Raw genomic sequence first — 1,028,084 nt, 5'->3', positions numbered from 1 at the left:
AAAATAATGCAAATATTTTTCCAGAAATAGACATTTAGTGGCTAACCCGGCAGCACTGTCTCTAGGCAAAATGGCAAGCAGGCCCACGGCCGACTAGATTCCAACTAGAATCAAGCAATCAATGCTAGAGCCCTCCATACGACAGAATTTTTTGTATGACATGTTCCTCCTTTGTATTCATTTTCTTTGCTCTTACTCTACAAGTAACGGGTATTAAAAGAAGAGAAAATGTTATTGTCGATGGCCTCGACTATTAGATACCCGTTACTCAGCTTAAGACAGTGAGAGAGGGATGGTGTTATGCTTAAAACAACTCAGCTTTTTTCACTAACACACCTGGCTTATAGCGCCACATATCTTCTTCTTCCATAGCGTCACTTGACCTACAGTGCCAACATGCCTATAGCGCCCCTAGCGGCTTGGTGGCGTATTAGTAAAAACAGCTTATTTGCTGCGTGTGGTGTGCAATCTCTATTAAATTGCCATATATTGATTCTTATTTGGTTATAACTTTTTAATGACTGATCCGATTTCAACATGGAAATGGCTCGTTCGACTTGGCTAATGGTGTCCATTTTTCATTAGTATGGATTGCAATTTCATCAAGGAAAGATATACTACTGTTGGCAGCAAGTAAGGTGAATTTGTTTGTTATTCGATTTTTGTAGTGTGGGTCACTATAAATTCCTTCCACCCGGCCAAACATTTAATAAGGAATATTACTTGAGCGTCATGCGTCGTTTGCGTGAAGCAAGTCGTCTAAAGGATCAGAATAACTGACAGACTGACAGACTGACAGACTGACAGACTGACAGACTGACAGACTGACAGACTGACAGACTGACAGACTGACAGACTGACAGACTGACAGACTGACAGACTGACAGACTGACAGACTGACAGACTGACAGACTGACAGACTGACAGACTGACAGACTGACAGACTGACAGACTGACAGACTGACAGACTGACAGACTGACAGACTGACAGACTGACAGACTGACAGACTGACAGACTGACAGACTGACAGACTGACAGACTGACAGACTGACAGACTGACAGACTGACAGACTGACAGACTGACAGACTGACAGACTGACAGACTGACAGACTGACAGACTGACAGACTGACAGACTGACAGACTGACAGACTGACAGACTGACAGACTGACAGACTGACAGACTGACAGACTGACAGACTGACAGACTGACAGACTGACAGACTGACAGACTGACAGACTGACAGACTGACAGACTGACAGACTGACAGACTGACAGACTGACAGACTGACAGACTGACAGACTGACAGACTGACAGACTGACAGACTGACAGACTGACAGACTGACAGACTGACAGACTGACAGACTGACAGACTGACAGACTGACAGACTGACAGACTGACAGACTGACAGACTGACAGACTGACAGACTGACAGACTGACAGACTGACAGACTGACAGACTGACAGACTGACAGACTGACAGACTGACAGACTGACAGACTGACAGACTGACAGACTGACAGACTGACAGACTGACAGACTGACAGACTGACAGACTGACAGACTGACAGACTGACAGACTGACAGACTGACAGACTGACAGACTGACAGACTGACAGACTGACAGACTGACAGACTGACAGACTGACAGACTGACAGACTGACAGACTGACAGACTGACAGACTGACAGACTGACAGACTGACAGACTGACAGACTGACAGACTGACAGACTGACAGACTGACAGACTGACAGACTGACAGACTGACAGACTGACAGACTGACAGACTGACAGACTGACAGACTGACAGACTGACAGACTGACAGACTGACAGACTGACAGACTGACAGACTGACAGACTGACAGACTGACAGACTGACAGACTGACAGACTGACAGACTGACAGACTGACAGACTGACAGACTGACAGACTGACAGACTGACAGACTGACAGACTGACAGACTGACAGACTGACAGACTGACAGACTGACAGACTGACAGACTGACAGACTGACAGACTGACAGACTGACAGACTGACAGACTGACAGACTGACAGACTGACAGACTGACAGACTGACAGACTGACAGACTGACAGACTGACAGACTGGACTGACAGACTGACAGACTGACAGACTGACAGACTGACAGACTGACAGACTGACAGACTGACAGACTGACAGACTGACAGACTGACAGACTGACAGACTGACAGACTGACAGACTGACAGACTGACAGACTGACAGACTGACAGACTGACAGACTGACAGACTGACAGACTGACAGACTGACTGACGACTGACAGACTGACAGACTGACAGACTGACAGACTGACAGACTGACAGACTGACAGACTGACAGACTGACAGACTGACAGACTGACAGACTGACAGACTGACAGACTGACAGACTGACAGACTGACAGACTGACAGACTGACAGACTGACAGACTGACAGACTGACAGACTGACAGACTGACAGACTGACAGACTGACAGACTGACAGACTGACAGACTGACAGACTGACAGACTGACAGACTGACAGACTGACAGACTGACAGACTGACAGACTGACAGACTGACAGACTGACAGACTGACAGACTGACAGACTGACAGACTGACAGACTGACAGACTGACAGACTGACAGACTGACAGACTGACAGACTGACAGACTGACAGACTGACAGACTGACAGACTGACAGACTGACAGACTGACAGACTGACAGACTGACAGACTGACAGACTGACAGACTGACAGACTGACAGACTGACAGACTGACAGACTGACAGACTGACAGACTGACAGACTGACAGACTGACAGACTGACAGACTGACAGACTGACAGACTGACAGACTGACAGACTGACAGACTGACAGACTGACAGACTGACAGACTGACAGACTGACAGACTGACAGACTGACAGACTGACAGACTGACAGACTGACAGACTGACAGACTGACAGACTGACAGACTGACAGACTGACAGACTGACAGACTGACAGACTGACAGACTGACAGACTGACAGACTGACAGACTGACAGACTGACAGACTGACAGACTGACAGACTGACAGACTGACAGACTGACAGACTGACAGACTGACAGACTGACAGACTGACAGACTGACAGACTGACAGACTGACAGACTGACAGACTGACAGACTGACAGACTGACAGACTGACAGACTGACAGACTGACAGACTGACAGACTGACAGACTGACAGACTGACAGACTGACAGACTGACAGACTGACAGACTGACAGACTGACAGACTGACAGACTGACAGACTGACAGACTGACAGACTGACAGACTGACAGACTGACAGACTGACAGACTGACAGACTGACAGACTGACAGACTGACAGACTGACAGACTGACAGACTGACAGACTGACAGACTGACAGACTGACAGACTGACAGACTGACAGACTGACAGACTGACAGACTGACAGACTGACAGACTGACAGACTGACAGACTGACAGACTGACAGACTGACAGACTGACAGACTGACAGACTGACAGACTGACAGACTGACAGACTGACAGACTGACAGACTGACAGACTGACAGACTGACAGACTGACAGACTGACAGACTGACAGACTGACAGACTGACAGACTGACAGACTGACAGACTGACAGACTGACAGACTGACAGACTGACAGACTGACAGACTGACAGACTGACAGACTGACAGACTGACAGACTGACAGACTGACAGACTGACAGACTGACAGACTGACAGACTGACAGACTGACAGACTGACAGACTGACAGACTGACAGACTGACAGACTGACAGACTGACAGACTGACAGACTGACAGACTGACAGACTGACAGACTGACAGACTGACAGACTGACAGACTGACAGACTGACAGACTGACAGACTGACAGACTGACAGACTGACAGACTGACAGACTGACAGACTGACAGACTGACAGACTGACAGACTGACAGACTGACAGACTGACAGACTGACAGACTGACAGACTGACAGACTGACAGACTGACAGACTGACAGACTGACAGACTGACAGACTGACAGACTGACAGACTGACAGACTGACAGACTGACAGACTGACAGACTGACAGACTGACAGACTGACAGACTGACAGACTGACAGACTGACAGACTGACAGACTGACAGACTGACAGACTGACAGACTGACAGACTGACAGACTGACAGACTGACAGACTGACAGACTGACAGACTGACAGACTGACAGACTGACAGACTGACAGACTGACAGACTGACAGACTGACAGACTGACAGACTGACAGACTGACAGACTGACAGACTGACAGACTGACAGACTGACAGACTGACAGACTGACAGACTGACAGACTGACAGACTGACAGACTGACAGACTGACAGACTGACAGACTGACAGACTGACAGACTGACAGACTGACAGACTGACAGACTGACAGACTGACAGACTGACAGACTGACAGACTGACAGACTGACAGACTGACAGACTGACAGACTGACAGACTGACAGACTGACAGACTGACAGACTGACAGACTGACAGACTGACAGACTGACAGACTGACAGACTGACAGACTGACAGACTGACAGACTGACAGACTGACAGACTGACAGACTGACAGACTGACAGACTGACAGACTGACAGACTGACAGACTGACAGACTGACAGACTGACAGACTGACAGACTGACAGACTGACAGACTGACAGACTGACAGACTGACAGACTGACAGACTGACAGACTGACAGACTGACAGACTGACAGACTGACAGACTGACAGACTGACAGACTGACAGACTGACAGACTGACAGACTGACAGACTGACAGACTGACAGACTGACAGACTGACAGACTGACAGACTGACAGACTGACAGACTGACAGACTGACAGACTGACAGACTGACAGACTGACAGACTGACAGACTGACAGACTGACAGACTGACAGACTGACAGACTGACAGACTGACAGACTGACAGACTGACAGACTGACAGACTGACAGACTGACAGACTGACAGACTGACAGACTGACAGACTGACAGACTGACAGACTGACAGACTGACAGACTGACAGACTGACAGACTGACAGACTGACAGACTGACAGACTGACAGACTGACAGACTGACAGACTGACAGACTGACAGACTGACAGACTGACAGACTGACAGACTGACAGACTGACAGACTGACAGACTGACAGACTGACAGACTGACAGACTGACAGACTGACAGACTGACAGACTGACAGACTGACAGACTGACAGACTGACAGACTGACAGACTGACAGACTGACAGACTGACAGACTGACAGACTGACAGACTGACAGACTGACAGACTGACAGACTGACAGACTGACAGACTGACAGACTGACAGACTGACAGACTGACAGACTGACAGACTGACAGACTGACAGACTGACAGACTGACAGACTGACAGACTGACAGACTGACAGACTGACAGACTGACAGACTGACAGACTGACAGACTGACAGACTGACAGACTGACAGACTGACAGACTGACAGACTGACAGACTGACAGACTGACAGACTGACAGACTGACAGACTGACAGACTGACAGACTGACAGACTGACAGACTGACAGACTGACAGACTGACAGACTGACAGACTGACAGACTGACAGACTGACAGACTGACAGACTGACAGACTGACAGACTGACAGACTGACAGACTGACAGACTGACAGACTGACAGACTGACAGACTGACAGACTGACAGACTGACAGACTGACAGACTGACAGACTGACAGACTGACAGACTGACAGACTGACAGACTGACAGACTGACAGACTGACAGACTGACAGACTGACAGACTGACAGACTGACAGACTGACAGACTGACAGACTGACAGACTGACAGACTGACAGACTGACAGACTGACAGACTGACAGACTGACAGACTGACAGACTGACAGACTGACAGACTGACAGACTGACAGACTGACAGACTGACAGACTGACAGACTGACAGACTGACAGACTGACAGACTGACAGACTGACAGACTGACAGACTGACAGACTGACAGACTGACAGACTGACAGACTGACAGACTGACAGACTGACAGACTGACAGACTGACAGACTGACAGACTGACAGACTGACAGACTGACAGACTGACAGACTGACAGACTGACAGACTGACAGACTGACAGACTGACAGACTGACAGACTGACAGACTGACAGACTGACAGACTGACAGACTGACAGACTGACAGACTGACAGACTGACAGACTGACAGACTGACAGACTGACAGACTGACAGACTGACAGACTGACAGACTGACAGACTGACAGACTGACAGACTGACAGACTGACAGACTGACAGACTGACAGACTGACAGACTGACAGACTGACAGACTGACAGACTGACAGACTGACAGACTGACAGACTGACAGACTGACAGACTGACAGACTGACAGACTGACAGACTGACAGACTGACAGACTGACAGACTGACAGACTGACAGACTGACAGACTGACAGACTGACAGACTGACAGACTGACAGACTGACAGACTGACAGACTGACAGACTGACAGACTGACAGACTGACAGACTGACAGACTGACAGACTGACAGACTGACAGACTGACAGACTGACAGACTGACAGACTGACAGACTGACAGACTGACAGACTGACAGACTGACAGACTGACAGACTGACAGACTGACAGACTGACAGACTGACAGACTGACAGACTGACAGACTGACAGACTGACAGACTGACAGACTGACAGACTGACAGACTGACAGACTGACAGACTGACAGACTGACAGACTGACAGACTGACAGACTGACAGACTGACAGACTGACAGACTGACAGACTGACAGACTGACAGACTGACAGACTGACAGACTGACAGACTGACAGACTGACAGACTGACAGACTGACAGACTGACAGACTGACAGACTGACAGACTGACAGACTGACAGACTGACAGACTGACAGACTGACAGACTGACAGACTGACAGACTGACAGACTGACAGACTGACAGACTGACAGACTGACAGACTGACAGACTGACAGACTGACAGACTGACAGACTGACAGACTGACAGACTGACAGACTGACAGACTGACAGACTGACAGACTGACAGACTGACAGACTGACAGACTGACAGACTGACAGACTGACAGACTGACAGACTGACAGACTGACAGACTGACAGACTGACAGACTGACAGACTGACAGACTGACAGACTGACAGACTGACAGACTGACAGACTGACAGACTGACAGACTGACAGACTGACAGACTGACAGACTGACAGACTGACAGACTGACAGACTGACAGACTGACAGACTGACAGACTGACAGACTGACAGACTGACAGACTGACAGACTGACAGACTGACAGACTGACAGACTGACAGACTGACAGACTGACAGACTGACAGACTGACAGACTGACAGACTGACAGACTGACAGACTGACAGACTGACAGACTGACAGACTGACAGACTGACAGACTGACAGACTGACAGACTGACAGACTGACAGACTGACAGACTGACAGACTGACAGACTGACAGACTGACAGACTGACAGACTGACAGACTGACAGACTGACAGACTGACAGACTGACAGACTGACAGACTGACAGACTGACAGACTGACAGACTGACAGACTGACAGACTGACAGACTGACAGACTGACAGACTGACAGACTGACAGACTGACAGACTGACAGACTGACAGACTGACAGACTGACAGACTGACAGACTGACAGACTGACAGACTGACAGACTGACAGACTGACAGACTGACAGACTGACAGACTGACAGACTGACAGACTGACAGACTGACAGACTGACAGACTGACAGACTGACAGACTGACAGACTGACAGACTGACAGACTGACAGACTGACAGACTGACAGACTGACAGACTGACAGACTGACAGACTGACAGACTGACAGACTGACAGACTGACAGACTGACAGACTGACAGACTGACAGACTGACAGACTGACAGACTGACAGACTGACAGACTGACAGACTGACAGACTGACAGACTGACAGACTGACAGACTGACAGACTGACAGACTGACAGACTGACAGACTGACAGACTGACAGACTGACAGACTGACAGACTGACAGACTGACAGACTGACAGACTGACAGACTGACAGACTGACAGACTGACAGACTGACAGACTGACAGACTGACAGACTGACAGACTGACAGACTGACAGACTGACAGACTGACAGACTGACAGACTGACAGACTGACAGACTGACAGACTGACAGACTGACAGACTGACAGACTGACAGACTGACAGACTGACAGACTGACAGACTGACAGACTGACAGACTGACAGACTGACAGACTGACAGACTGACAGACTGACAGACTGACAGACTGACAGACTGACAGACTGACAGACTGACAGACTGACAGACTGACAGACTGACAGACTGACAGACTGACAGACTGACAGACTGACAGACTGACAGACTGACAGACTGACAGACTGACAGACTGACAGACTGACAGACTGACAGACTGACAGACTGACAGACTGACAGACTGACAGACTGACAGACTGACAGACTGACAGACTGACAGACTGACAGACTGACAGACTGACAGACTGACAGACTGACAGACTGACAGACTGACAGACTGACAGACTGACAGACTGACAGACTGACAGACTGACAGACTGACAGACTGACAGACTGACAGACTGACAGACTGACAGACTGACAGACTGACAGACTGACAGACTGACAGACTGACAGACTGACAGACTGACAGACTGACAGACTGACAGACTGACAGACTGACAGACTGACAGACTGACAGACTGACAGACTGACAGACTGACAGACTGACAGACTGACAGACTGACAGACTGACAGACTGACAGACTGACAGACTGACAGACTGACAGACTGACAGACTGACAGACTGACAGACTGACAGACTGACAGACTGACAGACTGACAGACTGACAGACTGACAGACTGACAGACTGACAGACTGACAGACTGACAGACTGACAGACTGACAGACTGACAGACTGACAGACTGACAGACTGACAGACTGACAGACTGACAGACTGACAGACTGACAGACTGACAGACTGACAGACTGACAGACTGACAGACTGACAGACTGACAGACTGACAGACTGACAGACTGACAGACTGACAGACTGACAGACTGACAGACTGACAGACTGACAGACTGACAGACTGACAGACTGACAGACTGACAGACTGACAGACTGACAGACTGACAGACTGACAGACTGACAGACTGACAGACTGACAGACTGACAGACTGACAGACTGACAGACTGACAGACTGACAGACTGACAGACTGACAGACTGACAGACTGACAGACTGACAGACTGACAGACTGACAGACTGACAGACTGACAGACTGACAGACTGACAGACTGACAGACTGACAGACTGACAGACTGACAGACTGACAGACTGACAGACTGACAGACTGACAGACTGACAGACTGACAGACTGACAGACTGACAGACTGACAGACTGACAGACTGACAGACTGACAGACTGACAGACTGACAGACTGACAGACTGACAGACTGACAGACTGACAGACTGACAGACTGACAGACTGACAGACTGACAGACTGACAGACTGACAGACTGACAGACTGACAGACTGACAGACTGACAGACTGACAGACTGACAGACTGACAGACTGACAGACTGACAGACTGACAGACTGACAGACTGACAGACTGACAGACTGACAGACTGACAGACTGACAGACTGACAGACTGACAGACTGACAGACTGACAGACTGACAGACTGACAGACTGACAGACTGACAGACTGACAGACTGACAGACTGACAGACTGACAGACTGACAGACTGACAGACTGACAGACTGACAGACTGACAGACTGACAGACTGACAGACTGACAGACTGACAGACTGACAGACTGACAGACTGACAGACTGACAGACTGACAGACTGACAGACTGACAGACTGACAGACTGACAGACTGACAGACTGACAGACTGACAGACTGACAGACTGACAGACTGACAGACTGACAGACTGACAGACTGACAGACTGACAGACTGACAGACTGACAGACTGACAGACTGACAGACTGACAGACTGACAGACTGACAGACTGACAGACTGACAGACTGACAGACTGACAGACTGACAGACTGACAGACTGACAGACTGACAGACTGACAGACTGACAGACTGACAGACTGACAGACTGACAGACTGACAGACTGACAGACTGACAGACTGACAGACTGACAGACTGACAGACTGACAGACTGACAGACTGACAGACTGACAGACTGACAGACTGACAGACTGACAGACTGACAGACTGACAGACTGACAGACTGACAGACTGACAGACTGACAGACTGACAGACTGACAGACTGACAGACTGACAGACTGACAGACTGACAGACTGACAGACTGACAGACTGACAGACTGACAGACTGACAGACTGACAGACTGACAGACTGACAGACTGACAGACTGACAGACTGACAGACTGACAGACTGACAGACTGACAGACTGACAGACTGACAGACTGACAGACTGACAGACTGACAGACTGACAGACTGACAGACTGACAGACTGACAGACTGACAGACTGACAGACTGACAGACTGACAGACTGACAGACTGACAGACTGACAGACTGACAGACTGACAGACTGACAGACTGACAGACTGACAGACTGACAGACTGACAGACTGACAGACTGACAGACTGACAGACTGACAGACTGACAGACTGACAGACTGACAGACTGACAGACTGACAGACTGACAGACTGACAGACTGACAGACTGACAGACTGACAGACTGACAGACTGACAGACTGACAGACTGACAGACTGACAGACTGACAGACTGACAGACTGACAGACTGACAGACTGACAGACTGACAGACTGACAGACTGACAGACTGACAGACTGACAGACTGACAGACTGACAGACTGACAGACTGACAGACTGACAGACTGACAGACTGACAGACTGACAGACTGACAGACTGACAGACTGACAGACTGACAGACTGACAGACTGACAGACTGACAGACTGACAGACTGACAGACTGACAGACTGACAGACTGACAGACTGACAGACTGACAGACTGACAGACTGACAGACTGACAGACTGACAGACTGACAGACTGACAGACTGACAGACTGACAGACTGACAGACTGACAGACTGACAGACTGACAGACTGACAGACTGACAGACTGACAGACTGACAGACTGACAGACTGACAGACTGACAGACTGACAGACTGACAGACTGACAGACTGACAGACTGACAGACTGACAGACTGACAGACTGACAGACTGACAGACTGACAGACTGACAGACTGACAGACTGACAGACTGACAGACTGACAGACTGACAGACTGACAGACTGACAGACTGACAGACTGACAGACTGACAGACTGACAGACTGACAGACTGACAGACTGACAGACTGACAGACTGACAGACTGACAGACTGACAGACTGACAGACTGACAGACTGACAGACTGACAGACTGACAGACTGACAGACTGACAGACTGACAGACTGACAGACTGACAGACTGACAGACTGACAGACTGACAGACTGACAGACTGACAGACTGACAGACTGACAGACTGACAGACTGACAGACTGACAGACTGACAGACTGACAGACTGACAGACTGACAGACTGACAGACTGACAGACTGACAGACTGACAGACTGACAGACTGACAGACTGACAGACTGACAGACTGACAGACTGACAGACTGACAGACTGACAGACTGACAGACTGACAGACTGACAGACTGACAGACTGACAGACTGACAGACTGACAGACTGACAGACTGACAGACTGACAGACTGACAGACTGACAGACTGACAGACTGACAGACTGACAGACTGACAGACTGACAGACTGACAGACTGACAGACTGACAGACTGACAGACTGACAGACTGACAGACTGACAGACTGACAGACTGACAGACTGACAGACTGACAGACTGACAGACTGACAGACTGACAGACTGACAGACTGACAGACTGACAGACTGACAGACTGACAGACTGACAGACTGACAGACTGACAGACTGACAGACTGACAGACTGACAGACTGACAGACTGACAGACTGACAGACTGACAGACTGACAGACTGACAGACTGACAGACTGACAGACTGACAGACTGACAGACTGACAGACTGACAGACTGACAGACTGACAGACTGACAGACTGACAGACTGACAGACTGACAGACTGACAGACTGACAGACTGACAGACTGACAGACTGACAGACTGACAGACTGACAGACTGACAGACTGACAGACTGACAGACTGACAGACTGACAGACTGACAGACTGACAGACTGACAGACTGACAGACTGACAGACTGACAGACTGACAGACTGACAGACTGACAGACTGACAGACTGACAGACTGACAGACTGACAGACTGACAGACTGACAGACTGACAGACTGACAGACTGACAGACTGACAGACTGACAGACTGACAGACTGACAGACTGACAGACTGACAGACTGACAGACTGACAGACTGACAGACTGACAGACTGACAGACTGACAGACTGACAGACTGACAGACTGACAGACTGACAGACTGACAGACTGACAGACTGACAGACTGACAGACTGACAGACTGACAGACTGACAGACTGACAGACTGACAGACTGACAGACTGACAGACTGACAGACTGACAGACTGACAGACTGACAGACTGACAGACTGACAGACTGACAGACTGACAGACTGACAGACTGACAGACTGACAGACTGACAGACTGACAGACTGACAGACTGACAGACTGACAGACTGACAGACTGACAGACTGACAGACTGACAGACTGACAGACTGACAGACTGACAGACTGACAGACTGACAGACTGACAGACTGACAGACTGACAGACTGACAGACTGACAGACTGACAGACTGACAGACTGACAGACTGACAGACTGACAGACTGACAGACTGACAGACTGACAGACTGACAGACTGACAGACTGACAGACTGACAGACTGACAGACTGACAGACTGACAGACTGACAGACTGACAGACTGACAGACTGACAGACTGACAGACTGACAGACTGACAGACTGACAGACTGACAGACTGACAGACTGACAGACTGACAGACTGACAGACTGACAGACTGACAGACTGACAGACTGACAGACTGACAGACTGACAGACTGACAGACTGACAGACTGACAGACTGACAGACTGACAGACTGACAGACTGACAGACTGACAGACTGACAGACTGACAGACTGACAGACTGACAGACTGACAGACTGACAGACTGACAGACTGACAGACTGACAGACTGACAGACTGACAGACTGACAGACTGACAGACTGACAGACTGACAGACTGACAGACTGACAGACTGACAGACTGACAGACTGACAGACTGACAGACTGACAGACTGACAGACTGACAGACTGACAGACTGACAGACTGACAGACTGACAGACTGACAGACTGACAGACTGACAGACTGACAGACTGACAGACTGACAGACTGACAGACTGACAGACTGACAGACTGACAGACTGACAGACTGACAGACTGACAGACTGACAGACTGACAGACTGACAGACTGACAGACTGACAGACTGACAGACTGACAGACTGACAGACTGACAGACTGACAGACTGACAGACTGACAGACTGACAGACTGACAGACTGACAGACTGACAGACTGACAGACTGACAGACTGACAGACTGACAGACTGACAGACTGACAGACTGACAGACTGACAGACTGACAGACTGACAGACTGACAGACTGACAGACTGACAGACTGACAGACTGACAGACTGACAGACTGACAGACTGACAGACTGACAGACTGACAGACTGACAGACTGACAGACTGACAGACTGACAGACTGACAGACTGACAGACTGACAGACTGACAGACTGACAGACTGACAGACTGACAGACTGACAGACTGACAGACTGACAGACTGACAGACTGACAGACTGACAGACTGACAGACTGACAGACTGACAGACTGACAGACTGACAGACTGACAGACTGACAGACTGACAGACTGACAGACTGACAGACTGACAGACTGACAGACTGACAGACTGACAGACTGACAGACTGACAGACTGACAGACTGACAGACTGACAGACTGACAGACTGACAGACTGACAGACTGACAGACTGACAGACTGACAGACTGACAGACTGACAGACTGACAGACTGACAGACTGACAGACTGACAGACTGACAGACTGACAGACTGACAGACTGACAGACTGACAGACTGACAGACTGACAGACTGACAGACTGACAGACTGACAGACTGACAGACTGACAGACTGACAGACTGACAGACTGACAGACTGACAGACTGACAGACTGACAGACTGACAGACTGACAGACTGACAGACTGACAGACTGACAGACTGACAGACTGACAGACTGACAGACTGACAGACTGACAGACTGACAGACTGACAGACTGACAGACTGACAGACTGACAGACTGACAGACTGACAGACTGACAGACTGACAGACTGACAGACTGACAGACTGACAGACTGACAGACTGACAGACTGACAGACTGACAGACTGACAGACTGACAGACTGACAGACTGACAGACTGACAGACTGACAGACTGACAGACTGACAGACTGACAGACTGACAGACTGACAGACTGACAGACTGACAGACTGACAGACTGACAGACTGACAGACTGACAGACTGACAGACTGACAGACTGACAGACTGACAGACTGACAGACTGACAGACTGACAGACTGACAGACTGACAGACTGACAGACTGACAGACTGACAGACTGACAGACTGACAGACTGACAGACTGACAGACTGACAGACTGACAGACTGACAGACTGACAGACTGACAGACTGACAGACTGACAGACTGACAGACTGACAGACTGACAGACTGACAGACTGACAGACTGACAGACTGACAGACTGACAGACTGACAGACTGACAGACTGACAGACTGACAGACTGACAGACTGACAGACTGACAGACTGACAGACTGACAGACTGACAGACTGACAGACTGACAGACTGACAGACTGACAGACTGACAGACTGACAGACTGACAGACTGACAGACTGACAGACTGACAGACTGACAGACTGACAGACTGACAGACTGACAGACTGACAGACTGACAGACTGACAGACTGACAGACTGACAGACTGACAGACTGACAGACTGACAGACTGACAGACTGACAGACTGACAGACTGACAGACTGACAGACTGACAGACTGACAGACTGACAGACTGACAGACTGACAGACTGACAGACTGACAGACTGACAGACTGACAGACTGACAGACTGACAGACTGACAGACTGACAGACTGACAGACTGACAGACTGACAGACTGACAGACTGACAGACTGACAGACTGACAGACTGACAGACTGACAGACTGACAGACTGACAGACTGACAGACTGACAGACTGACAGACTGACAGACTGACAGACTGACAGACTGACAGACTGACAGACTGACAGACTGACAGACTGACAGACTGACAGACTGACAGACTGACAGACTGACAGACTGACAGACTGACAGACTGACAGACTGACAGACTGACAGACTGACAGACTGACAGACTGACAGACTGACAGACTGACAGACTGACAGACTGACAGACTGACAGACTGACAGACTGACAGACTGACAGACTGACAGACTGACAGACTGACAGACTGACAGACTGACAGACTGACAGACTGACAGACTGACAGACTGACAGACTGACAGACTGACAGACTGACAGACTGACAGACTGACAGACTGACAGACTGACAGACTGACAGACTGACAGACTGACAGACTGACAGACTGACAGACTGACAGACTGACAGACTGACAGACTGACAGACTGACAGACTGACAGACTGACAGACTGACAGACTGACAGACTGACAGACTGACAGACTGACAGACTGACAGACTGACAGACTGACAGACTGACAGACTGACAGACTGACAGACTGACAGACTGACAGACTGACAGACTGACAGACTGACAGACTGACAGACTGACAGACTGACAGACTGACAGACTGACAGACTGACAGACTGACAGACTGACAGACTGACAGACTGACAGACTGACAGACTGACAGACTGACAGACTGACAGACTGACAGACTGACAGACTGACAGACTGACAGACTGACAGACTGACAGACTGACAGACTGACAGACTGACAGACTGACAGACTGACAGACTGACAGACTGACAGACTGACAGACTGACAGACTGACAGACTGACAGACTGACAGACTGACAGACTGACAGACTGACAGACTGACAGACTGACAGACTGACAGACTGACAGACTGACAGACTGACAGACTGACAGACTGACAGACTGACAGACTGACAGACTGACAGACTGACAGACTGACAGACTGACAGACTGACAGACTGACAGACTGACAGACTGACAGACTGACAGACTGACAGACTGACAGACTGACAGACTGACAGACTGACAGACTGACAGACTGACAGACTGACAGACTGACAGACTGACAGACTGACAGACTGACAGACTGACAGACTGACAGACTGACAGACTGACAGACTGACAGACTGACAGACTGACAGACTGACAGACTGACAGACTGACAGACTGACAGACTGACAGACTGACAGACTGACAGACTGACAGACTGACAGACTGACAGACTGACAGACTGACAGACTGACAGACTGACAGACTGACAGACTGACAGACTGACAGACTGACAGACTGACAGACTGACAGACTGACAGACTGACAGACTGACAGACTGACAGACTGACAGACTGACAGACTGACAGACTGACAGACTGACAGACTGACAGACTGACAGACTGACAGACTGACAGACTGACAGACTGACAGACTGACAGACTGACAGACTGACAGACTGACAGACTGACAGACTGACAGACTGACAGACTGACAGACTGACAGACTGACAGACTGACAGACTGACAGACTGACAGACTGACAGACTGACAGACTGACAGACTGACAGACTGACAGACTGACAGACTGACAGACTGACAGACTGACAGACTGACAGACTGACAGACTGACAGACTGACAGACTGACAGACTGACAGACTGACAGACTGACAGACTGACAGACTGACAGACTGACAGACTGACAGACTGACAGACTGACAGACTGACAGACTGACAGACTGACAGACTGACAGACTGACAGACTGACAGACTGACAGACTGACAGACTGACAGACTGACAGACTGACAGACTGACAGACTGACAGACTGACAGACTGACAGACTGACAGACTGACAGACTGACAGACTGACAGACTGACAGACTGACAGACTGACAGACTGACAGACTGACAGACTGACAGACTGACAGACTGACAGACTGACAGACTGACAGACTGACAGACTGACAGACTGACAGACTGACAGACTGACAGACTGACAGACTGACAGACTGACAGACTGACAGACTGACAGACTGACAGACTGACAGACTGACAGACTGACAGACTGACAGACTGACAGACTGACAGACTGACAGACTGACAGACTGACAGACTGACAGACTGACAGACTGACAGACTGACAGACTGACAGACTGACAGACTGACAGACTGACAGACTGACAGACTGACAGACTGACAGACTGACAGACTGACAGACTGACAGACTGACAGACTGACAGACTGACAGACTGACAGACTGACAGACTGACAGACTGACAGACTGACAGACTGACAGACTGACAGACTGACAGACTGACAGACTGACAGACTGACAGACTGACAGACTGACAGACTGACAGACTGACAGACTGACAGACTGACAGACTGACAGACTGACAGACTGACAGACTGACAGACTGACAGACTGACAGACTGACAGACTGACAGACTGACAGACTGACAGACTGACAGACTGACAGACTGACAGACTGACAGACTGACAGACTGACAGACTGACAGACTGACAGACTGACAGACTGACAGACTGACAGACTGACAGACTGACAGACTGACAGACTGACAGACTGACAGACTGACAGACTGACAGACTGACAGACTGACAGACTGACAGACTGACAGACTGACAGACTGACAGACTGACAGACTGACAGACTGACAGACTGACAGACTGACAGACTGACAGACTGACAGACTGACAGACTGACAGACTGACAGACTGACAGACTGACAGACTGACAGACTGACAGACTGACAGACTGACAGACTGACAGACTGACAGACTGACAGACTGACAGACTGACAGACTGACAGACTGACAGACTGACAGACTGACAGACTGACAGACTGACAGACTGACAGACTGACAGACTGACAGACTGACAGACTGACAGACTGACAGACTGACAGACTGACAGACTGACAGACTGACAGACTGACAGACTGACAGACTGACAGACTGACAGACTGACAGACTGACAGACTGACAGACTGACAGACTGACAGACTGACAGACTGACAGACTGACAGACTGACAGACTGACAGACTGACAGACTGACAGACTGACAGACTGACAGACTGACAGACTGACAGACTGACAGACTGACAGACTGACAGACTGACAGACTGACAGACTGACAGACTGACAGACTGACAGACTGACAGACTGACAGACTGACAGACTGACAGACTGACAGACTGACAGACTGACAGACTGACAGACTGACAGACTGACAGACTGACAGACTGACAGACTGACAGACTGACAGACTGACAGACTGACAGACTGACAGACTGACAGACTGACAGACTGACAGACTGACAGACTGACAGACTGACAGACTGACAGACTGACAGACTGACAGACTGACAGACTGACAGACTGACAGACTGACAGACTGACAGACTGACAGACTGACAGACTGACAGACTGACAGACTGACAGACTGACAGACTGACAGACTGACAGACTGACAGACTGACAGACTGACAGACTGACAGACTGACAGACTGACAGACTGACAGACTGACAGACTGACAGACTGACAGACTGACAGACTGACAGACTGACAGACTGACAGACTGACAGACTGACAGACTGACAGACTGACAGACTGACAGACTGACAGACTGACAGACTGACAGACTGACAGACTGACAGACTGACAGACTGACAGACTGACAGACTGACAGACTGACAGACTGACAGACTGACAGACTGACAGACTGACAGACTGACAGACTGACAGACTGACAGACTGACAGACTGACAGACTGACAGACTGACAGACTGACAGACTGACAGACTGACAGACTGACAGACTGACAGACTGACAGACTGACAGACTGACAGACTGACAGACTGACAGACTGACAGACTGACAGACTGACAGACTGACAGACTGACAGACTGACAGACTGACAGACTGACAGACTGACAGACTGACAGACTGACAGACTGACAGACTGACAGACTGACAGACTGACAGACTGACAGACTGACAGACTGACAGACTGACAGACTGACAGACTGACAGACTGACAGACTGACAGACTGACAGACTGACAGACTGACAGACTGACAGACTGACAGACTGACAGACTGACAGACTGACAGACTGACAGACTGACAGACTGACAGACTGACAGACTGACAGACTGACAGACTGACAGACTGACAGACTGACAGACTGACAGACTGACAGACTGACAGACTGACAGACTGACAGACTGACAGACTGACAGACTGACAGACTGACAGACTGACAGACTGACAGACTGACAGACTGACAGACTGACAGACTGACAGACTGACAGACTGACAGACTGACAGACTGACAGACTGACAGACTGACAGACTGACAGACTGACAGACTGACAGACTGACAGACTGACAGACTGACAGACTGACAGACTGACAGACTGACAGACTGACAGACTGACAGACTGACAGACTGACAGACTGACAGACTGACAGACTGACAGACTGACAGACTGACAGACTGACAGACTGACAGACTGACAGACTGACAGACTGACAGACTGACAGACTGACAGACTGACAGACTGACAGACTGACAGACTGACAGACTGACAGACTGACAGACTGACAGACTGACAGACTGACAGACTGACAGACTGACAGACTGACAGACTGACAGACTGACAGACTGACAGACTGACAGACTGACAGACTGACAGACTGACAGACTGACAGACTGACAGACTGACAGACTGACAGACTGACAGACTGACAGACTGACAGACTGACAGACTGACAGACTGACAGACTGACAGACTGACAGACTGACAGACTGACAGACTGACAGACTGACAGACTGACAGACTGACAGACTGACAGACTGACAGACTGACAGACTGACAGACTGACAGACTGACAGACTGACAGACTGACAGACTGACAGACTGACAGACTGACAGACTGACAGACTGACAGACTGACAGACTGACAGACTGACAGACTGACAGACTGACAGACTGACAGACTGACAGACTGACAGACTGACAGACTGACAGACTGACAGACTGACAGACTGACAGACTGACAGACTGACAGACTGACAGACTGACAGACTGACAGACTGACAGACTGACAGACTGACAGACTGACAGACTGACAGACTGACAGACTGACAGACTGACAGACTGACAGACTGACAGACTGACAGACTGACAGACTGACAGACTGACAGACTGACAGACTGACAGACTGACAGACTGACAGACTGACAGACTGACAGACTGACAGACTGACAGACTGACAGACTGACAGACTGACAGACTGACAGACTGACAGACTGACAGACTGACAGACTGACAGACTGACAGACTGACAGACTGACAGACTGACAGACTGACAGACTGACAGACTGACAGACTGACAGACTGACAGACTGACAGACTGACAGACTGACAGACTGACAGACTGACAGACTGACAGACTGACAGACTGACAGACTGACAGACTGACAGACTGACAGACTGACAGACTGACAGACTGACAGACTGACAGACTGACAGACTGACAGACTGACAGACTGACAGACTGACAGACTGACAGACTGACAGACTGACAGACTGACAGACTGACAGACTGACAGACTGACAGACTGACAGACTGACAGACTGACAGACTGACAGACTGACAGACTGACAGACTGACAGACTGACAGACTGACAGACTGACAGACTGACAGACTGACAGACTGACAGACTGACAGACTGACAGACTGACAGACTGACAGACTGACAGACTGACAGACTGACAGACTGACAGACTGACAGACTGACAGACTGACAGACTGACAGACTGACAGACTGACAGACTGACAGACTGACAGACTGACAGACTGACAGACTGACAGACTGACAGACTGACAGACTGACAGACTGACAGACTGACAGACTGACAGACTGACAGACTGACAGACTGACAGACTGACAGACTGACAGACTGACAGACTGACAGACTGACAGACTGACAGACTGACAGACTGACAGACTGACAGACTGACAGACTGACAGACTGACAGACTGACAGACTGACAGACTGACAGACTGACAGACTGACAGACTGACAGACTGACAGACTGACAGACTGACAGACTGACAGACTGACAGACTGACAGACTGACAGACTGACAGACTGACAGACTGACAGACTGACAGACTGACAGACTGACAGACTGACAGACTGACAGACTGACAGACTGACAGACTGACAGACTGACAGACTGACAGACTGACAGACTGACAGACTGACAGACTGACAGACTGACAGACTGACAGACTGACAGACTGACAGACTGACAGACTGACAGACTGACAGACTGACAGACTGACAGACTGACAGACTGACAGACTGACAGACTGACAGACTGACAGACTGACAGACTGACAGACTGACAGACTGACAGACTGACAGACTGACAGACTGACAGACTGACAGACTGACAGACTGACAGACTGACAGACTGACAGACTGACAGACTGACAGACTGACAGACTGACAGACTGACAGACTGACAGACTGACAGACTGACAGACTGACAGACTGACAGACTGACAGACTGACAGACTGACAGACTGACAGACTGACAGACTGACAGACTGACAGACTGACAGACTGACAGACTGACAGACTGACAGACTGACAGACTGACAGACTGACAGACTGACAGACTGACAGACTGACAGACTGACAGACTGACAGACTGACAGACTGACAGACTGACAGACTGACAGACTGACAGACTGACAGACTGACAGACTGACAGACTGACAGACTGACAGACTGACAGACTGACAGACTGACAGACTGACAGACTGACAGACTGACAGACTGACAGACTGACAGACTGACAGACTGACAGACTGACAGACTGACAGACTGACAGACTGACAGACTGACAGACTGACAGACTGACAGACTGACAGACTGACAGACTGACAGACTGACAGACTGACAGACTGACAGACTGACAGACTGACAGACTGACAGACTGACAGACTGACAGACTGACAGACTGACAGACTGACAGACTGACAGACTGACAGACTGACAGACTGACAGACTGACAGACTGACAGACTGACAGACTGACAGACTGACAGACTGACAGACTGACAGACTGACAGACTGACAGACTGACAGACTGACAGACTGACAGACTGACAGACTGACAGACTGACAGACTGACAGACTGACAGACTGACAGACTGACAGACTGACAGACTGACAGACTGACAGACTGACAGACTGACAGACTGACAGACTGACAGACTGACAGACTGACAGACTGACAGACTGACAGACTGACAGACTGACAGACTGACAGACTGACAGACTGACAGACTGACAGACTGACAGACTGACAGACTGACAGACTGACAGACTGACAGACTGACAGACTGACAGACTGACAGACTGACAGACTGACAGACTGACAGACTGACAGACTGACAGTCTGACAGACTGACAGACTGACAGACTGACAGACTGACAGACTGACAGACTGACAGACTGACAGACTGACAGACTGACAGACTGACAGACTGACAGACTGACAGACTGACAGACTGACAGACTGACAGACTGACAGACTGACAGACTGACAGTCTGACAGACTGACAGACTGACAGACTGACAGACTGACAGACTGACAGACTGACAGACTGACAGACTGACAGACTGACAGACTGACAGACTGACAGACTGACAGACTGACAGGCAATTAGAGACTACGATTTAATAGTAGGCGATCGTAATTTATTCAACTTCTTTTGAAAATCGCAAATTAATTCTTAGAGAATGCAAATAACTCAAGGTATTTTATTTAATTAATTAATTGTTTTAGATCGGGGCTTATGTTTGATTAAGTTTCGTTCAATTTACGGTTCGGCAAGAAATGTGAATAAAGTAATATATATATGTGATTAGTTAGTGTGACTCACGGCATTTCCTCCAACGTTGAAGATCGATCTCCGGACGGGATGGGTTGGCTGTAATCTAAAGGGTTGCGATATTTCTCGCCATGTAGAATTTAAAGGGCAAATAAACATTTCTCTCATTTCTCTTAGACGCGCGAACGATTTAAACTAAACTTGTAACCCGTACCTAATTCATCGTACTTCCTTGAATGCTTTGCAATAACAAATTTCACATTAAAACCTAAAAAAATCTAGCTCTTCTTAAATTAAATTAATGCTTCTCGGCGTGCATTATCTCTTTTAACCCGAGTGACTGGTTATTTTCTTTCAATTTGTCAAATATAACTATCGCTTTACATGGCGTTGCCACTTAAGGCTTTACGAAAAATGATTGTTTGCTTTATGGTTTACATATTTTGGATTTCATTGATTTTCTTTTCAAAGCACGTTGGTTACATAACAGGGTTAGGACTGATCCAATACGAAAGAGAGTTTTTATCTCCATTAAGGTTAAACCCGGTTGGCTAGTGTGCCATGCTAGGTTAAGGCCGTTCACACACGCGGCGCTTTTACAACATAAACGGGTATAAATCCCTAAATCTGCGACAGCGATATTCCACTCGGAAACCTCCTAGACGGATACGCGCACCCCTTAAAACTCGGCTGTTGTACGGATGCGCGGCATGATGTATCGGGACAGGTTATGTAATTGAATTAAACTGCCATCGGTCCTCTTTATATAAACTGCTCTTCTTGGTCGGCACTACATGACCCGTAGATAGGTAGATAGTAGATAGGGGTACTTCAGGGCACTAATCTCTCCAAATCATTCCTCGCGGCCCAACCTGACGATTGGTCATTCAAATTAATTACAGATATGGCGACATGTGTGTCTCAAAAAAACCATACCTGACGATTGGGCCCCGAGATTTGATTTTGGCCTTCTTGAGGTGGTAAATCCTCCAGTGAATTGGCCGAATCAATAAGATGCGCCTTTGGCGGCAACTTGTGGCAGCACTGGCTGGATTTTTCACCCGGAATTTTAGAAATACCTGTAGTGAAATTTTGTTGGAGGTTAAACACGCACCAATTTCTAACAAAATGCACTTGCACTTACTTTAAGCTTTATTCGCTGGCTAGCTTTTATAGCTGGCAGCCACACTGAGTGCTAAAAACACCACTTAGAATACTGGATGCCACTCAAAAATACCGGATGCCGCTCAAAAAATATATATTTCGGACTTTTAGTCTTTAACTTGAAATTAAAATTTTGAGCTGCTGGCACGTCTGTTTCTCTCGCAGGTTAAAAAAGGAAGAACTTAACCGGAATCGGCTGAATACCAGCGAGGCTCTTGGCGGAAATATATATCATATGACGACCGACAGGTGTCAAAACTAGAACTTTCCAAGACCACCCTGGCTCAGCTGTTCAAAACTATCGAAATATCGAATAGCCGACACAGGTGGCCACACTAGGTCAAGCTTTGGTTTAAGCGGACCCTGTATAGTAGGCTTTGAGGCTGAACCTAGGTTCGCCAGTCGCTACAGGCGCCGTTACAAAAACCCCCCCGCTAGAATCAGGCTAGCGTATTTGGCTTTAGATTCCCTAGACAGATTACCGCCTGGAGTCGCATCACTGGCGAATATCTTTCGCGTGATAGTTACCCAAGAGTCGACCTTGCAAGTCCTCTAGTTCGTAATAAGATCTTCCCAATTTTCTTCGAACTCGGGCTTTTACGAATGATGGACCGAACTTGGTGTTATAGCCGGTCTGAAAGCAACTTTGCTTAAAATTGCGTCGGAATACCTCTTGCCCTTCAGCGTAGGAGACATCTGTCGAGCGCAAATTATAAAGCTTTTCGTTCCGATCGTGAGCTTTCTGCATTTGCTTAGTCGCTTCCTCTCGGACTATTTCAAATTAATCTTGCCTATTAAAAACTAAGGAACGATCATCTAGCATGTTCAGTCTCCAAAGCAAGGAATAAGTAGAACCGGAAGTTACCATATGCTGGCCGAAAGCCATATAGTACGGCGTTGTACCGATACTCGCATGGATCGAGGATCTCAAGGCACAACATATCCTATTCAAATACTCATCCCAATCTTTCTGATCTGGACGAAGGTAAGCTCGAATCGCGGAAATAACAGAACGATTGACTCGCTCAGAGGCGTTAGGTTGAGGCGAATGAACAGCCGTCAGCATGTGTGAAATCTCATAAGTCTTCATTAGTTTCTGAAACGCTTCAGAACGGAATTGTGATCCGTTATCTGATAAGAGGAATGATAACATGAACTGCTTCAGACAAGTCGTGTTGATCTACCTCGACGTCGCTGCTAACTTTGCTAGACTTTTTAGATTCTAGCTCGGATATATGCAGATTTTTGGGAAGAAGATCATACAGCCTCCAAAAATCTATGCCCAAGTATAGATCTTGCTTTAGTGATGGTACAATATAAATGTTTAAAATCTTTTGAATGTTTCCATATTCTATATTAACTTTCATCTTGCCTACTATTCGTTGTGGGCTTCCATCTGCCGTGGTAGCACTAACGTTTAACGACTTGTAAGCAAAAGTTCCCGTAGGTATGGCTTCCACAACAACAGCAGACGAAATGCCCGAAATTCGGCTTCAGCGGGAAGATAAGCGCAAAGCAAACGAGGGAATAACAGCCCGTTACTTGGCTATGTACGCTTCTATGTATAGCTGATTTTGCGCCTCATATGTAAATTTCAGCAAACACCAACTGCTATTTATTTATAGCGCTCACTGCATTTAAGGCCTTATGATTGCTGCTCCGCCAATGCACCGCAGCCGCAAGAACGAAAAAGTCAATAAATAGAATTATATGATTTTCACTTAGTATAATTCATGCACAAATCACGTCGGGGTCACCAGTGTTGAACTAAGAAGCATTTTTATTAGTTATTGCTAAATTAAAATACGAATTTCAGGTTGCTTTATGCTTGTTAGCAATTTATTAGCGAGAAAGAGTACAGCAGGCGAGACGAGAGTGCGTTTAATGTCGAGATCATACTCGTACTTATTTAACAAAGGGGCAGCCAGCCGAATGCTGGGCCCAAGAATGCCAGTACACAATAATGAGAGAGCTAGATATAGAGAGATACCTTTCGCGATGCAATTAATATAAGTGACCGGATTCAGAAGTTAATTAGCTGCTGCGGCTGCGTCACCCGACGACGGTGTTCGTGCAAAAGTGGTGTCATAGCTAAAAAATAACAAGGAAGAACGCCATAGTCGTGTACCTCGACTATCAGATACCCGTAACTCAGCTAAATAGAGATATGCAAGTAGCAAAGCGAGATTAAAATGCGCCACCTACCGGCGGTATACAGATTTAAGCGTTATGGGCGTTAGAGTGGGCGAGGCAAATTTTTTTTTGGGTCAATCGATAGGAATTGATGAGAAAACTACATTTCAGTTAAAATTTTTTATCTAGCATAAAAATAGTGGGCGTCACAGGTTTTCGCGGTTTGTGGGCGTTAGAGTGGGCGTGGCATATTCGCGTAACAAACTTGCGCTGCGTATAAGGCTACGGAATCTAAATCTGAAATCCCAATTCTCTATCTTTGATAGTTTCCGAGATATCCACGTTCATATTTACGATTTTTTGAAGTTTGTGGGCGGTTCATGGGCGTTAGGGTGGGCGTGGCGAACTCTTTTTGGGTCAATCGATAGGTATTGATGAGAACATTACATTTCAGTTAAAATTTTTATTCTAGCATCAAAACTGTAGGAGCCACAGTTTTGGGCGGTTTGTGGGCGTTAGAGTGGGCGTGGAACTCTACAGAAACAAACTGCGTAAGAAGCTCAGCAATCTGCAAGCCAAATCTCAAAAGCCTAGCTCCCATAGTTTCCGAGATCTCAGCGTTCATCCGGACAGACAGACGGACATGGCTAGATCGACTCGGCTAGTGATCCTGATCAAGAATATCTTGTTATGTCGCCATCCCTCACTAATCGAGTAATCGAGAAAACCAGGAATGCAAAGTGGGTTTAGGGTTTCCAGTGATGGGCAACGTGAAAATTGGAGTCAGTTCGGGGGCGAATTCAAATTCAAACCGGACAAATGGAGGTTATAGGGACATTGACCCAGAGTGCAGGGAACGAGGTCCGTAATCTGCATAGGTTGGCGGAAGGAAAATGGCCGACACTAGATCAGTTCAGATTTGGTGTCGGCGGCGCGCAGTCGCAGCGGGTTCGGTGAATTAACTATCTCCTCACGCGGTCGTGGTGTTCAAGTGGCCATCAGCGCCTAGATAAGTGCAGCCAAAATTTCGAACGCAGTCAGTACCGATAAATAAAAAGGAGTGAGCCCGCTCGTGCAAAGTTTTCGCCGGTCGCCGACGCCGGAGAACGGTCTCTGAAGCCGGACTGGTCAAGACCCTACGGTGAGTGCGTTCCAGTTAGTGGGGGGAAAAAGAAAATTCCAATAGGAATCCCATTTCAGGCCAGCCAGAAGAGACGTGGAAGGTAGTGGCCAGGTTCCATTAATTAGGGCCTGGCCAAGTTTTTCTTGGAGTAACCCCGGTTCTCGGCCGGAGATTACGTCATCGGCGAGCCCGGTGCCTCCAGCGCTAGCTACCTGGAGGAACCTGTCGTGCCTGCGAGAAATCCTCCGCGCGCGTGGAGAATTTACTCCAGGAGGGGGCATAATCCTCCCCAGAATTCGGTGGAGGATTCGATTGCGCGTCACGGCACGTGGAATTACATCACCAACCGGACCTGGAAAAGATCGGCGGCTTACTGCGAAATAGTCTTTTTAGCTTTATATTGTGTTGTCCCTTAGTTTATTTAGTTATTTTTTTTATTTAATTATTTATATTCTTTTCGCATAAAATTTGTTGGGGGAGGGGATCTTATATAACACTTAAAAATTAACCTATATATATTGCACATAGATTCACCCATATTGCACTATTATTTATTTATTATATCACCAATTTTAAAATGTTTATTGCCGGATGTGAACAATTCAAGGCGAGTGTTTTTTTTCACATTTGTTTATTTAGTTATTTGCCACTTATCGCTCCTTCTGGGCGAGGCTTGACATTTAAACCGTCAAAGCCAAGTACTTGTTAATCCCACGGGGAATCCTCTCCAGCGACCGCGTCGAATAGGTTATAATCGGGTCTGGGATCCCCTTAAGAGAGCTCTTTTAGGTAGGGACCGAAATAAAGAGAACAGACCAGTCTACGTAAATCCCTTTGGTGACTGTCGCACCCGGCGGGCGGTGGTTGATGGGTTTCCTTACGGGAAGCTGAAGCCCTGTAAATAATTTAAGTAAATAAATGATACTATAATGAATATGGAGTAGAATATCTTTCAGAGGGGAGGGAACATGTAAACGGTTCCAAGATATCTCACGGTGACCGGTCCAAGGGGCAGTCGGAGTCACCTACGGCTGCTACGGTTGGGTGGGAGCGCGGAGGCTTTGGGTTTGCCCCCAAAAGCCCACAATATATTTGATGGCGTCCTGTGACCTGAAAAGGAACAAGTGGAGGAATTAGTTTTGTGATAATCACGTGTTGTGTTAGTTTTATAGTTTCGTATATTTCGTCAATGTTTTCGGTCCAGTCATAAGACAGCTGTTGCAGCGTGAAGTGTTGTGAAGTACAAACATCTGTTTGTTTATTGTTGCGTGTGTGTGGGCAGGGTTGGAGTACCCACACCCCAAGTGCTCTAGAGCTAGCCGGCGCTGCCCACTCGCGGACACACGTAGTCCTATTTTGGGACATAACAATATTGGCGCCCAATTTCAAATATAAATGGCAACGCACCAGGCTTCAACAGGATTTTCCTCTTCCCATAGATCTTTTCGAAGTCCTCGTCTGACCGGTAGGCTAACAGCAGAAAGATCTGGGGGAAAGACGAGAAATAGTTTGGATTAGGAAAGTAAGAAAAGCAAGAAAACGTTCTGTACTGTGTTTCTTTCTCGACGACATCAGCTGGGTTCAAGCAAACTGGAAGATTTTTTTTTTTTTTTTTTTTTTTTTTTTTTTTTTTTTATCTTGGACGTTGATGCACTATGGTCAGTACAAACAAGTGGCCCTACGACACCAAGCAAAGCTTGTTACGCGCGGAGCCCATCACCGTTTTGGGCGAGTAAACATAATCGCGGACAAAGAAAAAGACAATGTAACAATAGACAATTTAAAATACAGGTCAATACGAATAGACAAAATACATCAAGTAAAACTAATTAGTTACTAGGGAGGATAATATTATTGATTTAAAGATAGGAAGTGAGTCAGTAGTAGATATTAGATGATATAGTCTATTATAATCATTGCAAAGTACTCTAAAAGGTTCATGCATTGCGTAATTAGAGATACAGTGATTCAATACTAAAGGAATATAGTTTCTAGTGAATCTATTTGGCACATTAAAATGCAGGCGACCCAGTAACTCGGGACTCTCTACATCACCATGAATAAGATTTCTAATAAACGTAATACCAAGCATAGTTCTACGGTTAGCTAACGATGGTAAGTTAATTAGAAGTAATCTACTAGAGTAGGATGGTAGTATTAGGCTTGTATCCCAGTTAAGTCTCCGTAAGGCAAATATTAAGAAGTTTTTTTGCACAGACTCAATCCGGTCTATATGCACCCCATATTGGGGACTCCAAACAGGAGCGCAGTACTCAAGAATTGGTCGGACTAATGAAATAAACAAGGTCTTTGTGACATAGGGATCATCGAATTCCTTCGACCACCTTTTGATAAATGCAAGCACGCCCCTGGCTTTATTTACCATAGTAGTAATGTGATCGGAAAATTTAAGTCTAGGATCCATGTAGACTCCAAGGTCGTCAGCATGCGTTATCCTATCTAACGCACAACCACTCAAAGTATACGTTGAGTAGTGGGGGCTGACACGAAAAAAGGTCATTAGTTTACACTTAGAACCATTTAAATTCAATTCATTATCCATGCACCATGTTTGAAATGCATTTAGATCCGATTGTAAAGCTAAACTTTGTGCGGGGTCATTATATTGCAGGCACAACTTAACGTCATCTGCGTACATAAGAACCCGTGACTTCGTTAAGACTAATGGAAGGTCATTTATAAATAATGTAAACAGGAGCGGACCGAGATGACTTCCTTGTGGTACACCGGAAGTAACTCGGATTAGGGATGACAAAGAGTTTTTAAAAATGACCCTTTGAGTCCTATCATTCAAATAACTTAAAATCCACCTAAGAAGATCACCTGAAAACCCTAAAAGGTCCAATTTCCGGACTAAAATCGGGTGACTTACAGAATCAAACGCCTTACTAAAATCAGTGTAGACCACATCAGTCTGACGATTCTTTCTAAAACCTCCTATAACAAATGAAGTAAACTCCAAAAGGTTGGTTGTCGTTGACCTACGTTTTATAAATCCGTGTTGACAAGAGGAAATAAGGGACCTACAACTGTGTTGTAAATGAGGCGTAATAATGTTCTCAAAGAGCTTCGGTATAGCTGATAGCTTTGAAATACCTCTGTAATTACATGCGTTCAATTTACTCCCTTTTTTATGAAACGGGATAACAAACGATTCCTTCCATCTGTGTGGGAAATCGGATGTTTCTAAAGACAGAGTAAACAGTTTGTGCAATGGTCTACACAAAGTCTCAGCGCAATACCTAAGCACACATCCAGGGACTCCGTCAGGACCCGGAGAGTAGACTGGTTTGACCCTTTGCAATTCTAAAAGAAGTGAGCTTTTACTTATAACAGGACAACAAATAAAGTTTGATTTAGGAATGACATATGGGTAAGACTGATCTGGAGGACTTGATGTTGAATAGGTGGTTTGAAAAAACTGTGCAAGAAGATCGGCTATGGCTTGATCAGTGCTAGCAGCCGAATTTTCAAATTTAAGTGATGATGGGTAACTAGAAGATTTACGCTTTGTGTTAACAAAATTATAAAACTGTTTTGGATCCAGCGTAAACTGGGTCTTGCAACGAGCTAAATAGTTTTTATAACACTGAGCGTTAAGCGCGGTGAAATCGGACCGAGCACTTAAGTATCGGGAAAAGGCAGCTTGTGAACCTGAAGCTCTAAACTTTTTGTAGAGTCTAGACTTTACATTTTTAAGTCGTGCCAGCTCTTTGTTAAACCACGGAGGTTGGTTTGAAATTTTAGGATAATACGTAGGAACGCATGTATCAAAAACTTCGTTTAATATGTTATAAAATATATTAACCGCTTCATTTATATTAGTACTTAAGTACAGATTGGACCAATCCGAGCAAGCTATAAGGCTATTAATGAGTGCAAAGTTCGCTTTACGAAAGCAGGGGATGCGTTTAGCTATTTTTTCAGATACTTCATACACTTTTGTACCCGTGTCAATAGTCAGCTCTAGCGTTGGGTGATAAGGGTCTTCTGGTAAAGTAATTGCAGAGGTTCTAGCTATGCAGACACAATCTGGACTGGAAACAAAGCATAGATCCAGTAATCGTCCTAAGAAATTTAATACATGATTTACTTGAGACAATGAAATATCAAGCAAACCGTCAAGAAAATCATGCTGCGTTGAAGGTAACAATATATTTGAGGTTTCGACGGTGGACCATGTCGCCCTAGGTATATTAAAGTCACCTAAAACTATTAACTGATCCCTATCTGATAGTTTACTTGAAATAAACTGGATAGCGGACAGATGATTCGCATATGTCGGGAATTCCGATGATGGCGGAATATATGAACATGTTATGTATATAGAAATACCCGGAAGGGATAGTTTTATACACAGAAATTCAATGTCATTTATTTCGTCGGACGTTATTACTTCAGACGTTAATTCTGAGTCAACTGCAATTAAAACTCCACCTCCACGTCGGGACGGACGATCAAGCCTGTAAGTTGTGTACTTACTTGGAAAAACTTCGGAACTTAGAACTTCCGGTTTTAACCAGGTTTCAGTAAAAACAATAACATGGGAAGACAAGGAAAAACTATCAGTATACAATTTGGTCAACTTACTTTGTAAACCTCTTGTATTCTGATAATAAAGCTGAAGAAAAGAATCTAGTTTTTTGAGATAGATGAGGATGTAGATGTGGATGGCTCTTTAAAGGGATTTCCAACTTCCTTTGAACGAATTTTCTTTTTTTTAGCTTCGTACTCTTTAACAAAAATGCCAACAGGCCAAAAATTGGCTGAGCACATAGTTGCAAAATGAGCACAGGGAACACCGATCTTAAAAGATGATACTTCCCTAGCATATGGAAAATTAAATCGTTTAACCTTTAGATCATCAATCTGAACTTTGTTACGGATATAGGCCGTAATGTCCAGCGATGAAAGGTCAGGATTTAGCCGAGAAACAAAAATTTGTTTCCGCTGCGGTACACAGGTGACTGTTTTAGGTACCACGCATGTGACAGGTTTAGGTACTACCGCATTTACGGCTGCACTACCAGTTTCATTCGGTACTCCGGACGTTAAGTCAACATGCGGCGTTGGAATTATTAAAGTATTGCTTATAGCAGATTTTTCGGGCGTCTCATGCGGCAAAATCTCGCGTCCTTTGAATTCGGAAACCGAATCTTTTTTAGCTTTCGATCTCAGTACCATTTGTGCGGCGGCTGAGATCGACTGCTGTGCTGCAGACCCCGGATCGCCAGAGAGAGTTACACTAGCGGCTACCGTGGGTTGTCTATCGACCGCGATCTTTTTACGCTTAGGAGAATCGGGCTCAGATAGCATACGGCTAGTGAGCTGCGACTCAAGCGCCACAAGCAGATCCGTATTTTTACGGCTGTTCCGGATTAATTCCGTAACAGTGCTTTTTGTAAGCCGCCTTATAGAGAGTGCCTGGGTTTCATAAGCAATGCATTCATCACAATAGTAGCGCAAGCCACTTCTCATGTCGATTGCATCGCGTACCAGGCCCGAATAGCCAAGGCATTTTGCATGAAAAATATTCTCACACGAATGGCACGGAATGCTCTGTTGTCCAGCCGAAATTAACGACTTGCATTTCTTTAAATTGCAGACAGCCATTATCGCGATATTCCGAACCACAGTGCCAAGAGAATAAAGCTCCGCAAGTAAAAGAGAGAGTTAGAGAGCGGGAGAGAATGAGCGGGAGTAAGTAAGCTGGGGGAGCGTAAGTTTTAGATGTTCCAAAAACAAAGTTATAAGCGGGAGTGCGGGAGTGCGGGAGAGCGGGTAACTACCGTTTAGACACTTACCGCTCCAAACAGCGTTTGGAAGAAAAGAAGAAGGCAATTAGAAAAAAAAACTATAACAACAAACACTGCACAGAGATTAGACGTGCAAACTAATTTTGTTAATTTAAACACAAAACAATCACTATGCACTCGCGAAGCGAACGGATGTTGTTAGGGACATAAAAAGTTATATAGACGTATGAAAATATGAATTAAACCCCGATGGTTTATGGACAAAAAGAACAAAAATTCGGAGCGCAAGACAAAAACACGACCGTTCACTGAAAGTTCTCTCAAACAAGTGTTTGCGATCGAGATACAGGAGCAACAATCGGGGGGACGTAAAAAGATCCTTTTTCTTCAGGCAGTCGCCAATACAACCGAAATCCGGAGTCCTGAGTTTCTTAAGAACAGGAGTCTCAGAAGCTTCCGGATGATTCCTCGGTGTCCTTGACTGACGAACGGCGGTTGAGATGTATCGAGAGGTCGATGGGATGATGGCGAGGGAAGAAACGTGGATTTTTGATTACTAAATAAAATGACACCCTTGACTCCCAAACTTCGACTGAGTCGAAGTTGGAAAGAGTCGATTCTGTCATTGTTTTGTGTTAAACGTTAAATGTTCCAAGGTCGAGGACAGTCCATTAGAAAAATAGCGCCGCAGATCAGTTCACAGTGTAGGATGGGAAAGTTTATAGTAGTTCTTTCCCCTTCTGTTTCCTGAAAGAAAAATTACGAACTAATAATTTTTGAAGAAATAAATAATCAAATTAAAATGGGTAAGAATGGAAATAATATGGAAGATTGCGGGAACCTTACGACCCCTTTAGGGAAGGCAGGATCATTCACTTGTCCCCCACTGCAACCAATGCCGTTTCACACTCTAAACCGGGTGGGAAACCCAAAAAGATTAGAGCATGGCGACAACTCCACACCAATACCGACTTTTTCACACATCCAGCTAGATCCGATCCAAGAACAGTATAGCCTCGAAGGAGTCGACAACCAGGGCCATGGTAGCGATTTGAGGAACTTTGTGGTAGAATCCCAGAACCAGTTTCGAGCTGAAATGGAACGGTTTATCGGCGACAAGATTGACAAAAATATCAAAGAAGGCTTTGCTGAGTTGATGAGGCAGGTCGAAAGGAGGACATCTCTATCGGGGGGGTCAGAACCATCAACTAGGTCTCAGGGACTCCCTGCGGGCGGTCATTTTGGAAGTCGTCAACCTGGGAATCAGCCGACAATATAAAACCGATTCAGGAATGACCCGGAAGTAAATCCTGGCCCTACTGGACAACGTCAGAAAATCGGTCTGTCGAGTTATCAGCAGAATCTTCAACAGGAAGGTATGCACTTCCGACCAGGTTCCTCTTCCAGTGGAAGCCATCAACCAAGAGACACGGAAGGGCGTCAAGGGGCTCTTCGGCGGAATCAGGAAGTCTACGGGTATTCTCAACGAGGACACTGTGTCCCAGTGCACAAATGGGGGATACAGTTCTCTGGCAACTCCGATGGGATGAGTGCGGAAGAATTTATATTCCGAGTCGAGCACTTAAGGCAGCATTATGGCACGCCTTGGGCGGATTTTATCCGGAACTTTCACCGCTTGGTGGTCGATGGTGCGGCGGAATGGTATTGGCTGCTAGTCCGTACTAACAACATAGCAACCTGGATGGAATTGCGGACGGCTATTGAGCGTCGGTATAGCGACACTAGATGCGACTATGAGAGGATCCAGGACCTGAGTGAGCGGAGGCAAATGCCAGGAGAGTCCCTGGATTCTTTCTTCCACGCAATGCGAAGACTGAGGGCTGCGGTGCGGTTACCAATTACTGAAAAATGGATGATCAAGACCGTCAAGCGTAATCTGTGCGAGCCCTTGAAGCAGTACGTGTTTCCGATTCGGGCATACACCTTGGAGCATCTCAGAGACGAATGTCGAGAAGCCGAAAGAGCTTTCGCGGAGGAAGTGGGACGAGCCAGACAGACACCACGAGCGGTACCCCCCAGACGACTAGAATTTCGAGGGCAGAGGGTAGACGAAGTCCAGTACAGTAGCATTCCAGACCAGAATTTCCGGACAGTAGTCGAACATGAAAACGAGGGAGGACTAGTAGAGGCCATCCAATCTGCCAGCCAGCGGAAAGCCGTGGTATGTTGGAACTGCAAACAAGCCGGGCACGTCTACAAGCAATGTGAAACGCCGCAAAAGTCCTACTTCTGTTTCAAATGCGGGCGAGCCGACACGTTTACGCCTAAATGCCCAAACTGCAATCCGGGAAACTCGAAGGGGAACGTAATAAACCCAGTGGAGTTGCGTTCCGGACGGGAGCCGGTCGGTGTAACCCCAATGACCCAGAGTCGTGCGAAGTAAACGCAGGACCAAGGGTGGAATGGCAAGGAAGACTGGCTAAACCACTGGAGGAGAGATGGCGTCGATACAAGGAGGCTCGGGAACGCATTTTTAAGGACCACCAACTGGAGGGAATGACAAAAAGAGGAAAATGGAAAGGCAGGAGGTCCAGCGCACGATATCACAAATAGAATCCCTTAAGTATACTAACGACGATCCAAGGCCCTACGCGACAGTGACTATAGCAGATCAGGAGATCCAAGGACTGCTGGATTCCGGAGCTACTATTAGCGTCCTAGGTACCGGCTGCCAGGAGTTGGTGGATCGACTTGGATTGGATTGGTTGCCATACAGGGGAAACGTGAAGACAGCGAACGGCGAAGATCGGATATTAGGCAAGGTCATTGTGAGAGTGGTTTTCTGGGGACGAGAGGCCAGCAAGTGTTTGTATCTATGTCCTGTATCTATGTAAAGCAACAGTTGTATTTGGGGGTAGACTTTTGGAAGGAGTTCAATATTGCTCCGGAACTATTTGGAGGTGGCGTCGAGGAATTGGTAGAGTCGCAGGAAGTTACAACTGTCGAGCCCGAGCGTCATCAACTATCGGCGTCCCAGGAATCCCGACTCGCTGAAGTCCGAGGAGTGTTTCTTTCTTACGAAAAGGTTGGATTGGGACGAACTAAGCTTCTAAAGCACAGGATAGAACTGGAAGAAGGAGCAGTACCAGTGAAGTCAAGGCACTATCCGATGTCTCCGGCAAAACAGGCGGCGGTCTATGCTGAAGTGGATGAGATGTTGCGACTAGGCGTCATCGAGAAAAGTGAAAGTGCTTGGAACAATCCTGTGACGTTGGTCATGAAACCTGGGAAAAATTGGCTTTGTTTGGACGCGCGCAGGGTGAACAAGGTGACAAAGAAGGACGCGTATCCGCTTCAAAACATAGATGGAATCCTAAGCAGAATTGCCTCAACCATATTTATCAGCAGTGTCGACCTGAAACATGCTTATTGGCAAATCGAGCTGGAGGAAGAGAGTCGACCGATCACGGCATTTACTGTCCCTGGGAGGCCCTTGTACCAATTCGTCGTAATGCCCTTTGGGCTCTGTAACGCGGGTCAAAGCCTGTGTCGGTTGATGGATAAGGTCATCCCATCCAAACTACGGGAGAAAGTCTTTGTTTATCTCGACGATCTACTGATAGTAACCCCAGACTTTGAATCACATCTATCCATTTTGAAAGAAGTAGGAGAATGTTTGAAGGCAGCCGGACTCACAATCGGGTTACAAAAATCACAATTCTGCTTCAAAGAATTGCGCTATTTGGGTTTCGTAATTGGCGGAGGGGAATTGAGAACAGATCCCAAGAAGGTAGAAGCTATTCGAAAGCTAAGTAATCCCCGTAATCCGCGGGAGGTTCGTAGTCTGTTGGGTACAGCAGGATGGTACCGCAGGTTCATCCATAATTTCGCAGAAATTTCCGCCCCTCTTACAGATACCTTGAAGAAGAGTGGGAAATTCCACCTAACCCCCGCGGCTCAGCAAGCCATAGAAACCCTGAAAACTGCACTCCTAACGGCGCCCGTGCTAAACCATCCAGATTTCTCACGGCGTTTTTACATACAGTGCGATGCGTCCGACACGGGAGTTGGGGCAGTGTTATTCCAGCTGGATGATCAGGGAAACGAAAGACCCAATGAATACTTCTCACAGAAGCTGAACAAATGCCAAAAAAACTACAGCGTCACAGAAAAGGAATGTCTGGCGGACGTCCTCGGAGTGAAACGATTCAGACCGTATGTCGAAATGATGCCCTTTACTATTATAACAGACCACGCCAGCCTGAAGTGGCTGATGTCATTAAAGGACCTGGATGGGCGGCTCGCTCGTTGGTCGTTAAAGTTGCAGATCCATGACTTTGTTATAGAACATAGGAAGGGCTCAGAAAATGTAGTGGCTGACACTCTTTCCAGGATGATAGAGTCAATTGACTTAGAACCCTTGCTGGGGTTCGAGACGACAGAATTCGAGTCTCCAGAGTACGCTGAGTTTAGGAAGGAGGTATTGGCACATGAAGAACGTTTCCCAGATCTCGTTGTGGATGGAGATTATGTGTTTCTGCGGTCTAAACGAGATGATAATAAACCCGAATTAGGGGAATACTCCTGGAAACTGTGGATACCTGCTAGCCTCACACGCACTCTGATAGAGCAAGCGCATAGCCCGAAAAATAGAGCTCATGGTGGAATGGCGAAAACATTGAGTTGGCTGCGTCAGAGATTTCACTGGCCGGGGATGGTGAGCCAGGTCCGAGCTTATGTTAGGGATTGTACAGTATGCAAAGAAACCAAGCCAACGAATTGCGGCCCTAAACCCGATATTGGTGCGGAAGTGGTTACACTTAGGCCATTCCAGAAAATATACATCGATTTTCTGGGAAAGTATCCGAGGTCTCGAGGAGGGAATTCATATGTGTTCATAGTAGTTGATCATTTCTCGAAGTTCACACTCCTTAAAGGCATGCGGGAAGCAACCTCTGCGGGAGTAATTCGATTTTTAAGGCAGGAGGTGTTTAACAAGTTTGGGGTTCCGGAATTGTTACATTCCGATAACGGGAAACAATTTGTTTCCAAGCAGTTCACGGAATTTCTGAAGGAATATGGAGTTAGGCACATTCGGACCGCTGTTTACTCACCCCAGTCAAATGCGGCGGAAAGAGTCAACCAGTCTGTTCTAAATGCAATTCGAGCCTATTTAGAGGACGATCACCAATATTGGGATCTGTATCTGTCGGAGATTGAGTGTGCGCTCAGAGGAGCGGTTCATCAGGCTACTGGAGTATCTCCATATTTCGCTCTGTTTGGGCAAAATATGTTCACCAACGGGGCAGATTACCAACTAGCGAGACGTTTGAAGGCATTAGAAGACAACGAACTGTATGTCCTGCCAAGAGAATCTAAGATCGTCCTGATGCGCGAAGAAATCCGGAAGAATTCAAACAAGGCATACGAAAGAAGCGCAGCTGTGTACAACCGGAGGTCACGAAATGTACGATTCGCAGTCGGACAGGAAGTATACCGGAAGAATTTTACTTTGAGTAATTTCGTCCAGAACTATAATGCCAAATTCGCGAAGAAATTTGTTAAGTGTCGAATCAAGTCAAGGATAGGGAACAACATGTATGAGACCGAGACATTGCAAGGGAAACCTAGTGGAATATATCACGCGAAGGATTTGAAGCAGTAAGAACGGACCTACAAGCGACCCACGACGAGCACTGGAAGAAAAGGTGTTGGTGAGAAGAGTTTGCTGCGATTATGTACTCACCTGGCTCCCGCGACGAGATTCCAAGTCCATTACCACCCAAAAAAACCAAAACAAATACAATCCGATGTCCAGCTGGGGAAGAAGAAGACATCGCAACAATCTGTTCGGTAGTATGTGTGGGTGTGATCCCTCGTTGGGCCTTGTCCTGATGTCCCAAAATGATCCTCCGTGTTTTCAGGGTAGTTCCGGATTTACAGATGTCTGGAAGATGTCCATAGGAGGGATGTCTTCTATATTTTACTAGCGTTTCGGAGAAACAAGCATCGCCATCCCTCACTAATCGAGTAATCGAGAAAACCATGCAAAGATGCAAAGAGGTTTTGGGGTTTCCAGTGATGGGCAACGTGAAAATTGGAGTCAGTTCGGGGGCGAATTCAAATTCAAACCGGACAAATGGAGGTTATAGGAACATTGACCCAGAGTGCAGGGAACCGAGGCCCGTAATCTGCATAGGTTGGCGGAAGGAAAATGGCCGACACTAGATCAGTTCAGATTTGGTGTCGGCGGCGCGCAGTCGAACCGGGTTCGGTGAATTAACTATCTCCTCAGGCGGTCGTGGTGTTCAAGTGGCCATCAGCGCCTAGATAAGTGCAGCCAAAATTTCGAACGCAGTCAGTACCGATAAATAAAAAGGAGTGAGCCCGCTCGTGCAAAGTTTTCGCCGGTCGCCGACGCCGGAGAACGGTCTCTGAAGCCGGACTGGTCAAGACCCTACGGTGAGTGCGTTCCAGTTAGTGGGGGGAAAAAGAAAATTCCAATAGGAATCCCATTTCAGGCCAGCGAGAAGAGACGTGGAAGGTAGTGGCCAGGTTCCATTAATTAGGGCCTGGCCAAGTTTTTCTTGGAGTAACCCCGGTTCTCGGCCGGAGATTACGTCATCGGCGAGCCCGCTGCCTCCAGCGCTAGCTACCTGGAGGAACCTGTCGTGCCTGCGAGAAATCCTCCGCGCGCGTGGAGAATTTACTCCAGGAGGGGGCATAATCCTCCCCAGAATTCGGTGGAGGATTCGATTGCGCGTCACGGCACGTGGAATTACATCACCAACCGGACCTGGAAAAGATCGGCGGCTTACTGCGAAATAGTCTTTTTAGCTTTATATTGTGTTGTCCCTTAGTTTATTTAGTTATTTTTTTTATTTAATTATTTATATTCATTTCGCATTAAATTTGTTGGGGGAGGGGATCTTATATAACACTTAAAAATTAACCTATATATATTGCACATAGATTCACCCATATTGCACTATTATTTATTTATTAAATCACCAATTTTAAAATGTTTATTGCCGGATGTGAACAATTCAAGGCGAGTGTTTTTTTTTCACATTTGTTTATTTAGTTATTTGCCACTTATCGCTCCTTCTGGGCGAGGCTTGACATTTAAACCGTCAAAGCCAAGTACTTGTTAATCCCACGGGGAATCCTCTCCAGCGACCGCGTCGAATAGGTTATAATCGGGTCTGGGATCCCCTTAAGAGAGCTCTTTTAGGTAGGGACCGAAATAAAGAGAACAGACCAGTCTACGTAAATCCCTTTGGTGACTGTCGCACCCGGCGGGCGGTGGTTGATGGGTTTCCTTACGGGAAGCTGAAGCCCTGTAAATAATTTAAGTAAATAAATGATACTATAATGAATATGGAGTAGAATATCTTTCAGAGGGGAGGGAACATGTAAACGGTTCCAAGATATCTCACGGTGACCGGTCCAATGGGCAGTCGGAGTCACCTACGGCTGCTACGGTTGGGTGGGAGCGCGGAGGCTTTGGGTTTGCCCCCAAAAGCCCACAATATATCTGATGGCGTCCTGTGACCTGAAAAGGGACAAGTCGGGGAATTAGTTTTGTGATAATCACGTGTTGTGTTAGTTTTATAGTTTCGTATATTTCGTCAATGTTTTCGGTCCAGTCATAAGACAGCTGTTGCAGCGTGAAGTGTTGGGAAGTACAAACATCTGTTTGTTTATTGTTGCGTGTGTGTGGGCAGGGTTGGAGTACCCACACCCCAAGTGCTCTAGAGCTAGCCGGCGCTGCCCACTCGCGGACACACACTATTTTGGGACATAACAATATTGGCGCCCAATTTCAAATATAAATGGCAACGCACCAGGCTTCAACAGGATTTTCCTCTTCCCATAGATCTTTTCGAAGTCCTCGTCTGACCGGTAGGCTAACAGCAGAAAGATCTGGGGGAAAGACGAGAAATAGTTTGGATTAGGAAAGTAAGAAAAGCAAGAAAACGTTCTGTACTGTGTTTCTTTCTCGACGACATCAGCTGGGTTCAAGCAAACTGGAAGATTTGCGATCGAGATACAGGAGCAACAATCGGGGGGACGTAAAAAGATCCTTTTTCTTTAGGCAGTCGCCAATACAACCGAAATCCGGAGTCCTGAGTTTCTTAAGAACAGGAGTCTCAGAAGCTTCCGGATGATTCCTCGGTGTCCTTGACTGACGAACGGCGGTTGAGATGTATCGAGAGGTCGATGGGATGATGGCGAGGGAAGAAACGTGGATTTTTGATTACTAAATAAAATGACACCCTTGACTCCCAAACTTCGACTGAGTCGAAGTTGGAAAGAGTCGATTCTGTCATTGTTTTGTGTTAAACGTTAAATGTTCCAAGGTCGAGGACAGTCCATTAGAAAAATAGCGCCGCAGATCAGTTCACAGTGTAGGATGGGAAAGTTTATAGTAGTTCTTTCCCCTTCTGTTTCCTGAAAGAAAAATTACGAACTAATAATTTTTGAAGAAATAAATAATCAAATTAAAATGGGTAAGAATGGAAATAATATGGAAGATTGCGGGAACCTTACGACCCCTTTAGGGAAGGCAGGATCATTCACTTGTCCCCCACTGCAACCAATGCCGTTTCACACTCTAAACCGGGTGGGAAACCCAAAAAGATTAGAGCATGGCGACAACTCCACACCAATACCGACTTTTTCACACATCCAGCTAGATCCGATCCAAGAACAGTATAGCCTCGAAGGAGTCGACAACCAGGGCCATGGTAGCGATTTGAGGAACTTTGTGGTAGAATCCCAGAACCAGTTTCGAGCTGAAATGGAACGGTTTATCGGCGACAAGATTGACAAAAATATCAAAGAAGGCTTTGCTGAGTTGATGAGGCAGGTCGAAAGGAGGACATCTCTATCGGGGGGGTCAGAACCATCAACTAGGTCTCAGGGACTCCCTGCGGGCGGTCATTTTGGAAGTCGTCAACCTGGGAATCAGCCGACAATATAAAACCGATTCAGGAATGACCCGGAAGTAAATCCTGGCCCTACTGGACAACGTCAGAAAATCGGTCTGTCGAGTTATCAGCAGAATCTTCAACAGGAAGGTATGCACTTCCGACCAGGTTCCTCTTCCAGTGGAAGCCATCAACCAAGAGACACGGAAGGGCGTCAAGGGGCTCTTCGGCGGAATCAGGAAGTCTACGGGTATTCTCAACGAGGACACTGTGTCCCAGTGCACAAATGGGGGATACAGTTCTCTGGCAACTCCGATGGGATGAGTGCGGAAGAATTTATATTCCGAGTCGAGCACTTAAGGCAGCATTATGGCACGCCTTGGGCGGATTTTATCCGGAACTTTCACCGCTTGGTGGTCGATGGTGCGGCGGAATGGTATTGGCTGCTAGTCCGTACTAACAACATAGCAACCTGGATGGAATTGCGGACGGCTATTGAGCGTCGGTATAGCGACACTAGATGCGACTATGAGAGGATCCAGGACCTGAGTGAGCGGAGGCAAATGCCAGGAGAGTCCCTGGATTCTTTCTTCCACGCAATGCGAAGACTGAGGGCTGCGGTGCGGTTACCAATTACTGAAAAATGGATGATCAAGACCGTCAAGCGTAATCTGTGCGAGCCCTTGAAGCAGTACGTGTTTCCGATTCGGGCATACACCTTGGAGCATCTCAGAGACGAATGTCGAGAAGCCGAAAGAGCTTTCGCGGAGGAAGTGGGACGAGCCAGACAGACACCACGAGCGGTACCCCCCAGACGACTAGAATTTCGAGGGCAGAGGGTAGACGAAGTCCAGTACAGTAGCATTCCAGACCAGAATTTCCGGACAGTAGTCGAACATGAAAACGAGGGAGGACTAGTAGAGGCCATCCAATCTGCCAGCCAGCGGAAAGCCGTGGTATGTTGGAACTGCAAACAAGCCGGGCACGTCTACAAGCAATGTGAAACGCCGCAAAAGTCCTACTTCTGTTTCAAATGCGGGCGAGCCGACACGTTTACGCCTAAATGCCCAAACTGCAATCCGGGAAACTCGAAGGGGAACGTAATAAACCCAGTGGAGTTGCGTTCCGGACGGGAGCCGGTCGGTGTAACCCCAATGACCCAGAGTCGTGCGAAGTAAACGCAGGACCAAGGGTGGAATGGCAAGGAAGACTGGCTAAACCACTGGAGGAGAGATGGCGTCGATACAAGGAGGCTCGGGAACGCATTTTTAAGGACCACCAACTGGAGGGAATGACAAAAAGAGGAAAATGGAAAGGCAGGAGGTCCAGCGCACGATATCACAAATAGAATCCCTTAAGTATACTAACGACGATCCAAGGCCCTACGCGACAGTGACTATAGCAGATCAGGAGATCCAAGGACTGCTGGATTCCGGAGCTACTATTAGCGTCCTAGGTACCGGCTGCCAGGAGTTGGTGGATCGACTTGGATTGGATTGGTTGCCATACAGGGGAAACGTGAAGACAGCGAACGGCGAAGATCGGATATTAGGCAAGGTCATCGTGAGAGTGGTTTTCTGGGGACGAGAGGCCAGCAAGTGTTTGTATCTATGTCCTGTATCTATGTAAAGCAACAGTTGTATTTGGGGGTAGACTTTTGGAAGAAGTTCAATATTGCTCCGGAACTATTTGGAGGTGGCGTCGAGGAATTGGTAGAGTCGCAGGAAGTTACAACTGTCGAGCCCGAGCGTCATCAACTATCGGCGTCCCAGGAATCCCGACTCGCTGAAGTCCGAGGAGTGTTTCTTTCTTACGAAAAGGTTGGATTGGGACGAACTAAGCTTCTGAAGCACAGGATAGAACTGGAAGAAGGAGCAGTACCAGTGAAGTCAAGGCACTATCCGATGTCTCCGGCAAAACAGGCGGCGGTCTATGCTGAAGTGGATGAGATGTTGCGACTAGGCGTCATCGAGAAAAGTGAAAGTGCTTGGAACAATCCTGTGACGTTGGTCATGAAACCTGGGAAAAATTGGCTTTGTTTGGACGCGCGCAGGGTGAACAAGGTGACAAAGAAGGACGCGTATCCGCTTCAAAACATAGATGGAATCCTAAGCAGAATTGCCTCAACCATATTTATCAGCAGTGTCGACCTGAAACATGCTTATTGGCAAATCGAGCTGGAGGAAGAGAGTCGACCGATCACGGCATTTACTGTCCCTGGGAGGCCCTTGTACCAATTCGTCGTAATGCCCTTTGGGCTCTGTAACGCGGGTCAAAGCCTGTGTCGGTTGATGGATAAGGTCATCCCATCCAAACTACGGGAGAAAGTCTTTGTTTATCTCGACGATCTACTGATAGTAACCCCAGACTTTGAATCACATCTATCCATTTTGAAAGAAGTAGGAGAATGTTTGAAGGCAGCCGGACTCACAATCGGGTTACAAAAATCACAATTCTGCTTCAAAGAATTGCGCTATTTGGGTTTCGTAATTGGCGGAGGGGAATTGAGAACAGATCCCAAGAAGGTAGAAGCTATTCGAAAGCTAAGTAATCCCCGTAATCCGCGGGAGGTTCGTAGTCTGTTGGGTACAGCAGGATGGTACCGCAGGTTCATCCATAATTTCGCAGAAATTTCCGCCCCTCTTACAGATACCTTGAAGAAGAGTGGGAAATTCCACCTAACCCCCGCGGCTCAGCAAGCCATAGAAACCCTGAAAACTGCACTCCTAACGGCGCCCGTGCTAAACCATCCAGATTTCTCACGGCGTTTTTACATACAGTGCGATGCGTCCGACACGGGAGTTGGGGCAGTGTTATTCCAGCTGGATGATCAGGGAAACGAAAGACCCAATGAATACTTCTCACAGAAGCTGAACAAATGCCAAAAAAACTACAGCGTCACAGAAAAGGAATGTCTGGCGGACGTCCTCGGAGTGAAACGATTCAGACCGTATGTCGAAATGATGCCCTTTACTATTATAACAGACCACGCCAGCCTGAAGTGGCTGATGTCATTAAAGGACCTGGATGGGCGGCTCGCTCGTTGGTCGTTAAAGTTGCAGATCCATGACTTTGTTATAGAACATAGGAAGGGCTCAGAAAATGTAGTGGCTGACACTCTTTCCAGGATGATAGAGTCAATTGACTTAGAACCCTTGCTGGGGTTCGAGACGACAGAATTCGAGTCTCCAGAGTACGCTGAGTTTAGGAAGGAGGTATTGGCACATGAAGAACGTTTCCCAGATCTCGTTGTGGATGGAGATTATGTGTTTCTGCGGTCTAAACGAGATGATAATAAACCCGAATTAGGGGAATACTCCTGGAAACTGTGGATACCTGCTAGCCTCACACGCACTCTGATAGAGCAAGCGCATAGCCCGAAAAATAGAGCTCATGGTGGAATGGCGAAAACATTGAGTTGGCTGCGTCAGAGATTTCACTGGCCGGGGATGGTGAGCCAGGTCCGAGCTTATGTTAGGGATTGTACAGTATGCAAAGAAACCAAGCCAACGAATTGCGGCCCTAAACCCGATATTGGTGCGGAAGTGGTTACACTTAGGCCATTCCAGAAAATATACATCGATTTTCTGGGAAAGTATCCGAGGTCTCGAGGAGGGAATTCATATGTGTTCATAGTAGTTGATCATTTCTCGAAGTTCACACTCCTTAAAGGCATGCGGGAAGCAACCTCTGCGGGAGTAATTCGATTTTTAAGGCAGGAGGTGTTTAACAAGTTTGGGGTTCCGGAATTGTTACATTCCGATAACGGGAAACAATTTGTTTCCAAGCAGTTCACGGAATTTCTGAAGGAATATGGAGTTAAGCACATTCGGACCGCTGTTTACTCACCCCAGTCAAATGCGGCGGAAAGAGTCAACCATTCTGTTCTAAATGCGATTCTGTCGGAGATTGAGTGTGCGCTCAGAGGAGCGGTTCATCAGGCTACTGGAGTATCTCCATATTTCGCTCTGTTTGGGCAAAATATGTTCACCAACGGGGCAGATTACCAACTAGCGAGACGTTTGAAGGCATTAGAAGACAACGAACTGTATGTCCTGCCAAGAGAATCTAAGATCGTCCTGATGCGCGAAGAAATCCGGAAGAATTCAAACAAGGCATACGAAAGAAGCGCAGCTGTGTACAACCGGAGGTCACGAAATGTACGACTCGCAGTCGGACAGGAAGTATACCGGAAGAATTTTACTTTGAGTAATTTCGGCCAGAACTATAATGCCAAATTCGCGAAGAAATTTGTTAAGTGTCGAATCAAGTCAAGGATAGGGAACAACATGTATGAGACCGAGACATTGCAAGGGAAACCTAGTGGAATATATCACGCGAAGGATTTGAAGCAGTAAGAACGGACCTACAAGCGACCCACGACGAGCACTGGAAGAAAAGGTGTTGGTGTGAAGAGTTTGCTGCGATTATGTACTCACCTGGCTCCCGCGACGAGATTCCAAGTCCATTACCACCCAAAAAAACCAAAACAAATACAATCCGATGTCCAGCTGGGGAAGAAGAAGACATCGCAACAATCTGTTCGGTAGTATGTGTGGGTGTGATCCCTCGTTGGGCCTTGTCCTGATGTCCCAAAATGATCCTCCGTGTTTTCAGGGTAGTTCCGGATTTACAGATGTCTGGAAGATGTCCATAGGAGGGATGTCTTCTATATTTTACTAGCGTTTCGGAGAAACAAGCATCGCCATCCCTCACTAATCGAGTAATCGAGAAAACCATGCAAAGATGCAAAGAGGTTTTGGGGTTTCCAGTGATGGGCAACGTGAAAATTGGAGTCAGTTCGGGGGCGAATTCAAATTCAAACCGGACAAATGGAGGTTATAGGAACATTGACCCAGAGTGCAGGGAACCGAGGCCCGTAATCTGCATAGGTTGGCGGAAGGAAAATGGCCGACACTAGATCAGTTCAGATTTGGTGTCGGCGGCGCGCAGTCGCAGCGGGTTCGGTGAATTAACTATCTCCTCAGGCGGTCGTGGTGTTCAAGTGGCCATCAGCGCCTAGATAAGTGCAGCCAAAATTTCGAACGCAGTCAGTACCGATAAATAAAAAGGAGTGAGCCCGCTCGTGCAAAGTTTTCGCCGGTCGCCGACGCTGGAGAACGGTCTCTGAAGCCGGACTGGTCAAGACCCTACGGTGAGTGCGTTCCAGTTAGTGGGGGGAAAAAGAAAATTCCAATAGGAATCCCATTTCAGGCCAGCGAGAAGAGACGTGGAAGGTAGTGGCCAGGTTCCATTAATTAGGGCCTGGCCAAGTTTTTCTTGGAGTAACCCCGGTTCTCGGCCGGAGATTACGTCATCGGCGAGCCCGCTGCCTCCAGCGCTAGCTACCTGGAGGAACCTGTCGTGCCTGCGAGAAATCCTCCGCGCGCGTGGAGAATTTACTCCAGGAGGGGGCATAATCCTCCCCAGAATTCGGTGGAGGATTCGATTGCGCGTCACGGCACGTGGAATTACATCACCAACCGGACCTGGAAAAGATCGGCGGCTTACTGCGAAATAGTCTTTTTAGCTTTATATTGTGTTGTCCCTTAGTTTATTTAGTTATTTTTTTTATTTAATTATTTATATTCATTTCGCATTAAATTTGTTGGGGGAGGGGATCTTATATAACACTTAAAAATTAACCTATATATATTGCACATAGATTCACCCATATTGCACTATTATTTATTTATTAAATCACCAATTTTAAAATGTTTATTGCCGGATGTGAACAATTCAAGGCGAGTGTTTTTTTTTCACATTTGTTTATTTAGTTATTTGCCACTTATCGCTCCTTCTGGGCGAGGCTTGACATTTAAACCGTCAAAGCCAAGTACTTGTTAATCCCACGGGGAATCCTCTCCAGCGACCGCGTCGAATAGGTTATAATCGGGTCTGGGATCCCCTTAAGAGAGCTCTTTTAGGTAGGGACCGAAATAAAGAGAACAGACCAGTCTACGTAAATCCCTTTGGTGACTGTCGCACCCGGCGGGCGGTGGTTGATGGGTTTCCTTACGGGAAGCTGAAGCCCTGTAAATAATTTAAGTAAATAAATGATACTATAATGAATATGGAGTAGAATATCTTTCAGAGGGGAGGGAACATGTAAACGGTTCCAAGATATCTCACGGTGACCGGTCCAATGGGCAGTCGGAGTCACCTACGGCTGCTACGGTTGGGTGGGAGCGCGGAGGCTTTGGGTTTGCCCCCAAAAGCCCACAATATATCTGATGGCGTCCTGTGACCTGAAAAGGGACAAGTCGGGGAATTAGTTTTGTGATAATCACGTGTTGTGTTAGTTTTATAGTTTCGTATATTTCGTCAATGTTTTCGGTCCAGTCATAAGACAGCTGTTGCAGCGTGAAGTGTTGGGAAGTACAAACATCTGTTTGTTTATTGTTGCGTGTGTGTGGGCAGGGTTGGAGTACCCACACCCCAAGTGCTCTAGAGCTAGCCGGCGCTGCCCACTCGCGGACACACGTAGTCCTATTTTGGGACATAACAATATATACTTTATGGGGTCGGAAACGCTTCCTTCTGCCTGTTACATACTTTCCGACGAATCTAGTATACCCTTTTACTCTACGAGTAACGGGTATAAAAATGGAAAGAAAACCCTAAAATCGTGTGCAGAAGGTCAGTGCAGACAAAATAGGACACCTAATCCAAGATTTTGCCCATTATTGTGCGATTTCACTGAGAGGAAGAAATACGAAATTAAGTGGATTGGGAGAAAGAGCAGTGAGTATAAAAAAGAAAATGTACAACATTTGGAGCTGTTAAGACCGTTGGAGATAGTTGGCTCCGTTTGTTTCTTGTATCGCAATTTGTCTAACTACAATTGTTTAAAAAGTATGGGCTACAGTTTTTTTATACGATTTTTGTAAACTTATTTAATACCCGTTACTCGTAAAGTTAAAGGGTAAATTGCATTCGGGGTGTTCACGCCAAAAGGGCGTTTAATTTCAGGAGGCAGTGTCGAGCGGCAGTTTTACCCAGATGTCTACATCTCGCGCGCTCGCACTGCCGTCCGCTCTCTCTCTCCATCTCTCCCCTAAGTCTCCGCTCTGCTCTGGAGCGCTTAAGTTAAGTTAGGCTTAAGCAGTTCATGTTTCAAAGTGTACTAATAAACACCTACGCACGTCGCGTAAAAACCCAAAAGTACCCGCGTATTTTTATGCGTACCACTCGATCTTGGGGCTTCAATTATTTCATCGATCAAGCCGCACCGCCCCAATATTTTGGTCCAGTCGAAACCGGATTTCAAAATCTTTGGACTTTCCTCTCCTGAAGTTTCCTTTGATTTTGTCCTAGCAGGCTTGAAACACTCCAGATAAGTTCCACTTACTATAATTGCCGGTCATACGCCAGTTTTTCGAACCCTATTTCGACTAACTTTCTGTATGATATATTGTCTAAGTCCAAAAGTGATTAATCCGACGCAACGGCCTTTGATATATGTATTTCGATTCCGTTACTTGTGCTCGACAATATTCCAGTTTCCTTTGCCCCCAATTGTACACTTGAAACAATTCCAGAAGATATTTCAGTGCTACTATTCAACAACAATATTTCTCAAAAATATTTTTAATTCCAATTGTGTGTAAAATATAACTCAGCCACAGTAAAAAAAATCCGGATCATAAAATTATTCCTTAAGACTTGCACTCTTTATTTTTTACTGTGTTCCAGCTGCATGTGTATATTTAAAAAACAATCTAATACAGTCCACTCGAACTACTTTTTTCTAATACAGTCCACTCCAACTACTTTTCTCGACCTACAAATACGGCTAAACTATTTCTAAAATTAAAAACAAAGTGACAATATCCACAAATTTACTCCAGCAAATCGTTTGCAATTTAGTTGTGCAGGTGACAAACAAACGCACCGACATACAAACATAAGCGAAGTCTTTCCAATTCCCGCAACGTTATTCCGCTATTCGCACCCCACATATGTACATATGTACAGTGTACATACATACGTATATCGCCAGTGCACAGTGGGTCAAGAGCTCACAAAAAGTGTTCCTTTCAAACAAACAATATTAAAGTCCGTAATTCCTTACATAAGTCCGACCATCCGATATAATAAATATTTATTGCCTATCCGACAGTGTGACCGTATATATTAACAATCTTAATTGGTTCCTAAATTCCAATTTGATTCCAATCCGTTTCCTTACATCAGAATTAAAATTCTAAATTATTTAACGTCATGGCAACATCAGTAAAATCCGCTTTAACCCGATTTATGGCCACAGCTGACTGTCTGATCCACTTTGAGGCCACTGTGAACGCTCCTGGTGCTCCTACACCAACGTTATCCGCCTGTAAAATCCGTCGCGATCACCTCAATTCCTTGTGGCAAACGGTAAAGGCAGCATACGACATATGCTCCGACTGCATTATAGCTGCAGGCGAGAGCGCCGCAGACACAAAATCCATACTAAAGTCCAAGTATTACCAAACGTACTCCACTTACGAAATATTTGCCGCGCAGCTGATGGAACAAATCCAAAAGGGCTCCTCCCAAATACCTCAAGCTCCAGTAACTCCGTCCCAAAATTTCACGTCTTATGGCTGTCGGCTCCCTCCTATCGACACAGAGGTTTTCTCTGGCAATTATCTTCGCTGGCCGACTTTCCGGGACCTTTTCACGGCAATATACATAGACAATCCGAGTCTAACGCCCGTTGAAAAATTATTCCACTTAAATTCAAAAACAAGTGGCGAAGCTCATTCCATAGTTTCAAGATCCCCACTCACCAATGATGGCTTTCGCTCAGCCTGGAATAACCTAACTGAGCGTTTCGAAAATAAGCGATTGCAGGTAAACAGTCACCTGAAAACACTTTTCAATGTGCAATCCATAGCGCAGGAGTCGGGAGCAGCCTTAAAGGAACTTCAACGCACTTTTCAAGGTTGCTTAACTTCCTTAAAATTTTCCGGTGTTAATATTGAGAATTGGGACCCTATCCTGGTTTATATGTGCTCGACAAAACTACCAAAGCTCACTCTCTCATTATGGGAGCAATCCATCCAAAATAAAGCCGAAATTCCTACGTGACTTGAGCTTGATTCATATTTGACGGAGCGCCATCTAACTCTTGAGGCTGTCGATAGCTTCCGATCTGCCAATTTCCACCACGTCCAGTCCAAAGACACAAATCGAGAGGCAGAATTTCCAAAAATAAATTCCTTCAACACAAGGTTAGTTCCGATAACCAAAGGCTGCGATCTGTGTTCGAAGAAGAACCACCCCGTGCGTATATGTCCACGCTTCCTACAGATGACGGTAGAAGATCGCTTAACCTATATCCAAAGGAAGCAGTTGTGCTCCAATTGCTTTGCAAGTAGCCATCAATTCCGGGATTGCACAAGCGCTCACAACTGTCTCACTTGCCAAGATCGGCATCACACATTGCTGCATCGAAACAGCGGTCCTACTACTCCGACGATTCCATCCGATCCTCCAAGGCCAGTATCCGCCTCAGTTCCACACATCATTTCGTCCTATTCAACGCAAGTTTCCGTACAAAAAGTTCCTCCTAAGAATACTCCATCCGAATATTGGGTTCCATACCCCGCCTTGGATGGCAGACGTACTTGAGGTATTAAATCCTACCGATGCCGAGTCTGCCAAAAGATCCATCCTCTACGGAAGTGCCACCACTTTCTACGGCTAAGCCCCCAGAATCGGCTTCAGGAAGTACTGCTCCAATTGCTTGGCTCACAATCATTCCAAGGACTCCTGCCGCAGTGGTCATCACTGCCACAAGTGTGGAAAGGCCCACCACACTCTCCTACATACGGACGACCGATCTACACTTCCAACATATTCCTGAGCCTACTATCCTGAGGTTCTTGCTACGGGTGTCCTCGCAAGGGGGGGGAGAATGTTCACGCCAAAAGGGCGTTTAATTTCAGGAGGCAGTGTCGAGCGGCAGTTTAATCCAGATGTCTACATCTCGCGCGCTCGCACTGCCGTCCGCTCTCCCTCTCCATCTCTCCCCTAAGTCTCCGCTCTGCTCTGGAGCGCTTAAGTTAAGTTAGGCTTAAGCAGTTCATGTTTCAAAGTGTACTAATAAACACCTACGCACGTCGCGTAAAAACTCAAAAGTACCCGCGTATTTTTATGCGTACCACTCGATCTTGGGGCTTCAATTATTTCATCGATCAAGCCGCACCGCCCCAACACGGGGAAAAGTATGTAACTGGTAGAAGGAAGCGTAACCGACCCCCTAAAGTATATATATTCATGCCGAACGCCGTGATCTCGGGAAGTAAAAAAGCTTAAGAGTTGAGATTTCAGATTTACCCAGTCGTAAGTTGCGGAACGTGTTTTAAAAAAACAAAGTTCTGGGTCGTACCTTTTTTACGCAAAACAGCACGTATGCAAATTTTCCAAGGCAAATGTGCGTGCTGGGTGCATTCTATTGCGGTGCCTTCTAGAAGTGTTTCAGAATAATGCATCCAGAAGCATGCCCAAACACCCGTTTCGGGAACGTATTCCGAAAGAAATAGTTCTGTGTCGTATCTTTTTTACGCTGACTGCTGGGGGCAGTCTTTTGGGTGCCATCTGGGTGTATTTCAATATAGTGCATCCAGGTGTATTTTAGTGGGAATGTAAAAAACCAAACTCAAGCCCGAAGGTTGCCGATGCCCATTTTTTTACAATCGTCTTTTTCGGTAAAACCGAATGTATGTTTTCTGTACACATATGAAACTGTCAAGAATTCTTAGCACCTCTAGTTTCGTAAAATAAAATTTATTTACGTAATTACATATACAACAAAAATTGCTAGTAAATATTTTTATTTTCCAATTTTGTTTTATGGCAAAAAAAATTTTAGATTTACAATAATGTAAAGTTTGCTGTTATATATTATAATATGTTTACTGTGCGTAGCCTCGATGCTAGATTTTTTCCCGCCACTGTAATAGAAGCAAGCATAGGCCAAACAAACGGTACTCTTGAAAAGCAAACGAAAAAGACAAAAGGGAACATGCAAGGAAGCGCGCGGTTTTTGTCGCCTCTTGCATTTCTCGCCACTTCCAGATTTCATTTGAAAGAGTAAAGTTCAGCCACAAGTGTTATTACAAAATTATCAAATTTTTTACCAACCAACCTTAAATTATTCTTTTCCCAGGTAAGTAAAGTGTAGTTAGTGAAGTGAGAAATTAAACAAATTTACTAAAAACTTAAATGTGATTGCACATACTTATGTATTTAGAATGCAATTACATACATACATATACATATGTATATATAAGTGCAAAGTTAAAAAAAATATTAAGCATAAATGCAATAAATACCAAATTAATTTCAATAAATAATAAATAAGTTGTGAGGAAATACAATTAACATATATAAACATGTGCAAGCTGCAATTTACAATGTACATATGTACATATGTGCAGACATCATACATCAAATTAGCATATGTACATAAACATGTGCAAGCTGCAATTTACAATGTACATAAATATGTACACACATATGTACATACATCAAATTAGTGCGAAAATAAAATTAAAATACATAAATATGTGCAATTTTACAATTTTATTATTTTATAAATATATCAAAGTTTTACTAATGTTTGTTCGAAAATAAATAAACAAAGATTTGCCTATATTATTCGGTAAATAAGTAAACACGTGTATCACGATTTTGCCGAAAAAAACGACAATTTTTTATAAGTACCCGCTTTTAGCAATATATATCTCCAGCTTTAATTATCCGATTGACTTAATTTCTTTTATACAAAATCAATAAATCAACAATTCAATATTGTAAAGCAAAAAATGTATCCAACTTATAAAAAAAGCGGTTGAAGGTGACAAACGTGGGCATGATTAATACATGTTAAAAAACTTTACATTTTTTTGGCAACAAAATTTAACAAAATTGTTTTTTTTTTTTAATTACAAAAAAATGATATCTTTTTAGATATTTAAAAATGTTATAAATATGTATATGAGTGATTCTTATTTTATTAATTTTCACTTTATTTAATAAAAGCAGGTACTGTCAAGGGTGGTCAAAAGTATTTTTACAAAACAAAAATATAATAACAAAAAAAACTTACTTCTTGTTCTTTCAATAGAAAGGTAATTTAAATGCCGTTTGAATGATACAATACATTTCTTAATCCATTCAGTACTTATTGAAAACGACGAATTTGTGTGAAAATCTACTATTTGAACTTTTTTCCTCGACTTGAAAACTTAAATTTTTTGATGCAAAAAGTTTCTTCAAACAAAAATAATAGTAACTGCAAGAAGAATTTTTCAAAAATCATTTTGCTTATATTTTTAATGATTTTTTGAAAATGCTTAGAAACATGCAATTGAGCCATATTTTTCTCTTTTTCATACAAATATTTTTCGACATTGTCACCTTTAAAAAATCAAAAAAAATATAAGCAAAATGATTTTTGAAAAATTCTTCTTGCAGTTACTATTATTTTTGTTTGAAGAAACTTTTTGCATCAAAAAATTTAAGTTTTCAAGTCGAGGAAAAAAGTTAAAAAAAAAATTTAAAAGTTGATTTACACAAGTTCGACCTTTTCAATAAATACTGAATAGGTTAAGAAAAATATTGCATCATTTAAACGGCATTTACCTTTCTATTGATGCCAAAGTTAACAAGAAGTAAGTTCAAATTGTGGGTATATTTAACTTTTGTTTCGTCCTAATACTTATGCCGACTAGTGTACACTGAAAAAACAAATTCAAATATATCGATATTTGTTTTCATTTTCTATCGTTTTAAAGAGTACATAGTCTATTACACGCTTGCTGAGTGTTGCTGTATAATGTAATACAATTATAAATGCAGTATTCAGTAAATTATATACTTTCTTGATCAGGATCACTATGCGAGTGAATCTACCCATCTCCGTTTGTCTGTTTGAACGCTGTGATCTCGGACACTATAAAAACAAGAACATTGAGTACTCATATTAAGGTTCCTCAGCTTTCGGTTTATCGAAAAATTGTTTTCCAAATTAGCTACTCACACTCTAAGGCCGACAAAAATGTGTAAAGTGAAATTATAATATCAAGCAAAAACATCTCTTAACGAGGTTAAAATATAGTGACGATTTCTTCTACAGCAAACAAAAGTTCATATATCCACTTTTGTGACAAAAAAGTATTATACGATCTACATAATAAATACGTTTTCTTAATATTTTTACATTAGCCACGCTTTATGAAAATTGTACAGCTAAACACAAGCATATTGAATAGCATCGTGGCTAATGTAAAACAAGGAAGAACGCTATAGTCGAGTACCTCGACTATCAGATACCCGTTACTCAGCTATATGGAGATATGCAAGCAGCAAAGCGAGATTAAAATGCGCCACCTACCGGCGGTATACAGATTTAAGCGTTATGGGCGTTAGAGTGGGCGTGGCAAATTTTTTTTTGGATCAATCGATAGGTATCGACGAGACCAATACATTTCAGTTAAAATTTTTTATCTAGCATGAAAATTGTGGGCGTCACAGGTTTTCGCGGTTTGTGGGCGTTAAAGTGGGCGTGGCAAACTTTTTTTTGGGTCAATCGATAGGTATTGATGAGAACAATACATTTCAGTTAAAATTTTTATTCTAGCATCAAAACTGTAGGAGCCACAGTTTTGGGCGTTAGAGTGGGCGTGGCACTGTGCTGAAACAAACTTGCGCTGCGCAGGAATCTCAGGAATCTGCGTGCCTAATCCCAGTATTGTAACTCTCATAGTTTCCGAGATCTCAGCGTTCATACGGACAGACGGACAGACGGACAGACGGACATGGCTAGATCGACTCGGCTAGTGATCCTGATCAAGAATATATATACTTTGTGGGGTCGGAAACGCTTCCTTCTGCCTGTTACATACTTTCCGACGAATCTAGTATACCCTTTTACTCTACGAGTAACGGGTATAAATATTAAGAAAACGATTTTGAAGGCCGTGAACTCGGCCATTCTCGAATCCACGGCGCAAATGTTGGCTCTCTGGAGGAAAATGGCACCAGTAGAGCCAATTCTAAAGGCCGACTTCCCCATCCGGTCGCTAAACCATTTAAAGGAGGTGGACGAAAAGATTTACGGGAAAATGGAAAAATACGTAAGTTTCCAAAATCGAAGCGTTCACGGACAGACTTTAACAGCAATAACAACTTACATTAAGATTCGGAAATAATACAAAATTATATTTCTTAAATCCAAAGTATACAACGCAATGTAGGAGAAGATAATTTTATGGGGCTGGAATCTTCTCCTACATTGCGTTGTTTACTTTGGATTTAAGAAATATATAATTTTGTATTATTTCCTAATCTTAATGTAAGTTGTTATTCATATTTTCTAGTAATTTTTATATTTTTATTTCAGGTACCGCTCCTTAAATCCATTTTGGAGTTACAACTTAATTAAAAACTTGGACCAAATTTTAAGCCCGGATGTGATTTTACAACTAAACTACAGTGGGTCCAAACATAAATATGGACTCGCCAATTTCCACAACTTAAATTCAGTCCTGCAAGGTACATACGTCCATTTTTATGATTAAAAACTTGGTGACGTTTACTTTGTAATAAACAGTAGCCAATATTAGAAGCAATATATTATATTATAAATATTAACCAAAGCTAATAATTTTAAATGTGTTTTTATCTTTGCAGAATCACAAAAACGGGAAGGATATTCCTTATTGGAATATATAAAAGACGTCCGGTTGGCCTTTATGCGCCAAAAAAATAAAATATATAAGGGGAAAAGCGCATTAAAGAAGGCCCACCCGGAGCCAGGAGCCGAACCGTACGATTCTGACTCTGAATAAAAATAAATAAATAAAAATATGAAATTGAAATCCAGTCTTATGTATTCCTGGGGAAAACTTCCAGATATTTGATTTTTGAATGCTTCTAGGTGCATTAAAAAAAATACACCCAGAATGTGTTTAGTATGTTGCTTCCAGGTGTATTAAAAAAGAGTACACCCAGAATGTGTTTAGTTTGTTACTTCCAGGTGCATTCCAGATATATGCTTTCAGAAGCATGCAACGGGTGCATTCTTTTTTGTCCCGCACCCGTGTAAAAAGAATGGACAGACTCATCACTTCCGGAACACCTTTTTGATGCCATTTCATAATGAAAGAACGCATGCTGGAATGCTGTCATTTACGACTGGGTAGGTTCCATATCTTCGTACGCAGCGCAAGTTTAGTATGCCAATGTGCTTCGCCCACTCTGACGCCCAAAAGCTGCCCACAAACTCAAATAAATCGGATATGTGAAAGTTGATATCTCGGAAACTATTAAAGACATTGAATTGGTAATTCAGATTTAGATTCCTTAGCTTCGTATGCTGTGCAAGTTTGTTATGCCCACAAGCCGACCAAAACTGTGGGTCCTACAGTTTTAGTGCTACAAAAAAATGTAAGCTAATCTAAATTCGTTCCGTCAATACCTATCGATTGACTTAAAAAAAAATGTTGCCACGCCCACTTTGACGCCCAAAAATGTGGCGCTCACAGTTTTGATGATAGAAAAAAAAGTTTTTTACGCGAACCAAGACTGCGGTGCCCACAGTTTTCATGCTAGAACAAAATTTTTACTGAAATGTATTAGTCTGTATTAGTTTGCCACGCTCCCTCTAACGCTTACAAACGCCCATTACGCTTAAATATGTCTGCCGCCCACATAGCCATATATTAAGATCGCGAGTAGGTGGCTCGCCTTGCTACTTGTACATCTCCATCCCCTTTTGCTCCCTTTAGATTAGTAACGGGTATTTCTTGTATTTTTTTACGACGGCGGACAAAAACAATAGCCGCGTTCAGAAGAACAACATGATAACTGAATACTGCTCCATCAGTAAGCAGTGATCAAGTTTGTTCTGCTAAACGCTCGTGATACATTACGACGCCGAAAAAGTTAAACATTTTACCTAAAAAACTCCACTATGCACTTCAAATGTCTTCTTAAATTGGTCCTACTGTAAGGGACATGTAAGGGACAATCACTTTGTAAACAACTGTTTTTCGATTAATATGGCGTTTGTTAGAACGATATCGGTTGCCACCGCAACAGTAGCACTGCGCACATCAATCGTAGACAGGTAAAAATCAAAAAGGACAGAACTGTTTTAAAGAATTTAACTTACTTCATGACCTTTAAATAATAATTATGTTAATTCTTATCGATATTTCACTCATCGATACACGTCAACAACAATGTATCATGTATCACGAAAAGGTAGCGTACTATTTTTACGCTCCAGTTCAGCAGATCTATTGAAGGATATCCTAACGAGCTATACACTGATCGAAAGGTATAACAAAAATGTAAAGGATTGCACGCCAAAACTATCAGAAAGTTAATTGGATTTAGAATTTAGGAAATTTGGAGGTGTTGGGGGAAATTTTTTTTTGAAAATTAAAATTTTTTTTGTTTGCCAAAACGTTGTTTTAGGGTTTTGGAAATGGTTGATGATGTTAAACAGCTTAATAAATGGAACTTTAGTTCTACCTTTTTGGAAAAACTCGATTTTGTTTGTCGTAACTAGCTACAAGATTGTGGTATATGTCGTTGGAAAGGTGTTTCATTATACTGCTTAGCATGATTTGTCTAGATACCATTGTTAAAAATTATGGGCAACAGTTTTTCTTATTTGATTTGTTTGAGCTGTTTCGAATTGAATTCAAAAACAAATTCAAATATATCGATGTTTGTTTTCATTTTCTATCGTTTTAAAGAGTACATAGTCTATTACACGCTTGCTGAGTGTTGCTGTATAATGTAATACAATTATAAATGCAGTATTCAGTAAATTATATACTTTCTTGATCAGGATCACTATGCGAGTGAATCTACCCATCTCCGTTTGTCTGTTTGAACGCTGTGATCTCGGACACTATAAAAACTAGAACATTGAGTACTCATATTAAGGTTCCTCAGCTTTCGGTTTATCGAAAAATTGTTTTCCAAATTAGCTACTCACACTCTAAGGCCGACAAAAATGTGTAAAGTGAAATTATAATATCAAGCAAAAACATCTCTTAACGAGGTTAAAATATAGTGACGATTTCTTCTACAGCAAACAAAAGTTCATATATCCACTTTTGTGACAAAAAAGTATTATACGATCTACATAATAAATACGTTTTCTTAATATTTTTACATTAGCCACGCTTTATGAAAATTGTACAGCTAAACACAAGCATATTGAATAGCATCGTGGCTAATGTAAAACAAGGAAGAACGCTATAGTCGAGTACCTCGACTATCAGATACCCGTTACTCAGCTATATGGAGATATGCAAGCAGCAAAGCGAGATTAAAATGCGCCACCTACCGGCGGTATACAGATTTAAGCGTTATGGGCGTTAGAGTGGGCGTGGCAAATTTTTTTTTGGATCAATCGATAGGTATCGACGAGACCAATACATTTCAGTTAAAATTTTTTATCTAGCATGAAAATTGTGGGCGTCACAGGTTTTCGCGGTTTGTGGGCGTTAAAGTGGGCGTGGCAAACTTTTTTTTGGGTCAATCGATAGGTATTGATGAGAACAATACATTTCAGTTAAAATTTTTATTCTAGCATCAAAACTGTAGGAGCCACAGTTTTGGGCGTTAGAGTGGGCGTGGCACTGTGCTGAAACAAACTTGCGCTGCGCAGGAATCTCAGGAATCTGCGTGCCTAATCCCAGTATTGTAACTCTCATAGTTTCCGAGATCTCAGCGTTCATACGGACAGACGGACAGACGGACAGACGGACATGGCTAGATCGACTCGGCTAGTGATCCTGATCAAGAATATATATACTTTGTGGGGTCGGAAACGCTTCCTTCTGCCTGTTACATACTTTCCGACGAATCTAGTATACCCTTTTACTCTACGAGTAACGGGTATAAATATTAAGAAAACGATTTTGAAGGCCGTGAACTCGGCCATTCTCGAATCCACGGCGCAAATGTTGGCTCTCTGGAGGAAAATGGCACCAGTAGAGCCAATTCTAAAGGCCGACTTCCCCATCCGGTCGCTAAACCATTTAAAGGAGGTGGACGAAAAGATTTACGGGAAAATGGAAAATTACGTAAGTTTCCAAAATCGAAGCGTTCACGGACAGACTTTAACAGCAATAACAACTTACATTAAGATTCGGAAATAATACAAAATTATATTTCTTAAATCCAAAGTATACAACGCAATGTAGGAGAAGATAATTTTATGGGGCTGGAATCTTCTCCTACATTGCGTTGTTTACTTTGGATTTAAGAAATATATAATTTTGTATTATTTCCTAATCTTAATGTAAGTTGTTATTCATATTTTCTAGTAATTTTTATATTTTTATTTCAGGTACCGCTCCTTAAATCCATTTTGGAGTTACAACTTAATTAAAAACTTGGACCAAATTTTAAGCCCGGATGTGATTTTACAACTAAACTACAGTGGGTCCAAACATAAATATGGACTCGCCAATTTCCACAACTTAAATTCAGTCCTGCAAGGTACATACGTCCATTTTTATGATTAAAAACTTGGTGACGTTTACTTTGTAATAAACAGTAGCCAATATCAGAAGCAATATATTATATTATAAATATTAACCAAAGCTAATAATTTTAAATGTGTTTTTATCTTTGCAGAATCACAAAAACGGGAAGGATATTCCTTATTGGAATATATAAAAGACGTCCGGTTGGCCTTTATGCGCCAAAAAAATAAAATATATAAGGGGAAAAGCGCATTAAAGAAGGCCCACCCGGAGCCAGGAGCCGAACCGTACGATTCTGACTCTGAATAAAAATAAATAAATAAAAATATGAAATTGAAATCCAGTCTTATGTATTCCTGGGGAAAACTTCCAGATATTTGATTTTTGAATGCTTCTAGGTGCATTAAAAAAAATACACCCAGAATGTGTTTAGTATGTTGCTTCCAGGTGTATTAAAAAAGAGTACACCCAGAATGTGTTTAGTTTGTTACTTCCAGGTGCATTCCAGATATATGCTTTCAGAAGCATGCAACGGGTGCATTCTTTTTTGTCCCGCACCCGTGTAAAAAGAATGGACAGACTCATCACTTCCGGAACACCTTTTTGATGCCATTTCATAATGAAAGAACGCATGCTGGAATGCTGTCATTTACGACTGGGTAGGTTCCATATCTTCGTACGCAGCGCAAGTTTAGTATGCCAATGTGCTTCGCCCACTCTGACGCCCAAAAGCTGCCCACAAACTCAAATAAATCGGATATGTGAAAGTTGATATCTCGGAAACTATTAAAGACATTGAATTGGTAATTCAGATTTAGATTCCTTAGCTTCGTATGCTGTGCAAGTTTGTTATGCCCACAAGCCGACCAAAACTGTGGGTCCTACAGTTTTAGTGCTACAAAAAAATGTAAGCTAATCTAAATTCGTTCCGTCAATACCTATCGATTGACTTAAAAAAAAATGTTGCCACGCCCACTTTGACGCCCAAAAATGTGGCGCTCACAGTTTTGATGATAGAAAAAAAAGTTTTTTACGCGAACCAAGACTGCGGTGCCCACAGTTTTCATGCTAGAACAAAATTTTTACTGAAATGTATTAGTCTGTATTAGTTTGCCACGCTCCCTCTAACGCTTACAAACGCCCATTACGCTTAAATATGTCTGCCGCCCACATAGCCATATATTAAGATCGCGAGTAGGTGGCTCGCCTTGCTACTTGTACATCTCCATCCCCTTTTGCTCCCTTTAGATTAGTAACGGGTATTTCTTGTATTTTTTTACGACGGCGGACAAAAACAATAGCCGCGTTCAGAAGAACAACATGATAACTGAATACTGCTCCATCAGTAAGCAGTGATCAAGTTTGTTCTGCTAAACGCTCGTGATACATTACGACGCCGAAAAAGTTAAACATTTTACCTAAAAAACTCCACTATGCACTTCAAATGTCTTCTTAAATTGGTCCTACTGTAAGGGACATGTAAGGGACAATCACTTTGTAAACAACTGTTTTTCGATTAATATGGCGTTTGTTAGAACGATATCGGTTGCCACCGCAACAGTAGCACTGCGCACATCAATCGTAGACAGGTAAAAATCAAAAAGGACAGAACTGTTTTAAAGAATTTAACTTACTTCATGGCCTTTAAATAATAATTATGTTAATTCTTATCGATATTTCACTCATCGATACACGTCAACAACAATGTATCATGTATCACGAAAAGGTAGCGTACTATTTTTACGCTCCAGTTCAGCAGATCTATTGAAGGATATCCTAACGAGCTATACACTGATCGAAAGGTATAACAAAAATGTAAAGGATTGCACGCCAAAACTATCAGAAAGTTAATTGGATTTAGAATTTAGGAAATTTGGAGGTGTTGGGGGAAATTTTTTTTTGAAAATTAAAATTTTTTTTGTTTGCCAAAACGTTGTTTTAGGGTTTTGGAAATGGTTGATGATGTTAAACAGCTTAATAAATGGAACTTTAGTTCTACCTTTTTGGAAAAACTCGATTTTGTTTGTCGTAACTAGCTACAAGATTGTGGTATATGTCGTTGGAAAGGTGTTTCATTATACTGCTTAGCATGATTTGTCTAGATACCATTGTTAAAAATTATGGGCAACAGATTTTCTTATTTGATTTGTTTGAGCTGTTTCGAATTGAATTCAAAAACAAATTCAAATATATCGATGTTTGTTTTCATTTTCTATCGTTTTAAAGAGTACATAGTCTATTACACGCTTGCTGAGTGTTGCTGTATAATGTAATACAATTATAAATGCAGTATTCAGTAAATTATATACTTTCTTGATCAGGATCACTATGCGAGTGAATCTACCCATCTCCGTTTGTCTGTTTGAACGCTGTGATCTCGGACACTATAAAAACTAGAACATTGAGTACTCATATTAAGGTTCCTCAGCTTTCGGTTTATCGAAAAATTGTTTTCCAAATTAGCTACTCACACTCTAAGGCCGACAAAAATGTGTAAAGTGAAATTATAATATCAAGCAAAAACATCTCTTAACGAGGTTAAAATATAGTGACGATTTCTTCTACAGCAAACAAAAGTTCATATATCCACTTTTGTGACAAAAAAGTATTATACGATCTACATAATAAATACGTTTTCTTAATATTTTTACATTAGCCACGCTTTATGAAAATTGTACAGCTAAACACAAGCATATTGAATAGCATCGTGGCTAATGTAAAACAAGGAAGAACGCTATAGTCGAGTACCTCGACTATCAGATACCCGTTACTCAGCTATATGGAGATATGCAAGCAGCAAAGCGAGATTAAAATGCGCCACCTACCGGCGGTATACAGATTTAAGCGTTATGGGCGTTAGAGTGGGCGTGGCAAATTTTTTTTTGGATCAATCGATAGGTATCGACGAGACCAATACATTTCAGTTAAAATTTTTTATCTAGCATGAAAATTGTGGGCGTCACAGGTTTTCGCGGTTTGTGGGCGTTAAAGTGGGCGTGGCAAACTTTTTTTTGGGTCAATCGATAGGTATTGATGAGAACAATACATTTCAGTTAAAATTTTTATTCTAGCATCAAAACTGTAGGAGCCACAGTTTTGGGCGTTAGAGTGGGCGTGGCACTGTGCTGAAACAAACTTGCGCTGCGCAGGAATCTCAGGAATCTGCGTGCCTAATCCCAGTATTGTAACTCTCATAGTTTCCGAGATCTCAGCGTTCATACGGACAGACGGACAGACGGACAGACGGACATGGCTAGATCGACTCGGCTAGTGATCCTGATCAAGAATATATATACTTTGTGGGGTCGGAAACGCTTCCTTCTGCCTGTTACATACTTTCCGACGAATCTAGTATACCCTTTTACTCTACGAGTAACGGGTATAAATATTAAGAAAACGATTTTGAAGGCCGTGAACTCGGCCATTCTCGAATCCACGGCGCAAATGTTGGCTCTCTGGAGGAAAATGGCACCAGTAGAGCCAATTCTAAAGGCCGACTTCCCCATCCGGTCGCTAAACCATTTAAAGGAGGTGGACGAAAAGATTTACGGGAAAATGGAAAAATACGTAAGTTTCCAAAATCGAAGCGTTCACGGACAGACTTTAACAGCAATAACAACTTACATTAAGATTCGGAAATAATACAAAATTATATTTCTTAAATCCAAAGTATACAACGCAATGTAGGAGAAGATAATTTTATGGGGCTGGAATCTTCTCCTACATTGCGTTGTTTACTTTGGATTTAAGAAATATATAATTTTGTATTATTTCCTAATCTTAATGTAAGTTGTTATTCATATTTTCTAGTAATTTTTATATTTTTATTTCAGGTACCGCTCCTTAAATCCATTTTGGAGTTACAACTTAATTAAAAACTTGGACCAAATTTTAAGCCCGGATGTGATTTTACAACTAAACTACAGTGGGTCCAAACATAAATATGGACTCGCCAATTTCCACAACTTAAATTCAGTCCTGCAAGGTACATACGTCCATTTTTATGATTAAAAACTTGGTGACGTTTACTTTGTAATAAACAGTAGCCAATATTAGAAGCAATATATTATATTATAAATATTAACCAAAGCTAATAATTTTAAATGTGTTTTTATCTTTGCAGAATCACAAAAACGGGAAGGATATTCCTTATTGGAATATATAAAAGACGTCCGGTTGGCCTTTATGCGCCAAAAAAATAAAATATATAAGGGGAAAAGCGCATTAAAGAAGGCCCACCCGGAGCCAGGAGCCGAACCGTACGATTCTGACTCTGAATAAAAATAAATAAATAAAAATATGAAATTGAAATCCAGTCTTATGTATTCCTGGGGAAAACTTCCAGATATTTGATTTTTGAATGCTTCTAGGTGCATTAAAAAAAATACACCCAGAATGTGTTTAGTATGTTGCTTCCAGGTGTATTAAAAAAGAGTACACCCAGAATGTGTTTAGTTTGTTACTTCCAGGTGCATTCCAGATATATGCTTTCAGAAGCATGCAACGGGTGCATTCTTTTTTGTCCCGCACCCGTGTAAAAAGAATGGACAGACTCATCACTTCCGGAACACCTTTTTGATGCCATTTCATAATGAAAGAACGCATGCTGGAATGCTGTCATTTACGACTGGGTAGGTTCCATATCTTCGTACGCAGCGCAAGTTTAGTATGCCAATGTGCTTCGCCCACTCTGACGCCCAAAAGCTGCCCACAAACTCAAATAAATCGGATATGTGAAAGTTGATATCTCGGAAACTATTAAAGACATTGAATTGGTAATTCAGATTTAGATTCCTTAGCTTCGTATGCTGTGCAAGTTTGTTATGCCCACAAGCCGACCAAAACTGTGGGTCCTACAGTTTTAGTGCTACAAAAAAATGTAAGCTAATCTAAATTCGTTCCGTCAATACCTATCGATTGACTTAAAAAAAAATGTTGCCACGCCCACTTTGACGCCCAAAAATGTGGCGCTCACAGTTTTGATGATAGAAAAAAAAGTTTTTTACGCGAACCAAGACTGCGGTGCCCACAGTTTTCATGCTAGAACAAAATTTTTACTGAAATGTATTAGTCTGTATTAGTTTGCCACGCTCCCTCTAACGCTTACAAACGCCCATTACGCTTAAATATGTCTGCCGCCCACATAGCCATATATTAAGATCGCGAGTAGGTGGCTCGCCTTGCTACTTGTACATCTCCATCCCCTTTTGCTCCCTTTAGATTAGTAACGGGTATTTCTTGTATTTTTTTACGACGGCGGACAAAAACAATAGCCGCGTTCAGAAGAACAACATGATAACTGAATACTGCTCCATCAGTAAGCAGTGATCAAGTTTGTTCTGCTAAACGCTCGTGATACATTACGACGCCGAAAAAGTTAAACATTTTACCTAAAAAACTCCACTATGCACTTCAAATGTCTTCTTAAATTGGTCCTACTGTAAGGGACATGTAAGGGACAATCACTTTGTAAACAACTGTTTTTCGATTAATATGGCGTTTGTTAGAACGATATCGGTTGCCACCGCAACAGTAGCACTGCGCACATCAATCGTAGACAGGTAAAAATCAAAAAGGACAGAACTGTTTTAAAGAATTTAACTTACTTCATGGCCTTTAAATAATAATTATGTTAATTCTTATCGATATTTCACTCATCGATACACGTCAACAACAATGTATCATGTATCACGAAAAGGTAGCGTACTATTTTTACGCTCCAGTTCAGCAGATCTATTGAAGGATATCCTAACGAGCTATACACTGATCGAAAGGTATAACCAAAATGTAAAGGATTGCACGCCAAAACTATCAGAAAGTTAATTGGATTTAGAATTTAGGAAATTTGGAGGTGTTGGGGGAAATTTTTTTTTGAAAATTAAAATTTTTTTTGTTTGCCAAAACGTTGTTTTAGGGTTTTGGAAATGGTTGATGATGTTAAACAGCTTAATAAATGGAACTTTAGTTCTACCTTTTTGGAAAAACTCGATTTTGTTTGTCGTAACTAGCTACAAGATTGTGGTATATGTCGTTGGAAAGGTGTTTCATTATACTGCTTAGCATGATTTGTCTAGATACCATTGTTAAAAATTATGGGCAACAGTTTTTCTTATTTGATTTGTTTGAGCTGTTTCGAATTGAATTCAATTCGGGAAAGCGTATGTAACAGGTAGAAGATAGCATCTCTGACGCCAAAAAGTATATGTATTCTAGATTTTTCTGTCCATGCGAAGTCTGATATCTCGAAAAGTATAACAGATAGAGAGTTAAGATTTCAGATTTAGATTCCATATCTTCGTACGCAAATTTTTATGCCAATTTGCCATTCCCACTCTGTCGCCCACAAACTTGAAAAAAATATGAAATTTTTATCTAAAATGTATTGGTCTTGTCAATACCTATCGATTGACCTAAAAAATGTTTCCACGCTTACTAGAGAGCTAGATAGAGAGAGCTACCTTTCGCGATGCAATTAATATAAGAGATCGAAATAAGTTAATTAGCTGCTGCGGCTGCGTGACCCGACATACTCCCCCCGTTGGAAGCCTGGGTTTCAATATCATCCTTAAGGGAACGTTCTCTTTGTTTTGGTCGAAATGAAGGCAAAGTTCGTCAATTTTTTGTGGGATAATGAAAAGGTGTACGAACTTCGGGTTTTGCTTTTTGAATTTGTTTATTAATCAAGATTTTTTTAAAATTTATTTGATGGTGAAATTCAAAATGGCGGCTGCAAAATGGCGGCTTTCATCTGCCTCCGCACGGCAAACATCGTCCAAAAATTCCGAGCCTGCAGCCTCTTGTAGTCAACTGAAATAGAAAATTGTTATCATTAGTTAAAGTTAATATACTTTTGTAAGGCACTAACCTAATGGCATCAAATTGCGGCCATAAATTGACCGCGTAATGAATGTTCGAATTTTAAAGTTCGATTTTCGTACATTTTTTTTCAGTTAAACCACGTTGAAAAATTATAAATAAATTATTGTTTATTTCCGGAGTAGCTTAGTGCCCAATAAAAAAGCATATACTTTCATAAAAATTTTACATGAAGCAAATCGGTTCACAGGATGAAGCTGTGGACGCGGAATTTTTTTGAAAAACATGGTTTCGAGAAAATCGCGTTTAAAGTTTTTTAAAAGAATGACTAAGAATAACTTTTTTGTTTGATTAGTTATTACGACCACCATTCGATCTTATGGGTTTTCAGGGTCGCTGAACACGAATCTGAAGTCAAAATGTCAAAATTCAAAATGGCGGACCCAATATGGCGGATTTAAAAAACTTTGCATATTCTAATTTACATGAAAACGTCTGTTTCTTTAGTTTTCGTGGTTAGTGGACGCGTATTAATCATTACTTTTTTAATAAAAGATCACAAATACAGTACAGTGGACGTAAAAAACTTTTTTTCCGGAAATTTGTGACAAAAACTTTTTTTTTCAAGTTTTTGCCAACGCCGAACGTTGATTTTACCGAAAATCAACGTTCGGCGTTGGCGAAAACTCGAAAAAAAAGGTTAATGGTGCAAAAAAAAAGAATATTGCTGAATTTTACTTACATCAGGATTTTAGTCGCATATCCCTGGACCATAGAGGATTCCTTCTTCAAGTTCGAACTGCTTCTGGTTCTGCTTTTCCTGCAGACGATTTGCGCGCGCGGGACGCAGGTGTATTCGAGACGCTCTCATTTACAAACTATTCATCGTATCGAAAAATCCTTTCACACACATACTCTACGAATATGTGGCTTTCAATTTTTGCAAAAAAAAAAATCGATTTTTTGATCCAAAACAAAGAGAACGTTCCCTTAAGGGGAAGCAGACACAGCTTGCTTACTGCTCGCTTTGTCACTCCTGATGCTGTCTTCAGAACGGCAACTCGAGCAACCCCATCTCCACCGAACAGAAGTTCGATCGCTCTGGCGAGGGGCCACTTCATGGGAGGCAAGTTTTCGTCCTTGACCAGAACTAAGTCATCGACAACCAGGCCAGGCTTTGGTGTGCGCCACTTGGAGCGCTGCTGCAGTAATGTTAAGTATTCTTCCTTCCATCGGGACCAAAAGATCTGCTGCAAGTAAGCCACGCGTTGCCATCCATCCAAGCGATTGAAGTTAAGACTGGTTTCATCCGGCTCGACGAAAGAGGAAGGCGGGCCACCATTCCAAAAAATATTCTGGGGTTAATACATCCAGATCAGCTGGGTTTTCTGAAATCGAGACTAATGGTCGGGAACTAACAATCGCCGAAATGTGACACACCAGGGTCCGCAACTCCTCAAAGGCTAAAACAGCAGTGCCAACAGCGCGGTAGAAATGATGCTTAGCGATCTTCACAGTCGCTTCCCAAAGACCGCCAAAGTGTGGCGACCTAGGATTAATGAAATACCAATCAATAGCCTCCGCTAGGCAAAAGTCCAACGTAGCTCTCTGGTGATCACTGCTGAGGAATAGGCGCCTTAGTTCGAGCAGCTCATTGCGAGCGCCAACAAAGTTGGTTGCATTATCAGACCAAATATGCCGCGGCCTTCTTCTAGTGCATATACATCGTTTGAGGCCATGTGGAGACGATACCGTAGAGAGGTCCTTGATTAACTCCAAATGAATAGCCTTCGTGGCGAAACAAATGAAGACGCAAACAGGCTTGGCCCGCAAAAGTCAATACCAGTGACTTCGAACGCATGAGATCCATCAAGTCGTTCCTTTGGAAGATCCGTCATTATATGCTCCACTACTCTAGGCTTCATTCGAAAGCATCTAATACATTTTTTTACCGCCTTCACATTCCTCCCTCCCTCCCCTTCGTTTTCCTCCCCCCAATAGGCCAATATTGGGGTCGAATTATGCTGAGTAATGCCCGTGGCCCAGTGTGCAGATTGCGTTCATGAAAGTGAGTAATTCTTGGACGTTGATGCACTATGGTCAGTACAAACAAGTGGCCCTTACGACACCAAGCAATGCTTGTTACGCGCGGAGCCCTAAACCGATTTGGGCAAGTAAACGAAATCGCGGACATGGAAAAAGACGACATAAAAATAGACAGTTTAAAATACATGCTCACATAGAATGGCTAGTAACATAGAAATTTACAAATTATTGGAAGATAGAAAATACATAAGTTTATCATAATTAGTTGCATTAGGGCTATCAAACAGTAAGACGTGACACAGTGCATTATAGTCGTCACAAAGAACCCGAAAAGGATCATGAAGGGCATAATTGGATCTACAAATTGGCAGGGACAACGGACGAAAACGACGAACTGTTCTACAGGGTACATTCCAGTTGAGGGAACTAAGAAGGAAGGGAGAGTCAACATCACCATTAATTAATTTATGCAAAAACATAACTCCATGACACTTTCTACGATGGTTCAGGGTTGGTAAGTCCAGCAGGCGCAACCTCGCATGATAAGAGGGCAATCGACTTCCTGTGTCCCAGCTTAAACCTCTCAAAGCAAATAAAAGGAATTGTTTTTGAACGGACTCTAACATATTTTGGTAACAGCTAATTTGAGGTGACCATATACACGAGCAATATTCCATTGAGGGACGAACAAGAGAAACATACAAAAGCTTTGTTGTGTATGGATCATCAAACTCCCTTGACCAGCGCTTCATAAACGCCAGGAGACTTCTGGCTTTGTTAGTTATAGTAGATATATGGTCTTTAAAACTAAGTTTATGATCAAATAGAACGCCAAGATCCTGAACAGAAAAAATACGTTCAAGGGCGTTATTACCGATACAATAAGAATACAGAGATGGACTACTACGATAAAAGGTCATAAAGTTACATTTAGAATAGTTCAAATTCAACTTGTTAATCATGCACCACGTATACAAACAATCAAAATCTAATTGAAGGTCATTATATGAATTAGGTAAACACATGGACAAACATAGCTTGACATCATCTGCATACATTAAAACAGTTGACAATTTTATAACATAAGGTAGATCATTAATCATTAAGCCAAAAAGTAAAGGTCCCAGGTGGCTACCCTGTGGCACTCCTGAAGTAACATTAATTATTTTGGAAATTTTATTATTAAAACAGACCATTTGAGTTCTATTAGAAAGGTAGGAAAGTATCCACTCTAGTAGGTTGGGTGGAAAACCTAAAAGGGACAATTTATAAATAAGAATCCTATGGTTCACTGAATCAAAAGCTTTAGAGAAATCGGTATAAATCACATCAGTTTGATGATGTGTCAGAAAACCTCTAGTGATTAAAGACGTAAATTCAAGTAGGTTTGTAGAAGTAGAGCGACATCTAGTGAAGCCATTAGTAACGTACCATAAGTAACGGTGTCTAGCTTAAACACCCGCAATTGGTCCTGGGGGGAATCCCTCCACAAAATGCATTGCAAATGGCTGTCCTTAGGTTGAACCCTAACACAACGGTACATTTTGCAAATGTCTCCTGCGATTGCTACTGGACGTGAACGAAACCGAAGAAGAATCTGGAACAGCTTAGGCTGAATAACAGGGCCTGCCATAAGAACATCGTTGAGAGAATAGCCTGAGGAACTGGCTGCCGATCCATCAAAAACTACGCGAAGCTTTGTAGTGGACGCAATGAATAGGCAAGAAGTATCGGCACAACCCGATGTCAGCGGCAGAAACTGATGACATATGTCCAAGATCGAGGTATTCCTTTATGAATTCTGCATATTGAGCCTTCAAGGCTGGCTGACGATTCAACTCTCTCTATAGGGACAAGAATCTTCGATAAGCTTGCTGGTAGGACTCTCCCAAAAGTCTAGATTGAACTTGGCAGGCTGCCGAACAGAATAATCACCAGCTGGCAAATGAACGACGTGTCTTACGAAATGTGCTTCACAGTCCAATTCTTCCTTAGTAGCGCGTACAATTGGCTCGGTGCAGCTTTCCACTTCCCAAAATCGTCGAATAAGAAGATCATCTAACCGACCTAATACATCTTGAGACGACATTAAGGCCGAGCCATTGGAAAGGCCATAACCTCCAGAAAAAACCCAGACGCCTCGTTTGAATTAGGGGTAATCCAGGTGGGAGCTTGATTTGGCCAACGCACAACATCTCGAAAAAGAGCCTGGCTCCGATTAAAAGATCCACCCGCTGGGGAGCATAAAACCTTGGGTCAGCTAACTGTATATTTTTGGGTATGTTCTGCTGCTGCCAATTTCGACGTTAAAGCTAGGCTGTAGCTCTGTAATGTTCGGAGCAATCACCGCGGTAATGTTAGCTGAGTATTCGGAAGTTCGGGACTGAATCTCCTATTCCAGTTACAGATGCTGAAGATTTTATTTTCTTTACTTGAAGCTGATTTGCGAATCGGGGCGTTATTAGATGCAGTTGGGAGCCCGAATCGAGTAGAGCTCGACAGGGAACGAAAACCCCGGAACGATTTTTTACTAAAACGCTAGCCGTTGCTAAGAGCACAATATCATTACTAAACTCCTGTGTAATAAGAGCAGTCGAAGTGGAAGGCAGTGCAGAGGGTGAGGTAGAGGGAAGTGCTTCTTGAATCTGTGCTCCTTCTTGTGAATGAAAGGAAGGTGAGTTTGCCAGGTGAAGCAGGGTGTGGTGCTTAGATCCGCATGCACGACAACTACTGGAGTTGCATTGCCGAACTGGATGACCAACCTTAAGACAATTTATGCAAAGACCGAGCCGTTTCGCTTCTTGACAGGATTTTAAAATTCTGACAATAAGAAATGGAATGCTCCCGTATCATTACAGAATATACAAATCCAAGGGTTAGAATTCGAGGCAACAAATGCTGATCTACGCGCATTGGGTATTCTGTTACTTCCCACCTGATTGCCCGGCGCATAGTTTGCCATGGCGAAATCCATAGTCTCCAACGTTCTGCATAGCTGCTCCAGAAATGATGCCATTGACTCCCACGTAGGAATTAAATTGACGAAGGCAGGCACTTTGCCTGACTTGCCGGATCCAAGTTTTGGAACAGGACTTGGACGATGAGAGCACAAATATGAGCGTTGAATTCCACTCTGCACCGCCTTTAGTCCCAGGATCTCAGTAATGTGTGCCTGAAAAACCAAACGTCGATTATCAAATCTATTTTGCAGCAAATCTAAAGCAATTGCGTAGTTGCCATCCGAAATTTTCAATGAGCGAATAGTTTCCAACGCTGCGTCCCTCAGGCTCGATCGTAGATGCTGCAGCTTTTCTACGTTGGTGAGGTCCGGATGACTATCTATGATCGTGGTAAACATAGAATAAAAGTCAGACCAATTTGCATAACCTCCAGCGAATTTTGGAAGCTCCAGTGGGGGCAGCAATGCTGCCCTATGTCGAGGCTGACGCTGCTGGGGGCCGAAAACTCCCGGAGTGACGCCGTCAGCAAAAGTTGAGTGCGAAAAAAGCTGTGAGGCGCGCTTTGAAATTTCGGATCGAACCGATGACTTCAGAATTACGAGAATGTCATCAAATTTCTCGCTTAAATCAGTTTCAATTTCCTCGAAATCCAATTCTTCGAGCTCACCGAGCACCTTTTTAAATGACTCTTGAAGCTCATCAATTAACTCCAACCTCACATGAAGACCAGATTCGTCGCATGAAGTTAACCCCGCACTTGATAGGGAATCCACTAAGCGCTCCACTCTATTAAATAAAGCCGTTGCCTTGCGCTTTAAAAATATTGCCCTGCTTGCATCAGCGGTAAAATCTCCAAAAGTTCCCGTAGGTATGGCTTCAACAACAACAGCAGACGAAATGCCCGAAATTCGGCTTCAGCGGGAAGATAAGCGCAAAGCAAACGAGGGAATAACATCCCGTTACTTGGCTATGTACGCTTCTATGTATAGCTGATTTTGCGCCTTATATGTAAATTTCCGCAAACTCCAACTGCTATTTATTTATAGCGCTCACTGCATTTAAGGCCTTATGATTGCTGCTCCGCCAATGCACCGCAGCCGCAAGAACGAAAAAGTCAATAAATAGAATTATATGATTTTCACTTAGTATAATTCATGCACAAATCAGGTCGGGGTCACCAATGTTGAACTAAGAAGCATTTTTATTAGTTATTGCTAAATTAAAATACAAATTTCAGGTTGCTTTTTGCTTGTTAACAATTTATTAGCGAGAAAGAGTACAGCAGGCGAGACGAGAGTGCGTTTAATGTCGAAATCATACTCGTACTTATTTAACAGGGGCAGCCAGCCGAATGCTGGGCCCAAGAATGCCAGTACACAATAATGAGAGAGCTAGATATAGAGAGATACCTTTCGCGATGCAATTAATATAAGCGACCGGATTCAGAAGTTAATTAGCTGCTGCGGCTGCGTCACCCGACGACGGTGTTCATGCAAAAGTGGTGTCGAAGCTAAAAAATAACAAGGAAGAACGCTATAGTCGAGTACCTCGACTATCAGATACCCGTTACTCAGCTAAATAGAGATATGCAAGTAGCAAAGCGAGATTAAAATGCGCCACCTACCGGCGGTATACAGATTTAAGCGTTATGGGCGTTAGAGTGGGCGTGGCAAATTTTTTTTTGGGTCAATCGATAGGTATTGATGAGAAAACTGCATTTTAGTTAAAAATTTTTATCTAGCATAAAAATTGTGGGCGTCACAGGTTTTCGCGGTTTGTGGGCGTTAGAGTGGGCGTGGCATATTCGCGTAACAAACTTGCGCTGCGTATAAGGCTACGGAATCTAAATCTGAAATCCCAATTCTCTATCTTTGATAGTTTCCGAGATATCCACGTTCATACTTACGATTTTTTGAAGCTTGTGGGCGGTTTATGGGCGTTAGGGTGGGCGTGGCGAACTTTTTTTGGGCCAATCGATAGGTATTGATGAGAACATTACATTTCAGTTAAAATTTTTATTCTAGCATCAAAACTGTAGGAGCCACAGTTTTGGGCGGTTTGTGGGCGTTAGAGTGGGCGTGGCACTCTACAGAAACAAACTTGCGCTGCGTAAGAAGCTCAGCCAAATCTCAATAGCCTAGCTCCCATAGTTTCCGAGATCTCAGCGTTCAACCGGACAGACAGACGGACAGACGGACATGGCCAGATCGACTCGGCTAGTGATCCTGATCAAGAATATATACACTTTATGGGGTCGGAAACGCTTCCTTCTGCCTGTTACATACTTTCCGACGAATCTAGTATACCCTTTTACTCTACGAGTAACGGGTATAAAAATGGAAAGAAAACCCTAAAATCGTGTGCAGAAGGTCAGTGCAGACAAAATAGGACACCTAATCCAAGATTTTGCCCATTATTGTACGATTTCACCGAGAGGAAGAAATACGAAATTAAGTGGATTGGGAGAAAGAGCAGTGAGTGTAAAAAAGAAAATGTACAAAATTTGGAGCTGTTAAGGCCGTTGGAGATAGTTGGCTCCGTTTGTTTCTTGTATCGCAATTTGTCTAACTACAATTGTTTAAAAAGTATGGGCTACAGTTTTTTTATACGATTTTTGTAAACTTATTTAATACCCGTTACTCGTAAAGTTAAAGGGTAAATTGCATTCGGGGAAAAGTATGTAACTGGTAGAAGGAAGCGTAACCGACCCCCTAAAGTATATATATTCATGCCGAACGCCGTGATCTCGGGAAGTAAAAAAGCTTGAGAGTTGAGATTTCAGATTTAGGTTCCATATCTTCGTACGCAGCGCAAGTTTAGTATGCCAATGTGCTACGCCCACTCTGACGCCCAAAAGCTGCCCACAAACTCAAATAAATCGGATATGTGAAAGTTGATATCTCGGAAACTATTAAAGACATTGAATTGGTAATTCAGATTTAGATTCCTTAGCTTCGTTTAGTGCTACAAAAAAATGTAAGCTAATCTAAATTCGTTCCGTCAATACCTATCGATTGACTTAAAAAAAAATGTTGCCACGCCCACTTTGACGCCCAAAAATGTGGCGCTCACAGTTTTGATGATAGAAAAAAAAACTAACTGAAATGTATTTAAGTCAATACCTGTACGCAGCGCAAGTTTTTTACGCGAACCAAGACTGCGGTGCCCACAGTTTTCATGCTAGAACAAAATTTTTACTGAAATGTATTAGTCTGTATTAGTTTGCCACGCTCCCTCTAACGCTTACAAACGCTCATTACGCTTAAATATGTCTGCCGCCCAAATAGCCATATATTAAGATCGCAAGTAGGTGGCTCGCCTTGCTACTTGTACATCTCCATCCCCTTTTGCTCCCTTTAGATGAGTAACGGGTATTTCTTGTATTTTTTTACGACGACGGACAAAACAATTAAAACAATAAATGGTCCTACTGTAAGGGACATGTAAGGGACAATCACTTTGTAAACAACTGTTTTTCGATTAATATGGCGTTTGTTAAAACGATATCGGTTGCCACCGCAACAGTAGCACTGCGCACAGCAATCGTAGACAGGTAAAAATCAAAAAGGACAGAACTGTTTTAAAGAATTTAACTTACTTCATGGTCTTTAAATAATAATTATGTTAATTCTTATCGATATTTCACTCATCGATACACGTCAACAACAATGTATCATGTATCACGAAAAGGTAGCGTACTATTTTTACGCTCCAGTTCAGCAGATCTATTGAAGGGTATTCTAACGAGCTATACACTGATCGAAAGGTATAACAAAAATGTAAAGGATTGCACGCCAAAACTATCAGAAAGTTAATTGAATTTAGAATTTAGGAAATTTGGAGGTGTTGACGGAAATTTTTTTTTGAAAATTAAAATTTTTTTTGTTTGCCAAAACGTTGTTTTAGGGTTTTGGAAATGGTTGATGATGTTAAACAGCTTAATAAATGGAACTTTAGTTCTACCTTTTTGGAAAAACTCGATTTTGTTTGTCGTAACTAGCTACAAGATTGTGGTATATGTCGTTGGAAAGGTGTTTCATTATACTGCTTAGCATGATTTGTCTAGATACCATTGTTAAAAATTATGGGCAACAGTTTTTCTTATTTGATTTTTTTGAGCTGTTTCGAATTGAATTCAATTCGGGAAAGCGTATGTAACAGGTAGAAGATAGCATCTCTGACGCCAAAAAGTATATGTATTCTAGATTTTTCTGTCCATGCGAAGTCTGATATCTCGAAAAGTATAACAGATAGAGAGTTAAGATTTCAGATTTAGATTCCATATCTTCGTACGCAAATTTGTATGCCAATATGCCATTCCCACTCTGTCGCCCACAAACTTGAAAAAAATATGAAATTTTTATCTAAAATGTAATGGTCTTGTCAATACCTATCGATTGACCTAAAAAATATTTCCACACTTACTCTAACGCCTCATAACGCTTAAATCTGTCTGCCGCCCACGTTAATATACAATATCGCTTTGCGGCTTGTATATCTCCATCGCCCATTTGCTCCCTTTAGCTGAGTAACGGGTATCTGATAGTAGAGGCACTCGACTAAATGACATTTTATTCCTACTATCAATACCCCTTGTTGAACTAATAAGCTTTTTTATTAATTATTGATAAATTAAAATACGAATTTCAGGTTGCTTTATGATTGTTAACAATTTATTAGCGAGAAAGAGTAGAGCAGGCGAGACGAGAGTGCATTTAATGTCGAGATCAGAATTCGTACTAATTTTACAAAGGGATAGCCAGCCGAATGCTGGGCCCAAGAATGCAAGCACACAAAAAACGAGAGAGCTACCTTTCGCGATGCAATTAATATAAGAGATCGAAATAAGTTAATTAGCTGCTGCGGCTGCGTGACCCGACATACTCCCCCCGTTGGAAGCCTGGGTTTCAACATCATCCTTAAGGGGAAGCAGACACAGCTTGCTTACTGCTCGCTTTGTCACTCCTGATGCTGTCTTCAGAACAGCAACTCGAGCAACCCCATCTCCACCGAACAGAAGTTCGATCACTCTGGCGAGGGGCCACTTCATGGGAGGCAAGTTTTCGTCCTTGACCAGAACTAAGTCATCGACAACCAGGCCAGGTTATGGTGTGCGCCACTTGGAGCGCTGCTGCAGTAATGTTAAGTATTCTTCCTTCCATCGGGACCAAAAGATCTGCTGCAAGTAAGCCACGCGTTGCCATCCATCCAAGCGATTGAAGTTAAGACTGGTTTCATCCGGCTCGACGAAAGAGGAAGGCGGGCCACCATTCAAAAAATGTTCTGGGGTTAATACATCCAGATCAGTTGGTGTTCTGAAATCGAGACTAATGGTCGAGAACTAACAATCGCCGAAATGTGACACACCAGGGTCCGCAACTCCTCAAAGGCTAAAACAGCAGTGCCAACAGCGCGGTAGAAATGATGCTTAGCGATCTTCACAGTCGCTTCCCAAAGACCGCCAAAGTGTGGCGACCTAGGATGAATGAAATACCAATCAATAGCCTCCGCTAGGCAAAAGTCCAACGTAGCTCTCTGGTGATCACTGCTGAGGAATAGGTGCCTTAGTTCGAGCAGCTCATTGCGATCGCCAACAAAGTTGGTTGCATTATCAGACCAAATATGCCGCGGCCTTTTTCTAGTGCATATACATCGTTTGAGGCCATGTGGAGACGATACCGTAGAGAGGTCCTTGATTAACTCCAAATGAATAGCCTTCGTGGCGAAACAAATGAAGACGCAAACAGGCTTGGCCCGCAAAAGTCAATACCAGTGACTTCGAACGCATGAGATCCATCAAGTCGTTCCTTTGGAAGATCCGTCATTATATGCTCCACTACTCGAGGCTTCATTCGAAAGCATCTAATACATTTTTTTACCGCCTTCATATTCCTCCCTCCCTCCCCTTCGTTTTCCTCCCCCCAATAGGCCAATATTGGGGTCGAATTATGCTGAGTAATGCCCGTGGCCCAGTGTGCAGATTGCGTTCATGAAAGTGAGTAATAATGGCAATAGTGACCGAATGACTCCGTGGTAATATAATTGGATGACGCCCATTAAAATCCAGAGAAGAATTCCTTAGCCGGCCATCCACGTAAAAATCGCGACGAATGACCTCAGCCCCCAGCGGATACGCTGTATGCTCGTCTGCTGACAACTGATGCATAGCTCGCACTACCAGAAATGATGCTGGCTTCGTGCCATAAGTAACGGTGTCTAGCTTAAACACCCGCAATTGGTCCTGGGGGGAATCCCTCCACAAAATGCATTGCAAATGGCTGTCCTTAGGTTGAACCCTAACACAACGGTACATTTTGCAAATGTCTCCTGCGATTGCTACTGGACGTGAACGAAACCGAAGAAGAATCTGGAACAGCTTAGGCTGAATAACAGGGCCTGCCATAAGAACATCGTTGAGAGAATAGCCTGAGGAGCTGGCTGCCGATCCTTTAAAAACTACGCGAAGCTTTGTAGTGGACGCAATGAATAGGCAAGAAGTATCGGCACAACCCGATGTCAGCGGCAGAAACTGATGACATATGTCCAAGATCGAGGTATTCCTTTATGAATGCTGCATATTGAGCCTTCAAGGCTGGCTGACGATTCAACTTTCTCTCTAGGGACAAGAATCTTTGATAAGCTTGCTGGTAGGACTCTCCCAAAAGTCTAGACGACGTGTCTTACGAAATGTGCTTCACAGTCCAATTCTTCCTTAGTAGCGCGTACAATTGGCTCGGTGCAGCTTTCCACTTCCCAAAATCGTCGAATAAGAAGATCATCTAACCGATCTAATACATCTTGAGACGACATTAAGGCCGAGCCATTGGAAAGGCCATAACCTCCAGAAAAAACCCAGACGCCTCGTTTGAATTAGGGGTAATCCAGGTGGGAGCTTGATTTGGCCAACGCACAACATCTCGAAAAAGAGCCTGGCTCCGATTAAAAGATCCACCCGCTGGGGAGAATAAAACCTTGGGTCAGCTAACTGTATATTTTTGGGTATGTTCTGCTGCTGCCAATTTCGACGTTAAAGCTAGGCTGTAGCTCTGTAATGTTCGAAACAATCACCGCGGTAATGTTAGCTGAGTATTCGGAAGTTCGGGACTGAATCGTAATATTGACCGAGTGACCTTCCGTCACAAAACTGGAATCTCCTATTCCAGTTACAGATGCTGAAGATTTTATTTTCTTTACTTGAAGCTGATTTGCGAATCGGGACGTTATTAGATGCAGTTGGGAGCCCGAATCGAGTAGAGCTCGACAGGGAACGAAAACCCCGGAACGGTTTTTTACTAAAACGCTAGCCGTTGCTAAGAGCACAATATCATTACTAAACTCCTGTGTAATAAGAGCAGTCGAAGTGGAAGGCAGTGCAGAGGGTGAGGTAGAGGGAAGTGCTTCTTGAAGCTGTGCTCCTTCTTGTGAATGAAAGGAAGGTGAGTTTGCCAGGTGAAGCAGGGTGTGGTGCTTAGATCCGCATGCACGACAACTACTGGAGTTGCATTGCCGAACTGGATGACCAACCTTAAGACAATTTATGCAAAGACCGAGCCGTTTCGCTTCTTGACAGGATATTAAAATTCTGACAATAAGAAATGGAATGCTCCCGTATCATTACAGAATATACAAATCCAAGGGTTAGAATTCGAGGCAACAAATGCTGATCTACGCGCATTGGGTATTCTGTTACTTCCCACCTGATTGCCCGGCGCATAGTTTGCCATGGCGAAATCCATAGTCTCCAACGTTCTGCATAGCTGCTCCAGAAATGATGCCATTGACTCCCACGTAGGAATTAAATTGACGAAGGCAGGCACTTTGCCTGACTTGCCGGATCCAAATTTTGGAACAGGACTTGGACGATGAGAGCACAAATATGAGCGTTGAATTCCACTCTGCACCGCCTTTAGTACCAGGATCTCAGTAATGTGTGCCTGACAAACCAAACGTCGATTATCAAATCTATTTTGCAGCAAATCTAAAGCAATTGCGTAGTTGCCATCCGAAATTTTCAATGAGCGAATAGTTTCCAACGCTGCGTCCCTCAGGCTCGATCGTAGATGATGCAGCTTTTCTACGTTGGTGAGGTCCGGATGACTATCTATGATCGTGGTAAACATAGAATAAAAGTCAGACCAATTTGCATAACCTCCAGCGAATTTTGGAAGCTCCAGTGGGGGCAGCAATGCTGCCCTATGTCGAGGCTGACGCTGCTGGGGGCCGAAAACTCCCGGAGTGACGCCGTCAGCAAAAGTTGAGTGCGAAAAAAGCTGTGAGGCGCGCTTTGAAATTTCGGATCGAACCGATGACTTCAGAATTACGAGAATGTCATCAAATTTCTCGCTTAAATCAGTTTCAATTTCCTCGAAATCCAATTCTTCGAGCTCACCGAGCACCTTTTTAAATGACTCTTGAAGCTCATCAATTAACTCCAACCTCACATGAAGACCAGATTCGTCGCATGAAGTTAACCCCGCACTTGATAGGGAATCCACTAAGCGCTCCACTCTATTAAATAAAGCCGTTGCCTTGCGCTTTAAAAATATTGCCCTGCTTGCATCAGCGGTAAAATCTCCAAAAGTTCCCGTAGGTATGGCTTCAACAACAACAGCAGACGAAATGCCCGAAATTCGGCTTCAGCGGGAAGATAAGCGCAAAGCAAACGAGGGAAGAACATCCCGTTACTTGGCTATGTACGCTTCTATGTATAGCTGATTTTGCGCCTTATATGTAAATTTCCGCAAACACCAACTGCTATTTATTTATAGCGCTCACTGCATTTAAGGCCTTATGATTGCTGCTCCGCCAATGCACCGCAGCCGCAAGAACGAAAAAGTCAATAAATAGAATTATATGATTTTCACTTAGTATAATTCATGCACAAATCACGTCGGGGTCACCAATGTTGAACTAAGAAGCATTTTTATTTGTTATTGCTAAATTAAAATACGAATTTCAGGTTGCTTTATGCTTGTTAACAATTTATTAGCGAGAAAGAGTACAGCAGGCGAGACGAGAGTGCGTTTAATGTCGAAATCATACTCGTACTTATTTAACAAAGGGGCAGCCAGCCGAATGCTGGGCCCAAGAATGCCAGTACACAATAATGAGAGAGCTAGATATAGAGAGATACCTTTCGCGATGCAATTAATATAAGCGACCGGATTCAGAAGTTAATTAGCTGCTGCGGCTGCGTCACCCGACGACGGTGTTCGTGCAAAAGTGGTGTCGAAGCTAAGAAATAACAAGGAAGAACGCTTTAGTCGAGTACCTCGACTATCAGATACCCGTTACTCAGCTAAATAGAGATATGCAAGTAGCAAAGCGAGATTAAAATGCGCCACCTACCGGCGGTATACAGATTTAAGCGTTATGGGCGTTAGAGTGGGCGTGGCAAATTTTTTTTTGGGTCAATCGATAGGTATTGATGAGAAAACTACATTTCAGTTAAAATTTTTTATCTAGCATAAAAATTGTGGGCGTCACAGGTTTTCGCGGTTTGTGGGCGTTAGAGTGGGCGTGGCACATTCGCGTAACAAACTTGCGCTGCGTATAAGGCTACGGAATCTAAATCTGAAATTCTCAATTCTCCCAATTCTCTATCTTTGATAGTTTCCGAGATATCCACGTTCATTTTTACGATTTTTTGAAGTTTGTGGGCGGTTCATGGGCGTTAGGGTGGGCGTGGCGAACTTTTTTTGGGTCAATCGATAGGTATTGCTGAGAACATTACATTTCAGTTAAAATTTTTATTCTAGCATCAAAACTGTAGGAGCCACAGTTTTGGGCGGTTTGTGGGCGTTAGAGTGGGCGTGGCACATTGCTAAAACAAACTTGCGCTGCGTAAGAAGCTCAGGAATCTGCACGCAAAATCTCAATAGCCTAGCTCTTATAGTTTCCGAGATCTCAGCGTTCATCCGGACGGACAGACAGACGGACAGACGGACATGGCTAGATCGACTCGGCTAGTGATCCTGATCAAGAATATATATACTTTATGGGGTCGGAAACGCTTTCTTCTGCCTGTTACATACTTTCCGACGAATCTAGTATACCCTTTTACTCTACGAGTAACGGGTATAAAAATGGAAAGAAAACCCTAAAATCGTGTGCAGAAGGTCAGTGCAGACAAAATAGGACACCTAATCCAAGATTTTGCCCATTATTGTGCGATTTCACCGAGAGGAAGAAATACGAAATTAAGTGGATTGGGAGAAAGAGCAGTGAGTGTAAAAAAGAAAATGTACAAAATTTGGAGCTGTTAAGGCCGTTGGAGATAGTTGGCTCCGTTTGTTTCTTGTATCGCAATTTGTCTAACTACAATTGTTTAAAAAGTATGGGCTACAGTTTTTTTATACGATTTTTGTAAACTTATTTAATACCCGTTACTCGTAAAGTTAAAGGGTAAATTGCATTCGGGGAAAAGTATGTAACTGGTAGAAGGAAGCGTAACCGACCCCCTAAAGTATATATATTCATGCCGAACGCCGTGATCTCGGGAAGTAAAAAAGCTTGAGAGTTGAGATTTCAGATTTAGGTTCCATATCTTCGTACGCAGCGCAAGTTTAGTATGCCAATGTGCTACGCCCACTCTGACGCCCAAAAGCTGCCCACAAACTCAAATAAATCGGATATGTGAAAGTTGATATCTCGGAAACTATTAAAGACATTGAATTGGTAATTCAGATTTAGATTCCTTAGCTTCGTTTAGTGCTACAAAACAATGTAAGCTAATCTAAATTCGTTCCGTCAATACCTATCGATTGACTTAAAAAAAAATGTTGCCACGCCCACTTTGACTCCCAAAAATGTGGCGCTCACAGTTTTGATGATAGAAAAAAAAACTAACTGAAATGTATTTAAGTCAATACCTGTACGCAGCGCAAGTTTTTTACGCGAACCAAGACTGCGGTGCCCACAGTTTTCATGCTAGAACAAAATTTTTACTGAAATGTATTAGTCTGTATTAGTTTGCCACGCTCCCTCTAACGCTTACAAACGCCCATTACGCTTAAATATGTCTGCCGCCCACATAGCCATATATTAAGATCGCGAGTAGGTGGCTCGCCTTGCTACTTGTACATCTCCATCCCCTTTTGCTCCCTTTAGATTAGTAACGGGTATTTCTTGTATTTTTTTACGACGGCGGACAAAAACAATAGCCGCGTTCAGAAGAACAACATGATAACTGAATACTGCTCCATCAGTAAGCAGTGATCAAGTTTGTTCTGCTAAACGCTCGTGATACATTACGACGCCGAAAAAGTTAAACATTTTACCTAAAAAACTCCACTATGCACTTCAAATGTCTTCTTAAATTGGTCCTACTGTAAGGGACATGTAAGGGACAATCACTTTGTAAACAACTGTTTTTCGATTAATATGGCGTTTGTTAGAACGATATCGGTTGCCACCGCAACAGTAGCACTGCGCACATCAATCGTAGACAGGTAAAAATCAAAAAGGACAGAACTGTTTTAAAGAATTTAACTTACTTCATGGCCTTTAAATAATAATTATGTTAATTCTTATCGATATTTCACTCATCGATACACGTCAACAACAATGTATCATGTATCACGAAAAGGTAGCGTACTATTTTTACGCTCCAGTTCAGCAGATCTATTGAAGGATATCCTAACGAGCTATACACTGATCGAAAGGTATAACCAAAATGTAAAGGATTGCACGCCAAAACTATCAGAAAGTTAATTGGATTTAGAATTTAGGAAATTTGGAGGTGTTGGGGGAAATTTTTTTTTGAAAATTAAAATTTTTTTTGTTTGCCAAAACGTTGTTTTAGGGTTTTGGAAATGGTTGATGATGTTAAACAGCTTAATAAATGGAACTTTAGTTCTACCTTTTTGGAAAAACTCGATTTTGTTTGTCGTAACTAGGTACAAGATTGTGGTATATGTCGTTGGAAAGGTGTTTCATTATACTGCTTAGCATGATTTGTCTAGATACCATTGTTAAAAATTATGGGCAACAGTTTTTCTTATTTGATTTTTTTGAGCTGTTTCGAATTGAATTCAATTCGGGAAAGCGTATGTAACAGGTAGAAGATAGCATCTCTGACGCCAAAAAGTATATGTATTCTAGATTTTTCTGTCCATGCGAAGTCTGATATCTCGAAAAGTATAACAGATAGACAGTTAAGATTTCAGATTTAGATTCCATATCTTCGTACGCAAATTTTTATGCCAATGTGCCATTCCCACTCTGTCGCCCACAAACTTGAAAAAAATATGAAATTTTTATCTAAAATGTATTGGTCTTGTCAATACCTATCGATTGACCTAAAAAATGTTTCCACACTTACTCTAACGCCTCATAACGCTTAAATCTGTCTGCCGCCCACGTTACCATACAATATCGCTTTGCGGCTTGTATATCTCCATCGCCCATTTGCTCCCTTTAGCTGAGTAACGGGTATCTGATAGTAGAGGCACTCGACTAAATGACATTTTATTCCTACTATCAATACCCCTTGTTGAACTAATAAGCTTTTTTATTAATTATTGATAAATTAAAATACGAATTTCAGGTTGCTTTATGATTGTTAACAATTTATTAGCGAGAAAGAGTAGAGCAGGCGAGACGAGAGTGCATTTAATGTCGAGATCAGAATTCGTACTGATTTTACAAAGGGATAGCCAGCCGAATGCTGGGCCCAAGAATGCAAGCACTCAAAAAACGAGAGAGCTACCTTTCGCGATGCAATTAATATAAGAGATCGAAATAAGTTAATTAGCTGCTGCGGCTGCGTGACCCGACATACTCCCCCCGTTGGAAGCCTGGGTTTCAACATCATCCTTAAGGGGAAGCAGACACAGCTTGCTTACTGCTCGCTTTGTCACTCCTGATGCTGTCTTCAGAACGGCAACTCGAGCAACCCCATCTCCACCGAACAGAAGTTCGATCACTCTGGCGAGGGGCCACTTCATGGGAGGCAAGTTTTCGTCCTTGACCAGAACTAAGTCATCGACAACCAGGCCAGGTTATGGTGTGCGCCACTTGGAGCGCTGCTGCAGTAATGTTAAGTATTCTTCCTTCCATCGGGACCAAAAGATCTGCTGCAAGTAAGCCACGCGTTGCCATCCATCCAAGCGATTGAAGTTAAGACTGGTTTCATCCGGCTCGACGAAAGAGGAAGGCGGGCCACCATTCAAAAAATGTTCTGGGGTTAATACATCCAGATCAGTTGGTGTTCTGAAATCGAGACTAATGGTCGAGAACTAACAATCGCCGAAATGTGACACACCAGGGTCCGCAACTCCTCAAAGGCTAAAACAGCAGTGCCAACAGCGCGGTAGAAATGATGCTTAGCGATCTTCACAGTCGCTTCCCAAAGACCGCCAAAGTGTGGCGACCTAGGATGAATGAAATACCAATCAATAGCCTCCGCTAGGCAAAAGTCCAACGTAGCTCTCTGGTGATCACTGCTGAGGAATAGGCGCCTTAGTTCGAGCAGCTCATTGCGATCGCCAACAAAGTTGGTTGCATTATCAGACCAAATATGCCGCGGCCTTCTTCTAGTGCATATACATCGTTTGAGGCCATGTGGAGACGATACCGTAGAGAGGTCCTTGATTAACTCCAAATGAATAGCCTTCGTGGCGAAACAAATGAAGACGCAAACAGGCTTGGCCCGCAAAAGTCAATACCAGTGACTTCGAACGCATGAGATCCATCAAGTCGTTCCTTTGGAAGATCCGTCATTATATGCTCCACTACTCGAGGCTTCATTCGAAAGCATCTAATACATTTTTTTACCGCCTTCATATTCCTCCCTCCCTCCCCTTCGTTTTCCTCCCCCCAATAGGCCAATATTGGGGTCGAATTATGCTGAGTAATGCCCGTGGCCCAGTGTGCAGATTGCGTTCATGAAAGTGAGTAATAATGGCAATAGTGACCGAATGACTCCGTGGTAATATAATTGGATGACGCCCATTAAAATCCAGAGAAGAATTCCTTAGCCGGCCATCCACGTAAAAATCGCGACGAATGACCTCAGCCCCCAGCGGATACGCTGTATGCTCGTCTGCTGACAACTGATGCATAGCTCGCACTACCAGAAATGATGCTGGCTTCGTGCCATAAGTAACGGTGTCTAGCTTAAACACCCGCAATTGGTCCTGGGGGAATCCCTCCACAAAATGCATTGCAAATGGCTGTCCTTAGGTTGAACCCTAACACAACGGTACATTTTGCAAATGTCTCCTGCGATTGCTACTGGACGTGAACGAAACCGAAGAAGAATCTGGAACAGCTTAGGCTGAATAACAGGGCCTGCCATAAGAACATCGTTGAGAGAATAGCCTGAGGAGCTGGCTGCCGATCCTTTAAAAACTACGCGAAGCTTTGTAGTGGACGCAAAGAATAGGCAAGAAGTATCGGCACAACCCGATGTCAGCGGCAGAAACTGATGACATATTTCCAAGATCGAGGTATTCCTTTATGAATGCTGCATATTGAGCCTTCAAGGCTGGCTGACGATTCAACTTTCTCTCTAGGGACAAGAATCTTTGATAAGCTTGCTGGTAGGACTCTCCCAAAAGTCTAGACGACGTGTCTTACGAAATGTGCTTCACAGTCCAATTCTTCCTTAGTAGCGCGTACAATTGGCTCGGTGCAGCTTTCCACTTCCCAAAATCGTCGAATAAGAAGATCATCTAACCGATCTAATACATCTTGAGACGACATTAAGGCCGAGCCATTGGAAAGGCCATAACCTCCAGAAAAAACCCAGACGCCTCGTTTGAATTAGGGGTAATCCAGGTGGGAGCTTGATTTGGCCAACGCACAACATCTCGAAAAAGAGCCTGGCTCCGATTAAAAGATCCACCCGCTGGGGAGAATAAAACCTTGGGTCAGCTAACTGTATATTTTTGGGTATGTTCTGCTGCTGCCAATTTCGACGTTAAAGCTAGGCTGTAGCTCTGTAATGTTCGGAGCAATCACCGCGGTAATGTTAGCTGAGTATTCGGAAGTTCGGGACTGAATCGTAATATTGACGGAGTGACCTTCCGTCACAAAACTGGAATCTCCTATTCCAGTTACAGATGCTGAAGATTTTATTTTCTTTACTTGAAGCTGATTTGCGAATCGGGACGTTATTAGATGCAGTTGGGAGCCCGAATCGAGTAGAGCTCGACAGGGAACGAAAACCCCGGAACGGTTTTTTACTAAAACGCTAGCCGTTGCTAAGAGCACAATATCATTACTAAACTCCTGTGTAATAAGAGCAGTCGAAGTGGAAGGCAGTGCAGAGGGTGAGGTAGAGGGAAGTGCTTCTTGAAGCTGTGTTCCTTCTTGTGAATGAAAGGAAGGTGAGTTTGCCAGGTGAAGCAGGGTGTGGTGCTTAGATCCGCATGCACGACAACTACTGGAGTTGCATTGCCGAACTGGATGACCAACCTTAAGACAATTTATGCAAAGACCGAGCCGTTTCGCTTCTTGACAGGATTTTAAAATTCTGACAATAAGAAATGGAATGCTCCCGTATCATTACAGAATATACAAATCCAAGGGTTAGAATTCCAGGCAACAAATGCTGATCTACGCGCATTGGGTATTCTGTTACTTCCCACCTGATTGCCCGGCGCATAGTTTGCCATGGCGAAATCCATAGTCTCCAACGTTCTGCATAGCTGCTCCAGAAATGATGCCATTGACTCCCACGTAGGAATTAAATTGACGAAGGCAGGCACTTTGCCTGACTTGCCGGATCCAAATTTTGGAACAGGACTTGGACGATGAGAGCACAAATATGAGCGTTGAATTCCACTCTGCACCGCCTTTAGTCCCAGGATCTCAGTAATGTGTGCCTGAAAAACCAAACGTCGATTATCAAATCTATTTTGCAGCAAATCTAAAGCAATTGCGTAGTTGCCATCCGAAATTTTCAATGAGCGAATAGTTTCCAACGCTGCGTCCCTCAGGCTCGATCGTAGATGATGCAGCTTTTCTACGTTGGTGAGGTCCGGATGACTATCTATGATCGTGGTAAACATAGAATAAAAGTCAGACCAATTTGCATAACCTCCAGCGAATTTTGGAAGCTCCAGTGGGGGCAGCAATGCTGCCCTATGTCGAGGCTGACGCTGCTGGGGGCCGAAAACTCCCGGAGTGACGCCGTCAGCAAAAGTTGAGTGCGAAAAAAGCTGTGAGGCGCGCTTTGAAATTTCGGATCGAACCGATGACTTCAGAATTACGAGAATGTCATCAAATTTCTCGCTTAAATCAGTTTCAATTTCCTCGAAATCCAATTCTTCGAGCTCACCGAGCACCTTTTTAAATGACTCTTGAAGCTCATCAATTAACTCCAACCTCACATGAAGACCAGATTCGTCGCATGAAGTTAACCCCCCACTTGATAGGGAATCCACTAAGCGCTCCACTCTATTAAATAAAGCAGTTGCCTTGCGCTTTAAAAATATTGCCCTGCTTGCATCAGCGGTAAAATCTCCAAAAGTTCCCGTAGGTATGGCTTCAACAACAACAGCATACGAAATGCCCGAAATTCGGCTTCAGCGGGAAGATAAGCGCAAAGCAAACGAGGGAATAACATCCCGTTACTTGGCTATGTACGCTTCTATGTATAGCTGATTTTGCGCCTTATATGTAAATTTCCGCAAACACCAACTGCTATTTATTTATAGCGCTCACTGCATTTAAGGCCTTATGATTGCTGCTCCGCCAATGCACCGCAGCCGCAAGAACGAAAAAGTCAATAAATAGAATTATATGATTTTCACTTAGTATAATTCATGCACAAATCACGTCGGGGTCACCAATGTTGAACTAAGAAGCATTTTTATTTGTTATTGCTAAATTAAAATACGAATTTCAGGTTGCTTTATGCTTGTTAACAATTTATTAGCGAGAAAGAGTACAGCAGGCGAGACGAGAGTGCGTTTAATGTCGAAATCATTCTCGTACTTATTTAACAAAGGGGCAGCCAGCCGAATGCTGGGGCCAAGAATGCCAGTACACAATAATGAGAGAGCTAGATATAGAGAGATACCTTTCGCGATGCAATTAATATAAGCGACCGGATTCAGAAGTTAATTAGCTGCTGCTGTTCGTGCAAAAGTGGTGTCGAAGCTAAAAAATAACAAGGAAGAACGCTTTAGTCGAGTACCTCGACTATCAGATACCCGTTACTCAGCTAAATAGAGATATGCAAGTAGCAAAGCGAGATTAAAATGCGCCACCTACCGGCGGTATACAGATTTAAGCGTTATGGGCGTTAGAGTGGGCGTGGCAAATTTTTTTTTGGGTCAATCGATAGGTATTGATGAGAAAACTACATTTCAGTTAAAAATTTTTATCTAGCATAAAAATTGTGGGCGTCACAGGTTTTCGCGGTTTGTGGGCGTTAGAGTGGGCGTGGCACATTCGCGTAACAAACTTGCGCTGCGTATAAGGCTACGGAATCTAAATCTGAAATCCCAATTCTCTATCTTTGATAGTTTCCGAGATATCCACGTTCATATTTACGATTTTTTGAAGTTTGTGGGCGGTTCATGGGCGTTAGGGTGGGCGTGGCGAACTTTTTTTGGGTCAATCGATAGGTATTGCTGAGAACATTACATTTCAGTTAAAATTTTTATTCTAGCATCAAAACTGTAGGAGCCACAGTTTTGGGCGGTTTGTGGGCGTTAGAGTGGGCGTGGCACTCTACAGAAACAAACTTGCGCTGCGTAAGAAGCTCAGGAATCTGCAAGCCAAATCTCAATAGCCTAGCTCCCATAGTTTCCGAGATCTCAGCGTTCTTCCGGACAGACAGACGGACAGACGGACATGGCTAGATCGACTCGGCTAGTGATCCTGATCAAGAATATATATACTTTATGGGGTCGGAAACGCTTTCTTCTGCCTGTTACATTCTTTCCGACGAATCTAGTATACCCTTTTACTCTACGAGTAACGGGTATAAAAATGGAAAGAAAACCCTAAAATCGTGTGCAGAAGGTCAGTGCAGACAAAATAGGACACCTAATCCAAGATTTTGCCCATTATTGTGCGATTTCACCGAGAGGAAGAAATACGAAATTAAGTGGATTGGGAGAAAGAGCAGTGAGTGTAAAAAAGAAAATGTACAAAATTTGGAGCTGTTAAGGCCGTTGGAGATAGTTGGCTCCGTTTGTTTCTTGTATCGCAATTTGTCTAACTACAATTGTTTAAAAAGTATGGGCTACAGTTTTTTTATACGATTTTTGTAAACTTATTTAATACCCGTTACTCGTAAAGTTAAAGGGTAAATTGCATTCGGGGAAAAGTATGTAACTGGTAGAAGGAAGCGTAACCGACCCCCTAAAGTACATATATTCATGCCGAACGCCGTGATCTCGGGAAGTAAAAAAGCTTGAGAGTTGAGATTTCAGATTTAGGTTCCATATCTTCGTACGCAGCGCAAAAGCTGCCCACAAACTCAAATAAATCGGATATGTGAAAGTTGATATCTCGGAAACTATTAAAGACATTGAATTGGTAATTCAGATTTAGATTCCTTAAATTCGTATGCTGTGCAAGTTTGTTATGCCCACAAGCCGACCAAAACTGTGGGACCTACAGTTTTAGTGCTACAAAAAAATGTAAGCTAATCTAAATTCGTTCCGTCAATACCTATCGATTGACTTAAAAAAAAATGTTGCCACGCCCACTTTGACGCCCAAAAATGTGGCGCTCACAGTTTTGATGATAGAAAAAAAATCTAACTGAAATGTATTTAAGTCAATACCTGTACGCAGCGCAAGTTTTTTACGCGAACCAAGACTGCGGTGCCCACAGTTTTCATGCTAGAACAAAATGGTCCTGGGGGGAATCCCTCCACAAAATGCATTGCAAATGGCTGTCCTTAGGTTGAACCCTAACACAACGGTACATTTTGCAAATGTCTCCTGCGATTGCTACTGGACGTGAACGAAACCGAAGAAGAATCTGGAACAGCTTAGGCTGAATAACAGGGCCTGCCATAAGAACATCGTTGAGAGAATAGCCTGAGGAACTGGCTGCCGATCCATCAAAAACTACGCGAAGCTTTGTAGTGGACGCAATGAATAGGCAAGAAGTATCGGCACAACCCGATGTCAGCGGCAGAAACTGATGACATATGTCCAAGATCGAGGTATTCCTTTATGAATGCTGCATATTGAGCCTTTAAGGCTGGCTGACAATTCAACTTTCTCTCTAGGGACAAGAATCTTCGATAAGCTTGCTGGTAGGACTCTCCCAAAAGTCTAGATTGAACTTGGCAGGCTGCCGAACAGAATAATCACCAGCTGGCAAACGAACGACGTGTCTTACGAAATGTGCTTCACAGTCCAATTCTTCCTTAGTAGCGCGTACAATTGGCTCGGTGCAGCTTTCCACTTCCCAAAATCGTCGAATAAGAAGATCATCTAACCGATCTAATACATCTTGAGACGACATTAAGGCCGAGCCATTGGAAAGGCCATAACCTCCAGAAAAAACCCAGACGCCTCGTTTGAATTAGGGGTAATCCAGGTGGGAGCTTGATTTGGCCAACGCACAACATCTCGAAAAAGAGCCTGGCTCCGATTAAAAGATCCACCCGCTGGGGAGCATAAAACCTTGGGTCAGCTAACTGTATATTTTTGGGTATGTTCTGCTGCTGCCAATTTCGACATTAAAGCTAGGCTGTAGCTCTGTAATGTTCGGAGCAATCACCGCGGTAATGTTAGCTGAGTATTCGGAAGTTCGGGACTGAATCGTAATATTGACCGAGTGACCTTCCGTCACAAAACTGGAATCTCCTATTCCAGTTACAGATGCTGAAGATTTTATTTTCTTTACTTGAAGCTGATTTGCGAATCGGGACGTTATTAGATGCAGTTGGGAGCCCGAATCGAGTAGAGCTCGACAGGGAACGAAAACCCCGGAACGGTTTTTTACTAAAACGCTAGCCGTTGCTAAGAGCACAATATCATTACTAAACTCCTGTGTAATAAGAGCAGTCGAAGTGGAAGGCAGTGCAGAGGGTGAGGTAGAGGGAAGTGCTTCTTGCAGCTGTGCTCCTTCTTGTGAATGAAAATAAGGTGAGTTTGCCAGGTGAAACAGGGTGTGGTGCTTAGATCCGCATGCACGACAACTACTGGAGTTGCATTGCCGAACTTGATGACCAACCTTCAGACAATTTATGCAAAGACCGAGCCGTTTCGCTTCTTGAAGCCTATTCGCAGGAGACAGGATTTTAAAATTCTGACAATAAGAAATGGAATGCCCCTTATCATTACAGAATATACAAATCCAAGGGTTAGAATTCGAGGCAACAAATGCTGATCTACGCGCATTGGGTATTCTGTTACTTCCCACCTGATTGCCCGGCGCATAGTTTGCCATGGCGAAATCCATAGTCTCCAACGTTCTGCATCGCTGCTCCAGAAATGATGCCATTGACTCCCACGTAGGAATTAAATTGACGAAGGCAGGCACTTTGCCTGACTTGCCGGATCCAACTTTTGGAACAGGACTTGGACGATGAGAGCACAAATATGAGCGCCTGCTATCTGCACCGCCTTTAGTCCCAGGATCTCAGTAATGTGTGCCTGAAAAACCAAACGTCGACTATCAAATCTATTTTGCAGCAAATCTAAAGCAATTGCGTAGTTGCCATCCGAAATTTTCAATGAGCGAATAGTTTCCAACGCTGCGTCCCTCAGGCTCGATCGTAGATGCTGCAGCTTTTCTACGTTGGTGAGGTCCGGATGACTATCTATGATCGTGGTAAGCATAGAATAAAAGTCAGACCAATTTGCATAACCTCCATTGAATTTTGGAGGCTGACGCTGCTGGGGGCCGAAAACTCCCGGAGTGACGCCGTCAGCAAAAGAAGAGTGCGAAAGAAGCTGTGAGGCGCGCTTTGAAATTTCGGATCGAACCGATGACTTCAGAATTACGAGAATGTCATCAAATTTCTCGCTTAAACCACATTCAATTTCCTCGAAATCCAATTCTTCGAGCTCACCGAGCACCTTTTTAAATGACTCTTGAAGCTCATCAATCAACTCCAACCTCACATACAGAGCAGATTCGTCGCATGAAGTTAACGCGCCCTTGATAGGGAATCCACTAAGCGCTCCACTCTATTAAATAAAGCAGTTGCCTTGCGCTTTAAAAATATTGCCCTGCTTGCATCAGCGGTAAAATCTCCAAAAGTTCCCGTAGGTATGGCTTCAACAACAACAGCAGACGAAATGCCCGAAATTCGGCTTCAGCGGGAAGACAAGCGAAAAGCAAACGAGGGAATAACAGCCCGTTACTTGGCTATGTACGCTTCTATGTATAGCTGATTTTGCGCCTTATATGTAAATTTCCGCAAACACCAACTGCTATTTATTTATAGCGCTCACTGCATTTAAGGCCTTATGATTGCTGCTCCGCCAATGCACCGCAGCCGCAAGAACGAAAAAGTCAATAAATAGACTTATATGATTTTCACTTAGTATAATTCATGCACAAATCACGTCGGGGTCACCAATGTTGAACTAAGAAGCATTTTTATTAGTTATTGCTAAATTAAAATACGAATTTCAGGTTGCTTTATGCTTGTTAACAATTTATTAGCGAGAAAGAGTACAGCAGGCGAGACGAGAGTGCATTTAATGTCGACATCAGAATTCGTACTGATTTTACAAAGGGACAGCCAGCCGAATGCTGGGCCCAACAATGCAAGTACACAAAAAACGAGAGAGCTATATAGAGAGAGCTACCTTTCGCGATGCAATTAATATAAGAGATCGAAATAAATTAATTAGCTGCTGCGGCTGCGTGACCGGACACCCATCTACATGCCAAAAATTTTTTAAATCCATCCAATCAAAAACAGTTATAAGCAAATAATCAATATTTTGCAAATTCAATAAAAATTGCACACCACATCCAGCAAGTCAGCTGTTTTCACTAATACACCACCAAGTCGCTATGAGCGCTATGTACTAGTTTTCTTTTGTTTTTTTTTATTGTTTCAGAATTGCGAATAGAATTTGATAAAAATTGAACTAGAATATTATGTACCTTTCAATTAATGCCATAAAATACAAAAATCGTTACATTTCGTTTTGGGCACAACGTATACGCTAGTAAATAGAAATTTAACATTATCTTCAATTTCTGTGATCATTTTTAATTTTCTGTAGTCGGAAAGCTCCGTATCTGCATTGCTCCCACAGGAACGACCTGCAAGGCTTGCCGAGGTTAGCTTCCTTTCTTGTTTTACATAATTTTGCGATCCTTCCTATGGCAGCTATTTGATATAATAATTCGTATTTCTGAAACAATCTAAAAATTCTGTTTACCGGAGTAGAAGAGAATATGATCAAAAATAACGAAGCTGTAATTATTATACCCGTTACTCGTAGAGTAAAAGGGTATACTAGATTCGTCGGAAAGTATGTAACAGGCAGAAGGAAGCGTTTCCGACCCCATAAAGTATATATATTCTTGATCAGGATCACTAGCCGAGTCGATCAAGCCATGTCCGTCTGTCCGTCTGTCTGTCCGGAAGAACGCTGAGATCTCGGAAACTATGGGAGCTAGGCTATTGAGATTTGGCTTGCAGATTCCTGAGCTTCTTACGCAGCGCAAGTTTGTTTCTGTAGAGTGCCACGCCCACTCTAACGCCCACAAACCGCCCAAAACTGTGGCTCCTACAGTTTTGATGCTAGAATAAAAATTTTAACTGAAATGTAATGTATGTATGTAATGTAATAGCTATCGATTGACCCAAAAAAAGTTTGCCACGCCCACCCTAACGCCCATAAACCGCCCACAAACTTCAAAAAATCTTAAATATGAACGTGGATATCTCGGAAACTATCAAAGATAGAGAATTGGGATTTCAGATTTAGATTCCGTATCCTTATACGCAGCGCAAGTTTGTTACGCGAATATGCCACGCCCACTCTAACGCCCACAAGCCGCGAAAACCTGTGACGCCCACAATTTTTTTGCTAGATAGAAAATTTTAACTGAAATGTATTGGTCTCGTCAATACCTATCGATTGGTCCAAAAAAAAATTGCCACGCCCACTCTAACGCCCATAACGCTTAAATCTGTATACCGCCGGTAGGTGGCGCATTTTAATCTCGCTTTGCTACTTGCATATCTCTATTTAGCTGAGTAACGGGTATCTGATAGTCGAGGTACTCGACTATAGCGTTCTTCCTTGTTTTTCTATTATTTTCCCATTACCTTCCCAATTGTTTCTACGGCACCTATATGATATAGTCGTCTGAGTTATTTTAAATTTATTTCAATTAATTATCGATTGCAAAAAAAAATTGTTTAGTTCATAGTTAATATGTTAATATATGTACGTTTTTTTTATAACCTGGGAGAAAAGGTGTTGTCCAGGAAAGGCACCACGCTTAATTTTTTTTGTTTTGATATTTAAATCAAAATTCTGAAAAAATTCGTCAGGGATTTTTCGTCTCTTCAGAGAAAATTATTTAACAAAAGAAAATCCAATTCGCCAATTCTCGGGTGTCGCGTGGCCAGAACAACGGTAGCCGGCAAAGTGCAACAGTGAGAAAAGGGGGGAGCCAATTCGGGTGTCTTGCAGACGGAAGCCAGCAGCTCCGAGAAAAAGCGACTTTTCGAGAGGCAGTCGTCCACGGAGTTTTCTGCCACCAGGACCAGCCACCATATCCAAGAGTCCTTGAGGAGGACACAAATCGCAGCTCGATAGAATCTTATGTGTCGGAACAGCGCCGCCATTGTCATCAAAGAGCGTGGAGAGGATCAACAGTAAGGACGACATCCGAAATACTGGGATATTTGTGGCCGCAGTACCCGTAATCCCCAAGCTCGTGTAAAATGTTTAGCTGTAGGATCCATCTGTTCAGAGGCGTAGTGATAAATATCATACTTGGGAGAACAAGTGAAAATATATTATATTATATTATTATATATATATATATATATATTATTGTATTATGATATTATTATTATTATTATATTATATTTTTATTAACAAGAATAGGATTTATTAAATTTTTTTTATATTATGGTTAAGGTGCTTAATATCTACAACTATGAATAAAAAACAAAACATATTTCAGCATGAAACTCAGGAAAAAACAACAAAAACAAAAAGTGGGAAAATAATCAGTTGTCAATGAATTCTTTGCAAAATGTAAACATTGGCTAAATTCGAAAAGAAAACATATAAAATATAACCGTTATTTTTCTAATATTTGGTGTGGTGTCCTTTGGCATCCAAGACAGCATTCAGGCGACGAGGCATAGATTGAATAAGTTGATTTAAGTCATAATACTCAGGTATTTTCTTACATTCCTCTTGGATCGCTTTGATCAATGCATTTTTATTGATGGGTCCCCGTTTAGCCACCTTCTTCTTTAATAAAGCCCACAAGTTTTCGATGGGGTTCACAGCAGGACTCTGGGCAGGAGTGTCAATTACTTTGCTGCAGTTATACAGCAGCCAGTTGTCTTGATAAAGCTTTTACTGAAGCTTATTTGGGTTTTGAGGGTTAATGAAGCCAAAATCAATGACGCTTTTGGTCAATTCTTTTTTCAAAATATCCAAATAAAATTCTTTGGTCATAATGTCGTTAAAAATTCAGAGTTCTCCGACGCCTTTGGATGAAATACATCCCCAAACCATTACAGATAGCTTTCCAAACTTCACTGTTTTGAGGCTTTATTGGGCTTTCTCCAAACCTTGATGGGTCCATCATGATAGTATAACATTATTTTGGTCTCATCACAAAAAATCACGTCATTCCAGTACTCCGCCGGCCTGTTAGCATTGACAATAGAAAATTTTAGCCACGTATCGATATTAATAGCAGAAAGCATAGGTTTCTTTTTTGCTACGTGGGAAGAGTATTTGTGTGTATTCAGAACTTTTTTGATGGTCTCGTGGCTCACTGCTTTGTTACAATCGTTTTTTAAGTCCAGGGCCAACTGCCTAAGAGTAGTTTGCGGATTATTGTTAATATTTTTCAAAATTTTTGAATGTTCACGTCTGGTAAGCTTTGGTGGCCTGCCTGGAGAATTGTTTAAATGCAGACGGTTTTGTTTTTCCGCTCGATTAATTATGTTGTAAATTGTCCTTAGTTTAATATTTTGATAGTTGGGCATAGTTGATAATTCCTTTGCCGTTTTATTATTGTAATAGTTGTAATAAACTTATTGAATTATTATTGTAATTAACTCTTTTGCCAGGCATTGTTTAAACAGCGGATTAGGATCACTTGTGAACTTGTCAATAGTGTAGCGTGTAACGGTTGCATGAAATCGGGAATCTGCAGTTGCGGGGCACGCTATTAGGGTCCGGCACTCGCTCGTCGGCTTTGGGGGTGGAGGTCTTGCGCCTACAGATTCGCGTACTGACTACACATTATTATCACTAAGATCAGAAATAAGCGTGCTAGCGACAAGAGAGAATAGTAAACTGAAACCGGAAGAGAACGATAAATAAATCCAGGAATAAGTATTACAGGGACAGAAAAGTTTTGGAGAAAGTTAGCTATGCGAATCCACTGATGGTGTTGTGGTCGCGTATGGCCCTCCTAACCTATGATCACCACCTTAAAGCATGGCTTCGGTGACCCCTTTGATACCCTACGATCGAGAAATCATCAGCTAGTTCAGTTCAATATTATTTATAGATCCATGGTTTTATTTCTGTTCGAAAAGGTAATTAATTTTCCGTAGATAGCGATACAAGTCATATTTATATAATATTTATAAAAAGAACATAGGGTATTTGAAAAAAATAAGGCATAGGAAGATAATATTCATGATATAACAATGTATTTTACTAAATATAAATTTTAGCTTAAAGAAATAGTTTTCGATAGTTCTAGTTTTCTTGTATTATTTTTGCACAAAAAAAATCTTATTAAAGGGACTTTCTTAGTTTATCAATTCATGTACTTCATGTACATGTACAAATTAATTCATAGAGAATGCAAATAACTCAAGGTATTTTAATTAATTAATTGTTTTTAGCTCGGGGTTTATGTTTGAATAAGTTTCGTTCACTTTACGGATCGGCGAGAAATGGGAATAAAGTAATATATATATGTGATTAGTTAGTGTGACTCACGGCATTTCCTCCAACGTTGAAGATCGATCTCCGGACGGGATGGGTTGGCTGTAATGTTAATGGTAGCGATATTTCTCGCCATGTAGAATTTAATGGGCAAATAAACATTTCTCTCATTTTTCTTAGACGCGCGAACGATTTAAATTAAACTTGTAACCCGTACCTAATTCATCGTACTTCCTTGAATGCTTTGCAATAACAAATTTCTCATTAAAACCTAAAAAAATCTAGCTCTTCTTAAATTAAATTAATGCTTCTCGGCGTGCATTATCTCTTTTAACCCGAGTGACTGGTTATTTTCTTTCAATTTGTCAAATATAACTATCGCTTTACATGGCGTTGCCACTTGAGGCTTTACGAAAAATTATTGTTTGCTTTATGGTTTACATATTTTGGATTTCATTGATTTTCTTTTCACATTAATTTTTAAATTTGGGTTTTCAAAGCACGTTGGTTATATAACAGGGTTAGGACTGATCCAATACCGGATGCCACTCAAAAAATATATATTTTGGACTTTTAGTCTTTAACTTGAAATTAAAATTTAGAGCTGCTGGCACGTCTGTTTCTCTCGCAGGTTAAAATAAGAAGAACTTAACCGGAATCGGCTGAATACCAGCGAGGCTCTTGGCGGAAATATATATCATATGACGACCGACAGGTGTCAAAACTAGAACTTTCCAAGACCACCCTGGCTCAGCTGTTCAAAACTATCGAAATATCGAATAGCCGACACAGGTGGCCACACTAGGTCAAGCTTTGGTTTAAGCGGACCCTGTATAGTAGGCTTTCAGGCTGAACATAGGTTCGCCAGTCGCTACAGGCGCCGTTACAATAGTTAAATCGTAATAATCATGGGAGATAAGAACGTAACGAAAATTTTAGATATTAAGCACCTTAAACATAATACAAAAAAAAATGTAATACATTGAGACGGCGATTCCGACGGTTTTTGTTATTGTTAGAATTGTTATTCCTTTTGATTTTTATTAGCTTTAAGAGAAAACAATGGATTAAATAATTAGTATAATAAGCCTAGGCGAAAACATACAAAAATATATTATTCGATAAGTAGAAGGGAGAGAGGATAGCGGGGAAAGAGGAGATGCCGGGAACAACTCCTACGCAGTCGCCTAAGAAATTTACCCCCAAGGGAGTGCGAGAGAGCAGTAAACCGAACGACCTAAACGGAACGCGAATTCAATGGACATACCGACCCGTTGGGGTTCCTAGAGGAACTGGAGGAGAGGGCTACATCGTACGCCCTTGCCTTAGCCCAACTACCAAGAGTTATGACAGAAACTCTTACAGACAGGGTCTGCCGGTGGTTTAGGACCAGCCAACTGGAGGGAGCCACTTGGCCAGTATTTCGGCGGGAGTTCTTAGACTTTTTCTTACCCCCACATTATTTTCGACGATTAGAAGACGACATCAGAGCTCGTTACCAACGTGAGGGAGAGGGCTTCATGGATTATGTTATCGAAATCCGAACTCTGATGCGACACGCAGGGTACGATCAGATGAAGGAGTTAGATAGGAGAACTGCCTCCCCACATACCAGATGTACGTAAAATGTGGCGACTTTGAGACCTTAGGCCAGCTTTTCCAGTTCGCAGTCGAGTTCGAGAGTATACAACATCGCGACCGTATACGATTACAGTCCCAAGATTGCTCGTACCGGAGTCTCGGCCAAGCTCACGGGAACACCCGAGAGTCTCCGAAATCACAGATGCCGGCGAACCCCGTCCAGGCTCGCAACCCTTTCCGAGGAAGCCCGCAAACCCCCTCACAACCTCGTCCCAACATCATGCCACGGGAAGAAATCTCGAATAGGATGATGAATCAGGAGGCGCTACCAACACCCCCCGAAAGTCGGAGTTGTTTCAACTAAGGCGCAGAGGGTCACTTTGCGAGGGAGTGTCGGAACCCCCGACGGTTGGTGTGTTGGGATTGTAGAAGAGAAGGGAACAGGACTATTGTTTGCTGTAGACGTCCCAAGTCGGGAAATGACCAACGTCCTCGACCAACCCCGGAGCAGTTGGGGACGAGAGTACCCGAGAACCGGGAATAGGCGCACCCCTGCGCGTAGAAGACGTGAAGATTGTAGCGCGAGTATAAGTCGCCGACATATCTGTGTTAGCCACTGTCGACAGCGGGACCACGAGGAGTTTCATCAACGAAACACTCCTCCGACAGCTGAAAGCATCAGTGACAGTGAGAGAGGTGTGCACCGGCATACGCTTGGCAGACGGGACCAGCGTCAGTATCACAGGAATGGTGGTCACCAACATCGACCTCGGAGGACAAGTAGTAGAATTAGCTCTACTAGTAATGAACTCGATGCTAAATAAAGTAGTATTAGGACTTGACTTTCTTTGCGCGATCGGCACTACAATACGATGTGGACGGGCTCGACTACATCTTCGTGAGGTGGAACCGAAAGCCACCCGCACCAACGAGAACCACCACGCAGGGAACCGTCCGGTCATGGCTAATTTACAGGGGCTCGGGGCAGAGGTGACCCAAGAGGGATCTACCGCCGACATGGAAGACGTACGCAAGGCGAATTGGGAGATAACAGAAGTCGGAGAGAGGACCGAGGAGCATACGGAAAACGAACTGGAGGAAGGAGAGAGGATACAGGAAAACCAGGGAACACAGGAACACCAGGAAGACGAAGCCGCGCCCCCTCCGCGAGAAGGGGAATGGTCAGTAGCGGACCAGGAACACATAAATCGATTCCTCCAACAAGAGCTGGAAGAATTAGAGGGGATGTCAGGGGTATCACACATCGCTTAACAAACGATCACAATGCGAGATGATCGCCCGGTGAAACAACGATACTATGCAACGAGTCGCCACTATAACCTGAGAAGACGCGAATGGCGCCTCGTGTCAGTAAAACAACACCGCTTCGCGGCGAAATTGGCGCCGAAATATGACGGCCCGTTCGGAGTCCTGAAGTTTATATCGCCGAACATCGTACGGATCCAGAGGAACGTAAGAGGAAAGTGGCCAACAATTCAGAGTTGAGAGAATTCCGAGACGATGAGACAGGGGAAGGTGAAGAAGTAACGTAAGGTATCCTTAACTAACATCAAGTATCTTAAGATTGTAACTAGATATAAGGCGTTTATTGTAAGCTGCACCAGGAGGCAGGGAAATCTTAGGGTCAGTTATATAAAGTAAGTTATCCACTACAGATACATGGAAGAAGCGCCAGAATCCACTCAAGAGTGGACCGGCGAAGATGGCGAGATTGACGACGGTGAATCCGAATCGGAGGACGGTCCTATCGACCTCACCTTAGCGGGCGCGGAAGACAGCGACGAGGAGGCTGCGACGGAAGCAAAAAGGGACAACCCATCGTGCTCGAGTGAGCCGCCAGACGAGTCAACCTGGGACACCACGGTACGCGTCTCCCAGGTATGCGTCCCCACGCTACGCGTCTCCTCAGTATGCGTCACCACATTACGCATCCTCGGATTTCCCGACATCCTGGTACCAGTCGAACCCACGCTTCGCAACGGAGGAATCTCCTCCCTCGCGTACCAACCTTTTCCCCCTGTCTACCGCCGGTAGGTGGCGCATTTGAATGTCGCTTTGCTGCTTGCATATCTCCATTTCCCTTTGGTCCCTTTAGCAGAGTAACGGGTATCTGATAGTCGGGGTACTCGACTATAGCGTTCTTCCTTGTTTGTATTTGAGTGAATGGGTATACTTAGGAACAGCCGTATTTTAGTGCACGTATATTTATATATATATATCCAATATAATATTTTCCAAAGGAAAACATTCTTATATAAATTTTCGTGCTGTATCTTATAATAGCGTAGATAAGCTGAGTCGTACGGGGACGAGTGGGAAGTTTCCCAAGATACTAGCTTCCCAACTCTGAGTCTCCGACGACGCAACTCTAGGGCCGCGACGATCGAGCCCGAGGAAGCCCAATCTATACCAGAGGCGGGACTCGGAACAGAAATCGGAGTATCACCTGGAAGTGATCGATTTCGACCTAGGACTGGAAAACGTCGAAGAGGGTTATGGTGTGGAGGAGTTACTCGACGACATCGAGGCGCTAGAGCGAGCCACTACTGAGATCCGTCGACGGGCGGTGTTGGAAGCACCGGAGACCTGGAGGGTTCACACGCCCGGCCGTATGCTCCCGGAGGAGTTAATGGACGAATTGTCGAGCGAGGAGAACGCGAACATCGGAGCCGGATAGACCTACTTAGGCGGACGAGATAAGTCGCAACTAGACAGACCACGCGGTTTTTTTTGTAGTTGGTAAGCGAAACGGTATAGTCGTGCAGGATTTTTACTGGGGCAGCGAGAAACGGGATTGGAACAAAAAACTGTAGACGGAGAATTTGTGAGAAGGCGAGAGAAGCCAACGGTGAATAAAGACAATTTTAATGAATTATAATTTTGACAACGAGTGCGTATTCCTTTTTCTTGACTTTCGACCCGTCTTTATCAAGCCCGAAGAATAAATAAATTAAGTATAACAGATGGTAATAACCCTAATCCGAGAATCGGTCAAATATAACATAACCGTAACCACACGCGAAATTAACTAACATATCGGCCGTTAATAGAGTTGTATCCTAGTTATTAATAAAACCCTGGGTCCGCCCGAGTTTCATCGTAATTAGTAATAAAACCCTGGGTCTGCCCGAGTTTTATCGTAGTTATTAGTAACGAAACCCTGGGTCCGCCCGAGTTTCATCGTAACTAGTAATATTAGTAATAAAACCATGGGTCCGCCCGAGTTTTATCGTAGTAATTTGTAACGAAATCCTGGGTCCGCCCGAGTTTTATCGTAGTAATTAGTAACGAAACCCTGGGTTCGCCCGAGTTTTATCGTAGTAATTAGTAACGAAACCCTGGGCCTGCCCGAGTTTTATCGAAGTAATTAGTAGCGAAACCCTGGGTCCGCCCGAGTTTTACCGTAGTTATTAGTAGCGAAACCCTGGGTCTGCCTGAGTTTTATCGTTGTTATTAGTAACGAAACCCTGGGTCCGCCCGATTTTTCTACGATAGACGTTCACCAAGTCCAGGGTCTGCCCGAACTCGGTAACCGGTCATAGGTATAGTCACGAATCTTTTGGTTCGATTTCCTCTCCTAATTATAAAGACCACGCCTCAAAAGTCACTCGATTAACCCACATCGTCCACTGTAAATTTATAAATATTTTGTGGAAGCCCTAGCCAACCCCTGAGTATATCGTGGCTGGGAAAACATCCTTACAAAATCCTATTCTTGTTAATAAAAATATAAATTTAAAATGAATTTTAATGACATTTTTCCTTTTGCAAAGAATTATTTGACAAGCTGTATGTACTATTAGCTGCTGGCGAAGAGTCGCCGCGGCAGAGGAGAGGTCCTATGTTCACATGGTGACAGAGTGGTCGCGCATGTCAAATTTGCAGACAGCGATCATATTATCGGGCACTTGAAGAACTGTTTGGGACTTGAATTTGTGTATATGTAGGCGATTGGTATATCTCAGTGTATACGGAATGCTAGTTTCTTTTGTCTTCTCTTGTGTCATCTCATGTCCTGCATTTTTGCTATATCATTGTTTCTCTCTGCTCGACTTGCAAGGTACCGTTAGAACTGTTGCCTGTGCGGCGCTACAAAAAGTGTAGCACGACACACGGATGCGTTGTAGGCTTCGTGGATTTTGTCATGTCCTTTTTTGAGAAGAACCGTTTTAGCGAGGCGTCAGCGTTGTGGCGCTATCGCCGTGTGTGGTTCGCAGAAACAGTAAGGCCGTTACAAGAACGAATAGTAACTCTCTGTAAATCGACGCCTGTGTTCAGACCGAAACGCACTCCGCTCTAATGGAACCCAAACGTAATTCGATATAAACATATTGTGGCCAAGTGCTACAATATGTATGTAATAATATTAATGTGTAACACTACGTACAGTGTGCATTCGATATGTGAACATACTACAAAACAATAAGAAAAGACGAGTCTCTCCACCAGCCATTGAAGAAGTCGCATAGTATAATATATATATTTTTATACCCGTTACTCGTAGGGTAAAAGGGTATACTAGATTCGTCAGAAAGTATGTAACAGGCATAAGGAAGCGTTTCCGACCCCATAAAGTATATATATTCTTGATCAGGATCACTAGCCGAGTCGATCTAGCCATGTTCGTCTGTCCGTCTGTCTGTCCGTCCGGATGAACGCTGCGATCTCGGAAACTATAAGAGCTAGGCTATTGAGATTTTGCGTGCAGATTCCAAAGGAAGGTATTCCAAAGGAAAACATTCTTATATAAATTTTCGTGCTGTATCTTATAATTTTATAGACTAATATAAACTTTTCAGCGGCGAGTATCAGCCTTGTAGTTGCATGTGCAATTGCAAGAGCCCTCTGAGCGATGTTTGTAGTCGTGAATAGTCAGCGCTTCCCTTATGTGTCGGGTATCTGATAGTCGGGGTACTCGACTATAGTGTTTTTCCTTGTTTGTATTTGAGTGAATGGGTATACTTAGGAACAGCCGTATTTTAGTGCACGTATATTTATATATATATATCCAATATAATATTTTCCAAAGGAAAACATTCTTATATAAATTTTCGTGCTGTATCTTATAATTTTATAGACTAATATAAACTTTTCAGCGGCGAGTATCAGCCTTGTAGTTGCATGTGCAATTGCAAGAGCCCTCTGAGCGATGTTTGTAGTCGTGAATAGTCAGCGCTTCCCTTATGTGTGCACCTTATTAGCTGCTAAATTCGATAGTCTCCGCTGACAAAAATAATTGTCAATTAAATTAATTTCATATGCAAAGCCGACGCCCCAGGACGTACTAGGCATTTGTCAGGTCGTTTGATTGAATCGAGTCTTTGCAGTTTCCCTTGACATATTTGGGCGATGGACGATTTTTAGTTTCTCTGGCCTAGTCAGGTCGTTTGCTTTTTACGAGTCTAGAGAAATAGGAAACGGTTGTATAGCCCGAGAATGATCGGTCAAACAACCTGATTTTTTTTTTTTTCGTTTTTTTTTTTGGGGCTTAAATATCGGACTGTTCTTGACCGGAAAGAGACTTGGTGACCATAAAAAAGCGTTTACGTCGTTGACCAGGCGATCTAAAAACGATCACGTTGATCTTGTTATACGAAGCGTAAAAAAGTGAAAAAATTTAGTGCCTAAATTAATCCGCACAAAGTGACAACTCTTAAAGAAAGCGGAGGCCTACAAAAAGGCCCAACTACATAAATGATGGGGACCAAGAAAAGGGTCTTATTCCAACCCAGCACCGGAAGAGTGACCCGAGCAACAACGCGCGGAAAAAATCACCAACCCCAGAGTGCGTGCGCTCCTAGGCTAGGCGATTCACCTAATCACCTAACTCACAGAATCAGCCAGGACAGGTAGATACCCTGTCCGAAGAAAACAATCTGGACCAATTAAAGGAATTGGAAAGAGTCGTCGGTGGGGAGAATCAACCCCTCGGACCGCCAAAAGGAAGATTAAATAGGCTTCTCCAATACCAAAGGCACGAGGAGGACAACTTAGAGGCTGCCGAGCGGCGTGAATGAAGCTCTTAAGGCAGAGCAATGAAATGCAGCGAAGCAGTTAGAAGCTCTGAAGGCGCAAGTGGCAGAATTGCCGTCTCCATCACCTAAAAGGCCCGAACAGAAGGGACTGCCCCCATCGACCCGAACCATTCCAAATCCCACCGACAGTTTTTTGAGGTATCAAGAGACGCCACACCTTGAGCTGGTAACACAAGACATGCTCAATAGCCAGATGCATCGGTTAAGAACACAATGGAAGCGGTCGCGGCATGACAGTTGAAAGTTTCCTGTTCCGCGTCGACCGATTGCAAGAGTTGTTTGGTCTAAGTCGGGAATTCCATATTCTGCTGGCAGGTGCAGCCACTAAATGGTATTGGTAGCTAATGGAGGACAAGGCTGAAGACTATGACTTTGACTACTACTCATTGACCCAGGAAATGACTACAGGAAGTGACTTAATGAAGGTCAAGGAGTTAAGGGAACCCAAGCAAGGGTCGCATGACTATGTTTCCGATATGCACAATTTGCTGAATTTCGCTGAAGATGAATTTGTGGAGCTTTTGGAAGACAAGATGAACTCCCAGATGGGTGGGCTGCTGTTAACGTCCCCAATAACCTCTTTAGCGGAGCTTAAAAGAGAGGGTCTCCGAGTTGATCGCTGGTTGAAGAATACTAAAAGAAATATGGGCAGCCGGCCGGTCAACGAGATAGAGGAATTTCAGACTCGGGAGGACTTTCTGGACGCGGTCACAGTGGAGGAATTTAACCGGCAGCGGAAAGAAACTCGAGGGCGTTATGAAGAAGGAGAAGGGGTTAACCCAGCGACTTTTCCGCTGAGTCCGTCAGGCAAGACCGGGATAGCCGAGCGGACAAGAACAAACCCTTTCTAGTAAAAACAGCCAAGCCCAAACAAATCTCCCCTCATAAGAGCCTAGAACAACGAGGGAAAGAGTACGAACGCGCCCGAGAACGTATCTCCACCGGCTCGGAAGATACAGATAACGAGACACGGACCACATGGAAGATACTGAAGTTATATGATGCCCGAGAGAACTATCGCAGGCTTAAGCAAAAGGTGGTGGACACGGAGGAGAGCGTACAAAACGACAACCGTTTCCTTGCCAAAACTAAGAGAGGAGAAACCAAGCACCTGGAGTCTTTGATAGTGCCACACGAAACTGCCTATACCCCACATAAGCTTACACCAGAATAACGTTCGAAGCTGCGGCAAGTGATAGAGACATATCCATCCTGTCTGGAAAAGGGAATGGGAAAAACCAGCTTAAAGCAAAACATAATTGAAGTGACCAACAAAGACCTACCGATCAAGCAACGTCATTACCCGATATCCCCAGCCAAACAAAAGCTAGCATATGCCGAGCTAGATCGCATGTTAGGTCTCCGTGTGATCGAAGAGAGCAATAGTAGCTGGAGTTCCCCGGTAACTCTGGTGCAAAAAGGCCAGAAAAATCGACCTTGTCTCCACGCACGCAAAGTCAATGACCGGACGATCAAAGATGCATATCCACTACCACATATCGTGGGTCTGTTAAGTCGACTACAGGAAACGTATTACATTTCCGCAATTGACTTGAAAGACGCCTTTTGGCAAATATCACTCAAATCCAAAAGTAGAGAAAACAACCGAATTTACAGTACCCGGCACACAGCTATATCAGTTTAAAGTCATGTCCGACTTGTGCAATGCCGCAATGTGCCGACTAATGAATAAAGTCATACCGGCGGCGGTACCCGAAAATGTATTCGTGTATCTAGATGACTTGCTGGTCTGTTCACCTACATTTTAAGCTCACCTTGATATGTTGAGCCAGGTCAGTGTCTGCTTAAAGCGGGCAAAGATAAACTGTGTGAGCCACAGTTTTAGAATACCCTTTTACTCTAGAAGTAACGGGTATAACCAGATGACGCAAGCAACAGTTATTTGTTAACACGTCTTGCTGAAATAAAGCATAATGGAAACGTAGCAATGCATTTTCAAGAAGACAGATACATTTGGTTACTCTAAAAGTGATAAATTTATCAATAAACTTTTTATTTGCGACTTTAAATAAAATCTTTATAATTGTTACTAATAATATTTATGTAAGGAGTCCCAAATAACTCACATTTTTTATGTTTACTACAAATAAGTAATTACTTAATTTAAAATGAAATAACTTTAAATAAATATAAAACAAAGACATGATTGCCGAAACTATTTATATAACAAGCTCAAAAATCGTAAGTTTGAACGTGGATATCTCGGATATCGTGGAAAGATAGAGAATTGGGATGTCAGATTTAGATTCCGTAGCCTTGCACGCAGCGCAAGTTTGTTACGCGAATATGCCACGCCCACTCTAACGCCCACAAACATCCCAAGCCTGTGGCGCCCACAATTTTCATGCTAGATAAAAAATTTTAACTGAAATGTATTGGTCTATCGATTGATCAAAAAACGCCCACTCTAACGCCCATAACGCTTATATCTGTCTACCGCCGGTAGGTGGCGCATTTCAATCTCGCATTGCTGCTTGTATATCTCCGTTTCTCTTTGGTTCCTTTAGCTGAGTAACGGGTATCTGATTGTCGAGGTACTCGACTATAGCGTTCTTCCTTGTTTTTTTAAGGAATGCGCCAATAAAAATGTTTAACAAACTTGCACTGAATCAGAAGCCAGGGAACCTAAATCTGAAATCACAACGCAATAGCTCTTATAGTTTTTGATATCACAGCGTTCACAAGGAAACAACAGCAAACGGTATAGTAGATAGCCTCGACTATTAAATACCTGATACTCAGCTAAAGGGAGTGCAAGAGGGATGTAGATATTTTTAAAGCAACTCAGCTTTTTTCACTAATACACCTACCCTATTGTACGTTCCCCAGCGAATCTACGCTGCAACCGAACGCGTGCATTAAGTTTGCTGGTCCGATTTCAGTCGTTTATTGGTCGGGATTCCCTTAACTTTGTACGAAAGGTTAACATCTCCACATACTAAACAAGGAAGAACGCTATAGTCGAGTACCTCGACTATCAGATACCCGTTACTCAAAGGGAAATGGAGATATGCAAGCAGCAAAGCGAGATTAAAATGCGCCACCTACCGGCGGTAGACAGATTTAAGCGTTATGGGCGTTAGAGTGGGCGTGGCAAATTTATTTTTGGATCAATCGATAGGTATTGACGACACCAATACATTTCAGTTAAAATTTTTAGCATTTTAGCATTTTAGCATGCAAATTGTGGGCGTCACAGGTTTTCGCGGTTTGTGGGCGTTTAAGTGGGCGTGGCAAATTTTTTTTTAGGTCAATCGATAGGTATTGATGAGAACAATACATTTCAGTTAAAATTTTCTATCTAGCATCAAAACTGTAGAAGTTACAGTTTCGGGCGGTTTGTGGGCGTTAGAGTGGGCGTGGCAGTCTACTGAAACAAACTTGCGCTGCGTAAGAAGCTCAGGAATCTTTACGCCAAATCTCAATAGCCTAGCCCTCATAGTTTCCGAGATCTCAGCGTTCATCCGGACAGACAGACGGACAGACGGACAGACGGACATGGCTAGATCGACTCGGCTAGTGATCCTGATCAAGAATATATATACTTTATGGGGTCGGAAACGCTTCCTTCGGCCTGTTACATACTTTCCGACGAATCTAGTATACCCTTTTACTCTACGAGTAACGGGTATAAAAATTAGAGATACATGTTGCGAATAAGTAATGCATACAAGAATGTTGATAAAGTACATGGCTTAGGAGTACGTTCGAATACAGAAATGTTTCATACAATAAAAATGATTCAATAGATTACAAGGTCCAAACACTATAGAGCTACAAAGCCTATAGGGCCAACTAGCTTATAGCGCCCCTAGCGGCTTGGCGGCGTATTAGTGAAAACAGCCGATTTGCTGCAAAAGGTGTGCAATCTCGATTGAATTGCAAAATGATTATTTTTATTTGGTTATAACTTTTTAATGACTGCTCCGATTTTAATAATTTTTTATATGATAATAATAAGAACAACATTTTATTTAAATTTTCACAAAATATTTAAAAATGTTGGCGGTCGGAAACGCTCGGCTTGCGAACGGGCTGTTGAGAATGGTCGATCTTGATTTCGGTATGAACCGTTCGCGGTTTCAACATTGAACCGATTTCGATTTCGAGAAGAACCGTTCTCGGTTTCAACATCGCCTCGATCTCGATTTCGAGAAGAACCGTTCTTGGTTTCAACCTCGCATCGATCTCGCTCCCAGAATCCATTCTCAATAAAAATGCTAAATTATTTCCATTTATATATATTTTAGCCTTACGGCTTTAATGTCATTATTAGGCCTATATACATGTTGGGGTGCGTTAAAAAGTCAGACATACTAAAAATTGCTTAATTTTAAATAACATACAATTATTCTTATTTAAACATCCTTCCACTCCGTCGTCAACCCTAAAAAACACGGGGAGCCCAATCGGTGGGATGTCGTCTTTAATTGCATCAATATTTATATACTGAAGGCATTCGTAAGAAACCCCGGCACCTAAAACAAGAAATGATTTTTATTAATACTATACAAACATATACCCTTTACATTTATGTCGTGCTTAAGATGGCTGCGAATAACAATCACAATATATTACATTTGTAAATAAATATATATATTGCATACGCATATGTATGTGTACATTTAAGGTTATGTTGTGTGTGAAAACTGCGTAGTTACAAATCGAATAAAAACCTGCACTGCGTGCATACGTATGGTAACATACATACATATGTTCATAGAAATCTTTGTTTGTTAATAGCACCCAATTTACTTAATTATTTTACACATTAGCTTATAAGCTATTATTAGTTTACGTTACGTTACGTTTATGTTTGTGTATATATGAATGTAAGCAAAACAGTCATTACAATACATTACCGACTTCTTTCTGTTAGGAAAAACGTGTTCGAATAATAATCAAAGATATACTAACACACTAACACAAATTGTAAAAAAAATCATTTTACTTACGCTGTTAATATGGAAGGGCTTTTATTAGGTTGATTTCCTGGAGCAGGTCTTCCAATTTTTTGTTGTTGTAACTCATTAAACCGCACAGTTCCACCTTATACAAAGAAGTGAATATGCAGCAATAAAGCCGTCGCTTATTTCGATAACTTTGCGGTAATTTCAATTTCTTTCTCCTCTCACTCTCATTTTTTTACGTCTTCCCCTCACAACCCTCGTCAACAACCACAGAACCCAGATTGATTTTAGTTCGGAATACTAAAATCGACATCGCTTCCGTCATGAAAACGAGAAGAAAACTGTGGGAAGAAACAATACTAAAACCAAGAAAAACCGATCTCGGTTTTTTCCGTTCTCAATTTTTCTGGGTATTTACCCTACGAGTAACGGGTATAATTAGGGCAGCAACTGTCAATATAATTAACTACATATGTATAGTGTCGATAATAAGGGTGTGATCTACCACCACTTTGTGTACAACGCCTTTCTTTTATAGCGAATAATCGATCTATAACAGCCTAGGCTTCACGGATTCTCGACAGTTTGTCAATTACTTTATTATATGTAGCTACCAAAACAATTGCATGTTTATAGAATAAGTAAGATTTGTTTGCAACTCTTTAACTATGTTACTAATTTCCTTCCTTTCCATTTGTGGTTTATTAAAAGAATATCCATATATAACATATGTGTACAAAATTCTTTTTTTTTTACATGTTTTTATATATACTTTGCTGTAAGAAATTATAATATATTTGTTTTTAAACATGATAAAATAAGATGATATTTCTGTTGTCCTCCTTTTGGGTTATGCTAACTTCCAGTGTGATTCTCCGGATATAGCTTAATGTTCTGGATTACCTTTGGTCCGCCCGCCGTAGTGTATTTGTTTCGTTTTCGCCACAGTATTTGTGTTGTTGTTAATATTATTATACCTGTTACTCGTAGAGTAAAAGAGAATACTAGATTCGTCGGAAAATTGTAACAAGTAGAAGAAAGCGTTTCCCACATTATAATGTATATATATTCTTGATCATGATCGTTAGTCGAGCGAACTAGCCATGTCCGTCTGACCGCTCAGCTCACAGAAACTGTAAAAGCTAGAAAATTGAGATTTGGGGCGTAGATTGATGAGCTTCTTGCACAGCGCAAGATTTTTTCACCAGGGTGCCCAGTAGTAGGGAAAGACGGGTTCTGGGACAATTAGCATATTAATGGCCCCCGGCCCCCCCTCCCCCCCTCATTAACGTATGCGGGTTCTGGGACAATTAGCATAATCCAATAAATTAACTGATTTTAATGGGCTTTGAAGTCATAAAAATGTCACGATCATGTCTATAAAGAGTATACTTAATTGCCCCCATCGCCCCCACATCCCCATGTGACAATATTGATCATGTATCCTTCCCCTCATTATGTGCAATTAATAGTCAGGTGAGAAAGGTGCACGTGAGAAAGGTCGCACAACCATAGTATCCAAAGGTTGTTATCTTAGAGGAACATATCCGATCATGTTGGGGAAAGGTGTGATCACGTACCCTTTTGCCTCATTATCACAGGTGTTGCTGTGCACGTGTGAAAGGTCGCACACCCAAAGTATTCAAAGATGGTTATCTTAGAGGAACATGTCCGATCATGTTGGAGAATAATGTTTCCTATGATTGTAAAACTAATTTAGAAATCAAAAGAACCCCAATAAAATAAATCTCACAAGTTAATGATTCTCAGATGTGGAATATTTTCAAATACACATTTTTGTTTCCGCCCCAGAACGTTTAACTGGTAAATTGTCTAAGATTCTCTCCTTTCCACAAATGGGTCATAAACATGTCATAAAAGGGATTCAAGCAAGAGCTACCCGAACATGCGCACCCGTCAATTACCTGACCGCAATAAAAGAGACACATGCACAACCCAGAAGGCGCACGCTCATTGACAAGATCATGGGCCTCACGCCAACGACCTCATACGAGCTCATACGACGTTCCCATAATAGGGGTTGAAATCACGACCGCGCAACAACTCGCAAGTAGCCGACATATCTCAGTCAAGGAAATATTTTCCATTCTCCGTACCTGTAATTTTAACTCGAAATAAAAAGTCAGAAGTTTATTTTGTAGCATAATAATACATTTATTCATTTATTTTGGTATTGCGAACATTTTTGTTATACATAGAAATTAATTTTCTGCTTTGATTCCGACGATTTGCATAGAAGAAGCAGGCGCACGTTTCCGACGTCATTTCTGGATTACAAAATGTGAAGTGTTCACCATAATTCGTAGTTTTGAGATCATGTCCACCTAGATTCATGAACATAGATTTTGTGTTTAGAATATATTGAAAATGCTGACCAGTTATCTCTCCTTTAAATTGTTCAATAAATTGGTCAATTTCCTCATGAAATTTCATTTTGTTAATTCTATTTTCTTGTAGGTCTTTACACATCTAGTCTCAACCTTAAAATGATGTATAACAATTATTTTATTGTTTTGGAGCTACTTTTAAAAAATGTCAAAATAATGTATGCATTGTTTAGAGCACAAACCCCTCCCTTAAGGTGTGTTTCACAATAGGGAAACCGGTTTCCTTTAAACCTGTTTAATGACGGACAGCCCATTTCCTCGATATTAATGAGCTGACGACTCCCAAAAAACTTCTGTAGAAATCGTTTCTTTTCCACACCTTTACAAATAATTTGTTTTCCGCTTGTAATTGTCCTTAGATACTTTCGAGTTTGTGGAAAACTGTTCTCTCCATCGTTCCAAAAAATGTTGTGATGTGTATTGGTTAACCAAATTGCAGTCTTTCGAGATTTTGTATTTAGCAAAGTAAAATCATATGGTGGTACTATTAAAATACTATTATTCAAGTTTGGATCTTTTTCGAATACAATTCAAATTTCCTTTAAAATAAAATTATTATTATTATCAAAGAAACCTTGAACATCAATCGAAACAGTATCATTCAACATTTTTCTAATGTTAAACCACTCGTTGTACTAGTCCGTTTAATGGGATATATTCAACTAAACGGTCATGTATGAGGTAAGCTTGGGTATTTTCATGACTTGGTGTCTTCAGTTCTATTGAAATTCTCACATCAATAGGACCAGTTTTCACTGATTCGTTTTGATATGAAAGATCAACCACAATAATAGGGGCCTTCAATTTAAATTCATTTTGGGTCAAAAATGCTTGTGATTCACGATTATAGTAACTAGATTGAAACCTTGTATACATTTCATATAGGTGAGCATACTGATTCTTACTAAAATCAACATTCAGATTATCATATGGATATGACTCAGAATTCAAGTGAACTTTCAAGTTTGATAAGTTATTTGTGATAAGTTCTCCATTTAGTGTAAATCCAATTATGGCAAATCTTGGTTTTTCGCGGTTACCCGACAATTTCACATTCCAGCTGTGTTGACTTCCATTCCCCAATTTGGGGTTAACATATGAATCCCAACTCCGGAATGCGATTGGTAGGTTTACACCACTTTTAATAATATCGTACATCTTAATTTTTGCAAAATCGCTCGGAGTTACATGGGGAATTTTCCAGGTTATATTCGTCATTTCCAACTTAAAAGTTTGTTCATTTCTGGTTTGTTCAAACACATCACCATGATTCTTAGTTAGCATCAACACTAGTTCATGTTTACAATTTAACAAAACTTTTTTATAATCTTCAGCAAATCCCAATAAATTTTTTAATGGTACAGAAAAGTTGAAGTGGGGTCCGGTAGATATTTCATCCCCACTGCTCCATCCGGAATTTAGTAGATTTTGACTTTGAAGATTATCCAGAGATATAAAATATTTTAGGGTAGTACTCATATTGATGGACATGGACTTGACACATTGGACACGTTGTGTTTAGTTGTTATCTAGCAGTATTTTGATGCTTACTTTCTCTTTAGTCTTGTTTTTGGGATGGTTACTTTGTGTATGGTACCTGTAAAGTACTTGCTTTTGGATGATTACTTTTTGTATAGTATCTGTAAAGTACTTGGTTTTAGATGGTAACTAACTGTTAACAAGTGTTATGAGTTGTTATAGTTTCTGGTTAAGAATTATCAAAGCATACAATCCAACTTACCGTGAACTATAATTACCTGACCATCATTAAAGTCACATGCCTAAGACCTAAGGAGCAGGCCGTCTGATAAGTTCATACATCTCAAGACCATTGATAAAATACTTTCCCTTCATCCGTACTTGTAGTTTTAATTACAGTCAGAAAGAAATTTTGTAGGATCATTTAATTTTATTTTATTTAATTTATTATTGTAAACATATTTCATTTAATTTATAATTAAATATATATTATATATATTTTTATATAATTAATTTTCTGACTCCTCCTTCTGTAAAAAACGCATATTTTCGCTTGCTTCCCATAGATAGATGTAAAATAATTCTTACAATTTAATGTTTCTCAGATGTTGGATTATTCTTAAACCATTCATTTGTTCAGTCAGAAACAAATTTTATAGGATTATTTAATATTATTTTATTATTGTAAACATATTTCATTTAATTCACAACTAAATATATAATATATATATTTTAAATATTTAATTTTCTGACTCCTCCCTCTGTAAGAAATAAATGGGTTGTTAACCTTCGTTCCAAACGCATATTTTCGCTTGGTTCCCATAGATAGATGTAAAATAATTCTTACAATTTAATGTTTCTCAGATGTTGGATTATTCTTAAACCATTCATTTGTTCAGTCAGAAACAAATTTTATAGGATTATTTAATATTATTTTATTATTGTAAACATAATTCATTTAATTCACAACTAAATATATATTATATGTATTTTAAATATTTAATTTTCTGACTCCTCCCTCTGTAAGAAATAAATGGGTTGTTAACCTTCGTTCCAAACGCATATTTTCGCTTGGTTCCCATAGATAGATGTAAAATAATTCTTACAATTTAATGTTTCTCAGATGTTGGATTATTCTTCAACCATTCATTTGTTCAGTCAGAAAAAAATTTTATAGGATTATTTAATATTATTTTATTATTGTAAACATATTTCATTTAATTCACAACTAAATATATATTATATATATTTTAAATATTTAATTTTCTGACTCCTCCCTCTGTAAGAAATAAATGGGTTGTTAACCTTCTTTCCAAACGCATATTTTAGCTTGGTTCCCATAGATAGATGTAAAATAATTCTTACAATTTAATGTTTCTCAAATGTTGAATTATTCTTAAACCACTCATTTGTTTAGTCAGAAACAAATGTTATAGGATCATTTAATATTATTTTATTATTGTAAGCATATTTCATTTAATTCATAATTAAATATATATTATATATATTTTTATATAATTAATTTTCTGACTCCTCCCTCTGTAAGAAATATATGGGTTGTTAACCTTCGGTCCAAACGCATATTTTCGGTTGGTTCCCATAGATAGATGTAAAATTGTTCTCACAATTTAATATTTCTCAGATGTTGAATTATTTTTAAAGCATTCATTTGTTCCATCCCATAATAATATTGTAATATATTTCGAAAGTCTCGTTAGTTAGCATAGGAGCGTCTTTCAATTTAATTTCTGATTCAAGTTTATGATAGAGGTTTTGGGACCTGGTAATATCGGTTCTTGTTGTCAACTATTTTTCTAGTTCTAGTTTTCTAATTCTATTCTATTTGTATACTATTTGTATGAGTAAGGTATCATTGTCTAAGATTCTGAATAAGTTTAATAAGCTCTTTAATTACAATACTGATTAGCTGGTTACTATATATTTAGTAGATGTATACAAGTTGTTAAGTATCTGGTTTCTATATGTTTAATAGATGTATACAAGTTGTTTATTAGATGTATACAACTTGTTTACTAGTTGTTTAGTATCTGGCTACTATATATTTAGTAGATGTATGCAACTTGTTTAGTATCTGGTTACTATATATTTAGTAGATGTATACAAGTTGTTTAGTATCTGGTTTCTATATGTTTAATAGATGTATACGAGTTGTTAACTAGATGTATACAAGTTGTTTACTAGCTGTTTAGCATCTGGTTACTATATATTTAGTAGATGTATACAAGTTGTTTAGTATCTTGTTACAATATATTTAGTAGATGTATGCAAGTTGTTTAGGATCTGGTTTCTATATGTTTAGTAGATGTATACAAGTTGTTTACTAGGTGTATACAAGTTGTTTACTAGCTGTTTAGTATCTGGTTTATATATCTTTAATATCTGTTTACTAGCTGTTTAGTATCTGGTTTATATATCTTTAATATCTGTTTACTTGATGTTTACTATTTATTATTAGCTGGTTACTAGTTGTTATTAACGTCTACGAGCTTTTATAGTCTTTTGTTAAGAATGATCAAAAAGTCTTGATCACTAGACGACTTTCAATTTGAAGTAAAAACTTACACTCTGATTTTCAATGTGTTTGCTTAGAGGAACATGTCCGATTATGTTGGGGGAAGATTTATCCTGTGATTGTAAAACTAATTAAGAAATAAATTGTTCACAAGTTGTCTAAAAGCTGTGTAGAAGCTGTTTTGATAAACAATTTTTATTCATAATGACAGATATTAAGAATATATAATAATATCATCCACTTTAACTAGTATATTGTTAAAATAAAACATTTCCATTTTTCATGTTCTTTCATCTTATGTAGGTATAATAAATGTAATCTTAAACAACTTGTATACATCTACTAAACATATAGAAACCAGATACTAAACAACTTGCATACATCTACTAAATATATAGTAACCAGATACTAAACAACTTGTATACATCTACTAAATATATAGTAGCCAGATACTAAACAGCTAGTAAACCACTTGTATACATCTAGTAAACAACTTGTATACATCTATTAAACATATAGAAACCAGATACTAAACAACTTGTATACATCTACTAAATATATAGTAACCAGCTAATCAGTATTGTAATTAAAGAGCTTATTAAACTTATTCAGAATCTTAGACAATGATACCTTACTCATACAAATAGTATACAAATAGAATAGAATTAGAAAACTAGAACTAGAAAAATAGTTGACAACAAGAACCGATATTACCAGGTCCCAAAACCTCTATCATAAACTTGAATCAGAAATTAAATTGAAAGACGCTCCTATGCTAACTAACGAGACTTTCGAAATATATTACAATATTATTATGGGATGGAACAAATGAATGCTTTAAAAATAATTCAACATCTGAGAAATATTAAATTGTGAGAACAATTTTACATCTATCTATGGGAACCAACCGAAAATATGCGTTTGGACCGAAGGTTAACAACCCATATATTTCTTACAGAGGGAGGAGTCAGAAAATTAATTATATAAAAATATATATAATATATATTTATTTATGAATTAAATGAAATATGTTTACAATAATAAAATAATATTAAATGATCCTATAACATTTGTTTCTGACTGAACAAATGAATGGTTTAAGAATAATTCAACATCTGAGAAACATTAAATTGTAAGAATTATTTTACATCTATCTATGGGAACCAAGCTAAAATATGCGTTTGGAATGAAGGTTAACAACCCATTTATTTCTTACAGAGGGAAAAAAAATTACAGAGGTCAGAAAATTAAATATTTAAAATACATATAATATATATTTAGTTGTGAATTAAATGAAATATGTTTACAATAATAAAATAATATTAAATAATCCTATAAAATTTGTTTCTGACTGAACAAATGAATGGTTTAAGAATAATCCAACATCTGAGAAACATTAAATTGTAAGAATTATTTTACATCTATCTATGGGAACCAAGCGAAAATATGCGTTTGGAACGAAGGTTAACAACCCATTTATTTCTTACAGAGGGAGGAGTCAGAAAATTAAATATTTAAAATATATATAATATATATTTAGTTGTGAATTAAATGAAATATGTTTACAATAATAAAATAATATTAAATAATCCTATAAAATTTGTTTCTGACTGAACAAATGAATGGTTTAAGAATAATCCAACATCTGAGAAACATTAAATTGTAAGAATTATTTTACATCTATCTATGGGAAGCAAGCGAAAATATGCGTTTTTTACAGAAGGAGGAGTCAGAAAATTAATTATATAAAAATATATATAATATATATTTAATTATAAATTAAATGAAATATGTTTACAATAATAAATTAAATAAAATAAAATTAAATGATCCTACAAAATTTCTTTCTGACTGTAATTAAAACTACAAGTACGGATGAAGGGAAAGTATTTTGTTCAATGAGGTACGTCGGCTACTTCCGAGTTGGTGCACGGTCGGAACATCATCCCTTATCAATGGTCTTGAGATGTATGAACTTATCAGACGGCCTGCTCCTTAGGTCTTGGATATGTGACTTTAATGATGGTCAGGTAATTATAGTTCACGGTAAGTTGGTTTGTATGCTTTGATAATTCTTAACCAGAAACTATAACAACTCATAACACTTGTTAACTGTTAGTTACCATCTAAAACCAAGTACTTTACAGATACTATACAAAAAGTAATCATCCAAAAGCAAGTACTTTACAGGTACCATACACAAAGTAACCATCCCAAAAACAAGACTAAAGAGAAAGTAAGCATCAAAATACTGCTAGATAACAACTAACCACAACGTGTCCAATGTGTCAAGTCCATGTCCATCAATATGAGTACTACCCTAAAATATTTTATATCTCTGGATAATCTTCAAAGTCAAAATCTATTAAATTCCGGATGGAGCAGTGGGGATGAAATATCTACCGGACCCCACTTTAACTTTTCTGTACCATTAAAAAATTTATTGGGATTTGCTGAAGATTATAAAAAAGTTTTGTTAAATTGTAAACATGAACTAGTGTTGATGCTAACTAAGAATCATGGTGATGTGTTTGAACAAAACAGAAATGAACAAACTTTTAAGTTGGAAATGACGAATATAACCTGGAAAATTCCCCATGTAACTCCGAGCGATTTTGCAAAAATTAAGATGTACGATATTATTAAAAGTGGTGTAAACCTACCAATCGCATTCCGGAGTTGGGATTCATATGTTAACCCCAAATTGGGGTATGGAAGTCAACACAGCTGGAATGTGAAATTGTCGGGTAACCGCGAAAAACCAAGATTTGCCATAATTGGATTTACACTAAATGGAGAACTTATCACAAATAACTTATCAAACTTGAAAGTTCACTTGAATTCTGAGTCATATCCATATGATAATCTGAGAATCAGTATGCTCACCTATATGAAATGTATACAAGGTTTCAATCTAGTTACTATAATCGTGAATCACAAGCATTTTTGACCCAAAATGAATTTAAATTGAAGGCCCCTATTATTGTGGTTGATCTTTCATATCAAAACGAATCAGTGAAAACTGGTCCTATTGATGTGAGAATTTCAATAGAACTGAAGACACCAAGTCATGAAAATACCCAAACTTACTGTCTCCTCATACATGACCGTTTAGTTGAATATAACCCATTAAACGGACTAGTACAACGAATTGTTTAACATTAGAAAAATGTTGAATGATACTGTTTCGATTGATGTTCAAGGTTTCTTTGATAATAATAATAATTTTATTTTAAAGGAAATTGGAATTGTATTCGAAAAAGATCCATACTTGAATAATAGTATTTTAATAGAACCACCGTATGATTTTACTTTGCTAAATACAAAATCTCGAAAGACTGCAATTTGGTTAACCAATACACATCACAAAATTTTTTGGAACGATGGAGAGAACAGTTTTCCACAAACTCGAAAGTATCTAAGGACAATTACAAGCGGAAAACAAATTATTTGTAAAGGTGTGGAAAAGAAACGATTTCTACAGAAGTTTTTTGGGAGTCGTCAGCTCATTAATATCGAGGAAATGGGCTGTCCGTCATTAAATAGGTTTAAAGGAAACCGGTTTCCCTATTGTGAAACACACCTTAAGGGCGGGGTTTGTGCTCTAAACAATGCATACATTATTTTGACATTTTTTAAAAGTAGCTCCAAAACAATAAAATAATTGTTATACATCATTTTAAGGTTGAGACTAGATGTGTAAAGACCTACAAGAAAATAGAATTAACAAAATGAAATTTCATGAGGAAATTGACCAATTTATTGAACAATTTAAAGGAGAGATAACTGGTCAGCATTTTCAATATCTTCTAAACACAAAATCTATGTTCGTGAATCGAGGTGGACATGATCTCAAAACTACGAATTATGGTGAACACTTTACATTTTGTAATCCAGAAATGACGTCGGAAACGTGCGCCTGCTTCTTCTATGCAAATCGTCGGAATCAAAGCAGAAAATTAATTTCTATGTATAACAAAAATGTTCGCAATACCAAATTAAATGAATAAATGTATTATTATGCTACAAAATAAACTTCTGACTTTTTATTTCGAGTTAAAATTACAGGTACGGAGAATGGAAAATATTTCCTTGACTGAGATATGTCGGCTACTTGCGAGTTGTTGCGCGGTCGTGATTTCAACCCCTATTATGGGAACGTCGTATGAGCTCGTATGAGGTCGTTGGCGTGAGGCCCATGATCTTGTCAATGAGCGTGCGCCTTCTGGGTTGTGCATGTGTCTCTTTTATTGCGGTCAGGTAATTGACAGGTGCGCATGTTCGGGTAGCTCTTGCTTGAATCCCTTTTATGACATGTTTATGACCCATTTGTGGAAAGGAGAGAATCTTAGACAATTTACCAGTTAAACGTTCTGGGGCGGAAACAAAAATGTGTATTTGAAAATATTCCACATCTGAGAATCATTAACTTGTAAGATTTATTTTATTGGGGTTCTTTTGATTTCTAAATTAGTTTTACAATAATAGGAAACATTATTCCCCAACATGATCGGACATGTTCCTCTAAGATAACCATCTTTGAATACTTTGGGTGTGCGACCTTTCACACGTGCACAGCAACACCTGTGATAATGAGGCAAAAGGGTACGTGATCACACCTTTCCCCAACATGATCGGATATGTTCCTCTAAGATAACAACCTTTGGATACTATGGTTGTGCGACCTTTCTCACGTGCACCTTTCTCACCTGACTATTAATTGCACATAATGAGGGGAAGGATACATGATCAATATTGTCACATGGGGATGTGGGGGCGATGGGGGCAATCAAGTATACTCTTTATAGACATGATCGTGACATTTTTATGACTTCAAAGCCCATTAAAATCAGTTAATTTATTGGATTATGCTAATTGTCCCAGAACCCGCATACGTTAAGAAGGGGGGGGGGGGGGGGGGGTCCGGGGGCCATTAATATGCTAATTGTCCCAGAACCCGTCTTTCCCTACTACTGTGCCCCACTCACTCTAACGATCACAAACGCCCTTAATGCTTACCTGTCTATCGACTACATTTTTGAAAATTCTTAAAAAACTTAAATAGGATTTTGTTTTGATTATCAAAACAGGAAAGACGGGAATGGCTAGATCGATTCGGCTCGTCATCCTGATAAATACTTTATAATGTCGGAAAAACTTTCTTCTACTTGTTAGATACTTTCTGAAGAATCGAGTATACCCTTTTACTCTACGAGTAATGGGTATAAGAATTTAACTCCTAAAAAGGAGATCGTCACGCCCAATATAACGCCCTCATATGCCCATAACGCTAAGATCTATCTGTTGCCCACTTACTTTTGTAAATGACCAAATACCATAATCGCCTCTAGGAAGCGCCCGGCAAAAAAAGTCGCTTTACTGCTTGCATATCTCTACACTCGTAATATAGTTACAATCATGTCATTTCATTATATTATCATTGCAATAGTAAACAACTCTTAAAAGTTTGTATAATATCGTGAAATCTTCCACACAAAATAATGAAACAAGACCTTTACAATTTTTCTCCATTGTCTTGTTTACAATTTTCAACTGGGTCTAACATTTCGTAATCCTACAATCTCAAGTCTTCTATAAAGTCATTTACATACTTCCACACAAGCTGGAAATAACTTTTAAAATATGCAATTGAAAAATTACTTTTCTGTTTTGCTTAACATGCTACAGTGACGTATATATGAATTTTATTAATAATTTTATCAATTTGAGGGTATATATTTTCTATGAAAATTAACTAACTATATATTATATGTTGGGTAACTAGAAAAAAATATTTATTTAACTTCAACCTACCATTCTACCCTTAGGTACACTTTTTTAGGTATTTCGCAAGAGTGATGCGAAAAAATTGTTAACTCGATGGTTAGGGACCGTTTTACTATTGTATTGCTCAATTTGTTGCCCTTGCGCTTCCTTTAGCTAAGTAACAGATACCTGACAGTCGAGGAACTCGAAATTTAATTTTTTTTTAGGAAAAATGTAAAATCAGAAAAAACCGGGCGTTGGTAGCGGCACCTTGCTGCTTCAAACTTAGATAAAAAGATTATTAAAACGAATCAAAAAGGTTTCACACTACATGGCGACCTTGAAAAGTGTTCACATGTAACCCAAAAACAACAACAAAAATCAATTCAAGGATTATAAAGTGCAACCAACGAAAATGAGGAAAAAATTTCATAATTAGTTGCGGCAGTCCGCCAATTGTACCAACGCTGAAATAAATCAGCAAACATTCAAACAAATATAGAGGACGTCTTTCTCCCAATAATCAACAAGTGTGAGAGGCAATCCGCCCCTTACGCCAACGCGGAAACTGTCAAGGATATTCAAAAATCGAAGGTCTGAGTGAGTAGAGTGCGAGTAATGAGCAAACGCGGAGGCCAGGAAAACAAGATAACTAAAAGAATAGCTCACATTAAGTGGCTATTATATACAAATACCCCGCCCACATGGGCAACAGCAGAAGCTGCTGAGCTTGATTTTCTAAAAGAATGCCTCCAGCAACGAAAGCCAAATACCGCAACTCACTCAGCTAATATTAAAGTTATAAATGAAACAGTAACTAATAAACCACCATCTCCAAAGCCTTTGCCGAAGGAACCTGACGTCTGCCCGAACGACTGCCCTGGACCACTAGAAGCTGCCGCATACAAATACACATGCATGAAGAAGACCAGTGCCAAGACTGGCACCGGCCCCGCCTAAACCAATAGGCCATGCACATCAGTAGCAGCCAACAGCGCGAGGGACTCCCCGTCCCTTTCGCCTACGAAGGAGCGTCAGCGTAGTCAAACCGGCGACGTCCAGCTGACGCGGAAGACATCAGATGCAGCAATTAAAATAATTCCACTATTAATATATTCGTAAAGCTATGCAAAACAATAGGTAGAAAACTCGTAAAAGTAGATGCAAAGTAATGCAATAAGTAAATTTTCTGAAGAAACAGATAGTTATAATTATAATTCAAATATATATACACCAAAAATGGCAATAGTAGACGTAAAGTCAGTGGACTTTACTGCTACTGTTATTAATAAGGTAGAGTCAAACAATAATGACTTAGAATTAATACACACACTGTTAATAATAATTATTGTTATAATGTGTGCAAATTGTTTTTATAAACTGTACAAGTTACATAATAAATAAAGTTACATAATGAAAAATATCGCAATAAGTCTCAGCGATTTCAGTAAGCATTTATAATTTAGAAAATTTATATATTGAAAGATTTAATTTAGAGGGGAAGCATTTGTACATTGCACAAGCACCCAGAAGGGAATTGTATTATCCACCATTCCAGGTGTGCAAGTTAGGTCAGTAGTAAACGAACACCCAATACTAGGTAGAACAATAGTGATGATGGTCCTTAAGAAATAATTCAAATCCAAAATATAATGGAATGGAATGAATTATATGAGCAAATTGATAACATAAAAAAAAGACTTTGACAAATCATATAAGTCACTTACTCAAAACATGCCAATTCAAAAAAATACTATTAAAAACATGTAGAAAAACTAGTAAAAGGCTTTAATGAAGCACGAATACTAATACATAGTCAGAGAAAAATTAAATCAATATCATTGGTCCCAAGTATCAACATTTTTTATCAGACTACAATCTAATTTAATATCAATTAAACAAAAGTTCAATTTAGACATATCAGTACCGACTTTACTTAACACTTCTCTAGCAAACTGACATTGACCACGTAGAATCAAAAGACCTTACAGAATCAAAGCCTAAAATACAAGAGCAAGATTTAAATAATCTTACTATTCCAGCTGTTTAAATGTCAGATCTAGATAATTCTACAGATTCTGATGATAGTTCAAGCATAATAGAGAATAAAATAAGCAACAATATCACAATGACACAATCTAATATTGATTTTATTAATACATGGTAAAGCCGGAAATTTTACAAGTTTTATGGATGCATTAGAAATAATAGAATCAATAAAAGGCGAGCACGAACAATTAGCAGTCTCCATAATAAAAACAAAGCTAAAAGGTGTCGCCAGAAATTAAATCGAAAACGAAACAACAATACCTGAAATCATTTCCAGATTAAAAAGCAACGTCAAAGGCGAAACTGTAGAAGTATTGTCAGCAAAACTAATGAACCTACAGCAACGCAATAAAACTGCTAACCAGTACACATAAGAGATTGAGCAGATGACAAAAGCTTCAGAAGGTGCATATATAACAGATGGCTTACCACTAGAGTTAGCCAAAAGTTATTCCACTCAGCATGCAGTCAAAGCAATGACTAAAATTGTACAATCGATAAGGTAAAACTTGTTATGCAAGCTGGTACTTTCAATACTATGAACGATGCCGTATCAAAATTTGTAAGTAGTTGCACAGAAGCAACCGGACAGTCAAACACTGTCCTATATTACAACAATTATCCACAGCGCGGCGGAAACCGCGGACGAGTTACAGAGGTAACTTTCGTAGTCGTAATAATAATTACACTAACAATGGTACCAATATAATAAAGGACGAGGCTAATATAGAGGAAACTATAGAGGCCGTGACAACTGGAGTCGAGGCCACAACAATAATAACCAGGGTAATGTCCGAGTAACCAATAATACATCGGGAAACTCAAAAAACCCTTTAGATATTTAACAGTAGAATATGCAAGGGTTCATAACGTTATTCTCAGTCAAAGCATATTTTTATCATTCAACCATGTGGCGACAGGAAAAGAACTTGTCTTTTTAGTAGATACAGATGCAGACATTTCAATAGTTAAAGAAAATTCTTATGTCTTTCATGATATAAAAGATAATTATATTATAGACATAAAAGGAATAATCAAGAGTCAACTAAATTCAAAAGAAGACAGTGTGTTGAATCCAAATCAAGAAATAAAGCATGGTATTTACAGAGCGAGTACCATTGTAGAGTAATGTCATCTTTTATTTGTTATTGTAATTCTTTATTTAAAATCTTTATTCAAAATCTGGAGCAGCATTAGTGCCGCCTTCAACGTCAAGTTGTTTCTGACTTGACAATTCTCCTTAGGTTCTAAGTAAGCCTAAGTCTCGTAGCTGCGCTGCCTACAGTTGGATGGCAGAGAGACGGCTATGTATATCTTATGTATATTAGTGTACTCGGCTGAGGAACTTGTGAGATGGTTGCAAAGTCGCCTAGCTGGGGCAACCGAGCGGGTCGCAGGTTGCGGATAGCGGACGACCTCTCTCGAGGTCAACTGTGAATAAGCTGGTGGGATAAGTCAAACATGGTACCGTGGACGGAAACCCCAGTAAATAAACAGTCCCGGACAGCCAGCGGGTATTTTGCAACGAAGCAATACCGACGATGCGAGTTGTTCAGCCGCATCTAAACAGTTGCTTTACCAAACAACATCTCACTCCGGGCCGGACTACGGTGTAATACGGACCGTGCCAAGAGTCAGCCTGGCTGGGGGCCCGGATCAAAAATAGCCCAGTCTCAAACGGTGTGCTCAGGGACATGGCGACCCCCTGTTCTAACTATCGCCTTACCCGGGCATCGCGGATCTCTGCCCGGGCGGACTTTTCCCCTTCTCCGCAACTCGTGGGACCTAATTATGGATCAAAAAACAGAAGAAAAAAAGACAAAAAACATAGAGACGGGTACTCTTAAAAAACCCATGGATAAGACGAACACTGGTTCCACCTTCCATACCAGCACGGCCCAGAAAGGGCCGCATCCCAAACTTGGGATGATGGGTGGCAGAAAGCCAACCGCAAACGCCTCCGCGACGTGAGCATCTGCGCCGAAAGCAACGGTAGGCACTGCCAAGGCGCTCGGGCCACCCGCTGGTGCAAAATATACATACGCAGAAAGGCGGACTGCCGCCCAGACTCTGCGCTCACACACCAGGAGCACCGTTGCCACGCCTTCGCCTGAATGGCTTAAGAAGGTAGAGTGGGCAAGGAAGGTGCTCCCAAACTACGGGCAGGAAAAGCCCACTCAAGAGGCGACTCAGGCGAAAAGGCAGCGATCCCTCGAACTACCCGGGCCATCGGCGAAGAGATCAAAGATCCAGCCATCGGTCTCTTTCGCCGAAATCACGAAGAATCGTGTATTACTTGGCCTGATTGACAGGGGAAATCCGGAGGGCAGGATCCCCAGAAACAAGTGGAAGGCAGTGGAGTCCCACCTTTCCCTCATTTGCCTGCGCATGGTACGAGAGAAGCCAGGCACCTCGCCCTGCTGCATGGACGCGGGCTGGTACCAGGGCAGCGTCAAGGTGGTAGCATGCGACAGTCACCGGTCGGCTGAGATGTACAAAGAGGCGACAAGCAAGCTCGGCGAGGTTTACGAAGGGGCGAACATCGTTGCGCTTGACTGGTGCGATGTCCCCAGTAGACCCCGAGCCAGGATCTGGCTTCCAGCAGCGATCAAGACGCCGGAGGACATCCTCTTCATGTTGCAAGAATGCAACCCGCACCTCTCCACGAAGGACTGGAAAGTCGTCAAGGTGGAGGAGCATGAAGGGGATGTCAACCAGGCAGTTTTGGTCCTGAACAAGGAGTCAGTAGCTCCGATCGAGACTGCTCGTGGAGTGCTGAACTTCGGGTTCAGTGCGATACACATCAAAGTGTATAAGGGCGACTCCAACGCCGCTAGCAGCTCTGCCGGCAACCCAGCCAAGCAGGTGCTTGCTGAGGAGTTGGAGGCACCTGGCGGGCCGGAGGACGGCTACTCTACCGATTCGTCGCTAAGCAGAGAGATGCGTGCGCTCGGACCGGCAATCGAGGACGTGGACCTCAGTGACACAGAGGAGGCCGACGTCACTGTGGTGGAGGTTGAAGCTGTAGTTGTCACTAAGACTTCTACAAATAAACCTTCACCACAGTAAAGCAGCGTCTGCTGCACTTCTGCTTCGCCTGACAGAAGGCGGAGCCGACCTAGTCCTCGTACAGGAACCTTGGGTGGTAGGAGGCAAGGTTGCTGGACTAGGAACAAAGGAATACAAGCTTATGCTTGACCCCAAAGAAGGTAAAATTCGAACCTGCATATTAGCCAAAAGGCATCTTAGTATATTTCTACTTCGCAATTACAGCAACGGAGGCAACACCGCAGTAAGCCTGGAGCTGCAGAGTGGCTCTATAAGGGTTCTATCGGCCTATTTGGCCTTTGAGAAGGAAAACCCCCCAGATGCGCTGGTCAGAGAACTAGCAGAGGAATGCGAAAAGCTCAAGTACGGATTGGTAATAGGCTGTGACGCCAACGCCCATCACACCCAGTGGGGTTGCCCAACCAACAACGACAGAGGTGAGTCTCTTTTTGAATTTATTCTAAATTCGAACCTATTCTTATGCAATAGGGGCAATGCCCCTACTTTCATAACTAAAGCTTGCCAAACGATCATAGATCTAACGTTGGTATCAGATTCACTCGTAGGCGCAGTCAAAAACTGGGCAGTCTCTGACGAGCACTCCTTCTCGGACCATAGATTCATAGAAACCGTATTGTCCCTTGATTCGCCCTTGCCGGTCAGCTTCGCCAACCCCAGACGAGCAGACTGGCACAGGTACAAAGAAGTTCTGACAAATATCCTCCCCATGGAACCGTCAGAAAGCATCACAAACCCACATGAGCTGGACGAAACCGTATACAAATTCACAGAGGCATGCAACACTGCCTTCAAAGTGGCATGCCCCACAGAGAAACCAAGAGGAAGGAAAAAACCCCCCTGGTGGACTCAACAACTATCTATCCTCAGAACCAACTGCAGATGCCTGTTTAACAGAGCAAAGGCGGGAAATGAGGACACCAATTGGCTGAACTACAAGTTTGAACTAGCCTCTTACAAAAAGGCCATTAGAAGAGCAAAACGAACGGCATGGCAGACCTTCTGCTCTGACATAGAAAAAACAACTGATGCCGCAGGCTCAGGAAAATACTCTCTAAGACAGCCGCGCCTTTGGGCTATCTTCAAAAAGCAGATGGATCATGGTCAGACTCCAGTAAAGAGTCCTTGGACCTGCTCCTAGACGCTCACTTCCCGGGGAGCCAACAAGCAGGTCATCCACCTGAAAGAGGAACAGGAGAGGGAATCGAAATAGATCCACTCCTATCAGACCGCAACATGAAATGGTCCATTCATAGTTTCAAACCATACAAATCGCCGGGACCGGACGGGATAACACCGGCTCACATCCAGAAAGCAGGACAAATAGCCATAAACTGGTTGAAAAAAATCTTCCAATCCATCCTGGCGGTAGGATAACTACCAACACCATGGCAAGAAACAAAGGTGGTTTTCATTCCCAAAGCAGGGAAGGCCACTCACACCACAGCAAAGGATTTTAGGCCAATAAGCCTAACATCATTCCTGCTTAAGAGCTTTGAAGGAATGATAAGCCTACACATAAGGGCCACCGTAGACCCGACACAAATATCAGAAGCACAACACGCTTACACCAAAGGTAAGTCAACCGAATCGGCGCTACACTTGGTGGTAAACAGCATCGAGAAATCACTGAACATCGAGGAATACACACTGATCGCCTTCCTGGATATAGAGGGAGCCTTCAATAACGTGCTTCCCACCGCTATAACAGAATCTCTCACAGAACTAGGGGTTGAGCCGCCAATGGTGAGGCTAATCCATAAATTGCTGATAAGCAGAATGGTCACAGCCACACTAGGGACCTCAACCCAGACTAGACTAGTGAACAGAGGCACCCCGCAAGGAGGTGTACTATCACCCCTCTTGTGGAATATCGCAGTAAATAAACTACTGCGGATTCTGGAGGGAGGAGGTTGTAAGTACGTGGCATACGCAGACGACATCGCCATCATCTTTAATGGAAAATATCCACAAACACTTTGCGATCTTATGACCGCTAAACTTAAAATGCTATCGGCATGGACGATAGCGAACGGACTCGGGGTAAATCCCTCGAAAACAGAACTTGTTCTATTTACGAATAGGTACAAAATTCCTCAACTTAACCCACCCATTTTAAACAATTGTAATCTCTCCTTTAGCGATCAAGCCAGGTACTTGGGGTTAGTACTAGATAAACGCCTCAAATGGGGCTTAAACAACCAAGAGAGAACCAAAAAAGCGACCATTGCACTTTACTCCTGTAAAAAAGCAATCGGGCTAAGATGGGGCATGTCCCCAAGAATAGTTAACTGGATATACACAGCGGTAGTCAAGCCAATCCTACTGTACGGAGTGGCTCTGTGGTGGACCGCCTTACACAAACAATGCATACTGACTCCTCTAAACAAAGTACAGCGAATGGCGGCTTTGTGTATTAGTGGAGCCCTTCGAACCACCCCGAATGAAGCGCTGAATGCGATCTTGAACCTCCCTAGCCTCGACTTAGCAGGCATGGAAAGGGCCAAATCGGCAGCTATTCGACTGTGGGACACAGGGCAGTGGAAAGCCCAATTATATGGCCATGCTAAAATTCTCCAGCATGATAAGTCGATTCCGAAAATCACGAATCTATGCAAATCTATTGAATATAGTCACACACCCTTTGAGGCCCTGATTCCTGATAGAGAGGAATGGGAACAGGGCCGACCGGGCACGACGGACGCAATCTGTTTCTATACAGATGGCTCCAGCGGGCCACCCGCTGGTGCAAAATATACATACGCAGAAAGGCGGACTGCCGCCCAGACTCTGCGCTCACACACCAGGAGCACCGTTGCCACGCCTTCGCCTGAATGGCTAAAGAAGGTAGAGTGGGCAAGGAAGGTGCTCCCAAACTACGGGCAGGAAAAGCCCACTCAAGAGGCGACTCAGGCGAAAAGGCAGCGATCCCTCGAACTACCCGGGCCATCGGCGAAGAGATCAAAGATCCAGCCATCGGTCTCTTTCGCCGAAATCACGAAGAATCGTGTATTACTTGGCCTGATTGACAGGGGAAATCCGGAGGGCAGGATCCCCAGAAACAAGTGGAAGGCAGTGGAGTCCCACCTTTCCCTCATTTGCCTGCGCATGGTACGAGAGAAGCCAGGCACCTCGCCCTGCTGCATGGACGCGGGCTGGTACCAGGGCAGCGTCAAGGTGGTAGCATGCGACAGTCAGCGGTCGGCTGAGATGTACAAAGAGGCGACAAGCAAGCTCGGCGAGGTTTACGAAGGGGCGAACATCGTTGCGCTTGACTGGTGCGATGTCCCCAATAGACCCCGAGCCAGGATCTGGCTTCCAAGGAACAAGGAGTCAGTAGCTCCGATCGAGACTGCTCGTGGAGTGCTGAACTTCGGGTTCAGTGCGATACACATCAAAGTGTATAAGGGCGACTCCAACGCCGCTAGCAGCTCTGCCGGCAACCCAGCCGAGCAGGTGCTTGCTGAGGAGTTGGAGGCACCTGGCGGGCCGGAGGAGGGCTACTCTACCGATTCGTCGCTAAGCAGAGAGATGCGTGCGCTCGGACCGGCAATCGAGGACGTGGACCTCAGCGACACAGAGGAGGCCGACGTCACTGTGGTGGAGGTTGAAGCTGTAGATGTCACTAAGACTTCTACAAATAAACCTTCACCACAGTAAAGCAGCGTCTGCTGCACTTCTGCTTCGCCTGACAGAAGGCGGAGCCGACCTAGTCCTCGTACAGGAACCTTGGGTGGTAGGAGGCAAGGTTGCTGGACTAGGAACAAAGGAATACAAGCTTATGCTTGACCCCAAAGAAGGTAAAATTCGAACCTGCATATTAGCCAAAAGGCATCTTAGTATATTTCTACTTCGCAATTACAGCAACGGAGACAACACCGCAGTAAGCCTGGAGCTGCAGAGTGGCTCTATAAGGGTTCTATCGGCCTATTTGGCCTTTGAGAAGGAAAACCCCCCAGATGCGCTGGTCAGAGAACTAGCAGAGGAATGCGAAAAGCTCAAGTACGGATTGGTAATAGGCTGTGACGCCAACGCCCATCACACCCAGTGGGGTTGCCCAACCAACAACGACAGAGGTGAGTCTCTTTTTGAATTTATTCTAAATTCGAACCTATTCTTATGCAATAGGGGCAATGCCCCTACTTTCATAACTAAAGCTTGCCAAACGATCATAGATCTAACGTTGGTATCAGATTCACTCGTAGGCGCAGTCAAAAACTGGGCAGTCTCTGACGAGCACTCCTTCTCGGACCATAGATTCATAGAAACCGTATTGTCCCTTGATTCGCCCTTGCCGGTCAGCTTCGCCAACCCCAGACGAGCAGACTGGCACAGGTACAAAGAAGTTCTGACAAATATCCTCCCCATGGAACCGTCAGAAAGCATCACAAACCCACATGAGCTGGACGGAACCGTATACAAATTCACAGAGGCATGCAACACTGCCTTCAAAGTGGCATGCCTCACAGAGAAACCAAGAGGAAGGAAAAAACCCCCCTGGTGGACTCAACAACTATCTATCCTCAGAACCAACTGCAGATGCCTGTTTAACAGAGCAAAGGCGGGAAATGAGGACACCAATTGGCTGAACTACAAGTTTGAACTAGCCTCTTACAAAAAGGCCATTAGAAGAGCAAAACGAACGGCATGGCAGACCTTCTGCTCTGACATAGAAAAAACAACTGATGCCGCAAGGCTCAGGAAAATACTCTCTAAGCCAGCCGCGCCTTTGGGCTATCTTCAAAAAGCAGATGGATCATGGTCAGACTCCAGTAAAGAGTCCTTGGACCTGCTCCTAGACGCTCACTTCCCGGGGAGCCAACAAGCAGGTCATCCACCTGAAAGAGGAACAGGAGAGGGAATCGAAATAGATCCACTCCTATCAGACCGCAACATGAAATGGTCCATTCATAGTTTCAAACCATACAAATCGCCGGGACCGGACGGGATAACACCGGCTCACATCCAGAAAGCAGGACAAATAGCCATAAACTGGTTGAAAAAAATCTTCCAATCCATCCTGGCGGTAGGATAACTACCAACAGCATGGCAAGAAACAAAGGTGGTTTTCATTCCCAAAGCAGGGAAGGCCACTCACACCACAGCAAAGGATTTTAGGCCAATAAGCCTAACATCATTCCTGCTTAAGAGCTTTGAAGGAATGATAAGCCTACACATAAGGGCCACCGTAGACCCGACACAAATATCAGAAGCACAACACGCTTACACCAAAGGTAAGTCAACCGAATCGGCGCTACACTTGGTGGTAAACGGCATCGAGAAATCACTCAACATCGAGGAATACACACTGATCGCCTTCCTGGATATAGAGGGAGCCTTCAATAACGTGCTTCCCACCGCTATAACAGAATCTCTCACAGAACTAGGGGTTGAGCCGCCAATGGTGAGGCTAATCCATAAATTGCTGATAAGCAGAATGGTCACAGCCACACTAGGGACCTCAACCCAGACTAGACTAGTGAACAGAGGCACCCCGCAAGGAGGTGTACTATCACCCCTCTTGTGGAATATCGCAGTAAATAAACTACTGCGGATTCTGGAGGGAGGAGGTTGTAAGGTCGTGGCATACGCAGACGACGTCGCCATCATCTTTAATGGAAAATATCCACAAACACTTTGCGATCTTATGACCGCTAAACTTAAAATGCTATCGGAGTGGACGATAGCGAACGGACTCGGGGTAAATCCTTCGAAAACAGAACTTGTTCTTTTTACGAATAGGTACAAAATTCCTCAACTTAACCCACCCATTTTAAACAATTGTAATCTCTCCTTTAGCGATCACGCCAGGTACTTGGGGTTAGTACTAGATAAACGCCTCAAATGGGGCTTAAACAACCAAGAGAGAACCAAAAAAGCGACCATTGCACTTTACTCCTGTAAAAAAGCAATCGGGCTAAGATGGGGCATGTCCCCAAGAATAGTTAACTGGATATACACAGCGGTAGTCAAGCCAATCCTACTGTACGGAGTGGCTCTGTGGTGGACCGCCTTACACAAACAATGCATACTGACTCCTCTAAACAAAGTACAGCGAATGGCGGCTTTGTGTATTAGTGGAGCCCTTTGAACCACCCCGAATGAAGCGCTGAATGCGATCTTGAACCTCCCTAGCCTCGACTTAGCAGGCATGGAAAGGGCCAAATCGGCAGCTATTCGACTGTGGGACACAGGGCAGTGGAAAGCCCAATTATATGGCCATGCTAAAATTCTCCAGCATGATAAGTCGATTCCGAAAATCACGAATCTATGCAAATCTATTGAATATAGTCACACACCCTTTGAGGCCCTGATTCCTGATAGAGAGGAATGGGAACAGGGCCGACCGGGCACGACGGACGCAATCTGTTTCTATACAGATGGCTCCAAATTAGAAGGACAAGTCGGCGGAGGTGTATACTCCGAACAATTAGATATCAAGAAGTCACTCAGGCTCCCGAACCACTGTAGCGTCTTTCAGGCGGAGGTCCACGCTATAAAAGAAGCACTAACCTGTTTAAGGAACCTTAGCCTCCAGAGAGGACACCTAAACATATATAGTGACAGCCAAGCGGCTATTAAGTCGATCTACTCGACAAACACCAACTCTCGTACAATAGCAGACTGTCGCAGATCTCTCCACGAGATGGCAAATCAGTTTACTATCAGCCTAATATGGGCTCCGGGTCACCGGGACATCGTAGGCAACTGCATAGCGGACGAATTAGCCAGGCAGGGCACCACCAAGCCTCTCCTACCAGGAGAGGAAAATGTCGGTATGCCCATGGCTACTTGCAAGCTAATCATAAAAAACCACTTCAACACACTACCCAACACCCATTGGCAAAACGCACCACAGTGTCGCATCTCTCACCAGACATGGCCTGTGATACACAACAAGAAAACCTCGGAGTTACTCAAGCTCAGCCGCACAGAGTGTGGCATGTTGATCCGAGCTCTTACAGGCCATTGGCTTGTTGGCGCGCATGCCAGCAGGCTAAAAGCCCCACAAAATAATTTCTGCAGAAGCTGTAGGGATGAGGAATAAGTGGAAACGGTAGAACACCTTCTCTGCTTCTGCCCAGCCCTATGCAGACTCAGACTGAAACACTTAGGAAGCCCCTTCATCGACGATCTTTCCGAAATATCGGAGATTAATCTCAAAAGCATAAGTGCATTTATTAAATCTTCCGGGTGGAAGACATGCTGATCAGCTTAACACAAGCTGAAACTACTAGAAACGGGACCCCAGAGAAGGAAGGAACGAGATCATGCGGTATCACAACGGACCCATTGAGGTCTAAGTGTGTCGGACTATAGTCCGACAGCCGCCCAAACCTAACCTAACCTAGTGTATTTAATTATGCTCCCTTTAGCTGGAGCGCGAGGGTATATGTTTGTACTTGAGTTTGGCTGAGCGGCCGGCGTGTGCAACAGAATGCTGACACTTGCACTTTCTGTGAGCGCGCCGATCGACTCATGTTTCGGCCACTTCGGTTTTTGACCGGGCCTTTGTTTATGTGAACACTGCAACAAAGTGTTACAGTGTGTTTGCACACAGTAGTTATTCAATATATGTGCATACTACATCTCCCTCCTTTTGAAAAATAACGTAATATTATGAAGTTATTTTGTTAGTATATTTTACTTAAAGAAATAATTTTTTTTTTTTAATCTCTTTTTTTTTTAATTTTTTTATTTTTTTTTTTTTAGATACAAAGAGAATGGAATTGGGAATAATATTCGTATTAAAAGAAGAAGTATTTCTAAAGCATGGCCATGCTTAATGCAATTATGAAATAAACGTTTTTAATCTATCCTTATGAACTGTTTGTTTTTTGTTCTTATTATTCGTTATTATAATGTTTCTCCTATTTCCGTTACTTTATACGGACCGGTATATTTATAATCTAACTTATGACCTGTCTCATTTTTCAATAAAACCTGATCTCCTATTTTTAAATCGAAATATAAACTAGTTTTGTCGTAACTAATTTTCTGTTTTAACTTATGAGATTCTAGCATTAGCCTAGCTCTCTTAATTGCCTGTTCTAATCTAAATTTGGATTCCTTAGCATAATCTTCTATATTATAAAGGGGTTTTATTTTATCTATGCTATTAAAGTGTTTTGGTAGATTTGAAGTTTTACCGAAAACTAGCTCATATGGACAATAGTCATGTGCCATAGATGGGGTTGTATTAAAACAATAGACGAAGTATCGTAGCCATACATCCCAATCTGTTTTGTCAACTGAGATGTATTAATGAATGAACTCATTGAGTGTTCTGTGGCTTCGCTCCACGGTACCTACAGTCTGGTGGTGGTGTGCAGTTGAAGTTACTTTTTTAATATGTAAGTATTTACATAGATCTTCAATAATTGCATTTTTATATTCTGTTCCCATGTCCGTAATGAACGTCTTCATTGGACCGTACTTTAGAATAAAATCTTCAAATAAAGCTTTTGCTACTGTATTTGTACTTTTATTTGGTATAGGTATAGCTACTAGGTATTTAGTTAAATCGCAGATGAGTGTTACTGCGTATTCGTTTCCATTATTAGATTTTGGAAGTGGACCAATAGTATCTACAATTACTATATCAAAAGCTCTTTGTTGAGTTTCGGTTATAGTTAGTGGGGTCTTAGTATGTTTAGTCGTTTTCGACTTTTGGCATTTAGGACATTTCTTTATGTACTCTTTTATGTCTTTGGACATATTTTTCCAGTAATAGTGTCTCTGGACCTTGGCCAAGGTTTTTGTAATGCCTGTATGACCACCTTGTATTGGATCATCATGGAATGTAGACAATATAGCTTCTTTTTCTTTATTATTTTTGATTACGGTCACCGGGTTGAGTAGCGCTACTCTCAATGATTTCAATATATTATTGCCCATCATTTTAAAATTATCAATTGAAACATGTTCAAAGATATTTTCCCATGGTGCCACTTTGAGTTGGCTGACTTTGTGAATACCGGCCTGCTTTTCAAGCCTTTGAAAGAATTGACCTAAGTCAATAGTTCCATTAGTATACAAATCGCTAACATCATAACTTGCTGTAATTTTTTTTCCGTGCTTAAATAAACATATTTTATTATTTACATGCAAGGTCACTACTTTACGTACTTCATCATTATTAATGACTTCATATACGTTGGGCTTTGAAGCTTTTTCTATAGATTGCTTATGCAATTCTATTTGATCTTTTCCTGCGCAGGATTTTTGTCTACTTTGGTTTCTGGTAGTGACTTTTAGAATTGTATTGCTTGTTTGTATATTTTTTAAGTCTGTGATGACATAGTTATCTTTACCATTTAGATACTCTACCGTAAAATTATATTCCTCCAATTCAAGTCTCATTCGAATTAGTTTGTAACTGGGATTTACCATTGAAAAAAGTGAAGTGTCTTCCATAAATATATGGTCTGAAGTGTGTTATTGCCCAATGAATGGATGCTAATTCTTGTTCTGTAGTGCTCTTGTTACTTACACCTTTCGTAAAGGATCTTGATGCGTATGCCACTGGAAGCTGTAGTCCATTTTTGTTTTGAGTTAGGACTGCTCCACAAGCGTATTTGCTAGCATCTGTGATTATGCAAAATTCTTTGCTAAAATCTTTGCTAATGCTGATTTAAGATGTTCGAAGGCGTTTTGACATTGTCCATTCGAATTTTACATCTTTCTTACATAATCTTGTTATGTGACGGGAGTATTCAGCAAAATTCTTTATAAAACGTCTGTAATAATTGCAAAATGCAATGAGTCTTCTAGCGCTGTCGGCATCATGTGGGACTGGATAATTTTGAATTACGTCGTATTTTTTGTCGTCCTTTATCTGTGCATTTATGTCCTAAGAAAGTGACTTCATGCATGAAAAATGAACATTTTTCACGAAGTAACTTCAAGTTGTGTTTCCTACATTTCTCGAAAACATCAGTTAAGTTCTTGAACATATGTTTTTCGGAACAACCTATGACTATTAAGTCATCCATATAAAGAAATGCTTGCGAAGGTTCTAATCCAGAGAAAGCTATAGTGATCATTCTCTGAAAAGAGTTTGGCGCTATTTTTAAACCGAATGGTAATCGCGTGAAGAGGTGCGAACCATTGTTTTATAATTTTTTATATATACGGGTTCATCATCAATTAATCTCAGCTTTTGTTTATAAAAATTATTGGTAGTGATCGATTTAGTTTCTAGTCCGAAAACATCACTATACTGGGTGCATAATGTGTAAGTTGTTTATTGAATTGAGGCGGGAATTTTTTTGCAAGTTGGGTTAATACAATTTTTTGTCTGTCTTCTAAGTCCGTTTTTACTATTTCGTAGTTTGAAAGTGGTTCATGATGAATGTTTTTGATATAGACTACTTGATCTGTGTTTGTAGTATTTAGTAATCTTATATATGCATTTTGGACTGTTGCTATGGTATTTGCGATATAGATACCATGCTGAATTTCTTGATTCGGAATTAATACACTGTCTTCTTCTGATTTTATTTCGATTTTTTGGACGACTTGGGATCTTGCTGGCAGAATTATGGAGTTGTTTCCAGAACTGTATGCTATTGGAACATAAATTGGATGTTTTAGGTTATTTGGTCTTATTATAAGCCAGTCTTCAGACGGCTTGAAGTCTAATTGACAGTTGTATCTTTTGATAAAATCGATTCCTAGTATTCCATCACATGGAATAGCGAATTGCATATTTACGATCATGTTGAATTATGTACTTAGAAGTTTGAATTTCAATAGAAGTTAAGCCTTTTGATTTGGTAACTTCCTGACTTATACCCTGTATGTTTATGATGTGATTATCTTGAATGTTTTGAAAATTATCGGAATTTTCCTTCAATAAGGATATTTCCGCACCTGTGTCTAGTAAGAGAACAAATTCTTTTACTGTTGCTACGTTCATGAAAGTGACAAATGTATTTTGACTGAGATTTAGAGTGTGAATTTTGATGTTGTTTACTGTCGTGTATCTAAAGGTGGTTGGTAGCTTGTGCTACTCTAACATTGTTATTTTGGTTATTGTTATTTCTGTTATAACCATTGTTTTGATTATATCCGTTATTCTGATAATATCTGGTATTGTTATAATTACCTCGATTATTAACTGGTCCGCGATTTCCACCGCGCTGCGGGTAATTTTTGTAATATAGGACTGTGTTTGGCTGTCCGGTGCTTCTGTGCAACTGTTTACAAATTTGGATATGGCCTCATTCATCGTATTGAAGGTACCAGCTTGCATGATAGTTTTTACCTTATCGATTGTGCAATTTTTAGTCATTGCTTTCACTGCATGTCGAGTGGAATAACTTCTGGCTAACTCTAGGGATAAGCCATTTGTTATAAATGCACCTTCTTAAGATTTCGTCATCTGCTCAACCTCTTGTGTGTACTGGTTGGCAGTTTTATTGCGTTGTTGTAGGTTCATCAGTTTTGCTGACAACACTTCTAAGGTTTCGCCTTTGACGTTGTTTTTTAATCTGGAAATGACTTCAGCTATTGTTGTTTCATTTCCGATTAGATTTCTGGCGACACCTTTTAGCTTTGTTTTTATAATGGAAACTGCTAATTGTTCGTGTTCGCCTTTTATTGATTCTATTATTTCTAGTGCATCCATAAAACTTGTTAAATTTTCAGCTTTACCATGAATTAATAAAATCAATATTAGATTGTGTCATTGTGATATTGTTGCTTATTTTATTCTCTATTATGCTTGAACTATCATCAGAATCTGTAGAATTATCTAGATCTGACATTAAAACAGCTGGAAGAGTAAGATTATTTAAATCTTGCTCTTCTATTTTAGGATTTGTTTCTGTAAGGTCTTTTGATTCTACTTGGTCAATGTCAGTTTGTTTTGTTGATTCCGGTTCATCACCAGTTTCAACTGCTAGAGAAGTGTTAAGTAAAGTCGGTACTGATATGTCTAAATTGAACTTTTGTTTAATTGATATTAAATTAGATCGTAGTCTGATCAAAAATTTTGATACTTGGGACAAATGGTCTTGATTTAATTTTTCCCTCTGGCCATATATTAGTATTCGTGCTTCATTAAAGCATTTTACTAGAATTTCCACGTGTTTTTTAATGGTATTTTTTTGAATTGGCCTGTTTTGAGTAAGTGACTTATATGATTTGTCAAAGTCAAATTTTATGTTATTTATCTGCTCATATAATTCATTCCAATCCATTATATTGTGGAGATGAATTATTTATCATTATCATTACTATTGTTCTACCTAGTATTGGGTGTTCGTCTACTACTGATCTAACTTGTACCCCTGGGATGGTGGATAAGACAATTCCCTTTTGAGTGCTTGTGCAATGAATTAGTGGAGAGGCATCTAAATTAAATGTTTCCATATATAAATTTTCTAATTCATAAATGCTTACTGAAGTTGGTGCAACTAATTGCAGAATTCTTTCTTTAAAATGAATGTCCCTATCATATGTGTCTCTAATTGCTTTTAGAGTAGCCATTTTTAATTAACTTATTTTTATTTATTTATTTTTATTTTATTCCATTTTCTTTAATTTTTAAGATTTGAATGCAGCAATATTTTTATATTAATGTTGTTTGTGCCAAAATTTTTAAGTTTTGTCCAGATCATTTGCCTGGCTCATATATTTTTTCTTAGGACATTTATTATGCAATTTATAAAGTTTATAGAAACAGTTTGCGCACATTATAACAACAATTATTATTAGCAATGTATGAATTAATTCTAAGTCAATGGTGTTTATTAATAACATTTGCAGTGGAATCCACTGTTTTTGTATCTATTAAACACATCTTTGGGATTGGTATTCTTAATATATATCTTGGTCTGTCAAATACTTTAGATTTTTGAAATAATTCGTAAATTTTGTTAATGTTATTCATTAACAACTAGTTTGATATGATTAATTTTGACTTGACTTTTTTTTTTTTGACCAATTATTATTACATTTGACATATAATTTCCTGCCTATTTTGTGTATGGTTTTCAGGCCATACTCTAATCGGGCAACTTTTATGTCGCTCAATTTTTACATTTGTTTTTATAATATAAATGAAACAAGGGAAAACGCTATAGTCGAGTACCTCGACTATCAGATACCCGTTACTCAGCTAAATGGAGATATGCAAGCAGCAAAGCGAGATTAAAACAAGGAAGAACGCTATAGTCGAGTACCTCGACTATCAGATACCCGTTACTCAGCTAAATGGAGATATGCAAGCAGCAAAGCGAGATTAAAATGCGCCACCTACCGGCGGTATACAGATTTAAGCGTTATGGGCGTTAGAGTGGGCGTGGCAAATTTTTTTTTGGACCAATCGCTAGGTATTGTCGAGACCAATACATTTCAGTTAAAATTTTTTATCTAGCATAACAATTTTGGGCGTCACAGGTTTTCGCGGTTTGTGGGAGTTAGAGTGGGCGCGGCAAATTTCTTTTTGGATCAATCGATAGGTATTGACGAGACCAATACATTTCAGTTAAAATTTTTTATCTAGCATGAAAATTGTGGGCGTCACAGGTTTTCGCGCTTTGTGGGCGTTAAAGTGGGCGTGGCAAACTTTTTTTTGGATCAATCGATAGGTATTGATGAGAACAATACATTTCAGCTAAAATTTTTATTCTAGTATCAAAACTGTAGGAGCCACAGTTTTGGGCGGTTTGTGGGCGTTAGAGTGGGCGTGGCACTGTGCTGAAACAAATTTGCGCTGCGTAAGAAGCTCAGGAATCTGCACGCCAAATCTCAATAGCCTAACTCCCATAGTTTCCGAGATCTCAGCGTTCATCCGGACGGACAGACAGACGGACAGACGGACAGACGGACAGACGGACAGACGGACATGGCTAGATCGACTCGGCTAGTGATGCTGATCAAGAATATATATACTTTATGGGGTCGGAAACGCTTCCTTCTGCCTGTTACATACTTTCCGACGAATCTAGTATACCCTTTTACTCTACGAGTAACGGGTATAACAAGGAAGAACGCTATAGTCGAGTACCTCGACTATCAGATACCCGTTACTCAAAGGGAAATGGAGATATGCAAGCAGCAAAGCGAGATTAAAATGCGCCACCTACCGGCGGTAGACAGATTTAAGCGTTATGGGCGTTAAATTTTTGGATCATTATTATTTTTGGATCAATCGATAGGTATTGACGACACCAATACATTTCAGTTAAAATTTTTTATCTAGCATGCAAATTGTGGGCGTCACAGGTTTTCGCGGTTTGTGGGCGTTTAAGTGGGCGTGGCAAACTTTTTTTTAGGTCAATCGATAGGTATTGATGAGAACAATACATTTCAGTTACAATTTTCTATCTAGCATCAAAACTGTAGGAGTTACAGTTTTGGGCGGTTTGTGGGCGTTAGAGTGGGCGTGGCAGTCTACTGAAACAAACTTGAGCTGCGTAAGAAGATCAGGAATCTGTACGCCAAATCTCAATAGCCTAGCTCTCATAGTTTCCGAGATCTCAGCGTTCATCCGGACGGACAGACAGACGGACAGACGGACAGACGGTCAGACGGACAGACGGACAGACGGACATGGCTAGATCGACTCGGCTAGTGATCCTGATCAAGAATATATATACTTTATGGGGTCGGAAACGCTTCATTCTGCCTGTTACATACTTTCCGACGAATCTAGTATACCCTTTTACTCTACGAGTAACGGGTATAAAAATATGCATCGCAGTGGAATTAAAAAAATTTTTGCAACGCAGTGCAAAGAAAAAAAATTATGCGCTCTTGGTAGCGCTGTCGGTTCACTCTTCCTTGGTACCGGTGCTGGCTGCACAGGCTGTACCCCATGGTGGGGCACCGGTGCTGGCTACACAGGTGTACTCGCAGAAGGGGGAGTACAGTGGTCCCTCGCAGTCATCCGGGCACGTCATCTTCAGCTTTGGGATGGCAACTTTTTCTGGAGGAGGCAATGTGTTTTTATTTTTGGCAATATTTGGGATTACAGGGTAGGTGGATGTGTCTGTGGCTGTGGTCTGATTCTTACGTACTGATAGCAAATTTTTTAAGTATTCAACTTCGGCATGTATTTTTACCGAGTCGTTCCACTTTATTGCTTTGCCGCTGTTGAGCAGCTTCAGTAGTTGAGCCTTTCTGGCTGTCAATCTTTTTACCACGCCACTTCTTTTGGCACACATCACACTCTACTCACTGCGTTTCTTCTCTTGGTTCTTGTTTTTGTGGTGTATGCTGTCGTTGCTGCCGTTGTTGCCGTTGTCGCCGTTGTTACCGTTTGTTGTCTTCCTATCTTGTGAGGTCCATATCCAGGTCCATATTCCTTCGGACCAATGTCACGGTCGCCATGTAGAGTAATGTCATCTTTTATTTGTTATTGTAATTCTTTTTTTAAAATCTTTATTCAAAATCTGGAGCAACATTAGTGCCGCTTCCAACGTCAAGTTGTTTCTGACTTGACAATTCTCCTTAGGTTCTAAGTAAGCCTAAGTCTCGTAGCTGCGCTGCCTACAGTTGGATGGCATAGAGACGGCTATGTATATCTTATGTATATTAGTGTATTTAATTATGCTCCCTTTAGCTGGAGCGCGAGGGTATATGTATGTACTTGAGTTTGGCTGAGCGGCCGGCGTGTGCAACAGAATGCTGACACTTGCACTTTCTGTGAGCGCGCCGATCGACTCATGTTTCGGCCACTTCGGTTTTTGACCGGGCCTTTGTTTATGTGAACACTGCAACAAAGTGTTACAGTATGTTTGCATACTACACCATAGCAACATCTAAAAACGCTTTCATAAGACTACTCAATACCACAAATAAAAACAAGGAAGAACGCTATAGTCGAGTACCTCGACTATCAGACACCCGTTACTCAAAGGGAAATGGAGATATGCAAGCAGCAAAGCGAGATTAAAATGCGCCACCTACCGGCGGTAGACAGATTTAAGCGTTATGGGCGTTAGAGTGGGCGTGGCAAATTTATTTTTGGATCAATCGATAGGTATTGACGACACCAATACATTTCAGTTAAAATTTTTTATCTAGCATGCAAATTGTGGGCGTCACAGGTTTTCGCGGTTTGTGGGCGTTTAAGTGGGCGTGGCAAATTTTCTATCTAGCATCAAAACTGTAGAAGTTACAGTTTCGGGCGGTTTGTGGGCGTTAGAGTGGGCGTGGCAGTCTACTGAAACAAACTTGCGCTGCGTAAGAAGCTTAGGAATCTTTACGCCAAATCTCAATAGCCTAGCCCTCATAGTTTCCGAGATCTCAGCGTTCATCCGGACAGACAGACGGACAGACGGACAGACGGACATGGCTAGATCGACTCGGCTAGTGATCCTGATCAAGAATATATATACTTTATGGGGTCGGAAACGCTTCCTTCGGCCTGTTACATAATTTCCGACGAATCTAGTATACCCTTTTACTCTACGAGTAACGGGTATAATTAAGTAGTCACCACAAAAAACTTACCTTATGAATCACTTTCGAATTACGAAGTAGTCAAAACTAATCCAGAAAATAGAGAAAAAACTGTATATCTCAACTTTCAAAAAACTTTCCTCCACAATTCAAATCACAGCTTTCAAGTTTATGCACCCAATATAATGATATATTCGGATTGGAAACCGAACCAATAAGCACAAAAAATTTTTATAAACAAAAACTGAGATTAAAGGATAATGAACCAGTATATATACAAAAATTCAGAAGCCCACACAGTCAGGTGAACGAAATACAGAAACAAGTCGGAAAATTGATCACCGACGGGATTGTTGAGCCATCTGTATTTGAATATAATAGCCCATTATTACTTGTTCCTAAAAAACCATCTCCACATTCAGAACAAAAGAAATGGCGATTAGTGATTGACTATCGTCAAATTAATAAAAAATTACTGTCCGATAAATTTCTACTCCCAAGAATTGATGACATTTTGGATCAACTGAGACGAGCAAAATATTTTTCATGCCTTGACTTAATGTCAGGATTTCATCAAATTAAACTCGAAGAAAGTTCAAGAGATATAACGTCATTTTCAACGAGCAATGGCTCGAATCGCTTCTCGCGATTACCTTTCGGATTAAAAATAGGGCCAAATTCATAAAACATTGTGTCCCTTAGAAGTGAATATCGAAAAACTGCCAATTTTATTTTGGCTATATATCCCACTTAAATGTTGAATATTCATTGGAACCCGCTCATCAACATTTAAAAAGAAAAGTCGGTTTTGAATAAAATAATAATTTTTTATGGAGATGTAGGATTGGGGAATTTAGTATTAGTAACGTAAGAGTAACAGCGACATCAACGGTTTATTTCCTGTTCCTTATTTTGAATTTGAATTGCGCTCCTACAGTCCGTTTATTATTTTGTTATCCAATACTATTAATCGAGTACACTAAAGAATATCGAGTACATAAAAGAAAATCGAGTCTTTCTGAGAGAGCATGGAGTAAGAAATAGCGACGCTACCAAGAGGGAGAGTGCAGCAAGTCGTAAAGTGAAGAAGTCGTCCAGGGCGTGGTTCCGCGAAGAAGTCGGTTTTAAAGACATACATATACGTTATATCAAGAAACAATTCGTTCATTAAAGTTTTAAGTAACATTCTGTAACTATTCCCAAAATAAACTAAATTTGTATTATCCCACAGAGAGTTTATTGAGTGTATATTAATTTTCTAAAATAGAAGTGGTCAAACCATAGACTGTCGTCATAGACTAAGCCGTCAGCGGTGCCGGCAGCGGAGCAGTCGTTACATATATAATATTAACGTATGTATTTTCTCGTTTATTAATTTTCTTGTGGTCACTGAGCGTTCTACATCTCCCTCCTTTTGAAAAATAACGTAATATTTTGAAGTTATTTTGTTAGTCCTTATATATTTTATATTTATTGAAAGTAAAAGGTAAAAAAAATTTTGTTTTCACTTCTGCGATTATTCTTCGAGCACGTCTTCCAAATTGCGAGCGGTTTTCGACGCCTCGTGCACAACAACTACGCAACTGTCGCTTAATGACCAACCTGCTTTGCGGAGCAGACGACATACGAGTACACACCTTGCAACTCATCAAACAAGAAGTCATCGAAGTTCTTCAAAAGGATGGCAAGCCCTCGAAGAGACTCAAAATCTGTGAGGGCAAAGTTACAAGCGCACTCGGTGTCATTTGGAATCAACTCGATGATGCGTTTCTGTTCACCTTTGCTTCAAAGCAACCAACCTTGCCAGCTACAAAGAGATCCATCTTATCCATCGCATCATCACTCTTTGACCCCCTTGGCCTTTTGTCACCGATACTCATCGTGGCGAAAAGTATTCTTCAGGAACTGAGGATACTTAATCTTAATTGAGACGAATCGGTTACGCAATAACTACATGATGCATGGACCGAATACTTAGAATCCTTAAAAATGTTGCCACCGTACACTTACTCGCTCAACTACTCAACAAGTTCAACGGATTGTTCGGTGAAAGACTCATACCATCTTACCTCTGGTCAGAGTCATAAATCGTACTCCATTGGCTCCAGCAGCCAACCTCAACCTTCGTAGGAAATCGCTTGTCAGAACTCCAGAGTTTAACATCTGCCGTTAAGTGGAGATTCGTGCCCACCCAAAGCAACCCAGCCGATATTGACTCTTGTGCTGGCACTGAGTCTGAACAGGACTCTTCAATATGGTTGACCGGTCCTCCGTTTTTGTATGAAGGCATATCAAAGTGGCCTGTTGCCAAAAGTGCTGCCATCGATTTGGGTATCGTTAACTGCGAGAAACGGAAACACATATTTTCAACCATAACTACAAACAACTATCTGCTGGCGTCACTCGAAAAGCACAGCTCATACACTGTTTGTCTACGCATTGTCTCATGGATGTTTCGATTCATACACGTCGTTCGGAAATCATCTAAGGGTTGGACCCTAACCCTAAGTCCGGAATTAGAGCACATAGCAAACTGCATAACCTGGAATCTTCAAAACCACTCGTTTTCGGAAGAACCTCAAGTACTTAAAGGTCCTTTAAAGTTTCTTTCGTAGATACCGCTACTGGATTCGAACTCATAAATGTCGGAGGACGACTGGACTTTTCCGATCTTCCTGAGAGTGAGTAGCACCCACTACTACCTTCCAGCAATTCATCAATGGCAGTTAAATACCTTCACCTTGGTGGCGCTGCTTCGTCTGAAGTTCTGGATCACCAATGCAAGGGATTTAGCGCCCCGTATTGTTCGAGCCTGTACCCACTGCATTCGATATCGACCCGTACTACTGCACCAAGTAATGGGGCAATTACCCAAGGCAAGATTGGCAATCAGTAAGCAAGTTCAGCAAATGCGGTGTTGATTTCTGCGGACCTATACACACATATCTTAGAATACGCGGAAAGCCTCCATCAAAGAGCTATCTCGCCGTGTTCGTTTGTCTCGCCGTCAAGGCCGTGTATATTGAGGTGGTCACAGATTTGAGCACAGAAGCATTTCTGGCGGCTCTGAAGAGATTCTCTGGACGTCGCGGTCTCCCCACAGATATTTTCTGTGACAAGGCGACCAATTTCGTTGGCGCTTCCAATCAGCTGCGTGTTCAATGAGAAGGCTCAAACCGCAATTTAACAATTTTGTGCGGCTGACTTCATCAGCTTTCACTTTATCCCACCCAGGGCTCCGCATTTTGGTGGGCTGTGGGAAGCGGCAGTGAAGAGCGCAAAAGGCCTACTCAACTGAACCTTTGTAAACACCAAGTTTACGTACGAGGAGCTTTCAACAGGAAGATCACTGCGTTCCATGCCAGAACGTACCGTCAACGACTCTAAAGCCAGCGCATTGCAACGATTTGAAGCAGTCACGGCATTAAAGCAGTCCTTTTGGCATCGCTGATCTACAGACTATTTCAACGCACTCCGATCAACTAAATAGACTTCCCCATCCCTTTCCCCACTCTGCTCGGCGTAACGAGCGTTCGGAAATAAAGGCAGTAACATATCATCTTTGAAAGAGAAAAGTCGTCTTGGTCTTGAGTTTCAGTTTTTCGATAAGTTTATACTTAAAATTTCCTGCACCCCCATACTCGGATTTAAATGAGTTATAATTATAGAAAACGCTCTATAATTCACCGTTCAGATGGAGTAGTTAAAATAGACGGACTATTCGGATGGATTGTATCTGGTTGTACAAAATCAATAGGTACAAAATTAATTTTGGCTACTACCATGGAAGTAGGAGACCTAGAGAGGTTTTGAGAAGTGGAAAATGATAATATTGACATTGAGGAAGAAATTTGTGATAGGGCATTTCTTGAAACCACAAAAACAGATAAAAACAAGGAAGAACGCTATAGTCGAGTACCTCGACTATCAGATACCCGTTACTCTGCTAAAAGGACCAAAGGGAAATGGAAATATGCAAGCAGCAAAGCGAGACTAAAATGCGCCACCTACCGGCGGTAGACAGATTTAAGCGTTATGGGCGTTACTGTGGGCGTGATCAATCGATAGGTATTGACGAGACCAATACATTTCAGTTTAAATTTTTATTCTAGCATCAAAACTGTAGGAGCCACATTTTTGGGCGGTTTGTGGGCGTTAGAGTGGGCGTGGCACATTGCTGAAACAAACTTGCGCTGCGTAAGAAGCTCAGGAATCTGCACGCAAAATCTCAATAGCCTAGCTCTTATGGTTTCCGAGATCTCAGCGTTCATCCGGACGGACAGACAGACGGACAGACGGACATGGCTAGATCGACTCGGCTAGTGATCCTGATCAAGAATATACACACTTTATGGGGTCGGAAACGCTTCCTTCTGCCATACTTTACGACGAATCTAGTATACCCTTTTACTCTACGGGTAACGGGTATAACTAAACGGTACTTTGCCGTAAGGTTTTAGCTGGAAAAAACAGGACAAACAGCTGTCAAACAAATCGTATGTACACTTTTGTCTGTGCCTTTTTTAAGTTTTTAGTTTGTAACTTTAAAAGTTGTTTATGATTAAGAATAACATTTTGGTTTTGGTATATTATTATTATTTAAAACAAAACTGCACTTCTCCTCTAAAATCTATAGGTAAACTTCAAAATAGGGGGTCGTTGGTAGACTTTTGTCCGCCACTGTATATAGAAACACCATTTGCTCTGTCGATCTCTTTTGAGACTTTGCCAATGATGCCACCCTAGCGAAATACGATAGATAGTTGTCTTTAAATTTTATGTAATATTGAAATTAGTGTCAACAAGGAAGAACGCTATAGTCGAGTACCTGACTATCAGATACCCGTTACTCAGCTAAAGCGATAAGAGGGAAATGGAGATATGCAAGCAGCAAAGCGAGATTAAAATGCGCCACCTACCGGCGGTAGACAGATTGAAGCGTTATGGGCGTTAGAGTGGGCGTGGTAAATTTTTTTTTGGAACAATCGATAGGTATTGACGGGACCAATACATTTCAGTTAAAATTTTTTATCTAGCATGAAAATTGTGGGCGTCACAGGCTTGGGCGGTTTGTGGGCGTTAAAGTGGACGGGGCAAACTTTTTTTTGGGTCAATCGACAGGTATTGATGAGAACAATATATTTTTGTTCAAATTTTTATTCTAGCATGAAAACTTTAGGAGCCACAGGTTTGGGCGGTTTGTGGGCGTTCGAGTGGGCGTGGCACATTGCTGAAACAAATTTGCGCTGCGTAAAAAGCTCAGGAATCTGCACGCCAAATCTCAATAGCCTAGCTCTTATAGTTTCCGAGATCTCAGCGTTCATCCGGACGGACAGACAGACGGACAGACGGTCAGACGGTCAGACGGTCAGACGGACAGACGGACATGGCTAGATCGACTCGGCTAGTGATCCTGATCAAGAATATATATACTTTATGGGGTCGGAAACGCTTCCTTCTGCCTGTTACATACTTTCCGACGAATCTAGTGTACCCTTTTACTCTACGAGTAACGGGTATAATTATCATTATTATTCATTTAAAAATAATAAAGAACTAGGAGACTCTAAAGCGCAAACAACAGGGCAATTTTAAAACTTAGAAAGAAAATTAAATAAAAATATGAAACTTAAAGAAAATTATATAAAGTTCATGCATGAATATATCAGCTTGGGACACATAATTGAGACCAAGACAGAAGGAAAATATTATTTACCCCATCAATACATTGTAATAGAATCTAGCATTACAACTAAGTTAAGGGTAGTTTTCCATGCCTCAGCGAAAACTACAAACAACAAAAGTCCAAATGACATTATGTGGGTTGGACAAAGAGTCCAAAAAGATATATTTGATATCATCGTCAAATGGCGTAAATGGCCATTAGTGTTATCGGCGGACATTGAAAAAATATACCCGCAAATGAACATGGACGAAGAAGATCAACACTATTTGCACATTCATTGGAGAGACTCTCCAAACAAAAAACTAAAAGACTATAAACTAAAAACGGTTCCTTACGGTACAGCATCGGCAGATGTTAGATTCAGATATAAATACAAAAACAATAAATGGAAATGCTTTAAAGAAAATTTAACATCTCTTGAAAGTATAACAATCCCAAGGTCGGTGAAATCCCAAGATAAAATGCCAGTCCAAATGCCTGGTATCTGATACGTCCGATAAAGCATACGCAGCTGAAAAACCGAAAAACCATTCCTAAATTAGAACTTTGTGCTGCATAACTTCTCTCGAAGTTAATAGATAGAGCTAAGACAGCAATTGGAGGTCAAACGAAGGCATATGGCTGGATTGATTCAACAATCACACTTGCATGGATTAAAAATGGGAACAATAAAGACAAATTTATTCGACCGCGAACCGACGAAATAGGAAAAATTAAGGAGGTCGAGTGGAGACATGTTCGATCAGAAGACAGCCCAGCAGACGTAGCATCAAGGGGAGTAACACAGGAAAAACAAGGAAGAACGCTATAGTCGAGTACCTCGACAATCAGATACCCGTTACTCAGCTCATGGGACCAAAGGGAAATTGATATATGCAAGCAGCAAAGCCAGATTGAAATGCTCCACCTATCGGCGGTAGACAGATTTAAGCGTTATGGGCGTTAATGTGGGCGTGGCAAATTTTTCGGATCAATAAATAGGCATTGACGAGACCAATACATTTCAGTTATAATTTTTTATCTAGCATGAAAATTGTGGGCTCCACAGGCTTGGGCGGTTTGTGGGCGTTAGAGTGGGCGTGGCATATTCGCGTAGCAAACATGCGCTGGGTACAAGGCTACGGAATCTAAATCTGAGAGCCCAATTTTCTATCTTTGATAGTTTCCGAGATATCCACGTTCATATTTACGATTTTTTTAAGTTTGTGGGAGGTTTGTGGGCGCTAAAGAGGGCGAAGCAATTTTTTTTGGGTCAATCGATAGGTATTGATGAGAATAATACATTTCAGTTAAAATATTTATTCTAGCATCAAAACTGTAGGAGCCACAGTTTTTGGCGGCTTTGTAACGGCGCCTGTAGCGACTGGCGAACCTAGGTTCAGCCTGAAAGCCTACTATACAGGGTCCGCTTAAACCAAAGCTTGATTTAGTGTGGCCACCTGTGTCGGCTATTCGATATTTCGATAGTTTTGAACAGCTGTCTCGGCTATTCGATATTTCGATAGTTTTGAACAGTTGAGCCAGGGTTGTCTTGGAAAGTTCTAGTTTTGACACCTGTCGGTCGTCATATGATATATATTTCCGCCAAGAGCCTCGCTGGTATCCAGCCGATTCCGGCTAAGTTCTTCTTATTTTAACCAGCAAGAGAAGCGGACGTGCTAACAGCTCGAAATTTAATTTTTTTTATTAAAAGGCTAAAAGCCCGAAATATATATTTTTGAGTGGCATCCAGTATTCTAAGTGGTGTTTAGCACACAGGGTGGCTGCCAGCTATAAAAGCTAGCCAGCGAATAAAGCTTAAAGTAAGTGCAAGTGCATTTTGTTAGAAATTGGTGCGTATTTAACCTCCAACAAAATTTCACTACAGGTATTTTTAATATTCCGGATGGAAAACCCAGCCAGTGCTGCCACAAGTTGCCGCCAAAGGCGCATCTCAAAGCATTCAAGGAAGTATGATGAATTAGGTACGGGTTACAAGTTTAGTTTAAATCGTTCGCGCGTCTAAGAGAAATGAGAGAAATGTTTATTTGCCCTTTAAATTCTACATGGCGAGAAATATCGCTACCCTTTAGATTACAGCCAACACATCCCGTCCGGAGATCGATCTTCAACGTTGGAGGAAATGCCGTGAGTCACACTTACTAATTACATATATAAATTAAATAATTAATTAATCCGTGTGCCGGCTGGCCGTCCGTCTGTAGAGGGGGTGAAGCTGGCTGGCAGAACGTCTGTAGCAGGAGGTCGGTTGACCGTAGTTGTAGCTGGTAATATCAGCCGCTGTGTGTGTTGTAGTTGGCCGGTTGGCCTGCGTCATCAACAGTAAATATATGACGATTAGGTTGAGAGGGTAACTGCCCTCTTTTAGCCCGCTGGCCTAGAGACTCAGACTGGGTGTAATTTCAATAAATCAAATACGGCGATGGCCGGAGTTTCAATTCGTGAGCGTTAGCTCTTTATTCTTTCAAATCAAAATGAGAACTGAACTTAAAGCTAACATAAAAAGGGACTCATAGCGGCCACTCCAATGGGTAGTGCTTGCCGGCTATGCACGGGCTTCCGGCCAGACGCTGTGTCAGCAATTTGGCCGGAGCGAGCTTTCGGACGATCGGTCATTGCCGTCGCCCGGTTAACTTACTTAGTTAACTACTCCCCCCTCAGAATTAAGGCCGTCCTCGGCCGACCCTATTTGGGCGATCATATCTGCTATTTGGGCCGTAGTTCTCCTGGCCTGGATGACTCGCCGATAGGTGAAACCGACGCAGATCAACGCGCAACATATTGCTGCTGCCACCAGTACTATCTGATGTGAATGATAGTCGTTGATATTCTCCCCGACTCTCTTTATGTGTTCCAGATTACGTTCACTCAAGCGGTGAAGGTATGGAAGACTGAGGATGTTGTGCTCCATAGTGATATTCAGGGAGGGCGAGCTGGCTACTCCTGGGACCCTCTTCTGGGCCCTGTCATTATTGACATATCGGGTTTCATTAACCACGGCACTCTCAATAAAGGTAATGAGATGCGTGCCTCGTATGTGGATGTAAGTGCCATTATCTACACTCACACGTGCCGGACGATCGTTTACAATTATGATGCCTTCATCTACGCGAGTAATTGGATGTAGATCGCTGTGCTGGATGTCACAGTGCGCTATGCCTCCAGCGTGGAGCTCTTGTGCGCACGACCTTCTTACCGCCAGCTGGCAAAATGTGGCTCCAGATGTTGTGGAGCAATTGTTGACCGTATGAATTGCTCCATTGCAATCAGCTATTATTTTGTCCTCCAGCCTGAGCATCGTGTCATGATGGGACACGGGAAAAACAGTGATTTTAATACAGGATGATTTGATTATTGGAAATTTGATGACAAAATACAAAAGGTTATCGGACTGTAATATTTTAACGGAAGCAACGGACAATAGGTCTTTGATGGGGGTATCTGTGGGCTCTTCTATCCATATATCTTCTAGGTCTGCATGATCTAGTATACTAGGGCTCACAATGTTGGCCTTAGCTAAAGCAATCGCTAGCAATAAGTTTTGCAGCTCCATACTAATCATTCTATTTCGGGATAATAACATCTCATAAAGATGCCCCGTGTCAACTTGGGTTCCCTTGGCTGACCTCAGAAGTTGGTTGACGGTGGAAGTAATATTATTAATTTGGTCTTGTACTTTACTATTGATGTTTATCTGCCTATTGTTTGCATTTATTAACTGGAATTCATTAAATTTAATTTTTTCGAAATCCTCTGCATCTGGCGTTCCCGCCACTACTTTTAACGCCGCTCCTAGAAAATCCAAACTCCTAGCTACTCTGTGGTGGATGCTCAACGAGTCGAGCAGGTCACGCAGATGAGCAACATCGACAATCAAAAGTTTCTGCATGTGTGACTGGGGAAACATGCTGATCATGCCATTTGTTTCTTCCACCACGCGCCTATATTCTGAGAGATTCGCCGAGTGTGTGACGAACGCGAATTCTTCCCAAACTAAAATTCTACCATCAATGATGGGAATATATTTGGCCTGCGAGTAGTCCGAGACGTGCCCCGATGTTACGGTAAGCAGGACTAACAGAGATACGAATGCGAACCTGTAATATTGGATGTATTGTAGTGTTTGTTTAGAATATTGTAGCCCACCACCAAAGCATAAAGAAAAAAGCACAATTATAACAAAAACTTATACCGAGTGGATAGGGGTGAGAAAATATGGAAAAAATGAATTATTATCTAATGTTGTTCCTTGTGGAAAAGAAAACTTACGCCAAGTGGCTAGGTGTAAACGTTAGAAAAAATGAATTATTATCTAATGTTGTCCTTGTGGACCACCCTCCCCTTAATGAGGACCGTGGTCCCCAGGTCCGCTTCAACAGCTTTTTCCTCACACAGTGGTGTGAGTTTATTGCCAAGCCTTCGGTTCGACTTAACCAAAACTTTCTCGCCGACTTCGAATGTTCTGCATTGTCGGGAGGCATTTTCCCTAGCCCTGAGCGTGTTTTGCGCCCTAACGATCTTATTCTGGACGTCCGTCTGTGGGTCGTTTGGATGCTTTTGTATGATGTCGACTGGCCGTTTGTCGACGACAGAGTGAATTGATTTATTATATTTGGCGGTTGCCAATAAAATAATTTCCACAGTATCGGTTATCTTCTTGTCGATTTTTAGGCAACGAGCAAGCTCCAAGAGGGTGCTGTGAAAGCGCTCTACTTGCCCGTTTGAAACGCTATGAAGTGGTGGGGCATTTGCAATGCTGACGCCAAAATGGTTGTCAAGCATGGCTGAGATAGTGTGCGAGTTTAACGAAGGTTCATTATCGCAATAGACTACTTTAGCCCTAGGGAAAAAGTTCATGATTTGGAGAATGGCCGGTTTAAGATCCTCGATTGTCCTAGAGTGGACGTGTTGCACAACTGCAAACTTCGAAAACTTGTCGATGCAAGTGAGGAAGTATTTCTTGTCTGTGGAAAAGATGTCGATATGTAGCAGTTCTCCCACATGAGAGGGGATCGGAGTCTCGCCTAACTCATGCTTCTTTGGGTGCCTATCGTACTTGGCTTTCGCACATGTTTTGCAGTTTGCTACAATCTCAGTGGCTAGCTTGGCCATCTTTGGAAAGTAGTACTCGGAGAGTATCTGCTTAACATTTTCTTGGGCCGATCTGTGAGCCCTGTTGTGCTCGACGGTGAGGATTTCCCGTCTTTCAGGAACTGCAAAAATATCCGTTACACGGTTTTTGCAATGCCAAAATTTGGTGGCTGGAAACTGCCGAACCAATTCGTCCTGTATCATTGCCAGCGTGGGCAAGTCACAATGAATGGCGTTTACGCCCTTAGGAACGATTATATCTGCGAGTTCATCAAGTAATGACTCTTTGCAGGAGAAGTTAATCACATGCCGTCTCTTGTTTCCAAAGAGGACGAAGCTGCGTTTTAACGGAAAGCGTGCCTCCTCCAGAGTTATCTGGTTCTGGAAGCAATTCAAAGGCTTGTCCGTGGTTTCAATGGTATAGGTTAGCGACAGCTCACTGTGAATTGTGGCCGCGCTAGAAAAAGCCTCTTCCTCTTCCACAACGTTAAGTTGCTGTCTTGAGAGGGCATCCGCAACAAGGTTATCTTTGCCGGGTTTGTAAAAAATTTTAGCGCCGGACTCGTCGATGCGGGCTTTCCACCTCTTGATTTTCGCGTTCGGATTAGATTCCGACACTGCGAAGGTCAACGGTTGGTGGTCAGTAAAGATATTTATATCTTTGACTGCATACAAATAGTGGCGTAATTTGGCCAGTGCCCAAACTATAGCTAATAGCTCCCTTTCATTGGTAGCGTAGTTAACTTCCCTGTCCTTCAAGGTCCTAGAGATCATTGTTATGGGTCTCCCTTCTTGGGATAGGACTGCGCCAATGCCGTACGCTGAGGCATCCGTCGTTAGATCAAACGCCTTTTGGTAGTCGGGGTATCTGAGGATGACATCCTCGGAAGCCAGAATGTTACGCAGTTTTTGGAAAGCCTGCCGTTGGGGCTCGTTGAACTGCACCTGGATGTTCCTGGATCTGTGTCTACTGACACTTCCAAGTTCCCCTTTCAAAATATCAGTGATCGGCCGAGCTATGGACGCAAAATCTTTTATGAAGCATCTATAATAGCTGGCCAAGCCAAGGAATGACCTGACCTCGAATATGTTCTTAGGCTCTGGGAATTCCTGAATGGCTTTTATTTTCTCTGGGTCTGTGGTAGCCCCGTTATTGGTGACTATGAACCCTAAAAAGCTGACGCTTTTCTTGAAAAATCGTGACTTTTCTGTTGATACCCTCATATTTGCATCGTGTAGGCTCTTGAGAACCCAATCCACGTGCCGGATGTGGGAGTTTTCGTCCTCCGAAAAGACGATAACATCATCAACATAGACATAGCAAAATTTGCCAATCTGCTCTCGCAGTATGTCATCAATTGTTCTTTGGAAAATGCTGGCTGCATTTTTTAATCCAAATGGCATTCTACGAAACTCGTACTTTCCTCCGTTAACGGAAAAGGAAGTTTTTTCACGGTCGCATTCTGCCAGCGTGATCTGATGATATCCGGACTTCAAGTCCAGTGTTGTAAAATACTTGGCCTCGCCTAAGTTTCCTAATATCATCGAGATGTTCGGCATGGGGTATCGATCGGGTATTGTTTTCTCGTTTAGTTTGCGAAAATCCAATACCAAACGCATTTTTCGCCTGCCAGTTTCGTCGGTGCCCTTTTTGTCTACAACCCATATTGGGTTATTGTATGGGGATTTCGACTTTTGGATGATGCCATTTTTAAGCAGATCTTGGATTTCGCCATTTACAAAATCAGCTGCCCCCATTGGATATGGGTAAAGTTTGGCATAAATGGGCGTCTCATCAATGGTTCTGATGGTGGCAACCACCGACGTGTTGTAGGACAAGGCCTCATTGGGGTCTGCGAAGGTTTTTTTCCTGTCGCTGAGCATTTTTAAAAATGCTTTTCTGACCAAAGGTGGTGCATCTGAGCAGTCCACCTCAGTAAAATTTACATCGGGACATGTATGAAAGTCGATGCTCTCTACTTCCGTGCCCCATTTGAGCTGACCGGAGGCCAAACAAAGTGACACCCCTGCCTGTTTTAAAAGGTCAAGTCCGATGATTCCATCGAAAGAGGACAAATCTGGTAAAAGGAAGAATGTGGCTTTTAAGTTGAAAATTGACACGAAGCATTTCTTCGTGATATTGGTGACTCCATGGATCGAATGAGCTTTGAATGGAGCTTCTACCGGGCGGACACCTTTCAAACCTTCATATGGTCGGATGAAATTTTTGGACGCGCCCGTATCAACTAGAAATCTCATGTCAATCCCCGCTACTCTTCGTCTGATGACGGGTAGCAGGGATCTTCCCCTAAAAAATTTATGGCATCCGAGTCGTACTCGTTGATAGCGTCATCATCGATTTCTTGTGCCGCGCTAGAGGCCGCTGCGGTGTACGTGTCACCAGTTTTGTCAGCGCTCTGGGCAATGTAGTTTACTCTTTGCCTTTTTTGTGGGTTGGTTTTATCGGACGCCGCCGGCTTCCTGTTCTGGTATGCCGGGGCTTGTGATGGTTTAAGCATTCTAGCCAATGATGGATCCACTTCCATGGGTTCTGGAGTGTCTCCCTGGTGCCTCTCGCTGCGTAGAGCAGGGTGCACCTGTGCCTTGTGCTGCTTAGTGAAATGGGGATTTTTACCGCCACTATATTGGGAATTAGCCTGAGCGGTGGCCTGCTGACGCTCTTGCGCCTTAGGAAATTGTTTTTTCTCCCTATCCTCCTGGCTTTTTGCAAATGACGACGCAAAGGTGTACCTATCATGGTTCGCCTCGACCTCTTGAGCCAAGGCAAGTGCTGATGGCATGTCCTTGGGCTTCGCCGCGAAGAGGACGTCAGTGAGGCTGCGTTTTAACCCAGAGATAAATACGCGAAGGGCATCATCCCGGAATTTTTCGCATAAAACTTGTGCAGCGGAGGCTTCATATGTCATGGTCGCCTTGTTGGTGAGGAGGGTGAGCTTCCTTTCAACCTCATCATAATATTGTAGAAGCGAGAGACTCCCCTGTCTGAGGGTGCCCATCTCCTGCTCTATGACATGCATTGTCCGCTTGTCACTATAAGTAAAGTCGAGTCGATTTATAATCGCTTCGAAATTAAGCACTGTGCCAAATGAGGATAGCACTGCATCGGCCGGGCCCCTTATTTTGCTCCTAATTATAATAACTGCCTGATAATGGCGTGAACTTCCTACGAAATCTTTAAAAATATAGTATGCGCCTACTGCCGCCTGCCGCCAGGAGACGTATGTTTCCTGGGCACCCGAAAATTCGGGCAGGCATTTGACGGCGTCTAGTGGCTCATTACAAATGACGGCGTTATTAATGTCTATGGGTGCATAAACTTTAATCTGAGGAGTTACTGTTGGGGCGGGTGCGACCTGCATCGCCGCCACCTGGTTGGCTAGTTGTTGGATAGTCTGGCGCAATTCATTTTCCCTGCGCTGGCTGTCCTGTAGGGCATGGTTGACGGCAGCCTCTACTACCGCCTTTATTTGGTCTGGGTTAAATGGCATGTTTCTGTCTGAGGGAGTGCCGACGCTTACACTTTTCGGTGTAGAAGTTCTTGCCGGCCCTTCGGTCTCGGATTCAGAGTCACTGGGGACCTGCTTGCTGTTCCTATATTGTTGGAATGGGTTGCTCATATGGAGCTGTGCAAGCTAAATCGGCCCAGCGATTTAATGCATGCCCAAGCGGTCTTGCCCACGGATATGGCGAGGGGGCCGCGGGGGCTGAGATGCCGCTCGGTAACAATGGACGAGAGCTCGTTGGAAAACTGAGCTGTTGCCTTGCCAAGCAGTGACAAGGGGAAGGGGATCGCGGGGACTGGGTCTCCGCTATGGCAAACGAAAATATAAACAACAAAAATTGACACAGTAAAGATTCGTGGTGGCTAAGCTGCCGTTCTGAAAGACAAAGAAGCGAAGCTAAACAAAGTCGGAACACAAACGTCGCGGTGTCAAGTTCGAGTGTCGTAGTGGAGTGGGTAAGCGATGGAAACAAAAACAAACCCAAGACTGTTGCGAAGCTAACACAAAGAATTTCGGTGTAAGCAAAAAGACGACTACATATAAGGGGTAAATTAAATGCACAAATTTAAATGAGACAGTATCCGTCGCCAATAAAAATATATCAATAAATGCACAATTAATAAATTTATTTCCCGGCGGCGCCTTTGCGTCCAGGCTGGGTATTAAATATTAAATATGTAAATATATGTAAATATATTAATTATGTAATCTGGTAGTTATATTGGCGATAATATTCGGCACCGAGATATTTATTGAAAGAATTTTAAAAAATGCAAACAATGAAAAACACAAATAATGTCACTTGTGATTACAGCAATAAAATTGTCAACCAATTAGTGAGTATGTTTATTTGACACAAATTTATAGAAGCGGAGCCGCAGAAAATATTCTGGCCGCGGTTTATTTTTATTTATCAAAAGTTACACAATGCAGATGAAGAAGGGTATGAATTGAATTGCTCACTTACATAATCCCTCCTATACCGCTGTGGGTACTTTTACGTTGAGCGCCAATTAAATAATTAATTAATCCGTGTGCCGGCTGGCCGTCCGTCTGTAGAGGGGGTGAAGCTGGCTGGCAGAACGTCTGTAGCAGGAGGTCGGTTGACCGTAGTTGTAGCTGGTAATATCAGCCGCTGTGTGTGTTGTAGTTGGCCGGTTGGCCTGCGTCATCAACAGTAAATATATGACGATTAGGTTGAGAGGGTAACTGCCCTCTTTTAGCCCGCTGGCCTAGAGACTCAGACTGGGTGTAATTTCAATAAATCAAATACGGCGATGGCCGGAGTTTCAATTCGTGAGCGTTAGCTCTTTATTCTTTCAAATCAAAATGAGAACTGAACTTAAAGCTAACATAAAAAGGGACTCATAGCGGCCACTCCAATGGGTAGTGCTTGCCGGCTATGCACGGGCTTCCGGCCAGACGCTGTGTCAGCAATTTGGCCGGAGCGAGCTTTCGGACGATCGGTCATTGCCGTCGCCCGGTTAACTTACTTAGTTAACTTATATATTACTTTATTCACATTTCTTGCCGATCCGTAAATTGAACGAAACTTATTCAAACATAAACCCCGATCTAATACAATTAGTTAATTAAATAAAATACCTTGAGTTATTTGCATTCTCTAAGAATTAATTTGCGATTTTCAAAAGAAGTTGAATAAATTACGATCGCCTACTATTAAATCTTAAAGTCTCTAATTATACATGAATTGATAAATTTAGAAAGTCCCTTGAAGAAGTATTTTTTTTACTTAAAAAAAATAATACAGAATACCTAGAACTATCGGAAAACTATTTCTTTAAGCTAAAATTTATATTTAGTAAAATACATTGTTATAACATGAATATTATCTTCCTATGCCTTATTTTTTCAAATACCCTATGTTCTTTTTATAAATATTAAATATGACTTGTACCGCTATCCACGGAAAATTAATTACCTTTTCGAACAGAAATAAAACCATGGATCTATAAATAACATTGAACTGAACTATGCTGATGATTTCTCGATCGTAGGGTATCAAAGGGGTCACCGAAGCCATGCTTTAAGGTGGTGATCATAGGTTGGGAGGGCCATACGCGGCCACAATACCATCTGTGGATTCGTATAGCTAACTTTCTCCAAAACTTTTCTGTTCCTATAATACTTATTCCAGAATTTATTTATCGTTTTCTTCCGGTTTCAGTTTACTATTCTCTCTTGTCGCTAGCACGCTTATTTCTGATCTTAGTGATAATAATGTGTAGTCAGTACGCGAATCTGTAGGCGCAAGACCTCCACCCCCAAAGCCGACGAGCGAGTGCCGGACCCTAATAGCCCCGCAACTGCAGATTCCCGATTTCATGCAACCGTTACACGCTACAGATATAATTCATTATTATAAACAAGAAAAGTGGGGCCCAACGTGGGGCCATAGTGAGTACAGTAATCACTCATTAGGACTCACCGGTAATTAAATTCGGATTCTTTTCTATACTTCTTTAATTTCAACTTTTAATTTATTCACTTCTACAAATTACCTTTCTTTGGTCTTTAATTCTTTTGGAGAACAGAGACAAAGAACATTAGTTTTCTTTCTGGCCAAAATTAACAATCAGAGTTAGGAATTTTCTTTACTTAGTTAGTGGTGTTTAGAAAACTCAGTCTGAGGAAAATGCAGAAAGTATCAAACTACAGTAGGTCTTCTGACCCTTTCTGATTTGCTACATCATTACCTTAACCACACTTTGCAAATTAAAAGGTTTCTATAGGCTCAAGCGTTTTGGAAAATAGGTACAACTTCAAGTGGTACACTATCCACGAAAGACCGGTAGAAATTTTAATTTCGTTTAGCCTTAGAGCGATTACGTTTTTTATTAGTGAAGCAGGAATACAACAGTATTAGTTCTCGAACTATACTCTGTCCGCAATACACTTTAGAAAATCTAACCGTCTCCCTACATGGATTTAGTTTTATTAGAGAAAACGAGAAGTCCGATTAATCTGTCTCTTATTATTTTTCCGAGAAAGTTTAGCAGTTAAAAAAATTATAATTTAGTTATCCTACGATACGGGAAACATCAAGCAAAAGTTCAGTTTTACTAATTTTTTTGGTTTATATATCGAGAAGATATTAGTTTTATATCTACTACCTTGGATTCTCTTTGGTTTTTGTGTTTCTTAAAATTTAATTATTTCTAAACTATTCTAAAAATGGGGTTAGACCGATCTCCAGGAAAAGGCTCTCAGGAAGCCACCAAGCAAGTCTGTCCGATATGCAAGTCCGAAATTAAATCATCTTCCGAACTTTACGAAACCATATGCCGTCACGAGTTTCATAAGAAGTGCATAGATGCGCATTTCAAGAAAAGCGACTTGTGTCCAGTATGCAAAGTTTCTTGCAGACCAGTGGTCGAAAAGTGCTTACAAACTCGGTCTCAACCTAAAGGTCGCCAACAAGGAATTAGCGATAATACCCCGGGTCCATCTGGAAGCGCTCAGAGCAACAACAATAGCGTTACTGATCAAGCAACCGCAATAAACACGGTCACAATGGTGTCCATGGAGCGAAGGCTGTTTTCTCTTCTTTCAGAGAAAATTACCGATTTAATCCAGGATTCAGTAGAAGAAAGTGTACAGAGACTGATCAGAACTCCGCCAAATTCCGCTATAAGTGGAGAGGAAAGATCAGCAACTCCTCCTCCAGTAGACGAGGAAAATAACGAGCCAGCTGTTGTCGAGCAAATTCAAAACAGACATCGGGTCCTGCCTAACATAGGTTCTCCTGGTTCTCACCGAAATGAAATTTCCGATCTCCTAACTAGACCCGACAAGGTCATTCATATTTTAAACGGATGGAAAACTAAATTTTCGGGATCAGGTGTTTCAGTAGATAACTTCATTTATAGAGTTGAGGCGCTGACGCATCAAACGTTAGAAGGGAATTTCTCAGTCCTTTGTAGGAACGCCAGCGTTCTCTTTGAGGGCAAGGCCAACGAATTTTATTGGCGTTACCATAAATCGGTAACTGAAGTCCGCTGGGATAGGTTATGTTCTGCATTACGATTGCAATTTCGTCAGAAAAGGGATGATATTGACATCGAGGAGTTGATCCGCAACAGGAAGCAGAAGCCTAGTGAAACCTTCGATAGCTTTTACGATAGCGTAAACATTTTAGTCGATCAACTAGAGATACCATGGAGCTCGAGAAAACTTGTCCGAGTTCTCAAGAATAATCTGAGGCCTGAAATACGACATGAGTTATTGAATGTCGATATTTTAACAGTCTCAGAGTTAAGAGAAACCTGTCGTCGACGCGAAGCTTTTCTCGACGACGTCAAACGCGCTCACGGTTATAGTAAAAGTAGCCCATTTAGACGCGAAATATCAGAACTGATTCTAGAATCTGAAATGTTTCCCGAAGTAAGGGGGGAATGTGAGGAGTTGAATAACTCCCCACAAATAGAAGCAGCAGCAGATGGCCGGCCGCTTACCAGATACGCGGCGAATTCGCGTAGTAACGGCGCGGCGAGGAGATCGAGAGAGTTTGGAGACCAACGAAGGAGAGCGAGAGAGTTTGGAGACCAATGAAGGAGATCGAGAGAGTTTGGAGACCAACGAAGGAGAGCGAGAGAGTTTGGAGACCAATGAAGGAGAGCGAGGGAGATTGGAGACCAAGGATGGAGATCGAGAGAGAATGGAGACTTCGCGGGCAGAGCAAGAGTGCCGTATGCAAAAGGGGATAACGGAACTCCACCGGACTTTGGACTCTCCCGTGAACTTTGAACCGGGAGAGGAAGTGCCACATCTCGGCAGTGGAGCGGCACACAGGCGTGCCACAAGCGGCCCGGGAATCAGCGGGACTGCAGCAGTGGGCGGAGCATCGATTGAAAGCGGTACGTGAAGGAGAAGTGGGTCATCCAGGAGGCACGGACTTTGGACCCAGAGTGGAGAGATCCAGCGGGCCGTGCGCAAAAGGGAAATAACGGTGCTTGGAGGCCCTATATAAGGCCGCAGAGCGCTGGCAGCTGGATCAGTCGATCACGAGGAGTCAAACCTTCAAGATCAATTAAAGTACCAAATAAACAGTCAGTCAAGCAAATAATCTACGAGGGAGCTACAACCAAGCGAGTCGTCGGAAGCAGCGCCGTGGGAAGCATACAAGGAGCAAGATCGCCACGTCGAGACGTTCGGGATTAGGACATCAGGAATCTCCGAATTGAGACACAGGTGGCTGAGTTCTGAAAGGCATCACGCGGCTAAGTCAAGGCGTTTGTTTTCTAACTTTGCCACGACCACACCCTGGCGAGTCGCCCGGCGGGTCTGTCAGAGACAAGCAAAAGAGTCCTACGACGAAGAGCCGTCAGCTTGGGGAGGAAAGTTGTCTGCGACCCAGCGTACCTTGCCCGACCAAGCAGGACCTGGCGTGACGGACGAGCGGTAGATCGATTTGCGGTTTCAAGAGGCGGCAGCCTGGAGAGCCCTGCGATTACCGGCGAAGTTCCCGAGCAGCGACCGCCCAGCTCCCCGAGCGCCAGAACAACGAGATACTGGTCAGAAGACAGCGCAGAGGACATCAACAGCGACGCCAGCAGACATTTCCGGCAGCCACGTTACCATCGCCGCGCGGAGCTCATTGGGGAGCGCAGGAGCGTCGCGGACGTCACGCATTAGGGTGAAGCCGGGTGGAACGTTCGTCTGCGCTAGGCGTAAAGCGAAGTGAACCGCTAGACAGCCTCCGGGCGGCAGCCTTGACTGTCAGCGCGAACTGAGCAAGAACCTAGCGGGACCGTCCGGGACAGAGCAAGGGACAGTATTGCCTCGAAAGGCGTCAGCCTGGAGAGCAAGGCTTGTTCACCCTAGTCTGAGAACGGTGACGCTTCCCTAAGCCCAAAGGCCGAACTCTCTGCGGGTCTAAGGCGCAACAAGCGACCCCGAGGCAGCGCGTCGGCGAGTGAGCAGAGGCGGCCACTACGAGCGTCCCGAGACCCAGGAGCCAAGCGGAAGCCGAGTCATCACGTCGACAAGCCAGAAGGAGGAGCACCAGCAGCCGGCGGAACCAGAACAAGGAGATACAGAAGCCAGCATAGCCACACACCCGCTGTACCAATACCAAGAGAATAAATCCCACTGTTACCATTTGAACACTTTGTTTTCTCACTGATCTACGGGCAATCACGTCATATAAATTTGGTGGGACGAACGCACAATCTTCTGAGCTAGCCGCACGAATCTCGTAGCGAGCAGACACACAAAATCAGTTCGTTACATCTGGCGCCCAACGTGATTGTCGCAACAGTGAGAACAGCACAGAAAAAATGGGAAAGAAGTGGATTTACCGCCTCAAGAAGGAAGACTTCGCCCATGTCGCACAGAGGCTCAACGTCGCCCTGGAGGGCAGGCTAGACGACATGAGGAAGGCACTATCGGAATACTACTCCGAAACAGAGAACGATCCACAACTCGTCGACATCTGGGCCGAGCTGGAGGCGACATACTACGACAGAGCCGGCCCAAGCATTACGTTAACGAACGCTGAAGGGGACAACCTGGTGGCAAGCCTGAGCGTTGACAACATGCAGAAAGAGGCCCACAGGAGAGAATCAAGCCAAGAAAAGAAAGCAGCAGCGCTGATCCGCCAAGCCAGTCGGACTATGCAAAGGTCGCTAAGCAGGTCCGCGAATGGTCGTTCAGGTTCGACGGGGCGGAAAAACCATTCGAGTTCCTGGAGCAGGTAGAATTGTCCGCCAACACGTACGGTTTGGAGCTTGATATGATCCCTCGAGCGATGCCGGAGTTGCTAAAAGGAAGGGCCTTGAAATGGTTCATCGCCAACAATAAGCAATGGAGAACATGGGCAGAATTCATTGAAAGCTTCCACACATATTTCCTGCCAAGAGACTTCTTCACCAGGCTGGCGGACCAGGTCCGGCAAAGGAAGCAAGGCTTCAGCGAGTCGTTCAAGGACTACATGATCGACATGCAGACGATGGTGAGGCCACTTAACTATTGTACGAAAGAGACGTTAAGGGTCATTAAAGAGAACTGCACCCCAAGCCTACGAATGTTCTTAAGAGCATACAAAGTGTCGGACCTGGACCAGACGAGTACGAAGAACTTGAAAAGGAACGGGAAGTTTTCGCACAGGAGAACAAGTTCTCAAGGACCAAGTCGGCGTCACCAACACAGGTGACATGTAGAAGATGCGAGGAGACATATAACCAGGACACACGAGGAAACGACCAATGGTCACCACCACACCAAGCCAGACGACAGCAGGCAGAAGACGCACCACGCGGAGGCCATTGGGCACCACCCCCACAGCAACAGAGACAGCCAAACAATACCTTGTGGAGGCCGCCAAGCAACACACAGAGGCCACAAGAGGCCACCCATATCACAGACCCGCAGGAGGCCTGTCGGAAATGCGGTGGGAACGGACACTGGGCTAGAGGATGTCGTAACCAGCGGCTGCTGTTTTGCTGGATATGCGGCAAGGTCATATCTGGAAGGTTACCACTTTAAGGTAGTAAGCGACCACATGGCCCTGAAGTGGCTCAACAGCATCGAAAGCCCTTCAGGAAGGATCGCCAGATGGGCCCTGGAGCTACAACAGTACGACTTTGAGATAGCGTACAGAAAGGGCCAGCTAAACGTGGTGGCCGACGCATTATCAAGACAACCACTATTAGAGACGCTACGAGGAGTAAAAGAGGCATCGGCAACAATAACCTCAGGAGAGTGCAGCTGGATCAAGGACATGGGCGAAAAGATAAGGACCCAACCGCAGAAGTACCCGGACTATGTTATGGATGGTGAGACACTGTACAGAAACATACCTCACCGAGCAGGCAGTGCAGACGTCGCGTCATGGAAGATGTGCGTCCCGAAGTCACTACGAGAAACAGTGTTGAGGGAAAACCACGACGCACCGTCCGCGGGACACGTAGGAAGCCGAAGGACAATTGCACGGTTGGCAGCCCGATACTACTGGCCAGGCATGCATAGAGACGCCCGAGCCCACGTACGAAAATGCGAGATTTGCATGCGGTTTAAGCCCAATCAGATGCAGGCGGCTGGGAAGATGTTGACCCAAGTGCCGGAGGAACCATGGGCCACGGTATGTGCACACTTCGTTGGACCCCTACCAAGATCTAAGCACGGGAACCAAATGCTGCTGGTCATGATAGACAGGTTTTCGAAATGGACGGAACTGGTGCCCCTACGCAGTGCGACGGCAGAGTCGCTCAAGAAGGCGTTTAGGGAGCGCATAATCGCAAGGTACGGGGTCCCGAAGGTGGTCATAACGGACAACGGAGTGCAGTTTACAAGCCGTATCTTCAAGAGTTTTCTGGCCGAGATGGGTATCAGACAACAGTTCACTGCACCATACACACCACAAGAAAATCCGACCGAACGAGCGAACAGAACGGTCAAGACCATGATTGCGCAGTTCGCAGGGCAGGACTAGAGAAACTGGGACGAGAAGTGGCCGGAGATTATGCTAGCAGTGAACACGAGCACATCGGAATCCACCGGCCATACACCGGCGTTTCTTACCCAGGGAAGGGAACCACGTCTACCCAGCAGCCTATATGATAAGGAAACCCTAGGCACTGGACGAGCTACGGAGACCCCTGAGGAAAATGCCAACAAACTAAAAGAGGTATTCGAGATCGTGCGGCGAAATATGGAAAAGGCGTCCCAGGACCAAGCCAGACACTACAATCTGAGAAGGAGGCAATGGTCACCAGCGGTGGGCGACATAGTGTGGGCCAAGGAACATCACCTGTCCAAAGCGGCCGAAGGATTCGCTGCAAAACTAGCCCCGAGGTACGATGGCCCTTACCAGGTTGTAGATTTCGTCTCTCCAGTGATCTGCAAAATTCGCCACACACAGTCGAAGAAAGAAAAGACAGTTCACGTTGGCGAGCTCAAGCAACAAGTAAACGAGCAGACAGCAGAAACATCAGATGTCTAACAACGGGTACGAGGCGGCAGGATTAGGCGTCAGGCCGAAGCGAGAGTCATCCATACGCCACACGGAAAGGACAATCAGGATAGAACAAGGACATGGATAAGGATCACACGTTGATCCAGACTGCGAGGCCACAGGATTAGGCGTCAGGCCGAAGCGAGAGTCATCCACACGCCACGCAGAAAGGTCAACCATAAGGGTAGGGCACAAGGACGTGGATAGGGATGGATGGTGATCCCGACCGCAAGGCAACAGGATTCAGCGTCGGGCAGTTGCCAGAGTCATCCGCGATAACGCCAGGCGGAAGGGACACTTACAAAACGGCACAAGGATACGGGTAACGTAGAAGAGAGTATGCGCGGAAGGAGACAAGCAACACAAGACGCGCAGTCCAGACATACACCGCAGCATCCGGAGATTTTATACGGAATGCGCCGGACGAGCTCGTCTAGTTGTTACCCGAGGAAAAGGGGAGGACGGTGCAGAATCAGATCTACACCGTAGCCAGCTGGTCACAAAAAAAAAAAAAAACAAAAACACGCACCACACCAACAGTTGACTAAAAACAAGAAAAGGAACGGGGCACGCATGGGCCGCACCAGCAACCTGAAATTTAAAGGGGGCTTAATGCAGGAAGCAGAAAGACATCATAAATACTTACCGGCTGTCCTGGTTGCGAAGCGAATGCGAAGTCCTCTCCGCAACCGCTCTCTAAACCTGCCAATGTGGAGTCAGATGCTGCCAACAGAGGACGAGTGAAGGGCGAGAGAGGACGAAAGGATGAGATGAAAAGGAGTGAAGGAAATGCAAAAGAAACTTACCTATGAATTTCATAGTATGAAAGTTGCAAAATCACCACGAGCCAGGGAAGGGGGCGCCTCGATAGGCGATCGATTGGCACTGGACGATAGTGCGATCGATGGGCACACGACAATGGAAATATCGGCCAAGGTGGAAATATCGCAAACGAGCAGGTGGCAACGCCGCACCGTCGGTATCGATATGCGAATAAATATCGATCACGCACGAATGGTGTGACCAGGCGGAGGAAACACGGAAAGGAGTGAGACGCAGCAATGAGCAGCGAGCTGGGGATCGATAGCCCAGGAGTATCGATGTCCCAGTGGGAACACAGGAAATATCGGCGCGGGAGATTTAAAGTTGCTACGAGGCGGATGACCCCGCTGTAGAAACTCAAGGGAGTTAAGAGCGTCGAGGGAGCAACGAGGGAGCGCCGCGGGAATCACAAGGACTCAAAGGCTAGGATAAGCAAGGAAACGCCGGAGAGTAGGAACCAGTCTTAAATGTTTCCCGAAGTAAGGGGGGAATGTGAGGAGTTGAATAACTCCCCACAAATAGAAGCAGCAGCAGATGGCCGGCCGCTTACCAGATACGCGGCGAATTCGCGTAGTAACGGCGCGGCGAGGAGATCGAGAGAGTTTGGAGACCAACGAAGGAGAGCGAGAGAGTTTGGAGACCAATGAAGGAGATCGAGAGAGTTTGGAGACCAACGAAGGAGAGCGAGAGAGTTTGGAGACCAATGAAGGAGAGCGAGAGAGATTGGAGACCAAGGATGGAGATCGAGAGAGAATGGAGACTTCGCGGGCAGAGCAAGAGTGCCGTATGCAAAAGGGGATAACGGAACTCCACCGGACTTTGGACTCTCCCGTGAACTTTGAACCGGGAGAGGAAGTGCCACATCTCGGCAGTGGAGCGGCACACAGGCGTGCCACAAGCGGCCCGGGAATCAGCGGGACTGCAGCAGTGGGCGGAGCATCGATTGAAAGCGGTACGTGAAGGAGAAGTGGGTCATCCAGGAGGCACGGACTTTGGACCCAGAGTGGAGAGATCCAGCGGGCCGTGCGCAAAAGGGAAATAACGGTGCTTGGAGGCCCTATATAAGGCCGCAGAGCGCTGGCAGCTGGATCAGTCGATCACGAGGAGTCAAACCTTCAAGATCAATTAAAGTACCAAATAAACAGTCAGTCAAGCAAATAATCTACGAGGGAGCTACAACCAAGCGAGTCGTCGGAAGCAGCGCCGTGGGAAGCATACAAGGAGCAAGATCGCCACGTCGAGACGTTCGGGATTAGGACATCAGGAATCTCCGAATTGAGACACAGGTGGCTGAGTTCTGAAAGGCATCACGCGGCTAAGTCAAGGCGTTTGTTTTCTAACTTTGCCACGACCACACCCTGGCGAGTCGCCCGGCGGGTCTGTCAGAGACAAGCAAAAGAGTCCTACGACGAAGAGCCGACAGCTTGGGGAGGAAAGTTGTCTGCGACCCAGCGTACCTTGCCCGACCAAGCAGGACCTGGCGTGACGGACGAGCGGTAGATCGATTTGCGGTTTCAAGAGGCGGCAGCCTGGAGGGCCCTGCGATTACCGGCGAAGTTCCCGAGCAGCGACCGCCCAGCTCCCCGAGCGCCAGAACAACGAGATACTGGTCAGAAGACAGCGCAGAGGACATCAACAGCGACGCCAGCAGACATTTCCGGCAGCCACGTTACCATCGCCGCGCGGAGCTCATTGGGGAGCGCAGGAGCGTCGCGGACGGCACGCATTAGGGTGAAGCCGGGTGGAACGTTCGTCTGCGCTAGGCGTAAAGCGAAGTGAACCGCTAGACAGCCTCCGATCGGCAGCCTTGACTGTCAGCGCGAACTGAGCAAGAACCTAGCGGGACCGTCCGGGACAGAGCAAGGGACAGTATTGCCTCGAAAGGCGTTAGCCTGGAGAGCAAGGCTTGTTCACCCTAGTCTGAGAACGATGACGCTTCCCTAAGCCCACAAGGCCGAACTCTCTGCGGGTCTAAGGCGCAACAAGCGACCCCGAGGCAGCGCGTCGGCGAGTGAGCAGAGGCGGCCACTACAAGCGTCCCGAGACCCAGGAGCCAAGCGGAAGCCGAGTCAACACGTCGACAAGCCAGAAGGAGGAGCACCAGCAGCCGGCGGAACCAGAACAAGGAGATACAGAAGCCAGCATAGCCACACACCCGCTGTACCAATACCAAGAGAATAAATCCCACTGTTACCATTTGAACACTTTGTTTTCTCACTGATCTACGGGCAATCACGTCATATAAATTTGGTGGGTCGAACGCACAATCTTCTGAGCTAGCCGCACGAATCTCGTAGCGAGCAGACACACAAAATCAGTTCGTTACAAGGTTCGCAGTCGGAAAACGAGTTAGAAGTAGACGCGTTTACCTTAAAATGCTGGAATTGTCCCAAAGATGGCCACATTTACCAGGATTGTTTAGCCGATAAAAGACTTTTCTGTTACGGCTGTGGAGCAGATAACACTTACAAAACGAATTGTGGAAAGTGTGCAAAAAACTCCAAGTCCGGCGCTTCGAAGTTGCCGAACAAACCAAAAACTTCGAGTGCCTTTCGCAACCAGTCAACGATGACCGATAGCCTTGACGTATAGGAAAGCAATGCCAGCTCTTTGCTGCATTGTAAAGTTAAAATGTTACCTGATATTCCAAATCCAAAATTTTGTCTTAACCCTCTCTTGGAAAGATTTAAATCTCGGAGTTCTAAAAGAATCAAATCCTTTTGGCAAAACATTAGAACCTGTCGGCTAGGATTGAAATATATTTGTTCTGTTCCGATAGAAACAAGAGATCTTCGACCGTTTTTGCCGGTTCGTTTATTAGATCGTACCGTATACGGCTTACTTGACTCCGGGGCATCTATAAGTTGCTTTGGGGGTGATTTAGCCAGCGAACTCATGAAGAATAACAATACTTACAAGTCGTTAAACGTTAGTGCTACCACGGCAGATGGAAGCCCACAACGAATAGTAGGCAAGATGAAAGTTAATATAGAATATGGAAACATTCAAAAGATTTTAAACATTTATATTGTACCATCACTAAAGCAAGATCTATACTTGGGCATAGATTTTTGGAGGCTGTATGATCTTCTTCCCAAAAATCTGCATATATCCGAGCTAGAATCTAAATTCTAGCAAAGTTAGCAGCGACGTCGAGGCAGATCAGCACGACTTGTCTGAAGCAGAAAAGTTAAGATTAGTTCATGTTATCAATTCGTTTCCTTCATTCGCTCAGGAAGGTCTGGGTCAGACAGGTTTGATTACATATACAATTGATGTGGGCAGTGCTAAGCCAGTTAAACAGCGTCATTTTCCCGTCTCACCTGCCGTTGAGAAGAGTATGTACGCAGAAATAGACAGAATGTTGCAATTAGGGGTTACTGAAGAGTCGGAAAGTGCATGGTCCTCTCCCATCGTCATGGTTACTAAACCTGGCAAAGTGAGGATTTGTTTAGATTGCCGAAAGGTCAATAGTTTCACCGGTCAATAGTTTCATATCCACTTCCACAAATCAGTGGCATCTTAAGTCGGTTGCCAAGAGCCGAGTATATTACTAGTCTTGACTTGAAAGACGCCTATTGGCAAGTGCCGTTGGAAGTTCAATCCCGAGACAAGACTGCATTTACAGTCCCCGGTAGGCCACTCTACCAATTTAAAGTAATGCCTTTTGTTCTTTGTAATGTCACCAGCACAATGTCTCGCTTGATGGACAAAGTCGTCCCACCGCATCTCAGAAACGAGGTATTCATATACTTGGATGACCTCCTGGTAGTATCTTCAAATTTTGAGAATCATCTTAACGTACTTAGGGAGATCGCCGTTCACATCAAGCGTGCAGGATTGACAATCAATATTTGCAAAAGTCATTTCTGCATGCGACGTGTACGTTATCTGGGCCATATCATTGGTGATGGCGGAATTCGTACAGATCCTGAAAAGGTGAAAGCAATCACCGAGTTTCCCGTCCCGAAAACCCTGCGAGGTTTGAGGAGTTTTATGGGCTTATGTGGCTGGAACCGCAAATTCGTTCCGAACTTTGCATCACTCGCTTCTCCTTTAACTGATTTAATGACAACCAAACGAAAGTTCAGTCTAACTCCAGAAGCACTAAAAGCCTTCGAAATTTTGAAGACTCGTCTTAGCGAAGCTCCGGTGTTATGTAGCCCGGACTTTTCTAAACCATTTGCTATTCATTGCGATGCTAGCAAGTCTGGTGTCGGTGCTGTGTTAGTACAGGTATCTCAGGAAGGAGACGAACGTCCTATAGCATTTATCTCGAAAAAAACTAAATCGAGCTCAAAGAAATTATACCGTGACCGAGCAGGAGTGTCTGGCGGCAATAGTAGCCTTGAAGAACTTTAGAGCTTACGTGGAAGGAAATGATTTCACGATTATAACTGACCACGCCTCGCTTAAATGGCTTATGTTTAACCATGATCTCAGTTCTCGTTTAGCTCGATGGGCGTTAGCCTTGCAAAGATATCGATTTAAAATTGAGCATCGTAAGGGTACTATGAACGTGGTACCTGATTCCTTGTCCCGCGTTAACGAGGACGAAGGCGCGGCGATAGATTTGCGGGAAGGTTTGTTGGTCGATATGAATTCAAACCACTTTAAATCTCCTGCTTACAAAGATCTAGTAGCTAAGGTTGAAGAGAAGAAAGATAATTTCCCTGATTTTAAAACAGAGGAGGGGTATTTGTATAGAAAAGCAGAACATTTAACTGGAGAACAAGTACACGATGAATACGCATGGAAGCTTTGGTTACCATCAGAGCTGATCCCCGAAGTTCTTTTCCAAGCCCACAACAGTCCATTGGCTTCCCACGGCGGGATACATAAGACTGTCGAGCGCGATAGGAGGTATTATTTTTGGCCGCGGCTCGTGCCTGACGTGAAAGCATACGTAAATGCATGTGAGACATGTAAGTCGACTAAACCACCGAATCATGTTCTCAGACCACCGCTAGGAAAAGCGCCAGAAACCGTGCGACTTTTTCAACGGATTTTCATCGATTTTCTCGGACCTTACCCACGTTCGAGAAGCGGGAATATCGGGATTTTCATAGTCCTAGATCATTTCTCTAAATTTGTATTTCTAAAACCTGTAAATAAGATTATTGCTAGTGTTGTCATTAAGTACCTCGAAGGCGAGCTCTTCATGACTTTCGGTGTCACGGAAACTGTCGTATCAGACAACGGATCACAATTCCGTTCTGAAGCGTTTCAGAAACTAATGAAGACGTATGAGATTTCACACGTGCTGACGGCAGTTCATTCGCCTCAAGCTAACGCCTCTGAGCGAGTCAATCGTTCTGTTATTTCAGCGATTCGAGCTTACCTTCGTCCAGATCAGAAAGATTGAGATGAGTATTTGAATAGGATATGTTGTGCCTTGAGATCCTCGATCCATGCCAGTATCGGTACAACGCCGTACTATATGGCTTTCGGCCAGCATATGGTAACTTCTGGTTCTACTTATTCCTTGCTTAGGAGACTGAACATGCTAGATGATCGTTCCTTAATTTTTAATAGGCAAGATTAATTTGAAATAGTCCGAGAGGAAGCGACTAAGCAAATGCAGAAAGCTCACGATCGGAACGAAAAGCTTTATAATTTGCGCTCGACAGATGTTTCCTACGCTGAAGGGCAAGAGGTATTCCGACGCAATTTTAAGCTAAGTTGCTTTCAGACCGGCTATAACACCAAGTTCGGTCCATCATTCGTAAAAGCCCGAGTTCGAAGAAAATTGGGAAGATCTTATTACGAACTAGAGGACTTGCAAGGTCGACTCTTGGGTAACTATCACACGAAAGATTTTCGCCAGTGATGCGACTCCAGGCGATAATCTGTCTAGGGTATCTAGAGCCAAATAACCTAGCCTGATTCTAGCGGGGGCGCCTGTAGCGACTGGCGAACCTAGGTTCAGCCTGAAAGCCTACTATACAGGGTCCGCTTAAACCAAAGCTTGATTTAGTGTGGCCACCTGTGTCGGCTATTCAATATTTCGATAGTTTTGAACAGCTGTATCGGCTATTCGATATTTCGATAGTTTTGAACAGCTGAGCCAGGGTGGTGTTGGAAAGTTCTAGTTTTGACACCTGTCGGTCGTCATATGATATATATTTCCGCCAAGAACCTCGCAGCAAGAGAAGCGGACGTGCCAACAGCTCGAAATTTAATTTTTTTTATTAAAAGGCTAAAAGCCCGAAATATATATTTTTGAGTGGCATCCAGTATTCTAAGTGGTGTTTAGCACACAGGGTGGCTGCCAGCTATAAAAGCTAGCCAGCGAATAAAGCTTAAAGTAAGTGCAAGTGCATTTTGTTAGAAATTGGTGCGTATTTAACCTCCAACAAAATTTCACTACAGGTATTTTTAATATTCCGGGTGGAAAACCCAGCCAGTGCTGCCACAAGTTGCCGCCAAAAGCGCATCTTATTGATTCGGCCAATTTACTGGAGGATTTACCACCTCAAGAAGGACAAAATCAAATCTCGGGGCCCAATCTGTAATTAATTTAAATGCCCAATCGTCAGGTTGGCCCGCGAGGAATGATTTGAAGGGATTAGTGCCCTGAAGTACCCCTATCTACGGGTCAAATAGTGACGGCCAAGAAGAGCACTTTATATAAAAAGGAACCGATGGCATTTTAATTCAATTACATAACCTGTACCGATGCTCATCATGCCGCGCCTCCGTACACCAGCCGAGTTTTAAGGGGTGCGCGTATCCGTCTAGGAGGCTTCCGAGTGGTATATCGCTGCCGCAGATTTAGGGATTTATACCCGTTTATTTTGTAAAAGCGCCGCGTGTGTGAACGGCCTTAACCTAGCATGACACACTAGCCAACCGGGTTTAACATTAATGGATCATTCCTAACCCTGTTATATAAGCAACGCGCTTTGAGAGACCAAATTTAAAAATTAATGTGAAAAGAAAATCAATGAAATTAAAGATATGTGAGCCATAAAGCAAACAATAATTTTTCGCAAAGCCTCAAGTGGCAACGCCATGTAAAGCGATAGTTATATTTGACAAATTGAAAGAAAATAACCAGTCACTCGGGTTAAAGGAGATAATGCACGCCGAGAAGCATTAATTTAATTTAAGAAGAGCTAAATTTTTTTTTTGGGTTTAAATGAGAAATTTGTTATTGCAAAGCATTCAAGGAAGTACGATGAATTAGGTACGGGTTACAAGTTTAGTTTAAATCGTTCGCGCGTCTAAGAGAAATGAGAGAAATGTTTATTTGCCCTTTAAATTCTACATGGCGAGAAATATCGCAACCCTTTAGATTACAGCCAACCCATCCCGTCCGGAGATCGATCTTCAACGTTGGAGGAAATGCCGTGAGTCACACTAACTAATCACATATATATATTACTTTATTCACATTTCTTGCCGAACCGTAAATTGAACGAAACTTAATCAAACATAAGCCCCGATCTAAAACAATTAATTAATTAAATAAAATACCTTGAGTTATTTGCATTCTCTAAGAATTAATTTGCGATTTTCAAAAGAAGTTGAATAAATTACGATCGCCTACTATTAAATCTTAGTCTCTAATTGCCTGAATACATGAATTGATAAATTTAGAAAGTCCCTTGAAGAAGTATTTTTTTTACTAAAAAATAATACAGAATACCTAGAACTATCGGAAAACTATTTATTTAAGCTGAAATTTATATTTAGTAAAATACATTGTTATAACATGAATATTATCTTCCTATGCCTTATTTTTCAAATACCCTATGTTCTTTTTATAAATATTAAATATGACTTGTACCGCTATCCACAGAAAATTAATTACCTTTTAAAACAGAAATAAAACCATGGATCTATAAATATCATTGAACTGAACTAAGCTGATGATTTCTCGATCGTAGGGTATCAAAGGGGTCACCGAAGCCATGCTTTAAGGCGGTGATCATAGGTTGGGAGGGCCATACGCGGCCACAATACCATCTGTGGATTCGTATAGCTAACTTTCTCCAAAACTGTTCTGTCCCTATAATACTTATTCCAGAATTTATTTATCGTTCTCTTCCGGTTTCAGTTTACTATTCTCTCTTGTCGCTAGCACGCTTATTTCTGATCTTAGTGATAATAAAGTGTAGTCAGTACGCGAATCTGTAGGCGCAAGACCTCCACCCCCAAAGCCGACGAGCGAGTGCCGGACCCTAATAGCGTGCAACTGCAGATTCCCGATTTCATGCAACCGTTACACGCTACAGCTTGTGGGCGTTAGAGTGGGCGTGGCACTCTGCTGAAACAAACTTGCGCTGCGCAGGAATCTCAGGAATCTGCATGCCTAATCACAGTATTGTAGCTTTTATAGTTTCCGAAATATCCGCGTTCATACTTACGATTTTTTGAAGTTTGTGGGCGGTTTGTTGGCGTTAGACTGGGCGTAGCACATTGCTGAAACAAACTTACGCTGCGTAAGAAGCTCAGGAATCTGCACGCAAAATCTCAATAGCCTAGCTCTTATAGTTTCCGAGATCTCGGCGTTCATCCGGGCAGACAGACGGACGGACAGACGGACATGGCTAGATCGACTCGGCTAATGATCCTGATCATTAGGGGTCGGAAACGCTTCCTTATGCCTGTTGCATACTTTCCGACGAATCTAGTATACCCTTTTACTCTACGAGTAACGGGTATAAAAACATAATCTTTAACATATATAATCTCTAGAAATTAACTCAACTATATTATTACGTTATTTTTAAAAAAGAGGGAGATTTAGTATGCGCACATATCGGGTACACACTTTACATTAATAACGTTAAATTATAAATATATAAAAGTCAAACGGTCAGCACATTTTCAAGTGCATTGGTAAAATGATCACCCTGCAGACAACTGTCGCTGTGTTGGTATATTTCACACACTTGAATACGATTTAAATGTCGCGTTAATAAATACACTGGTCGGCATATATATTTTGTCATGGCGATGCCTCAGTTTCTTTTTCAATTTGTATTTATTTTAAAGACAAAAATTTTTATAAATTGTATATAATTCATTTAGTTACAATGTATAAAATTATATATAAACAATTTTTCTTTTTTAACATTAAACTAAAAACAAAGTAATTTTTTGTTTTATTTAACTATAATGTATTAGAAATTTATTATAAACTGGAAATTAATAAAAAAATATACGCTCCTTTGGTGTCTATTACCTCTTGGAGGTGATTTGGAAGGGAATCGCCCAAGGTTTGAAGGTAATTTAAAGGAATATCTTTCCAGATCATTGTGACCTCAGTAATGGTGTCTGATTTTGTCCTGGTCAGATCAGTGCTTCTATTTCGCTTTATTAGCGACCACACATGGCCAATCGAGGGTTTCCACCCCAACATCCATTAAAAACCTATTAATCATTTTGGCCTTATGGTAAGGAGCGTTGTCCTGTTGGAAAATAAATTCCTTTCCTATTAATCTGTCGCCGGAGGGAAGCGCATAATTGTTTAAGGTTTCTAAATATCGTATCTGGTTCATGGATCCGTCGATATGAACCAAGTCTCCCACACCAATATAGGAAACTGAACCCCAGAACATAACGCTTCCACCCCCATGGCTTACTCTTTGATACACAGAAGCAATTTTTTTACGATAATTGAGACGCATGGAATTCAAAACTACTCTCATCCGTCCACAGCACATTACGCCAAAATGAAGCGGGCTTGGAAATGTACCTTTTTGCAAACTCCAAACGCTTAAGTTTATTTTTTGGGGTGATAAAGGGCATGTGCTTTGCAATATATGTTTTCATATTTGCTTCAATCATACGCCTGCATATTGTTCTTTCACTTATGGAAGTAGTTCATTCTCATTCCACTCCAAGGACACAGCCTTTGGTGTTTTTAGAGGGTCCTTCTTAAAAGCACGGACGATAAGACGATCTTCCTCAGTGACAAAATATATGTGCCGCTGCAAAAATCGTTGCTTGCTGGCATTCTTATCAGCAGAACGAGAAAACAAAAGACGATTGACGAAATGTTTAGCATATTTACAGTTATTAATTGCACTTCTCTTTTATATATATGCCGACCAGTGTACATTGCGATGGCGACAAAACGAATTACAGTAGAAACTGGCGTAATCCGTGTAGGACCTGGCGAACTTAGGAAGTTTTAATTGAGGCAAGCGAGATCTATTGGACATCGCCATGATTGGCGGCGAGTAAGCAGTGTTCGATCCCATCGTTGAAAAATGATGGTTTTTTGATTGCCTGCCGAGCTCCCTCTGTAGGTAGATTAAGCGATGCCAAAAAAAGACTCCAACTTGTTGAGGGATTCCAGGTAAACTTTCAAATCATACTCATCCATCGACCGGAACTGCCCTATGTCAATTTAGGGACTCAAGTCTATTGAAGATGGCACTGATCTTGAGTTTAAAAATTCAGCTGTATATGGTGACCAAGAAGTGTTCAAAACTTCTTCCGCAGCTTCTCCTTGAGCTGCTGGTGTTGCTGGGAGGATACCAGATCCAATTAATAAACTAACACACGCAGTCAGTATTTTAAATGTATTCTATATTTTCATTTGCGTTAAGAATTTTGTTTGTGATTAACCGCAGAATTTCCTTTGTCGCGCGTTAGCAGCTTCTGCGATCGCTGGAGTTAGAATTGCAACTGCTCTGCAAGAGGACATTCGACAGTCAGAAGGAGAGACTTAACAGAAGCTTCGAATAAGTGGTAATAGAAAGAGCGAGTTGATGCCCTATTTACAAAGAGTTTTTGCAGCAGCAGCTCCGAAAATCCCTCAATATGAGAAATTATTAGTCAACAAGTGTTGGTGTGTACATGAGAAAGGTGGCACACATGCTCCACATCCCCATGTGACAATACTAATCACGTGACCTTTTTCCTCATTATAAGGAACTAAATTTCAACAGGCGTTGTTGTTTTCGTGAGAAAGGTGGCCAAAATATCCAAAGAATGTGAATATTTATTGCTAATAGAGGAACAGGGTGTTCCCTGTCTCACAAAGTTAATGATTCTCAGATTTGTGAATTTTTTCAAACACACATTTTTGTGTCCGCCACAAAACGATTGTAAATCTGGTAAATTGTCTAAGATTCTCTTCTTTTTTCAATGGGCTCATAAAGGGACTAAAGCAAATTCTACCCGAACATGCGCACCTGTCCATTACCGGACCACAATAAAAGGGATAAATGCACAAACGTGAAGGCGGACGAGTTACCGTCCAGTCGGTTGGTAACGATCGTCCGAAGCCACCCAGAGCTACACTAGATATGGTACGCTGACAGCTGCACAAATCCACACACACTCTGATATACAAATGTATCAATCTGAAACATAGTCCGAACTAAGCAAAGAACTACTTGAGTCGTTGACCCTTTGACACAGGAAGCCCCAACCCCTTTTTATAGAAGGAGATTCACTGTAAACATTCTTTTTATTTCTTTTTGGTATTATTATATAAGTTAAGCTATGTACATTTTGGCAACGGCGGCTTCCTCGGCCACCGCTGAATAATATGACTTATGACAAACTTAAACTATCGCAGACTATTTTTGTCATCAACTATTCGTTAACCTATTCAACCCATATTATCACCTAGCATCAATCTACCAACCTTGGCATCTCACTTAAAATATCTGGCGCATCCGACTTAGGACCGTGATGGATTATCTAATATTCATAATCCTGTAAGAACACTGCACATACACCAAATTATGGTAGATTATCTTGAGAAATAGAAGGAATTTAGCTTAGGTGCCAAAAGAAACATCAGTGACAAAGGGCGACATGGAAATAAATGTTTTATAGAACATATATTTATTTTATAAAAAGAAAATAAAATTGTACTCCAATTTCTTCAAAGAAATTCATATTTAAAAAAAAAATTGAATAAAAATATACACTTCCTAAAAGATATAAAAAAACAAGAAAGGAAGTTAACTTCGGCAAGCCGAAGTTTGTATACCCTTGCATTTAAATTTAATTAAATTTAAAAGTACCAAAAAATTTATTCCCAATAGTATAAGATAATATGTCAAAAAATACCGAAGCTATAATTTGTTTTATATTATTTTCCCACCAATTTTCCAATCGATCCTATAGCAGCTATATGAAAAAGTCGTCGAATTTTGATAAAATGTAATTCGAAATTAAAACTATATAAAAAATGTTATTTCCAAGTTTAGTGTTAAAAGACACCAAAGATATATTAAAAAAAAATTTTTTTTCCGATTATTCCTATGGGAGATATAAGATATAGTTGTCCGATCCGGCTGGTTCCGACTTATAAACTACTACTTATTTCAAAACATGGTGAACTCCATATAAAAAAAGAATAAGAATAGTGCTCTACTAGCAAGCTGCTTTCATATGACACTTCCAAATTTGTGTTAAAAAGAGAAAAAAAATATATAAATAAACAAAAGGAAAAAGAAAAAGGAAGAAAAGTATTTGGAAACAAATTGTTATAACGATTCGAACAAATATTAATTTTGTACCTTCACTGGAAAATTCTACAAGATTAAGACCGCCTGAGGTACTCACAACAATTACACTACAAACTATAATAATAAGCATCGAACACGCATATATAAGTATTATAAAAACTATTTTATAAAATCGTTATAATGATCATATACAAGTGAACAAGTATAGATCAAGCTTTTTGTGCAAAGTAAAAATAAATTTGACTTAATGCCTTAAAGGTCAAGAACCTGCAAAACACAAACCGTTAGCGAGCAAGGAGCACATACTAACTAATTGTCCCTAGACCACTTACCACACACGCACCTCCTAATATGGACTCAAGTAATAATTCGTTACTTTCCACCCAAATAATGTCGTTGTAAATCCCTCCGAGTTGTTCGTTTCTATGAGAATCCCAGACGGTATCCGTATCCTACCTACCTACGCCGGAGACCCCTTCACCTTATAAGAATTTATTAATAATGTGGAATAGGTGCTACTCATGACTCATGATTCATGACCAGACCGAATCATATGGGCAAATGTTGCTTAGGGCGATCGGGAAAAAAATAGAGGGAAGGGCTAACGAGGCAGTGATTGCCTTGGAAGCTAATCTGGTTTGGGACGAGATTGCTTAAAGTCTAGTTGACAGTTATATTTGTTAATGAAATCGGTTCTTAATATTCCTTCACAGGGAATGGCGAATGGTAAATGTACAATATGGAAATTATGTGGGATTATGTATTTAGTTGTTTGAATCTCAATGGAAACTAGTCCCTTTGATTTGGTGACTTCTTTACTAATCCCTTGTATATTTATAGTATTGTTAGATTGGATGTCATGAAAGACATCAGAATTTTCCTTAATGACTGATCTGCGGCTATATATAGTAGTTGTCTTCGCACGCTCTCTTGCGCGCTTCTCCACTACGTGTACTGCCGTCCACAGTGATATGTCTGTTCCTGTGTCTATTAAAAAGATAAGTTCTTGGCCTGTTGCAACATTACTGAAGGATACGAATATATTTTGACTGTGATTGATGGTGTGATTCTTATGGTTCCCTATTGTTGAGTATCTAAAGGTTGTTGGGAATTTCCCAAAGTACTTTGGGCTACCCTAACATTGTTACTGTTATTGGAGTTATTGCCTCCATTTTGACTGTTGTTTACTCTGTAATTCCCTCGTCCTCTATTGTTGTTGTTGTTGTTATAGTTATTTTGGCCGTTATTGCGGGTATAATTATTTCCATTATAATTGTTATTATAACCACGGCCATTGCCTCGACCGCAGTAATTACCTCTGTTATAGTTACCGTGATAAGCCTAAATTTCTGAGTGTAGAATATGGAGCTTGCGTTGTCTGCCATTTCTGTGCTACAATTAATATACTTGCCCACAGTTTCATTCATTAAAGTGAATTTTCCTGCTTCAAGTATTGCATGACTCGATTCGCTTCTTTGGTGCTGAACTTATCAGCATGTTCATAGGGTAAACCCTCATCTATATAAGACGATTCCAGCAATTTTCTTAAATTGTCAATTTCATTGGTATATTGTGTGGCTGAGTTATGGGTTTTATCTATGTGGTCTCTTTTCCCATGTGTTAGCATACGCGCTGTGTTACAGCGAGTTACTAATACTTCCGCATGTTAATGTATGGTATTTGGTAGTATCGGCTGGTTTTGTGTTAACTTGTAAGATTTGTCCAAACCAATTTTTAAACTATTCAGATCCTTATATAAATCGATCCATTCCGTACTTTAATGGATGTGAATTTTTTTCTAAAGTCTACCATTACGAGAGTTCTACCAAGTGTTTCATGATCGTTTATAGCCGATCTTACTTGTACTCCCGGAATGGTGCTCAATACAATTGATTTTTGTGTTGATGAGCAATCTATTAAAGGTGAAATATCTAAGTTAAATTTTTGCCATATATTTATATTCTAACTCGCTGATACTAATTGGAGTCGTTAAGACTAATTGTTGAATACGTTCCCTAAAAAGATATTCCTCAGATAAACCATTTAAAATACTTCTTGGGAGGTCATGAGGGCATATACGTACATATGTACGAGGGCAGTCCGATAAGTACTTAGCCTCACCGCCCGATGACGTCACTATCGCAAGAGGAATTTACTATCGTGTAGTACATTCTCGTAGACGGCTACTGTCGAAATTTCAGCCGAATCGAACTCGTAGTTTTGTTTTGACTGCGTGTGGAATCGGACGTGTCCGCGGATTTTAGAAAAACGGAGAAAGAGCAATATCGGTCTGTGATTCGATTCTTGTTTTTGGAGGGGAAGTCGCGCAGCGAAATCAAAGAGCGCTTGGATGCTGTGTACGGTGACGCTTCTCCTTCGAAGGCGACCGTCAAAAATTGGTTTAACGAGTTTCAACGTGGTCGCACGTCGGTTCTTGATGACCATCACCTATCCCGCCGATGGGACAGTCCTCGCCTTCTTCGGAGCAAAATCCGCGATCTCGTATTGGCAGACCGCCGATTGAAGATACGCGAAATAGCTGAGACAGTAGGCATGTCAAAAGACCGCGTGGGTCATGTCCTGCATGAAATTTTGGGCATGAGAAAGCTGTCGGCGCGATGGGTGCCGCGTTTCCTCACTCCGGACAACAAACGCAACCGTGAGACTACTTCAGAGCAGTGTTTGACGCTGTTTAAGCGCAATCCGAAGGAGTTTCTGCGTCGTTTCATGACCATCGACGAAACATGGATCCACTGGTACACACCAGAGACCAAGGAACAGTCAAAACAGTGGACTTCACCCGGCGAACCTGCTCTGAAGAAGGCGAGGACTGTCCCATCGGCCGGAAAGGTGATGGCCACCGTTTTTTGGGATTCACAAGGTGTAATCTACATCGACTACCTGGAGGAGGGTAAAACGGTAACACGGCTGTATTACACGGCTAATTACTAAAAAAAATAATATATGTGATTTTTTTTTATCCAAGCCGCTCTAAGTTATCTGCTCTGCTAATGTATGTTGTGCTTCATATACAATGGTAAAAGGAATTGAGCAACTGTAACTTCAGTCCAAATTAGGAGCAGTATCGTTAAAGTTCTTATGTCGTCCGTATGGTCTACTATTTGAACATTATTTACGACACTGGCCGTATTGTCTATTGTTTGGCTATCATCTGAACCAAACCAACCAATTTATAAGAAACATTTTTTAAGTTCGATAGTTCAAAGAAAAATTTTAAAAGAAATCAAATCGTCTCCTGGAGTTTCCTTTGATTTTGTCACAGCAGGCTTGAAACGCTCCAGATAAGTTCCACTTACTATAATTGCCGGTCATACGCCAGTTTTACGAACCCTATTTCGACTAACTTTCTGTATGATATATTGTCTAAATCCAAAAGTGATTAATCCGACGCAACGGCATTTAATATATATATGTATTTCAATTCCGTTACTTGTGCCCGGCAATATTCCAGTTTCCTTTGCCCACAATTGTACACTTGAAACAATTCCAGAAGATATTTCAGTGCTACTATTCAACTAAAATATTTCTCAAACAAATTTTCAATTCCAATTGTGTGTAAAATATAACTCAGCCGCAGTAAAAAATTCCCGATCATAAAATTTGTCCTTAAGATTTGCACTCCTTATTTTTTACTGTGTTCCAGCTGCGTGTGTATATTTACATAAATATTCTAATACAGTCCACTCCAACTACTTTCTCGACCTACAAATACGGCTAAACTATTTCTAAAATTAAAAACAAAGTTACAATATCCACAAATTTATTCCAGCAAATTGATTGCAATTTTGTTGTGCAGGTGACAAACAAACGCACCGACATACAAACATAAGCGAAGTCTTTCCAATTGCCGCAACGTTATTCCGCTATTCGCACCCCACATATGTACATATGTACAGTGTACATACACACGTATATCGATATTTTCGTTAGTGCACAGTGGGCCAAGAGCTCACAATAAATGTTCCTTCCAAACATACAATATTAAAGTCCGTAATTCTTTACATAAGTCCGACCATCCGATATAATAAATATTTATTGACTCTGCCTATCCGACAGTGTGACCGTATATATTTACAATCTTAATTGGTTCCTAAATTCCAATTTGATTCCAATCCGTTTCCTTACTTCTGAATTAAAATTCTAAATTATTTAACGTCATGGCAACATAAGTAAAATCCGCTTTAACCCGATTTATGGCCACAGCTGACTGTCTGATTCACTTTGAGGCCACTGTGAACGCTCCAGGTGCTCCTACCCCAACGTTATCCGCCTGTAAAATCCGTCGCGATCACCTCAATTCCTTGTGGCAAACGGTAAAGGCAGCATACGACATATGCTCCGACTGCATTATAGCTGCAGGCGAGAGCGCTGCAGACACGAAATCCATACTAAAGTCCAAGTATTACCAAACGTACTCCACTTACGAAATATTTGCCGCGCAGCTGATGGAACAAATCCAAAAAGGCTCCTCCCAAATACCTCAAGCTTTAGTAACTCCGTCCCAAAATTCCACGTCTTATGGCTGTCGGCTCCCTCCTATCGACACAGAGGTTTTCTCTGGCGATTATCTTCGCTGGCCGACTTTCCGTGACCTTTTCACGGCAATATACATAGACAATCCGAGTCTAACGCCCGTTGAAAAATTAAACCACTTAAATTCAAAAACAAGTGGCGAAGCTCATTCCATAGTTTCAAGATCCCCACTCACCAATGATGGCTTTCGCTCAGCCTGGAACAACTTAACTGAGCGTTTCGAAATTAAGCGATTGCAGGTGAACAGTCACCTGAAATCACTTTTCAATGTGCAATCCATAGCACAGGAGTCGGGAGCAGCCTTAAAAGAACTTCAACGCACTTTTCAAGGTTGCTTAACTATTTTAAAATTGTCCGGTGTTAATATTGAGAATTGGGACCCTATCCTGGTTTATATGTGCTCGACAAAACTACCAAAGCTCACTCTCTCATTATGGGAGCAATCCATCCAAAATAAAGCCGAAATTCCTACGTGGCTTGAGCTTGATTCCTATTTGACGGAGCGCCATCGAACTCTTGAGGCCGTCGATAGCTTCCGATCTGCCAATTTCCACCACGTCCAGTCCAAAGCCACAAATCGAGTGGCAGAATTTCCAAAAATAAATAAAGTCCCTCCTAAGAATACTCCATCCGAATATTGGGTTCCATACCCCTCCTTGGATGGCAGACGTACTCGTGGTATTAAATCCTACCAATGCCGAGTCTGCCAAAAGATCCATCCTCTACGGAAGTGCCACCACTTTCATACCCGCTCATATGAGAGAGAGAGTGTATTATGCTCACATAGTATCAGAGTGGTCGCGCATGCCAGACATGCCGACTCAGCACTTAGGCTGCCGCACTCGAAATGATGGGAACATTTGGATTTAAGCAAATGCTGCTATGTATTTAAAATATTAAGGGTGCAGTGTGTACCCGATATGTGAGTATACAAAATTTACCCGCACTTCAGAGGTGGATAACGAAAAACCTCGAATTCTTGAGATGAAAGTGTCTTATGTGTGTACCAATTAATTTGGGCATAGCTATAGATTTAATTACCCCTCAAGCTACGTTCAATTAAAATGGGCTGATAATTTCCATTTAATTATAAAATTTTTCATTACCAATATATTTTTTTCTGGAAAATATCACAGGTTGGAAAAAAAATGCAGGACTGAACTATACAAAGTCAAAAAGGATTTTACCTGTACGACCCCAAAATTATAAACTTTCCAGAACGTCACTGTTTTAACAAGATAGTGGTCAAAGTGCCAAATTTTGGGTTCCTAAGCACATTTTACGGCTAACAGCTAAACCATATTATGGTTTGTGTTTTCCAACAAGATTTATACACTTCTGCATTGTCGAAGCCCTTTTTCCACTCCGATTGAGATACTTCGGATCTTCGGGCGCAGAAAATCGTTGGCCACGCATTTTTCTCTTGATGTGCGGGAATAAAAAGTCATTAGGTACCAAGACAGGGGGTCGCGGCAGACGAAAGATCAATTCGACGTTTTTCCCGGTCAGAAGTGACTGTCCTACGTTGCTCAAGCGAAACAGTCGTCACATGACCAGTTTAGCGAGGAAACATGCGACCATTTGCTTCAAAGTTCTTCTTCCACAAACAACTTCCGTTGGATTTGGTTTGACTTCGGACTCAAAAGCATAGATCCATGATCGTCACGGGTGATGATCTTATAAACGCATTTTTAAACACCGCGATTCTATTTTTCCATAATTCCTTTTGAGCGCACTTTAAGCGATTGTCAAATTTTGCGGGATCCAACGTGAACATACCATTTTTTCTGAGAGGTGATCATGTAATATCGATATGCTGGTGGAAGAAGTACCCAAGGACGCCTCTATATAACGGTATGTCTCATGATGATAAGTTACCGTCCTACGTTGCTCAAGCGGAACAGTCGCCACATGACCAGTTTTAGGGAGGAAACAGGCGACAAATAACTTTCGTTGGATTTGGCTTGTCTTCGGACTCAAAAGCATAGATCCATAATTCGTCACCTGTGACGATCTAAACACCGTGATTCTATTTTTCCATAATTTCTTTTGAGCGCACTAAACGAGAAGAGGCGAGAGAGATACAAAGATTTAAGTTCATCTATGCACTCTTGTCGTGATAATACATGTCGAAAATTGTTAAAAATGATTGCATTCACGAGTTAATTCCATTTTTCTGCCGAGTTAAGTTTTTAATTAATCGTTAAGCAATATCAAACCTGGTCACACATGAAGAAGTTGTATGTAGCTTTTATCGATAAAGGTCCAAACTTTTGTTGGGAAATGGTTTTATTCAAAAAAAATTTGAAATGTCCGAAAAATTGTTATTCAACAATTTCAATTGGGATTTTTTAAATTATTTTCATTATCTTCTTTGTACTTCCTTTTATTTTTTCACTCTTATTTACATGTATTTTATTAATAGACACCTACTTTGTATATTTGTAGTTTGGTTTGCCTAAGATGTCTAAGATAGCAGCGTATTTTGAATATGTTTATAAACTCTTTTATTGCAATGCTCATCTGGTTTTCCTGATTCATGGTGGTGGTAGAGCTGTTTGGACTTGGTATAGCTGTTACACGTGCTTTTAAGATTTTGGTGCTTCTGGGAGTAGATCTCTCATAAATACCCCTCGAAAATGTGGTATTTATTTTTAAAAGTGGAGGTTTTCTACCAATTGTACCGATCTTGACAGCCCTCCCAATAGACCACTGCAAAATATCGACATAATACATTTTATGTCGATATTTTGCAGTGGTCTATTGGGAGGGCTGTCAAGATCGGTACAATTGGTAGAAAACCTCCACTTTTCGGTGCATTATTTACACGAGGGATTTTTAAATATTTATTTGTTGAATTGATTTACGTGCAACCTTATTTGGACTCATAATGTCTAATGGTGTTTGTTTTTTTAATGTCTTAGTAGCAAAATTAATAACGCTCGAAAGGTTTGTCTTTTTCATTTAATTCTTTGTTATCTTTTTCTTTCCTTTCTCTTCCGTTTTAATCAATCACATCCAAAGTTATTTCTTGGCTTTCATTATATTTGTAACAAAATATGCTGTTACTTTCTCACCGAATCTGCTATCTGGTGTCTTGACACGCGACCAGGCCTTGTCAATCTATATTGAGTCTGCACCGTGTCGTTTACTCAATGCCTTGTTTTGAGAATAGGCAATCTCGTGCTCTTTGTAAGCTTCATCCAATGGATTTATTCCAGTGTTTGCAATTACTACTCCGTAGCAGCGAGATGAATACAAATGTTGCTATGCTATTGCTATCACTCTCTTTTTGACGAGAGCCGTAGCAGAGCCATAGCAGAACAACGAGAAAGTATGTGCTCTGCTCTGCTCGCAGTTGTGTCGCTTGAGAAACTGTAGCAATAGCGATTGCAGAAAATGAAGTTCTGTGCTCTGTGTAGCAGTAACGGTAGCAAAAAATTGATAGCGAGATGAGAGCAGAGCACATGCTATTTTTTCATGTGCTACGGCTCTCGCTTGTGTTTTTTATTTTCTGCACCTTTTTTATGGGTATACTAGATTCGTCGGAAAGTACATATGTAACAGGAAGAAGGAAGCGTTTCCGACCCCAAAATATATATATTCTTGATCAGGATCGCTAGCCGAGTCGATCTAGCCATGTCCGTCTGTCCGTCTGTCTGTCCGTCCGGATGAACGCTGAGATCTCGGAAACTAAACGGAAAGAGCTAGGCTATTGAGATTTGGCGTGCAGATTCTTGAGCTTCTTACGCAGCGCAAGTTTGTTTCAGCAATGTGCCACGTCCACTCTAACGCCCACAAACCGCCCAAAACTGTGGCTCCTACAGTTTTGATGCTAGAATAAAAATTTTAACTGAAATGTATTGTTCTTATCAAGACCTATCGATTGACCTAAAAAAATGTTTGCCACGCCCACTTTAACGCCCACAAACCGCCCAAACCTGTGACGCCCACAAATGCATGCTAGATAAAAAATGTTAACTGAAATGTATTGGTCTCGTCAATACCTATCGATTGATATAAAAAAATTTTACTTGTCGCTTTGTAGTTTTAAGAAAATATTTTTGGCACTTTTGAGTTTTGATTAACTGCGTAAACATGACACCGGAAAAGAAAAGTATCAAAGTAACAACAGTATTACAATTGCATGACATCCGAAAATGGTTCTGGTTCCATGCAGACCAAAAAACTTTGAAACCTCAACTCAAAGTTAAAATCAATAAAAAAAATGTAATCCGGTTATACATTGGTCTTGTCACTTAAGACAGCATTCCGTTCCATGTGCTTAATTCAACTAATATGCGCAACATAATTGACCCTATATGTCAAGTTCTTGACGAAAAAAGCGGAAAAGTGCAAGTCTGTTCTAGAACTGGTAGCAGCGAATGTTAGACTTGAAATACATCAAGAATGTAAAAATCGACTGCTTTCTTTAAAAATAGAAATTGCAACGCGGCTTGATCGAAATATATTCGGCATCAGTGCTCAATTCGTCAGCAAACAAGAAATAAAATCCCGAATTCTTAGAATGGTGGAGCTCAAAGGAGCAGGCTCAAGTACATCCCAAAATCTCTCTAGAGAAATTATAGCTGTTTTAGACAAATACAAAATAGCCCTGACCCAAATTGTACCAATTACATCGGATAATGGGGCCAATATGATAAAAACTTCGAAAATTTTATCAGAAATGCATATGAGCGATGATGATATTGACGAAGTCTGTATTAAAGATAACATTGAGTACACGAAGCCAGTTTTTTGAACTAAAAAATTAAAAAATTACCTCAATTGGATTGTCCAACTAGATGGGGATCAACATATAATATGATTGACCTACTCAATAAAGCGAAAGCTATATTAGGCCCTATTGAAACTGTTGAAAATAAATCCAAAGAGGACTATTTCGTTGTAAATGAACAGTTATGGGAGTTCATGGACTCCTACGTTGCAATCATGTCTCCACTGCAAAAAACTATAGTGCAGTTTCAACAAGAACAATTGCACTTTGTCAATTTTTATGCTCTGTGGCTGGTTTGCAAGTTGTCAACGAAACAGATTTTAGCAATCAGCGCTTTAAGTAAAGAATCCATTCTTTATACGATTGGAGAGACGATTATCTAAAGTATGGAAGTAAGAACAAAAAAATTAGTATCAAATGTTGGCTTCGACGCTTGCTTATGCCTGGACCCAAGACTTCATCATATCTCGGACGGCTCATAAATCAAAAGAGCAATTCACTTTCTAAGAAATTGTGGGCACAAATTAAAATCCACAGCCCCTTTCCAAATTTATTATCATCAAATAATTCAATGGCTTCGGATACTGTCAACAGATGTACATGGAAAGATTGAATCGTTGAAATTGTGCAAGTTTTTTAAATTTGTGGAAAGTAAGGAAATTAAGCGACCCTAAGCAAAATATGCTTTGCTACACCACCAACTCAAGTAAGAATTATAACTTAATTTAAAACATAATATTTATTTGTTTAAATTTTTTAATATGTGTAGGTAACAATAGAGCGGGCGTTTTGGTCTTTAAAACTGGTGTTGTCGGATAACCGAAATCGATTAAGTCACGAAACATTGGAAAATATTCTTCTTGTCCGGCTTAACTCAACTCACTTTGATAGTGCCATCTACAATTTAAATTTATTTGAAGACGAAGAAGAAGAGGGGTGATTCGTGTTTCTAAATTCATGTTCTTATTCCGTTTTACATTTTTATATTTAATTAACATTTAGTTAATAGATTAATTTCAATAGTGAGACTTTTTAATTTTTAATTTTGATTTAATCTGAATACTGTGAATGAATATAAGCTTTTTATTTGGTTTTTTTGTTTTTGAACAAAATACTATTATTTATTTTATTATTTTAAACCACTTTGTTCTGACAGAAAACATTTTCTTTCTCATTCTGGCAAAGCGACAAGTAAAAGAAAAACGGTGCATAAGAGAGGTGCAGAAAATAAAAAAAAACAAGATGATTTAAATATGCCGCATATACATCGGGACCATATCAACACTGATATGAATTATGAAACATTTGGGTAATTTTGCCAAAAATGTTGGGAGGATAAGCACGGATTCTTATTAATTATTAAGGACATCGAAATGGATAACGAAAGGATTTGATCAATTTACTATGACTTAATGAGACCAATATAAAGCTTGTTTACATACTTGCATTCCCACAGATTATCAAGAAATTTGAATATGTTTAGATCCAATATAAATGCAACATTTTTTCACCTATCGCATTGAATGGTCGATATAAATGCGCACTTATCGACTATAACATATATTAATCGATTGCAAAAATAATCTGTTTCAAATCGGTAACAATGTTATCACAATTCCTACTGGATCATACGAACTGAATGATATCACCGATTTTATTTACAATAAACTAAAAGACTATAACCTGGAAAATACATTTAAAATTCAAAGTAATAATAATACACTTCAAGTTGAAATAACTACCATGCGAGAGTCAGTTTACTTTAATAAGGAAAGATCGGTTGGACAACGTTTTGGTATACATCAAAGAGTACTACAACTACACCCTACAAAAACATATCCATCAGATCAGACTGTGAATTGTTGGAATGTAGTATAATCAGCGGTTTATATGTAGACAATACACCGAATCACACGTTACATGAGTTCGAAACGCCTTGGTATATAATGACAGTGACACCGCATAACCTAATTTATTTACCAGCGAACTGTTACGGAATAAGAACACTATATATGGGCCGTTATTTTACAAAAACGAACGGATTTGGTAAAAAAAATTTCACATTTTTGATTTGCCTGAAACTTGTTTTACGTATACCTTTCGGAAAATAAGTAAACACTTGTATCAGGATTAAACCGAATAAAAATTATTTTTTTAGTTAGAATTTTTTAAAGTTCGTAAAAAAAGCTAGTTTTTAAAAGGTATCCTCTGTTTGCAAGTCTATATCTCCACCTGTAGTTATCCGATTGAATTCATGTCTTTTGCATAAAATCCTCTGAAACCTCTACTTTTTAAATACATTTTTTTAAGCACAAAAAATTTTTAATTTCTTAAAAAGAAAAACCAATTTTAACTTACAAAAATTGTTTAACCATTGCCCCCACAAAAAAAATATTTTTTATTAATTTTAAAATATGCCTCCATTTGTCACCTACAATCCGTTTTTTTATAGGCTGGAGCCATTTTTTGTTTTCAGGATATCGAATTTAATGTAATAAACCCTCTGATATTTTCAGCAGCCATCTCGCTCGCTCTCATTAAAACCTTATGGCGTTCGTATTTCTGAGTTATTTAACAATCTGTTGCCAATTTGTAAATAAAAACGGAAATATATTTAATTAAGATCAAATAAATATTTATTTTACCAATTCTAAATTTTTAATTTAAGTTTATTTTAATTGTTTTTATAGGTTTTTATACCCGTTACTCGTAGAGTAAAAGGGTATACTAGATTCGTCGGAAAGTATGTAACAGGCAGAAGGAAGCGTTTCCGACCCCATAAAGTATATATATTCTTGATAAGGATCACTAGCCGAGTCGATCTCGCCATGTCCGTCTGTCCGTCTGTCTGTCCGGATGAACGCTGAGATCTCGGAAACTATGGGAGCTACGCTATTGAGATTTGGCGTGCAGATTCCTGAGCTTCTTACGCAGCGCAAGTTTGTTTCAGTAGACTGCCACGCCCACTCTAACGCCCACAAACCGCTCAAAACTGTGGCTCCTACAGTTTTGATGCTAGAATAAAAATTTTAACTGAAATGTAATGTATGTATGTAATGTAATACCTATCGATTGACCCAAAAAAAGTTTGCCACGCCCACCCTAACGCCCATAAACCGCCCACAAACTTCAAAAAATCGTAAATATGAACGTGGATATCTCGGAAACTATCAAAGATAGAGAATTGGGATTTCAGATTTAGATTCCGTAGCCTTATACGCAGCGCAAGTTTGTTACGCGAATATGCCACGCCCACTCTAACGCCCACAAGCCGCGAAAACCTGTGACGCCCACAATTTTTTGATAGATAAAAAATTTTAACTGAAATGTATTGGTCTCGTCAATACCTATCGATTGGTCCAAAAAAAAATTGCCACGCCCACTCTAACGCCCATAACGCTTAAATCTGTATACCGCCGTAAGGTGGCGCATATTAATCTCGCTTTGCTACTTGCATATCTCTATTTAGCTGAGTAACGGGTATCTGATAGTCGAGGTACTCGACTATAGCGTTCTTCCTTGTTTTTCTATTATTTTCCCATTACCTTCCCAATTGTTTCTACGGCAGCTATATGATATAGTCGTCTGAGTTCTTTTAAATTTATTTCAATTAATTATCGATTGCAAAAAAAAATTATTTAGTTCATAGTTAATATGTTAATATATATAAGATTTTACATACGGTTTTTTTTATAATCTGGGAGAAAAGGTGTTGTCCAGGAAAGGCACCACGCTTAATTTTTTTTGTTTTGATATTTAAATAAAAATTCTGAACAAATTCGTCAGGGATTTTGTGTCTCTTCAGAGAAAATTATTTAACAGAAGAAAATCCAATTCGCCAATTCTCGGGTGTCGCGTGGCCAGAACAACGGTAGCCGGCAAAGTGCAACAGTGAGAAAAGGGGGGAGCCAATTCGGGTGTCTTGCAGACGGAAGCCGGCAGCTCCGAGAAAAAGCGACTTTTCGAGAGGCAGTCGTCCACGGAGTTTTCTGCCACCAGGACCAGCCACCATATCCAAGAGTCCTTGAGGAGGACACAAATCGCAGCTCGATAGAATCTTATGTGTCGGAACAGCGCCGCCATTGTCATCAAAGAGCGTGGAAAGGATCAACAGTCCGAAATACTGGGATATTTGTGACCGCAGTACCCGTAATCCCCAAGCTCGTGTAAAATGTTTAGCTGTAGGATCCATCTGTTCAGAGGCGTAGTGATAAATATCATACTTGGGAGAGGGAGAGAGATGAAAAATAAATGTGTTTATCGAGCCAATCAAAGCTAAAGTGAAATTATGCATAACCAAAGACCTATAGCCTCAAATAATACAATTGGAGAACAAGTGAAAATAAAAAAACATTGGAAGCATTCAAAAATGCATTGAAATACATTTTAACCAACCGAATCGATAAACAAAGTGCGAATTATGATTAACTGCAATGTGTTATCCAAATAATTTGTGTAGGCCAACATTTTCATTTGAGTTCTCTTTATTGAATCATTCTTAACTCTCTTACTTCTCTTCGTACAGCTAGTGAGAGTGTAGCTGCGCCGCCAGAGACGCCGAGACGCAGAGCAGCGTTCCATGCTTATGTATAGACGTACAATTTGTAAAATAATTCTTTCAAAAGGAAAAATGTCATTAAAATTCCTTTTAAAGTTATATTTTTATTAACAAGAATAGGATTTATTACATTTTTTTTTATATTATGGTAAAGGTGCTTAATATCTACAACTATGAATAAAAAACAAAACATATTTCAGCATGAAACTCAGGAAAAAACAACAAAAACAAAAAGTGGGAAAATAATCAGTTGTCAATGAATTCTTTGCAAAATGTAAACATTGGCTAAATTCGAAAAGAAAACATATAAAATATAACCGTTATTTTTCTAATATTTGGTGTGGTGTCCTTTGGCATCCAAGACAGCATTCAGGCGACGAGCCATAGATTGAATAAGTTGATTTAAGTCATAATACTCAGGTATTTTCTAACATTCCTCTTGGATCGCTTTGATCAATGCATTTTTATTGATGGGTCCGCGTTTAGCCACTTTCTTCTTTAATAAAGCCCACAAGTTATCGATGGGGTTCACAACAGGACTCTGGGCAGGAGTGTCAATTACTTTGCTGCAGTTATACAGCAGCCAGTTCCTGCAAATCCACGAGTTGTGCTTGGGGTCGTTGTCTTGATAAAGCTTTTACTGAAGCTTATTTGGGTTTTGAGGGTTAATGAAGCCAAAATCAATGACGCTTTTGGTCAATTCTTTTTTCAAAATATCCAAATAAAATTCTTTGGTCATAATGTCGTTAAAAATTCAGAGTTCTCCGACGCCTTTGGATGAAATACATCCCCAAACCATTACAGATAGCTTTCCAAACTTCACTGTTTTGAGGCTTTATTGGGCTTTCTCCAAACCTTGATGGGTCCATCATGATAGTATAACATTATTTTGGTCTCATCACAAAAAATCACGTCATTCCAGTACTCCGCCGGCCTGTTAGCATTGACAATAGAAAATTTTAGCCACGTATCGATATTAATAGCAGAAAGCATAGGTTTCTTTTTTGCTACGTGGGAAGAGTATTTGTGTGTATTCAGAACTTTTTTGATGGTCTCGTGGCTCACTGCTTTGTTACAATCGTTTTTTAAGTCCAGGGCCAACTGCCTAAGAGTAGTTTGCGGATTATTGTTAATATTTTTCAAAATTTTTGAATGTTCACGTCTGGTAAGCTTTGGTGGCCTGCCTGGAGAATTGTTTAAATGCAGACGGTTTTGTTTTTCCGCTCGATTAATTATGTTGTAAATTGTCCTTAGTTTAATATTTTGATAGTTGGGCATAGTTGATAATTCCTTTGCCGTTTTAGTATTGTAATAGTTGTAATAAACTTATTGAATAAGGTTTTCATCAACTCTTTTGCCAGTCATTGTTTAAACAGCGGATTAGGATCACTTGTGCACTTGTCAATAGTTAAATCGTAATGATCATGGGAGATAAGAACGTAACAAAAATTTTAGATATTAAGCCCCTTAAACATAATACAAAAAAAAATGTAATACATTGTGACGGCGATTTCGACGGTTTTTGTTATTGTTAGTATTGTTATTCCTTTTGATTTTTATTAGCTGTAAGAGAAAACAATGGATTAAATAATAAGTATAATAAGCCTAGGCGAAAACAAACAAAAATATTTTATTCGATAAGTAGAAGGGAGAGAGAGGAGGAGAGGGAAAGAGGAGATGCCAGGAACAACTCCTACGCAGTCGCCTAAGAAATTTACCCCCAAGGGAGTGCGAGAGAGCAGTAAACCGAACGACCTAAACCAAACGCAAAGCCCACCTCAGCGACTACGCGGTCGACGACAACGGAGAGCGAGAGGGAATATCGAAAAGCGAGCTTGGCAGAGCAGAGGTGTTGCTGTTGCCAAGCGGAGAAAAGAGAGTCTCGACTTGCCGAGAAGTTCATCACTGCGTTTGCGTGGTGAGGAAAGGCCAAGGGCAGGAGAACGGAAAAAACTGAAGGAGCGCAGAGGATTGACACGCGAACATCGGAGCTGGATACTATTTAGGCGGACGAGATAATTCGCAACTAGACAGACCACGCGCTTTTTTTTTTGTAGTTGGTAAGCGAAACGGTATAGTCGTGCAGGATTTTTACTGGCGCAGCGAGAAACGCGATTAGAACAAAAAACTGTAGACGGAGATTTTGTGAGAAGGCGAGAGAAGCCAACGGTGAGTAAAGACAAATTTAATGAATTATAATTTTGATAACGAGTGCGTATTCCTTTTCCCTGACTTTCGACCCGTCTCTATGAAGCAAGAAGAATAAATAAATTAAGTATAACAGATGGTAATATCCCTAATCCGAGAATCGATCAAACATAATGGAACCGTAACCCCACGCGTAATGAACTAACATATCGGCCGTTAATAGAGTTATATCCTAGTTATTAATAAAACCCTGGGTCCGCCCGAGTTTTATCGTAGTTATTAGTAGCGAAACCCTGGGTCCGCCCGAGTTTTATCGTAATTAGTAATAAAACCCTGGGTCCGTCCGAGTTTTATCGTAGTTATTAGTAACGAAACCCTGGGTCCGCCCGAGTTTTGTCGTAGTAATTAGTAACGAAACCCTGGTTTCGCCCGAGTTTTATCGAAGTAATTAGTAACGAAACCCTGGGCCTACCCGAGTTTTATCGTAGTAATTAGTAGCGAAACCCTGGGTCCGCCCGAGTTTTACCGTAGTTATTAGTAGCGAAACCCTGGGTCCGCCCGAGTTTTATCGTAGTAATTTGTAAAAAAGCCCTGGGTCCGCCCGAGTTTTATCGTAGTAATTAGTAACGAAACCCTGGGTCTGCCCGAGTTTCATCGTAGTCATTAATAAAACCCTGGGTCCGCCCGAGTTTTATCGTAGTTATTAATAACGAAACCCTGGGTCCGCCCGAGTTATATCGTAGTAATTAGTAACGAAACCCTGGGTTCGCCATAGTTTTATCGTAGAAATTAGTAACGAAACCCTGGGCCTGCCCGAGTTATATCGTAGTAATAAGTAGCGAAACCCTGGGTCCGCCAGAGTTTTACCGTAGTTATTAGTAGCGAAACCCTGGGTCTGCCCGAGTATTATCGTAGTTATTAGTAACGAAACCCTGGATCCGCCCGAGTTTTCTACGATAGCCGTTCACCAAGTCCAGGGTCTGCCCGAACTCCGTTACCGGTCTTAGGTATAGTCACGTACCTTTTGGTTCGATTTCCTCTCCTAATTATAAAGATCACGCCTCAAAACTCACTCGATTAACCCACATCGTCCACTGTAAATTTATAAATATTTTGTGGAGGCCCTAGCCAACCCCTGAGTATATCCTGGCTGGGAAAACATCCTTACAAATGGCGCCCGAACAGGGACCGACGTGGGTCTGATTACGATCGATCAGAAGAAAAAAACATCAAGAACCTGTAAAGTGGGAGGCTTGCTAAAATAGTTAAGGAACAAGAACTTTGATCAAGAGCGGATTTTCGACGAGAAACATAAAAGGAGCACGCAGGATATTACGCAATGGCAGAAAACGAACAAGGAAAAAAAACTACTTTGGGTTCGCCAGACAGTCGCATAGGGATTCGCTGGATCTTTACGCTAAGGAAGGACGCATTACTCATCCTCGCACAGGAATTCGGTTTCGACGGCACAGGCAATGTGGACGAGATGAGAAGGCGTTTTGCAGAAACCGTTAAAGAAAATGAGCTTTCTCCACCCCAAAGGGACCGATTGGCCGGATCCGGATCCACGAATGTGGGAGCGAACGACGACGTGAAAAGGGTAAAAGAAGCCGACCTAGACCCCGGGTCAATCCAATTACAGGTACCAGGATTTTTCACCCCTAGAGGCGGGAGCCCTGTCTACCGTGAACGAGCAATTGCTACGGAGGGAGTCACCGGCCGTAATAACACCAAATGTAATCTTACACCGGAGATCGAAATGGCTTGGAGAGGAAATTTTGGCCGTACCACAGCGCACGGTGTCATAGCAGAACAAGTCCGAAAACGAGGACTCAAATTCAATTGCCATACCGACCCGTTGGGGTTCCTAGAGGAACTGGAGGAGAGGGCTACATCGTACGCCCATGCCTTAGCCAAACTACCAAGAGTTATGACATAAACTCTTACAGACTGGGTTTGCCGGCGGTTTAGGACCAGCCAACTGGAGGGAGCCACTTGGCCAGTATTTCGGCGGGAGTTCTTAGACTTTTTCTTACCCCAACATTATTTTCGACGATTAGAAGACGTGAGGGAGAGGGCTTCTAGGATTATGTTATCGAAATCCGAACTCTGATGCGACACGCAGGGTACGATCAGATGAAGGAGTTAGATAGGATTTACGAGAACTGCCTCCCCACATACCAGATGTACGTAAAACGTGGCGACTTTGAGACCTTAGGCCAGCTTTTCCAGTTCGCAGTCGAGTTCGAGAGTATACAACATCGCGACCGTATACGATTACAGTCCCAAGATTGCTCGTACCGGAGTCTCGGCCAAGCTCACGGGAACACCCGAGAGTCTCCGAAATCACAGATGCCGGCGAACGCCGTCCAGGCTCGCAACCCTTTCCGAGGAAGCCCGCAAACCCCCTCACAACCTCGTCCCAACATCATGCCACGGGAAGAAATCTCGAATAGGATGATGAATCAGGAGGCGCTACCAACACCCCCCGAAAGTCGGAGTTGTTTCAACTATGGCTCAGAGGGTCACTTTGCGAGGGAGTGTCGGAACCCCCGACGGTTGGTGTGTTGGGATTGTAGAAGAGAAGGGAACAGAACTACTGTTTGCTGTAGACGTCTCAAGTCGGGAAACGACCAACGTCCTCGACCAACACGGGAGCAGTTGGGGACGAGAGTACCCGAGAACCGGGAATAGGCGCACCCCTGCTCGTAGAAGACGTGAAGATTGTAGCGCGAGTATAAGTCGCCGACATATCTGTGTTAGCCACTGTCGACAGCGGGACCACGAGGAGTTTCATCAACGAAACACTCCTCCGACAGCTGAAAGCATCAGTGACAGTGAGAGAGGTGTGCACCGGCATACGCTTGGCAGACGGGACCAGCGTCAGTATTACAGGAATGGTGGTCACCAACATCGACCTCGGAGGACAAGTAGTAGAATTAGCTCTACTAGTAATGAACTCTATGCTAAATAAAGTAGTATTAGGACTTGACTTTCTTTGCGCGATCGGCACTACAATACGATGTGGACGGGCTCGACTACATCTTCGTGAGGTGGGACCGAAAGCCACCCGCACCAACGAGAACCACCACGCAGGGAACCGTCCGGTCATGGCTAATCTACAGGGGGTCGGGGCAGAGGTGACCCAAGAGGGATCTACCGCCGACATGGAAGACGTACGCAAGGCGAATTGGGAGATAACAGAAGTCGAAGAGAGGACCAAGGAGCATACGGAAAACGAACTGGAGGAAGGAGAGAGGATACAGGAAAACCAGGGAACACAGGAACATCAGGAAGACGAAGCCACGCCTCCTCCGCGAGGAGGGGAATGGTCAGTAGCGGACCAGGAACACATAAATCGATTCCTCCAACAAGAGCTGGAAGAATTAGAGGGGATGTCAGGGGTATCACACATCGCTTAACAAACGATCACAATGCGAGATGATCGCCCGGTGAAACAACGATACTATGCAACGAGTCGCCACTATAACCTGAAATGACGCGAATGGCGCCTAGCCTTGGGCTCTCTCGTGTTAGTAAAACAACATTAACTGTCCAGAGGAGTCGACAGCTTCGCGGCGAAATTGGCGCCGAAATATGACGACCCGTTCGGAGTCCTGAAGTTTATATCGCCGAACATCGTACGGATCCAGAGGAACGTAAGAGGAAAGTGGCCAACATTGCAGAGTTGAGAGAATTCCGAGACGATGAGACAGGGGAAGGTGAAGAAGTAACGTAAGGTATCCTTAACTAACATCAAGTATCTTAAGATTGTAACTAGATATAAGGCGTTTATTGTAAGCTGCACCAGTAGGCAGGGAAATCTTAGGGTCAGTTATATAAAGTAAGTTATTTACCCACTACAGATACATGGAAGAAGCGCCAGAATCCACTCAAGAGTGGACCGGCGAGGATGGCGAGATTGACGACGGTGGATCCGAATCGGAGGACAGTCCTATCGACCTCACCTTGGCGGGCGCGGAAGACAGCGACGAGCAGGCTGCGACGGAAGCAGAAAGGGACAACCCATCGTGCTCGAGTGAGCCGCCAGACGAGTCAGCCTGGGACACCTCAGTTGGGAGTACATCCCCCAGGGGTGCGTCTCCACGGTACGCGTCTCCCAGGTATGCGTCCCCACGCTACGCGTCTCCTCAGTATGCGTCACCACATTACGCGTCCTCGGATTTCCCGACATCCTGGTACCAGTCGAACCCACGCTTCGCAACGGAGGAATCTCCTCCCTCGACGTACCAACCTTTTCCCCGCGGGCGGTGTCAGCATCCTTTGTCAACCTGGGGGGGCATACGCGTATTCCAGCGGACAACGGAGACGACGGTGGGCCGGTACAGGGAGTCACAAGAGTCCGAAGAAGAGGAGGATGAAGACAGCGAGTGGACTGCCAGCTTCGTTAGGGAAAGAGAGGATTACCACTGGGCGACAATCCCTGGGGGATATCGGGTCACCCAAGTCCGGCAGGTGACAATGGACATAATTCCACCACTATGACAAGGTCCCGCGTTCCAGTTTGAGGCAAACTGCGGCAGCACTCGTGCGCCTCCCCTGGCTGCTCGAGAAGCATGGAGGGAGGGATTCTCTAACCAGAACACCTAGGTGGCCCGGGAACCGACGCCCCCACCCCAGGAGGAAGGCGACAATGCCATGCAGAGTCGCGAAGACAGCAGCATATTCCCAATACAAACGCCCTGGGAGTTATTCGAATGGGCATCCAAGTCTCTACCAAATATGACAGTCAAATTTTCAACTAGCTCCGAATCAACAGATTGTTAAATAACTCAGAAATACAAACGCCATAAGGTTTTAATGAGAGCGAGCGAGATGGCTGCTGAAAATATCAGAGGGTTTATTACATTAAATTCGATATCTCGAAAACAAAAAAAAATTTTTTTGTGGGAGCACTGGTTTAAGAATTTTTTAAAATTAAAATTTGTTTTTATTTATATAAAAATTAAAATTTTGTGTGTTTAAAAAAATTTATTTAAAAAGTAGAGCTTTCAGAGGATTTTATGCAAAAGACATGAAATCAATCGGATAACTACAGATGGAGATATAGACTTGCAAACAGAGGGTACTTTTTAAAAACTAGCATATTTTTACAAACTTTAAAAAATTCTAACTAAAAAAAAAATTTAGTTTCCGATAAATCCTGATACACGTGTTTACTTATTTACCTAATAGTACATGTAAAAAAAGTTTCAGGCAAATCAAAAATGTCAACTTAAAAAAGGTGTTCGGTTTGTAAAAGAACGGCCCATATGCGCATTAGTTGACCATACCGGTGATTTGGTGAACTTGGCAAATTCAAATAAAAGAATGATTATTTATAATAAATTCATGAGTTATACCCTCATACAAGCATTACTAACTGTTAAGCTAAAGAAATAGGATAAACAGTAAAGCTCACTTACTTTGAAAAATAAACTCTTTTTAAAGTCGTTAGGACTTAAGCCTCAAGTGAAAAAAAAGGAACGAAAGAAAAAAATGAATGATAAAGTGATAAAGTCTCAAAAAAGGTTAACTCAGGTGAGAGTATTTCCAAGAAAGAGTTTCATACTTATTCATCGTATAATCAAACATTTAAACCGAACAAAAAAACGTTATGGTCAATATAAACGAAACAAAAAGTGGTCGCAAAAGTAATCTCGGCATTTTTTTTTAGTTTTTTGCCAAACTACTTGTGACTCGTTGAATTTTTTTTTAAATTTGTACTTCGACGATGTTTTGATTTCAACGTATCGTACATTTTCTTATAAATGTTTTTAGGATACTCCTCCTATAACGATGCAGCTTTTAATTATTCCGTTGTACTTGGGGGGACACCATTATGATAACAAGCGACTTGAACTTAATTTTACCTCAATGGTTGTGCGAAAGAGTTCAAATTTCTGAGACTTTAATATTTGCAGTTGATTTAATAAATTTTATCTATTATATTTCTATTATCTATTTTAAAACCCCATAATGATGCCAATTGTATGCTGAATACAAAAAAACTATTTTTGAGTCAAAATTCTTATCATTAGCAGTTATTTGACGTCGAAGTCAAAGTTTTAAATTAGGGACATGAAAGCAAATGTTTATATATATAAAGACAGTAATTTATTTTTGTGAACTTGGCTGCTTTGGGGAAAGTTTGTACGTAACCGCGAATTATTCATAAATTACGGTCTACGTATGACTAGACTATTTGAATATTCTTTGGGGACTAATTCAGCAGACAATACTATTTTTTGTTAAGAAACCTACATGATTTGTATGGGTAGTCATATAAATAAATAAATGTAATTACTTTTATTGAAAATACTTAAATATCATACTTACTTAATGCTTATGTTGAAACTCAATTATAAATGCGGTTCATCGAGGATAACTTTTTACCGAGTTTCGGGGTTGAGTCAAATCCTCTAGAGTATTACCAAAGAAAATATGTGTATAGAGCAACAATTTTATTTTTTATTCTATAAAAATAAATCTGAAACAGTTCCCTCAGGAAGTCTTACCTGAGCCAGAAATCGGAATAGAGATCTGCATTCCTTTATGATAAAAACACATGTTCTGGTAAAGGTTTTAAAACGTTTTTAGAAATGATCCAAAATTATTTTTGTTATTTCAAATGAATAATTATTTAGACTTGTCCAAGTGTATACTTTCGAGCTGTAACATATTTTTAATCTTAAATAAATACTATTAAGATAATAAATGTTTAACAAATATTTTTTACTTCCCCTTCCCGCATGTGATAATATTCAGTTTAGATGTGCTAAATATTGATTAGTTATGTGAATCTTGGTCAACCGAACAAAACATGTTAATGATAAAGTCTCATTAGATGTTTCCGAAAAATCGTTTAAAAGTGATTTAGATGAATAGATTTTAAAATTGGATAGATTTAAAATTTTTAAAAATGGTTAACATTTTTTCTGCACTTTAAAGTTGTTGAATATTTTATATCTTTATAGAATGTTTTGGTTTACATCTAGTAGCCTAGTAATTATTAACTATATATATAAATAAGAAAGTAAAATATGTAAATCACATTTTATATATTAAACACAAAGAGCCGGTTTCTCACCTTCACACTTATGTTGTATTTGTTCAACTTGACGTAAAAATGAAGTATTTGTTGTCATGGTATTCAGTGATCAGCCGGTATAAACTTTCATAGCACTTAAAGAAGATCAGCATTTCTAGTAAGCTTCCGGTAATTTCACATTATAAGCAGTATTGTATCTATAATGTAGTTTTTCGAACATACTGTGATTTTTTACGTACAAATTCCAATTCGTTTTATTTACTTTAAAATCGGAATGAACATGAGAAAAAGACCCTAAGTTATACATTAATGAAGCAATTGTTTTTAATCAATAGTTAAATTTTCAAAGCTCATTTTCCGGTTGTCGTCCCTTAAATTTTAAAGTTTCTTCGAAAATCATTGACTTCAGGGCATCTCGAGAAATGTCATCATTTTCCATATTTATCCGAAACGGCACTTCAGCGACGGGCTAAATGTAAGAAAAACATTGTTGTTAAAACATTGTTGTTGATATTCTTATCAAAATTATAAGACTGTAACCATATTATTAATCAACTGTTGTCAAATATGTACCAATACAATATAGAAAATAAATTTAAATACAGATCGATAGAGCACAGTTTAATGAGTATACAACAATTACCCCTTGATCCTTTCTTTAAGAAACAATTATTTTTGTACACATTTTTTTGTAAATATGTAGTAGTAGTAGTAGAAGTGGTATTCTTTATTTATAAAAAACATTGAACAAACGGCATTTCAAGTGTACAATTAAAATGATTCACAAATTTGTATATAAACAAGAATGGATTTAAAAAGAAATAAACTATATCGACTTGGTTAATTTAACCGTCTGTCGATCTCCGCTTTCCCAGTGTCAAAACTGCACAGTGCACTACACCTGACTTCCCGGGTCTTCCCCAGATATCAGATCGTTCTACCAATCACTTTAACAACTATGAGAGCTGAGTTACGTGTTGGATTTAGAATATAATGTATTTAAAAGCTTTCCATTAAAATGTTGTTTCGGTACTTTAGAGCCTGGTTGATGTAGCTGTAAAGAGTTGACCAACATTGCCCATCCAGCGAATTGAATACATCTCGGATCGCCTAACTGTGGTCTTTATCCGTAGGTCTCGGCAAGCGTCTCCCATTCTATAACCCATTGCTTACGTTCCTGCACCAAATAGTTCGCTAGAATTGGTGGCAGCCTATGTTCGGGCATGGTTACCACTTTCTGGATATACCTGAAATGCATTTTAGCTGTAAATATATGCAGCGGCGACAGTCCTGTTTCAAAATATAGCATCCTGTTCGGGGTAAATCTTGGTAGACGAAATATTTTCTTTAAGAACAATCTAAGAAGGCCTTATACTTCTTCATAAGGTGAGATGCGCCACACCTGCGCGCCGTAACAAAGGATTGACCGCATTGCTGCACTAAACAGCTTGTACTTGCTACTCATTGGATCGTCTTTTTTTTTTCTTAGCAGCGATTTCCATGTGCAGTTTATATAATGGTTATAAATGGTTGTTGAAACGACCATTGTGGTAAATCCAGACTCCCAGATACTTATACGACTTGACAATTTCTAGCTGAATAGACCCTAAATTTCACTTTTCGTTTTGTGCAAGCCTTCTCCAATGCCTCTTGAAAATCAGAACATTCGACTTCTCGGTGTTTACTAACAGTCCCCATAAAACAGTATTTGTGCAGAGCATTAATCATTGCTTGCAGTTCAACGGGGGATTCGGCGAGGATCACAATGTCATCTGCATACAGCAGAGCCTTGATCGCGCATCCGCATATTTGAATACCGCAAGGCAGGCTATCCGTTATGTCGTTTAAAAAAAGGGAAACATTAGGGGGCTGAGTAGACATCCTTGCTTTACTCCAGCTTCCGTGGTAAACCAATCGGATAGTTGTTCTCCATCCCATACTGCCGCCAGGTTATCCGTGTACAAGCTGTCGTTGATATGCCAATATTGCTGAGCTTGTAGGTTAGGGTTCTTCTGTCTATAGAGTCAAAGGCAGCTCTGAAATCTACAAAGAACGCGTATAACTTTTTCCCGCTGTCGATATATGACCTTGCTATACTTGTAAGACTGAAAATGTTGTCTACTGTCGAATATCCTTTTCTAAAACCGGCTTGGAAGTCAGTAAAAATATTGTAGTCTTTTAACCAGCTTTTAAGCCGATCGAGTAGTAGCGCAGAGAAGACTTTATCTAACTCATTTTAAAAAGAGATTCCTTTGTAGCTCTGTAGCTAAAGACAGGAAATTTAATAGCTTTTTGAAATTACTTTGAGGCTGACAAGGCTGGCTTTGAATTGAGGAGTAGCTTACTTTATGAATTCCGATGGTATCCTGTCATGCCCGGCTGCTTTTCTTTCTTGTAACATCGGAAGTACGTTTTCCCCTTCTTGTCCTGTTACACATCCATCTAAAGACTGATTTTTTACCCAGGGCCTTGCAAAGTCCAGCGATAGCGTCCAATCTGGAGTCAATAGAAAATCACGGAAATGGTTTCCTAGATCGTTTGCATTAACCTCCATTGATTTTACAAATGAGTTTCCATTGAGTTTCCTAATAGTACTCCAATATGCCCTGCTATCTGTTATGGAATCCAATGATCCCGCTAGGTTAATGTAAAATTGCGTCCGAGCGTTCTGACAAGTTAACTTATATGCGGCGTTTGCTTCATGAAACATTACCACTGCACTTGCTGCGTTTGTTGGTTTGGCCTGCCTTAGCAAGTTGAGATAAAGTCGTCGAGCTGCCTCACACGGCTCCGTGTACCACTCTTGCTTGAAGTCTCTGGGCTCTCTTCGTCCTCGATTATTAATGGCTTTGGTAATAAACTCTGTAAGAAATCCTTCAATTTCGTCAGGGGTTATCAAATCTGCCACACAATTTGTTGCCAGGTTTCGGTCCAACTTTGTCCTATAGTTTTTACTCTCTTGATTTTGCCAAATCAAACTTGGTAGAAGTCCAAGTGGCGCTGTGATTGCGTTCGATGTTGTGGAGAGAATGACTGTAACTTCCAGCGGGAGATGGTCAGAGAATATCTGACTGCTCACTTGGAAGTCCTTGATAATTTCTACCCATGTACCGCGTGCCATACATAGGTGGATCGTGGACCGAGCTTCACCTCTCATAAAAGTGTAAACGCCCAAAGGATCGCTTGACGACCTTCCATTGACCACCGTGAGGCCAAACAGCTCGATCATTGGTATCTGTTACTTTGGCATTATGTGCTTCATTGAGGGAGGTTGTGACTAACTGTTGGTCGAATCCATGAAGTTGAGCTTCACCCAGCCGTACGTTACAATCTCCCATGATCAGTGCACTTTCATTTAGTCGAGCATGGCTTAAAACCTCTATACCAATGATTGCAATTAATATACACTGGCAGCAGGTGATGGTTTTCATTTTCTACAGTCCTCAGTTGGATAATACTGGTCTCATCTACATTTATGAATCTAATTATATTCCGATCGTGAGGTTCTTTTTGTATTCCAAATAAGACTAAGTTTAGACTGTGTTTATCTTGTGCTCTGTGATTTTTGTAAATTTGTCATTAATATCTGTGATACTGGTGCCTTGCTTTGTGACTTAGTTCAACATAACCAGCCGTGCTTGTGTTTTAAATCGTCTGTTTATGTATAATTGTCTATTTCATTGTTTTTAGCCTGTGCATTTTGTTATTGTATCTTCTGTACGCTGTGGTGCGTTTGTTTCAATAGCTATTGTTGTTGTTTCCCATAACTTTCTGTAATCGTATCTCTCTGCTGTCGTTTAAGCTTTTGTCGTGAATAATTTGTTTGTGTTTCGCAAGCCACTCTCAGTCGACAGCCACTCTGACCGCTCCTTCAAAATCTGTTGAAGTAAAGGCATCTGTTCGAAATCCCAACTTAGCTTCAAATATTTTTACCCGATCGGTAACGGCTGGGGGACCTAAAGTTTCACTGCCAGAAGTACCCATAGGTACCAAAAGCTTTGGAGGAGTCCCTGTTTGATTGCCGTTACCTCTACTTTAACATCGGAGAGAATATACTTTCTCAATCCCAATGCTGTTGGCAGCGGAGCTTAGACCTCCTTAGCTCCTAAGTAAATTAAGTTTGAAAAAGAAACTCTTTTGAGCTCAGAGCGGCTGCTCTGCTCCAAATGCAACTAAATAAAATCATTAATAAAGGATATCTAATAGAAACCAAATCGGACTTATATTTTTGGGCTTAACGAGAAATCTACACAAATTAAACTATTACATGGCGACCGTGACACTGGTCCTGGAGGACCTAAGAAGGAACAACTGCACGATGTGATGTGTGCTAAACGCAGTGGTGTGGTAAAAAGATTAAAAGCCAGAAGGGCTGAATTACTGAAGCTACTAAATAACGGAAGTATATTAAATTGGAACAATTCGGTAAAATTACATGCCGAACTTGAAAATATAAAAATTTTACTAAGTGAAAGAAAAAATCAAACCACAGCCACACCCACATCCAACTACCCTGCAATTAAAAGTCTCGCTAAAGCTAATATCAAATTACCTCCGCCACAGAAGAAGGAAATACCCAAATTAACGAAGAAGTGCCCAAACGACTGCGAGGGACCACTGTGCTCGCCTCATTGCGAGTACACCTGTGCAGCCAGCACTGGTGCCCCAACATAGAAGACCGTCGAGGAAGTTCAGCCTGTGCAGCCAGCACCGGCCACGTTTTGCCAACCAAGCGAGACCAAGGAGAAGTGAGCCGACAGCGCTTCATAGAGCTCATTTTTTTTACCATGCACTGCGTTTCATAATTTTTTTTCATTGCACTGTGATGCAAATTTTTTTTAAATTATATAAAAAATTAATGTAAAATTGAGGTACATTAAAGTTGCCCAATTAGCGTGTGTCCTGAAAACCATACAAAAACTAGGCAGGCTTTTCCATTGTTAAAAAGAAATTTTTTCTCAGTTATACAGAGTGTTGGAACCAGACTAAAAAAAAAAATCTACGGCCCAATAAGGCAAATTTTTAACTACATGAGCTAAACTAAATGGCAAATAAATTATAAATTAAATTACACGCTTAACATAAAAATCCTATAGCAGCTCACAGAAAACATCCAAAATGGGTTTAGTAGACGTGAAAGAAGTGGACTCCACAGCAAACGTCATAAATAAAATCGAGTCCAAAACTATGAATACAGATTTAACGAACATTTTATTATCAATCATTGTCTTTTTATGAGCGCATTTATTTTGTACAAGGGATATATGTTTCATAATAAATGTATATCAAAGAGAGCCATAAATAAAATAAAATATAAAATACATAAAGCGCCAACAATAATTATAAAAAGATGTTCAAAATAAAAAAAAAACAAAACAGCAAACCATCTAATATTAATATGTATGTCCATGTATTGATATATTGAATATAGATGTTATTTCATCCAATAATCTTATCTAATGTACAATGAAAATAATTAAATAAAAAAAAATAATAAATATTGTAAACTTATCAGTTTTTATTTTAAAATTTTTAAATTTGGTTGCGCTTTTTTGCTCTTCTTGATCGGCGTCGCTTATTTGTAGTGTGCCCCTTCATTATTATGTACAATATCTCTTAGAACTAAATCGATTAATACTAGATTGCACTAAATATACTAAATAACATTATGCACTGGAATTACACAGCTTACATTCGGCCAATCCTGACTCTAGATCGACCTCGATCTTTACATATTTACTAACTACATAGTCAACTACTAGAACTAACGGTTTTCGTACACGTTTGCACCCAAGGTTTAAGTCTGGCGGCTTCAAGAATGCCCTGGTAAGGAAGTTGGGTGAGCTGGCACTCTTCTATGTCGGTGACTTCATATCTATCATTCGGGAATACACGGTTGATTTTATAAGGACCACGATATTTCGGCGAGAATTTCTTACAAGATCCTGGAGTAACATCAACATTTCGGATAGCTACAAAATCGTTAACCTTATAACGGAGGGGTGCCTCATGTTTCAAAGCATATCGAAACTCATTCTGCTCTTGTGACCGTTTTATATTTTCACTAGCTTTTATCCTTTCGGAGTTAACATCACGCGGGTTAGAAAGGCTAAACTTCTCCTCAAGATACTCGGATAATTCGTCTACAATAGGTCCCCGTTGGTTGCTACCAAAAAGCAAAATACTAGGAGTCTTTCCGGTACTCTTCTGAACGGAATTATTTATTGCAAATTCAACTCGGTTGACCAACTTGTACCAATCGGATTGATTTAACGGTTCGGATAATTTACCTAACATCGGGGTTAACACTCGGTTTATGCGTTCCACCTGACCATTCGCCTGGGGGGCAGCGGTAGCAAATTTAATGTGCTCTATATTTCGCTCACTTAGGAAACTAGAAAACTCAAATGATGTAAAACAAGTACCACGATCCGAAATAATTCGTCGTGGTCGGCTATAATACTCAAAATATTTCAAAATACTGGAATTAACTTCTTTGGTACTGGTAGAATTAACCGGGTACAATTTCACGAACTTGGTAAAAGCATCGATAGCAACTAACAGGTGTTTTCTTTTCGAAGTGATGCACGGCAACGGACCCAAATGGTCAATGTGAACGGTATCAAACGGAATTGGGGCTTTCGGAATGCTATGAAGGGTACGGTCATGGACACTTTTAGGTACTGAATGCAGGATACACGGCAAACAATTGCGGATAAAGGATTCGACTTTGCTTCTCAACAACGGAAACCAATACTTATCTTTCAGGTTATCAACACACTTATCTACACCAAGATGACCCAACTTTTCATGACATAATCTGATCAACTGTTCTTGTATTTGAGTTGGAGCATACAAACATAACCTTCCGGCATCATTCTTTCTATAAATTATTCCATCAATAAGTTCAAAACAACCAACGGCTTCTCTTTCTAATTTATCACGGAGTTTGACAATTTCTGGATCCCTAATCTGCTCGGTCTGTAAGAGTAAATCTATATCCCTAGGGGTAGCTCCAACTACATTTACTACGGTATCCATATTTACATCGCACGGAAAAGACGGTTTATACGCTTCACACAGATTTACGGAACTTTCGGGAATAGCTATCGCGAGACGATTAACGAGATCTAACTGGTTTACGGAGTCACACGGCCCTAACGGTTTTTCATTATCGTACCGGCTCGAGGATCTAACGGTCTTACGCGGAACGGCTTGTGTTCTAAATACACACGGAAACGACGGAGAGAATATGTTATCGCAAGGGTCTCAAGCTCAAAACTATGATAACGAGATTCGGCGGCAGTCGCTTTACGGGAACAGAAAAAGACCGGATGTAACTTGCCATCATCTTGGCGCTGCATCAGCACAGCTCCAAACCCGTGGGAGCTCGCATCGGTATGCAGTTCGGTTTCGCTATTACGGTTAAATAAGGAAAGAACGGACGGACTTGACAATGTTTTCTTTAAGCTAGTAAAAGCTTCCATTTCCAGTTTTCCCATCGGGAACGGACCTCCATTTTTAAGCAGATCAGACAACGGTTTAGCAATACGTGAAATTGACGGAACAAACTTACGGAAGTATGAGAATAATGAAGGGACTTACAATTCAGAGGATCAGGGTATTCACGAATGGCCTTTAGGTGTGTCTCGTTTGGAAGAATACCATTCGTACAGACATTGTATCCTAAATAATCAATGCGGTTTTTTAGGAATACACTTTTCTTGTAATTAATTTCAAGACGGTTTTCATTAAGACGGTCCAGTAATTTGGAAAGTAAAACAAGATGTTCTTCTACCGTACAAGTCGCCAGGATGATGTCATCCATATAAACATAAACCTGACGATTACGTATCATTTCATGGAGTTGAAAAACGGCAGGGCCATTTTTTAGGCCGAAATGCATACGCAGGTATTCATAGTGTCCGTCAGGTGTTATAAATGCGGTGTATTTCACGGACTCGGGGTCCATACCGGTTTGGTGGAATCCACTCTTTAAATCTAGAACTGAAAAAACCTTTTTACTTTCGAGATATTCTAAGCAATCTTCGATCAATGGGGACGGAAAGTTATCTCTAATTGTTAATTTATTTATCGCTCGGTAATCGATGCACATGCGGATTTCTCCATTCTTTTTCTTGACAAGGACTATGGGAGATGCATAAGGGGACTGACTAGGTCTAATAATATTACTGGCTAACAACTCGGCAACTGTTTTATTAACAACGTCTCTCTCTAAGTAGATAATCTGATAATCTTCTCGGTGCACTATGAAACGGTGTAGAATCAGTTAATCGTATGCTCATTAAACATTTAGGCGACCCGTACGCGTTAGTTATATTATCCGAGTAATGCTTTATGATACTACTACATTCCTCAGCTGAAGAAACACCAAAATCGCGGCCTATATCTACATTATCAAGGTCAATAGACATAGCTCCACAAATGCTTTTCATATCAGAAAGCCAATCCGCGAGAGAATCATCAGGAACCAAGGGTGCATTCGGGTTTACAGAATCAATACTTAGTTTAAAGGGTTGCGTTTTGTCTAAAATTAATCTATTATTTATATCGCTAAGCAAGGATGCACAGAATGATTCATTAACGAAAGCAATACGATTATTTATTGAAATTAAATTTGATTCATTTCTTTCATGATTTCTTTTCACAAAAAGTTTAATATTGAGTAACTTAAGGGCGTCTCTGCCAAGGAGAAGCGCTGTAGGTAAGATGAGATCGGGAATAACGTATACTTCTAAATCGTGATACTTTTTTTCGAACAAAATTGAACAGGGTACTTTTCCGTACGCTGGTATTGATGTGCCACCAATTCCGCGAAAGGGACTTTTCTTTAGCTGATGAACTTCATTTAAATATGGATAGTATGACTTTCCCAAATAGCTTATTGGGCTTCCGGTATCTAACAAAGCAAAAACATCTTTAATATCGGTGCATCCTGTTAAACTACTTAATCTTAAACTTACTAACTGAATAAACGGCTTTTCAACCATGGTTTCTTCAGCTTCTGGCAAGGTAAAGCCCACGGTGCGCTTGCGACACTGACGGTGCATATGGCCCACTTCGAAACAGATGAAGATCCGTTGTCCGGTCTTTTCGGCTTCTTGCAATCTTTGGCGGTGTGCCCCATTTTTCGGCAGTTGTAGCATATAGTGTCTTTCGGAATTACGGCTCCTGGGCGAGGGATCATGGTGACGGCTTTACGATTGGACTCCAGACGTACAGACTGGAATCGCATTAACTTTTGACGTAGCTCATCCAACGTGATACAATAGTAGAGTGGAGCAGCGCGTCCACTGTGGTCCTCTAGTCCATCGACGATGTACTTCACGACGTCTACTTCATCAAAGTTGCCTTGCTGGGCGATATTACGCATTGTTATGAAATACTGCATCAAGGTCTCGGACTTCCCAATTGTGCGTTTTTGCAGTTGTTTCGCAATTTCCTGGTTTGACATTCTGTTTCCAAAAACTTGGGTGAGCGTGGCGCTCATTTCTGGCCAGGAAGACACCTTTTCGTACAGCATGTATTGCCTAGCTGATCCTCGGAGAAGACGGGTGCCAATAGATAGGCATTGTGTAACGCTTAGTTTATGAACCTCGGCAGCTTTTTCCAATTCACGGATCCAAACCTGGACCGACAGGTTGTCGTCTCCTGAAAACTCCGGGATCATGGCCTCCACATCCTTCAGATCGACTTGATGTATGGAAGCATTCGCTGTAGTCATGCCTTCCAATTCGGCGACTATCAATTTGAGTTCGGCTAGCTTCTTTCTAGCGGTGTACAGTTCCGTCATCTGATTGATTTCCGATGTTTCGCGAGCCATTGAGCGAATGTTCTGCTCAATCGGTTCTTGCCTCGACATGTTCATAACGGTTTGCTGCGAACTTCCAGAAGGTTCCAATAACGGCGCCACAGCGTCGGCCATTTGCAATTTCTCACGGTCTTCGATCAGCGTTAGCATGCGGTTTGCAAGCTTCGGTGTGCTCGGGGAATCCTGCTCCTCATCTTGACCCTGGATCTCTGTGTCCTCGGCGTCCTCGATGTTAGCCTCCAGATTCCTTGCACGGTTTAACGCAGCACGGACTTGGTAAATTGTTGCATCAGCCCCGAACATGATGCCCTTCTCGGAAAGGAGCTCCAGCAGCTCGTCTTTGGACATCTTAACAACCTCACAGTATAATAACATTGCGCAACATTTGGGCAAACCCCACACCTGATTTGTAAACTTTTTTTTTTTATTTTAAAATTTTTAAATTTGGTTGCGCTTTTTTGCTCTTCTTGATCGGCGTCGCTTACTTGTAGTGTGCCCCTTCATTATTATGTACAATATCTCTTGGAACTAAATCGATTAATACTAGATTGCACTAAATATACTAAATAACATTATGCACTGGAATTACACAGCTTACAATATAAAATATGAATACTACAGAGTGTATTAGAATTACTCTTGATAGGGAACCCAACTTTCAGAACAGGGTATTATCAATAATCGAAAACGGAGCTGAGCCTCTACTAATCAATGAATTCGAATATGAGTAAATGAGTAGGTACAATTAAGGCTTTTCTCCCTTGATACATTGCTCAAGTACCCAGAAGGCGATAGTATTGAGCACCGTCCCGACCCTAAAAATTATATCAGTTATTAAGGATAACAAGTTACTTGGGAGACATCTTTCATTGATGGTTTCAAAAATCTAGAAAATATTCCATTAAATAATGGAATGGGACGAATTATATAAAGAACTAAATAATATAAAAATTGATTTTGACAGATCTTATAAGTCACTATCAAGACCCCGGCCAGCACAGCAAAACACTGTGAACAAGCATGCCGAAATAATATGCAGCGCGTATACTAATACACGATCAGAGAGACAGGCTAAACAAAGCCCATTGGTCTCAGGTATCAAAATATATAAACAAATTACGGGATAAACTAATAGTTATAAAGCAAAGGTACGACTTAACAATTTCAGTACCAACTATCCTAAACACACCTTTGAAGATAGAAGGTGCCTCAGGGCAGTCATTTAGGCCCTTTGCTGCTTACTCTGTTTATAAATGATCTTCCTCCTATCGTAAATCACTCTCGTGTACTAATGTATGCTGATGATGTTAGGCTTTGTTTATCTTGTAATAATATAGGGTCGGGATTCTGCTTGCAGTGAGATCTAAATGATTCCAGTAATAGTGTCAGTACAACCTTTCGAGTATCAACTATATTATTTATCTGATTCATACACTACCAAACTATTATTTACCGTTGTCCATCCTAATTTAGAATATTGTTCATCGGCTTGCTTTACGTGGTTTGCACTGGGATCAAAACGTGGTTACCTTCTCAATCGAGTATTGATTAATTAATTGCTTAATTTGGCTTTCTAGTAAATCGAAGAATACTGCTTGTTACTAGTTTCTTGCATAATCTTAACAGAGGTGATTAGATTCCGCAGATTTGGTAAGCCGCCTAACCTTTAATGCTCCTGTTACACTAACGCGCCACTACTATCCTATTAACTTGGCACGATGTAGTCTACGATCTTAGTCTACACGAGCCCATTCGCGTTCTTTGTACTAATTATAACACCCTGTATCATCTATTTGTTCCTCAACTTCTATCGTTATTGAATACTAAAATCGTAATTTTAGTTTTCGTTTTTTTTTTTACCAGTCATTTTTTGTTCTATGTAGCTTCCTCGCGAGCCGTAATAACCCGAAATTAAAAGTGGGCCCTGTGCGTAACAAGCACGTGCTTCGTATCGTTGGGCCACTTGCTTGTACTGGTCTTAGTCCATCAACTTTCAACGATAGTAAAGAATAATTGTTGAGGCGGGGTGGCTTGATCGCTGAAGTTGGATGAAGTCCTAAGAACGAAGGTACGAAAAACACGGGGGTACTTTGGGGTTTTTTTTATACGACGTTCGTGGGTGTTTATTGTTACACTTGGAAAATAAACGGAGCTTAACTTAGGCTAAATTGAGTATAATGTGAGCTACAACTAGAGCTTAAAAATTATCAGAATTTGACTTTTTCGATTTTTTCCAATTTTTTTTTAATCGTGTCGATAATATTGATATTTTCTAAAAAAACAAAGTGAAATCTAAAAACATCTTGTATTCAGTCGTATTTACTTCCATTGTAAGTTGTACATTATTATTATTTGAGTTATTTTTAGTTATTATTGTGAAATTTGAAATTTACAAATTTTCTTGGCACTCTTTACTCTCGGAAAACATTGATGTTTCCGATATATATCGGTGTTAAGAAAAAAGCTAATTTCAATATTGACATCGACAGTTTTCAAGAACAAGCTACAACTCGGCAAGCTTTGACAGTGTTTAATTTTATTGTAATTAATTATTTTTACGTTATCAACAGACGCCTTACAGTCACTAAATTGTTATTGCCCGTACGTGACACGGACAGACGGCTAGTAATCCTGATCAAGAATATACTTACTTTATGGGGTTGGGAACTGCCTTCTACCTATTACAAAATTTACCGATTTATTATTTTAATATTTTTTACCAAATTGGTACCAAAACCATTGAAATACGATACTCCATTGCAAAGTTATGCAATTTAAATGCATTTTTGGCTATTTTCAAGTTAAGACCCTTACTCGTAGAGTAAAAGGGTATACTAGATTTGTCGGAAAGTATGTAATAGGCAGAAGGAAACGAACTGCCCTGCCTCGATTTCAATGATCAATCATCACACCTCGTCTTTAGAGATTTATCTCAAAAACTTTTTAAAAGAATGATGCAAAAGGGTCGGGAAATAGGATGAAGCAATTTGTCAATTAAATTTTAAATTGAAAACCGGCCGGAAATTAGTGTTTACGCTAGCGGACTCTGGGGATCGCTTTGGGGCTCTGGTGTTTACGTAAGCGGACTTCTGGGCTCCCTCTGGGGCTCTGATGTTTACAATATCGACTTGAATGTTTACAGTATCCGTTTGTGCGGAGTGAATGAATAATGAGTAGAAAGAAATACCTGACCACGGTTGTATCTCGGAATCAGTCAGAGTTATTTCGAAATTGGCTTTTATCTCAAAGTTCTTTATGAATTGGGAAAGTTCCCCTAAATAATGTGTCATATAACTATCATGTTTGTATTCATAAGGGAAAGGATATAGGATGTACCTAAAATAATTTATATCTTGAAAGCGTGAAATGAAAATTGGCCGTGCCTTTCCGACACATTCGAGTTCATTCATATATATTTTTTCTGAGCTGATAAAAATTAAAAACGAGCACTTCATAAAAGGCAATCTTTAAAATAAAATACAAAAAGGTAATTGGCTTGACGATAAATGGAAAAGCAACCTGTTGAAAAAAATTCATGATATTTTTAAATGCGTAAAATCAAAGAGCAAAAATTAAAAAATATTAATTCATTGTTTACTACGTTTCACAAACGGTAGTCGTTAAAATAAATAAGGAAAACTAACTTCTATCGCCTTAAAGGCAAGGCAGATTTGTTATTGGCGCAGCCACCTAATTTGCGAGTGTGTAGTTGTGGGTGTGCTATTTACAAACAAAAAACATGGTTTGATTCCAATTTAAATGTTTGCTTTTATTTAACAAAACATTTTTCATTTTGAAAACATAAGAAAAAGATATTCTTAAAGCGGAAAAAGTCAATTTAATTAACAAACTTTTTCTTTTGGCTGCAAAGTGCATTCAAAATATTTAAATCAACCAAAAATAAATTTATAAGTAACTCACGCCAATTCCTCTGACCTGTCTCAGTAAATTCTAATATAATTCAAATGGTTTTATTAAAGAAGTTAACTTCGGCAAGCCGAAGTTTATATACCCTTGCAGTTATATATATTAAATTTAAAAAAACACAGATGCTATGATTTCTTTCATTTTATTTTCCCACCAATTTTCCGATCGTTCCTATGGCAGCTATATGATATAGTTGTCCGATTTTGATAAAATTAAATTCGAAATTCAGAACTAATTAAAAAATGTTATTTCCAAGCATAGGAGTTTATATGTTAAAAACAATAAATAATAAAATAAAGTCTGTAATGCCATTGGCATCCATTCTTGTTTTATTTAATTTGTCTATATTTATTGGCATGCTAAAAATGGTTTAAATTGGACCTTAAGTTAAATCGCGTTTAAATGCACGTTTTCTTTGTGTAGTTCAATTTAAACGTAAACTTTTTCTGTTCAGTTGTTGTGCCAAAAAAGATTACCTGGATTGTACTTGTTTTTAGAAATGTATATATATGAAGTTTAGATAAGTTCTTTAACCTCAATAATGGCATCACTTATAGACAAAACATTTTAAATACAAATAACACATTGTAAAAAAAGAAAGGAAACAACGATTCAAAAAATCCTGGAAAGTTTTGAAACATATAATACAGTTTTAATATACGTCGAGATTTAGGAATTGACCTACGGTTGGAGCTTAGATAAGGTTTTATCTAAAACTTATTTTATTGAAAGTCAAATTTTTAATTTTACGTACATTTGGTTTCTCTTGTTCATATAGTTTTTTATCGGTGCAACCCTAAATTGTTTTGTTTTGCAGTTTAATCAATCACTACGAAAATGTACACAATCATTGATTTTATGCAAAATCTTTATTATTCGGCCGTGTTTTAGTTTCGCTTTCGGAAGATTCACACGGACTTAAGTTTCCCAGACCTGTTCCAAGATTGACTTCCGTCACGAAATCTTTTCTCTTTCTTCCTCCTTCCGAAAACTCTTCGCCAAACATTGGGCTGGTGGGCTTATAACCAAAAGTTCAAATATTAATTGTTTAACAAGGGAGAACGCTATAGTCGATGCCATCGACATCAGATACCCCTTACTCAGCTAAGTGTACTTGGAGAACTTAGGGAGTGCGAGGGAGGTAGCAAAGCGTCTGTTGCTTATGTCTTTATCATAAATTCCCCGAATTGAACCTTTTTCGACATGTAGCTTAACATTGATAATCAAAATATAATCTCATTTACATTTTTCAAAAATATTCAGAAATATGGGGGCTAAGCGGGTTTTAGCGTTATGGGCGTTTGTGGGCGTTAAAGTGGGCACTGCGCAAGAAGCTCTGGCTTCTAATTAAAGAAAACTATAAAAGCTAGAAAGTTGGGATTAAGCATTCAGATTCTAGGAACTCGATAGCAGCGCAAGTTTGATTGAGCGGATTGCCACGTCCACTCTAACGCCCACAAACGGTCCTGTTGCACAATACCTATCTACTTGCAAATAATCGTATCAATATCGATATTGTTTAAAAGTACTGTTAATGGCGAGCGCGGAGATTATAACCGCAGAACAGACCTGGACTTCACTTCCTGGTATAGTATCAGTAATTCTTCCACTGCAAACAATGCAGTCTCGATCATGCTTTCGTGGAGTGCAGACGCGTTTTTGCATCGCTGCGAAATTCCCTGTGAAGAGTCCATGGACAAGTCCACCTCCGTGGCAAGACCTACTTCTTTTGTGAATCCGACTTCTAAAGTCGCAGTGTCAGTGCTTCTATGCTCCGTTAGTTGTGCCTTGTATTTGCATTCATTCTTTTCTTCCAAATAAAAGAAAAAATAATTTTGAACTTGCTCGCCTCTACCGCCCGATTGCGGGACTTGCGCCCTACCAACTAGGCCACGATCGCCTCAAAGCAGGCTGGTCAAAGGCCTTTTGTATACCATAAGTCGGTAAAGCAGTGCAAAAATGGCTGGTCTTTCAGACTACGAAGATAAGCTACACATCCGCAATGCTGTGGCTTTACAACAGAAGAAAATGAGTGATGCACTAAGTTGCTCATAAACAAAATTTAGTCGCCTATATTCGTTTCACAACAACCCACCTGTACCAACCAATGAAGTTGGTCCGGAACTAGCAGCCATAAATGCCGATGATGAAAGCTGGTGGACTCCAATTTCGGTAAACAGCAAACGCCGTCTTGACTCCAGATCACCGAATTCAGTCACCAAAATAATTAAAAATTCCAATAGGCCAAAAAAGAACGTCTCTGCTAACCGTTTTTTAGAACTGTCGAACATGGACATAGTCGTCGAAGTTTCTCAACCGGTCAGCGCCAACGACTCTGAAAAAGCCAGTACTTCTACCAGCAACAACAACGTAGTCAACACTAATGTTGGCAACAACCCCGCTAGCAACAATAAGAAACATAGCCAACCGTCTGGCAGCCAAGGACAATTAGCCCCCCACAAACCACCCCCAATTGTGGCTGATCACTGTGAGAATCTGAACGGACTTATTAGATGCACTGACACGATCGTTGACCGTCCAAGTACTCCCTGAAATGCCACCCCAACAACTCTGTTGCTATTCTGGCTGCAGATCCAGATGCATACAGAGCGATAACCAAGTCTCTAAGTCTATCGAGTAGTCATCCGTGGTGTTCATCATTCCATCCCGGATGAAAAAATTAAGGAAAGTCTTACCTTGACTGGCCACAAGGTTCGATTTGTGAATAGACCTAGAAGCCGCTTCGACAAAACCAAGTTCGTGAATCTAGTCATTGTAGAATTAGAACCGGCGGCAAATAACAAAGAAATTCACTAAATTAAGGCACTTTGTCGGCAACGGGTTCAAGTTGAACTCCCCTACAAAAAGGATGATGTCGTCCAATGCCACCGGTGTCAAGCATTTGGACACACTAAAAATCATTAACAAAAGCTATCCAACTGCTTCAGATGTGGCCTACAACACGGTTTAGAGGCCTGCGTAAAGGATGTTCACCCAGTCAAGTGCGTAAACTGTGGCGGAAACCATACAGCAAGCTATAAAGGCTGTGTCGTCTATCAGCAAGTTGCATATCGACGAAAAAGTATCACATCCCATCGTGGCACTGTTCCCAAACAGTCAGCTAATTTGAATGTTCAGTCAAACTTTGTGGGTCAGAACTCCTACGCAAGCGCCGTCCGTGGTCAAGTTAGTCGTCCCCAGCATTAACAAGCTCCTATGACTTTCCCACGGAGTCAACAGTTTCCTCCACTGGGCAGCAAAAATAGAAAGCAAAGTCAGCTAAACCATCAAGTAGCACCACCTCGGCAGCAGCAGCAGTTATCACAGCAACAACAAAATCCTCAACAACAGCAACAACAGCCAAGTCACCAGCAGCAGTCTTCCCCCCAACAACTGGGACGCAGCTCGCAGCAGTTGATCAACGACCAGCAATGGCAGCGTCAAGAGCAAATGTTTATGCAATCTAACCAAAAGCTGTCGGTCCACGTCGCTCAGATGGACAAGCTGTTCCAAATTATGGTGTCTATGATGGGACTTGTCTCAAAACTTTTGCCTCAAAATTCTCCTGGAACTGCATTCGCTGAGTTTCTCCCAATCAATGTTGCCCAACCATGAGTCAAATCGGCCTCAACATTGGTGCGTGGAACGCTGACGGACTTGCCAACAAAGCTCTTGAGCTCTTTGTAAAATGTAATAATATTGACATTATGTTGGTTAGTGAAACACACATCTGCTCGAGGTCGTACAACAAGTTGCACGGATACGATATACATCGTATCCCAACCCATCCGGCTGATCGGAAACGCGGTGGCTCTGCAATTTTAATAAAATCCTGCCTTCAATGTTACCAGTTCTATAGTCTACAAAGTCCAAATGTTCAATGTGTCCCCGTTAAAGTTAAAACAGACCTTGGTGAAACAGCTATTGCATCTATCTATTGTCCACCAAACTTTCAATATTTTGCTGACGACTTCGAAAAACTCTTCGACGACCTGGGAACAAATTTCATAATCGCAGGAGACTGGAACGCTCACCACCGTCTCTGGGGATCCCGTAACTCAAGCACCCGCGGAAGAGCACTACTAGACTTTATACAAAGAACAAATGTCCAGGTCCTTACAACCGGAGGCCCTACACACTATCCGTACAGCCATTGACAGAGGGATTCGGCCCGAGAGTCTCTCCATCTCAGAAAGTCTTGAACTAAGCTCTGAACGCATGTCATTGATAGTGAAACTAAGAGTCGCTGCGCAAAAAACTTCCCGAAGGCCTTGCATCCTTTCTCGGAATGCGAGCCTCCCACTCTTTCAAGAAGCAGTCAACCGGCTTGCTAACCTAAATATGTTCTAACGCTCTCCTGACGCCATCAACGACGCCGTCGAGCTATTTGTCCGGAAAATCCATATCGCTGCCGAGTCCTCAATCTCAAGCCCAAGCCCCTCCAGACCACCTCAGGCTCCTTTAAAACCTGAGATTATGGACCTAGTAAGGCTTTATGAAACCAAACGGAAATACTTTAAGATGCTCCTGAATGCTGACTCCACCAAACCTTACGGCCATAACCTCTGGAAATCCACACGGAATATGAAACGACAGCCCCTACGAAAGATCCCCATAAAGAAATCTGATAACACATGGTGAAGGTCCGACTCAGAAATTTATATAGCTTTTGAGGACGAACTTGAAATACGCTTCCAGTTATTTGAAGTCGCGATCCGCGAGGATGTTGAAGAAACACTTGCCTTCCTTGATGCTCCTTCCCCGGATGCCTTACCGATCCAACACGTAAGCCCAGAAGAAGTTTGTCTTCATATCCAAAAGCTACACCCTAGAAAAGAGCCGGGCTTCGATGGCATTGATAGCAGAATCGCCAATGCTTTGCCTAAAAAGAGAATCCTGTTCCTTGTTCTCCTGTTTAATTCAATGCTTCGTATCCACCACTTTCCCTCTCAATGGAAGTGTGGAAAACCGAAGAACCTTGTCCAGTCTTACCGACCGATAAGCTTGCTACCTACATTCTCTAAAATATTCAAAAGCATATTTCTTAGCAGAATCATGGGAGTAAGAAGCGTGAAGGATGCCATTCTCGACCACCATGTTTTAGGCATCATCATAGAACCCTAGGGCAAGCACATCGAGTTGACCAGCATATTTTAGATGCGTTTGAAAGCAAGCATTACAGCTCTGCAATTTTTCTCGATGTTAAGGAAGCTTGCGACCGCGTGTGGCCAATTCCTCCTACTAAAATCATACCTGCTTGACCGAAATTTCATGGTCGAGGTGAGAAGGGAAAGCTCAAGCATCAGAATCGTTTGAGCTGGCGTTCCTCAGGGAAGGGTTCTGGGTCCCGTTTTGTACACCCTGTTCACTTCAGATCTGCCGTGTCCTAATAAGCCCTAAGGACACGATTCTGGCTACATACGCTGACGACACTGCCTTTCATGCGAACACCTCTTGCCCAATCGAAGAGTCAAGGATCACCCAGGAATTCCTCGACTGCTACGGGAAGTGGACAAATAGGTGGAACATATCCACAAATAGAAGAAAGTCGCACTACTGCAATTCACCTTGAGAGAAAAGATCCTTCCTAGAGTAGAGCTTCTCGATATCACCATCCCGCAATCACCCCAGGCGCAATGTTTGGGTTTTATCCTGGACAAGCGGCTCACCTGGAAGCAGCGCACAACCAAAATAGCAGCTACATGTAGAGCTAAGCTGAGGAAACTCAACTGGTTGCTTAAGCCAACAAGCAAGCTCAGCCTTGGCAACAAAGTTTTGCTGTTCAAAGCAATTGTGGTGCCCTCGATGACGTATTGCATTCAACTATGGGGCATGGCTTTAGACTCGAACGTCATGAAAGTCCAAAGGGTCCCAAACCGTGCGCTGCGTATGATTGAAGACGCGCCTTGGTACATCAGGAATGACGCCCTAACAATTGACCTTCATGTTTCCTCAGTCAGGGAACAGACAAACCGGCACTCCAGTCGGTAAAATGAACGCCTCACTGCACACACAAACCACCTAGCAGCTTCCTCGGCCCACCCAAGGACTAGAAGAAGACTAAAGCGAAGGCACCCTGGCGATCTCTGGACAAGAGGACGTCATGTCTCTCGAGTCCTAAAGCAGTAAAATTGTTTTTGTTCAATTATTGTAAATATTGTTAATCACCTTTTCTGTTATGTATCCATGTTAATTACTTCTCTTCGTATACAACGTTTTATAGCCATTAGGTTGGCTGATCAACGTTAAAGAAATGAATGCTATTGCGTTCGCCGGCAGAGGTCTGAAATATATATATATTTATGCTCAGTCACTTGCTCAGTTGTTCCTTGTGGGCTGAAACTCCTGCGAAGGTGGCTTCTGGGTAAAATTGGCAGTACCTAAAAAAAGTGATTAGGGGTTATCTGATGGTTAGTGGTGGTCGATTTTCTCTTAACAAAACCATGTTTACACGTTGATATCAAAGAGGAGCACAAATGTTGCAAATGAGAGGTAATAATGCGTTCAAAGGTTTTAGGGATTGCAGACAATTTGGCCATTCCTTTATAGTTCTGGATATCCACCTTCGCACCCTTTTAGTGGAAGAATCGTTTCAGATAGTAGGAAAAACCGATGATGAGATAGACAAATGAAAAAGTTTAAGAATGGGTTTACAAGCGGTTTGGGCACAAAACTTAGCGCACACCCAGGGAGTCCACTGACCCAGGAGAATAGGTTGGCGTTATAGTCTCTAAAACACATAAGAGAGAACTTTCGGTAATTACAGGAGAAAAAATACAATTTGCCCTATTTAAGTGATTAGGGTAGTTAGAATTAGACAAAGAATCAGAACTATAAGTAGATTGGAAGAATTCAGTAAATAAAGCTGCAATTTCGAGATCCGTAGAAGCCTCAATAGAGTTTAATCGTACCGATGATGGCAATGCTGAAGACTTTCGCTTAGCATTAACAAAGTTATAAAACTGATTCGATTCAGTTTGAAAATTCATGTTTACATCGAAAGTCGACTGTCCCAACATGCACACCTTTTTCCTATAGTGTTCCAAAAACGTAAAAATGATATAATTATTATATCCATATAAATGTTAATTTTATTTCAATTTAAAACCGTCCAAAAGTAAGATACGAAATATGACCTTCTTCATATTCCGTGATCATTGAAGACGTAGCTAAGGTAATATAACTCTGTCTGGTTACAAAGGCTTTCCAAAACCGTTCGCAAAAGCTTCTCGTGTTCCTCGGGCATTTCAGTATATCGTCTGAATAATAATAGGTGAAATCGATGCCTAAATATTGTGGACGAACCTTGGAGAGTTGACGTTTACAAATTCCTGCAAAAGGGCTTGGAATCTAAGCACACCTTGAGGGGTGGACACAAAATGGTCTTTTGCCTTGGTAAATGTGAATATGTTAGTAGTGTTGGTGTTTTTGGTCCATTGCGTCGACAAGGAGATGAAACTTAGAGATAAAGTCTGCTCTAATATTAGCTACTTCAGCTACAATGAAAGACCTCATGAAGGAATGCTGTAATCCAAAGTTTAGATCGACTGACATTCTGCTGTAGGTATGTATAACAGTTCCATTTGCTGCATACAGAATAAGATCGCCTTTCTTGATGTTATGATAACAGATACCACGGACGGTTACAAATACGGTTGTTGCCCTTCATTTGGCATCCACCATCAAAATCTGAGGACGCTGTTGTGCGATAGAGGTTCATTCCCCAAACGGCAAACTTCTGCTTGTTGACCATCAGAAACCGTTTAAGTTTAAGGTCATTTTGTGAAGATCTGTGATGTCAGCCACCAGTTTGACTTCCGGAACGATTACTTTTCATTCGTTTAAGTTCACCCTGGATCGTATAAACCTTTATAGCAAGCAAGCGCAGATGATCGCCAATCTGCTTGATCGGTTCTGAAGGGGCCATCGCATTCACTGAACTGTTTGCGGATAAATTGCTTCGCGCTAGGGTAAAGGCTCTGGGAGAGCGAAGGGTTTCTAGCATTTTGTATGCAACATAAGCCAATCGTTTTCCCTTCATATTTTAGATGCCAGAAGATTCTCCGTCTTATAGCCACTGACTTATTTTTAATTCTGCAGACTATGCGTGTACTTGTAGAGCAAACGAGCCATGAGCGTGTCAAACATTTTTTTGGAGGATGAGTCACTAAGTCCTCCACGGCCAAAACATCATCCAAACTCGGACTGTCCCTGGGTGTACACTCCGTCGTCTAGTGAGGGCCGTAAGCGCGTCCATTGTAGGGCCTCTTCCCAATACTGGTTTATTCTGAACTGCTGCGAAAAGGTCTTTGGCGTGATATACTTCAATACCACCAGTCTTGGAGTTTGAGTACGACACAATGAATTAAAACTTTGTATTATACCCACCCGATCCATTATATAATGTATGTATATAAGTTAACAACAGAGGGCTGGCAGCCCACCTAATAAATAGAAGAGGACTGACCGGCCGGCTTCCCCTTCCCCCTGCCGCGATGCCGACTCAGAGCGGCAACATGCGCCGGCCGGGCGCTGACCTACCTGCCCCCCGCACCCCGTGCCGAGTCACGGTGAGAACTGCAAGGTCGGCAAAACTTCAGCCGGCCGCTGACGCTGACGCCGACGTCGACGCCGGGACCGGACTCACCGGGCTCTGGCAGGTGTTGGCGCAGAAGACTGGGGCAGAGCCAAATGGACCGGCGAATCAACACGACTTGTCAGCTTAAGTTTATTAAACAAAGAATAATTATAACGTATACAAAAGGCCAAAGCTATTGATTGGGAGGAACTATAACACATACAAAGGCCAACGCTATCGATTGGGGAAGATCGAGCTACGCTTGGGACTGCACAAATACACCGGAATGTCTAGGTATGAAGTCGGTCCTTCCCGGGGACATACGAGGCCCCTCGGGAAGGACTTAACTTATATATAATATATATAATATGTATTTAATTCCATTCAGTTGCTGCGACTATGCCACCGAGGCATTCTGGCTGAGCAACTTGGTGATATGGTTCAAGCCATGTCTGTCCGTGTGAACACTGTCATCTCAGAAAATATAAGATCTAGAGAGTTAAGATTTAAGATTTTGATTCCTGAGCTCCTAACTTAGCGCAAGTTACGCGAATATGCCACGCCCACTCAAACGACAATAATGCTTAAATATTGAAATCGCGTGTAGGTGGTGCCTTACAATCTCGCGTTGCTGCTTTTATATCCCCATCTCCCTTTACCTGGGTAACGGAAGTTTAATTCGGTAAGACGACGTTATTGCAGGTTGTCCTTATTGGAGCATTGTTTTCGTACCCAAGGTTGCTCATCATGACCAGCACCCAACAAATTAAGCAGCAGTCGAGTTGGTAACAGTAACAGGCTCCCAGTTGCACCGACTGCAGGTGTGTCTCGGATCCCTGCCAATTTACTTAACGTGACGTGCTACGGACTGAAGGGATTACTGCCACGGCATTCTAATATACCCCCAAGTTAGTATATAATGCACGGGTCTAGTTTAAGCGCCAAACCAACGCCCTGGACTAGCAGCTATTGTTATGTACAATGTACACAGCAACCAGCCCAGTAGCAATTCTAGTACTTGGTTGTCGGGAAAGCACTTCCCCTTGCGTAGGGGCGAGATCTATATATAATCTCTACTGTTCTGTGGGTCACAACACCCAAGCTGTGTAACGCAACATCCACGTCGAACCACAGCCACCACTATACTCCCACAAGGGGGCCGACCTCAGCTCCGACAAGCTCGGATGAGGCAACCATTGACATATTAGTCGCCTCCTACGACAAGCTATGACAGGCTGTGGCAGTATTCTTCGCCGCTACTACTCGGCAACAGAGACAAGGGACTACCATCCCAGCGTCATCTCTCATTGCAGCCATCCTACGCCTTTAAAAGGCAGCGTCGGCGAAAACTCCTAGGAGACGCATCCGTTCTGGAGTCTCAACTTCTCCTGTAACAATCTATCTTTCCTGTTCACTAACGATTCCAAGGGCATCAAGGTCACGCAGGTCGTGGTACAGTTGGCATTCACATAATATGTGGAGCCAGTCCACATCAGCATGCGGTAGTGTTACTGAGGGTCCTGCCCTGCAGAAATGCGTTCATCGACCCGTGTCCAGTGAGGCAGTCCACATGAGCATGCGGTAGTGTTACTGAGGGTCCTGCCCTGCAGAAATGCGTTCATCGACCCGTGTCCAGTGAGCAAGAAGCCAGCTCGCAGGGTAAAGACAAAGTCTTTTCTGTTGTAAATGAACGCTGCCTCCTGTCCGTGGAGCTAGTCGTTGTCGTCTAGTAGGACACCTTTCCTCAGTTTGAATTTAATTGCAGCACGATGAGCATCAAGATCTAGGGGAGGAGCTCCAACAAGCACCTGTAGTGCCACCGTGGACATGGTTCTCTGGCCCGATGTTAAAAGTTTTAGGGACCTACCCACATCCGCAACCTTGTACCAAACCCAGGCACCAATAATGCACAGGGCACCATTAGTCCACTATAAATCGTTCTCTTCGCTCGGGAACTGAACCCCCAGTCGACACGGAGCACTCGCGCTAGCCCTGCGGGAATTCCAGCCAGCCGATCACGAACTGCCGCGATATGCGGGAGATAGCTCAACCACTCGTCAACTGTGATGCCTAGGTACCTGCAGCTGGTGACGTACGGTAGCTTAGCTCCAGCAAACCGTATCATAGGTCGTAGGTGTGTGAAAGTTTTCCTTTCAGCAGCATGATCACAGTCTTGCTGGTTGACACGTTTACCTCAACTTCAGGCCACAGGTTCCCATGATGCTCATTAGTTGCTCTCCTTTCGCTCAAGTTCGGCTTGGCTATTTTCTTTAACGAACAGGAAGCAGGTTCCAAATGAATGGTTCGAAGGCAGGATTACTCCTGTCCTTATCAGGCCCTTTTAGCAGTGGTATCACCCTTGGATGTTTCCACTCAGTGGGGAAGTATCCCTCTGAAAGACAATGAGAATACAGCGATGTCAGGTGCTGGGGGATGGCACGCCACACCTCCTTAACGATACCGCCCGTGATGCCATCAATGCCCGGAGATCGCCGGCTTTTCAGGCTCGCGACACAGGTCGCCACCTCGAAGGTTTCGATGTTTTGTAGTGCACCAGGGGGTATGTCTGCTCGTGTAGTCAGCTCCGCAACAGTGAAAAAGCTGCAGAGGAGCACATTAGCGCAATGGTGCCACGTTATGAGAAGCGCGTCGTTTGAACGAAGACATCCAAGCTCGGTTGTCTTTTTTCATCCTCGGCATATCCGATAGACTTGTCCCCATGGATCTTCCTTGAGGCGTCCTACGAAGTCCCGCCAGTTGTTCTTGTTTGTCGTCAGAATAAGCGTTCATACGGACAGAAGGACAAACGGACATGGCTATATCGACTCGGCTAGTGATCTTGATCAAGAATATATATACTTTATGGGGTCGGAAACGCTTCCTTCTGCCTGTTACATACTTTCCGACGAATCTAGTATACCCTTCTAGCCCAAGAATCTGCATCCTTAGTCTCAACATTTAAGCTTTTATAGTATCCGAGATCTGAGCGTTTATACGGACAGACAGACAGAAATATAACTTCGAAAGTTGTCAATATCTTGACCGGTTTTATGTCATTGTTTTGGTCGTCCATTTACAGTTGCTGTTATTTAACTCGACTCTAGATGGCGCAGGACGTGATGAACAATGTCGGGAATAGTCCCTTTGCTGCTTGCATATCTCCATCTCCCTCGCACACTGAGTAAGGGGTACCTAATAGTCAAGGAAAATGTCTATAGCGTTCTCCATTATTTACTAATATATTCAGCATACTGTTTTAAAAATAATATACTTTATTTATATATCTATTCCATTCGGTTTATTTATTGCAGATCATCAAGCGGACCTTACACCATTCTATTCGGCAGCACATGGTCTTGTGCAGACTCACCCTTCTATAAACCACCCAAGGCCCGTTCCACTTAATGGCAATAGCATTGGTAATAGCTTACCCGCCGCAAGCGTAATTGGTAGTAAGCCATCCTTGACAGCTGGAAGCGGGTATCTTAATTCACGCGGAAGTGTACCGACCTCTGCTCGTTATCCAACCAACAAGATTACAGGCACCGTGGTCGAACCCAATCCGAAGTCACCATTCCGTCACTTAGATTTCTCTACTAGTGCAACTGCCGAAAGGCGAACCTCCAAGAATTTGCTATTACCATTTTACATTGGAGTACTACACAGTACTTGGCGCGTAAGTGTTTAATCATCTGATTTTTACGAACACCAAGAAAATATATACTTTATAGGGTCGGAAACTCTTCCTTCTACCTGTTACATACTTTCCGACAAATCTTTCATACTTTTACTCTACGAGATAGCAAGTTAGAATATAAATTTGTCATCAAGATTTTTTTTCGCCAACTAAGTAACATAGCAGCCTATATTTATGTTATCGTCCTCTTGCGATTTTTAACACGGTAAGATCTACCCCTCTCCCTTTCTTTAACATTTAGCTGCACTGTCTAGAAACGCAAATAAACACCCAAAGAGAAAGAGCTCCGTTTTCCCTCTTTTATAAGGTAAGCAGCAGTGTTGAACACCGTCTGCCTTTAGAATTGCAAGCAAGTTATTGTCTGGCTGTGACGTTATTGACGATGTTTCGCCTATTATTCATAATAACTTTTAATAATAAATAATAACTTTTAAAATAGTTATTCGATTTAGATATTTTTTTTAGTGTTGCTAAATGAAGACCGAGTATACCGCTCAATAATGTGTTTTTTACCATGCCACTACTGAGTTTTTATATTGATTTACAAGCGTTATAGTGGGAGAGTACAAGAGTAAGAACGCTTAATTCCACTTTTCTTTTAGAGTCAAAATCTCAGCATTCATACGAGCAGATGGACTTGGCTAGATCATCTCGGATAGCAATCTTGATCACTTTATTATCTACCTCTTATATAATTTCCAATCACAGTTTGAAGATATAGGAGTGGGAAGTTTTAGCTCTTTTAGCATGACGCAATATATCAACAGCGTACGCGTCTGGATACGATTCGGCAGAGTGTTCAGCGAGCTGCTTAAGAACTTGAACGGCTAAGAACGGCGAAGTAGTTAAGCCATATGTAAATTTTAGCAGTCGATAATGATCCAGCATATCGTTCTCCTTCTTTCCCCAAACAAAGCGTTGATGCTGTGAGTGTTAGTCTGACATAAAAATGCCACTTAATATCTTTTCGATGTCAGCGAAAAACACATGATGATGCTGACGGAAGGGAAGGCATGAAGGATTACCATGATTTGTAAGCAGCCTTCTGATTTTTTTCCAATAATTTTATAGAAAATCCGTTTAGTTTTTTCATACATAATATTTAACTTTTTGTAAGTTTATGTGCTTTTGTACTTGGACTTCATTAACGCAGCTGGCCAGCCGCCTTGCTGGTCCTTATCATGTCGGTCGCTGATCAAGCCATTGAGGATACTCTATATGGTGAGGACGCGAATGTGGATAACTGCGATCCACTTCGATAGTCTTTCAATCCATTTTTAATTGGGAATTCAAATGTCAATGTTAGCAAGAAGTTTGCAATGTCGCGAAGAGGTCGTGGTGGTGACCTCCGTCAGGTTAAAGGAGGCTCAGTCACAGAAATTTAACTTTAAAAGAAATGTACACTTTTTTGTTGATCTTTTTCTATTATCGCAAATATATACGTTTTTACCGCTTAGGCGTATACAGTAACTAATAATAAAAAAGAATTTCGTTCTCTCTTTATAATTTTAATAAAGGCATACATAGTGCAAAAACATCTGGACACTCCACTACCATAACTTCTGACTTATCAGTCAAAAAGTGGCTGACCAGTTGCGTTGCGAGTCTGTCAAAAGCATGGCGCACTTGTTGTCCAAGAAGACCAATTTCATCTAACATTGGAATTAAGATATCTCATTTACTTTCTCCAACTAAAAGTAAGTGCTTTTGTTAAAATGACTATAATAAACTGAACTACATGATTTTCCAATATAATTGGATAAATTTATACAATTTCATGCTTATTGAAAGAGTCACTGCTTATTGAAAGGGCCACTAAAATATTTTAGAGCGCTGTTAATGCTAAGCGAAAGTCTTCAGCATTGCCCTTATCGGTATGGTTAAGCTCTATTGAGAAATCTACGGATTGCGGGTTTATTTGCTGAGTTCTTCCAAACTACTAATAGCTCGGTTTATTTTGTGTAATTCTTTTTACCCTCATCAATTAAATAGCGCAAATTGTATTTTTGCATCTGTAATTACCGAAAGTGCTCTCTTAAGTGAATTAGAAACTACTACTATCGCTCACCACTAACCTGCTCGAACTCACATCTTTTGTAATATATGGACTTAATACAAAGTAAGGCCTTAGTAGGGCCTTTGACTCTGTAAAACACTCTCTTATTTCATTCAAACTAGATCAGCTCGGTTTAACGAATAATCTGTTAACTTATCTTCAAGTTATTTGAATGGTAGATCTCAGAGGGATATATTTAAAAACTCTGTTTCCAAGATAATCTACGTGACATCTGGATTGCCTCAGGGTAGTCTTGTAGGCTCCCTGCTGCTTACTATGTTTATTAATGATCTTCCCTCTATCGTAACTCACTCCCGTGTACTAATGAATGCTGATGATGTTAAGCTTTGTTTTTCATATAATAATATTGAGTCTGGTTTCTGCTTGCAGTCAGACATTAATAGATTCCAGGAATGGTGTCAGTACAACCTTTTGAATTTAAACTATCTTAAATGCAACATTATGACTTTTTATAGGGGTACGACAACGTTCATGAGTTATTCTCTTCAGAACATGTCCCTGGACCGAATATACACAGTAAACGATTTAGGTGTTCTCTAGATCATAAACTTAAATTTGACTCCCACATAACCTCTACTTTAAATAAAGGTATGAGTATTCTTGGGTTTATTATTTACCTCCCTTGTCCGTCCTAATTTAGAATACTGTTCTTCCGTTTGGAGTCCTCAGTATCAAGTGCACATTGACCGTATAGAGTCCGTACAGAAACAATTTCTTCTTTTTGCCTTACGTGGTTTGAACTGGGTTCAAAACGTCAGGTTGCCTTCTTCCTCGAGTAGATTGCTATTAATTAATTTGCCTACTCTAGTAAGCCGTAGAATTATGGTTGGTACTATTTTTATGAATAATCTTATCAGAGGCGATATTGATTCTGTAGATTTGGTAAGCCGCCTAAGTTTCAATGTTCTTGTTAGATTAATGCGAAACTACCATCCTATCAACTTGCCACGATGTTCATCTAATTTTAGTCAGCATGAGCCCTTTCGCGTTCTTTCTAATAATTATAACAACCTATATCATTTAATTTGTTCCTCAACTTCTATCCCTCTACTAAAAACTAAAATCTTAGCTCATTTGCTTTAGTCTTGTTGATCTATGTTTTGTCCTGTCTTTATACGTTCTATGCACCTTCCTCGCGAACCGTATTTGCCCGAAATAAAAATGGGCCCGCGCGTAACAAGCACGTGGTTGGTGTCGTTTGGGCCACTTGTTTGTACTGCTCTTAGTGCATCAACGTTCAACAATATAACATTCCACCACTTGCTCGTCCTGTGGCGCTGGTTCGGATGGCGGGCACCCATCTAAGCACATAGTCTTTAAATTTGACAGCATCCAATTTGGCTTCGAGGAATGTTTCAGATAGATCGAAAAAAAAGGTCAATGTACTGAAAGAAGTCATTATATATAAGCTTATTTTGTATTCCTGCCACGTTGTAGGACAATATTCTGATCTCCAGTCTCTTTATGGTATGGGCCTCTTCATTCGCATTTGCACCTGCAAAATTACTAGATTCTAACAAAGGACTACATCTACTACATTATTTCTTGTTTCTTTTTAGTTTTTTGACTTAGACTTTTGGCTTAGGAACTTATAAATAATGTGAGACATTTCCAAACTGTTTCCGTATATTTCCTTTAATTTTGTTTCAGCTGGTTTTCCTTGCCACATATTATTATTATTAAAGGACATCCAATTTTCGTCTACGTTGATACTGTCGTTTTGGACTTTCACTTTCGTTTCCCTGCGAATGGCCAGAAGAAACTTTTTTAGCTCTAGAAGACCCATTTGATTCACCTGTTTTTCCACTGTCAAATCCTTGACAAGGAACACCTGCCTTCCACGCAATTTATTATCATTAGGCTTTCGCATATAGGAAACCCTTGAACCCTTTAATTGTAGTTTCTCTTCAATCAGAGTTTTGACAGCCAATTTGCAGTTTTTATCCACCTTCAACTACATTTTACAACTACATTTTTTTTTTCTTTTGTTGTTCTAGCAACATATTTATGCTCGGCTGAGGAACTTGTGAGATGGTTCCAAAGTCGCCTAGCTGGGGCAACTGAGCGGGTCGCAGGTTGCGGATAGCGGACGACCTCTCTCGAGACCAACTGTGAATAAGCTGGTGGGAGAAGTCAAACACGGAATCGTGGTTGCCCCAGTAAATAAACAGTCCCGGACAGCCAGCGGACCGACGATGCGAATGGTTCAGCCGCATCTAAATAGTTCCTTTACACAAGCCCACTCCCAACACAACACCTACCCATCTCCCCTCCCAAACAACATCTCACACCGAACTACGGTGTAATACGGACCGTGCCAAGAGTCAGCCTGGCTGGGGGCCCGGATCAAAAACTAGCCCAGTCTTAAACGGTGTGCTCAGGGACATGGCGACCTTCCGTTTTAACTATCGCCTTACCCGGGCATCGCGGATCTGTGCCTGGGCGGACTTTTCCCCCTCTCCGCAACTCGTGGGACCAATTTTGGAACAAACAAATTTAACTAAAAAACAAAACACAGAGACGGGAACTCTTAAAAAACCCTCGGGTAAGCTGAACACTGGTTCCACCATCCGCACCAGCGCGGTCCCGAAAGGTCCGCATCCCAAACTGGGGATGACGGGTGTCAGAAAGCCAGCCGCGAACGCCTCCGCCACGGGCGCATCTGCGCCTAAAGCGCAGTGCGGTAGGCACTGCCAAGGCGCTCGGGCCACCCGCTGGAGCAAATAAATATACTTACGCAGAAAGGCGGACTGCCGCCCAGACTCTGCGCTCTTATACTAGGAGCAACGTTGTCACACCTTCGCCTGAATGGCTAAAAAAGGTAGCGTGGGCAAGGAAGGTGCTTCCTAACTACGGCAGGATAAGCCCACTCAAGAAGGGACTCAGGCGAAAAGGCAGCGATCCCTCGAACTACCCGGACCATCGGCGAAGAGATCTAAGATCCAGCCATCGGTCTCGTTCGCCGAAATCACGAAGGACCGTGTCCTACTCGGCCTCATTGACAAGGGAAATCCGGGGGGCAGGATTCCCAGGAACAAGTGGAAGGCAGTGGAGTGCAACCTTTCCCTCATTTGCCTGCGCATGGTACGGAAGAAGCCAGGCACCTCGCCCTGCTGCATGGACGCGGGCAGGTATCAGGTCAGCGTCAAGGTGGTGGCCTGCGACAGTCAGCTGTCGGCCGACTTGTACAAACAGGCGACGAGCAAGCTCGGTGAGGTCTACGAGGGGGCGAACATCGTCGCGCTAGACTGGTGTGATGTCCCCAGTAGGCCCCGAGCCAGGATTTGGCTTCCAGCAGCGATCAAGGCGCCGGAGGACATATTCTTCATGTTGCAAGAATGCAACCCGCACCTCCCCACGACGGACTGGAAAGTCGTCAAGGTGGAGGAGCATGAAGGGGATTTCAACCAGGCGGTGTTGGTTCTGAACAATGAGTCAGTTGCTCCGATCGAGACTGCTCGAGGAGTGCTGACCTCCAACGCCGCTAGCAGGTCTGCCGGCAACCCAGCCGAGCAGGTGCTTGCTGAGGAGTTGGAGGCACCTGGTGGGCCGGAGGATGGCTACTCTACCGATTCGTCGCTAATCAGAGAGATGCGAGTGCTCGGACCGGCTATAAAGGACGTAGACCTCAGCGACACAGAGGAGGCCGACGTCATTGTGGTGGAGGTTGCAGCTGTAGATGTAGATGTAGGAACCTTGGGTAGTAGAAGGCAAGGTTGCTGGACTAGGAACAAAGGAATACAAGCTTATGCTTGACCCCAAAGAAGGTAAAATTCGAACCTGCATATTAGCCAAAAGGCATCTTAGTATATTTATATTTCGCAATTACAGCAACGGAGACAACACCGCAGTAAGCCTGGAGCTGCAAAGTGGCTCTATAAGGGTTCTATCGGCCTACTTGGCCTTTGAAAAGGAAAACCCCCCAGATGCGCTGGTCAGAGGACTGGCAGAGGAATGCGAAAAGCTCAGGAAAGGTTTGGGAATAGGCTGTGACGCCAACGCCCATCACACCCAGTGGGGTTGCCCAACCAACAACGACAGAGGTGAGTCTCTTTTTGAATTTATTCTAAATTCGAACCTGGCACGCCTGTAGCGTCTTCCAAGCGGAGGTCCACGCTATAATGGAATCACTAAACATTTTAGGCAACATAATCCTCCAAAAAGGACACCTAAATATATATAGTGACAGCCAAGCGGCTATCAAATCGATCTACTCGACAAGCACCAACTCCCGTACACTAGCATATTGTCGCAGATCTCTCCACGAGATGGCTAGTCAGTTTACTTTCAGCCTAATATGGGTTCCGGGTCACCGGGATATCGTATTCAACTGCATAGTGGACGAGTTAGCCAGGCAGCGCACCATCTTGCCTCTCCTTCCAGGAAAGGAGAGTGTCAGCATGCCCATGGCAAGATAAATATAAAAAACTATTTTAACAAACTAGCCAACACCCATTGGCAAAACACACGGCAGTGTCGTATCTCTCACCAGACATGGCCCGTGATAAACAATAAAAAAAACCTCGGAACTACTCAAATTCAGCCGCACAGAGCTCTTACAGGCCACTGGATCGTTTGCACACATGTCGGCAGGCTAAAAGCCCCACAAAATGATTTTTGCATAAGCTGGAGGGACGAGAAAAAAGAGGAAACGGTAGAGCACCTTCTCTGCTTCTGCCCAGCCCTATGCAGACTCAGACTGAAACAATTAGGAAGTCCCTTCATCGACGATCTTACCGAAATATCGGAGATTAATCTAAATAACATAAGTGCCTTTATTAAATCTTCCGGGTTGAAGACAAGCTGATCAGCTTAACACAGGTTGAAACTTACTAGATACGGGACCCTAGAGAAGGAAAAACGAGATCATGGACCCATAGAGGTCTAAGTGTGTCGGACCATAGTCCGATAGCCGCCCTAACCTAACCTACCTAACATATTTATGGTTCTCTTATCAGCTTCTCTATCTGAGCGAAGGCTTATAACCTCTTCTTTGAGCCGCGCATTGTCGTCGGTTAGCTGTTTAACCTGCAGAGAAATAGCCCCAATATCGCTTTTCAGATCTTGTTTAAGCCCTTCGACGTCCGATTTAGTTGGCCGATTTCTTAACTTTACGTCGAGCAGCTTTGACATAGCTGATGGCAGATCCTTCACGGATGTTCCTCCTGCAATGTTTTGAAAAGAAAAACCCCCCAGATGTGCTGGTCAGAGGACTGGCAGACGAATGCGAAAAGCTCAGGAAAGGTTTGGGAATAGGCTGTGACGCCAACGCCCATCACACCCAGTGGGGTTGCCCAACCAACAACGACAGAGGTGAGTCTCTTTTTGAATTTATTCTAAATTCGAACCTGGCACGCCTGTAGCGTCTTCCAAGCGGAGGTCCACGCTATAATGGAATCACTAAACATTTTAGGCAACATAATCCTCCAAAAAGGACACCTAAATATATATAGTGACAGCCAAGCGGCTATCAAATCGATCTACTCGACAAGCACCAACTCCCGTACACTAGCATATTGTCGCAGATCTCTCCACGAGATGGCTAGTCAGTTTACTTTCAGCCTAATATGGGTTCCGGGTCACCGGGATATCGTATTCAACTGCATAGTGGACGAGTTAGCCAGGCAGCGCACCATCTTGCCTCTCCTTCCAGGAAAGGAGAGTGTCAGCATGCCCATGGCAAGATAAATATAAAAAACTATTTTAACAAACTAGCCAACACCCATTGGCAAAACACACGGCAGTGTCGTATCTCTCACCAGACATGGCCCGTGATAAACAATAAAAAAAACCTCGGAACTACTCAAATTCAGCCGCACAGAGCTCTTACAGGCCACTGGATCGTTTGCACACATGTCGGCAGGCTAAAAGCCCCACAAAATGATTTTTGCATAAGCTGGAGGGACGAGAAAAAAGAGGAAACGGTAGAGCACCTTCTCTGCTTCTGCCCAGCCCTATGCAGACTCAGACTGAAACAATTAGGAAGTCCCTTCATCGACGATCTTACCGAAATATCGGAGATTAATCTAAATAACATAAGTGCCTTTATTAAATCTTCCGGGTTGAAGACAAGCTGATCAGCTTAACACAGGTTGAAACTTACTAGATACGGGACCCTAGAGAAGGAAAAACGAGATCATGGACCCATAGAGGTCTAAGTGTGTCGGACCATAGTCCGATAGCCGCCCTAACCTAACCTACCTAACATATTTATGGTTCTCTTATCAGCTTCTCTATCTGAGCGAAGGCTTATAACCTCTTCTTTGAGCCGCGCATTGTCGTCGGTTAGCTGTTTAACCTGCAGAGAAATAGCCCCAATATCGCTTTTCAGATCTTGTTTAAGCCCTTCGACGTCCGATTTAGTTGGCCGATTTCTTAACTTTACGTCGAGCAGCTTTGACATAGCTGATGGCAGATCCTTCACGGATGTTCCTCCTGCAATGTTTTGAAAAGAAAAACCCCCCAGATGTGCTGGTCAGAGGACTGGCAGACGAATGCGAAAAGCTCAGGAAAGGTTTGGGAATAGGCTGTGACGCCAACGCCCATCACACCCAGTGGGGTTGCCCAAACAACAACGACAGAGGTGAGTCTCTTTTTGATTTTATTCTAAATTCGAACCTATTCTTATGCAATAGGGGCAATGTCCCTACATTCATAACTAAAGCTTGTCAAACGATCATAGATCTAACTTTGGTTTCAGACTCACTCGTAGGCGCAGTCAAAAACTGGGAAGATTTATAAAATCCGTATTGTCCCTTGATTCGCCCTTGTTGGTCAGCTTCGCTAACCCCAGACGAGCCGACTGGCACAGGTACAAAGAAGTTCTGACGAATATCCTCCCCATGGAACCGTATGGTGGACCACTCTGCACAAACAATGCATACTGACTCATCTAAACAAAGTACAGCGAATGGCGGCTTTGTGTGTTAGTGGAGCCTTTCGAACCACCCCGAATGAAACGCTGAATGCGATCTTGAACCTCCCTAGCCTGGACTTAGCAGGCATAGAAAGGGCCAAGTCGGCAGTTATTCGACTGAGGGACACTTGGCAGTGGAAAGCCCAATTTTATAGCCATGATCAAATTCTCCAGCATGATAAATCGATTCCAAAGATAACGGATCTATGCAAGCCCATTGAATATAGTCACACACCCTTTGAGGCCCTGATTCCAGATAGAGAGGAATGGGAGCAGGGCCGACCGGGCACGACGGATCTGCTTCTATACAGATGGCTCCAAATTAGAAGGACAAGTTGGCGGAGGTGTATACTCCGAACAATTAAATGTCAGGAAGTCATTCAGGCTTCCGGACGCCTGTAGCGTCTTCCAAGCGGAGGTCCACGCTATAATGGAATCACTAAACATTTTAGGCAACATAATCCTCCAAAAAGGACACCTAAATATATATAGTGACAGCCAAGCGGCTATCAAATCGATCTACTCGACAAGCACCAACTCCCGTACACTAGCATATTGTCGCAGATCTCTCCACGAGATGGCTAGTCAGTTTACTTTCAGCCTAATATGGGTTCCGGGTCACCGGGATATCGTATTCAACTGCATAGTGGACGAGTTAGCCAGGCAGCGCACCATCTTGCCTCTCCTTCCAGGAAAGGAGAGTGTCAGCATGCCCATGGCAAGATAAATATAAAAAACTATTTTAACAAACTAGCCAACACCCATTGGCAAAACACACGGCAGTGTCGTATCTCTCACCAGACATGGCCCGTGATAAACAATAAAAAAAACCTCGGAACTACTCAAATTCAGCCGCACAGAGCTCTTACAGGCCACTGGATCGTTTGCACACATGTCGGCAGGCTAAAAGCCCCACAAAATGATTTTTGCATAAGCTGGAGGGACGAGCCCTATGCAGACTCAGACTGAAACAATTAGGAAGTCCCTTCATCGACGATCTTACCGAAATATCGGAGATTAATCTAAATAACATAAGTGCCTTTATTAAATCTTCCGGGTTGAAGACAAGCTGATCAGCTTAACACAGGTTGAAACTTACTAGATACGGGACCCTAGAGAAGGAAAAACGAGATCATGGACCCATAGAGGTCTAAGTGTGTCGGACCATAGTCCGATAGCCGCCCTAACCTAACCTACCTAACATATTTATGGTTCTCTTATCAGCTTCTCTATCTGAGCGAAGGCTTATAACCTCTTCTTTGAGCCGCGCATTGTCGTCGGTTAGCTGTTTAACCTGCAGAGAAATAGCCCCAATATCGCTTTTCAGATCTTGTTTAAGCCCTTCGACGTCCGATTTAGTTGGCCGATTTCTTAACTTTACGTCGAGCAGCTTTGACATAGCTGATGGCAGAACCTTCACGGATGTTCCTCCTGCAATGTTTTGGGACATATTCTCCAACTTCCGCTTTTGTGATGCCTGGATCCTTTTTACCCGAACTCGACGTGACTATTTACACCTTTTACCTTTTTCCCGATAAGTTCAACATTCTCGTTGAGTGTTAGGCAACTCAATGCGGCTGCTACCAGCTGATGGTTACCACCTCTAGTCTTGTTTACTTCTTCCAACGTCGGTTCAACTTATCCGCGCTTTCCTGCCTTTTCCCGGGTTTTCACAACTTTCGCCGAAATATGAGAGAAAACCGAGTCCTGATTCTCGTGAGGTACGCTGGTCCACTGCGGATCCTCCGTGTTTTCTGAGGTCAGTGACCACAGCGACGACGTTTGGCCGTAAGTTTGTGTTTTTTATGGTGCGGGTGTCTTAAGAAGCGAAACTTTTCTCGGAGCCTGATAACTTGACTACACACTTCACTTTCTTCTTTCTTTCTTTGTAAATATGTTCCATTTTCAGCCCATTGGCCACCAATGATTTTTTCCAGATCCAATGGTCGAACTTAATTTAAATGTTTTTTATTCTTAAATATAACCTAAAAGAGTCTCTTTATAACTCCTTAAATTCTTCCAAGCTTCGACCCTTATATATATACGTAATAGAATACGTATTTCTCTATATTCTTTTAAAAATAACTATTTCGAACTTTTATCTCATAATAAAAGAATTTGTTCTCCAATACCTGTACAATCTTTTTACTTTTCATGCCAAATTTTTTAATATCATAAGTTATACGTGGTTTACAAGGGCATTATTTTATTAACTCATTTAAATTTCATGAATATTTCCTCAACAGTGTAGACTACAACAAAATATAAACCACTTCTTTCAAAACAATCTGCAGGCTCAAAAATTTAAAAAAATAAAGCATTTGTTATTAACATACTATAAATATAGTTTGCCATTTTTTTAAACATTTTAAAGCCTTTATCAAGATACCTGGATTTTTATAAAATGCGGTTACACTCGAAACCCCTAAAAATAGTCATCGTATTTTTTGTGTATTTTCATAAATAAACGTCCATCCACGTAATCATAATACAATGGAACCATAGCATATTTCATGTAATTTGTTGAAAAAATGTCCCTGAAAACTGAAAAATTTACTTTTTTCACTTTTAGCTACTTATAAAGGCATTTTTATGTTTATTTATTTCGCAAGGAAAATATATGATATGTTTGCACTTTTTGCACCGAATCCTTTTATTGAAATCTAATAAGAAGAGAAAAATCCAAAGAGTGCGATAAAAGGTTAAATTAACTGTTAACAAAACAACATGAAAAATATGATATCGAAAAACAAATTCAAGTTTCAGAAAACGTTTTTGTTCTTTTTTATGCACTACGTACGAACCGTACGTTCGCGCCCCGTGGAAATGACCATATATAAAAAAAAACAAGTCTGGTGGACTCAACCAAATCGAGTAGGACCCCAATCAAAAGGTATTGCAAGAACTTATGGAATTGCATATAAAGATTTTAAATGAGCGGTCGTCAGCTTCCCATTATGCGGGCATTGCTGCTGCTGAAAACAGTAAAAGACGGCAGACACAACGATAGGCTGTTCCGTCCCAGTCGTAAGTTCGGAAACAAATTTTAAAAAAATTGTTCTAGGTTGGTTTTTTTTACCCAAAACGGTACGCATTACAATTTTTCAAGGCAAATGTGCGTGCTAGGTGCAGTTAATTGTGGGCCTTCTGGATGTGTTTCAATATAGTGAATCCAGATACATGCTCAAACCCTGCAGGCATTTTCTATCGTGGAGGGCACTGATAAGTGACTTCTAGAAGATGAAAACGATCGTCCGCGATATCGCATTCGGATCGCGGAAGTGTCTCCCGTCGGGAAGAAATGTGCCACATCGGCGACACAACTCGAAGTCACTTCTGCGTTACTTCTGGAAGTGTTGCCGAAGTCACTCCTTTTTTTGTTTTTGTAAAATGTATACTATTGTCTTTCTATCCCTCAGAAGTGCCTCAAAAGTTACTTCTTCGCGATCCCGACCCTTTTAGTTTTTGAAAAAGGTATACTTTCGTCTTTCTATCGCTCAGAAGTGACTTAGAAGTGACTTCAGCGCGATTTATATGTATATTTTGTTTTTAAATGTGTTCTATCATGACTTCTGGACGACAGACGAAAGAAATTTCGCCCTTTTCCTTGCAGGAAACGGAAATTCGGGAACGCATTCCGAAAAAAATAGTTCTAGAACGATTTTTCTTTTGCGTAAATCGAAACGTATGATCATTTTCCAAGGCAAATGTGCGTGCTAAGTGCATTGTATTGCAATGCATCCTGGTTCATTTCACTGTAAGAGGGGGGATGGAGATATGCTTAGAGCAACTCTGCTTTTTTCACTCACACACCTAGCCTGTAGCGCCACCTATCTTCTTCTTCTATAGCGCCACTTGGCCTACAGTGCCAACTAGTCCCTAGCGTCCTAGCGGCTTGGTGGCGTATTAGTGAAAACAGTTTATTTGCTGCTTGTAGTGTGCAATCTCGATCGAATTGCAATATATTGATTATTATTTGGTTATAATTTCAAATGAGTGTTTCGAAACAAATGGTCTGAAACAAACTTGCGCTGCGCAGGAAGCCCAAGAAAATGCATAACAAGTCCCAACACTTTAGCTTATAGTTTCCGAGATCTCAGCGTTCATACGGACAGACGGACATGGCTTAATCGACTCGGCTAGTGATCGTTATCAAGAATATTTATACTTTATGGGGTAGAAAACGCTTCCTTCTACCTGTTACATACTTTCTAACGAATCTAGTAGACCCTTTCACTCAACGAGTTACGGGTATAAAAATTGTCAACCTTCGGGTTTACAATGGTCGGTTTTTTATATGCATATGTGCATTATTACGAATTAAAAATTACTTAATACATATGCACAATGTACAAAAATATTAAAAACAAGGAAGAACGCTATAGTCGAGTACTTCGACTATCAGATACCCGTTACTCAGCTAAATAGAGATATGCAAGTAGCAAAGCGAGATTAAAATTCGCAACCTACCGGCGGTATACAGATTTAAGCGTTATGGGCGTTAGAGTGGGCGTGGCAAATTTTTTGGACTAATCGATAGGTATTGACGAGACCAATACATTTCAGTTACAATTTTTTATCTAGCATACAAATTGTGGGCGTCACAGGTTTTCGTGGTTTGTGGGCGTTAGAGTGGGCGTGGCATATTCGCGTAGCAAACTTGCGCTGCGTATAAGGCTACGGAATCTAAATCTGAAATCCCAATTCTCTATCTTTGATAGTTTCCGAGATATCCACGTTCATATCTACGATTTTTTGAACATTACATTTCAGTTATTCTAGCATCAAAACTGTAGGAGCCACAGTTTTGGGCGGTTTGTGGGCGTTAGAGTGGGCGTGGCACTCTACTGAAACAAACTTGCGCTGCGTAAGAACCTCAGGAATCCGCACGCCAAGTCTCAATAGCCTAGCTCCCATAGTTTCCGAGATCTCAGCGTTCATCCGGACAGACAGACGAACAGACGGACAGACGAACATGGCTAGATCGACTCAGCTAGTGATCCTGATCAAGAATATATATACTGTATGGGGTCGGAAACGCTTCCTTCTGCCTGTTACATACTTTCCGACGAATCTAGTATACCCTTTTACTCTACGAATAACGGGTATAATAAATAAAATAGCATTTATATGTATCTTCATTAGGACACACATATGTATCTGTACATTGTTCATACCCTGCAGTTCCATTCAGCGCTTAATGAGCACTCAATCACTGCAAAAAGCTCATTACTGAGCGCTCAATGAGCGCACAATTTGTATGGAACTGAGTACTTAAATTAACATAGGCATGTCCTAGGGTTCGTCAGTGCTCGGGGGTTTCCGGTGTTATCGGGGTCGTTGGCACCTGGGGCCGGCGTTGCCTTTTTTTTGTGCAACTCAAGTTTTTATAGCACCGCATTGCCTTCTGCAGCGCCTTTTCGGGAGGCTCCGAGGGCTCCACCAGAGCGATAGCATCTAGTATTGGAAGAAAAATTAGTTTTGAAAATAGAACGAGACGAGAATAAAAACGAGGTACCGAAAGTAATCGTTATTTGTAAGTTTTATTTATAATAAAGAAAATGTTATCATTGGCATTTAAAGAAAATCGGAGAAGTCTTTTAAAAACTAAACTTACAAATAAACTTAAATTTTAAAAAACAAGAGAAGAAACTTTGCAATTTTTTTTGGTCAATTGATTTTTTTTTTATTATAAAGAAAAATATGCCACATGTTATTTATATATCTTTGTATTATTTATTACAAATTTTTTTATTTAGGATTTACGGAAAAACTAACACTTTTCCAGGGACTAAATATTAAGACTTTTATTTAAATAGCCATGTTTGTTTACGTACACAAAAGTTAAAACTGTGGTTTAATGTTATTAATATTAATTTTTAACGAATTTTAATTACCAACATAAGTTTTAAAAACAAACATCTCTTATTTTTGATCTCTAGGAACTATGCAATCAATAAAATTTTTAAATTCACAGATTCATTTATTTGTTTATTTATATGCAACATTTGTTAATTTTTTCCTCCGCGTGTTTTTTGGGAGTCTTGTATTTTCCTTTGTTTTAATATACATGAACTTGTTTTTACTTTCACTGTTTAAATAAATATTGGTCTGCGACAGACTTAACTGCGAATCGTATAGGTTTTACTTTTAAACCACTGGTTTATTTTATTTAACTACCTTAATTGCGTGCAATTCTAACTCCTTCACATAAGTAAACCCAAGTGAAAAAGTCGAAAAAAGTCGCGTGCCTTCCAGAAAAACAGCAATCAACAACAACAACGGTTCCGCTAATCCGTTGTTGTTATTTTTTTTGGCATGTCCCGTTTGGTCTATGCACCTTGCACATAAAAGCAGATCCGAACAATCTCTCAGCTCTGACAGCAGGTCATTATTTGACGGGAAGATCATTGCGTTCCATGCCAGAACGTATCGTCAACGACTCTAAAGCCAACGCATTGCAACGATTTGAAGCAGTCACGGCATTAAAGCAGTCCTTTTGGCATCGCTGGTCTACAGACTATTTCAACGCACTCCAATCAAGAACTAAATGGACTTCCCCATCGCCAAACGTCGCTGTCGGTACCATGGTGCTTATTCACGAAGATAATGTACCCGGACAACAGAGTCCGAGTCGTTCAGCCGCCAAGGGAACCTGTTGCCGCCCTGTTCACAAGCTCGCTGTACTTCCTATGTCTTGAAATTGGACCCTTTCAACGGGGCCGGGAAGTTGGACCAGATTTTTAACAAAATACTGTATAACCCTTATGTCTATAATGTACAGCTGTAAGCCCTCTAGTAACTCTCCCCGCTCTGCTCGCCTTAACGAGCGTTCGGAAATAAAAACAGTAGCATATCAGAGTTGAAAGAGCCGTCTTGGTCTTGAGTTTCGGTTATTCGATAAGTTTATATATAAAATTTCCTGATTTAAATGAGTTATAATTATAGAAAGCACTCTACAATTCACCGTTCAGATGGAGTAGTTAAAATAGACGGACTACTAGGACAGAACACTGAATTCGGATGGATTGTATCCGGTTGTATCAAAAGGTACAAAATTAATTTTAGCTACTACTATGGAAGTACGAGACCTAGAGAGGTTTTGAGAAGCGGAAAATGATAGTAATGACATTGAGGAAGAAATTTGTGATAGGGCATTTCTTGGAACCACTAAAAAAGATAAAAGTGCGAAATATGTGTTCAAAATTCCTTTTAAAAATGAAAAAGAACTAGGAGACTCTAAAGCGCAAAAAATAGCCCAATTTTATAACTTAGAAAGAAAATTAAATAAAAATATGAAACTTAAAGAAAATTATATAAAATTCATGCATGAATATATTATTTTGGGACACATGATTGAGACCAAGACAGAAGGAAAATATTATTTACCCCATTAAGACGTTGTAAGAGAATCTAGCCTTACAACAAAGTTAATGGTAGTTTTCCATGCCTCAGCGAAAACTACAAACAACAAAAGTCAAAATGACATTATGTGGGTTGGACCAAGAGTCCAAAAAGATATATTTGATATCATCGTCAAATGGCGTAAATGGCCATTAGTGTTATAGGCGGACATTGAAAAAATGTACTCACAAATAAACATGGACGAAGAAGATCAACACTATTTCCAAATAAACCAAACAAAAAACCAAAATATTCTAAACTAATAACGGTTCCTAACGGTACAGCATCGGCACCTTATTTGGCCACAAGAGTGCTTGCTGAAATTTCAAATCAACGAAGAATTTGTCAATAAAAGAAATAATTAAAAATGATTTTTATATGGATGACTTTATGACAGGTGCTAATTCCATACAGGAATCCAAAGAAAACGTTGAAAATATAACCATTGAACAAGAAAAGGTAGTCTTCAATCTTAGAAAATGGATTTCCAATGTCTCAGAAATAGTTGAAGCACTGGAAAGCAAAAAGAAAATAAAATATTAGAGATTCTTGAATCCACTATGGGAAATTTGACCACTTTTTCTGGCCAAAACCCATTTCCTGAAAGTCGGAAATTTAAAATAATTCTTAGTGCAACGCATTAACAATAGATTAATCTCCAGTGTTGCATAACAGAAATATTTATAGAAGGCGCCACAACAAAAGAATCAGCTGATAAAGGCAGCTGTTGCATTTGCAAAGCGCATACGTCTGCAACAATAAGTTTTCTTTGCAAACTTGAATAGGCTAAAAGAAAAAATCTAGTCAACATAACTCAAAGTTTTCAAATGAATTCAAATCTGTATGGTTTGTATTATGTGTTTGTGAATGTCCCCTATAGAATAAACTCGTGTTTTCTTTTTATTAGAGCCAAAATGTAAGTAGCCTTGAAATTGCATATTTTTGATAAAGTGTAGTATGCACATATATTGAATAACTACTGTACCTAGAGTACTTGAAGCAAACACACTGTAACACTTTCTTGCAGTGTTCACATAAACAAAGGCCCGGTCAAAAACCTAAGTGGCCGAAACATGAGTCGATCGGCGCGCTCACAGAAAGTGCAAGTGTCAGCATTCTGTTGCACACGCCGGCCGCTCAGCCAAACTCAAGTACATACATATACCCTCGCGCTCCAGCTAAAGGGAGCATAATTAAATACACTAATATACATAAGATATATATAGCCGTCTCTCTGCCATCCAACAGTAGGCAGCGCAGCTACGAGACTTAGGCTTACTTAGAACCTAAGGAGAATTGTCAAGTCAGAAACAACTTGACGTTGGATGCGGCACTAATGCTGCTCCAGATTTTGAATAAAGATTTTAAATAAAGATTTACAATAACAAATAAAAGATGTCTACTCTATATGGGGACAGGATTTTAAATAAAGAATTACAATAACAAATAAAATATGACATTACTCTACATGGCGACCGTGACATTGGTCCGAAGGAATATGGACCTGGATATGGACCTCACAAGATAAGAAGACAGCAAACGGCAACAACAACAGCAACAAACGGCAACAACGGCGACAACGGCAACAACGGTAGCAACGACAGCATACACTACAAAAACAAGAACCAAGAGAAGAAACGCAGTGACTAGAGTGTGATGTGTGCCAAAGAAGTGGCGTGGTAAAAAGATTGAAAGTCAGAAAGGCTCAACTACTGAAGCTGCTCAACAGCGGCAAAGCAATAAAGTGGAACGACTCGGTAAAAATACATGCCGAAGTTGAATACTTAAAAAATTTGCTATCAGTACGTAAGAATCAGACCACAGCCACAGACACATCCACCTACCCTGTAATCCCAAATATTGCCAAAAATAAAAACACATTGCCTCCTCCAGAAAAAGTTGCCATCCCAAAGCTGAAGAAGACGTGCCCGGATGACTGCGAGGGACCACTGTACTCCCCCTTCTGCGAGTACACCTGTGTAGCCAGCACCGGTGCCCCACCATGAGGTACAGCCTGTGCAGCCAGCGCCGGTACCAAGGAAGAGTGAACCGACAGCGCTACCAAGAGCGCATTATTTTTTTTCTTTGCACTGCGTTGCAAAAATTTTTTTAATTGCACTGCGATGCATATTTTTTCATTTATGTTATAAAAACAAATTAAAAATTGAGCGACATAAAAGTTGCCCGATTAGTGTATGGCCTAAAAACCATACACAAAATAGGCAGGAAATTATATGTCAAATATAATAATAATTGGTCAAAAAAAAAAAGTCAAATCAAAATTAATCATATCAAACTAGTTGTTAATGAATAACATTAACAAAATTTACGAATTAATTCAAAAATCTAAAGTATTTGACAGACCAAGATATATATTAAGAATACCAACCCCAAAAGATGTGTTTAATAGATACAAAAACAGTGAATTCCACTGCAAATGTTATTAATAAGGTAGAGTCAAACACCATTGACTTAGAATTAATTCATACATTGCTAATAATAATTGTTGTTATAATGTGCGCAAACTGTTTCTATAAACTTTATAAATTGCATAATAAATGTCCTAAGAAAAAATATATGAGCCAGGCAAATGATCTGGACAAAACTTAAAAATTTTGGCACAAACAACATTAATATAAAAATATTGCTGCATTCAAATCTTAAAAATTAAAGAAAATGGAATAAAATAAAAATAAATAAATAAAAAAAAATAAATTAAAAATGGCTACTCTAAAAGCAATTAGAGACACATATGATAGGGACATTCATTTTAAAGAAAGAATTCTGCAATTAGTTGCACCAACTTCAGTAAACATTTATGAATTAGAAAATTTATATATTGAAACATTTAATTTAGATGCCTCTCCACTAATTCATTGCACAAGCACCCAAAAGGGAATTGTCCTATCCACCATCCCAGGGGTACAAGTTAGATCAGTAGTAGACGAACACCCAATACTAGGTAGAACAATAGTAATGATGGTCCTTAAGAAATAATTCATCTCCACAATATAATGGATTGGAATGAATTATATGAGCAGATAAATAACATAAAATTTGACTTTGACAAATCATATAAGTCACTTACTCAAAACAGGCCAATTCAAAAAAATACCATTAAAAAACATGTGGAAATTCTAGTAAAATGCTTTAATGAAGCACGAATACTAATATATGGCCAGAGGGAAAAATTAAATCAAGACCATTTGTCCCAAGTATCAAAATTTTTGATCAGACTACGATCTAATTTAATATCAATTAAGCAAAAGTTTAAGTTGGACATATCAGTACCGACTATACTTAACACTTCCCTAGCAGTTGAAACTGGTGATGAATCGGAATCAACAAAACAAACTGACATTGACCAAATAGAATCAGAAGGCCATACAGAAACAAATCCTAAAATAGAAGAGCAAGATTTAAATAATCTTACTCTTCCAGCTGTTTTAATGTCAGATCTAGATAATTCTACAGATTCTGATGATAGTTCAAGCATAATAGAGAATAAAATAAGCAACAATATCACAATGACACAATCTAATATTGATTTTATTAATACATGGTAAAGCTGAAAATTTAACAAGTTTTATGGATGCATTAGAAATAATAGAATCAATAAAAGGCGAACACGAACAATTAGCAGTTTCCATTATAAAGACAAAGCTAAAAGGTGTCGCCAGAAATCTAATCGGAAATGAAACAACAATAGCTGAAGTCATTTCCAGATTAAAAAACAAAGTCAAAGGCGAAACTGTAGAAGTGTTGTCAGCAATACTGATGAACCTACAGCAACGCAATAAAACTGCCAACCAGTACACACAAGAGGTTGAGCAGATGACGAAATCTTTAGAAGGTGCATTTATAACAGATGGCTTATCCCTAGAGTTAGCCAGATGTTATTCCACTCGGCATGCAGTGAAAGCAATGACTAAAAATTGCACAATCGATAAGGTAAAAACTATCATGCAAGCCGGTACTTTCAATACAATGAATGAAGCCATATCCAAATTTGTAAACAGTTGCACAGAAGCAACCGGACAGCCAAACACTGTCCTATATTACAAAAATTACCCGCAGCGCGGTGGAAATCGCGGACGAGGTAATAATCGAGGTAATTATAAAAATACCAGATATTATTAGAATAACGGATATAATCAAAACAATGGTTATAACAGAAATAAAAATAACCAAAATAACAATTATTACAGAAACAACAACCGTGGTGGAAACACCAGCGGCGGAAACAGCCGTGGGGGAAACAACAACAACCACAATAACAATGTTAGAGTAGCACAAACAAATTCGGGAAACTCCCAACCACCTTTAGATACACGACAGTAAACAACATCAAAATTCACACTCTAAATCTCAGGCAAAATACATTTGTCACTTTCATGAACGTATCAACAGGAAAAGAATTTGTTCTCTTACTAGACACAGGTGCGGAAATATCCTTATTGAAGGAAAATTCCGATAATTTTCAAAACATTCAAGATAATCACATCATAAACATACAGGGTATAAGTCAGGAAGTTACCAAATCGGAAGGCTTAACTTCTATTGAAATTCAAACTTCTAAGTACATAATTCAACATGATTTCCATATCGTAAATATGCAATTCGCTATTCCATGTGATGGAATACTAGGAATCGATTTTATCAAAAGATACAACTGTCAATTAGACTTCAAGCCGTCTGAAGACTGGCTTATAATAAGACCAAGTAACCTAAAACATCCAATTTATGATCCAATAGCATACAGTTCTGGCAACAACTCCTTAATTCTGCCAGCAAGATCCCAAGTCGTGCGAAAAATCGAAATAAATTCAGAAGAAGACAGTGTATTAATTCCGAATCAAGAAATTCAGCATGGTATCTATATCGCAAATACCATAGCAACAGTCCAAAATGCATATATAAGATTACTAAATACTACAAACACAGATCAAGTAGTCTATATCAAAAACATTCATCATGAACCACTTTCAAACTACGAAATAGTAAAAACGGACTTAGAAGACAGACAAAAAATTGTATTATCCCAACTTGCTAAAAACTTCCCGCCTCAATTCAATGAACAACTTACAGCATTATGCACCCAGTATAGTGATGTGTTCGGACTAGAAACCGAATCGATCACTACCAATAATTTTTATAAACAAAAGCTGAGATTAGTTGATGATGAACCCGTATATATAAAAAATTATAGAAATCCTCATAGTCAACAAGACGAAATTCAAAAACAAGTCAAAAAACTCATCAATGATGAAATAGTGGAACCCTCTGTATCACCTTTTGTTAGTACCAAAAAAGTCACTTCCAAATTCGGAAAATAAAAAATGGCGATTAGTAATTGACTATCGTCAAATTAATAAAAAACTCTTGTCTGATAAATTTCCACTCCCTAGAATCGATGATATTTTAGATCAACTAGGTAGAGCAAAATATTTCTCATGTCAAGTCATGTCATGACTTAATGTCAGGTTTTCATCAAATTGAACTGGAAAAAAGTTCACGGGATATAACTCTTTTTCAACAAACAATGGTTCGTACCGCTTCACGCGATTACCATTCGGTTTAAAAATAGCGCCAAACTCTTTTCAGAGAATGATCACTATAGCTTTCTCTGGACTAGAACCTTCGCAAGCATTTCTTGGATGACTTAATAGTCATAGGTTGTTCCGAAAAACATATGCTCAAGAACTTTACTGATGTTTTCGAGAAATGTAGGAAACACAACTTGAAGTTACATCCTGAAAAATGTTCATTTTTCATGCATGAAGTCACTTTCTTAGGACATAAATGCACAGATAAAGGAATCTTGCCCGACGACAAAAAATACGACGTAACTCAAAATTATCCAGTCCCACCTGATGCGGACAGCGCTATAAGATTTATTGCATTTTGCAATTATTACCGACGTTTTATAAAGAATTTTCTGAATACTCCCGTCACATAACAAGATTATGTAAGGAAGATGTAAAATTCGAATGGACAACACAATGTCAAAACGCCTTCGAACATCTTAAATCAGCATTAATAAATCCCACTCTGTTGCAACACCCAGATTTTAGCAAAGAATTTTGCATAATCACAGATGCTAGCAAATACGCTTGTGGAGCAGTCCTAACTCAAAACAAAAATGGACTACAGCTTCCAGTGGCATACGCATCAAGATCCTTTACGAAAGGTGAAAGCAACAAGAGCACTACAGAACAAGAACTAACATCCATGCATTGGGCAATAACACACTTTAGACCATATATTTATGGTGGACACTTCACTGTCAAAACAGACCATAGAGCACTTACATACTTATTTTCAATGGTAAATCCCAGTTCCAAACTAACACGAATGAGACTTGAATTGGAGGAATATAATTTTACGGTAGAGTATCTAAAGGGTAAAGTTAACTATGTAGCCGATGCGCTCTCTAGAATAGCCATCACAGACTTAAAAAATATACAAACAAGCAATACAATTCTGAAATTCACTACCAGAAACCAAAGTAGACAAAAATCCTGCGCAGGAAAAGATCAAATAGAATTGCATAAGCAATCTATAGAAAAAGCTTCAAAGCCCAACGTATATGAAGTCATTAATAATGATGAAGTACGTAAAGTAGTGACCTTGCATGTAAATAATAAAATGTGTTTATTTAAGCACGGAAAAAAAATTACAGCAAGTTATGATGTTAGCGATTTGTATACTAATGGAACTATTGACTTAGGTCAATTCTTTCAAAGGCTTGAAAAGCAGGCCGGTACTCACAAAGTCAGCCAACTCAAAGTGGCACCATGGGATAATATCTTTGAACATGTTTCAATTGATAATTTTAAAATGATGGGCAATAATATATTGAAATCATTGAGAGTAGCGCTACTCAAACCGGTGACCGTAATCAAAAACAAGGGAGAACGCTATAGTCGAGTACCTCGACTATCAGATACCCGTTACTCAGCTAAAGAGAGATATGCAAGTAGCAAAGCGAGATTAAAATGCGCCACCTACCGGCGGTATACAGATTTAAGCGTTATGGGCGTTAGAGTGGGCGTGTCAAATTTTTTTTTGGACCAATCGATAGGTATTGATGAGAACAATATATTTCAGTTAAAATTTTTTATCTAGCATAAAAGTTGTGGGCGTCACAGGTTTTCGCGGTTTGTGGGCGGTAAAGTGGGCGTGGCAAACTTTTTTTTGGACCAATCGATAGGTATTGATGAGAACAATACATTTTAGTTAAAATTTTCTATCTAGCATCAAAACTGTAGGAGCCACAGTTTTGGGCGGTTTGTGGGCGTTAGAGTGGGCGTGGCACTCTACTGAAACAAACTTGCGCTGCGCAGGAATCTCAGGAATCGCCGTGCCTAATCCCAGTATTGTAACTCTCATAGTTTCCGAGATCTCAGCGTTCATACGGACAGACGGACAGACGGACAGACGGACATGGCTAGATCGACTCGGTTAGTGATCCTGATCAAGAATATATATACTTTATGAAGTCGGAAACGCTTCCTTCTGCCTGTTATATACTTTCCGACGAATCTAGTATACCCTTTTACTCTACGAGTAACGGGTATAGTTATAAAGAAAAAGAAGCTATATTGTCTACGTTCCATGATGATCCAATACAAGGTGGTCATACAGGCATTACAAAAACCTTGGCCAAGGTCCAGAGACACTATTACTGGAAAAATATGTCCAAAGACATAAAAGAGTACATAAAGAAATGTCCTAAATGCCAAAAGTCGAACACGACTAAACATACTAAGACCCCTCTAACTATAACCGAAACTCGACAAGAGCGTGCCATGCCCACTACTTTTTAATAAACAAACAGTAATATCTTAATGTTGCAAAAACGTTTGTTACTTGTTAATCTGGAGAAATTTATTTTACTCCCAAAAAAAAGGGGCGGTGCCACGCCCTCTATTTTTCTATTTCTAATAGATATTAGCTAACTTAACCCGATGCAAGAAACAGAAGCCTAATATCTTGTTCCGTTCTTGAGTTATAAGTTTTGACCAGAAAAAATGGTCAAATTTCCCATAGTGCGATCCAAGATGAATTCAAATTCAATCTTAATAGTGAACCCTGTACTAAAATTAATAAACTAATTGTGTTATAGACACTTGCAAAAATGTACGACCCCTTAGGCTGGTTGTCTCCATTGACAAAAATTGGTAAATTATTTATGCAAAAGCTATAGCTAACAGAGCAAAAATGGGATCAGAGCTTGTCTGATTCAGATGCCTATAAATGGAAATGCTTTGAAGAAAATTTAACATCTCTTGAAAGTATAACAATCCCAAGGTGGTTGAAATCCCAAGATAAAATGCCAGTCCAAATTCATGGATTACCTGATACGTCCGATAAAGCATACGCAGCTGTTGTATGTGCTAAGGTGGGAACCTCTTCGATGTTTATAAGTAGCAAAAGCAAAGTTAATCCGAAGAAAAATCGAAAAACCATTTCTAAATTAGAATTTGTGCTGCACAACTTCTCTTGAAGTTAAAAGATAGAGATAGGACAGCAATTGGAGGTCAAACAAAGGCATATGGCTGGAGTGAGACAGAAAAAAATAATAGAATGTGCTATTTGGAACGGACCTCAACATAGAGAATTAATTCGATGCAAAATTATATTCAAAGAAAATTTTGGATATTCGGATTGAGGAACAGCTCAAAGCAATCTTAAATGTGCAAGATACAGACAAATTATGGAAGAACAAATTATGGGAAATTTACCAAAGCATAGAGTAACTATGGCCCACCCGTTTTTAAATACTGGGGTAGACTATGATGGCCCTTATCAGATAAGATCCTCAAAGAATCGAAGTCAAAAATCTTATAAAGGTTATATGCTGTATTTGTTTGCATGGCAACGAAGGAGATTCTATTCCAGAAGAGGAAAATGTGAGAACATTTTTTCTGGTAATGGAACAAATTTTGTGGGTGCCTCCAGAAAATTGAATAAAGATTTACAGAAAGTACTTAACGGAAATACTAAAACTATTTCCATATTAGAAAACGAACAAATGCATTGGCATTTTATACACCCGGCAGCACCTCATTTTGGAGATATATGGGGGGCTGGAGTCAAATCTGTAAAATATCACCTTAAAGGAATAATAGGGGATAATAATCTAGCATAGAAGAGATGACAACTCTCTTATGACAAATTGAAGCTGTATTAAATTATAGACCTTTGTATACAGCCAATACTGACATTGACGATTTAAAAGTCTTAGCTCCAGGTCATTTCCTGATAGGAAGGCCCACTGTAGGACCTATTGAAACAATTTCCGAGAAATAACTGGGAAATTTGGATAGATGGAAATTGATTCAAAAAATGACGCGGAATTTTGGAATAAATGGAAGTGTGACTATTTAATCACTCTTCAACAAAGAAATAAATAAAAAATAGGTTTGCATAATATTAACAAAGGTCAAATTGTATGTATGAAGGACCGCATGTGAAAAGTGATAGCAACGCGTCATCAGAATACCCAAAATGCGTACACTTACTCGCGTACGACGCCGGAAGTATTTTTCGGCACGGCTGCAAGATCCTCCTTTGGTCAACTAAATACCCAGAAAGGATTCTCATACGCCGATGCCCTTCGATCGGGGACGGGAAACCCACTCCAGTCTAATCTAGGAAACGCTCAGTAGATCCAAGAACAGTCGCAAAGCACTCTGGAAACTATGATGGTCACCATGCAACAAAGTATGATGGAACTCATGTCATTCATGAAAACGACCATGCAAACACTGGTTCAAAACCAGAACATGGTGTTACAGCTACTTGCAGCTAAGCAGTCCAAATAATCAGATGGCAAATCTACGAATAACAATGTGGAACGCCAATGGCGTTTCACGGCACAACCTTGAAGTAACACAGTTCCTGAATAAAAATCTTATCGACATTATGCTACTGGTAGAGACGCACCTCACAAACAAATACAACTACCGCACAGACCATCCAGATGGTAAAGCCCACGGCGGAACCGGCATCCTAATCAGGGAACGCATCAAGCACCACTTTCACCAAAGGTTTTCAACTAATTACCTGCAAGCCACGTCTATCAAAGTGCAGTCAGGCAACGGAAACCTCACCATAGCCGCTGTCTACTGCCCGCCTCGCTTTACAATTTCTGAAGGACAATTCATGGACTTCTACAACTTGCTTGGAGACCGCTTTATAGCTGCAGGGGACTATAATGCCAAACACACGCACTGGGGATCACGCCTTGTGACTCCCAAAGGAAGGCCATTATACAATGCAATCATAAAACCGAACAACAAATTAGACTATGTTTCCCCTGGCAGCCCCACATACTGGCCAACAGACCCCAGGAAAGTTCCAGACCTAATAGACTTTGCGGTGACAAAAAACATTCCCCGCAATATAATAAGCGCCAAAGCGCTTTCGGACCTGTCATCAGACCATTCGCCAGTGCTAATAACTCTTCTTCAAAGCACAAGAACCACAGATCACCCCCTCAGGCTGACGTCGCACAGAACCAACTGGTTAAAATATAAAAAGTATGTAAGCTCACACATCAAATTAACCCCTCACTTCAACATCGAAGCGGACATCGACTGCTCTACCGATGCTCTTGAAGAAGTATTTGTGGAGGCAGCCACTATCTCAACACCACAAGGCAGGGACGCGCAAACCAACCACTTCAAAACTAATCTGCAAATTGAACGGTTAGTCCTAGAAATGAGGCGCCTGCGACGTGCCTGGCAAACCAACAGATCGCCGCCATCAAAACAACGTCTTAAGGAAGCCACTCGCTCACTAAATCGAGCTCTAAAGCAAGAAACAGAAAATGCACAGCTGCAGTACATTACAAAACTATCGCCAACCAGTACAAAACATCCTCTGTGGAGGGCTCACCCAAATCTGAGCTCTCCAATCGAAACAGTCACTCCGATAAGAAACTCATCTGGCATCTGGGCCCGCAGCGACGAAGATAGAGCCGAAACTTTTGCGTTACATCTAAGAAACGTCTTCCAGCCGAACCCTGCCACTGGTTCATTTTTCCAACCACAAATCGAATCTGAATCTATTTCCCTACCACCATTGTTTCAGCCAAAGGAGATCGCGAAAGTCATTGGGGAACTGAAACCAAAAAAGGCCCCTGGCGGTGACCAAATAACCCCAAAAATGTTAATTGAACTTCCAAACTCTGCCATTGAGGTTATCTGTAAGCTCTTCAATGGGATTATAACTCTCGGCTACTATCCGAAAAAATGGAAAAAATCTATTATCATTATGATACCGAAGCCCGGAAAAGACCACACAATTCCGTCATCCTACAGACCAATTAGTTTATTATCGTGTCTGTCTAAGCTGTTCGAAAAATGCCTTCTAACTCGCATAACACCATATCTAGGAGCACACAATGTTATCCCTGCTCATCAATTTGGATTTCGTCAAAACCATGGAACAATCGAACAAGTTAACAGAATAACATCAGAAATACGCACAGCCTTTGAGCATCGGGAATACTGCAGCGCAATATTCCTCGATGTATCTCAAGCCTTCGATCGAGTATGGCTAGATGGCCTCATGCACAAAATCAAAACATACTTACCTGATTACACTCACAAGCTTCTTGAGTCGTATCTATACAACAGGACCTTCGCAGTAAGGTGCAATACAACAACATCCGACGACTACATTATCAAAGCTGGAGTCCCGCAAGGAAGCGCGCTAGGGCCTACTCTGTTCCTCCTATACACAGCGGATATTCCCACGAACGAGCAGCTAACAACATCTACGTTCGCTGACGACACCGCAATTTTAAGTCGCTCGAGGTGCTCAGGCCGAGCCACAACACAGCTAGCAAACCACCTCCTCGTAGTAGAGAGGTGGCTATCTGATTGGCGGATTAAAATAAATGAACAAAAATGTAAACACATAACGTTTACTCTCAACAGGCAAACATGCCCTCCACTATTATTGAATAATACGCAGATTCCCCAAGTCAACGATGTAACGTATCTCGGCGTCCACCTTGACAGACGACTAACCTGGAGAAGACACATCGAACGCAAGAAAGTACATCTAAAACTAAAGGCCAGCAGCTTCCACTGGATTCTTAACGCTCGTTCGCCCCTGCGTCTGGACAAGGTTGTAGAGTTGTACAAGGTTTTGCTCTACAACTCCACTCTCAAGCCCATCTGGACATATGGCTCCCAGCTATGGGGGAACGCCAGCAGAAGCAACATAGACATTATACAGCGCGCTCAATCGAAAATCCTGCGAACTATCACTGGGGCACCATGGTATATTCGCAACCAAAACATCCACAGGGACCTAAGAATTCTTACCGTTAAAGATGAAATAGACAAACAAAAAGCGTCCTACAACGAAAAACTCTCTGTGCACCCCAATCGCCTCGCAAGAGGCTTGACTTGGGTTTCCAGCCGATCCCGTCTACAACGCAACGACCTGCCAAGCCAGCTATAACTTTCGGGCCCCTTTAGCACAACATCAGTCATATGACTGTGAGTTAGATTAATTAGTCTAAGATTTTATACACTTATTGTTAGTATCCAAAGGGAGAAGATTCAATAAACAAATAGCAAAGCATTTAAAAAAAAAAAAAAAAAAATTGTATTATTAAAAGATGAAAATTGTCACCCCGCTAGATGGCCCTTGGGAAAAGAAGTAGAGGTAATTAAAGGAAAAGACGACAGAGTCAGAGTAGTGAAAATAAAATTTAGCTTTTAACTGGAATTGAGGCCGAAGGAAGTAAATCACCTAGTCTTTTGAGACAGACAAAAGGGACTCGAAATAACCCTAGAATCCATAAACTTGGAGTAATGGCAATAATGTTATCCTTAATGTTAGTTTGCCAAGTGTCTAATGTAAGTTTACTTGCGCAAGGGCAACAAAAGAGGTCAATTGAAAAATTGAAAAACACTACTTCAATTTATTTAGATCCGATGGGAAACGTCGTCGTCATAGCATCAACTTGGGATCTAATTGTGTATTATAACATGGATCCGTATTTCGATATGATAAAAAGGGGAAAGATATTAAATGAGAAAATGAGAGGGGTGTGTGGTAAACTTCATGGATTTGAAGAACAATGTAATTCAGTCCGCGATAACACTCAACGGCAGATTACAGATTTAGAAGATAATAATAATTTTTTTATGACCCAAGATAGTAAAAGATTTATGCGAGCTACATTTGAGTTTATGGGCTCTCTTTATCACAAATTGTTTGGTATAAACTGTCAGAGAATCAGGAAAATACTTCAGATTTAGTAAAAAGGCAAACTTCTGTTGTAGATTCGACTTTGAATATCCTTAAAAGAACAACGGATAAAGTGAACTCAAATTTTAGAAGCATGAATACGAGAATAGAAAATATAACACAAGTTTTGAAAGAAAGTTACTACGTTTATAAAGAGAGAAAATATAACACAAGTTTTGAAAGAAAGTTACTACGTTTATAAGTCAATAAATTTCTTTATGGTAACTAAACAGTTAGGTTCTTTAATTGAGGAATGCGAAAAGATTCAAGCAAAAATAATTAACCTACTTATAGATATTAACCTTGGTAGGTTAAATCCAAACATATTGAAGCCTAAGCAACTGAAAACCGAAAGAGCTCGGGTAAAGGATGCATTACTAGAAACTTTAGTACTACCAGGTAAAAGAACAGGGACGGAAATAAAGGAAATTTATGCTTTATTAACAGCTAAGGGAGTTTTTGTAGATAACAAACTAATTTTGAATGTTAAAATCCCCTCATTTGGTCGACACCATTCCCATCTGATTAGGGTAATCCAATGCCAGTGAAAGCCAATGATGTAACTATTGCAGACTTAAATTTAAAATATTTTGTTTAAAATTTTGAAATTGATTCCTATCACTTAATGACAGAAGCTACCTTAAATAAGTGTCAAAAATGGAAAACTAATAATATTATATGTGAAGGCAACTGGCCTTGGAGTAGCGTAAGTGACAATACGTGCGAGATCACTCCCTTTAAACCAAATAGTCATTATAATTGTGTTTATAAAAAAATGACTCAGGAAAGTTCTTACTGGGTTGAGTTACAAAAGAAAGGTAGTTGGCTATTCAAGGTTCCAGAAATAACAAAGGCTGGGATAAAATGTAATAATTTTCCACAAGAAATAGTAGATCTTCCGGAACAAGGAATTTTAACTATCGTATCTGGTTACACCATAAGAACAAATAACAAAATATTATTAGCTCATCACAGTATTAAGTCAGAAAGTTATTATAAGTGAGATTCCACCTGTCACTAACTACCGGTCATTAACTATAATGAAGAAATAAATAAATTAAGGAATGAATTAAAAGAAATAAAAAAAAAATCATTATGAAATAAAAGAGCTTAATTTTCATTCATTCATTCAACGCGGCCTTAATCTTAGGATTATCAATCATGTTAATTTTAAATATATATATTATAAGACGAATCAACGTATCAAGGCGCATGCAAGCCACAATTCTTCCAGGCCCTTCGCAGAATGTTCACACATGAACATGACATTATATATAAGATCACATTGTTTACTTAAATCTTAAAATACCAATCTGTAAACGAAAATATCTGTGCCCTTTCAGCACTTAATAAGTGCTTGACCTCCTGGGAGGGGTTGTAGCATATATTTAGAGATAAGTGTTATAGGGGAGCTGAAATGCCACCTATCTCACTTAGAATGATTCCCCGCTCGGGTCACAACATAACCCTTGCAACGCGTCGGTCTATAGATAAATAGTTGTAAGAATCTCATGTATCCTTTATAAGCTAGAACTTATACAAAATAAAATCAGTTGAAAATTATAACTCAACGAATGTGGACGTCTTTCATTTAGACAGTATACACTCGTAGAGTAAAAAGGTATACTAGATTCGTCGGAAAGTAGCCAAAAGGAAGCGTTATCGACCCCATAAGGAATATTTATTCAGATGTGCTACAGCGATTATCAGTGAAAATCATAATCAGGTTAATACGTACAATTATTAATGAGATCTTAAGCAACAGTGGCTTGTACTTTGTGTTTTTCTCTTTTGAGCAGTTTGAGAGTGGCATCGTTTTATTTTAATATTTATTTTATTTTATGACAAGGTATCATAGGGTATGGTGACGAACTTTTTTTATTCAAGATTGAATTGTTATCGTTGTTTTTGTGTAAAAGAGCATATAATATTATTAGATAACGTTAAATGATGTACTTTTTTTTGTTTTTCGTATTGTTTTAGATAGCCAGCAGTAAACTCAAAGTTGGTAAAAAAAATCGACCTGGATTAAGTGCTGTGGCAATAAAATTAGTAAAAAAATGCTGTTGCAAATGCAGAAGAAATTTCGGAACCCTCATTAAGACGCTACATTAAATAAATCAACGAAGAATGTGTTGATATTTCAAAGAAATCTGACGGTGTGGTGTTAAACATTAAAAAAAAAAATCAGATTGGTTCAAATTCAGTAAGATTTTATATTATTTAACTATTTTTATATTTTTCCTATCTAAGTAGCTTGTATATAACATATTTATATAATATACATATATTTATATATATCTTTTAATGTCTGTGAATTAGTTCTTGAATAATCAAGAAGCAAAATAATTGGTAATGTTCGTACCCAAGGGTGCTCAACATGACCAGCAGAGACAAGCAGTTCCAGGCGCTCAGTAGCACCCACTGCAGATGAGAATTGGTGATCAGCATATTAGATGTCTCACTCAATCTCACTCACTCCATCTGAACAACTTAATCATCACATTTTGCAGTGTCAGCCAACTACGCAAACTGCTTCCATAATCAAAACTCCCTGACCTACCTACCTACTTTGGAATATAGCTTATTTCTGTAATCATTACACTAAACTTCCGTGTTCCAAGTAGTATATAAGCATGTATCAAATGAAGAATAAATCAGTTATCAACGCAACTCATAACTCCGCGGTTCTACTTCCCACCACTAGCTCAACCTCAGCGCAGCTCAGCATCGCCTGTGGTCCGGCAACGCAGTAACCATCGTTACCATTGCCGCGACGCGATCGTCTTGCGAGTGCCTACTTCGGTTAGGCACAAACATTGGTGACCCCGACGTGATATGAACACGCAACCTTCCCCCCATTAAGGGGTACCCTCAATTAAGGCGTGATGTCGGTCAACCCTTGGCAAAATTGTATAGAAAGCACCTAACAAATCACTGGAGGATCCTTCCTTCAGCTGCGGAGGTTCATGTTTGTGATTAAGGTCCTTCATACCTTCTTGATGCTGCTTAACACTCCCCTTTGAGATAAAATTGACTTTACCGTGGGGACTGAAATTGTGCCCTCGTAGATCTTGATCATTTGGCACGTCTATGGTATGTGGACGTTCTGCAACAAAACTAAGATATTTCTTGGTTAAGTTTAGAAATTTTGAACCAAAGTCAGCCTTCTTGTAGGTTATAAATTGATGAGAGGTCGGTTCTATATTCATCGGATTTTTATCTTTTGTTGGCTCATCAGCAGCGTTCGGTCCTGCAAAATCATCTCTGTCTTCTACCAGAACAGGGTTGGTTTCCGTATCAGATGAGTTTTCTTTATCGAGAAAACCTGTGATTATATAACCAAGCCTTTTGCCTTGGGCAAAAGGTTTATTAGGTCCTAATTCAAGAAGTTCACCAGTTATTACACGAGAATATACCTCAGCAATAAGGTTAGGTCAATAAGTCCAGGTTGACAAAAGTCAGGATCTGCTAACGGCAGTCCCTCGGGGGTATTAAGATCGGTTGCAGTCGGTACTGACGGTTGGTCTGTAATGACTGTGTGCATAATAAATACCTCTAATAGTGTTTCAAACCATGATGTACATGATGAGAGCTTTAGTTTTGATCTAAATGCTGTTGATATCTTTCCTCCGATTCCAGATATCTCAATCGGTGACCTTTCCTTAAGAGATAGCAGATCCGCCATTCTCATTGAGATAAGATTCACCTGTGATCCACCATCTATTACAGCGCGACATGTTTGTAATTGACCGTTTGACCCTTGAAATGAGACCTTGGCGGTCGCGAGCAGAGTATATCCTCCTACGTTGTCGTAGCCTGCAATGGTTACTGCGCCGGCCACTGGATTGCTAGTCGGTCCTTGGTGTAACAGTGAATGATATATATATATAAAAATAACCATAATAGTTTTGGAGGCACCGCCCTTCTAGTTCACAACTCCACACCCCAGAACGAAATCTCGTGAGCTCAAACTTTGACGCGGGAGGAGTTTTCATACAGTCCAAATCCAAATTTAACATTATTTCAGCCTATATCCCCCTTTAAACCCTTTAACGCAAACGACTTGGCAAATGTCCTTGATTTGCCGAACGCCCAAACCCTAGTGCTAGGTGACTTCAACATGTGGCACCGTTCTTGGGGCCCATCAAAGTCCGACAAAGGTGCAAGGACTTCAGCCAACTACATCTAATTACATATTACTAAACGATAAATCTCCAAAACATTTCTCAACACACAAGTCATACACACACATAGATACGACCTTCATGGCAGCGACCACTTTCCCAATCTCAATATTCCGCAACCAAATTGTCCCAACATTTACCGTAATACCCTTAAAATGCAGATTGGAACATATTCAAGGAAAAAGTCACGAGTTTTAACTCTGAAAGCATCCATAGTTTAAATGTCAACCAAGAAGCTGCTATTATCAAAAATATACTAATTCGAAGTGCTCACCTATCCATTCCGTAAAACTCCACGTCTACCCAACCCCGCACCGTTCCCTGACGGAACAGCAAGCTGTCACTATTCAAAAAAAAAAAAAAACAAAATAAAAAAATTAGGAAAACTCAACATTGAATTAAACACACATAACATAATAGAATATAAAAAATCAAATGCAAAATTTAATAGATTCTTCAGAAAAGCCAAAAAACAAAAAGTATACAACAATTTACCTCCGTCATGAATTCATACTTAAACCCAAATAAAACATGGGCAAACATCAAAGACTTTGTGTGTTACACCCCCAGAAAAACATCCACTACAACCCTACTTTTACAATCGACCCACAAGAAATCGCTAACTCTTTTGGTCAAACCTGGTCAAAATAAGCCGGCGATCACAACTTCTCTGCATCTTTCCGACTCAAAGAACTCCTTAATCAAACCTCAAACTACCTCCCTACCAAAACAGCGATAAAAATTGAAAAAGACATCTTTCATAGAATTCTCCTCCGCGCTTAGCACACTGAAAAGTAGAACACCAGGTCATGACCGCATTTCTTATTCAATGATAAAAAACTTGCCCACCACTTTTAAATACAGAATTCTTAACCAGTACAATAAAATACTCCCTTCACATATCCCTCAATATCCCAACCGCTGTTCGTACCCAAAGGTGCTCAACATGACCACACCCAACAAATCAATCAATAGCCAAGTTGGGAACAGTACCAGGCGCTCAGTAGCACCCACTGCAGATGAGAATTGATGATCAGCATATTCTATGTCTGACTTACTCACCGTCTCACCGACTCAACGGCACACTGACCCGCCAATGCAGTCAGCACATTTTAAACCTATCTTAATTCGAGTGCAGCGTACGTGCACAAGGCCGCGTCGTGTAAAGACAGCCGTAAGGACTTTATGCTTTTTCATACGCATACCCTCTTTAAAGATGAGATAATGCTTTTTTAACAATTGCTCATAAATATAAATTATCGCTTCTGAATTGAAAGCCAGAAACTGCATGCTAAGTTCCGACTTGACCAAGCAGCTTGATCTTTTCGCGTGGGTTTAGCATTTTAATTATTATTACTGGATCCACATGTGTTTGTTGTGATTTCCTTGCTCGGAAGATATCGGAGACTTTTGGTGGTGGAGTCAGCTGGAGATTAAAGCATAGCCTGTGAAAGAGCGCTCTGAGATCTTCACCTTCGACACAGGGAACTCCATGAACCCTCAGATCACACGAGCTAGTCTCCCTGCATTGCGTTCCCAGCCTGGCCTCCAGTGCACCCAACCTCCCACCTGCTGCTTGTCGATTTTCCACCTCCCGGTTCAGCGTCTCAACCCGCTCACCCATTCGTTCCCTCATGGAGCGAAGATCGACAACCTAGCGCTCCAACGTCAGGACAAGAGCATCCATTTGCTGAACTTCCTCGGCGATTATGTCCAAGCGATCCATAAGGCGGCTGAGCATTCGCTGTTCAGCTTCCCGAACGGCCGACTCAATTTTCTCGGTTTGTTCCTCGAAGCGAGTCTTTAGGAGCTCCAGAAGCTGTGGCGAATTTACATCCGAGATGCGTTCGCTAGCAGTTCCAGCATTGTTGCGGGTACGTTAAGTGAGTGGAGCAGAAGAACCCATGACTTTATTAAGTGTATTTATTAATTTGATTTGATTAAAGTTAGGTGTATTTGTCGGTTGTGTTTGAATTGTATCTTTCGGACTTAGTCTTTAAGTTTAAGTTGTAGCTTAGCTTGCAACCACTCACTGCTTTACCGACAAACTGCCTTATCGACAAAAGTGAATAGCTGCCTCATCGGCGATAGCGTAGCTGATGGGGCAACCTTTTTCTCTCTTGCACTCCGAAGATGCTGCCGCACCGATTATCTCTCACTGAAGGTGCACGCACAACCGTACTTGTTGTTCAGCAAGAATTTATTTTCTGATTTACAGAGTCAACTTTTTTTATTAGCACTATGCTGTGTTGCTCACGGATAGAGACTGCACACGGGACAGTTGGAGAAAATTTTTTTGATTTATTAAGATCGGTATCAATCGGTACTGACGGTTGGTCTTTAATGACAGTAGGAATAATAAATACCTCTGTTAGTGTTTCAAGCCCTGATGTAACTGATGAAAGTTTTAGTGTTGATTTAATTGCTGTTGATATTTTCCTCCGATTCCAGATATTTCAATCGGTGACATTTCCTTAAGAGATAGCAGATCTGCCATCCTCCTTGAGATAAGATTCACCTGTGATCCACCATCTATTACAGCGCGACATGTTTGTAGTTGACCGTTTGGCCCTTGTAATGATACCTTGGCGGTCGCGAGCAGAGTATATCCTTCTACGTCGTCGTAGCCTGCATTGGTTGCTGCGCCGGCCACTGGATTGCTAGTCGGTCCTTGGTCTAACAGTGAATGATGCCGTTGCTGGCAGACTCGACAAGTTGTCGGTGATCCACAGTTTTCAACCTTATGAGCTGTAGACAAACAATTTGTGCATGCTCCTACTTGAATAATGGCTTGACGCCGTGATTTGTGGTCCATTTGCTGGATACGGCTACATGCTCTAAGATTATGTGGTCCTAGGTGACAAATCTTACAGCTCTCTTGGTTGTGAACTGACTGATGGTGGAGTGTTGCTGTTGGTTGAGCGCTTATCATCTCCAGCATGCAAGCGCGCCGCTCAATAAAAGTCAGTACACTCCATAACGTTGGAATTTCCGTTAGTGCATCTAGTCTAGTTTTTTTCTGATGATAAAGCACAGGATTGGATCCCAGGATTTTGTGCTGATATCAAGGTTTTAAGAGTACTCATTGAGTTTTTGATAGTGTCATGTAAGGCCCTTAGTTGGCGCAAGGAGCCGCATATAGGCTTATGGTCGATAATTTTTGCTATGGCCGCGAGTACTAGTATTTTTCCGTTCTGGTACCTGGCCTTCAATCGCAACCAGGTGTCGTCATAGCCACCCTGCGAGAAGGCTGGCTTTTTGACTGGCCGAATATGGTTTATGGTGGCCAGTCTAGATACGAGGGTGGTCCGATAAGTACTTAGCCTCCAAAATAAAAACGAAAATTTTGGAAAAGTGGCGATTTATTTCTCAACATAATCTCTTTTTAGATCGATACACTTGACCCAGCGATGCTCCAACTTCTTTAACCCGTCTGAAAAATACGTTTTCTCGAGGTCTGCAAAATAGGCTTCTGTGGCGGTGTAGACCTCCTCATTCGACGCAAATTTCTGTCCAGCAAGTCACTCGCTGGACAGAAATTTGCGTCGAATGAGGAGGTCGTCGCCGCCACAGAAGTTTCAATTTGGAAACAAAAAGAAGTCACACGGGGCCAAATCTGGAGAATATGGTGGATGGAGTAGCAGTTCGTAGCCCAATTCGACAAATCTGACCTTGGCGAGGGCGGAAGTGTGAGCCGGTGCGTTGTCATGATGGAAGAGCACTTTTTTCTTCGCCAAATGGGGCCGTATTTTCTGCAATTCGGCGGCGAATCGGCCCAATAATTCGGCATAGTACAGCCCTGTGACCGTTTTGCCCTTCTCCAGGTAGTCGATGTAGATCACACCTTGTGAGTCCCAAAAAACGGTGGCCATCACCTTTCCGGCCGATGGGAGTCTTCGCATTCTTCGGAGCATGTTCGCCGGGTGAAGTCCACTGTTTCGACTGTTCCTTGGTCTCTGGTGTGTACCAGTGGATCCATGTTTCGTCGACGGTCACGAAAAGACGCAGAAACTCCTTCGGATTGCGCTTAAACAGCGTCAAACACTGCTCTGAAGTTGTCTCACGGTTGCGTTTGTTGTCCGGAGTGAGCAAACGCGGCTCCCATCGCGACGACAGCTTTCTCATGCCCAACATTTCATGCAGGATATGACCCACGCGGTCTTTTGACATGCCTACAGTTCAGCTATCTCGCGTATCTTCAATCGGCGGTCTGCCAATACGATATCGTGAATTTTTGTCACGTTACCCTCCGTGGTAGCCGTTTTCGGGGCACCTGGGCGTGGCTCATCAAAAACCGACGTGAGACCACGTTGAAACTCGTTAAACCAATTTTTGATGGTTGCCATCGAAGGCGTCGCTTACAAGCGCTCTTTGATTTCGCTCGAATCGAATCACAGACCGATGTTGCTTTTCTCCAGTCAAAACAAAACTACGAGTCCGGTTCGGCTGAAATTTCGACAGTAGCAGTCTATGAGAATGTACTACACGATAGTAAATTTCTCTTGCGATAGTGACGCCATCGGGCGGTGAGGCTAAGTACTTATCGGACTGCCCTCGTACTCGCCGTTTAACTACGGAATGCTAATTGGCGGATGTGCCAAGTTTAGGCTCATTGGCGCGTCGTTTTATCGAAGCATCCTTTGACTTGATCTCTTGTTGTGAGCTTGATGTTGGTCGAAGCTCGTCTGGGGGCCTTCGGAAGCCCGCTTCCAGTCGGCATGTTGTCCAGAAAAATATTCTAATATTTTTCGACCAGCTCTTTAAGTGCTACTAGTCGTGAAGAGTACTCACTTCCAGTGGGTAGTGCCGCTTGCTGGACTTCTTCATCTAGGTCGCAAAACTGCTGCCAGAGATCGTTTAACTGATTTAGCTTACCGTAATAATAGCCGTCTCGGTGGCGTCGGTCGGCAGAATCCTTGCCATAATTCTTAATAAGCTGTTGGATTTTCCCTTGCAGCTCGTTTTGGGTGTCTAGTAATCGATTGTGTAAATCGATTCTTGTGTGACTTGTTTCCTCAATGAATGAAGTAAACATATTGTGTGTCTTGGAAACAAAGAATCTTGTGAAGCTGGATGAAGCTGAGTATCCTGTGAAGCTGGATGAAGCTGAGTATCCTGTGAAGCTGGATGAAGCTGAAGTTCCTGTGACGCTGGAAGAAGAAGCGAATCCTGTGAGGCTGGATTAAGCTGAATTTCCTGTGACGCTGGAAGAAGAATCGTATCCTGTGAAGCTGGATGAAGCTGAAGTTCCTGTGACGCTGGAAGACGAAGCGTATCCTGTGAAGCTGGATTAAGCTGAAGTTCCTGTGACGCTGGAAGAAGAAGCGTATCCTGTGAAGCTGGATTAAGCTGAAGTTCCTGTGACGCTGGAAGAAGAAGCGTATCCTGTGACGCTGGAAGAAGAAGCGTATCCTGTGAAGGTGAATGAAGCTGACGTTCCTGTGACGCTGGAAGAAGAAGCGTATCCTGTGAAGCTGGATGAACTGAAGTTCCTGTGACGCTGGAAGAAGAAGCGTATCCTGTGAAGCTGGATGAAGCTGAAGTTCCTGTGACGCTGGAAGAAGAAAGCGTATCCTGTGAAGCTGGATTAAGCTGAAGTTCCTGTGACGCTGGAAGAAGAAGCGAATCCTGTGAAGCTGGATTAAGCTGAAGTTCCTGTGACGCTGGAAGAAGAAGCGTATCCTGTGAAGCTGGATAAAGCTTTGAGTCCTTTAGTGGGAAGGGGGTTGCTTGAGTGTGATCCTTTGTTGTTAAAGGATTACGTCGGGGTCACCAATGTTTGTGCCTAACCGAAGTAGACACTTCCGGGTCACACCGCGGGACAAGGGGGTAATGAGCACTTGTCGCTGGCACGGGGACGCTTTGATGGCAGGACGATCGCGTCGCGGCAATGGTAACGATGGTTACTACGATGCCGGACCACAGGCGATGCTAGAGCTGCGCTGAGGGTGAGCTAACGTGGTTAGCTGTTAGTTGAGATAGTGTATTACGAGCCCTATTCCCAGATGTAGGAAGTAGAACCGCGGAGTTAAGAGGTGTGTTGATAACTGATTTATTCTTCATTTGGAACATGTTTATATACTACTTGGAACACGGAAGTTTAGTGTAATGATTAGTGAAGTAAGCTATATTCTAAAGTAGATCAGGGAATTATGATTATGGTAGCAGTTTGCGTAGTTGGATTTGCGTAGTTGGCTGACACTGCAAAATGTGCTGACTGCATTGGCCGGTCAGTGTGCCGTTGAGTCGGTGAGACGGTGAGTTAGTGAGACATATAATATGCTGATCAGCAATTCTCATATGCAGTGGGTGCTACTGAGCGCCTGGTACTGTTCCCAAACTTGGCTACTGCTTGATTTGTTGGGTGTGGTCATGTTGAATACCTTTGGGTACGAACAGTTTATGTAATGATAGATACAACTTTCACCCTGTTAAAGCTCCAAAAAGAAAAATAGCTTTATAATGTCTTCATGGAATTACTTCAATGGAAGTCAGGATTTTTTTTGGATCCCAGGATTTTGTGGTGACATCGAGGTTTTGGCCCTTAGTTGGCGCGAGGAGCCGTCTTTAGGCTTATGGTCAATCACTTTTGCTATGGCGGCGAATACTAGTATTTTTCCGTTCTGGTACCTGGCCTTCAACCGCAACCAGGTGTCGTCATAGCCACCCTGTGAGAAGGCTGTGTCTGTCAAGACGTTCCTCGATTCACCACGAAGCGAACTCTGTAGAATATGTAGTTTTTGACTGGCCGAATATGGTTTGTTATGTACCAATTCCACAAAGAGATCATGGAACCGTGGCCAGTCTAGATACTCGCCGTTGAACTCCGGAATGCTAATTGGCGGAAGTTTAGGCTCATTGGCGCGTCGTTTTCCCGAAGCAGGTTCATTTCGTATTCCTCGTATAATGTGTGGAATTGAGCTAGCTCTGCTTCTGCCAGGGCTGCGGCCCCAGGTGTGCTGTCCATTTCGTCGTGGGCCTGCCTCAGTAACGCCCAATGCAGATCCAGGTGCCTTTGTAGGGCTGGGGTGACAGTTGGGGCGTTCGAGGCTAATGTTAATGATGACTCCAATTCGTTGCATCTTCTCTGCAACTGTCGGATCACCGTGTCAATTGCGGAATCTCCTTTGACTTGATCTCTTGTTGTGATCTTGATGTTGGCCGAAGTTCGTCTCGGGGCCTTCGGAAGCCCGCTTCCAGTCGGCATGTTGTTCAGAAAAAAATTCGGATATTTTTCGACCTGCTACTACTCGTGAAGCGTACTCACTTCCAGTGGGTAATGCCGCTTGCTGGACTTCTTCATCTGGGTCGCAAAAGTGCTGCCAGAAACCGTTTAACTGATTTAGCTTACCGGAATAATTACCGTCTCGGTGGCGTCGGTCGGCAGAATCCTTGCCATAATTCTTAATGAGTTTTGGGTGTCTAGGAATCGATTGTGTAAATCGATTCTTGTGTGACTTGTTTCCTCTATGAATGAAGTAGACATATTGTGTGTCTTGAAAACAAAGAATCCTTTGAAGCTGAATATCCTGTAAAGATGGATGAAACTAAATATCTTGTGAAGCCGGATGAAGCTGACGATCCTGTGAAGCTGGATGCAGCTCAGTATCCTGTGAGGCTAGACGAAGCTGTGAATCCTGTGAAGCTGGATGAAGCTGACGATCCTGTGACGCTGGGTGAAGAAGCGTATCCTGTGAAGCTGGATGAAGCTGAGTATCCTGTGAAGATGGATGAAGCTCAATATCTTGGGATGAAGCTGACTATCCTGTGAAGCTGGATAAAGCTGGATTAAGCTGACGATCCTGTGACGCTGGATGAAGAAGCGTATTTTGTGAAGCTGGATGAAGCCGAGTATCCTGCTCGTTACCATTGCCGCGACGCGATCGTCTTGCGAGTGTCTACTTCGGTTAGGCACAAACAGGTAAATTATCTTCTTCGCGCTAGCTCGCATTCCTATGGTTTATGTATTAAAGAATTTACAGTCCTTGCATATAAATATGCAAAAAGATCAAGGATTCTTTAATGCATTTAAAAAATCGTCATAGTATTTTGAGGTTGCGAAAGAACTTTAACAAGAAAAATGATGACTCCTTCTTCCGAAATTATGCAACTGTGTAGGAACTCCCTTTTCACCCAGTCTCATCTGAAATATGGATGAAACTAGAGCCCCAACCATTTTAACTAAAGCTATACAAACTTTATCCAAAAGAGGAATTCTAAATGTTGGTCAGAAGACATCCCAAGAGCGAGGAAATTCGGATTAAGTGCAAGTGGTGTGTGCATTCCTCCAAAGTATATTTCCCTCGAAAATACATGAAACCAATTTTCATGACTCAAGCAGCTCTAGAAACAGTGGTGTAGGTGTTTTTTGTTAGTATTTCTTTTTTTAATATTTTAATTTTTAACGATGTGTCCTTTTGAATTTACCTCCTTTATAATTTATTTATTTATGTTATTTGTAGTTATGCAAACGGCAGTGTGTGGATAACAGCCGACGAGTTTTTTAAATTCTTTATAAAACATTCTGGTGCCAGGAAAGGGTAGTCATCGCTTCTGTTGATTGACAACCATATATCAATTGATATTCTTAATTTGGCAAGAGAAACGACTTAACCAAGCAGTTGCTGGACGATTTGATAATCTCGTCTTTTAAGTCTTTAATCTGAACAGCATAATTTATGGTATAAAAACAATGTTGGCCTGGCATTCGACATACATCATGTTCCTCTTATCGCGGGACAAGCACTAAATATGTCTGCAATTCCAACAAATATCAAGTCAGGGTTTATGGTAATCAGTATTTTTCCCTTCAATCCAAATGTGTTTTCCAATAAGGAGTTTGAAGCTGCCAATTTAGGTGGCGAAAACCTACTAGGCGTTGAAGACCATATTACCTTACCATATCGCAATATAATGATGGTAATTGAAGAGGAAGTCAGCACTTCTGAACTTTCTGATCTACGTTGCCCATCTGCAATTTTAGTACACAACCACACCTACATCATCTCTGCCGGATGGATAAATACAGTTGGACCGCTGAGTTACGCAAATCGAGGTCTAAAGTCACTTAAATCTACAATTTAAACATCTCCTGAAAATATGTCCAAGGCACGTGTAAAAAACGATTTAAAAAAAAATGCTGCCAAAAGATCGAATCGAGAGTGGAAATCAAAAGAGGAGCCCCATCGTCACTAATGAAAGGTAAAGGGATGAAGATTTATGTATTCTTTCTTTCTAATGCCTCTAGTGGTCAATCGTAAGAATTCACAAATGTGTTACTCTGGAAGTCAAGCAGTTCTTGCCAGTTGTGTTAAGACATTGCCTACATACTTTATTTGTCCAAATTGTATTCAACGCTAAAGTGGACATTTTTTTTAGTGTAAAGTTAAATTTATATTCTATTATTGTAATTTTTCAACCTTTCATTAAAAAAAATAAATAAATATTTAATTAATAACTTAAGATCTAAAAAATGTGAAATAAATTGGCTTACGCCATTAGCTGTAGGACTCCTGTCCTATGGAATTTTACCATCGAACTTTTACAGGAAAAATATTGATTTTTTTTGTTGAATTTATATTCTATTATTGTAATTTTTCAACCTTTCTATAAAAAAAAAAAAAAATAATTAATTAATAACTTAAGATGTAAAAAGTGTGAAATAAATTGGCTTACGCCATTAGCTGTAGGATTTCTGTCCTATGGAATTTTACCATCAAACTTTTACACGAAAAATATTGATTGTTTCTGTTACTAGAACATTTGTCATGTCAACGGAGCTGGACAAAAATAAAATTGTCCAGCACCATTTCCTACATGCCAGGGACCGTGTCTAATAGCGGACAAAGCCCTTATAAGAAAAATAAATGCATAAAATTTCAAAACATGTACAAAAAAAATTTCTATTCCAGATTTTCCAAATGGGAGAGGCACTTTTTGGTATCTTCTACAAGCGTTCGGCGATACTTTCAACAGTGACATCGACGATATCGCATTGGGATCGCGAGAGTGACTCCCGTCGGGAAAAAAATGTCCCACTGCGGCGACACTTTTCAAAGTCACTTCTACGTTACTTATGGAAGTGTCGCCATAGTGACTTCTGGAATGCGATATCGGTGACGAGCGTGTTTATCTAAATAGTGCCTTCAGCGATAGAAAATGCTTGCAGGAAGCTGTTTTGAATAAATTTATTGGTTTGGGAGGAAGAGTAATGAAAGTATAAATTAAGTAAATTTGAGCGCTTTCCTTGTTCTATACAAATGTCATTCAGAATGGTTGCATTTTCGCTAAAAATAGGTTTCGTACTAAATAAATTTAAAATCGTTTAAATCTGATGTTACTTTCAAAATAGATTCCGAAAAATCGATGTTGTGGAACTGTTCAAAGGTGTCTCCCTTTGTTTGTCAATCAAAGGCTTAAAGGTGCGCGCATACTGAGGCGGAGCGGCGCGGCTCGGTTTTTGCCGCCTAGACAAGTTTGCATGTAATTAAATGGAAGCCCGCACACTGACGCGGAGCGGCGCGTGTTGCCGCGCCGACACTTTCTATTCTCGGAATCTTTCGGCTGTCATATCATTCTAGTGAACGAGAATTCCTCTTATAGTGTATTTATACCCGTTACTCGTAGAGTAAAAGGGTATACTAGATTCGTCGGAAGGTATGTAATAGGCAGAAGGAAGCGATTCCGACCCATAAAGTATATATATTCTTGATCAGGATCACTAGCCGAGTCGATCTGGCCATGTCCATCTGTCCGTCTGTCAGGCAGTTCGGATAAACGCTGAGATTTTGGAAACTTTAAGAGCTAGGCTATTGTGATTTGGCATACAGATTCCTGAGCTTCTTGCGCAGCGCAAGTTTGTTTTAGCAGGGTGCCACGCCCAATCTTACGCCAAAATCAGCCCAAAACTTTGGCTCCAAAAGTTTTAATGCTAGAATACACTGAAATCTTTTGGTCTCATCAATACCTATCGATTGACCCAAAAAAAAGTTTGCCACACCCACTTTAACGCCCCAAACCGCCCACAAACTTCAAAAAATCGTTAATATGAACGCGGATATCTCGAAAACTATCATAGATAGAGAATGGGGATTTCAGACTTATATTCCGTAGTCTTGTATGCAGCGAAAGTTTGTTAGGCGAATATGCCACGCCCACTCTAATGCCCACAAACAGCCCAAAGCTGTGTCGCACACAATTTTCATCCTAGAAAAAAAAATGTTAACTGAAATGTATTAGTCTCGTCAATACCTATCGATTGATCTAACTCTAACGCCCACAAACCGCCCAAACCTGTGGCGCTCAGAACTTGCATGCAAAAAAAATATTGTAACTGAATTGTTTTAGTCTCGTCAATACTTATTGATTGACCCAAGAAAAAGTTTGCCAAAAAAAAAGTTTGCTCTAACGCTCAACGCTAAAATCTGTCTACCGCCCACATAACCACATATTGTGATCGCGGGTAGTTGGCGCATTACAATATCGCTTTGCTGCTTGCATATCTCAATTTCCCTTTGGTCCCTTTAGCTAAGTAACGGGTATCTGATAGTCGGGGTACTCGACTAAAGCGTTCTTTCTCGTTTGAAACTAAGAAATATAAAATATCACATATTTAAGACTGCATTACTCTATGAGAAAAATATGATCAATGTAAATACTTGACTCGAAAAACCGGCCGATGCAAATATTGTCATGTTGATATACCGATTGAAAGAATTCACTTCATAAATCGTAATGTGAAAATACGAGTTGAATAATAAAGAAGTAAATATTATGAAATATGAAAATTAAAGACGAATAATGGAAAATTTTTATTTGACGCGAGTACATTCGCCCGGACGACTTCGCTTGCGTTCCTCATGCCGCACTGCGCCGGCTCAGTGTGCGCGCACTTAAAGTGCGTTTCTTAAGGTAAGTTTCTAAACAAGCTCAGCTAAAAGCACACACTACGCAACTGCAGGGTTCACATAAAAATATGTTTCAACCAAATTTCCTCCCAAAAGCAAATTTAGGTGTCACAGTAAACCGTTCAAGAATAGGTACATCAATTAAAACCAACCAAAAAGTGGGCTTGAAAAAAAACGTTCCCAAAATCAGACCAAATTTACCGATTGTTGGTTGGTTGATTTGCAATCCAACAGGCGCTAAAACCGTCGACGGTTTTCATTTTTGCCCGCAGCAGTAAAAGCCGCTGGGTTAACGCCCTTCTCCTTCTTCATAGCGCCCTCGTGTTTCTTTCCGCTACCGGTTAAATTCCTCCACCGTGACCGCGTCCAGAAAGTCCTCCCGAGTCTGGAATTCCTCTAACTCGTTGACCGGCCGGCTGCGCATATTTCTTTTAGTATTCTTCAACCAGCGATTAACTCGGAGACCCCCTCTTTTAAGTTCCGCTAAAGAGGTTATTGGGGACGTTAACAGCAGCCCACCCATCTGGGAGTTTATGTTGTCTTCCAAAAGCTCGACAAATTCATCTTCAGCGAAATTCGGCAATTGTGCATATCGGAAACATAGTCTCTAAAGGTTTCATGCGGCCCTTGCTTGCGTTCCCTTAACTCCTTGACCTTCATTAAGCCACTTCCTGTAGTGGAGAATGCCCGTCTCATTTCCTGTGTCAATGAGTAGTAGTCAAAGTCAAAGTCTTCAGCCTTGTCCTCCATTAGCTGCCAATATCTTTTAGTGGCTGCACTTGCCAGCAGAATATGGAATTCCCGGCTTAGACCAAACAACTCTTGCAATCGGTCGACGTGGAACAGGAAGCTATAAACTGTCATGCCGCGACCGCTTCCATCGTGTTCTTAACCGATGCATCTGGCTATTGAGCATGTCTTGTGTAACCAGCTCTAGGAGTGGCGTCTCTTGATACCTCAAAAAACTGTCTGTGGGATTTGGAATGGTTCGGGTCGATGGGGGCAGTCCCTTCTGTTCGGGCCTCCTAGGTGATGGAGACTAGCGCCTTCAGAGGTTCTATCTGGGCGCTCATGCCTCGCTGCATTTCATTGCTCTGCCTTAAGAGCTACATCAACATAGATTCTCCCCACCGACGGCTCCTTCCAATTCGTTTAATTGGCCCAGATTGTTTTCTTCGGACAGGGTATCTACCTGTCCTGGCTGTTTCTGTGCTAGCTCCCACGACTCTCTTTTAGGTGAATCGCCTAGCCTTGGAGCGTTCGCACTCCGGTGTGATTTGGTGATTATTTCCGCGCGTTGTTGCTTGGGTCAATCTTCCGGTGCTGGGTTGGAATAAGACCCTTTTCTTGGCCCCAATAATTTATGTAGTTCAGCCCTCTTTGTAGGCCTCCGCTTTCTTTAAGAGTTGTCACTTTGTGCTGATTAATTCAGGCATTCAATTTTTTCACTTTTTTACGCTTAGTATAACAAGATCAACGTGATCGTTTTTAAATCGCGCGGTCAACGATGTAAACGCTTTTTTATGCTCACCAAGTCTCGGTCAAGAACCGTCCGATATTTAAGCCCCAAGAAAAAACAAAACGAATATCCCTTACTAGGGGTGTTAGCCGCTTCTACACAACTGGGTTCCGCTAATCTAACATGCCCTTATTTTCCCTTTCTAGTCATCTCAAATGTTTCAAACGGAAACTGGCTGCATCTAGACATGGAATCTCTCCAAAAAAAATTAAGGTTGTTTGACCGATCATTCTCGGGATCCACAACCGTTTTCTATTTCTCTAGACTCGAGAGCAAACGACCTGACAAAGTAGCCTAGTACGTCGTGGGGCGTCGGCCAGAGAAACTAAAAATCCATCGCCCAAATCGTCCATCTCCCAAATAGGTCAAGGGAAACTGCAAAGACTCGAATCAATCAAACGACCTGACAAATGCTTAGTACGTCGTGGGGCGTCAACTTTGCGTTTCTTGTCAGTTCCCCCATCCCCCACTTTGTGCGACATTCGCCGTCCGCCTGGCTCGGATTTCGGCGCGCTCCTCGGAGTTGCGCTCACATCATTTTCCGTTGCTCTCCTGATGCTTCATCAACAACATCAGCCGGAGCTTTTGTTGTTTGCTTTGCGCGACATTCGCTGTCCGCGTGGTTCTAATATCGGCGCGCTCCTCGAAGTTGCGCTCTCATCATCTTGCGCCTCTCTCCCTTTGCACCATCAACAACATCAGCTGGAGCTTTTGTTGTCCGCTGTGCGCGACTTTCGTCGTCCGCCTGGCTCTAATATCGGCGCGCTCCTCGGAGTTGCGCTCTCATCATCTTGCGCCTCTCTCCCGAAGTACCTAGATAGTCGGCTGGATTCTCACACTTCATCGCCTAATAGTTATGCGCTCTCCGTCTCTACCTTTCTGACGTTCGACTTTCTACAACAACTTTTATCGACACATTTGGCTGGATGGCGAGCCTCTCAGAGTGCTCTCTCTGAAGGTGCTCTCTGGAGATGCTTTCGCCATCAACAACAAAAATGGACTGCGGCTGCTGTAGTACGTTCTCGCTCATTATTACCAGGAGTGGATTCACCTGCGTGCAGTTATATTTTGAATGCTAATATTGACTGCCCACCTAATATTCGGAGCGCCGATCACCAGCCTATTCGTATCCGTACCACTACTTTACTGAAGGTTCTTACAAATAATTTTATTAATTATGATAAAATCCCAGCGAGGCCTCTTACGGATTCGGGCCATGATGCTGGACCAGTTATTGATAGCATGACCATGGATGACCGGATATGCGTTAACAATACAAATTTCAATATTTATTTTCAAAATATCGGTGGTATGCGTACGAAAGCTCAATCCCATTTCCAGGCAACGTCTCATGGTGATCATGACGTCATCATTTTTGTTGAAACCTGGCTCAATATGGATTTCTTCGATAATGAATTCTTTGATATAAATCTTTATCATGTGTTCCGTAAGGATCGAGATTCCGTTAAAACACGATGCTCCAGAGGTGGCGGAGTTTTAATTGCTGTGCGGCGTGAGCTGCGTTGCATTGATATTCGTCTCCAGAACGAGGATTCTCTGCTCGACCAACTCTGTGTATCTCTCGCTGGTCCTACGGAAACAATTTTCCTGACAGTATCATACATACCCCCAAGCAGCAGTTTTGATTTATATAAAGCGCATGTGGACAACATTGCCCACCTATACCAGGAGCTGGAAGATGGCCAATATATATGTGTTTTGGGCGACTTCAACCTATCTTCGCTCGTGTGGGCTCATGATCTTGAGTCTTCAGCAATGGTTCCCAGTAATTTGCATCTTCCCCACGAAATCTTAGTCATCGATGAGCTTCTTAGTATGGGATTAGTCCAGATTAACCATGTATTTAATAACTCAAATAAGCTTCTAGATCTAATTTTTGCACACCGTGATTTATGCCTTACTTTATGTTGCAGCGATAATCCTCTAGCTGCGTGTGATGCCCATCACAAGCCCCTATTAATCTTAATTACTTGTTATATCTCTCACCAAATAATTCTCGCTTGCCTCTTACCTATATTAATTCTAGCAGTTTAGATTCTATCCGTAGTGATATTTCTAATATCAGATGGGCGGAAGTCCTTTCGCATTCGGATGTGAATACAACCTATGAAGTTTTTATAACTTTTCTCTCTGCTATTATAGGCAGATACGCTAAAACTAGAGTTCAAAGTTCTTATAGACTACCATGGTACACACAAGGACTAAAATAATACATAAATCTCCGAAATAAATTCTATAAGCGCTACATAGAAAGCGGTGATGCTGCTGACTTTGATCGGTACAAACAACATAAGCGTGAGTTTGAGTTCCTCAATAAATTCTTATACAGCCAATATAGTGCTTATATAGAGTGTAAACTAACTACCAATCCTAAAGCATTCTGGTACTTTGTCAATTCTAAACAAACAACCTCCTACTTTCCTTCCCATATGTCATTTGAAAGTCTTTCAGCTTCTTCAGATATTAGTGTCGCTAATCTATTTGCTAAGTACTTTGCATCTAACTTTTTTTTTTATATATTGTTGAGCGTTGATGCACTAAGAGCAGTACAAACAAGTGGCCCAAACGACACCAAGCAAACAAATAAAGACAGGATAAAACATAGATCAACAAGATTAAAGCAAATGAGCTAAGATTTTAGTTTTTAGTACGGGGATAGAAGTTGAGGAACAAATTAAATAATATAGGTTGTTATAATTATTAGAAAGAACGCGAAAGGGCTCATGCTGACTAAAATTAGATGAACATCGTGGCAAGTTGATAGGATGGTAGTTTCGCATTAGTCTAACAGGAACATTGAAACTTAGGCGGCTTACCAAATCTACAGAATCAATATCGCCTCTGATAAGATTATTCATAAAAATAGTACCAAGCATAATTCTACGGCTTACTAGAGTAGGCAAATTAATTAATAGCAATCTACTCGAGTAGTACTCCTATAAAAAGTCATAATGTTGCATTTAAGATAGTTTAAATTCAAAAGGTTGTACTGACACCATTCCTGGAATCTATTTATGTCTGACTGCAATCAGAAACCAGATTCAATATTATTATATGAAAAACAAAGCTTAACATCATAAGCATACATTAATACACGAGAGTGATTTACGATAGAAGGAAGATCATTTATAAACAGAGTAAACAGCAAAGGGCCTAAATGACTGCCCTGAGGCACTCCAGATGTCACGTTGATCATCTTGGAAACAGCGTTTTTGAATAAAACCCTCTGAGATCTACCATTCAAATAACTTGAAATCCAAGTTAACAGAATATTCGGAAACCCAAGCTGATCTAATTTGAATAAAAGAAGAGAGTGGTTAACAGAGTCAAAGGCTTTACTAAAATTTGTATATATAATGTCCGTCTGCAATTTTTTGTTAAATCCATCTAGTACAAAAGATGTCAATTCGAGCAGGTTAGTGGTGGTCGATCTACGCTTAACAAAACTATGTTGACACGGCGATATTAAAGAGGAGCACAAATGTTGCAACTGAGAGGTAATAATGCGTTCAAATGTTTTAGGAATTGCAGACAATTTGGAGATTCCTCTATAGTTCTGAACATTAACCTTCGCACCCTTTTTGTGGAGTGGAATAATAAAAGAATCTTTCCAGATAGTAGGAAAAACAGATGATGAGATAGACAAATTAAAAAGTTTAAGAATGGGTTTACAAATAGTTCGGGCACAAAACTTAAGAACACACCTAGGGAGTCCATCTGGCCCCGGAGAATAGGTTGGGGTTATAGTTTCTAAATCACTTAAGAGAGAACTCTCGGTGAACTCTCGGTATAAGAGCGCGAAGAGACTGCGAAAGCGAGAGAGCGCGACAGAGTGGCTGTCGACTGAGCGTGGCTTGCGAAACACAAACAAAATATACACGTCAACAGTTGAGACGACAAAAAACAGGAGAGAGATTACAAGAAAGTTATGGGAAACAACAACAAAAGCTATTGAAACAAATGCATCACAGCGTACAGAAGATACAATAACAAAATGCACAGGCTAAAAACAATAAAATAGACAATTATACATAAACAGACGATTTAAAACACAAGCACGGCTGGTTATGTTGAACTAAGTCACAAAGCAAGGCACCAGTATCACAGATATTAATGACAAATTTACAAAAATCACAGAGCACAAGATAAACACAGTCTAAACTTAGTCTTATTTGGAATACAAAAAGAACCTCACGATCGGAATATAATTAGATTCATAAATGTAGATGAGACCAGTATTATCCAACTGAGGACTGTAGAAAATGAAAACCATCACCTGCTGCCAGTGTTTATTAATTGCAATCATTGGTATAGAGGTTTTAAGCCATGCTCGACTAAATGAAAGTGCACTGATCATGGGAGATTGTAACGTACGGCTGGGTGAAGCTCAACTTCATGGATTCGACCAACAGTTAGTCACAACCTCCCTCAATGAAGCACATAATGCCAAAGTAACAGATACCAATGATCGAGCTGTTTGGCCTCACGGTGGTCAATGGAAGGTCGTCAAGCGATCCTTTGGGCGTTTACACTTTTATGAGAGGTGAAGCTCGGTCCACGATCCACCTATGTATGGCACGCGGTACATGGGTAGAAATTATCAAGGACTTCCAAGTGAGCAGTCAGATATTCTCTGACCATCTCCCGCTGGAAGTTACAGTCATTCTCTCCACAACATCGAACGCAATCACAGCGCCACTTGGACTTCTACCAAGTTTGATTTGGCAAAATCAAGAGAGTAAAAACTATAGGACAAAGTTGGACCGAAACCTGGCAACAAATTGTGTGGCAGATTTGATAACCCCTGACGAAATTGAAGGATTTCTTACAGAGTTTATTACCAAAGCCATTAATAATCGAGGACGAAGAGAGCCCAGAGACTTCAAGCAAGAGTGGTACACGGAGCCGTGTGAGGCAGCTCGACGACTTTATCTCAACTTGCTAAGGCAGGCCAAACCAACAAACGCAGCAAGTGCAGTGGTAATGTTTCATGAAGCAAACGCCGCATATAAGTTAACTTGTCAGAACGCTCGGACGCAATTTTACATTAACCTAGCGGGATCATTGGATTCCATAACAGATAGCAGGGCATATTGGAGTACTATTAGGAAACTCAATGGAAACTCATTTGTAAAATCAATGGAGGTTAATGCAAACGATCTAGGAAACCATTTCCGTGATTTTCTATTGACTCCAGATTGGACGCTATCGCTGGACTTTGCAAGGCCCTGGGTAAAAAATCAGTCTTTAGATGGATGTGTAACAGGACAAGAAGGGGAAAACGTACTTCCGATGTTACAAGAAAGAAAAGCAGCCGGGCATGACAGGATACCATCGGAATTCATAAAGTAAGCTACTCCTCAATTCAAAGCCAGCCTTGTCAGCCTCAAAGTAATTTCAAAAAGCTATTAAATTTCCTGTCTTTAGCTACAGAGCTACAAAGGAATCTCTTTTTAAAATGAGTTAGATAAAGTCTTCTCTGCGCTACTACTCGATCGGCTTAAAAGCTGGTTAAAAGACTACAATATTTTTACTGACTTCCAAGCCGGTTTTAGAAAAGGATATTCGACAGTAGACAACATTTTCAGTCTTACAAGTATAGCAAGGTCATATATCGACAGCGGGAAAAAGTTATACGCGTTCTTTGTAGATTTCAGAGCTGCCTTTGACTCTATAGACAGAAGAACCCTAACCTACAAGCTCAGCAATATTGGCATATCAACGACAGCTTGTACACGGATAACCTGGCGGCAGTATGGGATGGAGAACAACTATCCGATTGGTTTACCACGGAAGCTGGAGTAAAGCAAGGATGTCTACTCAGCCCCCTAATGTTTCCCTTTTTTTAAACGACATAACGGATAGCCTGCCTTGCGGTATTCAAATATGCGGATGCGCGATCAAGGCTCTGCTGTATGCAGATGACATTGTGATCCTCGCCGAATCCCCCGTTGAACTGCAAGCAATGATTAATGCTCTGCACAAATACTGTTTTATGGGGACTGTTAGTAAACACCGAGAAGTCGAATGTTCTGATTTTCAAGAGGCATTGGAGAAGGCTTGCACAAAACGAAAAGTGAAATTTAGGGTCTATTCAGCTAGAAATTGTCAAGTCGTATAAGTATCTGGGAGTCTGGATTTACCACAATGGTCGTTTCAACAACCATTTATAACCATTATATAAACTGCACATGGAAATCGCTGCTAAGAAAAAAAAAAGACGATCCAATGAGTAGCAAGTACAAGCTGTTTAGTGCAGCAATGCGGTCAATCCTTTGTTACGGCGCGCAGGTGTGGCGCATCTCACCTTATGAAGAAGTATAAGGCCTTCTTAGATTGTTCTTAAAGAAAATATTTCGTCTACCAAGATTTACCCCGAACAGGATGCTATATTTTGAAACAGGACTGTCGCCGCTGCATATCTTTACAGCTAAAATGCATTTCAGGTATATCCAGAAAGTGGTAACCATGCCCGAACATAGGCTGCCACCAATTCTAGCGAACTATTTGGTGCAGGAACGTAAGCAATGGGTTATAGAATGGGAGACGCTTGCCGAGACCTACGGATAAAGACCACAGTTAGGCGATCCGAGATGTATTCAATTCGCTGGATGGGCAATGTTGGTCAACTCTTTACAGCTACATCAACCAGGCTCTAAAGTACCGAAACAACATTTTAATGGAAAGCTTTTAAATACATTATATTCTAAATCCAACACGTAACTCAGCTCTCATAGTTGTTAAAGTGATTGGTAGAACGATCTGATATCTGGGGAAGACCCGGGAAGTCAGGTGTAGTGCACTGTGCAGTTTTGACACTGGGAAAGCCGAGATCGACAGACGGTTAAATTAACCAAGTCGATATAGTTTATTTCTTTTTAAATCCATTCTTGTTTATATACAAATTTGTGAATCATTTTAATTGTACACTTGAAATGCCGTTTGTTCAATGTTTTTTATAAATAAAGAATACCACTTCTACTACTACTACTACATATTTACAAAAAAATGTGTACAAAAATAATTGTTTCTTAAAGAAAGGATCAAGGGGTAATTGTTGTATACTCATTAAACTGTGCTCTATCGATCTGTATTTAAATTTATTTTCTATATTGTATTGGTACATATTTGACAACAGTTGATTAATAATATGGTTACAGTCTTATAATTTTGATAAGAATATCAACAACAATGTTTTAACAACAATGTTTTTCTTACATTTAGCCCGTCGCTGAAGTGCCGTTTCGGATAAATATGGAAAATGATGACATTTCTCGAGATGCCCTGAAGTCAATGATTTTCGAAGAAACTTTAAAATTTAAGGGACGACAACCGGAAAATGAGCTTTGAAAATTTAACTATTGATTAAAAACAATTGCTTCATTAATGTATAACTTAGGGTCTTTTTCTCATGTTCATTCCGATTTTAAAGTAAATAAAACGAATTGGAATTTGTACGTAAAAAATCACAGTATGTTCGAAAAACTACATTATAGATACAATACTGCTTATAATGTGAAATTACCGGAAGCTTACTAGAAATGCTGATCTTCTTTAAGTGCTATGAAAGTTTATACCGGCTGATCACTGAATACCATGACAACAAATACTTCATTTTTACGTCAAGTTGAACAAATACAACATAAGTGTGAAGGTGAGAAACCGGCTCTTTGTGTTTAATATATAAAATGTGATTTACATATTTTACTTTCTTATTTATATATATAGTTAATAATTACTAGGCTACTAGATGTAAACCAAAACATTCTATAAAGATATAAAATATTCAACAACTTTAAAGTGCAGAAAAAATGTTAACCATTTTTAAAAATTTTAAATCTATCCAATTTTAAAATCTATTCATCTAAATCACTTTTAAACGATTTTTCGGAAACATCTAATGAGACTTTATCATTAACATGTTTTGTTCGGTTGACCAAGATTCACATAACTAATCAATATTTAGCACATCTAAACTGAATATTATCACATGCGGGAAGGGGAAGTAAAAAATATTTGTTAAACATTTATTATCTTAATAGTATTTATTTAAGATTAAAAATATGTTACAGCTCGAAAGTATACACTTGGACAAGTCTAAATAATTATTCATTTGAAATAACAAAAATAATTTTGGATCATTTCTAAAAACGTTTTAAAACCTTTACCAGAACATGTGTTTTTATCATAAAGGAATGCAGATCTCTATTCCGATTTCTGGCTCAGGTAAGACTTCCTGAGGGAACTGTTTCAGATTTATTTTTATAGAATAAAAAATAAAATTGTTGCTCTATACACATATTTTCTTTGGTAATACTCTAGAGGATTTGACTCAACCCCGAAACTCGGTAAAAAGTTATCCTCGATGAACCGCATTTATAATTGAGTTTCAACATAAGCATTAAGTAAGTATGATATTTAAGTATTTTCAATAAAAGTAATTACATTTATTTATTTATATGACTACCCATACAAATCATGTAGGTTTCTTAACAAAAAATAGTATTGTCTGCTGAATTAGTCCCCAAAGAATATTCAAATAGTCTAGTCATACGTAGACCGTAATTTATGAATAATTCGCGGTTACGTACAAACTTTCCCCAAAGCAGCCAAGTTCACAAAAATAAATTACTGTCTTTATATATATAAACATTTGCTTTCATGTCCCTAATTTAAAACTTTGACTTCGACGTCAAATAACTGCTAATGATAAGAATTTTGACTCAAAAATAGTTTTTTTGTATTCAGCATACAATTGGCATCATTATGGGGTTTTAAAATAGATAATAGAAATATAATAGATAAAATTTATTAAATCAACTCCAAATATTAAAGTCTCAGAAATTTGAACTCTTTCGCACAACCATTGAGGTAAAATTAAGTTCAAGTCGCTTGTTATCATAATGGTGTCCCCCCAAGTACAACGGAATAATTAAAAGCTGCATCGTTATAGGAGGAGTATCCTAAAAACATTTATAAGAAAATGTACGATACGTTGAAATCAAAACATCGTCGAAGTACAAATTTAAAAAAAAATTCAACGAGTCACAAGTAGTTTGGCAAAAAACTAAAAAAAAAAGCCGAGATTACTTTTGCGACCACTTTTTGTTTCGTTTATTTTGACCATAACGTTTTTTTGTTCGGTTTAAATGTTTGATTATACGATGAATAAGTATGAAACTCTTTCTTGGAAATACTCTCACCTGAGTTAACCTTTTTTGAGACTTTATCACTTTATCATTCATTTTTTTCTTTCGTTCTTTTTTATTTCACTTGAGGCTTAAGTCCTAACGACTTTAAAAAGAGTTTATTTTTCAAAGTAAGTGAGCTTTACTGTTTATCATATTTCTTTAGCTTAACAGTTAGTAATGCTTGTATGAGGGTATAACTCATGAATTTATTATAATTAATCATTCTTTTATTTGAATTTGCCAAGTTCACCAAATCACCGGTATGGTCAACTAATGCGCATATGGGCCGTTCTTTTACAAACCGAACACCTTTTTTAAGTTGACATTTTTGATTTGCCTGAAACTTTTTTTACATGTACTATTAGGTAAATAAGTAAACACGTGTATCAGGATTTATCGGAAACTAAATTTTTTTTTTAGTTAGAATTTTTTAAAGTTTGTAAAAATATGCTAGTTTTTAAAAAGTACCCTCTGTTTGCAAGTCTATATCTCCATCTGTAGTTATCCGATTGATTTCATGTCTTTTGCATAAAATCCTCTGAAAGCTCTACTTTTTAAATAAATTTTTTTAAACACACAAAATTTTAATTTTCATATAAATAAAAACAAATTTTAATTTTAAAAAATTCTTAAACCAGTGCTACCACAAAAAATTTTTTTTTTGTTTTCGAGATATCGAATTTAATGTAATAAACCCTCTGATATTTTCAGCAGCCATCTCGCTCGCTCTCATTAAAACCTTATGGCGTTTGTATTTCTGAGTTATTTAACAATCTGTTGATTCGGAGCTAGTTGAAAATTTGACTGTCATATTTGGTAGAGACTTGGATGCCCATTCGAATAACTCCCAGGGCGTTTGTATTGGGAATATGCTGTTGAAGAGAAAAAGTTGGAAAAAAGATTCCAAAAAACGATGACTGTTAAAGGCACTTTATCCTTTCACTGCTTAATACCACCAAAAATTAGCGATAGCTAAGCACTATTCATTACAAGAAAAATCGACTTGTGTTAAAATAATTACATAATAAATGCAGTAAATATATTAAGAAACAAGGAAGAACGCTATAGTCGAGTACCCCGACTATCAGATACCCGTTACTCTGCTAAAGGGACCAAAGGGAAATGGAGATATGCAAGCAGCAAAGCGACATTCAAATGCGCCACCTACCGGCGGTAGAAAGATTTAAGCGTTATGGGCGTTAGAGTGGGCGTGGCAAATTTTTTTAGGTCAATCGATAGGTCTTGATGAGAACAATACATTACAGTTTTATTCTAGCATCAAAACTGTAGGAGCCACAGTTTTGGGCGGTTTGTGGGCGTTAGAGTGGGCGTGGCACATTGCTGAAACAAACTTGCGCTGCGTAAGAAGCTCAGGAATCTGCATGCCAAATCTCAATAGCCTAGCTCTTACAGTTTCCGAGATCTCAGCGTTCATCCGGAAGCTAGTATCTTGGGAAACTTCCCACTCGTCCCCGGACGACTCAGCGTATCTACGCCGTAGGAGCGGTTGTTCGTCCTCTTGCTTGTTTTTTTCGGGCGGGATGGAGTCCCAGGTGGAATACTTCCGCGGGCGTATCTGACGGCGTCGTGCGACTCCGGTTTCCTCAGCGGTATCTTGCTCGTCATTTGTCGCCAGTCCTGTGCTCCGTCTGTCTTCGCGACTCTGCATGGCATTGTCGCCTTCCTCCTGGGGTGTGGGCGTCGGTTCCCGGGCCACCTAGGTGTTCTCGTTAGAGAATTCCTCCCTCCATGCTTCTCGTGCAGCCAGGGGAGGCGCACGAGTGCTGCCGCAGTTTGCCTCAAACTGGAACGCGGGACCTTGTCCTAGTGGTGGAATTATGTCCATTGTCACCTGCCGGACTTGGGTGACCCGATATCCCCCAGGGGTTGTCGCCCAGTGGTAATCCTCTCTTTCCCTAACGAAGCTGGCAGTCCACTCGCTGTCTTCATCCTCCTCTTCTTCGGACTCTTGTGACTCCCTGTACCGGTGCACCGTCGTCTCCGTTGTCCGCTGGAATACGCGTATGCCCCCCCAGGTTGACAAAGGATGCTGACACCGCCCGCGGGGAAAAGGTTGGTACGTCGAGGGAGGAGATTCCTCCGTTGCGAAGCGTGGGTTCGACTGGTACCAGGATGTCGGGAAATCCGAGGACGCGTAATGTGGTGACGCATACTGAGGAGACGCGTAGCGTGGGGACGCATACCTGGGAGACGCGTACCGTGGAGACGCACCCCTGGGGGATGTACTCCCAACTGAGGTGTCCCAGGCTGACTCGTCTGGCGGCTCACTCGAGCACGATGGGTTGTCCCTTTCTGCTTCCGTCGCAGCCTGCTCGTCGCTGTCTTCCGCGCCCGCCAAGGTGAGGTCGATAGGACCGTCCTCCGATTCGGATCCACCGTCGTCAATCTCGCCATCCTCGCCGGTCCTCTCTTGAGTGGATTCTGGCGCTTCTTCCATGTATCTGTAGTGGGTAAGTAACTTACTTTATATAACTGACCCTAAGATTTCCCTGCCTACTGGTGCAGCTTACAATAAACGCCTTATACATATCTAGTTACAATCTTAAGATACTTGATGTTAGTTAAGGATACCTTACGTTACTTCTTCACCTTCCCCTGTCTCATCGTCTCGCAATTCTCTCAACTCTGCAATGTTGGCCACTTTCCTCTTACGTTCCTCTGGATCCGTACGATGTTCGGCGATATAAACTTCAGGACTCCGAACGGGTCGTCATATTTCGGCGCCAATTTCGCCGCGAAGCCGTCGACTCCTCTGGACAGTTGGTGTTGTTTTACTAACACGAGAGAGCCCAAGGCTAGGCGCCATTCGCGTCTTTTCAGGTTATAGTGGTGACTCGTTGCATAGTATCGTTGTTTCACCGGGCGATCATGTCGCATTGTGATCGTTTGTTAAGCGATGTGTGATACCCCTGACATCCCCTCTAATTCTTCCAGCTCTTGTTGGAGGAATCGATTTATGTGTTCCTGGTCCGCTACTGACCATTCCCATCCTCGCGGAGGGGGCGTGGCTTCGTCCTGTGTTCCCTGGTTTTCCTGTATCCTCTCTCCTTCCTCCAGTTCGTTTTCCGTATGCTCCTTGGTCCTCTCTTCGACTTCTGTTATCTCCCAATTCGCCTTGCGTACGTCTTCCATGTCGGCGGTAGATCCCTCTTGGGTCACCTCTGCCCCGACCCCCTGTAGATTAGCCATGACCGGACGGTTCCCTGCGTGGTGGTTCTCGTTGGTGCGGGTGGCTTTCGGTCCCACCTCACGAAGATGTAGTCGAGCCCGTCCACATCGTATTGTAGTGCCGATCGCGCAAAGAAAGTCAAGTCCTAATACTACTTTATTTAGCATAGAGTTCATTACTAGTAGAGCTAATTCTACTACTTGTCCTCCGAGGTCGATGTTGGTGACCACCATTCCTGTGATACTGACGCTGGTCCCGTCTGCCAAGCGTATGCCGGTGCACACCTCTCTCACTGTCACTGATGCTTTCAGCTGTCGGAGGAGTGTTTCGTTGATGAAACTCCTCGTGGTCCCGCTGTCGACAGTGGCTAACACAGATATGCCTCCTCCAGATAGCGCCTCCTGATTCATCAACCTATTCGAGATTTCTTCCCGTGGCATGATGTTGGGACGAGGTTGTGAGGGGGTTTGCGGGCTTCCTCGGAAAGGGTTGCGAGCCTGGACGGCGTTCGCCGGCATCTGTGATTTCGGAGACTCTCGGGTGTTCCCGTGAGCTTGGCCGAGACTCCGGTACGAGCAATCTTGGGACTGTAATCGTATACGGTCGCGATGTTGTATACTCTCGAACTCGACTGCGAACTGGAAAAGCTGGCCTAAGGTCTCAAAGTCGCCACGTTTTACGTACATCTGGTATGTGGGGAGGCAGTTCTCGTAAATCCTATCTAACTCCTTCATCTGATCGTACCCTGCGTGTCGCATCAGAGTTCGGATTTCGATAACATAATCCTAGAAGCCCTCTCCCTCACGTTGGTAACGAGCTCTGATGTCGTCTTCTAATCGTCGAAAATAATGTTGGGGTAAGAAAAAGTCTAAGAACTCCCGCCGAAATACTGGCCAAGTGGCTCCCTCCAGTTGGCTGGTCCTAAACCGCCGGCAAACCCAGTCTGTAAGAGTTTATGTCATAACTCTTGGTAGTTTGGCTAAGGCATGGGCGTACGATGTAGCCCTCTCCTCCAGTTCCTCTAGGAACCCCAACGGGTCGGTATGGCAATTGAATTTGAGTCCCCGTTTTCGGACTTGTTCTGCTATGACACCGTGCGCTGTGGTACGGACAAAATTTCCTCTCCAAGCCATTTCGATCTCCGGTGTAAGATTACATTTGGTGTTATTACGGCCGGTGACTCCCTCCGTAGCAATTGCTCGTTCACGGTCGACAGGGCTCCCGCCTCTAGGGGTGAAAAATCCTGGTACCTGTAATTGGATTGACCCGGGGTCTAGGTCGGCTTCTTTTACCCTTTTCACGTCGTCGTTCGCTCCCACATTCGTGGATCCGGATCCGGCCAATCGGTCCCTTTGGGGTGGAGAAAGCTCACTTGCTTTAACGGTTTCTGCAAAACGCCTTCTCATCTCGTCCACCTTGCCTGTGCCGTCGAAACCGAATTCCTGTGCGAGGATGAGTAATTCGTCCTTCTTTAGCGTATAGATCCAGCGAGTCCCTATGCGACTGTCTGGCGAACCCAAAGTAGTTTTTTTTCCTTGTTCGTTTTCTGCCATTGCGTAATATCCTGCGTGCTCCTTTTATGTTTCTCGTCGAAAATCCGCTCTTGATCAAAGTTCTTGTTCCTTAACTATTTTAGCAAGCCTCCCACTTTGCAGGTCTTTAGTCCGCTTGATGTTTTTTTCTTCTGATCGATCGTGATCAGACCCACGTCGGTCCCTGTTCGGGCGCCATTTGTAAGGATGTTTTCCCAGCCAGGATATACTCAGGGGTTAGAAACAGAGTTAGGTTTTGTTAAAATTGCTACAATAAAATAGACAATTAAACATAAACAGACGATTTAAAACACAAGCACGGCTGGTTATTTTGGACTAAGACACAAAGCAAGGCACCAGTAACACAGATATTATTGACAAATTGACAAAAAACACAGAGCACAAGATAAACACAACCGGTCACAAGCGACGCTAAATCGAGCCTGAACCGAGCTCGCGTGGAATGACGATGATTCACTCAGTGTCATTGCCACGATGCTAAATTTTGGCTGCTTAGATGTTACTGATTTGGACTATCATATGGCGGCTGAGAGTTTTAACGACTCAGGAAAATTTGACTGCGATGGCCTTTCTCCATTTATTTTGAAAAACTGTATAAATGTTCTTTGTGAGCCCCTCAAAATGATATTCAACAAGTCTCCTTCCACTGGCGTATTTGCGCATAGATGGAAACTTGCCACAGTTTCTCCTATATTCAAGTCTGGTTACAAAAATATTGTTTCAATTATAGGCCAATTGCAAAGCTAAGTAATGTCTCAAAAATGTTTGAACGAATTGTAACTAATCAGCTAGCTTTTCTTGCTGGTCGGATCATCAGTCCTAACCAACATGGTTCTATGCCTGGAAGGTCAACTACCAGTAACTTAGCTACGTTTAATCTTTTTTGCATCCACTCGTTCATCAGTCATCATCAAGTTGATGTAGTCTACACCGACTTCGCCAAAGCATTTGACAAAGTCTTCCATAATGCTCTATTGGCAAAATTGCAGAAATTGGGATTTCATTGATCAATATTAAATTGGTTTAAATCTTATTTAGATGGGCGGATTTATAGAGTAGAGTGCAATGGTGTTTTCTCAAACCCGCATGTGGTTACTACTGGCCTTCCTCAGGGAAGTGCATTGGGTCCGATTCTATTCATCATCTTCATTAATGATTTAAGCTATTGCATAACAAATTCTGAATTCCTGTTGTTTGCGAACGGTCTTAAAATATTAAGGTCTGTGAATTCAATCTCCGATAGTGAACTTCTTCGAAATGACCTTGAAAAGATGTCAAAATGTTTCTACGTTAGGTACAGCAAACGATTTATTAATGTCCTTAGCTCGTACTCAATTAGTTCCCATGTTCTTTCCTTAAGAAATGAATCACTGGACCTAGGAGTTATGTTTGATACTAAATTTACTTTCATTGATCACATAAATTACATAATTCCAAAGGCATACGCTATGTTTGTAAAACGAAATTCCACGCAACTTAAAGATCCGTACACGAAACTAAACCTATTTTCTTCGTTCATTAGGTCCAGATTGGAATATGCTTCGTTTGTCTGGAGTCCGACTGGTACTACACACATCAATCGTATTGAGCGTGTTCAAAAAAAATTAAAAGTTTTTATTTGTGACCTGCTGTCCTCCAAAATAGACTGCCCTGCATTGCTGAGTAGCATAGGCTTTTCCGTACCTGGTAGGTCTTTAAGGTCATTTGAACCTTTTTTTATTCCGGCCTATAGAGCTAACTATGCTTTTAATGAGCCTCTGTCTAGAGCCTTGTTCTACTGGAACCAACTTCCATCTCACATGCGGCTGGACCAATGCTCCCCCAGGGAATTAATTAACAAACCGCTTTACAATTACTTTTCGTCCCTTAGTATTTAGTTTAGTAATAGACAAGTAGCCAGTTAAGGTACCAACTGTTGGCGAAATAAATAATTAATAACGCACGAATAGGTTATATTAAAATGTATAGCTTTTATTCGGAGCGGCAGACGGACTGTGTAAAAGCTCGGCTCCAAGAACTTCATATAGACATTTGCAGGCTTACAAAGTAGTTGCTGAATAGATAAGCGACAGCTTTAGTGGTATAAGAAAGAAGGCGACGAAGATAAGCAGAGAGCGCTGCAGGTGCCGTCGTACACCTATGCGCGCATGACTAGGCGCTGGCGATCTGCTCCGAACATACTCCCCCCGTTGGAAGAGGTAAGGTTGTTTGTAAGGATGTTTTCCCAGCCAGGATATACTCAGGGGTTAGAAACAGAGTTAGGTTTTGTTAAAATTGCTACAATAAAATAGACAATTAAACATAAACAGACGATTTAAAACACAAGCACGGCTGGTTATTTTGGACTAAGACACAAAGCAAGGCACCAGTAACACAGATATTATTGACAAATTGACAAAAAACACAGAGCACAAGATAAACACAACCGGTCACAAGCGACGCTAAATCGAGCCTGAACCGAGCTCGCGTGGAATGACGATGATTCACTCAGTGTCATTGCCACGATGCTAAATTTTGGCTGCTTAGATGTTACTGATTTGGACTATCATATGGCGGCTGAGAGTTTTAACGACTCAGGAAAATTTGACTGCGATGGCCTTTCTCCATTTATTTTGAAAAACTGTATAAATGTTCTTTGTGAGCCCCTCAAAATGATATTCAACAAGTCTCCTTCCACTGGCGTATTTGCGCATAGATGGAAACTTGCCACAGTTTCTCCTATATTCAAGTCTGGTTACAAAAATATTGTTTCAATTATAGGCCAATTGCAAAGCTAAGTAATGTCTCAAAAATGTTTGAACGAATTGTAACTAATCAGCTAGCTTTTCTTGCTGGTCGGATCATCAGTCCTAACCAACATGGTTCTATGCCTGGAAGGTCAACTACCAGTAACTTAGCTACGTTTAATCTTTTTTGCATCCACTCGTTCATCAGTCATCATCAAGTTGATGTAGTCTACACCGACTTCGCCAAAGCATTTGACAAAGTCTTCCATAATGCTCTATTGGCAAAATTGCAGAAATTGGGATTTCATTGATCAATATTAAATTGGTTTAAATCTTATTTAGATGGGCGGATTTATAGAGTAGAGTGCAATGGTGTTTTCTCAAACCCGCATGTGGTTACTACTGGCCTTCCTCAGGGAAGTGCATTGGGTCCGATTCTATTCATCATCTTCATTAATGATTTAAGCTATTGCATAACAAATTCTGAATTCCTGTTGTTTGCGAACGGTCTTAAAATATTAAGGTCTGTGAATTCAATCTCCGATAGTGAACTTCTTCGAAATGACCTTGAAAAGATGTCAAAATGTTTCTACGTTAGGTACAGCAAACGATTTATTAATGTCCTTAGCTCGTACTCAATTAGTTCCCATGTTCTTTCCTTAAAAAATGAATCACTGGACCTAGGAGTTATGTTTGATACTAAATTTACTTTCATTGATCACATAAATTACATAATTCCAAAGGCATACGCTATGTTTGTAAAACGAAATTCCACGCAACTTAAAGATCCGTACACGAAACTAAACCTATTTTCTTCGTTCATTAGGTCCAGATTGGAATATGCTTCGTTTGTCTGGAGTCCGACTGGTACTACACACATCAATCGTATTGAGCGTGTTCAAAAAAAATTAAAAGTTTTTATTTGTGACCTGCTGTCCTCCAAAATAGACTGCCCTGCATTGCTGAGTAGCATAGGCTTTTCCGTACCTGGTAGGTCTTTAAGGTCATTTGAACCTTTTTTTATTCCGGCCTATAGAGCTAACTATGCTTTTAATGAGCCTCTGTCTAGAGCCTTGTTCTACTGGAACCAACTTCCATCTCACATGCGGCTGGACCAATGCTCCCCCAGGGAATTAATTAACAAACCGCTTTACAATTACTTTTCGTCCCTTAGTATTTAGTTTAGTAATAGACAAGTAGCCAGTTAAGGTACCAACTGTTGGCGAAATAAATAATTAATAACGCACGAATAGGTTATATTAAAATGTATAGCTTTTATTCGGAGCGGCAGACGGACTGTGTAAAAGCTCGGCTCCAAGAACTTCATATAGACATTTGCAGGCTTACAAAGTAGTTGCTGAATAGATAAGCGACAGCTTTAGTGGTATAAGAAAGAAGGCGACGAAGATAAGCAGAGAGCGCTGCAGGTGCCGTCGTACACCTATGCGCGCATGACTAGGCGCTGGCGATCTGCTCCGATCATACTCCCCCCGTTGGAAGAGGTAAGGTTCCAACTATCTCGGAATCGATGGGCAGAACGGCTAGCTTGGCGAAGGCTCTCTTGATCAGACCCGTAGCTGTACGGACCATAGCTACTCTGATGACTCCGTCCCCGCCGGGTATGACTTCCTGGATGCACCCAAGCTGCCATCTCAAGGGTGGAACGTTGTCCTCCTTCAGCAAAACTATGCGTCCAACCTTGATGTTAGACGTTACGACGCGCCACTTGCTCCTCTCTTGAAGTAGGGACAAATACTCGCTGCTCCACCTTTTCCAGAAATGTTGTTTCATCTGGGTCACCCGCTGCCACCTGCTGAGGCGGCCTTCGCGAAGATGAGTAATGTCAGGTTCAGGAAACTTAGTGTAGGTGGAACCCTTCAGGAAATGCGCCGGTGTTAGCACCTCAAGGCTTTCAGTATCGATAGTTCTTGATTGGCTCTATTATTTTATGATCCACCAACGCTAAGATAGTTAAACGAATCCTTTCTTCGTCGAGAACGATTATATTTAGTCGTTTTAAATTTTCTTTATCAAATTGATTGTCATCCACCAGATGTTCATCATTCCTTAGCTCAAAAGCCAGGTTAGGTCCTGCAAGATCGTCCTCGCCTTCCTCCAAAATAGGGTTGGTTTCCGTATCAGATGAGGCTTCTTTATTGAGAAAACCTGTGACTCCTTAACCGAGCCTTGTGCCTTGCGCAAGATGTTTATTAGGTACTAGTCTGAGAAGGTCGCGGGTCAATAAACGGGGATATAGACCAGCCCCTAAGTTCAGGTCAATGGTCCAGGTTGCCGAATGTCAGGATCTGCTAACGACAGTCCCTCAGGAATATTAAGATCATTTGAAATCGTTAATGACGGTTGAGTTGTAATGACGTTGGGAATATTAAGTACCTCTACTAATGTTTCAAATTCAGATGTACATACATGAGAGCTTTAGCATTGACCTAGTTGCGCTGTTGTTCTTTTCCACCGAATTCATATATTTTAATCGGTGACGTGGTTTCCTAAACAGATGGCAGATCTGCCATCCTCCTTTTAATAATACTCACCTGTGATCCGGAATCTATTACAGAGCGACATGTTTGTAGTGGACCGGTTGGCCCCTGTGACTATACCTTGGCCGTCGCGAGCAGGACGTATTCTCTAGGGTTGTCGTAGCCTTGAGTGGTTACTACGCCGGGCACTGGATTGCTTATCGGTCCTTTGTGTAACTTTGCATAAGCATTCACCTTATGAGCTGTAGACAATCAATTTTTGCATGCGCCTACTTGAAAATAGCTTGGCGCCGCGTTTCAGGAACCATTTTCTGAAAACGACAACACGCTCTAAAGTGATGTAGTCCTGTGCGTTTATAGTCTCCAGAATGCAAGCGCGGCGCTCAATAAACGTCAGTATGTATCATGTAGTGCTCGAAGCTGTTGGGCAGACCCGTTAACGGGCATATAATCGACGATTCCTCCTATTGCCACAAGACTATTATTATGCCGTTTTGGTACCTGGCTTTTAGTCTTTACCAGCTGTCGTCATATCCGCCTTGTGAGAAGGCTGTGTCTGTCAAAATTGACCTCCAGGTGTCGTTAACGCCAGAATTAGAGATGATTCCAATTCGTTAAATCGTCTCTATAGTTGACGAATAACCGTGTCGATCGATGAGTCTTGTTTGTTCGACTTACGGGTCCTTTGGGTTGTTCTGGATTCGTCGAGAACGGTACATCTCAGCAGTTAGAGGTTTAGCCTTTGGTTGGAAGGGGGTTGCTAGAGTGTGATCCTTTGTTGGTAAAGGATCACGTCGGAATCACCAATGTTAATGCCTAACCGTTAGTGAGCACTTGTCGATCGCGTCGCGGCAATAGTAACGACGGCTATGACGATGCCGGACCACAGGCAAACTAGTTTAGATAGTGTCGTATTACGAGCTCTACACCCGGAGGTAGAAAGTATAACCGCGGAGTTATAAGTTGCGTTGATAACTGATTTATTCTTAAATAGAAACATGCAAATATACTACTCGGATAGCACGAGAGTTTAGTGTAATGAATAGTGAAGTAAGTTGTATTCTAGAGTAGGTCAGTGTATTTTGATTAAGTTAACAGTTTGCGTAATTGGCTCGGCTCAGACTGCAGAATGTGTTGACCGCTTGACGGGTGAGTATGTCGTGGAGTCGTATGGTGAGTTAGTGAGTCGTCGATTTATGTCATATAATATGCTGATCAGCAATTCTCATCTGCAGTCGGTGCAACTAGGCGCCTGGTACTGTTTCCCACGTGGCCACTGCTTGATTTGTTTGGTGCTGGTCATGTTAAGCAACATTGGGTACGAACACCAACCTTTATATTAAATACGTAACTGGCTACATTATTAAATGCAACGAATAACTTAAAAAGCAGAGTCACAATGTCCGAAAATTTGTATTTCGTAGATCAGTGTAGCTAGAAAGTATAATTTTGTTATCATGAGTAATAAGGCCGTTGGAGGGAGCTGTTGCGTTATATAGAGCTGCCAGCATGAGAACTCGATAATAAATTGTTTCTCATTGTATTGCCAAGCCACATATTTCAATTTATCAATGGAAGAATTATCAATATGTAAATTGGGTAGATTTCGAAGCATTTATACTCAGAGCAACACACTTGTACTTTGTCGTTTTACGCAAAATACCATTGTTTGTTGTCTAAAACTAAAACCTAACAGTTCCACATTACATATCTACAAAGTTAAAATATATATATATATATATATATATATCCAATGCACCACATACATGTCCACATGCATACATACATTATATATATATTTTCTTACTCTTTCAGTGAACGGTCGTGTTTTTGTCTTGCGCTCCGAATTTTTGTTCTTTTTGTCCATAAACCATCGGGGTTTAATTCATATTTTCATACGTCTATATAACTTTTTATGTCCCTAACAACATCCGTTCGCTTCGCGAGTGCATAGTGATTGTTTTGTGTTTAAATTAACAAAATTAGTTTGCACGTCTAATCTCTGTGCAGTGTTTGTTGTTATTGTTTTTTTCTAATCGCCTTCTTCTTTTCTTCCAAACGCTGTTTGGAGCGGTAAGTGTCTAAACGGTAGTTACCCGCTCTCCCGCACTCCCGCTTGTAACTTTGTTTTTGGAACATCTAAAACTTACGCTCCCCCAGCTTACTTACTTTCGCTCATTCTCTCCCGCTCTCTAACTCTCTCTTTTACTTGCGTAGCCTTATTCTCTTGGCACTGTGGTTCGGAATATCGCGATAATGGCTGTCTGCAATTTAAAGAAATGCAAGTCGTTAATTTCGGCTGGACAACAGAGCATTCCGTGCCATTCGTGTGAGAATATTTTTCATGCAAAATGCCTTGGCTATTCGGGCCTGGTACGCGATGCAATCGACATGAGAAGTGGCTTGCGCTACTATTGTGATGAATGCATTGCTTATGAAACCCAGGCACTCTCTATAAGGCGGCTTACAAAAAGCACTGTTACGGAATTAATCCGGAACAGCCGTAGAAATACGGAACTGCTTGTGGCGCTTGAGTCGCAGTTCACTAGCCGTATGCTATCTGAGCCCGATTCTCCTAAGCGTAAGAAGGTCGATAGACAACCCACGGTAGCCGCTAGTGTAACTCTCTCTGGCGATCCGGGGTCTGCAGCACAGCAGTCGATCTCAGCCGCCGCACAAACTGAGATCGAAAGCTAAGAAAGATTCCGTTTCCGAATGCAAAGGACGCGAGATTTTGCCGCAAGAGACGCCCGAAAAATCTGCTATAAACAATACAATAATAATTCCAACGCCGCATGTTGACTTAACGTCCGGAGTACCGACTGAAACTGGTAGTGCAGCCGTAAATGCCGTAGTACCAAAACCTGTCACATGCGTGGTACCTAAATAATCACCTGTGTACCGCAGCGGAAACAAATTTTTGTTTCTCGGCTAAATCCTGACCTTTTATCCCTGGACATTACGGCCTATATCCGTAACAAAGTTCAGATTGATGATCTAAAGGTTGAACGATTTAATTTTCCATATGCTAGGGAAGTATCATCTTTTAAGGTCGGTGTTCCCTGTGCTCATTTTGCAACCAATTTATGGCCTGTTGGCATTTTTGTTAAAGAGTACGAAGCTAAAAAAAAGAAAATTCGTTCAAAGAAAGTTGGAAATCCCTTTAAAGAGCCATCCACATCTACATCCTCATCTATCTCAAAAAACTAGATTCTTTTCTTCAGCTTTCTTATCAGAATACAAGAGGTTTACAAAGTAAGTTGACCAAATTTTATACTGATAGTTTTCCCTTGTCTTCCCATGTTATTGATTTTACTGAAACCTGGTTAAAACCGGAAGTTCTAAGTTCCGAAGTTTTTCCAAGTAAGTACACAACTTACAGGCTTGATCGTCCGTCCCGACGTGGAGGTGGAGTTTTAATTGCAGTTGACTCAGAACTAACATCTGAAGTAATAACGTCCGACGAAATAAATGACATTGAATTTCTGTGTATAAAACTATCCCTTCCGGGTATTTCTATATACATAACATGTTCATATATTCCGCCATCATCGGAATTCCCGACATATGCGAATCATCTGTCCGCTATCCAGTTTATTTCAAGTAAACTATCAGATAGGGATCAGTTAATACTTTTAGGTGACTTTAATATACCTAGGGCGACATGGTCCACCGTCGAAACCTCAAATATATTGTTACCTTCAACGCAGCATGATTTTCTTGACGGTTTGCTTGATATCTGAAAAAATAGCTAAACGCATCCCCTGCTTTCGTAGAGCGAACTTTGCACTCATTAATAGCCTTATAGCTTGCTCGGATTGGTTCAATCTGTACTTAAGTACTAATATAAATGAAGCGGTTAATATATTTTATAACATATTAAACGAAGTTTTTGATACATGCGTTCTTACGTATTATCCTAAAATTTCAAACCAACCTCCGTGGTTTAACAAAGAGCTGGCACGACTTAAAAATGTAAAGTCTAGACTCTACAAAAAGATTAGAGCTTCAGGTTCACAAGCTGCCTTTTCCCGATACTTAAGTGCTCGGTCTGATTTCACCGTGCTTAACGCCCAGTGTTATAAAAACTATTTAGCTCGTTGCAAGACCCAGTTTACACTGGATCCAAAACAGTTTTATAATTTTGTTAACACAAAGCGTAAATCTTCTAGTTACCCATCATCACTTAAATTTGAAAATTCGGCTGCTAGCACTGATCAAGCCATAGCCGATCTTTTTGCACAGTTTTTTCAAACCACCTATTCACCATCAAGTCCTCCAGATCAGTCTTACCCATATGTCATCCCTAAATCAAACTTTATTTGTTGTCCTGCTATAACTAAAAGCTCACTTCTTTTAGATTTGCAAAGAGTCAAACCAGTCTACTCTCCGGGTCCTGACGGAGTCCCTGGATGTGTACTTAGGTATTGCGCTGAGACTTTGTGTAGACCATTGCACAAACTGTTTACTTTGTCTTTAGAAACATCCGATTTCCCACACAGATGGAAGGAGTCGTTTGTTATCCCGCTTCATCAAAAAGGGAGTAAATTGAACGCATGTAATTACAGAGGTATTTCTAAGCTATCAGCTATACCGAAGCTCTTTGAGAACATTATTACGCCTCATTTACAACACAGTTGTAGGTCCCTTATTTCCTCTTGTCAACACGGATTTATAAAACGTAGGTCAAAGACAACCAACCATTTGGAGTTTACTTCATTTGTTATAAGTGATTTTAGAAAGAATCGTCAGACTGATGTGGTCTACACTGATTTTAGTAAGGCGTTTGATTCTGTAAATCACCCGATTCTAGTCCGGAAATTGGACCTTTTAGGGTTTCCAGGTGATCTTCTTAGGTGGATCTTAAGTTATTTGAATGACAGGACTCAAAGGGTCATTTTTAAAAACTCTTTGTCATCCCTAATCCGAGTTACGTCCGGTGTACCACAAGGAAGTCATCTTGGTCCGCTCCTGTTTACATTATTTATAAATGACCTTCAATTAGTCTTAACGAAGTCACGGGTTCTTATGTACGCAGATGACGTTAAGTTGTGCCTGCAATATAATGACCCCGCACAAAGTTTAGCTTTACAATCGGATCTAAATACATTTCAAACATGGTGCATGGATAATGAATTGAATTTAAATGGTTCTAAGTGTAAGCTAATGACCTTTTTCGTGTCAGCCCCCACTACTCAACGTATACTTTGAGTGGTTGTGCGTTAGATAGGATAACGCATGCTGACGACCTTGGAGTCTATATGGATCCTAGAGGTACATTTTCCGATCACATTACTACTATGGTAAATAAAGCCAGGGGCGTGCTTGCATTTATCAAAAGGTGGTCGAAGGAATTCGATGATCCCTATGTCACAAAGACCTTGTTTATTTCATTAGTCCGACCAATTCTTGAGTACTGCGCTCCTGTTTGGAGTCGCCAATATGGGGTGCATATAGACCGGATTGAGTCTGTGCAAAAAAACTTCTTAATATTTGCCTTACGTAGACATAACTGGGATACAAGCCTAATACTACCATCCTACTCTAGTAGACTACTTCTAATTAACTTACCATCGTTAGATAACCGTATAACTATGCTTGGTATTACGTTTATTAGAAATCTTATTCATGGTGATCTAGAGAATCCCGAGTTACTGGGTCGCCTGCATTTTAATGTGCCAAATAGATTCACTAGAAACTATATTCCTTTAGTCATCACTGTATCTCTAATTACGCAATGCATGATCGTTTTAGAGTACTTTGCAATGATTATAATAGACTATATCATCTAATATCTACTATTGACTCACTTCCTATCTTTAAATCAATAATACTATCCTCCCTAGTAACTAATTAGTTTTACTTGATGTATTTTGTCTATTCGTATATTGACCTGTATTTTTAATTGTCTATTGTTACATTGTCTTTTTCTTTGTCCGCGATTATGTTTACTCGCCCAAAACGGTGATGGGCTCCGCGCGTAACAAGCTTTGCTTGGTGTCGTAGGGCCACTTGTTTGTACTGACCATAGTGCACCAACGTCCAAGAATTATGCACTTAACCTCGAGACCCCCTCTAGGAAATAAGAACCCACATGTAAATGTAAGCAAGCCGATGGAAAATTACTATAAGACCAAAAACCCCAGACTATAGACTAAACAATAAGAACGAGCCGCTGTTTTGACTATCGACGCGTTCCCACACTTCAGGATACTCAGAGTCCAAAGTCCAATTTAGAACTCATTAAAAGCTCCCAGTTTTGGGGGAACGCAAGCAACAGCAATATTGATATTATACAGTGCTCACAATCAAAAATAAAAACAAAAAAAAAACAATCTGGGGCACCATGGTATGTTCAGAACGAAAGCATCCACACGGATCTTGGCACACCGCCGGTTGAAGACAAAATATCAAAGCAGAAAGCGGCTTACCATAAGAAAGCACCCAATAATCTCGCAAGAAAGCCAACACGGGTCTCGAAGAGAACCCGTCTACCTCGAAACGATCTACCACCCCAGCAATAATTATCATTACCATTTAGTCTAAATTCTACATAATTTAATCCACTTATTTTTATAAGAAGAACAGCAAAAGTTTAAAAAAAAGTCAAAATCGGTTTGGTACTGGTCTTAGGGATAATACTACACAACTGGTATATCCTGACTGGGTAACAAAATAGTTTAACGTACGAAAACTTAAAGTTCGCAGAAGAATCTAGGGGTAAGTTATCGCGCGCAGACTAAACAAAATCAAATTCGGTCTATAAACCACGAAAGTGAAACATCGGAACAAACCATTAAAAAATCCAAATCGGTCAATCCCCACTTTTATACTTCTAAAGTGAAATTTTGATCAAGAAATGAAGAGAAGATCTAAAATGGCAAACCCATCTATCCATCTTAATCAATTAATTGGTCAGTTAAAGGAACTTCCATACTTTGTCGGCAATTCCGCCGAATTAGGCGGATATATTGGGAGATTCGAATATCTTCTATACACAACACAAGTAGTTCGACAAATTCACATAATTTATGGAGCCGTCGAGAGGGCCATCGCTGATGCAGCAAAGGCCGTAATTTTAGAGGAAAAAACAATGAACTGGACCTGCCCAGATTTTGCACATCAAAGCATTTAAGGATCACAGACCATACGAAGACCTCGTGGACAACATATTCCAAACATCTTATAAAGGCAGTATAAGTAAGTTCGTAGAATAACTAACGAGAGGATCTGCAAACGTACAGTAATGTACAAAAAAGGCTATACCCCTGTACGTTATTATAGTCGCAGGAATTCGGGAAATAACCATCAGAATTATCATGATCAGAACAATAATAAAGACATAATATCAATAACAATTCTAATTTATCCTCAAGATTCGACAAATAAAAATCTTAATTTCCCCAAAAATTTAGAAAATGATCATGAATTCAGAAACTCTTTAACACAATGTATGGCCCAAAACCCATTAAATTACCAAATGTCAACTTCCAACAGTTCTCTGAATGAAGCGGTAAAAAGACAGAGACAAGTGACACCACTCAGAAAGAGTGTTCACCTAAAAGCCTCGAATCCAAAAAAGGTTTCCCATGTCAGCGTAATGATAAAATTTTGATAATGATAATTAATGATAAATTTTGTTTGCATACATTTTCAGACAAATTTGATGTTTTAATTGGAAGCGATATTTATGTGAATGCAAATCTAAATTAAACTTTGGTGACGGAACAGTAACTTTATGTATGGTGAAGATAATATTAAAAAATGATAAGACCGCAAAAGCATCCAACATCATCCTAGGGAAAATTGAAAAGGATAAAACCGCATTTAATTTCGGTATCAACAATGAATTGAGAGAATGCAACAAATTCAGGTTAGAGCATTTACATACAAAAGAAAAAGAAAGTTTGAAAAAAGTTGTATTCGAATATAAAGATATTCAGTATAAAGAAGCCGAAAATGTCACCTTCACAATTACTATTAAACATTCGAGTCAAACTAAACATGACTTAAATATTCAAATATTCGATGAAGAGGTCAATATCCAAATTAATGAAATGATTAAACAGGGAATAATTCGTAAATCGAAATCCAAAGAAAACCGATGCTTCAGGCAAGAAAAAGTTCAGAATATTAATAGACTACAGAAATTTAAACAGCATAACAATTAACGATACATTTTTAATATCAACAAGGAAGAACGCTATAGTAGAGTACCTCGACTATCAGATACCCGTTACTCAGCTAAGTCAGGGACCAAAGGGAAATGGAGATATGCAAGCAGCAAAGCAAGACTAAAAAGCAGATTTACGCGTTATGGGCGTTAGAGTGGGTGTGGAAAATAGTTTCCGAGATCTCAGCGTTCATCCGGACAGACAGACGGACAGACGGACAGACGGACAGACGGACAGACGGACATGGCTAGATCGACTCGGCTAGTGATCCTGATCAAGAATATATATACTGTATGGGGTCGGAAACGCTTCCTTCTGCCTGTTACATACTTTCCGACGAATCTAGTATACCCTTTTACTCTACGAGTAACGGGTATAAAAACCTATAAAAACAATTAAAATAAACCAAAATTAAAAATTTAGAATTGGTAAAATAAATATTTATTTGATCTTAATTAAATACATTTCCGTTTTTATTTACAAATTGGCAACAGATTGTTAAATAACTCAGAAATACGAACGCCATAAGGTTTTAATGAGAGCGAGCGAGATGGCTGCTGAAAATATCAGAGGGTTTATTACATTAAATTCGATATCTTGAAAACAAAAAATGGCTCCAACCTATAAAACAACGGATTGTAGGTGACAAATGGAGGCATATTTTAAAATTAAAAAAAAATATTTTTTTTGCGGGGGCAATGGTTAAAAAATTTTTTAAAGTTAAAATTGGTTTTTCTTTTTAAGAAATTAAAAATTTTGTGTGCTTAAAAAAATTTATTTAAAAAGTAGAGGTTTCAGAGGATTTTATGCAAAAGACATGAATTCAATCGTATAACTACAGGTGGAGATATAGACTTGAAAACAGAGGATACCTTTTGAAAACTAGCTTTTTTTACAAACTTTAAAAAATTCGAACTAAAAAAATAATTTTTTTTCGGTTTAATCCTTATACAAGTGTTTACTTATTTTCCGAAAAGTATACGTAAAACAAGTTTCAGGCAAATCAAAAATGTGAAATTTTTTTTCACCAAATCCGTTCGGTTTTTGTAAAATAACGGCCCATATATAGTGTTCTTACTTCGTAACAGTTAGTTGGTAAATAAATTAGGTTATGCGGTGTCACTGTCATTATATACCAAGGCGGTACGAACTCATGTAACGTGTGATTCGGTGTATTGTCTACACCCTTCAGTTCCAAAAAAAAAGTTTCACTTGTGAATCACCTTGGGAATCACCTGGGACATGTCCTCGTGCACAAGTGAAGAACAAGTGACGCTCCATATAGAAAATTGTATGGGATGTCCGCATTTTCACAAGTGAAAATTCAAATGAACATTTTTCGAAGTCTACGGGATTTCACTTGTTCCTTATACTCATTTTTCGTATGGCCTGTCACGTGCCGGTGACTCGTCCCAAGTGAATCACTTGGGAAAATGAGAATTTTTCTTTGAGTTTTCACTTGTGAAATCACTTGCAAGGGACACGTCCCAAGTGAAACACTTGGGAAAATCAGAATTTTTCCTTGAGTTTTCACTTGTGAAATCACTTGCAAGGGACACGTCCCAAGTGAATCACTTGTGAAAATCAGAATTTTTCCTTGAGTTTTCAATTAAAAAAATATAGAATTTAATTAATTTCATTTTAATTCATTTTAATTATATGGTACTATTTAGATTTTCAAAAATTGTACAATTATTGTTTCTGTTTTTTTGCTTCGTAAGCTTATTTTTAACGTTAGACATCGCCGTTCTTAAACCTTTGTCCGGATCCTCTGAATCCTTGGCCAACGCTCCTGAAAAAACATATGTTTAAAAAATGCGTTTTATTTGTTTAATTGTATATTTACCTTTTATAGCTTGTTGCAGAATTTTTATTGGCACAAAACATTTCGTCATCCACTTTCGGCTAACGGAACCCATTGAATACCTTCAAAATTTACGTACTTTAAACTAAGATCAATGCACAACATCTTAAACTTAATGTAGCACTTACCTGACTTTATTATATTAACTAAGCGATTAAAGTAACTCTGCTGCGCACCATTAAAATGGATGCTTCCCTTTCAATCACTCAAACAGAATGCACCAAGTCTTCTCACCCCTTTACTAGATTTCTTTTGTTTTCTCTTCGCTGTTGGCGCGTGCCACTGCACCTATACCCTTTCTAAAGTGAATTATATATCCGACTATATAGTTTTTACTTCTTAAGTAAAAAATACAATACGATTTTTTTTTAAATGTTAATACTTAAATGTTTTAAATACTTAAATCAATTTTAACGGACTAAATTTCTATAACTTAACTAAAAAATTATATTGTAATAAAAATGTATAATAAGTAAATATAACATTATAAGTAAATTCAATATACTAAATTTTACTATAATCAAATAGTTTACTTTTATAAAACAATATTAGTTGTTTTTTTCGATACACAATAATGCTCCTAAAATATTAGGGCATTCACATGTCGCTGCTCCACGAAAATTTTTCCGCCGAAATATTAGTCGCTAGCCGAACATAACGGACAGACGCAAAAAAAAACAAGGAAGAACGCTATAGTCGAGTACCTCGACTATCAGATACCCGTTACTCAGCTATATGGAGATATGCAAGCAGCAAAGCGAGATTAAAATGCGCCACCTACCGGCGGTATACAGATTTAAGCGTTATGGGCGTTAGAGTGGGCGTGGCAAATTTTTTTTTGGATCAATCGATAGGTATCGACGAGACCAATACATTTCAGTTAAAATTTTTTATCTAGCATGAAAATTGTGGGCGTCACAGGTTTTCGCGGTTTGTGGGCGTTAAAGTGGGCGTGGCAAACTTTTTTTTGGGTCAATCGATAGGTATTGATGAGAACAATACATTTCAGTTAAAATTTTTATTCTAGCATCAAAACTGTAGGAGCCACAGTTTTGGGCGGTTTGTGGGCGTTAGAGTGGGCGTGGCACTGTGCCGAAACAAACTTGCGCTGCGTAAGAAGCTCAGGAATCTGCACGCCAAATCTCAATAGCCTAACTCCCATAGTTTCCGAGATCTCAGCGTTCATCCGGACGGACAGACAGACGGACAGACGGACAGACGGACATGGCTAGATCGACTCGGCTAGTGATCCTGATCAAGAATATATATACTTTGTGGGGTCGGAAACGCTTCCTTCTGCCTGTTACATACTTTCCGACGAATCTAGTATACCCTTTTACTCTACGAGTAACGGGTATAATAACGGACCAGCCGAAATTTGTCTCTGCGAGCGCGGAGTGCAGGCAGATTATAAGACAAGAAAGAGAGGGATATATCCGAATATCTGCCTCTCTTTGTTGCACGATCGTTTTCGTGGGCAGTCTTCTACGCTGCGCCGACTGCTCTGCTGACGTCAACAGCGGCACAGCGTTTTAGGCACAAAAAAAAAAACAAAAAAAGCTTTTTGCCTTGAGCCATGTCACCGCGTCCCTACTGCAGAACTGAAGGGCATATAAACCGCTGATTATACTACATTCCAACAATTCACAGTCTGATCTGATGGATATGTTTTTGTAGGGTGTAGTTGTAGTACTCTTTGATGTATACCAAAACGTTGTCCAACCGATCTTTCCTTATTAAAGTAAACTGACTCTCGCATGGTAGTTATTTCAACTTGAAGTGTATTATTATTACTTTGAATTTTAAATGTATTTTCCAGGTTATAGTCCTTTAGTTTATTGTAAATAAAATCGGTGATATCATTCAGTTCGTATGATCCAGTAGGAATTGCGATAACATTGTTACCGATTTGAAAGAGATTATTTTTGCAATCGATTAATATATGTTATAGTCGATAAGTGCGCATTTATATCGACCATTCAATGCGGTAGGTGAAAAAATGTTGCATTTATATTGGATCTAAACATATTCAAATTTCTTGATAATCTGTGGGAATGCAAGTATGTAAACAAGCTTTATATTGGTCTCATTAAGTCATAGTAAATTGATCAAATTCTTTCGCTATCCATTTCGATGTCCTTAATAATTAATAAGAATCCGTGCTTATCCTCCCAACATTTTTGGCGAAATTACCCAAATGTTTCATAATTCATATCAGTGTTGATATGGTCCCGATGTATATGCGGCATATTTAAATCGTCTTGTTTTTTTTTATTTTCTGCACCTCTCTTATGCACCGTTTTTCTTTTACTTGTCGCTTTGCCAGAATGAGAAAGAAAATATTTTCTGTCAGAACAAAGTGGTTTAAAATAATAAAATAAATAATAGTATTTTGTTCAAAAACAAAAAAACCAAATAAAAAGCTTATATTCATTCACAGTATTCAGATTAAATCAAAATTAAAAATTAAAAAGTCTCACTATTGAAAATAATCTATTAAAAAATTGTTAATTAAATATAAAAATGTAAAACGGAATAAGAACATGAATTTAGAAACACGAATCACCCCTCTTCTTCTTCGTCTTCAAATAAATTTAAATTGTAGATGGCACTATCCAAGTGAGTTGAGTTAAGCCGGACAAGAAGAATATTTTCCAATGTTTCGTGACTTAATCGATTTCGGTTATCCGACAACACCAGTTTTAAAGACCAAAACGCCCGCTCTATTGCTACCTACAAATATTAAGAAATTCAAACAAATAAATATTATGTTTTAAATTAAGTTATAATTCTTACTTGAGTTGGTGGTATAGCAAAGCATATTTTGCTTAGGGTCGCTTAATTTCCTTACTTTCCACAAATTTAAAAAATTTGCACAATTTCAACGATTCAATCTTTCCATGGACATCTGTTGACAGTATCCGAAGCCATTGAATTATTTGATGATACTAAATTTGGAAAGGGGCTGTGGATTTTAATTTGTGCCCACAATTTCTTTGAAAGTGAATTGCTCTTTTGATTTATGAGCCGTCCGAGATATGATGAAATCTTGGGTCCAGGCATAAGCAAGCGTCGAAGCCAACATTTGATACTAATTTTTTTGTTCTTACTTCCATACTTTAGATAATCGTCTCTCCAATCGTATAAAGAATGGATTCTTTACTTAAAGCGCTGATTGCTAAAATCTGTTTCGTTGACAACTTGCAAACCAGCCACAGAGCATAAAAATTGACAAAGTGCAATTGTTCTTGTTGAAACTGCACTATAGTTTTTTGCAGTGGAGACATGATTGCAACGTAGGAGTCCATGAACTCCCATAACTGTTCATTTACAACGAAATAGTCCTCTTTGGATTTATTTTCAACAGTTTCAATAGGGCCTAATATAGCTTTCGCTTTATTGAGTAGGTCAATCATATTATATGTTGATCCCCATCTAGTTGGACAATCCAATTGAGGTAATTTTTTAATTTTTTAGTTCAAAAAACTGGCTTCGTGTACTCAATGTTCTCATATGCATTTCTGATAAAATTTTCGAAGTTTTTATCATATTGGCCCCATTATCCGATGTAATTGGTACAATTTGGGTCAGGGCTATTTTGTATTTGTCTAAAACAGCTATAATTTCTCTAGAGAGATTTTGGGATGTACTTGAGCCTGCTCCTTTGAGCTCCACCATTCTAAGAATTCGGGATTTTATTTCTTGTTTGCTGACGAATTGAGCACTGATGCCGAATATATTTCGATCAAGCCGCGTTGCAATTTCTATTTTTAAAGAAAGCAGTCGATTTTTACATTCTTGATGTATTTCAAGTCTAACATTCGCTGCTACCAGTTCTAGAACAGACTTGCACTTTCTTCCGTTCAAAATAATGCTTTTTCCGCTTTTTTCGTCAATAACTTGACATATGGGGTCAATTATGTTGCGCATATTAGTTGAATTAAGCACATGGAACGGAATGCTGTCTTAAGTGACAAGACCAATGTATAACCGGATTACATTTTTTTTATTGATTTTAACTTTAATTAGTTGAGGTTTCAAAGTTTGTTGGTCTGCATGGAACCAGAACCATTTTCGGATGTCATGCAATTGTAATACTGTTGTTACTTTGATACTTTTCTTTGCCGGTGTCATGTTTACGCAGTTAATCAAAACTCAAAAGTGCCAAAAATATTTTCTTAAAACTACAAAGCGACAAGTAAAACAAGGAAGAACGCTATAGTCGAGAACCGCGACTATCAGATACCCGTTACTCAGCTAAAGCGACCAAAGGGAAATGGAGATATGCAAGCAGTAAATGTGCCACCTACCGGCGGTAGACAGATTTAAGCGTTATGGGCGTTAGAGTGGGCGTGGCAAAATTTTTTTATATCAATCGATAGGTATTGACGAGACCAATACATTTCAGTTAACATTTTTTATCTAGCATGCATTGTGGGCGTCACAGGTTTGGGCGTTAGAGTGGACGTGGCACATTGCTGAAACAAACTTGCGCTGCGTAAGAAGCTCAAGAATCTGCACGCCAAATCTCAATAGCCTAGCTCTTATAGTTTCCGAGATCTCAGCGTTCATCCGGACAGACAGACGGACAGACGGACATGGCTAGATCGACTCGGCTAGTGATCCTGATCAAGAATATATATACTGTATGGGGTCGGAAACGCTTCCTTCTGCCTGTTACATACTTTCCGACGAATCTAGTATACCCTTTTACTCTACGAGTAACGGGTATAAAAATAAATGAAATATTAGACAAACTAGGAACATGTTAGTATTTCACAACCATTGATTTAGCAAAAGGCTTTCATCAAATTGAAATTCATCCACAATCAATTGCTAGGATAGCTTTTTTAACAAAACATGCTCATTACGAATATACACGAATGCCATTTGGACATTAAAATGCCTCCGCTACTTTCCGATGATGTCTGAACAATCGATTAGAAGAACTAATTTACAAAGATTATCTAATTTACTTAGGTTATATAATAATTTTTTCACTTCATTGGAAGAAAACATTTTATCACTTTAAAAAAGTATTTGAAAAGCTAAGAAATGCAATTTTAAAATTACAACTAGACAAATGCGAATTTATGAAAATATAAATAGAATTTCTAGGTCATGTAGGAGTAAACCAAACCAGAACAGGAATAAAACCAAACCCGAAGAAAATAAGTGCTATTATAAATTTCACCATACCAAAGAAATAAAATAATTTTTCGGCTTATGAAGATTTTGTAGAAAATTTATACAAAACATCATTGCAAATGTAGCTAAGCCTATTAAAATATGAAATTAAAACAAGAAAGGAAATTAACTTCGGCAAAAGAAGAACAATTTGTTTGGATTTCTACATGGAAGGAAATCAAAAGTTCTTGTCCTGTAACGATATATATTTGGTAGCCACTCTCGTATAAGTCAAAAGTAGAGATTGTCCAGAAGCTAAAAGATCAATAATAAAAGTATTCAATGAAATGGGAAAACCAAAAGAAATAAAAGCATAATAGGAACCGTAACTGATATTGAGATTAGATATACTAAGTTTAAATTAATTCTTTACATTTACAATCACAAAACCAAACATAAACGACAAACAGAATACCAGTTGACATATTTAGGTATGCAGAAAGTCCCAAATATAATACACAAGAATGGAAAATAGTAAATAAAATCATTAAGATGAATAAGAAACGCCATAAAATCCATGACAACAAGCCCATTTAAAAAAACAGAACTATGAATAAAATAGATCAAAAACATTTCAAAGAAACAAATAGAGGAAGAAATAGTTTATTATAAATCAAAATTCAAAAAGAAAATGATAATTAAGAAAAGTAATTATAATGATTATTCCATGCAAACGGAAGGAAATGAACGGACACAAGAACTTATTAAAAACCATAATATTGTTGATCACATTAGCTACAACAATTCATCTGACAGTGGGACAGAGTATTGAAATAAATCCGACAAAAGGCCAAAATAGATACCTCGTATTTAAAACTTTATCATAAGACATTCCAATGAATTTTGAATGTCACTATTTGAGCGTAAACATAACTAAATAAGACGTCAGCAAGACTCACGGGGTGGATCGGGTAACTGGGTGTAACAACCAAGGAGTACTATTTCTCGATATTTCCTATCTTGGGAGTCAACGGCCGGCTGTTGCCCTTTGCACCCTTTGCACGACACCCCTGAATCGCCGAATTGCATTTTTCCTATTTTTAGCTCTAAGAAAGGCTGAACATTAAAGCCGCGGACTTTGGACCCAGCTGTGGTGCCGTGCGTAGAGGGCGAAAAGGAGAAGACCAGGATTAACGTTACCAGGAGGCCTATATAAGCGGGCCCAGCGCTGGAAGCTGGACCAGTCATCGAGAATCAGAACGCGAATGAACAACGTCAAGTAAAGTCAAAGGAGATACAGGCGTGAAAGTCAGCAAGAAGCAAGATCGCTACGTCGAGACGTTCGGGATAGCATAAGTCTCCAAATTGAGATACAGGTAGCTGAGGTCCTTAAAGGCAAAAAACTGGGCTTAGTTGAGCGGAGACTCGGTAGACTATTACGAAGACTGATCCAGCTACGTCGATCGGTTGTCCGAATAGTTAAGCAGGAAGTGGGCAGACGTGGCACCGGCGTTTCGTGGAGTGCCCGACGGATGTCTGGAAGGCGCAGCCATTGGCTACCTTGAGTTAGAGAACGAGACCCTGTCGACTGTTACGAATAGTCAAGCAGAAATTGGGCAGATGTAGCACCGGAATCCTGAGAGCCCGAGGCACAGTTACGCAGGACATCGCAGAGCAAGGACATCGACGCGCAAGGACATCGCAGAGCAAGGACATCGCCGAGCTTGGTCAACAGATCTTCCGAGCAAAGCAGGACGTCGACAGCAGCACGCCGCACGCAAGATCGGCGAGATCGTCATTCACTGGGCGTTCACTACAGGGACTGCTGGTGTCAACAGGACGGTTGCCCGAAACGTCAAGGAACAGGGGGTTGTCTTGAAAGCCCAGCGGCTGTTCACCCTAGTCTAAGAACGGTGACGCTCAACAACAGCTCAACTCTTCGTCATCTCTCACTAGTGGCCACAGGAGTAGCGCAGGTCACCGAGAGCGGAGAATTGCGAAAAACGTCAGGGCAATAACCAAGCGCCGTGGATGAACTCCTCACAACCCGAATTCTGAATAATTGTTATTGTTAACCGGGCGGTCACGATTACTATATAAATCTACAAAGCTGGGCGCACGAATTTCGTAACATGCAAATATAGAAAAGCAGTTCGTTATTAGATTTAGTTCCTATTAACAATACCCATCTAAATACCAATCATAAAAAAGTTATAACCAAACAACAATAAATTATCACCAAATTCAATATACTCGTAAACTGACTGTAATAGTCAACCCGTCAATGGGACGAAAACAAGAGATCAGGTAATTAGAAGTTGGCAGCAGTCAACAAGTCAACAAAACAAACCACCTCCTGCTGTCCAATAGGAAAGGGAAAAGCCCCTCAACCGTGCACCTCACTGGAACGGATCGATCGCGGACGGCATTGGCAAATATTAAACCAAAACTCTCCCGAAAAGTGAGTGAAAATGCCTTTTGAGTAAAAGTTGACTAAGTAATGAAAATTCAACGCTAGAGGTGGTACAAATCAGCTGTACCAGTAGTCTTCGTGATTTCTTACCGATATGCAAAAGCATCTGACAGATCGAACGACTGCAGCATACTTTTTCGTTGGATTTTTTCTTTTGTATTTCCTATATATCCCTACAAGAAGTGTAAAATATTACTATGGGAAAAAACTAAGAATTTTTTTGTAAAATGAAAAGTTTTTTATTATTCTTAATCATTTTCATCCCCTTTAAAGTAGCCTCCTCCCGATAAAATACACGAATGCAAAATGTTTTTTCCAATCCTCGAAACATGGCAAATAGTCTTTTTCTGGAGTTTTAGGAATAGCCAGAAGTCACACGGAGCCAAATCAGGCGAATACGGTGGTTGCTGAACGACATGCGTCGAATTTTTGGCGAAATGGTCACGAAGAACGAATGAAATGTGAGCCGGTGCATTATCGTGATGCAAAAACCAAGAGTGCTCGTTTCGCCAACTTCTTTTTTTTTTAGACGAATACTAATATTTTCGGTTTGGCCGAGTGGAAGAAATTCATAGTACACAACGAAAATCGAAAAATCAAAATTCACATTACTTTTTTCCCATGGTTGTATACAAGCAGGAAATGTCGCTTAGCAAAACTCCACCGCAAAACACCCACAGCAAACAGGATCTGCACTCGCCAACATACTTTCTGGCACGCCCTTAAGTACCCTATCATAATAGGAAAAGCATAAACGAAGCAAGCCATTCGACAACCTAGCTACGAAGGAGGAAGTGATGGTGCTTAAGGACCAATTGGACACGGTGACAGAGATCTTTGACGAGCTGAAGGCCGAGAACAATACCCTATAACGCGAGTTTCAACGGTGAAATGCGATTATGGCCAGACAGTGAAATGCAGCAAGGCTCAAAACCTTATTTTTAAAGGCTTTAACAAAGAGGGAGTAGAGAAGCTGCATAGTGATAGTTCAGCACAGGTTTGGAGCGGAAAAAATCTGTCGGAATGGTTTACCTGCAACTTGGGAGTAAAGCAAGGGTGCCTATTAAGTCAGTTGCTTTTCGCTTTGTACGTGGACAAATTTACAACGGGCTATAGGTGAGGAGCATGTAACAGTTCATATATACGCGGTCGACATGGTCGGCCGCCGAGCAGCAGTACTGCCAAACTTGGGGCCTACAAATCAACGCGGAGAAAACCAAAGTACTGGTAATAGTAAAAAGGACGGCAAAGGACTCTCTGCACAAAACGAAAGCTGGCAGATGAATGAACACCGTTGAGGAGATCAAATACCTTGGCGTCACACTCACACAATATGTGTCTATAAACTACACTAAAGAGCTTGGTAAAAACCCAGTTCCTTCAAGTATGAAGTACAAAATTTATTCGGCCACAGCGCGCGAGTTACCGCACACATTGTTGCAGACACACCGCAGCCCCCCAAACCACGGCGACACAGATGAATGGTCATTGGCCCATGCATTGTGTGCATAAACGCTGAGCTAGGAACCCGGCGAAAGTAACCGGAGCTAGTTGACTCAGCAGCGAACGAAGTCAGCCGCCTTAGCAACTACGCGGATTCTGCCAACTATGCAGATTCTGATTCCCCATTCCATTTCATTCTCAAAAATGATCAGCTCTATAATGCTTCCCAAGAGTCCCCTATGTCAAACATAATGGTTGTTAGCGACTGAAATGCCAGAACAGGGTCACATCAGAGTGCCCCGAGAGAAAGGAAGCCACAGGGCACTCCGAATCGCGTATCAGAGCTGTAGTATGCACATGTATTGAATCTCTACTGTACCAAGAGTACTTGAAGCAAACACACTGTAACACTTTGTTGCAGTGTTTACATAAACAAAGGCCCGGTCAAAAACCTAAGTGGCCGAAACATGAGTCGATCGGCGCGTTCACAGAAAGTGCAAGTGTCAGCATTCTGTTGCACACGCCGGCCGCTCAGCCAAAATCAAGTACATACATATGTATACCCTCGCGCTCCAGCTAAAGAGAGCATAATTAAATACACTTGATATACATAAGATATACATAGCCGTCTCTCTGGCGCCCAACTGTAGGCAGCGCAGCTAAGAGACTTAGGCTTACTTAGATCCTAAGGCAAATTATTAAATCAGAAACAACTTGGCGTTGGAAGCGGCATTATTGCTGCTCCTGAATACAAATAAAGAATATTAAAACTACCAAAAGATGCGTTCTCACTATATGGCGACCGTGACATTGGTCCAAAAGGATCTGGACCTGGATCTCGACTTCAAAGAATAAGAAGACAGCAATAACGGCAACAACAACAAAAAAGGCAACAACAGCAACAAAGGCAACAACAGCAACAACAAAGGCAACAACAGTAACAACAGCAAAAACGGCAACAACAACAGCTTACACTACAAGAACAAAAAGAATAAACGCAGTGAGTAGAGTGTGATGTGTGCCAAACGTAGTGGCGTGGTAAAAAGATTAAAAGCCAGAAAGGCTGAACTACTGAAGCTGCTGAACAGCGGCAATGCGATAAGTTGGATCAACTCGGTAAAAATACATGCCGAAGTTGAACATATAAAAACTTTTCTAACTGTATGTAAAAAACAAACCACAGCCAGACACACATCCACCTACCCTGTAATCCCAAATATTGCCAAAACTACAAAAACATTGCCTCCTCCAGAAAAAGTTGCCATCCCAAAGCTGAAGAAGACGTGTCCGGATGACTGCTAGGAACCACTGTACTCCCCACATTGCGAGTACACCTGTGCAGCCAGCACCGGTGCCTTACCAAAGAAGTAACAACCTGTGCAGCCAGCACCGGTGCCTCACCATAGAAGTACAGCCTGTGCAGCCAGCACCGGTACCGTCGGGCGCACCAAGCCAGACCAAGGAAAAGTGAACCGACAGCGCTACCAAGAGCGCATAATTTTTGTTTTCCTCTGCACTGCGTTGCAAAATTTTTTTTCTGATTGCACTGCGATGCATATTTTTTCATTTATTATATAAAACAAATGTCTAAAATTGAGCGACATAAAAGTTGCCCGATTAGAGTGTGGCCTGAAAACCATACAAAAAAAAGGTATAAAACTTGTAAAAATAGATGCAAAGTAATGCAATAAGTAAATTTTCTACAGAAACAGATTATTATAATTTAAAAGTATATACGCCAAAAATGGCTATAGTAGATGTTAAGTCAGTGGACTCCACTGCAAATGTTATCAATAAAGTCGAGTCAGATAACATTGACTTAGAATTAATTCATACATTATTAATAACAATTGTTGTTATAATGTGCGCGAATTGTTTCTATAAACTTTATAAATTGCATAATAAATGTCTTACGAAAAAATATATGAGCCAGGCAAATGATCTGGACAAAATTAAAAAAAAAATTTTTTGCACAAACAACATTTATATAAAAATAATGCTGTGATCACATTTTACAATTAAACAAAATAAAAATAAATAAATAAAAATAAATTAACTAAAATGGCTACTCTAAAAGCAATTAGAGACACATATGATAGGGACAGTCATTTTAAAGAAAGAATTCTGCAATTAGTTTCACCAATTTCAGTAAGCATTTATAAATTAGAAAATGTATATATTGAAACATTTAATTTGGATACTTCTCCACTATCACATTGCACAAGCACCCAAAAGGGAATTGTATTATCCACCATTCCAGGTGTACAAGTGAGATCAGTAGTAGACGAACACCCAATATTAGGTATTCATCTCCATAATATAATGGAATGGAATGAATTTTATAAGCTAATAAATAACATAAAAGTTGACTTTGATAAATCAGAACAGGCCAATTCAAAAAAAAACCATTAAAAAACATGTGGAAATTCTAGTAAAATTCTTTAATGAAAGCACGAATACGAATACATGGCCAGAGGGAAAAATTAAATCAAGATCATTGGTCCCAAGTATCAAAATTTTTGATCAGACTACGATCTAATTTAATATCAATTAAACAAAAGTTTAAGTTGGACATATCAGTACCGACTATACTTAACACTTCCCTAACAGTTGAAACTGGTGATGAACCGGATTCAACAAAACAAACTGACATTGACCAAATAGAATCAGAAGACCTTACCGAAACAAATCCTAAAATAGAAGAGCAAGATTTAAATAATCTTAATATTCCAGCTGTTTTAATGTCAGATTTGGATAATTCTACGGATTCTGATGATAGTTCAAGCATAATAGAAAATAAAATAAGAAACAATATAACAATGGCGCAAACTAATATTGATTTTATTAATACAGCATCCAAGCTTATACCAGTTTTCGATGGTTAAGCTGAAAACTTAACAAGTTTTTTTGATGCATTAGAAATAATAGAATCAATAAAAGGCGACCACGAACGAAAGCAGTTTCCATAATAAAAACAAAGCTAAAAGGTATAGTAGTATAAACTGCTATACTTATTAAACACTTTATTACACTGAACTGTTCTCCTTCACTTCTTGTTCGCAATTGGCTGGTTTTACATAGCGTCGGTTTTACATACGATTACGTGAAGTTGGCTGCGATCAATATCGATACTTAACATTTTAGAGTTGCCAGGTTGGCCACTTTACAACAGGAGATACTTTAGATGCTAACGACTTAACAGCTAGCCGTTACATTCAAATACATTTACAACAAAGAGTTATACTTAAATATATACAAGACACTTATCCTACTACAAAGGTGTCGCCAGAAATCTAATCGGAAATGAAACAACAATAACTGAAGTCATTTCCAGATTAAAAAGCAACGTCAAAGGCGAAACTGTAGAAGTGTTGTCAGCAAAACTGATGAGCCTACAGCAACGCAATAAAACTGCCAACCAGTACACACAAGAGGTTGAGCAGATGACAAAATCTTTAGAAGGTGCATATATAACAGATGGCTTATCCCTAGAGTTAGCCATAAGTTATTCCGCTCGGCATGCAGTCAAAGCAATGACTAAAAATTGTACAATCGATAAGGTAAAAATTATCATGCAAGCCGGTACCTTCAATACTATGAATGAGGCCATATCAAAATTTGTAAACAGTTGCACATAAGCAACCGGACAGCCAAACACTGTCCTATATTACAAAAATTACCCGAAGCGCGGTGGAAACCGCGGACGAGGAAATTACAGAGGTAACTTTCGTGCTCGTAATAATAATTACAACAACAATAGCACCCAAAACAATACTGGACAAGGAAAATATACAGGAAACTATAGAGGCCGTGGCAACTCGAATCGAGGCCACAACAATAATAACCAAAATAATGTCCAAGTAACCAATAGCCAAACCAATAGAACATCGGGAAACTCACAAAACCCTTTAGATATTCAACAGTAGAAAGTGCAAGGGTTCATACCGTTAATCTCAGTCAGAACATATTTGTATCATTCAATCATGTGGCTACAGGAAAAGAACTTGTCTTTTTAGTAGACACAGGTGCAGACATTTCAGTAGTTAAAGAAAATTCTTGACATACATGATAATTATATTATAGACATAAGAGGAATAAGTCAAGAGGTAACCAAATCCAAGGGGTTAACTTATATTGAGATACAGACCACTAAGTACATAATCAAACACGATTTTCATATCGTGCATTTACATTTCGCTATCCCTTGTGATGGCATTTTAGGAATCGATTTTATAAAAAAATACAACTGTCAATTAGACTTCAAGTCATCTGAAGATTGGCTTATAATTAGACCTAATAACTTAAAATGTATGTTCCAATAACATACAGTTCTGGCAACAACTCAATACTTCTGCTAGCAAGATCCCAAGTTATTAGAAAAATTCAACTAAATTCAAAAGAAGACAGTGTATTGATTCCAAATCAAGAAATTAAGCATGGTATTTATATAGCAAGTACCATAGCAACATCTAAAAACGCTTTCTAAGACTGCTGAATACCACAAATAAAGATCAAGTAGTCAGTACAAATAATTTAGCTTATGAATCACTTTCGAACTACGATGTAGTCAAAACTAATCTACAAAATAGAGAAAAATCTGTATTATCTCAACTTAAAAAAAAACTTTCATCCACAATTCAAATCATAGCTTTCAAGTCTATGCACACAATATAATGATATATTCGGATTGCAAACCGAACCAATAAGCACAAATAATTTTTATAAACAAAAACTGAGATTAAAGGATGATGAACCAGTGTAAATAAAAAATTACAGAAGCCCACACAGTCAGGTAAACGAAAAACAGAAACAAGTCGGAAAATTGATCACCGACGGGATTGTTGAACCATCTGTATCTGAATATAATAGCCCATTGTAACTAAGAAACCATCTCCAGGTTCGGAACAAAAGAAATGGCGATTAGTGATGGACTATCGTCAAAATAATAAATAATTACTGTCCGATAAATTTCCACTCCGAAGAATTGATGATGTTTTGGATCAACTGGGACGAGCAAAATATTTTTCATGCTTGACTTAATGTCAGGATTTCATCAAGTTGAACTCGAAAAAAGTTCAAGAGATATAACGTAATTTTCAACGAGCAATGGCTCGTATCGCTTCACGCGATTACCTTTCGGATTAAAAATAGCGCCTGGATTAGAACCTTCACAAGCAGTCCTTTATATGGATGACTTAATAGTTATAGGTTGTTCCGAGAAACATATGTTTAAAAACTTAACAGACGTTTTTGAGAAATGCAGGAAATACAATCTAATGTTACATCCAGAAAAATGTTCATTTTTTATGCATGAAGTGACTTTTATAGGTCATAAATGCACAGATAAAGGAATACTCCCAGAGGACAAGAAATATGACGTCATTATGAATTACCCTGCGCCGAACGATGCGGACAGCGCTAGACGATTGAAAGAATGTTCCTTTTGAATGGACAGATGACGCATTCCAATGCATTCCAATATTTAAAAACAAAACTAATGGAACCTACTTTGCTACAATATCCCGATTTCAGCAAAGAATTTTGTATAATTACTGATGCAAGTAAACAAGGGTGTGGAGCGCTTTTAACTCAAAACCATAACGGGCTCCAATTTCCCATTGCATATGCATCAAGAGCTTTCACTAAGGGAGAAAGTAATAAGTGTACAACAGAGCAGGAATTAGCTGCAATTCACTGGGGAATACTACATTTTCGACCATATATTTTGGAAATCACTTTACAATTAAAACAGATCACAGACCATTAATATATCTATTTTCAATGATAAATCCGAGTTCCAAACTGACACGTATGAGGCTAGAGTTAAAAGAGTATGATTTCACAGTTGAATACCTAAAGGGAAAAGACAATTATGTAGCTGATGCGTTATCAAGAATAACCATTAAAGATCTACAAAACATTATAAAGAAAGTCACTACTAGATATCAAAATAGACAGAAATTCGGAGCGGAAAACAAACAAATAGAATTGCCTACGCGTTCTATAGAGAAAGCTTCTAAGCCCAACATATATGAAGTTAAAACAATGACGAAGTACGTAAGGTAGTGACCTTGCATGTAAAGGATATGCTTTGTTTATTTAAAGTAGGTAGGAAAATTACTGCAAGATATGATGTTAGCGATTTATGTACCAATGGAATCCTAGACTTAGGTCAATTTTTCCAAAGGCTTGAAATGCAAGCCGGTATAAACAAAATCAGCCAACTCAAAATGGCACCGTGGGAATATATCTTTGAACATGCATCAATAGATATTTTTAAACAAATGCGCAACAAGACATTGAATGCCTTAAGAGTAGCGCTACTTAACCCGGTGGCCCTTAAAGAAAAACAAGACGAGAATGAAGCAATTCTGTCTAAATACCATGATGATCCAATACAAGGAGGAAATACTGGCATTACAAAAACCTTGGCCAAGGTCAAAAGACATTATTTTTGGAATGGTATGACTCGAGATATTACTGAATACATACAAAAATGTCAGAAATGCCAAAAAGCTAAAATAACTAAGCACAATAAGACTCCATTGATAATAACTGATACGCCTATAAATGCTTTCGACAGAGTGATAGTGGACACTATTGGTCCATTACCAAAATCAGAAAATGGCAATGAGTATGCAGTCACTCTAATATGTGACCTGACTAAATATTTAGTTGCCATACCAGTTCGCGAACACTGTCGCTAAAGAAATTTTTGAATCATTTGTTCTGAAGTACGGTCCAAAGAAGACGTTCATTACGGACATGCGTACAGAATATAAGAATTTAATTATAAATGACTTGTGCAAATATCTAAAAATTGAAAATATAACATCACCGGCACACCACCACCAGACAGTAGGAACAATAGAACGAAGTCACAGAACTTTCAATGAATACATACGCTCATATATATCGGTTGACAAAACTGATTGGGACGTATGGCATCAATATTTCGTTTTTTGTTTCAACACGACCCCTTCAATGGCACACAATTATTTTCCATACGAGCTAGTATTTGGTAAAACAAATAATTTACCAAAACAATTTAATAGTATAGAAAATATAGAACCCATATATAATATAGATGACTATGCTAGGGAAAGTAAATATAGATTAGAAGTAGCATACAAAAAAACTAGAATAATGATAGAAAAAAATAAGGAAAATAATAAGATAGTATATGATCAGAAAATAAAAAACATAGATATATCAGTAGGTGATCAAGTCCTTTTAAGAAATGAAACAGGTCATAAGTTAGATTATCAATATACAGGTCCGTATAAAGTAACGGAAATAGGAGAAAGAAATAACATTATAATAACAAATAATAAGAACAAAAAACAAACAGTTTATAGGGATAGATTAAAAAAGTTTAAGTTTAAATCTAAGAAAAAAAAAGATTTAAAAAAAAATATAATTATTCCTTTAAGTAAAATATACTAATAAAATAACTTCATAATATTACGTTATTTTTCAAAAGGAGGGAGATGAAGTATGCACATGTATTGAATCTCTACTGTACCAAGAGTACTTGAAGCAAACACACTGTAACACTTTGTTGCAGTGTTTACATAAACAAAGGCCCAGTCAAAAACCTAAGTGGCCGAAACATGAGTCGCCGAAACATCGGCGCGTTCAAAGAAAGTGCAATTGTCAGCATTCTGTTGCACACGCCGGCCGCTCAGCCAAATTCAAGTATCGCATCGCTCAATTAGTTCGCGGCCCGACATATAAGGAGCAGTAGTAAGCAAATATAGATATTTTTTATCGAAAGTGTCGATTATATAAGCTCTGTGTAAAAATTATACAACTCTGTGACCACGTGCTTTTAAGTTACAAATTTTTAAGTAATAAAACCTTTGGGTTTTTCTACAATATGGAAAAAAAGGAATTTCGTGTCCTGATTAAGCAAAAGCTTGGCTTGATAAACATTACCCAGATTCTTCTCCGGGAAAATCAACCATCAAAGATTGGTACAATGAATTTAAACGTGGTCGTGTGGACACCAAAGACGCTGAACGCAGTGGTCGCCCAAAAACAGCAGTTACGCCAGAAAATGTGGCAAAAATCCGAAAAATGGTATTGGCCGATCGCAAATTGAAATTAAAGGAGATAGCTGATGCCTCAAAGATATCGGAAGGCAGTGTGTTTACGATATTACATGAACATTTGGACATGAGAAAGCTCTGCTCGAAGTGGGTGCCGCGATTGCTAACACCGGACCAAAAGCAACAACGCATCGATACTTCCGAGACGTGTTTAAGCATGTTTAAGCGCAATAGGACCGATTTTTTTCGCCGTTACGTAACCATGGATGAAACCTGGATACACCACTATACTCCAGAATCCAGTCGTCAGTCTTCTGAGTGGGTGGTAGCCGGTGAAAGCCGTCCGAAGCGTCCCAAAACACAAATATCGGCGGGTAAGGTTATGGCTTCTGTATTTTGGGATGCACATGGGATTTTATTTATAGACTACCTGGAAAAAGGTAAAACAATAAACAGCGAATATTATATAAAACTGCTGGATCGATTGGATCGCGTTATCAAGGAAAAACGTCCACATATGGCCAAGAAGAAACCACTGTTTCACCAGGATAATGCACAAGTCTATGGCAACAATGGTGAAATTGAGTGAATTGAGGTTCGAACTTCTGCCGCACTCACCTTATTCTCCAGATATGGCCCCCAGTGACTACTGGCTTTATTCAGATCTCAAAAAGCACCTCCAAGGCAAGAGATATCGATCAAATGAAGAGGTGATTGTCGATACTGAGACCTATTTTGAGGGTAAAAGTTCATCTTTCTACAAAAATGGCATAGAAAGGTTGGAGAAGCGCTGGACTGAGTGTATAGCCGTAGATGGAAACTATATTGATGAATAAAACAAAATTTTCAAAAAAAAAAGTGTTTTTCCTTGTTAGGCCGGGAACTTATTGAGCGGTGTGATACATACATATAACCTCGCGCTCCAGCTAAAGAGAGCATAATTAAATACACTTGATATACATAAGATATACATAGCCGTCTCTCTGCCGCCCAACTATAGGCAGCGCAGCTACGAGACTTAGGCTTACTTAGATCCTAATGCAAATTGTTAAATCAGAAACAACTTGACGTTTGAAGCGGCATTAATGCTGCTCCTGAATACAAATAAAGAATACAAATAAAGAATATTAAAACTACCAAAAGATGCGTTCTCAATATAGAGCTACAACTGACACCAAAGTTGATCAAAACGCAGTGACACCAAATGAATCGACTATTGTCTCATTATTGGCATGAATGCGTCAGAGATGTCAAAATAGTTCCTGAAACTTCCTCCTAAAAAAATAAATGAACAAAGCCTTTTTATTACTATCAATAGGGTCTAGGGCCTAGACAACCTGGGGTCCAAACGCATGCTTTGTGGCAAACTATTAATCCTTTCTAAGACCCTGCAAATGGGCTCATTTAGTGTATAATTAGTTCTATGAGTAGTTATAAAAAAGGTTACACATCTTATATATGGATCACAGAAATAAGTTGCACAGCTTTATACATCCACACATTGCATACGCTTTAGGAACTGTGTAGTGGATGGGTTCAGTTAAAATAAATTTAGAATCAAAAACAATTTCTTAGACCATGCACTGGTTTTTTGTGGCAAAGAGATGAGTATTTTTGGATTCAGAGGAGATAACATTATTGATATGTATAGTGTATCTAACTAAAAACAACCAATTCTAATAAATTTAATTCAATTTGGCGGAGTACACAATCAAACCTTGTCTTAAATAATAAATAAATAATTTTAGATCATCTGCAATTAAAAAACATCGGATTCGTATAAGCAATTGCAAAATCATTTATAAATAAAATAAAGAGAAATGGACCTAGAGCACTTACTTGAGGGAGGCTAGATGTTGAAACACACTGGTTCAGAAAACCCCATTGTTTTCAACTCTGAATACCCTGTTGGTTAAGTGGGAGCTAGTCCCTTTTATCAGTCTTTTTAATAAAGCAACATGACAGACTATTAAATGCTTTGGCAAAGTCAGCTTAAACTATATCCACTTGGTGGTGATTTAAGGAACTTATATTGAAGGTTGTTACCTTTATGGTAGTCGATCGTCCTCGCATAAAACCGTGGTTAGGGATCCATCATCCCACAAGAAAGGAAAAGCCACAATAGGGAAGCATTATATAGAGGCGTTTATTCATCATTCCAAGAAGAAGATGGTTCGAAATTGGACGCAAAAAATGTACCGAGATAATTACCCACCTATAAGTCTGAGGAAGCCATTTCATTATCAAGCTGACATATAATGGCAACATAAAAATTCAAACTCACAGTTATGAAGCTTGTACCGATCAAGATCTGCAGCGTCCCCGCTATTAAGGTAACGCTTGTAGAATTTATTTCTTGAGTCCAAGTATATACCAAGTTAGCTTGTAAGAAACTTTGAACTCTATTTTTAGCTAACCTTATAATGACATGAGAAAGTACAGAAATAAAACGTTTATAACAAGTGTTCGTATCCAAGGTTGCTCAACATGGGCCCAACACGACAGAGTTGTATGTTCAACACCAACGAGCGGTATATACAACCAGACCAGGCGCCCAGTAGCAGCACAATATTGCAGACACCGCAGTTTTGGTACGGTCAGTCAAGAATAACGCAAGTTATCTGGAACAGTAACAGTATGATATACTGCAGACACTGCAACATCAAGCACTAGCGAATATGGTAAACTAGCTATACCTCGATAACCCACCCCAGCGCAGTTTCGCTTGTGGTTTGGCAACGTAGTAAACACCATTACCAAAAGAACCAAAGCAGAATCGATTTACATAATCCAAACGAGCTTCAAGGGCATATCCAACAGCTCATTAAACATTATGGCAAGGATTCTGCCGAACGACACCACCGAGAAGGCTGTTATCCCGGTAGGTTTGAACAATTAAAGGAACTCTGGCAACAATTTTGTGACCTAGATGAAGAAGTACAGCAAGCGGCATTACCCACTGGAAGTGAGTATGCTTCAAGGCTAGCAGCACTAAAGGAGCTGGTCAAATATCAGAAAATATTTCTGGACAACATGCCGACAGAAAACGGGCCCCCGAAGGCCCTTATGCGAACCTCGGCCAACATCAAGAGTTTAACAGGAAACCAAGTCAAGATAAATTGACAGTTGCAGAGAAGATATAACGAATTGGAATCATCATTAACACTTCCACCGAACATCTAGACTGGCCACGGTTGCATGATTTATTTGTGGATTTGGTGCATAATAAACCACATTCGGCCAGTCAAAAACTACATATTCTACAAAGTTCTCTGCGTTGTGAAGCGCGGAACCTTTCGACAAACACAGCCTTCTCTCACGGTGATTACGACCTGGTTGGACCTAGACACCTGCTTGCGATTAAGGGACAGGTATCAAAACGGAAAATACTAGCATTCGCCTCACGTCAACTAAGGGCACTACATGACACTATCAAGAACTCAATGAGTACGCTAAAAGCCTGGACATCTGCACAAAATCCTGAGATCCAACTATAGGGTTTTTAGTGCAACGAAAACTAGACCAGTATACGTCAGCAGCACTCGAAGTTTCAGTCAACTCACCGACCGAAGTGCCATTGCTAGAAAGTGTTGTATCCTTTTTAGAGCGGCGCTCCGGTATGCTTGAAACGTTGGATGCCCAACCCACGGCGCTTACATGGCCAACGTAACAACGAGACAACAACTGTGCAGCATGTTTCGAAGGATGGATTTGGATAATCGTCGACAGGCAATAACGAAGATTACAGGCTGCACCAACTGCCTGTCAACCTACCATAAGACGAGCGGTTGCCCATCCTCGTTAACCTGTCGGTTATGTCATTAAAGACACCATGCAATGTTGCATAAACATCCAGAACCTACTGCGCAAGTGGTTAGCATTGCTATCCGAGGTCAACCATTGCAAGCAATAGATGCTCAAGGTACGAATCAACAAAACCCGATGGTCAACAGAGTGTCGGCCGTGTCGTTCCAACAGCAGCCGAAGCAACAGGAAACTTGTCGCACAAAAATAGACTCTAGGTCTCAGCTGAATCTGATGTCCAGAAGAATGGCAGATCGACTTGCGCTCTCCACAACCAGGGCATTGTTAAGTATTCACGGAATCGGAAACCAGGATCTGGGATCCTCGTCACGAGCACATGTGCTCCTCTCGTCTTTGACCTTAAATTTCCAGATGGAGATCGAAGTGTTTATCTTACCACAATTAATGAAAAACCAATCATCTGTATCCAACTTAATATTCCGAGCGAGTTAGTGTTGGCGGACCCGGTCGCGTAGATATACTTTTGGGCGCCAAGGTCTACACACGGTTGATGAAACCCGGAATTAACAATTTAGGAGCGGACAAGCCATCTCTCCAAGAGACCACTCTAGGGTGGATTCTTTTTGGGCGCAGTCAGTCGAATATTGCCAGGCAGGAAATATCACAACCCAACCAAGGGAAGACCCAATACCAGCCTTGGAAAAATTTTGGAAGTTAGACCCGTTTACTATTTAGTCACCGGCAATGACAGTTCAAGAGGGACTTGGTGAAATACACCTTCACGGATGAATACGAACGAACGTCCAGTGTACCAAGGAACCATTATTTCATTCCCCACCATTGCGTCCTAAAACCAGACAGCTCCACCACAAAATTGAGTGATCTTTGACGCTTCGGCTCTAAGCTCGACAGGAAAGAGCCTAAACAACATCCTAGAGTAGGACCAAAAGTTCAAAGTGAGCTGCTATCGATCTTATTTCGGTTCCGAACTAATCGGTTAGTATTTAAGGCAGAAGAAAAACTATCAACTAATACTGTGGAGACGGACCCCGCTAGACAATAAGCGATATTTTCAATTAAACACGGTCACATACGGAACAGCATGTGCACCCTACCTGGCAACAAAATGCTTGTGACATTTAGCGAAAGTAGCACCGACAAGTCAGCAACTAGGCGCGATCGCCATTGCTTATCCGGAGCCAACACTTTGGAAGAGGCAATAAATCAAAGAGATCAGATTTGCACAAACAGATTCTGCAAAACTGAAGTTGAGAAAATGGTGTTCTAACCATCCAGAGTTGCTTAAGGGTAATAAAAAGATCGACCAGGCATTGACAAGATTTCTGATGAAACGATAAAGACCTTGGTGATAATCTAGAATCATAATGAAGATAAGCTTCAAAGACGAGCGACACCATACGAACAAGGTTTTGTCACGAAACGAATTGTGTGCTCCGAGCTAGCAAAAATATTTGATCCGTTAGGGCTATTATGTTCCATAACTACAACAGCAAAAATATTTATGCAACGATTATAGCGAAAATCGTTAGGATGGGATACTGAATTGGACAAAGAAGACACAACTCAATGGCAGGCATTTCGAAATAATAGTCAGATGCTTACTACCATCTAACTTCCCAGATGCCCACTCCCAGAGTCAAAACCAACAGCAATTCAACTTCACATATTTACTGATGCATCAGAAGTCGATTATGGATCCGCTGCGTACCTTCGCACAACCACATCCACAGTGCTCGACAGAGAAAACACTCACCCAGTTAAGTTGACCTAAACATCGATCGCCAATATATCGTGTTTTTTGGTCGTAGTAAACAGTGTTAAATACCCAAAAGTGCGTTTATCTAGTGCGGGACACCTCAAGTTGCTGGTAAGTACCACAGGCGCGACCGAAAGGTTCTACCCAGCCAACAAACCACACTACTGCGCTTGCAACGGGTGGCCAAGCTTGGTGGACACAAGGGGGCAACGCTCCACTCCAGAGCGCCCCATATATTTGGTGTTTCTCACAGCTTCCACAAGCCGCGCCACGCGGTTTTCCGGCACAAGCAAACAACATCGATCAGCTGATCGCAGTGCTGGACAGCGAGCTTAACAGCGAGCTTTCCCCGCTGAGCTCTACAGCGGCTAAGCGGGAGCTTCTACGAAGTCGGTTGCACGGGACTCATTGCATGATGGAATGAAGAAGCTTGCAAAGCGAGATCAGTGCGACGCTATGCGAATCCCGCGCCAGGGTCCCGACCGCCAGCGCAAACCAGCAGACAACAACATCGCTCTTTGCCCCAGGGCAAGAAGGCACCACCAAAACCGAGCCTACCCTTCAGGGGCTTAAGGATGGTGTGCAAGGCATACGCAAGACAGCAGGACTGCTACTCAAAATGCAGAAACCCTCAGAAAAATGGAGCCCAGGCGATGCTACAAATGCATGGGAATAGACCACATGTCTGCCAGATGCCCAGCGTCAGAGGCAACAGCCAAAAACACGCAGGAATCCTGCTTCAGATGTGGCAAGGATGGCCACAAGTATAAAACTTGTACCCAGAGCAAACCGAAATGCATCATCTGCACAAAAAGCGGGAAATCTGGAGGAGAGGACGAACACTCGACCCTCAGCAGGATGTGCCCTGAGTACCGGAAAGCCATTCATGATAAACATAATGGTTAAGGTCCTACAGCTCAACCTAAACCACTGCAGAGCGGCGCAGGACCTGCTAGCACAGACGGTCATCGAGCAGCAGGCTGAGGTGGCAACACTCAGGGAGCCCTACAAGGCAGCGCTAGTGCGACACAGATGGGAACCATCCTCCTTGAGGCAGTGGCTTCGTTAAACGTATGCCTACTCATCGAAGGTAACAGACCAACCTTCAGCAAATCAGGTCGGGAGTCAATTATCGACTTGACCTATGGAGGGTGTCAGACATATACACTCACAGCGACCACGCCCTGATCATCACCCAGACAAGCCCCAGACTGGCCGCCCCAAGCAGCCGCCAAACCACCTACAAAGCGCATACCCTTAACACAGCGTCCCTCCTAGCACACATGGAAGGCGTCTGCGTTACAGGAGACACTAACAAATGCGCGAGGAACATAGCCGACAGAGTGAAGGTGGCGTGCTATGCATCAATAGAAAAGGCCACGAAATGTGGAAACGGGCAAAGACCAGTACCATGGTGGAACGACGAGATAGGCAGCGCGAGGAGAGACTGCCTAGCGACCCGGCGAATGTGTCAGAGTACGCGGAAACCAGGAGCTAAGGGAAACAACCTATAGAGCTATAGGCCAGATGCTTCCAGGAGCTGTGTGAAGCGGCTGATGCAGAACCATTCGGGTCAGCATACTGGATGGTCATGGGTAAGCTTTACAGACACCCGACCCCTACCGGCCACCTACAGCTTGGCCAAGTAGTGTCCACCCTATTCCCCACCCAGCCGCCCCTTACTTGGCAAGCTACCGGGGAAGGCGATACTGTTCTTACCAGCGAAGCTGAAGTCCTGGCTGCGCTAAGGAAAACCAAGATCGAAGAAGCTCCTGGCCCCGATGGCATTCCCAATGCTGCACTGCACACATTGGTGACAAACTATCCGGGTATATTCACGTCAAAGGTTGGTGCTTATCCCAAAACCGGGCAAGATGAACGACGACGCATCCTCATACAGACCCCTATGTATGCTAAATACAACGGGGAAGATATTCGAGCGCATAATCTGCACCCACCTCGAAAAAGAACTCGACCAACTTAGAGCGTTATCGGACCACCAGTTTGGCTTCCGGAGGAATAGAAGCACCATTGACGCGATCCAAGCGGTGGCTAGGTGGCACAAAAGAGTACTGCCTTGTCTGCACCCTGGACGTCAAGAATGCTTTTAACTCTGCCAACTGGAACCTTGTCCTGCAAGCACTTCATCGCATGCGAATCTCGGACTACCTGATCGACCTCGTAGCGGATTACTTCAAGGACGGAGTGCTCACATATTCCTCTGACGTCGGAGAGCATGAGCACCAGGTGACAGGAGGTGTACCTCAAGGCTCAGTCCTGGGCCCGATACTGGGAACGTCATGTACGACGTGATCCTAAGGCAGGTACTACCCGAAGGATGCACTGTTGTGGGATTTGCGGACGACATAGCGCTGGTAACGGTAGCGAAAACCCTCGAAGAGATCACGGATGGATGCAGCCTCTCGATAGACACCCTCATGTGCTGGCTCGCAGACAACGGGTTAGCAGTCGCCGAGCACAAAACGGAGGCAGTGCCCATAAGCAGCAGGAAGACTGTGGAGAAGGCCACAATATGAGTCGGATCAACTCCAACAGAAACAAGTGCCTCAATCAAGTATCTTGGAGTACTGATCGACCACAGGCTATCGTTTAAGACGCACCTATCGTATGCAGCAGCCAAAGCATCCAGATCGACTGCAGCCATCTCAAGGATGATGGCCAACACTTGAGGACCGAAGCATCACAGCAGAAGGATCATAGCCACAGTGGTGACATCTACTATACTGTATGCCGCGTCCATATGGGTCGAAGCTATGAAGACCGCAACATACAGCCGCCAGTACATAATGACGAGCGGCAACCTGACCGCCATCCGTCCCGCGAAGTATAGCTTTGCGGCAGTCTCGCGGGAACGGAACACTATCTCTACTCTTCTTCTACCACTTTTATTCGTGTATATATTTAAGCTTTATTTAATAAAGAAAAAACAGGTGCAATAGTAAGTAACCTGCTGTGCGCTAAATCTCGCGTGGCAGCATTAGCAAAACAAACATTGCCCAAATTAGAACTGTGTGCAGCCTTGCTAGGAGCTGAACTAGCAGAAAGGATCCAAGGGGATCTAAGGATATGGGTCGATAGCGTTAAATACTGGACTGATTTGACAATAGTTCTAACATGGATAGACGTAACAGCATCATCCTTCCACACGTTCGTGGCAAACCGAATTTCCCGGATTCAAGAGCTTACAAATCCAGAGCAATGGGCACATGTAGCGTCGGAAGATAACCCAGCAGACCTCCGTTTTTGACAGCAAAGCAAGAAACATGGAAACAACAAACTAAGCACGTGCTGAGCAAGAAGTATCTAGAGGAACATAGACACTCAAGTTCTGACTCAGACCAAGGTCGCTGACTGGACGCCTGAAATCAATCACCTTGGGTCGTTTGACCCCTTGTTGAGAATAACAGCCTGGATTATTCGGTTTTGAAACAACTGTCGAACAAACAACCAGTGAGAAACAGGGCATACCACCGGAACAACGAGAAAAGGCGTTACAAAGAATAATGCAACAAAGAATAAGCGTTCCAGACCACTTTAGCTCAACTACAAATAAACGGTTGTGTGGCAGTGTCTGATCCATATCGGTCATCAGATTCGTTTCTGGACGATATCAATGTGATGCGAGTGGGAGGACACCTACAAATCGAAAGTTTAACTTTTGTTGCTACCAGCAGCTCACTAAGTAACCCGGCTCATTTTTGAGAACAAGCATGGACAGTTTGGGCACTGCGGTCCCCAAGCGCTGTTGGCGAACACTCAACAACAGTTCTAGATGATAAAAGGAAAACAACTCGCATTAACAACAGTACGACGCTGTATCATTTGTTGTCGGTCACGGCCAAAATTGTTAAATTTTAAAGTGGGGTAAATTATTGTATACCCTTTTTTGTTCATTACAAAATCCGAGGGAAAAGGCCCCACAAGGTCTACTAACAATTTTTTGCTGCTTCAGGTTTAGGTTGGAGAGGATGGACGAAGAGGAGTTGCAGAGAGCATCTATTGTGACAACGCCAAAAATTCTGTCGGCGCTAGAAACGAGTTACAAGAGATAAAATCAATCATCTACTCGAATGAAGCTCAAGAAACAATTACGAAAAGATGCTAGCAGCTAGCAACAAAGTTCCATTTCATTCCACCAAGAGCACCTCATTTTGGAGGGCTTTGTGAGGCGGCAGTAAAATCGGCAAAACATTTGTTAGTACGCACAGTGTCAACAGCGGATTTAACTAATGAAGAGTTAGATACAGATGTTATCGACATAGAGGCAATACTAAACTCACGGCCTCTCACTGCCATTTCATCCAGCCCCCGCGATTTGGACGTATTGACTTCTTAATTGGAGGACAACTAACGGAATCCCCCGATAAATATAACAAGGAAGTACAATCAGGACTAATAACGAGATGGAAGCAGATAGACAAGATAAGGCAGGAGTATTTACAAGAGCTACAAAACTGGTCAAAGTAAAAAGGAAGCAGATGGCAGTTACCATAGGAGACCAAATGGTAATCGAGGAGGACAATGTGCCCCATTGCAGTGGCCCCTGGGAAGGGTGGTAAAGGTACACACAGGGAAAGAATGCACGAGAGCAATTCATCGGCTAGCAATATTACCATTGAACAACCAAGGGGTACAAGAAGTAGAGAAGAGTGTCAGAAGGTCCATAAGATTGTGTATCAAGTCATAACGTTTTTGGCCCTTACAAACATCATCCAGGCTGTCCCGATCATGACAAAACCTCCGGTAAGCGTGACCCCCTACCAAATAATACAGGAACATAGGCAGAATTAAGTAATAAAATATCTCTGGCGTCAGCAGATTGGACAGTTGTGTCATATTTCGATTTACGATTATTTGAAGAATTATCAACATGGTGTCTGCGAAGCGGGTCCTGTCCAACGGTAATACATATTCTTGAGCAAGAGGCCAGCGAATTCTATGATACTCAACAACTGTTCGACCGTCATAGGCAACGAAGAGGAGCGCTGTGAAAAACAGCAATGATGAAATGGAATGCAGGATCAGGCACATGAAAGAACTCGTCACAGACCTCGAAAATACCATAAGGACTGTGAATATCGCAATATCATAACTCACACTAATAGCAGGACACATTAAATGGACACAAGCTCCGTCATTAATATTGTAACCGGGCTAAAAAGAGGCATGGCACCCCAGAGTTAATCTCAGTGAGACGAACAGACGTAAAGCTCATATTACGCCGCACAGCAACTAGGACACCTCCACCTCTAGCGCACTGCGTTTTTATAGCATCCCGATCCTTGCGAGTTACTTGACAAAGTTTAAGATCGAAAAAATCATTGTCATAAAAAATCCATGTTGATCCAAGTTTCAAATAGAACAATTACATCGATGTCGCTTTGGAACTTGTCAGTTAGAAAGACTGCGATTCGGTGCGCATACCAGCGATGTTTTGGAAATAAATGCTAAAAGATGTAATATTTCGGCCTGCCTTTTCAATCTGCCCTTCACTCTGTTCAGCAAAGTCCCGCACCTTCCTTAGGGCTTACACAGAATCTTAAGAAACGTTGAAAAGTAAAAATAGAAAGCTGATCATCAATGCTTTTGGTTGGGAATCAAATCCAAAGACTTATATCCGAAAGACTGCGAGTAAGCTAAAGAGCGCCAAATATTAGATTGCATTGGCCAATCTCTTAAATCCTGAGAGAGCGCCCTTTTGAACAGAAGTAAATCTATTACAGATGATAAGCCAAAAAGCGTCCAATGCGTGGCGATAAAAGAAGAACGCGCAACCATGAAGAGCAAATGTCTTGGGCCGATGTCGCACAAAGCAAACGACGAAAGCTCAAGCTGAAGTTCTTGTAAAAAGGTTGAGAGCGTGGCAAAAGAACAGAGTGTCACTCCGAGATGCGCAGCGTGAGTTGTCAAAACAGTCAGGTATTTGGCGAAGATTCTGCCAATCGTCTTGGCAGAATCCCTGTCCATGCTTCAAAAAATGATCGAAGCCGAGCAGCAGTACTGCCATACTTGGGGCCTACAAATCAACGCGGAGAAATCCAAAGTAAGGGTAATAAAGGATGGCAAAGGACGATCTGCACAAATCGAACGCTGGCAGGTGAATGGACAGTCTCTGAACACCGTTAAAGAGATCAAATACCTGGGAGTCACACTCACACATTATGTGTCTATAAACTACATTAAAGAGCTTGGTAAAAACTCAATTCCTTTAAGTACGAAGTGCAAAATTTACTGGGCCACGCGCTCACGACATTTTACATTTAAAGTTTACTTTAAGAACAAGAGAGAACGCTATAGTCGACGGCATCGACTGTCAGATACCCGTCACTTAGATAAATGTAGTTCGAGATTGCACGCCTTAGAAAAGCGCCACCTATTGTTCGTTCCTAATCCTTTAACACGCCGCCTAGGTTTCACGTATGCGGCTTATTAGTGAAATCTCGTTAGCAGCTGATTTGCTGCATATCTCCATCCTCCTCGCACTCCATGGAATTTGCTAATTATTTATTATTTTTTGGTTATATCTTTTAATGAATGGTCTGATGTGATGTATTTTTTTTGCGAGTATATTGGTATTGATAAACATAACAAAATCTCATTTAAATTTTATTACAAATTACAAAATAGTAACAAATGTGGGCGCTTGACGGGTTTTAGCGTTATGGGCGTTAGAGTGGGCGTAGCACCCTGCTGAAACAAACTTGCGCAGCGCAAGCGAGTCTGTTTATACGGACAAACAGACATGCCTATATCGACTCGGCTAGTGCTCCTGATTAAGAATATAAATACCCTATGGGGTCGAAAACGCTTCCTTCTACCTGTTACATACTTTCTGACGAGTCTAGTATAGTAATAATAAAAATGTATTGACTCCCACAGAACACATCTACCTATGCGATTCATTTGGAAATGGGTGTCGCCACACCGGTCAAAACCAATCTCTGTAAAATAGTATGCAACTCCAGATTACTAGGACTGCTAGCAAAGCAAGCGGACAGGAAATAAAACAGTCCGCAAAAGCACCTCAAGACCACTTTCGCCTCCACCATACTCTCAGAGCCGCGAACTATTTCACCGTATCTCTACATCCAACGCAGCGCCGTACAGGAACATGTTCTCCACCGACTGAACGTTGTGCAATATGCTAGCAGTAGAAAACACACTGCATTTCCCAGCAATATAAAAGGGATCCCTTAGCAACACTACGAAAGAGTGAGTCTCACTGACATCGAGATTATCCTGCTACTCAATATCGCGGGCTGGCCCAAACTGGCGCAGTTCGTGAAAGATATGCTAAGATATAGAGAAGAAATGACAAGAGAAACGTAGCAATTACATATTAAACAATACGGAAAACGGCAACCATGCCACGCTATAAAATAAGTTCATTAATTATAGTATATTTAAACTAAATTTCCATTTTAAAACAAGGAAGAACGCTATAGTCGAGTACCTCGACTATCAGATATCCGTTACTCAAAGGGAAATGGAGATATGCAAGCAGCAAAGCGAAATTAAAATGCGCCACCTACCGGCGGTAGACAGATTTAAGCGTTATGGGCGTGGCAAATTTATTTTTGGATCAATCGATAGGTATTGACGACACCAATACATTTCAGTTAAAATTTTTTATCTAGCATGCAAATTGTGGGTGTCACAGGTTTTCGCGGTTTGTGGGCGTTTAAGTGGGCGTGGCAAACTTTTTTTTAAGTCAATCGATAGGTATTGATGAGAACAATACATTTCAGTTAAAATTGTCTATCTAGCATCAACACTGTAGGAGTTACAGTCAAATCTCAATAGCCTAGCTCTCATAGTTTCCGAGATCTCAGCGTTCATCCGGACAGACAGACGGACAGACGGTCAGACGGTCAGACGGACATACGGACAGACGGACATGGCTAGATCGACTCGGCTAGTGATCCTGATCAAGAATATATATACTTTATGGGGTCGGAAACGCTTCCTTCTGCCTGTTACATACTTTCCGACGAATCTAGTATACCCTTTTACTCTACGAGTAACGGGTATAACTACCTTTAATAAAGAACTACTAACATTACCTCTACTACTACTATATATATTAATTTATTTTTATTATTTCCGAATTAGTAGTATTACAAAATAGCTAATAGTAGTAATGAGTTTTTGATAAAAACGCTACAAGTTTTTTTTAACGATACATTTGATGCCATTATGTATGGAACTAGATTTATTTTGCATGACGACCACGGGCTGACGTACAGAAGTCCAGACGCTAAACCCAATTTTCGACGCTTTTAAAGCATATATCGGCCGATCCTATTGCAATTTCACGTTAAATATTCGTAATAAGTTCATCAATCGTCGCTGGCTTATTAGCACAGACCCCATGGACTTTACTAAGCCCCACAGGAATTGGAACTGACTGGACCATTTCGTGGGATAGCACGTTTACCAAACTTGGTTTTCAATAAATCAATTGTGACTTTCGCTGTGCGGCTTTTTGTGCCGTCCTGTTGGACCCAAATCATTCCATTTCGGCAAAAATCGGTTATCATTAAGCAGTAGCTCGCCGCAGCCGGTCTGTAAACCGTGCCAAAAAGAAATTTTTTCGGAATGCAAGGGTGACCTATTTTTTTTTGCTAGGTTATGAAGCCATTTAGCCAGAAACAAGCTTCACCGCTAAAGATGAATATCCGTCTAATTTTCAAGTTGTTGCTCAGTCCAATTCACGAACATATGACGATTCTAGTGGTCGAGCGGCTTCTGTTCTTGCATCAATTTTATCTTGTAAGCTCAGACATTTTTGCAAAATTCGCCACAACGACGTCACAGAGATGACCAATGCTTGAGAACGACGTGTGAGAGATGCAGTATTTTCTTTCTCAAAATTGATGCAGTATTTTCGACACTACGGGCACTTCTTTGTCTCACTGAGACGGTAACATTTTGTACTGTGCATGTGGATTTTATTTTTTCCACTACATGTTCAATTGTTGAACTGACAGGACGATTATAAGGACTATAAATTGGAGAACATTTTAATTATTTTCGTGTCGTTGTTGGATCTTATATCTTTCCAAACCTGTATGTGTGTATTTACAGGCCAAAATAAAGTGGAGGAGTTGTTGGGTTAACTTAACCAAGCCTAACGTATGCTATAGAAACCGTATAAGCCGTATAACTGCGACAGATTTGTATATAAATATACCGAGATATGTGTCAAATCAGTCTAACTCAAGATTGAAAATTTCGCAAATAGATCGGCTATATCCATTATTTTGTCTTGTCTTTATCTATGCTACTTAAACAAATCTTAAATCATTCCTCATTTCCATTTTGTGGTTTACCAAGAGGCACATTCGGCGGCTACTATATTTGAATAAACTCAACCCTTTTCATATCAATGGATTACAACTTCTATGAAAACACACAAAAAACTAATTTTTTTTGGATTTTCTCCGGTACACAAAAAAGGTGTAACCGCAGTTTGGATTTTAAAATCTGAAAGCGCTCATCGAAACGAGCCAGGCGCCATTTCCTCTGGCTTAGTTCGCGTTTGGATATTATAGCGACTGCCACGAAATTCAAAACGAAATTACACACACATCTTCAAAGCAGTATATAATTTACAACAAAACGTAGTCCTTAAGAATTTAATGTTTCATATGTCAAATGTCATAGTTTTAATGTCTTGTATTAGAACTATATAGCTAAGAAAATTGTATTATGTTAATGAAGTAAATTGAATTGTGACTAGCGCACGAATTTATAAGTATTCTTGTACTTGTAGCGTTAGGAAGAGTGAAAAAATAAAATAAAATAAAAATAAAATAAAATAAAAAAGAAAACAAAATGATGAAGGCAATTCCTCCTAAGGCCATTCAAATATCAGGTACAGGTTCTGAATGATATATTAGCCAAAAACATACAGAAGTACACAATATAAATAAATACAACTCGGCAAACTTTGAAAATGTAAATTTTTTAAATTTACGAGAGCGAGTTTGGAGAGTACGAAGAAAGAGAGGTTGAAGAGTATGGAGAATGCGAAGAGTTTGGAGAGTACGGAGCAAGACAATTTGGAGAAAAGAAACGGAGGGAGGCGACAAAGCGAAGCAGCAGTCAGCAATAGTTAAGCAAGAATCCACCAGACGTGGCACCGATGTATCATGTCGATCCTGATGTCCGGTATCGGAGACGATCCATATTTTTTTTTCGCGCGCCTTCCGCCCAGCCGACCGAGGGGCGCTGCTGTGTCGTACGCAATATGACAGACTCGTAGAAAAATACAGATATAGTTCCAGGAAAAAAAGTAGGATCTAATTCTGTGTTAGAAAATGTAATATGAATCGTTTTAAGAGAGATAAAAGGATAAAGTCCATTAAAGTCAGCACATAATACTCTGAAAGGTTCATGCACGTCATAGTTAGATCTACAATGATTTAAGATTAAGGGAATTTAATTTTTTGTTAATCTGCATGGAACAGAATAGTTTAGCTGGCTAACCAAGTCGGGGCTCAATTTCACCTCACCTACTATAAGGTTCATCGAAATCCTTTGACCACTTTTTAATGAAGCCAAGCGCACCCATAGCTATATTCACCACTGACGAAATATGATCAGCAAATCTTAGTCTTGGGTCCAAAAGAACGCCAATTGTTGTTTCCATTTTGCTACCCTTCTTGTGGAGAGGAGTTACAAACGATTTCTTCCACATACAGGAAATTTGTGAAGATTCTTAAGATAAGGTAAACAATTTGAGAAGGGGCTTGCATAGGTCCTCCGCGCAATATCTAAGCTAATTCTATCGGGACGGGCTTAACAGATTGAATATCAACAAGCAGAGAGTTTTCATTTAAGGTGGGACAGAATATAAAATTTGACTTGGATACAGTGCAAGAATAAGTCTGTGAGGGATGAGGTAAAGTAGAATATGTCGTTTGAAAAAACGTGCCAATTAGATCGGCTGTTACCTGATCAGTTGTTGCGGTAATATTTTCAAAAGATAGCGAGGAAGGGTAATTTGTGAATTTACGCTTAGTGCTTACAAAATTATAAAACTTTTTCGGATCCCAACGAGAAACCGTGTGCTCGAGTACGGAGGTGACCCGGTCGACTCCTACGAAGACTGCTCTAGCCACGTCGTTCGGTTATCCGAATAGTTAAGTAGGAAATTTACGATCCTTACGTGGAGTTGAAGAAGTTATGAATTAATTTCTGACAATGTCAGATTTGATAAACTATTTTCATTCTGTTCGATACACTAAATTGGACACATGTCGCTCGCGAAATTTTTAAATGTAAGTATTTTCTGAAGCGAAATATCATGACAAGCGTGTACTTGTTTTCATTTAATTCTTGATGATATTTTGCAACAACTCAAAACACTCCTTGTGCGGCAAGAATAGTTCAAGGTAATAATGAGTTTTGGGAATAGTCAGAAGTCACACGAAGCTAAATCAGGCGAATACCGTGTTACATCGTGGTGTTGCAACAAACTTTTTTTGACCGTTTTGCTCGTTACGTAAATGATCCGACTAGCTCAGAGATATTGCAGGCTCGTCCCACCAAATTTATGTTGCGTGACAATATATTTTATCAGTTTCATTTCTTCGTCAGGTAATTAGCAATTGTCTTTCTGCACGAATCGCAGGGTTTTGTTTCAGCCAATACGGAAACCTTAGCGCTTAGCGCATTGGTTGCAACGATTTTTAAAAATTTGCAATTTTCTATTGATTAGAATTATAAAATACAATTAAAGAGGTTTGCGTGGCTTTTATTTGAAAACTTAAGACAACTTTCATATTTTTTCATAAATCCATTATTATTATTGTCAATGATTCATTATTCATTCCAATTTTTATACCCGTAACTCGTAGAGTAAAAAGTTATACTAGATTCGTCGGAAAGTATGTAACAGGCAGAAGAAAGCGTTTCCGACCCCATAAAGTATATATATTCTTGATCAGGATCACTAGCCGAGTCGATCTAGCCATGTCCGTCTGTCTGTCTGTCTGTCCGTCCGGATGAACGCTGAGATCTCGGAAACTGTAAGAGCTAGGCTATTAAGATTTGGCGTGCAGATTGATTCCTGAGCTTCTTACGCAGCGCAAGTTTGTTTCAGCAATGTGCCACGCCCACTCTAACGCCCACAAACTGCCCACAGCTGTGGCTCCTACAGTTTTGATGCTAGAATAAAAATTTTAACTTAAATGTATTGTTCTCATCAATACCTATCGTTTGCCACGCCCACTTTAACGCCCACAAACCGCCCAAACCTGTGACGCTCACAATTTTCATGCTAAATGAATAACTACAATACAATAACTACTATACAAGCTACAATACTGGGATTAGGCATGCAGATTCCTGAGATTCCTGCGCAGCGCAAGTTTGTTTCAGCAGAGTGCCACGCCGACTCTAACTCCCACAAACCGCCTAAAACTGTGGCACCTACAGTTTTGATGCTAGAATAAAAATTACCTATATACCTATCGATTGACCCAGAAAAAAGTTTGCCACGCCCACTTTAACGCCCACAAACCTCTCAAACCTATGACGCCCACAATTTTCATGCTAGATAAAAAGTTTTACCTAAAATGTATTGGTCTCGTCAATACCTATCGATTGATAAAAAAAAAAATATGTCACGCCCACTCTAACGCCCATAACGCTTTAATCTGTCTAACGCCAGTAGGTGGCGCATTTTATTCTCGCTTTCCTGCTTGCATATCTCCATTTCCCTTTGGTCCCTTTAGCTGAGTAACGGGTATCTGGTGGTCGAGGTACTCGACTATAGCGTCCTTCCTTGTTTTCTTTAAAAACGTCTTCATGTCCAAATTTGCAGAATATCTGAGTTATAGCTATCAAAATTTTTCAAATTTTTTCTATCTAAAAGGTAACAGTCGTTCTTCGGGAAATATTTAGTTTCTTTAGTTTTAAACATTATTCTTCTAAAAATAACAGTTGTTTCATGCAAGCTGTAAGCTCAAAAAGTAATGGATGTCCCATGACGAAATTTTTAGGGTTCTACAAGGGTTGTACATAAAACATTATACAATTTTATTCAAAAAGTTAATATGCCGATTGGCGAAAGACGCTGTTTAAAAATGTTTTATAAGTTGCGTTAATATTTTGCATAGAACCCGTTATGCATGTTGTTTTTACCTAAAACCTGGGTTTTTTTATTAACTTAGCTTTTACTTATTGAATCTTCTCTTAATTTTGAGACTAACAATAAGTTTATTAATCTTAGCATTAAAATTTAACTAACAGTATAATAAGACTGCATTCTGGTTGCGCGTCCCTTAAGTCGGTCGCTGGGTGGGTAAGTCCTTGCGACGGAGACGAAATTGGTTGCTCTACCTTGTTAGACCTCTCGCCAGTCACTTCTTTGACTGGTAAAATGTTTAAGTCACGATGTATGTTTTCGTTGCGAACGTACCACGGTGCCCCAGTGATTGTTCTAAGGATCTTCGACTGAGATCGCTGGAGTATGGTAATATTGCTATTCGTCAATCTGATAGCCATTTTTTGACATCGACCAGATGAAGAGCTAGCTGTGCAGTTGCTTGCATCGGGCAGTTTGAGCTGCCTAGAATAGATGTATTATCAGCAAACGTAGATGTTGTTAGTCATGTGCTTTCTGATGTTATCCAGTTGACCTGCTCAATTGTTCCGTGCTTTTCGCGAAACCCAAATTGATGTGACGGGATTTTTCCTGGATTCTTAGGTATGTGTTTATCCGAATTTATCCCGCGACGTGGGGATTGTGTGATCGTTTCCCGGCTTTGCTCATTATTATAATTGACTTTTTCCAGCTCACAGAAAAGTGGCAAAGTTTTGCGATGGCATTAAAAAGCTGGGTGATAGTACAAACGGCGCAATATGGAAGCTTTTCGGACTCAGCTGATTTTTGATGATGTTAACGATTTCGTTTGGGCAAAATTCAATTGGCTCATGTTGAAGCTGAGGCTCATATGGTAAAGTCGGCAAAGTAAACGCACTAGTGGCAGGACTTGGTTGGAAAACATTTTTAAGGTGGCTGGCAAACGTGCTGGCTCTGACTGCATCGCTGCGCGCCCAACCGTCTGTGGGATTTCTAAAAGGCATTACAGTTTCTTTCGGTGAGCTTAGAGTTGGGTGAGCTCTTCATAGTGAGTGTTTTGTACTAGGTGTTAACAATTGCTCTATGTAGCGGCGCTGGGCATATGCTACTTCTTGCTGTAAAGCTTTAGTAAGTTGACGTGAGCCATGTCTTAAGCTTTGCTTAGCAGATGGCGATCTGTGGAATTGCCACTCTCGGCGTAAGCGTCGCTTTTTGAGGACGAGCTGTTCGATTTGTAGATTTGTCTTCTTTTGGTTGTTGTTGGTCTGCCAGAAGAAACATAGTTGAGCTTGTTCTTGGCTTTTATAATTTCATTATAGAGTTGCTTTCCTTTTGGAGCCACGAGACGAGATCCCCAGAGTGTGAGCAGGTATTGTGGTCTCCTGCTGCTAGTGAGTTGAAAAACTGCATAAGCTCATTTTCAGCTATAGTGAAGCGAGTATTTAGTTGTATAATATAGATGTGGCCTGTAGGTAGTTTCTATAGTGCTTTATATGGATTCTGATTAGAATTCCAGTCCCACCACGTGCCTTACCATCTGGATGACTAGTTTCGTAGAATGAATAGCCTCGTAGTTGAAAATTGTACTTGTTCGCAAGGTTTCTGAAAGGAGCATTACGTCTATGTGATTGTCGAGCAGGAATTGAGCTAGCTCAAGCTTATGCTGTGAAACGCCGTTAGCGTTCCACGTAGATATCCGTAGGAAAGTCATTATTTGGATTGTTGTGAAACCAGCATTTGAATCAGTAGATTTTGGTCTTGCATAGTTGTGCGCATAAATGACATAAACTCCGTAATGCTTTGTTGCAGGCTGCATATCCTAGCTCCAAAGTTGCTTTTTGACTGCTCCGGCGACGGATGCTGCTAAGCCGTGTTTGTTTCTTGATATGCTGATTGCAGAGATTAACTGTTTGAGACAGGGGTATGCAGCCCTGATTTTAAAGCGCTTGTGAATGTCACATTTTTGTCAAAGCTTATGGGTCCTAGTGAGGATCTGGCTGCAATCGAGAAGAACACTTCAGGGTTTGATCGGGAAGCTGTCAACTATTTATTTTGGGTGCGGGCAGTAGTTCCTCTCTGAAGGAACTGGGCAACCTCTGTAGCTAGCAGTGTGATTGTCACCGCAGACGCCGCACTTTTTCGAGTTGCAGTCATCTAGCTCGCTGGGCAGTGTGCAACAAACTACACACACCGGGCACAGTTTACAGTATGACCTTGTATGGTCATATTCTTGGCCATTCGCACATTTTAGGGCCATTGTGTTTGTGCGGTTTCTCAACTGCGATTCTGCGGTGCAACAGAAACTAAAGATTGTATATAGGGTGACCTTCGTATTTCTTTAGGGGCTTATTTTCTAGTGCGAGCTCTACCTTAAAGAGTGGATGCGGCTTTCTATCCCTGTTGAGAGTATAGAAGACTGTCCTAGCGGTAAATCCCTTCTCTTGTAGCGCCTTTTATATCTCTGCAGGCGTTACGTCGGACTGTATGTCCTTAAGTTCCGTGCTGCTTTTTAACTGATACGTATAAAAGGTCCTTTTACTATCGGTAAGATACTGCTCCGGCGACGGATGCTGCTAAGCCGTGTTTGTTTCTTGATATGCTGATTGCAGAGATTAACTGTTTGAGACAGGGGTATGCAGCCCTGATTTTAAAGCGCTTGTGAATGTCACATTTTTGTCAAAGCTTATGGGTCCTAGTGAGGATCTGGCTGCAATCGAGAAGAACACTTCAGGGTTTGATCGGGAAGCTGTCAACTATTTATTTTCGGTGCGGGCAGTAGTTCCTCTCTGAAGGAACTGGGCAACCTCTGTAGCTAGCAGTGTGATTGTCACCGCAGACGCCGCACTTTTTCGAGTTGCAGTCATCTAGCTCGCTGGGCAGTGTGCAACAAACTACACACACTTGTGTTTGTGCGGTTTCTCAACTGCGATTCTGCGGTGCAACAGAAACTAAAGATTGTATATAGGGTGACCTTCGTATTTCTTTAGGGGCTTATTTTCTAGTGCGAGCTCTACCTTAAAGAGTGGCTGCGGCTTTCTATCCCTGTTGAGAGTATAGAAGACTGTCCTAGCGGTAAATCCCTTCTCTTGTAGCGCCTTTTATATCTCTGCAGGCGTTACGTCGGACTCTATGTCCTTAAGTTCCGTGCTGCTTTTTAACTGATACGTATAAAAGGTCCTTTTACTATCGGTAAGATACTTCGATAATACTCTGTATTCATTTTCAGACATCATTTAAACTTTTGTTTCTTGAATGTTGCTCTTTACAAGGGGTATTATATGGAAGTTATCCTTTCCAATAAACTCGAAGTTTTTGTTGACAAGAACATTGGAACTTTTTCTCAAATATAAATAGGCGGAGGCTTTGGCTTCCTTTTATCGATTTCAGTAGATTCTGGCTCATCAACGTCAGAGGCGTCTACCTAGATATTAAATCGGTTTGTATTCATGGGCGATTCTATTGCAGCTAGGCTAGCATTACCACGGGTTCTTTTGCGTTGAGAATTTAGGGGGATAAGCTTCCTTTTGATTTGGATGTAGCGATCCATACCAGTCTGCACAGCCGTCTTAACATATTCATTGTATTCGTTTGGTTTTTTGAGCAATAATAATTTATGATTGCATTTAGTTTTTTCACTATTTAATTTAAAGTTGTAACAGACCATAACAGCATTTTTTGTTATTTTGTCCCCTTTACTAAATTTTAATTTTTTTCCTATTTTGCTTTGTCCATTGTGACGTTAAGGTCTCCATATCCTTTTGTCTCGCGCTGGCGTCACAGCTGTATAGTATAGCATGTCAGTATGAAGAATGTAGGACAGGGTGGGTAGGGAAGCTTTCGGTAGCAATTTTAATTAAAATTGCGCCTTAAAAGGAATTTGTTTAACTTAATTTAAGGTGAAGAAGGGGCCTACGAGTATATTGCTTACATTCTTAAAAAGCTTAAGTTTCAAGTATCGGACTTTTTTCAAAGGATTATAGATTTTTGTTAGTTTGAGCCGCAATTCAGTGCAATATGTCAGAGACGAAGAGAGGTGGGGTAGGGAGGTAACATAAAGCTAATAAAGTAAAAGTTCGTCTTAAAATTGTTTTTTATTTCCCCCTATAGTTTGACCAAAGATAATACAAGCTACAAGATAAGTAACGGCCATAAAACGGAATGTACGGCAAAATTTTTGGAGTGGATTTTCGATCTTGCTAGTGTTGTGTTGATGTATCATTTCGTGTGGTCTGCTGCAATAAGGGCAGTCGTTGGTCGCATTTGACCAACGCGAGGTGTCAATGGCCTGTAGGCCAGGGGTCTAGCCGCTCAACCGCGGGAATTGCAGGTCGGAGTTAAACTCCGACTTGAAAAAAAATTTTTTTTTATGCAATCGGTCTTTTTTTTAAAACAATTAAATAATATGAACATGGTGTTCATGGTGTTTTAAACAATATCCAATTAAATAAAATGAACATGGTGTTCACGGTGTTTTAAACAATCTGCAATATTAATATACTTCGTCATAAATAAATATATGATGATCTTTTAACAGTAAAGTTTTAATCTATTTATTTTACACAAAAAAAATACTTCTATAGGAGCGATTAATTCCTAGAGTCCCAATTGGTGCATCTAAGATTGTTCGGCTATTAAAACATAATATAAAATAATGAAAAAATAAAAACAAACTAAAAAAATAAAAAATCTAACAAAAATATTATTTTAAAAAAATTGTCAAAAAAGTACAGCTTAAAAATATTAAAATAAAAAAAAAATAAAAAAAAATTTAGTTGAGTCCAGCTTCAGAGTGGATTCGAACCTGGAACTCAAATCCATTATCCACGGGTCACCAACATACGCAGAGCGCCACAGCGCGCTTATAAACCACATGAGCAGTGCGTCTTTTAGATCGATTCCATTTCGTCGACACAGTTCAAGAACCGACAATTGACACAAAAATTGAATTTGGACTTTTTCACAGCGCGGAGTGTCGTGAGCGAGATAACAAGAAAGAGGGAGAGAGAAGGAAGCAAAGCAAAGGCATTCTAAAAGTAGATTCCCATACGTGAGTCTTGCTTTGCCAAAATTACGCCGCCTGTGTACATTTTCTTTTCTTTCTTTTCTTGGTATTCTATGGTCTTTGAAAATACCACATTCACAACACCATCGGAGGTGTATTTTTGTTTTTCTTTTTTTCAACACTGGTAATGCTTGCTTTTTATTTAAATATATTTATAAAACAAAAAATATTTAAAAAACATTTAATGAAACAAACAAAATGTGCTGAATAAATGTAAGCCAGGCGGCAAACTAATGCTAATACTGCTAAAAACATATTTGTTAGTCAAGTGCCAATGCTAAGATGTGATTAAAATTCGAATGCAATACTGCTAACAATGTATTTGTTAGTCAAGTGTCAATGCTAAGATGTAAATAAAATTCGAATCGATTTTATAAATGCCAATTATAATTACAATATAAAAATTCATATTAGGTTACAAAATCAAAAATAATAAATCTTTTTCTCTTACACTTGTGGTTTTCCGCTCTTTAGCGTTACCTTTCTTTTTCTTAATCTTATGTTATTAAACACCAGCAAATTTAGGTGGTTACACAGGCAAATAGTGTTGAACAACTTAGGCGTGTTTTTAAACATACTGATTTTTAAATTTAAGTAAATCTGCTTTTTAAATTGGACCGTTAGCATGCGGCTGTACACTTTTACCAGAACCGCAACATTCCCCACGTCTTGGTTTTTCTGTGTGACTTCCCAGAGTATTTGCAATCCTCATGATGTCCAACTTATCTAGTTTGACTGCGGGTCGAATAACGAGTCCACCAGGTGTACACACAACAGCGCTACTTGTCCATGCTTCGCTCGATCAACATGCACGACGATCCGTTTTGGCTAGGAGTTCCGCATGCTTGTTTCGTCAACGATAAGAGCCACGTCATTCATCGAAATTGGAACTGGGTTCGGATGAAACCATTTCGAACGTCGAGTCAGCGGGAGCAGATACTCTCGAATCCGTCTTTTCCAGAATCGGTCTGGCAGTTGACCAGCGATGCGGAAATGTTTAGCCAAACGTAATCAGGTGGATTCCATTGAGCCGCGTTCCCGTAATTCAGTCGAGTTACCAACCAAGAAACGATTCGGTGTCAGAGCTTCCAAATTTTCTGATTCCAACGGATTAAATGTCAACGGCCTTGAGTTTAAGGTGCATACTTCTTCGTGCAGTCCGACAGGACTTCGGTCAGGATTGGTTTCAAAGAACGTACCATGCGTTCCAGCCCATATGAGGCGATCCCGGAGGAGTGAGGGTAAACGATATCTCCAGATAATTGCTTTCCACAGATGACGTTGATCTCTGCTGGCATGCCGAAACCTCGTTTCGTTTATAAGATAACATTTAAGATGTAAAACTCTGCGAGCAGTAAAAAATTTCAGGGCCAACAATAATAAGTCTGTTAATAGAGAAGGCACCAGTTCTAAATGAACAGCGCGAACTGTAAGACAGATAAATAAAACTCCCCATATCTTCTCACGACGTCTAACTACAGCAACTTCAATCGGTCCAAAGTAGTCTGCCCCAGTAAATGCAATAGTGTTGTCGTATTTCGTTGACCACTATTTCTCCATGTAGGTGATGGTACTTCCGGTGGTGATAATCTACTATAAGGTATGTAATCCAGTGGTGGCGCGAAAGTATAACAGGATGCTAGCAATCCGTATTATCGATTGAGTCGATTCGACCTTGCAGCACCCAGACTGAGTCAAGGTAAGGTGACCACTTATATATATATATATATATATATATATATTCATATATATGTATACATATATTTATATGGTTTTCCAGTTTGACAGAGATCTGCCTTTAGGCATCGGAAAATTCTTCCTGTTGACATGTCCGTGTGAAAACAGTGCAACGGCACAAAGCAATCTATCCAGCTCAGGTCTGTGCGGTTTCACAGAAAGAAGACTTAGGAAAACAAAACCTCTTTTTTGGGTAGCTCGCAGGCGCTCCCATTTGCTGAATCGTAGCGGATACGGCTTAACAGATCCCAAAGACGAGATTTCTTTGCAGATTTCCGTCTTTTGGTGTAATACTTGCGTCTCGCTAGTTTTACATATGTCATTTCTCAGTGTCCACTCCGACTCATCTTGCAACAGATAACTTCTTCCCGAGAACCATCTTACTGAACTGTTTATCTCAATATTCTTTATTCATATTGTTCCCTCATTCTCTACGTTTAGTTCCGATGGTACCCAACGCCATTATTAACTTCTGATCCTACAAGAATTTATCCGACTTGTAAAGCTACGAATTGCGGGTACTTGCGAGCGTCGGATCTTATTTAAAACAGAACATCTTGACCATCAGTCCAGAATATGCGTTTTTCAATTTCTTTTAATAGCTCAGACTCAAAACATATGAACAGACGCAATCCCAAAGCCACTGCCTTTACATCCATTCGTGGTATAAGAGCCTGCTGACGACTGATGTCAAGTCTCGGGTAGTCACCACATTCCTAAAACTTTTTAATGCAGTTCCTACTGTGTGCCAAGCTTCGTAAATGAGAGAGAGAGAGTGTACGACGTGCTTATAGTTCGATAGCCAATTTCTCATTTCAAGCCCATCCATCCTGTGAATATCCTTAACATTGTTCGTCAGTTGAACCATTTGATCAATGGTTTCCGTATCAACCGACTACAACCAATCGTCATCGAAAGTGTTCCGGGAAATTTATTTAGCTACCTCTAGATGACTTTCATCAAATTTTATGCAATATAAAATTGGTAGGTAACAGCGAACATGCAGCGCCAAAAGGCATCACTCGCGTTACGAATATTTTCGGTTGGCGATCAATTTCTTCATTACGCCATAAGAACTTTTGAGCTGGCAGATATGCAGTACACGAGGTAACATCTTCGGATCCGTGGCACCCGTAAAGTGTCCGTTCCAATTTACATTGAACAGCAGCTTTACGTACTTTAAACGGCACACTGATCTTAATGTGGTCCACTCCGATGATAATTTGAACCTTGACATCGTTGTATGTCGAAACCGAATCGGATTTTAAGAACAGACGTTCCTTGAGATGCTGATCATCAATGCTTTGCAATGGAAGATCCAAATTGCTTACAGTCGGTACTTATTAAAGTACCTCGAGATGACCTTCAGCGAAAACACTAGCGCAGACGACTTTCGATTTTGGCTCGGTCTGTGTCACGTCTCAAGTCTACTTTAGGCAAAGTTGATCTTCAGGACCGTCAAGCCCTAGCTCATCAGCTAACGATCGTTTCAACAGCGTAAAGGATGCTCCTTCGTCGATCATAGCATAAAAATTAATGCTTTAGGTGTTATTATGCAATGTTACTGGTATATAGCGGAACAGAGTCTTTGTTGTCGAATTGTCATGGAAGAAACCCGATGACTCGTTGGTCGCTGTCTCGCAGGTTTTTAATGGACTTACCTCCTTCCCATAACGAATCTCGTTGTTAACCTCAGTGTGCGGAGAGTGCAACAGCACGTTATGCGGCAGCTTACATCCGCCGAGAGTGCAAGGTTTCTTTACATTGCAATTACGGACAGTATGCTTTTTAAAACAACAACAAGAAAGTCGTTTGTATTTAATAAATTCCATTCTTGACTTGATGGACATGGATTAGAATCCTTGCAAATTGGTAAGTCATGGTCGCACCACAATCTGGACAAGGACAATCTTCTGTAACTTGCGCCTTCGGCTCGTCTTTGCACTAGCTGACGATTCTTTGAGTACCTTCCACTTTTATCTTTCTGAGTGACGTTCATAAGGTGCAACCATCAACCAAAGCGCCAATTGTCAAAGGCCGCCACCAGCTGCTAAACGATGTCTACCCCAATCCAGCTTCAGATCGATCGACAACTTAGCGACCAAATCATTTAACAGAGATAAATCAATAAGGTATTCCTGTAGTCCTACTGTAGCACATACAATATCCTCAGCGTTGCAAACGCATAAGGTACCAAGCTGGGATTACAAGTTTTTTCCGAACAGCGAAGATCCTTAAAGGCATTTCTGAAGTCTGGTGATATTTTCTTCGTTGTTAAATCCACATATTTCCGTTGATTGTTCATTATATCTTAAAAATAAAAGCCACTCTTGGGGCTTTCCGCTAAAAACTGGCAGATCTCGTGATATGACCTGACGCGACGCAACGTGGATCCGTATGATCCGGCGTGTGTGATCTGTGTGCTGGCAAACTGTGGCATATGTCCACCTGCTCCAACTTTTTCAGCATTAAGTCTTGCATTATTGATTATGTTAGTTTGAGGCAACTCAACCTGTGTTGAAATGTGGAAGGAAACACATTCCATTAACTGGCGGTACAAACCCTGCTGCAGCATTTTGATTTACAGATCTAAGTGCATTGTTTGGTGGGATGAATCCGAACGTTCTGCTTGGCGGTACACATCGCGCTGTGTTATTTGTCGATATAAACTGAGTTTCGTTGTTTCCCGCCCAATTATTAGTCTGCAAAGCGTCGTAACCGGCATAAAAATAAATTTATCGGTGTGTTCGCATTCTCAAGCGAAACAAACTTATCACGGTTTGTCTGGATACACCTTCGTCCTCAAAAGGACTGAATGGACTAGTGAAACTGCACTCCGAGTTATCAACTGAACCTGCTCCAAATCCGATGGCTTGCGAATACTGTTTGCCACTTGTGACGCCACTCTCTTTACATGTATTACTCCGCAACTCATAAGCGTTTTTCTAGCCAAAGTCTCTTGATGATCACTAGTGTATACTCTGACCTCACTCATGTTTGTACAATCGCGCGGTTGTACATTTTTTTCAGCCTCGCAGTAATTTAAGTTTAGTTTAAGTATCATAAAATAAGTAAGTATAAGTTTATAGGCTAAAGCCGATCTATTCGCGAAAGCCATTTTCACAAGTCTAATGAAGTCGAGGACGAGAAGTGAGTGACGTTGGCGATACCAAAAGTTTGTTCAACTCCCGAATAAGTCCCGGGTCCTTACCAAAATTAAATTTCTTAAAAAGGTCACATAAGTTTAAGGTGTCTAGATTACACTCCCAAAATTTCAATTCAATCTGATTTAGGATAGTCTTTAAAAGTTATGTACTTCAGGCCGTTGACATAACGCATGTCAATCGCGTTTTTCTGGAAACCACGGCTTGGAAGCTGGTGGACACGATATTTCAAAAAGTCATGAACCGTTTTTTCAATATTTTTTGTAACATATACAGCATTATAAAAGCTACTGCTTGAATAATGAATTTTGAAATTAAAAAAATTAAACATTTAAAAAAATTTAATTCAAATAACATATTGTTTTGGGCCAAAACCCTATGTAATAAAATAAAGAAAAATACCAGCTTCTCGGTCATAATATCGAAAACAAGATACTTTCAACAGTCGAGGACTTGTTAAAAATAGCTTGTTACCTGGGCATCGTGTTATCAAGATATGGCTAATACGGTAGTGACGCGAAAAATTAATTAAAAAAAAGTATGCCTCCTTTACCGCGATTTCTTCAGATTCGCCCTAAAGTTATATATCGGTCATCCATTTACAAAAGAAAACAAGAGAGAACGCTATATTCGATGCCTTCGACTATCAGATATCAGTTACTAAGCTAAGGGGAGTGCGAGGGAGATAAAGGTGTACAAGTACCAAAGCGTGTGTTCCCAAGATTGCACACTTAATTTGCTTATAACTTTTTAATGAAAAAATTAAACAATTTTTGTCGAGTAGATGGACATTGATAACCACAACGAAATCTCATTAAAATTGTTTAAATGGGGTGCTAGGCGGGTTTTAGCGTTATAGGCATCTCCCAAAATTGGCAAAACCATCGCTTAAAGAAACTATGTAAGTCAAAGATACGTTTGCGAGGCAGGTGCTATAAACACTTTCTAAAGTTCAGACTGATCTAATTTGTTGAAACTACAAGGGTGTAACTTTTCCCTAAATATGTCTCAATTTTTATATTTGCATTCTTAGAATGTTTTCTGAATAAAACTCTCCTCCTTGATCAATTTGCCAACAGCAATGAAGAAATCAAAATCGGTGATAAGACTGGATTATAGACCGATCAGCTGTTTCTGCAACATCGGTTTTTCTATGAACTACAAACCACCTAAAAGTGCAACAGAGATCTCAGTATCCCAGTCAGAAATGATCGGGTTTTAATTGCAAATATGAATTAAACCGAGTTCCTTGAAAAGCCCTATTATTAGTATTGTATGCTGAGAATAACGCGATTGATCTGAGATACTCTGCATAAAAATCAACACTTGTAGAGCCTTATCTTTAAAAGTATTAATCAGATCGGTTTAAATTTAACAGTGAATTAACCGTCCATTAAAATATTTTGTCCCCGCAATGGTAGTTTTTTATATCTAGTACCTCATCTCCAGGATCATAATACTGCTCCAAATAGGGATGTGCCAAAGCTTCCTCGACGGGAATCCGTTTGTGCGGGTTAAAGGATAACATTTTTCCTAAAAGGTCTAGAGCCAACGCATCAGCGTTTGGAAAAAGTCTCGTCCAGGGTACATTTGGCTTAAATGGCAATGATTCCAAATAGTTCCGTGCCTAAAGCCCAAAGATTCACTTAGAAATGTTTATAAATACACTACTTTACTTGCCTTTTCATTTATAATACACTCTAAGTCATCTCGTGATGGTGACCCCAATACGCCAAGAATATGGTTAAGTTGATCGAGATAATGTTTTCCAGGGAATATTGGTCGATTACTTAACATTTCAGCCAAAATGCACCCAACGGACCAGATATCAATTGATTTTGTGTATCCCTTTGAGTTCAACATAATTTCAGGTGCCCTATACCACCGAGTAGCAACGTATTCTGTTAAAAATCCTGTATGGTCGTGTTCGGGATCTGCAATTCGAGCTAATCCAAAGTCGCATATCTGTAAAATAAATAAGTAAAATTATGTATTGTATTTAATAAGGCTACTATATTTAAATTAGCTGCAGCAGTTTCCCATTTAGCTGGCACTGCTCGTTTTCTGCCGCCACACAAACAGTGTACAACAGCAGTCGTCACACTACATCGATATGCGCCTATGAAAATTACGGGCTCAAGTAAAAGACAAAATTATAATGACAAAAATCGCAGATTTGTATATAAATAGATCTTTTTTTCGATAAACAAGAAAAAGTTTTATTTGTGTGTTTTTGTGAAACTCAATTCACTTTGACCCATAATGAAAAGAACATGTGACGTAATAAAAAAGGACCATCAGAAATATTGAGCTTTGCGGCAGTCTATGCGTCGAAGTCTGGGATAAGTGCCGTCCAGTATCCAATTGTCTGTTTAGTGCAATCTTTTTAGTTTTCTTCTGTTCATAGGTCTGGAAAGTGTGGGAGCAAGTCTGTTTGTGTGAGAGGCGAGTCTTGATCTGTATCAAGTGACAGTCTTAGTAATAGAATTACAAACAGGATTAAAAAATTGTAGCGTTCTAAAAAATTTTGGCTTGGCAGGATTCAATTCTTTTTGTAGACATGCCAGGACGAAAGAGCAATCTCATTTTCCTAGCCTTTTACCTTGTGGAAGCAAAGGTAGCCACAATGTGCAGCTTCCAGGTAAGCCGCCTGTCCAGATCAAGCACAAGGTACTTAAACGTGTCGGAGTGCTTAATTGGAGTCAAGTCCAGGGTGAGGCGATAAGTTTTCAGCCTGTTAAACAAAAAGGTAACATGCTGAGATTTTGTGAGATTAACAGCGATATGCAGGCCTCGCCCAGGCCTTAAACTCATTTAACATGTCCTGCACCATATCTGTCGCCTTTTTTCGCAGAGCACTTGTCGCAAGAAATGCAGTGTCATCTGCATAAGTAGCTGTTAGAACATTTTTGCTTCTAGGCGAAAGAAAAGTCCGAGGTGAATAGGGTATATGAGACTGGGCCCAGCACACCTCCTTCAGGGACTACAGCTATTATAGACCATGAAACACACTTAGATCCTTGAACATCCACCTGGAAGGTTCTGCCAATAAGAAATGAGTGGAGGAGATCAAAGTACGTAAACAGTAAGCCGCAGTGCCAAATTCGATCCAAGGCTTGCTTGACGTCGAAAAATACTTCGCAACAAAATGTTACGCAGGCATATTAGTGCCCGAGTCCTGAAAACGACTTGGACCGAGGGAGAGATGTCCGATGTTCATGCACCATTTCGCCGGCATAGGTTACGACGTATTTGGGTCGTGGGATCTTGGTAAGCCTGTCTCCTCTCCAACATAACGAGAATAAGTAAGAATTTTAGTAAGACTCGCTTAAAAATCTTGGAGAAGGTTGGCAATAGGCTTGCAGGACGAAAAGAATCTGCACAGCGGGGAAAGACGCCTTTCCTGGGGATAATAACAATATTCGCTTGCTTCCACTGCTCCGGGTGATATAAAAGAACAATCATAGCATTGAAGATACCCGTAAGGATCGAAAAAGCTGCCACTGGCAGAGCTTTAACCACTTTGCCGTCATTACTGTCATGCCCAGTTCGGCTTCAGTCGCTTAAATTGGTCTTTAACTTCTTCTGCATCAATAGGCAACATTTGAGAAGCAGGACCAGAGGGAACGTCATCAAAAGCTACTGTAACAGCAAATCCCTCTTTATCTGGGACCAATTTAAAAGGTTTAAATCTTTCTTCCAAAGAATCATCGAATTACTTATCTATTTTATCATCATTACTTGCTAGGTCAGGTTGTTAACAGCAGCATCAATATCTAGAGGACAACTTATCTGTATATATGATTTGTTCATTAAAAATTTAAATAGCCTTGCAAAGGTATTATAATTTTAGTCAAACGTTTCCAACGCAGTAATATTTCCGACTCCATTTTGTACAGTCGTGGAAGTCAAGTCACGATTTATTTGTTAGTTGTCTTTTAATATTTCTTTTTACAAAAAGCATATTTATACCCGTTACTCGTAGAGTAAAAGGGTATACTACATTCGTCGGAAAGTATGTAACAGGCAGAAGGAAGCGTTTCCGACCCCATAAAGTATATATATTCTTTATCAGGATCACTAGCCGAGTCGATCTAGCCATGTCCGTCTGACTGTCCGGATGAACGCTGAGATCTCGGAAACTATGAGACATAGGCTATTGAGATTTGGCGTGCAGATTCCTGAGCTTCTTACGCAGCACAAGTTGGTTTCAGCAGAGTGCCACGCCCACTCTAACGCCTACAAACCTCCCAAAACTGTGGCTTCTACAGTTTTGATGCTAGAATAAAAAGTTTAGCTGAAATGTATTGCTCTCATCAATACCTATCGATTGACCTAAATAAAGTTTGCCACGCCCACTTTAACGCCCACAAATCGACCAAACCTGTGACGCCCACAATTTTCATGCTAGATAAAAAATTTTAACTGAAATATATTGGTCGAGTCAATACCTATCGATTGATCCAAAAAAATTTTGCCACGCCCGCTCTAACGCCCATAACGCTTAAATCTGTTTACCGCCGGTATGTGGCGCATTTTAATCTCGCTTTACTGCTTGCATATCTCCATCTCCATCCGATGTATCGTTCAAAAGTTATAGCCAAAAAAGCTTTTTAAGGACTTATAAAAATGAAAGTTTTATTTTCTTTGTCAGTCCAGGAACCTATGAGAAACAACTTTTGGAAAGAGCAAGTAGTGTGACCGGAAGACAGCTATAATTCGCCAAATTTCGAACGCCCATGAATACTAAAGCTACAGAGTTGTTATATACAGTGAGCACAATAATTATTCGCACAGTAACTATTTTTAACTTAAAATCCTTATTACAGGGAAGCTGTCAAACTTTTTCTATAAACATGTGTACAAACAAAAATCCATTGTTGTTATTGTGCACAAAGAAAACGGAAAAAAATACAAAAAAAGGTATGAAAAAGGAGAAACAAAAATTATTCGTACATCTTACTGTTATCCTCAGCTATTTATAAGTGCAACGGTAACCGGTACTTAGAGTAACAATGCACTTCTTTATTTCTGTTATGACTGAAGTCATTTTGGCTGCGTTCCTTGTTGAGATCGTGCCAAATGGGACGAGGTAAAGATTTGTCCCTAGATTTGGGAAAAACTATATTAAAATAGTAGCTAGCTAGCTTTCGTGAAATCGGCAAAATCGTTGGCATAGCACCTACCACCATTCACAGCGTGATCATAAAATATGTAACTACTGGAAATATAGATCCAAATCACAAAAAAGCTGAGAGGCCTATCAAACTTACATCTCGAGAAGAACGTAAAACGGTGTCTACGGTTTTACAAAACCCAAGAATTACCACAAAAATACTTTGTAAAATTCAGGTAGTGACTACCTACACAAGGTCGGTTTACATGGAAGAGCTGCTCATCGAAAACCATTGATTTCTGCCATCAACAAAAAAAAGAGGCTAGAATTTGCTAAACTTCATTTACATCAGCCGGTTTCGTTTTGTGAAAATGTTATACTAAGTGATGAATCGAAATACAACATATTTGGACATGATGGCCCTTCTAAGGTATGGAGAAAAAATAAAGCTATGAAGGAAAAAAAATTTGATCCCAACCGTTAGACATGGCGGCGGTAATGTTATGGTGTGGGGCGTATAGCTGCTGGTGGAGTCGGTCGAATGGTATTTATCGATAATAAAATGGATAAGTTTAGGTATAAAGGAATTTTAAATGAAAATGTAGTCCCAAGTGTCCTTAAACTTGGCCTTAATCCATTGACATTCTTATTTCAGCAAGATAACGATCCCAAACACGCCTCATGTCTAGTGCAAGAATGGCTTATTTATCACTGCAAGCAGCTCAAAACACCCCCCAAATCACCGGACTTAAATCCCATTGAACATGTTTGGGATATCCTTGAAAGAAAAATAAGGAAGCACAACATTTCATCAAAAGCAACACTAAAATAGGTTATGCAGCCTGAATGGGATAATATCAGCCCTAATGAGACGGATAATTTGGTAAAAAGCATGGGTCGAGGTTTACAAGCAGTTATTGATGCTAAGGAACGACCCACAAAATATAAACTATAAAAAAAATGTACTAACATTTTCCTTAATTTAATGAAGTGTACAAATCATTTTTGTTCCTTAAAAAAGTGACACTTTTCATTTATTTTTAATTTAAATTTGAATTTAATTAAAATTTTAAGAGGAATCCCTAATATGTTACACTTTTTAATAATTTTCATAAATGTTAATCTTAATTATGGAAAATTCTAAGTATTTAATATTTAACATTTGTTGACATATCAATAAATTAAGTTGAAATTTCAAAGTGTAAGGAAGTTTCGAAATACTGTACGCCTTTATAGCGTGAGTTGTCTAAATAACACAGTTTGAAAATTATCGCCAAAGGCTCTTTTTCCCGTTTTTTTTTTTTTAATTGTTTGATTTCTCAAATACGTCTCTAACGATTTCTAGTTAAACTGTTAAGCTTTGCCACACTATGTTTGGTTACATATCGATTAAGCCAATTACCCGATTAATCCAAAAAGTGACCGCGTAACTCAAGACAAAAGATGGGCACTATCCCACTGAGTGCGAGTTCGTTTATGCCTAGTACTTAAATCGACAAAAACCGCGATGTTTAACCTATGGTTAATAGGAGTGAGCGTGAGGCAAATACGCGGCTAACTCTATTCGTCGGGTCTGTTTTTCAGCGCGGTACTCAGATGAGCTCATGAAATACCAGATATAGCGAGTGAATTTCGATGAATAAGAAATTTAATCGTTGGCGGTGTTCGTGCAAAAACGGTGTGAAAACAAAAAAAACTAGGAAGATCGCTATAGTCGAGTACCTTGACTATCAAATACCCGTTACTAAGCTAAAGTAAGATATTTCCTTTCAGCCGAAGTGAAAATAGAATAGAGACAATAGCGAATTTTCACAAGTTAGAACCGTTTGGACTCTTTTAAGTATTTATAGCACTTATCTCGCACACAGTTATTTGACTATATCCATTTTTTTAACAATAAATAATGTAAATGTAAATGTAAAAATAAATAATGTTCGTTTTTGTAAAACAGGTCCCAGTTCTTGCCAAGAAGGACATAAGCTGGAGGCTGGTCACTTCTTTTAAAAAGCACAGCAATGTTTCTCAATCAACAATTTTTTTAAACGCTATAGTGCCTAAACTATCAGATACCCGTTACTTAGCTAAAGGGACCAAGTGGAGATGGCGATATGTAGGCAGCAAAGCGAGATTGTAATGCGCCAGCTACCTGAAAACTATGGTCAATCGTGGTCAATCGATAGGAATTGACAAGACCAATGCATTTCAGTTAAAATTTTTTTCTAGCATACAAATTGTGGGCGCCACATGTTTGGGCGGTTTGTGGGCGTTAGAGTGGGCGTGGCATATTGGCGTAACAAACGTGCGCTGCGTACAAGGAACAAAAAGTCCCTGAAGCGTGAATAGGCTATTACTTTTGCCCACCTCTAGTTGCCTATGCAAAACCTTTGTAAAAAAAACACGGTTAAGCCAATAACTCCATAACTGAACCCTAATAGGCCTGTTGGATTTCTACCGAAATCTGGTTTTGCTGAAAGGTTTTGTTTGCGTGCCTCAAGTACAGAACCAGTGGCAATAGTCGCCGCAATTAGTACAGAACAAATTGGGCTGCGGAGAAGTGAACACGTCAAGATTTCTTTTCGTACTGATTTTATCGAGCACGGATCCGGGTTTATATACATGATTTGGGGTTACAAGGATATTTACTTAGGTCTAGTCTAGACACAAATGGACAACATGGTTTATTATCAGATAACAGGAAAATAGCCTAAATAAGCAATTACATCTACCAAATGGTGTGAAGACACGTCCGTCGGCTGGATGCATATGGTTTATGACCCGTTTATCATATGCAGATGTGCGCCGACCAAGATATCAGTTATGGAAGGCTATATTATGAAATTAAAAAAAGTACTTAAGCAACAATAAGAGGGAAATTTATGATTTAAGATATTTGGTTCAATTCTGAAATACAAATCGAAATAGGAATTATTCTTAGGGTTAGAGAACCATGTAAATGCCTGATTTTTTTGAATGCTTGATCTTTAATAGAGCTACCAATTCTGGCTTGAAAAATAAACACAGAAAATGTCAGAATACCAGTATATTTTTGTAAACAAATAACAAGATATAAGGAAAATGGGATCACCTAGTTATAGGCTATAATGATTACCTATACCTAAATAGGGCTAAAGATTTTGGTTTAAAAAGTACAAAAATAATATAATAAATAGTATCAGTGAACTTTTTTAACAAATGAAAAAAGGAGGATCAGATAAAATTTTCTTTTTATGATTACCAATATCTCTTTAATGCTTTTAATGGAACAGAACTATGCAAAAATGTTTTTCTTATAATATTTATTAATTTCTTCATACCATCTCCTTTTCTAGGCTATAATAAAGTTGAGGAATTATTATAATTTCACTTTTCTGTGGCGAAAAAGAAAGGTTTCTCATAAATATCAAGTGCAAAGTGGCAGGCAGCTGTCGCCAGTGAGTTCCCCCGATTGATTGAGTCAATTTATTTAGGTCAAAGTAGCTATCAGCAACGAACGAATTTCTGCTAAGTCGAAATCGTACATACTCCCGCCGTTGAACTAATGTTTAACAATCGTTAATGTTGATCGTGAAGGGCTGGACCGAAGAACCGCCCCTATTTACAGACGTGGGCGGCATTTTATTCAGCTGAAGGGTATTTCTAGGTTTTTGTCATTTCTTCATAAATTGAATTACAACAATAATTATTATAAAAACTAATGCAATGTAAAGAGCAATATGATAATGTTCAATAGTCTCAAGATTATGTGGTAATTTAAAACTATTGGGAGGCAAGAGTTGAGCCTCTCGTTGATACAACTCCTTGTATTTAAGGTTTGGGTCTTCCATCAAACTTGTAGAGGTAGATCTTGTTGAATTAGGTCGTAAATTCTCCGTGAGTTCTCCTTCTCCAAAGCGAACATACGATGTACTTAATGTGGTTTCCAATGTGTCTTGACTTGTAATTGTCATTAAGGAATTTCGAATGGTGCATCCAGGTTTTGCAACCATTAATCCTGAACCTCTTAACTTTATATTGGAGGTTTCGTCTAAGCAAACTGCAGATAATGTTAGCGTAAGATCCACGCTGTTGTAAAGATCCAGTGATTTTTAGCATGGTTCTTAGCCAAACTAACGGTCTTTCTGCCTTTATTAATTTGCAAAAAGAATCCGTTTTATTACAAAACATCTGCATTTCGCAGCTAGTTTCCGAGAGAACATTTCTTGGTTGTTGTAACATATAAAATCATCTTTCGCTTTCTCTTGACAAGCCTTCAAATCAATCTCGGACATTTCAGCAAATTCAACTCGATGACTGTTGATTGCGATGTATGCATATTGCGATGTGTGTATACTGATTCCACCTTCAGCCAGAAATGGAATTGGTGTCAATCTGTAGATATCCGAAGTCTGAGTAGATACCAAAGGCAAGTTTACCTTGATGATAACATGCTCCTTTATAATGGTTCCCTCAGCCCTCATCATCTGATATGCCATTTATATATTATCAGGAGAGACTGGAAGCATTTGTCCAGACTTCAAATGATTTCGTATCTGATCTAACTGATCCTTTAATTGTCTTGGTGACAGCAACATCGGACTTATTGTGCTATGCCGAATATCTGTTAAAACGTTTATGATCTCGGTTTGCATTCTTGCAAACTGGAGGCTAATAGCGAGAGTTGAGTCGCAAGTGTTATGTACCATGAAAATTTATTAAATCTACTTTCAGTACCAGTTGTTTCTGCGATATAATTGTCTAGCTTTTTCGAACGCTTGGAATTCGAGATCTCATCCCTTTTAATAACATTAATTGTAGAGTCAATCAAAGATGTTTGATTTCTTAACAAAGTAAGCAAATGCTTATCGTTTGCACCATTTTATCAGCGTAAGTAGAGTCCAATACGCCGAAGAGACTACTAGCAATATTTCCAACGATGTCCAACGGCGCTCTTGGCTGTCGTGATCTTGCTATCAGCATGTTTTCAGCTTGAAGATCCTCCTCGATGTGTTTAAAATGTTGATACATGCTTGTACATGCCTCAGTTTCTGGAAACTGCTTGAACAAGTGTCCAATTTTTGTTGTGCCCATTGAAAAGGTATTCATATCCTTCCAGTAAGGTTGCAAATTATAATAAATTAAGGACCAATCCGTTTTCGCAAGTTGACTCTTTCCAATCCTTTCAAAGAATATTACAGGTTTCGATGCAAATTGAGTAACGTTAATTAATTGTGCTGCTACTAACGGTAATAGAAGAAGCATAACAACTAACGCTATTGTCAGCGAAGGCATTGCTGATTTCTTCGACCTTTTCGTCTGCCTCTCATCAGGTGAATTCTAATCTTCCTCCTCGGCAGTTGAGAATAATGGGGCGATGTGTTGAATATCTCGTTTAAATATTCCTTTACTCGTTTTGACTTCTACAACTCTGACATAATTATCCTTGCCATGAATTGTCTTAGCAGAACTGATGGATTATCTTCCTTTATCAATACTAATGCTTCTTCCTTTACGTTCGCCGAGGATCTTCTCCATTTTTGACGATAATCAGTTGACCATTGAGTGCAAAAAGCATGCTTCAACTTGGAAACGGCTTGCCATCTCTGTCCCAATGATTGTGGTTGCTGAGATGGCTCACTATCTGCTTGTGAGGTTAATGGTTCTCCAATTAGAAAGTGACCCGGGGTAAGTGCCGTTATATCATTTGGATCGCTCGATAGCGGAACCAAGGGTCTTGAATTAATGATAGCTTCTATTTCCACTATCACAGTTTCTAATTCCTCATAGGTCAGATACGCTGTAGAAACATTCTTTAGCAATAAATGTTTTGCTGATTTTACCGCCGCTTCCCAAAGTCCTCCAAAATACGGTGCTCTTGGTGGGATAAACTTAAAGTTGACGCCTTATTTATTGCAGGTCTCCACTATAGACCTCTTAGCCTTTTCTGAGAAGATAGCTTCTTCCAATTCCTGAAGCTTATTCCTTGCTCCAACAAAATTCGTAGCGTTGTCGCAGTGTAGAGTCTGACATTTTCCTCGACGACTTATGAATCGACGAAGTGCTGCCTAGAATGCTTCTGTGGTTAAATCACTGACTAATTCCAAATGCACTGCCTTGCTCGCAAGGCAATAAAAGATTGCTATGTAGGCAGTATGTGGTTTCTTTCCACGAATTTTGTAGTGAATCTTAAATGGTCCACAATAGTCAACTCCAGAATTTAGGAACGGTCGAGCTTGTGTGACTCTTAAGGGTGGTAACTGTTCCATTAATTGTGGTTTAGCTCTGGTGCATTTGACACATTTTAAAATGACATTACGAGCTATTGTTTTTGCCTTTATTGCCCAATATCTTTGCCTTGATGTGGCTAATAGAGTTTAAGCACCAAAATGCATATTTTCCTTGTGGATTTTTTCAAATATTAATTTGACTATTGGATCATTATACGGCAATAGTACAGAATGTTTTGCATCGAATGAAAGCTCAGATGCTTCCAATCTGCCTCCAACTCGAATGAGATCATCCTGATCTAAGAAAGGCGTTAGGGCGCTGAGATTACTGCCTCGTCCGACTTTCCGGCATTTCTTTAATTCTTTGATTTTGGCGCTAAAATTATTGTGCTGAATTAATCGGAGAACTATATTTCGAGATTGTTCCAACTCTTCAAATTTCACCATTGTCGTTGCGTCTGAAGATTTCCTTTTAAAACGCATGATGTAGCCTACTATTCTTAGTAATTTATCAAATGAATTCCCGTGGTTTATGCCATAAAGCCTATTCGGACATTGACTTGGTAGCTACCAAGATTTATGGGTTCTCCTGGGGAATTGCACGGCGTTCTGATTTTGCCGCAACAAATGGTAATGGCCATTTTGATGATGGACCATAAAAGAACAGTGGACCATAGAACCAAAGACCGAAATTGGTGAATTTGGATCCACTTATTCCTCTTGACACTATGTCTGCACTATGGCGCCATTCCCTTTGCAACGATGCTTCTTGAATGGTGGTAATTCTAGTAGCCACAAATTTGTCCTTTATTGTCTTTGGGCTATTTATCCAGGACAACACAATATGTTGCAGTTCGTTGCAGCGACAATTGTTCCTTTATGGTCGCTGTTAATTGAGCACCTAAAACTGTTGCCTTCAATTCTAGTCTCGGGAACGTGATTGTATTTACTGGGGCTAAACGCGACTTTGCACATAATAGCTGTACAGTCACTCGAAGATAAATGGCTACAGCATACGCATTTTCTAAAGCGTCGACGAACGTATGTATCTCCTTCGATACCGGAATCTTTCCATCAAACACATGACGGAAAATTTTAATGTCACTTAATATTTTTATATCTTCCCGGAATTGCTTCCATTCTGATTGTAACTGCGTTGGCAATTCTTCGTTACATTCAAATTTCTCCTTTGTTAAGCCTTGCATGAATATTTTGGCTTTTATGACTATTGGAGAAAATAGACCGAGAGGATCGAATATTTTGAATATTTCTGAAACCACATCGCGTCTTTTGTCTGTGGTCACAGTTTGTGTTTTTCCACAGAGTTTGTCAATCGTAGGATTCCAAGTAATTCCCAAGGTTTTAATGCTGCAGTCCTCATAGGCAGCATCTTCAAATTGTACGGTAGGAATGATATCTTCCTTATCCAATCCTTGAAGAAGATGGTTACTATTTGCGCACCATTTTCTTAATTTTAATCCGGAACTTAATAGTATGTGATTAAGCTTCTTGTGAATTTGTAGGGCCTCTGGAATTGTATCAGCTCCGGTGATACAGTCGTCGACGTAAAAATCATTTTTAAGAGCAGACGATCCTATAGGATATTTCTGCATTTCCTTGCTTGCTAAATATTCCAAACATTTTGTTGCCAGATATGGTGCAGACTTTGTGCCATAAGTGACGGTTTTCAACCGAAAAAACTTAAGCCTTTCTGACGGATCTTTTCTCCAGACGATCATTTGATATTGTTGATCCTTTGGATTTATTCAAATCTGCCTGTACATTTTTTCAATGTCAGCAGTGAATAAATATTTATGCATTCTAAATCGAAGCAGTATTGACATTAAACTGTTTTGCACTGTAGGACCTTTGTGCATTAAATCGTTCAGTGATTTCCCGGAAGATGTCACTGCAGATGCGTCAAATACAACTCTTAATTTGGTTGTCTGACTGCCAGGTTTGAGAACACAATGATGCGGTATAAAATAATGGGACTTCGGAAGATGTATATGAGGTACTTCCTTCATGTGCCCATACTCCTTCATGAACTCTATGTATCCTTTTTTTATTGCCTGATCTTTTTGCAATGGTTTCTCCAACGATAAAAACCGCCTCGTGGCTATGTCACGACTCTCCCCCAGCGCTGAAGTATGCTCCAAAAAGGGTAACTTAACAATTAGTCTAGAGTCCTGAGCCTTCTGAACGTTCTGAAGGAAGTGATCTTCACACTGTTTCTCCATTGGTGAATAGCATTTTGTCTCTGGTTGAAAATTATCCAATTCCCAGAATTTACCTTTTCTCCTTGCGTAAGTACAGCACATACTGATGATGTAGGTGCTCTCTCTGAAATTTTCCCGGCTACAATCCATTCAAGTTTGGTATTCTGCAGCTAGTAATGCTCGGCTCCAAGAAGAACATCAATTTTTCCAGGCTTTCCAAATTGTGGGTCAGCCAACCTTATATTTTTTGGTATTTTCCAATTATCAGTCGAAATTATATAAGTTGGTTGATCAGCGACCATTGCTTCAAGCCGTGAACTAAAATCGCCTTGTTTTGACTTAAGCAGAACGGTGATCCTTGCATTGGAAGTCTGAGATTTTCCACCAATGCCATTTATTTTCAGCATCGAATTTGTGGTTTTCAGTGAGAGCTTTTTTATTGCTATATTGGAAATGGCATTAATTTGGGATCCAGGTTCAAGCAGGGCTCTGAATTCTGCCTTTTGTCCATTTACTCCTTGAATAATTACTCGGGCAGTCGCCAGAAGAATATAACTGAAGAATAACTATCCGAGAGGTCCGGTTTTGTTTCCAAATGCAAAAAGGTATTGAGTTTTTTGTTGCATTTAAAGCAATCTCTCTTTGTGCATGTCTCTGACGGGTGATTTTGGCTTAGACATTTAACACATAATTTTTGTCTTTGAACCCAGTTAAGACGTTCTGCTGGGGTTTTCTATAAAAACTCTATGCATTTATATATGCTGTGACTTGGTTTCTTACAAAAAAAACAGCTATATTGTGTTTCAGCTCCAATTGATGCACATGTATTTTGATTTTTTCCCTTTTCTGATCCAATGGCTTCAAGAGTGAGAAACCTTTTTTCAAGAAAGTCGAAAAATTCATCCAAAGGCTGAATTTGCCTTGTATTTTGAACGGATTGCTCATACAACAAGTGGTTTTGTCAATCAAGATTCTTTGTTAGAAGACAGAGTAGAAGTGGATCCCATTTGTCTGTCTCTATGCTGATGTTATTGAGAGCAGATAATGTTTCCTTCACGTTATTATGCAACGATTTAATTGTTTTGGAATCATTTGTTTTTACTTTATATTTATTACTTAATACTCTTTTATTGTTGAAGCATTCTTCAAGTGTTTCCACGCAGTTGAATAATTTGCCTCTGTTAGCGATAAATAACGAACTAGGCGCTCTGCCTCTCCATTTACGTTATCTTTAAGTACCACATTTTTTGTATAGTGGGTAACGTTGATTCATGAATCATTTTTTTGAATATATCATGAAACTGTTGCCACTTAAAATATTCCCCATCAAATTTGGGTTGTGCTACCTTTGGATAATGAACAGCACTTGTTGGAGAACTATTTGTTGTCTCCTTTTTTACATACATTTCTGTTTGTACCTTTATGACTGCATTTTCTGCTGCCATGTATCTGCTGTCGTCATATCCAAGTTACTTCGGGTCATTACATTTTTTATAAATTTGGACATGAATACCTTTTATTTAATTCCAGTATTGTGTAATGACAGGGGTGAAATTTTTGTTTCTTCAGTCATTTTATTCATGATAAGCTATCAAGCAACACCCTTTGTTCTCTGAACATCGATTCTATTTTAATGTCCTCTGCTGTTGATGCGATGGATGTAACATCCGCTTCCAAGAGAGACAACTGATTGTTGAATTCTGTCTTATAATCCTCAACCAGTTGCTTAATTTTATTAACAAATTCATTGTTAAAATAGTCGTGGTATAACGTGACTCCTTTAAGGAGACCATTTATTTGATTATCTCCGGAGTAAAATTTATCCTACAGGGATTCTAATGTTAATAAACGTTCTCTGTAGTAGGCTGGCTTAGTCTTCCTGTCGATGGAGTCCTTTTTGTAACTCCGAATGACATTCTGAATTTACTCTCCTATAGATAACTGTCCTGTCAACAACTGATGAATGCTGTTCGGTGCCATTTTTACCTTTTTATATAATCCGATTAAGAGGTATTTTGTAATGATGTGCCTCGAATCACACCGTTGGATATGTATATGTAAATTGGCTTTGAACAGATCGATCAGTGGAACAGCAGTTTATCTGGTTCAAATCGCCTGGTTGATCAGAACCTGTCCTTTTACAACGTAGATCCTTACAGTGTTTGATCGCCAAGTTGATCGCACACCTAAAGTTGTTGAACTTACCGTCTTTTGGTCGCCTTGTTGACCGTTGAAGACTGTAATTGAAGTCGTGAAGTCGGATCAAATGGATATTGTATTTGACCGAAATATGCGGTTCAAATTTTTATCAAATTGACCTTTGGTTGATTAAATTATGATCGATTGTGGAAGTTCAAATTGGAGTGCCAATTTGTTGCGGTTCAAAGTCGGGATTTCTACCGAAATCTGGTTTTGCTAAAAGGTAGAAGTACAGAACCAGTGGCAATAGTCGCCGCAATTAGTACAGAACAAATTGGGCTGCGGAGAAGTGAATACGTCAAGATTTCTTTTCGTACTGATTTTATTGAGCATCGATCCGGGTTTATATACATGATTTGGGGTTACAAGGATATTTACTTAGGTCTAGTCTAGACACAAATGGACATGGATAGCCTAAATAAGCAATTACATCTAAACTAAAATAAAAAAGAACTATTAGCGTCGCTTGTGAACGGTTGTGTTTACTCTTGTGCTCTGAATTTTTTGTCTATTCTGTGATTTTTTGCGAGTGTTTTGTGTTTGTTTATTAACAAAGCTTAGTCTAACCGCTGGGTGTGTGTTTAGTGTTTTTTTACTAGATCTCCCAGTGATTATAGTTATTTTAACATTTATATTAGATTTGTTTAATCTACTAGCTTTGTTAGTGTAATTCTTATACTCACTAAACTTGCTAAAACTCTTCGATTCTCACTCTCTCTCCCGCTCTATATTACAACTGTAACTTAAACTCTCTCTGAACCTGCCAAATTTCTGGTAGACTTTTGGTGTGCTATTCTCTTGTCTCTCTCTCTCTCTCTCTCTCTCTTGCTTGCTTTACATTGTAACTGTTCCTGCGTAAAGTTGTCAGTGTCCCACAAGCAACGCTCAATCGATAGAAGATTTTTTCTCTCGTGCTCTCTTACGTTTAAATTATTACGCGATCTCGCGCTCTTATTTTTTTCGTGTTTTGTGCCTTTGCGGTTTTGGAATTTGATCCCAGTGCCAAATTTACTCGAGGTATTTTTCATATATTATTCTATTTTATTTAATCTCCTTAAAATGGCTCTTGTCTGCTCTAAGAAAAATTGTACTCTTTCGTCTTCAACTAAAGACCCTTTTATTTTCTGCTGGCTCTGCGAGTCGATGATGCACGTTAAATGCGCAGGATTTATTGGTAGAGTCAAAGACTTCATTGATCAGAATTCTGGACTCATGTGGTCATGTGGATCCTGCAAGGAAATGGTTGTTGAGATGAGCGGCTTTATGAAGCAGACTCGAGACAGCCTTTTGAATCTCTCTGGTGCTTTTAAACAGCACAATGAGGGGTTCAATTCCGTTTGTGCCCAATTTAATAATAAAAAATTACTAACTGAGTCGCCTAAACGTAAAAAAACCAGCTTAGCGGCAGTTAATACGGTCACGGTATCCACCCCAAATCCGAACTTGGTGGCTGCAGCAGTCCCTGTTGACACTGTGGTAAGTGAACCTACTGCGCCTATGGATACAGCTGTTTTAGGTGAAGTCACTGCTTCTCGAAGTCGGGTGGTAAAAAAACCTTCAGTGCCGGCTACGGTGCCGACCGTACCTATAGGTACAGAAGTTACCGTTTCTGGCTCTCAGCTTAGTGAGGTGCAATCTGCTGCTGGGGGACGTAAGAAATTATCAGTTGTTCCACAAAGAAAACAATTATTTGTTTCGAGATTCACCCCAGATACCACATCTGAGGATGTTTTGGAATTTATTCGTGAAAAATTCCCATCCGAGAATATTTCAGTGGAACAATTTAGATTTTCATATGCTCGTAGTATATCGTCGTTTAAAATATTTGCTCCGCCTGATGTGTTTAAGGTACTACTTTCTGAAAGCTTTTGGCTTAATGATGATTTAGTAATAAAAGAATTTGTTCCCAATAAACCGAGAACAAATAACAGACCTTCCACTGCGCCAAAAAACTAAAAAGTTTATTTTTGGCTTATCAAAATGTTAGGGGACTAAATATGAAGCTACCCAAGCATTATGCTGACTCCTCTGCATTTACTGCTGATATTTTGGCTTTTACGGAAACTTGGCTGAAACCAGAGATATCTGAGAATGAAGTTCTGTCAAACAATTTTAATGCCTATAGGACCGATCGCTCCTCACGTAGGGGAGGCGGTGTGCTGATTGCCGTTAGCACTAGCCTAACATCCGAGAGAGTTCACTCTGATACTCCTAATGAAATTGAATTTGTTAGTGTGAAAGTTTCCTTGCAATCATTCTCTATATTTGTTACATGTTCCTATATTCCACCTGGCTCTGATTTAATAATTTATGAGCACCACCTGTCTGCGATAAAATCTGTTCTATCCCTTCTTTCTAACAGTGACCTTTTGATTATTTTGGGTGACTTTAATCTCCCTGGTATTTCTTGGTCTCCTCCTACTGACTCACTTGTCGCTATACCTCTATCCGCCCATGATTTTGTTGATGGTCTTCTAGAATTATCGTTACAGCAAGTAAGCTTTATACGGAATTCATTAAATAGACAACTAGATCTTGTGTTTGTTTCAGACCCGTCTGAAGTCACGGTATCTAGAATTGACGCTCTTGTTGTACCTGAAGACCGATATCATCCAACAATGGAATTGACAATCTGCCTCCCATGCGTTGATACCCTCTCTCCTTTAGTTTCTCAAACTAAAGTGAGATGTTTCCGAAAATGTAACTTTAAAAAACTTAACGACATGATTTCTCAATATAATTGGACAGAATTGTACAATTGTATGGATATTGAAAGCGCCACTGAACACTTCTATATAGTGTTAAATACCTTTTTTAATGAATGCGTTCCTGATAGGTTTCCTTCAAAGACAAACAGGCCACCTTGGTTTACCAATGCGCTTCAAAGACTTAAAAACCTTAAGACAAACACTTATAAAAAGTATAAGAAATCGGGTAAGCCATCTGATTTTTCGAAATATGTGGTGGCTCGATCGGATTTTAATGTTCTTAATAGTCATTGCTATTCCATGTATTTAAGTCGATGTAAATTTGAATTTTCAAATGATCCGAAGCAGTTTTATAACTTTGTCAATGCCAAGCGTAAGTCGTCAGCATTGCCTTCATCGGTACGTTTTAACTCAATGGAGGCATCGACGGATTCTGAAATTGCTGATTTATTTGCCGAGTTTTTCCAAACTACTTATAGTTCGGCTGCTTGGTCAAATTCTAACTACCCTAATACCTTAAATAAGGCAAATTGTATCTTTACCCCTGAAATTACGGAAATTTCTCTCGTAAGAGACTTAGAAAAAACAACGCCAACTTATTCTCCCGGTCCTGATGGACTCCCCGGGTGTGTGCTTAAGTTTTGTGCGTCAACCATATGTAAACCGATTCTTAAACTTTTTAATTTGTCTATTTCATCGTCAGTTTTTCCTACTATCTGGAAGGACTCTTTTATCATTCCACTTCACAAAAAGGGTGCGAAGGCGGATGCCCAGAATTACAGAGGTATTTCTAAATTGTCGGAAATTCCTAAAGCATTTGAACGTATTATTACTTCTCATTTGCAACATTTATGTTCCTCGCTAATATCACCGTGTCAGCATGGTTTTGTTAAGCGAAGATCGACCACCACCAACCTTCTGGAATTGTCATCTATTGTAATAAATGGATTTAAGAATAAAATGCAGACTGACGTTATATACACTGATTTTAGTAAGGCCAAATTAAATCAGCTTGGGTTTCCATGTAATCTATTAACTTGGATTTCAAGTTATTTGAATGGTAGGACTCAGAGGGTTATATTCAAGAACGCTGCCTCAAAACTGATCTATGTGACATCTGGAGTGCCTCAGGGCAGTCATTTGGGCCCTTTGCTGTTTACTTTGTTTATTAACGATCTTCCCTCTATCATAACACACTCTCGTGTACTAATGTATGCTGATGATGTTAAGCTTTGTTTATCACATAATGATATAGCGTCGGGTTTCAACTTACAGTCAGATATTGATTGTTTTCAGGGATGGTGTGAGTATAACCTTTTAAATTTGAACTGCCTTAAATGCAACGTTATGACTTTTCATAGAGGTACTCCTACTTTTGTTAGTTACTCTCTGCAAAATACGCCACTCGACCGTATATATTCAGTTAATGACTTAGGCGTTCTTCTGGACCCAAAACTTAAACTTGACTGCCACATAATGTCCACTGTCAGCAAGGCCATGAGTGTTCTTGGGTTTATAAAGCGTTGGTCAAAAGAATTTGATGACCCTTATACAACCAAATTATTATTTACCTCCCTTGTCCGTCCTATTTTGGAATATTGTTCTTCGGTTTGGAGTCCACAATACCAAGTGCATATTGACCGTATTGAGTCGGTACAAAAAAAATTTCTTCTTTTTGCCCTTCGTAGTTTGAACTGGGATCAAAACATAAGGCTACCTTCCTATCAGAGTAGATTACTATTGCTTAATTTACCTACCCTTGCAAATCGTAGAACAATGCTTGGTACTATTTTTATGCAAAATCTTATAAGAGGTGATATTGATTCTGTAGAACTTGTAAACCGCCTAACTTTCAATGTTCCTGTTAGACTAACACGAAATTATTATCCCCTAAATTTGCCACGATGTACATCTAATTTTTGTCTGCACGAGCCCTTTCGCGTTCTATGTAATAATTATAACAACCTTTATCATTTAATTTGCACTTCAACTTCTATCCCGGTATTAAAAACTAATATTTTAACTCATTTGCTTCATTCTTAGATGCTTCTTTTATTTTCATTTGTGTCCCGTCTCTATTTGTTTTTTGTATCTTCCTCGCGAACTCGTATTTTTTGCCCAAATTGATAAAAGGGCCCCGCGCGTAACAAGCACGTGCTTGGTGTCGTTGGGCCACTTGTTTGTACTGCTCGTAGTGCATCAACGTCCAAATAAATATACAAATGGTGTGAAGACACGTCCGTCGGCTGGAAGCACATGGTTTATGACCCGTTTATCATATGCAGATGTGCGCCGACCAAGATATCAGATACCTATTTATTTAGGTCAAAGTAACTATCAGCTACGAACGAATGTCTGCTAAGTCGAAGTCGTACAAGGCCTTTATACAGTTTAAAGATTAAGATTCTTAAAATTTTTACAAAGGTAAAAGGTCACTCTTAAAAATGTTTAATCAACAAAAACTTTTACCCGTTCAAAACAAATACCGCTGTCTGAGCATTGCATTTTGTTTGCGCGTATCCAAACTCTATTTTAAACAGCTCAATATAAGAGGCTTTAGTTCTAAAACTTCTGGAAAAACCCACTAGCTTAGTGGGAAAACCTCAAAATTTCGAAAAAGGCAGTTACTTCTGAAACACAATAGGTACACCCTTAAGCTATTTGTCGTTAAAAAAAAGTATTTAAAAATACTATGCACCACTTATCGTAATTTGTCTTAATACTGAAGATTAAAAATTATGCGTAACTTTACTTGAAATGTACTTCAAAAATGTACTGCAAAACATGAGAGAAGGATATATTCTATATTAGAGCTGTAAAAACATCGATAGTAATACCGATAGTATCGATAGTGGCTGGGCTGCGCGATACCTCGATTTTTTTTCCACCATCAATGTATCGCGTTTATTTAACATCCAAAGCCAAAGCATTTAAACACGCTAGAGGTGCATAAACATCGATGTTCGTGTCCACCGATGTTTTCGATGTTTTCAAAAAAAACATCGAGTGAAACATCGATGTTAAAAAAAAAAAAAAGAAAATGCAAAAAGAACAGAAACAGCACAAACAGTAACATGAGATTTATTTGAGATCATTTAAAGTGCCTATTTCTATTCAGGAACAAAAGTTGATTAACAACTTCAGGTTTAAGCCTTGTCCTGCGGTCAGATATGGTTTGTCCAGCTTTGCTGAATACTCGATCAGACTCACAGGACGAGGCTTGTACACAGAAATATTTTTTTGCAACCAATTTCAGTTCGTTGTCAGCAGTCATCTGTAAAAAATATTTCTTATTTAACATGTTAGTCATAATTATTTTAAAATCATACCTCCCAATACTTCAAGGGGTCGCAAGTGTCAGGAATGTTTTCTTTTTCCATATATTGCCTTGTGGCAGAGTTGTTTGTGAAAACATCGATGGTGGTCATGAACCACCGATGGTTCCGATGTTTTGAAAACATCGATGTTATCGATGTTTCACTCGATGTTTCTGCACCTCTAAAACACGCTCCTTATGCTTAACAAAAATCAGTGGCTGCTGGATTAAATTTTTGTGGTACAAAGTCATTAAGAGCAGTTTTCCAAAGAATGGATTATTTAAACTTGTTATTTTAGTTTTTATTAAACGTTTTCTTTGTTTAATTCGTAATCAACAACAATTCCCGAGGAACGGATGATCTCTCTTTTGTTAATCTCATTATATTCATTATAATCTCAAGTAGTTCTTAACTTTATTTAATTTATAATCAACTATGTCAATATCATGTAATTCCCGAGGGACGGATGATCTCTCTTTTGTTAATTTCATTATAATCATTATTATCTTAACTGGTTCTTAACTTTAATTTATAATCATGTTTTCGCTTATAATTATAATCAATAAAAAAACATGTTTATGAAATGTGCTTGGTTTTTCATTAATAGTTTTAATGTTCTCGATTTTAGCATCAGAAGGCAAACGATAATGGCTTAAAGCATACGAGAATTTTTAAGTTTTCTAACTTATGAATAAAAAAAAAAATATAAGTAATTATTATAATCAAAATCTTTTAAATTTTTAACCTATTTGTTTTTATGTGTGTTTAATAGTTTAATACATTGTATAGTTTTTGTCGCAGCTGTATTCATACCTCGCAATTAAAAAAATTGAAAGCAAATAGGCTTAAAATACAAAATAAAAAATTAAATAATAATTCGATTGATACTATCGAAAATATCGATGGTTTGGACGAAAACATCGAGTAGGGGCACTATCGATGTTTTTACAGCTCTATTCTATATATACATATGTATATGTATATGTATATACTTCTTAAATACTTCTTATATATACTTCTTACATACTACTCTTCTTCTATATATACTCTTATTATTATATACTCTTTGCTCAGCAAATTTTTTAACTAATAGTCATTTTAAATAATTGTTAACATGACGCTAGATATTGACAGGAAAAATAGAATAAAATTAACAATGATAAAATCTTTGAACATATGGGCACACAAACTTTTGGGGTTTTTGGGCGTTAGAGTGGAATTGGCACGCGGCTGAAACAAATTAGCGCTGCGCAGGAAGCCCCTAGATGCGTAAGGCTAGGTCCACTCGGCTAATAACCATAATATGGGGTTTAGACTACTAGCATTATTGTCGAATATTCAATATCACGCAAGGACCTTTTATTCTTAAAACAGTTTCTTAGGCTGTTTTGATGAGTTTTAAAAAACTATGTGTTTTATTTAAATTATTTTAGTTTATATGGTTGCTGAACGTATTTTATTATTATGAAAGCGATCGGTCAAGTCGTTTTTGAGATATCGCGGGTAACAATCAGAGACACGTGCTTTTGAGAAATACGCGTATGTAAGTTTAAGTTCGAAATTCTCTGCCGGGCCTTCTTTTTAAGATCTGTTATTTTTGAACGACATTAAGTATTAAAAAAACCTTTATGCTACATATTTTTTAAAATGTTTACATGCAATACATTTTACTAAAAAAACAGTGTTTAAGCCTAGACATGGGTCAACCTCCTTAAAAAGTGCTGAATTATACACATGTGTACCGCAAAAAATTGATTTTGCAATTTTTTTTTATATAAGACATGAGCAACTTGCTTAAGACAGGCTTGTTTAATATACTAATGACCTGTGAAAACAGCAAGAGGCTGCAGCGATAGCAACTTAAATTGATGAGCTACTGGTAAGATTTTATCAAATTATGTCAGTCATGACGGCAAGGCTGCAAATTTAAAAGAGCGAAAAAGCAAAGCACGCTATCTCCATATAATCAACGAGCTGTGATGACTAAACACGAGATATAAATCCTTGGAGGATCGCAACATTAACATTCTACTAATCTCTGAGACACTTTAAGCAAGCTGTACTTCCGGATATGTAGTGCAAAGCCCCAACCACCCTCGACTTTGGGCTATAAGCGAGTACAACAACATCTGCAATAGGCACATACGAGGGCAGCCCGATAAGTAATTAGCCTCACCGCCCGATGGCGTCACTATCGCAAGAGAAATGTACTATCGTGTAGTATATTCTCGTAGACGACTACTGTCGAAATGTCAGCCGAATCGGACTCGTAGTTATACCCGTTACTCGTAGAGTAAAATGGTATACTAGATTCGTCGGAAAGTATGTGACAGGCAGAAGGAAGCGTTTCCGACCCCATAAAGTATATATATTCTTGATCAGGATCACTAGCCGAGTCGATCTAGCCATGTCCGTCTGTCCGTCTGTCCGTCTGTCTGTCCGTCCGGATGAACGCTGAGATCTCGGAAACTATGGGAGCTAGGCTATTGAGATTTGGCGTGCAGATTCCTGAGTTTCTTACGCTGCGCAAGTTTGTTTCAGCAATGTGCCACGCCCACTCTTACGCCCACAAACCGCCCAAAACTGTGGCTCCTACAGTTTTGATGCTATAATAAAAATTTTAACATAAGTGTATTCTTCTCATCAATACCTACCTAGTGACCCGAAAAAAAAATTGCCACGCCCCTTCTAACGCCCACAAACCGCCCAAACCTGTGACGGCCACAGTTTTCATGCTAGATAAAAAATTTTAACTGAAATGTATTGGTCTCGTCAATACCTATCGATTGATGCCACGCCCACTCTAACGCCCATAACGCTTAAATCTGTCTACCGCCGGTAGGTGGCGTATTTAAATCCCGGTTTTTGATGAGCCATGCCCAGGTGCCCCGAAAACGGCTACCACGGAGGATAACGTGACAAAAATCCGCGATCTCGTATTGGCAGACCGCCGATTGAAGATACGCGAAATAGCTGAGACAGTAGGCATGTCAAAAGACCGCGTGGGTCATATCCTGCATGCAATTCTGGGCATGAGAAAGCTGTCGGCGCGATGGGTGCCGCGTTTGCACACTACGGACAACAAACGCAACCGTGAGACCACTTCAGAGCAGTGTTTGACGCTGTTTAAGCGCAATCTGAAAGAGTTTCTGCGTTGTTTCGTCACCGTCGACGAAACATGGATCCACTGGTACACTCCAGAGACCAAGAAACAGTCGAAACAGTGGACCTCACCCGTCGAACCTGCTCCGAAGAAGGCGAAGACTGTCCCATCGGCGAGAAAGGTGATGGCCACCGTTTTTTTGGATTTACAAGGTGAAAAACGGATAAACGGTCACAGGGCTGTACTATACCGAATTATTGGGCCGATTCGCCGCCGAATTGCAGAAAATAGGGCCCCATTTGGCGAAGAAAAAAGTGCTCTTCCATCATGACAACGCACCGGCTCACACTTCCGCCCTCCCCAAGGCCAAATTTGTTGAATTGGGCTACGAACTGCTACCCCATCCACCATGTTCTCCAGATTTGGCAACGTGTGACTTCTTTTTGTTTCCAAACTTGAAAAAGTCACTCGCTGGACAGAAATTTGCGTCGAATGAGGAGGTCGTCGCCGCCACAAAAGGCTATTTTGCAGACCTTGAGAAAACGTATTTTTTTTATCAAGACTTAAGTAAAATCATTTGGTTCGGGAGAAAGAGTAATGCAAGCGTAAAAGTAAATACATAGAAAATATGCTACTATTTTCTCGGTTTTGTGGTTTCTGCTTATATACATTGCTAAAAATATACTTCAAATAACGAATATTTTGTTTAAAACGATGCTACATTTCAAAATTATAATTTTGTGACCTTTCGTTCTCTGTTTGTGGTAGTCAAATCGCTGTTTTAGGGTCCTGTATTCATTTTTATTGTATTCAGCAGCTTGAAACAAAAAACAGTTATAGAAAGAAGAAAGAAAGAAACCTAGATGTTTACATTTATATCTACTTTAAATTTTATACATCTTACACCTTTCATTTTTGTTTAATGGTGTTATTTATCTCCTTTAAGAACTCTGTTCGTCCGTATGAACGCTGAGATGTCGTTGGGCACGCAGATTCTAGAAATTTGCCCAGCGCAAGTTTATTTCATGAAATATACCTAATGTTCTTATGTTTCTTCGAGTGCCTCGACTATCAAATGAGCGTTACTCAGCTAACCAAACTCGAAATAATTATACTTTTTACATTATATCTAATTTACGGTTTACATTTTTTTTATCTACTGGCGTGAGAGCCATGAGAGAACGCTATAGTCGAATGCCTCGACTGTCAGATAACCGTTACTCAGCTGACTAACTTCGAAATAAATATAATTTTTTTATACTCTTCACTTTTATCGAGGGGCGTCATTGACGATCTTTTTTCTAGATACGGTCATAAAACCATTACTTAATGGTTCGATTTTAACAATTTTCGCCACGCCTGTAGGTATTGACAAGCAGAATAAAATAAAAATTGTTTTAAATTTTAATCTTTGAAAAGAATGGGCGTGGCATGTATTGTATGAAAATGTATTATACGATCTTGTTAAAATATACCAAATTTAAGTATATATCGATAAGAACTTATTGTACTCATCCCTAATCGTGTAGATCTCTAAGTCTTTGCCAAGTGTGTCGCGCGTATTACTGAATAAAGTATCTTACTACTCTATCCCTCGTCTGGTTTACATCAGGTTATGGGCCCAGAACGCTTAAACTGCGCGTAAAGTAAAAGTAGCATTAATAAAGTGGATAATTTGTGAAACACCATTATTATTTCAAAATAATTCGCAACGACGAAGAAGAGAATGAGGCAAATACAGAAAAAGACGCCACAAAAACTTTCGGTAACTGTTGAGGCCAGCGCCACCCTGTCCTCGACTTTACGTAGCACGTCCCGGTTCTAAATCTGTCTACCGCCGGTAGGTGGCGTATTTAAATCTCGATTTGCTGCTTGCATATCTCCATTTCCCTTTTGGTCCCTTTAGCTGAGTAACGGGTATCTGATAGTCGAGGTACTCGACTATAGCGTTCTTCCTTGTTTTGTTTTGAATGCGTGTGGAATCGGACGTGTCCGCGGATTTTAGAATAATGGTGAAAGAGCAATATCGATCTGTGATTCGATTCTTGTTTTTGGAAGGGAAATAGCGCAGCGAAATCAAAGAGCGCTTGTATGCGACGTCTTCGATGGCAAAAATCCAAAATTGGTTTAACGAGTTTCAACGTGGTCGCACGTCGGTTTTTGATGAGCCATGCCCAGGTGCCCCGAAAACGGCTACCACGGAGGATAACGTGACAAAAATCCGCGATCTCGTATTGGCAGACCGCCGATTGAAGATACGCGAAATAGCTGAGACAGTAGGCATGTCAAAAGACCGCGTGGGTCATATCCTGCATGCAATTCTGGGCATGAGAAAGCTGTCGGCGCGATGGGTGCCGCGTTTGCACACTACGGACAACAAACGCAACCGTGAGACCACTTCAGAGCAGTGTTTGACGCTGTTTAAGCGCAATCTGAAAGAGTTTCTGCGTTGTTTCGTCACCGTCGACGAAACATGGATCCACTGGTACACTCCAGAGACCAAGAAACAGTCGAAACAGTGGACCTCACCCGTCGAACCTGCTCCGAAGAAGGCGAAGACTGTCCCATCGGCGAGAAAGGTGATGGCCACCGTTTTTTTGGATTTACAAGGTGAAAAACGGATAAACGGTCACAGGGCTGTACTATACCGAATTATTGGGCCGATTCGCCGCCGAATTGCAGAAAATAGGGCCCCATTTGGCGAAGAAAAAAGTGCTCTTCCATCATGACAACGCACCGGCTCACACTTCCGCCCTCCCCAAGGCCAAATTTGTTGAATTGGGCTACGAACTGCTACCCCATCCACCATGTTCTCCAGATTTGGCAACGTGTGACTTCTTTTTGTTTCCAAACTTGAAAAAGTCACTCGCTGGACAGAAATTTGCGTCGAATGAGGAGGTCGTCGCCGCCACAAAAGGCTATTTTGCAGACCTTGAGAAAACGTATTTTTTTTATCAAGACTTAAGTAAAATCATTTGGTTCGGGAGAAAGAGTAATGCAAGCGTAAAAGTAAATACATAGAAAATATGCTACTATTTTCTCGGTTTTGTGGTTTCTGCTTATATACATTGCTAAAAATATACTTCAAATAACGCATATTTTGTTTAAAACGATGCTACATTTCAAAATTATAATTTTGTGACCTTTCGTTCTCTGTTTGTGGTAGTCAAATCGCTGTTTTAGGGTCCTGTATTCATTTTTATTGTATTCAGCAGCTTGAAACAAAAAACAGTTATAGAAAGAAGAAAGAAAGAAACCTAGATGTTTACATTTATATCTACTTTAAATTTTATACATCTTACACCTTTCATTTTTGTTTAATGGTGTTATTTATCTCCTTTAAGAACTCTGTTCGTCCGTATGAACGCTGAGATGTCGTTGGGCACGCAGATTCTAGAAATTTGCCCAGCGCAAGTTTATTTCATGAAATATACCTAATGTTCTCATGTTTCTTCGAGTGCCTCGACTATCAAATGAGCGTTACTCAGCTAACCAAACTCGAAATAATTATACTTTTTACATTATATCTAATTTACGGTTTACATTTTTTTTATCTACTGGCGTGAGAGCCATGAGAGAACGCTATAGTCGAATGCCTCGACTGTCAGATAACCGTTACTCAGCTGACTAACTTCGAAATAAATATAATTTTTTTATACTCTTCACTTTTATCGAGGGGCGTCATTGACGATCTTTTTTCTAGATACGGTCATAAAACCATTACTTAATGGTTCGATTTTAACAATTTTCGCCACGCCTGTAGGTATTGACAAGCAGAATAAAATAAAAATTGTTTTAAATTTTAATCTTTGAAAAGAATGGGCGTGGCATGTATTGTATGAAAATGTATTATACGATCTTGTTAAAATATACCAAATTTAAGTATATATCGATAAGAACTTATTGTACTCATCCCTAATCGTGTAGATCTCTAAGTCTTTGCCAAGTGTGTCGCGCGTATTACTGAATAAAGTATCTTACTACTCTATCCCTCGTCTGGTTTACATCAGGTTATGGGCCCAGAACGCTTAAACTGCGCGTAAAGTAAAAGTAGCATTAATAAAGTGGATAATTTGTGAAACACCATTATTATTTCAAAATAATTCGCAACGACGAAGAAGAGAATGAGGCAAATACAGAAAAAGACGCCACAAAAACTTTCGGTAACTGTTGAGGCCAGCGCCACCCTGTCCTCGACTTTACGTAGCACGTCCCGGTTCTAAATCTGTCTACCGCCGGTAGGTGGCGTATTTAAATCTCGATTTGCTGCTTGCATATCTCCATTTCCCTTTTGGTCCCTTTAGCTGAGTAACGGGTATCTGATAGTCGAGGTACTCGACTATAGCGTTCTTCCTTGTTTTGTTTTGAATGCGTGTGGAATCGGACGTGTCCGCGGATTTTAGAATAATGGTGAAAGAGCAATATCGATCTGTGATTCGATTCTTGTTTTTGGAAGGGAAATAGCGCAGCGAAATCAAAGAGCGCTTGTATGCGACGTCTTCGATGGCAAAAATCCAAAATTGGTTTAACGAGTTTCAACGTGGTCGCACGTCGGTTTTTGATGAGCCATGCCCAGGTGCCCCGAAAACGGCTACCACGGAGGATAACGTGACAAAAATCCGCGATCTCGTATTGGCAGACCGCCGATTGAAGATACGCGAAATAGCTGAGACAGTAGGCATGTCAAAAGACCGCGTGGGTCATATCCTGCATGCAATTCTGGGCATGAGAAAGCTGTCGGCGCGATGGGTGCCGCGTTTGCACACTACGGACAACAAACGCAACCGTGAGACCACTTCAGAGCAGTGTTTGACGCTGTTTCAGCGCAATCTGAAGGAGTTTCTGCGTTGTTTCGTCACCGTCGACGAAACATGGATCCACTGGTACACTCCAGAGACCAAGAAACAGTCGAAACAGTGGACCTCACCCGTCGAACCTGCTCCGAAGAAGGCGAAGACTGTCCCATCGGCGAGAAAGGTGATGGCCACCGTTTTTTTGGATTTACAAGGTGAAAAACGGATAAACGGTCACAGGGCTGTACTATGCCGAATTATTGGGCCGATTCGCCGCCGAATTGCAGAAAATACGGCCCCATTTGGCGAAGAAAAAAGTGCTCTTCCATCATGACAACGCACCGGCTCACACTTCCGCCCTCCCCAAGGCCAAATTTGTTGAATTGGGCTACGAACTGCTACCCCATCCACCATGTTCTCCAGATTTGGCAACGTGTGACTTCTTTTTGTTTCCAAACTTGAAAAAGTCACTCGCTGGACAGAAATTTGCGTCGAATGAGGAGGTCGTCGCCGCCACAAAAGGCTATTTTGCAGACCTTGAGAAAACGTATTTTTTTTAGACGGGTTAAAGAAGTTGGAGCATCGCTGGGTCAAGTGTATCGAGCTAAAAGGAGATTATGTTGGCAAATAAATCGCCCCTTTTCCAAATTTTTGTTTTTCTTTTGGAGGCTAAGTACTTATCGGACCACCATCGTATAAGCAATTAACTTAAGTTTGGTCACCGCGAATGAAAGAAATATGTTCGGCGTTGTCTACTATCTTCCTGATCACCTGATATATTTCTCTGTTGTTACCTCGGGGTTCAGATATTTAAAGTTTCGGTGAAAGGCTTACTGCTTTGACTGAGAATAGCCCGAAATTGCAGTCTTGGTTATAAAAGACATACACTCGCCGCGTTTGGATACCCTAGACGCAGTCATTCTGAAATAGCAGAAATATATGTAGACGATCTGAAATACGAAAGCACTGTCCTGAACCTTGGACATTTTCATCTGCTTAAAAACGTGCGGTAAATACAATTGTTTCAAAAAAGAAAAAGGCCCGTGGTCCCCAGAGTCTTACAGACCGATAAGTCTCCTATATACTTTCTCCAAGAGTTCTGCTGTGATAATCCTATCCTATCGAGTGACAGAAAAATAGAAAGGTTTTGAAAAAACTAAAAGGGTTGCATATCAAGACTTAAGTAAAATCATTTGGTTCGGGAGAAAGAGTAATGCAAGCGTAAAAGTATAAACATAGAAAATATGCTACTATTTTCTCGATTTTGTGGTTTCTGCTTATATACATTGCTAAAAATATACTTCAAATAACGCATATTTTGTTTAAAACGATGCTACATTTCAAAATTATAATTTTGTGACCTTTCGTTCTCTGTTTGTGGTAGTCAAATCGCTGTTTTAGGGTCCTGTATTCATTTTTATTGTATTCAGCAGCTTGAAACAAAAAACAGTTATAGAAAGAAGAAAGAAAGAAACCTAGATGTTTACATTTACATCTACTTTAAATTTTATACATCTTACACCTTTCATTTTTGTTTAATGGTGTTATTTATCTCCTTTAAGAACTCTGTTCGTCCGTATGAACGCTGAGATGTCGTTGGGCACGCAGATTCTAGAAATTTGCCCAGCGCAAGTTTATTTCATGAAATATACCTAATGTTCTCATGTTTCTTCGAGTGCCTCGACTATCAAATGAGCGTTACTCAGCTAACCAAACTCGAAATAATTATACTTTTTACATTATATCTAATTTACGGTTTACATTTTTTTTATCTACTGGCGTGAGAGCCATGAGAGAACGCTATAGTCGAATGCCTCGACTGTCAGATAACCGTTACTCAGCTGACTAACTTCGAAATAAATATAATTTTTTTATACTCTTCACTTTTATCGAGGGGCGTCATTGACGATCTTTTTTCTAGATACGGTCATAAAACCATTACTTAATGGTTCGATTTTAACAATTTTCGCCACGCCTGTAGGTATTGACAAGCAGAATAAAATAAAAATTGTTTTAAATTTTAATCTTTGAAAAGAATGGGCGTGGCATGTATTGTATGAAAATGTATTATACGATCTTGTTAAAATATACCAAATTTAAGTATATATCGATAAGAACTTATTGTACTCATCCCTAATCGTGTAGATCTCTAAGTCTTTGCCAAGTGTGTCGCGCGTATTACTGAATAAAGTATCTTACTACTCTATCCCTCGTCTGGTTTACATCAGGTTATGGGCCCAGAACGCTTAAACTGCGCGTAAAGTAAAAGTAGCATTAATAAAGTGGATAATTTGTGAAACACCATTATTATTTCAAAATAATTCGCAACGACGAAGAAGAGAATGAGGCAAATACAGAAAAAGACGCCACAAAAACTTTCGGTAACTGTTGAGGCCAGCGCCACCCTGTCCTCGACTTTACGTAGCACGTCCCGGTTCTAAATCTGTCTACCGCCGGTAGGTGGCGTATTTAAATCTCGATTTGCTGCTTGCAAATCTCCACTTCCCTTTTGGTCCCTTTAGCTGAGTAACGGGTATCTGATAGTCGAGGTACTCGACTATAGCGTTCTTCCTTGTTTTGTTTTGAATGCGTGTGGAATCGGACGTGTCCGCGGATTTTAGAATAATGGTGAAAGAGCAATATCGATCTGTGATTCGATTCTTGTTTTTGGAAGGGAAATAGCGCAGCGAAATCAAAGAGCGCTTGTATGCGACGTCTTCGATGGCAAAAATCCAAAATTGGTTTAACGAGTTTCAACGTGGTCGCACGTCGGTTTTTGATGAGCCATGCCCAGGTGCCCCGAAAACGGCTACCACGGAGGATAACGTGACAAAAATCCGCGATCTCGTATTGGCAGACCGCCGATTGAAGATACGCGAAATAGCTGAGACAGTAGGCATGTCAAAAGACCGCGTGGGTCATATCCTGCATGCAATTCTGGGCATGAGAAAGCTGTCGGCGCGATGGGTGCCGCGTTTGCACACTACGGACAACAAACGCAACCGTGAGACCACTTCAGAGCAGTGTTTGACGCTGTTTCAGCGCAATCTGAAGGAGTTTCTGCGTTGTTTCGTCACCGTCGACGAAACATGGATCCACTGGTACACTCCAGAGACCAAGAAACAGTCGAAACAGTGGACCTCACCCGTCGAACCTGCTCCGAAGAAGGCGAAGACTGTCCCATCGGCGAGAAAGGTGATGGCCACCGTTTTTTTGGATTTACAAGGTGAAAAACGGATAAACGGTCACAGGGCTGTACTATGCCGAATTATTGGGCCGATTCGCCGCCGAATTGCAGAAAATACGGCCCCATTTGGCGAAGAAAAAAGTGCTCTTCCATCATGACAACGCACCGGCTCACACTTCCGCCCTCCCCAAGGCCAAATTTGTTGAATTGGGCTACGAACTGCTACCCCATCCACCATGTTCTCCAGATTTGGCAACGTGTGACTTCTTTTTGTTTCCAAACTTGAAAAAGTCACTCGCTGGACAGAAATTTGCGTCGAATGAGGAGGTCGTCGCCGCCACAAAAGGCTATTTTGCAGACCTTGAGAAAACGTATTTTTTTTAGACGGGTTAAAGAAGTTGGAGCATCGCTGGGTCAAGTGTATCGAGCTAAAAGGAGATTATGTTGGCAAATAAATCGCCCCTTTTCCAAATTTTTGTTTTTCTTTTGGAGGCTAAGTACTTATCGGACCACCATCGTATAAGCAATTAACTTAAGTTTGGTCACCGCGAATGAAAGAAATATGTTCGGCGTTGTCTACTATCTTCCTGATCACCTGATATATTTCTCTGTTGTTACCTCGGGGTTCAGATATTTAAAGTTTCGGTGAAAGGCTTACTGCTTTGACTGAGAATAGCCCGAAATTGCAGTCTTGGTTATAAAAGACATACACTCGCCGCGTTTGGATACCCTAGACGCAGTCATTCTGAAATAGCAGAAATATATGTAGACGATCTGAAATACGAAAGCACTGTCCTGAACCTTGGACATTTTCATCTGCTTAAAAACGTGCGGTAAATACAATTGTTTCAAAAAAGAAAAAGGCCCGTGGTCCCCAGAGTCTTACAGACCGATAAGTCTCCTATATACTTTCTCCAAGAGTTCTGCTGTGATAATCCTATCCTATCGAGTGACAGAAAAATAGAAAGGTTTTGAAAAAACTAAAAGGGTTGCATATCAAGACTTAAGTAAAATCATTTGGTTTGGGAGAAAGAGTAATGCAAGCGTAAAAGTATAAACATAGAAAATATGCTACTATTTTCTCGATTTTGTGGTTTCTGCTTATATACATTGCTAAAAATATACTTCAAATAACGCATATTTTGTTTAAAACGATGCTACATTTCAAAATTATAATTTTGTGACCTTTCGTTCTCTGTTTGTGGTAGTCAAATCGCTGTTTTAGGGTCCTGTATTCATTTTTATTGTATTCAGCAGCTTGAAACAAAAAACAGTTATAGAAAGAAGAAAGAAAGAAACCTAGATGTTTACATTTACATCTACTTTAAATTTTATACATCTTACACCTTTCATTTTTGTTTAATGGTGTTATTTATCTCCTTTAAGAACTCTGTTCGTCCGTATGAACGCTGAGATGTCGTTGGGCACGCAGATTCTAGAAATTTGCCCAGCGCAAGTTTATTTCATGAAATATACCTAATGTTCTCATGTTTCTTCGAGTGCCTCGACTATCAAATGAGCGTTACTCAGCTAACCAAACTCGAAATAATTATACTTTTTACATTATATCTAATTTACGGTTTACATTTTTTTTATCTACTGGCGTGAGAGCCATGAGAGAACGCTATAGTCGAATGCCTCGACTGTCAGATAACCGTTACTCAGCTGACTAACTTCGAAATAAATATAATTTTTTTATACTCTTCACTTTTATCGAGGGGCGTCATTGACGATCTTTTTTCTAGATACGGTCATAAAACCATTACTTAATGGTTCGATTTTAACAATTTTCGCCACGCCTGTAGGTATTGACAAGCAGAATAAAATAAAAATTGTTTTAAATTTTAATCTTTGAAAAGAATGGGCGTGGCATGTATTGTATGAAAATGTATTATACGATCTTGTTAAAATATACCAAATTTAAGTATATATCGATAAGAACTTATTGTACTCATCCCTAATCGTGTAGATCTCTAAGTCTTTGCCAAGTGTGTCGCGCGTATTACTGAATAAAGTATCTTACTACTCTATCCCTCGTCTGGTTTACATCAGGTTATGGGCCCAGAACGCTTAAACTGCGCGTAAAGTAAAAGTAGCATTAATAAAGTGGATAATTTGTGAAACACCATTATTATTTCAAAATAATTCGCAACGACGAAGAAGAGAATGAGGCAAATACAGAAAAAGACGCCACAAAAACTTTCGGTAACTGTTGAGGCCAGCGCCACCCTGTCCTCGACTTTACGTAGCACGTCCCGGTTCTAATAAAACTCGCAGGTTAACATATATCCAATTTATTATTCAATATATAACTGCTGGCTGTATGGCGTTACATATAGCCGTGAGACAAAGAAGTAAGGAAACCGCTTTAAAAATAATCGTAGCAGACGGTGGCTAGTGCTGTACTGAATAAGCGCGGGCGAAGTAAGTGCTCGCGTACCCCACAAGAGCGCTTAAAGCTTGTGTTGAACGGTACAATTTCAGCCACTCATCTGCTGATTGGAACATTACAGCGGGCTCATTATATCTGTCTATTGTAACAGATTTCGGCGGCGACAGTAACCATGAAACAAAAACAATTGTAGGACACAAGTAAAAAATGAGTTTCGGAAGGGAAAATTATGATACGTGGAAAATACAAGTCTCTTTTAGTTAAAAGCGATGATTGGAAATACGTAAGTGGTCAGTTTAGTAGGCCAACAGATTCCCAAGAAAAAGCCTTGGATTGGGACATAAATGACTCTAAAGCGAAATCGGATTTAATTCTATCCATTTCTACGTCTGAGTTTAGGCAGGTAAAGAACTGCGAAACATAGAAACAGTTATGGGAAAAACTAGAAAGCATATACCAGTCAAAAGGTCCAGCGCGTAAGGCACATTTGTTGAAATAGCTTATATTGCTAGAAATGAAAAATGGAGACGATATGCACAGTCACTTGCAAAATTTTTTTGACAATCGTGACAAAATTCGCGAAATGGACATAAAAGTAATGGATTGCTTTACAGTGTTCCTGAGGAATACGAACAGTTCAGAGTCGCCATTGAAACACAGGACAAATTACCTGAGCCAAAAGTGTTGAAAACCAAAATGATGGAAGAATATGAAGCGCGTAAAAGGAACATCATTGAACCGGTTCACAACGCCATGTTTACGTGGAAAAATTATTAATACTTTCCAAATGCAAATACAAACTTTAAATTCAAGTGCTTCAATTGCGGAAAAATAGGGCACAAGGCCAAAGATTGTAAGGGAGGCAATCAAAAAGAGAGTGAATGCAACGGCAAACCAAAAAGCAACAGTGCGGTCGCCATGCAGGTGTTTGCAGACGAAGGACAGTGGTGTCTCGATTCAGGTGCTACATCGCACATGAGCTTTCGAAAACATTAAAAGTAAATCGCTAAACCTAAAATTAGCAAACGATGCATCCGCTCCAGTTGCCGGCAGTGGAAAAGTACTCCTAGAAACTTCGATCGTGACGGCAAGCCTAGAAGAAACTCTATACGTACCACAACTTTGGTCAAATTTAATGTCAGTGTCAAAACCGTGATCTTTAAAAGGATCGCAACAGCATCTCGTAAATCCAATCTGTACTTCATAAATCAATGCCGTGAAAAATGCAACACAGTGGAAACACAATGCAACAAGGTCAGTGATCTACAGAAATGGCATGAAGTATTGGGACACATAAACGAAGTTAACTTAAAAAGTATGATTCGAAACGAAAAAGTGATTGGCATAAAACTGAGTATTAACAAGAACATGAAAAACTGTGAAATTTGCATTCAGGGGAAGCAATCGAAAAAACCATTTACGAAGTCGGACTCGAAATCTACTAGAGTTAGTACACTCAGACGTTTGTGGACCAATGCGGGTCAAGTCGCACGGAAGTTCCAGATACTTCGTAACATTCATCGACGATAAAACCAGGTGGTGCGAAATATATTTTCTAAAACAGAAAAGCGAAGTCATAGAAAAGTTCAAAGAATATATGCAACTCGTCGAAAATCAAACTGGCAGAAAAATCAAAACGCTGCGTACAGACAATGGTAAGGAATACGTAAATAACGAGTTTTCCACTTTTCTCAAAGAAAAGGGCATTAAGCATGAACTTACAAACGACTACACGCCGGAACAAAATGGAGTTGCCGAACGCAAAAACCGAACTTTAGTTGAGATGGGTCGGTGCATGATGCTTCAGAGCGGATTACCTCCAAGTTTCTGGGCAGAATCTATTCTAACTGCGAACCACGTCAGAAACAGAGTCCCGTCCCGGAGTCCACAACTTGTGGACTGGAAAGAAACCAACACTCACATATCTAAAAGTATTTGGAACCGTAGCATATATGTTGGACAAGCGACCTGGAAGAGGTAAATTTCACCGAAAAAGCAAAAAATGTATATTTATAGGGTACGAGCCGCAAACAAAAGGATATCGACTTTGGTGTCCAGCTGAAAAGAAGACTTACAAAAGCCGAGATGTAAGGCTCCTTGACAAATTTGAAGAAGATAACCAATATGAGGTTTTGTTGAACAAGAATGTGCTGAAAATTAAAAAATCGAAATTAATCTTCTTCAAGTTCCACCTACAGCAGAACCAGAATCTTCGCCCAAATTTGTAAACAAACCAGAAGTCCCAGAAATGGTAGTGCCCAGACCGGAAACTCCCGCATCTTGCACGCAGCTACCAGCACTAGTCACAACCCCAAGGAGAGGACGAGGTCGCCCCAGGAAACGGCAAATAACTATAGAAGAGAGTGCTCCAGAGGATGTCCTAGGAGAAAACAGCGCACTTCTCAGTGAGCAGAGCGATCCAAAAGATGCAACAGAGGCACTCTCTTGCGCGGATAGTGAGGAATGGAAGGCAGCCATGCTTTAAGAATACCACGCTTTGAACAAGAACGAGACGTGGACTCTGGTAGATCGACCTACAAACCCGGAAATCATCAAGACGAAGTGGGTTCTGCGAACAAAACGACATGCTAACGGTCAAATCGAAAGGCGAAAGGCAAGACTTGTCGCCAGACACCCGGTGTAAGCTACGGCGAAACTTTCGCGCCCGTGGCACGCATTAGCTCCATTCGAATGCTCATGGCCCTATCAGTTGAGCTCGGAATGCAAATCCAACAGTTAGATTTCATCAGCGCATACCTCAACGGCGAAATAACCGAAGATGTCTACGTAGAAATACCAAAAAAATTTGAAGCGATCCTAAGTAACGACGACCCAAAAAAAGTATGCTTCAAACAAAGTCTGCAAAATACGCAAGGTCTACGCTTGTATGGTCTCAAACAGTCTGAAAGGCAATGGTATCGAAAGCCGCTAAGTTCTGATCCTTGTGTGTACGTCATAAATAAAAACGGCATGCTTGTTATCGTATTAATTTACGTAGATGACCTAATGGTGGCTTCGAATGACGAAAGGACACTTACAGCAATAAAATCAGAACTTGCAGGCATGTCCGATATAAAGGACATGGGATTTCTAAAGTATTGCCTTGGAATTGAGTTCGAACAGAACCTTGAGAAGCACGAAATCAAAAAATGCACCAGCAGTGTTATGCAAATGAGGTCATCAAACGGTTTGGCATGGAAAACTCCAATACAGTGTCAACACCATTGGCCGAAAATGAGAAATTATCAATAGATATGACGTCGAGTGATCAAGAAGGATCTTCTGAAATCAAGGACCTACCGTATCAAAGTCTTATGGGTTCATTGATGTATTTGACAGTATGCACTAGGCCAGACATTTCCCATGCAGAAAGTTTACTAAGTCAATTTGACAGTAACTTTACTCAACAGCATTGGACAGCAGCAAAGAGGGTCCTCCGATATCTCACGGCAAGTGAGAAAAGTGGAATCACATTCAAGAAAACAGGCAAGTATCTTTTTGGCTATACGGATGTCGATTGGGGATCAAACATCGACGACAGACGATCAGTCACAGGCTTCGCATTTATGTTTGCAAACGCAGCAGTAAGCTTTAAGTCCAGGAAACAGCGCACAGTGACACTCTCAAAGACCGAAGACGAGTACACGGTTATATCCGATGCTGCGAAAGAAGCCGACATTCAAAGCTTGTTCCTGAAGGAAACTTTAGGTATGCAGGATCGTGATCTTGAACGATAATCAAAACGCAGGTGACTTGACCCGAAATCCAGTATTTCACAACCGTACAAAACATGTTGATATTCGTCACCACTTCATAAGAGAGCTGGTTGAAAACAATGAAGTCATCGTAGAATACATCCCGATTAAAAGACGCGTGCCGATGTATTGACAAAAGGTTTATCTACATCAAAACACAATGAATGTATAATTGGCTTGGGTAAGAAAACTATGTAAAATATGAAAATTATTCAACAGAAATTTGAGGGGAAGTGTTAGAGTATACCAAATTTAAGTATATACCGATAACTCGTTGTACTTATCCCTAATCGTGTAGTATGTCGCGTGTATTACTGATTGAAGTATATATTATAATCTTACTACTCGATTCCTCGTCTGATTTACACCAGATCTACTATATAAATACACTTTCTACATTTTTCTCATTTGGCAAGTCGCAATACATTATCCCTATGCAGGCAATTAGCTGATTTTAATGAAATCCTTAGCTTTTGTACTTCACAAGAGACGGGCGTTCGAAATTGAGGTATTTATAGCTGCTTTATCGCCTAAATATGGGCACATTTCCAGGACCCTAAAACAACGTTTTGGATAAACTGATAAACAAAATAAAACTTTCATTTTGATAAGTCCCCTAAAATGATATTTTGGCTATAACTTTTGACCGATGCATCGGATTCTCTAAAATCAATTACAATTTTTCTTTTTCATGCACAGTTTTTAATTGTCTTTTATTGCTGGGCTACAAGATGATGTTCTTTATATTACTTTCTTTCCTAAAACTTATAAAAGGCGTGCCCATTATTTTTCAATAAATATAACTTAATACTGTCGCAAAAACTGTACCTGCCTTTACTCAAGAAATCTAAAAAAATGTAAACTAGTCAAAAAAGTGGGAATGCCGTCTAGTTTTCTATTTCTAATAGATATTTCTAATACTTCCAATATTTTCAATAGATAAATTTGTAATAAAGTTGTAATAAAAAAATTGTTGGAAATAACCACCTGATATTGGAAACATCTAATCCAGAGGCTCTAACAAATTTACAATGTTTTTGTTTACATAAACCTTTTGTTAACAAACCTGCACTATTTTGTTCTGTAAATACATGTTTAAAATTAATTTCGTGGCTCCCAACTTTTTTTCCTACACAATGAAACTTGATGTCGGTGCGATCGTTGCCGAACTTTTTATTGTTCTCTTGCTCACATAAAAGATCAGATTGAAAGAAAGAGACGCGTTCTGTGCGTGCCAAAATCAAGAGCAAGAAGTACGTTAGGTCAACTGAAAAGCCACCGTTTTGTAATACTAGAAACAGTAGTTGCGACACGTTAGCTACAGCTTACAGAGTTACCACATAGTAACAAAAGGTATATTAGTATTACGTTATAATTCAATTGTGCGCCGGCATAAGGAAGAGGATCTAGTTTGTGAATTGACCTGCGCAGAGGATCTTTGGCGGTATGCAGATCCACGACTCGTAGTCGTTGGTCTCGCCCAAGAAGTTCCATGTTCTATTACAAGTTTGCCGACCTGGATATTAGCTTGCGGCTTGTCCACTTGCCACGATCTTGAAGAGAATGGATATAGTCCCTTCGCCAACTGCGCCAGAAATGTTGCTTCATGAATGTCAGGCGTTGCCATCTAGTAAGGTAGCGCAACTTGGAGTCTTCCTCTGCTGGGTTGTGAAGAGATGCACCTGATGCAGACAATAAATGTGACCCAATGAGGAATTGGGCTGACGACGATCCAGCTCCATCACTTGGATCGTCCGACACTGACGCGATGGGGCGTGAATATAAAATATCTTCGACTTTTGCGAAGGTGGATGGCTTCGGGACTCCCACAGCAAATGCGTTGCGTGGATACGGGGGCAATGAACATTCGTATACAGAACTAGAAAGCATTAGTTGTGAGCTCGGAAACTAGTTCGATGTGGTAGCTTTCGTCGCAAAGCAAACAAATATTGACGCGTTAGTTATACACGGGGAGGACTTGCTTCGAATTTTGTACGAGAAATGGGCGCTCGCCGTCAAGTAGATCCGGAATGAGATTTCCCAAGATTTGGGGACATGATGCGAGGCTTGTAGTGGAAGCAGTGAGTGTATTCCCGTATCACTTCACGCATTAACGCTCTACCGTGGATGACCTAAACTTTCTCGCGAAGTAACGAGAACAAGACCTTCGCTCCTGCGTGTAAATTGGAACGATAAATGAATTCGGCGTATAGTCTTGTGAAGCGATGATGACTAAGTAAAATGACTGGATATTTAGCGCTGTATTCCTAGCCGCATCTTTGGGATACGATGTCTGCAGGATTTTTGCTTGTTGATACGTAGCGCAATTCAACGTCATGTGTGTATGACTGCTCAGAGATCCTGTGAGACTCAAAAGATGGCAATTGAGACGAAAGTTTTGCTACGTTCTGAACTACAGCTTTGGGATAGATAAGAACTGAATCGGAGACTCTTGATTTTGAAACTAGTAAGCTAATCGTTACAACGCCCTTTATTACACTGCGAATGTAAAGACAACAGCCTTATGTAGATAAGTTAAGGAAGTCGTTTTTTAAGTCGCCGTATACGATACCAGGATTCGGCTCATTCCACGAAAGTTTCCGGATAATTATATCCTGAATAAACACTTTGCCATTCATGATAATGGGGGCGATTAGTAAGTCTAGTAGAGATCCCAGAAAACTCCAGTTTGAATTGGCAAAGGAATACATCGTCAGATGGTTGAATGCCACTCCAAGCATTCTCGTTGATTTTATTTCCTCAGGCTGCATTGAAACCTTGCCTTCTACTAAATTGCCCAATATGGATGAATAGCTGTTGAGTTTGGTCATCGTCAGTCCAGTGTTACTTAATAGGTTTCAGACTTCCTCCTTCTATTGTTGTAGATCATCATCATCATCATCAGTTCACAGTATCAAGAATCAAGTGAAATTTTCTGTCCCTCTCGTCGACCACAATTGCCAGTACAACTTTGAGATGTCATCTGATAAAGCGTAACGATGGAGGCGAAATGTAAGCAGAGTCGCAATTAGGTCTTGTTCAATGTTCGATGCTACGCCTGACGACGTTTTCGCGATAGCATCAAACACTACTCGTAGTTTTGTGGTTAAGCTCTGAGGCCGTAGTACACAATGGTGGGTAATAATGAAATGGGCCACTCCTTTATCAATGCCCTTTATGAATGACATGCATAAATTGAACGTAGGATTCTGTTCGGAGCAGATCGCCAGCGCCTAGTCATGCGCGCATAGGTGTACGACGGCACCTGCAGCGCTCTCTGCTTATTTTTCGCCTTCTTTCTTATACCACTAAAGCTGTCGCTTATCTATTCAGCAACTACTTTGTAAGCCTGCATATGTCTATATGAAGATCTTGGAGCCAAGCTTTTTACACATTCACAGTCCGTCTGCCGCTCCGAATAAACGCTATACATTTTAATATAACCTATTCGTGCGTTATTAATTATAAATATAAGGGTGGCATATTTGTCGTCTTCCCCACAAACAGATTCCTTTAACGGAAGTAGGGAGAAAAGATTGGCGGAGGTGTCGTACGATTGGCCTAACGTTTGCGGTGATTCCGTGAATGGAAGTCGAACTGTAACGCGATTGTCAGATCCAATAGCAACGGTAATTTCGTAATGCTGTTGACAGAGCCTTTCTTCTCCGGTATGCGTTTCTCATGGGGTTTGGTAATCCTCTACCCCCAAAAATGTGAAATGATTTCATCTAGAGAGGGTTGATTTTAAACGAAAATGCATTGGTATCGCTTAAGCTCAGTAGGCAACATCGTTCTTCCCCCAATTACTCAACCAAAAGTAGTATTGATGAGCGTGGGTATGCTTGTACCCATCGTGCACCTTTCAACTTGGATGACTTTGGAGAATCCTTCAATTCCGATCATAATGTCTTTGCTGGGCTGATAGAACGTTTGATAAGCTAGGACGATCTCCTCTGTGACACCAACCATTTGGTGACATTAAGGCCGCTAATAGGTTCCTGTGCACAAATGGATGCGATTACCGCGAAATTCGATGTCCACTCAAAATCCGAAACTCGTGATTTCAGTGATTTCGTTGTAATTAATTTGCCTTGAGGTGTTCAAAATACCACTTATAGCTTGACTGACGCGGCATTTGATGACCAAGTTTAACTCCGACTCTGACGATCGCTGGTAGGTTTAAAAGGTTCGTAATGCAGTCTAAAAATATTAGTACGCTCTTATCATAACGCTCTTTAAGTCGATCTAATGCCTTGAAGTAGTTATCTTCTGTCACTTGATACGCCCTCACTACTTCAAGTGCTGGACCTGACAAACAATTTAACAAGCAATTGAACTTGTCGATTTGAAGAATAAGTGGAGCCCTATGTACAAGATTTATGAATACACCCTCAAAAAGTTTTTAGGTGCTGCAGGTACAGTCGAAGTGTGGCAATTTTTAGCTCGGCAGTCGGGAGTGGTGCGCGATTGTAGTTGTGTTGAGAAAACTAGAGTCGTGGAAGCTAAGGCGCTGTTTGTTGTTGATAAGTGATTTTAATTTCCTCTTTGTTTCAACATATAAGATTTCACCTACGGCGCATCCGTCGTCTTCAAAATCTAACTCTTCGATTCTAATTTGCAGCTGAGATAGCTGCCGAAAGTATGACTCAATAATTTGCACATTGCCATGTAGAGATTCTGCTGTTTCCCTTGAGTTGGATACTACGCGGTCAGCTTGCCATTTTATGTTGTGCTCGAATTTTGATAATTGTTGCCGCAAAGAAAGCAGCTGGTCGCTGGGGTTCGTGTCACCTTTGTTGGTTGGACTCATGCCCTTGAGCGTGAATTTATCTTATGGGACGACTTGGTAAGAGAGGCCTTCAGTTCAAAAAACAACATTTCTGCTTCAGGGAATCAATACCTAAAGTGCATCTCAGCTTTAGAAATTTGGCAAATGCGTTGACACAAATTTCAGCATAAGCTCCCTGAGCAGCGGTAGGGCGTATGCAAGTTATATGACACATTATTTGGGGGCACTTACCAAATTTATTAACATCTTAGAGCCGAGAGCCAATCTCCAAATAACTCTGCCTGACTCCGAGATAAATCCGTAGTCAGCTATTTCTCCCAACTACGCCTCCAATTTATTCCCACCCAGATCAGTTTCACAGGATGCCCACCAAATGGATACTGTAAATTTCCCAGCCGATATCGTAAACATCGGAGTCCTAGAGTGAGCCCTGAAGTCCGCTAACGTAAACACAAGATCCCGAAAGCGATCCTTTAAGACCGCTAACGTAAACACAAGATCCACAAAGCGATCCCTAAAGTCCGCTAACGTAAACACCAATTTCCGGCCGAATTTTAATTTCAAATTAAAATTAACAGCCCAGTCGCTTTTTACGATTTTTTTTCGGTACTGTTCCCTTGACAAACAAATAATAAAGACAAAAGGGAACATGAACATGCACGAAAGCGCGCTGTTTTTTTTTCTCACTTCTGAAAAGTGCAGTTCGTGCCCCATGATTTGAAAAATTTTGTTGCTGTTTGTCACCAATTTTTCATCAATATTTTCACAGGTGTGTTAAGTGTAGATAATTTAGTTCAATATGAACACAATAAAATTTTTACAATTTTACTGTATTGAGGTAGGGCAGTCCGTTTTGAGAATCGAATCGAGCAGTAAATTGTTGAAAAATATAAATACATAAGTTCGGAAACGCATTCAAAAAAAAAATAGTTCAAAAAAAAAGTAGTTGCACAAAACGGCATGCATGAACATTTTCCAAGGCAAATGTGCTAGGTGCAGTTCATTACAGGGCCGTCTGGATGTGTTTCAATAAAGTGCTTCCACTTTGGATACGCATTCCATAAAAAATTGTTCAAGAACGCATTTTTTAACGTAAAGCGAAAAGCAGTGAAAGTGATTCCGATTAAAAATAAGTTGCGTTTTAAATTATTTTTTGTCCCGCACCCGCGTTAAAGGAATGGACAGGGTCATCACCTTTTTGCTGATCGACGCTGGCAATGATTTGGAATGTGGTTGACCTGTCTTCAAAAAGGCGGACAATGCTGCTGATGTCTATCCGTCGGTTCCGTTGATGATGGACTTCTTCGACGTTTGGGTTCCGCTGAAATCGCGAGTTGTTTCCCGGTGCGATGCGCTGGATACTTAATCAAAATCTACACCCAATTTCTTAACCTTTTCCCATTCTTGACTTCGTTTTGTCACGGTCGCCAAAATGTTTCATCGCTGCCAATCTTGTTATAGTTTACAGGGCGCAGTATAAGAACAAAAGATCAGGCCTTGAATTTGGTTGAAAATTAAGTTCAAGAAGTGCGGTAGAGACCATCTGAAAAGCCACCGTTTTTGCAACTCAAAAAACAGTAGTTGCGACGATTTAGCTAAAGCTTACAGAGTTACCACATAGTTACAAAATGTATTGCCGCGGGACAAAGGGGTAATGAGCACTTATCGCTGGCACGGGGACGCTTTGATGGCAGGGCGATCGCATCGCAGCAATGGTAACGATGGTTACTACGATGCTGGACCACAGGCGATGCTGAAAGTGGGCTGAGGTTGAGCTTACGTAGGTTAGCTGCTAGTTGAGATATTGTAGTATCTTTTTATTCGTGTTTTTTATGTTTACTAAAAGCTTTAACTGTGATCCCCCAAGATGCCCCGATTGATTTTTTATTCAGTGTATTTGTCAATATCTTAAGGTATAAAAAAAGTTGAAGCTAGCTGCAGATATTTAAAGATGTGTGCATAATCAACCATATACTAACATCGTCTCTTTTTTTTCAAGGTCAAAGTAGCAGTTTTGTATTGTAGTTGTGCTGTGTCTTTCTGTTCGTCTCTCGTGTTTTATGTTTTTTTTAGGTTCAAATTTTAATTTATATAGCGTTATTACTTTATTAATTTAATTTTGTTAGGTGACTCTTCTCATTGTGTCTTCAATCGCTTGTACATATTCAATTATTGGCAAAAGTTATTGAATTCCAGTCTAATTTGCTTAACATAAAGGAAACGATTTTAATAAAACGCACTCCAAGTAAGCCTAAAAAATGATCGAAACTGCTAGGCGCTTCTTATGAAGCATCAATATTTTCTTATTCGAAGCTATGTGAACTCAACGACCTCCTGTGACCTTTTTCCAAGCTACGGTCAACTGTTAAAGGCTTAGAAATTAACCTATCCAGACAAAATAACTGTCTGTGAATCAAAAGCTGAAGTCGAGTTACAAAGCTTGGTTGACCACACTGCGAGGAGGATTCTAAAACTTCAGCATGATGTTTTTGAAAGCGTTGGAAGTGATTGCTCTGATAACCTTATTTTAATTGGAAAATGGGGATTTGACGGCAGCACTGGACATTCAGAATACAAACAGAAAGTCTGCAATAAGGATTTGAGCGATTCTAATCTTTTTGTGACATCATATGTGCAAAAGAAACGACTCAATTAGCTGAAGACGAATAAAATTATTTCAAAGCTAAGATTGAAGTGTTGAATGCCACGCCATGTAATGTGTCCGGTAAAGAAATTAAAATTAAACACAGCTTGCAGTTGACCATGGTTAATGGGAAAATTTGTAGTGCCCTAAGTCACACGTCATCTTCTAAGTGCTACATATGTGAGGCGAAGCCGACAGAGATGAACGATTTGGAAAACTGTTTGAAAAAGAAGGTTCATGAATCACGCTTTGAGTTTGGATTGTCTCTATTACACTCCTATATTCGTTTTTTTGAATATTTTTGCATGTATCGCACAGACTCGACCTGAAGAGCTGGAGAGTTAATACTCCAGATGGAAAATTTGGAGAATATGCACTTGATACTGCCAGAAAGCTAATTAGCTTGTATCCATGGTACTATCTTCCACCATCCGTACCCAAATTTGTAGTTCATGCTCCAAATGTCATAAATTATACACTTGTGCCGATCGAAGAATTATCAGAAGAAGCTGCAGTCAAAAAATAAGGACATCAAAATGTTTAGAAGACAGCACACCAGGAAGACTTCTCGGATTGACACAAACACAGATTTGATGCACAGATTACTTCTGAGCTTAGATCCTTATGTTACTAGCCAAAGAAAGCTCCCACATTCAAAAAAATCAGTTTTATCAGCATCTGCATTTGAACTACTCCATGACTTCAATTAAATATATACTGTTATCATTTATTTTTTAAACTTTTTTTTTCTTTTGCTATAATTTGTATATTTGTTTATTATTATTGTTATGCTTTTTTCACGTAATTTACACATAATAATCCAAACTAGCGGATTAATATTGGTGGGCGGATAATAAACCACGCCTCTTCCTCTTAAAATAAAAAAGCAACGCGTTTGAAATTTGGTCCGATATTTTGTATGGTAGCTATAGGATATAGTCGGGCGATATGTCCATTTTTTTTTTTGCTATAATAAAAATATTTTTAAAGAATTTTGGGGAAAATTTCGAAACGATATAACAACTAGAAGTATTTTTGGCCACGGCTCCCATACAGGTCCAACCACTGTGCATTGGCGGGTTAATGTGCCGATGAGAAGGTGAAATAGTGAGACATTTTATATTCTGATCATCATCGCCTGGTACTGTTTCCAACTTGGCTACTGCTTGGTTTGTTGGTGCTGGACATGTTGAGCACACTTGGGTACGAATACTGATGTTTTCTCCGAAAAAAGTTACTGTCCACAGGTTTGGCCAACTCATATTCCCAAGCAGTCTTCTATGATAAAAAGGTGTTGCAGCCAGTCGACTTGCTGTAATGCCATACTGATCCAACAGGCAGTGAATGTATTTCTGTTGACAACCACCACCATCTCTGTGGATTTCTAGACCCAAAAAGTAGTTCAGCTTGCCTCCTTATTCTGACTTTCTTTGATGTACAAACACGGTTCGTTTCTGCTTCTTTAAAATTCAATACTCTGCAGGACCTCGTCTAACGTGCTGTTCCATGCCCGTTGTTTCAGCCAATTACGATTGTCAACAAAGTTAGAACGTTCTTTCTTATATATGTTCAGCATATGTTCATATTCATATATTTGCAGCGGGCAAATCTTAATTCTAAACTTAAATCTAAACAAGCTGAAATAGTTAAAAAAATATTACGATTTAAATTTTGTCTTGTTATTAAGGAAATAAGTCTTCCAAAAGGCAGCGTCAACACACATCTTCATCAAGTTCGGCATTTAAGTATGCGTTTAATATATCAACGTGATGCATATATGCAGCTGCTTTTCTACGGCTAAAGCGTTACTATAGTCTCATAGCGAATTACAGGAGAGTACGTTTCGCAGTAGCTTGTTTCCTTTAATGCGAAACACCCATTTGAGCCGACGGCCCTCTGCCCTTTCTGCAGTTCTGTTAATGACCAATTCCTGCTGGGGAATGCATTGCATTGACTTTTCGATTTGTTGCTTAGCCTGGCCAGACAGAGCTTCCTCCGCTGTGTTGGGAGTCTGGGCGTCTTAATTACTGGGCAGATTGCTGAGGATTTGAAACTCCTCTTTCTGTCTGCCAGGAATGCCCGTCCTAATTATTTTCGGCCTTCAGGACCCTGAAGGACTGCGAGTTAAATTTGTCGCCGTGGACTTCATGCCTTTCATCTTCCTGCTCACCAGGTTCACTTGCGCTGAAAAGTATATTCTCCTCTTAAGCCGCTGTGTAAAATCGCACCTTGCAGAGTGCTGCTGGGCTTCCAGGGTGATGTCCTCTGGATTTGGGAATCGTCCACCATCTTTGTCTACTTCAGAATGACACTAGAAGCGAATAATATTTGTATCGAAGTTGGATATTTAAGTAATATAATTTTTATTGGCAAACCGATTTAGCGTCGCTTGTGAACAGATGTGTTTACTCTTGTGCTCTGAGTTTTTGTCTTATTCAGTGATTTTTTGCGAGTGTCTTGTGCTTGTTTATTAACAAATCTTAGCCTAACAGTTGTGTTAGTGTTTTTGACTAGATCTCCCAGTAAACGGGTACGTGGGTATAGTTATTTTAACATTTCTATTAGATTTGTTTAATCTTCTTGCTTTGTTAGTGTAATTTTACACTCTCTAAAATTGCTAAAACTCTTTTATTCCTTCCTTCTCTCTTGCTCTATATTACAACTATAATTTACACTCTCTCTGAACCAGCCGAGCTTCTGGTAGACTTTTGGTGTGCTGTTCTCTTATTCTCTCTCTCTTGCTTGCTTTACATTGTAACTGTTCGTGCGTAAAGTTGTCAGTGTCCCACAACAACGCTCAGTCGATAGAAGATTTACTCTCTCGTGCTCCCTTACGTTTAAGTTAAAACGCGATATCGCGCTCTTAATTTTTTTGTGTTTTGTGCCGTTTTGAAATTTGAAACCAATGCCAAATTTACTTGAGACATTTTTCATATTTTATTTTATTTTTATTTCATTTCCTTTAAATGGCTTTTGTCTGCTCTAAGAAAAATTGTAATCTTTCGTCTTCAACTAAAGACCCTTTAATTTTCTGCTGGCTCTGCAAATCGATGATGCGCGTTAAATGCGCAGGATTTACTGGCAGAGTCAAAGACTTCATCGATCTGAATTCTAGTCTCATGTAGTCATGTGGATCCTACAAGGAAATGGTAGTTGAGATGAGCGGCTTTATGAAGCAGACTCGAGACAGCCTATTGGATGTCTCAGGTGCTTTTAAACAGCTCAGTGAGGGGTTCAATTCCGTTTGTGCCCAATTTAATAATAAAAAATTACTAACTGAGTCGCCTAAACGCAAAAAAGCCAGCTTAGCGGCAGTTAATACGATCATGGTCTCCACTCCAAATCCGAACTTGGTAGCTGCAGCTGTTTCTGTTGACACAGGGGTAGGTAAGTGAACCAACTGCGCCTATGGATACAGTTGATTCCGGTGGAGTCACTGTTTCTGGAAGTCTGGTGGTAAACAAATCTTTAGTGCTGACTACGGTGCCGACCGTACCTATAGGTACAGAAAGTACCGTTTCTGGCTCTCAGCCTAGTAAGGTTCAGTCTGCTGCTGGGGGACGTAAGAAACTGTCAGTTGTTCCACATAGGAAGCAATTATATGTTTCTAGATTCACCCAAGATACTACATCTGAGGATGTTTTGGAATTCATACGTGAAAAATTCCCATCCGAGAATATTTCAATTGAACAATCGATTTTACTTTTAAAATATTTGCTCCGCCTTATGTGTTTAAGGTACTACTTTTTGAAAGCTTTTGGCTTAATGATGATTTGGTAATAAATTTGATTTGGCGCTCTTGTTGTACCTGAAGACCGATATCATCCAACAAAGGAATTGACAATCTGCCTCCCCTGCGTTAATACCCTCTCTCCTTTAGTTCACATATAATGAGATGTTTTTAAGAATGAGACTATAATAAACTTAACGACATGATTTCTCAATATAATTGGACAGACTTGTACAATTGTATGGATATTGAAAGTGCCACTGAACTATTCTATAAAGTGTTAAATACTTTTTTTTTAATGAATGCGTTCCTGATAGGCTTCCTTCAAAGCTAAACAGGCCTCCTTGGTTTACCAATGCGCTTCATAGACTTAAAAACGTTATAGCAAACACTTGTAAAAAGTGTTTCAATGTTCTCCATAGTTATTGCTGTTCTATGTATTTAAGTCGATGTAAATTTGAATTTTCAAATGTACCAAAGCAGTTTTACAACTTTGTTAATGCCAAGCGTAAGTCATCGGCATTGCATTCAGCGGTACGTTTTAACTCAATGGAGGCGTTTACGGATTCTGAAGTTGCTGATTTATTTTCCGAGTTTTTCCAAACTACTTATAATTCGGCTGCTTGGTCAAATTCTAACTACACTAATCGCTTAAATATGGCAAATCGTATTTTTACCCATGTAATTACGGAAAGTTTTCTCTTAAGAGAATTAGCAACAACAACATCAACTTATTCTCCCGGTCCAGGTGGACTCCCTGGGTGTGTGTTTAAGTTTTGTGCGTCAACCATATGTAAACCGATTCTTAGTTTTTAATTTGTCTATTTCATCATCAGTTTTTCCTACTATCTGGAAGGACTCTTTTATCATTCCACTTCACAAAAAAAGTGCGAAGGCGGATGCCCAGAGTTATAGAGGTATTTCTAAATTGTCGGCAATTCCTAAAGCATTTGAACGTATTATCACTTCTCATTTGCAACATTTACAGTGGTGCTCATAGACTTAAGCCACTGACACTACCATAAACTGTTTTCTTAATAACTTTTTTGAACATATTTATTTCGGCCTGAAATTTTTGCATTTTGCAACACTGTTATTTAAGCATCTGATCACAGTAAAAAATGACAAGTAGGTGTTCGTATTTTCCAAAAAATTGACTAAATGTCAAAAAGGAGTATTGTGCTCTGCTCATATACTTAAGCCACCTTGAGCAAAAATCGTCAAACTTGTGTTTTTTCCGGAAAAGTTGTGCTAGTTATTTTCTAAACTAAAGTATTGAATACTAAATACGTTTCCGAAAACAATTTGACCGCTGTGGCTAAAAATAAGAATTCAAATTCGGCCGAAAGTAAGCTAATATGGGATATTACGAAAAAAAAACACAAATATTCTACAAATTTGTAAGACTTTACATTTTTCGCGTGGCCAAGTCAGAAATGCGATTGCATTTTATAAGAAACATGGAACCTGGAAAAGTCTTCCACGTGAAAAGCCCAGAAAAACCACTTTAAACGACGATAGACGGATTTCCAAAATCAGTAAAGCCGATCTGTTCTAGACTTGGACGCAAATCAGGGGTCAAATGGTGGCAGATTATGGCGTGAATGTGTCAACTCAGACCATAAGAAGACGGCTAAATGAATTTGGGTTATATGGACGCATTGCCTAAAAAAAACCATTGCTGTCAATTAAAAATGTTAAAAAGCGTCTTCAATTCGCCAGAGAGCATATTCAAAAAGGTCCCAATTTTTGGAACATGATTGTTTGGAGAGACGAATGCAAGTTTAATGTCTTTGGGAGTGATGGTAAACCATATGTACGACGTTCTCCCAACAAACAATTGGACCCCAAATACACGAAGAAGACTATTAAACATGGTGGGGCTTCGATTATGGTCTGGGGCTGTTTCACCGCATCGGGCGTAGGTCCCCTAGGGAAGATAGAAGGCATTATGAACGGCGAAATGGACAGGGACATCCTTGTTAACAATTTATCTGGAGAATATGCCGATAATTTGCCACTTGCCTGGATATTTCAACAGGAGAATCTATGTTTTGCAATGGCCACCGCAGAGCCCCGACTTTAACCCTATAGAGAACTTGTGGGGAATTGTTAAACAAGTCGTTGGCCAAAAAAAACCAGCAAATAAAAACGATTTGTGGCGAGTTTTGCAAGAAGAGTGGAAGAAAATCACCCATCAACAGTGCGCACGTCTTGTGGACTCAGTGCCAAAGCGTTGCTCCGCTCTTCTTAAGCAGAAAGGTCATCCCACTCAATATTGAAGTAAATTTATTAAAAGTATAAGGAATATTGGGAAAATTTTAACTTTTTCAACCAATATGTTCCAGGTGGCTTAAGTATGTGAGCAGGACATTTTGGAGATGGTCTCAGATTTTTTAAGTTTTTCGTTGAATATATATTTTTATAACTTGGTTATTCTTCTATTAGAACACTGATATATAGAACTAATGTGACACAAAAAATTGGAGCTGTGAAATAAAAACTTTTCTTAATTTTCGTTTAAATTTTTGGTTGAAGTCTTGTGGCTTAAGTATATGAGCACCACTGTATTTTCCTCACTAATATCACCGTGTCAGCATGGTTTTGTTAAGCGAAAATCGACCACCACCAACCTTCTTATATTGTCATCTTTTGTAATAAATAAATTTAAGAAAAAAATGCAGTCCAACGTTATTTATACAGATTTTAGTAAGGCCTTTGACTCTCTTCTCTTTTTCAAATTAAATCAGCTTGGGTTTTTATGTAATCTATTAACTTGGATTTCAAGTTATTTGAATGGTAGGACTCAGAGGGTTATATTCAAGAACGCTGCTTCAAAATTGATCTACGTGACATATGGAGTGCCTCAGGGTAGTCATTTGGGCCCTTTGCTGTTTATTTTGTTTATTAACGATCTTTCCTCTATCATAACACATTCTCGTGTACTAATGTATGCTGATGATGTTAAGCTTTGGTTATCATATAATGATAAAGCGTCAAGTTACAGTCAGATATTGATGGTTTTCAGGGATGGTTTGAGTACACCCTTTTAAATTTGAACGGCCTTAAATGCAACGTCATGACTTTTTATAGGGGTACTCCTACTTTTGTTAGTTACTCTCTTCAAAATACGCCACTCGACCGTATATATTCAGTTAATGACTTAGGCGTTCTTCTGGACCCAAAACTTAAATTTAACTGCCACTGCCATGTCAGCAAAGCCATGAGTGTTCTTGGGTTTATAAAGGGTTGGTCAAAAAAATTTGATGACCCTTACAACCAAATTATTATTTACCACCCTTGTCCGTCCTATTTTGGAATATAGTTCTTCGGTTTGGAGTCCACAATATCAAGTGCATATTGACCGTATTGAGTCGGTACAAAAAAAATTTCTTCTTTTTGCCCTTCGTAGTTTGAACTGGGATCAAAACATAAGGCTACCTTCCTATCAGAGTAGATTACTATTGCTTAATTTACCTACCCTTGCAAATCATAGAACAATGCTTGGTACTATTTTTATGCAAAATCTTATAAGAGGTGATATTGATTCTGTAGAACTTGTAAGCTGCCTATCTTTCAATGTTCCTGTTAGACTAACACGAAATTATTATCCCCTAAATTTGCCACGATGTACATCTAATTTTTGTCTGCACGAGCCCTTTCGCGTTCTATGTAATAATTATAACAACCTTTATCATTTAATTTGCACTTCAACTTCTATCCCGGTATTAAAAACTAATATTTTAACTCATTCAATTCATTCTTAGATGCTTCTTTTATTTTCATTTGTGTCCCGTCTCTATTTGTTTTTTGTATCTTCCTCGCGAACTCGTATTTTTTGCCCAAATTGATAAAAGGGCCCCGCGCGTAACAAGCACGCGCTTGGTGTCGTTGGGCCACTTGTTTGTACTGCTCGTAGTGCATCAACGCCCATCATATATAATACTTTGGGAAAAAAATTGAAACAAATCAAATTAAATTTTTTTAAAGAAAAAAAAAATCAATACAGACAGGTTTTCGCTCTCTATTAATGTCTGTAAGTTTAATACTTTTCAATACAAGAAACATCGAATAATTATGAAACTTTAATTTTAGTGAAGAAAAATTTTCCGTAAGACTTTGTTTAGAATCTGTAGTTTAGAGGCTAGGCCATGCAAAAACACTTAAGTTTAAACCGAATGGGCACACGCCTCAGCAATCTGCAAAAATTACAAATTGATTAGAAGGAAAAGCACAGCTTATCCTCGAATTACACTGACGAGCAAAACTGTAACACGAGTTCAATACTCCAACTTCAAAGGTCTGTATCTTCTTTTTAATTTATGCACGCTAAAAATCTTTGTCTTGTTTTGTTGGTACTACGTTTCAGAAAACTGTAAGCCATTTGATAATAGGAGTTAAAAATGCTAAAGCCTATGTATAGGGCAGCTTATATTAAGACAGAGGAGATGCTCTCTCTCGAGAACCCGAAAACGGGGGTTAAAAAGAGAGTTGCCTGCGAGCAACGAGTTAGTTCTAACCGAGAGTGCAAATAAAGAAGACGTGAAACGAGAAACTAAGTGCAAACTTAATCCTGATACAATCTCTGATGTCAGATAACGTAAAAAAAATCTATAATAACTTACATACAGAACTTTAACAAAATGTGAAATGGATATGCAAATTAGTGACGTGTCTGTGACTCAATTAAAACGGTGGCTGGAACTCCTTAATTTGCCGACAACTGGATCCAAAGCCGAACTTTTTCCGCGAGCTAGCAGTGTTCCGCCGGAAAGTCGGGGAGTCGTCCCGCAAGTCGATCAGGAAGTCGTAGAAATTGTAGACACGGTGACTACAGACTCGGAGGGCGAAAATATTGAGTCACAAGGTCCGAAGGAGCCGATTTGTGGCTTTAAAACCATGGACAAGTTGCGCTTGAAAATCGAGAAGGCCCAGAAATTTCTAGAATTTCTGCACCATCAAGTCGACAGCGTTAGTTCAGCCAGTGGCGCCAAAAGCAACAGCTCGCAGAATTTTACGATGTCGTAGGGAGGCCCAAGCAAGGGTTCGGAGAATTTAAAGAACGCGCGTGAACGAGATGGTGGGCCAGCAGCGGTTCGGAAAATTCCGAGATCGAGCAAGAACGAGATGACAAGGCAAGCAGCGGTTCGGAGAATTCCGAGAACGGGCAAGAACGAGATGGCATGGCAAGCAACAGTTTGGAGAATTCGGAGAACAGGCGAGAGCGAGTTGGCGAGCGAAGCAGCGGTTCTACAAACATGGTACAAGGAAATTTGACCTATCGGACACCCAGCGAAGAGTGTTGCTGATCAGCAAACTAAAAGGCAGCGCTTTGGAGTGGATGCATGCGGATCCCTCTCGTTTTGTTAAACCAACGAGTGAGTTGCTGCAGGAATTACAACTTGCTTTTGGTGATAACGAGTCGAAGCGCGTCTGTGGCAACCGAATGAAAAATTCGCGATATACTTCGAAGAGAAGAGCAGGCTGGCCCGAGATGTCAACATGGAGGAGGACGAGCTACTGGATGGACTTATTGTTGGCACTCCGACGATTAATTTACGCACGCAGGCCAAGTTACAGCGCTTTGAGAATCGTGGGAGGATGCTTAGAGCTTTCGCTGACATAATGCTGCCAACAAGGGCTGCTGGGAGCAACAAGATGCAGTCTTCGCAATCCGATCCGGCGAGCAAGGAGACGCGTTGCTACAACTGCAACGGGAAGGGGCATTGGGCTATGTATGTACCTTCCTCACGAACCGTATTTGCCCGAAATAAAAATGGGCCCGCGCGTAACAAGCACGTGCTTGGTGTCGTTAGGCCACTTGTTTGTACTGCTCGTAGTGCATCAACGTCCATCATATAAACTCGCCTTCAACAAATTTGACATATCGTCGCTCAATTAATTCTGCTCCCTGTGTCATTTAGGCGATAGACTTTTGCTGAAAATGAGTAACCGCCAAAAATCATGTTTTGCTTTACTGAAGGTAAACGCTTTTTTCACATCTCGAATGTTGTTTTTCCGTCTAGTGATTTTAATGGGCACCAATTTCTCATATAGGCATCTGTGCAAATGGCTGCAGCCCACAAAATTCATACATGTATGCATAAATAAGCAAACTTATTTCCATCTCTACGACGGTGCGGTTTGCCTATGCAGCGACATCGGTCTGCTGAGGTGTGTAGGTTACAGTCAATTGTTGTTTAATTCCGGAAAAATAAGAGCATTAAGAAAATCCGTAAATTCATTATTAATTACTCCTTACCATTATCGCATTTTGGCATTCTACATAGTTCTTAAGCTCATAATTCACACGCATTTTAACATGGATTTTTCTAGAATAGTAATCTATGAATGTAACGAAATAGAGGTTTCCGGCAAATGATTTCACATTAAGAGACCCGCAGACATCGGATTCAATCAATTCAAACACGCTTGTTAAAATCATGACTGTTCCTTGTGGGTGTGGCATCGCGCATATTTTCGAAATGTTGCATGTATCGCAGTTAATGTTAATTGGCATATGTTAATTATCCCAGTAGTTTCCGTAAAGGTGTTTATATAACTGCTGACATTATCACCAATGCTGCCGATCTATCCTATTTTATACTGTCTCAGCCGGAAGAAAGTCAAACATCCCTGATAATCACCATTAGGCAGATTTGGGCCCAAAAGTTGTTGATAAATTTGCTCCTTGCCTGCTGGACTGCCTAAAGCATGAATCTTTTGAAGCCTCCGGCATGCCATGTATGCACCAGAGCAGTGCTTAATATGCAACTCCTGTGTCGGCTTCAAGTTTAGGATCAGAGACTCCAACGCCTTCTGGTCAAAAATTTTCCAGGAGGCACTTTTCACATTATCTATAGATATATCCGCATTATACGCATTTATTTTAATTTCGTTAACAATTCATCAAAAAAATTTAACAATGTTTAAAGTTCCCGAGATAATGGATTGTTTCAGGGAAATAATAACGCACCACATCGTAGTTGATGGCTTAATCGTTATTATAGAACTGAACTCGGATTTGTACAGAGTACACACATATTAAGTTGTCAAAAAAAGTTTGAGGTATTTTTATTGAATTTTCAATTGTTCATAAAATAGGTTACAATAATGTGATTCAAGACAAATATGCGTTTTGTTCGATAATGCGTTCCCAACGAGATGCCAACTTCATAATGCCCCTCTTAAAGAAGCTCGATACCCTATTGGCAAAAAACTCGGAAAGCCAATTTTCACAGGACTCTCTTGTGGCCAACTTCAGACTACCAAGCGCGTTCGCCATGTACAGAAACAGGTGGTAATCACTTGGTTCGAGATCTGGACTATACTGTGGATGCAAAAGAACCTCTCGTCCGAGCTCCCGGAGCTGGCGCGTCCCCAAAGATGTGTGTGGCCTGGCGTTGTCCTGATAGAAGACAATTCGGTCTCTGTTGATCAAAGATGGCCTCTTCTGCATGAGTGGTGCCTTCAAGTGTGCCAGTTGTTGGCAGTACAGGTCCAAATTGAGCGTTTTGCCATAGGGGAGCAGCTCATAGGCCGATTTTGATGCGATTCAGAAGCGATTCGCATGCGTCGATACGGTCGAAGATGTTTTTTTGCGTCAATTCGTGTGACACCCACACATAGAGCTTCTTAGTGACTCCAAGCTTCTTCAAATGGTTTATATTTATGCCCAGCTCTTGCTGGGGCAGCGACAACTAGCGAAAATACCGTAAGACTTTTTTGACAAAATTATATATATATATATATATTTAAGTATTTGATACTTCTGAGGTAGACATTTTTTAAGTGTACCGTTCAATTTGAATTCCACTATTGTAGATGAGTTTCAATTATTCTTAAAAAAAAACAAAAATGTTTCACATCTGCATGGAGTGCGTATTTATCAGTTTTTCACCTTATCCTAAAACTTTTAAAAGTGAAAAAGATATTGATTTACGTCAAGGGCTGTAGTATTTAACTCTGCTGGAATTTTACCATCGATCCTTTAAAGAATGTCAAAAAAAGTCAGCCACTTTCTGCTTTTAAACATTCGAAAAATATTGATTTTTGGAAGTGACATTTAAAAAACGAATCGCACCCTAAACTTCCCTACATATTAATTTACGGTTTCCGAACACTGTTATATACAATTTCAACAAAAATGTAAAATCTGAAGCGGTGAAACAAGAAAGCACTTACTTAGAAAAAAAAATCCTTATACCATTAACTACATATATTTTTTCTGGTTGCTGTAAAGTTGGTAAACTAATTCCACTACCGAATTCTAACGTAGAGTCTACCCTATTTCCATTCTACCATTCTTGTCAAAGGAAATGGGCAAATTTATTTAAAACAAGGAAGAACGCTATAGTCGAGTACCTCGACTATCAGATACCCGTTACTCAGCTAAATGGAGATATGCAAGCAGCAAAGCGAGATTAAAATGCGCCACCTACCGGCGGTAGACAGATTTAAGCGTTATGGGCGTTAGAGTGGGCGTGGCAAATTTATTTTTGGATAAATCGATAGGTATTGACGACACCAATACATTTCAGTTAAAATTTTTTATGTAGCATGCAAATTGTGGGCGTCACAGGTTTTCGCGGTTTGTGGGCGTTTAAGTGGGCGTGGCAAACTTTTTTTTAGGTCAATCGATAGGTATTGATGAGAACAATACATTTTAGTTAAAATTTTTTATCTAGCATCAAAACTGTTGGAGTTACAGTTTTGGGCGGTTTGTGGGCGTTAGAGTGGGCGTGGCAGTCTACTGAAACAAACTTGCGCTGCGTAGGAAGCTCAGGAATCTGTACGCCAAATCTCAATAGCCTAGCTCTCATAGTTTCCGAGATCTCAGCGTTCATCCGGACAGACAGACGGACAGACGGACAGACGGACAGACGGACATGGCTAGATCGACTCGGCTAGTGATCCTGATCAAGAATATATATACTTTATGGGGTCGGAAACGCTTCCTTCTGCCTGTTACATACTTTCCGACGAATCTAGTATACCCTTTTACTCTACGAGTAACGGGTATAATTATAAGAACGACCTTCCCTTCTAATTGTGTTGTCCATTTGTACGCAGATGATGTCTAAATGTAAATTACTGTGCAATATCACTGATTGTATTAATGTTAGTAATAATATCCTTTTGAATGTCTGGCGCATTAAGAATTAAGATTTTTGCTAAACATCGAAGCTTACAGCTTGAACAAACTGAGATCGCGATCGATACTGGAACAATCTACCAATCTTATATAGCTGAACAATATTAAAGAACAAATGGAAGACTATTACATAATTTTTTTTTCAAATAAAAATAAATAGATTATATTTACTAAGTAGTCTACTTTAAATATACGAATGTTAAATATAAGTCCATATTCCTTTGTACTCTCAAATAAATTAATTGTGGCCAATGCTCTACCATATAAGAATATAATTTATCCATGCAAACATTTTCTATCGGGCAAGACATAGTGACTTAAAGAAGTTGAAAACAATCGTCCGCGATATTGCACTCGTGAAAAGATTGGCCACTGTGGCGACACTTCTTAAAGTCACGTACGCTGCAAAGGCACTTAGTAGATACCTAGATAATTGACTAATGGGAAAATATTTCTTAAGGCTTTTAGCATTATTTCTTTGACTCATAAGTTTTCATATATACTCGTGGGCATTTAAAGAATGCTGTCGTACCATTTTATTTATTTTCAGCTCCGTGATATGCGAAAATTCATTGTTTAATAAAAAACCGGTAAAGATTATCTTTATAATCAAAGTGAAGTACGAGTATATTAGAATGTTTGGTTTGTCCAGATTCCCATGCTTACGTAACGCCTTTCCCTATCTGAAACGTCGCTTCCTTCAACTTTTTTTAGACCATCTTCGACTTACCGTCTGTCCGTCCGTTCGTATAAACGCTGAGATCTTGCAAACTATATAAGCTGCAATGTTGGGTTAGGGATGCAGATTTTAGAGATTCTTGCACAGTAAAAGTTTATTTCAGCAGGGTGCCACGTCCAGTGGCAGCGCAGTGGCGTGGTGTGCAAACTTGGGAACAGTCGCTTGCTGCTTAAATATCTCCATTTCTTTTGCACTCCTTTTAGCAAAGTAACGACTATCTGATAGACAAGACCATCGACTATAACGTTCTTTCTTGTTAGCTTTGATCTATTGGGATAAGCACAAATTCCTTTATCAATTCACTTCACATTTCATTACAAGGACAGACGTTAAAAACAAAATTGCACTAGTCCGAACAAAACTCAAAACGAATTGACGCTTGAACACAGAGAAACATCGAACTTTGTTGTGAAAACAGATAGCTGAACAGGGACTGTAGGCCAGAAAACATACAGAACCAGATACATGACCTGCAGTCCCTTTCTATCATAATTTATAATTGCAAAAGTGATGCTGTTCCACACATATTATGTTTTTGTAGAATGTTTTCTATCGTGTTTCTATCACCTAAAGGTGACATATTAGAAATATATGTATTTGTTGTTATTGTAAAATGTCTTCTGTCAATAAATACTTGGGAGTACTTTATCGCGATAGATGTATATTTCGTTTCTAAAGCTAATTCTAGAATGAAAATTCTGTAAAATTAGCAGATTTTTTTCTTCAACTTTTTGAGAGGTAGTTGATTTTAATTTTCTTTCGAAAGTGCCATGAAATGGATGAATGCAGTGATAGCAGTGTCATCCGCTCATATTTTAAAAGATGTTTGGCCAAGCTGTCATTTTATAAGGTGGCAAACAAAAGTAAGTAGTTCAGTACTGTTTTAGAAAATTTGACGTTTTTGCATACATTATTAGTTAACCTCATTATGTCACTCCTCATCAAACCACAAAGCTTCCTTAGAAAAAGTATGCTTAAATTTACATAACATAATTCAAACTTTTGTAGAGGTGAAGATTACTTAAATGTAAGATGTGATCGACTAAAGATATGATGATATCTTGAATGCAAATCTGTGGAAGGGCATCTAAGCAAGTTGTTAATATGCATATAAATAAAATTTGCAAGTTTAAATTTGGTTTTAATTATAGCCAGAAAGAGGAGTAAGTATCGGATACTAAAAATTAAATGAACGAGATGTATCTAAATTACATTAATATTATAAGTTTAGTTAAGGGTTTCCGCTCAGGGGCATTAACTTTGTGTATTTTATACGCCTTATATACCGAACAGTTTCAGAATAAAAAGTTTTAAGACCTTTTTTAGTACGAACGGTCTTAAAATGGCAAGCATGAATCGTTCTTAAATCAAGACTGTACTTTATTTTAGCACGGTGTTTTTCCCTGAGTGTAACATGTACTTTTCGCACTCATGGCTGGGTCTTTCGGCGGTGATCATCTTCTCGCTGCAGTATGTGACCTCTTTGGTCTAAGGGAAAACTACAGAATAGTCATGATGACGCTGCACTCTACTTCGTTGTTGGACAATGCGAGTGCCCTGATGTGAATTACCGAGAAGGCTATCTTCGGCATCCGAAACCAGATTTTTAGCAAGTAACGACTATGTAGAATTCGGAGTTACTCTTACTTATAATTAGATCATAACATGTGCTAGGACATTTCAGCGAGTTCTCAAATCGTAACGTGTTTAACCTTATGAAGAACATTTGCTCTAAGCTGTTCAAATGTGTGTTATATATGCTTAAATAAAAAAATCCTTTGGGTAAGATTAAATAAAAGAAAACAAAGTCGTTTACTAAAAATTACTTTTTAATCCGAGTGGGGATCTATACCATCACCCGCGCATGGTGAACATAAAAAATGTAACTTTAATGCCATCGTTGATATCATATTTTTGACCTTTGCTTTGACGGATAGAAATTAGTGAAGTCAATCCAAATTTTTGCTTTTTTCAACATGGCAGAAAATGTTGCCGCTGGCGGACAGGGCCAAAAAAAAAAAGGAATGGGAAATTTGTCCTGCATGCAAATCGGCTTTACATAGGTATGGCCGTATATATTTGCAATATTCTTTTTTACTCTAAACAATTATTTATTTATTTATTTTATGGTATTTCTTTTTTGAACTTTTACAATACTGGTAGTGGTTGCAGTTCGGAGCAGAGGCCAGCGCCTAGTCATACGCGCATAGGTGTACGACGGCACCTGCAGCGGTTTTTTGCTTATCTTTGTCGCCTTCGTTCTTATACCACTAACGCTGCCGCTTATCTATTCAGCAACTACTTTGTAAGCCTACATATGTCTATATAAAGATCTTGGAGCCGAGCTTTTACACAGTCCATCTGCCGCTCCGAATAAACGCTATACATTTTAATATAACCTATTCGTGCGTTATTAATTATAAATATAAGGGTGGCATATTTGTTGTCTTCCCCATAAACATTTGGTGACCCCGACGTGAGCCGGTGCTAACACCGGCGCATTTCCTGAAGGGTTCCAGCTACACTAAGTTTCCTGAGCCTGACATTACTCATCTTCGCGAAGGCCGCCTCAGCAGATGGCAGCGGGTGACCCACTTGCAGCAACATTTCTGGAAAAGGTGGAGCAGCAAGTATTTGTCCCTACTTCAAGAGAGGAGCAAGTGGCGCGTCAAATCGTCTAACATCAAGGTTGGAAGCATAGTTTGCTGAAGGAGGACAACGTCCCACCCTTGAGAAGGCAGCTTGGGTGCATCCAGGAAGTCATACCCGGCGGGGACGGAATCATCAGAGTTGCTATGGTCCGTACAGCCGTCACCAAGTTAGCCGTTAAAGGTATACGGTGTTTTGTGCCTCTAACGCGGTCGGACATTTTATTTTCTCGTGATTGAAAAATGTCTGATACGGAAAACTCGGTTTGAGCTCAAAATGAATCCACAAGTGACGTTGACTACTACCGAGTCAAAGCCCAATCTAGTTTGCAGCAAATGAGCTCGATGAAATGTTATTTGAACGCTGATGCGGTTAATCAGTTTGACGAAGTTGATTTGTTGGCGCGAATGGAATGGATCAATTCCTTAAGCTAGGCATTTGATTCTGCGCAGACATCGTTGGAAAGACTGGATTTTGCAGAGATCTCGAGCGACCATCGTACTGAATTTGCCGAGGTTTTCATGGATGTGAGGCTTGGCTGTTCATCGCAAGTCACAATTGCCGGCTTCAACCGCTGCAAATTCAACATATATTGACATCACTAATAATGCGGATCTTTCTTTTCGATCTAGAAAGCCTCGGTTGCCAAATTTGGAAATTGCTCGTTTTCATGGCTCCTACTCTGAGTGGCTGGATTTTCTTGAGACTTTCACTACGGTCATCTGAAATGATGATGAGCTAGGCGACATTGAAAAATTACAATATTTGCGTTCGAGTTTGGGCGGCGTGGCTCTGGAAACCATACGCTCGCTCGAACCCTGGAATGCTAATTATGAAAAGGCTATGAATTTGCCGGTTATTCGATTTGATAATAAAGTTTTACACTTTCAGGCACACGTTCTGGCAATATCCGGTTTAAAGTGTGTCGAGAAGGGATCTTCGAAGTGTCTTCGGGAGCAATTCGAGCAATTCGAACCCTGGCCACTACGCAACAAATTTTGGATGGACTTTTAATTCACTTCATCACTCGGAAACTGGCTCAGAGGACGCGGGAAAAATGGGAAGAGGATTTGTCAATCACTGAGCTGTCTACCTGGGATGCTATGGAGTCGTTTTTGGAAAACAGGTGCAGGATGCTGGAAAACTTGGATCAAGCCTTGGTAAATCAAACACCGGCCCAGCATGTGGGAAAAAACTTGCACAGATATAACCAAAACACACTTATTGCTTCTGCTACTAACTCAAATCATTTGATACGATTATTTTGCCATGCACGGGATCATTATTTGCCAAAGTGTTCTCGATTTTTAAATTTGAGTCCGAATCTTCAATATAGGGAAGCAAAGAAGTTGCACCTTTGCCTCAACTGTTTGCGCAAGGGGCATAGTTTGCAGCAATGCAAGTCGACTCACTGCAAATATTGTCGCATTATTACACATGAACCATGACCCATCCGCAACATCCAAATCATTTTCATCTCCATCATGCGATCCATCCTCGAGCTCTCAGCCATTGCCATCTACTCTATCAGCATTAGTATCATGTTCGCATACATCATCGCATCCTGATCATCATTTACTAAGCCCTCCTCCTAAAACCTTAAATATTTTGCCGATCGACTACGTTTTGCTTCCAACTGCTATTATCTACGTTAGAAATAGAATTGGAGAATTTATGCCTTGCCGAGCAATTTTAGATTCGGCCTCCCAGCTAAACTTCATAACCTCTCGCTTAGCTAGCCAACTAAACTTGAATCATAGAAGATCGCAAACGATGATTTCTGGGATAGGAGTCTCTTCCATGATCTCTGATAGGGCTGTCGATATTGTTGTGCAATCACGGGATGCAAGCTATCGTGCGGCATTCACAGCGGTTGTGACTCACAGTATTACTGATTATTATCCCCATTTCAATATAAATGCAACATCATGGAGGATACCGCAAAACATTTCGCTCCCTGATCCTCATTTCAATCAATCACAACGAATTGACCTTTTACTCGGCGCTGAGTTGTTTGTTGTTGATAGGGTTTTGCCAACTCTTCAGAACACCAAACTTGGTTGCATAGTCCATGGAGGGTTATCATCGAACATGCCAACTCATAAATCGGTTTTACAAGCCAGCATCAAGGACCCAGCTGATCATTTCGATGAAACACTTTCCGCCATAGTAAAGCGATTTTGGGAAATTGAGAACTTCACTTCGTCTAAACCATCTTTATTGCCGAAAGACTTGCGATGTGAGCAACCTTTCACTGAAAATTGCACAAGACTTGAAAACGGCCAATACTCTGTTCGTCTCTTGTCCACTTCGATTCGAATTCTCTAGGTGATTCTTATTGCTTGGCTCGTCGTCGTTTCAAGAGTTTGGAAGCTAAACTAGATAGAAACCCAGCCCTGAAAGCTCAGTACTCAGCATTTTTGAGGGAGTATATCGATCTAGGTCACATGTCTCTTGTAACTAAGGAACCGTCAGAAACACAATTCTTTTTACCCCACCATTGCGTACATAAGCAGGAGAGCACGAGTACGAAGCTTCGTGTCGTTTTTGATGGATCTGCTAAAACAACTTCTGGTAGATTGTTAAATTGGACACGGTGACTTATGGAACCAAGCCAGCTGCCTTCTTGGCTATAAGGGCCATGCATCAACTCTCTTACGATTAGGAGGAATCATTTCCTATTGGAGCACAAATTATTCGTAGAAATTTCTATGTGGATGATTTAATATGTGGTGGGGACTCAGTTGAGGAGGTGAGAGAAATTCGTCGTCAGGTGAAGGAACTACTGTCGCGAGGCCACTTTCCAATTCGCAAATGGTGTTCGAATGAGTCAGCAGCCCTGGAAGGAGAGTTGGAATGCGACCAGAAGCAGTTAATCAAATTTCACGATGGATCGGATGTCGCCAAGGCATTGGGACTAGTCTGGGATCCATCTTCTGATCAACTCCTATTTCATTTTTCTCAACTGCCATACAATCAACGACCCACTAAGCGGGTTGCATTGTCAACGATTGCCAAATTCTATGATTCACTTGGTTTAATAACTCCTATTATCACAAAATCTAAGATTTTTCTGCAATCTCTATGGAGTGCGAACGTGGATTGGGATGATGCACTGCCAGAGCCCATTCTTTCGTCATTGGGGGACTTGACCTCACAGTTATCGGTCGTACAGAACTTAGAATTCCACGATTCGTACTGCAACTAAGGGCTTACGTTGAGTTGCATGGATTCTGCGATGCTAGTATGTCAGCTTATGGAGCGTGTTTATACTTGCGATCGGAGACCAATGGGGAATCGGAAGTCCATCTGCTCTGTGCCAAGTCAAGGGTAGCTCCATTGAAGGCCTTAACAATTCCAAGATTAGAACTTTCCGCAGCGCTTTTATTGGCTGAGCTAATCGTAAACGCCAAGAAAGCCATAGATTTCGATTGCACCTTTCATTGCTGGTCGGACTCGTCCATTGTGTTGGCGTGGATTCGGCGAAAATTCAGGAGATGACGAAAGACATGTCTTGGCATCACGTTCCTACAAACTTGAACCCGGCAGACGTCGTATCGCGAGGATGTACCCCAAGAGAATTATTGGAACATTCACTTTGGGCTAACGGGCCTTCATTCCTTCTGCAAAGCTCGTCAAATTGGCCGTCCCTGCTAGACTCAGAAAAGGATCTTCCAGAGCGATGTTCTGTGGCTCTAATTGGGGCCGTTTGCATTGACAGTTCATCAAACTGCAAATTCCTCAACTCTTTCGATAAGTTGCAGCGCGTATTTGCATACATTTATCGATTCATTTCAAATAGCAAGCCAAATCTGCGCCGTTAAAAGGTCGACTTTCGGTGGAGGAGATCAACACTTGAACTTTACTTCTTCTGAGGAGCATCCAACAGGTTAACTTGGCGAAGGAGTATGGATCTCTTAGCCAGGGCAAGCCGTTTCCTCAGAAAAACAATCTGGTTTCGCTTAGGCCTATACTCGGCTCCGATGGGTTACTTCGCGTGGGTAAAAGGCTTCAGAACGCAAACTTGGACTACGATACGAGGCATCCGATACTGTTGCCCAAGGACCATCCAGTCACCAAGGCGATAATCGTTTATTGTCATGAGAAATATTTGCATGGAGGATCGCAGGCGCTGCTTGCCGCATTACAGCAAAGGTACTGGCCGATTGGAGGCCGCAAGTTCGTCGCCAGCGTTATCAACAAATGCGTCCGATGTTTCCGAATGAAGCCTGTTACTTGGGAGCACGTCATGGGTAGCCTGCCAGCTAATAGAGTGCAGCCTAATCCAGCTTTTCATACCACAGGAGTGGACTTTTGTGGGCCATTCTATCATAAGGCAGGGGCCATAAGTAAGGCACCCCACAAGTGCTATATCGCCGTCTTTGTCTGCTTTTCCACAAAGGCTGCCCATTTGGAAGTGGTCCAGGATCTCACGACGGAGTAGTTCATCGCAGCGCTGAGGAGATTCATCAGCCTTAGAGGCAGTCCGCGTACCATTTGAAGCGACAGTGCTACAAACTTTGTCGGTGCAAAGAGTGAGCTTGCCGAGCTGAAAGAGCTCTTTTTGAGCGAGCAGCACACAGCATCGATATCTTTCGTCTGTTTAGCTGATGGGATCGATTGGAAGTTCATCCCTCCTTGTGCAATGCACTTCGGTGGTTTATGGGAGACTGCCGCGAATTTCGGCTACACCAAGAGCTTGACGAATCTAAGTCATGTTGAACCAATTGTGAGTCTGTCGCTATTTTAATAGACTTAAAAATTTTTAAATCATCTGCATACAGTAGACACTCTGAAGATAGGCAGAACCTCACATTATTAATGAAAATGATGGAAGACCAGAGGTTGCCAAATAGGAATCCGAGAATTTACCATTAATATTAACTATATAAATACGATGGTGTACATATGATTATATCTAATTTAGTAATGTCGAATGTATACTCAAGAGGTCCAGTTTTGCCAGTTGGGCACTTTGGCTAACTTTGTCAAATGCTTTCGCAAAATCAGTGTAAATAGCATCAACCTGAGCTCGCATATCAAAGGCATGAATGCAATAGTTGCTGAAAACGGCAAGATTAGTCGTGGTTGACTGACCTGCTACAAAACCATGATGAGAAGTGCTTATATATGTTTTTACAAGAAACGATAATTTATGGGCAACAATGCGTTTGAAGAGTGTAGCAATATTACTGATCTTTGCTATGGGCCTATATGTTATGTTATTCTTTGGCCCTGATTTGAAAATTGAAGTGACGGATGCGACCTTCCATCTATCCGCAAAGTGTCCACTAGAAAGTGATTTATCAAACAGAATTTTTAGTGGTACGCATAGCACCTCTATACAATGTTTCAAAAGGTAGGCCGGAGTCCCATCACAGTCTGGAGTGTAAGAACCATCAACGTCTTCCACAGCCCTATGAATATTCTCTTCTAGCACGGTTAAACTACCTAAATTCAGTAGAGGAGTGATCGCATTTAAGGTTTGAGAATCATTACAGGCTGCTGTTGGCTCAAAATTAGCTTTAAAATAAAAGGCAAAGAGATTTGCAGTTTCTGTATTTGAATGGAAAGATAAATTCCCTAGGAACATAGCAGATGGGACTGGAGAAGCGTTATTCTTGGGATTACTTTTTAGCCAGTTCTCCACACTCGCTATATACTGATTGTAAAGAAATTTATTTAGAAATTCAAATTCTCGTTTGTGCTGCAAGTGTCTATTCCAATCACCAGGATCTTGTGTAATTAAAAACTTTTTATAGAATTTGTTTCGAAGATTTTTAAGCTTTTTCAAACCAAGGCAACTTAAATGAACTGTGGACCCTTTCTCGAGCATTGTTCTTAATTATGATTAAAATAACAACTAAAAGAGTGTCATAACACGACTCCAAACTGACATGCGATAAAACTGACTCCCATTTAATGGCAGAGATTTCATTTCTGATGGCACAAGGGCTGGATTCATTGAAAATAAATGTAGGTGAATATTCAGCTGAAGGCGCAAAACTGTAAAAGTTTATACCTAGTTATACCTAGATGGATATTACAATTGCTTATTGGTGAATTACCTTGGACTAAAGAAAAGTTAATATCAGCGCTAACGAATACTATCTAAAATTGTATGTAAGTTATTGAATATATTATTGACTTGCATTAAGTCCATACTGAAAATATCATCGATGAAAAAAATCTCGTGTGGTTGATGTATGTTGCTTGGCAGTGAAGAGTGATGCTCCGGATCCTAAGACCAAAGGAGGGATGATAGATTAAAGTCGCCAATCACACAGCTAAGTTGATGGCCGTGCAGATTATTGTAGACGTCGGTGATGTTTTCCAGACAAGCCTTGTAAAGTTTATATGAACCATTCGGTTGTATGTATGACTCCACAATTTGCAGCGTTTCCGATTCTCCAATTATCGACACCGCAACTTGATCAAGAGGGGTATCTTCAATGAGAAGTCCAATTGGCAAGCAACGCAAATTGCAGCGAACAGCAACAATTACAACACCCCCTCTGGCACAGTGGGTTTTCGTGCTATCTCTGTCTTTGCGGAACACATGGTACAAATTGGAGTCGTAGAATTCATTTGAGTAAAAGTTTATGTTGAGCCAAGTTTGAACTAAAACTATAACACCAAACTCGCATTGGGATGTGGCAAGGTATACTTGCTCCGCCTTTGTCCGCACTCCAGAGATGTTTTGAAAATAAATTTTTAGTGGGGCCGTGTTCACAATAGCACGATCAACAACCTTCGGATTCGCATTTAAGGCATCATAGTCCAATGTTGTTGGCCCGCAGATCGCCTTCAGTAATGTAGTGATTTTAATACTAATTTTATCATGCAGACTAGGATCGATGCATTCCTGAAGCTTGCTAGATACTTTTAGTAAAGAGCAACTAGTTCTTAAGAGCGATGGCAATGTCGCCGTTAACAGAGCATATCTATCCAAGTTGGAACAAGTTTGCTGAAGGAGGACAACGTCCCACCCTTGAGATGGCAGCTTGGGTGCATCCAGGAAGTCATACCCGGCGGGGACGGAATCATCAGAGTTGCTATGGTCCGTACAGCCGTCACCAAGTTAGCCGTTAAAGGTATACGGTGTTTTGTGCCTCTAACGCGGTCGGACATTTTATTTTCTCGTGATTGAAAAATGTCTGATACGGAAAACTCGGTTTGGACTCAAAATAAATCCACAAGTGACGTTGACTACTACCGATTAAAGCCCAATCTAGTTTGCGGCAAATGAGCTCGATGAAATGTTATTTGAACGCTGATGCGGTTAATCAGTTTGACGAAGTTGATTTGTTGGCGCGAATGGAATGGATCAATTCCTTAAGCTAGGCATTTGGTTCTGCGCAGACATCGTTGGAAAGACTGGATTTTGCAGAGATCTCGAGCGACCATCGTACTGAATTTGCCGAGGTTTTCATTGATGTGAAGGCGAAACTTGCCGGCCTCAACCGCTGCAAATTCAACATCTATTTACATCACAAATAATGCGGATCTTTCTTTTCGATCTAGAAAGCCTCGGTTGCCAAATTTGGAAATTGCTCGTTTTCATGGCTCCTACTCTGAGTGGCTGGATTTTCTTGAGACTTTCACTACGGTCATCTGAAATGATGATGAGCTAGGCGACATTGAAAAATTACAATATTTGCGTTCGAGTTTGGGCGGCGTGGTTCTGGAAACCATAGGCTCGCTCGAACCCTCGAATGCTAAATATGAAAAGGATATGAATTTGCCGGTTATTCGATTTGATAATAAAGTTTTACACTTTCAGGCACACGTTCAGGCAATATCCGGTTTAAAGTGTGTCGAGAAGTGATCTTCGAAGTGCCTTCGGGAGCAATTCGAGCAATTCGAGCAATTCGAGCCCTGGCCACTACGCAACAAGTTTTGGATGGACTTTTAATTCACATCATCACTCGGAAACTGCATCAGAGGACGCGGGAAAAATGGGAAGAGGATTTGTCAATCACTGAGCTGTCTACCTGGGATGCTATGGAGTCGTTTTTGGAAAACAGGTGCAGGATGCTGGAAAACTTGGATCAAGTCTTGGTAAATCAAACACCGGGCCAGCATGTGGGAAAAAACTTGCACAAATATAACCAAAACACACTTATTGCTTCTGCTACTAACTCAAATCATTTGATATGTTTATTTTGCCACGCACGGGATCATTATTTGCCAAAGTGTTCTCGATTTTTAAATTTGAGTTCGAATCTTCGATATAGGGAAGCAAAGAAGTTGCACCTTTGCATCAACTGTTTGCGCAAGGGGCATAGTTTGCAGCAATGCAAGTCGACTCACTGCAAATATTGTCCCATTATTACACATGAACCATGACCACTCCGCAACATCCAACTCATTTTCATCTCCATCATGCGATCCATCCTCGAGCTCTCAGCCATTACCATCTACTTTATCAGCATTAGTATCATGTTCGCATACATCATCGCATCCTGATCATCATTTACTAAGCCCTCCTCCTAAAACCTTAAATATTTTGCCGATCGACTACGTTTTGCTTCCAACTGCTATTATCTACGTTAGAAATAGAATTGGAGAATTTATGCCTTGCCGAGCAATTTTAGATTCGGCCTCCCAGCTAAACTTCATAACCTCTCGCTTAGCTAGCCCACTAAACCTAAATCATAGAAGATCGCAAGCCTCGATTTCTGGGATAGGAGAATCTTCCATGATCTCTGATAAGGCTGTCGATATTCTTGTGCAATCACGGGATGCAAGCTATCGTGCGGCATTCACAGCGGTTGTGACTCACAGTATTACTGATTATCTGCCCCATTTCAATATAAATGCAACATCATGGATGATACCGCAAAACATTTCGCTCCCTGATCCTCATTTCAATCAATCACAACGAATTGACATTTTACTCGGCGCTGAGTTGTTTGTTGTTGATAGGGCTTTGCCAACTCTTCAGAACACCAAACTTGGTTGGATAGTCCATGGAGGGTTATCATCGAACATGCCAACTCATAAATCGGTTTTACAAGCCAGCATCAAGGACCCAGCTGATCATTTCGATGAAAGCGATTTTGGGAAATTGAGAACTTCACTTCGTCTAAACCATCTTTATTGCCGAAAGACTTGCGATGTGAGCAACCTTTCACTGAAAATTGCACAAGACTTGGAAACGGCCAATACTCTGTTCGCCTCTTGTCCACTTCGATTCGAATTCTCTAGGTGATTCTTATTGCTTGACTCGTCGTCGTTTCAAGAGTTTGGAAGCTAAACTAGATAGAAACCCAGCCCTGAAAGCTCAGTACTCAGCATTTTTGAGGGAGTATATCGATCTAGGTCACATGTCTCTTGTAACTAAGGAACCGTCAGAAACACAATTGTTTTTACCCCACCATTGCGTACATAAGCAGGAGAGCACGAGTACGAAGCTTCCTTATTTCTAATTGTGCTATTTATTCGACCTGGCATACTTTCTACCAAATTTTGTATGATTTCTTTTGGAATAGCTCTCCATTCTTGATGGACTCGTTGCCACAACTCGTGCTGGTTTGCTGGTACCGATTCGTAGAGTCCCAACCAATTTCACTATTGACCACAAATTTTCGATAGGATTGAGATCGGGACTCTGTGCTGGCCACTCCATTAACTTAAAATTATTGCTTTGCGATCCATTCTTTAACGATTTTGGACGTGTGTTTTGGATCGCAATCTTGTTGCAATGTGATGTCACTCTCCTTATATGCACATTTGTCAACAAAATCGCAAAGATGGGTCTGCAAAATATCTAGATAGTCCTCCTTCTTCCTAATTCCATCTATTTTCTTAATTGGTCCAACGCTCCACCAAGTAAAACAGCTCCAGTCCATGACATTTCTTCCCCCATGTTTCACAGTTTCTTGTACGTGACTTTTCTGCAACGACTCTTCAGGCTTCTTCCAACAATATTGTTTATCATCCGACTGGTATCGATTGAATTTAGATTCATCAGACCATATAACTCATTTCCAGTCATCCAGTTTCCAATTTTTATGCGCCCTAGCAAATTTTAATCGCGCTTTTATATTTTTATCGGACAAGGCCGGTTTCTTCTTTTTCACTTCTGAGGCGTATCCAATGCGCCCAAGTGCTCGACACGCTGTCCACTGGCTGACGGGCTTCCCTATGGCTACGGATGCATCCTTGGGCTTACAATTTTTCTCATTTTTAATTTTTTGCATCATAAGCCTTGAATCTGAATCAGTCAAAATTCGACGTGGAGCACTTCTTTGTACCTTGGGTACCGCGTTGCGCCTTCTATTTCGATTTCTAGCTTTTTGGATATTATTCGTGTCGAGCATCCATTTTCAGGTAGGTTTACTACTAAATCTTTAACGTCTCTTGACAATTTCTTCTTCTTTTTTTTTATTTTTAATACAAAAGAGCAAAAACACGTGAGATTTCGTACGTTTTTAGTTAAAATCATTCATAAAGCACTTCAAAACAGAACTTCTCAAAAACAAACGGTAAAATTCTGTAATTAAGCTTTCAGTTGAATCAGCTGTGCTGTTGAAAAGTTCAAATTGAGCATAACTGAGTATAAGGAATGTGCCGAAAAGAAACTGCACACTTTCTTTCTACTATAACTTTCATGTTTTTTATTCGATTTCAATTTTTCTTTTTGTTTTTTTTAAAGCAAAACTTAAACGTTCAATTTTTATAAACAGAATTTAAAAAAAATTAACATCTTATTTTTGAGCGAATTTTTTGTTTAACTCCTCTCATCAGGTTCTGCACACCCTCCTTGGTGACCTTGCCGGCTGCACGCATCCAGTTTTTTTTCATGTCTATGTTGTTTTGGGAGAGACTACCATTTTTTAATAAATTTCGCTTAACGATGGCCCAATATCTCTCAATGGGACGCAGCTCTGGGCAATTTGGTGGGTTCTCCTCTTTTGAAACAAACTTGATGTTTTCCGCCTCAAGGAGCGCCAATGTTGACCGGGCATAGTGCGCTGACGCTAAGTCTGGCCAAAATATTGTCGACACGTTGTGCTTTCGATAGAATGGTATTAAACGTTTTTTAATGCACTCTCTTTGATAAACGTCAGCGTTAATTGTGCCTTTTGTAAAAAATGGGCTGGTTTTTAAGCCACAGGTGCAAATTGCCTGCCATATCAGGACTTTCTCCCCAAATTTGTCCACTTCTATTTTGGTGACCGAGTCGTCAACTGTTTCACCTTTGGCTTTTGTGTAAAATTGGGGGCCTGGTAAAGTTTTGGAGTCCAATTTTACATATGTTTCATCGTCCATTACAACGCATTCCACTGCATCAGTGAGCAAGCGATCATAAAGTCTGCGCACTCTCGTTTTGCCGACGTTTTGTTGACGCAGACTTTTTTTTGGAACTTTTTGTTTTTTATACGTCTTTAGTCCATGCCGTTGTTTTATGCGTTGAACCATACTTGTACTCGTACGCGTTTTTTTGGCCAAATCTCGAACTGACATCGTGGGATTTTTGTGAATTAAGGCCAGCACCTTCTTATCGACGCTGGCATCCCTTGGACCTTTTTTTCTACCAGTCTTTGGCAAATCTTTTAGAGAGCATGTCTCCCCAAACTTGATTATAATATTTTTAACACTATTAACACTAACTTTGTAGCGTTTTGCCAAATTTCGGTACGAAACACCGTTTTCTGTACAGTAATTGTGCACAATTTTTTGGCGAACATGCTCTTCAATTCGAGGCATTGCGAAATGTGCAAAACGAATAGTGAAAAGAGAACATGCAAACAACGCAGAATTAATAGAGCTTTCTAACGGTGCATCGCATGGCATGATCGAAAGCTCCCACTGAGAGCTTTTGACAATTGAAAGTGTGCAGTTTCTTTTCGGCACATTCCTTATATGTATGAGTTTATTTGGTTTTTTATTTCTTAATGAGACCAATTAGTTTATTTTGTTATATTTTGTATAAGAATTTGTTATTAAGTATTCAAAGAATAAACACAAAAAATTTGTCTTCATTTACTTTACTAACAACTTTTTTATGCGGGCCCAAAGTCAATAGTTGCAAACATGTACTCAGACTTGAACGCCACTGTATATGCAAGATGTACCGTTGCATGCGTGTTTCGTACTCGGATGATTTTTTGCAATGCATCGTTTGGAGAGAGAGCTCTACGGAGTTGAGTGTTGCACGGTGACTTATGGAACCAAGCCAGCTGCCTTCTTGGCTATAAGGGCCATGCATCAACTCTCTTACGATTAGGAGGAATCATTTCCTATTGGAGCACAAATTGTTCGTAGAAATTTCTATGTGGATGATTTAATATATGGTGGGGAATCAGTTGAGGAGGTGAGAGAAATTCGTCGTCAGGCGAAGGAACTACTGTCGCGAGGGCACTTTCCAATCCGCAAATGGTGTTCGAATGAGTCAGCAGCCCTGGAAGGAGAGTCTGAATGCGACAAGGAGCAGCTAATTAAATTTCACGATGGACCGGATGTCGCCAAGGCATTGCGACTAGTCTGGGATCCATCTTCTGATCAACTCCTTATTCATTTTTCTTAACTGTCAACCAATCAACGACCCACTAAGCGGGTTGCATTGTCAACGATTGCCAAATTCTATGATCCACTCGGTTTATTAACTCCAATTATCACAAAATCTAAGATTTTTCTGCAATCTCTATGGAGTGCGAACGTGGATTGGGACTGCCAGAGCCCATTCGTTGGTCATGGGGGGAGTTGACCTCACAGTTATCGGTCGTACAAAACTTCAAATTTCTACGATTCGTACTGAGTTGAGTTGCATGGATTCTGCGATGCTAGCATGTCAGCTTATGCACCGTGTCTATACTTGCGATCGGTGACCAATGGAGAATCGAAAGTCCATCTGCTCTGTGCCAAGTCAAGGGTAGCTCTATTGAAGGCCTTAACAATTCCATTCCTTTTATTGGCTGAGCTAATCGTAAACGCCAAGGAAGCCATAGATTCCGATTGCACCTTTCATTGCTGGTCGTACTCGTCTATCGTGTTGGCGTGGATTCGGCAACCTCCGAGAGAGTTTAACGTTTAACAGAATCGCGAAAATTCAGGAGATGACGAAAGACATGACTTGGCATCACGTTTCTACAAACTTGAACCCGGCAGTCGTCGTATCGCGAGGATGTACCCCAAGAGAATTGTTGGAACATTCCCTTTGGGCTAACGGGCCTCCATTCCTTCTGCAAAGCTCGTCGAATTGGCCGTCCCTGCTAGACTCAGTAAAGGATCTTCCAGAGCGCCGTTCTGTGGCTCTAATTGGTTCCGTTTGCATAGACAGTTCATCAAACTGCAAATTCCTCAACTCTTTCGATAAGTTGCAGCGCGTATTTGCATACATTTATCGGTTCATTTCAAATTGCAGAGCCAAGTCTGCGCCGTTAAAAGGTCGTCTTTCGGTGAAGGATCTCAACTCTGGAACTGTACTTCTTTTGATGAGCATCCAACAGGTTAACTTGGCGAAGGAGTATGGATCTCTTAGCCAGGGCAAGCCGTTTCCACAGAAAAGCATGCTGGCTTCGCTTGAGGGTGGAAGGCTTCAGAACGCAAACTTGGACTACGATACGAGGCATCCGATACTGTTGCCGAAGGATCATCCAGTCACCAAGGCGATCATCGTTTATTATCATGAGAAATATTGGAGGATCGCAAGTTCGTCGCCAGCGTTATCAACAAATGCGTCTGATGTTTCCGAATGAAGCCTGTTACTTGGGAGCACGTCATGGGTAGCCTGCCAGCTAATAGAGTGCAGCCTAATCCAGCTTTTCATACCACAGGAGTGGACTTTTGTGGGCCATTCTATCATAAGGCAGGGGCCATAAGTAAGGCACCCCACAAGTGCTATATCGCCGTCTTTGTCTGCTTTTCCACAAAGGCTGCCCATTTGGAAGTGGTCCATGATCTCACGACGGAGTAGTTCATCGCAGCGCTGAGGAGATTCATCAGCCTTAGAGGCAGTCCGCGTACCATTTGAAGCGACAGTGCTACAAACTTTGTCGGTGCAAAGAGTGAGCTTGCCGAGCTGAAAGAGCTCTTTTTGAGCGAGCAGCACACAGCATCGATATCTTTCGTCTGTTTAGCTGATGGGATCGATTGGAAGTTCATCCCTCCTTGTGCAATGCACTTCGGTGGTTTATGGGCCGCGAATTTCGGCTACACCAAGAGCTTAACGAATCTAAGTCATGTTGAACCAATTGTGAGTCTGTCGCTATTTTAATAGACTTAATAATTTTTAAATCATCTGCATACAGTAGAAACTCTGAAGATAGACAGAACCTCACATCATTAATGAAAATGATGAAAAGCAGAGGTCCCATAGCACTCTTCTAAGGAAGGCCAGAGGTTGCCAAATAGGAATCCGAGAATTTACCATTAATATTAACTCTATAAATACTATGGTGTACATATGATTTTATCTAATTTAGTAATGTCGAATGTATACTCAAGCGGGCCAGTTTTGCCAGTTGGGCACTTTGGCTAACTTGTAAATAGCATCAACCTGAGCTCGCATATCAAAGGCATGAATGCAATAGTTGCTGAAAACGGCAAGATTAGTCGTGGTTGACTGACCTGCTACAAAACCATGATGAGAAGTGCTTATATATGTTTTTACAAGAAACGATAATTTATGGGCAACAATGCGTTTGAAGAGTTTAGCAATATTACTGATCTTTGCTATGGGCCTATATGTTATGTTATTCTTCGGCCCTGATTTGAAAATTGGAGTGGCGGATGCTGTTGGCTTAAGATTAGCTTTAAAATAAAAGGCAAAGAGATTTGCAGTTTCTGTATTTGAATGGAAAGATAAATTCCCTAGGAACATAGCAGATGGGACTGAAGAAGCGTTATTCTTGGGATTACTTTTTAGCCAGTTCTCCACTCTCGCTATATACTGATTGTAAAGAAATTTATTTAGAAATTCAAATTCTCGTTTGTGCTGCAAGTGTCTATTCCAATCACCAGGATCTTGTGTAACTAAAAACTTTTTATAGAATTTGTTTCGAAGATTTTTAAGCTTTTTCAAACCTTTCGTATACCAAGGCAACTTAAATGAACTGTGGACCCTTTCTCGAGCATTGTTCTTAATTATGTTTAAAATAACAACTAAAAGAGTGTCATAACACGACTCCAAACTGACATGCGATAAAACTGACTCCCATTTAATGGCAGAGATTTCATTTCTGATGGCACAAGGGCTGGATTCATTGAAAATAAATGTAGGTGAATATTCAGCTGAAGGCGTAAAACTGTAAAAGTTTATACCTAGTTATACCTAGATGGATATTACAATTGCTTATTGGTGAATTACCTTGGACTAAAGAAAAGTTAATATCAGCGCTAACGAATACTGTCTAAAATTGTATGTAAGTTATTGAATATATTATTGACTTGTATTAAGTCCATACTGAAAATATCATCGATGAAAAAAATCTCGTGTGGTTGATGTATGTTGCTTGGCAGTGAAGAGTGATGCTCCGGATCCTAAGACCAAAGGAGGGATGATAAATTAAAGTCGCCAATCACACAGCTAAGTTGATGGCCCTGCAGTTTATTGTAGATGTCGGTGATGTTTTCCAGATAAGCCTTGTAAAGTTTATATGAACCATTCGGTTGTATGTATGACTCCACAATTTGCAGCGTTTCCGATTCTCCAATTATCGACACCGCAACTTGATCAAGAGGGGTATCTTCAATGAGAAGTCCAATTGGCAAGCAGCGCAAATTGCATCGAACAGCAACAATTACAACACCCCCTTTGGCACAGTGGGTTTTCGTGCTATCTCTGTCTTTGCGGAACACATGGTACAAATTGGAGTCGTAGAATTCATTTGAGTAAAAGTTTATGTTGAGCCAAGTTTGAACTAAAACTATAACACCAAACTCGCATTGGGATGTGGCAAGGTATACTTGCTCCGCCTTTGTCCGCACTCCAGAGATGTTTTGAAAATAAATTTTTAGTGGGGCCGCATTCACAATAGCACGATCAACAACCTTCGGATTCGCATTTAAGGCATCATAGTCCAATGTTGTGGGCCCGCAGATCGCCCTCAGTAATGTAGTGATTTTAATACTAATTTTATCATGCAGACTAGGATCGATGCATTCCTGAAGCTTGCTAGATACTTTTAGTAAAGAGCAACTAGTTCTTAAGAGCGCTGGCAATGTCGCCGTTAACAGAGCATATCTATCCAAGTTGAGGAGAGAAGGACAATGTTGTTGTTGATGCAGCCATCGAGAAGAGCCACACAAAGCAGTCGATGAGAAATCCAAGCAATTTCGAAGCGTCAGAGAGGAGCGCGGTAATAAGGCAATGATACTGTGACCACGAGTATCACTCAAAGCAAATTTCGAAAGCTCCAGCCGTTGGGTTTTTGTGAGCATTAGACGAACGTAACACAAATCAGACAACGACAACTCCAGCTGACGTTGTTGTTGGTTCGTTTGTGATAAGCGCACAACTCCGACGATCGCGCTTAGAGCGGGAATCTTGATGAAGTATGATGGAAGCGGCTCTCCAAAGAGCGTTTGAAGATCGTCGTGCGAAACAGACAACGACAACTCAAGCTGAGTTGTTGCTTTGATTGTGATGCATGCACATTCCCGAAGAGCGCGCTTAGAGCGGGAAGCGTAATGGAATATGATGATGTCGCGCAAAACAGACAACGACAAATCCAGCTGACGTTGTTGATTGTTTGACGGTGATGAGGGCACAACTCCGAAGGCCGCGCTTAGAGCGTTTGATGAACGTTAGACAAAACAAAAAAGGAAGAATCCAGCTGATGATGTTTTTGATTTGGCAGTAACGGGCGCCCAATACTTAAGAGTGCACTGGGAGCGGCGTATGAGTAATGGTAGCAGCTATCGATATCGAAACCAGCGGACGTTGACATTGCAAATAAGTAGCATGAAGATGAGGAAGAGGATCATACAAATTTGCCGTAGTCAAATCGACACCAGGGGCGCCGATTATTGGGGGTTTTTAGGTCCGATGTATGATGATTGTGCAAATCCAGAACGTTCCCATCAACAATCGGCCTATCCCTGCGGATCAATCGACTGACTTTGATTGGATTGGGCCAGAACGCATCACTAAACACAGTCTTAAAGTGCTGCTCATGTATTCCTAATTTTCAGTTGACGAATTCCAGTGTAGCGACATCTACACCATTTTTGACTAAAGGCTTGCAAATTATGGTGGCGGTATCCACACCTGGCTTATTTGCAACATATTCACACACCGAATCAGATTTTACGTGCGCTCTGAATCTACCAATATGAAGGAATTTATTGCTCGGCACAACTTCGAGTAGTTCACAACTAGGAGCTTGACCAAGTATTTGCCTCTTGTTCCTGTGGTTCTTTGCATTGTTCCTAGCGGCAGAAACTGGTGCGGGGGGTATCAGGACTGCATGGTTGGCTTGACGACCAATTGAAGAAGCTGGAGCCAATGGTTTCACCACTTTTTTACGCTGACTGACATTGCTATTGTCAGTGGTAGAACTGGGAAAAGCCTTCAGAAACTAAGAACGCAAATCCATGTATAGACTCTTCAGGTCATGAAGTTCTTCCATTACTTCATCAATTGTGGAGTGTGAATCTTTACTACCAACACAGCGATTACACTGCCAGAGTAGATTCGGCATATTTGCTAATAATCTAATAGCATCCTCCGGGAGATCAGCACATGCAGTGTGAAAAGTACGACGACAAAGCGGTGAGCAACGAACCGCCTCAAGCCGCGAAGCAGCGCTGCTGTAACTTCAGCATTGCACTCGGAGCCCGAATAAGAATTCATAGCGAAAAGAAAACACGTCTGACTACAGCGAATGCTAATCAGAGACTAATTCCTAAAAAACATTTGCTACACTCAAAATAAAACACAAATATCGCTTGAGGTTTTATTTTGTATGTATTAAAGAAAGTTGGCTTTTAAAGTCAAAGTCCTTTCCAAAAAAACAGAAAACGAATTTTGCAATAAAATACTTTTACCAACATAAAAAAATCAACCTGAATTTTATAAAATCGCCTTATTTTTGGTGTCCAGACAGTCACTTAATTTTTAAACAAATATATTTCGAAGGTCTAGTATTCAACATAACAAAAAGTCGCCCAAAACCAAAATCGTTATATAACAAGAAAGGAAGTTAACTTAGGGAAGGCGAAGCTTGGGTATACAAGCAGTTATATTTATTAAATTTAAAAATACAAAAAATTATATTCCCAATAGAATATAAGTCAGAAAACACCGAAGCTATATTTTGTTTCATATTATGATATAGTCGTGCGATTTTGATAAAATTAAATTCAAAAAAATTCAGAACTAATTAAAAATTTTATTTCCAATTTTACGATCGTTCATTTGGCAGCTATATGATATAGTCGTCCGATTTTGATAAAATTAAATTCGAAGTTCAGAATGAATTAAAAAATGTTATTTCCAAGGAATGGAGGTAATATGTTAAAAAACACCAAAGATATAATTTTTTAACATTTTTTTCCGATTATTCCTATGGGAGCTATAAGATATAGTTGTCCGATCCGGCTTATATACTATACTTCCGACTTATATACTACCTGCAAAAGATATAAGACTTTTGGAAAAGTTTCAGCCCGATAGCTTTAAAACTGAGAGTCTAGTTTGCGTAGAAACGGACGGACAGACGGACAGACGGACATGGCTAGATCAACTCGTCTAGTGATGCTGATCAAGAATATATATACTTTATGGGGTCGGAAACATCTCCTTCACTGCGTTGCAAACTTCTGACTGAAATCAATATACCCTCTGCAAGGGTATAACGAGGAAGAACGCTATAGTCGAGTACCTCGACTATCAGATACCCATTACTCAGCTAAAGGGACCAAAGAGAAAATGCAAGCAGCAAAGCGAGATTAAAATGCGCCACGTACCGGCGGAAGACAGATTTAAGCGTTATGGGCGTTAGAGTGGGCCTGGCAAATTTTTTTGGATCAAGCGATAGGTATTGACGAGACCAATACATTTCAGTTAAAATTTTATCTAGCATGATAATTGTGGGCGTCATAGGTTTGGGCGGTTTGTGGGTGTTAAAGTGGGCGTGGCAAACTTTTTTTGGTCAATACATTTCAGTTAAAATTTTTATTCTAGCATCAAAACTGTAGGAGTCACAGTTTTGGGCTGTTTGTGGGCGTTAGAGTGGGCGTGGCACGCTGCTGAAACAAACTTGCTATGCGAAAGAAGCTCAGGAATATGCACGCCAAATCTCAATAGCCTAGCTCTTAAGTTTCCGAGATCTCAGCGTTCATCCGGACAAACGGATAAAAAGGAATATCCGGGTAAGTGTTCTGGTAGATAGTCTTGGTAGTGGTGGTGGATCCGTAAGACCTCGGTTTAAAATTGGCTCTACGACCTGGTGAGGATCACCGGCGTCCCGGCGTGGTTTCTAGGAAATCGGCCCAGGCAAGGTAGTGAATACTGAGCCCGGGCCGGTTTTCATAATTCAGGCCCATCTCAGTGAGTTCCCCCAGAAGTCACGTTTTCGGCTCCCGACGCAGAGTAAACGGCAGATCGCAACTAACGATGCCTTACACTCCCAAATCCCACTCGAAATCCATGTAGCTCGTTCCTTCCAACGACCCAGAACACTACGACCTACTCGAGCGACGAGACACAACGAAGCAAGCAGTCCACAATTCTGCCCGTTATCTATTATACTGTAGTGGGTCGATAGTTAATTGCATACTTGTATATATATGTATATGCTACAAGTGGTCAGCGTGTGGCCGCTGACTTAGCATAGCTCATAAGTTGGCGATCATCTTACACGCTCACTTTAAAAGTTTTTGTTTGTGTACTGCAACAATGTGTTGCTGATATATTTATGCTTAACCGATGTTACTTTATTGGTACAGTGTACCTTCAATATATGCGCATACTACAATACCCGAGCTCTATCCAATCGTAGTAAATATAGGAATACTTCATAGCGTTCTCTTTCTGTACCATTATTGGGGAAAGGGAGGTAAACCGATCGATAGAGGATATAAATTTCTGTCTCGAACCCTGGCCACGGCGAGCTATACCGCCTCCCGAAACAGGGTTGTTACAGTGTCGCCCGAACAAATTGAAGACAAATAGACAGTAGAATAGAAACACCAAAGATCGTTTACACTCTTCCTTAACACAATACAAATAAAAACAAGGAAGAACGCTATAGTCGAGTACCTCGACTATCAGATACCCGTTACCCAGCTAAATAGAGATATGCAAGCAGCAAATCGAGATTTAAGCACGCCACCTACCGGCGGTAGACAGATTTAAGCGTTATGGGCGTTAGAGTGGGCGTGGCAAAATTTTTTTTTGGATCAATCGATAGGTATTGACGAGACCAATACATTTCAGTTAAAATTTTTTATCTAGCATGAAAACTGTGGCCGTCACAGGTTTGGGCGGTTTGTGGGCGTTAGAGTGGGCGTGGCAATTTTTTTTCGGGTCACTCGATAGGTATTGATGAGAAGAATACACTTATGTTAAAATTTTTATTCTAGCATAAAAACTGTAGGAGCCACAGTTTTGGGCGGTTTGTGGGCGTAAGAGTGGGCGTGGCACATTGCTGAAACAAACTTGCGCTGCGTAAGAAGCTCAGGAATCTGCACGCCAAATCTCAATAGCCTAGCTTCCATAGTTTCCGAGATCTCAGCGTTCATCCGGACGGACAGACAGACGGACAGACGGACAGACGGACAGACGGACATGGCTAGATCGACTCGGCTAGTGATCCTGATCAAGAATATATATACTTTATGGGGTCGGAAACGCTTTCTTCTGCCTGTTACATACTTTCCGACGAATCTAGTATACCCTTTTACTCTACGAGTAACGGGTATAACAATGACAGACAAGCTAAATCGAGGTTGGATAAGCAACATCAATAAAGCCCAGCTGGTAGTCTATCTGATAGAATTCAAAGTCAAGCCAGAAAAACTGTGCGAGCCGGAGTTCATAAAGAACGGCAACCACAGAGAGGAAACCATCGAATGCCTCCTAGACCCGTCACAGAAGCACGCAAGAAGCCCATTACCAATACCCAACGGGATTGGAAATCAACCGAAAGGACATTCGACACAGAGCAGCACACCGAACGCAACTGAAATGCACCAGGGAAATCCAGTACCGAACCCACAAGGACCGACAGGAAGAAAGTGGACACAATGGGAGTGATACGAAGTTGGGGAGAAGAATACGACGGCACTGGCGACCCGGCAAAGTTCATAAGCAGAACGGAGGAGTTAGCAGAGGCTTACGGGATAGAACTGGACCATGCAGCAGTAATAATACTACTAAGTAATAATACTGCTAATAATAATACTACTCAGAGGCTGTGCCTTGGACTGGTGGCACACCCACCCAACCCCAATGCCATCATGGAGTATCTTCAGAAAAGAATTCCTGTAGTACTAAAGACCAGGAAAATGCAACAGAAAGCATTACACGTAGGCACCAGGTGGAGGATGAGTTAAATCATGACATTTACTACGATCACAGAAGAGAAAAAACTGGAGTGGGTGTACCGAAACAGTCTAGTAGAGTTCAAATGGTATGCTAAACGTGGAGAGTGCCGATCACTAGCGGAATACCTCTGATTGGCCGAGGAATTTGAGACCCTCCAATCACGTGAACACACAACACAGCAGAGAACACAATAAACCGAGCCGGAAACACCAACAACCACCTGTAATTTTCTAGAGACCACCAAGAAACCAGTGGACACCCCAAGAGCCACCACAAGCACTAAACGGAGGCATTATAAGATCGTACGACATGAATAATATATGCTTAAAGTGCAGAACAGTGGGACACATGGCCTGGGGGGCACACACCACACCCGCATCGGCAATAAAGTTCAACGGCCGACGCTTACCCACAAGTCAATATAGGCAACACAGGAGTTCTCGGGGCCATTGCCACGGGAGCCACACGGAGTTTCATCGGCTGAGAACTAGTCAAAAGAGTAGCCAGAATGAAAGCGAGTAGCCGAAGCCATTAGACTAGCATACGGAACAAACCGAACAGTCACAGAGGCACTGGAAGTACCAATACAGCTCGGGAACCAAACAAGCACAACTACCGGGAGTAGATTTCATAGAACAGTGTAACACCACATTAAAATGCGGAGTCATCTCAGCAAGAATAAAAAGAATAAGAGAATTACAAGCAACAGGCGATTTAACAGAGACAGAGATCCAAGAAAAAGGGAAAAGGGAATTGGAAGTGATGTGCCGAATCAAGGGGTCAGTCAAATTGCCAGCCACAAAATATTTATGAAGAACGACCGCCCAATTCAACAGAGGTATTCCTCTAAATCCAGCAATGCAGTCATTAATAAATAAACAAGTGGACGAACTCCTGGCACAAAACCTTATAAAATCTTACCATTCCGCTTACAGCTCGCCAGTAGTAGTCATAAAGAAGAAGATCAAGGAATGGAGACTATGCATAGACACAAGCAGCTGAACGAGCACTCAGAACCAGATGCATACGCGGTGCCTGGGATGGATTACATACTAAACCAACTCCGCGCGGCAAAGTACATAAGCAGTGCCTTTCGGATTACACACAGCCAAGCCACTTTCCAAAGAGCCCTGGACTCAGTCATCGGACAAAAGATGGAACCATTCGCATACGAAATGGGAACACCTTGAGAAACTGCAGGAAGTATGAGACCACTTCGCAAGGCAAACCTTATTGTTGTTATTATTGCCACTTATTCAAAGAAGAGCTAAGATATCTTGGTCTCTTAGTCAGCGCAAGACGCATACACACAGATCCGGAAAAGATAGCCGCGACCCTCAACATGCCAAACCCACACATGTCGAAGCAGGTACACAGCTTCCTGGGATTAGCCTCATGGTACAGAAGGTTCGTTCCTAAATTCACGGAACTGGCGCAACCGCTGTACAACCTGGTCAAGAAGGGTACGAAGTTTAATGAAACGAAGAGACAAAAGAGGCAACCAAAAACTTGAAGAAAGCTGTAACAGAAGCACCAATCCTAACTTGCACTGCCTTTTAAAAGACTTTTGTACTCCAGACGGACGTCTAGTAACTGCGGATAAGGAGCAGTCCTAACTGCAGGAGCAGTCCTAACTAATGATAAAGGCGAACACGTTATCTCATACGCCAGTCGACAACTTACAAAGACAGAGCAAAAATACTCGGCCACCGAAACGGAGTGCCTGGCAATCCACTGGAGCATCCAGAAAATAATGATTTACTTGGAGGGATACCACTTCGTCGATACCACCAAGCTCTAAAGTTGCTCAACGCGATCGAGAGTCCATCAAAACTGATTGCCCTATGGGCTTTGGGAATGGCGCCATACTCATTCAAGGTAAGCAATCACAAAAGAAAACTTAACGTCTTGGCAAATGCATTATCCCGGCGAACACGTTATCTCATACGCCAGTCGAAAACTTACAAAGACAGAGCAAAAATACTCGGCCACCGAAAAGGAGTGCCTAGCAATCCACTGGAGCATCCAGAAAATAATGATTTACTTGGAGGGATACCACTTCGTCGATACCACCAAGCTCTAAAGGTGCTCAACGCGATCGAGAGTCCATCAAAACTGATTGCCTTATGGGCTTTGGGAATGGCGCCATACTCATTCAAGGTAAGCAATCACAAAAGAAAACTTCACGTCTTGGCAGATGCATTATCCCGGATGCTCAAGGAAGAAGTACTCGGAGCCGAATTCGAGGAAGACGAATGGATAAAACAGAAACTACTGGCGATAGATAGAGATCTAGAAACGTGGCCAGCAGGACACCTAGGGATCAGGAAAACTAAGCACCGAATAATGGCGTCATACTACTGGCAAGGGATGTACACTGATACGTACGACGCTGCGAAACTTGCCAACTTTACAAGACTTCACAACAACAGGCGGCGGGGAAAATGCTAACACAAATAGCAGAGGCGCCCTGCGAAACCCTCTGTGTAGACTTCGTTGGCCCACTACTGAGATCTAGCCAAGGCAGCAACATGCTACTGGTTGCATTCGAGAAGTTCTCGAAAAGCAACAACAGAAGTCGTGAGCAAGTCCTAACACGGTATGGGGCACCGAAGAAAAATCATCTCGAATAACGGAGTACAACTCACAAACAACAAGTTTAAGGTACAGCTCCAGAAATAGGGAATTGCTCACCGCCCAACAGCCAGATACGCTCCGCAGGAGAACCCGGCAGAGAGGGCAAACAGGACAGTCAAAACAATGATAGCACAATTCTCTGGAACAGAGCACACGCGGTGGGACGATTGGCTACCCGAGATATCAATGGCAATCAACAGCAGCAGATCGGAATCAAGCGGATACAGCCCTGCGTATATATTATACGGACGGGATATACGACTACCTGGAACGAGGCACGATTACAACGAATTATAGAAACAAGCAAGTTGGCACATCGGAACATGGGAGAAGCGGCACAAGATCAAGCCAGGGCGTATAACCTACGGAAAAGGGACTGGAGCCCCAAGATAGGAGACCTCGTATGGGAACGACAACACCCATTATCCAAAGCAGTTATTGGGTTCGCAGCCAAGCTAGCACCAATATACGATGGATCCATAAAAAGTGACAGGCTTCGAGTCTACAGTGACAGGCAACGATCAAACACATGGCGACAGGACAGACACACAGAACATACATTAACGAACTGAAACCCGTGGTAGATATCGAAGTAACATAACAACTAACCACCCCGTATTGAATCAGACTTCACACTAAACTCCAGGTCATCCGTTACAGCATGGACAACAAATTCAAGAACTCGCTAGCGAAGTACCGGGAGAACGTACAGCGCCTGAGCCAGCCTGAACCAGCAGCGGCGTCGGATCATTGTACTCGGGGCTGTGGACGTGGCAGGCCCAGCAGGAGTACGGAGGCCGACTAGGGCAGCACCAGTCGCGATACAAGCACCAGCCCGAGAAGGCAGACCACCAAATCAGTGATCTCTGATGCCGGGCCGGTTTTGTAATTCAGGCCCATCTCAGTGAGTTCCCCCAGATGTCACGTTTTCGGCACCCGACACGGTGTAAACGGCAGTTCGAAACTAACGATACCCGGCAGATCGAAACGAACGACGCCCTACACTCCCAAATCTTACTTGAAATCTAAGTAGCTCGTTCCTTCCAACGACCTAGAACACTACGACCTACTCGAGCGACGAGTCACAACGAAGCAAGCAGTCCACAACTCGGCCCTTCCGCAGCGCCGACACAACTAACTTAGCAGTACACCCTCGGCCCTTCCGCAGCGCTGACACAAAGAATCAAGCAGTACACAACTCGGCTCTTCCGCAGAGCCGACACAATGAAGCAAGCAATCCACAACTCGACAAAGCGCGGTCCTTGCGCAGCAGAGGCGCCCAGCCATCAACATTATCTATTATACCCTAGCTCTATCCGATCCTGGTAAATATAAGCATACTTCATAGCGTTCTCCGTCTGTATCATTATTGGGAAAAGTGAGGTAAAAAAATCTATAGAGGAAATAAATTTCTGTCTCGAAGAGTCAGGGTCGTTTCAGTATTTTGTGTGGTTTCGACATCAAAGGAAGTATTTCTTTATTTTTACATTTTTCGTAACATTAATGGCGCGGAATTCAGCAGAGTACGCGTCACATCTGCATGTAATAGAAATAACATGAGATGGATGAATATTGTATAATTTCCAAGTGGCAAAAATTGGGTTTGAGAGATTTTGTGATGAACTCCCACTAACACCTTCAATTTGCCAAGATCCCTCAAATGTATTGTGTCCTGTATTATCACATTGAATACTTGTTTCAAAAATGTTCCTGGATAGCCGTGATGCATTGTCAATTTTCATTAATATAAGTCTGTTTTGAAGTTCCTTGGAAATTTATTTTTTTATGTTGTTAGCGACTGTATGTAATGCATTTTTGCAGTTGGTGCTGTTCAATGTGAAAGAAGATCCGAATTTCTTTTTGTAGCCTCGGCATATGGGAATAATAATGTTTCTCATGTTTTTGGAATGGATTATATTAAATGGTAAGTTGTTTTTTGAAAAGAGTTCAATGTATGATCGAATCAGCTTCTTGTTATTAATATCCACCTTAAAGGTCTGTTTCCTGTCGAACTGCACCCAAAGTGGTATCTACTCGTCATTCTTCTACTTCATTATTAATCTTGTGTATGTTTAACATATGTTTCTTCAAATTAGTTGCCCAATTTTTTTCATCACTTTTTTGCACAGCTTACACTTTACAATACATTCATGCACCGGTTTTTCGACACACCCAACAAAGAACAGGTAAATTATTGTATTAATGGAAAAGCAAAGAATATATAGTAACAGGAAACAAATTGACAACAAGGAAGAACGCTATAGTCGAGTACCTCGACTATCAGATACCCGTTACCCAGCTAAATAGAGATATGCAAGTAGCAAAGCGAGATTAAAATGCGCCACCTACCGGCGGTATACAGATTTGAGCGTTATGAGCGTTAGAGTGGGCGTGGCAAAATTTTTTTTTGGATCAATCGATAGGTATTGACGAGACCAATACATTTCAGTTAAAATTTTTTATCTAGCATGAAAATTGTGGGCGTCACAGGTTTTCGCGGTTTGTGGGCGTTAGAGTGGGCGTGGCAAACTTTTTTTTGGTCCAATCGATAGGTATTGATGAGAACAATACATTTCAGTTAAAATTTTTTATCTAGCATAAAAATTTTGGGCGTCACGGGTTTTCGCGGTTTGTGGGTGTTAAAGTGGGCGTGGCAAACTTTTTTTGTGTCAATCGATAGGTATTGATGAGAACATTACCTTTCAGTTAAAATGTTTATTCTATCATCAAAACCGTAGGAGCCACAGTTTTGGGCGGTTTGTGGGCGTTAGAGTGGGCGTGGCACTCTACTGAAACAAACTTGCGCTGCGCAGGAATCTCAGGAACCTGCGTGCCTAATCCCAGTATTGCAACTCTCATAGTTTCCGAGATCTCAGCGTTCATACGGACAGACGGACAGACGGACATGGCTAGATCGACTCGGCTAGTAATCCTGATCAAGAATATATATACTTTATGGGGTCGGAAACGGTTCCTTCTGCCTGTTACATACTTTCCGACGAATCTAGTATACCCTTTTACTCTACGAGTAACGGGTATAAAAAGCAGTGTTATTGTAGTCAATGTTGTTAACATTGTAGCAATGTTGGATCAATATTTAAAAAAATATAACGCTATGCTTCGGTTAAAACTATAGTTTTGGGTGTTGGGCATTTCACAGAGAGTCAAATGAATTGTATTATCAGTAGCAATATAACGAAAGTTCAAGCGTTGTGCTACTGCTATGCTACTTAACTTTTCGTTTTGGTAGCAGTAGCAGTATCCTAAGATTTTTTCAATGCTAATGCTCTACGGTGCTAGCATATCAATTTCTAACAATGCTAGCAAAAGTGGAACTTCCCGTGATTATTGAGTATAAATTACCATATTAGGTTCGCAAGCTAAGTATAAAACAAGGAAGAACGCTAAAGTCGAGTACCTCGACTATCAGATACCCGTTACTCAAAGGGAAATGGAGATATGCAAGCAGCAAAGCGAGATTAAAATGCGCCACCTACCGGCGGTAGACAGATTTAAGCGTATTTTTGGATCAATCGATAGGTATTGTCGACACCAATACATTTCAGTTAAAATTTTTTATCTAGCATGCAAATTGTGGGCGTCACAGGTTTTCGCGGTTTGTGGGCGTTTAAGTGGGCGTGGCAAACTTTTTTTTAGGTCAATCGATAGGTATTGATGAGAACAATACATTTCAGTTAAAATTTTCTATCTAGCATCAAAACTGTAGGAGTTACAGTTTTGGGCGGTTTGTGGGCGTTAGAGTGGGCGTGGCAGTCTACTGAAACAAACTTGCGCTGCGTAAGAGGCTCAGGAATCTTTACGCCAAATCTCAATAGCCTAGCCCTCATAGTTTCCGAGATCTCCGCGTTCATCCGGACAGACGGACATGGCTAGATCGACTCAACTGGGGTCGGAAACGCTTCCTTCTGCCTGTTACATACTTTCCGACGAATCTAGTATACCCTTTTACTCTACGAGTAACGGGTATAAAAATTACATTAAAAAACAAAACATACCTTATATACTTAAAACATTTATCTACGTCCAAATATAATTTGACAAATAAAATGACACTACAAATATTGATATCTTTAAGAGCGAAAGCTCTCCGAGGCAGCCGGCCCATCATTAGGAGCCACTGCATAGTATTCAAGATCACCTGACAAAGAAGAGAGTGGGAGAGCAGAAAGATACCCATTATCGGACTGGCGAGTAAATGTGGCGCCTAACGATTTCAGCTTTTTCAGTCATTGACGTAAGCCGCCGCTTCAGAGTCAAAACAAAAAATGTATGCTCAGTAAACTTGTTTTGCTTCACTCCGACATGCTACGATCACTCTGAATACCGTTATTTTTACTCGCACGTTTTTCATTTTTCAACGAGCTAAATAGTTTTTAAAACACTGGGCGTTAAGCACGGTAAAATCAGACCGAGCACTTAAGTATCGGGAAAAGGAAGCTTGTGAACCGGAAGCTCTAAACTTTTTGTAGAGTCTAGACTTTACATTTTAAGTCGTGCCAGCTCTTTGTTAAACCACGGAGGTTGGTTTAAAATTTTAGGATAATACGTAGGAACGCATGTATCAAAAACTTCGTTTAATACATTATAAAATATATTAACCGCTTTATTTATATTAGTACATAAGTACAGATTGGACCAATCCGAGCAAGCTATAAGGCTATTAATGAGTGCAAAGTTCGCTCTACGAAAGCAGGGAATGCGTTTAGCTATTTTTTCAGATACTTCATACACTTTTGTACCCGTGTCAATAGTCAGCTCTAGCGTTGGGTGATAAGGGTCTTCTGGTAAAGTAATTGCAGAGGTTCTAGCTATGCAGACACAATCTGGACTGGAAACAAAGCATAGATCCAGTAATCGTCCTAAGAAATTTAAAACATGATTTACTTGAGACACTGAAATATCAAGCAAACCGTCAAGAAAATCATGCTGCATTGAAGGTAACAATATATTTGAGGTCTCGACGGTGGACCATGTCGCCCTAGGTATATTAAAGTCACCTAAAACTATTAACTGATCCCTATCTGATAGTTTACTTGAAATAAACTGGATAGCGGACAGATGATTCGCATATTCCAATGATGGCGGAATATATGAACATGTTATGTATATAGAAATACCCGGAGGTAAAACTCCACCTCCACGTCGGGACGGACGATCAAGCCTGTAAGTTGTGTACTTACTTGGAAAAACTTCGGAACTTAGAACTTCCGGTTTTAACCAGGTTTCAGTAAAAACAATAACATGGGAAGACAAGGAAAAACTATCAGTATACAATTTGGTCAACTTACTTTGTAAACCTCTTGTATTCTGATAAGAAAGCTGAAGAAAAGAATCTAGTTTTTTGAGATAGATGAGGATGCAGATGTGGATGGCTCTTTAAAGGGATTTCCAACTTCCTTTGAACGAATTTTCCTTTTTTTAGCTTCGTACTCTTTAACAAAAATGCCAGCAGCCCAAATATTGGCTGAGCACATAGTTGCAAAATGAGCACAGGGAACACCGATCTTAAAAGATGATACTTCCCTAGCATATGGAAAATTAAATCGTTCAACCTTTAGATCATCAATCTGAACTTTGTTACGGATATAGGCCGTAATGTCCAGGGATGAAAGGTCAGGATTTAGCCGAGAAACAAAAATTTGTTTCCGCTGCGGTACACAGGTGACTGTTTTAGGTACCACGCATGTGACAGGTTTTGGTACTACGGCATTTACGGCTGCACTACCAGTTTCAGTCGGTACTCCGGACGTTAAGTCAACATGCGGCGTTGGAATTATTATTGTATTGTTTATAGCAGATTTTTCGGGCGTCTCATGCGGCAAAATCTCGCGTCCTTTGCATTCGGAAACCGAATCTTTTTTAGCTTTCGATCTCAGAACCATTTGTGCGGCGGCTGAGATCGACTGCTGTGCTGCAGACCCCGGATCGCCAGAGAGAGTTACACTAGCGGCTACCGTGGGTTGTCTATCGACCGGGCGATAGGAGAATCGGGCTCAGATAGCATACGACTAGTGAGCTGCAACTCAAGCGCCACAAGCAGATCCGTATTTCTACGGCTGTTCCGGATTAATTCCGTAACAGTGCTTTTTGTAAGCCGCCTTATAGAGAGTGCCTGGGTTTCATAGGCAATGCATTCATCACAATAGTAGCGCAAGCCACTTCTCATGTCGATTGCATCGCGTACCAGGCCCGAATAGCCAAGGCATTTTGCATGAAAAATATTCTCACACGAATGGCACGGAATGCTCTGTTGTCCAGCCGAAATTAACGACTTGCATTTCTTTAAATTGCAGACAGCCATTATCGCGATATTCCGAACCACAGTGCCAAGAGAATAAGGCTACGCAAGTAAAAGAGAGAGTTAGAGAGCGGGAGAGAATGAGCGGGAGTAAGTAAGCTGGGGAAGCGTAAGTTTTAGATGTTCCAAAAACATAGTTATAAGCGGGAGTGCGGGAGAGCGGGTAACTACCACCGCTCCAAACATCGTTTGGAAGAAAAGAAGAAGGCAATTAAAAAAAACAATAACAACAAACACTGCACAGAGATTAGACGTGCAAACTAATTTTGTTAATTTAAACACAAAACAATCACTATGCACTCGCGAAGCGAAAGGATATTGTGGGGGACATAAAGTTATATAAATGTATGAAAATATGAATTAAACCCCGGTGGTTTATGGACAAAAAGAACAAAAATTCGGAGCGCAAGACAAAAACACGACCGTTCACTGAAAGAGTGTAGCTTTATTGAAGTTGGTAACATTGATTTAAGGACATCAGAGTCAGTTACACACGCGAAACTAAAACTACTATCACAGGTACCATTATAACAGCCGCAATTTATATTATCACAATTTCAATATGTATTTTGAGGTAGGTGATCAAGATTGTCATCTTTAGTTACATCAGGTACTTTGCAGTCTAAACATCTGTAAAAATCTGTAAAAAATTTACCAACGGATTGTCTTGATCAATGGCGCATATTCTCCGTTAAGGTTCAGCCTTCAATAAAACAACATAAAACTAATTTCGGTTTTTAGGCGTGTATTTTTAAAGAAGCCATTTATGCCAGCGTTTTTGCATTTTTTCCAACCTTTTCAACTTTGACGAAGTGTAGCTTCTAAACTAATGAATGGAACTCAATGATGTGTACAATAAAGTTAAAGGGCATTATATTACCTGTAAAATGAGTCTTTGATAACTGAATTCGGTTTATCAGAACTCGAGTTAGAAAATAAAAAAGTGCGAAAAAGGTTTTTTAAACTTAAAAAAAAAATGATACCATAGAAAAAATTTTAAGTGCCCTTTTCTTAATCAGGGATATGTACCTTACCGGAAAACAAAGGTTTCCTCGAAGACGTACTTCATCAATTTTTTTTTGTAAACTGGTGTAATCAAAAGGTGCAAGCCTAGCGCGAGTGGCTTAGCTCGTGTGAACTTTATTGGGGGCATTGTTTGTGCAATCAATGCTTACTTCTTCTTCGGTCTGGGTCTTCATATCACTTTGGGTGTTAACTCTTCCCTCCTTAAACGCGACTGTCCTCGGTCACCACGTAGTAGAGTACAGGTCCGGAATGTGGAGGCTTTGCCTGCGTTTCTGGAATAGAAGCCGATGTACTTTCCGTTGACTTCTGTCTTCGTAGAAGTTCCGTGATCGATCCTATTATTAGTAGAAGGATGATGGCGGATCCGTAACTAAGGGAAGATTCTAAAGTTGTTGGTTTTTCCAGCGCTTTCGTGTTGTTGATGTTGAGTTCCTTGACCATTTGTAATGATAGTACTTCTTCTAGCTTCGTCTTTTCTCCCATTAGTTGGAATATCGGAGGTTCTGGTTCGACCATGTTGATTTCCCTTGACTTGTAGGAAGTTTCGCCAATAGTTACAGTTGAATTACGGTATTGTATTATGAAGGAACCGAGCAGTTGTAGGAGTTTCTCATCTAGCAAGATTCAAGTCGTTTAGCAGTATGGTGCCTGGCAGTATTTCTTCGAAATCCGGTATGTGTTGATTGTTGATCATCTTACGTTCTGGTTCTCGAAGGTTCAGGAAAGCGTTACGCAAGTATCATTGCTTAAATCTAACAAGTTTTCTAAATTACAAATTGTCTTATCATTATGGGACTCACAAGGATTTTTAATTGGAAATAATTGTGTCTTACATTCTAACAAATTTTCGTATTTTATGTCATTGATTACTTGGGCCTTTTTTATTGCTTTAATTTTTAAAGTTCTACAATTATCCGTTTTAATGGTTGGCTAATTTAGTTTTAGCAAATTCCAATAATTCCTCTATGTTAAAAAATAAGTTGTTTTATGTTTTAAAGATATCTTCTACTACTGTTGTTTCTGTGCTTGTAAATACAAAAGAATTTATTGTGTTCGATTTGGCCCATGTAATTGCGTATATAATGTTGGTTAATTCTTCTTTTAATAATTGAATTTTATACTTTAGAATATTTGCTTTTTGATTTACGATTTCTTCCGAACTCTGGGTAGGAAGTTGGCTAATTTTTTTATTAATTAGTCTGTTAATTACTACCTGTTTCTTGTTGTTTTCTAATTGCTCATTCACCTTATTTTCTAATGTCTCGTAGTCGTGGTGGTCTTGTAATCCCGCCAGCCATTTCCATGCGGTACCTATCGCTTCAATTGCCCTCATTTGTCTTTTTATACCCGTTACTCGTAGAGTAAAAGGGTATACTAGATTCGTCGGAAAGTATGTAACAGGCAGAAGGAAGCGTTTCCGACCCCATAAAGTATATATTGTATATTCTTGATTAGGATCACCAGCCGAGTCGATCAAGCCATGTCCGTCTCTCCGTCTGTCCGTCTGTCTGTCCGTCCGGATGAACGCTGAGATCTCGGAAACTATAAGAGCTAATAAGAGCTAAGAGAGCTATTAAGATTTGGCGTGAAGATTCCTGAGCTTCCTACGCAGCGCAAGTTTGTTTCAGCAGAGTGCCACGCCCACTCTAACGCCCACAAACCGCCCAAAACTGTGGCTCCTACAGTTTTAGAGCTAGAATAAAAATTTGAATTTAAATGTATTGTTCTCATCAATACCTATCGATTGACCCAAAAAAAAAGTTTGCCACGCCCCCTTTAACGCCCACAAACCGCCCAAACCTGTGACGCCCACAATTTTCATGCTTAATAAAAAATTTGAGCTGAAATGTATTGGTCTCGTCAATACCTATCGATTGATCAAAAAATAAGTTTTCCACGCCCACTCTAACGCCCATAACGCTTAAATCTGTCTACCGCCGGTAGGTGGCGCACTTTAATCTCACTTTGCTGCTTGCATATCACCATTTCCCTTTGGTCCCTTTAGCTGAGTAACGGGTATCTGATAATCGAGGTACTTGACTATAGCGTTCTTCCTTGTTTGAGTTTAAAGTTTACGTAAATCAGTATGAATCTGTTTTAATTCGTAGGAAAGGTAGGGGTGTAGTGATTTTAAATGTTCCGTCTTGCTTAGCCGCTAATCCGGTTTCGAGTGAGATGATTTGTGAGTTGGAATAGTCGAGGACTGTGGTTATCCCCAAGCATGTTGGTAAAAATAGTCTGAAAAATTATTTTCTTATATTATTTTTATGTATGATTTTTCCGGTTTGTGTTTTAATAGTGGTCATTTGGTTTTCTGCTACTTTCTCAGGTTTGTATCTAGGTGTAAGTTTACTGCCTAGCCTTCTATATATTTTTACGTGGACTGTATCGCCTGGCTTAAAAAATTTTGGTTGTACTTTGCCCTGAATTTGATATTCGATGTCGGCTGTTTGTTTTTTTTTAATTTTCTGTCTGATTTCTTCTCGTTTTTTTTCTCTATCTTCTGCTGAACTGGAGATTGTGCTTCTAAAAATATGTTTATCGGACTCTCCTTTGTCACAGAATGGATCGATTTATTATATTCCTGAACTGCTTTGAAGATTAAGTCCTCAAATGTCATGCTCCCATTGTCTTTTTTTAAGGCACCGCATGATTTTGGATAGAGTTGAATAAAACCTCTCTATTTGTCCGTTACTTGTCGATGCATATGGAGCAGTCGTGTGCACTGATATTTTGAGTTAATCTTCTAACATAAACTTGATTGCTGCTGAGCCTAATGAGCGTTCTTTGTTCAATATTATCCATTTCGGCATACCAAAAACAATTTACATTTCCCTCGACGGATTTTTAATATCTTCGGATGCTCTTGACTCTAAAATTTTTACTTGAGCATATTTTGAAAATTTGTCGATTCCCGTTAAGACTCTAGGTTTTTCTGTGATATAAATATCGATGTCAACTATTTCTCCCGGGTAATTAGGAACAGGGGTCGGTTGGATTTCTCCTTTTGGGGGTGTCTATCGTATTTTCGTTCTTTACAAGTTTGACAGGCTTGAACTATTGTTTGAATTTTCTTTATTGCTTGTGGAAAAAAATTATTTTTTAAAATTTGTATTTTATTTTCTTTTGCATCTCTATGAGCTCTTTTATGTTCGAGTGTAATTATTTCGTTTTGTTGAGACTTTAAAGTTACGTCGTCTATTTCGTTTTGGGTGAACCTTACTTTGGATGGTTTAAAATAAGTGGGGTAAATGTTTTGAATTTTTCCCATTATTTCGTCGGATGTAATGATATCGTTTATAAGTTTAGGGTCAAGTCTGTTAGTTAAAATTGCTAGAAGTTTTTCTTGTGCATAAAATTTTAATAATATGTCTGTGATATGTTGGAAATGGTATTTCGAAGCTATAGGAATCTGTGTCATCTGTCAGAACATATATCTGGTTTTTAAATACATTAATTGGAGCTTCTACCGAAAATAAGAGATTGTGTGGCGAGCTTTCGTCGCTATGGACTGATCCTGAGGAACTGATCAAATTAATTTCCGCGCGGGCTCGGGATAACGCATCCGCTACTACATTAGCTACGCCAGGCTTGTACCTGATCTCGTGATTATACTCGCCAATAAGATGTCTTCAGCGTTTTAGTTTAGCATTTTGATTATTTACGCTATTTGAAAAACTCAGAGGTTGGTGATCCGTGTATATTATCACCTTCGAATACCCGTAAAGGTAATGTTTTAGGCTTTGGAGAGCCCAAACTATAGCAAGCAACTCCCTTTCATTGGTTGCATAGTTTTTGACAGGGTGCGCAAAATTAACGTTATTGGCCTATGACTTTGTTCCAATACCGCGCCTATTGCGTAGCTTGAAGCATCGGTAGTCAGCTGGAATTCTTTTCTTTAATGGGTATGCAAGGTTAACGTCTCTGGAGACGAGGGTGTTTTTAAGTTTCTCGAGTGCTGTAATCGCGTCAGTGCTCAGGTTAATAGCAGTTCTGCTTGACTTGTCCTTAGATATACGGCCTTCTTCGCCTCTTAGAAGGATGGTTTTATGACCTATAATAACCTGTCATGCCCAGAAGAGAACGGAGATCTTTTAATGTTTTCGGGACCTATCTATGTTGGTTTTAGCTCCATTTTCTGATATTGTATACCCCATTTCTCTACTTGGACTCGCATGATTGCGGTTGAAAATACCTTTTCAAGATTTTGACCGTGGTCTACTTCATTTTTGCTAAAGACTATGATATCGTCCACGTATACATAGCAAATTTTTCCTACGTATTCTCTCAGTAAGTCGTCTAAAGCTCTTTGAAAAATGGGCGGGGAATTTTTTAGACCGAACGGAAGTCTCGTAAATTCATATTCTCCGCCGTTTACGGCGAATGCTGTTTTTTCTATGTCCGTGTCTTTCAATGGTATTCGGTAAAAACCAAATCGATTACTAATCAGTACTTTTTTTCCTCTGACTGACCGGATTTTTTCGGGACTACCCAGACTGGTGCATTATATGGTGATCTTGAAGGTCTTATAATGCCATCTAATAGTATAGTGAGAACGCATCTTTTGGTAGTTTTAATATTCTTTATTTGTATAGTGAGAACGCATCTTTTGGTAGTTCTAATATTCTTCATTTTGTATTCTTTATTTGTATTCGGCAGCAGTATTGCCGCTTTCAACGTCAAGTTGTTTCTGATTTAACAATTTTCCTTAGGATCTAAGTAAGCCTAAGTCTCGTAGCTGCGCTGCCTACAGTTGGGCGGCAGAGAGACGGCTATGTATATCTCATGTATATCAAGTGTATTTAATTATGCTCTCTTTAGCTGGAGCGCGAGGGTTTATATATGTACTTTAGTTTGGCTGAGCGGCCGGCATGTGCAACAGAATGCTGACACTTGCACTTTCTGTGAACGCGCCGATCGACTCATGTTCCGGCCACTTATGTTTTTGACCGGGCCTTTGTTTATGTAAACACTGCAACAAAGTGTTACAGTGTGTTTGCTTCAAGTACTCTTGGTACAGTAGAGATTCAATACATGTGCATACTACATCTCCCTCCTTTTGAAAAATAACGTAATATTATGAAGTTATTTTATTAGTATATTTTACTTAAAGGAATAATTATATTGTTTTTTAAATCTTTTTTTTTCTTAAATTTTCTTTATTTTTATTTTTTTTTTTAGATTCAAAGAGAATGGAAAGAAAATAATATTCGTATTTAAAGAAAAAAGTATTTCTAAGCATGGAGTGTAAAAGTATTTCTAAGCATGGAGTGTAAAAGTATTGTATTTCTAGGCACGGCCATGCTAAATGCAATTATTTTTAATCTATCCTTATGAACTGTTTGCTTTTTGTTCTTATTATTTGTTATTATAATGTTATTTCTTTTTCCTATTTCCGTTTGTTTATACGGACCTGTATATTGATAATCTAACTTATGACCTGTTTCATTTCTTAAAAGGACTTGATCACCTACTGATATATCTATGTTTTTTATTTTCTGATCATATACTATCTTATTATTTTCCTTATTTTTTTCTATCATTATTCTAGTTTTTTTGTATGCTACTTCTAATCTATATTTACTTTCCCTAGCATAGTCATCTATATTATATATGGGTTCTATATTTTCTATACTATTAAATTGTTTTGGTAAATTATTTGTTTTACCAAATACTAGCTCGTATGGAAAATAATTGTGTGCCATTGAAGGGGTCGTGTTGAAACAAAAAACGAAATATTGATGCCATACGTCCCAATCAGTTTTGTCAACCGATATATATGAGCGTATGTATTCATTGAAAGTTCTGTGACTTCGTTCTATTGTTCCTACTGTCTGGTGGTGGTGTGCCGGTGATGTTATATTTTCAATTTTTAGATATTTGCACAAGTCATTTATAATTAAATTCTTATATTCTGTACGCATGTCCGTAATGAACGTCTTCTTTGGACCGTACTTCAGAACAAATGATTCAAAAATTTCTTTAGCGACAGTGTTCGCGAACTGGTATGGCAACTAAATATTTAGTCAGGTCACATATTAGAGTGACTGCATACTCATTGCCATTTTCTGATTTTGGTAATGGACCAATAGTGTCCACTATCACTCTGTCGAAAGCATTTATAGGCGTATCATTTATAGGCGTGTCAGTGATTATCAATGGAGTCTTATTGTGCTTAGTTATTTTAGCTTTTTGGCATTTCTGACATTTTTGTATGTATTCAGTAATATCTCGAGTCATACCATTCCAAAAATAATGTCTTTTGACCTTGGCCAAGGTTTTTGTAATGCCAGTATTTCCTCCTTGTATTGGATCATCATGGTATTTAGACAGAATTGCTTCTTTCTCGTCTTGTTTTTCTTTAAGGGCCACCGGGTTAAGTAGCGCTACTCTTAAGGCATTCAATGTCTTGTTGCGCATTTGTTTAAAAATATCTATTGATGCATGTTCAAAGATATATTCCCACGGTGCCATTTTGAGTTGGCTGATTTTCTTTATACCGGCTTGCATTTCAAGCCTTTGGAAAAATTGACCTAAGTCTAGGATTCCATTGGTACATAAATCGCTAACATCATATCTTGCAGTAATTTTCCTACCATGTTTAAATAAACAAAGCATATCCTTTACATGCAAGGTGACTACCTTACGTACTTCGTCATTGTTTTAACTTCATATATGTTGGGCTTAGAAGCTTTCTCTATAGAACGCGTAGGCAATTCTATTTGTTTGTTTTCCGCTCCGAATTTCTGTCTATTTTGATATCTAGTAGTGACTTTCTTTATAATGTTTTGTAGATCTTTAATGGTTATTCTTGATAACGCATCAGCTACATAATTGTCTTTTCCCTTTAGGTATTCAACTGTGAAATCATACTCTTTTAACTCTAGCCTCATACGTGTCAGTTTGGAACTCGGATTTATCATTGAAAATAGATATATTAATGGTCTGTGATCTGCTTTAATTGTAAAGTGATTTCCAAAATATATGGTCGAAAATGTAGTATTCCCCAGTGAATTGCAGCTAATTCCTGCTCTGTTGTACACTTATTACTTTCTCCCTTAGTGAAAGCTCTTGATGCATATGCAATGGGAAATTGGAGCCCGTTATGGTTTTGAGTTAAAAGCGCTCCACACCCTTGTTTACTTGCATCAGTAATTATACAAAATTCTTTGCTGAAATCGGGATATTGTAGCAAAGTAGGTTCCATTAGTTTTGTTTTTAAATATTGGAATGCATTGGAATGCGTCATCTGTCCATTCAAAAGAAACATTCTTTCAATCGTCTAGCGCTGTCCGCATCGTTCGGCGCAGGGTAATTCATAATGACGTCATATTTCTTGTCCTCTGGGAGTATTCCTTTATCTGTGCATTTATGACCTATAAAAGTCACTTCATGCATAAAAAATGAACATTTTTCTGGATGTAACATTAGATTGTATTTCCTGCATTTCTCAAAAACGTCTGTTAAGTTTTTAAACATATGTTTCTCGGAACAACCTATAACTATTAAGTCATCCATATAAAGGACTGCTTGTGAAGGTTCTAATCCAGAGAATGCGATAGTCATCATTCTTTGAAATGAATTAGGCGCTATTTTTAATCCGAAAGGTAATCGCGTGAAGCGATACGAGCCATTGCTCGTTGAAAATTACGTTATATCTCTTGAACTTTTTTCGAGTTCAACTTGATGAAATTAACATTAAGTCAAGCATGAAAAATATTTTGCTCGTCCCAGTTGATCCAAAACATCATCAATTCTTCGGAGTGGAAATTTATCGGACAGTAATTATTTATTATTTTGACGATAGTCCATCACTAATCGCCATTTCTTTTGTTCCGAACCTGGAGATGGTTTCTTAGTAACAATGGGCTATTATATTCAGATACAGATGGTTCAACAATCCCGTCGGTGATCAATTTTCCGACTTGTTTCTGTTTTTCGTTTACCTGACTGTGTGGGCTTCTGTAATTTTTTATTTACACTGGTTCATCATCCTTTAATCTCAGTTTTTGTTTATAAAAATTATTTGTGCTTATTGGTTCGGTTTGCAATCCGAATATATCATTATATTGTGTGCATAGACTTGAAAGCTATGATTTGAATTGTGGATGAAAGTTTTTTTTTAAGTTGAGATAATACAGATTTTTCTCTATTTTGTAGATTAGTTTTGACTACATCGTAGTTCGAAAGTGATTCATAAGCTAAATTATTTGTACTGACTACTTGATCTTTATTTGTGGTATTCAGCAGTCTTAGAAAGCGTTTTTAGATGTTGCTATGGTACTTGCTATATAAATACCATGCTTAATTTCTTGATTTGGAATCAATACACTGTCTTCTTTTGAATTTAGTTGAATTCTTCTAATAATTTGGGATCTTGCTAGCAGAAGTATTGAGTTGTTGCCAGAACTGTATGTTATTGGAACATAAATTGGACATTTTAAGTTATTAGGTCTAATTATAAGCCAATCTTCAGATGACTTGAAGTCTAATTGACAGTTGTATTTTTTTATAAAATCGATTCCTAAAATGCCATCACAAGGGATAGCGAAATGTAAATGCACGATATGAAAATCGTGTTTGATTATGTACTTAGTGGTCTGTATCTCAATATAAGTTAACCCCTTGGATTTGGTTACCTCTTGACTTATTCCTCTTATGTCTATAATATAGTTATCATGTATGTCAAGAATTTTCTTTAACTACTGAAATGTCTGCACCTGTGTCTACTAAAAAGACAAGTTCTTTTCCTGTAGCCACATGATTGAATGATACAAATATGTTCTGACTGAGATTAACGGTATAAACCCTTGCACTTTCTACTGTTGAATATCTAAAGGGTTTTGTGAGTTTCCCGATGTTCTATTGGTTTGGCTATTGGTTACTTGGACATTATTTTGGTTATTATTGTTGTGGCCTCGATTCGAGTTGCCACCGCCTCTATAGTTTCCTCTATATTGGCCATGTCCAGTATTGTTTTGGGTGCTATTGTTGTTGTAATTATTATTACGACCACGAAAGTTACCTCTGTAATTTCCTCGTCCGCGGTTTCCACCGCGCTTCGGGTAATTTTTGTAATATAGGACAGTGTTTGGCTGTCCGGTTGCTTATGTGCAACTGTTTACAAATTTTGATATGGCCTCATTCATAGTATTGAAGGTACCGGCTTGCATGATAATTTTTACCTTATCGATTGTACAATTTTTGGTCATTGCTTTGACTGCATGCCGAGCGGAATAACTTATGGCTAACTCTAGGGATAAGCCATCTGTTATAAATGCACCTTCTAAAGATTTTGTCATCTGGTCAACCTCTTGTGTGTACTGGTTGGCAGTTTTATTGCGTTGCTGTAGGCTCATCAGTTTTGCTGACAACACTTCTACAGTTTCGCCTTTGACGTTGCTTTTTAATCTGGAAATGACTTCAGTTATTGTTGTTTCATTTCCGATTAGATTTCTGGCGACACCTTTTAGCTTTGTTTTTATTATGGAAACTGCTAATTGTTCGTGCTCGCCTTTTATTGATTCTGTTATTTCTAATGCATCAATAAAACTTGTTAAGTTTTCAGCTTAACCATCGAAAACTGGTATAAGCTTGGATGCTGTATAAATAAAATCAATATTAGTTTATGTCATTGTGATATTGTTTCTTATTTTATTTTCTATTATGCTTGAACTATCATCAGAATCCGTAGAATTATCCAGATCTGACATTAAAACAGCTGGAATATTAAGATTATTTAAATCTTGCTCTTCTATTTTAGGATTTGTTTCGGTAAGGTCTTCTGATTCTATTTGGTCAATGTCAGTTTGTTTTGTTGATTCCGGTTCATCACCAGTTTCAACTGTTAGGGAAGTGTTAAGTATAGTCGGTACTGATATGTCCAACTTAAACTTTTGTTTAATTGATATTAAATTAGATCGTAGTCTGATCAAAAATTTTTATACTTGGGACCAATGATTTTGATTTAATTTTTCCCTCTGGCCATGTATTAGTATTCGTGCTTTCATTAAAGCATTTTACTAGAATTTTCACATGTTTTTTAATGGTATTTTTTTGAATTGGCCTGTTCTGATTTATCAAAGTCAACTTTTATGTTATTTATTAGCTTATATAATTCATTCCATTCCATTATATTATGGAGATAAATACCTAATATTGGATGTTCGTCTACTACTGCTCTAACTTGTACACCTGGAATGGTGGATAATACAATTCCCTTTTGGGTGCTTGTGCAATGTATTAGTGGAGAAGTATCCAAATTAAATGTTTCAATATATACATTTTCTAATTCATAAATGCTTACTGAAGTTGGTGAAACTAATTGCAGAATTCTTTCTTTAAAATGACTTTCCCTATCGTATGTGTCTATAATTGCTTTTAGAGTAGCCATTTTAGTTAATTTATTTTTATTTATTTATTTTTATTTTGTTTAATTGTAAAATGTGATCACAGCAATATTTTTATATTAATGTTGTTTATGCAAAAATTTTTTTTTTTTAATTTTGTCCAGATTATTTGCCTGTCTCATATATTTTTGCAATTACTTTGCATCTATTTTTACAAGTTTTCTACCTATTTTTGTGTATGGTTTTCAGGACACACTCTAATCGGGCAATTTTTATGTCGCTCAATTTTAGACATTTGTTTTATATAATAAATGAAAAAATATGCATCGCAGTGCAATCAGAAAAATAATATGCAACGCAGTGCAGAGGAAAACCAAAATTATGCGGTCTTGGTAGCGCTGTCGGTTCACTTTTCCTTGGTCTGGCTTGGTGCGCCCGACGGTACCGGTGCTGGCTGCACAGGCTGTACTTCTATGGTGAGGCACCGGTGCTGGCTGCACAGGTTGTTACTTCTTTGGTGGGGCACCGGTGCTGGCTGCACAGGTGTACTCGCAATGTGGGGAGTACAGTGGTCCCTCGCAGTCATCCGGACACGTCTTCTTCAGCTTTGGGATGGCAACTTTTTCTGGAGGAGGCAATGTTTTTGTAGTTTTGGCAATATTTGGGATTACAGGATGTGTGTGTGTGGCTGTGGTCTGATTTTTACGTACAGTTACCAAAGTTTTTATGTGTTCAACTTCGGCATGTATTTTTACCGAGTTGTTCCAACTTATCGCATTGCCGCTGTTCAGCAGCTTCAGTAGTTCAGCCTTTCTGGCTTTTAATATTTTTACCACGCCACTACGTTTGGCACACATCACACTCTACTCACTGCGTTTCTTCTTTTTGTTCTTGTAGTGTAAGCTGTTGTTGTTGCCGTTTTTGCTGTTGTTACTGTTGTTGCCTTTGTTGTTGCTGTTGTTGCCTTTGTTGCTGTTGTTGCCTTTGTTGCTGTTGTTGCCGTTATTGCTGTCTTCTTATTCTTTGAAGTCCAGATCCAGGTCCAGATCCTTTTGGATCAATGTCACGGTCGCTATATAGTGAGAACGCATCTTTTGGTAGTTTTAATATTCTTTATTTGTATTCAGGAGCAGCAATAATGCCGCTTCCAACGCCAAGTTGTTTCTGATTTAATAATTTGCCTTAGAATCTAAGTAAGCCTAAGTCTCGTAGCTGCGCTGCCTACAGTTGGGCGGCAGAAATTCTATGGGTGCATCTGAAATGTTGGGGAGCTTAAGTATTGCATGTTGTGTGATTTTAGTGGTACCTCCAACTGAGCTGACGGAAAAATGTTTCTCATTTTGTTTTGATTAGTATTTGGAATGCTGGCAGCGCTGAGAGGTATTTTCCCTGCATAACCATTATTTGCCGAATGATCGACATCCATAGGTACCGATTTCGGTTGGGTACGTGGGGGAGGTTTTGGTGTATTGTAAGGTGCCACTGCACTGGCCTGGTTTGTATAGGGTTGGTTATAAGATCTGAATTGGTAAGTCTGAGTAGGGGTTGTTCCGGTTATGGGTACTAACTGTATTTGGTTTGGGTAATGATAGAGTTGTGGATGGAAGGTTTGTGGTAGCATATGTGCCCTCCCTAAATATGGATTTTTTGGTGTCTGACTATTTCTTGAATTTTGGTTCTCAAGTAGAGTGCACAGATGTAGGGCATGTCCTAAATCATTTTGCACTTTAATGGCCAGTAAGTGCCAAGTTTCTGTTAAGGCTTTTTCTCTGTACATGGCTGTCAGAGACTGCACAGTTTCTTGTGAGGCATCTAAGTTGCCAATTTGGTTTAGAATTAGTGACAACTGTTGTTACACTGCCTGATAATAATCAACTATACTATCGCAACCTTGATTAAGAGCATAGAGCTGATACTCCAAAGTTTTTAGGTCACGTTTGTCAACAAAATGCGCTGTTAGGCATTTTGAAATAGCTGTCCAATCTAAGGGGGTATTATACGATTCTAACACTGCGTCTGGGCAGCTAAAAGAATTCCCAAATATTTTGGAGAGCCAATTCTGAGTTCGTAAGTTTTTAACACCCTTTCGACACTTTTCTTCCATGAAGAATGTTCGCTTTTGTTTCCCGAAAAATCTCGAAGTCACTAAGATTGTGCGCTAATTCTCTTTTAATTGTTTGGTCTGTATACTTGGAAAAATCTTTATTGGGATTACGTATTTCTTTTACTAGGCTACTAAGGTTTGCCTCTAGTACAGTTTTAATTTTTTCCTCGATCTCTCTCTAATCATCTAATCTAATCGATCTCTCTTTAATCAGGTCCCTGTTCGGGCGCCAGTTAAAAGATTGATTATTATTTTGATAAAAAAAAAATCAAACTTCACTTTATTAAGTTGGATAAATAACTGATTTTACTTAAGCTAAACAATTATTCATTATAACTGCGCGTCGATCCACCGCTGCCACCGTCTCTGCCGCTGCTGCTGTCTCTGCCAACGTTCTCTATTGTCATTGGCTGCTGCTCTTCATCGCTGTCGCTGTTGACCAAATTTAGTTGTCATTGGCCAATGCATTTAAGTTATTGTTATTGTTGTATGCACTTGGCTGAGTTGGGTCAACTTTGGAAATCGGCTATTCTGCATTCCCACGATCGCTAATCAAAAGGTGCGAGCTCAGCGCACGTGGCTTAGCTCGTGTAAACTTTATTGGGGGCGTTGGTTGTGCAATCGATGCTTACTTCTTCTTCGGTTTGGGTCTTTATATCACTTTGGGTGTTAACTTACATATTTTCATTTTTACATTCTGACTATTTCTAGGTTTTATATGAGATGATATAATTTTAAAGCATTTAAGAATTTAAGAGAGCCTAGGATATTCGAGGTGTTAAGAGTAGAGTAAAGAGTTCTGTTGGGTTTGAGGGTAGGATCTTGCCTATTTCTGACACGAAGAGAGGACATAGTAGGAGAATGAGTCTTTTGCGTTGCAGCGCCCACATTGCGGAGGTGCTTGCTTATTTATTAGTTGTGGGACGGCGATCCCGACGCCGCCACAATTATCCCCGATCCACACGGAGGGGAGAAAAAAAATGAAAACTGCACACTTTTAAATTTTTAATTTTTTTTTGTTTTGCTATTTAAGTTTTTTTTAGTTTTTTGGTTTACTGTTAAGAAAAACTAATGAAGCTAGTAGCTTAAGATAAAAAACCTAGGCACAAAACAAAAAACCTAATTATATTATTCGATAAGTAGAACGGAGGGGCGAGAGCGGGCAAGAGAGACAAGGCCCACAATCCATCCCACGCAGTTGCGTAAGTAATTCACCCCAAAAGAGCGCGAGAGAACAGTGAAAACGAACGAGCGAGGCGGAATACAAAGTTCACCTCAGCGCCTGCGCGGCTGTCGACAAACGGAAAGCGCGAGAGCGCCGAAAGCGTGTAAAAAAAAACGAAAGAGTTGCTGCTGCCAAACGGAGAATTGAGAGTCCCGAGCGCGTCGAATAGTTTACCTCTGCGACAGCGCGGCCTATAAAAATGGTGAGGTCAGAAAAATCAGAGCGAGAAGAAGCGAAGAATTTCAGGGGATTCAAGCGCGAGCATCGAAGCCGAGTGGAAGTTCGTGACGGGAGAATTTATATTTAAGCAAGACCACGCGGTTTCAGAGGAACACAAGAAAAGTATAAAACGATAACGTATTGTGAAATTATGCCAACAAAACGAGAACGGTGAAAAAAGCCAATATTGAATAAAAGTGCGAAATTGTGGATTATAATTTTGACTAACGAGGGTGTATTTATCTTAACCTCCGACCAAGCTTGTCGAATAAATGAATAAATATATTTAGCGATAATAAAATTAACCCAAAAAGTAATCAAAACGTAACTGAACCGTAACCCCAGCACAATTTCGATTTATATACCAGTCCTAATTCAAGTTTCATCGTAGTTAGTAATAAAACCCAGGATTCGTATTAGCCTTTGTCGTAACTAGTAATAATTTCCTGGGTTCGTCCGAGTTTTATCGTAATTAACAATAATACCCAGGGGGGTTCGCCCGAGTTGATCGGAACTAGTAATAAAACCCAGGGGCTCGCCCGAGTTTATCGTAATTAAGCCCCGCGTCGACCGAACTTTGTCGTAGTTACTAATGAAATCTGGAACCCACATAGAATTTAATCGCAGCTGACTGAACTTGATCGTAGTTACTAATAAAATCTGGAACCCACAAAGCATTTTATTGAATCTGTATACCGAGTCCGGGGTCCGCCCGAGCTTGGGAGCAGATCCTGGGACCGGTCACGTACCATCCCGGTTGGTTCCCCTTCTTTTACCCAAAACTCACCCAGTTAACCCACATCGTCCACTGAAAATTTGTTGGTTTGGTTGCTTATGTTGGCTATTGATGATAGCAAATCCGAGCAAATTACAAATCCTCGCTTTTGTAACACTGCGTATTCGCAAGGTTAATAATAAACTGCCACTTCTGCCGTGAATATAGAACTATGTGCTGGTAAGAGTGCTGTTTTCATTATTCGTGTAACAGTAGCGATACTACAAGACATTCATTGTCCGTACTTGGATCCATCTGTGTATCTGAATGTGTAGTTATTGTAGTGTTCTTTGCTTAAAGTACTGTTGAAGGGGAGTTTAATTTAGTTGTGTAATGGAATGGTAAGTATACTCGTATTTTATATTCTAACAAGTTTCTTAACTCTTGCAGGTCGTTCCCGTGGGAGCATCGTAAGTACAGAGCTTTCTTCAAGAGTTGAAGTTAATATTTCCAACACAGAAGTTATAATTTTTTACAATAAAAAATGTTTTTTGACCATGCATGGATGCAGTTCTCCGATCCGGCTTGTTCTGACTCAAATAATACCGATAGCTTTGATAGTGAAGAACTAGTTTACGTAGAAACGGACAGACGGGCATGGCTAAATCGACTCGTCTAGTGACGCTGATCCAGAATATATACGACTGTGGTCCGGCAGTCCGATAAGTACTTAGCCTCACCGCTCGATGGCGTCACTATCGCAAGAGAAATTTCTACTGTCGAAATTTCAGCCGAATCGGACTCGTAGTTTTGTTTTGACTGCGTGTGGAATCGGACGTGTCCGAGGATTTTAGAAAAATGGAAAAAGAGCAATATTGGTCTGTGAATCGACTTTTTTTTGGAAGGGAAATCGCGCAGCGAAGTCAAAGAGCGCTTGGATGCTGTGTACGGTGACTCTTATCCTTCGATGGCGACCGTAAAAAATTGGTTAAACGAGTTTTAACGTGGTCGCACGTCGGTTTTTGATGAGCCACGCCCAGGTGCTCCGAAAACGGCTACCACGGAGGATAACGTGACAAAAGTCCACGATCTCGTATTGGCAGACCGCCGATTGAAGATACGCGAGATTGCTGAGACAGTAGGCATGTCAATATACCGCGTGGGTCATATCCTGCATGAAACTTTGGGCATGAAAAAGCTGTCGGCGCGATGGGTGCCACGTTTGCTCAGTCCGGACAACAAACACAACCGTGAGACCACTTCAGAGCAGTGTTTGACGCTGTTTAAGCGCAATCCGAAGGAGTTTCTGCGTCGTTTTGTGACCGTCGAATGGTGCGGGTTGTTATATGAAGTTATATGAAGATTAGGAAGTGAATTACAGACAGCGATGAACTTTGTGGGATCCCATTATACAGAATTTTGTTTTCAGAAAAAGTGTTAATAACTTCGGCTTTGATTTAGCGACTAGTTAGGAAATTCTTTGCAAGTTTCAGCAATTTTGGTCCAAGTTGTTGAATTGTTTGGGAGTGTTGGGTTTATGGATCGGTATTATGGTACTGCTCTTAAATTGCTTTGGGTTATCTAGAATGTTATTGAAAAGATTTATTAAGCGGTTAGTTAATGGCTGACTGAAGTTTATAATCTTGTGATTTGAAATGCGACCAAGACCAGTCGCCTTTCCTTTGAGGCTAGTTAGTGCTGCATTGAACTTTATGTACGTAATTTTTGTTTCTATTAACAATACTTCGGTTGATGTGTTGTGAGTGTAATTGAATAAATTTATTTTTGTTAGATTCCTTTTGCGTTTATTCCAAGGATTTAATCAGTTAATTCATTAGATCAATTTTTTCTCAGATTACACAACTTTACGTAAGAGCGAGAAATACAGAAATACCCTATAGCTCCACTGAGCAATTAATGAGCAAAATTGTCAAAACCGTTAGGCACTTCTGGAATTATTCCTGGTATTTTAAAATTTCTCAATACGGTACTACGTGGACCGAAAAGTCAATGAGCAAAATGGAATCTAAGAAGTAGAATTTTGCTCATTCATTAGAGCTGCAGTAAAAATGTGATCGAGTATAAAAACTTATTTTATTCTTTTTGCTTAATTTTTCAGCTTCTTGCGACCAATTTGGTTTTGGAAACAAATAAAAACAACAAAAGTCCGTGGCGACCAAAAAATTACGCTGCTACTTATAAAAAAACAAATTATATTATGCCGGAGATGATAAAAATTTACAAGTTTTTTTCAGCACCAAAATATTTTGAAGACGTATTAGTTGCCAACAATTTCATATCTATTTAGGAGTTAATTTTAGAAACAAGTGGCTATTAAGTGGAGTTGAGGTGGAAAAGATGTCAAAGTTCAAACACTTGGGTGTCACATTACTTTGCAATATAAATGACATGAAAAAAATAATAAAGGCAAAGATAGCCATTAGTAGCACTTGGAAAGGTTTTTCTCGGAAAAGATTCCTTCTCCCTAGTTACAAATTCAGACTGTTTGAAGCGGCGGTCAGACCAATCATGTCGCACGCATCGCTGACTTGGAGAATTTTTTAATTTGGTGTAGTCGACAGCCTCAGTAGTACTTTATTGAACGTATCTTTACACTTCCTAGCAGCACCCCAAACTACGCAGTCTATCTGGAAACTGGCTTTTCCTCACTTTATACCTTCTGCTAAGTAAACCACTTCAAGTACATACGCAACGTATGGTGTATGCCGGATACCTAAAATCCTATTTACTCTAGGATGAAGTTATGGATTTATGGTGTTATTGGCTTAACCCGATTTTTATACCCGTTGTAGAGAAAAAGGGTGTATTGTACTCGGGGAAAAGTATGTAAAAGTTATAAGCGTCTCCGACCCCATAAAGTATATAAATTCTTGACCAGCATTGCAAGCCGTTTTAACGCTGTGGCCTCACAAACTATAAGAGCTAGAGGGTTGAGATTTAAGGTTAAGATTCCTTATCTTCTTAAACAGCGCAAGTTATGGGAACATGCCGCGCCCACAGACCGCCCAAAACTGTGGCTGCTACAGTTTCATGATAGAAAAAAAATGTAACTGAAATGTATTGTTCTCGTCAATATCTATCGATTGATCTAAAACGCCATAAATTGTGGCGCTCAGAGATTTCATGCTAGAACATTTTGTCTTGTCAATACCTATCGATTGACCCAAAAAATGTTGCCCTCGCCCACTCTAACGCCCACAAACGCCCATTTCGGGTAAATCTGTCAGCCGTCCACATAACCATATATTAAAATCGGGGGTAGGTGGCGCTTTGCAATCTAGCTTTGCTGCTTATACATTTCCGTCTTCGTTTTGCTCTTCTAAGCTGAGAAACGGGTATCTGATAGTCGAGGAACTTTACTACATCGTTCTTTCTGTTTTACATAACACTTATACAGTCCCAAAATATTTTGACAAAAATTTTATAGCTATTTATAAGTTAATTTTAAAATCTTCGAACATTAAAATCACCAATTTTAAGTTGCTGGATTGTCAAGACCGTTTATAGGTCCGAACGGGATGACCTTTGTCACAGCAAAGTCAACTAAGTCCGGAGTGGGATTTGATTTAGCAAAGCTATTTATTTAAAACAAAAGTAAGTCCGAAAACTTAAAAAAATACTCACAGTTGGAAAAAAGGCTTAAAACAGAAATTATTCTTTGGAGTCTTTACTCGTAGAGGGTATACTAGATTCGTCGGAAAGTATGTAACAGGTAGAAGGAAGCGTTTCCGTCCGCCTGTCCGTATAAACGTAGATCACAACGGAAACTATAAAAGCTGCAATAAGGCAACCAGATTCAAAAGATTTCTGCGCAGTGCAAGTCTGTTTCGTCAGTGTGCGGCGCCCACTCGAATGCCCACAACCCGCCCAAAACTGTGGCTCCTACAGTTTTAATGCTTGAACAAAAATACTGAAATGTATTGTTCTCATCAATACCTATCGATTGACCCAAAAAAAGTTTGAAACACCCACAAGCCGCCCATAATCTTCATAAAATCGTAAGTATGAACGCGGATATTTCGGATACTATCAAAGATAGAGAATTGGAATTTCCGATTTAGTTTCCGTTGCCTTGTACGCAGAGATAATTTTTTACGCGAGTGTGCCACGCCCACTCTAACGCCCACAAACCGCCCAAACCTGTGGTGCCCACAATTTTCATGCTAGAAAAAAATTTTAATTGAAATATCTCGTCAATACCTGTCGGTAGACCCAAAACAGTTTGCCACGCCCACTCCAACGCCCATAACGCTTAAATCTATCTGTAGCGTCCTTCCTTGCTTTTATATGACTTGCAGATTTTGGTGCGGCAAGTGCAAGAACCAGTTGGGAACTATAATCGCCAAAAAAATATTTTTCGACTCCATTCAGTTTGTTATTACCAAACTAATAATTTTAAGTGTTTTCTTTTGAAAGGGATACTTCCACTGAAAACCACGATCGGCGACGGACGGAAACGTTTAATTTTTTTCTTAAATTCCTAAAATAAGGTCGTTTTAAGCATAGTAACGTTATTTTGATTGCAAAGCAAGCATGTTAAAAGTTATTTTTGGAATCCGTTCCGTGAATTGTGTCAGGGGCATTCAGTTGTAAGGGCGGTTCAATATATAACAGTACTCATAGTATTTTTTATTCGGTTAGTTTATAAGTATTCTAAAGAAATTCGACTAGATCCTGAATTATGAAGTATAAATCAATTACCTCGATGCATAATTAGTACACTTTTTCCAAACTGCTGTTTTTGCCGTACTAAACCCTATACTTAAAAATTTTTTTGGCATACCTTACAACAATGAATTTCGGAAGTAGTTCTTGATATTGTCTGATATATAATAGTTTACATACTTTTAAATCGCAAGTCTTGTTTAGCAGTAGATTACTTGGTTTTAAGTCCCGATGCAAGACGTTTGCTGAATGTATGTACTTCACTCCTCGCAATATCTGGTACAAGAAATAACAGATGTGATCATTACTCAGCCTCTGAAATAAATAAATATAAAGTAAGCAATTTATATTTTATTTCTTAAATTTTAGATTTATTCACCTTTAAAGGATTACTTTTTTCAAAATAATTTTTTCATTGTTAAGCTTATAGTTTAAATTCGTCAGAGAATGTTACGGGGTAATAGCCTGTTCAAAATGATGTAGGCACTTATACTACAGATGCGGCTTCTTAACGTTAAAATAGAATAATTTTAAATGGACATTTATATCAAGGGTCCCTTCTCAATATTGTAAAATATACTATTACATTTCCGACCCTTCATAGTTGTCAAGGATGAAGACAATAAGAGACGACATCGATCTTGTTGTGCTTTTTCCTTTTTTGTAAACTTTGCTTTAATTTTTGAATCTTCTTTTGACGAGACTAACAAAAAGTATTCAAATCTTAAAACAGTATATAGTTATAGCAGTTTATCTGAACTTTGTTCCCAATATTTATTGTTGGATGGATGTCATTACGGCGAACACGAGAGCGGCTGCTCACCCTGGGCAGGGCTCTCGCGAGGTGGTTTGGGTGTGTTGATAGTTTATTGTAGTATCTTTCCATGGTTTGCGCTATTTCATCTCTCACGGATTCAGATCTTTCTTAATGTTGTTGTTTTGAACGTACCTCGGTGCACCGGTGATGGTTCTGATGCTCTTCGACTGAGCTCTCTGCATTACTTCTACTCTGCTGTTACTGGAGCTCCCCCAGATTCGTTTTAGGACTGAGTTGTAGAGCAGTACCTTGTAGTCCAGACTAAGAAGAGAGCGGGAGTTTATAAGCCAGTGCAGGCTAACAGCCTTCAGCTTTAGGTGTGTTCTCTTGGCTTCAATGTGTCTGCGCCAAGTGAGTCGTCTGTCAAGGTGTACGCCAAGTTTCGTTTCATCGTTTGCTTAAGGCAGCACAGTATGTAAGCGTAGGGCAATCTCATCTGTTTTTATTCGCCAGTCGGCCAGCCATTTTTCAACAGCAACTAGGTGATCTGCTAGTTGCGCTGAAGATTTTGATCGACTAAGGACTGCAGTATCGTCAGCAAACGTAGACATAGTCAGTCACCCGCTCTTGGGAATGTCGGAAGTATAGAGGAGGTAATGTGTTGGGCCAAGAACACTGCCTTGAGGAACTCCAGCTTCGCTGTTATGGTCAGCAGATATGGTTTTCTTGCTTCTCACTGCGAATTTTCTATTGTAGAGGTATGCCTTTAGGAGTTTGTGAGTGCTGCTAGGAAGCATTAAAGTAATTTTATGCAGTAGGCCGTTAAGCCATACCCTGTCAAATGCCTGAAACACGTCCAAATATATGGCAGAACAGTATTCCCCGTTCTCAAATGCGGTTCAAATTTCCGAATTTCTTAGATATGGTACCAAACGGGTCAACAGTCACTTTTCAAAGAGCTTTGATAGGCATGATAGTAGGCTTATGGGTCTATAAGATGAGGCGGCTGTGTGTTCTTGTTCAGGCTTAGGTATCACTATAATGATCGACTTCTTCCACTTCGTAGCCGAATTGGGGCTGCGGTTACCTCCCGCGTAACTCCTGTTCGGCCGTAGGAAGCTTGCAACCCCCATTGGCTGAACACTTTTTGTGGCCAAAATTAATAACTTCAAGCAAAACCAAATATTTGAGTTCGGTTCTTATATTTATATTAGCAAATTAACAGAAAAAGGCGTGGCAACGCCCCTTTTTGGAGAAATGTCTTGTTATATCATAAAAAATAATATAAAACAAGGAAGAACGCTATAGTCGAGTACCTCGACTATCAGATACCCGTTACTCAGCTAAATGGAGATATGCAAGCAGCAAAGCGAGATTAAAATGCGCCACCTACCGGCGGTATACAGATTTAAGCGTTATGGGCGTTAGAGAGGGCGTGGCAAATTTTTGTTTGGACCAATCGATATGTATTGTCGAGACCAATACATTTCAGTTAAAATTTTTTATCTAGCATGAAAATTGTGGGCGTCACAGGTTTTCGCAGTTTGTGGCCGTTAAAGTGGGCGTGGCAAACTTTTTTTTTGGTCAATCGATACCCTTCAGTTCTGCAGTAGGGACGCGGTGACATGGCTCAAGGCAAAAAGCTTTTTTTGTTTTTTTTTTGTGCCTAAAACGCTGTGCCGCTGTTGACGTCAGCAGAGCAGTCGGCGCAGCGTAGAAGACTGCCCACGAAAACGATCGTGCAACAAAGAGAGGCAGATATTCGGATATTTCCCTCTCTTTCTTGTCTTATAATCTGCCTGCACTCCGCGCTCGCAGAGACAAATTTCGGCTGGTCCGTTATTTTTTTTTGCGTCTCTCCGTTATGTTCGGCTAGCGCTAATATTTCGGCGGAAAAATTTTCGTGGAGAAGCGACATGTGAATGTCCTAATATTTTAGGAGCATTATTGTGTATCAAAAAAAACAACTAATATTATTTTATAAAAGTAAACTATTTGATTATAGTAAAATTTAGTAAATTGAATTTACTTATAATGTTATACTTACTTATTATACATTCTTATTACAATATAATTTTTTAGTTAAGTTATAGAAATTTAGTCCTTTAAAATTGATTTAAGTATTTAAAACATTTAAGTATTAACATTTAAAAAAAAATCGTATTGTATTTTTTACTCAAGAAGTAAAAACTATATAGTCGGATATATTTCACTTTAGAAAGGGTATAGGTGCAGTGGCACGCGCCAACAGCGAAGAGAAAACAAAAGAAATCTAGTAAAGGGGTGAGAAGACTTGGTGCATTCTGTTTGAGTGATTGAAAGGGAAGCATCCATTTTAATGGTGCGTAGCAGAGTTACTTTAATCGTTTAGTTAATATAATAAAGCCAGGTAAGTGCTACATTAAGTTTAAGATGTTGTGCATTGATCTTAGTTTAAAGTACGTAAATTTTGAAGGTATTCAATGGGTTCCGTTAGCCGAAAGTGGATGACGAAATGTTTTGTGCCAATAAAAATTCTGCAACAAGCTATAAAAGGTAAATATACAATTAAACAAATAAAACGCATTTTTTAATCATATGTTTTTTCAGGAGCGTTGGCCAAGGATTCAGAGGACCCGGACAAAGGTTTAAGAACGGCGATGTCTAACGTTAAAAAAAAGCTTACGAAGCAAAAAAACAGAAACAATAATTGTACAATTTTTGAAAATCTAAATAGTACCATATAATTAAAATGAATTAAAATGAAATTAATTAAATTCTATATTTTTTTAATTGAAAACTTAAGGAAAAATTCTGATTTTCACAAGTGATTCACTTGGGACGTGTCCCTTGCAAGTGATTTCACAAGTGAAAACTCAAGGAAAAATTCTGATTTTCCCAAGTGATTCACTTGGGACGAGTCACCGGCACGTGACAGGCCATACGAAAAATGAGTATAAGGAACAAGTGAAATCCCGTAGGACTTCGAAAAATTTTCATTTGAATTTTCACTTGTGAAAATGCGGACATCCCATACAATTTTCTATATGGAGCGTCACTTGTTCTTCACTTGTGCACGAGGACATGTCCCAGGTGATTCCCAAGGTGATTCACAAGTGAAACTTTTTTTTTGGAACTGAAGGGTAGGTATTGATGAGAACATTACATTTTAGTTAAAATTTTTATTCTAGCATCAAAACTGTAGGAGCCACAGTTTTGGGCGGTTTGTGGGCGTTAGAGTGGGCGTGGCACTCTACTGAAACAAACTTGCGCTGCGCAGGAATCTCAGGAATCTGCGTGCCTAATCCCAGTATTGTAACTCTCATGGTTTCCGAGATCTCAGCGTTCATACGGACATGGCTAGATCGACTCGGCTAGTGATCCTGATCAAGAATATATATACTTTTTGGGGTCGGAAACGCTTCCTTCTGCCTGTTACATACTTTCCGACGAATCTAGTATACCCTTTTACTCTACGAGTAACGGGTATAAATAGATAAGAAAATACTTACCCTAAAAACAAAACTTAATATAGAGGTGTATATTTATACACGCCCACTTCAACGCCCACAAACCGCGAAAACCTGTGACGCCCACAATTTTCATGCTAGATAAAAAATTTTAACTGAAATGTATTGGTCTCGTCGATACCTATGTACTTCACTCCTCGCAATATCTGGTACAAGAAATAACAGATGTGATCATTACTCAGCCTCTGAAATAAATAAATATAAAGTAAGCAATTTATATTTTATTTCTTAAATTTTAGATTTATTCACCTTTAAAGGATTACCTTTTTCAAAATAATTTTTTCATTGTTAAGCTTATAGTTTAAATTCGTCAGAGAATGTTACGGGGTAATAGCCTGTTTAAAATGATGTAGGCACTTATACTACAGATGCGGCTTCTTAACGTTAAAATAGAATAATTTTAAATGGACATTTATATCAAGGGTCCCTTCTCAATATTGTAAAATATACTATTACATTTCCGACCCTTCATAGTTGTCAAGGATGAAGACAATAAGAGACGACATCGATCTTGTTGTGCTTTTTCCTTTTTTGTAAACTTTGCTTTAATTTTTGAATCTTCTTTTGACGAGACTAACAAAAAGTATTCAAATCTTAAAACAGTATATAGTTATAGCAGTTTATCTGAACTTTGTTCCCAATATTTATTGTTGGATGGATGTCATTACGGCGAACACGAGAGCGGCTGCTCACCCTGGGCAGGGCTCTCGCGAGGTGGTTTGGGTGTGTTGATAGTTTATTGTAGTATCTTTCCATGGTTTGCGCTATTTCATCTCTCACGGATTCAGATCTTTGTTAATGTTGTTGTTTTGAACGTACCTCGGTGCACCGGTGATGGTTCTGATGCTCTTCGACTGAGCTCTCTGCATTACTTCTACTCTGCTGTTACTGGAGCTCCCCCAGATTCGTTTTAGGACTGAGTTGTAGAGCAGTACCTTGTAGTCCAGACTAAGAAGAGAGCGGGAGTTTATAAGCCAGTGCAGGCTAACAGCCTTCAGCTTTAGGTGTGTTCTCTTGGCTTCAATGTCTCTGCGCCAAGTGAGTCGTCTGTCAAGGTGTACGCCAAGTTTCGTTTCATCGTTTGCTTAAGGCAGCACAGTATGTAAGCGTAGGGCAATCTCATCTGTTTTTATTCGCCAGTCGGCCAGCCATTTTTCAACAGCAACTAGGTGATCTGCTAGTTGCGCTGAAGATTTTGATCGACTAAGGACTGCAGTATCGTCAGCAAACGTAGACATAGTCAGTCACCCGCTCTTGGGAATGTCGGAAGTATAGAGGAGGTAATGTGTTGGGCCAAGAACACTGCCTTGAGGAACTCCAGCTTCGCTGTTATGGTCAGCAGATATGGTTTTCTTGCTTCTCACTGCGAATTTTCTATTGTAGAGGTATGCCTTTAGGAGTTTGTGAGTGCTGCTAGGAAGCATTAAAGTAATTTTATGCAGTAGGCCGTTAAGCCATACCCTGTCAAATGCCTGAAACACGTCCAAATATATGGCAGAACAGTATTCCCCGTTCTCAAATGCGGTTCAAATTTCCGAATTTCTTAGATATGGTACCAAACGGGTCAACAGTCACTTTTCAAAGAGCTTTGATAGGCATGATAGTAGGCTTATGGGTCTATAAGATGAGGCGGCTGTGTGTTCTTGTTCAGGCTTAGGTATCACTATAATGATCGACTTCTTCCACTTCGTAGCCGAATTGGGGCTGCGGTTACCTCCCGCGTAACTCCTGTTCGGCCGTAGGAAGCTTGCAACCCCCATTGGCTGAACACTTTTTGTGGCCAAAATTAATAACTTCAAGCAAAACCAAATATTTGAGTTCGGTTCTTATATTTATATTAGCAAATTAACAGAAAAAGGCGTGGCAACGCCCCTTTTTGGAGAAATGTCTTGTTATATCATAAAAAATAATATAAAACAAGGAAGAACGCTATAGTCGAGTACCTCGACTATCAGATACCCGTTACTCAGCTAAATGGAGATATGCAAGCAGCAAAGCGAGATTAAAATGCGCCACCTACCGGCGGTATACAGATTTAAGCGTTATGGGCGTTAGAGAGGGCGTGGCAAATTTTTGTTTGGACCAATCGATATGTATTGTCGAGACCAATACATTTCAGTTAAAATTTTTTATCTAGCATGAAAATTGTGGGCGTCACAGGTTTTCGCAGTTTGTGGCCGTTAAAGTGGGCGTGGCAAACTTTTTTTTTGGTCAATCGATACCCTTCAGTTCTGCAGTAGGGACGCGGTGACATGGCTCAAGGCAAAAAGCTTTTTTTGTTTTTTTTTTGTGCCTAAAACGCTGTGCCGCTGTTGACGTCAGCAGAGCAGTCGGCGCAGCGTAGAAGACTGCCCACGAAAACGATCGTGCAACAAAGAGAGGCAGATATTCGGATATTTCCCTCTCTTTCTTGTCTTATAATCTGCCTGCACTCCGCGCTCGCAGAGACAAATTTCGGCTGGTCCGTTATTTTTTTTTGCGTCTCTCCGTTATGTTCGGCTAGCGCTAATATTTCGGCGGAAAAATTTTCGTGGAGAAGCGACATGTGAATGTCCTAATATTTTAGGAGCATTATTGTGTATCAAAAAAAACAACTAATATTATTTTATAAAAGTAAACTATTTGATTATAGTAAAATTTAGTAAATTGAATTTACTTATAATGTTATACTTACTTATTATACATTCTTATTACAATATAATTTTTTAGTTAAGTTATAGAAATTTAGTCCTTTAAAATTGATTTAAGTATTTAAAACATTTAAGTATTAACATTTAAAAAAAAATCGTATTGTATTTTTTACTCAAGAAGTAAAAACTATATAGTCGGATATATTTCACTTTAGAAAGGGTATAGGTGCAGTGGCACGCGCCAACAGCGAAGAGAAAACAAAAGAAATCTAGTAAAGGGGTGAGAAGACTTGGTGCATTCTGTTTGAGTGATTGAAAGGGAAGCATCCATTTTAATGGTGCGTAGCAGAGTTACTTTAATCGTTTAGTTAATATAATAAAGCCAGGTAAGTGCTACATTAAGTTTAAGATGTTGTGCATTGATCTTAGTTTAAAGTACGTAAATTTTGAAGGTATTCAATGGGTTCCGTTAGCCGAAAGTGGATGACGAAATGTTTTGTGCCAATAAAAATTCTGCAACAAGCTATAAAAGGTAAATATACAATTAAACAAATAAAACGCATTTTTTAATCATATGTTTTTTCAGGAGCGTTGGCCAAGGATTCAGAGGACCCGGACAAAGGTTTAAGAACGGCGATGTCTAACGTTAAAAAAAAGCTTACGAAGCAAAAAAACAGAAACAATAATTGTACAATTTTTGAAAATCTAAATAGTACCATATAATTAAAATGAATTAAAATGAAATTAATTAAATTCTATATTTTTTTAATTGAAAACTTAAGGAAAAATTCTGATTTTCACAAGTGATTCACTTGGGACGTGTCCCTTGCAAGTGATTTCACAAGTGAAAACTCAAGGAAAAATTCTGATTTTCCCAAGTGATTCACTTGGGACGAGTCACCGGCACGTGACAGGCCATACGAAAAATGAGTATAAGGAACAAGTGAAATCCCGTAGGACTTCGAAAAATTTTCATTTGAATTTTCACTTGTGAAAATGCGGACATCCCATACAATTTTCTATATGGAGCGTCACTTGTTCTTCACTTGTGCACGAGGACATGTCCCAGGTGATTCCCAAGGTGATTCACAAGTGAAACTTTTTTTTTGGAACTGAAGGGTAGGTATTGATGAGAACATTACATTTTAGTTAAAATTTTTATTCTAGCATCAAAACTGTAGGAGCCACAGTTTTGGGCGGTTTGTGGGCGTTAGAGTGGGCGTGGCACTTTACTGAAACAAACTTGCGCTGCGCAGGAATCTCAGGAATCTGCGTGCCTAATCCCAGTATTGTAACTCTCATAGTTTCCGAGATCTCAGCGTTCATACGGACATGGCTAGATCGACTCGGCTAGTGATCCTGATCAAGAATATATATACTTTTTGGGGTCGGAAACGCTTCCTTCTGCCTGTTACATACTTTCCGACGAATCTAGTATACCCTTTTACTCTACGAGTAACGGGTATAAATAGATAAGAAAATACTTACCCTAAAAACAAAACTTAATATAGAGGTGTATATTTATACACGCCCACTTCAACGCCCACAAACCGCGAAAACCTGTGACGCCCACAATTTTCATGCTAGATAAAAAATTTTAACTGAAATGTATTGGTCTCGTCGATACCTATCGATTGATCCAAAAAAAAATTTGCCACGCCCACTCTAACGCCCATAACGCTTAAATCTGTATACCGCCGGTAGGTGGCGCATTTTAATCTCGCTTTGCTGCTTGCATATCTCCATATAGCTGAGTAACGGGTATCTGATAGTCGAGGTACTCGACTATAGCGTTCTTCCTTGTTTTGATTTGGATTTATATCGATATAATGAACACATATTTAAAAAAAAGGTGTGGCGCCGCCCATTTTTCACATGTTAAGAAGTGGTCTTTAAAAGCCCTCGATATTAACAATTATTAATATTATGGTATTGTAACATCTTCTTCGGTTTGTTTTTTCAATCCATCCTCATTAGCATCTGAACCAGCTATCGAAGCTATAAATCTATTAAATATGGCCTGCTCGTTCTCTCGCTTTGTCTGTCCAGAACTCCAAATCCAAAACAATTCTGAGTTGTCCAACCTGAGGTTGTGACCTAAAAAGGTAAATTGCGACGAAAGTGCGCAAAAGTGCACTTTAGGATATCATTCATATGAACAAGAACTGAACTACCGACAACACAATGTAAATATTAAGGTGAAACTAGGTGAAACTCACTTTATATCTCTATTCAAAGTTAGTTTTTATTTTAAATTTGTACACGTAAAGCGACTATAAAAAACACTCAATTACAGGGACAACACAGACAAATCCAACTAGTGACGACCACAAACATAAAGTACAAGCCGCAATCTTTCGATGCCATTATAACTTGTTTGGTAAAAACTTAGTTTGGTGCCTTATTTTTATAATTTTAAACCGACTCTTTTTTTCACAAAGTAGCTTTCGTGCGCTCGTGACACCGAACAGCTGTTTTAACAGCAGATATTTTAGCAGATCGTGACTCTGTTTCTGTTACGTAACATTGAAGTCTGAAGTTTTTCCAACACTTTGACGTCATTAGATTTTAATATTAACGACTTTCAAAAAATGGATTTTTGGTCAGCCAGCCTATAGTGCAGCTATAGGAAATAGTGAGCTGTTTTCAAAGAGAATGCCGCATCAGCTCCCCCTTTTTAAAAGCGATTACGGTGGCATGTGTAGAATGCTTTACAATTTATTCCAGCTACAACCCCAAACTCGTTTCATAGAGTACCGTTCATCCTAGTTTCCGTTGTATAAATTCTCATCTTGGCTCAATCAGTAGATGTCCTTCCAGTGGATCTAAACTGGTGATGCAGTGTAGTATAGAAGGATGAAGAAAGCACCCATACTCCACCCTGCGGGCATCTAAGGATCGCTCAGCATACATGGGCTCTGCCACCCATTACCCCATCTGCACAGGCTACTAAGGAAGCTTATACCCACAAGCAAGCGTGACAACACGTGCTTAATTCTGAATTTCGACGCCAACGCTCACGATCATCAGAGCGGCAGCGCTGACACAAAGGAACGGGTTGAGTTATTTTTTAATTTCATCCTCACATTTGATCTCCTGCTTGGTAACACAGGAATGAGCCCACCTTCATAACAAAAAATCGTATCTCACTCTTTTCTCTAACTCCAATGTGGGAATGGTAAGTCCTGACGGAATCTGGGGAAACACTCCTTCTCTGAACACCGCTATCAGCTTTCGAAACATTTGGAAACCGAATCTTTATGTCAATATGCTAGGCCAGAGACTCCAACACCCGTATCTTCAAATATGTCCAACCAAATTAAACTCGCCGCCATCTCCACCAGGGCTTGCAATCCACTTGTTACGCCGCGGGACAAGGAGATAATGAGCACTTGTTGCATGGGGACGTTTTGATGGTATAACGATGGTCTCGTCGCGATAACTTGACGATGGCTACTGAGATACCGGACAACGGGCGATACGAGAGCTGCGCTGAGGGTGATCTAACGTGCTGCTAGTTGAGATAGTGTAGTTGAGGTAGTAAACTGCGGAGTTATAAGTTGCGTTGACAACTGATTTATTCTTAAATAGATACATGCTTATATACTAGCTGGATTACAAGGAAGTGTACTGCAATTAATAGTGAAATAAAATTCTAGAGTAGGTCAGTGAACTTTAATTATGTTAACAGCTGGCACTGCAATATGTGTAGACCGCATTACGGTTGAATATCGAGTCGTTTTTGAGACTACTACTTGAAAAACGGGGTTCTGAGAAAAACGCGTTTGAAAGTTCAAGTTCTCCTTTAAGCGTTCTGCAGGGAATTTCTACTGAGCGCTGTACCTTTTCAGAGATATTGAATATTAAAAATAAAATTAAAAATTAAAATTGCTTCAATCAGTTACCGAAACTATCGGAAAACGAACTGGAATCTATATCTAAACACCCTTGGCAGACTCATCCCAGAGACTCCTACACCAACACCCGTAGCTTCGATAAATTCGAACCTAAACAACTGTGAAGGTACCTTTACCAGGGCCTTGGAAAAATCATGTTCGATCTACGCAACCAGGGGACCCAGAAAAGTTGGCAACCATGGGGGTAGTATGAATTTGCAGCCCTTAGGAAAAGCGCCCGCCAGTTTTTAATCAAGCCAAATCACATAACACTGAGGACGCCTGGCAACTATACAAAGCCAGTCTCGCAGCCTGACATAGAGGAGACTTCCGAGGCATCCTGACTCAGGAAATCCTATCCAGAACTCCATCCAACGTATGATACAGTAAGCGCTTTGATAACTCATGGACTACCTTCAGCAAGGAGTCGCTAGAAGTCCTTTCTGATGTCCACTTCTCAGGTTGGCCATGTGGCATAGCGGACACAGTGACCCCAAGCGCGTCGGGTAGCAGCAAGGTGGTGTTCATCCCAAAAACTGGTAAACCCAGTTTATGTTTAAAAAGTTGGAAAGACTAATATATTTTCATATTTGAAACCGCTTCTTACTGTCCGCTTTCTCCGGCGCGCAACCCGCTTACAGGAAGAGTAAATCTACCGAAACAGGATAGTCACGGTCGTATGAAAGTCGCTCCTTGCAGCCTTCTTAGACCTAGAGGGAGCTTTTAACAAGATTCTGTCAGAAACCTGACTAACTGACTTGGATGTTGACCAACACATAGAGCAAGTGCAGGACCGTTGAGGGGACGCTGTAGTAGAGGCCACAGTAAGGCGATGTACTCTCAATCCGCCCTTGGCAATGCGAACGCCAAGTTGGAGCTCTTGCCATTGTCAGGAAAACCCGAAATCAGCTAACAATTTCTTTCCACACTCTAATTGCCTCCAAGGAAGAATGACATGCAGGGCTCCCGGCACCCCCACACCTAGGAGAGGAGGAGCCTACTCCGAACATCTCATTTAGACTCCCTGACCACTGCAGCGTCTTCCAAGCGGGAATTGTGACCGTTAAGGAAGCTCTGCTTTATCTTCGACCCTGCATCTACTCGGACAGTAAGGCAGCACTTTGTTCGCTCGATCAACTATCATTAAACTTCAAATCTGTGATCGACTGTCGCAAATCTCTTACCTAGATGGCGGAACAGCCACCTCTCTGTAGCAACCTAATATGGCAGCAGCGCCAACAGAAGCTTGCCAGCTGACTTAAAAGAATGGTACGGCAACACTCGGGGGATTTATCGGCAAGAATCAGCGAGCGACACACGTGTCTTGATAATATTAATAAACTTTGTAGTGCTTAATCTCAATAAAACTTTAATGGCAAACATACTTCGCCATAGTGGTGACCCCGAAAAGTAAAATCATAGTAAAAGTTACTTATTGTACGAAATTGACACACACGTTCACAATTAAGAATTTGCGCACTGAATGAACAGACGCCACTTCGATTTGCGAAAAATAAAAGGTAGGCGGCTAAATTTCGACGAAGCAAGCGATCGCTCCGATTTTCCATTCATCATGCCAGATTTAAGTCCTGATTTAACTGCTCAAGTCCGAGATCTGCAGCAGCAACTCGAGGCACTTCGGACAAATGCACCTGGCAACCGGGATGAGACTACTCGCACACACACACACGTACGACTGTCCACTTGCCAAAATTTGCACATAGCAACCCTCAACTATGGTTTGCGCAAGTGGAGCGGTCATTTCGATTGCACCAGATTATCGACGACACCGACAAGTTCGACCTTGTGACCCTTCACCTGGAGGAGGATGTAGTTTTGGGATTGGAAGACTTAGTCATTCGACCACCCAACGAAAACAAGTACGTAGCAATTAAAAATCGTTTACTACAAAAATTTGCGGAATCTCCAGAATCGAAACTACGCCGACTTCAGCAGGGTGGAGGTACATCTGGTCTAAAACCATCTGAGATCCTGGCCAACATGCGACGACTAGCTCCGGACCCGGGCAGCGAGAACATCATTCTCACTCTTTTCCTGGCAGAGATGCCGGCGTCAATTTGCCCCACTGTTACAGTCTGGGAAGAGACGGACTTGGATAAGCTCGCTAAGATCGCAGACAAGATGCTCGAAGCGGTAAACCACAACGCCACTTTTGCGATCAGCACGAATACCTCGACTGCAGCGGCCCCACCTGTTTGCGCATCTTCCACCGAAGACCCCTGGAAAAAGATCAACGACAACTTGCGTTCGCTATCACAAAAGTTTGCCGTATTGCAAAAGGATGTCAAACGTCTCCAATTCCAAGGACGCTCACGCTCATCGAGTGGCCATGTACAAACTGCAAATTCGAATCAACAGGCATCTGGGCCTAAAGAGAAGCTTTGCTTCTACCACGACCGATTTGGGGAAAATACTCAAAAGTGCCGCCCACCATGTTCCCGCTCCTCGTCGTTAAACTAAAGGAGCTGTCGCCCGACACGATGGTCGGCGGCAGCACGAATATAACCAGCGAGCCCACAGGTCAGCCAGCTGTTCCACAGGAGCAGCGCCTACACATCACCGATCGCATATCTCACATCCGCTTCCTCGTTGATTCGGGATCTGTGGTTTCCGTCATACCACGAACGCTGGTTAGACAAAAAACTACTCTGAGCGATTTGGCACTGTACGCAGCGAACCAGACAGTCATTCATACTTATGGAAAATACGTCACTCAGCTGAACTCGGATCTTCGCCGAAACTTTACATGGCCGTTCATTATCGCTGACGTGCACACAGCTATTATTGGGGCCGACTTTTTAAGCAAATTCCAATTGCTCATTGATCTTAAAAACCAACGCTTGATCGACTCAGTTACTGGACTATCGACACCAGCATGTCTTGCACAAGCGAAACACATATCAGTTTCCACAGTGCAGTGTATGTCCAAATTTCAAAAACTCCTAAGTGAATTTGTCGACGTGACAAAGCCATCGATAAAAGCAGCTACGCAACACGACGTGCGTCACTACATTGAAACAAAAGGAATACCTGTTGCTGATAGACCACGACGCCTCTCTGGTGAAAAACTTGTCACTGCCAAGAGAGAAATAAACTTCTTGATTGAGCAAGGCATATGTCTCGCCCGTCAAAAAGTCCTTGGTCCAGCCCGTTACATATGGTTACCAAAAACGACGGTGGCTGGCGGGCATGAGGAGATTATCGAGAACTAAATTCAATTACCATACCAGATCGCTACCCAATCGCCCATATACACGACTTCGCGGAACAACTGCAAGGAAAGAAGATTTTTTCAACCGTCGATTTGGTTAAAGCATACTACCAAATTCCCATGGCAGAAAACGATATACAAAAAACAGCGGTGTGCTCTCCTTTTGGACTCTGAGTTTCAATACATGTCGTTTGGGTTAAAAAACGCGACTCAAACATTTCAACGCTTTATGGACAACATCTTTCAAGGCATGGACTTCGTTTATTGCTACATGACGACATACTTATAACGTCGCATTCCATCGTTGAACACGAAGAACATCTTCGGGCTGTCTTGCAAGTACTTCAGAAACATGGCCCAAGCATCAATCTGACCAAATGCCAGTTTGCGCAATCTCAAGTAAACTTTCTCAGCTATACGATCAACGAATTTGGAATTAAACCACCCAACGAACGCACAGATGCCATTCTTAATTATGCACGCCCTGAAACCATAAGCCAACTTGGTCGTTTCTTGGGCGTTATAAATTACTATCGCAGATGTTTGGCTCGATCATCACACATTCAAGCACCGCTCACTGAGTTGCTAAAGGATGTTAAAAAAAATTATCAACGTAAAATTGATTGCACATCAGAGCTCCATTCAAGCTTGCAAACACAGCATAGCAGACGCAGCCCTCTTGTCTTTTCCCGCACCAAAATCTGAACTTCAGCTGGTTTGCGATGCTTCCGATTTCGCAAGCGGAGCAGTTTTGGAGCAGCGTACACACGGAAATTGGCAACCTCTAGGATTTTTCTCAAAGAAGCTGAGCAACACGGAGAAAAATTACTCAACGTACGACCGAGAGCTGCTCGCTATCTTCGAATCCATTAAATATTTCAAACACCTTGTTGATGGACGCATTTTTGTCACCAGAACGGATCACAAGCCGCTCGTGTACGCATTTCAGCAGCGACCAGAGAAAGCATCACCGAGACAGCTACGACATTTGGCTTACATCTCTCAATTCTGCACGACTATTGTGCATGTGAAAGATTATGCTCTATAACAATGCCGACTGTCATCAAATTATCGCAAATTGAAGAGGAGCAAGCGTCAGATCCTGAACTGGTATACCTCTTAAAAGGAACCACATCTTTAAATCTTCAAAGGGTTCAATTTGATGACAGCATCTCACTCTACCGCGATGTTTCTACAGGGAGCGTTCGTCCTTATGTACCCAAATCTTTGCGCAATGCTGTTTTCGTTCGTTCACGGTTAGTCTCATCCCAGTGGTCGGTGAACAGTTCGTCAAGTGCGCCAAAAGTTTGTATGGCCCTCGATGAATAAAAATGTCCTCGACTTTGGCAACCTAATATGGCAGCAGCGCCAACAGAAGCTTGCCAGGTGACCTTAAAGAATGTTGTGGCAACACTCGGGGGATTTTTCGGCAAGAATCAGCGAGCGACACACGTGTCTTGATAATATTAATAAACTTAATCTCAATAAAACTTTAATGGCAAACATACTTCGCCATATCTCTCACTCCTCCACTTTTGGACATAGAGAGATAATAGGAGGCTGTCGGCCGATGGAATGGCCAGTACGGGAACTACCCCCGCTCTTTCTAAGGAGATGAAATAAGTTGACTTATACTGAGAGACTTTTTTAATCTCGTAGCAAACGAGAAAACTTACTTCTAACAAAACATCGCGAAAGTTCTGGCCACAACGGATGCCGAAGCGCTCTATAGAACAATACACCCTCCACAAACCAGAGCACGCCCAAGCCATAAGGGCTATCACGGGTCATTGGATAACTGGTTGGTGATTTACGCAGTCAGACTCTTGATACCCCATAATGACCTCTGTCAAAGCTGCAGAGATAATGACGAAGAGGAGAGGAGGATACAACACCTCTTCTACCACTGACCAGCTCTAAGTGCCGGAGACCTAAATACGGTCTCCCAAAAGCTTCATCCAAAGGTCAGGCAGACAATCCGCGTTCACTAACCACTCATAATCAAACTAGTACTCTCCTCTTAAGCATAGGGGAGGAGAAGTGGTGAACCAAGCGTTATAAATTATAATTGGAAGTTGGGAGCACCAGAACCAGCTGTTTTAGTGTGACTTAGGATTACTGCGCTCCATTGCCTCTTTTCTACACCTTTGCATGTGTAGCACATCGACTGACTATTGGCTTTATTGGCTTTATTTAAGAAAAATTTAAGCTTTTTTATGCTGAGTCGCCACCATACATGTGTTCATTCAAAAGTGTTTTTATGCAGTTGGCCAAATAAAAAGCACAAGTAAAATAGGTGGAACAAAATGAAATATTTTAAATATTTTAACAAAAATGTTTCTGATATAAACGTCAAGCTTTTTCGTTCGTGTTCATACTATCTAAGTATAGTATACGAAACAGCTCTTCATTACGGTTTAAGAATTGCAGATAAAATTATTCGGATAATTAATTGGAAAATATTAGGATAATAATTAGTCTTCATTATTTTTGATCATACTCTCGTCTACTTCGAAATATGGCGTTTATTGTTTTACAATCACGAATAAAATTATATTATTATTATTTTTAATATAATTGTATCATATAGCTTACATAGGAAGAATTTCAAAATTAATGCCAAAATAATATAAAAATCGTTATATTTCGATAACATTATCTTAATTTTTCTGTGATTATTTTTTAATTTTCTAAAAATCGGAATGCTTTGTATACACATTGATTGATGAAAAGACAACTAGATATTGTGGACCCTATTCATAGCTTCATTAAATAAATTTTCCGTTTTTTATTTTTTTTTACGAAGTAAGCGTTTCCGACCCCATAAATTATATATATTCTTGATCAGGTTCACTACCCGAGTCGATCTAGCCATGTCCGTCTGTCCGTCCGGACGAACGCTGAGATCTCGGAAACTGTAAAAGCTAGGCTATTGGGATTTGGTATGCAGATTCCTGAGCTTTTTACGCAGCGAAAGTTTGTTTTAGCAGCGTGCCACGCCCACTTTAACGCCCACAAACCGCCCAAAACTGTGGCTCCTACAGTTTTAATGCTAGAGTAAAAATGTTAACTGAAATGAATTGTTCTTATCAATACTTATCGATTGACCCAAAAAAAAGTTTGCCACGCCCACTTTAACGACTTTAACGATCTGTCACATAACCATATATTGAGATCAGGGGTATGTGGCGCATTTCAGTCTCGCTTTGCTGCTTGTATATCTTCATTTCCGTTTTGTTCTTTTAGCTGAGAAACGGGTATCTGATAGTCGAGGTACTCGACTATAGCGTTCTTCCTTGTTTAATACTACTACTTCAGAAAACATAAAAATAAATGATTATATATAGTAGTAGTAGAAATAGTATTGGTAGTTCTTTATAAAAGTTAGTTTTAAAATGGTAATTTAGTTTAAATATATTATAATTAATGAACTTATTTTATAGCATGGCATGTCTGCCGTTTGCCATATTGTTTAATATGTAATTGCTACGTTGTTAAATGTAGAACGTTTCTCTTGTCATTTCTCCTCTATATCTTAGCTTATCTTTCACGAACTGTGCCAGTTTGGGCCAGCCCGTGCCATTGAGTAGCCGGATAATCTCGATTTCACTGAGACTCACTCTTCCGCAGTGTTGCTGAGGGATTCTTTTTATTTTGAGACATATTGCTAGGAAATGCAGTGTGTTTTGTACTGCTAGCATATTGCACAACGTTCAGTCGGTGGAGGCCATGTTCCTGTACGGCATTGCGTTGGATGTGGAGATACGGTGAAATAGTTCGCGGCTCTGAGAGTAGGTGGAGGCGACAGTGGTCTTGAGTTGCTTTTGCGGACTGTTTTATTTCCTGTCCGCTTGCTTTGTTAGCAGTCCTAGTAATCTGGAGTTGCATACTATTTCACAGAGGTTGGTTTTGACCGGTCTGGCGACACCCATTTCCACTAGCCGAGTCGATCTAGCCATGTCTGTCTGTCCGTATGAACAGACTCTGAAACTATAAGAGCTAGAGTGTTGGGAACCCCCTGCGCTGCGCATGTTTGTTTCAGCAGGGTGCTACGCCCATAACGCTAAAACCCGTCAAGCTCCCAAATTTTTTACTATTTTGTTAAAATTTAAATGAGATTTTGTTCTTCGTATCAATACCAATATACATGCAAAAAAAAATACATCAAATCGGAGCATTCATTAAAAGGTATACCCAAAAAATAATAAATAATTAGCCAACTATGGAGTGCAAATTCATGCAGAAAATCAGCTGCTAACGAGTTTTTACGTACATTTACCTAAGTAACGGGTATCTGGCAGTCGAGATTTTCGACTATAGCGTTTTCTCTTGTTCTTGAAGTAAATTGTATATGTAAAATGTCATGAGCGCGAATTACAGTATCTATTTATACTGTGTTCAGAATCCAGTGCCAATTACAGTCCCCAAAGTGTTTCATCTATATCCACATTATCGCCAAGAGTTGTGTTGTCAAGACTGGAACTCAGGGAGTTTGATCATCTTTGATTATCCTACGAAGTTGCAATCGAACAAAGAAGATGCTGCCGTGGCATGAACATGGGTCAAAAAAATAGTGGTGGAGTTAAAACAGTTAGTCAACCAATAATACCATGGGAGTTACAAACGGATTTTGTCAAACCAGCGCGCATCGATATTTTACTTGATATGCCACCAGCGTCTCGAGAACTACAAATAAAGCATTCATGGAACTATGAAGACAGGTCGCTAAATATTTTTGTAAAGCAAGACGACAAGTTGTCATTTCATAGGCACCCAGTCGTTCAAAGTACTGATTGTATACGTGGAAAAGTCGGACTTACAAAAGGATTGCATATTTGGGAAACCTATTGGCCAAAAAGGCAAAAAGGAACACACGCTGTTGTTGGTGTATCCACTGCAGATGCGCCATTACATTCAGTTGGATACCAAAGCTTAGTCGGATCAACTGAACAAAGTTGAGACTGGGACTTGTGAAGAAATAAATTGTATTATGACTCAAAAAACTGTGCTGGTGTCACATATCCAGCAATATTAAACAAGGAAGAACAATATAGTCGAGTACCTCGACTATCAGATACCCGTTACTCAGCTAAATAGAGATATGCAAGCAGCAAAGCGAGATTAAAATGCGCCACCTACCGGCCGTATACAGATTTAAGCGTTATGGTCGTTAGAGTGGGCGTGGCAAATTTTTTTGGATCAATCGATAGGTATTGACGAGACCAATACATTTCAGTTAAAATTTTTTGTCTAGCATGAACATTGGAGGCGTTACAGAATTTCGCGGTTTGTGGGCGTTAAAGTGGGCGTGGCAAACTTTTTTTTGAATCAATCGATAGGTATTGATGAGAACAATACATTTCAGTTAAAATTTTTAGCATTTCTAGCATCAAAACTGTAGGAGCCACAGTTTTGGGCGGTTTGTGGGCGTGGCGCTCTGCTGAAACAAACTTGCGCTGCGAAAGAAGCTCAGGAATCTGCACGCCAAATCTTAATAGCTTAGCTCCCATAGTTTCCGAGATCTCAGCGTTCATCCGGACGGACAGACAGACGGACATGGCTAGATCGACTCGGCTAGTGATCCTGATCAAGAATATATATACTTTGTGGGGTCGGAAACGCTTCCTTCTGCCTGTTACATACTTTCCGACGAATCTAGTATACCCTTTTACTCTATGAGTAACGGGTATAAAAACGACGAAGCTTTTTTAGTTACAGACAAATTCTTAGTAGCTTTAGATATGGACGAAGGAACACTAGGCTTCATTGTTGATCAGCAGTATCTTAATATTACGTTTAGAGGGTTGCGAGGAAAAAAACTATATCCAGTTGTTTCGGGGGTTTGGGGTCACTGCGAAATAACAATGCGCTATGTTGGTGGATTAGATCGTAAGTACAAAACGAAAATTATATTAAAACCACATTTAACCAGTTTCCAAAATGGTAACTATTCTACACCCCTATAAAATAACGTTTCTTTTTGGAGAAACTTATGAAAAGTAACGCTGAAGTCATTTGTCTCAAATATCGAATTTCAATTTGTAGACCATTTATTTTTATTTAGTCAGCATCAACATCCGAGACTATTTTTAGCCATGTGTGTCCGTTCGTTGTTTCTTTTGTTTTACATATGGTTATTTCTACCGCAATGTCTTCCAGACCAAACGGCTTTAATCTTGAATAACACATCTTTTTATTCGATATGGCCCCGACATTTAATAAAAATTATATACATCGGCAAGTCATTTCATTTCCTTTAAAAAATCTTAAAAACAAAACCTAATAATTTCGGAAAAAAGTTTTAAGTACTTATTTGGTACTTACTATTTATTGTATTAAAATTGTTGTCTGTATTTAAGAAAAAAAATCAAAAAAGGGCAAAACTAAGAATAGCACCATTTACCAGCTATTTTATAAAATTGGACTAATACTTACATTTCTTGATCTTCAGACTTATATTTTTGTAACATTTACAAATGCAAGAATACGTAAAACTTTTTTCTGTCGAAAAAGGCCGATAGTAAAGGGTGGCCAACGAAAGATTTGAAAGATATGAAACACCATTTCGTTCATATGGCTGCCTCGGCTGGCTTTACAGTAGCCCATTCGGTCGACCCAATTTTTAAACACATTTTCGATGGTATGGCCCTCAATGGCGACTTCAATCTAGTGCTTTAGGTCGTCAATCGTCTCTGGGTGGTTGGCGTAACACTTATCCTTTACGGCACCCCACAATAATTAGTCCAACGGGGTCGAACGTACCGTGCAAAAGACCGATTGTGACGTTGGCTGTTTGGCACGAAGCGCCGTCCTGCTGGAACCATATGTCGTCTATGTCTTCCTCTTCCATTCGGGGAAAGAAAAAGTCTTCCAACTTGCCGCGATAGCGTACACCATTAACGGTTACGGCGGCTCCTTCCTTTTCGGTAAAAATGGTCATCTTCGACCAAGCGCTCCTGAGCCCATTCCGCGAACCGAAAACGCATTGGATGGTCATGCGGCTTAATCTGCTGAACCAACTGAATCTTATACGGCCTTAGACGGAGGACTTTGGTTAAAATCCGTTGCAGGGAAGTGCGCGAAATGTCCAACTCTTGAGCACTGTGCCGAGTTGACGTCGACGGACTGTCATTGACACTTTCGGCCACCGCAGCGATATTTTCGACCGACCGAACTGGACGAGCGCGTAAACGCGTTGTTTTATCCATCAACGATCCAGTCTCACGCACACGCTTCACAAAACTTTCCACAAACTGCCTGGAAGGCGCTTTATTTTTTCCGAATTTTGACCGCAATTTTCTTGCAGTTTCGCTTGAAGACTCTCCACTTTGGAAGAAAGTTTTCAATATTTCCCAATTTTCTTCGAGCGTAAACTTAAGCATTTCGTAAGCCGCAAACCTTCTACTAAATATATGACACATTGACAATGACATTCGAAATGTCAAAGTCAAAATTATCGATAGTTCAAAAAGCAAACGCTAGATGGGCCACCTTGTGTATATATTGTTTGAGAATTCAAAGAGGGTTTTTGTATTTCAATAAAGACACAACTTTGTTGGTTGACAAAAAGAATTAAAGTGATCGTTTATTCGTTTGTAAACTGAAAGCTAACTTATGGAATGAAGTGAAATATGTGAGAATGAAATGGAATGGGAAATCGGAATCTGCATAGTTGGCAGAATCCGCGTAGTTGCTAAGGCGGCTGACTTCGTTCGCTGCTAAGTCGACTGGCTCCGGTCACTTCCGCCGGTTTCCTAGCTCAGCGTTTATGCACACAATGTGTGGGCCATCTGTGTCGCCGCGGTTTGGGCGGCGACGGTGTGTCTGCAACAATGTGTGCGGTAACTCGCGCGCTGTGGCTGAGTAAATTTTGTACGCTCCAAACCTGTGCTGTATTATCACTATACAGCTTCTCTACTCCCTGCTTTGAGGCGTCCTCTTTGTTAAAGCCTTTAAAAATAAGGTTTTGAGCCTTGCTGCATTTCCACTGTCTGGCCATAATCGGCCTTCAGGTCGTCAAAGATCTCTGTCACCGTGTCCAATTGGGCCTTAAGCACCATCACTTCCTCCTTCGTAGCTAGGTTGTCGAATGGTTGATGGGTTGCTTCGTTTATGCTTTTCCTATTGTGATAGGGTACTTAAGGGCGTGCCAGAAAGTATGTTGGCGAGTGCAGATCCTGGTTGCTGTGGGTGCTTTGCGGTGTAGTTATGCTAAGCGACATTTCCTGCTTGTATACTTCTATGGGAAAAAAGTAATGTGAATTTGGTTTTTTCGATTTTCGTTGTGTACTATGAACTTTTTCCACTCGGCCAAACCATAAATACTAGTATTCGTCAAAAAAAAAAAAAAAGAATTTGGGGAAACGAGCACTCTTGGTTTTTGCATCACGATAATGCACCGGCTCACATTTCATTCGTTCTTCGTGACCATTTCACCAAAAATTCGACGCATACGTTCAGCAACCACCGTATTCGCCTGATTTGGCTCCGTGTGACTTCTGGCTATTCCTAAAACTCCAGAAAAGTACGATTTGCCATGTTTCGAGGAATGGAAAAAACATTAGGCATTCCGTTATTTTATCGGGAGGAGGTTACTTTAAAGGAGATGAAAATGATTAAGAATAATAAAAAATTTTCATTTTACAAAAAAATTCTTCTTACTTTTCGCCCATAGTAATATTTTACACTTCTTGTATTTCCATAAAAATTTTTAACTAAAATGTATTGGTCTCGTCAATACCTATTGTTCGTACCCAAAGGTACTCAACATGACCACACCCAACAAATCAAGCAGAATCTAAGTTGGGAACAGTACCAGGCGCTCAGTAGCACTCACTGCAGATGAGAAGTGCTTATCAGCATATTATATGTCTCACTAACTCACCGTCTCACCGACTCAACGGCGCACTGACCCGCCAATGCAGTCAGCGTATGTTGCAGTGTCAGTACCAGGCGCTCAGTAGCACCCACTGCATATGAGAATTGCTGATCAGCATATTATGTCTCACCAACACACCTGCAGTCAGCACATGTTGCAGTTTTAGCCGAGCCAACTGCACCATAATCATAATTCCCTGACCTACTTTAGATTATAGCTTATTTCACTAATCATTACACTAAGCTTCCGTGTTCCAAGTAGTATATAAGCAGGTATCAAATGAAGAATAAATTAGTTATCAACACACCTCTTAACTCCGCGGTTCTACTTCCTACAACTGGGAATAGGGCTCGTAATAAACTATCTCAACTAGCAGCTAACCACGTTAGCTCACCCTCAGCGCAGCTCCAGCATCGCCTGTGGTCCGGCATCGCAGTAACCATCGTTACCATTGCCGCGACGCGATCGTCCTGCCATCATAGCGTCCCCGTGCCAGCGACAAGTGCTCATTACCCCCTTGTCCCGCGGTGTGACCAGGAAGTGTCTACTTCGGTTAGGCACAAACACCTATCAATTGGTAAAAAAAAAATTTGCCACGCCCACTCTAACGCCCATAACGCTTTAATCTGTCTTACGCCGGTATGTGGCGCGTTTTAATCTCGCTTTGCTGCTTGCATTTCTCCTTTTCCCTTTCGTCCCTTTAGCTGAGTAACGGGTATCTGATAGTCGAGGTACTCGACTATAGCGTTGTTCCTTGTTTTCACTTGCGTTTACTTATGTAAAGGAGTTAGATTTACTCGCAATTAACGTTGTTAAATAGAATAAGCCAGTGGTTTAAAAGTAATACTTATACGATTCCCAGGTAAGTCTGTCGTAGACCAATAATTTTTTAAACAGTGAGAGTAAAAAACATGTTGATGTATATTAAAAATAAGGGAAATACAAGTTTCCCAAAAAAACACAGTGGCGGAAAAAAGTAGCAGTGAAAAATATTTATTTTTGACGTGAAAATCAACAAATGGTGCATATAAATAAAAATTGAATAAATCTGTGAAAGAATTTAAAGATCTTAGTGAGTGAAAGGTTCCTAGGGACACAAAATAAGATGTTTGTTCTTAAAACTTAAATTTGTTGTTAAAAGTCGTTAAAAATGAATTTTAATAACATTAAACCACAGTTTTTACTTCTGTGTGCATAAGCAAACATGGCTATTTAAATAAAAGTCTCAAACATCTTTAACTTTCAGTCCCTGAAAAAGTGTTATTTTTTTCCGCAACTGCAAAATAAAATAAAAAATATATAAATAATGTGTGGTAAATTTTTCTTAATAATTTTTTAGAACAAAATAAAATAAATCTAGTGACCGAAAACAAAAGTTTGCAATTTCTACACTGATAAAAAAATTGTAGTAAGTCCAAGGTTTCATATTTAACTTTCATATTTTTTGCCATGTATTTTATCCATTGCATTTATGTTTAATTAAAATATAAAAATATTTAATCCAAAAAAAATTTTACCAAATTTAATTATTTTTAAAGAGAAAATAATTATTATAAACATTTATAATATAATAACGAGATATTGAAAACAAAACAAGTGAGTTGTGAACAAGAAGAAGCTAAAGATGTACCCAAATTTCGTCCGCGCCTTACTAAGTATGTTTTTATTGGGGCCGAAAGTAACTATTATTTGTAAGTTAAATTTTTAAAAATCTTCTGGGATTTTTGCTTGAAATGCCAAAAATAGCATTTCTTTTATTGTAAATAAAACTTACAAATAACGATTACTTTCGGTCACTCGCTTTTATTCCTGTCGCGTTCTGTTTTTAAAACAAATTTTTTTCTAATACTAGAAAAAACAAATACCACGGAGCCTCCCGAAAAGGAGATGCAGAAGGCAATGCGGTGCGTAACGAACCTCAGCTGCACTAAAAAGAAGGCAATGCAGACCACAGAAACTGGCGAGGAGGCAAAATTTTAAAATAAAGAAATTAATAAATAAAAGTCAAAATATAGAAATTAAATACAAGTGAAAAGTTGATGAACGTGTGCTTTTTTGCTGCTAAGCAAGCGCTCAAAATGTACTGAATGTGTGCTTTTTCTGCTGCTCAAAAAAGTGATCAAAAGGGTGCTCATAAAGAGCTCAATGCGTGCTTGTTTTTGAGCACTGATGAACCCTAGGACACGCCTATCTTAATTTAAGAACTCATTTTCATGCAAATTGTGCGCTCATTGAGCGCTCAGTGATGAACTCGCAGTGATTGAGTGCTCAATAAGCGCTGAATATTTGGCAGTTCAATCGAGATTGCACACCACAGGCAGCAAATAAGCGGTTTCACTAATACGCCTCCAAGCCGCTAGGGGCGCTACAGGCTTGTTGGCGCTGAAGGTCAAGTGGCGCTATAGGAGAAGAAGATAGGTGGCTCTATAGGAGAAGAAGGTAGGTGGCGCTATAGGCTAGGTGTGTTAGTGAAAAAATCAGAGATGCTTTAAGCATATTTCCATCCCTCTCGAACTCTCTTAAGCTGAGTAACGGAAATGTAATAGTCGAGGCCATCGACTATAGCGTTTTCCATTGTTTTATTTAGCTTATATATTACCATCCTACAGTAAAGTATCTATGAGTTTAAAAAACAATTTGATCAATTTCATAGGTATATATAACTATTAACAAAATTTACTAACTAAATTTTATGGGTTGGATAAGAATGGTTATACTCTAATCTTTTTTTATAGTTATATAACTATTTCTTATAGTAACCCTTACATCCACGTTTTATTTTTATTTTACGGGTACAATTAACAATTCGGTGGTTAGGGACCGTTCTACTATTATATTGGTAAATTTTACCAATCGATTTTTTCCGTGCATTAATATTAATTTCGTCGCATACGAAAGTTAAACGTTTTCTGAAAAAATGTGTGAACGCTGTGAATTGGGATTTCAGATTTAGATTCCAATGCTTCGTATTCAGCGCAGTTTTGATATCCAAATGTGCTCTAAAGCACACAAATCGCCTATACCTATCGATTGACCTAAAAAATGTTTCCAACGCTGAAATCTGTCTGCCATCTACATACCCATATTTTGAAGTCGGGGGTCGGTGGCGCTGCTTCCATATCTCCATCTCCCTTTCGCTTCCCTTAGCTGAGAAACAGGTATATATCGAGGCACTTGGCTATGGCGTTATTCCTTGTTTTACATAGGTTTTGCATAGGCAACTAGAGGTTGGCAAACGTAGGGTTCTGGTTGGGTCTTTGGTATTTCTTTGGTATATTTAGTATTCTTTGCCCACAGACCTCCCAAAGCCGTCCGTATGAGCGCAGAGATTTCGGAAACTATAGCAATATAATTTATATGACACATTTATTAGGGGCTCTTACCCAATTTATAAACAACTTTGAACCGAGAGCTAATTTCCAAATAACTCTGACAGACCCGAGATAAATCCGTGGTCAGCTATTTCTGTCAACCAGGCCTCCAAATCATTGCCACCCAGATCAATTTGACGCAGTCCGAATAAAACGGATGCTGTAAACATCCAAACCGATAATGTAAACAATTGGAGTCCCAAGCGAGCCCTGAGTCCGCTAACGTAAACAAAAGATCCCCAAAGCGAGCCCCGAGTCCGCTAACGTAAACAAAAAGATCCCCAAAGCGGTCCCTAAACTCAGCTAATGTAAACACCAATTTCCGGCCGATTGGACTTCAAATTTAATTGGCAAATTGCATCATCCTATTTTCCGATTCTCTTGAGTAATTCTCTTTATCAATTTTTGGGGATAAAATCTTGGTCATTGAACTAGAGAGCAGGAAGTTCGTTTTTGAGATCCGAATCGAACAGTAGAACAAATCGAGAAAAAGTATAAGAGCAGTGAATTAAATAAGTTCGACCTATTGAAAAATTATAACAGTGAATAAGTGATTGTTAACAAGAAAGGAAGTTAGCGTCGGCAAGCCGAAGCTTGAATACCCTTGCCGCTATAATTAATAAATTTAAAAATACAAGAAATTATATTCCCAATAGTATAAGATAATATGTCAGAAAACACCGAAGCTATAATTTGTTTCATAAAATTTTCCCACCAATTTTCCGATCGTTCCTATGGCAGCTAAAATTAAATTCGAAATATAGAACTAATTAAAAAATGTTATTTCCATGCGTAGGAGGTTATATGTTAAAAAACACCGAAGCTATAATTTGTTTCATATTATTTTCCCTCCGATTTTACAATCGTTCCTATGGCAGCTATATGATATAGTCGTCCGATTTTCATAAAATTAAATTCAAAATTCAGAACTAATTAATTAATGTTATATCCAAGCGTAGGAGGTTTTATGTTAAAAAACACCAAAGATATAATTTTTAAAAACTTTTTTCCCGATTATTCCTATGGGAGCTATAAGATATAGTTGTCCGATCCGGCTGGTTCCGACTTATATACTACCTGCAAAAGATATAAGACTTTTGGGACAGTTTCAGCCCGATAGCTTTAAAACTGAGAGACTAGTTTACGTAGAAACGGACGGACAGACGGACATGGCTAGATCGACTCGTCTAGTGATGCTGATCAAGAATATATATACTTGCGTTTACTTATGTAAAGGAGTTAGATTTACTCGCAATTAACGTTGTTAAATAGAATAAGCCAGTGGTTTTTATATATATATGATGGACGTTGATGCACTACGAGCAGTACAAACAAGTGGCCCAACGACACCAAGCACGTGCTTGTTACGCGCGGGGCCCTTTTATCAATTTGGGCAAAAAATACGAGTTCGCGAGGAAGATACAAAAAACAAATAGAGACGGGACACAAATGAAAATAAAAGAAGCATCTAAGAATGAAGCAAATGAGTTAAAATATTAGTTTTTAATACCGGGATAGAAGTTGAAGTGCAAATTAAATGATAGAGGTTGTTATAATTATTACATAGAACGCGAAAGGGCTCGTGCAGACAAAAATTAGATGTACATCGTGGCAAATTTAGGGGATAATAATTTCGTGTCAGTCTAACGGGAACATTGAAAGTTAGGCGGTTTACAAGTTCTACAGAATCAATATCACCTCTTATAAGATTTTGCATAAAAATAGTACCAAGCATTGTTCTACGATTTGCAAGGGTAGGTAAATTAAGCAATAGTAATCTACTCTGATAGGAAGGTAGCCTTATGTTTTGATCCCAGTTCAAACTACGAAGGGCAAAAAGAAGAAATTTTTTTTGTACCGACTCAATACGGTCAATATGCACTTGGTATTGTGGACTCCAAACCGAAGAACAATATTCCAAAATAGGACGGACAAGGGAGGTAAATAATAATTTGGTTGTATAAGGGTCATCAAATTCTTTTGACCAACGCTTTATAAACCCAAGAACACTCATGACCTTGCTGACAGTGGACATTATGTGGCAGTCAAATTTATGTTTTGGGTCCAGAAGAACGCCTAAGTCATTAACTGAATATATACGGTCGAGTGGCGTATTTTGAAGAGAGTAACTAACAAAAGTAGGAGTACCTCTATGAAAAGTCATAACGTTGCATTTAAGGCAGTTCAAATTTAAAAGGTTATACTCCCACCATCCCTGAAAACAATCAATATCTGACTGTAAGTTGAAACCCGACGCTATATCATTATGTGATAAACAAAGCTTAACATCATCAGCATACATTAGTACACGAGAGTATGTTATGATAGAGGGAAGATCGTTAATAAACAAAGTAAACAGCAAAGGGCCCAAATGACTACCCTGAGGCACTCCAGATGTCACATAGATCAGTTTTGAGGCAGCGTTCTTGAATATAACCCTCTGAGTCCTGCCATTCAAATAACTTGAAATCCAAGTTAATAGATTACATGGAAACCCAAGCTGATTTAATTTGAATAAGAGAAGAGAGTGGTTGACAGAGTCAAAGGCCTTACTGAAATCAGTGTATATAACGTCAGTCTGCATTTTATTCTTAAATCCATTTATTACAATAGATGACAATTCCAGAAGGTTGGTGGTAGTCGATCTTCGCTTAACAAAACCATGCTGACACGGTGATATTAGCGAGGAACATAAATGTTGCAAATGAGAAGTAATAATACGTTCAAATGCTTTAGGAATTGCCGACAATTTAGAAATACCTCTGTAATTCTGGGCATCCGCCTTCGCACCCTTTTTGTGAAGTGGAATGATAAAAGAGTCCTTCCAGATAGTAGGAAAAACTGACGATGAAATAGACAAATTAAAAAGTTTAAGAATCGGTTTACATATGGTTGACGCACAAAACTTAAGCACACACCCGGGGAGTCCATCAGGACCGGGAGAATAAGTTGGCGTTGTTTTTTCTAAGTCTCTTACGAGAGAAATTTCCGTAATTTCAGGGGTAAAGATACAATTTGCCTTATTTAAGGGATTAGGGTAGTTAGAATTTGACCAAGCAGCCGAACTATAAGTAGTTTGGAAAAACTCGGCAAATAAATCAGCAATTTCAGAATCCGTCGATGCCTCCATTGAGTTAAAACGTACCGATGAAGGCAATGCTGACGACTTACGCTTGGCATTGACAAAGTTATAAAACTGCTTCGGATCATTTGAAAATTCAAATTTACATCGACTTAAATACATAGAATAACAATGACTATTAAGAACATTAAAATCCGATCGAGCCACCACATATTTCGAAAAATCAGATGGCTTACCCGATTTCTTATACTTTTTATAAGTGTTTGTCTTAAGGTTTTTAAGTCTTTGAAGCGCATTGGTAAACCAAGGTGGCCTGTTTGTCTTTGAAGGAAACCTATCAGGAACGCATTCATTTAAAAAGGTATTTAACACTATATAGAAGTGTTCAGTGGCGCTTTCAATATCCATACAATTGTACAATTCTGTCCAATTATATTGAGAAATCATGTCGTTAAGTTTTTTAAAGTTACATTTTCGGAAACATCTCACTTTAGTTTGAGAAACTAAAGGAGAGAGGGTATCAACGCATGGGAGGCAGATTGTCAATTCCATTGTTGGATGATATCGGTCTTCAGGTACAACAAGAGCGTCAATTCTAGATACCGTGACTTCAGACGGGTCTGAAACAAACACAAGATCTAGTTGTCTATTTAATGAATTCCGTATAAAGCTTACTTGCTGTAACGATAATTCTAGAAGACCATCTACAAAATCATGGGCGGATAGAGGTATAGCGACTAGTGACTGACTCAGGAGGAGACCAAGAAATACCAGGGAGATTAAAGTCACCCAAATAAATCAAAAGGTCACTGTTAGAAAGAAGGGATAGAACAGATTTTATCGCAGACAGGTGGTGCTCATAAATTATTAAATCAGAGCCAGGTGGAATATAGGAGCATGTAACAAATATTGAGAATGATTGCAAGGAAACTTTCACACTAACAAATTCAATTTCATTAGGAGTATCAGAGTGAATTCTTTCGGAAGTTAGGCTAGTGCTAACGGCAATCAGCACACCGCCTCCCCTACGTGAGGAGCGATCGGTCCTATAGGCATTAAAATTGTTTGACAGAACTTCATTGTCAGATATCTCTGGCTTCAACCAAGTTTCCGTAAAAGCCAAAATATCAGCAGTAAATGCAGAGGAGTCAGCATAAAGCTTGGGTAGCTTCATATTTAGTCCCCTAACATTTTGATAGGCCAAAAATAACCTTTTTAATTTTTTGGCGCCGTGGAAGGTCTGTTATTTGTTCTCGGTTTATTGGAAACAAATTCTTTTATTACTAAATCATCATTAAGCCAAAAGCTTTCAGAAAGTAGTACCTTAAACACATCAGGCGGAGCAAATATTTTAAACGACGATATACTACGAGCATATGAAAATCTAAATTGTTCCACTGAAATATTCTCGGATGGGAATTTTTCACGAATAAATTCCAAAACATCCTCAGATGTGGTATCTGGAGTGAATCTCGAAACAAATAATTGTTTTCTTTGTGGAACAACTGATAATTTCTTACGACCCCCAGCAGCAGATTGCACCTCACTAAGCTGAGAGCCAGAAACGGTAACTTCTGTACCTACAGGTACGGTCGGCACCGTAGTCGGCACTGAAGGTTTATTTACCACCCGACTTCGAGAAGCAGTGACTTCACCTAAAACAGCTGTATCCATAGGCGCAGTAGGTTCACTTACCACAGTGTCAACAGAGACTGCTGCAGCCACCAAGTTCGGATTTGGGGTGGATACCGTGACCGTATTAACTGCCGCTGAGCTGGTTTTTTTACGTTTAGGCGACTCAGTTAGTAATTTTTTATTATTAAATTGGGCACAAACGGAATTGAACCCCTCATTGAGCTGTTTAAAAGCACCAGAGAGATTCAAAAGGCTGTCTCGAGTCTGCTTCATAAAGCCGCTCATCTCAACAACCATTTCCTTGCAGGATCCACATGACCACATGAGTCCAGAATTCTGATCAATAAAGTCTTTGACTCTACCAGTAAATCCTGCGCATTTAACGTGCATTATCGACTCGCCAGCAGAAAATAAAAGGGTCTTTAGTTGAAGACGAAAGAGTACAATTTTTCTTAGAGCAGACAAGAGCCATTTTAAGGAGATTAAATAAAATAGAATAATATATGAAAAATACCTCGAGTAAATTTGGCACTGGGATCAAATTCCAAAACCACAAAGGCACAAAACACGAAAAAAATAAGAGCGCGAGATCGCGTAATAATTTAAACGTAAGAGAGCACGAGAGAAAAAATCTTCTATCGATTGAGCGTTGCTTGTGGGACACTGACAACTTTACGCAGGAACAGTTACAATGTAAAGCAAGCAAGAGAGAGAGAGAGAGAGAGAGACAAGAGAATAGCACACCAAAAGTCTACCAGAAATTTGGCAGGTTCAGAGAGAGTTTAAGTTACAGTTGTAATATAGAGCGGGAGAGAGAGTGAGAATCGAAGAGTTTTAGCAAGTTTAGTGAGTATAAGAATTACACTAACAAAGCTAGTAGATTAAACAAATCTAATATAAATGCTAAAATAACTATAATCACTGGGAGATCTAGTAAAAAACACTAAACACACTAACCCAGCGGTTAGACTAAGCTTTGTTAATAAACAAACACAAAACACTCGCAAAAAATCACAGAATAGACAAAAAATTCAGAGCACAAGAGTAAACACAACCGTTCACAAGCGACGCTAAATCGAATCGAAAGTAATACTTATACGATTCCCAGGTAAGTCTGTCGTAGACCAATAATTTTTTAAACAGTGAGAGTAAAAAACATGTTGATGTATATTAAAAATAAGGGAAATACAAGTTTCCCAAAAAAACACAGTGGCGGAAAAAAGTAGCAGTGAAAAATATTTATTTTTGACGTGAAAATCAACAAATGGTGCATATAAATAAAAATTGAATAAATCTGTGAAAGAATTTAAAGATCTTAGTGAGTGAAAAGTTCCTAGGGACACAAAATAAGATGTTTGTTCTTAAAACTTAAATTTGTTGTTAAAAGTCGTTAAAAATGAATTTTAATAACATTACACCACAGTTTTTACTTCTGTGTGCATAAGCAAACATGGCTATTTAAATAAAAGTCTCAAACATCTTTAACTTTCAGTCCCTGAAAAAGTGTTATTTTTTTCCGCAACTGCAAAATAAAATAAAAAATATATAAATAATGTGTGGTAAATTTTTCTTAATAATTTTTTAGAACAAAATAAAATAAATCTAGTGACCGAAAACAAAAGTTTGCAATTTCTACACTGATAAAAAAATTGTAGTAAGTCCAAGGTTTCATATTTAACTTTCATATTTTTTGCCATGTATTTTATCCATTGCATTTATGTTTAATTAAAATATAAAAATATTTAATCCAAAAAAAATTTTACCAAATTTAATTATTTTTAAAGAGAAAATAATTATTATAAACATTTATAATATAAAAACGACATATTGAAAACAAAACAAGTGAGTTGTGAACAAGAAGAAGCTAAAGATGTACCCAAATTTCGTCCGCGCCTTACTAAGTATGTTTTTATTGGGGCCGAAAGTAACTATTATTTGTAAGTTAAATTTTTAAAAATCTTCTGGGATTTTTGCTTGAAATGCCAAAAATAGCATTTCTTTTATTGTAAATAAAACTTACAAATAACGATTACTTTCGGTCACTCGCTTTTATTCCTGTCGCGTTCTATTTTTAAAACAAATTTTTTTCTAATACTAGATGCAATCGCTCTGCTGGAGCCCACGGAGCCTCCCGAAAAGGAGATGCAGAAGGCAATGCGGTGCGTAACGAACCTCAGCTGCACTAAAAAGAAGGCAATGCAGACCACAGAAACTGGCGAGGAGGCAAAATTTTAAAATAAAGAAATTAATAAATAAAAGTCAAAATATAGAAATTAAATACAAGTGAAAAGTTGATGAGCGTGTGCTTTTTTGCTGCTAAAGCAAGCGCTCAAAATGTACTGAATGTGTGCTTTTTCTGCTGCTCAAAAAAGTGATCAAAAGGGTGCTCATAAAGAGCTCAATGCGTGCTTGTTTTTGAGCACTGATGAACCCTAGGACACGCCTATCTTAATTTAAGAACTCATTTTCGTGCAAATTGTGCGCTCATTGAGCGCTCAGTGATGAACTCGCAGTGATTGAGTGCTCAATAAGCGCTGAATATTTGGCAGTTCAATCGAGATTGCACACCACAGGCAGCAAATAAGCGGTTTCACTAATACGCCTCCAAGCCGCTAGGGGCGCTACTGGCTTGTTGGCGCTGAAGGTCAAGTGGCGCTATAGGAGAAGAAGATAGGTGGCTCTATAGGAGAAGAAGGTAGGTGGCGCTATAGGCTAGGTGTGTTAGTGAAAAAATCAGAGATGCTTTAAGCATATTTCCATCCCTCTCGAACTCTCTTAAGCTGAGTAACGGAAATGTAATAGTCGAGGCCATCGACTATAGCGTTTTCCATTGTTTTATTTAGCTTATATATTACCATCCTACAGTAAAGTATCTATGAGTTTAAAAAACAATTTGATCAATTTCATAGGTATATATAACTATTAACAAAATTTACTAACTAAATTTTATGGGTTGGATAAGAATGGTTATACTCTAATCTTTTTTTATAGTTATATAACTATTTCTTATAGTAACCCTTACATCCACGTTTTATTTTTATTTTACGGGTACAATTAACAATTCGGTGGTTAGGGACCGTTCTACTATTATATTGGTAAATTTTACCAATCGATTTTTTCCGTGCATTAATATTAATTTCGTCGCATACGAAAGTTAAACGTTTTCTGAAAAAATTTGTGAACGCTGTGAATTGGGATTTCAGATTTAGATTCCAATGCTTCGTATTCAGCGCAGTTTTGATATCCAAATGTGCTCTAAAGCACACAAATCGCCTATACCTATCGATTGACCTAAAAAATGTTTCCAACGCTGAAATCTGTCTGCCATCTACATACCCATATTTTGAAGTCGGGGGTCGGTGGCGCTGCTTCCATATCTCCATCTCCCTTTCGCTTCCCTTAGCTGAGAAACAGGTATATATCGAGGCACTTGGCTATGGCGTTATTCCTTGTTTTACATAGGTTTTGCATAGGCAACTAGAGGTTGGCAAACGTAGGGTTCTGGTTGGGTCTTTGGTATTTCTTTGGTATATTTAGTATTCTTTGCCCACAGACCTCCCAAAGCCGTCCGTATGAGCGCAGAGATTTCGGAAACTATAGCAATATAATTTATATGACACATTTATTAGGGGCTCTTACCCAATTTATAAACAACTTTGAACCGAGAGCTAATTTCCAAATAACTCTGACAGACCCGAGATAAATCCGTGGTCAGCTATTTCTGTCAACCAGGCCTCCAAATCATTGCCACCCAGATCAATTTGACGCAGTCCGAATAAAACGGATGCTGTAAACATCCAAACCGATAATGTAAACAATTGGAGTCCCAAGCGAGCCCTGAGTCCGCTAACGTAAACAAAAGATCCCCAAAGCGAGCCCCGAGTCCGCTAGCGTAAACTAAATGATCCCCAAAGCGGTCCCTAAACTCCGCTAATGTAAACACCAATTTCCGGCCGATTGGACTTCAAATTTAATTGGCAAATTGCATCATCCTATTTTCCGATTCTCTTGAGTAATTTTCTTTATCAATTTTTGGGGATAAAATCTTGGTCATTGAACTAGAGAGCAGGAAGTCCGTTTTTGAGATCCGAATCGAATAGTAGAACAAATCGAGAAAAAGTATAAGAGCAGTGAATTAAATAAGTTCGACCTATTGAAAAATTATAACAGTGAATAAGTGATTGTTAACAAGAAAGGAAGTTAGCTTCTGCAAGCCGAAGCTTGAATACCCTTGCCGCTATAATTAATAAATTTAAAAATACAAGAAATGATTTTCCCAATAGTATAAGATAATATGTCAGAAAACACCGAAGCTATAATTTGTTTCATATAATTTTCCCACCAATTTTCCGATCGTTCCTATGGCAGCTAAAATTAAATTCGAAATATAGAACTAATTAAAAAATGTTATTTCCATGCGTAGGAGGTTATATGTCAGAAAACACCGAAGCTATAATTTGTTTCATATAATTTTCCCACCAATTTTCCGATCGTTCCTATGGCAGCTATGTGATATAGTCGTCCGATTTTGATAAAATTAAATTCAAAATTCAGAACTAATAAAAAAATGTTATTTCCACGCGTAGGAGGTTTTATTTAAAAAAAAACACCGAAGCTATAATTTGTTTCATATAATTTTCCCACCAATTTTCCGATCGCTCCTATGGCAGCTATATGATATAGTCGTCCGATTTTGATAAAATGAAATTCGAAACTCAGAACTAATAAAAAAATGTTATTTCCAAGCGTTGGAGGTTATATGTTAAAAAACACCGAAGCTATAATTTGTTTGATATTATTTTCCCACCAATTTTTCGATCGTTCCTATGGCAGCTACATGATATAGTCGTCCGATTTTGATAAAATTAAATTCGAAACTCAAAACGAATTAAAAAATGTTATTTCCAAGCTTAGGAGGCTATATGTTAAAAAACACCAAAGATAAAATTTTTTAAAATTTTTTTCCCGATTATTCTTATGGGAGCTATAAGATATAGTGGTCCGATCCGGCTGGTTCCGACTTATATACTACCTGCAAAAGATATAAGACTTTTGGGAAAGTTTCAGCCCGATAGCTTTTAAACTGAGAGACTAGTTTGCGTAGAAACGGACGGACAGACGGACATGGCTAGATCGAATCGTCTAGTGATGCTGATCAAGAATATATATACTTTATGGGATCGGACGACTATATCATATAGCTGCCATAGGAACGATTGAAAAATTGGTGGGAAAATTATATGAAACAAATTATAGCTTCGGTGTTTTTTTTTAAATAAAACCTCCTACGCGTGGAAATAACATTTTTTTATTAGTTCTGAATTTTGAATTTAATTTTATCAAAATCGGACGACTATATCACATAGCTGCCATAGGAACGATCGGAAAATTGGTGGGAAAATTATATGAAACAAATTATAGCTTCGGTGTTTTTTGACATATTATCTTATACTATTGGGAATATCATTTTTTGTATTTTTAAGAATTTCAAATTAAATTTAATAAGAATCGGATGACATATAGCTGTCAAAGAAACGGTCAGAGAAATAATAAAATTATTATTTAAAAAAAAATATTGCTTTTTTGATTTTGATCGTATTTTCATTTACTCTGGAATATAGAATATTTAAACTTTTCAGCATTACAAATTAAATTTTACACAAACATCACTGAAGCTAGCAACAATCCTTAAGAATTTAACATTGTGTTACTAACGTTGATCATTTCTGTTAACTTAAACGGTATACAAACTTGCGTGCCGAAGTTAACTTCCTTTCTTGTTTTTGATCATTCGTATGGAAGCTATAGGACATAGTTGTCCGATCCGGCTGGTTCAGACTTATATACTACCTGCAATATAAATAATACTTTTGGGAGGCTTTCATACCAGTAGAATTTAAGCGGAAAGACTACTTTGCGTAGAAACAGACAGACAGACATAGCTATATCCGCCCACGGAAAAAAATTAAAATTTAAAGCAGTTAGAAAGTTAGATCATTATTATTTCAAATGTGTCCTGCAAATTTGGTCCAGATCACAAAATAAATACAGAAGTTATTCTATAATGTATTTTATGTATTTATTTTCAACTTTATCAATGTCATCAATTTCATTATTATTATAAAAAAATATGTATTGTTGTCTTCCCTTGCGTCGATATTATTTGCACACTCATCTGCAGATTCAACTTCACAAGCCAACAGCTGGATGACTTCTACTGGCAAAGCAAGTCTCTTATGTTTTTTGATCCGCCTTTTTAAATTTAAGGATGACATTATGGGGTCGGAAGTATCCATTGCTCTGTGAAAAACGTCTGTGTTAATTCGGCTGTTTTTCCTTGCATGGTGTAGTCTGTCGGATTTATATATTTTAATTCTGCATTCAGCTGCTTCACCAAAATAACCGATATGAAGAACAGTGTTTACCAATATTACTCTTGAGTGGACAATAATCTTGTGGACCGTCGATGTCATTGGTAGCGACGTATATTTGTCAATTATTGGGTGACCAGTTTGATGGCAAAGTTCTTCAAATTTTTTGGCATTTATTGGCCAGGACAATGATATAAGTATATTCCTCATGTTTAAAATAGGCTGTGTATCGACGCCAGTTATTTCTGATAAAGCTGAATGCTCGGCGTGCTGTGTTCCCAACATTTGTGCTTCCGAATCCTCCTTGTTTTGGCTGGTCAACTTTCAGGGACAGCTTTTCCCAAAACATTCACTGAATTTTTTTTTTTTTGCAACACAATGCTTTGCATTGTGCATTGTGCTTTGCGTCCATTTTATACCCAGCATGAAGTACGAGTTAAAAAAACCTAAACCAACAAATCTTTCGGTGTCGCAGTGCAGATTGGGCAAGCTTGCTAAGATTTCGTATTTGTTAGGACATTAAGCACTTTGCCATCAATTACAGTCAAATACAAGGTAAGCCTTACATATATACATTGCCTTTCATTGAGATCTACTTTAATAGAATTTAATGCACTGATTTCGCTTTCCATACGTTTGTTCACATCTTTAATAACTTCAGACAAAGAGGCATAACTGTCGTGGCAAACAGTGAAGAGTCTGCATCTTGGGACTGGTCGTTAGTGTAAGCCTGATAATAGTTAGCTTGTCCCGTGCTGCCATCAAAGCCATAACTCAATATCAATTCGGCAGATAAAAAGTCAGACGGCTGGATGTTCAGTGCCGTTGCAATAGCCTCTTTTTGATAATTCACTATTCGACTTTTTGTGTGATTCAATAGGCCTTGCAAAGAAACGTTTGCTACGGTGTCTGCAGCGGAAGATCGCGAAGGCTGTACCACGTGCTTATTTATCACTTTGCGAATAGTGACGGCTTTTCCAGGGTTTAATGCAAATAATCTTAATAGGACAGCAATATCAACTAGCCCGCGCCTACGAGCACCTATGCTTGCCGGTTGAGTCAGTCATCTTGCGTTATGTTTTTGTCCCGCGGAGAGGTCGGCTGCTTGCTCTCTTTGAGCTCTTCTACCTTTTATATTGAATGGCATCTTTGGACGTCCAACTGGTTTTTTTAATTCCTGTCCTTTGGCTTCTTCTCTAGTTAAATTAAGGCTCATATAACCTTCCATATAGCTTGAATGTGTCTTTTTGAACCTTTCCACCTTCCTACAGCATTTTTGCACATTCGCCATAAATTTGCAGAAAAATTTCGGACTTTATCTTTTTAATAACGATGATTTTCTTCCAAAACGTTGCCATCAATTTTGTCACTAATAACAGTGTATATAGAATTTTGTTTCTCACAAAAGCTCCTTTGCTTACGCCACACTTCTAGGAGATCTGCATTGCTGATTAAGATGTTGCTTCCTATTAAATCAAATAACGCAAAAAGGCGCAAAAAGCGCACAATGTGCTTACTAGTTCGGAATTCAGAATTTACAACATGCAGAAAACGTCGCTTTTCCGATGTTTTAACAGGCAAACATCGATGTAACATCGAAAAACATTGATGTTTCTGCACCTCTAGTATATAGACAGACACTGAAATAATTTGAAATTTGTTTTTAAACTCTTTGAAAAGTTCAACTTTCTTTCCAAAAGTGACAAAGGGACACAACTTGCTAAATATACAAATTGTTAGAAAAATACGAACGAAACACGCAACATATTAGTATCAAGAATTAATATTCATTTTGAGTTTGATTATTACATGATTTTTTGTCAGAGATATGCCAATTTAAAATTGCACCGCAAAGTTAACCTTTAAGACAGCACGTGTTGTTTGCTTGCAACAGCTGACTTTAACAGCTGTTATTGTAACACTAAACTGTTAAGTTAACATTTTAGGTATGTAACATAGCATTTTGATCATTTCTTAACATGGTAACATTGAAAAAACGGAAAATTTATACTCGCGAAAAATGAGTTTTGGCCAAGGAAACGGGTCAAATTCAACATAGTGCCTTGCAGAGGGTGTTATGATTTCAGTCAGAAGTTTGCAACGAGACGTTTCTGACCCCATAAGGTATATATATTCTTGATCAGCATCACTAGACGAGTCGATCTAGCCATGTCCGCCTATCCGTCTGGCCGTCCGTCTCTGCGCAAACTAGTCTCTCAGTTTTAAAGCTATCAGGCTGAAACTTTTCCCAAAGTCTTATTTCTTTTGCAGGTAGTATAAAAGTCGGAACCAGCTGGATCGGACCACTATATCTTATAGCTCCCATAAGAATAATAAAATTTTGTTTTAAATGTATCTGGTGTTTTTTAACATATAACCTCCTACGCTTGGATATAACATTTTTTAATTAGTTCTGAATTTCGAATTTAATTTTATCAAAATCGGACTACTATATTATAGGAACGATCCGAAAAGTGGTGGGAAAATACTATGAAACAAATTATAGCTTTGGTGTTTTTTGACGTATTATCTTATAATATTGGGAATATCATTTTTTGTATTTTTACGAATTTCGAATTAAATTTAATAATTATAACTGCTAAGGTATACAAACTACGGCTTGCCGAAGTTAACTTCCTCTCTTGTTTTACAAACAAATTCACATTACTGTTTGCCAACAGTAGTATACTCCAACAAAAGCCGTATTATCAATTATTACTTTAAACTATACTTGCCTCACAAGGAGTGTTTTGAGTCGTTGCAAGATATCAACAAGAAACAAGATTACAAAAAAATGAAAAACAGGTACGCGATTGTCACGATATTTCACTTCAGAAAATACTTTTTTATACATTTAAAATTTGGTGTTTCGAAAAATCGTTGAACAGTGAGCAGAAGCAAGTTTGGATAGATTCAAGCAAGATTCTAATAGGTATTAATAAATTACCATTTACACTTTTATAAAATCTTAAAAAATGTGGGCGCCAAACAGATTTCAGTGTAATGGGCGTTTGTGATCGTGGCACTTTACTACCACAAGCGCAGAAGTCTGTTCAATCTGCATGCCTAAGCGTTAGAGTTCGCTTGGCAAAAACATATTTAAACCAATGAATAGGTATTGACAAAACCAATACATTTCAGTTATTTATTTATTTACTCGTAGAGTAAAACGGTATACTAGATTCGTCGGAAAGTATGTAAAAGGCAGAAGGAAATGTTTCCGACCCCATAAAGTATATATAGTCTTGATCAGGATCACTAGCCGAGTCGATCTAGCCATGTTCGTCTGTCCGTATGAACGCTGAGATCTCGGAAACTATACAAGCTACAATACTGGGATTAGTCATGCAGATTCCTGAGATTCCTGCGCAGCGTAAGTTTGTATCAGCAGAGTGCCACGCCCACAAACCGCCCAAAACTGTGGCTTCTACAGTTTTGATACTAGAATAACTGAAATGTGTTGTTCTCGTCAATACCTATCGATTGACCCAAAAAAAAAGTTTGCCACGCCCACTCTAACGCCCACAAACCGCCCAAGCCTGTGGCGCCCACAATTTTCATGCTAGATAAAAAATTTTAACTGAAATGTTGTTGGCACCAGTTGGATTGCGAACTAAGTATGTTAGATTGTTTATTTGGTACTTCTTTTTTTAAGAAGTGGTTTATGTCGTTGGAGTGTATGTTGGCAGTGAGAGTTTAAGGGAATTTAGCAGCCACTTGGCTGCCTCGTTTGCGCTTTCATTTCCTACGATTCCTAAGTAGCTAGTGAGTTGTTGATAGTGAGTCCTAGTATTTTGAGGATGTCTGTGATTGGTTTAGTAGTGTCTCCTGTATGTATCTGGCATTTGTCTTTTGAAAGGACTGAGCCTGAGTGAGTTCACCACTCGTCAATTTAGTTAAAGGTGTCTGTTAACTCGTTGTGGGGTTTTTGAGTTAGTTGTGTTCTATTAGGAGATGAAAGTCGTCTGCGTAAGTGCAGAACTTAATATGTTTGGGGATAGAGATGATGTTGGTAAGGGCTGTAGGCTGTGAGTAGTAAAATGACAGAGATTAGAAAGCCTTGCGGGATGCCATTGTTAAGGGGGAAGGTATTGGAGATATAGGTGCCGGTCTTAACTATTATTTTCCTTTTTGTCATAAAGTTTTTAACAGTTGATGATACGTGCGCCTATTTTCCAAACTGACTGTATGTTGTACAGATTTGCCTCCTTTAAAGCCGAATTGGCTGCTGTAAATGAGGTCTTTGTTTGAAACGAACCACCACAACCTTTTGCTGTTATTTTGTCGGGGATTTTGGCTAGGCATGAGTTTAGTGAGATGGGTCCCCGTATGATTTTATTTCAGTTTGGGGTTTTTGTGGTTGTTCGTACACAAACCTTTGTGTCTGCTCCTGCACTCCTGCTCAACATGACCACACCCAACAAATCAAGCAATAGCCAAGTTGGGAACAGTACCAGGCGCTCAGTAGCACCCACTGCAGATGAGAATTGCTGATCAGCGTATTCTATGTCTCACTAACTCACCGTCTCACCGACTCAACGGCACACTAAACCACCAATGCAGTCAGCACAACTGCTACTAATATAGCTTACTTCACTAATCATTACACTAAACTTCCGTGTTCCGAGTAGTTTATGAACATGTATCAAATAAAGAATAAATCAGTTATCAACGCATTTCATAACTCCGCGGTTCTACTTCCTACCTCTGGGAATAGGGCTCGTACTACACTATCTCCACTAGCAGCTAACCTACGTTAGCTCAACATGAGCGCAGTTCGGCATCGCCTGTGGTCCGGCATCGCAGTTACCATCGTTGCCATTGCCGCGACGCGATCGTCCTGCCAGCAAAGCGTCCCCGTGCCAGCGACAAGTGCTCATATCCCCTCGTCCCGCGGTGTGACCCAGAAGTGTCTACTTCGGTTAGGCACAAACATTGGTGACCCCGACGTGATCCTTTAACAACAAAGGATCACACTCAAGCAATCACCTTCCCACCAAAGGCTGAACCTCTGACTGGTGAGAAGACCCGTTAACACGTCATAGGATCGTCAGCTTAATCCAGCTTTACAGGATAAGCTTCTTCATCCAGCGTCACAGGATCGTCAGCTTAATCCATCTTCACAGGATACGCTTCGTCATCCATCGTCACAGGATCGTCAGCTTCATCCACCTTCACAGGATACGCTTCTTCATCCAGCGTCACAGGATCGTCAGCTTCATCCAGCTTCACAGGATACGCGTCTTTATCCAGCGTCACAGGATCGTCAGCTTAATCCAGCTTCACAGGACACACAGCTTTATCCGGCTTCGCAGGATTTTTTGTTTCCAAGACACACAATATGTCTACTTCGGTTGTAGAGGAAACAAGTCACACAAGAATCGATTTACACAATCGATTACTAGACAACCAAAATGAGCTACAAGTACAGATCGGTCGAACGACGCCAACGAGACGGCTATTATTCCTGTAAGCTAAAGCAGCTAAACGATCTCTGGCAGCAGTTTTGCGACCTAAATAAAGAAGTCCAACAAGCGGCAATACCCACTGAAAGTGAGTACTCTTCACGACTAGTAGCACTTAGGGAGCTGGTTGAAAAATATCAGAAAATCTTTCTGGACAACATTCCGACTGGAAGCGGACTTCCGAAGGCCCCCAGACGAACTTCGGCCAACTTCAAGATCACAACAGGAGATCAAGTCAAAGGAGACTCCGCAATTGACAGGGAATTGGAATCATCATTAACATTAGCCTCGAACGCCCCAACCGTCACCCCAGCCATACAAAGGCACCTGGATCTCCATTGGGCGTTACTGAGGCAAGCCCACGACGAATTGGATAGCACACCTGGCCGCAGCTCTGGCAGAAGCAGAGCTAGCCCAACTCCACACATTATACGAGGAATACGAAATGAACCTGCTTCAATAAAAACGTCGCGCCTATGAGCCTAAACTTGCCACATCCGCCAATTAGCATTCCGTAGTTAAACGGCGAGTACGAGGGCAGTCCAATAAATACTTAGCCTCACCGCCCGATGGCGTCACTATCGCAAGAGACTGCCACTGTCGAAACTTCAGCAGGATCGGACTCGTTTGACTGCGTGTGGAATCGGACGTGTCCGCGTATTTTAGAAAAATGGAGAAAGAGCAATATCGGTCTGTGATTCGATTCTTGTTTTTGGAAGGGAAATCGCGCAGAGAAATCAAAGAGCGCTAGGATGCTGTGTACGGTGACTCTTCTACTTCGATGGCGACCGTCAAAAATTGGTTTAACGAGTTTCAACGTGGTCGCACGTCGGTTTTTGATGAGCCACGCCCAGGTGCCCCGAAAACGGCTACCACGGAGGATAACGTGACAAAAATTCACGATCTCGTATTGGCAGACCGCCGATTGAAGATACGCGAGATAGCTGAGACAGTAGGGATGTCAAAAGACCGCGTGGGTCATATCCTGCATGAAATTTTGGGCATGAGAAAGCTGTCGGCGCGGTGGGTGACGCGTTTGCTCACTCCGGACAACAAACGCAACCGTGAGACCACTTCAGAGCAGTGTTTGACGCTTTTTAAGCGCATTCCGAAGGAGTTTCTGCGTCGTTTCGTGACCGACGAAGCATTGATCCACCAGAGACCAAGGAACAGTCGAAACAGTGAAATTCACCCGGCGAACCTGCTCCGAAGAAGGCGAAGACTGACCCATCGGCCGGAAAGGTGATGGCCACCGTTTTTGGAATTCACAAGGTGTAATCTACATCGACTACCTGGAGAAGGGCAAAACGGTCACAGGGCTGTACTATGCCGAATTATTGGGCCGATTCGCCGCCGAATTGCAGAAAATACGGCCCCATTTGGCGAAGAAAAAAGTGCTCTTCCATCATGACAACGCACCGGCTCACACTTCCGCCCTCGCAAAGGCTAAATTTGTCGAATTGGGCTACGAACTGCTACCCCATCCACCATATTCTCCAGGTTTGAAAAGTCACTCGCTGGACAGAAATTCGCGTCGAATGTGGAGGTCGCCGCCGATACAGAGGCCTATGGATCATGGCTGGGTCAAGTGTATCGAGCTAAAAGGAGATTATGTTAAGAAATAAATCGCCACTTTTCCAAAATTGTTGTTTTTCTTTTGGAGGCATAGTACTTATCGGACCACCCTCGTATTTAGCCTTCTCACAGAGTGGCTATGACGACACCTGGTTGCGATTGAAGGCCAGGTACCAGAACGGAAAAATACTAGTATTCGCCGCCATTGGAAAAATGATTGACCATAAGCCTATAGGCGGCTCCTTGCGCCAACTAAGAGCCTTACATGACACTATCAAAAACTCAATGAGTACTCTTAAAGCCTTGATATCAGCACAGAATCCTGGAATCCAATCCTGTGTTTTACTATAAGAAGAAAATTAGACCAGCAGCCCGAGCTGCTCTGGATAATTCAGCGGATGCACCAATTCCAACGTTATGGAATGTACTGAATGTACTGATAAGCGCTCAACCTACAGCAACACTCCGCCATCAGTCAGTTCACAACGAAGAGAGCTGTAATATTTGTCACCTAGGACCATATCATCTTAGAGCATGTAGCCGTTTCCAGGAAATGGACCCCGAATCGCGGCGCCAGGCCACTATTCAAGTAGGAGCATGCACAAATTGTTTGTCTGCAGCTCATAAGAATTAAAACTGTGGATCACCAGCCACTTATCGAGTCTGCCAGCAACGGCATCATTCAATGTTAGACCAAGGACCGACTAGCAATCCAGTGGCCGGCGCAGCAACCAATGCAGGCTACGACGACGTAGAAGGATATACTCTGCTCGCGACCGCCAAGGTATCATTACAAGGGCCAAACGGTCAACTACAAACATGTCGCGCTGTAATAGATGGTGGATCACAGGTGAATCTTATCTCAAGGAGGATGGCAGATCTGCTATCTCTTAAGGAAATGTCACCGATTGAAATATCTGGAATCGGAGGAAAATATCAACAGCAATTAAATCAACACTAAAACTCTCATCAGTTACATCAGGGCTTGACCCACTAACAGAGGTATTTATTATTCCTACTGTCATTAAAGACCAACCGTCAGTACCGATTGATACCGATCTTAATAAATCAAAAAAATTTTCTCCAACTGTCCCGTGTGCAGTCTCTATCCGCGAGCAACACAGCATAGTGCTAATAAAAAAAGTTGACTCTGTAAATCAGAAAATAAATTCTTGCTGAACAACAAGTGCGGTTGTGCGTGCACCTTCAGTGAGAGATAATCGGTGCGGCAGCATCTTCGGAGTGCAAGAGAGAAAAAGGTTGCCCCATCAGCTACGCTATCGCCGATGAGGCAGCTATTCACTTTTGTCGATAAGGCAGTTTGTCGGTAAAGCAGTGAGTGGTTGCAAGCTAAGCTACAACTTAAACTTAAAGACTAAGTCCGAAAGATACAATTCAAACACAACCGACAAATACACCTAACTTTAATCAAATCAAATTAATAAATACACTTAATAAAGTCATGGGTTCTTCTGCTCCACTCACTTAACGTACCCGCAACAATGCTGGAACTGCTAGCGAACGCATCTCGGATGTAAATTCGCCACAGCTTCTGGAGCTCCTAAAGACTCGCTTCGAGGAACAAACCGAGAAAATTGAGTCGGCCGTTCGGGAAGCTGAACAGCGAATGCTCAGCCGCCTTATGGAACGCTTGGACATAATCGCCGGGGAAGTTCAGCAAATGGATGCTCTTGTCCTGACGTTGGAGCGCTAGGTTGTCGATCTTCGCTCCATGAGGGAACGAATGGGTGAGCGGGTTGAGACGCTGAACCGGGAGGTGGAAAATCGACAAGCATCAGGTGGGAGGTTGGGTGCACTGGAGGCCAGGCTGGGAACGCAATGCAGGGAGACTAGCTCGTGTGATCTGAGGGTTCATGGAGTTCCCTGTGTCGAAGGTGAAGATCTCAGAGCGCTCTATCACAGGCTATGCTTTAATCTCCAGCTGACTCCACCACCAAAAGTCTCCGATATCTTCCGAGCAAGGAAATCACAACAAACACATGTGGATCCAGTAATAATAATTAAAATGCTAAACCCACGCGAAAAGATCAAGCTGCTTGGTCAAGTCGGAACTTAGCATGCAGTTTCTGGCTTTCAATTCAGAAGCGATAATTTATATTTATGAGCAATTGTTAAAAAAGCATTATCTCATCTTTAAAGAGGGTATGCGTATGAAAAGGCATAAAGTCCTTACGGCTGTCTTTACACGACGCGGCCTTGTGCACGTACGCTGCACTCGAATTAAGATAGGTTTAAAATGTGCTGACTGCATTGGCGGGTCAGTGTGCCGTTGAGTCGGTGAGACGGTGAGTAAGTCAGACATAGAATATGCTGATCATCAACTTGGCTATTGATTGATTTGTTGGGTGTGGTCATGTTGAGCACCTTTGGGTACGAACAGCGGTTGGGATATTGAGGGATATGTGAAGGGAGTATTTTATTGTACTGGTTAAGAATTCTGTATTTAAAAGTGGTGGGCAAGTTTTTTATCATTGAATAAGAAATGCGGTCATGACCTGGTGTTCTACTTTTCAGTGTGCTAAGCGCGGAGGAGAATTCTATGAAAGATGTCTTTTTCAATTTTTATCGCTGTTTTGGTAGGGAGGTAGTTTGAGGTTTGATTAAGGAGTTCTTTGAGTCGGAAAGATGCAGAGAAGTTGTGATCGCCGGCTTATTTTGACCAGGTTTGACCAAAAGAGTTAGCGATTTCTTGTGGGTCGATTGTAAAAGTAGGGTTGTAGTGGATGTTTTTCTGGGGGTGTAACACACAAAGTCTTTGATGTTTGCCCATGTTTTATTTGGGTTTAAGTATGAATTCATGACGGAGGTAAATTGTTGTATACTTTTTGTTTTTTGGCTTTTCTGAAGAATCTATTAAATTTTGCATTTGATTTTTTATATTCTATTATGTTATGTGTGTTTAATTCTATGTTGAGTTTTCCTAATTTTTTTATTTTGTTTTTTTTTTTTTTTGAATAGTGACAGCTTGCTGTTCCGTCAGGGAACGGTGCGGGGTTGGGTAGACGTGGAGTTTTACGGAATGGATAGGTGAGCACTTCGAATTAGTATATTTTTGATAATAGCAGCTTCTTGGTTGACATTTAAACTATGGATGCTTTCAGAGTTAAAACTCGTGACTTTTTCCTTGAATATGTTCCAATCTGCATTTTAAGGGTATTACGGTAAATGTTGGGACAATTTGGTTGCGGAATATTGAGATTGGGAAAGTGGTCGCTGCCATGAAGGTCGTATCTATGTGTGTGTATGACTTGTGTGTTGAGAAATGTTTTGGAGATTTATCGTTTAGTAATATGTAATTAGATGTAGTTGGCTGAAGTCCTTGCACCTTTGTCGGATTTTGATGGGCCCCAAGAACGGTGCCACATGTTGAAGTCACCTAGCACTAGGGTTTGGGCGTTCGGCAAATCAAGGACATTTGCCAAGTCGTTTGCGTTAAAGGGTTTAAAGGGGGATATAGGCCGAAATAATGTTAAATTTGGATTTGGACTGTATGAAAACTCCTCCCGCGTCAAAGTTTGAGCTCACGAGATTTCGTTCTGGGGTGTGGAGTTGTGAACTAGAAGGGCGGTGCCTCCAAAACTATTATGGTTATTTTTATATATATATATGTATTCAAATGTTTTTAAAAGTGGCAATGTCGTAAAAAATTTGTATGAAAAAAGAAAAATATGGCTCAAATTCATGTTTCTAAACATATTCAAAAAATCATAAAAAATATAAGCAAAATGATTTTTGAAAAATTCTTTTTGCAGTTAGTAATATTTTTGTTTGAAGAAACTTTTTGCATCCAAAAATTTAAATTTTCAAGTCGAAGAAAAAAGTTTAAGAAGTAGATTTATAAGTAGATTTACACAAATTCGTCCTTTTTAATAAATACTGAAGGGGTTAAGAAATATATTGTATCATTCAAACGGCATTTAAATTACCTTTCCATTGATGCCAAAAGATTACAAGTAAGTTCAAATTATGAGTATATTTAACTTTTGTTTTGTCAAAATACTTATGCCGACCAGTGTATTTTACACATCCCCTTCTCTGCTCCTTAATCCAAAATTTGGCGGTACTTGGAGCAAATTTTCAAATAAAACACACAATCCGATGTCTAGTGAATGTGGAAGAAGATGATTTTAAAGACTCCATTCTATTTTTCTCTGGACAACAGTAAAATAGGAATAGAAAATGATGATTAATAAATATAATAATTTATTTTTTCATATCAATATTCCACTATTTATTTTTTTTTTTTGCATAATTTTGGAAGCGGAAGGGGTTAGCAAAATTTCAAGATTTTAAATTCTAATTTGGTGGCCAAATTTAATTTTTAGGAAAGGAAGCTAGCTTCAGCAAGCCGAATTCTCTATATTCTTGCAGGTAATTCGCGTTAAAGCATTGTATGTACTGAGCTTTCCGATTTTAAGAAAACTAAAAACTAATTACAGATATTTTAAGATAATGATCCGTTTATTTGTTTAGCGAAAACGAAATATAACGGTCCTTGTATTGTTTTGACATTAATTATATGACCGTTCCTATGGCAGCTGTATAATAAAGTCGTACAATTTTTTTATTTTGTATGCCCTTGCAGTGGGTATTATGATTTCAGTCAGGGTATAGAAATAACGAAGCTATAAATAAATTCCATATATGTTTGGTTCGTCAATTTTTTTTTAATTTTATAAAAAAATTCTATATTAATTAAATTATATACCTAAGATTAGAAAACAATATGTCAAAAAAAACCGAAACCTAATTTTTGACCTTTTCTTTAAATTATTTGTCCGATTATTCCTATAGGAGCTATAGGATAAAGTAAGTAAGCAATAGAAAAAGACTTTTGAAAAGGTTTCATCACTATCACCCGTGGAAACTGACGGACGGACATGGGTAGATCGACTCGTATAGTGATAAAGAATATATATACCTTATGGGGTCGGAGACTGCTTTACAAACTTCTGACTTAAATCATTATACATATTGCAAGGGTATAAACATTACGTGAAATATGGCACCAAATTCGATTCTTTAGACAATGCCTGCTGTATATTTCCTAAACGTATACTTACAAGGTATTTAAAACTATAATTGCATATAAGGGTATGTTCTTACCTGTGTTTTCAGTAGTTTATACAAATCAGTCTCCATCAAACACTGTACAATATAGACATCTCTCATTTGATCTATGCTATCAACTCGAAGAATGTCTCGGATATCAATAATCTAAAATAAAATAAATATTTTTAAAATTATTTAAAATTTTTAAAATTTAAATCAAAGTTTGATACGAAAATGTTGTGTTCTTTCATCTATATAAAACTAGTGCCAATTTTTGACTAGCTACATACAAATAACACTTCTATTCAGTTTTTGGTCCAGGCCTATGGGCATTAAATTGAATCTTTTTTTATTGAGACTAGCAATAAATGGATTAAGTCTTAGGTTGTCAAAAAAGTCTTGCGGTATTTTCGCTAGTTGTCGCTGCAAGCGCGTAGTTCTCGTTTTATTCGTCGCATGGGGTCATGCTATACCTTTTTGGAAAGCTCTTTTCACGCGCTAACACGTGTTTGATTGATTGTTGTTTCCTCAAACATGTAGCAAAATAAAGAGGAAATACGGCAAATTTTACAGTACTACTACTACGATAGAGACAAATGCAGTTTATGTTTTCAACGTTTTCGTTTTGGTGTAGAGGTGGTCGAAGATGCTCTGGAAGGCCTGTCGTAAAAATTTTGATAAAATAGCTAAATTGGTCGAAAGAGACCGGTATAGTAGCAGCCATAGCATCGGTCAAGAGCTGAGCATGAGTCATCAAACCGTTATAAACCATTTGAAGAAGCTTGGAGTCACTAAGAAGCTCGATGTATGGGTGTCACACGAATTGACGCAAAAAAACATCTTTGACAGTAACGACGCATGCGAATCGCTTCTGAATCGCAACAAAATCGACCCGTTTTGAAGCGTATGGTGAAAAGTGGGTCACTTACGACAACGTAAGGCGCAAACGATCGTGGTCGAAAAGCGGTGAAGCGGATTAGACGGTGACCAAGCCTGGATTGACGGCCAAGTGATTACCACCTGTATCTGTACATGGCGAACGCGCTTGGTAGTCTGAAGTTGGCCACAAGAGAGTCCTGTGAGAACTGGCTCTCCGAGTTTTTTGCCAATAGGGAAGCGAGCTTCTATAAGAGGAGCATTATGAAGTTGGCATCTCGTTGGGAACGCGTCATCGAACAAAACGCATATTTGACTTGAATCGCATTATTGTAACCTATTTTATGAGCAATTGAAAATTCAATAAAAATACCGCATGACTTTTTTGACATCCTAATATAAACTAGTTAACAGTCATGTAGACTGACTTTAGATCGTTTCGAAGTAGACGCGTTTTTTTCGTGTTTAGGCCGCAAACGGGGGCTTAAGTTTCACTCGTCCACTCCGCTCTCCAACTCTCTCTCCCAATTCAGTTCAAGACACGTTGTGAGGAGTTGAATAACTCCCCACAAATAGAAGCAGCCGCAGATGGCCGGCCGCTTACCAGATACGCGGCGAATTCGCGTAGTAACGGCGCGGCGAGGAGAACGAGAGAGTTTGGAGACCAAGGGTGGAGATCGAGAGAGTTTGGAGACCAACGAAGGAGAGCGAGAGAGTTTGGAGACCAATGAAGGAGAGCGAGAAAGATTAGAGACCAAGGATGGAGATCGAGAGAGAATGGAGACTTCGCGGGCAGAGCAAGAGTGCCGTGTGCAAAAGGGGATAACGGAACTCCACCGGACTTTGGACTCTCCCATGAACTTTGGACCGGGAGAGGAAGTGCCACATCTCGGCAGTGGAGCGGCACACAGGCGTGCCACAAGCATCAGGGGAAACAGCGGGACTGCAGCAGTGGGCGGAGCATCGATTGAAAGCGGTTCGTGAAGGACAAGTGGGTCAACCAGGAGGCACGGACTTTGGACCCAGAGTGGAGAGATCCAGCGGGACGTGCGCAAAAGGGAAATAACGGTTCCCGGAAGCCCTATATAAGGCCGCAGAGCGCTGGCAGCTGGATCAGTCGATCACGAGGAGTCAAACCTTCAAGATCAGTTAAAGTACCAAGTAAACAGTCAGTCAAGCAAATAATCTACGAGGGAGCTACAACCAAGCGAGTCGTCGGAAGCAGCGCCGTGGGAAGCATACAAGGAGCAAGATCGCCACGTCGAGACGTTCGGGTTTAGGACATCAGGAATCTCCGAATTGAGACACAGGTGGCTGAGTTCTGGAAGGCATCACGCGGCTAAGTCAAGGCGTTTGTTTTTTAACTTTGTCACGACCACACCCTGGCGGATCGCCCGGCGGGTCTGTCAGAGACAAGCAAAAGAGTCCTACGCGAAGAGCCGTCAGCTTGGGGAGGAAAGTTGCCTGCGACCCAGCGTACCTTGCCCGACCAGGCAGGACCTGGCGTGACGGACGAGCGGTAGATCGATTTGCAGTTTCAAGAGGCGGCAGCCTGGAAAACCTTGCGATTACCGGAGAAGTTCCCGAGCAGCGACCGCCCAGCTCCCCGAGCGCCAGAACGACGAGATACTGGTCAGAAGACAGCGCAGAGGACATCGACAGCGACACCAGCAGACATTTCCGGCAGCCACGTTACCATCGCCGCGCGGAGCTCATTGGGGAGCGCAGGAGCGTCGCGGACGTCACGCATTAGGGTGAAGCCGGGTGGAACGTTCGTCTGCGCTAGGCGTAAAGCGAAGTGAACCGCTAGACAGCCTCCTGGCGGCAGCCTTGACTGTCAGCGCGAACTGAGCAAGAACCTAGCGGGACCGTCCGGGACAGAGCAAGGGACAGGTATTGCCTCGAAAGGCGTCGGCCTGGAGAGCAAGGCTTGTTCACCCTAGTCTGAGAACGGTGACGCTTCCCTAAGCCCACAAGGCCGAACTCTCTGCGGGTCTAAGGCGCAACAAGCGACCCCGAGGCAACACGTCGGCAAGCAAGCAGAGGCGGACACTACGAGCGTCCCGAGACCCAGGATCCAGAGGAGGAGGAGTCAACGCGTCGAGGAGCCAGAAAGAGGAGCGCCAGCAGCCGGCGGAACCAGAGCCAAGAGATACCGAAGCCAGCCCAGCCACACACCCGCTGTACTAATACCACGAGAATAAATCCCACTGTTACCACTTGAATCCCTTGGTTTTCTCACTGATCTACGGGCAATCACGTCATATAAATTTGGTGGGACGAACGCACAATCTTCTGAGCTAGCCGCACGAATCTCGTAGCGAGCAGAAACACAAAATCAGTTCGTTACAACGTGTTAGAATCCTTGCGAGATTATTTTGGTACTGTGTAAGTTTTTTATGGTAAGCCGCTTTCTGTTTTTTATTTCATCTTTAACCGGCGGTGTGCCGTGATCCCTGTGGATCTTTTCGTTTATGGTGACCCAGTGAATGTTCGCAATATTTTTGATTGTGGGCGCTGGTGCTATTGCTTGCGTTCCCCCAATCCTGGGAATTTGTAGAGCAGAATATTAAGGTCCAGATACAGGCGTGTTCGAGAATTTATAATGCAGTGTAGGATGCTAGCTCTAAGTTTGACATGTACTTTCTTGCATTCAATGTGTTTCCTCCAGGTTAGACGTATGTCGAGGTGGAAGCCGAGATATGTTACATCGTTGGCTTGGGGGATCTCCGTACTATTCTAAGTTAGCGGGGCACGATTGTCTGTTAAGGGTAAACGTTGTATGTTTACACTTTTCATTATTAGTTTGGTTGGTCAGTCTGATAGCCACTTCTCAAATACCACCAGATGATCCTAGTTGAGCTGTTGCTCTAGTTGGGTATCTCTAGGGGCTCAGGATTGCGGTGTCGTCAGCAAATGTGTGTGTGCAAATATCTGCTGTGTACAGGATAAGCAGAGTATGGTCCAGTGTGGAACTCCAGCTTCAATGGTAAACTTTTTGGATGTTGTTGTACTGCATCTCACCGCGAAGACTTTGTGATAGATGTACGAATCAAATAACTTATGAGTGTTTTCTGGCAGTAATGTTTTGATTTTATGCATAAGACCTTCGAGCCAATTCGGTCAAATGCTTGGCAGACATCGAGGAATATCGCGCTACAATGTTCCCGATGTTCAAAGGCTGAACGAATTTTTTATGTTATCCGGTTGACCTGCTCGCTGGTTTCGTGCCTTTCCCGAAGCCCGAATTGATGTGGCAGAACTACATTTTGTGCTCTTAGATATGGTGTTATGCTTTATATGTTTTCTAATAATTTGGACAGCCACGATAATAATCTTATTGGGCTGTTCCATGAGGTAATTGTGTGGTCTTTCCCAGGCTTCGGTATGATTATGACTTTAGACTTTTTCCATTTATTTTGAAAGTACCCAAGTTTTGTGATCCCGTTAAATAGTTTGAATATAAAATCCACCTCACAGCTTGGAATTTCAATTATCATTTTTGGGCTTATGAAGTACCTCCCTGGAGCCGTTTTTGGTTTCAGTTGCTTCCTAATGACATTTACGAGAGTTTATAAAAGTCCGCTCTAGGCATCGAGCTTGTGGGATCAACGTCAGATTTTCTAGTTCTGCTTTTGGGGCACTGGCGTATGTTATATCCTCATTCGAGGGCCAAATTAAAAGCTGGCTGCTTTCCCAAGGAAATTTCTATTCTGGGAGCGTGCAGATTCTTCAGCTCCTTATAGACTGGGCAGCATCTGTATTTTGCGGTATGGTTTTCTCCACAGATAGCACATTAAATAATTTTTGGGTCTTTTTTGCCACCGCAAGCTACGCAGACTGACCGATATCCACAGTTGTTTTCAGTGTGTTTATATTCCTGTCAGTTTGCAGGGGACCGTTCCGCTTATGTGGTTTGTCAAAAGTATTCCTTCTATGCAACAGGAATTGCATTTTATAGATCGGATACACTTCGTTTTTCTTTAAGGCTCTGGTCTTTGGCTCAAATTCGACCTTAAAGACGGTTGCCCCTTTTTCTTTCTTTTGGTTATATTTATAGTTTTGGTGAAAAATTCCTTTTTCTTTCACAGCCTCTATGCCTTTTAACACTACTTGCCAGATCTTCCTGCTCTTGAGCTGATACGTGTAGTAGGGATTTTTAGTCTCATCCAGGTATTTGGTTAGGACGCGGAAGTGATATTCTGTTTTACTTTGAAGCTTTGTTTCGTGAATATTCCCTTTAACAAGAGCAGTAATATTCTTTACTAGGGCATTCGAGTTTTGTTCCCTTAACTTAGTGGGGACTTTGACTTCTTTTGGACCGCTTGTTCAGGTTCGGTTTTAATATTATCGAGATCCGACATTAGGGCAGTTTATTTTCGGTTTATTTCCGACCACTTTAATCGGCGCTGCAGAACTTGGTAAAGCTTCTGAAAACGAGCTGTTGGTGGCGGTGACCGTTGATTTTATTGCAGTTGCTTCGGTTGCAGAAATTAACGAGGTCACTGCGCTCTTGGTTGGTGAGACATGACCAGGGTTGAAAAAAAAGTTTATATTTTGCTTAGTAAGGACACCATGTTAATACAAGCACTCAATTCCCAAAAATATTTAATGTTTGTGAATTAGTAGAAAAAAAAACACCTAAAAAAACATTTTTTTTTAACCTAACAAATTTTGAAAATAATAGAGTTTGAATTTGGTTCACTTACAAAATATATCGCCAATCCGGTTAATGGTTCGGTTCATTATAAATATCTAATTGGGGGCGAAGCCATTAAAAGTAAAATGGGTATTCCGGAGACACAAAATCATTGATACAGATACAGATTGATACAGCTTTTAAAAATCATAATCGATTTAGCGTCGCTTGTGAACGGTTGTGTTTACTCTTGTGCTCTGAATTTTTGTCTATTCTGTGAATTTTTGCGAGTGTTTTGTGTTTGTTTATTAACAAAGCTTAATCTAACCGCTGGGTTAGTGTGTTTAGTGTTTTTTACTAGATCTCCCAGTGATTATAGTTATTTTAACATTTATATTAGATTTGTTAAATCCCCTAGCTTTGTTAGTGTAATTTTTATACTCACTAAACTTGCTAAAACTCTTTGATTCTCACTCTCTCTCCCGCTCTATATTACAACTGTAACTTAAACTCTCTCTAAACATGACCAGGGTTGAAAAAAAAGTTTATATTTTGCTTAGTAAGGACACCATGTTAATACAAGCACTCAATTCCCAAAAATATTTAATGTTTGTGAATTAGTAGAAAAAAAACACCTAAAAAAACATTTTTTTTTTAACCTAACAAATTTTGAAAATAATAGTTAGAGTTTGAATTTGGTTCACTTACAAAATATATCGCCAATCCGGTTAATGGTTCGGTTCATTATAAATATCTAATTGGGGGCGAAGCCATTAAAAGTAAAATGGGTATTCCGGAGACACAAAATCATTGATACAGATACAGATTGATACAGCCTTTAAAAATCATAATCGATTTAGCGTCGCTTGTGAACGGTTGTGTTTACTCTTGTGCTCTGAATTTTTGTCTATTCTGTGAATTTTTGCGAGTGTTTTGTGTTTGTTTATTAACAAAGCTTAGTCTAACCGCTGGGTTAGTGTGTTTTGTGTTTTTTTTCTAGATCTCCCAGTGATTATAGTTATTTTAACATTTATATTAGATTTGTTAAATCTCCAAGCTTTGTTAGTGTAATTTTTATACTCACTAAACTTGCTAAAACTCTTTGATTCTCACTCTCTCTCCCGCTCTATATTACAACTGTAACTTAAACTCTCTCTAAACCTGCCAAATTTCTGGTAGACTTTTGGTGTGCTATTCTCTTGTCTCTCTCTCTCTCTCTCTCTCTTGCTTGCTTTACATTTGCAACTGTTCCTGCGTAAAGTTGTCAGTGTCCCACAAGCAACGCTCAATCTATAGAAGATTTACTCTCTCGTGCTCTCTTACATTTAAATTAATACGCGATCTCGCGCTCTTATTTTTTTTTCGTGTTTTGTGCCTTTGCGGTTTTGGAATTTGATCCCAGTGCCAAATTTACTCGAGGTATTTTTCATATATTATTCTATTTTATTTAATCTCCTTAAAATGGCTCTTGTCTGCTCTAAGAAAAATTGTACTCTTTCGTCTTCAACTAAAGACCCTTTTATTTTCTGCTGGCTCTGCGAGTCGATAATGCACGTTAAATGCGCAGGATTTACTGGTAGAGTCAAAGACTTTATTGATCAGAATTCAAGGAAATGGTTGTTGAGATGAGCGGCTTTATGAAGCAGACTCGAGACAGCCTTTTGAATCTCTCTGGTGCTTTTAAACAGCTCAATGAGGGGTTCAATTCCGTTTGTGCCCAATTTAATAATAAAAAATTACTAACTGAGTCACCTAAACGTAAAAAAACCAGCTTAGCGGCAGTTAATACGGTCACGATATCCACCCCAAATCCGAACTTGGTGGCTGCAGCAGTCTCTGTTGACACTGTGGTAAGTGAACCTACTGCGCCTATGGATACAGCTGTTTCAGGTGAAGTTACTGCTTCTCGAAGTCGGGTGGTAAAAAAACCTTCAGTGCCGGCTACGGTGCCGACCGTATTTATAGGTACAGAAGTTACCGTTTCTGGCTCTCAGCTTAGTGAGGTGCAATCTGCTGCTGGGGGACGTAAGAAATTATCAGTTGTTCCACATAGAAAACAATTATTTGTTTAGAGATTCACTCCAGATACCACATCTGAGGATGTTTTGGAATTTATTCGTGAAAAATTCCCATCCGAGAATATTTCAGTTGAACAATTTAGATTTTCATATGCTCGTAGTATATCGTCTTTTAAAATATTAGCTCCGCCTGATGTGTTTAAGGTACTACTTTCTGAAAGCTTTTGGCTTAATGATGATTTAGTAATAAAAGAATTTGTTCCCAATAAACCGAGAACAAATAACAGACCTTCCACTGCGCCAAAAAACTAAAAAGTTTATTTTTAGCTTATCAAAATGTTAGGGGACTAAATATGAAGCTACCCAAGCTTTATGCTGACTCCTCTGCATTTACTGCTGATATTTTGGCTTTTACGGAAACTTGGCTGAAACCAGAGATATCTGACAATGAAGTTCTGTCAAACAATTTTAATGTCTATAGGACCGATCGCTCCTCACGTAGGGGAGGCGGTGTGCTGATTGCCGTTAGCACTAGCCTAACTTCCGAAAGAATTCACTCTGATACTCCTAATGAAATTGAATTTGTTAGTGTGAAAGTTTCCTTGCAATCATTCTCAATATTTGTTACATGCTCCTATATTCCACCTGGCTCTGATTTAATAATTTATGAGCACCACCTGTCTGCGATAAAATCTGTTCTATCCCTTCTTTCTAACAGTGACCTTTTGATTTATTTGGGTGACTTTAATCTCCCTGGTATTTCTTGGTCTCCTCCTGAGTCAGTCACTAGTCGCTATACCTCTATCCGCCCATGATTTTGTAGATGGTCTTCTAGAATTATCGTTACAGCAAGTAAGCTTTATACGGAATTCATTAAATAGACAACTAGATCTTGTGTTTGTTTCAGACCCGTCTGAAGTCACGGTATCTAGAATTGACGCTCTTGTTGTACCTGAAGACCGATATCATCCAACAATGGAATTGACAATCTGCCTCCCATGCGTTGATACCCTCTCTCCTTTAGTTTCTCAAACTAAAGTGAGATGTTTCCGAAAATGTAACTTTAAAAAACTTAACGACATGATTTCTCAATATAATTGGACAGAATTGTACAATTGTATGGATATTGAAAGCGCCACTGAACACTTCTATATAGTGTTAAATACCTTTTTAAATGAATGCGTTCCTGATAGGTTTCCTTCAAAGACAAACAGGCCACCTTGGTTTACCAATGCGCTTCAAAGACTTAAAAACCTTAAGACAAACACTTATAAAAAGTATAAGAAATCGGGTAAGCCATCTGATTTTTCGAAATATGTGGTGGCTCGATCGGATTTTAATGTTCTTAATAGTCATTGCTATTCTATGTATTTAAGTCGATGTAAATTTGAATTTTCAAATGATCCGAAGCAGTTTTATAACTTTGTCAATGCCAAGCGTAAGTCGTCAGCATTGCCTTCATCGGTACGTTTTAACTCAATGGAGGCATCGACGGATTCTGAAATTGCTGATTTATTTGCCGAGTTTTTCCAAACTACTTATAGTTCGGCTGCTTGGTCAAATTCTAACTACCCTAATCCCTTAAATAAGGCAAATTGTATCTTTACCCCTGAAATTACGGAAATTTCTCTCGTAAGAGACTTAGAAAAAACAACGCCAACTTATTCTCCCGGTCCTGATGGACTCCCCGGGTGTGTGCTTAAGTTTTGTGCGTCAACCATATGTAAACCGATTCTTAAACTTTTTAATTTGTCTATTTCATCGTCAGTTTTTCCTACTATCTGGAAGGACTCTTTTATCATTCCACTTCACAAAAAGGGTGCGAAGGCGGATGCCCAGAATTACAGAGGTATTTCTAAATTGTCGGCAATTCCTAAAGCATTTGAACGTATTATTACTTCTCATTTGCAACATTTATGTTCCTCGCTAATATCACCGTGTCAGCATGGTTTTGTTAAGCGAAGATCGACTACCACCAACCTTCTGGAATTGTCATCTATTGTAATAAATGGATTTAAGAATAAAATGCAGACTGACGTTATATACACTGATTTCAGTAAGGCCTTTGACTCTGTCAACCACTCTCTTCTCTTATTCAAATTAAATCAGCTTGGGTTTCCATGTAATCTATTAACTTGGATTTCAAGTTATTTGAATGGCAGGACTCAGAGGGTTATATTCAAGAACGCTGCCTCAAAACTGATCTATGTGACATCTGGAGTGCCTCAGGGTAGTCATTTGGGCCCTTTGCTGTTTACTTTGTTTATTAACGATCTTCCCTCTATCATAACACACTCTCGTGTACTAATGTATGCTGATGATGTTAAGCTTTGTTTATCACATAATGATATAGCGTCGGGTTTCAACTTACAGTCAGATATTGATTGTTTTCAGGGATGGTGGGAGTATAACCTTTTAAATTTGAACTGCCTTAAATGCAACGTTATGACTTTTCATAGAGGTACTCCTACTTTTGTTAGTTACTCTCTTCAAAATACGCCACTCGACCGTATATATTCAGTTAATGACTTAGGCGTTCTTCTGGACCCAAAACATAAATTTGACTGCCACATAATGTCCACTGTCAGCAAGGTCATGAGTGTTCTTGGGTTTATAAAGCGTTGGTCAAAAGAATTTGATGACCCTTATACAACCAAATTATTATTTACCTCCCTTGTCCGTCCTATTTTGGAATATTGTTCTTCGGTTTGGAGTCCACAATACCAAGTGCATATTGACCGTATTGAGTCGGTACAAAAAAAATTTCTTCTTTTTGCCCTTCGTAGTTTGAACTGGGATCAAAACATAAGGCTACCTTCCTATCAGAGTAGATTACTATTGCTTAATTTACCTACCCTTGCAAATCGTAGAACAATGCTTGGTACTATTTTTATGCAAAATCTTATAAGAGGTGATATTGATTCTGTAGAACTTGTAAACCGCCTAACTTTCAATGTTCCCGTTAGACTGACACGAAATTATTATCCCCTAAATTTGCCACGATGTACATCTAATTTTTGTCTGCACGAGCCCTTTCGCGTTCTATGTAATAATTATAACAACCTCTATCATTTAATTTGCACTTCAACTTCTATCCCGGTATTAAAAACTAATATTTTAACTCATTTGCTTCATTCTTAGATGCTTCTTTTATTTTCATTTGTGTCCCGTCTCTATTTGTTTTTTGTATCTTCCTCGCGAACTCGTATTTTTTGCCCAAATTGATAAAAGGGCCCCGCGCGTAACAAGCACGTGCTTGGTGTCGTTGGGCCACTTGTTTGTACTGCTCGTAGTGCATCAACGTCCATCATATATAATACTTTGGGAAAAAAAATGGAACAAATCAAATTAATTTTTTTTAAAGAAAAAAAAATCAATACAGACAGGTTTTCGCTCTCTATTAATGTCTGTAAGTTTAATACTTTTCAATACAAGAAACATCGAATAATTATGAAACTTTAATTTTAGTGAAGAAAAATTTTCTGTAAGACTTTGTTTAGAATCTGTAGTTTAGAGGCTAGGCCATGCAAAAACATTTAAGTTTAAACCGAATGGGCACACGCCTCAGCAATCTGCAAAAATTATAAATTGATTAGAAGGAAAAGCACAGCTTATCCTCGAATTACACTGACGAGCAAAACTGTAACACGAGTTCAATACTCCAACTTCAAAGGTCTGTATCTTCTTTTTAATTTATGCACGCTAAAAATCTTTGTCTTGTTTTGTTGGTACTACGTTTCTAGAAAACTGTAAGCCATTTGATAATAGGAGTTAAAAATGCTAGAGCCTATGTATAGGGCAGCATATATTAAGACAGAGGAGATGCTCTCTCTCGAGAACCTGAAAACGGGGGTTAAAAAGAGAGTTGCCTGCGAGCAACGAGTTAGTTCTAACCGAGAGTGCAAATAAAGAAGACGTGAAACGAGAAACTAAGTGCGAACTTAATCCTGATACAATCTCTGATGTCAGATAACGTAAAAAAAATCTATAATAACTTACATACAGAACTTTAACAAAATGTGAAATGGATATGCAAATTAGTGACGTGTCTGTGACTCAATTAAAACGGTGGCTGGAACTCCTTAATTTGCCGACAACTGGATCCAAAGCCGAACTTTTTCCGCGAGCTAGCAGTGTTCCGCCGGAAAGTCGGGGAGTCGTCCCGCAAGTCGATCAGGAAGTCGTAGAAATTGTAGACACGGTGACTACAGACTCGGAGGGCGAAAATATTGAGTCACAAGGTCCGAAGGAGCCGATTTGTGGCTTTAAAACCATGGACAAGTTGCGCTTGAAAATCGAGAAGGCCCAGAAATTTCTAGAATTTCTGCACCATCAAGTCGACAGCGTTAGTTCAGCCAGTGGCGCCAAAAGCAACAGCTCGCAGAATTTTACGAAGTCGTAGGGCGGCCCAAGCAAGGGTTCGGAGAATTTAAAGAACGCGCGTGAACGAGATGGTGGGCCAGCAGCGGTTCGGAAAATTCCGAGATCGAGCAAGAACGAGATGACAAGGCAAGCAGCGGTTCGGAGAATTCCGAGAACGGGCAAGAACGAGATGGCATGGCAAGCAACAGTTTGGAGAATTCGGAGAACAGGCGAGAGCGAGTTGGCGAGCGAAGCAGCGGTTCTACAAACATGGTACAAGGAAATTTGACCTATCGGACACCCAGCGAAGAGTGTTGCTGATCAGCAAACTAAAAGGCAGCGCTTTGGAGTGGATGCATGCGGATCCCTCTCGTTTTGTTAAACCAACGAGTGAGTTGCTGCAGGAATTACAACTTGCTTTTGGTGATAACGAGTCGAAGCGCGTCTGTGGCAACCGAGATGTCAACATGGAGGAGGACGAGCTACTGGATGGACTTATTGTTGGCACTCCGACGATTAATTTACGCACGCAGGCCAAGTTACAGCGCTTTGAGAATCGTGGGAGGATGCTTAGAGCTTTCGCTGACATAATGCTGCCAACAAGGGCTGCTGGGAGCAACAAGATGCAGTCTTCGCAATCCGATCCGGCGAGCAAGAAGACGCGTTGCTACAACTGCAACGGGAAGGGGCATTGGGCTAGAGAGTGCGCCAAATTGAAGAGAACACCAGGGACGTTCTACGGACGTGGAGCTGCCGATCATTTCATCAACGGATGTCTTCAAAATAAGAAGCAAGATGTCAATAATTATGTAAGGTTGTTTAAAATTTTTTGTTTTGAAAACTTTAACCTAATCAAACATTCGGTTGTGGCGAGAAATATTAAATTAGAACCACAAAATGAGACTTACTTTGGATTAAACAAAAGCTTATTGAAAAGCGAAGGAAAAATATTATGTTTTAAAACAAAAAAAAAATTTTTTTTGATTTATATGTTGTGGCCGATGGATCTATGGGTTGTGATATTGTGCTGGGTAGAGATTTTATGAGATTTATTAGATGAATATATTAAGGATGGCATTATTCAAGCTAAAAGATCGGAGTATGCCTCTCCGATTGTATTAGTTTAAAAAAAATCGTGAGATCTTAGACTGTGCAAAGATTTTAGACGCTTAAATTAGTGGGAAAATCAGTATTTACGAAATTAGATCTTAAAAATGGTTACTTTCATGTGTTTGTTAACAAAGAGTCGGTAAAATACACATCGTTTACTACGCCGTTGGGGCAATTTGAGTTTTTACGTATGCCAATAGGACTTAAGACTTCTCCACAAGTATTTCAAAGATTCGTCAACGATATATTTTCGGATATTATAAGACAGGACAAGGTTTTTGTGTATATGGACGACATTTTGGTCGCCAGTAGGAATATAGAAGAACACTTCGAAGTATTAGCAGAAGTATTTAAAAGGTTAGTGGAAAATATGTTAGAATTGAGAAGACAAATGCAAATTTTTACAAGACAAGGTCAAATATTTGGGGTTTTTGATTTCATGCGATGGAATCAAAGCTGATGATATGGGTTTAAAAGCCATACAACATTTTTTGGGTCTCTGCTCTTACTGATTTTTATTGTCTGCTCGCTACGAGATTCGTGCGGCTAGCTCAGTATATTGTGTGTTCGTCCCACCAAATTTATATTAACGTGACCGCCCAGTAGCTCAGTGAGAAAGCACAGAATTCACGGGTTCGTATTGGGTTTTATTGCGGGTATATTACTACAAGTGTCTTAGTCGCTTGGTTGGCTTTGACTCGTTGCTTGTGACCTTCGGTGCTTCCGACGGTCCTGGATGACTCTACGACCTCTCGCCTTGATGACTCGGTGCTCCAGTCCTGTAGCTCCCTGAAGATACTCGCAGCTCCCTGAAGATCCTCGCCGCTCCCTGAAGATCCTCGCAGCTCCCTGAAGATCCTCGCAGCTCCCTGAAGATGCTCGCTCGCGGTTCACTTCTCACGCGTGACTTGGTGACTGCTGGTAACGACTCGGACTCGCGAGGGGTATCGGCCGTACGGGCTTAGGGAAGCGTCACCGTTCTCAGACTAGGGTGAACAGAAGCTGCGCTCTCCAGGATCGCTCCTTTCGACACACCGCCGCCTGTCCCTTGCTCTGTCCCGGATGGTCCCACTGGGGTTTCTGCTCAGCCCGCGCGGACAGTCAAGGCGGTAACGCCAGGAAGCTGCCTCGCGCCTTACTTCGCTTCCACGCCTAGTGTAAACGAACGTTCCACCCTAGCCTCACCCTTTTGCCTTTTGTCCGGGACGTTTCCGTGTGGCTTTTGGTACTCGGGGTTCGGGCACGCCGCTCCGGGACCTCGCAAGTCGAATCCGTAGGGCTCTCCTGGATAATTCCACTCGAGACCGTACCGATCGACCGCTCTCCCTTCTGGCTTGTTATACTCGTGGTTCGGGCACGCCGCTCCGGACCTCGCAAGTCGAATCCGTAGGACTCTCCTGGACAATTCCACTCGAGACCTTACCGATCGACCGCTCTCCCTTCTGGCTTGTTATACTCTTTCCAGACGTAACGCCAGGACTTTGTGGACAGGGTTAATCGACCGCCTTGACCTAGCCGTGTGATGCCCTCTGGATCTCAGCTACTTGCGTCTCAATTCGGAGATTCCTGGTATCCCAATCCCGAACGTCTCGACGTAGCAATCTCGCTCCTTGTAGGCTCCCACGGCGCTGCTTCTCTGGCGACTCGACTTGCTGCTGCTCCCTTGTAGATTATCTGGTTGTTTGATTGTTCACTTTGGTATCTGAGTGATCTTGACGGTTTGACTCCTTGTGATCGACTGATCCAGCTGCCAGCGCTCTGCGGCCTTATATAGGGCATCCGGGAACCGTTATTTCCCTTTTGCGCACGGCCCGCTGGATCTCTCCACTCTGGGTCCAAAGTCCGTGCCTCCTGGATGACCCACTTGTCGTTCCCGTACCGCTTCCAATCGATGCTCCGCCCACTGCTGCCATCCCGCTGATTCCCGTGATGCTTGTGGCACGCCTGTGTGCCGCTCCACCGCCGAGATGTGGCACTTCCCCTCCCGGTCCAAAGTTCACGGGAGAGTCCAAAGTCCGGTGGAGTCCCGTTACCCGCTTATGCACACGGCACTCTTGCCTTGCCCGCGAAGTCTCAACTCTCTCTCGATCTCCATTTGCTTCGCTGCAGGTAGGTATTTTGGTGTCGCTTGGCTGCTTTCTGTATTAACCCAATATTGATTTCAGGATGCCGGAGCTGCCATGTATGCCCCTTACTTCTGGCCCCTGTTTCAGCCGCGTTTCCCGTTCTATGCCGGTTTTTCAAACTCTGTTTTTCGTTTTATTCAAATTTATTGCCGCTCCTCGAACACTCTCGTGCCCGCCAGCCCCAACCGGACGCGGAACGCGCGCCCCTCTCGCCATACGCGCACGCTGCGCCTGCCGCCCATGATGCGAGCCTCCTCTACCACCGGTGCCTCCGCGATCCCTTCGGGCCACTCATGCTCCGCGATCTCTCGCCATCGCTGGCCCTCCGGCGCCGACACCGTCCGCGACAATTTCGGCCGTGCCACCACCTCGGATACTTCGGGCGCCGAGTGCTGCCGCTTGAGCGGAGGACGGCCGTTTTCCACGGGCTCAGGCCACACCCAGGGTCCTCGCTCCAGAGGCTCCGCGGTTAGTGTCGCGCTCCCGGTAGACATTGGCGTCGATGGCCCTGTCCTTGGCGTCGTTGGTCCGGTGCTCGGCGTCGGTGGTGCCCACTGCTCCGGTCTGCCACGGGTCCTGGGGTCCAGCGGGCTCACCCGGGGACCACATTCTTCCCAGATCCGGGGTTCTTCCGTCGCTGCCGTCTCCTCCGCGGGTCCCTCCGGCCAGGTCCAGACAACCGTCTGCTGTCGCCACCTTACCCCTTCGACCACGAACGTCCGGGTGCTGTGGCTCACGTGGGCCGCCGGTATGTCTGTCCGGATGTGTTGCTGCTGCGGTGGTGGCTGCTGCTGCGGTGGTGGCTGCTGCTGTGGTGGCTGCTGCTGCGGTGGTGGCTGCTGCTGCGGTGGCTGCTGCTGAGGTGGTGGCTGCTGCTGTGGTGGCTGCTGCTGCGGTGGTGGCTGCTGCTGCGGTGGCTGCTGCTGCTGCGGTGGCTGCTGCTGCGGTGGTGGCTGCTGCTGCGGTGGCTGCTGCTGCTGCGGTGGCTGCTGCTGCGGTGGCTGCTGCTGCGGTGGTGGCTGCTGCTGCGGTGGCTGCTGCTGCTGCGGTGGCTGCTGCTCGTGCCTCGGCGTGGGCGGTCGCGCTGGCGTCCACTGTGGTGACCCCTCGTACCGCGGTGTGGGCGGGATTTCGGGCAGCCACCGCGGAGGCGAGGGCGCCCAATCATCTGCCACTTCTTGCGGCGGGGTGCAGGGTTCGGGCGCATACCTCGGCGTAGGTGGGTACCCCGGGTTTTCCCACAGCTGCGTCTCCTCCTCCTCGGCCATCCGTAGTTGGGCCTGCCACTCCGGCGTCTCCTCCATCTCCTTCAACCGCCGCTCCTCGTCTCGCCTTCGCGCCTCGCACTTGTGCCGGAACTCCCACGTAGCCGCTGCAACAGCCTCGGCATGGCTAACGGGAGCCGGCTGGTCCGGGGGCGGTTCTTCACTGGCCCACTCCACCTGCGCCGCGCCAGTCGGCCCGGTTGAGCGCCTTGCGAAGCCGCCATCGCCGTTGCTCCACCCGCGGGTCCTCCACCAACTCGACGTCGCTGTCGGAGCTGATCACCGGATCGGGGACGCCCCGCCCGGAGATCCGCCGCGAGGTTCGGGTAAACCGGGCTGCCGACCAACCTTGCCCCGGGCTAGATCCTCCGGACGGCTGGTGGGCAGCCATCATCCTGCGCGCTTCGCTCCTCGTCACACGTGTGCTCATTATGCTCGTTGATTTTGATTGTGCAGCTGGAGCCTGGGCTCCCTTTGACGACACCTCGGTTCCGAGCCTTCCTCTTTGCTCAATCCCGCTATTTCCATCGGCCTCTCCTTCTTACTACCCAGATCTACGGTACAGCTCTCTGCTCTGTGCCGTCTTCCCCCTTCCTTCGGCAGACTTTTGATGCATGTTTTTTCTTTTCCTCCGATCAGTCCCAATCGAGACCTTAGACGCTCTGGTTCTAGATGCCCTGTAGTATCCTTGGAGGTATCCTTGGAATTTGTTCGTAGTATCCTTTGGGAATCCTTGCAGGTATCCTTGGACTCTTTCCGTAGTACCCTTTGGGAATCATTGGACGTATCCTTTGACTCCTTTCGTAGTATCCTTTGGGCATCCTTGGGGGTATCCTTGGACTCCTTTCGTAGTATCCTTTGGGCATCCTTGGAGGTATCCTTGGGATCCTTTCGTAGTGTCCTTTGGTCATCCTTGGAGGTATCCTTGGACTCCCTTCGTAGTATCCTTTGGCCATCCTTGGAGGTATCCTTGGGATCCTTTCGTAGTATCCTTTGGTACTCCTTGGAGGTATCCTTGGACTCCTTTCGTAGTATCCTTCGGGCATCCTTGGACTCCTTTCGTAGTATCCTTTGGGCATCCTTGTAGGTATCCTTGGGATCCTTTCGTATTATCCTTTGGTCATCCTTGGAGGTATCCTTGGACTTTTAATGTTGTTTTGCATCTGTTGTGTCTGCTTGCTGTAGCCGCTCGCTTGTGTTTTCCGTTTGTTGCTGTTTCAGCTCGCTTACGTGGATGGTCCGCTCTTTCTTTGTGTTTATGTGTCGTATTTTGCAGATTACTGGTGACGCAAAACCTATGACTTGGTAAGGTCCGTCGTATCTTGGGGCCAATTTTGCTGCGAACCCCTCGGCCGCTTTTGATAAATGGTGTTCCTTGGCCCACACGACGTCACCCACCTTTGGCGTCCATTGCCTCCTCCTTAGGTTATAATGCCTAGCCTGGTCCTGGGATGCTTTCTCCAGGTTCCGCCTTACAATCTCGAAGATTTCCCTGAGTTTGTTAGCATTCTCTTCCGGGGTCTCTGTCGGTCGTCCGGTCCCTACGGTTTCTCTGTCGTATAGGGCGCTCGGTAGTCTTGGTTCTCTGCCTTGGGTAATGAACGACGGTGTGTAACCTGTGGATTCTGAAACGCTCGTGTTAACTGCCAGCATGATTTCTGGCCATTTTTCGTCCCAGTCTCTTTGGTTCTGCCCTGCGAACTGCGCAATCATTGTTTTCACCGTCCTATTGGCTCTCTCAGTCGCGTTCTCCTGTGGAGTGTATGGAGCTGTGAACTGTTGCCTGGCTCCCATTTCGGCCAGGAAACTCTTGAAGGTTTTGCTGGTAAACTGGACTCCGTTGTCCGTTATGACTATTTTGGGGACCCCATACCTCGCGATTATGCGTTCTTTAAAAGCTTTCTTTAGATATTCGGCCGTCGCGCTTCGCAGCGGCACCAACTCAGTCCACTTGGAGAACCTGTCTATCAATACCAGCAGCATTTGGTTGCCGTGCTTCGAACGCGGCAGGGGTCCGACGAAGTCCGCACATACCGTAGCCCATGGTTCCTCTGGCACCTGCGTAAGCATTTTCCCAGCCATTTCCATCTGATTCGGCTGGAACCTCATGCATGTCTCGCATGCTCGCACGTGGGCTCGGGCGTCTCTGTGCATTCCTGGCCAGTAGTACCGGGCTGCCAGACGTGCTATTGTCTTTCGGCTTCCTACATGGCCAGCCGCCGGTGAGTCGTGGTTCTCCTTCAGCACCGCTTCCCGTAGAGCTTTCGGGACGCACATCTTCCATGTTGCAACATCTTCGCTGCCCGCTCTATGAGGTATATTCCTGTACAGGGTGTTACCCTCCATCACGTAGTCTGGATACTTTTGTGGCTGGGTCCCTATCTTTTCGCGCATTTCCAGAATCCAGCTGCATGCTGCAGAAGCTTCCGCCGCCGACGTCTCCTTGATCCCTCGAAGCGTTTCCGGCAGTGGCTGCCTTGACAAAGCGTCTGCCACCACGTTGAGTTGCCCTTTCCTGTACGCTATTTCGAAGTCGTACTGCTGCAACTCCAGGGCCCATCTGGCGATCCTCCCTGAAGGGCTCTCTATGCTGTTGAGCCACTTCAGTGCCATGTGGTCGGTTACTACTTTAAAGTGGTAACCTTCCAGATACGGCTTGAGCTTTCGGATTGCCCAGACGATTGCCAAGCACTCCTTCTCGGTTGTTGAGTAATTCTTCTCAGCGCCGTTGAGCGTTCGGCTTGAGTAAGAGATTACCTTTTCGCCTCGTTCAGTTTCCTGGGTCAAGATTGCCCCGATGCCGTAGTCGCTTGCGTCAGTTTGCAAGATGAATGGTTTGTCGAAGTCCGGGCATGCCAGTACTGGATCTGCGACGAGTCTTGCCTTCACCTCTTCGAACGCCGTCCGTTACCCTTGCGTAGCAGATCGTTGAGAGGTTTGACTATTTTTGCGAAGTCAGGTACAAACCGGCGGTACCATGCTGCTACGCCCAGGTACTGTCGGAGCTCTCTTACTGTCGATGGTGGTTCTAGTTCGGCGATGGCTGCTACCTTTTCCGGATCCGTGCCTATTCCTTCGCTAGTCACTCGATGACCGAGATATAACAGCTCTTTCTTGAAAAATTGACACTTCTCCGGGTTTAATCTCAGATTTGCCTCCTTTAGTCGTCGGAACACTTCCTTTAGGTTGGCCTTATGTTCTTCCAGCGAGCGCCCGATCACTATGATGTCGTCCTGGTAAGCAAATGCGTGCGGCGACATTTCTGGGCCGATCACCCGGTCCAGCACCCGTTGAAAAGTCGCAGACGCCGAATGAAGTCCGAATGGCATTACTTTCCATTGGAATAAACCTTTCCCCGGCACTGTAAATGCCGTATACTGCCTGCTGTCCGCTTTCAGTGGGATTTGCCAGTACCCATCCTTTAGGTCCAAGCTGCTGATGTACCGTGCTTCCCTCAGTTGGTCGAGAATATAATTTATTCGGGGCATCGGGTAGGCATCCTTTACAGATTTGGCGTTTATTTGCCTAAAGTCGACGCACAGTCTCCATTTGCCCGTCTTTTTTCTAACCATCACGATGGGAGAACTGTATGGGCTTGTTGAGTGTTCTATGTATCCCATTTGGAGAAGCTCGTCCACCTTCGCATTGATCTCCCCTTGAACTTTCGGATTCTTGGGATAGTATCGCTGCTTTATTGGTTTGTCGTCTTTCATCGTGATCTGATGCTCTGCCATGTTTGATGTTCCCTTCATGCTGCTGAAAGTCGATAGCTCTGCCTCCAGGAATTTCGTCGTGTCGTCATCTTCGCTTGCCCGTTGTACGACTGCCACCGACAACTTTTCCTCGAGCCATCCCTTGTGACGATTCCTGGCCGGTATTATCACTTCGTGTCCAGCGCACTTAATTTCGGTACCGACTTGTGTTAGAAAGTTCCATCCCAACACCAATGAATCCACTACTCCTGGTAGTATCAGCAGGCTCATGCTCAGTCGCTTGTTCCCGAACGCAATTTCCACCTCCAGCTGCTCATCGATTCCGCCACATCTTCCGTCTGCCAACCTAACTTGCCGTCGTATCCTCGTAATCTTTCCGAGGGCAGCCAGGTCGTCCGCCAGCTCTTTGCTTATAAAGCTTGCTGTTGCCCCGGTGTCGATTGTGGCCTTGTATGTGCCCCCACCAATCGTCACCGCTGCGGACAACTGCTGCTCCTCCTCGATCAGCTTTCCCGTTAGTTTGGAGAGGTAGCATCTTGCGACCCCCGCTCGCCTCTCTGCGGCTGAGATCGCTGGGCATTTCCCGCCTGCTGGCAGCATTCAACGCTCCTGACGCCTACTCTCCCGCACACCCAGCAGAACAACAGGCGTTGGTGCCGACATCCCCGCGCCCAGTGTCCATGACCGCCGCACTTTCGGCAGGCCTCCTGGGGGTCTGTGATGTGTGTCGTTTCACGAGGCCTTTGTGTTGTAATTGGTGGCCTCCAAACATTGTTTGCTGGTTGCATCTGTTGCTGTTGTGGTGGTGTCCATTGGCCTCCGCGTGGTGCTCCTGTTGCCTGCTGCCGTGGTACTCGGTTAGGTGGCGACCATTGGTCGTTTCCCCGCGTCTCCTGGATTCCTGTCTCTTCGCATCTTCTGCATGTTACCTGCGCTGGCGATGACGACTTGTTCTTCGAGAATTTGTTTTCTTGCGCGAACGCTTCCCGCTCCTTTTCGAGTTCTTCATACTCGTCTGCTAATATCATCAGCGTGTCCAGGTCCGACACTTTGTATGCCCTTAGGAAGATCCTTAGACTCGACGGTTGTTAACGTGATGCTGGGGCCGGCTTTGTCGTGGTATGTGGCTTCCAAATCGGCCCAGATGTCAACGAGTTGTGGGTCATTATCCGTTTCTGAGTAATACTCGGATAATGCTTTTCTCATGTCCTCTAATCTGCCGTCCAGGGTGACATTAAGCCTCTGTGCGACATTGGCGAAATCCTCCTTTTTAAGTCGGTAGATCCACTTCTTCCCCATTCTGTTTAAATTGCTTTCACTGCTGGGACAATCACGTTGGGCGCCAGATGTAACGAACTGATTTTTATTGTCTGCTCGCTACGAGATTCGTGCGGCTAGCTCAGTATATTGTGTGTTCGTAAACGAACGTTCCACCCTAGCCTCACCCTTTTGCCTTTTGTCCGGGACGTTTCCGTGTGGCTTTTGGTACTCGGGGTTCGGGCAAGTCGAATCCGTAGGGCTCTCCTGGATAATTCCACTCGAGACCGTACCGATCGACCGCTCTCCCTTCTGGCTTGTTATACTCGTGGTTCGGGCACGCCGCTCCGGGACCTCGCAAGTCGAATCCGTAGGGCTCTCCTGGACAATTCCACTCGAGACCTTACCGATCGACCGCTCTCCCTTCTGGCTTGTTATACTCTTTCCAGGCGTAACGCCAGGACTTTGTGGACAGGGTTAATCGACCGCCGTGACCTAGCCGTGTGATGCCCTCTGGATCTCAGCTACCTGCGTCTCAATTCGGAGATTCCTGGTATCCCAATCCCGAACGTCTCGACGTAGCAATCTCGCTCCTTGTAGGCTCCCACGGCGCTGCTTCTCTGGCGACTCGACTTGCTGCTGCTCCCTTGTAGATTATCTGGTTGTTTGATTGTTCACTTTGGTATCTGAGTGATCTTGACGGTTTGACTCCTTGTGATCGACTGATCCAGCTGCCAGCGCTCTGCGGCCTTATATAGGGCATCCGGGAACCGTTATTTCCCTTTTGCGCACGGCCCGCTGGATCTCTCCACTCTGGGTCCAAAGTCCGTGCCTCCTGGATGACCCACTTGTCGTTCCCGTACCGCTTCCAATCGATGCTCCGCCCACTGCTGCCATCCCGCTGATTCCCGTGATGCTTGTGGCACGCCTGTGTGCCGCTCCACCGCCGAGATGTGGCACTTCCTCTCCCGGTCCAAAGTTCACGGGAGAGTCCAAAGTCCGGTGGAGTCCCGTTACCCGCTTATGCACACGGCACTCTTGCCTTGCCCGCGAAGTCTCCACTCTCTCTCGATCTCCATCCTTGGTCTCCAAACTCTCTCGCTCTCCTTCATTGGTCTCCAAACTCTCTCGCTCTCCTTCGTTGGTCTCCAAACTCTCTCGCTCTCCTCGCCGCGCCGTTACTACGCGAATTCGCCGCGTATCTGGCAAGCGACCGGCCATCTGCTGCTGTTTCTATTTGTGGGGAGTTATTCAACTCCTCACAGCATATTAGCCAAAAGGTATCTTAGTATATTTCTGCTTCGCAATTACAGCAACGGAGACAACACCGCAGTAAGCCTGGAGCTGCAAAGTGGCTCTATAAGGGTCCTATCGGCCTGCTTCGCCTTTGAAAAGGAAAAGCCCTCAGATGCGTTGGTTAGAGGGCTGGCAGAGGAATGCGAAAAGCTCAGGAAAGGTTTGGTAATAGGCTGTGACGCCAACGCCCATCACACCCAGTGGGGTTGCCCAAACAACAACGACAGAGGTAAGTCTCTTTTTAATTTTATTCTAAATTCGAACCTATTCTTATGCAATAAGGGCAATGTTCCTACATTCATAACTAAAACTTGTCAAACGATCATAGATCTAACTTTGGTATCATTCTCACTCGTAGGCGCAGTTAAAAACTGGGCAGTCTCTGACGAGCACTCCTTTTCGGACTAAAGATTCATAGAAACTCTTGCCGGTCAGCTTCGCTAACCCCAGACGAGCCGACTGGCACAGGTACAAGGAAGTTCTGATGAATATCCTCCCCATGGAACCGTCAGAAAGCATCACAAACCCACAGGAGCTTGACAGAACAGTAAATAAATTCACAGAGGCATGCAACACTGCATACAACAGTTGCATGCCCCACAGGGAAACCAAGGGCAAGGAAAAAACCCCCCTGGTGGACCCAACAACTATCAATCCTCAGAACCAACTGCAGATGCCTGTTTAACAGAGCAAAGGCGGGAAATGAGGACACTAACTGGCAGAACTACAAGTATGAACTAGCCTCTTACAAAAAGGGCATTAGAAGAGCAAAACGAACTGCATGGCAGACCTTCTGCTCTGACATAGAAAAAACGACTGATCCCGCAAGGTTCACGAAAATACTCTCTAAGACAGCCGCGCCTTTGGGCTATCTTCAGAAAGCAAACGGATCATGGTCAGACTCCAGTAAAGAGTCCTTGGACCTGCTCCTAGACGCTAACTTCCCGGGGAGCCAAAAAACAGGTCATCCTCCAGAAAGAGGAGCAGAAGAGGGAAGCAAATTAGATCCACTCCTATCAGACCGCAACATGAAATGGTCCATTCATAGTTTCAAACCATACAAATCGCCGGGACCGGACGGGATAACACCGGCTCACATCCAACAAGCAGGACAAATAGCCATAAACTGGTTGAAAAAAATCTTCCAATCCATCCTGGCGGTAGGATAACTACCAAACAGCAATGCAAGAAACAAAGGTGGTTTTTATTCCCAAGGCAGGGAAGGCCACTCACACCACAGCAAAGGATTTTAGGCCAATAAGCCTAACATCATTCCTGCTTATGAGCTTTGAAAGAATGATAAGCCTACACATAAGGGCCACCTTAGACCGGACACAAATATCAGCAGCATCGAGAAATCACTCAACATCAAGGAATACACACTGATCGCCTTCCTGGATATAGAGGGAGCCTTCAATAACGTGCTTCCCACTGCTATAACAGAATCTCTCACAGAACTAGGGGATGAGCCACCAATGGTGAGGCTAATCCATAAATTGCTGATAAGCAGAATGGTCACAGCCACACTAGGGACCTCAACCCAGACTAGACTAGTGAACAGAGGCACCCCGCAAGGATTCTGGACGAAAGAGGTTGTAAGGTCGTGGCATACGCAGACGACGTCGCCATCATCTTTAATGGAAAATATCCACAAACACTTTGCGATCTTATGACCGCTAAACTCAAAATACTATCGGAATGGACGATAGCGAACGGACTCGGGGTAAAAAACCCCTCGAAAACAGAACTTGTTATATTTACAAATAGGTACAAAATTCCACAACTTAACCCACCCGTTTTAAACAATTGTACTCTCTCCTTTAGCGATCACGACAGATACTTGGGGCTAGTATTAGATAAGATGATAAATCTATTCCGAAGAAAACGTATCTATGCAAATCCCTTGAATACAGAGGAATGGAAGCAGGGCCGACCGGGCACGACGGACGCAATCTGCTTCTATACAGATGGCTCCAAATTAGAAGGACAAGTTGGCGGAGGTGTATACTCCGAACAATTAAATATCAGGAAGACATTCAGGCTCCCGGACGACTGTAGCCTTTTTCTAAGCGAAGGTCCACGTTCCACTATACTTTTTAGGGAACATAATCCTCCAAAGAGGACCCCTAAATATATATAGTGACAGCCAAGCGGCTATCAAATCGATCTACTCGATAAGCACCAACTCCCGTACAATAGCAGACTGTCGCAGATCTCTTCACGAGATGGCTAGTCAGTTTACTTTCAGCCTAATATGGATTCCGGGTCACCGGGATATCGTAGGCAACTGCATAGCGGACGAATTAGCCAGGCAGCGCTCTATAGTCCGAGAGCCGGCCTAACCTAACCTTACCTAAGGGCGTGGGCGCTGCAATCTTTTTTTTTAATCAATCGATAGGTACTGAGGAGACTAATACGTTTCAGTTAAAAATGTTTATCTAGCATGAAAATTGTGGGTGCCACAGGTTTGGGCGGTTTGTAGGCGTTAGGGTGGGCGTGGCATATTCGCGTAACAAACTTGCACTGCGTACAAGACTACGGAATTTAAATCTGAGATCCCATTTCTCTATCATTGATAGTTTCCGAGATTTCCGCGTTCATATTTACGATTTTTTGAAGGTTGTGGGCGTTAAAGTGGGCGTGTCAAACTTTTTTTGGGTCAATCGATAGGTATTCATGAGAACAATACATTTCAGTTAAAATTTTTGTTTTAGCATCAAAACTGTTGGAGCCACTTTTTTGGGCGGTTTGTGGGCGTTAGAGTGGGCGTGGCACATTGCTGAAACAAACTTGCGCTGCGCAGGAATCTCAGGAATCTGCATGCCTAATCCCAGTATTTTATCTTCTATAGTTTCCGAGATCTCTGCGTTCATACGGACAGACAGACAGACGGTCAGACGGACAGTCGGACATGGCTAGATCGAATCGGCTAGTGATCCTGATTAAAAATATATATACTTTATGGGGTCGGAAACGCTTCCTTCTGCCTGTTACATACTTTCCGACGAATCTAGTATACCCTTTTACTCTACGAGTAACGGGTATAATAATATGAATATTCATAAATTATTATTTATGCCGAAATTTCAGATAAAAATAACATCCATAACGGGTTCTATGCAAAGTATTGTCCAAACTTATAAAACATTTTTAACAGCGGTTTTTGCAAATCGGCATTTTAACTTTTTTAATAAAATAGTATAATGTTATATATAATGTTCTTGTAAAACGCTAAAAATTTCGTCATAGGACATCCATTACTTTCTGAGCTAACAGCTTGAAATGAAACACAACTGTTAGTTGTAGAACTAACAAGATTAATTATTAATTTTCCAATAAAACGACTGTTTCATTTCAAATGGAAAAATAAAAGAATGTTGATAGCTAAGATGTTTTACAAATTTGAACGTGGGACAGTCACTCCTTGCTACCAAATTATATAAAAAATAGAATAGAATAGAAAATTACCTGACGAAGAAATGAAATTTATCAATCAAACTTAGTGGGACGAACCTACAATATCTCTGAGATAGTCGCATCATTTACGTAACGAGCTGAACGGTCAAAAAAAAAGTTCGTTGCAACACCACGTTGTACCACGGTATTTGCCTCATTTGGCTTCGTGTGACTTCCAATCCGGGAACGCGTTTCAAATCGGTAGAGGAGATATAAAAGAAATCGAAGGCGCTGATGGCTATACGGAAGGGAACTTCTAATGGGGTAAGACTATGACCTTAAATTCTGGTTGAGATGGATCGACTCCGATACCGGACTCGAGGTAGTAAAGACTCCGCCTTCCAGACATACGTGGGGCGCCACAATCAATTAACTCCACGTCAGGATCGACAGAATATGTCGGTGCTACCCCTGCTCAATTCTTGCTTAACTATTCGGGCATCCGTCCGACGTAGTTAGAGCAGTCCTAGCAGCAGTCGACCAACCTACCAACTTAGCCATGTATTTGCCTTTAATGAACTCAGCCGCCTGTGTCTTAATTCGGAGACTTATGCTGTCCCGAACGTCTCGACCTAGCGATCTTGTTCCTTGCTGACTTCAACGCCTGTATCTCCTAAAATTTGACTCTACTTGACGTTGTTCACTCGCATTCTGATTCTCGATGAGTGGTCCAGCTTCCGGCGCTGGGCCCGCTTATATAGGCCTCCTAGTACTGTTAAACCTGGGCTTCTCCTTTTCGCCCTCTGCACACGGCACCACAGTTAGGTCCAAAGTTTGCTGTTTTAACGATCAACCTTTCGCCCTCTGCGCACGGCAATACACTAGGGTCCGAAGTGCGGCGATGTACCGTTCCAATCTTTGCTCACAGCCCGCCGGCGTTCTCTCGCCGTCTCGTTCAGACTACTGCTGTCTCCATCTGTCGCGTATCTCTCCGCTCCTTCCCTCCAAGCTCTCTCGCTTTGTACTCCCCAAACCGTCTCTCCCTTCGTATTCTCAGCACTGTCCAAACTCTCTTCGTACTCTCCAAACTCTCTCTTCGTACTCTCCAAACTCTCTCTAACCCGAAATTCTCTTTTCCTGCATTGCCCTTACTATGCAAACTCGCTGCGTATTTAGCCACTGAAAGGTTCCTTACAGTTATTTCTCGGTTTGTTAATGCGGAGTAATTTAACTCCTCACAATCTAATTTACAATGGATTTTGCCCAATCACGGCTTGTTTGGGTCGTTTGGACGGTAACTTTAAAATTTTAAATATCTCTGTTTTTGTCGGATTTTTTTCGAGCGTTTAAGATATCAACAGACGCCTTACAGTCGCTAAATTGTTTAAAAAGTTAACATGTTCAAAGTTTGACGAGTTGTAGCTCACAATATAATTTATGTAGTCTATTCAAAATTAAAGGGTGACACTATAGTTTTAATCAAAAACATGTATCACCTGCATTCGTTAGGTGCAATTGCTAACAAGCATCAAGAATCGTCCGTATGATGATGAAATAAAAGCACAAAGCGTTCTTCACAAAAAACTATAATATAACCGTTAGAAAACAAGTGCACCGGGCAGCAAGTGATCGAAAAATGCGACCCCGGAATAAAGAAACAATTGAACCTAAATACATTAAAATTTCTCGTCGAGATAACCAGTTTTGAAAATAAACAAAAAAATAATTGACTTTCAATGCGGTGGCGAAGTTTAATCGGTCAAAAAAAAACAGGGATAGGAAGCTACTAGTTAAAACCAAAGGCAAGGCATAGTCCAAGCGTAAAGACTGCTTAAACTTTCCCAATTCCACAACTTTCTTGTCATCACATCCGAACACAAAACACTTATAAAGGAGTTAGTCACTCTAACGATCTACGTAACATAGATAAAGAAAAAATATTAAAAGAACTAAGCTCGCAAAAAGTAATAAAAGTCGAAAAGATCATACAATTTAGTAACATCATCCTAAGGAACCTGGTCTGATAATTTCAGCTTTCGCAACAACAACCTTACCAACAACAATAATGATAGGATATGAACGTGTCAATGTACGTCCTCATATACCGAGACTCTCAAATGCCGAAACTGCCAAAGATTTGGACACCCTTCTCAAATTCTGCAAAAGCCCAAAAGTATCCAACAATTGCTCGGAACCCCACACCCCAGACGACGAAAATTATACCAAGCCAAAGTCCTGCTCAAAATGTAAACACAACGCCAACATACAAAAACAATCACTCCCCACTTGACAAGCAATGCCCAACATTTATCAAGCAGAAAGAAATCGTAGCCATAAAAACAACAGCAAGAGTCGACTTCAAAACCGCACTGAGTACTTACGATCAACGCCACACACATCAACCAACAACTTACTCTTAAACCCTTCAACAACAAATTAAACCCACAACATCAACGCAAACAACAAACATCACTCCGTCAACATCAACTAACACTGAAACACAGCAAAATAGGAAAATCACCTACTATGACGACCTCCGCGCACACTCAAATAAACAAGAAAATCCACAACAATTCGCCTATACATCGAAAGAAGACATGGACACAACTAACCTAACTTTAAAACTTAATTTAACTTTAAGTCTTAAAGCCGATGCTTAAAATTATACAATACACGATTACAGAAACAATTATATAGATCTGCAAGTACTTACTAAATCATATAACCAGCAAATTATTGCCCTCCAATAAACACACATTACTAACCTTTGCTCCCTTCCTACCCCTATAAACTATTCCCTCTACACCAGCAAAAATAACCATAACAGTTTTGGAAGCACCGCCCTTCTAGTTCACAATTCCACACCCCAGAACGAAATCTCCGTAAGCTCAGACTTTGACGCGGTCGGAGTTTCCATACAGTCCAAATCCAAATTTAACATTATTTCAGCCTATATCACCCTCCAAACCCTTTAACGCAAACGACTTGGCAAATGTAGTGTTGGGTGACTTCAACAGGTGGCACCGTTCTTGGGCCCACCAAAATCCGACAAAAGAGCAAGGACTTCAGCCAACTACATCTAATTACATGTTACTAAACGATAAATCTCCAAAACATTTCTCAACACACAAGTCATACACACACATAGATACGACCTTCATGGCAGCGACCACTTTCCCAATCTCAATATTCCGCAACCATTGTCCCAACATTTACCGTAATACCCTTAAAATGCAGATTGGAACATATTCAAGGAAAAAGTCACGAGTTTTAACTCTGAAAGCATCCATAGTTTAAATGTCAACCAAGAAGCTGCTATTATCAAAAATATACTAATTCGAAGTGCTCACCTATCCATTCTGTAAAACTCCACGTCTACCCAACCCCGCACCGTTCCCTGACGGAACAGCAAGCTGTCACTATTCAAAAAAAAAAAAAAAACAAAATAAAAAAATTAGGAAAACTCAACATAGAATTAAACACACATAACATAATAGAATATAAAAAATCAAATGCAAAATTTAATAGATTCTTCAGAAAAGCCAAAAAACAAAAAGTATACAACAATTTACCTCCGTCATGAATTCATACTTAAACCCAAATAAAACATGGGCAAACATCAAAGACTTTGTGTGTTACACCCCCAGAAAAACATCCACTACAACCCTACTTTTACAATCGACCCACAAGAAATCGCTAACTCTTTTGGTCAAACCTGGTCAAAATAAGCCGGCGATCACAACTTCTCTGCATCTTTCCGACTCAAAGAACTCCTTAATCAAACCTCAAACTACCTCCCTACCAAAACAGCGATAAAAATTGAAAAAGACATCTTTCATAGAATTCTCCTCCGCGCTTAGCACACTGAAAAGTAGAACACCAGGTCATGACCGCATTTCTTATTCAATGATAAAAAACTTGCCCACCACTTTTAAATACAGAATTCTTAACCAGTACAATAAAATACTCCCTTCACATATCCCTCAATATCCCAACCGCTGTTCGTACCCAAAGGTGCTCAACATGACCACACCCAACAAATCAATCAATAGCCAAGTTGGGAACAGTACCAGGCGCTCAGTAGCACCCACTGCAGATGAGAATTGATGATCAGCATATTCTATGTCTGACTTACTCACCGTCTCACCGACTCAACGGCACACTGACCCGCCAATGCAGTCAGCACATTTTAAACCTATCTTAATTCGAGTGCAGCGTACGTGCACAAGGCCGCGTCGTGTAAAGACAGCCGTAAGGACTTTATGCTTTTTCATACGCATACCCTCTTTAAAGATGAGATAATGCTTTTTTAACAATTGCTCATAAATATAAATTATCGCTTCTGAATTGAAAGCCAGAAACTGCATGCTAAGTTCCGACTTGACCAAGCAGCTTGATCTTTTCGCGTGGGTTTAGCATTTTAATTATTATTACTGGATCCACATGTGTTTGTTGTGATTTCCTTGCTCGGAAGATATCGGAGACTTTTGGTGGTGGAGTCAGCTGGAGATTAAAGCATAGCCTGTGATAGAGCGCTCTGAGATCTTCACCTTCGACACAGGGAACTCCATGAACCCTCAGATCACACGAGCTAGTCTCCCTGCATTGCGTTCCCAGCCTGGCCTCCAGTGCACCCAACCTCCCACCTGCTGCTTGTCGATTTTCCACCTCCCGGTTCAGCGTCTCAACCCGCTCACCCATTCGTTCCCTCATGGAGCGAAGATCGACAACCTAGCGCTCCAACGTCAGGACAAGAGCATCCATTTGCTGAACTTCCCCGGCGATTATGTCCAAGCGTTCCATAAGGCGGCTGAGCATTCGCTGTTCAGCTTCCCGAACGGCCGACTCAATTTTCTCTGTTTGTTCCTCGAAGCGAGTCTTTAGGAGCTCCAGAAGCTGTGGCGAATTTACATCCGAGATGCGTTCGCTAGCAGTTCCAGCATTGTTGCGGGTACGTTAAGTGAGTGGAGCAGAAGAACCCATGACTTTATTAAGTGTATTTATTAATTTGATTTGATTAAAGTTAGGTGTATTTGTCGGTTGTGTTTGAATTGTATCTTTCGGACTTAGTCTTTAAGTTTAAGTTGTAGCTTAGCTTGCAACCACTCACTGCTTTACCGACAAACTGCCTTATCGACAAAAGTGAATAGCTGCCTCATCGGCGATAGCGTAGCTGATGGGGCAACCTTTTTCTCTCTTGCACTCCGAAGATGCTGCCGCACCGATTATCTCTCACTGAAGGTGCACGCACAACCGCACTTGTTGTTCAGCAAGAATTTATTTTCTGATTTACAGAGTCAACTTTTTTTATTAGCACTATGCTGTGTTGCTCGCGGATAGAGACAGCACACGGGACAGTTGGAGAAAATTTTTTTGATTTATTAAGATCGGTATCAATCGGTACTGACGGTTGGTCTTTAATGACAGTAGGAATAATAAATACCTCTGTTAGTGTTTCAAGCCCTGATGTAACTGATGAAAGTTTTAGTGTTGATTTAATTGCTGTTGATATTTTCCTCCGATTCCAGATATTTCAATCGGTGACATTTCCTTAAGAGATAGCAGATCTGCCATCCTCCTTGAGATAAGATTCACCTGTGATCCACCATCTATTACAGCGCGACATGTTTGTAGTTGACCGTTTGGCCCTTGTAATGATACCTTGGCGGTCGCGAGCAGAGTATATCCTTCTACGTCGTCGTAGCCTGCATTGGTTGCTGCGCCGGCCACTGGATTGCTAGTCGGTCCTTGGTCTAACATTGAATGATGCCGTTGCTGGCAGACTCGATAAGTGGCTGGTGATCCACAGTTTTAATTCTTATGAGCTGCAGTCAAACAATTTGTGCATGCTCCTACTTGAATAGTGGCCTGGCGCCGCGATTCGGGGTCCATTTCCTGGAAACGGCTACATGCTCTAAGATGATATGGTCCTAGGTGACAAATATTACAGCTCTCTTCGTTGTGAACTGACTGATGGCGGAGTGTTGCTGTAGGTTGAGCGCTTATCAGTACATTCAGTACATTCCATAACGTTGGAATTGGTGCATCCGCTGAATTATCCAGAGCAGCTCGGGCTGCTGGTCTAATTTTCTTCTTATAGTAAAACACAGGATTGGATTCCAGGATTCTGTGCTGATATCAAGGCTTTAAGAGTACTCATTGAGTTTTTGATAGTGTCATGTAAGGCTCTTAGTTGGCGCAAGGAGCCGCCTATAGGCTTATGGTCAATCATTTTTCCAATGGCGGCGAATACTAGTATTTTTCCGTTCTGGTACCTGGCCTTCAATCGCAACCAGGTGTCGTCATAGCCACTCTGTGAGAAGGCTAAATACGAGGGTGGTCCGATAAGTACTATGCCTCCAAAAGAAAAACAACAATTTTGGAAAAGTGGCGATTTATTTCTTAACATAATCTCCTTTTAGCTCGATACACTTGACCCAGCCATGATCCATAGGCCTCTGTATCGGCGGCGACCTCCACATTCGACGCGAATTTCTGTCCAGCGAGTGACTTTTCAAACCTGGAGAATATGGTGGATGGGGTAGCAGTTCGTAGCCCAATTCGACAAATTTAGCCTTTGCGAGGGCGGAAGTGTGAGCCGGTGCGTTGTCATGATGGAAGAGCACTTTTTTCTTCGCCAAATGGGGCCGTATTTTCTGCAATTCGGCGGCGAATCGGCCCAATAATTCGGCATAGTACAGCCCTGTGACCGTTTTGCCCTTCTCCAGGTAGTCGATGTAGATTACACCTTGTGAATTCCAAAAACGGTGGCCATCACCTTTCCGGCCGATGGGTCAGTCTTCGCCTTCTTCGGAGCAGGTTCGCCGGGTGAATTTCACTGTTTCGACTGTTCCTTGGTCTCTGGTGGATCAATGCTTCGTCGGTCACGAAACGACGCAGAAACTCCTTCGGAATGCGCTTAAAAAGCGTCAAACACTGCTCTGAAGTGGTCTCACGGTTGCGTTTGTTGTCCGGAGTGAGCAAACGCGTCACCCACCGCGCCGACAGCTTTCTCATGCCCAAAATTTCATGCAGGATATGACTCACGCGGTCTTTTGACATCCCTACTGTCTCAGCTATCTCGCGTATCTTCAATCGGCGGTCTGCCAATACGAGATCGTGAATTTTTGTCACGTTATCCTCCGTGGTAGCCGTTTTCGGGGCACCTGGGCGTGGCTCATCAAAAACCGACGTGCGACCACGTTGAAACTCGTTAAACCAATTTTTGACGGTCGCCATCGAAGTAGAAGAGTCACCGCACACAGCATCCTAGCGCTCTTTGATTTCTCTGCGCGATTTCCCTTCCAAAAACAAGAATCGAATCACAGACCGATATTGCTCTTTCTCCATTTTTCTAAAATACGCGGACACTTCCGATTCCACACGCAGTCAAACGAGTCCGATCCTGCTGAAGTTTCGACAGTGGCAGTCTCTTGCGATAGTGACGCCATCGGGCGGTGAGGCTAAGTATTTATTGGACTGCCCTCGTACTCGCCGTTTAACTACGGAATGCTAATTGGCGGATGTGGCAAGTTTAGGCTCATAGGCGCGACGTTTTTATTGAAGCAGGTTCATTTCGTATTCCTCGTATAATGTGTGGAGTTGGGCTAGCTCTGCTTCTGCCAGAGCTGCGGCCAGGTGTGCTATCCAATTCGTCGTGGGCTTGCCTCAGTAACGCCCAATGGAGATCCAGGTGCCTTTGTATGGCTGGGGTGACGGTTGGGGCGTTCGAGGCTAATGTTAATGATGATTCCAATTCCCTGTCAATTGCGGAGTCTCCTTTGACTTGATCTCCTGTTGTGATCTTGAAGTTGGCCGAAGTTCGTCTGGGGGCCTTCGGAAGTCCGCTTCCAGTCGGAATGTTGTCCAGAAAGATTTTCTGATATTTTTCAACCAGCTCCCTAAGTGCTACTAGTCGTGAAGAGTACTCACTTTCAGTGGGTATTGCCGCTTGTTGGACTTCTTTATTTAGGTCGCAAAACTGCTGCCAGAGATCGTTTAGCTGCTTTAGCTTACAGGAATAATAGCCGTCTCGGTGGCGTCGTTCGACCGATCTGTACTTGTAGCTCATTTTGGTTGTCTAGTAATCGATTGTGTAAATCGATTCTTGTGTGACTTGTTTCCTCTACAACCGAAGTAGACATATTGTGTGTCTTGGAAACAAAAAATCCTGCGAAGCCGGATAAAGCTGTGTGTCCTGTGAAGCTGGATTAAGCTGACGATCCTGTGACGCTGGATAAAGACGCGTATCCTGTGAAGCTGGATGAAGCTGACGATCCTGTGACGCTGGATGAAGAAGCGTATCCTGTGAAGGTGGATGAAGCTGACGATCCTGTGACGATGGATGACGAAGCGTATCCTGTGAAGATGGATTAAGCTGACGATCCTGTGACGCTGGATGAAGAAGCTTATCCTGTAAAGCTGGATTAAGCTGACGATCCTATGACGTGTTAACGGGTCTTCTCACCAGTCAGAGGTTCAGCCTTTGGTGGGAAGGTGATTGCTTGAGTGTGATCCTTTGTTGTTAAAGGATCACGTCGGGGTCACCAATGTTTGTGCCTAACCGAAGTAGACACTTCTGGGTCACACCGCGGGACGAGGGGATATGAGCACTTGTCGCTGGCACGGGGACGCTTTGCTGGCAGGACGATCGCGTCGCGGCAATGGCAACGATGGTAACTGCGATGCCGGACCACAGGCGATGCCGAACTGCGCTCATGTTGAGCTAACGTAGGTTAGCTGCTAGTGGAGATAGTGTAGTACGAGCCCTATTCCCAGAGGTAGGAAGTAGAACCGCGGAGTTATGAAATGCGTTGATAACTGATTTATTCTTTATTTGATACATGTTCATAAACTACTCGGAACACGGAAGTTTAGTGTAATGATTAGTGAAGTAAGCTATATTAGTAGCAGTTGTGCTGACTGCATTGGTGGTTTAGTGTGCCGTTGAGTCGGTGAGACGGTGAGTTAGTGAGACATAGAATACGCTGATCAGCAATTCTCATCTGCAGTGGGTGCTACTGAGCGCCTGGTACTGTTCCCAACTTGGCTATTGCTTGATTTGTTGGGTGTGGTCATGTTGAGCAGGAGTGCAGGAGCAGACACAAAGGTTTGTGTACGAACAACCACAAAAACCCCAAACTGAAATAAAATCATACGGGGACCCATCTCACTAAACTCATGCCTAGCAAAAATCCCCGACAAAATAACAGCAAAAGGTTGTGGTGGTTCGTTTCAAACAAAGACCTCATTTACAGCAGCCAATTCGGCTTTAAAGGAGGCAAATCTGTACAACATACAGTCGGTTTGGAAAATAGGCGCACGTATCATCAACTGTTAAAAACTTTATGACAAAAAGGAAAATAATAGTTAAGACCGGCACCTATATCTCCAATACCTTCCCCCTTAACAATGGCATCCCGCAAGGCTTTCTAATCTCTGTCATTTTACTACTCACAGCCTACAGCCCTTACCAACATCATCTCTATCCCCAAACATATTAAGTTCTGCACTTACGCAGACGACTTTCATCTCCTAATAGAACACAACTAACTCAAAAACCCCACAACGAGTTAACAGACACCTTTAACTAAATTGACGAGTGGTGAACTCACTCAGGCTCAGTCCTTTCAAAAGACAAATGCCAGATACATACAGGAGACACTACTAAACCAATCACAGACATCCTCAAAATACTAGGACTCACTATCAACAACTCACTAGCTACTTAGGAATCGTAGGAAATGAAAGCGCAAACGAGGCAGCCAAGTGGCTGCTAAATTCCCTTAAACTCTCACTGCCAACATACACTCCAACGACATAAACCACTTCTTAAAAAAAGAAGTACCAAATAAACAATCTAACATACTTAGTTCGCAATCCAACTGGTGCCAACAACATTTCAGTTAAAATTTTTTATCTAGCATGAAAATTGTGGGCGCCACAGGCTTGGGCGGTTTGTGGGCGTTAGAGTGGGCGTGGCAAACTTTTTTTTGGGTCAATCGATAGGTATTGACGAAAACAACACATTTCAGTTATTCTAGTATCAAAACTGTAGAAGCCACAGTTTTGGGCGGTTTGTGGGCGTGGCACTCTGCTGATACAAACTTACGCTGCGCAGGAATCTCAGGAATCTGCATGACTAATCCCAGTATTGTAGCTTGTATAGTTTCCGAGATCTCAGCGTTCATACGGACAGACGAACATGGCTAGATCGACTCGGCTAGTGATCTTGATCAAGACTATATATACTTTATGGGGTCGGAAACATTTCCTTCTGCCTTTTACATACTTTCCGACGAATCTAGTATACCGTTTTACTCTACGAGTAAATAAATAAATAACTGAAATGTATTGGTTTTGTCAATACCTATTCATTGGTTTAAATATGTTTTTGCCAAGCGAACTCTAACGCTTAGGCATGCAGATTGAACAGACTTCTGCGCTTGTGGTAGTAAAGTGCCACGATCACAAACGCCCACTACACTGAAATCTGTTTGGCGCCCACATTTTTTAAGATTTTATAAAAGTGTAAATGGTAATTTATTAATACCTATTAGAATCTTGCTTGAATCTATCCAAACTTGCTTCTGCTCACTGTTCAACGATTTTTCGAAACACCAAATTTTAAATGTATAAAAAAGTATTTTCTGAAGTGAAATATCGTGACAATCGCGTACCTGTTTTTCATTTTTTTGTAATCTTGTTTCTTGTTGATATCTTGCAACGACTCAAAACACTCCTTGTGAGGCAAGTATAGTTTAAAGTAATAATTGATAATACGGCTTTTGTTGGAGTATACTACTGTTGGCAAACAGTAATGTGAATTTGTTTGTAAAACAAGAGAGGAAGTTAACTTCGGCAAGCCGTAGTTTGTATACCTTAGCAGTTATAATTATTAAATTTAATTCGAAATTCGTAAAAATACAAAAAATGATATTCCCAATATTATAAGATAATACGTCAAAAAACACCAAAGCTATAATTTGTTTCATAGTATTTTCCCACCACTTTTCGGATCGTTCCTATAATATAGTAGTCCGATTTTGATAAAATTAAATTCGAAATTCAGAACTAATTAAAAAATGTTATATCCAAGCGTAGGAGGTTATATGTTAAAAAACACCAGATACATTTAAAACAAAATTTTATTATTCTTATGGGAGCTATAAGATATAGTGGTCCAATCCAGCTGGTTCCGACTTTTATACTACCTGCAAAAGAAATAAGACTTTGGGAAAAGTTTCAGCCTGATAGCTTTAAAACTGAGAGACTAGTTTGCGCAGAGACGGACGGCCAGACGGATAGGCGGACATGGCTAGATCGACTCGTCTAGTGATGCTGATCAAGAATATATATACCTTATGGGGTCAGAAACGTCTCGTTGCAAACTTCTGACTGAAATCATAACACCCTCTGCAAGGCACTATGTTGAATTTGACCCGTTTCCTTGGCCAAAACTCATTTTTCGCGAGTATAAATTTTCCGTTTTTTCAATGTTACCATGTTAAGAAATGATCAAAATGCTATGTTACATACCTAAAATGTTAACTTAACAGTTTAGTGTTACAATAACAGCTGTTAAAGTCAGCTGTTGCAAGCAAACAACACGTGCTGTCTTAAAGGTTAACTTTGCGGTGCAATTTTAAATTGGCATATCTCTGACAAAAAATCATGTAATAATCAAACTCAAAATGAATATTAATTCTTGATACTAATATGTTGCGTGTTTCGTTCGTATTTTTCTAACAATTTGTATATTTAGCAAGTTGTGTCCCTTTGTCACTTTTGGAAAGAAAGTTGAACTTTTCAAAGAGTTTAAAAACAAATTTCAAATTATTTCAGTGTCTGTCTATATACTAGAGGTGCAGAAACATCAATGTTTTTCGATGTTACATCGATGTTTGCCTGTTAAAACATCGGAAAAGCGACGTTTTCTGCATGTTGTAAATTCTGAATTCCGAACTAGTAAGCACATTGTGCGCTTTTTGCGCCTTTTTGCGTTATTTGATTTAATAGGAAGCAACATCTTAATCAGCAATGCAGATCTCCTAGAAGTGTGGCGTAAGCAAAGGAGCTTTTGTGAGAAACAAAATTCTATATACACTGTTATTAGTGACAAAATTGATGGCAACGTTTTGGAAGAAAATCATCGTTATTAAAAAGATAAAGTCCGAAATTTTTCTGCAAATTTATGGCGAATGTGCAAAAATGCTGTAGGAAGGTGGAAAGGTTCAAAAAGACACATTCAAGCTATATGGAAGGTTATATGAGCCTTAATTTAACTAGAGAAGAAGCCAAAGGACAGGAATTAAAAAAACCAGTTGGACGTCCAAAGATGCCATTCAATATAAAAGGTAGAAGAGCTCAAAGAGAGCAAGCAGCCGACCTCTCCGCGGGACAAAAACATAACGCAAGATGACTGACTCAACCGGCAAGCATAGGTGCTCGTAGGCGCGGGCTAGTTGATATTGCTGTCCTATTAAGATTATTTGCATTAAACCCTGGAAAAGCCGTCACTATTCGCAAAGTGATAAATAAGCACGTGGTACAGCCTTCGCGATCTTCCGCTGCAGACACCGTAGCAAACGTTTCTTTGCAAGGCCTATTGAATCACACAAAAAGTCGAATAGTGAATTATCAAAAAGAGGCTATTGCAACGGCACTGAACATCCAGCCGTCTGACTTTTTATCTGCCGAATTGATATTGAGTTATGGCTTTGATGGCAGCACGGGACAAGCTAACTATTATCAGGCTTACACTAACGACCAGTCCCAAGATGCAGACTCTTCACTGTTTGCCACGACAGTTATGCCTCTTCGTCTGAAGTTATTAAAGATGTGAACAAACGTATGGAAAGCGAAATCAGTGCATTAAATTCTATTAAAGTAGATCTCATTGAAAGGCAATGTATATATGTAAGGTTTACCTTGTATTTGACTGTAATTGATGGCAAAGTGCTTAATGCCCTAACAAATACGAAATCTTAGCAAGCTTGCCCAATCTGCACTGCGACACCGAATGATTTTTTTGGTAACAAAAATTTTAAGTGCATTAAATTTGTTCCCATTCTCCACAATCTAAAATACGGTTAAAGTCCATTACATGGTTGGTTTAGGTTTTTTGAACTCGTACTTCATGCTGGGTATAAAATGGATGCAATGCACAATGCACAATGCAGATATAGTGGTCCGATCCGGCTGGTTCCGACTTATATACTACCTGCAAAAGATATAAGACTTTTGGGAAAGTTTCAGCCCGATAGCTTTTAAACTGAGAGACTAGTTTGCGTAGAAACGTGCATTAGCACTATTTGGGAATATTATAAACTGTAATATATTGGGTGGGCAAGAAAGTCATGTCGTTTTTTTTAGTAATCGTTTTTAATCTAATTTATTTACGACTAATCGAGCACCAGGGTCACACTTTTTAGTATCGTTTTAAAGCTTATTGTCTTAGGTACTATCGACGAAAATTTGGTAATTATTCGATAACATTTGTGGAAGCTATAGCAAATTAAACATGGAGGACCAAAGTGAGCATTTTCGGCATATTTTGCTTTTTTACTTCCGAAAAGGAAAAAAAGCGGTCGAAGCTCGCGAAAAATTGTGCGAAGTGTATGGTAAAGATGCCATGAGTGATCGCCAATGTCAGCGCTGGTTTGCCAAATTCAGGCTTGGAGATTTTGGAGTTAAAGACGCCCCACGTTCTGGTCGACCATCGGCCGTTTTTGACGAACAAATTCAGGCTTTGCTGGATAAAAACCGGCGCTATTCAACGCGGGAGATGTCAGAGAAGCTCAGTGTGTCGCATACAACGGTTGAAAACCATTTGAAGAAACTTGGCTACGTAAGCAAGCTCGATGTTTGGGTTCCGCATAACTTAAAGGAAATTCACCTAACTAAGCGTATCAACATCTGCTATTCTCTGCTGCAACGGATTAAAAACGATCCTTTTTTGAAGCGGATCATTACTGGCGACGAAAAGTGGGTTGTTTACAATAATGTCCAACGAAAAAGATCATGGAGCAAGAAAGATGAGCCAGCCCAAGCCACATCAAAGGCCGATATCCATCAGAGGAAAGTTATGCTGTCTGTTTGGTGGAATTGGAAGGGTGTAGTGCACTTTGAGCTGCTGGGACGGAATGAAACCATCAATTCAGATGTGTACTGTCGCCAGCTATCCAATTTGGCGGAAAAAATTAAAGAAAAGGAGCCGGCACTAGCTAATCGCAAGGGTATAGTCTTTCACCATGACAACGCTAGGCCCCACACATCTTTGGTCACTCGGCAAAAATTAACGGAGCTGAATTGGGAAGTGCTACCACATCCACCTTATAGTCCGGACTTAGCACCTTCAGATTACCATTTGTTTCGCTCTCTTCAAAACTCTTTGAATGGTAAAAACTTTGATTCAGATGAGGCTGTCGAAAACCACTTGTCTCGATTCTTTGCTGGAAAAGACCAAAAGTTCTTCGAGCGCGGAATTATGCAGCTGCCCGAGAGATGGTCATTAGTGGTCGAACAAAACGGCCAATACATAATTGATTAATTATAAGTCCTGATATAAATAAATCATCTTTGAAAATATTGAAAAAAAACGACATGACTTTCTTGCCAACCCAATAACAACATTATTTTTCACACTTTATGTTTAATGCACAAAGCGTTTTTTGTGCTGCATAAGATGATTAGGTTGGAGGTGCATAAAACGAAAAGACAACCGTTTTACTTTGATCCGGAACTGCAACTGAACCTTTATTAGCAGAAGAGAGATTACATGGGGTTGATAACAGAGGATTAACAGAGTGTAATTATGTAGTCGATTATTAAATGAGATTATGTTTATATTATTGGGTACAAGAGAGAAACCAGCTGAGGGAAAGATCAAGTTTGACCGAACACCTTATAAATTTTGAAATCTAAAGCAACAATCAAAACTAAAAAGGTAACGAAAGTAATACGAAACACTAAATCAATTTAAAATTGTTTGTACTTTGTTTACGCTTACAGCTTGCCATAATTAAACTGTAACCCGGTATTAATAAAATTAGTCACCTATTAAATGTTATAAGTGGAATATAAAAACTAACCTTTTTGACGTATTCCAATATTCTAAGTGTATTCCTTAATATTTTTATACCCGTTACTCGTAGAGTAAAAGGTTATACTAGATTCGTCGGAAAGTATGTAACAGGCAGAAGGAAGCGTTTCCGACCCCATAAAGTTTATATATTCCTGACCAGGATCACTAGCCGAGTCGATCTAGTTATGTCCGTCTGTCTGTCCGGATGAACGCTGAGATCCCGGAAACTATAAGAGCTCGGCTATTGAGATATGGCGTGCAGATTCCTGAGCTTCTTACGCAGCGCAAGTTTGTTTCAGCAGAGTGCCACGCCCACTCTAACGCCCACAAACCGCCCAAAACTGTGGCTCCTACAGTTTTTATGTTAGAATAAAAATTTTAACTGAAATGTATTGTTCTCATTAATACCTATCGATTGACCTAAAAAAAAGTTTTCCACGCCCACTTTAACGCCCACAAACCGCCCAAATCTGTGTCGCCCACAATTTTCTTGCTAGATAAAAAATTTTAACTGAAATGTATTGGTCTTGTTAATACCTATCGATTGATCCAAAAAAATATTTGCCACGCCCACTCTAACGCCCATAACGCTTAAATCTGTCTACCGCCGTTAGGTGGCGCATTTTAATATCGCTTTGCTTCTTGCATATCTCCATTTAGCTGAGTAACGGGTATCTGATAGTCGAGGTACTCGACTATAGTGTTCTTCCTTGTTTTACTTAAAAAATTTAATATTTCTGATATGAGAGAATTTTACAGATTACAAACAAAAAAACTTAAAACTTTAAAAAAAGAGTTAAAGTCGCTTTCTATCATGGAAATAAAGGGTTCTGAACTAAAAAAGAGATCACCCATAGAGATCATTCCCTCAGGGCAAGTAATTTTTGCTGTTTGTTTTTAATTTTATAAGAAAACTCCTCTTTTTATTGTTTTGGTAAATTTTAATTTGCAAGCTTTTTAATATATATAGTTACGTTTTCATGTTTAAATCTTGTCAATATGGTTATTTCTCTAAGCGTCCTTTGACAATAAGTTTGGTGCTCAAACGGCGATATTTTTTTTATTGCAACTCTTTGGCTAGTTATCGTATCATCGGCAGACCTAAAAAAAAAAGGATAAAAAGCGGTTAATCACGAGTATTAATTAAATGTAAAACAAAAGCGGTTATAGAAAGCAAATTAATATTAAGGAAGTAGTTGGGTCAGACTCCTGCAGTATGAAGCATAAGACTTGATATTACTTTGAAAAAAAGAATGGGTTGGAGGACAAATTGCATACTTATCAATTTTTGTTGATTTTGTTTTCTCAAATAAACCCTAAAATATTGTTTATAACTTTTCTATTCTAAGAACTCAAAATACCGCAGCGCTTGAGCTGCTGGGCTGACTACCGCTCTGCTGGCCTAAAATAACTATTAATCCGAGTAAAGTCAAACCATAATCGTTGCGAAATGACCTACTCAAAACGTAATGAAATCACATTAATATCGCTTGCCAAAACTAAAACTACGTACGTTCGATGGAATTCAATTATGAAAAAGCCTGGGCGCGATTAGAAGCTAGGACTTGGTTTCAGATTGCCAAGTTTAGTTCATAAAATTGGATCCAGAAACTAAAAGCAAGCACGATGAGCAGCATCGTGCAGTATGCAGTCTACAGAACATATACTCTCTTGTCAATTGTTTGCAAACTTATTGCTCCAACAACGTCGAGATTATGTAAACCAATCTGGGATGTGTAATAATTGCTTAAGGACAACTCATCGCGTTCAAGAATGCCAGTCTAGATAAGCACGCAAGACATGTAGAGAAGAGCACCACACATTGCTGAATAAATCCGGAGTGACAGGAGAAGTCTCGTCGATTTCACATTTTTAGATAGAGAAACATGCTTCTGACAGTAATATACAAAATATAACGCTGTTTACCGAATCTCCTAAAAGGAGCCTACAACCAAGTGACGTTATTGAAGTTCAAGACAAATTTGGCAATTTGAATCTCGCTTGGTCTCTTTAATTCTCATGCTCTGAGTGAACTTTTTCACAAAGGCAGACAAAAGGTTTACCAAGAAGTTGAAGAAATTTGCATCATTGCATCTTGTGACCACAAGGCCTAACCAAAAAGCTTCGAGTTGTTTTTGACGCCTCTGCTAAAACAAGTTCCGGTAAATTATAAATGACCTCTTGATGGACTGATGATGATGACCATCACCAGGACTAAGTCACATTAATTTCTTTACGTTTAAAAAAAATTGCAAATAAATAAATTTGCACTTACCGGTGACATTGCCAAGAAGTACCCCCAATTTATAGTCAGCGAGAGGAACAGATTTTTCCAATTAGTACTGTAGAGACCAAACACAAATAGCGCTGTTCAAACTTACCACCCAAATAGTGACTATGTGATGTCTGTTGATCCCTTTTTTAGCAATCAGGTCTCTTTACTATCTGTTCGAGCTACATAAGGACAAGTATCCTCTTGGCGCAGCTACTATTACATCTGATCTTTACGTAGACGTCCTTTTGACCGGCGCAGACAGTTTAGAGGAGTTGCAACGCAAAAAGAATAAACTAAACAACCTCCTATCAACCAATGGACTCCTAAGATCAGCAGAAATCCAACCAAATAAGCTTAGCGTCAATGGAAGAAGTTTTTATCAAACTTGAAGAAACGTAAGCCACCGAGACTTTGGGCATTGCATAGCAACCTACGTCAGATAAATAAGTATTTCACAATCAATTCAATGTAACAGAATCAATGTTGATGTACTGTTCTATCATTCGTTTTTGAGAATTTTTCTCTAAGTTATAGTCCGATGTAAAACTTTCCTGCGTGGTCTTTCATTAAAAGCCATGTTTAAGCAAAATATGGCAGGGATTGGACGTGGACCTAGAAGGTATAGCACAGCTGAAGTATCCAAAATACGTCTTCACATCAAAGAAAACCTTTTTTAAAATTTACGGCTATCGCAACCATTAGAAGCCAAATTGTCAAGCAATTTCATATCTCACCAATGCATTATGCATACCGTTACTAGCAATTGTTTACATTATCATGGGCTCCTACGAATTGTTTATTACATATACCGCTTTTTTAATGGTATCACGGTCAACCGCCAGTTGAAACCAGTTGACGCTCATCTTATCCCAAACTCAGAATTACACTGTTCATTTTGGATCATCGTCGCTCATGTGCAGCACGTATTATTTCCAGGTGACTTCATCGACTTGCAGGAAAGGAAAAGAGTACACTTCCTTTTAGATATGAAAGTTAGAACATGAACTTTACTTATCTTTAGAGTGGGAGAAAGTCTTGAAAACGCACATTTACCCCTTGACTCATAACATCCATTCCTGTATCTCAGCGAATCCAACATCGCATTCGCAGGCATTCCTTCTCTGCGCTGTAACATTCAAACTACACTGAAGATGACAAAATCCTTATTGTTTTGGGCTACGAATCTTAGAAAGTTCATTTGATGTTCAATAAGTTTGTTTGATGTTCAATAAGTTATTTCGATGCTGGTTATTAAATGGGTTATACCTTTATGTATAACAGTTTCTGTAATTTGAATTTTGCTTTAGAACTCTTCTCTAAATTGGATGACTAGGCGCTGTTGAGAGTGTTGGGAAATGTACTCCTTTTTTGTACCTTGTAATAAGAGATATTAGCCATAAATAAATACCCAGGTAAGGATAAACGTATATAATTTTGACAATGCATAAGTGCAATGTTAATGTTACTCCACGAAACAGCCAAGAAAATAAACATCCCGAATTCCAGTGATTCGGTCTTTTGCAATTTTTAAAACCTAAAGGTAACGTGCAAATGTGTTGGATTAACTTATTTGTCGCTGTATGATTTGGAAATGTATTAAAAGCGTATTGAGAAGACGAGGAACCAATGGAAGTGGCGCTCGTGAAAGAATATGTCTATATTATCGTTGAAAAGGTGGCATTTGGAACTGAAAACCAAGTATAAAATCATTGTATTTTGTTATGAGTTCCTTAGTTAAAGCCCGCAAGGAAAATTGACATCGAAGGAGAGCATATTCGTCTTATTTAGGGGGGTCACAGAAATATCTTCCAACCAACTTTCCCCCTAAAAGTAAATCTCGGTTTCACAGAAAGCGGTTACAAAATAAGTAGACGAATTGAAACCAACCAACTAGTAGGCTTTGAAGAAATCAAGCCAAGTTTACTGCGAAACTGTATAGATTCTAGTTGGTTTTCAAGCCAACCGTCACCAAGACCCTCGACGGTTTCTGCGACACTTCCTGATTGTGTTATATGAACTCTGCAAAGTAATAATCTGGGTCCTGCGACGAAAGGTAACCGCACAATTTAATGGACCGTGCCCGCACTCCGCACAATAAGGTAATGGAACCAGAAATTTCGCTGGGTCGGCTCGTTAATAGATCATGTACAACAACATTCTACGCAAAAAAAATGGAAGCAGGCAAACGAAAAAAAAAAATGTTTGTCAAAACTGGGATTTGGAGGCAAAATGTACATTGTGGTGCTTATAACAAGTTTAGTTAACTACTATAACGTGGCCTCGACCATTAGATGCTCATTACTCAACTTAAGGGAATGCGAGAGGGATGGATATATGTTTAAAGCAGCCCTGCTTTTTTCACCAACACAGAAAAAATATTTTCTAAGAAAGCTTCAAATACTCCAATAATTGTATTGCGCCGACGTTAAAATTACCCGTTAGGAATCGCAAAAAACGCATTTAAAAGCGGATGAAAGTCGCTCCGAAGGTACGCGCTACCTGTGCACTATGGGGACTTTGACCTGTTTTTTTGGCATAAATTAATAACTCCTGAACTATGCAAGGTATTTTGATCAATTTTTTTTACTAGTGGTCGGTACACCCTTAGATTTAATTTGCAGAAGTGGGGGTGTCGCCCAACCCCCCCCCCCCCCCCCCCCCCTAAAATTTTTTTTTTTAAATTTAACATGTAATTTATTTTTGATTTCAATGTTATAGAGGAAGTCATGATCGTCTTCTTTCTTATGGTCAGCACCGTCTAAAAATCCCTTTGTAGGTTTCAAGTCACATGATAGGAATGCTATGATTTCATGTGGAAAGGGAAGTCGCTAATGTTTCTGAACGCGGCTGCTTAAATTTACCCATGAAATTATAGGATCGGAAGTCCATTGTTTTTTGAAACACATCTGTGATGTGTGTGTCTCTGCTGTGCTTCCTTGCATGGTGAAGTCTTTCGAGCAGCTCTCCTTGCCGCTTGTACCAGTAACCTCAAATTATGTTTCTAAACCGTGAGAGATGGCTGCTGCATCCTTTTTCTGGCGTACTGTGCCTTTTAAAGAATATGTAATTTTCGACGTCCATTTTATTACCTTTTCGGCTCTACTTTTCTTTCGTTTCCAATTAAATCCAAGCATACTTGTCCATCCATAGTGAAGATGTCCATTTTTCTTTTGCAATTTTGGCAAAATTTAAAAATTTACGGAAAACACTCGCGCTTTCTCCTTTAAACGAGGTTCATTCATCTAAGGAGTATTTTCGAGGATGTGCTCACAAATAAAAGCGAATACGGCACTCTGTTTGTCACGGCCGTAAGTTTGCTTGCGCCACTCTTCTAACAGGGCCGCACTGCAAATCGAGAGGTTGCTACATAAAAATGTAATTTTTGCAAAAAGTCGCAAAAAGCGCAGATTGAGGCTGGATTCTTTAAACTAGGAATAAATCACTCTAAAAGATGGTCTAACACACTCACTCAACAAATTTCAACATTTTTAGTAAACTCTATTCAAAGTGGGAATTTCATTTAAAAAATTATACCAAGACATCACTTGCTAAATTTATAAATTGTTTGAAAAATACACACAAAATAGGCAATATATTAATTTAAACATATAGTACACACATGCAGAAGAAATATCCATTTCAAATTTGAAGGATTTACGTCTTGTCGTTCAAGAGATATAAGTTTTAGATTTCACAAAAAAAATTAGGCTCAACAGACTCACGTGCTGTTCGCTTGCAGCAGCTGAGTTTGACACCTGTTATTTTAACAGTGGCCTGTTAAGTTAACATTTCCGTTATGTAACATAACATTTTGATCTGTTCTTAATTCGATAACATCAACTTTTCGCAATTTTGAATATTTTTGAAAAACAGATTGATGCCAAAAAACAGGGCAAAGTCCCCATAATGCTGTGGTAACAGGATATTGAAGTGCCATGTTATATAGGTAGGGTATGGCGGCTTTGTTGGCCTCCAAATCGCCATTCTCCGCTTCTTTGTTTGGCAGGCGTTTTAAAAAAGATTTGTGCGCTTCCACAAAGTCTTTAAATGGGTCCTCTAGGCAATAACAATATCACGATATAGATATAAAATTTGTATACAAAAATATCAATGTTTTGAAATATATTCAACAACCCGAAATGTGAGTCGTTTAACGACCCTTTTTGTTTTAATTGTAATTTGGTTAATATGCTACGGAAAGGACGGAAATTAAGTTTAAACCAACTAAAATTGATTTAATTAACAAAAATAAATATTATTTAGATATAAGGAGTATTTTTGAGGTCCGTTTTATTGACTTTGACCTTATCTACAAACTTTCCAGTTTTGGCACAATAAACCAATATTTTGTGTCTTTTCAAAGAAAAAACTATTTTGGTTTGTTTTTTTCGAGCGTAAGTTTAAGTAAATCTCAAGCCGTTTACTTAATATTTGACACATTGGCAATGCCATTTGAGCTGACAATGTGGAAATAATGGGTAGCTTAAAAAGCAACCACTAGATAAGCACCATATATAATGGCTTCCAATCAGTAGATGTGCTGTTAACAAGTAGGCAACATCAATGCCCGTTGTGGCAGAGTGGTTTTGAACTGACGACAGATTCAACACACACAGTTGCTTCCCATTTTCTGTACCAACGGGTTGCGGCGGAATAAAACTTCATTTGATGCACTTTTTGGCAGGGCTTGTGCCAATTGACTGTTGTGTTATTTAGACGTCCATTACTCTTCATACGCTAAAGAAGTTCCGGCCGTTGTTGCTGCAGATATGTATGAGAGTACTTGCCTCGACGGGTGATGAAACGACGAAGTAAACATTTGTGAAAGGCATGCTAAGCTATGGAATCATATTGCGTGCGCAAATTATCCAATACTGTTGTGGTACGATAATTGCTGCTGATTTGCTGCTTGTGGTGTGCAATCTCGATTTAATTGCAAAATATTGATTATTATTTGGTTATAACTTTTTAGTGACTAGCCCGATTTTAATAATTTGGCATGTAGATTGATAATAAAAACAAAAGCTAATTTAAATTTTTACGAATCTTACTCTACGACTAACGGGTATGAAGATTGCACATTGCATCATATTGCATCAGACAAAAGGTTACTTGGACGGCCCGCACGTGGTAGAATCTGTCCAGACTTAGAAGCATAGACTGCCACACTGCCCAATTCTTGTAATAGGCCTTTTTTCTATTATACTACTTGTTAAATTTACTATTAACATGCTCCAATATACTTATAGTTTTATCAAAGAAATAAAAAAAATTAATTTGCTAGGCCCTCGATGAGGCATGGCCCAGCTTCAGATTCAGCCCGTCTATTAAATGCCAAAAATAGTGTTGAGATTGTCTCCACTCTCAAATAATTGATGTCAACATACCCCTCGGAGCACAGTCTGCGGGGTTATTTATTGATCCAACGTAATGCCATGCGCTGCGTGGAATGACATCCAGGATCTTTAATGGACTGTGTTTCACGCCCTTCTTCACTTTTCGAAGAAGATTAGAGACCAAAGTTCAAGAGTTTGCTCCTTCTAAGGCGAAACGAGTGGTTTGGCTGTGATAAGTGTTAATCGGAGGAAAACGCACGTAGTTCGATTCTACCTAGTTTGTTGAACATGTAGCTTAGTATCTTCAGTTGCTAATGTCATCGCGATAAGTTTGCCACTGTACAGCCAGCTTCGAATGAAGTTTTGAGTCCCAGACAATGTCCAGGAGCCACAGCTTTCGGTACAGATTCTTCAACTGGAGCACCACAAGCTTTAGAAGCAGTGCTTCCCATTATTGGGGCTAGAAGAAATAGTAATTTATTGTTTTCGTCAATACCTACCGATTGACCTAAAAAAAAAGGTTTCCACGTTAACCTTTTCGCCCATAACGCTAAAATTTGTCTTTTGCCTATATTCTAAAAGATTTGTAAAAGTGTAAATGGAATTTAATTTCCATTATCAATACTTATCGCTATACCTATAAATTTTTCAATTCGGCTATTCACTAAGAAGTCGCTTTGCTGTTGGCAGATTTCCATATTCCTTGAGCTTCCTTTAGTGGGTAACGGGAATCTGATAGTCGAGGCACTTGAGAGTTTTTTTTTTTTAATTTCTTTGAAGTACATTTTTTTTTAAATCGATAAGATTAAACTCATTTTTAGTAATAAACAGGGACTCTAAAAAATTAAAGTTTTTTTTTAACTAAGCACTTAGGATCGACACAAGCAGAACAGGAAAATACGAATGTGATTTTCTTTGCTTAGTCTATCCATGTTCATGATGATTTTTAAATTTGTGATTTTCTTCATGAAAGTTTATGATTATAACAAAAATTAAAAATATTTATTATTCCTCATCAAAAAAATAAAACTTAAATGTACTGATTATATACATAATTATTGTTGATTTGTTATTTTCTTCGCTCAAACTCATTTTTTGAAGCCACGATTTCACGGTGTCGATTTTTGGAATTTTTTTGTATAGATATGTAAAACGAACGCAAAGGCATCACACCTGAAAAAATGCTTATATTGGCCTTCTTCATCCTTGCAGATGGTATTATTGTTGTTAAACTTAATAAAAATATAAATGTTATTTTATATATTGAAATCAATTTGGTTATTGTGGTATAATTAACTGCTACCTTAACATAACCATTGTTGTAGATCTCATTACAATGCTATTTATATTTATAAACTTAAAGTGGACAAAATCTGAACAGCACTCTCAGACTTTCTTTAGTGACCAATTCTGGCCCAACCCAATGAAAGTCATCCGATTTATCAACAGGAAAAGGCCAGTTGTTGATGGTAAACTAGTGGATTTGGAAAATCAACAACATTTTTTTTTAGTTTCGATTGGGACTTAAGATGGGCTTTAGATATATTTCGTTTAGTGTGAAAATACAAAACAAGGTTTTCAAAAATATATCTAAGTATAATATTTTTCATATTGGTTTATTAATATGATATGTGCTTTTCACATAAAATGAACATGTTCAATAAATAGATATAAGTTTTTCTGTTCAAACATTAAAATGTCGCCAGATGTTTGTTTATTTGTCTCGAGTACACGTTTCGCATTTTATTAAATTACTTAATGCATACTTATTTTATTATTTGATGGACGTTGATGCACTACGAGCAGTACAAACAAGTGGCCCAACGACACCAAGCACGTGCTTGTTACGCGCGGGGCCCTTTTATCAATTTGGGCAAAAAATACGAGTTCGCGAGGAAGATACAAAAAACAAATAGAGACGGGACACAAATGAAAATAAAAGAAGCATCTAAGAATGAAGCAAATGAGTTAAAATATTAGTTTTTAATACCGGGATAGAAGTTGAAGTGCAAATTAAATGATAAAGGTTGTTATAATTATTACATAGAACGCGAAAGGGCTCGTGCAGACAAAAATTATATGTACATCGTGGCAAATTTAGGGGATAATAATTTCGTGTTAGTCTAACAGGAACATTGAAAGTTAGGCGGTTTACAAGTTCTACAGAATCAATATCACCTCTTATAAGATTTTGCATAAAAATAGTACCAAGCATTGTTCTACGATTTGCAAGGGTAGGTAAATTAAGCAATAGTAATCTACTCTGATAGGAAGGTAGCCTTATGTTTTGATCCCAGTTCAAACTACGAAGGGCAAAAAGAAGAAATTTTTTTTGTACCGACTCAATACGGTCAATATGCACTTGATATTGTGGACTCCAAACCGAAGAACAATATTCCAAAATAGGACGGACAAGGGAGGTAAATAATAATTTGGTTGTATAAGGGTCATCAAATTCTTTTGACCAACGCTTTATAAACCCAAGAACACTCATGGCCTTGCTGACAGTGGACATTATGTGGCAGTCAAATTTAAGTTTTGGGTCCAGAAATAATATACGGTCGAGTGGCGTATTTTGAAGAGAGTAACTAACAAAAGTAGGAGTACCCCTATGAAAAGTCATAACGTTGCATTTAAGGCAGTTCAAATTTAAAAGGTTATACTCACACCATCCCTGAAAACAATCAATACCTGACTGTAAGTTGAAACCCGACGCTATATCATTATGTGATAAACAAAGGTTAACATCATCAGCATCCATTAGTACACGAGAGTGTGTTATGATAGAGGGAAGATCGTTAATAAACAAAGTAAACAGCAAAGGGCCCAAATGACTACCCTGAGGCACTCCAGAAGTCACATATATCAGTTTTGAGGCATCGTTCTTGAATATAACCCTCTGAGTATTACCATTCAAATAACTTGAAATCCAAGTTAACAGATTACATGGAAACCCAAGCTGATTTAATTTGAATAAGAGAAGAGAGTGGTTGACAGAGTCAAAGGCCTTACTAAAATCTGTGTATATAACGTCAGTCTGCATTTTATTCTTAAATCCATTTATTACAATAGATGACAATTCCAGAAGGTTGGTGGTGGTCGATCTTCGCTTAACAAAACCATGCTGACACGGTGATATTAGCGAGGAACATAAATGTTGAAAAAGAGAAGTAATAATACGTTCAAATGCTTTAGGAATTGCCGACAATTTAGAAATACCTTTGTAATTCTGGGCATCCGCCTTCGCACCCTTTTTGTGAAGTGGAATGATAAAAGAGTCCTTCCAGATAGTAGGAAAAACTGACGATGAAATAGACAAATTAAAAAGTTTAAGAATCGGTTTACATATGGTTGACGCACAAAACTTAAGCACACACCCGGGGAGTCCATCAGGACCGGGAGAATAAGTTGGCGTTGTTTTTTCTAAGTCTCTTACGAGAGAAATTTCCGTAATTTCAGGGGTTAAGATACAATTTGCCTTATTTAAGGGATTAGGGTAGTTAGAATTTGACCAAGCAGCCGAACTATAAGTAGTTTGGAAAAACTCGGCAAATAAATCAGCAATCTCAGAATCCGTCGATGCCTCCATTGAGTTAAAACGTACCGATGAAGGCAATGCTGACGACTTACGCTTGGCATTGACAAAGTTATAAAACTGCTTCGGATCATTTGAAAATTCAAATTTACATCGACTTAAGTACATAGAATAGCAATGACTATTGAGAACATTAAAATCCGATCGAGCCACCACATATTTCGAAAAATCAGATGGCTTACCCGATTTCTTATACTTTTTATAAATGTTTGTCTTAAGGTTTTTAAGTCTTTGAAGCGCATTGGTAAACCAAGGTGGCCTGTTTGTCTTTGAAGGAAACCTATCAGGAACGCATTCATTAAAAAAGGTATTTAACACTATATAGAAGTGTTCAGTGGCACTTTCAATATCCATACAATTGTACAATTCTGTCCAATTATATTGAGAAATCATGTCGTTAAGTTTTTTATAGTTACATTTTCGGAAACATCTCACTTTAGTTTGAGAAACTAAAGGAGAGAGGGTATCAACGCATGGGAGGCAGATTGTCAATTCCATTGTTGGATGATATCGGTCTTCAGGTACAACAAGAGCGTCAATTCTAGATACCGTGACTTCAGACGGGTCTGAAACAAACACAAGATCTAGTTGTCTATTTAATGAATTCCGTATAAAGCTTACTTGCTGTAACGATAATTCTAGAAGACCATCTACAAAATCATGGGCGGATAGAGGTATAGCGACTAGTGACTGACTCAGGAGGAGACCAAGAAATATCAGGGAGATTAAAGTCACCCAAAACAATCAAAAGGTCACTGTTAGAAAGAAGGGATAGAACAGATTTTATCGCAGACAGGTGGTGCTCATAAATTATTAAATCAGAGCCAGGTGGAATATAGGAACATGTAACAAATATTGAGAATGATTGCAAGGAAACTTTCACACTAACAAATTCAATTTCTTTAGGAGTATCAGAGAGAATTCTCGCGGATGTTAGGCTAGTGCTAACGGCAATCAGCACACCGCCTCCCCTACGTGAGGAGCGATTGGTCCTATAGACATTAAAATTGTTTGACAGAACTTCATTGTCAGATATCTCTGGTTTCAGCCAAGTTTCCGTAAAAGCCAAAATATCAGCAGTAAATGCAGAGGAGTCAGCATAAAGCTTGGGTAGCTTCATATTTAGTCCCCTAACATTTTGATAAGCCAAAAATAAACTTTTTAGTTTTTTGGCGCAGTGGAAGGCCTGTTATTTGTTCTCGGTTTATTGGGAACAAATTCTTTTATTACTAAATCATCATTAAGCCAAAAGCTTTCAGAAAGTAGTACCTTAAACACATTAGGCGGAGCTAATATTTTAAAAGACGATATACTACGAGCATATGAAAATATTCTCGGATGGGAATTTTTCAAGAATAAATTCCAAAACATCCTCAGATGTGGTATCTGGGGTTAATCTCGAAACAAATAATTGTTTTCTATGTGGAACAACTGATAATTTCTTACGTCCCCCAGCAGCAGATTGCACCTCACTAAGCTGAGAGCCAGAAACGGTAACTTCTGTACCTATAAATACGGTCGGCACCGTAGCCGGCACTGAAGGTTTTTTTACCACCCGACTTCGAGAAGCAGTAACTTCACCTGAAACAGCTGTATCCATAGGCGCAGTAGGTTCACTTACCACAGTGTCAACAGAGACTGCTGCAGCCACCAAGTTCGGATTTGGGGTGGATACCGTGACCGTATTAACTGCCGCTAAGCTGGTTTTTTTACGTTTAGGCGACTCAGTTAGTAATTATACCCGTTACTCGTAGAGTAAAAGGGTATACTAGATTCGTCGGAAAGTATGTAACAGGCAGAAGGAAGCGTTTCCGACCCCACAAAGTATATATATTCTTGATCAGGATCACTAGCCGAGTCGATCTAGCCATGTCCTTCTGTCCGTCTGTCCGTCTGTCTGTCTGTCCGGATGAACGCTGAGATCTCGGAAACTATGGGAGCTTAAGTACATAGAATAGCAATGACTATTGAGAACATTAAAATCCGATCGAGCCACCACATATTTCGAAAAATCAGATGGCTTACCCGATTTCTTATACTTTTTATAAATGTTTGTCTTAAGGTTTTTAAGTCTTTGAAGCGCATTGGTAAACCAAGGTGGCCTGTTTGTCTTTGAAGGAAACCTATCAGGAACGCATTCATTAAAAAAGGTATTTAACACTATATAGAAGTGTTCAGTGGCACTTTCAATATCCATACAATTGTACAATTCTGTCCAATTATATTGAGAAATCATGTCGTTAAGTTTTTTATAGTTACATTTTCGGAAACATCTCACTTTAGTTTGAGAAACTAAAGGAGAGAGGGTATCAACGCATGGGAGGCAGATTGTCAATTCCATTGTTGGATGATATCGGTCTTCAGGTACAACAAGAGCGTCAATTCTAGATACCGTGACTTCAGACGGGTCTGAAACAAACACAAGATCTAGTTGTCTATTTAATGAATTCCGTATAAAGCTTACTTGCTGTAACGATAATTCTAGAAGACCATCTACAAAATCATGGGCGGATAGAGGTATAGCGACTAGTGACTGACTCAGGAGGAGACCAAGAAATATCAGGGAGATTAAAGTCACCCAAAACAATCAAAAGGTCACTGTTAGAAAGAAGGGATAGAACAGATTTTATCGCAGACAGGTGGTGCTCATAAATTATTAAATCAGAGCCAGGTGGAATATAGGAACATGTAACAAATATTGAGAATGATTGCAAGGAAACTTTCACACTAACAAATTCAATTTCTTTAGGAGTATCAGAGAGAATTCTCGCGGATGTTAGGCTAGTGCTAACGGCAATCAGCACACCGCCTCCCCTACGTGAGGAGCGATTGGTCCTATAGACATTAAAATTGTTTGACAGAACTTCATTGTCAGATATCTCTGGTTTCAGCCAAGTTTCCGTAAAAGCCAAAATATCAGCAGTAAATGCAGAGGAGTCAGCATAAAGCTTGGGTAGCTTCATATTTAGTCCCCTAACATTTTGATAAGCCAAAAATAAACTTTTTAGTTTTTTGGCGCAGTGGAAGGCCTGTTATTTGTTCTCGGTTTATTGGGAACAAATTCTTTTATTACTAAATCATCATTAAGCCAAAAGCTTTCAGAAAGTAGTACCTTAAACACATTAGGCGGAGCTAATATTTTAAAAGACGATATACTACGAGCATATGAAAATATTCTCGGATGGGAATTTTTCACGAATAAATTCCAAAACATCCTCAGATGTGGTATCTGGGGTTAATCTCGAAACAAATAATTGTTTTCTATGTGGAACAACTGATAATTTCTTACGTCCCCCAGCAGCAGATTGCACCTCACTAAGCTGAGAGCCAGAAACGGTAACTTCTGTACCTATAAATACGGTCGGCACCGTAGCCGGCACTGAAGGTTTTTTTACCACCCGACTTCGAGAAGCAGTAACTTCACCTGAAACAGCTGTATCCATAGGCGCAGTAGGTTCACTTACCACAGTGTCAACAGAGACTGCTGCAGCCACCAAGTTCGGATTTGGGGTGGATACCGTGACCGTATTAACTGCCGCTAAGCTGGTTTTTTTACGTTTAGGCGACTCAGTTAGTAATTATACCCGTTACTCGTAGAGTAAAAGGGTATACTAGATTCGTCGGAAAGTATGTAACAGGCAGAAGGAAGCGTTTCCGACCCCACAAAGTATATATATTCTTGATCAGGATCACTAGCCGAGTCGATCTAGCCATGTCCTTCTGTCCGTCTGTCCGTCTGTCTGTCTGTCCGGATGAACGCTGAGATCTCGGAAACTATGGGAGCTTAAGTACATAGAATAGCAATGACTATTGAGAACATTAAAATCCGATCGAGCCACCACATATTTCGAAAAATCAGATGGCTTACCCGATTTCTTATACTTTTTATAAATGTTTGTCTTAAGGTTTTTAAGTCTTTGAAGCGCATTGGTAAACCAAGGTGGCCTGTTTGTCTTTGAAGGAAACCTATCAGGAACGCATTCATTAAAAAAGGTATTTAACACTATATAGAAGTGTTCAGTGGCACTTTCAATATCCATACAATTGTACAATTCTGTCCAATTATATTGAGAAATCATGTCGTTAAGTTTTTTATAGTTACATTTTCGGAAACATCTCACTTTAGTTTGAGAAACTAAAGGAGAGAGGGTATCAACGCATGGGAGGCAGATTGTCAATTCCATTGTTGGATGATATCGGTCTTCAGGTACAACAAGAGCGTCAATTCTAGATACCGTGACTTCAGACGGGTCTGAAACAAACACAAGATCTAGTTGTCTATTTAATGAATTCCGTATAAAGCTTACTTGCTGTAACGATAATTCTAGAAGACCATCTACAAAATCATGGGCGGATAGAGGTATAGCGACTAGTGACTGACTCAGGAGGAGACCAAGAAATATCAGGGAGATTAAAGTCACCCAAAACAATCAAAAGGTCACTGTTAGAAAGAAGGGATAGAACAGATTTTATCGCAGACAGGTGGTGCTCATAAATTATTAAATCAGAGCCAGGTGGAATATAGGAACATGTAACAAATATTGAGAATGATTGCAAGGAAACTTTCACACTAACAAATTCAATTTCTTTAGGAGTATCAGAGAGAATTCTCGCGGATGTTAGGCTAGTGCTAACGGCAATCAGCACACCGCCTCCCCTACGTGAGGAGCGATTGGTCCTATAGACATTAAAATTGTTTGACAGAACTTCATTGTCAGATATCTCTGGTTTCAGCCAAGTTTCCGTAAAAGCCAAAATATCAGCAGTAAATGCAGAGGAGTCAGCATAAAGCTTGGGTAGCTTCATATTTAGTCCCCTAACATTTTGATAAGCCAAAAATAAACTTTTTAGTTTTTTGGCGCAGTGGAAGGCCTGTTATTTGTTCTCGGTTTATTGGGAACAAATTCTTTTATTACTAAATCATCATTAAGCCAAAAGCTTTCAGAAAGTAGTAGCTTAAACACATTAGGCGGAGCTAATATTTTAAAAGACGATATACTACGAGCATATGAAAATATTCTCGGATGGGAATTTTTCACGAATAAATTCCAAAACATCCTCAGATGTGGTATCTGGGGTTAATCTCGAAACAAATAATTGTTTTCTATGTGGAACAACTGATAATTTCTTACGTCCCCCAGCAGCAGATTGCACCTCACTAAGCTGAGAGCCAGAAACGGTAACTTCTGTACCTATAAATACGGTCGGCACCGTAGCCGGCACTGAAGGTTTTTTTACCACCCGACTTCGAGAAGCAGTAACTTCACCTGAAACAGCTGTATCCATAGGCGCAGTAGGTTCACTTACCACAGTGTCAACAGAGACTGCTGCAGCCACCAAGTTCGGATTTGGGGTGGATACCGTGACCGTATTAACTGCCGCTAAGCTGGTTTTTTTACGTTTAGGCGACTCAGTTAGTAATTATACCCGTTACTCGTAGAGTAAAAGGGTATACTAGATTCGTCGGAAAGTATGTAACAGGCAGAAGGAAGCGTTTCCGACCCCACAAAGTATATATATTCTTGATCAGGATCACTAGCCGAGTCGATCTAGCCATGTCCTTCTGTCCGTCTGTCCGTCTGTCTGTCTGTCCAGATGAACGCTGAGATCTCGGAAACTATGGGAGCTAGGCTATTGAGATTTGGCGTGCAGATTCCTGAGCTTCTTACGCAGCGCAAGTTTGTTTCAGCACAGTGCCACGCCCACTCTAACGCCCACAAACCGCCCAAAACTGTGGCTCCTACAGTTTTGATGCTAGAATAAAAACTGAAATGTATTGTTCTCACCAATACCTATCGATTGACCCAAAAAAAAGTTTGCCACGCCCACTTTAACGCCCACAAACCGCGAAAGCCTGTGACGGCCACAATTTTCATGCTATATAAAAAATTTTAACTGAAATGTATTGGTCTCGTCGATACCTATCGATTGATCCAAAAAAAATTTGCCACGCCCACTCTAAGGCCCATAACGCTTAAATCTGTATACCTCCGGTAGGTGGCGCATTTTAATCTCGCTTTGCTGCTTGCATATCTCCATATAGCTGAGTAACGGGTATCTGATAGTCGAGGTACTCGACTATAGCGTTCTTCCTTGTTTTTTATTATTAAATTGGGCACAAACGGAATTGAACCCCTCATTGAGCTGTTTAAAAGCACCAGAGAGATTCAAAAGGCTGTCTCGAGTCTGCTTCATAAAGCCGTTCATCTCAACAACCATTTCCTTGCAGGATCCACATGACCACATGAGTCCAGAATTCTGATCAATGAAGTCTTTGACTCTACCAGTAAATCCTGCGCAGTTAACGTGCATCATCGATTCGCAGAGCCAGCAGAAAATAAAAGGGTCTTTAGTTGAAGACGAAAGAGTACAATTTTTCTTAGAGCAGACAAGAGCCATTTAAAGGATGAAATAAAATAAAATAATATATGAAGAATACCTCAAGTAAATTTGGCACTGGGATCAAATTCCAAAACCACAAAGGCACAAAACACGAAAAAAAATAAGAGCGCGAGACCGCGTATTAATTTAAATGTAAGAGAGCACGAGAGAATAAATCTTCTATCGATTGAGCGTTGCTTGTGGGACACTGACAACTTTACACAGGAACAGTTACAATGTAAAGCAAGCAAGAGAGAGAGAGAGAGACAAGAGAATAGCACACCAAAAGTCTACCAGAAATTTGGCAGGTTCAGAGAGAGTTTAAGTTACAGTTGTAATATAGAGCGGGAGAAAGAGTGAGAATCAAAGAGTTTTAGCAAGTTTAGTGAGTATAAAAATTACACTAACAAAGCTAGGAGATTTAACAAATCTAATATAAATGTTAAAATAACTATAATCACTGGGAGATCTAGTAAAAAACACTAAACACACTAACCCAGCGGTTAGACTAAGCTTTGTTAATAAACAAACACAAAACACTCGCAAAAAATCACAGAATAGACAAAAATTCAAAGCACAAGAGTAAACACAACCGTTCACAAGCGACGCTAAATCGAACTTTTGAAAACATTGTCAAAAACCTTGATATGTATCTTACACACATTAAAAAAATATATCTGAAGGAAAGTCTGATTCGTTAAAAAACTTGTTTTCAGCAATACAAATTTAATAAGGCAAATTCAACGTTTCAACCTGTTTTAAAATCATTGCTTCAAATCTTTTGCAGTTTAATCCCTTAGCAATATATCCCACAAATATCGGATTGAGGTCAATTTAATGGGTATATTGGTGCAAACAAAATCAACTACACATCTATTGAAGCAAGAACGATTTTTCCTTATGATATCCAAAAACGAAACCGTATTAAATATCGATGATTTGTTCAGCCCATCAATTGACTGTTAAAAAAAATTTCTTTGATTGGGAGTTGAACTCGGTCCCGCAAGCTTTGCAGTAGCCACCTAGCCCACAGCGCTTTGTTACGGCGCGTTAGTTAACTGCGACGTTAAGCCTTTTTTAGGCAAATCTACACCTTTGCCCTTCTGGCGTGGGCCCACCCAAAAAACTGATACTGCTATTTAAAAATCAACATCATCTGGAAGATCTAGGAGATTCCGGCTTAGCGTCAGGACTTAAGAGTTTAGGCAGTGGGTTTTTTTTCCGATTTTCGTGGTGTTGTGCACTATTAATTCGTTCCATCCGGCCAAACTGTTAATAAGGAATATTATAAGAGCGTTATGCGTCGTTTGCGTGAATCAATTCGTCTAAAAAGACCAATGAAGGACAACAACAACTATTGCTTTTTGCATCACGATAATAAACAGGCTCACATTTCCCTAGTTCTCCAAAAATTCGAAGCATATCGATCCGCAACCACCATAATCGCCTGATTCGGCTCCGTGTGGCTTCTGGCTATTCCCAAAACTCAAGAGACCATTCGGGGAACTCGTTTCGCTATGCCGAAAGAAACTAATTGGCATGTTTCGAGGATGTTTCGGTTGGGTATGAAATTGATTTTGAAGAATAAATAAAGATTTTACATTTTACAAGTAAAAATAGCTCATTTGGACAACATCGCTCACGTTCATCAGTATTTAGAAATTCACCAGTAATTGATTTAGAAGTTTTTATTTGATTAACGATTTGGAACTATTCGGCATGTTTTGAGGATGTGTCGGTTGGGGATGATATTGATTTAGAAGAATAAATAAAGATTTTAGATTTTACAAACAAACTGTACTACATTAGTCTCGTCAATACCCATCAATTGACCCAAACAAAGTTTGTCACGCCCACTTTAACGCCCGCAAACTTAAAAAAATCGTTAATATGAACGCGGATATTTCGAACACTATTAAAGATAGAGAATTTGTATTTCAGATTTAGATTCCTTGTACTCAGCGCAAGTTTCTTACGCGAATATGCCACGCCCACTCTAACGCCCACAAACCGCTTAAGCCTGTGGCGCCCACAATTTTGATGCTAGAAACAAATTTTAGCTGAAATGTATTAGTCTCGTCAATACCTATCGATTGATCCAAAAAAAGGTTGCCACGCCCACTCTAACGTGTATAACGCTTAAATCTGTCTACCGCCCACATAACAATGTATTGAGATTGCGGGTAGGTGGCGCATTTCAATCTCGCTTTGCTGCTTACATATCCCCATTTGCCTTTGGACCCTTTGGATGAGTAACGGGTATCCGATAGTCAAGGTGATCGACTATATCGTTCTTCCTAGTTTTTTTATAAATTATATAAGCCAGTACATATACGAGGCTGAGTTTTTTTTATTTGCGGATGATCTCAAAGTAGTTAAGTCGTTTAATTCAACTTTGGATTGTGCGCTCCTTAATTACCTAAACAGATGAAATATACACGATTCGTCGAAAAACATGTAACTGTTAGAAGGAAGCGTTTCCCACCACATGATCTCGATCAGGATCACTAGCCGAGTCTATTTAGCCATGTCCTTCTGATCGTCCTTCCATTAAACGCTGAGAGCTCCGAAACTACAAAAGCTAGAAAGTTGGGATTTGGCTTGTAGATTCTTGAGCTTCTTGCGCAGCGCAAGTTTGTTTCAGCACTCCAAAACCCGTTTAGCACCTGTCCGCATCAGACCGCAGCATCAGACCGCAGCTGCAGCGCCCTTGTGCGCTTTTACCTCTTTGCCTTCGCTTCTCATCTCGCTTAATCTGTCGCGTTATCTATTCAGCAAAACTACTTGTACTAGGCCGGATGAAAAGTCCCCGGTCTGACCCATAGATGGCGTTACTAGATTTTTTTCCATATGATTTTCATTCAGTACCAACCTTCAAACGATACGTGTCGAAATTTGACAGCAATCGGACAATTAGTTCGGGAGTTATAGTGATTTGAGTGAAGCTACTTTTGTTATTGTTGAAAAGATGGAAAAAAAAGGATTTCGTGTGTTAATAAAGTATTGCTTTTTGAAAGGAAAAAATACAGTTGAAGCAAAAGCGTGGCTTGATAAAGAGTTTCCGGGGTCTGCACCAGGAAAATCAACCATCATTGATTGGTATGCTAAGTTTAAACGTGGTGAAATGAGCACTGAAGACGGTGAACGCAGTGGACGCCCAAAAGAGGCTGTTACCGACGAAAACATCAAAAAAATCCATAAAATAATTTTGAATGACCGTAAAATGAAGTTAAGCGAGATAGCAGACATTGTGAAGATATCAAAGGAACGTGTACATCATATCATTCGCGAATATTTGGGCGTGCGAAAGCTCTGTGCAAAGTGGGTGCCGCGCGAGCTCACAATCGATCAAAAACAACAACGAGTTGATGATTCGGAGCAGTGTTTGGAGATCTTTAAGCGCAATAAAGCCGAATTTTTCCGTCGATATGTGACAATGGATGAAACATGGCTCCATCACTACACTCCAGAGTCCAATCGTCAATCATCTGAATGGACAGCAAGCGACGAACCCAATCCAAAGCGTGGAAAAACGCAACAGTCGGCTGGAAAGGTTATGGCGTCTGTTTTTTGGGATGCGCATGGAATAATATTCATCGACTATCTCCAGAAGGGACAGACAATCAACAGCGACTATTACATTGCTTTATTGGAGCGGTTGAAAGCCGAAATCGCAAAGAAACGGCCGCATTTGAAGAAGAAAAAAGTGCTGTTCCACCAAGACAATGCACCATGTCACAAGTCTGGAAAAAAGATGGCTAAACTTTATGAATTGGGCTACGAATTGCTTCCTCATCCACCGTATTCTCCAGATCTGGCCCCCAGCGACTATTTCCTGTTTGCAGACCTTAAAAGAATGCTCGCTGGCAAGAAATTTAAGACCGATGATGAAGTGATTGCTGAAACTGAGGCCTATTTTGAGGATAAACCGAAAGAGTACTACAAAAGTGGCATCGAAAAGTTGGAAAATCGCTATAATCGCTGTATCGCCCTCGAAGGCAACTATGTTGAATAATAAAATTGAATTTTGAAAAAAAAATTTTTTTTACTATGGTAGACCGGGGACTTTTCATCCGGCCTGTGCTACCCATAAATATATGTCGGAGATGTATAAGAAGAAAGAAAATGTAAAAGAAATTGTAGAGCATTAAGAAAGAGATAGAATAAAGAATAAAATAAACTAGTCACTAGGTTATTTGTGGTTCCTTTTATTTGCGCAATTGCTGAGAGCGTGGATTGAGAACGAGAGAGAGTGTCGTCTCAGCCGAGTGTGGCGCGGTCATGGTCAAGGTCAAGGACTCTGAGAGAGAGAAGGACCAAAAGGGAATTGCAATTGAGAGAGAGAGAGAAAAGAAAGGAATTTGCAATTGGATGACGTTTGTCGTTTTGACGTGTGTCAGAAGAAGCCGGCAGAAGGAAGCCGACTTCACTTTGCTTTTGATATCTGAACGGAGGAGACGTTGACCGCGACTCACTGCGCATCTGCAACAACATGCAAGAAGGAGACCAGCAAATGTCTCAGCCCCTGACATCAGAAGTGGGATCGGCTCAGGCCCAGCGTGATAGGCGATCTCTGTTGGAAGCACAAAATCTACGATTCATCGAAATATTAAAAACAATGCAGCAACCTGCTTCAACAACAACAAGTGAAAAATCATTGAGACTACCAAAGTTTAATCCAGACGCGGCTGAAGCTGACGCCAGCGCGTGGCGCAAGACAGCCGACATGATTCTCACGGAGCACCTCTTGGAGGGCAGTGCGCTGGTTATGTCGCTGAGTGGAGCACTAGAAGGGAGCGCTTCCCAATGGCTTGCACAAATCAGCTATGCTGGTATTACCTGGCCACAATTCCAAGAGTTGTTTGTTCAGCGCTCCGACGATTCTGAGACGCCGGCCGCCACCTTCTTGAACATTCTTAACGGACGGCCGAAAACGGGCGAGTGTTTGTCAGCGTACGGTAGCCGATTAGTGACGTCACTTTTGACAAAATGGAAGTCGATGGACATCGAGGGAATAGCTGTTTCTGTGTGCTGGCACACACGTCACAAATCGACACTAGACTGCAGCGTCTACTGTTCACCACCAATATAACGAACAGAAATGAACTACAGCAGCAGTTGAAGGCGTATGCATACAGCAAGCGAAATGAGCATCTGGCTTCAGATCTTTCGACAGGCCCCGACAGGAAGAGATTCAAGGCACACACACCAATGAAGTGCCACTACTGTGGAATTTCTGGACACAAAATGCTGGAATGCTGTAAAAGGAAGGCAAAACAATCAAAACCAAATCAATAGTTTGGAAGACCACTGGCGGGACGAGACAGGACTGGAGTGACTTGCTTTAAATGTGGAATCGTCGGTCATATTGCATCCGCATGTATGAAGGGAACAGCAGCATCGAGTAGCAGTATGAACGAGAAGCGAGTAGATGTCTGTGCAGTGTTGGAGCCGAAAGGAATTTTATATCAATTTGGTGAGGCCTTTCCATTCTTTTTCGACTCGGGTGCCAAGTGCTCCTTAATAAAGGAAAAGTTAGCAGTCAAACTGGCCGGAAAAAGATTTAATAATTTAGTCATTCTAAACGGAATTGGAACAAATGTTGTACACTGTAATTTACCACCATACAAATTTGTCAATTTGATTTGGAAATCATGTTTAATGTAGTTATGGACGAGCATTTGAAACATGACATAATGATTGGTCGTGAAATCTTGGCACTTTGCTTTGGCATAACGATGGATGCTGATAAATTTAGTATTTTTAAAAGTAAACAAATTAATTCAATATCCGATGAAACTATTACAAATTATAAGCTATTTGATGAAAATTATGATTTAAGTGATAATGATAAGTCTAAATTAAAGAACATTGTTGACCAATACACTGAGCATTTTATTGTTGGAATACCGAGCAGACGTGTCACGACTGGAGAATTGGAAATTCGTTTATTAGATGCCAACAAGACTGTGCAGAGACGTCCATATCGACTTCGCGTAGATGAAAAGGAATTAGTTAGAGATAAAATCAAAGAAATGTTGGCGGCAAATGTAATACGTCCAAGTAATTTTCCATTCTCGAGTCCAATTTTGTTAGTTAAGAAGATGGCAGTGATCGTTTGTGCATAGATTATAGAGAGCTAAATGCAAATACAGTGGCTGACAAATATCCTTTGCCTCTAATATCAGATCAAGTAAACAGACTGCGTGGGGGTAAATACTTCTCTTGTTTAGATATGGCTAGTGGGTTTTATCAGATTCCAATAGATGTAGGATCTATAGAGCGAACTGCTTTTGTAACCCCTAAGGGCCAGTACGAGTTTCTATCTATGCCATTTGGGCTGAAGAATGCCTCTTCGATTTTTCAGCGAGCTATAGCGCGAGCACTGGGTGACCTGGCGTACTCCTATGCAATTGTTTACATTGATGATGTAGTGATAGTAGCAAGGTCAAAAGAGGAAGCATTTGAAAGATTGACAGTTGTGCTAAAGGCTCTATCGGAAGCAGGATTTTCATTTAATATAAAAAAATGATCTTTTCTGAAAACTGAAATAGAATATCTTGGCTACTTGGTCAAGGACGGTAGTATTGAACCAAATCCGCGAAAAATACAAGCTCTGGCTGGACTATCTCAACCAAAGAATGTTTCACAATTACGAAAATTTATAGGATTAGCGTCGTACTTCCGTAAATTCGTCCCACAGTTCTCTGAACAGATGAAACCGTTATATCAGTTGACTCCCAAAATTAGTAGTTTCGTTTGGAAAGCTGAGCATGAAGAAATACGGCAGAAGATCATCTCATGATCCGGTTTTAATTATTTTTGATCCACAATATCCCATAGAGCTGCATACAGATGCAAGTGCAAGTGGCTATGGTGCCATTCTCATGCACAAAATAGACGGTAAGCCTAGAGTGGTCGAATACTTTAGCAAGTGTACATCGCCCGCAGAATCGAGGTATCATTCATACGAATTAGAAACCCTGGCAGTATACAACGCTGTAAAAAGTTTCCGACATTACCTTCACGGTCGAAAGTTTGTAATATTTACAGATTGTAATTCATTGAAAGCAAGTCGTGCTAATGTAGAACTAACGCCGAGAGTTCACCGTTGGTGGGCATATCTGCAATCATTTGATTTCACTGTAGAGTACCGCAAGGGAAATCGTATGAGACAACAAATAGAGTACCCGAAGTCCGCATCGACCTGACAGAGGTGACAGACAACTGGCTTGTAGCTGAGCAGCAGCGTGATTCGTGTGTAAGGGAAATTATAGTCCAGTTGAATGATGGAGTGTTGCTGGAGAGTTTAGCGAAGACGTATGAGCTAAGAGCAGGAATTCTATATCGGAAAATTCAGAGAAATGGAAAATCGCGCTGTCTACCTGTAATCTTAAAAGCCTTTAGGTGGTCTGTAGTAAATCACGTCCATGAAGCAATCATGCATTTGGGGTGGCAGAAAACGTTAGACAAGGTTTATGAGCAGTATTGGTTCGAGCATATGTCCAAGTATGTACGAAAACTTGTAGAAAACTGCATCACATGCAAACTAGCAAAGCCTCCATCAGGGAAAATTCAAATGGAATTGCATCCAATTCCAAAAGTTGAGATACCTTGGCATACTGTGCACAATGATATTAGTGGAAAGCTGAGTGGTAAAAATGATACCAAGGAATATGTCATATTACAAATAGACGCATTTACTAAATTTGTTCACCTATATCATACTTTGCATTTAGATGCAGAAAACTGTGTTAAGGCTGTAAAATCAACAATATCACTTTTTGGGGTACCTAACCGTATCATAGCAGATCAAGGCAGGAGTTTCTCTTGTGGAAAATTTCGTGAGTTCTGTTCAATGCATAAAAAAGAGTTACATTTGATAGCAACAGGTGCAAGTAGGGCCAATGGACAGGTTGAAAGAGTCATGAGCACGATGAAGAGTATGTTGACAGCGGTAGAGATAGGTGAACGTTCCTGGCAGGATGCACTCAGTGAAGTACAGTTAGCCATGAATTGTACAACGAACAGGGTAACAAAGTATAGCCCATTAGAAATATTGATTGGAATAGAGGCCAGGCCAATGGGCTTATTGTCAATAAATGAAGAAACTAAAATAGATTGTCAGCAAGCGGGGGCTCAGGCCAAAGAAAATATTGAAATAAATGCGAAATATGAAAAGAATCGAGCTGATAAGAATAAGGCCAAGATTGTAAAACAGAAGGTTGGGGATCATGTCTTGCTTAGAAGTGAAGAGCGGCATCAGACCAAATTGGATCCTAAGTTCAAAGGAACTTTTGTGGTTGCCGAGTTGTTGGAAGGTGATCGATACCTGTTAAAATCGTTTACTAGCAAGCGAACCTACAAGTATTCGCACGAGAGTTTGAGACGGCTGCCGGACGAGCAGATCTCTGATGAGACTATGGAGGAAAGTGACAGTGGTGAAAAAGACACTCGTCGTGAGACATCAAACACAGGGGCTAGATTTGACCAACAATAGTCATGCCTAGTATGGATGATATTGTGTGATGCAGTTTGGATCTGAGCAGATCGTGGCACTAAAGGTGCAAAGCGTCGCCTGGGGCGGCAAGAGCCTGTAACTGTGGTTTGATATTAAGGATAGCCAAATGGTCGGGTTTGCGCAGAAGAGTACGAGCTACTGAGAGAAAGTTGAACCAGGTCAAGCCGAAGGCACAAGTGTGGAACCAGGAGTGTTCTGTCATGGTGTGTGGCGCGGTTGACTGGTGTGACAAGTTTGATTTGACTCACTGTATGATGTCAAATGATGTTATGATGTGAAAAAGCGAGATAGCCTGCGAAACCGACATTTGATGACGCAATTTATAAAGTTGTGTGTGTATACTATTTGTTAAGCTAAGAATGATGGTGAGAGATGTAAAAGATGAAAAGAGAAATTAAGCAAGAATGATACCAACCTAGTGTTACAGTATGCACACGAGGGGACGTGTGAAAGTCAGGATGGCCGTGTCGGAGATGTATAAGAAGAAAGAAAATGTAAAAGAAACTGTAGAGCATTAAGAGATAGAATAAAGAATAAAATAAACTAGTCACTAGGTTATTTGTGGTTCCTTTTATTTGCACAATTGCTGAGAGCGTGGATTGAGAACGAGAGAGAGTGTCGTCTCAGCCGAGTGTGGCTCGGTCATGGTCAAGGTCAAGGACTCTGAGAGAGAGAAGGACCAAAAAGGAATTGCAATTGAGAGTGAGAGAAAAGAAAGGAATTTGCAATTGGATGACGTTTGTCGTTTTGACGTGTGTCAGAAGAAGCCGGCAGAAGGAAGCCGACTTCACTTTGCTTTTGATATCTGAACGGAGAAGACGTTGACAGCGACTCACTGCGCATCTGCAACAACATGCAAGAAGGAGACCAGCAAATGTCTCAGCCCCTGACATATACATATGTCAAGGATTCACTAGAATCGTCCTCTGCTTCAGGCTGCTCTTCGTTCTGGTCCGAACGGAAACGTTGCGTGGCGCGTGGCATCTTTTTAGTTTGGCTCCTCAAATACAAATGCCTTCTCTTACTGCTTGCGTACTTTTTTGCCAGCGTCGCTTTATACTTTATTCTACTCTCGCTTTCGCAATCCAATACACACACTACTGATAACTTTCCGTTATTCCTTTTTGATGCGGACACCTGCATCCTTCTATCTCGCTCACACCAGTGCACAGACTAACGTTGACGACAGAAAGTGTTGCCTCCATTTGAACAGCCGAAGGAACAGCACAGAAGCACATGAAAACGAACGGGAAGCGAAAGACAAACCAAAGTTGACATTTGTTATAATTTTAATTGGCCAACTAATCTACGACACATATATCTCGAAGCCAAGTTTTCGCCCACTCTAAAACCCGTTTAGCACCTGTTCGCATCAGGCCGCCAGCACCGGTGCTCGTAGGTGTACCAACCGCATCTGCAGCGCCCTTATGCGCTCTTACCTCTTTGCCTCTCTCTTCGCTTCTCATCTCGCTAAACCTGTCGCGTTATCTATTCAGCAAAACTACTTGTAAGCATATCCATATATACACATATACATCGAAGCCAAGTTTTCGGCTGCGACCAGTAAAGCTCCGAACTTTCTATAATAAACATGGCATATATATTTAATAACACTTGTGCGTTTAATTTTCGAGAAATTTAAAAGATATTTTCTTTTGATTATCAATACGTGCCGAAAATTGTTTAGCTTGGGCCATTCATTAAAAATTAAGTGTGCAATCTTGGGAGCAAACGCATTGCTACTTGAATATCTCTATCTCCCTCGCATTCCCTGAGCGCTCCTAGTACACTTAGCTCAGTAACGGGTATCTGATATTCGATGGTATTGACTATATGGTTCTCTCTCTTGTTTAAAATGATTTTTACTAAGATACTAAAATACTGTAATAAAACACGAAAATCGCCAGTGGTAATAAGGAAAGTAGGCTTTTAAAGTCAATAGCCTCCTTTTCTAAAAAAAAAAAAACAGAAAAGGAATTTTGCAATAAAAAACTTTTAACAACATTAAAAAAAATCACCCTGAATTTTATAAGATCGCCATACTTTTGATGTCCAGACAGTTACCTTTAATTTTTACACAAAATATTTCGAAGGTCTAGTATTCAACATAACAAAAAGTCGTCCAAAACCAAAATCTTTATATAAAAACAAGAAAGAACGCTATATTCGTGTACCTCGACTATCAGATTCCCGTTACTCAGCTAATGGGACCAAAGGGAAATGGAGATATGCAAGCAGCAAAGCGAGATTGAAATGCGCCACCTACCCGGTTATGTGGGCGGTAGACAGATTTAAACGTTATGCACATTAGAGTGGACGTGGCAAACTTTTGGATCGATCGATAGGTATTGACGAGACCAATACATATCAGTTAAAATGTTGTATTTAGCATAAAAATAAAGGGCGCCAAAGGCTTGGGCGGTTTGTGGGCGTGGCATATTTGCGTAACAAACTTGCGCTGCGTACAAGGCTACGGAATTTAAAGCTGAGATCTCATTTATCTATCTTTGATAGTTTCCGAGACATTCGCGTTTATACGAGGGCAGTCCGATAAGTACTTAGCCTCACCGCTCGATGGCGTCACTATCGCAAGTGAAATTTACTATTGTGTAGTGCATTCTCGTAGACGGCTACTGTCGAAATTTCAGCCGAATCGGACTCGTAGTTTTGTTTTGACTGCGTGTGGAATCGGACGTGTCCGCGGATTTTAGAAAAATGGAGAAAGAGCAATGTCGGTCTGTGATTCGATTCTTGTTTTTGGAGGGGAAATCGCGCAGCGAAATAAAAGAGCGCTTGGATGCTGTGTACGGTGACTCTTCTCCTTCGATGGCGACCGTCAAAAATTGGTTTAACGAGTTTCAACGTGGTCGCACGTCGGTTTTTGATGAGCCACGCCCAGGTAACCCGAAAACGGCTACGCCGGAGGATAAAAATTTTTGGCATGAGAAAGCTGTCGGCGCGACGGGTGCCCGTCTGTCCGTCCGTTTCTACGCAAACTAGTCTCTCAGTTTTAAAGCTATCGCGCAGAAACTTTCCCAAAAGTCTTCTGTCTTTTGCAGGTAGTATATAAGTCGGAACCAGCCAAATCGGAATAGGAATAATCGGGGAAAAAAATTTAAAAAATTAATTTTTTAGGTTTTTTAACATACAAACTCCTACGCTTGGAAATAACATTTTTTACGATCGAACGACCGGAAAATTGGTGGGATTTCACTTGGGTGGGGTCACTTTCGATTTAGCGTCGCTTGTGACGTTTTTGTGTGTTTATCTTGTGCTCTGTGATTTTTGTCAATTTGTCATTAATATCTGTAATACTGGTGCCTTGCTTTGTGACTTAGTTCAACATAACCAGCCGTGCTTGTGTTTTAAATCGTCTGTGTATGTTTAATTGTCTATTTTATTGTAGAATTTTTAACATTTTGTTATTGTAACTTCTGTACGCTGTGGTGCATTTGGTTTCAATAGCTTTTGTTGTTGTTTCCCATAACTTGGTTGTAATCTCTCTCCCGTTTCTTGTCGTCTAAACTGTTGTCGTGTATATTTTGCTTGTATTTCGCAAGCCACGCTCATTCGACAGCCACTCTGTCGCGCTCTCTCGCTCTCGCAGTCTCTACGCGCTCTTATACTTTTGTGTTCTTGTGCGTCTACATTTTTATTGTTTGATTCCAGTGTCAAATTAATTGAGGTATTTATAATTCTTTTGATTCTTTGGTTTTATATAAGTTATTTTCCTAAATTTAAATACTTAAAAATGGCTCTTTTTTGTTCCAAAAAAGATTGTCAGTTTGGATCGTCACCTAATGACGTTTTTATTTACTGTCGTCTCTGCAACATAGTCATACATCCAAAATGTACTGGACTTGTTGGCAGAGTAAAAGATTATATTGATCTGCGTGTTGGTTTTTCGTGGACTTGTGCCTCATGCGTTGAAATAGACTGTGATTTGGATGGCTATGTTGCGCTCACCAATGATCGTTTTATGAAACTGTTTGATAAACTTATGAGCGCAGTTGCTGCTTTTAAAGAGTTTAAGGGGACCTAAAGCTTCACTGACAGCAGTACCCATAGATACCAAACGCTCTGGAGGAGTCCCTGCTTCTGCTAGTCAGCCTAAGGGGTCAAACCCTATGCAGCTTTCTGTGCCTACAGGTGAAGTTATCTCTATAGGAGTTCCCAGTTTCGATAATCAGACGAACGATGTTCAGATTGCTGGTGGTGGAAGAAAGAGCCTCTCGGTTGTTCCAAATAGGAAGCAATTATTTGTGTCTCGTTTAACACCTGAAACCACATCTGCAGATGTTTTGGAATTTATACAACAGGAATTCCCATCTCAAAACATCACAGTGGAGGGGTTTAAATTTCCATATGTTCGCAGGATATCTTCATTTAAAATATCTGCTCCTCCGGAAGTATTTAATGTACTAAATTCTAAAAGTTTTCGGCTTAATGATGAACTGGTCATTAAGGAATTTGTTCCAAACAGACGGAGAACTAATAATAGGCCTTCCACGACAGTACCTGCTCCAAAAAACTGAGTCGTTTATTTTTGGCCTATCAAAATGTTAGGGAACTTAATATGAAGCTACCTAAGCTTTATGCTGAATCCTCTGCCTTTTCTGAAGACATTCTGGCCTTTACTGAGACTTGGCTGAAACCGGAGAACTGATCGCTCTCCTCGTAGGGGGTGGGGTGCTGGTTGCCGTTACCTCCACTTTAACATCGGAGAGAATATACTTTATTAATCCCAATGACATAGAATTCGTTGGTGTTAAAGTTTCTTTGAAATCTTTTTCTATTTATGTAACTTGTTCTTAAATTCCACCTGGACCCGACTTAACAATTTATGATTAACATTTGTCTGCAATAAAAACTGTTGTATCTCATCTTTCCGAAAGGGATCTTTTAATTGTTTTGGGTGATTTCAATCTCCCTGACATTTCTTGGTCCCTTTCCACTGACTAACTTGTCTCTACCCCTTTATCTGACCATGACTTCGTTGACGGTCTGTTAGAATTATCATTACAGCAAGTTAGCTTTATAACTAATTCACTAAACAGACAATTAGGTCTTGTATTTGTTTTAGATCCGTCTGAAGTCACGGTATCTAGAATGGACCCACTAGTTGTGCCAGAAGACCATTATCATTACAGCAAGTTAGCTTTATAACTAATGCACTAAACAGACAATTAGATCTTGTATTTGTTTTAGATCCGTCTGAAGTCACGGTATCTAGAATGGACCCACTAGTTGTGCCAGAAGACCGGTATCATCCCACATTAGAACTTACAATTTGTTTTCCCTGCGTTGATACCCTCTCTCCTTTACTTTCTCCAACGAAAAGTAGATGCTTTCGTAAATGTGACTTTAGTAAACTCAACAACTTGATTTCACAATATTACTGGACAAATTTATATAATTGCTTGGATATTGAAAGTGCTACGGAACTATTTAATAGTGTCCTAAACTCTTTTTTCTTTGAATGTGTTCCTGATAGTTTTCCTTCTAAGATAGACAGGCCTCCTTGTTTTACAATCAGTTGCAAAGACTTAGAAACCTAAAAACAAACTTCTATAAAAAGTACAAAAAGTCTGGTAGGCCATCCGATTATTCAAGATATGTGGTGGCTCGTACTAATTTTAATGTACTTAACAGTCATTGCTATTCCATGTATTTGAACCGATGTAAATTTGAATTTGATGGATCCGAGGCAGTTTTATAACTTTGTCAATGCTAGGCGAAAGTCTTCAGCATTGCCATCATCTGTACGATTAAACTCTATTGAGGCATCTACGGATCCCGAAATTGCAGATTTATTTGCTGTATTCTTCCAATCTACTTATAGTTATGTTTCTTGGTCTAATTTTAGCTACCCTAATCACATAAACAGGGCAAATTGTATTTTTTCTCCTCTAATCACCAAAAGTTCTCTCTTAAGTGATTTAGAAATTATAACGCCAACGTATTCTCCGGGGCCAGATGGACTCCCTGGATGTGTGTTTAAGTTTTGTGCACGAACTATTTGTAAACCCATTCTTAAGCTTTTTCATTTGTCTATCTCATCATCTGTGCTCCTCTTTGATATCTCCGTGTCAACATGGTTTTGTTAAGCGAAGATCGACCACCACTAACCTGCTCGAATTGACATCTTTTGTAATATATGGACTTTGACTCTGTAAACCACTCTCTTCTTTTATTCAAATTAGATCAGCTCGGGCTTCCGAATAATGTGTAAACTTTGATTTCAAGTTATTTGAAGGGTAGATCTCAGAGTGTTTTATTCAAAAACTGTTTCCAAGATGATCAACGTGACATCTGGAGTGCCTCAGGGCAGTCATTTAGGCCCTTTGCTGTTTTTTATTCTGTTTATAAATGATCTTCCCTCTATCGTAACTCACTCTCGTGTACTAATGTATGCTGATGATGTTAAGCTTTGTTTTTCATATAATAATATTGAGTCTGGTTTCTGCTTGCAGTCAGACATTATAAGATTCCAGGAATGGTGTCAGTACAACCTTTTAAATTTAAACTATCTTAAATGCAACGTTATGACTTTTTATAGGGGTACGCCAACGTTCATGAGTTACTCTCTTCAGAACATGTCCCTGGACCGAATATACTCAGTAAACGATTTAGGTGTTCTCCTAGATCCTAAACTTAAATTTGACTCCCCACATAACCTCTACTGTAAATAAAGCTATGAGTGTTCTTGTACAGAAACAATATCTTCTTTTTGCCTTACGTGGTTTGAACTGGGATCAAAACGTCAGGTTGCCTTCTTACTCGAGTAGATTGCTATTTGCTGGGGCGGGGTGGCTTGATCGCGGAAATAGGTGAAGCCCCAAGCTCGAATGGTACGCAAAAGCACGGGGGTACTTTGTGGTTTTTTTGCGCGAAGTGCACAGATGTTTATTAGTACACTTTGAAACATGAACTGCTTAAGCCTAACTTAACTTAAGTGCTCCAGAGCAGAGCGGAGACTTAAGGGAGAGGGAGAGCGGACGGCAGTGCGAGCGCGCGAGATGTAGACATCTGGATAAAACTGCCGCTCGACACTGCCTCCTGAAATTAAACTCCCTTTTGACGTAAACACTATTAATTAATTTGCCTAGTCTAGTAAACCGTAGAACTATGCTTGGTACTCTTTTTATGAATAATCTTATCAGGAGCGACATTGATTCTGTAGATTTGGTAAGCCGCCTAACTTTGTTCCTGTTAGACTAATTCGAAACTACTATCCTATCAACTTGCCACGATGTCCATCTAATTTTAGTCAGCACGAGCCCTTTCGTGTCTTTCTAATAATTATAACAACATATATCATATAATTTTTTCCTCATTTTCTATCCCTGTATTGAGAACTAAAATCTTAGCTCATTTGCTTTAGTCTTTTTGATCTAGGTTTTGTCCTGTCTTTATTTGTTCTATATACCTTCCTCGCGAACCGTATTTGCCCGAAATAAAAATGGGCCCGCGAGTAACAAGCACGTTTGGGCCACTTGTTTGTACTGCTCTTAGTGCATCAACGTTCAACAATATAAAAATAATATTAAACATATATAGCTTCGGTGTTTTTTAACATATAACCTCCTACGCTTGGAAATACATTTTTTTAATTAGTTTTGAATTTTGAATTTAATTGTATCAAAATCGGACGACTATATCATATAGCTGCCATAGGAACGATCGGGAAATTGGTGGAAAAATAATGTGAATCAAATTATAGCTTCGGGGTTTTTTGACATATTATCTTCTACTATTGGGAATATCATTTTTTGTATTTTTCAGAATTTCGAATTAAATTTAATAATTATAACTGCAAGGGTATACAAACTTCAACATGTCAAAGTTAACTTCCTTTCTTGTTTTCTTTCAATTTAATTTTAGGTGAAGAAATATGACTATTTTATTTACACCCCTAAAAAGCATAAGTTTATTTTCAAGTGTCAAGCATTTTTAAAAGGTTTTTGATTTTTTTGAGTGTGAATTTACTGCATTATGCCAAATAAAAAGCGGCGAGGCAGGGAGGTAAAAGGAAGCTTCTAAGGTAAGAGTTCGTCCTAAAATTGATTTTTATTGTGATACCGCATGATCTCGTTTTTTCCCTTGTCTAGGGTCCCATATCTTATATGTTTCAACCTGAGTTAAGCTGATCAGCATGTCTTCCACCCGGAAGATTTCATAAAAACAGTTATGTTTTTAAGATTAATCTCCGGGTGTTTCAGTTTGAGTCTGCATAGGACTAGGCAGAAGCTGAGAAGGTGTTCTACTGTTTCCTCTTCTTCTTCATCCCTGCAGCTTGTACAGAAGTAACTTTTTGGGGCTTTTAACCTAACAGCCAACGAGCCAGTGGCCTGTAAGAGCTCGAACTAGCATGCCACACTCTGTGCGGCAGAATTTGAGTAGTTCCTAGGTTTTTTTATTGTTTATCACGGGCCATGTCTGGTGAGAGATACGACACTGTCGTGCGTTTTGCCAATGGGTGTTAACTAGTTTGTTAAAATAGTTTTTTATATTTATCTTGCAAGTTGCCATGGGCATGCCGACATTCTCCTTTCCTGGGAGGAGAGGCATGATGGTGCGCTGCCTGGCTAACTCGTCCGCTATGCAGTTGCCTACGATATCCCGTTGACCCGGAACCCATATTAGACTGAAAGTAAACTGACTAACCATCTCGTGGAGAGATCTGCGACAGTCTGCTATTGTACGGGAGTTGGTGCTTGTCGAGTAGATCGATTTGATAGCCGCTTGGCTGTCACTATATATATTTAGGTGTCCTCTTTGGAGGATTATGTTCCCTAAAAAGTTTAGTGCTTCCTTTACATCGTGGACCTCCGCTTGAAAGACGCTACAGGCGTCCGGGAGCCTGAATGACTTTCTGACTTTTAATTGTTCGGAGTATATACCTCCGCCAACTTGTCCTTCTAATTTGGAGCCATCTGTATAGAAGCAGATCCGTCGTGCCCGGTCGGCCCTGCTCCCTTTTCTCTCTATCTGGAATCAGGGCTTCAAAGGGTGTGTAACTGTATTCAAGGGATATGCATATATCCGTTTTCTTCGGAATAGATTTATCATGCTGGAGAGTTTTAGCATGGCCATAAAATTGGGCTTTCCGCTGCCCGGTATATCTCAGTCGAATAGCTACCGATTTGGTTCTTTCCATGGCTGCTAGATCCAGGCTAGGGACGTTCAAGATCGCATTCAGCGCTTCATTCGAGGTGGTTCGAAGGGCTCCACTAATACACAAAGCCGCCATTCGCTGTATTTTGTTTATGGGAGTCAAATAGTAGGATTGGCTTGACTACTGCTGTGTATATCCAGTTGACTATTCTAGGGGACATGCCCCATCTTAGCCCAATTGCTATTTTTACAGGAGTAAAGTGCAATGGTCCCTTTCTTGGTTCTCTCTTGGTAATTTAAGCCCCATTTGAGACGCTTATCTAATACTAGCCCCAAGTATCTGGCGTGATCGCTAAAGGAGAGATTACAATTGTTTAGAATAGGTGGGTTGAGTTGTGGGATTTTATATCTATTTGTAAATAGAACAAGTTCCGTTTTTGAGGTATTTACCCCAAGTCCGTTCTCTATCGTCCATTCCGATAGTATTTTTAGTTTAGCGGTCATAAGATCGCAAAGTGTTTGTGGATATTTTCCATTAAAAATGATAGCGACATCCTCCCTCCAGAATCTGCAGTAGTTTATTTACTGCGATATTCCACAGGAGGGGTGATAGTAGACCTCCTTGCGGTGTGCCTCTGTTCACTAGTCTAGTATGGGTTGAGGTCCCTAGTGTGGCTGTGACCACTCTGCTTATCAGCAATTTATGGATCAACCCCACTATTGGCGGCTCAACCCCTAGTTCTGTGGGAGATTCTGTTATAGCAATGGGAAGCACTTTATTGAAAGCTCCCTCTATGTCCAGGAAGGCGATCAGTATGTATTCCTTGATGCTGAGTGATTTCTCGATGCTGCTTACCACCAAGTGTAGCGCCGATTCGGTTGACTTACCTTTGGTATAAGCGTGTTGTACCTCTGATATTTGTGTCAGGTCGAAAGTGGCCCTTATGTGTAGGCTTATCATTCTTTCAAAGCTCTTTAGCAGGAATGATGTTAGTTCTCCTACCAACAGGATGGAGTGGAAGATTTTTTCAACCAGTTTATGGCTATTTGTCCTGCTTTTTGGATGTGTGATGGATCGTTTCATGTTGCGGTCTGATAGGAAGAGATCTAATTTGATTCCTTCTCCGGCACTTCTTTCTGGAGTATGACCTGTTTGTTGGGTCCCTGGAAAGTGAGAGTCTAGGAGCAAGTCCAAGGCTTCTCTACTGGAGTCTGACCATGATCCATTTGCCTTCTGAAGATAGCCCAAAGACGCCTTGCGGCATCAGTTGTTTTTTATATCAGAGCAGAAGGTCTGCCATGCAGTTAGTTTCGCTCCTCTAATGGCCTTTTTGTAAGAGGCTAGTTCATGCTTGAAATTCTGCCAGTTAGTGTCCTCATTTCCCGTCTTTGCTCTGTTAAAAAGGCATCTGCAGTTGGTTCCGAGGATTGATAGTTGTTGGGTCCACCAGGGGGGCTTTTTCCTCCCCCTTGGTTTGTAGGAAATACCACATTCACAACACCATCGAAAGTGTGTTTTTGTTTTCTACCCTTTTACAACACTGGTAATGCTTGCTTTTTCTTTTTTATACATTTATTTTACGGAAATGAATTGAAAGAAAATTTCATAAAACAAAAAAATGTGATGTCTAAATCTAATCCAGGCGGATAACTAATATCAACAAGGATATTGAAATCAAGACATCCGATAATTTATTATCAATGCTTAGATTTGATTAGATTATGAATCGATTTAATTAATGCCTTTAAATCACAAGGTTAGACCTTTAACCTAGTGGGACTATATATTTTTTACTTTAACGGTCAGTTATATGTACGCTGTTAAGGAGTTAGCTCTTTTCACTCTTTTATTATTGCAACAGAAAAAAAACATTTATAAGGAATTATTAAAGAAATTGTAAGCCATTGAAATTAAAAAAACAGAGTTTTATAAACTATATTCACTGTGGAATGTGCCCGTTTACGTTTACACGTATTAATAAGATCATAAGCAACAGTTCTTGGAACTTTGTTTTATTCTTTTGCGTCTTATTTCCAACAGTACCTTAGAAGGTATCGTGACGATTTTGATGTTTTTTGGTATTTGTTGACAATATATAGTTATTCGTTTCTTTTCTACCGACAAGTGAAAAAAAACAATTATTTTTTGTTGAATTTGGAGAACTATAAATTCAACAACTTAGTTTGTTCAATTTCTCTACAGTTTTCACTTTTATTGATGAAAAAGCGGAGGGTACCCAGCCCGACCACGGTCCTAAAGATGGTTCAGTTCCTGCAGATTAACCTGCACCACAGCAAGGCAGCATCCGCTGCCCTCCTCACCCGCCTGGCAACAGGCAACATAGACGTAGTCCTCATTCAAGAGCCATGGATTGTTGGTAACAACATCTGTGGCTTATCAACCCCCCTATACAAGCTATTTTACACCAAGGATAAGGGTAAAACCAGAACCTGCATTCTTACAAAGACACACTTTAACACATTTCTTATTCCACAGTTTAGCGAAGGCGACCTCACCACGGTCAGACTGGAGCTAAACGAAAACACTCATCACAACATAGCATAATTTTATCTGGCTCACGACTACGAAGGGCCTTTACCAAACACCACTACACAACAACTCATACATACACACTCATCTAAGGAACTCATCCTGGGTGGGGACGCTAACTCACACCACACACAATGGGGAAGTACAAACACAAACGTAAGGGGTGAGTTACTCTACGACTATCTCCTTCAATCAAATCTATTCATCTGCAACAAAGGTAATGACCCATCTTCCATCACTAGAAATAGGAGGGAAGTCTTAGACATTACACTAATACCTGATCCCCTACATAACCAGCTAGAAGCGTGGAAGGTGGGGATCGAGCACTCATTCTCAGACCACCGATACATAGAATTTACAATAACTCTCTTACAACTGGGGATACTACAAAAATCTCCTCAACAGGAACCTACACGCTCCACCGACGCGCATACGCAAAGGTCAAGAATTAGATAACCTAGTTAACACTTTTACTGATATCTGCGGTGAGGCCTTAAAAAGGGCTTGCCCAAGCACAACAGTCAAAGCAAAGCACAAACCCCCATGGTGGAACGCAACCCTGGCGAACCTCAAAAGAGAGTGTAGAACTTACTTTAATAGAGCTTAATACAACAACAGCGAATCTTCCTGGAATTTATACCATACAAAACTAAGCCTATACAAAAAGGGAATTAGAATATCAAAACGAAGAGCTTGGGCTAATTTCTGCAGTAGCATAGAATCTACTGCGGAAGCATCCAGACTCAGAAGAATTTTAGCAAAATCTCCAGCAACCATTGGCTATCTAAAAACCAATGCTGACAGCTGGACGGAAAACAGTCAGGAAACCCTTGAACTACTGTTAGACGCCCACTTCCCTAAAAACACCCATGCAGTGGCGGACCTCTACATAGAGGAGAACTTAGACGACCAGAGTATAGACAATATCTCTAACCCTAGTGGAATTCAATGGGCTGTTAACTCTTTTAAGCCCTTCAAATCCCCCGACCCAGATGGGTTCTTCCCGGCCCAGCTACAACGGACACTAGATGTGTCCCTACCCTGGCTGACAGCTATCTTCCGCGGCTGCCTTGCTCTAAACCATATTCCAACAAGGTGGCTGGAAGTTAATGTAATTTTTATACCGAAAGCCGGCAAACCCTCCCACACCAACCCAAAGGACTTCCGCCCGATTAGTCTCTCTTTCTTCTTGTTGAAGACCCTGGAAGGGCTAATTGACACCCAATCAGGCTAACCACCGACCAAAGCCTACTCACTGACGCACAGCACGCGTACCGTAAGGGTAGATTAACAGATACCGCCCTCCACTAGAGAGAGGTTTCCGCAATAAGGAATACTCTCTGGCAGCGTTTCTAGACATAGAAAGCGCATTTAACAACGTCACCCCAACGGCGATTACTGGTGCTCTGACTGAACTGGGCATTGAGCGGCCCATAGTGGGACTCATACACACCATGCTAACCAGCAGAGTAGTGTACTCCACTATGGGATCAGCCCACTCGACCAGGAATGTCAGCAGAGGAACCCCACAAGGGGGCGTACTTTCACCACTTCTATGGATTTTAGTTGTCAACAAACTGCTATCACTTCTAGAAGAGGCGGGCACTAAAGTGGCAGCCTACGGGGACGACGTGGTTATCCTACTGCAGGGCAAATTCCCGCAAACTCTTTGCAATCTAATGGAGACAGCCTTATCCACCCTCTTCAGGTGGACGGCTGTCTGTGGACTGGGAGTTAACCCAGAAAAGACCGAGCTAGTTCTCTTTACAAGGAAGTATAAGGTACCAAATCTAACTCGCCCAAAACTACACCAAACGCGCCTAACCTTTAGCAACCAAGCAAAGTACCTAGGTGTCATCCTTGACAAAAAGCTCCTCTGGACAAATAACATCCTAGATGGCACACGCAAAACGGCCAAAGCCCTCTTCGCTTGTAAAAAAGCCACAGGATGGAAGTGGGGGAAGATACATGATCTTCATACCCTACTGTACAGACTGGGACAACCTCCCACGCCAATTCTAGACTCACATGGCCAAACTACAACTCGAAAAGAACAAAAACTCTCCTACAATGTAGCAGGGAGGACATCTCCACTCTCCTAAATGCCCTCACGGGCCCCTGTCTTATAGGGACTCATGCGCTCAGGTTGGGACTGAGTAACCACGACTTCTGCCGCAGCTGCAAACAGATAGACGATGCCCAGCGCATAACCTAAAGCGCTTTTAAACCCTAGGTAGCTACAGACTTCTGAACCTTGCGGCCATCCAAAAACTCGTATGTTTCTTAAGAAGAACAAAATACTTCGCGAAAGCTAATAACCCGTGAGCTAGGGAAAAGGATCTAATTAGAGATCATGTGGTATCACAAGGGGCCCAATGTGGCCTAAGTGTGGGGATTAGTATCTAATCTCCAACCACTCCTATCTAACCTAACCTAACCTAACACCATGTTACATTTTAAAGGATTGTTGCTAGCTTCAGCGATATATGTGTAAAATTAAATTTGCAATGCTGAGAAGTTAAAATATTCTTTATCCAATAGTAAAAGAAAATTCGATCAAAATCAACAAAACAGAATTTTTTTAAAATAATTTTTTCATTATTTTTCTGACCGCTTCTTTGACAGCTATATGTTAAAGTCGTCCGATTCTTATAATTTAATTCGAAATTCTTAAAAATACAAAAAATGATATTCCCAATAGTATTAGATAATATGTCAAATAGCTATAATTTGTTTCATATTATTTTCCCACCATCTATGGCAGCTATATGATATAGTCGATATGATCAAATTAAATTCAAAATTCAGAACTAATTAAAAAATGATATTTCCAACCGTTGGAGGTTATATGTTAAGATAGAAGATATACTTGTAGGATCCGGCTGGTTCCGACTTATATACTACCTGCAAAAGATATAAGACTTTTGGGAAAGTTTCAGCCCGATAGCTTTTAAACAGAGAGACCAGTTTGCGTAGAAACGGACGGACAGACGGACATGGCTAGATCGAATCGTCCAGTCATGCTGATCAAGAATATATATACTTTATGGGATCGGAAACGTCTCCTTCACTGCGTTGCAAACTTCTGACTGAAATCAATATACCCTCTGCAAGGGTATAACAAGGAAGAACGCTATAGTCGAGTACCCCGACTATCAGATACCCATTACTCAGCTAAAGGGACCAAAGGGAAAATGCAAGCAGCAAAGCGAGATTAAAATGCGCCACCTACCGGCGGTCCGTTTTTTTGGATTAATCGATAGGTATTGACGAGACCAATACATTTCAGTTAAAATTTTTTATCTAGCATGAAAATTGTGGGCGTCACAGGTTTGGGCGGTTTGTGGGCGTTAAAGTGGGCGTGGCAAACGTTTTTTGGGTCAATCGATAGGTATTGACGAGAACAATACATTTCAGTTAAAATTTTTATTCTAGCATCAAAACTGTAGGAGCCACAGTTTTGGGCGGTTTGTGGGCGTTAGAGTGGGCGTATCACATTTCTGGAACAAACTTGCGGTGCGCAGGAATCTGCATGCCTAATCCCAGCGTTCATACGGACAGACGGACATGGCTAGACCGACTCGGCTAGTGATCCTGAGCAAGAATATATATACTTTATGGGGTCGGAGACGCTTCCTTCTGCCCGTTACATACTATCCGACGAATCTAGTATTCCCTTTTAGTATAATAATACAAATCTAAGAAAGAATCTTTAAGTCTTATTGAGTGCAAGCTTCCTAGTATCCAAAAATAAGAGATGTTTGTTGTTGAAATTCGTTCAAAATGAATAATAATAAAAAGCTGGGTTCGGTAAAATGAAACTTTTGAAATTTCAATGCGATTCTCCACCTTTAACTTTCTTTGTCCAAGTCCATTTTTAAAAATAAAATAATGTTTCGAACATTTTTGAAAATCAACAAGTCGAATTTTTATACCCGTTACTCGTAGAGTAAAAGGGTATACTAGATTTGTCGAAAAGTATGTAACAGGCAGAAGGAAGCGTTTCCGACCCCATAAAGTATATATATTCTTGATCAGGATCACTAGCCGAGTCGATCTAGCCATGTCCGTCTGTCCGTCTGACCGTCTGTCCGTCTGTCTGTCCGGATGAACGCTGAGATCTCGGAAACTATGAGAGCTAGGCTATTGAGATTTGGTGTACAGATTCCTGAGCTTCTTACGCAGCGCAAGTTTGTTTCAGTAGACTGCCACGCCCACTCTAACGCCCACAAACCGACCAAAACTGTAACTCCTACAGTTTTGATGCTAGATAGAAAATTTTAACTGAAAAGTATTGTTCTCATCAATACCTATAGATTGACAAAAAAAAGTTTGCCACGCCCACTTAAACGCCCACAAACCGCGAAAACCTGTGACGCCCACAATTTGCATGCTAGATAAAAAATTTTAACTGAAATGTATTAATGTCGTCAATACCTATCGATTGATCCAAAAAAAATTTTGCCACGCCCACTCTAACGCCCATAACGCTTAAATCTGTCTACCGCCGGTAAGTGGCGCATTTTAATTTCGCTTTGCTGCTTGCATATCTCCATTTCCCTTTGAGTAACGGGTATCTGATAGTCGAGGTACTCGACTATAGCGTTCTTCCTTGTTCTAATATATTTTCATGGAATCGTTTGTTTACTGTTAGTTCACGCTTGTCCACCCTTAACAATTTTAAAAAAAGAAACATTTAGAAAATATGCCAATTTTTGGTTTTTCATCTAATTCCATTTTCTTAAAAACATTTTTTCATGGATTGGATTGTCTACGGTTAGTCCACCCTTAAGAATCTAAGAAAAGTCAAAACTATTGAAAATATGCCACTTTTTAGTTTTTCACCTAATTTCAAAAAATCGAAGTCGACTTTTTCCATTTTTATACCCGTTACTCGTAGAGTAAAAGGGTATACTAGATTCGTCGGAAAGTATGTAACAGGCAGAAGGAAGCGTTTCCGACCCCATAAGGTATATATATTCTTGATCAGGATCACTAGCCGAGTCGATCTAGCCATGTCCGTCTGTCTGTCCGTCCGGGTGAACGCTGAGATCTCGGAAACTATGAGAGCTAGGCTATTGAGATTTGGCGTGCAGATTCCTGAGCTTCTTACGCAACGCAAGTTTGTTTCAGCAATGTGCCACGCCCACTCTAACGCCAACAAACCGCCCAAGCCTGTGGCGCCCACAACTTTCATGCTATCGATTGATCCAACAAAAATTTGCCACGCCCACTCTAACGCCCATAACGTTTAAATCTGTCTACCGCCGGTAGGTGACGCATTTCAATCTCACTTTGGTGCTTGCATATCTCCATTTCTCTTTGGTCCCATTAGCTGAGTAACGGGTATCTGATAGTAGAGGTACTCGACTATAGCGTTCTTCCTTGTTATACCCGTTACTCGTAGAGTAAAAGGCTATAATAGATTCGTCGGAAAGTATGTAACAGGCAGAAGGAAGCGTTTCCGACCCCATAAAGTATATATATTCTTTATCAGGATCACTAGCCGAGTCGATCTAGCCATGTCCGTCTGTCCGGATGAACGCTGAGTTCTCGGAAACTATAAGAGCTAGGCTATTGAGCTTCTTACGCAGCGCAAGTTTGTTTCAGCAATGTGCCACGCCCACTCTAACGCCCACAAACCGCCCAAAACTGTGGCTCCTACAGTTTTGATGCTAGAATAAAAATTTTAACCCGGGTCTGGCCAGACCTTTTTTGACTTTAAACGTAAATTTAACACATTTCTATTATATGTAGCGACTTGGCCTTCCAGGTAGCTTCCTAAAATGTAATTCTCTATCGATTTATGCATATGAGGATTTAAAAAGGATCCTAGAACAGGACGAAAAAAAGGATTTAAAAAGTTACACCTTCGGTTGTACACCCGGGTCTGGCTGGACCCGGAAGGAAGAACGCTATAGTCGAGTACCCCGACTATCAGATACCCGTTACTCAGCTAGAGGGACCAAAGGGAAATGGAGATATGCAAGCAGCAAAGCGAAATTAAAATGCGCCACCTACCGGCGGTAGACAGATTTAAGCGTTGTGGGCGTATGTATTTACTTGCATTTGTATAGGAATATATGGCATATGCGAGGTCAATTAGAAGCATCGCAGGTATATTTTTTGAATTTCTTACCGCACTCATTGGTTTTCGCATGTATTGAGCTACCTACAGAAGCAAAAATAATCGAAAATAATTTTTGGGTTTGTGAAGAAATACAATTTTTGTTTGTCCTTTTTTGTTCTTTATTTTGACTCATTTCAAAGAAGGTTGATGAAAGAAAGAGCGATGATTCTGTTGCCAAACGAGTGGCGAACTGAGAAATGACGCTTGATTTATTCATACGATTTTCGATGTTTGCAAGGACCAATGTTTCCGATAAAGTCGTCAGAAAATCGCGTCTCGCATCACTTTTTCTGAGCCCATCAACTTTCTTGCAAATACAAAACGCTGCCAATGCCATGACATCCAACATGTTGCAACAGAAAGCCAAGGTCCATCGACTTGTTGGCCGTTTTGATGTGAAATGCGTGACCATTTGATCCATACAATCGACACCGGCTTTTTGTGCATTATAATATAGAATGGCCAATGGTTTTTTTTGCTTCGCCTTCACACGCTTTATTATAATGAACGGTTAAAAGTAAATTAACCACTCTATTCTTTTTCGGCACATAACTGCAGATTGAAACAAGGTTTTCATGAAAACCAAACAACGACGAAAGCACTCCTTCTTAATTTCTGGTGGAATCTTACGCGATTTATTTTTCTATTATTTTTGCTTCTGTAGGTATCTCAATACATGCCAAAACCAATGAGAGAGGTAAGAAATTCAAAAAATATACCTGCGATGCTTCTAATTAACCTCGCATATGCCATATATTCCTATACAAATGCAAGTAAATACATACGCCCACAACGCTTAAATCTGTCTACCGCCGGTAGGTGGCGCATTTTAATTTCGCTTTGCTGCTTGCATATCTCCATTTCCCTTTGGTCCCTCTAGCTGAGTAACGGGTATCTGATAGTCGGGGTACTCGACTATAGCGTTCTTCCTTGTTTTTGTATTTGAATTGTTTGTCACGTTTAGTTTGTCCACCCTTTAGAAATTTGAAAAAGTGAAAACTTTAGAAAACAAATCACTCTTTAGAACAGGACGAAAAAAAGGATTTAAAAAGTTACACCTTCGGTTGTACACCCGGGTCTTTTCGAAAGCGCTGAAAAGGTGCTGAGCGTGTGCTTCTTCTGCTGCTCAAAAGGGTGCTTTAAAAAGCGCTTAACGTGTGCTAGTTTTTGAGCACTAATGAACCTGATGAACATTTTCATACAAATTGAGCGCTCAGTGATACTCTTTTTGCAGTGATTGAGTGTTCAATAAGCGTTCGACTTTTTTCAAATAGCTAGAATTTTGAAGAATATAATAAGGGTCACTTCTTTAAAAGAAATTTACCCTTTCTATATATTTTTTTTAAAAATTAAGAACCTTTGGCGTATTGGTGCTGTTATATTTTCACAATTGTATGCAAAAGGACAGACAAAAAACCGGAACCCCACAGCAAAGTCAAGCGACAGAGTGAACGACGGAAGAGAAGAGATCCCGCCTGGAGAAAAGCGGAGCCAAAATAACCTCACCGCCCGAATCCTCCTGCCGTAGAAGCGAAAGGTAAGACCTACAACGAAGTTCTAGCAGAAGCGGATGCTGCATAAATCGCGGCAAAATGGCGCACAAAATCGCTCAATGCCCCACCGTTAGTGCGTGCCTCTTATGCACAGATGGAGGACCGAAGTCAAGAATCCACCTCACGCTGCAAAAATATCTGTAGCCAAACCACGCGAATGGAAGTGATCCAGCTTAATCTAAATCACTGCCGGGCTGCGCATGACTTACTCCTGCAGTCAGCGGGGGAATGAAAGTCGGATCTGGCGATCATCAGCACACACTACAACGTCAAGGACGAAGAGTCTCTCGGAAGAGATTGCCTTCGATGCCAGGGGCCGTTACCCTACCATCATCGCAGGCGATGTCCTCTCGCCAACAAACAGGGACGCTCGCTGCTCGGAGCAATTGTAACGATAAACGTGGCGCCGCTAAACGAAAGTACGCAGAAAACATAAAATGGGGCAGGAGCCGGGTCTATCCTAGACCCCACATTTATGATCTCCCCACTAGCCCGACGTTCCCACTGGATCGGTAATTTCTTCACAACCAGCTTCCGAGGACCAGTAATCCTGATCAAGGGATTCTGTCAGAAGACGCTTTGACTCGGACGCTGACGCAAACACCAATGCCGACGGGATCGCAGCCTGCATGGAAAACGTGTGCAGGGCAGGACTGCAATAACGCAAACCGTACAGAAGAGACTACTAGGGTCACTATATTTATTTCTGACCTGAAATTAAAAATACGAATATCTATCATCAAAAATGCTTTAATTTTTTTTTGTCTAATTTATGCAGTTTTGCTTTGGGCTCATAAGCATCATGATTCGTCATTTTTAAAACACCGTTATTGTATTTCTCAAAAAAATTGGTTTGCACCAATCCACACGAGCCTCTTTTTGAGCGAGTTTCAAATTGTGCGGGATCCAACGAGAACCAAATGAACAATATGAATGCTGGTGGAAGAAATGCCCAAGAATGCTTATATCTCACGGTGTGTCACATGGCGATCTTGGATTATAAGTTCACGCAATGCACAACGACTGTTTTTGGACGACATTCACGACCTTCGTCTTCGAGCGAACGTCGGCCACGATTGAATTTATTACGGTGCTAAATAATGGTGCTTCGTAGCCATACAAATATTTAAGTGCATCAATGCAAACTTGTCATGATAATCAACATCGAAAGTTGTGAAAATGATTGCACGAAAGTGTTCACAAGTTATTTCCATTTTTCTGCCGAGACAAGTTTTTTTTACCTGTCAATATCCAAGGAGACGCTGCCACCACGATCCTGGCATATGCATATGGTAGAGTCATGGCTGTCGCTTGCTGGACTCCAGGTGGCGGCCCACAAAACTGAGGCTATCCTCGTAAGCAGCTGAAAACTTGTTGAGACAGCCAACCTGAAGGTCAACGTGGTCAACCTATTATCCCAGAGAACCGTAAAATACTTAGGCGTCATTTTCGACACTTGGCTGTCATACATAGAACACCTAGCGTACATGAATTCTAAAGATATCGGTGGGATGAGATATGGGATATGGCGACAAGAGAGTGCTGGACTCATGCTAGGACAAGATTTTTTTTTATTAAGTTCTTTTGAAATTTGTTCTATAAAGCATTTTATAATGGTTTTAATACTCCCTCTGATTTCAAGCATCTGTTTTAGTTTAGTTTTGGCCCTGATAAAATTCTGTGTGCTTCGTGATCTAACATTTATGGATGGAAAAATGGGTCACGTCTCGGTTTGTTTACGTTGTCCTTCACAGTTAATGTAAGTTTCAGTGACGTTAATCGAAAACCCAACCAATCGAACCGCGTTCCTCGACCGTTTTCCATTTAATATATATTTTTATAATATTGCCTGTTTGAGTTGCAAAAATTTTCACATATTCTAACATCACTAAATGATAATTAATTTCGGAGTCTGAAGATCAGGAAATGTTAATTTTAGTCAAATCTCATAAAATATATGCACCCTACACAAGAATATCACAAATCAAAACGTTTTATAAGAACGACAATTCAATATCCCTTCGAATTTTTTCAAATATCCGAAGTACTAATTAATATAATAAGAGACACTTGTTATAAAACAATTAACCCGTTCCACATTTTTTTAAATTAAAAACATTTTGCATTATAGTGCTATTATTATTTTCGCAACTCTTTTTGTTCTTATCACCATAGAGTGAAGTTCCCGAATATGGTTTTAATTGGACCGTTAACTAATAACAAGTATTTGTTAACTTATGATAGTCGAGGCACCTAGGGCTTACTTTGGAAGCCGGCTTACCCGGAAGCTGCACATTGTGACTACCTGTGCTTTCACAAGGCAAAAGGCGAGGAAAATGAGATTTCTCCTTCGTCCGGGCAGTGGACTGTCTATTACGGCGACAATTCGGTTCTTCAACGCTACTTTAATGCCTAGTCTACATTGGGATACATTTCTTCTATAAAAAGAATTTAATAGATACAGAATTTAAACATGATAAGCCCATACTATAAAAAAAAACACCACCAATTTTCGAGATTTCAAAATCAATCATGTTTTCACATTTATTACTAAAACTGCAACTGGTTACAGATCAAGACTCGACTCTTACATAAACAGACTTGCTCTCACACTTTCCAGATCTATGAACAGAAGACGACTGAAGACATAGACTGAAGGATACGCCCGCAAGTGGGAGACTCATTTCCGACCTAGACGCATAGTCTGCCGCACAGCCAATTTTTGCAATACTCTTTTTTTTTAATATACTACATGTTAATTTTACCACGGGTGAAAGGAAATTAAGCTACACGAAACACACACAAACAGTTTACGAGTGATGACGATCAAAGGTAACCAAATTGCAGAAACCAATTAATGGAACAAATGTTCAAAAGTCCACGAATACAGTCTGGCCGCAGACCACCTATCTAATTTAAATTAAACAAATTTAAATTTAGAAAATTATCTTTTCTGGACTATTTATTTTATATTTTATTTTAACGCATGGAGTAATCATCAGTTTTAAGGAAGAAAGAATGGTAGTAATGTCCCTGGGATTCCTTAAAATAATGGATGCTATTAGCGGTGATGTTAGTAAATTGTCATAGACTGTCATAAAAAGTAAGCTTTTCAGAAGATATTTTGTTTGAATGTAGGTTAATAGTTGCAGAAGTCAAGTCAATGGATAAAGTTTTTAATAAAGTTTTTTAATCGAAGATAGCACCCCGTCCGTTGAACTAGTAGACCAATTCAAAATAGGGAATATTTAAATGTAATAAATAACAAGGAAGAACGCTATAGTCGAGTACCTCGACTATCAGATACCCGTTACTCAGCTAAGGGACCAAAGGGAAATGGAGATATGCATGCAGCAAAGAGAGATTAAAATGCCCCACCTACCGGCGGCAGACAGATTTTTAGCGTTATGGGCGTTAGAGCGGGCGTGGCAAATTTTTTTTTTGGATCATTCGATATTTATTGACGACACCAATACATTTCAGTTAAAATTTTTTATCTAGCATGAAAATTGTGGGCGTCACAGGTTTGGGCGGTTTGTGGGCGTTAAAGTGGGCGTGACAAACTTTTTTTTGGGTCAATCGATAGTTATTGATGAGCACAATACATTTCAGTTAAAATTGTTATTCTAGCATTATTTGGGCAATTTGTGGGCGTTAGAGTGGGCTTGGCACGCTGCTGAAACAAACTTGCGCTGCCTAAGAAGCTCAGGAATCTGCACGCTAAATCTCAATAGCCTAGCTCTTATAGAGAGATCTCAGCGTTCATCCAGACAGACGGACATGGCTAGATCGACTCGGCTAGTGATCCTGATCAAGAATATATATACTTTATGGGGTCGGAAACGCTTGCTTTTGCCTGTTACATACTTTCAGACGAATCTAGTATACCCTTTTACTCTACGAGTAACGGGTATAACAATATTAACGAATTTGCGTTAAGTAATGACGAACAAATTAGCAAAAAAATTACATTTCATAAAATGTTACAGTGTTCGAAATAAAAAAGCTGAAATATATTTTCGGATGCAACCGGTGGCACAGGCAAGCAATTTTTACAGTAAAAATGTATCATTGGCTGTGGATTCTTTAAATGGGGGCCGCACAGTCCATTCTGTGTTTAAGCTCCCTTTAGACTTGATAAATATTGAAACATCATGTTTCATTATTGTTTGGCACGATTGCTCCATGACTCATAAGGGTGAATTTGAAGAATTGGATAGCATGTTGAAAGATATAATTTTTTTTTTAAGTTGATGCACTATGATCAGTACATACAAGTGGCCCCACGGCACCAAGCAATAATTGTTACGCGCGGAGTCCTATTTCCTTTTGGACTTAAGAATCGCACTGGTTAATTTTAAAAAGACTGCTAGAGTAAGACGGTAGTATTAGACTTGAATTCCAGTTCAGTCCCCGTAAGGCAAATATCAGAAAGTTTTTTGTACAGACTTAGTCCGGTTTATATGTACCCCGAATTGGGGGCTACAGACGGGACCGCGAATTCAAGAATTGGTCGAACAATTAAATGAACAAGGTTTTTGTGATGTAATGGTCATTAAATTCCTTGGACCACCGTTTTATGGAAGTAATGTGGTCAGAAATTTAAAAATTGGGATCCATATAGACACCAAGGTCATCAACATGCGTTATCCTGTCCAACTCATAACCACTTAGAGTATAATCGGTGTAGTAGGGGCTTACACGAAAAAAGGTCATTTCTTTGTACTTAGAGCCATTTAAGTTTAAGTTATTATCATTGCACCAAATTTTAAATGCATCAAAATCAGATTGTAAAGCGAGGTTCTGCGCGGGCTCATTATAGCACTTCGGGACAGAATGTCTTCTGAATTTAAAGATGTTGGAACGTAACGCCACTCCACTGACTCAGTTAGCTATTGAACGGCAGTAACTCCGCTTACTACAAAAATATTGAATCTGGAGGGCTCGTCTCTGATCCATTTAAGCGCAACCGCGGGTCGAACCAGCAATAAACCCTTCCCTCGATTTTGTTCGTGCCAGATATTTCTGCCAGGACCTAGACAGAAGTTCAGCACCACAAAGATTCAGTTTAGGCACAGTGAGTGTTTTCAGAGACGCTACCCTCCACTTTGAACAAAGCAAATGAGCTTGTCCGTTGCAAACGATGTAGATACACGCTTCTATGCCGGCATCACAAAATCCATGAATCTCTGTCTCAGCATTTGGAGAAAGAACCAAACGGGGAAAGGACGCGTGGCTAATCTACCCAAAACTCTTACATATAGCATAGCATTTCGTGGTGGAAAATTCAGAAATTCATCCCAAAATAACTTCTCCTTACACAGTTGCTGAGGGAAAATTTTCGATTTTGTGATCGCAGGCCCAACCAATCCGAGTGGATCGTAAGATCGCGCTATTCCAAACAACACAGATGATCTACAGGGGGTTGATGCTGAATTTAAGACCGAAAAGTAGAACAGGATCCGCTAAAATACGAATCCTTTTCACTTGCTGCAACTACATCCAAATTTCCTTTGACTAGAACTTTGGATGTCTGATCCATGATAATGACACCTTTTTCCTAAGATTTGGGTCCAGACATCAGGTCGTCAACATAAAAATCGCGAAGCAGGTCCTCAGCCCCAAGGGGATACGCTGTCTGCTGATACCTTGTGCATAGTTCGTAGTGCCTTAAACGATGCTGGTTTCGTTCCATACGTAACGGTGTCAAGCTGGAACACCCGTAAATGGGAATCCCTCCACAGAATGCATTGCAAATAGCTGCCCTCCTTGCAATCCCCAACACAACGGCACATTTTGCAAATATTTCCAGTGATTGCTACTGTGTGTGAACGAAACCAAAGAAGTATCTGGAGCAGTGCATGCAGAATTACGGGATCCGCCATAAGCACATTATTGAGAAAATAGCCAGATAAACTGGCCGCAGATCCATCGAAAACTGCGCAACATTTTGTGGTAGAACTATATTTCTTTAGGACGCAATGATGAGGCAAGAAGAAGTATCGGCACGACCCGATGTCAACGGCAGACGCTAATGACATATGCCTTAAGTCGATGTATTCCTTTATAAATGGCACATATTGAGCCGTTAAGGCTGGCCGACGATTCAGCTTTCTCCCAGAAAGAAGAAGAATCTACGATGATCAAGATTCAGTTTGGCAGGTAGTCGTACAGAATAATCACCAGCTGGCAAACGAGTGACATGCTTTACGAAGTGTGCCTCACAGTCTAACTCTTCCTTTGTAGCCCGTAGAGTTAGCTCGGCGCAAATTTTTTGGCTTCCCAAAATCGTCGAAAAAGATTATCTAACCGATCCAAACTATTCTCCTTAGGGGAAGCTTGATTTGCCTAACGCACAACAGATCATAAAAAAGGCTGGGAGCATAAAACTTGGGGTCAGGTATTTTTTTTGTGGTATGTATGTTCCCGTTTCCGATATCGACATTGAAGCTAGGCTTTTAATTATGTTCGGTGCGATTACTGCGGTGATGTGAACTGAGTATTCGGACGTTCGGAACTGCATTGTAATCTTCAGCGAATGACCATCCGTGACAAAAATAGAATCTCCTATTGCTATTATACATGCTAAAGTCCTTATTTGATGACAGGTGAGAGCCCGAATCGAGTAGAGCTTGACAAGGAACGAAAACAGCATAACGGTTTTTTTTACTAAAACGCTGGCTGTTGCTAAGAGCACAATATCATTACTGAAATCCTGTGCAACGAGTACAGTAGAGGTGAAAGGCAATACAGAGGTTTCTATGACCTGATTTAGTGAGGCAGAGGCACGCGCTTCTAGATACTGCGATGTTTCTTGCGAAGAAGTGGAAGCTAAATTTTCCAGGTGAAGCAGTGTGTGATGCTGAAATTGCATTGCCTCATTTGACTACCATTCTTAAGGCAGTTTGTGCAAAGTGCGAGCCTTTTTGCCTCCGGAATGCGATTCGAAGGAGTAAGGTTTTTAAAGTTCTGAAAATGGTAAACAGAATGACACACAGAATGACATCATCTGTTACTTTCCACCTGATTGCCCGGCGTATAGTTTCCCATGGCAAAATCGCTGCTCCAGAAAGGATGCCATGGATTCCCACGTCGGAATAAAATTGAGAGTGCTGGGTCCTCCAGACGTTATTATCAATTTGCTTGACTTGCCAGATCCAGCAGCATTTGGACGATGATACATCTTGCGATTTGTTTTGTTGTGTCCAGTCCGTTTAGAGCGCGTATGTGAGCGTTAAACTTACCCGCCAGTTCACGGAGCACCTTGCATTGTAAATATTTTCGCATATATGGCTCGGAACACTCTGTTTTCTAGCAAGGACCACCGCCGTGTTTTTTTTTTTTGAACTATTTGACTATTATTATTGCGATATATTGGACCAACGTGCCAATTAAAGCAAGATAAAAGCGAATTAAAGAGCGGTAGAGAGTAAGCGGGAGGTAGTGAGCGGGAGTGACTTCGCGGAGTAGAAAAAAAAACAACGTAGTTTTGCGCGTGAGTACGGGACTCTATGCGCTCCAAACAGCGTTTATAAGAAAAAGAATAAGGAAATATAAAATAATAACAACAATCAATGCACAAAAACTTTACTTTTAAACTTGTGTTGTTCATTTTAGCACAAAAACAAGCACTATGGACTCACGAAGCGAACGGACGTTGTTAAGAACATGAAAAGGAATAAATTCATGAAGAAATATTTATTAAGCCAAGATTGTTTATTATCGGAAGAACAAAATTTCATAGCGCAAGACAAAAACACGAAACGAACAGAAGTGTAACTGTTTAAATTGATTTTTATTTGTCTTTACCGAACATTCAATTCAAATTAGTGCAATCAATCGCGATGCGCTCTGGTTGCGTTGGTAGCAAAAATGTGACTGATTGTAGCTGGGTATATTAATACAAGAATAGGCTGAATTAAATCGTAAACATGTTACCGTTGGAGATGAATGGAAAAGTACTGACCAAGGCAATGCATTTGGGCAAAGCTCTTGCACGTACATACAAATTAAGCTGCGATAGATAAAGTTTCCAAGCAAGATCGCCAATTCGGTAATTTGTCGCTTGAAGACTCCTTGGGCGGCTTTTACGGTAACAACTCGGACTTTTTCGTCTTTGCCGGCGTGTACCTCTTGGATACTTCTTATAATCCAATTCAGTGGAGGTAGATTTCCTTCCTTGAACACTACCAGTGTGTGGACCTTCAAATTATCGTTTTACAGTTGCATTTGGTGCGCTCGTGCAGAGAGGTGAGGTACTCCATATGCCAACGTTTTCAAAAGCCTTGGACCATTGCTTGTAGTTGAGTCCATCGTTCCAAGCGGTTGATGGGAACACTGATGGTTTCGGTAAGGCAGTATAGGGAGCGCCAGTCAAAAAATGGGCTGGAGTAAGCGGATCCAATGTAGAATCCCCTGATAAACAAAGAGGACGAGAATTAAGTACAAAAACTGTAGACAGTTCCTCGAAGGTTAAGGCTGACGATCCCATTATCCTTTTCATATGTAGCTTGATGGACCGAACTCCGGCTTCCCATATTCCCCCGAAATGTGGGGCTGAAGGCGGTATGCCACAGGATTCCTTCATTGGCGAAGAAGTTTGCTAAATTCTCATCCTTTCGTTGCTCCATGGTTAGCAGCCTCATTTCGTCGAGTACTCGTTTGCTGCCATTAAAGGTGATACCGTTGTCTGAGTAGAGATCAGTTGGTTTGAATCGGCGAGCAATGAATCGTTGTTGTTTGACAAACGAATATTGCAAACCACGCCATTCCAACAATTGGCGTGTGCCCGGTTGAACCTTTGATTGAAATTGGCCCGGCATAATCCAAGCCGATATCTAGAAAGCAACGGCTGGCTTGAACCCGAGGTACAGGTAGCTCTCCCATGATCTGGCTACTTGTGCTCTTGAGTTGAAGAAAACATCGTTTACATTGAAAGACAGTCTTTCGGACAATATTTCGTGCACCCAAGATTCAGTACTGTTGTCACTCCAGTGTGAAGATTCGTCACATAAGAATGTCGTATCACGAGCTCGGCGATTGGAGAACTCTTTGGAATTAGAACCGGGTGCTTGGCGTTGTAGTTACGAGTCGACCTCTCGATTCTTCCGCCAACTCGCATAAGTCCGTCCCTATCAAGAAATGGAGAAAACCGGATCAGGTGCGATTTTGCATGAAGCTAGCGTCCGTTTTTTAGCTGCGTATACTCTCTTCAAAAGGCTCTTCGTTGGATGTGACGAAGAAGTTGGTCTCGAGCTACCTGCAGTTCCGTTGAAGTTAGGTACTCAGAATAAGCCCTGTGCTGCAAGCGAAGGCGATGAATAAAGCGATAACAATAGTTACCCTTATGAGCCGAGTCCAGGATGGGATCTTGTTGATGAGCAACTCGTCGATACTTTCGTCAGGAAAGCTATGTAGAGTTGTTGGCTTGGCTGGACGCTCCTCTGCTCTGACCTCCAAATTTATATCAACTCGGAACTTGCTAGTAGACAGAGGCCATTCGTATTGTGGCAAGGCCATCCAGGATGGGCCTTTCCACCAAAGTTCGTGGTCAAGAAGCTAAGATGGGTGCGGACATGGCTCCAGCAGCTGCGTGGGTATTCGCTCAGTATCTCAGCCGTTCTGTTGAAGACGTAAGTGTTCCAATTCCTTGGTGGTGCGGACAGCCAGTGGAGCACGATCACCGAATCTGTCCAGCAGATTGTGTTTTTAACAGGAATAATTAAGGGCGCTTTAACAACAGTGAGCAGAAGCGTCAGGAGTAGGGCAGCGTTCAATTCCAGGCGCGGAATTGAGACTGATTTGATTGGAGCCACACGTATTTTGGCGGCTACGAGATTTATGTGGAACTCCCCGTCCTATGCTACCCGACTTTGGCCAACGCACTGTGGGCCAGAAAGTTCATTTTTTGGCCAAAAATCTGTAATTTCTTTCCTGGGATAGTTAGAAGGATGCAGTTTTTTACATTTATCTCTTAAAAGATTGAACTTTTCAACGAACTAAAAGTAAAATTTATTGGAATTTTATATGGTATAGATAATCCAAACCAAAATCGGAAAATTTTACATACTTTTCGGTTTTTTATTTTTAAAAAAATAACTAGAAGACGCACTCAATCCATTTTCATACACGATTAAGTATGAGAGAAAACAAATTAAAAAAAATTAACACCACTATAAAATATGATGTCGTTTGAGATTTATGAACCGTTAAAAATTGCTACTTTCGGAGGCTCCCACTTGAACGTTTATTTAATAATCGACCTAACAAAATTTTCTATTTTTTTCTTCTTGCTATCTGTTTAGATTCTTATAATCAAATTATTAGAAAAAAATTGTTTGAAAAATATTGTTTTTTAATTCGTTTAATGTTAATTTGACATTTTCTGAAGTCATCACAAAAGTATGCTATTTATTTATTTATTTATTAATTTGAGATCATAGTAAAGTTTAAAAAACTAATACTAACATAGGGGGTAGTGCTAGCTACGAGGCCTTCGACTACGTATTTATGTAAGCTACATTTATATTTTTATAATATATTTTAGTTCTTCTCCGAAGAAAGTACAAGAAATGCAGCATACCTTTGGGCATACATAAGTCCTCCCTTAAGCGCTGTGCCAGGCATTTCATCTCTGAGCTGTAATTTCCTGTTTAATATTCGATTGTTGGGTTTCAGAAATAAAAGAAGCGGGAATGAATGAAAAAAGTAGATTTTAGAGGTTAGGCAGACTAAAATCAAATTTTGGCGCGCAAAACGTACATTAAAACCTGACGGAAAAAAAATACGGCATACTTTTAGGCATTCTTAGTAAAGCTCATCGAAATGGTTCGACTTCAAATTAAACCATCAACTAAAACTAAAATTACTGAAAACTAAGGCAAAACCGCATCTAGTCGGCGATGAGCGATTTTAGTAAATTAATTAAAGAATTTATTTTTGATGTAATGACTTCATTCGGGGATGGCACTCAAAAGCACTCGAAAAGCAAAGTACTCATTTGCTAAAAAAAGCAGTAAAAATCAACGAAAAAGTTTCTTTTAGGAAACAAGTAAGTCAGAAGAGCTATTTATAATTTTTTACTTGTTGAAAATAATGACTTCTAAAAGTTCTGTGAAGAAGTCGAACAGCTACATCAGCATCTTTGACTTCTAGATTTTTTTTCATTTCCATCAATATTTGATGAATTTTTAACTTTAAAAATACGGTAAAAAAAAACTACTTGCCCGAATTCTTTGAAACTTTGGCATAAATTAGTTTAATGTATAATGAAAAGGACTCCATACTCGGTCTTGTCATTTTCTTAAAAAAAAAAACGTATTTTTGGCCAAAAATCGGATCGGCTGGCCCAGTGTGCAACGCACCGTACGCGTGCATGGATGCGTCTGCGAATCCATGTAGTTGGATGTGTTGGTATGGTGCAGCAATGTACCGAAGTACTTGGCATTGTCTTAGCGACGATTAATCCTCTACTAATGCCCTCCAGCGTGCATTCAGGGCTTTAGGAATTGGTTCGTCCCAGTGTATTACAGCGGTCCAACTTTCTTGGAAGATTAGCCGGAGAAGCACGGCGGTAGGCGCTGCAATCCCGAGCGGGTCATAGATCTTGGAAAGTTGCAATAATAGTTATCGTTTCGTGGGGACAATACTGAGATCGAATTCTGTAGGTTTTATGAACATTACATGACGACCTGGATTTCACTGAATTCCAAGGACTTTGACGGGCGATTCCATGGGTGAACTTTTGCTGAGCTGTGCTGGGTGATAACATCGATCCTCTTCAGATAATGATTGCAGAAGGTTCCAGCAGTTAGAGCTCCATTTCCGTTGTTTGAGCTTTGCTTTTCCTAAAAGTCCAAACAGCACCGTCTTTAGAACCAAAAGATTTTCTACCGAATCGTATCCATCACAATGCTTGTGATGCGGCTGGGTACTCGAGGGGATGATCGTCAGCTAGTTGTTTCAAAACTCGAACGGCCAGAAATGGAGGGGGTGCTAGGCTAGGTTCATTCTCATTTTTGCGCCACACAACACGTTGAAAATTGGTGTGACGCCTGGAAACTTGAATCCCTCTAAACATCTTTTCAATATCTGCACATAGAACATATCGGTGCGTAGGCAACGTAGGCAAACCCCGAGCAAGTCCCGCTGAATCGGTGGCCCAATATGAAGTCTGTCGTTTAAGGAGATTCCAGAACTGTCTTTCCAAGATCCATCAAAGACCACCCGACTTTTGGTCGTCAGTCTATCCTGCTTAATGACAGCGTGGTGCGGTAGATAAACGCAAGGGTCGTCCTTTAGTTGGGCTGATGTCAGTTGTTCCATATGACCGAGTTGCAAGTAGTCATCCAAAAACTCCTCGTATTGTTTTTTGAGTTCCGGATGTCGGCGAAACCGTCGCTCCAATAAGACTAGGCGGTTGGTGGCCTGGGGAAGAGTTGACTCGATAGGCGGGGCTCCATCCTTGAGGGGATACTCGACGATATAGACCCCGTCTTCGGAGCGCGTGTGAGTTTTTGCAAAATGACTGTCTGTGGGATCACTGAAGTCCAAGAGAGACTGGTTAGGTTGCAGATTGTCCATTTCCATGATCGATCGAACCATCGTGTCGAGATCCGCGTGATGGGTCACGGCCGGAGTACTGTGGTCGTCACAGGCAGTGTACGAGCCTGCAATAATCCAACCAAAAATTGTATTGAGAGCGATGGGATAGTCCGTACCAAAATATTTTCTTTCTTCGGTATAGAGACCATAGTTGATCAGATCCAACGATGACATCTATAGATCCAGGAGTGCAAAACGTGGGATCTGCTAAGTGTAGTGCAGAAATTTCCGTCCAGGTTGAAGATGATGTGTCAATAGTTTGCGCTAGAAGCGATGACGTCAGCGATGACAAAATGAAGGAGTCCATCTCGATGATATGATCCGAATACCGAGAGCGCAGCTTAAAGTGTGCGCGCCCTCGAGTATGACCGGCGGTGTTTGCGGCCAGACCAAGAATTGAAATTCGTGCATGTGTTCCATGCACGCGAATCCGCTGAACCAATGATTCCGATGCCAAAGTAACGGTGGATCCCGTGTCTATGAGCATTCTGCATTTTGTTGTGTTTCCCCAAGCGTCGTCGACGTCTGCGAGAATGGTTGGCAATGGGGTTTGCGAACCTGCATACGGAATATTTTCAAGGGTATGATGAGTGTAATTGTTCCCCACAGGAGGAACGCTGCCTGATGGTGTATCTTCGTGAGTGCGAAGTTGATTGTTTGTGTTGAAAGATCTAGCTCGGGGTGTTGAGATCAGATTGCCGGTGTTTACGCTAGGCGACTCATTGTGCTCTCCAGTTCGAAAAGGCTGCGGCATGTCGTGGACCAGTGTGTGATGTTCGCGGCGGCGGACCCGGCATGTGTGTTTTGATGAGCAATTGCCGACCATGTGTAAAGCGCTGAGGCAGTTAAAACAGAGCTTTCTGGTTTTCAGAAATTCTCGGCGAGCTGCGATGTCCAACGTTAGAAATTGGTTACACCTGTACAGTTGATGAGTCTGCTGGCAATATAAACACTTGTTTCGTCGCGTCTCTGGTGGGCGTCAGGATGATGAGTAGCAGCAGATCGTCGAGCTTGAGGCGCGCGAGAGAGTTGGCAGACTTCAAAGGTGTCGCAGTGAGATGTGAGAAAAGTTAAAAATTGGTCGATGGTCACACTGGTATTTTCAGATTCTGGCCCATGATTGCCGAGATTCAGGATCTAACTTTAATAATAATATAAAAACAAGGAAGAACGCTATAGTCGAGTACCTCGACTATCAGATACCCGTTACTCAGCTAAAGGGACCAAAGGGAAATGGAGATATGCAAGCAGCAAAGCGAGATTAAAATACGCCACCTACTGGCGGTAGATAGATTTAAGCGTTATAGGCGTTAGAGTGGGCGTGGCAAATTTTTTTTTGGATCAATCGATAGGTATTGACGAGAACAATACACTTCTGTTAAAATTATTCGTTAGAGTGGGCGTGGCAAATTTTTTTTTGGATCAATCGATAGGTATTGACGAGAACAATACACTTCTGTTAAAATTATTCTAGCATCAAAACTATAGGAGCCACAGTTTTGGGCGGTTTGTGGGCGTAAGAGTGGGCGTGGCACATTGCTGAAACAAACTTGCGCTGCGTAAGACGCTCGGGAATCTGCACGCCAAATCTCATTAGCCTAGCTCCCATAGTTTCCGAGATCTCAGCGTTCATCCGGACAGACGGACATGGCTAGATCGAATCGGCTAGTGATCCTGATCAAGAATATATATACTTTATGGGGTCGGAAACGCTTCCTTCTGCCTGTTACATACTTTCCGACGAATCTAGTATACCCTTTTACTCTACGAGTAACGGGTATTACCAGGGATTTCGTTCATCACACTGAAGTGCCCTTAACCCACGAATAACTTCATCTGCGCAGTCAACCAATTTACGCACAGTGCTGATGCTACTGATTGTGGCACTAGGTAGCGTTAAAAAACTGTTCAGAAATTATCGGATAATAAGCAGTTTTTTGTTCTACCGCTTTTCCAATTTGTACCAGGCTTCAATGTAGTTTAGCGACTTCAGCCTTTAAATCTTAAAGCGTATTACTGAGAATAGCGTATGTAGCGTAGTATTTTTCCTCATATACATTAATGTCTTCTGCAGGGTCTTCCCAACCCTCTTCAGACTCATAGACAGACTCTGTGAGCCACACAAACCGCAAAATGTCGAGATTGACTGAATATCTTCCACAAATTTCGTGGCATTGTTATGCGCACGAGTTATTTGGCATTTGCAAAAGCCCCGCTGTTGAATCACACTCCGCGTGACGATTGAGGTAAAAGTCTTGAAAACAAACGCGTTCCTGGCTATCCGCGTTCGAAGGACAAATATTTTATGTTAACAAATTAGACGACAGAAGTGTAACTGTTTAAATTGATTTTTATACCCATTACTCGTAGAGTAAAAGGGTATACTAGATTCGTCGGAAAGTATGTAACAGGCAGAAGGAAGCGTTTCCGACCCCACAAAGTATATATATTCTTGATCAGGATCACTATCCGAGTCGATCTAGCCATGTCCGTCAGTCCGTCTGTCCGGATAAACGCTGAGATCTCGGAAACTATGGGAGCTACGCTATTGAGATTTGGCGTGCAGATTCCTGAGCTTCTTACGCAGCGCAAGTTTGTTTCAGCACAGTGCCACGCCCACTCTAACGCCCACAAACCGCCCAAAACTGTGGCTCCTACAGTTTTGATGCTAGAATAAAAATTTTAACTGAAATGTATTGTTCCCATCAATACCTAACGATTAACCCAAAAAAAAAGTTTGCCACGCCCACTTTAACGCCCACAAACCGCGAAAACCTGTGACGCCCACAATTTTCATGCTAGATAAAAAATTTTAACTGAAATGTATTGGTCTCGTCGATACCTATCGATTGATCCAAAAAAAATGTGCCACGCCCACTCTAACGCCCATAACGCTTAAATCTGTATACCGCCGGTATGTGGCGCATTTTAATCTCGCTTTGCTACTTGCATATCTCTATTTAGCTGAGTAACGGGTATCTGATAGTCGAGGTACTCGACTATAGCGTTCTTCCTTGTTTTTATTTGTCTTCACCAAACATTCAATATAATTTAGTACAATCAATCGCGATGCGCTCTGGTTGCGTTGGTAGCAAAAATGTGATTGACTGTAGCTGGGTATATTACTACAAGAATAGGCTGAATTAAATCGTAAACACGTTACCGTAAGAGATGAATGGAAAAGTACTGACCAAGTCAATGCATTTGGGCAAAGCTCTAGCACGAACATATAAATTACGCTGCGCTTATGCGCGTGTATGTGTAAATAGGTAGCACAAGCGCCCAGTCGTAAGTTGCGGAACGTGTTTTAAAAAAACATAGTTCTGGGTCGTACCTTTTTTACGCAAAACAGCACGCATGCAAATTTTCCAAGGCAAATGTGCGTGCTGGGTGCATTCTATTGCGGTGCCTTCTAGAAGTGTTTCAGAATAATGCATCCAGAAGCACCCGTTTCGGGAACGTATTCCGAAAGAAATAGTTCTGGGTCGTATCTTTTATACGCAAAACAGCACGCATGCAAATTTAACTAGCAACTGTGCGTGCTGGGGGCAGTCTTTTGGGTGCCATCTGGGTGTATTTCAATATAGTGCATCCAGGTGCATTTTAGTGGGAATGTAAAAAAAAACCAAACTCAAACCCGAAGGTTGCCGATGCCCATTTTTTTACAATCGTCTTTTTTCGGAACTGTTCCCTTGACAAACAAATAATAAAGACAAAAGGGAACATGAAAGGAAGCGAGCGGTTTTTCTTGTCTCTTGCATTTCTCGTCAGTTGCATTTTTAGTTCTGAAAAGTGAAGTTCGTGCCACGTGTTTTGAAAAAGTTTGTTGCTTTCTGCCACCAATTTTACATCAATATTTTCACAGGTAAGTAAAGTGTAGATAATTTAGTTCAATATGAACACAATAAAATAATCCAGTTCATGTACACTGAACATTCAAACTAAAAACATATTAAACAAATAAAATGATAACTATTTGTATGTAAATTGTACATACAAAATAAACATATTGTATATTTGTAATGTATATACACATATTTCAAAATATATAATATTCAATTTGCTTTATATTTTTCAGAATCGCAAAAGATGAATGGGCACACCAAGGACTGAACTGCGTAAATGACAAAAGTACATAAACAAGAAGGAAGCACCAAAGCACCGTACAGAAGGGGAGTTACTCCGATCAAAAATTAGTTGCGTTCTTGAATATTGAAATGAAAATAAATATGAAATTGAAATCCAGTTTTATGTATTCCTGGGGAAAACTTCCAGATATTTGGTTTTTGAATGCTTCTAGGTGCATTCCTGTTACATGTTACAGGTGCATTAAAAGATAGTACACCCAGAAGGTGTTTAGTATGTTGCTTCCAGGTGCATTAAAAAGGAATACACCCAGAATGTGTTTATTATGTTGCTTCCAGGTGCATTAAAAAAGAATACACCCAGAAGGTGTTTAGTATGTTGCTTCCAGGTGTATTAAAAAGAGTACACCCAGAATGTGTTTAGTTTGTTACTTCCAGGTGCATTCCAGATATATGCTTCCAGAAGCATGCAACGGGTACATTCTTTTTTGTCCCGCACCCGTGTAAAAAGAATGGACAGACTCATCTCTTCCGGAACACCTTTTTGATGCCATTTCATAATGAAAGAACGCATGCTGGAATGCTGCCATTTACGACTGGGCGAGCGAGAGATACAGTTGGCTGATGAAATACAATCCTGTTCAAATTCATTCTTTGGCCTACTATTCAAAAATTGTGCCGTACTAAAAAGATGCGTGTACATTTAAGTGGTGATCCAAATGAAGGAATTTTCGCACAAACAGTGTTAAGAATTGGAGACGGTGTTTTTCCAACGGTCGAAAGGAAAGTAACTATCCCTTTATGTTTAGAAACGATTGTAACTTCCCTTTGAAAAGCTCACACCAAAAATGTTTCCTGAAATTTGTAAAATTTCAATAGTCATTAAAATGGTTTTCGGAAAGAGCAACATTAACTGCTAGAAATGACAGAGCTGTGTCTATAAATACACACTTTTAAATTTATATGATTGTGCTGAGTATTAAGTGATAAAAAGTGCAACCCGTGTCAGTTTAGTTGATTTAAATTTTGTGCTTACTTGAATGATCAAACGTTATACAAAATTAATTTCATCAGAAACAAGGAAGAACGCTATAGTCGAGCATCTTCACTATCAGATACCCGCTACTCAGCTAAAGGGACCAAAAGGAAATGGAGAGCAGCAAAGCGAGATTTAAATGCACCACCTACCGCGATCTCAATATACGGTTATGTGGGCGGTAGACAGATTTAAGCGTTAAAGCGTGGCCAACTTATGTTTTGGGTCAAACGATAGGTATTGACGAGACTAATAAAAATTCTGAAATTAACTTCAGTGGCGATAAAATACACTATTTACAATTTCTTCATTCGGTACGCTACAACAGAAAATTTCCGTAAGGATAAATATAACAAATTTTTGTTGAAGCGGACCAAATGTGCAAATTTTGATAGTGTATATTTTTACCCGAATAAAATATCATTTTTCGTTACCTAAGCTGATCATAAAAGGCATGGAAAGAAACAGATTGAATTTTATATCCGAGCAAATACTTAGGGCAGGTACTATCTGTCCGGAAAAGTAAAAGACCAATTAATCTTGTAAAAGGAAATCGATTTTTAGACGTTTTTAATTTATCTGATTAAAAAAAAATGACCGAGTGCTGTTAGTCACAAAAGTGTGAATATTGCATTAGCTGTTCTTATGCCTTGTAAATAACGACAAACAATTACAGAGTGGTGTTAATCACAAATGTAAGCTGTTAAGCGAAAACACAAGGCTTGCTTTTATTATTGCATCAACTTTTAAGGTTTTGTCTATGTTCCATATTATACAATTTTATCTAAGTATGCTTTGTGAAAATAGCTATCAAATTATCGAGTCGAAAGGGACTTAACAGGGAGTCTGAGTCCCTGTCAAAGTTAGCTCTCACATTGAGGCTCGAGAAAGCCAAAATCGCTTAGCAGGGACTTTTTCTGTTCGAGAAATGTTAGCCGGCACTCGAGAAACCGGCCCTTAGACAGAAAACCAAGTAACCAGTCTTAAATGTAAAAAAAAATGTATGTAGCGTTGGGGATGTACAAAATCTGTAAAGAAGATTTCAGTGTACTAGGGTACTTACACAACCATGCCATAAGCTCCTTCTCCTATATATGCCAGCTTTGTATATCTCGGACCCACTTCAAAAATTTGTCCCCGTATTATTTCAGCGTTAGGATGGGACATTTCCATAGACAAGGTACTCTCAACTCCTGTTCCATTCGAATTCAAATCCGCCATATTTGACAATATTGCTTTCTCTGCAATAATTGAAATGTCGCGTGTATGCACTTTTATATTACAAATGCGTATTTTATGAATGCAAACAAAACAGAAATTTCAAAATCGAGTACATTTGAATTTCTGTTTTTTGTTGAATAAGGTAAAGAACACTCATTAGTACCTAGTTGATATCGACAAAACTTAAAAGGAGTATATTAAGGTGTAAACTTATTTCTTTGAATTATGGAAACTGCGTAAACTCTGTTTTCTGTTTTAAAAATGTCAGTTTTAAAAATAATCAATAATTTGTTAAGATGACGTCAGTGCGTTTATGAACACGCTAAGAAGTCCAAGCTTCCTAACACCCTTTTCTGACAGACAGCGCTTCTGAAACAGCGAGCCCAGTACGCAACATCGACTTTTTCCTTTAGAGGGTATTGCACACATCCGCTGCTGCGACTTTAAGCGGCTTGCTGTCACACAAATCTCTTGCAGTCATAATTTCCTGTGAAATCAAATTTCGGTGTTACACACTTCTTCGGACGGTTGTTGAATCTCCTGTACTTTCACATACACTGTTGCAATTTCACATGGAGAATCGCTGATTCAAAAAAACTGATCGGCTTAAACAGCCCGTTACCCGAAGGCGTTAAAATTGTTTGTACGCAAAAGTAAATACATTTTGAATGCTAGCATGTGAAATATTTTCAGGTCCAAGCGATTTCTTCGTTGCTATCAAAAATTTGTTAATGATATGAGTTCCAAATGGCTTCTTCTTTAGATAAATTATCTTTGATTTTGTGCAACCGTTCCCAGGTTTTGCCAATAACATAAGCTGGAGGTTGGTCATTTCTTTTAATAATAAAAAGCACAGCAATGTACCTTCTTCGATGAGATAACTTGGTGAGTTCCGATCCAAAGTTTATTTTTTTATGCAATTTTAATTTATATTTAGTAATTCTTTGCTTATCGTGAGAATTTGACTTAGCTCAGCTCTTAAGTAGTGATTGGATTTTTCTCTTATATAATTTGAACGCAAATAGTTCGTGTGGAAGCATGTGTGTTGCTTTTGAAAAAACCGCTTATGCCCTGGACTACGGTACAGCGCATTATAAGCACTGAATCGCTGAAAAATCACAGGTCTGTCCTACGATTCCTCAAAAACTAGCACACATTGAGTACCTTTAAGCCTAGTACTCCGATCGGCTAAGAGTTTCACTAGTTGAAAAATCTTATTCTTTGTAGTGTGACCGAAGTTTTCAAAGTCCACCCGCAATGCATGTAGCATGGTCATACTGTCAAAGAGCTGGGTTTGTGGACAAACGGAAAATAAATCAACTGGAGAAATTTATAAAAGAGTCTGCTGGTGCACAAAGATACTTACAAAAAAATTTATGGAAAGTTCAACGAATGTTTTATTTATGTTAATTTGTAGTTTTAGGCTTTTTTCTCGTCCCACGGATGCTTCGCCATCTTTCCATCTACAGTCCAGCTCCGAGTCCCAATGGGCATATTGGACCTTGAGGAAGTGTGGGCCGGATTGGGAACGGGGCTGTTCCGCCTGATGCTGCACGAATTCGCTCAGCATCCTGGTAATGGCTGGTGATGGCTCCTCCAGCTGTTCCTTAGCGGGCGACCTTACTTCCTCGTCCCTATAGAAGCCGGCGCGTGCTCCATTTCCGGTTTAGCTGCCAAGTTGCTGGTGGAGGTGGAGTCCGGTGGTTCCTTAATGGAGAGCTCGTCGGAGATCGAGCGAAGTCCCACTCGGCATTTTTCTTCCCACTGGGATTCTCTAGTGGATCTCCTCCAGCACTTTAACAATTCTGCGGATTTGTCCTGTCGTAATATTTCTTCCTGTCGGTGAAATCCCACAACAGATTGGATTATGCGTCCTTTTTCACCTGCACTGACCTCACTTTTTTCTGGTATTTCCTGAGCTCAACTGAGTACTGCGCTGAAAAACAGAACCGACGAAAAGCGTAAGCCGCGTATTTGCCTCTCGCTTTTCCGTCGGTGAGTACGGCTCTACCGTTGTTGCGTTTGGCTCTGCCGCTGTTGCGTTCGGATCAGTGGTGCTGCAGTCGACGGCTTGATGATTGTATGCCAGTGGTGTGTCGAAACTGCTGGTGCTTTATGAATAAATCAAATTTGGTGGAGTAGATGCAACGCTGTAGTAAAGTGAAGGATTCTTTTTAATCGGGTGATGAAGATAACCCAGTGTAAACAGTGCGACAAGGCTTCTACGTACCCCTTCAAACAAACAAGATGACCTGATATTGTATGGGATTTGACTTGTGTAAATGAACGCAAACGAAGGGTAAACACCCTGCAGTTCCACAATTGAGTATAAAGCCTAGTACTCAGATCGGCTAAGAGTTTCACTAGTCGAAAAATGTTATTCTTTGTAGAGTGACCGAAGTTTTCAAAGTTCACCCGCAATGCATGTGGCACGGTCTTATTGTCAAGCAGCTGGGCTTGTTGCCAAACGGAATACAAATCAATTTAAAAAAGAAGAGTCTGCTGGTGCACAAAGAAGTTAAAATAAAAATAAATGAAATGTTCAACGAATGTTTTTATTTATGTAAATTAGAGTTAGCTTAAGGCTTCCTTCTCGTCCCACGGATGCCTCTCTATTTTTCCCGTGCCATCTGCAGCCCAGCTCCGAGTCCCAATAGGCTGGCCAATAATGGCTGGTGATGGCTCCTCCAGCTGTCCCTTAGCGGCCGCTTTAGCTGTCAAGTAGCTGGTGGAGGTGGAGTCCTCAATGGAGAGCTCGTCGGAGATCGAACGATGTCCTATGTTCCTTCCCACTGGGATTTTTTAGTGGATCTTTTCCAGCGCTTCAACTATTCTGCGGATTTGCCCCGTTGTGGTATTGCTTCCTGTCGGTCAAGTCCCACAACAATGGGCAACAGCTTGAATTAGGCGTCCTTTTTCATCTGTACTGACCTCTTTTAGCCGTTTTTGGTGTTTTTCTTCCATTTTTAATTTCCCCACCGCTTCTGCACGAACACCGCCAAAGATTAAATTTCTTATTCTTTGGGCCGCGGCTAACGGCGTTCATCGAAAATTCACTGGCGAAATCTGGTATTTTTTCTGGTATTTCCTTAGCTCATCACCGCGCTGAAAAACAGACCCGACGAAAACCTTTAGCAGCGTATTTGCCTCTCGATCACTCCTATGGTTAGCTCGCAGTTTTCGTCGATCTGAGTACTAGGCTTAAGCGCATAATCATCATGAAGCCGACTGCGACGTCGGCAGAGCTGAGCGCAACGGCTGCAAAGCGACGCGCTCTCAGTCGGGGTCCGCAAAAAAAACGCACAAAAAGTACTTTTGGGCTCTCTCTCTCTCGCCATGTCTCAGCTGGAGAAATGCGTGTGGGGGCAAGGAGGCCCCGCAATTAAAATAGCTAGACTTTTGTGCAAACTTGCCTTTTGATTAATGCGACATTTTTTCGTAAATGTTGAAACAACCAATTAAAATAATAGGTTTGGGTTTAAAAATATTTGTATTTATATTATTTATTAATATGTGAAGTTTTAAAAATATATTTTTATAAACCGAGTTGCATAGTCGAATATGTCTATAAATACCCTGCTTTTATGTGCAAGGTGCATAGACCAAACGGGACATGCCAAAAAAACAGAGCAACATCGGATTAGCGGAGCCGTTGTTGTTGTTGATTGCTGCTTTTCTGGAATCACGCGCCTTTTTTCGTCTTTTTCACTTGCGTTTACTTATGTGAAGGAGTTAGAATTACCCGCAATTAACGTAGTTAAACGAAATAAACCAGTGGTTTAAAAGTTATACCTATACCATTCGCAGGTAAGTCTGTCGCAGACCAATATTTCTGTAAACAGTGAGAGTAAAAGCAAATAAATGAATCTGTGAAAGAATTTAAAAATCTTATTGAGTGCATAGTTCCTAGAAATCAAAAATAAGAGATGTTTGTTTTAAAAACTTATGTTTGTGGTTAAAATTCGTTAAAAATGAATATTAATAACATTAAACCACAGTTTTTACTATTGTGTACGTAAACAAACATGGCTATTTAAATAAAAGTCTCAATTTGTAGTCCCTGGAAAAGTGTTGATTTTCCCGCAAATGCAAAATAAAAAAAAATTTTCTTAAATAATACAAAGATCTTTAAATAAGGTGTGGTACATTTTTCTTTATAATTTTTTACAAAAAAGAACAAAAAATCAAGTGACCGAAAACAAAAATTTCAGAATTTCTTCTCTTGTTTTTTAAATTTTAAGCTTAAGTTTATTTGTAAGTTTAATTTTTAAAAGACTTCTGTGATTTCCTTGCAAAAGATAAAATTTTCTTTATTATAAATTAAACTTACAAATAACGATTACTTTCGGACACTTGTTTTTATACTCGCCTCGTTCTATTTTCAAAACAAATTTTTCTTCTAATACTAGATGCAATCGCTCTGGTGGAGCCCTCGGAGCCTCCCAAAAAGGCGCTGCAGGAGGCAATGCGGTGCGTGAAGAATTTGAGCTGCACCAAAAAAAAGGCAACTGCGGCCCCAGATGTTGGCGAGGAGGTGCCAACGACTCCGTTAGGACCCGGAACCCCCGAGCCAACATTTTAAAATTAAGATCTAAATAAATAAAAATATACAGAAATTAAATAAAACTGTAAATATATTTGCTGCTACGCGATAAAAAGGTGCCTAACATGTGATTTTTTGCTGTTTAAGTGAGCGCTCAACGTGTGCTGAATGTTTGCTTTTTCCGCTCAAAAAAGCGCTCAATACTTGCTATTTTATGAGCACTGATAAACCCTAGGACATGTCTATGTTAATTTAAGCACTCATTTTCATAGAAATTGTGCGCTCATTAAGCGCTCAGTGATGAAATTTTTGCAAAGATTGAGTGTTCAATAAGCGCTGAATGGTACTGCAGGGTGGATTTTCGATCTTTCTAGTGTGCGTTGTCCGTGTAAAATTCTTTAGTTGCGTAAGTGTATTATTTCGTGTGCTCTCCCAGTCGTAAGTTGCGGAACGTGTTTTAAAAAAACATAGTTCTGGGTCGTACCTTTTTTACGCAAAACAGCACGCATGCAAATTTTCCAAGGCAAATGTGCGTGCTGGGTGCATTCTATTGCGGTGCCTTCTAGAAGTGTTTCAGAATAATGCATCCAGAAGCATGCCCAAACACCCGTTTCGGGAACGTATTCCGAAAGAAATAGTTCTGGGTCGTATCTTTTATACGCAAAACAGCACGCATGCAAATTTAACTAGCAACTGTGCGTGCTGGGGGCAGTCTTTTGGGTGCCATCTGGGTGTATTTCAATGCCGATGCGCATTTTTTTTACAATCGTCTTTTTTCGGAACTGTTCTCTTGACAAACAAATAATAAAGACAAAAGGGAACATGCAAGGAAGCGAGCGGTTTTTCTTGTCTCTTGCATTTCTCGTCAGTTGCATTTTTAGTTCTGAAAAGTGAAGTTCGTGCCACGTGTTTTGAAAAAGTTTGTTGCTTTCTGCCACCAATTTTACATCAATATTTTCACAGGTAAGTAAAGTGTAGATAATTTAGTTCAATATGAACACAATAAAATAACACAGTACATGTACACTGAACATTCAAACTAAAAACATATTAAACAAATAAAATAATAACTATTTGTATGTAAATTGTACATACAATATAAACATATTGTATATTTGTAATGTATATACACATATTTCATATTCAATTTGCTTTATATTTTTCAGAATCGCAAAAAATGAATGGGCACACCAAGGACTGAACTGCGTAAATGACAAAAGTACATAAACAAGAAGGAAGCACCAAAGCACCGTACAGAAGGGGAGTTACTCCGATTAAAAATTAGTTGCGTTTTTGAATATTGAAATGAAAATAAATATGAAATTGAAATCCAGTTTTATGTATTCCTGGGGAAAACTTCCAGATATTTCGTTTTTGAATGCTTCTAGGTGCATTCCTGGGTACATGTTACAGGTGCATTAAAAATGAGTACACCCAGAAGGAGTTTAGTATGTTGCTTCCAGGTGCATTAAAAAATAATACACCCAGAATGTGTTTAGTATGTTGCTTCCAGGTGCATTAAAAAAGAGTACACCCAGAATGTGTTTAGTTTGTTACTTCCAGGTGCATTCCAGATATATGCTTCCAGAAGCATGCAACGGGTGCATTCTTTTTTGTCCCGCACCCGTGTAAAAAGAATGGACAGACTCATCACTTCCGGAACACCTTTTCGATGCCATTTCATAATGAAAGAACGCGTGCTGGAATGCTGTCATTTACGACTGGGCTGCTGCAAAAAAAGGCTCAACGTCGCATTTAACAAACGCGCCTTAACAAAGCGCTGTAGGCTAGGGCTCTAGTCCAGCGGTCGGCAGCGCCGTATTAAGTGAGCATAGGAAATAGTTCTGGCCTTCCGCTGCTTGCTCACGTGTAACGTAGATGTTCGTGTGACTTTGCCATGGGTCTTCGGGTCTTTATACCCTTGCAGAGGGTATAATGATTTCAGTCAGAAGTTTGCAACGCAGTGAAGGAGACGTTTCCGACCCCATAAAGTATATATGTATGTATATTCTTGATCAGCATCACTAGACGAGTCGATCTAGCCATGTCCGTCTGTCCGTCCGTTTCTACGCAAACTAGTCTCTCAGTTTTAAAGCTATCGGGCTGAAACTTTCCCAAAAGTCTTATATCTTTTGCAGGTAGTATATAAGTCGGAACCAGCCGGATCGGACAACTATATCTTATAGCTCCCATAGGAATAATCGGAAAAAAAAAATGTTAAAAAATTATATCTTTGGTGTTTTTTAGCATATAACCTCCTAAGCTTGGAAATAACATTTTTTAATTAGTTTTGAATTAAATTTTATCGAAATCGGACGACTATATCATATAGCTGCCATAGGAACGATCGGAAAATTGGTGGAAAAATAAAATGAAACAAATTATAGCTTCGGTGTTCCTTAACATATAACCTCCTACGCTTGTAAATAATATTTTTTAATTAGTTCTGAATTTCGAATTTAATTTTATCAAAATCGGACGACTATATCATATAGCTGACAAAGGAACGATCGTAAAATTGGAAATAAAATTTTTAATTAGTTCTGAATTTTTTTGAATTTAATTTTATCAAAATCGGACGACTATATCATATAGCTGCCATAGGGACGATCGGAAAATTGGTGGGAAAATAATATGAAACAAATTATAGCTTCGGTGTTTTTTTTAACATAAAACCTCTTAAGCTTGGATATGACATTTTTATACCCTTGCAGAGGGTATATTGATTTCAGTCAGAAGTTTGCAACGCAGTGAAGGAGACGTTTCCGACCCCATATATGTATGTATATTCTTGATCAGCATCACTAGACGAGTCGATCTAGCCATGTCCGTCTGTCCGTCCGTTTCTACGCAAACTAGTCTCTCAGTTTTAAAGCTATCGGGCTGAAACTTTCCCAAAAGTCTTATATCTTTTGCAGGTAGTATATAAGTCGGAACCAGCCGGATCGGACAACTATATCTTATAGCTCCCATAGGAATAATCGGAAAAAAAAATGTTAAAAAATTATATCTTTGGTGTTTTTTTAGCATATAACCTCCTAAGCTTGGAAATAACATTTTTTAATTAGTTTTGAATTAAATTTTATCGAAATCGGACGACTATATCATATAGCTGCCATAGGAACGATCGGAAAATTGGTGGAAAAATAATATGAAACAAATTATAGCTTCGGTGTTTTTCAACATATAACCTCCAACGCTTGGAAATAACATTTTTTAATTAGTTCTGAATTTCGAATTTAATTTTATCAAAATCGGACGACTATATCATATAGCTGCCATAGGAAGGATCGGAAAATTGGTAGGAAAATAATATGAAACAAATTATAGCTTCGGTGTTTTTTGACATATTATCTTATACTACTGGGAATATCATTTTTTGTGTTTTTAAATTTAATAATTATAGCTGCAAAACTTGCCGAAGCTAACTTTTTTTTCTTGTTTTTTTCTCAGCTTCGGGGCGCTGCTGCGACAGAGGTTCGTCCTCGCAGAGCAACATAAAAATTGTGCAATGCAATATTTGTTCATAGAAAATATTGATAAGGACGCAGAATGTGTAATATGTAATTGCATTTTTCCAATTAGTAAATTATATAATATAAGAAGACTTCATTTTCTTAAACATTCGCACTTTAAGAAATTAATTAGGGGCGTGATGGAAAATTGTTAGAGCTAAAAGCAAAATGTTTTCTAATTACATGTTGCGCATACAATTCCGAGTAAGACAATTTAGCTTTGAAAAAACGTCTTATGTCGTAGCGTTAGCTTTAGCAAAGCAATGACGCCCATTCACCGATGGAACTTTATTTTTAAATTTAAAAACACCTTGTTAAATATTTTTTTTATGGTTTTTGGATTTTTAGGCCCGTTATTATTTTTATATATTATTTTTTTATATTATTTTTATATATTTTTTATAATTATATTATATTTGCGGATTCTATAGTCTTTAATTTTTGTGTTTTCTTTTGTTATTTGGTATTTTATATGTTTTATAATCTTTCCCACGTTTTAAAATTATTGAAAAAAAAATACCCCCATATTTTTGATAGTGCAAAGCAGAGAAACGTCACGCTTTAGCGCGCTCCCTGCAAGTAAAAGGGCGATTTTTATATCGCCTGTCGTCCAGAAGGCACTTTTTAGTAACTTCTGCGCAATAGCAACACGATTCTAAGTCACTTCTGCACGATAGAAAGACAATAGTACACATTTTATAAAAACAAAAAGAGTCAGGATCGCGAACAAGTAACTTCTGAGACACTTCTGCGCGATAGAAAGACTATAGTACACATTTTACAAAATCAAAATCAGTGGGAAAAAACACGCGATAAAAAGAAGTCGCGGTAATTTTCCGGTACCCCTTTTTTTTCGGAAAATTTCTCGGGTCTTCCTTTTGGCCCACTCTATTATTTTTCGCCCGAACGTCATTTCGCTGCGCGATTTGTCTGTGGACAGTGCGGTTTTGTATCAAATTTGTGCGTTTATAAATATAGCTTTGTTTTTTCTAAATGTTTTTAATTGCTTAACATATTTTAATGTCCCTCTCAACAATGGGTGCGAAATTACGTGCTTATCGTGAGCTGTACGATTATTTAAAGCTATTTAAGGACAAGCTAGCTGTGGAGATTACTTGGCTTGGAACTGCGGAGAAACACAGCATCCAACGATTCTCTACATATTTAATTGTAAAAGGTAATGTCTTCTAGTTTATTTTTACTTTGACTGAACAAAAAACAATTTTTGATTCGTAACAGGCAGAAGGAACCGTTTCCGACCCCATAAAGTATATATATTCTTGATCAGGCTCACTAGCCGAGTCGATCTAGCCATGTCCGTCTGTCCGTATGAACCCTGAGATCTCGGAGAGTTACAATACTGGGATTAGGCACGCAGATTCCTGAGATTCCTGCGCAGCGCAAGGTTGTTTCAGTAGAGTGCCACGCCCACTCTAACGCCCACAAACCGCCCAAAACTGTGGCTCCTACAGTTTTGATGCTAGAATAAAAATTTTAACTGAAAGGTAATGTTCTTATCAATACCTATCGATTGACACAAAAAAAGTTTGCCACGCCCACTTTAACGCCCACAAACCGCGAAAACCTGTGACGCCCAAAATTTTTATGCTAGATGAAAAATTTTAACTGAAATGTATTGTTCTCATCAATACCTATCGATTGGACCAAAAAAAAGTTTGCCACGCCCACTATACCGCCCACAAACCGCGAAAACCTGTGACGCCCACAATTTTCATGCTAGATAAACAAATTTAACTGAAATGTATTGGTCTCGTCAATACCATTTATTTCATCCAAACGTACTGTGGCAATGTGACATCTGTGTGGTGGTAAATGAAAGCTCTGGAGCGGTTGTATCCGAGCTTTTCTACCAAATTTTTGGATGCATTCCCACCTTAAAGTGATGTTGTTAATCAAAATTTAAACATAAATTCTAAGCCTCGTCTTAACCGAAAGCTGCCGATGAAACCATAGCGCCCCATACATAGTCGACTGCTGCTGATTCCTCTTCTGCGGTCGCTGACCCTCCTCCTATTGAGAGAGGGAATTTTATCCAATTTCGAAATATGAAGAAAAGGAACAACAACAAAGGTGGCTAAGGCACAAAAGAGAATGAGTGATGCTCTAAATTCTTCACTACACATACCTAGCAGCCTTTATAATACCAAATCCATTAAAGGCCCACCTTTACCATCCCATCTTATACTCTTACTCTTTCAGTGAACGGTCGTGTTTTTGTCTTGCGCTCCGAATTTTTGTTCTTTTTGTCCATAAACCATCGGGGTTTAATTCATATTTTCATACGTCTATATAACTTTTTATGTCCCTAACAACATCCGTTCGCTTCGCGAGTGCATAGTGATTGTTTTGTGTTTAAATTAACAAAATTAGTTTGCACGTCTAATCTCTGTGCAGTGTTTCTTGTTATTGTTTTTTTTAATTGCCTTCTTCTTTTCTTCCAAACAATGTTTGGAGCGGTGGTAGTTACCCGCTCTCCCGCACTCCCGCTTATAACTTTGTTTTTGGAACATCTAAAACTTACGCTCCCCCAGCTTACTTACTCCCGCTCATTCTCTCCCGCTCTCTAACTCTCTCTTTTACTTGCGTAGCCTTATTCTCTTGGCACTGTGGTTCGGAATATCGCGATAATGGCTGTCTGCAATTTAAAGAAATGCAAGTCGTTAATTTCGGCTGGACAACAGAGCATTCCGTGCCATTCGTGTGAGAATATTTTTCATGCAAAATGCCTTGGCTATTCGGGCCTGGTACGCGATGCAATCGACATGAGAAGTGGCTTGCGCTACTATTGTGATGAATGCATTGCTTATGAAACCCAGGCACTCTCTATAAGGCGGCTTACAAAAAGCACTGTTACGGAATTAATCCGGAACAGCCGTAGAAATACGGATCTGCTTGTGGCGCTAGAGTCGCAGCTCACTAGCCGTGTGCTATCTGAGCCCGATTCTCCTAAGCGTAAAAAGATCGCGGTCGATAGACAACCCATGGTAGCCGCTAGTGAAACTCTCTCTGGCGATCCGGGGTCTGCAGCACATCAGTCGATCTCAGCTGCCGCACAAATGATACTGAGATCGAAAGCTAAAAAGAGTCGGTTTCCGAATGCAAAGGACGCGAGATTTTGTTGCATGACACTCCCGAAAAATCTGTTGTACATAATACAACAGTGATTCCAACGCCGCATGTTGACTTAACGTCCGGAGTACCGACTGGAACTGGTAGTGCAGTCGTAAATGCCGTAGTACCAAAACCTGTCACATGCGTGGTACCTCAAACAGTCACCTGTGTACCGCAGCGGAAACAAACTTTTGTTTCTCGGCTGAATCCTGACCTTTCATCCCTGGGCATTACGGCCTACATCCGTAACAAAGTTCAGATTGATGATCTAAAGGTTGAACGATTTAATTTTCCATATGCTAGGGAAGTATCATCATTTAAAACCGGTGTTCCCTGTGCTCATTTTGCAACTATGTGCTCAGCCAATTTTTGGCCTGTTGGCATTTTTGTTAAAGAGTACGAAGCTAAAAAAAAAGAAAATTCGTTCAAAGGAAGTTGGAAATCCCTTTAAAGAGCCATCCACATCTGCATCCTCATCTATCTCAAAAAACTAGATTCTTTTCTTCAGCTTTCTTATCAGAATACAAGAGGTTTACAAAGTAAGTTGACCAAATTGTATACTGATAGTTTTTCCTTGTCTTCCCATGTTATTGTTTTTACTGAAACCTGGTTAAAACCGGAAGTTCTAAGTTCCGAAGTTTTTCCAAGTAAGTACACAACTTACAGGCTTGATCGTCCGTCCCGACGTGGAGGTGGAGTTTTACCTCCGGGTATTTCTATATACATAACATGTTCATATATTCCGCCATCATTGGAATATGCGAATCATCTGTCCGCTATCCAGTTTATTTCAAGTAAACTATCAGATAGGGATCAGTTAATAGTTTTAGGTGACTTTAATATACCTAGGGCGACATGGTCCACCGTCGAGACCTCAAATATATTGTTACCTTCAATGCAGCATGATTTTCTTGACGGTTTGCTTGATATTTCAGTGTCTCAAGTAAATCATGTTTTAAATTTCTTAGGACGATTACTGGATCTATGCTTTGTTTCCAGTCCAGATTGTGTCTGCATAGCTAGAACCTCTGCAATTACTTTACCAGAAGACCCTTATCACCCAACGCTAGAGCTGACTATTGACACGGGTACAAAAGTGTATGAAGTATCTGAAAAAATAGCTAAACGCATTCCCTGCTTTCGTAGAGCGAACTTTGCACTCATTAATAGCCTTATAGCTTGCTCGGATTGGTCCAATCTGTACTTATGTACTAATATAAATAAAGCGGTTAATATATTTTATAATGTATTAAACGAAGTTTTTGATACATGCGTTCCTACGTATTATCCTAAAATTTTAAACCAACCTCCGTGGTTTAACAAAGAGCTGGCACGACTTAAAATGTAAAGTCTAGACTCTACAAAAAGTTTAGAGCTTCCGGTTCACAAGCTTCCTTTTCCCGATACTTAAGTGCTCGGTCTGATTTTACCGTGCTTAACGCCAAGTGTTTTAAAAACTATTTAGCTCGTTGAAAAATGAAAAACGTGCGAGTAAAAATAACGGTATTCAGAGTGATCGTAGCATGTCGGAGTGAAGCAAAACAAGTTTACTGAGCATACATTTTTTGTTTTGACTCTGAAGCGGCGGCTTACGTCAATGACTGAAAAAGCTGAAATCGTTAGGCGCCACATTTACTCGCCAGTCCGATAATGGGTATCTTTCTGCTCTCCCACTCTCTTCTTTGTCAGGTGATCTTGAATACTATGCAGTGGCTCCTAATGATGGGCCGGCTGCCTCGGAGAGCTTTCGCTCTTAAAGATATCAATATTTGTAGTGTCATTTTATTTGTCAAATTATATTTGGACGTAGATAAATGTTTTAAGTATATAAGGTATGTTTTGTTTTTTAATGTAATTTTTATACCCGTTACTCGTAGAGTAAAAGGGTATACTAGATTCGTCGGAAAGTATGTAACAGGCAGAAGGAAGCGTTTCCGACCCCAGTTGAGTCGATCTAGCCATGTCCGTCTGTCCGTCTGTCCGGATGAACGCGGAGATCTCGGAAACTATGAGGGCTAGGCTATTGAGATTTGGCGTAAAGATTCCTGAGCCTCTTACGCAGCGCAAGTTTGTTTCAGTAGACTGCCACGCCCACTCTAACGCCCACAAACCGCCCAAAACTGTAACTCCTACAGTTTTGATGCTAGATAGAAAATTTTAACTGAAATGTATTGTTCTCATCAATACCTATCGATTGACCTAAAAAAAAGTTTGCCACGCCCACTTAAACGCCCACAAACCGCGAAAACCTGTGACGCCCACAATTTGCATGCTAGATAAAAAATTTTAACTGAAATGTATTGGTGTCGTCAATACCTATCGATTGATCCAAAAATACGCTTAAATCTGTCTACCGCCGGTAGGTGGCGCATTTTAATCTCGCTTTGCTGCTTGCATATCTCCATTTCCCTTTGAGTAACGGGTATCTGATAGTCGAGGTACTCGACTTTAGCGTTCTTCCTTGTTTTATACTGAGCTTGCGAACCTAATATGGTAATTTATACTCAATAATCACGGGAAGTTCCACTTTTGCTAGCATTGTTAGAAATTGATATGCTAGCACCGTAGAGCATTAGCATTGAAAAAATCTTAGGATACTGCTACTGCTACCAAAACGAAAAGTTAAGTAGCATAGCAGTAGCACAACGCTTGAACTTTCGTTATATTGCTACTGATAATACAATTCATTTGACTCTCTGTGAAATGCCCAACACCCAAAACTATAGTTTTAACCGAAGCATAGCGTTATATTTTTTTAAATATTGATCCAACATTGCTACAATGTTAACAACATTGACTACAATAACACTGCTTTTTATACCCGTTACTCGTAGAGTAAAAGGGTATACTAGATTCGTCGGAAAGTATGTAACAGGCAGAAGGAACCGTTTCCGACCCCATAAAGTATATATATTCTTGATCAGGATTACTAGCCGAGTCGATCTAGCCATGTCCGTCTGTCCGTCTGTCCGTATGAACGCTGAGATCTCCGAAACTATGAGAGTTGCAATACTGGGATTAGGCACGCAGATTCCTGAGATTCCTGCGCAGCGCAAGTTTGTTTCAGTAGAGTGCCACGCCCACTCTAACGCCCACAAACCGCCCAAAACTGTGGCTCCTACGGTTTTGATGATAGAATAAACATTTTAACTGAAAGGTAATGTTCTCATCAATACCTATCGATTGACACAAAAAAAGTTTGCCACGCCCACTTTAACGCCCACAAACCGCGAAAACCTGTGACGCCCAAAATTTTTATGCTAGATGAAAAATTTTAACTGAAATGTATTGTTCTCATCAATACCTATCGATTGGACCAAAAAAAAGTTTGCCACGCCCACTATACCGCCCACAAACCGCGAAAACCTGTGACGCCCACAATTTTCATGCTAGATAAACAAATTTAACTGAAATGTATTGGTCTCGTCAATACCATTTATTTCATCCAAACGTACTGTGGCAATGTGACATCTGTGTGGTGGTAAATGAAAGCTCTGGAGCGGTTGTATCCGAGCTTTTCTACCAAATTTTTGGATGCATTCCCACCTTAAAGTGATGTTGTTAATCAAAATTTAAACATAAATTCTAAGCCTCGTCTTAACCGAAAGCTGCCGATGAAACCATAGCGCCCCATACATAGTCGACTGCTGCTGATTCCTCTTCTGCGGTCGCTGACCCTCCTCCTATTGAGAGAGGGAATTTTATCCAATTTCGAAATATGAAGAAAAGGAACAACAACAAAGGTGGCTAAGGCACAAAAGAGAATGAGTGATGCTCTAAATTCTTCACTACACATACCTAGCAGCCTTTATAATACCAAATCCATTAAAGGCCCACCTTTACCATCCCATCTTATACTCTTACTCTTTCAGTGAACGGTCGTGTTTTTGTCTTGCGCTCCGAATTTTTGTTCTTTTTGTCCATAAACCATCGGGGTTTAATTCATATTTTCATACGTCTATATAACTTTTTATGTCCCTAACAACATCCGTTCGCTTCGCGAGTGCATAGTGATTGTTTTGTGTTTAAATTAACAAAATTAGTTTGCACGTCTAATCTCTGTGCAGTGTTTCTTGTTATTGTTTTTTTTAATTGCCTTCTTCTTTTCTTCCAAACAATGTTTGGAGCGGTGGTAGTTACCCGCTCTCCCGCACTCCCGCTTATAACTTTGTTTTTGGAACATCTAAAACTTACGCTCCCCCAGCTTACTTACTCCCGCTCATTCTCTCCCGCTCTCTAACTCTCTCTTTTACTTGCGTAGCCTTATTCTCTTGGCACTGTGGTTCGGAATATCGCGATAATGGCTGTCTGCAATTTAAAGAAATGCAAGTCGTTAATTTCGGCTGGACAACAGAGCATTCCGTGCCATTCGTGTGAGAATATTTTTCATGCAAAATGCCTTGGCTATTCGGGCCTGGTACGCGATGCAATCGACATGAGAAGTGGCTTGCGCTACTATTGTGATGAATGCATTGCTTATGAAACCCAGGCACTCTCTATAAGGCGGCTTACAAAAAGCACTGTTACGGAATTAATCCGGAACAGCCGTAGAAATACGGATCTGCTTGTGGCGCTAGAGTCGCAGCTCACTAGCCGTGTGCTATCTGAGCCCGATTCTCCTAAGCGTAAAAAGATCGCGGTCGATAGACAACCCATGGTAGCCGCTAGTGAAACTCTCTCTGGCGATCCGGGGTCTGCAGCACATCAGTCGATCTCAGCTGCCGCACAAATGATACTGAGATCGAAAGCTAAAAAGAGTCGGTTTCCGAATGCAAAGGACGCGAGATTTTGTTGCATGACACTCCCGAAAAATCTGTTGTACATAATACAACAGTGATTCCAACGCCGCATGTTGACTTAACGTCCGGAGTACCGACTGGAACTGGTAGTGCAGTCGTAAATGCCGTAGTACCAAAACCTGTCACATGCGTGGTACCTCAAACAGTCACCTGTGTACCGCAGCGGAAACAAACTTTTGTTTCTCGGCTGAATCCTGACCTTTCATCCCTGGGCATTACGGCCTACATCCGTAACAAAGTTCAGATTGATGATCTAAAGGTTGAACGATTTAATTTTCCATATGCTAGGGAAGTATCATCATTTAAAACCGGTGTTCCCTGTGCTCATTTTGCAACTATGTGCTCAGCCAATTTTTGGCCTGTTGGCATTTTTGTTAAAGAGTACGAAGCTAAAAAAAAAGAAAATTCGTTCAAAGGAAGTTGGAAATCCCTTTAAAGAGCCATCCACATCTGCATCCTCATCTATCTCAAAAAACTAGATTCTTTTCTTCAGCTTTCTTATCAGAATACAAGAGGTTTACAAAGTAAGTTGACCAAATTGTATACTGATAGTTTTTCCTTGTCTTCCCATGTTATTGTTTTTACTGAAACCTGGTTAAAACCGGAAGTTCTAAGTTCCGAAGTTTTTCCAAGTAAGTACACAACTTACAGGCTTGATCGTCCGTCCCGACGTGGAGGTGGAGTTTTACCTCCGGGTATTTCTATATACATAACATGTTCATATATTCCGCCATCATTGGAATATGCGAATCATCTGTCCGCTATCCAGTTTATTTCAAGTAAACTATCAGATAGGGATCAGTTAATAGTTTTAGGTGACTTTAATATACCTAGGGCGACATGGTCCACCGTCGAGACCTCAAATATATTGTTACCTTCAATGCAGCATGATTTTCTTGACGGTTTGCTTGATATTTCAGTGTCTCAAGTAAATCATGTTTTAAATTTCTTAGGACGATTACTGGATCTATGCTTTGTTTCCAGTCCAGATTGTGTCTGCATAGCTAGAACCTCTGCAATTACTTTACCAGAAGACCCTTATCACCCAACGCTAGAGCTGACTATTGACACGGGTACAAAAGTGTATGAAGTATCTGAAAAAATAGCTAAACGCATTCCCTGCTTTCGTAGAGCGAACTTTGCACTCATTAATAGCCTTATAGCTTGCTCGGATTGGTCCAATCTGTACTTATGTACTAATATAAATAAAGCGGTTAATATATTTTATAATGTATTAAACGAAGTTTTTGATACATGCGTTCCTACGTATTATCCTAAAATTTTAAACCAACCTCCGTGGTTTAACAAAGAGCTGGCACGACTTAAAATGTAAAGTCTAGACTCTACAAAAAGTTTAGAGCTTCCGGTTCACAAGCTTCCTTTTCCCGATACTTAAGTGCTCGGTCTGATTTTACCGTGCTTAACGCCAAGTGTTTTAAAAACTATTTAGCTCGTTGAAAAATGAAAAACGTGCGAGTAAAAATAACGGTATTCAGAGTGATCGTAGCATGTCGGAGTGAAGCAAAACAAGTTTACTGAGCATACATTTTTTGTTTTGACTCTGAAGCGGCGGCTTACGTCAATGACTGAAAAAGCTGAAATCGTTAGGCGCCACATTTACTCGCCAGTCCGATAATGGGTATCTTTCTGCTCTCCCACTCTCTTCTTTGTCAGGTGATCTTGAATACTATGCAGTGGCTCCTAATGATGGGCCGGCTGCCTCGGAGAGCTTTCGCTCTTAAAGATATCAATATTTGTAGTGTCATTTTATTTGTCAAATTATATTTGGACGTAGATAAATGTTTTAAGTATATAAGGTATGTTTTGTTTTTTAATGTAATTTTTATACCCGTTACTCGTAGAGTAAAAGGGTATACTAGATTCGTCGGAAAGTATGTAACAGGCAGAAGGAAGCGTTTCCGACCCCAGTTGAGTCGATCTAGCCATGTCCGTCTGTCCGTCTGTCCGGATGAACGCGGAGATCTCGGAAACTATGAGGGCTAGGCTATTGAGATTTGGCGTAAAGATTCCTGAGCCTCTTACGCAGCGCAAGTTTGTTTCAGTAGACTGCCACGCCCACTCTAACGCCCACAAACCGCCCAAAACTGTAACTCCTACAGTTTTGATGCTAGATAGAAAATTTTAACTGAAATGTATTGTTCTCATCAATACCTATCGATTGACCTAAAAAAAAGTTTGCCACGCCCACTTAAACGCCCACAAACCGCGAAAACCTGTGACGCCCACAATTTGCATGCTAGATAAAAAATTTTAACTGAAATGTATTGGTGTCGTCAATACCTATCGATTGATCCAAAAATACGCTTAAATCTGTCTACCGCCGGTAGGTGGCGCATTTTAATCTCGCTTTGCTGCTTGCATATCTCCATTTCCCTTTGAGTAACGGGTATCTGATAGTCGAGGTACTCGACTTTAGCGTTCTTCCTTGTTTTATACTGAGCTTGCGAACCTAATATGGTAATTTATACTCAATAATCACGGGAAGTTCCACTTTTGCTAGCATTGTTAGAAATTGATATGCTAGCACCGTAGAGCATTAGCATTGAAAAAATCTTAGGATACTGCTACTGCTACCAAAACGAAAAGTTAAGTAGCATAGCAGTAGCACAACGCTTGAACTTTCGTTATATTGCTACTGATAATACAATTCATTTGACTCTCTGTGAAATGCCCAACACCCAAAACTATAGTTTTAACCGAAGCATAGCGTTATATTTTTTTAAATATTGATCCAACATTGCTACAATGTTAACAACATTGACTACAATAACACTGCTTTTTATACCCGTTACTCGTAGAGTAAAAGGGTATACTAGATTCGTCGGAAAGTATGTAACAGGCAGAAGGAACCGTTTCCGACCCCATAAAGTATATATATTCTTGATCAGGATTACTAGCCGAGTCGATCTAGCCATGTCCGTCTGTCCGTCTGTCCGTATGAACGCTGAGATCTCCGAAACTATGAGAGTTGCAATACTGGGATTAGGCACGCAGATTCCTGAGATTCCTGCGCAGCGCAAGTTTGTTTCAGTAGAGTGCCACGCCCACTCTAACGCCCACAAACCGCCCAAAACTGTGGCTCCTACGGTTTTGATGATAGAATAAACATTTTAACTGAAAGGTAATGTTCTCATCAATACCTATCGATTGACACAAAAAAAGTTTGCCACGCCCACTTTAACGCCCACAAACCGCGAAAACCCGTGACGCCCAAAATTTTTATGCTAGATAAAAAATTTTAACTGAAATGTATTGTTCTCATCAATACCTATCGATTGGACCAAAAAAAAGTTTGCCACGCCCACTTTAACGCCCACAAACCGCGAAAACCCGTGACGCCCAAAATTTTTATGCTAGATAAAAAATTTTAACTGAAATGTATTGTTCTCATCAATACCTATCGATTGGACCAAAAAAAAGTTTGCCACGCCCACTATACCGCCCACAAACCGCGAAAACCTGTGACGCCCACAATTTTCATGCAAGATAAACAAATTTAACTGAAATGTGTTGGTCTCGTCAATACCTATCGATTGGTTCAAAAAAAAATTTGCCACGCCCACTCTAACGCCCATAACGCTTAAATCTGTATACCGCGCATTTAAATCTCGCTTTGCTACTTGCATATCTCTATTTAGCTGAGTAACGGGTATCTGATAGTCGAGGTACTCGACTATAGCGTTCTTCCTTGTTGTCAATTTGTTTCCTGGGACTATATATTCTTTGCTTTTCCATTAATACAATAATTTACCTGTTCTTTGTTGGGTGGTCGAAAAACCGGTGCATGAATGTATTGTAAAGTGTAAGCTGTGCAAAAAAGTGATGAAAAAAATTGGACAACTAATTTGAAGAACCATGTGTTAAACATACACAAGATTAATAATGAAGTAGAAGAATGACAAGTAGATACCACTTTGGGTGCAGTTCGACAGGAAACAGACCTTTAAGGTGGATATTAATAACAAGAAGCTGATTCGATCATACATTGAACTCTTTTCAAAAAACAACTTACCATTTAATATAATCCATTCCAAAAACATGAGAAACATTATTATTCCCATATGCCAAGGCTACAAAAAGAAATTCGGATCTTCTTTCACATTGAACAGCACCAACTGCAAAAATGCATTACATACAGTCGCTAACAACATAAAAAAATAAATTTCCAAGGAACTTCAAAACAGACTTATATTAATAAAAATTGACAATGCATCACGGCTATCCAGGAACATTTTTGAAACAAGTATTCAATGTGATAACACAGGACACAATACATTTGAGGGATCTTGGCAAATTGAAGGTGTTAGTGGGAGTTCATCACAAAATCTCTCAAACCCAATTTTTGCCACTTGGAAATTATACAATATTCATCCATCTCATGTTATTTCTATTACATGCAGATGTGACGCGTACTCTGCTGAATTCCGCGCCATTTATGTTACGAAAAATGTAAAAATAAAGAAATACTTCCTTTGATGTCGAAACCACACAAAATACTGAAACGACCCTGACTCTTCGAGACAGAAATTTATTTCCTCTATAGATTTTTTTACCTCACTTTTCCCAATAATGATACAGACGGAGAACGCTATGAAGTATGCTTATATTTACCAGGATCGGATAGAGCTAGGGTATAATAGATAATGTTGATGGCTGGGCGCCTCTGCTGCGCAAGGACCGCGCTTTGTCGAGTTGTGGATTGCTTGCTTCATTGTGTCGGCTCTGCGGAAGAGCCGAGTTGTGTACTGCTTGATTCTTTGTGTCAGCGCTGCGGAAGGGCCGAGGGTGTACTGCTAAGTTAGTTGTGTCGGCGCTGCGGAAGGGCCGAGTTGTGGACTGCTTGCTTCGTTGTGACTCGTCGCTCGAGTAGGTCGTAGTGTTTTAGGTCGTTGGAAGGAACGAGCTACTTAGATTTCAAGTAAGATTTGGGAGTGTAGGGCGTCGTTCGTTTCGATCTGCCGGGTATCGTTAGTTTCGAACTGCCGTTTACACCGTGTCGGGTGCCGAAAACGTGACATCTGGGGGAACTCACTGAGATGGGCCTGAATTACAAAACCGGCCCGGCATCAGAGATCACTGATTTGGTGGTCTGCCTTCTCGGGCTGGTGCTTGTATCGCGACTGGTGCTGCCCTAGTCGGCCTCCGTACTCCTGCAGGGCCTGCCACGTCCACAGCCCCGAGTACAATGATCCGACGCCGCTGCTGGTTCAGGCTGGCTCAGGCGCTGTACGTTCTCTCGGTACTTCGCTAGCGAGTTCTTGAATTTGTTGTCCATGCTGTAACGGATGACCTGGAGTTTAGTGTGAAGTCTGATTCGATACGGGGTGGTTAGTTGTTATGATACTTCGATATCTACCACGGGTTTCAGTTCGTTAATGTACGTTCTGTGTGTCTGTCCTGTCGCCATGTGTTTGATCGTTGCCTGTCACTGTAGACTCGAAGCCTGTCACTTTTTATGGATCCATCGTATATTGGTGCTAGCTTGGCTGCGAACCCAATAACTGCTTTGGATAATGGGTGTTGTCGTTCCCATACGAGGTCTCCTATCTTGGGGCTCCAGTCCCTTTTCCGTAGGTTATACGCCCTGGCTTGATCTTGTGCCGCTTCTCCCATGTTCCGATGTGCCAACTTGCTTGTTTCTATAATTCGTTGTAATCGTGCCTCGTTCCATGTAGTCGTATTTCCCGTCCGTATAATATATACGCAGGGCTGTATCCGCTTGATTCCGATCTGCTGCTGTTGATTGCCATTGTTATCTCGGGTAGCCAATCGTCCCACCGCGTGTGCTCTGTTCCAGAGAATTGTGCTATCATTGTTTTGACTGTCCTGTTTGCCCTCTCTGCCGGGTTCTCCTGCGGAGCGTATCTGGCTGTTAGGCGGTGAGCAATTCCCTATTTCTGGAGCTGTACCTTAAACTTGTTGTTTGTGAGTTGTACTCCGTTATTCGAGATGATTTTTCTTCGGTGCCCCATACCGTGTTAGGACTTGCTCTCGTAGTACTTTTATCACGACTTCTGTTGTTGCTTTTCGAGAACTTCTCGAATGCAACCAGTAGCATGTTGCTGCCGTGGCTAGATCTCAGTAGTGGGCCAACGAAGTCTACACAGAGGGTTTCGCAGGGCGCCTCTGCTATTTGTGTTAGCATTTTCCCCGCCGCCTGTTGTTGTGAAGTCTTGTAAAGTTGGCAAGTTTCGCAGCGTCGTACGTATCAGTGTACATCCCTTGCCAGTAGTATGACGCCATTATTCGGTGCTTAGTTTTCCTGATCCCTAGGTGTCCTGCTGGCCACGTTTCTAGATCTCTATCTATCGCCAGTAGTTTCTGTTTTATCCATTCGTCTTCCTCGAATTCGGCTCCGAGTACTTCTTCCTTGAGCATCCGGGATAATGCATCTGCCAAGACGTGAAGTTTTCTTTTGTGATTGCTTACCTTGAATGAGTATGGCGCCATTCCCAAAGCCCATAAGGCAATCAGTTTTGATGGACTCTCGATCGCGTTGAGCACCTTTAGAGCTTGGTGGTATCGACGAAGTGGTATCCCTCCAAGTAAATCATTATTTTCTGGATGCTCCAGTGGATTGCTAGGCACTCCTTTTCGGTGGCCGAGTATTTTTGCTCTGTCTTTGTAAGTTTTCGACTGGCGTATGAGATAACGTGTTCGCCGGGATAATGCATTTGCCAAGACGTTAAGTTTTCTTTTGTGATTGCTTACCTTGAATGAGTATGGCGCCATTCCCAAAGCCCATAGGGCAATCAGTTTTGATGGACTCTCGATCGCGTTGAGCAACTTTAGAGCTTGGTGGTATCGACGAAGTGGTATCCCTCCAAGTAAATCATTATTTTCTGGATGCTCCAGTGGATTGCCAGGCACTCCGTTTCGGTGGCCGAGTATTTTTGCTCTGTCTTTGTAAGTTGTCGACTGGCGTATGAGATAACGTGTTCGCCTTTATCATTAGTTAGGACTGCTCCTGCAGTTAGGACTGCTCCTTATCCGCAGTTACTAGACGTCCGTCTGGAGTACAAAAGTCTTTTAAAAGGCAGTGCAAGTTAGGATTGGTGCTTCTGTTACAGCTTTCTTCAAGTTTTTGGTTGCCTCTTTTGTCTCTTCGTTTCATTAAACTTCGTACCCTTCTTGACCAGGTTGTACAGCGGTTGCGCCAGTTCCGTGAATTTAGGAACGAACCTTCTGTACCATGAGGCTAATCCCAGGAAGCTGTGTACCTGCTTCGACATGTGTGGGTTTGGCATGTTGAGGGTCGCGGCTATCTTTTCCGGATCTGTGTGTAAGCGTCTTGCGCTGACTAAGAGACCAAGATATATTAGCTCTTCTTTGAAGAAGTGGCATATCTCCGTGTTGATCCTCAGGTTTGCCTTGCGAAGTGGTCTCATCACTTCCTGCAGTTTCTCAAGGTGTTCCCATTTCGTATGCGAATGGTTCCATCTTTTGTCCGATGACTGAGTCCAGGGCTCTTTGGAAAGTGGCTTGGCTGTGTGTAATCCGAAAGGCACTGCTTATGTACTTTGCCGCGCGGAGTTGGTTTAGTATGTAATCCATCCCCGGCACCGCGTATGCATCTGGTTCATCTCGTTCAGCTGCTTGTGTCTATGCATAGTCTCCATTCCTTGATCTTCTTCTTTATGACTACTACTGGCGAGCTGTAAGCGGAATGGTAAGATTTTATTTATTTATTTATTATTAATGACTGCATTGCTGGATTTAGAGGAATACCTATGTTGAATTGGGCGGTCGTTCTTCATAAATATTTTGTGGCTGGCAATGTGACTGACCCCTTGATTCGGCACATCACTTCCAACTCCCTTTTCCCTTTTTCTTGGATCTCTGTCTCTGTTAAATCGCCCGTTGCTTGTAATTCTCTTATTCTTTTTATTCTTGCTGAGACGCCTCCGCATTTTAATCTGGCGTTACACTGTTCTATGAAATCTACTCCCGGTAGTTGTGCTTGTTTGGTTCCCGAGCTGTATTGGTACTTCCAGTGCCTCTGTGACTGTTCGGTTTACACTCCATGCTTAGAAATACTTTTTTCTTTAAATACAAATATTATTTTTTTTCCATTCTCTTTAAATCTAAAAAAAAAAATTAAAAATAAAAAAAATTTAAGAAAAAAAAAGATTTAAAAAAAATATAATTATTCCTCTAAGTAAAATATACTAATAAAATAACTTCATAATATTACGTTATTTTTCAAAGGGAGGGAGATGTAGTATGCACATGTATTGAATCTCTGCTGTACCAAGAGTACCTGAAGCAAACACACTGTAACACTTTGTTGCAGTGTTTACATAAACAAAGGCCCGGTCAAAAACATAAGTGACCGAAACATGAGTCGATCGGCGCGTTCACAGAAAGTGCAAGTGTCAGCATTCTGTTGCACATGCCGGCCGCTCAGCCAAACTAAAGTACATACATAAACCCTCGCGTTCCAGCTAAAGAGAGCATAATTAAATACACTTGATATACATAAGATATACATAGCCGTCTCTCTGCCGCCCAACTGTAGGCAGCGCAGCTACGTGACTTAGGCTTACTTAGATCCTAAGGCAAATTGTTAAATCAGAAACAACTTGACGTTGGAAGCGGCAATACTGCTGCTCCCGAATACAAATAAAGAATACCAAATAAAGAATATTAGAACTACCAAAAGATGCGTTCTCACTATACAAATAAAGAATATTAAAACTACCAAAAGATGCGTTCTCACTATACTATAAGATGGCATTATAAGACCTTCAAGATCACCATATAATGCACCAGTCTGGGTAGTTTCGAAAAAATCCGATCAGTCAGAGGAAAAAAAGTACTGATTAGGTTTTTACCAAATACCATTGAAAGACACGGACATAGAAAAAACAGCATTCGCCGTAAACGGCGGAGAATATGAATTTACGAGACTTCCGTTCGGTCTAAAAAATTGCCCGCCCATTTTTCAAAGAGCTTTAGACGACATACTGAGAGAATACATAGGAAAAATTTGCTATGTATACGTATACGTATGTATAGTCTTTAGCAAAAATCAAGTAGACCACGGTCAAAATCTTGAAAAGGTATTTTCAACCCTACAAAACGCAAACATGCGAGTCCAAGTAGAGAAATGGGGTATACAATATCAGAAAATGGAGCTAAAACCAACATAGATAGGTCCCGAAAACATTAAAAGATCTCCGTTTTTTTCTGGGCATGACAGGTTATTATAGGTCATAAAACCATCCTTCTAAGAGGCGAAGAAGGCCGTATATCTAAGGACAAGTCAAGCAGAACTGCTATTAACCTGAGCAATGACGCGATTACAGCACTCGAGAAACTTAAAAACACCCTCGTCTCCAGAGACGTTAACCTTGCATTAAAGAAAAGAATTCCAGCTGACTACCGATGCTTCAAGCTACGCAATAGGCGCGGTATTGGAACAAAGTCATAGGCCAATAACGTTAATTTTGCGCACCCTGTCAAAAACTATGCAACCAATGAAAGAGAGTTGCTTGCTATAGTTTGGGCTCTCCAAAGCCTAAGACATTACCTTTACGGGTATTCGAAGGTGATAATATACACGGATCACCAACCTCTGAATTTTTCAAATAGCGTAAATAATCAAAATGCTAAACTAAAACGCTGAAGACATCTTATTGGCGAGTATAATCACGAGATCAGGTACAAGCCTGGCGTAGCTAATGTAGTAGCGGATGCGTTATCCCGAGCCCGCGCTGAAATTAATTTGATCAGTTCCTCAGGATCAGTCCATAGCGACGAAAGCTCGCCACACAATCTCATATTTTCGGTAGAAGCTCCAATTAATGTATTTAAAAACCAGATATATTTACTGACAGATGACACAACATATCACAGACATATTATTAAAATTTTATGCACAAGAAAAACTTCTAGCAATTTTAACTAACAGACTTGACCCTAAACTTATAAACGAAATCATTACATCCGACGAAATAATGGGAAAAATTCAAAACATTTACCCCACTTATTTTAAACCATCCAAAGTAAGGTTCACCCAAAACGAAATAGACGACGTAACTTCAAAGTCTCAACAAAACGAAATAATTACACTCGAACATAAAAGAGCTCATAGAGATGCAAAAGAAAATAAAATACAAATTTTAAAACATTATTTATTTTCCACAAGCAATAAAGAAAATTCAAACAATAGTTCAAGCCTGTCAATCTTGTAAAGAATGAAAATACGATAGACACCCCCCAAAAGGAGAAATCCAACCGACCCCTATTCCTAATTACCCGGGAGAAATAGTTGACATCGATATTTATATCACAGAAAAACATAGAGTCTTAACGGGAATCGACAAATTTTCAAAATATGCTCAAGTAAAAATTTTAGAGTCAAGAGCATCCGAAGATATTAAAAATCCGTCGAGGGAAATGTTAATTGTTTTTAGTATGCCGAAATGGATAATATTGAACAAAGAACGCTCATTAGGCTCAGCAGCAATCAAGTTTATGTTAGAAGATGAACTCAAAATATCAGTGCACACGACTGCTCCATATGCATCGACAAGTAACGGACAAATAGAGAGGTTTCATTCAACTCTAACCAAAATCATGCGGTGCCTCAAAAAAGACAATGGGAGCATGACATTTGAGGACTTAATCTTCAAAGCAGTTCAGGAATATAATAAATCGATCCATTCTGTGACAAAGGAGAGTCCGATAAACATATTTTTAGAAGCACAATCTCCAGTTCAGCAGAAGATAGAGAAAAAAAAACGAGAAGAAATCAGACAGAAAATTCAGAAAAAACAAACAGCCGACATCGAATATCATAATCAGGGCAAAGTACAACCAAAATTTTTTAAGCCAGGCGATACAGTCCACGTAAAATTAGATAGAAGGCTAGGCAGTAAACTTACACCTAGATACAAACCTGAGAAAGTAGCAGAAAACCAAATGACCACTATTAAAACACAAACCGGAAAAATCATACATAAAAGTAATATAAGAACATAATTTTTCAGACTATTTTTACCAACATGCTTGGGGATAACCACAGTCCTCGACTATTCCAACTCACTAATCATCTCACTCGAAACCGGATTAGCGGCTAAGCAAGACGGAACATTTAAAATCACTACACCGCTACCTTTCCTACGAATTAAAACAGATTCATACTGATTTACGTAAACTTTAACCTCAAACAAGGAAGAACGCTATAGTCAAGTACCTCGACTATCAGATACCCGTTACTCAGCTAAAGGGACCAAAGGGAAATGGTGATATGCAAGCAGCAAAGTGAGATTAAAGTGCGCCACCTACCGGCGGTAGACAGATTTAAGCGTTATGGGCGTTAGAGTGGGCGTGGCAAACTTATTTTGATCAATCGATAGGTATTGACGAGACCAATACATTTCAGTTAACATTTTTTATTTAGCATGAAAATTGTGGGCTTCACAGGTTTGGGCGGTTTGTGGGCGTTAAAGGGGGCATGGCAAACTTTTTTTTGGGTCAATGGATAGGTATTGATGAGAACAATACATTTAAATTAAAATTTTAATTCTAGCTCTAAATCTGTAGGAGCCACAGTTTTGGGCGGTTTGTGGACGTTAGAGTGGGCGTGGCACTCTGCTGAAACAAACTTGCGCTGCGTAAGAAGCTCAGGAATCTTCACGCCAAATCTTAATAGCTCTCTTAGCTCTTAATAGCTCTTATAGTTTCCGAGATCTCAGCGTTCATCCGGACGGACAGACAGACGGACAGACGGAGAGACGGACATGGCTTGATCGACTCGGCTGGTGATCCTAATCAAGAATATATATACTTTATGGGGTCGGAAACGCCTTCTGCCTGTTACATACTTTCCGACGAATCTAGTATACCCTTTTACTCTACGAGTAACGGGTATAAAAAGACAAATGAGGGCAATTGAAGCGATAGGTACCGCATGGAAATGGCTGGCGGGATTACAAGACCACCACGACTACGAGACATTAGAAAATAAGGTGAATGAGCAATTAGAAAACAACAAGAAACAGGTAGTAATTAACAGACTAATTAATAAAAAAATTAGCCAACTTCCTACCCAGAGTTCGGAAGAAATCGTAAATCAAAAAGCAAATATTCTAAAGTATAAAATTCAATTATTAAAAGAAGAATTAACCAACATTATATACGCAATTACATGGGCCAAATCGAACACAATAAATTCTTTTGTATTTACAAGCACAGAAACAACAGTAGTAGAAGATATCTTTAAAACATAAAACAACTTATTTTTTAACATAGAGGAATTATTGGAATTTGCTAAAACTAAATTAGCCAACCATTAAAACGGATAATTGTAGAACTTTAAAAATTAAAGCAATAAAAAAGGCCCAAGTAATCAATGACATAAAATACGAAAATTTGTTAGAATGTAAGACACAATTATTTCCAATTAAAAATCCTTGTGAGTCCCATAATGATAAGACAATTTGTAATTTAGAAAACTTGTTAGATTTAAGCAATGATACTTGCGTAACGCTTTCCTGAACCTTCGAGAACCAGAACGTAAGATGATCAACAATCAACACATACCGGATTTCGAAGAAATACTGCCAGGCACCATACTGCTAAACGACTTGAATCTTGCTAGATGAGAAACTCCTACAACTGCTCGGTTCCTTCATAATACAATACCGTAATTCAACTGTAACTATTGGCGAAACTTCCTACAAGTCAAGGGAAATCAACATGGTCGAACCAGAACCTCCGATATTCCAACTAATGGGAGAAAAGACGAAGCTAGAAGAAGTACTATCATTACAAATGGTCAAGGAACTCAACATCAACAACACGAAAGCGCTGGAAAAACCAACAACTTTAGAATCTTCCCTTAGTTACGGATCCGCCATCATCCTTCTACTAATAATAGGATCGATCACGGAACTTCTACGAAGACAGAAGTCAACGGAAAGTACATCGGCTTCTATTCCAGAAACGCAGGCAAAGCCTCCACATTCCGGACCTGTACTCTACTACGTGGTGACCGAGGACAGTCGCGTTTAAGGAGGGAAGAGTTAACACCCAAAGTGATATGAAGACCCAGACCGAAGAAGAAGTAAGCATTGATTGCACAAACAATGCCCCCAATAAAGTTCACACGAGCTAAGCCACTCGCGCTAGGCTTGCACCTTTTGATTACACCAGTTTACAAAAAAAAAATTGATGAAGTACGTCTTCGAGGAAACCTTTGTTTTCCGGTAAGGTACATATCCCTGATTAAGAAAAGGGCACTTAAAATTTTTTCTATGGTATCATTTTTTTTTTAAGTTTAAAAAACGTTTTTCGCACTTTTTTATTTTCTAACTCGAGTTCTGATAAACCGAATTCAGTTATCAAAGACTCATTTTACAGGTAATATAATGCCCTTGAACTTTATTGTACACATCATTGAGTTCCATTCATTAGTTTAGAAGCTACACTTCGTCAAAGTTGAAAAGGTTGGAAAAAATGCAAAAACGCTGGCATAAATGGCTTCTTTAAAAATACACGCCTAAAAACCGAAATTAGTTTTATGTTGTTTTATTGAAGGCTGAACCTTAACGGAGAATATGCGCCATTGATCAAGACAATCCGTTGGTAAATTTTTTACAGATTTTTACAGATGTTTAGACTGCAAAGTACCTGATGTAACTAAAGATGACAATCTTGATCACCTACCTCAAAATACATATTGAAATTGTGATAATATAAATTGCGGCTGTTATAATGGTACCTGTGATAGTAGTTTTAGTTTCGCGTGTGTAACTGACTCTGATGTCCTTAAATCAATGTTACCAACTTCAATAAAGCTACACTCTTTCAGTGAACGGTCGTGTTTTTGTCTTGCGCTCCGAATTTTTGTTCTTTTTGTCCATAAACCACCGGGGTTTAATTCATATTTTCATACATTTATATAACTTTTTATGTCCCCCACAATATCCTTTCGCTTCGCGAGTGCATAGTGATTGTTTTGTGTTTAAATTAACAAAATTAGTTTGCACGTCTAATCTCTGTGCAGTGTTTGTTGTTATTGTTTTTTTTAATTGCCTTCTTCTTTTCTTCCAAACGATGTTTGGAGCGGTAAGAGTCTAAACGGTAGTTGCCCGCACTCCCGCATATAACTTTGTTTTTGGAACATAAAAAACTTGCGCTCCCCCAGCTTACTTACTCCCGCTCATTCTCTCCCGCTCTCTAACTCTCTCTTTTACTTGCGTAGATTTATTCTCTTGGCACTGTGGTTCGGAATATCGCGATAATGGCTGTCTGCAATTTAAAGAAATGCAAGTCGTTAATTTCGGCTGGACAACAGAGCATTCCGTGCCATTCGTGTGAGAATATTTTTCATGAAAAATATCTTGGCTATTCGGGCCTGGTACGCGATGCAATCGACATGAGAAGTGGCTTGCGCTACTATTGTGATGAATGCATTGCTTATGAAACCCAGGCACTCTCTATAAGGCGGCTTACATAAAGCACTGTTACGGAATAAATCCGGAACAGCCATAGAAATACGGATCTGCTTGTGGCGCTTGAGTCACAGCTCACTAGCCGTATGCTATCTGAGCCCGATTCTCCTAAGCGTAAAAAGATCGCGGTCGATAGACAACCCACGGTAGCCGCTAGTGTAACTCTCTCTGGCGATCCGGGGTCTGCAGCACAGCAGTCGATCTCAGCCGCCGCACAAATGGTTCTGAGATCGAAAGCTAAAAAAGATTCGGTTTCCGAATGCAAAGGACGCGAGATTTTGCCGCATAAGACGCCCGAAAAATCTGCTATAAACAATAAAATAATAATTCCAACGCCGCATGTTGACTTAACGTCCGGAGTACCGACTGAAACTGGTAGTGCAGCCGTAAATGCCGTAGTACCAAAACCTGTCACATGCGTGGTATCTAAATAGTCACCTGTGTACCGCAGCGGAAACAAATTTTTGTTTCTCGGCTAAATCCTGACCTTTTATCCCTGGACATTACGGCCTATATCCGTAACAAAGTTCAGATTGATGATCTAAAGGTTGAACGATTTAATTTTCCATATGCTAGGGAAGTATCATCTTTTAAGATCGGTGTTCCCTGTGCTCATTTTGCAACTATGTGCTCAGCCAATTTTTGGGCTGCTGGCATTTTTGTTAAAGAGTACGAAGCTAAAAAAAAGAAAATTCGTTCAAGGGAAGTTGGAAATCCCTTTAAAGAGCCATCCACATCTGCATCCTCATCTATCTCAAAAAACTAGATTCTTTTCTTCAGCTTTCTTATCAGAATACAAGAGGTTTACAAAGTAAGTTGACCAAATTGTATACTGATAGTTTTTCCTTGTCTTCCCATGTTATTGTTTTTACTGAAACCTGGTTAAAACCGGAAGTTCTAAGTTCCGAAGTTTTTCCAAGTAAGTACACAATTTACAGGCTTGATCGTCCGTCCCGACGTGGAGGTGGAGTTTTAATTGCAGTTGACTCAGAATTAACGTCTGAAGTAATAACGTCCGACGAAATAAATGACATTGAATTTCTGTGTATAAAACTATCCCTTCCGGGTATTTCTATATACATAACATGTTCATATATTCCGCCATCATCGGAATTCCCGACATATGCGAATCATCTGTCCGCTATCCAGTTTATTTCAAGTAAACTATCAGGCGACATGGTCCACCGTCGAGACCTCAAATATATTGTTACCTTCAACGCAGCATGATTTTCTTGACGGTTTGCTTGATATTTCATTGTCTCAAGTAAATCATGTTTTAAATTTCTTAGGACGATTACTGGATCTATGCTTTGTTTCCAGTCCAGATTGTGTTTGCATAGCTAGAACCTCTGCAATTACTTTACCAGAAGACCCTTATCACCCAACGCTAGAGCTGACTATTGACACGGGTACAAAAGTGTATGAAGTATCTGAAAAAATAGCTAAACGCATTCCCTGCTTTCGTAGAGCGAACTTTGCACTCATTAATAGCCTTATAGCTTGCTCGGATTGGTCCAATCTGTACTTAAGTACTAATATAAATGAAGCGGTTAATATATTTTATAACATTAAACGAAGTTTTTGATACATGCGTTCCTACGTATTATCCTAAAATTTCAAACCAACCCCCGTGGTTTAACAAAGAGCTGGCACGACTTAAAAATGTAAAGTCTAGACTCTACAAAAAGTTTAGAGCTTCAGGTTCACAAGCTGCCTTTTCCCGATACTCAAGTGCTCGGTCTGATTTCACCGTGCTTAACGCCCAGTGTTATAAAAACTATTTAGATCGTTGCAAGACCCAGTTTACACTGGATCCAAAACAGTTTTATAATTTTGTTAACACAAAGCGTAAATCTTCTAGTTACCCATCATCACTTAAATTTGAAAATTCGGCTGCTAGCACTGATCAAGCCATAGCTGATCTTTTTGCACAGTTTTTTCAAACCACCTATTCAACATCAAGTCCTCCAGATCAGTCTTACCCATATGTCATTCCTAAATCAAACTTTATTTGTTGTCCTGTTATAAGTAAAAGCTCACTTCTTTTAGATTTGCAGAGGGTCAAGCCAGTCTACTCTCCGGGTCCTGACGGAGTCCCTGGATGTGTGCTTAGGTATTGCGCTGAGACTTTGTGTAGACCATTGCACAAACTGTTTACTTTGTCTTTAGAAACATCCGATTTCCCACACAGATGGAAGGAGTCGTTTGTTATCCCGCTTCATAAAAAAGGGAGTAAATTGAACGCATGTAATTACAGAGGTATTTCAAAGCTATCAGCTACACCGAAGCTCTTTGAGAACATTATTACGCCTCATTTACAACACAGTTGTAGGTCCCTTATTTCCTCTTGTCAACACGGATTTATAAAACGTAGGTCAAAGACAACCAACCTTTTGGAGTTTACTTCATTTGTTATAAGTGGGTTTAGAAAGAATCGTCAGACTGATGTGGTCTACACTGATTTTAGTAAGGCGTTTGATTCTGTAAATCACCCGATTTTAGTCCGAAAATTTGACCTTTTAGGGTTTCCAGGTGTTCTTCTTAGGTGGATCTTCAGTTATTTGAATGATAGGACTCAAAGGGTCATTTTTAAAAACTCTTTGTCATCCCTAATCCGAGTTACGTCCGGTGTACCACAAGGAAGTCATCTTGGTCCGCTCCTGTTTACATTATTTATAAATGACCTCCCATTAGTCTTAACGAAGTCACGGGTTCTTATGTACGCAGATGACGTTAAGTTGTGCCTGCAATATAATGACCCCGCACAAAGTTTAGCTTTACAATCGGATCTAAATGCATTTCAAACATGGTGCATGGGTAATGAATTGAATTTAAATGGTTCTAAGTGTAAGCTAATGACCTTTTTCGTGTCAGCCCCCACTACTCAACGTATACTTTGAGTGGTTGTGCGTTAGATAGGATAACGCATGCTGACGACCTTGGAGTCTATATGGATCCTAGAGGTACATTTTCCGATCACGTTACTACTGTGGTAAATAAAGCCAGGGGCGTGCTTGCATTTATCAAAAGGTGGTCGAAGGAATTCGATGATCCCTATGTCACAAAGACCTTGTTTATTTCATTAGTCCGACCAATTCTTGAGTACTGCGCTCCTGTTTGGAGTCGCTAATATGGGGTGCATATAGACCGGATTGAGTCTGTGCAAAAAAACTTCTTAATATTTGCCTTACGTAGACATAACTGGGATACAAGCCTAATACTACCATCCTACTCTGGTAGACTACTTCTAATTAACTTACCATCGTTAGATAACCGTATAACTATGCTTGGTATTACGTTTATTAAAAATCTTATTCATGGTGATCTAGATAGTCCCGAGTTACTGGGTCGCCTGCATTTTAATGTGCCAAATAGATTCACTAGAAACTATATTCCTTTAGTATTAAATCACTGTATCTCTAATTATGCAATGCATGATCCTTTTAGAGTACTTTGCAATGATTATAATAGACTATATCATCTAATATCTACTACTGACTCACTTCCTATCTTTAAATCAATAATACTATCCTCCCTAGTAACTAATTAGTTTTACTTGATGTATTTTGTCTATTCGTATATTGACCTATATTTTTAATTGTCTATTGTTACATTGTCTTTTTCTTTGTCCGCGATTATATTTACTCGCCCAAAACGGTGATGGGCTCCGCGCGTAACCAGCTTTGCTTGGTGTCGTATGGCCACCTGTTTGTACTGACCATAGTGCATCAACGTCCAGAATGTAGAACCCGAGCTGGAAGCCGTAGCCCGCGACGATGAAGATTGGAGGACCCCAATTAATAACAAGCCGTCCAGAATCTATATCTCTCAATTCTGCAAATAAAGTTCAGAGAAACTCCAATAGTCCTAACTAATGATAACGCCAACTGATTTGATGAACTTTCAGCCATTGACACAAACGATGAACATGTAAGCGTTTATCAAACAGCCAGCCAGATGAGGGATAACCCCGATCAGGCCATTACCAGCGGCGGCATGGTAGCAGCAACAACAACAACAACGTCGAACGCAACAACAGTTACGCCAACAATGTAGGCAACAACAGTATTATAAATAAAAACAACAATTATATCAGCAACACTAGCCAAGACAACATTACCAACAACCCACCCAATCTCAAGCCACCTCCGATTGTGATTAATAACTGCGAGTATCTGAACGGCCTTATCAAATCTACTGATAACATCGTTCATTCGTCTAAATACTCCGTTAAATGTCGTTCAAGCAATTCAGTTTTGATCCTTGCTACAGGTCCATTAATAGGCCAAAAAGCGGTTCCGACAAAACAAAGTTCGTCTACCTAGTGTTTGTTGAACTAGAGCCACCTTCAAATTATAAGGACTGTGTTGTCAACCATCAGGCAGTAGGACGTCGAAAAACTTTTCCATCCCTGGGTATCTCTCTGCTCTAAAGATCCTCTACAAAAAGGACGCCTGTTCGCTCAGATGCCGTGGGAGGTCCGTCTTAGGCAAATGTCACCAATGGTCATTCTCGACACCAAATTCAACAGGTTTAACCATCCCAGTTGCAGCAACTTGCGAACCAGCAAAACAACCAATTCCCTCCCCTCCAAGAAATAGGAGGGCTTACCAGCAACAAAAGCTACAGTTACAACTACAAACAACACAGAAGATAGCCCTAAACCAACAACAACACCCAGAGACTCGCCAATAGCAAATGCACCACCAACAGTCCTTCCAGCAGCATCATCAACGGAGTCTCCAGCAATTCCAAAATAATCAGCAAGGGAATCGACAAGAACAAATGTGTATACAATCTGAAGAAAATCTGTCTGACCTCGTTGCTCGGTGTTTACGCCAAAAGGGCGTTTAATTTCAGGAGGCAGTGTCGAGCGGCAGTTTTATCCAGATGTCTACATCTCGCGCACTCACACTGCCGTCCGCCCTTCCTCTCCATCTCTCCCTTAAGACTCCGCTCTGCTCTGGAGCGCTTAAGTCAAGTTAGGCTTAAGCAGTTCATGTTTCAAAATATACTAATAAACATCTATGCACGTCGCGCAAAAAAACACAAAGTACACACGGGTTTTTGCGTACCACTCGATCTTGGGGCTTCATCTATTTCAACGATCAAGTCACCCCGCCCAACATTTTGGTCCTTTGAGCAGGATTTTAAAATCTTTGGATTTTCATCTCATGGAGTTTCCTTTCATTTTGTCCCAGCAGGCATGAACCGCTCCAGATAAGTTCCACTTTCTATAATTGCCGGTCATGCAGCCAGTTTTTCGAAAGTTATTAAAAAAAGTTATTAATCCGACGCAATGGCATTAAATATATGTATTTCAATTCCGTTACTTGTGCCCGAGAATAATCCTGTTTCCTTTGCCCACAATTGTAAACTTGAAAAAATTCCCTCAATTCCAGTAGATATTTTAGTGCTACTATTCAACTACAATATTTCTCAAATATATTTTCAATTCCAAGTGTGTGTAAAATATAACGCAGCCACAGTAAAAAATTCCCGATCATAAAATTTTTCCTTATTTATTACTGTTTTCCAGCTGCGTGTGTATATTTACATAAATATTCTAATACAGTCCACTCTAACTACTCTTTCTAATACAGCCTAAAATTAAAAACAAAGTTACAATATCCACAAATGTACTCCAGCAATTCGTCTGCAATTTAGTTGTGCAGGTGACAAACACACGCACCGACAACCAAACATAAGCGACGACTTTACAATTCCCGCAACGTTATTCCGCTACTCGCACCCCACATATGTACATATGTACAATGTACATGCATACGTATATCGATATTTTCGCCAGTGCATAGTGGGTCAAGAGCTCACAAAAAATGTTCATTTCAAACAAATAAAATGAAAGTCCGTAATTCTTAACATATGTCCGACCATCCGATACAATAAATATTTATTGAATCTGCCTATCCGACAGTGTAACTGAACGGGTGTTTCTGTCGATTAGGAGACAGCTGTTTTCTGGCGACTCTGAGAAGCAGTGGACAACAGCAGTTTTAACAGCGAACGTTAGATTTCTGCTGCTAATGTTAGCAGCGCTTCACTATAAAGAAGCCATAAGGAGATGTTGGTCGCGTTTTTATAACCGAGCTTTTATATTCCCTAATTTGTAAATCAAAAAGTTAGATTGAATGTGTACAAATGAATGCAACTTGTGAAGTTCACCATATTTCTGAGTTTTTATTACAAAGTGTGTGAAAGACCCCCAGAGTAGACTTCTGCTCAACTTTGACGATCGGGTGCGAATCGTCACAATATTTTGGTGGCCCATGAGGGGAACATACACTCATAACTTCATCAGCTTCCAATATTTGTAAACTTACTTCAATCGTTGAGCTTACTTGTTTGCACATCTACTATTAGTTTAAACCAGCAAAGTTACGCAACCTTTGCCACGTACATCGCCATAACGGAGCCTCGAATAACGGAGAAATCAAGATGTCGAGGAGAATAGCGGATTCAACCAATGCCTATTGCCAGCTCATGCGACACACTAGTCTCGTGAAGTTTGCCATACCCTTCCTTCAAAGTTTGATCCCAATACGAGCGGAACGACTGAAACAGGTGAGTGTGGTTGTGAGAGTATTTGTGCGTGGTATTTCAAAGCAGAGTGCAATAGGAAAATATTAAAATGGGTAAAAATGAAAGTAATGGTAGTTATTTGGCACAACAGAGTTCGGCACCATTGGCTGTGGTCCAGCCTTTTGGTGATTTGTACGCAATGCAGATAGACTTATCTTCCAGGTTGAGCCAACTAATTAAAAATGCTAAAAAGGACGGTCAAATAAAGAAAACTAAATCCTACTATGAGTTTCGCCTTAACAAGCTCAACGAGCTTTCAAAACAATTTTACACAAATCATCAAGCGCTCATTTTACAGCAATGTCCAAGATCGCATCCATATTTTGCGGATGCTGTTGAGGACAATTAAACCAACCAAACATCGTTCAAGCGCTTAGACTCAAACGGCATCCTGTTCGAGCTGAGATCACGGGAATTGGTAATATGTCGCATAATCAGTGCAGGCACAGCACCGACTTCACCATAATCTCATGTTCAGGATCTGATTTTAATGCCTACGTATCCTCAGCCTTCATCCTTCGGTCACTAACAGGTCATTTACCTAAACAAAATGTAAACATTAAGTTCTGTAAACATCTCCAGGGGTTATCCTTTGCAGATCCTAATTTATTTATTTATTTATTTATTTATGTATTTCGCCAACAGTTGGTACCTTAACTGGCTACTTGTCTATTACTAAACTAAATACTAAGGGACGAAAAGTAAATGTAAAGGGTTTTCTTAATTAATTCCATGGGGGAGCATGGGTCCAGCCACATGTGAGATGGAAGTTTGTTCCAGTAGAACAAGGCTCTACACCGAGGCTCATTAAAAGCATAGTTAGCTCTATAGGCCGGAATAAAAAAAGGTTCAAATGACCTTAAAGACCTACCAGGTACGGAAAAGCCTATGCTACTCAGCAATGCAGGGCAGTCTATTTTGGAGGACAACAGGTCACAAATAAAAACTAGTGCGCTAGTTGTTCTACGATCTTGTAGGGAAGAAAGGTGCACAAGACGACATTTCGCAGAGTAAGAGGGAACCGGGTCATTCAAGTTTAGAGCAAGAAGGGCAAAAGATATGAATTTTTTTTGAACACGCTCAATACGATCGATGTGTGTAGTACCAGTCGGACTCCAAACAAACGAGGCATATTCCAATCTGGACCTAATGAACGAAGAAAAAAAGCCTTAGTTTCGTGTACGGATCTTTAAATTGCGTGGAATTTCGTTTTACAAAACCATACATAGCGTATGCCTTTGGAATTATGTAATTTATGTGATCAATGAAAGTAAATTTGATATCAAATATAACTCCTAGGTCCAGTGATTCATGTCTTAAGGAAAGAACATGGGAACTAATGGAATACGAGCTAAGGACGTTAATTAATCGTTTCCTGTACCCTCATTTTGAAGAAGTTCACTATCGGAGATTGAATTCACAGACCTAAATATTTTAAGATCGTCCGCAAACAACAGGAATTCAGAATTTGTTATGCAATAGCTTAAATCATTAATGAAGATGATGAATAGAAACGGACCCAATGCACTTCCCTGAGGAAGGCCAGAAGTAGCCACATGCGGGTTTGAGAAAACACCATTGCACTCCGCCCATCTAAATAAGATTTAAACCAATTTAATATTGATGAATGAAATCCCAATTTCTGCAATTTTGCCAATAGAGCATTATGGAAGACTTTGTCAAATGCTTTGGCGAAGTCGGTGTAGACTACATCAACTTGATGATGACTGATGAACGATTGGATGCAAACGTAGCTAAGTTAGTGGTAGTTGACCTTCCAGGCATAAAACCATGTTGGTTAGGACTGATGATCCACCAGCAAGAAAAGTTAGCTGATTAGTTACAATTCGTTCAAACATTTTTGAGACATTACTTAGCTGTGCAATTGGCCTATAATTGAAACAATATTTTTGTAACCAGACTTGAATATAGGAGAAACTGTGGCAAGTTTCCATCTATGTGCAAATACGCCAGTGGAAAGAGACTTGTTGAATATCATTTTTAGGGACTCACAAAGAACATTTATACAGTTTTTCAAAATAAATGGAGAAAGGCCATCGCAGTCTAATTTTCCTGAGTCGTTAAAACTCTCAGCAGCCATATGACAGTCCAAATCAGTAACATCTAAGCACCCAATATTTAGCATCGTGGCGACTGAGTGAATCATCGTCATTCCACAGCGAGCTCGGTTCAAAGTTAGATGCATAGTAATTAGCAAATAGATTAGCAACCCCAATATCTGAAGAAGCTAAAATACTTTCATATGACATAAGGGAAGGAAAGTAGGAGGTTGTTCGTTTAGAATTGACAAAGTGCCAGAATGCTTTAGGATTGGTAGTTAGTTTACACTCTATATCAGCAATATATTGGCTGTACTTATACAACAATTTATTGAGGAACTCAAACACACGCTTATGTTGTTTGTACCGATCAAAGTCAGCAGCATCACCGCTTTCTATGTAGCGCTTATAGAATTTATTTCGGAGATTTTGGTATTTTTTTAGTCCTTTTGTGTACCATGGTAGTCTATAAGAACTTTGAACTCTAGTTTTAGCGTATCTGCCTATAATAGTAGAGAGAAAAGATATAAAAACTTCATAGGTCGTATTCACATCCGCATGCGAGAGGACTTCCGCCCATCTGATACTAGAAATATCACTACGGATAGAATCTGAACTGCTAGAATTAATTTAGGTCAGAGGCAGGCGAGAATTATTTGGTGAGAAAATATAACGAGTAATTAAGATTAATAGGGGCTTGTGATGAGCATCACACGCAGCTAGAGGATTATCGCTGCAACATAAAGTAAGTAATTTAAGTTATTAAATACATGGTTAATCTGGACTAATCCCATACTAAGAAGCTCATCGATGACTAAGATTTCGTGGGGAAGATGCAAGATACTGGGAACCATTGCTGAAGACTCAAGATCATGAACTCACACGAGCGAAGGTAGGTTGAAGTCGCCCAAGTCTTCCAGCTCCTGGTATAGGTGCTTCGGGGTATGATACTGTCAGGAAAATTGTTTCCGTAGGACCAGCGAGAGATACACAGAGTTGGTCGAGCAGAGAATCCTCGTTCTGGAGATAAATAGCAATGCAGCGCAGCTCACGCCGCACAGCAATTAAAACTCCGCCACCTCTGAGGCATCGTTTTTTAATGGAATCTCGATCCTTACGGAACACATGATAAAGATTTGTATCAAAGAATTCATTATCGAAGAAATCCATACTGAGCCAGGTTTCAACAAAAATGATGACGTCATGATCACCATGAGACGTTGCCTGGAAAAGGGATTATGCTTTCGTACGCATACCACCGATATTTTGAAAATAAATATTGAAATTTGTATCATGCTATCAATAACTGGTCCAGCATCATGGCCCGAATCCGTAAGAGGCCTCGCTGAGATTTTATCATAATTTATAAAATTATTTGTAAGAACCTTCAGTAAAGTAGTGGTACGGATACGAATAAACTGGTGATCGGCGCTCGAAATATTAGGTGGGCAGTCAATATTAGCATTCAAAATATAACTGCACGGAGGTGAAGAGAGAGAACGTACTACAGCAGCCGCAGTCCATTGTTGTTGTTGATGGCGAAAGCATCTCCAGAGAGCACCTTCAGAGAGAGCACTCTGAGAGGCTCGCCATTCAGCCAAATGTGTCGATAAAAGTGGTTGTAGAAAGTCGAACGTCAGAAAGGTAGAGACGGAGAGCGCATAACTTTTAGGCGATGAAGAGTAAGAATCCATCCGACTATCTAGGTACTTCGGGAGAGAGGCGCAAGATGATGAGAGCGCAACTCCGAGGAGCGCGCCGATATTAGAGCCAGGCGGACGGCGAAAGTCGCGCACAGCGGACAACAAAAGCTCCAGCTGATGTTGTTGATAAGGCATCAGGAGAGCAACGGAAAATGATGTGAGCGCAACTCCGAGGAGGGCGCCGAAATCCGAGCCAGGCGGACGGCGAATGTCGCACAAAGTGGACAACAAAAGCTCCAGCTGATGTTGTCGATGGTGCGTTAGGAGAGAGTCAGAAGATGAAGAGAGCGCAGTGAGAAAGGCAAGCAGCTGCCGATGTTGTTGCGAAAACGACTCCGACAAATGAGGAAAGGCTTTCAGACGATGTCCCGCAAAAGTATCGACGCCAGTGGCGTCGAACACTAGGGATTTTTTGATGTCTGAATTGATGATGAAGTTTTTCCAGGCTCCGGCAAATTAGATAAGATTCCATCCCCTACCCTTTTTACCTTAACTGAGTTCGGCCAGAAATCGTTTTTGAAGGCTTTATCGTAAAGCTGATCTGGGATACCAAGCTTGAAATTTACAAACTTTAAAGTTGTAACGTCAACATCTTTGCTTACAAGTTTTACACAAGTTAGAGAACTAGCATCCACCTTAAGCTTGGTGGACACATATTTTAAAACAGTGTTCGGCTCTGTATCAGTTGCAAACTTTCCGACATGCAAAAATTTCTTGGTCGGCAAAACATGAAGATCTTCGGCATTAGGAGCCATTCCAACAACATGTTTATTGGCCTTGTTGTTTTTCCTTCTTCTCTTATTTCAAACTTGTATGAAATTTCCTCTCTCAATATCCAGAGCATGATTAGAAGGGTCAACGACCGCGGAAGCCGTAGCAGCAGCAGCCGCATATGACTGGGGAGCTGCAGCTACGTTGGTAGGTCCCGGTAGACGAGGCTTGGGGTTTACATTCTGATTAAATGCATCATCTTTAGGGGGGAACCCCTCAAAGAATTTATTATGAAGGCCCTGGTATAAGCGCTCCAGGGCTTTCAATTTATCATCGAATTCATCGATTTTAGAATGCGAATCATTCGCAACCACACAGCTATCACATTGCCACAGTATATTTGGATTTAATAAGAGTTTGAGCACATCGTCCGGTAGGGCTACGCAAGAAGTAAGATAGGCGCGACGGCACAAAGAAGAGCAGCGAACAGCATCCGAAGCGCGAAGCTGGGCCAATGTAACATCAATTTTGCACTCGGGACAGCGGGGAAGTAACATAGCGAAAATTTTAAGCACGTCTAAACGCAATGAAAGCTAGATGACGACATCAAGTCGGTTCGCATTGACCTACTTATCGGCGTCGACACTATCCCGCAATTAATGCTTCCGGACATACGCAAAGGGACGGTTGCAGAACCAATTGCACAAAACACACAGCTGGGCTGGATAGTTTTTGGACCAGCTGAAGCAGCCCAGACGACTTCAATCTCCACTCGTTGTAATTTGGCAAACCTAAACAATATGGTACAGAGGTTTTTCGAATTGGATCAGGTCTCCACAACAAGACAACTCAACGCAGAGGAAAGATGGTGTGAAGACCATTTTCAACAAACTCATATCCGTCAGCCGAATGGGAAATATCTGGTTCGTCTGCCTTTAAAAACGTTGTTTGACCCCACACAGGTGAACGGCCGGTCAAGGCAAATCGCATTAAACTGTTTCCACGCCCTGGAAAGGAAACTTAATCATCGGCCAGATTTCAGTCAACAGTATGTCAGCACTATTCAAGAGTACTTTGATCTCAAGCAGATAAAAGAGGTAAAAGGTAGTGAGGAAGAACACACTAGGATCAACGCTCAAAGGCAACTCTCAATCTCTGCGTGCACCGTTCCACATCATGCTGTGATCAAAGACGATAGTTTAACTACAAAGATGCGCGTCGTATACGACGCTTCGTGCAAAACGTCTAACGGGAGGTCTTTGAATGATATTTTATGCACGGGTCCCGCCCTACAAAACGATCTTGGAGGAGTTATACTCAACTGGCGTCTCCATCGGTATGTCTTCGTGGCCGATATAACGAAAATGTATCGCTGCATAGATATGCATGAAGAAGATGCCCAGTATCAGCGAATTTTCTGGCGCGATGAAAAGGGACTCATCAAGGAATATTTTTTGACTACAGTAACGTTTGGCACTGCCTCGGCACCGTTCACGGCGATTCGAGTCATACATCAGATTGCGTCCGACGAGCGCGAACGCTATCCTCTGGCCGAGCATGTCCTTAAAAAAGAAATCTATGTGGACGATGTTCAAACAGGACACGAGACCGTCGACGGAGCTCTAAGAATTCGCAATGATGTCATCGCAGATCTGCAATCCGCAGGCATGGAGCTCAAGAAGTGGGCAACCAACCATCCAGATATCTTAGAAGGCATCCCAACTACAGATCTCTCTAGCAGTAGCATTTTTTAGATAGACAATAAGGACTCCATTAAAACTTTAGGGTTGTATTGGCACCCAAACAAAGATGGTTTTGGTTTTAATCTTAAGTTTTCTCTCAATCCTATATTCACCAAACGTTCTATACTATCCACAGTAGCACGCTTATTCGATCCGTTGGGATACCTGGCACCAGTGATCATCGCTGCGAAAATCCTGTTAAAGGAAGTTTGGAGTTTTCGTATCGAGCGCAAATATGAGCAAATATGAGCCCCCGCAATATTTGATTGGGACGACCCATTGCCAGATCAACTCGCCGAGCGGTGGCGACAGATCATTCAAGAGCTCCCCGACATTCAAGAGGTACACATCCCTCGTTGGTTAGGCTTCGATTTAAGGCATGTCTCGACGTTGCAACTACACATCTTTTGTGACGGATCATCCATGGCGTATGCAGCTTGCGCTTACTTTCGAGCTAGTTGTACGGATGGTTCCGTGCAGGTTAACTTATTATCCGCCCGCAGTCGAGTCACACCTGTTAAGCCGCTAACAATACCGAGAGTTGAGTTATCCGGAGTCCTGCTGTGTACACAATTAGCCGATTTGATTATCAATCAACTTCAAGCATCACATCACACCATATCCGTACTCTACTGGTCGGATGCAATGATAGTGCTGTATTGGATCAGCGGAGACCCCAGGCGTTGGAAGACATTTGTGTCGAATAGAATTGGAGCAATCCTGGAGGCAAGCTCGCCATCGCAGTGGAGACATGTTCTTACGCAAGAAAACCCAGCAAACAAACTCACCCCTTCCCAGCTGAAACATCACACGCTTTGGTGGAACGGACCACATTGGCTGCATCTTTCAGAGGAGCATTGGCCAGTCAATCCAGTTCAGTCCCCAAAATCAGAACTTATTTCAGGAGAGCAATCCTTAAAGCATATCGGAGCCCACATTTGTATAGAAGTGTAACCGTCTATCGAATCATATTCCTCCTATAATAAACTCTTATTCGTTACAGCCTACGTGAAACGGTTCATTTTTAACACTCGTCACAAAAAAGCGGATAGACTCACCGGCCCTATTCAGGTATCTGAATTCCAAAAGGCTTTGCTCGCACTGGTGCGGATGGTTCAACAAGAAGTCTATTCGGAAGAATTATCAAGACTACGATCCAAGAAATTTCTATCCAAACACAACAAACTCAGCCAGCTATCACCGTTTCTCGACGATGACGGGCTCATGAGAGTTAAAGGCAGACTTAAGAATGCTTTGCAGCTCTCCATGTCTCAACGCACACCAATAATCCTTCCAAAGGCCCACCACCTGACGATTTTGGTTATAAGGAACGCCCATCACAACACCTTACATGGCGGTGTGCAACTAACTTTATCTACAATTCATCAAGTTTTCTGGATCGTCAACGGTAAACAGGCAGTAAAAAGGATTCTGCGACAGTGCGTAACCTGTTTCAAACACCGGCCGTCACCATCAAGCCAACTGATGGGAGATTTACCAGCGCACCGTGTCAATCCGCCCAAACGGGCGTTCGAAGCAACTGGAGTTGATTACACTGGTGCGATTGAGATAAAGTCATCCAGGTTCACAGGACACACTTGCTAAAAAGCATACATTGCAGTTTTCGTTTGCTTAGCGAGCAAAGCGATTCATTTGGAAGCGGTCACGGGAATGTCAGCACAGCATTTTCTGTGGGCGCTGCAGCGCTTTATCGGCCGTAGGGGTTTTTGTCAACATCTATACAGCGACTGTGGAACCAACTTTATCTCATCCGACAAGTCTCTAAAGCTGTGGACCAATGAATTCTATAAAGGCATTGAAGAGACAGTAGCTCCTGAACTTACACGTCGAAACATTCAGTGGCATTTCAATCCTCCACGTAGTCCAAACTTTGGAAGACTGTGGGAATCCAACGTTAAAGCTGTTAAAACCCATCTTCATCGATCGTTTAATGGTATTCGAATGACGTACGAGCAGTTGTCTACTATTCTTGTCCAGATAGAAGCGTGCTTGAACTCTCGGCCATTATGCCCCTTAATGGACATTTTTTTAATCGGTCATTCGATGATGTCACTCGCTGAGCCTAGCCTTAAGGATTCTTCATTAAACACAGAGTTCCTGAATGGTCAAAGGATGTTTCGCCTTTTTTGGAGAAAATGGAGTGCAGATTGGCTATCTCATCTGCAGGCGCGCCCCAAGTGGCGCCACTAAACTGACAATCTTCAGCGTAACGACATGATCATCATCAAGGATGATCGAACTGGTCCTTCTGACTGGAAATTAGGGCGAATCATCGACTTACATCCTGGGGCCGATGGGCTCGTTCGAGTAGCTACAATTAAGACCTCAACGGATATTTACAAAGATTTGCCGTTTACCCTTGCCAAGATTTACTGAAGAGTCTAGCCCAAGTACACAACCCATGCACTTTTGAATATATCCGCATTCACACCATAACACACTTCAACCTTTTCAGAGTTAAGCATGGTCTAAGGCTTTGAATACTGTGTCCAGTATTGGTGGCGGCATTAACGGGTGTTTCTGTCGATTAGGAGAAGCTGGACAGCTGTTTTCTGGCGACTCTGAGAAGCAGTGGACAACAGCAGTTTTAGCAGCGAATGTTAGATTTCTGCTGCTAATGTAAGCAGGGCATCACTACGAAGAAGCCATAAGGAGAAGCTGGTCGCGTTTTTATAGCCGAGCTTTTATAATAACTAATTTGTAAATCGAAAAGGTAGCAATAAGTCAAAGATTGAATGTATACAAATTAATACAACTGGTGAAGTTCAACATATTTCTGAGTTTTTATTACAAAGTGTGTGAAAGACCTCCAGAGTAGACTTCTGCTCAACTTTGACGATCGTCACAACAGTAACCGTATATATTTACAATCTTGATTGGTTCCTAAATTCCATTTTAAGACCGTTTCCTTACTGAATTAAAATTCTAAATTATTTTAGGTCATGACAACATCAGTAATATCCGCTTTAACCCGATTTATGGCCACAGCTGCCTGTCTGATCCACTTTGAGGCCACTGTGAACGCTCCAGGTGCTCCTACCCAAACGTTATCCGCCTGTAAAATTCGACGCGATCACTTCAACTCCTTGTGGCAAACGGTAAAGGCAGCATACGACATATGCTCCGACTGCATTGTGGGTGCAGGCGAGAGCGCAGCAGACAAGAAATCCATACTTAAGTCCAAGTATTACCAAACGTACTCCACTTATTAAATATTTGCCGCGCAGCTGATGAAACAAATCCAAAAAGGCTCCTCCCAAATACCTCAAGCTCCAGTACTTCCGTCCCAAAATTGCACGTCTTATGGCTGTCGGCTCCCTCCTATCGACACAGAGGTTTTCTCTGGCGATTATCTTCGCTGGCCGACTTTCCGGGACCTTTTCACGGCAATATACATAGACAATCCGATTCTAACGCCCGTTGAAAAATTATTCCACTGAAATTCAAGCTCATTCCATAGTTTCAAGATCCCCACTCACCAATGATGGCTTTCGCTCAGCCTGGAATAACCTAACTGAGCGTTTCGAAAATAAGCGATTGCAGGTGAACAGTCACCTGAAAACACTTTTCAATGTGCAATCCATAGCACAGGAGTCGGGAGCAGCCTTAAAAGAGCTTCAACGCACTTTTCAAGGTTGCTTAACTTTCTTAAAATTTTCCGGTTTTACTATTGAGAATCCTGGTTTATATGTGCTCGACAAAACTACCAAAGCTCACTTTCTCATTATAGGAGCAATCCATCCAAAATAAAGCCGAAATTCCTACGTGGCTTGAGCTTAATTCCTATTTGACAGAGCGCCATCGAACTCTTGAGGCCGTCGATAGCTTCCGATCTGCCAATTTCCACCACGTCCAGAATTTCCAAAAATAAATTCTTTCAACACAAGGCTAGTTCCGATACCCAAAGGGTGCGATCTGTGTTCGAAGAAGAACCACCCCGTCCGTATATGTCCACGCTTCCTACAAATGACGGTAGACGAGTCTGCCAAAAGATCCATCCTCTACGGAAGTGCCACCACTTTCTACGGCAAAGCCCCCAGAATCGGCTCCAGGAAGTACATATCCAGAAGTACTGCTCCAATTGCTTGGCTCACAATCATACCAAGGACTCCTGCCGCAGTGGTCATCACTGCCACAAGTGTGGAAAGGGCCACCACACTCTCCTATATACGGACGACCGATCTACACTTGCAACATACTCCTGAGCCTACTATCCTGAAGTTCTTGCTACGGGTGACCTCGCAAGGGGTGGGAGAATGTTTACGTCAAAAGGGCGTTTAATTTCAGGAGGCAGTGTCGAGCGGCAGTTTTATCCAGATGTCTACATCTCGCGCGCTCGCACTGCCGTCCGCCCTCCCTCTCCCTTAAGTCTCCGCTCTGCTCTGGAGCACTTAAGTTAAGTTAGGCTATGCACTTCGCGCAAAAAACCACAAAGTACCCCCGTGTTTTTGCGTACCATTCGATCTTGGGGCTTCATCAAGCCACCCCGCCCCAACACTCGGTTTGAAAAAATGCTCCAGATGATAATGTCAATGATGTCCCTTATATCCAACCTCCTACCCCAAATAGCGCCAGGATCACTACAACTGTCGCTAGTCTCCACTCTAATTTTACAGCCCAAAAAATTGGACTAAAATCGGTGTGTGGAACGCCGACAGGGGCAGAACTCTAGCGGATATTATACTCACTTTTCATATGCAGATTCTTGCTACAGTAGGGACTACACGTTACCCATACAGCCAACGCATGCCATCAGCCATAGACTTCGCCATCTACATAGGAATTCGTTCTGATTTTCTAGCCATCTCTGAAATTCTTAAGTTCGGAGCACAACCCATTCATGAACCAGCACAGAGTCTCCGCTTGTAAACTTTCCCGCATGACGTGCATCCTGCCTCAGAATGCAAATATACCGCAGTTTCAGGAAGCGATTAACGGTTTTATTAGCCTAAACATCAAACTAAACACTCCTGATAACATTTAGGATGCTACTGAAATGTTTGTGCGAAATGACCACATCGCTGCTGAATCATCAACCCGCGGTCAAAGACCAAACAGCCCATCTGATCCACCTCATGCACCTTTAAAACCTGAGGTCCTGGATTTGGTGAGGTTGAAAAGGGCATTGCGTCGCAGATTTATGCGTTTTCGAGATCCTGCTGACAAAAGAGAATATCGTCGCGCTGAAGGCGAAACTGTTGCATAAAACGAAGAGTGAATATTTTGCTGACCCCACAAAGTCGTATGGGTTTAACCTCTGGAGAGCAACACGAAATATAAAACGACAGCCCCCTCGTGCTGACAACACGCGGTGCAGATCAGACGGCGAAATTTCTATGGCCTTTGCAGAGGAATTGGGAGGGCGCTTTCAGCCATTGAATCTAGCTAGGTCTAAAGACCCATGAAACCCTAACCTTCCTAAATGCACCCTCCTCAGCAATCGAACATATTCCTCATGTGAGTCCAGCAGAACTCTTCCTTCAAGTACGCTAACTGCAACGCTGTAAGGCTCCAGGCTTCGACGGCATCGACAGCAGAACTGCGAAGGCGTTACCTAGGAAAGGTATACTATTGGGTTGTTCTTTTAAAAACCGAACACCTTTTTAAAGTTAACATTTTTGATTTGCCTGAATCTTTTTTTACGTATACTATTCGGAAAATAAGAAAACACGTGTATCAGGATTTGGCCGAAAAAAATAATATTTTTAGTTCGAATTTTTTAAAATTTGAAAAAAACCAAAAATTTCCAAAAGTACCCTCTGTTTGTGAATCTATATCTCCAGCTGTAGTTATCCGATTGACTTCATGTCTTTTGTATAAAATCCTCTAAAACCTCTTCTTTTTAAAAATATAAATTTTTTAATTTCTTCAAAATGAAAACAAATTTTAATTAATTTCAACTATTTACAAATTTTCCCCCGTTTGTCACCTACTATCGGTTTTTTTATAGGTTTTGTTTTTAAGATATCGAATTTGATGTAATAGGCACTCTTGTATTTTCAACGTAAGCACTTTGCAGCAAGTTGTCCCTCTCGCTCGCTCTCATAAGATCAATAATGAATAATGTGTCAAAAGTAGGTTAACTGGTTTAGACAATGGACACATGTTAACAGAACTAAATTACAAATAATGATATCCCCTGTCGATGAATATTTGGAAAAATTCAAAATCATGATACAATAGCTGTACATGTTTTTCAACGACTCTTAGTAGACTTTTCAAAAGAAAATTTGACGAAAGTTAAAAAAAAAACTTATTTTTCGGGTAGAGCTGGCGCACAACCCAAAAAAAAACCAAAAAAAAATTATCGCATCACCAGAAAGATTTTGGTTTAGGTGCTGTGGCAATTTTTTCCCACTTCTCACGGCAATGGTGAAAAAGGTTGGCCGCCAGAGCTAGTCTGCAAAGAGTAACTAACCCAATACAGACGGCTTGGGAATTATTTGAATGGGCTTCTAGTCTCTACCAATTATAACAGTAAAATGTTCAACCAACGCGTATATGGAGCAGCTGGACTTCCCCCAACCGACGCCATGTTGCAAGGACGCAGGCTGGTTCGAGGGCAGCGTCAAGGTGGTGTCTTGCGACAGTCAGAGATCAGCTGACCTCTACAAGAAGGCGACGGAGAAGCTCGGAGAGGTGTATCCTGGGGCGAAAATCGTTGCACTAGATTGGTGCGACGTCCCCAGCAGACCACGAGCGAGGATATGGCTGCCGTCGTCCATCAAAGCACCGGAGGACATCCTCTTTATGTTGCAAAGATGCAACCCCAATTTGCCCACGCACGACTGGAAAGTCGTAAAGGTGGAACCTCACGAGGGGCCGATGAGCCAGGCAATCGTGGTACTGAATAAGGAGTCAGTATCCCCAATAGAGGCCGCTCACGGGGAGCTGAACTTCGGATTCAGTGCCATCCGCATCAAAGTCTATAAGGGAGACTCTAACTCGAAGGAGGACCCGACCGGCAACCCAGCCGAGCAGGTCTTTCCCGAGGAGATAGAGGCTCCCGGAGATGATGAACCGGAAGATGGCTACTCAACCGACGCGTCGCTAAGCAGAGGGATGCAGGCGATGAATCCGGCGGACGAAGACGACGGCGACCTCAGCGGCAGCGAGGAAGCGGACGTCACAGTGGTGGAGGGGAACTCGGCAGATGTCGCTAAGACTACTGCAAGTGAACCTCCATCACAGTAAAGCAGCGTCGGCTGACCTCCTGCTCCGCCTGGCTGACGGCGGGGCAGACCTAGTACTCATACAGGAGCCTTGGGTGGTAGGAGGCAAGGTTGCTGGACTGGGTACCAAAGATTTCAAGCTGCTGCTTGATCCAAAAGAAGGTAAAATTCGAACCTGCATTTTAGCCAAAAGGCACCTTAGCATATTTCTGATTCATAATTACAGCAACGGAGACAACACCGTAGCAAGTCTGGAACTTCCAGCGGCTACAATCAGGGTGGCTTCAGCTTACATGGTCTTCGAGAAGGAAGACCCCCAAGACGAGCTTGTCCGGACACTGGTCAAAGATAGCGATGCCCTCAAAATAGGACTGGTAATCGGCTGTGACGCAAACGCTCACCACACTCAGTGAGGAAGCCCAACAAGCAACAACAGGGGTGAGTCTCTTTTTAACTTCATCCTTGGCTCAAATCTATTTCTATGCAACAGGGGTAATACCCCCACCTTTATCACAAAAAATAGCCAAACAGTCATTGACCTTACCATGGTGTCAGGTAATCTGTTAGAAGCAGTCAGAAATTGGGAAGTCTCAAACGAACACTCTTTCTCTGACCATAGATTTATATAAACCACTTTATCACTAGACCCTCCTACTCCAGCTGAATTCGTCAACCTTAGACGTACCAACTGGCGCGCTTATAGGGAAGCCCTACTAAACATTCTTCCAATAGAACCCCCAAATGACAACAGTGATATACTCAGTCTTGATAACATAGTAGGGATGTTCACGAATGCCTGCAACTCGGCTTTCGAGGCAGTCCACCCTAAAAGTCTCCTTGGTGGACACAGAAACTTTCAGAACTCAGATCCAGTTGCAGAACCCTTTTTAACAGGGCAAAAGCAGGAAATGAGGATCTAAAATGGCAACAGTACAAGTTAGAACTAGCCTCCTACAAGAAGGCCATAGGGAAAGAAAAAAGATCAGCTTGGCAGACCTTCTGCTCAAACATAGAGGAAACATCCGATGCAGCTCGGCTTAGGAAGATCCTCTCCAAAATAACCCCCTCCTTGGGGTACCTTCAAAAACCAGGTGGCTCGTGGACAGACTCTAGTGAGGAGTCCCTAAGCCTACTACTAGACACCCACTTTCCGGGTAGTCTCCCGGTAGAACGTCTCCCAGAAAATCATGCAGGGCTGAGCATTGACTTGGAAACGCTTCTTTCCGAACGCAACATAAGTTGGGCCATAAACAGCTTCAAAACCTTCAAATCACCAGGTCACCCGATCATCTCTCACCTGCGCACATCCAACACGCAGGTCAACTTGCCATCAACTGGCTAAAGACAATTTTCCGTACCATTTTTAGGATAGGAACGTTGCCATCAACATGGAGGGAAACAAAGGTAGTCTTTATACCCAAAGCGGGCAAAGCCTCGCTCACGATGACGAACGATTTTAGGCCCATAAGTCTGGCATCCTTTCTCCTTAAGAGCTTTGAGCGACTGATTGGGCTGCACATCAGGTCAGCCATAAACAGCTTCAAACCCTTCAAATCACCAGGACCCGATCATCTCTCACCTGCGCACATCCAACACGCAGGTCAACTTGCCATCAACTGGCTAAAGACAATTTTCCGTACCATTCTTAGGATAGGAACGTTGCCATCAACATGGAGGGAAACAAAGGTAGTCTTTATACCCAAAGCGGGCAAAGCCTCGCACACGATGACGAAAGATTTTAGGCCCATAAGTCTGACATCCTTTCTCCTTAAGAGCTTTGAGCGACTGATTGGACTGCACATCAGGTCAGTCATGGACTCGAAACAGTTATCAGCAGCGCAGCATGCATATTTAAAAGGCAAGTCCACCGAATCAGCTCTTCACGCGGTAGTCAGCCAAATCGAAAAGTCACTCAATCACAAGGAATACGCACTTGCTGCATTCCTGGACATAGAGGGCGCTTTCAACAATGTTCTCCCTACAGCCATAACCGAATCCCTCACCGACCTGGGTGTTGAGATCCAAATCGTAGAGTTAATCCATAAATTGCTGATGAGCAGAATGGTAACCTCCACGCTAGGAATCTCAACACAAACAAGGTTCGTGAACAGGGGAACCCCTCAGGGTGGTGTACTCTCCCCCCTGCTATGGAACATCGCAGTAAATAAGCTGTTGTGCTACATGGAAGGGGGTGGATGCAAGGTTGTGGCATATGCGGACGATGTAGCCATTATTTTCTCAGGAAAATTTCCTCAGACACTATGCGATCTAATGACCGCCAAACTTAAAATACTCTCTGACTGGACAACAGAAAGAGGTCTAGGGGTAAACCCCTCGAAAACGGAACTGGTGCTGTTTACAAACAGATACAAGATTCCTCAACTAAACCCACCAATATTAAATAACTGCTCTCTCTCCTTCAGTGACTACGCCAGGTATTTAGGGTTAGTATTAGATAAGCGTCTGAAATGGAGACTAAACAGCCAAGAGAGAACGAGGAAGGCAACAATTGCCCTCTACTCCTGCAAAAAGGCCATCGGAACGAAATGGGGCATGTCCCCAAAAATCGTGAACTGGATACACACAGCGATAGTTAGGCCTATTCTGCTCTACGGAGTGTCAATATGGTGGCCCGCGCTAATGAAGCAGACAACCACAACAAACCTAAACAAGGTACAACGAATGGCATCCTTATGCATAAGCGGAGCCCTTCGCACCACCCCCAACGAGGCGCTAAATGCTATTCTGAACTTTCCAAGTCTGGACTTAGCCGGCATGGAACGAGCTAAGATAGCTGCGGTTCGGATGAGGGACTTAGGGCAGTGGAAACCCCAAATATACGGTCATGCCAATGATCCCACCCAGCACAGATCTATGCAAACCTATTGAATACATCCACACCCCCTTTGAAGCATTGCTCCCAACCAGAGAAGACTGGGAACAAGGCCAGCCGGGCCCTACAAAGGCAGTCAATTTCTACACTGACGGCTCAAAATTAAATAATCAAGTCGGAGGAGGTATTTACTCCGAACAACTTAATATCAGGAAATCCTTCAGACTTCCGGACCACTGTAGCGTCTTCCAGGCGGAAGTATTTGCCATAATTGAAGCTTTGATGCTTCTGAACGATGCAAACTGTCAGAATAAACTGATTATCATCTATAGTGATAGTCAGGCGGCTCCCACACCATATCGAACTGCCGCAAATCTCTGCACGAGATGGCTCTGCAGTTTAAAATTCACCTGATATGGGTCCCGGGTCACCGGAACATTACAGGCAACTGTATTGCAGATGTGCTGGCCAAGCTGGGACAAGGAGAACATTGGTATGCCGATGGCCACCTGCAAGCTTAACATTAAAAACCAATATAAGAAACTTGCGAGCCTAGCATGGACACATGTTAAGCACTGTCGCATCTCTCGCCAGACATGACCAATCATCGACGCGAAGAGAACTTCGGAACTATTAAGACTAAACCGTACCGAGTGCGGAATGGTAATACGAGTGTTAACAGGCCACTGGTTGGTTGGCACACACGCAAGCAGATTGGGCGCGCCCCGAAACGATTTCTGCAGAAGCTGCAGGGACGAGGAGGAAGAGGAAACGGTGGAACACCTGTTCTGTTCCTGCCAGGCCCTGAGCAGATCTAGACTGTACCACTTAGGGAATCCCTTCATGAGCAGTCTATCTGAACTGGCGAACATAAGCCTAAAACGAATAATAAAATTCATTAAAGCAACCGGATGGGAATTATGCTAAGCCAGGTGCAATAAAGGCAGCAGATTTTTAAGAAAGGGGATACAGATCCACGCGGTACCACAATGGACCTTTTAAGGACTAAGTGTGTCAATGATTTGGCAGCCGCTCTAACCTAACCTAACCTAACCTAGAATTGGTTTAATATATATTGTTCTTATATGATGGACGTTGATGCACTACGAGCAGTACAAACAAGTGGCCCAACGACACCAAGCACGTGCTTGTTACGCGCGGGGCCCTTTTATCAATTTGGGCAAAAAATACGAGTTCGCGAGGAAGATACAAAAAACAAATAGAGACGGGACACAAATGAAAATAAAAGAAGCATCTAAGAATGAAGCAAATGAGTTAAAATATTAGTTTTTAATACCGGGATAGAAGTTGAAGTGCAAATTAAATGATAAAGGTTGTTATAATTATTACATATAACGCGAAAGGGCTCGTGCAGACAAAAATTAGATGTACATCGTGGCTAATTTAGGGGATAATAATTTCGTGTTAGTCTAACAGGAACATTGAAAGTTAGGCGGTTTACAAGTTCTACAGAATGAATATCACCTCTTATAAGATTTTGCATAAAAATAGTACCAAGCATTGTTCTACGATTTGCAAGGGTAGGTAAATTAAGCAATAGTAATCTACTCTGATAGGAAGGTAGCCTTATGTTTTGATCCCAGTTCAAACTACGAAGGGCAAAAAGAAGAAATTTTTTTTTGTACCGACTCAATACGGTCAATATGCACTTGATATTGTGGACTCCAAAACGAAGAACAATATTCCAAAATAGGACGGACAAGGGAGGTAAATAATAATTTGGTTGTATAAGGGTCATCAAATTCTTTTGACCAACGCTTTACAAACCCAAGAACACTCATGGCCTTGCTGACAGTGGACATTATGTGGCAGTCAAATTTAAGTTTTGGGTCCAGAAGAACGCCTAAGTCATTAACTGAATATATACGGTCGAGTGGCGTATTTTGAAGAGAGTAACTAACAAAAGTAGGAGTACCCCTATGAAAAGTCATAACGTTGCATTTAAGGCAGTTCAAATTTAAAAGGTTATACTCACACCATCCCTGAAAACAATCAATATCTGACTGTAAGTTGAAACCCGACGCTATATCATTATGTGATAAACAAAGCTTAACATCATCAGCATACATTAGTACACGAGAGTGTGTTATGATAGAGGGAAGATCGTTAATAAACAAAGTAAACAGCAAAGGGCCCAAATGACTACCCTGAGGCACTCCAGATGTCACATAGATCAGTTTTGAGGCAGCGTTCTTGAATATAACCCTCTGAGTCCTACCATTCAAATAACTTGAAATCCAAGTTAATAGATTACATGGAAATAAATATGTTTCCTTTTTATTATTTACAAATTATCAACAGACTGTTAAGCAACTCAGAAGTAAGGTTCTAATAAGAGCGAGAAAGAGGGAAAACTTACTGCAAAGTGTTTCGTTGAAAATACCACAAGTCTTATTACGTTAAGCTCGATATCTTAAAAACAAACAAAAAATAAAAAAAACCGATTGTAGGTGACAAGCGAACGCATATTTTTAATTAAAGAAAATCAATTTTTTTGTGGTGGCAATAGTTAATTTTTTTTTAATAAAAATTGTTTTTTTTTTAGAAATTAAAAAATTTGTTTAAAAAGATGAGGTTTTAGAGGATTTTAAACAGAAGACATGAAGTACTTTTGGAAATCTTGCGTTTTTATACAAACTTTAAAAAATACAAACGAAAAAAAATTGAAAATTATAATAACAAGCTTACATCAACATGTGCTAAGCTTCGAAAGCTAAATTGGATTCTTAAAGGAACAAGTAAATGTAGCCTCATCAACAAGATGTTGCTGTACAACTCGATTGTGGAGCTTTTGATGACATATTGCATTCAAATATCGGGTACCGCTTCAGACTCAAATGTTCTGAAAATGAGCTTCGAACAAAGAGCCAACAGTAAATTTTATTTTCAAATTGATTCACGATAATGCACCGTCTCATTGGTCGACGCTTGTGACCGATTATTTGAGCAAAAATCACCATACCGCCCAATGAGCTAAAACACTCGTTGACCGTGCAAAAGCTGTATTAAAGCAGAAGTAGACGATTTTGAATAAAATAAAATGATTTTGCCGAAAAAACTATTTATTCTGTTTTTGTTTAAAAGTCCTATTTACTTTAGAACGCACCTTGTACGAGTATACGAAAATATATTTAACATATTCTAGTATTTCGGAAAAAAATAAAATTAACCACGGTTCATTCAGCCTTAAAAGTGACAGGTTTGGTTTGCAGGTCTCAAGATTAGAATCGGACTTCACATTTGAAAATAGAAGGCACAGAAGCAATAAGTTTAGTTTGATTAGCCACTGGTCTTCGGATCAGCTGTTATTTTATGGTAGATGGTGAGCTGTGCAGATCGGAAGTTTTACATTTGTGTAAGGTTCCAGCCGTTTCAAACGGATGGACTCTATGGAAAGAGGGTATAAGTATCTCATAAAAATGTCCGTCAAAGTCCAACAAAGTTTATCTGGGAAATTTTCGGAACGGTAAGGCCTTATGGTTTCCACCCTTTGAAACGAACTGTTTTTTTTAGATTTTCTCGCTGCGGAATTCGGCCGGCTAGCTCAGTAGAGTTGTGTGTTCGTCCCGCCAAAATTAGTAGTAAACGTGACTGCTCAGCTAATAGTAACCACAATTTAGAATTCACGTTATAAGTCGTTTATTCACGGCTTTTAGCTACAAAGCTATATTTTCTTGTGCTGGTCCTCCTTGCGGTGATGCTTCTCGCAGTCCTCCGCTTCGGTGGCCCACGCTGTTTCGGATACTTCTGCCGCCACTCGTAAGAGATGACGACGAGCTGTTCGGGGCTCAGGGGAATGTCACCTTTTCCAGACTAGTGTAAACAGGCGCTGAGCTTTCCAGACAATCGCCCTGCCAGCCGTACCCTTCTATCCCTTGCTCTGCTTCGGCCAGTCCCGCCAGACGCTCACTCAGTTACCTTTGACGCTCCGAGTAACCGTGCGGTTTACGCCAGCAGACCCTGTAGTGAACGCCCAGTGAAAAACGAACGTTCCACCCTAGTCTTCCCTCAAGACTGTTGCGGTCGTACCTGATGCGTGCGAGTTATCCAGCTCATGATCCCAGCTTCCTTACCCAATTTATAAACAAAGTCTTCATATACAATTCTGAGAACGCTTTCCAGCTCGAGCGCCCAGCCGCCTTACCCAAGTCGTAAACAATTTCTTATAAACAATTCTTAGCTGGGATCCCCTTACTCAGCGTTCCCACAGAATCCCAATTAGCTTCCCCACTTCAATCAAAGTTCATTATTAAGATTCAATTTCGCCGCAGTCCTCCTAACATAAACTAAGCTGGGTCCTGCTAATGTAAACACAAGCATCCGGCAAAGCATTGAGCAAAGAATTTGATCATCCGATTTCCCGACTCTCTTGAGTCCAACCCTTGTCCAACTCTTAATGAGTTCCCCAATTCTCTTAAACCGAGGTTTGTTTATCAAATAATCGGCCCTTGGCCAGGCAGTCCGTTTTCGCATCCGAGAAGATCGGTTCAATAGAAGAAATATTGTGAACAATAGAATAAAAGTCGGTATTAAGGAAAAGTTGTAAAGTTGTAACCTAGTGAATAAAAAATAAAAATAAATTTTTTTAAATTATTCGCAAGTGAAATAATTAATTGGCGCCCAACATGGGGCCACGCTTAAATTATTCTAATTAAAAGCTTTAAAATAAATAACTAACAGTTTTAAAGTAAAAAGGAACTTGCGTGGTGAAATAAAAACTTAACCAACCAACGAAAAGTTCGTGTTAGAAACAAAGGAGGAAATTAATAAATGAAATAATCCCCTTTCCATACAACAATCCGCTAATTAATAATCGGCATAATAAAAATTCTGTTCAACAAAAAAACTAAACGGTCTCAAAAAAAAAATTATTCACAAAATTAAACTAAAATTGTAAAACTGTGAAAGTGAAAGTTGATACAAAAACAAGGGAGAACGCTATAGTCGAGTACCTCGACTATCAGATACCCGTTACTCAGCTAAATGGAGATATGCAAGCAGCAAAGCGATATTAAAATGCGCCACCTACCGGCGGTATACAGATTTAAGCGTTATGGGCGTTAGAGTGGGCGTGGCAAATTTTTTTTGGATCAATCGATAGGTATTGACGAGACCAATACATTTCAGTTAAAATTTTTTATCTAGCATGAAAATTGTGGGCGTCACAGGGTTTTGCGGTTTGTGGGCGTTAAAGTGGGCGTGGCAAACTTTTTTTTAGGTCAATCGATAGGTATTGATGAGAACATTTCATTTCAGTTAAAATTTTCTATCTAGCATCAAAACTGTAGGAGCCACAGTTTTGGGCGGTTTGTGGGCGTTAGAGTGGGCGTGGCAGTCTACTGAAACAAACTTGCGCTGCGTAGGAAGCTCAGGAATCTGCACGCCAAATCTCAATAGCCTAGCTCCCATAGTTTCCGAGATCTCAGCGTTCATCCGGACAGACGGACAGACGGACAGACGGACAGACGGACAGACGGACAGACGGACATGGCTAGATCGACTCGGCTAGTGATCCTGATCAAGAATATATATACTTTATGGGGTCGGAAACGCTTCCTTCTGCCTGTTACATACTTTCCGACGAATCTAGTATACCCTTTTACTCTACGAGTAACGGGTATAAATATCAACTGAGAAACAAAAGCCAAATTCAATTACAAATCTAAAAAACACAAATTCAACAAGAGGGAAGAGCTGAGGGCAATCCGTCGCTAAACAGTGACGATCAGAAAACAAACCGAAGGAAGAGCTGAGGGCAATCCCTCGCTAAAAATTAAGAACCAACAAAAATAAGTTGAAGAAAGAGCTGAGAGCTAAAAACAACCAAGAAGGACGACCCCAGCAGGATCATTAAGGAAAACAGAAGACCTCATATTAAACCCAGGAAGAAAAGAAGACAATTAGTGAGCGTATACTGTTTATTTTTTTATATTTACTTAAGTACTATAAGCAATAAATTTTAAATAAAATCAAACAAGGTGGAAGACCTAATTAACGATTTTGAAAGAATTCTCACAATGCCTCTACCCCAACCCGCAATGGCTTCTAGCAGTCAAGCTAATTACCTTGAATCCCTTAAGGAATGAGATCGTGAGTTTAAAAGCACAACTAAATCAAAATATAAGATTGAAGATTTTCAAGTAAAGCCATTGACCCAAATGTTAAATGTGAAACTTGCTTTGAAATTATCAAATCAGTCAGGGAATTCAAAGGAGAAGAAGACAAATATGTGAGTTGGAGGGAATCAGCAGAAATAGCCATGTGGCAATATGCTAGAGGTAGCGAAAGATTCTTTTCTGCATTGTCAATCTTGAGAAAAAAAATAACAAAAATAACAGCAAACGATGCCCTAACACACAATAGGACAGTATTAAATTTTGACGCCATAATGGCAAGGTTGGACTTTGTTTTTAGCGACAAACGTCCAATTCATATAATTGAACAAGACCTAGGAGTACTAAGTCAAGGGAAACTGTCCATAATGGAATATTATGGGTTAGTTAATAAAAAACTAACTCTTCTAATAAATATAGCCATTAACTGCTGAAATGAACGAAAAACACAAAAAGACAGCACTAAGAGTATTCATAACTGGCCTATATTTTCTATGAATCCGCCAGACTTACCGAACGCTATGGTAATAGTACAAGAACTAGAAAGCAATAATTTGAGGGCCCAATTCGCTAACAATTTCACATCATCACAGCGCAGGAGTTATGAGTCAAATTTATTCGGGTACCAAAACTCAAATAATAGACCCAAGCAAAGTAACCATAATAACCATAATAGTAATCAAAGGAATACTAACAACCTGAGGTTTAATCAACCCGATAGCCAGAATATAAACAATTATAATCAAAATAAAAATCTTAATTGGAATCAGGGCAGACAGTATAATCCACAATATAATTCCCATAGTCAATGGAATTCCAATAAAGCTCAGCAAAGCAAGTCAGAACCGATGGACGTAGATGAATCCTTACAGATTCAGAATAGGCCAAATAACAATAAGGGTTATAACAATTATAGTAACAACAACTATAATCAGAACATATGGAATCAAAATAAAAAGCCAGAGACACAAACAACTCAGCAAAATAATCCTCAAAACAAAAGAGAACCAACAGGTACGGTTAACCAACCGGCAAACAAAACTATGCGATTAAATAATATCGAAGAGGACCATTTTTTAGGCCAGAATACGGAGTAGGATTACCCTACCTAATCCGATATGATAGCAAAATAAATAAAAAGCTTAAAATCTTATTTGACACAGGAGCAACCTCCTGCTATATCAAAACAGGAATTTATAAAAACAATAACGACCTTCCTATATATAAAAGAGTATCTACGGTTAATGGATATTCTACAATTAAATATTATCACATGGTAACGATCTTTGACACGCGTTACACATTTTATGAAATAGACGGGTTAAATAATTTTCTAATAGGTTACAACCTATTAAAAAAAATTGCAGCTGTAATAGACACAGAAAAAGGAGTAGTAAAATATGGGGGCAAAGAAGGAAAAATAGATTTTTGATAATGACAGCTCTTTTAACCAACTTTCCTTATCTGAAGAAAAAACCATCATTAAAGGAATTTATTATACGAAAATACTTTGATGAAAAGGCCAACATCAGAACTCAGTCTGAAGAGGCAAATCAAAGCAAAACAAGTTTGGGATTAAAATATCCTGAACACGCCGTCGTTGAAGTATCCGACAAAAATTCTAGTTTGGCATTCAAAAGTCCTGAACAAGTCGTCGTTCATTTATCCGACAACAATGAAATAAACAATATGAGTGAATCAACTCCATACCAAAGAATGGATTTGGAAAATTAGATAATAAATATTATCAATAAAGAGCACTCGAAGATAAACATGCAAGTCCCTTATAGGACTGATATTCGCGGTGAAATAAACACCGAAAACGATAGAGTTATTTATAGCAAACAGTATCCCTATGCTCTATCGGCTTCAGATTTCGTAAACTCTGAAGTTAATCGCATGTTAAGAGAAGGAATTATAAAACCAAGCAAGAGCCCTTATAACTCTCCAGTTTTAGTGGTACCAAAAAAGGGATTTAATGAAGATGGTACTGCAAAACTAAGATTAGTTATAGACTATAAGAAACTATATTAAAGCACCATTCCCGACAGATATCCAATGCAAGATCCTTCAGTGATTTTGCCAAATCTTGGAAAGGCTAAACACTTTTCCACGATCGACTTGGAGTCTGGGTTTCACAAGATTCTAATGAAAGAAATAGACATTAAAAAACCTTATTTTCTATAAACAACGGAAAATATGAACTCTGCCAGAATATTTCAACGTGCAATGGATGTTATTTTGAGAGAACAAGAAGGTAAAACATGTCACGTATATATGGATGACATTATTATATTTTCTAAAACAATAGAACAACACTACAAGGACTTAATTGTCATAATTAATATATTTCAATTGAAAAATCAAAGTTCTTCAAATTAGAAACCACATTTCTTGGCTACCCCGAAAAAATATCTACAATATTAAAGTATCCAATTCCAAAAAACATTCGAGAGCTTAGAAGCTTATGTAATCCAAGAGGAGCCATTTTTATAAATGGTTATAATACTGTTAATGATACTAATTTAAATGGGTCATTTTTAATTACTTTAAATAGTACTACTACAATAAATAATATACCCTACTCTAATCTGGACCATAAGATAATAGAATATATCACTGCTAAACAGTATAATGATTTTTTAGTATCCGAATATCTTATGTCAAATGATTCGGAACTTTCATTCGATAACATTAACATATTAAACCCATTTATATAAATTAAACAACTCAAATCCCAATAACATTTATACTGATCATATCAATTTTAATATATGTAATTATCACGCTTGTATTTAAATTCAAAAAATACCTAATATTCAAACCACGGCAAATTCATATTGAAATAGCCCCGAAAATAATATGTCCGAAAATGAAAATACCACTGAGGATGAAATTATAGTCGAATTGACAAATCATCTAAATTCATTTTATCCGACACTTCCGAAGAATCGGGACGATTCAATTTAGAAGGGAAAGAGTTATCCAGCTCATGATTCCAGCCTCCTTACCCAATTTAAAAACCAACTCTTCTTATACAATTCTTAGCTGAGAACGCTTTCCAGCTCGAGCGCCCAGCCGCCTTACCCAAGTCGTAAACAATTTCTTATAAACAATTCTTAGCTGGGATCCCCTTACTCAGCGTTCCCACAGAATCCCAATTAGCTTCCCCACTTCAATCAAAGTTCATTATTAAGATTCAATTTCGCCGCAGTCCTCCTAACATAAACTAAGCTGGGTCTAGCTAATGTAAACACAAGCATCCGGTCAACACCCGGCGAGCCCCAAAACTGCAGCGTAATCCGTTTGGCAATTGAGCAGAGAATTTGATCATCCGATTTCCCCGACTCTCTTGAGTCCAACCCTTGTCCAACACTTAATGAGTTCCCCAATTCTCATAAACCGAGGTTTGTTTATCAGATAATCGGCCCTTGGCCAGGCAGTCCGTTTTTGCATCCGAGAAGATCGGTTCAATAAGAAAATAATTGTGAACAGTTGATTAAAAGTCGATACTAAGGAAATGTTGTGCAGTTGTAACTTAGTGATTAAAAAATAAAAATAATTTTTTTTAAATAACTCACGAGTGAAATTATTAATTGGCGCCCAACGTGGGGCCACTCTTAATTTGTTCTAAATAAAGCCTTAAAATAAATAACCAACGGTTTTAAAGTGAAAAGGAACTTGCGTGGTCAAATAAAAACTTAACCGACAAAAAAGTTTGTGTTAAAAATAAAAGAAGGAAATTAATAAATGAAATAATCCCCTTTTACTTACAACAATCTGCTTATTAGTAATCGTTATAATAAACCTTCTGTTTAACAAAAAAAACTAAACGGTCTCAAAAAATAAAACCAAACAATTTACAAAGTTAAGCAAAAATTTAAAATCTGTAAAAGTGAAAGCTGATACAATAAAAACAATTGAGAAACAAAATTCAAATACAATTACAAATTCAAATACCAAATCCAACAAGAAGGAAGAGCTGAGGGCAATCCCTCGCTAAACAGTGACAACCAGAAAACAAAAAGAAGGAAGAACTGAGGGCAATCCCTCGCTAAAAATTAACGACCACAAAAATAAATTGAAGGAAGAGCTGAGGGCCATCCCTCTCTAAAAACAACCAAAAAGGACGACCCCAGCAGGATCATCAAAGGAAAACAGACGATATCACATTAAACCCAGAAGAAATGAAAACAATTAAGTACTATAAGCATAAAAATTTAAATAAAATCAAATAAGGTGGAAGACCTCATTAACGATTTTGAAAGAATTCTCACCATGCCCCTACCCCAACCTGCAATGGCTTCTAGCAGCCAAGCCAATAACCAAGTGAGCGATTTAATTGCACATATTGTAAATAACGAATTGAATCCCTTAAGGAATGAGATCGTGAGTTTAAAAGCACAACTAAATTAAAATATAAAAAAGGTTGAAGAATTTCAAGTAAAGCCATTGACCCAAATATTAAATGTGAAACTTCCTTTGAAATTATTAAATCAGTCAGGGAATTTAAAGGAGAAGAAGACAAATATGTGAGTTGGAGGGAATCAGCAGAAATAGCCATGGGGCAATATGCTAGAGGTAGCGAAAGATTTTTTCTGCATTGTCAATCTTGAGAAACAAAATAACAAAAATAACAGCAAACGATGCCCTAACACACAACAGGACAGTATTAAATTTTGACGCCATAATGGCAAGGTTGGACTCTGTTTTTAGCGACAAACGTCCAATTCATATAATTGAACAAGACCTAGGAGTACTAAGTTAAGGGAAACTGTCCATAATGGAATATTATGGGTTAGTTAACAAAAACTAACTCTTCTAATAAATAAAACCATTATGATTTACGGCAGAAACAAACCATTAGCTGCTAAATTGAACGAAAAACACAAAAAGACAGTACTAAGGGTATTCATAACTGGCCTCAACGGCCATATCTTAGACGTTATATTTTCTATGAATCCACCAGACTTACCGAACGGTATGGTAATAGTACAAGAACTAGAAAGCCATAATTTGAGGGCCCAATTCGCAAACAATTTTACATTATCACAGCGCAAAAATTAGTAGTAAAATTTATTCGGGTACCAAAACTCAAATAAAAATCCCAGGCAAGGTAACCATAATAACTATAATAGCAATCAGAGGAATACTAACAACTTGAGGTTTAACCAACCCGATAGCCAAAATAGATACAATTATAATCAGAATAAAAATCATAATTGGAATCAGGGCAGTTTAATCCTCAATATAATTCCCATAATCAATGTAATTCCAATAAAGCTCAACAAAACAAGCCAGAACAAAAATTCTAGCTTGGGATCAAAAAATCCTGAACTCGCCGTCGTTGAAGTATCCGACAAAACTAAAAGTTTGGGATTGAAAAATCCTGAGCGCGCCGTCGTTGAAGTATTTGAAAAAATTTCAAGTTTGGCATTCAAAAGTCCTGAACAAGCCGTCATTGATTTATCCGACAACAATGAAATAAACAATATGAGTGAATCAACTCCATACAAAAGAATGGATTTGGAAAATGAGATAATAAATATTATCAATAAAGAGCACTCGAAGATAAACATGCAAGTCCCTTTCAGGACTGATATTCGTGGTGAAATAAACACCGAAAACGATAGAGCTATTTATAGCAAACAGTATCCCTATGCTCTATCGGCTTCAGTTTTCGTAAACTCTGAAGTTAATCGCATGTTGAAAGAAGGAATTATAAGACCAAGCAAGAGCCCTTATAATTCTCCAGTTTTAGTGGTACCAAAAAAGGGTTTTAATAAAAATGGTACTGCAAAGCTCAGATTAGTTATAGACTATAATAGACTAAATGAAAACACCATTCCGGACAGATATCCAATGCAAGATCCTTCGGTGATTTTGTCAAACCTTGGAAGAGCAAAATACTTTTCCACGATCGACTTGGAGTCTGGGTTTCACCAGATTCTCATGAAAGAGACAGACATTGAAAAAACTTCGTTTTCTATAAATAACGGAAAATATGAATTCTTGAGAATGTCATTTTGGTTAACGAACGCTCCCAGAATTTTCCAACGTACAATGGATGACATTTTAAGAGAACAAGTAGGTAAAACGTGTCATGTTTATACATATGTGTTGGGGCGGGTTGGCTTAATCGTTGGAAATAGTTGAAGCCCCAAGATTGAATGGTACCCAAAACACACGGGAGTACTTTGGGGTTTTTACGCGACGTGCGTAGATGTTAATTATATCACTTTGAAATAAGAACTGCTTAAGCCTAACTTAACTTAAGCGCTCCAGAGCAGAGCGGAGACTTAGGGGAGAGATGGAGAGGGAGAGCGGACGGCAGGGCGAGCACGCAAGATGTAGAAATCTGGATAAAACTGCCGCTCGACACTGCCTCCTGAAATTAAACGCCCTTTTGACGTGAACAATATGGATGACATTATTATATTTTCTAAAATAATAGAACAACACAACAAGGACTTAATCGTCATAATTAATATTTTGCTGAACGCAAATATGAAAATTTCAATCGAAAAATCAAAGTTCATCAAATTAGAAACCACATTTCTTGGCTACGTTGTTTCTCACAATGTAATCAAAACAGACCCCGAAAAAGTATCTACAATTTTAAAATATCCAATACCAAAAAACATTCGAGAGCTTAGAAGCTTCCTAGGCTTTACCGGCTATTACAGAAAATTTGTGTCAGCTGTAAGAGCTTTTAACGAGCTCAAAGATAATTTAATTGCACAAATCGAATTGGTACAACCTGACTATAATAAAAAGTTCACTTTAACGACCGATGCGTCCGATCTAGCTATTGGTGCTGTTCTTTCTCAGGAAGGAAAACCAATAACCTTTATTTCAAAAACTCTAAACTATGCAATCAATAAGAAAGAACTTTAAGCAATAGTTTGGGCATTTAAAAATTTGCGAAACTATTTATACAGCGTAAAAAACATAGAAATCTATACAGATCAGAACCACTGTTTTTCTCGATCTCTCAAAAAAATCCAAACATCGAGATGAAAAGACGGTACTCATTCATTGAATGTTACTCTCCCAAAATAATTTATGAGCCAAGATCTACCAATGTAGTCGCTGACTCCTTATCAAGAATTCAAATTACAACCTAACGGACAGGAACGAGACGGTCTCAGATCAAAACACTCAGCATTCAGCAGAGAGTAGTTTTGAGAATGTTGTACAAGAAAACCGATAACCCTTAAACCAGTTTAAGCAACTAATAGCAACGGGGAGGTATATATACATGAGATGGTCAATATATTCGGAAATACCAGACATATAATAGAATTTGATACCCCAGAAAATTTGGTATCAATCTTAAGGGAATATATTCCTCCCGACATAACAATAGGTGTTACCTGTTCTTTAGAAGACTTATACAAAATTTAAAATCCACTTAAAGAAAATTTCACAAATATATTCCTATATACAAAAATATTCGTCCAAGATGTAGAAAACCCTGAAGACACAGCATTAATAATCGAAGAAACTCATTGTAGAGCAAACAGGGGACTGGACGAAAATTACAAACAAATTAACAGACTATACTATTGGCCAAATTTGAACAAAAAACTCCAGGAGTACATAAAAAATTGTACCACTTGTAATAGCAACAAATATAATAGACACCCTGTACTAATTCCTATTGGTCAAGCACCCATCCCAAATAAAGAAGGGGAAAATCTGCATATCGACATTTTTTACGCTCAGAATTTAATGTTCATTACTTGTATTGATTCATATTCAAAATACTTAGTTGTAAAGGAGATCCAAAATAAACTCAACATAGAAACCAAAATTGTAGAAATATTGCAACAATTTCCACTTGCCAAAACTTTAATGGTAATAACGAGCCTTGTTTTTCTTCAACACAATTTAAATCCTTCGCACAAAGATGCGGTATTAATTTATATTTCGCGGATCCTCGCCATAGTACTTCCAATGCACACTGGGCCAGCCGATCCGACTTTTGGCCAAAAATACGTTTTTTTTTTAAAGAAAATTACCAGTCCGAGTATGGAGTCCTTTTTATAATACATTAATCTATTTTATGCCAGTTTCAAGAAATTTGGAAAAGTAGTTTTCTTTTACCGTATTTTTAAGAAAGGTAATAGATTATTTAGGGTACAGTGCCAGCAATAAAGGGATTTTGCCTAATGATTCGCATATAGAAGTTATAAAAAGTTATCCTGTTCCGAATAATACAAAACAACTTCACTCTTGTTTAGGTATGTTCTCTTATTTTCGTAGATTTGTTCCGTCTTATGCAAGTATGGCCCGACCATTAGTTGAACTATTAAAGAAAGTCTTGTATTATTCATTAAAAGCTTCGGCAGCCGAATCAAGGTACCACAGTTTCGAGCTCGAGACACTTGCGATTATTTATGCTCTTTTTAGAGTATATTTAGAACACATGCCCTTTAAAATTGTGACGAATTGTCATTCTTAACTAAAAACATTAATCAAAAAGTCTATCAATCCCCGTATTGCTCGTTGGTCGTTGGAATTATAAAACTACAATTATAAAATTAAGCACCGTCCTGGCGAAAGTATGCCGCATGTTGATGCTTTAAGTAGGCAAACGGAATTGTTAAGCAATAAAATAGAAAGGGTAATGGAAGAGTCAGAGTCGTCAGAATTATTAGAATCGTCAGAAAAGTCAGAATTAATAGAATCGTCAGAAAAGTCAGAATTAGTAGAATCGCCAGAATTAATAGAATCATCAGAGTCGTCAGAATTAGTAGAATCGTAAGAGTCGTCAGAATTAATAGAATCGTCAGAGTCGTCAGAATTATTAGAATCGTCAGAAAAGTCGGAATTAATAGAATCGTCAGAAAAGTCAGAATTAATAGAATCATCAGAGTCGTCAGAATTAGTAGAATCGTCAGAGTCGTCAGAATTAATAGAATCGTCAGAGTCGTCAGAAAAGTCGGAATTAGTAGAATCGTCAGAATTGTCAGAAAAGTCAGAATTAGTACGATCGTCAGGGTCATCAGAAGTAGCAGAGTTAAAGGCTTTAGAAAATTCAAGGCTTGTGGAATTTGCAAAATTTATCGGAATTACAAAAAGAAGTGGAATTGGTTAATTTAGTTGGGACGTTGGGAGCTATGCCAGATGATATTGACTTTCTATTGCAAACGGATCAAATGAGGGATGAAGTTATAAGTAAAATACGAGACGAGTTAGCAGAAGGACCAGTGAAAAGTTTTGTTTTGATAGATGGTGTTGTGTATCACGAAGATACGAACCAGAATAGGACTTTGTATGTTCCATCAGGTATTCGAGATGATTTAATTAAGTTGTCCCATGTAAAACTAGGTCATTTAGCTGCAAATAAGTGCTACAAAAATATGAAGTCTAAGTTTTGTTTTCCTTTAATGAGAACAAAAAAAAATTAGTTGATTATAAATTGATTGAAGTGCATTTCACATTCTGTCCCAAAGTCAGTTAACAATAGAATTTTACACAATATACCCAAAGTGCCGATTCCATTTGATACGATTCACATAGATCATTTAGGGCCCTTGCCGTGTATAAATTCAAAAAGGAAACATTTATTAGTAGTAATTTACTCATTTACAAAGTTTGTGAAGTTATTCCCTGTAAATTCTACAAGTACACGTGAAGTAACTGCGAGTTTAAGTAAATATTTCAAATTTTATAGTAGGCCACGCAGAATTATTTCTAATAGAGGTAGTTGCTTTACTTCATCAGAGTTTAATGAATTTTTAGCGGAACGTAATATTGGTCATATAAAGCTGGCGACATGTGCCCCCCAAGCAAACGGACAGGTTGAGATAGTAACGACAACGATGTTAGGAAAATTTAATAATCCAATTATTCAAGCTGATTGGTATAAACTTATAAACAAGGTTGAACACGCGATCAACAATTCATTCAAAAATATAGATTTAAAAGATATAAGGGATATAGCAAATTTAAAGACTGTAGAGCCTCAGAAAAGAAATGAAGTTATTAAAGCAGCTAAACAGAAAGCGCCATCGGAATATAGCGTTGGAGATTTTCTGGCAATAAGAAATATAGACGTAACACCTGGCACTTGTACAAAACTTGCGCCTAAATATAGAGGTCTATATAAAATAAATAGAGTTTTTGACAACGATAGGTATGAAGTAACAGATATAGATAACTGTCAATTAACTCAGTTACCTTATAAAGGAATTTTAGAAGCTGCGAGGTTAAAACCATTGCTAAATATTAAAGAAAACTGCAGCATTATGTACATAATTTTGATCGAGGTCGATCAATATTATGTCAGGTTGACCGAGTTGTAAGCATATGTGAGTATATACTAAATAGTATTAAGTGTGAACATAATGTTATGCATTGTATTTTAGTGTGCACTTTTTGTTGTAAACATATGTGATAATAGCCTAGTTCTCAGATCGGCTAAGAGTTTCACTAGTCGAACAATCTTATTCTTTGGAGTATGACCGAAGTTTTCTAAGTTCACCCGCAATGCATGTGGCAGGGTCTTACTGTCATGCAGCTGGGCTTGTTCCCAAACAGAAATCAAATCAAATCTAGCAATTTAAAAAAGAAGAGTCTGCTGATGCACAAAGAAATAAAAATAAAAATACATGAAACGAATGCTTTTATTTATGGAAATTATAAGTTTAAGGGTTCTTTCTCGTCCCACGGATGCTTCGCCATCTTTCCCGCGTCATCTGTAGTCCAGCTCCGAATCCCAATAGGCATATTGAATCTTTAGGATGTGGGAGCCGGTTTTGGAATGGGGTTGTTCCGCCTGATGCTGCATGAAGTCGCCCAGCATCCTAGTAATGGCTGGTGATGGCTCCTCCAGCCGCCCCTTAGCGGACGACCATATTTCCTCCACCCTATAGAAGCCGGCGCGTCGTTCATCTCCGCTTTAGCTGCCAAATAGCTGGTGGAGGTGGAGTCCGGTGGTTCCTCAATGGAGAGCTCGTCGGAGATCGAGCGATGTCCCATGTTCCTTCCCACTGGGATTATCTATTGGATCTCCTCCAGCACTTTAACTATTGTGCGGATTTTCCCCGCTGTGGTATTGCTCCTTGGCGGCCAAGTCCCACAATAACGGGCAACAGCTTGGATTAGGTGTCCTTTTTCATCTGCACTGACCTCCTCCATATACTAACGCAAACATATGTGAATATATACTAAATAGTATTAAGTGTGAACATAATGTTATATTTTACATTGTATTTTAGTGTGTACTTTCTATAATGTAACTTTATATTAAAGCCTAGTACTCAGATCGGCTAAGAGTTTCACTAGTCGAAAAATCTTATTCTTTGTAGTGTGACCGATGTTTTCGAAGTTTACCCGCAATGCCTGTGGCATGGTCCTACTGTCATGTAGCTGGGCTTGTTGCCAAACCGAAAACAAATCAATTGGAGCAATTTAAAAAAGAAGAGTCTGGTGGTGCACAAAATTAAAATAAATGAAATGTTCAACGAATGTTTTTATTTATGTAAATTAGAAGTTTAAGGCTTCCTTCTCGTCCCACTGATGCCTTGCCAATTTTCTCGCGCCATCTGTAGTCCAGCTCCGAGTCCCAATAGGCTGGCCAATAATGGGTGGTAATGGCTCCTCCAGCTGTCCCTAAGCGGGCGACCTTATTTTCTCCTTCCTATAGAAGCCGGCGTGTCCTCCATATCCGCTTTAGCTGTCAAGTCCCGTGTTCCTTCCCACTGGGATTCTCTAGTGGATCTTCTCCAGCGCTTCAACTATTCTGCGGATTCGCCTCGTTGTGGTATTGCTTCCTGTCGGTCAAGTCCCACATTAATGGGCAACAGCTTTGATTAGGCGTCCTTTTTCATCTGCACTGACCTCCTTTAGTCGTTTTTGGTGTTTCCTTCCATTTTTCATTTTTAAATTCCCTACCGCTTCTGCACGAATACCGCCAAAGATGAAATTTCTTATTCTTTGGGCCGCGGCTAACGGCGTTCATCGAAAATTCACTCGCGAAATCTGGTATTTTTTCTGGTATTTCCTTAGCTCATCTGAGTACCGCGCTGAAAAACAGACCCGACGAAAAGTTTTAGCCGCCTGTTTGCCTCTCGCTCACTCCTATGGTTAGCTCGCGGTTTTCGTCGATGTGAGTACTAGGCTTAAGCATCGATTAGATAACAGTTTATAATACAGATATTAGTTTATCTAGGGTATGGGATAGCCAGGAATTGGGGGAAATAGGTCAGTAAGATTCAATTAAAGTTTTGTCAATACCTGATTTGTGTATTAAAATTATGGTGCTAGTTTTGTAGGTTTGGGGAATGTTAGATTTTAAGATGTTGAAAAAATTTAGAATTCTCATTTTGACCGGGCTTGCGACGAATTGGATCATTGGAGAATTTATCTTGTCCTGTCTTTCTTTGACTTTTTAGGCTGTTCAGGGCTGATCAAAATTGTAAAAGGTCTACATCTTGTCTATGAACGAGGCTGTTCAGTGTGTGGGGTTTAGGTAACAAAATGTGATTAATTTTTTTTCTTTATTGAAGCTTGTGAAAATTGGGTGTCCTCTGACAGAAGAGACCAGTATGTAGCGAAAGTGTGGGAAATTTCTTCCGGGCAATTAAGCAAATTGTTACTATTGTTGTCTTTAATAGCATGAATATTTTTGGCTTTGTGGAGCCCACACAGCTTTCTTATTTTGTTCCAAAATGTTTCCGGCTTTGATTGTAGGGTGATTTTGGATGTAAGCTCAAAGATGCTGTCTGTATTGGGGTTTTAATTTGTTGTCGTCAATTAGATATTTCGTTGACATATATCTATTAAAGGTCATCCAGGGTTGATTTTACCTTTTTTAGGTTTTTGTTTTTTTTTTTCAGCGGGGACATTGTGGTGATATCTTGGGGCTTGGTATGTGGAATACTATTAGATGCACTTTGAAGAATAATTTTGTTTATATTACTTGCTCCCTGGTTGATATTTATGGACGTTAGATATGCAGCAAAGCGATTATTCACAATTGCACATATATAGTAACACAGGTTGGTTACTGTTATTTGATTAAAAAAGTTTCACAAAAACACAATATTACAGTAGAAGATTGGCGGTGGCATAGAGAGTGTAAGTGTGAGAGTTCTTAGTCTGGACCGCCACAGTTCTCCCTAGAGCTGCAAAAACATCGATAGTAGGACCATCGATAGTTTTGATATTTTGAGGAGTAAACATCTTTATTATCGCGATAATAACGCTTATATCTAAATATTAGGGGTATTCATGTAAGAACCAATATAACAGGGGAATCCAAGAAGAAAGTTTTGTAATGAAAATATTGCAATTATGAAATATACAAAGTTTCAGTCATTAAAATTAAAAACGACATTGGCCTAATTAGTGGAAGTTTCAGTGAGATCTTTTTTATAAACAATCGCAGGACACATTTAGTCACATTTCCTTAACCCGTTTTTGTTTATAAATAATAATTTATTTACAGTCGTTTTCTTTGGCGATGCTCTTCGCTCGGAGACTGTATGGCCAGCCTTGGAAAACATTCTTTCCGATTCAGAGAAGGTCGCAGAAATGCAGGAATGCTTGGCGGTTATAGCCAGTTGACCTATGCCTCATTTCAATTTTTTTTAACGAAGCTTAATAGGGACGGTTTTTGAAGCTTTGGGGGTTCCGGAGTAGGAGTTGGTTCCTTGTTGTTGTTGGCTTGAGGGTGAAGTGAAATCGTGTTTTCAAGGAAAGTAACGGCTTGCTCCGAATTAAAAGGGTGACCTGAAACCCTCCTTTCAAGGCCGATGGTCAAAAATTGTCGTTTTTTCGACTTCTCAATTAAGAGTTTTTCGAATAAATTTAGAACTTTTTATACGCGATGGTACTGCGCTTAAAAAAGGTGACGATTCGCTTACACCGTGTCAGTACGATTTATGTAAATGCGGATTCTGGGACAATTAGCATATTAATTAAAAATTAATTAATATCCGATCATGTTGGGGAAAGGTGTGATCACGTACCACTTTGCCTCATTATCACAGGTGTTGCTGTGCACTTTAGAGGAACATGTCGGATCATGTTGGGGAACAATTAGGGTATTCAATTGCGTTGCGATCGTTTGAAAAGTGTAAAAGTGTAAGCAGTTCCAACAACAATTTCCATACAAAATAGTTTTCAAGGCCTACAACACCCTAGCGTATGTATACAAATCTGTTGTACTTGTGTAGAAATAGGGGGTTAATAATGGGTAGGAATTTTATCTAAAACACTAAAAATATACTGAAAAGTTGGGTTTTAATGACAGAAAATATCATAGCCTTCTTTTCACAAAAATTTAAAAGTTGGCGTTATTTTGTACGTCAATTTCCTGCAACGATATTTTAAAATAGAGGGCGTTCACAATTCTCGTCTGGCAAACTTAAAAAGTTTACACTTTTGCAACGCAATTGAATACCCTAATTGTTTCCTATGATTGAAAAACTAATTTAGAAATCAAAAGCACCCCAATAAAATAAATCTCACAAGTTAATGACTCTCAGGTGTGGAATATTTTCAAACACATATTTTTGTTTCCGCCCCAGAACGCTTGACTAGTAAATTGTCTAAGATTAAGGTCATAACATGTCATAAACATGTCATAAAAGGGATTCAAGCAAGAGCTACCCGAACATGCGCACCTGTCCATTACCTGACCGGAATAAAAGGGACACATTCACAAGCCATGAAGGCGCTCGCTCATTGGCAAGATCATGGGCCTCACGCCCCCGACCTCACGGCTGACAAGTAGCCGACATATCTCAGTAAAGGAAATATTTTCCATTCTTCGTACGTGTATTTTTAACTCGAAATCAAAAAGCAGAAGTTTATTTTGTAGCATAATAATACATTTATTCATTTATTTTGGTCTTGCGAACATGCCTTATTATATAATGAACTTAATTTTCTGGCTTCGTTTCAGTGAATTGCATAGAAGAGGCAGGCGCAAGTTTCCGATGTCAATTTAGGATTACAAAATGTAAAGTGTTCATCATAATTCGTAGTTTTGAGATCATATCCAGCTCGATTCAAGAACATAGTTTTTGTGTTTAGAAGGTTTTGAAAATGCTGACAATTATCTGTCCATTAAATTGTTCAATAAATTGGTAAACTTGTAGGTCTTTACACATATAATCTCAACCTTAAAATTTTGTATAAGAATTATTTCATTGTTTTGGAGTAAAATAATGTTTGTATTGTTAAGAGCACAAACGCCGCCCTTAAGATGTGATTCACAATATGGAACCCGGTTTCCTTTAAACCTGTTTAATGACGGACAGCCCATTTCCTCAATATAAATGAGCTGACGGCTCCCAAAAAACGTCTGTAGAAATCGTTTCTTTTCCACACCTTTATAAATAATTTGTTTTCCGCTTGTAATTGTCCGTAGATACTTTCTAGTTTGCGGAAAACTGTTCTCTCCATCGTTCCAAAAAATTTTGTGATGTGTATTGGTTAAACAAATTGCAGTCTTTCGAGATGTTGTATTTAGCAAAGTAAAATCATCTGGTGGTTCTATTTAAAAACTATTATTCAAGTTTGGATCTTTTTCGAATACAATTCTAACTTCCTTTAGAATAAAATTATTATTATTATCAAAGAAACCTTGAACATCAATCGGAACAGTATCTTTCAACATTTTTCTAATGTTAAACAACTCGTTGTACTAGTCCGTTTTATGGGCTAAATACAACTAAATGGTCATGTATGAGGAGACAATAAGCTTGGGTATTTTCGTGACTTGGTGTTTTTAGTTCTATTGAAACTCTCACATCAACAGGACCAGTTTTCACTGATTCGTTTTGATATGAAAGATTAATCATAAAAATAGGGGCCTCCAATTTAAACTCTTTTGGGTTCGTACTCCAATTCGAGTAACATATGAATCCCAACTCCGGAATCCTATTGGTAGGTTTACACCACTTTTAATAAAATCGCACGTCTTCATTTTTGCAAAATCGCTCGGAGTTACATGGGGAATTTCGTCTCCAATGCTCCATCCAGAACATTATCCAGAAATATATACCTTTTTGGGGTAGTATTAATACCGACATGGACTTGACACGTTGGACACATTGTATTTAGTTGTTACCTAGCAGAATTTTGATGGTTACTATCTATTTAGTCTTGGTTTTGGATGGTTACTATATGTCTAATACCTTTAAGGTACTTGGTTCTAGATGGTTACTATCTGTATTGTAATTGTTAACAAGTGCTATGAGTTGTTATAGTCTCTATTAAGAATGATCAAAGCACACAAAAGTTAATGTTTCCCAGATGTGTTAGCCATTCCGTCCAAGAATCATTAACTATAAAAATGAAAAAGATTCTCTATTTTCCGCAAATGATCCACAAACATGTTACCAATAATAGGGACGCACACTAGACCTACCCCGATCATAAACCTCGCCTACGAAAAACCGACTTGCCGTGAACTATCATTACCTGACTTTCACAAAAGTCACATGCCCAAGACCCAAGGCGCAGGACGAGTAATGACCAATTGTATCTGTTTGTGCCTAAGCAAAGTAGACACTCGCAAGACGACCGCGTCGCGGCAATGGTAATGATGACTACTGCGATGGCGGACCACAGGCGATGCGGGCACTGCGCTGTGGTTGAGCTAGAGTAGTTTAGCTGCTAGTTGAGATAGTGTAGTACGAGCCCTGTTCCCGGAGGTGGAAAGTAGAAGCGCGGAGCTATGAGTTGCGTTGATAACTGATTTATTCTTCATTTAATATATGCTTATATATCACTTGGAACACGGATGATTAGTGAAATAAGCTATATTCTAAAGTAGGTCGGTAAGGGAGGTTTGATTATGGTAGCAGTTTGTGTAGTTGGCTCGGCTGACACTGCAAAATGTGCTGACTGGGTCCGTGGACCGTTGAGTCGGTGAGACGGTAAGTTAGTGAGACACATAATATGCTGATCAGCAATTCTCATCTGCAGTGGGGGCTACTAAGCGCCTGCTACTGTTCCCAACTTGGCTACTGCTTGATTTGTTGGTCATGTTGAGCACCCTTGGGTACGAACAGTATCCTTTGTCCAAAAATGTCTGTGACTTTCACTTACAAATTTGTCACCCATAATTTAAATCCCATTAAGCAAACCACCCATTGCTAACCGTGCCATAATCCCAGAGTCAATTTGGTTACCTACAATACAAATCGTGGAGATGTAAAGAATTGCTAAAATGCCTCGACGCTGGCGCAAAGTTCATGGTAATGGAAAAAATTCATGGAATATTATCCCTTCACTTATGAAAAAAAAAGGATTGCTAAAATGTCTCGACGCAGGCCCAAAAGTCAAGGTAATGACAAAAAATTCATGGAATATTATCCCTTGATAAAAAAATTTGTTCTATTTAGATAATAAAATATATGAACATATTTATTATAAATATAATACTTAGATTTTCCATCAAATTGCTTAATACAACTAATTGTTTCATAGTCCCTCTAATTCCCCGCCGGTGAAATATATGTTGCTCATACTTAATAATGATGGTTTGCCAACCCCGACCCTCCTCCGCAACATAGATGGGTACTTGTAATTCATGTTTAAGATATTTCCATCCTTCTCTAACTAATATCCTTTTATCTATCACGTATGCAGGCTTAGAATTGTATTGTATGCTCCAACCCCTAGCCACACCCACCACTGTAACAGATTTGACTTTTCAAATGGTTGCCCCAGCTACCTACAATGTACATTCCTTATGATTTTCCCTTTTATTTATTTATTTACTTTATTTTCGTTATATTTCTGATCTTTTCCTAACAGTATGCTATTAAACTTTTATCATTTTATGGGATTATTGAGTACCCCAAATCGCAGATATTAACTCATAACATGTATCTAGAAGAATATAGTCAACGATATCATAAAAGACAAGATTTATCTACAGTTTAATTTACCATCTTCAATTCCAGGAGAACCGTTTAGTTTTTGCACTTAAATTGTCTAATTTATTGATTTCCAGCCGGTTAATATAAATTTTTAACAACCCTTTACAACCTCATAGAACTGACATTCAAGGTATCTGTAATGCACTATATATTTCCGTCTCTTTTCTTCTAATCAATTTCAAAAACTAGTTTTGGCGTTAATTTTATTCTTATAAATAAATTACGAAAAATTCTTTAGCCAACAGAGATAACAATGTTTTGTGATAATATCCCGTGAATAATACATAATTATTATTTGCACAACTTCAAAATTATTTATTTCAGAAAATTGTTTATTAATTGCATTTAAATAATTTTCATAATATATCTTACAAATTTTCAGACGTACCAATGGAGTTTCCCAATTATTTATATTAAAGTATATTGCGTCATATCTATTTTTAAGATTAAATATTAAGCATAAAAAATCTGTAGCACTTCTCATGATCATTATAAAATCATCATGAACTGGAGGGTGGCGGCTCTCCTGGGTTCCTCAAGCTTGTGGTGCGGAATTTCCTCGAAGAAATATGCTTCAGGGCACAGAAAACTACTTGAGCTTCGTTGCACTTGCAACTTCACTTTTATTAGCCGCAGCGTGGCTTCTTTCGATGGTAACTTAGCACTAACAGCTTGAACTTAACTCTAATGTTAGGAGAGCGGGGATGAGGACTGTTAACAGCCCGAGAGCGAGACGAGAGACCATCTGGACGTAACTGCTCTCGTCTGTTAACTACTAACATTAACAGTAGCGCCTCCTTGGCGCGGACATTCTCACGGACATTCTTAAGACTGACGACATGATCCCGAGACAATCCAGCCGAACACAGTGCTTTGTGCAACCGGCAACCCCTCATCCAGATTCAGGAACCCGGGTTGGATGACGTCACGATACACGTCAGAGCCCAACACCAGTGATAAAGTCGCCGGACGATGAAATTGTTCGTCAGCGAGGCGGATATCGTTGAACTTAACGCGAACATCGTCGGCTAGGGCACGGATTGGAGTGCGAGAGCCGAAGTTGGGTCTAACCTTCAACACCACGTCGATTTTGAAGGTGCCCGTTCGTGACCTTATGGTCGCCTCCGACGCTCGTAGTGGGAAGACCGAACGCCGCGGCCAGCGACCGGCCGGCCGATGGTGCTTACTGGGGTGCACGGGTCGATCAGGGCCCCCGTCTCATACTTATTGGTTCCCGTGTCGAGAACCACGATGGCCGTCGGGATGATTTGCACACTCCGATGCTGCACCAGAGACGCCACAGATGGAGCTGCAGTTGGCGCTTCGGACTGGTCGGAACACCGGGAATGGTTCCGCGAGCTTGGTGTTGGATTTGGCGAGCGTAAACCGGAAGCTGAAGGTCTCGGTGACGTCGCCGAGGGTCGCAACGGAGAAACTGATCGGTGTCGCGAACTGGAAGATTCGTGCAAATGGAGCAGCGTGTGGTGGTCCTGCCCACACTTTTTGCACGTGTCTCCGCTGCGACATACTCCTTCGGAATGCTGGTGGGCCAAGCAATTCGCACAATATTTGTTGATGATAACGGCACGAAGCCGCTTCTCAGTGCTGAGCCTCAGGAAACGGTTGCACTTCCGTATAGGATGGATTCCCCGACAGACTCGGCAGCGGTAGGATCGAGTACCTCGTGAACGTCTGTCGTCCAAAATTTGGGCGCTGCGAGGACGTGGAGCCATGGTTTTAATGCTTTAATAAAAAAGATAAGCACATTTAGTATCAATTGTGAACGGATTTTAAAGCATGAGGACAGAAGGCACTATTGTGAAAGAGCGGTGGTTGCCTTGGCCTCCATAGGAAGAAGTACTAGCTTGTGGATGGGACGCGTTATAGTCCCTCGAGCGGTAAGGATTTCGACTACGCGAACTCTACTATCGGCCCCTGGAAAGACAGACACAACTCTGCCGAGCCGCCAGTCGTTTGATGGCATATTGTCTTCTTTGACGACCACCATATCATCGACTTGGATATCTCTGGAAGGATTCTGCCACTTATTGCGCTTGTGAAGTTCCTTTAAGTACTCCTCTTTCCATCGCGCACTGAACTGCTGATGCAGGGCCTTTAAGTGTTGCCAACGATTTATAATCGACTTTGCTTTGCCCTTAATTTCGGGTTCAGCTGTGGAACGCAACGGACCCCCAATCAGAAAGTGGCCTGGCGTCAATGCCAACAACTCAGAAGTATTTTCGGACATGGGCATGCTTCAACTTTGGCTAGAAGAGTTGAGAACTCTTCAAACGTACACTTCCGACTTGACGTCCACTTGTAGAAAAGTGCTTTGAAGCTTTTCACTCCAGCCTCCCACAATCCTCCCATATGTGGAGCTCCTGGAGGAATGAACCGCCACAAAATTCCCTGATGGCTATAGGTATCAGTCACAGACTCCTTGATCGTCTGCATGAAATCCCGAGAAAGTAGAGTCGCTGCCCCCACAAAGGTTTTGCCATTTTCCGAATGGACCCGCTGAGGACAACCTCTTCTCGCTACGAATCGGACAAATGCCGCGAGGAACTTCTCGGTTGTCAGGTCGGACGTAGGCTCTAAATGGATAGCCTTTGTGGAGAAACACACAAACACGCAAACATATCCCTTGGTAATAAGGCATGCTCTGCCTGTATAGTTTTTTATCTCAAACGGGCCTGCATAATCAATGCCAGTATATGTAAATGGCCTGGAAAAGGAAACTCGATCGGTAGGAAGATCGCCCATCAATTGCGTCTGTACTCTCTTCTTGTAAATAGTGCACACCTTACAAGAGTTTAACACAGCTTTTACCACATTCTTGATTTTAGGAACCCAATATTTTGATCGGATGAGGCGTACCACGAGTTGGTTGCCGCCATGCAGGGAAATCTGGTGTGAAAAAAGGACTAGCAGACGCGCTAGTCGACAGTTGTATGGCAGTATAATAGGATGCCGCTCGTCATACTGAAGGGCCGTTGAGGCTGTAATGCGACCACATGCCCTTAACAGGCCTCGCTGGTCTAGGAATGGAAACAGGTTGGCTATCGGGCTGGACTGGAATTGGACGCTAATCGTTTAGGAATTTAAGCTCTTGGGTATATTCCTCCCGCTGAGCATATAGAATAAGGGCTCTTTCAGCTTCTCGGACCTCTTCCTTGGTAGGCCGATCAGCTGGGCCCCTCGGCATCTTGTGGCAGCGTTGAATGAATCGTAACACGTACGCAAGGACCCGCAGGGCCTTGTCCAACTTGGAGAACCGTTCCAGAAAAACTTCGGATGGGGCCTTCGCGAAATTGACCTTCACAGCCCGCTGCTCTAAGGCTGTGACTGGAGGTGTAAGCCCCAGTGTTGGCCACTTGTCTTTTGGCTGTTGTAGCCAATCCGGTCCTTCCCACCAGAGTTGGCTATGAACCAGCTCCCGCAGCGACACGCCTCGACTGGGTAGGTCCGCGGAATTGTGCTCAGATCGCACATGCGCCCAATGATTAGCGCTTGTCACCTGAGTAATCTTGGTCACTCGGTTGGCTTCAAACTGGGTCCAGTGGCATGCCGGTTTATTCAACCATGCGAGGACGATGGTGGAATCAGTCCAGCAGAAAATGTCGGAATTGGTAATTTGCATATTCGGAAGGATAGCTGCGATCATTTCTGACAACAAAAATGCCCCGCACAGCTCGAGCCGTGGAAGGGACACCGTTTTAACAGGGGCGACTCGGGTTTTGGCGGTAAGCAGACGTGTCATAATGTTATGGCCTACTTCAACCCGCAAGTATATTGCGGCCCCATATGCCTTCTGCGACGCATCACAAAAACCATGATGCTCTACCTCCACCTCTGCTGGAAACCAACCCACCTAGGAATACGGATCTGTTCAAGCTCGGAAGAGCTGCGCAAAAATTCTTGCCATCTTTGATTAATTTTTGTGGGGATATTTTCATCCCAGCCCAACACTTGCAACCAAATCTCTTGCATAAAGATTTTTGAGCGGACAATAAACGGGGACAGCCATCCGGCTGGGTCAAAAAGTTTCGCAATTTGGGAAAGAACCTCTTTCTTCGTATAAGTAGATTCAATCGAAACTGGCGGTGGGACAAAATAGAACTCATCCGAGGTCGCATTCCACCGAACACCAAGTCTTTTGGCTAAACTTTCGGAATTAAGGTCACGAAAGTCGTTGTGGAGTAGATTCTCGTTTGGGATATCTTCGAGTATGCTCTCTTGATTAGCTGTCAACTTTCTCACTGGGAACCCAGCGCGGTTAAAGGCGTGGTGAAGCTCGCTGATCGCAAGTTGAGCCTCTTGAATGGAATTCGCCCCTGCTAGAACGTCGTCTACGTACATAAAATGCCGAACCATATTGCTTGCTTTTGGGAAGTCCTTTTCTACGTCATCTGCCAATTGTTGGAGTACGCGGAGTGCCAGAAAAGGTGCACAGTTGACACTAAAGGTGACGGTTTTTAGTTCGAAATCGATAACTTCTCCTTCTTTATTCCGGAATTTAATTCTTTGGAACGGCGTATGCTTGGGATCGACCCAGATCTGACGGTACATCTTTGTAATTTCTGCACTGAAACACGTATTCAAAATAACACCACTTCAAGATCTGAATGGTTAAATCAGATTGTAGGACTGGACCAGCATGAAGAACATCGTTGAAGCTTGTCCCATTTGCTGAAGGGCTAGAAGCATTGAATACCACGCGAAGTTTGGTGGTGCTCTCAGGTTTGACCACCGCGAGGTGTGGAAGAGAATAGCTTGGAAAATCGTAAGACGGTGGGACTTCTCTCATGTGACCCAGATCCAAATACTCTTGAAGGACTGAGTCATATTGCTCTTTTAATGGAAAGTCTCTTTTCAAACGGTTTTCGTTTCTAAGAAACTGAGCTAGGGCAATGGATCGCGAGTGCCCCGATTTGGATCCGAAATTTTCGGGTTCACGAAACGGTAAAGTTACCACGTTTCTACCGCTTGCGTCTCTAGTGGTGGTTTGGAGAAAATTGCTCTCGCAATAGGAATCTGATTCTTTTAACCTCTTAGTTGGTATGTTCTCCACCTCCCAAAACTTAGTGAGAAGTTTTTCCAAGCCCCTGTCACTCGTTTCGGTTATCTGGGTCGTGAAAACTGATACCCGATTTTGGCTAGATGTACTAGCAACTGGGCCGGTAAGCACCCATCCGAAAATAGTTTTCTGACCTAGGAGAGAACCACAAATGCTTGTGCGCATGCCGCTCAGCAACTCGGACGGTAAAATGTAGGCTCCGATCAGAACATCTATCTGGGAACTCTCTAAAAATGTTGGATCTGCCAGGGGAATGGCAGGTAAATCAATCAACGCATCTCGTGGAATTGGGTAAGACGGTAGCTTTCCGGCCAATTCAGGCAAAACGTAAGCTGCGGTTTCTAGCTGAAGGCCTGGCTAATTAGGGGCTCGAATAGAAAAATGCCAGAGCCTTGTCGTCTGAGCGGAAACGGTCTGATTTAAGCCCGAAACTTGGGCTTGGATATGGCGGAATGGCAGCTCAATCAGATTGAACAGGCGTTCCGTAATAAACGTAGCCTCAGAACCCGAGTCTATCAGAGCGCGAGCCCTGTAGTTCGTTCCCAAGTGACATATGTCAATAATGGCCGTGCCTAGCAAAACCGCTTTAGCACCGGTTGCTAAATAGTTCTGCACACGGTGGCGGCCCCCTGTACCGCTGGATTTTGTGGGCCTGCTGAAGAACTAATTGCGGAAGTTGATCCACGGGAATTGGGGTTGCCTTTATGAAACGGTGTATGATGCCGCGCTCGACATGTGAAACAGCTGTGAGTGCTAGTACATTCACGTAGCTGGTGGCCTCTCGCGAAACAATTTAGGCAAAGCTGCTTTTTTTTATGTAGTTCGCGCATCCACAGACATCTGAAGAAAACGCTGGCATAAGCGCACTGGATGACTCTCTTTTGAGCACAGATCGCAATTCTTTGGTTTTGTGACCACCTTAGCTTCGAAGGAGTTGAGCTTCCTGGAAACGGATTGTCTCTTAGTATTAGAGTGATTGCTGGTGCTGGGTTTCATATCCTCAATCGCCTCCAGCGTTCGGTACCGGCCGCTAAGAAACGTGTTCATTTCATCCCAGGTCGGAATGTCGGACTTGGATGAAAGGGACTGCTCCCATTAGGAGACGGTAAATTTTGGTAATCTGCTGGCGCACAGGAATACCAGGAGACAGTCCCAGTTCTCTGTGGAAATGTCGGAATGAGCCAGCGCTATCAAACACCCTTGGATTGTGCTCTGTAGGTCTTTCAGAGCCTGGCCAGATTCAGAACTTACGGAACTCAAATTAAAAAAAAGTTTGAGTTGGCTGTTTACTAGCAGTCTCTTATTTTCGAAAAAGTCTCGAAGCGCTGCCCATGCTGAATCGAAACCCTCATTTGTGAGAGGGGACTTGGCTACGATTGCCTTAGCCTCGCCCCTAGTTTTAGCGTTGATATGAAAATGTTTTTCGACCGATGTCAACCTAGAATTGTTGACATAAACTGCTGTAAAAAGATCCCTAAATGTTGGCCATTTCAGATAGTCCCCTTCGAATACTTCAGTATTCGGTGCAGAGTCGCCAGAATCTCTTCCGCACCTTCAGTCGTAATGCTGGAAATCGTGTCTAGATACGCTTCAAATTCTTTCTCGGCTTTGTCCCAGAGTGAGCGGACTTGTTCCTTACGGACTTTGCAGGTGTGGACGGACGGAGATGACGACCCTGGAGTTTCAATCGTCGCTCTGAAATGGCTCATACGGTCGGACACCGTGATGAACCGCGCGAGGTCTGCAAATGCAATTTCGTTACTCATTTTTTCCTGAGAACGAGTTGCTAGCGACTTTACGGACTTGGTCTTGATTTGTGGCCTAACCTTTGGCGTGAGCGGACTCAGAGACGATCGTTTCTGATTGCTCGTAGGAACAGACAGCTTCTTGTCGTCTTCTTGTGTGGCTAAGGATTTTTCGCTCTTTGCCTTTGTGATCGACTTTGGGGCTACTGGGCTTGGACCTGGCATTCCAGAACTCAGATTATGTGGGCCGCCCTTGTTTGCTTTGTAAAAATTAGTCCCACCCGGAAAAGTCTGTCCTGTAGTGTGGTCACACTGTTGCGGAGCACCGGATTGGATTCCAAGAGAAAAAAGAACGACGAAAAATCTTATGGAATTAATTTAATTTGATTTAAAAAAAAAAACCAAAACAAAATAAATTAATATTTCGCAGTGGCTGCTCCGTTTTCCCGTTATGGCAATTGCAAGCGGTCCGCTTGTGTTCGCTATTAGCGTTGCAGCTCCGGTCTACTTTTGGAATATGTGGAGACGGAACTGTCGCAACTACTTGATGTGTGAAGAAATAACGAGAATTCGGAACAAATGCTCTGCAAGATATTTGCAGTTGTTTGCTGTGCTGCGGAAATGAGCGCTAGGAATAGGAAAATAAATATATATTTCGCACCGTCACGGCTTGGAAAAAAAAGTATTTATTTATTTTTATTTAATGGATGTGAGCCGCCGGTGTGTGCGAATTAGCGCTGCTGAAATAAATATCATGCGAATTCTGGAAAGGCGTATCGTGTGGTGTTCGGTGGAATCAGGTTATTTTGACTTTTGATAATATTCTTATACATCTACATATAATAAATATAATTTTTGAAATTTTTGTAGAGTGTACCGTATGAACTTATGTGCGTTTCTCCTTATGTGCATATGTTGCAGGGGACAGGCATATGTACGTACATTAATAAGCATGCATCAGTGTTATATGTGTGTATGTATGGGCGTATGATTTGTGTGTTTCTTTTTATGTACATATGTTGCAGTGGACAGGCATATGTACGCACATTAATAGGCATGCATCAGGGTTATATGTGTGTATGTATGGGCGTATGATTTGTATGTTTGTGGGAACTCGGAAATATATGTGTGTAAATTGCAATTTTAAATTTGTAATTTGCAAAAATTTTGGAAATTGGAAATAATGTGGACTGTATCATAAATGTCGCTGTAGAAATGTTGCAGGGTGCAACGCGAATGGAAGTATGTGTAAATGAATACGAATATTTATGGAAATGGCAAATACGAAAAAGAAGCCGGAATATGGCGATCGTATGCACAATGAAAATGGCCGATCAGACAGATATTAGAAAATTGTGTTCTTGGGAAATATCTGGATTTTATCTTGGATTTTTTGAAGAACTCGGAAAAACTTCGCCGCTGAACGCTGGAACTCGTAACTGCTCGAAATATCCGGTCGATGGATCATGAACTGGAGGGTAGCGGCTCTCCTAGGTTCCTCAAGCTTGTGGTGGGGAATTTCCTGGAAGAAATATGCTTCAGGGCACAGAAAACTACTTGGGCTTCGTTGCACTTGGAACTTCACTTTTATTAGCCGCAGCGTGGGCTTTCTTTCGATGGTAACTTAGCACTAACAGCTTGAACTTAACTCTAATGTTAGGAGAGCGGGGGTGAAGACTGTTAACAGTCCGAGAGCGAAATGAGAGACCATCTGGTCGTAACTGCTCTCGTCTGTTAACCACTAACATTAACAGTAGCGCCTCCTTGGCGCGGACACATCGTTATCAACAACTATCATATTAAATACAATTAAATTTATGCATACTCATTAACAGCAGTCCCTACTATCGATTTGTATTGGCCAACAATCTTTTGCCTTTGACTTCCTTCTCACTTTGAGACAGTGTGGAATGGTTTTACTTAAAGCAATCACAGGGGAGGAAGTAGGGGGGTTTGATCCATGGAGATAAAGTACCTGCTCGGTTCTACGTTTTGTCTTTTCCTGGTTGATGAGATTACAAAACCTAAAACAGCACAACATTTGAATCGAAAGTCTAAAGATGTCTAAAGTCCACAGAAAAATCAACCACTGTGACTTTTAAGTAAAGGAAGATTTGTTGACTGAGATACGAATCTTTAATGAAATTTTAAAGGTACCCATGAAGTCGCGACAGGATTTCGGTAGTATCTATTACGATAAGGGCCTTCAATTTAATTTCCTTTGGGGTCAAAAATGGTTGTGATTTACGATTTTAGTATCTAGATTTAAATCTTGTATATATTTCATATAGGTGCGCATACTGATTCTTACTAAAATCAACATTCAGGTGTTCATATGGATGTGACTCAGAATTCAAGTAAACTTTCAAGTTTGATAAATTATTTGCGATAAGTTTTCCATTCAGTGTAAATTCAATTATTGCCAATCTTGATTTTTCGCGGTTAGCCGACATTTTCACATTCCAGCTGTGTTGACTGTCTTACCCCTATTTGGGAGTTCCTAGGTTATATTCGTCATTTCCAGCTTTGTTCATTTCAGGTTTGTTCAAACACATTGCAAAGATCCTTAGTTAGCATCAAATCTAGTTCGTGTTTACATTTCAACAAAACTTTCTTATAATCCTAAGCAAATCCCAACGAGTTTTTTAATGGTACAGAAAAGTTGAAGTGGGGGCCCCTTAGAAATGTCGTATCCACTGCTTCATGCAGAATTTAATAGATTTTGACTTTGAAGATTATACAGAGATGTAACACTTTTAAGGGTTGTAGTCATACCGAAATGGACTTGACTTTGATGGTTACCATCTATTAAGTCTTGGTTTTGGAAGCTTACTATCTGCATAGTACCTGTAAAGTACTTGGTTTTGAATGGTTACTATCTGTATATTATCTGTAAAGTACTTGGGTTTAGATGGTAACTAACTGTTAAGAAGTGTTATGAAATAGAAGCAGCAGCAGATGGCCGGCCGCTTACCAGATACGCGGCGAATTCGCGTAGTAACGGCGCAGCGAGGAGAGTTTAGAGACTTGGATGGAGAACGAGAGAGTTTGGAGACCAAGATTCAGCGGGCCGTGCACAAAAGGGAAATAACGGTTCCCGGAGGTCTTATATAAGGCCGCAGAGCGCTGGCAGCTGGATCAGTCCATCACGAGGAACCAAACCTTCAAGATCAGTTAAAGTACCAAGTGAACACTCAGTCAAGCAAGTAATCTACGAGGGAGCCACAACCAAGCGAGTCGTCGGAAGCAGCGCCGTGGGAAGCACACAAGGAGCAAGATCGCCACGTCGAGACGTTCGGGATTGGGAAATCAGGAATCTCCGAATTGAAACACAAGTGGCTGTGTTCCGGAAGGCATTACGCGGCTAAGTCAAGGCGTTTGTTTTCCAACTTTGTCACGACCACACCCTGGCGAGTCGCCCGGCGGGTCTGTCATAGGCAAGCAAAAGAGTCATACGACGAAGAACCGTCAACTTGGGGAGGAAAGTTGTCTGCGACCCAGCGTAGCTTGCCCGACCAAGCAGGACCTGGCGTGACGGACGAGCGGTAGATCGATTTGCGGTTTCAAGAGGCGGCCGCCTGGAGAGCCCTGCGATTACCGGCGAAGTTGCTGAACAGCAACCGCCCAACTCCCCGTGTGCCAGAACGACAAGCCACTGGTCAGGAGACAGCGCAGAGGACATCGACAGCGACGCCAGCAGACATTTCCGGCAGCCACGTTACCATCGCCGCGCGGAGCACATTGGGGAGCGCAGGGGCGTCGCGGACGTCACGCATTAGGGTGAAGCCGGGTGGAACGTTCTTCTGCGCTAGGCGTAAAGCAAAGTGAACTGCTAGGCAGCTTCCTGGCGGCAGCCTTGACTGTCAGCGCGATCTGAGCAAGAACATAGCGGGACCGTCCGGGACGGACCAAGGGCAGGTATTGCCTCAAAAGGCGTCGGCCTGGTGAGCAAGGCTTGTTCACCCTAGTACGAGTGTCCCGAAACCCAGGAGCCAGCGGAAGCCGAGTCAACGCGTCGAGGAGCCAAAAAGAGGAGCGCCAGAGCCAGAGCCAGGAGATACCGAAGCCAGCCCAGCCACACACCCACTGTACTAATACCACGAGAATAAATCCCACTGTTAGCATTTGAACTGTTTGTTTTCTCACTGATCTACGGGGCGGTCACGTCATATAAATTTTGTGGGACGAACACACAATCTTCTGAGCTAGCTGCCCGAATCTCGTAGCAAGCAGACACAAAATCAGTTCGTTACAGTTGTTATAGTCTCTTATTAAGAATGATTAAAGCACTCAACTTAATGTTTCTCAGATGTGTTAGCCATTCCGTCCAAGAATCCTTAACTATAAAAATGAGAAAGATCCTCTTTTTCCGCAAGTGATCCATAAACATGTTACCAATAATAGGGAGCGGAGTTATGAGTTGTGTTGATAACTGATTTATTCTTCATTTAATATATGCTTGTATATCACTTGGAACACGGATGATTAGTGAAATAAGCTATATTCTAAAGTAGGTAGGTAGGTAGGTCAGGGAGGTTTGATTATGGTAGCAGTTTGCGTAGTTGGCTCGGCTGACACTGCAAAATGTGCTGACTGGATCCGTGAACCGTTGAGTCGGTGAGACGGTGAGTTAGTGAGACACATATATGCTGATCAGCAATTCTCATCTGCAGTGGGGGCTACTGAGCGCCTGCTACTGTTCCCAACAAGGCTACTGCTTGATTTGTTGAGTGCTGGTCCTACCAATAACTATGTTACCCTGAACTATCATTACCTGACCGTCTTAAGAGTCACATGCCTAAGACCCATGGCGCAGGACGACTGATAAGATCATACATCTCAAGACCATTGATAATGATTTTAGCATCAGCAGCAACAGATGGCCGGCCGCTTACCAGATACGCGGCGAATTCGCGTAGTAACGGCGCGGCGAGGAGCGGGTGGAGAATGAGAGAGTTTGGAGACCAAGGAGAGGAGAATGGCGGGCAATGCCGTGTGCAAAAGGGGATAACGGACTTTGGACTCTGCCGTGAACTTTGGACCGGGAGAAAAAGTGCCACATCTCGGCAGCGGAGCGGCACATGACATGCATCACGGGAACCAGCTGGATGATAGCATTGGGCAGAACCTCGGTTGGAAGCTCTGCGTAAAGGACAAGTGGGTCAAACAGGAGTCACGGACTTTGGACCCGGACTGGAGAGATTCAGCGGGCCGTGCGCAAAAGGGAAATAACGGTTCCTGGAGGTTCATAAGGCCGCTGAGCGCTGGCAGCTGGATCAGTCGATCACGAGGAATCAAACCATCAAGATCAGTCAAGATACCAAAGTGAACAGTCAGTCAACCAAGTAAATTACAAGGGAGGGAAGTCGTGGGAAGCCTACAAGGAGCAAGATCGCTACGTCGAGACGTTTGCTATTGGGACATCAGAAATCTCCGAATTGAGACACAGGTGGCTGAGGTCCGGAAGGCATCACAAAGCGTTTGATTTCCAACTTTGTCACGACCACACTCTGACGAATCGTGCGGCTGGTTTGTCAGAGTCAAGCGAAAGAGACCTGCGACGAGGAACCGTGAGCTTGGGGGGAAAGTTGTCTAAGACCCTGCGTACCTTGCCCAACCAAGCAGGACCTGGCTCGAAGGACGAACGGTTGATCGATATGTGGTTTCAAGAGGCGTTGTCCTGGAGAGCCCTGCGATTAACGGCGATGTCCCCGAACAGCAACTGCCCAGAACCCCGAGTGCCAAAATGCCAAACTACCAGTCAGGAAGGGCGAGCGATCCGACCCCATAAAGTATACATATTCTTGATCAGCATGACTAGACGAGTCGATCTAGCCATGTCCGCCTGTCCGTCCGTTTCTACGCAAACTAGTCTCTCAGTTTTAAAACTATTGGGCTGATACTTTCCCAAAAGTCTTTTTTTATTGCAGGTAGTACATTAGTCGGACCAGCCGGATCGGACGACTATATCTTATAACTCCCATAGGAATAATCGAAAAAAAAAAAATTTAAAAATTATATCTTTGGTGTTTTTTTAACATATAACCTCCTACGCTTGAAAATAACATTTTTTAATTAGATCTGAATTTGGAATTAAATTTTATCAAAATCGGACGACTACATCATAAGCTGCCATAGGAACGACCGAAAAATTGGTGGGAAAATAATGTGAAACAAATCCTAGCTTCGCTGTTTTTTAACAAATAAAGTCCTTCGCTTGGAAATATTTTGTAATTAGTTCTCAGTTTAGAATTTAATTTTAACAAATTCTGACGACTATATCATATAGTTGCCATAGGAACGATCGGAAAATTGTTGGATAAAATAATATGAAACAAAAAAAATTTATCTTCGGTGTTTTCCAACATGTAACCTTCTTTGCTTGAAAATAACATTTTTTGTATTAGTTCAAAATTTCGAATTTAATTTTATCAAAATCAGACCACTATATCATATAGCTGCCATAGGAAGGATTGGAAAATTGGTGGGAAAATAATATGAAACATATTATAGCTTCGGGAATATCATTTTTTGTATTTTAAATTTATTAATTATAGCTGCAAGGGCAGCTTGCCGAAGCTAACTTCCTTTCTTGTTAAATATATATTTTGTATATATGTATATAATTTATTTTCTGACTTCAGCCTCTAAGAAATATATCGGCTATTAACCTTCGTTCCAATCAGCCAAAGAGCTAGTGGGATGGCTTGGAGGGCGCCGAGTTGAAGGCTATCGAACGGGTCGCAGTTTGCGGATAGCGAGCGCCCTGGTTTTCCAGTGTAGCTACGAACAAGCGTGAAAGTTGGACACGGCCTGACTACCGCTAAGCCCTCAACATTAAGCGTAAGTAAGTAACCCCGGACAGTCAGCGGGTATCTGCGCCATAGCAATACCCACCCTCCGACAAGTAGCTTACACTCACCCCCTTCCCACACGAAAAAACCTATCACTTTCCTTCCCACACAACCCTCATCTCAGCCCGGGCTGGACTAAGGTGTCGCCCGTACCGTGCCGAGAGTCAATCTGGCTGGGAGCCCGAGTCAACAAATAACTCAGTCTCAAACGGTGAGCTCTGGCAAGTGGCGACCGCCTGTTCTAGGTCAGACGTACCCGGGAACAGCGGATTTCTGCCCGGGTGGTCCTGTCCCTTCTCCGCAGCTCGTGGGATATAAATATGGAGAACTTAAATAATAATAATAACAACAACAGCAAACAAGAGCCCAACACTCTTAAAAAGTCGGAAGTCGCAACCATTGACGATAAGAAGAGCAAGAGTTATGCTCCGAATGCTCAACCCCTGCCAAGGTCAGCGAACAACGCAGCCGGGTAAGCCCGAAGCACCACAAAGACCAGACCAAACCTCCCACCAGCGTAGGAACAGCTAGCCAGCTAGTCCAACCTGAGGGGATTGCCAAAGCTGATCTTGTGGTAAGCACCAGGGCTAATAGTTCAAGAGGACACCACCTAGCCAGGCAGGACCTCTGGAACGTAAGAACTAATTCCGAATCCTCAAACGGCAGGCCAGCCCCATACGTGAGAATCAAACGTCTAAAGTGGATTATCAGAAAATCCAAGAAGATGTAGCCTGGGAAAAGGCGGTAATCCCACACTTTGACATCGCTATGACCACCAGCAATAGCAACAAGCGAAAGAGGTCGATGGAAATTGCACAACCAGCGAGCAAGAAGGTCAAGACAACCAACCGCGGCACATGGTCGAGGACCTTTGCGGAAGTGGTAGAGGATCGGAAGATTATTGGCATCATTGACCAGAGCGATGAAGGCGGTAGGATGCCTAGAATCCAGTGGGGTCTGGTTAAACGGGCCCTTTCGACAGTGGCCTTGAAAGTGCTGGACGAAAACCCAGGTCCGTCACCCGATTGTACAGATGCAGGGTGGTACCAGGACAATGTGTTGGTCGCCTGTCAGGACGAAAGATCGGCAGCGCTTTACAAGGCTGCCATAAACAAGGTCGGCGATGTCTACCCCGGGGCCAAGCTGGCAGTTTGCGAGGCTGAAGACATCCCATCTCGACCGATAGCGAGGGTGTTGCTGCCGTCTGAGCCCTCGGAGTCAGGGGCTATCCTCAGCCTGCTGACTAGATTCAACCCGAAGCTTCCGACAGATGGTTGGAAAGTGGCTCCCTGCGCATCGTACGAACCCCCGAGTGACGGCAAAATGGAACATGAGGAGGGTACCCATACAGGGTACGTGTCGACTGACTCAGAGCTCACCGAAAGCCTAAGGCAGGTGTGCTCTCAGAACACGACCCGACCGGTGCGCACTGTTTTCCAGGACATAGCGGAGGAAGCGGAGGGTACACAGCCACGGTTAAGGTCCTAAAGATGGTGCAGTTTCTACAGATTAATCTGCACCACAGCAAGGCAGCATCCGCTGTCCTCCTCATTCGCCTGGCAACAGGCAAAATAGACGTAGTCCTTATTCAAGAGCCTTGGATTGTTGGTAACAACATCTGTGGCTTGTCAACCCCCCTATACACGCTATTTTACACCAAGGGTAAGGGTAAAATCATAACCTGAATTCTTACCAAGACACACATTAACGCTTATCCCAATCCACAGTTTAGCGAAGGCGACCTCACCACGGTCAGACAAGAGCTATATGAACACACTCATCAAACCATAGAATCATTCTATCTGGCTCACGACTATGATGGGCCCCTACCAAACACCACAACACAACAACTCATACATGCACACTCATTTAAGGAGCTCATCCTGGGTGGGGACGCTAACTCACAGCACACGCAATGGGGAAGTACAAACATAAACGAATCAAACTGAACTGGGCATTGAGCGGCCCATAGTGGGACTCATACACACAATGCTTACCAGCAGAGTTGTGTACTCCACTATGGGATCTGCACACTCGGCCAGGAATGTCAGCAGAGGAAACCCGCAAGGGGGTGTACTCTCACCTCTTCTATGGGTTATAGTGGTCAACAAACTACTATCTATTCTAGAGGAAGCAGGCACTAAAGTGGTATCCTACGCGGATGATGTGGTTATCATACTGCAGGGTAAATTTCCGCAATCTGATGGAGACAGCCCTATCCACCCTCTCAAGGTGGACAGCGGATTGCGGACTGGGCGTTAGCCCAGAAAAGACCGAAATAGTTATATTCACAAGGAAGTATAAGATACCATTCCGAACTCTCCCAAAACTACACCAAGCGCCTTATCACTCTTAGCAACCAAGCAAAGTACTTAGGTGTCGTCCTTGACAAAAAGCTCCACTGGACAGACAACATCTTAGATCTAACACGCAAAGCGGTCATAGCACTCTTCGCTTGTAAAACAGCTATAGGGGGAAGTGGGGTATCTCCCCCGTAATAGCTCACTGGCTATACACTGCAACTGTCAGGCCCATTCTTCCCTACGGAAGAAAAAAATTGTAACCTTAGGGTCTATCACAAGATCCAAAGGAGCGCAGAGCTCTGCATCAGTGGGGCACCACCGCCACTGAAGCACGGAACGCAATCCTCGACCTTCAACCCCAGGACCTACTTCCCCAAAGGTGGGCATCTGCAACAGCGCTGAGACTCCGCAAAGCAGCGGCATTGACAACAGGCTCAACGGGTCACTTCAGTATCCTAACAAATCAGATATCCATACCACATACTACAGACTACGTTCCACCCATAGTAAACTTCGAAACAAGATACAAAATCTTCATACCTACCCGTACATACTGGGACAACCTCACACACCAATTCGAAAACGAATATATACACAGACGGCTCCAAGCTTAACACCCAAACAGGTGGGGGAGTTTTCTCTCCCGAACTGGACATTCTGAGTACTAGACCACTGTAGTGTTTGGCAATCCAGGAAGCCATGTCCCACCTGGATACATCAGAGCATCACGACACATTACGTGCTATCACAAGGCGCCTAGTGTGGCCTAAGTGGGGGGGTTCTTTATCTTATCTCCAACCTCTCCTAACGCAACATTTGTTCCAAACGCAGATTTTCGCTTGGTGCCCATAGATAAAAGTAAAATAGTTCTCACAATTTAATGATTCTCAGATGTTTTGATTATTTTTAAAGCACTACACACTAACATTATAACTTGTTTCAAAGGCATCATTGCGTCTTTTAAATTAATTTCTGATTCAAGTTTATGATGGAGGTGTTGGGACCTAGTAATATCTGTTTCCGGTTGCCAACTATTATTCTAGTTCTAGTTTTCTAGCTCTATTCTATTTGTACACTATTTTCATTAGTTAGGCATCATTTTCTAAGATTTTAAATAAGATGAATAAACTCTTTAACTTTTTATATAAGTTAGACATCATTCTCTAAGATTTTAGATACGTTTATTAAACTCTTTAATTACAATACTCATCTGGTTTTCGTGTTTCATGATGGGGGTTGAGCTGCTTAGACTTTGATTACTATCTGTTATTCACTGTTATGATGGTTACTATCTGTTTAGTTGATGTCTACTGGCTGTTTTCTAGATATTATTAGCTTCTAGATATCCTAGCTGTTAAGTATCTGTTTACTTGTTGTTTACTAGTTGATATTAGCTGGTTACGAGCTTTTATTAACTTCTACGAGCTGTTATAGTCTCTTGTTAAGAATGTTATTAAATTCTTGACCTCTAGATAACTTTCGGTGTGAAGTAAAAACTTACACTCTAATTTTCAATGTGTTTGCTGGGTACGTAGGAAAGATCGCACAACCAAAATATCTTAGAAGAACATGTCCGATTATGTTGGGGAAACTAAAACTAAAGTAAAACTAATTAAAAAATTAAATGAACCTCATTAGTTGTTCACAAGCTGTCTAAAAGCTGTTTATAAGCTGTTTTGATAAACAATTTCGATTCATATTACTACCCTGCAAGCATTTTCTATCGCGGAAGGCACTATTAAGTGACTTCGAGAAGATGAAAACGATCGTCCGCGATATCGCATTCGTATCGCGGAAGTGACTCCCGTCGGGAAGAAATGTGCCACTTCGGCGACACTTCTCGAAGTCACTTCTGCGTTACTTCTGGAAGTGTCGCCGAAGTGTCGCCGAAGTGACTCCGAGAAGTGCCGCCGAAGTGGCACATTTCTTCCCGACGGGAGTCACTTCCGCGATCCGAATGCGATATCGCCGAAGTAACTTCTGGAAGTGTCGCCGAATTCACTCATAGAAGTGCCGCCGAAGTGGCACATTTCTTCCCGACGGAAGTCACTTCCGCGATCCGATTGCGATATCGCCGACGTAACTTCTAAAAGTGTCACCGTAGTCACTTCTGGAAGTTACTGCGAGGTGACTTTACATTTGCTTGTAGAAGACATCTAGAAGAGTCTTTCCCAATTGGAAAAACTTGAATAAAAACATATTTTTTTATACTTTCAATATTTTGCATTTATTATTTGTATAAGGGCTTTGTCCGCTTGTATACACGGAACAATGTTATTTAGATCCAGCTCCGTCGACATAAGAAATTTATTAATAACCATTTCTAAAGGAAACAGAAACAAAAATCTTTTTTTTGTTCAGTCAGAGTAGAAATAAACTAGAAGACATTACCTTTTACAATGAAATATGTTGAGAATCGTTGGATCCGCAGTTACACGCCAAGTAATGTCCATAGCTAGCTTGTCCGTAAACAGCTTTAAATAATCGTACAGCTCACGATAAGCACTTAATTTTGCACCCTTTGTTAAGGGGGATATTTAAATATGTTAAGCAATTAATAACATTTAGAAAAAAACAAAGCAATATTTTTAAAACGCACAAAATTGATACAAAACCGCACTGTACACAGACAAATCGCGCAACGAAATGTCGCTCGGGCGAAAAATAATAGCGTGGGTCAAAGGGAAGACCAAAAAATTTTCAGAAAAAAAGGGGTAACGGAAAATTACCGCGACCTCTTTTTATGGCTTGTTTTTTTCCATTAATTTTGTTTTTGTAAAATGTGTACTATCGTCTTTCTGTCGCGCAAAAGTGTCTCCGAAGTTACTTCTTTGCGATTCCGACCCATTTTGTTTTTGTAAAATGTGTACTATCGCCTTTCTATCGTCCAGAAGTGACTTAGAAGTGACTTCTACGCGTTATATGTATATTTTGTTTTTGTAAAATGTGTTCTATCGCCGTTTTATCGCGCAGAAGTGTCTCAGAAGTTACTTCTTCGCGATCGCGACCCTTTTTGTTTTTGTAAAATGTGTACTATCGTCTTTCTATCGTCCAGAAGTGACTTAGAAGTTACTTCTACGCGACACATGTATATTTTGTTTTTGTAAAATGTGTACTATCGTCTTTCTATCGCGCAGAAGTTACTAAGAAGTGACTCCTGGACGACAGGCGATTGAAATATCGCCCTTTTGCTTGCAGGGAGCGCGCTAAAGCGTGACGTTTCTTGGATGGTTACTTTTTGTATAGTACCTGTACAGTACTTGATTTTGGATGGTTACTATCTGTATAGTATCTGTAAAGTACTTGGTTTTAGATGGTAACTAAATGTTAACAAGTATTTTGAGTCGCTATAGTCTCTTATTAAGAACTATCAAAGTACACAAGTTAAAGTTTCTAAGATGTGTTAGCCAAACACACTTGCAGTGAACTATCATTACCTGACCGTCATCAAAGTCACATGCCCAAGACCCAAGGACGTTGAATAAAATACTTCCCCTTCATTTGTACCTGGAGTTTTAATTACAGTCAGATACAAAATTTGTATTTATATCATTCAATATTTCTTTATATATTTTATTATTGTAAACATATTTCATTAAATTCATAATTAATTATATTTTATGTATATTTGTATATAATTAATTTTCTTACTCCATCCCTCTGTAAGAAACATGTCGCTTATTAATCTTCATTCCAAGCGCAGATTTTCGCTTGGTTCCCATAGATAGATGTAAAATAGTTTTCACAATAAAATCTTTCTCAGATGTTGAATTATTTTAAAGCATTCATTTGTTCCATCCCATAATAATATTGTAACATATTTCGAAAGCATCATTAGCTAGCATAGGAGCGCCTATCAATTTAATTTCTGATTCAAGTTTATGATAGAGGTGTTGGGACCTGGTAACATCGGTTTTTGTTGTCAACTATTTTTCTAGTTCTAGTTTTCTAATTCTATTCTATTTGTATACTATTGGTATGAGTAAGGCATCATTGTCTAAGATTCTGAATAAGTTTAATAAACTCTTTAATTACAATACTGATTAGCTGGTTACTATCTATTTAGTAGATGTATACAAGTTGTTTAGTATCTGGTTTCTATATGTTTAATAGATGTATACAAGTTGTTTACTAGATGTATACAAGTTGTTTACTAGCTGTTTAGTATCTGGTTACTATATATTTAGTAGATGTATACAAGTTGCTTAGTATCTGGTTTCTATATGTTTAGTAGATGTATACAAGTTGTTTACTAGATGTATACAAGTTGTTTACTAGCTGTTTAGTATCTGGTTTCTATATGTTTTGTAGATGTATACAAGTTGTATAGAGATGTTTACAAGTTGTTTACTAGCTGTTTCGTATCTGTTTTATATATGTTTAATATCTGTTTACTTGATGTTTACTAATTATTATTAGCTTGTTACTAGTTGTTATTAACGTCTACGAGCTTTTACAGTCTTTTGTTAAGAATGATCAAAAATTCTTGATCACTAGACAACTTTCGATGTGATGTAAGAACTAACACTCTGATTTTCAACGTGTTTGCTATGTACGTAAGAAAGAATGCAAAGCCAAAATAGCTCAAGATTGATATATAAATCTTAGAGGAACATGTCCGATTATGTTAACTAATTAAGAAATAAATTGTTCACAAGTTGTCTAAAAGCTGTGTAGAAGCTGTTTTGATAAACAATTTTGATTCATATTGACAGATATTAAGAACATATAATAATATAATCCACTTTAACTAGTATATTGTAAAAATAAAACATTTCCTTCTTTCTTATTCTTTCATATTATGTAGGTATCGATTGTTTCTAGGGTCCTATAATATATTTATCCCATTTATCCCATTTTCTATCACCATAACAAATGTGTGTACCCACACCTAAATGACCAATTGTATCCTTTGTCCAAAAATGTCTGTGACTTTCACTTATAAATTTGTCACCGATAATTTAAATCCCATTAAGCAAACTGTCCATAGCTAACCGTGCCAGAATCCCAGATTCGAGTTGGTTACCTACAATACAAATCGTGGAGGTGTATGGATTGCCTAAATGCCTCGACGCTGGCGCAAAGGTCAAGGTAATGGAAAAAATGCAAGGAATATTATCCCTTCATAAAACAATCATAAAAAATATAATTAGGAAAGTATTTTTTTTATTTGCGAACCATTTATAACTGTTACCTATAATACAACTAGTGATGTTACAAAGGATTGCTAATACGTCACGACGCAGGCGCAAGGGTCAAGGTAATGGAATATTATCCCTTGATAAAAAAATTCTTCTAATTAGATAATAGAAATTATATATATATATATTTTTTTTATATATATAATAATTCATTTTCCATTAAAGTGCTTGATAAAACTAATTGTTTGATAGTCTCTAACTAACTCTAACAGTATTGGCCTTCTCTCATAAAGTAAATGTATAAAAATTTATCTTTTGGATCCCTCTAATTTCCCGCCGGTGAACAACAACAACGTCGCAACATAGATGGGTACTTGTAATTCATATTTAAGATCCTTCTCTTACTAATATCCTTTTATCAATCATGTAAACAGGTTTAGAATTGTATTGCAGGCTTCAACCCCTAGCCACACCCACCACTGTAACAGATTTGACTTTTCAAATGGCTGCCCCAACGACCTACAATGTACATTCTTTAGGACATTCCCTTTTCCTTTCTAAGCAATGTACAGAATTTTTAAATTGGTTCTGACCTCTTTCTTTAATGCCATCCACTAATTTATTTTCGTTATATTTCTAATCTTTTCCTAACAGTAGGTTATTAATCTTTTATCATTTTATGGGATTATTGAGCACCCCAAATCCCAGATGTTAACTCATAACATGTAGCTAGCAGAATATAGTCAAAGATATCAGATCCTAAAGAGACAAGATTTACCCGCCGGTGAATACCAATTTATAAAAACATGGCTGCCAGCTCCATCCCATTCAGACACTTGTTTACTTTATTATTTTATTTATTAATTATAAATTATTTATTTCAGAAAATTATTCATTAATCGAAATTAGTCTTAAATTTAATGGTGAGGCAGACCAATGTGAGTTGGTCGGGCCAAAAGATCAATTTAAATGCATTTACTTTATGAGAGAAGAATAATATTATTATTATTAAATTAAATAGGCACGTGAAAGCTCATTACTCAATTAGTAAAAGACTATCAAACAATTAGTTTTATCAAGCGTTTTGATGGAAAATCGAAGTATTGAATTAATATATATTTTTTTATTATCCAAATAGAAGAAATTTTCGTTTTTGGTCAAGGGATAATATTCCATGAATTTTTCCATTACCTTGACCTTTGCGCCTGCATCAAGGTATTTTAGCAATTCTTTGTAACATTTATTTGTGTTGTTGGTAACGTTTATAAATTGTTCGCAAATAAAAATACTTTCCTAATTATATATTTTATGACATCTTTTATGAAGGGATAATATTCCATGAATTTTTTTTCCAGTACCTTGACCCTTACGCTTGCGTCGAGGCATTTAAGCAAATCCTTTGTAACATAACTATTTGTGTTGTTGGTAACAGTTATAAATGGTTCGCAAGTAAAAAAATACTTTCCTAATTATATTTTTATGATCATTTTTTATTACATTTGCGCCTGCGTCGAGGCATTTTAGCAATCCTTTACACCACCACCTATGTTTATTGTAGGTAACCAACTTGACTCTGGGGTTATGGTACGGTTAGCAATGGGTGGTTTGCTTAATGGGATTTAAATTATCGGTGACAAATTTATAAGAGAAAGTCACAGACATTTTTGGACACAGGATACAATTGGTCATTTAGGTGTGGGTATACACATTTGTTATGGTGATAGAAAATGGGATAATCACAGTTATAGTTAGTTTTAAATCGTTTTTTGACATTCATATATTTTGTTCTTTCTAGACATTTTATTGTAGCTAATAACTATAGTTATAGGATGTAAGGCTAGCTATCGTAGTTAAGATTACATTTATTATACCTACATAAGATGAAAGAACATGAAAAATGGAAATGTTTTATTTTAACAATATACTAGTTAAAGTGGATGATATTATTATATATTCTTAATATCTGTAATTATAAATCAAAATTGTTTATCAAAGCAGCTTCTACACAGCTTTTAGACAGCTTGTGAACAATTTATTTCTTAATTAGTTTTACAATCACAGGATACATCTTCCCCCAACATAATCGGACATGTTCCTCTAAGATTTAAATATCAATCTTGAGCTATTTTGGCTTTGTATTCTTTCTTACGTACAAAGCAAACACATTGAAAATCAGAGTGTAAGTTTTTACTTCACATCGAAAGTCGTCTAGTGATCAGGAATTTTTGATCATTCTTAACAAAAGACTATAAAAGCTCGTAGACGTTAATAACAACTAGTTACCAGCTAATAATAGTTAGTAAACATCAAGTAAACAGATACTAAACATATATAAACCAGATACTAAACAGCTAGTAAACAACTTGTATACATCTACTAAACAACTTGTATACATTTACTAAACATATAGAAACCAGATACTAAACAGCTAGTAAACAACTTGTATACATCTAGTAGACAACTTGTATACATCTACTAAACATATAGAAACCAGATACTAAACAACTTGTATACATCTACTAAACATATAGTAACCAGCTAATCAGTAATGTAATTAAAGAGTTTATTAAACTTATTCAGAATCTAAGACAATGATGCCTTACTCATACAATAAGTATACAAATAGAATAGAATTAGAAAACTAGAACTAGAAAAATAAATTTATTTATTTATTTATTATTAAAGGTAGAGAGGTTTACAAGACTAGAATAACTTAGTTGGTAAAGCGCTGGCAACAAGGCCTTCGGCTATTTAATAAATATAAACATTTTTTATTATCTAAATAGAAGAAATTTTTTTATCAAGGGATAATATTCCATGAATTTGTTCCATTACCTTGACCCTTGCTTCTGCTTCGAGACATTTTAGCAATTCAACACTATTTCTATTGTTGGTAACATTTATAAATGGTTCACAAATAAAGAAATACTTTCCCAATTATATTTTTTATGTTTTTTTTTATGAAGGGATAACATTTCATGAATTTGTTCCATTACCTTGACCCTTGCTTCTGCGTCGAGACATTTTAGCAATTCAACACTATTTCTATTGTTGGTAACATTTATAAATGGTTCACAAATAAAGAAATACTTTCCCAATTATATTTTTTATGTTTTTTTTATGAAGGGATAACATTTCATGAATTTTTTCCATTACCTTAACTTTTGCGCCAGCGTCGAGGCATTTTAGCAATCCAATCGGTAAAAAATTTATAAGTGAAAGTCACAGACAATATTGGACAATGGATACAATTGGTTATTTGGTGTGGGTGCACACACTTGTTATGGTGATAGAAAATGGGATAATCATAGTGTTTTTGTTTTTTACTGTATTACGCCGGACCGATTTCAATTCCTTTCGTAACTATTGGGTTGGCAAGAAAGTCATGTCGTTTTTTTTCAATATTTTCAAAGATGATTTATTTATATCAGGACTTATAATTAATCAATTATGTATTGGCCGTTTTGTTCGACCACTAATGACCATCTCTCGGGCAGCTGCATAATTCCGCGCTCGAAGAACTTTTGGTCTTTTCCAGCAAAGAATCGAGACAAGTGGTTTTCGACAGCCTCATCTGAATCAAAGTTTTTACCATTCAAAGAGTTTTGAAGAGAGCGAAACAAATGGTAATCTGAAGGTGCTAAGTCCGGACTATAAGGTGGATGTGGTAGCACTTCCCAATTCAGCTCCGTTAATTTTTGCCGAGTGACCAAAGATGTGTGGGGCCTAGCGTTGTCATGGTGAAAGACTATACCCTTGCGATTAGCTAGTGCCGGCTCCTTTTCTTTAATTTTTTCCGCCAAATTGGATAGCTGGCGACAGTACACATCTGAATTGATGGTTTCATTCCGTCCCAGCAGCTCAAAGTGCACTACACCCTTCCAATTCCACCAAACAGACAGCATAACTTTCCTCTGATGGATATCGGCCTTTGATGTGGCTTGGGCTGGCTCATCTTTCTTGCTCCATGATCTTTTTCGTTGGACATTATTGTAAACAACCCACTTTTCGTCGCCAGTAATGATCCGCTTCAAAAAAGGATCGTTTTTAATCCGTTGCAGCAGAGAATAGCAGATGTTGATACGCTTAGTTAGGTGAATTTCCTTTAAGTTATGCGGAACCCAAACATCGAGCTTGCTTACGTAGCCAAGTTTCTTCAAATGGTTTTCAACCGTTGTATGCGACACACTGAGCTTCTCTGACATCTCCCGCGTTGAATAGCGCCGGTTTTCATCCAGCAAAGCCTGAATTTGTTCGTCAAAAACGGCCGATGGTCGACCAGAACGTGGGGCGTCTTTAACTCCAAAATCTCCAAGCCTGAATTTGGCAAACCAGCGCTGACATTGGCGATCACTCATGGCATCTTTACCATACACTTCGCACAATTTTTCGCGAGCTTCGACCGCTTTTTTTCCTTTTCGGAAGTAAAAAAGCAAAATATGACCTCTTTTATGAAGGGATAATATTCCATGAATTTTTTTCCAATACCTTGACCTTTGCGCCTGCATCAAGGCATTTTAGCAATCCTTTGTAACAACTATTTGTGTTGTTGGTAACAGTTATAAATTGTTCGCAAATAAAAAATAATTTCCTAATTATATATTTTATGACCTCTTTTATGAAGAGATAATATTCCATGAATTTTTTCCAATACCTTGACCTTTGCGCCTGCGTCGAGGCATTTAAGCAAATCCTTTGGAACAAGTATTAGTGTTGTTGGTAACAGTTATAAATTGTTCGCAAATAAAAAATACTTTCCTAATTATATATTTTATGACCTTTTTTATGACCTTTGCGCCTGCGTCGAGGCATTTTAGCAATCCTTTACACCACCATCGGTGTTTATTGTAGGTAACCAACTTGACTCTGGGGTTATGGTACGGTTAGCAATGGGTGGTTTGCTTAATGGGATTTAAATTATCGGTGACATTTTTGGAGAAAGGATACAATTGGTCATTTAGGTGTGGGTATACACATTTGTTATGGTGATAGAAAATGGGATAATCACAGTGTTTATTGTGTTTATTGAGCGATTTCAATTACTTTCACAATTATAGTTAGTTTCAAATCGTTTCTCAACATTCATATTTTAGTTTCATTCAAGACGTTTTATTATAGCTAATAACTATAGTTATGGGATGTAAGGCTAGCTATCGTAGTTAAGAATAAATTTATTATAGGAACCTAGAAACAATCCATACCTACATAAGGTGAAAGAACAAGAAAAAAGGTGTTCGGAGCAGATCACCAGTCATGCGCACATAGGTCCATCTCTCTACGCTTATCTTTTGTCGCCTTCTTTCTTATACCACTAAAGCTTTCGCTTATCTATTCAGCAACTGCTCTGTAAGCCTGCATATGAAGATATTGGAGCCAAGCTTTTACACAGTCCGTCTGCCGCTCCGAATAAACGCTATACATTTAATATAACCTATTCGTGCGTTAGTAATTATAAATATAAGGGTGGAATATTTGTTGTCTCCCCCGTTGTCTAACCCCGACGTGAGAGCAGTTTTTATCGGAGTCTGCAACTCGGTCTCCCGATTGTTTAATATAATTTCAACAATAGCTTTGTTTCGCTGTCGTTATCGTGCATTCGGTCACAAACACACGAACATACATACCCTTGAGTTCTGCAGTAGGGACGCGGTGACATGGCTCAAGGCAAAAAGCTTTTTTTGTTTTTTTTTTGTGCCTAAAACGCTGTGCCGCTGTTGACGTCAGCAGAGCAGTCGGCGCAGCGTAGAAGACTGCCTATGAAAACGATCGTGCAACAAAGAGAGGCAGATATTCGGAGCTTCCCTCTCTTTCTTTGTCTTATAATTTGCCTGCTCTCGGCGCTCTCAGAGACAAATTTCGGCAGGTCCGTTATTTCTTTTGAGTCTCTCCGTTATGTTCGGCTAGCGACTAATGTTTCGGCGGAAAAATTTTCGTGGCGCAGCGACATGTGAGTGCCCTAATATTTTAGGAGCATTATTGTATATCGAAAAAAAACAACTAATACTGTTTTATAAAAGTAAATTATTTGATTATAGTAAAATTAAGTAAATTGAATTTACTTATAATGTTATATTTACTTATTATACATTCGTATTACAATATAATTTTTTAGTTAAGTTATAGAAATTTAGTCCGTTAAAATTGATTTAAGTATTTAAAACATTTAAGTATTAACAATTTAAAAAAAATCGTATTGTATTTTTTACTCAAGAAGTAAAAACTATATAGTCGGATATATTTCACTTTAGAAAGGGTATAGGTGCAGTGGCACGCGCCAACAGCGAAGAGAAAACAAAAGAAATCTAGTAAAGGGGTGAGAAGACTTGGTGCATTCTGTTTGAGTGATTGAAAGGGAAGCATCCATTTTAATGGTGCGCAGCAGAGTTACTTTAGTCGTCTCTTTAAGTTAATATAATAAAGTCAGGTAAGTGCTACGTTAAGTTTTAGATGTTGTGCATTGATCTTAGTTTAAAGCACGTAAATTTTGAAGGTTTTCAATGGGTTCCGTTAGCCGAAAGTGGATGACGAAATGTTTTGATCCAATAAAAATCCTGCAAAGGGTTAAACACAGCTATAAAATGTAAATATACAATTAAACAAATAAAACGCATTTTTAAAACATATGTTTTTTCAGGAGCGTTGGCCAAGGATTCAGAGGACCCGGACAAAGGTTTAAGAACGGCGATGACTAACGTTAAAAATAAGCTAAGATAAACAGAAACAATAATTGTACAATTTTTGAAAATCTAAATAATAATAAATAAATAATAATAAATATTAAACATGAATGTATTTTAAATTTTATATTTTTATAATTGAAAACTCAAGGAAAAATTTTGATTTTCACAAGTGATTCATTTTGGACGTGTCCCTTGCAAGTGATTTCACAAGTGAAAACTCAAGGAAAAATTCTGATTTTCCCAAGTGATTCACTTGGGACGAGTCACCGGCACGTGACAGGCCATACGAAAAATGAGTATAAGGAACAAGTGAAGTCCCGTAGGACTTCGAAAAATTTTCATTTGAATTTTCACTTGTGAAAATGCGGACATCCCATACAATTTTCTATATGGAGCGTCACTTGTTCTTCACTTGTGCACGAGGACATGTCCCAGGTGATTCCCAAGGTGATTCACAAGTGAAACTTTTTTTTTGGAACTGAAGGGTACATTAAGATTCCGTTGCATCTCGGCGACGCTTGTTAAGCTCTACATCTTCGCGGTAAAAGGTATACGGTGTTTCGTGCCTTTAACGCGGTCGGACATTTTATTTTATTTCATTTTTTTCTCGTGATTTAAAAATGTCTGATACGGAAAATCAACTTTCACGATGAATCGGATGCCGCCAAGGCATTGGGACTAGTCTGGGATCCATCTTCTGATCAATTCCTATTTCATTTTTCTCAACTGCCATACAATCAACGACCCACTAAGCGGGTTGCATTGTCAACGATTGCCAAATTCTATGATCCACTTGGTTTAATAACTCCTATTATCACAAAATCTAAGATTTTTCTGCAATCTCTATGGAGTGCGAACGTGGATTGGGATGATGCACTGCCAGAGCCCATTCTTTCGTCATTGGGGGACTTGACCTCACAGTTATCGGGCGCATAGCACCTCTATACAATGTTTCAAAAGGTAGGCCGGAATCCCATCACAGTCCGGAGTGTAAGAACCATCAACGTCTTCCACAGCCCTATGAATATTCTCTTCTAGCACGGTTAAACTACCTAAATTCAGTAGAGGAGTGATCGCATTTAAGGTTTGAGAATCATTACAGGCTGCTGTTGGCTTAAAATTAGCTTTAAAATAAAAGGCAAAGAGATTTGCAGTTTCTGTATTTGAATGGAAAGATAAATTCCCTAGGAACATAGCAGATGGGACTGAAGAAGCGTTATTCTTGGGATTACCTTTTTTGCCAGTTCTCCACACTCGCTATATACTGATTGTAAAGAAATTTATTTAGAAATTCAAATTCTCGTTTGTGCTGCAAGTCTCTATTCTAATCACCAGGATCTTGTGTAACTAAAAACTTTTTATAGAATTTGTTTCGAAGATTTTTAAGCTTTTTCAAACCTTTCGTATACCAAGGCAACTTAAATGAACTGTGGACCCTTTCTCGAGCATTGTTCTTAATTATGTTTAAAATAACAACTAAAAGAGTGTCATAACACGACTCCAAACTGACATGCGATAAAACTGACTCCCATTTAATGGCAGAGATTTCATTTCTGATGGCACAAGGGCTGGATTTATTGAAAATAAATGTAGGTGAATATTCAGCTGAAGGCGCAAAACTGTAAAAGTTTATACCTAGTTATACCTAGATGGATATTACAATTGCTTATTGGTGAATTACCTTAGAATAAAGAAAAGTTAATATCAGCGCTAACGAATACTGTCTAAAATTGTATGTAAGTTATTGAATATTGACTTGTATTAAGTCCATACTGAAAATATCATCGATGAAAAAAATCTCGTGTGGTTGATGTATGTTGCTTGCCAGTGAAGAGTGATGCTCCGGATCCTAGGACCAAAGGAGGGATGATAGATTAAAATCGCCAATCACAAAGCTAAGTTGATGGCCCTGCAGATTATTGTAGATGTCGGTGATGTTTTCCAGATAAGCATTGTAAAGTTTATATGAACCATTCGGTTGTATGTATGACTCCACAATTTGCAGCGTTTCCGTTTCTCCAATTATCGACACCGCAACTTGATCAAGAGGGGTATCTTCAATGAGAAGTCCAATTGGCAAGCAGCGCAAATTGCAGCGAACAGCAACAATTACAACACCCCCTCTGGCATAGTGGGTTTTCGTGCTATCTCTGTCTTTGCGGAACACATGGTACAAATTGGAGTCGTAGAATTCATTTGAGTAAAAGTTTATGTTGAGCCAAGTTTGAACTAAAACTATAACACCAAACTCGCATTGGGATGTGGCAAGGTATACTTGCTCCGCCTTTGTCCGCACTCCAGAGATGTTTTGAAAATAAATTTTTAGTGGGGCCGCGTTCACAATAGCACGATCAACAACCTTCGGATTCGCATTTAAGGCATCATAGTCCAATGTTGTTGGCCCGCAGATCGCCTTCAGTAATGTAGTGATTTTAATACTAATTTTATCATGCAGACTAGGATCGATGCATTCCTGAAGCTTGCTAGATACTTTTAGTAAAGAGCAACTAGTTCTTAAGAGCGATGGCAATGTCGCCGTTAACAGAGCATATCTATCCAAGTTGGAACAAGTTTGCTGAAGGAGGACAACGTCCCACCCTTGAGATGGCAGCTTGGGTGCATCCAGGAAGTCATACCCGGCGGGGACGGAATCATCAGAGTTGCTATGGTCCGTACAGCCGTCACCAAGTTAGCCGTTAAAGGTATACGGTGTTTTGTGCCTCTAACGCGGTCGGACATTTTATTTTCTCGTGATTGAAAAATGTCTGATACGGAAAACTCGGTTTGGACTCAAAATAAATCCACAAGTGACATTGACTACTACCGATTAAAGCCCAATCTAGTTTGCGGCAAATGAGCTCGATGAAATGTTATTTGAACGCTGATGCGGTTAATCAGTTTGACGAAGTTGATTTGTTGGCGCGAATGGAATGGATCAATTCCTTAAGCTAGGCATTTGGTTCTGCGCAGACATCGTTGGAAAGACTGGATTTTGCAGAGATCTCGAGCGACCATCGTACTGAATTTGCCGAGGTTTTCATTGATGTGAAGGCGAAACTTGCCGGCCTCAACCGCTGCAAATTCAACATCTATTTACATCACAAATAATGCGGATCTTTCTTTTCGATCTAGAAAGCCTCGGTTGCCAAATTTGGAAATTGCTCGTTTTCATGGCTCCTACTCTGAGTGGCTGGATTTTCCTGAGACTTTCACTACGGTCATCTGAAATGATGATGAGCTAGGCGACATTGAAAAATTACAATATTTGCGTTCGAGTTTGGGCGGCGTGGCTCTGGAAACCATACGCTCGCTCGAACCCTCGAATGCTAAATATGAAAAGGATATGAATTTGCCGGTTATTCGATTTGATAATAAAGTTTTACACTATCAGGCACACGTTCAGGCAATATCCGGTTTAAAGTGTGTCGAGAAGTGATCTTCGAAGTGCCTTCGGGAGCAATTCGAGCAATTCGAGCAATTCGAGCCCTGGCCACTACGCAACAAGTTTTGGATGGACTTTTAATTCACATCATCACTCGGAAACTGGATCAGAGGACGCGGGAAAAATGGGAAGAGGATTTGTCAATCACTGAGCTGTCTACCTGGGATGCTATGGAGTCGTTTTTGGAAAACAGGTGCAGGATGCTGGAAAACTTGGATCAAGCCTTGGTAAATCAAACACCGGCCCAGCATGTGGGAAAAAACTTGCACAGATATAACCAAAACACACTTATTGCTTCTGCTACTAACTCAAATCATTTGATATGATTATTTTGCCATGCACGGGATCATTATTTGCCAAAGTGTTCTCGATTTTTAAATTTGAGTCCGAATCTTCAATATAGGGAAGCAAAGAAGTTGCACCTTTGCCTCAACTGTTTGCGCAAGGGGCATAGTTTGCAGCAATGCAAGTCGACTCACTGCAAATATTGTCGCATTATTACACATGAACCATGACCCATCCGCAACATCCAAATCATTTTCATCTCCATCATGCGATCCATCCTCGAGCTCTCAGCCATTGCCATCTACTCTATCAGCATTAGTATCATGTTCGCATACATCATCGCATCCTGATCATCATTTACTAAGCCCTCCTCCTAAAACCTTAAATATTTTGCCGATCGACTACGTTTTGCTTCCAACTGCTATTATCTACGTTAGAAATAGAATTGGAGAATTTATGCCTTGCCGAGCAATTTTATATTCGGCCTCCCAGCTAAACTTCATAACCTCTCGCTTAGCTAGCCAACTAAACTTGAATCATAGAAGATCGCAAACGATGATTTCTGGGATAGGAGTCTCTTCCATGATCTCTGATAGGGCTGTCGATATTGTTGTGCAATCACGGGATGCAAGCTATCGTGCGGCATTCACAGCGGTTGTGACTCACAGTATTACTGATTATTATCCCCATTTCAATATAAATGCAACATCATGGAGGATACCGCAAAACATTTCGCTCCCTGATCCTCATTTCAATCAATCACAACGAATTGACCTTTTACTCGGAGCTGAGTTGTTTGTTGTTGATAGGGTTTTGCCAACTCTTCAGAACACCAAACTTGGTTGCATAGTCCATGGAGGGTTATCATCGAACATGCCAACTCATAAATCGGTTTTACAAGCCAGCATCAAGGACCCAGCTGATCATTTCGATGAAACACTTTCCGCCATAGTAAAGCGATTTTGGGAAATTGAGAACTTCACTTCGTCTAAACCATCTTTATTGCCGAAAGACTTGCGATGTGAGCAACCTTTCACTGAAAATTGCACAAGACTTGAAAACGGCCAATACTCTGTTCGTCTCTTGTCCACTTCGATTCGAATTCTCTAGGTGATTCTTATTGCTTGGCTCGTCGTCGTTTCAAGAGTTTGGAAGCTAAACTAGATAGAAACCCAGCCCTGAAAGCTCAGTACTCAGCATTTTTGAGGGAGTATATCGATCTAGGTCACATGTCTCTTGTAACTAAGGAACCGTCAGAAACACAATTCTTTTTGCCCCACCATTGCGTACATAAGCAGGAGAGCACGAGTACGAAGCTTCGTGTCGTTTTTGATGGATCTGCTAAAACAACTTCTGGTAGATTGTTAAATTGGACACGGTGACTTATGGAACCAAGCCAGCTGCCTTCTTGGCTATAAGAGCCATGCATCAACTCTCTTACGATTAGGAGGAATCATTTCCTATTGGAGCACAAATTGTTCGTAGAAATTTCTATGTGGATGATTTAATATGTGGTGGGGACTCAGTTGAGGAGGTGAGAGAAATTCGTCGTCAGGTGAAGGAACTACTGTCGCGAGGCCACTTTCCAATTCGCAAATGGTGTTCGAATGAGTCAGCAGCCCTGGAAGGAGAGTTGGAATGCGACCAGAAGCAGTTAATCAAATTTCACGATGGATCGGATGTCGCCAAGGCATTGGGACTAGTCTGGGATCCATCTTCTGATCAACTCCTATTTCATTTTTCTCAACTGCCATACAATCAACGACCCACTAAGCGGGTTGCATTGTCAACGATTGCCAAATTCTATGATTCACTTGGTTTAATAACTCCTATTATCACAAAATCTAAGATTTTTCTGCAATCTCTATGGAGTGCGAACGTGGATTGGGATGATGCACTGCCAGAGCCCATTCTTTCGTCATTGGGGGACTTGACCTCACAGTTATCGGTCGTACAGAACTTAGAATTCCACGATTCGTACTGCAACCAAGGGCTTACGTTGAGTTGCATGGATTCTGCGATGCTAGTATGTCAGCTTATGGAGCGTGTTTATACTTGCGATCGGAGACCAATGGGGAATCGGAAGTCCATCTGCTCTGTGCCAAGTCAAGGGTAGCTCCATTGAAGGCCTTAACAATTCCAAGATTAGAACTTTCCGCAGCGCTTTTATTGGCTGAGCTAATCGTAAACGCCAAGAAAGCCATAGATTTCGATTGCACCTTTCATTGCTGGTCGGACTCGTCCATTGTGTTGGCGTGGATTCGGCAACCTCCGAGGGAGTTTAACGTTTTCGTATCAAAAAGAATCGCGAAAATTCAGGAGATGACGAAAGACATGTCTTGGCATCACGTTCCTACAAACTTGAACCCGGCAGACGTCGTATCGCGAGGATGTACCCCAAGAGAATTATTGGAACATTCACTTTGGGCTAACGGGCCTTCATTCCTTCTGCAAAGCTCGTCAAATTGGCCGTCCCTGTTAGACTCAGAAAAGGATCTTCCAGAGCGCCGTTCTGTGGCTCTAATTGGGGCCGTTTGCATTGACAGTTCATCAAACTGCAAATTCCTCAACTCTTTCGATAAGTTGCAGCGCGTATTTGCATACATTTATCGATTCATTTCAAATAGCAAGCAAAATCTGCGCCGTTAAAAGGTCGACTTTCGGTGGAGGAGATCAACACTTGAACTTTACTTCTTCTGAGGAGCATCCAACAGGTTAACTTGGCGAAGGAGTATGGATCTCTTAGCCAGGGCAAGCCGTTTCCTCAGAAAAACAATCTGGTTTCGCTTAGGCCTATACTCGGCTCCGATGGGTTACTTCGCGTGGGTAAAAGGCTTCAGAACGCAAACTTGGACTACGATACGAGGCATCCGATACTGTTGCCCAAGGACCATCCAGTCACCAAGGCGATAATCGTTTATTGTCATGAGAAATATTTGCATGGAGGATCGCAGGCGCTGCTTGCCGCATTACAGCAAAGGTACTGGCCGATTGGAGGCCGCAAGTTCGTCGCCAGCGTTATCAACAAATGCGTCCGATGTTTCCGAATGAAGCCTGCTACTTGGGAGCACGTCATGGGTAGCCTGCCAGCTAATAGAGTGCAGCCTAATCCAGCTTTTCATACCACAGGAGTGGACTATTGTGGGCCATTCTATCAGAAGGCAGGGGCCATAAGTAAGGCACCCCACAAGTGCTATATCGCCGTCTTTGTCTGCTTTTCCACACAGGCTTCCCATTTGGAAGTGGTCCAGGATCTCACGACGGAGTAGTTCATCGCAGCGCTGAGGAGATTCATCAGCCTTAGAGGCAGTCCGCCTACCATTTGGAGCGACAGTGCTACAAACTTTGTCGGTGCAAAGAGTGAGCTTGCCGAGCTGAAAGAGCTCTTTTTGAGCGAGCAGCACACAGCATCGATATCTTTCGTCTGTTTAGCTGATGGGATCGATTGGAAGTTCATCCCTCCTTGTGCAATGCACTTCGGTGGTTTATGGGAGACTGCCGCGAATTTCGGCTACACCAAGAGCTTGACGAATCTAAGTCATGTTGAACCAATTGTGAGTCTGTCGCTATTTTAATAGACTTAAAAATTTTTAAATCATCTGCATACAGTAGACACTCTGAGGATAGACAGAACCTCACATTGTTAATGAAAATGATGGAAGACCAGAGGTTGCCAAATAGGAATCCGAGAATTTACCATTAATATTAACTATATAAATACGATGGTGTACATATGATTATATCTAATTTAGTAATGTCGAATGTATACTCAAGAGGTCCAGTTTTGCCAGTTGGGCACTTTGGCTAACTTTGTCAAATGCTTTCGCAAAATCAGTGTAAATAGCATCAACCTGAGCTCGCATATCAAAGGCATGAATGCAATAGTTGCTGAAAACAGCAAGATTAGTCGTGGTTGACTGACCTGCTACAAAACCATGATGAGAAGTGCTTATATATGTTTTTACAAGAAACGATAATTTATGGGCAACAATGCGTTTGAAGAGTGTAGCAATATTACTGATCTTTGCTATGGGCCTATATGTTATGTTATTCTTTGGCCCTGATTTGAAAATTGAAGTGACGGATGCGACCTTCCATCTATCCGCAAAGTGTCCACTAGAAAGTGATTTATCAAACAGAATTTTTAGTGGTACGCATAGCACCTCTATACAATGTTTCAAAAGGTAGGCCGGAGTCCCATCACAGTCCGGAGTGTAAGAACCATCAACGTCTTCCACAGCCCTATGAATATTCTCTTCTAGCACGGTTAAACTACCTAAATTCAGTAGAGGAGTGATCGCATTTAAGGTTTGAGAATCATTACAGGCTGCTGTTGGCTCAAAATTAGCTTTAAAATAAAAGGCAAAGAGATTTGAAGTTTCTGTATTTGAATGGAAAGATAAATTCCCTAGGAACATAGCAGATGGGACTGGAGAAGCGTTATTCTTGGGATTACTTTTTAGCCAGTTCTCCACACTCGCTATATACTGATTGTAAAGAAATTTATTTAGAAATTCAAATTCTCGTTTGTGCTGCAAGTGTCTATTCCAATCACCAGGATCTTGTGTAATTAAAAACTTTTTATAGAATTTGTTTCGAAGATTTTTAAGCTTTTTCAAACCAAGGCAACTTAAATGAACTGTGGACCCTTTCTCGAGCATTGTTCTTAATTATGATTAAAATAACAACTAAAAGAGTGTCATAACACGACTCCAAACTGACATGCGATAAAACTGACTCCCATTTAATGGCAGAGATTTCATTTCTGATGGCACAAGGGCTGGATTCATTGAAAATAAATGTAGGTGAATATTCAGCTGAAGGCGCAAAACTGTAAAAGTTTATACCTAGTTATACCTAGATGGATATTACAATTGCTTATTGGTGAATTACCTTGGACTAAAGAAAAGTTAATATCAGCGCTAACGAATACTATCTAAAATTGTATGTAAGTTATTGAATATATTATTGACTTGCATTAAGTCCATACTGAAAATATCATCGATGAAAAAAATCTCGTGTGGTTGATGTATGTTGCTTGGCAGTGAAGAGTGATGCTCCGGATCCTAAGACCAAAGGAGGGATGATAGATTAAAGTCGCCAATCACACAGCTAAGTTGATGGCCCTGCAGATTATTGTAGATGTCGGTGATGTTTTCCAGATAAGCATTGTAAAGTTTATATGAACCATTCGGTTGTATGTATGACTCCACAATTTGCAGCGTTTCCGATTCTCCAATTATCGACACCGCAACTTGATCAAGAGGGGTATCTTCAATGAGAAGTCCAATTGGCAAGCAACGCAAATTGCAGCGAACAGCAACAATTACAACACCCCCTCTGGCACAGTGGGTTTTCGTGCTATCTCTGTCTTTGCGGAACACATGGTACAAATTGGAGTCGTAGAATTCATTTGAGTAAAAGTTTATGTTGAGCCAAGTTTGAACTAAAACTATAACACCAAACTCGCATTGGGATGTGGCAAGGTATACTTGCTCCGCCTTTGTCCGCATTCCAGAGATGTTTTGAAAATAAATTTTTAGTGGGGCCGTGTTCACAATAGCACGATCAACAACCTTCGGATTCGCATTTAAGGCATCATAGTCCAATGTTGTTGGCCCGCAGATCGCCTTCAGTAATGTAGTGATTTTAATACTAATTTTATCATGCAGACTAGGATCGATGCATTCCTGAAGCTTGCTAGATACTTTTAGTAAAGAGCAACTAGTTCTTAAGAGCGATGGCAATGTCGCCGTTAACAGAGCATATCTATCCAAGTTGGAACAAGTTTGCTGAAGGAGGACAACGTCCCACCCTTGAGATGGCAGCTTGGGTGCATCCAGGAAGTCATACCCGGCGGGGACGGAATCATCAGAGTTGCTATGGTCCGTACAGCCGTCACCAAGTTAGCCGTTAAAGGTATACGGTGTTTTGTGCCTCTAACGCGGTCGGATGACTCGTGATTGAAAAATGTCTGATACGGAAAACTCGGTTTGGACTCAAAATAAATCCACAAGTGACGTTGACTACTACCGATTAAAGCCCAATCTAGTTTGCGGCAAATGAGCTCGATGAAATGTTATTTGAACGCTGATGCGGTTAATCAGTTTGACGAAGTTGATTTGTTCGCGCGAATGGAATGGATCAATTCCTTAAGCTAGGCATTTGGTTCTGCGCAGACATCGTTGGAAAGACTGGATTTTGCAGAGATCTCGAGCGACCATCGTACTGAATTTGCCGAGGTTTTCATTGATGTGAAGGCTAAACTTGCCGGCCTCAACCGCTGCAAATTCAACATCTATTTACATCACAAATAATGCGGATCTTTCTTTTCGATCTAGAAAGCCTCGGTTGCCAAATTTGGAAATTGCTCGTTTTCATGGCTCCTACTCTGAGTGGCTGGATTTTCCTGAGACTTTCACTACGGTCATCTGAAATGATGATGAGCTAGGCGACATTGAAAAATTACAATATTTGCGTTCGAGTTTGGGCGGCGTGGCTCTGGAAACCATACGCTCGCTCGAACCCTCGAATGCTAAATATGAAAAGGATATGAATTTGCCGGTTATTCGATTTGATAATAAAGTTTTACACTATCAGGCACACGTTCAGGCAATATCCGGTTTAAAGTGTGTCGAGAAGTGATCTTCGAAGTGCCTTCGGGAGCAATTCGAGCAATTCGAGCAATTCGAGCCCTGGCCACTACGCAACAAGTTTTGGATGGACTTTTAATTCACATCATCACTCGGAAACTGGATCAGAGGACGCGGGAAAAATGGGAAGAGGATTTGTCAATCACTGAGCTGTCTACCTGGGATGCTATGGAGTCGTTTTTGGAAAACAGGTGCAGGATGCTGGAAAACTTGGATCAAGCCTTGGTAAATCAAACACCGGCCCAGCATGTGGGAAAAAACTTGCACAGATATAACCAAAACACACTTATTGCTTCTGCTACTAACTCAAATCATTTGATATGATTATTTTGCCATGCACGGGATCATTATTTGCCAAAGTGTTCTCGATTTTTAAATTTGAGTCCGAATCTTCAATATAGGGAAGCAAAGAAGTTGCACCTTTGCCTCAACTGTTTGCGCAAGGGGCATAGTTTGCAGCAATGCAAGTCGACTCACTGCAAATATTGTCGCATTATTACACATGAACCATGACCCATCCGCAACATCCAAATCATTTTCATCTCCATCATGCGATCCATCCTCGAGCTCTCAGCCATTGCCATCTACTCTATCAGCATTAGTATCATGTTCGCATACATCATCGCATCCTGATCATCATTTACTAAGCCCTCCTCCTAAAACCTTAAATATTTTGCCGATCGACTACGTTTTGCTTCCAACTGCTATTATCTACGTTAGAAATAGAATTGGAGAATTTATGCCTTGCCGAGCAATTTTATATTCGGCCTCCCAGCTAAACTTCATAACCTCTCGCTTAGCTAGCCAACTAAACTTGAATCATAGAAGATCGCAAACGATGATTTCTGGGATAGGAGTCTCTTCCATGATCTCTGATAGGGCTGTCGATATTGTTGTGCAATCACGGGATGCAAGCTATCGTGCGGCATTCACAGCGGTTGTGACTCACAGTATTACTGATTATTATCCCCATTTCAATATAAATGCAACATCATGGAGGATACCGCAAAACATTTCGCTCCCTGATCCTCATTTCAATCAATCACAACGAATTGACCTTTTACTCGGAGCTGAGTTGTTTGTTGTTGATAGGGTTTTGCCAACTCTTCAGAACACCAAACTTGGTTGCATAGTCCATGGAGGGTTATCATCGAACATGCCAACTCATAAATCGGTTTTACAAGCCAGCATCAAGGACCCAGCTGATCATTTCGATGAAACACTTTCCGCCATAGTAAAGCGATTTTGGGAAATTGAGAACTTCACTTCGTCTAAACCATCTTTATTGCCGAAAGACTTGCGATGTGAGCAACCTTTCACTGAAAATTGCACAAGACTTGAAAACGGCCAATACTCTGTTCGTCTCTTGTCCACTTCGATTCGAATTCTCTAGGTGATTCTTATTGCTTGGCTCGTCGTCGTTTCAAGAGTTTGGAAGCTAAACTAGATAGAAACCCAGCCCTGAAAGCTCAGTACTCAGCATTTTTGAGGGAGTATATCGATCTAGGTCACATGTCTCTTGTAACTAAGGAACCGTCAGAAACACAATTCTTTTTGCCCCACCATTGCGTACATAAGCAGGAGAGCACGAGTACGAAGCTTCGTGTCGTTTTTGATGGATCTGCTAAAACAACTTCTGGTAGATTGTTAAATTGGACACGGTGACTTATGGAACCAAGCCAGCTGCCTTCTTGGCTATAAGAGCCATGCATCAACTCTCTTACGATTAGGAGGAATCATTTCCTATTGGAGCACAAATTGTTCGTAGAAATTTCTATGTGGATGATTTAATATGTGGTGGGGACTCAGTTGAGGAGGTGAGAGAAATTCGTCGTCAGGTGAAGGAACTACTGTCGCGAGGCCACTTTCCAATTCGCAAATGGTGTTCGAATGAGTCAGCAGCCCTGGAAGGAGAGTTGGAATGCGACCAGAAGCAGTTAATCAAATTTCACGATGGATCGGATGTCGCCAAGGCATTGGGACTAGTCTGGGATCCATCTTCTGATCAACTCCTATTTCATTTTTCTCAACTGCCATACAATCAACGACCCACTAAGCGGGTTGCATTGTCAACGATTGCCAAATTCTATGATCCACTTGGTTTAATAACTCCTATTATCACAAAATCTAAGATTTTTCTGCAATCTCTATGGAGTGCGAACGTGGATTGGGATGATGCACTGCCAGAGCCCATTCTTTCGTCATTGGGGGACTTGACCTCACAGTTATCGGTCGTACAGAACTTAAAATTCCACGATTCGTACTGCAACCAAGGGCTTACGTTGAGTTGCATGGATTCTGCGATGCTAGTATGTCAGCTTATGGAGCGTGTTTATACTTGCGATCGGAGACCAATGGAGAATCGGAAGTCCATCTGCTCTGTGCCAAGTCAAGGGTAGCTCCATTGAAGGCCTTAACAATTCCAAGATTAGAACTTTCCGCAGCGCTTTTATTGGCTGAGCTAATCGTAAACGCCAAGGAAGCCATAGATTTCGATTGCACCTTTCATTGCTGGTCGGACTCGTCCATTGTGTTGGCGTGGATTCGGCAACCTCCGAGGGAGTTTAACGTTTTCGTATCAAACAGAATCGCGAAAATTCAGGAGATGACGAAAGACATGTCTTGGCATCACGTTCCTACAAACTTGAACCCGGCAGACGTCGTATCGCGAGGATGTACCCCAAGAGAATTATTGGAACATTCCCTTTGGGCTAACGGGCCTTCATTCCATCTGCAAAGCTCGTCAAATTGGCCGTCCCTGTTAGACTCAGAAAAGGATCTTCCAGAGCGCCGTTCTGTGGCTCTAATTGGGGCCGTTTGCATTGACAGTTCATCAAACTGCAAATTCCTCAACTCTTTCGATAAGTTGCAGCGCGTATTTGCATACATTTATCGATTCATTTCAAATAGCAAGCCAAATCTGCGCCGTTAAAAGGTCGACTTTCGGTGGAGGAGATCAACACTTGAACTTTACTTCTTCTGAGGAGCATCCAACAGGTTAACTTGGCGAAGGAGTATGGATCTCTTAGCCAGGGCAAGCCGTTTCCACAGAAAAGCAATCTGGTTTCGCTTAGGCCTATACTCGGTTACTTCGCGTGGGTAAAAGGCTTCAGAACGCAAACTTGGACTACGATACGAGGCATCCGTATTGCCCAAGGATCATCCAGTCACCAAGGCGATCATCGTTTATTATCATGAGAAATATTTGCATGGAGGATCGCAGGCGCTGCTTGCCGCATTACAGCAAAGGTACTGGCCGATTGGAGGCCGCAAGTTCGTCGCCAGCGTTATCAACAAATGCGTCCGATGTTTCCGAATGAAGCCTGCTACTTGGGAGCACGTCATGGGTAGCCTGCCAGCTAATAGAGTGCAGCCTAATCCAGCTTTTCATACCACAGGAGTGGACTATTGTGGGCCATTCTATCATAAGGCAGGGGCCATAAGTCAGGCACCCCACAAGTGCTACATCGCCGTCTTTGTCTGCTTTTCCACAAAGGCTGCCCATTTGGAAGTGGTCCAGGATCTCACGACGGAGTAGTTCACCGCAGCGCTGATGAGATTCATCAGCCTTAGAGGCAGTCCGCGTACCATTTGGAGCGACAGTGCTACAAACTTTGTCGGTGCAAAGAGTGAGCTTGCCGAGCTGAAAGAGCTCTTTTTGAGCGAGCAGCACACAGCATCGATATCTTTCGTCTGTTTAGCTGATGGGATCGATTGGAAGTTCATCCCTCCTTGTGCAATGCACTTCGGTGGTTTATGGGAGACTGCCGCGAAGAACACCAAGTGCTTAACGAATCTAAGTCATGTTGAACCAATTGTGAGTCTGTCGCTATTTTAATAGACTTAAAAATTTTTAAATCATCTGCATACAGTAGACACTCTGAAGATAGACAGAACCTCACATCATTAATGAAAATGATGGAAGGCCAGAGGTTGCCAAATAGGAATCCGAGAATTTACCATTAATATTAACTATATAAATACGATAGTGTACATATGATTTTATCTAATTTAGTAATGTCGAATGTATACTCAAGAGGTCCAGTTTTGCCAGTTGGGCACTTTGGCTAACTTTGTCAAATGCTTTCGCAAAATCAGTGTAAATAGCATCAACCTGAGCTCGCATATCAAAGGCATGAATGCAATAGTTGCTTAAAACGGCAAGATTAGTCGTGGTTGACTGACCTGCTACAAAACCATGATGAGAAGTGCTTATATATGTTTTTACAAGAAACGATAATTTATGGGCAACAATGCGTTTGAAGAGTTTAGCAATAGTACTGATCTTTGCTATGGGCCTATATGTTATGTTATTCTTCGGCCCTGATTTGAAAATTGGAGTGACGGATGCGACCTTCCATCTATCCGCAAAGTGTCCACTAGAAAGTGATTTATCAAACAGAATTTTTAGTGGTACGCATAGCACCTCTATACAATGTTTCAAAAGGTAGGCCGGTATCCCATCACAGTCCGGAGTGTAAGAACCATCAACGTCTTCCACAGCCCTATGAATATTCTCTTCTAGCACGGTTAAACTACCTAAATTCAGTAGAGGAGTGATCGCATTTAAGGTTTGAGAATCATTACAGGCTGCTGTTGGCTTAAAATTAGCTTTAAAATAAAAGGCAAAGAGATTTGCAGTTTCTGTATTTGAATGGAAAGATAAATTCCCTAGGAACATAGCAGATGGGACTGAAGAAGCGTTATTCTTGGGATTACCTTTTTTGCCAGTTCTCCACACTCGCTATATACTGATTGTAAAGAAATTTATTTAGAAATTCAAATTCTCGTTTGTGCTGATCTTGTGTAACTAAAAACTTTTTATAGAATTTGTTTCTAAGATTTTTAAGCTTTTTCAAACCTTTCGTATACCAAGGCAACTTAAATGAACTGTGGACCCTTTCTCGAGCATTGTTCTTAATTATGTTTAAAATAACAACTAAAAGAGTGTCATAACACGACTCCAAACTGACATGCGATAAAACTGACTCCCATTTAATGGCAGAGATTTCATTTCTGACGGCACAAGGGCTGGATTCATTGAAAATAAATGTAGGTGAATATTCAGCTGAAGGCGCAAAACTGTAAAAGTTTATACCTAGTTATACCTAGATGGATATTACAATTGCTTATTGGTGAATTACCTTAGAATAAAGAAAAGTTAATATCAGCGCTAACGAATACTGTCTAAAATTGTATGTAAGTTATTGAATATTGACTTGTATTAAGTCCATACTGAAAATATCATCGATGAAAAAAATCTCGTGTGGTTGATGTATGTTGCTTGGCAGTGAAGAGTGATGCTCCGGATCCTAAGATGATAGATTAAAGTCGCCAATCACACAGCTAAGTTGATGGCCCTGCAGATTATTGTAGATGTCGGTGATGTTTTCCAGATAAGCCTTGTAAAGTTTATATGAACCATTCGGTTGGATGTATGACTCCACAATTTGCAGCGTTTCCGATTCTCCAATTATCGACACCGCAACTTGATCAAGAGGGGTATCTTCAATGAGAAGTCCAATTGGCAAGCAGCGCAAATTGCAGCGAACAGCAACAATTACAACACCCCCTCTGGCACAGTGGGTTTTCGTGCTATCTCTGTCTTTGCGGAACACATGGTACAAATTGGAGTCGTAGAATTCATTTGAGTAAAAGTTTATGTTGAGCCAAGTTTGAACTAAAACTGTAACACCAAACTCGCATTGGGATGTGGCAAGGTATACTTGCTCCGCCTTTGTCCGCATTCCAGAGATGTTTTGAAACTAAATTTTTAGTGGGGCCGTACTCACAATAGCACGATCAACCACCTTCGGATTCGCATTTAAGGCATCATAGTCCAATGTTGTGGGCCCGCAGATCGCCTTCAGTAATGTAGTGATTTTAATACTAATTTTATCATGCAGACTAGGATCGATGCATTCCTGAAGCTTGCTAGATACTTTTAGTAAAGAGCAACTAGTTCTTAAGAGCGATGGCAATGTCGCCGTTAACAGAGCATATCTATCCAAGTTGGAACAAGTTTGCTGAAGGAGGACAACGTCCCACCCTTGAGATGGCAGCTTGGGTGCATCCAGGAAGTCATACCCGGCGGGGACGGACTCATCAGAGTTGCTATGGTCCGTACAGCCGTCACCAAGTTAGCCGTTAAAGGTATACGGTGTTTTGTGCCTCTAACGCGGTCGGACATTTTATTTTCTCGTGATTGAAAAATGTCTGATACGGAAAACTCGGTTTGGACTCAAAATAAATCCACAAGTGACGTTGACTACTACCGATTAAAGCCCAATCTAGTTTGCGGCAAATGAGCTCGATGAAATGTTATTTGAACGCTGATGCGGTTAATCAGTTTGACGAAGTTGATTTGTTGGCGCGAATGGAATGGATCAATTCCTTAAGCTAGGCATTTGATTCTGCGCAGACATTGTTGGAAAGACTGGATTTTGCAGAGATCTCGAGCGACCATCGTACTGAATTTGCCGAGGTTTTCATTGATATGAAGGCGAAACTAAGCTGCTCATCGCAAGTCACAATTGCCGGCTTCAACCGCTGCAAATTCAACATCTATTGACATCACAAATAATGCGGATCTTTCTTTTCGATCTAGAAAGCCTCGGTTGCCAAATTTGTAAATTGCTCGTTTTCATGGCTCCTACTCTGAGTGGCTGGATTTTCTTGAGACTTTCATTACGGTCATCTGAAATGATGATGAGCTAGGCAACATTGAAAAATTACAATATTTGCGTTCGAGTTTGGGCGGCATGGCTCTGGAAACCATACGCTCGCTCGAACCCTCGAATGCTAATTATGAAAAGGCTATGAACTTGCCGGTTATTCGATCTGATAATAAAGTTTACACTTTCAGGCACACGTTCAGGCAATATCCGGTTTAAAGTGTGTCGAGAAGGGATCTTCGAAGTGTCTTCGGGAGCAATTCGAGCAATTCGAACCCTGGCCACTACGCAACAAATTTTGGATGGACTTTTAATTCACATCATCACTCGGGAACTGGATCAGAGGACGCGGGAAAAATGGGAAGAGGATTTGTCAATCACTGAGCTGTCTACCTGGGATGCTATGGAGTCGTTTTTGGAAAACAGGTGCAGGATGCTGGAAAACTTGGATCAAGCCTTGGTAAATCAAACACCGGCCCAGCATGTGGGAAAAAACTTGCACAGATATAACCAAAACACACTTATTGCTTCTGCTACTAACTCAAATCATTTGATATGATTATTTTGCCATGCACGGGATCATTATTTGCCAAAGTGTTCTAGATTTTTAAATTTGAGTCCGAATCTTCAATATAGGGAAGCAAAGAAGTTGCACCTTTGCCTCAACTGTTTGCGCAAGGGGCATAGTTTGCAGCAATGCAAGTCGACTCACTGCAAATATTGTCGCATTATTACACATGAACCATGACCCATCCGCAACATCCAAATCATTTTCATCTCCATCATGCGATCCATCCTCGAGCTCTCAGCCATTGCCATCTACTCTATCAGCATTAGTATCATGTTCGCATACATCATCGCATCCTGATCATCATTTACTAAGCCCTCCTCCTAAAACCTTAAATATTTTGCCGATCGACTACGTTTTGCTTCCAACTGCTATGATCTACGTTAGAAATAGAATTGGAGAATTTATGCCTTGCCGAGTAATTTTAGATTCGGTCTCCCAGCTAAACTTCATAACCTCTCGCTTAGCTAGCCCACTAAACCTAAATCATAGAAGATCGCAAGCCTCGATTTCTGGGATAGGAGAATCTTCCATGATCTCTGATAAGGCTGTCGATATTGTTGTGCAATCACGGGATGCAAGCTATCGTGCGGCATTCACAGCGGTTGTGACTCACAGTATTACTGATTATCAGCCCCATTTAAATATGAATGCAACATCATGGAGGATACCGCAAAACATTTCGCTCCCTGATCCTCATTTCAATCAATCACAACGAATTGACCTTTTACTCGGCGCTGAGTTGTTTGTTGTTGATAGGGCTTTGCCAACTCTTCACAACACCAAACTTGGTTGGGTAGTCCATGGAGGGTTATCATCGAACATGCCAACGCATAAATCGGTTTTACAAGCCAGCATCAAGGACCCAGCTGATCATTTCGATGACACACTTTCCGCCATAGTAAAGCGATTTTGGGAAATTGAGAACTTCACTTCGTCTAAACCATCTTTATTGCCGAAAGACTTGCGATGTGAGCAACCTTTCACTGAAAATTGCACAAGACTTGGAAACGGCCAATACTCTGTTCGTCTCTTGTCCACTTCGATTCGAATTCTCTAGGTGATTCTTATTGCTTGGCTCGTCGTCGTTTCAAGAGTTTGGAAGCTAAACTAGATAGAAACCCAGCCCTGAAAGCTCAGTACTCACATGTCTCTTGTAACTAAGGAACCGTCAGAAACACAATTCTTTTTACCCCACCATTGCGTACATAAGCAGGAGAGCACGAGTACGAAACTTCGTGTCGTTTTTGATGGATCTGCTAAAACAACTTCTGGTAGCTCTCTGAACGACTTACTTCTGGCAGGATCAACAGTTCAACAAAAAACCTTCAATATACTGTTGAGATATCTGCAAGATGTACCGTTGCGTGCGTGTTTCGTACCCAGATGATTTCTTGCAGTGCATCGTTTGGAGAGAGAGCTCCACGGAAGAATTGAGTGTTTTTAAATTGGACACGGTGACTTATGGAACCAAGCCAGCTGCCTTCTTGGCTATAAGAGCCATGCATCAACTCGCTAACGATGAGGAGGAATCACTTCCTATTGGAGCAAAAATTGTTCGTAGAGATTTCTATGTGGATGACTTAATATCTGGTGTTGACTCAGTTGAGGAGGTGAGAGAAATTCGTCGTCCGGTGAAGGAACTACTGTGTCGATGCCACTTTCTAGTTCGCAAATGGTGTTCGAATGAGTCAGCAGCCCTGGAAGGAGAGTTGGACCAGAAGCAGTTAATCAAATTTCACGATGGATCGGATGTCGCCAAGGCATTGGGACTAGTCTGGGATCCATCTTCTGATCAACTCCTATTTCATTTTTCTCAACTGCCATACAATCAACGACCCACTAAGCGGGTTGCATTGTCAACGATTGCCAAATTCTATGATCCACTTGGTTTAATAACTCCTATTATCACAAAATCTAAGATTTTTCTGCAATCTCTATGGAGTGCGAACGTGGATTGGGATGATGCACTGCCAGAGCCCATTCTTTCGTCATTGGGGGACTTGACCTCACAGTTATCGGTCGTACAGCATCGATTCGTACTGCAACCAAGGGCTTACGTTGAGTTGCATGGATTCTGCGATGCTAGCATGTCAGCTTATGGAGCGTGTTTATACTTGCGATCGGAGACCAATGGAGAATCGGAAGTCCATCTGCTCTGTGCCAAGTCAAGGGTAGCTCCATTGAAGGCCTTAACAATTCCAAGATTAGAACTTTCCGCAGCGCTTTTATTGGCTGAGCTAATCGTAAACGCCAAGGAAGCCATAGATTTCGATTGCACCTTTCATTGCTGGTCGGACTCGTCCATTGTGTTGGCGTGGATTCGGCAACCTCCGAGGGAGTTTAACGTTTTCGTATCAAACAGAATCGCGAAAATTCAGGAGATGACGAAAGACACACGTTCCTACAAACTTGAACCCGGCAGACGTCGTATCGCGAGGATGTACCCCAAGAGAATTATTGGAACATTCCCTTTGGGCTAACGGGCCTTCATTCCATCTGCAAAGCTCGTCAAATTGGCCGTCCCTGCTAGACTCAGAAAAGGATCTTCCAGAGCGCCGTTCTGTGGCTCTAATTGGGGCCGTTTGCATTGACAGTTCATCAAACTGCAAATTCCTCAACTCTTTCGATAAGTTGCAGTGCGTATTTGCATACATTTATCGATTCATTTCAAATAGCAAGCCAAATCTGCGCCGTTAAAAGGTCGACTTTCGGTGGAGGAGATCAACACTTGAACTTTACTTCTTCTGAGGAGCATCCAACAGGTTAACTTGGCGAAGGAGTATGGATCTCTTAGCCAGGGCAAGCCGTTTCCACAGAAAAGCAATCTGGTTTCGCTTAGGCCTATACTCGGTTACTTCGCGTGGGTAAAAGGCTTCAGAACGCAAACTTGGACTACGATACGAGGCATCCGTATTGCCCAAGGATCATCCAGTCACCAAGGCGATCATCGTTTATTATCATGAGAAATATTTGCATGGAGGATCGCAGGCGCTGCTTGCCGCATTACAGCAAAGGTACTGGCCGATTGGAGGCCGCAAGTTCGTCGCCAGCGTTATCAACAAATGCGTCCGATGTTTCCGAATGAAGCCTGCTACTTGGGAGCACGTCATGGGTAGCCTGCCAGCTAATAGAGTGCAGCCTAATCCAGCTTTTCATACCACAGGAGTGGACTATTGTGGGCCATTCTATCATAAGGCAGGGGCCATAAGTAAGGCACCCCACAAGTGCTATATCGCCGTCTTTGTCTGCTTTTCCACAAAGGCTGCCCATTTGGAAGTGGTCCAGGATCTCACGACGGAGTAGTTCATCGCAGCGCTGAGGAGATTCATCAGCCTTAGAGGCAGTCCGCGTACCATTTGGAGCGACAGTGCTACAAACTTTGTCGGTGCAAAGAGTGAGCTTGTTGAGCTGAAAGAGCTCTTTTTGAGCGAGCAGCACACAGCATCGATATCTTTCGTCTGTTTAGCTGATGGGATCGATTGGAAGTTCATCCCTCCTTGTGCAATGCACTTCGGTGGTTTATGGCTTTATAGTTGCTGAAAACGGCAAGATTAGTCGTGGTTGACTGACCTGCTACAAAACCATGATGAGAAGTGCTTATATATGTTTTTACAAGAAACGATAATTTATGGGCAACAATGCGTTTGAAGAGTGTAGCAATATTACTGATATTTGCTATGGGCCTATATGTTATGTTATTCTTCGGCCCTGATTTGAAAATTGGAGTGACGGATGCGACCTTCCATCTATCCGCAAAGTGTCCACTAGAAAGTGATTTATCAAACAGAATTTTTAGTGGTACGCATAACACCTCTATACAATGTTTCAAAAGGTAGGCCGGAATCCCATCACAGTCCGGAGTGTAAGAACCATCAACGTCTTCCACAGCCCTATGAATATTCTCTTCTAGCACGGTTAAACTACCTAAATTCAGTAAAGGAGTGATCGCATTTAAGGTTGGAGAATCATTCCAGGCTGCTGTTGGCTCAAAATTAGCTTTAAAATAAAAGGCAAAGAGATTTGCAGTTTCTGTATTTAAAGGGAAAGATAAATTCCCTAGGAACATAGCAGATGGGACTGAAGAAGCGTTATTCTTGGGATTACTTTTTAGCCAGTTCTCCACACTCGCTATATACTGATTGTAAAGAAATTTATTTAGAAATTCAAATTCTCGTTTGTGCTGCAAGTGTCTATTCCAATCACCAGGATCTTGTGTAATTAAAAACTTTTTATAGAATTTGTTTCAAAGATTTTTAAGCTTTTTCAAACCTTTCGTATACCAAGGCAACTTAAATGAACTGTGGACCCTTTCTCGAGCATTGTTCTTAATTATGTTTAAAATAACAACTTAAAGAGTGTCATAACACGACTCCAAACTGACATGCGATAAAACTGACTCCCATTTAATGGCAGAGATTTCATTTCTGATGGCACAAGGGCTGGATTCATTGAAAATAAATGTAGGTGAATATTCAGCTGAAGGCGCAAAACTGTAAAAGTTTATACCTAGTTATACCTAGATGGATATTACAATGGCTTATTGGTGAATTACCTTGGACTAAAGAAAAGTTATTATCAGCGCTAACGAATACTATCTAAAATTGTATGTAAGTTATTGAATATATTATTGACTTGTATTAAGTCCATACTGAAAATATCATCGATGAAAAAAATCTCGTGTGGTTGATGTATGTTGCTTGGCAGTGAAGAGTGATGCTCCGGATCCTAAGACCAAAGGAGGGATGATAGATTAAAGTCGCCAATCACACAGCTAAGTTGATGGCCCTGCAGATTATTGTAGATGTCGGTGATGTTTTCCAGATAAGCCTTGTAAAGTTTATATGAACCATTCGGTTGTATGTAAGTAGGTAGTTAATACGGGAGCTGGCTCACTAGGTAATAAATCATGTCAAAAAAGGAGGTGGGGGTGACCCTAATTAGTCACGCATGGTTGCACACTGACCCTAATTAGTCACGCATGGTTGCACACAGGTGTTCTAATGACCTACTTAGCATAATTAATTCAAAAAGGGGGGTGTTGCTGACCCTAGTTAGATGAGCATGGTTGCACACAGGTCACTTAATGAGGTTAGAAAGTGGTGTGTAGGAGTGTGAGAGAGTGGTGTTTTGATATGTCTTGTTTTGTCTTGTCTTTTTCTCAAGCTAAAGGTGCGTGTGTGATAGGGGTGTTTTGTCATGCGTGGAATTTTGTGGAGTGCAATGGTTGCACACAGGTCACTATGTTGCTTCTAACTTGTGTTAGAACGCGTTATGCGTGGGCGTTTTGTTGAGTCAATTAGGGTTGTAGGTGACACCTGGCTTGCGTGTGTGATAGGGGTGTTTTGTCATGCGTGGGATTTTGTGGAGTGCAATGGTTGCACACAGATCACTATGTTGCTTCTAACTTGGGTTAGAAGGCGTTATGCGTGGGCGTTTTGTTGAGTCAATTAGGGTTGTAGGTGACACCTGGCTACGGTCTTGTGGTCAAAAGGTGTTGGTTTGAGGGATATTAGACCGCATACTTTTGTGGTGTGAAACAAGCGTGAGTTCGGTAACCTCCCCCTCTTTAGCGAGCATTAGATGGGAAAGTGAGCGTGGGAGTGTAACAAAAACGTTGTTTTGTTATGCGTGGGCGTTTTGTTGATTCAATTAGGGTTGTAGGTGACACCTGTTAGTGTAACCTGCCTACGGTCTTGTGGTCAAAATGGTGACTGTGGTGGTGGTGGTTCCTAACAGAACAAAACCAAATGAGATTGTTTGTTTAGTCAAATACGTTTTTCTTTAATCATATTTGAAAATTTTTTCTCATGCGCTTACATGAGAGAGAAAACGGTTACCTTCTAAGTTTTCAAAAAATGTATGTGTTAAGGAGAAATGTGGAAAGTAGTTCAGTTTTAGAAAACTATTCGTTATACAAGGGGTGTTTTGTCATGCGTATGAATTTGTAAAACTATATTTAGGCGGAGGAGGAGGAGGAAGGGAAGTTGTTTTTCTATGCGTGGGCGTTTTGTTGATTCAATTAGGGTTGTAGGTGACACCTGTTAGTGTAACCTGGCTACGGTCTTGTGGTCAAAAGGTGTTGGTTTGAGGGATATTAGACCGCATACTTTTGTGGTGTGAAACAAGCGTGAGTTCGGTAACCTCTCCCCTCTTTAGCGAGCATTAGATGGGAAAGTGAGCGTAGGAGTGTAAGAGGGATGGTGGTGGTGGCGGTGCTTGTGGTGGTGGTTCCTAACAGAATATACACATTTATACACAAAAACAAATGAGATCGTTTGTTTAGTCAAATACGTTTTTATTTCTATATATTCGTCTTAAATTAGTTTACATTGAGTCTTTTAAATAAATGAATGTATCTTTCCATCAATTTTAAGGCGTCTTCTTCTCTCTTTTCAACATGCATACACCTGCAAGTGTCAGGTCCAACTTTACAATCATCATATGCCCATGCACAGGATGATAGGTGTTCTCCATACTTTGAATGAATTAGTGGGGTGGCTTCTACATCTTTAAAAAATGTATGAAATGATTTCAATTTCGTAGCATGTTCCTTGAAGATCTCACTTCCATGCTCCCTTAAGAACTCTTCAATTTTTGAGGAAATCATTTTTTCTTTCAACGTAATAGTCTGAATGTTTATCTTAAACTAAAGTTTGGTAGAGATAACTCGTTGTATTATACTTAGAAAACAGATGTTAAAAAATGCAACAGCTGATGATAGACCCATCCTCGAAAACAAATTCAAAACAATAGAAAATTTTTTTTTTTTGGTTTTCTCTTTATTTAAAAATTTCAATATATGATGAAATTAATTTTCTAACTCTATATTGTTGAATTACAAAATGAAAACAAGCACAAGTTTCTATATTATCATTAGAAAATGTACATAAATTTAAATGTTCTCCAAATGTTGTTTTTATAAACTCCTTTACGTCAGTACCCATGAACATTTTCCTTGTCTCCAGTAGTAATTTCAAGTCCTCTTTTGAAATCATACTTCCAAATGTATTAATAAAAAAATTAATTTTATTTATTAAAGATGAATAAGTCGGTATATTAAGATTGTTATTAGAATCAGTCATTTCGTAAACTTATTTTCCCGACTCTCAAAATGTGAATGAATTGTTTAAAAGGTGTTTAGGAGTTTTCGTTTGTGTAAAAGTTTAAGATTTTATGAGCATTGTTCAGAGAGCAGACACCATCCCGAGCATGTAATGAACAATATGGAAAGTGCTTTCCATCCATTATTTTTAGAGAGGGACAACCAATTTCATCAATGTTAATTACATTATCAATTTTTAAAAATTTTTGTAGGAATAACCTTTTTTGATATCCCTTACAAATTATTTCCTGTTTTCTAATTATTTCTCTTAGATACATTTGTGTTTCTTTGAAAAAGTATACTCCATCATTCCAATAAATTTTGTGATGTTCTTTTGTTAGCCAAGTAGCTGTTTTTCTACATTTCTTATTCAATTCAATAAAATCATGTGGAGAGTGTATGATAAAATTAGAATTCAAGATTGTCTCGTTTTTGAATACGACTCCAATTTCCTTTAGAATAAATTTATTGTTGTTCCCAAGAAATCCTTGAACATCAATTGCAACAATATCTTCACTCATGATTGATTGATTAATTGTTAGACAATCCGCTGAACTAGACCATTCAACGGGTTATATTCAACTAAACGATCATGTATGAGCACGCAATATACTTGAACATTTTCGATAGCGGGCTTGGTAAGTTCAATTGAAATCCTAACATCAATGGGCCCCGATTTAACCATTTCATTTTGATATGATAAGTCAATTACGATAATAGGAGCTTTAGTTTTAAAGTCTGTAGGTGATAGTAAAGCAGATTCACTTCGGTTATAGTAGCTAGATTGAAACTTGCAGTACATATCATATAGGTGAGCAAATCGATCTTTATCAAAGTCCAAGTTTAAGTCATCGTAGGGATAAGTTTCAGAGTTTAAATAGACCTTTAGATTTCTTAAATTGTTTGTAATCAGATAGTGGTTATCTTTAAATCCAATTAAAGCAAATCGTGGACGTTCTCGGTTAGCAGCTAATTTAACATTCCAAACATGATTTGTTCCATTACTTAGTTTAGGATTAATGTATGTATCCCAACTACGGAATGCAATCGGTAGATTGGTTCCACTTTTTATAATATCATACATTTTAATTTTCGTTGAATCGCTGGGTGTTATATGAGGAATTTTCCATGTAATATTAGTCATATTGAGATGATATTTTCCGACTAATTGTGCATTCTCAAATTTATCTTGCTCAAGTACATCATTAAAATTTTTTGATATTAATAGTACTAGTTCATGTTTACAATTTAATAATACTTTTTTGAAATCTTCAGCAAATCCAAGTAGGTTTTTAAGGGGTATTGAAAAGTTGAAGTGGGGGCTTAAATTGAAAACGGGTCCTCCACTCCATCCAGAATTGTAAAGTCTCTTGCTTTCAAATTGATTTAAAGAAACAAAGTTTTTTATTGTAGAAGTAATACCACTAAATCTTGTTTCATAGCGTATTTCATCTAAAAAGTATGCCATACAATTATTTCTCATTTTCGCAATAACATTTTGAGTTTCTACCGCTCCCCCTTCCTTAATTAGGGTAATATCTCCTTGAAAATTTAGAAGACTCTCATGGGGGAGTACATATAAATCTTGATTTTGGATTGTAATTCTTATCTCATCATTTGGTTTAAATGATTGTTGATAGGGTTGATAGCTGTGATATTCCTTCTTTGATATACTTTCATCAGAGAAAGGTTTTTCTCGTACTGCCAATATTTAATTCAACCCCATGACTTTAGTTAAACTCGCACTTTGAAGCCCAATGATTTAAGAATTAACTTATTTTTTAATGTAAGTGTGTGTCTTTTTGGTTTCGATCCTCTTCCTATAACTTTATGTTTTAAAGTGTGCTGATGATGGTAGGTATCACCTCTTTTATTGTATATAATCATTGTATTAATCTTAAGTGTAAACGAATTGTATAGTTTTCACCGCGTAAATTTATTAATTCACCGTTCTGATCAGTTATGTGAATAGAGAGTGTACTTATTTCTCTAGTGTTGACTGGTAAGTAAATAAGATTGTGTGGTGTGATATTCATTTTATAGCCTGGTGGAACATTAATTCCAAATTCGTATAATGAATGATCTTGTCTACTATCAATATATGACCCGCTTATAATATTACATACTAAGCGTATTGTGTTTATTTTTAAAATGTTGACAGGTTGATCAGATATATATGTTTTTTTCAAGTCGGGATAAATTATTTTTTTATTGAAACCAAGCAATTGTCCAATGGAGTTGTTTCTATTAAAATAAATAGGTTCCTTGGTAGTTGTAATATGAACTTGAAGTGTGTTATTATTACTCTCCATTTGAAATGTTTTCTCAAGATCATAATCTTTTAGTTTATTTTTTAGAAAATCATAAATATCATTGAGTTCATATGACCCGATTGGAAGTTGAATTACTTTATCACCAATATGAAATAGATTATTATTTATATCAACATTGGGTATAGAGTTGTACATATGAAAGTCAATGAGTGCACACTCATATTCACCATTTGTCAGTTCAATGGGTGGGAAATAAGAAATGTTTGTAATGGGTTCATTACCATTTAATGTAAGAGTGAATGATCTACTCATTTTGGGGTCTAATAATGTACTGTGAAAATATAGCTTACAGAATGAAACTTATATTCTCAAATAATTATAAATTCATTAAAACCCTTCCTGTATCTTCCCTTTTCCATATCGTTATCTTTACTTATTATGAGGAATCCGTATTTATCACTCCAACACTTTTGACAAATTTTCATAAATGAATCATAGGACATATCAGTATTTACATGATCACGATATATATGACGCATATTTAAATCATCTTGTTTAAACATTATAATCATATTCGCGTTATCACGTATTAGATGTTTTGGAATATGAGTATATGTTTGGCATAGGTAAAAAGAATCTATATTTTTATGACGCCCCATACAGAAATATGAACGAATGTTGTTTTGTTTTTCACAAGCAACATCATCAAAAATCATAATAGAGTTTTCTTTAGCCTTAGCGGGTGGTAAAACTTCATCATTTTGTGAGAACGTATAATATCCCATTCCCTTTATCGGTTTAATTAGTTTCTCTAAATACTCATACTTTGGTTGATATAAACTCTTTGAGAATACATATATATTCTCAAATTTTAGCCCGTTTGGACTTTCAATAAGGCTGAGCATAACATTTGTTTTTCCACAGTTTGAGGGACCGACAACCAATGCTCTTATTGTATTGGGTAATAAAGAACTATGTCGTGGAACTGAATTTGTTAATGAATGATCACCACCCTCGATATTTCTAACACAGATTTCTTGTTTTTGACGTATTAAACGCATATTCACGTGTGTAATGTACTTCATTCGATGAGAAATGCTCCTTGATTAAACATTATATAAAATGGGTAAAAGTTTTTATAATTGTTGCAGTCAGAGTTCAAACTTGAAACGAGGTAGTGGTATTATCAACAAAATAATTAACACACTTCCATTTGAAGTACATATTCCTGGTTATAATTTTTGTGGACCTGGAACAAAGCTAAAACAAAGGTTGGAGCGCGGTGATCGTGGGATAAATCAATTGGATGAAGCTTGTAGAGTACATGATATTGCATATTCACAATATAAGGATCTAGCTGATCGACATAGGGCTGACGCAGTACTAATAAATAAAGCGTGGGAACGTGTTGGTTCAAAAGATAGTAGTATTGCAGAGAAAACAGCAGCATACTTGATTACAAATATTATGAAAACAAAAAAGAAATTCGGAATGGGTGTGAAAAAGGGAACAAAGAGAAAGTGTAAGAAAAGGAAATCAAAGGTAAAGAGTTTTTCAAATGTTATCCAAACAGGAATGCGGGCATTGAAATCTCAGAAGCCACTAGATCTAATGAGTGCGATTAAGGTTGCACGTAAAGCAGTCAATAAATCAATAGGCAGAAATAAAAAAAAAATTAAGATTCCTCGTATTATTAATGTACCGAAAATTTGTGGTTTTTTACCTATTGTACCCATTTTGACTGCACTAAGTGCATTAGGTAGTCTCGCCTCTGGTAGTGCAGCTATTGCTAAAACTATTAATAATGCAAATATGGGGAAAAAACAATTAGAAGAGAGTAAGCAACATAATAAGAAAATGGAAAGTATTAAGGTGGGTGAAGGTATGTTTCTTAAACCTTATAGAAAAGGTTATGGATTATATCTTAATCCATTTAGAGGAAATCCAAAAAACTAATTACTAAGCTACCTAAAAAACCTCTTTCAAATTTCGAAATTTTGAATTTTGCTCAAAAGTACATTCCACATTTCCGAGGTGTGTTTATGAGAGACTCACTCCCCAAATCTCCTTGGAGAGAAGAGTCAGGAATTATAAACCTAGATGATAGTTCATCAAATGGTACACATTGGGTAGCTTATAACAAAAATAAAAAAAGTATACATTACTTTGATAGTTTTGGAAATTTACAACCCCCAAAAGAAATTGTGAAATACTTGGGGAATAACATTAACTATGACTATGAGAGAAAACAAGACTTTAATAGTACCAACTGTGGACACCTGTCCCTCCAATTCTTACTCTCTCTATCCCACCCTAACTTTTACACTATGATCAAGTAATTTCTCTATGATTCTTGAAACCCACCCTATTTACATGCTATTCACTGCTATGATTGGTCGATGCTAAATCAAGAATGAGAGAGAACAGGGAGGGTTAGTTTACCTCAAGGTATAAAAACTCGATCAAAAGTTATTCTAACACACATTTAAAAACCACCTGCAAACAGTCTCAACCTAAAAGTTTCAAGCTAAAACGTTCTCAGCCTAAAGTTTCAACCTAAAAAATCTTGCAATCATCAAAATCAACAACAATAAGAACAACATAAAAAACAGTTAAAACAGTAAGACAACAACAACAATTAAAACAGATACAACTGCTAAAAACAGCTGAAAACAACAACAAAACAGCTACATCCGCTAAAAAACAACTAAATTTAACAACAAAAACAGCTACAACTGCTAAAAACAACTAAAATTAACAACAAAAACAGCTACAACTGCTAAAAACAGGTAAATTAAACAACAAAAAACAGCTACAACTGCTAAAATAACAACTAAAATCAACAACAAAAACAGGTAAAAGCAACAAAAACAACGAAAACAACTACAAGAAGAAACAACTACAAATGGTCAATCCGGGAATGATGAAAGTACTCAAGGAGTTTAATGGTAACGCACCAAAACCTCTCTTAACAAAGGCGAAGATGGAATCGGAGGTGTGCTACCCTATTCGACGTGCTCAACGTAAGAAAACCAGCTTTGGGATGACCCTCACTCTTGAACTTGAAGAGTATATGCTGTACTTGCCGGAACGATACTCAACTTTAGAGGATTCAACAATTGATTATATAAAAGATAATCTTTTTTGTATTATTAAAAGGAATGATAACAATCTCTATTTAGAATTAAATAAAGCTTAAAATGTTTTCATTTTTAATATTATTAATGTATCTATTTGGATAAATAAAAATAAAAATAAAAATAAAAATAAAGTTTTATAAAACTCAAACTCAAACTCTTTGTTATAAATATTTAAATTATAGTACATTTTTCCCAGTAGCACATGAGTATCAGAGAAAACGACAACAATGAAGCGTAAACTTTTAGAACAGTTGACGAAAAGTAGAAATTCATTAAAAAGAAAATTTAATGAATTGAAACAAATAAAAAATGAGAACGTATCAAATTTGGAGGAAACTTTTAAACCTATTACAGAACCTTTACATGAATTACTCACTGAAAATAAAAAATTGAATAAAAAGGAATATATTAATGATACACATGATATTAAGACTAAGTTCAAGAAAGAGAATATAAGAGTACCTAAAAGTAAAAAAGAAAAAAGGGAACACGAGAGAGTAATCGAAAGTGATAGTGAGAGTGATGCTTATGTTGATGCTTTTTCACGACAGTCTCTTATAGATGAATCTGATGTTTCACAACAGTCTCTTATAGATGAATCCGATGTTTCACAACAACCTCACACAGATGATTTAAATGAAAGTGTATATGAAGAAACCGGGGTGAAGTACAATCTCAACATTAATCAGTTAAAGCAAGAAAAGATTTTAGACAATAGTTATGGACCAAGAGAAGAAAATAATATTTTAATGTTGGGTAATACAACACTTAAAATTAAAAAAAATTTGATGGAATTAGGAAGTGGAAATTTATGGACTCTATCACCAGGTCTATACTCTTTAATTTTTCATAATAGTCCTAAGGATTATACTAAGAACGATTTAGAATCATATAAAAACATTTTAATTGAAACAAGTGCTCACAAAAGAAACTATCAACCAGATGGTCAAGTAAAGGGGAATCGTTCTAAAAAATATTCTTCAATTATTAAACCATTAATATCATCTTCAGTAAATGAAGAACATACTGGTTCTGGGTATATGAGACTACAAAAAATACCACCAAACTATGTATATTGGGATAATGTTAATGAACTTGTTGAAAGATTGCAACTCTTAATGGCATCGAGAGCTGCTGGTAATAATAACCATACTAATGAAATTCTTTCAATAATAGAAGAATTGCGGGAAGCAAAAATAATATATTAATAAAATAGAAAACATTTTCTCATTTTGTTTAATAGTAAAATGTCTATTGACAAGTTTGGTCACTTTTCAAATGATAGAGATTTTTCCTTGCTTTTCAAAAGGGAAGTTGAGAGTCTTACAGGTATATATATAGACACTGATGGTCACATAAATGTTCAGAAAAAAAGAATTAAAAACTCTTCAAAACCAATAAACGGAAATGATTTGGCTATTAAATTGTATGTTGATGATAAAATTAATGAAGCGAAATCACATCAAATGGAAACTATAACTAAATCATTTCAACTACGAAATAAAAGAGTATCAGAGCTGGAAAGTAAAGTAATAAAAATGATAACTCAAATGGAGTATATACATAATTCAATAAAAGAGTTTGTTGATAAATTGGAAAATTTTAACAAATTCATAAACCAACATTTAAAAAAACCTCCACCAATCATTCGTTCTGATCAGACACAAATAGATGGAATAATACTTCGGAAAAGTCCATTTGCACATCGTGTAAACGAAGAAGAAGTTTTAACAATTAATGTGGATCATACATAAATATACCACTCTTTCATTATTTATTTTATAATTAAAATGTCAGTTGATAAGTTTGGTTGTTTTTTAAATGAGAAAGAGTACTCAAGAGATATAACAAAAGGTCTAGAAAAATTTCAAAGTATACTTAATGATTATGATGGACATTTAAATGTTCAGAGGAAACGATTTAAAAATTCCCTACCCCCCATTCATGAAAATGATATTGCAACAAAGATTTATATTGATGATGAAATAAGTAAAGTAGTACAGAATACATCTAATGAAATTTCTAAGCAACCGCAGAAACAACAAATCTTTAGATTAGGACCTCGAATCAATAATATTGAGGGAAAAGTGAGTGAAATTTCTAAAAAATTGGAATTTCTCATGAAAACTTTTAATAAGGTAGTGGAGGATATAAATGAAATAGAAAGTAACATTTTCAATTATATAATTGCACCAACCTCAGTTTTAAAAGGTGAAACTGAATCTTTAGAGAAGAAACCATTTATACCAGATAAAATAAAGCTATGAGTAAACGAGATATTGTAAATGAGTTACATCGCTCATCATTCAAGAATTTCCCAAGACGTAGAGTTATAGTAAAGGGTATTAATGATTTATGGCAGGCTGATTTGGTTGAAATGGGGGCATATGCATCATCAAATAAGGGGTATAGGTATTTGTTAACAGTAATAGATACATTTTCTAAATATGGATGGGGTGAAGCAATAAAATCAAAAAATGCAGATGAAGTTACAAAAGCAATGGAAAAAATAATGAAATCTGGTCGTGGAGTACCAAAGAATTTACAAACAGATAATGGAAATGAATTCTATAATAAACAATTTAGAGAATTGATGAAAAGATATGAAATTAATCATTACTCAACATTTAGTACTCTTAAAGCATCTATTGTGGAACGTTTTAATAGAACAACAAAAGAACTTATGTGGCGTGAGTTTAGTTTTAATGGAAAATATACTTGGCTTCAAATATACAAAGAGTTGATTAATAATTATAATAACAGGAAGCATAGAACGATTAAAATGAAGCCTATTGACGTCAATGCTAAAAATGAAAAACAGATTTTGATGAGATCATACAATCATCTAAAAATATTTACAAATGGGGACTTTAAAGAGGGGGATCATGTACGAATAAGTAAATATAAACATGTCTTTGAAAAAGGCTATACCCCAAACTGGACAACGGAAATTTTTCGAATTCGGAAAGTACAAAATACATCCCCCACCACATATTTACTTGAGGACTTGAAGGGTGATCCAGTACAAGGCGGTTTCTATAAACAAGAAATTAAAAAAACAAAATTCCCTAATACTTATCTTGTTGAAAAGATTGTGAAACAAAAAGGTGATTATGTGCTTGTGCGTTGGCTAGGCTTTTCAAAATCAGAAGATAGTTGGATTCATAAAAACGAAATTCTATAAACAACAAGTGGAAGCATAGAACAATTAAAATGTAGGCATTGACGTCAATGCGTGAAAATAAATTATGTTTCCTCTTCACAAGCACGCAATTCCTATTTATAAACGGAACGGAACTTGATTATGAGCTTGTGCGTTGGCTAGACTAAAAGAGTATATACAGATAAGAATTTTGGGTGGAACTTGATTATGTGCTTGTGCGTTGGGTAGGCCTTTCAAAATCAGAAGATAGTTGGATTCATAAAAACGAAATTCTATAAACAACAATAAAAATGTAGACATTGACGTCAATGCGTGAAATAAATTATGTTTCTTCACAATCACGCAATTCCTATTTATAAAGTGTGAAGAAAAGCATGTACAGATAAGAATTTAAACAGAACGTTACATATTTATATATACAAATCTGGAGGGTATAAAGGCGGAAGAATTTCAAAAAGTGTTCAGTTTCCATCTATTCGTTCACGCAACTCAATTTCGGATCGTTTGCTTATTCATTCGATAGTTCGTTTGTTCGATTGTCAAAAAAAACAAAATCAAAATTAAAATGACGGTTTTTATAATATTTTTTGTGATACTTTCCCTCTTTAATCCGATGGTGAAAATGGTACCACTCCCCAATGAAATGACTTTAATTGAAAACCCATCGACTTCCAATAATTCGATTGGGTTATTTATCAATGTTCCAAAACTAAAAAAAATCATTAAAATTGACTTAAAATTTGAGATCCTAGAGGACAGTCATATTTTTATGGATCTCATAAACAAGACAAGTGATGAAAGTGAGAAACCAAACTTAAAAAGTGAACTCGATACTAAAATATTTAATGCTATTAATGGTAGCATTAATGAAAAAGACTTAACAACAAGTACAAGTGCAAGTACAGTTGAAGAAGAAGAAATATCTACATCAACATCTACTACAACTACATCTACCTCAACTACAACAAGTGCAACTACACCTACAATGAGAAGGGGAATTCTGGAGGAGGAGGAGGAGGAAGAAACAACAACTACAACAGCAGCAACTACATTAAAAAAAGAACTTCTGGAAGAAGATACAACAAAAACAGCTACATCAACAACTACAACCCCAACCAATCTTTTTGATTTTAATAGCGAAAATGAAAGTGTTGATCACATAGAAAATAAGAACATAGGAGAAGAAAAATCAGAAAAAATTGATATGGGTATAATTGATAGTGAGAGAGAATTTGAAAACGTAAGTCGAGCACCAACATTTAGTAATACGTCACAAGAATTAGTGTTGGGGATCAGTGATAGTGATACAGAATTTGAAAGTGTAAGTCGGGTTCCAATAAAAAGGAACACTACTCATAAATTAAAAAGCACTGAAAACATACACAACTCTCAAATCGAATTCACAAAGAGAGGTATAATTGAGAATTTTAAGCAAAAATTAGTTGAAAATGAAAGGAGAATAGGAGGGCATATGGATTTGGGAAGAAGGGGTCTAAACAGATTCTTTACCATCCAATACAAAACTGCTACAGTAGGAGTTAAATGTCATTACAATAATATATATAGAAGAACACATTCTAGACGAAGTCTAAGTAAATCTAAGCGTATGAATTTAAAATATTTATCTAATCGCCACCGCCATCAAAAATCTAAACGCAATACTAATACCCCCTTAGCAACTTTAAGAATAAATTGTTTTGAATTTGCAGAAGTTTTATCCCAAACAGTAATTAATGCAGAGAGACGAAAAGACAGGATTGTCTATGAAAAAATATCAAAGGATGCTGATCTTCTCTCCAAACAAGAGAGTAAAAGAGAAGAGATAGAAGAAGAAGAAACAGGTTATCTTAGTGATGGTCCACAAATCCAAGAAATTGAAATAGAGGAAGCAGAAAGAATTAATGGGATATATTTAAGAAAGAGAAATTTAGCAGCTCAAATGATGCTTGAATATTTAAATAAAAAAGAAAGTCAGATTAGTACAGATAAAATATCAATTAACGATATTAACGATTTCAAAATAACTAATAGTGATATTATAACATAATCTGATTTAGTAGGGAAATATGTTTATTTTTACAGAATATAAAAATAGAAGATGAAAATAATAATTCGAGTAAATTAAAAAAAGGTGAGTTTAATATATATATATATATATATATAATTTTATATACTAATATATATATATATATATATATTCAGAACTCCAAAACATAAATAAAAAAGTTGAAAATAATATTTCGGATGGAGCTCAAAAAGGTTGGTTAAATACATATAAAATAATATTTGTATATATATATATAGTAAAATATTTATATTTTCAGATCTCCAAAACATTAATAAAAAAGAGGATGGCAAATTTTCTCATAATTTGTATGGTGATGACGATGACGATGATGATGATGATGATGACCATGATACAATCCTTTATGATGATGAAAATCCGGAACCATGTATTCCAAGATCATCTAGTGAGGATGAAACTATTCTTGTTGAGGGTGGTATAGATAACTATGTTCAAACTATACCGTTTAATTTAGATGAAGATAATGATAAATACATTAAATCAATTCCTTTAAGTAATGATGACAATAAAGTATATAGATTACAGGGTGGTATAGATAACTATAAACAAACTGTACCACTAAATATAGAAGAAAGTAAACAAATTGAATGTAATTCAAAGAAAATATTGTAATTCATCTGTTAAATTCAAATTTTCATGTTCTGTTAATTCTCATAAATTTTAACATTACCCTGTAAGTAAAAGCGATGTTTGTTCTGTTAAATAAAAATTTTATAATAATAATAATAATAATATTGTGAATTGTAATATTTAGTTTATACATTACCTTACATTTTACCCTTTAAATAAAAAAGCGTTGTTTGTTCTGTCTTATTTACAATTATAGAGTACATTTATTCATTTTTTTTACAATCTAATAAATTTAATTCTAGTTCTGTATAAAACATTTCAAATTCACATTCATATATATTTTTCTTAAATTTTTCTATTTCATTCTCTTGATAATTATTTCTATTAGAACAATTCTCTATTTCTTTTATTCTTTGTTCATAAACATAAATATTTGAGTCCATTTCATTAAGTTTATTTTCTAATCTTTTTTCATCTATTTTATAATGGCCATATTGTAGTGTATTAATTTTATTGTCTTGTATAAGAACCTTTGTGTCTTTATGACTGAGAACTACTTTTTTACATTTAATTGTTGATAAAAGATGATTTTTAGATCTAATCATTGACATAGAGCCTACCACTTCCTCTTCCGAAAACAAACATTTTTTAAAACTATTAAAAGTTAGTTGATCTATTGCACTTCTTTTAACACCCTTTGATTTTTTCACTGTTTTTTCAGAGCTGTCATTACTATTAGATGTTTTAAAGGCATACATTTTTGATCTCAAACCAACAAATTCAGTCATAGGTCTTCCATTGAGTTCATCTTTAAAAAACCCAACCTTTTTTTATTAGCTTTAGGAAAATTATAGAGATTAAGTAATTCATCAGAATAATCTGATGTATCAAACTTCATCTCAACATCATTCTGAATATCTTTATAAAAATCTTCAGTGTTAATGGTATATATAAAAGAATCTGTATCCATATAATTTAATTGAACATTTTCATTGTATTTAGGTTTGATATAATTATAATGAAAATCATACATTTTCCATTTCGATAAATCTAATACAGCAAAACCTAAATATAAAGGTTTGTTGTACAACACATTTAATCTTTTCATTTGAAAGGCAAAGAAGTTTTCTGAAAACTGTTTGACACTATGGAAGTTTGACTTTGAAATAAGAGATCTACCGCAATGCCTTTTTGGACCAGAAGAATCGGATGGTGAAGCACTTTCCCATTCAGTAATTAATTTAATATTAACGCGCTTATCTACATTTTCCATCGTTTTACCGTAGACAGCATTATTTAAAAGTTTAAAAAAATCTTTTTCAAATGTATTTTTTGCATTAGTTCTATGGAATGTATTCAAATCAATATATGTTTTTAGCCAAGGTTTCTGAAAGAAGCGAAGACCTCTATGAATTTTTGTTAGAATTAATCCATTTTCTATACACTGTTGAAGATTTTTATAATGAATTATATATTTTTCTTTATCCCTTAAATCAGCAATTAATTTTTTTATTTTGTCTGACTATGTTGGTAACTGATTATTACAACAAAATGGAAGGTCATTATGTTTATCGTGCAATTTTAAAGGATATTTTAAATCTACCTCAAAAATGTATCCATATTCACTATCATCTGCAATCTCAGCAATGTTAATACTATCAAGTTCCCCCCTTGAAATCCATTCAAAACCTCCATATGGTAAAGATTGTGACATAGCCCAACCATATAAATTATTTGCATCCAAATAAATCAAATATGATGATTTTTGAGTACTATCAAAATTCTCAACATATTTATTATTTGCTTTAGCATATCTACATGTACATTGAACTAAGCCACCACGAATACCACTTTGAATAAATTTATACTGATCTATATCAGTTAATAAATCTAATTCAATTTTAGTACATTTTAACATAGCTTCCCATGATAATCCTGGTGTAGTGAAAAAATGTGCTGGATCAAGTGAATAAATTTTACTACAAAGTCTTCGAAAGTTTTCAAAGACATCAGACATTAATAAAACATCTGTTTTTAAATATAATTCTAAATAATCTTTAAGATTATTACAAGAAAACTCATTCCATAACTTTTGTGCGTGAGTATAATTTTCAACTGAACATTCATTTTCGGTTAAGGAACTATAGAAAGCTTCTCTAGGAGGTAATTTACTTTCTTTTAATTTCTCAACTGAATCTAAATATTCATATGGAAATACACCCTTTCGTCGCATTAAGTTGAAATGATTTTCATTAGGGAAAAATGATCTTGTTATACACATTTGTTCACTATCTAGATTTGAAGCTAATGTATCTAAAGCAGAAGGCATAAATCGAAACGAGTCTAGAAAACGGATTTCAAAGTTATCACCATTACTTAAAGTTATAATTTTTGAAATTGATATATATTGTTCCTTATTTAATGGAATTACCTTTATTTCACCAGGTATGACTGCCAAATCTTTAATAAATAGATGGCAATCATACCTGGTGAAATTGTGGAAGAAAACAGGAATAAATTTTGGAACTGTATATTTTAAATTACACTCATTATGTGCTGCCCCCCTAAATTTTCCTGTGAAGTGACAGTGATCCCTAACTCTATCCAATAAAAGAGGAGTGTTGCATATATGACAATTATTAGATTTTTGGAAATCATCTTCTTCAACATCTGACATTATTAAAGAAACAGATTTTGAAATATAGTTTTCATATATAAAACTTAAATTTTCTATTAGTGATAACAGGAAATTCATTCCCGAGTTAAATACAGTTTCTAAGACAAACTTATCTAAACTGTTATCATGTGCACACTTTATATAGTATGCATATGAAACAGGTCTATGTATATTTATAATATTTAAATTTAATGTTTCGTTTTTATTAATTGGTTGAAGGATGGATTCAAAGTCAGCGTAAACTGTGAATGGGACCATTACTTCCTTTTGAACATTTGTATACCGTAAAGTGGCATCCTTCATGTTGGGTAAACGCGAGACTTTTTTCCCACAGACTTCTGAATGCCGGTTGGCAGCATCTTCACTCAATGAGTAATTTAAGCAAATTTGACAGAACCATTTTTTTGATTTGTCTCTCGAAACTTGAGAGGAAACCAAACTAAAAAAAGATAAACACAAGAAAAAAAAAATTTTTTTTTTAAGTATGAAAGCAAATAAATATTATGAAATTTAAAAACAAAAACAGGTAAAAGATATAATAATGATAAAATGATAAAACAACTTACTTTGAGAGATTTTTTATCGAAGTATAGTGTGCTTTACATCCTTCCTCCAGTATCAACATATTTATATGATTTCTCCTCACTTCAGGAGAGTAAAATATGGGCCCGAATATAACTCCATCGTCGAATCCAAAAAGTGTAATATTTATGTCCTTATTTATTTCCATAAATTTCGATATATCCGCAGGCTTTAGTGGAAATTGCAATCCAGTGAAATTTAGTGTGATCCCATTGACTTGAATTACTTCATCATTTATATTCACTTTATAGCTTGTGCATCTGTTCGCATTCTTATTTAGTTTACTTAATGCTGCGATTAAGCTCCATTTAAAACAATATTCATCATCTGTGTTTTTTACATTTATAATTGCTTTTTTTCCTTCTAAACAAGAGGGTAGTTTTATATAAGATGATCCTCTTAAGGGTGAATATTGATTAATATTCATCTCCAATCGAGTGAGATGAAGCAAATTAAATGCTGCGATTAAGCTCCATTTAAAACAATATTCATCATCTGTGTTTTTTACATTTATAATTGCTTTTTTTCCTTCTAAACAAGAGGGTAGTTTTATATAAGATGATCCTCTTAAGGGTGAATATTGATTAATATTCATCTCCAATCGAGTGAGATGAAGCAAAGTCCATCCACTATCCCTTTCTTGGAATTTCCATCCTCGCCAAAATTTTTTCCATGTGCTCCTTATATTTATTTTCAATGTTCGAATAGGCACTAATTATTGTCATCTTACTTTGAAATGACTTTATTTCAATACATTCCTTTTCTTCCTTCAAAAGTCCGTACTCTCCAAAAAGTTCAAAATTTATTTTCACCGATGCATAACTTTCCAACAATGGATACAAGTGAGGTAGAAAAGCTTCTCCTGCTTCCTCCATAAATTGTGTTGGATAAATTACATCATTGTTGGTGTTTTCATATAAGTAGTGAACAATCCTTCCTTGAAATCCAGAACTGATTTTTTTTATCCTTGAATCCACTGGTTCAACAACATTCTTCTTGTGTTGCTCCGTTCGCAGATGATGAGCCCACGAAATGTTACCCGATAGGGTAATGTTGCACTTTCCACAATACTTATTCATTTTTTTTGTTTTTATTTTTTCCTTTTTTTTTGGAAGTATTGTATTGTTACTTGTACTTTTCACTTTGTTATACTTTACTTTTACTGTAAAGTATTTTATGTTTTATCAATTTGATAAGTTTACACAACACAAATCTGGGTAGTTCACAGTTCACACAACTTTACTTTACACTTGGTAAAGTATTTTAATTTTTATCAATTTGATAATCTCGCACAAATCGAATTCGGATGGAACGTAAGTTAACACAACTTTACTTTAGCTTTGAATTACCGGAGGGTTCACACGACGATTCTAGATGGTTCGCTCAACTCAAATAGTTTTCTAAAACTGAACTACTTTCCACATTTCTCCTTAACAAATACATTTTTTGAAAACTTAGAAGGTAACCGTTTTCTCTTTCTATAAGCGCATGAGAAAAAATTTTCAAATATGATTAAAGAAAAACGTATTTGACTAAACAAACGATCTCATTTGTTTTTGTGTATAAATGTGTATATTCTGTTAGGAACCACCACCACAAGCACCGCCACCACCACCATCCCTCTTACACTCCTACGCTCACTTTCCCATCTAATGCTCGCTAAAGAGGGGAGAGGTTACCGAACTCACGCTTGTTTCACACCACAAAAGTATGCGGTCTAATATCCCTCAAACCAACACCTTTTGACCACAAGACCGTAGCCAGGTTACACTAACAGGTGTCACCTACAACCCTAATTGAATCAACAAAACGCCCACGCATAGAAAAACAACTTCCCTTCCTCCTCCTCCTCCGCCTAAATATAGTTTTACAATTCATACGCATGACAAAACACCCCTTGTAAAACGAATAGTTTTCTAAAACTGAACTACTTTCCACATTTCTCCTTAACACATACATTTTTTGAAAACTTAGAAGGTAACCGTTTTCTCTCTCATGTAAGCGCATGAGAAAAAATTTTCAAATATGATTAAAGAAAAACGTATTTGACTAAACAAACGATCTCATTTGGTTTTGTTCTGTTAGGAACCACCACCACCACAGTCACCATTTTGACCACAAGACCGTAGGCAGGTTACACTAACAGGTGTCACCTACAACCCTAATTGAATCAACAAAACGCCCACGCATAACAAAACAACGTTTTTGTTACACTCCCACGCTCACTTTCCCATCTAATGCTCGCTAAAGAGGGGGAGGTTACCGAACTCACGCTTGTTTCACACCACAAAAGTATGCGGTCTAATATCCCTCAAACCAACACCTTTTGACCACAAGACCGTAGCCAGGTGTCACCTACAACCCTAATTGACTCAACAAAACGCCCACGCATAACGCCTTCTAACCCAAGTTAGAAGCAACATAGTGATCTGTGTGCAACCATTGCACTCCACAAAATCCCACGCATGACAAATCACCCCTATCACACACGCAAGCCAGGTGTCACCTACAACCCTAATTGACTCAACAAAACGCCCACGCATAACGCGTTCTAACACAAGTTAGAAGCAACATAGTGACCTGTGTGCAACCATTGCACTCCACAAAATTCCACGCATGACAAAACACCCCTATCACACACGCACCTTTAGCTTGAGAAAAAGACAAGACAAAACAAGACATATCAAAACACCACTCTCTCACACTCCTACACACCACTTTCTAACCTCATTAAGTGACCTGTGTGCAACCATGCTCATCTAACTAGGGTCAGCAACACCCCCCTTTTTGAATTAATTATGCTAAGTAGGTCATTAGAACACCTGTGTGCAACCATGCGTGACTAATTAGGGTCAGTGTGCAACCATGCGTGACTAATTAGGGTCACCCCCACCTCCTTTTTTGACATGATTTATTACCTAGTGAGCCAGCTCCCGTATTAACTACCTACTTATGTATGACTCCACAATTTGCAGCGTTTCCGATTCTCCAATTATCGACACCGCAACTTGATCAGATCATGTTTTGAAGAGATGTTTTGAAAAAAAATTTTTAGTGGGGCCGTACTCACAATAGCACGATCAACAACCTTCGGATTCGCATTTAAGGCATCATAGTCCAATGTTGTGGGCCCGCAGATCGCCTTCAGTAATGTAGTGATTTTAATACTAATTTTATCATACAGACTAGGATCGATGCATTCCTGAAGCTTGCTAGATACTTTTAGTAAAGAGCAACTAGTTCTTAAGAGCGATGGCAATGTCGCCGTTAACAGAGCATATCTATCCAAGTTGGAACAAGTTTGCTGAAGGAGGACAACGTCCCACCCTTGAGATGGCAGCTTGGGTGCATCCAGGAAGTCATACCCGGCGGGGACGGACTCATCAGAGTTGCTATGGTCCGTACAGCCGTCACCAAGTTAGCCGTTAAAGGTATACGGTGTTTTGTGCCTCTAACGCGGTCGGACATTTTATTTTCTCGTGATTGAAAAATGTCTGATACGGAAAACTCGGTTTGGGCTCAAAATGAATCCACAAGTGACGTTGACTACTACCGAGTCAAAGCCCAATCTAGTTTGCGGCAAATGAGCTCGATGAAATGTTATTTGAACGCTGATGCGGTTAATCAGTTTGACGAAGTTGATTTGTTGGCGCGAATGGAATGGATCAATTCCTTAAGCTAGGCATTTGATTCTGAGCCGACATCGTTGGAAAGACTGAATTTTGCACAGATCTCGAGCGACCATCGTACTGAATTTGCCGAGGTTTTCATGAATGTGAAGGCGAAACTAAGCTGCTCATCGCAAGTCACAATTGCCGGCTTCAACCGCTGCAAATTCAACATCTATTAACATCACAAATAATGCGGATCTTTCTTTTCGATCAAGAAAGCCTCGGTTGCCAAATTTGGAAATTGCTCGTTTTCATGGCTCCTACTCTGAGTGGCTGGATTTTCTTGAGACTTTCACTACGGTCATCTGAAATTATGATGAGCTAGGCGACATTGAAAAATAACAATATTTGCGTTCGAGTTTGGGCGGCGTGGCTCTGGAAACCATACGCTCGCTCGAACCCTCGAATGCTAATTATGAAAAGGCTATGAATTTGCCGGTTATTCGATTTGATAATAAAGTTTTACACTTTCAGGCACACGTTCAGGCAATATTCGGTTTAAAGTGTGTCGAGAAGGGATCTTCGAAGTGTCTTCGGGAGCAATTCGAGCAATTCGAACCCTGGCCACTACGCAACAAATTTTGGATGGACTTTTAATTCACATCATCACTCGGAAACTGGATCAGAGGACGCGGGAAAAATGGGAAGAGGATTTGTCAATCACTGAGCTGTCTACCTGGGATGCTATGGAGTCGTTTTTGGAAAACAGGTGCAGGATGCTGGAAAACTTGGATCAAGCCTTGGTAAATCAAACACCGGGCCAGCATGTGGGAAAAAACTTGCACAAATATAACCAAAACACACTTATTGCTTCTACTACTAACTCAAATCATTGGATATGTTTATTTTGCCATGCACGGGATCATTATTTGCCAAAGTTTAAATTTTTAAATTTGAGTCCGAATCTTCGATTTGCCTCAACTGTTTGCGCAAGGGGCATAGTTTGCAGCAATGCAAGTCGACTCACTGCAAATATTGTCGCATTATTACACATGAACCATGACCCATCCGCAACATCCAAATCATTTTCATCTCCATCGTGCGATCCATCCTCGAGCTCTCAGCCATTACCATCTACTCTATCAGCATTAGTATCATGTTCGCATACATCATCGCATCCTGATCATCATTTACTAAGCCCTCCTCCTAAAACCTTAAATATTTTGCCGATCGACTAAGTTTTGCTTCCAACTGCTATTATCTACGTTAGAAATAGAATTGGAGAATTTATGCCTTGCCGATCAATTTTAGATTCGGCCTCCCAGCTAAACTTCATAACCTCTCGCTTAGCTAGCCCACTAAACCTAAATCATAGAAGATCGCAAGCCTCGATTTCTGGGATAGGAGAATCTTCCATGATCTCTGATAAGGCTATCGATATTCTTGTGCAATCACGGGATGCAAGCTATCGTGCGGCATTCACAGCGGTTGTGACTCACAGTATTACTGATTATCAGCCCCATTTCAATATAAATGCAACATCATGGATGATACCGCAAAACATTTCGCTCCCTGATCCTCATTTCAATCAATCACAACGAATTGACATTTTACTCGGCGCTGAGTTGTTTGTTGTTGATAGGGCTTTGCCAACTCTTCAGAACACCAAACTTGGTTGGATAGTCCATGGAGGGTTATCATCGAACATGCCAACTCATAAATCGGTTTTACAAGCCAGCATCAAGGACCCAGCTGATCATTTCGATGAAACACTTTCCGCCATAGTAAAGCGATTTTGGGAAATTGAGAACTTCACTTCGTCTAAACCATCTTTATTGCCGAAAGACTTGCGATGTGAGCAACCTTTCACTGAAAGTTGCACAAGACTTGGAAACGGCCAATACTCTGTTCGCCTCTTGTCCACTTCGATTCGAATTCTCTAGGTGATTCTTATTGCTTGGCTCGTCGTCGTTTCAAGAGTTTGGAAGCTAAACTAGATAGAAACCCAGCCCTGAAAGCTCAGTACTCAGCATTTTTGAGGGAGTATATCGATCTAGGTCACATGTCTCTTGTAACTAAGGAACCGATAGAAACACAATTCTTTTTACCCCACCATTGCGTACATAAGCAGGAGAGCACGAGTACAAAGCTTCCTTATTTCTAATTAATTTATTTATTCGACCTGGCATACTTTCTACCAAATTTTGTATGATTTCTTTTGGAATAGCTCTCCATTCTTGATGGACTCGTTGCCACAACTCGTGCTGGTTTGCTGGTACCGATTCGTAGAGTCCCAACCAATTTCACTATTGACCACAAATTTTCGATAGGATTGAGATCGGGACTCTGTGCTGGCCACTCCATTAACTTAAAATTATTGCTTTGCGATCCATTCTTTGACGACTTTGGACGTGTGTTTTGGATCGCAATCTTGTTGGAATGTGATGTCACTCTCCTTATATGCATATTTGTCAACAAAATCGCAAAGATGGGTCTGCAAAATATCTAGATAGTCCTCCTTCTTCCTAATTCCATCTATTTTCTTAATTGGTCCAACGCTCCACCAAGTAAAACAGCTCCAGTCCATGACATTTCTTCCCCCATGTTTCACAGTTTCTTGTACGTGACTTTTCTGCAACGACTCTTCAGGCTTCTTCCAACAATATTCCTTATCATCCGACTGGTATCGATTGAATTAAGATTCATCAGACCATATAACCCAATTCCAGTCATCCAGTTTCCAATTTTTATGCGCCCTCTCAAATTTTAATCGCGCTTTTATATTTTTATCGGACAAGGCCGGTTTCTTCTTTTTCACTTCTGAGGCGTATCCAATGCGCCCAAGTGCTCGACACGCTGTCCACTGGCTGACGGGCTTCCCTATGGCTACGGATGCATCCTTGGGCTTACAATTTTTCTCATTTTTAATTTTTTGCATCATAAGCCTTGCATCTGCATCAGTCAAAATTCGACGTGGACCACTTCTTTGTACCTTGGGTACCGCGTTGCGCCTTTTTTGCACACGAATGGCTGCTGATTGGCTGATTTCTAGCTTTTTGGATATTATTTGTGTTGAACATCCATTTTCAGTTAGGTTTACTACTGAATCTTCAACGTCTCTTGACAATTATTTTTAATTTTTTAATTTTTTATACAAAAAAGCAAAAACAAGTGAGATTTCGTACGTTTTTAGTTAAAATCATTCATAAAGCACTTCAAAACAGAAGCTTCTCAAAAACAAACAGTAAGATTCGGTAATTAAGCTTTCAATTGAATCAGCTGTGCAACTTTTGTTGAAAAGTTCAAATTGAGCATAACTGAGTATATGTGAGTTTATTTGGTTTTTTATTTCTTAATGAGACCAATTAGTTTATTTTGTTATATTTTGTATAAGAATTTGTTATTAAGTATTCAAAGAATAAACACAAAAAATTTGTCTTCATTTACTTTACTTACAATTTTTTTATGCGGGCCCAAAGTCAATAGTTGCAAACATGTACTCAGACTTGAACGCCACTGTATATGCAAGATGTACCGTTGCATGCGTGTTTCGTACCCGGATGATTTTTTGCAATGCATCGTTTGGAGAGAGAGCTCTACGGAGTTGAGTGTTGCACGGTGACTTATGGAACCAAGCCAGCTGCCTTCTTGGCTATAAGAGCCATGCATCAACTCTCTTACGATTAGGAGGAATCATTTCCTATTGGAGCACCAATTGTTCGTAGAAATTTCTATGTGGATGATTTAATATATGGTGGGCACTCAGTTGAGGAGGTGAGAGAAATTCGTCGTCAGGTGAAGGAACTACTGTCGCGAGGCCACTTTCCAATTCGCAAATGGTGTTCGAATGAGTCAGCAGCCGTGGAAGGAGAGTCGGAATGCGACCAGAAGCAGTTAATCAAATTTCACGATGGATCGGATGTCGCCAAGGCATTGGGACTAGTCTGGGATCCACCTTCTGATCAACTCCTATTTCATTTTACTCAACTGTCAACCAATCAACTAAGCGGGTTGCATTGTCAACGATTGCCAAATTCTATGATCCACTCGGTTTAATAACTCCTATTATCACAAAATCTAATGTTTTTCTGCAATCTCTATGGAGTGCGAACGTGGATTGGGATGACGCACTGCCAGAGCCCATTCTTTCGTCATGGGGGGAGTTGACCTCACAGTTATCGGTCGTACAAAACTTAAAATTTCTACGATTCGTACTGCAACCAAGGGCTTCCGTTGAGTTGCATGGATTCTGCGATGCTAGCATGTCAGCTTATGCACCGTGTCTATACTTGCGATCGGTGACCAATGGAGAATCGAATGTCCATCTGCTCTGTGCCAAGTCAAGGGTAGCTCTATTGAAGGCCTTAACAATTCCAAGATTAGAGCTTTCCGCAGCGCTTTTATTGGCTGAGCTAATCGTAAACGCCAAGGAAGCCATAGATTTCGATTGCACCTTTCATTGCTGGTCGTACTCGTCTATCGTGTTGGCGTGGATTCGGCAACGTCCGAGAGAGTTTAACGTTTTCGTATCAAACAGAATCGCGTAGATTCAGGAGATGACGAAAGACATCACGTTCCTACAAACTTGAACCCGGTAGACGTCGTATCGCGAGGATGTACCCCAAGAGAATTATTGGAACATTCCCTTTGGGCTAATGGGCTTCCATTTCCTCTGCAAAGCTCGTCAAATTGGCCGTCCCTGCTGGACTCAGTAAAGGATCTTTCAGAGCGCCGTTCTGTGACTCTAATTGGGACCGTTTGCATAGACAGTTCATCAAACTGCAAATTCTTCAAATCTTTCGATAAGTTGCAGCGCGCATTTGCATACATTTATCGGTTCATTTCAAATTGCAGAGTCAAATCTGCGCCGTTAAAAGGTCGTCTTTCGGTGGAGGAGATCAACTCTGGAACTGTTCTTCTTTTGAGGAGCATCCAAGAGGTTAACTAACCTTTTCCACAGAAAAGCAAGCTGGTTTCGCTTAGGCCTATACTCGGCTCCGATGGGTTACTTTGCGTGGGTGGAAAGCTTTAGAACGCAAGCTTGGACTACGATACGAGGCATCCGATACTGTTGTCCAAGGATCATCCAGTCACCAAGGCGATCATCGTATATTATCAGGAGAAATATTTGCATGAAGAATCGCAGGCGCTGCTTGTCGCATTACGGCAAAGGTACTGGCCGATTGGAGGCCGCAAGTTCGTCGCCAGCGTTATCAACAAATGCGTCCGATGTTTCCGAATGAAGCCTGTTACTTGGGAGCACGTCATGGGTAGCCTGCCAGCTAATAGAGTGCAGCCTAACCCAGCTTTTCATACCACAGGAGTGGACTATTGTGGGCCATTCTACCATAAGGCAGGGGCCATAAGTAAGGCACCCCACAAGTGCTATATCGCCGTCTTTGTCTGCTTTTCCACAAAGGCTGCCCATTTGGAAGTGGTCCAGGATCTTACGACGGAGTAGTTCATCGCAGCGCTGAGAAGATTCATCAGCCTTAGAGGCAGTCCGCGTACCATTTGGAGCGACAGTGCTACAAACTTTGTCGGTGCAAAGAGTGAGCTTGCCGAGCTGAAAGCTCTTTTTGAGCGAGCAGCACACAGCATCGATATCTTTCGTCTGTTTAGCTGATGGGATCGATTGGAAGTTCATCCCTCCTTGTGCAATGCACTTCGGTGGTTTAAGGGAGGCCGCTGTGAAGTCAGCTAAATTTCACTTCTACAGAGTCGTCGGTGCATCCATCTTAGGCGTCGATGAAATAAGAACTCTTGCATATGAGATTTCTGCCATCCATAACTCCCGTCCACTCTGTCCAATTTCAGAAAATGCTGAATGCCTTGAGGTGCTAACACCGGCGCATTTCTTGAAGGTTTCCAGCTACACTAAGTTTCCTGAGCCTGGCATTACTCATCTCCGCAAAGACCGCCTCAGCAGATGGCAGTGGGTTACCCAGCGAGCAGCGAGTATTTGTCCCTACTTCAAGAGAGGAGCAAGTGGCGCGTTGAAACGTCTAACAACAAGGTTGGACACATAGTTTTGCTGAAGAAGGACAACGTTTCATCCTTGAGATGGCAGCTTGGGTGCAACCAGGAAGTCATACCCGACGGGGACGGAGTCATCAGAGTAGCTATGGTCCGTACAGCTACGGGTCTGATCAAGATAGCCTTCGCCAAGCTAGTCGTTCTGCCCATCGATTCCGAGGTAGTTGGAACCTTACCTCTTCCAACGGGGGGAGTATGTTCGGAGCAGATCGCCAGCGCCTAGTCATGCGCGCATAGGTGTACGACGGCACCTGCAGCGCTCTCTGCTTATCTTTCGCCTTCTTTCTTATACCACTAAACCTGTCGCTTATCTATTCAGCAACTACTTTGTAAGCCTGCATATGTCTATATGAAGATCTTGGAGCCAAGCTTTTTACACATTCTCAGTCCGTCTGCCGCTCCGAATAAACGCTATACATTTTAATATAACCTATTCGTGCGTTATTAATTATAACTATAAGGGTGGCATATTTGTTGTCTTCCCCATAAACAGATACCCATGGCCAAGGACAGCCGTCAATTCACGGCCTTCACCGTTCCGGACAGAGGTCGATACCAATGGAAGGTCATGCCCTTCGGACTTCACTCGGCCAGCGCAACTTTCCAACGCGCTTTGGATAGCGTGATTGGTGCGGACATGGAGCCGTTCGCCTTCACCTATTTGGACGATATCATCGTTATAGGCGCCACGGAGGAACAACATTTGGCGAACATGAAGGTAAACCAAAAGAAGTGCGCGTTCTAGTTTACCTAGGCGTCTTGGTATCGCCGGTTGGTCCCGAACTTGGCGTCTGTGGTACAGCCAATGACTGTTGAAGAAGGGTCGGAAGTGGAATTGAGCCACAAACAGGTTTTTCTGGCCGTTACGTGCGAGTCCTGTCAGAAGTTTAAAGCCGCCTAAACGAAAGCGGCGGGCAAAATGTTTACCCGCGTAACGAACGAACGATTCGACGTACTAGAGGTCCAATATACGGCTCCATACTGTCCACATTAGAACCCTACCGAGAGGACAAATCGGACTGTCAAGACGATGATAGCCCAACTCACCGAGGGGGACCAAAGCTCCTGGGACCAGCTATTGCCGGAAATAGCACTCGCCATCAACTTAAGCGTATCGGACTCTACGGGATTCAGCCCCGCCTTTCTGACGCAAGGACGCGAGCCCCGACTCCATTCCATGTTGTACGACGAGGTCACTCCCGGATCAGCGGTGATAGCTAAGGACCCCGAAGGTGAAGCGCTCCAGCTTAGACGAATCTTCGATATTGTCAGGTCTAATCTCCAACGTGCATCCCAAGAACAAGCACGACATTACAACCTTTGACGCCATGAGTGGAGACCGAAGCTCGGGGATAAAACGTGGTTACGCCAACATCCTCTCTCGAAGGTGGCCGAAGGTTTCGCCGCCAAATAAGCCCCCAAATATGACGGCCCCTACACCGTAACGAGGTTCACACCCCCTAACCTCGTCCTTTTGCGATGTCCTGGATAAAGACGCTCTCGTTCCGCCAACATCAGCCAGCTGAAACCCTACACTGGTAGAAAAAACATCGTAAATGTCACTATTTCGCCAACGTTTCAACTATTTTTCCCAGCGGTTTAGAACCTAACATGAAAATCGTAAAAACGAAAACGTTAAATAGTTAATTATTTTTTGAATAATCTCGTAGTAAGTTCAACGATTTTTTAATTTCGATCAAATATGTTAAAATAGTACAAAATAATTAAATTAAATATGTTCCATAGTAAAAAGTATTATATTTTTATATTTCTTTTAAATATTTTCATATTTAGTTCCAGTAAATAGAATATTTCATTTGAATGGTTTTTATAGTTAAAATAATTATAGCCCGCCCTCAAACTCAGCATATTTTTATTTGGATTAAATAATTCTCATATTTAAATCAGACTGGGATGAACTTTAATATAAATACAAATTGTATTTAAATTAAATATAATCCCCGTTAAAAGAACTGTACTTTATTTTTGATTTAAATATAGTATTTAAGCCATACTAATATGGTGCATATTCAATAGAAACCGATCTGTAGTTTAAAACAATAATAAATAATAAAGACCCAAAAAAAGTACGTGTTTTTATTGAAAATAAACGTAAACATATAATCAAACAATTGTTCTGCTTAAACTCTATTTTTTACCATGCTAACACGTTATCATTACTTTTGTTTTAAATACATTTGTACTTAACGTAACTCTTAGAATTTATATGATACATATATACATATACATATTATACATTATTATACATATTATACATTATTATACATATTTTTTATAATCACACATTTTTTTGTTTTGCCACGTTCGTACGCCTGCATGTGCGTACAAAACTTTCCTGCGACTCATAGTAGTGATAATTTCTTTCGCATGTTGGTTCCTTTAATGACGGTCCACGAATTATTTAAGATGACAGATGTGAGCAATACGGTGTAAATTTAGTCCTTGTAATCTGTAAATAAGAATATGTTATTAGATTTTTGGTAATGGCATAATTTAGAAAAAGTCAAGCTTATCATAAAAAGATAAAATTTATAAATTTAAAAAAAATTATACATTACCAAGTGATACAGTTTTCTGAACTGTCTTTAATAGTTTAAGTTGCTTTTTGTTTTGCATTTGCTCTTCGTAAAAGCAAAAAACCTTTTCCTTAAATGGGTCCCATATATCAAATTGCTTCTTTCTCAGGGTACAATATGTTGAAATAAATTTGGATCTATAAAGAAAAAGTTAATATGTTTTATAATAAGTTTCGAGTAGGTGTTTTTATATAAAGGGATTTAAATAAGACAATAATATTGTTTAAATTTATTTCGTTTTTATTTTTTTTTAAATATCAAAATTAGTTAGATTTAATGAAAAATCACGTGAAAGAACCAAAAAATATTATAAAGAAATAGATGAAACGACTGCGACGCCACAGAACCGAATGCAACGGCAGCAAAGCGTCTTTTTTGCGCCTTTTTAGTGTTTTCCATCTCGTGCATTCTACTCCTTTTAATTTCCTTTCATATTCTTCATTTCTTTCGCGTATTTTTTATCCACTTCATGTTTATTACCCAATCGCATATATTTCATTGTTTTTAAATGTAATTTTCTTTTGAGCTTTGTTTATTTCGTTAAATGTATTATCGAAATTTTCACGAAATAATAACGCGCACAACAAAGAAGAAACTCAAAAAGGAAAAATGCGACAAAAAAAAAACGTGGACATGCACATGCCTTAATACTAAGTAATTATTGTATTTTTATTTGACTCGCCATTTTGCTGTACTTTTCACTTTTTCATACACTTAAATGAACACTTGTCTATCAAAATCTATTAAACACTTTTACACCCGATCAGGAGAACCGCTTACTTCGAAGTGATCGCGGGGTTCGCTACAAAGAGGAGTGTCAAAATATTTCGTATATAAGTTAACACGGTCACCCAGCAACAAGAAAGTTCCCAGGCTAATCCCACATAACCAGACGGGAATAATGCAAGGCCAGCGCCACCTGCGGACATTGCACAACGACGGTGCTATGGTCAGCACAATCAGCGGGCAATGCACTGCGACGGAAGCAGCGGCTGCCCAACTCAATGCACGAGGCGCCGGGTCAGCAGTTTCAGAGCATAGGGCTAGCTTACATTTTAAGAATTGATGTACTTAGCAAAGACCCTCGAACAGTTAACAAAAATAATAATAAAAAAAAATGTAATAAATAAAAACAGAACCAACAGCAGCAGCAGCATTAACAACATAATTAAATACGTCAACGTCGTCATACCAGGAACTGGCAGCAACAACATGAGAAAGATCAGGAGGAAGGAAACTATAACGAGCACCAGCAGCGGCAACAACATTTTAATTAAAAAAAATTAAAATTCAGACCATGTAAGTGGAGTGTTCATTGATATTTTTCTCCGACTTATGCGACCCAAAATATTAAAAAAAAGGGATTACGAATTTGAAAAATAAAACAATAATTTTTATAACTTATTCCAAGAGTCTCAGACAAAAAAAATAAAGCAGCGCAAGTTCAGACAAAATTTCATAACATTTTTGAGAAAGAAATTAAATACAAAAGGAACAAAAATTCTTTGTTCTTTTTGTTAAAGAAAATATATGAGTGATAGTGAAATATAAGACTTGTTAAACGAATTCCGAAAACTCAGAAGCGCGGAAGATTTGCAAGAAAATCCAAACAATTCAAATGACCAACGAGCAGTTAAAAGCCATTGTAGAAGGCGCAGTTGCAAGCGCCCTCGCCTTGCAGGAAAGAAGTTTTGAACAAAAATTACTTGACGTTCAAAAGCGCTTAGGTGGTGTAAATATCAGCACACCAGAAGTAGAAACATAGAGGGATGCTGAAATCATAATAAGTGTTTCGTGTAGTGAGACCTTAGATATTATGAAGTCTCTGCCGGACTTTGAGGGTAAAAATAAGACGTACGTCTCATGGAGAAAGGCGGAGCACAAAGCATATAAAGTGTACGAAAAGTACGGCGGTAGTTCCAAACACTATCAGGCACTAGGAATATTAAGAAATAAAATAAAAGGCTCAGCCGATATGGTTCTTTCGTCTTTCGACACACCTCTGAACTTTAAAGCCATAATAAACCGACTAGATTTTACATACGCAGACAAATGACCCGTATACTTAGTAGAACAGGAGATGTCAACGCTTCGCCAAGTAAACATGACTCTCTTGCAATACTATGACGAAGTGGAGAAAAAACTGACTCTTTTAATAAACAAGACAATTATGACCTACGAGAATACCGTAGCAGCGTCAATGATCGAAAAATATAGAGCAGATGCGCTTCGCGTATTTATTTCAGGAACAAAAAAATCGCTAAGCGATGTTCTTTAGCTTTAGCACAAGAAGTGACTTCGGCGACACTTCCAGAAGTAACGCAGAAATGACTTCGAGAAGTGTCGCCGAAGTGACTCCGAGAAGTGCCGCCGAAGTGGCACATTTCTTCCCGACGGAAGTCACTTCCGCGATCCGAATGCGATATCGCCGAAGTAACTTCTGGAAGTGTCGCCGAAGTCACTCATAGAAGTGCCGCCGAAGTGGCACATTTCTTCCCGACGGGAGTCACTTCCGCGATCCGATTGCGATAGAAGACATCTAGAAGAGTCTTTCCCAATTTGAAAAACTTGAATAAAAACATAGTTTTTTATACTTTCGATATTTTGCATTTATTTTGTGTATAAGGGCTTTGTCCGCTTGTATACACGGTCACTGGCATGTAGGAAATTTTGCTGATCAATGTTATTTAGGTCCAGCTCCGTCGACATAAGAAATTTATTAATAACCATTTCTAAAGGAAACAGAAACAAAAATTATTTTTTGTTCAGTCAAGGTAAAAATAAACTAGAAGACATTACCTTTTACAATGAAGTATGTTGAGAATCGTTGGATCCGCAGTTACACGCCAAGTAATTTCCACAGCTAGCTTGTCCGTAAATAGCTTTAAATAATCGTACAGCTCACGATAAGCACGTAATTTCGCACCCTTTGTTGAGGGGGTTATTTAAATATGTTAAGCAATCAATAACATTTAGAAGAAACAAAGCAATATTTTTAAAACGCACAAAATTGATACAAAACCGCACTGTACACAGACAAATTGCGCAACGAAATGACGCTCGGGCGAAAAATAATAGCGTGGGTCAAAAGAAAGACCAAACAATTTTCAGAAAAAAAGGGGTAACGGAAAATTACCGCGACCTCTTTTTATGGCTTGTTTTTTTCCACTAATTTTGTTTTTGTAAAATGTGTACTATCGTCTTTGTATCGCGCAGAAGTGTCTCAGAAGTTACTTCTTCGCGATCCCGACCCTTTTAGTTTTTGTAAAATGTGTACTATCGCCTTTCTATCGTTCAGAAGTGACTTAGAAGTGACTTCTACGCGTAATATGTATATTTTGTTTTTGTAAAATGTGTTCTATCGCAGTTTTATCGCGCAGAAGTGTCTCAGAAGTTACTTCTTCGCCATCGCGACCCTTTTTGTTTTTGTAAAATGTGTACTATCGCCTTTCTATCGTTCAGAAGTGACTTAGAAGTGACTTCTACGCGACACGTGTATATTTCGTTTTTGTAAAATGTGTACTATCGTCTTTCTAACTCCTGGACGACAGGCGATAGAAATTTCGCCCTTTTGCTTGCAGGGTACTTAACGTATACATTTGTACTAGTAGTCTTCAATGATTTTTATAATCAAACATTTTTGTGTTTTGCCACATTCGTACGCCTGCATGTGTTGGTTCCTTTAATGACGGCCCACGAATTATTTGAGACGACAGATGTAAGCAATACAGTGTAAATGTAGTCCTCGGAATCTGTGAATAAGAATATGTTCTTAGATTTTTGGTAAAGGCATAATTTAGAAAAAGTCAAGCTTATCATAAGAAGCTAAAATGAAACCTTCAAAAATTTTAGTTTGAATTTAAAATATATATATATTACCGATTGATACAGTTTTCTGAACTGTCTTTAATAGTTTAAGACGCTCTTTGATTTGTATTTGCTCTTCGTAAAAGCAAAAAACCTTTTCCTTAAATGGGTACCATTTACTAGATAAAATTGCTTCTTTCTTAGGGTACAATATGTTGAAAAAAATTTGTATCTATAAAGAAATAGTTAAGTAGTTTTATAATAAGTTTTAAGTAGATTTTGTTATATAAAGGGATTTAAATAGGACCAAAATATTTTTTTAATTTATTTTGTTTTTTGTTTTTAAGACATTAAAAATTAGTTCGATTTATTAATTTCGGCCAAATCCCGATACACGTGTTTACCACTTACCGAATAGTATACGTAAAAAAACTTTCAATAATATCGAAAATGAGAAAAATCACGTGAAAGAACAAAAAAAATATAATATAGAAGTAGGTGAAACGGCAGCAAAGCGTCTTTTTAGCGTCTCTTTAGTGTTTTCCTTCTCGTGCACTATACTTCTATTATCCAGCTTGCGCGGGTTTTGATTTAATTTCCTTTCATATTTTTCACTTCTTTCGCATATTTTTAATGTTTACTTACCCACCCTTATATATTAAATGATACATTATCTAAATTACCACGAAATAATAACGCGCACAACAAAGAAGAAACACATAAAGCAAAAATGCGACAAAAAAAACGTGGACATTAGCATGCCTTAATATTAAGTAAATATTGTATTTTTATTTGACTCGCCATTTTGCTGTACTTTTCACTTTTTTATTACACTTAAATGAACACTTGTCTACCGAGCTCTATTAATCACTTTTACATCCGATCAGGAGAACCGCTTGCTTCGAAATGATCGCGGGATTCTCTACAAAGCGGAGTGTCAAAATATTTCGTATATACATACATAAATATGCATGTGTGCAAAAAGGACGCACAAAATCTGTAGCGTGCCGTTTCTTTACAATAGAGGTCAAAGTAATGGGGAAGAAAATAAGAAAATATATAAAAATAAGTCCATAAGTTTAATAACTTGTATATGTCAATTTAGTATTATTTATTTTATTTTATTATATTTATATATTATAAGAACATATCTTATTGTTAAAACATCGGTACACAAGAAATATTTATGGCTTCTGCACATACATATTTTCTTGGCCACCATGTACAAATGCGAATGGAAGAAGAAGACGCGCTTGCGTTTGCCGTTTTGCTTGTTCATATTTGTCTCTAATTTGTCTGAATGTATGTAAGTATGCACATTGTGCCGTTGGTTTTAGTTTTTCGTTACGGCCCAGCGTTTACAATGCACGCACATTTTTTCTTTGGGTAAGCATGTTTTTGTACTTTTAATAGTAAATTACAAAGCCAAATCTTATGATAATTGTCATGGAAATAGAAAGAGGCTGCCGGTGGTTGGGCAGCCGTAACTAAAACCCTTTTCTTTAAATATTATTTTATTATTTATTTTTATATTATATTATATATTATTTATTATTTTATTTTTATATATTTTTCTTTTGAAAATTACTAATAATTTAAATTATGTTGTGTATATGGGTCACAAACTTAATACATATACATACCTATGTAATTTGATTTATAATTTACAATTATTTGGTCAAATACAAAAACGTTCTATATTCAAAATAAAAGAGTAAATATTCCGAACAAATTGAAAAAGTATTTACTTGAAATATAAAAAACCATCAAATATACTATGAATTTAACTACTTTTTGTAATAGTTAAAACCAAGATGGCCACATTGGATTTGAATGTGACTAACTTGTTTTTAAATAAAAATCACTTTGAATTGAATACTTACATATTTGACATACGGCTTAAATATGTTTTTTATTTAAATGAAAGGTTTAAATATTTAATATGACTATGCATGGGAGTAAAAAAAATCAAATAAAAATATATTTGATTTCACTTCGTGTTTTTTCTACCAGTGTACTACTCGGAAGACGTCGAGAACGCAGCCGCAGAAGAAGGCGACGAGACTATTAAAGGAGATGACACGAGAGAACAAGCAGGATGGAAGGTCACACGGTAATTGTTAAGTTAAATTGTATCGACACACACTATCTTACTATCGAAGTATTCTAATTCGAGGTTTCACTGCACCGATAAGTAGGAAGCATTAAAAATAAGGGTCTCGTATCAATAAGTTTAGTCTTCGCTTTCAGATGGAAGAAGTCATCGAGTTGTCGGATAGTTCCGACGATACAGAGAGGTTTCACCACGACCTTTCCAATCGCGACGACTGGGTCGCAGAAGGGTACGACGGTGGAGATTCAGAGACATCGGAAGGCGAAGGGATCGAGGAGGACCAGGTCACCGACTATGGCGGCCAAGATGAAGAGGAGACGAACGACGGCGCAGAGTTTTCCGACGACCAGGAGACGGAAGGCGCGGGTAAGGCTCGGTTTGCGGGCATGTTGAGCCCTAAGCCCGGCGAGACGCAACGACCCACTCGACCCTCAGCAACTTACCACGTCGAAGACGACTTCAGCAACGCGAGCGACCATGACGAGCGAACCGATCCTCGCCATTACTCGAGAGGTCGTCGTCCATAATGGTCACAGCATGACCCATCTCAAAGAGACGACGAGCAGCCTTGGACCAGACGAGATCCTCAAGCCGGTCACAAGAGGTATACCGAGTCCCGCAGACGCCCTTCCAACGAGGACACCTATCACCGCACGGTAGAGGACCAAGTCTGTCATTCAGAAGGACTTGTCTCGATAATGCGCAACGAGGTCCATCACATTCGAGGCACCCTGGATACGCGCCGAAGGTCCTCATCACCACCGCCGGAAAAGACCCGAGCGCAGGCGGTCCAGACGTCCCCGACCCGCACACAATGCTCGCCGAGGAAGATTCGTGCCCATGCGGTCCAGACGTCCCCGATTTGCCCGCAACGCTCGCCGAGGAAGACCCGTGCGCAGGCAGTCTAGACGTCCCCGACTCGCGCACAACGCTCGCCGAGGAAGACTGGTGCCCAGGCGGCCGAGACATGCCCGATCGCTGCTACCCAGGGCCGCCACATCCTATAGCTAGGAAATAGTTATTTAAGTTTAATATTATTATAATCATTAGTTTGTAAGAGAAATGAAATGAAACATCATTATTTAATAGTCGGAAAGCGAACCGATGGGATTTTTGGGTATGGAACCAGAACAGGCCCAGGTTAGTTCCGAACCATCCGCCCGAGGTGGCAACCGTAGAGGAAAATACTAGAAAGTTAGAAGAAAATACCGATCTTGCAAGGAAAAGGCTGGGGATTACGAGTGGGGTACACTGCGGCTTCCGGCCGGCTCCTCTTCTCACCTACCTCGAGAACGCGGTCGGTAGAAAAACAAGGATAGTGCGCAGAAGACCAAGCAACAACGCAAGGCGTTTGTGAAACAAAAAATGCATTTATACAATGAAACTCGAAAAAGGGTGACAGTGAATGAAACCAAGTGAAATATATGTATATGCAAAACGACATAGAATGGTCACACCACGCAGCCATTTCCCCAAGTGACTTAGATTGCCCATGGCAGGCAATCCGGCTGAACGAGGTAGAGGTATTCACAATATCTATATATATTCCCCCCAACTTTCCGTTAATCCACCTGCGAAGTGAGGTGGAAGATCCCCTCGCTCTCCCCTTAACACTCTCCAGAAAAGCGGCAGAACCCTTCGTGTCCCACTAACTCCCCCGGTGAGACGGCAGATCCTATCTACAATACATAGTTAATCAAACTTACTTTCAGCCGGCAAATCACAATAAAATCCGGCTGCGGCCTCGCCCGAAGGTCCAGCCCGCACGATTTTCAAACCCCACGACGCTCGCCTTGCACCTCGACCATCCACCAGAAGATCCGGCTGCGCCCTCGCCCGAAGGTTCAGCCCGTAGGATTTTCAGTCCCCACGACGCTCGCCTCGCACTTCGACCATCCACGAGGAGATCCCCCTGCCGGCCCGAAGGTCCAGCCCGTGGAATATTCCATCACGAAAGGACTTAGCGTTCCGAAATCACCATAACCCCGACGGTCATTCGAGAAGTGCAAGCCCTATCTCTCCCCTCGAACAGATAGGCCCAAATCTCCGGGATAATTAATTAAAAATCATCGTTCGCCCTGCGGACATTACAATCTAGCCCATTGTCTCAATGATTTTACAAATTTCTTGTAAAAGAACCCGGCCAGAGATTATTCTTACAAGCATTACCGCAGTTGTCTGACACTCATCTGAATCAACTTATCAGACAAATCAAGGAGCTACCTTGTTTCGATGGAAATCCATCAGAATTAAGCCGCTTTATTGGCAGAGTAGAGTACTTACTCCAACTATACCCTACCCAAGATTTTCGTCAAACCCACATCATCTATGGAACCATTGAGAGGACCATAGTCGATTCAGCTCAAACAGTCATCGAGGAGGAGAAATCCAACGCATGCGGAACAACAAAAGTTGCCTTAATCAAAGCTTTTAAAGACCACAGGCCATACGAAGACATCAGTTAGTTCTTCAACGAACTGAAAACCAGATCATAAAAAGAACATAATAACTTAGAATTAAATTCAGAAGAATCAGCAATGGTTTTAGGTCATTGGGATGCAGACCTTTTTAATAATTATAATCCTAGATGCTACGATAGTCGAAGGAATTCGGGAAATATACATCAAAACTGTTATTATCCAAGGAATAATTATAGTTCAAACAATTCAACAAATCCTCAAAGTTCATCAAATAGAAACCAAATTTCCCCTCAAAACCAGGGAAATTATCATGAGTATAGGAGAAACTTAGACCAAGGAACAAATAATTCCTCGAATGCACCTGTTAAAAGACATAACGAGAATGACAGTGTACAAAATAGAATGGACGTAATTTTCAGCAAATTGCCTCGGATACAGAAAGTGTTGCCCATATGTCAGAGTAATGATTAAAGGAAAACTTCTTAGAGCCATGATAGATACAGGGTCATTTATCAATATAATAACAAAAAAATTTGGAGAAAATGGACCAATGGAATTAAATGAAGGTATAACATTGAATCCTTGTCAAATATGACCGCAGTAAAATGCCTTAGTCCACCATCAGAATAAGATCGAATTAGAATGCCTAAGTCAATCATTTAATTTTGCCATTAATAATGAACTAAAAGAATGTAATAAATAAAGATTAGAACATTTAAATGAAGAAGAAAAAGAAAATTAAAAGAAGGTTTTTTTTGAATATAATGACATTCAGTACAAAGAAGGTGAAAATTTGACTTTTACTATTTAGAACTATAAAACATTCAATTCAAACATAACATGAAGAACCAGTATACAGAAAACCATACAAGTACCCTCAAACATATAAGTTAAATTATTGAACAGGGAATAATTCGTAAATCAAAATCTCCCTATTGCTCACCAATTTGGATAGTTCCAAAAAAGAGCGGTGCATCAGGCAAAATTAAGTTTAGATTAGTAGTAGATTACAAAAACTTAAATGAGATCACTGTCAATGACAAATACCCGATACCCAGAATGGGTGATATTTCACTACTATTTATTTAGTTAAAGATTTCCATCAAATTCAAATGGAACAGAGTCAATATCTAAAACGACATTCTCAACAAAATCCTCATCATTACGAATCGTTATTATCATTACGAATATACACGAATGACATTTGGTCTTAAAAATTCCCCACTACTTTTCAAAGATGTATGAACAATTAATTAAAAGATTTTATCTATAAAGATTGTTTTGTATACCTAGATGATATTATAATTTTTTCTACTTCATTGGAAGAACACATTATATCAATGAAAAAGATAATTCAAAAGTTACGAGATGCAAATCTAAAACAGGTTCTTAGGTCACATAGTAACTACAACAAGTATTAAACCAACCCCAAAAAAGATAAGTGGCATTATAAATTTCCCAATACAAGAAACTCCAAAAGAAATTAAATCATTTCTAGGATTGTCTGGATTTTATCGAAAATTCATTCCGGACTTTGCCAATAACGTAAAACCAATGACAATGAAATTACAGAACGGCGCCACAATTAATATCAAAGATAAATCTTACATAGAGGCATTTGAAAAAATGAAAGTCTTAATTACATCAGACCCCATTTTAATTTAACCGGACTTTAGTTAGCCATTCTCTTTAACAACAGACGCCAGCAACATGGCGATAGGAGCAGTATTATCACAAACTCATAAACCAATCTGTTATGCCAGCAGAACTCTTAACGAACACGAACTAAATAACGCTACCATAGAAAAAGAACTTTTAACAATCGTATGGGCTACCAAATATTTTAGATCATATTTATTCGGCAAGTCCTTTGAAATATTTAGCAATCATAAACCTTTAGTTTGGTTAAACAACATAAAAGAACCAAATATGAAACTACAAGGATGGAAAATAAAACTAAACGCATATGATTATCAGATTAAATATTTGCCAGGAAAAGAAAATTATGTAGCTGACGCATTATCCAGGAATGAAATAGAAGAATATATGTTTTCAGATACTTTTGAAGAAAACATACCAGGGGCAACAGCCAGTAGAGTAAACGAAACAGCCCACAGTTCTCAAGAAGTCCCGACAAATCGAATTATTTAAAGGATATAAAACCACAACTGAAGTAACACATTACTTTTACGAATTAAAAATTAAAATTATTTATAAAGAAATCTTGCATTTCTCCTGAGCAAAGAAATAACTAAAGAATACTTATGTACTAAAAAGAGCTCAATATATTTCCATAATGACTCAGATTTTCTTATATTCCAAAAGCCTATGCGGAAATTATAAATGCAAATCATTTGACGAAATTAGTAGAATGAACTTGAAGACATACTGACATATGCAGGCTTTAAAGAAACAATATTGAAACGACATAAAGAACTCTTACACCCAGGAAAGTACTTAATGGCTTAGAGAAAAATATTATTTCCCTGACTATCAAAAATTAATTCAGAATTTAATAAATGGATGTGAAACTTGCAACATTGCTAAACCGGAACATAGAAATACCAAATTGACCTTTGAACTTGCTCCAGAAATTCAAAATATTGTCAAGGATTTTGGTTGGTAATCAACAATTTTTATCATGTATCGACGTATATTAAAAATTGGCTACTCTAGTTGAAGTCACAGATAGAGATTAGAAGGTTAGAAGTGTAGCAAGCAGACACACACACACATACATATCCCTAAGCATCTGTTGTACATACATACTACATTAAGTTAGGTCACACTATTGTTAAACACATATATAGATCTCTGTTACTCTTAAGAAACACAATGCTTGTCTCACTCTGTATGCCCCCAACTCTTGTAACATAGGCTAAGCCTGTTCAAATCTGTGCAATAAAGATCACTTTTGCTGGGACCGCCGAACAAGAAAGACCTAGAAAGTGCCGTCTACTATTTCAGAAGTGGGATTACCGCGACAATTTTTTTCTCGCGTCCCTAACTCTGCCTACGAGTAAAATAAAGCAAAAGTTTTTAGTGAGTTATTTAAAATAGTTTGTAGTAATGGACACCATCGCTGCGGACGACTACACAGCATCAGAACTTCGATGTTGGCTGGAAAAACTTGGGTTGCCGAAAAGCGGCACCAAGGCAACACTAGCAGCGCGGTTGAATGGTGTGCCCCCCGAAGCCCGAGGAGATTGTCCAGAACTGGACCCCAAGGTCATGACCGACATGGAAGCTGGGCCTGAGGAAAGGTCAAATAGTGCTGCAAATCAAGGAACCGATCAGGACGATGTTGGGGCTACATCGCTGGATGCCCAAAATAACGACGAAGCCGCCAACAACAACATGTGCGTTCCAGAAATTTCCATGCAAATGGAATCTCTGAAGCGTCACTTAGAAGTGGTCCAATTGGAAAATGAATTTCTCAAGTTGGAAGTTTCTCGGCGTCAGCCATTAAATAGAGTGACCGCACCTTCGACGAGCAATTTGCCAGAAATCCAGAACAGTGTTTTCACACCAAATAAAACCAATGTCACCCTATCGGATTTGGGGAATATTGTTGCAGAGGCTGCCAGGCCTAACACAGCCATTTTTAACAACAACTCTTTGGTGGCCACGGTTAAGGAAATGCTTTCACCTTTTGACGGTGCCTCTAACAGCAAAGTGCCAGTTAACACGTGGATCGCACAGCTCAACGCGATCATAAAAATGTACAAGCTGAGTGAAGACATAACGCGCATGCTGGTTATGTCAAAGTTGAAAGACCGCGCTCAAATTTGGTTGCACTCTTCTGTGAACTTTCTGTCCTTGCCAGTCCAGGACCTATTAACTCAACTCGCTGAGGCTTTTCAGTACAATTGCTGACCTAAATTTAATCACACTTAATGACGGCTCCGCCACTCACCTCTCGACCCACAATACTCTTACTCACGTAGATATCTCCCTGATATCCCCACAACTTGCGCACATATGCGACTGGTCTATCGCTTCTAATTTGTATGGCAGCGATCACTTCCCAACCACTACGTTGGTATCAATCCGTTTCAGTGCTGATAAATCCCCACCGTTACCAAAGTACAAAACCGACTTGGCCAATTGGGAGAGTTTTAAAACAAAATGCACGAGTATCTCATTGACATGGAAAACTGGTAGCCTTAACAGCCAAATTGCCCAAATGTATTGCCTAAATGTATAAGGGCGGCGGCAAACTGCAGCATCCCACAAACTAAAAGCATTCCACACAAGGCCAAAGTCCCCTGGTGGAACCACTCTCTCCAGGAGCTTAGGGACGAAAAACAAGATCTTTTTCACAAGTACAAATCGGACCTTACAATTCCGAATCTTTTACTCTACAAAAGAGCCAACGCTTGCTTTAGAAAAGCTGTACTAGCTGCCAAACGCACCTGCTTTCAAAACTTCACTTCCCGAATCTCACCTTTCACTACCCCCAAAAAGATATGGTCCGATGTCAAGCGCCTAGCTGGGGTACCCCCCACCCCCATAAAATATTTAAAAACGGAAACTGGTCTTCTTACCTGTCCGAAGAAAATTGCAGAGCAATTTGGATATTGTTGGTCAGAGTACTCGGCCGACCACAACTTCTCTCAGCAGTACTGTCAATCTAAGCAAACCTATTTAAACCACACCTACCAACCCATTTCTACATCTCTTTCCGCGAGGCAACTTGACTTAAATTTTACAAAACTGGAATTAGAAATCGCAATTCAAACGGCAAAGGGAAAAAGTCCCGGCTTTGACAGAATTTCGTATCCCATTAAAAACCTACCACCAGCTGTTAAAGATAAACTTTTAGAGGTCTTTAACGCAATGCTCCAAACAGGATCCTATCCACATACCTGGAAGTCAGCCACGATAATCCCTATACCCAAACCAAACAAAACTAACCCAGAAATCAATAGCTTCCGTCCCATTTCACTTCTCTCTTGCCTAGGAAAAACAGTCGAGAAAATGATTGCACGCAGGCTCATGTGGTTTACCACCCAAAAAAGCCGTATCTCTCACTACTAGGTTGCATTCAAAAAGAGTCACAGTACTATGGATGCTCTCTTGAGATTCCAACACTTCGCGTCGAAGGCCCTTTCTACAAAAAATCACGTATCCATTCTGGCTACGGATTTTGAAAAGGCTTTCGATCGCGTGGGGTTACACTCAGTGTTATACCAACTCGTACTCTGGGGCGTTGGTCCAAGACTTTATAACCTTATAAAAGCCTTTATGACCAACAGAACTTTCAGGGTCCGAGTCAATAACTCAACATCAAATCTACATAAGCTCCACAATGGCATTCCTCAGGGTTTCCCTCTTTCGGTGGTACTCTTTATGATTGCTTTTGAGCAAATATCTTCAATTTTTAACAAACACAAAGACATTTCCATTTCATTGTATGCTGATGACGCATTTATTTACACCAACAAGAAAGATCTCAATTCCGTTAAAGATACCTTCTCAAACGTTCTGGACGAACTGGAACAGTGGGGCGCTTCATCTGGGGCATCTGTTTCCATTGGAAAATATCAGGTCCTACATATTTGCCGAAAACAAAATTGCAACTTTCCCGAAATTGTATTTAAAAACAAAGCCATTCAACAAACTAATCATTTAAAAATCTTAGGAATTACCTTCGACTCTAGGCTTACATTTAAAGAACACTGCCCAAGACTTAGAAAGCAGTTAGAATCTCGTCTCAATATAATTAAATTTTTAAGCTCAAAATACTCTCATGTACATATAAATACTTTAATTAACATAACAAGGGCATTAAAACTCTCAAAGATAGATTACGGGCTCTCGATATTCGGCTGGATTGCAGCCTCCAATATCAAGAGTATTCAACCACCATACCACGCAGCTGTACGCAGATCTATCTACGCCTTTCCGACCTCTCCGACCAACTGCACTCTAGCGGAGTCCGGACTACCCAGCATCACCAACAGGATAAAAGAAACTGCAACCCGACTCATACCTAAATTATATACCACTCCAAATCGGTTATTAGCTGACGACTTCAAAACATATTTAAAGAAAGAAGGAGATACAAATATCCTTCTACTTTCCGGATTTGCGCCAACTTTAGCAAGAAATTGGACCTACCCCCACCAAACAGATTTAGATCGTCCGGACCATCTCCACCCTGGTCTCGGAACCAACCTAACATCAACACCAAACTGCGTATCTCCACAAAAAGTCATACTCCCAGCTCAGTTCATCGCACCCGCTTTCAAAACGAAAAAGAACTCCTCGGTGAAAAACATTGGCTGTTTACCGACGGATCCAAAACTTTGGAATCTACCACTTTCGCAGTCATCGACGCTAACAACACCATCATAGCGGGAGGGGCGCTCCCCCTCTACAATTCAGTAGTCGTGGCAGAAGCTACGGCTATATTTCTAGCCTGCCGCTTTGCCACCAGTAAAAACGGAGAGCTTGTTGTCTGCACTGACAGTCTGTCGTCACTCCTGGCAATAAATAACCCCGAGTATCGCGATCCCACCATAAGAGAGATACAAAGATTAACAAAAGAACATCCGAAAAAAATAACACTCTTTTGGGTCCCAAGCCATCAAGGCATAAAGGGTAACGAAGACGGGGACCAGGCAGCCCACAACATTGGCCTCTCACCAACATTCATTTTTACTCCAATAAACAGCAAGGACATACACAAGCTAATAGATCGCAACTTGGAAAACCAAAAGACGGAGGAATGGTCCACTTTCACCCATAGATACTGCAAATTTAATCCCACTTGTACAAAAATACCTCTCCCAGCGGCAATCGGGAGACGACAATGCAGTACCTTTATCCGGCTTCGTATAGGACACACCAAACACACACACGAACACCTATTAAAAGGCATCAACAATCCGACCACCTTTTAGACAATTGCCCTGGACTGGCCCACCTGTTCGGCACACAGCCCCCTTCCCAAATCCTCGATTGCCCATCCGTAGAAAATATTAAAAAAATTTACGAGTTTATAAGTAAATCAAAGCTAGCAATATAATAACAAACTAAGCCCATAAAAAAACCGCAAGTACAGATTTAAACACAGCAGATTAGTTACAGTCAGAGTCGAAGGCCTCCGCAGCCAGTGCTCGGAAATTTAGTATTAAGTTTAGCATTGTATGATAAGCTTAATTTGTTAAATAAATAATAAAATTTACTTTAATTCACAGTCTAATCAGTGCCTATTCACAGAATGCCTAAACGATTCTGGGAGTCCAATTAGTTTTACGAAGTTATCCTGCGTTGAAAACATTTTAAGTAGTAATATCATTAACGTTAATGAAAACAATTTATCGCATTACTTTGGCTTGAACCACAGCATTTTAGATATACCTGGAAAGATATCATGATTTGTTATTATGAATAAAGTGAAGTTTAATTTCGAATTACTAATTGTGGCAAACAAATCGATGGCATATAGCACTGTTTTAGGAAGAGATTTTATGAACATTTGTAACTTTAAAATTGTAAGGGAAAATGATTGTTCTAATGATAGTTTTGCTAATGATAGTTCAAATGATAGTTTTGCTAATGATTGTTCAAATGATAGTTGTACAAATGATCGTTCAAATGCTAGTTGTGCTGATGATGGTTTAAATGATAGTGGGGTTGATGATCGATTACAGGATATTTGTTCAAAAGATAGTTGTATTGCAAATGATCGCTCAGATGATAGTAATAGTGAGAAGGATAGTAGTTTTACAATTTATTGCTCAAATGTTGGTCAGATTGGAAACGATTGTGCTACTGATAGCCGTGAGAAAGATGATTGTCTAAATGATAGTATAAAGGTTTATTGTGGTTACAAAGAAACGCAAAGTGATTCGTGTAAAATGATAGAGTCAAGTCAAGATTTAAGTGTCCAGCCAAGCGATCATTTCGAGTCAGAAATTATGTCAATTGAATACCCTGATCCAGCCGAATGCAACCTGTTAAATATTAGCGATAAGTGTGCGTTTACGTTAAGAAAAAAACTGATAGATATTTTTGATAGGTTTTATACGAAACCGAAACGGCCGGAGATCCCCTTAGTAAAATGGGAAACGAAACTGAATTTTTATACAACTAAACCGTTCAACTACCCTCCAAGGCGTTTATCATACGCAGAGAAAAGCCAAGTTCAGAATTTATTATACGGTTACATAAAGAACGGTATTATTCGAGTAAGCGAGTCTGAGTATGCATCACCTATAGTTCTAGTTAAGAAAAAGTCTGGACAATTAAGAATGTGCGTAGATTACCAAACTCTCAACAAAAACATGCTTAAAGATAACTACCCCACCCCCTTAATAGATGACCTTATTGATAAACTGTCTGAAAAAACTAATTTTACCAAATTAGACCTCAAAAGTGGGTTCTTTCACGTGCACATGCACGAGGATTCAATTAAGTATACCGCTTTTACAACACCTATGGGTCAGTATGAATGGCTTAGAATGCCGTTTGGGTTACGAAACGCACCAGCAGTTTTTCAAAGATTTGTGAACAAAATCTTTGCCGATTTGGTTAAAGAAGATAAGGTTCTAATTTATATGGATGACATTTTAATAGCAACGAAAGATAGTAAGAGTCATATGGAGATATTAACGGAGGTCTTTAGACGACTGGTAGACAACAAGCTTGAGCTTAGGTTAGACAAGTGTGAGTTCCTTCAAAGAGAAATAAAGTATTTAGGATATATATCATCGGGAGAGGGTATTAAACCTGATTCGAAAGGTATGCAAGCAGTAAAAGACTTTCCTGTACCGACAAAAACGCATGATGTTCAAAGTTTTCTCAGACTGTGCTCCTATTTCAGACGCTTTGTCAAAGATTTTTCAACAAAAGCAAAGCCGTTGTATGATCTTGTAAGAAAAGACAGAAAGTTCGAATTTGGTGCGAAAGAGTTTACTCGTTATAACGCTTTAGAATCTATCTTCAAGGAATACAGTTCAAAATAGTTACAGACTGTAGTGCTCTTACCCTGGCGTTAAACAAAAAGGAATTTTGCCCAAGAATTGCCAGGTGGGCACTTTTTCTTCAAGATTATGACTACACTCTGGAACATATAGCCGGCAAGCGTATGCAACACGTCGATGCACTTAGCAACACAAACATACTGTCAATCGATTCTAATTCATTTGAAGAAAACTTAAACTTATATGTCAAAGTAGAGATGAGAAAATCAAAAGTATGTATAGCTGAAAAACTTCAGGAAACAGAGTTAAAGGATTATGAAATGCGAAATGGAATAATTTACAGAAAAAAGGATAAGAATGGTCTTTTATTTTATGTGCCAAGCGAAATGGAAGGCCACGTTCTTTTTAGTTACCACGATCAATTAGGACATGTTGGAATAGATAAGATGGTAGAAGTTATCTCAAAAAGTTACTGTTTCCCCATAGTTCGTGAAAAATGCAAGCGGCACATTAATAATTGTTTGAAATGCATCGCCTATTCTGATAAGTCTGGTAAAGACGAAGGTTTCCTTCACAGCATCCCCAAAGTAAGCATTCCCTTTGATGTCATACACATAGACCATTATGGCCCGGTGGACAAGAGTAGAGCTAACAAACACGTACTGGTGATTTACAAAGTTTGTAAGACTTTATCCGGCAAAAACTACAAAGTCTAGGGAAGCAATAGTAGCATTAAAGGACTATTTCAGGTCGTATAGTAGGCCGCGATGCGTGATCTCAGACCGTGGGACATGCTTCACATCTAAAGAATTTCATGACTTCTTAGAGGAAAACGAAGTGAAACACATTAAGATAGCCACTGGATCGCCGCAGGCTAATGGGCAAGTCGAAAGAGTTAATAGAAGCATAGGACCCATGATCGCTAAATTGACTGATCCAGACAAGGGATTGTTCTGGGATACAGTTTTAGAAACAGTTGAACACGCACTTAATAATACGATTCAAAGATCAGTTAGTCAGCACCCAAGTCAAGACTTATTCGGAGTGTCTCAAAAAGGAAAAGTTATAGATAGCTTAAAAGAGAAATTAGAAGAGTTAAATAAAGATAGAGAAAGTAGGAATTTAGAAGTAATTAGAGAAAAAGCTACTCAGAGCATCGAGAAGCTGCAAGAATACAATAAGTTACGCACATACCTTAAGAGAAAGATTGCTAAACAATACCAGACGGACGATTTAGTAATGATCAAAATCTTCGATTCTCATGTAGGCGTATCCAAAAAACTAATTTCAAAATTCAAAGGCCCTTACAGAGTGACAAAGGTTCTTCGTAATAATAGGTATGTCTTGGAGGATGTTGAAGGTTTTCAACAGTCTAGGCTTCCATATAAGGGAGTTTGGGCAGTAGCAAATATACGACCATGGATTAATAATGCAAATAGTTAAGAGATCAGGAGCTCTCTGGTCAGGATGGCCGAATTGTAGCAAGCAGACACACACACACATACATATCCCTAAGCATCTTTTGTACATACATACTACATTAAGTTAGGTCACACTATTGTTAAACACTTATATACATCTCTGTTACTCTTAAGAAACACAATGCTTGTCTCACTCCCTCATACTGTATGCCCCCAACTCTTGTAACATAGGCTAAGCCTGTTCAAATCTGTGCAACAAATATCACTTTTGCTGGGACCGCCGAACAAGAAAGACCTAGAAAGTGCTGTCTACAGAAACTAAAAGAGGTATCATGAAAGTATTCAACGAAATGGGAAAACCACAAGAAATTAAAGCAGATAAAGATTCAGCATTTACGTGTTGAGCTTTGCACAATTGGTTAAATTCTGAAGGAGTAAAAATTCAAGTAACAACAAGTAAGATCGGACGTATCAAGTAAATCGGAGTATATCAGACGTAGAAAGCTTTCCTTACGATTTAGCGTCGCTTGTGAACGGTTGTGTTTACTCTTGTGCTCTGAATTTTTGTCTATTCTGTGATTTTTTGCGAGTGTTTTGTGTTTGTTTATTAAAAAAATTTAGTCTAACCGCTGGGTTAGTGTGTTTAGTGTTTTTTACTAGATCTCCCAGTGATTATAGTTATTTTAACATTTTTATTAGATTTCTTTAATCTCCTAGCATTGTTAGTGTAATTTTTATACTCACTAAACTTGCTAAAACTCTTTGATTCTCACTCTCTCTCCCGCTCTATATTACAACTGTAACTTAAACTCTCTCTGAACCTGCCAAATTTCTGGTAGACTTTTGGTGTGCTATTCTCTTGTCTCTCTCTCTCTCTCTCTCTCTTGCTTGCTTTACATTGTAACTGTTCCTGCGTAAAGTTGTCAGTGTCCCACAAGCAACGCTCAATCGATAGAAGATTTATTCTCTCGTGCTCTCTTACATTTAAATTAATACGCGGTCTCGCGCTCTTATTTTTTTTCGTGTTTTGTGCCTTTGTGGTTTTGGAATTTGATCCCAGTGCCAAATTTACTTGAGGTATTCTTCATATATTATTTTATTTCATTTCATCCTTTAAATGGCTCTTGTCTGCTCTAAGAAAAATTGTACTCTTTCGTCTTCAACTAAAGACCCTTTTATTTTCTGCTGGCTCTGCGAGTCGATAATGCACGTTAAATGCGCAGGATTTACTGGTAGAGTCAAAGACTTCATTGATCAGAATTCTGGACTCATGTGGTCATGTGGATCCTGCAAGGAAATGATTGTTGAGATGAGCGGCTTTATGAAGCAGACTCGAGACAGCCTTTTGAATCTCTCTGGTGCTTTTAAACAGCTCAATGAGGGGTTCAATTCCGTTTGTGCCCAATTTAATAATAAAAAATTACTAACTGAGTCGCCTAAACGTAAAAAAAACCAGCTTAGCGGCAGTTAATACGGTCACGGTATCCACCCCAAATCCGAACTTGGTGGCTGCAGCAGTCTCTGTTGACACTGTAGTAAGTGAGCCTACTGCGCCTATGGATACAGCTGTTTTAGGTGAAGTCACTGCTTCTCGAAGTCGGGTGGTAAAAAAACCTTCAGTGCCGGCTACGGTGCCGACCGTACCTATAGGTACAGAAGTTACCGCTTCTGGCTCTCAGCTTAGTGAGGTGCCATCTGCTGCTGGGGGACGTAAGAAATTATCAGTTGTTCCACATAGAAAACAATTATTTGTTTCGAGATTCACCCCAGATACCACATCTGAGGATGTTTTGGAATTTATTCGTGAAAAATTCCCATCCGAGAATATTTCAGTGGAACAATTTAGATTTTCATATGCTCGTAGTATATCGTCGTTTAAAATATTTGCTCCGCCTGATGTGTTTAAGGTACTACTTTCTGAAAGCTTTTGGCTTAATGATGATTTAGTAATAAAAGAATTTGTTCCCAATAAACCGAGAACAAATAACAGACCTTCCACGGCGCCAAAAAACTAAAAAGTTTATTTTTGGCTTATCAAAATGTTAGGGGACTAAATATGAAGCTACCAAAGCTTTATGCTGACTCCTCTGCATTTACTGTTGATATTTTAACTTTTACGGAAACTTGGCTGAAACCAGAGATATCTGACAATGAAGTTCTGTCAAACAATTTTAATGTCTATAGGACCGATCGCTCCTCACGTAGGGGAGGCGGTGTGCTGATTGCCGTTAGCACTAGCCTAACATCCGAGAGAATTCACTCTGATACTCCTAATGAAATTGAATTTGTTAGTGTGAAAGTTTCCTTGCAATCATTCTCAATATTTGTTACATGTTCCTTTATTCCACCTGGCTCTGATTTAATAATTTATGAGCACCACCTGTCTGCGATAAAATCTGTTCTATCCCTTCTTTCTAACAGTGACCTTTTTAGTGTTTTGGGTGACTTTAATCTCCCTGATATTTCTTGGTCTCCTCCTACTGACTCACTAGTCGCTATACCTCTATCCGCCCATGATTTTGTAGATGGTCTTCTAGAATTATCGTTACAGCAAGTAAGCATTATACGAAACTCATTAAATAGACAACTAGATCTTGTGTTTATTTCAGACCCGTCTGAAGTCACGGTATCTAGAATTGACGCTCTTGTTGTACCTGAAAACCGATATCATCCAACAATGGAATTGACAATCTGCCTCCCATGCGTTGATACCCTCTCTCCTTTAGTTTCTCAAAAATGTTTCCCGAAAATGTAACTATAAAAAACTTAACGACATGATTTCTCAATATAATTGGACAGAATTGTACAATTGTATGTATATTGAAAGTGCTGAACACTTCTATATAGTGTTAAATACCTTTTTTAATGAATGCTTTCCTGATAGGTTTCCTTCAAAGACAAACAGGCCACCTTGGTTTACCAATGCGCTTCAAAGACTTAAAAACCTTAAGACAAACACTTATAAAAAGAATAGTGAGAATTATAGGAAGCGAGCCAGACATTGAGAATTAATTCTGTACATTTATAATCATAAAACAAAACATAATGCTACAAATCAAATACCAGCAGACATATTTACGTATGCAGGAACTCCTGATAATGGCACACAAGGAAAGAAAACAAATCTAATTGAAAAATTAAATGAAAAACGTCATGATTATGAAATAGATACAATATATAGACAAGCACATTTGGTAAAATCTAAAACCACAAATCCATTTAAGAAGACAGGAACCTTGAAAAAAACAGACAAAAAACATTTTCAGGAGACGAATAGGGGAAGAAAGATTTTTCAACATTAATCAAAATTCAAAAAGAAGAAGAATATTAATAAAAGTAAATACTATGATAATTCCAGGAAAATGGAAGGAAATGGGCGGACTCAACAACATCTCAATGAATCTCGTAATATTAGCTACTGCAATTCAACTAACAATTGGGCAGAGCATTGAAATAAATCCCATTAAGGCCCAAAACGGATATGTTGTATTTAAAACCGGATCAATAGAAATCCCGTCTAATTATGAATATCATTATCTAAGTGTAAACATAACAAAAACTGAACAAACCTTTAAGAGTCTTTTAAAAGAAGCTAGTAAATTTAATGACGTTATCCAAATCAGATATCTAGAAAAGAAACTTAAAAGAGAAATTAATGGAATTACAATAGCAAAACGTAGTAAGGAGGACTATTTACAAATATCTATTCGGAACATAAGATCAAGATGATAAGGACAAGATGGAACAAAAAATTATTAATTTGGTAGATACTAGTGTTCAGTACACTGATTTAAATATAATTATCGATGTTATAAACAACGGAATTGAAGTAATTAATACATTATAAGAAGACGGAGAAAGGCAACAACAAGCCAGCGTTTTAAAGTTTAATTTACAACACCTTACAGAATATGTAGAAGATATCGAGATAGGGATGCAGCTAACAAGATTAGGTTTATTCAACACAAAATTATTAAAACACGAATATTGAAAAACATGAACTCTGAGAAATTGTTGAAAATCAAAACATCCACTTGGCTTAAAACAGACACAAATGAAATTTTTATTATTTCCCATATTCCTTCAGAAATAGTTTAATCTCCCGTTTTGGAAATTATTCCTTATCCCGATGAAAATAACAATATTTTAACAGAAAATATATTCGAAAAATATTTCCTATATGAAGATAAAGTATTCACAAAGTAAACAGGAAAAATTGTATTTGATGAATGTATAAATGGAATAATTAGACAAGAATACACGGAATGCAAGTATACTAAAACATATACAAATTTCCAAATTAATTATGTCGAACCAAATATTTTATTGACATGGAAAATCCCTAAAACATTGTTAAATCAAAATTGCTTTAATAAAGAAATTTCTATAAAATCCTTGATTGTTCTGTACAGTTGGATATATTCACTCTATCGAAAACAATGTTAGATTACACATAGAAAGAAACACCAAAAAGTACAGAAATTTGAGACGATCTACCAAATCAGATTAACATAGAAGAAAACGTAATGTTATACCCAACACTATGCACCTGAGGACTGGCCTAATTCAAAGGATGGGGGAGTGACATATCCATAGCTCCACATAACTCTTTGCACATGTCCACGCACCCACACACACATTCACCACCCCAGAATCTATCCTTCAGACAACCTTAGTACTCCAACCAGGCTGTATCTAATGGCAAATACACACAAAGTCTAGACTAAATAGCCAGAACGAGTCAAGTTACACCATTAACTCGTTCCCACACTTTTGGACCCTCAATGGAAAATTACCATGTGAAAGAAGACCCTACACTAAACATTTGGATTGAGCCACCGGTGCGTTATCAATCAACAATCAAAAGGGCAATTAGAAAACTCGCTCAATTAAAGCTACGTCCACTCATACAAAGCTCTAAAGCTCAAAAACCGAGGTATAATCGTCGAAGAAGTTTATGATAAGAAGCGAGTTTAGTTTGAGATTTGTTAATAGCAAGTAGGTGTTCTTCCATAAAAATAAGATTGTAACCAGCTTAAAAATAAATTAAATAAAGTTTTTTTTTATATTAAACTTATGGTGTGAACTTGTAATTATATATTTAATATATATTTAATATTTAATAGTGAAATATGATTGCAATAATAAAATAAATAAAGAAATATTAAATGATCCTACAAAATATGTATCTGACAGTAACTAAAACTACAGGTACAAAAGAATGGAAGTATTTTATTCAATGAGGTACGTCGGCTTCTTGCGAGTTGTTGCACGGTCGTAACTTCATCCCTTATCAATGGTCTTGAGATGTATGATCTTATCAGTCGCCCTGCGCCTTGGGTCTTGGGCATGTGACTTTTTTGACGGTCAGGTAATGATAGTTCAGGACAAGTCGGTTTTTCGTAAGCGAGGTTTATGATCGGGGTAGGTCTTGTGTTTTTATGGATCATTTCCGGAAAAAAGAGAATCTTTCTCATTTTTGGAGTTAATGATTCTGGAACAGAATGGCTAACACATCTGAGAAACATTAAATTGAGAGCTTTGATCCTTCTTAATAAGATTCTATAACATCTCATAACACTTGTTAACAGATAGTTACCACCTAAAACCAAGTGCTTTACAGATACTATACAGATAGTAACCATCCAAAACTAAGTACTTTACAGATACTATACAGATAGTAAACATAAAAAACCAAGACTAAAAAGATAGTTACCATCAAAATAAGGCGATGTAACAACTAAATACAATAAGACAAAGGTGTCAAGTCCATATCGGTTGACTACTACCCTTAAAATTTTATATCTCTAGATAATCTTCAAAGTCAAAATCTTTTTTATTCTGGGTGAAGCAGTGGAGACGAAATTTCTGCGGGACCCTAACTTCAACTTTTCTGTACCGTTAAAAAAATCCTTGGGATTTGCCGAGGATTATAAAAAAGTTTTGTTAAAATGTAAACACGAGCTAGTGTTGACGCTATCTAAGAGTCTTGGCGATGCGTTTGAAAAAACCAGAAATTAACTAACTGGTTAGAAATATTAACGATTGAGTTCTGTGGACTGTATGTAATTTTATTCTTGGCAGTTGCGAAGCCTATTTGATATTGGGATGAATTTCACAAAAAGACGCCGCCGTAGCAGCGTTGCCAGAAACGAAAAAAGTATATATATATATACATCGGTTTTCTGTTACATAGGATAGAGATGGCATTATGCGCCTAGATAGGAGAGTTTTTTAAGGACTGCAACCGTTCAGGAACAGCCAAGCCCGCTCTGAAACACAGTTTGTGAATTGAGCAAAACGGCAACCTTCGTGATTGGCCTGATCATCTCTCCTGTTGATGTCTTCAGCTTGACTGCTCGAGCGAGGTCATCCTTCCCTGGATAGGTTTCCATAACCCGTGCCATATGCCACGATGCTGGTGGTGTAATGGACTCCTTAACGAGAACTACATCACCGATGGAGAGGTTGGGTGTTGAAGTGGTCCATTTAGGACGTTGTTGCAGAATAGTCAGATACTCCTGATGCCATTTCTTCCAGAATCATTGAAGAATAGCCTGGATGGTTTCCAATATCCTAATCGGCCCACAGGGATGTGGCTTAAGTCAGGATCTAGCACGGTGGCTAACGGTCGCCCAATTAAGAAGTGGGCGGGTGATAAGTAGTTGTTTTCTGTATCAAGTGTGTAGCATAAGGGTTCGCAAGGGGCAAGCAAGGTTCGAAGGTGAGCGTTGACTCGGCGCAGATGCAGTTTGACAAAGGGAACTGCCGACTCCCGTTTCCCTCCCCAATGAGGAGCTCTAGGGGGAATGAGTACCCACTGAATTCCATCATCCGCCAGAGTGGATGTGACGATGTAGTTGTGATGAAAGCAATTCTTGAATTTCGTTGAGGGATCGCTTAGCTCCAATAAAGTTGGTTCCGTTGTCGCTGTAGATCTTGCTACACCTGCCACGTAGGAATATGAAGCGCCGCAAGGCAGCCAAGGAGGTCTGTGTCAAGTTCCAGGTATACCATGCAGACGAACAGGCAAATGTAGCCCTTGCTAATACGTAGCTTCCGAACTTTGGCATCCTACAGAAAGATTGGACCTGCATAGTCGCAACCAGTATTGACAAATGGAAGGGCTTGAGTGACACACACGCTGGGTAAATCAGACATTTGTTGTTGGGCAGTGTGGTAGCGTTGACGAAAGCAGGATAAACAGTCGTGTGTTATTCTGCGAATGAGATTACGTGCTCCAATTATCCAGAATCTCTGACGAAAGATAACAAACAGGGAAGAAACGCCAGGGTGAAGATTTACTCGGTGCTCATGTTCCAGAATCAGCTTTGAGATTCGGCGCGCTTTTGGTAGCAAAACTGGCTGTTTTGCCTCTAGTCGTCCGCCTACCCTCAGCAAATCGTTTTCGTCTATCACTGGTGCAAGTTTGACCAGCTGCGATCGGTTCCTTAGGGGTTTCTTGGCAAGGAGCAATTGGTAGTCCTCGTGGAAACAGCGTTGCACGTGTCTTATACAGATGGTCCTTGCTGCCTTAATCTCTTCAAATGTAAGAGCACTTGAAACCCTATCGCAGGACGGATTTTGTGTGCGTTGAATGAATCGCTTCACATAGGCAATAATGTGAACGAGCTTGAGCCAAGAAGAAACTCGTGCGATCAGCTCATCGAGTGGATTCACCTAAGTTGCAACAGCCACTGTAGCCAAACAGTTGGACTTGACTTCTCCTTGAATGCGTTTGTCTGAAAAATAAAACCAAAACGTGAATTATTAAACATTACCAGGTACTGATCCTTGTTCCGTAGCCACAAAGGTCCATTCCACTACAAATGGTAGCCGATGAGGTCAGCAGCCATCAGACCCCTAGAAGCACAGTCAGCTGGGTTTGCTTTGGAGTCTACGTGCCGCCAGGCCTTTTTAGGAATAGTGTCAAGGATTTCCGAGGTTCTGTTTCCAACAAAAGTCTTTAGTTGGACTGGTGCATAGGATAACAAGGAGAGCACTATTCATGAGTCGGACCAGGCAAATACAGTTATGTTCTTGTGGCGCAATCCAGATGAGATGGAACGAATGAGTTGGCTTAGAAGAAGTGCTGCGCAAAGCTCCAGGCGTGGCAAGGATTATTGTTTCAGTGGAGCCACCCTTGTCTTCGCAGCCACAAGGGACAACGAGATGGATCCGTCGACATTTGTAACTCTGCTGTACACCACAGCAACATACGCTGGTTGAAGCATCCGAAAATCCGCGGAGTTCGATATTGTCTGCGTAGTTGGCAACGAAGCGTGGTAATTGGAATTTTTATAGAGTGTTTAGATCTTCTCCCCACTTTAGCCAGTTGTCCGCTAGTTTAGTTGGGAGCGGGTCATCCCAATCCAAGTTTAAGAGCCAGAGTTTTTGGAAAATAATCTTAAATTGGATTACAATGGGTGCCAAGAGTCCGAGAGGATCAAATATCCTGGAGACGTCGAACAAGACTTGTCTCTTTGTGCAATCAGGATTTTCCGCTAGACCTATGTTGTACGTTAGAATGTCTTTTCCGGAATGCCAGTATAGTCCGAGAACTTTAACTGGCGACAATTGTGGGTCGGTATCATGAGTTTTTATCAATGAGGTATTGGATACCCATTTCCCGAGTTCCAGATTTGCGCACGACATCAGCTGAATCAACTTGTCTCGGTTTCGACGTAGTTCATCCTCATTGTTTGACCCAGTAAGAACATCATCGACATAAAAACCCACCAGTAGGATTTTTGATGCCTTCGGGTATTCGTCTTGATGATCCACAGCGAGTTGTTCCAGCACTCTTACCGCCGGGAATGGTGCACATGATGTTCTGTTCACAATTGGAAATGCTTGATCGGATCGGATGGATCCTCTCTCCAAACGATCTTCTGGTAGTTTCTGTGCTATTCGTTTACCCATATTTGGCGGAACATTTTAAGGATGTCCGCTGAGAATGCGAACTTGTACATTCGAAAGCGTAGGCACACAGCATATAGATCGCGTTGGATACTGGGCCCTGTGAAAAGAGTGTCATTTAAGGCCTTACCATTAACGTCGCGAAAGGATCAATCAAAGACCACTCGCAGTTTTCGGCCTAGCACTGGGTGGTGGGGAAGAAAGAACTGATTCTCAGTAGCGGTTTTTTCTGGCGGCACCTCAGGCATGTGACCCAGATTGATATACTCCCGCATAAAGTATACGTACTGTGTTCGCAGCTGCTCGTTTTGTTGTAGTCGTCGCTCCACCGATTTAAATCGTTTAAGAGCTTCATGTGTTGAAAGGAAGTTCAACGACATACTTCCCGTTTTCATCACGACTGTGGGTGGCTTGAAAGTGCTTCTCGACCTGTTCGTCTTCCGGTTCCAATTTTGTGTTGCTTTGAACGTTCTCCAGTTTCCAAAAAACTTCTGGAGCGTGTAGTCAATATCCATTGTTGTGGTGATTGCAATAGCGTTGCTTGCGTTCGACGTGATGAGTGAAGTGATAACCCATTCGAATACCGAGGAAATAGCGATAAGATTACCCTGTCTTTCGTCCTGTGAACACTGACCATACGTGTTCGCTTCCCAATAGTATCAATCAACTGGTGTGTTTGCGTTGAAATGTGTATCCGCCAGCTGCAGATTCTTAAATACCTCGAGTGTCGATGCCTCGATATTTTGGCTGTCCACAGATGAGGTGAGTCTGCACGTGGGCATAGACAACCAAACGATCATCGGATACGCAAGACTTGATTTGCAGCGTGCTGCATCCCCTTGTCGTGACTGCTTTTACCGGAGAGATTCCTGCTTAGATGCAACGCCCAGATACATAAGACAGCTCTAATCCTGTGTCCAATAGAAAACGGCATGTTACGTGGTCACCATTTGATCTTTTAACATACACCATAGCAGTTGGTATATGCTTCGTTTAAATTCTGTTAGATGTGTAAATTTTGCAGTGCCTTGTGCACATAAAACCTTTTGGGTGCCCGCTCCTTGGGCCAAATGACTGAGTGTCACTGAGTTTGTGTTAGAAGCGCTTAGGTTTTGCTCGTCCTCCTCCGCTATCTGGGCAGGATTCCCACTAGCCTGTGGATTCGGTTGGACATGAAGAAGAGAGTGATGATTTCCTTTGCATTGCCTGCACTTGCATGTTGACTTTCACCTGTTGACCCCATGGCCAGGTCGCAAACAGTTTTAGCATAGTGATTTTTGCTTTACAAAGTCCAGACATATCCAGAAACTGCTGTCAGCCATATAGAGTGTGTTCTGTAGAACTACATTTGGTGCAGCCCCTACTTTCAACCGCAACCATTGATTGTGCGATCCTTTTTGGCTTTTCAGGATGTGTTGCTGTCTTGCTTCCAGTCACAAGCTCCTTTTTACTCAGATCTAGTTACTCGCAGCGAGAATCGAGTAACTTGAAAAATTCCTCTAGAGATGGTGAATCTGTCTCCATGCTGCGCGCAATCCCCCTGGCCGTATGATTCACCGCATCCAATCCACGAACAATTTCGTTTGCTTCGTCCGAAACCTTCCGTAGAACTGTTGCATCGATCCTTGTAGTTGTTGGCAGGCTCATAAACTATAAAAAAAACGAGTTTACAATGTGTCGTGGACCATTGTATCTTTCCTTCAGCCGTTCCCAAGCATTGTTGTAATCCGTGTCCGTAATTGCCAAGTGTCGAATCAAGTTGGCAGTCTCATTAACGAGAAGTGTTTTCAGGTGATAGAACTTTTGGGTGTTGGACAAATGCTGTTTGTTATGAATTGTGCTTTCATACATGTTTTGAAAGGATGGCCTCTCTGCATAGTTGTCATAGAACTGTTTGATTTCAAATTTCGGCAGTTCGCTAACGTGACGTCACCACCAACATCATCAGGCGGGTTCGGTGTGCTCTGACTTACAGCATGTCGCTCAAATAGGTGTTGGTTTTGTTGCAGCAAGTTCAAGATTGCATCGTTGTTTGAATGAAGTCCGTTGCTGCCATTCGCACTGCTTGTAGATGTCCCCAGTTGTAGATCATTATTCCTTTCCTTGAGAATAGCGCTTGCCTTTAGATATTTTGCTTCGTAGACCGCATTGTCGATCTCCGGATCGACATAGCCTTTCACTTCCTCGTGAAGCGCAATGCAATCGCTAAACTGGTTGACCTCCTTCCAAACTTCGTTGAGAAGATCTATCAGTGTGACAATCTCTGTGTGTGTAGAAATCTCCGTTTGTTCAGCTCATGCCAAGACACGTGTGATATTGGACTTTAGTCTGGCACGGCTTTTCACTAATGATTTTAATTGTTCCATTGCAAACAGTTACTCTGACAATCAAAGCACTTCAAAACTGTCCAAGAATCCGGAACGATGGACCAGCAATTTGGTTAGAAATATAAACGATTGAGTTGTGTGGACTGTATTTAATTTTATTCTTGCCAGTTGCGAAGCCTGTTTGATACTAAAATGAATTTCACAAAAGGACGCCGTCGCAGCAACATTGCCAGAAACGAAAAAAAATATATATATATTTGTACGTCGGTTTTCTGTTACGTAGGATAGAGATGTCAATATGCGCCTAAATATGAGACTTTATTAAAGACTGCAACCGTTCAGGAAAACAAACTTTAAACTGGAAATAACGAATACAACCTGGAAAATTCCCCATGTAACTCGGAGCGATTTTGCAAAAACTAAGATGTACGATATTTTTAAACGTGGTGTAAACCTGCCAATCGCATTACGTAGTTGGGATTCATATATTAGCCTATTAGGGTATGGCAGTCAACACAGCTGGAATGTGAAATTGTCGGCTAACCGCGAAAACCCAAGATTTGCAATAATTGGATTTACACTAAATAATTTTTCAACCTTGAAAGTTCACTTTAATTCTGAGTCATATCCATATGATAATCTCAATGTCGATTTTAGTAGGAATCAGTATGTTCACTTATATGATGTGTATACAAGATACCAATCTGGTTACTATAATCGTGAATCAGAACCATTTTTGACCCCAAATGAATTTAAATTGAAGGTCCCTATTATTGTAACTGATCTTTCATATCATTGATGTGAAAATTTCAATAGAACTGAAGGCAGCCAGTCATGAAAATACCCAAGCTTATTGTCTTCTCATACAAGACCGCGCTTCAGTTCTGCAGTAGGGGCGCGGTGACATGGCTCTAGCGAAAAAGAAACAACTAATACTGTTTTATAAAAGTTTATTATTGGATTAAGGTAAAATTAAGTAAATTGAATTTACTTATAATGTTATGTTTACTTATTATACATTTTTATTACAATATAATTTTTTAGCTTAGTTATGGAAATTTAGTCCGTTAAAATTGATTTCAATACTTAAAAAATTTTTGTATTTACAATTTTAAAAAAATCGTATTGTATTTATACCCGTTACTCGTAGAGTAAAAGGGTATACTAGATTCGTCGGAAAGTATGTAACAGGCAGAAGGAAGCGTTTCCGACCCCACAAAGTATATATATTCTTGATCAGGATCACTAGCCGAGTCGATCTAGCCATGTCCGTCTGTCCGTCTGTCCGTCTGTCCGTCTGTCCGTCTGTCCGTATGAACGCTGAGATCTCGGAAACTATGAGAGTTACAATACTGGGATTAGGCACGCAGATTCCTGAGATTCCTGCGCAGCGCAAGTTTGTTTCAGCACAGTGCCACGCCCACTCTAACGCCCACAAACCGCCCAAAACTGTGGCTCCTACAGTTTTGATGCTAGAATAAAAATTTTAACTGAAATGTATTGTTCTCATCAATACCTATCGATTGACCCAAAAAAAAGTTTGCCACGCCCACTTTAACGCCCACAAACCGCGAAAACCTGTGACGCCCACAATTTTCATGCTAGATAAAAAATTTTAACTGAAATGTATTGGTCTCGTCGATACCTATCGATTGATCCAAAAATAAATTTGCCACGCCCACTCTAACGCCCATAACGCTTAAATCTGTATACCGCCGGTAGGTGGCGCATTTTAATCTCGCTTTGCTGCTTGCATATCTCCATATAGCTGAGTAACGGGTATCTGATAGTCGAGGTACTCGGCTATAGCGTTCTTCCTTGTTTTTACTCAAGAAGTAAAAATTATATAGTCGGGTATTTTTCGCTTTAGAAAGGGTATACGTGCAGTGGCACTCGCCAACAAAGAAGAGAAGCCAAAAGAAATCAAGTAATGGGGTGTTTGAGTGATTGAAAGGGAAGCATCCGTTTTAATTGTGCGCAGCAAAGTTACTTTAATCGTTTCTTTAAGTTAATATAATAATGTCAGGTTAGTGCTACATTAAGTTTAAGATGTTGTGCATTAACCTTAGTTTAATGTACGTAATTCCGTTCCGTTAGCCGAAAGTGGATGATGAAATGTTTTGTGCTAAAAAAAACCGCAAAGGGTTTATACACAGCTCTGAAAGGTAAACATACAAATAAACAAGTAAAACGCATTTTTTAATCATATACCAATACATTTTTTCAGGAGCGTTGGTTAAGGACTCCGAGGACCCGGACACATGTTTGAGAAAGGCGATGACGAACGTGAAAAACAAACTAACAAAACTAAAAATCTGTAATACTTACAATAATTGTCCCTTAATTGAAAATCTGAATAATACAATCTAACTAAAATGATTTTAAATGTACCTAAAAATGTGTGTATTTTAAATTCTATATTTTCATAAGTGAAAACTCATCGGAAATATTTTGATTTTCACGTGGGACGTGTCACCGGCACGTAACAGGCCATACGAAAAATTAATATAAGAAACAAGTGAAATCCCGTGGGAATACGAAAAATTTTCATTTGAATTTTCAATTGTGAAAATGCGGACATCCCATACAATTGTCTATATGGAGTGTCAGTTGTTCTTTACTTGTACAAGGTGATTCACAAGTTAAACTTTTTTTTTGGAACTGAAGGCCGTTTTGTTTAATATAACCCATTAAACAGACTAGTACAACGAGTTGTTTAACATAAGAAAAATGTTGAAAGATACTGTTCCGTTTGGTGTTCAAGGTTTCTTTAATAATAATAATTTTATTCTAAAGAAAATTGTATTCGAAAAAGATCCAAACTTGAATAATAGTTTTTTAATAAAACCACCATATGATTTTACTTTGCTAAATACAAAATCCCGAAAAACTGAAATTTGGTTAACCAATACACATCACAAAATTGTTTGGAACGGTGGAGAAAACAATTTTTTGCAAGCTCGAAAGTATCTAAGGACAATTACAAGCGGAAAACAATGTCGATTTTAGTAGGAATCAGTATGCTCACCTATATGAAATGTATACAAGATTTCACTCTAGTTACTATAATCGTAAATCACAACCATTTTTGACCACAAATGAATTTAAATTGAAGGCCCCTATTATTGTGGTTGATCTTTCATATCAACACGAATCGGTGAAAGCTGGTCCTGTTGATGTGAGAATTTCAATAGAACTGAAGACACCAAGTCATGAAAATACCCAAGTTTACTGTCTCCTCATGCATGACCGTTTAGTTGAATATAACCCATTAAACGGACTAGTACAACGAGTTGTTTAACATTAGAAAAATGTTGAAAGATACTGTTTCGATAGATGTTTATGGTTTCTTTGATTATAATAATAATTGCATTCTTAAGGAAAATGGAGTTGTATTCGAAAAAGATCCAAGCTTGAATAATAGTTATACCCGTTACTCGTAGAGTAAAAGGGTATACTAGATTCGTCGGAAAGTATGTAACAGGCAGAAGGAAGCGTTTCCGACCCCATAAAGTATATATATTCTTGATCAGGATCACTAGCCGAGTCGATCTAGCCATGTCCGTCTGTCCGTCTGTCTGTCCGGATGAACGCTGAGATCTTGGAAACTATGAGAGCTAGGCTATTAAGATTTGGCGTACAGATTCCTGAGCTTCTTACGCAGCGCAAGTTTGTTTCAGTAGACTGCCACGCCCACTCTAACGCCCACAAACCGCCCAAAACTGTAACTCCTACAGTTTTAATGCTAGATAGAAAATTTTAACTGAAATGTATTGTTCTCATCAATACCTATCGATTGACCTAAAAAAAAGTTTGCCACGCCCACTTAAACGCCCACAAACCGCGAAAACCTGTGACGCCCACAATTTGCATGCTAGATAAAAAATTTTAACTGAAATGTATTGGTGTCGTCAATACCTATCGATTGATCCAAAAATAAATTTGCCACGCCCACTCTAACGCCCATAACGCTTAAATCTGTCTACCGCCGGTAGGTGGCGCATTTTAATCTCGCTTTGCTGCTTGCATATCTCCATTTCCCTTTGAGTAACGGGTATATGATAGTCGAGGTACTCGACTATAGCGTTCTTCCTTGTTTTATTAATAGAACCACGATATGATTTTACTTTGCTAAATACAAAATCTCGAAAGACTGCAGTTTGGTTAACCAATACACATCACAAAAATTTTTGAACGCTGAAGAGCAGTTTTTGACAAGCTCGAAAGTATCTTTGGACAACTAAAAGCGGAAAACAAATTATTTATAAAGGTGTGGAAAAGAAACGATTTCTATAGACCTTTTTATGAGTCGTCAACTCAGTAATATAAGGGAAATGAGCTGTCCGTCATTAAACAGGTTTAAAGGTAACCGGTTTTCATATTGTGAAACACATCTTAAGGCCGGGGCTTGTGCTCTTAACAATACATACATTATTTTGTCCTTTTTTTTAAAAGTAGCATCAAAACAATAAAATAATTTTTATACATCATTTTATAGAGACAAGATGTGTGAAGACCTACAAGAAAACCCAATTAATAAAATGAAATTTCATGAGGAAATTTACCAATTTATTAAACAATTTAAAGGACAGATAATTGGTCTGCATTTTAAATACCTTCTTAACACAAAAACTATGTTCAAGAATCGAGTTGGACATGATCTCAAAAGTACGAATTATGGTGAACACTTTACATTTTGTAATCCTGAATTGACATCGGAAACGTGCGCTTGCCTTTGCTATGCAAATCACCGGGACGAAGCCAGAAAATTAATTTTGATATATAATAAAACATGTTCGCAATACCAAAAAAAAATAAACAAACAAATTATTGTGCTACAAAATAAACTTCTAACTTTTTATTTCGAGTTAAAATTACAGGTACGGAGAATGGAAAATATTTCCTTGGCTGAGATATGTCGGCAACTTGCGAGTTGTTGCGCGTGTTAGAGCTAGCAGTCAACCGTGAGGTCGTTTGCGTGAGGCCCATGATCTTGTCAATGAGCGTGCGCCTTCAGGCTTGTGTATGTGTCCTTTTTTTTACGGTCAGGTAATGGACAGGTGTGCATATTCGGGTAGATCTAGCTTAAATCCCTTTTATGACATTTTTACGACCCGTTTGTAGAAAGTAGATAATCTTAGGCAATTTACTAGTTAAACATTCTGGGTCGGAAATAAAAATGTGTGCTTGAAAATATTCCACATCTGAGAGTCATGAACTTGCGACATTTTTTTATGGGGTGCATTTGATTTATAAATTAGTTTTACAATCATAACCATCTTTGGATACTTTGGGTGTGCGGCCTTTGTCACGTGCACAGCAACACCTGTAATAATAAGGCGGAATAATATGCTAATTGTCCCAGAATCCGCTTTTCCATACTACTTTCAGTTGCTTGTATCAAAATACAATCTTGAATAACCAGGTTTAGGCAGTGGGCATAACAAGGAATGTGCTCGCACATTGTCTGTTGGCAACAGTCTCCAGATTGTTAGCTCTGCGCGCAAAGTTCACGCTACAGTGTCAGCAGAGTGGTAAGTGGCACAAAGGAGGGGCTCTGTTGCCAACACTGCCGATTTTAGGTTGAACTTGCGGTCAATGAAGTGAGCTGCGATGGTGAAGCAGCCAGTTTTAGCTTTGCTAGTCCAGCAGTTTATGGTTATAGCGCATTTATCGACTAGATAATGCATGTTTCGCAGTTTTACATATCCATATGCGCATTCTGCAAAGTCGTACGCGATGGCAAAGTGAAGCGCGGATCCAAAGGCTTGACGAACTTCCAGAACCCTTCGTCGTCGACTATAGAAAATGGTTGTATGTCCTTCGCTATCATCTCCATCAAGGCCATATCCAAGTGAGCTCGACGGACTGAGTTGCTGTCGTTATCGTCATGTGTGAAACATTTTTTATCGATCGTTTGCGTTGGCTTGTACTGGCTGTACGCTGGGTGAGCTCGCTTTAAGTGGTCAGCAATGTCGCAGGTGTTGCCACTTATGTAGAGTATTAACAGTCTTGAAGTTTTGTAATTTTGTGTGTTTACTGTGTAAAACTCACCTTGAGGTTACCGCCTACATAGATTTATTAATATTCTTGATAAGCTCTACCAATTGATTCTGACATTCGAAAATGTCAATGTTCTCTCCAGGTTTCGACAATTTTCTGACTAGTTTAAACAGGATACTTAGTAAAGGGATGAAAAATGATAAACCGATAATAAAAACTGCCACATATTTTATTAGGATAGTAGCAAAGATATAGTAACAAAATATTTAATATGGTACAACCAGGGGCTTATTTTAAGTACTTTTTCTTTAAACTACACCAATAGCTTCTTTTGGTTTCGATAAAATCTTTCCTTCATCTGCCTCGTCATGTGTAGGAAGCTCTTTATTCCAGGATTGTATTTCGGCTGTCCCGAAAATTTGATAAACAAGATAAGTAAATATTGAGATAATGGCGGCAACTCCAAACACGCTTCGCCACTGATCAATGGAGTCCTAAAAATATAGATAGTAGTTTCAACGTTAATGGACTTAACTGTTTTCTATATTTACTTATAGCTCACAAGATGTTGGGTTTTATAGTGAAAATCAATTTATCAGTGGAAAAACAAAAATCACTGTAACCCATTTTTTTGGCTTAAAACCATTTTAAGACAATAAAGGCGAATACCTTCGGCAAGCCTAAGTTAATATGCAGCTTAAACTATATCATGGAATTCAAGTTATACGTAAGTATAGTACAGAAAACGTATATTCGGAAAGCTTGTATATATGATCAAATAAAAATATCTCTTAACGAGATAAGGGGTTGTGACAATCACACCTTCAACATACAAAAGTTTTGATATCAAATTATTGAGACAAAAAATGCTTTTGCATTCGACTATATAAATATACGTTCAAATATGTTTTCATTCTTTCCGCTTCAGCCAAATTTCTAAGCTTCTCACATACAAATATTGCATGTTCAAGGTGCGGTCGTCACGATCCCTCTTTTCGTTAACAGGTTTTTTTATTTGAATGCAGAAGTTTTTGTTTTAAACATCAATCATGTAATTGGTTCATTTTCCCAAAAGTCGTAGAACTTAAGTTGCATAATTTTCGGCACATTCGAATAAACCTGAAAAGTTATTTGCTCTGTACTGAGTTATAGTTTTTGACGCTCAATAACTTCCAAACGCGAATTTTCTTGATAATGTGTAATACGCCAAAAGTTGAGGAGTCTTAATTGCCTTCAAGTTCTGTGGGTGTTTTCAAACTCTCGAAAAAACTTACCTCAATAATACAATCTAGCTTTTATTTTGCAGGGGTTTTAATAAGAACAATTATGTCCAAGTAAAGTGTTTATATTTTAAAACTAACTTTCCAATAACATGTAAAACATGTCAAGGCGATGAAGAACTGTGACCGTTTACATTTTAGCCTTTTCTAGCTTGTTTCCGCTAATTTAGCTAAACTTCAAAAGGTTGTAGTAAAACTTTTTTCAGCACAATCGTAATACAACACAAATTATCCCATGACGGTAACACCAAAAATAGGACAAATCGACAAAAATACTTATTATACCAGTTAATCGTAGTGTAAAAGGATACACTAGATTCGTAAAAAACTATGTAAAAGTTGGAAGGAGGCGTTTCCGACCCCGTAAAGTATATTTATTCTTGATCAGGATCACTAGCCGAGTCGATCTACCAATGTCCGTCTGTTCGTCTGTCCGTATGAACGCTGACATCTAGAGCTAGAATGTAGGGAGTTGGCGTGCAGATTTCTGTGCTTCCTGGGCAGCGCTAGTTTGTTTCAGCCCACTCTAACGCCCACAATAATACATTTCAACTATTCTTGAAATCGAAACAGTCTCATAAAAGAAATTACCAATAAATAATCAATATTTCTGCTTTCACTAATATGATCAAACTTAAAGATCTTTACATTTTGCTTATTCAGTTTCCGATGAACTTCATTTCAACTTTCTCTACCTTCACCGCAGTTTTTCCTGAACCAATCGACTTTTTAAAGGTCAGTAAAATTGAAGAAAATCACAATACCTTTTGATCGGTGCATTACTTTTTCGATCGGACTAATCGCGTACACTCCCGGTGCGATTCGTCGTCACTAAGTCGTTCTTTCTTCACAAAAAAAATGCAAAGTTCTAACGAAGCTAGAATTTTTGTTTCTAGTATTTTCTTTTTTGGCCGATAAAAAAAAAACTGTTATGTGAAATTCTGAAATAGTAGGTAGAAGTTGTCTAAAGAACACAATTGTGTGATCCAGCCCGTTCCGACTTATGTACAATAAAAAGAAAGAAAAGTTTCATTCCAAAATCTTTAGGGCTGAAAATCTAGTATGCGTAGAAACACACAGCCAGATAGACACTTTTAGTGATGCTGATCAAGAATATATACTTTATAGTGTCGAAAGCGTCTATTTCTCTTCGTTGCAAATGTCTGAATAAAATCACTTTGGTTTAAAAGTGAATGTTAGTTACAACAATTGTTATAAATTCCATTCTTGACTTAAGGCTAGCACTTTTAAATTTAAGAAATTACGATTTAAAGCATTTTAAGTGGTGAATCTGAAAGGCAGTGGTGCTTACTAAGGGTTTATATATTTATACTTTATAAATTAGTCGTGTTGTGGTTCAAATTGAGGATTGAAGTAATATTTTTGTCATGAATAATTTTTAGAAAACTATTTTTAAAGAGATGCAACAAAGTTATTCTAGCGGAGTTCACTGATCAAGAAAAATTAATTATTTTTAAAATCATAACCTCAACTTTGGGAGCCGCCTCTCTGTTTGCACTGTTTGCTAAATAGAAGACTTTAACTACAAATTGTTTTTAGGTAATGGGGAAACATTGAGCGCTGCCACTGACCAATGTTACGTCCCAAAATGGAACTACGTGAGTCCACGAAGTGGCTATCGCTGGTTTGCTCATAGCACCCCGCCCACACACACGCAACAATGAACAAACGGATGAACACCATTACTCGCTGCAACCGCGATCTTGCTGCTGGAGATACAAAAAGATGTAAGTGTCTGCTGCGTTCGGTCCCTACCTAGGAAAGCTTTCTCAAGGGGATTTGTATAGGATTCCCCGTGGGACTAACAAAAATTGCCTTAAAGATAGTTATACCCGTTACTCGTAGAGTAAAAGGGTACACACTATTCGTCGGAAAGTATATAAAAGGCAGAAGGAAGCGTTTCATTAATATCGAGGAAATGAGCTGTCTGTCATTAAACAGGTTTAAAGGTAACCGGTTTTCATATTGTGAAACACATCTTAAGGGCTTGTGCTGTTAACAATACATACATTATTTTGGCCTTTTTTTCAAAGTAGTAGTAGTAACAATCAAATAATTGTTATACGCCATTTTAAAGTTGAGACAAGATGTGTAAGGACCTACAAGAAAACAAAAATAATAAAATGAAATTTCATGAGGAAATTGACCGATTTAATAGTAGGGAAACGCGGATTCTGGGACAATTAGCATATTAATGGCCCCCGCCCCCCCTCCCCCCTCATTAACGTATGCGGGTTCTGGGACAATTAGCATAATCCAATAAATTAACTGATTTTAATGGGCTTTGAAGTCATAAAAATGTCACGATCATGTCTATAAAGAGTAAAATTAATTGCCCCCATCGCCCCTACATCCCCATGTGACAATATTGATCATGTATCCTTCCCCTCATTATGTGCAATTAATAGTCAGGTGAGAAAGGTGCACGTGAGAAAGGTCGCACAACCATAGTATCCAAAGGTTGTTATGTTAGAGGAACATATCCGATCATGTTGGGGAAAGGTGTGGTCACGTACCCTTTTGCCTCATTATCACAGGTGTTGCTGTGCACGTGTGAAAGGTCGCACACCCAAAGTATTCAAAGATGGTTATCTTAGAGGAACATGTCCGATCATGTTGGGGAATAATGTTTCCTATGATTATAAAACTAATTTAGAAATCAAAAAAAACCCCAATAAAATTAAACTCACGAGTTAATGATTCTCAGATGTGGAATACTTTCAAATACACATTTTTGTTTCCGCCCCAGAATGTTTAACTCGTAAATTGTCTAAGATTCTCTCCTTTCCACAAATCGGTCATAAACATGTCATAAAAGGGATTCAAGTAAGATCTACCCGAACATGCGCACCTGTCAATTACCTGACCGCAATAAAAGGGACACATGCACAACCCAGAAGGCGCACTCTCATTGACAAGATCATGGGCCTCACGCCAACGACCTCATACGACCTCATACGACGTTCCCATAATAGGGGAACAACGCGCAACAACTCGCAAGTAGCCGACATATCTCAGTCAAGGAAATATTTTCCATTCTCCGTACCTGTAATTTTAACTCGAAATAATTTTGTAGCATAATAATACATTTATTCATTTATTTTGGTATTGCCAACATTTTTGTTATATATAGAAATTAATTTTCTGCTTTGATTCCGGCGATTTGCATAGAAGAAGCAGGCGCACGTTTCCGACGTCATTTCTGGATTACAAAATGTAAAGTGTTCACAATAGTTCCTAGTTTCGAGATCATGTCCACCTCGATTCATGAACATAGTTTTTGTGCTTAGAAGGTATTGAAAATGCTGACCAATTATACCTCCTTTAAATTGTTCAATAAATTGGTCAATTTCCTCATGAAATTTCATTTTGTTAATTTTATTTTCTTGTAGGTCTTTACACGTCTAGTCTCAACTTTAAAATGATGTATAAAAATTATTTTATTGTTTTGGAGCTACTTTTAAAAAATGTGAAAATAATATATGCATTGTTTAGAGCACAAACCCCGCCCTTAAGGTGTGTTTCACAATAGGGAAACCGGTTTCCTTTAAACCTGTTTAATGACGGACAGCCCATTTCCTCGATATTAATGAGCTGACGACTCCCAAAAAACTTCTGTAGAAATCGTTTCTTTTCCACACCTTTACAAATAATTTGTTTTCCGCTTGTAATTGTCCTTAGATACTTTCGAGTTTGTGGAAAACTGTTCTCTCCATCGTTCCAAAAAATTTTGTGATGTGTATTGGTTAACCAAATTGCAGTCTTTCGAGATTTTGTATTTAGCAAAGTAAAATCATATGGTGGTTCTATTAAAATACTGTTATTCAAGTTTGGATCTTTTCCGAATACAATTCCAATTTCCTTTAAAATAAAATTATTATTATTATCAAAGAAACCTTGAACATCAATCGAAACAGTATCATTCAACATTTTTCTAATGTTAAACAACTCGTTGTACTAGTCCGTTTAATGGGTTATATTCAACTAAACGGTCATGTATGAGGAGACAGTAAGCTTGGGTATTTTCATGACTTGGTGTCTTCAGTTCTATTGAAATTCTCACATCAATAGGACCAGTTTTCACTGATTCGTTTTGATATGAAAGATCAACCACAATAATAGGGGCCTTCAATTTAAATTCATTTGGGGTCAAAAATGGTTGTGATTCACGATTATAGTAACTAGATTGAAATCTTGTATACATTTCATATAGGTGAGCATACTGATTCTTACTAAAATCAACATTCAGATTATCATATGGATATGACTCTGAATTCAAGTGAACTTTCAAGTTTGATAAGTTATTTGTGATAAGTTCTCCATTTAGTGTAAATCCAATTATAGCAAATCTTGGTTTTTCGCGGTTAGCCGACAATTTCACATTCCAGCTGTGTTGACTTCGATACCCCAAATTTGGGGTTAACATATGAATCCCAACTCCGGAATGCGATTGGTAGGTTTACACCACTTTTAATAATATCGTACATCTTAATTTTTGCAAAATCGCTCGGAGTTACATGGGGGATTTTCCAGGTTATATTCGTCATTTCCAACTTAGAAGTTTGTTCACTTCTGGTTTGTTCAAACACATCACCAAGATTCTTAGTTAGCATCAACACTAGGTCGTCTTTACAATTTAACAAAACTTTTTTATAATCCTCAGCAAATCCCAATAAATTTTTTAATGGTACAGAAAAGTTAAAGTGGGGTCCCGTAGATATTTCGTCCCCACTGCTCCATCCGGAATTTAATAGATTTTGACTGTGAAGATTCTCCAGAGATATATAATTTTTTAGGGTTGTAGTCATACCGACAAATCGTGTTTTATCAATCTCACATCCATTTATTTCGTACTTAATTTCATCCAAAAAGTAAGCCATACAAATATTTTTAAAAAAAGTGGTAACATTTTCAGTTGTAGGTCCATTCGGTGAATCTTTTCTAATAATTCCTTGAAAATTAAGGTAACTTTCGTGAGGAAGCACGTACAAGTCTTGATTTTGAATAGTAATTCGAATTTCATCGTTTGGCTTAAATGTTTGATTATACGATGAATAAGTATGAAACTCTTTCTTCGAAATACTCTCATCTGAGTAAACCTTTTCTCGAACATTTAAAATTTCGTTCATTGTTTTCCTTTCCACCTTTTATATTATACTCGAAGCTTCAAGCCTAACGACTTTAAAAATAGTTTATTTTTCAAAGTAAGTGAGCTTCTTTTTACTTTTGATCCTCTTTCAATAGCTTTACAATTAGTAATGCTTGGCTGAGGACTTAAGCTACGTCTTTTATTATAAATAATCATTCTATTAACCGAATGTGCATGCGAATCGAAACGTTTTCACCGCGTAAATTCACCAAATCACCGTTTTGATCAACTATGCGTATAGATAGTGTGCTTATTTCGTCACAGTTGATTGGTAAATAAATTAGGTTATGTGGTGTCACTGTCATTTTATACCCAGGCGGAACATTAATGCCAAACTCATGTAATGTATGATTCGGTGTATTATCTACATATGAACCGCTGATTATATTACATTCCAAACGAATTGTATTAATTTTTAATATGTTCACGGTCTGATCTGATCGATAGGTTTTTGTAGGATGTGGTTCTAGTACTTTTTGATGGAAACCAAACAGCTGTCCAACCGATCTTTCCTTATTAAAGTAAACTGACTCTCGCATGGTAGTTATTTCAACTTGAAGTGTATTATTATTACTTTGAATTTTAAATGTATTTTCAAGGTTATAGTCTTTTAGTTTATTGTAAATGAAATCGGTGATATCATTCAATTCATATGATCCAGTTGGAATTGTAATAACCTTGTCACCGATGTGGAAGAGGTTATTTTTTTCATCAATATTTGGAATCGAATTATACATATTAAAATCGATAAGAGCGCACTCATATCGACCATTCAATTCGATAGGTGGAAAAAAGTTTGAATTTATAATGGAACTATTTCCATTCAAGGATAATGCAAGTGATCTAGACATATTGAAATCTCTTGATAAACTGTGGGATTGTAAGTATCTAACCAAGCTTTATATTTAAATTTCTCCTTAAATCATAATAAATTGATCAAATCCTTTTCTGTATCTTCCGTTATCCATTTCGTTATCCTTGCTAATTAATAGGAATCCGTGCTTGTCCTCCCAACATTTTTGACAAATTTTTACAAATGTTTCATAATTCATATCAGTGTTAATATGGTCCCGATATATATGCCGCATATTTAAATCATCTTGCTCAAACATTATAATAAAGTTGACATTGTCACGAATCAGATGTTTAGGTATATGACTATACGTTTGACATAAATAAAAAGAGTCGATATTCTTATGTCGACCCATACAAAAATAAGATCTTATGTTATCTTGTTATTCACAAGCTACGTCATCGAATATCATAATGGAATTGTTTTTAGCTTCACTGGGGTCTAGTACACCCTCATTATGGGAGAATGTATGATATCCCATTCCTTTAATCGGTTTGATTAATTTCTCCAAGTACTCATATTTAGGTTGATATAAACTTTTTGAAAATATATAAACATTCTCGAATTTTAATCCATTAGGACTCTCTATTAGACTTAACATAATATTAGTTTTACCACAATTCGAAGGCCCAACAATTAGAGCCCTTATTGTGTTCGGTAAGAGAGCACTATGTCGTGGCGGTAGATTTTTCTCGTTTTCATCGTTAATATTTCTAACTACAATTTTTTGTTTCTGACTTATTAAACGCATCTTTTAACCTAATGTACCTCATTCAATGAGAAATCTTTGATGATTAAACATCAATAAAATGGGGAAACGTTTTTATAATCGCATCAGTCGTATTTTTAATTGTAAACACGGTGGTGGTCTTGTCGATAAGCTAATTAATACATTACCGTTTGAAGCCCATATTCCGGGATATAATTTTTGTGGACCGGGTACAAAGTTACAGAAACGGTTGGAACGTGGTGATCAAGGAATAAACCCATTGGATGAAGCTTGCAAAGAGCACGATATTGCATATTCTCAAAACAAGGTATTGAGTGAACGACATAGGGCAGACTCCATATTAATTGACAAAGCCTGGTCGCGTGTCAAGGCATCAGGTAGCAGACTTGGTGAAAGAGCAGCAGCATACTTTGTTACAAATATAATGAAAGCCAAGAAAAAATTTGGTATGGGATTGAATAAAACGGAAAAGAAAGGATGGAAAAAGATATTGAAGAATAAAATGAAGAAGACAAACCTTTCGACTGTAATTAATGCTGCTACTAAGACATTAAAAAAACAAAAACCATTAGACATTATGAGTGCAATTAAAGTTGCACGTAAATCAATTCATCAATCAATGGGTTCTAAGAAAAATGTTAAAGTACCTCGTGTAATTAATGTACCCAAAATTGGAGGTTTTCTACCAATCGTGCCGATCTTGACAGCCCTCAGCGCTCTTGGTAGTTTAGCAAGTGGTAGTGCAGCAATTGCAAAAACAATTAACAATGCGAGAATGGCTAAGGAAGATATGGAGGAGAAAAAACGTCACAATAGGAAAATTGAAAGTGTTGCTGTAGGAGAAGGATTATATCTCAAGCCCTATAGAAAGGGTTATGGTTTCTTTCTTAAGCCCTATAGTAAGGGGAAAGGAATTAAGAAGCGAAAAAACTAATTTCTCTGCTACCCAATAGACCACTATCAAATATCGACATTATACATTTTGCTTGGAAATATATCCCACATTTTAGAGGGGTGTTTATGAGAGATCTACTCCCAGAAGCACCAAAAAGTAGGGAGTGTGGTATAGTAAACTTAGATAATTCACGATCAAGTGGTACACATTGGGTTGCAGACAGTTTTGGAAATCTTCAGCCACCTAGAGAAGTTGTGAAATACTTGGGACATAGAATACAATACAACTACGATAGAGTTCAAGACTTTGATACATACAACTGTGGACACCTGTGCCTCGCTTTTCTACTTTCTTTCGTAGAAAATCTAGAGTCAAAACCGGTATATTTAAATGGTTAATTTACATTTGGGGGTTGAAAATCAATGTATGGGTACGTGTATGTGTGAACTCTGTATGGTATAAAAAGTGGACCTGCACGCGTTCAAATTCACAGTCTAAGTTTCTACTTCACATCGAACGTCATCTAGAGGACATGAATTTTTGATCATTCTTAACAAAAAAAAAAACAAAAAAGACCTATAACTTCTCATAACAGCTCAAAACAGCTGGTGACCAGCTTATAACAACTAGTAAACAACTAGTTAACAGCTACTAAACAGATAATAACCATCTAATAACAGCTATTAACCAGCTAAAAGAAGTAGTAAGCAACTACGAAACAAGTACTGAACAACTGCTAAACAGGTAGTAAACATCAAAATACAGCTAAAAACAACGTGGAACAACTGTACCAAGTCCAAAAAACTCAACAACCATCATGAATCAGGAAAACCAGATGAACATTGTAGTTAAAGAGTTCAATAAATTTAATAAAAAGACACTGCTATCGAAGACAAGGATGCCTGAAAATGTAGATTCCCGATCCTCAAGGCGGAGCGCAAAACAACAAAGGTTGGAGAATCTATTGCTCTCGAGTTGGAGGAGCACATTCTGTACATGCCGGAAAGGTACACCTCTCTTCAAGGTGATATCATCAATGAAATGGTTGATGGAAAATTTAATATTTATAAAAGTAATGACAATTTGTATTTAGAAATAAGTCAGTAATCATTAAAAAGATTGAGATTTTAAGAATATAACAATAAATACACTTTTTAAAATATAATGAAGAAAATGTATCGAATCTTTTTTTTATTCGGAAATGGTATATAAATATTACAGAGCTTGGCGTTCCCTAAACAGTATTTGTTTAGTAACTGAGCAGTGACTACATGAATTTCGGAAATTTTAAATCTTTCACCTATAAAGTTTGAACAATATACTACAATGAATATTTTGTCACAGTTAACTAAAGCTAGATTTGTTTTGAAGCGAAAATTCGATGATCTCAAACAAGTCAAAAATCATACGAATTTACAATTGGAGGAAACTTTTAAACCTATTACTGAACCCTTACAAGAACTTGTTAAGGAAAATAAAAAACAAAAGATTTCTAATGTAAAAGATAGTATAAAAGTAAAGCGTGAAATGAAGCAAATTAAGAAATACGATGATGATGAGAGAGAGCTTGACGATTTCTACTCTACAACTAATGAGAAAGATCCGCAGTCTAATCGAAACATAACTCCACCAAGGTCTTTCGATGATAGTGATTCCTACAATCAATTCTTTTCACAAACGAATATAGAGGAAGATATAGAAGAAAAGAAAAAGGAGACGGAAAAGAGTGAAGAAGAAGGGACAACACCTTTACCAATGTAAACAGGAGAGGCCGATATGGGTGTGGATGCAGAGCTAGGAGATAATAACGCTGGTTATAACTATGATTCAAATATCAGTAATTTGACCAGAGGAAATGTATTGGATAAAGGTTATGGTCATAAAAAAAGTGCAAACAATTCATTAACATTGGGAGATAAAGAATTAAAAATTAAAGATAATAAAATAACATTTTCTAGTGGAATGAGTTGTGATCTGACTCCTGGTCTGTACTCTTTAATTTTTTTTAGTAACCCTGAAAACTATGAAGATTAGACTTGAAAATGTATAAAAAAAATTATTTTAGAAACGAATATACATAGAGTAGGCTTCAAACCTAATAACAGAATCAAGGGTACACGAGCATACAAATAGAACCATATTATTAAGAAGTTGATAGACAAAGATTTCAGTCCTACAACGCTACTCCACTTCGCTCAAAAACAGGTTTTGGTTACATGACTCTTCAGAAATCAAATCCAAACTATGTATACTGGAATGATGTAAATGAGTTAGTCGAACGACTGGAAATTTTAGTAGCATCAAAAGGAGCGGGTAACACCAGCCACCATAACGAAATTTTTTCAATATTAGAGGAATTGCGTGAAGAAAGGATTATATTTTAATGGGTATAAATAGGAAGGACAAATATGTTTTACATTTATAAACATCATGTCTGTCGACAAGTTTGGACATTTTTCTGTTGATAAGAAACGATCAGAAAATTTGAAAAGACGTGTTAATTCTACTGAGGGATTATTCATCGATGAGGACGGTAATCTAAATGCTCAAAGTAAACGCATTAAAAACGGATCTAGGCCTTTAGACAACAATGATCTAGCAACGAAACAATATACTGATGAGATTCTCGGAAAGTTGGGAGAAGATTTAAGAAAAATTATAACTCAAAATGTTAATCGTCGGCTCACAAAAATTTCAAGCTTAGAAAATAAAATTGAATTTAATAATAAGGGGGCAGACAGCGCTGACCAAAATTTTGCAAAAATTCTGGAAAAGATTAAAACCATTGAGGACTATATATTTAAATATGTGACAAAACCGATATCATTACCAAAAAAAACCACAATTGAGTTAGAAGGCGTCGCTTTTCAGCCTATTAGAAGAATATGATTAAGCGAGAAATCGTAAATGAGTTGCACGGACCATCTCGAAAAAACTTTCAACGAAGACGAGTGATTACAAGGGGTATAAACGATCTGTGGCAAGCAGATTTGGTTGAAATGGGAGCCTTTTCAAAATCTAATGATGGGTACCGATACTTGTTGACTGTTATAGACACATTTTCGAAATATGCTTGGGGTGAGGCATTAAAATCAAAAAATGCAAATGATGTTTCCCGGGCAATGGAGAGAATATTTAATTCGGGTCATGGAACACCAAGAAACCTGCCAACTGATGATGGCACTGAATTCTTTAATTCCAAATTTAAGGTGTTAATGAAAAGTTATAGGATAAATTATTATTCACCCTTCAGTACTCTAAAAGCATCAATAGTTGACCGTTTCAATAGAACTCTTAAAGAATTAATGTGGCGTGAGTTTAGTTTCAATGGAAAATATAAGTGGATAGATATGTATAAACAATTAGTTAATAAATATAATAATAGAGTGCATACAACAATAAAAATGAGTCCAAGTAAAGTCAATTCTTCCAATGAAAAACAAATATTACAAACATCGTATAATCACCTGAAATATTTGTTGCAAGTAAATTCCGTAAGGGGGACCACGTTCGTATCAGTAAATATAAACATGTATTTGAGAAAGGGTATACCCCAAACTATACAACAGAAATCTTTAAAATTAGAAAGGTGAAGAACACATACCCTAAAACATACTTACTTGAAGATTTAGATGGTAGCCCGATTCAGGGCGGATTCTATAAAGAAGAACTGAAAAAAACACGATTTCCCCACACATACCTAGTTGAAAAAGTTGTAAGGCGAAAAGGAAATAAAGTTTTGGTTAAGTGGCTCGGGTTTTCAAAGACTAGCTGGATAAACAAGGAAGACATTTTGTAGTATAATAAATGATTTATTTAATTAATTTTCATTTGTATATTAATTTTTATTTATATATTTATTTTATCTTATATTAAGTTTAATATTAACATTTTTGTACAATGTTTTAAACTAAAATTAAATATAATAAAAATACTTTTTACAATCTCAAAATCATTTTCATTTATATTTTCCAAGGTCTCGATCATAATAAAACATCTCCAGTTCAACTGATTTATAAAATAGTTCTTTTTCAATATGTTCCTTTTGAAATTTAAGGCTATCTAATGATTCTCCACCGTTCACATAATTATTTTGTATCATCTCACCCAAGCAAAATGAATTTGATTCTAGCCATTCAACATTTTCTAAAATATCTTTTTCAATTAATCTCTGATGTTTTATTGATGTCGTACCATGGTCTTCATTTCTTAACTCTAAAAATTGTGTTTCATTAACATTACGTTTTCTTTTGTTATCTTTGCCACAAAGAATTTTTTTATTTACTTTAACTGTAGTTATTTTATGTGCTTTTGATCTAAACATTGTTCTATTACCATATAGTGAGGCCCCAGTTAATAAAACATTTTTATAGTCTTCAATTGTAAGATTTCGTGAACTCACTCCCTTTGCTTTATTATGTGAAGATTCAACTTGATCTATTTTATAACAATAAACCTTTGAGCATAGGCCTACAAATTCTGTCATGAGTTTACCGTTAAGCTCATCTTTAAAAAACCCTAAACTTTTTTTTGTTAACTCTTTTGAAGTTATATAGATTAATTCTTTCATCTGAATAGTCCGATGTATCAAATTTTGCTTCAAGATCATTACGAATATCTTCATAAAAATCTTCAGTTTTTTTTGTATAGCTAAATGAATCAGTATCCATATAATTTAAATCATACATTTTCCATTTTGATAAGTCTAATACTGCAAATCCTAGATACATTGGCTTATTAAATAGAACGGACAATCTTTTCATTTGAATTGCATAGAAATTATCATTTATTTTAGTTGCACTATGAAAATTTGATTTTGAAATTAAAGTTTTGGCACAATGTGCTTTTCGTCCAGTCTTCGAGCTATCCGGAGCTTTCCATGTACTAACAAGCTTAATATCGACCCTGCGCTCGGGATCTTCCATTGTTTTTCCGTAAACAGAATTATTCATTAATTAAAAAAAATCTTTTTCAAATTTATTTTTTGCATTTTGCCTATGTAAAGTATTTAGATCAATGTACTTCTTTAACCAAGGCTTTTGTAAAAACTGAACACCTCTATGGATCTTTTTCAATACTAACCCATTCTGTATACATTGTTGCAAATTCCGATAATGTATTACATAATTTTTCTTATTTCCCAGGTCAGCAATTAATTTTTTTACCGTATCCTCTTTTGAGGCCAGACAGTTTGACGGACAAAATGGAAGATCATTATTAAGATCATGTAAACGGTATGGATATATTAAGTCCACTTCCAAAAAATAACCGTATTTGCTATCGATTGGAATATTATTAATATCAAAATTGTCTATATCTGTGGTAGACATCCACTTAAAATCTTTATATGGTAAAGGTTGTGACATTGCCCAACCATACAAGTTATTCGCATCCACATACATTAAAAATGAAGACTCCTTCGAGGAATCATAATCTGACAAATATTTGTTATTTGCTTTTGTATATCTATGACAACATTGAACTAAACCACCTTGAATGCTACTTTGAATAAATCTATACATATCTATATCTGTCAGCAATTCAAGTTTAATATTTGTAGATTTTAACATTGCCTCCCAAGATAGACCTGGTGTCGTAAAATACTGAGCTGGGTCAAGTGAATAAATTTGCATACAAATTTTTCGGAAGTTTTCAAAAATGTCGGTTAAAAGAAATAAATCAGCTTTTAAATATAATTCTAAATAATCTTTAAGAGTGGAACAAGAGAAATGCGACCAAACTTTAAGAGCTTGATCATAATCTTCCTGAGAGCATTCCCTTTCCGTTAAATTACTATAGAATGCTTCCCTTGGTGGGAGGGAAGTTTCCTCGAGTCTAAATATTCATAGGGAAATATACCCTTCTTACGCATTAGTCCAAATTCTATCCTCATTACTGAAAAATGATTTAACAGTGTTCAATTGATCATCAACTAAAGTAGAAGCTAGGGTGTCTAAACTTGATGGCATAAATCTATATGTATCGAGAAAACGAATTTCAAAACTATTTCCACTTAAACTTTTTATTTTCTTTGAGACAGAAATATAGCTTTCCTTATTTATTGGTATTACGGAAATTTCACCGGGAATCTTTCCCAACTCTTGAATAAATAAATGACAGTCGTATTTCGAAAAATTATGAAAAAATACTGGTATGAATTTGTTAACTTTATAATCCAAGTTACACTTAGAGTGGGCTGCACCTCTAAAGCGACCTGTGAAATGACAATGATCTCTAACCCTATCAGTCCCTAAATCTTTCTGACAAATAGAACAACTCAATGAATTATCAAATATTTGCTGGTCATCCAAAGTCATTCTCATAGGAACTATTTTATTTAAGTAGTCATCACTCAATTTACTTAAATTTTTTATCAATGAATCTACAAAACTTACTCCCGAATTTTTTCCTGTTTCTAAAACAAATTTATCTAGTCTAGAATCAAAAGCACACTTTATATAATACGCATATGATATTGGAATATGCTCATTAATATTAAATAATTTGGGGCTCACTTCAAGATTTTTCGGATCCAGAATGCATTCAAAATCCGCGTAGACAACAAATGGAACTTGAAGCTGATGTTGAACTTGGGAAAATTCCAGTGTGTTGTTCTGGGGGTGCGGCATCTTTGAAACCTTCCTACTGCAGAGCGTCGTGTGTTTTAATGCAGCTTCCTGGGTTCCAGAAAAATTCAAACACACATTGCAGAAAAATTGCGCCCTCCTCTGATTTCCTCTTTGAGCAGTCATTAGTCTTTGAAAGAGAAATATATACAAATTAGTTAATTGCTTAAAAGAGATAAAAATGTATAAAAGAATTTACCTTGAAATATTTTTAATGTACATGTAATGTCCATTTCCACCTTCTTCCAAAAACATCATATTGATATGAAGAGGCTTTTCCACTTCCGATTGAAAAAGCGGTCCAATTATTTCCCTCGTCTCTTCATTATATCCGAATACGTTTAAACTCATATGAGTATTCTTCTTTAAAAAATTTTTTATACATTTTATTTCAAGGGGGAAAGTCAACCCTGTGAAATCTAATATTATTTCATCACTTATACGAATTATCTCCAGCGATATATCAATATTATATGCCGAACATCTTTGCGGCCTGTTAACAATTTTTAAGGCAGAAATCAAAGCCCATTTAAAACAATAATGATCATTTTCGTTACAAACGTTAACTATTGCTTTTTTCGTTAAAAGGAAACGAGGTAGTGGTATGAAAGATGAACCAGCCATCGGTGTATAATGATTCACATTAATTTCCAAGCGAATCAATTTTATAAGAGACCATCCACTATCTCTCTCTTGAAATTCTTGTGTTTTTGAAATTATTTCCATGGTATGTTCATGGAAGATATTTTCTAAGTCAGAATCTTTATTCATGATCGTCATTTTACTTTGAAAACTTTTCATATCAATTTCTTCAGATTCTTCTTTAAAAAGTATATACTCTGCAAACAGTTCAAAGTTTACTTTTGCTGAAGTATAACTTTCTAACAGAATGCTGAGATGAGGTAGCAGGGACAATCCAGCTTCACTCAAGAAACTCTCTGGTAAGATCAAATCCGATCCATCGTAATCCGATCCATGTAATGTAGTATTCTGCCCTTGAATCCCTCAGAAATTTTTTTGACTCTTCCGTCAAGGGGTTGAATTGCATTTCGCTTATGCAACTCCAAACGGACATGATTTGCCCACTTATTCTTTAGCAAGAAACACTTGCAGGATTGACAAAACTGATTTTGGTTATTCATTTTATTTTATTCGTTTTGTTTAAATTCTTTGTTCACGATCACTTTTTCACTTTTACTTAAGTTGTGTTTGACGTAGCAGAGTATCCCACTTCAAGACTATTTTTGGAAGACTAACTATTGTCCTCGATCATTTATAGTGTTTGAAGTGGGCGTGAACGAGAATGTTAAAGATGATTTTAAATTTTTTTAAATTCAAAAACTTATGCAATTCTAGTAGGTTACATCGACTATTCATTGGTTAGAAGAGATGAGAAGTATTGATTTTAAAAAATATTTGATTCATGTGTAACCAATAGGACACCATAAAATCGATAAAGGAGACACAAAATCATAGAACAAAGGAGAGTGTTGGTTAGAAGAGGTTTCACATTCTTTGCTGCAGGTGGGAAAGGAAAGGTCATTTTTTATACACACCATCATACTCAGGTAGCCAATAGGGGACAGTTTGGAAAAAATCATTTCGAGTTTGGGAAAAAAACAAACATTTTCATTTGTTGAATTTCGAGAATGCACATTTTTGGATAAAAGAAGAGGAAAATTCAAAGATTTTCATTTGTTGAATTTCAAGAATGCATATTTTTGGGTAAAAGAAGAAGCTGAAAACCTGTATAAAATTTTCTTATAAATTGTGTAAGCATATTTAAAAGGGTAAGACGAGATTGTTGACTTAGATAGACAACATGCATTCAGTTAAAATAAATAACTTTCTGAATGTATTTGACGGAATTCTGTTTAATGCACACTATGTACGGCTCCAGTTCATACAATCCAAACTCTTTAAATGTGAACGAGGTAATATGAAAACATATATTCATAGAAGTCATATGGACACCTGCGTGTGGAGCAATGATGCAGCCACTGAGGGAGTTGACACTTGTGTATGCCATCGAATTTCTGATTACAAAAAGGAAGCACTCAACATTATGAATATATACTATAATCTAGAAAAAAGAATGAAAATGATTAAATAACATAATAAAACATGTTCGCAATACCAAAATAAATGAATAAATGTATTATTATGCTACAAAATAAACTTCTGACTTTTTATTTCGAGTTAAAATTACAGGTACGGAGAATGGAAAATATTTCCTTGACTGAGATATGTCGGCTACTTGCGAGTTGTTGCGCGGTCGTGATTTCAACCCCTATTATGGGAACGTCGTATGAGGTAGTATGAGGACGTTGGCGTGAGGCCCATGATCTTGTCAATGAGCGTGCGCCTTCTGGGTTGTGCATGTGTCCCTTTTATTGCGGTCAGGTAATTGACAGGTGCGCATGTTCGGGTAGCTCTTGCTTGAATCCCTTTTATGACATGTTTATGACCCATTTGTGGAAAGGAGAGAATCTTAGACAATTTACCAGTTAAACGTTCTGGGGCGTAAACAAAAATGTGTATTTGAAAATATTCCACATCTGAGAATCATTAACTTGTGAGATTTATTTTATTGGGGTTCTTTTGATTTCTAAATTAGTTTTACAATCATAGGAAACATTATTCCCCAACATGATCGGACATGTTCCTCTAAGATAACCATCTTTGAATACTTTGGGTGTGCGACCTTTCACACGTGCACAGCAACACCTGTGATAATGAGGCAAAAGGGTACGTGATCACACCTTTCCCCAACATGATCGGATATGTTCCTCTAAGATAACAACCTTTGGATACTATGGTTGTGCGACCTTTCTCACGTGCACCTTTCTCACCTGACTATTAATTGCACATAATGAGGGGAAGGATACATGATCAATATTGTCACATGGGGATGTGGGGGCGATGGGGTCAATTAATTTTACTCTTTATAGACATGATCGTGACATTTTTATGACTTCAAAGCCCATTAAAATCAGTTAATTTATTGGATTATGCTAATTGTCCCAGAACCCGCATACGTTAATGAGGGGGGAGGGGGGGCGGGGGCCATTAATATGCTAATTGTCCCAGAATCCGCGTTTCCCTACTACTCTTGTGTATTTTCTTTATTTATTGTATTTCTATTAAAATTCACACATCAATAGGACCAGTTTTCACTGATTTGTTTTGATATGAAAGATATACCACAATAATAGGGGCCTTCAATTTAAATTCATTTGGGGTCAAAAATGGTTGTGACTCACGATTATAGTAACTAGATTGAAATCTTGTATACATTTCATATAGGTGAGCATACTGATTCTTACTAAAATCAACATTCAGATTATCATATGGATATGACTCAGAATTCAAGTGGACTTTCAAGTTTGATAAGTTATTTGTGATAAGTTCTCCATTTAGTGTAAATCCAATTATGGCAAATCTTGGTTTTTCGCGGTTAGCCGACAATTTCACATTCCAGCTGTGTTGACTTCCATACCCCAATTTGGGGTTAACATATGAATCCCAACTCCTGAATGCGATTGGTAGGTTTACACCACTTTTAATAATATCGTACATCTTAATTTTTGCAAAATCGCTTGGAGTTACATGGGGAATTTTCCAGGTTATATTCGTCACTTCCAACTTAAAAGTTTGTTCATTTCTGGTTTGTTCAAACACATCACCAAGATTCTTAGTTAGCATCAACACTAGTTCGTGTTTACAATTTAACAAAACTTTTTTATAGCAAATCCCAATAAATTTTTTAATGGTACAGAAAAGTTAAAGTGGGGTCCCGTAGAAATTTCGTCCCCACTGCTCCATCCGGAATTTAATAGATTTTGACTTTGAAGATTATCCAGAGATATATAATTTTTTAGGGTTGTAGTCATACCGACAAATCGTGTTTTATCAATCTCACATCCATTTATGTCGTACTTAATTTCATCCAAAAAGTAAGCCATACAATTATTTTTAAAAAAAAGTGGTAACATTATCAGTTGTAGGTCCATTCGGTGAATCTTTTCTAATAATTCCTTGAAAATTAAGGTAACTTTCGTGAGGAAGCACGTACAAGTCTTGATTTTGAATAGTAATTCGAATTTCATCGTTTGATTTAAATGTTTGATTATACGATGAATAAGTATGAAACTCTTTCTTCGAAATACTCTCATCTGAGTAATCCTTTTCTTGAACATTTAAAATTTCGTTCATTGTTTTCCTTTTTACCTTTTATGTTATACTCGAAGCTTCAAGCCTAACGACTTTAAAAATTGTTTATTTTTCAAAGTAAGTGAGCTTCTTTTTACTGTCGATCCTCTTTCTATAGCTTTACAATTAGTAATGCTTGGCTGAGGACTTAAGCTACGTCTTTTATTATAAATAATCATTCTATTAACCGAATGTGCATGCGAATCGAAACGTTTTCACCGCGTAAATTCACCAAATCACCGTTTTGATCAACTATGCGTATAGATAGTGTGCTTATTTCGTCACAGTTGATTGGTAAATAAATTAGGTTATGTGGTGTCACTGTCATTTTATACCCAGGCGGAACATTAATGCCAAACTCATGTAATGTATGATTCGGTGTATTATCTACATATGAAACGCTGATTATTTTACATTCCAAACGAATTGTATTAATTTTTAATATGTTCACGGTCTGATCTGATCGATAGGTTTTTGTAGGATGTGGTTCTAGTACTTTTTGATGGAAACCAAACAATTGTCCAACCGATCTTTCCTTATTAAAGTAAACTGACTCTCGCATGGTAGTTATTTCAACTTGAAGTTGTAACGAACTGATTTTGTATGTCTGCTCGCTACGAGATTCGTGCGGCTAGCTCAGAAGATTGTGCGTTCGTCCCACCAAATTTATATGACGTGATTGCCCGTAGATCAGTGAGAAAACAAAGTGTTCAAATGGTAACAGTGGGATTTATTCTCGTGGTATTGGTACAGCGGGTGTGTGGCTATGCTGGTTTCTGTATCTCCTTGTTCTGGTTCCGCCGGCTGCTGGTGCTCCTCCTTCTGGCTTCTCGACGCGTTGACTCGTCCTCCTCTGGATCCTGGGTCTCGGGACGCTCGTAGTGGCCGCCTCTGCTTGCTTGCCGACGCGTTGCCTCGGGGTCGCTTGTTGCGCCTTAGACCCGCAGAGAATTCGGCCTTGTGGGCTTAGGGAAGCGTCACCGTTCTCAGACTAGGGTGAACAAGCCTTGCTCTCCAGGCTGACGCCTTTCGAGGCAATACTGTCCCTTGCTCTGTCCCGGACGGTCCCGCTAGGTTCTTGCTCAGTTCGCGCTGACAGTCAAGACTGCCTAGCGGTTCACTTCGCTTTACGCCTAGCGCAGACGAACGTTCCACCCGGCTTCACCCTAATGCGTGACGTCCGCGACGCTCCTGCGCTCCCCAATGAGCTCCGCGCGGCGATGGTAACGTGGCTGCCGGAAATGTCTGCTGGCGTCGCTGTCGATGTCCTCTGCGCTGTCTTCTGGCCAGTATCTCGTTGTTCTGGCGCTCGGGGAGCTGGGCGGTCGCTGCTCGGGAACTTCGCCGGTAATCGCAGGGCTCTCCAGGCTGACGCCTTTCGAAACCACAAATCGATCTACCGCTCGTCCGTCACGCCAGGTCCTGCTTGGTCGGGCAAGGTACGCTGGGTCGCAGACAACTTTCCTCCCCAAACTGACGGCTCTTCGTCGTAGGACTCTTTTGCTTGTCTCTGACAGACCCGCCGGGCGACTCGCCAGGGTGTGGTCGTGACAAAGTTAGAAAACAAACGCCTTGACTTAGCAGCGTGATGCCTTTCAGAACTCAGCCACCTGTGTCTCAATTCGGAGATTCCTGATGTCCTAATCCCGAACGTCTCGACGTGGCGATCTTGCTCCTTCTATGCTTCCCACGGCGCTGCTTCCGATGACTCGCTTGGTTGTAGCTCCCTCGTAGATTACTTGCTTGACTGATTGCTCACTTGGTACTTTGACTGATCTTGAAGGCTTGACTCCTCTTGATCGACTGATCCAGCTGCCAGCGCTCTGCGGCCTTATATAGGGCCTCCAAGCACCGTTATTTCCCTTTTTCGCACGGCCCGCTGGATCTCTCCACTCTGGGTCCAAAGTTCGTGCCTCCTGGATGACCCACTTCTCCTTCACGTACCGCTTTCACTCGATGCTCCGCCCACTGCTGCAGTCCCGCTGATTCCCGTGCCGCTTGTGGCACGCCTGTGTGCCGCTCCACTGCCGAGATGTGGCACTTCCTCTCCCGGTCCAAAGTTCACGGGAGAGTCCAAAGTCCAGTGGAGTTCCGTTATCCTCTTCTGCATACGGCACTCTTGCTCTGCCCGCGAAGTCTCCATTCTCTCTCGATCTCCATCCTTGGTCTCCAATCTCTCTCGCTCTCCTTCATTGATCTCCAAACTCTCTCGCTCTCCATCCTTGGTCTCCAATCTCTCTCGCTCTCCTTCATTGGTCTCCAAACTCTCTCGCTCTCCTTCGTTGGTCTCCAAACTCTCTCGATCTCCACCCTTGGTCTCCAAACTCTCTCGTTCTCCCCGCCGCGCCGTTACTACGCGAATTCGCCGCGTATCTGGTAAGCGGCCGGCCATCTGCTGCTGCTTCTATTTGTGGGGAGTTATTCAACTCCTCACATTCCCCCCTTACTTCGGGAAACATTTAAGACTGGTTCCTACTCTCCGGCGTTTCCTTGCTTATCCTAGCCTTTGAGTCCTTGTGATTCCCGCGGCGCTCCCTCGTTGCTCCCTCGATGCTCCCTCGACGCTCTTAACTCCCTTGAGTTTCTACAGCGGGGGTCATCCGCCTCGTAGCAACTTTAAATCTCCCGCGCCGATATTTCCTGTGTTCCCACTGGGACATCGATACTCCTGGGCTATCGATCCCAGCTCGCTGCTCATTGCTGCGTCTCACTCCTTTCCATGTTTCCTCCGCCTGGTCACACCATTCGTGCGTGATCGATATTATGATGTATTATATGATATGGGTGGCATCTTGTGGCCTCTGTGTGTTGCTTGGTGGCCTCCACAAGGTATTGTTTGGCTGTCTCTGTTGCTGTGGGGGTGGTGCCCAATGGCCTCCGCGTGGTGCGTCTGTTGCCTGCTGTCGTCTGGCTTGGTGTGGTGGTGACCATTGGTCGTTTCCTCGTGTGTCCTGGTTATCTTCCTCCTCGCATCTCCTGCATGTCACCTGTGTTGGTGACGCCGACTTTGTCTTTGAGAACTTGTTCTCCTGTGCGAAGACTTCCCGTTCCTTTTCCAGTTCTTCGTACTCATCGGCTAGGATCATTAGCGTGTCCAGGTCCGACACTTTGTATGCCCTTAGGAAGATCCTTAGACTAGGGGTGCAGTTTTCCTTGATGGTCCTTAGGGTCTCTTTAGCGGAGTAATTAAGTGGCCTCACCATCGTCTGCATGTCGATCATGTAATCCTTGAACGACTCGCTGAAGCCTTGCTTCCTTTGCCGGACCTGGTCCGCCAGCCTGGTGAAGAAATCTCTTGGCAGGAAATATGTGTGGAAACTTTCAATGAATTCTGCCCAAGTTCTCCACTGCTTATTGTTGGCGATGAACCATTTCAAAGCCCTTCCTTTTAGCAACTCCGGCATCGCTCGAGGGATCATATCGAGCTCCAAACCGTACGTGTTGGCGGACCATTCTACCTGCTCCAGGAACTCGAATGGTTTTTCCGCCCCGTCGAACCTGAAAGACCATTCGCGGACCTGCTTAGCGACCTTTGCATAGTCCGACTGGCTTGGTCTCGGGATCAGCGCTGCTGCTTTCTTTTCTTGGCTTGACTCTCTCCTGTGGGCCTCTTTCTGTATGTTGTCAACGCTCAGGCTTGCCACCAGGTTGTCCCCTTCAGCGTTCGTTAACGTAATGCTTGGGCCGGCTCTGTCGTAGTATGTCGCCTCTAGCTCGGCCCAGATGTCGACGAGTTGTGGATCGTTCTCTGTTTCGGAGTAGTATTCCGATAGTGCCTTCCTCATGTCGTCTAGCCTGCCCTCCAGGGCGACGTTGAGCCTCTGTGCGACATGGGCGAAGTCTTCCTTCTTGAGGCGGTAAATCCACTTCTTTCCCATTTTTACTGTGCTATTCTCACTGTTGGGACAATCACGTTGGGCGCCAGATGTAACGAACTGATTTTGTATGTCTGCTCGCTACGAGATTCGTGCGGCTAGCTCAGAAGATTGTGCGTTCGTCCCACCAAATTTATATGACGTGATTGCCCGTAGATCAGTGAGAAAACAAAGTGTTCAAATGGTAACAGTGGGATTTATTCTCGTGGTATTGGTACAGCGGGTGTGTGGCTATGCTGGTTTCTGTATCTCCTTGTTCTGGTTCCGCCGGCTGCTGGTGCTCCTCCTTCTGGCTTCTCGACGCGTTGACTCGTCCTCCTCTGGATCCTGGGTCTCGGGACGCTCGTAGTGGCCGCCTCTGCTTGCTTGCCGACGCGTTGCCTCGGGGTCGCTTGTTGCGCCTTAGACCCGCAGAGAATTCGGCCTTGTGGGCTTAGGGAAGCGTCACCGTTCTCAGACTAGGGTGAACAAGCCTTGCTCTCCAGGCTGACGCCTTTCGAGGCAATACTGTCCCTTGCTCTGTCCCGGACGGTCCCGCTAGGTTCTTGCTCAGTTCGCGCTGACAGTCAAGACTGCCTAGCGGTTCACTTCGCTTTACGCCTAGCGCAGACGAACGTTCCACCCGGCTTCACCCTAATGCGTGACGTCCGCGACGCTCCTGCGCTCCCCAATGAGCTCCGCGCGGCGATGGTAACGTGGCTGCCGGAAATGTCTGCTGGCGTCGCTGTCGATGTCCTCTGCGCTGTCTTCTGGCCAGTATCTCGTTGTTCTGGCGCTCGGGGAGCTGGGCGGTCGCTGCTCGGGAACTTCGCCGGTAATCGCAGGGCTCTCCAGGCTGACGCCTTTCGAAACCACAAATCGATCTACCGCTCGTCCGTCACGCCAGGTCCTGCTTGGTCGGGCAAGGTACGCTGGGTCGCAGACAACTTTCCTCCCCAAACTGACGGCTCTTCGTCGTAGGACTCTTTTGCTTGTCTCTGACAGACCCGCCGGGCGACTCGCCAGGGTGTGGTCGTGACAAAGTTAGAAAACAAACGCCTTGACTTAGCCGCGTGATGCCTTTCAGAACTCAGCCACCTGTGTCTCAATTCGGAGATTCCTGATGTCCTAATCCCGAACGTCTCGACGTGGCGATCTTGCTCCTTCTATGCTTCCCACGGCGCTGCTTCCGACGACTCGCTTGGTTGTAGCTCCCTCGTAGATTACTTGCTTGACTGATTGCTCACTTGGTACTTTGACTGATCTTGAAGGCTTGACTCCTCTTGATCGACTGATCCAGCTGCCAGCGCTCTGCGGCCTTATATAGGGCCTCCAAGCACCGTTATTTCCCTTTTTCGCACGGCCCGCTGGATCTCTCCACTCTGGGTCCAAAGTTCGTGCCTCCTGGATGACCCACTTCTCCTTCACGTACCGCTTTCACTCGATGCTCCGCCCACTGCTGCAGTCCCGCTGATTCCCGTGCCGCTTGTGGCACGCCTGTGTGCCGCTCCACTGCCGAGATGTGGCACTTCCTCTCCCGGTCCAAAGTTCACGGGAGAGTCCAAAGTCCAGTGGAGTTCCGTTATCCTCTTCTGCATACGGCACTCTTGCTCTGCCCGCGAAGTCTCCATTCTCTCTCGATCTCCATCCTTGGTCTCCAATCTCTCTCGCTCTCCTTCATTGATCTCCAAACTCTCTCGCTCTCCATCCTTGGTCTCCAATCTCTCTCGCTCTCCTTCATTGGTCTCCAAACTCTCTCGCTCTCCTTCGTTGGTCTCCAAACTCTCTCGATCTCCACCCTTGGTCTCCAAACTCTCTCGTTCTCCCCGCCGCGCCGTTACTACGCGAATTCGCCGCGTATCTGGTAAGCGGCCGGCCATCTGCTGCTGCTTCTATTTGTGGGGAGTTATTCAACTCCTCACAAAGTGTATTATAATTACTTTGAATTTTAAATGTATTTTCCAGGTTATAGTCTTTTAGTTTATTGTAAATAAAATCGGTGATATCATTCAATTCATATGATCCAGGTGGATTTGTAATAACCTTGTCACCGATGTGGAAGAGGTTATTTTTTCATCAATATTTGGAATCGAATTATACATATTAAACTCGATAAGAGCGCACTCATATCGACCATTCAATTCGATAGGTGGAAAAAAGTTTGAATTTATAATGGAACTATTTCCATTCAAGGATAATGCAAGTGATCTAGACATATTGAAATCTCTTGATAAACTGTGGGATTGTAAGTATCTAACCAAGCTTTATATTTAAATTTCTCCTTAAATCATAATAAATTGATCAAATCCTTTTCTGTATCTTCCGTTATCCATTTCGTTATTCTTGCTAATTAATAGGAATCCGTGCTAGTCCTCCCAACATTTTTGACAAATTTTCACAAATGTTTCATAATTCATATCAGTGTTAATATGGTCCCGATATATATGTCGCATATTTAAATCATCTTACTCAAACATTATAATAAAGTTGGCATTGTCACGAATCTGATGTTTAGGTATATGACTATACGTTTGACATAAATAAAAAGAGTCGATATTTTTATGTCGACCCATACAAAAATAAGATCTTATGTTATCTTGTTTTTCACAAGCTACGTCATCGAATATCATAATGGAATTGTTTTTAGCTTCACTGGGGTCTAGAACACCCTCATTATGGGAGAGTGTATGATATCCCATTCCTTTAATAGGTTTGATTAATTTCTCCAAGTACTCATATTTAGGTTGATATAAACTTTTTGAAAATATATAAACATTTTCGAATTTTAATCCATTAGGACTCTCTATTAGACTTAACATAATATTAGTTTTACCACAATTCGAAGGCCCAACAATTAGAGCCCTTATTGTGTTCGGTAAGAGAGCACTATGTCGTGGCGGTAGATTTTTCTCGTTTTCATCGTTAATATTTCTAACTACAATTTTTTGTTTCTGACTTATTAAAGGCATCTTTTAACCTAATGTACCTCATTCAATGAGAAATCTTTGATGATTAAACATCAATAAAATGGGGAAACGTTTTTATAATCGCATCAGTCGTATTTTTAATTGTAAACACGGTGGTGGTCTTGTCGATAAGCTAATCAATACATTACCGTTTGAAGCCCATATTCCGGGATATAATTTTTGTGGACCGGGTACAAAGTTACAGAAACGGTTGGAACGTGGTGATCAAGGAATAAGCCCATTGGATGAAGCTTGCAAAGAGCACGATATTGCATATTCTTAAAACAAGGCATTGAGTGAACGACATAGGGCAGACTCCATATTAATTGACAAAGCCTGGTCGCGTGTCAAGGCACCAGATAGCAGTCTTGGTGAAAGAGCAGCAGCATACTTTGTTACAAATATAATAAAAGCCAAGAAAAAATTTGGTATGGGATTGAATAAAACGGAAAAGAAAGGAAGGAAAAAGATATTGAAGAATAAAATGATGAAGACAAACCTTTCGACTGTTATTAATGTTGCTACTAAGACATTCAAAAAACAAAAACCATTAGACATTTTGAGTGCAATTAAAGTTAAATCAATGGGTTCTAAGAAAAATGTTAAAGTACCTCGTGTAATTAATGTACCCAAAATTGGGAATTTTCTACCAATCGTACCGATCTTGACAGCCCTCAGCGCTCTTGGTAGTTTAGCAAGTGGTAGTGCAGCAATTGCAAAAACAATTAACAATGCGGGAGTGGCTAAAGAAGATATGGAGGAGAAAAAACGTCACAACAGGAAAATTGAAAGTGTTGCTGTAGGAGAAGGATTATATCTCAAGCCCTATAGAAAGGGTTATGGTTTCTTTCTTAAGCCCTATAGTAAGGGGAAAGGAATTAAGAAGCGAAAAAACTAATTTCTCTGCTACCCAGTAGACCACTATCAAATATCGACATTATACATTTTGCTAAGAAATATATCCCACATTTTAGAGGGGTGTTTATGAGAGATGTACTCCCAGAAGCACCAAAAAGTAGGAAGTGTGGTATAGTAAACTTAGATAATTCACGATCAAGTGGTACACATTGGGTTGCATATAATAAAAATAAAAACAAGGAAGAACGCTATAGTCGAGTACCTCGACTATAAGATACCCGTTACTCAGCTAAATAGAGATATGCAAGTAGCAAAGCGAGATTAAAATGCGCCACCTACCGGCGGTATACAGATTTAAGCGTTATGGGCGTTAGAGTGGGCGTGGCAAATTTTTTTTTGGACCAATCGATAGGTATTGACAAGACCAATACTTTTCAGTTAAATTTGTTTATCTAGCATGAAAATTGTGGGCGTCACAGGTTTTCGCGGTTTGTGGGCGGTAAAGTGGGCGTGGCAAAGTTTTTTTGGACCAATCGATAGGTATTGAAGAGAACAATACATTTCAGTTAAAATTTTTTATCTAGCATGAAAATTGTGGGCGTCACAGGTTTTCGCGGTTTGTGGGCGTTAAAGTGGGCGTTGCCAATTTTTTTTTTGGGTCAATCGAAACAATACATTTCAGTTAAAATTTTCTATCTAGCATCAAAACTGTATGAGCCACAGTTTTGGGCGGTTTGTGGGCGTTAGAGTGGGCGTGGCACTCTACTGAAACAAACTTGCACTGCGCAGGAATCTCAGGAATCTGCGTGCCTAATCCCAGTATTGTAACTCTCATAGTTTCCGAGATCTCAGCGTTCATACGGACAGACGGACAGACGGACAGACGGACATGGCTAGATCGACTCGGCTAGTGATCCTGATCAAGAATATATATACTTTATGGGGTCGGAAACGCTTCCTTCTGCCTGTTACATACTTTCCGACGAATCTAGTATACCCTTTTACTCTACGAGTAACGGGTATAATAATATACATTATTTTGATAGTTTTGGAATTCTTCAGCCACCTAGAGAAGTTGTGAAATACTTGGGACATAGAATACAATACAACTACGATAGAGTTCAAGACTTTGATACATACAACTGTGGACACCTGTGCCTCGCTTTTCTACTTTCTTTCGTAGAAGATGTGGAGTCAAAACCGGTATATTTAAATGGTTAATTTACATTTGGGGGGTTGAAAATCAATGTATGGGTACGTGTATGTGTGAACTCTGTATAGTATAAAAAGTGGACCTGCACGCGTTCAAATTCACAGTCTAAGTTTTAACTTCACATCGAACGTCATCTAGAGGACAAGAATTTTTGATCATTCTTAACAAAAAAAAACTATAACTACTCATAACAGCTCAAAACAGCTGGTGACCAGCTTATAACAACTAGTAAACAACTAGTTAACAGCTACTAAACAGATAATAACCATCTAATAACAGCTATTAACCAGCTAAAACAAGTAGTAAGCAACTACGAAACAAGTACTGAACAACTGCTAAACAGGTAGTAAACATCAAAATACAGCTAAAAACAACGTGGAACAACTGTACCAAGTCCAAAATACTCAACAACCATCATGAATCAGGAAAACCAGATGAACATTGTAGTTAAAGAGTTCAATAAATTTAATAAAAAGACACTGCTATCGAAGACAAGGATGCCTGAAAATGTAAGATTCCCGATCCTCAAGGCGGAGCGCAAAACAACAAAGGTTGGAGAATCTATTGCTCTCGAGTTGGAGGAGCACATTCTGTACATGCCGGAAAGGTACACCTCTCTTCAAGGTGATATCATCAATGAAATGGTTGATGGAAAATTTAATATTTATAAAAGTAATGACAATTTGTATTTAGAAATAAGTCAGTAATCATTAAAAAAATTGAGATTTTAAGAATATAACAATAAATACACTTTTTAAAATATAATGAAGAAAATGTATCGAATCTTTTTTTTATTCGGAAATGGTATATAAATATTACAGATCTTGGCGTTCCCTAAACAGTATTTGTTTAGTAACTAAGGAGTGACTACATGAATTTCGGAAATTTTAAATCTTTCACCTATAAAGTTTGTAAAATATACTACAATGAATATTTTGTCACAGTTAACCAAAGCTAGATTTGCTTTGAAGCGAAAATTCGATGATCTCAAACAAGTCAAAAATCACACGAATTTACAATTGGAGGAAACTTTTAAGCCTATTACTGAACCCTTACATGAACTTGTTAAGGAAAATAAAATACAAAAGATTTCTAATGTAAAAGATAGTATAAAAGTAAAGCGTGAAATGAAGCATATTAAAAAATACGATGATGATGAGAGAGAGCTTGACGATTTCTACTTTACAACTAATGAGAAAGATCTGCAGTCTGATCGAAACATAACTCCACCAAAGTCTTTCGATGGTAGTGATTCCTATAATCAATTCTTTTTACAAACGAATATAGAGGAAGATATAGAAGATGAGAAAAAGGAGACGGAAAAGAGTGAAGAAGAAGGGACAACACCTTTACCAATGTATACAGGAGAGGCTGATATGGGTGTGGATGCAGAGCTAGGAGATAATAACGCTGGTTATAACTATGATTTAAATATCAGTAATTTGACCAGAGGAAATGTATTGGATAAAGGTTATGGTCATAAAAAAAGTGCAAACAATTCATTAACATTGGGAGATAAAGAATTAAAAATTAAAGATAATAAAATAACATTTTCTAGTGGAATGAGTTGTGATCTGACTCCTGGTCTGTACTCTTTAATTTTTTTTAGTAACCCTGAAAACTATGAAGATCAGACTTGAAAATGTATAAAAAAATTATTTTAGAAACGAATATACATAGAGTAGGCTTCAAACCTAATAACAGAATCAAGGGTACACGAGCATACAAATAGAACCATATTATTAAGAAGTTGATAGACAAAGATTTCAGTCCTACAACGCTACTCCACTTCGCTCAAAAACAGGTTTTGGTTACATGACTCTTCAGAAATCAAATCCAAACTATGTATACTGGAATGATGTAAATGAGTTAGTCGAACGACTGGAAATTTTAGTAGCATCAAAAGGAGCGGGTAACACCAGCCACCATAACGAAATTTTTTCAATATTAGAGGAATTGCGTGAAGAAAGGATTATATTTTAATGGGTATAAATAGGAAGGACAAATATGTTTTACATTTATAAACATCATGTCTGTCGACAAGTTTGGACATTTTTCTGTTGATAAGGAACGATCAGAAAATTTGAAAAGACGTGTTAATTCTACTGAGGGATTATTCATCGATGAGGACGGTAATCTAAATGCTCAAAATAAGCGCATTAAAAACGGATCTAGGCCTTTAGACAACAATGATCTAGCAACGAAACAATATACTGATGAGATTCTCGGAAAGTTGGGAGAAGATTTAAGAAAAATTATAACTCAAAATGTTAATCGTCGGCTCACAAAAATTTCAAGCTTAGAAAATAAAATTGAATTTAATAATAAGGGGGCAGACAGCGCTGACCAAAATTTTGCAAAAATTCTGGAAAAGATTAAAACCATTGAGGACTATATATTTAAATATGTGACAAAACCGATATCATTACCAAAAAAAAACCACAATTGAGTTAGAAGGCGTCGCTTTTCAGCCTATTAGAAGAATATGATTAGGCGAGAAATCGTAAATGAGTTGCACGGACCATCTCGAAAAAACTTTCAACGAAGACGAGTGATTACAAGGGGTATAAACGATCTGTGGCAAGCAGATTTGGTTGAAATGGGAGCCTTTTCAAAATCTAATGATGGGTACCGATACTTGTTGACTGTTATAGACACATTTTCGAAATATGCTTGGGGTGAGGCTTTAAAATCAAAAAATGCAAATGATGTTTCCCGGGCAATGGAGAGAATATTTAATTCGGGTCATGGAACACCAAGAAACCTGCCAACTGATGATGGCACTGAATTCTTTAATTCCAAATTTAAGGTGTTAATGAAAAGTTATAGGATAAATTATTATTCACCCTTCAGTACTCTAAAAGCATCAATAGTTGACCGTTTCAATAGAACTCTTAAAGAATTAATGTGGCGTGGGTTTAGTTTCAATGGAAAATATAAGTGGATAGATATGTATAAACAATTAGTTAATAAATATAATAATAGAGTGCATACAACAATAAAAATGAGTCCAAGTAAAGTCAATTCTTCCAATGAAAAACAAATATTACAAACATCGTATAATCACCTGAAATATTTGTTGCAAGTAAATTCCGTAAGGGGGACCACGTTCGTATCAGTAAATATAAACATGTATTTGAGAAAGGGTATACCCCAAACTATACAACAGAAATCTTTAAAATTAGAAAGGTGAAGAACACATACCCTAAAACATACTTACTTGAAGATTTAGATGGTAGCCCGATTCAGGGCGGATTCTATAAAGAAGAACTGAAAAAAACACGATTTCCCCACACATACCTAGTTGAAAAAGTTGTAAGGCGAAAAGGAAATAAAGTTTTGGTTAAGTGGCTCGGGTTTTCAAAGACTAGCTGGATAAACAAGGAAGACATTTTGTAGTATAATAAATGATTTATTTAATTAATTTTTATTTGTATATTAATTTTTATTTATATATTTATTTTATCTTATATTAAGTTTAATATTAACATTTTTGTACAATGTTTTAAACTAAAATTAAATATAATAAAAATACTTTTTACAATCTCAAAATCATTTTCATTTATATTTTCCAAGGTCTCGATCATAATAAAACATCTCCAGTTCAACTGATTTATAAAATAGTTCTTTTTCAATATGTTCCTTTTGAAATTTAAGGCTATCTAATGATTCTCCACCGTTCACATAATTATTTTGTATCATCTCACCCAAGCAAAATGAATTTGATTCTAGCCATTCAACATTTTCTAAAATATCTTTTTCAATTAATCTCTGATGTTTTATTGATGTCGTACCATGGTCTTCATTTCTTAACTCTAAAAATTGTGTTCCATTAACATTACGTTTTCTTTTGTTATCTTTGCCACAAAGAATTTTTTTATTTACTTTAACTGTAGTTATTTTATGTGCTTTTGATCTAAACATTGTTCTATTACCATATAGTGAGGCCCCAGTTAATAAAACATTTTTATAGTCTTCAATTGTAAGATTTCGTGAACTCACTCCCTTTGCTTTATTATGTGAAGATTCAACTTGATCTATTTTATAACAATAAACCTTTGAGCATAGGCCTACAAATTCTGTCATGAGTTTACCGTTAAGCTCATCTTTAAAAAACCCTAAACTTTTTTTTGTTAACTCTTTTGAAGTTATATAGATTAATTCTTTCATCTGAATAGTCCGATGTATCAAATTTTGCTTCAAGATCATTACGAATATCTTTATAAAAATCTTCAGTTTTTTTTGTATAGCTAAATGAATCAGTATCCATATAATTTAAATCATACATTTTCCATTTTGATAAGTCTAATACTGCAAATCCTAGATACATTGGCTTATTAAATAGAACGGACAATCTTTTCATTTGAATTGCATAGAAATTATCATTTATTTTAGTTGCACTATGAAAATTTGATTTTGAAATTAAAGTTTTGGCACAATGTGCTTTTCGTCCAGTCTTCGAGCTATCCGGAGCTTCCCATGTACTAACAAGCTTAATATCGACCCTGCGCTCGGGATCTTCCATTGTTTTTCCGTAAACAGAATTATTCATTAATTAAAAAAAATCTTTTTCAAATTTATTTTTTGCATTTTGCCTATGTAAAGTATTTAGATCAATGTACTTCTTTAACCAAGGCTTTTGTAAAAACTGAACACCTCTATGGATCTTTTTCAATACTAACCCATTCTGTATACATTGTTGCAAATTCCGATAATGTATTACATAATTTTTCTTATTTCCCAGGTCAGCAATTAATTTTTTTACCGTATCCTCTTTTGAGGCCAGACAGTTTGACGGACAAAATGGAAGATCATTATGAAGATCATGTAAACGGTATGGATATATTAAGTCCACTTCCAAAAAATAACCGTATTTGCTATCGATTGGAATATTATTAATATCAAAATTGTCTATATCTGTGGTAGACATCCACTTAAAATCTTTATATGGTAAAGGTTGTGACATTGCCCAACCATACAAGTTATTCGCATCCACATACATTAAAAATGAAGACTCCTTCGAGGAATCATAATCTGACAAATATTTGTTATTTGCTTTTGTATATCTATGACAACATTGAACTAAACCACCTCGAATGCTACTTTGAATAAATCTATACATATCTATATCTGTCAGCAATTCAAGTTTAATATTTGTAGATTTTAACATTGCCTCCCAAGATAGACCTGGTGTCGTAAAATACTGAGCTGGGTCAAGTGAATAAATTTGCATACAAATTTTTCGGAAGTTTTCAAAAATGTCGGTTAAAAGAAATAAATCAGTTTTTAAATATAATTCTAAATAATCTTTAAGAGTGGAACAAGAGAAATGCGACCAAACTTTAAGAGCTTGATCATAATCTTCCTGAGAGCATTCCCTTTCCGTTAAATTACTATAGAATGCTTCCCTTGGTGGGAGGGAAGTTTCCTCGAGTCTAAATATTCATAGGGAAATATACCCTTCTTACGCATTAGTCCAAATTCTATCCTCATTACTGAAAAATGATTTAACAGTGTTCAATTGATCATCAACTAAATTAGAAGCTAGGGTGTCTAAACTTGATGGCATAAATCTATATGTATCGAGAAAACGAATTTCAAAACTATTTCCACTTAAACTTTTTATTTTCTTTGAGACAGAAATATAGTTTTCCTTTTTTATTGGTATTACGGAAATTTCACCGGGAATCTTTCCCAACTCTTGAATAAATAAATGACAGTCGTATTTCGAAAAATTATGAAAAAATACTGGTATGAATTTGTTAACTTTATAATCCAAGTTACACTTAGAGTGGGCTGCACCTCTAAAGCGACCTGTGAAATGACAATGATCTCTAACCCTATCAGTCCCTAAATCTTTCTGACAAATAGAACAACTCAATGAATTATCAAATATTTGCTGGTCATCCAAAGTCATTCTCATAGGAACTATTTTATTTAAGTAGTCATCACTCAATTTACTTAAATTTTTTATCAATGAATCTACAAAACTTACTCCCGAATTTTTTCCTGTTTCTAAAACAAATTTATCTAGTCTAGAATCAAAAGCACACTTTATATAATACGCATATGATATTGGAATATGCTCATTAATATTAAATAATTTGGGGCTCACTTCAAGATTTTTCGGATCCAGAATGCATTCAAAATCCGCGTAGACAACAAATGGAACTTGAAGCTGATGTTGAACTTGGGAAAATTCCAGTGTGTTGTTCTGGGGGTGCGGCATCTTTGAAACCTTCCTACTGCAGAGCGTCGTGTGTTTTAATGCAGCTTCCTGGGTTCCGGAAAAATTCAAACACACGTTGCAGAAAAATTGCGCCCTCCTCTGATTTCCTCTTTGAGCAGTCATTAGTCTTTGAAAGAGAAATATATACAAATTAGTTAATTGCTTAAAAGAGATAAAAATGTATAAAAGAATTTACCTTGAAATATTTTTAATGTACATGTAATGTCCATTTCCACCTTCTTCCAAAAACATCATATTGATATGAAGAGGCTTTTCCACTTCCGATTGAAAAAGCGGTCCAATTATTTCCCTCGTCTCTTCATTATATCCGAATACGTTTAAACTCATATGAGTATTCTTCTTTAAAAAATTTTTTATACATTTTATTTCAAGGGGGAAAGTCAACCCTGTGAAATCTAATATTATTTCATCACTTATACGAATTATCTCCAGCGATATATCAATATTATATGCCGAACATCTTTGCGGCCTGTTAACAATTTTTAAGGCAGAAATCAAAGCCCATTTAAAACAATAATGATCATTTTCGTTACAAACGTTAACTATTGCTTTTTTCGTTAAAAGGAAACGAGGTAGTGGTATGAAAGATGAACCAGCCATCGGTGTATAATGATTCACATTCATTTCCAAGCGAATCAATTTTATAAGAGACCATCCACTATCTCTCTCTTGAAATTCTTGTGTTTTTGAAATTATTTCCATGGTATGTTCATGGAAGATATTTTCTAAGTCAGAATCTTTATTCATGATCGTCATTTTACTTTGAAAACTTTTCATATCAATTTCTTCAGATTCTTCTTTAAAAAGTATATACTCTGCAAACAGTTCAAAGTTTACTTTTGCTGAAGTATAACTTTCTAACAGAATGCTGAGATGAGGTAGCAGGGACAATCCAGCTTCACTCAAGAAACTCTCAGGTAAGATCAAGCCCGATCCATCGCTTACATACATGAAATGTAGTATTCTTCCCTTGAATCCCTCAGAAATTTTTTTGACTCTTCCGTCAAGGGGTTGAATTGCATTTCGCTTATGCAACTCCGAACGGACATGATTTGCCCACTTATTCTTCAGAAAGAAACACTTGCAGGACTGACAGAACTGATTTTGGTTATTCATTTTATTTTATTCGTTTTGTTTAAATTCTTCTTTCACGATCACTTTTTCACTTTTACTTAAGTTGTGTTTGACGTAGCAGAGTATCCCACTTCAAGACTATTTTTGGAAGACTAACTATTGTCCTCGATCATTTATAGTGTTTGAAGTGGGCGTGAACGAGAATGTTAAAGATGATTTTAAATTTTTTTAAATTCAAAAACTTATGCAATTCTAGTAGGTTACATCGACTATTCATTGGTTAGAAGAGATGAGAAGTATTGATTTTAAAAACAAGGAAGAACGCTATAGTCGAGTACCTCGACTATCAGATACCCGTTACTCAGCTAAATGGAGATATGCAAGCAGCAAAGCGAGATTAAAATGCGCCACCTACCGGCGGTATACAGATTTAAGCGTATGGGCGTTAGAGTGGGCGTGGCAAATTTTTTTTTGGATCAATCGATAGGTATCGACAAGACCAATACATTTCAGTTAAAATTTTTTATCTAGCATGAAAATTGTGGGCGTCACAGGTTTTCGCGGTTTGTGGGCGTTAAAGTGGGCGTGGCAAACTTTTTTTTGGGTCAATCGATAGGTATTGATGAGAACAATACATTTCAGTTAAAATTTTTATTCTAGCATTAAAACTGTAGGAGCCACAGTTTTGGGCGGTGTGTGGGCGTTAGAGTGGGCGTGGCACTGTGCTGAAACAAACTTGCGCTGCGTAAGAAGCTCAGGAATCTGCACGCCAAATCTCAATAGCCTAGCTCCCATAGTTTCCGAGATCTCAGCGTTCATCCGGACGGACAGACAGACGGACAGACGGACAGACGGACATGGCTAGATCGACTCGGCTAGTGATCTTGATCAAGAATATATATACTTTGTGGGGTCGGAAACGCTTCCTTCTGCCAGTTACATACTTTCCGACGAATCTAGTATACCCTTTTACTCTACGAGTAACGGGTATAAATATTTTATACATGTGTAACCAATAGGACACCATAAAATCGATAAAGGAGACACAAAATCATAGAACAAAGGAGAGTGTTGGTTAGAAGAGGTTGCACATTCTTTGCTGCAGGTGGGAAAGGAAAGGTCATTTTTTATACACACCATCATACTCAGGTGGCCAATACGGGACAGTTTGAAAAAAATCATTTCGAGTTTGGGAAAAAACAAAGATTTTCATTTGTTGAATTTCGAGAATGCACATTTTTGGGTAAAGAAGAGGAAAAATCAAAGATTTTCATTTTTTGAATTTAGAGAATGCATATTTTTGGGTAAAAGAAGAAGATGAAAACCTGTATAAAATTTCCTTTTAAATTGTGTAAGCATATTTAAAAGGGTAAGACGAGATTGTTGACTTAGATAGACAACATGCATTCAGTTAAAAAAATAACTTTCTGGATGTATTTGACGGAATTATGTTCAATGCACACTATGTACGGCTCCAGTTCATACAATCCAAACTCTTTAAATGTGAACGAGGTAATATGAAAACATCTATTCATAGAAGTCATATGGACACCTGCGTGTGGAGCAATGATGCAGCCACTGAGGGAGTTGACACTTGTGTATGCCATCGAATTTCTGATTACAAAAAGGAAGCACTCAACATTATGAATATATACTATAATCTAGAAAAAAGAATGAAAATGATTAAATAACATAATAAAACATGTTCGCAATACGAAAATAAATGAATAAATGTATTATTATGCTACAAAATAAACTTCTGACTTTTTATTTCGAGTTAAAATTACAGGTACGGAGAATGGAAAATATTTCCTTGACTGAGATATGTCGGCTACTTGCGAGTTGTTGCGCGGTCGTGATTTCAACCCCTATTATGGGAACGTCGTATGAGGTAGTATGAGGTCGTTGGCGTGAGGCCCATGATCTTGTCAATGAGCGTGCGCCTTCTGGGTTGTGCATGTGTCCCTTTTATTGCGGTCAGGTAATTGACAGGTGCGCATGTTCGGGTAGCTCTTGCTTGAATCCCATTTATGACATGTTTATGACCGATTTGTGGAAAGGAGAGAATCTTAGACAATTTACCAGTTAAACATTCTGGGGCGAAAACAAAAATGTGTATTTGAAAATATTCCACATCTGAGAATCATTAACTTGTGAGATTTATTTTGTTGGGTTTTTTTTGTCCCAGAATCCGCGTTTCCCTACTACTCGATTTATTGAACAATTTAAAGGACAGACAATTGGTCAGCATTTTAAATACCTTCTTAACACAAAAACTATGTTCTATGATCTCAAAACCACGAATTATGGTGAACACTTTACATTTTGTAATCCTGAATTGATATCGGAAACGTGCGCTTGCCTTTTCTATGAAAATAACCGGGACGAAGCCAGAAAATTAATTTTTATATATAATAAAACATGTTCGCAATACCAAAATAAATAAATAAATGAATTATTGTGCTACAAAATAAACTTCTGACTTTTTATTTCGAGTTAAAATTACAGGTACGGAGAATGGAAAATATTTCCTTGACTGAGATATGTCGGCTACTTGCGAGTTGTTGCGCGATCTTGATTTCAACCCCTATTATAGGACGTTTGTGAAAAGTAGATAATCTTAGACAATTTACCAGTTAAACGTTCTGGGGCGGAAACAAAAATGTGTGCTTGAAAATATTCCACATCTGAGAGTCATGAACTTGTGACATTTTTTTAAGGGGTGCTTTTGATTTCTAAATTAGTTTTACAATCATAACCATCTTTGGATACTTTGCTGTGCGGCCTTTGTCACGTGCACAGCAACACCTGTGATAATGAGGCGGAATAATATGGTAGTTGTCCCAGAATCCACGTTTCCATACTACTTTCAGTTGCTTTTATCGAAATACAATCTTGACCAACCAGGTTTAGGCAGTGGGCATAACAAGGAATGTGCTCGCACATTAACTGTTTGCAACAGTCTCCAGATTGTCAGCTCTGCGCGCAAAGTTAACGCTATATTGTCAGCAGAGTGGTTAGTGGCACAAAGGAGAGGCTCTGTTGCCAACACTGCCGATTTTAGGTTGAACTTGCGGTCAATGAAGTGAGCTGTGATGGTGAAGCAGCCAGTGTTAGGTTTGCTAGTCCAGCAGTCCATGGTTATAGCGCATTTATCGACTAGATCAAGCATGTTTCGCAGTTTTACACTGAGCTCTGCGTAAATTCTTTCCATATGGCTTGTACTGGCTGTACGCTGTGTGAGCTCGCTTTAAGTGGTCAACAATGGTGCTGGTGTTGCCACTCGTCTTGTACACTTTTTCCAAATGCGGCTTGTTTTCTGTCTTTTGACCGCTCGAAAAGATCCCACACCGCACTTGCTCTGTCACCTTCTTTAATGATTTGTATCGCTTCTTGCACACATTTCCTTTTTCTCCACTTATTTGTACCTCCACTGTTGACTGTTGAAGTTTTGTAATTTTGTGTGTTTACTGTGTAAAACTCGCCTTGAGGTTACCGCCTACATAGATTTATTAATATTCTTGATAAGCTCTACCAATTGTTTCTGACATTCGAAAATGTCAATGTCTATCTCCAGGTTTCGACAATTTTCGGACTAGTTTAAGCAGGATACTTAGTAAAGGGATTAAAAATGATCTACCGATAATAAAAACCGCCACATATTTTATTAGGATAGTAGCAAAGATATAGTAACAAAATATTTAATATGGTACAACCAGGGGCTTATTTTAAGTACTTTTTCTTTAAGCTACACCAATAGCTTCTTTTGGTTTCGATAAAATCTTTCCTTCATCTGCATCGTCATGTGTAGGAAGCTCTTTATTCCAGGATAAAACAAGATAGGTAAATATTGAGATAATGGCGGCAACTCCAAACACGCTTCGCCACTGATCAATGGAGTCCTAAGAATATAGATAGTAGTTTCAACGTTAATGGACTTAACTGTTTTCTATATTTACTTATAGCTCACAAGATGTTGGGTTTTATAGTGAAAATCAATTTATCAGTGGAAAAACAAAAATCACTGTAACCCATTTTTTTTGGCTTAAAACCATTTTAAGACAATAAAGGCGAATAAGTTCGGCAAGCCTAATTTAATATGCAGCTTAAATCAAATAAAAACATCTCTTAACGAGATAAGTGGTTGTGACAATCACACCTTCAACATACAAAAGTTTTAATATCAAATTTTTGAGACAAAAAATGCTTTTACATTCGACTAAATAAATATACGTTCTAATATGTTTTCATTCTTTCCGCTTCAGCCAAATTTCTAAGCTTCTCACTGTTACGTGGGCAGAGGGAGAGGCGTCCGATGTTTAGGCACCATGTGCCGGCATAAGCTACGTCTTATTCGGGTCGTGGGATCTTGGTAAGCCTCTCTTCTCTCCAACATAACGAGAATAAATATTAAAAGTGCCTGGAAAATAATATTAGTCATCAAGTTCGTCAGTCATCAGTCCACACTGCCCAACAAGATTAGCTGTGTTTTGGCCATATTCCCTCCCCTTCACACATTCGTGTGCCAATGGATCGTCGCGGGCCGCGCAATACGATCCCCTATTGTCAAGGTTGTCTGTCGAAAGTTATGTCATTGTTCTTGACCTACTTCACTCCTCGCGTCAGCACACCTCCTTTGTTAGAGTTCTAGCACACCATGGTTTCCAATTCTTTTTCACATTATAAATTTTTTAGTTGATATATATCTGCGTCTGTTGATTAATCTAATTTAATTGACAATTATTCTGTTAGCGGAGAGTATCGAATTTATCTCCCTTGAAGGTGCACACATCAGCAAAATACTGACTATTCACGACTACAAACGTCGCTCAGAGGGCCCTTGCAGCCTGATACTCGCCGCTGAAAAATTTTATAGTAGTCTATAAAACTATAGGATACTGCACGAATATTTATATATGTATGCTTATAAGAAAGGAACCGTGTCCCGACAAACTTACCCCCTCTTTAAATCCTGGGCGATGAGATCTCGACGCTCCGGATCCTGGGCTTTGGGAAAATATTATATTGGATATATATATATAAATATACGTGCACCAAAATACGGCTGTTCTTAAGTATACCAATTCACTTAAACACAAAATATATATATATTATGCCACAGGCATGCGACTTCTTCAACGGCTGGTGGAGAGATTCGTCCTCTCTAATTGTTTATCATGATTCGCACTTTGTCTATTGATTCGGTGGGTTTAAATATATTTCATGCTTGATTTTCACTTGTTATCCAATTGTATTATTTGAGGATATTGGTCCTTGGTTATGCATGAGTTCACTTTAGCTTTGGTTGGCTCGATTAACACATTTATATTGCATCACTACTTTCTCCGACGTATGCTATTGGTCGCTACGCTCTGAACGGATGGTTCCTACAGCTGAACAAATTTCAGGAGCATGGAGATCACGGATACTGCGTCCACAAACATCGCAGTATGTCCGATGTCGTCCTTATTGTTGATCTTCTCCACGTTCTTTGATGGCAATAGCGGCGCTGGTTCGACACAAGATTATTTCGAGCTGCAATTGTGTTCTCCTCAAGGACTATTGGATATGGTGGCTGGTCCTGGTGGCAGAAGACTCCATGGACGACTGCCCCAGGGAAAGTCGCATTCCCTCGAAGCTGCCGGCTTCCATCAGCAAGACACTCAAATGGATTCTCTCCCTTTCTCTATTTGTCTAAGATATTTTATACCAGACTAGAGCTTTTACTTGGCTGCGGGTATGGATCGGATAAACTAGGTGTTCCCACCTAGGATTATTGTTTCTTGATATCTGCTATCTTGGGAGTCAACGGCCGGCTGTTGCCCTTTGCCAGGTACCGGAGTATGGTTACCAATAGGTTGATAGTGGCCGTTGTTCTGACCACGCGACACCCGATAATTGCCGAATTGCTTTTTCTTCTGCCTTTACCAGTATGAGTCTGGTTAGTCACATGCACCCCTCCCCCTGGCTAAAGATTCGTCCTTGTTTCTCTATGTGAATCTTTCTATATGGAGGGCGTACGTAACAGGCTCGAAGTGATCGATGCGGACCGCATGGAATGACTTCGCAAAAGGAATCTGCGTACGACCATCGTTGTCTGTTTCGTGTTTCTTCTCCTTTTTAAGCGCCCATTCACGTGTGGCTTCGACCCACTCCTGTGATCAAGAGTCTCATGTTTTATCGGCTGAGCTGTCCGGGCTGATATCTTCACTGCTGTTGCTTTATGTTAAAGGTTATTCTGTACATTATTATCTTTCTTAAACTTGGTGCATGGAATCTGTGTTTTAATGTTTCCTCTTTTGATCCAACTGACGATCGATTAAAGCATATTTATTAGAAATGGTTTGATTTATATGTTTATAAGGTGTAAGAACTTTTGTACTACTAGAAAAGCTTTGTAGTGCTGGGCATGTTTTTCGCAGTATTTTTTAACCAGCGATCCACACGGAGACCCTACTTTTTGAACTCCGCTAACGAAGTTAATGGCGATGTTAGCAACAAGCCGCCCATCCGGGAGTTCATGTTGTCTTTCAAAAGCTCAACAAATTCATCTTCATCGATTTTATGCTTTAGTTTGAAATGCAAGTTGTGCATATCGGAGACATAATCGCTGAAGGTTTGGTGCTGTCTTTGCTTGCGTTCCATTAGTTCCTTGACTTTCATAAGGTCACTTCCGGTAGTGGAAAACGCTCGTTCCATCTCGTGTGCCAACGAATAGTAGTCAAAATCGTAGTCTTCTGCCTTGTCTTCCATTAGCTGCCAATACCATTTCGTGGCTGCCCCTGCCAGCAGAAGATGGAATTCACGAAAGACTTGTTGACGGCTGAAATCATACAATTCTTGCAATCGGTCCACGCGGAATAAGAAAATCTCAACTGTCATGCCGCGTCCGCTTCCATCGAACTTTAGGTTCCATCTGTCTAATCTGACATCTTTTGGTCTCGGTCCCTGAAATGATGAGTTCCGATCGATCTCTGGATGCAGTTGGTGACTCGACTCCCTCACGTTTGTTCTGAATTGCCTATGTGATGGGGTGTCCATCCGCCTGGGTGTTCATAACCGGTTAATCTGGCTATTGAGCATGTCCTGTGTTACCGGTTCCAGAGGCGGGGTCTCTTGGTATCTCAAAAAGCTGTCCGTTGGATTCGGAACAGTACGGGGCGGCGAAGGCAGTCCCTTCTGTTCGGGTCTCCTGGATGTCGGAGACTGCAATTCCGTTATCTGTGCTTTCAGCGCTTCTATCTGGGCACTCATTCCACGCTGCATTTCGTTGCTCTGCCTCAAGAGCTCCATCAATCTTTGTTCACGTCGCTCGGCAGCCTCTAAGTTGTCCTCTGAAATTGGGGAATCATACTTGATCTCCCCTTCGGCGGTCCTAGGGGTAGATTCTCCCCACCGGCGGCTCCTTCCATTTCAGAATATTGGTCCAGGTTGTTTTCTTCAGACAGGGTATCTACCTGTCCTGGCTGATTCTGTGCGCGCTCCCACGGCTCTCTTTCAGGTGAATCTCCTAGCCTTGGCGCGCTTGCGCACTGCGGGGTTGGTGATTTTCACCGCGCGTTGTTGCCCGGGTCACTCTTCCGGTGCTGGGTTGGAATAAGACCTTCTTCTTGGCCCCCTTCATTTATACGATTGGTATAAAAGCTTTACGTGATTCTTTTCAAAATACCCGGTCAGCGACGTAAACGCTGAATAAGTCGACAATAAGAATGTTTATCAACTGCGGGTGCTTCCCTCTGCTTCTCAAGTTTCTCTTCGGTCAAGAACCGTCAGATATGTAAGCCCCAAACAAAAATAAAATAAATTTCCCTAACTAGGGTGTTAGCCGCTTCTACACAACGCGGTTCCGCTAAGCTATCATGCCCTTACTTTCCCTTTCTATTCAGCTCAAATGTTCCAAACGGAATGGCTGTGTTTAGATAAGGAATCTGTCCAAAAACACCCTCCCGCCAGTCGTCGGAAAACAAGTTATTTGACCGATCATTCTCGGGCTCCACAACCGTCTCCTATTTCTCTGGACTCGAACCAAGCAAACGACCTGACCAACTAGCCTAATACCCTGTGGGGTGTCGGCCAGAGAAACTAAAAATCGTCCACCGCCCAAATATGTCAAGGGAAACCGCAAAGACTCGAACCAAGCAAACGACCGGACCGACTAGCCTAATACGTTGTGGGGCGTCGGCTTTGCGTTTCCTGTCAGTTCCCCCACCCCCATTTTGTCCTGGATCGACAAACGAACAGTAGATCCGCACCGCAACTGCTAAATGCGTTACCGTAATGCTTGCGCTCCTGCTCTTTCTGGACTCGAACCAATCAAACGACCGGACAAATGCCTACTACGTCGTGGGGCGTCGGACAGAAAGCACCTATAAATTATATTTACAAATTAAAAAAAAATTATTTCAACAAATAGTCGGTCGACACTTAGTTGTAGGTATAGTATTATAAAAAGGATAACTCATAGTTCTTGTTTTAAGGAAATTCTGGTAAATTTGTCCATGAACAAAACAGGGAATTTCTAAGGTTACAAATCATTTCAAAGTCAGGCAAAATTCTGATTGAGTGGCCACTCAACACTGACAGGCACAGAAGTTTGGGACTTTACGGTTATTAATTTAAAGACAAAAACAAATAAGTAGGTGCATATTTAAAATTATTTAAGTTCCCTGCTCTATAAAACAGTCAAGTTACTCATGGCAAACAAAGATGAAAGCTTTGCCATCCCTAGGTACATCCACTCCGATACCGCAGGCATCGAGATTGTGGACCCTGGTAAAATTCCTTAAGGAATATGAAATGCCCCACGTTGGGCGCCAATTCTGTTACGTGGGCATATTAGTGCCCGAGTCCTGACAAGGACTTGGGCCGAGGGAGATGCGTCCGATGTTCAGGTACCATTTGCCGGCATAAGCTACGTCGTATTCGGGTCGTGGGATCTTGGTAAGCCTCTCTTCTCTCCAACATAACGAGAATAAATATTAAAAGTGCCTGGAAAATAATATTAGTCATCAAGTTCGTCAGTCATCAGTCCACACTGCCCAACAAGATTAGCTGTCGCTTGATCGCAATACGATCGGGCTGTGTTTTGGCCATATTCCCTCCCCTTCACACATTCGTGTGCTAATGGATCGTCGCGGGACGCGCAATACGATCCCCTATTGTCCAGGTTGTCCGTCGAAAGTTATGTCATTGTTCTTGACCTACTTCACTCCTCGCGTCAGCACACCTCCTTTGTTAGAGTTCTAGCACACCATGGTTTCCAATTCTTTTTCACATTATAAATTTATTAGTTGATATATATCTGCGTCTGTTGATTAATCTAATTTAATTGACAATTATTCTGTTAGCGGAGAGTATCGAATTTATCACCTATGAAGGTGCACACATCAGCAAAATACTGACTATTCACGACTACAAACGTCGCTCAGAGGGCCCTTGCAATTATCATATAACTACAAGCCTGATACTCGCCGCTGAAAAAGTTTATAGTAGTCTATAAAACTGTAGGATTCTGCACGAATATTTATATATGTATGTTTATAAGAAAGGAACCGTGTCCCGACAAACTTACCCCCTCTTTAAATCCTGGGCGATGAGATCTCGACGCTCCGGATCCTGGGCTTTGGGAAAATATTATATTGGATATATATATATAAATATACGTGCACCAAAATACGGCTTTTCTTAAGTATACCAATTCACTTAAACACAAAATATATATATATTATGCCACAGGCATGCGACTTCTTCAACGGCTGGTGGAGAGATTCGTCCTCTCTAATTGTTTATCATGATTCGCACTTTGTCTATTGATTCGGTTGGTTTAAATATATTTCAGTGCATGTTTGAATGCTTGATTTTCACTTGTTATCTAATTGTATTATTTGAGGATATTGGTCCTTGGTTATGCATGAGTTCACTTTAGCTTTGGTTGGCTCGATTAACACATTTATATTGCATCACTACTTTCTCCGACGTATGCTATTGGTCGCTACGCTCTGAACGGATGGTTCCTACAGCTGAACAAATTTCAGGAGCATGGAGATCACGGATACTGCGTCCACAAACATCGCAGTATGTCGGATGTCGTCCTTATTGTTGATCTTCTCCACGTTCTTTGATGGCAATAGCGGCGCTGGTTCGACACAAGATTATTTCGAGCTGCAATTGTGTTCTCCTCAAGGACTATTGGATATGGTGGCTGGTCCTGGTGGCAGAAGACTCCATGGACGACTGCCCCAGGGAAAGTCGCATTCCCTCGAAGCTGCCGGCTTCCATCAGCAAGACACTCAAATGGATTCTCTCCCTTTCTCTATTTGTCTAAGATATTTTATACCAGACTAGAGCTTTTACTTGGCTGCGGGTATGGATCGGATAAACTAGGTGTTCCCACCTAGGATTATTGTTTCTTGATATCTGCTATCTTGGGAGTCAACGGCCGGCTGTTGCCCTTTGCCAGGTACCGGAGTATGGTTACCAATAGGTTGATAGTGGCCGTTGTTCTGACCACGCGACACCCGATAATTGCCGAATTGCTTTTTCTTCTGCCTTTACCAGTATGAGTCTGGTTAGTCACATGCACCCCTCCCCCTGGCTAAAGATTCGTCCTTGTTTCTCTATGTGAATCTTTCTATATGGAGGGCGTACGTAACAGGCTCGAAGTGATCGATGCGGACCGCATGGAATGACTTCGCAAAAGGAATCTGCGTACGACCATCGTTGTCTGTTTCGTGTTTCTTCTCCTTTTTAAGCGCCCATTCACGTGTGGCTTCGACCCACTCCTGTGATCAAGAGTCTCATGTTTTATCGGCTGAGCTGTCCGGGCTGATATCTTCACTGCTGTTGCTTTATGTTAAAGGTTATTCTGTACATTATTATCTTTCTTAAACTTGGTGCATGGAATCTGTGTTTTAATGTTTCCTCTTTTGATCCAACTGACGATCGATTAAAGCATATTTATTAGAAATGGTTTGATTTATATGTTTATAAGGTGTAAGAACTTTTGTACTACTAGAAAAGCTTTGTAGTGCTGGGCATGTTTTTCGCAGTATTTTTTAACCAGCGATCCACACGGAGACCCTACTTTTTGAACTCCGCTAACGAAGTTAATGGCGATGTTAGCAACAAGCCGCCCATCCGGGAGTTCATGTTGTCTTTCAAAAGCTCAACAAATTCATCTTCATCGATTTTATGCTTTAGTTTGAAATGCAAGTTGTGCATATCGGAGACATAATCGATGAAGGTTTGGTGCTGTCTTTGCTTGCGTTCCATTAGTTCCTTGACTTTCATAAGGTCACTTCCGGTAGTGGAAAACGCTCGTTCCATCTCGTGTGCCAACGAATAGTAGTCAAAATCGTAGTCTTCTGCCTTGTCTTCCATTAGCTGCCAATACCATTTCGTGGCTGCCCCTGCCAGCAGAAGATGGAATTCACGAAAGACTTGTTGACGGCTGAAATCATACAATTCTTGCAATCGGTCCACGCGGAATAAGAAAATCTCAACTGTCATGCCGCGTCCGCTTCCATCGAACTTTAGGTTCCATCTGTCTAATCTGACATCTTTTGGTCTCGGTCCCTGAAATGATGAGTTCCGATCGATCTCTGGATGCAGTTGGTGACTCGACTCCCTCACGTTTGTTCTGAATTGCCTATGTGATGGGGTGTCCATCCGCCTGGGTGTTCATAACCGGTTAATCTGGCTATTGAGCATGTCCTGTGTTACCGGTTCCAGAGGCGGGGTCTCTTGGTATCTCAAAAAGCTGTCCGTTGGATTCGGAACAGTACGGGGCGGCGAAGGCAGTCCCTTCTGTTCGGGTCTCCTGGATGTCGGAGACTGCAATTCCGTTATCTGTGCTTTCAGCGCTTCTATCTGGGCACTCATTCCACGCTGCATTTCGTTGCTCTGCCTCAAGAGCTCCATCAATCTTTGTTCACGTCGCTCGGCAGCCTCTAAGTTGTCCTCTGAAATTGGGGAATCATACTTGATCTCCCCTTCGGCGGTCCTAGGGGTAGATTCTCCCCACCGGCGGCTCCTTCCATTTCAGAATATTGGTCCAGGTTGTTTTCTTCAGACAGGGTATCTACCTGTCCTGGCTGATTCTGTGCGCGCTCCCACGGCTCTCTTTCAGGTGAATCTCCTAGCCTTGGCGCGCTTGCGCACTGCGGGGTTGGTGATTTTCACCGCGCGTTGTTGCCCGGGTCACTCTTCCGGTGCTGGGTTGGAATAAGACCTTCTTCTTGGCCCCCTTCATTTATACGATTGGTATAAAAGCTTTACGTGATTCTTTTCAAAATACCCGGTCAGCGACGTAAACGCTGAATAAGTCGACAATAAGAATGTTTATCAACTGCGGGTGCTTCCCTCTGCTTCTCAAGTTTCTCTTCGGTCAAGAACCGTCAGATATGTAAGCCCCAAACAAAAATAAAATAAATTTCCCTAACTAGGGTGTTAGCCGCTTCTACACAACGCGGTTCCGCTAAGCTATCATGCCCTTACTTTCCCTTTCTATTCAGCTCAAATGTTCCAAACGGAATGGCTGTGTTTAGATAAGGAATCTGTCCAAAAACACCCTCCCGCCAGTCGTCGGAAAACAAGTTATTTGACCGATCATTCTCGGGCTCCACAACCGTCTCCTATTTCTCTGGACTCGAACCAAGCAAACGACCTGACCAACTAGCCTAATACCCTGTGGGGTGTCGGCCAGAGAAACTAAAAATCGTCCACCGCCCAAATATGTCAAGGGAAACCGCAAAGACTCGAACCAAGCAAACGACCGGACCGACTAGCCTAATACGTTGTGGGGCGTCGGCTTTGCGTTTCCTGTCAGTTCCCCCACCCCCATTCTGTCCTGGATCGACAAACGAACAGTAGATCCGCACCGCAACTGCTAAATGCGTTACCGTAATGCTTGCGCTCCTGCTCTTTCTGGACTCGAACCAATCAAACGACCGGACAAATGCCTACTACGTCGTGGGGCGTCGGACAGAAAGCACCTATAAATTATATTTACGTTAATTTCAACAAATAGTCGGTCGACACTTAGTTGTAGGTATAGTATTATAAAAAGGATAACTCATAGTTCTTGTTTTAAGGAAATTCTGGTAAATTTGTCCATGAACAAAACAGGGAATTTCTAAGGTTACAAATCATTTCAAAGTCAGGCAAAATTCTGATTGAGTGGCCACTCAACACTGACAGGCACAGAAGTTTGGGACTTTACGTTTATTAATTTAAAGACAAAAACAAATAAGTAGGTGCATATTTAAAATTATTTAAGTTCCCTGCTCTATAAAACAGTCAAGTTACTCATGGCAAACAAAGATGAAAGCTTTGCCATCCCTAGGTACATCCACTCCGATACCGCAGACATCGAGATTGTGGACCCTGGTAAAATTCCTTAAGGAATATGAAATGCCCCACGTTGGGCGCCAATTCTGTTACGTGGGCATATTAGTGCCCGAGTCCTGACAAGGACTTGGGCCGAGGGAGATGCGTCCGATGTTCAGGCACCATTTGCCGGCATAAGCTACGTCGTATTCGGGTCGTGGGATCTTGGTAAGCCTCTCTTCTCTCCAACATAACGAGAATAAATATTAAAAGTGCCTGGAAAATAATATTAGTCATCAAGTTCGTCAGTCATCAGTCCACACTGCCCAACAAGATTAGCTGTCGCTTGATCGCAATACGATCGGGCTGTGTTTTGGCCATATTCCCTCCCCTTCACACATTCGTGTGCTAATGGATCGTCGCGGGACGCGCAATACGATCCCCTATTGTCCAGGTTGTCCGTCGAAAGTTATGTCATTGTTCTTGACCTACTTCACTCCTCGCGTCAGCACAGCTCCTTTGTTAGAGTTCTAGCACACCATGGTTTCCAATTCTTTTTCACATTATAAATTTATTAGTTGATATATATCTGCGTCTGTTGATTAATCTAATTTAATTGACAATTATTCTGTTAGCGGAGAGTATCGAATTTATCACCTATGAAGGTGCACACATCAGCAAAATACTGACTATTCACGACTACAAACGTCGCTCAGAGGGCCCTTGCAATTATCATATAACTACAAGCCTGATACTCGCCGCTGAAAAATTTTATAGTAGTCTATAAAACTGTAGGATACTGCACGAATATTTATATATGTATGTTTATAAGAAAGGAACCGTGTCCCGACAAACTTACCCCCTCTTTAAATCCTGGGCGATGAGATCTCGACGCTCCGGATCCTGGGCTTTGGGAAAATATTATATTGGATATATATATATAAATATACGTGCACCAAAATACGGCTGTTCTTAAGTATACCAATTCACTTAAACACAAAATATATATATATTATGCCACAGGCATGCGACTTCTTCAACGGCTGGTGGAGAGATTCGTCCTCTCTAATTGTTTATCATGATTCGCACTTTGTCTATTGATTCGGTTGGTTTAAATATATTTCAGTGCATGTTTGAATGCTTGATTTTCACTTGTTATCCAATTGTATTATTTGAGGATATTGGTCCTTGGTTATGCATGAGTTCACTTTACCTTTGGTTGGCTCGATTAACACATTTATATTGCATCACTACTTTCTCCGACGTATGCTATTGGTCGCTACGCTCTGAACGGATGGTTCCTACAGCTGAACAAATTTCAGGAGCATGGAGATCACGGATACTGCGTCCACAAACATCGCAGTATGTCGGATGTCGTCCTTATTGTTGATCTTCTCCACGTTCTTTGATGGCAATAGCGGCGCTGGTTCGACACAAGATTATTTCGAGCTGCAATTGTGTTCTCCTCAAGGACTGTTGGATATGGTGGCTGGTCCTGTTGGCAGAAGACTCCAAGGACGACTGCCCCAGGGAAAGTCGCCTTCCCTCGAAGCTGCCGGCTTCCGTCAGCAAGACACCCAAATGGATTCTCTCCCTTTCTCTATTTGTCTAAGGTCTTTTATACCAGACTAGAGCTTTTACTTGGCTGCGGGTATGGAACGGATAAACTAGGTGTTCCCACCTAGAATTACTGTTTCTTGATATCTGCTATCTTGGGACTCAACGCCCGGCTGTTGCCCTTTGCCAGCTACCGGAGTATGGTTACCAATAGGTTGATAGTGGCCGTTGTTCTGACCACGCGACACCCGAGAATTGCCGAATTGCTTTTTCTTCTGCCTTTACCAGTATGAGTCTGGTTAGTCACATGCACCCCTCCCCCTGGCTAAAGATTCGTCGTTGTTTCTCTATGTGAATATTTCTATATGGAGGGCGTACGTAACATCACATACAAATATTGCACAATGCCGATAGAGAACAACAATTTTTCGTCACAAAATTTCACATCAGAACATTTGTATGTTCAAGGTGCGGTCGTCACGACCCCTCTTTTCGTTAACAGGTTTTTTATTTGAATGCAAAAGTTTTTGTTTTAAACATCAATCATGTAATTGGTTCATTTTCCCAAAATTCGTAGAACTGAAATTGCATACTTTTCGGCACATTAGAATAAACCTGAAGAGTTATTTGCTCTGAACTGAGTTATAGTTTTTGACGCTCAATAACTTCGAAACGCGAATTTTCTTGATAATGTGTAATACGCCAAAAGTTGTGGAGTCTTAATGGCCTTCAAGTTCTGAGAGTGTTTTCAAATTCTCGAAAAACTTAACTCAATAATAAAATTTAGCTCTTATTTTGCAGAAGCTGTAATAAGAACAACTATGTCCAAGTAAAGTGTTTATATTTTAAAATTATCTTTCCAATGACACGTAAAACATGTCAAGGCGATAAAGAACTGTGACCGCTTACATTTTAGTCTTTTCTAGCTTGTTTCCGCTAATCTAGCTAAACTTCAAAAGGTTGTAGTAAAATTTGTTTCAGCACAATCGTAATACGACACAAATTATCCCATGACCGTAATACCAAAAATAAGGCAAATCGACAAACATACTTATTGTACCAGTTACTCGTAGTGTAAAAGGATACACTAGATTCGTAAAAACTATGTAAAAGTTGGAAGGAGGCGTTTCCGACCCCATAAAGTATATTTATTCTTGATTAGGATCACTAGCCGAGTCGGTCTACCAATGTCCGTCTGTTCGTCTGTCCGTATGAACGCTGACATCTAGAGCTAGAATGTAGGGAGTTGGCGTGCATATTCCTGTGCTTCCTGGGCAGCGCTAGTTTGTTTCAGCCCACTCTAACGCCCACAATAATACATTTCAAATATTCTTTAAATCGAACCAGTCTCATAAAAGATATTACCAATAAATAATCAATATTTCTGCTTTCACTAATATGATCAAACTTAAAGATCTGTACATTTTGCTTATTCAGTTTCCGATGAGCTTCATTCAACTTTCTCTACCTTCACCACAGTTTTTCCTGAACCAATCGACTTTTTAAAGGTCAGTAAAATTGAAGAAAATCACAATACCTTTCGATCGGTGTATTACTTTTTTCGATCGGACTATCATAGCAGACTCTAGTTTTGCGGCTATATATAGAAGTCTAATCGCGCACACTCCCGGTGCGATTCGTTACTAAGTCGTTCTTTTTTCACAAAAAAAAATGCAAAGTTCTAACGAAGATAGAATTTTTGTTTCTAGTATTTTCTTTTTCGGCCGATAAAAAAACACTGTTATGTGAAATTCTGAAATATAAGTAGCAATTGTGTGATCCAGCCCGTTCCGACTTATGTACCACCTGCAGTAGGAAGAAAGAAAAGTTTCATCCCAAAAGCTTTAGGGCGGAGAATCTAGTCTGCGTAGAAACACACAGCCAGATAGACACTTTTAGTGATGTTGATCAAGAATATACACTTTATAGTGTCGAAAACGTCTACTTCACTTCGTTGCAAATATCTGAATGAAGTCTCGTGGGTTTAAAAGTGAATGTTAGTTACAACAACTGTTATAAATTCCATTCTCGGAGTTCAGAAATTTGACTTAGGGCTAGCACTTTTAAATATAAGAAATTACGGTCTTAAACATTTTAAGTGGTGAACCCGAAGGGCAGTGGTGTTTACTAAGGGTTTGTATGTTTATACTTTATAAATTAGTCGTGTTGTTGTTAAAATTGAGAATTGAAGTGATATTTTTGTCATGAACAATTTTTAGGAAACTATTTTTTAAGAGATGCAACTAAGTTATTCTAGCGGAGTTCACTGATCAAGATAAATTATTTATTTTTAAAATCATAACCTCAACTTTGGGAGGCGCCTCTCTGTTTGCACTGTTTTCTAAATAGAAAACTTTAACTACAAATTGTTTTTAGGTAATGTGGAAACATCGAGCGCTGCCACTAACCAATTGTTACGTCCCAAAATGGAACTACGTGAGTCCACGAAGTGGCCATCGCTGGTTTGCTCATAGCACCCCGCCCACACACACGCAACAATGAAAGAACGGATGAACACCATTACTCGCTGCAACCGCGATCTTGCTGCTGGAGATAAAAAAATATGTAAATGTCTGCTGCGTTCGGTCCCTTCTTAGGAGAGCTTTCTGAAGGGGATTTGTATAGGATTCCCCGTGGGACTAACAAAAATTGGCTTAAAAATAGTTATACCCGTTACTCGTAGAGTAAACGGGTATACTAGATTCGTCGGAAAGTATGTAACAGGCAGAAGGAAGCGTTTCCGACCCCATAAAGTATATATATTCTTGATCAGGATCACCAGCCGAGTCGATCTAGCCATGTCCGTCTCTCCGTCTGACCGTCTGTCTGTCCGTCCGGATGAACGCTGAGATCTCGGAAAGTATAAGAGCTAGGCTATCGAGATTTGGCATGCAGATTCCTGAGCTTCTTACGCAGCGCAAGTTTGTTTCAGCAATGTGCCTCGCCCACTCTCACGACCACAAACCGCCCAAAGCTGTGACTCCTACAGTTTTGATGCTAGAATAAAAATTTGACTGAAATGTATTGTCTTCATAAAGCCAAAAAAAAGTTTGCCACGCCCACTCTAACGCCCACAAACCGCCTAAGTCTGTGGCGCACACAATTTTCATGCTAGAAAAAAATATTAACTGAAATGTTTTAGTCCCGTCAATACCTATCGATTGACCCCAAAAAAAGTTTGCCACGCCCACTGTAACGCCCATAACGCCTACCATAACCATATATTGAGATCGCGAGTAGGTGGCGGTATCTGATAGGGTATCTGATAGTCGAGGTACTCGACTATAGCGGTCTCCCTTGTTTTTTTATGGTTTTTGTCAGTGACAATGCCTATCTTTGAGAATATGAAAATATAATCAAACTTGCCCAATAGAACACCCCAAATTACGATTTCTCCAGATTATAATAAAATACCATTTGTGACTAATTATATGGACAACCACACTTGGACTTGATATATACATATAGATGTGTGACAATAAATTGTTTTGTTACGTGATATAGTAACAGATATGTTGTCCGGGAGTAAATAAATAAAATATAAACGACGCGATAAATATAGTAAATAATGTTCAATAAGACCAACTTCTCGGCTTCCGGTTAACTCTTCTTGAACAGATAAAGTTCCTGCTAAGAAAATTTGGTTTTCTCGACCGCCTAACTTTGATTAGGAGCTAATATTAAAGAATCCTTATCTGACCGTTATCTATCGGATTTTTCCATTTAACTGGTCTTTCAAATGTGAAATGGCACCTCATTCTATTTTGAAAAGAGGGTTGCCGAGATGCATATGTGCCGCATACAGACCTTGGAGTCCATGGTTTGTCTAAATTTGTCGCTTCAACGCCAAAATCTGTTAAATAGCGCATACTAAAGATTTCGTTATATTACTGCATTTTCTTCCGCGGAATATATAACTTCCTCATACGTAAAAAAAATTTATTAATCGAGGCTTGCACATTTTAGTCTTGTAACAACTAAATTAATGTGAAAAAATTTACGTCAGCATCATAGCAATCCTTTTTCGAGGAAAAATGAAATGTTATGAAACTGAATACTTTTACTTAACAAACCACAGCCCTTTTGATTTGCCACCGATTTTGCAAAATTGGTCTTAACTTTTAAAAGACAAACTAATCTATTGAATCAAGTCCTCAAAATAATTTATACAATTTTTCAGGTAGTAAAACTTAAAAAAAAAACTAGCTATCTCAAACAAAAGGCAAGAAAATATAAATTTTGGTAACTTGGTTAAAAACTCCGTTTATTGAAGATCCAACAAGTGATATGTCTTCGGAAAGGTACATCTATCTACTTTAAGATTGTGTCAACTGTCAAACGGTTAGATAATTGTTAGCAACATCGAAAGAAACATGTCTTTCGCGAATACCTCAAGAACGATTCTTTGGAAAATTTTCGGAGTGATACCAGAGTGTACAGCAAAGTGATATTAGTATAGAAAAAGCACAGCAAGCTGTGTGCTGGCACTTTACACCTTAATTTTGTGATTAACAGCACTCTCTGATTGTTTTTCGTTTAGATAAATTGAAGGAGTCGACAATCCTGATTTGCGTTTTCGACAAGTTTATCTGGTCTTCAATTTTTATATATAGGATAGACTAATTAAAAATAAAGAAGGAGGCCCGCTATAGTCGAGTGCCTCGACTATCAGATACCCGCACTTAACCGGCGCTTACATAGTAACTCTCCAGCACAATCTCTGGGTTCCCCGGTAAAATCTTGGCCATGCCCAGGGTAGAGGAACCGTTATAATTTATAAGAGTTATAGGCGTTTGAGGGCGTGAGAATGAAAGTGGCAAACTTTTTTTGCGTCAATCGATAGGTATTGACGAGACCAATGAATTTCAGTTTTTTCTAGCACTAAAACTGTATGAGCCACAGTTTTGTGCGGTTTGCGGAAGTTAGAGTGGCTTGGCTGCGTACGGAGCTAAGGAATCCAAGCCTAAAATCTCAACTCTCTATCTCTTATAGTTCCCGAGATTACAGCGTGTACACGAATAGAAAGACATTGCTACATCGACTCGGATAGTGATCCCGGTCAATAACATATATATTTTATGGGCTTGGAAACGTTTCCAACCAAATACAATACACCCTTTTACTCTACGAGTAACGATTATAATAAAAAAGTCTCCTTCAATATATTATACAGAATAAAACAAGGGAGAACGCTATAGTCGAGTACCTCGACTATCAGATACCCGTTACTCAGCTAAGGGGACCAAAGGGAAATGGAGATATGCAAGCATTAAGCGATATTGAAATGCGCCACCTATCCCATTTTTTTCTCGTCATTGAAAAATGTCTGATACGGAAAACTCGGTTCGGGCTCAAAATGAATCCACAAGTGATGTTGACTACTACCGAGTCAAAGCCCAATATATTTTGCGGCAAATGAGCTCGATGAAATCGAATCATGGAATGGATCAAATCCTTAAACCAGGCATGTGATTCTGCGCAGACATCGTTGGAAAGACTGGGTTTTGCAGAGATCTCGAGCGACCATCGGATTGAATTTTCTGAGATTTTCATGGATGTGAAGACGAAACTAAGCCGAGGCGTGTTTCGTACCCGGATGATTTTTTTCAGTGCATCGTTTGGAGAGAGAGCTCCACGGGAGAGTTGAGTGTTTTTAAATTGAACACGGTGACTTATGGAACCAAGCCAGCTGCCTTCTTGGCTATAAGGGCCATGCATCAACTCTCTTACGATGAGGAGGATTAATATCCTATTGGAGCAAATTGGGAAATTGTTTATTATGCTTGCACTTTTGTCATGCGTAGGAATTTGTAAAACGATATTTAGGAGGAGGAGGGGGAAGTTGTTTTATTATGCGTGGCCGTTTTGTTGATTCAATTAGGGTTGTAGATGATATCTGTTAGTGAACCCTTTCTTCGGTGGTGTTGGTTTGAGGGATATTAGACCGCATTCTTTTGTGGTGTGAAACAAGCGTGAGTTCAAGATCCGTGAATATCTAAACTTATATCTTCTAACTTATATTAATTTAAGGGGAGGGTAATCTTAAATGTTTCAATTCTATAGTGGAGGTAGAGGTGGTGATACCTAACAGAATATACACAAAAATAAATGAGATCGTTTATAATCATATAATATATTTGTGTTCAATTAGTTTCCATTGAGTTTTTTACAAAAATAAATGTATCTTTCCATCAATTTTAAGGCATCTTCTTCTTTCTTTTCAACATGCATACACCTGCAAGTGTCAGGTCCAACTTTACAATTATCATATGCCCATGCCCAGAATAATAGTAGTTCTCCATACTTGGAATGAATTACTGGGGTGGCTTCTACATCTTTAAAAAATGTATGAAATGATTTCAATTTTGTAACATGTTCCTTGAAGATCTCACTTCCATGCTCCTTTAAGAACTCTTCAATTTTTGAGGAAATCATTTTTTTCTTTCAACGTAATAGTCTGAATGTTTATCTTAAACTAAAGTTTGGTAGAGATAAATCATTGTATTATACTTAGATTAAGTCAAAACAATACAAAATTTAAAATTTTTTTTGTATTCTCTTTATTTTAGAATTTCAACATATGATGAAATTAATTTTCTAACTCTATATTGTTGAATTACAAAATGAAAACAAGCACAATTTCTATATTATCATTAGAAAATGTACATAAATTTAAATGTTTTCCAAATTTTTTTTTTATAAACTCCTTTACGTCAATACCCATGAACATGTTCCTTGACTCCAGTAGAAATTTCAAGTACTCTTTAGAAATCATATTTCCAAATGTATTAATAAATAAATTAATTTTATTTATTAAAAAAGAATAAGTCGGTATATTAAGATAGTTATTAGAATCAGTCATTTCGTAAACTTTTTTTCCCGATACTCAAAATGTTAATGAATGGTGAAAATGTGTTTAGGAGCTTTCGTTTGTGTAAAAGTTTAAGATTTTATGAGCATTGTTGAGAGAGCAGACACCATTCCGAGCATGAAATGAACAATATTGAACAACCAATTTCATCAATGTTAATTACATCATCAATTTTTTAAAATTTTTGTTTGAATAACCTTTTTTGTTATCCCTTACAAATTATTTCCTTTTTTCTAATTATTTCTCTTGAATACATTTGCGTTTCTTTGAAAAAGTATACTCCATCATTCCAATAAATTTTATGACATTTTTCGGACTAGTTTAAACAGGATACTTAGTAAAGGCATGGAAAATGATCAACCGATAATTAAAAACCGCCACATATTTTATTAGGATAGTAGCAAAGATAGTAGCAGATAGTAGATAGTAACAAAATATTTAATATGGTACAACCAGGGGCTTATTTTAAGTACTTTTTCTTTAAACTAAACCAATAGCTTCTTTTGGTTTCGATAAAATCTTTCCTTCATCTGCATCGTCATGTGTAGGAAGCTCTTTATTCCAGGATTGTATTTCGGCTGTCCCGAAAATTTGATAAACAAGATAGGTAAATATTGAGATAATGGCGGCAACTCCAAACACGCTTCGCCACTGATCAATGGAGTCCTAAAAATATAGATAGTAGTTTCAACGTTAATGGACGTAACTATTTTCTATATTTACTTATAGCTCACAAGATGTTGGGCTTTATAGTGAAAATCAATTTATCAGTGGAAAAACAAAAATCACTTAACCCATATTTTTGGCTTAAAACCATTTTAAGACAATAAAGGCGAATAACTTCGGCAACCCTAAGTTAATATGCAGCTTAAATCAAATAAAAGCATCTCTTAACGAGATAAGGGGTTGTGACAATCACACCTTCAACATACAAAAGTTTTAATATCAAATTTTCGAGACAAAAAATGCTTTTACATTCGACTAAATAAATACGTTCTAATATGTTTTCATTCTTTCCGCTTCAGCCAAATTTCTAAGCTTCTCACATACAAATATTGCACAATGCCGATAGAGAACATTTAAAAAAGTGTATTTGCTTGGTCAAATGAACAACAATTTTTCGTCACAAAATTTCACATCAGAACATTTGTATGTTCAAGGTGCGGTCGTCACGACCCCTCTTTTCGTTAACAGGTTTTTTATTTGAATGCAGAAGTTTTTGTTTTAAACATCAATCATGTAATTGGTTCATTTTCCCAAAATTCGTAGAACTGAAATTGCATACTTTTCGGCACATTAAAATGAACCTGAAGAGTTATTTGCTCTGAACTGAGTTATAGTTTTTGACGCTCAATAACTTCGAAACGCGAATTTTCTTGATAATGTGTAATACGCCAAAAGTTGTGGAGTCTTAATGGCCTTCAAGTTCTGAGAGTGTTTTCAAATTCTCGAAAAACTTAACTCAATAATAAAATTAAGCTTTTATTTTGCGGGGGTTCTAATAAGAACAATTGTGTTTAAAGTGTTTATATTTTAAAATTATCTTTCCAATGACATGTAAAACATGTCAAGGCGATAAAGAACTGTGACCGTTTACATTTTAGTCTTTTCTAGCTTGTTTCCGCTAATCTAGCTAAACTTCAAAAGGTTGTAGTAAAATTTGTTTCAGCACAATCGTAATATGACACAAATTATCCCATGACCGTAATACCAAAAATAAGGCAAATCGACAAACATACTTATTGTACCAGTTACTCGTAGTGTAAAAGGATACACTAGATTCGTAAAAAACTATGTAAAAGTTGGAAGGAGGCGTTTCCGACCCCATAAAGTATATTTGTTCTTGATCAGGATCAATAGCCGAGTCGGTCTACCAATGTCCGTCTGTTCGTCTGTCCGTATGAACGCTAACATCTAGAGCTAGAATGTAGGGAGTTGGCGTGCAAATTTCTGTGCGCCACCTATCCCATTTTTTTCTCGTCATTGAAAAATGTCTGATACGGAAAACTCGGTTCGGGCTCAAAATGAATCCACAAGTGATGTTGACTACTACCGAGTCAAAGCCCAATATATTTTGCGGCAAATGAGCTCGATGAAATCGAATCATGGAATGGATCAAATCCTTAAACCAGGCATGTGATTCTGCGCAGACATCGTTGGAAAGACTGGGTTTTGCAGAGATCTCGAGCGACCATCGGATTGAATTTTCTGAGATTTTCATGGATGTGAAGACGAAACTAAGCCGAGGCGTGTTTCGTACCCGGATGATTTTTTTCAGTGCATCGTTTGGAGAGAGAGCTCCACGGGAGAGTTGAGTGTTTTTAAATTGAACACGGTGACTTATGGAACCAAGCCAGCTGCCTTCTTGGCTATAAGGGCCATGCATCAACTCTCTTACGATGAGGAGGATTAATATCCTATTGGAGCAAATTTGGAAATTGTTTATTATGCTTGCACTTTTGTCATGCGTAGGAATTTGTAAAACGATATTTAGGAGGAGGAGGGGGAAGTTGTTTTATTATGCGTGGCCGTTTTGTTGATTCAATTAGGGTTGTAGATGATATCTGTTAGTGAACCCTTTCTTCGGTGGTGTTGGTTTGAGGGATATTAGACCGCATTCTTTTGTGGTGTGAAACAAGCGTGAGTTCAAGATCCGTGAATATCTAAACTTATATCTTCTAACTTATATTAATTTAAGGGGAGGGTAATCTTAAATGTTTCAATTCTATAGTGGAGGTAGAGGTGGTGATACCTAACAGAATATACACAAAAATAAATGAGATCGTTTATAATCATATAATATATTTGTGTTCAATTAGTTTCCATTGAGTTTTTTACAAAAATAAATGTATCTTTCCATCAATTTTAAGGCATCTTCTTCTTTCTTTTCAACATGCATACACCTGCAAGTGTCAGGTCCAACTTTACAATTATCATATGCCCATGCCCAGAATAATAGTAGTTCTCCATACTTGGAATGAATTACTGGGGTGGCTTCTACATCTTTAAAAAATGTATGAAATGATTTCAATTTTGTAACATGTTCCTTGAAGATCTCACTTCCATGCTCCTTTAAGAACTCTTCAATTTTTGAGGAAATCATTTTTTTCTTTCAACGTAATAGTCTGAATGTTTATCTTAAACTAAAGTTTGGTAGAGATAAATCATTGTATTATACTTAGATTAAGTCAAAACAATACAAAATTTAAAATTTTTTTTGTATTCTCTTTATTTTAGAATTTCAACATATGATGAAATTAATTTTCTAACTCTATATTGTTGAATTACAAAATGAAAACAAGCACAATTTCTATATTATCATTAGAAAATGTACATAAATTTAAATGTTTTCCAAATTTTTTTTTTATAAACTCCTTTACGTCAATACCCATGAACATGTTCCTTGACTCCAGTAGAAATTTCAAGTACTCTTTAGAAATCATATTTCCAAATGTATTAATAAATAAATTAATTTTATTTATTAAAAAAGAATAAGTCGGTATATTAAGATAGTTATTAGAATCAGTCATTTCGTAAACTTTTTTTCCCGATACTCAAAATGTTAATGAATGGTGAAAAGGTGTTTAGGAGCTTTCGTTTGTGTAAAAGTTTAAGATTTTATGAGCATTGTTGAGAGAGCAGACACCATTCCGAGCATGAAATGAACAATATTGAACAACCAATTTCATCAATGTTAATTACATCATCAATTTTTTAAAATTTTTGTTTGAATAACCTTTTTTGTTATCCCTTACAAATTATTTCCTTTTTTCTAATTATTTCTCTTGAATACATTTGCGTTTCTTTGAAAAAGTATACTCCATCATTCCAATAAATTTTATGACATTTTTCGGACTAGTTTAAACAGGATACTTAGTAAAGGCATGGAAAATGATCAACCGATAATTAAAAACCGCCACATATTTTATTAGGATAGTAGCAAAGATAGTAGCAGATAGTAGATAGTAACAAAATATTTAATATGGTACAACCAGGGGCTTATTTTAAGTACTTTTTCTTTAAACTAAACCAATAGCTTCTTTTGGTTTCGATAAAATCTTTCCTTCATCTGCATCGTCATGTGTAGGAAGCTCTTTATTCCAGGATTGTATTTCGGCTGTCCCGAAAATTTGATAAACAAGATAGGTAAATATTGAGATAATGGCGGCAACTCCAAACACGCTTCGCCACTGATCAATGGAGTCCTAAAAATATAGATAGTAGTTTCAACGTTAATGGACGTAACTATTTTCTATATTTACTTATAGCTCACAAGATGTTGGGCTTTATAGTGAAAATCAATTTATCAGTGGAAAAACAAAAATCACTTAACCCATATTTTTGGCTTAAAACCATTTTAAGACAATAAAGGCGAATAACTTCGGCAACCCTAAGTTAATATGCAGCTTAAATCAAATAAAAGCATCTCTTAACGAGATAAGGGGTTGTGACAATCACACCTTCAACATACAAAAGTTTTAATATCAAATTTTCGAGACAAAAAATGCTTTTACATTCGACTAAATAAATACGTTCTAATATGTTTTCATTCTTTCCGCTTCAGCCAAATTTCTAAGCTTCTCACATACAAATATTGCACAATGCCGATAGAGAACATTTAAAAAAGTGTATTTGCTTGGTCAAATGAACAACAATTTTTCGTCACAAAATTTCACATCAGAACATTTGTATGTTCAAGGTGCGGTCGTCACGACCCCTCTTTTCGTTAACAGGTTTTTTATTTGAATGCAGAAGTTTTTGTTTTAAACATCAATCATGTAATTGGTTCATTTTCCCAAAATTCGTAGAACTGAAATTGCATACTTTTCGGCACATTAAAATGAACCTGAAGAGTTATTTGCTCTGAACTGAGTTATAGTTTTTGACGCTCAATAACTTCGAAACGCGAATTTTCTTGATAATGTGTAATACGCCAAAAGTTGTGGAGTCTTAATGGCCTTCAAGTTCTGAGAGTGTTTTCAAATTCTCGAAAAACTTAACTCAATAATAAAATTAAGCTTTTATTTTGCGGGGGTTCTAATAAGAACAATTGTGTTTAAAGTGTTTATATTTTAAAATTATCTTTCCAATGACATGTAAAACATGTCAAGGCGATAAAGAACTGTGACCGTTTACATTTTAGTCTTTTCTAGCTTGTTTCCGCTAATCTAGCTAAACTTCAAAAGGTTGTAGTAAAATTTGTTTCAGCACAATCGTAATATGACACAAATTATCCCATGACCGTAATACCAAAAATAAGGCAAATCGACAAACATACTTATTGTACCAGTTACTCGTAGTGTAAAAGGATACACTAGATTCGTAAAAAACTATGTAAAAGTTGGAAGGAGGCGTTTCCGACCCCATAAAGTATATTTGTTCTTGATCAGGATCACTAGCCGAGTCGGTCTACCAATGTCCGTCTGTTCGTCTGTCCGTATGAACGCTAACATCTAGAGCTAGAATGTAGGGAGTTGCCGTGCAAATTTCTGTGCTTCCTGGGCAGCGCTAGTTTGTTTCAGCCCACTCTAACGCCCACAATAATACATTTCAAATATTCTTTAAATCGAACCAGTCTCATAAAAGATATTACCAATAAATAATCAATATTTCTGCTTTCACTAATATGATCAAACTTAAAGATCTGTACATTTTGCTTATTCAGTTTCCGATGAGCTTCATTTCAACTTTCTCTACCTTCACCACAGTTCTTCCTGAACCAATCGACTTTTTAAAGGTCAGTAAAATTGAAGAAAATCACAATACCTTTTGATCGGTGTATTACTTTTTCGATCGGACTATCATTGCAGATTCTAGTTTTGCGGCTATATATAGAAGTCTAATCGCGCACACTCCCGGTGCGATTCGTTACTAAGTCGTTCTTTTTTCACAAAAAAAAATGCAAAGTTCTAACGAAGCTATAATTTTTGTTTCTAGTATTTTCTTTTTCGGCCGATAAAAAAACACTGTTATGTGAAATTCTGAAATAGAAGTAACAATTGTGTGATCCAGCCCGTTCCGACTTGTGTACCACCTGCAATAGGAAGAAAGAAAAGTTTCATCCCAAAAGCTTTAGGGCGGAGAATCTAGTCTGCGTAGAAACACACAGCCAGATAGACACTTTTAGTGATGTTGATCAAGAATATACACTTTATAGTGTCGAAAACGTCTACTTCACTTCGTTGCAAATATCTGAATGAAATCTCGTGGGTTTAAAAGTGAATGTTAGTTACAACAACTGTTATAAATTCCATTCTCGGAGTTCAGAAATTTGACTTAGGGCTAGCACTTTTAAATTTAAGAAATTACGATCTTAAGCATTTTAAGTGGTGAATCCGAAGGGCAGTGGTGTTTACTAAGGGTTTGTATGTTTATACTTTATAAATTAGTCTTGTTGTTGTTCAAATTGAGAACTGAAGTGATATTTTTGTCATGAATAATTTTTAAACTATTTTTTAAGAGATGCAACAAAGTTATTCTAGCGGAGTTCACTGATCAAGATAAATTATTTCTTTTTAAAATCATAACCCCAACTTTGGGAGGCGCCTCTCTGTTTGCACTGTTTTCTAAATAGAAAACTTTAACTACAAATTGTTTTTAGGTAATGTGGAAACATCGAGCACTGCCACTGACCAATTGTTACGTCCCAAAATGGAACTACGTGAGTCCACGAAGTGGCCATCGCTGGTTTGCTCATAGCACCCCGCCCACACACACGCAACAATGAACAAACGGATGAACACCATTACTCGCTGCAACCGCGATCTTGCTCCTGGAGATACAAAAATATGTAAATGTCTGCTGCGTTCGGTCCCTTCCTAGGAGAGCTTTCTGAAGGGGATTTGTATAGGATTCCCCGTGGGACTAACAAAAATTGGCTTAAAGATAGTTATACCCGTTACTCGTAGAGTAAACGGGTATACTAGATTCGTCGGAAAGTACGTAACAGCCAGAAGGAAGCGTTTCCGACCCTATAAAGTATATATATTCTTGATTAGGATCACCAGCCGAGTCGATCTAGCCATGTCGGTCTCTCCGTCTGACCGTCCGTCTGTCCGTCCGGATGAACGCTGAGATCTCGGAAAGTATAAGAGCTAGGCTATCGAGATTTGGCATGCAGATTCCTGAGCTTCTTACGCAGCGCAAGTTTGTTTCAGCAATGTGCCTCGCCCACTCTCACGACCACAAACCGCCCAAAGCTGTGACTCCTACAGTTTTGATGCTAGAATAAAAATTTGACTGAAATGTATTGTCCTCATAAAGCCAAAAAAAAGTTTGCCACGCTCACTCTAACGCCCACAAACCGCCTAAGTCTGTGGCGCCCACAATTTTCATGCTAGAAAAAAATGTTAACTGAAATGTTTTAGTCCCGTCAATACCTATCGATTGACCCCAAAAAAAATTTGCCACGCCCACTGTAACGCCCATAACGCCTAAATCTGTCTACCATAACCATATATTGAGATCGCGAGTAGGTGGCGCATTTCAATATCGCTTTACTGCTTGCATATGTCCATTTCCCTTTGGTCCCTTTGGCTGAGTAACGGGTATCTGATAGTCGAGGTACTCGACTATAGCGTTCTCCCTTGTTTTGCCTATCTTTGAGAATATGAAAATATAGTCAAACTTGCCCCAAATTACGATTTCTCCAGATTGTAATAAAATACCATTTGTGACTAATTATATGGACAACCACACTTGGACTTGATATATACATATAAATGTGTGACAATAAATTGTTTTGTTACGTGATATAGTAACAGATATGTTGTCCGGGAGTAAATAACTAAAATATAAACGACGCGATAAATATAGTAACTAATGTCCAATAAGACCAACTTCTCGGCTTCCGGCTAACACTTCTTTAACAGATAAAGTTCCTGCTAAGAAAATTTGGTTTCCTCGCCTAACTTTGATTAGGAGCTATATTACAGAATCCTTATCTGACCGTTATGTATCGGATTTTTCCATTCAATTTATCTTTCAAATGTGAAATGGCATCTCATTCTAGTTTGAAAAGAGGGTTGCCGAGATGCATATGTGCGGCATACAGACCTTGGAGTCCATGGTTTGTCTAAATTTGTCGCTTCAACACCGAAATACTGTTAAATATCGCATGCTAAAGATTTCGTTATATTACTGCATTTTCTTCCGCGGAATATATAACTTCCTCATACGTAACAAAATTTATTAATCGAGGCTTGCACATTTTAGTCTTGTAACAACTAAATTAATGTGAAAAAATTTAAGTCAGCATCATAGCAATCCTTTTTCGAGGAAAAATGAAATGTTATGAAACTGAATACTTTTACTTAACAAACCACAGCCCTTTTGATTTGCCACCGATTTTGCAAAATTGGTCTTAACATTTAAAAGACAAACTAATCTATTGAATCAAGTCCTCAAAATAATTTATACAATTTTTCAGGTAGTAAAACTTAAAAAAAAAACTAGCTATCTCAAACAAAAGGCAAGAAAATATAAATTTTGGTAACTTGGTTAAAAACTCCGTTTATTTAGATCCAACAAGTGATATGTCTTCGGAAAGGTACATCTATCTACTTTAAGATTGTGTCAACTGTCAAACGGTTAGATAATTGTTAGCAACATCGAAAGAAACATGTCTTTCGCGAATACCTCAAGAACGATTCTTTGAAAAATTTTCGGAGTGATACCAGAGTGTACAGGAAAGTGATATTAGTATAGAAAAAGCACAGCAAGCTGTGTGCTGGCACTTTACACCTTAATTTTGTGATTAACAGCACGCTCTGATTGTTTTTCGTTTAGATAAATTGAAGGAGTCGACAATCCTGATTTGCGTTTTCGACAAGTTTATCTGGTCTTCAATTTTTATATATAGGATAGACTAATTAAAAATAAAGAAGGAGGCCCGCTATAGTCGAGTGCCTCGACTATCAGATACCCGCACTTAACCGGCGCTTACATAGTAACTCTCCAGCACAATCTCTGGGTTCCCCGGTAAAATCTAGGCCATGCCCAGGGTAGAGGAACCGTTATAATTTATAAGAGTTATAGGCGTTTGAGGGCGCGAGAATGAAAGTGGCAAACTTTTTTTGCGTCAATCGATAGGTATTGACGAGACCAATGAATTTCAGTTTTTTCTAACACTAAAACTGTATGGGCCACAGTTTTGGGCGGTTTGCGGAAGTTAGAGTGGCTTGGCTGCGTACGGAGCTAAGGAATCCAAGTCTAAAATCTCAACTCTCTATCTCTTATAGTTCCCGAGATTACAGCGTGTACACGGATAGAAAGACATGGCTAGATCGACTCGGATAGTGATCCTGGTCAAGAACATATATATTTTATGGGCTTGGAAACGTTTCCAACCAAATACAATACACCATTTTACTCTACGAGTAACGACTATAATAAAAAAGTCTCCTTCAATATATTATACAGAATAAAACAAGGGAGAACGCTATAGTCGAGTACCTCGACTATCAGATTCCCGTTACTCAGCTAAAGGGACCAAAGGGAAATGGAGATATGCAAGCATTAAGCGATATTGAAATGCGCCCCCTATCCCATTTTTTTCTCGCCATTGAAAAATGTCTGATACGGAAAACTTGGTTCGGGCTCAAAATGAATCCACAAGTGATGTTGACTACTACCGAGTCAAAGCCCAATCTATTTTGCGGCAAATGAGCTCGATGAAATCGAATCATGGAATGGATCAAATCCTTAAACCAGGCATGTGATTCTGCGCAGACATCGTTGGAAAGACTGGGTTTTGCAGAGATCTCGAGCGACCATCGGATTGAATTTTCTGAGATTTTCATGGATGTGAAGACGAAACTAAGCCGAGGCGTGTTTCGTACCCGGATGATTTTTTTCAGTGCATCGTTTGGAGAGAGAGCTCCACGGGAGAGTTGAGTGTTTTTAAATTGAACACGGTGACTTATGGAACCAAGCCAGCTGCCTTCTTGGCTATAAGGGCCATGCATCAACTCTCTTACGATGAGGAGGGTTCATATCCTATTGGAGCAAATTGGGAAATTGTTTATTATGCTTGCACTTTTGTCATGCGTAGGAATTTGTAAAACGATATTTAGGAGGAGGAGGGGGAAGTTGTTTTATTATGCGTGGCCGTTTTGTTGATTCAATTAGGGTTGTAGATGATATCTGTTAGTGAACCCTTTCTTCGGTGGTGTTGGTTTGAGGGATATTAGATCGCATTCTTTTGTGGTGTGAAACAAGCGTGAGTTCAAGATCCGTGAATATCTAAAGTATGTTGCTTCTAACTTATATTAAGTTAAGGGGAGGGTAATTTTAAATGTTTCAATTCTGTAGTGGAGGTGGAGGTGGTGATACCTAATAGAATACACACAAAAGCAAATGAGATCGTTTATTTAGCCAAATACGTTTTTATTTAATCATATTCGTGTTAAATTAGTTTCCATTGAGTTTTTTACAAAAATTAATGTATCTTTCCATCAATTTTCAGGCATCCTCTTCTTTCTTTTCAACATGCATACACCTGCAAGTGTCAGGTCCAACTTTACAATTATCATATGCCCATGCACAGAACAATAGTAGTTCTCCATACTTGGAATGAATTACTGGGGTGGCTTCTACATCTTTAAAAAATGTATGAAATGATTTCAATTTTGTAACATGTTCCTTGAAGATCTCACTTCCATGCTCCTTTAAGAACTCTTCAATTTTTGAGGAAATCATTTTTTTCTTTCAACGTAATAGTCTGAATGTTTATCTTAAACTAAAGTTTGGTAGAGATAAATCATTGTATTATACTTAGAAAACAGATGTTAAAAAATGCAACAGCTGATGATACCCCCCTCGAAAGCAAAGTCAAAACAATACAAAATTTTAAATTTTTTTGTTTTCTCTTTATTTTAGAATTTTAAGTAATTATTTAATTAATTAAATAATTAGTAATTTCAAGTACTCTTTTGAAATCATATTTCCAAATGTATTAATAAATAAATTAATTTTATTTATTAAAGAAGAATAAGTCGGTCTATTAAGATAGTTATTAGAATCAGTCATTTCGTAAACTTTTTTTCCCGATACTCAAAATGTTAATGAATGGTGAAAAGGTGTTTAGGAGCTTTCGTTTGTGTACAAGTTTAAGATTTTATGAGCATTGTTGAGAGAGCAGACACCATTCCGAGCATGTAATGAACAATATTGAAAGTGATTTCCATCCATTATTTTTAGAGAGGAACAACCAATTTCATCAATGTAATTTACATCATCAATTTTTTAAAATTTTGGTTTGAATAACCTTTTTTGTTATCCCTTACAAATTATTTCCTTTTTTCTAATTATTTCTCTTGAATACATTTGTGTTTCTTTGAAAAAGTATACTCCATCATTCCAATAAATTTTATGACAATTTTCGGACTAGTTTAAACAGGATACTTAGTAAAGGCATGAAAAATGATCAACCGATAATTAAAAACCGCCACATATTTTATTAGGATAGTAGCAAAGATATAGTAAGAAAATATTTAATATGGTACAACCAGGGGCTTATTTTAAGTACTTTTTCTTTAAACTACACCAATAACTTCTTTTGGTTTCGATAAAATCTTTCCTTCATCTGCATCGTCATGTGTAGGAAGCTCTTTATTCCAGGATTGTATTTCGGCTGTCCCGAAAATTTGATAAACAAGATAAGTAAATATTGAGATAATGGCGGCAACTCCAAACACGCTTCGCCACTGATCAATGGAGTCCTAAAAATATAGATAGTAGTTTCAACGTTAATGGACGTAACTATTTTCTATATTTACTTGTAGCTCACAAGATGTTGGGCTTTATAGTGAAAATCAATTTATCAGTGGAAAAACAAAAATCACTGTAACCCATTTTTTTGGCTTAAAACCATTTAAAGACAATAAAGGCGAATAACTTCGGCAAGTCAAGTTAATATGCAGCTTAAACTATATCATGGATTTAAAATTATACGTAAGTATATTACAGAAAACGTATATTCGGAAAGCTTGTATATATGATCAAATAAAAACATCTCTTAACGAGATAAGGGGTTGTGACAATCACACCTTCAACATACAAAAGTTTTGATATCAAATTTTTGAGACAGAAAATGCTTTTACATTCGACTAAATAAATATACGTTCTAATATGTTTTCATTCTTTCCGCTTCAGCCAAATTTCTAAGCTTCTCACATACAAATATTGCACAATGCCGATAGAGAACATTTAAAAAAGTGTATTTGCTTGGTCAAATGTACAACAATTTTTCGACACAAAATTTCACATCAGAACATTTGTATGTTCAAGGTGCGGTCGTCACGACCCCTCTTTTCGTTAACAGGTTTTTTATTTGAATGCAGAAGTTTTTGTTTTGAACATCAATCGTGGTTCATTTTTCCAAAAGTCGTAGAACTGAAGTTGCATAATTTTCGGCACATTCGAATAAACCTGAAGAGTTATTTGCTCTGAACTGAGTTATAGTTTTTGACGCTCAATAACTTCTAAACGCGAATTTTCTTGATAATGTGTAATACGCCAAAAGTTGTGGAATCTTAATTGCCTTCAAGTTCTGAGAGTGTTTTCAAATTCTCGAAAAACTTAACTCAATAATAAAATTTAGCTCTTATTTTGCAGGGGTTGTAAAAAGAACAATTATGTCCAAGAAAAGTGTTTATATTTTAAAATTATCTTTCCAATGACACGTAAAACATGTCAAGGCGATAAAGAACTGTGACCGTTTACATTTTATTCTTTTCTAGCTTGTTTCCGCTAATCTAGCTAAATCTCAACTCTCTATGTCTTATAGTTCCCGAGATTACAGCGTGTACACGGATAGAAACGGATGGCTAGATCGACTCGGATAGTGATCCTGGCCAAGAACATATATATTTTATGGGCTTGGAAACGTTTCCAAGCAAATACAATACACCCTTTTACTCTACGAGTAACGATTATAATAAAAAAGTCTCCTTCAATATATTATACAGAATAAAACAAGGGAGAACGCTATAGTCGAGTACCTCGACTATCAGATACCCGTTACTCAGCTAAAGGGACCAAAGGGAAATGGAGATATGCAAGCATTAAGCGATATTGAAATGCGCCACCTATCCCATTTTTTTCTCGTCATTGAAAAATGTCTGATACGGAAAACTCTGTTCGGGCTCAAAATGAATCCACAAGTGATGTTGACTACTACCGAGTCAAAGCCCAATCTATATTGCGGCAAATGAGCTCGATGAAATCGAATCATGGAATGGATCAAATCCTTAAACCAGGCATGTGATTCTGCGCAGACATCGTTGGAAAGACTGGGTTTTGCAGAGATCTCGAGCGACCATCGGATTGAATTTTCTGAGATTTTCATGGATGTGAAGACGAAACTAAGCCGAGGCGTGTTTCGTACCCGGATGATTTTTTTCAGTGCATCGTTTGGAGAGAGAGCTCCACGGGAGTGTTGAGTGTTTTTAAATTGAACATGGTGACTTATGGAACCAAGCCAGCTGCCATGCATCAACTCTCTTACGATGAGGAGGAATCATATCCTATTGGAGCAAAAATTGTTCGTAGAGATTTCTATGTGGATGATTTAATACCTGGTGGGGACGCAGTTGAGGAGGTGAGAGAAATTCGTCGTCAGGTGATGGATTTACTGTCGCAAGGCCACTTTGTAATTCGCAAATGGTGTTCGAATGAGTCAGCAGCCCTGGAAGGAGAGTCTGAATGCGACATGGAGCAGATACCCAAATTTTATTTTCATATTTTCTTATTTCATTTTTCTCAACTGCCAACCAATCAACGACCCATTAAGCGGGTTGCATTGTCCACTCTGGAAGCCATAGATTTCTATTGCTCCTTTCATTACTGTTTGGACTTGTCTATTGTGTTGGCGTGGATTCGGCAACCTCCGAGGAAGTTTAACGTTTTCGTATCAAACAGAATCGCGAAAATTCAGGAGATAACGGAAAACATGACTTGGCATCACGTTCCTACAAACTTGAATCCGGCAAAGTAGTAGGGTAAAACGGGTCATGGCTTACTAGGTAATACATCATTCAAAAAAAGGGGGTGGGGGTGACCCTTATTAGTCACGCATGCTTGCACACAGGTGTTTTAATGACCTAATTAGCAAAATTAGGTAATAAAAGTGTGGGAAAAAGGGAGTGGGGGTGACCGTTAGGATGCACACATGTTATAATGACCTAATTAGCATAAAAAGGTCACTTAATGTGGTTCGAAAGGGGTGTGAGGTGTGAGGATCACCCCAAAGAAATGGTGAAAGTGGGGGTGGGGTGTTTTGTCTTGTCTTGTCTTTTTCTCACCCCAAAGGTGTGTGTGTGTGAGGGGTGTTTTGTCATGCGTAAAAATGTGTGGTTGTTTAGAGTGATCTTTACCCGAATAGGGTGTGTAGGAGTGTGAGAGAGGGGTGTTTTGTCATGCGTAGGAATTTGTAAAACGATATTTAGTCGGATGAGGAGGAGGTGGAAATTGTATATGCTTGCACTTTTAACATGCGTAGGAATTTGTAATACGATATTTAGGAGGAGGAGGTGGAAGTTGTTTCATTATGCGTGGCCGTTTTGTTGATTCAATTAGGGTTGTACATGATATCTGTTAGTGAACCCTTTCTTCGGTGGTGTTGGTTTGAAGGATATTAGACCGCATACTTTTGTGGTGTGAAACAAGCGTGAGTTCAAGATCCGTGAATATCTAAAGTATGTTGCTTCTAACTTATATTAAGCTAAGGGGAGGGTAATCTTAAATGTTTCAATTCTATAGTGGAGGTGGCGGTGGTGATACCTAACAGAATATACACAAAAACAACAACAGTTACCATTGAGTTTTTTAAATAAATTAATGTATCTTTCCATCAATTTTAAGGCATCTTCTTCTTTCTTTTCAACATGCATACACCTGCAAGTGTCAGAATAATAGTAGTTCTCCATACTTGGAATGAATAACTGGGGTGGCTTCTACATCTTTAAAAAATTTATGAAATGATTTCAATTTCGTAACATGTTCCTTGAAGATCTCACTTCCATGCTCCTTTAAGAACTCTTCAATTTTTGAGGAAATCATTTTTTTCTTTCAACGTAATAGTCTGAATGTTTATCTTAAACTAAAGTTTGGTAGAGATAAATCATTGTATTATACTTAGAAAACAGATGTTAAAAAATGCAACAGCTGATGATACCCCCCCTCGATAGCAAAGTCAAAACAATACAAAATTTTAAATTTTTTTTGTTTTGTCTTTATTTTAGAATTTCAACATATGATGAAATTAATTTTCTAACTCTATATTGTTGAATTACAAAATGAAAACAAGCACAATTTCTATATAATCATTAGAAAATGTACATAAATTTAAATGTTCTCCAAATGTTGTTTTTATAAACTCCTTTACGCCAATACCCATGAACATATTCCTTGACTCCAGTAGAAATTTGAAGTACTCTTTTGAAATCATATTTCCAAATGTATTAATAAATAAATTAATTTTACTTATTAAAGAAGAATAAGTCGATCTATTAAGATAGTTATTAGAATCAGTCATTTCGTAAACTATTTTTCCCGATACTCAAAATGTTAATGAATGGTGAAAAGGTGTTTAGGAGCTTTCTTTTGTGTAAAAGTTTAAGATTTTATGAGCATTGTTGAGAGAGCAGACACCATTCCGAGCATGTAATGAACAATATTGAAAGTTATTTCCATCCATTATTTTTAGAAAGGGACAACCAATTTCATCAATGTTAATTACATCATCAATTTTTTAAAATTTTTGTTTGAATAACCTTTTTTGTTATCCCTTACAAATTATTTCCTTTTTTCTAATTATTTCTCTTGAATACATTTGTGTTTCTTTGAAAAAGTATACTCCATCATTCCAATAAATTTTATGACAATTTTCGGACTAGTTTAAACAGGATACTTAGTAAAGGCATGAAAAATGATCAACCGATAATTAAAAACCGCCACAAATTTTATTAGGATAGTAGCAAAGATATAGTAACAAAATATTTAATATGGTACAACCAGGGGCTTATTTTAAGTACTTTTTCTTTAAACTACACCAATAGCTTCTTTTGGTTTCGATAAAATCTTTCCTTCATCTGCATCGTCATGTGTAGGAAGCTCTTTATTCCAGGATTGTATTTCGGCTGTCCCGAAAATTTGATAAACAAGATAAGTAAATATTGAGATAATGGCGGCAACTCCAAACACGCTTCGCCACTGATCAATGGAGTCCTAAAAATATAGATAGTAGTTTCAACGTTAATGGACGTAACTATTTTCTTTATTTACTTATAGCTCACAAGATGTTGGGTTTTATAGTGAAAATCAATTTATCAGTGGAAAAACAAAAATCACTGTAACCCATTTTTTTTGGCTTAAAACCATTTTAAGACAATAAAGGCGAACAACTTCGGCAAGCCTAAGTTAATATGCAGCTTGAACTATATCATGGATTTAAAATTATACGTAAGTATATTACAGAAAACGTATATTCGGAAAGCTTGTATATATGATCAAATAAAAACATCTCTTAACGAGATAAGGGGTTGTGACAATCACACCTTCAACATACAAAAGTTTTGATATCAAATTTTTGAGACAGAAAATGCTTTTACATTCGACTAAATAAATATACGTTCTAATATGTTTTCATTCTTTCCGCTTCAGCCAAATTTCTAAGCTTCTCACATACAAATATTGCATGTTCAAGGTGCGGTCGTCACGATCCCTCTTTTCGTTAACAGGTTTTTTTATTTGAATGCAGAAGTTTTTGTTTTGAACATCAATCGTGGTTAATTTTCCCAAAAGTCGTAGAACTGAAGTTGCATTTTCGGCACATTCGAATAAACCTGAAGAGTTATTTGCTCTGAACTGAGTTATAGTTTTTGGCGCTCAATAACTTCTAAGCGCGAATTTTCTTGATAATGTGTAATACGCCAAAAGTTGTGGAGTCTTAATTGCCTTCAAGTTCTGAGAGTGTTTTCAAATTCTCGAAAAACTTAACTCAATAATAAAATTTAGCTCTTATTTTGCAGAAGCTGTAATAAGAACAACTATGTCCAAGTAAAGTGTTTATATTTTAAAATTATCTTTCCAATGACACGTAAAACATGTCAAGGCGATAAAGAACTGTGACCGCTTACATTTTAGTCTTTTCTAGCTTGTTTCCGCTAATCTAGCTAAACTTCAAAAGGTTGTAGTAAAATTTGTTTCAGCACAATCGTAATACGACACAAATTATCCCATGACCGTAATACCAAAAATAAGGCAAATCGACAAACATACTTATTGTACCAGTTACTCGTAGTGTAAAAGGATACACTAGATTCGTAAAAAACTATGTAAAAGTTGGAAGGAGGCGTTTCCGACCCCATAAAGTATATTTATTCTTGATCAGGATCACTAGCCGAGTCGGTCTACCAATGTCCGTCTGTTCGTCTGTCCGTATGAACGCTGACATCTAGAGCTAGAATGTAGGGAGTTGGCGTGCATATTCCTGTGCTTCCTGGGCAGCGCTAGTTTGTTTCAGCCCACTCTAACGCCCACAATAATACATTTCAAATATTCTTTAAATCGAACCAGTCTCATAAAAGATATTACCAATAAATAATCAATATTTCTGCTTTCACTAATATGATCAAACTTAAAGATCTGTACATTTTGCTTATTCAGTTTCCGATGAGCTTCATTCAACTTTCTCTACCTTCACCACAGTTTTTCCTGAACCAATCGACTTTTTAAAGGTCAGTAAAATTGAAGAAAATCACAATACCTTTCGATCGGTGTATTACTTTTTTCGATCGGACTATCATAGCAGACTCTAGTTTTGCGGCTATATATAGAAGTCTAATCGCGCACACTCCCGGTGCGATTCGTTACTAAGTCGTTCTTTTTTCACAAAAAAAAATGCAAAGTTCTAACGAAGATAGAATTTTTGTTTCTAGTATTTTCTTTTTCGGCCGATAAAAAAACACTGTTATGTGAAATTCTGAAATATAAGTAGCAATTGTGTGATCCAGCCCGTTCCGACTTATGTACCACCTGCAGTAGGAAGAAAGAAAAGTTTCATCCCAAAAGCTTTAGGGCGGAGAATCTAGTCTGCGTAGAAACACACAGCCAGATAGACACTTTTAGTGATGTTGATCAAGAATATACACTTTATAGTGTCGAAAACGTCTACTTCACTTCGTTGCAAATATCTGAATGAAATCTCGTGGGTTTAAAAGTGAATGTTAGTTACAACAACGGTTATAAATTCCATTCTCGGAGTTCAGAAATTTGACTTAGGGCTAGTACTTTTAAATTTAAGAAATTACGATCTTAAGCATTTTAAGTGGTGAATCCGAAGGGTAGTGGTGTTTACTAAGGGTTTGTATGTTTATACTTTATAAATTAGTCGTGTTGTTGTTAAAATTGAGAATTGAAGTGATATTTTTGTCATGAACAATTTTTAGGAAACTATTTTTTTAGAGATGCAACTAAGTTATTCTAGCGGAGTTCACTGATCAAGATAAATTATTTCTTTTTAAAATCATAACCCCAACTTTGGGAGGCGCCTCTCTGTTTGCACTGTTTTCTAAATAGAAAACTTTAACTACAAATTGTTTTTAGGTAATGTGGAAACATCGAGCACTGCCACTGACCAATTGTTACGTCCCAAAATGGAACTACGTGAGTCCACGAAGTGGCCATCGCTGGTTTGCTCATAGCACCCCGCCCACACACACGCAACAATGAACAAACGGATAACACCATTACTCGCTGCAACCGCGATCTTGCTCCTGGAGATACAAAAATATGTAAATGTCTGCTGCGTTCGGTCCCTTCCTAGGAGAGCTTTCTGAAGGGGATTTGTATAGGATTCCCCGTGGGACTAACAAAAATTGGCTTAAAGATAGTTATACCCGTTACTCGTAGAGTAAACGGGTATACTAGATTCGTCGGAAAGTACGTAACAGCCAGAAGGAAGCGTTTCCGACCCCATAAAGTATATATATTCTTGATTAGGATCACCAGCCGAGTCGATCTAGCCATGTCCGTCTCTCCGTCTGACCGTCTGTCTGTCCGTCCGGATGAACGCTGAGATCTCGGAAAGTATAAGAGCTAGGCTATCGAGATTTGGCATGCAGATTCCTGAGCTTCTTACGCAGCGCAAGTTTGTTTCAGCAATGTGCCTCGCCCACTCTAACGACCACAAGCCGCCCAAAGCTGTGACTCCTACAGTTTTGATGCTAGAATAAAAATTTGACTGAAATGTATTGTCCTCAAAAACCCAAAAAAAAGTTTGCCACGCTCACTCTAACGCCCACAAACCGCCTAAGTCTGTGGCGCCCACAATTTTCATGCTAGAAAAAAATGTTAACTGAAATGTTTTAGTCCCGTCAATACCTATCGATTGACCCCAAAAAAAGTTTGCCACGCCCACTGTAACGCCCATAACGCCTAAATCTGTCTACCATAACCATATATTGAGATCGCGAGTAGGTGGCGCATTTCAATATCGCTTTACTGCTTGCATATGTCCATTTCCCTTTGGTCCCTTTGGCTGAGTAACGGGTATCTGATAGTCGAGGTACTCGACTATAGCGTTCTCCCTTGTTTTGCCTATCTTTGAGAATATGAAAATATAGTCAAACTTTCCCCAAATTACGATTTCTCCAGATTGTAATAAAATACCATTTGTGACTAATTATATGGACAACCACACTTGGACTTGATATATACATATAAATGTGTGACAATAAATTGTTTTGTTACGTGATATAGTAACAGATATGTTGTCCGGGAGTAAATAAATAAAATATAAACGACGCGATAAATATAGTAACTAATGTCCAATAAGACCAACTTCTCGGCTTGCGGCTAACACTTCTTTAACAGATAAAGTTCCTGCTAAGAAAATTTGGTTTCCTCGACCGCCTAACTTTGATTAGGAGCTAATATTACAGAATCCTTATCTGACCGTTATGTATCGGATTTTTCCATTCAATTGGTCTTTCAAATGTGAAATGGCATCTCATTCTAGTTTGAAAAGAGGGTTGCCGAGATGCATATGTGCGGCATACAGACCTTGGAGTCCATGGTTTGTCTAAATTTGTCGCTTCAACACCAAAATACTGTTAAATATCGCATGCTAAAGATTTCGTTATATTACTGCATTTTCTTCCGCGGAATATATAACTTCCTCATACGTAACAAAATTTATTAATCGAGGCTTGCACATTTTAGTCTTGTAACAACTAAATTAATGTGAAAAAATTTAAGTCAGCATCATAGCAATCCTTTTTCGAGGAAAAATGAAATGTTATGAAACTGAATACTTTTACTTAACAAACCACAGCCCTTTTGATTTGCCACCGATTTTGCAAAATTGGTCTTAACATTTAAAAGACAAACTAATCTATTGAATCAAGTCCTCAAAATAATTTATACAATTTTTCAGGTAGTAAAACTTAAAAAAAAAACTAGCTATCTCAAACAAAAGGCAAGAAAATATAAATTTTGGTAACTTGGTTAAAAACTCCGTTTATTTAGATCCAACAAGTGATATGTCTTCGGAAAGGTACATCTATCTACTTTAAGATTGTGTCAACTGTCAAACGGTTAGATAATTGTTAGCAACATCGAAAGAAACATGTCTTTCGCGAATACCTCAAGAACGATTCTTTGAAAAATTTTCGGAGTGATACCAGAGTGTACAGGAAAGTGATATTAGTATAGAAAAAGCACAGCAAGCTGTGTGCTGGCACTTTACACCTTAATTTTGTGATTAACAGCACGCTCTGATTGTTTTTCGTTTAGATAAATTGAAGGAGTCGACAATCCTGATTTGCGTTTTCGACAAGTTTATCTGGTCTTCAATTTTTATATATAGGATAGACTAATTAAAAATAAAGAAGGAGGCCCGCTATAGTCGAGTGCCTCGACTATCAGATACCCGCACTTAACCGGCGCTTACATAGTAACTCTCCAGCACAATCTCTGGGTTCCCCGGTAAAATCTAGGCCATGCCCAGGGTAGAGGAACCGTTATAATTTATAAGAGTTATAGGCGTTTGAGGGCGCGAGAATGAAAGTGGCAAACTTTTTTTGCGTCAATCGATAGGTATTGACGAGACCAATGAATTTCAGTTTTTTCTAACACTAAAACTGTATGGGCCACAGTTTTGGGCGGTTTGCGGAAGTTAGAGTGGCTTGGCTGCGTACGGAGCTAAGGAATCCAAGTCTAAAATCTCAACTCTCTATCTCTTATAGTTCCCGAGATTACAGCGTGTACACGGATAGAAAGACATGGCTAGATCGACTCGGATAGTGATCCTGGTCAAGAACATATATATTTTATGGGCTTGGAAACGTTTCCAACCAAATACAATACACCATTTTACTCTACGAGTAACGACTATAATAAAAAAGTCTCCTTCAATATATTATACAGAATAAAACAAGGGAGAACGCTATAGTCGAGTACCTCGACTATCAGATTCCCGTTACTCAGCTAAAGGGACCAAAGGGAAATGGAGATATGCAAGCATTAAGCGATATTGAAATGCGCCCCCTATCCCATTTTTTTCTCGCCATTGAAAAATGTCTGATACGGAAAACTTGGTTCGGGCTCAAAATGAATCCACAAGTGATGTTGACTACTACCGAGTCAAAGCCCAATCTATTTTGCGGCAAATGAGCTCGATGAAATCGAATCATGGAATGGATCAAATCCTTAAACCAGGCATGTGATTCTGCGCAGACATCGTTGGAAAGACTGGGTTTTGCAGAGATCTCGAGCGACCATCGGATTGAATTTTCTGAGATTTTCATGGATGTGGAGACGAAACTAGGCCGAGGCGTGTTTCGTACCCGGATGATTTTTTTCAGTGCATCGTTTGGAGAGAGAGCTCCACGGGAGAGTTGAGTGTTTTTAAATTGAACACGGTGACTTATGGAACCAAGCCAGCTGCCTTCTTGGCTATAAGGGCCATGCATCAACTCTCTTACGATGAGGAGGGTTCATATCCTATTGGAGCAAATTGGGAAATTGTTTATTATGCTTGCACTTTTGTCATGCGTAGGAATTTGTAAAACGATATTTAGGAGGAGGAGGGGGAAGTTGTTTTATTATGCGTGGCCGTTTTGTTGATTCAATTAGGGTTGTAGATGATATCTGTTAGTGAACCCTTTCTTCGGTGGTGTTGGTTTGAGGGATATTAGATCGCATTCTTTTGTGGTGTGAAACAAGCGTGAGTTCAAGATCCGTGAATATCTAAAGTATGTTGCTTCTAACTTATATTAAGTTAAGGGGAGGGTAATTTTAAATGTTTCAATTCTGTAGTGGAGGTGGAGGTGGTGATACCTAATAGAATACACACAAAAGCAAATGAGATCGTTTATTTAGCCAAATACGTTTTTATTTAATCATATTCGTGTTAAATTAGTTTCCATTGAGTTTTTTACAAAAATTAATGTATCTTTCCATCAATTTTCAGGCATCCTCTTCTTTCTTTTCAACATGCATACACCTGCAAGTGTCAGGTCCAACTTTACAATTATCATATGCCCATGCACAGAACAATAGTAGTTCTCCATACTTGGAATGAATTACTGGGGTGGCTTCTACATCTTTAAAAAATGTATGAAATGATTTCAATTTTGTAACATGTTCCTTGAAGATCTCACTTCCATGCTCCTTTAAGAACTCTTCAATTTTTGAGGAAATCATTTTTTTCTTTCAACGTAATAGTCTGAATGTTTATCTTAAACTAAAGTTTGGTAGAGATAAATCATTGTATTATACTTAGAAAACAGATGTTAAAAAATGCAACAGCTGATGATACCCCCCTCGAAAGCAAAGTCAAAACAATACAAAATTTTAAATTTTTTTGTTTTCTCTTTATTTTAGAATTTTAAGTAATTATTTAATTAATTAAATAATTAGTAATTTCAAGTACTCTTTTGAAATCATATTTCCAAATGTATTAATAAATAAATTAATTTTATTTATTAAAGAAGAATAAGTCGGTCTATTAAGATAGTTATTAGAATCAGTCATTTCGTAAACTTTTTTTCCCGATACTCAAAATGTTAATGAATGGTGAAAAGGTGTTTAGGAGCTTTCGTTTGTGTACAAGTTTAAGATTTTATGAGCATTGTTGAGAGAGCAGACACCATTCCGAGCATGTAATGAACAATATTGAAAGTGATTTCCATCCATTATTTTTAGAGAGGAACAACCAATTTCATCAATGTAATTTACATCATCAATTTTTTAAAATTTTGGTTTGAATAACCTTTTTTGTTATCCCTTACAAATTATTTCCTTTTTTCTAATTATTTCTCTTGAATACATTTGTGTTTCTTTGAAAAAGTATACTCCATCATTCCAATAAATTTTATGACAATTTTCGGACTAGTTTAAACAGGATACTTAGTAAAGGCATGAAAAATGATCAACCGATAATTAAAAACCGCCACATATTTTATTAGGATAGTAGCAAAGATATAGTAAGAAAATATTTAATATGGTACAACCAGGGGCTTATTTTAAGTACTTTTTCTTTAAACTACACCAATAACTTCTTTTGGTTTCGATAAAATCTTTCCTTCATCTGCATCGTCATGTGTAGGAAGCTCTTTATTCCAGGATTGTATTTCGGCTGTCCCGAAAATTTGATAAACAAGATAAGTAAATATTGAGATAATGGCGGCAACTCCAAACACGCTTCGCCACTGATCAATGGAGTCCTAAAAATATAGATAGTAGTTTCAACGTTAATGGACGTAACTATTTTCTATATTTACTTGTAGCTCACAAGATGTTGGGCTTTATAGTGAAAATCAATTTATCAGTGGAAAAACAAAAATCACTGTAACCCATTTTTTTGGCTTAAAACCATTTAAAGACAATAAAGGCGAATAACTTCGGCAAGTCAAGTTAATATGCAGCTTAAACTATATCATGGATTTAAAATTATACGTAAGTATATTACAGAAAACGTATATTCGGAAAGCTTGTATATATGATCAAATAAAAACATCTCTTAACGAGATAAGGGGTTGTGACAATCACACCTTCAACATACAAAAGTTTTGATATCAAATTTTTGAGACAGAAAATGCTTTTACATTCGACTAAATAAATATACGTTCTAATATGTTTTCATTCTTTCCGCTTCAGCCAAATTTCTAAGCTTCTCACATACAAATATTGCACAATGCCGATAGAGAACATTTAAAAAAGTGTATTTGCTTGGTCAAATGTACAACAATTTTTCGACACAAAATTTCACATCAGAACATTTGTATGTTCAAGGTGCGGTCGTCACGACCCCTCTTTTCGTTAACAGGTTTTTTATTTGAATGCAGAAGTTTTTGTTTTGAACATCAATCGTGGTTCATTTTTCCAAAAGTCGTAGAACTGAAGTTGCATAATTTTCGGCACATTCGAATAAACCTGAAGAGTTATTTGCTCTGAACTGAATTATAGTTTTTGACGCTCAATAACTTCTAAACGCGAATTTTCTTGATAATGTGTAATACGCCAAAAGTTGTGGAATCTTAATTGCCTTCAAGTTCTGAGAGTGTTTTCAAATTCTCGAAAAACTTAACTCAATAATAAAATTTAGCTCTTATTTTGCAGGGGTTGTAAAAAGAACAATTATGTCCAAGAAAAGTGTTTATATTTTAAAATTATCTTTCCAATGACACGTAAAACATGTCAAGGCGATAAAGAACTGTGACCGTTTACATTTTATTCTTTTCTAGCTTGTTTCCGCTAATCTAGCTAAATCTCAACTCTCTATGTCTTATAGTTCCCGAGATTACAGCGTGTACACGGATAGAAACGGATGGCTAGATCGACTCGGATAGTGATCCTGGCCAAGAACATATATATTTTATGGGCTTGGAAACGTTTCCAAGCAAATACAATACACCCTTTTACTCTACGAGTAACGATTATAATAAAAAAGTCTCCTTCAATATATTATACAGAATAAAACAAGGGAGAACGCTATAGTCGAGTACCTCGACTATCAGATACCCGTTACTCAGCTAAAGGGACCAAAGGGAAATGGAGATATGCAAGCATTAAGCGATATTGAAATGCGCCACCTATCCCATTTTTTTCTCGTCATTGAAAAATGTCTGATACGGAAAACTCTGTTCGGGCTCAAAATGAATCCACAAGTGATGTTGACTACTACCGAGTCAAAGCCCAATCTATATTGCGGCAAATGAGCTCGATGAAATCGAATCATGGAATGGATCAAATCCTTAAACCAGGCATGTGATTCTGCGCAGACATCGTTGGAAAGACTGGGTTTTGCAGAGATCTCGAGCGACCATCGGATTGAATTTTCTGAGATTTTCATGGATGTGAAGACGAAACTAAGCCGAGGCGTGTTTCGTACCCGGATGATTTTTTTCAGTGCATCGTTTGGAGAGAGAGCTCCACGGGAGTGTTGAGTGTTTTTAAATTGAACATGGTGACTTATGGAACCAAGCCAGCTGCCATGCATCAACTCTCTTACGATGAGGAGGAATCATATCCTATTGGAGCAAAAATTGTTCGTAGAGATTTCTATGTGGATGATTTAATACCTGGTGGGGACGCAGTTGAGGAGGTGAGAGAAATTCGTCGTCAGGTGATGGATTTACTGTCGCAAGGCCACTTTGTAATTCGCAAATGGTGTTCGAATGAGTCAGCAGCCCTGGAAGGAGAGTCTGAATGCGACATGGAGCAGATACCCAAATTTTATTTTCATATTTTCTTATTTCATTTTTCTCAACTGCCAACCAATCAACGACCCATTAAGCGGGTTGCATTGTCCACTCTGGAAGCCATAGATTTCTATTGCTCCTTTCATTACTGTTTGGACTTGTCTATTGTGTTGGCGTGGATTCGGCAACCTCCGAGGAAGTTTAACGTTTTCGTATCAAACAGAATCGCGAAAATTCAGGAGATAACGGAAAACATGACTTGGCATCACGTTCCTACAAACTTGAATCCGGCAAAGTAGTAGGGTAAAACGGGTCATGGCTTACTAGGTAATACATCATTCAAAAAAAGGGGGTGGGGGTGACCCTTATTAGTCACGCATGCTTGCACACAGGTGTTTTAATGACCTAATTAGCAAAATTAGGTAATAAAAGTGTGGGAAAAAGGGAGTGGGGGTGACCGTTAGGATGCACACATGTTATAATGACCTAATTAGCATAAAAAGGTCACTTAATGTGGTTAGAAAGGGGTGTGAGGTGTGAGGATCACCCCAAAGAAATGGTGAAAGTGGGGGTGGGGTGTTTTGTCTTGTCTTGTCTTTTTCTCACCCCAAAGGTGTGTGTGTGTGAGGGGTGTTTTGTCATGCGTAAAAATGTGTGGTTGTTTAGAGTGATCTTTACCCGAATAGGGTGTGTAGGAGTGTGAGAGAGGGGTGTTTTGTCATGCGTAGGAATTTGTAAAACGATATTTAGTCGGATGAGGAGGAGGTGGAAATTGTATATGCTTGCACTTTTGTCATGCGTAGGAATTTGTAAAACGATATTTAGGAGGAGGAGGTGGAAGTTGTTTCATTATGCGTGGCCGTTTTGTTGATTCAATTAGGGTTGTACATGATATCTGTTAGTGAACCCTTTCTTCGGTGGTGTTGGTTTGAAGGATATTAGACCGCATACTTTTGTGGTGTGAAACAAGCGTGAGTTCAAGATCCGTGAATATCTAAAGTATGTTGCTTCTAACTTATATTAAGCTAAGGGGAGGGTAATCTTAAATGTTTCAATTCTATAGTGGAGGTGGCGGTGGTGATACCTAACAGAATATACACAAAAACAACAACAGTTACCATTGAGTTTTTTAAATAAATTAATGTATCTTTCCATCAATTTTAAGGCATCTTCTTCTTTCTTTTCAACATGCATACACCTGCAAGTGTCAGAATAATAGTAGTTCTCCATACTTGGAATGAATAACTGGGGTGGCTTCTACATCTTTAAAAAATTTATGAAATGATTTCAATTTCGTAACATGTTCCTTGAAGATCTCACTTCCATGCTCCTTTAAGAACTCTTCAATTTTTGAGGAAATCATTTTTTTCTTTCAACGTAATAGTCTGAATGTTTATCTTAAACTAAAGTTTGGTAGAGATAAATCATTGTATTATACTTAGAAAACATATGTTAAAAAATGCAACAGCTGATGATACCCCCCTCGAAAGCAAAGTCAAAATTTTACATTTTAATTGTTTTCTCTTTAAATTTAAAATTTCTCCAAATGTTGTTTTTATACCCTTGCAGAGGGTATAATGATTTCAGTCAGAAGTTTGCAACGTCCGACCCCATAAAGTATATATATTCTTGATCAGCATCACTAGACGAGTCGATCTAGCCATGTTCTTCTGTCCGTCCGTTTCTACGCAAACTAGTCTCTCAGTTTTAAAGCTTTCGGGCCGAAACTTTCCCAAAAGTCTTATATCTTTTGCAGGTAGTATATATGTCGGAACCAGCCGGATCGGACAACTATATCTTATAGCTCCCTAGGAATAATAGGAAAAAAAAATGTTAAAAAATTATATCTTTGGTGTTTTTTTAACATATTACCTCCTTTCCTTGGAAACAACATTTTTTAATTAGTTTTGAATTTCGAATTAAATTTTATCAAAATCGGAAGACTATATCATAGCTGCCATAGGAACGATCGGAAAATTGGTGGGAAAATAATATGAAACATGTTATAGCTTCGGTGTTTTTTGATATATTATCTTATACTATTGGAAATAACATTTTGTGTATTTTTAAGAATTTCAAATTATATTTAATACAAATCGGACGACTCTAACATATAGCTGTCAAAGAAACGGTCAGCGAAATAATGAAATATTTATTATACCCTTGCATTTATTATTATACCCGTTACTCGTAGAGTAAAAGGGTATACTAGATTCGTCGGAAAGTATGTAACAGGCAGAAGGAAGCGTTTCCGACCCCATAAAGTATATATATTCTTGATCAGGATCACTAGCCGAGTCGATCTAGCCATGTCCGTCTGTCCGTCTGTCCGTATGAACGCTGAGATCTCTGAAACTATGAGAGTTACAATACTGGGATTAGGCACGCAGATTCCTGAGATTCCTGCGCAGCGCAAGTTTGTTTCAGTAGAGTGCCACGCCCACTCTAACGCCCACAAGCCGCCCAAAACTGTGGCTCATACAGTTTTGATGCTAGATAGAAAATTTTAACTGAAATGTATTGTTTTCATCAATACCTATTGATTGACCCAAAAAAAAGTTTGCCACGCCCACTTTAACGCCCACAAACCGCGAAAACCTGTGACGCCCACAATTTTCATGCTAGATAAACAAATTTAACTGAAATGTATTGGTCTTGTTAATACCTATCGATTGGTCCAAAAAAAAAATTTCCACGCCCACTCTAACGCCCATAACGCTTAAATCTGTATACCGCCGGTAGGTGGCGCATTTTAATCTCGCTTTGCTACTTGCATATCTCTATTTAGCTGAGTAACGGGTATCTGATAGTCGAGGTACTCGACTATAGCGTTCTTCCTTGTTTTTATATTATTTTTTTGTAATTGATTTTTTTAGCCATGTCCGTCTGTCTTAAAGCTATCGCGCTGAAACTTTTCCAAAAGTCTTCTTTCTTATGCAGAAAGTATATAAGTCGGAACCAGCCTGATCGGACAACTATATCTTATAGCTCCCATGGGAATAATCGAAAAAATTTTTTTTTATTATATCTAAGGTGTTTTTTATTTTTAACATATAACCTCCTACGCTTGGAAATAACATTTTTTAATTAGTTCTGAATTTCGAATTTAAAATTTAAAAATAAAATGAAACAAATTATAGCTTCGGTGTTTCTTGGCATATTATTATCTTATGCTATTGGGAATAACATTTTTTGTATTTTTAAGAATTTCGTATTTAAATTTAATAAAAATCGGACGACTCTAACATATAGCTGTCAAAGAAACGGCCGGCGAAATAATGAAATAATTATTTAAAAAAAAAAATGTTGCTTTGTTGTTTTCCTTTACTCTGGGTATAGAATATTTTAACTTTTTAGAATTACGAAATTAATTTTACACAAAAAACTGACGACTATAATATTTTGCTGAATGGGGTGGTGTTAGGACACGAATAACATGGATACAGGTGTCCAAATTATAAGGTAGGATACCCGTTTTTCCTATTTTAGATTACAGAAATAACCTTAACAAGGTTGCCACGAAGCTAGATAACAGGTAATAATGCAGTTATTACGCAATCCTTAAATTAGGTAATCAACTTGGCTTACCTAATTTACCTACGAATTGTCCCTAAAATCAGGCATTGTCCGCCATCGAAAGGGTTATATGAAGGTTAATAGCAGGTATGATTCAAACCTATATATTGACCCGTAATCCTAATCCCCGGATTAGTCTGTTAAAACCAGTTGCCGAGTGACAACGTATACATTGTTGTGTGTATCTTTTATATTCAATAAATATAAACACACCGAAAGTATAAGGTGAAAAGTGAATGAAAATCCACCAAAAAGTACAAGGTGAAATGTGAATATAAGCCCATAAAAAAGTAAAAGGTGAAATGTGATTAAAAATCCACCAAAAGGTATAAGGTGAAAAGTGAAAAAAGTGTGTAACAAAATAATAAAGTATTATTATATTTTTTTCCTTTGGTAAGTATTTCTATAAAGTAAAACAGGATTCATAAATTCGTATCACATAAGTCTCTTCTGGTGAAATTCAGGTGGAACATCAATTAATATTTACCAGAATCCCGACCAAAGAGATTTTGAAAATCTCTGACAAATTTTAACCCCTTAACTTTTATACAATTATTTTTCAACAGCAAAATAAAGAGAATGCCGCGCACATCATCTTTATCTCAAGAGCAGCGCCGCCAAGCTGCGCTTAGACGAAGCCGAGCCCAATATGCTCAAAATGCGTCACAAGTAAGGACCCGTAATGCGCAGCACATTGCCTTGGCCCGTACAAGTAATTTGGAGGTAGCAGAAGAAGCTCGCTTGCGAAATTCCGCTGCTCGCTCTCAGAGAAGGAGAAGCGAAAGAATTCGAGCCAGCGAACGATTGAGGAACACTGACAATCGCGCTACCTGGAGAGCGAACGAGGAAAATCGAGGACTCGAGCGCACACGGGACGCTGAAGCGCACGCAAGCGCCAGGTCGAATTCCGAAGAGCGACGACGACAGCAGGTGCAAAATACTGCTGACCATGCTACCTGGAGATCGATCGGGAAAAATCGAGGACTCGAGCGCGCACGGGACGCTGTAGCGCGCGCAATAGTCAGGTCGGATTCCGAGGAGCGACGACGAGAGCAGTCGCGAAACACTGCTGATCATGCTACCTGGAGATCGATCGAGGAAAATCGAGGAGCAACACAGTGCATCATCGGAACACAAGACTTCAGCAAAGATTTCGGGAACAACAAATTCAGGAAATGGCTGACGAGCTACTTCTCACATACAGGTCGAGTTCACAAAATCGACAGGCGGAATCTTCCAGACAGTCACAGCGCAATATTGCTGCAAGAGCACAACTTACAGAGGATGAACGAGAGGATCAACGGGAACGCCAGCGACGGAGGAGCTACGGCAAGGGAACAATATCTTCGTAACATTAAAGACGGACCAACTAAGTTTTGTACGTGCTGTGGAGGAACGTGGTTTCCATCTCAGGTAAGTGGTTTGAACATACGTACTATTTCTTCTAAATAACCCAATTTTAGTCTAGACAATGCCTTTTTTTTTAAGCAGAAAACTTCCGAGTAAGTCCGTCAAATATCATTTTTGCAGTACATGTCGTCAAGGCGTTTCCAAAGGTAGGAGACCATCCCTTTGTCTCTCTAATGGCTTCGACTTTCCAGAGATACCTGAATGCCTTAAAAACTTGACATGTCTTGGGGAGCGCCTTATTTCTCCTCGAATCCCCTTCATGCGTATTATATCCCTTGGATATGAAAGGCAATGCGGAATAAGAGGCGCTGTAGTCAATGTTCCAATTTCAGTACCTGATACTGTAAGCGTACTCCCGCGCACCTTTGATTCGACCCATGTAATCCAGGTTCATTTAAAAAGAAAGTTAGAATATTCCCATAATTTCATGACGGAAACTATTCGACCCGCTCGGGTTATTCAAGCTGTGCGATACTTGGTTAGCACTGAGCTCTACAGAAAGCACCTTTGACGGTGATTGGCTCAATCATTGGCTTTTATCGCAGAAGAATCGTCGTAGAAGAGCTTCTTCGTCAACATTCTCATTCTCAATCAAATGACGCGCAAGAAGGTGATTTAAATCCCGGAGGTCATGAAACCCTATTAGAAAACGATGATATTGGACTTCAGCGTATTGCTATGGCTCCCGGAGAAGGCCGCATTCCAACAAATTTAACCCTTGACGACGACGCAGAAGAACTTTCCTTCCCAACTATTTCTTGCGGCGAAATATTTAAGGGGAATTCGACCTATGCAAAAAAAGCAAATTGCAAAGTACAAATTTTATGAAATGCAACGAATTCAAAGTTCTATTTCCATTGCCCTACGAAAAAAATGAGGTGCAGTTACTGCTGCAAATGTGAGGGATAATTCATTTGTTGACAGTCTTGTACAACATGACGATGGATTTCACATTCTAAAAGGCCTCCGTTCAGCTCCAGCACTGCCTCCAGGGAGGCAGAAAAAAAGAAAGTTATAGCCATGATAAGACAATCTGGGTTGCCTACATTCTTCATAACCCTCTCTGCTGCTGAATCTAAATGGAACGAACTCTTAGTTATTCTATCTCTTTTATTGGATAGCAGTGACATTACTGAGGAAGAGGCAGCAGATCTTTCTAGCGCCAAAAAGCTAGATTAATTCGATCGGACCCAGTAACGTGCTCCCGGTACTTCGACTACAGGTTCCGGCAACTAATGAAATTATTTAAAAGCTCCGAGATATTTGGTGAGTTAAGACTCGTCCATTATTATTGGAGGATCGAGTTCCATCACAGAGGATCGCCGCACTCTCATGGCATGTATTGGTTTTCTGGTGCCCCAAAGCTAGAAGGACCCGATAATGCCGAAGAGGTCACCCGCTTTATTGATCGTTTCATTATTACCAGCGGGGACGATCCTGAAATTCATGAAGTAATTCAATATCAGCGCCATAAGCACAGCGCTTCATGTTTAAGGGAACTGCGAGGACAACAATTCTGCCGTTTTAATATGCCATACCCACCAATGCCTGAAACTCTGGTTTTGTATCCATTTGAAGAAAACGAATCCAACGTTGAAGAATATAAAGAAATATTTAAAAAAGTTCAAGAGCTCCTAAAGTCTGTTTCCGAAGAAGAATCGGCCATGTTTAATAATTTTGAATATTTTCTCAGCCATCTTGAAATTTCATATGAGGAGTACAAGTTCGCCAGTCGGTATAGCTTAAAGAAGCCCCAAGTATTTTTTCGTCGCCAATTTTCTGATAGGTTGCTAAATGCTTACAATAGAAATATTTTAGGCTTGCATAGAGCAAACATGGATATTCAATTCATTCTAGATGCTTACGCCTTTTGTAGTTATATAATTAGCTACATAAATAAATCCAACCGTGGCGTGTCGCAACTGCTTCGAGAAGCAATGACAGAAATAAGCCATGGAAGTGTTTCCGTCAAAAGAAAATTGCAGCATTTAGGGAGCAAGTTTATTAACGCTACAGAAATATCTGCCCAAGAAGCTGCATACAACATTTTAGGTTTACACTTGTCTGAGGCTAATGAAGGGAATGTTTTTATTAACACTTGCCATCCAGATAAAAGGGTCCGGATAGTCCGATCTAACAGAGAATTAGAACAGCTTCCCGCAAACTCAACAGATATTTTTGAGCGAAATTTACTTGATCGATACGTGCAAAGACATAAACAACTAGAATCGTTATGTCTTGCGGAATTTGCGGCTTGGTTCAAATTCTCCAAGCTAAATGCACGGTCAGAACAGTCAAACGAAGAATATGACGAACTAATCGACTTTGGTGCAGATGAAGAAAATAACGTTGCTGCACAAAGTTACCAAATGCTGGATGGGACTGGTAGGGTAAAAAGACGTAATCATGCCCTAGTTCTTAGGTGGGTTCGCTTCAGTTTAAGCTCTTCTCCATCAGATTATTTTAGAGAGCACGTTATGCTCTTTTTCCCATGGAGAAGTGAAGAGACGGAACTCATTGCAAACGACAATGAAAGCACATTAAGAAATAATTTTGAAATTATTAAACGCAATAAAGAGCAATATGATGTGTTTAACGACATGGAGTTAAAGAGAGTTCTTCAAGATCTGCAAAACGTGGATAGAGAAGAAAACGGCCCCCTTCCCGAAGGGCCAGCCTCTCAATACCTTGATGAAGAGTTCAGAGCTTTGGCAGTCCCCGACGTCGGCCAAACCGTAAATGTACTCAAAGATGAAAATGAACCAAGCCAGCTGCCATGCATCAACTCTCTTACGATGAGGAGGAATCATATCCTATTGGAGAAAAAATTGTTCGTAGAGATTTCTATGTTGATGATTTAATACCTGGTGGGGACTCAGTTGAGGAGGTGAGAGAAATTCGTCGTCAGGTGATGGATTTACTGTCGCAAGGCCACTTTGTAATTCGCAAATGGTGTTCGAATTTTTTTGTATTTTTAAGAATTTCGTATTTAAATTTAATAAAAATCGGACGACTCTAACATATAGCTGTCAAAGAAACGGCCGGCGAAATAATGAAATAATTATTTAAAAAAAAAAATGTTGCTTTGTTGTTTTCCTTTACTCTGGGTATAGAATATTTTAACTTTTTAGAATTACGAAATTAATTTTACACAAAAAACTGACGACTATAATATTTTGCTGAATGGGGTGGTGTTAGGACACGAATAACATGGATACAGGTGTCCAAATTATAAGGTAGGATACCCGTTTTTCCTATTTTAGATTACAGAAATAACCTTAACAAGGTTGCCACGAAGCTAGATAACAGGTAATAATGCAGTTATTACGCAATCCTTAAATTAGGTAATCAACTTGGCTTACCTAATTTACCTACGAATTGTCCCTAAAATCAGGCATTGTCCGCCATCGAAAGGGTTATATGAAGGTTAATAGCAGGTATGATTCAAACCTATATATTGACCCGTAATCCTAATCCCCGGATTAGTCTGTTAAAACCAGTTGCCGAGTGACAACGTATACATTGTTGTGTGTATCTTTTATATTCAATAAATATAAACACACCGAAAGTATAAGGTGAAAAGTGAATGAAAATCCACCAAAAAGTACAAGGTGAAATGTGAATATAAGCCCATAAAAAAGTAAAAGGTGAAATGTGATTAAAAATCCACCAAAAGGTATAAGGTGAAAAGTGAAAAAAGTGTGTAACAAAATAATAAAGTATTATTATATTTTTTTCCTTTGGTAAGTATTTCTATAAAGTAAAACAGGATTCATAAATTCGTATCACATAAGTCTCTTCTGGTGAAATTCAGGTGGAACATCAATTAATATTTACCAGAATCCCGACCAAAGAGATTTTGAAAATCTCTGACAAATTTTAACCCCTTAACTTTTATACAATTATTTTTCAACAGCAAAATAAAGAGAATGCCGCGCACATCATCTTTATCTCAAGAGCAGCGCCGCCAAGCTGCGCTTAGACGAAGCCGAGCCCAATATGCTCAAAATGCGTCACAAGTAAGGACCCGTAATGCGCAGCACATTGCCTTGGCCCGTACAAGTAATTTGGAGGTAGCAGAAGAAGCTCGCTTGCGAAATTCCGCTGCTCGCTCTCAGAGAAGGAGAAGCGAAAGAATTCGAGCCAGCGAACGATTGAGGAACACTGACAATCGCGCTACCTGGAGAGCGAACGAGGAAAATCGAGGACTCGAGCGCACACGGGACGCTGAAGCGCACGCAAGCGCCAGGTCGAATTCCGAAGAGCGACGACGACAGCAGGTGCAAAATACTGCTGACCATGCTACCTGGAGATCGATCGGGAAAAATCGAGGACTCGAGCGCGCACGGGACGTTGTAGCGCGCGCAATAGTCAGGTCGGATTCCGAGGAGCGACGACGAGAGCAGTCGCGAAACACTGCTGATCATGCTACCTGGAGATCGATCGAGGAAAATCGAGGAGCAACACAGTGCATCATCGGAACACAAGACTTCAGCAAAGATTTCGGGAACAACAAATTCAGGAAATGGCTGACGAGCTACTTCTCACATACAGGTCGAGTTCACAAAATCGACAGGCGGAATCTTCCAGACAGTCACAGCGCAATATTGCTGCAAGAGCACAACTTACAGAGGATGAACGAGAGGATCAACGGGAACGCCAGCGACGGAGGAGCTACGGCAAGGGAACAATATCTTCGTAACATTAAAGACGGACCAACTAAGTTTTGTACGTGCTGTGGAGGAACGTGGTTTCCATCTCAGGTAAGTGGTTTGAACATACGTACTATTTCTTCTAAATAACCCAATTTTAGTCTAGACAATGCCTTTTTTTTTAAGCAGAAAACTTCCGAGTAAGTCCGTCAAATATCATTTTTGCAGTACATGTCGTCAAGGCGTTTCCAAAGGTAGGAGACCATCCCTTTGTCTCTCTAATGGCTTCGACTTTCCAGAGATACCTGAATGCCTTAAAAACTTGACATGTCTTGGGGAGCGCCTTATTTCTCCTCGAATCCCCTTCATGCGCATTATATCCCTTGGATATGAAAGGCAATGCGGAATAAGAGGCGCTGTAGTCAATGTTCCAATTTCAGTACCTGATACTGTAAGCGTACTCCCGCGCACCTTTGATTCGACCCATGTAATCCAGGTTCATTTAAAAAGAAAGTTAGAATATTCCCATAATTTCATGACGGAAACTATTCGACCCGCTCGGGTTATTCAAGCTGTGCGATACTTGGTTAGCACTGAGCTCTACAGAAAGCACCTTTGACGGTGATTGGCTCAATCAAATGGGAGCCGAAGAAGAGATACCTTTTATCGCAGAAGAATCGTCGTAGAAGAGCTTCTTCGTCAACATTCTCATTCTCAATCAAATGACGCGCAAGAAGGTGATTTAAATCCCGGAGGTCATGAAACCCTATTAGAAAACGATGATATTGGACTTCAGCGTATTGCTATGGCTCCCGGAGAAGGCCGCATTCCAACAAATTTAACCCTTGACGACGACGCAGAAGAACTTTCCTTCCCAACTATTTCTTGCGGCGAAATATTTAAGGGGAATTCGACCTATGCAAAAAAAGCAAATTGCAAAGTACAAATTTTATGAAATGCAACGAATTCAAAGTTCTATTTCCATTGCCCTACGAAAAAAATGAGGTGCAGTTACTGCTGCAAATGTGAGGGATAATTCATTTGTTGACAGTCTTGTACAACATGACGATGGATTTCACATTCTAAAAGGCCTCCGTTCAGCTCCAGCACTGCCTCCAGGGAGGCAGAAAAAAAGAAAGTTATAGCCATGATAAGACAATCTGGGTTGCCTACATTCTTCATAACCCTCTCTGCTGCTGAATCTAAATGGAACGAACTCTTAGTTATTCTATCTCTTTTATTGGATAGCAGTGACATTACTGAGGAAGAGGCAGCAGATCTTTCTAGCGCCAAAAAGCTAGATTAATTCGATCGGACCCAGTAACGTGCTCCCGGTACTTCGACTACAGGTTCCGGCAACTAATGAAATTATTTAAAAGCTCCGAGATATTTGGTGAGTTAAGACTCGTCCATTATTATTGGAGGATCGAGTTCCATCACAGAGGATCGCCGCACTCTCATGGCATGTATTGGTTTTCTGGTGCCCCAAAGCTAGAAGGACCCGATAATGCCGAAGAGGTCACCCGCTTTATTGATCGTTTCATTATTACCAGCGGGGACGATCCTGAAATTCATGAAGTAATTCAATATCAGCGCCATAAGCACAGCGCTTCATGTTTAAGGGAACTGCGAGGACAACAATTCTGCCGTTTTAATATGCCATACCCACCAATGCCTGAAACTCTGGTTTTGTATCCATTTGAAGAAAACGAATCCAACGTTGAAGAATATAAAGAAATATTTAAAAAAGTTCAAGAGCTCCTAAAGTCTGTTTCCGAAGAAGAATCGGCCATGTTTAATAATTTTGAATATTTTCTCAGCCATCTTGAAATTTCATATGAGGAGTACAAGTTCGCCAGTCGGTATAGCTTAAAGAAGCCCCAAGTATTTTTTCGTCGCCAATTTTCTGATAGGTTGCTAAATGCTTACAATAGAAATATTTTAGGCTTGCATAGAGCAAACATGGATATTCAATTCATTCTAGATGCTTACGCCTTTTGTAGTTATATAATTAGCTACATAAATAAATCCAACCGTGGCGTGTCGCAACTGCTTCGAGAAGCAATGACAGAAATAAGCCATGGAAGTGTTTCCGTCAAAAGAAAATTGCAGCATTTAGGGAGCAAGTTTATTAACGCTACAGAAATATCTGCCCAAGAAGCTGCATACAACATTTTAGGTTTACACTTGTCTGAGGCTAGTGAAGGGAATGTTTTTATTAACACTTGCCATCCAGATAAAAGGGTCCGGATAGTCCGATCTAACAGAGAATTAGAACAGCTTCCCGCAAACTCAACAGATATTTTTGAGCGAAATTTACTTGATCGATACGTGCAAAGACATAAACAACTAGAATCGTTATGTCTTGCGGAATTTGCGGCTTGGTTCAAATTCTCCAAGCTAAATGCACGGTCAGAACAGTCAAACGAAGAATATGACGAACTAATCGACTTTGGTGCAGATGAAGAAAATAACGTTGCTGCACAAAGTTACCAAATGCTGGATGGGACTGGTAGGGTAAAAAGACGTAATCATGCCCTAGTTCTTAGGTGGGTTCGCTTCAGTTTAAGCTCTTCTCCATCAGATTATTTTAGAGAGCACGTTATGCTCTTTTTCCCATGGAGAAGTGAAGAGACGGAACTCATTGCAAACGACAATGAAAGCACATTAAGAAATAATTTTGAAATTATTAAACGCAATAAAGAGCAATATGATGTGTTTAACGACATGGAGTTAAAGAGAGTTCTTCAAGATCTGCAAAACGTGGATAGAGAAGAAAACGGCCCCCTTCCCGAAGGGCCAGCCTCTCAATACCTTGATGAAGAGTTCAGAGCTTTGGCAGTCCCCGACGTCGGCCAAACCGTAAATGTACTCAAAGATGAAAATGAACCAAGCCAGCTGCCATGCATCAACTCTCTTACGATGAGGAGGAATCATATCCTATTGGAGAAAAAATTGTTCGTAGAGATTTCTATGTTGATGATTTAATACCTGGTGGGGACTCAGTTGAGGAGGTGAGAGAAATTCGTCGTCAGGTGATGGATTTACTGTCGCAAGGCCACTTTGTAATTCGCAAATGGTGTTCGAATGAGTCAGCAGCCCTGGAAGGAGAGTCTGAATGCGACATGGAGCAGATACCCAAATTTTATTTTCATATTTTCTTATTTAATTTTTCTCAACTGCCAACCAATCAACGACCCATTAAGCGGGTTGCATTGTCCACTCTGGAAGCCATAGATTTCTATTGCACCTTTCATTGCTGTTTGGACTTGTCTATTGTGTTGGCGTGGATTCGGCAACCTCCGAGGAAGTTTAACGTTTTCGTATCAAACAGAATCGCGAAAATTCAGGAGATAACGGAAAACATGACTTGGCATCACGTTCCTACAAACTTGAATCCGGCAAAGTAGTAGGGTAAAACGGGTCATGGCTTACTAGGTAATACATCATTCAAAAAAAGGGGGTGGGGGTGACCCTTATTAGTCACGCATGCTTCCACACAGGTGTTTTAATGACCTAATTAGCATAATTAGGTAATAAAAGTGTGGGAAAAAGGGAGTGGGGGTGACCGTTAGGATGCACACATGTTATAATGACCTAATTAGCATAAAAAGGTCACTTAATGTGGTTCGAAAGGGGTGTGAGGTGTGAGGATCACCCCAAAGAAATGGTGAAAGTGGGGGTGGGGTGTTTTGTCTTGTCTTGTCTTTTTCTCACCCCAAAGGTGTGTGTGTGTGAGGGGTGTTTTGTCATGCGTAAAAATGTGTGGTTGTTTAGAGTGATCTTTACCCGAATAGGGTGTGTAGGAGTGTGACAGAGGGGTGTTTTGTCATGCGTAGGAATTTGTAAAACGATATTTAGTCGGATGAGGAGGAGGTGGAAATTGTATATGCTTGCACTTTTGTCATGCGTAGGAATTTGTAAAACGATATTTAGGAGGAGGAGGGGGAAGTTGTTTCATTATGCGTGGCCGTTTTGTTGATTCAATTAGGGTTGTACATGATATCTGTTAGTGAACCCTTTCTTCGGTGGTGTTGGTTTGAAGGATATTAGACCGCATACTTTTGTGGTGTGAAACAAGCGTGAGTTCAAGATCCGTGAATATCTAAAGTATGTTGCTTCTAACTTATATTAAGCTAAGGGGAGGGTAATCTTAAATGTTTCAATTCTATAGTGGAGGTGGCGGTGGTGATACCTAACAGAATATACACAAAAACAACAACAGTTACCATTGAGTTTTTTAAATAAATTAATGTGTCTTTCCATCAATTTTAAGGCATCTTCTTCTTTCTTTTCAACATGCATACACCTGCAAGTGTCAGAATAATAGTAGTTCTCCATACTTGGAATGAATAACTGGGGTGGCTTCTACATCTTTAAAAAATTTATGAAATGATTTCAATTTCGTAACATGTTCCTTGAAGATCTCACTTCCATGCTCCTTTAAGAACTCTTCAATTTTTGAGGAAATCATTTTTTTCTTTCAACGTAATAGTCTGAATGTTTATCTTAAACTAAAGTTTGGTAGAGATAAATCATTGTATTATACTTAGAAAACATATGTTAAAAAATGCAACAGCTGATGATACCCCCCTCGAAAGCAAAGTCAAAATATTACAAAATTTTACATTTTAATTGTTTTCTCTTTAAATTTAAAATTTCTCCAAATGTTGTTTTTATACCCTTGCAGAGGGTATAATGATTTCAGTCAGAAGTTTGCAACGTCCGACCCCATAAAGTATATATATTCTTGATCAGCATCACTAGACGAGTCGATCTAGCCATGTCCGTCTGTCCGTCCGTTTCTACGCAAACTAGTCTCTCAGTTTTAAAGCTTTCGGGCCGAAACTTTCCCAAAAGTCTTATATCTTTTGCAGGTAGTATATAAGTCGGAACCAGCCGGATCGGACAACTATATCTTATAGCTCCCTAGGAATAATAGGAAAAAAAAATGTTAAAAAATTATATCTTTGGTGTTTTTTTAACATACTACCTCCTTTCCTTGGAAATAACATTTTTTAATTAGTTTTGAATTTCGAATTAAATTTTATCAAAATCGGAAGACTATATCATAGCTGCCATAGGAACGATCGGAAAATTGGTGGGAAAATAATATGAAACATATTATAGCTTCGGTGTTTTTTGATATATTATCTTATACTATTGGAAATAACATTTTGTGTATTTTTAAGAATTTCAAATTATATTTAATACAAATCGGACGACTCTAACATATAGCTGTCAAAGAAACGGTCAGCGAAATAATGAAATATTTATTATACCCTTGCATTTATTATTATACCCGTTACTCGTAGAGTAAAAGGGTATACTAGATTCGTCGGAAAGTATGTAACAGGCAGAAGGAAGCGTTTCCGACCCCATAAAGTATATATATTCTTGATCAGGATCACTAGCCGAGTCGATCTAGCCATGTCCGTCTGTCCATCTGTCCGTATGAACGCTGAGATCTCTGAAACTATGAGAGTTACAATACTGGGATTAGGCACGCAGATTCCTGAGATTCCTGCGCAGCGCAAGTTTGTTTCAGTAGAGTGCCACGCCCACTCTAACGCCCACAAGCCGCCCAAAACTGTGGCTCATACAGTTTTGATGCTAGATAGAAAATTTTAACTGAAATGTATTGTTTTCATCAATACCTATTGATTGACCCGAAAAAAAGTTTGCCACGCCCACTTTAACGCCCACAAACCGCGAAAACCTGTGACGCCCACAATTTTCATGCTAGATAAACAAATTTAACTGAAATGTATTGGTCTTGTTAATACCTATCGATTGGTCCAAAATTGGTCCACGCCCACTCTAACGCCCATAACGCTTAAATCTGTATACCGCCGGTAGGTGGCGCATTTTAATCTCGCTTTGCTACTTGCATATCTATATTTAGCTGAGTAACGGGTATCTGATAGTCGAGGTACTCGACTATAGCGTTCTTCCTTGTTTTTATATTATTTTTTTGTAATTGATTTTTTTAGCCATGTCCGTCTGTCTTAAAGCTATCGCGCTGAAACTTTTCCAAAAGTCTTCTTTCTTATGCAGAAAGTATATAAGTCGGAACCAGCCTGATCGGACAACTATATCTTATAGCTCCCATGGGAATAATCGAAAAAATTTTTTTTTATTATATCTAAGGTGTTTTTTATTTTTAACAGATAACCTCCAACGCTTGGAAATAACATTTTTTAATTAGTTCTGAATTTCGAATTTAAAATTTAAAAATAAAATGATACAAATTGTAGCTTCGGTGTTTCTTGGCATATTATTATCTTATGCTATTGGGAATAACATTTTTTGTATTTTTAAGAATTTCGTACTTAAATTTAATAAAAATCGGACGACTCTAACATATAGCTGTCAAAGAAACGGCCGGCGAAATAATGAAATAATTATTTAAAAAAAAAATGTTGCTTTGTTGTTTTCCTTTACTCTGGGTATAGAATATTTTAACTTTTTAGAATTACGAAATTAATTTTACACAAAAAACTGACGACTATAATATTTTGCTGAATGGGGTGGTGTTAGGACACGAATAACATGGATACAGGTGTCCAAATTATAAGGTAGGATACCCGTTTTTCCTATTTTAGATTACAGAAATAACCTTAACAAGGTTGCCACGAAGCTAGATAACAGGTAATAATGCAGTTATTACGCAATCCTTAAATTAGGTAATCAACTTGGCTTACCTAATTTACCTACGAATTGTCCCTAAAATCAGGCATTGTCCGCCATCGAAAGGGTTATATGAAGGTTAATAGCAGGTATGATTCAAACTTATATATTGACCCGTAATCCTAATCCCCGGATTAGTCTGTTAAAACCAGTTGCCGAGTGACAACGTATACATTGTTGTGTGTATCTTTTATATTCAATAAATATAAACACACCGAAAGTATAAGGTGAAAAGTGAATGAAAATCCACCAAAAAGTACAAGGTGAAATGTGAATATAAGCCCATAAAAAAGTAAAAGGTGAAATGTGATTAAAAATCCACCAAAAGGTATAAGGTGAAAAGTGAAAAAAGTGTGTAACAAAATAATAAAGTATTATTATATTTTTTTCCTTTGGTAAGTATTTCTATAAAGTAAAACAGGATTCATAAATTCGTATCACATAAGTCTCTTCTGGTGAAATTCAGGTGGAACATCAATTAATATTTACCAGAATCCCGACCAAAGAGATTTTGAAAATCTCTGACAAATTTTAACCCCTTAACTTTTATACAATTATTTTTCAACAGCAAAATAAAGAGAATGCCGCGCACATCATCTTTATCTCAAGAGCAGCGCCGCCAAGCTGCGCTTAGACGAAGCCGAGCCCAATATGCTCAAAATGCGTCACAAGTAAGGACCCGTAATGCGCAGCACATTGCCTTGGCCCGTACAAGTAATTTGGAGGTAGCAGAAGAAGCTCGCTTGCGAAATTCCGCTGCTCGCTCTCAGAGAAGGAGAAGCGAAAGAATTCGAGCCAGCGAACGATTGAGGAACACTGACAATCGCGCTACCTGGAGAGCGAACGAGGAAAATCGAGGACTCGAGCGCACACGGGACGCTGAAGCGCACGCAAGCGCCAGGTCGAATTCCGAAGAGCGACGACGACAGCAGGTGCAAAATACTGCTGACCATGCTACCTGGAGATCGATCGGGAAAAATCGAGGACTCGAGCGCGCACGGGACGCTGTAGCGCGCGCAATAGTCAGGTCGGATTCCGAGGAGCGACGACGAGAGCAGTCGCGAAACACTGCTGATCATGCTACCTGGAGATCGATCGAGGAAAATCGAGGAGCAACACAGTGCATCATCGGAACACAAGACTTCAGCAAAGATTTCGGGAACAACAAATTCAGGAAATGGCTGACGAGCTACTTCTCACATACAGGTCGAGTTCACAAAATCGACAGGCGGAATCTTCCAGACAGTCACAGCGCAATATTGCTGCAAGAGCACAACTTACAGAGGATGAACGAGAGGATCAACGGGAACGCCAGCGACGGAGGAGTCGAGCTACGGCAAGGGAACAATATCTTCGTAACATTAAAGACGGACCAACTAAGTTTTGTGCGTGCTGTGGAGGAACGTGGTTTCCATCTCAGGTAAGTGGTTTGAACATACGTACTATTTCTTCTAAATAACCCAATTTTAGTCTAGACAATGCCTTTTTTTTAAGCAGAAAATTTCCGAGTAAGTCCGTCAAATATCATTTTTGCAGTACATGTCGTCAAGGCGTTTCCAAAGGTAGGAGACCATCCCTTTGTCTCTCTAATGGCTTCGACTTTCCAGAGATACCTGAATGCCTTAAAAACTTGACATGTCTTGGGGAGCGCCTTATTTCTCCTCGAATCCCCTTCATGCGCATTATATCCCTCGGATATGAAAGGAATGCGGAATAAGAGGCGCTGTAGTCAATGTTCCAATTTCAGTACCTGATACTGTAAGCGTACTCCCGTGCACCTTTGATTCGACCCATGTAATCCAGGTTCATTTAAAAAGAAAGTTAGAATATTCCCATAATTTCATGACGGAAACTATTCGACCCGCTCGGGTTATTCAAGCTGTGCGATACTTGGTTAGCACTGAGCTCTACAGAAAGCACCTTTGACGGTGATTGGCTCAATCAAATGGGAGCCGAAGAAGAGATACCTTTTATCGCAGATGAATCGTCGTAGAAGAGCTTCTTCGTCAACATTCTCATTCTCAATCAAATGACGCGCAAGAAGGTGATTTAAATCCCGGAGGTCATGAAACCCTATTAGAAAACAATGATATTGGACTTCAGCGTATTGCTATGGCTCCCGGAGAAGGCCGCATTCCAACAAATTTAACCCTTGACGACGACGCAGAAGAACTTTCCTTCCCAACTATTTCTTGCGGCGAAATATTTAAGGGGAATTCGACCTATGCAAAAAAGCAAGATCGCAAATTCGCTTTTACGACCGTCGTTGCGCAGTAGTGCCCAAAGTCCTTTATATGTACAAATTTTATGAAATGCAACGAATTCAAAGTTCTATTTCCATTGCCCTACGAAAAAAATGAGGTGCAGTAACTGCTGCAAATGTGAGGGATAATTCATTTGTTGACAGTCTTGTACAACATGACGATGGATTTTACATTCTAAAAGGCCTCCGTTCAGCTCCAGCACTGCCTCCAGGGAGGCAGAAAAAAAGAAAGTTATAGCCATGATAAGACAATCTGGGTTGCCTACATTCTTCATAACCCTCTCTGCTGCTGAATCTAAATGGAACGAACTCTTAGTTATTCTATCTCTTTTATTGGATAGCAGTGACATTACTGAGGAAGAGGCAGCAGATCTTTCTAGCGCCGAAAAAGCTAGATTAATTCGATCGGACCCAGTAACGTGCTCCCGGTACTTCGACTACAGGTTCCGGCAACTAATGAAATTATTTAAAAGCTCCGAGATATTTGGTGAGTTAAGACTCGTCCATTATTATTGGAGGATCGAGTTCCATCACAGAGGATCGCCGCACTCTCATGGCATGTATTGGTTTTCTGGTGCCCCAAAGCTAGAAGGACCCGATAATGCCGAAGAGGTCACCCGCTTTATTGATCGTTTCATTATTACCAGCGGGGACGATCCTGAAATTCATGAAGTAATTCAATATCAGCGCCATAAGCACAGCGCTTCATGTTTAAGGGAACTGCGAGGACAACAATTCTGCCGTTTTAATATGCCATACCCACCAATGCCTGAAACTCTGGTTTTGTATCCATTTGAAGAAAACGAATCCAACGTTGAAGAATATAAAGAAATATTTAAAAAAGTTCAAGAGCTCCTAAAGTCTGTTTCCGAAGAAGAATCGGCCATGTTTAATAATTTTGAATATTTTCTCAGCCATCTTGAAATTTCATATGAGGAGTACAAGTTCGCCAGTCGGTATAGCTTAAAGAAGCCCCAAGTATTTTTTCGTCGCCAATTTTCTGATAGGTTGCTAAATGCTTACAATAGAAATATTTTAGGCTTGCATAGAGCAAACATGGATATTCAATTCATTCTAGATGCTTACGCCTTTTGTAGTTATATAATTAGCTACATAAATAAATCCAACCGTGGCGTGTCGCAACTGCTTCGAGAAGCAATGACAGAAATAAGCCATGGAAGTGTTTCCGTCAAAAGAAAATTGCAGCATTTAGGGAGCAAGTTTATTAACGCTACAGAAATATCTGCCCAAGAAGCTGCATACAACATTTTAGGTTTACACTTGTCTGAGGGAATGTTTTTATTAACACTTGCCATCCAGATAAAAGGGTCCGGATAGTCCGATCTAACAGAGAATTAGAACAGCTTCCCGCAAACTCAACAGATATTTTTGAGCGAAATTTACTTGATCGATACGTGCAAAGACATAAACAACTAGAATCGTTATGTCTTGCGGAATTTGCGGCTTGGTTCAAATTCTCCAAGCTAAATGCACGGTCAGAACAGTCAAACGAAGAATATGACGAACTAATCGACTTTGGTGCAGATGAAGAAAATAACGTTGCTGCACAAAGTTACCAAATGCTGGATGGGACTGGTAGGGTAAAAAGACGTAATCATGCCCTAGTTCTTAGGTGGGTTCGCTTCAGTTTAAGCTCTTCTCCATCAGATTATTTTAGAGAGCACGTTATGCTCTTTTTCCCATGGAGAAGTGAAGAGACGGAACTCATTGCAAACGACAATGAAAGCACATTAAGAAATAATTTTGAAATTATTAAACGCAATAAAGAGCAATATGATGTGTTTAACGACATGGAGTTAGAGAGAGTTCTTCAAGATCTGCAAAACGTGGATAGAGAAGAAAACGGCCCCCTTCCCGAAGGGCCAGCCTCTCAATACCTTGATGAAGAGTTCAGAGCTTTGGCAGTCCCCGACGTCGGCCAAACCGTAAATGTACTCAAAGATGAAAATTATTCAAACGGCGAACTTCCTCTTATAAGACTTCCTCCGATAGTATCTGACGATAACCTTTGCTCGCTTACCCGGTCTCTCAACTTTAAGCAACGCCTGTATTACGCCCACGAAATGTATAATGTTGCAGCCAAAATAACATTTTATGAATATGTTGGTGGAGGGGCCGGAGTGGAAAAAAGCAGATTGATTTCTACAATATTTCAGTCTATAACTTGGCGAGCAAATAAACTTCCTGGGGCAACAGACTCCGCAAAGGTTTTACTTTGTGCTCCTACTGGAAAAGCAGCTTTTGGGATTGGGGGACTAACGCTTCATTCAGTTTTCTCCCTTCCTGTTAATCAAACATCTGGTCCTTTAAGACCCTTAAGCAATGACACTTTAAATACAATGCATTGCAAGTTGATTGATATCCAATTAATTATTATAGATGAGATCTCGATGGTCGGATCAAAAATGCTTGGATACTTAGATCAAAGACTTTGTCAAATTTTTAGAAGTCAAGATGTAAGTTTTGGGGGCAAGTCTATAATAGTGTTTGGAGATCTGAAGCAGCTTAGCCCAGTTGGAGATCGTTGGATATTCGCAGAAAATACATCTAGTCCCTATAATATTCTGGCAGGAGCTAACCTTTGGAATAACTTTAAGTTTTTTGAGCTAACGGAAATAATGCGGCAACGTGACGACCACGCTTTTGCATTGGCTTTGAATAATATGTCTGAAGCCAACATGACAAATGCAGATATTGAGCTTTTCAGGACAAGAGTTCTTCCAGTAACCGATGTTCCTGACGATGCAATTCACTTATTCTGTTCTAGTGCTGACGTAAACCATTACAACTCCCTAAAACTTGCCCAAATTAGAACTGAAGAATTTGTGTCAACTGCAGTAGATACAGTTAAGTCAGCTTATATGTCTGAAAGAAGTCGAGAATCAACTCAGGGTCTTCCATATATTTTACACCTGAAGACTACTGCAAAGTATATGGTTACCGTCAATATTGACACAAATGATGGACTTGTAAATGGGGCAACTGGTCAATTAATGCGAATTGACAACTGTATGGTTAACGGCTCATTATTAGTTACTGGACTGTGGATTAAGTTTACAGATGCCACTGTCGGTACTATAGCTAGGTCAAAAGTTCGAGGAAATGATCACCCAGACTGGACTCCAATTTATAAAACAGCCCGAGTATTCCAATGCGGAAATTCGGGACATTCTTCTATTGATCGGAAACAATTTGCAGTTGTTCCTGCTGAGGCTATTACCATCCATAAGAGCCAAGGAGCAACCTACAGCAAAGTCGCAGTGCATCTTAAAGTATTCCAATGCGGAAATTCGGGACATTCTTCTATTGATCGAAAACAATTTCCAGTTGTTCCTGCTGAGGCTATTACCATCCATAAGAGCCAAGGAGCAACCTACAGCAAAGTCGCAGCGCATCTTAAAAGAGGCATTAAGCGAGCTTCGTTGTACGTAGGTTGCAGCAGAGCAACTAGCGCATCGGGCCTTTTCCTTTTAGGAGACTTTGTCCCTCCAACTAGACTTGGAGCTACAAATGTCCCAGTAGAACTTGAACGTTTAAGAGGGGAAAAGGCTTTGACTACGCATTATGAATTTTTGGTCAATGAAAATGAGGATATCTCTTTATATGACCACAACGTGGAATCTCTTCGCGCTCATCGCGAAGATGTTGCCAACGACAACATTATTTTTTCTGCCAACTTTTAATGTTTTGTTGAAACCTGGACTCTTCCACAAGAAGAGTACACTTTAAGGGATTTCGACATTATAAGAAGAATATATTGCAATCGTTTGAATGGTATTGGGAAGAACGGAATACTTATTTATGCTAAACAAAACATTAAGCAAAATGTATTGATTCTCTTTGAGACATGTCATTTATAATTGTTTATAGGAGTCCCGGATTTCCTATGTCAAGATTTCGAACTGAAATTAAAGCTGATGTGGAAAAAGTGCGTAGAATGGATAATACTAAAGTAGTAATATTAGGAGATTTTAATATTTCCAGATCCACAGGGACTGATATTCTGGAGGAACATTTGAATGCCTATAACCTCTTTTCAATCAATCATTCTCCCACAACAAAACAAATAACACAAATTGATTGGATATTTTCAGATTCTCGAATTCCACAAGCTCTTGCCATTACTTATGAGACACCATATAGCCACCACGATGGAATTTTTTTTAAGTATAGCTTGTAGTAGGTAATATATTTAAATATGTAAATTGTAAAAATTGTAATAGGTCAGAAAAAATAATTAATTGTATATAGCATATTGTATATATGTACTTTTATGGTATTATTAATTTATTTATTTATATCTATCAACGTAGTTTTAAAAATTGTATATATATATATAAATAATAATATTTTCCCCCTCGTGGATTGTGACCTTGACGTGGTGTGGAGGCTGAGTACCTGAAATTGTTTTAATATCACTGAAGCTAGCAACAATCCTTAAAATGTAACATAGTGTTACTAACATTGATTATTTCTTATAACTGCAAGGGTATTCAAACTTCGGCTTGCCGAAGTTAACTTCCTTTCTTGTTATAAACTCCTTTACGTCAACACCCATGAACATGTTCCTTGACTTCAGTAGTAATTTCAAGCACTCTTTTGAAATCATAATTCCAAATGTATTAATAAATAAATTAATTTTATTTATTAAAGAAGAACAAGTCGGTATATTAAGATTGTTATTAGATTCAGTCATTTCGTAAACTTTTTTCCCCGATACTCAAAATGTTAATGAATGGTGAAAAGGTGTTTAGGAGCTTTCGTTTGTGTAAAAGTTTAAGATTTTATGAGCATTGTTAAGAGAGCAGACACCATTCCGAGCATTTAATGAACAATATGGAAAATGATTTTCATCCATTATTTTTAGAGAGGGACAACCAATTTCATCAATGTTAATTACATTATAAATTTTTTAAAATTTTTGTAGAAATAACCTTTTTTTTGATATCCCTTACAAATTATTTCCTTTTTTCTAATTATTTCGTTTAAATACATTTGTGTTTCTTTGAAAAAGTATGGAATGATAGAGTAATCCAATAAATTTTATAATGTTTTTTTGTTGCTGTTTTTCTACATTTTTTATTCAATTCAATAAAATTATGTGGAGAGTGTATGATAAAATTAGAATTCAAGATTGTTTCGTTTTTGAACACGACTCCAATTTCTTTTAGAATAAATTTATTATTATTCCCAAGAAATCCTTGAACATCAATTGCAACAAGGTCTTCACTCATGATTGATTGATTGATTGTTAGACAATCCGCTGAACTAGACCATTCAACGGGTTATATTCAACTAAACGATCATGTATGAGCACGCAATATACTTTAACATTTTCGATAGTGGGCTTGGCAAGTTCAATTGAAATCCTTACATCAATGGGTCCTGATTTAACCATTTCATTTTGATATGATAAGTCTATTACGATAATAGGAGCTTTAGTTTTAAACTCTGTAGGTGATAGTAAAGGAGATTCACTTCGGTTATAGTAGCTAGTTTGAAACTTGCAATACATTTCATATTTTCTACATGGTTAGATATTTACAGTGTTTTATTTTTATGCTTATTTTTGATTTTATTTTTTTTTATTTAAATTTTATTTTATTAATAATTTTAGATTTGATCAGGAAGTTTGAGATGATGTTGAAGTTGTCGATTGTGGTGTTAGCTATAGATATGATATAATCATTGTATTAATCTTAAATGTAAACGAATTGTATAGTTTTCACCGTGTAAATTTATTAGTTCACCGTTCTGATCAGTTACGTGTATAGAGAGTTTACTTATTTCTCTAGTATTGACTGGTAAGTAAATTAGATTGTGTGGTGTGATATTCATTTTATAGCCCGGTGGAACATTAATTCCAAATTCGTATAATGAATGATCTTGTCTACTATCAATATATGATCCGCTTACAATATTACATACTAAGCGTATTGTGTTTATTTTTAAAATGTTGACAGGTTGATCAGATATATATGTTTTTTTCAAGTCGGGGTAAATTATTTTTTTTATTGAAACCAAGCAATTTTCCAATAGAGACGTTTCTATTAAAATGAATAGGTCCTTCGGTAGTTGTAATATGAACTTGAAGTGTGTTATTATTACTCTCCATTTGAAATGTTTTCTCAAGATCATAATTTTTTAGATTATTTTTTAGAAAATCATAAATATCGTTGAGTTCATATGATCCTATTGGAAGTTGAATTACTTTATCACCAATATGAAGTAGATATTATTTATATCAACATTGAGTATAGAGTTGTACATCTGAAAGTCAATGAGAGTACACTATTATTCACCATTTGTCAGTTCAATGGGTGGGAAATAAGAAATTTTTGTAATGGGTTCATTGCCATTTAATCTAAGAGCGAATGATCTACTCATTTTGGAATCAAATAATGTACTGTGAAAATATAGCTTACAGAATGAAACTTATATTCTCAAATAATTATAAATTCATTAAAACCCTTCCTGTATCTTCTTTCTTCCATATCGTTATCTTTATTTATTATGAAGAATCCGTATTTATCACTCCAACACTTTTGACAAATTTTCATAAATGAATCACAGGACATATCAGTATTTACATGATCACAATATATATGACGCATATTTAAATCATCTTGTTTAAGCATTATAATCATATTCGCGATATCACGTATTACATGTTTTGGAATATGAGTATATGTTTGACATAGGTAAAAAGAATCTATATTTTTATGACGTCCCATACCGAAATATGAACGAATATTGTTTTGTTTTTCACAAGCAACATCATCAAAAATCACAATAGAGTTTTCCTTAGCGGGTGGTAAAAGTTCATCATTTTGTGAGAACGTATAATATCCCTTTCCCTTTATCGGTTTATGTAGTTTCTCTAAATACTCATACTTTGGTTGATGTAAACTCTTTGAGAATATATACATATTCCCAAATTTAAGCCCGTTTGGACTTTCAGTAAGACTGAGCATAACATTGGTTTTTTCACAGTTTGAGGGACCGACATCGAATGCTCTCATTGTATTGGGTAATAAAGAACTATGTCGTGGAACTGAATTTGCTAGTGAGTGATCACCACCCTCGATATTTCTAACACAGATTTCTTGTTTTTGTGTACGTGTGTAATGTAGTTTATTCGATGGGAAATGCTCCTTAAACATTATATAAAATGGGTAAAAGTTTTTATAATTGTTGCAGTCAGAGCTCAAACTTGAAACGAGGTAGCGGTATTATCAACAAAATAATTAACACACTTCCATTTGAAGCACATATTCCTAGTTATAATTTTTGTGGACCTGGAACAAAGCTAAAACAAAGGTTGAAGCGCGGTGATCGTGGGATAAATCAATTGGATGAAGCTTGTAGAGTACATGATATTGCATACCCACAATATAAGGATCTAGCTGATCGAAATTCGGAATGGGTGTGAAAAGGGGAACAAAGAGAAAGTGTAAGAAAAGGAAATCAAAGGCAAAGAGTTTTTCAAATGTTATCCAAACAGGAATACGGGCATTGAAAACTTAGAAACCACTAGATCTAATGAGTGCGATTAAGGTTGCGCGTAAAGCAGTCAATAAATCAACTGGTAGAAATAAAAAAAAATATTAAGATTCCTCGTATTATTAATGTACCGAAAATTGGTGGTTTCTTACCTATTTTACCCATTTTGACTACACTAAGTGCATTAGGTAGTCTCGCCTCTGGTAGTGCAGCCATTGCTAAAACTATCAATAATGCAAATATGGGGAAAAAACAATTAGAAGAGAGTAAACGACATAATAAAAAAAAGAAAGTATTAAGGTGGGTGAAGGTATGTTTCTTAAACCTCACAGAAAAGGTTATGGATTATATCTTAATCCATTTAGAGGAAATCCAAAAACTAATTAATTTTGAATTTTGCTCAAAAGTACATTTCACATTTCCGTGGTGTGTTTATGAGAGACGCACTACCAAAATCTCCTTGGAGGGAAGAGTCAGGAATTATAAACCTAGATGATAGTTCATCAAATGGTACACATTGGGTAGCTTATAACAAAAATATAAAAGTATACATTACTTTGATTTATTTTGGAAATTTCACTACCCATAAGAAATTGTGAAATACTTGGGGAATAACATTAACTATAACTATGAGAGAAAATATGCCTTTAATAGTACCAACTGTGACACCTGTCCCTCCAATTCTTACTCTCTATCCTACCCTAACTTTTTCTTTATGGGCAAGTAATTTCTCTATGATCCTTGAAACCCGTCCTATTTACATGCTTTTCGCTGCTATGATTGGTCGATTCTAAATCAAGAATGAGATAGAAAAGGGAGGGTTAGTTTACCTTAAGGTATAAAAACTCGATCAAAAGTTATTCCAGCTCACATTTGAAAACCAATTGCTAACAGTCTCAACCTAAAAGTTTCAAGCTAAAACGTTCTCAACCTAAAACAATTTGCAAACATCAAAACCACCAACATTAAAAACATTTAAACAGTAAAACAACAACAGCTACAACTGCTAAAAACAGCTGAAAACAACAACAACAACTACAAGAAGAAACAACTACAACAGCAACTACAAGAAGAAACAACTACAAGAAGAAAAAAGTACAATAGCAACAACTACAAATGGTCAATCCAGAAATGATGAAAGTACTCAAGGATTTTAATGGTAACGCACCAAAAACTCTTTTGACAAAGACGAAGATGGAATCGGGCGTGCGCTACCCTATTCGACGAGCTCAACGTAAGAAAACTAGCTTTGGAATGGCCCTCACTCTTGAACTTGAAGAGTGTATGCTGTACTTGCCGGAACGATACTCAACTTTAGAGGATTCAACAATTGAATATATAAAGGATAATCTTTTTTGTATTATTAAAAGGAATGATAACAACCTCTATTCAGAATTAAATAAAGCTTAAAATGTATTTATTTTTAATATTATTAATGTATCTATTTTGATAAAAGAAAATAAAAATAAAATTTCATCAAACTCAAACTCAAACCCTTTTTTATAAATATTGAAATTATACTACATTTTTCCCAGTAGCCCATGAGTATCAGAGAAAACGAAAATTAAAAAGAAAATTTGATGATATGAAACAAATAAAAAATGAGAACGTATCAAATTTGGATGAAACTTTAAAACCTATTACAGAACCTTTACATAAATTACTCACTGAAAATAAAAAATTTGAATAAAAAATAATATAATAATGATACACATGATATTAAGACTAAGTTCAAGAAAGAGAAAATAAGAGTACCCAAAAATTATAAAAAGGGTACACGAGAGAGTAATCGAAAGTGATAGTGAGAGTGATGCTTATGTTGATGCTTTTTCACAAAACTATCATATAGATGAATCCGATGTTTTACAACAGTCTCATATATAAATCCGATGTTTCACAACAGTCTCACACGGATGATTTAAATGAAAGTGTATAAATTAAGTTTCTCACTAGTGAATTAATTAATCAATAGGTCGAACTTATTTAATTCACTGCTCTTATACTTTTTCTCGATTTGTTCTACTGCTCGATTCGGATTGCAAAAACGGACTGCCTGCTCTCTAGTTCATTGATCAATAAGTGCTTAAGAGATTTTATCCCCAAAAATTGATAAAGAGAATGACTCAAGAGAGTCGGAAAATAGGATGATGCAGTTTCCAATTAAATTTGAAGTCCAATCTTGGCCGAAATTGGTGTTTACATTAGCGGGGTTTGGGACCGCTTTGGGGATCCTTTTGTTTACGTTAGCGGACTCGGGGCTCGCTTTGGGGATATTTTGTTTACGTTAGCGGACTCAGGACTCGCTTGAGACTCCGATTGTTTACAATATCGGCTTGGATGTTTACAGCATCTGTTTGATTCGGACTGCGTGAAATTGGTCTGGGTGAGAATGATTTGGAGACCTGGTTGACAGAAATACCTGACCACGGATTTATCTCGGGTCTGTCAGAGTTATTTGGAAATTAGCTCTCGGCTCAAAGTTGTTTATAAATTGGGTAAGAGTCCCTAAATAATGTGTCATATAACTACCCCCATTCTAAATTGAATCGTCCCCATTCATTGGAACTGTTGGGTATATTGAATGTAATTGATTGGTTAATTCGACAATGATATTTTCTTCTACGGTATTTTCATTGTCGGGGGTATTATTTATCTCAATATCGGAAATATTGCTTTCTGGTTCGATTTCTATACGAATTTGCCATGGTTTGAATATTAAAAATTTTCCGAATTTGATTATAATCATAGTAAATAAATATATTAATGTGAATATGATTAATATTAAAGTAACTTGTATTTGAGTTTTTTTAATTTGAATAAATGGATTTAGTATGTTAATATTATCAAATGAGAGTTCCGAATCATTAGATATAATATATTCGGATATTAAAAAATCTGTATATTTTCGACCTGTGATGCATTCCAATATCTTATTGTCTACATTGGTGTAGGAAATGTTACTACTTTTAGAGGTGCTATTAAAAGTTATTAAATTTTGGATTACATCTACTTTTTTATTTTTTTCTCTGATTTTGTTACAAAAAGATTTTTCTCCATTTAGTAATCTGGTGAAACAAGAACCTTCTGAGTAGGTAGTTAATACGGGAGCTGGCTCACTAGGTAATAAATCATGTCAAAAAAGGAGGTGGGGGTGACCCTAAATAGTCACGCATGGATGCACACAGGTGTTCTAATGACCTAATTAGCATAATTAAGTCAAAAAGAGGGGTGTTGCTGACCCTAATTAGTCACGCATGGTTGCACACAGGTGTTCTAATGACCTAATTAGCATAATTAAGTCAAAAAGGGGGGTGTTGCTGACCCTAGTTAGATGAGCATGGTTGCACACAGGTCACTTAATGAGGTTAGAAAGTGGTGTGTAGGAGTGTGAGAGAGTGGTGTTTTGATATGTCTTGTTTTGTCTTGTCTTTTTCTCACGCTAAAGGTGCGTGTGTGATAGGGGTGTTTTGTCATGCGTGGGATTTTGTGGAGTGCAATGGTTGCACACAGGTCACTATGTTGCTTCTAACTTGGGTTAGAAGGCGTTATGCGTGGGCGTTTTGTTGAGTCAATTAGGGTTGTAGGTGACACCTGGCTTGCGTGTGTGATAGGAGGTGTCTTGTCATGCGTAGGATTTTGTGGAGTGCAATGGTTGCACTTAGGTCACTATGTTACTTCTAACTTGCGTTAGAACCCGTTATGCGTGGGCGTTTTGTTGATTCAATTAGGGTTGTAGTGACACCTGTCTACGGTCTTGTAGTCAAAAGGTGTTGGTTTGAGGGATATTAGACCGCATACATTTGTGGTGTTGGTTTGAGGGATATTAGACCGCATACTTTTGTGGTGTGAAACAAGCGTGAGTTCGGTAACCTTCTCCTCTTTAGCGAGCATTAGATGGGAAAGTGAGCGTAGGAGTGTAAGAGGGGTGTTGTTGGTGGTGGTTCCTAACAAAAACGTTGTTTTGTTATGCGTAGGCGTTTTGTTGATTCAATTAGGGATAGTTTTAATAGGTTAGATTCAATTAGGGTTGTAGTTGACATCTGTTAGTGTAACCTGTCTACGGTCTTGTGGTAAAAATGGTGATTGTGGTGGTGGTTCCTAACAAAACAAAAACCAATGAGATCGTTTATTTAGTCAAATACGTTTTTCTTTAATCAAATTTGAAAATTTTTTCTCACGCGCTTATAGAAAGAGAAAACGGTTACCTTCTAAGTTTTCAAAAATGTATGTGTTAAGGAAAAATGTGGATAGTAGTTCAGTTTTAGAAAACTATTCGTTTTACAAGGGGTGTTTTGTCATGCGTATGAATTTGTAAAATTATATTTAGGCGGAGGAGGAGGAGGAAGGGAAGTTGTTTTGTTATGCGTGGGCGTTTTGTTGATTCAATTAGGGTTGTAGGTGACATCTGTCTACGGTCTTGTGGTCAAAAGGTGTTGGTTTGAGGGATATTAGACCGCATACTTTTGTGGTGTGAAACAAGCGTGAGTTCGATAACCTCCCCCTCTTTAGCGAGCATTAGATGGGAAAGTGAGCGTAGGAGTGTAAGAGGGGTGTTGGTGGTGGTGGTGGTTCCTAACAGAATATACACAAAAACGTTGTTTTGTTATGCGTGGGCGTTTTTTTTTTTTGTTTCAATTAGGGTTTTAGATGAAATCTATTAGTGTAACCTGTCTACGGTCTTGTGGTCAAAATGGTGGTGGTGGTTGTGGTTCCTAACAGAATATACATAAAAACAAATGAGATCGTTTATTTAGTCAAATACGTTTTTATTTAATCATATTTGAAAATTTTTTCTCACGCGCTTATAGAAAGAGAAAACGGTTTCCTTTTAAGTTTTCAAAAAATGTATGTGTTAAGGAGAAATGTGGTTCTACGTTCTGACTTTTCCTGGTTGATGAGTTTACAAAACCTAAAACAGTACAAAATTTAAATCGAAAGACAAAAGATGACTGAAATCAACAGCCAAATCAACCACTCTGACTTTAAAATAAATGAAGATTTGTTGATTGAAATAAAAATCTTTAAGGAAATTTTAAAGGTTTCCAAGGAGTTGCGACGGGAATTCGGTAGTATCTATTACGATACTATAGAAGAGTTGGAAATCCTGAAATGGCGCTTGGTGGATTTGCAGAGCGAAAACAATATCGATTCCCATCTCTTTGATATTGAAAACGTGGAAAATCGAATCACCGAGCTTATGATGGAGACAACCAAATTACAACACCAAATTGATCTTCACGATGCGGAAATCGAAAATAATCCGCTGTCACGACTGCTACTGGAAGTTAAGGAGATGATTTTTCGTATAAGGGATTCAATATCAGACTTAGAATGTCTTAAACTTAATGGTGAGGCAGACCAATGTGAGTTGGTCAGCGCTATGTCTCGCGAGGACGACCCTATCTTAATATTTAATCTTAAAAATAGATATGATGCAGTATCATGTAATATTAATAATTGGGAAACTCTATTGATAAATCTAAAAAATTGTAAGATATATTATGAATATTATTTGAATGCGATTAATGAATAATTTTCTGAAATAAATAATTTTGAAAATATACAAAGAAGAATTATGTATTATTCATGGGATATTATCACAAAAACATCATTATCTCTGTTGGCTTAATAATTTTTAAAAATTTAATTCTAAGAATAAAATGAACCCCAAAACCAGTTTTTGAAATTTTTTAATATTGATTAGAAGAAGAGAGACGGAAATATATTGTGCATTACAGATACCTTGAGAGTCAGTTCTATGAGGTTGTAAACCAGTGTCTGAATGGTATGGAGTTGGCAGCCATTTGTTAAAAATTGGTATTTACCAGCGGGAATCTGTGAAATCAATAGATTAGAAAATTAAACTGCAAATACTAAACTCTTCTCCAGGGATTGTAGATGGTAAATTGAATAGTAGGTAAATCTTGTCTTTTTAGAGTCTGATATCTTTGACTATATTCTGCTAGTTACATGTTATGAGTTATTATCTGGGATTTCGGGTGCTCAATAATCCCATAAAATTATAAAAGTTTAACAACCTACTGTTAGGAAAAGATCAGAAATATAACGAAAATAAAGTAGAGGATGCCATAAAAGAGGGAGGTCAGAACCAGTTTACAAATTGTGTACATTGCTTAGAAAGAAAAAGCGAAAATCAAAAGAAATGTACAGTTTAGGTAGCTGGGACAGCCATTGGAAAAGTGAAATCTGTTACAGTGGTGGTTGTGGCTAGGGGTTGAAGCATGCAATACAATTCTAAACCTGTTTACATGATGGATAAAAGGATGTTAGTTAGAGAAGGATGGAAATATCTTAAATATGAATTACAAGTATCCATCTATGTTGCGGAGGTTGGTCGGGGTTGACAAACCATCATTCTTAAATATGAGGAACATACATTTCACCGGTGGGGAATAAGAGGGATCCAAAAGATCAATTTTATGAGAGAAGACTAATACTGTTTTTGGTAAATTAAATAGACACATGAAAACTTATTACTTCATTAGTTAGTTGAGAATAGTTAGAGAGTTAGTTAGTTAGAGAATATCATACAACTAGATTTATCAAGCATTTTGATGGAAAAATCAAAGCATTGAATTAATATATATTTTTTTATTATCCAAATAGAAGAAATTTCGTATTTGGTCAAGGGATAATATTCCATGAATTTTTCCATTACCTTGACCTTTGCGCCTGCATCAAGGCATTTTAGCAATCCTTTGTAACAACTATTTGTGTTGTTGGTAACAGTTATAAATTGTTCGCAAATAAAAAATAATTTCCTAATTATATATTTTATGACCTCTTTTATGAAGGGATAATATTCCATGAATTTTTTCCAATACCTTGACCTTTGCGCCTGCGTCGAGGCATTTAAGCAAATCCTTTGGAACAAGTATTAGTGTTGTTGGTAACAGTTATAAATTGTTCGCAAATAAAAAATACTTTCCTAATTATATATTTTATGACCTTTTTTTATGACCTTTGCGCCTGCGTCGAGGCATTTTAGCAATCCTTTACACCACCATCGGTGTTTATTGTAGGTAACCAACTTGACTCTGGGGTTATGGTACGGTTAGCAATGGGTGGTTTGCTTAATGGGATTTAAATTATCGGTGACATTTTTGGAGAAAGGATACAATTGGTCATTTAGGTGTGGGTATACACATTTGTTATGGTGATAGAAAATGGGATAATCACAGTGTTTATTGTTTTTTACTGTATTACGTCGGAGCGATTTCAATTACTTTCACAATTATAGTTAGTTTTAAATCGTTTTTGACATTCATATATTTTGTTCTTTCTAGACATTTTATTGTAGCTAATAACTATAGTTATGGGATGTAAGGCTAGCTATCGTAGTTAAGATTTAATTTATTATACCTACATAAGATGAAAGAACATTAAAAATGGAAATGTTTTATTTTAACAATATACTAGTTAAAGTGGATGATATTAATATATATTCTTAGTATCTGTCATTATGAATCAAAATTGTTTATCAAAACAGCTTCTAAACAGCTTTTAGACAGCTTGTGAACAATTTATTTCTTAATTAGTTTTACAATCACAGGATACATCTTCCCCCAACATAATCGGATATGTTCCTCTAAGTTTTATATATAAATCTTGAGATATTTTGGCTTTGCGTTCTTTCTCACGTACATAGCAAACACATTGAACATCAGAGTGTAAGTTTTTACTTCACATTGAAAGTCGTCTAGTGATCAGGAATTTTTGATCGTTCTTAACAAAAGACTACAAAAGCTCGTAGACGTTCATAACAACTTGTAACCAGCTTATAATAATAAGTAAACATCAAGTAAACAGATACTAAACATATAGAAACCAGATACTAAACAGCTAGTAAACAACTTGTATACATCTACTAAACATATAGAAACCAGATACTAAATAGCTAGTAAGCAACTTGGATACATCTGGTAAACAACTTGTATACATCTACTAAACATATAGAAACCAGATACTAAACATCTTGTATACATCTACTAAACATATAGTAACCAGCTAATATAAACTAGTAAGCAACTAATAGACATCTACCAAGCAGATAGTAACCATCTAAGAATAGCTCATAACAGTTAATAACAGCTAGTAATCAAAGTCCAAGCAGCTCATCATGAATCACGAAAACCAGATGAGTATTGTAATTAAAGAGTTTATTAAACTTATTCAGAATCTTAGACAATGATGTCATACTCATACAAATAGTATACAAATAGAATAGAACTAGAAAACTAGAACTAGAAAAATAGTTGACATCTGAGAAAGATTACATTGTGAGAACTATTTTACATCTATCTATGGGAACCAAGCGAAAATCTGCGTTTGGAACGAAGATTAATAACCGACATGTTTCTTACAGAGGGATGGAGTAAGAAAATTAATTATATACAAATATATATTAAATATAATTAATTATGAATTTAATGAAATATGTTTACAATAATAAAATATATAAAAAAATATTGAGTGATCCTAAAAATTTTGTTGCTGACTGTAATTAAAACTACAGGTACAAATGAAGGGGAAGTATTTTATTCAATGTCCTTGGGTCTTGGACATGTGACTTTGATGACGGTAAGGTAATGATAGTTCACTGCAAGTGTGATTGGCTAACACATCTTAGAAACTTTAACTTGTGTACTTTGATAATTCTTAATAAGAGACTATAGCAACTATAATACTTGTTAACATTTAGTTACCATCTAAAACCAAGTACTTTACAGATACTGTACAGATAGTAACCATCCAAAACCAAGTACTGTACAGGTACTATACAAAAGTAACCATCCAAAAACAAGACTAAACAGAAAGTAACCATCAAAATACTGCTAGGTAACAACTAAATACAACGTGTTCAACGTGTCAAGTCGATGTCAATATGAGTACTACCCTAAAAAATTATATATCTCTGGATAATCTTCAAAGTCAAAATCTATTAAATTCCGGATGGAGCAGTGGAAATGAAATTTTGTACGGGACCCACCTTTAACTTTTCTGTACCATTAAAAAATTTGTTGGGATTTGCTGAGGATTATAAAAAAGTTTTGTTAAATTGTAAACACGAACTAGTGTTGATGCTAACTAAGAATCTCGGTAAATCTTGAACAAACCAGAAATGAACAAACTTTTAAACTGGAAATTACGAATAAAACCTGGAAAATTCCCCATGTAACTCTGAGCGATTTTACAAAAATTAAGATGTACGATATTATTAAAAGTAGTCTAAACCTACCAATCGCATTCCAGAGTTGGGATTTACATGTTAACCCCAAATTGGGTATGGGAGTCAACAGAGCTGGAATGTGAAATTGTCGGCTAACCGCGAAAACCAAGATTTTCCATACTTGGATTTACACTAAATGGAGAACTTATCACAAATAACTTATCAAACTTGAAAGTTCACTTGAATTCTGAGTCATATCCATATGATAATCTGAATGTTGATTTTAGAAAGAATCAGTATGCTCAGCTGTATGAAATGTATACAAGATTTTAATCTAGTTACTATAATCGTGAATCACAACCATTTTTGACCCCAAATGAATTTAAATTGAAGAACCCTATTATTGTGGTTGATCTTTCATATCAAAACGAATCAGTAAAAATTGGTCTTATTGATGTGAGAATTTCAATAGAACTAAAGACACCAAGTCGTGAAAATACCCAAATAGTACAACGAGTTGTTTAACATTAGAAAAATGTTGAAAGATACTGTTTCGATTGATGTTCAAGGTTTCTTTGATAATAATAATAATTTAATTCTAAAGGAAATTGGAATTGTATTTAAAAAGATCCAAGCTTGAATAATAGTTTTTTAATAGAACCACCATATGATTTTACTTTGCTAAATACAAAATCTCGAAAGACTGCAATTTGGTTAACCAATACACATCACAAAATTTTTTGGAACGATGGAGAAAATATTTTCCACAAACTCGAAAGTATCTAAGGACAATTACAAGCGGAAAACAAATTATTTGTAAAGGTGTGGAAAAGAAACGATTTCTACAGACGTTTTTTAGGAGTCGTCAGCTCATTAATATCGAGGAAATGGGCTGTCCGTCATTAAACAGGTTTAAAGGAAACCGGTTTCCCTATTGTGAAACACACCTTAAGGGCGGAGTTTGTGCTCTTAGCAATGCATACATTATTTTGACATTTCTTAAAAGTAGCCCCAAAACAATAAAAAATTTTTTTCATACGTCATTTTGAAGTGGAGACTAGATGTGTAAGGCCCTGTAAGAAAATAAAATTAATTTAATGAAATTTCATGAGGAAATTGACCAATTTATTATACAATTTGATATTTGTTGAACGTTGATGCACTAAGAGCAGTACAAACAAGTGGCCCAAACGACACCAAGCACGTGCTTCAATTTAAATTCATTTGGGGTCAAAAATGGTTGTGATTCACGATTATAGTAACTAGATTAAAATCTTGTATACATTTCATACAGCTGAGCATACTGATTCTTACTAAAATCAACATTCAGATTATCATATGGATATGACTCAGAATTCAAGTGAACTTTCAAGTTTGATAAGTTATTTGTGATAAGTTCTCCATTTAGTGTAAATCCAAGTATGGAAAATCTTGGTTTTCTTGGTTTAACATGTAAATCCCAACTCTGGAATGCGATTGGTAGGTTTAGACCACTTTTAATAATATCGTACATCTTAATTTTTGTAAAATCGCTCAGAGTTACATGGGGAATTTTCCAGGTTTTATTCGTAATTTCCAGTTTAAAAGTTTGTTCATTTCTGGTTTGTTCAAGATTTACCGAGATTCTTAGTTAGCATCAACACTAGTTCGTGTTTACAATTTAACAAAACTTTTTTATAATCCTCAGCAAATCCCAACAAATTTTTTAATGGTACAGAAAAGTTAAAGGTGGGTCCCGTACAAAATTTCATTTCCACTGCTCCATCCGGAATTTAATAGATTTTGACTTTGAAGATTATCCAGAGATATATAATTTTTTAGGGTAGTACTCATATTGACATCGACTTGACACGTTGAACACGTTGTATTTAGTTGTTACCTAGCAGTATTTTGATGGTTACTTTCTGTTTAGTCTTGTTTTTGGATGGTTACTTTTGTATAGTACCTGTACAGTACTTGGTTTTGGATGGTTACTATCTGTACAGTATCTGTAAAGTACTTGGTTTTAGATGGTAACTAAATGTTAACAAGTATTATAGTTGCTATAGTCTCTTATTAAGAATTATCAAAGTACACAAGTTAAAGTTTCTAAGATGTGTTAGCCAATCACACTTGCACTTGAACTATCATTACCTTACCGTCATCTAAGTCACATGTCCAAGACCCAAGGACATTGAATAAAATACTTCCCCTTCATTTGTACCTGTAGTTTTAATTACAGTCAGCAACAAAATTTTTAGGATCACTCAATATTTTTTTATATATTTTATTATTGTAAACATATTTCATTAAATTCATAATTAATTATATTTAATATATATTTGTATATAATTAATTTTCTTACTCCATCCCTCTGTAAGAAACATGTCGGTTATTAATCTTCGTTCCAAACGCAGATTTTCGCTTGGTTCCCATAGATAGATGTAAAATAGTTCTCACAATGTAATCTTTCTCAGATGTCAACTATTTTTCTAGTTCTAGTTTTCTAGTTCTATTCTATTTGTATACTATTTGTATGAGTATGACATCATTGTCTAAGATTCTGAATAAGTTTAATAAACTCTTTAATTACAATACTCATCTGGTTTTCGTGATTCATGATGAGCTGCTTGGACTTTGATTACTAGCTGTTATTAACTGTTATGAGCTATTCTTAGATGGTTACTATCTGCTTGGTATATGTCTATTAGTTGCTTACTAGTTTATATTAGCTGGTTACTATATGTTTAGTAGATGTATACAAAATGTTTAGTATCTGGTTTCTATATGTTTAGTAGATGTATACAAGTTGTTTACCAGATGTATCCAAGTTGCTTACTAGCTATTTAGTATCTGGTTTCTATATGTTTAGTAGATGTATACAAGTTGTTTACTAGCTGTTTAGTATCTGGTTTCTATATGTTTAGTATCTGTTTACTTGATGTTTACTTATTATTATTAGCTGGTTACAAGTTGTTATTAACGTCTACGAGCTTTTGTAGTCTTTTGTTAAGAACGATCAAAAATTCCTGATCACTAGACGACTTTCGATGTGAAGTAAAAACTTACACTCTGATTTTCAATGTGTTTGCTATGTACGTGAGAAAGAACGCAAAGCCAAAATATCTCAAGATTTATATATAAAACTTAGAGGAACATATCCGATTATGTTGGGGGAAGATGTATCCTGTGATTGTAAAACTAATTAAGAAATAAATTGTTCACAAGCTGTCTAAAAGCTGTTTAGAAGCTGTTTTGATAAACAATTTTGATTCATAATGACAGATACTAAGAATATATATTAATATCATCCACTTTAACTAGTATATTGTTAAAATAAAACATTTCCATTTTTAATGTTCTTTCATCTTATGTAGGTATAATAAATTAAATCTTAACTACGATAGCTAGCCTTACATCCCATAACTATAGTTATTAGCTACAATAAAATGTCTAGAAAGAACAAAATATATGAATGTCAAAAACGATTTAAAACTAACTATAATTGTGAAAGTAATTGAAATCGCTCCGACGTAATACAGTAAAAAACAATAAACACTGTGATTATCCCATTTTCTATCACCATAACAAATGTGTATACCCACACCTAAATGACCAATTGTATCCTTTCTCCAAAAATGTCACCGATAATTTAAATCCCATTAAGCAAACCACCCATTGCTAACCGTACCATAACCCCAGAGTCAAGTTGGTTACCTACAATAAACACCGATGGTGGTGTAAAGGATTGCTAAAATGCCTCGACGCAGGCGCAAAGGTCATAAAAAAAAGGTCATAAAATATATAATTAGGAAAGTATTTTTTATTTGCGAACAATTTATAACTGTTACCAACAACACTAATACTTGTTCCAAAGGACTTGCTTAAATGCCTCGACGCAGGCGCAAAGGTCAAGGTATTGGAAAAAATTCATGGAATATTATCCCTTCATAAAAGAGGTCATAAAATATATAATTAGGAAATTATTTTTTATTTGCGAACAATTTATAACTGTTACCAACAACACAAATAGTTGTTACAAAGGATTGCTAAAATGCCTTGATGCAGGCGCAAAGGTCAAGGTAATGGAAAAATTCATGGAATATTAACCCTTGACCAAATACGAAATTTCTTCTATTTGGATAATAAAAAAATATATATTAATTCAATGCTTTGATTTTTCCATCAAAATGCTTGATAAATCTAGTTGTATGATATTCTCTAACTAACTAACTCTCTAACTATTCTCAACTAACTAATGAAGTAATAAGTTTTCATGTGTCTATTTAATTTACCAAAAACAGTATTAGTCTTCTCTCATAAAATTCATCTTTTGGATCCCTCTTATTCCCCACCGGTGAAATGTATGTTCCTCATATTTAATAATGATGGTTTGTCAACCCCGACCAACCTCCGCAACATAGATGGATACTTGTAATTCATATTTAAGATATTTCCATCCTTCTCTAACTAACATCCTTTTATCCATCATGTAAACAGGTTTAGAACTGTATTGCATGCTTCAACCCCTAGCCACAACCACCACTGTAACAGATTTCACTTTTCCAATGGCTGCCCCAGCTACCTAAACTGTACATTTCTTTTGATTTTCTCTTTTTCTTTCTAAGCAATGTACACAATTTGTAAACTGGTTCTAACCTCCCTCTTTTATGGCATCCTCTACTTTATTTTCGTTATATTTCTGATCTTTTCCTAACAGTAGGTTGTTAAACTTTTATAATTTTATGGGATTATTGAGCACCCGAAATCCCAGATAATAACTCATAACATGTAACTAGCAGAATATAGTCAAAGATATCAGACTCTAAAAAGACAAGATTTACCTACTATTCAATTTACCATCTACAATCCCTGGAGAAGAGTTTAGTATTTGCAGTTTAATTTTCTAATCTATTGATTTCACAGATTCCCGCTGGTAAATACCAATTTTTAACAAATGGCTGCCAACTCCATACCATTCAGACACTGGTTTACAACCTCATAGAACTGACTCTCAAGGTATCTGTAATGCACAATATATTTCCGTCTCTCTTCTTCTAATCAATATTAAAAAATTTCAAAAACTGGTTTTGGGGTTCATTTTATTCTTAGAATTAAATTATTAAAAATTATTAAGCCAACAGAGATAATAATGTTTCTGTGATAATATCCCATGAATAATACATAATTCTTCTTTGTATATTTTCAAAATTATTTATTTCAGAAAATTATTCATTAATCGCATTCAAATAATATTCATAATATATCTTACAATTTTTTAGATTTATCAATAGAGTTTCCCAATTATTAATATTACATGATATTGCATCATATCTATTTTTAAGATTAAATATTAAGATAGGGTCGTCCTCGCGAGACATAGCGCTGACCAACTCACATTGGTCTGCCTCACCATTAAGTTTAAGACATTCTAAGTCTGATATTGAATCCCTTATACGAAAAATCATCTCCTTAACTTCCAGTAGCAGTCGTGACAGCGGATTATTTTCGATTTCCGCATCGTGAAGATCAATTTGGTGTTGTAATTTGGTTGTCTCCATCATAAGCTCGGTGATTCGATTTTCCACGTTTTCAATATCAAAGAGATGGGAATCGATATTGTTTTCGCTCTGCAAATCCACCAAGCGCCATTTCAGGATTTCCAACTCTTCTATAGTATCGTAATAGATACTACCGAATTCCCGTCGCAACTCCTTGGAAACCTTTAAAATTTCCTTAAAGATTTTTATTTCAATCAACAAATCTTCATTTATTTTAAAGTCAGAGTGGTTGATTTGGCTGTTGATTTCAGTCATCTTTTGTCTTTCGATTTAAATTTTGTACTGTTTTAGGTTTTGTAAACTCATCAACCAGGAAAAGTCAGAACGTAGAACCACATTTCTCCTTAACACATACATTTTTTGAAAACTTAAAAGGAAACCGTTTTCTCTTTCTATAAGCGCGTGAGAAAAAATTTTCAAATATGATTAAATAAAAACGTATTTGACTAAATAAACGATCTCATTTGTTTTTATGTATATTCTGTTAGGAACCACAACCACCACCACCATTTTGACCACAAGACCGTAGACAGGTTACACTAATAGATTTCATCTAAAACCCTAATTGAAACAAAAAAAAAAAACGCCCACGCATAACAAAACAACGTTTTTGTGTATATTCTGTTAGGAACCACCACCACCACCAACACCCCTCTTACACTCCTACGCTCACTTTCCCATCTAATGCTCGCTAAAGAGGGGGAGGTTATCGAACTCACGCTTGTTTCACACCACAAAAGTATGCGGTCTAATATCCCTCAAACCAACACCTTTTGACCACAAGACTGTAGACAGATGTCACCTACAACCCTAATTGAATCAACAAAACGCCCACGCATAACAAAACAACTTCCCTTCCTCCTCCTCCTCCGCCTAAATATAATTTTACAAATTCATACGCATGACAAAACACCCCTTGTAAAACGAATAGTTTTCTAAAACTGAACTACTATCCACATTTTTCCTTAACACATACATTTTTGAAAACTTAGAAGGTAACCGTTTTCTCTTTCTATAAGCGCGTGAGAAAAAATTTTCAAATTTGATTAAAGAAAAACGTATTTGACTAAATAAACGATCTCATTTGTTTTTGTTTTGTTAGGAACCACCACCACAATCACCATTTTTACCACAAGACCGTAGACAGGTTACACTAACAGATGTCAACTACAACCCTAATTGAATCTAACCTATTAAAACTATCCCTAATTGAATCAACAAAACGCCTACGCATAACAAAACAACGTTTTTGTTAGGAACCACCACCAACAACACCCCTCTTACACTCCTACGCTCACTTTCCCATCTAATGCTCGCTAAAGAGGAGAAGGTTACCGAACTCACGCTTGTTTCACACCACAAAAGTATGCGGTCTAATATCCCTCAAACCAACACCACAAATGTATGCGGTCTAATATCCCTCAAACCAACACCTTTTGACTACAAGACCGTAGACAGGTGTCACTACAACCCTAATTGAATCAACAAAACGCCCACGCATAACGGGTTCTAACGCAAGTTAGAAGTAACATAGTGACCTAAGTGCAACCATTGCACTCCACAAAATCCTACGCATGACAAGACACCTCCTATCACACACGCAAGCCAGGTGTCACCTACAACCCTAATTGACTCAACAAAACGCCCACGCATAACGCCTTCTAACCCAAGTTAGAAGCAACATAGTGACCTGTGTGCAACCATTGCACTCCACAAAATCCCACGCATGACAAAACACCCCTATCACACACGCACCTTTAGCGTGAGAAAAAGACAAGACAAAACAAGACATATCAAAACACCACTCTCTCACACTCCTACACACCACTTTCTAACCTCATTAAGTGACCTGTGTGCAACCATGCTCATCTAACTAGGGTCAGCAACACCCCCCTTTTTGACTTAATTATGCTAATTAGGTCATTAGAACACCTGTGTGCAACCATGCGTGACTAATTAGGGTCAGCAACACCCCCCTTTTTGACTTAATTATGCTAATTAGGTCATTAGAACACCTGTGTGCATCCATGCGTGACTAATTAGGGTCACCCCCACCTCCTTTTTTGACATGATTTATTACCTAGTGAGCCAGCTCCCGTATTAACTACCTACTCTTCTGGGTTAAGTGTGCAATAATTATTAAATTTTTCTGTCTTAAAATTAGACATTACATAGTACTTATTGCATGTGAAATGGATCTTGAATTGTAAACGTCACAACGATTGGTAATAATAGGGTATTTTATGTAAATTATAATAAGATCTTTGTGCAAAGCGATTTTAAATTCAGATATATTTAAAAGGTCTGTTATAGTTACAGGTCTAATTTCGTGTTTATAAGTTCCTTGTATATCGTCATTATTTAGAATTGTAGTATTAAATACATCAATTTTTGCGAGTGTAATTGTGTCCATTAAATTCATAAGATCGTAAGCAAGCAAGCGCAGTCGATATTTTCTAAGTGGAATTTCTTGATCCCTAAAGGCTGTTTTGAATTCTTCAGATAAAGATTTAATTTCTTTAAATATTTTAGAATTAATAATTTTGTATTAAATCATCGGTATTATTTTGGACAGTTCATGATCTGGTGTTCCCGCTATCCATTTCCAAATAGTGCCTATTTCATTAATGCCTCTTTTCGATCTACTAGGTATAACTTGGGAGATAAGTATTTGGATAATTTTTAAATCGTGGGAAATTTCCCAAAGAAAATTCTTGCTGTCGTGACTCTTTAGAAATTCTGTTTCAAGATTAATTATATCTCTATAAAGACTTATATTAGTTATATGAAATAAATCTGCGTATGATTCATAAATAAGAACATCTTTGGTATCCATTCCATAAAGATGGAAATCATGGTTCGTGTAATCCATCATTTCGGATTTGGTTGTAGCTACCAGCAATATGAGTACATTATTGAAATCATTATCTGTAATTTGAAACAAATTATTTAATATTATCTTTATGAATCGTACGGTTTCTGTTATTTATAATAACTTTATTATGGAGATTTTCCTTAATTACTTGTTTTTTATATCTAGAATTGAGCTTGCTTCTTTCCCCGTGTTTCTTTTCGTATATTACCTCTCCTACGTGATAATTCTTATTTTGTCTATCTTTATTGTGGAAATGCAACATTTTCTCTTCAGCTTGTTGCAATAATTTAGGAGTATCTTCGTGTTTGATTTTATTAAATAGTATGTCAAATGGTCGTTTGTTGGTTATTGAATGAATTGTTAAATTATATTTTTGTGCTGCTTGAACTTTAATTTCGGAATAATCAATTAGATTAATCTCATCTTTAATGCAGCGAGCAATTTCTGTTAAGGTAGAGTGTGCCCTTTCTATTTGTCCGTTGGACGTACTATGTCGAGGACCCGCAAAGAATAGAGATATCCCATTTCTTTGAGCAAAAGATTTGAATTGGGATGAAGAAAAACTTGGTTCGTTATCTATCATCAAATATTTGGCTAATGGAAAATGTTGTACAATTTCTGAAACTTTAGTTTCTATATTTAGCTTATTAGGGATTTCTTTTACGACTAAGTATTTCGGATAGGAATCTATACAAGTAATGAATTTAAGATTTTGGGCGTAATATATGTTTTCACCTTCTCTTTCTGGAATAGGTGCTTGACCGATAGGAATTTGTACTAGGTGTCTGTTGTATTTGTTTTGATTGCAGATTGTGCAATTCTTTATAAACTCCTTAAGCTTTTTGTATAAATTAGGCCAATAATAGAGTCTAGTTATTTGTTTATAATTTTCATCAAGCCCTCTATGAGCTCTACAATGAGTTTCCGTGTTTATCACAGATCTGTCTTCAGCGTCTTCGGCATCCTGGACAAATGTCTTAGTGTATAAAAATGTATTTATAAAACTGTCCTTAAGTGGTTTTTGAATTCTATAAAAATCTTCTAGAGTACAGTGAACTCCTATTGTTATATTGGGTGGAATATATTCTCTTAAGATTGATATTAAATTTTCTGGATTGTCATACTTTCTTAAATGTCTAGTATTTCCGAATACTTTAATCGACCCATGTATTGTATACCTCCACGTTGCTATTAGCAATTGTTGCTTAAACTGGTTAAAGGGTTTTCGGGTTTCTTGTATAACATTCTCAAAGCTACTCTCTGCTGAATGCTGAGTATTTTAATCTGAGACCGATTCATTACTTTCCGTTAACTTATTAATTTGAATCCTTGATAAAGAGTCCGCAACAACATTTGTTGCTCCTGGCTTATGAATAATTTTGGGTGAATAGCTATCAATAAAGGATTTCGATATTTGGATTTTTTTGAGAAATGGAAAATAAAAGAGGTTGGTGATCGGTATAGATCTCGATGTTGTTAACCCCAAACAAGTAATTTCGAAGGTTTTTAAAAGCCCATACTATGGCTAAAAGTTCCTTTTTATTTGTCGCGTATAATTGTTCGGTTTTGGTCAGAGGTCACAGCTCTTACAGCTGAATCATGAAACTGTATTAAAGTTTTACGTGATTCTCTTTTAGATACTTTGCCGTTTTGGCCTTCTAAATATTTTGTTAAAGGTTTAGCTATCTTTGCGTAATTTTTCACAAATTTTCTGTAATATCCTGTAAGGCCTAGGAAGCTTCTAAGCTCTCGAATATTTTTTGGGATCGGATATTTTACAATTGTAGAATTTTTTTCGTGATCGGTTTTGATCACATTGTGAGAAACAACGTAACCGAGAAAGGTTGTTTCCAATTTAAAGAACTTTGATTTTTCAATTGACATTTTTATGTTTGCGTTCAGAAAAAATTTAATAATGACAATTCAATTTTTGTAATGTTGCTCAATTATTTTTGAAAATATAATTATGTCATCCATATAAACATGACATGTTTTACCCACTTACCCACTTAAAATATCATCCATCGCTCGTTGGAATATTCTTGGAGCGTTTGTCAAACCGAAAGGCATTCTTAGGAATTCGTATTTCCCATTGTTTATTGAAAATCGTGCTTTCTGAATGTCTGGTTCGTTCATGAGAATGTGATGAAATTCAGATTCCAAGTCAATTGTTGAAAAGTATTTGGCTTTTTATTTTGGTACCACTAATACAGGGGAATTATAAGGACTTCTACTTGGCCTTATAATTTCTTCTTTTAGCATTCGACTTATTTCAGAATTTACAAAATCTGAAGTTGATAGAAAATAAGGGTATTATTCGCTGTAAATGGTCCTATCATTTACGGTGTTTATTTCACCGCGTATATCTGTCCTAAAAGGAATCTGCATATTTATTTTTGAATGCTCTTCATTGATAATATTTAGTATTTCATTCTACAGATCTTTTCTTTGATCTGCAGATTATATTTTTATGTTGTTTATTTTTTGATTGTCGGATAGTTCAACGACGGCGTGTTCAGAATTTTTCAATTCCAAACTTTTATTTTTGTCGAATTTTTCAGCGACGGCGCGTTTAGGATCTTTAATTCCCAAACTTGTATTTTTGTCGGATATTTCAACGACGGCGTGTTCGGAATTTTTGAATTCCAAACTTTTATTTATGTCGGATTTTTCAGGATTTGTATATCCCAAACTAAATTCGCTTTGATTACCCATTTCAGATTCGGATCTGATTTGAGCCTTTTCATCAAAGTATTTTTTCAATATAAATTCTTTTAATGGAAGAATGGTGTTTTCTTCTGTTAAAGAATGTTGGCTTAAAATGTTTCCGTTATCATAATTTAATTTTACTTCTATTCCATTATATTTAATAACTCACTTAGCTATATCAATTATACCTCCTATTTTTTTCAACAGGTTATAGCCGACCAGTAAATCTGAGTCTAGCCCTTCTATTTCGTAAAAAGTATATCGCTTATCAAAAATAGTTATCATATGATAATATTTAATTATTGAATATCCATTCACTGTGGATACTCTTTTGTATATTGGAAGCTCATTCTTATTTTTTAAATTCCTGTTCTAATATAACACGAGGTTGCCCCAGTGTCAACTAATATTCTTAATTTTTTATTTATCTTCGGGTCATTTCTAATTAAGTAGGGAAAGCCTACATCTGACTTTTGTCTAAAAAATGGTTCTTCTCAATATTATTTAGTCTCATCGTCTTGTTAGCCGGTTGGTTAACAGTTCCAGTTGGTACCCTTTTATTTTGGGCTTGTCCTTACTGAGCGTTCTGGGTCTCAAATTTTTTTGTTTGATCCCACTTGTTCTGGCTATAATTATTATTTTGATATTTATTTATTATAGCTTTGATTATATCCGTTGTTAGCCCTATTCTGAACCTGGATAGACTCGTCTACCTTCATTGGTTTTGGCTTATATTGTGGCTGCCTATAAGTGTTCCACTGATTTTGTTGGTTATTATTAAATCTACCCTGGTTCCAAGAACTATTTTTGTTCTGATTATAATAACCATAGGTATTTTTGTTTTGGTTGTTGTCATGATTAAACCTTAAGTTATTATTATTTCGCTGGTTATTGTAATTGTTGTTTTGTTGTCTTGGCTTGTGGTTGAAATGTGTTTGCCCATTTCCACCAGAGTTTGGTTCACTATTTTTTCTTTGAGTAGATGAGAAACTATTTGCGAAATGAGCCCTCATGTTGTTGCTTTCCAATTCCTGAACTATGACCATTGCATTTGGTAGGTCAGGTGGATTCATGGAGAAAATAGTATCTGAAATTTGGCCGTTGAGGCCGGTAATGAAAACTCTAAGAGCAGTCTTCCTATGTTTTTTATTCATTTCTGCTGTTATCGGTTTGTTTCTACCGTAGGTCATAATAGCTTTATTAATTAGTAGAGTTAATTTTCTGTTAACTTTACCATAATAAACCATAATGGATAATTTTCCCTGACTCAAAACACTTAGTTCCTGTTTAATAATATGAATTGGTCGTTTGTCGCTAAAGACAACGTAAAGTCTGGCCATTATGGCACCGATATTTAATACCGTACCATTATGGGTTAAGGCATCGTTTGCCATTCCTGTTATTTTGTTTCTTAATATGGATAAGGCAGAACAAAATCTTTCACTCCCTCTGGCATATTACCTCATGGCTATTTCAGCTGATTCTCTCCAGCTTACATATTTATCTTTTCCTTTATATTACCTAACAGATTTGATGATCTCATAAGATGCGTCGCACTTGATATTTGGATATACAATCTCTATCTGAGAATCCTCAACCGATTTATTTTTATGAGAAAGCTGCGATCTTAAGTTAACGATCTTTTTCTTTAATGGATTCAATTCAAAATTTACAATTTGTTTAATTAAATCTCCTACATTTAACATGGTATTGTTTGTAACCGCCTGATGATGTTCTTGAGGCGAACTTATGTGGAGTCTTTTATCTGCTCCGTTCTGGCTTGTTAAAGGTTCTGACATTTTGAGAATATTTTCGAAATCAGAAATTAATTCTTCCACTTTGTATAATTATATTTCTTTTTACAAATTTCTTATTAAATAATAATAATAATAATAAAAAAAAAGATTATATCGCTCACGAATCGTCCTCCTTATTTTTCTTCTGGTTGTTTTTTTGATCCTGTTGGGGTCGTCCTTTTCTTGGATGATGATATTGCTTGGGGTCGTCCTTCCATTTTTTGTATATTGGGGTCTTCCTCCTTTTTTTGTTTTTTAAATTGGGGTCTTCCTTCTTTTTCAGTGTTTATTGTTGGCTAGGGATTGCCGAGGGATACCCCAAACTGGACAACGGAAATTTTTCGAATTCGGTATGTACAAAATACATCCCCCACCACATATTTACTTGAGTACTTTCATCATTTCCGGATTGACCATTTGAAGTTGTTGCTATTGTAGTTGTTTCTTCTTGTAGTTGTTTCTTCTTGTAGTTGTTGTTGTTGTTGTTGTTGAGAACGTTTTATCTTGAAACTTTTAGGTTGAGACTGTTTGCAGGTGGTTTTTAAATGTGAGTTAGAATAACTTTTGATCGAGTTTTTATACCTTAAGGTAAACTAACCACCCCTTTTCTATTTCTTTCTTGATTTAGAATCGACCAATCATAGCAGCAAATAGTATGTAAATAGGGCGAGTTTTAAGAATCAGAGAAATTACTTGACCATAAAGAAAAAGTTAGGGTGCGATAGAGAGTTAGAATTGGAGGGATGGTTGTCCACAGTTGGTACTATTAAAGGCTTGTTTTCTTTCATTGTTATAGTTAATGTTATTCCCCAAGTAATTCACAATTTCTTTTGGGGGTTGTACATTTTCAAAACTATCAAGGTATGGTATACTTTTTTTATTTTTGTTATAAGCTACCCAATGTGTACCATTTGATGAACTATCATCTAGGTTTTAATTTTTTTCTCTCAAAATAGGTTTTTTGTAGTGAGTCTCTCATAAACACACCTCGGAAATGTACTTTTGATCAAAATTCAAAGTTTCGAAATTTAAAGAGGTTTTTTAGGTAGCTTAGTAATAAGTTTTTTGGATTTCCTCTAAATGGATTAAGATATAATCCATAAACTTTTCTATAAGGTTTTAGAAACATACCTTCACCCACCTTAATACTTTCAATTTTTTTATTATGTCATTTACTCTCTTCTAATTGTTTTTTCCCCATATTTGCATTATTGATAGTTTTAGCAATGGCTGCACTACCAGAGGCGAGACTACCTAATGAACTTAGTGCAGTCAAAATGGGTACAATAGGTAAAAAACCAACAATTTTCGGTACATTAATAATACGAGGAATCTTAATTTTTTTTTATTTCTACCAATTGATTTATTGACTGCTTTACGCGCAACCTTAGTCGCACTCATTAGATCTAGTGGTTTCTAAGTTTTCAATGCCCGTATTCCTGTTTGGATAACATTTGAAAAACTCTTTGCCTTTGATTTCCTTTTCTTACACTTTCTCAACAATAGGTAAAAAAAACCAACAATTTTCGGTACATTAATAATACGAGGAATCTTAATATTTTTTTTATTTCTACCAATTGATTTATTGACTGCTTTACGCGCAACCTTAATCGCACTCATTAGATCTAGTGGTTTCTAAGTTTTCAATGCCCGTATTCCTGTTTGGATAACATTTGAAAAACTCTTTGCCTTTGATTTCCTTTTCTTACACTTTCTCAACAATAGGTAAAAAAACGAACAATTTTCGGTACATTAATAATACGAGGAATCTTAATATTTTTTTTATTTCTACCAATTGATTTATTGACTGCTTTACGCGCAACCTTAATCGCACTCATTAGATCTAGTGGTTTCTAAGTTTTCAATGCCCGTATTCCTGTTTGGATAACATTTGAAAAACTCTTTGCCTTTGATTTCCTTTTCTTACACTTTCTCTTTGTTCCCTTTTTCACACCCATTCCGAATTTCTTTTTTGTTTTCATAATATTTGTAACTAAGTATGCTGCTGTTTTCTCTGCAATACTACTATATTTTGAACATTATGTCGATCAGGTAGATCCTTATATTGTGAATATGGAACATCATGTACTCTACAAGCTCCATCCAATTGATTTATCCCACGATCACCGCGCTTCAACCTTTGTTTTAGCTTTGTTCCAGGTCCACAAAAATTATAACTAGGAATATGTACTTTAAATGGAAGTGTGTTAATTATTTTGTTGATAATACCGCTACCTCGTTTCAAGTTTGCGCTCTGACTGCAACAATTATAAAAACTATTACCCATTTTATATAATGTTTAATCAAGGAGCATTTCTCATCGAATGAACTTATTACACATGTTAATATGCGTTTAATACGTCAAAAACAAGAAATCTGTGTTGGAAAGATCGAGGGTGGTGATCACTCATTAACAAATTCAGTTCCACGACATAGTTCTTTATTACCCAATACAATAAAAGCATTGGTTGTCGGTCCCTCAAACTGTGAATATACCAATGTTATGCTCAGTCTTATTGAAAGTCCAACGGGCATAAATTTGAGAATATACAGTGGCGTGCAAGTCTGAGTACATGTTTGCAACTATTGATTTGGGCCCACATAAAAAAGTTATTAATAAAGTAAATGAAGCCAAATTTGTTGTGTTTATTCTTTGAATATTTATTAACAAATTCTTATACAAAATATAACAAAATAAACTAATTGGTCTCATTAAGAAATAAAAAACCAAATAAACTCTCATGTACTCAGTTATGCTCAATTTGAATTTTTCAACAAACGCTTATTTTTTAATACTTGGTCCAAAGACCCTTATTTCTTATTTCTAATTACGCTATTTATTCGATCTGGCATACTTTCCACCAAATTTTGTATGATTTCTTTTGGAATAGCTCTCCATTTTGATGGACTCGTTGCCACAACTCGTGCTGGTTTGCTGGTACCGATTCGTAGAGTCCCAATCGTCTTTTCACTATCGACCACAAATTTTCGATAAGATTGAGATCAGGACTCTGTGCTGGCCACTCCATTAACTTAAAATGGTGCTTTGCGATCCATTCTTTGACGACTTTGGACGTGTGTTTTGGATCGCCATCTTGTTGGAATAAGATATCACTCTCCTTATACGCACATTTGTCAACAAAATCGCAAAGATGTGTCTGCAAAATATCTAGATAGTCCTCCTTCTTCATAATTCCATCTATTTTCTTAATTGGTCCAACGCTCCACCAAGTAAAACAGCTCCAGACCATGACATTTCCTCCCCCATGTTTCACAGTTTCTTGTACGTGACGTTTCTGCAACGACTCTTCAGGCTTCTTCCAGCAATATTGTTTACCATCCGACTGGTATCGATTGAATTTAGATTTAACTCTTTTCCAGTCATCCAGTTTCCAATTTTTATGCGCCCCCGCAAATTTTAATCGCGCTTTTATATTTTTATCGGACAAGGCCGGTTTCTTCTTTTTCACTTCTGAGGCGTATCCAATGCGCCGAAGTGCTCGACGCGCTCTCCACTGGCTGACGGGCTTCCCTATGGCTACGGATGCATCCTTGGGCTTACAATTTTTCTCATTTTTAATTTTTTGCATCATAAGCCTTGCATCTGCATCAGTCAAAATTCGACGTGGACCACTTCTTTGTACCTTGGGTACCGTGTTGCGCCTTTTTTGCACACGAATGGCTGCTGATTGTCTGATTTCTAGCTTTTTGGATATTATTCGTGTCGAACACCCATTTTCAGTTAGGTTTACTACTGAATCTTCAACGTCTCTTGACAATTATTTTTAATTTTTTAATTTTTAATACAAAAAAGCAAAAACAAGTGAGATTTCGTACGTTTTTAGTTAAAATCATTCATAAAGCACTTCAAAACAGAAGCTTCTCAAAAACAAACAGTAAGATTCGGTAATTAAGCTTTCAATTGAATCAGCTGTGCAACTTTTGTTGAAAAGTTCAAATTGAGCATAACTGAGTATATGTGAGTTTATTTGGTTTTTTATTTCTTAATGAGACCAATTAGTTTATTTTGTAATATTCTGTATATGAATTTGTTAATAAATATTCATGAAATACACACGAATAATTTGGCATCATTTAATTTACTAATAAGTTTTTTATGCAGGCCCAAAGTCAATAGTTGCAAACATGTATCCAGACCTGCACGCCACAGTATATATATTCTCAAAGAGTTTACATCAACCAAAGTATGAGTTTTTAGAGAAACTAATTAAACCGATAAAGGGAATGGGATATTATACGTTCTAACAAAATGACGAAGTTTTACCACCCGCTAAGGCTAAAGAAAACTCTATTATGATTTTTGATGATGGTGCTTGTGAAAAACAAAACAACATTCGTTCATATTTCGGTATGGGACGTCATAAAAATATAGATTCTTTTTACCTATGTCAACCATATACTCATAGTCCAAAACATGTAATACGTGATAACGCGAATATGATTATAATGTTTAAACAAGATGATTTAAATATGCGTCATATATATTGTGATCATGTAAATACTGATATGTCCTGTGATTCATTCATGAAAATTTGTCAAAAGTGTTGGAGTGATAAATACGGATTCCTCATAATAAATAAAGATAACGATATGGAAGAAAGAAGATACAGGAAGGGTTTCAATGAATTTATAATTATTTGAGAATATAAGTTTCATTCTGTAAGCTATATTTTCACAGTACATTATTTGATTCCAAAATGAGTAGATCATTCGCTCTTAGATTAAATGGCAATGAACCCATTACAAAAATTTCTTATTTCCCACCCATTGAACTGACAAATGGTGAACATGAGTGTGCTCTCATTGACTTTCAGATCTACAACTCTATACCCAATGTTGATATAAATAATATCTACTTCATATTGGTGATAAAGTAATTCAACTTCCAATAGGATCATATGAACTCAACGATATTTATGATTTTCTAAAAAATAAACTAAAAGATTATGATCTTGAGAAAACATTTCAAATGGAGAGTAATAATAACACACTTCAAGTTCATATTACAACTACCGATGGACCTATTCATTTTAATAGAAACGTCTCTATTGGAAAATTGCTTGGTTTCAATAAAAAAAATAATTTACCCCGACATTTTAAAACTAAACACAATACGCTTAGTATGTAATATTGTAAGAGAATCATATATTAATAGTAGACAAAATCATTCATTATACGAATTTGGAACTAATGTTCCACCGGGCTATAAAATGAATATCACACCACACAATCTAATTTACTTACCAGTCAATACTAGAGAAAAAAGTAAACTGAGAAAACTTGAGAAAACATTTCAAATGGAGAGTAATAATAACACACTTCAAGTTCATATTACAACTACCGAAGGACCTATTCATTTTAATAGAAACGTCTCTATTGGAAAATTGCTTGGTTTCAATAAAAAAAATAATTTACCCCGACTTGAAAAAAACATATATATCTGATCAACCTGTCAACATTTTAAAAATAAACACAATACGCTTAGTATGTAATATTGTAAGCGGATCATATATTGATAGTAGACAAGATCATTCATTATACGAATTTGGAATTAATGTTCCACCGGGCTATAAAATGAATATCACACCACACAATCTAATTTACTTACCAGTCAATTCTAGAGAAATAAGTAAACTCTCTATACACATAACTGATCAGAACGGTGAACTAATAAATTTACACGGTGAAAACTATACAATTCGTTTACATTTAAGATTAATACAATGATTATATCATATCTATAGCTAACACCACAATCGACAACTTCAACATCATCTCAAACTTCCTGATCAAATCTAAAATTATTAATAAAATAAAATTTAAATAAAAAAAAATAAAATCAAAAATAAGCATAAAAATAAAACACTGTAAATATCTAACCATGTAGAAAATATGAAATGTATTGCAAGTTTCAAACTAGCTACTATAACCGAAGTGAATCTCCTTTACTATCACCTACAGAGTTTAAAACTAAAGCTCCTATTATCGTAATAGACTTATCATATCAAAATGAAATGGTTAAATCAGGACCCATTGATGTAAGGATTTCAATTGAACTTGCCAAGCCCACTATCGAAAATGTTAAAGTATATTGCGTGCTCATACATGATCGTTTAGTTGAATATAACCCGTTGAATGGTCTAGTTCAGCGGATTGTCTAACAATCAATCAATCAATCATGAGTGAAGACCTTGTTGCAATTGATGTTCAAGGATTTCTTGGGAATAATAATAAATTTTTTCTAAAAGAAATTGGAGTCGTGTTCAAAAACGAAACAATCTTGAATTCTAATTTTATCATACACTCTCCACATAATTTTATTGAATTGAATAAAAAATGTAGAAAAACAGCAACTTGGCTAACAAAAAAACATCATAAAATGTATTGAAATGATGGAGTATACTTTTTCAAAGAAACACAAATGTATTTAAGAGAAATAATTAGAAAAAAGGAAATTTGTAAGGGATATAAAAAAAGATTATTCCTACTAAAATTTTAAAACATTGATGTTGTAATTAACATTGATGAAATTGGTTGTCCCTCTCTAAAAATAATGGATGGAAATCACTTTCCATATTGTTCTTTACAAGCTCGGGATGGTGTCTGCTCTCTTAACAATGCTCATAAAATCTTAAACTTTTGCACAAACGAAAAAAGATCCTAAACACCTTTTCACCATTCACTAACATGTTGAGAGTCGTGAAAAAAAATTTACGAAATGACTGATTCTAATAACAATCTTAATATACCGACTTATTCTTCGTTGTTTGTGTTTGTGCCTAACCGAAATAGACACTTCCGGATCACACCGCGGGACAAGGGGGTAATGAGCACTTGTCGCTGGCACGGGAACGCTATGATATATACTGTGTATATATACTTAGTGTAATGATTAGTGAAGTAGGCTATATTCTAAAGTAGGTCAGGGAATTATGATTATGGTAGCAGTTTGCGTAGTTGCCTTTGTGTAGTTGGCTGACACTGCAAAATGTGCTGACCGCATTGGGGGGTCAGTGTGCCGTTGAGTCGGTGAGACGGTGAGTTAGTGAGACATATAATATGCTGATCAGCAATTCTCATATGCAGTGGGTGCTACTGAGCGCCTGGTACTGTTCCCAACTTGGCTACTGCTTGAATTGTTGGGTGTGGTCATGTTGAGTACCTTTGGGTACGAACATTCTCCCCCCCATTGAGGGGTACCCTCAATTAAGTCGTGATGTCGGTCAGCCCTTGACCGAATTGTATAGGAAGCGCCTAACAAATCATTGACCAAGGTGGATCTTTCCTTCAACTGAGGTTCACGTTTATGATTCAGGTCCTTCACATCTTCTTGATGCTGCTTAACACTCCCATTTGCGATAAAATTGACATTACCGTTAGGACTGAAATTGTGCCCTCGTAGCACTTGATCATTTGGCACGTCTATGGTATGTAAACCTTCTGCAACAAAACTAAGATATTTCTTGGTTAGGTCTAGAAATGTTGAACCAAAGTCAGCCTTCTTGTAGGTTTTAAATTGATGAGAAGTCGGTTCTATATTCATCGGATTTTTATCTTTCGTTGGCTCATAAGCAGCGTTCGGTCCTGAAAAATCACCTCTGCCTTCTACCAGAATAGGGTTGATACATAACCAAGCCTAGTGCCTTGTGCCAAAGGTTTATTATGTCCTAGTTCAAGAAGTTCACCGGTTATTACACGAGAATACACCTCAACCCCTAACGTTAGGTCAATGGGTCCAGGTTGCCGAAAGTCAGGATCTGCTAACGGCAGTCCCTCGGGAATATTAAGATCGGTTGTAATCGGTACTGACGGTTGGTCTGTAATGACTGTGGGCATAATAAATACCTCTAATAGTTTTTCAACCCCTGATGTACATGATGAGAGCTTTAGTGTTGATCTAATTGCTGTTGATATCTTTCCTCCGATTCCAGATATTTCAATCGGTGACCTTTCCTTAAGAGATAGCAGATCTGCCATTCTCCTTGAGATAAGATTCACCTGTGATCCACCATCTATTACACCGCGACATGTTTTTAATTGACCGTTTGTTCCTTGTAATGAGACCTTGGCGGTCACGAGCAGAGTATATCCTCCTACGTTTCGATTGCTAGTCGGTCCTTGGTGTAACAGTGAATGATGCCGTTGCTGGCAGACTCGACAAGTGGTCGGTGATCCACAGTTTTCAACCTGATGAGCTGTAGACAAACAATTTGTGCATGCTCCTACTTTAATAATGGCTTGACGCCGTGCTTTGGGGTCTATTTGCTGGATACGGCTACATGCTCTAAGATTATGTTGTCCTAGGTGACAAATCTTACAGCTCTCTTCGTTGTGAACTGACTGATGGCGGAGTGTTGCTTTCTTCTGATAATAAAACACAGGATTGGATTCAGGAATTTGTGGTGACATCGAGGTTTTGGAGAGTACTCATTGAGTTTTTGATAGAGTCATGTAAGGCCCTTAGTTGACGCGATGAGCCGTCTATAAGCCTATGGTCAATAATTTTTGCTATGGCGGCGAATACTAGTATTTTGCCGTTCTGGTACCTGGCCTTCAACCGCAACCAGGTGTCGTCATAGCCACCCTGTGAGAAGGCTGTGTCTGTCAAGACGTTCCTCGCTTCACCACGAAGCGAACTCTGTAGAACATGTAGTTTTTGACTGGCCGAATATGGTTTGTTATGTACCAATTCCACAAAGAGATCATGGAACCGTGGCCAGTCTAGATACTCGCCGTTGAACTCCGGAATGCTAATTGGCGGAAGTGCCAAATTTAGGCTCATTGGCGCGTCGTTTTCTCGTAGCAGGTTCATTTCGTATTCCTCGTATAATGTGTGGAATTGGGCTAGCTCTGCTTCTGCCAGAGCTGCGGCCCCAGGTGTGCTATCCAATTCGTCGTGGGCTTGCCTCAGTAACGCCCAATGGAGGTCCAGGTGCCTTTGTAGGGCTGGGGTGACAGTTGGGGCGTTCGAGGCTAATGTTAATGATGACTCCAATTCGTTGCATCTTCTCTGCAACTGTCGGATCACCGTGTCAATTGCGGAATCTCCTTTGACTTTATCTCTTGTTGTGATCTTGATGTTGGCCGACGTTCGTCTCGGGGCCTTCGGAAGCCCGCTTCCAGTCGGCATGTTGTCCAGAAAGATATTCTGATATTTTTCGACCAGCTCTTTAAGTGCTACTAGTCGTGAAGAGTACTCACTTCCAGTGGGTAGTGCCGCTTGCTGGACTTCTTCATCTAGGTCGCAAAACTGCCGCCAGAGATCGTTTAACTGATTTAGCTTACCGGAATAATAGCCGTCTCGGTGGCGTCGGTCGGCAGAATCCTTGCCATAATTCTTAATGAGCTGTTGGATTTTCCCTTGCAGCTCGTTTTGTGTGTCTAGTAATCGATTGTGTAAATCGATTCTTGTGTGACTTGTTTCCTCAATGAATGAAGTAGACATATTGTGTGTCTTGGAAACAAAGAATCTTGTGAAGCTGGATGAAGCTGAGTATCCTGTGAAGCTGGATGCAGCTGAGTATCCTGTGAAGCTGGATGAAGCTGAGTATCCTGTGAAGCTGGATGAAGCTGAGTATCCTATGAAGTTGGATGAAGCTGAAGTTCCTGTGACGCTGGAAGAAGAAGCGTATCCTGTGAAGCTGGATTAAGCTGAAGTTCCTGTGACGCTGGAAGAAGGAGCGAATCCTGTGAAGCTGGATTAAGCTGAAGTTCCTGTGTCGCTGGAAGAAGAAGAGTATCCTGTGAAGCTGGATTAAGCTGAAGTTCCTGTGACGCTGGAAGAAGAAGCGAATCCTGTGAAGCTGGATGAAGCTGAAGTTCCTGTGACGCTGGAAGAAGAAGCGAGTCCTGTGAAGCTGGATGAAGCTGAAGTTCCTGTGACGCTGGAAGAAGAAGCGAATCCTGTGAAGCTGGATTAAGCTGAAGTTCCTGTGACGCTGGAAGACGAAGCGTATCCTGTGAAGCTGGATTAAGCTGAAGTTCCTGTGGCGCTGGAAGAAGAAGCGAATCCTGTGAAGCTGGATGAAGCTGTGAGTCCTGTGAAGCTGGATTAAGCTGAGTATTCTGTGAAGCTGGATGAAGCTGAAGTTCCTGTGACGCTGGAAGACGAAGCGTATCCTGTGAAGCTGGATGAAGCTGAAGTTCCTGTGACGCTGGAAGAAGAAGCGTATCCTGTGAGGCTGGATGAAGCTGATGTTCCTGTGACGCTGGAAGAAGAAGCGAATCCTGTGAAGCTGGATTAAGCTGAAGCTCCTGTGACGCTGGAAGAAGAAGCGTATCCTGAGATGCTGGATTAAGCTGAAGTTCCTGTGACGCTGGAAGAAGAAGCGTATCCTGTGAAGCTGGATTAAGCTGAAGTTCCTGTGACGCTGGAAGAAGAAGCGTATCCTGAGAAGCTGGATAAAGCTGTGAGTCCTTTAGTGGGAAGGGGGTTGCTTGAGTGTGATCCTTTGTTGTTAAAGGATCACGTCGGGGTCACCAATGTTTGTGCCTAACCGAAGTAGACACTTCCGGGTCACACCGCGGGACAAGGGGGTAATGAGCACTTGTCGCTGGCAGGGGAACGCTATGATGGCAGGACGATCGCGTCGCGGCAATGGTAACGAAGGTTACTGCGATGCCGGACCACAGGCGATGCTGGAGCTGCGCTGAGGGTGAGCTAACGTGGTTAGCTGCTAGTTGAGATAGTGTATTACGAGCCCTATTCCCAGATGTAGGAAGTAGAACCGCGGAGTTATGAGATGCGTTGATAACTGATTTATTCTTCATTTGGTACATGCTTATATACTGCTTCGACCACGGAAGTTTAGTGTAATGATTAGTGAAGTAGGCTATATTCTAAAGTAGGTCAGGGAATTATGATTATGGTAGCAGTTTGCGTAGTTGCCTTTGTGTAGTTGGCTGACACTGCAAAATGTGCTGACTGCATTGGGGGGTCCGTGTGCCGTTTAGTCGGTGAGACGGTGAGTTAGTGAGACATATAATATGCTGATCAGCAATTCTCATATGCAGTGGGTGCTACTGAGCGCCTGGTACTGTTCCCAACTTGGCTACTGCTTGATTTGTTGGGTGTGGTCATGTTGAGTACCTTTGGGTACGAACATTTGGAGAACATTTAAATTTATGTAAATTTACTAATGATAATATAGAAATTGTGCTTGTTTTCATTTTGTAATTCAACAATATAGAGTTAAATAATTAATTTCATCATATGTTGAAATTCTAAAACAAAGAGAAAACAAAAAAAAATTAAAAATGTTGTATTGTTTTGAATTTGCTTTCGCCGGTGGGTCTATCATCAGCTGTTGCATTTTTATACCCGTTACTCGTAGAGTAAAAGGGTATACTAGATTCGTCGAAAAGTATGTAACAGGCAGAAGGAAGCGTTTCCGACCCCATAAAGTATATATATTCTTGATCAGGATCACTAGCCGAGTCGATCTAGCCATGTCCGTCTGTCCGACTGTCCGTCTGTCCGTCTGTTTGTCCGTCCGGATGAACGCTGAGATCTCGGAAACTATGAGAGCTAGGCTATTGAGATTTGGCGTGCAGATTCCTGAGCTTCTTACGCAGCGCAACTTTGTTTCAGTAGAGTGCCACGCCCACTCTAACGCCCACAAACCACCCAAAACTGTGGCTCCTACAGTTTTGATGCTAGAATAAAAATTTTAACTGAAATGTAATGTTCTCATCAATACCTATCGATTGACCCAAAAAAAAAATTGCCGCGCCCACCCTAACGCCCATAAACCGCCCACAAACTTCAAAAAATCGTAAATATTAACGTGGATATCTCAGAAACTATCAAAGATAGAGAATTGGGATTTCAGATTTAGATTCCGTAGCCTTATATGCAGCGCAAGTTTCTTACGCGAATATGCCACGCCCACTCTAACGCCCAAAAACCGCCCAAGCCTGTGGCGCCCACAATTTTCATGCTAGATAAAAAATTTTAACTGAAATATATTGGCCTCGTCAATACCTATCGATTGATCCAAAAAAATTTGACACGCCCACTCTAACGCCCATAATGCTTAAAACTGTCTACCGCCGGTAGGTGTCGCATTTCAATCTCGCTTTGCTGCTTGCATATCTCCATTTCCCTTTGGTCCCGTTATCTGAGTAACGGGTATCTGATAGTCGAGGTACTTGACTATAGCGTTCTTCCTTGTTTAACATCTGTTTTCTAAGTATAATACAATGATTTATCTCTTCCAAACTTTAGTTTAAGATAAACATTCAGACTATTACGTTGAAAGAAAAAAAGGATTTCCTCAAAAATTTAAGAGTTCTTAAAGGAGCATGGAAGTGAGATCTTCAAGGAACATGTTACAAAATTGAAATCATTTCATACATTTTTTAAAGATGTAGAAGCCACCCCAGTAATTCATTCCAAGTATGGAGAACTACTATTATTCTGTGCATGGGCATATGATAATTGTAAAGTTGGACCTGACACTTGCAGGTGTATGCATGTTGAAAAGAAAGAAGAGGATGCCTTAAAATTGATGGAAAGATACATTAATTTTTGTAAAAAACTCAATGGAAACTAATTTAACACGAATATGATTAAATAAAAACGTATTTGGCTAAATAAACGATCTCATTTGCTTTTGTGTATATTCTATTAGGTATCACCACCTCCACCTGCACTACAGAATTGAAACATTTAAAATTACCCTCCCCTTAACTTAATATAAGTTAGAAACAACATACTTTAGATATTCACGGATCTTGAACTCACGCTTGTTTCACACCACAAAAGAATGCGGTCTAATATCCCTCAAACCAACACCACCGAAGAAAGGGTTCACTAACAGATATCATCTACAACCCTAATTGAATCAACAAAACGGCCACGCATAATAAAACAACTTCCCCCTCCTCCTCCTAAATATCGTTTTACAAATTCCTACGCATGACAAAAGTGCAAGCATAATAAACAATTTCCCAATTTGCTCCAATAGGATATGAACCCTCCTCATCGTAAGAGAGTTGATGCATGGCCCTTATAGCCAAGAAGGCAGCTGGCTTGGTTCCATAAGTCACCGTGTTCAATTTAAAAACACTCAACTCTCCCGTGGAGCTCTCTCTCCAAACGATGCACTGAAAAAAATCATCCGGGAACGAAACACGCCTCGGCTTAGTTTCGTCTTCACATCCATGAAAATCTCGGAAAATTCAATCCGATGGTCGCTCGAGATCTCTCCAAAATCCAGTCTTTCCAACGATGTCTGCGCAGAATCACACGCCTGGTTGAAGGATTTGATCCATTCCATGATTCAATTTCATCGAGCTCATTTGCCGCAAAATAGATTGGGCTTTGACTCGGTAGTAGTCAACATCACTTGTGGATTCATTTTAAGCCCGAACCGAGTTTTTCGTATCAGACATTTTTCAATGACGAGAAAAAAATGGGATAGGTGGCGCATTTCAATATCGCTTAATGCTTGCATATCTCCATTTCCCTTTGGTCCCTTTGGCTGAGTAACGGGTATCTGATAGTCGAGGTACTCGACTATAGCGTTCTCCCTTGTTTTATTCTGTATAATATATTGAAGGAGACTTTTTTATTATAGTCGTTACTCGTAGAGTAAAAGGGTGTATTGTATTTGGTTGGAAACGTTTCCAAGCCCATAAAATATATATGTTCTTGACCAGGATCACTATCCGAGTCGATGTAGCCATGTCTTTCTATCCGTGTACACGCTGTAATCTCGGGAACCATAAGAGATAGAGAGTTGAGATTTAAGACTTGGATTCCTTAGCTCCGTACGCAGCCAAGCCACTCTAACTTCCGCAAACCGCCCAAAACTGTGGCTCATACAGTTTTAGTGCTAGAAAAAACTGAAATTCATTGGTCTCGTCAATACCTATCGATTGACGCAAAAAAAGTTTGCCACTTTCATTCTCACGCCCTCAAACGCCTATAACTCTTATAAATTATAACGGTTCCTCTACCCTGGGCATGGCCAAGATTTTACCGGGGAACCCAGAGATTGTGCTGGAGAGTTACTATGTAAGCGCCGGTTAAGTGCGGGTATCTGATAGTCGAGGCACTCGACTATAGCGGGCCTCCTTCTTTATTTTTAATTAGTCTATCCTATATAAAAAAATTGAAGACCAGATAAACTTGTCGAAAAGGCAAATAGGGATTGTCGACTCCTTCAATTTTTCTAAACGAAAAACAATCAGAGAGTGCTGTTAATCACAAAATTAAGGTGTTAAGTGCCAGCACACAGCTTGCTGTGCTTTTTCTATACTAATATCACTTTCCTGTACACTCTGGTATCACTCCGAAAATTTTCCAAAGAATCGTTCTTGAGGTATTCGCGAAAGACATGTTTCTTTCGATGTTGCTAAAAATTATCTAACCGTTTGACAGTTGACCCAATCTTCAAGTAAATAGATGTACCTTTCCGAAGACATGTCACTTGTTGGATCTTCAATGAACGGAGTTATTAACCAAAGAAGTTACCAAAATTTAAATTTTCTTGCCTTTTGTTTGAGATAGCTAGTTTTTTTTTAAGTTTTACTACCTTAAGAAAAATTGTATAAATTATTTTGAGGACTTGATTCAATAGATTAGTTTGTCTTTTAAATGTTAAGACCAACTTTGCAAAATCGGTGGCAAATCAAAAGGGCTGTGGTTTGTTAAGCAAAAGTATTCAGTTTCATAACATTACATTTTTCCTCGAAAAAGGATTGCTATGATGCTGACGTAAATTTTTTCACATTAATTTAGTTGTTACAAGACTAAAATGTGCAAGCCTCGATTAATAAATTTTGTTACGTATGAGGAAGTTATATATTCCGCGGAAGAAAATGCAGTAATATAACGAAATCTTTAGTATGCGCTATTTAACAGATTTTGGCGTTGAAGCGCCAAATTTAGACAAACCATGGACTCCAAGGTCTGTATGCGGCACATATGCATCTCGGCAACCCTCTTTTCAAAATAGAATAAGGTGCCATTTCACATTTGAAAGACCAGTTAAATGGAAAAATCCGATAGATAACGGTCAGATAAGGATTCTTTAATATTAGCTCCTAATCAAAGTTAGGCGGTCGAGAAAACCAAATTTTCTTAGCAGGAACTTTATCTGTTCAAGAAGAGTTAACCGGAAGCCGAGAAGTTGGTCTTATTGAACATTAGTTACTATCTTCATCGCGTCGTTTACATTTTATTTATTTACTCCCGGACAACATATCTGTTACTATATCACGTAACAAAACAATTTATTGTCACACATCTATATGTATATATCAAGTCCAAGTGTGGTTGTCCATATAATTAGTCACAAATGGTATTTTATTATAATCTGGAGAAATCGTAATTTGGGGTGTTCTATCGGGCAAGTTTGATTCAATTTTCATATTCTCAAAGATAGGCATTGTCACTGACCAAAACCATAAAAAAACAAGGGAGACAGCTATAGTCGAGTACCTCGACTATCAGATACCCGTAACTCAACTAAAGCAGTAAAGCGATATTGAAATGCGCCACCTACTCGCGATCTCAATATATGGTTATGGTAGGCGTTATGGGCGTTACAGTGGGCGTGGCAAACTTTTTTTGGGGTCAATCGATAGGTATTGACGGGACTAAAACATTTCAGTTAACATTTTCTTCTAGCATGAAAATTGTGTGCGCCACAGACTTAGGCGGTTTGTGGGCGTTAGAGTGGGCGTGGCAAACTTTTTTTTGGCTTTATGAAGACAATACATTTCAGTCAAATTTTTATTCTAGCATCAAAACTGTAGAAGTCACAGCTTTGGGCGGTTTGTGGTCGTTAGAGTGGGCGAGGCACATTGCTGAAACAAACTTGCGCTGCGTAAGAAGCTCAGGAATCTGCATGCCAAATCTCGATAGCCTAGCTCTTATACTTTCCGAGATCTCAGCGTTCATCCGGACGGACAGACAGACGGTCAGACGGAGAGACGGACATGGCTAGATCGACTCGGCTGGTGATCCTGATCAAGAATATATATACTTTATGGGGTCGGAAACGCTTCCTTCTGCCTGTTACATACTTTCCGACGAATCTAGTATACCCGTTTACTCTACGAGTAACGGGTATAACTATCTTTAAGCCAATTTTTGTTAGTCCCACGGGGAATCCTATACAAATCCCCTTCAGAAAGCTCTCCTAAGAAGGGACCGAACGCTGCAGACATTTACATATTTTTGTATCTCCAGCAGCAAGATCGCGGTTGCAGCAAGTAATGGTGTTCATCCGTTTTTTCATTGTTGCGTGTGTGTGGGCGGGGTGCTATGAGCAAACCAGCGATGGCCACTTCGTGGACTCACGTAGTTCCATTTTGGGACGTAACAATTGGTCAGTGGCAGTGCTCGATGTTTCCACATTACCTAAAAACAATTTGTAGTTAAAGTTTTCTATTTAGAAAACAGTGCAAACAGAGAGGCGCCTCCCAAAGTTGGGGTTATGATTTTAAAAAGAAATAATTTATCTTGATCAGTGAACTCCGCTAGAATAACTTAGTTGCATCTCTAAAAAAATAGTTTCCTAAAAATTGTTCATGACAAAAATATCACTTCAATTCTCAATTTTAACAACAACACGACTAATTTATAAAGTATAAACATACAAACCCTTAGTAAACACCACTGCCCTTCGGATTCACCACTTAAAATGCTTAAGATCGTAATTTCTTAAATTTAAAAGTGCTAGCCCTAAGTCAAATTTCTGAACTCCGAGAATGGAATTTATAACCGTTGTTGTAACTAACATTCACTTTTAAACCCACGAGATTTCATTCAGATATTTGCAACGAAGTGAAGTAGACGTTTTCGACACTATAAAGTGTATATTCTTGATCAACATCACTAAAAGTGTCTATCTGGCTGTGTGTTTCTACGCAGACTAGATTCTCCGCCCTAAAGCTTTTGGGATGAAACTTTTCTTTCTTCCTATTGCAGGTGGTACACAAGTCGGAACGGGCTGGATCACACAATTGTTACTTCTATTTCAGAATTTCACATAACAGTGTTTTTTTATCGGCCGAAAAAGAAAATACTAGAAACAAAAATTATAGCTTCGTTAGAACTTTGCATTTTTTTTTTGTGAAAAAAGAACGACTTAGTAACGAATCGCACCGGGAGTGTGCGCGATTAGACTTCTATATATAGCCGCAAAACTAGAGTCTGCTATGATAGTCCGATCGAAAAAAGTAATACACCGATCGAAAGGTATTGTGATTTTCTTCAATTTTACTGACCTTTAAAAAGTCGATTGGTTCAGGAAAAACTGTGGTGAAGGTAGAGAAAGTTGAAATGAAGTTCATCGGAAACTGAATAAGCAAAATGTACAGATATTAGTAAAAGCAGAAATATTGATTATTTATTGGTAATATCTTTTATGAGACTGGTTCGATTTAAAGAATATTTGAAATGTATTATTGTGGGCGTTAGAGTGGGCTGAAACAAACTAGCGCTGCCCAGGAAGCACAGAAATCTGCACGCCAACTCCCTACATTCTAGCTCTAGATGTCAGCGTTCATACGGACAGACGAACAGACGGACATTGGTAGATCGACTCGGCTAGTGATCCTGATCAAGAATAAATATACTTTATGGGGTCGGAAACGCCTCCTTCCAACTTTTACATAGTTTTTTACGAATCAGATAAGGATTCTGTAATATTAGCTCCTAATCAAAGTTAGGCGGTCGAGAAAACCAAATTTTCTTAGCAGGAACTTTATCTGTTCAAGAAGAGTTAGCCGGAAGCCGAGAAGTTGGTCTTATTCAACATTAGTTACTATCTTTATCGCGTCGTTTACATTTTATTTATTTACTCCCGGACAACATATCTGTTACTATGTCACGTAACAAAACAATTTATTGTCACACATCTATATATATATATCAAGTCCAAGTGTGGTTGTCCATATAATTAGTCACAAATGGTATTTTATTATAATCTGGAGAAATCGTAATTTGGGGTGTTCTATCGGGCAAGTTTGATTCAATTTTCATATTCTCAAAGATAGGCATTGTCACTGACCAAAACCATAAAAAAACAAGGGAGACAGCTATAGTCGAGTACCTCGACTATCAGATACCCGTAACTCAACTAAAGCAGTAAAGCGATATTGAAATGCGCCACCTACTCGCGATCTCAATATATGGTTATGGTAGGCGTTATGGGCGTTACAGTGGGCGTGGCAAACTTTTTTTGGGGTCAATCGATAGGTATTGACGGGACTAAAACATTTCAGTTAACATTTTCTTCTAGCATGAAAATTGTGTGCGCCACAGACTTAGGCGGTTTGTGGGCGTTAGAGTGGGCGTGGCAAACTTTTTTTTGGCTTTATGAAGACAATACATTTCAGTCAAATTTTTATTCTAGCATCAAAACTGTAGAAGTCACAGCTTTGGGCGGTTTGTGGTCGTTAGAGTGGGCGAGGCACATTGCTGAAACAAACTTGCGCTGCGTAAGAAGCTCAGGAATCTGCATGCCAAATCTCGATAGCCTAGCTCTTATACTTTCCGAGATCTCAGCGTTCATCCGGACGGACAGACAGACGGTCAGACGGAGAGACGGACATGGCTAGATCGACTCGGCTGGTGATCCTGATCAAGAATATATATACTTTATGGGGTCGGAAACGCTTCCTTCTGCCTGTTACATACTTTCCGACGAATCTAGTATACCCGTTTACTCTACGAGTAACGGGTATAACTATCTTTAAGCCAATTTTTGTTAGTCCCACGGGGAATCCTATACAAATCCCCTTCAGAAAGCTCTCCTAAGAAGGGACCGAACGCTGCAGACATTTACATATTTTTGTATCTCCAGCAGCAAGATCGCGGTTGCAGCGAGTAATGGTGTTCATCCGTTTTTTCATTGTTGCGTGTGTGTGGGCGGGGTGCTATGAGCAAACCAGCGATGGCCACTTCGTGGACTCACGTAGTTCCATTTTGGGACGTAACAATTGGTCAGTGGCAGTGCTCGATGTTTCCACATTACTTAAAAACAATTTGTAGTTAAAGTTTTCTATTTAGAAAACAGTGCAAACAGAGAGGCGCCTCCCAAAGTTGGGGTTATGATTTTAAAAAGAAATAATTTATCTTGATCAGTGAACTCCGCTAGAATAACTTAGTTGCATCTCTAAAAAAATAGTTTCCTAAAAATTGTTCATGACAAAAATATCACTTCAATTCTCAATTTTAACAACAACACGACTAATTTATAAAGTATAAACATACAAACCCTTAGTAAACACCACTGCCCTTCGGATTCACCACTTAAAATGCTTAAGATCGTAATTTCTTAAATTTAAAAGTGCTAGCCCTAAGTCAAATTTCTGAACTCCGAGAATGGAATTTATAACAGTTGTTGTAACTAACATTCACTTTTAAACCCACGAGATTTCATTCAGATATTTGCAACGAAGTGAAGTAGACGTTTTCGACACTATAAAGTGTATATTCTTGATCAACATCACTAAAAGTGTCTATCTGGCTGTGTGTTTCTACGCAGACTAGATTCTCCGCCCTAAAGCTTTTGGGATGAAACTTTTCTTTCTTCCTACTGCAGGTGGTACATAAGTCGGAACGGGCTGGATCACACAATTGCTACTTATATTTCAGAATTTCACATAACAGTGTTTTTTTATCGGCCGAAAAAGAAAATACTAGAAACAAAAATTCTATCTTCGTTAGAACTTTGCATTTTTTTTTTGTGAAAAAAGAACGACTTAGTAACGAATCGCACCGGGAGTGTGCGCGATTAGACTTCTATATATAGCCGCAAAACTAGAGTCTGCTATGATAGTCCGATCGAAAAAAGTAATAAACCGATCGAAAGGTATTGTGATTTTCTTCAATTTTACTGACCTTTAAAAAGTCGATTGGTTCAGGAAAAACTGTGGTGAAGGTAGAGAAAGTTGAAATGAAGTTCATCGGAAACTGAATAAGCAAAATGTACAGATATTAGTAAAAGCAGAAATATTGATTATTTATTGGTAATATCTTTTATGAGACTGGTTCGATTTAAAGAATATTTGAAATGTATTATTGTGGGCGTTAGAGTGGGCTGAAACAAACTAGCGCTGCCCAGGAAGCACAGAAATCTGCACGCCAACTCCCTACATTCTAGCTCTAGATGTCAGCGTTCATACGGACAGACGAACAGACGGACATTGGTAGATCGACTCGGCTAGTGATCCTGATCAAGAATAAATATACTTTATGGGGTCGGAAACGCCTCCTTGCAACTTTTACATAGTTTTTTACGAATCTAGTGTATCCTTTTACACTATGAGTAACTGGTACAATAAGTATGTTTGTCGATTTGCCTTATTTTTGGTGTTACGGTCATGGGATAATTTGTGTCGTATTACGATTGTGCTGAAACAAATTTTACTACAACCTTTTGAAGTTTAGCTAGATTAGCGGAAACAAGCTAGAAAAGACTAAAATGTAAACGGTCACAGTTCTTTATCGCCTTGACATGTTTTACGTGTCATTGGAAAGATAATTTTAAAATATAAACACTTTACTTGGACATAATTGTTCTTATTACAACCCCTGCAAAATAAGAGCTAAATTTTATTATTGAGTTAAGTTTTTCGAGAATTTGAAAACACTCTCAGAACTTGAAGGCAATTAAGATTCCACAACTTTTGGCGTATTACACATTATCAAGAAAATTCGCGTTTAGAAGTTATTGAGCGTCAAAAACTATAACTCAATTCAGAGCAAATTAACTTAGGCTTGCCGAAGTTATTCGCCTTTATTGTCTTAAAATGGTTTTAAGCCAAAAAAATGGGTTACAGTGATTTTTGTTTTTCCACTGATAAATTGATTTTGAGCTATAAATAAATATAGAAAATAGTTACGTCCATTAACGTTGAAACTACTATCTATATTTTTAGGACTCCATTGATCAGTGGCGAAGCGTGTTTGGAGTTGCCGCCATTATATCAATATTTACTTATCTTGTTTATCAAATTTTCGGGACAGCCGAAATACAATCCTGGAATAAAGAGCTTCCTACACATGACGATGCAGATGAAGGAAAGATTTTATCGAAACCAAAAGAAGCTATTGGTGTAGTTTAAAGAAAAAGTACTCAAAATAAGCCCCTGGTTGTACCATATTAAATATTTTGTTACTATATCTTTGCTACTATCCTTATAAAATTTGTGGCGGTTTTTAATTATCGGTTGATCATTTTTCATGCCTTTACTAAGTATCCTGTTTAAACTAGTCCGAAAACTGTCATAAAATTTATTGGAATGAATGTATACTTTTTCAAAGAAACACAAATGTATTTAAGAGAAATAATTAGAAAAAAGGAAATAATTTGTAAGGTATATCAAAAAAGGTTATTCAAACAAAAATTTTAAAAAATTGATGATGTAATTAACATTGATGAAATTGGTTGTCCCTTTCTAAAAATAATGGATGGAAATAACTTTCAATATTGTTCATTACATGCTCGGAATGGTGTCTGCTCTCTCAACAATGCTCATAAAATCTTAAACTTTTACACAAAAGAAAGCTCCTAAACACCTTTTCACCATTCATTAACATTTTGAGTATCGGGAAAAATAGTTTACGAAATGACTGATTCTAATAACTATCTTAATAGATCGACTTATTCTTCTTTAATAAGTAAAATTAATTTATTTATTAATACATTTGGAAATATGATTTCAAAAGAGTACTTCAAATTTCTACTGGAGTCAAGGAATATGTTCATGGGTATTGGCGTAAAGGAGTTTATAAAAACAACATTTGGAGAACATTTAAATTTATGTACATTTTCTAATGATAATATAAAAATTGTGCTTGTTTTCATTTTGTAATTCAACAATATAGAGTTAGAAAATTAATTTCATCATATGTTGAAATTCTAAAATAAAAAGAAAACAAAAAAAAATTTAAAATTTTTTATTGTTTTGACATTGCTTTCGAGGAGGGGTATCTTCAGCTGTTGCATTTTTTAACATCTGTTTTCTAAGTATAATACAATGATTTATCTCTACCAAACTTTAGTTTAAGATAAACATTCAGACTATTACGTTGAAAGAAAAAAATGATTTCCTCAAAAATTGAAGAGTTCTTAAAGGAGCATGGAAGTGAGATCTTCAAGGAACATGTTACGAAATTGAAATCATTTCATACATTTTTTAAAGATGTAGAAGCCACCTCAGTAATTCATTCCAAGTATGGAGAACACCGATCATTCTGTGCATGGGCATATGATAATTGTAAAGTTGGACCTGACACTTGCAGGTGTATGCAAGTTGAAAAGAAAGAAGAAGATGCCTTAAAATTGATGGAAATATACATTAATTTATTTAAAAAACTCAATGGAAACTAATTTAACACGAATATGATTAAATAAAAACGTATTTGGCTAAATAAACGATCTCAACTGAATACAAGTTAGAAGCAACATACTCTAGATATTCCCGCTCACTTTCCCATCTAATGCTCGCTAAAGAGGGGGGGGGGGATCTCGAACTGACGCTTGTTTCACACCACAAAAGTATGCGGTCTAATATCCCTCAAACCAACACCTTTTGACCACAAGACCGAAAACAGGTTACACTAACAGATATCATATACAACACTAATTGAATTTACAAAACGGCCACTCAAATTAAAACAACTTCCCCCTCCTCCTCCTCCTCCTCCTCCTCCTCCTCCTCCTCCTCCTCCTCCTCCTCCTCCTCCTCCTCCCCCTAAATATCGTTTTACAAATTCCTACGCATGACAAAACACCCCTCTCACACTCCTACACCCCCTATTCGGTTAAAGATCACTCTAAACAACCATAAATTCCTACGCATGACAAAACACCTTTCACACACAAGCAATCACAAATTCCTACGCTTGACAAAACACCCCTCTCTCACACTCCTACACACCCTATTCGGGTAAAGGTCACTCTAAACAACCACACATTTTTACGCATGACAAAGCACCCCTCACACACACACACCTTTGAGGTGAGAAAAAAACAAGACATGACAAAACGCCCCACCCCCACTTTCACCATTTCTTTGGGGTGATCCTCACACCTCACACCCCTTTTTAACCTCATTAAGTGACCTTTTTATGCTAATTAGATCATTATAACACCTGTGTGCATCCTAACGGTCACCCCCATCCCCTTTTTCCCACTCTTTTATTACGTGCGTGACTAACTAGGGTCACCCCCACCCCCTTTTTTTGACATGATGTATTACCTAGTGAGCCAGGATCCGTATTATCCTACTACTCGGCAGACGTCGAATCGCGAGGATGTACCCCAAGATAATTGTTAGAACATTCCCTTTGGGCTAACGGGCCTCCATTCCTTCTGCAAAGCTCGTCAAATCAGCCGTCCATGCTAGACTCAGTAAAGGATCTTCCAGAGCGCCGTTCTGTGGCTCTAATTGGGACCGTTTGCATAGACAATTCATCAAATTGCAAATTCCTCAACTTATCGGTTCATTTCAAATTGCAGAGCCAAATCTGCGCCGTCAAAAGGTCGTCTTTCGTCGTCTTTCTCTGGAACTTTACTTCTTTTGAGGAGCACCCAACAGGTTAACTTGGCGAAGGAATATGGATCTTTTAGCCAGGGCAAGCCGTTTCCACAGAAAAGCAAGCTGGTTTCGTTTAGGCCTATACTCGGCTTCGAAAAGTTACTTCGTGTGGGTAAAAGGCTTCAGAACGCAAACTTGGACTACCATACGAGGCATCCGATACTGTTGCCCAAGGATCATCCAGTCACCAAGGCGATCATCGTTTATTATCATAACAAGGCTGCTTGTTCGTCGCCAGCGTTATCAACAAAAGCGTCCGATGTTTCCGAATGAAGCCTGTAACTTGGGAGCACGTCATGGGTAGCCTGCCAGCAAATAGAGTGCAATCCAGCTTTTCATACCACAGGAGTGGACTATTGTGGGCCTTTCTATATTCTACACGACGGATTCATTCATCGCAGCGCTGAGGAGATTCATCAGCCTTAGAGGCAGTCCGCGTACCATTTGCAGCGACAATGCTACAAACTTTGTCGGTGCGAAGAGCGAGCTTGCCGATCTAAAAGAGCTCTTTTTGAGCGAGAAGCACACAGCATCGATATCTTCCGCCAGTAGTATGGAAACGCGGATTCTGGGACAATTAGCATATTAATGGCCCCAGACCCCCTCCTCCCTCATTAACGTTTTGGGACAATTAGCATAATCCAATAAATTAACTGATTTTAATAGTCTTTGAAGTCAAAAAAATTGTCACGATCATGTCTATAAAGAGTAAAATTAATTGCCCCTTAACGCCCCTACATCCCCATGTGACAATATTGATCATGTATCCTTCCCCTCATTATGTACAATTAAAAGTCAGGTGAGAAAGGTGCACGTGAGAAAGGTCGCACAACCATAGTATCCAAAGGTTGTTATGTTAGAGGAACATATCCGATCATAATGGGGAAAGGTGTGATCACGTACCCTTTTGCCTCATTATCAGAGGTGTTGCTGTGCACGTGTGAAAGGTCGCACACCCAAAGTATTTAAAGATGGTTATCTTAGAGGAACATGTCCGATCATGTTGGGGAATAATGTTTCCTATGATTGTAAAACTAATTTAGTAATCAAAAGAACCCCAATAAAATAAATTTCAGAAGTTAATAATTCTCAGATGTGGAATATTTTCAAATACACATTTTATGTTTCCGCCCCAGAACGTTTAACTGGTAAATTGTCTAAGATTCCCTCCTTTCCACAAATGGGTCATAAACATGTCATAAAAAGGGATTCAAGCAAGAGCTACCAGAACATGCGCACCTGTCAATTACCTGACCGCAATAAAAGGGACACATGCACAACCCAAAAGGCGCACGCTCATTGACAAGATCATGGGCCTCACGCCAACGACCTCTCGGCTGACTGCTTGCTCTAATACGTTCCCATAATAGGGGTTGAAATCACGACCGCGCAACAACTCGCAAGTAGCCGACATATCTCAGTCAAGGAAATATTTTCCATTCTCCGTACCTGTAATTTTAACTCGAAATAAAAAGTCAGAAGTTTATTTTGTAGCATAATAATACATTTATTCATTTATTTTGGTATTGCGAACATTTTTATTATATTTTTAAATTAATTTTCTGCTTTGATTCCGGCGATTTGCATAGAAGAAGCAGGCGCACATTTCCGACGTCATTTCTGGATTACAAAATGAAAAGTGTTCACCATAATTCATAGTTTTGAGATCATGTCCACCTCGATTCATGAACATAGTTTTTGTGTTTAGAAGGTATTGAAAATGCTGACCAATCATCTGTCCTTTAAATTGTTCAATAAATTGGTCATTTTCCTCATGAAATTTCATTTTGTTTATTTTATTTTCTTGTAGGTCTTTACACATCTAGTCTCAACTTTAACTTTCCCTTAAACCTGTTTAATGATGGACAGCTCATTTCCTCGATATTAATGAGCTGACGACTCCCAAAAAACGTCGAACGATTTCTACGTTTCTTTTCCACTCCTTTACAAATAATTTGTTTTCCGCTTGTAATTGTCCTAGATACTTTCGAGTATGTGGAAAACTATTTTCTCCATCGTTCCAAAAAATTTTGTGATGTGTATTTGTTAAACAAATTGCAGTCTTTCGAGATTTTGTATTTAGCAAAGTAAAATTATATGGTGGCTCTATTAAAAAATTATTATTCAAGTTTGGATCTTTTTCGAATACAATTCCAATTTCCTTTAGAATAAAATTATTATTATTATCAAAGAAACCTTGAACATCAATCGAAACAGTATCTTTCAACATTTTTCCAATGTTAAATAACTCGTTGTACTAGTCCGTTTAATGGGTTATATTCAACTAAACGGACATGTATGAGGAGACAGTAAGCTTGGGTATTTTCATGACTTGGTGTCTTCAATTCTATTGAAATTCTCTCATCAATAGGACCAGTATTCACTGATTCGTTTTGAAATAAAAGATCAACCACAATAATAGGGGCCTTCAATTTAAATTTATTTGGGGTCAAAAATGGTTGTGATTCACGATTATAGTAGCTATTATTACAAATCTTTGTTTTTACGCGGTTATCCAACAATTTCTCATTCCAGCTGTGTTGACTCCCATACCCCTATTTGGGGTTAACATATGAATACCAACTCCGGAATGCGATTGGTAGGCTTACACCACTTTTAATAATATCATGCATCTTAATATTTGCAAAATCGGTCGGAGTTACATGGAAAATTTTCCAGGCTTTATTCGTCACTTCCAGTTTAAAAGTTTGTTCATTTCTGCTTTGTTCTAACACATCGCCAAGATTCTTAGTTAGCATCAACACTAGTTCATGTTTACATTTTAACAAAACTTTTGTATAATCCTCAGCAAATCTCAACAAAATTTTAATGGTACAGAAAATTTGAAGTGGGGTCCCGTAGAAGTTTCGTCTCCACTGGATTTGGATTATTCGTAAACCATTCATTTGTTCAGTCAGAAACAAATTTTTTAGGGTCATTTAATATTATTTTAATTATTTTATTATTGTTAACATGTTTCATTTACTTTATAAATAAATATATATTATATACATTTTTAAATTTTTAATTTTCTGACTCCTCCCTCTGTAAGAAATATATGGGTTGTTAACCTTCGTTCCAAATGCACATTTCCGCTTGGTTCCCATAGATAGATGTAAAATAGTTCTCACCATTTAATGTTTCTCAGATGTTGGATTATTCTTAAACCATTCATTTGTTCAGTCAGAAACAAATTTTATAGGATTATTTAATACTATTTTATTTATTTTATTATTGTAAACATATTTCATTTAATTCATAAATAAATATATATTATATATATTTTAAATATTTAATTTTCTGACTCCTCCCTCTATAGGAAATATATGTGTTGTTAACCTTCATTCCAAACGCATATTTTCGCTTCGTTCCTATAGATAGATGTAAAATAGTTCTCACAATTTAATGTTTCTCAGATGTTGGATTATTCTTAAACCATTCCTTTGTTCAGTCAGAAACAAATTTTATAGGATCATTTAATACTATTTTATTTATTTTATTATTGTAAACACATATCATTTAATTCATAAATAAATATATGTTATATATATTTTGAAATATCTAATTTTCTGACTCCTCCCTCTGTAAGAAATATATGGGTTGTTAACCTTCGTTCCAAACGCATATTTTCGCTTGGTTCCCAGTCAGAAACAAATTTTATAGGATAATTTAATATTTTTTTATTTATTTTAGTATTGTAAACATATTTTATTTAATTCATAAATAAATATATATTATCTATATTTTTAAATATTTAATTTTCTGACTCCTCCCTCTGTAGATAGATGTAAAATAGTTCTCACAATTTAATGTTTCTCAGTTGTGGGATTATTTTTAAAGCATTCATTTGTTCAGTCAGAAACAAATTTTATAGGATCATTTAATATAATTTTATTATTGTAAACATATTTCATTTAATTCATAAATAAATATATATTATATATATTTTAAATATTTAATTTTCTCACTCCTCCCTCTATAGGAAATATATGTGTTGTTAACCTTCATTCCAAACGCATATTTTCGCTTCGTTCCTATAGATAGATGTAAAATAGTTCTCACAATTTAATGTTTCTCAGATGTTGGATTATTCTTAAACCATTCCTTTGTTCAGTCAGAAACAAATTTTATAGGATCATTTAATACTATTTTATTTATTTTATTATTGTAAACACATATCATTTAATTCATAAATAAATATATGTTATATATATTTTGAAATATTTAATTTTCTGACTCCTCCCTCTGTAAGAAATATATGGGTTGTTAACCTTCGTTCCAAACGCATATTTTCGCTTGGTTCCCAGTCAGAAACAAATTTTATAGGATAATTTAATATTTTTTTATTTATTTTAGTATTGTAAACATATTTTATTTAATTCATAAATAAATATATATTATCTATATTTTTAAATATTTAATTTTCTGACTCCTCCCTCTGTAGATAGATGTAAAATAGTTCTCACAATTTAATGTTTCTCAGTTGTGGGATTATTTTTAAAGCATTCATTTGTTCAGTCAGAAACAAATTTTATAGGATCATTTAATATAATTTTATTATTGTAAACATATTTCATTTAATTCATAAATAAATATATATTATATATATTTTAAATATTTAATTTTCTGACTCCTCCCTCTGTAAGAAATATATGGGTTGTTAACCTTCGTTCCAAATAATTCTCACAAGTTAATGTTTCTTAGATGTTGGATTATTTTTAAACCATTCATTTGTTCAGTCATAAACAAATTTTATAGGATCATTTAATATTATTTTATTTAAACATATTTCATTTCATTGTAAATGAATATTTCTGTAAGAAATATATGGGTTATTAACCTTCGATCCAAACGCATATTTTCGCTTGGTTCCCATAGATCGATGTAAAATAATGCTCATAATTTAATGTTTCTCAGATGTTGGATTATTTTTAAACATGGAGCGTCTTTTAATTTAATTTCTGATTCAGGTATATGATAGAGGTGGTGTGACCTGGTAATATCTGTTTTTTGTTGCCAACTATTTTTCTAGTTCTAGTTTTCTAGTTCTATTTTATTTGTATACTATTTGTATGAGCTATGCATCATGGTCTAAGATTTTGAATAAGCTTAATAAACTCTTTAATAACAATACTCATCTGGTTTTCGTGATTCATGATGGCGGTTGAGCTGCTTGGACTTTGATTACTAGCTGTTGTTAACTGTTATGAGCTGTTAATAGATGTATACAAGTTGTTTACTAGATGTTATTAGCTGCTTACTAGATGTTTAGTATCTGGTTACTATATGTTTAGTAGATGTATACAAGTTGTTTACTAGATGTTTTTAGCTGGTTACTAGCTGTTTAGTATCTGGTTTCTATATGTTTAGTAGATGTATAAGTTAACGCAGGCAGTTCTCATGGAGAGAAACTGCCGAGTTGCAAGCCATATCCGGTGGTTTGCACGCGCATCGAGGAAATAGCTGACCGCGCGCTCCGAGTGCAAATTCCCGGAGCCAGACTGGAGCACTCGCAGAGCGAGTGATTGCCACGGGCCGGGACAAAAACGCTGACCCGGCACCTTGGCGACAGCGCTGCAGGAAGGCAAAGTCCTCGAGCTGCAGCTGGATAGGAGTTTAAGAGTTAATACTCCTAGCGGCCCTATGGTGGATTTTCAAGGTAGTCACCAACTTGCGAATATTTGTAAGGTCCGTCATTATAACTGGTGTCCTGTGGTCCTCTGTGAATGTCTTCGTCACTGCTTCTGTCTGGTCGGCGTAGTCTTCGTAAGTCGTCATGTTCGTTGAGTGCTGCAGGTATCCGTAGGACTCCCAGATGACAATTTCATTGTCCTCTATCGGGATATAGTCTGCGTTCGTGTAGTCGTTGAGTTTTACTGCCGCGTCCGTCCTGACAGTCGTAAGTACAAAAACTAAGATAAGTTTTCCTAACATAGAAAGATATAAAAAGAATAGAAAAAGGGGTCAGTAATCTCGCGAAGTTGGTTAGCATAGATTGTCCTTGTGGACCACCCTCCCCTCAATTTGGACCGTGGTCCACAGGTTTGCTTCATTGATTTTTTCCGAACATAGTGGCGAAAGCTTGTTTCCTAGGCGTTTGTTTGCTTTTAGGATGACCTTTTCGCCAGCTAGATAATCTCTATTGGTCCTATCTTTGTTAACATAATCAAGGGTTTTTTTCTGAGCCTGTTGAGTTTTTTGACTAATTCTCATTTCGAAATCCGCGGATTTTGAGTGAACAATCTGTACAGGTAACCGAGTGGATTGTATTGTTATATTTGGTGGTTGCCAAAAGAATTAGTTCAGTCGTATCGTTTAAGTTGCCTTCTGGCTTCAAGCATCTGGCTATTTCTGCCAGGATGCTGTGAAACCTTTCTACTTGACCGTTTGAGGTTCTATGTAAAGGCGGGGCGTTGGCAATGGTGATATTTAAATGATTCAGGAGAATTAATTTAATTGTTTCAGAGTTGAACGAACTTTCGTTATCACAATAAATTGTTTTAATTTTTGGAAAGAAATTTATTGTTTGTAATAAAGCAAGTTTTACATCCACTATGGCCCTCGATGCGATGGCCTGTGGCGAATTTAGAGAATTTATCAATGCATGTAAGAAAAACAGTTCCGTCTGTTGCAGGATTTCCCCCACAAAAGAAGGTATCGGTGTTTCCGCTACCACTTCTTTAGATGGATTGCGCTTGTATTTTGCCATTGAACAGGTCTTGCAATTCAAGGTTGTCTCTGTTGCTAGCCGAAGCATTTTAGGGAAAAAGTAGTCCATCAGGATTTGTTTCACGTTTTCTTGTGCTGCTCGGTGAGCCCTGTTGTGTTCTGCTATGACAATTTCCCTTTGCTCGGTTATATCCTTTATGTCCTGCACAAAGCTTTTCGTATATTTAATTGAAGTGCTTCGGAACAATTCAACTAGTCGGTGTTGGATAAATGCCAAGATCGGTAGGGAACAATGTATTGCGTTTACCACCTCAGCATTGACTACATCTTGTAAAGTGTTAAGCAAATTTTCTCGGTTAGAAATTTTTATGATGTGTCTCACCTTGCTTTTAAACAGAATGAATGTGTCTACCGAGGAGCTGTTTCCTTCTTCAATTATTATTTTATTTCTGAAACAGTTTACTGGGTTGTCCGTCGTGTCTATGGTGTATGTTAGTGATTGTTCGCTGTGTATGGTTGCTACATCTGATTCTATTTCGTCTTCTAAAACGTTTATGTTTTGACGGGACAACGCGTCCGCCACATGGTTTTCCTTGCCAGGTTTATAAACTAATTTTGCGCCGTGATCGTCGATAATCCCCTTCCAGCGCTTTAGTTTCGCGTTAGGGTTTTTGTCCGAGACGGCAAAGGTAAGTGGCTGATGATCGGTAAAGATCTGCAAGCCTTTTACTCCGTACAAGTAATTCCGGCGGTTTTTCAGTGCCCAAATTATAGCGAGGAGTTCTCGCTCGTTGGTTGCATAATTATTTTCGTTGTCTCGTAGGGCACGTAATATCATTGTGATTGGGCGGTCATCTTGAGATAGTACCGCTCCCAGACCAAAACCTGAAGCATCTGTTGTCAAATCGAATAATCTCTTGAAGTCCGGGCAGGAAAGCAGAACGTCTTCTGATGCCAACATTTCTCTCAGCCTGTTAAACGTTTCTCTCTGTTCCTTGGTCATATCGACGTCAACTTTTCTTGACTGATATATGCTAGTTTTACCATTATCTCCCTTTAGGATGCTCGTTAAGGGCATTGATATTGCCGCGAAGTCTTTTATGAAACACCTATTATAGCTTATGAGTTCGTATAGCGTTTTTGGTGGGGGGAATTGTCTTATGCCTTGACCTTCTCAGGTGAGGTTCGTAGCCCCCCTTGAGACACTATGAACCCCAAGTATTCAACGCTCTTTTTAAAGAACTTTAACTTTTCTTGGGATACTCTCATGCCTGCCTCTAAAAGTTTTGTTAAGACCCAGTCCACGTCCTTTACATGGTCTTCTTTTGTCTTGAAATTCCTTCTCGTAGGACATCGTCGATGGCCCTTTGGAAAATGCTTGTGGCATTCTTAAGTCCAAATGGCAATCTACAAAATTCGTACTTGCCGTTGTTTATTGAAAAAGCTGTCTTTTCTCTGTCCTTTTCTGCCAGCTCTATCTGATGAAAGCCTGACTTGGGTCAAGTGTCGTAAACAATTTCGACTCGCCCATATTCGACAGTATTGTCGAAAATTTCGACTTGGATTGCCTTATTACGCCGTCCGCAAGAAGTTGTTTAACCTCTGCATTGATGAATTCAGTCACACCCATGGGATGCGGGTATGACCTAGAGTACACCGGCTCCCCAACCGTTTTAGTCGTGGCTAATGTGTTTATGTTAAAAGGTAGTGCCTCGTCCGGGTCGGCGAAAGCTTTTTGATTTTTTACAATCATTTTATCGAAGGTGATTTTAATTGCCGGAGGACCGTCTTCGTCATCGATTCTTATGAAGTTAACGTTTTCCGCTTTAGTAAACTGGATTTTTTCAGTTCCTTTGTTAGTTTGTAGAACATTTCCGGTAAAACCGAGTTTCGCATTTACTTGTTTAAGTAAGTCGAGTCCGATAATGCCGTTAAAGTCTTTAAGGTCGTTAAGAATAGAAAAGGGCATTTTTACGTTGAACACCGAAACTAGACATTTTTTATTTATTTTAGTAAAGCCATGGATCGACTTTACTGTAAAGGGTTTATCTGCTGCCACGATGCCTTTCAGCCCGGGGAGTGGAGTAATGTAATTCTTAGAGGTGCCTGTGTCGAGTAATAGTTTTATTTCTCTTCCTGCTACCGTACGTGTAATGTAAGAAAGCAGGGATTTGACCCTAAAAAATTGCAGGAGTCTTCTTCATCTAGCTTGTCCTTTATCTCTGTGGCGCTTGCTTGCGGGACGGAGTCATACTCTTCATCGTCGGTTTTTTCTTCCGGCATGAAGTTTATTTTTTGGTGAGACCCTGTCGACCCCCTTTGCCACGCCGTGGGCTGCTTGAACATGGAGGAGGTGTCGACTACCATTGGTTCTGGCGCTGGTTGGCTTTGACCTGCGTTACTATGTGGTCTTTGTTTAAAAGAACCACCCTGATTATTTCCTCCCCCTTGGGTCCTGACAAAGTGAGGGTTCTTTTTTATCGCCCCATGGCTTTGGTTTTGTTCGTAGCTTTTCCAACCTGCCTGTCGCTGGTTGTTGGGCCTATACATTTTTTTTCGCTTTGGCGGGCAAAGGTAGCCGTGAAAGCGCTTCTATCAATACTTGCCTCAGCCTCTTGAGCTAATGCCAAGGCTGATGGCAAGTCTTTCGGTTGTGCCGGAAAAACGGCAATTTTCAATGACTTTTTTAAGCCAGATATAAACGCATGTAGAGCGTCGTGAGTCATGATAGTTTTGTTTGTTAGAAGCGTTAGCTTCCGTTCGATCTCGTCATAATATTTAAGAAGGGGCAATTCTCCCTGTCTTGATAAACTCAACTCTTGTTTAGTTACGTGCGTCGTAGTTTTATCCGCATACGTAAAATCTAACCTTGCCAGTATGGCATGAAAATTTAACACTGAGTTAAAAGAGGCTGATACAGCCGCTGCTGCGCCTCGTACCTTATTTTTAAGTATTCGTACAGCTTGGAAATGTCGGCTGCTGCCTTCGTATGGGTCAAATACCTTGTATGCTGCACTAGCAGCCTGTCTCCAGGAAACGTAATTTTCCTGTTTCCCGTTGAATTCCGGGACAGATTTCACCATGTCCCCGGTTCTATTTCTATTTCTAGGAAAGTCTGAATTTTCGGAGTTTTATCCTTAAGTGAGCATAACTCCCCCATAATAATAGCTAATTTTTCATCAAATAACTCCTGCTGCCTTTGGAGCGCAGAAGCTATGGCAGCCTCCATGCTCGCAAAGTGGTCTGCTTGCATTTTTTTACGTTCTGATTTTCTGGGTTTTTAGAGCTAAGAACACTGTCCCTGCTGGTCGAAGGGTAACAATCTATTCCAGATTGATTCTGTTCTGATTTCTGATTTCTACTCTAGTTTTCAGAAGTTTTCTATATTCTTCTAGAACTTCTTCGTCCGATGAGACGTTGTCGTTGTTCCTATACATGAGTCAGTAATAAAAAAAATTTTTGGATGCCATAAAATTCAATCAAGGGTTTGTAAAAAATATTTGTTATTTTTCACAACGAAAATTAAATATCAAAATAAACGTTTTATTATTGAGAATTTAATAAAAATGTTATTGACCATTTTTCGTCCAGTATTTTTCGCAACGAAAATTAAGAATCAGAAATAAGTTTTTTATTATTAAAAATTTTAATTTTCCCAAATATTTTTGGTGTATTTTGTTTTTTGCATAATTTAACACGAGAAAGTTTTTAATTTATTCAATTTTTAAATCTCGACAAAATTTATTCCTCCAATATTTGTACTGGCGAACACTTTTGACAAAAAGCCTACTCACGTTCATATATTTATTTTGTCGTCGAAAAGCAGTCGTTACGGTTGCTACCGCTGCCGTTGTCGCTGCCGCTTTTATTTTACCGTACGCCCGTTAGGGCATAGGTTTTATTTTTATGTTTAAACAGAGCTATCGCTCTGGAGTACCAATTAGGACTAATCTTAAACTCCTATCCAACTGCAGCTCGAGGCCTTTGTCTTCCTGCAGCGCTGTCGCCAAGGTGCCGGGTCAGCGTTTTTGTCCCGGCCCGTGGCGATCACTCGCTCTGCGAGTGCTCCAGTCTGGCTCCGGGCATTTGCACTCGGAGCGCGCGGTCAGCTATTTCCTCGATGCGCGTGCAAACCACCGGATATGGCTTGCAACTCGGCAGTTTCTCTCCGTGAGAACTGCCTGCGTTAACTTATACATCTACTAAACATATAGAAACCAGATACTAAACAGCTAGTAACCAGCTAATAACATCTAGTAAACAACTTGTATACATCTACTAAGCATATAGTAACCAGATACTAAACATCTAGTAAGCAGCTAATAACATCTAGTAAAAAACTTGTATACATCTGTTAATAGCTCATAACAGTTAACAACAGCTAGTAATCAAAGTCCAAGCAGCTCAACCGCCATCATGAATCACGAAAACCAGATGAGTATTGTTATTAAAGAGTTTATTAAACTTATTCAAAATCTTAGACCATGATGCCTAACTCATACAAATAGTATACAAATAAAATAGAACTAGGAAACTAGAACTAGAAAAATAGTTGGCAACAAAAAACAGATATTACCAGGTCACACCACCTCTATCATAAACTTGAATCAGAAATGAAATTAAAAGAGGCTCCATGTTTAAAAATAATCCAACATCTGAGAAACATTAAATTATGAGAATTATTTTAAATCTATCTATGGGGACCAAGCGAAAATATGCGTTTGGAACGAAGGTTAATAACCCATATATTTCTTACAGAAATATTCATTTACAATTAAATGAAATATGTTTAAATAAAATAATATTAAATGATCCTATAAAATTTGTTTCTGACTGAACAAATGAATGGTTTAAAAATAATCCAACATCTAAGAAACATTAAATTGTGAGAATTATTTGGAACGAAGGTTAACAACCCATATATTTCTTACAGAGGGAGCAGTCAGAAAATTAAATATTTAAAAATATATATAATATATATTTAATTATGAATTAAATGAAATATGTTTACAATAATAAAATAATATTAAATGATCCTATAAAATTTGTTTCTGACTGAACAAATGAATGCTTTAAAAATAATCCCACAACTGAGAAACATTAAATTGTGAGAACTATTTTACATCTATCTATGGGAACCAAGCGGAAATGTGCGTTTGGAACGAAGGTTAACAACCCATATATTTCTTACCGAGGGAGGAGTCAGAAAATTAGTTATATAAAAATATATATAATATATATTTATTTATGAATTAAATGAAATATGTTTACAATAATAAAATAAATAAAATAATATTAAATGATCCTATACAATTTGTTTCTGACTGGGAACCAAGCCAAAATATGCGTTTGGAACGAAGGTTAATAACCCATATATTTCTTACAGAGGGAGGAGTCAGAAAATTAAATATTTAAAAATATATATAACATATATTTATTTATGAATTAAATGAAATATGTTTACAATAATAAAATAAATAAAATGGTATTAAATGATCCTATAAAATTTGTTTCTGACTGAACAAAGGAATGGTTTAAGAATAATCCAACATCTGAGAAACATTAAATTGTGAGAACTATTTTACATCTATCTATAGGAACCAAGCGAAAATATGCGTTTGGAATGAAGGTTAACAACCCATATATTTCTTACAGAGGGATGAGTCAGAAAATTAAATATTTAAAATATATATAATATATATTTATTTATGAATTAAATGAAATATGTTTACAATAATAAAATAAATAAAATAGTATTAAATAATCCTATAAAATTTGTTTCTGACTGAACAAATGAATGGTTTAAGAATAATCCAACATCTGAGAAACATTAAATTGTGTAAACTATTTTACATCTATCTATAGGAACCAAGCGAAAATATGCGTTTGGTATGAAGGTTAACAACCCATATATTTCTTACAGAGGGAGGAGTCAGAAAATTAAATATTTAAAATATATATAATATAAATTTATTTATGAATTAAATGAAATATGATTACAATAAGTAAATAATTAAAATAATATTAAATGATCTTAAAAAATTTGTTTCTGACTGAACAAATGAATGGTTTAAGAATAATCCAACATCTGAGAAACGTTAAATTATGAGAACTATTTTACATCTATCTATGGGAACCAAGCGGAAATGTGCATTTGGAATGATATATATATATATTTCCTACAGAGGGAGGAGTCAGAAAATTAAATATTTAAAATATATATAATATATATTTATTTATGAATTAAATGAAATATGTTTACAATAATAAAATAAATAAAATAATATTAAATGATCCTAAAAAATTTGTTTCAGACTGAACAAATGAATGGTTTAAGAATAATCCAACATTTGAGAAGCATTAAATTGTGAGAACTATTTTACATCTATCTATAGGAACCAAGCGAAAATATGCGTTTGGAATGATATATATATATATTTCCTACGGAGGGAGGAGTCAGAAAATTAAATATTTAAAATATATATAATATATATTTATTTATGAATTAAATGAAATATGCTTACAATAATAAAATAAATAAAATAATATTAAATGATCCTAAAAAATTTGTTTATGACTGAAAAAATGAATGGTTTAAGAATAATCCAACATTTGAGAAGCATTAAATTGTGAGAACTATTTTACATCTATCTATGGGAACCAAGCGAAAATGTGCGTTTGGAACGAAGGTTAACAACCCATATATTTCTTACCGAGGGAGGAGTCAGAAAATTAATTATATAAAAATATATATAATATATATTTAATTATGAATTAAATAAAATATGTTTACAATAATAAAAGAAATAAAATGATATTAAATGATCCTACAAAATTTCTTTCTGACTGTAATTAAAACTACAAGTACGGATGAAGGGAAAGTATTTTGTTCAATGAGGTACGTCGGCTACTTGCGAGTTGGTGCACGGTCGGAACATCATCCCTTATCAATGGTCTTGAGATGTATGATCTTATCAGACGTCCTGCTCCTTAGGTCTTGGGCATGTGACTTTAATGACTGCCAGGTAATTATAGTTCACGGTAAGTTGGTTTGTAGGCTTTGATAATTCTTAATAAGAAACTATAACAACTCATAACACTTGTTAACAGTTAGTTACCATCTAAATCCAAGTACTTTACAGATACTATACAAAAAGTAATCATCCAAACCAAGTACAGGTACCATACACAAAGTTACCATCCAAAAACAAGACTAAACAGAAAGTAAGCATCAAAATACTGCTAGGTAACAACTAAATACATCGTGTCCAATGTGTCAAGTCCATGTCCATCAATATTAGTACTACCCCAAAATATTTTAGATCTCTGGATAATCTTCAAGGTCAAAATCTATTACATTCTGGATGGAGCAGTGGAGACGAAATTTCTACGGGACCCCACTTCAACTTTTCTGTACTATTAAAATTTTGTTGAGATTTGCTGAGGATTATAAAAAAGTTTTGTTAAAATGTAAACATGAACTAGTGTTGATGCTAACTAAGAATCTTGGCGATGTGTTAGAACAAAGCAGAAATGAACAAACTTTTAAACTGGAAATGACGAATATAGCCTGGAAAATTTTCCATGTAACTCCGACCGATTTTGCAAATATTAAGATGTATGATATTATTAAAAGTGGTGTAAGCCTACCAATCGCATTCCGGAGTTGGTATTCATGTGTTAACCCCAAATAGGGGTATGGGAGTCAACACAGCTGGAATGAGAAATTGTTGGATAACCGCGAAAAAACCAAGATTTGTAATAATAGTTACTATAATCGTTAATTACAACCATTTTTGACCTATTATTGTGGTTTATCTTTTATTTCAAAACGAATCAGTGAATACTGGTCCTATTGATGAGAGAATTTCAATAGAATTAAAGACACCAAGTCATGAAAATACCCAAGCTTAATATCTCCTCAAACAGTTTTCCACAAACTCGAAAGTATCTAAGGACAATTACAAGCGGAAAACAAATTATTTGTAAAGGTGTGGAAAAGAAACGATTTCTAAAGACGTTTTTTGGGAGTCGTCAGCTCATTAATATCGAGGAAATGGGCTGTCCATCATTAAACAGGTTTAAAGGAAAGTTAAAGTTGAGACTAGATGTGTAAAGACCTATGTTCAGGCCCACTGTCCGGCGAATCTGGACTGGCCCCGCTATCCAGCTGCACCAGCTGCACCGCTCTACCGCTCTCCCGCTCTCTCGCGCTCCCGCTCTCCTGCGCTGTTCCTAGCTCCCGCCATGAAGTCTCCGCTGCGCTTTGGAGCGCAGAGCGGAGCTTAGACTAAGTCAGTTCGATTTCTGAAGCTCAGTAGAATAAACCGCGGTCGTACCCCCGCCTACTTTTACCCAGTTAACTTTTGTGCACATTTATTTCCGACTAAGGGGCAAATACGCGTTCGAGTGGTTTCTCCCCTACAGCTTCATCAGCACCAGCAGCAAACCGCACCAGCAGCAAGCCACCGAAGCCCAGCGAACCAGCCCTCCGACGCCGCCCGTTTTCCCGCCGTCGCCACCCACGCCATTCCACCAGCGCCACCACGGTACCCCGCTACCCCCCGGCGTACACTTTGATCCATTCGAGCCGATAAGATAAGTAAAGCTTTTCGTCTTATTAATTGCCGGTCTGCAGTCAGCCACTCGAAAATAATTCGTTTGACTTTCTGTACGATTTGTCTAAAATCCTAGTCCGATTAAATCCGACAACGGCAATTAAAAATTACTTCGCCATTTTTTTCTTCGATTTTCCTTTTGCTACGTGCGGCCATATTGCCAATTTTTTCCGACTCCTTTTTTAATTGCATTTGGCCGCTCATCCATACTTACATACACATATACAAAATCGAGAAAAAATTCCAAGCTTAGAAAAAATATTGTGCAAATATAAGCCAAGCATACAGTGAGAATTATTAAATTTCTAGTGTTCTGCCAATTCAGGCCCCCAAAACTTTTCAAGATTTTTCTCTCTGTATATCCGCAGCCGCTAAAATACTTGCACATATTTTTTCGTTTTTCCAAATACAGTCCACACACAATAAATCGAAAACTTCCACAACAACACATACCCCGCCGGCAATAATTATTTAATAAATTTAAAACCGGCGAAAATTACATACATACAAAATTACATACATACAAATATATTACATCCATACAAATATCTACATCCATACAAATATCTACATCCATACAAACATCTACATCCATAAAAATATCTACATCCATACACATATCTACATACAGTCACATATAATTTTTAACTCCACCATCCCGTTCCGACTAATTAAAGTTTTCCGTCGGCCATCCGGTAAAAAATAATAAAATACAAAAATTACACCAACCGACGTGAAAATTTTTTTGGTCATTGTGTTTTATTTACCATCAAACTTTTTTAGTATTTTTTTGGTATTTGGTATTTACTCCGTAAAATTTATTTTATTTAAACGGGAAAAATACCAGCACTCCACTGCATGCATAGCATCCTCCGTCCACCATTTTTTTCGTATATTTTTAGTATTTTTCCCTCGAAATATTAAATCAAATTAAAGCAATACTCCAATATTAAATAATCAACCGATCGCATCCTCCGACCAACAAATTTTGGTATTTTTTCTTCATTTAGAAGTTTAAATAAAGGCGAAAATATTACAATTACTCCACCGGGGACTATATATATACACATAGTTGGTATTTTTCCCCCTCAATTTATCCAAACGCAAAAAAATACCAGCAAAAAATATACCAAACGTGATCCCAACCATAATACATATACCAAAAGGGTTAAATATTATAGTATTACTTCTCAACGGGTGATATTCGAACTCATCACTCACTGTTCCTAATCCGTATTATTGGGTTTAATTCCGCAAAGTAACCAGGTCGGTACTTGCTTCCAATTTCTATTTCTCCGATCCACTACTTTTTTGTCGACACCTCGTTCCAGAAGTGGTCCAGGTTTCCTATTTATCCGACATAAACAAAGGCGAACAGATTCAGACCCAAATAAAGGTAATTTCTCTTTAAATGTCCGCTGGAAGTGATAACAACAAGTTGTCTATTCCACCTGCCGTAGTCCCAGGCATATCCGTAGATCCGCCCACACCCGAACTAACTGCCAAGACCTCGTCGCCCCGAAAAAGAGTCACCCGTGCAAACGTCAAAATGGCACTAACACCTTCCCAGATCGCTCTAAGCAAATTTACTGAGGTCTCAGATCGGCTGAGTGAGTTTGAATCCAGAGCAAACACTCCTTCGCAGATACCTTCTACTCTGTCCATGCTGAACATCCGCCGCGAAGAAATACGCGTGCTATGGGACCGCATCAAGGCAGAATACGATGAATGCACCGGGTGCATAGCAGAACGGGGGACAGAGTGCAGCTGATAGTTTGCCAGTTCTCAAGGCTAAATACGGCTACTGCTATTCCGTTTACGAGAGATGTGTTCAAGCTGTTCCTACCCAGACTTACATTTCCTCTGGATGTCGGCTGCCTCCGTGCAATACCGAGATTTTCACCGGAGATTATGTGCGGTGGCCGACCTTCAGGGATTTGTTTATGGCCATTTATATAAACAACCCAAGGCTGACACCAGTCGAAAAATTGTTTCACCTAAATGCCAAAACAAGCGGCGATGCACACACGAGAGTGTCGAACTCCCCCCTTACTAACGACGGCTTTCGCTCAGCTTGGGCTAACCTAACTGAGCGTCTCGAAAACAAGCGGTTGTTAAAAATACTTTTCAATGTGCAGTCCGTTAATCAGGAATCTGGGTCAGCTATCCGTGAACTTCAACGTACCATCCAGGGTTGCCTTACGCCTTTAGAAATGTCCGGAATTGAAACCGAAAATTGGGATTGCCTCCTAGTGTACATGTGCTCCTCCAAACTTCCTAAGCTCACGCTATCCTTGTGGGAACAGTCCCTGCACAACAAGGCAGAGATTCCGACGTGGCAGGAACTGAACGCCTTCCTTACGGAGCGTCACCGGACCTTAGAAGTCATAGACGACGTACGGCCGTCGGGATCGAGTCAATCTCTGCCAAAAACATCCGCCACCACTGCAGCGCCTCGAAGAATAAATTCTTACGAGACAAGGGTAGCACCCAAGCCAAAAGGATGTGACCTTTGTAAGAAGGAAAACCATCCTGTCCGCACATGTGCACGGTTCCTCCAGATGACGGTCGACGAGCGTTCGGCATACATAAAGAGGAAGCAGCTGTGTCTAAACTGCTTCGCACGAGGGCACCAGCTGCGTGATTGTGAGACCACTCATAGTTGCTTTACGTGCCGCGGCCGCCATCACACCTTACTACACAGAGGCAACTCCTCCCAATCGCCTTCGAATCCCGCCCCAAGACCCAGATCAAGACCAAGTACACCAGTTGCCACCGCTTCCCGGTCCACGGACTCTACAGTACAAAATTACTTCGCGACGGGGTATAGATCCGTCTTGCTGGGCACCGCCATAATTGACATATGTCACTTGGGGTCGAATTTTAAAGCTCGTGCTTTGATAGATTCAGGATCAGAGGCAACCTTCATTTCTGAGCGGCTGTTCAAACTAATTAAGTTGCCTCACCAGGTAATCCGAGTCCAAGTATCAGGCTTAAACCAGACAGTATCCGCTGAATCCAAAAAGCTCTGTCAGTTTACCATCCGTTCTCCGACCAGGCCTGGCTTGCAAATAAACACGACGGCCTATGTTCTTCCTCAACTAGCTGGAAACCTTCCATCTTGTCCGATTCCGCAACAGTTTCTACGGGATCTTCCCGAACTGTCACTAGCGGATCCAAAGTTCTACGAGAGTGCACAGATAGATATTCTGGTCGGGGCCGACATACTGCCATCCATTCTCCTAAGCGGCACCCGGCCGAATATTTGTGGCTCTCTCCTCGGGCAAGAAACCATTTTCGGGTGGATCCTAACAGGACCCGTTCCTGCTCCAAGGGAAAATCAGATTTCCGTTTTTTCCACACGAATCTCCCACACAGTTCACACGTCCCTGAATAGGCTTCTCACCAAATTTTGGGAGGTGGAGGATCTGCCAGTAAAAGTGACAAAATCTTCCGATTTGGCTTGTGAGGAAAATTTTCTCCGAACGACTACGAGAGACGATAACGGCAGGTATGTCGTAAGTCTTCCGTTTCGTGATCCTCAGAACGTAAAATCCGCCCTCGGTCACTCCAGATCTTCCGCGTTGTCGCAGTTCCTAAGAACCGAGCAACGCCTGAAGAGGGACTGTCAGCTGAAAGCCAAATACGACTCCGTGATTCAAGAGTATCTCGACCTCAATCACATGAAAGAGGTCCGTCCTACCCATAATTCTGCCAGTTATTACCTTCCGCATCACGCCGTGCTCAAGCCGGAAAGTACAACCACTAAGTTACGTGTGGTTTTCAATGCCTCCAGCCCTTCAGAAAATGGGGTCAGCTTAAATGATATCCTTCATGCTGGCCCAGTCTTACAGTCCGATCTAACTATCCAGATCCTGAAGTGGCGATATTTCCGATACGTCTACAGTGCCGATATCGAGAAAATGTATCGGCAGATATGGGTAGATCCGAAGCATTCCCCGTTCCAACGCATTTTATTCCGCAACAGCGAGGGGCACATTCGAGATTTCGAATTACAGACGGTAACTTTTGGAGTCAATTGCGCGCCATTCCTGGCCATTCGAGTCCTGCAACAGTTGGCAACTGACGTGCAGCTCAGCCATCCAAGAGCGAGCAATGTCATTCGAAATAATATGTATGTAGACGATGTCCTTTCGGGAGCTGACTCCGCCGAGGACGCTAAGTCCATTGTTCGCGAGCTACAAAGTGCTCTAGATTCCGCGGGGTTTCCACTGAGAAAATGGACCTCCAACAACAAAGAAATATTAGCTCATATCCAAAGCGATCATCTTCTGACAGCCGGCTTCCTCGAGATCGACACTGAGAGCACAGCCAAAACTCTCGGCGTACGATGGAAGGCGACTTCCGATGAGTTCTTTTTCGTCCCACCAGATTTAGCAACGGAAATCTCCCACACGAAACGACAAGTCCTTTCCCAAATTGCCAAGCTATTTGATCCAGGAGGCTGGCTCGCTCCATTTGTTGTGTGTGCCAAAATCTTTATGCAAGAGATTTGGCTTGCGCGTAGAAGTGGGCCATAAGACGATGGTGCACTTGCTCACGGCCAAGACGCGTATGGCGCCAGTCAAAACGGTGTCCCTTCCCAGGCTGGAGTTATGTGGGGCTCTCCTTTTGTCCGAGATGGCCGAAGCCATTCTTCCAAATATGCCGAGGCTGACCTCAAAATTCCATTGTTGGACCGATTCCACGATTGTGCCATTGGACTACGTTCGTTGCCAACAGGGTGACGAAGATCACCGAGTCCACTGAGGCGGCCAATTGGTCGCACGTTCAATCCGAACATAATCCAGCTGATTTGGCTAGTCGAGGAGTTCCCCTTCAAGAGCTGGTGGATAACCCGCTTTGGTGGCATGGACCCACTTGGCTGCAACGTCCACGCGATCATTGGCCCAGCCAGGGAACCGACCTGCCGGTGACTGAGATCGAAAAGCGTGCCGTTAAAGTCCATGTGGCGTCTATGCCGTCAGAAGATTTCCCAGATCGCTTTTCCAATTTAGATAGAGCTTTGCGGGTCCTCGCGTATGTCCATCGATTTGTCCAACGATGTCGAAGACAATCACCGCCTTCCGGGGTCCGTCTAGAGGCCCAGGACGTTGCCGCCGCGGAAGAACTCATGACGATTTGCACTCAGCGCAGGTATTTTTCTGAAGAATACCGCTGCTTGAGTCAGAAGCGTCCTGCGCCCGCGGCGAGTTCGATTCTCTCCCTGAACCCCTTTCTAGATAAGAAAGGGGTAATCAGGGCATGCGGCCGCGTAACGGCCTCCGACAGTTTGCGGTATGATGAACGACATCCGATAATCCTGCCGTACGAATGTGCACTCTCGCGGCTTCTGGTCAAATTCACGCATCTCATTACGTTGCATGGTGGCAACCAGTTAGTGGTGCGTCTCACTCGGTCCAGATACTGGGTTCCGAGAATAAAAAACTTGGTGAAGGCAGTGGTTAACTCCTGCAAGGTCTGCGTTATCCACAAAAAGAGATTGCAAGTCCAGATGATGGGAAGTTTTCCGAAAGAGCGAGTGTCCTTTTCCCGCCCGTTCACGTACACAGGGATGGACTACGCCGGCCTGTTTGACATAAAAAATTATACCGGAAGAGCTTGTCTCATTACGAAAGGGTATGTGTTGGTTTTCGTTTGTTTTTCTACAAAGGCCATCCATCTAGAGCCTACATCCGACTTAACGACTGAAAAGTTTCTGGCCGCTTTCGCTCGTTTCGTCTCTAGAAGAGGGTGTCCTCGCCAAGTCCAATCCGACAATGGAAAGACCTTCGTCGGCGCCTCCACCGTGCTTTCCCGAGACTTCCTGCAAGCCGTTAAGGAGTCTGTGACCGATGCCTATAGTCATCAGCAGCTCACCTGGCAATTCATTCCTCCTGGGGCACCCCATATGGGAGGCCTATGGGAAGCTGGTGTCAAGAGCTTCAAGACCTTGTTTTACAAGTCCACCGCTACGCGGAAGTACACCTTTGAAGAGCTGTCCACCCTCCTAGCGAGAATCGAAGCTTGTCTGAATTCCAGACCGCTATCTCCCATGTCCGAGGATCCAACTGATCTCTTAGCGTTGACACCAGGGCACTTTCTTGTTGGTGGACCTCTTCTATCCATAGTGGAACCTGAAGTAAAGGGCGAATCCAAGTCCATTCTGAACCGGTGGCAGCACTTAAAGTCTCTCCATAAACAATTCCGCACTCGATGGAAGGATGAGTACCTTAAGGAGCTCCACAAGCGCAACAAGTGGCAAGCCCCTTCAGAAAATCTGCGTGTTGGCGATCTGGTCGTCATTAAGGATGACAATTTGCCCTCAAATGAGTGGCGACTCGGAAGAATAGACTCCGTTTTTCCGGGAGCCGATGGTAATGTCCGCGTAGTCGACATTCGTACGACACGCGGCATTGTCAAACGTCCAGTGACCAAGGTGGTTCTTCTTCCAAGAGAGCCGCCCAAAACTACCTCGTAACGAGCCGCGTTTCTTACACACCCTAGTCCGTAGCCATTATCCACGTCAGTGTTAATCAGCCCTGTTTGTTTTTTCCTTATCCACACTCTAAACAGGAAAATGGCTCCCCGTCCACGTAGCGCTCAGGCTCTGGATAGCAGACGTACTCGAGGTACTCAGTCCTACCGATGCCGAGTCTGCCGCGGAATCCATCCTCTTCGGAAGTGTCAGAGGTTCCTAAAGCTGAGCGCAGAGAAGCGGCTGCGGGCAGTGCTTATTAACAAGTACTGCGCGAACTGTCTCGCACAGGAGCACTCCACTGGGAGCTGTCGTAGCGGTGACCGGTGCAGAACGTGCAACCGTGCATGCATGACCTTGGTTCCCGGAAAAAGTCCGGCTCCAAGCAAAAGTCCCGCTCCAAGCAACAGCCCGCTTCTCCGCAGCGTTCGCGCCGGCAAAATCCGCCAACTCGCCAAACGCCTGCTCCTCCACCGCGCTCATCATCCTCGACACCAGCTCCGTCGCTCGCCGCACTTCTCCAGCGTCATAGCGTTAATGTCCTCCCGACTGCTGTGGTGATCGTCGAGACCGGAGAGAAGAAGTTCGACACCGCCGCACTCATCGATCCGTGCACCCCGACAAGCTCCATTGATGCATCCCTGGCCGCCGCGTTGCGTTTGCCGACAACGAACGTGGGCGACGAGAGCATATGCACGGCGACGATTCGTTCGAAGGTCGACGAGGCCATCAAGCTGGAGGTGGTCCTCAAGATCGAGCCGAACGTGCTCATCCGCACTCCCATCCGTGCGCTCAGTGAGAGCGTCGTCCAAAAATTTAAGGAGCTACCGTTCGCGGATGAGGTTTTCCACCGGCCAGCCACGATCTCATTGATCCTGGGCGCAGACGTCTACCCGAAGGTGATAAAGCCGGGCTTCCACATGGTCGACGAGGGACTGCCGGTAGCCCAGAAGACGGTGTTCGGGTGGATCGTCTCCGGCGCCTGTACGCAGGCTTGAGGCGTAGGCGGCTGGCCGAAGTTCCGGCTCCGTTATTTTTTTGCAACGCTAGCGATTGCAAGGGGGGCGGAATGTTCAGGCCCACTGTCCGGCGAATCTGGACTGGCCCCGCTATCCAGCTGCACCAGCTGCACCGCTCTCCCGCTCTCCCGCTCTCTCGCGCTCCCGCTCTCTCGCGCTCCCGCTCTCCTGCGCTGTTCCTAGCTCCCGCCATGAAGTCTCCGCTGCGCTTTGGAGCGCAGAGCGGAGCTTAGACTAAGTCAGTTCGATTTCTGAAGCTCAGTAGAATAAACCGCGGTCGTACCCCCGCCTACTTTTACCCAGTTAACTTTTGTGCACATTTATTTCCGACTAAGGGGCAAATACGCGTTCGAGTGGTTTCTCCCCTACAGCTTCATCAGCACCAGCAGCAAACCGCACCAGCAGCAAGCCACCGAAGCCCAGCGAACCAGCCCGCCGACGCCGCCCGTTTTCCCGCCGTCGCCTCCCACGCCATTCCACCAGCGCCACCACGGTACCCCGCTACCCCCCGGCGTACAACCTACAAGAAAATAAAATTAACAAAATGAAATTTCATGAGGAAATTGACCAATTTATTGAACAATTCAAAGGACAGATGATTGGTCAGCATTTTCAATACCTTCTAAACACAAAAACTATGTTCATGAATCGAGGTGGACATGATCTCAAAACTATGAATTATGGTGAACACTTTACATTTTGTAATCCAGAAATGACGTCGGAAACGTGCGCCTGCTTCTTCTATGCAAATCGCCGGAATCAAAGCAGAAAATTAATTTCAATATATAATAAAAATGTTCGCAATACCAAAATAAATGAATAAATGTATTATTATGCTAGAAAATAAACTTCTGACTTTTCATTTTGAGTTAAAATTACAGGTACGGAGAATGGAAAACATTTCCTTGACTGAGATATGTCGGCTACTTGCGAGTTGTTGCGCGGTCGTGATTTCAACCCCTATTATGGGAACGTATTAGAGCAAGCAGTCAGCCGAGAGGTCGTTGACGTGAGGCCCTTGATCTTGTCAATGAGCGTGCGCCTTTTGGGTTGTGCATGTGTCCCTTTTATTGCGGTCAGGTAATTGACAGGTGCGCATGTTCGGGTAGCTCTTGCTTGAATCCCTTTTTATGACATGTTTATGACCCATTTGTGGAAAAGGGCGTTCTGGGGCGGAAACAAAAATGCGTATTTGAAAATATTCCACATCTGAGAATTATTAACTTGTGAGATTTATTTTATTGGGGTTCTTTTGATTTCCAAATTAGTTTTACAATCATAGGAAACATTATTCCCCAACATGATCGGACATGTTCCTCTAAGATAACCATCTTTGAATACTTTGGATGTGCGACCTTTCACACGTGCACAGCAACACCTGTGATAATGAGCCAAAAGGGTACGTGATCACCTATGGGTGTGCGACCTTTCTCACGTGCGCCTTTCTCACCTGACTATTAATTGCACATAATGAGGGGAAAGATACATGATCAATATTGTCACATGGGATGTGGGGGCATGATCGTGACATCTTTATGACTTCAAAGAGCATTAAAATCAGTTAATTTATTGGATTATGCTAATTGTCCCAAAACGTTAATGGGGAGGGAGGGGGGTCTGGGGCAATTAATATGCAAATTGTCCCAGAATCTGCGTTTCCATACTATTTCCGCCTGTTCAGCTGATGGGATCGATTGGAAGTTCATCCCTCCGCGTACCCTGCACTGCTGTGGTTTATGGGAGGCTGCTGTGATGTCAGCTAAATTTCACTTCTACAGAGTCGTCGGTGCATCCATCTTAGCCACCTATGAATTATGAACTCTTGCATATGAGATTTCCGTCATCCTTAACTCCCGTCCACTCTGTCAAATTTCAGAAAATGCTGAAAGCCTTGAGGTGCTAAAACCGGCGCATTTCCTGAAGGGTTCCAGCTACACTAAGTTTCCTGAGCCTGACTATACTCATCTTCGCGAAGGCCGCCTCAGATGCAGCAATATTTCTGTAAAAGGTGGAGCAGCGAGTATTTGTCCCTACTTCAAGAGAGGAGCAAGTGGCGCGTTGAAACGTCTAACATCAAGGTTGGAAGCATAGCTTTGCTGAAGGAGGACAACGTTCCACCCTTGAGATGGCAGCTTGGGTGCATCCAAAAAGTCATACTCGGCGGGGACGGAGTCATCAGAGTAGCTATGGTCCGTACAGCTACGGGTCTGATCAAGAGAGCCGTCGCCAAACTAGCCATTCTGCCCATCGATTCCGAGATAGTTAGAATCTTACCTCTTCCAACGGGGGGAGTATGTTCGGAGCAGATCGCCAGCGCCTAGTAATGCGCGTATAGGTGTACGACGGCACCTGCAGCGCTCTTTGCTTATTTTTTGTCGCCTTCTTTTTTATACCACTAAAGCTGTCGCTTATCTATTCAGTAACTACTTTGTAAGCCTGCATATATCTATATGAAGATCTTGGATACAAGCTTTTTCACAGTCCGTCTGCCGCTCCGAGTAAACGCTATACATTTAATATAACCTATTCGTGCGTTATTAATCATAAATATAAGGGTGGCATATTTGTTGTCTTCCCCACAAACGGTCTTGTTTATAAATCCCAACTGGTTCCAGCGTCTCGTACACCTAGAGTACCAAGCCAAACTCTGAAAGTAACGACTAGGGTTGTCGAAAATTTTTAATAATATCGGGTCGATTTGTTTTTCTTTTAATGATTAGGGTATTTAAATTGTCAAGTAAAAATATCGATAAAATCTATATATTGTATTAATTTTATATCAATGAAAAGTCGATAGAGTGCTGGCAAAGCATACGTATTTTATCCAAACAAGTCTGCATTAGGTAGTGCTAGGAAGATGGAGATCTGCACGAAGCACAGCAACTGTTCCCAGGATTGCACACTTTATTTGTTTATAAGTTTTTAATGAATGCTCCGAATTGAACGATGGCATGTGAATAGATATTGATAATCGAATCCAAATCCCATTTCCCAAAATCTTAAAAAATGTAGACGCTAGACAGTGTTTAACGTTATGGGCGTTAGAGTGGGAGTTGCAACATTTTTTTAGGTCAATCGATAGGTATTGACGAGAACACTATATTTTTTCTATCACTTATACTGTTGTTGGTGGGCGTCAGCGTTGGCGTGGCATGTTCCCTTAACAAACTTGCTCTGTGTACTAAGATAAGGAATCAAGTTTCGATTCTCTTATAGTTTTCGGGATTACAGCGTTCATACGCATATACGGACATGGCTAGATCGACTCTGCTAATATTCCTGATTAAAACTATATATATTTATATTGGTCAGACACTCTCCCTTTTATCTGTTACATACTTTTTCCGGAATATAAAACATATACCCTTTCACTCTACGAGTAATGGGAATATCAAGAAAAGATGCTAGCCTCGGCATGTTTCTCAGCATCAACTCGTCTTTTGTGTTACCACTCCTTCAAACGCTTTTGTTAAGTCTCTCTCTCCTCCTGTCTGTCGAAAGTTCTATCGCAGGGCATTTGCAATTCGAACTCCAGCGATCGCGAAAGCTGCTAACTCGCGATAAAAGCCTATGACTATATTTGAGAAATGTCTTCAATGGAATTGGAATTGTAGTCGCAAAAGGGACTGTCAAAGACTTTTAATTTGTAAAGCGTGTATTTATCGAAAGCATGGCCGCTTAGAACTCTGTTTAGTTATTCAACTTCGAGACGATTTAAATGGCAGTTTTTGTCTTTGAACTTGGATTTTTATCAACGTATGGAAATATTAGGTAATATCCTCTGTTTTTGTCAAGGCAGAAAGCATTATATTCTCTTTCCCAGTCATTCATGATGCGATTATACAAATGTATGAGTGTATCTTAAGGATACACATGTGGCGTTGATTCTGGCATTTTTGGCTGATATTAAGATGGGTTGGTATGTGGTGCAATTCGAAATAAAGGATCCTTTGACGGTTTTCTATTTTTTAAGAATATCTAACGCTATGCAATTGGATACACAGCTTTTCTTTCCGTGTTTACTCAAACTGTCAGTCAGGATGGCTACTTTGACAAAATTTTTTGAATTTGCAAAGTCGATGGCTTTCTTCAGGGCTGTTAGCTCGGCAGTTAGCGAAGAACTTTTAGAATTTGCATTAAAACTTGTAATAGTATTAGACTTGAAATGAACAAAGGCGCACCCCATAAATTGTTCTTGAACTGAGCTGTCAGTATATAAAACTTCAAAACCTTCAAAACGCTCCACCGACGCACGTACGAAACGGTCAAGAATTAGATAACCTAGTTAACACCTTCGCTGATATCTGCGGTGAGGCCTTAAAAAGGGCTTGCCCAAGCAGAACAGTCAAAGCAAAGCACAAACCCCCATGGTGGAACGCAACCCTGGCGAACCTCAAAAGAGAGTGTTAATAGAGCTTAATACAACAACAGTGAATCTTCCTGGAATTTATTCCATACAAAACTAAGCCTATACAAAAAGGAAATTAGAATATCAAAACGAAGAGCTTGGGCTAATTTCTCCGGCAAACCCTCCCACACCAACCCAAAGGACTTCCGCCCGATTAGTCTCTCTTCCTTCTTGCTTAAAGGCTAATTGACACGCATATCAGGATAACCATCGACCAAAGCCTACTCTCTGACGCACAACACGCGTACCGTAAGGGCAGATGAACAGATACCGCCCTCCACTCTCTAGTGTCCAGTATAGAGAGAGCTTTCCGCAATAAGGAATACTCTCCGGCGGCGTTTCTAGACATAAAAGGAGCCTTTAACAACGTCACCCCAACGGCGATTACTGGTGCTCTGACTGAATACACACCATGCTAATTAGCAGAGTAGTGTACTCCACTATGGGATCAGCCCTCTCGACCAGGAATGTCAGCAGAGGAACCTCACAAGGGGGCGTACTCTCACCTCTTCTATGGGTTTTAGTAGTCAACAAACTGTTATCACTTCTAGAAGAGGCGGGCACTAAAGTGGTAGCCTACGCGGACGACGTGGTTATCCTACTGCAGGGCAAATTCCCGCAAACTCTTTGCAATCTAATGGAGACAGCCTTATCCACCCTCTCCAGGTGGACGGCTGTCTGTGGACTGGGAGTTAACCCAGAAAAGACCGAACTAGTTCTCTTTACAAGGAAGTATAAGATACCAAATCTAATTCTCCCAAAACTACACCAAACGCGCCTAAACCTTAGCAACCAAGCAATGTACCTAGGTGTCTTCCTCGACAAAAAGCTTCTCTGGACAGACAACATCCTAGATCGCACACGCAAAGCGGTCATAGCCCTCTTCGCTTGTAAAAAAGCCATAGGGAGGAAGTGGGGTTTCTCCCCCATGATTGTTCACTGGCTATACACTGCAATAGTCAGGCCCATTCTCCTCTACGGAAACATTGTATGGTGGCATTCCATAGAAAAAAATTGCAGCCTCCGGATCCTTGACAAGATCCAAGGAAGCGCTGAACTCTGCATCAGTGGGGCGCTTCGCACCACCGCCACTGAAGCTTTAAACACAATTCTCGACCTCCAACCCCTGGACCTACTTCCAAAAACTGGGCATCTGCAACATCGCTGAGGCTCCGCGAAGCAGCGGCATGGGCAACAGGCTCTACGGGTCACTCCAATATCCTTTCAAAACATACATCCTTACCGCGCAGTACAGACTACGTTCCACCCATAGTCAACTTCGAAAGAAGATACAAGATCTTCATACCCACCCGTACAGACTGGGACAACCTCCCACATCAATTCGAAAACGCTGTCAACGTATACACAGACGGCTACAAGCTTAACTCCCAAACAGGTGGGGGAGTGTTCTCCCGCGAACTAGACATAAAAGTCTCATTCCACCTACCAGACCACTGTAGTGTTTTCCAAGCGGAAGTCATGGCAATTCACGAAGCCATGACCCACCTGGACACGTCAGCACATCATGACATAGATATTTTCATCTTCTCGGACAGTCAAGCAGCCGTCAGGGCCCTCGACTCCTACACAACGAACTCAAAAACAATCTCTGAATGCCGCAAATATCTTAACGAGATGGCCACTCATCTGAGAATTAACCTCATCTGGGTGCCTGGACACCGCAATATTGAGGGCAACTGCATAGCAGACGAGCTAGCAAGACAGGGGACAACCGCCGATATCCTTCTCGATAAGGACACGGTGGGTATGCCCATGGCTACCTGCAAGCTCCATCTCAGGCAGAGACCAACAACCGTTGAAACTCGATCTCAACATGCCAAAATTCTGGACTCACATGGCCAAACTACAACTCGAAAAGAACAAAAACTCTCCTACAATGTAGCAGGGAGGACATCTCCGCTCTCGTAAATGCCCTCACGGGCCACTGCCTTATAGGGACTCATGCGCTCAGGCTGGGACTCAGTTACCACGACTTCTGCCGAAGCAGCAAACAGATAGACGAAGAGGAGAGCATCGAACATCTCCTATGCTATTGCCCAGCGCATAACCTAAAGCGCTTTCAAGCCCTATGTTACACACTTCCGAACCTTGCGGCCATTCAGGGCGTAAGCATCCTCCTAAAAAGAACAAAATACTTCGAGAAAGCAAATGACCCATGAGCTAGGGAAATGGATCTAATCAGAGATCATGTGGTATCACAAGGGGCCCAATGTGGCCTAAGTTAGGATCTAATCTCCAACCACTCCTACCTAACCTAACCTAACCTAACTAATGACGTATTGGACGATTTTTTATTTGGGATAATACCCTTTAAGAAATCCGCATCCACCGATATTTTCCGAGATTTATAGGAAGTAATGCTTAGATTAGCAATTAAATCATAAATATCTTTTAATTCCGAGTAAACTTTTGTGTAGCTAGTGTTTTTTGCTGCGAAATCATTGGTCAAAAGAGAAGCTGCTGGTAAACCATGAGCGAAAATCTTGGCAAATTCCTTTGCCGTTGTAATCTATATTTTGGAGGAAGTTCTATATTATGTTAATAGGAGTTGATTTAATAAGTCCAAGCGATTTCCTGGTAAAAATTTGCATGAACCTTAATACTGTTTGTTACTGTTTTCGAAATGTTATTTGGGTCTTACAAAAGCCTTAAAAAGATTTCGGGCCATACTAGGATGAATGCCAAAGCGACAACCACTTTGCATATTTAGGAACATATGGGATTTATAAGCTTTGGCTATGATATGTTTGACATGTCATATAGAGGAATTATTTGTACTAATGGTCCTACCTAAATAAATAACTTGATCTACATCGTTAATAGCTACATTATTGCACATAATATTTAATAATTTCCTTTTATTATTAAAATGCATCACAGTCGATTTGAGAGGGTTAAAAGTTAAATTAAAATTGCACATTTCCCTTAAAACGTTTACTTTATGCTCAAGAACATTTCTTGCAGTCATAAAATCTTTGTCAAAGGTAACGAGGAAGAAATCGTCCGCATATTGAAAAATAGTGCTTTGATGATCATTTATGGGATGCAACTCAGAAGTGTACAAATTAAAAAGTATTGGACTGAGGCAGCTTCCTTGGCTGAGTCCCTTATTCACAGTAATTTGGGAGTTACCCACTATTAAAATTCTTTTTCTTCGGAAACTGATTATAAAATTAATATCTAGAATGTCAAAACCACTATCTATAAGCATTTTTGCTAAAATTGGAATAAGATTGCTGCTATGACATTAAAACCTTTAGCTTTAAGATTAGCTGTATTATTAATAACATCATTAATGCAGTGAGCTGTGGAGCTGTTTTTTCTAAAAGCGTAAGACCGATCTGGAATTAAACTAAAACTATCTATGTGCCTCTCCATGTTGACCTTAAAGAGACCTTCTAGACATTTAAGCACAACGCTTAAAAGACAGATTGGTCGGTTATTTGTTATTATAGACGAATGGGTGTTTTTTTATGGGACTGAAACAACTTTAATTCTACGCCAAGAATCTGGTACTGTGCCATCGTTAAGAATTTCATTAGCCATAGATACCAAATTTTGGATTTCGTCAGGGGTTAAGGAGAGAAGCATGCTAAAAGAAATTGTCTCTAGTCCCTTTGCGGAATTGAGGTTACTTTTTTTTAACCCTCTACTGCATAGAAATAATAAAGGAAAACATTTTTTGAATGTAATTATGTGTTTATTTAGTCCAAAATAATATATATTTGGACTTTTTTTTTGAGGGGGCATAGTTTGGGGTGGGGGAAATGGGGCCATATATGGCTTTGTATGCATTCAGCTGATTCCAGAGTTTGCCATATATGGCTCTGTATGCATGTATACATTACTTCATGTGAAAGTTGGTGAAACAGTTTCTTTTGTCGTTGTAGCATAGAAATACATTGCATTTCTCACAAAAGGTGTATGAGCCGAAAGAACAATCGTTTTTGCAGAGTTGCCTTTGCTTTTTCCAGGTGGGAAAATGCCCAATATGGTCCTTCCAAACAGAATTCAATGGAATTTCCTGGCGCTTTCGTCGTTTGCTGGTAGTAGGAGTAGTCATCGTTGGAGTCATCGCAGGTCGTCCGCGCTTCTTTACTTTTCCTGCCTTGCACAGGTGCTCAGCTATTAAAAGCTTGAAATCGAAGAGTGGCATATATTGATCTGACTGAAATGTATTGGTCTCGTCAATACCTATCGATTGGTCCAAACTGGACGTTAGAGCGGGCGTGGCCGCTGTACCAATCGATAGGTATTGACGAGACCAATACATTTCAATTAAAATTTTTTATCTAGCATCAAAATTGTGGGCGTCACAGATTTTCGCAGTTTGTGGGCGTTAGAGTGGGCGTGGCATATTCACGTAACAAACTTGCGCTGCGTATCTAAATCTGAAATCCCAATTCTCTATCTTTAATAGTTTCCGAGATGTCCACGTTCATATTTACGATTTTTTGAAGTTTGTGCGCGGCTTATGGGCGTTAGGGTGGGCGTGGCACTGTACTGTACTGTAAACTTGCGCTGCGTAAGAAGCTCAGGAATCTGCAAGCCAAATCTCAATAGCCTAGCTCCCATAGTTTCCGAGATTTCAGCGTTCATCCGGACAGACAGACGGACAGACGGACATGGCTAGATCGACTCGGCTAGTGATCCACGCCCACTCTAACGCCCATAACGCTTAAATCTGTATACCGCCGGTAGGTGGCGCATTTTAATCTTGCTTTGCTACTTGCATATCTCAATTTAGCTGAGTAACGGGTATCTGATAGTCGAGGTACTCGACTATAGCGTTCTTCATTTTTTTTTTCCAGTCCTCTTTGCCGTTTGTTTCACAGCCTTGAAGTCAATGTGCTTAGAAGAAAAGGCCATTGCAGCTGGCGAGTTTCGCATTAATAGAGGAATAGGCCGCTATTTAACGGTGCTTTAAAAACTGCTTTTGTATTATTATATTGTATTTATCTGCTCTGTTCACACTATCCGATCTTCGAGAGAGAAGATGCTTTCTCGAGAGAACGTATAACAGGGGTTGAAAGTAGAGTTTCCTGCGAGAAGCGAATCAGTTCAGGAATGGCGGAGCTGAAAACATGCGAGAGCGAGTTGGCGAGCGAAGTAGCGGTTGTACGAAGCTCGAAAACTTCTAAGAACTTGGCGGCACAGAATACGTTGGCAACAGTGGCAGAGTTGGGCAAAAAAAAACGAAATCATTACGCAGCGCCCCATTGGAAGGGCTGAGTTCACATTGCATGACCTGTCGGACGCCCAACGAAAAGTGTTGCTGATCGGCAAATTAAAAGTTTCTCGGTTTGTTAAAGCGATGAGTGAGTTGTCACAGCAATTAAAACTCGTTTTCGGTGGCAAGGAGTCGAGGGCAGACATGAGGCGTATATTTGAGAAGTTTGCAGTATACTTTGAGAAGAGCAGGCTGCAGGCTGCTGGATAGACTTATCGTTGGGATTCCGACTGCTTATTTACGCACTCAGGGCAAGCTACAGTGTTTTTAGAAACCTGGAAGGATGCTAAGATCTTTTGATGACATAATGCTTCTTACAAGGGTTGCTGGAAGGAATAAGATGCAGTCTTCGAAAGGGAAAGGGGCTTTGGCCTAGAGAGTGTGCAAAACCGAAGAGGAGACCAGGGACGTGATATGGACGCAGGTCTGCGGACCATTTCATTAGGGGATGACCTTAAAATAAGAAGCCAATCGTCAATACTTATGTAAGATTGCTTAACATTTTTGTTTTGAAAAGCCTAACCAGCCAATTATTACAGAATTCCTCATAGATTCAGGAAGCCGAGTATCGTTAATCAAACATTCGGCTGTGCCGAGAAATATAAAAATAAAAGCTCAAAAAGCGACTTTTCTAAAGTAAATAAAATCTTAATGAAGAGCGAAAGAAAGATGTTATGTTTTGTAATAACAAAAAGAAATAAAGACTTGTTTTACTTTAATTTAGATAAATTGGTGGTGATATCAGCATTTACAAAAATTGATCTTAAAAATTGTTATTTTCATGTGTTTGTTAACAAATAGTCTGTAAAATATTTAAGTTTACGACGCCTTTGGGAAAATTTGAGTTTTTGCGTGTGCCGATGGGCCTTAAAACTTTACCGCGAGTATTTCAAAGATTCGTCAATGACATATTTTAGGATATGATGAGACAGGACAAGGTTGTTGTGTATATGGACGACAGTTTGGCCGCCAGTAGGAACATAGAAGATCACTTTGAAATATTAGCAGAAGGTCAAATATTTGTGGTTTGATTGGGTCTCTGTTCTTATTTCCGCCGATTTATTAAAAACTTTTCAATAATAGCGAAACCCTTATACGATTTATTGAAAAAGATAGGGTATTTCAGTTTGAGATAGAAGAATTAAATTGTTTCTCACAGCGAAATTGACGTATAGCTATATACGATCACCGAGACGACATTGAATTACACTGCGATGCCAGTGCTTTAGGGATTGGAGCGGTACTTCTTAAAAGAAAATCAGAAAAGAAGTAGCAAGAAGCGGAATATTACAGCTTTGAGTTGGAGACTTTAGCCATTATTCACGCATTAAGAAGATTTAGTATATACTTACAGTTCAAGCGGTTCCAAATTGTAACGGACTGCAACTCCCTTTTATTAACGCTTAATAAAATAGATTTGAATCCAAGAATAGCAAGATAGGATTTAGAGCTTCAAGAGTTTTATTACGATTTAAAGTACAGGGCAGGTAGTCAAACGCAGCACGTAGATGCACTGAGTCGGTGCAATAACATAATGGTAATAGAAGCGAACACATTTAAAACTAATTTGATAGATACAAGATACAAATAAGGAAAATTTTAGAAAGATCACCATTTTCTAAAATTTTTCTTAATTATAATGGTTTGAAATGAGGAATGCGGTTATATAGATGAAAAGTAATGACAAGAGGATAAGATCTTATGTGCCGAATAAGAGGGAGGACCATGTCTTATATAAGCCTCATGACGAATTAGGCCACATGGAAAGGGACAAAATGATAGAAGCCATTGGCAAAACCTACTGGTTTCCAATCGTGAAGAGTAAAGCTTCCGATCATGTTCAAAATTGTTTAAATGGATAGTATCTATTCCAAAGGTGATAAGTACTTGCACAGTATCCCAAAGGGTAATAAGCCTTTAGAAATCATTCACATAGATCATTGTGGCCATGTGGATAATAGTAGATCGAGGTAGCAGATACTAGCTTTTGTAGATGCGTTCACAAAATTACGAAAGAAGCAGTAAGTGCATTGACGGATTACTTTCGAGCGTATAGCAGACCCAAATGTGTTATTTCAGATCGCGGAAGTTGCTTTACTTTAGCAAAGGAAAATTAAAATTGCAACGGAATCACCACAGGCAAACGGCCAAGTAGAGCGAATTAATAGAAGCTTAGGATCTATGATAGCGAAGTTATCGGAACCAGAGAACGCTTTACATTGGGATAATGTCATAGAAAAATTAGAGCATTCTTTGAATAATACGATTTATAATATTATTAAGCATAATAGTATTAAACGCTGTTTGGCATAGCTGAAACAGGAAAAGTTTGTGATAAGTTAAGTGAAGGATTTGAGGAGAATAGTTAAGAAGTACATGTTAGGAAAATGTTAGATGATACTAGGAAAGAATCCAAAGAAATCCGAGCACAGTCGCAGATGAGAAATGATGCATACTACAATGCGAGAAGAAAAAACGCACCAGAGTTTACAGAACGTGATTATGTCACGGCTAAGAACTTTAATAGTACGGCGGGTATAGCGAGAAAACTTATTTCAAAGAATGAGGGAACTTTTGTTATTGAGAGGATCTTGAAGAATGACAGATATTTGATCAAAGATTTTGATGGGTTTCAGTTATCTCGAAACCCATATCAGTGTGTTCGGAGTGGTAATAACATTCGACATTGGTTGAAAGAATAGTAGTAAAATATACTAATGAATCTAGTATATGTATATTCAAGATTGTAGGTAATAGTCTATTACAAATAGATAACAAAATGTTCACATTGTAAAAAGTAAACTAAAAGATATCATGTTAGAGATAGTGGGATATCTCAATGTAAGGACGGCCGAGTTGTTACAGACTGGTTATTATATATGTAATACACTAGCTCTATGTAACGTATTGTTGTTCTAAGGAATTTTGAACAGGGCAGAGTGAATTATTCGGCTCTGGTCACACTATCCGATCCTCGAGAGAGATGATGCTCCCTTGAGAGAATGCAAAACTGGGGATGATAATAGAGTTGCCTGCGAGCATCGTATCAGTTCTAACCGAGAATGCATATAAGAAACTTATTGTGAACTTAATCAAACTTTTTGGAAAGTAGATGTCACACAATGGAAAATGTTAAGCATGCGATGCAAGAAAATCCGTGGCAAGTTAGCAAAACTGGAGGGGCGGTGAGTACAAATCAAAGAAAAGCATTCGCAACTATAGCAGAGCCGGCGTTATGCGTATGTTGTCGAAGCGCGGATCATATGATTTCAAGGTCCCCGTTTTGAACCTTTCGCCCAGGGCTTGCCACAAGGAAGCGAAAAGGTTGTCTTTTTGCATTAACTGTATTAAAAGGGACCATCATGAGCGAGACTGTTCGTCAGGTCCTTGCCATCCCTGTCAATCGAAGCTTCACACGCTTCTCCATTATAGACAATCAGTTAAGGAGCCGTGTCCATCGGAAAATCAATCACCAGGTTTAAGTCCAATTATTCTACAACGTAGCTCCATGATGGCCGTCTCGTCATCTGCGTCGACATAAATCTCACTTTCAGTCTCGTCATCCGCCTCGCAGTCAGCCTCGCAACCACTCGCAACCCGAAGCACATGTCGCTAGTGCCTATTTCCGTCCGCACCATTGCGTTTTGAAAAAAAATAGCACGTCCACTAAGTTGAGGGTGGTATTTGATGGATCGGCAACGACTTCATCTGGGTTCTCGTTGAATGAACTTATTTTATCGCGACCCACAATCTAAGCCAGTCTTTTCGAAATTCTCAATCGGTTTCGCGCATTTCCCGTGGCTCTTACAAGCTAAATTCGCAAAAGGTACCAGTGTGTACCTTTTGATGCCTTGTTTCAGCGGCAGCTAGCAATGGACGAAGCGGATTCCTATCCCTTAGGCTCCGCCGTGGTTCTATGAGACCTCAGTCACTGCTTGCACTTGTTCAATTGCAGTATTGGCCGATTGGCGGCCTCAAGTGCATAGTTTTTTGTATATCTAGACCTCGTCTCCTCAAACATATCTTGGCTGATTTGCCAATTGCGGTTGCTGGTGGGGACTATAGCGGACCTTTCTACTAAAAGCCAGAAGTATTCTTCATTTACTTTGCCACCAAAGCGGTATGGATGGAGCTCGTCAAGGATCTTTCTATGGCGGCATTTTTAAGTGATCTTTAAGCGTTTCGTTGCCTTTCGAGGATTTCCGCGGTGACTTTGATTGTCGTTTTATACCCTCTATCTCCTCACGTTTTGGAGGTTTATGTCTAAGCACCATTTGTATCGCTCGTTGAGATCATCTATTCTTATTTTAGATGAGCTTCGCACCCTGAAATACGAGATTCAGGCGATAATTAATTCCCGTCCTCTTGCACCACTTTCAGATAATCCCTCATTGGGCGGCCTCTCGCGGCATTTGCGGAGCCAGATCCCTCCAAAGTAAAGTACAGCCGGTTAGATTGTTGGCAGGGAGTTACGTTTATATAGCAATCCTTTTTAGAAAGATAAAGTGAAGAGTACTTGACTGACAGAGTCGTCAAAGTGATTTCCGGAGCCGATGGGGTCGTTAGAGTTGCTGTTCTACGTAGTTCGTCCGGCCAGGCTTTGCGTCCTTCTCGTTGAGTCCAGTGTGGAAAGCGCAGATCTTTCAACAGGGGGGAGGATCTAAGGAGCTGCAGCTTATACAGCTCTCTGTAAATAAAGCATCAACTCCCTCTTTCTTTTACAACTCATTCGAACGCTTCTGTTAAGAGTCCCTCCCCTCCTGTCTGTCGAAAGCTCTCACGGACAGCAGTTGCAATTTGAACTCCAGCGATCACGGAAACTGATAACGCGCGATAAAAGACATTTTTCGACTAATCACAAAAGCATTGTGTAACCAATCTCGTGGTTGGTTCTAGGATACTTTTAAAACTAAGCTTAGACCTAAATTCGGTTAGACCTTATCCGTCAGATACAGCGGTTGGCAGTCTCAAAAAGGGTCGAGAATGTGTCAGTCAGCATCGGCTTAACAGCTCTGTTAAAGCCTTACAGAGCGCAGATAAGGTAGAAGAAAAGAAAGAGATTATAGGGAATAGTGCCGGGTTTCGTGCTTTCTGGAGGCCGAAGTTACCTTCTTTTAGTTTTTGGTTCTCGGACGGAGAAGGTCGTAGGTTCGGAGAATTAATTTAAACTCGCTTTGCAGTGAACTATAACCAAAAGGTCAGGTTGTGTATCACCTAATTGTTCGCGGGTTATCCAAAACGGGAAAAAACACTTAATACCTACGGCCATAAACCAAATTGAACCAAAGAAATTATTAAAACTTAACTTTTCTGGCCCAAGCCCACTAGGTGAGATTGTTCAAAAAGTTAGGGATTCCACAGGTGTCTAAGAGTCACATTTACTTTTGGATTAGGTTTGGCCGTCCAGAAACCTGTGGAAAAAAAATATAAAAATTGTACTCCAGAAGCCAAATAAGACAAATCGGAAGTCGGAAGCCAGAAGTCTTCAGCGGGAGAGAAGCCGTACTACCAACCCGTGAGAAAAAAGAAGATGATCCAGTAAACAACATCGCGAGCAGCTGAGACTACGAAGTGCTGCTTATTTAAGCCCGGGCTTCACTGTTTCCGCGCGGCGGCTAAAGAGTGTTGGGATGTTGGGGGAAACTTAAGATTTTATGAATAAGAATTATCTATTATCTTTGTAAGCCGAGCGCTGCTTAAAATAGCTGCCGACTGTTGCATATACGTTTTTGTCTTTAGTGCAGCTCCGATCCTGAATAATAAGACACGGCTTTTCGCAATTTAAGCCTATTGTGCATTTTAAATAATATATCGACATTAAGGGTGGCAAATTAGTTGTCTTCCCCTAAACATTTGGTGACCCCGACTTGATTCTTGATCCGGAGTGTGCATTTCGTCGAAAAAATATACGTACATTGTTTTTTAATTGTCAAAAAAAACAATTACAGTTTTTTTTTTGTTCGCTGATGGCATATTCTTTCTTATATTAATTACTATAGTCAGATCAATTCCTTTTGCTTGTGAACCATATTTAAATTCGCTAAAAACATATCAGATTTAAATTACATAACACCGCATATAAACGGCATAATCATAATCGGCTCCTTGTAACTGTGTTGGTAACATTTTCGCGATGCAAAGACCTTTCGAACATGGAATAGAAACTGAAAAAAAAACCCGCTAATATTTTTGACGCCTAAATTGGCGGTTACGCAACTACAGCGTGACTATTATATCGCTCTTCGATCTTTAATTGAATTAAAATAATGGACCAGTATCACCGTGCTAGCCTTGAAGGCGTAACGTTGGAAACCATACGTTCGCTGGAGCCAGCAGATGCGAACTATGATAAGGCTGTGGAGTTATTTATTAGTCGTTTTGATAACAAGCTTTTGCATTTCCAGGCACACGTAAAGGCGTTATTTGGGTTAAAGGGTATTTAAATGGGCTCTGCTGAGCCTAAGCAATAAAATGAACTCCCATTTGCGAGCAATCATGACGCTTGCTACTACAGACCAAATTCTGGATGGATTTTTGATTAACATCGTGTCTTCTAAGTTAGATTCGAGAGCTCTGGAACGCTGGGAAGAGGAATTATCTTATAGCCATAATCAAAGCGTACTCATTGCGGCATCTACTAACTCCAATAAACCTTTATGTTATTATATGCGAGGAAAAGGATCATTATCTGCGAAAATGCACAAGGTTTTTAAATCTTTCTCCTAGCATGCGCACAAAATTGTCAAGAAATCCTTTCCTAAAGACTCAGTATAGCGTATTTCTAAAAGAATATATCGATCTCGGCCATATGTCGTTGGCACCCCAACAGGATCACCATCCTTTTGCCCCATCATTGCGTTCAGAAGCTGGATAGCAGTAGCACAAAACTTCATATCGTGTTCGATGGATCGGCAAAAAGTACTTCAGGTCAATCGCTCAACAATCTGCTTCTAACTGGCCCTACAATTCAGCCAAAAATCTTCCACCCACTTATTTGTTTTCGCCTGTATAGGTTTGCACTCTGCGGGGACATATGCAAAATGTACCGCTGTGTGCAGTGTATTCTCTGGAGGAACAGCCCTGAGGAGGAAATAGACGTTTATAAGTCTGTCACATATGAAGCAAAGCCTGCTGCGTTCCTGGCTATTCGCGCCATGCACCAGTTAGCTGACGATGAGGAAACTTCGTTTCCCATTGAAGCTAAAATCGTAAAAAAGGACTTCTACGTCGACGATTTAATGTCTGGTGGAAATACAATTGAAGAAGTACAGGAAATTCGAATGCAAGTCAAAGCTTTTCTTTCCAGGGGCTCCTTTCCGATTTGCAAATGGTGTTCCAACGAGCCGAGAATTCTTGATGGGGAGTCGGAAGAAGAAGAGGAGAAGCTTCTTAAGTTTCATGACGGAACCGACATTGCCAGGACTCTAGGACTAATTCGAGAGCCAAGTTCAGACAATTTCTTATTCAACATCTCACCAATGCTTCCAGATGGTCCACCATCCAAAAGAAGCGTTTTATCGGTAACCCCCTTGGCCTTATAGCTCCGATTCTAGTCAAAGTCAAAATATTCTTGCTGGCATTGTGGAAGGAAAATCTAAGCTGGAATGACCCATTACCCGAAACGCTGTCTTCCGTTTGGATAGAGGTTGGATCTCAGTTACGCATAGTTCAGAATATCAAGTTCCCCAGATTTGCCATGATGCCAAATACTTCCGTGCAAGTGCACGCCTTTTCTGATGCAAACAGTACAGCTTACGGAGCCTGTATCTATTTGAGAGCAGAAGCGTTCAGATCAAGGTAGCACCTTTGAAGACGCTAACTATACCTAAGTTGGAATTGTCTGCTGCATTACTACTGGCAGAACTCATATCCAGTATAAAGCACATATTCGCCATGCCATGTGACTATCACTGTTGGTCTGATTCAACTATCGTGTTGTCTTGGATAAGAGAAGCACCATCAAACTTCAAAATTTTCGTATCGTACAGAATTGCGCAAATCCAGGAATTAACGGATAGAATGTCATGGCACCACGTTTAGACGGACTTAAATCCTGCGGATATAGTGTCTCGCAGCTTTTATTCGAGTGAACTACTATTCTCAAAGCTCTGGAAACATGGACCACCATTCCTACTTTTGGATTGGCCGGCAAGCGTGGAACTTCTTCGTCTACCCGAAAAAGACACGTCACCTTGATTAGCTCGGCTGCGATGGATATTTCAAGTAACAGCAAGAACCTAAATTCCTTTGGAAAACTTCAGCGTATATTTGCTTATATACATCGGTACATCTCTTCGAAACAAGGATTGTCCTAGACGAGTTGGTCCTCTCACCGTACAAGATTTAATTGATGGCTCGTATCTTATTAAGGAATTCAGCGGTGCCATTTTTCTGACGAGATCGCTGACGAGAAGCCTCTACCAAAAAGGAACCAGCTGCTGTCTCTAAGTCCCAGGCTTGGAAACGATGGGCTTTTGAGAATTGGAGGAAGGCTGCAAAATTCGAATTTAGACTTCGACGCTAGGCATCCCGTTGTCCTTCTAAAAGGCCATCCGGTTACAAAGTCAATAATAGTCTTAAGTTCTTACATGTTGGCCCTCATGCATTGCTTGGATCTTAAAGACAAAACCTCGACTATCAGATACCCGTTACTCAGCTAAATGAACCAAAGGGAAATGGAGATATTCAAGCAGCAAAGCGAAATTGAAATGCGCCACCTACCGGCGGTAGACAGATTTAAGCGTTATGGGCGTTAGAGTAGGCGTGGCCAATTTTTGGATCAATCGATAGGTATTGACGAGACCAATACATTTCAGTTAAAATTATTTATCTAGCGTAAAAATTGTGGGCACCACAGGTTTGGGCGGTTTTTGTGGGCGTCAGAACTTGGCGTGGCTAACTTTTTTTTGGGTCAATCGATAGGTATTGACAAGGACAATACATTTCAGTTAAAATTTTTATTCTAGCATGAAAACTGTAGGAGCCACAGTTTTGGGCGGTTTGTGGGAGTTAGAGTGGGCGTGGCACTCTGCTGAAACAAACTTGCGCTGCACAGGAATCTCAGGAATCTGCATGCCTAATCCCAGTATTGTAGCTTTTATAGTTTCCGAGATCTCAGCGTTCATCCGGACAGACGGACAGACGGACATGGCTAGATCGACTCGGCTAGTGATCCTGATCAAGAATATATATACTTTATGGAGTCGGAAACGTTTCCTTCTGCCTGTTACATACTTTCCGACGAATCTAGTATACGTATACTCTACGAGTAACGGGTATGAATATTGGCCAATCGGAGAAAGAAAATTTGTGGCCAGTGTCCTAAACAAATGCGATTCTTAATTCTCGTCAACTTTCTCCAATTTCAAAAGACACGAATAATTTGGAAGTGCTCACACCGCCGGACGTTCTAAAAGGTTCGAGCTTCAATTCGTTTCCAGAGCCAGACGTAACTCATGTAAAGGCTGCTCGTTTCAATCAATGGCAACAATTGGTCCACATGCAGCAAAGCTTCTGGAGGAAATGGAGCACAGAGTATTTGTCCTCGTTGCAAGAGAGGAGCAAGTGGAAATCTGGACAAGCCAACAAAAGAAAGGGTGACGTCGTATTGCTGAAAGATGAAAATCTGCCACCCTTTAAGTGGAATATGGGACGCCTCGAAGAGATTATATCTGGCCAGGATGGCATCATCAGAGTTGCTATGGCTCGAACCACAGCGGGTCTTGTCAAGAGGGTCGTTGCCAAACTAGCTGTTCTGCGCTTAGAAACTGAGTTGGTTGAAAGCGGATATTTTCCAACATGAGGAGGATGTTCATAGCAGAACCAAAGCTAAATTGCTTAAATGTAAATACCAATGGCTAATGTTTGATTTGCCATAAATATGTAAATTTTAAATTATGCGAAAGAAGCCCACAGTTCTTTAAGCTTTTACATGCCAGAGATTTCGAGCCTCTCTCGTTATCTTGTTTATCTATTATCTTTGTAAGCCGAGCACTGCTTAGAATAGCTGTCGACTGTTGCATATACGTTTTTGTCTTTAGTGCAGCTCCGATCCTGATTAATTTTGTGGGTTTTTATACCCGTTACTCGTAGAGTAAAAGGGTATACTAGATTCGTCGGAAAGTATGTAACAGGCAGAAGGAAGCGTTTCCGACCCCATAAAGTATATATATTCTTGATCAGGATCACTAGCCGAGTCGATCTAGCCATGTCCGTCTGTCCGTCTGTCTGTCCGGATGAACGCTGAGATCTCGGAAACTATGAGAGCTAGGCTATTGAGATTTGGCGTACAGATTCCTGAGCTTCTTACGCAGCGCAAGTTTGTTTCAGTAGACTGCCACGCCCACTCTAACGCCCACAAACCGCCCAAAACTAGAACTCCAACAGTTTTGATGCTAGATAAAAAATTTTAACTGAAATGTATTGTTCTCATCAATACCTATCGATTGACCTAAAAAAAAGTTTGCCACGCCCACTTAAACGCCCACAAACCGCGAAAACCTGTGACGCCCACAATTTGCGTGCTACATAAAAAATTTTAACTGAAATGTATTGGTGTCGTCAATACCTATCGATTTATCCAAAAATAAATTTGCCACGCCCACTCTAACGCCCATAACGCTTAAATCTGTCTACCGCCGGTAGGTGGCGCATTTTAATCTCGCTTTGCTGCTTGCATATCTCCATTTAGCTGAGTAACGGGTATCTGATAGTCGAGGTACTCGACTATAGCGTTCTTCCTTGTTAATAATATATCGACATAAAGGTTGGCAAATTACAATTAACAATTTGTCTGGAAATAAAATATAAAAATGGTTTTGTTTTTTAAACTAACCATTTATAATAATTGTGTCTCTACGTTGAGGACCAAACAAAATTGTTTTTAAGGAACATATGGAAAAGAAAGAGTCACTTTAATTTAAAGGAAAGAAAGGAAGTTAACTTCGGCAAGCCGAAGTTTGTATACCCTTGCAGTTATAGGATATAAGCAATGTCAGTAACACCATGTTATATTTTTAAGGATTGTTGCTAGCTTTAGGGATATTTGTGTTCAAAATCAACAAAGCAAAATTTTTTTAAAAATAATTATTTCATTGTTTCTCCGACCTTTTCTTTGACAGGTATATGTTAGAGTCGTCCGATCTTTACTAAATTTAATTCGAAATTCCTAAAAATACAAGAAATGATATTCCCAATAGTACATGATAATATGTCAAAAAACACCGAAGCTATGATTTTTTTCATATTATTTTCCCACCAATTTTCCGATCGTTTCTATGGCAGCTATGTGACATAGTCGTCCGATATTGATAATATTTAATTTGAAATTCAGAACTAATTTAAAAATGTTATTTCCAAGCGTAGAACGTTATATGTTTAAAAAAACACAAAGATATAATTTTTGGAAATTTTTTTTCAGGTTATTCCTTTAGGAGCAATAAGATATAGTTGTTCGATCCGGCTGGCTTCGACTTATATTCTCCCTGCAAAAGAAAGAAAGTGTGAAAGTTTCAGCCCGATAGCTTTAAAACTGAGAGACTAGTTTGTGTAGAAACGGACGGACAGACGGTCATGTCTGTCTGTCTGTCTGTCTGTCTGTCTGTCTGTCTGTCTGTCTGTCCGTCTGTCTGCCTGTCTTACTGCCCGTCTGTCTGCCTGGCTGTCTCGCAGTCTGTCTGTCTGTCTGTCTTTCTGCCTGTCTGCCTGTCCTACTGTCTGTCTGTCTGAGTGCTCCTATCACTTTAACGCCTACGAACCCCCATGTCACCAAAATCTGTTTGCTTTATTCCAACTATCTAGCTTTTTAGTTTCCAAGATCTCCGGCAGAATAACGGTGTTTGGAGGGGTAAGCCATCAAAATGATCAAGTTTTCATATAAGCCATATCTTACTAAGCCCCTTATGCGCTCTTTCGAGATATCAATACCAGAAAGAGCAAGAAGAGAGGACTGGTGCTAGAGCCAAGATGACAGCACATAGAATCTGAAACGGAAGAATTCCTTCGTCCACATACGTAAATTAGTTTAATAAGTTATTGGGCGTTTGTGTAATTTTGATTCCTATTTGAACATCAATTGCACTGTTTTGACCCCTATATATAAAATCCCTTTTTGGTAGTTATCACTGTGGACGGCAGTCCTTTAGTTCGGACGGTAGTTAACTAAAAGGATTGCATACCAAGATTACAAAAAATCTATTGGTTTGGGAAAAAGAGCGGTGAAAGTGTAAAAAAGTAAATTTATTGTATTTGTATTCTCACTTAAAATACACGTCGAATGAAACCTTAAATGTCTAAATCGGATGCTCCGTTCAAAAGTAATACTCAAAACAATATTTTGGGGGACCGCTCAAAATGAAAATTTTATTTTGCTTGTCAGTTTTTCCCAAAGCGAAACTTTAGAGTCTTGAAAATTCTAGATGATGTTAAACACCTCAGTATTAGAAACATTAGTTCTACCACTTTTGAAAAAACTAGCTAGATAGAAAAGATCTAAAAATAGCTAAGTTTCGTACACCCGTAACTTGTGAACTACTAAAGCTACGCGCTTGTGCTACATGTCGTTAGAAAGATATTTTGAAATACTTTGTACGCATTTTTAACATAATCAGTCCAAATATCACAGTTTTAAAACTATGGACCAAAGTTTTTTTTTTCGATTTTTTTAGCTTTTTTTCTGATTCCTGAAAAACGGCTCTAACGATTTTAAAATAAATTTTAAAGTATATAGCCCATGAAATTCCTCAACTTTTGACACAGGACACATTGTTGTAAAAATCTCGTGTCAAAGTTATTAATCAAAGAAAATGGTCACATTTACGAGCTTAGAACATCTTACACTGCCTTTTTGTGCGTATTCAAACTCTATTTGAAGGTTTTGGAAACTTAAGATGATGTTAATAGAAGAAACTTTACTTCTACCACTTTTGAAAAAATTAAAGATACAGGCTTGTGCTATGTTGCTAGAAAGGTATTTTGAAATGCATTGTACGCTTTTCTAACATGATTTATCTAAATACCACCGTTTGAAAATTATGGGCCAACGTTTTTTATAAATGCAGATTTTTTTCTTATTCCTCAAAAACAGCTCTAGCGATTTCAAATTAAATTTTAAGGTGTATAGCCCTCGAGATTCCTCAACTTTTGACATGCGTCTCGTTACAAAGTAAATAATCAACAAAAATGGCCATTGACCTTTTTTGTGCGTACCAAACTCTATTTAAAAGTCCTGTAATTTTAAGACGATGTTAAACAGCCTACTACAAGAAGCCTTAGTTTTACCACTTTTGGAAAATCTCGTGAGTTTAATAAATAGCTATATTTAGTAGACCCGTAACTTGTGCTATATATCGTAAAAAGGAATTTCCAAATACTTTGTACGCCTTTCGAAACGACTTTTATTCCTTCTCTGCGTTAAAAACTTCTTACGTAAACTAAGTTTGCAGTCTTTTCAAACATCCGTTTACACTGTGAAAAAATCTTTAAGTGTGCGCTCCACAGAATTGGATGCGATCAACCTTAACAGCGGAATTTAAAAAAATTCGTCCGATATCGATAAAATTTAATTCAAAATTCAAAACTAATTAAAAAATGTTATTTCCAAGTTTAGGAGGTTATATGCTAAAAAACACCAAAGATATCATTTTTTTAAATTTTTTTGTCCGAATATTCCTATGGGAGCTATAAGATATAGTTGTCCGATCCGACTGGTTCCGACTTATATACTACCTGCAAAAGATATAAGACTTTTGGGAAAGTTTCAGCCCGATAGCTTTAAAACTGAGAGAATAGTTTGCGTAAAGACGGACGGACAGACGGACAAACGGACAGACGGACATGGCTAGATCGACTCGTCTAGTCATGCTGATCAAGAATATATATACTTTATGGGGTCGGAAACGTCTCCTTCACTTCTGACTGAATTCAAGGGTATAAAAATGACTTCTGATCATGGTATTAAGAAACCCTAATATGAGAACTAACATGGCTGTGGACAGCAGTCCTCTTTGTGACGAGCGCCCACTGCATCACTGCTGTGATGCTCCGATCATAACTAGTGGTACAACAATAAAAAGATATTGCAAAACCTAAAAGGATTGCATACAATGACTCTACATTTTAATTCGTTTGGGAAAATGATTGGTGAAATTGTAAAAGTACAAATTAAGAAAATTGAAGCTGTATTAAGATGAATTATGTAATTGATGTTTAAAACAAAAACTTCTGATGTCACACAAAAACACCTCTTAACGAGGTGAAAATCTAGTGACGATCGCACCTTCAGCCAACAAAAGTTCTGATATCAACTGTTGTGACGAAAAATACGATATCAGAAAGGTTCTTGACTGAAGGTGCGATCGTCACTAGATTTTTACCTCGTAAAGAGGTGTTTTTGTTTGATCTATTATTTGTTAAGTAAATTAAAATTAAATTTGTATTCCTTACCTCTCGAGTGACAATAAATCCAGCAGTCAACGGAGAAATAAAGGACGCAGACATATGAATTGTTTGGCAAAATGCCAAAACGGCAGCAGAATGTCCAAAATTTGGTGCTAGGTCAATTATATTGGCCATTGCCCCTGCATATGATGCAGTTATAAAAATCACCGCCATAAACCAAACTGGTAACAAAATGTGTACACTATCTATATAACCGATACAATATATTAAGATTCCTGGAATAATTTGTGATAGAGCTGTAAATAATTTTCTTACATTAGTAAGATTTAAAATTTTATGTAATATCAATTTATCAGCAATATAACAAAAAAAAACCGATGAAATATATGAGCAAATAAATGGCATTCCAGATATAAAGCCATTTGTTTCAAAATTAAACTTTAAAACATTCCCCATAAAAGTGGGTCCATTAACAATAAAAATATAATGAACAAATATTCTGCCAAATGTTGTTATAGCAATTGCCCACGCAGGTAAGGAACTAAATATTTGCAGCCATGGAACTTTGACCTTAGTGGCGTTGTTTATCTCTTTACTAACGTTGAGTTCTATATAATGAAGTTCTTCTTCAGCAATACGAGGGTGCTCCTGGGGTGTATTGAAGGCAAGAAAATACCATAATGTACACCATCCAATCCCTAGAGTACCTGTTGTATAAAAAACATATGGCCAACCATATTCTGATAAAATAAATCCACACAATGGGTAAGTTAAGCCAATTCCAATGCTAAAACCTTGAAAACTTGACATGAAACGGGAACGCTCCGTAAGTGGTATCCAGTAGCCAACTATTGCATACATGGCAGGCCACGTCAAGCCAGAGGCAAATCCCTGAAGAGATCTTAACACAATAACAGCTATGTAATGTATTCGAGCTGCTAACGGCATTAGAATACTACATAGAGCTGTTGCTAGCTGTGACCATCCGAATACGCACTTCGTCCCAAATAATTCTGTGGCAACCCCTCCTACTACTTGAGATAGCACGTAGCACCAATAGAATGAACTAATTATAACCGATTTCACAATACTTATTTGATCTTCATTGCCACTACTCTGAAACGAAATAATTAAGGTTGTTATATCAAATATGTTGTATATACGGCAGTGCCACAGAAATCGCTTAGCGCTTATAAACTGATACATGTTACACGAATTCAGCGATAAGCAACTTCTGTGGTACCCCTGATATATTACCAAAATTGTTTGCGATCCGTTAAAAGATTGGTTTTGCGTTGAATTCCGATTTGAAATCATAGCTACCAAAGCGAAATTCATATCGTTGCGCATCATAAAAGAGACCAGAAAACCAGACCAAGAAAGAAAATAAAGCACTAATCGAGCCGGAATTTTGTCTGAAATTAAATGAATAATAGGATTAAAACATGTTTTAAAGTTTTTTTTTATATATTTTACCCTTTCCGAGGGCAGTATTATCAATCAGACGTGTGCAACGCAGTAACATATTGTAAAGGGGCGCTTGTGCCTACTCTATTAACTGTCCACTTATTTTAGTGCAATGCATCACTTCCGATAGCTATCGTAAAACTACTTGAATGGCATACCAGCTAACGGCTGCCAAATATTGCAAAGGGGACCGAAAGAAGAACCAGTTTGCGGTATAAAAGGCCTTATCAACGTAGTTGTATTTTTTTTCTGGTGATAACTACAGTACGGCCAGAACTCGGCAGCTCAACTTAAAATATTGTCTAACTCAATTTTGTGTGCCAATTTCAGATAACAAAACTCTTAAAATCTGACCCGCTTCAAGGCCATTATATTTCTGTTTTACAACATATTGGGAAGCTTGTTCAAGTGCTTCAGAAACCCTAATCAACCGGTTCTGCCTTCACAAAGGTTGAGAGCGGAAAAATAACAAAATCAATCAAATAAACACCTCAATGTTTTTGTCTATGCACAGAAATTATTTAGGTTACACACCGAGTGGTAAAACACCAAAAAGATGTCCACCTCCAAAAAACTCAAATGGGCTTATTGTAAAAAATAGTTATGTCATAAACTCCACAGAATCGATGCAAACGTTTAGTTTCTTCACATTTCGATCCATACTCGAGCTTATAATAAAAGAAAAGCCGGTTACACTCTACCGATGCAATTATCGATGTGATTATTAATATTATTTCTCAACCGTTACGCACTCGTTAGAATGGCCTTTAATTATGAGAACATTTGATTATGAAGTTAAAATAATACTTGGATAAGCAATACCACATTTTTGTAGCTTTGTAGACTTGCATTAATGAAGGAATATTCCGATTTGTCCTCTAAATTTGTTATGGGTAACATTAAATCATTGAACTAATTATTGAAAATTACCTAATTTCTTAGAATTTTAGAACCTCTAACCTTTCCGACTGATCTCTGCTTTTATTTTTTTTAAAGCTTCATCGATGATCAAGGTTGGGTTGGCGTATTCGCAGCGATGTGATACTATGTAGATAGTCAGTTGTCAACAAAAACCAACCGTCCGAACTATTCTTTTGTCCCTTATACTTCCCAATAACTGTGTACGCAAAATAATTTAAAAAATCCTAATGCTGCGTGACTACCGGCTTTGCTTCGCAGGGTCAGAATGCATCCAGTGGAGTTGCCCATCCCGAGTTCCCTCGTCGCGCTTCAAGCCTCTCTCTCTTAGAGCGGTGAGGTCCTTGGTCTTGCCTAGAATTCCTTCCCTGTCGCGGTCGAATCGTGGGCAAGTTTAAATTGTGTACTCAGCGATTTCCTTAACGCCACAACTTGGTAAGGTAGCTTCTGAAGGATCCATGTCCGCTCAAGATCTGCGTCAACCAGAAGTTTACCTCTCCTTTCGATCCTTGCATCCATTTTTTGATGTCAGGTATGACTCCGTAGGTCCATCGCCCTTTTGTCGATTGCTACCAGTGAGCCAGCCACGTTGCTATAGATTTCATTTCACGTCTCTGTGAGGAAGTGCACCGCCTTCCTAACTTCTCGGCTTCTTCGTGGATCTCCTTAGCCTCAACTGCCAGCTTAGAATTCCTTCCCTGTCGCGGTCGAATTGTGGGCAAGTATAAATTGTGTACTCCGCGGTTTCCTTAACGTCACGTTGTGGGCAGCTGCGATCGTCGCGGGGCTAAACTTGGTAAGGTAGCTCATGAAGGATCCATGTCCGCTCAAGATCTGCGTCAACCAGAAGATTTTATGTTCCATCATGCCTTTATTCGTGTCGTATAGAAGGATGCGATTGCTAAAGAAAGGCTTTATAATGCCCACCAAGGTCAATTTGCTGGAGTGCTTCCATTTCTGCAACAATTTTTGCTGCCCTCCCGCAATCTCGTTTCTTCTATTACTTTCGGCTCATTGACCTCCACTGTGGAGATTGCATCAGTTGTTGATATCGCCTTCCTAAAGCTGAACTGCATAGGTGTCAGGTACCCGGCTTGAACCCCAAGGGTCCTGCTGGGCTGAGTAACGTAGTTCCAGGAAATATTTTCTCTTTGCTTTTTAAAAGCCTTTTGAATATCCAGCGATTCCTAGCGTACTTTTGTCGCTTGAGCTTAAGAATTTGGCGCCCTCTCGCCCTTTTCTGCAGCCTTCTGGCACGCAGGCACTCACCGCGCGCATTCGCGATGTCTGCTGTCCACCAGTAGACTAGTTCTATGTTGCTTCAGGGGCTTCAGGTTTCCTCATGCTGGTTCTTTATGCCGTCACCATGGCGTCCATAAGCCTCGTCGCGACGTTCTCCGCGTTCAGGATGAACCGATCGCCAAGATCACTGCAGACTTCGTCGCATCCAGTACATAGTCCGGCCCGGGGGTCTACAACGTCGGCTTGGATTTCGAGCACGGTCTGGATTTGTGATCATGCGCGGTTTCACAGTGGTTGATGTTGATCTGTATGATCTTTACTTCTCTAACGCTTTTTTAATCATGGGACATCCCTTGCTGCCTGCTATGTGCTTCACATCTGACTTCCCAGCTCTAAAGCATAAAAAGCTTTTTCCTGCTTTGGAGCAGCTTGCTACCTTGTGCCAGAGCTGCCCGCATTTGAGGCAGCATTGGCTGCAATCTACTTCGCTTTTCCAACTGGCCGCTATATGCCCGAACTCCAGGCACTTGTAGTACCGCCGTTCGGCCGCCCATTCTCGAACTGGGGGCTTTTGGTGCCTAAACTTTTTGACCTGCTTCTCATGGATTTTTGGGCTCATAGAATCCCTGGCCCTTCTTGGCGTTTCACTTTCGCCGCGCCTGCAGGCTGCCTCTTCCCAAAAGCCCTACAACTTCGACTACTTACCGGAGGCCAAGAAATTTTCTTCCGGCGCTCGAAGCACCTATATACGTTCCCCAGAGATTTTTTTTTGAGAAAGGCTCTTTGCGGTTGGATTGGGTGGTCCTTTGTTTTTACCTCTACTGCCATACTGCTGTATTTAAAACCAATTAGTTTTGGCGGGCCGGTCTTAGAAGCAGTGTATGCGATGTCAGAAGTTCGGGGCTGCGACTCCAAAAAGTGCTAATGCAGGTGTATCCGAGATGGCAGAACTGGCCGACTGGCAGCACTGGCGCAATGGCAGCCTTGTCCTCGATCAGATGGGCTCTTCCTGGAGTTTTCCAACCCTTATCAGCTGGTGTACTGCGATCTTTTACAGATCCCCTGAGCAGCAAAGAGGAGCCAGGAGTAAGGAAACAAGGCGCATTTTCACGCAGGGACCTCTGCGGCTGTAAATTGGCTTATCTCACCCTATGCTGGTAGCGTAAGTAGTCATTTTGGCAAAACTTGCTTTTCCGCAGCACATAGCGGAGTGCTCATCCCAGCGTTAAGTAGCGATACTACCCACAAAACCTTTTCCACCCACAGCTTCATAGTTCACATCTCTTTGAATAATTTTACGGATGGTTTGATTGTTTGAATGTAGATCAAGAAAGGAATTTCAATTTCCGCTATAACAAAATCTTCAAAAATGTGTTAGCACCCATTCCATAAGATAAACATAAATATCCGCTTTTAGACAAAGATGTTGCCCAGCATTAGTAACATAAAGCAGGAAGAAAAGTGAACAAGAGTAGAAGGCAAAATTCATCTCGTCCAACAAATTTACTATTTTGACATTTGGACAAAAACTTAAAAAAAATATTTATACAGTCAAACCTAAGCTAATACTAAGCTAAAATATTAAAAGCTGGGCTCTGAATTTGTGTAACTAATAGAGAGTACCTCGACTATCAGATACCCTTTACTCAGCTAAAGGGACAAGAGGGAAATAAAGATATGCAAGCAGCAAAGCGAGATTGAAATGCGCCACCTACCACCCGCGATCCCACTATATGGTTATGTGGGCGGTACACAGACTTAAGCGTTATGGGCGTTAGAGTGGGCGTGGCAAACTTTTTTTGGGTCAATTGATAGGTACCCTTCAGTTCCAAAAAAAAAAGTTTCACTTGTGAATCACCTTGGGAATCACCTGGGACATGTCCTCGTGCACAAGTGAAGAACAAGTGACGCTCCATATAAAAAATTGTATGGGATGTCCGCATTTTCACAAGTGAAAATTTAAATGAAAATTTTTCGAAGTCCTACGGGATTTCACTTGTTCCTTATACTCACCCTTCAGTTCCAAAAAAAAAGTTTCACTTGTGAATCACCTTGGGAATCACCTGGGACATGTCCTCGTGCACAAGTGAAGAACAAGTGACGCTCCATATAGAAAATTGTATGGGATGTCCGCATTTTCACAAGTGAAAATTCAAATGAAAATTTTTCGAAGTCCTACGGGGTTTCACTTGTTCCTTATACTCATTTTTCGTATGGCCTGTCACGTGCCGGTGACACGTCCCAAGTGAATCACTTGGGAAAATCAGAATTTTTCCTTGAGTTTTCACTTTTGAAATCACTTGCAAGGGACACGTCCCAAGTGAATAACTTGGGAAAATCAGAATTTTTCCTTGAGTTTTCACTTGTGAAATCACTTGCAAGGGACACGTCCCAAGTGAATCACTTGGGAAAATCAGAATTTTTCCTTGAGTTTTCAATTATAAAAATATAGAATTTAAAATACATACATATTTAATTTCATTTTAATTCATTTTAATTATATTTTCAAAAGTTGTACAATTATTGTTTGTGTTTTTTTGCTTCGTAAGCTTATTTTAAACGTTAGTCATCGCCGTTCTTAAACCTTTGTCCGGGTCCTCTGAATCCTTGGCCAACGCTCCTGAAAAAACATATGTTTAAAAAATGCGTTTTATTTGTTTAATTGTATATTTACCTTTTATAGCTGTGTTTAACCCTTTGCAGGATTTTTATTGGATCAAAACATTTCGTCATCCACTTTCGGCTAACGGAACCCATTGAATACCTTCAAAATTTACGTACTTTAAACTAAGATCAATGCACAACATCTAAAACTTAACGTAGCACTTACCTGATTTTATTATATTAACTTAAAGAGACGACTAAAGTAACTCTGCTGCGCACAATTAACATGGATGCTTCCCTTTCAATCACTCAAACAGAATGCACCAAGTCTTCTCACCCCTTTACTTGATTTCATTTGTTTTCTCTTCGCTGTTGGCGCGTGCCACTTTACTTATACCCTTTCTAAGGCGAAATATATCCGACTATATAATTTAACTATACAAATCAACTACGACCGCTGAAGAGAGTGGACGTGTCTTGTGCGAGCTCCGCGAAAAGTGCAAGAAAGTTGATAAATTAATGCAAACAAAACACAAAAACTAAACAGGTTAATTTCAAATAAGCGAAAAGACGCTAAAACCCAAAGAAATTTAGGTTTCAACCCACAAAATCGGTGTAATGTCTTAAACTAGCACATAATTATTTTATCTTATAATAATAAATAAGTGCCACGCTAATAAAGCTCAATGAGCTACGAACAGAATAAAGAGCGACTCAGCTCCGCGAGCCGAAGAGACGGTTACTTTTCGTATGTCTCAACGCGTGATAGCGAAGTGCAAAAAACGACCCTACTGTCGGTCGATAGCCAAAGAGCACGATCTTGCTCACCATGCTTACTTACGGCTACCCCTACTCCGACGGCGTGGAGTCAACAATGCAAAACCCCCCCACCATCAGTTTCGACCCCTGGCGCACCAACAACATGCAACGGCAAAACTTCTGCATCCGCACTAAATTTGTCAGCAACAACTACGGCTACGGCAAAAAAACCAACGACAACCACAGCTACGACTATTATTTCGGAATCGACTGCAACCGCAGCTCTAAATACAACGGCAACAAAAACAACGACAACAAATCAAAACCAAAACAAAATTCAGCAAGCGGGTCCGGCCATACAGACCGGACTAGATCGGTACATCCATATCAAGCGTAAGCTTAGCCCGCAGAACACCGCGGTAGGTAATAAGTCAAAAATAAACCGTGTCCAAGTAGAAGATATATTACCCGGGAGATCCGACAGCAATCGATTTGCGCTTCTAGCAGAAAATGAATCAGTACGGGCTCAGGAGACCCAACCGAAACCTAAGCCCCCACCAATTTACATTAGGGAGAAAATCTCGAACGCCCTGGTCAACAAAATTGTTGCGCTGACCGGAGACGGAAACTTTCATGTTGTTCCGGTCACAAAAGGGGATATCCATGAAACCAAGCTTCAGACCAAATCTGAAGAACATTTCCGAGCAGTATCCAAATACCTGGAGGAAGCTAAGAAAAGCTACTACACGTACCAACTAAAAAGCAGCAAGGGCCTGCAAGTGGTAATAAAAGGAATCGAGCCCGACGTAACCGCCAAGGAAGTTATCGATGCTCTTAAGGAAAAGGGGTTTTCTGCAAAGAACGTCAGTAACATTATAAACAGGAACAAGGAGCCGCAACCACTCTTCAGGGTCGAGCTGGAGCCAGACAGCAGAGTCTTGAAGAAAAATGAAGTGCACCCCATTTATAACCTGCAATACTTATTGCACCGAAGAATTAACGTGGAAGAGCCACATAAAAGGAACGGCCCAGTGCAATGCACAAATTGTCAGGAGTATGGACACACCAGGGCATACTGTTCGCTTCGAACAGTCTGTGTAGCTTGTGGAGACTTCCACAATTCGGCTAACTGCCCTGCCAACAAAGAAGACCCCAAAAAGAAAAAATGCGTTAACTGCCAAGGTAACCACACGGCAAACTACAGGGGCTGTCCGGTCTACAAGGAGATGAAGGACCGCATGCGAAAAGTGATAGCAACGCGTCATCAGAAAACCCAAAATGCGTACACTTACTCGCGTACGACGCCGGAAGTATTTTTCGGCACGGCTGCAAGATCCTCCTTTGGTCAACTAAATACCCAGACAGGATTCTCATACGCCGATGCCCTTCGATCGGGGACGGAAAACCCACTCCAGTCTAATCTAGGAAACGCTCAGCAGATCCAAGAACAGTCGCAAAGCACTCTGGAAACTATGATGGTCACCATGCAACAAAGTATGATGGAACTCATGTCATTCATGAAAACGACCATGCAAACACTGGTTCAAAACCAGAACATGGTGTTACAGCTACTTGCAGCTAAGCAGTCCAAATAATCAGATGGCAAACCTACGAATAACAATGTGGAACGCCAATGGCGTTTCACGGCACAACCTTGAAGTAACACAGTTCCTGAATGAAAATCATATCGACATTATGCTACTGGTAGAGACGCACCTCACAAACAAATACAACTTCCAAATAAGAGGCTACACTTTCTACCGCACAGACCATCCAGATGGTAAAGCCCACGGCGGAACCGGCATCCTAATCAGGGAACGCATCAAGCACCACTTTCACCAAAGGTTTTCAACTAATTACCTGCAAGCCACGTCTATCAAAGTGCAGTCAGGCAACGGAAACCTCACCATAGCCGCTGTCTACTGCCCGCCTCGATTTACAATTTCTGAAGGACAATTCATGGACTTCTACAACTTGCTTGGAGACCGCTTTATAGCTGCAGGGGACTATAATGCCAAACACACGCACTGGGGATCACGCCTTGTGACTCCCAAAGGAAGGCAATTATACAATGCAATCATAAAACCGAACAACAAATTAGACTATGTTTCCCCTGGCAGCCCCACATACTGGCCAACAGACCCCAGGAAAGTTCCAGACCTAATAGACTTTGCGGTGACAAAAAACATTCCCCGCAATATAATAAGCGCCAAAGCGCTTTCGGACCTGTCGTCAGACCATTCGCCAGTGCTAATAACTCTTCTTCAAAGCACAAGAACCACAGATCACCCCCTCAGGCTGACGTCGCACAGAACCAACTGGTTAAAATATAAAAAGTATGTAAGCTCACACATCAAATTAACACCTCACTTCAACATCGAAGCGGACATCGACTGCTCTACCGATGCTCTTGAAGAAGTATTCGTGGAGGCAGCCACTATCTCAACACCACAAGGCAGGGACGCGCAAACCAACCACTTCAAAACTAATCTGCAAATTGAACGGTTAGTCCTAGAAAAGAGGCGCCTGCGACGTGCCTGGCAAGCCAACAGATCGCCGTCATCAAAACAACGTCTTAAGGAAGCCACTCGCTCACTAAATCGAGCTCTAAAGCAAGATACAGAAAATGCACAGCTGCAGTACATTACAAAACTATCGCCAACCAGTACAAAACATCCTCTGTGGAGGGCTCACCCAAATCTGAGCTCTCCAATCGAAACAGTGACTCCGATAAGAAACTCATCTGGCATCTGGGCCCGCAGCGACGAAGATAGAGCCGAAACTTTTGCGTTACATCTAAGAAACGTCTTCCAGCCGAACCCTGCCACTGGTTCATTTTTCCTACCACAAATCGAATCTGAATCTATTTCCCTACCACCATTGTTTCAGCCAAAGGAGATCGCGAAAGTCATTGGGGAACTGAAACCAAAAAAGGCCCCTGGCGGTGACCAAATAACCCCAAAAATGTTAATCGAACTTCCAAACTCTGCCATTGAGGTTATCTGTAAGCTCTTCAATGGGATTATAACTCTCGGCTACTATCCGAAAAAATGGAAAAAATCTATTATCATTATGATACCGAAGCCCGGAAAAGACCACACAATTCCGTCATCCTACAGACCAATTAGTTTATTATCGTGTCTGTCTAAGCTGTTCGAAAAATGCCTTCTAACTCGCATAACACCATATCTAGGAGCACACAATGTTATCCCTGCTCATCAATTTGGATTTCGTCAAAACCATGGAACAATAGAACAAGTTAACAGAATAACATCAGAAATACGCACAGCCTTTGAGCATCGGGAATACTGCAGCGCAATATTCCTCGATGTATCTCAAGCCTTCGATCGAGTATGGCTAGATGGCCTCATGCACAAAATCAAAACACACTTACCTGATTACACTCACAAGCTTCTTGAGTCGTATCTATACAACAGGACCTTCGCAGTAAGGTGCAATACAACAACATCCGACGACTACATTATCAAAGCTGGAGTCCCGCAAGGAAGCGCGCTAGGGCCTACTCTGTTCCTCCTATACACAGCGGATATTCCCACGAACGAGCAGCTAACAACATCAACGTTCGCTGACGACACCGCAATTTTAAGTCGCTCGAGGTGCCCAGGCCGAGCAACAACACAGCTAGCAAACCACCTCCTCGTAGTAGAGAGGTGGCTATCTGATTGGCGGATTAAAATAAATGAACAAAAATGTAAACACATAACGTTTACTCTCAACAGGCAAACATGCCCTCCACTATTATTGAATAATACGCAGATTCCCCAAGTCAACGATGTAACGTATCTCGGCGTCCACCTTGACAGACGACTAACCTGGAGAAGACACATCGAACGCAAGAAAGTACATCTAAAACTAAAGGCCAGCAGCTTCCACTGGATTCTTAACGCTCGTTCGCCCCTGCGTCTGGACTACAAGGTTTTGCTCTACAACTCCACTCTCAAGCCCATCTGGACATATGGCTCCCAGCTATGGGGGAACGCCAGCAGAAGCAACATAGACATTATACAGCGCGCTCAATCGAAAATCCTGCGAACTATCACTGGGGCACCATGGTATATTCGCAACCAAAACATCCACAGGGACCTAAGCATTCTTACCGTTAAAGATGAAATAGACAAACAAAAAGCGTCCTACAACGAAAAACTCTCTGTGCACCCCAATCGCCTCGCAAGAGGCTTGACTTGGGTTTCCAGTCGATCCCGTCTACAACGCAACGACCTGCCAAGCCAGCTATAACTTTCGGGCCCCTTTAGCACAACATCAGTCATATGACTGTGAGTTAGATTAATTAGTCTAAGATTTGATACACTTATTGTTAGTATCCAAAGGGAGAAGATTCAATAAATAAATAGCAAAGCATTTAAAAAAAAAAAAAAAAATATAATTTGTACTTCTTAAGTAAGAAATACAATACGAATTTTTTAAAAATGTTAATACTAATACTACTAATGTTTTAAATATTGAAATCAATTTTAACGGACTAATTTTCTATAATTACACTAAAAAAATATATTGTAATAAAAATGTATAATAAGTAAACATAACATTATAAGTAAATCCAAATTACTTAATTTTACTATAATCAAATAATTTACTTTTATAAAACAATATAAGTTGTATATTTTCGATACACAATAATGCTCCTAAAATATTAGGGCATTCACATGTCGCTGCTCCACGAAAATTTTTCCGCCGAAATATTAGTCG

General features: G+C 40.0%; 7 protein-coding genes and 8 long non-coding RNA genes across 56 annotated transcripts in view; 9 read left to right on the top strand and 6 right to left on the bottom strand.

The window, feature by feature from the left end:
* Positions 1–28,577: 28,577 nt before the first annotated feature.
* LOC139354530 (uncharacterized) lies at positions 28,578–34,131 on the bottom strand. The gene is made up of 2 exons (XR_011605506.1): positions 29,448–34,131; positions 28,578–29,150 (listed from the first exon to the last, which is right to left on the bottom strand). It is a non-coding gene; the product is annotated as an uncharacterized lncRNA (long non-coding RNA).
* Positions 34,132–53,654: 19,523 nt separating this feature from the next.
* On the top strand, positions 53,655–61,556 carry LOC108012062 (uncharacterized). 8 transcript variants are annotated; one of them, XR_011605196.1, is made up of 7 exons: positions 53,668–53,869; positions 55,500–55,542; positions 56,626–56,840; positions 57,107–57,258; positions 57,397–60,812; positions 61,079–61,230; positions 61,369–61,556. It is a non-coding gene; the product is annotated as an uncharacterized lncRNA (long non-coding RNA). The 8 variants fall into 8 exon arrangements; XR_011605195.1 differs by lacking the exon at positions 55,500–55,542 and having other exon boundaries at positions 53,674–53,869; positions 57,397–59,514; positions 60,598–60,812; XR_005015162.3 differs by lacking the exon at positions 55,500–55,542 and having other exon boundaries at positions 53,667–53,869; positions 56,682–56,840.
* Positions 61,557–63,451: 1,895 nt separating this feature from the next.
* On the top strand, positions 63,452–65,528 carry LOC139354116 (uncharacterized). Of its 2 annotated transcripts, XR_011605199.1 has the most exons (4): positions 63,452–63,486; positions 64,570–64,784; positions 65,051–65,202; positions 65,341–65,528. It is a non-coding gene; the product is annotated as an uncharacterized lncRNA (long non-coding RNA). The 2 variants fall into 2 exon arrangements; XR_011605198.1 differs by lacking the exon at positions 63,452–63,486 and having other exon boundaries at positions 64,209–64,784.
* A 2,343-nt stretch (positions 65,529–67,871) lies between these two features.
* Positions 67,872–622,034, bottom strand: rl (Mitogen-activated protein kinase rl). Of its 16 annotated transcripts, XR_011605502.1 has the most exons (11): positions 621,876–622,034; positions 621,555–621,732; positions 558,283–558,409; positions 516,220–516,330; positions 466,872–467,006; positions 354,896–355,180; positions 354,654–354,842; positions 308,036–309,819; positions 307,631–307,801; positions 307,485–307,564; positions 307,259–307,430 (listed from the first exon to the last, which is right to left on the bottom strand). XR_011605502.1 is itself a non-coding variant. In XM_070998782.1 (8 exons), exons 2-8 carry the CDS (start codon positions 621,710–621,712, stop codon positions 67,962–67,964), a joined length of 1,068 nt encoding a protein of 355 aa, XP_070854883.1. In that variant the 5' UTR covers positions 621,713–621,732; positions 621,876–622,034; the 3' UTR covers positions 67,872–67,961. The 16 variants fall into 16 exon arrangements, 11 of the variants coding, with proteins under 11 accessions (XP_070854883.1, XP_070854884.1, XP_036677565.1 ...); XR_011605501.1 differs by having other exon boundaries at positions 307,631–309,819; XR_011605503.1 differs by lacking the exons at positions 307,259–307,430; positions 307,485–307,564; positions 307,631–307,801; positions 308,036–309,819 and adding exons at positions 204,491–205,433; positions 299,634–299,728.
* LOC118878629 (uncharacterized) lies at positions 467,956–470,190 on the top strand. Of its 2 annotated transcripts, XR_011605505.1 has the most exons (4): positions 467,956–468,206; positions 469,667–469,837; positions 469,904–469,983; positions 470,038–470,190. It is a non-coding gene; the product is annotated as an uncharacterized lncRNA (long non-coding RNA). The 2 variants fall into 2 exon arrangements; XR_010655327.2 differs by lacking the exon at positions 467,956–468,206 and having other exon boundaries at positions 469,543–469,837.
* LOC118878630 (uncharacterized) lies at positions 472,112–474,326 on the top strand. Of its 2 annotated transcripts, XR_011605277.1 has the most exons (4): positions 472,112–472,342; positions 473,803–473,973; positions 474,040–474,119; positions 474,174–474,325. It is a non-coding gene; the product is annotated as an uncharacterized lncRNA (long non-coding RNA). The 2 variants fall into 2 exon arrangements; XR_005015168.3 differs by lacking the exon at positions 472,112–472,342 and having other exon boundaries at positions 473,681–473,973; positions 474,174–474,326.
* LOC108015948 (splA/ryanodine receptor domain and SOCS box containing gustavus) lies at positions 485,273–485,812 on the top strand. Its single transcript, XM_017082531.4, is given in 1 exon segment — positions 485,273–485,812. A coding segment is annotated over 1 exon segment (540 nt).
* A 4,562-nt stretch (positions 622,035–626,596) lies between the features above and the next one.
* Positions 626,597–627,588, top strand: LOC118878631 (uncharacterized). The gene is made up of 2 exons (XR_005015169.3): positions 626,597–627,218; positions 627,422–627,588. It is a non-coding gene; the product is annotated as an uncharacterized lncRNA (long non-coding RNA).
* A 31,052-nt stretch (positions 627,589–658,640) lies between these two features.
* Positions 658,641–668,233, top strand: LOC139354280 (uncharacterized). Its single transcript, XM_070998500.1, has 6 exons — positions 658,641–658,766; positions 664,221–664,939; positions 665,504–665,940; positions 666,004–666,558; positions 666,637–666,827; positions 667,961–668,233. The coding sequence occupies exons 1-6, from the start codon at positions 658,641–658,643 to the stop codon at positions 668,231–668,233; spliced, it is 2,301 nt and encodes a 766-aa protein (XP_070854601.1).
* Positions 668,234–692,629: 24,396 nt separating this feature from the next.
* LOC136117786 (uncharacterized) lies at positions 692,630–694,282 on the bottom strand. The gene is made up of 2 exons (XR_010655343.2): positions 694,092–694,282; positions 692,630–694,035 (listed from the first exon to the last, which is right to left on the bottom strand). It is a non-coding gene; the product is annotated as an uncharacterized lncRNA (long non-coding RNA).
* A 7,872-nt stretch (positions 694,283–702,154) lies between these two features.
* LOC139354279 (uncharacterized) lies at positions 702,155–703,638 on the bottom strand. The gene is made up of 2 exons (XM_070998499.1): positions 703,135–703,638; positions 702,155–702,940 (listed from the first exon to the last, which is right to left on the bottom strand). The coding sequence occupies exons 1-2, from the start codon at positions 703,636–703,638 to the stop codon at positions 702,155–702,157; spliced, it is 1,290 nt and encodes a 429-aa protein (XP_070854600.1).
* A 56,061-nt stretch (positions 703,639–759,699) lies between these two features.
* Positions 759,700–762,966, top strand: LOC136117782 (uncharacterized). Its single transcript, XR_011605191.1, has 3 exons — positions 759,700–762,303; positions 762,375–762,431; positions 762,497–762,966. It is a non-coding gene; the product is annotated as an uncharacterized lncRNA (long non-coding RNA).
* Positions 762,967–777,819: 14,853 nt separating this feature from the next.
* MFS17 (Major Facilitator Superfamily Transporter 17) overlaps positions 777,820–1,028,084 on the bottom strand; it is a 579,815-nt gene continuing 329,550 nt past the window's right edge. For 5 of the 17 annotated variants that reach the window (XM_070998708.1, XM_070998707.1, XM_070998714.1 and 2 more), the window contains 4 exons: positions 1,017,624–1,017,781; positions 1,016,412–1,017,482; positions 929,573–929,665; positions 895,455–895,738 (listed from right to left, as the gene is read on the bottom strand). In XM_070998708.1, coding sequence (XP_070854809.1) covers positions 895,553–895,738; positions 929,573–929,665; positions 1,016,412–1,017,482; positions 1,017,624–1,017,781 — 1,508 coding nt within the window. In that variant the 3' untranslated portion in view covers positions 895,455–895,552. Of the gene's footprint in view, positions 778,205–778,313; positions 778,469–814,575; positions 814,769–817,584; positions 817,675–853,983; positions 854,158–875,915; positions 876,215–895,454; positions 895,739–929,572; positions 929,666–962,144; positions 962,334–1,016,411; positions 1,017,483–1,017,623; positions 1,017,782–1,017,842; positions 1,017,907–1,028,084 lie in introns of those variants that run through there. The other 12 variants (XM_070998718.1, XM_070998717.1, XM_070998719.1 and 9 more) reach the window with 9 other exon arrangements.
* LOC139354478 (uncharacterized) lies at positions 784,074–784,787 on the top strand. Its single transcript, XM_070998722.1, has 2 exons — positions 784,074–784,251; positions 784,389–784,787. Exons 1-2 carry the CDS (start codon positions 784,237–784,239, stop codon positions 784,776–784,778), a joined length of 405 nt encoding a protein of 134 aa, XP_070854823.1. The 5' UTR covers positions 784,074–784,236; the 3' UTR covers positions 784,779–784,787.
* LOC139354477 (uncharacterized) lies at positions 937,665–955,772 on the bottom strand. The gene is made up of 2 exons (XM_070998721.1): positions 946,326–955,772; positions 937,665–946,263 (listed from the first exon to the last, which is right to left on the bottom strand). The coding sequence occupies exon 1, from the start codon at positions 955,404–955,406 to the stop codon at positions 954,351–954,353; it is 1,056 nt and encodes a 351-aa protein (XP_070854822.1). The 5' UTR covers positions 955,407–955,772; the 3' UTR covers positions 937,665–946,263; positions 946,326–954,350.

The sequence above is a fragment of the Drosophila suzukii genome (assembly GCF_043229965.1).
Source record: "Drosophila suzukii chromosome 2 unlocalized genomic scaffold, CBGP_Dsuzu_IsoJpt1.0 scf_2c, whole genome shotgun sequence".
NCBI classification, from domain to species: Eukaryota; Metazoa; Arthropoda; class Insecta; order Diptera; family Drosophilidae; genus Drosophila; species Drosophila suzukii.
This window is presented reverse-complemented; position numbering and strand designations above follow the sequence as displayed.

What these genes read in the sequence shown, in the direction of transcription:
- rl (XM_036821670.3), bottom strand. Translation starts at nt 621,712, where the DNA reads ATGGCGGATTTGAATTCGAATGGAACAGGAGTTGAGAGTACCTTGTCT. An exon ending in ACAAGACTTGCGATTTAAAA is followed by an intron (nt 355,181 to 466,871) that starts GTATGTAAACTA and finishes TTTATTTTACAG; the next exon opens with ATATGCGACTTTGGATTAGC. An exon ending in AGTGTATTATAAATGAAAAG is followed by an intron (nt 354,843 to 354,895) that starts GCAAGTAAAGTA and finishes TTTGGGCTTTAG; the next exon opens with GCACGGAACTATTTGGAATC.
- LOC139354280 (XM_070998500.1), top strand. Translation starts at nt 658,641, where the DNA reads ATGTCGAGGAGAATAGCGGATTCAACCAATGCCTATTGCCAGCTCATG. An exon ending in GAGCGGAACGACTGAAACAG is followed by an intron (nt 658,767 to 664,220) that starts GTGAGTGTGGTT and finishes GACCCCACACAG; the next exon opens with GTGAACGGCCGGTCAAGGCA. An exon ending in ATAAAGGCATTGAAGAGACA is followed by an intron (nt 666,828 to 667,960) that starts GTAGCTCCTGAA and finishes AAATTATTTTAG; the next exon opens with GTCATGACAACATCAGTAAT.
- LOC139354279 (XM_070998499.1), bottom strand. Translation starts at nt 703,638, where the DNA reads ATGTACCGTCAGATCTGGGTCGATCCCAAGCATACGCCGTTCCAAAGA. An exon ending in CTACTTATACGAAGAAAGAG is followed by an intron (nt 702,941 to 703,134) that starts GTTCTTTCCCAA and finishes CCGTATTCCTAG; the next exon opens with GTGGGTTGGTTTCCAGCAGA.
- LOC139354477 (XM_070998721.1), bottom strand. Translation starts at nt 955,406, where the DNA reads ATGTCTACTTCATTCATTGAGGAAACAAGTCACACAAGAATCGATTTA.